The sequence below is a fragment of the Balaenoptera musculus genome, chromosome 2 (genome assembly GCF_009873245.2).
Source record: "Balaenoptera musculus isolate JJ_BM4_2016_0621 chromosome 2, mBalMus1.pri.v3, whole genome shotgun sequence".
NCBI lineage: Eukaryota > Metazoa > Chordata > Mammalia > Artiodactyla > Balaenopteridae > Balaenoptera > Balaenoptera musculus.
Window position 1 is genome coordinate 62,808,925 of NC_045786.1, and position 1,153,433 is coordinate 63,962,357.

The 1,153,433-nt window shown below is 42.1% G+C and overlaps 6 protein-coding genes, 1 long non-coding RNA gene, 1 other non-coding gene and 4 pseudogenes across 12 annotated transcripts; 6 read left to right on the plus strand and 6 right to left on the minus strand.

Annotated features, from left to right (window-relative positions):
- Nucleotides 1-3,344: 3,344 nt before the first annotated feature.
- NR2E3 (nuclear receptor subfamily 2 group E member 3) lies at nt 3,345-9,687 on the minus strand. Its single transcript, XM_036844326.1, has 8 exons — nt 9,553-9,687; nt 8,871-8,997; nt 8,607-8,710; nt 8,270-8,518; nt 7,980-8,155; nt 6,840-7,086; nt 6,483-6,588; nt 3,345-3,687 (listed from the first exon to the last, which is right to left on the minus strand). Exons 1-8 carry the CDS (start codon nt 9,644-9,646, stop codon nt 3,555-3,557), a joined length of 1,236 nt encoding a protein of 411 aa, XP_036700221.1. The 5' UTR covers nt 9,647-9,687; the 3' UTR covers nt 3,345-3,554.
- A 17,026-nt stretch (nt 9,688-26,713) lies between these two features.
- Nucleotides 26,714-30,552, minus strand: LOC118889830 (annotated as a pseudogene).
- On the minus strand, nt 27,833-610,919 carry THSD4 (thrombospondin type 1 domain containing 4). Of its 2 annotated transcripts, XM_036844548.1 has the most exons (18): nt 610,745-610,919; nt 581,025-581,132; nt 568,644-568,713; nt 520,538-520,899; nt 487,749-488,196; nt 475,064-475,166; nt 338,261-338,397; nt 120,348-120,552; nt 61,300-61,475; nt 58,784-58,880; nt 53,856-54,131; nt 47,780-47,909; nt 46,609-46,813; nt 45,878-46,051; nt 44,004-44,177; nt 38,666-38,845; nt 34,352-34,496; nt 27,833-33,878 (listed from the first exon to the last, which is right to left on the minus strand). In XM_036844548.1, the coding sequence occupies exons 2-18, from the start codon at nt 581,051-581,053 to the stop codon at nt 33,736-33,738; spliced, it is 3,054 nt and encodes a 1,017-aa protein (XP_036700443.1). In that variant the 5' UTR covers nt 581,054-581,132; nt 610,745-610,919; the 3' UTR covers nt 27,833-33,735. The 2 variants fall into 2 exon arrangements, with proteins under 2 accessions (XP_036700443.1, XP_036700444.1); XM_036844549.1 differs by lacking the exon at nt 53,856-54,131.
- On the plus strand, nt 162,171-162,586 carry LOC118891017 (annotated as a pseudogene).
- Nucleotides 610,920-642,919: 32,000 nt separating the features above from the next.
- Nucleotides 642,920-793,979, minus strand: LRRC49 (leucine rich repeat containing 49). The gene is made up of 15 exons (XM_036841995.1): nt 793,932-793,979; nt 790,958-791,045; nt 786,322-786,519; nt 785,876-785,978; nt 784,336-784,539; nt 718,653-718,800; nt 717,264-717,329; nt 700,039-700,121; nt 697,861-697,994; nt 696,498-696,660; nt 684,203-684,440; nt 682,804-682,989; nt 679,817-679,926; nt 673,417-673,570; nt 642,920-643,285 (listed from the first exon to the last, which is right to left on the minus strand). Exons 1-15 carry the CDS (start codon nt 793,977-793,979, stop codon nt 642,920-642,922), a joined length of 2,289 nt encoding a protein of 762 aa, XP_036697890.1.
- Nucleotides 793,980-794,514: 535 nt separating this feature from the next.
- On the plus strand, nt 794,515-811,574 carry THAP10 (THAP domain containing 10). The gene is made up of 3 exons (XM_036844578.1): nt 794,515-794,995; nt 809,351-809,498; nt 809,598-811,574. The coding sequence occupies exons 1-3, from the start codon at nt 794,567-794,569 to the stop codon at nt 809,696-809,698; spliced, it is 678 nt and encodes a 225-aa protein (XP_036700473.1). The 5' UTR covers nt 794,515-794,566; the 3' UTR covers nt 809,699-811,574.
- A 19,475-nt stretch (nt 811,575-831,049) lies between these two features.
- LARP6 (La ribonucleoprotein 6, translational regulator) lies at nt 831,050-851,371 on the plus strand. Its single transcript, XM_036844980.1, has 3 exons — nt 831,050-831,748; nt 845,708-845,918; nt 849,808-851,371. Exons 1-3 carry the CDS (start codon nt 831,546-831,548, stop codon nt 850,873-850,875), a joined length of 1,482 nt encoding a protein of 493 aa, XP_036700875.1. The 5' UTR covers nt 831,050-831,545; the 3' UTR covers nt 850,876-851,371.
- Nucleotides 851,372-899,804: 48,433 nt separating this feature from the next.
- On the plus strand, nt 899,805-985,933 carry UACA (uveal autoantigen with coiled-coil domains and ankyrin repeats). 4 transcript variants are annotated; one of them, XM_036842490.1, is made up of 19 exons: nt 899,805-900,036; nt 943,775-943,908; nt 948,852-948,940; nt 952,334-952,398; nt 953,189-953,246; nt 958,987-959,057; nt 959,161-959,267; nt 962,270-962,451; nt 963,634-963,671; nt 966,376-966,444; nt 967,505-967,612; nt 968,160-968,192; nt 969,091-969,189; nt 972,517-972,553; nt 973,728-973,780; nt 975,360-978,098; nt 979,663-979,815; nt 981,657-981,722; nt 984,225-985,933. In XM_036842490.1, exons 1-19 carry the CDS (start codon nt 899,956-899,958, stop codon nt 984,294-984,296), a joined length of 4,254 nt encoding a protein of 1,417 aa, XP_036698385.1. In that variant the 5' UTR covers nt 899,805-899,955; the 3' UTR covers nt 984,297-985,933. The 4 variants fall into 4 exon arrangements, with proteins under 4 accessions (XP_036698385.1, XP_036698386.1, XP_036698387.1 ...); XM_036842491.1 differs by having other exon boundaries at nt 972,517-972,547; XM_036842492.1 differs by lacking the exon at nt 899,805-900,036 and adding an exon at nt 941,145-941,624.
- Nucleotides 933,761-934,253, minus strand: LOC118890135 (annotated as a pseudogene).
- Nucleotides 961,241-961,752, minus strand: LOC118890136 (annotated as a pseudogene).
- Nucleotides 978,799-978,871, plus strand: TRNAW-CCA. The gene has a single exon. It is a non-coding gene; the product is annotated as a tRNA-Trp (tRNA).
- A 69,835-nt stretch (nt 985,934-1,055,768) lies between the features above and the next one.
- On the plus strand, nt 1,055,769-1,059,318 carry LOC118891141. The gene is made up of 4 exons (XR_005018905.1): nt 1,055,769-1,055,993; nt 1,056,957-1,057,109; nt 1,058,471-1,058,649; nt 1,059,026-1,059,318. It is a non-coding gene; the product is annotated as an uncharacterized LOC118891141 (long non-coding RNA).
- Nucleotides 1,059,319-1,153,433: the final 94,115 nt, after the last annotated feature.

Here is a 1,153,433-nt window from a genome sequence, read left to right on the forward strand (position 1 = left end):
CTGTTGAATCTTGTGAGTCATCTCGGACTCCGAGGAGCATGTCACTTCTCAGTTCTGTGTGGCCGTTCATCCATCCATCCAACAAGTATTGACTGAGCACCCACACCCAGGGCACTGCCCCCATAGAGCTTGCATCCTAGTGGGGAAAACCAGTGGTGTCCACCAGATGGAGACTAATCATCCACAATATCTGGGTTCCCCTATCAGGTTATATTTATTAATTTGAATGGGTGCTTCTTGGCATCTTTGAGTCTTTCTCTGCCCTTCCTACCCTTAAATATTCCCTTAAGGGTGGAGGAGAAGTGTCTCACAAATCTGAAAACTGCAGTTGAAAAGAAAGGCCCAGATAGTCCCACAGGGTCTTCCTCTGTGTGTTTCATAGCCAGAGACATTTCTGGCGTTGAGGGCTGAAAGGAGTTTTCGTAGTATCCCCTCCCCTAGCAAAAGCCCTAAGTGCAGTGAAACAGAGCTGTAACCCATTTGAATTTCATGGGGCCAATTTACAGCAAAAGGTTGAATAAATCTTGGGATCAACTGAGAGCTGTATTGTATTAGGAAAACAGAGGCCACTTAGTATATTTCAGGTGTGAGGGACTTAATATAGGTATTAGGGGCTTAACATAAACTTTGGAAGAACTGGGGAAACATGAGAGAAAGCTCCCACATATGGTCCAGAAAGCCAGCAGATCTGAATCAAAAGTTCTGAAGTTCTCAAGAGCTTGCCTGGAAGCTCCTGCAACTCTAAAGAAGGCTGCTGTGAAACCTCCATGTTCCCACACACATGGCTGCAACTGCCTCCAGAGAATAATGGCTCCTCATTTACTTTACAAATCTCACGTGAGTGCCTCCCTTCCATTAGCAAACCATAGGGGAAGGGGATCCTGGGAAATGTACTTCCTGGCATCTCTGCAATGAAGACAAGACCTTAAGAGGGGTGGGGCGGGGGGTGGGGTATGGATGCCAGGTTGGCAGCAGATAATTCAGCTTATGTACCTCCTCTAATTCTCCAAGACTTCTTCCTGAAGATCCCAATCCCTTTCTCAATGTAGAATTGCTGTGCTCACACATCCCACAGACTAGCCTGTGAACTTCAGCAGGCTGCCTTTGCAGCCTTATGTTCCCCAAAGCAAGACTGCAGGATAATGTTCAGGGCCTATTTGGTCAAATTTCAACCATGTTTCTTGCTAGCATGCCTTTGCTCAGGCTTTCTATATGTTTAAAGACTTCAGGCCTTTAAACCTTACGGATAAAACTTTGGATAGGGAATTGGAGAGTATAATGGCATTATAGACATTAAATGACCCAAATAACTGAGGCAAGTCTGATGCTTTTAGGAGATCAAGGGTCTTGAATAGTTTGAGTGCTTAGGTGGGAAGGGCTTAAGCTGGGCAGTATTTGCCATACTCTTTCTTCTCTGGGCACCAGTCTAGCTATTGTCATTTCCAGAGCAGAGTATTCTGAACCATCCTTCCTCCATCAAGGCCAGACATCTCTGGATAACTAGGAGAATTCATATACAGGCCAAAGGGCAGGGAACCCCTAGGATTTCACAGATTTCTCACATGACCTTTTTCTTCTTGGCTTTAAGCATTTCTTCTTTGAAGGCAGAAAATGCAACAGAATTGTTCTGCTGATTGCAGGGATGGAGGGGCAAGGTGGGGGGACAGTGCCGGGGTTAAGCGGAGTCATACCAAGGTGTGCATCCTCTCTGAGCCTCAGCTTTTTTCAACTATAAATGGGGTGACTGGTCCCCCTGCCAGATTAATCTGAGGGTTAAATAACAATACACATTCAGTGCTCAGTTCACTGCCTGGTGTATCAAGTGCCTGAGATATGTTAATATTTTTTAAATTATTATTTTCTAGGTCTTCTGGATTTATCTTTGAAAAGGAAGAGGTTTGTCTGAACTTCATCTTTCCATAAGGAATTAAGAAGTGATGCGGGGGTGGGGGGCTTCCCTGGTGGTGCAGTGGTTAAGAATCTGCCTGCCAATGCAGGGGACACGGGTTCAAGCCCTGGTTCAGGAAGATCCCACATGCTGTGGAGCAACTAAGGCCATGTGCCACAACTACTGAGCCTGCGCTCTAGAGCCCACGAGCCACAACTACGGGGCCCACGTGCCACAACTACTGAAGCCTCCGCACCTAGAGCCCGTGCTCCTCAACAAGAGACGCCACCGCGATGAGAAGCCCGCGCACCGCAATGAAGAGTAGCCCCTGCTCGCCGCAACTAGAGAAAGCCCGAGCGCAGCAGTGAAGACCCAACACAGCCAAAAATAAAATAAATGAAATAAATAAATTTTTTAAAAAAGTGATGGAGGGATTTCCCTGGTGGCTCAGTGGTTAAGAATCCACCTGCCAATGCAGGGGATAGGGGTTCGATCCCTGGTTCAGGAAGATCCCATGTGCCGTGGAGCAACTAAGCCCTTGCGCCACAACTACTAAGCCTGCGTGCCACAACTACTGAAGCTGAAGCCCGCACACCTAGAGCCCCTGCTCCATAACCAGAGAAGCCGCCACAATGAGATGCCCGCACACCACAATGAATAGTAGACCCTGCTCGCTGCAACTAGAGAAAGCCCTCGCGCAGCAATGAAGACCCAACGCAGCCAAAATTAAATAAATAAAATAAATAAATTTATTTTAAAAAAAAAAAGAAGTGATGGAGATTCCCCTTCACAAAAAGTGCCTGTGGCTGCCTTGTGTTGAGTTGCATGGAGCTCACCTTTGTTTACGGAGAGGTGAGGAAGGATGAGGAAGAGAAAGATGGGGAGAAGCCGTGGGGTGGTGGGATGCCATCTAGAGAGAAGCTGGGTTGTTGAATCCTCTGGGAGGCTTTTCACTGGGCTTGGCTTCGTGGCACCTGGACTACGACCCGGAGTGGCAACCAGGTGGAATTCGAGACCTTGTGCTCACGCTTTCAGCGTCTTCAAAGGGAGAGCCTTGGCCACATCGTCTTCCTGTTTTTGTTTTTTCAATTTTTTTTTTTTTAAGGTCTAACAATACAGTAAATTGCACAAATCTTAAGTGCATGGCTCAATTAATTTTTTATGAATGGATAAATTTATGAAACCACCACCCGGATCAAAATAAAGAACATTTCTAGCACATCAGAAGGCTCCCTCAGGCCCCTTTCCAATCAACCCCACCCCCTGCCGCGGAGGTAACCACTATTCCAACTTCTACCACCATTGGTTAATCTTGCCTATTCTTGAACTTTGTATAAGCAGAAGTGGTGCCTGGATGCTTTTGTTCAGCGTTTACATCTGTGAAATTTATCCATGTTGCCACATAATATTGATGGTTCATTCCTTTTTATTGCTGTTTTCCATTATATGAATGTACCACAATTTATTAATCCAGCCTATTGTCATTGTACAGTTTGGAGCTATTATGAAAAAAGCTGCAACGAACATTCTTGTCCTATCTTTTGGTGGACATTTCTGCTAGGTCCACATACCTACGAGTGCAGTTGCCGAATCAAAGGGCAGGCAGATGTCTAGCTTCAGTAGATTGTTTTCCACAGTGGTCACACCCATTTTATTTCCACCTCCACTAGTTTTTGAACATATCACAAAGGAGCTTCTCCATTGGAGTGTTCCCTATGGTCTTGCGGAAAAAGAGGAGCTCAACACGTTCGGAAGTGATACACCTCAAAGCCGGGAGGAGCAGGAGCAGTTTCCCAAACCTGAACAGCATAGAGGACACCATCAGTTTACCAGCTTCTGAGCCCGAGTCCCAGGGATGGTGCCATCCCAGGAGAGGCGGAGGGGGAAGGAGAGGAGGGATGACCGGTGCCCAGGGCGACTGAGGAGGAGTTTAGAGGAAAGGCCCCATTCACCTACCCCTGACCCACTGTGGCCCTCCTCCAATCTTTATTTGAGGAGTGTGATGAAAATAGTGAATAAATATCGTTTATTATGTGTAAAGATTATAAAGTGAGAAGTTATTTATATTAATAGTACACATGAATATATTATTAATTGAATATAATGATTATAATTACATGATGATTAATACCACATATATTTGAATAAGGATATAAATTCCTGGGAATTTCCTGTTGGTCAGGTGGTTAGGACTCGGCCCTTTCACTCATGGGGCCTGGGTTCAATCCCTGGTTGGGGAACTAAGATCCCACAAGGCGTGACACGGCCAAAAAAAAAAAAAAAAAAAAAAAAAAAAAAAATATATATATATATATATATATATATATATATATATATATATATATATAAAAATTCCCCTCTGTAAGCCACCTAGGATGATAGAGTAGCTAGCCATTAGTGAAAATGTTCTGCAATCGAAACTTAATTTTTGTGGCTGAGATACTCATCCAGAAAAGGAGTCATTGTAGTTTTAAATAAGAACCATTTGCCAAGGCAGGGGTCCCCAGTGCAGAGAAGGTGGATGGTGAAGCCCCAAGAGACAGGGAGGGACATTAGACCCTCCTTGGGTGGGAGGACTGACAGCTGGGGTCAGTGCCCAATGTCAAGGAGGCCACATCAAAGTGGGGCAGCTCCAAGCTCAGCTTCTACCACGGAGGTCTACGGGAAGCCTTCCCACCTCCCAATGACCTACTGAACTTGTTTTGCCAAACCAAGGGCTTTCTTTCTCTTGTAAGAGCCAAGCCGGTGGCACTGAGCAGTCGTGCACCCCTCCCTTCTTCTGCTTTTCTGATCTAAGGAGTGTCAGGAAGGAGTAACTATAAAGCCAAGTAGAGAAATTGTTTTTCAAACTGCCGGAAGTGGGTCACAGCTAGCCTTTTTAAACAATAAACAATTTAAATTTAAACAGAAATATCAGAGTAAATCATTCAAAGTAAGGGCAGGTATTATTTGGGGGAACTTTGTCTCAGGGTCTGTGTGTTATTGGGTTATGATGGAAATTGCATTTCTTCCTGGGTGTTGCAGTTTTTAAAAACTGAAATACGCTGGCTTTAGAGAACCCCAAATCACTTGCTCAGCACTCAGTTTCTGCCTGCAGTTGATACTGAACCAACTCCAATAGGAGTGGCAAAGGAAATGTTAATCAGAATTTTGAAATTTGACACAAAACCAGTATGCCCAGACATCTCTGGGAGCTGAGCCCAACAGAAACCTGGTGAAGGAGGGCCGCTGGTGCCTGAATGTCTGTGATGACTGTTCTTAGGGTGCTGTGTTGAGCCTTAGGGACACGTTCTACCTATGCTCACCAATAGCAGAAATCTTTCTGTGTGATGGGTATAGTCCTTGTACCTTTCACTCTTTCTAAAAGAAAACTACCTCTTCTTTTGATCATTTGTCAGATTACAGGGGATTCGAGGGTGCCCGTGTTAGCTTACTTCTTCAGAGAGAACTGCTGGGGGCCCAAGAGAATGCAGAAAATATGGTCTAAAATAGCCAATAGGTACCTGGAGTCCAAGTGGTCCAATCTTGCTGAGGCTCCGTTGGATCTGCTGGTGCCGGGGCGAGCCGGGCAGTCCCAGAGCACTGGCTCCTGCCCCACTATCCCTGCAGCCACAGTCTCAGCTGGCAGCCACTGTCGTCCAAACCCAGCCAGGGCAGTGCTATTGTCCATGCACGTGGCTTGTGCAAATGCCTCCCTGTCAGATGTCCCGCTGCACCTCCAACAGGCCTCATGTTCCCTCAAAACTCTTTTCCTCCTGACTTTCCTTTTTATTTCTTGACTACCTCGTCTCCCAGATAGCTCTTCTTCCCCTCGTTCCTTATATCCACTCAAGTGTCAAGTCTGACCCATCTCAACTCCCAGTGGCTCCCGCATCTGTCATTGCTTTTCCACTCCCAAAGAGCAGAACTCCACGGCTCCCCTGGATGATGGCAATGTCTGCTTCCCTCCCTGGTTGGCTGCTCTGTACTCACTGCCACGCCCCTGCATGAAGCCCAGCTCTGTGTACAGCACTCTCCTGCTCAAAAGCCTGCAGTGGCTCCTCTCTGCCTAGCGAATCAGATTTGGCCTTTGGCTGGCCTGAACAGGCTGATGCCAGAGAGCCATTCTGGCTTAGTCCCCCACCTTCTCAGTGACAGCGATCTCTTACACCTTCCAAACTGGGCTCCTGACCTAAGAACATATGCATATTCGCCTCTCTCTCTCTCCCCCTCTTGGTGAATGATGATTTCTCTCCTTGTAGACCTTATCCTTCCTCCAAGTCCAGCCCTGCCTCCAGCTCTGCTTGGCACCCCATCTCCCAGTGGGTCTCTGTCTCCTGCAGACACATGCAGCCCTCAAGACCAGCCCTCAACTGCAGTGTGGTCACTGTGCTGGGCACCCCTAGGAGACAGCAAGTTTGCCTTATGCACATTTTGGTCCCTACGCCCGGGCCTGGTGCTGTGCCTGGCACTCAGTAGGTGTCGGCCATGGGCTGGTTGTACTGAGACTCTTGTGCCATCTAAACAATGCAGCCCTGAGTTGGTGCCAGAGAGGTGGGCAGGGGGGTGGCGAGATGAAGGGAGAGATGGGCAGGTAGGCACGTGCGCGGGTCACCTCACAGGCTGGCTGGGGTGGTGGGCCTTGCTGTGCTGGCTCAGCATCACCTGGGACTGGTCCTGCAAGGCCTCCACATGCTCAGGATCCTTCAGGCCCCGTGTTTCTGGAGAGAAGCAGCAGCAGTGAGCTTCTCTCTCAGCCCCTCCGCCCCCCTCACAGTCAGCCAGGGCCTCAGGAGGCGTGAGCCCAGCCCCGCAGCCATCCATCCCCTCCTGCCCCCAGGGAAGAAGTCTGCACACATCTGCGTCTATGTGGGGCCATGGAGGGAAAGTGAGAGGCAGAAGGAAGTCACCAGAATTCCCCTTCTTCATCCCCAACCACTCTCCTCTAAGGCTTGGGCAAAGACTCAGCTACCTGGTTTGAAGAGGACCAGGGCCTTCATGCAGGCGAACTCCGTGGGGTCCACCGCCAGTGCCCGGAACCTTGAAATGGTTTCCTGCAGGATTCGAGTCTCTGCACTGGCCAGTGCCAGCCGGCCCTGAGAGCTGCCACCAGCAGAGGCCTCAGGCGGCGCCAGCAGTGGGCAGCTGTCCAGGGGCAGAGACCACTGGATGGCTCCGAGGAGGAAGAGTTCACTCCAGGCCTCTTCCAGCAGGATCACCTGTGCCCAGAGAGAGGGCGAGCGTTATGACTGATACACAGCTCCTCTGGCTCAGCCTGGAACCTCTGCCACCTTCTCGGGTGTCCTAGGAAATGAAGGGCTGGTCCCGGGTGCCCAGAACATTCTGACCTCTGCCTGACATCAACCAGGGGTCCAGAGCTCTGGGACTTGGCACCATCTGGCCCAGATGCCTCAGCTGCAAGATACTCTGTGGGCTCCATCCCAAGCTGCAAGTGGAACACATAGGAAATCCTGGAGCTGTGAGAAGCTGGGCAGCCTCAGGGACTCCCCACCAGCATCCTAAGTTAGGCATCCTCAGCCGACTCAGCCTGGCTTCTGAGCTGCTTCATCCAAACCACTGGCTAAGGACTCAGACTCTCAGTGTGCCTCTTTTCCTGGATTTGTCATGACAGGTCCCCTTGCTCATGAGAAGCCCAGAGGGGTGTCCTAGAGGAGAAGAGGCAGGGCTGAAATGCAAGCCCTGAAGTCAGGGGCATTTGTGTTCCAAGGGAGCCCAGGTTTGCCCACTGATGCTGTTTAGGGTGTGCAGACCACCCTGTGACATACAGAGCATCTGTAGGGCCTGAGGGCTTGCCTAGGAGGAAAGAAGACCCAGAGGGGCACAGGCACTGTCTTCAAATCCCTGGTCCCCGTGTGTCCCTGGCCATCACTTTCCCCTGGGTGATGACCCCGACCATCATCGCTGCCCAGAGTTGTAGCACCCCCAGCAGTCACATCCCTGAGACTGGTGTCCCTGACCATCACTGACTCTGAGGCGTGGGTGTTCCCAACCGTCACCATCCCCAAGCCACGTGCACCGCCAATCATCACCTGCACGAGGAGGTATGCGTCCCCAGCCCGGCGGACTCTTGTGGGCCCCCTGACGGGTATACCTGATCCCGGAAGGGCAGGTTGGAGAACACGGGCAGGTTCTTGGCCCACTTGACAGCCATGAAGAGGAGGCGAGCCGACGTCTCATGGATGCCGTCCAGGCCACAGGGGGAGGAGGAGGAGTATGGGGACGAGGGGAACTCGGGGTCATTGCTGGTGACATCAATATTCTCATCGGCTGTTGGAGGAGGCTGTGCATCAGGCCTGCTCCGAGGTAGGCGGCAGGGGCGTCTCAGGGACCCAGGTGTGGGGTGAAGGCAGGACCCGGGAGCTCAGCCATCCTCCCACTTACCATCCTCTGGCTCCAGCTTAGTGCAGGTTTCGGCCGTTATCAGGCTGGCCATGAAGTGGTGGTGGCCTGGAGGTGTGAGGGCCCGGGGCCCCAGGGCTCTGGCTGCAGACACCGGTGTAGGGCCCCGCGGGCTGGGCCCTGCTGGGGTCGGGGGAGCCGCCAGGGGCTCCAGCCAGGGCTCCGTGTCTGACTCCACGCGGTCCATTCGGACCTGGGCGGTGCTTCGTGGCTGGCGCTCGTTCTGCACGGCTGGGGAGACAGGGAGGGTCAGGACGCCCCGCGGGTCACACGCCCCCTTCTCTTCTGCCACGCGTCTCCGGGTGGTCTCCCGACTCACCGTCCTGGTTCATGCCCGCCTGCAAGCACTTCTTCAGCCGGCAGGCCTGGCACTGGTTGCGGTGGGCCTTGTCCACTGGGCACATCCCTGCCCCCACCTGGCACCTGTGGGCGGATGGGAAGCCCCCAGGGAGTCAGGGTCCCGCCCAGGCCCTGGGCCGTGGGTTTCGGACATGTTTGCCACAGCTCCTTCTTCCCTGACCATCCTCCATCCTTCCCAGGCACCTTCGGGGGCTGGCGGGCGGCGGGCGCTGCCCTGCCTCACCTGTAGATGAGCCGCCGCCTCACGCTCCTCTTGAAGAAGCCGCTGCAGCCGTTGCAGGCGTAGATGCCGTAGTGCTTCCCGCTGCTGCTGTCCCCGCACACGCGGCACTGGAGCGAGGGCCCTGCGCCTGAGGGGCAGCCGGGCTGGGTGGGGACTGGGCAGGGCTGGTCACATACCCCTCCCGCCTCCTCAGGGACCCCTACGCCCTCCTTGCTTCCTCGTCCTCAGGTTCCTGTGCACCCATCTTTAGACGTGCCGGTGTCTCTCCCATCTGGAAAAGTGTCCCGCTTATCATACCCCCTCAGCCCTCCTCCTCCGCCTTCTCTCGCCATGACCAGTTCTCAACAAGAGGACGCTCTCTGCCCCACCTCCCGCTCCCTCTCTCTGCAGGTGGCTTCAGGCTCCCTCAGGCACAAAAGCAATCTTGGCACCACTGCTACGGACCTCTGCTCCCACCCCCTGAGGGCCCTTCTCTCTCCTTTCCTCCCCCATCCACTCAGCTGTCCTGTCTGATCCCCATGTTTCTAGGATTCTGGGTTTGCCAGCAGGTTCCCTCACACTTGCCCACAGCCCTTGGGGCTCGGTCTGAGTCGCTACGGCTCCTTTCACGGTCCCTGCAAACCTCTGACCCACACTCCACTCTCCAAGGGTCCAGACCCTACTACGTCCAGGAAAGCCATACCTGCCAGCTCCTCCCCCAGGCCCCACTTGCCTGGAGACTCCTTCCTGGAGGCAGGCACAGCTGCTGGCGCCGCTGCAGCCATGTTGGAGCTCATGGGCGTTGTCAGCCTGGTCCTGGCTGGTCCCAGGGCAGCCTCCGCCTTCCTGCCTAAGAGAGGCCTCAGGATCGCTGAGCCGGGCCCAGCCTCTGCCTCCCTCTCTGATCCTCTGTCTCTCTGTCTGTGCCCCTGTCTCTCGTCTATCTCTACTTCTCCCTCTGTCTCTGTCTCCTTGTCTCTCCTCTCTGTGCTCCTGCCTCCTGGCCCCTCTGTCTAAACTCAGGAGCTGCCCCAACTTCCCCTCAGAGCAGCGGCTCCGGCTTGGGGAGATTTCTCCCAGGGCAGCGCTGGATGCAGCTTATGATCCTCTTAATCTTTACTGTCTCCACAGGGGATCAACCAGCCACACCTGCAGCATTACCAAGGTGCCCCCGGGAGCCGGTCGGGCCTGCTGCGCCCACACCGGCTCCCAGGCTGCTCAGTGTCTCTGGGTCCCTGTGCTCTCAAGCTGATCCAGTCGTGAAGGGAGGTGTGGACTCCACTGGCCCCAGGACCGTAGGGGTCTGGGGACAAGTGTGTGGCCGAGGTGTGTGTGTGTGTCTGGGTGTCGCTGCACTGCGGGTACTGCTCTCTGCCCCGGCGCTTCTCACCTAATCCCTTCATAAGGGACGGCTTGGGGCGCAGGATTTGAGGGTCTGGGCACTCCTGGAAGGTTAGCAGCCCCCAGACACCCAGCACAGAGGCAGCTCCCGTCACACGTGGAAATGGGTCCAATGTAGGGTCTGAGGCCAGCTTGCAGGTGGGGTCTGGGCCCCACGTGGAGGGTCTCCTGCAGGACTGGAGCGGGTGAGGACGCAGCCCCTGAACCTGGCCACGGGCTCTCAGGCGGCCTCCCGGCCCTTCCCTGACTTGTCCTCACAGTCCCAGGCAGCCTGGTCCCTCAGCGTCCCCAGATCCAGTCTTCCCAGCTTGAACCCAGTGACGGTTCTGAGGTGGGAAGGCGGGAGGAGGCGTTTGTCTTTCCTTTGACCCCGAGGGTGGGTGGAGACAGCCGAGACAGACCCAAGTTCAAATCCCTGCTCCCTCACCGCCAGCCACGCATCCCTGAGCAAGTGCTTTAACCTGTCTGAGCTTCAGTCTGCGGTAAAAAGGGGTGACAGAAGAAGTACCTGCCTTGTAGGGTAGCTGGGGAAGCTAAGTCAGATGATTCTCAAAACATGCCAGGGCCTGGCACTTAGTAGGCATGTAATAAATGATGGGGGCTGTTATTTTGATTGCTTCTCAGGGTTGTGGAGAAGATCCCAGAGGAATCCTCGGCAAACAGCTGTTCCTTTCCTGGCTCCTTGGCCCCTATCCCCATTCCCACCCCATGCCCAGGCCGCAGCAGAAAGCCCCATGTTGGTCTGGAGGGGACCATGCATCTGGCAGAACTGGGCTCACCTCTGGGTGAGCCTGGGGCAGGGCTTGGCCCAGCCTTAGAGCCTGAGGGAGAGGAGGGACAGTGTGAAACTTCTGGAAGGAATCATGGAGTTAAGGGGACAGAAGGGGTGGTGCAGCGCCCTTATGTAAGTGGGGCTAACCCTCCCTGTGACAGAGAAGCACTACTGGGGATTTGGAAAGTCAGCTCGAGGGGCTTTGCAGGGTAATCCGCTTTCTGGGGCCTCAGAAGATCGAGGCCACTGAGCTGAGGCCCCTCACCTGGGCTCCTCTGCCTCTGTCCTCGCCCTCACCGCTCTGCTGATGGGCAGCCCCTCGGGACCCTCCACGGCCAAGGTCTCCTGCTCCACCTAACCTCCAAAGCCAAGGGCATCTCCTTGAACTCGATTGGCCCATCCCTCCTTCCCGAAGCTCATCTCTTCCATTCTTCTGGAACTGTCTTAACTGTCTTCCTCCCCCTCTGAACCCCTGAGCACCTCCAGGGCCCCAGCAGACCTTTCCACTCTCTGCTTGGGTAATCTTGCACACCTTCACGGCTTCCACGACCACTTCACATCAGATTCTTGCCTGCATCTCTGCCCCGAGCTTCCACCCACAGATACCCCCGGACCAACTCCACACGCCCCCAACCAACCCATCCCCACCTTGTCTGCAAAGAGATGGTCCCTGAAGCCCCGGGATTGAGAGACTGCCTGGAGCACCCTGTGCGGTAGGAAAGTGCCCAAGGCTGAGCTGACGGCCTCTAGTCCTGGAAGCCTGGGCCGAGGAGGATCCACTGGCAGAGGAGCTAAGAGGGAAAATCGGGACGGCGCGGGTCATGGGAGCAAGGGCTGGGGAGGATTCAAGGATGGAGGCATCCACCAGGTCAAGTGTCCTTTGAGGTCGTTTGTATCCCCAACAATAAGGATGAGAAAGTAAGCAAGAAGAGTGCTTCCACAAATGCTGGCAATATATCCAAGCCTCACAGCATCCCTATAAAGAGTTATCATTATTACCCTCAACTCACAGATCAGGAAATTGAGTCTCAGAGAGGTTAAGCAATTCCCTTCAGGCCACACAGCTACAGAGTGGTGCAGGAGGTTGGGGATGGAGATGGGGTTTTCAAACTTGTGTCTGATCTCCGGACTCCCGCTTTCCACCACGGTGCTCTCCAAGAAGACTCTGAGCAGTCGCTCTGCTAGGCTTTAGCAGCAGGAGGTAGTTGGCGCCCTTGGCCAGAGTCATTCCACGCGAAGGGACAGCAGATGGCCCTGGGTGGGGAGGACCTGGAAGCAGAGCACTGGGCTGAGAGGAGAAGGAGACAGAGCTAAGGGGTTTGTAGGAAGGGTGACACTGAAGAAAGTTTTTTTTCTTCCTGTGGAGGGAGATATTAAAAGAAAAATATTTGAGAACTGGAGTTCCTTTTATAATGGGAGACACAGAGGAGAAAGAGGCAGGGGAGAGAGAGTAAAGCTGGAGATGGGGTGTGAATCGAATACCAGATCCCTGAAGCAAGCCTGGGGGGTGCAGGGCACACGTAGAGGGACAGCTTTGGCCTGGAGAGGGGTCGCCGGGAAGGAATGAGAAAACCCAGGGCTTAGGGCAGGCTCCGGGTCAGCAGACCTCCTCTCGGATCCTGGTTTTACATCTTCCTGGCTGTGTGAGCAAATGATTCTGCCTCTCTCTTTGTCTCACCCTCTCTAAACTGGGTAGGCTAGTGCCCCGGGGGGGTTGTGGTGGGATCAGAGGAGGTGACACCGCAGGGGCTAGCACAGTCCCAGGTGAGAGGGAGGATGCATGTGGAAGGGAGCCGGGGTGGAAGGCAGAGGTTGGGGGGAACACCTTGCACAGGTGAGGTCTGAAGAGCCACGCTGGGGGAGGGACTCAGGGAGGGACTCTGGGGGAAGCTCTGAGTCCCAGCTGAGAGTAAAGATGGTGACAGTCTGGGCAGGTATAGGATTTTCCTTGGAGCCCCCAGCAGGGTGGCAGAGGCTGGGAGGAGGAGGTGGACACCAGGATTGCTCCAAGGCTTGGTTCTTCCAAGCAAGTGCATGGGAAAGACCGCGAGGAAGGAGTTGAAGGCATGGGGAGGAGGTGTCGAGGGGAGAGCTGAGTGAGGAAGCGGAGAAGGAGGGGACTTCTTTCCCCTGGTGGGTCTTTTCTCTGCTGTTCTCCATCTGAGCTGCCCTGCCCCTCCTGCTCTACCTGCCCAATTAATCCCATCCTTCAAGGCCTGTTCAGGGCTCACCTCCTCCAGGTAGTCTGCCCCGACTCCTCTCTTTCTCCTCTCCAGGGCCAGATATTGTCCTTAATGTTGACCTCATGCCAGGTCAACTTTCTCTCCTCAGTCGATGGGAGATTCCAAGGGTCAGGTTCAGAGTTTCAGGCCAGCTGGGCATGTGGATCACAAGACACTTAACGGACAGAAGTCCATTTTTAACTTGTCCTTCTTCTCCTGGTATTCTAGAGTGGGTATAGAATAAAAAATAAATAAATCCATTAGAATAAAAGACACCGGCAGTGTTTGACCTGCTTGTTCTTACACTGTTGCTTTTGACTTTATTATGTTGGCTCACTATGTCATTGTTGGCTCTCCAGCCGAGCTCCTTTCTCATCCTGGCCCTCGGTTCTCTGGCAGTTCAGACCCAGCCAGAGCTGTGACTGTGCTGGGGGAAAAGATGACAGCCCAGCCGGGCCGGGGGACGGGGGTGGGGGGGGGGGTCTCTCCCGATCTGTGACCACCAGCTGCTGGGGCAGACACCAAAGGATTACTCAGCCCAAAGCCTTGAATCTGCTGACAAAGCCGCCAGAGGCCACCTTATCACTAATACAATTATTCCCCCAGGGGACAGGTCAGCAACTTCCTTCTGACTCCCTGGAAGTCTGGGACCAGGTGGAGGGGGGCTGGGGGGCTGGGGCGGGTGGGGAGATGGGTTCACGATGAAGGCTGCAGAACTGACTTCCCTCTGGACCTTGAAGACCCTAGCAGGTAAAGCTGCCTGCTCCAGCCTGTCTGGGGCCTGTCATCCCCGCTGTCATCAGGTCCCAGACCTCAGAGAAGCACTGGGCTCCACCATGGGGGGGAGACAGCGGTTCCTGGGATGACCCAGCTGCCGATCAGCCTGCTTAGGCTGGGTGGCATGGCTCCCATTGTGGCAGCCACGGGCTTCTGGTTTGGGGCAAACCTCATTCACAGCACGTGAGAGCATGTCTTTTGGGATTTCTTCAAAATTCTCTCTTTTTTCCCCATCCGAGGGTCTTTGCTATCTCTGAGAAAGGATAGCTAGTGGCGAGCGCATGGGCTCTGGAGCTCAGGACCCAGCAATTCCACTTCTAGGAAACTCTCTCACAAATATTTAATGATATGGCCGTTCTCTGTAGCGATTTTAGTAAAACATCCATCTGCAGACAACTGGGTAGATAAAGTATGCTCCATCCCCACAGTGGAATGCTACGCAGCCACTGCTCCCACGTTCATTTCCAGGGAAATACGACCACAGTATTTCAACCTCAATCCAGCTGCAAAACAGCACGCACAGTTTGATTTCATGTGTCTCAGAGGAATTTCTGGCCACAGGTCACGGGACTCTTTTTCTCCTCGGCAGGACCTGAATTAATTAATAGTTGCTTTTTCTAGAGCAGTGAGTGGAAGGTTCAGGACTCCAAGGGACCAACGCCAGCAGGAAAGTTTCTCAACAAAGCCTCTTTATTTCCTCTTCAAGATAACACTTAGAAATAATCAGATATCCCCTGCGCAGCTTCCCAGCTCTTGGTGGCTGAAGTCTCTCTCCTAGAATCCTTTCAAAGGTCTGAGAGGAACAGGAGAGGCTCCCAGCCCCATCCGAGGACGAGCAGACAAAAGGCAGGCCGTGCAGGACACATCCGATCTGCTGCTGCATGCTGGGGGCCTGTGGGGAGACTCCCCTCCTCCGTGTCGTGATGACTGACAGTGAACGACGTCTGTTTTAACCTCTCCTTCTCCCCGGTGCTCGGAGAGGTGGGCTTCTCCACCCTTTAGCGGAGCTACGACCAGCAGAAATTCTCACCACACTCAGAAAATTTTGTGTCCTTTGAATGTTTAATAGTGAACATGTGTTACCATATAATCAAGATAAAGCAAAGGTCTTTTCAGTTTTTAAAAAAGAGCTAACCTGAAGTAAATATTACCAATAATAATCATCATCAGAGGAAATATTTATGAAGAAATGGTTCAGTGGTTCAATGTGTGAGAATGAAAAGCTTCTCATGTTCTGGGTTTCTCTCCCACGTTACCCAAGGGGAAGGCCCAAATCTCTAGCAGCGGCTCAGGCCGGGCCTTGGCTAATCAGAACAGCTGCAGCCGCAGAGATGGAGGCCTGGTCCTGGACGCGCCCCTTCCTTTTACTGCGCCTGGTGTCAACCCTTTAGTGCTGGACCCTGGGACGCTCTGCAGATCAGGGAGGGGCTGGGGCAGTGAGGGCCGGGTGGGGGGGGAACCCTTTGAAGACCAGTAAGGAGGTATTTTAAAAGTTCAACTACAGGCACAACCATACCAGTGTCTTCTAGTTGGCTGACCCTCCAGGTTATAATATTTATTATCTCCTAGAAATGAAAAACCTAAAAGCAGGGTTTTCCTCTTTCTGACTTACTTCACTCTGTATGAGAAAGGACTTGAGGACACGGGGAGGGAGAAGGGGAAGCTGGGACGAAGTGAGAGAGTGGCATGGACTTATATACACTACCAAATGTAAAATAGATAGCTAGTGGGAAGCAGCCGCATAGCACAGGGAGATCAGCTCGGTGCTTTGTGATCACCTAGAGGGGTGGGATAGGGAGGGTGGGAGGGAGATGCAAAAGGGAGGAGATATGGGGATGTATGTATATGTATAGCTGATTCACTTTGTTATACAGCAGAAACTAACACACCATTGTAAAGCAATTATACTCCAATAAAGGTGTTAAAAAAAAAGAAAGCAGGGTTTTTCAACTTGGGCACAGCTGACATTTTGAGCCAGATAATTCTTTGTCATGGAGGCTGTCCTGGGCCCTGTAGGATGTTTAGCAGCTTCCCTGGCCTCTACCCACTAGATGCCAGTGGCATCCCCTTCTTTCCAACGGTGACAACCAAAAATGTCTCCAGACATTGCTGAATGTCCCCTTGAGGGGCAGACTCGCCCTTGGTGGAGAACCACTGACCTGAGCCGTGTTATTTCCTGCTTTCCTGGAGGCAGGTCACCAATCTGTTTTCACAGATGCAGGAAGCACTTCCCATGACAGATGTCCGGGAGGCGCCCCAGGCCATCAGGCATGTAACATTATCTCCGTTGTCGTGTGTATACAGACTCAGGAACTGTCTGCGAGGATGCTCAAAGTCGGCAGTTTTCTCTGAAGGAGAATTTTACTCTTTTATTTGCTTTATATTTTTCTGTGTTGTTTGAATGTTTAATAATGAACATGTGTCATAAATATAATTAAGATAAAGCTTTTTTGTGTTTTTTTCAAAAGATTAGCTAATTTGAAATAAATACGACCTCGAATGATAATAATAATTGGAAATATTTACTTAAGAAACTATTACATGCCAGATGCAGTTCTATGTGTTTATCTGCGTGAATTCTCTTAATCCTCACAACACTATCAGATAGGCATTATCATTATTATCCTCCTTTCACAGAGAGGTTTAGTGACTTCCCCAAAGTCACACAGCTAGTAGGAGACAGAGCTGGGATTCAAACCCAGGCAGATAAGCTGGTTATTTTAGGAGAATGTATCTGCCTAAGGGTAGGGAGAAAATAAAATGGGAATACCGTATTAAAATACCACCTTCATATGTTTAATAAAGAAAATCTCCTCCAGACACATTCTGTCTCCAGGTAGATTAAAAGGATAAAGCAGATATTCTAGGCTGTGGAAAGTGACTTTGAGTTGACATTTTTGTTCTCAGTTTTTCTACAAAATGCAGATTCTTAGACTCAAGCTACAATATCACTTATAGAGAAAAGTGAAAAGATTACTCTGTAGGAACCTTTGTTTTCTATGTTTGCTTTTAAGGGAAGGGCTCTGGGGCTGCACCAGGTATGACTGGGAATTACCTGTAGGTGTGCATGTGTGTAGGTGTGAGTGTGTGTGTGTGTGTGTGTGTGTGTGGTGAGAATCTGTCTCGTGACTGTGGAGGGCTAACTGAGATGTCGCCACAAAGACTCCAGCTCTGCCTGTGTCTACTGCAGTTTATTCTTGAAGATCCAGAGAGCATCCTGACAACTGCATGGGCGTAAAGAAATTGCCCAAATTGAACTGTTTAGATGAGCAATGTTCACATGTCACATTTGGCATATTTTCCTTCCTGACTTCTGATATTGAAGTTAGCTGTGTTTAATGACATTCCTTATTAGCTCCATTTATTAATTTGGTGAAGACAGTAAATTGAGGTAGCAAAAATCCAGTGCCTCTCCACAGAGATGGAGGATATGTTTTTTAGGATGACATTTTAGAAAATGCATATGATCAAAGCAATTCTCCCTACGGTGAATGGTACAGGAAGGGTCCCGGGGTGTATTAGTGGCTGCCGCCCATCTTTTCAGCCTGGGCTGCCATCTTGCCCCCGCTCCATGCTCTGGCCACAAAGGTCTCCTGCATCCCTGAATACAGCAAACTCCTCCCCAAAACACGGGCTTCACATATGCTGTTCCTGCTCCCTGTTATCTTCAAAGGGGTTTGGAAGACCTGTTCTTTAATGGAGTTTCTTACACAGACAGTACACCATGATATGAGATGTCGTTTTCAGTCACCAGGCATTGGAAATAGCTAAATATATTTTTTTCAGTTAATAAATTATGACACATTTCCCAGATGGCTATTTTTTCTGCCACTGAAAGGGGATTATATGGAAAAATGTTATGATGAAATAGCAAGGTACAAAATGCTACAAACACTATGGCATTTGTGTACAAAACCAAAACTAATTCTGTTAAGTCAGAGGCATTCTGGTTGATATCGAATTAAATTTAATATATTTAATAGAAATTATTTTTATTGAATAAAATTAAATAATGTTATTTAATAGAATTATTAAATTATAAAATTTTTTATTAAAATATGTTTAATATATTTAATGGAAAAATAGTCTTTAAAATAAATTAGCATTATGATTTTACTGATCTCTTATGTTGTTATACTGTTTCTTCAGCATAAAGAATGGTCAATTCTTTATTTATTTATTTACCTAGTTACTTATTTATTTATTTAATAATCTCCATTCAATGGTAACTTTTAAGTCTGTTGATCTATTATTTTACTCCCAGACACAATCTTAAGGTGAGACTCCCGAATAAGACATTGAAATTTAAAATAAGTATTCTGGAATTCTGAAATTATTTTGAAAATAAAATGTTTACAGACAAATACACACATTTATAATACATTAAGTAATTGTTTTTAATTTGGTTTGTTCTGACAATGGTATTGTGGTTATGTTTAATAAAAGACAATCTTTGTAACTGTTAGAGTCATATGCTGAGGCATTTATCAAAGAAGTGATTCAATGTCTTGGATTTGCTTTTTAAAGGTTTCGGCAAAAAAAAAAAAAAAGTAAACAAATGGATATAACTGAGAACAACTAAGGTTGGTGGTTGTTTTTGTGGGAGATGGGTAAGAGGGTTTCACTGAACGATTATCTCTACAATTTTGTTTATGATTGAAATTTTATTAAATAAAAGGTTAATTTAAAAATATATACTCATACAAGCAGACAACGTGAAAAATGAAACAGAAAAATGTCAGTGACTTTGGACATACTCTCAAGTCAGTCTTTCTTGTTTTTCCCTTTGTTTGCAGCCCTCCCTCAATCTGCCTTCACTGAGAATTTTTAGCTTGCTACGTAATTTTTGAGGAGCTTAGGGGAAAGGGGTAATGCAGCGGAGAAGAAAATTCCAGGGGCTGGCTTTAGATTGGGTTGGCTGTTATGTGCACCAGCGCCCCCTCCTGGAAGGAGAGAAAGGCAGAGCGCTGGGGCTGAGGCACCCTGCAACTTTCTCTCTGAATAAGAGTGCCTGGCTTGCTTTCTTCTCTATCTCTTTTTTATGGTGTTATCTTGAGGATTTATTTATCTATTTATTTATTTGTTATTAAAATTTTTTCCAGCTTCACTGAGATGTGGTCGACATACGATATTGTGCAAGTTTATGGGGTACAATGTGTTGATTTGATACACTTATATATCCCAATATGATTAGCTGACACATCCACCATGTCACATAATCACCATTTCTTTTCTGTGGTGAGAACATTTAAGATCACAACATATAAATATATACTACAGTGTTATTAACTATAGTCACCAGGCCGTAACACTAGATCCCCAGGACTTATTCATCATATAGCTGGAAGTTTGTGCCCTTTGACTAACATCTCCCCTTTTCCTCCACCCCCAAGCCCCTGGAAACCACCATTTTAGTCTCTGTTTCTACAAGTTTGGCTTTTTTTAGATTCCATGTATAAGTGATATCCGGCAGTATCTTTCTTTCTCTGATTTCTCTCAATTGGGATACCCACTGTTGGCTTACCAACAGGATTGCCCCAGGATCCTTCTCCTCTAGCCAACTCTTCCTCACACCTCAAGACTAGGCCCCAATGTCTCCCCTCAGGTCAGAACGCTATCATTTCTCCCCACATCCCAGTTATGATCAGAAGCTTTTTTTAAAAAAAATTTATTTATTTGTTTTATATTTTATATTTGGCTGTGCTGGGTCTTCATTGCTGCATGCGAGCTTTCTCTAGTTGCAGTGAGCGGGGGCTATTCTTTGTTGTGGTGTGCGGGCTTCTTATTGCGGTGGCTTCTCTTGTTGCAGAGCACAGGCTCTAGGCACGAGGGCTTCAGTAGTTGTGGCACGCAGGCTCAGTAGTTGCGGCTCGCGCGCTCTAGAGTGCAGGCTCTATAGTTGTGGCGCACAGGCTTAGTTACTCTGCGGCATGTGGGATCTTCCCGGACCAGGGCTTGAACTCGTATCCCCTGCATTGGCAGGCAGATTCTTAACCACTGTGCCGCCAGGGAAGTCCCCAGAAGCTATCTTATTCACCTCTTTGTTTCATTGTTATTGCCCGTCTCCAACTACAACCAGGAGATGGCTGAGATCGGAAATCTCCATCTCGTTGAAAGGCTTGACACAGAGAAGGAGCCTGATAATTATTCATTGAATGACTGACTGAATGGGTAAATGAAAGCTTCCCCTCGTTCCCCAGCAGAGTTTGCGGCTCTTTCCTCTCGCCCTGCCCTCTGCTCTTGCCTCCAATAGAATCATCTCACTGCCTCCGACTGCTCTGCTCACGTGCCAGAGCCTGGCCCAGGGCCTGGTGTAGAGCAAGCCCACATGCATTCCTGCTGCCCTCCCACCCACGGCCAGTGTTGCCACTGATTCTGTCATAGGAGGTTTAAACCATTTACTTGCAGTTGAAAGCAAGTCAACCTAGAGATTCTCTGGGGAGAAGTAAAAATGAAGAGTTGCGGATAGTCGTGATAGAAAGAGAATGTGCTTTAATAAAAGGGTTTTATCTGGCCAGAGTAGAAAACTGTTCAAATAATAAACTACCTCAGGATGGAATGATATCTTCCTAGGGATCTTTCCCAGGTTTCTACAGTAATGTTTCCGCATTGATTTACCAGGGGAGCAGCCCCTGATATAAGAAAATGGTTTTCAAGGTTTGCTGAGGAAAGGGGCTGGCAAGGGTAGCCCATCTACACTTCAACCAGAACACCTCTGTGTTTGTCTGTTTTATAATTGGTAGGATTTTGTTTGAAGAAAGATTTCCTCTTCCAAAAAAGTGACAAGAGGATTGCAGGAGTATCAGGTAAGGTACTTAATAGCTGTGTGACCTTGGCTGAGCCTCATAACCTCTCTGGGCTGTTACAGTAAAGAAATAATGGAGCCAATAAACCCTACCTGTGTGAAGGCAGGGGACTGAATTAGAAGACCTCTGAAGTTCTCTCCCAGATCTAAGATCCATGGTTGTACCAAGCCACAAAATTAGAGGGAGCTTAATCTACTCTCAATACCCAGAATGGCCACAAGATAGAGATGTTACTCCATGAGCAAAGCCTTGTCTACTCCAGGGACTGTTTCACTCCCCAAATTCTAGCACGAGAGATTTGGGAATTTCTCCTTAGAAATTATAGAAAAGGAAAAAAAGTCCATTAGTACTTGCAGATTCAAGCAGAAGATTTAAACTATTTTAGTGACGAATCCTGGCAACGTTACCCAGTGTTTAACTCATAGCTTTGTTTTCCTACCAAAACATCAAAGAGTATCTCTCTTTGGAGTCTCCCTCCTCCCATGACAAGAGTCTCTGCAAGGTTTTGTTCTGAGATATTGGAGCTCCTGACATATCATAAATATCCAGGAAATGGGTGCTGAATGGAATGGATGTTGAATTTGTTGAATTGCATCAGTGAATGCCAGCTTGGCATTAAAAGATATGTTCTTCTATGAGGAGGCTTTCCTATTCCCGTAAGAACTGTTGACATGATTTGTCAAAATGGTTAGAGCTGTCTCTAGTTTTTGGCTAGAATTCAGCTTTTCTGTATTTTCGAGGTGATTGCCTCAAGCCCCAGATTACCAGGGTTTGGGGAGCAGTGAGCTGGAAGGACATTTACTGAATTAAGACTTACGAATCTTTGTCACATTATACTTTACGGGTAGGAAAAGAAAGTATGAAAGCAACAGGCTTAGGCAAACACACGTGGTCCCAGAGGACGTCTCCCTCAGCAGACATTTGGCACGGAGGCGGGATGGAGCAAAAGAGACTGGGATGTTGACTTCTTGCTGCCGGGAGAGTAGGGAAGATGGAAAGGTGGTGGGAGGAGGTTGCCCAGAAGATGATGACTGAGATCACCTGGGAGAGAGCCTGAGTGATGATAAAGGGTGGGTGCCCTGAGCCTGGGAGCTGGAGAACTTTCTGGACCCAGGCCTGCCTGTTGTTTCCCCCAGAGTGTGGTCACCACCAGCATAAATGAACGGAATGTTCCTGAATCCTTGCTGGACCAATCTGTCAGGGCCTGCTTGTACAGGAGCCCTGGTGACCTGGGGACCTTCATGAATAGGCTGGGGCAGGTAATGACACCTTGATTGCTCTCCCAGGCCCTTCCTGCAGCCAAGGAGCCGTCAGCCCTTCCTGAGTAGGTGATCAGTGGATCAGCGTCGGGACAGCTGTTTTCAATTGTCTGATGCTTCAAGCGACTGGTTATTCCAGGGTTGCTCATGCCTGACTAACGTTCAGACAGCTTGTAAAGGAAAATAATTGTTTCACTCGCCTGGGATGTTGAATTAAATAATGCTTAATTACAATGTTACAAAAATGAATCTAAGTAGAGGGATTGTAACTCTTACAGAACTACATAATCAAAATGAAATTGCTAATTAAGTAAAAACACTATTTCAGAACAAACAGAATTAAAGGCAACATCACTGATAAGATAGATAATGCTTTGCTGAAACTCAATTGCCACTCACAACATGGATGCATGGTGGAAATTCCTTTGGGTTTGGCATTAATGACAAGTAACTCGCCACTCTTTGTCTACCCACCCTACTGTGGATCCTTGCTTCAAACAGCAAGTCTGTGACATAATTTGGCCTTTGCTTGGCATGAATGATCCTTTTACTGCTAAATTCAACTCCATTCTTCACATATTAGCTCACCCTTGACAATTAATATAACACTACCTGGTTCCAGGGCTGGAAACAAAGGCCTTGTTGGGCCGTAAGGTGGTCAACTAGACGTGGTGTATAGGTTCATGCCTATATATATATATATATATTTTTTTTTTTTGGCCGTGTTGGGTCTTTTTGCTGCGCGCGGGCCTTCTGTAGTTGTGGCGAGCGGGGGCTACTCTTCGCTGCAGTGCGCGGGCTTCTCGTTGCAGTGGCTTCTCTTGTTGTGGAGCATGGGCTCTAGGTGCACAGGCTCAGTAGTTGTGGCTCATGGGCTTAGTGGCTCCGCGGCACGTGGGATCTTCCCGGACCAGGGCTCGAACCCGTGTCCCCTGCATTGGCAGACGGATTCTTAATCACTGCGCCACCACGGAAGCCCCGTGCCTATATTTTTTTTAATGCACAATTATTTTAATTGCAGTGCTATTTATAATTTTTAAAAGGTGAAGATAAAGCAAAATTTCTAAGCATAGGCGAATGTTCAATCTCACTACAGTCACACAGCTCTTACAATGACATGTTCATGCCAATTTAAAAAAGATTATTATTAACATGAAAACACAAAATGAAAAAAATTATTATTGAAGACACTCTGGGAAAACACTGTTTTATTAAATTCTCTCCTTAGGATGAATTCCCAGGCATGGAATTATTAAGTGAAAGCTGAAGAGCTTTATGGCTCTTGTTACATTGTACTGAGTGGAGTTTCATAAATCAACATTTTCATTGAGATGGTATTTCTCAGCTTGCCTCCAAGGTTCATGGTTTAACCCAGGAAAATACGTGTCTGGGGCACAGCTCCTGCAAGGGCAGAAATGGCAGCTCAAGTCCGGCTGCTGGCCTTACTCGAATCCTGTCACCCCTCTGCCCAGATCCCCGGCTGGCCTCTCCTCTGTCTCATGGTGAAACCACAGCCTGTCCCTGGCTCCCAGGGTCTGACCTCATCTCCTCCCGCGCTGCCCCGCTCCCCCAGTTCCTGAACACCCTGTGTGCGCCATGGGGGCTGGACTCTGGCGCGCTCCTCGGCCCGGCACCGTTACCCAGCTATCCACGTGGCCGGCTCCTCCCGCGCCCCAGCCATCCTATTTAAAGTCGCACCCCCTGCCCGTCTCCACCGCTGCCCCTCCACCTTCTCAGCTCGGCTGTTTGCCCTAACGCACACCACCGCCTGACGTGCCGGGCACACGCGACTTGTCTACATCTTTGTTTAGAACGTAAGCTCCGAGGGCAGTGTTCCTGCCGCGCTGCTGCGTATTCAGTGCTAGCAGAGCATCGGGCACAGGAGCGAGTGCGTGCATGGTGGTCACAACCGGGGAGGCTCAAAGCCTGGGGATGCGCAGTGAATGCCGAGGGAGAATGCCTGGGATCTGAGGAGACAGAGCTCAGAGGGCAGGAGCAGGCGGACGGATCCGCGTATTTCCCTTCCCTGTGATCGGCTTTGACCGGTAGAGCGAGGCAGAGGCTGATACTGGTATCAAGTTCAAGCACATTTGATCCTTCTGGTCCCCCTGCTCTTGTTCCCCCTCCCACCTGGCCAGCCTCCAAACAGGGTTGACTCTGGGCTCTGAAGAACACATTTTTGGAATCCACATATGAAAACAGGACAGAGAAGTAGAGGCGTCTCCTTGAAGCATTTTCTCTGGAGGCAGTGGTGTGTGTGTGTGTGTGTGTGTGTCTGTGTGTGTCTCTGTGTGTGTCTGTGTCTCTGTGTCTGTGTGTGTCTGTGTGTGTGTCTTTGTGTGTCCCTGTGTGTGTGTCTGTATGTGTCTGTGTGTGTGTGTCTCTGTGCATCTGTATGTGTCTGTGTGTGTGTCTGTGTGTGTGTGTCTGTGTGTGTACATATCATAGAAGTGTGCTGCCCACTGTTGTTGGGCACTCCATCTCGAGCATGAGAATCTTTGTGAAGCCACAATAATCAACAACAACATCTGCTGTAATGTGTATTACTTGCTCAGGGAGTAAGTTCTGGGTTAAGTTAATTTTCAAGGGAGTTTTTGTCTTGCACATGGGTTTATGCAGTTCTTGTGGTGAGGCAGTGCCACGCAGAAGAACAAGCACACACTTTGAGACTAGACAGATATGTGTTCGACTTCCTCAGCCACTTAGGACCTGTGTGATCAAAAAATTTCCTCATCTGGCTGAGACCTGGTTTTCCCAGCTATATTCTCTTTGCATCTCAATTTATTTATCCATAAAATGGCCGCAAAATGAAGTGTTTGCTTCGAAGGTGTTATCTTGAAGATTAAATGATGTAAAAGGGCCTAGAGGACACCTGGCACATAGTAGGTGCTCAATAAGTTAGGGTTTCCCAGCCTCAGTGACGATAAGCATCATCCGGGACTGGCTCTGGCTGCTGCCCAAAACATCAGTTTCCCTTCCCCTGTCCTCTTTTTGTACTTTATTCCCTCCAACTTTTTATTTTAGAAAATCTCAAACTTCAGAGAAGAATAATATAATGAACACTACACACCCTTCACTAATATTCAGCAAAGTGCATTTTACCTTATTTGCACGTATTCTTTCTCTCTCCACATACACGTGCACACACGAACAATTTTACTGACGACCCACGTGAAAGTAAATTGCAGACCTTGTGATCGTCATCCCTAGGACTGCCACAGTGTGTACTCCTGCCCGACCAAACACCACCTTCACATCCAAGAAGTTTTACGTGGATTCAGTTGTGTCATCTTAAGTACAGGCCATGTTCAAATTTTCCCTCTGCCCAAATGTTCTTGATCATTCTTATTTATTTACTCATTTATTTGTTTTAATTAAAAAAAGTTTTTTAAACATAGGTCCTTGTTGGTTATCCATTTTAAACATAGCAGTGTGTACATGTCAATCCCAAACTCCCAATCTATCCCTTCCCCCACCCGTCCCCCTGGTGACCATAAATTCATTCTCTAAGTCTCTGTTTCTGTTTTGTAAATAAGTTCATTTGTATCATCTTTTTTAAAAGATTCTGCATATAAGCGAGATCATTGATCGCTCTTTTTTTGAGGGTCACTGTCGCTGAGTCTATTACGGGAACATGTTATTTGGAACCAAGTCTGAGTCGCGGGCCCTTCTCTTTCTGATCTGCTGGAGGTAGATCTTGTTGTCTGTCCCTAGAGATGTCTGGAGATGGCTGAAGACAGTTAGCCCTCCAGATCCTCCCTCCCCCATCCCGGTCACCATCCTGATCCTCTGGGCTCTTTCCTGGTGGCCAATTGACTAAATACGACGTGTCATTCCCAGAACTGGAGACCGAGGGGTCCAGCTTGGGTCTGACCCCTGAACAGGGACTTGTGGCCTCCCTCTCAGGGGCAGCTGTACATCTTCAAATGCAGCCTCCGCTCACACTGTCATACTGAGCATGGGTAAACTAAGCAGTACTGCACTTTCTCATCAACAGCCAAGCACCCCATCCAGTCCTTGGGCAATTAATGTCATTGATTAGAATCAATGTGGAGAGAGAGACTGGAGCTACTATATGCTGAGACCATGTGACACACCAGGCCCTGGGGAGATGGACATGGGAAAGACACAGGCCGGCCTCTAGGGGAAGCCGACAGTAGAATCCTAGTGCCACCAAGTGTTAGCTGGACACGAAACCTCTCTGAGTCTCAACGTTCTCATTTCTAGAAGGGGACAACATTCCAACTCCCTAGGTCTGCTGTGAAGATTTAATAAGACACCATGTGTGAAGGTACTCAGTACAGTGTCTGGCACATAGTAGACTTCTGATTTGGGTGTTGAAGAATAAATGGAATTTGGGGGTAACGAAAATATTCTGGCAATGGTTGCACAACACTCTGTACTACATACCACTGAATTTCACACTTTCTTTTATGAATTAAAAAGTTTATGAACCATAGAAAAAAAATTGATTCCTTAAAATCAATTCTCATTAAGTTCCCTGTAAAACAGTTAGCTTACAGAAATTTTTTTTCTCATGAACAGAAAATCACCATGCTTTTGGTCCAAGACATGTTGGGTTTTTTCCTTTCTTCTTCAGATGACAGATAGATGGATGTAGCTGAATCTATGAACAAGTGTACTTGCCCCAAACGTGCAACATAAATACAGAAGCGAGGAACAGAAGACCCATAACCAATACTGGAACAGGGTCAACTTTGATCCCCAGTGAATCCTCTGTTTAGAATCGCCACATCCCCCCAGGGCTGGCTGAGGTCGTGCGGCCTGCGCTCCCCGTTCCGCAGCTGGCATTTTTCCTCTGCCAGACTGTGGATCTCGCCGCCCCGGCGGCGGCCACTGCTTCGCTGGGAGAGCGCCCTGAGGAGCCCACGTTAGTGCCACTGGGGGTCGGACCGGGCACGCAGAAGACAGGAGGGCGGCAGGAAGCTGAAGTGGACGGCGGGGAAGCGGTGCAGCCCGGCGGCCGGAGAGACTGATGCAGGTTCACACTTTAAAATGATTAAAACAGTGAATTTTGTGAAGTGAATTTTACCGCAATAAAAAAGAGAGAGTAAATGAAGATTTTCCAGGCAGAAAAGGTGGATGGGAGGGATGGGAAGGATATTTGAGGCACAATAATAATTTTCTGAGAGTTACTGGTGCTGCTGCTGCAGGGCAGTCAGCGTCAAGGGCAGAGCCTGTAGGCACTCCACTAGAGACTCTCTCGTCCAGGGTGACTTTCAGTGGGCTTTATGACCTAAGTCATATTTCACGTTATTAGGCATCAAGATAACCCGAAAGGTTTTGTCGAACACTCTGCTAAGCTCAAGCCCAAGGTAAAGTCAGCCCGAGGACAGTTGGAAGAAGTTGTATTCAAGTTGAGAGATGGAGCCGCACGAATCAGCGCAGCGGGTCCCAACACTTTCTGCCTCCTGGGGGAGGTTTAAAGAAATACCTGTAAAAGTGCAATCCTGTAAAACAAACCAAACCAAACATGAAATCCTGTAGAAGTGCACATGCCTGAATATTTTCTCTTAAGCTCCTCAGCCAAGGTTGAGGACCCGTGTACCAGCAGGCGGATGTCCTGCACTCCCTGTCCTCTTAGGGGTCCAGGCACCCCCAGAGCCAGAGTCCCACAGACCAACCGACCTCTAAAGGGCTCGGCTCTTCTTTATAGAGGGCTGTGCGAAGCGACGTGAGTAGAAATGGAATAAGGCCCGAGAAAGCACAGACGTGTTAACAAAGCTGACTTTTTAAAACCAGTTTATTGTATTTTTACAATAATAAAAATAAATTAGTCATACACAAAAATAGTTGTCATTTTTGCTGAAGAGAAAACAGATTATTTACTCATATAATTCGCCTCCGCCTCTTTAAGCAATAATTGACACCGTTCGGGTGACTTGCCGTGGATGGGGTATTCTGTGGGTTCTTTGCTCCTGGCTGTGCAGTTGAAAACCCAGAGCTCCCACTTAGCAGTGTCCAGCGGGGGCCCTGGAGGCGTGGTCAGAGCAGTGAATGCATCACCTCCCTTACACCCCTCCCTGCCCTTGCCAGGGGACCCTGCCTCCGTCACAGCTGTAAGCCAGCCTCCCGAACAACTTCCTGCTGGTGATTCTAAGGAAAAAGGCAAGACAAAGAGAAGGGATGAAGAAGACCCTCCTAATTCCTTCTTCAAATGTTTGAGGATGAGGAGATGGCAGGTTACATGAGCAAATATGATATTCAAGGTGGAAAGGTGGCAATCCAGAGAGACCTGTTTCAGGTATAATCCGAGGGTAAAAACCCCTGAATGAGTCGAAAAGCAGAGTAATTTATATTCAATCTTAAAACCCAGGAATTTGGCTAATCAGTATACTAAATTGTAACTATGGACTTGGAATAAGACATCACGTGCAGCAACTTTCCGGGAAGCTGGGTTAGTAGGATCAAATAATTTTACACAAATGTGGATCGAATATGTAAATAAATACCTATTAGGTCCCTTTAAAATTAACATATTCTAAATAATAGAACTATTTTGGTGTAGTGACTCATTCTGCCCGGTAGAGTTCAGAATACACATTTCCTATAAACATCTTGTATTTACAAAGGACAAAATAATAAGTTATAACAAAGTATATCCTTCTGTCAAACTGAATGGTGGGGATCTGGGGGTCAAGGCAGGTGGAAATTATGTAACAGAATGGCTTTCCTCTCACTGAGGCAAGGGGCTCAACGTCTGGAAGATACTAAGAAAGCTGGCTAGAGAATCCCACCCTGTGGGGGTCACTTTTCCTCAGCATAATGGCAGTCTCCCACTGTTACAAACTGAATAGAAAGAACCAGGAGTGTGGTTGAGAGGGGAGAGAATGACGTAGCTCCAGCAAAGGCACAAGAAAGCAAAGTGAGTTGAGAAAGTGAGATGGTATTCAAAGGGTGCTAGTCTAGCCGAGGTTCTGCCCCCATCAAGGTGTGTGACCCTGGGCAGGGAACTAGACATCGGGACAACTGGGTACTCATCTATGAAGCAGGACCAGACAGGGCAGCTCTGACCAATTGGCTGGTGGTTCTCCGAGGTATGAGGCCACATTCAGCCCTGGAGAGGGGTGCAACACTGGGCTCAAAATGGTAGAAATGGGAAGTACATGTGCCGTGTACTTGCCATCCCAGACGAGGTGAATCACTTGAAGCTGTTCTACTTACAGAGTCACCAAAGCCCAGATTGGAGAGAATCTTAAAAGTCCTGTTGCCCCAGCTGGGTGCTCGAATCCCCCCTTCAGCACCCATGACAAACGGCCGTTAAGCCTCTGCTGAGACCTCCAGGGACAGGTCAGTCACCACCAACCACAGAGCGCTCTACCTTCTGAAGGCTCTCACTTGTAGAAAGGTGGTTCTTCTGCAAGAAGTAAAATGTGTCTCCCTGCAGCTTTTACCTTCTGGTCCTAGGATGGCTCTCCTCCGGGCTAAACATTCTCATGAAGTCCTTTCCACTGCTTCTCAGAGTCTGCGCCCCTCATCAGGATTGGGCGTGCTCATCTGAATGTTATACGTTACCAATATTCTTTTTAAAGTTTCCAATAATCACAAATACGGTTCACCAACGTTTTCTCCTTATGTAGCCTAAATGTCGTGTGTGGTGTGTGTGTGTGTGTGTGTGTGTGTGTGTGTGTGTGTGTTTGGGGGTAGTTCCATCCCACTTTCTTGACTCACATTGAGCTTCATCCACTGAAACTCTTGCATCTCCCCCACCTTGTACTTGTATAGCTTTTTTTAAAATCCAAAAGTGGGACTTTATGTTGCTTCCTGGTGAATTTTGAAGATCCCAGGTTTCGTTCTAGTCTCCCAGACTTCTTTGGTACTAGAACATGTCATTCAAGCGTTACCTCTCCAGCTTTTTGGCATCCACCAATTTCATCAGGAAGGTGTCTAATTTCCCATCTAAGCCACGTAAAAAGTGTTTCATATGGCAGGATCAAATGTTGGCCTCCACCTGCCAGGCTGATAGAGGTTCCCTCAGGTTTGACTATTCAGCCTGTTTCAAGGGAAGTCATGTTTCTTTTTACCACTTATATTTGTGTCTTTGACATTAGAAAGCAGATATTCAAATTCTAAAGTGGCTGTATTAAAGAAAAAGAGAGCCACTGGTTTAGAAAGTTACTAGCAACATCTGGGTTTCTCTCCCTGCCACACAGCTTGACAAAAAGAAATGAAGCCAGTGTCCCTCATTTTCATCCCTCTGGAAGGTCATTCTTTTTAAAGGAAAGAGTGTTGAATGCTAAACACTTTGAGGGTGAGTAAATGATACACACCCCAAGAGCCCTGGGCCACAGAAGTAAGGCAACGGGACAGATGGGGACAGTTCTGAGTGCTTCTGTCACACTGCAGCTCCTCTAGGGCGGGGACTGGCCCTGCTCATCTGGCTTCCCCACCAGCTCCCAAGCAGGGGGCACTGTACACGCCTTTAATGAACTGTACTGACGCCATCTAGTGGCCTGGTTTACAAGCTTTTTTTTTTTTTTTTTTTTTTTTTTTTAAATGCCCTATTTCTTATGCTGCTCCTTTTCTAAGGGGAGAAAGGCGAGTCCACATGAGGATGGGAAGGATGGGGCTGCACTGACTGGCCTTTGCCTAGGCTGCAAGGAGCACACTTTCCATTTCTAATAAGTGATAGTAAAAAAAGCAAACTATTTGTTTGCAGTTTTGTTGATTTTTTTTGTGAGAAAAACACAGAACAGCTTTAATTTATCTAATTTCAAAATTCAGAGCAGGGACTGACGCAATCTGGTACACAGAAAAAAAAGCTGTATTAAAATGTAAATTTCAGTTCTGCATCATGGCCAGTTAAGGGACGAGGCAGAGGACTGAGAAGGAGATGGTGGGTCACGGGAAGGAGAGGGTGAGATAAAGGGGACAAGAAAATGAGAAAGAGGCATCTCTGGAGGGGGAAAGGAACATTGTCACTGCAAATACTAAAGGACATTTTCATGTGTGTTGTGCTAAGAACAAAGGCATTTAGACGTTGATATAAGAAACAAGGAGATTAGTAAAAATTGGATTTCCAAGTCAAGCTGATAAAACCCCTCATCTAGCAATCTATAAGCTTTCCAGACGTAAATGAATTCCAAGATTAACTCAACTATTTGTTGCAAGAGAAAAATGACCCCTACTTTCAGTACTTCTTTCCCCTGAAGACATGGGGTTGATTTATTTGCTCCTACCCAATTCCACAACTGGCAGGATGGCCGTTCTCATGAGAGGACCACTGTCCCTTTAAAGAACTTTTAGGTAACGTTTAGGAGCCACAGGACACTGCTGGATGTCAAAGAGACAAAGCCGTCACTGCCCCAGCCCAGTCGTGAGAAGTCTGAGTTGGAAAGACCCAGGATGCTCACCTCCCACTTGGTGGAGAAATCCCTTTTAGGCTGGAGAGCTCACTCATTAGGACACCATACCTCTGTTGCCCTGGGCAGCCTGGATGGCTAGAAGGTTTTCCCGCAATCTGAGCTGAAATCAGCCTTTCTGCTCTTCCACCCATTGATCTTGCTCTGTCCTCCAGCAGGTAAAGAAAGCTTCCTCCAAAGAATCCTTCAAATGACTGGCTTGTACAGCAACATCTGAGAGCAGTTGCATAAAGGAAACCCTCCCTTGGGACAAGAAGCAAAGGCAAGTGGCGAGAGGGAAAGAGTGGGTGCTAGATGGAAACCAGCCATATGCTTGGCCTCTCTGGTCTGTTTTTGCTTGGTGGGCACAGGAATCTGGGCCTCTGTCCTGCTGCTTATTGCATGAGTTACGTAAGGATCAGGAGAGATAGGGTGCTTTCTGAAAGCTCAAGGGTAGTGGGAACCTAACGGAGTGTGTAAGACTGAGCTGGTGATACTGCTTCCAAAAGCTGCAAATCATCATCAAAGTAGCAGATTTTTGGGTTAAAGGGCTCACGGGAGAAACTCACTTGCTATGAATTTCAAAGCAAATGCTTGCTTTGAAAGGGAAATACGTCCAGGACCATAGTACTAAATAAGATAAATTTTCTATACGCTTCCAATTTGTTCAGCCTGATTATTTTTCTTAGTGGGTGTAAGAATATATATATATATGTCCCCCCTTCTTTATCCTCACTGATTTTTCAGATAGCTCATCTTTCATATGCACTGCATTCCCCTTCCAGCCAGAGGCCTCGGGAACTACAGAGTTATGTGAAGTGAATCAGGGAAGACCCTGCCGCTGCGGCCATCGTGGAGGAGTTCACAGCCCCTTTTCCCAGGCTGGCTGCATTAATATAGATCTTAGTGCGCACATCTGGGAAGGGGGATATGGGTTGTGAGTCATGGGGGAAGGGAGGGATGCAAAGTCACAGAGAGACATCTGCAAATCAAACCAGAAAGACCCAAGGGAGACTCTTTCTAATATAAACATAGGGCTTTTGCTGGGATAGGTTGGTTAGACTTTGCACTGGGCGATGTGTGGGGAAGAACCCAGGAGAGATGTCTGAGGAAGGGGTGAGAGCCCAGGGGACAGAGCTGTGTGCTCTGGAAATCTGCTCTGGGAGACAAAAGGCCAAAGGGTCCACGATGTAGGATTCCATGGGCGGCATGTACCACTGGGGAGAGGAATCAGAATTTCAGGCAATCACCTTGCTACCCCAATGGCTTTCTTACCTCATGGCATAGTTCCATTAAGGATGGGGTTTAAGAAACTGTGCAGAGTCCTGTCACCAGGACCTGTGACTTTGTGGGGGAAGGGAAAAAAGAAACAGACTCCTGAAACAACTGAGTGCAGGAGATAAAGGCTTGACTTTTGGCCCGAGGAAAGAATTCAAAGGTCTGGGCTTTGTTTGCTGAATGGGAAACTTTTCAGCCTCCAGGTCTGAAATGAAGCCACATCCTGCAGACCTAAGCCTTCTGGACAGGCCTCGGGGTGAGGGCTTTGTGGTCAGACGACTGGGGTCAGGACTCAGCTCTGTCACTGAATGGGTCAATTATCTGATAAGGTGGCAGGTAGGTTACCTAAGTTTAGTCTCAGTTTCCTTGTCAGTAAAATGGGGACAACGATTCATTCCCTGACTCCCATCCTGGGGCGCTGTGCTCACAGCCGCTAATGAGCTAATATCTCTGAATACACCTGCAAAACAATAAAGCTCTAAACTGGCATGAGATACTTGTGTCACAAGGCTGGAAAAGAGCCTAATGTCTTTGAGAGTAAAAAATAGGCACAGCCGGGCTGAGGTAACAGAGGGATGCAGGCATCCTAGCAAGGCTTAGGGGGGGCGCTCTGGGGTGGGGGGACTGTCTCCTCTGATTCTCCAAGGGGCGGCGCTGGTATTAGAAAGGCCAGCAGCACTGGGGCTAGGCAGTGCCCAGACAGGGCCTGACTGCTGACTTAGAAAGTGCCAGGACGGGAGTCGGCCGAGAGCTGCAGGCAATCCCCACCGCTCGGTCTGCAGAGAGCGCAGGCGCCAGGTTTCTGAAGGAGGGGTCGGCAGTTCACGGTGATGTTCAAAGGACACCCGTGGTCTCGCTCCTGGGCACCGTGTGTACACTTTATGAAGGCGGGGTGCTGACTAAGTTGGCTGGCAGCTCCACAGGCCAGGGAGCCCCCAGGAAGGGCAACAGTCAGCCAGCCCCACTGCTCCCAGACTCCCTGACCTGCCCACGGCTGCGCAGCGGGGTGTTATCTGCTCCCCAGGAAGCCCGAGTGCCTGTTGGCCACGCGCGTGCAGGAGACGCAGCAGGCGGTCTTGTAGTAGTTGTAGACGCAGAGCCTGGCCTGGACCACCACGTTGCAGTTGTAGTATCTGTCCTTGCAGTTTTCGTCTGTAGCAGAGGAGAAGAGAAAAGACTCTCTGAGCACGAGGGGCAGCCTGGACTCAGGGAAGGAGAAAGGGCGGTGGGTGTGGCTCTTCACCCCGGTCCTGCTGTTTATTATTGATGGGAGGTGTGAGTGTGGGCTCAGAGCTTATATTTTATTCTTCTTCTTTAAACACGCAGTTGAAATCTATCTACTTTGGCCATAAGGATGCTGGAACCAAATCTCCGAATGCATTGCCATTTTAATCAATTCCCATGTGAGTGTATCTGTTGATGGGTGGCTTGGATTGCCATCTGTGCTATCAACAGGCAGCTTAAACTATGAAACATATACCAAAAGGATGCTGACCCCCTTCAACTCCATGACTAGGCACGAGGTCACAGAGAGACCTGGATGAACCTGGCATTTTCATACCAGAGAACAGGACGGAGCTTAAGGAAGATGAATATTTTACTCCAAGATAGGACTCCCTACTTACCAACTTCAGGGACGCAGTCCTGAGGGTTACAAGATTCTTTCTCTTCTGGTTTCAACTGAGGGTCACAGAGATTACTTAGGGTCATCTCATCAGACAGACAGCGCACTTCCCGGACGCGGAAGCCACCCTGGCAGCTCTTGGAACACTGCCCGGGGAAAAGGAAGAAAGTTAGATTTCTTGATAGCCCATTAGCTCAGCACACGGGAGAAGACAGATACTGGAAAATTTCAGACATCTACCAAAGGAGACAGAGGATTACACTCCCCTGCACCTAACAACCAGCTTCAACATGCACCCACTCATGGCTAGCCACGTCTCGTCTGTACCCACCCAGGTCCATTATTTTGAAGCAAATCTAGATATCATATCACTTCTTCCATAATATTTCCGTCTGTAGCTCTAAAAAACAAAGACTCTTAAAAAATTACCACGATACCATTATTACACCTAGAAATCAACAATAGTTCCTTATCTTCCAAGATATATTCAGTGTTCCTAATTCCATTTGCCTTGTGAACCTCAATTTTTTTAATAGAGTTTTTTTTGGGGGGGTGAATCAGGATCCACATCAGGTCTGTATATTGCAGCTGGCTGACATGCCTTTTACGACTCTTAATCCATGGGTTCCCCTCCCCTGTGTTTCTTCCCCCTTGTACTTTATTTGTTGGAGGAACTGAGTCATTTGTCCTGTAGAGTTTCCCATAGTCAGGATTTCGCTGACTGCATCCCCATGGTACAGTTAGACATGTTCCTCTGTCTTCCCCATTTCCTGTAAATTGGAAGTTGGATCCAGAAGAGGCCTTAACAGGTGCAGGTTTGATTTTTTGTGGTGGGACTACTTCACAGGATGTGTATGGCTGTCTCTCTTTGGAGGGGGTCAGCAGCCACTGTTGAGCAGATCCATTAGTTCATTTGGGGTTGAAAAATGTTGATAATATCCTAACACCTCTTCTTCTTTTATAAGCTGAGAATCTAAAGAATCCCCACCCCTTCCTCACATATATTTACTCTCTGGTTACCCAGTGGTATGGCTTGTTTAGGAGAGAGACAGGGTAAATGCTGGACTATTTTCTTTTATTTATCAGTTTTCAGAATAATGAGTTGGTTCCCCTAACATCGTCCAATGGTGGAACCTCTAATTAGTTTTTTTTTTATCATTACAAACTTATTATAGATGGATGGATTTAAACATATGTGATGTATTTCATTAAATCCATGGTAGTTGTTATTTTTACTGATGCTCACTGATGCCCCATCAATGGCTATCAGGAGCCCAAAAGTTGGTTCTTGAGCCCTTGGGACATGAACTCGTCTTTGAGAACCTCCTTGCTACCTGGTATGAAAAGACATCCCGATCTAATTTATACCTATAACAGTCACAGACCTGGAATCAGCCATTTCTCTAAGAATTCTTGGCTCCTTTTAGTGGGGAGTGGTATTTTGAAACCGTATTCTGGCTGAAAGGCATGCCGTTTGCTACTGGGTTGGTCATTGTTTCCAGGCTCTTTCAGTGCATAAAACAGGGAAAAAAAATTTTTTAAGATAAATTAATTTGTGAGTTCATACTGATATTTCTAAGTCAAATTCAGGACAACAGGATTTTCACTTAAATCTCTTCTACTTTTGGTCTGTATCTTCTTTCTCCTAAGCTGAGAATCCTATTTCTCAAGGATACTGGGGATAATACAGCTATACTATCATACTAGCATATTTACTGTTACATATATTATCACAGTACCATAAAGTAGATTATTCATTTACTTTATCACCCATTATACACCCAACCATCTCAGAACACAGGACAACAGCTATCACTAAAAATGTGATTATTGCAAACAATACAGACACTTTTCTGCAGTTCTTTTTGTCCTTAGGGATGGACAGTCAAATTACTGTGGTTTACAGCCACATGCAAGAGTGCTGATGCCACCAACTGCATACATATTTAGGTTAATTTGTTTCATTGCATTTTCCATTTTTAGAGATTTCTTTTTTAAAAAGAATAATTTTGTTAAAAAAAAATTTTTTTTTTTGACTGCATTGGGTCTTCGTTGCTGTGCGTGGGCTTTCTTTAGTTGTGGCAAGCAGGGGCTACTCTTCGTTGCGGCGCCCGGGCTTCTCATTGTGGTGGCTTCTCTTGCTGCGGAGCACAGGCTCTAGGTGCGTGGGCTTCAGTAGTTGTGGCACGCGGGCTCAGTAGCTGTGGCTCGCGGGCTTAGTTGCTCTGCGGCATGTGGCATCCTCCCGGACCAGGGCTCGAACCTGTGTCCCCTGCATTGGCAGGCGGATTCTTAACCACTGCACCACCAGGGGAGTCCCTGTTTTATAATTATATAAAATATTTACTTAGTTCCAAACTCAAATTTATAAAACAAGGTAAATTAAAAAATGTCTTGCTTCCACCATCTTTGCTACTATAGTAACTATATATTTCATATTAGTTTCAGTTCACTTATTTATTTTTAAATTTACATGCAGAAAAATTCATTTTTTGTGGTGCACAGTTCTGAGTTTTGACAAATTCAGAGAGTCGTGTATCTCCCACTGCAAACAAGACAGAACTTTCATCACACACAACAAATCCTCTTGTGTCGTCCCTTTGTAGTGAGATTCACCCTGCCCCATCCTCTGGCAATCACTGATCTGGTCTCTGTGCCTATAGTTTTTCCTTTTACAGAATATTATGCAAATGTAATCATACAACATACAGTTTTTGGGGGGGTCTTTCTTTCATTTAGCAAAATGCATCTGAAGTTCCTCCAAGTCGTGGGAGGTGTCAGTTCATTCGTTCTTGTTGCTGAGTGGTACCCCATTGTTTGGACGCACTGCATTTTGTTTATCCACTGACCTGCTGAGGGACGTCTGGGTTGTTCCCAGGCAAGGCAGGTGTCTTTGGAGTTGGTGGCCTTTGATGTGGCCTGGTGATTTTGGCCCTTTCTAGACTCTCTAAGCAGAATGGCAGAAGAATATAGTGATCTGTTCCTGCTTTCTCAAGGGCCTTGGCCAATATCAAAATAATAAAACGGTATTTCCCAGAAGTTGGCAAAACATCTTTGAAACTCAACACCTCCTTTATTCCCATTTGCATCCGAGGTGTGGTTTACCACATACCCAAATGGCTGTCATACACTGTCTGAAAACAGAATTCTCAGCTTTTATTCACATATTTTATAAGAAAATCCCTTTGATCACCTTTGAATGATTTTGAGGAAGGATCTGGCCTCTATTCTGGACTGACCTACAGCCACTGCTTGACGATCTTCCCTGACAAAAAGCAGAACGAACCCTGGTCCCCTTGTGTCCAAGTCATATGAAATGGTCACTGGGAATGATGACTTGAGGAATTTTTCTGTTTTAGGAAGTTTCTTAACAATAAACTCTTTCACTTGAAAAACAAAGAATTTTATCACTGTTTCCATCCTTTTCCATTTCATTCCTTACTAACCTAGTTCTCTATTCACTCTGTCTCTCTGTAGCTCTGTCTTTCTTCATTTACCCTCCTTCCGTACAAAAAGGATTGGAGATGGCTTAAGAAACACATAAGAGGGCCACAAGATAAAAAATAAGTGAGGAAACTGGGGTAAAAAGAAGATAAAAGTAGGAAAGAGAAAGAGAAGCCAGAGAACATTAGCACCTATAAGTCACTTTGTATATTCTGATAAACTCTCTCTTAGAGATGGGCCACAGTTTTGGCTTTGAGTTTCCTAGTAGCCAATTCAAAGAGAAAAACAGGATCAGTCCCATAATCCATATTGTCTATAGGATTTTAAAAATGTGTACAACACACACACACACACACACACACACACACACACACACACACTGGTATGGAGGCCTGACAGAAATTCCTCCAGTGGGATTTATAATGAGATCACTTCATGATGTTGTATTCTGAACAGCATCCCTGAATCCTTTCAGCCATCAATACTCTGCAGCAGTATTTCTCAAAATGTTGGTTACACCTGTAGCCAACTCACCTAAGGAGCAAATTCCTTGGCCATGTTGGACCCAGAATCGGCCTTTTCAAACAGATCCCAGCTGATTCTCATGCACACAAAAATTTGAGAGTCACTATTTTATGGCCTCTATAGTTTAGAAATCAAGATCGTCCCAGTCTCAGGCTCCCCACTCCCCGCCAAGCAGGCTGAGTCTAGGGCGCCCTGGCTGTGACCAAGTAGAGCTGATTGCTGCAGAGAATCTACTCAAGGGCTGAGCCCAGTGCCTGGTACCCAGTAGGTGGCCCAACAGTGAGGGGGGAGGGGGGAAGCATAATGATGTACTAACACAACCTCTACCAAAAGCACCGGGACTTACCATGCTCCATTCTGTGTTAAACCATTTGGCTCCGCAGGGCTTGAGGTGGCAGGATTGCTGGCTGGGGGGTCTCTCCAGGAAGGAACATTCATAGGGGTCCAGCACTTCAAAGGTGTCAGCGTTCTTCCTAACACAAATCACCTCCCTTTGTTGGGTCCCGCTCCCACACTCGATGGAACACTGGAGAAAGAAGCAGAGAAAGATGGGTGTCACAGGACAGAAAGGGGACGAGAAGTAGCATCCATTGAGCGATGTTTACCAGAGTTTACCATCGTTGATTCAGTGAGGAAGAGCCCGAGGGTGCCCGGAAAACATTTCTGGAGGAAAAGTTGCACACAGATTCCAATTTTCCTAACGCTTCTGTGTCTGGAATGGAGAGTGGGTGCCCTGAGTTCTCACAGCTTGAGCATGCTGGCTGCTGAGGTCCTGGCACCCTCGGTGAAATGTGAGTGAGATGGTGTCCCGTAGGCTTTCCCACAGAACATACCAGCCAGTCAATTTGGTTCTGTCTGGTAGACTCTGACACCTCCCACTGTAAAACAATGAACTAACATTCTAGTTTATCTGCTGGTCTTTTAGGGGAGGGAACTGGGAATGAACTCGTTTCCCAGAGTCTGCATGCCTCTGGATGAAGGGCTACATTAAAATTCTTTGGGACACACAAAGCTGAGAAGACCACAGACTTGAGACAATGTCCCCTGGTCAGCCCTCCGCTCCCAACGGGGCAGCCAGCAGGAAGCCTTTGTCCGCGGAGTCCAATCCCCTGGCTTCTTACTTGGAGCTGAAGCTCGCTGGGGTTGCGGCCACGAAGAAGCCAGTCAGATAATTACACGTCTTGGTTCATTGTGTTTTAGGTTATGGAAATACGATGCATGTAACCGCCTATAAGTTATTCTATTTAGTATCTATTACTTTGTAAAATGTTTTTTGTTCATGTTTGGTGTACTCTTAATACCTTTTGATTAAAAAAGTTTACAAGCTGTGATCTATATACTTTTAAAGACTTTAAAGAAGCTATTGCCTTTATGAATAGCCTGTAAAAATGTCTACAGCTGAAACTCAATATTATCCTTGCTTCTGTATGCAGGCACATGGTGAAATAAAAACAGTGTGGAAAAACCCACGTCACTACCCAGCAAAAGTACCCCAAATCCAAGCCAACAGACTATGGATTATTCACACATGGCATAATAAACATCTGCATCAGCAATTTCCACTTTGTGCCTTTTTTTTTGCCATCTTCACAGACATCCAGAAAACTACAAGGCTTCTTAGTTTTGGGACTGTCTGCTCGGATGTTAGAGAGTAAATGTGATCCAGACACAGGGCCAGACAAGAAGGCTGCTCTTAATAGCTAAAGACTGTGAAAGAACCACCCCCCAACCCCCCGCAAGAACTAAGACAATCTAAGGGTGAAGTAAACCCAGAATTGACAGGGAAGAAAGAAAGCATCTGCGCATGAATAATAGACCTGGTGGAATATCTTATGAATAAGAGTTGGGCTACTTTGTCTCCAGAGTAGAAAAAGACTCCCTAAGCCTGACAGGTCTCATTCTCTTGGGCTGGCTTCTCCAGCAGCCTCAACAGGACCACTGCTAGCACCTGTGCTCACAACTTCCCAGGGAGTCTCTTCCCCTAAGTCCACATGAAAAGTCCCAGGAAAGGACTCCATTTGGCTCGGCTTGGGTCACATGTCCATTCTGGACTAATCACTGTGACCGGGCCAGTGGGGTGTTCAAGAGGCCAACTCTCATTCAAACCACGTGTCTGGAAGGAACATTTATTTTTATATCCTGAAGTCAGTTAATGTTTAAGACTTACTTTCAACAAATAAGCACGCTCTATTTCATTTTCTTTGGGGATAATATCAAATTCCCAGGGCAGGGAGGTGCCAGCAGGCTCTGATAGTCTTATAAATTCAGAACCAAAACCTTGTCCACAATCAATCATGTCCTGACCCTTTGGATGACAGGCAATAAATTCCATGTTTCTAATCTTAGCAGAGATAAATGCTGCCTTCACCAGGATTCACGTGACTCTCAGTACCCTGAGTAGGTCTGGAGTCAATAGGACGCCCACAGGTAAAAAAGACCTGAATCCTGCTCCCCTCTCTTCTTCCTCAGACACTGGTGGACATGTGAGTCGAACTGCACTGCTTATCTTCTCTGTGTGAAGGCTGTTATGATCCAGTATTACGATTTCACACGGGACTCTTCCCATTGCCTCAGTTTCCATGAATACTTGGTGTAATTAGTGTCCCATACACAGTCCACGTCTGAATTATCTTTGGGGTTTAGATCCTAGGTGTTTTGCTACCAACAATGAGATAGAAACATTGGCAGAAAAAATAATAAACATGGAGAAAAGGGAACTAATATTTGTTAAGTACTCCCCACGTCCTAAGCAATGACCCTTTTATATACAGTGTCTCATGAAAACCCAATAGCAACTCTAAAAAAGTTGGTATCATTATCCTCATATTTGGATGAGGAAACAGGCTCAGAGATGTTAAATTACCTGCCCCAAGTCAGAGAACTAAGGCGACGCAGAAGTGGGATCTGTTATCAAGTATGTCTAACTCTGATATCGACTTGGGTAGCATTGGAAGTACTTGAATTCTTTCTTTTCTGAATTTTTAAATACTTTACACTTTGTATTATAAAAATATTAAGGAAATTTGAGAAGAAAACATTTGCCCATGTTGTTTATATAAAAAACTATACTTTGAAGTGGTTGAGATAGGGTTCATATACTTTCATATTCTGTTTTTCACTTGCCTTTTATATGTACTTTCCACATCTTCCTAATTATCATTGTTCTTGTTACGTATCTTAATGAGCTATGATATACCATAATATCCCTAACCATCCTGCTGTCATGAACATCTCTGTTGAAAAAACTTTTTTTTCTCCTGCTAATTATTTCCTTAAAATGAATCCCCAGCAGTGGGGTGACTGGGTGAAGGCAAATGAACATTTTTATGGTTCTTGACTTTTATTGCCAAATTGCTTTCCAAAGGGGTTGTGTTGATTTACAAGGACAAGGCAGTCCATTTTTTTTTCAGGGTCTGTTTTTAAAGCTACTTAAAAGAAATAAAATTCTATATGGAGCCAGAGGTCCAAATAATGTGTAAATCATGACCATCAGCTAAAAAGTCTTTGGAGAACTAGCCAGCCCTGGGAGCCAAACACTAAATGGCCCAAGAACTCAAAATACTGACGGTAATCATAACGGGGCAAAGAAGGAATGATTTTAGGGGGTTCATGTTCAATTTTGGAACCCTAAGGAAAAATTAATTAATCAATTAAGTTACTTTATTGAGGCATTTGGTATTATTGGTTCTTCATAATGAACAAACTTAACTTTTTCTGTTTCTGCTTCGTCTCCCCAGCTTTGTTGAGATATAATTGACAAATAAAATTGTAATATATTGAAAGTATGCGCATGATATGGTATACATGTACATTGCGAAAGGATTCTTACAGTCAAGTTAATACATCCATCACTTCGCATATTTACCTTTTTTGTGTGTATACGTGACAACACTTAAGTTCTACTCTCTTAGTTAATTTCAGTATACAATACAGTATTAACTACTATAGTCACCATGTTATACATTAGATCCCCAGAACTTATTCATCTTATAACTGAAAGGTTGAACCCTTTACCAACCTCTTCTTATATCCCCCACCCCCAGCCCCTGGCAACCATCATTCAACTCTGTTTTCCTGAGTTTGACTTTTTTTTCAGATCTCACATATAAATGATACCATGCAGTATTTGCCTTTCTGTGTCTGGCTTATTTCACTTAGCATAATGCCCTCCAAGTCCATCCATGTTGTTGCTAATGGCAGGATTTCCTTCCTCTTTAAAGGCTGAATAATATTCCATTGTAAAGAAATACCACATTTTCTTTATCCATTCATCTGTCGACAGACACTTAGATTATTTCCATACCTTGGCTATTGTGAATAATACTACGAACATGGTGGGGGCGGGGGCGGTGCAGATATTTCTCCCAGATAATGATTTTCTTCCCTTTGGATATATACCCAGAAGTGGGATTGCTGGATCATGTCTACTTCTGCTTTTGACACCCAAATACAGACAAAACTGACTTTATTAACAATAATAGCAGTAGAAGCTACAGTTTACTATGTGTTTATTGTATGTCAGACACTGCGCTACAGACTTTGTACACATTACTTCATTTCTCCTAAAAATAACCTCATAATGTGCTTCATTATTGGCATTTTATAGACAAGGAAACCATGCTGGACCATAAGCTTCCTGAGGGCAGAGATATTTGTTTTGCTCAATGATGTATCCCAAGGGCTTAGAAGAGCACATAGTAGGTGCTCAATAACTACTGTTTTTTTTTTTGAGATATCACCAATATCTGTTAAAATGGCAAAAAAGAAACAAAAACAGAAACAACTCAGACAATACCATGATCTGATGATACAGAGGAACTAGAACTTTTAGACATTACTCACAGGAATACAAAAGGGTACAGCCACTCTGGAAAAGCTTTGAGCTCTGTATTAAATTAAAGAACCACTTACTACACAACTCAGCAATTCCACTCCTAGGCATTGACCCAGGTGAAATGAAAACTTATGCACCCATAAAAAACTGTACATGAACGTTAAAATGGCTTTATTCAAAATCACCAAACACTGGAGTGTCCCTCAACTTGGGAATCAACAAGTGTAGTATACCCGTACAATGGAACACTACTCAGCCCCAAACAGAATGAACTATTGATATATGGAACAATATGCATAAATCTCAAATGCATGTGTATTACATATAAGCAAAAGGAAGCTGACTCAAAAGGCTACATACGGTTATATACAGTAATAAGAAATTTTGGAAAATGCAAAATTATGAGGACAGAAACAGATGAGTGGATGTCAGGTGCCAGGTTTGAAGGAAAAAGTTGACCACAAAGGCACAGGAGAATTTTGGTGGGCAATGGAACTGTTCTATATCTTGATCGCGGTGGTAGTTACATGACAGTAACGTTTGTCAATAATGATAGAACTATATACTAGTTATGGGTTGAACTGTGTCCCCCAAGAGTTCATATGTTTAAATCCTAACCTCCGTACCTCAGCACCTGACCTTATTTGGAGAGAGGGTCTTCACAAATTAATCAAGAATAACTACTGTTGACCGGATGAGGCTCCAAAAGCATAAGTAGCTTCTCCAGGGTCATGGGTAGCACAGCTGGGGTTCAAACCCACCCAGCACCCCCGGGATACACCGAGCCCTAATTCCCTGACCCGGAAACAGATCAGGGGACGGACAGACACACCCGGTTCTGGCCACTCACCTGACTCCAGCTGCCCGCAAACCACTCCACCTCGCCCGTGCAGGGCCCGTTGTCACACGGCGTGGCCTCCACTGGCCGGTTGTTCCCGCAGCCCTCCAGGGGCAGGCTGCTGACGTGATTGGTCATGCACACCACCGAGCGTGTCCGCACTCCAGCCCCACACTCTGCCGAGCACTGTGGGACAGCAAGGGGCGCCTTAGCGGGGAGGCCTCCCCGCAGGTTCTGAAGCCGCTCTCAAAGGATGCGAACGACACCGCGTTTCCCCACCACCTCTTTCCCCTGGAAACCTCTGACCACTTCTCAGGCACGCTTTCCTCCATTACGGGATATCAGTATGGCACCCTGTCCTAGATTTTCAGGGACGGTCTTCTTTCCAAATAGCCTGTCCCACGGCTGTGATTAATACACTTACACTTGTCAGACTACTGTTTTGGCTTTCGATTTCGAAAATCTATTCAGCAGCAGAGTAGTGAGAGCGCGAAAACTCGGGCACACCATCTGCCTGCTAGTAGCTGAGTCTGGACTGGTCTGGGAAAGGAGGGCTGACGTCTGTCACAAGACGTTGCTGCCTGATACTAGGGCAGATTGTTCCAGTCCCCGAGGGCCACAGCTATGGGAGTAGTGGGAGGTGGCCTGATATAAAGGGAGAGCTGGGCCTGGGAACTGGACACGTCAGTGTTAATATCCCTGCTACCTGTGTGAGCCATGCTCACCTGGACAGCTGGTACAAGGGCACATTCCTGGCAGGATGACTCAGAGTCTGCACTGTAACAAGGTTTCCAGGGATTCGTAGGCACATTACAGCTTGGAAGCAGCCTGAGGGATTCTGCTAAGGGAAGTGGTGCAGACCTGGCCTAACTGGGAGGGAGGCACTAAGGACAAAGGCAGCCACTTAACGTCTCCAGCCCAGTTAACCTTCCAAGGTCTTCTGAAGAATCCAGAAACCCAGAAACTGTTCATCTGATGAGCAGTCCAGCTGCCCTGACCAGAATACGCCTACTGCCAGCCAATCAACAGCTTCCACAAGAAAAGGCAGGCAAAACCCATCATCTCCTTCCCCGCTCGCTCCTCCACCCCAACGTACATCCTCGAATTTTCCTTAGTATTTTTCCCTAACATTTTTTAAAAATTGTGGTAAAATACGCATAACATAAAATTTACCATATTAATCATTTTTTTAAGAGTACAAGTCAGGGGCATTAAGTACGTTCACATTGTTGTGCGACCATCACCACCATCCAACTCCAGAATCCCTCTCTCTTCTGATATAACTCTTATTTTTGTCTTTGATAGATGAATTCAATTTCTTAATGGCTTCCCTCGTACACAGGTAACTGGTGGGCTAATGATGAACTATATATGCCTTTGAGTTCATCCTTGACACCTGACACCAGGGACCCTAAGCCGGCTGGGCTACTGGGGAGGGGAATGGTGGGATTGGTTTTGAGTTTGTAAGAAGCAGGGAAGGGGGCCTGCCATTTGCTGAGTACCTGTTCTATGCCAGACACGCCCAAGTTGTAGGAAAGGTGTGATGTAATCCCTCGCTTTATTTAGAATTTCATTATTTAATATTCGTGTGACATGCTAAGTAAGGAATTTCATTAGCAGAATTTCATTATTTAATATTCGTGCTAAGGAGAATTAAATGAATTCTTTCATACCCACGTCTCGATCTTGGAGGCCCTCAGTCTTCATAGAAGGATAGAAAGCCTACAGTAGTTCACCTCTGGGTTTTTCCCCAAAGTCAGAAATCACCTTTGGGATTCCAAGCTAGCGATTCGTCTCTGTGTGGTTTGGGGCACCTCGTGATGCACGGCTCCTGCCCATCAGCCCAGCAGACTTGGTCCCACCCGCCCGCCGTCTGGCACGCTCACCCTCTCGCTCCACTCCGTCAGGAACCAGCTCTTGGCACAGGGTCCCATGTCGCAGTTCTCAATGTCGTTGGGCCGGAGCTTCATGTTGCATTCCTCGTCATCGACCACGTCGCCGATGTTGCTCACACACTTCACGTCGCGGGTCCTCTGCCCCACTCCGCAGGGCACCGAGCACTAAAACACAGCAAGCGCACGTCAGCGCACCGGGCAGTGCCAGCTCCGAGGGCCCCTCTGGTCAGGGTGCCCTCGTCCTCGTTACCCGCCACCTGAGCAGAGGACGGGGTGGGACGAGACCCCTGGGTTGCCGGGTCCTCTCTCAAGCAGGATCCCAGCCTGAAAACATCACACGCCTTCTAAGATCTGCTTGGATGTCTTGCCTCCTTTGATCCTCTGGGCCCCAGTTTTGCCATCTGTAAAATGGGAGAGCACGATTCGGAGAAGGAGTTGGCTCTAGCAGCCTTTGCCAGCCTTCACGCCACCGTGACACAGGAGAGAGAGAACACCTGTGTGCACACGGCTCCCATGGGCTCACCCTGAAAGTTGGCCCTTAAGTCTATCAGGGCCCTATCAGCACATCTTATGTTTTGCAGAATTGTCCTTCCAGAACCCCATAGGATGGGTCCTCCTGGAGAACCCAGGGTTCTCCCGCGTCAGGTCTTGGAGCGGGGAGGCAGGAGGGTGGCGGTAGGTCTTGGAGGGGGAGCTCCAGAGCAGGCTGGCCTGCTGCGTACCGAGGTCCAGTCCGTCCGGATCTGCCACTCGCTGCAGATCTTGAGCTGGCAGGTGCTGGTGGTCTCGGGCTTCTCCAGGTGCTGGCAGCGGTAGGGCTGCACCGTCAGGCTGCGGTTGGCATACACCTGGCGACACAGAACCTGGCGGTGCTGCATGCCCAGGCCACAGGTTTTGCTGCACTCAGACCACTCTCCGATGTCCCAGCTAGCTCAGGAACGAGAGATCGAGAGGGACCGGTCACTTCAGTCAACAGGAAGAGAGCATCTTACACAGAAGTTGGCCAAGCCAATTTACACAGAAGCATCAGAATTGTTATAGGTGATCCCCAGCCCAGAGCAGTGCCTGGCAGTCTGCCTAAGGCCGTCTGACTCCATAAAGAATGTGGCTCTGTTCCATATTCTCTTTACTAGTGATTAGGGCCCAGATTCCGTAAAATTATAGAAAACCAAGAAGGTACAAAAGATTTTTATCTAGTCAGAAAAATAACTCCAAGGATGAGTTTTATTACCCTGTAGAACATTAACCCACTTTGGAACTAACTTAGAAATCTTCTTCTAACCTTTGTTATTTTTCATGAACTATTTACATATCAGTTTCACATATTCTCCTCTGTTATCCTGCTTTGTCATTTCCTTAAATAAGACATCGGCACATGGGCACTATGTCTTCGGATGAGAATTATGTTCTTATTAGTTTGAGAATTATGTTTTGACCCCTTTTAGGGCTTTTCCTCCTTGTTCTTCTAAAAGTGTCCTATTTATTATTCAATAACTAAACCAAGACCTCTCCTGAGACACTCCCCAAGCAGATGTATTTGTGACTTACATGAGTCTCTCTCTGTACACAGCTCGCCTGAGCACTGACTGTACTGGATTGTAACTCTTTGCTTCCCTCTTTGTTTTCCTTGCCAGCTATAACCTAATTGCTCCAATTCACCAAAGGCTTCCCGGGAGTGTGCTGACCAGTTAAAGGCTATGAGCTCCTGTGTTAATCCTGAAAGACAGGTGCGCTTGCTAAACAGATTGCATTTTATGCATAGACTAAATCTCCTGTTTCTAAATCAGATGTAGGCTGATTTAAAAATTAGATTACATCTACTACTAGGGTCCTATGCACAAGCAACCAGAAGTGAGCTGAAAACAGGCAACCGGAACAGAGAGGCCCTCTTACAAGGCTGGGCAAGGGAAGATGTTGCAGGGTTCTTCCTCTGGGGTCGGCTTCATGCTCAAGTCACAGTAGCTCTCAGGAACCTCTTCGTGAGTGTTTCTGTTCACACAGCGAAAAATAGGGTACTGAGATCCTGCAGGGACAAGGAGAAGACACTCTAATGCTGGGCTATGAATGCAGATGCGCAGAAATCCAGGTGCTGCTGAAGAAAAGCCTCAGAAACAGAACGATTCACACACACACACCCCTCCATTCCTGAGTTTACACGCAGCTCCTGCACAAGGGCTTTCCTAGGCACTGTCCGGGGCAAAGAAGAGCAGGAATAGTTCCTGCCCTCAAAGGCCTTATAATCTATTTGTGGACATGGTTTGAACATGTTCAAAGGCAGATAAAAACAATTCCCCTAAGAGTTCAAGAAAACAAGAGAGATAGGCAGGGGAATGATTATAAAATGAACACAAATAATAACTTCTTGAAGGTTTTCTGCAGACATGAACGAGAGAGGGTTTTGCAGAGAGACGGTTGGTTTTGGGTAGCTGTGCACACGTGTGTCTTGGAGGGGGGCTCTGTCCAGGCCACGGAACTAGAACAAAAGTGCATGGCAAACCGGCCTGAAAGCGCCAGGTATGTTGAAGCAACAGTCAGTTTGGGGCAGAGAAGTAAGAAGATTCAAGAGAGGCTAGAAAAGCAGCGGGCTTTGCCTTTGTAAATCATTTTACACATTCCCCCAGTAAAGTACTGATCCAGTGGAATTTTCGTTATTTGAGTATATGTCTGCCTCCTATGAGATGGTGAGTTTCTCGGGGACAGGACTAGTGCTTGCTCAACCCTGTAACTCCAGTACAGCAGGGGAGTAAGTGCTCCATGAAAGTTTGTTGAGCGAATATTTATCAGAGGTCTAACATTTGTTTTTGTTACTTTGCTAAAAAAAAAAAAAAAATACTGACTGCCTCAGTTTTTTTGTTTGTTTTAAATGCACAGCCTCATGTTTCATACTTAATAAGGTATAATCTATTTTGGAGAAAAAGTCAAAGTTTGTTCAGTGGAATTTCTAGCTGTCAACTGGAAAAACAAAACAAAAACTGATTCAATTCGGCCTGCCTCTCTCTCTCTCTCTGCTACCCCCTGGTGGCAGCACTGAAGTATTACTACTGGGTGTTTACAAAGAACCCTAACTGGGGGAAGGTGCAACCCGAGCGTCTGGAGAGTAAGATGGTTTTTCATAAATAACTGTGTACCCACCCCTCCCACCCCCGGCCCCAGTCTAGGCCAGTAGCTGAGTCCTGCTGGGCAGAACACTGGCATGTAGCCTACAGCTTTGTCTCAGTTCTGTTGCTAATTGGCCAGGCATTTAGAGTTTCTCAACTTCAACTTGCTATAATTTTAATTGTAACTAAAGGGACAACTTTGAATGTGTCTCTAAATATTTCAGCAGCCACGAAGTGTTCCAATGCTTCTTTAAGCTGATCTTGTGGGACACACCGAGCCAGAAGGTAGTTCTTGTAAAAAACGTGACAGTTTGTAAGACAGTTTTGAATCAGAAACAATCGTTTGTTTAAACTACTATGGGCGTAAAAATTTACAATGCAGCTATAACTTGAGACCATTATTTTAAAATAATGTTCCAATTAAGCATAATTATTAGCTGAGTAAAAAGCAGTACTACGCATAGCACAGGGAGATCAGCTCGGTGCTTTGTGACCACCTAGAGGGGTGGGATAGGGAGGGTGGGAAGGAGATGCAAGAGGGAGGGGATATGGGGATGTATGTATACGTATAGCTGAGTCACTTTGTTATACAGCAGAAACTAACACAACAATGTAAAGCAATTATACTCCAATAAAGATGTTTAAAAAAAAAGGCAGTACTGGCTATAAAATTAATAGGAAGCAAAAACTTTTGTGGAATTAAATTTTGCCCAGTAACATATCTGCTTCCATTAAGAAGAGATTTTTAATGAAATTCAACAAACATTAAGGACATTGTGCTGAGTGACAAAGATGAATAAGATTCAGTTCACAGCTTGCAGGATACTCATTGGGACGCAGCTATTAAGGGATTAAGTAAAAATTTTATTATTTAGCCCATCCCTTTCCCATCAGACCATGTGGGTTTAACTTTTCTACTTACACGTTTGTGGAGTGTAAGGCAAAAGAAACTACCCCAACTGCTTGGCACTAATGAGGGGGGAATTGAGTATCTTTAGCTGAAAGGATACAAGTTACCCTAGGAATGCTCTGTGCCTTGGAAAGATGGGTCCTGTTTGGGGCTGTGTGCACTTTGGCCACTGTCTGCCTTCCCCCTGGTCCAGTTCCAGCGTTTAGCCAAGGAAATAAACTCAGAGGTACTCCTTCTGTCTCCGATGGTGAGAAAACACTAGATCTATAGTTCTTGACTCCAGTGACCGAAAAGGTTTCTTTCTCTGGGTCAGTTTATATTTCTGCAGAAAGGGAGACTATCACTCATAATGGTACCTGGCCACCTCTTCATTGTCCAAGCATGCCACACAATTAGCCCTCTAAGTGCTAGCCAGCAAGAATGGGGTGGGGAGGTCAGGTGCTGGCTGGGCTTCAGGTAGCAGGAACAATCTGCGATCAGTTTGGTTGGGCTGTACGTTCAACGTGTTGATCTAAACAGAAGTATGTTACGTGGGAGGGGGGACTGTACCACAGGTAATCAGTGGATGTTAAATGAGGTAAGTCAGTGAATTCAGGGGACCGTGTAGAGGTCAGTGAGGCATTGTGGAGAGATGGACAAAATAAGAAGAAAGAAAAAATTAAATAACTCTAGTCTTGGAACGTCAGGGATCAACTGGGCCAAGCTAGGAGTTTGACCAGATAAACGGAGGTCCGGGCAATGACTGGACAGAGTATGGGCCTCTCTGGTACATGGCTCCTCCCTGTGATCATGCTATCCTGATGCTGGAATTTTAATCTGAGAGGCACAGAAATGTGTGGTCTGGTGAGTGCTGCCAGGAAGGACTGGAGGAGAGTTTGGGAGAGGGTTTGTGTGGGGAAAATGATGAGATCACGAGGCAAGTGGACTTGGGTTGTGCAGAAAAGAGATGGAAAGCCCTGGCAGGCTCAGAATTTCTTGGTCACGGCACACTGGTCACTACCACTGACAGCCATGAGATGAGCTAAATGTTTTTGCGCGTCCACACTGCCTCCCTGCCCTGACGTCTCTGAAGCCATCGCTGGCTGGGAGCAAACCTTAGAGGGAGCAAAGGGGTCCCTCCATCATGCCTGGTACAGAACAGATACAGACCGCTGAATGACCACCTGGATGAGTCCAGTGAACACAAGGCTGGGTGAGCAGCACGCAGGGTGCGTGGCAAATGGCACATGCTCTTGTCCTTGTCCCACTGTGTCCACAATGCAATGCCTTATGGTCTCCAGACAGGCCTACGTCTCATCCTACTGGAAAGGCTGGGCCAGGCTGTCGTTAAAGACATGAAATGGAGGAGACTCTTCTACACATGCCACCCTTGATATCAAACCACATGACAACAATCTTTATCCTTTCACCTAGTTTTCACCTAGTTCTGAGTGTATCTGTTTCCGTTAGCAGGCATCACACCACTACCTAAATGGTAGACTATTTCAGCACTATCAAAATACCTTTTGATCCTGGGCTCCTATGTCAAGTACATTTCATTTCACACTGCTTACCTCTATGGCGTCATGGACAGATCCTCACTGAACTGATTTTGGCCTTAATGCATAATTATCTCTAGCTTTCTGCCTCTTTTAAGACACACTTAACAGACATTTAACTTTCCCTCATAAGGCTTATAAGAGAAGTTGGCACAATGACTCTCCAGTTCACATTCTCCGCGCAAGTATTAAGTATAAGCACGATAAAACCTCCATAAATTAGCACTCCAGTTATGAAGGCATCATGGAACCAGCAAAGATTCCAGGCAGGAAGGGCTCCAGACCCCAAGAGGAACCAAAGACTTCAATTCGATTCTCAAAAGCCACTAAGTCAGTGCTCTTATGAAAAAGATAAGAGCGTTAAAGGTGGTTGTGAAAGATTTTTCCATGTGTTGATTATGCCATCGTTTCCAAGTTTTGTACTCTCAGACGCAAATCTCTTGAAGAAAAGGAAAAAAAATCCCCAAACCAATATGCTGGAGGTATCAGTTTCCCAGCTGCAGAAACTCCTCAGGGATACAGCCTCTGTTTCTATGGTAACCTCCCCTCGAAGAAGCTGTTTTACAGTCACAAATAGCACTTGACTACAAGCAGGAGGCTATCACCATGTATATGAAGGAAATCATGACTGCACAGTTATACATATCCTTGCCATGAGGATCTAAGGCACCTGGAACAGAAAAGCAGCATCAATTTCCAGCCCAGGTGCAGAACATCAGGTCAGGGGTTTCTGGACACCACCTCCCACATCTATCTTGCCTTTGAGTGTTCAAGGACACAGGGCCATGAGTCCACATGACAGTCCAGACTGATATTGATATTGACCCTTTTACACACAGCCAGGCTTTGCTTCAAGCCTATCACAACTCTGCTGCTTTATTTATTTATTTTTATAAATTTATTTATTTTATTTTTGGCTGCGTTGGGTCTTCGTTGCTGCACGTGGGCTTTTCTCTAGTTGCGGTGAGCAGGGGTTGCTCTTCGTTGTGGTGTGTGGGCTTCTCATTGCAGTGGCTTCTCTTGTTGTGGAGCACGGGCTCTAGGCGTGCGGGCTTCAGTAGTTGTGACACGAGGGTTCTGTAGTTGTGGCTCGCGGGCTCTAGAGCGCAGGCTCAGTAGTTGTGGTGCTCGGGCTTAGTTGCTCCGTGGCATGTGGGATATTCCCAGACCAGGGCTCGAACCTGTATCCCCTGCATTGGCAGGTGGATTCTTAACCACTGAGCCACCAGGGAAGTCCACAACCCTGCTTTACTTAAATTTCATCTAGACTCCACCTTTCCCCCTAAATCCTATTACTGGATCTTTTCTTTCTGTTGGAGAGATGCCCTATGCTCCCACTGGTGTGTGGTCCCCTTTGCTGCATAAACTGACTTTGTTAGGCTACAGCCTTGTTCCTGGTGGTCTGAGTTGATTGGTCTTAAGATAATGGGACAAATACAGAATTAAGAATTTACTGAGGAGGAAGAATGGAGTTGTGGAGTGTAAAAGCTAGCTAACTAACACTTCAAGCTCCCAAAGCATTTTTTTTTCCTGAAATCCTTAGATCTGAGAATGACTTTTGAATGGCATTTGTGTAAGTGTTCCACAACCTTGACTTGTACGTCAGCTTGTAAATCTTGAACTAGGTGAGGGTATTCTCTGATTATTAATGAACATACTGTGCAGGAAAGGGTTAACTCAGCAGGCCTGGGTTGCTCAGACCCTGCATATTCCAAAGAGAGACATGTATTCAGGACTGGCCCTTGACCAGGGCTGGAGATAACCTCAGAGCCCTTGGAATATTCTGCAGATAAGAGTTTTTCTATGCCAGAGATCTTGGGTTGCGCTCTGTCAGTTTGACAAGCTAGTTTATGCCAACAATGTGATTTCTGTGAATGCCTGTCTTTGCATGCCTGAGGCCTTAGGCCATGTTGTATTAGTTTGACCTCTGGGGTGCTAAAGGCTGAGTAGCTAATGTGGGAGCTACATGCCTATGTAGTTGAACCCCAATAAATCCCCTGGACACCAAAGCTGGAGTGAGCTTCTCTGGTTGGCAATACTTGGCTCATATACAATATTGTTGAGAGAACCAAGTGCATCCCTGTGCCACTCTACTGGGAGGGGACACCTGGAGGCTGACGCCTGGTGTCTCCTGGACTTTGTCACATGTGCTTTTTCCTTTGCTGATACCAATCTGTAGCCTTTCACTGTAATAAATTGTAACCATGAGCACAGCAGGTTTTCTGAGTTTTCTAAGTCCTTCCGGTGGATCACCGAGCCTGAGGGTGGTCCTGGGGACCCCCAACACAGCCTCACACTAACGAGCCATCTCACAGTCAAGCTCAAGGAGGGGAAGCTTTGCCACGTGCCTGGGGCCTACCTGCATGTTCCCCACTCCTGCTCCGGGATCTGCAGAGACCCTCCCAGCCCGCACATGAGCTCACCTTTCCCGCAGGTTGTCGAGCACTCCGTCGTCCCCAGCTGTTTCCAGTTATGATCCCGGCTCCGCCGTGGGGTCTGTGGTGCTGGTGGTACCACGTTGTCCGGCCGGTGGGGAGAGAATCTATCAGGATGCCTGACCGGGAAGGTCTGTGCTGATTCCGAGGTGAATATCTCAGGTGCCCCGCCGTGCACGTCTGCCTTCTCTTCGTCCCCCTCTTTCCCTTCTCCCTCCTGCTGGCTCCCCCCTTCTGGTACCAGCTGGCCGTTGAAGGGCTCCCCTAGGAGACGCAAGTGCACACACCACAGAAGATGGGTTTGGACGGTGAGTCATAAAGAGGCAATGGCTCCAACATTAGAAATTAGGTAGCATGAGATCATTTCTAATTCATAGCACATATATTTAAAATAGGCAGATGTTAATTTCCCTAATATTAAAAACATTATTAAAAATGAATAAGAAAAAGATGAACATCGCAGTAGGGAAAGTGGGCAAGGGACAGGGAGAGGCAATTTCTTTTCACATGAGAAGAAATACACACAGTCAAAAGTCACACAACAACACTCAACTTCCTTCCTAATTAAAGAACTACATGAGAAAGCAACTAACAACAGCAACTCTATTCACCTAACAATAAAGATGAGAAACTTTGGAAACCCTTAAATCCCTAAACCCCTCGCTGAGGTGCAGGAAAGCACAATTTTGCACACTGGGTGAGCCTGTAAATACACGCAAAGTTTTGGAGGGCGACTTGGCAATATCTCTCTAAATTTTAAATGCACATACCTTTTGACCTAGGGATTCAGTTTCCAGGACAATTGTCATACAAATATTCTCATTCTTTTGTATAAAGTGGTATGTATAAGTATGGTTACTAATTTGAAACAGCCAAACAGTAAAATGAACTTAAATGTCTACCAGTGGTAGTGGTTCAAATAAATTATACTACAACCAAGAATGAAATATTATGCTATTTTTTAAAAGAATGAAGCAAATACACGTTGTGACATGGAGATATGACCCATAGGTTGTTTAGTGAAAGAAAAAAAGCATAGCAGAATTCAGTTTGTATACACATACACAGATGTGGCCGGACACTTTTTGAGAGACTAATTTTTTTTTTTTTTGGCCACATTGTGCAGCATGTGGGATCTTAGTTCCCTGACTGGGGATCAAACCCGTGCCCCCTGCATTAGAAGAGCAGAGTTTTAACCACTGGACCACCAGGGAAGTCCTTGAGAGATTAATTTGTGTTTTGTTCTTTATCTCTGTTCCTCCTCCTCTCTTAGTCCAAGTGGCCAATCTTCTTGTCTGAGATTTTTGCAGGAGTGAAAGTGAAAGCTGCAGGAAGTTAAGGGCTCTTCCTTCCCACAGGGAAGCCTGAGCTCCCAGTAAGGATAACAGGTCCCAGAGGGGCCAGCCCAGGGAAAGGAGGAGGGAAAAGTGGAGAGAGCGCTTTCTCAGAGAGAGACAGAGAGAGAGAGATCTCCAAAGTGAGGAGAGGCAGGTGTTTGAGGTCTTGGGTTTCCTGAGCACCACAGACCTGCCAGGCAGGTATCTTTCCTCTATCTGGGGTGTGTGTGGGAGCCCCCAGATTGACTGAGATTGAGTTTTCTACCAGTTTCAGAGAAGTTTCAAACTGAGGTTAGATGTATGTTGGCTTATGGAAAAGGCTGGCACGTGATGTTCCTGGCACACTTAGATTGTAGACAAATATTCAAACTGGCCGCATACATGTTTGTATACGCACGGAAAGGGCTGGGTAGGGTCCCACCAAATTGTAAAGAGAGATTCCCTCTGGGAAGCTGGGAGAGGGCTGAGGTTGGGAATACTGCTTTTTTTTTTTTTTTTAAATAGACATATATATATATATATATAATATAAAATACGTATATTAATTAGAGCAGTTTAGGTTCGCAGCAAAATCAAGTGGCAAGTCTAGAAAGTTCCCGTATCTCTCCTGCCCCACACATGCACAGCCTCCACCATCAACATCCCACACCAGAGCGGTACGTTTGTTACAACTGATGAACCTACACTGACACATCCTTATCATCCAAAGTCCATAGTTTACATTAGGGTTCACTCTTGGTGTTGTACATTCTGTGGGTTTTGACAAATGTATGACATCTATCGACCATTGTAGTATCACACAGAATAGTTTCACTGCCCTGAAATCCTCTGTGCTCTGCCTATTCATCCCTCCCTCCCCTCTAATCCCTGGTAACCACTGATCTGTTTAATGTCTCCATAGTTTTGTCTTTTCCAGAATACCGTACGTACATACTTGGAATCATACAATATGGAGACTTTTCAGATTGGCTTCTTTCACTTAGTAATATGCAGTTAAGAGTCCTACGTGTCCTTTCATGGCTTGATAGCTCATTTCTTTTTAACACTGGATAATATTCCATGGTCTGGATATACCACAGTTCCTTTATCCAAATTCACCTACTGAAAGACATTTTGGATGCTTCCAAGTTTTGGCAGTTATGGAGCAGTTGCATTTTACTTTACATATTTCTGTTTTGATTGAATAGTGTTCAAGCATTCATTAGTTTAATATAAAATAAGGAGGCAAATTCTAAGGTTACTATAAAATGAAGTTAAAACTTAGAGCTTTCTCTACCCTTTCAGCAGCACTTTCTTATTTAGTTGGCTACTTATAATACTATATGCAAATTAAAATTTAAAATATTTAAATTTAAAATATTCATGGTTTAAAATATTATATGCAAATTAAACTAATAGAATCAAGACCAGCATATTGATATAAATGAAACTGTCCAAGATGTTATCAGATAAAACATTTTAAAATCTTTTATATACCTTATATGTACTGGGCACTGTGCTAGGACGGACACCTAATTTATTCAATACCTTCCCCCTCCCAAATAAAGCCTCTGAGTGTATGTTTTTCCCTCTCTATTTTGTAGACTATGAATGTGTTCAGAGAAGTTACTGACTTGCCTGAGGGTGCACAGCAAGAAAGTGGCAGAATTGAATTCAAGCTCTGGCCTCCTGACTCCACTGATACGGTGGATGAAGCCTGGTCCAGATTGCCTCTCCTCACCAACTTTTTACAGCTGACCCCTTCTGGCCTGCCCTGTCCCAGACAGCTGATCCCAGAACCACATGCTACCCATTAGCTGAGACCCATTAGGCTTGTTATCACTCATCATCATCCTATATGATTTCAAATAGTCTGTCCAATTGCCCTTATAAATCAGCATCAGTAATCTCAATATTTCCCCATCTGAACTTGGTTTCTCAGACTGTATATTGCTCCTGGAAATGGTTTAAAAATTCTTTCAGGCTGAGTGTGCTGACTTGGAGTTTGGACAACACATGCACCCCACGTGCCAGGTGGCTCCTCCCTGACCTGTAACAATCAGATAACCTGGTTATCCAATCGGCAGCCCAGAGAAGGATGTATGGCCAGGTCTCGCATCTGTCCCCTCACTTCCTAGGACAGGTGTTGGACCAGGTCACCTGTAGGCAGTGTAATAAGCACAGGGGCTAGTGACCCAGGCTGACCTGAGGTCATTGTGAGACCTGGGCAAGTAACTCAATCTCTCTAAGCTTCCATTTCCTTACTCTTAAAATGGGGCTAATAACAGTACCTCCCTCTGAGCATAGTTGTGAGAATTTGACGAGTTCGTTTATGTGAAGGGCTCAGCAGTGCCTGGCACATAGCAATGACTCTGCGTGTGAGTGATTATTAGCGATTATTATTAATATTTCTGCAGATTCTTCTGTCTGAAAGATGGAAAAGACACTCTCCATTTGGGTGATGGGCTCCATCACCATTTGGTAAAGAAATATCAGCCAGGGGCTGTGCTATACCCAGCAGAGGCAAGCAAAGCTGCTGGATCTGTCAGCAGAGCCCACAGGGAAGAGGTGGATTGTTAGGTGTGAATTCATTATTCTTTTCTTATAGGTGAAAGCTGTGTTAGCAGAAGCAGAAGGGGACCAAGAGAAAAGGCATGTGGTAGACAGAATAACGGCCCTCTGAAAATGCCTGTGTCCTAATATCTGGAACCTGGGATGTGTTATTTTATACGGCAAAAGGGATTTTGCAGACGTGATTAAGTTATCCTGGATTTTGAGATGGAGAGATTATCCTGAATTATCTGGCTGAGCTCAATGTAATCGGAAGGGTCCTTATAAGAAAGAGGCAGGAGGGCGAGAGTCAGAGAAGGAGAGATGACAGAAGAAGAGCGTCAGAGGCAGAGAGAGATTTGAAGGTGCTATTCAGCTGACTTTGAAGACGGAGGAAGGGGCCATGAACCAAGAAACGCAAGTGGCCTCTGCTGAAAAGGGCAAGGAAACTGATTCTTTCCCAGAGCCTGCAGAGGGAGCACAGCCTGCCAACATCTTGATTCCTGCCCAGCAAAACCCATTTTGGACTTCTGACCTCCGGAACTGTATGACAGTACATTTGTGTTGCTTTATGCTCCTGAGTTTAAGGTCATTTGTTATAGCAGCGATAGGAAACTAATATAAAAGACATTTCCAAATGTTGAACTGGAAAGACAGACTGAGAATGTTCATTTTTGAATCAAGTGAATGAAACACTCTTATCAGTGAAGGCTCAGGCAAATGGTGAAGCATCCTCTGATATCAAGGCCCATTGATTCTGTAATATGTGTCCATGGGTTTTCTCTGTGTTGACTGAGAGACAGAGGGCAGATACACAAGAAGAAGAGAGAAAGGGTGTTAAAAGGAAATGATCTGGAGTGACTGGCCACAAAACCAGAAATTTTACCTAGTCTCCTGTGAGGCAGCACCTGTGGGTTGACTCTGTAATATGTGTCCATGGGTTTTCTCTGTGTTGACCGAGAGACAGAGGGCAGATACACAAGAAGAAGAGAGAAAGGGCGTTAAAAGGAAATGATCTGGAGTGACTGGCCGCAAAACCAGAAATTTTACCTGGTCTCCTGTGAGGCAGCACCTGTGGGCTGATGGCATTGCTCCCCATGATTACGTACTCGTAGTGGACTCCTGGGTTAGGCTGCTGGTGTATCATCTGACAAAACAAAGGTCAACGTCACTGCACTGGCACACATGCATATCCCCTTCCTGCTGGCTTTGGGCTCAGTGGTGTAAGTGGCACTAACTATAAATGAGTGGATTGATTTACATCTAATAATATTAGCAGACTGGTGACACACTAAACGAAAGCTATTTCCAGATGGCTTTTTGCTATCTGCTTTTGAAGAATGAAGAACGTAGTCTTTGAGAGAATAAGAAGAGAACTAGGCTGAAAGTCAAGATTTTATAAATTTTAAACAGGAAGATGGGAGCAATGGTAGGGAACCTTTCTGTCGGCTCCCAACCATCCTCTACCATTGCTTAGATTTTGCTCAAGGCCCTCAAAATATCCAAGAGACACTTAAGTTTACACTACAGAGAACCCGTTTGAACACTAGGTGGCGCGACAGAGTCATGTAAGGAAGGGCCAGACCTCTGGCAGCGTCAGCCCGAGATCCCCTAGGTTCTTCCCAAGTCCTCTACCTGGCCCGGGACGCTGGCTCAGGAAGGGTCTGACCCAACCCCCTCCCTCATTGACTCTCTGGGTCCCAGCCCCTCTCATCCATGGAAAGTTCCAGAACCACAGAGAGATGAGGTGAGGAAAACAGGTATAAGGGCAATAAGTCTCCTTGGGTCCTATTCTCTCAGGGACCCATGACAAAAGCTACCTAGGGCTGTGGAAGTCAGCAACTAAACATTGTCCAGGACAAGAACACAAAACAAACCAGCATGGCTGAGCAGAATAAATCCCTCCCTATTGGCTTTGGAGCACAAAATCCTTTGTGCTCATGGCTTTCCTGGAGGGAAACAGGGTGGTGGGCTAAATGGAGCCGCGGAATGCAAATCTGCAGTGAAAATACGAGCCAGGCAAGGAGACAGGTCACGCTGTGATATTTCTATCTCTACTGCTTTACGAAGGGGTTCTCCTGTTTACCCGCTGGGTCACCTAGAGCAAGTCCCTCAATCTCATGGTTTTCGATTTCTTCATCTGGAGAAGCAGGAGGTGAGAATCCAGCTGATCTCTGAGGTCCTGTTAGCTACAGGCATTCTCTGAGTCACTCCTGCATGGGTGGGTCCTGTTTGGTCCATGAGGGTGTCTATGCCATCCAGTTACACCATCAGCCTTTACTCCTTCCCTACATGTGAAACGTGGCCTCCTGTCTAGAAATCACCCAACAGAAGGCAGACATGAGAACCCCTGGGCCCCCTACATCCAGGAACCATGGTGGGGCGCAGAGAACCCCCGAGGGACACGGTGGTGTGACCTCAGGTCCCTGCTGTCTACTCTTAATCCCCTCACTTCTCTTTTCACACAATCCAACAGTCATTCTGGGGCCGGAAAGCCTTTCCCCCTCTACTGTGCCTCTTCTGTGTGAACATTCTGCCAGTGCAAACCTTGTCCCATTTATGAAATTATTATTGGCCACCACATCCCAGACCACCCGCAGTGGGCCTTTAACAACCTGAGTTTTCACCCCTGATGCCATTCGAAACTTACCCGGAGTCCAACACCAGCTGGACAGTCTATAAAAAAATATTCAAAATGAGCTATAACAAGACTTCCTTTGTAGTTTCTAGCCCATGAGCCACTAGGCCCAAAGGGAACGAACATGTAACTGTATAGTTGGAAAAGTAATATTTATAAAATTCGAACTCGGCAAATATCAAGTGGACCAGCATGGCTTTGGAGATGGTGAGAGAATATATATCTACGGGTGAGCGCATTCTTTTTTATCAAAACGTGATTTTGAGCTTTTATTTCCGGTCACCTTTTATTTCCTGATCTTTTTAAGAAGATTGGATTCTAGTGGTTTCTTTTAAAAAATAAGGACCATTTTTAACTCTGGGGCAACTGAATACTTTAGTTTCTTGTCAAAGAAATCCAAGTTCTGTCTTCTGCGAAGCAGGGAACGACTAGTAAATCTCTATGTTGTTACTCCAAGCTTTATTGTGTCATCTGGAGTACTCTGGAGTTCTTGTTTCTTCACTTGCTTTAATAGAATTTGAAGAGGGCTGGGAACTGTGAGTGGTCTTGTCTTGCTTTAGGCATTTGCTTTCTTTTGCCATAAAAAGAAAACACGCCAAATTAGCATAGGAGGAAAGTGCCTGGAGGAGAGCCAATGCTCATGAAATAAAGGATCTGTTTTGCCTCTGATTTGGTTCAACAAGTAAAATTGGTTTTACTGGCTCAATAAACGCTGAGGGTAATAAGCATCTGGGAGAGTTTAAGGTTTCCATGAGCTAGGTACATTCGGAGGTGAGGGGCAAAGATGAATGCCAAGCATGTAAGGGTACCCCAAAAGGCGCCGCTCAAATGGTCTTATTGAGCAGGGGCAATATTTGTTGTTTATTTGTTCTAAGTGTGGTCCTGAGAAGCAAGAAGATACAAAATCCGGGCAAGAGTTCAAACTCACATAGACATCCAAGATCTCATTAGTGGGACCTTCAGCCAAAAAGGACTCTCCGGCAGTGCTTGAAATCTCATTTGGTCGCTTGTATGTGAACATGGTCCCTCCTCCTTCATATTTTCCAGGCCGGTCAATTGCCCAGTTCCCGTTGATGATGGAGCGGCCAGAACGACTTCGCAAGGCTGTTGAGAAAAATGAGAGTCCTCAGGTAAGCCCAGGTGTGCACAAGAAATTGACTGCCCCCTACTTGCTGGTTTATTCATTCATCAGGTTTGTCATTATGATCCACTATGTGCAGGGCACTGGCCTAGGCCCTGGAGCAGGATGAGGCATCTAGATCACAGCCCTTTGGGCTTCGTCACTTCTTCAACCCACTTCAATCCCTTCTACCACTTGGACTTAGTCTAGAAAGGAAGGGTGGGAGTGGTTAGGAGAGAAGAATGTGGAAAATGTGAGAAAGGAGAAAGTTAGAGGTGGAAGATAAAGGGGTGGGGAAGGGAAACTGTGTTCTATCCCATTATCTAGGTGAGAGGTTGCACATTGGCAGCTCATGAGCTGCTTTTGGCCCACAAATGGAATTATTTTAGCCATTGTAGTGTTCTTTTTTTGTAAATAATTGAAACCAAATTTAAGAATTGGGAGATTTCACATAAAAATTTTAGAGTTCTAGCTTCTCTTGTAAAACAAGAAGACATGTTAACCTTGGCTCCACATTCTCTCATGGCAGCAGTCATGGAGCTGAGGAGGACTACCTGTGTTAGATGGGGCCTGCATGCTCTGCCTTGCCCTACTCCCCACCACTCCCTAATGCTCCCCAACACTGAGGCTAAGTCTCAGTTTATTACCCATTTATTTATGAATATAGATTATTTATTCCATTTATGATCATGCTGAATTAATATTTTCCTTATAGAATAGAAATTTTCTTACAATTCTTCCTACTGGTATGTCTACTAAAAGTGGCAAAGCTAAAGACAGGCTAAAAGGGTCACAGGACTTTCTCCTACTTGGTCATCTTCATTCATTTGTACTACCTGACTTCTGTGGACTTTTGAGGATGTAGCTATGTTACCTACTCCCACATAAACTGTCAGAATTCATCTTCACAACATTGCTAAGCGGATGTGCATCCTTATCTTTCAGAACATGGTTCAAGTCTGAGAAGGAAGTTGTTCAAGTTCATGAAGATAAGTGACAGAACTGCTATTTGGAGTCCAATAACAGTGGACTCAGGAGGGAGGTAAGAACGGAGAAGAGGGGCAAGGAACAAGGTGTTAGGGTTATTGAGAGAAGGAAGGACAGCATCTGAGAGCAGGCTTGACTCCCTTGGACATTTGGTACCTTGAAACCCACAAGCGAATGGCAAATTGTATTTAAAGGAGATCCCATTTTAAGTGGCATGGTCAACAGTGGGCCTGTGACAGTCACTGGCTCTGTGTACTTCCAATTTACATAGTTACTAAACTTAATTTTTTTACAATGTATTATGAAAAAAATTTACACATAAACGAAAGTAGTGAGAAGGGTATAATAAATCTTCATGTACCCATCCCATCACCCAGCTTCAATAATTATCAACTCCTGGCTTAGCTTGTTTCACTTTGCAAATCCCAGACACTATTTATCCTTACATTTTTCAGTAGGTGTCTCTAAAATGTAAGGACTCTTTGTTTCTCAAAGCCAGTTTCAGCAGCGTTTTCTACAATGGGGCTTCCCAGGCCTGCAGAGTCAGAAGCTGCTCCGAGAGGTGGAAGAGCCCCCAAGGTTGAGGTGGCCTCCCCTGCAGACTCTATCCCTGGCTGGCTTGTTGCCATGGCTCCTGGGAGACCACAGCTGTGGAACATCAAATACCAAATTAGAAAATCACTTCAGCTTACTGAGTGGCAAGGAAGGGTCAAGAGTAGAGGTTGAGGATGAATAGGTTTGTGGCTGTTTTCTCTCAAAACCACACTTCTTGAGAGTGGTCCATACGGTGTCTCCGTGTTTTCACTTCCCATTCATTTCTCAGTCATCTCCAGTCTGACTCCTGCCCCCATTATTTCACTGAAACAATTCAAATGAACGTCACCGGGACCTCCATGTTGCCCAATCCAATGGGCATTTTCCAGCCTTCCTCTTATTAGATGTCTCAAAAGCATTTGGCACTACCCGCTGCTCCATTCTATTTGAAACCTTCTTTCACTGGTTTCTGGGACACCTCACTCAGCTGGTTTTCCTCCTGCTCTTGGGCTGCTCACCTGTTCTTTCTTTTTTGTCTCATCTTTCTCTACTCGGCCATTAAATGTTAGTGTTCCTTAAGGCTTCAGCGTAGACCTGATTTGGGTGCTGTACTCCTTTCATGGGTGATTGCATCTTTGCTCATGGCTTTAATTACTATATTCCAGTGACTTCCATATTTATGTCTCCAATCCAGACTTTTCCTCTGGTTCCAGACTTATGGAATTTTAGTTCCCTGACCAGGGATTGAACCCAGGTCCTCAGCAGTGAGAGTGTGGAGTCCTAACCACTGTACCACGAGGGAATTCCCTGGTCCCAGACTTTTATACCTAATTAGCTATTTGACAGCTTCACTCAGATGTGTTGTGTAAGCCTGAATTCATCCTTGACCTCTTCCAGTATTTCTTTTTTTAATTGAAGTATAGTTTATTTACAATATTATATTAATCTCAGGTTTACGGCATAATGAGTCAGTATTTTTACATATTATACTCTCTTTCCTCTCCCCTTTGGTAACCTCTAGTTTGTTTTCTATGCCTGTGAGTCCATTTCTGTTTTGCATATACATTCATTTATATTATTTTTTTAGACTCCACATATAACTGATGTCATATAGTGTTTTTCTCTGTCTGACGTATTGCACTAACATAATATTCTCTAACTCCACTCATGTTGCTGCAAATGGAAGAATTTCATTCTTTTTATGGCTGAGTAATATTATATATATATATGTAATGGAATATATATATATATCACATCTTCTTTATCCATTCATCTGTTGACGGGCACTTGGTTTGCTTCCATATCTTGGCTATTGTTAATAGTGCTGCTATGTCCATACATCTTTTTGAATTAGTGTTTTAGTTCTTTTTGATGTATACCCAGGAGTAGAACTGCTGGATCATATGGTGGTTCTTATTTCAGGAAATGGTACCACCATCCATCTAATTAGGAACCTAGGAATCATCCTGGACACTTCCTCCCTTCCTTATCCCTTATATCCAATCCATCATCAAATTTTATTTGACCTTCTCCATATTTCTTGGACTCATCTACTTCTCTTCATGTCCACTGCCATAATCCAGGGCCAAGGTACCATTAGATTTCATATGGACTAACTCAAAAACCTTCTGACTGGTCTTCCTGTTTACCTTCTTTTCAGCCAGAGTGATCTTTTCAGAGTGCAGATTTGATAACCAACTGTGACTCAAAATCCTTCAATGCTTTCTATTTCTCTAGGATAAGAACCCCTCAATCATCAATGGGGTCAGGGCCCAGGTAATGTAGTCCAGCCTCATCTTGTGTCACTGTTATTCTTCTCTCTGTGCTCTGATCCCTGGCCTTCTTTTAGCTCATCTGATAACATCACATTCCCTCCAAAATGCTGTTCCTTCTTCCAGAAATGCTTTCCCTAACCACAAATCCTATTTGTTCTTTAGATGTCAGCTCCTTCAGGTAATCTTCTCCTACCCTCACTCCAGGCCTCTCTCTTCTCACATGCTCTAAGAGATGCAAGAGCCTTTCCTTCAAGGCACTTAACTCAGTCTGTATGTATACCCATTCAGAGCATGACTTGGTTAATGTTTGTGTCCCAGTACTGTAAGCTCCCAAAGGGCAAAGACAGTGGTGTTTCCTCACCAACAATAGTGAGCTCTAGTGCCCAGCATACTGCTCACCATGTAGTAGGAACTTAATACTTACTGAATGCAAAAATATCTAGTAGAAAAAGGCAACAGCTCAAAAGAAAGACAGGCAAAGAATGATAAATAGGCAATGCACAGAAAACCAAATACAAATTCCATAAGCAAATGAAAAGATGCTCTACCTTACTTATAATTTAAGAAATGCAAGTCAAAACCACAATGAAATATCCTTGACCCACCAGATCAGCAAATGTTTAAAAAATTTAATACTGCCAGAATTGACATGTGTGTGAACAAGCAAGCACCCATGACATTGTTGGTGGGAATGTAAACCGATTCAACCTTGGAGGGCAGTTTGGTTACAATCTGTTCTCAGGTCAAGAGGATGTTTAAATGCCCATCCTCTTGACCTAAGCATTGCACTTCTAGGAAACTACTTGAGGGCTATCCTTCTAAGTATACAAAAGTGTTTTTAATACGGATATTATCTGCAGACTGTTTTAACTTGAGAAAAACTAAGACCAACCTAAATATCCATTAGTAGAGGATTGCTTAAGTAAATTGTCACCCTGGATAATCATGCAATGGAATATCACGTGGCCCTAAAAATGATGAGGCAGGTCTGTGTACATGGGTATGAAAAGAACTCTGTGATACATTAAAAAAAATTTTTGTTTTTCTTACTTGAATACTTTTTTTTTTTTTTTTTTCATTTTGGCCGCACAGTGGGCATGCGGGATCTTAATTACCCGATCAGGGATCAAACAAGCGCCCCCTGCAGTGGAAGCGTAGAGTCTTAACCACTGGACTGCCAGGGAAGTCCCTGTGATATGCTTTTAAAAAAAACCATATACATAAAACATGTAGACACACACAGAAAACATTTCAGGGAAAGATGGTTCTAAAACTGTTAACATTTGGGGACAGGAACTGGGGTTTAGGTTGGGATGGGAGATTAGAAGGGAGACATTTATTTCCCATTTTATATCTTTTTACTACCATTTAAAAATTTTTTTTACCATATGCATATATTACTTTCTTACTTTCTTTAAAGCTTAAAATTTTTAATTAATATAAAGGACAAGGTACTACAGAAATACTACTAAGGGATATAAAGATTTTCCCTTTTTTTACAGCTTCTCCTTAAAAGACCATTCAGAGCATCAAGAGTTCAGAATTAAGGTAGGTTCTGGCTAAGATTTTATTGCTTTTAATGGCAGTATTGTAGAAGAGGTTATTATCTGGAAACCAAAAAGTCCATTAAAGAACATTTGAAGTACTGTATGGGAGACAGCATCAAAGGCCCCCCAGGAAATAAAACATTGGGATCCTGAATCTTTTTACCATCCACTACTGTTACCTGTACATTCCCTCTAAAGGTTTAGATGAATCTTTAATCATATAATAGCAAAGCATTAAAAAAAAAAAGCCACATCAGATTTTTAGTAAACACGGTCCTGATTCCATATGCCCACGGGTTAGCTTCTGAAATAGCTCCAAAAGTAGCCCCCATCTGGCCTGGTCTTGCATATTGAAAACAGCTGCATCTACAATTTCTGTGCCTGTAAGCAGTTCCAGAGCTATTAATGGTGTCCAGAACTAGCCCACAAAAAGGTGCAGGTGACTCATGGTTCTTGCTAATGGGTGTGTTCACTGAAGGTCAAGCTTTGGCAGAGACTATTTGAAAGGCAACTTCACAACTATGCCAATAAGAGGAAATCTCCATTCTTGTTAGACATTTGGGTTTTATTCCAGTTTTAGTTGTCAACGCTGAGCATATATATTTGGCCTAAACTATCTGCACCAATAATGCCTTTCTCCAAGGTTCATATAGGAATTGTTAATATATCCAAGCCCTGCTTCTCATATACTTTATCCCACCATCTTATTTTATTTTATTTTATTTTAATTTATTTATTTTTGGCTGCATTGGGTCTTTGTTGCTGCGCATGGGGGGCTTTCTGTAGTTGCAGTGAGCGGGGGCTGCTCTTCCTTGCGGTGCGCGGGCTTCTCATTGTGGTGGCTTCTCTTGTTGCGGAGCATGGGCTCTAGGCGCGTGGGCTTCAGTAGTTGTGATGCATGGGCTTAGTTGCTCCGTGGCATGTGGGATCTTCCTGGACCAGGGCTCGAACCTGTGTCCCCTCCATTGGCAGGTGGATTCTTAACCACTGCGCCACCAGGGAAGCCTTATCCCACCATCTTAATGCCCACTGTTGATGACCCAAACACTGGCTCCCACAATCAAATAAAGAAGGTGGTTTCCTTACAGCAAACAGATCACTGTGATCTAGAGGTCTGTTTCTTCCCTTGGAAATGAAGGTTAAGTTCCTCCTATTAACAAACTTCCAAGCTTCTTAATGTTTCACCCATTCTTAGAAGCTATTAGGGAAGCAGCACAACAAACTTAAGGGTGAAGGGGTCAGACATCACTGGCCATTGCCATGATGTAGCTGAAGGTTTGCAGTCCTGCCATTTTCGGTCTGGTCTATGAGCTTCCACAGAAGCCCACATATGGGCATGATCCCAAGTGAGTCTCAGAATATTTTAGCTAATCTAGATACCCTGAAAATGGAACACAGCAATTCACTTCATACTACCACCATGGAGGGGTCTGTCAATTACATCTTTATTTTCACTAGCTTCCAATTGAAGTTTAGCATTCTTTCTATTATAAATGTAGGCAACAAACCATAACAGTATTAGCAGTACTGTGGCTTTGTCACCAATAGAAATCACTTATCTATTCACAAGACATTACGGATGTTACAGATATTATGAAATATTGTTAAATAACTCATCACTATTTTAGAATTACAGTAGTTATTAGACCCTCCATGAGATTGCCTATTTTAATGTTAAAGGAGCATGTTACTATGTATAGTAAAAATTGGTTTTATAAAGTGTTTTGATAATTAGGTATAACTGGTTTCCTTTGGATTTTTCTGTATCTTATTTTATGGATTTAAAAACATTATTCTGAGAAGGTATCCATAGACTGCCAAGGGAGTCCATGGCACATAAAAGTGAAGAACATCTGGTCTAGTGATTTATGGTTTTCAAAACACAAATGAACTCATAATATGAATGCCAATCCTATAGGGCAAGCAGGACACGTATTATCTTTATCATACAGATGAGGAAATAGGTTCAGGGAGATTAAGTTGTTTGCTCAAGGTCACAGACTATTCGGTAGCATTTAGGACTTGGACGTTGATGCTCTAATTCCACATTCATGCAATTACACCAGTAATTCTCAAAGTGTGGTCCTTGGACCAGCATCCCCTGGAAGCTGGTAGATACGTAGGTTCAGGCCAGCTGAATCAGAAACGTGGGTGAGGTCCAGAATTCAGGTTCAGCAAGCCCTCCAGGTGGTTGTGGTGCATTTAAAGTTGGAGAAGCACTACGGTACACCTTCCTGCCCTCCTCTCTTATTTTTGAGTCCTGATCAAAAGAGAAGGATTCTCAGTCGAGGGAGAAATGGTTTCACTTCTCATATACTGGCTTTGCCTGGGCAAAAGGGCACACACTGAGAGGAGGGGAGCAAAAGGTCCAGTCTGGGGGTTGACACTTATGTTCCTTCCACCCTACCACTGAAGCTCTCTCCATAGCACTCTCCCACCCTGTCTTCGAGCATTTAGGATTCCCAGAGTTGACTTTCCCATGGATTTCAAGTTACCAGCAAGCAATCCCAGAGGACACCTATCATCGTGTGACTTTACACACAAAGCATAAACCATTAAGGGTTTGGATTGTGACTAACCCTCGGGGTGTGTGTGTAGAAGACAGTCCAATTCAACTCAACAAAAAATTATATCAAGACACTGAGTAAGCCCAGGTACTGTACTGTTAAATCCTTGGATGCACAATTTTTTTCCCATTTTCCCATTACTGACACTGGATGTCTATTACAACAGAAAAGCAGTAGTTGTCAGGCAGATGATTAAGTTCTAACAGAGTTGTCATTTCCTGAACACATGTGAATTTGGTCCGATTAAGTCATTTCAGTTGAGTTAATTGCATTGGCAGCCCAATTTATAGCTGTATTAAATTAAAAAAATAGGATATAACTCACATATAGTAAAGTATTTAAATTATCAGTTTATAGCTTGATGATTTTTTTATATTTGTATTACGCCTGTGTTACTACTACCTGGATAAAATACAGAACATTCCAGCCCCCCACAAGTCTCCTTCCTGTCCCCTCAGAGTCTTTACCCCATCCTCACAAGTCTCGAATGTTGCCACTACTCTGCTGTCTAGAGCCACAGTTTCCCTGTTTTTGAATTTCATGTAAATGGAATAATAACATATATATTCTTTTGCACTGGACATCTTTTACTTAACTTGATGCCCATGAGACTCATCCACTTTGTTGCATTTATCAGTAGTTCATTCTTTTTCACAGCAATTTAGTATCATATAAATATGCCACGATTTACTTTCCTATTGTTGATTGACTTTTGGGTGTTTCCAGTTTTGGGCTCCTTTGGGTAAAGCTGCTATAAAACATTCTTATATGTTTTTGGTGGACATAAGTTCTCATTTCTGTTGGGAATATACCCAGAAGTAGAATTGCTGTGTTAAAGGCATATGTATGCTTAGTTGCAGTAGGCACTGCCAAACATTTTTCCAAAGTGGCTGGACTTGTTGTTGGGAGCCAGGGATCTCACTGTGGAAAAGGAGGCATACAAATATGGAAAGGGGGAAGGCAACACAGAACACTGTGGGGCATGGATTTAAATTTAAGATATCAGTGTGAATTCATAATTTTGAAATCATGTATATGTAGGTATATGTGCATGTTTATATGTACACAGTATATATGTATACGTATGTGAGTATGTGTATTTTTGTTATGCGTTTGCATATGTATACATACATGCATATATTTCCTAGCTCTGTCTGCTAAGAGGGCTAAGAAGCAGAGACACCCCACTAGCAATAAGCAAACCCTGCACCTTAATCTTGGTCTCTAATACCATTCCCCATGAAAAGGCACCCTTATTTGGAGAAATGACTAGTTCCAGGGATGGGGCAGGGTAGGTATAAGATAAGCCTGGAAGCAAGGAAGTGTTCACGAAGATGATGGGGACATGTCACAAGGACATAGGAGTCACCTTGAAGAAGCTCCTTTTGGCCACATCTGAGACAGTTTGAGCACCCAAATAAGTACGGTAACAAATTACAAATTACTGAAAGAAAAGGAAATTCATGAGCTCATACCAATAATAAGTAGATAAATAAATACATGGGGGAGAAGGGAGGGCTCTTGCTTATGAAAAATTTCAAGGGCCGACTGGTAAATATAGAGAGAGTGCTGGAGTTGGAAAATCATCTTGCAGTCGTCATGGTAAAGATTGGATCAGCCAGAAATCATCAACACACACTAAACCTTGGGGAGAAATTTTGCTGTGGAGCAAGATATTCCAGTGGTCTTGTCAGCCCCTCAGACTGCTTATTAGTTGCAAGGGAGAAAAAAGAAAGAGTAATTATCCAGTGAAGAAACTGGGCAACACTTTACCCGGTGATCAAAATGAACAGCACCAGTGAGAAAAGGTAGACACTGTGTATCTCCTGACGTGGTACCTTGCAAAGGGCGCACCACCCCTAACCCAGGGTTCAGCTGAGAGTGTATAGCTTTAATCTAGTCACGAGAAACATCAGACAGCGAAGAACATTTTAATTTTTTTAAGGGTGGGGGACTGTATTCTTAAAAAATGTCAATATGATAAAAGACAAAGTCTGTGGAAACATTACAGATAAAATGAGGAGAGGGAGAAATGTCAAATGAATGTAGTACCTAGCCTAGATTTGCTCCTGAACTGGAGGAAGGAAAGTGCTATAAAGGACATGATTAGATCAACTGAAAAAACTGGAGTATGGACGGTAAATTAAATACTTGTAAATGTTGTGTCAATGTAAATGTGTGAAGTTACAGGCTATCCTGTGGTTATGTAAGAGAGTATTCCCATTCTTAGCAAATACTCACTGAAACTGGGGTATTTGTGGATAAAGGGCTGTGGTACATGTAACTTACCCTCAAATGGTTCAGAGGGAAAAAGTATAGGTGACTCTGAATAAGTAGATACAGGGGTTCTCTGTACTATTTTAACTTTTGCAACATTTATTCAATAATTTGAATTCAAATTATTTCCACATAAAAACTTTTTTAAAAAACACAAGATGACTCCTTCTCCCCCAGATACTTACACCTGGGTCGCATCTCCCCATTGATTTGGATTTAATTGGTTGAGGTACAGCTTGCACAGTGAGTGATTTAAAAGCTCCCAGGTGATACTAATGTACAGCCAGGACTGGATTAGATAACAGAATTTCCAAAGCAGAAGTAGGTGCCACTGTTTCCTGCATCCTGGACCACAAGTGTGTTTCTCCCCATCTATTTTTCTAAAGCTTTGAGCTAACGTTCAGTGGATAACTTCTAGAAATACATAATGTGATGAAGGGGAAACAACATGTATAATCAAACAAGAAGTTCAGACAAAGCCCCAGTATTCTCTAATGTGCTTTGAACGTGTACTGATAGGTAAGAGATTGTCATACTGAGTGAAGTAAATCAGACAGAGGAAGACAAATATCATATGATATCACTTATATGCGGAATCTCAAAAAATGGTACAAATGAACTTATTTAGAAAACAGAAATAGAGTCACAGATGTATCAGTAGAAAACAAACTTATGGCTACTGGGGGGAAAGGGATAAACTGGGAGATTGGGATTGACATGTACACACCACTATATATATAATAGATAACTATATATAAAATAGATAACTAATAAGGACCTACTGTATAGCACAGGGAACTCTACTTGATACTCTGTAATGACCTATATGGGAAAAGAATCTAAAAAAGAGTGGATATATGTGTATGTATAACTGATTCACTTTGCTGTACACCTGAAACTAACACAACATTGTAAATCAACCATACGCCAATAAAAATTAATTAAAAAAACATGCTGTAGGGAGACCATGTGCACAGATCACACAAAACATTCTGTCACTGTGATTCTCTACAGAACTGCCAAAGACCAAAAGTGGTGCAAAAGAAGTTTTAGGATCTGAGTATGAAGAAGGCTTAGAGTGCAATGTCGATGCAACTTTGAAAGAAGTAGCATCTATACTTAAATATATGTTATGGCTGGTTTCTATTATTAAGTTTATCTCCCTGAACTATATGTGTATACACCTGCCTCCGTTGATAGAAGGTGAGTGCTTTAAAGGCAGATACTGTGACATGTACATGTTTGCCCCACTGCTTAGGCTCTTGCTTGGCACTCAATAAATGCTTATTGAATAGAAGTAAATTATTAGGTGTATTGTTCCTTTTTTTTTTTTTTGGCTGCGTCGGGTCTTTTCGTTGCGGCATGTGGGAACTTTCGTTGTGGCATGCGGGCTCTTCGTTGGGGCACGCGGGCTCCTCTGTAGTTGTGGCGCATGGGCTCCAGAGCATGTGGGATCTGTAGTTGCAGCACACCGGCTCTGTAGTTGTGGTGCGTGAGCTTAGCTGCCCTGTGGCATGTGGGATCTTAGTTCCCCGAACAGAGATCAAACCCGCATCCCCTGCATTGGAAGGCGGATTCTTAACTACTGGACTACCAGGGAAGTCCTTGTATTGTTCCGATCTATCTTATTTTAACTTTGGAGTTCAGATAAGAGGCTCTTGAAAACTCCTTAAAATCCTGCTTTTATCTAGATGTTCCTGTTTAAGAATTTCAATCTCAAAAATGTCCTCCATTCCTCCTGGTCAAAATGGTAAATGCATGCAGTGATGCTTAAAAATTCTGTTGAAAAAAAATGACAAAAAAAGAGCAACATCTCTTTTTGGGTAGATCCAGGTCCAGTCTGATAAAATGTCCAGATTATGGTTTCTGTTAAACAAATATACACACATATCACACTGATTTTTCAGCTCAGATTACTTTGACATTTTGAGTTTGGAAAGAATTGAACCTGTGTGATTTTCTACAACATGATGTAACACATTTGGACTGAAAATCAGAGTATCAGAGAAAGAAGGTTGGCTTTCTCTTTGGCACTGTGTGATTACAGGTTGTGAGGGGTTTGAATAAAGGGAACTGCCAAGTCTGTTATTTAATTGCTAAATTATGGCTAAGTACAGCTAATTCTTATTCTTTACAATATTAACATTTGATTTATTTTGACTCCAAATTTCCTTTGAATGCTTACTAACTATAAAGAAAGTCTGTGTATTTTTAAGCCCCAAATAATGTTGTATGAAATAGATCCCATCTATGGTTTAAGTAAGATAATAAGCTAAGCAAAGAGGTACTGGGGGGCTGTAAAGATAAGACAGCCCACAACTTTGGGAGCTTAGACACATACTACTATGACGTGAATAGAGAGACTGGTAAAATTTCCATGGGGTGCAGAGGATCACGGCAGGGGGTGTTGGTGGTGTCTGAGCAGGAATTTGCAGGGTGAGAAGCAGTTCACCAGGCAGAGGATGGCGGGGTAGGGGGAGGAATTCATGGGAGAACAGAGAAGGACATGGACAAAGGCAGAGGCCAGAAGAGGCCTGACCTTGGAGGGGTGGGGGACAGTCTCGTGCGGTTAGAGAAGGGGCATCATGGGGTGCTGGGGGCTGGAGTAGAGCGGGGCGGGGGTGTGGAGTGAGAGCCCCTGGAGGTGAGGTGGGAAGTGAGTGCTGTGGGCAGACTGTGAGGGCTGGATGGTGGGCACTGGGGAGCCATGAAAGGTTTTTGATCAGGAGAGGAACAGCTGAGATCTGGTTTTAAGAGAGAACACTGGCTGCTGAATAGGAGAGGCCCCAAAGTTCACGACCACCACAGTTTCTGAGCGTCCACCATGCCTCACAGGCAGCCCCAGCTCTGCCACTGCAGCCGTCTGGGGCCACCTCTCTTCTCTAGGCTGAACTGTCTACCCCCCACGAGCAGGGGGGACCTCCCTGCCCTTTAGAAGGAATTCCAGGGGCCTAGTTACTCTAACAGGTCTCATTATAGCTCAGTTCATCTAGAGATAAACCCGATATCTTTCTCACCCTAAATGAACTTGCTTCCTAACTCCTCCTCCTTTTAAAAAAGAATTATTCTCCCACTGCTCAGATTCAAGTTTTGGCAATCATCTTTGGTTTCTTCCCTGTTTTTCTCTCTCTTTTCTCCTCCTGACTAGTCCCCTCCCCACATTCAAGTTCGGTTTGCCTCCCCCCTGGACCACGGCAGAAGTTTGATCATGGATCTCCCTTCATGCTACCCTAGATTGATCTTCGTAAAATACCCCTTTCCTCCTGTTCCTCCCCTGCCTCCAAATTTCCATGCCTAAAGGATAAAGCCCACCCTCCCCTGATTCGCAATCAATGTCTTGTGTGATTTGACCCTGCCTTCAACCATCTTGCACAGCCCCCTTGTCTTTTCAATCAAGTATGGAAAATGTCGGTAATTTGTATCTGAGATTTAAAAAAATCCTACTGTGATTTTTCATAGGGCAGGAGCCCTGTCTTATTTAGTATGTGACAAAAGGACACTCAGTAGACGTTGTCGAATAAAGCTAGCATCCCCTTCTCATCCTGAGGGTCTTATTCAAGAGCTGCTCTCTCTTGCTTCTAACCTCTTAACCCTAATCTTAGTATCCATGCCCTGTTTTTTTTTGAGGTTCAATCAATGGCTGTCTTGATTGTTTTACTATTCTAAATGCTGCATCTAAGCTCCCAAGATTTTTTAACCTCAGGAGCATAAAGTTGAATTAATCAGTCTCGTCAGCTCAGGACATTTTTGCTGTACAAGGCCTACCTCTCTTGTCTTATTTTATTTTCCTCTTCACACTGGATTCTCACTGACATCACCCCCTGCCTGTCCTAACCAGCACCTACACTAATGTGATACATATGTGTGTGTATAATATTAATACATATGTTACTTTTTTCCCAACAAACCTGTTTTTAAGATTCAAGCATAAACTTGAATCCAATGAAAAGATGGAAGATCTTGTGGGAAATTCCAAACAACCAGTCTAATAGCATTTTCACCCCTTTTATTCTTTTCTTTTTTTAAAGCCTTTTTTGCTGAAGTATAGTTAATTTACAATGTTGTTGGACTTCCATGGCGGTCCAGTGGTTAAGACTCTGTGCTTCCACTGCAGGGGGCACCGGTTCGGTCCCTGGTTGGGGAAGTTCTGCATGCGCGCGGTGTGGCCAAACCAAAAAAACTAAAAAACAAGGTTGTGTTAGTTTCAAGTGTACAGCAAAGTGACACAGTTATGTGTATATAATATATATATGTATACACATACAGACACATTCTTTTTCAGATTCTTCCGGTGGTGGGGAGAGATAAATTAGGAGTTTGGGATTAACACATACACACTACTTTTTTGCTGAGGGTTCCAAGATGATGGTACTAATTCAATCCTTACTAGTGAATTGGTAATGGCAGAAGTTAATCTAAAACGCATAGGATGTACTTAGATGTAATGTAATATAAGAGTTTTATTGCAGAGACACAAACGAACCCAAACCCTTTTGTTGTCTGAGTATGGGAACACTGAGCGATAAATGCATATCAATTTCAATGTCCTCTGAAAGCAAACACAAGGAAAGAAATTCCTATTTAATTACTTTGTTGAGCTATGGTTCTTGCACTTGATACTCCCCTGAGACTGAATCACTTACGTCTTTGGAGTTATAAGGGTTATACAGTTAATGATGGCAGCTTGTCCGTCCATTAGGTGAACAGGTAGGAAACATTTTCCCATGATAATAATTTAAAACATTTTTAGATGAAACCAAATGGATACTAACTAGGATGCAAAACCACATTTGGGAGATAAAACACAAGATTTCAAAGAAATTTGGACTTGCAGTAGAACAACCTTGGGCTACCTTGTTAGTGTCAGGTAAGTATTAACTTTCCTCAGTACTAAGGGCTTAAAGGAAAGTCTAAGAAGCACTGGTGAAGTGGATTTATCTCTACATCATCTTGAGAATTTGAAAATAGCATTTAAATTTTCTCTAACACACATCCATCTTCTGCTAGGCTCCTCTACTTTATAATCTCAGTTTACTTAAAAAGAACTTTTTAAAAAATGGAAAATGTCAAACATATAATATTAAGAGTAAACAAAGCAGTATAATAAATTCTCATGTACCTATCATCAAGCTTCAGGAATTATCAACATTCAGCCATTCTTCATTATACCTCTCTAATTGCTTCCTTATCTTTTTTGCTTTTCAACCCTTCTCTTAGGGAAGATAGACTTGTTCTTTTCCCTGGAAGTATTCACTCAATTCAGATTTCAAGAATATAGCAGATTTATCTTTTTTTACTTCTCTGATTTAATTCCCTTTCCAAATTGGGTTAAGGAATGCATGGTGGAGCTCAGAATGGAATTAACCCCATTTGGGCACTGTTCCTGCACTTGGGGTATTGAGCACCAAGTGATGATGGGGTCCAGTTAAGGCGGCACAGAGCTAGAGCCATGGTTCTCAAAGTGTGAATCCTGAGCCAACAGCCGCAGCATCGGAGAACTTGTTAGAAATGCAAACTCTCAGCCCCCATATCAGACCTCCTGAACTTGAATCCCTGGAATTGGGGCCCCGAAATGGGTGTTTTAACAAGCCCTCCTGGTGATTCTATTGCACACTCAAGTTTGATAATCACCACTCTAGAGGTTAGGTCAACTTGAGACATGGACAACTGTAAAAATCAGGGATGTGATACCCAATCTGTGTTCTCCAAATGCCTATGTGTGTGTGTGTGTGTGTGTGTGTGTGTGTGTGTGTGTACGTGTACACAACCCCCTGCACACAAACACACTTGCATATAAGCATATTCTTATTTAAAATAGCCTAAAACTTATTTCTACCTGAAAAATGGGATACAAGCTTGAGAAAGATATTAACAAATGAGGCAAAACGTAAGCATCTTTGTTGCTATATTTAATCTTATTAATTTTGCTTTTAAATTTTATTATAAGTCACAGGCAGTGGACATCGCTGAAGCTTACCCATTTTAGGTATTAACCCATCCTGAAACTCCCTCCATGCCTGCTGCAGGAATTAAGACAGTGTGGTATTAGAGAAAGGATAGACACATAGATCCACTGAACAGAATAGAGTCTCAAAGTAGACCCTCACAACTACGGCCAATTGATTTTTGACCAAGTTGCAAAGGAAATCAATGGAGAAAAGGTAGTCTTTTAAACAAATGATGCTTTAACAGTTGCACATGTATATGCAAAAAAATGAACTTCAACCTATACTTCCCACTTTATACAAAAATTAATCAAAATGGATCATAGAATTCCATGTGAAATGTAAAACTATACAACTTTTAGAAGAAATATAGGATAAAATTTTTATGACCTTGGGTTAGGTGAAGACTTCTTAGATATTATACCCAAAGCTGGATCCATAAAGGAAAACACTGATAAACTGGACTTCATCAAAATTAAAAAGTTTTGCTTTGTGAAAGACTCTATTTATTCTATATCTAAGATATATAAAGAACTCTTGAAATTCAACAGTAAGAAAACAAAAATCCACTTAGAAATTAGGGGAAGGATTTGAACAGAGACCTTACCAAAGAAATATACAGGTTGTATATAAGCACATTGATTTCCTCAATTGTTTTCCTATTTTCAATTTTACTGATTTCTGCTCTTATCTTGATTATTTTCTCCCTTCTGCTTGCTTTGGGTTTCATTTGCTCTTCTTTTCCTACTTTCTCAGGGTTTAAGATTAAATTACTGATTTGGAATCTTTCTTCTTTTCCAAAATAAGCATTTAACACTATAAATTTCCTCTAAGTACTGCTTTAGCTACATTCCACAAGTTTCAACATGTTGTATTTTCACTTTCATTCAGTTCAAAATATTTTCTAAGTTCACGTGAAATTTTTGTCATTTTATTTCCATGTATTGTTAAACTTCAAATATTTGGGAAATTTCCAGATCTCTTTTGATTACTGATTTCTAGTTAAATTCCCATCATGGTCGGAAAAAAAGCTTATTTTATATGATTATCACTATATTAAATTTGTTAAGGTCTACCTTATGGCTCAGAATACAGTTTATCTTGCTGACTGTTCCATGTGCACTTGGAAAGATGGTGTATTTCTGCTGCTGCTGGGTGGACTGGTGTATAAATGTTGATTAGATCAAGTTGTCTTCTTGTTCTATTAATTATCTTGACAGTAACACTAAAGTCTCCAAGTATAATTGTGGATTTGTCTATTTTTCCTTTCAGTGCTATCGGTTTTAGCTTTATGTATTTTGGGACTTTGCTGTTTAGATATATACACATTTATGACTGCTATGTTTTCTTGTTAACTTCCTCTTTATTATTATGTAAGTTCTCTCTTTGTCCCTGGTAATTTTTCCTTGTTCTGAAGTTTACTTTGTGTAATTATAACACAGCTTTCTTTTGTTTAGTATTTCCATGGCATATCTTTTTTTTTAATCCTATTAGTTTTAATCTATTTTTATCATTAAATTTAGAGTAGGTTTCTCACAGAGAGCATATCATTGGGTCTTTAAAAAAAAAACCCAACTGGACAATATCTACATTTAGCATAATTATTGATTAGATTTAGGTCTACCATTTTCTTAGTGTTCTGTTTGTCTCCTCTGTTTTTTGTTTCTCTGTTCTCTCCCTTCCTTCTTTTGGATTTGAATAATTTTTAGTATTCCATATAATTTATCTATTGGCTTTTTGTTCATAGCTCTTGTACTTTTTTTAGTTGTTATCTAAGGATTATAATATACAAACCTCATCTGTCACAGTTTAATGTTAATATTTACCACTTCAAATAAAACATAAAGTCTTAAAAACATATAGGTCCTTTTACACTCCCCTATTTATATTATTGATATATTTGCCATATGTATTACATCTACATACATTGAAATCCTCCCAGTGTTATTTTTGCTTTCAGTAATCATGCATAGTTCATATAACTTAAGAGGATGACCTTGGCTTTTTTTAACCTCACGATAATCCTATGAAATAGGTAGCAGGTATTATGATTTCCATTTTAGAGGAGAGGAAACTGGTAAGTTAGGTGACTTGTCTGTATTCACACAGCTGGCTAATAGCAGAACTAGGACTCGACTTATTTGTTCTCACTTCCTATTCCTTTCTCTGTTACTAGGCTGCCATATACGTAAGTTATGGCTTTGGTACAGAAGCTAGAGTCTGTGTGGCACAGAAGGTGCCATGAAATTGCAAAAAAATATTGGAAACGACAACACCTGGGTTCAAGACATGCTTTGCACATTGCGGGACATAACGACAGAGCTCATTCAGGGAGAACACTCAATACGTGACTGCAAAGCCAGGGAAGTGTCAGTAAATAATATGTAAGCATTCTTCCCTTTGGAAACACCATGGCGACCTGGAGGAAGTGGCTCTTATATCCTACCTGTGGCACCAAGATAATAAGCAGAAATAGACCTGGGTCTAATTTTTAAGGCACTGGATGAACGACAGACTGGCTGATGCTGTTCATGTTCCCAACTAACAAATAGTTTCAGTCCGTGGTCATTTATGTTGGCTCTTCTCCATTTGGGATTTGCTACTTCTATTCATCCAAACAATCAGGATTCCAACTACAGATGGCTGAATACAAAATTCATTTCTGTGGAAATCCTATTTCCCTTCCCTTAAATTAGTGGTTTTAAAAACTGTGTTCCCTGGAGTCCTAGAGCTTTTCATTAACTTTCTAGATTTCCACAGTGTCCTCACGGGTCATCATGGAAAAGGGGGTAGAATGGACTTGGTGTGTGTAGGGGTGAGGTGGGGAGGAAGGCACCTCCTTCTTCTTTTGTTTTACAGATTTTATTTGAACAAATAGTGCCTTGGAACTATTAAAGAAATTTGAAAACCTCCACCTCAGAGCATTGACTCAGCCTCTCAGGATTGGTGGGAACTTGAGGTCTGTGAACTTCAGTCTAACCGTCCACGGAAGGCTTGCATTCCTCACAACTACATGACACCCAGACTGGGTCTGAGCAGCTTCAATGGCAGAGAATCTCCATGTCTCTCTAGCAGTTCACTTTTTTGCTTAGTTCTGATGCCATCAGTCTTTCTGTAGATCAGTGCTTCTCTAACTTGGCTCCCCATTGAAATCACCTGGAGAGGTTTAAAAAATACTGATGCCTGGGCCCCACCCCTAGAGATTCTGATATAATGGGTTTGGGGTGCAGCCGGGGCCATGGGTGATTTCAAAGTTTCCTAGGTGATTCTAATTTGCAGCAAAGTTTGGGAACCGTAGCCTTACATGAGCTGAAATCTTTACCTTCGAAGTGTTACCTAGTGCTCTTACTCCTGTTGAAGACACGTGTAACAATTCAAATCTGTCTTCCACATAAGAACCTTTATGTTTAAAATCCAGAGACAGCTTTCACTTTCCTCGCAGAGTTTTCCCCTTCCAGTGAAAATCCCAGCACTCCCTGGATGTCTCCTCCAGCAGCATGTGATCTGGCTGGCCTGCATTTCTCTGAAAGTGAGGTACCTCCCCTGGAGTGCACTGTGCTGGGATGGAATTGATGATTTCCATCAATTCCTTTCCCCCCTTGAATTTGGATACGAATTACGAATTACTGGCTAAGGCCTAAGGACAACCGGAAAACCAAATCAGCAGAGCCTGGAGACAATTCGCTCTTACACCCCTTAGCCTTTTACAGTTTGCAAAGTAAATTCACACACCTTATTTCAATTACTCCTCCTCCTCAGCTGTTCTTACTCCAATCACATTATTCAGGTGAGGAAGCTGGTTTTAAAATAAAGAAGAATTGTGCCCCAAACCACGAGGCATATTTAAATTCCTACACTGTGTCACACCACCTCCCACGTTACTGAATGTCCATGGCAGGCCGGGGACAGGACCTCATGGAATACAGACCTCTGGTTGTTGCTGCTGCTCTATGTGGCCGTGTTCCAGGGCCACCCAAGCTCTCTGCACTGTGGGGGTGCAGCACCATAATCACGGGACGGGGGGCTCTGCCACAGTGTTGAGAAAATAAGGCCAGGTTTCAGGCCACATGACACGCCCCTCACTCTGAATGCTGACAGAAATTATGTGGTTACTTTAAAACCTCCTTGGAGAAAGGCCGCCATGTGCGTGGCTGAACCAAATCACAAAAACCAGGTCAGACAGTGGCAACCTGTTTGGCAAAAATTCATAATTCATCTCACGATGGATCCCTTCCTGCATATACATGGGATGCCTTATTCTCCGTTTGGTTCCTGGCTTGTGTTTGCCCTAGGACTTAAAAAAATCTCTTCTAACAACTGACACCTTAATTATATACCCTTTTCATTTCCAGCTCAGCTCTGACCCTGGGCTGTACATTTGGAATATTCTCGGGACTTCCTGATTTCAGACTCCCATTGCTGACGCTACTATGGGTCTTAATTTCACTTATTTCACTGACTGAGCTAAAGACAGTGTGATATTCATTGTCTGGGCAGTGGGCGTGGTCTGTCCTGAGTGCAGGGAATAAGGAGGTACATTGTAGAGGATTTAAAAATGGTAATGACTGTGATGCTTTTTTATTATCACCATGATAAAATACTCCTCCCACTGCCCTCTCCCCACCCCCACCTTGGTAACATTCAGTCACAAATGTCCATCCCAACCTGCTACAGCCCTGGGCTCCATTTCTGCCCTGTCTTTTGGGCAGGATGGAAGTCACATCTAACCGGGCTCGGTAGGGCTTCCGTAGAACTTGCCCAACAGTTCAGATGGAAAAGAACTCTGTTAGGAACGATAGACCCCTAGAAGATAGTGCATCTTCCTTGGCTGGACAGATAACCAGAGAAAACTGGATTTTAAAAATCTCTAAGAACAGGCTCTCACACGACGCACTGGTTATTCCCAAGCCCTGTAAAGTGTCACGCTGGAAAAAGAGGGCATGAAATTGCTTTTATTTAAGAGGCATTTGTTTGCGAAAACGATGCTTTCTCCAAGCAAAATGTTAGCTTGCCTGGTTAGAAGTTAATTACAGTATTTATTGCTTAAAGTCAGCCTGGAATTTTGGCTTGAATTCTTACGAGCTTATGATTCAGGGGAAAAATTACCTATTCAACCCAAGGCCAGTGAGCTAAAGGTTGATCTGATAACTGCTTATTTCAAAAAGACCCATGAGATAAGAAACAAGTCCCTGAGGGGGTAAAAAACCGAGCTGTGGTTTTAAATCCAGGAACATTATCGTGGAGCTACAGGAATGTTTGTTACTCAGATTAGACCTAAATGAGGAAATGACTTAAAAGGATCAAGTAGTTAGTTGCCTGATTCTCACATTAATAATGCCCTTGTTCTTTTGATATCTTCAATACTCACATACTGGTTTAATTAAAATATTTGGAAGTTGAAGTCCAGTGCAAGCAGAGAAATCATGCATGTGTTTATGTGGCTTAAGGGACTTGAGCTTTATCATTCTAACCTGTCTCAAAAGCAAACGTTATCCTTGTTGGTCCTCTTCTTTTAGCCCCACCTTAGGGGCTGGGTACCATGGACTGACTTGTCTGGGCCTCTGGACATCATGACTGTGTTTTCCAGCTGTCCTCTTCTTGGTGCCTATCTGACCTTGACCTTTGGGTTTCTCCCATTGTTCAAGCCTTGGCCCTTTGGTTTTCTTCTTCCTGCGTGACTGACTCCATCCGGGAGCTTCAGTGCTCACCCCAGCCCAGCCCTCCCACCTCAGCTCAGAGACTTCCATTCCAACTGTCAACGGGCCATGTCCTTGACCTTAATCCCTCCTGCCTCCTTCAAGATCACCCGCCAGCAAGCATTCCTTCTCCCCTCCAACTCTTATCTCCCTCTCTCTCTGCCAGCTCCTCTCCATTTTCCAAGAAACATGTTTAAGTCTACCCTAGCCTTCAAGAAGAAAAGAAACACATCTTGCCTCAGCCCTGGCACCCCTTAATCTCCCTCCTCCTCTGCACTGTCAAACTTCCTAAATAACATTTACTCTGGCTGACTTGCACCTGCAAAGGTCAGGAGCAACGGTCTGGTGGCTAGATCCAGCTGCCTCTCTGCTCAGGCCTCCTGCCTATGGAATGTTAACCCTTTTTTACTGGGACGTAGACTGCTCCCCAGTGCATCTCTCTCATCCCTCACCTCCGGGCTGCTGCATCCCCTGACTCCTGCCTATCTCTGTGCACCTCTGCTCCTCCTCTACCTTCTCCCGTCCAAAGGGAGCTGTGGCTGCAGTCTTTGGTTGGCTTTTTTTTTTAAAATAAATTTATTTTATTTATTTATTTATTTTTGGCTGAGTTGGATCTTCGTTGCTGCATGTGGGCTTTCTCTAGTTGCGGTGAGCGGGGGCTACTCTTCATTGCGGTGTGGTGCGTGGGCCTCTCACTGCAGTGGCTTCTCTTGTTGCAGAGCACGGGCTCTAGGCGCACGGGCTTCAGTAGTTGTGGCACGTGGGCTCAGTAGTTGTGGCGCGTGGGCTCTAGAGCGCAGGCTCAGTAGTTGTGGTGCACGGGCTTAGTTGCTCTGCAGCATGTGGGATCTTCCCGGACCAGGGATTGAACCCATGTCCCCTGCATTGGCAGGCAGATTCTTAACCAGGGCACCACCAAGGAAGCCCTCTTTGGTTGGCTTTTATTTCCCTTCCATTCTATTGCCTTCCTCCCACCCCCGCGACAACTCCAGTTCTCCACTTTGAAGAGATGACTTGTAATTTATATCTTTGGTCCTGTCTCCTTCCTGCACTCCAGCACCAGGTTTCCAAGGCCTGCCAGAACTTTACTCTGTACCTTTCATAAACATGCCTTGCACCCCTCAAGTTCAACATGTCCCAAAGCAAACACCCCATGATCTCTCCCAGCCCCGCTTCGCCTGTTCACTGGCCCAGGTGTCCTCCCAGTCATCGGGCTGGAAACCTCTGCTCTTTCCCAGCTCTTTCTTTACCCCTGGTGTCTAATCAGTTACAAAATCCTATTTTCCAAGCAAACTGTGATCCCCATTCCACCATCCACAGTCAGAACTTCCACACCTCCAGGCACTGGCCCGCAGTGTGTGCTGGGTGAGGAGGGCACCGTGCGGACATACGCTGCATTTAGGTAACGGCTCAGTTTCCAGACCTGCTCCTACCAGCCTGGGTCTGTGTCCTCATATGCACAATAAGGGATTAGACGGACAATCTCTAGAGCTTTGTGACTCTCACCATGTCTGCATGTCCACAGCCTATTTATCCTTCAAGATTCATGGTAGTTTCGCCTCCTTCCTAAATTTTCCCTGACTCCCTCCCTGCTGCACCCAAACTAGAAGTAATGTCTCCTCCTCTGGATTCCTGTATCACTTTATATATTTCTTTTAGGGATTTATCACTGATTACTTCTTACCTTCCCCATTAGATTAAGTAGTCACACACTCTTGGAGGGCAAAGCCCATGTCTAGTTCTTTTTCTTCTTCTTTACATCCTCCTCGTAATAGAGTTGGCAACCATGAAATAGTCATTGAATGAATGAATGAATGAATGCATGCACTGCAGGCGCAGATGAGCTATCTTCTGTGGAGAGAGGTCAAAGGGTGGGGCTGGCTTTAGGTGTCCATGAGAGCACAGAGCCCCTGCCTGAGGCCCTCCCTGGTGCAACTTAAGACCTAGGTGAAATCGATCCCTTTTCTTTGCCAGGTGCCTCAGGTTACCACCACTCACAGGTTCCCGCCTCGCTGACCCAGGAATAACTGAGTAAAAGAGTCAGATGCTGATGGACAGCTGAGCAAATGATACAAGCTAATGGAAATATGTTCCGTCTCCCATGTAATCTACACAAATTAAAATAATAAAGCTGTATCATGGTTTTGCTTACAAAAAATTACATGATAATACACATTTCATGGACTAGATAAGGAGACAATCACCTAAGAGTAGGGACCAGAAACCTTTTAAAAGTAGCTGTCATATTTGCTCATTCATTCACTTAACAAACTCCTTTTGAGCACCTACTATGTGTCCTGTCGTGCTGGGCACTAAGGACACACAGGAGGGACATGGAATCTGCCTTCTTAGAGGGAAACAGGTTGCTGAAAGGGACAATGATGGGGCGAGGATTTAATTTACACCAGGTCAGGGAAGGCCTCTCTGAGGAGGTACCTGAGTGTGGGAAGGAGCCAGCCTTGCAAAAAGCAGGGAACTGCATCCACGAAAGAGGGAACAGCATGTGCACAGGCCCAAAGGTCAGAAGAACTTGGTTTGAAGAAATGACGGGAGGTCTGGCTGATGACTTTTGTCCTCGTGAAGAGAAGGGACAATGGTCCCCCTTCTGGAAGTGGACGGGCAGGAGGATGACAATAATATTCTCAAGTGGTAGCACAAGGGCCGGAGGTGGCTTTCATAAGAGCCAAGAAACTAACTTACAAGGCTGAGCCTCTAAATTATGGGTCTTAAATCTAATACAATTTATGAAGGCTCTTTCCCTGGGCTGATTCCTCATCCCTAAAATGTTAGGATTGAGCAAAAAGATTTCCAAGGTCCCTTTAAGTGAAAAATTCTCTTAAAGGATTAAATTTAATTAAAATAATGAATTTGAAATGGTAAAATGAATCAGGGAACCAGGAGTTTAAATATGATGACGAGCTCCAGAGACTTGGTGGTGGCCTCTCCCGGGTCCTGTTACAACACTCCAGGCTGCAGTTACAGTGGTGTTGGGAGACCCTGGATGAGGCAACACCTTCAGTGAAGCTTTCTGAGCAGCAGGGAGAGCAACCTGGTGGGAAAGCCTGACCCCGGGAGGAAAGTCACTGAGTGAGTTGCCAACAGCCGAGCTTTTGAAGACTGTTGGTCGATTGGTTCAGAATACCTTTGTTAGGGAGGAGGCCTGGCAGTATACATCTGGTCCAAAGGCATTTTTCAGAGTTGACTGTACAGCAGTGTTACCTCTGGCAGTTTTAATTTTCCATCAGAACAATCTGAATTTTTTTTTAACATCACAGAAGTTATTCGTAAGTGGGCATAGAGGGAAGCTACCTCAACATAATAAAGGCCATATACGACAAACCCACAGCAAACATCATTCTCAATGGTGAAAAACTGAAAGCATTTCCTCTAAGATCAGGAACAAGACAAGGATGTCCACTCTCACTACTATTATTCAACATAGTTTTGGAAGTCCTAGCCATGGCAATCAGAGAAGAAAAAGAAATAAAAGGAATACAAATTGGAAAAGAAGAAGTAAAACTGTCACTGTTTGCAGATGCCATGATACTATACATAGAGCATCCTAAAAATGCCACCAGAAAACTACTAGAGCTAATTAATGAATTGGGTAAAGTTGCAGGATACATAATTAATGCACAGAAGTCTCTTGCATTCCTATACATTAATGATGAAAAATCTGAAAGAGAAATTAAGGAAACACTTCCATTTACCACTGCAACAAAAAGAATAAAATACCCTGGACTAAACCTACCTAGGGAGACAAAAGACCTGTATGCAGAAAACTATAAGACACTGATGAAAGAAATCAAAGATGATACCAACAGATGGAGAGACATACCATGTTCTTGGATTGAAAGAATCAATATTGTGAGAATGACTATACTACTCAAAGCAATCTACAGATTCAATGCAATCCCTATCAAATTACCAATGGCATTTTTTACAGAACTAGAACCAAAAACTCTTAAAATTTGTATGGAGACACAAAAGACCCCGAATAGCCAAAGCAGTCTTGAGGGAAAAAAACGGAGCTGGAGGAATCAGACTCCCTGACTTCAGACTATACTACAAAGCTACAGTAATCAAGACAATATGGTACTGGCACAAAACCAGAAACATAGATCGATGGAACAAGATAGAAAGCCCAGAGATAAACCCATGCACCTATGGTCAACTAATCTATGACAAAGGAGGCAAGGATATACAATGGAGAAAAGACAGTCTCTTCAATAAGCGGTGCTGGGAAAACTGGACAGCTACATGTAAAAGAATGAAATTAGAACACTCCCTAACACCATACACAAAAATAAACTCAAAATGGGTTAGAGACCTAAATGTAAGACTGGACACTATAAAACTCTTAGAGGAAAACATAGGAAGAACAGTCTTGGACATAAATCACAGCAAGATCTTTCTTGATCCACCTCCTAGAGTAGTGGAAATAAAAAGAAAAATAAACAAATGGGACCTAATGAAACTTAAAAGCTTTTGCACTGCAAAGGAAATCATAAACAAGATGAAAAGACAACCCTTAGAATGGGAGAAAATATTTGCAAATGAATCAACAGACAAAGGATTAATCTCCAAAATATATAAACAGCTCATGCAGCTCAATATTAAAGAAACAAACAACCCAATCCTAAAATGGGCAGAAGACCTAAATAGACATTTCTCCAAAGAAGACATACAGATGGCCAAGAAGCACATGAAAAGCTGCTCAACATCACTAATTATTAGAGAAATGCAAATCAAAACTACAATGAGGTATCACCTCACACCAGTTAGAATGGGCATCATGAGAAAATCTACAAACAACAAACACTGGAGAGGGTGCGGAGAAAAGGGAATCCTCTTGCACTGTTGGTGGGAATGTAACTTGATACAGCCACTATGGAGAACAGTATGGAGGTTCCTTAAAAAACTAAAAATAGAATTACCATATGATCCAGCAATCCCACTACTGGGCATATACCCAGAGAAAACCATAATTGTAAAAGACCTATGCACCCGAATGTTCATTGCAGCACTATTTACAATAGCCAGGTCATGGAAGCAACCTAAATGCCCGTCAACAGACGAATGGATAAAGAAGAGGTGGTACATATATACAATGGAATATTACTCAGCCATAAAAAGGAACGAAATTGGGTCATTTGTTGAGATGTGGATGGATCTAGAGACTGTCATACAGAGTGAAGTAAGTCAGAACGAGAAAAACAAATATCGTATATTAACACATGTATGTGGAACCTAGAAAAATGGTACAGAGGAACCGGTTTTCAGGGCAGAAGTTGAGACACAGATGTAGAGAACAAAACGTATGGACACCAATGGGGGGAAGCCGCGGGGGGTTGGGGATGGTGGTGTGATGAATTGGGCGATTGGGATTGACATGTATACACTGTTGTGTATAAAATTGATGACTAATAAGAACCTGCTGTATAAAAATAAAAATAAAATAAAATTCAAAAATTAAAAATAAATAAATGCATCTTTTATCATATACTATGTTTTTATATACACAGTCTTTTTCTAGACTATTTCATTTCACTGCAATCTCTCTGGTATCCCTGTGTCTGTTCCACACTGTTTTAAGTGCTGTAGGCTTACAGTATTTTGATATCTGGTAGGACATGTTCTCACTTCATCTTTATTCAAAAATTTTTAGTTATTCTTGCACATTTGTTCTTCCAGATGAATCAGTTAGGTGATTATCATTAAAATTCTACTGGAATGTTGAGGTTTTTAAAAAATTGAATTGTGGATTAATTTGGGGGAAATTGATGACTCTTTAATATGGAGTTGTCAGATATAAATATGGTATATTCTTAAATTTATTTAAGTTTACTTATATATCCTTTAGTAAAGTTTCACAGTTTTCTTCATATGGCTCTTGTGTGTTTACTGCTTCATTTATTCCTAAATATTTAAAATTTTTGTTGCTTTATTGAATGGCATCTTTTAAAAATTGCATGTTCTATATGGTTATTGCTTATGTATAGGAAAGCTAATGATTTTTGAATTTACCTGTAATGAACATATGATTAGGTCTAGTGAACTTTACATGAATTGTCAATAATTTAATTCATAAAAAGTAATGTAATATGTAAGTAAGGACAGTTTTATCTCTTTTCCCCAATATTTATACCTTGTTTATTTTTCTCATCTTAATTCATTGGTTAGAATCTTCACAGTGATAGCAGGTATCCCTGCTATTTCTCTGAAATAGGATTGCTTTTCAAGTTTCACCATTAAGTACGATGAATACTATTGGATTCCAATAGACAGTCTTTATCAAATTAAGGGATCCCTAGCTTATTAAGAGGGAATGAATGAATGAATTCAAATACAAACTGGGTGGCAAATGTCATCAAGTGACTTTTTAGCATCTATTAAAATACTTTTTCATTTAATATATTGGTGTAGTAACAGATTTTCTAATATTAACTATCTTTTTTATTCCCAGAATTATTTGGGTTTTTGAAATTAAGTGACAATCCCCTCCCCAACATGCCTTTCTAATGGGATTTTCCATTAGAAACAACAAAGATTGTCATATTAACACGGAAAACCCTCCAGAATGCTGGACCTGCCACCTCTTAACCAATTCCTGATCTGTTTGGTGCTTTCAAGCCTGGAAGGCCCCGATGAAGGTGCAGTATGTCTAGCTGTAAGACTTGGGTGTAGACCCAGTTTGAAGGAGGCTTTGGCAAACCCTAGGCTGAACCTGTCAAGTGAAGTGTGAAATGTCCAAAACAGAGAAACAAAGGGAATGACAATGTTATTTTCAAGAAGAGAGAAGATAATAGACACTAACAGCTAATAACATTACTAAATACTGGAATAAAATATTGGCAGAAACTTTGCTTTGAAAGCTGGAGAAAAATAACAGATCAGAAGACAGACAAGATACAGTATATACATTCTTAGCTACGAAAACTATCTACGTATCTAGCTTTGCTGTTCCCAAAGGAAACATTTCATAACCCTGGAGTTGAGGGAAGGTCTCACAAGAGATTATGATTCCAAATGTCATCTGGAATCCTGTGAGGATGACCAGTCTGTAATCCTGCCACCTCATGGATCGTTCAAGTAAATTTGGCAAATCTGGTTGGCAAGGTCCCCTTCCTCCCTTTTTGCTCCTGGACTTCCTAATTCACTTCACCCAGCCTTTCCAGTCTCATTTCCCATTACCTTTTACATCATCCTGTGTTCTAGAATAATATTTCCAGAACATTCTATGCACATTCATACTTTCATGGATTTACAGTTTGTTCTCTTTGCCTTCAAAGCTCTTTCTCTATTCTCACCTGGAGAACTTGATTTATTCTTCACAATCCAGCTCAGAGGCAGCTCCTCTGCACACCCTCTGGGAAGAGTTGATTGTTTTCTCTCTGATTCTACCTCAGCGTTGTGTTCCAGAGGGCTGTTTAATCTTCTGTCTCCCCTCTAGACTCTGAGTCCTCCAAGGGCAGGGTACGATACTTATTTATCTGTATGTCTCCCATATCTACCACAGTGTATGCAGGAAGTGGCTGCATCCGATGGTTTCCAAAGTGTGTGTCACAGAGCCCTAAGGTCCTGAGTGGCATATGAGGGACTCTGCAGAGTGGGGGGGGGGGCACTGCGCTGATGAGGCTACAGGTCCCCGACCCCGTATATTCTGTGAGAGAAAGGCCCTGTGTCTTATTCACATGCTGAATGGGGGGTTCTGTGCAAAATTTCATCTATTAAAGTTTCACTGCCAGAAAAATAAGAAAAACTCACATTTCCACCCAAGGCCCTGTTCTGTACATATTCTAGAGAAAATACTAGCTATCTAGCTTCTTTAAAACTTTAGAGGAGACCCCCATGTCTTGTGCCACAAAAATGAATTCACATTTTGTAACCAGAAAGATGTGACGTTTTACAAATATCCAATAATATCTCCCCCAACACACACAGAACACAAATGCAGATTTTGCGAACACCATAATTTGCAAAACCCTAAGTGTTAATCAGGTGTTATCAAGGTGGCTCTATCTTCCTCTTTTCACTTTATATGGTACATTTTAGACTCGGTGACCTGAATTCTACAGCATTCCTAGTCTATGGTGCCAGAATCATCACTTTCTCCCTCTGTCCTTTCATCTGGGTCCAAAACCATACTCTTTCTTTATGGCAGAGCCCTCGGGGGCGCTCCCCACCCCCGTTTCCCCTGCTTGGGGGTCCTGGGATCCTCTGGCCCAGGCAGCTTGCAGAACAGGTGTGTTTGTGTCTTTGTGTCTCTGTGTCTACTTCCCTTAAGCAGGTGTTTCCCCTCATTTTCCTGAAATGAATTCCCAGTTTGCTTCACGAAGCTGGCATTCCAGCACATTCCACCTCCCGCTGGCTGGCTCCCGGCTCCCTGATGTCACGCACCTCTTCTTCATTTCATGTCACTGCCCTCCACACCCCCCTTCTGCTCTACCATCCCACACTTTGGGACAGCTCCTTCACTTAATTTTCCCATTTCCCCTTTTGAAGCTCTCCAACTTAAGATTCCTTCTGGAATTCTCCTGGACACAGCTCTTCTCATACTTCCCCTTTCCACATAATAATTGGTATCTGTGTGCCCTTAACAGTGGCCACCCTATTTTCCCCCTTTACTTCCCTCCCTCTTTTCCACCCCATCACACTTCTCCCTTCCTCACCTGAACTCCTCCCCTGGAAGCTGTGTGTTGCGTAGACTGCCCATTCAAAACACTTGTACTTGTGACTCCCCCAGAGTCTGTGCTCTGATCTCCCTGGACACCTGGGTTAGTATTTTCAGGCTTAGAGCAGACTTAATTCTGCCAGGAGCTGTTTTAGATCAACCTGAAGCCTTCTTCTCCCTTCCCTGCAGATTCTCTGCATGTCTCTGCTTCCCCCGGCCATGCAGTGGGGATGCGGGTGAGGTGGGAGGACGTGTGCACCTTTGTGTGCTGGGATGTGGTGTTCTTTTTCTTTTGAATTGCAGTTACTTTAACGTTTGGGCATTCTCTGGCCTCAAGTTATGCCAAGGGTGTGATTTTTGTGCACTTTCTTTTCCCCTTTCTTGATGTTCTAGCTTGTTTGTGGAAGAAATATTGGGAGATGGGCACCCAGCTGCTGTCCTTATTTTCAGCTACCTGGAAGCCCCTGTGTTCTTCTTTTAAATGATCACTGCTACCAGAATAGAGCTTTTCAATAGACCATATATTATACCTTACATAATAACAGTAAAACGAGCTAACATTTATTGCGGACTTACTATGCAACTTGTATGATAAATGCTCTACCTGTAATAACTCATTTAATTACCATAACCACCTTATCAGGTAGGTACCTCTATTACTCAGATTTTATAAAGAAGTTAAGTAACTTGCACAATATGCACAAATTATCATGTATACTCTTCATAAAGTCTCCAGGTAGGCATTATTAGCTGCACTGTACACATGAAGAAGCAGAGGCTCAGACAGGCCAAGTAACTTGCCCAAGGTCACAGAGCTACCAAGGTGCAAAGCAGGGATTCGAGCTTGGTTCCAAAGCTATTCTTCTCTCTTGTGAAGGAAGAGGAAGGTAGCATGTGTGCTGGCTCCTGAGTGCGAGGGGCTGAAGCTGTTCCCAGACATGGGGGCTATGACCCTAGGGCAGGGTGGGGGTCAGGCCACCTTCTCACTGCTTCTGTTGTGGTCGCCACCACCTCTCCCTTCATGAGGGGGCCCCGGGATGGCAGGAGGGATAGCAGAGGCCCTATCTTCCTTTTGTGAGATTGTCCCCTGCCTTCACAGAGCTGTGGGTCTGCCTTCTTTTGGGGCAAGGACATTCCATGTCTAGGCGGGCCCGTCTCCTGGAATGACAAGCGTGGGCAGCAGACTCAGGAGTGGGGTTGGAGGGGGTCTCTGAAGGCGAGAAGCTGCAGTCTTCCAACCTCTTTACTGACCTTGATCTACTCTAGAGATATCAACATAGGGACTAATGTCTCACTTCGGGGACTGTACCTGACTCTGATCCAGCCTCCGATCCAACTGCCAATTGGCAGAAAATAGAGAGGACAGAGGAACATACTAAACTGCCCTGTGACTCTGCAATCAGCAAAACTCACCACCACGGGTTACATGACAATCAATGACCCTGCGTCCTCAACAGGTAACTCATAAAGAAAAGAAGAGAAGAGAGAATCTGTAGGTGAAGAGAGGTTTAAAGGACCTAATTGAAAGTGGGCAAGACTGAACCATGAGGTCCAAGGATGACCACTTGGGCAATAAAATTATAAATAAATGCAAGGAAGTGATTTCTCTGCAAGTTAGGAGGGGGAGGGAGGGAGCAGAGCTTGGGACAGGGCATGTGGAGGAGCTTCTAGTGACTGGCAGATTTCCAGTTCTTTACTTTGTAATAACTCATTAAGATATGGGGATATACATATGCATATAGCTGATTCACTTTGTTATACAGCAGAAACTAACACAACACTGTAAAGCAATTATACTCCAATAAAGATGTTAAAAAAAAAAAAGATATACACATGTTCCATGGGATTCTGGAAGAAGGGAGATATGAGGATAATGAATGGGATATGAACTCAAGAGGCACCAAACGAAAAGTTTAAATTAAGAGACAAGGGTACCTGGCCATTTCTATGCACATGCTCATTCTATATTGTATCTTTCTGCCTCTCTTGACTGGCTCCACTTATGGGCTTTCCTGGCCGTCAGGTGCACCTGGGCCCCAGGTGGATGCTGTGGGTGTTCTGTGTGGTTTGCTGTGGTCCTGCGGGGTCTACTGGGGTGGTCCTTGGCACGAGGACGGGGCTATGGACGTCCTCAGATTTGTGCTTCAGGCTTCTCCTGACAAAGTTATACACAGTTATGGTAGCACATCCTGAAAACCTAAGTTCAGGATATCTGCACTTTTTCTTGGGACACAATAATATGGGCAGCAGTCATTAGACTTTTTAAAAAGTTTTTAATGGCTCCTTTGTTTGGGAGCAGAAGTTTTCAGTTAGTTAAAACCTGAAATAATATTTGTATTATTTCTTACAACTGCATGTGAATCCACAATCATTTCAATAAAAATTTTGATTAAACCATAGAGAGGAAGGGAAAAATAAACCGCTAGGAAACATGTTGAACAAATTGAAGGAAAACGCATAATTCTTGAAAAGCTTAACCATGTTATAAGAAAATGTGATGACCTGAAGTCACGCTTAAAGGACATCAGACTTTTATTAAAAGTCATCAGAAACAGTGATCTGGAGGCAACTGATGAAAAGCTAACCAGATGGAAATCTCTATTGTGGGGAAAAATAAAATACAAAGAAAAAACAGACAGAGGAGAGATCTAAACATTCAGAGATGAATTGCTTGTGATAATACAAGAAGGATACAGTCACTAGAACATAAGTGAAAATCCATTCAATGGCTGATGGCTTTTCAAGAGTCCTTCTCAGATTCTTCACCAAGGATCAAGCTTCATCTGAAAGCTCTTCCCATTCCCCTCTCCTCAGAGTCCCACCTTCAATCCAAGCTTTGTTCCTCCACCTCTCACTCCAGTTCAATATCTTCTGTTGCCAGTGGACACAAGGAGACAGATCATGGAAGTTGGATTTCCTTGCCCTGCTGCCCCACCAGAGAACACGTCTGGACCACCCCACAAATACTTCCTGCTAAGGGATGTTTTTCGCCTTCCAATCCTTTGGTAGCAATGAGAAATATCTATCCCCTAAGAGGTTTTCCTGATTTTCCTTTTCCATAGGCTGGATTTCCCTCCACCATCCCCACATCCTGAAATTAATAGTGAGTTAACATCATGGTTGATTCAGTCTACAAACAAACCTAAACGTCTAGAACCACAGCCAGAAATTTGAGATATTTTTGTGTCTCTTCAAAACCAGTTTTGAATTCACTCTCATTACCTGTTTAGGACACTGCTCTCTCTTCCTGACGTTTATATTCTTGGCCCAGTCGGAAGTTTTATGGAATTGTAATTCCAGGATAGTGACTTGTAAATAAAGTTGACTCAATGACTTCAAAGATACTTTTAAATATTAAATATCACCCAGGTCAGCATTTGCCAAACTGTCTTCACTGGAACATGAGTCCCACCAGATACCAGGGTGTGGAGCAGGATTTCTTACTGCCAGTAATAGAGCCAGTGACTCTTACCTGCAGGCACCTCAGTGCCATTCCTCCCCTTCCCACTTTCTCCTGCTGCTTCTCTAAGATACCCTCAGATGTCAGAGCAACACGTGAACTCAGGGATGTTCCCGTCCAATCCCCCAAGCACAGAAGAGGAGACCGGGAGACTGAAGTGTGGCCAGCTGGAAAGACGGGCTCTGATAGCTGAGCTGAGTTCACCGTGGCCGGCTCCTGACCTCCAGCTCACTGGTAGCTCCCAGCATACTGCAGAGCTAAATCTTACAACCCAGTGAATGAAAAAAATCTCCAGTGGAAGAATATGTGTCCTGCCATAAAATACAGCTTTTGTCTAGCTAAATCCCCTCGGCATCCAGCAAAGTAAAAAAGTGGGCGGGGGGGGGGGGGAGTCCCGAACTGTTTTGAAGGATGGCCTGGGAGTAAAATTCCAGTAAGATGACCTCATAATCTCTATAATTCTTGAAACCCATAACAGCGATTCAGTTTAGAATAATGGAAAAATCAAAATTAGACTCAAATGTTCTCTTCCACATGCATCTATCCCCATGTGTCTTTTATCAGTTTGTGCCTGGATGTTCTGGAACCCTCATTTGTATATATCCATGTCCTGGTATTTTTTCACTCTTAAAATTATATGAGAAATTGGCCCTACGGAGGTTCTGGTCACTCAAATAGAGAACACGCCCGCGTGATTTCTTGTTACTTTTGGTGAACGTCCCAGCTGGAATTCTGTGGTCCCTCGTGGAGAGGTTAAACTTTCTAGCCCAACCACACTGCCGTTTTTGGTTACTCAAGGCTTTCACCTGGCTGGCGTGATCTTTGGGAATCTTGATGTCTGGTTGGTTTTGACATCCAAAGAGATGTGCTGTGCCAAGTCTTCACGTATTAGCTGTCCTTGGAGAAGAGAGTGTCCAGCTGCGAGAGTCCAACTACCTGCAGTGGTGTCACTAGGAATCCCTGGAGCCAGGCTCCTCAGTGCTGTACAGAGGAGAGAACATTGATCTCCTACACTCTAAATAAAGAGAAACGCTTCCCAGAGTCATTAGTAAAAGAGGCCGTATGCTGAGAGTCCACTAGGTGCCAGGTACTCCACAGGGAGAACCTTCTGCAGTTTAATCCTTTCGTGATGCCCATTTCATAGATGAGGACAATAAAGGCCATGAAGCAATTTGAGGCTGTGCAACCAGGAAGTGATGGCACTGGAACTCAATCCAGTCCTGCCTGGATCCAAAGTCTGTGCTCTTTCCTCTCCAGGCAAGTTGCCTTTTAATGATGAGTTAACACCTTAGCAGTCACGGTCTCCAGGCAGGTGACAGTGAACAACGATACACCCACAGCGGGAAGCAGGATAATGAAAGAAGGGGGGTGTATTAGTTCCCTACTGCTGCTGTAACAAATTACTATAAACTTGGTGGCTTAATGCATCACACATTTATTCTCTTGCAGTTCTGGAGGTTAGAAGTCTGAAATGGGTTTCACTGGACTAAAATCAGGGTGTTGGCAGATGTCCCTTTATAGAAATTCTAGGGGAGATTACATTTTCCTTTGCCATTTCCTAGAGCCGTCTTCCTTGCACTCCTTGGCTCGTGGCCCTACCTCCATCATCAAAACCAGCCGTGAAGCATCTTCAAATTTCTCTCTGACTACAACTTTTCTGCCTTCCCCTTCCACTTACAAGAATGCTTGTGATTACATCGGACCTACCTGGATAATCTCCCCATCACAAGGTTTTAATTAGAAACTTTAATTCCATCTGCAATCACAATTCCCCTTTGCCATGTAACTTAACATGTTTACAGGTTCCAGGGAATAGGATGTGAACATTCTTTGGGGGAGAGCATTATTCTGCTTACCACAGGGAGTATCAACACGACTCTGCCTCCTCGCAATTTTACTTGAAGCTGGCTGATGGTGGCACTCAAGTCCCCATGTCCCCCTCTGACATGTGTGCTGACCCCTGGCTCCCACCCTGCTAAGCAACTTTGTGAAAATCTAGAAATATAGACTCTAGTACCATCCTAAGAGAGGGGGAGTGGGAGCTACAGCTCCTCTGGGACCCCAGCTTCGCAGCAAGGATTCTGAACTGATGCTCAGCAATTCCAGAGAGGGAATCCAAAGAGGACAGTTCCACCAAGTAGTCTTGAAAATGGGAGGCTCGGAGAACACACAGAAGTAACTGCCCATCCATCACAAAACCATTTACACCACCAGGGCCAAGATGAAGGGCAAGGATGGTCTTCTGCAAAGATCCCTCTGGCTGACTTTTTGTTTTTCCCTTTTAAGATTGACTTTGATGCTTAATTGAACCTGATTCCATTGGGATTAAAAAAAAAAACACCTTGATTGGAGAAAGGCTTGGGGCATTTATTCCATTTTATGGATTACGGGTGGGAAGTTTGAAGAAGCAGATTTGGGTTAAACAGAAAGGACTTTTGAGCAATCAGAACTGTTTGGGGTGGAAGAGCCTGCTCCGTGAGGAAGTCACTCTGCCTCTGTCTGTGTTCAGGGAAGCTGGGGAGAGTGGTCCAGAGAGCTCCAGATAGGGTTCTGGACTCTGAACCCAACCTGGAGGGAAAACACAGCTGGAGAATCCCTTCCCTGGTCCAGATGAGATGCTAGTCATTTTACAGACACTCACGACCTCAACAAGGATGACAGTATTAGCTCCACTTTATGGATCAGAAAACAGGTGAGTCACAGAGACTCACCCCAGGTAACAGAGCTTGCCCAAGGCAGGGGTTGGAGGATGGCCCGGGCTCCTGGTGCTCAGGCCACATAACTCTCTCATTGGGAAGCCCAGACGCTCCTGGCTCTCCTTCCTGGCTCAGGAAGTCAGTGACTTTATGATAATTCTGAGAGCAGAGGCAAGAAAACGAAGCTTACTTCGTATCTGGAGGCAGCTTTATACAACTATCTCATTTCTGTCACCCCTACTTTATATGTCAGGAGAAGGAGATTCACAGAGTTCACAGTATATGCCCAAGATCACAGAGCTGCCCAGTGGTGGGCACGGAATTCAAAGATTGACTGAGGCTCCGAGTCCGGGACTCTCTCCACTGCCCCTTCCTGGATGCTGCTTCCAGAAGCCCAGAGGTGCCGAGCACCAGGAGGAACCAGGTGGTGGCTTCCAGAGCCGGAAGGGCACAGCAGCTCCGAAATCCGTCCTCGGTCTGACTACACACATCCACACGAGGATACCAAGAGGATAAAACGCTTTTTGAGGGTTAAAAACACTTTGTAGAAACTTCCAGCAGGAAGATTGTTATTTTGGGGTCACATTTTAGACCTACTGTTTATCTATCAGAATCTCAGTGAGGAAAAAGTAAACTGAAGATCCCTGCAGGTCCTAATGGGCAGAGCTTCAGAGCAGAGGATCCCTGGCACTTGCCTGACACCCAACGGTGGACAAAAGACTTTCATGTGCGTTATCTCGTGGGTGGAGATGGATAGGAAGCAGGTAAACGGTCCTGCTCCCGAGAAGAGTCAGATGCACGGGGTTCTGGAACATCACAACTTGGAATGGAAATGTCAAAGTGAATGACTAAAAATAAATAAATAATAACGGATGGGGAGTGATTATTCCAAGATGTTAACATTTTGCCCTCAGAAGTAGGTTTTTAAAAATTATAGGCAGCTCACGTAAAGAAAAAAACAAAAAACCCAACAACTGTGGGTAATAAACAGGTAACTTAATCAAAGCGTTATTCTTTTTAATTATAAAAGTTTTAATTTCCCTTTCCCCTCCATTATTTCTCCTAATAAGCTTGTCGACTGGGCTGGAAGTGATTATGAAAGGCTGGGAACAGGTTTTATTACCTGGAATAACACTTTCAGACATTAACACTTTACTTTTCAGTTTTATGAATTAAATGCAATATGGAGCCTCTTTAAAAGTTAGGACGCAATTCAGAATATTACCTCAGGACCACTTCATCTGAGTATGCAAATACACTCATCTTTAGGGTGAAGTCTGGGTCCTGGTAATTCTACACAAAGCCTTAAAGGCAGAAAGGAAAATGTTCTTTGCAACCTTTGGGAATGATAGGAAAATTAAGGGAGGAATTCTGGATAGGCCTTAAGACAGAAGATGGGATTATAAAGCCTTCCCACCAGTCAGTAAATCAAAGTCATGAGCTAAGCACTTTTTTTTCCGTGTGGAGTATCCAGTTGGGAACTGTGGAGCATTATGAAGAAAAGGGAAAATCCAGATTTTCACTCAAGGAGCTTTTATTATCAAAAGGGAAGGTAGAAGAAATAATTATATAGAATACGAGCACATGTGAACAAAACAAACATTTACAAGAAGCTGTAACTGAAGTCATAACTGTAGCCTAAAACAGACTTGGCTTGTAACAGACTCTCAATAAACGTCTGTTGAATGAGTGAATAAATGAAAGAAAGGTGAATGAATAAGTGTAACTTGTATATAAGCACTCCAATATTTTTGACCGATTGATGGTTGACACAGATCAGTTTCTGAGATGTTAGTTTTTAAGGTTAGTTTGCGAGCTCATTGTCCTCTGATGGGCTTTTCCTAAACAGAAAGTGCTGTCAGAAGGAAGCAACAATGCCCTGCTTATGGCCTCCTGGACCAAACAGCCAAGACCCCACAACTTTGAAAAATTAAAGCATATCAGCATAAATGTTCAAATAAAATAAAATTCTTATTTAAAATAGCAGACCATAACAAACATTAAGAGGTGGACTAAATAGTTCTAAAGAACAAGCAATTACAGAAAATGAACGCCTAGTAAGAAGTTGGTAGCTTAATTTTTATTCCCTAGGGCTTACTAGCCACCATCTAGCGCTATGCTCATAATTGACTATGAAACTTTTCTCAACTAAATTTTGGAATGAGGAATGAGTCCAGCTTTGGTACCTGTTAATAGGCACAGTATGTGACTATTCATTATCCTGATTACTGTTCATCTGTGTGTTGGCAGAATTTTCCTTTAACATGGTCAGCGGGTAAAGAGTAAGCCACCTTTCAGATGTACCAGGCATTACAGCCACTGTGCTGTACATTACCTCCTCACGACTTATTTATTTCATACTGTAAGTTTGTACTTTTTCAATAAGCAACCTTGATAAAGAAAAAAGCCATAAAGCCCCTCAAACTGTATCACAACTAAAAATAGACAATACATCAGAGGACATTTAAATAATGAGTGAATTCTATATGTAATTCTATACTACGACATTCGAAGCTCTTCATGAAAAAGCTACATGAAAAAATTACCAAATTGACTTAAGATGAACAAAAGAAACTCATGATAGACTAGTAACCATAAACGAATGTTTAAGAGTTACCCAAAATAATTTCTTTTAGAAAGATTCCAGAGCCAGATGTTTTTTATTGGTGCGTTTCCATCAAAACCTAAAGGACTAGGTAATGTTATAAACCTTTCCAGAGAATATAAAAATTGGAAAGCTAACCTAACCTAAGCTTCAGAGAAGTGGCACAAAATGAAAGCAATAGGCCAGTCTCACTGATGAATTATAGATTTTAAAAGTCCTAAGTAAGGTACCAGCAAACTGAATTCAACAGAAGAGTAAAAGAATCCCTGAGCAAGATGAAGAAGGTTGTATGCCAGGAATGCAAGAATGATTTAATATAGGAAATTTTTAGGAAAAAATAATTTAAATAGCTGCCAAAAATGACATTTAAAACTCATCCTGTAAAAAAAATTTATAAAATCAGAAACAGACTTTCTCAACCTGATAATAAGCATGTAATCATACATTAGTTTAAAATATTTATTGAGCATACATTTATCTTTCATGATAGTGAAAATCAGAGGTATTCGCATGAAAGTCAGAGATAGGTGAAGGATGTCTGCTATCACTCACTAAGAGTTGTTTTAGAAGTTTTGGTAAACTTTTGGTAATATATCACGAAAAAGAAATCGAGGTATGACTGTTGGAAAGAAGAAGGTAACATAATCATTATTTCTATCTGATATGATTATATCATTAGAAAATCATGAGGACCAATTGAAAATACTCAGAATTAATAAAAGTTCACAAAGTGGCCAGTAAATGTAAGAAATCCATAGCTTTCCTATATACTGATAATAACAATTTGAAGATAAGATAGGAACAGATTTCATTCTCCATCATCGTCATCATCATCATCATACCACAGCAAAATACAGTTAAATACCTAAGACCAATCTTCACAAGAAATGCAGAGAACCTACATGAGAAATATCAAAATTTTACTGGCAGATGCAAACTATTTGAATAAATGGAAATAAATGCTACGTTCTTAGGCTGGATGTTTTAATTATGTCTATTACTCTCAAATTGATGTATAATAGATCTGGTACACTCTAGACAGGATGCAGGTTCCAATTCAAGTGTTACCTCCTTTGAGAGATCTTTTCTGACCACTGAACTCAGAAGGCACCCTGCCCCTCTAGCCAGCCACTCGTTCTCCACTTCCCCTGTTTTCTTTTTTTATAGCACATACCTCCATCTGAAATGATCTTTTCACTTTTTTGTCTCCCATCTCCCCCATTAGAAAGTAACTGTCATCAGGGCAGGGGTGTGCCCTTCTTCTCAGCAGTATTCCCAGCGCCTAGAACAGAGCCTGGCACACAGTAAGTGCTCAATACATGTTTATCAAGTGGATTTAACACAATCACAAGAAAACACCAATAGTTTTTTTTTTTTTTGATGTGACAAAATGGTTCCAAAATTCACCTGGAATACAAACACCCCAGATTATCTTAAATGGTGTTAAAAAAGAAGCAAAAGAGGGGAGACTTGCCATGCTAAATATTAAAACACATTTTAAAGCTGCAACAGTCAAAATGTGGTATGGAGTTTATTTGACAGATAAATGGAACAGAGCAAGCAGCCATGAAATAGACCTAGGATAAATATGAGGATGTAGCACATTCTAAACATTCCAATGTTAAATAAATAAATTATCCAAAATGGTGGGTTGGAAAATTGGCTAAATATTAGGGGAAAAATCTATAATCGCATTTTATACTATTGTCCAAGTTAAGTGTAAAAATGTTTAGACCCCTATGCCCCCAAGCCAGACATACAAGAGTATATGCTGTATTATTCCATATTTATATAAGGCTTTTAAAAAAACAGACAAAACTAATCTATGGTGTTAACAGTAAAGGTAGTGGTTCCTTTGGAGGTGACTGGGGGCAGGGTGCTCCTGAAACGCCAATAAAGTTCTATTTCTTGATCTGGGCACTAGTTACACGAGTGTGTGTTCACTTTGTGAAAATTCATCAAAGCTGTACACATCTGAACTGAGGACTTTTCCTATATATTTACACTTAATACTTCAATAAAAAGCTTATTTAACAAAAAATAAGTACTAGGCCAGCTGATGGTTCTGGCCAGAGGTCAGGCTTTCCATCCTTAAACATGCATTTCTTTTCCATTTGTGTTTTGAGAAGAGGGACTAAAGGTCTGTGGTGAAAAGCTAAACTTATTTCATTGTAATCAATTAAGCAGGTCCATAAGGACCTTGGGTTGAAACACGTCTGCATCCCTCCACGAGGGATCTGTGTCACAGTGCCTCTGAGATTCCCCATGCTGACCAGCACTGAGGGTTTATGTTTCTATGAGAGTTCCCTATGCTCACAGCAGACATTTCACTGTTCTGTGGGTCTCTGAGACATGGTTGAACATTTTAAAAAACACATCACAAAATAGAAAGTCAGTATTCATACTAAAAGCAGAACATCTAAAAGCCCAATCCTTGGGACTTCCCTGCTGGTGCAGTGGTTAAGAATCCGCCTGCCGATGCAGGGGACACGGTTCGAGCCCTGGTCCGGGAACTAAGCCCGTGCGCCACAACTACTGAGCCCACGTGCCACAGCTACTGAAGCCCGCGCACCTAGAGCCCGTGTTCCACGTCAAGAGAAGCCACTGCAATGAGAAGCCCACGCATCGCAAAGAAGAGCAGCCCCCGCTCGCCACAACTAGAGAAAGCCCGTGTGCAGCAACGAAGACCCAATGCAGCCAAAAATAAATAATAAAATAAATAAATAAATAAATAAATAAATAAATTTAAAAGCCCAATCCGTGATCCCTGCCCAGACCTTAAATATAAGTATTGATCAACTTCTGATTGCATCTATGAACATCTTAGTAACACCTCAAGCCAATGAGCTCCATGAGGGACATCACATGGGCTGGATACAATCCAAACAGCCCTTAAGATCTAGTTCACTGTCAATTATAAAAGCATGTGCCATAAAACTTTGATTTCACTATTGGCTTGGTATGGTTAGAAAAAAAGTCTTTGCTTGTGGAAGGGTATTTCTTGTCCAGAAAAATCTCAAAGCACAAATATATAACCATATAATTCTGGACTAGTTTGTATAATGTAATAACAATAAACATAGCAATAATAACATCTGATACTTGTTGAATAAGTATGTTGTGCCAGTCCCTGTGATGAGTGGTTTACTGGTAGTATCTTACTTAATTTTCCCAAAAGTCCTAGGAGATAAACATTATTGTCCATTCATTTTACACATAAAGAAAATGGTATATGGAGAGGTCAAGTAACTGACTAAAGGCCACAGAGCCAGAAAGTTGCATTTCACAACCTGCACAATTCTGCTCGTATTGAAATGTTTGCGACTTTGTACTTTGGGTACTTTTGCCAGTGAAACCGGTAACTACGAATGTTTCTGAAAATTCCAAGTTAGTCTTAGCCATTCACATGTTTGTAAGTAAAGGAAAGGCTAACCATAATGTGGAGTATTCATTCAGAAGAAATCTTAAGTTAGTTGATTAGTTCCTTTTTCTTTGATGAACAGATTTCCACCGAACTAACAAAATTTTATCTTAAGGGTTAATATTGATCTTCTTGCAGCAATTTTGGGAATTTATGGAATATATGACTTGTGAGGGATCATTAAAAATAGAGGAATTCTGTTTAAGCAAAGCCTTAATGAAGGATGGGGACAGGATCTATCTCTGCTGCCCGACAGGAACTTGCTGTGAGGATCAGGTCATTGCCACGGGTAAAGAGCTAGATAACAATTCGGTTCTGGTATCCCTAGAACTCACCAACAAGGAAGGAAAGACTGGGCTGTTTCAAGAGAGCTGCTTTAGAGACAAGAAAAGAGACTTAGCTTCTCTCAAATGCAACTTATATTTCCCTTTGTATATTGTCCCCGCTCTCCTTTTTATAAGTAGGATCGATCACTTAAGTTTCCAATTCCTGAAATTACTCACCAGTGCCTTCTACTCTCATTTGCTCCAGATCATCTCAAAATGCCAAATGCACTTTATCATTCCGGGATCTAGCAATGCTTTGGTGGATAGTATGTTTTTGTATAATGAGACACTTATAGTCATTGATGAAAGACACACATACATAAGCTCTGGTCTTCTAAGGTTCAGTTTATTGTTTGGAGTCATGGAGCCCACTGATATACACCAATATCTTTGTTTACTAGTCAGTTCCTGTCCTATGGCTCTTGGTATAGACCTGGCCTTTCTGAAATGCTTGCTCTCCGTTCCCTTCCTTCCCTCCTGCTGCCCCCCAAAATACCTTTAGAGCAGAGGCATGATTCTGTCACAACCCTCCTCTAGCCCCACATCTTCAGTGGCTGACCACTGCTCAAACATTAATCCAAAGGATGGAGTCTGGGATGAAAGGTCTTCCACGGTCTGGCCTTATCCTACGGTTGCAGCCTCAAATTCAACGTCACCCTCACTTTCTTAGAAGACACTGCGTCCAGACATATCTCACATTATCTCCTTCTCTGAACCTTTGCTCATGCTGCTCCTTTGGACTGAAATGTTCTTTTCCCTATTTCTTCTGATAAAGCCCTACCCATCCTCTAAAACAGGGGTTGGCAAACTACAGCATGGAGGCCTACTTTGGCAACTGCCTTTTTTGTAAATCAAGTTTTATTGGAACAGAGCCATGCCTACTCAAACCCCTATTGTCTATGGTTGTTCTCTCGCTATGATGGCAGAGTAGTTGCAACTGAGACCAAATGTCTTGCAAAGCAGAAAATATTTACTGAATGGCCCTTTCCCAAAACAGGTTGCCAACCCTTGTACTAAAAGCCCAGTTTAAACAGCATCTCCCCATGTTCCTCCTCAGATTATTCTGTTAGAAGTAACGTCTCCATCCTTTGCACTCCCGTAGTGCTGGGTCTCTTTTTCAAAGTCTTCAAAGGATTCTCAAACAGATTGTAAATGCCTCGGGGGCAGGGACCACAGCTTCACATCTCTGTATTGCATTGCACAGACGGGGTGTGCTTTATAGATATTCATTAAAATGCTTAATTATTTTGCATGAATATCAAGTCAGATGAAGAGCAATGTTTTACTTAATCAGATTATCGAACTACTACATTAAGGAAGAAACAAATACGGATCAAGGAGACAAGTTTTGCCCCCAAAGCAAAATAAATATTAGTGTGACTATCAAGCACAAAGGAAGCTGGAGGAGTAGGGTTATGTATATTTTCTAAGGACATGAATATCGACTCAATTCAGACAGAAGAAGTAGACTTCTCCCACACTGACATGTATATGATTCTAATTCAAGGAATAGTGTCTGGCTTGGGAAGAAGATAGAGTAGAATTAGGAGATGCCGAAAGTTCTTTCAAGAGCTGTTGAAGCTTGGCTAAAACAGTTGGATGGGAGCTAACAGAGGCAGCCCACAACTAGCAGCAGAAAAGAACTTTATCTTCAAAGCTCACCCCTTCAGGGATTTATTAGCAAGAATCAAACGTTTAAAGGAAGAGCAGAATCTGACTGCAGCTCTGCTTAATGCGAGAAGGGAAAAGCATGCTCAGTTTCTCCTGGAGGGAAGAGGGGGACCATCCTAGAAGGCAGATTTCCCATTTCTGAAGCTTTAACTCTTGAGATAAAGTAGGGGACCTTCTGAAGACAGCACTGACAATGGAGCAGCAAAGTATGGGCAGCCTCAGCTGCTGGTTAAGAAAGTCTGGAAGTTACTGTTTTTCTCGGCTGTTGCTTCTTTCCTTAAGTCAACTATATTTACTAAATGTCGTTTAAACCTTAGAGATCTCTTCTTGAGGCTTAACTTGTATTAATTCCCTAATGTGGAAGCTCAGTGATCTAACACACTGCAAAAAGCCAAACTTTGCTTCAAAGAGGGAAGGCTTAGAGGCACTTCCAAGTGGGTTAGGGAGTGGATGGATTGAGGACAGCTTTTTATCGATGCTGGACTCGCAGATAATGGGTTCTGAGCTATTATTACCCTAATCCAGGTAGGAGACCTGGGAGCGATTAGCAGCCCTGCTGAAGATGCTGTCTGCAGGTGCTGCTGGGAGATAATGTTATTCTCCCTGAAGGGACAGGGCTGTCAAACCACTCCCATAAAAATCTAAGACCCAGCCTGCTTGACAGCTGTTTCCTGCACTTGAGGAAAGCATCCCATTAGGTGCAAAAAAGCAGGTGTGGGTGCTTTGCGTATGTCTGAGACAGATGATATAATTAAAAACAAAGACAAATCTCAGCTTAACTCCTCCCCACAAAACAAAAGGCAAATCCAAGTACAAAGAGGCAAACTCAGTCTTACATTTCCAGGCAACTAGGTGCTAACTAAAAAGTAGAAAATGTGAAAACACAAGGAGCCTAAGGAGGTGGGGCAGAATTGGTTCCAGCGTCTCTGAAAGCTCTTCAAGGCAGAGCGACTGTAAAAGTAAAAAGAAAGCCCATGTAAACAGACGCAAGGACATCAGAGCTTTCCTAAATCAAAGGGAAGAGTGCTGTCAGACACCAGGTGGAAAGTATGTAGTGCAAAATTAAGTCCAGGAGTGCTCAAACAAATAACAGCATCTTTCCACTGTCTCTCTGGCACGGGATCTTTGGCAAAGATTTGGTTTTAGACAGGAATCATAAAAGCCTGCTGCTGAAGAGAAGGCAAGAACTGAATCCAAATAAAAAAACAAATGCTCAAGGATCACCCTCTCTCGTGTGCCAGCATTGATGAGGAACCTCCAGCCGCGAATCAGGGTATCACTCTGAGACGTTTCCTGGGGCTGCCACTACCTGTAACAGGTAACCGAGAAGGGTCACAAAGCCCATCTCAGCAGCCTTTCCTGATGCCTGAAAGCAGGCCATGTCATATCACCTGCTTAAATACCCTTTTAAAAACATGCTTGAAGTGTTGGTGAGGATGTGGAGAACCTGGAACCCTCATGCGTAGCTAGTGGGGATAGAAAATGGTGCAGCCACTGTGGAAAACAGTTGTGCAATTCCTCAGCAAGTTAAACATAGAATTATCACATGACCCAGCAATTCCACTCCTAGGTATATACCCAAAAGAAATGAAAGCAGGGACTAAACAGATACCTATACAGCAGCATTATTCACTATAGACAAAAGGTGGAAACGACCCAAATGTCCATCAACAGATGAGTGGATACAAAAATGTGGTAGATACATAAAAAGGAATTAATTTCTGACACATGCTACAACATGGATGAACCTTGACAACATTATGCTAAGTGAAATAATCCAGACACAAAAGGACAAATACTGTATGATTCCACTTGTATGAGGTACCTGGAATAGGTAAATTCATAAGACATAAAGTAGAATAGAGGTTACCAGGGGTTTGAAATAGGGGAAAATGGAGAATTATTGTTTATTAGGTACAGTTTTGGGGATGATAAAAAAGTTCCGATAGTGGTGGTAGTTGGACAACATCATGAATGTACTTAATGCCACTGAAGAATACACTTAAAACTGTTAAAACCATAAATTTTATGTTTATATATATTTTACCACAATTTTTTAAAAAGGAGAAGAAAAACCACATGGTGTTTCATTACTCCAAAATGCTCCACACTTTTTAAGAGCTGAACGTTCTTTTGGACGCTAGCTTCAGAAGAACGCTGTTGAGGCAGACGGTGAAAGTCTAGTGACTAAGACATAACTCTGGCAAGCTAGTCCAAGGATTTCCAACATGAGGGTAGGCCAAATGATTGTCAGCAAGTTTGAAGTAATAGTGGGGTAGGGATGGAACAGTGTGGAGGGGACAAAAGGCTGTGAGGAATTAGAACATATTTTCCTTCTCATGGCGGTAGGGAGGGGGCAGAGAAGGCACAGGTCCTCCTCCACGCCCCAGCTACGTTTTTCCTGCCAATGGCCATGGGCGTATACGTAGGTCATGAACAAGGACTGAGCCTGGATCTGAGACCTGACTCCACCACTCACGAATTGTTCCCCTCAGCAGGTCCCTCAACCAGGCTGAGCTCAGTATCCTCAGCTCTAAATGCAGATGCTGATAGGACCCTACCAGCCCACCACCACTGTGAGAGTGCTGCATTACACAAAGCAGGCAGACCCAGGATTCCTACAGTCTATGAGTAACACATGACCCCAGTACCATAAGTGAGGCCTTGTGATCAAGGTGGGCTAAGGATGCCTGAGCACAGACCCCCAAAATGGTTTCAGGAGAACCAAGGCCTTCCTTGATTTCTGTATCCCCACTACTCATCCCAGTTGCTGGCACCTGGAGGGTACTCGAGGGAAGGAATGTCTAAGTCTGGACTGTTTGTCTTCAAGGAGTACACAGGGAGAACACAGACAAATTACAATAGATAAATTACAATAAAATAAAATATGGTGAGTGCCAAACTGGAGATATGATCAAAATCCTATGGGAGTCCAAAGGAAAAATCTCTCTTTGCTTTTCCTTTTATCTATCTGTCTTTTATTCTTCTGCCATGTATTAAGAAAGCAAGCAAGGACTACAGATTCCAGACAGGCAGGTGTTGTAAGGTGTAGGAAGGTGTTCTAAGCTGGAACTTCTGTTGACGGGGCTGTAACCCAGGGGCCCACAACCAACAGACTGAGTGAAAGATTGAAGGTAAAATGCAGGAGAGGGCTTGGATTTGGGAACTAAGAATTCAGAGTGAGTTGACAAATGCAAACTTAATGGTAGATAGAACAGTCATTCCAATAGCACCTTAGACATTTATTATTATCATTAAGACACCACTCTGAAATAAGTGACCCATGAAACTTTAGCACCAAAAGAGATCTTAGTGATCGCATTGGCCAGGGTTTCGCATCTCAGCACTAATGACACTTGGGGCTGGATAATTCTTTGCTGCGGGGCTGTCCTGTGCATTGTAGGATGCTTAGCACCAGCCCTGGCCTCTACTCACCAGATGTCAGTAGCAACCCCCAACCTTACCCAAGTTGTAACAATCAAAGATGTCTCCAGATATTGCCACATGTATGGGTATCAGGGTGGGGGGCAAAACAGTCCCCAGTTGAGACCCACTGTATAAGGAAATGGTCTTTTACCCTGAAAGGACACTGGAATTACCTAGGAGCTTAAAAAATCCTGATACCCAAACCGTGCCCCAGATCTATTAAAACTGCAGATGGGAGCAAGGCATGGGCATATTTCAAATAGACCCCAAATATTATACCTCCTGTGATTCCATTGTGCAGCCAGGGTGAGAACCAGTAACCCAGGGAGATTAAGGAACTAACAGTTACTGAGTGCCTCTAAGATGCTGGGTATTTTACATACATCTCATTTAAAGTCACAGGCTCTATGAAATTAGAACTGTTTCTCTCTTTTACCTATGAGGAAACGGAATCTCAGAAACATTAACAAACTTGTCCAAAAGCATCCCAGTCAGAAATGGTAGCTTTGCAAAGGGCAATTTCAATGGGCAATGCTGGACTGAATGGAAGACAAATCAAGAAGTGGAGATGACATAGGAACAAGAGCAGAGAAATGTCACTCGAAGCAATGGATGCAGTCTGAGGTGGAGGTGGAAGGAGTAAATACGTGATTATAAGTTTATACCGCAAAGAAGCCATTTTCTTTTCTTTTTATTGGAGTATAGTTGATTTACAATGTCGTGTTAGTTTCAGGTGTACAGCACAGTGATTCAGGTATATATCTATTCCTTTTCAGATTCTCTTCCCTTATAGGTTATCACAGAATATTGAGTAGAGTTCCCTGTGCTAAACAGTAAGTCCTTGTTGTTTATCTATTTTAGATACAGTAGTGTGTATCTGTTAATCCCAAACTCCTACTTTATCCCTCCCTCCACCTTTCCCCTTTGGTAACCATAAGTTTGTTTTCTATGTCTGTGGGTTTAAAAGAAACCATTTTCTGATTAGAACGAGGTCATCACAGGGGAGATGCTGAACACACGTGTTCACTTGTGTTTCTTTCTTTGTTCTGCTGGGAAGAAGGAGTTACTCCTAGAGAGACAGTTGGTGGGTGGTGGGGCAGAAGGACACATAACTATTAAGCTATTAAGAGCAATTAAGTTACATCAGGTAGGCTTTTGATGTCTAAGAAGAAAGGTACACATTTTTACACTTGAGCCAGCATAATCCTAGAGGCTTCTGGCAATGGGTGGAAGAGAAGGCTGTTTTCTATTTAGCCATTACAAGGAAAAGTCGAGTTTTGTTAAGCAGTCATTGATAAATATTGGAACCTTGAGATGAGAAAGGGAAACTATGAATTAAGCCCTTGCCATGCTAGAAGCTTTATGTTTATTATCCTATTGAATCCTTGCATACCTCTAGGAGGTAGTGGTTTTGTATCTACTCTGTGTCGCCACTTGCCCATACACACTCAGAGGAAACCTCTCTGATAGCAGACTGACAGCATACTGAGGTTTGTTCCACTTTAAGGAAAGGTAAGTGTCTTAGTCTGTTTGGGTCACTAGAGAAATATATCACAGACTGGGTGGCTTGTAAACAATAGAAATTTATTTCCCACAGTTTTGGGGGCTGGGAAGTAAAGATAAAGGTGCTGGTAGGTTCAGTGACTGATGACAGCCTACTTCCTAGACGACTCTTTTCCCTGTAACCTCACATGGCAGAAAGGGGTCAGGGATCTCTCTGGGGCCTCTTTTACAAGGGAACGAATTCCATTCATGAAGGTTCTGCCCTCATGACCTAATCATCTCCCAAAGGCCTCACCTCCCAATACCACCACCTTGGAGGTTTCAACAAATGAATCTGGGAAGGATGTGAGCATTCAGTCCACTGCAGTAACTGAAGGAAACCACTTAATATACCTATAATAAGCAAATATTCATTAACTTTATAAATGTAAGTTGGCAACTAAGGATAATCAGTCACTGGAGCAAAAACAAAAACAAGGGCAAATTACAATAAAAATTCTTAAAAGTTAGTTATGTAAAGAAAATTCCTTACTTTGATAAGAGGTATCTATCAGAATCTTCAGCAAACATCTATTAGAAGCATTCCCATCGTCAGAAACATGAGAAAGAAGTCCACTATCAGTATGCTTATTCCAAAAATTTTTAGAGGTCTGAGTCTCTAAGTGCAACAACATATGAAAGAAATAAGAGGTAGAATACTTCAAGGGAAGATAACATTAATATTATCTACAGATATCACGATTTTCCACCTAGAAAATCCATGTTAAATAACTGAAAAACAATTCTATTAGAACTGAAAGAGTCTAGCAAGGTGTACAGGTACAAAATAAATAAACTATTTAATATGCATAGCACGAGTAATTGGAAATATAAATGGAATAAAGATCTATCCCACATTAGGAAAAACTAGAGAATAAACCTAATAAAACATATGCAAAGTCTAGGTAAAGACATTTTATTAAAGAACATAAACAAGGAGATACTCTATGCTCTGGATCAAAAAAGTCAAATATTGTGAAGACAATTTTTTCTTCTTCAAATTAGTCCGTAAGTTTATTGCACTTTCAATTAAAATCTCAACAGAAGTTTTATAGATTTTGACAAAATTGATTTGTAAAGTGTAATGAGAACAAATGTACAAGAAGACCCAAGAAAATTAGGAAAAAAGCGTTTGGGAGGAGTCAGAGAGTTGACCTACAAAAACTTAAAACATATGAAATTACAGTAATGAAAAAAAATGGTACTAAAGGAGGAAGAGACAGATAGATCAATAGACCTGAATTGAGAATTCACAGGTATATCTACAGATATTTAAATTTAATGTATGGTAGAGGTGTCATTTCAAATTGGTGAGGGAAATTTAATAAGCAGTATTGGGACAATACTGTCTATCTATTAGGAAAAAGACAGATCCCTACCTCACACTGCACACAAAAATTAATTCCAGATGGATTAAATGTTTAAATATAAAAAGAGATTATAAAAGTAATAGGAGAAAATATTAGAGAATAATTTTATGATGTTGGAGGTGGGCAGGTCCTCCTATGTAAGACAAAATCCACTAGCCATAAAAAGATGATTGATAGATTTGACTAAAAAAAGACTAAAAGTTTCTCCACAGAGCAATAGATATCATAAGCAGAGTTGAAACACAAGATAAAGACGAATAAACATACATGAAGAGAATGGTTATTATTCATAACATATATGAGTTATTAAAATCAGCAAGAAAACTACAAACACAATTCATAGCAAATTCATAGAAGGAGTACAAATAACAAAAATGAGTGGTCAGGGAAATGTAAATTAAAAAGATATACTAAAAATTAAGTAAATTCATAATATTTAGTGTTGGTAAAGGTGTGGAGAAATGGTTCTTTCATGAACTTTTGGTGGGGGTATAAATCGGTACAACTAAATGTGGAGAGGAATTTTGCTTTATCTTTCAGAATTTTAAGTGTTCATTCCATTTGACCTATAAATTCTATTTCTAAGAGTCTATCCTATAGAAATATTTATGTAAGTATGAAAGGATACACATATTAGGATACTCATGGAAGCACTACTTGTTAAAGAACCATTCTTCAAGTTTTCTTCTCCAAGAATTTGCTCTGTTTCTTCTAGAAACATCTTTCTCAGTTATTTATCTTGAGTTTTCTCTTTCAGCCTTTAAAAAAATGTCTAGTGATCCTTGGTTGTCCATTCATGTTATTTTCAATCATCCATTGATATTTAAGACAAAAGCAGTGGGAAGGCTGCCTGAGAACTCTGTACACATTGGCTGAGCTTATTAACAGGCCAAGTTCTAGGAGATGGGGTACCAGTCACTCAGCGGCTCCTTCTTCCAATTCCAGAATGAATACTGAGGTCTTGGAGCACCAATCCTCTCACCCACGCCCTTTTGGATGAGGAAGTCAGTGCCAGCATTCTGAATGTGTGTGTGTGGGGGCTGCCTGCTCACATACAAGTTTTTTCACTGTTTCCCTGTTTTTCAGCTCCATTCTCCCCTCCCACCTTCCATTTTACCTGCTGTCCCCCAGACTCACAGGCTCATGGGGCTCTGCATGCAGGTCAGCCCCCCTATATCACAGTCCCCTCTGCTACCTAGGCTGTGATTTCCTTTGCTCTATTAGTGAACTTTCTTCCACCTACTCTTGAGGATTTGTTCCAGAAATTTGTTAAAATCATGTAATAGATCCCCCCCCCCCGTTTTTTTGGTGGTTGTAGGTTATACCTTCTCTTATTCCTTTAGTGTCATTTTGAGGAAACCTTGGGAGGAAGGGAAGAAAAACTCATGTATGCAGTCTGCCATCTTGAACCACAAATCGAAAGTATTATTTGCAATATTAGAAAACTGGAGCCAGTCTAAACATTCCTCAGTAGGAAAACGCTTAAATAAATTAGGTTACATCTGTTGTATGGAATATTCTTTACTCAAAAGTAATGAATTAGCTTATTATATGCATTGCTATGAAAAGTTATCATGATATAACATTAAAATAAAGGAGCACGTTGCAGAAAGTGTATATAGTAACATGAATTTTAGAAAATATATATTTATTTGTATTTCCACAAAGGACTGGAGAGTATACACTGAACTGTTAAGAGTGGTCCTTTATCTCCATCTTTACACTTGAAACCGGTGGATCAAGTGTGAGATTGGCATGGAAAAAGAATTTCATCTTTTTGCTCTATATCATCTGTATTGTTCAAAATTTTTACAATGCATGTGACTAAATCTTTGGAATTAATCATCATACAAATGTGAGGCATCATATTATTTAAATACTCTAGTCTTTCCTACATAGAAAGCTGCTCAACTAACAAATAAAGGCTTACAAGTTACAGATGATCCATGATACTTGATTTTTAAAATGCTGACCACTACTTTCATTGTTTAAAACTTTTAAGAAAACGTGCTTAAAAGTAAAGGTATTGCCAGTTTATTTAAAAAAATTTATTTATTTTTGGCTGTGTTGAGTCTTTGTTGCTGTGCGTGGGCTTTCCCTAGTTGTGGCGAGCGGGGGCTACTCTTCGTTGCGGTGCACGGGCTTCTCATTGTGGTGGCTTCTTCTGTTGCGGAGCATGGGCTCTAAGCACGCGGGTTTCAGTAGTTGTGGCACGAGGGCTCAGTAGTTGTGGCTCTTGGGCTCTAGAGCGCAGCGTTAGTAATTGCGGTGCACGGGCTCAGTTGCTCCGCAGCACGTGAGATCTTCCTGGACCAGGGCTTGAACCCATGTCCCCTGCATTGGCAGGCAGATTCTTAACCATTGCACCACTAGGGAAGTCTGCCAGTTTATTTTTAAAAGTTTATAAATCTTCAAAAACAAAAAAAAATCCCTTCTAAGTCTAAAGCTCTATGACAGTGTAAACATGTTGGCAGGTAGAACATGTCCTGTAGAGTCAATTTTTGCTTGGTATGCTTTTATGTCTGATTTCTTAACTGTTACATAATGACATTAGTAAATTGAGCTGGCTGAACTATGCCAAACTTTGATATTTCAGCTAAAATAATTTCACAACATCTTATTAAGGAAGAGGCAAGTAATATAAAATGTCAATCATTTTAATAAAATTAGATTTAACTTTTTATTTCCAAAGAGCAGGGTTCAGAATAACTCAAGTGGAAAAGGAGACTACATAGTTTACAATAGATACACTGGTTCTAAAGTATTTTCCATGAAAAAAAAAAAAGATCTAGGAATCTATAATCTACCAGCTAGTCTATATTTTGGAGCACGTGAAAAATTCAAATAAACACTGAAAAGTGGAGCTCATTTCTGCAGAACTTCATTGGTTTCCAACCTAAAATGAGACAGATAAACATTCTATCTCCTGAAATCTGTGCATCATTAAACGTCGTGATTTCTTCAGCTTTGCTCAGAGAAACAGTAAGCATCACGAGGTGCTGAGCTGGCCTGTCTTCCCAGCTACACATGGGCCAGAACCCCTTGTGAGTTACGGCAGGGCCAGGGCCAGAACTCAGGCCTTCAGATTCTGAGTCCAGCAGGTCCAGTTCTTGATGGCCAAACCAAAGAAAGCCATAAACTCAAGAGTCAGGTCGAATGCTCCATCGCTATTTACATTATTAGCCAAGGCTTTTGGTATATATGCCTCTTTATTCTGTGAAGTTTTTGATTTTTTAAAATTGAAATATAGTTGATTTACAATACTATATGTTTCAAATGTTCAACATACTGATTCAATATTTTTATAGATTATACTCCATTTAAAGTTATTATAAAATATTGGCTATATTCCCTGTGCTGTACAATATATCCTTGTTGCTTTTTTATTTTATACATAGTAGTTTGTATCTCTTGATCCCATACCCCTATCTTGCCCCTCCCCCTTCCCTCTCCCCACCAGTAACCACTAGTTTGTTCTCTATATCTGTAAGTCTGTTTCGGTTTTGTTACATTCATTCTTTTTTTTTTTTATTGGAGTATAATTGCTTTACAATGTTGTGTTAGTTTCTGCTGTACAGTGAAGTGAATCAGCTATATGTATACATGAATCCCCTGCCTCTTGGACCTCCCTCCTCCACCATCCCACCCATCTAGGTCATCACAGAGCACTGAGCTGACTCCCTGTGCTATACAGCAGATTCCCACTAGCTATCTATTTTACACATGGTAGTGTATTTATGTCAAACCTAATCTCCCATTTCACCCCACCCTCCCCATCCCCCCTGTGCCCACACGTCCATTCTCTACGTCTGCGTTTCTATTCCTGCCCTGCAAATAGGTTCATCTGAACCATTTTTCTAGATTCCACATATATTTGTTTCATTTTTTAGGTTCCACATATAAGTGATAACATACAGTCTTTGTCTTTCTCTGTCTGACTTATTTCACTAAGCATAATACCCTCCCGTTCCATGTTGTTGCAAATTGCAAGATTTTATGCTTATTTTTATGGCTGAATAATATCCCATTTTTTGTACCACATGTTCTTTATCCATTCATCTGTTGATGGACACTTAGGTTGCTTCCATATCTTGGCTACTGTAAGTAATGCTGTTGTGAACATTAGTGTGCATATAACTTTTAGTATTAGTGTTTTCCTTTTCTTCCAATATATACCCAGGAGTGGGATTGCTGGATCATGTGGTAGCTCTATTTTTAGTTTTTTGAGGACCCTCTGTACTGTTTTCCACAGTGGCTGCATCAATTTACATTCCCACCAACAGTGTAGGAGGGTTCCCTTTTCTTCACATCCTTGCAAAAATTTGTTATTTGTGGTCTTTTTGATGATAACCATTTTGACAGGTGTGAGGTGATAACTCATTGTGGTTTTGATTTGCATTTCTCTGATGATTAGTAATGTTGAGTATCTTTTCATGTGTCTTTTGGCCATCTCTATGTCTTCTCCATGACATTTTTCACAGAACTAGAACAAATACTCCTAAAATTTATGTAGAACCACAAAAGACCAAGAATAGCCAAACCAATCTTGAGAAAAAAAAAAAAAGCTGGAGGCATCACACTCTTTGACTTCAGATTATACTACAAAACTACAGTCATCAAAACAGTATGGTACTGGCACAAGAACAGACACACAGATCAATGGAACAGAAAAGAGAGCAGAGAAATAAACCCATACACTTATGGTCAATTAATCTATGACAAAGGAGACGAGAATATACAATGGGAAAAAGATAGTCTCTTCAATAAGTGGTGCTGGAAAAACTGGACAGCTATGTAAAAGAATGAAACTAGAACATTTTCTCACACCATATACAAAAGTAAAGTCAAAATGGATTAAAGACCTAAATGTAGGACCAGAAACCATAAAACTCCTAGAAGAAAACATAGGCAGAACACTCTTTGACACAAATTGTAGCAATATTTTTTTTGAATCTGTCTCCTAAGGCAAAGGAAACAAAAGCAAAAATAAACAAATGGGACCTAATTAAACGTAAAAGCTTTTGCACAGCAAAGGAAACCATCAACAAAACAAAAAGACAACCTATTGAATGGGAGAAAATATTTGCAAATGATATGACCAATAAGGGGTTAATATCCAAAATATATAAATAGATCATACAACTCAATATCAGAAAAACCAAACAACCCAATTAAAAATGTGCAAAAGGCCTGAACAGATATTTTTCCAAAGTTTTTGATTTTTAAATTTCAATTTTCACATACTAACTCAATAATTGCATCTTTAGTAAATAACTCCAGATCTTTTTTGAAGCAAGCAAAGTAAAGAATGTCCATTTTTAAAAGTCAGAAGACCATGCATGTAAAAACACTTGGAGACTAAAGTACTACACATGTAGCATGACTACTATTATTAACTAAGCGAATAGCCTAGAATAAGTCATTTAAATATTGTGGGTTTTAAAAAAACCTTTAAAAATGAGGTGATTAAACCACCTTCTCCAGCACTAATAATACAAGTCCTTCTGTTTTCATAGAAATCTACTTTCTATCTCTATCAAGTTTGGAGAGTCAGTCATTTAAAAAATTCCAAGTATTTCACAAGGCAAATTTGATTTTTATTATAAATAACCCACAGGCCATTCAGGAAAACAATAGGGCAACTGAAAAAACTTGTTAAAGGTGTGCATTTTTTAAAAGCAATGATACACATTTGAACTATTCATTTCCTCTACATTGTGTATTCTGCAGAACAAATGTACGCAGACAGCCAAATCAGTTTTGTGCATCAAGTCAAATTTTTGTACAAAATACAGTTTACATAGCCAGAAATCACAAGGTAAGAAAACCAAAACTTTTATCATGACCTGGAAGATTGTGGAGAACCCTACTACATACCTCTTTGAAAAATGTTTCAAGAAAAAAAAAAAAAGAAAGAAAAATGTTTCAATGTTTGAAAATGTATAATGTGAAATACAGTCATTGGAAAGTTCAAAAATACCTTGATAGACCTGTGCTCTAATAGCTTACACATAATCTCAAACAATTGCATGCAGTTTAACTTTTAACATGTATAGACTTCCCAGAACAGGAAATTTCATAGGATTAAGTGGAATAGGGGAAGAGAACACCTGTGATGAGAAAAAGACCATCCCATCCACTGTGCACTTTAAAAGAATGAATTTTATGGTAGGCGAATTAAATCTCAATAATAGAAGGAAAGAAGAAGAAGAAAAAAAAGAGCCTTCTGGGTGATGCTACATCCCAAGTGATGCTTAAGTGCCCTAAACAGGAGCCCCTGTTCATCACCTCTGGAAACTCCTTCCACTCTCGCCTGTTCTTCTATCTCTACTCTCCCCACTCTGGCCACATGGCGTCACATCATACTGCCATGGACTCTGGATTTCTCATGCACCCCACTGGTCACTGGGCATAAGAAGTTGAACATGATTTTCTGAATCACCCTTCCATTGATTCTGGGTACTTCCATCCTCCTCTGCCTCCTCTTCATCTTTTTTAGGGAATTTCAGGGAATTAGGGAATTTGTATTCCATGAAGCTTTGACATACTGACAAGCTCTCTGAGACAAAAGAAAGAGATTGAACATTTGTCAACTGCTAATAAGTGCCAGGGGCTCGGTGGGGTCCTGAATATCTGTTATCCTATGGATTCTCATGAATACTTATAAGGTCCAGATTCTTATTCCCATACTCTAGATGAAAACACTGAGGCTCTGAGAGCAGTTTCCACTCAGACATCTGGTGGGTAATCACCCAGGTTATCTATTTTACCTTCAGAAGGCACAGCTTAAAAGCCACTTACTGAATAGAACTAATTCGAGCCAGGGAAATTACTAAAAACTATGCAAAGCTCACAAAAAGTGGCATTGCTTGCTGGTGCATTTGAACATAATCACACTTAAAGTAATCCCTCAAAGAACATTTTCCATTCTAGGAACAGAATGTTTATGAAGATTTGCTCTTTTAATAGTACAAAAGAAAGGAAGCAAAAAGACCACTTTTTTTTCTGCAAATAAAAATAACACACAAACAAGTCAGGGGGAAACTAGCCTTATTGCCACTTTGGTGGCTCCTGGGTTTGCCAGAGCAAATGTAATAGCTTTCCACTTTAATTGGGTTTGTTTCAGAGTCCCATCTGCCATCCCTTCCTCCTCCCACCAATAAAACCAAGTGAAGCTAATTTTGGATGCATTTGCCCAGACAAAGATGGAAGAGCTGCAGAATCTAGAGTTCTTGAGTTATCTTCTGGGGTGATCCTGGTACTCGAATTTATAAAATTAATGATCTCTCAGTTGCTGCAGCCATTGACTGCTGCATGGCCAATGGTGTGCCAGAACTGCTCATGGGTGTTACCTCTCAGTAGACTACCACGCTTGGAGATAGACTGCCTGGGTTTGAATTCCAGCTCCACCTCTTCCTCGCTGTGTGACCTTGTCAAGTTACATAATCGCCCTCTGCCTGTCTCCTTATGTATGAAATGGGGAGGGGAATAGCTCCCATCTCCTAGGGTTGTTGAGAGGGTTCAATGATTTAATACCTGTAAAGCACCAAGAATAGTGCCTGGCACATAGTCTGTGCTATTTAAATTTCTGTTAAATAAATAATCAAAAAAATAAAAATGTATATTGCTGTTCATTAAATGTTTTTAAGAAATTGCTTTCCTTATACTATTTTGTTGACTGATTTGTCCATGTTTACATGAATTAGAATTGCTAAAAATTAACTTGCAGGACCTGATTTGCTTTGCATAAAATCAGCCAGAAACAGAGAAGGAAGAATCAACAAAGATCTCCTTTTGTGGGAAAATGGGTTAAAAATGGTCTCCCAATATTGATGATATTGCCCAAAATGATCGCTGAGGGGTTCTGTAGCTGTTCCAAAGACACACACATACTGTTGCCCCAGGCTGATGAAGCAGAAAGAAGAGAATAATGGCTTTTGCTTTAGACCCCCGCAGAGTGAGAGTCCGGACAGGATCATCAACTGCCCCTGTCCTCCTGAAATTCCAACAGAAGAAGACTGGCAGATCTCTTGGCATTTCAAAGAGCCTCCCCCATTTCAGAGAAACAATTTAGGCCATTCCTGATTTCATAGCCTTGTATCTCGTAGAAGGAACAAAGGCTGGTTTAAATACGTAGATATTAAACATCTCCTTGCAAGAAGGACTTTTTTACTTTCTCCATATCATTTCAAGGGGAGGCCGGGTACTGCTTTGGCATTCCCCAGTGGCACCTTCTACAGGTCCAAGGACCTCTGGACACTGCCGTGTCACAATCCTGGAAGGAATAAATCATCTTGTAGGGACAGCTGGTTTCCTCTGGAAAAAGATCAAGCTTACCCAAATAGTTGTTGCTCTTGTACATCTCGGTGATGTTGATTTTTGTGGCTCCTTGAGGAATCTCAACAACTCGGTGGTAGCCCAGGCTGGTGAGGGCATGCTTAAACACACCCGACACAACCTGACAGCCCGTGTTATCGCCTCCGCACACCCCGCATTTGTCCACGACTTTGTCGGAGCCTAGGTAGTCATCACAGCCAATGCTCTGCAAAGAGGTGGAAAACAAGAGACTCTTGTAGCATATGTCAAGAGCATCCCAGGGAAGAAGGGGAGAGGGGACGAATGAAGATCCATTGGTGGGTCTCGACCTGAACTTCCTCCTGTCCCCATCCAGATCCTGTAGATAAGCAAGTTCATTCTTCCCTTCGCTCAACAGATTTCCACTGAGCACCTACTCTGGGCAAGGAACTTCTTTCCTAGGTTATGTGTGAAATGTATGTTCTAGGGGCGAGGTGGGGGGCCACATCAGTAAACAAGTAAGTAAAACAAGCACACTTGGTAATCAGGAGAAAAATAACACAGAGAAAATACATAAGGAGGGTGTGGGGACTGGACATTTATTAAACAGGTTGGACAGTGAAGTTGTCCTGAAAATCCAACCCCCTGCTGGAAGTTTTTTGGGACCTAAAATCGGGGTTTGTCCTCAAGTCTTCTGTCCTAAACGACAGACGATACAAACACTTAGCCAAGTACCCCCAACAGTAAGTGTTCTCAGGCCCTGTTTCTTAGGAAATTAAATCAAATTGGTTGAGATCTGGGTCCCCACTGGTCACTGTGACTCTGAAAAGCTGAGCAGTTGGGACTTTTGCTTGGCTCCTCTAAAGCATTTTTCCCAGGGCAGAAGGATACAGGGAAGCAAGGACCAGAAACATCAGGAAACTGGATAATACGTATCTAAATAATGGGATGCATCAGAGTTTAAATGAACTCTGACCTTCCTGCGTTTCCTCCCCAATGAATCTTCTCATTATTCATCCCAAGATCTTTTTGCTTTATCTTCCCCCTCCCTATTCATGTGTTTCTTAGGCAATTAAACCTTAGGACCGAATGGAATGGTCTTCACAGAATCCTTTTCCACGTCTGCAGCTGAGTCCACAGGACTCACATTCGTGTATCCTGAATTTAAAGTTGGGACATGTGGTCTGAACAGAGAAGATTCTGTCACACTTCTGTTGGCAGATAGAAGTGAGCTGATTATAGTTTGGACAATGAAATATCGGGATGACAGGACTATTTCACTGGGTTACGGGGATAGGAAATGATACTTGAAATCAGAATGGTATTCTACAACATGAGACACATGTCTGCTGAATCAGAGGTTTGTGTTGGTTCTGGAATTCTAAGAGCAATCGTCAGACCCCACCTGAGGGGCAAAGTGCTCAGCAAACCATTCGAAGTCCACTTTTGATTTTGTTAAACAATCCTGGGTCTGTTCACGTGGGTCCTATGGGCCAAATCCTACAGGCAGAGTCAAATCAAAAGGTGTTCATTCTTTCCCCTCCGACTTCATGTTTGACTGGCATCTTTCTGCAGGCACTGTACATCTGCATTATTATTTCCATATTCCTGAGTGCACATTAGTCCATCAACAATAACTGGTCTCTCTTCACAAATAGCTTCTCTGTAAAACATTATTTCTGACAATAACAGAACATCGTCTCAATATGTTCCTCCACATCCAATTAGCCTTTCAAAGTGCCATGTTTGCTATGAATTTCTCCTCCCTCAAATATTTCTTGCCCTTGCCCTGTGCACGTTTTAGCAGAAAAATAAGAAAAACGCTTTCCGTGCATGGTTTCTAGCCCGCACCCCTGCTCTGGGTTCTCCTTTGTTTTGAAACAAACAAACAAAAAGGCCACCATCAGCAAAAGTTTGGGAAAGTAGATCCCATGTTGCTAAAGAAAGGTTCTAACTGAACAGAGATGCCTCTGATTCCCACTGAAGGGGAAGATGAACAGAAAACCTGGCAGCACTCACACCCTGCCCTGTCTAGCAAAATCTTAACTTCTTCCCTTCCCCGCTGCATGATCCATTCTTGCTACCCCTGGCCTCAACTTATCCCAGATGGAGCTCATTCCCTTGGGGCACTCCAGGTAAAGGCAACAACGTGTACCAAGGCACAGAAGTAGGAAAGAACACTGAGGAAGTAGGAAAGCATGCTCATAGACAGACATGGTTGAAGTGTAGGTTTGCTGCTAAGGATGAAAGGAGGCTGGAGAATTTAGCTGAATTCATTAAGGATCTTGTTTGCCAGGGTGAAGAATCAGAATTTTATTCTATCATATCAACAACCGCTGAAGAAGGAGGGGGCCATCCTCAGATTTGTTTTTCAGGTGATAACTTTAGCTGTAGTGACGAGTGGGTCTTAGAGAGGGGAGAGCAGGCAGTCCAGTGAGTCCTTCTCTTGTCAATGGGGTGTATGGGATATTTCAGGAATGAACAAGAGCCTCCGAAGACAGGGACTGACTCTGCATCAATCCTCAGCCCGCAGCTCAGTTAGAATGGGATGATCACAAGGAAATTACACAGCCGTGGATTGCTTCGGACAACCACACACACAGACAAAACGCCATTTTATCTTGGAAATAGACCCTCTATTAAAATGCTCTGCACATTCCAATGGATCCCACACCAGATTTTCCGCACCACACTGCCACTCAGGATGAATCTAGACATGGGGAGGGAGGGCTGCAGCAGTTTTTCCTGGTAGATGTCCAAGAGCCTGGAGGTTGGCTTCAATGATGCATGTGGTTGCACAAGTGATGCCAAGAACTGAAGGTAACATCCTGCCTCCTCAAAGCCCATCTCTGGATTCTGAGCACCCAGGGTTCACTCCTTAAGAGAGAAGTCAGAACAAGGGGTGTGTGAACCTTCCTTGAGGGGTGACAAAAGGCTAACCGAGCACCCTTCTAGTGTTCTAGTGGCTAGCCAGGGTCTCCGAGAGGCTCAGTTGCTATGGAGTTGCTAAATGAACCACATGCAGTTCGCAAAGCAGGAGGGACAACCCCATAACGCGAACTGGGCAGATGACGTGCTTTCAAGACCTTTATTTTTAGCACTGAGGGCACAGGTAAATTACACATCTGACAACTGTCCCTTCTCTTGCATGGGGCTATTATGAAGATCAGATGATATAATGAGGGAAAATTTGGACTTGGAGTCCAGGCAGGGCATGGCTAAGGAAGTGAGCTTTGGGCTAGAATCTGAAGTAAAAGAAGGATCAATCATGGCAAGATCTAAACATGTGAACACACATTTTATCACTGATGTTGTTGAGTGACTGCACTGGGCGAAATCTGGGAAATCCCAGGCTGACTCTGACACGGGTCTTGACTATAGGAATTTGAATCTAACTGGGGCGATTAGACACACATGCAGAAAATCACACGCTATTAGGCAACGAGGAGTCCCTGCATTCTCTATGTCGTGCTGGGCCAGATCAATTCTCTTTTAGAAAGCTGATAATTAACAATGGGGTGCATAAGTCTGGAGAATGTGGCAAGATCCCAGTCTGAACTAGGGGGATGATGATGGCACGAAGAGGATTTGAAAGATGCTTAGGGAGCAAAATGGACAGGCCTTTGTGAGGCAGAAGGGAACTCAAATCATTGTCTCCTCCTCCTCCCCCTCAGTATCATCAAACCTAACATCTACAGTCTTTGTCATATTCCAGGTCCTCTGAATATGTAGTTTCCTCATTTAATCTTAAAAAGCAATCTGTGCTATTGCTGAAAAACTAGGAAACTAAGACTTAAGAGAGAGGTTAGGTAACTGGCCCAAGGCTATGCTGCTAATAAGAGGTGGGGCTGGATTTGAACCCAAATCCCATGCTTGTAACCATTATGCAAAAACTGCCCCCCTCCAAAGGATCAGAGGTCACACTGAGGGTTCTAGCTTTGTCGAAGGAGTGGATGGTGGCTGTGACCTATAGGTGTGGAGGAGCAAGTTCAAGGCACTGTTACTATAGTGACTGTGAGAGCTTGGTCCAGAAGTGACTCTGGCATTCTCCTCTTCCAACATTATGAAGCACCGAGCACATTTTGTATCTCTCTCACGTTGACTGTTTTACCATTATACACACAGCAAGTGAATAAATATTTTAGCTCATCTTCCCATCACATTACTGTCCCATAACTTTCTTACTGTTCTAACTTTTAACTTTGAGATAGTTTAAGACTCACAAGAAGTTACAAAAACAGTACAGAGCATTTCAGTGACCCATCACCCAGGCTCCTCCAATGACAGTATCTCACATTAGCACAGCATGTGGTCAAAACCATGCATATCATGGACATCAGTATAACATATTAACTCACAGATAAACCTTATTTGGATTTTGCCATTTTTTACCTGCACTTCTTCTTGGTGTATAGGTCTACAAAATTTTATCACATGTACAGATTCATGTGCTTTGTTGCTTTCTTTAAAGCAGCTGGTATTCTCCTCTAAAACATGGAGGTATAAGTTGATAAGTGGAGCTGACGTAATTTAGCAGGAAAAGCAGTTCGGCATGAGGGAAAAAATGTCGCACTGGGAATCAGGAAACCTGGAGCATAGTCCTGGCTCAGTCCCTGACTTATGTGTGATGCTGGGTGGCTTGCTTCTCTCTGGGCTTGGTGCTGAAAACATTTCCACCACCATCCAGATCTTTCAGGGGACAGTGCTCAGAAATGAATCTGACCTGAATTCTGGTTTGCATATCAGAAGTCTGGTCAATTGGTCTCTGATGGGGTTGACTTAATGGTGCTGGTCTGTGCCTCTAAACTCTTTCAGAGGCACCACCAAAGTGCCATCAGTGGGCACTTAAGGTGACACTGCTGGACCTGGGTCTCGTGCTGGCTCTGCCACTTAGGAGTGCTGCATCATTGACCTGTTGATCAGCCATTCTGAGCCTCAGTTGATCTGTGGCTGGGGTGGTACCTCATAGCACTATTGGGAGGATCAGATGAGGTAAACATGGAAGGCATTTAGAAGGATGCTGGGATTGACATGTATACAGTGATGTGTATAAAATTGATGACTGATTAAAAAAAAAAAGAAAGAAAAATAAATAAATAAAATAAAAAGAAGGATGCTGGATATGGTGGCTTCTCAGACAACTCTGGGTTTATCATTGTCTTCATAGACTTGGTTTCATCTGGAATCTATCCATTTTAAAGTAAATCCCATCCTTATATAAGTGTTCAGACTCACTCTTATTTCTATAGCATTTTCTATTACTTCTCAGTTGCAGATATTCTCTTCTTCATTTGGAGAAATTCAGAAACGTGTGAAGGGCTAAGAAAAGGCCAAGTTCTCCATAAAGGTAAGACAGCTTACATGGCTCCTTTGCACCCTTACTGCTCCAAAAGCATTGAGTGAAAAAGGATAGAACAAACATCTGGTCCCTGGCCCCTGATCTATATTTCATCTCTCTCTCTTTTTTTTTTTTTTTGCTCACCATATACTGTCGTTCAAAAGAGATATTTCTTGTTGTTACAAAGGCAATTGGACAACTATGAGATATCCTTATACTCTTCCAGTGATTTTTGCAACATGTTGTAGGAAAATTTTATATGTTGTAAGCCATCACAGGAGAAATTGCTCAAGAATTGCCCCCAATTTTATGCCAAAATTAACCTAAATGAAATTTCCTGTGGGAAATGAGCAAGCTGGATGACATAGTTGGTGGTGAATTTCACAGGGAGGAGGCCTCTGTACAGCATGGCAGGGGAGGCTGGTGCCAGGCGTGCAGATAGTGGAGCTTCTGATTCCCTAATGGGAAGCAGATGCTTCTGTGTGTGCTCAGTAAGCACATCAGATGGGGTAAACTCAACTGGCTGGGTAGATGACACCGACAGGTAAAACAATGTGCCTTAATAACCATGCTTTCCCAACAGTGTGGGAGAACGTTATTATTAAAATGATTAGTCACTAACACCAATTTACTTACATTTACGGTGAGCTAATTCGTGGAAATACGTATGGATGCCAAAACTTTTATTCATGACACCCTGTTGAAAGAAATCTTTTGCCTATGATAAATATCTCCCTCTTATTACGGTCAGGAATGTAGATCAATAACACCTTCCTGGAAAGCTATTTAGCAATATATACTGTTTGACCCAGGAATCCTTCTAGGAATTTACACTAAGGAAATTATAAGAAATGAGGCCAACAATTTCTCTATGAAGGAGCTCATCACAGTATTATTATTATTATTCATTATTAATGAAAAAATGGAAACATCCTAAATGTCCAACATAGGGAAATAGTTAAACAATATACAGAAAACCTCTGGGAAACACTGGAGGGATATTTTTCCAGTTGTTTTTCTAATGAAAATCTTCTAGCACTTGTGCCCGCATGATTGACCCTCAATGTAGTTTGGTAAATGTTTCCTGAGGAGCCTGTACTACGTGCCAATACGGTGTGAGGCAGGGGAGACGTGAAGGTAAAACCAACACGGTTCCTACTTATGGTCTAAATCAGGGGTCAGCAAACTACCGCCCACAGGCCATATCTGGCCCATCATCTGTTTTTATAAATAAAGATTTATTGGAACACAAACATGCCCATTACTTACAGTTTACTTACTGTCCAGAGCTGCTTTTGTGTTATAACAGCAGAGCTGAGTAGTTGCAACAGAGATAGTATGGCCCACAGAGCCTACAATACTTATGATTTAGTGATTTACAGAAAAAAAAAAAAAAGCCAACCCCTGGTTTAAATCAAAAGGCAGACACTAAATGTCCATCATCGGATGAATGGTAAAGAAGATGTGGCACATATATGCAATGGAATATTACTCAGCCATAAAAAGAAACGAAATGGAGTTATTTGTAGTGAGGTGGATGGAGTTAGAGTCTGTCATACAGAGTGAAGTAAGTCAGAAAGAGAAAAACAAATACAGTATGCTAACACATATATATGGAACCTAAGGAAAAAAAAAAAGGTCATGAAGAACCTAGTGGCAAGACGGGAATAAAGACACAGACCTACTAGAGAATGGACTTGAGGATATGGGGAGGGGGAAGGGTAAGCTGGGACAAAGTGAGAGAGTGGCATGGACATATATACACTACCAAACGTAAAATAGATAGCTAGTGGGAAGCAGCCGCATAGCACAGAGAGATCAGCTCGGTGCTTTGTGACCACCTAGAGGGGTGGGATAGGGAGGGTGGGAGGGAGGGAGATGCAAGAGGGAAGAGATATGGGAACATATGTATATGTATAACTGATTCACTTTGTTATAAAGCAGAAACTAACACACCATTGTAAAGCAATTATACTCCAATAAAGATGTTAAAAAAAAAAAAAAAAGGCAGACACGATGCCATCTTTCAATATGGCATGTATATGTTCAGAGGGAGGCATGCAGAGCCCTGCACAGACAAGGCCGAGGCTCAGGTTGAAGGCTCCAGTCTGCCCCTGACTGGCCCTCATCCCGCTGCCCACTTGATTCGTCCCAATGTGTCTCAACTATAAAACGGAAGGCAAAGAGTTACCTTCTACCTCAGTTGTTTTCTTCTTTTCCTTAAGCAGAAGACACATACTTTTCAAACAAAACCTCACGCAGAAACAGAGAGAACTCCAATACGTAAAATGAGAAAAGCAGAACTGTTCTGGTTGAAGAGGGGCTGGCAGGGTTTGGAAGCCCGCGTCTCACCTTCCTGCTGGCTCTTGTTCCTCACGGCCACGGTTTCTCAACTGCGGCTCTAATGCCAATTAGGCCTAGATAGTTCTTGGTTGTGGGGATTGTCTTCTGCATTGTAAGATGGTTAGCAGCACCCCTGGCTTCTGCCCACTGGATGCCAGTAGCAGCCCTCCCCCTCAGTATGACAAACAGAACTGTCTCCAGACATTGCCAAATGTCCCTTTGGGAACAAAACCACCCCCGGTTGAGAAGCACTGCTCTAGTTTATCCCACAGCTCACGGAACACCTAGGAGCACAGATCCCCTGGAAAAAAGCTTTAAAACAATGGCAATTTCCTAGAAGTGCAAAAACAGTCATCTGTAAGTGTCAGAAGCGAATGAGCACAGAATACTTAATTATCCAGTTTTAAAAAACCCTTCCCCACTGCTATCAGGCTAGCCAGTAGCCTTCTAGAGCTCTTGAATCTTGCCTTTTGGCTGAACTTCAATATGAGCAGGGTTATGTACTGGAAAGAGCACAGTGCCTGGCATACAGTAGGTGCATAGTAAGTGTTGAATGAAGTAGCAGCTGGTTGAGGAATCAAGAGATCAAAATTATAGGAACCAACTTGCTTCTTGAACTGGATCATCTCTAAGTCTCTTCTGGTGCTAAATTGTTTCTGGGGAAAAAAAAAATGATACAGCCCTGATGTGAAGAATCCTGCCATGTCTAAAGTCAGAGGAATTTGCTTCATGTAGACAAAATTAAATTGGAAACAGGAATCAACGGGAAACAAACTGACAATGTCATTCATTTGGAGGGAAGAAATGGTCCATGGGATAAAAGGTATTTTGGCTTCCTTAAGGAAGGTAATTGTGAAACTGGCAATCTGGTTTTAATCAAGCTTATGGCTCTCCCTTTTCAGCTGTCTTATTTCATTAGAGAATAGCACCTTACCAAGTGACTCCACTGGAAGGAAATGTTGGTGTTCTCCTAGGATAAAATTGGGTGAGAATCAACTACATGAGTGTTTACAAATCTGATGGAAGTAGTCCTGAGAGGGAAACATTTGATATGCAGTGAGAGAATTACCACCCCTCTTCCCACTAGGGTCGTCTTTCCCTGGAGAGTAGGGGTATCCCAAACTCTAAAATTTCAGTGCTTCGCTTTCATGATCTTCCTCCTTGATGGACTGAAATGGCGGGGGGGGGGTGGTGCATGAATGAATTACAACAATGACAACTGCTCTATTATAAAAGCAAGGTGTCCATATTTTTGTACAGAATAGTAGAAACCTCTGGACTTCCACTTTACAGTAGAACAGTAAGGCTGACTGTTCTCTGTTTGAAGAGAATTCTGTTTAAAGTATTTGGTCAGATTGTATCTTCACTCTGTAGGGCCTCAGGAGGGACGGGTCTGTGAGGAGCTGTGGTCTGGGCAGCCAAGGGGTCAGGATTAGGAAGTTTCTTGCAGAAAGGAGCAGAGAGATACTTGTCTACACTCTACAGGGCAAAGTCCCGGAAGCCAGATTACTAGCAAAAAGGCAATAGCGAGTTGGGCGGATGAACTGTGCTGTAGGATGGAGGCTGCTTGCACACCGGCCCCATTTACACGGCCTCCTGGGTGCAGACAGCCGGGACCCACAGGTCCAATCAAAAGGCCCTTGGAGGACTGTGGGTGAATCCAGGGACCAGCAAAGAGGGAGGCTCATGCTCGCCCTTGTCATTTCCTTGACTCACAGCCTATCTCTAGACCTGCCTGTTTGCATTTTTCTCCACAAGATGGCACCTATAAGCCTTTGTAAAAGGGTACTCACGTTAGCAACTAGTTTAGGGACGTGAAACAGTGGTTAAACATCAAAAGGAATGATAGTCGAGAAACACAGGAAGGGTAGACTCAGAAATTCAGGGTGACTATATTTATTGTGCTCTTATGTGCAAGTTGCTGCCATGTTGTTAAGGTGTGATGTTCATTTCTCAAAATGTTTTTGTGGAGCATTTACAAACGTGGGTGGGATATTCAGGCCTTTTATTTCCAGAATGTTCAAGAAAATGCTTAAACAGCTGTGTGAGTTAAACTTTGGGGGTTACATGGGCTTTTTCGATGTCACTGGGTGATCTCCTTCAGGGATGGTTGAGAAGACAGGCTGGGTGGGTGGGTGGGTGGGTGAGGGGCGGGAGATGAGAAGAAAAGCTGGCTCCCAAAGTACGAGGGCTCGAATCCCAAGACTCTTGAGTTGGGGAAGGGCACACTGAAACGCTGTTGTCGGAAGATGCTTGGCAGACACAGGCAGTGAATTAGAGATGGAAGAGACTAGAGATTGAGAAGCACACAGACAACTACATTAAAATGGGCACAGAGGGATGGTGGCCTGGACCAGAGAGATGGAATTAGAACAGAGGGCAAGGGCACACCAACGTTAGGCTGGAGGGATGACCAATAGAGTGATGAAGGATGGTCTATTGAACGTGAAGTAAGGAAGACTTGGAGGTCCGTAGCTTTGGAATCTGGAAGATTAGTAGTGTTGCCTGTTTCAGGCAGAAGCTTTCCTAGGGAAGCAGGCCTTTGATGGCGTCCTCGTAGAGCGAGGGTCTGAGTGTACATCTTGATAATCACTAATTCATTCGTTAAATTTAGTCATATTAATTCTCTCTCCCTCTTTCACTGGAACTTTCCTCTAGAACACTAAACATTTTTTTTAATTTTAGCTTTTTGGATAGGAATCCTTCCAAGCTATATTTTTCACTCCTCTGTTTTGATTTTCTTTTTTAAAAATCAAGAATAATAAGCACTATTTGACCTTCTCTAGCCCCACTGCTACCCAAAGTGTGGTCCACGGGCCAGAAGCATAGGCATCATCTGAGAGCTCGTTAGAAACCTTGGGACCCACTGCAGGCTTAAGGAATCGGAGTCTACATTTGAGTAGCGTCCTCAGGTGATTCCTGTGCTATCTGAGATTATTTGACTTTCTGGATCACTTTTTGTTTGCTCCGAGTTCTTTCTACTTTTCCCAAGTTGCACAACCAACTCTCCCACCCAGTCAAAACAAAGACAACACAACATCATCAGCCTCTAGGTTAAAAATTAAAAAGAAATAATGGGCTTCCCTGGTGGCGCAGTGGTTGAGAATCTACCTGCCAATGCAGGGGACACGGGTTCGAGCCCTGGTCTGGGAAGATCCCACATGCCGCGGAGCAACTAGGCCCATGAGCCACAACTACTGAGCCTGTGCGTCTGGAGCCTGTGCCCCGCAACAAGAGAGGCCGCGACAGTGAGAGGCCTGCGCACCGCGATGAAGAGTGGCCCCCGCTCGCCGCAACTAGAGAAAGCCCTCACGCAGAAACGAAGGCCCAACGCAGCCAAAAATAAATAAATAAATAAATTTATTAAAAAAAAAAAAAAAGAAATAATGCCGTTGGGAAGCTTTTCTCTGTGATATTTTTAGTAGGGATGGGGTGGAGGCAAGACATATTCCTAAACACAGTCTCTTGAGAATCCCAGTACTGGACAGCAGGAAGGGCTCTGGGAGACCCAACCTCTTGCTCCAGGGATGAAGAACAAAGTCCCAGGAGGGGAAGGGATTTCTCCAGGGTGGCAGAGAGAGGCCTTCCTCTCCCTAGAGACTACAGGCTAGAGACTCCTTTTCATGATACTATGATGGCCCCCTGCTCCTTCTGAGGCAGGGTTTTAATGTTTCCTCACTTAAATGGTCTATGTTCTTTTCTTTCTTCTTCTTACGTCCCTGTAACCATGTGAAAAAGGTTTTGTCTACCAGCTAGAATAGCGACTCCTTTTGGAAAGCAAACTGTCTCTGTGAAAATACTTGGATAAACTGCATGGGCTGGGAGGTGGGACCCTGAGGCCTGGGGGTCAGCAGAAATCAAGGCAATAAGAGATAATGGCTAAACTGAGATATGGCTAAATAGGAGAAGAGTCTGGTTTTGCTTCCAGAACTGGAGACGGAACAAAGGGACAGAAAAGAGAAGGAGGAGAGAAGTTACGAGATTGTGGAGGGTCAATGCGAAGCCCTGAGTGGTTGGGAGCACTGTTAACACTGACCTTGAATCTGAAGTGTGCTTGCTGTGATTTAAACCTCTCTTTGTTCCCAGACTTCCCAAGTCTTCACTGAAGCCCTACATCTACGTTATGCCAATTTTCCTGCCTTTAAAATTCCTGGTTTAGGTTCCTTTAACCCCTCTTCCTTTCCATAATCTGAAATAAAAATTTCTCTTCTATGTTCCCACATCTTCAAAAGTTTTTCTTCTAGACACAGGGATGCCCGCCTAAGAGCATCCCTAATGTATTCCTGCAGGTGACATCATCTTTCTGAGCCTTAGTTTCCTTCCCTGTAAAGCAAGGGTATTAAAATATAGTTTCTCAAATCTGTTGTGAAGATTGAATGAAAACAGGCAGATGAAGGCACCTAGTTCAGAACTGGCTTGGACTTGGGGCTGGAAAAATGTTGGCATGCTTTCCTTCTCCTTGAGGCTGCACCTGCCTCCCTTCAATGACCTGTCCCTGGGCATGGCCATAGGAATCCTTACTCTCACACCAGGCGCACACATTTCTACTCTAACAGAGGAGGTTGTTCTGTTTGCACTGTCCACAGAAACCCCATTTCTATTTACACACGATTCTCAAGTGGTGTTCCAAGCCAGGGTTGTAACGGGGCAAACTGCTATGATCTATTTGCATTTCAATAACATTCTGGGACAATGGGGATCAAGAATTCCAGAGATTTTCTTATAACTTTGTTACCTCTCTATTTTTTAAAAAAAGTGTGGGTTTGCTTGTTCTGTTAGTCTTTCCTGGTTTGTCTTAGAGACCAGTTATGGAAAGCCTCAGACATTGTAAAGAGGTTATGTTCATTTCAGAAACAGAGCAAGGGAAACTGTGGGTGGAGCTCACAGCTCAGGCATGTTGGAGCACTGTCTTAGATGGACTGTAGGTGGAAAACAGATGCAAATAGGGATTCAAGCAACTCCCAGGGATCCAGGCAGTAGGAAGCCCCACATATATATTTGATAGCTGTCATGGGTAGAGTACTGGCCACGTGCTAGGCACCTAACATGGTATCCTGTTTAATTATCTTGACTATCCCTACTTTATCGAAGCTCACAGAAGATATGTAATGTGTAACACAGAGGTGGTGATGGTGGGTTTGAATGAAGGGACTTCTGGCTCTTTCTCCTTTGCTACTGGCATAGTCCCTTAGCCCAGTGGAAATCTTTCTTTACCTTAAGAACAGAGCCTGGTAGATGGCCGACCAAGGGCTACATATACCGAGGGCTAGAATGTCCAAGAAATCAAATAAGGCTAATTCCCTCTTATTGTTCTATCTCTAGGGCTGCTCTATCTCTTTGGTGCTTGGCTTTTCCCAAGACCCTTTCACGGGGCGCTACTTACGGTCTGAGGACTCCCACAAGGGCTGACTGAACTGTTTCCTCATCTCCTTCCTATAGCTTCTCTTTGTTCTCTTGTTCCCCCCAAAGTCCCATGCTGTCTCTTTCCCCTCATGCAGCGCTCATTCACCTAAGGGAGGGGACATCTATAACACCATCCTTTCTTTCATAACAAATTCATAGGTCCAAACTTATTTATTGAAATAGTAACTAGCTTTCTCATTTGTCTTGCTGGGAATGGAAACTGTTGGTGCACCAAGCTGGGAAATATTTATGACTCAAGGAAAAACATCATTCCATGAGAGATATCATTACCCAATCCAAGAGCTTGTTCTTTAGGGCCAGACTGACCAAGAAATCAAATAAAGATAATTCCTTCTTATTCTCTCTCCTAACCATAGGTGCATCCAATGTGAATATTCATTTCATTAAGAAATAAAGGGGCTTCCCTGGTGGTGCAGTGGTTAAGAATTCACTTGCCAATGCAGGGGACACAGGTTCGAGCCCTGGTCCAGGAAGATCCCACATGCTGCAGAGCAACAAAGCCCATGTGCCACAACTACTGAGCCTGTGCTCTAGAGCCCACATGACACAACTACTGAGCCCGCGTGCCACAACTACTGAAGCCTGCACGCCTAGAGCCCGTGCTCCACAACAAAAGAAGCCACCACAATGAGAAGCCCGCACACCTCAACAAAGAGTAGCCCCCGCTCGCCGCAACTAGAGAAAGCCTGCACACAGCAAGGAAGACCCAACGCAGCCAAAAATAAATAAATAAAATTAAAAGAAAGACATTGTGTTCCATGCATGCTCAGAAGGAAGAAATTTGGCTGAAATATTTAAACACGAAGGCTCCTTCACGCTTCTTTTGAAGGATGTCTAAGAACAGGGTTATCTGTCAAACTCAATGTGTTCCATAACAATAATTCAGATGGCAGCCAGATGAATAATTCTCACGCTTGCAGAAATTTTCCCTTCTTCTGCAACTTTAAACCAACTTTAAGGTAGGGTAATGGCAGATAAGATACCCACACATGGCTTCCAAGTGACTGTATTACCTATATGCACTTGTGTACATAAATATTTAGGACATGCAAACCAGTTGGATAAACATTGATTCTTCACCATCTTTGGTGGAACCCTGAAATTCTTAATTTTCACCAGTCCCTTCTTTAAACAGATCACATTTATGAGCTTTTAAGTCATGCCCCCCAGATGTATAAGCATAAGAAATGCTAATGTTGTGATTTCAGGTAATCTATCCTGCATGTGGCTGTGAAATTTATCTCCCCAAAGTACTGCTGTCATCATGTCAGTCCTCTGGCTCAAAAGGCTTCCTGATGTCAGTTGTCACTTAAACAAGCTGATTATTTTCTCCTAGGCATTATGCCTATATTTAAGTTCCTGATTCCAGGTGGAAAGGAGTGCCCGGGGCTATAGTATCTCAAGCGTGAGCTTTACCCCAGGTGTGATAACTGAGTGAAAGTAGAAATTTTGAAAATGATCCAGCATCATTACGCTTTAACAGCAAAAATACTTTGTTAAAGTGACAGTACATATTAATTAGCAATGCTAATTATTAATTCTGCTCTAATTTGTCGGGTTGGTTTTGTGATAATAAACGGAGACAAAGTTTGTAAAAAGCATCTGACACAGGGGAGGAACTCAATACATATTATGTTTTATTTAAAGTCAAGTTAAAGATAACATAGAGGGCAAATTCAAAGAAATACAAACAAATGATATTCATTCCTAGCTTAAACAATAGCTGCCTTGGAATGTTACTTAGCTAGAGAACAGCCGGACTGCGTATACTTTAAGGAATGTGGAATGGCAGGAAATACGGAAGTAAAAAGAAAAGCATTTCTCTGGCAGACTAAAAGAAACCCTAGTTAAAAGCGAGCCAGAGCCAAAGTCAAAAAGAGTCAAAAATTCAGTTTTGACAACTGATGGACTCTCTGGACCCTGTAAGAAAGGCAGGTTCTCATTATTCAAAGGAGTCCATAGAGGTGCTGATGGATGCCAAGAAAAGCGACAGAGAGAAAGGAAACTGGTACTTGTTGAGAATCTAGTAAGGTGACAATATTTACTACCATTTTAATAGAGAAGGAAAGAGGTCATATAGCTAAGAGTCAGGCTATGAACCCACAGCTATCTAGCTCAAACTCTTAGAAACAGAATGATAGGGCGGAAGCCAAACAGGCGAGGTGAATAGTGACTGAGACAGTGAACACGGTGGTGAACAGCACACACTAAGGGGGAACAGCAGGAGCTACAAGAGAGGGAGTGAGAACAGCTCTGGAAATGGGTGAATGAAGTGCCCACAAAGGCAAGTGTCCCCTGGATGAGGACATGCAGCCTGGGGTTGACAGTGATGGAGAGAAAAATGGCTTCTGACTCCCTGCCCTTCCCTGATAGTTCACGGAAGGGAGCCTCTTAATACTGTGTTGGACTTCCTTTTTATACTCATGGGAAAGCTCCAATTTCTCAGAATCTTTGGGTTCTCTCTTATCCATTGTCTCCATGTGTTGCCTGAAGCCCTGGCACGAAAAATTTTCCCAACCACTTTTTCCTGTTGTAACAAAAGGATCTGATGGAGGCTTTCTCTCCAGTACAGACCCAAGGGTCTTTAAATCTTTTGGACAGCCTCTATTTCCTATTAGACTCACTCTGCCTCAAGCCTCCAGAATGTTCTCTTTTGACTAGTGAGTGGAAAGGGAAGCTAAAATCATGGCATCACGAGCTTATAGACCGGGAGTTCTCCAAGACCACCTTTTCTCTGAGTGTATTTGAGTCACCCTAGCAATCCTGGGGCTTCCCTTTTGAGACCTAAGGCCACCCTCTTTGAGACTGTATTCTATATGTTTGAGGGCTACAAAGAAATCCCTGTAGATTCAATTTGCTCAACTTGTATTTTAAATAATGATAGGAAACAGCCTGCTCTTTTTAAGATACAGAAACTTCTAGAGAGCTTGAGCAGAGGAAGGCTATAAACCTATAACTTAATGGGTGCTTTGGTAGAACATTGATTTTGAGTTGTTAACCAAGATTTTAGCCCTGAGATGAGGAGTGAACTGGAGTGCTACAGAGAGTTATTGGAAGTGTCTACTTGAACACCGGAAAAATCTTTGCCTCAAATAAGTTGGGAATAGAGACATTGTTGACACAAAGCCATTCAGATGGTAACTAGCAGAATGACTTATCTCCTTCTTAGGATGGCTGGAAAACCATAGCATCAGCGTAGACGAGGATGTTTGTCTTCCTCTCTGCTGTCGTTCAAAGTCATCGACAAATTGAACCAGGTTTTTTTTTTTCTTTTTTTAATAAAAGCTAAAATGTCAGGGAACAGAACACAAACAAGGGTGGCATAGGGCATTGACCTAGCTGGCCATGAAAAGCAAATTTGGATTTCTTTGTAAATTTGGACCTTGCAGTTGCCAGTGAGCGTTAGCAAATACCCCACTATCTCTCCTTGCTGTAGAAAACCACAGTTCTCTATTTTATACAAACATCACTAAAGTGGGTAGGAACAATAATAAAATGGATTTTCAGCAAAGGATGTCCTTTTCAAAAAATATAACTTTGAATTTCTTTTTCCTAACAGATTTTTGTCATATAGAGAAGAACAAAATGGTCCAACCCATAGGAGGAGGAGGATGCTTATCATAGTAAAATCAGTCTTATTACCAAGTATTCCCACTAAATAAAGAATGCTAGGATCACAGACTTAGAGCGGAAGAAACCATAGAAGTCATCTGGTCTAACCAAGGTCAGAGGAGGTAATGTAAGGGGCCAAGATCCATACTGGTGTCAGCCTAGGAACTACTGTTCCCTGCTGAGACCCTGGACAGGTCACTGGGGCTAATTTAACTGATAAAACGTGTGTGCTAGACTAAACAGGCTTTCAAGCTATTCTAAGGTTCTACTTTAATGTTTTCATAATCTTTAAAACATGTTTGTAAAATATGAAGAACTTGATAAACATCCTTTTTAACCATTGTATATGCCTAATTATAACACGCTGGACACTGCTGTATTAACTCATTCTTATGCAGCCCTCAGGACAAACTGCTCCCATTTTTAATCAAAGAGATTGCCTGGGGTTTCCCTGGTGGCGCAGTGGTTGAGAATCTGCCTGCTAATGCAGGGGACACGGGTTCGAGCCCTGGTCTGGGAAGATCCCACATGCCGCGGAGCAACTAGGCCTGTGCGCCACAACTACTGAGCCTGCGCGTCTGGAGCCTGTGCTCCGCAACAAGAGAGGCCGCGATAGTGAAGAGGCCCGCGCACCGCGATGAAGAGTGGCTACCGCTTGCTGCAACTAGAGGAAGCCCTCGCACAGAAATGAAGACCCAACACAGCCAAAAATAAATATAAAAATAAATAAATAAATAAAAAGATTACTAATAAAAAAAAAAAAAGAGATTGCCTGTCTACAGTTTGCAATTTGTTGTCTGTCTTAATCAGGAACGCCTCAAGAACTGTAAGCTAAGATAAAATTCAAAAATAAATTGGACGCTCAGGCATCTAAAGTCATTTTCCATATTCTATGCGCCAAAATTTCTACTCAACAAAAAAGCCACGTGCTCACTAATTGCTATTATAACAGTTAGATGCTAATGTTTTAATTAAAATTAATTAATACTAACACAACACATCGAGCTTTTAAAAATTTAGCTTATGATTAGGATCTCTCATACCACTTTGTTTGGAAAAAAGAGCACTGCTGCTAAAAAGTGAAGACTATAAGATTAGATAATTTAGCACAAGCATAGCACTTATTTTATAAAATGCCTTACATAAATTAACGCATTGAATTTTCCCAACAACCCAAGAGGTAGATGAGATTCATTCCATTTTAGAGATGAGAAAACTGAGGCACAAGGAGGTTGAGAAAATTGTCCTAGATTAGCAAGCTATTGAGCTAGAATGTAACCTGGGCAGTCTGGTCCCAGAACATGGATTGTTAACTCCAACTCTCACTACATCTCCTGATGACCTCATGGGTGCCTGGTGACCCTAACTTTGTAAGACATTTCCCTTCTTGGCAAGAACCCTGTCTATCTGTTTGTTTGACCCTCTCCCACTGTCAGGGAGCTCCCCACCTGCTGAGGAGGCCATTCATCCCTGCAAGACTCTGACGTGTAACAAATCCTCCCTTTGGAAACCACTCTCTGTGTACCCTCCACCAGTGCTCTGTACTCAGATCTCTGGAGACCTTTGGACACTGGCCTGTCCCACTTCCTTTCTAATATTTTCCATTTGGTTTGACGTTTTTGCCTAAAACAGTCCTTTTCCTCAACATTATCCCCTCTTTGTCAGGACTATGGGATGAGACTCTGGTGTAAGGAAAGCCCTAGATTTCCAGCTCCAAAGATGAATGATCTAGAATAACTTTACTGATGTACAGTATCAAAAATATATTTTCAGTATCGGACTTTTTCTAGCATTTGGTTTTCCTGAGAAAACAGGGGCTTGAAAATACCCCTTTCGCGAATCTTCTTTCTATGGCAAAGTATTTGCCCTTTTCACTCTTCTATTAAAAAGATGACATAAGAAATTTTATACTGTGAAAAAAGATAAAATTACTATTAAGTAGCAATGACACTGAGTAATAACTGGAAACTCTGTCTTTGGAATCATGCTCTCCTGGGGTTCCAATCCTGTTGGCCACTCTGGCTGTGTGACCTTAGGCAAGGTGCTTAAATAAGAAAATTATAGTAATTTAAGCCACAAGAGGAAAGCATTTCTCACAGTATTTGGAATAAGAGTTTGTGATTGTTGTTAACAATTACAGTATAAAGATCTGGAGTGTTTAGCAGGAAGAAAAGAAGACAGACATGCTAGATGGCTCTAAGTATTGGAGGCTTTGTCACATGGAAGAAAGATGTCCTCTTCGTGGTCCCAAGAGGCTGGACTGGGACCCGCAGGGGCATTGTACAGAAAGACTTATCACGTTACTGGTCCCAAAATGGAGTCTCAGTGAATGCCTGCCTCATAAGATTGCTGTGAGGATCGGATGTCACAATCTGCATAAAGGACTTAGCACTGAGCCTGGAACATAGTAGGCACTCAATAAATCTTAGCTATGCTCAACATCAATAGTCAGAATGGACTGAGGATGGAAGCATCTGGAAAGAAAGGTTTAAATCATCAGGTGAGTTACTATCGAAGAATTAATTAAACACCTATCATGCGCCTAGCACTGACACAATCCTCTAGAAAAATCAAAAGTGGGGTATGTCACGTCTCTGCTCTCAGTGGGCTTAGTGTCTAGCCCGGGGGATGATACCTATGAGCAAAATAAACAAGAGATCAACTGCAGTTTTGGGAACGCCTGGAATGTCTAAATAATAGCACAGGGGCTTCCCTGGTGGCGCAGTGGTTGAGAATCTGCCTGCCAGTGCAGGGGACACGGGTTCGAGCCCTGGTCTGGGAAGATCCCACATGCCGCGGAGCAACTGGGCCCGTGAGCCACAATTACTGAGCCTGCGCGTCTGGAGCCTGTGCTCCGCAACAAGAGAGGCCACGATAGTGAGAGGCCCGTGCACCGCGATGAAGAGTGGTCCCCACCTGCCGCAACTAGAGGAAGCCCTCGCACAGAAACGAAGACCCAACACAGCCATAAGTAAATAAAATAAATAAATAAAATTAAAAAAAAAAAAGTCAGCACAACTTGGGTCTTTGTGTCATGCTGTCCTTTTGCTCTTGGCTCTGAAGGAGTCACGTGGTTCGGTGGCCCCAACTTGTATCAGGGAAATCAACCTAACAATGGAAAATTCAAGACCAGTCCTGGGCGAACCCTGGCCCTCTTGCCATAAATTACCCACCAGGTTTTGCTATTGTCTGCCCTCTAACTTCACTACACTAGACTAGAAAATTGCTTTTTTTACTGCTTTTCAAATCTTCCCCAAATATTACTGTTTGGTGGCTAAAAAAGAGTACCATTTTTTTCTTGACCTGTCTCCAGTAATATACATTATGAGATGCATTATTCTTCATGACACTAAACTTTATTTTGAATAAGAAAAAATATACCTTATACCTGACTATATTTTAATGCTTTTCTGGCTTGCTCTTTTTGCTAAACGGGTTACTTGTAATTGACCTAGACTATCCTATAAGAATTAGCAGATAAGAATCCCCAGGGATATACTGGCAGTAGGTCAGGATTACATAAAGCCACAAGATAAAGATCATAATTCTTTGTCGATTAACATTTTAATTTAACTGGAAGTCTTTTAAAATATTTAAATCCCAACATTATCATCGACCTTGTGTTCAAGTTACATCTAAGTGTCTTGAGCAAAGAACATACAAAATTTAGCTCTGTATGCCTTTCAGAACTAGCACATACTAAGTGATAATAATTCTTGAATTAAGTAAAATTTTATGGCTGCAACTGGGCTTCCTTTTCAGTTTACAGAATGTCTCATTCAGACAATGAAGAAATTAGAGCCTAGGTCCACATGGAGTGAAATTTTGTGGTTTAGTGCATTTTTGCTTCTGTATTGCAAATGAGGTGTTTATGTCAAAGAGATACTTTCTTAGCTTCAGTGGATGTCACTTCTGAGTTATATCTGGCTTACTGGAACTCTCTCCCATCCCCCAAGCAAGTCACCAGGATTTACTTCAAAATTACAGTTTACAAAGTTGATGAAAGTACTCATCTTTTCTTCTTCGGCAAAGGGAATGGTAGGATGAACTTCTGTTTAACATTACGGATATTCCTCAGTATGTGGTTCTTCTACTTCTAGGTAAATGGTGGATTACAATTTCCCACCCCTCTGAAGTTAGCTGTGACCATGTGCCTAGTTCTGGCCAATGGAATGCATGTGGGAGTGGCACGTATCACTTCCAGGTTGAAAGATTTAATTGCTGGTGCTCAGCTCTCCAAACTTTTCTTCCTCTGCCAGAGCAAATCTTGCAGACTTTGGGTGAGATGGCAGCTGCCTAAGGTGGTAGAGCCTCCACCGACCTGGGACCCTGAAGGACTATGATAAACAGAGGCCTTGCTGGTCCTGGAAGGACTGGAATGAAAAAGAAATCTTTGTTTTAAGTCACTGATATTTTGTCCTTATTTGTCACTCAAGCATAACACAGATTATTTTTCTTGATACAGAACTTCTGGTTAAATTTTTAAACTTACAGACAAAAAATTATGTAGAATTTTATGCTAGGTGACAAGGACTAGATCATACTAATTTCTAATATCTGGTAGGTCAAACTATGTTCTGAATTCTTTCCTTCTAATGCCTGATTGAGAGTGTGCTATTGCATTGCTATATCGTAAATTAAAATTACTATGACTATGAGAATAATAAAGTTTGAAATTGAGTAGTTGAAATTGCTTAAAAAGATTTTTTCTTTATTATGTAGAAAAGACAAACTGTTAATAGACACAGAATGCTACTTGCCAATTCCACATGCAGTTCATGATTTTCATGTATACTTTTAGTCTCCTAGGGTTCAGACTTTAACTTGGCGTTTCTGGGTTATGAGATATAGTTTGGAAAGCTCCATGAAGGTCCCTGTAAGGAATCTACAAAACATTTCATCACAACTTCTATGTATCACACAAAGCCAGAGTAAAACAGAGGTCCACAAGTAACCAAATGGCCTTCAGCCTTCTGAAAATACAACCTGGAGAATCCTGCATTCATTTGTCCCCACTGCATACTATCAGCTCAACATGATACTACACAAGAATAACCATGTCCTGCAAAAAACTAGAAATTACACATTGACAATCCTGACCGTCACTGCTGCCCCAGGTATGGTGCTGCCTCCACTTTTGGCTATTATCCTCTCACTACCAAATATCTCAAACAAGCACCAACTTTCAAACAATCATGTCTCTTAACCTTTAGCCATGGACTCCCACCCTTGCTAGTTACTGAGATTTTCTCCCTTGAAGATGTTAATGACATCATTTTACCCTGTATCAAATGGGGTCTTCTCAGTTCTCATTCATTCCCAAGAGCACTGCTCATGCCTCACCTCTTGAATTATTCTCTGCCTTTGCACCTACCTTGGCCCTCCATGTTCTCCTTTCTTCCTTTCCTCTACTTGTTTCCTAACTGTGGGCTTCCGAAGTCTCAGTTCGATTCTTAATACTCTTTAGATTCATGTTTGCAAATATTTAACAGGGGATGGCAGGGAGAGGGGCCAAAGGCTCAGTTCTTGACTGTACCTTCTCAATCTATACAGCCCAGGATGTTTTCTGAAAGCCAATCTCTTTTTTTTTTTTCTTATTGGTCATCAATTTTATACACATCAGTGTATACATGTCAATCCCAATCGCCCAATTCATCACACCACCATCCTCACCCCCCCACGGCTTGCCCCCCTTGGTGTCCATACGTTTGTTCTCTACATCTGTGTCTCAACTTCTGCCCTGCAAACCGTTCATCTGTACCATTTTTCTAGGTTCCACATATATGCGTTAATATACGATATTTGTTTTTCTCTTTCTGACTTACTTCACTCTGTATGACAGTCTCTAGATCCATCACGTCTCAGCAAATGACTCAGTTTCATTCCTTTTTATGGCTGAGTAATATTCCATTGTATATATGTACCACAACTTCTTTATCCATTCGTCTGTCGATGGGCATTTAGGTTGCTTCCATGACCTGGCTATTGTAAATAGTGCTGCAGTGAACATTGGGGCACATGTGTCTTTTTGAATTGTGGTTTTCTCCGGGTATATGCCCAGTAGTGGGATTGCTGGATCATATGGTAATTCTATTTTTAGTTTTTTAAGGAACCTCCATACTGTTCTCCATAGTGTGAAAGCCAACCTTTTAAAGAATTTGTTAGTAAAGGAACTTTAGTTTTCATCTAAAACTTCAAAAACAGGTGTTCTGAAAGTAAACAAGAAGTTAAAGATCTGTAAACAATGCTTAAAAAGAGTTAATCAGACTTGAAACTAGCACTGATCACTGATTCCCTACTACCTCCTAACAGTGGGTGTTCTCTCAAGAGAATTGTTCACTCTCAGTTTTCTATTTATCCTGTTGCCATCAGTAAATTCATCTACTTATTCTCACCTGAATTCCTAACACAAAAGACCACAATCTTAACTAGTTCTTTAGGTGTCTGTGTTTTCCAGCTAAAGTCCATGGATTGTATTTGAAAAGCATTCTGCTAATTATTGTCTTTTCTCTTTTTTTACTCATCCTCCAGGAAATTCAGAAACCATACTAAGGCAGGAATGCCCAAGTTTCTCGAAGAAATAAAATCTGAATCTAGAAAGCAGTTTTGAGGGCGAAAACAGATGTCATTCAAAGCTCTCCTCTTAGGAACCTGCTTAAATGTGAGAAATTCCTGAATAGAAGGTAATGCTGGGCCAGTAATCAAACTTGCAGGTTTCTCACCTCACAGGTCCTCCTGTGGTTCCGGGATGTCATGGGAATTGAGGAGAGAGGTGGGAGCCTGTGATTCCTGGGGGACCGGCGGGGGTCAGGGGAGTTGAAGGCACAGCTGCAGGATTGCTAGGAAGAGCTAAGCAAAGAAAGATTTCTTTGTGCTGGTCCCCACCCATGATAGAGAGCCAAGAAGCCAAGAATGCAGGGACAATGTAGCAGAAGATGGTGGGATCTTCAGTCCAGGGATGGAAATAAGAAATAACTGGAATGAAATAAAATGGAGGAGGAGGAGGAGGTACTGACATTTGTTGAATATCTCTGTACTTCATTTAACCTTATTTCATTTAATTTTTATACTAACTATGAGGCAGCTATTATTTTTCCCATTTTACTTGAGTTGAAGGACAGTTTCAGAAAAGTTAATCAATTTGTTGATGATCACATGACAGACCTGGACAAAACTCTGGTCTGCCTGCAAAGCCCACGTACTTTCCATTGAACCAGGATAACAGAAGGTGATGAGCAAGAGCTTCAGGACAGACAGACAGACCTCACTGAGATCTGAGTTCTGACCCTGCCATTTCCCAGCTGGATGACCTTGGTAAGTTTCTTAAGCTTGCAAAACTGTAATTTCCTCATCTATGAAATGGACACATGATAGTGCCTACCTCATAGGTTTTCAAGAGTCAAATGAGATAATTCATGAAAATGCATACATTGAAAGTGCCACAGACTAAGGACCTAATAAACATAAACTCCCTTTTTATTATGATTGTGATTTTTTTTTTTAGTATCACCTCTGCCACTATGTTCCTGTTCCAAATCATGCTGCTGGGAAAGAATAGTATTTTCTTTCTTTGATAATTGGCAATCTTTGTACAATATATTTTTGACTCCTTATTAATTAAAGCATTTGGTAACCAGAAGATCACGTGTTCCAACCAATCCACGATGTGTTTCCTTTAGAGAAAGATAGATATAGGAGAAAATAGACCATTCTTTCAGCCTTCCAGCAGACTCACAGTTGTCAATTGGTCCATTTTTACTTTCACAGAAAACCCAACTGCTATCTTCAAGACCATCTTCTCACATAATTACTTTTCCCAGATAGCTTTTCATTTTCCAGGGTGCCTCAAATAAAGCCTGTGTGTGTGTGTGTGTGTGTGTGTGTGTGTGTGTATATGTGTGTGTGTGTGTGTTCCCACCCAATAAATCTCCCACTTGGCAGGGAGTGTTGATGGTTTCTGTGAAAGGGTCTTTGTGTCCCTTTTTGTCTAAGAAGCTTTTTCATTAGAAGCCTGGAAGTTAAGGTAAATGCCACAGGGATTCGGAGGATCTCTTGGCTTTTCTCTGATGTCCAAATTATCTCCTGGAAAAATGAAGTCCTACATTCCCTGAAGTCAGTTAATAGAAGTGACAGCTGTGAGAGCTTCAAATCTGGCCTTAATTAATGGGCACTACACAAATGTGACCAAAGCATATTTGCAGAGAAGAGGCTTTAAATAGCATCAAATGTTTGTAAGCAGGAGGCCATGCGATGGCAGGAAATATCTGACCATCTTAATGGGATCAGGCTTTTGTGTGCAAACAATGGCGAGCAAAACCACAGCCCAGCTGAGAGCCATTAGAATAGCTTCCATTTGTGGCAGTGTGGAAAGGCTCTTCACTGCTAATCAGAACAGAACAATGAAATTGTGGGGTGATGCAACTGTAACAAAACTGGGTGCCCAAATGAGTGTTAGTACAGTTTACATGGACCAGGCTTCCCTTTGACCTTGCGGCCACCCTGGGCACAGAGGAGCCTCACCACCTTCAAGAAACTCTTCCCTTCACCTCTGAGGCCAGTTTTTTCCTCTCATTTCTGATCAACCTATCTCCAACTTGCTCCTCCCATCTCCTCAATGAGTTAGTCCCCAAGCTACAATTCTTCTTCTCTGTCCACACCTGCCATGTGACTGATTACCCTGGGGGAGATTCCTTCTCCCAAATCACATAAGGATTTAAAAATGTCACTTGTCCAGCTGTGGCCAAAGTACCGGGTGTGTCATTGGGTTGTGGATGTGCTCACGCTTACCTAAATACTTATACTGAAGACAGCAGAGACCTGAACATGTGAGTATGACATTCATTCATTCATTTCAGACACTTTCATTTCCAGATACTGATCTAGAAGCTGGCGATGTACACAGAACACTCCATGTTCTCAAGGAACTTATAAAAACTCTCCTCCTTGTCACTACAGCAACTGACATGGGCTGGGTATACCAAGCACTCTGCCAGGTGCTCTACTTATATGATCCCACTTATCCCTCAGAACAACCCAGTGAAGTGGCTACTATTATTATTTCATTTGACAGATGACAAAACTGAATTTTGAGTGGGAGGGCAGTCAGATAACTTTCCCCAAGCTAGGGAGCCAGTAAGCAGCAGAATTAGGATGAGACTAGGCTTTCCGTTGTCAGATCTCATGCCCTTATCCCTTATGCTATGCTGACTTTCCTTTCTGGTCATTTGCTTCCCAGTCTAGTGGAGGGAAATAGACAAAGAAGTTCACAATCATTGATCATTGATAATTATAACATCATTGATAATTATAACCCAGCAGGAAAAGAACTAATAGGAGGACATATTAATAATCTATACTAACACCCAGGGGAGCTGCATGTTCAAGGAATCAAAATTTATCCCTTCAAGAGAAATACTGCTCTTGATTTCAAGTCACCATCTTTCCCCAGTTACCCCTGTCTTCACGCAGTGGAGTCATTCTCACAAGTGGGGATGCTTATTTGTACACCCAATAGATGGGGGCTGACTTAGAATAAGAATCTGAAGAATCTAAATTTGGGGGCAATGTGACAAAATATTCCTGGAAGCAATTTTCCTGTTGAGCGTCAACCAATGCCTAGGAATTCCAAAGAGTTTGCATTTGGAGCAGTTTGCCTTTTAGTTGCTTTTTCCCTTTAGGAACGCTTTTCTTTCCTGTCTCATCTTGATCCCCGAAAAAAGGACAAATTGTTAGCTAAGGTGCCAAACTGGGGAGACCTGTAATAAAATAGCTGCCTTAGACAAGGTCTGTTGTAGTAATTAGGAGATTTGTTGCAGCAATAGGTCAGACAAGAGCTGAAAGGACCTAGAGTTCAACTTCTCCTCACTCATGAATTAGCCCCCATCATTGGCCTCTGTGCCCACAGGAGAAAATTTCACATGTAAGCTGTTTGTATAGTCTTTTTATTAATGTAAGTAAACAAGACCCTACATGAGATGCAGAAAATAAATTAACCAGGACCAGGCAATATTTCCAAATCACTGACAGCACTTGCTGGGAAAACAAAACATTATATCTAAAACATAACAGGAAAAAAGTGTGCAACATTTCAGTCCAAGACATATAAACTGTGGACGGGGAGATCATTCGACCAACACTTAGAGTGACTTGAAAACATACAGACATTTAAAACCCAAGCAAAGTAAGCCAGTCCAGGCTCTCTGGTGGTGGGAACCAAAACTAACAATTCTGACACACTGGGAGAACACAGGGGGTCCAAAGAAGTAGATTCTGGCCATATGGCTTCTGGATTTCACCCTGTTGGTTCCAGAGAACCTCTGGAAATTTTAATCAGGAGTCACATGACCCTAGTAACACCTGGAGAGATGTCAGCTGCATGACACAGCAAGGTAGACTTACAGGGGGTGTGACTGGTAACACAGAACCCAGGTAATACCAACGAAGATGGGACACAGAACCCAGGTAATACCAACAAAGATGGGAAGCTGGGGACCATATTTTCAAAAGACATTTCCATGGAACAGGTAACAGAACTTCTTGACCCACTGGATGTTGTGGCCAAAGAATAAATAATGATAGTAGCTAATATTTAGTGAGCACTGTACTTAATGCTTTTCATGGATTATCTCATTCAATTCTTCTACCAGCTTTATGAGATAGGCATGATGATTATCCCCATTTTACAGATGGAAAACTGAGGCCCAGGCAAGTCAAGCAGCCTACTTCTCTAAGATCTCTCCACTAGTAAGACATGGACTCAAGAACTGAACACAACTCTAGTGACTCCATGCTCTTAATCTCTCTGCCGTAGTAGAAATCTGAGTGCAAAACGACAGGAGGATTTCTAGCTTAGGATGTGAGATGGGATGGTAGCATCCTGAACTGAAACCCGGAAGTCTGACACTAAAGCATCCTACTGTTTTTCTTATCCCTTTAGTATAGGACTTATGTTACCACAGAGGAAAATGGAGGAACATCACAAGACCCCTAAGCCAACACTGCTGAAGCCATTTCCTAACCCTTGGTTAATTGGAACCAAGTGGCCAAGAAGGAATGACTTCTCAGCCTCAGGGCTGCTTCCCCTCCTGGTCTGTCTCTCCCTCTTTCCCTTTACCCTGAGGCCTCAGAGGCTCAGCCGACTTTTCTTTTTAGTATCTCCAAGACACAGTCTACCCCTTTAGGATTCCTCCTCTCTCACAGCCTGGCTGTGAGATGTAACCGGGGCTCCCTGACCCTTCCCAGCACAGGGCTTCTTCATTTCAAGGTTCTTCTAACCACTAAGGAAGAAAAAAGAGCAAACACAAGAGCTTAAGCTGGTCATTTGTCCTTCTTGGTCTTTCCTTTCTGACTCCCATTATTAATGAAATGGCGATGTTCTAAGGTCCGTGTTCTTCTTCTTAGTCCTTTGATGGAGGTCATGAAATAGTCCCTCTTTTCAAAGTTCTCTCTTTCTCAACACTGAGTGTATACTAGAATCACCTGGGGGCCTTTTAAAGCCATTGATGCCTGGGTCTTTACCCCAAGACTCTGACTTGGTCTGGCACGGTGCCTGGCCATGGTCATTTGTTGAAGTGTCTCAGGTGACTCACTACTCTGGGTCCCATAAACGCTGCCTCTTAGAAGGATCCCTTTCCAAGTCCATCCAAAGCAGCAGTTCTCAAATGGGGGTTGGGGGGAGGTTTTTTCTTTCCTCAGGGAACATTTAGAAATGTCTGGAGACATTTTTGATTGTACGATCGGTGGAGGCAGGGGGAATGTGCTACTGACACCTGGTGGGAAGAGGCCAGGGATGCTGCTAGACATCCTACAATGCACAGGACAGCCCCACAGCCATAATTATTGGTCCAAAATGTGAATAGTGCCACTGTTGAGAAAACCCTCTCTAACGGAACTAGAGACACACACTGGTGCATTCAAACACCCTCGCACCTGTGAGGGGCTCCCCCGGGGGCTGTGAGAGGCCCTATTTGGAAGGACTCAATCTTTGTGAGCGGCTCCTTCTTTCCTGGACAGCCTGCCTGTTATCACCGTTCTGGAAACGTTACAGCGAAGGTTGTTTCTGCCATATCCTTATGGACGTTGTGCCTGAGAAGGTGGGGAGAAACCCTGCTCTGTCTTCAGGGGAGGAAACTGCACTTTGTATCCTATTCACAGTCATGCTCAGAGCGCTCACACCTCTTTAATTACAGGAAGAAAATTCTCAAGGAAAGCATGACAAGAACACTGAAATTGGGGGTAAAATATAAACAAATGTTTTGGCTGAGGTACCGCCCATTTTGTAATCACAAAGTGTGTTTTCAGAGTGGACTGAGCTCTGCCTGGAATGGCTCGAATTAAAGATCAAAGGAGACAGAACAGAGCTCTGTGCCAATTTCACATCTCCCCGCCCCTCCCTGGAAAATCCATGTGGTCATCCATTCCCCTAAGAAGTGCTTGTCTGAAGCACTAGTTAAGCAAGCATTGATTAAAGGAGGGTTTTGTTTTTTTTTTTTTTGTCTGTTTGTTTTCTTTTTTATTGGGGGAATTTTCGAACGTGGTGAGATAGGAACAACTTTTAAGAAAAAAAAGAAAGTGCTCGAGAGCCAGCTTACATGGACATAAGCTTGATGCTTGGAAACTGTTTCCCTTTTTATTGAGCGATTTCAACTTGAGGCAGAAGAAGGAAAGCCGGCTAAGAGGGATGAGGGCCCCTCTCGGAGCACACAGCGGGCATGACCATGAGGGCTGGCGGACGTGAAGGAGCCCCCGTGGGTCCCAGAACCAACCATCGCCAGTCACAGTGGGCTGGCTATCCTGGGAACCAGAGGAACCAAGCTCCTGTGAGCTGGGGCTGCAATCCATGTATCTCGAATGAGGAACGTGTACAGAAAGGCTGCTTGAGCAGCTGCCTACAGGATGGATTTTTTTTAAAAATTTATTTATTTATTATTTATGGCTGTGTTGGGTCTTCGTTTCTGTGCGAGGGCTTTCTCTAGTTGCGGCAAGTGGGGGCCACTCCTCATCGCGGTGCGCGGGCCTCTCATTATCGCGGCCTCTCTCATTGCGGAGCACAGGCTCCAGACGCGCAGGCTCAGTAGTTGTGGCTCACGGGCCTAGCTGCTCCGCGGCATATGGGATCTTCCCAGACCAGGGCTCGAACCCGTGTCCCCTGCATTGGCAGGCAGATTCTCAACCACTGCGCCACCAGGGAAGCCCCAGGATGGATTTTATTGGGGATGGGGACAGGGCACATAAATAAACAAAGAGAAACTTCCAGGGAGGCTGATGCAACAGTCTAGGTGTGGGATGTGGGGTGGCGTGGTGCCCGGATGAGGAAAAGGCAAGTCTATGAATATCACAAAGGAGTAACTGGGAAGCCCTGAGCGTCTTCTTATGGATCATATCCTCTAGAGCTGAGCTTCTCAAACTGTCCTCACACACAAGAAATGATGGTACAACGAGGGAGGTGATAAGAGTTAAGAAGAAGTGAAAACATGGACATGCGATGGGGAGTGCTGGGGACATGCGATGGGAGGATGCTTTCACTTAGATCAGGGAGGGTGACAATAGCGTGTCCTGAACGACAGGTGTCATCCCTTGAGGACTATGGAGGGAGCACAGAGGCAGAGGGACATCCGGGGAAGGCCTTCAGGTCCCTCGCACCCTCTGTCTTGAAGCAGGAGCTGTAACACTTCCAGCTCGTTCAACAGTGCTTGATGTGACGTGTTCAGGTCTCCTCGCCTGTCTGGCCGCTCTCCCCGGATGAGGCCCCGTTTGTCACAGTTCCCGCTGAGACAGGGCCCGGAGATCTCAAGCCAGTTGTCCAGCTGCAGTCTGACTGGGCAGAGAGAGCTGGTTTAGGACACTTCTATTCATGCAGATGGAGCCTCCATTAGTTTTCTGGCAGTTCCACAACATTGTTTATTCATATCGAGCCAACCTGGTGACAGACTGGACATAGAGGCTGACAGAGCGAGAAAAGTCAGGGTATTTCAAGGGTTTGGGCCAGGAAAACTGTAAGTTAGACACGTAACCCAACCCCACGATAACTGTTTTGGTTTAGGCTCACTCCACCGGATTATAAAAGTGACTTGTTTATCTTTCCATCTCAAGTGCCTAGAACAGTCTTCAGGTCTCTGTGGGCATACCTTGGAGATATAGTGGGATTAGTTCACAACCATGGAAATAAAGTAAATATCACAATAAAGTGAGTCACACTAATTTTTTGGTTTCCCAGCGCATATAAAAGTTACATTTACACTGTACTGTAGTCTATTAAGTGTGCAATAGCATTATGTTTTTTAAAAAAATATGTGATTGCTAAAAAATGCAAATCATCACCTGACAACACAGGGTTGGCACAACCTTCAATTTGTAAAATAAATAAATAAACAAACAAACAAGCAATATCTGCAAAGCAAAATAAAGCAAAGTGCAATAAAACGAGGTCTGCCTGTATTGAGAGTATAGATGATCCTGATGTCCTTGATTATAAATGAATTTGATGACTATATTTCTCAGATGAGAAAACTGAGAAAAAGAGATGTCGCCTGATGTCCATGCACATTTGGGATGTCTCTACTTTGACTCACAGCCACTGCTTGTCCTACTGAGGCATCAGACAGGCTTCCCTGGGAAACAAGAATGGGGCTGGCAGTGAGAGAAATAGGGTTAATCATCCGGTGGTTCAACTAATATTTATGGGGTGCCCACAGAGACCTGGAGACTGTTCTAGGCACTTGAGATGGAAAGATAAACAAGTCACTTTTATAATCTGGTGGAGTGAGCCTAAACCAAAACAGTTATCATGGGGTTGGGTTACGTGTCTAACTTACAGTTTTCCTGGCCCAAACCCCTGAAATACCCTGACTTTTCTCGCTCTGTCAGCCTCTATGTCCAGTCTGTCACCAGGTTGGCTCGATATGAATAAACAATGTTGTGGAACTGCCAGAAAACTAATGGAGGCTCCATCTGCATGAATAGAAGTGTCCTAAACCAGCTCTCTCTGCCCAGTCAGACTGCAGCTGGACAACTGGCTTCAGATCTCTGGGCCCTGTCTCAGCGGGAACTGTGACAAACGGGGCCTCATCCAGGGAGAGTGGCCAGACAGGCGAGGAGACCTGAACACGTCACATCAAGCACTGTTGAACGAGCTGGAAGTGTTACAGCTCCTGCTTCGAGACAGAGGGTGCGAGGGACCTGAAGGCCTTCCCCGGATGTCCCTCTGCCTCTGTGCTCCCTCCATAGTCCTCAAGGGATGACACCTGTCCTTCAGGACACGCTATTGTCACCCTCCCTGATCTAAGTGAAAGCATCCTCCCCATCGCATGTCCCCAGCACTCCCCATCACATGTCCATGTTTTCACTTCTTCTTAACTCTTATCACCTCCCTCGTTGTACCATCATTTCTTGTGTGTGAGGACAGTTTGAGAAGCTCAGCTCTAGAGGATATGATCCATAAGAAGACGCTCAGGGCTTCCCAGTTACTCCTTTGTGATAGTCATAGACTTGCCTTTTCCTCATCCGGGCACCACGCCACCCCACATCCCACACCTAGACTGTTGCATCAGCCTCCCTGGAAGTTTCTCTTTGTTTATTTATGTGCCCTGTCCCCATCCCCAATAAAATCCATCCTGTAGGCAGCTGCTCAAGCAGCCTTTCTGTACACGTTCCTCATTCGAGATATGTCGATTGCAGCCTCAGCTCACAGGAGTTTGGTTCCTCTGGTTCCCAGGATAGCCAGCCCGCTGTGACTGGCGATGGCTGGTTCTGGGACCCACGGGGACTCCTTCACGTCCGCCAGCCCTCATGGTCATTGATATAGTAATAAAGAATCTTCTTATGCTTCACCTTCCTCCCCCAGAGCACTGGGCCTAGATGATTTTGTAAGTTCTATCAGATGTTCCAGGAACAGATAATCCCCACTTTACAAGTTGTTCCTGAGTACAGAAAAAGAAGGAAAGCTTCCCATTTTATTTAATGACAGTAGAATAGCTTTGATTCCAAAGCTGGATAAGAACAGTGAAAGAAAAGAAAACAATAAGCCAATGTTCCCTACTTTAACATGCCACAATCTTGAATTAAATGTTAGCTAACGTAATCCAGTAGTGTATTAAAATGGTAATAATTATATTCAAGTGATTTTATCTCAGCATGTAAGGATGGTACAATCTGATAAATATATCAATGTAATTCATTCCATCATTGGTACTAAAGAATAAAAATCATATGGGCATCTCAAAAGATGCTGTTTAAATAAAGCATTTGTTAAAGTCCAATTCGTATTTAAGATAAAGCATTCCTAGAAAAACTTAGAAGTAGAAGGGTGCTTCCTAAACCTGAAAATGGTAATCTACCAAAACCTACCCGCAGAAAACATCACTCTCAAAGGAGAAAAGTAAGACATATTCCTTTTAGGGTCTGGGAGAAGACAGAGGTGCCCAAATTACTGCTGCTCTTTCCTTATGGATGTCCTGGCCAGTGCAGTAACACAGAGAAAGGAAATAAGAAATATAAAGACTGGAAAAGATGAGACAAGACTGCCTTTGTCTGCAGATGGTATGTTTATCTACATAGAAAACCCAAGAAAATCCAAACACTCTTAGAATTAGTCACAGGGTACTGTGAGGTTGCACGATGCAAGATACTATGTCAAGGTCAATTGTACTTCTCTACAACCAACAATGAACCACCAAAAAAAGAATATAAAATAACATACTCTTCACAATAGCATCAAAGATGATGAATTATTTAGGAATTAAGTTCAAAGACAAATAAAAGATCTTTATGGAAAATGTATAAAAATCCTCTTAAAGGATAAAAAAGAAGATCTAAGTAGGTGGAAATATGTGACACAATTATGGATGGAAAAACCACATTTGACTTACGCATTTCCAATCCTGCAGAGTCCTCTAGACCTCCTCCAGGGAGTTCTCCCTGACTCTCAGGGGGAGGGCTTAGGGACCACCTGTCTGTGCTCTCCCAGTTCCTGTGCCTCTCTGTGTTTGTGATCTATTATCTGTCAGTCTCAGCCTGCTCCCTCAGGCTGTGAGCTCCTGAAGGCAGAGGTTGAATCTTCCTGTCTTTGCACTGCTGACATTTGCACAGTGCTTGGAATACAGTAACTGCTCAACTAAGGTTTATTGCGTGAATAAATAAAAGACAGATCCCTGCTTATATGCTCCCGCTTATCTGCTATCCCTCAAGATAAACACAAGGATCATCTTCATTTAAGAGCAATGAATAAGATAATAAAAATAAACAGGAGGAACTTAAAAAAGACCTATGAATCTTAGAGATTTTTCATAATCCCTATCCCTCCTTTCTAGTTCCCAATTCTGTCCTGTGTTCTCTTGCTCTTTTGAGTGCAGAGTTTTTCAACTTCTTTCTTTCTTCTAGATGGTACTCCCCATTTCCTCTAAGAAGATCTTTCTTTCTGAGATTCAGCCTTTTGAAGAGCCCCAACATATCCAGTTGGTGACATCATCCTCAAAGACTCCCATGGAATAGACTGATTTATCAAAGGCCTCCACTGGCTCACTGGAAAGGGGTTCTTGAACTCTGGTGAATCTTAGAGGCTGTTACAAAATAAGTATTCCTGGATCCCACTCCAGCCACCAGGAATCAGATTCTCTCGGAGGTGAAGTCCAGGTATGTATGTATTTTGTGTGTTTGTGCCTAATATTTGTCAAGATCAGCTGTGGTATAATGGAGTGTCCCTTGGGTGACTTTGGCCCAAGACATTATTCACACAGCTCCTCTCTGCAGGCAAGCCTGGCAGGGTCTTTTTGATGGACGTGAAGGATGACTTCATGACACCATATGATTTGGATTCCTGGCCAGTGATGACAGTTCATGCCCTTTCTTTAGTCTGAAGCAAGAAATCCATACTAGACTTCCACTTGAAAAAGGCATCATAAAAAGAGGGCAGGGCTTCCCTGGTGGCGCAGTGGTTGAAAGTCTGCCTGCCAATGCAGGGGACACGGGTTCGAGCCCTGGTCTGGGAAGATCCCACATGCCGCGGAGCACCTGGGCCCGTGAGCCACAACTACTGAGCCTGCGCGTCTGGAGCCTGTGCTCCGCAACAAGAGAGGCCGCGATAGTGAGAGGCCCGCGCACCGCGATGAAGAGTGGCCCTCACTCGCCACAACCAGAGAAAGCCCTTGCACAGAAACGAAGACCCAACACAGCTAAAAATAAATAAATAAATAAATAAATAATTTAAAAAAAAAATAAAGGAATTCCTTTAAAAAAAAAGAGGGCAGGTGTGAAAACAGTATTGGATTTACACATTAACACCAAATGGGTCCAAAACACAGTGTTTCAATTAAGCCACACACCAAATGCCTTCCATATTGATTATTTTCATCAAGAACTAAAGCTACCACTCTATAGCAAAGAAATGCACTGATAGATTTGTTGGGTGTCTCCTCCCCACCAAAATAGTACTTTGAAAGGAAAGTATTCCCCCCAATTGTGACTTAAGGTGTTTATATTAAAGAGTAGATAGTTTTAAAAATAGAAGTATGTTCTTATATTTTGCTGTAGTGGATGCTGTAGTATGTTGTCCCGATTCCCTTCAGGACTGAGGACACAGCTGAGTCCCTCCCCAGGACCTGTCTTCAGGAGAAGGAAGCTGCTTTGTTCAAAGGTTACCCTCCCTTCCTGGGGGCAGCCAGCATCCACTGATTGCTTGATGGAGGGGTACAAAGGCCTGGCCTCCTTGCCTTTATTGGGACAACTCTGAAGGGCCATTCCAGCTCCAGAACTCCCTATAAGATCAGTTGAGGTCTCTGTTGCATCTGCCCATTCCTGCATCCCACACCTTTCATGGGATATTGTTCCCAAGCACTCTCCCTGATAAACCTTCTGCACACAGATCTCAAGGTCTATTTCCTGGGGAATCCAACCTATGACATCTGTTTGGTTCATGTTACAACTTGATTTTCTGGTTAGATTTTAAACTCTTATGATAAAATATTTGGTCTTAACTACTTTAAGATGCTATAATATCAAGTACAGTGCTAAGCAAAATATATATTGGCTATTTTTCATTTCTACCTTTCAAATACTTCTAATGTTTCTCTTTTATAACATGGGTTCAGGTGTCAGATGACTTAGGCTGAGATCTCTACCAATTAGGGTAAATCATTTAACTTTTCTAAATCTCAGTTTCTTCATCTGCAAAATGGGATTAATAACAGTACTTATCTCATAACGTTGTTGTGATGATGATTAAATGATATACTCTATGTAAAGCACTTAGCACTATGCCTGGCACATAATAAGCATTCAATTAATGGTAGCTTTGTTGTTATGAATGGCATAACACTGGCACGACTCCGGTGACCTTAGTTATTATTACTTTAATCATCACTTTACTCCTTGATTGTTGTAATAGAAACTGGTCTTCCTGCCTCTTAGTTTTCCTTCACCTTACTCCTTCCCTCCAATTTTATCCAATGCCACTGAATTATTTTCTTTTAATGTTGCTTTCATTATATCACTTCTCCACTCAAAATTCTTCCTGATTACCACGACCTTTAAAAAGTGGCTCTTCCGTAGTCATCCAACCATTTTTCCAATGGAGAAAACTCTTCTTTATTGTCTTTGAACCATCAGTCTGAATTACTTTCCCTTTTTTTTTTTTTTAAAATCAATCCAAACCCTGCCCAGATCAAAGTGGACCCCATCAATTAAACTTCCTCTCTATCTAAGTCAATAGCTACCCCTGTCCTGAGTCTAGCATCCTCCCACGTTTCTAATACTGTATAGTCAAAGGCAGCCTTAAAGTTCTACGTTTTCCTCCGATTTCATAAATGAGTCAAAAAATCTCCCTTGATAAGCTTGTCATCAGGACAGACCACAAAGGTTGCTATTCTGAGCATCTCCATCAGTCCTTAGGTGCTTTTCACATCATTAAAATTTACAAAAGGATAGTACTAAAAAATAGAGTGGACATCTCAAAAAAGAAAAAAAGGTTTAAAAAAAAGTGACTCCCACCCACAAATAACACACAAGACCAAATGCTGAGCCACGATGAGGTAATGAGACATATGGAATTTGTCTAAAAGAAGTCAAGTGGCTTCCAGATTTGGAGGTTTGATGCCTCCAACTTATTTTTACTGGTAGAGATTCCATTTTATGAGTAATATTTGGGACATAGTATCAACAGTCGGCAGTTCACAAACTCTTTAAAAAGTCTGTCTCCCAGCAGAAAAGGTTTAATTAAGCTTGACAGAAACTATCTAGCAGCTTTCATAAGTAATTGCTATTACCCAAAATAGGACCAACTCATAAACTGCATGATTTCAGAAATGATGAATCAATAAAAATGTTTACAGAAACAGGATTTTGATTAATTCCTTCAGACTAACAAATTCATGGCACATGTGATAAATTGAGATTTCTACTGTCAATTAGGGAAACCCAGAAATCAAACCCAGCCCTCAAATATGGCTCTTTGGATAACTGATCCCAGATTTTGGCGTTGGAACCACTTTCTAAGCAGCTCCTCCAAGATCAACCGCACCACAGCTCTGGGCTTTGTTCCTGCTATAGTCAGGTTCAAAATTGCTTCAATTCTCATGAATTCATGCTAAGAGCTACAGTGAGACTGACTATGACAACATGCATTGTAATTATTATGAAGCCTTGGTAAATCAAGAAACAAGTCATCCATAAGTAATAATCGCTTCCCTTTATGCATATAAGCTCAACAGCAACCAAAATCATTAGCAGTTATAATAAAGTAATATTTCCTCTATTCCTAGGGTAAGAATTAACATGGAAGTTCCATTTATCTAGAGCACAAGTAAAAAATATTTTTTGTTATACAGCACTGTGCTCATAGTAATTAACTCTTGAGTTTCTACAAGGATCCAAAGAACCTTTGAAGCCATCAACATATATGAAATTATTTTCCTGCAGTTTCAGTGTCCAAACATATTTATTTGAAGATAATCAATGTGTGACAGCTATAGGAACACTCAGCTGATCAGAATATCAGTAATTTAACACTTCAATGGAAATTTACATGTAATTATTTAATAGATACAATATTACTATGTCATTCCCATAAACCATCTTCTATTTTTTCCAAAATGCTCTATACTTAATGAGTGCACAAAATAACCAAATAAGTGAAACAAAGTTAGTGTGTCAGAGCATCTCTGGGCCGAAAGGGACCTTCAGGGACACCCAAACCAATCCCTCCCCTGGGACAATTGTCCTTACAGCTTCTGGGTTGTTTTTATGTTAAAAATCTCCATTAAGTTACAAGAATTGTACATTCTCATTTTCACTCAGTATTTTGACAGTAATTTTCCATCTTCTTGTAGAAACTCTTGATAAAATAGTACTTATTATCCAGTACTTCTCCTGTATTTAACACTGTATTTCACAGCAATCTAAATTACCAGCAGTTGTAATTTTTTGGATGTTAAAATGTGAAAAAAAATGTGCATTTTACAACTGAAAACACATGGTCATTTTAGTGTGCAATCATACATGCAAAAAACAAGAGGTCATGAACATGCAGAATTCTGAAGCAAAGGAATCCAGAAATCATTTCATCTAACATCCTACATCCCCGTTTTTTTGTTTTTTTTTTTATCCCCGTTTTTAAAGACCAAGAGATTCAGAGCTAGGAAGTTATTTGCTCAAGATGACATAATAGGGGGGTAGCTGATGGGGAGAATGGAAAATAGGTTGGACTCCCAGCCTGAAACTGACCTGCTGGTTGTTAACCTTTTCAACCCTCACCCCAGTAACAGTGGTCACTAGGGCAGTGAGTCCAGGCTGGAGGGATGACATGGGATATATACACAGCCATTTTAAATTTTTTTTAGAAAAATGCATTTACTTTAATAAAATTTTTTAAAATAAAATGCAGTGGCACAAATCACCACAAAGTTATTTAAGTGATTATATCCATAGGCTGCTCTTGTAATTATATGCTAAAAATTTATGACTGTTCTCATTAACAGCATTTTCCCTCCTAATTAGAGCGATATCAAGAGCTTCTGAGAACGTGTAATATTTCCTAAAGTACTACAAAAAGTATCACAAACACAGTTTGTGCAACATTCATTTACATCACCTTTATCCACCCAAGGTTTCACTTCAAGCTTATGCAAGGTTACACACAGAATTCAAAAATCTAATTGTGTTATTTGATACCACAATTATCAGTAGGGTTGCTTCACAATGAGCTAATCCTGATGCCCTCCTGATGACAAATTATCTTGCGAGAAGATGACCTCTGTTTGGTAAAGGGCATACGGATGGTTACAATCCCCTAGGCAAGACCTTGCTATGCCAATCTGACCAAAGCTGGACCAATATTTTTTCCATGTTGATGCGTTACATGCAAATCATATCTTCATAGGTAATGTGCAGCATTTACATGTCTCTCCCTGTGTCTTGCATCAGGAATAAGGAAGAGGAAGCTACAACTATGCTTTCAAATACCTACAATATGTCAGGCACTGTATGAAGCATTGTACATTACTTATCTCACTCAGTTCTTTTTTATTTATTTATTTATTTAATTGTTTGGGGCTGCATTGGGTCTTCATTGCTGCACGTGGGCTTTCTCTAGTTGCGGTGAGCAGGGGCTACTCTTTGTTGTGGTGCACGGGCTTCTCATTGCGGTGGCTTCTCTTGCTGCAGAGCACAGACTCTAGGCGTGCGGGCTTCAGTAGTTGTGGCATGCGGGCTCAATAGTTGTGGCTTGTGGACTCTAGAACACAGGCTCAGTAGTTGTGGCGCACGGGCTTTGCTGCTCCATGGCATGTGGGATCCTCCCAGACCAGGGCTCGAACCCGTGTCCCCTGCATTGGCAGGTGGATTCTTAAACACCGTGCCACCAGGGAAGTCCTCACTCAGTTCTTAGCCATCCCAGAAGGTAGGTCTTACTAACCTCATGTTTTGGATGAGAAAATAGAAGATCAGAGATGTTAAGTAACTTTTCCAAGGGCTCACCAGGGGTATCATGGCAGAGCTGCCATCCAGAGCTCCACTTGTCTGATCCCAAACACTGCACTGGTTCCTCCATGCCTCCCTCTCAGGACTCTCAAAGGCCTTTAATCACAGCATCAATGCAACAGACAGCGCATTGTATATTTTTCTTCAAACTGCCTTCTGGGACTGCAGATGATTTTCTAAAGAGCTGCACGTAATTCCAGTCTTATAGGCTGCTCACCCTTGACAGAGAAGATGTTGACTAGATACTGGCTGAACAGAAGTGATATTAAGTAACATTGAAAGAACTTCAAACCTTGGTCAGGATTTCCTATCAGGTGTTACCTGAATTAGTTGGAAAAATGAATTGCTACTGTCAATCAGACCTCCCTCCACCTGTAGATATTTATTTCCATTTATTAAATAAAGTTCTATGTGGAATAGAGAGAAAGCTGTGCCATCCACCTATAGGTCCTGTTTGGGTGTATGCATTTGAATATAATGAACAGAGAGAAGAGGAACTTGAGCCACAAAGGAATAGAATGAATAGCAGCAATGGAAATTTCGATTTATAGTATCACCAGGTGGGATTAAAAATTTGTGCCAGGCAAGAAGAATGTGACCAGGAAGTTAAGTCATTAAACAACAAGCTTTTATGGAGTCTTAAGAGCAGGCTGATGAAAGAGAAAGAATGAATTAGTTTGAACACAACTTGCCGGTACTTCTGTCTTCCAGAAGATTGGGTCCTCAGCTTGTTTTACCAGATGCCAACTATCCTTGCTTTGCTGGGTTTGGAGAGAAACCCTCCTGGGTGCTAGATAGTGCATCCACTCTTTTTGTTTAAATCCTGGTTTGGGCTTTATGTTTAATTTGTAAAATGTATAAAGATGCATGTGTGAAACCTTTGAAAACTGTAAATCACTATAGGATGTAAAGAATTGTTCATTCAATTAAAAAAAATCAAAAAAATGTGTAAAGATGCAGAAGGGCATAGAAAATAATACCAAGTACTCAGTAAATTAATTTTTTGTTAAATTTGCTTTAGATATTTTCTTTCTTAGGGAAACACAACATTACTGATCATGTTGAGGAGGCTTTGGTATCCCTCCCTACTTCCATCCTCTCCCCAGAGGCAGTCTCTGAAGCTGGGGTACATCCATGCTCTTATAGTGTCTGTTTTGTGTTTTTAATTCAAATATTTGCATAATGGTAATGTATCTTTAGTAATTTGTTTTCTTCACTCTGTGTTCTTGAGAGCTAGCCATGTGGACACATGTGCATCTGGTTTATTCATTTTAACTGCTGTTAAGAGGGCACATGTGGAAGAGTTGCCCTGAAGTATATACCTAGAAGTGGAATTGCTTGCTTTTATGGTGTGCGCGCTTTCAGTTTTACTAGGAAGTGCCTCTGTTTTTAAGTTTCAGGTATCAATACACACCGTTTCTACATCTAAGTAAGACAACCTCCAACAGTACTAGGCTAAGAGAGTCTTATGAAAATTTAAGTGAGGTTAAATAGGCATCATAATTTTCTTCAAAAGACTACTTTGGGTACTTCCTTGGTTTTAGAGCTTTCCATGACTGAATGTACTCCCAAGCTTTGGGCTACGACCAGAGATGGAAAATAAGAACGCTTGTTGTTCAGAGGTGTGTGCTGATTGTTTGGGGTCTGTGGACATCAGCTCATGCCTGCCGGGTAGGAACTGGTAAATGGCTCCTTTGAGGACAAAGATAAACAGAAATAAAGAAATGCCAGAGCTAACTGGAAAATTGTTTTCATAATTCAATTTTGTTTTACATAACCTTGCTCCCCAAATGTTAGCAATTTAGCTCAAAGAGCTGTTACTGTTATTAAATAGTTACTAAATGTTGCAAAGAGACAGCTCAGCAAAACTCATGAACCGAGAAACCATTTTATGACCATTGTTTCACCTCTGGGGGTGGCTCGCTGCATTTTGTTCCAGGTCCCTAGGGCCCAGAGGTAATAACATCTGTATTTTTAAGACCAGCTTTGTACCACACCTGCATATCAATTCCCCTTTTTGACTTCTGCCTCTAAACCAAAGCCAAATGTTTGGCTACAGATTGGGTTTCCAGGGTTCGGCTGAGTATTAAATGCAGCAGCCCCAAGACTTCAGTGGTCCCACAAAAATTTTCTTAAGTGATATTAATTGAGTCCTGGGAAAGTTTAAAAACTATAAACTTGGTCGCATGCATGCTCCCGGGAAGGGTCTGTCCCAGTCGGCTCTGCCCTACCACCACAGTGTCCCCACCTGGCTGAAGCTGACGTCTGACGACGTGAAGGAGCAGATATAGAAACTGGCCAAGAAGGGCCTGACCCCCTCGCAAATCGGTGTGATCCTGAGAGACTCACATGGTGTTGCACAAGTACGTTTTGTGACAGGCAATAAAATCTAGAGAATTCTTAAGTCCAAAAGACTTGCTCCTGATCTTCCTGAGGATCTCTATCATTTAATTAAGAAGCTGTTGCTGTTCAAAAGCATCTCGAGAGAAACAGAAAGGACAAAGATGCTAAATTCCGTCTGATTCTGATTGAGAGCCGTATTCACCAGTTGGCTCGATATTACCAGACCAACGGAGTCCTCCCCCCAAATTGGAAATAGTCTTAAAAGTGGCTAACTGTCATAAACCAAGAGATAAACTTACTGTAATAAGGCAAACATCTCCAAGAGTGATGAACAAGTAAAACAAGGTAACAGCAAGATCCTTTGCAAACCCCAGGGTCTTCAGGCTCCTGCAGTGCTCTCCCAGCAGCTCCAGAGCAGCTCTGGTTTTCTGGTATTTAAAGGACCCACTTCTACAAAAACCACACTCACAGAAAGATAGACAAGATGAAAAGGCAGAGGGCTACGTACCCGTTGAAGGAACAAGATAAAACCCCAGAAAAACAACTAAATGAAGTGGATATAGGCAACCTTCCACAAAAAGAATTCAAAATGATAGTGAAGATGATCCGGGACATCAGAAAAAGAATGGAGGCAAAGACTGAGAAGATGCAAGAAATGTTTAACAAAGATAATGGAGGCAAAGACTGAGAAGATGCAAGAAATGTTTAACAAAGATCTAGAAGAATTAAAGAACAAACAATAGAGATAACTGAAATGACAAATACACTTGAAGGAATCAATAGCAGAATAACTGAGGCAGAAGAATGGATAAGTGACCTGGAAGACAGAATGGTGGAATTCACTGCTGTGGAACAGAATAAAGAAAAAAGAATGAAAAGAAATGAAGACAGCCTAAGAGACGTCTGGGACAACATTAAACACAACAACAGTCGCATTATAGGGGTCCCAGAAGGAGAAGAGAGAGAGAAAGGACCCAAGAAAATATTTGAAGAGATTATAGTCAAAAACTTCCCTAACGTGGGAAACGAAATAGCCACCCAAGTCCAGGAAGCACAGAGAGTCCCATACAGGATAAACCCAAGGAGAAACATGCTGAGACACATGGTAATCAAATTGGCAAAAATTAAAGACAAAGAAAAATTATTGAAAGCAGCAAGGGAAAAATGACAAATAACATACAAGGGAACTCCCATAAGGTTGACAGCTGATTTCTCAGCAGAAACCCTACAAGCTAGAAGGGAGTGGCATGATATACTTAAAGTGATGAAAGGGAAGAACCTACAACCAAGATTACTCTACCCGGCAAGGATCTCATTCAGATTCCATGGAGAAATCAAAAGCTTTACAGACAAGCAAAAGCTAAGAGAATTCAGCACCAACAAACCAGCTCTAGAACAAACGCTAAAGGAACTTCTCTAAGTGGGAAACACAAGAGAAGAAAAGGACCTACAAAAACAAACCCTAAACAATTAAGAAAATGGTAATAGGAACATACATATCGATAATTACCTTAAACGTGAGTGGATTAAATGCTCCAACCAAAAGACACAGGCTTGCTGAATACAAAAACAAGACCCATATATATGCTGTCTACAAGAGACCCACTTCAGACCTAGGGACACATAAAGACTGAAAGTGAGGGGATGGAAAAAGATATTCCATGCAAATGGAAATCAAAAGAAAGCTGGAGTAGCTATACTCATATCAGATAAAATAGACTTTAAAATAAAGAATGTTACAAGAGACAAGGAAGGACACTACATAATGATCAAGGGATCAATCCAAGAAGAAGAAATAACAATTATAAATATATATGCACCCAACATAGGAGCACCTCAATACATAAGGCAACTCCTAACAGCTATAAAAGAGGAAATCGACAGTAACACAATCATAGTGGGGGACTTTAACACCTCACTTTCACCAATGGACAGATCATCCAAAATGAAAATAAATAAGGAAACAGAAGCTTTAAATGACACGATAGACCAGATAGATTTAATTGATATTTATAGGACATTCCATCCAAAAACACCAGATTACACTTTCTTCTCAAGTGTGCACAGAACATTTTCCAGGATAGATCACATCATGGGTCACAAATCAAGCCTCAGTAAATTTAAGAAAATTGACATCATATCAAGCATCTTTTCTGACCACAATGCTATGAGATTAGAAATCAATTACAGGGGAAAAAAACGTAAAAAACACAAACACATGGAGGCTAAACAATATGTTACTAAATAACCAAGAGATCACTGAAGAAATCAAAGAGGAAATCAAAAAATACCTAGAGACAAATGACAATGAAAACACTATGATCCAAAAACGTATGGGATGTGGCAAAAGCAGTTAGAAGAGGCAAGTTTATAGCTATACAAACCTACCTCAAGAAACAAGAAAAACCTCAAATAAACAATCTAACATTACACCTAAAGGAACTAGAGAAAGAAGAACAAACAAAACCCAAAGTTAGCAGAAGGAAAGAAATCATAAAGATCAGAGCACAAATTAATGAAATAGATACAAAGAAAACAATAGCAAAGATCAATAAAACCAAAAGCTGGTTCTTTGAGAAGATAAACAAAATTGATAAACCATTAGCCAGACTCATCAAGAAAAAGACAGAGAGGACTCAAATCAATAAAATTAGAAATGAAAAAGGAGAAGTTATAACAGACACCGGAGAAATACAAAGCATCCTAAGAGACTACTACAAGCAACTCTATGCCAATAAAATGGACAACCTGGAAGAAATGGACAAATTCTTAGAAAGGTATAACCTTCCAAGACTGAACCAGGAAGAAATAGAAAATATGAACAGATCAATCACAAGTAATGAAATTGAAACTGTGATTAAAAATCTTCCAACAAAGACAAGTCCAGGACCAGATGGCTTCACAGGTGAATTTTATCAAACATTTAGAGAAGAGCTAACACCCATCCTTCTCAAACTCTTCCAAAAAATTGCAGAGGAAGGAACACTCCCAAACTCATTCTGTGAGGCCACCATCACCGATACCAAAACCAGACAAAGATACTACAAAAAAAAGAAAATTACAGACCAATATCACTAATGAATATAGATGCAAAAATCCTCAACAAAATACTAGCAAACAGAATCCAACAACACATGAAAAGGATCATACACCATGATCAAGTGGGATTATCCCAGGGATGCAAGGATTCTTCAATATACGCAAATCAATCAATGTGAAACACCATATTAACAAATTGAAGAATAAAAACCATATGATCATCTCAATAGATGCAGAAAAAGGTTTTGACAAAATTCAACACCCACTTATGATAAAAACTCTCCATAAAGTGGGCATAGAGGGAAGCTACCTCAACATAATAAAGGCCATATATGACAAACCCACAGCGAACATCATTCTCAATGGTGAAAAACTGAAAGCATTTCCTCTAAGATCAGGAATGAGACAAGGATGTCCATTACTCTCACCACTGTTATTCAACATAGTTTTGGAAGTCCTAGCCATGGCAATCAGAGAAGAAAAAGAAATAAAATGAATACAAATTGGAAAAGAAGAAGTAAAGCTGTCACTGTTTGCAGATGACATGATACTATACATAGAGAATCCTATAGATGCCACCAGAAAACTACTAGAGCTAATCAACGAATTTGGTAAAGTTGCAGGATACAAATTAATGCACAGAAATCTCTTGCATTCCTATACACTAATGGTGAAAAATCTGAAAGAGAAATTAAGGAAACACTCCCATTTACCACTGCAACAAAAAGAATAAAATACCTAGGAATAAACCTACTGAGGGAGACAAAAGACCTGCATGCAGAAAACTATAAGACACAGATGAAAGAAATTAAGGATGATACCAACAGATGGAGAGATATACCATGTTCTTGGACTGGAAGAATCAATATTGTGAAAATGACTATACTACCCAAAGCAATCTACAGATTCAATGCAATCCCTATCAAATTACCAACGGCATTTTTTATGGAACTAGAACAAAAAATCTTAAAATTTGTATGGAGACACAAAAGGCCCCGAAGAGCCAAAGCAGTCTTGAGGGGAAAAAAATGGAGCTGGAGGAATCAGACTCTCTGACTTCAGACTATACTACAAAGCTACAGTAATCAGGACAATATGGTACTGGCACAAAAACAGAAACATAGATCAATGGAACAAGATAGAAAGCCCAGAGATAAACCCACGACCTATGGTCAACTAATCTATGACAAAGGAGGCAAGGATATACAATGGAGAAAAGACAGTCTCTTCAATAAGTGGTACTGGGAAAACTGGACAGCTACATGTAAAAGAATGAAATTAGAACACTCCCTAACACCATACACAAAAATAAACTCAAAATGGATTAGAGACCTAAATGTAAGAGCGGACACTATAAACTCTTAGAGGAAAACATAGGAAGAACACTCTGACATAAATCACAGCAAGATCTTTTTTGTTCCACCTCCTAGAGTAATGGAAATAAAACCAAAAATAAACAAATGGGACCTAATGAAACTTAAAAGCTTTTGCACAGCAAAGGAAACCATAAACAAGAGGAAAAGACAACCCTAAAAATGGGAGAAAATATTTGCAAACGAATCAACGGACAAAGGATTAATCTCCAAAATATATAAACAGCTCATGCAGCTCAATATGAAAAAAACAAACAACCCAATCCAAAAATGGGCAGAAGACCTAAATAGACATTTCTCCAAAGAAGACATACAGATGGCCAAGAAGCACATGAAAAGCTGCTCAACATCACTAATTATTAGAGAAATGCAAATCAAAACTACAATGAGGTATCACCTCACACCAGTTAGAATGGGCATCTTCAGAAAATCTACAAACAACAAATGCTGGAGAGGGTGTGGAGAAAAGGAAACCCTCTTGCACTGTCGGTGGGAATGTAAAGTGATACAGCCACTATGGAGAACAGTATGGAGGTTCCTGATAAAACTAAAAATAGAATTACCATATGACTCAGCAATCCCACTACTGGACAAATACCCAGAGAAAACCATATTTCAAAAAGACACATGCACCCCAATGTTCACTGCAGCACTATTTACAATAGCCAGGTCATGGAAGCAACCTAAATGTCCATGGTCAGACGAATGGGTAAAGAAGATGCGCTACATATATACAATGGAATATTACTCAGCCATAAAAGGAACGAAATTGGGTCATTTGTAGAGATGTGGCTGGATCTAGAGACTGTCATAGAGAGTGAAGTAAGTCAGAAAGAGAAAAACAAATATCGTATATTAACGCATATATATGGAACCTAGAAAAATGGTACAGATGAATAGGTTTGCAGGGCAGAAATTGAGACACAGATGTAGAGAACAAACGTATGGACACCAAGGGGGGAAAGCGGCGGCGGGGGGGGGGTGGTGTGATGAATTGGGCATTTGGGATTGACATGTATACACTGATGTGTATAAAATGGATGACTAATAAGAACCTGCTGTATAAAAAAATAAAATAAAATAAAATTCAAATATATATATATAAATTTTAGAGGAAAAGAAGATGAAAGGAAATGAAAGGCAGGAAGAAGAAGAAAAGGGGCAGACAATAAGAAATTACTAATAAAAGTAGAAGTGAAACCTAAATGATGGTGGAAAAAATTTAAACTAAAATAATTTAAGAAAAAGATTATAATCTAATTTTATGTACTTCATTACTTTATTTCTGGCTTTTATGTGATTTCATTTTAAAAGTAGAAGATTGCTATTAAATGTTCTAAAAACAACTGGAGGAGAGGAATTTGAGATAGGGAATTTGAGGAATTCAAGAACTCTCAGGTTGGAGTTCATGTTAGTTGATTTATCACTAGAAACTTCTGCTGACATTTGCCATGATATCACATGATGTGATGTGAATCAATGTTCTAACTTACAAATTATCTTTTAAAAACTAGAATTAATTATAGATTGGCCACTCCCTGGTGACAGGTAGGAAGTTGCTTTAAACTAATTGCTAAACTCTTTTGAATCCCTCTGACAGATACGGGTTACTGTGAGCAGTTGACCTGGAAAATAATGTGAATGGAGCCTCCAAGGGGCTTTGCTGCACAGTGGCCCTCATCTGGAAAGGTTCCTTGTAGAGAGCCAAACCTGTTCATGATTAATTCACCATCATGAATTCCTGGTGTTGAAGACCACCCAGTTCAAACCTCTTGCTCAATGCAGGAATCCCATGTACACCTTCCCTGAACACGTTATCCAGGCACTTCTGTGGAACATTTGCTCTTTGTGTCTGGGGGCAGCACAGTTCTATTTTCTAGGAAATTCTTCTTTATGGTGGATTAAATACAGGTCCCTTATTACTTCTACCCATTGGTCCCAGTTCTGCCTTTGTAAGTAGAACAAAGGAGATCTACACCTATTTTCCAGAGCTTTGAAGATGGCATTGCTGCCTCTTCCTGCTTACCTCCACCAATATTCTCCAGGGTAAACCATGCCAGCTCTCTCAACTGTACTTATTTGATAGGGACTCTAATGACTGGTCCTGGACACCCTCCCTCTGATAATCTAGAGATTATCAGAGCCCTTCTGAAAGTGAGCTGCTCGGAACAGAACATAATGTGGTCTGACCAGCAATTCAAAGAGAACTATGATTACTCAGGACCCTATATTTCTAGTAATGCAATATATAATTAGATTCGCTTTCAGCATCTTTTCATTGCACTAGTGGTTTTTAAAGAAAGTCAGCTCAAATTTCCAGATCATTTCTAGATGAACTGCAGATTTTCAAACCAGCTATTCCCAGATTTTTTTTTTTTTTTGGAACTACCATCAAGCTTAGATATTTGTAGTTCCCAAATTTTACCCTTCTTCATTTTGAAAATGTAGACATTTGTCTATCTCTAGTCTTGGCACATTTGTATTGTGTGTCTATTCTGGGCCAGCTGCTGTAATGGGAGCTGGGAATGGCAGTGAATGAGACACAATCTCTGCCCTTGCGGAGCCTCTATCCAGTGGGGAGAGTCACGTAAGTGATGAGAAGATTACAATAGCCCAGGAGCAAGTTGCCATGGGAACACACATTCATCCACACTGAAGGAGTATCTCTCCCTGGGGTTCTGGGGCCAGTCCACAAACAATTAGGATTGGCCAGAAGCCCAAATTCATCTCAAGAGCTCCACCTCCTCACTTACCCTGGGCTGCAGGTGCCTCTTTACCCTGTTTCTCGTTTCCCACGTAAAGAGCAATGTCCACCCAGGAAAACACAGAATCCATGTAGGAACAGCCCTTGTTTCTCTTCGCTATTTAATAACATTATTCTTGGGACCCTAAGGAGTAGGCCTGACCCTGCACTCTGTTCCTACTTGCTCTAAAGGATGATAATGATGACGAATTGAAGGAGCAGCTTCCGTTTTTGTTGAACATTCACTCAGTATAAAGTACATGTTATGTATATCTCATATATACTCCTTCAGTCCTTTCTAATCCTCATAGCAATCTGATGAGGTATTTTTATCCTCATTTACAGCTGGGAAAACAGGCTCAGTGACATGTCCGGTGTCACATTATTAGGAAATGAGTGCACCCGTCAGTAGCTCAGCAGTGAACTACTTACCGGACACCTGTGGAAATGAGGCTGCTCGCTGGGCCCCAAACCCAGGATTCCTGTACCTTAAATGCATATATTACCCTGACCACTGTTTCTGATGCCTTGCTTACCTACAGGCCAACAAGACATCCAAATGATCTAGAGGCCCTTTTTTCAAGAGTCCTGGTTGATTCCAGCCTTGGCCTTTCTGACCCTGTTTTCCTACGTTTCACTGCTGTGTGTGTTCAGCTGGGTGCGTGATCCCCTTCCGCCCATGTGACCAAACTTTTGGAAACCCGGGCTCGTGAGATCTCTAGAGACAGCTTCATGGGTTTCTTTGGAAGTTTCCCTCCTTTCCCTGGTTCTCATTTTCTTTCAATGGTGTTTCTTTCAATGGTAAAGTGAATTGAGTTTAGAGGTTTTGTTTGGTTGTCCAATTTTATTAATTCACTTACCTATCTAGCAACATTTTCATTTATTTTGTCCTCCATCCCTTTGGGAGCCATATTTCTCTTTGGAGTCTCTGACCAGGAGATCCTGTTTATCTTTTCTGAAAATAGAGATCCTGTGCATCATGGAAACCTCGTTTCCATTTTTCCATTTATATTTAAAAGGGAGAAGTGAACAAGGCTGAGGGCAGAAGTAGAGAGCTATAAAACACTGGCCCACTGTTTTCATTTGCAAAAGCAAATCTGTACAAGTTGATTTACATTGAAGGTAGTGTAATCTAAGAACCGCTCCAAAGGCCAGTCCTTTCTTGGGTCCTGTTTTTGAATTGAGGGCAGTGGCTTGGTAGGAAGGGTGGCATCTTCCTATCCCGAGCTGGTGGAGACTCCTCACACGCAGGTCTCATCTTCTGGTTGTAAAAGCACCCAGCGCAGAGTCAGTCTCAGTAAATGTGAACTGCTGGGGTAGGGGTTTCACCTACACTCACGTGGCGTGCTTCTCCCCCTGCCAGGTCTAGCTCATTGCCTCTCTCCATTTTAAAAGGAGGAAGAAATAGCCACTGAGTTCCTTGTCTCCAGTTACTGTTCTCTTCAAATATTACATATTCTTCATCTCCACTCAAAGTCTTATCTTTTTTTTGAAATGTTCCACACTGACTCTCACCCACACTAACCTCTCCCTCTCTTCCTATACTTGAAGTATGTCTTCCAACTAAGCATTTCTGATTTAATTAAATATTTTCAGAAACTGTTATTTAAACCTTTCAGATTTATGGCTTTCCTATCCAGTGAGATGAAGCTTTATGAAAATGGAACGAAATTTCACTCTTCCCCTTCTTTCCAAAAATCCCGTACAAGGTTGAGCCAGGCGGTGAGTAAAACCTCTGATCTAGGCTTACAAAATCATTAACAGCCATGGCCATTCACCAGAAGGCAGCCACCGGAATTGTAAATAAATAGAGGGCTCTGATAAAACACATACAACTTTTAGATGACAATAACATACATAGGAACCAAGCCAGGGAGCATTTTGAACTAATGTATGAGGATGTTAGAGAGCAGGACAACTTCCCGGCATAAAATAAAATGGATTAAATAAAGCCTGTTTATTTGAGCAGGAAACAGAAGAAATAAATATCTTTCACAGACCTACCCCCGTGCCTCCAAATTTATGACACGGTCACAAATGTCACAGGAGGTCAGGGAGACAGGGAAGTCAAAGATAATCCTGATGTTTTAAATTCAATTGACCTGGGAAATTTATGATTTCATTTAGAGAAACAGAAATATTTGGAGGAAGCAACAGGTTCAGTTTACTTGTTTATTCCCTGCAGTATTCCAAAAGAATCAGAGGTGGGGCAGCAACCTTAGGTGGTTGGAGATAAATGAGTTAAATGGATGGAAGCATTCCGTGCAGAAGACAGAGAGACTGGAAGGGCTGACTTCAAGGGCATGTGAGAACAAGGAGAATTCAGCATCCTATAAGTCAGAAGAATAGATCCTCAAGAAAACTTTGAGGAGGTGGAAAAAATAAAGCTGTGACAATGCCAAGTGGACATGATAATTAGGCAGTTACCAGTGTCCTCAGGAGTAAAGGTGGCTGAATCCAGACTGGGATGGGCAACAGAACAAAGTAAATGATGGCAAGGAAATGCAAGAAGTGGGTAGAGTTCTCTCAAACACTGGCAAATATTTATTTGGGGAAGACAGATAAATATTTAGCCGAAACAGAGTAGTTGAGTTTTTAAAAGAAGACAAGGTACTTCAGGGAGCGAGCATTGCTATTCTACCGTTCTGATGACCCAGCTCTAACCATAAAGCCTCCACGTCTGGAGCTGGCTTCTGCGGTTAAAAGTTGAATTAATAAATATACCCTGTAGTGAGGGGAGGACAGGGAAAAAGGTCTATTTATTCAGTGAGCTTACAGTCTGGTCAACATGCAGCAAATCTCCTTTCAGACCATAGGTGGATATTGGTTACACATACTCCAAGCTTAGATGAGTTATACTTACACTCCACAAAAAAGGAGGCATATTGGTCAGCTGGGAATTTGGCCCAAACGTGATACTACATTCCACCTAATCAGGACCGGTTTTTATTGGAGTTCATAGGTTGTGCATGGATTTAGTGGTTTACATGGGATATGATCCCATATGTGGATAGAAGAACCTTTCCGAGCACAACAGTTGGTATGGATAGAGCTTCATAAACAGGGCGTAGAGGAAAATTGACATGGTCAGGCCAGTTTTGCTTGGGTGGATGTGGGGAGTTATGAACATGAGAGGATCCAGATAAGGAAGAGGGGTTTGGAGAGAGAGACTGTGACTCATTTTATATATGTGGCTCGATAAATATCTCCAAGCTAATGATTACCTGGCTCAACGTTGTCAAAAGTGAGCAAAGACAATTTAAATCAATAAATCCTCCTCCTATTTATGTCTTAGTTATCCAAAGCAGCATTTCCTAAAGTCGTTCTGAATATGCAGGATTTTAAAGGATGTTAAAAATAGGGGAATAAAACACCCCAAAACAATGGCTCCATGGAAAACAAGTTTGGGAAATGCTAAATTGTACAAAGTCAACCAGGTTTCCTCAGTGTCTTTACTATGCCAGTGGGCCTCGTGAATCTCCAAGAGGAGCATATAACACACAGCATTTCTTGGATTTACTCGCATATAAACCCTTTCCTGCGCAGGACTCTCAAAGGACCAAAGGTATTGGAACACACTTGGGGAAAGGTTGCTCTTCACCAGCTTTGCTTATGCAAACACTACGCCTGTGACTGGCCATTAGCAAATGAAAATGCATTTGCTTTTCCGTAAGTCAAGGTGAATTTCACAATGCTTTTTCATTATGGAAGCAGACTCCACAAAGGCTTTACCTTGGTTATTCATGTGACCAAGTGACAAAGGCTTTTATTAAATAAACAGTACCCTTCAAGATAGAATTATTATCAAAAGCACAATTTGTGAATTTGCTGACTCTTTCCTACTGATGGCAATAGCATTCTGACTTCAGTCACATTTAGCAACAATCAGAAACTTCAGGAAAGCGCCGACAATCATCCACCTTGTACCCTGGATTGGGCCTTTGAAACTTATCAATGCATTGACTCTGTTGGGAATTAATTTCACAGCTGGGGCCTCTGTCTGAGTGTGATCCTTTCAATTGCAGAATTCAGAAGGCAAAGAAGACATGAGAGGAAGTTGAATGGCCTCCCATTCCAGTCCCACAGCAATGTGTCAAAAGTTGAAGCAGCTGCACATCCCTCTTTGTCTCTGTCAACAGCTGCAGTCATGGAACCTACTCCTTTTCACGGGTGAAAACAGCCATGGACAACCTTGTACGGTTCACACACTAACAATCCAAGTAACCTCACAGAGCCTGGGATGCCGACGCCATTCTGCCTTCCTGCTGTCTGCCCTTTGAATTTCGGATCCTCCATCTCTGTGAAACCATTTCCTCTATGAATTATCTGTTTGTAGAAATCCTTCCATTCAAGGAGCCATCTTACAAAGAAGTTTGCAGAAGAAGTCTGGCATCAGCCCCACTGAGGGGTGATTAGTTGAAACTGTGAGCTCATCCAACCTTAGAAAGCCTCATTACCTCTTTTACAAAAGGCTTTAATTCCCCTTTAGTGATTAAACTGACAAAAGCACAAAGATACTGGTCATTCATGACCCTATTCCAAAGGTCTCCCAGGCCTTCTGGCCCCTCCCTGACCACACAGCTAGTGTTCCCCAAGTCTTTGAGGGTTGTCCATTTCCACAGAACTGGCTAACAGGGGATGTCTTTCAAGTGACCCAGTACTCTGGGCCCACAAATGCCTTAGCTACGAATGGTACACGCGCTGACTTAAATGTCTCTATACAGCAGCAGTTCTCGGGGCAAAGAGCTTGCACTCAAATTCTGCTCAGCTCCAAGCCTGCAAGACCTGACCCCTGCCTAATTTTCCAACCTTATTTATAGCCATTTCCCATTCTACAACTTACATACTCAACCAGCACACCCCCCGCCCCCCCCCACCCCGATCCAGGTATTCCAGACTATTCCCTGTCCCTTAATCCTATCATGCTGTAGGCTCTGCCTTAATTGTCCTCATTGGCCTGTCAAACAAAAATCATCCCTCAAGTTCCAACTGAAATGTCATTTCCTCTGAAGCCTTCTCTGACCTCCCCAAGCTGGGTTAATCCTTCTCTCTCCTCTGCACATAACATTAATTGTTCATCTGTCATGTTATACAATGGTTAGTTGTTATTGATCGTCTCTCCTATGTCTAGACTGTGAGCTCCTGAGGGTCCCCAGCACAGAGCAGGTGTCCGCAGGGTGCTTACTGAGAAAAGAGGAGGCGTGCTGAGCTTCCGCTGCGGATGGGCACAGGGCTTCTGAGGGGAGGTAACTTCCATAGGAAACAACGGCAGTGGGAAGCAGGCAGCACGAAATGGAAAAGGCTAGCCTGGGACCACCCTTAATCTATGTCTAGGAGGAAACGGCAATACTTTAATATTCCAGTGAAAACCCCAGGACTCTCCAAATGCCAGACACAGGAAACAGGAGATCAGTACAGCAATATTAGGACACTGAAAGGGTCAGGGATACGGAAGGGAAATGTGTTATCTACGGACTGGAACTGGCTACTGCTGACACTTCTCATATTTACTGATTGCGCAGCTGGTAAGGTGGCATAACTGAGGTTTGGGCCCAAGCAGCCATAAGTGCAATGCTTTTTCTAGTAAGGCATCTAAATGCACATGAAAAACCACCAAGGCCTCTGCAAATAGTTGTATGCTAAGAATAGAGGTCAGCATGGTGTTCATTCATGTAACCCTCTCCACACCCCAGCCTGTCTTTCTGCTACACACAGACACACAGACACACACAGACACACACACACACACACAAATGCATACATACATACACACACATATACATACATACACATGTGGATGTAAGTATACGTACATGCCAACTCACCGAGGGGCACCCCTCTAGTCCCCCACTGCCATCATATGACTGCCCTGTCTGCTCTGTGCTCTGTTTGCCTCCAACTTATATTTGAGGAATGACTGTCAGGGTGTTACCTCCTCTTACGTAAGCAAAGAAATATAAAGACCGCATTTTATTCAATCTGGGGAAAGAGAGTCTATTAATGCACGAGCATCTTCCAGTAAATATGTAAATGAATGTATATAAATCACCTGAGTTTACACTTGAGCACAGAGAGTAAATTACTGGAACCAGGAACGTCCCACACATCCGTCCCTACTAAGTGGAACCCCGCCCCCATTGTAATCTCCCTCCTGTGGCGAGACAGACTGTTTCTACAAGGGCAGTCCTTGCTGATTTGAGCCCCATTCTCACAGGAGTTCTGTTGTGAAAAAATTAGCATTGCCTTCAGTCTGCCCCAGTGCCTTCCTAAAGATGCCATTTTCTGGATGATAGTGGATCTCCGCAGTTCACACATGCTTATGAAATGGGTGTTTCTCTAACTAAGAGGAGCAATGGACAGAAAATGAAGGGCTGGAAGATAGGACAGGGCAGAAGGTGGATGGAGGGGCCCTGCAGCAGGGGTGACACATCCCAACAGGCAGAGTGCCACACGGTTCCTTCCTCTCTGCAGCATTCATTTTCTTCGGGACACATGAGTGGTTGCCACTATCAATTGCTTGTCAATCTGATGCTTTCACCTATGTATTTTTTAATACTTATTTATTTGTTTTGGCTGCACCGGGTCTTCGTAGCAGCATGCAGGATCTTTTTTTTTTTTAGTTGCGGCATGTGGGATCTAGTTCCCAGACCAGGATCGAACCTGGACCCCCTGCATTGGGAGCGCAGAGTCTTACGCTCTGGACCACCAGGGAAGTCCCGCTTTCTCCTATTTAATACCAGTGTATTCTTCTTTAAGTTAGGGAAGGAATATGCATGATTCAATGTGCTCTAAAACAGATTATCTAAATCCCTTTTGCAAACAGTTTTCACTTCTTTATTTCTGATGACAGTCTTGGATTCCATGCCAGGGAGTCTGTCTTTAATTTGGTTTGCTTATTGGGTCCCAAATGTGCCCAAGGGAGTTAATTTTCTCTATGTGTCTGGCATACAGTAAGCACTCAATAAATGGTAGTTCTGATTGTTATTTTTCTTACACTCCCTATGTGTGGCCAAGAGAGATTATTGGCCAATTTGGATCTTTCAAGAGAGCAAATCAAACCCATGTGGCTAATCTGGCCAGAGCCTGAGTTAAACCCTGAGGTGACCCTGGACCTGGATGTCATGCCTCTGACCTTCAGGTCTGAAAAGCTGGAGAGATGTGGGAGGTTTCAGAGACGTGGCCGAGCTGAGAATAGCTCAAATTAATTCCTAGTGAAATGACCCCTTCCACAATTATTAACTATACAACACTGTTTTGAAATTACTGCAGTGGGTCACATTTGTTAACTAATTTGTGTGAACTCATATATATGTTACCTATTAACATTAAAAACCTACATTACATTTTCTGTTTTTTTCGCCCCTCTCCATATAATCAGTCTTCAGCTCATAAATCCCAAAGAACAAGAAAGGGTTCTCTCGTGTCAGCTGGTGGTTAATCTTCTTTAGACCCATCACCAATATACAAGCCAGGGCTAAGAAGAGCAGGCCAAGAGGACCTTGTCCTTCATGTCACTCTCTGGATTTAAAACCCTCCAGTGGGATCCCTTAGCTGTCCAGGGAGAGAGCAATGCAGCTCTCGAATTCTGAGCCAAACCCCGTGTTGGGTCTGTCTCTGTGCCTTCCTAGCTATGTGACTTGGAGCTGGTGAAGTAACCTGTCGACCTCAGTTTCTTATCTGTAAATTGGGGATAATACTCATGTCATGAGAATATCATAAGGATTAAGTGATATCAAATTTTAAATTACAGTGCTCATTTTTGGAGAGTATGCAGTGAAATGCTGCCAGTTGAAACACAGATTGGAAAGAGTTTTTGGAAAGCCATTTGGCAACAGGGATCAAGAGGCTGAAAATGTTCATGCCCTTTGACCCAGTCATTCCAGTTATGGGAATTAACCGTGAAGGCATAATCGAAAACAAGGTCAAAGACTGACGTACAAGGATGCTGATCACAGCTTTATTTATATTTACGTAAAACTAGAAACAACCCGAATACACAGTGCTAGGAGAATGATTAAATAAATTACTGTGCATTCACAGGATGGAATATTAGATATTGCTTAAGATGATGTTTATAAAGGATTTTTAATAATGTAGGAGATCCCCTTTAAAATGCTAAGTGATAAAAGGATGGAAGAGACATTATATAAAAATGCCAGGAAGAAGTATGTCAGGATGGGTTATTGTCTTCTTTCTTTTTGTGTTTTACAATTTTTCTACAACGAGCATATTTTTTTTTAAAAAACTGAAAGATCACAACTAAACTTAAAAATATGAAAACCTTAACAAAGGGCCTGCTATACGATAGGTACTTAAGTGTGAGTCCCCTCCCCGCCTCCAGCCCCTTAGCATGCTTACTAAGTCGCTGCTGATCTGCCCTTGTCAATTTCCTACCTCATTTCCTGCTTTCCTCTGGACTCCAGGCCCTTCCATACTTCTGAACTCCCTGTACCTCCCAGGATCTTACATGCTTTTCCACACACCCTAGTGTTTGTCCGTGTTGGAAAAAGTTACAGGTCTCTCCTCCCCAGACCTAGTTAAACCCTATTCAGTATGACTCTATCTGCACACCTGCACTGAGACTCGGGATGGGTAAGGTTCCACCTCCTCATGCCTTGATCACAACTCTTATGCTTTGTGCTGTGTTGAGCACACACTGCTGTTTCACCACAACAGAGAGGGTGATTACAGTAAGTACAGACACTGTACCTTGCTCACCTCTGAATTCTCAGTGCTGGGCATGATGCCTGGGTCTTAGCAGTGAGTCAATGAGTACAGAATTGAGAGACTCTTATTCCAGCACCTTAACTCACAAGTCACCTCTCAAGGTCCTTGTCATTTACAAATGCCAAAATGCCATCCTTCTTCACCTTTGAGCCGTCTTGCCAGCTGGACCATCTGCCTGTGACCTTCCCCATTACCACTTCTTCCCAAGACGGTCAACCTGCCTTTCTCCAACCTTTGCAATGTCTCCTAAATCCCACCTCTCCTATGGAACAGGACTTCCTCTGCCACTTCCCATTCAGGGACCCCTGGATCCACATTTAGCCATTCTGACTCTCTGGTGTCGGTTTCCAGCCAGTGCTAGATCATCTCCATTTGTATCTCCTGCAAAGTCCCAAATTGAACATACTGCGTTGCCCCCAGCTGGCCCCTCTTTTCCTACTAACACATTTCTGCTCAGCACTGCTAAGCTTTTGGCTCTCCCAAAAGGTTTGACAATTTTTTTCTTCTCCCCTAATTCATCCCCCAAAGCCAAGCTGTCATCCAGCCCTGGTTTTTTTCCCCTCAGAAATGTTTTCATATTTCATCTCCCAATTTTAAGGACAACCACATTACAATTGCCCCTAGAAATATGTTATTTCTGGGAGGTCTTGTTCCTTTGAGCTGTTGATCCCGTCTCCTTGCTGGAGTTTGCAGCTCCCAAATTGCATTCCCTTTGCCGCAGGAGCTTAAGTGACAAGGAACATAAAATGAGCTATCGTGCTGCTGAAAAATGCCCCCAATCCCAAAAGGAGCCAGATGACGGCAACAGAAAACCATATAGCTTCTGTGGTCTCTCTGCCCAGCCACTGTGCAAAGTATATTAGAAGAGGTCTCTTGGAGAAACTTCCTTTGTCTTTTGCTTTTCACAAAGACCAACCAAGGAGAGTGTGGAAAAGAAAACAACAAAAAACAAAATGAAAGGAAAAAAAAAAACCCAACAAAAACAGAGACAGCATTTTCTCTTGAACTTGCTGCAGTCGGGCTTCTGCCCTCACTAGGTACAGACATTTCCATCGTCAAGGTTACCAGTGACGGCCCTGATACTAATTCTCTGAGTCCTCATCTTGCCGTACCCAACAGGAACGTTTGACCCAAATGATTTACTCCTTCCTGCCTAGAATACCGTCCTCAGTTGGCTTCTGGCACTGCACTCTCTCCTAGTTTTATTCCGAACTTCCTGATTGCTGCTTCTTAGTCTTATTTGCTGTCCTCCCCATTTCCCAGACTACAAACATTGTAGCATCCTAGGGCTCAGTTCTTTGACCATCTTTTCTCCTCTATACTTGCCAAGCTCATCTAGTCTCTTGGTGTTAAACACCACATTTATATTCCAGTCTGAAGCTCTCCCCGAACCTCTGACTTTTATACCCGTGGCTCCAACATCTCCACTTAGCTGTCCAAAAGGCACCACAAACTTCACAATCCAAAATCTAGTTCCTGATCTCCTCTCCCAAATCTGTTCCCCATCTCGGCTGTGGGCTACTCCATCCTTCCCATTGTTTAGGCCAAAATCTTTGATGTCACCCTCTAACTACCCTTTTTCTCTCACACCCTGCAAGAGGTATGCCACTCTCCCTTCAAAATACTTCCAGGATCCAGACACTTCTCATCACCTCTACCGCCCTGTGACCCAAGACACCCTCACCTCTCACCTGGGATTGTTCAATAGTTAACTAATTGGTGTCCTCTTTTCAGTTTTGCCCCCTTAGCATCTATTCTCCACATGATAGTCTGACACTCATGTTACCAGATCATTGGTCAAAACCTCCAGAGGTTCCCATCTCAATATGCATAAAGGCCAAAGTCTTTAAATGACCTAACTTAGGGTTACCATAAAGTTTCTCATCCAAAGCAGGACATGTTTTTAATAAAATAATATCGGGACAATAAGTATACATTTGGATTGTCCCAGGCCAACAAGATATATATTTATCCTTCCCATAATCCTCTACACAGTCTGGTCCCCTGTCAGCTCTATGACGTCATCCCCTTCTCTTTTCTTCCTCGATCCTTCTCCTCAGCCACACTGGTCTCCTTGCTGTTATTTAAACACGTCAGACATGCACCTTCTCAGGGGCTTTCTGCTTGTTATAACTTCTTCTCCCATTTGTTTACATGGCTCAACCCCTCCTCACCTTCTGGTCTCTGAACAACTGTCACATTCCCAGAAAGGTCCTCCTTGACCATTCTACTTAAAACTGAGACCCCACCCCTGCACTTCTTACTGACATTTCTTGTTTTATTCTTCTCCATAGCATTTCTTTTTCCATCATTTCTACAGAATATTTTCACTGGATACAGAATTCTAGGTTGACAGTGTTTTTTCTTTCAGCACTTAAAGACACCATTCCACTGTCTTTTTCTATTACAATGGACATTTATATACCTTGAAATGGTAAATAATGGACACTGGTTAATACACATATATTTTCCCAGCACTTGCTTGCAGTGGAGCTCCTGGAGCTCCTTGCTTTCCTGGAGCTCCCCTAAGTCTGAATAGGGTATTTGTTTCATTTGATGCAGATAACATTTCACCAGGCACTGGTGGGGGTGTCTCATCTTGCATCCAAATATTCAGGGCCTTTCTGATTCTTCCTCTTGAACTCCCTCTGTCACTCAAACTGTTGAATGGAAGGCCATAATAAATCCAACTGTAGCTTTGTGCAGGGCAAATTCTCCACTGTGGAAGAATTACGATAAAACTGTGTCACATTAAGCAGAAAAAAGATGCCAAAATAATCTGTAGATTACAAAGCATTATGAAAATACATTGGATTGCCAGTGTTATTACTCTTTCATATTTCTCACTGGCACATCAATCAGACCTTACTTTCCTAAAGTGCAAGGAAGGAAAAGGCTGCATCTATCTGGGATGAGGGCCTGGGCAGGGAGTTAGCCCAACTCTTGTGCCAATGTTCCAGTGTCATTACCCCAAACTCATTAGGCTGCAAACTTACTTCATTATCTTCTCCTCAAACTAAGCCTCCTTTCTATGTCGTTTCTATCCCTAGCACCTTCAAGTTTCCAGCCTTCCAGGTGCAAAACCTAGAGTTAAAAAGAAGAGAAACTTAGGATAGTTCTATAACTGTTCCTTCTCCCTCTGTGGCTGAGGCTATTATTTATTTTTTCTAAATCTGACCCCGATTCATTCCTCCTCTCCATTTCTACTACCAAAACCTTGAACTAAACTCTCCTTAACTCATGCCTGGATGATTACAGCTGGCCTCCGTGACCCACTCTGTCTTCACACTAACCCACCCTTTGTACACTGCCAGAAGAACCTTCCAACACCAATAATATCCCTAATGCACCACTGCCCACTGCCCCGAATTACAATTTCCCCACCAGAGGGGAGGGCATTTCAAGTCTTTCATAATATGATCCCCTCTTGCAGACCTTACCTGTCACAGCCCACAAGCTGTGGGCACAAAAATATTCCATCACGAGGCTCAGTTGGTCAATGAACCCTGGGAGCCAGCACCCCAGCATCTCCCATCCTGACCTCAGGTGGAGTCCAGAATTCGTCTTGCTCTCTTCAAAGGCAGTATCTGGTGTGTTACTTCCTACTAGAAACTTTACTATGTGTCTCAGGTCCCACTAGGTTTTACATTGTATCTGTCAGACAGCATCACTGCATTCGTAAAAATACATTTTACTCATTGATCAAACTCTGTGACCAACTTCATGGCTAAGCCTTCATAGGTCCTGAAAGGACAGAAGACAGCATGGTCTAGGGGGAAGATCACAAGCTTCGGAGCCAGGAAGCATTGGCTTCAAATCCCGGTTTGCCGATTGACCATCAGCTTCATGACCCTGGGACTGTCACTTGATCTCTTTGCTTCTCAGTTTTTTCCCCCTCATTATTATTATTTTTGAGATACAGTTCATATACCATATAGTTCACCCTTTTTAAAGTAGATAATTCAGTAGTATATTCACAAAGTTGTACAAACATCACAATGATCCAATTCCAGAACACTCATCACCCCAAAAAGAAACCCTGTATCCATTAACAATCACTTCCCATTTTCCCCTCTCCCAGCCCCTGACAACCACCAATCTGCTTTCTGTCCTCTATGGATTTGCATTAGCCTCAGTTTTAGTTAACTCTAAGCTGAATATAACACTTACCTTCCAGGACTAATGTGAGGATTGCTAAGCCTCTAGCTCAGTGTTGGCATCTAACAGGACTTTAATAAATTGCTAAACCCTTCAGAGTCCCCAGTATGAAACCCTTAGCTCCAGTCAACCCATCATCTTTATCACCATCCTCACCTTACACTCTGTTCTTGCCCCTCAGCTCATTTCTGTCTCCGAGATCACTGCCTCTCCAAACCCAACATTGAAGATCCAGCTGAAATTCTACCCCTACTTGTGAAACCTTCTCCAGTGTAACTTCTGTTTTTCCCATGGTTTTCCTAAGCTACCCTGAAGACAGAAAAAAAAGCCCTACGGCCTGACTTTAAACATTTCCAACATAATGATATTTGGGCCATGACTCCAGGCTAATCAGACTTGTGTTTATTCTAGATTTTGCTTTGTGACACATCCAGGACAGCTCATATGCACAGCTGCTTTGCTACAATAAAGAAAAAGAGCGCTACAGTTTTTTCAGGAGAGATTTCTGATCTTGCAACCAAACTGCCATTACGAGCTGATGTTGAAGCAATAAATAGTGACATTTCAGTAGCTCTGTACATGGCAGTTATATTTTTCCACATTCTTGTGATTTGCAAATTTACAGCCATCAAAGATTACAGCCTCTTCAGAGTTTATTTGCTCTTGGAAACCTTCTTAATGAGTTTGACATTTTTATTAGGCTCAAAGTCTTCCACCAAAGCCTGGTGCAATTATAGTCATTTATAAAGTAGCCAACATGAAAAGAGGCTTGGCAGGTCCGTGACAATGCCTCCCAAAGTCTGGCCGCCTGGGGATGCTCACCCAGTTTTCCATTCCCTTGTTCTGGAAGCACTGTGGAGACCGGGGTGGGGGTGGGGGGCGGGCAATCGCTGGAGCTGGGATAAGCGTAGATGACCTGTAATGCTCTTTCTAAGCTGCGAAATGCTTTCATTCTAGCTTGATTTCACAAATGCATCAGTTCTCCCCACTGCCCTAGCCCAAGCCTTGAGGAAATAAAGGGAAAGAGACTGCTCTCACACGCAGCAGAAATCGCTGTTTAAAGATACCCTTTAGGATAACACAACAGTTCATGGCTCTTGCTCTGTTGTCAAATGGAGCTGGGTTCAAATCTCACTTCTATCATTTATTCATCCTGGCTTTGGGCATGTTATTTGCTCTCTCTAAAACCACATTTCCTCATTATTAAGGTGAGTATATTAACATGTAAAGTGCTGTTACTTTGTAGCATGTAGAACGCAGCAACTGTTCAATGAATGATGGCCACTCTTACCATCACCATCATCACTATCGTCCTCATCAGACAACATTCTTAGGAACTGATTGTGGAGGTCATTAAAAATGGTTGAGTATGGGACCAAACTTCCAGTTATAAGATAAATAAGTCCTGGGGATGTCATGCACTTAACAATACTGTATTGTATACTTGAAAGTTGCTAAGAGAGTAGATCCTAAAAGTTCTCCATCACAAGAAAAAAAAAAAACTGTAACCATGTGAGGTGATGGATGTTAACTAAACTTATTGGTAATCATTTTGCAGTACACACACATAACAAATCTTTATGCTGTATACCTTCAACTAATACAATGTTATATGTCAATTTTATCTGAATAAAACTGTAAAAAAACAACAAAACAAAAAATGGCTGACTACAATTCATTCAAATAATTTCCAATAATTCCTTTTCTATGCCCACACACCAAATATTTAGAAAGTGTCTTGTATGTGTAAGGCACTTTATTAAGCATTATGGGAAGAATAATGATTAAGAAGACACAGATTCTTTCCTCAAGGATCTTAGAGAAGAATACAAGTAACATATGCTCTTATTAAGACGAGACAGAGAAAAAAATGAAAAGAGTTCCAAGAGAAGAGGAAACAAAGCCCTATGGGAATTCAGAAGAAGAGTGAAATCAGGGAAGGCTTCCTGGAGGAGGTGATACCTGAGCAAGCGAAGTGATGATAGTGAAGTGACTTCACCATTGGAAGACTAGGAGACAGGCATTCCAGGAAGAGGACAAGGCTGGGAAATCCAGACAGAACTTTCTGTGTGAGTGGCAGTCTTGCACAGAATACTCTCGAATCCACAGAATTGACTGTAGCTAATTAGTGGTATTTTCCCAAGGTCACACTATTATAAAATCTTAATTGCTGTTTCAATCTTTAAAGAAAAAAAAAAAGCTTTTGGTGCTCATATCAGTCACTTTGGAAGGGAAATTAAATAGGTTTTCACCAGATGGAGTCATAACAGAAAGATGACACTAACTAAGCCTGGATGGTTCAGAATTTGAGACGTGAGAGCTTATAGGAAGACAGAGAGCCAAAGTGCATCTCAGCGAGATCTGTGGCTCTGCCGCTGAAAAGGAACTTTGCATACTGGGGTGCATTGTGGGGAAGACATTGGGGCTTTATGCAGCTCCCGGTCTTCAGGCACAAAGCGAGCTCTCCACACAATGCAGGGAGATGACATTTGCCCTTGAGTGCACACACATTCCTCAGGGCCGCAGCCAGCAGCCACCATAGCAGCTGAGTGGCAGAATGGAAGAGTTCTTGCTTTAAAAAAAAAAGTGCTCCTCATCAGGTTTTACGAAGCAAATGAAGCGGGACCTTGAGGGGGGCGGGGAGAGGTGGTGCATGCCACCGGATTGATGGAGTCTAATTACCTTGCATTGGGCAGGGTTCCTGGTTTTAGGTCCTTTCCACCCTTGAGATACTCCACAGCATTTCCATGACCTCGCAGGTGACCAAGCTCTGGTCAGAACAGTGAATAGCCTGCTTAAGTCTGAGCCTCAAATTTTGGCACTAAGAGAAGACATTATAATGTGTATGGAAAGGGTCTGGCATAGCAGGGGCTCAGTCTGTGTCCGGTTGGAATGTGACAATGTGAATGAATAAATTGATGGAAAGTGAGTTCCGTGTGTGACGTCAGCTCAGAGGACCTGGATCCTCCTCAGGCGACAAACATCCATATTTCCACTTGGATGGGAAAAGCCACAGCAAATCCATCAATCAAGTATTTATCTCGTACATACCGTGCATTGCACCATGCTAGAGTCAGAGGGCTGGATTCAAAGAAATATAATACATGCCCCCTGCTCGCAAAGGTTTACCATTTAGTTTGGGAGACAAAACTAAGCCACATGAAATAAATACTTGTACCCAACATCATTTAGGGTTTTACTAAGGTTTTCAAGTGGTCCCAACTGTAAATATTGACTGTGAGTGCAAATGGGGTTCAGAGAATATAAAAAGGTCAGAGCAAGTATGAGTAGTTAAAAAAGGAGTCACAAAGTGGGTGGAACTTTCCCTGGGTTGCTCCTAACATAGGTGACACATACTTTCATCAGTCTTTAAAAAACAACTTTTCAGAGAAACTGAAAGAGCATTCGTTATTAGATCTCTTTAGGTACTAAGCAATCTTGTGAGATAATTGTCATCTGAGGTTATCTGGCTTGTCAGAGGTGGGGAGGGATTCGAACCCAGCTCTGTTCTTGAACCTCCCACAGCTAACACAAGTATGGTGGAACTTGCCTAAGCCCTGTTCTCATTTTAAATATTATAAAATAAAACGGTTCTTTCAGAAGCACGTTCAGAATAGTATGGTTTTTCTGGGTCCTGAATACATTATGTGGCTGGGGGGTATTGAGAGTGAAAAGCAGCCTTCAATAGAACTAATCTATTGTGCAGTGGTACTAAATTAACAACCTAGGAAGGAGATTCTTCTCCCACCTGGGAGCTTAATTATGGAAATGCCGTTCTTGGCATTAGCCTGGGGCATCCGCTGCCTTGAAGGATATGAACAATTCAATTAGCAATGACATGGATTACAGAGAAGGCTTGGTAGGAAAACATGAGCTCCTCAGGCATGCGGTGGGGTTCTCTCAGACACAAACCTGTGAGGCCTGCTGGTTTCTGCCTTCAAAGACTATCTTAGTTACTGTTAACAGCCCTGAGTCCTTGGCTGTGCGTAGAAGACTCCAGCACAAAGCCTGGGGGAGGAGGAGGAGGAGTGCAGCGGGGCAGGTGGAAAATAGACTCAACAGATAATGAGCCTTCTCCCCAACCTCTTGTCAAATCCTGGTCTTTCCAAGGAATCCTCTAGTGTGTTTATACTTGATACCATGTATACCTCCAGGCCCTCCTCTTCTCAATTCCCATCAGTGCCTTCAGATTAAAGGTCAAACTCTTGGCTTTGGGGTATATCCTGGCTGACTTCTCAAGTCTCCTGATGTAGCCTCATCAGCCACACTGGCATTTTCCAAACATATCATGGGTTGAATACTTTCCGCCCTTGATTTTTGTTCTTGTTCCCCTGGCCTGGAAGGCCCCTCTTGTTCATCTACTTGACCAATGCTCACCAGTCTTCCAAGGTCTAAGCTAAAAGTGACTGGCTCTGTGAACCTTTGCCAACCCTGGTGACTCTATCCTCCGATACAACCCTTCCTATCTCTTTCTCTGTTGCTGTCCTCCTTACTCAGCTTAGCCTGTACCAATGAGCACTTCTCTCTCCCCTGGGAGCAGCTTGAATCATGGTTAATTCATCTGTGCGATCCTGGGGTCCAGCACAGGATCTGGCTCAGAGCAGGCACTCGCTAAATGTACGAGGGAGAAATGAAAAGCAATTCAAGAGGGTGCCTGAACTCACTTCCTTTGGGGCTGACACAGGCGCTGCCCTGATGAGATGCACTGTACCACCCTGGGGGCTCAGAAGCTGTGCTTGGGGGTTGGGCGGTGGGATCTACTTTCCAATCCCAGGAGGCCGTGGATGGAAGAGGCTTTTCTCACATGGGATGTTGAGCTTGTTAGAAACCCATAAGTGCTGTCCAGTGACTTGGAAGAGAAGGGGGTGCAGTATGCAAGGGAAGTGAATCCATCAAAGCTCAGTGATTTGACTAGGGAACGTCTCACCTTGTTTTTCCAAGTAAAATAAAAAGGTTGTGCTCTCCTGTAAACATGTCTTTTGGTGAAAACCTTTTTCTCTAGAAATCTTATGATCATTCTAATGACTTCTATTATGATGCCCTTTACAGTGTGTGTTTTCTATCGGAAGAACTGGCATACGTATTCTGTATCAAGACGTCCGAAAGAGCTGCATAGATTATAAGAATATATAATCCATTTAGCATCTCTCTGAAAATCTGCAAAATACCAGACACTAAAGATCCACTGTCGGTTTTAGCCAGGCTGTTTTTACACATTCGTGCCTGTTTGAGAAAGAAGATTCTGGGTCGCACCAAAGAAGGCCTATGACTGAACGCATACCCAGGAATTTGAGAAATTTGATGCTATGATTTAGAAATAATCTAAAGAGTCTACATTCCACCCAAAAAAACAAGATTAGAGGAACAATATTGTTGGAACATTAAGAAAAGAAACAACTTCAAAGCTCAACTTTCATGCAAAGAATCTGGACTGAAGGAAAAAAGTGAAATCTAGTCAAATATTTTGGTTTAGCAATAGTTCCTCTTTGCCTCACCCAGCTTCGTTCCCTAAAGCTTACGGCTTCAGTGTCTCTTGGCTGCTTTCCTTCGTCCCCACCCCACCTCTGGCTGCAGCTCTTAAACAAGGGCATTCCAAGCCAGGAGGGCCAGGGTCAACCCAAGGCCCAGCAAACCACCATCACCCTTCCACCTCGCTCTGCTTCTGTGCTCCCAAAACAGGACATCATTCCCCAGGTAGGAAGTCTACAGGGTTCTCACCCCACTATGCACAACAGGAAACAAGCAGACAGTGGTCCCATCATCAACAGGTTGGCCAAATTGAGCCTGAAGAGCACTTCCATGCAAGGATCAAGCTGGGCCTCTTCAACACCAGGAAACTTTAGAATTCAAAGAGGCCCAACAAGTGTCTTGATCTGGAGTAACTAGATAAAACTAAGTATCTTAGTTTGCTCCCATGGAACCAGTCTTGGGTTGCTAAGGACAATCTGAGTGGTAACTCACTGTTCACAAAATACAAAACTCTCAGCAATAAGCTTTTACAGCACCTCCTGGGCGGTGGGTGCTGGCTGCATGTATTGGGTTAGAGACACAGATGGCTACTTCTGGAACTGGGTAGAAGATGTTTCTTTTTTCATAAAAGAGTCTTTAGATAATTACCTTGTGTTTGTACTTGGAAAAAAGAGAAAGGGAGAAAGCCACAATGATGTCATGATTTTGACTACATCTCTACCCACAGAGGGGTGGCACACATCATGTCATTTGCGGAAGGCCGCTCTCCCTTCAAACCAGTCGGCAAAATAGAAAGTCGCCTTTTACTCAGTGATTTCTCTAAAGACATGTTTTTAATAAAGGATGGAATGAATACTTGTAAGAAACAAAAATACAAACAAGGAATACCTCAAGGACATTCCGGTTGTGATGAAAAACAAAAAAACCAAAACAGAACCTTTGCTGGGAAAGAAAAGTAATGATGAGGTTGGACAGAAGGACTCATGTCCTGACATTAAGGTTAGGAGATGCTGAAACAGTCACCCCAGAAAGCTGTGCCATCTCTCAGTGAAACCAAAATATGCAGTTATGCAAACACAGGTAGAAACCCTTCTCTGCCACTTAGGATGACCTTAGCCTCTTTGGGTCTTGGTTTACTTATCTGTAGAATGGGTATAACAGTTACCTACCGTCTTTAAATGGATGGTGTTGAACTAGCAGACCTTGCGATGATGGGGTGAGGGGATCCTTCTGCTCTAATAATTCAGGGGAGGATGTTCCTTAATTAATTATTAACAGGGCTCTGGGAATACAATAACTGGTAAAGGATGCTAGCTTCTTCCTTTGGACTGGCATATACATACATGCAATTTTAGGCCTTTTGAATTTCCCAAGCTCTAACTAAATTGCTCATTAAAACAAATTTTTAGGATTCACAGTGTCTGACTTCCAAGGTGTCCTGCCCATAGTGGCTTTCCAGCATCACCCAGTATCTACATAGAAGTACCACCGCACAGCTTCCAATCCCAGTCTGATTAAAGAGAGAAGAAGCTCATACATTTAGTTTAGTAACAACATCACTTGGCTTTCCAAACTCGGCTCATCCCTGGCCTCCATGCTCTGCCACTCAATTCCCACCATTGGGACTGCCCAGCCCCCTACATACCTGGTTGATGCTTCCTCCTTCTTGAATGCCCAGCTCAGATGTCACCACCTCAGAGAAGGCGTCCCCAATTCTCTAATCCCAGGGACACTCAGATACTAACTTATCTCTGCTCCCAAGCTTTTTGTGCCTTCTTCAGGCATACAACATACTTCGTTTACATCTCTCTCTCTCGACTGTTAATTCCTCCAGACCAAGACTATATCTTATTTTCCTTTATGCCCCAGCATATCACGAAGCCTGACACATTGTAGGCAGTGAGTTAATGCTTGCTGTGTAAATAGAGGCAAGAGTACGAGTGGGGCTTCCCTGGTGGCACAGTGGTTGAGAATCTGCCTGCCAGTGCAGGGGACATGGGTTCGGGCCCTGGTCTGGGAAGATCCCACATGCCGCGGAGCAACTAGGCCCGTGAGCCACAATTACTGAGCCTGCGCATCTGGAGCCTGTGCTCCGCAACAAGAGAGGCCGCGATAGTAAGAGGCCCGCGCACCGCGATGAAGAGTGGCCCCCGCTTGCCACAACTAGAGAAAGCCCTCGCACAGAAATGAAGACCCAACACAGCCATAAATAAACAAATAAATAAATAAATAATTAAAAAAAAAAAAAAAAAAAAAAGAGTACGAGTGACCTGGAGCGTTGCCTTCACATGTCTGCTGTCAGTGCCGAGGGGGAGGCCCAAGGTCTCCACCGAAGGCAGTGTGGGGAACTTTTGGATTCGGGAAGTCTGAATCACCTGGTCACACCTGAGTCAGGTTGGATCCTCCTGGGCTAGGGCAGAAGCTGGCTCACAGCGAAGCAGAAGTCCTAGCTTGAAAGAGATCCATGCAGGCTTGGGAATGGACCGGAGCAAATGGTGCCAGCAATCCAGTGGGTGCCTGGGCTGTGGGGCAAAAGGTGCAGAGGGAGGCACCTGGCAGGAAAAGACACCCCATACTATGTGCTTAGCCCCCCATGGAACTCACATCCCTCTGCCCCTACCCCCTACACCTCCCACCTCCTCAGCTCCCTTCTGTCCTTGGGCGCCTTCCCCTCTGCCCCCTTTCCCATTGGCCTCCTCTCTTAGTGACTATAAACAGCCTCTGATTTGATAGCAAGAATTTCCAGCCAGACACAGAGAAGAGAAAGGGAGATGAGACAGTGGGTCCGGGAAAGGCCAGGAGCAGCTATGAGGGGTGTTACCATCCTGCCCATGTCACACAGTCTCCAGCAACCTAGTGTGTTTTTAAAAGGCCCCCATGAGGCTTTCGTATGGGTTCTTTTTATCACAGTGATGGTAAGGGGCAAGGCTGGGGCAGGAAGAGAACCTCCGATTAAGTGATTTGATCTCTTTCTGGAAAGAACTTGAACTGTAGACCTCAATTCTCCCTAGCTGTAAACCCTTGGAAAAGCTAATTAGCCTTTCTGAGAGTCCAATCCCCTGCACAAAAATGAGGCTATTCCTACTGACTTCCCAGAACTAGAGTTGGAACAAGACCAGAGGTTACATAGAATCCCCAGCACAGCCCTGGGTACCTGTGAGTGCCCACTAAATGTCACTCCCTGTCCCCTCCCTCAGGCAACACTGGAACCCAGATGCTTAACACCTCAAATCTCAGCATGCTTCCAAGGTAGGCCATCCTCAGCTTAAGGCAGGCTATGTTCCAAATGTCCATTTGAAAGCTGAACTATGCACACATTTTCCTACAGAATGTATGTGATATGTGGTGACTGGGCTCCCAGACTTGCCCATAAAAGCCAATCTAGTCCACAGTGGATTCTGTCACTCTTCTGCAGGCCAGAGCCCAAGACCGAGGAGGACATGCTTTCCGTGGGAAAATATGTTCTGCATTCCGACTTGGGATCCCAGACAGCTCACTGCACCTCTACAGGGAGGTACCTGCTCAACTCCTGGGATAGCAGGGCATGTGGCTGCTCAGTAGGGCCAGGGGGGCACTGGGGAAATGCCAGCAGTGCCCCTCTGCTCTCTGCCCCTGCTTCTCGTAGCTCCCGCCCACCGTGCACTTCATTGCTGGATGGAACATGCCAGAACACAGCATTCACCTAGACAGTCGTCTGCTCCAGAACCTAGACTAGTTTCCCAGCCCAAAGGTCTAAATTTCCTCTTCCAGTATTCCAGCCCCACCCCCTAAATCTACTTCTTTCCATGGTCACCACATGTTGGCTTATAAACGTGTTTTCTTTTTCCCTCTCAATTTTATCACTGCATGATATAGAGGAAACACTGTGAGCTATGGTGCAAAACCCGACTTCAAATCCTGGCTACATCACTTACTAGCCAGTGACCCTGGGCAGACCAGCTAATGCCTTAGCTCTTGTTTCCCAGTCTTTAAATTGAAGGATATTATCACCTGCCTCAGAGGGTTGTTGGGAAAATTGCATGAGAATAATGCGTTCATCAAAACCTGACATGGAACCTACACTTTAGACCCAGAAACATTTGTTTTTGTCTCTTCTTCTGTTATTTATGGAGTGAAACCACATCTGAACAATGCCATTCACAGTTACCTGCTGCTTTCTTGTTACACACCCACGTTTTTGTTTGTTAGGGCCTAGTCTATGGAAGATGTCTGGGTTTGTTGCCTTTTTCTTTTTTCTTTTTTTGCTAGGGAGAACATCTGGCTCCAGTCTAAGCCTCTCTAGCCACACATAGGCTGGTTGCAAACATTCCTGCAGAAGGTTGTACCAGGCCTCGTTCCCCCTACCAGCTGCCCTCTGACATCCTCTGAAGCTCGGCCAGCAAGAATCTACCAGGTATTTGCCCTTGAATTCTCCCTTTCAGTGTCATGTGTCACACAGGGAACGTGCCCCATGACCAACAGGGAAGCCCAGGTGAGGATCTGCTCCTGCATCTTGAAGACGTGAGTGAGTTACAGCAATGTTCTTGCTTCATGAGAGCTGACGATGCCTCCACAATCACAGTCTTTATATCATATGTTTGTGACACGTAGAAGTGAAAACCAGAGACTTAAAGAACAACACTTGGACTTTAGTCAAAGGTGGACCTAATATGCTAGTCTTTTTTTTTTTTTGAATTTTATTTTATTTATTTTTTATACAGCAGGTTCTTATTAGTTATCTATTTTATACATATTAGTGTATATATGTCTTGAAAGACCAAAAAAACATGGGCAGACTGGATTCAATTCCACACTTCACTCCTCCTTACTGTCTTGTCTCAGCCAAGTCATTTCATTTCTCTAAATTTCAGTTTTCTGAGGTCACCTGCCTATCTGGTGACCATAACATGAGAAGATGTCTGTAGAAGTGTTTTTCTATTTTGAAAAGCCCATCCAAAAATATAGGGTATTATTATCACCGCTATCACACACACTACTGTATGAGAACAGCCTATTCTTGTCATCGCCCTAATCCAGGACCATTGCCTTTAAAGCTATACTATTGCAAGTCTCCCAGTCAGTCTCTGCCCAGCGCTGGCTCATGAATTATCCTATGGTTCTGTTCTAAGCAAATGTACTACAGAATATTTCGAGCCTGCAGACAAATATAGGGAATGTTACCACAAACACTTGAGTTCCCATCACCCAATTTAACACAAACAGATGCTGGGGAAAGTCCCTCTCTCTGATGCCATTCCCCTCTCTCCTTCATCAGCCATAACCGCTTCCCTCAATTTGCTGTTATCCTACTCAGCCATGTTTATACTCCTCCATAAATAATGTATTTCATTGTTTTGTATGTTTTTAAGGTCTATATAATGATATAATTCAGAGACCTTTTTTTTCTCTTTCAGCTTTGATGTTTTTTGTCTATGATGATGTGTCTCTAGTTTCTTTCTTTTTAAGTGTTACTCTGTACCTCATTGTATGCATAATCCACAACTTATCTATTCTCCTGAGGATGAACATCAAGGGGGTTTCCTATTATTGGCGATTATAAACAGTGCTGCGACCAACATTACTGTACTTATGTACACATCTGCAAGAGTTTCTCTGGGCAGTCTTTTTTGAACTTTTTTGACTGCAACCCACAGTAAGAAATATATTTTATATCACAGTATACTACACAAGACACAAAATATGTCCACATACTTACACATAATGGAACTGCTTCAAGTAACAATACTTATTACCCTTATTGCATCCTCTGTCCTTTAGTATACTTCATTCCATCCTATTCTATATTTTAAGTGCTGTTCAAAACCCACCAAACTGATTTAATGATCCATATATGGGTCTAGGGTATATACCCAGGTGTGGAATTGCTGAGTGGATGGAAGGCTATGTGAACCTTCAACTCCCCATTAAAAGACTGCTCTTTTAAATCACTCTCCAGCTAAACAAACACAACAGTTCCCTAACATCTAACGCCTTACCGCAAATTCCTGGGTCTCTGACAGGTCATTAACACTTTGACAGGTTTCCCCCCCTCCCCCTGCCAACACTCCCCCCTTCCCCTGCTTGTTCCTGCCTTTACTCAGACTGTGCCCCCTGCCTGCCCCTTTCTTCCTGCCCTCTGCATACCTGTGCCCATCTCCCCATCAAGTATCAAAAGCTACCCCAGCCTCACACTGCCCTTCAACTTAAGCTGTGTTAAAAACACCACTAGGATGTTTACTCCTTAATCTGCAACTGCTTTCTGCATTGGCTTCCATCGTCTTCCAAATGACAAAATTCTTGAGGGTGGAAATATGTTACAGTGAAAGTTCCCATCTTAGAGCAGAGTATCTCATACGTGACTCAGAAGTCCCAGCTGCAAGTCACTGGGTTTTTTTACCTTGGGCTAATCTTATAACCTCTCTGAGCTCCAGTTTCCTCACATATAAAATGAAAAGGTGGTAGAGCTTCTTCTTCTTCTTCTTCTTTTTTTTTTTTTTAAGAGGCAATGAGATCACAGCTGCGGAAGTACTTTGCGAACTGTGAAGGGGCAGAAAAGGACTTATAGGCATTTTATATCCTCCACAGCAGGCATGATGCTTGCTGGTTCTGATAAGCAGTTTTCCTCAGGGCTAAGCAGAATTCTAAGATGAGCCTCATGCCCTGGATGCTCTCCAGGGCTGCCAATGTGATGGGTTTTACGCCCATGATTACTTTATGTTAAATGGCACAGTTGACCTTCTTAAGATAGGGAGGTTATCTGCATGGCCTGGCTTAATCACACAAGCCTTTTAAAAGCAGAAAGTTTTTAAACTGGTTGGTTGCAGATTTGAAACACAAGTATTTGTCGTGCTGTTTCTGGCTTGAAGATGGAGAGATCACACGGCGAGGAAAAGTAGGCAGCCTCCCGGAGCTCAGTGACCCCAGCTGATAGCCGCAAGGAAACAGGGACCTCAGGAATGAATTCTGCCAACAAGCAGGAAGCTTGGAACATCACTCCAGACTCCATCCAGGTGAGGATGGCAGCCCTGGGAACACCTTGATCTCAGCCCAGTGAGACCCTGAGCAAAAAGCCTAGCCATGCTGTGCCCAGACTTCATATCTACAGAAATGATGATGATGATGTATATGAATTAATATAATGTATGCATCCCGTATATAATATAGAAACTATGAAATAATACATCTGTGTTGTTTTAAGCCACTAAGTTTGTGGTATTTTGTTACAAAGCAATAGAAAACTAGTTACACACAGAATTCGGCAGATTTAGTTACTAGCTAGGTTTTCTATTTATTTCTCTGTCTGTGAAATTGGTGTCTCTTGTTGCTGTTGTTTTACCTTGCAAATTATGGTGGCTCAGATCCTTTAAATGTTATGAATGGAAAATAAAAACCAAGGTTGAGGGTACGGAGAGATAAAGGAAGTAATTTGAGAGGTATCTACCAATTACTGCAGAGTAGATTGGAATCATCCTTTAAGAGTGTGGCAGCAATCTTTTCTGGGTGAAGCTACTTTGCTAAAATAACAAACCTCCTGAACCATGTCAAGTCTGATAGTTGAATTATAATTACTTTGCACATGCGTGCTTTCCTTCTTTTGCGGACTTGTTTACCCAGAGGTATTTCTAATTCCTTTCCTCATCAGAAACTCCATAGATTTGCAATAGTCAGATCATCATGAGAACAGGCATGGGTCCCTCTTCAGAAGGACATGCTAGCTCTAGGTAATACTCTCTGAAATTCCAGCCAGCCTCTAGCAACTTAACAATAATAGGTTTTGGACATCTGTAAAGAACCAGATCTGAAGGAGAATAAAAAAGGAATAACAGAATATCCCCTTACTTAAATTCAGTTTATCCCCACTTTATGAAGGCAAATTACCTTAAACTGAAAACATAATTACCACTAATTTCATAAGAAAAAAGTTAGTGCAATCCAGAACCCCAAATTAAATCAATGTACGTAAAGAAACACCAAATATCACTAAAATGGTCTTAACTACTTTACTAGACAACATCGGTATGGTGATATAACCCAACCAAGTGTTTTCTCTTTATTAGTTAGTCTATCTAATAGCCATTTACCTGTTCTCCTTAGGCTATGACCCCCTGAACACTTTATACTAAAAAAAACAAAACGTGTATTTGATACTGAAAGTTTAAATAATTCAACCTTTAATTTAAAAAAATAGTAAAGTCAAAAAGAATCAATGAACACAGTGCGGATGACACCATACTCATCCAACAAGTTGCCGTCATAATGAAACAGCATCCCGGCTACAACCAGCAAACCACGAGTCATCTGAAAGGAGCACGCCCAGCCAGATGTTGGTGTGACCTGCATCACCGCCCAGACGGCCACCTGGAGGCCACCCCGCTGCTCACAAGGAGCACCAGTCCAAACTGGTTTTCATGAATACCAGGACAGCCCTCTCAGGGCTAAATCAGGGGCACGCAGTGAAAGCTGTAGTAAAGCCAAATGGTTGTAAACCAAAGAGGCATAATTTCACCGCACTTTACAGTTTACAAAACGTTCCTCCATCCTGAAAGTGTCTCCACAATACCACATTTACTTCTGCCCCCATGAATCTGAAAATTGTTATTCACCACCTTCCACAGTCTCCTGTCCTACTTAACAACTGTAAAGTCCCAGAACGTTAGAAACCTTAGCCATGAGGGTGGGAGGGAGGGAGATGCAAGAGGGAGGAGCTACGGGGATATATGTATATGTATAACTGATTCACTTTGTTATAAAGCAGAAACTAACACACCATTGTAAAGCAATTATACTCCAATAAAGATGTTAAAAAAAAAAAAGAAACCTTAGCCATCACGTTTAACATTAGAGTAGCCAAGGATTAGGGAGGTGAATGTCATGCCTTCTGTGCATTTCCTTGCACCCCGTCTAGGAAAGCTTTTCTGATTCTCCCAGAACACACAGATCAGTGGATTAGTCAGTCAGCAAGTATTCACTGAGTTCTTCTTATGTCGTGGCATTGATCTAGAAACTATGAGGGATTCAAAACAAAGTTTCTTTCCACAACAGGGATTCTATTCTAGTCCAGGAAAGAAGGTTTAAATATGTGAAATGATTTTGAATAAGAGAATACTAAAGGTTTTTTTGTTAGGACAGTCCTGGAAGATATTCTGGAGGCATTCACAGTTTATATTGAAGAACTCAGTACTTTCCAAAATATACCCTTTATTATATAAAGAAATCTATTTCTATTTTGGAAGTATTTGTATATCACTCCAACATAGGCTTTGGAGGGTTTATAATAAAAGACATTACAAGGTTGATAAAAATAGAAGAAGAAACCAGGAAACAGAAAATGTTATCACTCTTAAGGGTAAACAAAGTTGTTCTGGTTGAGCATAAAATCTGAACCGGAGCCACTCAGCGAAGGCAAGAAGGTAACATGCTATCTTGTTATCTGAAAGGAGAAGAAAAGATAGATCCACAGAACATTAGAAAGGACCCTAAAACGTCCTTATATGGAACTTTAAAGTCTACTGTGTAATATAAGCGAAGGTGTCCTTAATAATAGCTTTAAAATAAAACAAAGGCAGAAACAGAGTTTTAATAGGTTGTTTCATCTTTTGATCTCTATAAAGGCTAAGAACATGACAGTGGAATGTAATTATTGAGGCCAAGTATTCTAACATGCTTAAAGGGTAGATTTAGAATTCCCAGCTGGAGGGGAGGAAGGAGAATATTCCTTAGACTGTTTCCTAAATACCACCTTTTTAAAAAAAACATGGTTTATAATAGGAGCTGGACTGTAAGTGATATGAGATCATATTTTCTGTGAAGGGCCTGATACATACAAATGTATTGAGAAGGATTATATTAAATATTTTGGTATTGGTTTCCTTTCTTATACAACTGCACATTTTCCAGAATTTTGGATTTTGTGAGCCAAAATTTTTAAATTCCCCCAAAGAACTCTGACGTCTCTATGGATTTGTTCCCTTTTTATTGTCAAGTAGAAACATTTTTTTACAAAAAGAAAAAGAAACTGTCTTCCATCTATTCTTACTATCATTTCATAAAAGAAAAGACATTTTAATACCAAAAAAGTAGAAAAGCAAAATCTCAGAGAAAAAGAGAACTTTTAAAAATGATTACCCTTAGGGACTTCCCTGGTGGTACAGTGGTTAAGAATCCGCCTGCCAATGCAGGGGACACGGGTTCGAGCCCTGATCCAGAAAGATCCCACATGCCGTGGAGCAACTAAGCCTGTGCGCCACAACTACTGAGCCCGTGTGCCACAACTACTGAAGCTTGCGTGCCTAGAGCTCATGCTCCGCAACAAGAGAAGCCACCGCAATGAGAAGCCTGTGCACCGCAACGAAGAGTAGCCCCTGCTCGCTGTAACTAGAGAAAGCCTGCACGCAGCAACAAAGACCCAACACAGCCAAAAATAAATAAATTAAAAAAAAAAAAAGAATATATTTAGCTTCATGTAAGGTTCTCTACGCTAGTTTTCATTCACGTTTTGCTCAGGGCCACGGAAAACTGCGTTTAGGAGGGTTAGGAAACCTCTGGCCTTGATTGTAAGTGTCTTGCAGGCAGGGGGCTAGCCCACATACAGGGTACCATGCCCTCAACCTTTTCCATTCCATTGCCAAATATTTGTACACCCAACCCTATATAAAAGAGACATAGGTTTTATGCCTTAGAGCGGTCATGCATAAATATCCCACAGTCCTTACAGCAGAGTCCGTACAGCTATTACCCACCTAGATAATGACAGAGTGTCACCTAGTGGTGAGAAGGGTAACTGCAGTCTTTCCAAAATAAAATTTAGAAGCTGTAAAGTTTCAAAGTATGAAATTCCAGTCCTCAAGGTGGGACTTCAAAAATAACTTATTAAAAATAAACAAACAATAATAAAAAACACTGATTTTCAGTACATTGCTGGGTATATGAAGGTATTCTGCTTGCTTATTCATTCAGTCATCTTTTTTATCGTCTACTTTCTTCAAAACTTAACCACTTACAAAAATATACAATGCAATCAAACAAAATCAGATTTAAAGTAAGTAGGGAGGAGACCTGCTAAAAGGAACAATATAAGGGAGCTGAAAGTGAAATCAGTACCAAAATATATGTCACAGGGTCTCCATGTTTGTTAGTAGTGGGTCACTATTCAGCTCTAAACTTTCTAGTAGACAGTTGGAGAGAGAAATCCATTCACTTCATGAGTCACAAATTTGTAAGATTAAAAAACAGCCCAGCTCTAGAGAAACCCAGGCGTGCCTAATACGGAGACAAGTCAGGAACCTCTCCGCCGTGTACTAAAATGCACAATGTCTTCAACAACAAACTGGGAGTAAATATGACAATGAGCTCAGGAGTCCGGTTTCCTGTAACTTCCCTTGTGTACAGACTGATGCATCACTAAAGCCCTGTTAGTACAGGTAATTCTACTGAGGGCTATAATGCTATGGTTCAGCTATGCAGCTTCTGCCAGTCTGGCTTAGTCTGAAGCTATTCTAGGGCCTCTAGGGAAACGGATTGATTATATCAGCTTCAGGCAATCACTATGGCTGCACTTGTTCACATTTCTCTGTAGCCAAGCCCGTGGCAATGCGATTTTGCAGCTCCTCCCCATGAAGAGATGGAGTCTGTCTCCTTATCCCCTTGAAGGTCTTGCATGTTTCTGCTCAGAGTCTTGGAATTCCAACACTGACACATGAACAAGCTTGGGTTAGCCTGTAGAGAATGAGAGATGCGTGCTCCATTCACCCTTGTCACCCTGGTGGATAGCCAGGCGACTGTCAGACATGTGTGTGAGGCTCTCTTAGATCAGCCAGCTCCTGACCAACCACAGATGCAGCCCAGCCAAGGTCGGCCAGGCATGGCCCACATTGACAGAAACACCCCAACTGACCTGCAGACTCAGGAACAATAATAAATGGCTGTTATTTTAAGCCACTCTTTCCTGCCTTACATTGCATCGATCATCATGTCCAGGTGATTTTCCCCTTAACATTCTTGTGTCCAGCTGCTCCTCTCCATCTGTTCTGGTGCCCCTCAGTTCATCACCTCTCACCTGGGCACTATAAACTGAGGGCCAGAGAGAGGAAGGAACTGCTCAGGGTCACAAAGCAGAAAGGCAAGGAGCCTTCAAACCCTCTGACATCCTGACACCCTACTTCATAGCCCCCTACTGCTTACTTAGCTGGTAAAAGGAGAGCCAGAAACCAGTTTCTGGTACCATGAAGAGGGAGGTGAGACAGCCAGCTTCCCCTTTGATTTTACCACCTTGGATGAGTAACTTTAGTGTTTCCAACCTCATTTTGCTTATCTGCAAAAGGGGACGATAATATCTACCAGGGTGGTCGCGAGGTTCAAAGGGAGAAATCTCTTTGGAATCCAAGGAACACCATGAATGTCTGCTATTGTGTGGGCACACTGCGGGTGCTCAATAAAAGCTGAATGCATGCAAGAAAAGTTGCATTATTGCCTGAGGCACAAGCTTGAACTGATGGCTGTGGCTCAGCACCAGACATTGCTCCGGCAAGGTTGACCAGGGAGCTAATATTCACTGAGTGCCTCCAAAGTAGTGGGATCAAGGGGTTAGAGCAAGTCGGTGTCACTGTATCAAGGATCAAATTCTGGTTTCACCTCTTAAGTGAATGTCCCCCTGAACTGCAGTTCTCTCTGACCTCTCTAAAATTCCCCAGAGGAGCATTTTTAAAGGACTTAAGTCCTCCTCCACTCAAAAGACATTTACTAGGCACCTTGCTTGTTCCAGGTACTCTAGTACATGCTGGGAGTACAGTGAAAATCAAAGGTAATCAAAGTGGCACAGTTAGTATTAAGTTACCAAATGAAGTCACAACTAGTGAGACTGCAGGAAATCAATCAGAGCTCAGACTGACATTTATTGTCGCTCACAATCCTTCAGAAACAGTTGATTCATCACCTACCCCGACAGCAATGTAGAACGTGTGAATGGAGTACCTCGTATAAGGAAAATCAGATTATTCTATTCCCTAAAGAGTAATTAATTTATACAGTGGGTTTGAGGAAATATTTTTATATTAAGACAGTGTGGTGTTTAACTTATTTCACAGGTGGCATTTTTGGGGAAAAAGGGACCCACTGAATAGAACCAAACTATGTAATTCACAAAGCAGAGATGAGAGTTTCAAAAGGTCTAGAAACATTCCATTGGCCTACTGGTTCCTGAAGTCAAATACCTTTTCAAAAGCCACATTCTAGTTTTCGTTCAGGGCTGAAAAATAAGGTCTGTTGGGATCCTTGGCTTTACGGTCAGTAAATCTCATCCACATCCCTTCCTAAATGTCTTTCTAATGGGACCCCACCCTACCCTTCTCAATGCCACCACCTTCAGCATTCCTCCTGGAATCTTGTAACAGCCTCTTTCAGATGTAACAAATACTGAGCACCCGTCATGTGCCAGGCAGCGGTAAAGAAAGGTCACAATTCCTGTGCCCAGGAGGCTCAGAGTCCTCACCTGCTACCTCTCCCCAGAAACCCCCATGTCTCCTGTCCCCGCTACGGATGCCACAGTGACTCTCCTAGACATCCTGTACGTCCTGCACGTCCGCCGAGCTCAGACCTCTATCTGTAACCCTTAGCGGTTCACCAAGCTTTTGGTTGAAGTGTTCCCCTAGTGGGGCATCAAAAGCCTCTCAGCACATGTCCCCCTGCAGACCTCTCCGGTGGCCACCCCTGTCATGCATCCTAAATTCAGGCCAGAACAAAGCCCTGGCACATATCCAACCCTGCCCAAGCTCCCTTTCTCGGCATTGTTTGCCTTTCCTGGAATGACCTCTCCCACTCTCAGCCCCCAACCTTCCCTCCTTCCTCCTTGTCACTTTGTCCTTCAAGAAGTAGCTCAAGGGTCAACTTCTCTTAGGGAGCTTACTCCCCACCGCCACCCCGAAAATCACTTTTCAGACTTAGAAAATGAGATTATACTGAATATCATAGCATTAGATGACTCAGCAAGCCCTTTCAGACTCTGCTATGCTACAAGGGAGGGCCCTTAATATTAAGTATCACGTTAGTAGACATGATACACGCCCAGAAACAGTGCTCACCACCCCTCTCCCTGGGGGCAAAGCCAGTGCCTTTTCTTCCTTTATCCCCAGAGCTAGCCCAGTGCCAGACGTGAGCTATACACTCAGCAAGTGGCTACCAAGCTACAGCTACCACCTTATCGGTGAGTTTGAAGTTAAAAGGTGGAAACCATCTACAAGTCCAGCACAAAGGAAATGGTTAAAATGACAGCTTCACCCGTACAACTGAATGTTGTGCAGCTATTAACAAATAAGGTTTTGAAGACGATTTAATGATAGAGGAAAACTGCTCACTATGTAATATAATTATTATCCCCCAACTCGAAATTCACATAATTGGCAAGGGTTGAGGATAAATAACCACAGGCAATCATACTTTTGGAAATCCAAAATATTAACAGCAGTATATTTGCTGTGGTAGGATTATATTTTCTTTATTATCTTTTTCTAAGTTTCTCTCTGCATGCTGTCTCTTTCTGTTTCTGTCTCTCTTTCTCTTTCAACAATGAATATAAATTACTTTTAGGAAAAAAGACAAACATTTTAGGAGGGAGGACAGTTTAGGGTTGGCAGAAACAAGAAGCAAATGAAAAAAACCCACTCTTCAAAGAGGCTGGAAGAAAGAAAATACAACTCATAGAGAAATTGCCAAGGCAGTTGCTAGATGGCATCTTAGCTAGTGAGATAAGCTATCTGTGGCCAATCCCAGAGCTAAACTTACCATCATCAGGAAGGAGGACAGGTGGCCACATGAAGATGCTATATTGCATAGTGTAGACGATCAACATATAGGGAGAAAGCCGGTCTGCAGGCTAGAGCTGACACTTCCTATAGATTCTAATGCAATCTTTACAACTAAATTATAGGGTGGGGTTTGAGTCTCACTTGGGGACTCTATCTCCTACAGGGCTCAGAGGAGAATCCTGTCCACAATAGGTACTCGAAATGCATTCTAGGGGCTAAATACAGGCATTTTTAGAAAAGCATACCAGACATCTGGGGATTTGGTGAGGTGAACTTGCCTTAATACGGTGGGAACATGGAAATCACATTTTGAAATATAAACTCAGGGATCTCTTTTTTCCATTAAATAAGGAATTTCTTGGGATTTGCTAAACATTTCTGTTTTATTCAATACAGAAACTTTGAGGCAAAGGGATGCCAGAAGCAAACCTGGAGCCTACAGCTTAGGACAGGGTTTATTTATTTGGGCACAGGAAACTAACAACACAACATTCTGGCCCCCAGGGAAGCCCTCCACGGAGACACGGCTAACTTGTAAGAATCCAAGATGTGTACATGGGATCTTTGGGCTCAGAAGAGGCTTAAAAAGGAAAGGGGGGAAAAAAAGTGAGTTCTTTACTAGGTCTGGATTCAACTTCAGGCACTTTCCACCTTGAATCTTCCCAGAAGATGCATGGAAGGTGAAGCATCAATCAGCAACAACAAAACCTGTCCTGGTGATGCCGCAGAAACACCCCGTGGGACACCTCAGGCTTAAAGGGAGTTCTGGCTTCTCTCAGCCTTTAACATGCAGCTTGCAAGCCCAGCTCAGCCCCCAAAGCAGGCTGGGACAATGATGAAGGTTAAACGGCCCACAGAGGCACAGCCAAGCCGTACCACAGAGCAACTGCTAATGCGAAAATGACTAGGAACACCCTGGAGTGTAGTCTGGGAAACCGCCTGGAGCCATAGAAACCCAGAGATGAACAGACTGTTGCAGCTGGAATGAATCTCCCTGGACAGTCATCAACCTTCTAATTTTCCAGTTGAAGACACTGCTGCTCCCAGAAGAAAAGGGACTTTCTCAATACCCCACAGCCTGTTCATGGCGGGCCTGGGAGTAGACACCTCACACAAACTCAGCTTAAGATCCTAGAGCCAACTATCCTATTTCTATCATCACAGTTTTGCCTCCTAGATCACAAGGTAGTGGAAACGGTCTATCAGAAAAATCTGGATTTGCATGCCAGGTCCACCAATTATTAGCTATATGACCTTGCCTTCCTTGTGGAAAAACAATGTCTTCCTGGCCAATATCTCAAAGGGTTATTTTGAGTAATTAAGTAAATACAAATGGGAAAGCCTTTTATAAACCACAAATTCTACTTTTACAAATATAAGCAGCTGTACTTAATGCATGGTATTCTTGTGCCATGAGTGCATTGGCTGGGATTGTGCTTGGCACATAAGAAGCACTCAGTTGATGGTAGCTAGTGTTATTATTTGTCCTCGTAAGTAGTGGCACTGACTCCTTGAGTCCAAGGGCTAATATCTCTTATCTCCTTTGTATATGTTCTCCAAAATACTTAGCTCAGTACCCTATCCAAAAAGAATTACGTTTTTCTCCCCCGACCTATGAGTCACATATTTGATTGTGTTTCCTTCTTTGCTTTGGCTACTATGAAGCGCAGAGTAAAATTTCTGACCCATACTCAGCGGGACTTAATGGCATGGATTTTAGACACTAGTTTTTATCCTTCTCTTAGTTTTCTTATGCTAAGTTTTCCCTTTGCTCCATTTTCCTCCCTTACTTGTTACCGTGTATGTTACATTCACTAAACTTTTTATGGTTGTTTTCAACACTTTTTAGAAGAAAGGAGTCATAAATAAATAACTTTTGAGAGATGCTCAATTCACATTCTTGACTGCTGAACAAAAGAAAGAGAAAGAAACAAGAATGGAGTCCAGGTTTGCAACCTCCCTCCCTCCCTTCCTTCTTTCCTTCCTTCCTTCCTTCTTTCCCCTCTGTCCCTCTTCCTCGCTCCTTTTAACTGTGACATCTGCCTTAATATTTTCCTTGAAATGTGAAACCAAATGGCAAAGAAAGATTAGCATGGGTCTGTACTCACATCCATGAATATCAGAGGGCAGAATCTTCATTTCTTCAGGGCTTCTGACCAGCAAAGAAAACAACCCAAACCTTGGGTATCTGACCAGCAGGCCAATTTTGCCTTGGATGCTTTTAGCAAAACATGTATTTTTAGAAAACCAAGATATTGAAGGGGATGTCATGATTAAAATGTATTCTTATGGGAGGAAATATCTTTTCATCTTCTCTCCATTTAGGAGTAATACATACTCATTAAAGGAAATTTGTTGTACACCGTACAGACAAGTAGTAAAAAATATTAAGCAAAAAATCATGCATGGGAGGAAATGTTTTAAATATTAGCCTAAAAAAAGAGAGGTAAGATCACAGCTATTAAAGTTCTGGAGGGCGCTTCTGCTAGTACTTACCTTCATTTATTTTTCTATTTTCCGTATTATCAGAAGGGTCTTGAATCTTGATTCATCAAAACTGAGACTCGTGGGCTCTGATTTGGCCTTCAGGAACCCCGGTCATATTACCCATGTGATGCAGGAGTCTCCTATTTTATAGCACTGCTTCTGCAGCCACTTTGAAGAACACATGCATTTTCCTTTATCTGCAGTTCTCTGGTGACTCACTACAAACTTGATGCATGTGTAAGAATTCTGTGGTTCCCCATGCAATCAAGACCTTTGTGTGAAGACCAGGAAGCCCAGATAAAAAATCTTTCGGTAAAGCTAGAGAGCAGCCAGCAGCCTGGCAGTCCCAGATTTGTCTCTTTCAACTGCGTAACCTGGTTTTGTATTTATTTGTACCCAACTTATACCAACACAGAGATTCCAGGAGCCTTTTAAAGGCATGTACAAATAGAGTAAGAATAAATATACAAAGAAACTGGGGCAGAAGGAAAATAAATGAGAGAAGGGAAATAAAAAGGTAGGGTTGGTACAAGGGTTATATTCCCATAAGGTCTTATCCAATAGCTAGAGGTGGGTTATAAATTGGTTCTGAGCTTCCAAATTGCAAAGACTGAGAAGCAAGCATGATGGGTCATCAAAATCAGTGTCTGTAAGTCAAACACACACACACACACACACACACACACACACACACACAGAGATCAGGTGTCCTGGTGTTCCTGCTTCTGACGGCTGATGTACTTCCTCTTGTAGGTCCTTAAAAAGATGAGGCCAAGTAGGTGGGCAAATATGCCAGCTTCCTTGCTCCTCTGTTGAATAATTCTGAGGTACGTGCTACAATGACTCTCAGAGACCCCCATCCAGATGGAGCCCCAGGTGCCCCCATGGTCACTGGCTTGACAACCCACCTGTACTGAGTGCCTCCCTCCGTGCCTTACTTCCCCACTCCCTACTGGGGTATCCTGTGACCACCTGCCAAATGAACCACTTGCACTAGGCTCTTCGGCTCAGAGTCTGTGTCTGGGAGAACCCAAACCAAGACCTAGACGCTGTGAGATCTAGTGAAATGTAGTAAACACAATGATGATTGCCACTTGCTGCCTCGTATAAGGACGTCCAGCACAGCCACGGCCAGTTTCACATAATCAATGCCATGGCCACCTGCTCGGGGTGAGGGGTCCACCTGATAGAACGAACTTTTAGCATTGGAGCCAATAAAGTGGAGCCAATAACTTTATCTGGCCTGCAGATTCCTAATCTCTAACAAGAGAGGGCTGGTCTATTGGTCCCCTCCGGTTCTAAGATTCCTTGATGTAAAATATGCCATAGGGAGAGCTTTTAGGGAGAAAGAAAATCACCGTGCTCTCTGCTGAAGTGTTCTTCAGAGTGTCCCAGTCTGTTCAGCAGAAGCCTTCAGGGCTGGAGATGGGGAGGTGGCCGTGAGGAGAGAAGAGCTAGGGTCTGGAGCAGCCATCACGTGGGTCCATGTGATGACCAAGGAAGTGGGAAGGGCATGAGGAGGGAGGCAGGGAGGCCCAAGAGCTAAGAGGACAGTTTTAGAGCCCAAGAGAGGAAATGACAGGGCTCTCTGGAGGCACAGTGAGTCAATTATAACCCACAAAATCTGGTTGCAGTGTAGGAAGGAATTATGTGGCAAAACGGTCCGAGAGATCAGGGTCTGTACTACAGAAACTCAGGATGGGATGTGTATCACCCAGCGTGGCTGAGGAACTAAGAGGAGTCCTACAGCCTTTAGCAAGGTACAGTCAGAGTGTTCCTTATCTGTCTAGCTCAGTTTTCTCATCTAAAAAATGGGATAATAATCCCTATCACAGAGAAGCTCTGCTGGCCTGAGCACCTGAGCACAAAGTAGATGCTCCCTAAATACTGGTGTGGGAATGTTGGCCGACCCTGAATTAAAGAAATGCATGGACACCTCTGACCACAAACTTCTCCACCCTCAGAAAGTGGGTATTTTGACTCATGGCTATTTCAAAGCTAGTTTGCATTTTTATTTGATTAAATTCTTATAAAGAGAAAACGCACACAACATTCAAATGGTGCACTGTTACAGAATAACAATGCCTGAAGGGTACTTGAATTCACTATTAAATTTCAGCAAAAAAAATGTCTAAAACAAAACCAAATGAAATGGTTTACTCATTACTTTTCTTTAAGTACTAGCTGTGACCTTATCAAGTTATTCCTCTCCCTGAACCTCAGATTTCCCATAACTAAAAATCGAGGGGCACTGGGCCAAATGCACCTGAAGAGCCTTTTTGGGTCTTTGGTCTGTTTCCATTCTAGTGCCCCTGGGAAAGCAGAGGACTGAGTCCTTCGGGTGGCCATAAAGAGTTACTTCTGTCTGCCATCGTCACACTTGTGTCCCGAGCACCTCAGAAGCTGTCCGAGAACATCTAAACCTTAATGACTCCTTTGCTTTTCTTCCCTTGTCAATAAATTACAAGATGATGTCTTTCCTCTTATTACTGTACCCCAGTAATTTATATCCTGTGGTCTCAGAGGTTCATTCAGGTCCAGGAAAATCTGTCTGTTGTTCCCTCTTCAAATTCAATGCTTGTTTACAATTAAACTTGCAAGAGAGTCCTGGAGCAGAAACTAGAGTGATAAGATCTCTCCCATCACTTCCAACGCATCCCATCACTAACAAGTCAGGGCTGCCTTAGACCTGCACGTCAAACTACAGCCCTGGGGGGCTGGTGAATGGTGGGGGCCTTGATACACGTTTGCCACTTGGGCTTAAGACTTTACTCATCAGCTGGATACATTTATGGGAGATGGAAACAGTAACTGGGAAGTAGGAAGTCCTGGTTGGATAACAACCTTCTTTGAGGCCAGACAAAGCCACCTCTATTGAGGTTACTGACAGACATGCTATGAAACATGGAAATCAGAGGCCATGTAAGTACCTAGAATTAGGTTATTTGAACCCAATAAAAATAAGTGGACCTTTAAAAAAACGTACTACCTTTCTATTTCAGTGTGCTTTGTTTCTCAGGAATAAGAGCCAAAATGATTGTTATTTGGCTTAACCATTATGGTGTATATCTGGCTTCAAGTCTTAGCTTAGAATTCTGTTAATCATCAAAATGCTTCATGATTAGAGGCCTCCCTTCATCTGACAATCCCACAGTGCTTACTCATAGTTCTTAGATGTTTTCAGTGGCATTTGGGATTTCAATTCCCTTTGAATGGGTTTTCCAGAGCATTTAGAGGATATGGGTCCAAAGGAGCTGTCCCCAGGGCACTAACTGGGTCTTCACTACCTGTACCTCACAGGCAAGATTCCTGGAGTAGTCTTGCGAGTGGGTCCCCCAGCAAGACTCTGCTGACTTCTCGTCTTTGAAGGGTGTCCTCCTCAGTCATGACACAGCTTTTCTGCTCCAGTCTTACGTGAAGGCTCTATAAATGTATGCCACCTGCATGCACCTGGGGTCCAGCACCGTGTACCACAGGATGATGCGGGAGGTAGGGCTGGTTTTCCAGCCTCCAGTGCTTACAGGCTCACCCTGAGACCAGCTGCTCATGGGGGAAACTAGGAAGAGAGCAATGGAGGTCAAACCAGATCCAAGGCTTGATGTTACATTATGTGCCAAAGCGGAGGGCGCTCTAGGACCAGAGGTGGTATGCTAGGGGGTGTCACGGAAGTGTGAGACTGGGAATGAGCAGGGAGAGGGAGGTGTGATGAAATGGAAGCTGCACCACATCCACGTCCTGCTTTTCTGCTACACTTCCGGGGCGAGAAAGCTAGAATGTGAGGTCAGCACCTTTGTCTGGTTGATTCACTGATGTATGCCAACCACTTAGAACAGTGCCTGGCACATAGCAGGCCCTCCAAAAATAATGTGTTGCTGAATGCAGTGGAGACCTGGATTCCACCCTTTCTCCTCCCTCCCCACCACCTTCCAACAGACTCAGATGGTTGATGCACAAATCTAACCATCCCACGGGTCAGCATACTTGGGGAACAAACTGTATACAGCTGAGGTCTCTTACAAATAGCTTTGAACACATTTAATGCATCTGGTTTAACTGCTGCAGCCAAAAAGATTTAAAGCCACAATCACTGTCTTTCAAGTTACCCCCAAGCTTTCACTCGCCCAAAGGTTTCAGATGCTACAACTAGGCCCATAGTGATTATGCTGCTTCTAGACCATTCACCCTCCAGCTCTGGGTTGAGCAACTGTGTGGTCTTGGGAAAGCCACATAACCTCTAAAAGATTCATATTCCTCCTATGCAAAATTAATGGGTTGGACTGGATTATCTCTAAGGTTCCTTCTCAAATAATGATTTAAGAGATTGGAATTTGGTGTTTAACACCACTTTTTGGCTCTAGGGAAGACAGTGCTTTTTATCCACCCTTTTGCTGGGAAAACCACAGCGACCTCCTAGCCCCCTCCTTTACCCACAGGGAAGGTGTGGCTGACTTCTTCTAGCTTTAAGAATCCTAGTTTTGCTCTTTCTCACCTTTCAATGGGCCATCCCTACCTTCCCATCTTAAAGCATCCTAGATATTTTCTTCTCCTTTCTCTCTCAGTCAGAGCCTTTGCCTCTATAATATTTGGTTGAGAAATTTGGAGCCACGTTGCGGTGTCTTGACCATAAACCTCCCCTCTCTAGGATCTTCTCTTTTTATTCCCATGGACGGTCCCCCCAAATCCACGTTCACTCCCTCTCCTTCCTCTCACTTTGTATTCTGCTTTAATTTGACAAATATCTCCTTGAAGCTTTACTGAAGAATCCTTTTCCGTTAGGCTTGAGAGATCAAATATGTTTACGACCAGGATAACTGCCAACCATCAAGCATCGGCTGTGTACCAAACACTCTATGGAAATTACCTCCTTAATCTTCACTAAAACTATGATGTTGACACAATCCTCCCCGTTTTAAAGATGAGAGAAAAGATGCTTAGGGAAGTCACTGACCCTGCCCAGTTAAGAACGTGCAGGACTGGAGATTCAAGCTCAGGCCCACGGGCCTCAAAGCCCATGGGTCTTCTCCATTCTACTAAAGACAGTAACGCTATTCAGGGGTTCACAATATGCATTTGTAATTTAGTGGTCACTTCTAGATTCAGAGAATTTTAAAGTTGGAACATATTTAATAAATCATTTAGTTTTAGTTACTTCTAGTAGAACTTAAGAAATATAAGAACATACCCACACAGAGGGAAGGAATGATATAATTACATGAAAGAATGCACACTTATTATATACATCTATATTTATAATAAAAATGTAAAGTATATCTTTACAAGCTGCCATGGAACATTTACAAAAATTGGAATATTTGACCACAAAGAAAGCCTCAATCCTTTCTTTAAGGCTGGAATTGTATTGTATACTATATGTCCCCAAGCTGTCTTGCATGCATTGTCTCCCACTACGTGCATGTACTTGACTTTCTAGCCAAAGGGAACCAAAAAAAAAGAATTATTTGCCATTGTCTAAATATGCCCTTACCTTCCCAATTTAAGACCTTTCTTTATTCATATCGTTCCTGAGGCTGGGAATGGCTTCCTCCACTATTTGTCTATAGAATGCTTAAGCATTCTTCAATCTCATCTCAAATACTATTTTTTCCATAAGGCTGGTCCTGAGCCTCACAATAGGGTGTAATATGTTTATTAGAGTAGTTTACATTTTAGCTTTAACTAACCTAATTGTTCATGCCCACCTTTAGAGGACAGTGGAGGTAGAGGTGGTTCTCACTTCCTTACGAATCCCAGAGCACTTAGCACAAACCTCATACACAAAATAGCACTCAATATAGAGCTGTTGAATTTAATTGAGAGTTGTTTACTTTTGCCGTGGTGCAACATAGGAATGTGAAAAAAAATAATTGTAGATAGGCAGATTTCAGTACATTCTAATACAAACCACTTGGACTTTTACATCAGTTACTCATTCTGTCTTTTAAATATGCTTGGGTTGAAATTTTAGCATTCTTTCTGTCAGTTCATATTAACTTTCTAAGCTAAAGTAAATAAATTTATATAATATGCTGAATCAGCAAATAAGTATTTTAAGTAAAAAAAAATATTTTTAAAGAAGAAATGCCTAATTTGAGTATGCATGCCAACAACACAGTACAAGAAAATAGGGGAAAAAGACACCCACTATGGCATTAGTTTTTAGGTTGAATAAATACTTCCATTTATCAAACTTGTGACTTTCTATTAAGGCACCCAATAGTTTCTTGGCGAGTAATTTTCTCAAAAAGTGGCAAATAAAATTTTGTTTGAGGCTCTCATGATATGCCAACCACAATGAATCACTTTTCTCTAATGTAGCTGAGCTGCTTTATAACATAAGCCATACAAAAGGAAAGGAAAGTTAAGGAAAGGTGCTAAAGGTCATAGCTTGCATTTGGTATAGATCTTTACAGTTTGCAAAGCACCTACATGGACATTATCTTATTAATGTTCCTTATATGGCATTGAGATGAATATTACTATTATCCCCATTTTATAGATGAGGAAACAGAGGTCTAGAAAAATTCTTTGCCCAATAAACATATGTTGGGAGAAAAAGGAAAAGGAAGAAAAGAAGAAAGGATAAAAATGTATCTTACAAAGGTCAAGATGGTAGACTGAGCAAAAGTATTTGGTTTTCTATTTTCTTTCCAAAATTCCATTCAGATGGCAGAAAAGATACACATGTTGTAAAAACAACTACAAAAGAAGTAAGGATACAATCAGCAGATAAACAATTTTTGAGGAATTTCTGAGTATTAGAAAGTTTATGTTGGCAAAAAACCACAGCAGAAAAAAACTACTAAAGCAGACTATTGCAGAGATGGAAAAATTCTAAACACAGAAACCACAGGTACAATGAGCAGGAGGGGCCCTTGAGCGAGAGTGGTCATTAATATCAAGGACAGGATTCCCTGAAGAACAGTGAGGTCAGTCATGCCCCATCCCCTCCACAGGCCAACAGAGCAGCTGGTGAGAGATTTCAACATGTCTCTCTCAAATATTGATAGATGAGGCAGGCAAACATTAGCAAAGATACAGACTTGAAAAATTCAATCTGCAATCTTGATTGAATACATATATAAATAGTCCCTGTATCCAGTTATCAAGAATGAACATTTTCCTCAAGCACACTTAGAATGTTTACAAAGACTATCCACATATGAGGCCATAAAGCAAGTTTCAGCTAATTTAAAAGAATAAGTATTACAGATACCACATTCTCTGACCACCATGCAATCAAGTTAAAAATGAGCATGGGTCATACTTGTGAAAATATAATTAAATAATACATGGGTTAAAAAAATCATAATGACAATTTTAAGAAACACTAAAACTGAATAATAAAAATACTGTATGTCAAAACTTAAGGATGCAACAAAAGTGATATTTCAAGGAAAAAAACACCATCTTTAATGCTTATACTAGAACAGATTAAAGGCTGAAAATTAATGAGCTAAACATAAATTTAAGGAGTTAAAGAAATAAAGAAAAAAATCAAATGAATAAATTCAAAGAAAGTAGAAGTAAAAAGAAGAGCAGAACTAAATAGAATAGAAAACAAAGCTTTAGTACAGAGGGTCAACAAAGCCAAAAGTTGATTTTTTCGTAAAGATTAATAAAATTGACAGACCTCTGGTGAGAATGGTCAGTAAAATAGAAGTCAGAAAGGAACAATGCTAGGAAAAAACTAAGGACATCTGCAGCATCTGAAAAGATAATTAGAGGATATAATGAATATGTTTATGTTAAAAAACTGGATAACTTAAATGAAATGGACAAATTCCTAGACATATATAACTTTCAAACATTATCCAAGAAGAAATAGGAAGCTTTAATTTTCCTATAACCATTTAATACAATTCAATACTCTTGAATACAGATTTTAAAAAATCTTCTAGACAAAATAGTCACATGTAGAATTAATTTAATAAAAATCAAAATATATCATAACCAAGTCAGATTTATCCCTGGAACGCAAGGATGGTTTAACATTGTAATGCCTATTTCTGCAATTAGACAGATTAAAGAAAACCACATGATCATCTCAATATAGACAGAGGCAATGCCTCAGATAAAATTCAATACCTATTCATGATTAAAGAATAAATCTCTTAACAAATATAAGAGAATTTATCAACCCAATACAACCAAACACTTTCAACAAACTTCATTTTTAATGGCAAAATGTTAGAAGCATTCCTTTTAAATCAGAAACAAAATAGCACTGCCTCTATTCAACATTTTATTGGAGGTTCCAGCCAGTGCAATAAAAATAAGAAATAAAAGGTATAAAGAATTGAAAAGGAAAAAAAAACCCCAAATGGTCATTATTCAAAGTCATTATTCACAGATGACATGATTATGTACTTAGAAATCACAAGGTTAAGACGAAGACATAGAGAATGGACTTGAGGACACGGGGAGGGGGAAGGGTAAGTTGGGAAGAAGTGAGAGAGTGGCACGGACATATATACAGTACCAAATGTAAAATAGATAGCTAGCGGGAAGCAGCCGCATAGCACGGGGAGATCAGCTCGGTGCTTTTTGACCACCTAGAGGGGTGGGATAGGGAGGGTGGGAGGGAGATGCAAGAGGGAGGGGATATGGGGATATATGTATATGTATAGCTGATTCACTTTGTTATACAGCAGAAACTAACAAACCATTGTAAAGCAATTATACTCCAATAAAGATGTTAAAAAAATTAAAAAAAAAAAAAGAAATCACAAAGGTTCCTACAGACAATTGATTTAAATAAATAAGAGAGTTTAGCAAGTTGCCTGGTTGCATTTCTAGGCATTAGCAAAATTTTAAAAATAACTTAAAAAATAAACATAATTTACAATAACAAAAATATAACAAGGTAGGTAGGAATAAATCTAAAATTAAAAGTGTATAAGACCTTTATGTAGAAAATTATAAAACCTTATTGAAAAAGTTCAAAGATGACTTAAATAAATGTAAGGTGTAGAGTATGTTCATGGATATAAGGGCTCAATATTGGGATGTTAGTGCTCTTATATTGATCTATAGATTCAATACAGTTCTGATAAAATTTTCTAAAGGATTTTTCAAGGAAAATTGATGAGTTAACTTCAAATTTCATAAAGAATGTCTAAGAATAACTAAGAACACTCCCCCAAGTAAGAATAAGGTAGAGAGATTTTCAATAAATGGTCCTGCAAACAATGATTACCAATATGAGAAAAAAAAATTAGATCCCTTCTTCACACTAAGCAGGCAAATCAATTCTCTAAGTGTATTAAAGACACAGATATGAAATGCAAAACTTCAATAATTTTACTAAAGAACATAGGATAATAACTCCATAACCTCGGGCTCAGTAATTTCTTAAACAAGACATAGAAAGTGTTAACACAAAGAAATAAAACTGGTAAATTCAAATACACTAAAACTGAAGACTTCCGTTTATCAAAAGACTATAAACATTTAAATACAAGGCACAGGGACTACCCTGGTGGTCTAGTGGTTAAGACTCTGTGCTCCCAGTGCAGGGGGTGTGGGTTCAATCCCTGATTGGGGAACTAGGATCCCGCATGCCAAGTGGCACAGCCAAAAAAAAGAATTAAAAAAAAAAATTTTTTTTAAAATACAAGGCACAAACCGGAGGAAATAGTGCATGGAATAACAAGCAGAGGATTCATATTCAAAATACATAAAGAACTCTTACGTCAGTGGTGAAACAAAGAAGCACCAAATTTAAAATCAGAAAATAGTCATGAACAGGCATTTCATGGAAGACAAAACGTGAATAACTTGTACACATGTAAAAATTATACTATATTGCAAGAGTTCGTGAAAAGAGAAGTGTCAATTAACATATACTAATAACATTTTATACCTAATGTATCAGCAAAAATTAGCCTGTCTGATAGTGCCAAACATTGACAAGGAGATAGATAATTGAGAACCCTTAAACACTGCTAGTGGGAGCGAAAATTGATGGAACCCTTTAGAAATCAATTTGACATTATACTGTAGAGTTAAACAAACACATACTCTATGACCCAGTAACTCAACTCCTAGGTATACATCCTAAAGGAATCTTTGCACATATATGTGAAGAGATATGTTCCACAATGTTCACAGCAGTATCATTTATAATAAAAAAATAAATAAAAACAAACATGGAAAGAACCTAAATAACTATCAACAGTAAAAAATATGGTATATTCACATAGAAGGACACTACGTATCAGTGAAAATAAATGAACTATAGCTATATGCATCCGCCTATTGAATAAAAAATCAAGTTGAATAAAAAAAATCAAGATACCATGTCTATGTAATTCAAAACCAAACAAAATCAAACAATATATTCTTTAAAGATACATACATATGTGATAAAATTATTTTTAAAAAAGCAAAGAAACGATAATCATAAAATTCAGGATGATATTTCTCTCTGAGGGAGAGAAGTGAGGGGGACAAAACTAGGAGCAGCCTACAGTATTGAAAATGTTTTATTTCTTTAGCTGGGTGATGGGCTCATAGGTGTTTGTTTTATTATTTTGCTTTATAACTTGCTTATATATTATATATATTATCATATATATTAAATATTACACATTTTTTAGAAATAAAAGAGAAGGTAAAAAAGGTACTCAGAGACTACCACTCCACAAAAGGGCTGGTTTCATGACTGAGTTCAACAGACCTTCAAGAAAAGACTAATTCCTCCGTTGTTTAAACTATTTCAAAGCACGCTAAAGTATGAGAAACTTTTGAATTTACTTCACAAAACTAGCAAAACCCCAGCCTAGCCCAATAAAAGAGAGCCATGAACCAATAGTACTCATTTTTATAAAAAAAGACAAATTTCAAAATAAAATATTCACAAATCAAATCCATCAGCAAATTTAATGAATAAATCACTATGATTAAGAGAGTTAAGTTCCAGGAATGCAAAGAGAACCCAACGTTAAGAAATCTATTAATATAATTCCTTATCTAAGTAGATTAAAGGAGAATTCCATATCAGCATTTCATGAAGGTAAACAGGGTTTGATAAAATTCAACAACCATTTTCAACAAAAACATAGAAGGGAAATTGTAACTAGATAAAATTTATCTACCTAAAACAATTGGCAGGCATCACACTTAGTCATGAAATATTAGAAGCTTTCCCATTTAAGTCTAGAAGAAGACAAGAATGTTCATTTTCATTGCGCTAATTCAACATTGTATCCTGGGAATCCTAGCAATTGCATTAGATAAGAGGTAGAAACAAGAGGCACCAGGTATCAGAAAAGAAGCAAAACTGTCATTATTTGCAAGTCTAAGGCATATACACACATATACTCATAGACACACACATCCACATATGCACACACCCTTATGCTTGTAAATGTGTAGGAACGGTTCTAGAAGGACAAATGCCAAATTGTTACTGATGGTTTCATCCAGGGAGGGAAGAGGGATAGGGTAGGAAGTGAGGGTAAAGAGGAACCTTTAATTTTTTATTCTTTGCATTTCTTTATTGCTTGAACTTGTTTTACAATAACAACAGCTTTCATAATTAAAGAAAAAAAACAATTAAAAATGTCAAAAGTCATATGGCTAAACATGGTAGACCCAAGGCTCAAACTCAGGTCTTATATTATCAAGGTAGCTCCACATAGTTGGTTTTGAAAATTGTATTCCTAAGAAGGCGAAAGAAAGGTGGAGCCGCTGAGAATTGTGCACAAAGAATCAGTCACTCAGGGCATTACATTGATCCTTCATTCCTATTTGCCACAAGTAACACTCTACGGACTAATAATGATGGCTAGCTACTTATAAAGTCTGTCACCGCTTACAAAACAACCCTACCTTCACTATTTCACTTACTTTAACCCTTAGGAAATAATTTCAATAATCTATGACCAAGAAAATGTTCCACAATGGTAATCTAAATGATGTCATAAAAATATAATCTTAAGACTGTAGATACAGAATTTCTGGAACTTCCAAAGGCACAGAAAAAAACTCCAACCCTTGGGATCCAGGTGACTTACAAACCTTCTCCTGACACATCCCTCACAATATGATTGTGTAGTCTGAACTGCTTCCGGAGTATGCCATGTTCTTTCTTATTTCTGGGTCTCTACATATCTTTTCCCTCTGCCTGGAACATCCTCCTGCCCTATTTTTCCCCTTAAGTTGCCTACCCATCTGTGCAGAGGAGTTAACATAGCAGACCTGACTACTCTCCTTTAAAAATACCTGCTTATGGGGCTTTCCTCGTGGCGCAGTGGAATCTGCCTGCCAATGCAGGGGACATGGGCTCGAGCCCTGGTCCGGGAAGATTCCACATGCCGCGGAGAAACTAAGCCCGTGCACCACAACTACTGAGCCTGCGCTCTAGAGCCCACGAGCCACAACTACTGAGCCCAGGTGCCACAACTGCTGAAGCCTGCGTGCCTAGAGCCCGTGCTCTGCAACAAGAGAAACCACTGCAATGAGAAGCCCGCGCACCACAACAAAGAGTAGCCCCCGCTCGCCGCAACTAGAGAAAGCCTGCGCGCAGCAACGAAGACCCAACGCAGCCAAAAAAAAACACCTGCTTATGAGGTTGGCCATTGGCTGGTGTCTGGGAACTTGCATTTTGGGAGGGTGCTCACCATTCCCAGAACTGGTAAGAGTGGCTCACTTGCATGTACTGCATGAACAATTCGGTTTATGCTGAATAGCTGTTTCCCTTTGGGAGTCTGTAATGTTGGTACATGGCAGGCAGAGAGTGCCTGCGTGGCCAGCCCCCAACAAAAACCTGAAGTGCTGAGGGTCTACAAGCTTCCCTGGTTGGCAATATTTCACACGTGTTATCACAACACATTGCTGGGGGTATGAAGTGGGCCCTGTGTGACTCCACTTCATTGGAACTTTCGTCTGGTTTCCCCCCAGCTTCACCCTACGCACCTTCTTCTTTGTTGGTTTTCTTGTATCCTGTCACTGTGATAATTTATAGCTGTAAGTGCAACTATATGCTGATTTATAGAATCACTGTGAATCACTGAACCTTGGGGTTGTCTTGAAGAGCCCCAACGCAAAACACTTTGAGTTTTTCAAATTGACATTGTCTGTGGAATCTTTCTTCACTTTCTTCGGCAGATTTCACTGCTTCTTTGCCTCTGCTCTTGCAATTAAAGAGAGCTTCTTATTGCATAATCATTAATTGTTTGCACTCTGTGCCCCTTTTAAAGTATAAGCTCATCAAAGACAAAGACCTTATTTTTTCACCTTCCTTTTTTCAGCACTGAGGTGGCACACTCTGGTAGCATTTGCAATAGTAATTGTAGTAATAGCCAATAACTGCTGTTTACTCTGTGCCTGACACACCAAGCTAAGAGCTCTACACATATGATCACATTTTAAAAATCTTTTTTTTTAAATTGAGGTATAGTTGATTTACAATATTATATAAATTTCAGGTGTACAACACAGTAATTCACAATTTTTAAAGGTTATACCCCATTTATAGTTATTGGCTATATTCCCTGTGCTCTACAATATATCCCTATAGCTTATTTATTTTAGGCATAGTAGTTTGTACCTCTTAATCCTATGCGTGTATCTTGCCCCTCTCCGTTCTTTCTCCCCACTAGTAACCACTAGGCTGTCCTCCGTATCTGTGAGTCTGTTGGTTGATGGTAATCCTTCAACCACCCTTAAAATAGCTACTGTTGTTACCCTCATTGCAAAATGAGAAAACAGAGGGGTTTTAAGTAGGTGTTAAATGAATGAATGAGCCACCTAAAGAACATCATTTTAGCCCTTAAGGAATCACTTCATTGAGCTGAACTTGTGTTATGCCTATTAACTCATGTACAATTCACCTTGGCACCTGCTATGAGCAATTGTTGAGGATGTTATCTATTATATCACATATTTCATTACTAAGTGATTTATTATTACATCATGCATTTTGTTATTTTTTAACTGATAAGACACGCTCACTGCACACAATTCAAAAGGTACCAAAGGTATATAGTAAATCATAAGTCTCACCGGCTCTCCTTCCCCAGCCACTCTATTTTTTCCCTCATTTTCTCACGTATCCTTCCAGAGAGAGGATGGACAAATATGTTAACACATTTTACAAAAAGGGTAGCATTTTATACACGTTGTTCTTTTCTTACCTAGCAACATATCCTGGTGGTCATTTCGTATCAGTGCGTGTTAGAGCTGCCCCATTCTTTCTGAACACCTTGGTGATGACTGTCAACCAAGGACAGAACAACCCAGTATGGGGTCGGTGCATGGGTTTGAAAACAAACGGAGAAGAACTATTCCTTCTTTCATTTTCTGGCTGCAGGAGCATTAAACTAAGAGGTTTAATGCTAGGTCCACTCTAGGTCCCTAGAATGCCCTTGCCCTTGTCACAATAGGACAGCATTGGTGTCCACTTGCACAGGCTGCATGCATCCCCTGAAAGAATGTAAAGGACTGTGAGTCCGGCTGGACTTTGGGTGCATTTGTCCCCGACTGAGGGACATGTAGGTTGTTGTAACAGCTACATAGTGGAAAATGGTTTAGAGGGCATTTTGCACATTCAGAGTAGATCTATTTGATAAAGTATTAGAAATGGAAAAGCTGCATCAAGGAGATACTTATTATTTATTTTTAATTAAATAAGTTGAGATATTATTCACATGCCATAAAATTTGCTCTTTTAAAAGGTACGACTCAGTACAATCACAAGATTGTGCAACCATTACCACTAACTCCGAAACATTTTCATCACCACAAAAGATAGCCCGTACCTGTTAGCAGCTAAGATATTTATTTTTAATTTTGATACGTTTTGCCAAATTGCTTCATCAAAATTAAAATAAATGTCTTCTTGGCTCACTTCTAGGAGTCTGTCTCACCACAGTGTACGAACTATACAGGTTTCCAGTTGCCTCTCCCACCCCCTCTGCACGTATAACTGTATCGCATTGGTCTTATCTGAGAAGGTAAGTCCAAGTTCAGGAAATGTACACACACATCCCCACACACCATTCTCTTGCATCCTGCAAAGAAACTGGATCCTGGCACACTTCCCACACTGTAAAATGCACCCAAGGTCCAGCCTGATTCACGGTCCTTTACATTCTTTCAAGGGATGCACACAGTCTGTACAAGTGAACACCAATGCTGTCCTATTGTGACAAAGGCAAAAGCATTCTAGGGGCCTCAGTCTTCTTAGTTTAATGCTCCTGCAACCAGAAAATGAAAGAGGGAACAGTCCTTCTCTGTGTTTGTTCTCCAACCCATGCACCGACCCCATACTGGGTTGTTCTGTCCTTGGTTGACAGTCACCAACGCAACAGTGCCAGCAACAGGACGCTAAAGAAGACTTGCTTTGAATCTCACCCCCTCTTCCCACCACCTGCCAGCCCCTGGTTATCTGGAAGGACCTCACACCCTAGAAAACTGAGTCTGTGAGCTCCTGCTCAGAGTTTGCTGCTTGGCGTCCATCCACACTGAGAACACAGCCAGCCAAACACCACGAGGTGTATGACACTCTCTTCCCCTTCCTTCTTTTTCCTCATGTATTTTTATAAACATCTAAAGGGAAGGTAATTAAAACCTGCAAGAAAACCGGCTGGCCGAGAAAATGAAAATCTGGGTGACTTGGGGATGACACCACATGTTTACGGGTGTGTTTTGTAAGTAATATGGTTATAAAAAAAGAGGCTCTTATAAAGAAATGCTACATTCTCCAAAGCTCCATATAAACGACATTCTTTTTAAGGAGGGAGGGGGAGCAGTTCATACTCATGTTCTTCCTCATCGTTTCATTTCCAACAAGGGGAAAGGAATCTTAATTGTACAGTTTTCTAGGAGCACAGTAGTTACGGAGCCAAGGCTTTGCAGCGGCACACACATACACACACGCGTGCGCACGCACACACACACACACACACACACACGGAAGGAAGGTAAACTAGAAAGAAAAGGGGAAAAGGCACAGGAGGGTCTTTATTTAGCATAGCAGGGTAGAACAAAGGAAGAGACAGCAGGCATTCATCACCTCTGACTGGCTTTTCTGAGTATTAAGCACACACACACACACACACACACACTTTAACTCAAAAGACAGAAGTTCTGCCTTCCTCTCCTGAGTGCTAAGTGCCGTCTGAACAGTCAAGATTTGGATGAGCCCGTGTAATCCCCTTGAATTTTTCATCTGCTGTGCTGACTGTAAAGTGAAACAGAGCCACTGGCCTCTCCGCATGTGACACAAGGCTTGAAGCACACGCATTGCAGAGTGGCCTTCGCCGGGAGCCAGCTGTGTGCAGGTAACTGGAGCCTGCCCTTGGCCCCGCTGTTAATAAGAATAATTGGCACGCCACTGAGGGGCTGCTGGAGCGCTGTGATTTGCTCTGTATGGGGGTCTCCCCAGACCATATGCGTATGCAGCGGTGATAGAAATATTTTCCATATGAGCTCTCCTCTCACATGCTTAAGTGCTCCAGGCTGAGTCAGGCCGGCCCATTTGTCATTTACTCCACTAAAAAATCAACAGGGAAGTTGCGAACTTCAACTGCAACTAGAGGGTAATGGTCTGCTTTCTGCCTCCGCATCACTAACCCATTCAGCTCCTCCAGCTCCCATTCAAGACCCCGCCTCCCCCCCACCCAACAGGCCCAGAAAATAACTGCAGAGCAGAAGACACAGGTAACTAATAGGCTAAAAGCCTAGAACAAATGACCCATTGCTGCACGCCTCTGTACCATGTCTGCTTTGAACAGAGTAAACAGCCTGCTGCAACCATAGCTTGCCTTGCAGCCTGGATTTGGGAGCAGCTCACTTCCACTCCTCTTAGAAAAGGGGAAGTCATTACAGGAGGCTTTCAGAGCCTGCTCTGTCCCCACAATGCTAACAAAAGGCAGAGCTGTGAAGTGGCCCAGTGGCCTTTCTAGGAGATACACTTTTCACTTGGCTTTTCAAAGAGGAAGATGGATTCAGGAAAAAGGCTGTCCTTTCATTACTCAGCCATCAGTCTCCAAGACTTTTCATCAGAATAAGGAGTAAAAGCAGTGGACGAGGTAAATTTGTTGCAGGCTTGTTTGCAGGTGAGGGTGGATACACCTAAGTGCTTCCCTCTCCAGCCCATATGATCATCCCTTCCAATCGCTGTGTCAAAAACTGGCTCCTACAGGCATTTATGAGGTTCAAAAATGTATCCAGCAAACATATGAGCTAAACCAATAAGAATAAATCATCCTCATGGGTCTTAAACATGCCTCCCTTCTATGGTAGATCAGTAGATCTGGGACACTCTGAGCCCTGTTATGTATCACTACCCTTCTTCAAACCTATGATACAAAGTTAAACACAGATTTTTTCCAAGCACATCAAAGCAAAAAAGGAGGAAAATGTAATGCAAAAGCAGCAAAGAAAAGCAATTCCTCTAGTATGCACCCTCTAGCATGCATATGCAATACTGGAGAAAAATTCACAACAGGTAATAGTCTCTATTGGAATCTGACATGTACATTTTTTTTTTTTTTTTTTTTGCAACAGCAGAACTAGAAACGTACATGCTCCAGGCATCTGTCACCAAGACCATGCCAATGCCCTGGTGTGGCAGCTGAAGATTTTAGAAATTACAGGATTTTTCAAGAAGAAAAGAAGTCTTCCTGTAAGAAAAGACAAGGCAAGCCTAAAAAAGCAAAATCAAGCATGACTCTTTACACACCATAAAAACCCCTTCCCTGATCCCTCTTGGTAGATAGAAGAGGAAATATAATGCTGACGAAAATACAACTTCTGACAAGATATTTTATTTGGCTTACCTCTCCCCCAGGTCTTGCTAACACTGCTGTTTGAACGTGGAGCAATGTTAATATCAGGTAGCTGACAAACATTATTACCCAACGTTAGAACTACCCTAGAGGAGAAGTCCGTCTGCCAAGTGCTAACAGCTAGCAGATGCACTTGTGTCTCGGGATTCCAGCCCCGGAGTTCCGCTAGGCACCGCGCTGCTTCCCTCGGCTCTCCCTCACTGTACTACCCGGAGCTCCGAGCTCAGCCTCTGCTCGGAAGAAAACTGGTAAGCTGATCTCTTCATGTAATAACTTCTCCCGGCTGGGGGAGGGGACAGGAGCCAGCTGGGAGCTGGGGGGCTGCCTTTAACCGCAAGCAGAAAGGGGAGGGACAGAAATGATCAATGTGGAGTTCTGCATCTGGTCTCATTCATGAAAAGGGCTCCAAGGTAAGCACTCCATAGCCAGGCAGACGGCCCCTGCTTCATCAACTGAGGCAGGCAGGAGGCAGTGAACTGCAGCAGGATAAGCCCTAGGCTGGGAGCTGGAACAACTGGGGCCTTCCTGGTCCAGGATCTGCTATTGACAAGCTGTGTGTGCCTGGATAAGTTGCCAACCCTCTCTGCTCCTCGGTTGGTTTTCTCAGTGGTACAGTCAAGGGTTGGGTCGATGACCTCTGAGTTCCCTTTTAGTTCTGATTTGATGGCTGCAGAAATCTAGGCAGTCAAAGGCTGTGCTATCAAGGGCAGCCTCGAAGAGGAAAGAAGTCACACTATGCGTTTGACTGCTATGCATTTATGTGCCGATCACCTGGACATGAATAGATGGGAACTGAGGAAGCCACTATAACCCCCTCCTGTTGCCTCACTGGGTCTCTGTGTCTAACCAAGAGCTTGAGGAATTATTGCAGATGATGTAAAAATAAATGGTAAGGTGGGAACAAGTGAAACCCTGGTATTAGATGACACTGGCAGTGTGCATGAAAGCAGGATGGTTTTAGAGCCGTACCTCTGGGCAGAATCACATGGACCATCAAAGTGGGGCTTATGGACAGAGGGAGTACAGGAGCAGGCTGGGGAGCAGGTCTTGCTAAAGCCGTTCCACCGGTCAAATGGGGAAAGGCCATCAGCTGGGTTTTGATGATTATCGGTGAGGTCACCTAGGCACAAAACTTGGCACAGTTTCTGATACACAGTAAGTGCTAAAGACATCGGCTTTCTCTTTGATCTGAATAAGTATTGGCACTCAGTCCCAGAAAGTAAATTAATAAACACTTGAAAAGCCTCAGGTTGTGGGCATTTTCTTGCATTAATGAGGAAACTTTAAACCAAACTGCAGTTTGTAGCCATTTCAGAAGGTTTATTATCACCAGTCATGTGACAATTTACTAGTGGGGAGTTTTTTTGGCGGTTGGGTGAAGGGACTTTCAATCCCTTTTTCCAGGGCTGTAAGAGACAGAAGGTAATGGTGAAGATAATACCTCGTTAGAGAAAGGAAGGAATGAACGTCTTCTCTTCCCCTTCCTCCTCTTCTTTCTCCTTCTTATTCATTATTATTATTGCTTAGCATGGGGTCTGTTATGCTAGGTGACTGAAGGGGCACTGTCATCTACTCAATAACCTCACCAGAAACGCAGGAATTGTCTAAGAAAACCAAACTTCTTGAAAGACCAGGGGTCTTGTCTAGTCCGGGGGTTGGGGAACTTTCTGTAAAGGGCCAGATAATAAATATTTGCAGCTTTGCAGATCACATGCTTTCTGTGGCAGCTACTCAGCTCTGCTGGGGTAGCACAAGAGCAACCGAAGGCAATACATACAGGAAGGGGTGGGCTGTGGTCCAATACAACTTTATTTACAGAAACAGGTAGCGGGCCAGATTTGGCCAGAGTTTGCCAATGCCTGGTCCACACGCTTCCCAATCATCCTTCAACCCACTGCAATCTGATTTTTAACACCTTTTCTCCACTGCAAGGGCTCTGGAAATATCACCAATGGCCTCCATGGCACAGACTGCAAAGGATAATTTTTCAGAGCTTATCTTATTCGGCTTCTTTGCAGCATTAACCATGGCCTTCTATTTTTTTTTTTTAAATATTGTGGTAAAATATACACAGCATAGAATTTTACCACTTTAACCATTTTTAAGTGTATAATTCAGAGGCATTTTAGTATATTCACAATGTTGTACCACCATCACCACTATCCATTTCCAGAACTTTTTCATCATCCCAAACAGAAACTCTGTATTCATTAAATAATAACTCCTCAATTCTCCCTCCTCCCGACTCCTGGTAACCTTTATTCACCTTTCTGTCTTTGTGAATTGGCCTGCTCTCGGTTGCTCAACTAAATGGAATCATATATTTGTCCTTTCGTATCTGACTTATTTTACTTAGCATAATATTTTCAAGTTTCATCCGTGTTGTAGGATGCGTCAGAACTTCATTCCTTTTTAAGGTTGAATAATATTCCACTGTATAGATCAGGGGTCCCCAACCCCCAGGCCGCGGACCAGTTGTGGTCCGCGGCCTGTTAGGAACCGGGCCGCACAGCAGGAGATGAGCGGCGGGCTAGCGAGCGAAGCTTCATCTGCCGCTTCCCATCGCTCCCCATCGCATTACCGCCTGAACAATCCGCCCCCGCCCCCCCACCAAGGAAAAACTGTCTTCCACGAAACCGGTCCCTGGTGCCGAAAAGGTTGGGGACCGCTGGACATACCACATGTTATTTATCCATTCATCTGTTGATGGACACTTGGATATATTAAATGTACTCCAAACTCAACGGGTCTAAAACTGAACTAACGTTTCCCTGAAACCTGTTCTTGTTGTTTTCTCCATCTCAGTGAATGACGTCATTGCCCATCTAATGGTTGAAAACCGGGTGTTATCTTGAGTTCTCGTACTTCCTTATCAAACCATCACCAGATCTGATTCAGTTTCCTTCTCCAGTCTGTCCATTGCCTCAGATTCCTGCTGCCTCTGCCCCCATTTGGGCCTCCACTATCTCTTCCTGACTTTTTGTAGCAAGACCTTGTAACCTCCCTACTCTGGTCTTTCCCCTTCCAAACTTCTTCCTCACTGCAACCACTGGGATTCTTCTAAAATGTGAATCTAATCATGTCACTGCCCTGATTCTTTTTCTTTAAACTTTTATTTTGAAATAATTTTATATTTACAGAACGTTTGCAAAGATAGCACAGAGTACCATGGTATATCTTCACCCAGCTCCTTCTAATGTTAACATCTTAAATAGCTATGGTACCTTTACGAAAACTAAGACATTAACATTGGTACAATGATATTAACTAAAATGAAGACTTCAGTCATATTTCCCCAGTTTTCCCCCAATGTCCTTTTACTGTTCCAGTACCCCATCCCAGGATTCCACATCTCTTTGGTCTTTGCTGGTGTGTGACAGTTTCTCAGTCTTTGTTTTTTATGACCTTGACACTTTTGAAGAATACTGATTAGCTTTTTTGTAGAATGTCCCTCAATTTGGGTTTATCTGATGCTTTCTCATAATTAGACCTGGTTATGGGTTTTGAGGAAGTATACCACAGAGGTGAAGTGCCCTTCTCATCACATTTGTCAGGGGCACCCTATATCAACATTCCTGGTGATGTTGACCTTGATCACTTGGTTGAGGTGGTGTCTGCCCGGTCTGTCCACTGTAAAGTTACTATTTTTCCTTTTCCATACCTTATTCATTAGAAGTGAGTGAGCAAGTCCAGTGGAATTAAGCTCCACTACCTGGAGAGGGAGTATCAAAGGATATTTGGACGTATGTTAAAACCATCACAATAATTAATACATATTTTGGGGGAGATACTTTGAGGCTATGCAGATATTCTGTTTCTCAAAGTTTCATCCACTAATTTGAATATTCATAGGTAGATCTTGCCTGCAGCAATTGTTACTGTAGTCCTCTAAATGGCTATTTTCTGTTTCCCATCTACATCTATTAATCAGAATTCATCCGTATGGAAGATTTGTCCCTCCTGCCCCATTTATTTATTAATTCAATCATCTATTAATTCTTCCCTGCTTCTGAAAACCTTTTGATTACTCTCCATTATGGATGAAGTCCAAACTCCTTAATATGACACTGGCGAGGCTGTTTATAATCTGGTCTCTTCCTGCCCTTCCAGCCTCCTCATCCTCTTTTCTGTTCACACACACTCCACTGTCCAGACATCTTGAGCCACAAGAAATTATCCCTAAATGCCATGTGTCCTTGTGCCCCATGCCTTCCTTCATGCTAGTCTCTTTCTCTAGAATATCATTCCCTCACCCTCAGTGGGTTAGCACCTGTTGCCCTCTGCCTCTTTGAAAATCCAGCTCAAATAAGCACCAAATACTGGAAACCATCTACATGCCCATCGATAAGGACGAAATGAATAATTTGTGACATCCATAAAATAGGATACTCGGCAGCAGTAAAGATTGAGCTTGCTTCCCATATAATGAAGCATCTTCAAGATTTATTCAGTGAAAAAATGTAGGATGCACCACAGTGTAATTATTATCCTATTATTTGTGAATATGTGTTTATAATTGCTGGTATACATAATAACTCTCTGCAGAAGAACACACCTGAGGTTACCAACAGTGCCTGCTTCTAGGGAGGGGAACTCAGTAGCTTCAGGGTAGAAATGGGGTTGAAACTTATGACTATGTAGTCACTTAGTCACGTGTGGTTACTGAGCCCTTGAAATGTGGCTTTTCCAAATTGTGATGTGTTATAAATGTAAAATATACTTTGTCCAGTGGGAAGACCTGGTATGAAAAAAGAATGTAAAATATCCCACTAACACGTTTTTTTGCTGATTAGATGTTGGAATGATAATTTTATATATGTTGGTTTAAATAAAGTATGGTATTACACAACTTGTTTTACTTTTTAAAATGCAGCTACTAGAAAAATTTTAAATCACGTATTTCTATGGGGCAGCACTTCTATATCCCTTTCATACTAACTGAATTGTCAAACATGTGAGTGTATTGCTCTTCCAAAAGTAAATAAAAATGAGGTAATAATAACAGTTAATAATAGAAATAAATAAATACATACACAAACCCCCTCCATCAATGATTCACTTAAATGTCACCCTTCCTGGGAGTTATGCCTTGACGGGCTCCCCACCAAGCCGAGGGCAGTGCCCCTGGCCTTTGTCCCCAGGCATCCTCTGATTTCCTCCAGTGCAATGTTTATTGTAATTGTTAGCTAATGTATCTGCCTTCATCAGTAGAGAGTGAGGCCTTGATGACAGGAGATGTATCTTTCTGTGTTCCCATGGCTTCACACATTGCCTCATTCAGTGTGCACTGAATTAGGGAATGAATGCAAGAAAGTGTCCTATAGGAAACTCTCGTCTGCTTGTGATGGGAGAAGAGGTCTTCTAATGGCACATTTTAGATACTACGAAGTGAAAAATGAAAAGGAGAAATTTCCAGAAACTGAATCCCTCCAGGAAATGCAGACAATTTCCAACCTAACTTTTGTGTGACCTAGATAGAGAAAATATAAGTGACTGGGAGAAATATGAGTAACAAAAAACAGGGAAAACAAATGCAAATAGCACCTTTAAGGCCATTTTATTTCCTGCAAAGAATGTCCATCCCTTTATGAAGGAAGAAGTAAGATGCCACTTTCTCCACAGAGGTATATACTATATGGCTAAACAGGTCAAACTACTTTTATTTCCTTAAATATGCTTACATTGTATGGAATAGGTGGAAAAAAATCTTTGTCAAGAAGTTGGCTATTGGTCCGGGAGCAGGTGTTAGTAATTAACTCTCCCTTTGTGTGGACCATGGAGCCATTAAATAGCCAAGGAAGTGGGAATGCGGAAAGCAAAGGGGAGTTCTCAGCTCTATTCCCCTTAAACATAAGGAAAATCATGAGAAGCTCCAGCAAAGGGAGTCACAGGTCCTTCCCTTTCTCTAGTTTCTGCTTATGAGGGGCCAAAGCCTGACTCTTGTAACCAGTAGGGCACCTGTGCTATTCGGCTGAGCACCTTGCAGGGTCACTGAAAGGAGGGCTATGCTTCTTGGCTCGCCTTTGAATTTGAGCCAGGAGCAGGGCCAGAGACACTGTCAGGGAGATGCTCACACAAAGTACAGGGGGGTAGGCTCATCCTAAATCTGAGAGGACACCAGGGAGGGAATGCAGACATCAGGGCCATTCTCATGTTGACCACATTCTTTATTTCAATTATTTACCCTAAGGCAGAGGTTCTCAAATTGTGGTCCCTGGTCCAGCAGCGTCACCATCATCAGGAAACTTGCTAGAGATGTAAATACTTGGGCCCCACTCCAGACCTACTGACTCAGAAACTCTGGGGGTGGGGCTCAAGGATTTGTGTTGCTCTACCCAACAGTTCTCTGTCTAGTAACCCGAATTCAAATTGTATAACTTGAAAGTATTATTTTATTAAAAACATATTTTCTTAGAAAATGTGACTGTCAGATACTAAAACATAGCCTAAAGCTATAATAATGAAAACAGTAGCAAATACTACCAGTGTAAGAATAGACGTTATTTACGTAACTAAACATAGAAAAGGATTTAGGGTGCAAGCAATGAATCACTACAGATCTGCAAGGAAAGGATGGAAAAGTGTTAGGAAAATGGCTATTTGGGAAGTAAATAAACTTATTTCCCTAAATTATACCATATGCTAAAAATAAACTGCAGGTAGATTGAAGATTTTAAGGCAAACAATAGAAGTGTGAAAGCAGTAAAAAAAAAAAAATAGGTCAATATTTCTGTATGCTTGGAGTGGAGGAGGACTTTTAAGCATAGTTCTAACAAAGGCAGAAATCATAGAAGAAAGATTTATATGTACTTTGAAGATTTTGTAAATCAAAAATTTACATACCATTAACATAACTTAAAGTCAAATACACAGTAGAAAATGTATTTCACTAGTAAATAACTTAAAATATCAATACTTATCATGTGCCGGGACTTGGAGAGACAGGGATCAGCAAAAGCAGACTCAATTCCTATCTTTGTGGAGCTTGCTGTCTGGTGCAGGAGGCCAACATTAATGAAACCCAATAAGTAGAGTAAAAATTGCAACGTGAAAAGGGCTGCAAAGAAAAGATATGTGGTGATATAAGAGGCTTGTCCTCATTAGGGAGATTGGCTTGTGACAGGAGCAACAATGGCTTTCACAAGGACCTGAGAGGAAGCAGGTGTGGATGCAGAGAGAGTGGGCGAGTGGGAGCACAGCATCAGATTAGGCTGAAGACAAAGGGAGGAGCCACGATAAAGAGTTCCATCCTTTTCCTAATGAGAATCTGTTTTAAAAGCAGAGGCAGCAGTTACATGACTAGAATTGCATTTTGCAAAGGCTACTCTGTTTATAGAGACAGGGCTGAAGAGAGGCCAACAGTGGAGGCTGGGAGACCAGTGAGAAGATTCTGGCTGGAGTCCAGCTGAAAGGGATAAGAGCTTAAACCAGGATGGTGAAAAGAAGTGACCAATTTCAAAGGTAATTTACAACATCTATAAAGGAAAAGGGTTTGTGTCCATAACATATTTTTAAAACCCCATAAATCAGATAATGTCTATTTTAATAGGGAAAGGCTAAAAGCAATGTCCAATAGTGAAGTTGCTAAATAAAGTATGGTATATCCAAAGAGTGAAATCCCATCCAATCATTTAAAGTGACTATGTCATATATTTATTGATATGGGTACATTTTGATATTATATTGTTTTAAGACAAAAGTAGGCCACTTAAATGGAAGAAGAGTCTTCTCAACAAATAGTGCTGGGATAACTGGATGTCCACAGGCAGAAGATTGAAGCTGGACCTCTACCTCACACCACACACAAAAATTAACCCAAGGGACTTCCCTGGTGGCGCAGTGGTTGGGAGTCTGCCTGCCGATGCGGGGGACGCGGGTTCGAGCCCTGGTCTGGGGGGATCCCACATGCCGTGGAGCAGCTGGGCCTGTGCGCCACAACTGCTGAGCCTGCGTTCTGGAGCCCGAGAGCCACAACTACTGAGCCCACGTGCCGCAACTACTGAGGCCCGTGCGCCTGGAGCCCGTGCTCTGCAGCAGGAGAGGCCACCGCAATGAGAGGCCCGGGCACCGCAATGGGGAGTGGCCCCCACTCGCCTCAACTAGAGAGGGCCAGCGCGCAGCGGCGGAGACCCAACTCAGCCAAAAACAAATAAATAAAAAATAAATAAATTTATTAAAAAAAAAAAAAATTAACCCAAGATGGATTACAGTCTATGACAGGCAGAATAATAGTCCCTCAAAGATGTCCATGTTCTAATCCTCAGAATCTGCAAACACGTTGCATTACATGGCAGAGGGTAATTAAGATAACCAATGGAATTAAGGTGGCTAATCAGATTACTTTAAAATAGGAATAGTATCTTGACTATCCAGGTGGGCCCAGTGTAATCATAAAGTTCCTTAAATGTGGAAAAGTGAGGCAGAAGAGGAAATCAAGAGTACAGTTGTCCTTCCCTCGGTATCCTGGGAGGATCGGTTCCAGAACCCCATGGATACCAAAATCCGTGGATGCACAAGTTTCTCATATAAAATGGCATAGTATTTGCACATCCTCCTGTATACTTTAAATCATCTCTAGATTACTTATAACACCTGATACAATGTAAATGCTATGTAAATAGTTACTGGCATGTGGCAAATTCAAGTTTTGCTTTTTTGGAACTTTCTGGAATTTTTTTTTCCCAAATATTTTCTATCTTCAGTTGGTTGAATTCACGGATGCAGAACCAGTGGGTACTGAGGGCTGACTGTAATTTGGTGTGAGAAGAACTCAACATGCCATCGCTGGCTTTGAAGATAAAAGGGAGCCATGAGCCAACGAATGTGGACAGTCTCTAGAAGCTGGAAAAGGCAACAAAACAGGAACTCTTCTCTAGCGCCTCCACAAGGAATGCAGCCTGCTGACACCTTGATTTTAGCCTAGTGAGACCCATTTCAGACCTCTGACCTCCAGAACTGTATGAAAATCAACTTGTGTTACTTTAAGCTACTGTTTGTGTTAGTTTACAGCAGCCATAGACACTAATATATAGATCTAAATGTAAGAGCTAAAACTGTAAAACTCCTAGAAGAAACATAGGAGTAACTTCGTGACCTTGGGTTAGGTGACAGTTTCTTAGATAAGACACCAAAAACACAAGTGACAAAGGAAGAAATAAATGGGACTTCACTGAAATTAAAGACTTTTGTGCTGCTAACGATAAACACAAGCCACAGGTTGGGTGAAAATATTTACAAATAATATATCTGATAAGGGGCTTATATCCAGAGTATATAAAAAATTCCTAAACTTAATAACAAAAAAAAAGACAACCCAATTATAAAGTAGGCAAAGGACTTGAACAGACATTTTCCCCCAAAAATATACAAATGGCCAATAAGCACATGAAAAGATGGTCAACATCATTAGTCATCAGGGAAATGCAAATCAAAACTACAATAAGACACCACTTCCTACCGGCTAATCAGAAATACAGGTAATAACAAATGTTGGTGAGGATGTGGAGAAATCAAAACCCTCATACACTACTGGAGGTAAAATGTAAAATGGTGCAGCTGCTTTGGAAAACAATCTGGCAGCTGCACTATAAAGTTAAATGTAGAATTACCACATGATCCAGCAATTCCAATCCTAGTTATACACCTAAGAGAAGTGAAAACATATGTCCACACAATGTTTTCATTGGACGGATGCTCATAGCAGCATTATTCATAATAGTCAAAGTGTGGAAACAACTCAAATGTCTATCACCTGATGAATGAATAAAAATACCCAAACAATAGCATAGTATTTGGCAATAAAGAGATTAAGTGCTAATACATGCTACAACATGATGGCCCTCGAAAATATTATGTTAAGTAAAAGAACCCAGTCACAAAAGTCCACTTATTAACTGATTCCATTAATATAAAATGTTCAGGATAGGCAAATTTATAGAGACAGAAAGTATATTGGTAGTTTCTTAGGCCTGAGGAGGGTGAGAAGAAATGGGTAGTATTTCTTTTTGGGGTGATGAAAATTTCTAAAAACTAGATTGTGGTGATGGTTGTACGACTCTGACTATACTAAAAATATGGCATTATATACTTTAAATGAGTGACTAGTATACGTGCATTATTGTTAATAAAGCTGTTTTTAAAAAGTAGACCATAATGTGGCATCCTTAATTCTGTTTGGGGCAAACATAAAAGATGAATCGCATTTTTGTTTTTTAAATTTTAGTTATTTTTTCCTACAATGAGCAGCAGAGGAATAAATGTAGTAAGAAAAACAAAATTATTTTCATTTGAAAAAAAATGGTGACTATAACAATAAAAATGGGAAAGACCATGAAATAGTAAATTCACAAATGAAGATATACAAATGCAATACGAAAATGGAAGATGAAAAGCAATTTAACATCAGTGGTTACCAAAGAATTACAAAACCAAATAACATCATACCATGTTCACCTGATACACCAGAAAAGAGTTTTTGTGAATGGTAATACCCACTATTGTCAAGAGTTCAGAAAAGCGGGTAGTCGACATAAGGCTGGTGAGAATGTAAATCAGAACAGGTGCTTTAAGAGCTGGGTTTCTCTAACTTTTGATGTGTACACAGAAGAGCAACCAAAGTTACTTCTTACCCTCAACCAGCTTTCCACCTTCAATCCCCAATCTGATTTTACCTTTTACCTCTCTTTCCTCTCTCCTTCCTCCCGACATAAAAGCTGAAAGTGCAGCAACGCCATACCTAGGCAGGGAGTTCTGACTTCTGTTAACCTCAACTTGCTGGAACCAGCAACAATCTTGGCATTGAATGTAATGGACCCCCAAGCCGTTGAAACAGCCCTCTGAAGACTGGTAATCGGCTCTGCCTGGGGTATTTCCCGCAGCTTGGATATAGAGCTTGTTCATTTTTTAGTAATAATTTCTACCGGGGTGTTTTATTTTCTTCTTCCCATAAAAGGATTTGACGAAGATCACTTCAAGGCTGTAGCTACCAGTAAAAAGTAGTAAGAAGAAGCCAATATAAATTGTAAAAGTAGATACCGTAACTAAAACCACTGCTATTTAGCACCAACTGAAGTTGAGGTAAGCAGCCAGATAGTTTACAAGCCTCTGAGGGTGTAACTCATGTTCTTAAGCATAATTCCAAAGCAAAATCCAATAAACCAAATCATTAAGAAACAGGTCAAGGTTTCAACAGTTATTGTGTGCATTATTTAATATTTATTGTGCCAGGCATTAGGCGGGGAGGTAGACATGATCCTCATTTAATCCTCAAATCCTATGGATTAAGTATCCCTCATTTTATGGTTGATGAAGCTGAAGACTGGGGAAGGTAAAATTATTTTCAGTATAGTTTATTTAAGAAAACATACAAGCATATAGAATACCTGAGAAATGTTTTTAGTTTTCTAATTTCTGAATTTCTGATAATCACTTCTATTTCTCCTGTTTTACTGAGCTCTCCCTTGTCAGCCCAGCACCTGGCATCAGGAATGTTTAATTTAATTTAAAACACAATAAAAGTAGTTAATCACTAACCCTGGCTTTCAGCGGAAACTGTTAGGCAAAAAAATCAAATGGACTTCTTGCTGACAGAGAACCTTGTGCCATACTTCTTATGATCAATATACACAGCATATTTTTGAATAGATAGACCACAGAGTTAGTTTTTAAGCAATTATGAAATTTGTTCTCCCACAGTAACAAAATATAAAATGACGCTGTCATATTCAGAAAAGTGTCAAGTGCCATCACAAGGAGAGAGTTTTAAAAATTCACCTCGTGTTTCACCAAGTTCATTAGTTAAGGTAGTGGTAGCTGCTGTAACAGATAAACCTTGAGGTTTTAATGGCTTAATGAAGAGTTTATTTCTTATTTGGGTAAAGTCCAGATGGTGGGACAGATGGCAGGGCAGGCGGTGCCCTGCTCCTCGTGGCCACTTAAGAGATCCGGGCTGCCCGAGGCTCTGCCTGCTTCAGCACGTGCTGTTCAGGGTCACCCTGGACATCGACGTCCACCTGGCAGACGAGGAGGGGAGAAAGTGGAGGATTCTCACCTTCCACTGGCCACATCCAACTGCAGGAAGGCTAGGAAATATGACCTGGCTGTGGGCCCAAGAGAGAAGAATCACAGGTCTGGCATAGCAGTCAGGATCTTCTGAAGGGGAGGGTTCATCGCCGTTACCCGTGTTGTAAAAGCGTGTGATGTATATTTGTAGTAAGGTGACCCTGGATAGCCCAGACTTCTTTCATGCTATCTATGAGGCCTAAATGTCTGTTTTATATCTAGATTTCCCCCTGCCTTTGCTTCATCTCAGTCCAGCTAGGAAATCTGAGGAATTCACTGAAGCAGCATGTCTCATCATCCCACCGGTTAATGCTCAGATATTTCAGTTTCAGAAACAGAAGCTGCAGAGGGAGTTATTGCTTAAATTATGACGTGCAGGGAGGCGAGGAAACGAACATTTATCAATTGCCTACTCTATGCTGGCACTTGACAGACATGATGTTATTTACTTTTAATAACGATGGAGAAAGGAGTTTTTTGAAAGCTACTTAGTTGTGAAAATCTTCGCTCTTTTAATAGTGGAGACTCAGTTTTCTTAAATAATCGAAGACCTCTTAAAGAAGACATGAGGCACAGGAAACCATTTTGATAAAACACAGAATCTTTCTTGGCTGATTACTTAGAAGGTAAAGAAAAACCTTTCACAATCTCATGTAGGACAGACCAATAGTCCAAGATGAAGTTTCATCTTCTCATTTTAGCAGATGAAAGAAAATTGTTTGAGTTTTACACAAATATACTATTGATAGTAAAGCTTATTTTTCTTCAAGCCAATTAGGTAGAGCTCTTTTACATATAATTTTGGCAATATCCTGTGGAGGTAAAAAAATCACATATACATAACATACCCATAGACATGCATAAACATACAGACAGACACAGACACCCTATAGTTTTTGTTCCAAAACTTTAGCCATGAATCAGGTACAACAATACAAAACTCACTAGTTTATAAATAGCAGTTGAATCCAAATTGTGTCCCTGGCAGACAGAACAAGTTAAGGTTACCCACTCACATGGCTAAAGCTTTTTACTAATATTTGTGGAGAAGACTTTTTTTGTTGAAGTATAGTTGACTTACAATATTATATTAGTTTCAGGTGTACAACATAGTGAGTCAATATTTTTATAGATAATACTCCCTTTAAAGTCATAATAAAATACTGGCTATACTCCCTGTGCTGTACAATATGTCCTTGTATAGTGTTTGTACATAGTAGTTTGTACCTCTTAATCCCCTACCCCTATCTTGCCCTTCTCTTCTTCCCTCTCCCCGCTGGTAACCACTAGTTTGTTCTCTGTCAGTCTGTTTCTGTTCTGTTCTGTTCATTTGTTTGGTTTATTTTTTAGATTACACTTATAAGTGGTAACATACATTATTTGTCTTGAGAAAGGAGTTTTATTTCCACTTTCCAGATGAGAAGCCTGAGGCTCACAAAAGTAGACAGCTCTGCCAAGGTCGCAGTAGTAGTAAGAAGTGGACCCCAGTTTGGGTGCTGAGTCCAAATACTTCCCTTCATATCACTGCTTCCCACAGAGCCAAGCACTCCTAGGTGACACTAGGGGGGCCCCGGAACGGGAAGTTCCTGACAATCGCTCTCTGTGGCAGCTCCTGACGTTCTTAAGGGCCACGACTCTGAGAGTCAAGGAGCCCTGTCTACCACAACGACACGCACAACACATGGGCGACAGCACTTGCCTCGAATCCTAATCACTGACCCTGACAATGGCAAAGGTGGAGGGATGAGGGGATTTTCCAAGTTAGCTGTGCTCCATTTTCAACTTTCGTGGTTTCCAGTAATAATCACTTTGGAAAGTTGGGTACATATCTGAGAGCAAGAGATTTCAAGGTAGTCTTCATTCTTACTTAAGGCAATTTTCCTAGGCTTGAACCTAGGATATCTCAGGCAAAATACGATAGTATACACAGAAACATGGGTGGAAATCAGCAAAATCGGAATAATGTCCATGAAGAAATGCAGCAAAATTTGAAGAACATTCAAAAGAAGAATCATAAATGTGAACTGAAGTGTGTATGTGTGTGTGTGTGTGAGTGTGTGTATCAGAGCCTAATTGATGTCATTGGGAATAGATCAGTGGTCTGTAACGTTTTTGTGTGTGCCTACAGCACAATTTCAGATACTTAAATTTTGGGCTGTACACTTGAAGGACTTTAAAGGTGAACACTGGTTAAAAAAAAAAAAAAAGGCTTCAGGAAGTTCCAAAAACTTCCCACAGTTGTGTAACATTATTCACTTTCGTCGACCCCCCCATTCGAGAAAAACTGTTTGCTGCCCTGACCACATGCTTTTTTGTATTCACGAGAAGCGTTTGCATATTTCAATAAATGGCCATTTTCCGTATGTGCTAACTTGATGTGGCACAGAAAACTGCCTCACTCTGCGTCACATCCCATAACCTGTTCACTTCAACACACCACCTGCCAGATGCTATAAGAGAATCTATTCGAGGTTGAAGCAAAAATAAATCCATTACATCCAGATCAAAATTTGGCAGTACCCCGGGTGCCACAGCGATGCAGTAACCAATATCACTGGCTGTAGGGATTCACATCACCTAATTAGAAATGTGTCAAATAAAAGTCACGACATTTGCACAAGTGAAATATTAAGCTCCCTTTCACAGATACAGTCCTTCACCCAGCCCATAAACATGCCAAGAGAGATTCAACATCATGTTTCAAATGCAACACTAAAGAAGTAGTTTCTTTCAGGAACAGAAAATACCAAACACAACTTTAAAAAAAGAATCACTAAATTAAACCTAAGAACAATACAATAAAATTGCCAAGAACGACAGCATTTCTGTCTACTCCGTAGACCTTTAAGCGACTGTCTCCTAACAAATATTCTGCCTGTGCCAGTGATGTGTGATTTAAGAGAGGAAATACTTAGGGGCTTAAGAGACCTTTGCAGGGAGCCTGGAAGCTCGCTGCAAGTTTGAAGACATCTGCATTCCCTGGAATCTAGGTTCATTTCTCTCTGGGAACCACCAGGATGTAGAGTCCATAAACTGTGATTTTAGCAGGTCTCTGAAGTAGGCAATGAATCAGAACAAAATGAAACTCAGTGCAAGTAGGTAGCAATTTATCGCGGCTTTGTCCCCAGTATATGTGGACAAATTCAGGCATCTGCAGTGGCGTAGTGATGGATCAGTGAAAACACTTTAATAATGGATAATGTGTCCAGGAGCAGAATGTAGCCGAACAGGGTTGGTTCGCATTTCCTCGGCTCAGTGACTATTTCCTGGGTGTCTGCATTGTGCCTGGTGTTAGGAGCTTCTAGACAAATGAGATGCAGTCCCGTGCCCCAGGGGCTCCAGGGAATGCGGAGGGTACTGAGTCTGTGGTGAGATGTCAAGGCAGAGCTGTGGTCTATTATCAGATCTCCTCACTGGCTTTCACTGAGGACCATGGTTTTCTACTGCACTTATGGGACCAGTGAGATTTCTCTGCTTCTCAAAAATCCCAACCGATTCTGACTTTTCAGCATGATTTAGGATATAGACTTCTGTGTCTGGGTCCTGCTTCCTCCCAGTTGGAACATTCTGTCCATGGATTGTGATAACAGTAGCCAGTTATTTCTAACTCATTGCTTGGGAAAATTAAAAACATTTTAATGCATAAAATCTTTGCATGGAGTCCCTTCTGCATTGTAAATCTTATAACCAACTCTTGACCTCATAGTTTGAATAAATGTAACCATGGGCAATTTTCAACCACCATCTGCCCGGATGGCTCTGAGCCCAGGCCTGACTTTATCCAATTCTATATCCTCCACTGCCTTCTGCATATTTCCATCTGCAAGTCTTACCAACATTTGAACTCTAAAACATCTACAATTAAATTCAAATCTAGTGGTTATGAACGTTAGTTTTAACATTAGACTGCTTGGAGTCAAATTCTGGCTGTACGACACACCAGCTATGCGTCCTTGGGCAAGTAACTTAATTTCTATGTGCCTCATGTTCCCATATATAAAATCTGATCATTGATGGTACCTATCCCTTAGGGCTGTCATGAGAATTAAATGAGATATTGCATGTAAAACACTTAATGTGGTGTCTGATGCATACTATGAGCTCAGTAAACATTCACTTTTTTTTTTTTTTTTTTTTTTTTACTATTCATTGCAAAATTGATGTCTATATTTCTGTCACTGGTACCAACCATTCTTCTCTACATGGGGCAGGGAGTGCTAAAGATAGGAGGGTCCAGGATTACTGTGGCGGTGGGAGCTTCATTTGCACTCTTGGATGGCCCCTTTCACGTATGGAGAGGGAGGGCAGGGGAGGGTGGGAAAGGCAGTTCTTCAGGGTATAAAGCAGGAGGGGCTCAAATCTCATCCCCACCCTCCTCCTGTGCTCATGGCAGACATCACTAATCATTCTCAGCACTCTTCCAGGCATCCTACTCCAGGCAGCCTGAGCATTGCCATCCAATGGATCAGTGTTGTCACAATGGTTGAAACTGATGTGCCACACCTCCTCTTAAAGCGAAAGCTTCTTCTATGGAGAAGAAGGTACCAGAGAAAGAAGAACCCAAGCCACAGGATAGTCCCACAGACTATTCAAGTCAAAGAGGGCTGTGCAAGCTTTCAAGTGGCTTCTGCCAACTGCTGTCAGTCTCTGTGGCTATTCTTATTGCTGGCAGGGGTCTTGGGAAACACACATGGCCCTCAACAGACCACCTGACTCAATTTTTCTTCATTCCATCCTCCTAACCTTCACATTTTCTTTTCTCCCTCATCCCTGTCTCAGTGGATGGGGAGCCTAAGAGCAATACTTTCTAGAGGTGTGTGGATCATTTGTTCTTCAAGATAATCCAGGTAAAACAGGTCCACAGTCAAGTAAGTTTGGGAAAGGCTGTCCCCCAGAAGCTCCCTTTAGGGAACCACAGTATACATAAGCACGCCAAAGGCTTAGAGAAGCACTGCAGGGAAGCCGGTTCAACCCTGTTTGATCCAGTGTTTCCCAGAGGTGTCTGTCTATAGAACCACTTCCCGCACATAATACCTACTGACATTCCAAGATCCAGTATATTCTACAGTGCACGTTTTTGGGAAACATGCTTTAGTGCCGAATTAAAGCTTTCCCTTTCCCTTATTTACCACACATGCAGTGATCTAGTCCTGGCTAATTCTTTCATCAAATGTCTCCTGATTCCACCTCCTCTGCTTTACTCCCACGTCCCCTCCCCCGTCCAGTTCCTCATTTCCTCAGTCCTGGACTAAGGCCAGAGCAGCCGGGGAGGCTAGTGTCTCACCCACCCTCATCATCTTACTCTCCTTGTCAGACTGTCTTCTTAATACATCAGAGTCTGTGTAATGGGTTGAATTGTGTTTCCCCCAACAGACATGTCCAGGTCCTAATCCCCAGAACCTGTGACTGCGGATAATGGAGTTCAGGACATGTTACCCCTAAATATAGCACCTTGGCATATTTTAGGCTAAAGGGATCTGAGAAATGGCAAGTGCAGGAAGGACTCTCTGATCTTCCCTGAGGCAGGTCACAAGACTCTCATGTGAAAGGTGCCCTCCCTATACCTGGAGGAAAGATGCACCTTTATCTTAAAGATGGAGAGACGCCAAGAAGAATCTAAATGAACAGGGCTGCTAAGTTTCCCACAGTTTACTACTCTCAGCTCAGACCCGTTTCTGTCCTATCACATTTTCCCACAACTCTCCATTCGTCACTAAACCTAGTATACAGACACTCAGGTTTAACTGTTTCTTTGGGTCTTCGTTTCATTAAAGGCTGCCGTGTCATGTAAAACTTATATTAAATAAATGTGAATGATTCTCTCTTGTTAATCTGTCTTTTGTTACAGGGATCCCAGCCAAGAACTTAGAAGGAAAAGATATTTTTCCTCCCTTATATGACGTTATTTGGAAAAAGGGTTTTTGCAGATGTAATTCAATTAAGGATCTCAAGATGAAATCATTTTGGATTGTCTGGGTGGGCCCTAAATACAATGACAAGTGTCCTATAAGAGACACACAGAGGAAAGATGCAGAGAGAAGAGGAGAAGGCCATGTGAAAACAGAGGCAGAGATGGGAGTGACGCAGCCACAAGCCAAAGAATCACCAGAAGCTGGAAGAGGGGAGGATTAATTCTCCCCTAGAGCCTTTAAAAGGGGTGCAGCCCTGATGACACCTTGATTTTGGATGTCTGGTCTCCAGAACTGTGAGAGATTAAATTTCTGTTGGTTCAAGCCAAGAAGTGTGTGGTAATTTGTTATAGCAGTCATAGGAAATGAAGAGTCATCACATCTTTATACTCATCTCCAAAAACGAAGCAACCTGAGCCGATTTACCCCAAAGTGTTGACTCCTCTGTTCCCATCACGTGGTCAGATAACAAAGTGTGGTCGTCACGTGGTGGTACTTCCATGTGTGAGGTTGCCGTGCAAGGGAGCCTTCTTGAAGGTTTGGTTGCCCCTGCTCCAGGTTACAGACAGGAGTCTCCTTAAGTTGCTGGCTCTGAAATCTCCAGCTTTGGAACTTACTAGATCTTTCTTTTTACCTCTCAGATTTACCACCACAATGCCTGCTCTCTCACTAAATAGCATTCGAAGAGAGGCATCCATAAACTCTGCCACTCAAACCTTTCGGTTCCACTCAGAGATACACAGTTGTTAAATTATATATTCCAGGAGACACACAGAAAGGAAATAAAGATTCTGGGTTTGCTTGTCCACCAGGTGAATCAAAAGAAAATAAATTGATGTACAGGTTAATAAACTCTTTTAGAATACAGATGAAGGACTGAGATCTATCTAAGAGGCCATCTGCTTACTCATGGCCTTTTGGCAGAGAAGTTCATGGCCCTTCCACAGAAGTTCAGTCATCCTGTGAGTCTAGGTATTTTCAAGTTAGAGAAAGTCAGACATACGATTAAAAATGACTTTGCCAAGACCACGGAGCCTAAGAAAACTGAGATCAGATTATCCACCCATGTGTTTGGATAGGAATAGACGAAAGTCAAAGAAAATATATTTTTTTAAATGATGAAATGGAATCAATTAAATATGATGCCTAAAGAATCTTATTTCATTTATTTAAATGATTTCCTCTTAAAATACCCTGCATATTTATTTTCTTTAAAAAATCATGGAAAACTAAAATACCTTACCAAACAGTATTCATAATCCTATCACTTGTCTTGTGGGGAGGGTGGGGAAGTAGACAGCTTTTTAGGTGTTCATTTAGTGGAATTAAAAGGGGGAAAAAGGGCTTCCCTGGTGGCACAGTGGTTAAGAATCCACCTGCCAATGCAGGGGACATGGGTTCGAGCCTTGGTCTGGGAAGATCCCACATGCCGTGGAGCAACTAAGCCCGTGTGCCACAACTACTGAGCCTGCGCTCTAGAGCCTGTGCGCCACAACTACTGAGCCTGCACTCTAGAGTCTGGGAGCCACAACTACTGAAGCCCGCGTGCCTAGAGCCTGTGCTCCGCAACAAGAGAAGCCACCGCAATGAGAAGCCCGCGCACTGCAACGAAGAGTAGGCCCCGCTCGCTGCAACTAGAGAAAGCCCACATGCAGCAACAAAGACCCAACACAGCCAAAAATAAATAAAAGTTAAAGTAGATAAATTTATTTTAAAAAAGGGGGGGGGGAAGTACTATTTGAGTAGTGTCACTTTTATACTTAGTGGTGGAAGACAAGTAAGTAAAGCAATAATTTATTTCTCTCTATTCATATCAATTTCCCCCCTTCAAACCCATGTTTCCCTCAAGTCCACCCCCTTCAGGTTACTCCCTGATCTTGATAGTTGGTCTGCCGACATTTCGAAATCATTGTGGTCAAGGAACACCTCGGCTGTTCACTCCCAAGACCTCTCTTCCAACTTTGTGTTGCTACACTCACTCATTTTTGGGGGGTTTACAAAGACTTCTCAGGAAGCACTACCCCTCAACCCAGCATACATACGTTCCTCACTTGTACCAGAGTGATTAAGGATTAACCTCTGGTACCAGATCGTCAGGGTTCAAATCTCAGGTCCATCACTCACTGTAACTTTGGGCAAGTTATGTAACCCATTTAGAGCTCAGTTAGTCCATCAGAAAAAGGAGAGCAAGGCTAGTAGCTATATCACAAGATTCTTGTGTTTACTGAAGGAATAATATACAACAAGTGCTCAGCATAGAACTTTAAAACATAGTAAGTACCTAATTTATCATAGTAAGTGATTATTATCTCCAAATGAGAGTCACCGTAAAACATCTCAGAAATGTGTAAATGTGAGCATTCTCCCACCCAAGAGCAGTGGGATAAAAGAAGTCAAGACACTGTCTTGTTTAGATGAAACTGCTCTTCTCCCACAAGCTGCCTAAGAAAGCATTCCCAGGGAGGGGGCCCTGGCTCACCCCACCCACAGGAAGCTGCAGGAAAGAGCATCACTCAGGGCTCCACGCTTCCAGTGTGCACTGGTCAGGAACCTCCTTCTAGAGTCAGTCAGGACGAGTGATATCATGGGGCAAACTTGTTTACCTTCATCACCCCCTCCCAGATCCCCTTTGTTATCTGGGTCTCATCTCCAGACCAGTCTGCCCCGCCCTTAGTTAGGTCACTTTCCAACTCTCTCTGACAGCCCCAAACCTTACCACTCTAACTTCTGAAGTTAAGAATCTGTCATCCCACTTAGTAGTACTCATATCACGTAGTAGCTGCAAGTTTCTTAATTATTCTGTGTCTCAGTTTCCTGTGTAAAATGGGGCTAATAATAGCATCTGTGGGGGGGGGGGGCTTCCCTGGTGGCAGAGTAGTTAAGAATCCGCCTGCTAATGCAGGGGACACGGGTTCGAGCCCTGGTCCGGGAAGATCCCACATGCCACGGAGCAACTAAGCCCGTGCACCACAACTACTGAGCCTGCGCTCTAGAGCCCGTGAGCCACAACTACTGAGCCTACATGCCACAACTACTGAAGCCCGCGCGCCTAGAGCCCGTGCTCTGCAACAAGAGAAGCCACCGCAATGAGAAGCCCGTGCACCGCGACGAAGAGTAGCCCTGGCTCGTGGCAACTAGAGAAAAGCCCGCGCTCAGCAACAAAGACCCAACGCAACCAAAAAAAAAAAAAAAAAAAAAAAAATAGCATCTGGGGTTTAAGATTATTGAGAGGACTAAAGAAGTTATTTCAAGAAAAGTACTCAGAATACCCCTAGACACACAGTCCATGCTCAAGAAAACTAGCTGTTATTACTATGATCTGCCAGCACTGACACTGAAGCAGGCTCCCTATAGCTTCATCTTCTTTTCTCGTTTTTTAAAAAAATTTTATTTATTTATTTTTTGGAACGCTCTGTGCAGCTTGCGGGATCATAGTTCCCCGACCAGGGATCGAACCCATGCCCCCTGCAGCAGAAGTGCGGAGTCCTACCCACTGGACCGCCAGGGAATTCCCTTCATTTTCTTTTCTAAACGTCCCCTTCCCTTTTGCCCACTAACTGGACCTGGCTGGTCCCCGAGGCTCCCTCCTCACAACTCGAGTATCTCAGGGCCTAGATGATGGTAAGTACCCTCTTGCCCTCACCCCCTTGGCAGTTTCCAAAGCCAAGGCTGCATCTTCTTCAAAAACCTCCAGCCCCCTTGAAGTTCATGTTCTTTTAACCATTTCCCCTACTCCCTGTCTTGCTCCTGTACCTGCTATTCTCCACACAGAAACCAGAGGGATCTTTTAAAAACTTAATTCAGATCATATGCCTCTTCTGCTTAGAACCCTTCTGTGGCTTCCTGTTATACCTGGAACAAAACCCAAAGCCTGCCTACATGTCTGACCTTGTATCACTCACCCACAATGGCCACATAGAAAAATGGGCTTTTTTGTTGTTCCTGAAACACAGGGCACTCACTCTCACCCCCGGGCCTTTGCACTTGCTGTTTCCATTGCCCTCAATACCTGCATAATCCTTCATATTATTCAGGTCTGAGTTCAAAGGCCATCTCAGAAAATCCTTCAAAGAGCTCCCAACATAAGCAGTCCCACATTCACTATCACTTTACTCCATCTATTGCTTTTATGGCATTACCAGCATCTGAAACGATCTAGATTCTTTTTTAACTTATTCTTTTCCTATCTTTTCTCTCTAGGATATAAGATGCATATGATCAGAGATCTCTCTTTGAGCCTAGAATAGTGCCTGGCCCATAGTAACCATCAATAAACACTTCACGAAAAAACAGACACAAAACTACAGGGTCCAAAGAAAACAGAGCTCTGGCATTGGAGAGACCCAGGTTTGCATTTGAGCTCTGCCACGTATTGGCTGTGTGATCTTTGACAAGTTATTTACCTCTCCCAAACTCAAATTCCTCAAACTAAAATATGGGGGGGATGGTAGTGGTGCTCCCCACCATCACGGTTATGATGAGGATTAATGAGATTGCGTCTACAGCACCTAACACACTGCTGGGAAAATTCCAAGCACTCAACAAATAGTTGTTATAGTTATTATTATCCAGAGGACAACACAGACCCTAAAGCTTAGTAAGATTAAGGTTAGTTAAACTTGGATCTGTTTCTCTTTTTCAGAGTGGAGCAGAACAGAACCCAGCCAGAAGGAAGTTTCTATCATTCCCACCCAGGTAGGGACTTCCCATTTTGGACAACTGCCTCTCTTTGTCTGAGAAAGAGAGCAGATCATCACATCACCTTCCTGAGACTAATCAATGCCATATTTAAGGTTTTAAAGCTGACAGATGAAGATCCCAAGGTATCATAACTCCTTGTATAAATTAACAAGAGGAACTAAATTTTCCATAGCCTAATTGAATGCACTTAGAATGGAAAAAAAAGAACACATTTTCCTGCAAGGAGTATGGGAAACTTTCAACTTTGTTCTCCTAAGGAAGGGTCTAGTTCATGCAAACAATGCATATATGTTCCCTAGTGCATCCTGCTCTACTGAGAACTCTTGGATCCAACTTCTCCTCTACTTTCCTGTCTGGGGTCTCTGGTTAATTAAAATAAGGAGAGAGGGGTCTGGTCTGTTCTACTCCTCAACGTTCATGGCCAACAGACAAAGCATACATATGTCTATACAGCACTTTCCTCCCTCTGGGGATCCTCCAGTGGCTTTCTAAGCGCTAGCAGGGTCATTTTTTATTTCAAAAGAAGTTGCATCAAGTCTTCTAGGCAATTCCTGTTTTTTTGCCTGCTCAATAAAGGTAACCAGTGCCAAAGAGGGAGCTTTGGGCCCCTCTTCCATGGGCCTGAAGAGAAGCATGATCAAAAATTCTCTTGTTCTTTTAAAGGTGGCTTTGGATGAGGAGGAGGTAAAGCTAGTTTGGTATGGTTACATCAGTGAGGGGCAGGCAGGGGTTTGAGTGGGAAATGGCTCAGTCTTAGGCATCCTGACCTTGAGATGTCAGGGGGACTTCCAAGTAGAGATGTCCAGTGTGCCACTGACCACATTCCTAAGGAATTCTGCTAGAAGGTATCCCTTACACAAGTTACAACTGAGAATGTCCTCTGGCCTGAAATTATTGTAGTTGAAGAATAATTTAAAAAACAAAATCCAAATATCTTCGCATTTTGAATTAGGGAGATTTTTGGGTGAGAAGGTAAAAGGAACATAGGTAGAAAGGGAGAGAAAGGACTAAGGGTAAGAATGAAAGTGAGCTAGGAATATTCACAGCTGCACTATTTATAACAGTCAAGACATGGAAGCAGTGTAAATGTCCACTGACAGATGAATGGATAAAGAAGATGGATAAAGAAGATGGAATACTACTCAGCCATAAAAAAGAATGAAATAATGCCATTTGCAGCAACATGGATGGACCTAGAGATTATCATATTAAGCAAAGTAAGTCAGACAAAGACAAATATCATATGACCTCACTTATTTGTGTAATCTTAAAAAAAATGATACAAATGAACTTATTTACAAAACAGAGATAGACTCACAGACATAGAAAACAAACTTAGAGTTACCAAAGAGGATAGCTGGGAGGGGTGGGGGAGAGAGAAATTAGGAGTTTGGAATTAACATATATACACTACTATATATAAAATAGGTAAGCAACAAGGTCTTACTATATAGCACAGTGAACAATATTCAATATCTTGTAATGCATATAATGGGAAAAAAATCTGAAAAAGAATATATATATGTGTATAACTGAATCACTCTGCTGTACACTTGAAACGAACATAACATTGTAAATTAACTAGACTTCAATTAAGAAAAAAGAAAGTGAGCTAGGACGAACAGAGGTGGAGCAAGAGGAAGAGAAGCAGGAAAGCAGAGGACACACTCAAACACACATGGAAGGGAGAGAGATGGCCTGGGAGAGAGGACATTTTTGCTAGCATTTCCTAAATTAATCATTATTCACAATTCTTTTGGTAATCTTACCTTATATTGGTTTAGCTTTAGCCAATGAAAGCAGTCAACATGCCCTGGGCAAACCTTAGGCAGAGCCATTTAGTACAACTTTCTGGGATGATAGGGCTGCTCTCTGCCTTGTTCAACATGGTAGCCACAGTGGCTACTGTGCATTTAAAATGTGGCTAATTCAACCAAGGAACTGAATTTTAAATTTTATTTAATTTTAATGAATTTCTCAGAGTATGGTGTGTATAACAAAGGGGGTAAAAGTGAAATACATTACACAAATGACTATTTAAAATATTTAATAGCTATGTAGTTTTTTAAGGTATATTAGAAAACTATAACCGGTATGTCCAACTGATGATTTCACAGATACCGTATTGCTTAGAATAAGAAAAAATGAAATAGCATATTTATTTGAAGATGAGTATTAAGTAAATAATAGTACACGAGGTACATGAACATGGCATAAATCGTGAAGGCTAAATGACTAAAGTCTGGGAAATACTAGACTAGACAGTGTCTTCTAAGCATATCATACTAAGATGGGCAGTCAACTTTGATTTGTTCCTGTGGACTCACAGAGCAAGAAAGAAGAGTTGTTTTTCAACTATTGTCATAGAAGAGTAAGATAGAAGAGGAAGGAGTGTGAGACCTCAAAAATCTGCCAAGAAAGCAGAGACTTGGGGGACTTCAAGCCAAGCTCTCTGCTTGTAGAAGCAATTGGGCCACTGGCCACCACTATGCCAGCTCTTGCATTTGCTTGCTGGGTGAATCAGGGCAAAATGGCAATGAAGAGATCCCAGAGATGCCGTGTGGAATAAATAAGGTAGGTCAGACTCTAGGTCAATCCACCTCACTACAAATAACTCAGTTTCATTCCTTTTTATGGTCGAGTAATATTCCATTGTATATATGTGCCACATTTATATATATAATGGATCTTCTTTATCCATTCATCTGTCGATAGACACTTAGGTTGCTTCCATGTCCTGGCTATTGTAAATAGTGCTGCAAGGAACACTGTGGTACATGTCTCTTTTTGAATTATGCTTTTCTCAGGGTATATGCCCAGTAGTGGGATTGCTGGGTCATATGGTAATTCTGTTTTTTAAGGAACCTCCATAATGTTCTCCACAGTGGCTGTATCAATCTACATTCCCACCAACAGTACAAGAGGGTTCCCTTTTCTCCATACCCTCTCCAGCATTTATTCTTTGTAGATTTTTTGATGACGGCCATTCTGACCGGTGTGAGGTGACACCTCATTGTGGTTTTGATTTGCATTTCTCTAATGATTAGTGATGTTGAGCATCCTTTCATGTGTTTGTTGGCCATCTGTATATGTTCTTTGGAGAAATGTCTATTTAGGTCTTGCACCCATTTTTGGATTGGGTTGTTTGTTTTTTGATATTGAGCTTCATGAGCTGCTTGTATATTTTGGAGATTAATCCTTTGTCAGTTGCTTCATTTGCAAATATCTTCTCCCATTCTGAGGGCTGTCTTTTCATCTTGTTTATGGTTTCCTTTGCTGTGCAAAAGCTTTTAAGTTTCATTAGGTCCCATTTGTTTATTTTTGTTTTTATTTCCATTTCTCTAGGAGGTGGGTCAAAAAGGATCTTGCTGTGATTTATGTCATAGAGCGTTCTGCCTATGTTTTCCTCTAAGAGTTTTATAGTGTCTGGCCTTACCTTTAGGTCTTTAATACATTTTGAGTTTATTTTTGTGTATGGTGTTAGGGAGTGTTCTAATTTCATTCTTTTACATGTAGCTGTCCAGTTTTCCCAGGACCTCTTATTGAACAGGCTGTCTTTTCTCCATTGTTTTTCTTGCCTCCTTTATCAAAGATAAGGTGACCATATGTGCATGGGTTTATCTCTGGGCTTCTATCCTGTTCCATTGATCTATATTTCTGTTTTTGTGCTAGTACCATACTGTCTTGATTACTGTAGCTTTATAGTATAGTCTGAAGTCAGGGAGCCTATTCCTCCAGCTCTGTTTTTCTTTCTCAAGATTGCTTTGGCTATTCAGGGTCTTTTGTGTTTCCATACAAATTGTGAAATTTTTTGTTGTAGTTCTGTGAACAATGCCATTGGTAGTTTGATAGGGATTGCATTGAATCTGTAGATTGCTTTGGGTAGTATAGTCATTTTCACAATGTTGATTTTTCCAATCCAAGAACATGGTATATCTCTCCATCTATTTGTATCGTCTTTAATTTCTTTCATCAGTGTCAAGTCAGAAAGAGAAAAACAAATACCATATGCTAACACATATATATGGAATCTAAAAAAGGATGGTTCTGATGAACCTAGGGGCAGGACAGGAATAAAGACGCAGACCTAGAGAATAGACTTGAGGACACAGGGAGGGGTAAGGATACGGTGGGATGAAGTGAGAGAGTAGCCTTGACATATATACACTACCAAATGTAAAATAGATAGCTAGTGGGATGCAGCTGCATAGCACAGGGAGATCAGCTTGGTGCTTTGTGACCACCTAGAGAGGTGGGATACGGAGGGTGGGAGAGAGGCACAAGAGGAAGGGGATATGGGGTATATGTATACATATAGCTGATTCACTTTGTTATACAGCAGAAACTAATACAACATTGTAAAGCAATTATATGCCAATAAAGATGTTAAAAAAAAAAGACTACATATTATATGATTCCATTCCCAGGGAATGGAAATCTATAGAGAATATAGATTTGTGGTTGCTTAGGGCTGGGAGATGGGTAGGTGGGGAGGATAAGGAGATGACAGCTAAGGGTATAGAAGGTTTTTTTTGAGGTGATGAAAATTTTTTTTAAATTGACTGTGGTTATACAGATCTGTGAATACACTAAAAAGCATTGAATAGTATACTTTAATTGGGTGGATTGTATGGTATATGAATTATTTCTCAAGACTACTTTGTAAAAGTCTATTAAAAAATAAATTTTCATTAAAAAAATACAGTAGGGCAGCATAGGCTGCAAACTGTAGAGAACCAAATACAAATGTTACTCAATGTTATTCCTTCCTCACTACCCTTAGCTTCATCTCCTCTCCCAGGACACCACCTGGACCCCATTTCATGGATCACAGATGCGATCTTTATTAAGGAATACTGACCAACACTATGCTTTTGGCTACCCTGTTTCCTGTGGTATGTTGATCAGAGTGTTTCCACTTGGTCTAGAAAACACTTCAGAGGCCAGGATAAGTGGTCCATGATAAAGCCTAGGTCTCTTATATGTGTCTGTTTTGGGTTATTCATGTAGAGTGTGTGTCATCCTGCCGGAAGAGCAACAACCAGGTCATGGCATCTGCTGATCCTCTGAAAAAGCTGCCAGGATTTTGCCAGACTGTGCCCTGAAAAACAGCCAAGGCACAAATTAACACCCACTTTCCGGCAATGGGAACAATTCCTGAAAAAGCCACTTCCGCAAAACCCAAGGCAACCCGGAATAATCCGGGAGCCAAGACACAATTTATTACTTCACAAAGAACATAGAATTCTGATCCAGCAGCAAACTAGCTGCTGGGTTTTTTCCTTTCCCACACTAGCTGCATTTTAAAGGCCTGACACTCTCAATTTACAAGCCCAGCCTTAGAGAGGAATGCTTTAAATAGGCAAAGATTTACAGAATGTCATAGCTGAAGGCAAAGTAAAGATGGGATCCTCCTCAACCCTGTATCTTAGAGATGGGGCCACTGAGGGCCAGGCAGAGTAAGCAAGTGACGTGCCGGATGTAACACACAGCAACAGATGATGATACAGCCAGCCCTGAAACCAAGGTACTCTGACCCCAGGATCACTTCTCCTTCTAACTCTCCCAATTTTTCTACTACATTGAAATATCAATCATATTCTCAAAGTAACATTTTAAAAGAAATATTTTTCATTTCAAACTAGAGGAATCCAAAAGAGGATTCAGGCATTACTTGGGAGATGGAGCTAGACAACATCAAAGGTTAATTTCTAACCCATGAAGAGGTGGTACCTAAGGTGGGGACCAAAGTTACAGTCTATGCATTAGGGTGACAGAGGGTGACTCATTCATTCATTGCTGGTGAATTCTGAGAAGAAAAAATGGGGATATCCTTGGTGGCACAGTCGTTAAGAATCCACCTGCCAATGCAGGGGACACAGGCTCGATCCCTGGTCCAGGAAGATCCCACATGCTGCGTAGCAACTAAGCCTGTGTGCCACAACTACTGAGCCTGCGCTCTAGAGCCTGCGAGCCACAACTACTAAGCTCACGTGCTGCAACTACTGAAGCCTGCGTGCCTCGAGCCTGTGCTCCGCAACAAGAGAAACCACTGCAATCAGAAGCCCGCCCACTGGAACGAAGAGTAGCCCCTGCTCACCGCAACTAGAGAAAGCCCGCGTGCAGTGAAGACCCAACGCAGACAAAAAAATAAAAGAAAAAAAGGACAATATGAATTAAATGTCTTAAAGATGTCCAAACCTTAATTTTGACCCAGAATTTCCACTTCTAGGAACTTTCCCTGAAGAAATAACTAAGAAAGGCAGCAAACATCACTTACAAGATTTTCTCTTGCAGGAGGTTAGTAGGTAGTAGCAAAAAACTGGAAACAACTTTAATATGTAACAGCAAGGCTTGGTTAAACAAATTTGGATATAGCCATCCATGGAATGTTACGTATTCAATAGAAAGGATATCTATTTATATCCTCTAACAGAGAGAAATGTTCATGATATGTTGTTTAAAAAGCACACTGTAAAACAGCACATTTAGTATGATCCTGCTTTTGTTAAGCTGAAGTCTTTTTATTTATTAGCAAACAATAAAAAAAATCTGAGACTATCATTGGACAATAGGCCCTAGGAAGTTTTAATTTTTTCTATTTTTCTATTTTTTGCAATGGAAATGTATTGATTAATTCATGAAGAGTTTTAGATGAGAGTTTAAAAATGAAACACATTTATTATTTACTACTGAAGGTGGATACCAGCAAAAGAATAACCTTAATACTTTCTCTACTGGCAGGTTCCATGAATCAGATGATGATGCTTATCTCTGAGCCAATGTCTTTCAAGCCCTCCTAATTACTCTTGCAGGTGGCCAGATGGAACTGGCTCTTTCCATCACAGGCACCATTATGAGCCTTATGCCTAAGACAGAAATGTGACCTCTGTGACTCCTGTTCTTCCTTCCCCTGGTACAAGGGAGCCTCCCTTCTGCTCTTCCTCACCTTCCTTCTACGCTGAGAGGATGATGTAGCCAAAGGGGCCCTCACTCTGACATCAGTTAGCCTGAGTTCAAGTATTGACTCTGCCATTTATTTGCTGCCCCACTTTAAGCAAGTATCTTCTCTCTGAACCCGACTTTCCTCTTTTGTAAAGGTACAATTTACACATTACAAAATGCACGTCTCTTAGATGTACAGTTCACTGAGTTTTGACAAACATTTACAAATACGACAGATATTTACACTCACGTATCCACCACTTTAATCAAAATATAGAACATTTCCATTACCCCTGAAAGTTCCTTCCTGCCCCGTCTCTAAACTGAAGCGTCTACTTTCCGATTTCCGTTACCACAGTCTAGTCCCACATGTCCTAGAACCACAGAGAATGGAATCTTGCAGATTGTGTCTGGTTTCTTTTGATCAACGTGATGTTTCTGAAATACATCCATGTGGTTGTGAATATCAGTAGTTTGTTTCTTTTTGTTGCTGAATATATCCATTGCAATATATCCATTGCATGAATATACCTCAATTTGTTTATCCATTCACTTACTGATGGATGTTTGGGTTGTTTCCAGTTTGGGGCTGTTATGAATAGAGGTGATATTAACACTCCTATTCAAGTCCTATGTGTGTGCAGGTGTGTGTATGTGTGTGTGTGTGTGTGTGTACACACATTTTGATTTCTCTTTAGTAAATACCTAGGCATGGAATTTGTGGATCAGTTCTCCCAAGTGGCTGTGCCCCTCAGCAACGGATGAAGATTCGTCTTTCATCCTCACCAATACGAGGTATTGCCAGTGAAGTGGTATTCGTGGTAGTGCACGGGAGATTTAACTTGCATGTTCCTAACAACTAAGAATCTTGAGCACCTTCATGTAATTATTGGCCATTCATGTATCATCTTTTGCTAAGTGTCAATTTAAGCCTTTTTCCCATTTTAATAGGTTGTTAGTCTTATTAGGATTGAGTTCTTTATGTATTCTGGATACAAGTCCATTGTCATGTAAAATGGTTTTAAAAGTACGTTCCTACCTACCTCAGACGTTCAAGGTAAAGAGCAAATTAGACAATGCTGTGACAGGCTATAATTAAGGATAGCCTTTCTTAATGGAAGTCACAATTCTTCTCTTTGTAAGGAACAGGATACCTGGAGCTAAAAGCGTTGCGAGGATGGTACATCCTCATGTACAGAGATGGCAGGAAGCTCTTAGCTCTGCCTCACCACCTTGGGAAGCCTCTGGCCGTGTTGGAAGGATGTATACTTTACCCCCGATCCTCTTGATTCTCTGTCTTCCTTCACACTGCTTCCCCATCAGCTTGTGTCACCATTATTATTCCCTAGACTCTGCTTAGATTTTGGATCAATTTATTTGCTCTGATCTCTAATTGCCTTTCTTTTTCCTGAAATACTGGGCTTTGAGCTTCCTGCAACTAAGATTTATGTTTTTATTTTCTTGTGTGACTTGTTGCCTTTCCTGAATCCTGTCCTTAGCCCAGCTTCCTGCCTGCCCTCCTGGCTCTGACTCGTGGTCTTGCTTTTATTCCAAGGGTCAAAAGCTGCTTGTACTCTGGCTTGTTTATGTGGCTTCAGGCCCTCGGTTCTGTCCCGGGTCCAGCTTACTTTATTCCCTGCATATCCGGGTGTGCCCATGGTCTGCTAGACTTGGTTCCTCATTCCTTACCTGAGAAATAATATTGTCAGGATGCTCTGTGTGGTTAGAGGTGGATTGTGTTTCCCAGAATAAAATATTTGCATTCGCTTTAGCATTAAAAGTCTTCAACAACTGACTCCTTATCATCTTTCCCCATCTAGTTTTTGTTGTTTTAAAAATAAATTTTCCAATATGAAAATGTACTTATATTTTTCCCTATTAAATTAAAAGATCAATAGAAAATAATAAGCAGGGATCACAAGAGTTGACAATTCTTTGCTGTTTCAATGACAGATTATTCCTAGATAGAAGAAAGAATCCGGGTTCATGTGATTTTTTTGACTCTTCTATATGTTCGTTCATTCATTCATTCATTCATTATTCAGCATTTACAGATCACCTGCTAGATGTGAGTTGCTGTGCTTGTAGCTGAAAATATAAACAAGACTCATACACAAAACCTTACTCTGAGACGCTCACTGAGTGGTGAGGAAAGCCAACAGGTAAAGAACTTTCCTTCTACAACATGGCAAGCGTTATAATGCAGGTACAAGGTGCTACAGAAGTTCAGGGGAGAAATGGAATACTTATTCCTAGAGGCCATCAGGACTGACAGTGATGGTGATATTTCCCAGAAAAGGTAGTATTCAAGCAGTGCATTGAAGGATAAGTAGAAATATGACAGAAAGACAGGGAAGAGTATCAACAGAAACTTACGTCTCCAAACTTTTAACCTCTCAAGATGCTGAAAAACTCAGTTATAGAGATTACATTAGCTAAAAAGAATGTTTTAAAAAGAGAGAGAGAAAGTGAAAGGCAAGAAATAAAGTATCAACGACTTAACCATAAAAAAAAAGAAACGACACCTAGGTAAGTCATGCCCGGATGGCGAATCTCCCACTGAGGTACTATCTGAGTACCTGGAAAGAAATCAAACAAGCAAGCAATAGATGGTCTCAGTCACAGAGTGCCCTGTACTGTGCCTTCCTAACTCTGGCTGGTTTGACGGTTTGACTAATATCAGCCTGACCTCGTGAAAACAAAGACCAGGCCCATTGTGCTCACTGTTTCTTCCCGAGAGCTGTGCCTGGCACATGGAAGCGCTCAATACTTGCTAAAGAAATGGATGCATGACACCCTGAATGCAAGGCAGCAGAGGGCAGTGTGGCTTCTGCAGGCAAACCATTCACCCTGCCCGTCAAGGCCTTCCACAGCTGGACTTCTATCTTTCCATTTTCAGTCTGTGTCAGCATTTTGATTCTTGCTCTGCATCATTTAAAGCATGACAAATTGAAGGTGATCTTAGAATATTCTGTGCCTGTTTGAGAAAGGACTTTTGGGGAAATTCTTTTATAATAGGAAATTTTTAAAAAGCTTTCCCCTAGGATTGGCTCAAGCCACTTTTACTTACAGAGACTGTTTTGAGGGGAAGACGTCCTGCCTAGGAATCTGACCAAAAAAAAGTATAAATATATTCAGCATCTCGTTGGGCATGAAACGGTTGAACACGATCACCCCTGGTTTCAGTCTGTAACTGTGCCACAGAAGTAACTTCTGTTATTTCCGAAGAAACACCAGTGGAACTTGCTCTTTTCTTGCAAACCTGCATTCCCAGGGCAAACCTACCCGTGGCAAGGGCCTACATAAATGTGAATGGACGGGGGCAAAGAGTTGCTGACTATCAGGAAATGCAAATCAAAATCCAATGAGATACCCTCACACACCTGCTAGGATGGCTATAATAAAGAAGACAGATAATAGCAAGTGTTGGCAAGGATGTAGAGAAACTGGAATACTCACACATTGCTGATGGGAATGTTAAATGGTGCACTTGTTTTGGAAAACAGTCTGACAGTTCCACGAAAGGCTAAACATAGAGTTACCATGTGAAACCAGCAATTTCATTCATGGGTATATACCTAAGGGGAATGAAAACATACATTCACACAAAAACCTACACCTGAATATCCATAGCATCCATGTTCATAATGGCCAAAAAGCAAAAACAACCCAATGGCCATCAACTGGTAAATGGATAAACAAATTGGCACATCCACACAATGGAATATTATTCAGCAATAAAAAGGGATGAAGTGCTGACATATGCTACAACATGGATGAACTTTGGAAACATTATGCTAGGTGAAAAAAGCCAGACACAAAAGAGCATATATCATATGCTATTTATAGGAAATGTCCAAAGTAGGAAAATCTATAGAGACAGAAAGTAGATGTGTGGTTGCCAGGGGCTGGGGGTGAGAGTTTGGGGAGCAATGGGGAGTGATTGCTAATGGGTACAGGCTTTCTATTTGGGGTAATGAAAATGTTATGAAATTGATAGGGGTGATGGTTGCACAGCCTCGTGAATATAGGACAAACTACTGAACTGTACACTTTGAAAACATGAGTTATATGGTACGTGACTTATATCTCAATCAAGTTGTTAAATATTCAAAAAAGAGCAGGCAAGGTGGAATACAGAAGAGAGGCAGGGACAAAGTTCAACCACAAAGGGAGGGCCAGACTGTCCCAGGATGTGCCATTCTCCAGGTGAAGTGGGGTTCAAGGTAACATCTGAACCACTCCTGCATTGCAGTTCTACTTGTGTTGTATGTATGCGGGAGTGTACGTACTATTAAGTCACCTCTTGAGAAACTAGAAATCTGTGCTGTTTAACGTGGTAGCCACTAGCCACATGTGGCTATTTAAATTATACAAAAAGAAACAAAATTGAAAATTCAGTTCCTCAGTTGCACCAGCCCCATTTCAAGTGTTCAGTAGCCACATGTGGTCCATGGTAACCACACAGTGACGACAGATACAGAACATATCCATAACCTCCAAGCGTTCCTATCAGACAGCGCTGCTCTGGATGGCTCACCTGACTCCTGGGGGGTCAATCATTTACCACCAATCCTTTTTGCTCTCTTTAAAGCCTAGAGTTAAAAGAACTCTTTCAAGTATTGTTGCAGGTAAGAATCCAGGCCAGGAAGAAAAGCAGAGGCCTGTGAAGGACAGGGTCCAGCGAGGCCTATTCCTATATGGGTGTGTCGTTTGTCTCATATGCAGTTGCCCTGCGGGGATACTGGATGCTTTTTATTTCTTAAAAAAAAAAAAAAAAAAAGAATGAAAGAAAGAAGGAAAAGAATTCCAGTATCGTTTTTATAATACTGCTGGAATAATAAACAATTGTTTAATGTTCTGTGCTGTGAGATTAAGCCCCTAGGGGAATAGGAGGGAAGATAAATCAATATTTACCAGTAGTCTTTATCCTATGTTAAATATTAGCTTAAACTTGAAAACCCATGGTTTTTGTTGCTGTCTCTCCTTAAGCCCACATTTCACTAGTCTCCTGTTCTTGTGGAGAAATAATCATTGCAGAAGCAGTGGGAAATATTTGAACCATGTCCATTATATACGTTTTACTGTCGTCTTTAATAGTTACGGTAAACGTAGGGGTCACAGGAAAACCTCAACAGACTGAAATGGCTCAACCCTTGTAACACAGCCACCCATAAATGTCAGTGGGAGTCAACCGGTATTGCTAATAAAGCTGTAAGGTGAGCAAAATTAAGAGTAATTTGCTAGAATTTTGGATAAAACCTTGTGAGCTGAGCTAGGGGTCCTGTATTTCACAGACCTGCATATACCCTCTAGAGACACTGGCAGTTGCTGTTGATCCTATGCAGACATAATCAGGGCGTCCACACCAAAGGAAGACCATGCTGGGCATGTGTTCAACTTGCAGCCACACCCCTGATTTCTTAGCCACTGGGAAAACAGCAAAACTCAGTCTCCAGAGAAGCCAGAAGAAAAGTCTCAGTAGGAAATGTGGAGCCAAAAAACAAGTCATTATATAACATCGGTTAGATGGTCCAAAGAGCAGATTTCCTATCGCATATTAAAGCATTGCCCTCCCTGGGGTCTCCAATAAAGATCCTTTATGAACACTAACTGAATAAAATTCCCGACACCTTCTCCATGGGGGGATGTATATTAAATACCAAACTTTTCTTACCGATGCTACAGCTAAGCTTTGAGAGGTGAAATAACTTGCCTTAAATCATGGCACGCCAGCAGGAGTCCAGGTGCGTTGGCATTTGAACCCGCTATGGAAAACCTCATTATAATTGTACGGAATATGACAAGAAACACAGTCATTATCGAAAGAATTTTGGAAGTTAAGCAGTTATTTAATCAAAGTCACTTAAATGATTTATGGTTGGAAGGATCAAAGAATTAATGTTACAAAATTAAGCAAAAGCCAAAATGAAAGCGGTGGAGGGGGGAATGTTTGGTTTTCCCACGTTTTAACTCTTTTGTGAAAATGAACCCTACAAATGCTTAAATATTTGCAATGGAAGTAAATCTTTTTTCTTTTTCCGGGGAGGAAGAAAAAATGACAATAAAATTTATGTTATTCAACTCAATGAGAAGACCCACGTCTTCAAAAAGTCTCTTAATCCTCCCACCTTTATGCCCAACTTTAGCTAAGAAGGGAAGAGAATCTATTCTTCTTCTTTAAGTCCTTTTAAGCCAAAAGCTGAGAGAAAGAGGCTGGTGTCTCCAACCCCTGCCTTGGACCAATACCAAATGTCCACAAAAATGCCCATTGAGACCAACCTGGCCACCAGGTCCATAAACAGCCCATAACCAGAACAACTCTCTTTCCCTTTCCTTGTTGTTTCCCTGCTTCCCATGGTCTGGCATCTTATCCATCTGATTGGCTCCACTGGAAACAGAAGCCATGTTTTTTATTTCTCCTTATCCCCATTCACACTGCTCTCCCCACAATCCTGATAACAAAACACAGCTAGTCACACCACCAAGCACAATCACACTCAGCCTCTGGGATCAGAGCCTGGCCTGTGAGAAACACCAATGTTTGTTAAGTTTAAATAAAAACAAAAATTTCTGCTTCTATGATGGCCACCTGCAGTAAATGATAAGCTCTCTGATCATCCATTCACAATGCCAAAGGCTCTGTTTGCTGTCTCTATGCATAAGGATTATCCCCAGGCTACCAGTGAGTTGAGTTCCACAGAGAGGCCATAGTCCAAAACAGGAAATGAGGCTGGGCTGCGAAGGAACCTTTTTATGTGACTCTCATGTCTATTCTTAATCCAGGTAGCATTACCCACATCTTCCCACTGTTGCTCCCATATCTTACTCAGGTTTCTACTCACATATCATCTCCGTGCAAAGACCTCCCCTGACCACGTAATCTAAAAGAGCCCCACTCACACTATGTCTCTCTAGCCTCTTCTTCCCATTTAACGTTTTTCAGAGCCGTTATCATCACTGACATTCTAGATTTGTGTATCTGTTCATTATCAGCCTTCCCTCTAGAATAGCAGTCCCCAACCTTTTTGGCACCAGGGACTGGTTTCGTGGAAGACAATTTTTCCATGGACTGGGGGTGGGGGTGGGGACGGGATGGTTTCGGGATGATTCAAACACATTACATTTATTGTGCACTTTATTTCTACTATTATTACATTGTAATATGTAATGAAATAATTATACAACTCACCATAAAGAAGAATCAGTGGGAGTCCTGAGCTTGTTTTCACTTGCCACTCACTGATGGGGTTTTGATATGAGTCTGCAAGCAATTGATTTATTATGGTCTCTGTGCAGTCAAACCTCTCTGCTAATGATAATCTGTATTTGCAGCCGCTCCCCAGCACTGGCATCACCGCCTCAGCTCCACCTCAGATCATCAGGCATTAGATTCTCATAAGGAGTGCACAACCTAGATCCCTCGCATGTGCAGTTCACAGCAGGGTTTGCGCTCCTATGAGAACCTAATGCGGCCGCTGATCCGACAGGAGGCAGACCTGAGGCAGTAATGCGAGCGATGGGGAGTGGCTGTAAATACAGATGAAGTGTCGCTCGCTCACCTGCCACTCACCTTCTGCTGTGCGGCCCGGTTCCTAACAGGTCACGGACTGCTACCGGTCTGTGGTCTGGGGGTTGGGGACCCCTGCTCTAGAACATAAGCTCCATGAGGGCAGGAACGTCTGTCTTGTTCACTGCTGTGTCACCAGTGCACTTATGGAACACATGAATGGGTGAACAAATAACTGTCATTCATTGGAAGGCATTTACTAAGCATCTAATCACAATATCTACCAATTACTGAGTGTTTCCTAGATACCAGACGCTGCAGAGAGTACTTTTAGCAAGCTCACTGGGTGTTCTAGCAACATAAGGATTTTCTGTCAATAGGCGATATTCTGTTTTTAATCAATAAAAAGTCTCTTGCAGCAAACCCTAATATAAACTATGGACTTTGGGTGATAATGACATGTCATTGTAGGTTCATCAGTTGTGACAAATGTACTACTTTGGTAGGGGATGTTGTTAAAGGGGAAGGCCATGCATGTGTAGGGGCAGGGGGATGTGAGAAATCTCTGTTCCTTCCTCTCAATGTTTCTGGGAGCCTAAATCTGCTTTTAAAAAAAATAAGTCTTAAAAACAGGTCTCTTGGGGCTTCCCTGGTGGCGCAGTGGTTGAGAATCCACCTGCCAATGCAGGGGACATGGGTTTGAACCCTGGTCCGGGAAGATCCCACATGCCATGGAGCACCTGAGCCCATGCGCTACAACTACTGAGCCTGCGCTCTAGAGCCCGCGAGCCACAACTACTGAGCCCACGTGCCACAACTACTGAAGCCTGTGCACCTAGAGCCCATGCTCCGCAACAAGAGAAGCCACCGCAATGAGACGTCCACGCACCGCAACGAAGAGTAACCCCCACTTGCTGCAACTAGAGAAAAGCCTGTGCGCAGCAACTAAGACCCAATGCAGCCATAAATAAATAAATTAATTAAAAAACCCCCCAAAACCCAAAAAACACAGGTCTCGTGCCCCAGCATAGCAGTGACACATGTCACTAGGGTTACTCATTACCTTTTTTTCACTCCAGTATGGAAAGTTTATAACTTCTGCCAACATGGGTATTAGAATGATTCCTACTGTGTTTATTTCATTTTCAGGAATATCCATAATATTTATGAACTGGAGCCTGCTGGAGAAAAAATTCTTTTTAAAACCAATAAAACACCACAAGAACCAGATTTAAGTGCTTTCATTTAATCTAAATAAACCAGTGGTGTAGCTTGGTAGATGAACCCTCCAAAGAGGTAACATTTGGTAAGCTTTTCCAGGGAAAGTCACTTCAGACTTAACATCTAAGTAGGATCAGCTATTTTTCTTAATGAAGAATCTATTTGAAGTTCTCAGTTAATTTCATATGAAATGGTTTCTACTGACTAGAGGATTCAGTATGGTGTCTGATATGGTGAAAGCAATCAATAAAATATATGCGGTTTGGAATCTGATAGACTCAGGTTTGATTTCTAGCTCTGCCATCATCAGCTGTGTAAAGTTAAGCAAGATGCCTTCCTTCTTGGAGTCTAAATGTCCTTGCTGCTCAACTGTCATCGTTTAACTAACATGTAATTATTGTTTTCTCTGAGGGTTGATTTGACCCCACTTGTAAGTTAATGAGTTAATCTATTGCTGGCAGAAGATATGAGACCCCCTGGGTCAGAGACTAAAGACTTCATTACTCACAGCACAGCAAGCAGCATGGACATCAGTATTTAGATCAGCTACCTTTTTCCCCAAGTCCTTGAGGCCCATGCAGAGGGGTCCAGATAGATGTTGCACATGTAGTGGGTTTGCACTGCAGCTGAAGAACACTGAGCTTGGGGGATGCACTGCTTTTACAGCCAGCAATAAGCAAGCCTCCTCTTTGTTCTGGAGGTAGATCTTAGCTCATTTCTCAGGGTTGCTTGCCGAAAATACAACTCTGAAAAATGGCTCAGGTAAAAAGCAGTCATGGTCTCATATTCTTGGCATACTCAGGAAGACATGTGAGAGCACGAGAGACCCATAGAGGACTGTGGCCCAAGAGTAACATGATTAGATTATGTCCCACAGTGCCTACAACATGATAGCCAAAGATGCTACCATCTCTCTTAGAAAGCATTCTTTTGTTTATTTATTTATTTTTAACATCTTTATTGGAGTATAATTGCTTTACAATGGTGTGTTAGTTTCTGCTGTATCACAAAGTGAATCAGCTATATGTATACATATATCCCCATATTCCCTCCCTCTTGCGTCTCCCTCCCACCCTCCCTATCCCACCCCTCTAGGTGGTCACAAAGCACCAAGCTGATCTCCCTGTGCCATGCGGCTTCTTCCCACTAGCTATCTATTTTACATTTGGTAATGTATATATGTCCATGCCACTCTCTCACTTCGTCCCAGCTTACCCCTCCCACTCCCTGTGTCCTCAAGTCCATTCTCTACATCTGCATCTTTATTCCTGTCCTGCCCCTAGGTTTTCCAGAACCATTTTTTTTTTTAGATTCAATATATGTGTTAGCATATGGTATTTGTTTTTCTCTTTCTGACTTACTTCACTTTGTATGACAGACTCTAGGTCCATCCACCTCACTGCAAATAACTCAATTTCGTTTCTTTTTATGGCTGAGTAATATTCCATTGTATATATGTGCCACATATATATACGATGGATCTTCTTTATCCATTCATCTGTCGATGGACACTTAGGTTGCTTCCATGTCCTGGCTATTGTAAATAGTGCTGCAATGAACATTGTGGTACATGACTCTTTTTGAATTATGGTTTTCTCACGGGATATACCCAGTAGTGGAACTGCTGGGTCATATGATAGTTCTATTTTTAGTTTTTTAAGGAACCTCCATACTGTTCTCCACAGTGGCTGTATCAATTTACATTCCCACCAAAAGTGCAAGAGGGTTCCCTTTTCTCCACACCCTCTCCAGCATTTATTGCTTGTAGATTTTTTGATGATGGCCACTCTGACTGGTGTGAGGTGATACCTCATTGTAGTTTTGATTTGCATTTCTCTAACGATTAGTGATGTTGAGCATCCTTTCATGTGTTTGTTGGCAATCTGCATATCTTCTTTGGAGAAATGTCTATTTAGGTCTTGCACCCATTTTTGGATTGGGTTGTTTGTTTTTTGATATTGAGCTGCATGAGCTGCTTGTATATTTTGGAGATTAATCCTTTGTCAGTTGCTTCATTTGCAAATATCTTCTCCCATTCTGAGGGCTGTCTTTTCATCTTGTTTATGGTTTCCTTTGCTGTGCAAAAGCTTTTAAGTTTCATTAGGTCCCATTTGTTTATTTTTGTTTTTATTTCCATTTCTCTAGGAGGTGGGTCAAAAAGGATCTTGCTGTGATGTATGTCTCAGAGTGTTCTGCCTATGTTTTCCTCTAAGAGTTTTACAGTGTCTAGCCTTACCTTTAGGTCTTTAATACATTTTGAGTTTATTTTTGTGTATGGTGTTAGGGAGTGCTCTAATTTCATTCTTTTACATGTAGCTGTTCAGTTTTCCCAGCACCACTTATTGAACAGGCTGTCTTTTCTCCATTGTTTATTTTTGCCTCCTTTATCAAAGATAAGGTGACCAGATGTGCGTGAGTTTATCTCTGGGCTTTTTATCCTGTTCCCTTGATCTATATTTCTGTTCTTGTGCCAGTACCATACTGTCTTGATTACTGTAGCTTTGTAGTATAGTCTGAAGTCAGGGAGCCTGATTCCTCCAGCTCTGTTTTTCTATCTCAAGATTGCTTTGGCTATTGAGGGTCTTTTGTGTTTCCATACAAATTGTGAAATTTTTTGTTCTAGTTCTATGAAAAATGCCTTTGTTAGTTTGATAGGGATTGCATTGAATCTGTAGATTGCTTTGGGTAGTATAGTCATTTTCACAATGTTGATTTTTCCAATACAAGAACATGGTATATCTCTCCATCTGTTTGTATCATCTTTAATTTCTTTCATCAGTGTCTTACAGTTTTCTGCACACAGAAAACTTTTGTCTCCTTAGGTAGGTTTATTCCTAGGTATTTTATTCTTTTTGTTGCATTGGTAAATGGGAGTGTTTCCTTAATTTCTCTTTCAGATATTTCATCATTAGTGTATAGGAGTGCAGGAGATTTCTGGCATTAATTTTGTATCCTGCTACTTTACCAAGTTCGTTGATTAGCTCTAGTAGTTTTCTGGTAGCATCTTTAGGATTCTCTATGTATAGTATTATGTCAACTGCAAACAGTGACAGTTTTACTTCTTCTTTTCCAATTTGGATTCCTTTTATTTCTTTTTCTTCTCTGACTGCTGCGGCTAATACTTCCAAAACTATGTTGAATAATAGTGCTGAGAATGGGCAACCTTGTCTTGCTCCTGATCTTAGTGGAAATGGTTTCAGTTTTTCACACTGAGAACAATGTTGGCTGTGGGTTTGGCATATATGGTCTTTATTATGTTGAGGTAAGTTCCCTCTATGACTGCTTTTTCTTCCAGGTTGTCCATTTTATCGGCATATAGTTGCTTGTAGTAACCTCTCATGATCCTTTGTATTTCTGCAGTGTCAGTTGTTATTTCTCCTTTTTCATTTCTAATTCTGTTGATTTGAGTCTTCTCCCCTTTTTTCTTGATGAGTCCGGCTAATGGTTTGTCAATTTTGTTTATCTTCTCAAAGAACCAGCTTTCAGTTTTATTGATCTTTGCTATCGTTTCCTTCATTTCTTTTTCATTTATTTCTGATCTGATCTTTATGATTTCTTTCCTTCTGCTAAATTTGGGGTTATTTTGTTCTTCTTTCTCTAATTGCTTTAGGTGTAAAGTTAGGTTTATTTGAGATTTTTCTTGTTTTTTGCAGTAGGATTGTATTGCTGTAAACGTCCCTCTTAGAACTGCTTTTGTTGCGTCCCATAGGTTTTGGGTCGTCGTGTTTTCATTGTCATTTGTTTCTAGGTATTTTTTGATTTCCTCTTTGATTTCTTCAGTGATCTCTTGGTTATTTAGTAGCGTATTGTTTAGCCTCCATGTGTTTGTATTTTTTCCAGTTTTTTTCCTATAACTGATATCTAGTCTCATAGCGCTGTGGTCGGAAAAGATGCTTGATATGATTTCAATTTTCTTAAATTTCCCAAGGCTTGATTTGTGACCCAAGATATGATCTATCCTGGAGAATGTTCCATGAGCACTTGAGAAGAAAGTGTATTCTGTTGGTTTTGGATGGAATGTCCTATAAATATCAATTAAGTCCATCTTGTTTAATGTGTCATTTAAAGCTTGTGTTTCCTTATTTATTTTCATTTTGGTTGATCTGTCCATTGGTGAAAGTGGGGTGTTAAAGTCCCAAGCTATGATTGTGTTACTGTCAACTTCCCCTTTTCTAGCTGTAAGCATTTGCCTTATGTATTGAGGTGCTCCTATGATGGGTGCATAAATATATACAATTGTTATATCTTCTTCTTGGATTGATCCCTTGATCATTATGTAGTGTCCTTCTTTATCTCTTATAATAGTCTTTATTTTAAAGTCTATTTTGCCTGATATGAGAATTGCTACTCCAGCTTTCTTTTGATTTCCATTTGCATGGAATATCTTTTTCCATCCCCTCACTTTCAGTCTGTATGTGTCCCTAGGTCTGAAGTGGGTCTCTTGTAGACAGCATATATACGGGTCTTGTTTTTGTATCCTTTCAGCCAGTCTATGTGTTTTGGTTGGAGCATTTAATCCATTTACATTTAAGGTAGTTATTGATATGTATGTTTCTATTACCATTTTCTTAATTGTTTTGGGTTTGTTATTGTAGGTCTTTTCCTTCTCTTGTGTTTCCTGCCTAGAGAAGTTCCTTTAGCATTTGTTGTAAAGCTGGTTTGGTGGTGCTGAATTCTCTTAACTTTTGCTTGTCTGTAAAGGTTTTGATTTCTCCATCGAATCTGAATGAGATCCTTGCTGGGTAGAGTAATCTTGGTTGTAGGATTTTCCCTTTCCTCACTTTAAATATGTCCTGCCACTCCCTTCTGGCTTGCAGAGTTTCTGCTGAAAGATCAGCTGTTAACCTTATGGGGATTAGGAAATAACATTCCCTTGTATGTCATTTGTTGTTTTTCCCTTTCTGCTTTTAATATTTTTTCTTTGTATTTAATTTTTGATAGTTTGATTAATATGTGTTTTGGCATGTTTCTCCTTGGATTTATCCTGTATGGGACTCTCTGTGCTTCCTGGACTTGATTGACTAATTCCTTTCCCATATTATGGAAGTTTTCAACTAAAATCTCTTCAAATATTTTCTCAGTCCCTTTCTTTTTCTCTTCTTCTGGGACCCCTATAATTCGAATGTTGGTGCATTTAATGTTGTTCCAGAGGTCTCTGAGACTGTCCTCAATTCTTTTCATTCTTTTTTCTTTATTCTGCTCTGTGGTAGTTATTTCCACTATTTTGTCTTTTAGGTCACTTATCTGTTCTTCTGCCTCAGTTATTCTGCTTTTGAGTCCTTCTAGAGAATTTTTTATTTCATTTTTTGTGTTGTTCTTCATTGTCTGTTTGCTCTTTAGTTCTTCTAGGTCCTTGTTAAACGTTTCTTGTATTTTCTCCATTCTATTTCCAAGATTTTGGATCATCTTTATTATCATTACTCTGAATTCTTTTTCAGGTAGACTGCCTATTTCCTCTTCATTTGTTTGGTCTGGTGGGTTTTGCAGGGGTCTCCGTTGTTTTTTGTGTCTGCCTCCAGTGGCTAAGGTTGGTTCAGTGGGTTGTGCATGCTCCCTGGTGGAGGGGACTGCTGCCCATATTCTGGTGGATGAGGCTGCATCTTGTCTTTCTGGTGGGCAGGACCACGTCTGTTGGTGTGTTTTGGGGTGTCTGTGAACTTATTATGATTTTAGGCAGCCTCTCTGCTAATGGGTGGAGTTGTGTTCCTGTCTTGCTAGTTGTTTCGCATGGGGTGTTCAGCACTGGAGCTTGCCGGTTGTTGAGTGGAGCTGGGTCTTAGTGTTGAGACAGAGATCTCTGGGAGAGCTCTTGCTGATTGATGTTATGTGGGGCTGGGAGGTCTCTGGTGGTCCAATGTCCTGAACTTGGCTCTCTTACTTTGGAGGCTCAGGCCTGACACCCGGCTGGAGCACCAAGACCCTGTAAGCCACACGGCTTTTGGGGAGTCTGAGGTCTTCTGCCAGCATTCAGTAGGTGTTCTGTAGGAGTTGTTCCACATGTAGATGTATTTTTGATGTATTTGTGGGGAGGAAGGTGATTTCCATGTCTTACTCCTCCACCATCTTGAAGGTCCTCCCAAGGCATTCCTTTAAATAAAGTTTCATCCTTTTTTTTTGTATCATCACTCAAAGAATCCTAAAATGTTTGAGCTGGAAGGCATTTTGGAAACCCAACGTTGTGAAATTTTAATAATGACACGTAATTATTTTAATGAATGGAGAAGTGCTTCATATAATGTTAGGGGAAGAAACAGGATCCCAAATTGTATTTATAATCTCTAAAAATACTTTATATACGCATGACATTTTTCCATGTTTTACAACAATGAAAATGTGTTTTATCACCTCTCTACTCAGAAAAAAATGCAATGTTCTCATTCAGCCCCTTCACTTCACAGATGAGGAACTAAGAAACAGACAGGTTAAATGACCGCCCCCAGATTCCCAGCAGGTCCTCGGCAGAGCTGGAATGCAAGCCCTCTGATTTCCAGTGTTATGTCTTATGCCTTCTCCTCTAGGGATCTGCAAGGGGTAGCAGGGCAAGGTGGGGTATGGAGGGTCTGGCCAAGGTAACCATGACCCTCTGAACTTGGGGGAAGTAGTTCTTTGCACTTTAGTTCACTGGCCCCTTACTACAGTGGACAGGAGGGAGAAGAATTCCCTTAGGAGTGAGCTTCTTATGGTAAGCCACTCATTGTTAATAGTTGGCCACCAACTGCGATGCGGCTTAACCCAGGGCAAAACAAAACCCTGGGACTCCAGTAGGCAGGACTGAGGTTGGGCTTTGGCACAAACTCCTGAAGGGTTGGCTTCGGCCTGAGGTATCTGAATTACTTGTCTAGACAGTTCCCAATTCCCTGTATAATTAAGGGGTCCTCCCGCTCCCTTAGCCATGTTCACAACTCATGTAACACGTCTTTCTCAGTCATACACTTATCTCTCTCTTCTTCTCCCACTATTATTTTCGAATGACATTATTGCACCATTGTACTTTTTATTTTACTTTTTGGTAGCAATGACCTTGCTCTTCCCTGTTTCAGGAGAAAAGTCCAATACAAGTTATTAGAAGATCTAATTGAGGTATTGGTCAATTTGCTTAGTTGAATTAGAGTGGGCCCCTTGGAGCATCATGGGGTTTATCCCTAAAAGTCTTGCAGTATAATTCTGGCCCTGCTTCCATGGGGAGTGTATTTGGGGAGGGCATCTGGCTTTCTGACACCTGTTACAGACAACTTGAGTTAACATTCCAACTCTGAGTCTAGGCTTTTCTGCAGGCATGAGGGATGTGGAGACCAAACATTTGGTCTTTGTCTTCATGGAGTTTGGGGTCTAGAGGGAATGGAGTTTGCAGTGGCAATACATTGAGGTAACTGCTAGGAACTATGTGACTCCGCCCCTCTTCTCCTCAGCCCCTACCTTTCAAACTTTGGGACAATGGAAGGAGCAGTGTCCCCAGCTAAGAACATATCAAAGGGAAAAGATCTGAGTGTGGTTGAAAGAAAAACACAGATGAGTATAGGCCTTTCCATATGGACCCCTGAAAAACCTTGTGTTCTGCAAAATAGTGCCCTAAAAATGTAGAGTTTTTGGGAAAACTAAGGGCCAACCATTTAAAACCTGTGCAACTTTGTAACCAGAAGCCAGGCAATAGCAATAATTGGTTTCTGGGATATAATTTAACACCCCAAGCAGGAAGTTTAGAGTTCTGGAGTCGACCTCAGGGAATATTAAAAATGTACAAAGACAAAAGAGTGGCAGCACTGGCTTGCAGGTGCTGAGTCAAGATGATGAAGCAGAGCTCTGAGCCACAGGGTAGCCATTAAAGGCACAGCAGGAAGCACAACTAACTGCAGCCCTACAGCCCCAAAAGGCAGGAGGTGTGCTTCTTCTGGAGGCTGGAGCCCTCGGTATACACTCATTTTTTTTTCTTTTTAACTTTTTGGCCACGCCATGCAGCATGTGGGATCTTAGTTCCCCGACCAGGGATCGAACCCACACCCCCTGCCTTGGAAGCGCAGAGTTTTAACCACGGGACCGCCAGGGAAGTTCCTGCACTCATTTTTTTTTTTTTAACATCTTTATTGGAGTGTAATTGCTTTACAATGGTGTGTTAGTTTCTGCTTTATAACAAAGTGAATCAGCTATAGATATACATATATCCCCATATCTCCTCCCTCTTGCATCTCCCTCCCACCCTCCCTATCCCACCCCTCTAGGTTGTCACAAAGCACCAAGCTGATCTCCCTGACTGCACTCATTTTTAATTTGCTTAAGATACATCTGTAAAGGCTCTAGTCTATGCAGCACCCTACTGAGGTATTGTTTTGTTTTGCTTTGTTTTGTTGTCCTGTTGAAGCTGTTGAAGTTTGTAATCCTACTTCTGTTATTCGACCTTAGAAAATCACAGATGAATCAACTTAACTTACATGGTATATTGGTAGCATTCCTCCTTTTACCAGGCATTTGTGAACTAAGCAACGTGACATGAACACAAGTTAGAACAGAACAGCACCTGACAGATGAGCCTAGAACACAAACCGTATAAAGCTGGCAGAAAAGTCCAGCCATGGCAGAGGCCTTGGGCCAGTTCAGGCTGAGAAAGACAACTTGCTCTTCAAGCAACCATAAGTGATGGAATTGAAAAAACTAAAAAATAATGGGGCTTGTGGGATATAGTAGGATCTTTGTTTCCTATATGCAACCTGAAGGTTTAATGTGTTACATAGTTTTGTGTGGATTACACGGATTTTCATAACCTTGTGTTGACATTCTTATTTGGGACCGAATGCCCGGTGTGTGGCACTTGTGCTGGATGGGACGAAAGGCTGGACAAGGCAGGTCACTTGCAAACAACCTGGGCTTGGTTGGCAAGGGAGTATACAAAGTAGAGCCAACCTATGGAGACAAATTTACTGTCTCTACCATGTTCATGGGTTGCTCCTCTTGCAAGCACATGGGGAAGTGAGCATGAGAGCATCAACAATCCAATACTTACCCTGGGCAGGGGATAGGAGAGAGGTGCTGAGACAGGTCACTCATCCTGATGTGTGATACACTTTCCTAAATGACATGGTGCATAGCCTGGGCTACAGAAGGAAAAAGCAAAACCAAAACCCTGCCTGCGAAAGAGATTTGACTCCTAAGCTCGAAACCAGCAAAAATGCAAATGAGAGGTAAGGAATAAAATGGGCATATACTAACTAGACTACAAGTCCCTGGGGGCAGGACCAACTCCTCACACTGTGTCTGAACAGAGACTATGCACAATAAATTGCTGAGTGAAAGAAAACATTTCATATGACATCGTGGGCATGAGCCACATTTAGAAAACATGTTCATGCATTTTTTCCTCAAAAATAAACAAACAAACAAAAACCATTTACCAAGCTAAATTTTCTAAAAAGGATTTAAAATTCCTTTGTTGTCTGCCTCTCAAAACAAAATGACTCTGTTTATACAAAGAAAACAGGTCCAAATTTAAGCCTTCGGTACAGTCCTCCTCAGACCCCTTCGTTAAGCTCAAGCTGATAGCTACTATCACTTAAGGGTTGCCCAAAGGTTCTTGCACTCTCCAAATTGCAGTATTTTCCTTTTGTAAAATCAGATAACTATATTATTTTGCTTTTCATTAAAATTTGCTTTACCTATTTGAAACATATTTTTTGTTTTATGTTTTGGTCCCTACAAACCCGAACGACTTAAATTTCCTCTACTTTTGCAAAATCTAAAAAATATTTATTTATTTATTTATTTTGGCTGCACCGGGTCTTAGTTGCGGCATGCGGACTTCTTAGTTGCGGCACGCATGTGGGATCTAGTTCCCTGACCAGGGATCGAACCAGGGCCCCCTCCATCAGGAGCGCAGAGTCTTAGCCACTGGACCACCAAGGAAGTCCTGCAAAATTTTAAAGTTGGTTAACTTTTGAATTTTTTTAACTTTGCTTTTGACCACTATTCCATTTTGCATTTGCTATTTTCATCACAAATTTTGCTCTTGTTTGATTTGGCTGTCTACTTTTGGCTGCCATCTTTCTCCTGTTTTGTTCTTTGTTTATATCTCATTTTGCATTTCAGTGCTTTCATCTCCTTCCTCAAGCCCTAAGAACGTCTTTAAGTGCATGTCTGTTTCATTCACTCTCTTTGATAATGTTTAAACAGATACTAAACAAACATCCATAAAGGGAGAGTTCATTGCTGCTTAAGCAAAAGAGAGTACGTGTGGGAACAGGTTCTCAGTTACGGTACAAAGGAACAGGGTTCTGAGGATGTCTGAAAGGAGACTCCATGTTACTTAATGTGAGCCTGGAAGGGTGGGAGGTTGGCCATAGGATGGGACCATGTTGGGGTAAGGGCAAGAACTGTGGTCCAAAAAATTAATCAAGATTAATATCCCTAGTGATGTCATGTGCCCCCTGATATGACATGTTCAGAAGGGCACTTCACCTTTGTGGTAGTCACCTTGCGGACTACTGGGGTATTCCCAAACCCGTAACCCCAGTCTAACCATGAGAAAACCTCAGACAAACCCATTTTTGAGGGATGTTCTACAACATACCTGACCACACACCTCAAAACTGTCAAAAAATATCAAGCACATGAAAACCAGAAAAGACTGAGAAATTGTCACAGACCAAAGGAGACTAAGGAGATGTGATGATCTAACGTGATGTGGGATCCTGGCTTGGACCCTGGAACAGAAGGACGATAATGGAAAAACTGGTGATCTGAATAGAGTCTGGAGTTTAGTTAATAGCGATGTCTCAGTGGGCAGGGACCAACTCCTGACACTGTGTCTGAACAGTGCTGGCTTCTTAGTTTTGACAAATGTACCTTGGTAATTTATCATGTTAACATTAGGCAAAAATGAAACTAGCTAAAGCAGTACACAGGAATTCTCTGAACTATCTTTGCAATTTTTGGGTAAATCTAAAATTATTCCAAAATAAAAACTTAATTAAAAAAAATTAATCCAAACAATATGTTATTCTCAAATTCCTTGTAGTTGGGGCTTTAGCCACTGGCTCCATTTTGTATCTTTTCTTTTTTCCACCTTCTATAATTATTTGCATACTTTGTGAGAGGAATATGTAGCTTTAGTTTTTAATGCTTCTAAAATTGTTTCTTCTGAAGTCATCTGACTTAATTAAGAAGTCCTTTAATCTTTCATCAGTTCTTCTGTGTAAATCAACAGAGGTGACCATCCTCACCTTTTATTGTCTCAGCTTCCATAACCTTGCACGCATATAATCATTCATTCCCTTGTGCATTCATTCAACACACATATATTGAAGGTCCTATAATAAGCCAGGCTCTGAGCTACCCCTCAAGATTCCCTGTTGACTTGGAGTCCCAGCCCTCAAGTCATCAAGATAAAGAAAGATGAAATTCTTCATTACTTGCTCAGAACAAGGGCATGTCCCAGGGGCCTTGCTGAATCTGAAAGGTATGATTTGCCCTGCTATTTGAAAAGCCTTAATTTTCCACCATTCTTTTCCACCTCTCTCCTCCCACCATGCTATATACCCTCTAAAATCATAATTTACTGAGTAACTGGGTTGCAAAGGCTGTCTGCATAATAAGTGCCAGTATGAACTGGTTCTTCATGGTCACTTGAGTTAGAAAATTACAGTACAGACAATGGTTCCATTTTCCTGTTTTGTGCATGATTTTCAGCTATTGAAAAAGATGGGAGGGTTGGCTCCAGGAGTGAAATTGGTGCTTCTTTTGGCTTTACTGTGCTGACTGTCCATCAAAACTCTCAATTCAGGGCTCAAGAGCAAATAAATTAGGCCACGACCCTGGAGGGTGACACTCTGGTGGCGGGGGGGCGGGGAGTTGGGAGGTCAGCAGAGAGGTGTTGCCCAGACCCCCTTTGCTGCAGCAACTCCTAGACTATATGGGTCCCAGCCAAGCTGGGGGTTTGCCTTGTTTTGTTTTCACTTATGGACCAGACAAGCTCCTAATGGGTGGGTTCAGGATCCCCAGACAGAACAGCTCCATGGAAAGGCCAGGTTCAAGGATAAGGTTTCATGTGAAAAGACAGAAGCCGGGCCCTCCATAAACCTGGTGTGTTCACACCAACGTTATAACAGTGGATCCTACAAGAGAACTGGTTCTGAGGCTCTGTTTTGCCTGATTTTCAGTAACACTTGAAAAGAAAGACAAATAAGATATCGCTTATATGTGGAATCTAAAAAAATGGTACAAAGGAACTTATCTACAAAACAGAAATAGAGTCACAGATGTAGAAAACAAACTTATGGTTACCAGGGAGGAAAGGAGGTGGGGAGGGATAAATTGGAAGATTGGGACTGACATATACACAGTACTATATATAAAATAGATAACTAATAAGGACCTGCTGTATAGCCCAGGGAACTCTACTCAATACTCTGTAATGGCCTATATGGGAAAAGAATCTGAAAAAGAGTGGATATATGAATATGTATAACTGATTCACTTTGCTGTACACCTGAAACTAACATAACATTGTAAATCAACTATACTCCAATAAAAACTAGAAAAAAAGAAAAAGAAAAGCACCCTTATTGGAAGGCTCTCCCCTAGCAGCTTGGGTGGGGTTTTGTTTACATCTCCTATAGTATTCGGTACCCTGCGCTATTCTTACACTATATCAGTTCAGTTATATATACTATACATGTTAGTATATATACTGTGTATATGTGTGTGTGTGTGTGTGTGTGTGTGTATATATATATATATATATATAATATACTATATATCTATACCCATATGGATATATATGGATATACAGTATATACTATACAAGTTCAACAGTATGTAAGTACACTTGACTGCAAATTCCCTGAGTCAGATGACAGCCTCTGATGTGGCACCTGGCACACATGAGGACTGAAGCAACCGCATATGTAGGGTCAGTAGTGAGGATCCAATATTTGACCATATGCCAGAAAGACCTCATTTAAATGATTTGTTTTCTTTCTCCAACTCTCACTTACAACGTTTTCTAGCCTTTTTCTATCTAAAGATGGACAGGAGCCTGAAATTATCTTCTGTAGAACCTCTTGCCTCTATTCAATATATAATATATAACATATGATGATCCAATCTATTATTTTCCAAGTCAACTGTTTCAACTCTTCTTACATTTTACCTTCCATTGCTTTAATCATACTTGAACTCCTTTGAGTTTCATTTCTCTAACTTGTGAAGCATAAAACTTGATACATTATTGTTGTACACAGTTAATGTTAAGTTGGAAGATTTTTAATAGATTCTATAATTGTTCAAACATCCTTTGTGCTTGCTTTTGGATAAGATATTGTGTTCCTGTTCATCTGTGATCCATGGTGACCTCTAAATTGTTTTCCACAGAAGTTCACAAAGAAGCATATCCCATTGTTTTCATTCATTTCCCCACCCTAATTTTGCTGAACTTTTGTACTCCTAGTTAATTTCAATAGCCCATAAAAAGTGTTGAGATGTATTTTTCAATGCTTTCTGGACTGGCCCTATATTATATACAAGCAGTTTTAAACATCTGTAATATCTAAATGTACCAGCTTGCCCTGATTATGTGCCATTCCTTTCAGTAGCTATATCAACTCTAAGGATCATGCTATTTATCCCTGTACAATGGGGCTCTAGTTAAGGTCCAGTTCCCACAAATGTTCTGGAATTTTGTGAAAATAGTTCTCTATGAGATCGGTATTGTGGATTAGTCCTACTTTATTTCTAAAATCAATCAATGTCAAAGACCTCATTCTCAGCTTTATATTTAAACATGTTCCACATTCCTGGGCAGATCTTAAGCATAGTTAAATAGGTGTGTTCTCTGCGTGATTTGCTCTCTCTTTGGTGGCAGAAATTATGTAACATGTACTAAACAGAGGAGGCAGAGATAGGAAAGGAAAGGCACAAGATAACTCAATGACACCAAAACGAAAATGGTCCTGGAGTTTCACAAGGGTGTCAGAATGGAAAGAGTTATTTGCATCTTTAAATTCATATCTGCCTTCAACTGTTAGCTGTTCAAAACAGACTCACAAGGTTACTGAATTAAGCCAGAGCACACTGGATTATTCCATCAGTTCAGCCATTAAATTCCCTTGCCATAATGAAATACACTTGCCAAAGGATGGCTAATACTGATCCTGGCATTACCTAGCCCTGGTATGAAGGCGGTCAACAGCTCACATTGGCAGAGTTGGAAAACACCATCATGGAGAGGAAGAGAGACAAAGCGAGGGGAGAAATGGAGAAGAGACTGAAGATGAGAATGAGAATAAACAAAACACAGGTTTGGAAGTCAGACAAGTCCACTCTGGGCAAACCCAGACTCTGCCATGGACTCATTGCATGAACCTTTAATAACCGAAGTTATTAAATGTGAGTCTCAGTTTCTTTCTTTGCAAAATAAGGAGACCAACACTTACCTCATGAGTTTGTACTAAGAATAATCATATGTAGAACGCGTTTGATAGAGTGAAAGTGCCAAATATGTGTTAATTGCTTTCTTTCATTCTTCCTACCTCCTCCAAAAGAAAAAAGAAAGAAAGAAAAACCCCTAGCTTTGGTGATATTTTCATACCCTTTCATCATCAACAACAATCTTATTATTATACATAAAGAATTGTGCTAAGCCTCTAAGATATATAAGCCTGGCTTTGAAGTTGCTTAGAGCATAAATGTAAGGAAAACATAGTACATGGTATCTTACGTGACATAGTATCAGGGACAATATGTGCTTTGAAAACTTGGTGCTGGAGAGACCACTGCTCCGTGGGTAGTCAAAGCAAAGGACAGGCTTCCTCCTGGGCCTTGAGGGAAGGATCAGACTCAGTAAAGAGACACATTCTCGGTAGAGAAGATAGTGTGAAGCGAAACTGCAAAGAGGGAACAGCAACTCTGAGTACCAGGAAGGGGACCAATTAGACCAAGGTGAACGGTTTATGTCTGAAAATAATGAAAGACAGGGTGGGACAAGTAGGATGTGCTTGATCAATGCCAAGCTACAGCGCTTCATCTGGCATCAACTCAATACTAATAGATGTTCTTGAGCTTGGTGATTAGATGACCTAAGTCGTGTCATCAGAAGATGAATCCGGCTGCTCTGTACAGGATCAATGGAAAAGGTAGAAACAGAGGCAGAGGGGGTAGACATGGTGGCTACTTCAACATCTAGGAAACCAGCAGTGAAGCCTGGACTGGGGAGGTGGTCATGGCAGTGAGACGAAGGAATGATTCTACAGAAACCCTAAGGCTGAGGGACGTTAGGAGAGGCAGCCATGGGATTAAAAAAAAAAGAGAACGAAAAACAACAAAATACTTTGCCCCAACTCTTATGTATCAGTAAGGTATTAATAACAAGCACAACTGGGGTGAAAAAATTTTAAATATTCTAAAATACATTTAAGGTACTTGCACACAGCAGGAAGGTTTTGTGGGTATCAACTTGCAATGGCCCCTAAAATGTTAGCGTTTTAATTAGATGAGAAATAATCAGCTTTCTCAAGAAGAATGAGTAGTTTCCCCCATAAAGCATGATAAATGACGATATTATATGGATTACTTCCATGGATTCTTTCTGATTAGACAGTGTTACAAAACTTAATATTGTTTTGAGTAACATAATCCAACAGCAGGGTTTCTATTAGTTAAAAGTTACTCAATCATTAGATTCAAGTGTTAAGATTTCTATCACCAGCTCATGTTGGCTTCATGCCACCCCCAGTTAGGACAAGTGCCTAAATCATTAGAAGAATCAACCTACACTCGACTCTTCTCTTGCAAAGAATTCAGTTTCCTTTAAATATAATTTTAACCAAAACATGTTTAATTCCTCCGTTTGAAAATTCCACTGGCATGTACCAGACATTCTATCCACCAAGTGCATTGCGTTGATGATCCTGAAGCAATATTCTACTTTTCAGGGCACTGAAACCAATTTTTTTTTTTATTAGACCATGGCATTAAAAGCCCATTCTGCCTATTCAACAAAGAGAAATCTTTACAGTTCCATAGTTATATTCAAAGATGGACAACCGTATGTTGATTAACAGAGAAAAAACAATTGCAAAGACTGCAGTAACCTGGGGACCTTATAACCCAGTGAGGATTGCTTGGCAAGTAATGCTTTTCCCCAGGGAATTTCAGTCTTAAAGAGATTAAACTTTATGTCTGTAGACAAGACCCCTTGAACAAGGACGCAATGTAGTAAGCACTATACGATGAATTTAATTAAATGTATTTTTTATATATTTCTTATATGCATATACATTATCTCATGCACATATATACCTTCATACACATGGCCATACTCCCTTTCTCTTCTCCTTATTAACAGAGCATTTTGAAAAATATTCAAATTTGTGTAATTACATCTTTACTGCAGAAAGATCTACTTTGGGGTACAACAACTTCAGAATCTGTAAAACATCCTTCCTTTTGCAAAATACTCTTTGGGGGCTAGAGAGCAACAGCAGTACTGGCATTCTCATTTCTTGGATGGAAAAGTCTAGAACATGTCCAGTGTTCATGTATTTCCTTCTCCGTTCGGTAACCAATTCATCACTTTGCTCAGGGCACAAAGCTTCTAGAAAATGCTCCCAGAGTGGTTTCTCTCATTTTCAGCTGCTGCCACCCCAAGAGGAAAGGGGGCAGGGGCTGTGCCACAGTCTTCTCCTTTCTCTAGTACTGCTTGTGGCAGAGACGCTGAGTCACTTACTCATTCTCTCATTTTTCCTTAGGACAGACCCTGGTTTCAGTGCATGCATCAGGGAGCCCAACTAAATGATTATAGTTTCTACCCTCTCTTGTTGCCAGGGGTGTACAATGAGATGTCAGTGGAAGTTGTAGGGCAGTTTCTGGGAAAGTTCCCTAACAGGGGAACAAGCAGTAGTACTTTTTATCTTTCTTTCCTTCCTTCATCTTGTTGCCTGGAATGCATTTCTGTTGACAGGAGCTCCTGCAGCCCCTTGGACCCTGAGGCAACCTGGATGAAAGCTGCATACTGAGGGGACAGAACAAAACAGCAGAGGAATTTAGGATCCTCACTGCCTGCATACAGACTTCTTTCAAGTGAAAGAAAAAGAAAACCCCCTTTGGGACTCTACCATGGTTATTTTGAGTCTTCTGTTTGTGCAGCAGATTCTAATCTTAATTAATGTAATGCTTCAAACCAACAGCTTTCTATTGTACACTAAGTCAATTTTAATATCAAAAACTTATCTTTTCTATACCATGAGGTAACATTAGGATGCAAAAGCTGTAGTTCATGTAAGTTACAGACGGGTCTCACTAACATCGTTAAATGATCTCAGTTCAGCTTAATCAAGGAATAGATTCATGCAGGACAAGTGAGGTTCCAAACTGATCTGTAACTTAAGAAACCAAAGGATGGTGGTACTTAGCTGTGATCCACCATTCCCTCCAAGAAAGAAGCCTCTGCTCCAAGGCGGGCCAGCACCTGAGCTGGTGCTTTACTGCGTAGAAAGTAATGAGTGTGAGCCTCAGCTGACTGTCCTGAGACAAACGGAGGAGGCCCTGAATGCTTCCAAAGCCTGAAGCTGTAATCAGCCCCTCTAGTGACTCTACCATGGGCTTAAACGAGATGCACGCTCTTTTCCTGACGTGAAGCCTCAAGGAGAAGCTAAAAATAAGATGGACTGGGTGCCTGGGAGTGTCCCTGGGGGGCAGTGAGATGTGTCTGTGAGATATAGCTTTAGACTTCCTCCTTTACAGCCCACATGGGAAGTTTCTAAACCCAAATCCTTTTCATTACAATGATAATAATATTGACCCTCATTTTAATCCTTCCCAACCTCTGCAGTCTGCAGTTTTCTGGACCCAGCAGCTTGGGCATGTCCTGTTTGATTTGTTGGGTGTCAGATCTCCTGAGCAAAGAAAAAAATGATTCCTTTTCTCCTATAGCATATTTCTAACTAACAAAGAGAAACTACACTTTTCGTATTTTAGTTTCGCTTAGAGTGTTATTCTCAGAGGACTGGATATTGGGAACCATTAGCTAATCACAATAAGACATTTGAAGCCCATTCCTCTATGGAGGCATACATCTGCTCTGGGAGGGGCTGGCTTGTGGGCCATCTTCATGTCTAGAAAAGGGACTTTGGTGTCTGGCTCTTTGCATTTGAGGGTAGGGCTGGAAGTGATCCAAGCAGTAGGAGGGGGGCACTCCATTTTTGCATTCTCTCAAATAACCCAACGATTCAAGTTTATAGGGAGAAAAGCAAAGCTGGGTTGCCATTGGCAGTTGTCAACTTGAATTGTTAGCAGTTTCCACCTTTAGAGGAAACTGTGACTTAGGTCACTCGCACCATTTCTTTCTGAAAGGCAATAAATTGTCCCCATTTCCTCAGTCTCCCTCATCTCACCCGCCACGGGCCTTAGTCAGGTCAGCTGTATCAATAGTTTGGAAGGTGCGTGGACCATTAAGTGGGGATTCAGTGGAGGTCTTTCTACCAGCACTTCATCAGAGCACATAAATCACTTCCTAGGCCCTGAAAGAGAAACATATGCCCCAAATATGTCGATTTACAAAATATTTTCATATCTTTAGGGTATTTTATTTCTCCTGTTTCTTGTGACATAAATAGCACATAACCCCGACCCCAGGATTTTTTAATAACCAGCTGTGAAATTTCACTAGCACTGGCATAAAATCAAGAACCAAAAATAATTCATCCCAATGTATGGGGGCTTCTGTCCTCCTCTGATGGGGCTTTGATTTGGTAATGGTTTATAAAGCCACTCTTCTTCCTGAACTGAAACAGAACTTAAAAGAAAAATAGTGAATTCTCTAATGGGCAAGAATCCAGACAGTATTTCTTTGGGGATCCATGATGTGGTGGTGATGGGGGAGGGGGTCAGAATATGGAAGAGTAAAGAGGAAACTTTGTATAATACATACTTAGGCTGCTTGAAAGCTTTTGAAAATATTTAATTAAAAATCCGTGTCCTGTTGGATCTGGAAGCTGCCTGTGCTTTGGGCCAGCCTTTGGAATTCTCGAGACTCTAGGGCTGATCGTGACTTGGGCCCTCTGACGCGTTTAGGGCACAAGGTTTCCCAGCTTGGAAGGTGGGGTTAGAAAGGAAAAAATGGGGACAGAGATGAACCCAATCCTTTCTTCTCATGTTGGTGTTCATTTATTTCACTGTAATTTAAAAAAAAAAATCCTCCTCCCAACAAGTTTAGCTTGCAAATAAAAACGGTAGGTGTAAACTGAAAAAACAGTTTTACCTAAATTTTTTCATTTACAAAGGTTCATGTGTAATTTAAAAACCTCCCCATATTGGTATGCATAATTTCCTTATGAAATTGACCTTTGCCGTCTTGAATCAAATTAAAGTTGGATTCCATCTGGGTGTTCCATCATTCAGATGCTACCCGAGAGCAGTGCTGTGAACTAGGAAGGGCTGGGTCGAGGCTGCCAGGTTCAGCCGTGCCCTCGCCACCACTCACAACCTGAGCCTCATGCAGGTCAGCACAACACCAAGTAGCCGGGCTGCACGGGGCGGGGTTCACACCCGGCACAACCTCTGACGTGCTCTTGGGCAAGGTAACCACTCTGAGCCTCCCTTTCCCCAGCTCTAACGATGGCAATAGCCCTTCCTTCCCAGGGTACCTATGGCCGATTCAATATACTGTATGTAAAACACCTCCCAAAACGGACGGTACATAGTGTGAGCGGGATAAATATTTCCCTTCTGGGTGAAAGGAGCTGCTATCCCCAAGACAAAGAGAGTTTGTGCCGGCACTTTCAGGGCAATCCAATTGTGTTTTTTGTCCACATTGAAGTATATGGAGTTCCTGGAGTAATAATAAAGCCCAGGTTCATACACAAATGTTGATGCACATTAGTCGTATGACTCATACACGAGAACCCATCAAGCTTTCTGGAGCCTCAGTTTACTCAGCTATAAAATGGGGAGAATGGTCAGCTACATTTTCCTCACAGATGATAAAGATCACGCGAAGGAAGCTCATTGAACCTGTGGGGTGCTATACAAAAATATACGTTATTATTAAGTTTGAGATGGCTCCAGTCCTAACTCAGGGGAAATTATAAAATATTATAAACAATCAAAGACATATAAGAGTGAGAGGTACAGGGATGGAGAACTGATTTGCCAGCCAAACTTCAGAAGAGGCCACAGGCAGTCTCGCAGTTAAACGTTAGACCCTCCAGCTGGCTCAAAAAACCTGCTATCACCTCATTATCCCAGAGCACAGAGAGGGCAATGAGGGGCAAGCTGGCTTAGTGTGCATGCTTTCATGCCAACCTGAGAAGGTCTTCCCAAACCATTTTACTCTGAGTAACCCAAGCAGGTTTGTTTATTTTAAGACATGAGGGACAACCATATGGTTCAGAAGTATCTTCTTGCCGCCTTCTCCCAGCCAAGACGCCCACCTGAATTCACAAAATTTTATTTGGAAAGTGTGATGGCTGGTGTGGCTTTTCAAGGGGCTACTTGCCGCACTACAGCGATTAACCCTTTTTCAACAGTTCATTAAACGCTTTCTAAAAAACATAAAGAAGATATTTCATGGAGGGCAAAGGGTTTAAACGTGGCATGCTTCAGCAGTAATGACTGCCACACACACATCCATTCCTTCTACCAGGCTCCATGAGTATGGAATTGATTTAGAGGCTTATACAGGAACAATGGCAGGGGGGCGCTTTTCTGCTTTGAAGGAGACCCTGGGTTAACTCCGGGCCTGAGAAAAGAAAGGAAAAAGGGGTCTGCTTCCTAAACTGCTAGGTTTCTTTTCTGGAAGCTTTCTTTCTCTTAGGTTCAGGGAGAAGAAGCCAGGTCCTTAGCTTTCCCACACACATGTACTTTCCTTCAAAACAAAACCTAAGCTGGAAAGAACTGACATATGACTTCAGACTCATGGTACACCATCCATTCTTGTTATGGATACTGAGAGCACATTATTTTGAGAAAAAGCAAAGCTGCCTACATCCAAAGCATCACATGTATAATATCAGTAACGTTTAAATACGTCTAACAGGTCACAAAGAAAGAGCAAACACTCCAACAGGAAAATGTGCAAAGGAGGTGAACAGGCAGTTCAGAAATGAAACGGTAGTGACAGTTATGAAGAAATGCTCCACCTCACTAGTAACCAAAGGTAGGCAAATGAAAATAAGACACCTTTCATCAACTTACAAAATTTGTTACAAAATATGATTATGCCCAGTGTTGTTCAAGGGTGTGGGGATAAGGGCAAAGTTTCATCTTCTAGTTATGTAAGCGTGGATCTTACAGAAAAGTGAAACTTTTCTGGTGGACAATTTGTCAGGTGTCATAAAGATGTTCATACCCCTTTGATCAAAATAGCTCCTTTTCTAGGAATTTATGTTGAGAAAATAAACATGTATATACACAGACATGTATATAAAAAATGAATATGGAAAGATGTTCACTGCAGTACAACAGGGTAGGGAATTTTCTATAAAGGTCAGATAGCATATATTTTAGGCTTCACAGGCCAGTCAGTCTCTGTGGCTACTCAACTCTACCACTGCAGGGAGAAACCAGTCACAAACAATACATAGTGGAATGGACATGGCTGTGTTCCAAAAAAACTTGATTTATAAAAACAGGTAGCCACAGGCTGGATTTGGCCCATGAACCATAGTTTTCCAACCTGTATAGTACAATTTATAGTAATAAAAAATATAAGGCTTCCCTGGTGGCGCAGTGGTTGAGAATCTGCCTGCTAATGCAGGGGACACGGGTTCGAGCCCTGGTCTGGGAAGATCCCACATGCCGCGGAGCACCTAGGCCTGTGAGCCACAACTACTGAACCTGCGCGTCTGGAGCCTGTGCTCCGCAACAAGAGAGGCCGCGATAGTGAGAGGCCCGCGCACCGCGATGAAGAGTGGCCTCCACTTGCCGCAACTAGAGAAAGCCCTCGCACAGAAACGAAGACCCAACATAGCAATCAATCAATCAATCAATCAATCAATAAATCTTAAAAAAAAAATACACTCACCTAATGCTTACAACATGGAAATGATAATATAATTGATTTTATGCAGCTTTTACAACCCTTTTTTTCCTTTTAGTGATTTGGGAAAATGCTTATGTGAAAAAAAATCAAGATTTTTTTATCATGCAGGTTTAGAATGATCCCAGTTTTTTAAGGGAAAGAAAATATGTAAGCATGGAAAAAGGATTAGAAAGAAATACACAAGGATTTTAACAGTGATGGTTTTAATTTTCTTTTTTATACTTCTCAGGATCTGAATTTTCTATAATGTATATGTATTTTATTTTTAAAATAGAAAGAAATGTTTTAAATGACAGAAATGGACTTCTCGTGTGAATATAGTTGCATAAGTCAGCATTCTCCCCCTCCTGCTTGTGGAAATAGTCCAAAACTGAGGATAAAAGGAAAAAACATACCATCTTCCATTTCTGGCAGAACCAAGAAACATACATCAACTTTTTAAAGGGATACAAAAGGCAAACAAATTTTCTCTGGAGCTCCAGAGGAGGAAGTATAAAGAAGAGGAGGAGAGACAGTTTAGGCACAGCAGAGCTCATAGAGCCCTAAAAATAATGCACTTCTGGAGGGTGATGGACACACCCAGGGGACTAAGGCAGAGACATCATCTGTAAGAGAGGGTTCGCAGATGGGGGTGAGCTGGGCAGCAGTCAGAAGTAGATCCAGTGCTGTGGGCTTGAAGCTTATACAATTTGGGGGCCCCTTTTAAAGATAGTATGTTTTAAATACAGAATTATGCACAAACGTATTTATTTAGAATGAGCAAAGTTAGGGTAATACATGTAAATTTTTAAGCTGATAAATTCCACACACACCACCAAAATCCAGAAAAATAATATGTTTCTAAAAACTGCAACTATCTGCTTGATCCACCTCTATAAAACCCCTCTTCTATAATGACCCACCTCTAAATATCTTCTTTCCCTATATTTTTTGACTGCATAGTCCTTGATCACCTCTTCACAGGACAATAATTTTTAATATGCAAGAACTCAGGGAACACTGATCCCATGAGTTTTCTGTGGAAATTTCTAGAAGATGCACTACAGCCCACCAAAAGATGACTGGGGAAACTGCAGCAAAAGGACTGGTAGGGCACTCTGAATACACTTACCTGTACATCTAAGACAACAACAGATTTGAGCATTATAAGTTAGAAAAGGGAAAATAAACTGAAGAGAAGCAGAAGGAAGAGATTAATAGAAATAAAAGCAGATATTAGTGAGTTAGAAAATAGCAGAAAAAATAGAACTAAAAGCTTTTTTTGGGAGAAAGACAGTTAATCTGCTCGCTAAAACTTAATCAGGAAAAGGGAGGAAATAGTAAATACATAAGTAAGAAATGTTAGAAGGAAATAACTACAAAGTCTAAGCAAACTAAAAGAACCATAAAAGACTACTTTGCTAAACTCAAAATAAATACATTTGAAAACCTAGACGAATGAACAATTTTTGAAGATAATATAATTTACATAAACTGACTGCAGAAAAAGAGATAATCTAAACAGACAAGTTTCCATGGGGGAAAAAAAATGAGGAAAGTTGACAAAGAGCCTCATCTCCTAAAAAGTACCAGATCCAGCTGGTTTCATATAGGATTTCCACCAAATTTCAAAGAATAGACAGTTCCAATGTAATTTAAACTATTCTAGAACACAGAAATAGAATGAATATTTCCAAATTTTCTGCTGTGAGCAATAACTAAATGCAACAAAGATTTCACAAATAAAGTCACAGACCATCTCTTATGAATATTGATGCATAAATCCTAAACAAAATGTTAAAGTGTTGAGAGGTTAGCTAAGCTACTCTGTGATATTACTGCTTCAGCATCTATTTTGTTCTGCTAAGCAGCTTTCATGGACCTTAAACTGACACTAGCCCCCTAATGCAAGCACATGCCCTAGACAGCAGCTGCAATCACACACAAATGTAAGTTCCTGATATGACTTCCCCAATAGCCCTTGTGATCAACAATCTCCCAGGGCCTGTATGCCTTTTGAGCCCCTTAGATAAGACCCTTGTGGGGCTTACCAAAAACCCACTCCTCTGGTCTGAATCAACACATCAGGCCCCAGCCTGGGAACCCCAAAGCACTCTACCCACAGATCCTAATAAAGGCATGTGCCCCAGGTCCTGCCTCTCACTGTCTGTACCGTGCGTTGACCTTCCCATGTGGCCCCTCAAGGTGTGCTGTGTACTTCCTCCAGGACCTGTGAGTAATTAACTTCTCTATTTCAATTTCTCTTGTGATCTGTTGTTGAATGGTGCTCACCATCCAGCACCCTGTGCTCCACTTAACAAATTTAAAGAAGTCACAACACAAACAGAGTCCAGAATATTCAAAGAACAATGCATCCTAACCAGGTGGGGTTTATGCCAGGAATAGAGACAAGTTAATATTAGGAGACATGTTAATACAATTTACATATTAATAAGTTTAAGAAGAAAAAGCATAATTCAACATCTATTTTTATTAAAATACTCAATGGTATAAGAATGCTCCCTTAACAGTAAATCTACCCCTGCCCAAGAGCCTGCATCATGCTAAAGAAAGAAATACAAGAAGCATCTTCAGTAAAGTCAAGAACAAGACAAAGATACAAGGATTTAACTCTTATTTAACTGTACTGGAAGTAGTAGCCTATATAATTAGACAAGAAAAAGAAATTAGGGCTAAAAATATTGATTAGAAGGAGGCAAAATTACCACTACTTGCAGGTGATACGGCTACATACTTTGAACATCCAAAAGGGAAAAAAATTTAAAACTACTGAAATAATAAAATAATTTAGGAAGATAATAAAGTAGAAAAATTATACAGAATTAAATAACTTTCATATTTACAAATAATAACCAGACTGAAGATATAATGGGGAAAAAAAGCTTCCATTTACAACAGCAATAAAAAGATTAAAATACACATAAATTAAGAAGTGTAAAAGTTACTTATAAAAATATTTAAAATATTTCCGAAGGTTCCAAGAGAACACTTGAACAATGTAAAGTCATGCCGTGCTCTTGGATTGTGTACATTTAACATGATCTTAATATAAGTATCAATGGTTTTACCTCCTTGGAACTAGACAAATATCTACATACAAGATTCTGTGCTGGGCTTCAGGCAGATTGCAAACATAAGTCAAACAAGAATTGTTCTTTACCACACTACTTGTGACCTCATATTCTGGTTGACAATTTCTTGCAATTACTATAAAAATACTCCCAAAAATCTATGTATACTGAGGCTCAGAAAAGGCAACTAGATTTAGCAACAAAGAGGTTACTGCTGACCTTCAAGAAAGCAGTTTCCATAGAATAGTGAGTCTGAAAACCAGTCAGCAGCTGTTACCAAAAGCCACTCATTTCAGTGCCCAAAGAGAGGCACAGAACTTCTCACCTGATTACAGGGAGGTGAACTGATGCAAAAAGCTGATCTTCCTGCTCCAAGCACACTGTTAAATTGGATAAAATACATATATACACAAAATCCCACACAGCCACATTCAGAATAAGAAAGGGAAATCCTGAGGCATCAGAAATAAAGAGGAAACACAAAGTCAGGATGTCATGCTGGCATAAAGCTGAAAGTCTTGCAGTGGTACCAGACCCTAATAAACCCTGCAGGGATGATATACGAATACAGTTTTAAAACTGTCCACAATTGAGACTATAGCCAACCTCCTCCTAGGCAGAAAAGAAGCTGGACCTGAGGGGTTTTCTCAGCATAAACTGGAAGTTTTATGAACCAGTGGGGAACCACTCAATTGGTGTTGTCTTGAAAAACAGAAGTTAACATATAACATGGCCCATGGAGAAATCTGTAGCACCCCAGAAAGGTAAATTCAAAATCTCCCCATAGGTACTCCTCTTGAACACAGGACAAATGGGTTGTTCAGGGAAAATGATCCTGCTGAACCAGCTCGACTCCAAAATTGCAAAGCATGGGAGAAATATCCAACCATGAGCTGGCATTAGCACTCAAAATAAGGGAATTCACATGCAGGAATAGCAGATAAGAGGCCGGTCTGAAAGAGACTTTTAAAAACTCTGTCTAAAATGTTTATAGAAATAGAGGAAAGAATAGGAAAAAATAAAAACAAAAAGTAGAAAAGAAGCTTTGTATCAGGGAGGTAGGCAAGTGGCTCCAATGCTCACGGTAGGATGTGAGCACCACCTGTATGCCATAAGCCAAAATAGAAAAACAATAAGTAAGTGGAAGAATGAACACTGACTGAGCTAATTAGGTACCAGCCACTCTCCTAAAATGTAAATTTCTCATATAATTCCCACAACTAGCCTGTGGGGTAAAATCATTATTCCCAGGTTTTTAAACTGAGCCTGAGTTTAACTTGCCCAAGGTTGCATAACTGGAACTGGATTTGGAACCTCAGAATAGTAAAGGGGGAGAAACTACAGCTGCTAAAGAAAAATGTGTAAAATCGAGGCCTTAATATCACCCAGGAAGGAAGAATTAAAGAGAGCTGATTTTAAAGGAAGATGTATCCATTTCAGCCCTGACTCTGAGAAAGAGAAACATTTCAAGCTGCAGAGGAGGGTGTCTAAGGGTGCTGAAGACTGAATACCATGAAATATATAAAACTACAAACATCCCCCAAACTGGAGTCACCTCTTACTCATGCAATTATTTTAGCAGGAGAGGAAAAAATGATCTGACTTGAGTTTGTTCAGCGTTTATTTTCTAAAAAAAAAGGATACTTGCCACAAGTAATTACTGTGAAAGGGAAGCTATTCCTGGTTAGAAAAGTTTTTAATCATGAAGTGGTATTTGACGATGTAATTATTTCCACAGGCTGAAAAAAGAACTTGTCACTGAGCTGTAGTAGTAACTGAGCTCGACCACAAAGAAAATGGTATGCATTGTTGATACACATGGTCACTAATTTTATAGGAGTAACACTAAAATATATATTAATAAAGATTTGCCATTCTATGAAAGTAATCATAAAATAATATAGAAAACACAGTTGTATGCTCTGTTTTGTTCTTAAAAGTGGGGCGACCTGGGCTGTGGTCTCCCCTTCATAGAAGGTGGGAGGAGGAGGAGTCTGGGATCTCCAGGCACTTCTGACTCCAAATTCCACTTTACTTAGGACTCCCTCTGCCTGGCAAGGTTGGTAAAATCAAATGATCTAGAAGCAATGGTGAGCTCAATTTTCTGTTAATAATCTCAAACCACTTTAAAGATGAATTTGCAATAAGTTCCTCTCCTACCACTGAACCACAATAATTTTGAGCCAAAAATAGTCAATGATGGTGAATTGTAACTCTGCCCAAGGAGGGAAATGAATCACAGAGAAATTCCTTAGAGGGTTTCCAGTTCAACCATGTCAGCTTAGGGAAAAGGATCTGAGGTCCAGAGGTGGAGACCTTGGCCTAGAACATGTGTTTCCGGTTCCTCATCTAGGGCTCCGCACTGTGCTGATGAGAATCAGGTCAGCTGAATAATGGCAGAAAAAAATATACATATGTTGAGCCAATGAGGCCTAGAAAAAACCATTAACATTAATGAGGATAGCAGGAGGGGCAGTGGTGGTTACTCATAAAACACCCTTCCCCAGCCCTGCCCTCTTCCTTCCAAATCTGGAAACACTAGCTTCTAGTGGAGCTCAGGAAAACAGTGGAGAAATGGCATACGCGAAGGCACAGATTGGTTTAAACGTTTGTTGCATGTCATTGAGCAGGTCAGCAAGAGTCAGGAGAGCGGAGGCCACTGGCCAGACGTCTGTTTCAGAGAAGATGGGAAATCTTCAGTGAATTCAAACAGATTGCATATTTTATGAACCAGGACCAAACCTTTTGTCAGAAACCCATGACCTCTTTTATTTATTTATTTTTTCAATTTTTAAAATTGAAGTATAGTTGATTTACAATGTTGTGTTAATTCCTATGTACAGCAAAGTGATTCAGTTATACATATACATACATTCTTTTTTTAATATTCTTTTCCATTATGGTTTATAATAGGATATTGAATATAGTTCTCTGTGCTATACCGTAGGATCTTGTTGTTTATCCATTTTACATATAAAAGCTTATATCTGCTAACCCCAAGTTCCCACTCCATCCCTCCCCTAACCCCCTCTCCTTTGGCAACCACCAGTCTGTTCTCCGCACCACGACCTCTTTTAAATTAGAATGCTTCCAACTGTCTGGGAAGGAGAATCTTGACTCCAGGTCTTACTCCATCACAAGGTCTCCCTCAATCATGAACTCCCTGTAGCATCATAGATGGATGACTTCATGTCTCTAAGCCTCAGTTTCCTCACCTGTAAACTGGGGCTAATAAACTCACAGTTCAACCAACCTCAGAGGTGAGAAGAGGGGGTTATGTAAGATAAACGGTGTGCTTAAAGGAAAATGAGGAGAAGGAGGAGGAAGACAAGAATTTTGACGTTGATGATGTTACCTCTGACCCCTGATAGGAGCTGAGGCTAAGAGCTCTGCCTTCGGATAAGGCAGATCTGGTTTAAAAGCCAGATCTTGGTTAAAACACATAATCTTTCTGAGCCTTGGTTTCCTCGAATTTAAATTTGGAATAATAATAGTACTTATTTCATTGGAAAAACAATTTAGGAAGAGATCCACGGCCAGTTTATTCTGATGTTACTCATGGAAACAACAGCATGTGGGCCTTTCTGAGAGCTAATTTAGAAAAGTAGAACCATTCTCCAGGGATGCTCTTCACCACTCAGCTGTGCCGGTGGAACCAACGAGATCAGCAGGACTTCCCCGGTGGTCAGAGCTTTAGGAATTTTGCAGGAAAATACTTCAAAAGCTCCCTCTGGGGAGTAGTCTGGTCTCCATCACGGTTTCAAATCTTGAGGAATTCCAGGCTCAGGGAAGAGCTATTTGATGGGCCCACTGAGAAATAAACAGGGACACACTGGAAGGGCCCATAATTGTTTACCGTGAACTTTCTCATTTGTTACATTTTGCTCACAACACTATGAGGTAGGCAAAGAGGCTGCAGTCTCCATTCCCCAGAAGAAGAAACTGAGGCTGTGAAAGTTCAAGTTACTTTCCTAAGCAAACTGCCAACAATCAAATGCTCTTCTCATGACACAGGCGCTGCCTCTCGCTCCACTTGACCAAGTTTAAGAACATTACTCTCACTTAAATAAAATGTCCAGTCAAAAGCCAAATTCAGTAATTAGCATTAGTAATTTCTTATCCATTTTGATACCAATATATCAAATAAGATATAAACCATACATTTACATATATTCAAACATATAAAGTTTGGGGGAAGTTTAAGAAGAAGGTATTCAAGAAGAATTGAGGTATCTGATACCTTGGAACAAGGCTGAAGGACTCAAGACTTCAGTCAGCCCAACTTGGCCTGTGTACCTTCTCCCTTGGCCCCCTCTCTATCCCTGGATGGTGCTTTTATAGCTCTTTAATATTTTGTATTCCTTGTTGTGTAAGACATTTTTTATTGGCAATCCAATACCTATTCTCAACCCCCTTCTTTTTTTGATGTCTTCAACAGAAACATTCACTTTCCCAGTCTCCCTCATAGCTAGGGATGGGCATGCCAACAGTTCTGGCCGATGACATATAAGTTGGGATTAGCTGGAGGTAGCAGTAATGGGAAAGTTTTGCTTTCCTATTAAAACTTACAGTACTCCCCTTTCTTTCTTTTTTTTTTTTAACATCTTTATTGGAGTATATTTGCTTTACAATGGTGTGTTAGTTTCTGCTTTATAACAAAGTGAATCAGTTATACATATACATATATTCCCATATCTCTTCCCTCTTACGTCTCCCTCCCTCCCACCCTCCCTATCCCACCCCTCTAGGTGGTCACAAAGCACCTAGCTGATCTCCCTGTGCTATGCGGCTGCTTCCCACTAGCTATTTATTTTACATTTAGTAGTGTATATATGTCCATGCCACTCTCTCACCCTGTCACATCTTACTCTTCCCCCTCCCCATATCCCCAAGTCCATTCTCTAGTAGGTCTGTGTCTTTATTCCCGTCTTGCCACTAAGTTCTTCATGACCTTTTCTTTTTTTTCCCTTAGATTCCATATATATGTGTTAGCATACTGTATTTGTTTTTCTCTTTCTGACTTACTTCACTCTGTATGACAGACTCTAACTCCATCCACCTCACTACAAATACCTCCATTTCGTTTCTTTTTATGGCTGAGTAATATTCCATTGTATATATGTGCCACATCTTCTTTATCCATTCATCCGATGATGGACACTTAGGTTGCAGTACTCCCCTTTCTATCCTTCTTTCTGCCTTGAACTCAGAGATGACGGTTGGCCATCCCTGACCATGGGAGAAAGGCCAAGGGAATCAGTAGAGATGATATGGTTGTTAAAGTACTGAACACCAACTTTGGTTAGTGCCTAACTTTAGAGTTTTTTGTTTTTTTTTTTTTTTTAAACATCTTTATTGAAGTATAATTGCCTTACAATGGTGTGTTAGCTTCTGCTTTATAACAAAGTGAATCAGTTATACATATACAATATGTTCCCATTTCTCTTCCCTCTTGCATCTCCCTCCCTCCCACCCTCCCCATCCCACCCCTCTAGGTGGTCACAAAGCACCAAAGCACCAAGCTGATCTCCCTGTGTTTTTGTTATGAGAGGAAAACAAATCCCTCTTGGTTTAAGCGACTCTGTTGGTTACTATTACTTGAAGCCAATCACATTACTAATTGATATGGCTGTTATCTTAGGCCCTTTTGTGATTAGAGTACGGTCAGAAGGAGTAGGGATCATTTCTTTTAAACCCCACATTGATGCTGGACTTTGGGAAGGGCACCCATGGTTCTGGGCCACTTTTCTGGTGTTAAAAGCTAAAAGGATGCATTTTCAAAGAATGGCTAGAAACACCAAGAAAAAAAATATATATATGTATATACATATAAAGGAATAACTCAAATTCTATAATATACTTAGAAGTTATAGATATCTTTCAGTACTTTCCATACGAGTTTAACAGTATGATATTCCAAAGTCATCAGAATACCTTGCCCTGGATCTAACTGGGGCTTCTTATTTCACAAAGTCTAAAGGTTATATTTAAAGGCAAAATCTGTCATCATTGGAGCTTTTTTTCTCTCAATCAAGTACAGGTATTTTGTTGTTGTTTTTTGGCTTAGTGAATAGCCTCCTTTCTCCTTTCCCCAAAACAATCTCACAAACATCAGTAAAAAAAATCATTCCTAGACAACAGTTTTGTTTTTAAACAAGTCTAACAAAGGCAGTCTGGTTACATGTATAAAAATCAAAACTTTATATATACTTTGACCCCTGACCAATTTTCACATCTATGAATTTATCCTAAAAAAAAAATCAATCATATGTGCAAACTGTAAGCATAGGAGTGTTCACGGCAGTGCTTCCAATAATGAAAAATGAAGCCAATGTGGTATATTAGATTCATGTTTGGAAATATATACTCTTCCTATGTCCCTCTCTGTGGACCCAGTGTACTTCCTACCCCCTGAATTCAGGCTGGACCAGTGATTTTCTTTGGCAAATGAAATATTCATGACCAGGATGCAACCCAAGGATTGACAAGCATTTGTGCAACTGGGTTTTCACCCTTGCACGTTTGTCATCACTATGAGAAAACATACAACACTAGCTGGCATCAGTGTGAGAAGATCCCAGGAGGGGGAATGACAGTCTCATGGATCAGAGCCTCCCCATCTACCTCATTATGTACCACCAGTGCCACCGCAGCCAGTCTGTAAACTCATGAGTAAGAAGTAATGCTTATTTCTACAGGGCACTGAGATTTTGTGGTTGTCTGTTACACAGCATTATTATGACCATAGGTGACTGATACACAACCTAAATATCAAAAACTAAGGAATTTAATAAATTGCGATACATATAATGGAGCATTCAACAGTCATTATTATTATTATCATTATTATTATTATTTGGCTGCGCCGCGTGGTATGCGGGATCTTAGTTCCCCGACCGGGGATCAAACCCGTGCCCCCTTGAGTCTTAACCACTGGATCGCCAGGGAAGTCCCGATAGTCATTATTATTAATGATAGTGACCTATGTACATATTGACATGGAAAATATCTAAAACATATTAAGAAAAAAGCAAGTTATAACATTTTATGTATAGCATGAATCCTTTCTTATACAAAATATATATACATATATGCGTTTACATGTATAGGAAAGAGCCTGAAAAGAAATATACCAAATGTTAGCAGTGTTTCTCTCTGAGAGGTAAGAATATAAATATTTTCACTTTCTTTTTTATGAACATCTGATTTTTTGTATCAAATATAAGCTTATAGCAATTTTAAGTCAGAATTAAAACAATAGAGTTATTTCATTTAGAAAATCAATTAAAGCTTGTATAGAATTCTGGATATAATTTGTCAGGTATTATTGGCCTTCCAGAGGAAAAAAGTTTTCTTTTCCTAGAGAGTTAGAGGTATGTTTTTAAAAAATCTGGCAACTAAAGTTTGAAATGTGCTTCAAAAATTAAACCAAATTCCCATCAAAGTACTAAAAACAGCCCAACCTGTTGTTCCTCAAATTTGTCCATCTCCTACCTCAACCGATAAAAAGCCTTTGCTTCAGATTCTGAGTAGCATCTCTGTGAATTAGTCTTCATACGGTTTCCCAAAGGTAAGGTTGACCTTCTCTCCCACCTCTAACTTGATGATTTGCCCTTGATCTGTCCGTAAAACCCCAAATCCAGAAGCACTGATTGGGAAAGGGCAGACTCTAATGAAAATAAGTTCATTAGTGTCAGGGAAAAAGAAAGCTTACCCAATTAAAAGGACTAAGATTTGGCATCAGAATCAGAAGCTGTGAACATGATAAATAACACTGACAAATGGATGTGGAGAATGGTATTTAAATCTCCTGGGAATTCGTGTGAAATATCTCCATCAAATACCTCACTCAGGTACAGCAGAGTCATTGCAAACATTTGACGAAAACAAAAGAAAAAACCAAAAAAACCTGCCAGTGATCAGCTAGCATTTACAGATCCCAGACATGGCTTGCAAAAAATGTCCTGCCTAATTTTTCTGCAGGTGTTTTTGCTCCCTTGGACTGCCATTGTACTACTGGGGGCCCACTGCTCTCTGGTGTTAAGGATTATAGTTGTTTCAGTTACAAGACATGAAGCAGACCTGTGGTTTCAGGAAATATTAAAGACCTGTTCACTTGCAGGAAAATGACAGAAACTTTCATCTCTGTTAACCAGCAAATAGTCCCTTTCTCTAATGGCCCGTTAGGGAAGCACGGGAAAGACAGGTCTCAGAGCACTTTGCCACACTGCCCAGTGTCTGGAAGAAAGTCCATATGGTTCATGTGCCTTGCAAACACTCATTTGGTTGCCAGGGACCTCCCATTATCAGAAAATGGTCCCCAATATTTTTGTTACATGTTACATAATTAGAGTGAGTGTGTGTGCTTTAAGCCACATAAAAGGGACTTGAATTTTGGTTGCTACCTACAACTGACATTCTCTCCAATTGAAGTCCAAGATCTAAATCTCTCCTCACAATGCTGCACTATTTTATAACAGGTTACTAAAAATGCTGTTACTTTGATTTTGTCACTATTTAGTACATAGTTTGGAAAGAATCCACCAAATCATGTTCTCCACTAAAAGCTGCATCTTTCTACTTAATAAATGTCTCTCTATAGACACCGTATGTGCATGTTCATTTATAAAAATATGAGAATGGAAGGTATAATCCTTTATATTTGATATCCAATCTTAAATAAATATATGTTATAATACAAGATCACATAAATTTAAATAAGTAGATGAAGACATAACAAAGCCAGGAGTGGAGTTAGCACACAACACATAATACACCTTCTCATGTACTTGCTAGAGGTAAGCTCTGAACCTTCTGCTGTGATCAGCAATATGACACAGGATTCACAGGACCAGAGTCGGCTGATTGCTCAGTACAAAGACAGCTAATTCTACTCAGCTAAACCTGAGGGAAATCTCTTCCTTGGGTCCTCATTAAAAGGCTGCTGTGGAATGTAATGAACAACATCTTCAAGAAAACACTGCACAGAGCCAGCTAGCAGTTTCATGGGGCTGTTTTTAACAACAGCCCTCAAAGCAGAATGAGAGCGTAAGCCCTCTTCCTTGGGGACCAGAACAATTTGATCTGGTCACACAGCTCTACTGCACTGCACCTGATCCAGGGACGGATTTGGAAGCAAGCAGAATGACTGTTTGTAATCATTTATTAAGCTGCAGAACACTGTTTTCACATGAAGCCTTACTTGGGAGTGGGAAACAGAGAAAGAGGAGCAGGGCTGGAGAGCGGTCTTAGGGATGCTGATGGCGGGGCTCTGGAGGGACGTTCAGCTGGAGACGCAGGGCAGGAGATTGGGAGGGAGATCTGGGCTGGTGATGAAGACTGGAGAATCACCAGCACGACAGTGGAGGATGAGCGGACCCAGCTAAGGGGGCGAAAATGGAAGGGGCCGAGGACCCACAGATAAGAGAGCTGCTCAAGAAGTAACGGAAGCAGCAGCTTTTATTTCTTTTTCTGTAACTTGCAGCGTGAGGCTCCCAATGTGGCCTCCATACCCCTCCCGGAACTTTCAAGTGTCTCTTGCTATCCGCCCGTCCGTTCATCCTCCTGGCACAAGAGCTGCGGGCAGTGTGGGGAAAATGAATTCAAGACCCGGGGCCTGTGGTGCAGCACATCCACTTCCTCCACTTCTGGACTCCTCTGGGCAACTTCAAAGCCATTTCCACACATGCTCGCAGTTTTCCTGGCTGTCTGTTCATGCTCTTACTCCACTCCACATTACACAGAAGAATGAGGCAAGCCCGTCAGGGACCCACTCTTGGGCAGCTGGCTCTGGCTGGCCCCATGCGGGTCTGAGCCCTCTTCTCAATGCCATGAACTCATGGCTCTGGTTTTTGAAATGTTTGTAAACCAGGATCTGTATTACAAATGATTTACATGTTTACCTGGGTGAACTGCGCTATTTTAGGGGACAATTTGCATATATATCCCCACGGGCTATGAGTGGCATCTGTAGGCAAGATTGCATATGGCCAAGTTCCCTAGAAAGCTGAGTTTAGATTTTGCTGGGAGTAATTCAGGCGCTCTACCTTTTGCTCCAAATGGGTGGATGCCACTGGGGGGTTCCCTTAAGCTCATCCAAAAGAAAAGAAGGATTAGAGACTTTCCTAAAGGTTTTCATTAGGATTAGGATCATTCTAAAGAAAAAGATGGATTAGATGCCTGCCTGGGAGACTGCTGGGGCAGCTGGTGCTCCCTAAGGCTCACTTGACTAAAAGCGAATGTCTCCAACGTTTCTTGAACTAGTGGAACAATGGCTCAGCAGAGGGTTTGGCAGTGACTTGGCCACAAGTTCCGCTCTAAAGATGCTAAAGCAGAATAGTACTGGGTTCCAGCTATCGCTTAGGATCCGGGGGCTGACTTGAAGATAAGCAGAACCTTCTGGAGAAGTTGCCAGTCTGGGACACTGGAAGCTGTTTGAGGGGAGTTAAGGGCAGCTAAGTATCAGCAACAGACAGAACATGGGGCAAATAACCATCAGGAATAGGCAGGGGTGGGGCAAAGAAGAATCTGAGCTCCCATTTATGGAATGTCAGTGATGTGTCAAGCCCTTTGCTAAGTACTTTATACACATGTGTTACCTTATTTGATCATCATAAAACCTGTGATCCAATCCCCACTTTATTGATGAAGAAACTGAGGCTCAAGGAGATTAAGAAACTTGCCAAAAGTCACCGTATGTGGTTGACTGGGGATTTAAACCCAAAGCCTATTTCTTAGCCATTACGTTATGCTTACTCTCTGACTCCTTGTTATTCAGGACCAGCACAGACCTGGATCACCTAGGAACTTGCTAAAAATGCAGACTCTCAGGCCCCACCCCAGACCTCCCAAATCAGGATCTGCATTTAACGAGATCCGCAGGTGATCTGTGTGCACCCAAGTCTGAGAAGTATGACCCTGACACACTGCCACTGTCTAGTCAATTAATAGCCACTGGAAGAGGTACTACAATGTGAAATAACTAGAGACCAGTTTAGAAAATAGCAAATTGGGACAACCTTTTTGGGGAACAAATTTGGCAATAGTTATTGAAATTTAAAATACACATCCTATGCTATTTGAAGGAATTTAATTCTACTTATAAGCTCATATATATGTGCAGAGATCTATAAACAAAGATCACAAGTGGGTGGAACAGCAAACCTAAATGTGTGTCAACAGGTACATCAGGCAGGGAAACAGATGGCAGGTTCAAATTGTGACAATTTGAGGAGGGCTTAATAAAGGGATTATTAGCAAAGTTGTGGGTAAGGCAAAACAAGAAAGCTTAGGGCAGTGGTTCTCAAACTTAACTGTGCATCAGAATCACCCAGAGGACTTGTTAAAACACACACTGCTGGACCCCCATCCCCAGAGGGTCTGAATCACTAGGTCTGGGGCTGGCCTGGGAGTCTACATTTCTAGGTTTCCAGGTGATGTTGATTCTGCTGGTCTAGCAGTCACACTTTGAGGATCACTTGCATAGTGTACTAACTTAGGACATAAGAGTGAAGGAGAGGCCCCTTGGCCCAACGGGACAAGGGGAGGGAGAGATTGCTGAAACCCGAAAGGAAACGGTCACGTAGAAAAAGCACCTAAGAAGTAAGAAGTGAGGCAGGGAATAAATACCCCAACCTCACTCTCCTCTCGCCTTCCTGTCTCACGTTGAGCTTCCCCCTGGCTGAACCCAATGGGAAACCAGGAGGAGGGAGGCCTGATGATACAATCCATATAGAGCCTCCTGCAGGCAGACAGAGGGATGGAAAGGGCGGCCAAAGGGTCTGGAGGGGCAAGAGGAAAATATCTGGCACCACAGCAGACTGGTTGCATAAAGCCATGGAGAACTCTGCCATCAGGAACAAGAATAAAGCAGCCAATGTCGAACAGTGTGTACTGTGATGCTGACCTTTGTCTACAAATACTGCAGAATATCTCTGTAAGGGCACAAGAGGCTATGAACTGTGGCTACTTCTGCCCCTGGGGCACTAGGATTCCTTGAGTGGGCAAAGCCTGACCCCAGAGGAGGTCAGAGGGGCAGCGGGTGAGCCTAACCAGAGAACCTCATGAGAAGGAGTCAGCATCAAGAGACTGCCCAGCAAGGTCCATCACCAGAGGGACCTCAGTAGGGTGGGTCTCAGCCTGGATGCACATCTGAACCACCTGGGAAGTTTTGAAAACTACCACACAGGCCCCAGCCCTAGAAGTTCCAAGTGAACTGGTCTGGGATAGCCTGGGCTGCTAAGTAAGAAAGTCCCAGGTGATGCTGCACTGGGCTGGCTGCTTTCTGATGAGCGCCCTCCGCTGGTGGCGACCTGTACATCTCTGTGCATCCTGCAGCATGCATATGCATGGGGATTTTGCTGGCCCCATTCAGACTCCTCTAGGCTCCAAGTCCCTCACTGTCAACAGCCTCCCAAAACAGGGGGCAGGGTCCTTGACACCACTCCCCCGCCCACCAGGAGCGGTGGCAATGGGAAGGGAATGCTCCCTGCCTCTCTTCTGTATGTAGGGCTGAGAAGAGAGGGGTGAGACCACCTTGTTACAAGGACACGAACATGCCAGGGATTAGTGCTGAGGCTATTACTATTATTAGAGAGAATAATAATTTACCAACAGGTCACCTTGTGGATTTGAAGACTCAGAAACAATAACAACTCTGAGAGATCTAGTCTGTAGAGTCCTAGTTGGGGCATGGCCCAGAAAAAAGGTTGTGGCTCTTAAAATAGTACTGAATGAAGTAAAACAGGTTAAGATTCACAAAGCTGCATATGGTCAATAAAAATTGCAAAAAGACTGGGTAACATCAGAAAAACCAAAAAAAAAAAAAAAAAACTAAACCCTAAAAACGTGCTATTCAGAAAGACCTCACCAATAACAGCTGTCAGCCTGCACGACCCAGGTATTCTTCCCACCAGAGTTACATAAAACAACTCACACTGTCTCCTCCACTGTTTCAAAGGTTACATTCCCTCCCAATGCCGTTTTTCTAAATTTAGAACGCAAAGTTTACCACTCACACAGTTTCAATTAAGATGACATGTGCTTTATGAGAATAACATACAGCCAACCTCCTGTGAAATCAACCTTTCTTAAAATCAAGATTCCAGTTTCCAAGCAGGTCAGCGCGCGGGACTTCCAAAGATGCATTGAGAGAAAGATGAGGGTTCTGGAACGCTCATCTTGGAATGAAGACTCCTCAGGGAGAAATTCCTAGTTTGTCTGCTGTGGAACCCTGCCCATTAGGGTAGGCAAGCCTCTGTCCACTAAGAAAAGCAAAGAAACCTTCAGCTGGGGAGATTCTAACTGGCAACTTGGAGGGAGAGCAGGAGTAAGGCTTACAGGGACAGTCTGAGCTGTGCTGGAAAGGATCCCCACTCAGATGAGCCTTTTCGCAGCCACTACGGATCATTCATCCAGAATGGGTTAACTTCAACTGGTGGTAATGATGATGAGAAATGACAAACAGTAGTAGTTAGTATTTATTGAACACCCAGTATGTGCCAGACAGCCCACTGAGCACTTCACCATATGATAATCATGAAATCTTTACAACAATCTAATAAGGTGGATGCTACTAAGAGCCCCATGTTACAGAGGAGGAGAAGTCACAAAGTCACTGGTCACACAGTTAGACAGTGGCCAAGCTGGGATTCAAACCCACTGTGGGACTCCAGAGCCCAGGCTCTGACACTGTACAGACAGCCTCTGAGAGCCGTTGCTACTGAGCACTAGGGATCATCTTACTTGAAATCTCATGACAACACTGCCAGGAAGGTATTATCACTCTCATTTTATAGATTAGGAAATTGAGGAATAACAAGTTTGGGGGACTTGCCTAAGGTGACATACTTAGTATGATGCCTGAGCCAGGATTTGAACCCCGGGCGTGTCTGAGCAGACCATCCTTGCCCCTGGCTACGTGACTATACTTCTCCCTTATGTTGCAAAAGGCAAACATCTGACTGAGGTGATACAAAAGGGGCATGGGCCAGGCCAGAGGTGGGGAATGGGGGGCAGTGGGCCAGATGGCCTCAGAGGGGCACACTGCACACTGCAGACCCAGTCTTCCACCTCAGAGCTGCCTGGGTGTGCAAGAAGGGCCACTGAAGAGGTGAGAGTGGTATACCCTGCTCTCAAGGGATGAAACAGAAAGGATTAAGTGCATTCACAGTCTCAGAGGGAGGCAGGGCCTCCTGTAAGAACGTTCTAGAAACTGTTCCATGGATCTGATTTTTGGATACCTCCACCTGCTTGCTCTAGTGATTAGTTCCGAATCTTCCCATGCAGAGGGCCGGTGCTCATGTTCAGAGTAGCTGGCATGGGGAGCAGAGGTGGGGACCAGCCACTGAGGGAGTAGCTAGAGAGGGAAGCCGTGCTGGAGAGGGGCCCACAGCACACGGAGGCGAGGGAATGCTCCCGAGATGTCAGGGCCCAAGGGGTTATCTAAAACCCAGCAAGTTCTTTCTGGTTTTCCTCATAAAAAAACTTCTTTGCCTAGCAGAAAAGCTCAACAAGTAAAATAATAAAAGAAACAGCCTGATAACTTTAAATACACTGTAAAACTTTTGAACTGTGTAAGAGTTTAACATCCTAACTCAGTCGCTTGAGTGCCCTTGAGCTTTGTGACCTTGAGCAAGTCACTAAATCTTGGTGACTTGGTTTCCTCATCAATGAAATGGGGATAATACTAGCACCTACCTTATAAGGTTATTATAAAAATTAAATGAGTCAATACATATAAAATGCTTAGAACAGCACCTGGCACTCTGCCATGTAAATATTAGCAATTGTTGTTGCTGTTTTCTAGTTGTGGTTATTGATGGGGTTTTAAAAGACCTTTATATTGAAATTCCTGAAGTGTAGCATTCACATGGCTCCAAGTACTCAACGTCTAGGAAAGAAAGCAAAATTTTCAGTTTTACTGGTGCCCCCAGGTGGGGAGTGGATAGAACTCTAACAAATGACCAGATCCTGTTCTATAACATTTGCATGCAAATCATCATTCTAAATCAAAGCTCTGAACTTTGATAAATCAGTAGTAATTATGAATCACTTCTAGAAAAAAAAGAGGAAAAGTTTAGTTTTACAAAAAGCTACCTTAGGGCTTCCCTGGTGGTGCAGTCATTGAGAATCTGCCTGCCAATGCAGGGGACACAGGTTCGAGCCCTGGTCTGGGAAGATCCCACATGCCGCGGAGCAACTAGGCCCGTGAGCCACAATTACTGAGCCTGCGCGTCTGGAGCCTGTGCTCCGCAACAAGAGAGGCCGCGATAATGAGAGGCCCGCGCACCGCGATGATGAAGAGTGGCCCCCACTTGCTGCAACTAGAGAAAGCCCTCGCACAGCAACGAAGACCCAACACAGCCATAAATAAATTAAAAAAAAAAAAAAGCTACTTTAAAAACTATAAGGTCTTTAAGTTAGGGGACCTCTTATACTTATTGCCTGAACATGTAAGGTTGTTTTGTCCCTTTAGACCCTTGTACAAGTTGGTTTCTCTACCTCCATGGGCCTAGCAAACTCATATTCATACAACGAAATCCAACTCAGACATCTCCTCTGTGCTACTTCAACACTGTGCATGTATTTATACTGTAGACTTTTCTCTATAATATGATTGCTTATGTTTGGCTTCCCCCACTAGATTTTGAGCTCTGAGGATAAAGACCATGTTTCAGTTATCTTTGCATCTTCATCATTTAGCGTATGGTGTTCTTTCATCTATTCTTTAAACAAATACTTATTGAAAGCCTATTCTGTGTCAGGCTCCACGTGAAACACTGAAAAAGGAGTCAAGAGTGAGCAAGACCAGTGTAGTGGAGAACATGGGGAGGGAGATAACCAGATTATGAATTTCCTGCTTTCCTCCCCAAAAAGGGCAGTCTTCCAAAGATATATTTGATGCAGATGTGTTGAGCATAAGTTGAATACATATCCAGCTAAATGTATTCATATGGGTGCTGTTTAGTAGATAAATATCACCTGTGCCTCGCCTCACCAGAAGGGAGCTATCAGAAGAAGTTGGTGGGTAGCTTCTCAGCCTTGAACCCAGACATTAGTGTGTGTCCGTGGACCTGCGGCTATGAGGGAGCCATACCAAGGACGTTCTCACATTGTTCTTTTACTGTTCACCATGGCTGTTGACCTGTGAATTTGCTGCTGCATTCTGAGAACTGGTAAATCTGAAACTGTGACCTGAGTCAACTGAAACTGTTACGTATGTGTGCAGACCAGGCCTACGTGTGCAACCCAAGGAACCCCACTGGTACAGACCCATGACAACCACAGGGGGTCTGAGCAATGCAGGACACAGAGAAGTTAGCATGGTTCATAAGATGGAGAAAAATACTTTTTCAGCAGCACCCTCTTTGGAAGTAAGCTGTAGGTGTTTGGGAAATATACCCAAACAAGTTCCTGGGTCAAATGTGAAGCTCGGAGGAAACCTGACCATACATCAAACTAGGCAAGGCAAGAAAAGTGGATGGGTGTTTATTGTTATAGGTGTTATAGGTCTATGGGATGCCCCCACAATATTTATTCTCCCTTTCTTCCATAGTAATAGAACTCCTAGGTTTTAACTGGGCACATGTCTGCCCAGATAAAGACTACATTTCCCAACTTACTTTGTAATGAGGTGTGGCCATATGACTAACTTCTGGCCAATAGGGTGGAGGCAGAAGTGGTCTGTGCAACTTCTGGGAAATATTCTTAAAGGGAGAGTGCATGCCCTTCTTGCTGGCTGGAATGTATGAGTAATGGCTGGAGCTGCAGCAGTCATTTTAGATAGTGGGATGACCTCAGGAATAGAAGCCAAGTATGAAGAAATGAAATGAAAGAAGGACTCATACTGAGGACAACAAAACTGCCCTGCCACTCTCCGACTTCTTCAATGTGAGACAGAAATAAACTCCTTTAGATCACTGCAATTATTATTATTATTTCTATTAGAGTTGAACTTAATGTAAAGGAGAATAAGAAAAAGACAGTGGAATGAGGGTTGAGCCAGTGAAGGGACATATGACCAAACACTTGTTAAAGTCACCTCTCATGATCACCTCAATCTCCAGTAAAGACAGTCAATTCATGAAAGTAAACTCATACCATGTGGATTTCTGCAGGAAATGGATTTGGGGGCTTGACTAATGAGGACAGAAACCAAGGTAGCACATGAAGATATTGAAGTGAAGAGGCAGAGAGAAGCATGAAAAAGCAAGCCCGGGAAGTCTCTGGAAATCATGGGAAATGCTTTGGAGCTTCTAGGCCTTTCTTAGAATTTAATAGGGTTTCTTGGAGGGGAAACTTGGGGCTCTGGTTATAAATGTGAAGCAATACCTGAGAGGGGACACTTGATTAAGGGTCTGGGTAAGGAAGTCTGTCTCAGCTGAGACCAGAGGACCTTGAGGCACTAGGCCCAGAGGCACGAGAGCTCATGTCCAGTCCAGTGTAGCTGGAATAGAGCTTAGCAGGGCAAGAGGGGAGGAACGGGAGATAGCAGAGGTCAGGTCATGAACCGCTTCGGAGATTTGTTAGGGGGTGGAGATTTCATCTTCAGGGCCACAAGGGTGAAGTCCCTCCAGATTTAACCAGAGGAGCTCGAGATTGGCATTGCCTTCTGGAAAGACAGCCCTGGCTGCAACACAGAAAGAGGGTCAGGGACGAGTCAGCATGATGTGGGGGAGCAATTTCCAAGTCACTGCAGCAATCTAAGCAGGAGGTAATGATGGCCTCTACCAGGGGAGGGAGGAGAACAGCATTTGAGAGAGATCCAGAGAGTGGAACAAACACTTGAGGGATGAAGAGTGGAACTTAGGGAGAGCCTACCTGGAGGCTTCTTCCACGGGGCCAGAGAAGGAGGCCTGGCAGATAAAGGAAAGGACCTTTTAAAGCATGATAGGGCCTCGGACTGGGGGGCCTGGGGAGCAGGCGGGCAGTGAGGGTCTACGGCATATCCAGTCTGACCTTGTTTCCCTGGTCCAGCTTCTCCTCCTCAGGCCTCTATTCCCTGTGTTTAAAGTAGAAGAGGGGCAGAAAAGCTGGAAGAGGAAGAAGAAATATCCTTCAGAATTCTCAAGGAAGGGTAGGTCAGGCCCTCTCCCCTGCATCAATTTCATCCTGGGCCCTGCTTTCTAGACTTCTCACTCTGTTGTCACAGGAAACGTTAGCACCGACACCCCAAGGAATTGCCAATAAGCACTGTGAATAGGCATTCCCTTATTTGCCCCTATTTAAAAACTCATGTAAAGTGACCGAAGCATTCTTTCCAGTTTCCTCCCTCCTTCAGCTGATACTATATGCATCACAAATAAGAAAGCAACAAAGCAGGTTTTGGGAAGTAACCCATTAGATTAAGCTTTTCCCAACAGGGGAGATGAATACCGACCATGTAACTGATGAAGTTTGATTTATATGTAGGTAACTTGGGTTGCAGGAATAAAAAGTCTAGGCAAATACAAATCTTAAATTTAAATGCACGTCACCCAGATTTTAAATAATGAATCCCCTTTCCTTTGGGCTCATTAAATCTGAAGCCAAAGAGGGAGGCCAGGGAGAAAATGAAGCATAAATCTATCATTTAGCTTTATAATGTATAAAGGACTTAAAACTCCCCAAAAGGTAGCAGGAACAGCTTTTAAATCCTGCCTTTTCTCTGCCCCTGTCTACCTCTCACAGTCACCCTAATTAACTGCAGCACAAGTGTCAAACTATGGAACCACAGCCAAGATACAGTAGGAGCCTGAACTGCTGAGTTCAAAGGCGGCTCATTTGTTTATTACTATTATGTAATGATGCAGCCAATCACACCGAACATCCGGTGGGAGATCCCGCTTCAATTAATAAAAACCTTGTTTTCTTCACAGTGAAATGTTAGAATAGATGAATACATTTGAAAATGAGTAGAAACAGGCTCATTTAGTAAAGAATTTCAGAGGCTAAAAGCTCCGATTTCCTAGTGTTTAGTGGGAGAGCCAGGGGCTTGAGTTCTATTGTCAGTCACCCACCAGGGAACAAATACCCCAGGTAAGGGCCACACACAAGTACAAATTTTACTTAATCTGGAAACTTTTAAACATTCATTTTCACTTATCATTTAGGGGATATAAATTGATGTTAAAAATGCATATATTCACTTTCCTAAGTAGGGAATTAAAGATTTGCAGGGGGCCCCAACCCCCGGGCTGTGGACCTGTACCAGTCCGCAGCCTGTTAGAAACAGGGCCACACAGCAGGAGGTGAGCGGCGGGCGAGTGAGCGAAGCTTCATTTGCCTGCCACGCCCCATCGCTCACATTACCGCCTGAGACACATCCCACCCCCCAGCCCCCGAATCCGTGGGAAAACTGTCTTCCACTAAACCGGTCCCTGGTGCCAAAAAGGTTGGGGACCTCTGATTTAAGGAAAGAGGTGATGTTTTCATCTCTTACTCCAGTTGAAGGTCATAGATTTGGAAGATCATGGAATACATGGGAAATTGGTAGCTGGCTACCTAGGCAGGGTTTACAAATAAGGATTCTATGACTTCTTGGGCAGAAACAGTGTACACCTCACTCCTAGGAAAAAACATAGGGAGTAAGCTCCTTAACATCCATGTTGGTAATGATTTTTTAGATTTGACCCCCAAAATAAAGGCAACAAAAGCAAGTTGGGGCTTGCTAAACAAGTGGGGCTACACCAAACTAAAAAGCTTCTGCACAGCAAAGCAAACCATCAACAAAATGAAAAGGGAACCTACAGAATGGGAGAAATTATTTGCAAATCATATATCTGATAACGGGTTAATATCCAAAATATATAAAGAAATAATACAACTCAATAGCAAAAAAACCAAACACTCCAATTAAAAAACAAGCAGAGAAACTGAATAGACATTTTTCCAAAGAAGACATACCAGTGGCCAACAGGTACATGAACAGATGTTCAACATCACTAGTCATCAGGAAAATGCAAATCCAAACCACAGTGAGATATCATCTCACACCTATTAGAATGGCTATCATCCAAAAGACAAGAGAAAACAAGTGTTGGTGAGAATGTAAATTAAAGAGAACTCTTACGAACTGTTGGTGGGAATGTAGGTCGGTGCAGCAACTAAGGAAAACAGTATAGAGGTTCCTCAAAAAATTAAAAATAGAAGTACCATATGATCCAGCAATTCCACTTCTGGGTATAACCCCGAAGGAAATGAAATCACTACCTCTAAGAGATATCTGCACCCCCATGTTCACTGCAGCACTATTTACAATAGCCAAGACATGGAAACAACCTAAGTGTCTATCGATGGATGAATTGACAAATAAAATGTGGCATATGTATAAAAGGGAATATTATTCAGCCATAAAAAGAAGGAAATCCTGCCACTGAGACAACATGGATAGACCTTGAGGGCATTATGATAAATGAAATTAATCAGACAAAGAAAGACAAATATTGTATGATCTCACTTACATGTGGAATCTAAAAAGCACTGAACTCATAGAAACAGAGAACAGATTGGTAGTTGGCAGAGGCAGTGGGTAGGGGATGGGGGAAATGGGTGAAGGTGATCAGAAAGTACAAACTTCCAGTTATAAGATTAATAAGTTCTGGGGATGTAATGTACAGCATGTTGAATATAATTAACAATACTGTATTGTATATTTGAAAGTTTCTAAGAGATTATACCTTAAAAATATATACATCACAAGGAAAATATTTGTAAGTATGTGATGTGATGGATGTTAACTTACTGTGATCATTTCACAATACATACATATATCAAATCATGTTGTACATCTTAAAAATATGTTAAATGTCAATTATATCTCAATAAAATTAGGAAAAACAAAAACTCTAAAATAAAGAAATAAAAAGAAACAATGTACATCTCCCCAAACTGGAGAAAAGATGGCAGAGGAATTTCTGATCTAGAGAGTTAAAAGCTTAAGCTTTAGAGAGGAAAATGTCCAGGTTAGACTATGACTCTATACTAAGACAATGAGTGTGTCCCAGAAAATAGCACCAAAGCTCTATATTTTCCATGAAAAAATTAGGGCAAACTTGTTGAGTATGTTGCTCACAGCTTAAAGGTCCTACAGACTTTAGAAGAGACAGATTGTGGGTAACACAGTTACTTGAATTGTGATCCTTGATGGTGGGTACCTTTTCATTCTTATCACCAAGAATGACGGTTGGGTCTCATTACTACAAATCAGCACCACTCCCCTGCAAAAGTATGCTTTATCTAAAATTAACAGGCAATAAACTGTACTGGATTATCAGTACTGGACTGGGAACTGGAACCCAGTCTTTCCATCTATTTTTCTGCCCACTGTCTTTCTAATCTTTCTGACAGGTGAAGGGCAAGTTCCGTGATGGAGGTTCCAGGGTGGGGCAGGGCAATATGCATCCTACCTACAGTGCTTGATCCAATAGAAGTCATCTGCTGGTGGGAAACAAGGTCTGAGCCAGAGTAGACTGTCTGAACCTAGTTACCAAATCTAAGACCCAAAGACAATGGGCATGGCAGGGCATGAAGCCAAAAATAACGGAGAAATCACAGATCCTAACACGTAAGGCTGGACACCTAGGATGGTGGAGACAGGTGTGAGTTTGCAGGACTTCCTAAGGTGGAGCAGAGCTGACCAGGGTGGCTTGTTATGGACTATTGTTTGGGAAGTTGTGTAGGGTGCATTAAAAAGTATTGACATGGCATGGCCATATCTTGTACAGGAACGTACACTAAGCACTCATAATATTTGGTGATTTGAATTATGAAAACCCATGAACCTGAGGATCAAAGCAAGGTAGAGAACGGACAAATGAGGTCAAAAGGGGAGAGTGACGTGAACCCAAGACAGCTAGAAAGAACAGCTGATCAGGAATGAAGAGACTTGGGTTCTAATCAAGGTTATAATACTTTTAAGCAACAAGGTATGTCTTGGTTCTAGAGGGTCAGGTCAAGGGGTCAGTCAATAGATACATCTTCATGAACTTGGCAGTCCCCTAGCTTGAGCCAGGAGTTTGGTGGTTAGGGAGTTGGAGCAGAAGACAGAACCGTTCCCAGCTTGCCCCATTCCCTTTCTTCCTCTGGAGCAAGAAGCAGGTCACTACAACTGACAACTGTGAATGTCAGAGACCCAGCATGTGTTGATTAATCAAGGCATTTGGCAAAGTCTCTCAGGAAATTCTTGTGGACAAGATGGAGAAATGCAGACCAGATGACAGTATAATTTGGGCAACTCATAGTTGGCTGAAAATCTGTTCGCAAAGAGGGGATGGAAGGGGGAAGGGAAGGGTCTAATGGCCCGCCAAATGACTCTGTCACTGGTCCTATCCTGCTCCCCATTACTAGGAGTGACTTGGATGCAAAGAGAGAAGAAATGCTGATCAAAATTGCAGACAAATACACAAAGCTGCAAGAAATACTAATACAATGAAGTCAAGATCTAAGAGTCAATATCAACACGACTTCGATGGACTGGAATGATGAGCTGGACCAATGAGATGTAATTGGATAGAGATAAACGTGAAGTCTTTCATTTAGATTCAAAAAATTAAAAAATCAATTACAGGGTTGGGAAGACAAGAACTGAGAAGAGTTCCCTTCAACAAAAACTGATCACTTTAGTTGATCACAGCCCAAAATAATCCAATAGTTTGACATGGCTACAAAAAAACTAATGCAATCTTTGGTGACATCAACAGAAACATAACATCTAAGTTAAATGGAAGAAACAGCTCCACTCAACTCTGTCTTTTTCAGACATCTGGACTAACACAGTGCCTTGCCAACAGACAGCATTCAACAAATACTTGGTCGCACAAATGAATGGACACCACGTTTTCAGATGGACCTTGAAACTAAGATGGCAAGGGATGTGGAGCCTAAACAAACATGGAATATTTAACCTGGAAAAGACTAAGGAGACCCACATGAGAGCGGTTTTCAAATATCTGAAGTAATTTCACATTTGGTTTTGTTCCGGGGGTTGGTGGGGGGGAAGGTCAATGGTCAGAAGATACACAGAGATAAAAATGTGGCTTAAGCAGCAAATTAGAACTCTTTGACAATTAAAGGGAGTGGTAGCTTAAGCTTTTTCTTACTTAAGATATTAAAGCAGAAGCAGGATGATCATCTACACATCTTTAGTATTTCAGAATATATACCCGCATACATTGGAAGTTTGGTCTGGAGGGTCTTGTAGATTCTGTCCAACCGTGAGGCTATCAGAGATCTGATTCTACAACGCTTCTGGTCTTATTCCTTTAGCTCTGAATGCACTTCCAATTCACTGGGGTTGGCTTGCCAACACGCAAAACTTTGTGCCAGGCAATCTTGGCTATGGATTTCAAAGCAGCAGCTAACAAAAGACACTGGCCTTGCACTCCAGGATGGCAATCCATGACAATGGTAACTTTGTGAATGGGTTCAGTTCTGATTTGTTTAACTTTCCTCAATGCAAACACTGGGGAAGAAAAGAAAACTGATAGTGCCCATATGGCTTCATCATGGTAGAAGAAAATCCTGTTTGGAAAGTGTGATCAAAAGTGGACTCTAGGGCTTCCCTGGTGGCACAGTGGTTGAGAGTCTGCCTGCCAATGCAGGGGACGCGGGTTCGAGCCCTGGTCTGGGAAGATCCCACATGCCGGGGAGCAACTAAGCCAGTGCGCCACAACTACTGAGCCTGCGCGTCTGGGGCTTGTGCTCTGGAACAAGAGAGGCCGCGATAGTGAGAGGCCCGCGCACCGCGATGAAGAGTGGCCCCCACTTGCCGCAACTAGAGAAAGCCCTCGCACAGAAATGAAGACCCAACACAGCCATAATTAATTAATTAATTAATTAATTAATTAATTAATTAATGAAAAAAAAATAAAGTGGACTCTAACCCTGACTTTTCTGGACTGTTTTGTTTCTTAACAAACATCAAATCAGATGTTTGCAATTGAATCTTTCTTTTAACAGGACTACATATAATATTGACACTGTTTGGTAGCCATATTTAATACTGATGGAACCTACAGATCCCAAGAGCACCTTTGGTTCTTTATTTGAAATAACACTATTAGAATTTTCTACTAGAGGGGATTCAAATTCTGAAGGGCTATAGAGAGTGTGGTAGCCCCCATTAAGATGGCCTCCAATAATCCTGGCCAACTGGTATTCATGCCTTTTTGTAGTTCCCTTGCATACTGAATGAGGCTAATCTGTGTAACCAATGAGATATTACAGAAATGATGAAGTGTGGCTTCTGAGGTTAGGTCATAAAATGCACTGGGGCTTCTACTTTGTGCTTTCTTGGATCATCTGGGGAAGCCAGCCGCCATATTGTAAAGACACTCAAGCAGCCCTGTAGAGACTCAGCCATGAGGAACGGAGGCCTCCTACCAATGGCCGGTACCAACTTACTAGTCATGTGCGTAAGCCATCTCGGAAGCAGATCATCTAGCCCAAGTCAAGACTTTGGATGGCAGCAGGATGACCCAGCTAACATCTTGACTGCCACCTCACGAGAGCCCCTGAATCAGAACCATCCAGTTAAGCTGCTCCAGAATTCCTGACCCACAGAAACTTTGTGGTAAAATAAATGTTGATTATTATTTTTAGGTCACTAAGTTTTGGAGTAATTTGTTACACAGCAAGAGATAACTAACACAGGAGAGTTAATACTGAGCTACAATTAGTAAAACTCCATTTTTCTTTTTAGTGCTTAAATAGTAGGGACCTCACTAAGGGGGCCAACATGTATAAAATGAGGATGTAGGAAACTATACAGAAGACACAGATTTTATTTGGTCTTCCCAGGACTGACTGCCCTGGGCAATGAATGATTAGTTAAGCAAACTGTGATGTGGTAACTTCCAGTCCCATCTAGCTGGGTGGCAATGACTAGACACCATCATGAAAAAAAATGACCTTGGCCTTAAACACTAAAGGTGGCTGAACTGTGTTCAAACAGGGATCATTCATCATTGTCACAAGGTAGCCCTTTTCTATTTTCACTAAACAGACAGCCACCAGCCCAGGGACAGAAAGGGCAGGACTCAGATAGCAAAAAGTATCTGCTGACTTTAAATGGTCCAGGATAAATCAGCTCCCATAGAGTCATGGGCATAACTGTCAGATTCTGATGTGAGCTCAGGACTTGGGTTGTCATAAACCAAGCTACTGTTTCCACAATGTGCAAATATGTCCACATGCCATCCAGCCCTGCTGGCAGGCATAATAAACTCCGTGTGGAATGTCCTCCGATCCACTAATTCTGCGAGAGCAGGTATGATACGTAAGTGCCTTTTAATATACCATTTAATCTACTCCTGGAGTTATCTGGGACCAAAGGCATGCTTTAAAAAAAACAGGCGGCTTGTATTTCTTCTCCTCCTTGCTTATCTACCTATATATTTTTGAATGCTGGTAGGTGATTTATTTCTTCTATTAGCATGCATTGGCTCTGAACAACTGGCCTAGGTTTCAACCTCTTAGCCATTCCCTTAGGGGATCCTCAGGGAATGTGCTTGAGAAAGAAAATTACCATCAGTATTGAATCAAGGGGGAGAGAGGGGACAGCTCCAGAGAAACGTGAAAAGGGGCCATGGCACTTCTCATGGGTAGAAACTTGGAGACGGGCCCAGAGGTAGAGAGTGTTGGTCCCTCCAGGGCCACAAAAGGTATTGCTGAGTGTGGCAGGGGACAAGATGTAGACCCAGTCTGTGGAAGACTCACTATCGAGGCTGTAGGAGGGAACATAATGCAGAAGATTAAAAAGTGTAAAGCTTACTGGCCTAATAATACCTCCCTAGGATTTATCAATTCATTTGCTACTCTCTAGTTCAGAGTTACTCACAATGGGCTAATCCTTCACAAAGCTGAAATGTTATTCTGAAATAACATTAGTTATGATATAACTCAGTTTACATGTATTCACTTCTTATTTTATTTATATTTTGCTGCAGTTCAAGGATTATGTGTGAGTGTTACTTGGAAAGTATACGTGTATCTTTTTGAAAGTTTCAAATTAAAAAGGAATCTAAATAACCCTTACTTCGTATATTCTATTTTACGGTAAGAGATACACTTTTTGAAGAAAACTTGCAGGAGAAATGTTTCCGTCTACCTAGAACCAAGCAAGGTGAGTAGACTAAAACTCCCACCTGGGACAGCACTGGTGTGCTTTGCTGAGTGACTAGCTCAGAAGCACGTTAACCAGACAGAAAACAAGAAGAAATGAAAATGCTGACTAGTACTGAAGACTCAAAGAGAATTGACAAAGTTATAGTTAGGGATTCATGAGAAAGCTGTCTTAAGTACCCCTTCCGGTTCCCTCAAAGATAAGTTCCAACTCTTTTCAAATGACGTGTAAAACATTAATGGCAGCATAGGCAAGGATTCAAGCAGAGAAGTTCCCATGCATCCAGCAAATAACAAAACTTGTGAAAGCACTATCTACACTTAGTACCACTGTAAAGGAATAACAGAGTCAAGTTTTTTGAAGCTTCTTTTAAAAATTCTGTGCATAAGAGTAAACCATAAATGGGACTTCCCTAGTGGCACAGTGGTTAAGAATCCGCCTGCCAATGCAGGGGACACAGGTTTAAGCCCTGGTCCTCTGATCCAGGAAGATCCCACACGCTGCAGAGCAACTAAGCCCATGCGCCACAACTGCTGAGCCTGCGCTCTAGAGCCCGCGAACCACAACTACTGAGCTCGCATGCCACAACTACTGAAGCCTGCGCTCCTAGAGCCCGTGCTCCGCAACAAGAGAAGCCACCACAATGAGAAGCCTGTGCGCAGCAATGAAAACCCAAGGCAGTCAAAAATAAATAAGTAAAATAAATTAATTAAAAAAAAAATAAAGAGAATCCGCCTGCCAATGCAGGGGACATGGGTTCAAGCCCTGGTCCAGGAAGATCCCACATGCTGTGGAGCAACTAAGCCCATGCACCACAACTACTGAAGCCCGTGCGCCTAGAGCCCGAGGTCCACAACAAGAGAAGCCACTGCAATGAGAAGCACACGCACTGCAACGAAGAGTAGCCCCCGCTCACCGCAACTAGAGAAAGCCCGCATGCAGCAACGAAGAGCCAACGCAGCCCAAAATAAATTAATTAATTAAATTGTTTTTTAAAAAAAGAGTAAACAGTAAAGTTGTAGAAATCTCACAGGATAAGAAGGACTCTCTCTCGGTAACATAAATGCCTTGAATGGTTTTTCCAATTATGTCTAAGGGTGAAAAGAATATTTTCATTACACTTATTTCTCTTTTAGAAAGTTCTAGGATGCACAATGTTTTGAAACATGACAATAATATAATCAGTTAACATTTGCATTATGCTTTTTATAGTTCACGAAGTACTTTTGACACCTTACTTTATTTGAGCTTAATAACAACCCCGAGAGGTGGGCATAGTATTTTACAGGTGAGGAAATAGCTGTGTATAAGTCAACCAATATTTACTGTGTGCCTAACAGGTATGCTGGACTCTACTAAATACTAAATATGCTATCACAGGTAGCCTTGTGAATGAAGTCCTATTTTTAAAAATTTATTATCCTCATTTACAATAAGAACACTGATGCTTAGAAAGGGAAGTCTGTTGTCTGAGATAGTATTGTGATAAACATGCTAAAATGCAAACTAATACAAAATATAAAATATAAAACTTTTGACTCCAAATCCTAGGCTCTTTCCACTCTATAACAACAGATACACAAATCAAATTTCCACATGTATTTATATGATAAAATTCTTGTTCAAAGCTTTTATGGTTTTTGGCAAGTCAATGCATTTCTCTGAGCTTCAGTTTTACCATCCATGAAACAGAAATATTGATATCAATTAGAACAATTTACCCATGGCCATTAAAGAACTAAACTAATGCATATGTAAAAGAGATCTATCATAACAAGATTACATTTTCACAGGATTGTGTCATTTTTAATAATTTATTCTAGAACTGGAAAAGCCCAGAAATCAGCTGATAGAGATTCTGATAATGGCAGATGCCACAGACTCCGTGAATTCATCTGCTCATTCAATGCATATGTGCCAGGCACTGTCATGCTGCAGGGAATCCAGTGGTGAGCAAGGTGGACAAAGACCCTGCATTTGTGGGGCTCACATTCTGGAGGGGATGGCAGGCCATGAACATATAACTAAATAAATAACTGTCGTCTCAGGTAATGGTGCTATGGAGAAAATAAGCCATTCAAGGGAGGAGAGTATGGTGGTAGAGGCAGGGTGGAGCTAGTCTGGTTAGAGGAGGATCCTTCCAGAGGAATGTGAAAGAAGCGAAGGAATGAGCCCTGCAAAGATCCCAGGGTCGAGTGCTCCAGGCAGATGTCACGGCAAGTGTCAAGCCCCTGAGCTGGGATGAGCTTGGCAAGACCCAAGAACAAGAAGGGTGAGGTGGCAGATGCTAAGTGAGAGTAGCAGAGAGAAGAGTAGAGCAGTGGGAAGGGGCCAGAGTATAGAGAACCTGTAGTCCACAGCAAGGAGTATGGATTTTATTTCAGGTGATGAACCTCTGCTTCTTAACCTCAGGCTGAATGTACAGGTTGGAAACACCAGCACCACCATCATTCCGAGGCCAGCTCCTTCATAGGCTGGGATGGAATTCTACACCCATGGGGCCTTCATCCTTGTCTAAAGGATACTCATGGAAGTTCCTCATCTGCTTCACCTCCCCATTCTGCCCCAACTCTTCCAAATTCTAACAAGGCCTTGTTGAGAAGGAAGCAGTGCAGCCCCCGGATGGGGTTCTCGGACTCAGAAGCCCCTCAGATGAGGTGTGACTCCTGACTCAGCCACCAACCGGGTATAAGACCTCGGTCACACTGTTGTGTACATCAGGTCTCCATGGGTAAACTGAGGACTGTGACAGAACCTACCTAGTAACGTTGCTTGGGGATCGGTTGAGATGGGCAGGTACTGTGCTTAGCAGAGAGCTTCACTCATCTCCACAATGCATGAGACAGTGCTAGCTCTTTTTATTTCAGCAAGCATGAGCATTTCAGCATTTCCACTATCTCACTGATACTTAAAGGCAGCTCCTTTTAGCTACTGGCAAAAATGTTTTCTGGAAATGGAAGAAATTACGCAGGAAAAAGAAAGGCAAAAGATTGTCTTAGAATCCGAGGTGAAGAGGAATACACAGGGTGGAAAATACATGAATAAACATGGCATGCTGCCTTGGCACTCCTTGAATGCTCACCTGGGGACATTTTCCTCTATTTATTTAAGTAATCTAAAAGCAAACCACAAGAGGAAAAGAAAGGAAGAGAAAAGTTCTTTCCTCATACCCAAACCAAATACCACCAAATAACACTGCCATTCACACTAGGGGATTCTAATTAAGGGAGGAAAAGCCTGACTTTGTTTACAAAAGCGGCTCAGCCTAAAAAGTCAGCGGGTCAAACTGGGCTGAGCTTGACCCTTGACTCTCCGGCAGGCGCAGAAAGAGAGGAAACTGACCTGGATGAAACAGGCAGACATCAGTGGCCTCTGCTGCTCAAGAAAAACAATAGGACCCATGAGAATTGTGGGGAAAAGCACAAAGAACGGCGCTCCTTCTTGCTGCAATCCAGGGCCACCCCGAGGTGAAAAGGGCAATTTTGTCTCTGACACCTCCCACCTCCCCTTCAGCATCGACTGTGTCAAATTTCTGCCGCCTTCCTCAGTGCTCCTAATTCCTGCCCCCTACCCCTCAACCAAATTGGGGTTCATCTGGAACGGATTACATCCATCAATTCACTTTCCCACTAGGCAGGGGGGTCAGGCCGCGGAGGGACAAGAGCATTTGATTACAGGCCAATTCCTTAGGTCAAAGGAATGAATACCCAATGCTGGGCATGGGGCTGACGGCATACGGACTCGCCGGATGGGACAGGCTGCCCCGGAGGGTTGAATGATGGCTGTTTATTAAGAGGTGGGCCGCCCCCTTTCATGAAGTATCAGGGCCAATGGGAGAGCTGGCGGGCATGAACGATGTTACCTCCGCCATGCTCTCCTTCAAACCCCGCCCACCCACCAAACCACCAATTCAGCACAGAGTCCGAGCCCAAACGGTAGGCTTCTCAGTAAGCACAGCTATAGATGAGCCCCCTAACACTGCCTTCCAACCACTCTGCCGCCCCAAGCCCTTCTGATTTAGTCATCCTGGTGCCACCGCTACATCAAATATGAAAACCTTCCAGCCTGGAGAGGCCCAAGGCTTCAACGTAGGGCAGAGGTGAGGAGCAGGGGGGTGAAGCAAAGTTCACTTGCTTTCTTCTGGCTCTCATCCCTCCTGCCCCGCAGACCTCCAACAAGCACTTAGAGCCACAAAATATGCCTTGGCTCAGAGAATCCAGTTAGGAACTTACTGCTGGTAGAAAATCAAGCCCCAGAGGAGCAGCAGGTGAGAGCGATTTTTTTTGGACCGCAAAGGTGAGTGTGGGAAGGGAGAGGGAGCTTCTGTGACCCTCAAGTCAAACCAAAGTGGATTCTGGCTTTGGAAGGAGAGTGTACTTACTCCTCCCGTCTTGATCCTTTCAGCTGAGCTCTGGAGTTCTTATTTCTTCAGTCAATTTAGCCTGTCTTAGTAACCGATCCTTGTTAATTTTGTTCCTCTTTGGAATGACCTCGTGTCAGGGACAAATGATTGGAGGGAGGGGGACCAGGCTGCCAACCTCGCACTGAGAAAGCCTTCTTTCCAATTGCCGTCTCGACCACTTAGAATGAATTTTAACGGGCTGTGCTTTTCCTGGGACATTTTTCTTTGAACTCCCAGACTTCCCTTCATTGCAAGTTGCCATAATATGAACCAGATTTTTTTTTCTCCCTCTTGTTTGCTTAAAAGGCGTTAACTATAAATTAGAGTATCTTAAGAACGAGGTGTCACACATGGGGCCTCGGGCTCCGCAGCCCCGGAGCCCCACAGCTGGGAGAGGGGCCAGGCTGCCTCTTTCTTTGGCAGCCGGGCTCCAAGACCCAGGCCAGGGATGATCCCACCCTCCTTTTCAAAGCTATTGAGTTACATCAATGTACAGGAACAGCCTTGTTTGACTTAAACATGAAGTTTTATTCCTCCCTCCCCCCCACCCCATTTCTTTCCTAGAAGAGCAAGAGAGGGAAGAGTGGTTTTAAATGTACGTTTCACCCACCATGGACACCAAGGTTCATTTGCAACAAATAAACCACGTTCCCGAGCCTGGGGTTCCTCACCTCTGGGGTCTGCCAGTAGGTGGCCATGATGGTCATGACACAAGAAGGCAATGACCACCACATTGGATTTTCTGAGGTACTACCCATTAGATGCCCATCAGAGCATCTTCACAACTGCACACAACCACATCCTGCCAGGTCTGAATATCATGCCTCCAGGGGACAAAGCTGCTAACAAGTGGACAACCATCGTTTTAATGTAGTTCAGCTTTATTTTTTAGGATATTCAAGTTCACAGCTGTTACTCAACGTCAAAATTTAGGAAACATTCACTGGGCACCAACTGTTTACTGGGCATAGTACTAAACAATTTCACATCTGCTGAATAGTATATCCCCCAATAATATTTACAATCATTATCCAACGTATTGCTCACTTGTGGTCGGTAACACCAAGTTGTTCCATGGCCCTCCATCCATTGAGGCACAATGGAGACCACAGGTCAGTTCCTGAAGCCCATGTCAGACAGAAGGCCTCTGACTTGCAAGAGCTAGATGCTTCGGTGCGAAAGAGTTTAGTTTTGAATTTTGAAAGGGCTTGGCCTGCAAGATCACCCCAAGCTGGGTCTGAGCACAGGCTGCGACTGGAAATGACAGGGCAAGCTCTTGAATGGGCAGTGTCTTGCCACAGGGGGGCAGGGGCTGTCTTAGCTCCCCCTGCCACAGCAAAACACCACATACCAGGTGGCTTAAACAACAGACATGTATTTTCTCACAGTTCTGGAGGGTAGAAATCCCAGATCAAGGTCCCACAGAGTTGATTTCTGGTGAGGACTCTCTTCGTGGCTTGCAGATGCCAACTTCTTGCTATGACCTCACATGGCCTTTCCTCCATGTGTTTGCATAAAGAGAGAGGAAGAAGGGGAAAGTGAAAGAGAGAGAGAGGGAGGGCTCTCTGGTGTCTCTTCTTATAAAGGCACTAATCCCACTATGGGGGCTCCACCCTCATGACCTCACCTAAACTTAATTACCTCCCAAAGGACCCACCTCCAAATACCATCGCATTAGGGTTAGGGCTTCAACATATGCATGTTAGGGAAAGGGGGCAAAAATTCAGTCTAGAACAGGCATAAATGCTCTTGAAAGCTGGGAGAAGGGCGGTGGGGGTGGGCTAAAGTTTCAAGTGTGGGACCTGTTCCTTCACCACATGCAGCGCCCCCCCCCATCCAGCCCAGGGTAGAAACACTGGAGGTGGGAATAGAAACCTCCAGAAATAGTTGGGAACCCAAAGCCAAGGGGATGTGTGTCGACCTTCCCAGATGGGAAAGTGGGAACTGGGAGACCCCCTCCCTGTGTCCCCAGCAACACAGGAAAGCTGCAGGAGAGAAGAAACAGTGGTGTGGTGGGTCTAGGCACAGAAAGGAGCTGAGATGCACCCCCCCCACCCACCCAGGCCAGCACGTGGCTGCATTAGGAGTTGAGACATGAGGTGGATGGCCCAGAACTGGGAGCCTCAGGGGCAGGCAGGGGGGCCTGGGAGCATCAGTGGCCAAAATGGGCATGAGGGAGGACTGGAGTCCACCAGCCCTCAACTGTGCTGCAGTTCCATCCACTGCTATTGGAGCAGATGCAGCGAGGATGGAGGGGACACCCAAAGACCAGGCAGTATGGACTCCAGTCAACCAGTCAGCAGGAGCTAGCAGGAAGGCCCACAGGGGGCCAAAGCCTCAGCCCCCAGCACCACCAGGCTTTGTACACGTCCTCTTTCACCTCGATCCTCCCCAGGAGAACAGGGTCAGAGAAGGGACCCTCGAGAAAGAGGGAGGAACTCTGAGAGATAGAGGATTTTTCCCAAAGACACTGAGTTAGTCCAGAGGAGATTTCTAAAGCAGAAATGACGAACTTTAACTGACAAGATTAAATGCCACCCCCTCCCCAGCCCCGGCAACTCTGTCTACTTAGTGGAAACGGGGCCTTGTGAACAAGTTGAACTCTGTTATGAACAAAGTCACACCTCCACAAGCTCCCCTTTGTGGCTGTTTACTTTATAAAATAAAGTAAATATTTTACGTGCCTCATTATCTTGGGTGCTGTAAGCTTTGCTATTTCCATTTTGCAGATGAGAAAACAGAAGATCAGAGAGTGGGAGCAACTTGTCGATGGGCACACAGCTTGTAAGAGAGGGAAGCTGCGTGTGAACCTGAATTTTCTGAGCCTAAGTTCAATGTGCTTTGGGTTTGTTTCCTGTTCTCTCTCTTCCAAGCCTCTCTGAGCAGGCTCAGCTCTCCCGGGTGAAAAGAAGGCAAGACAAGAGATCCTCAGCTGCCTGCATTACTTTCACTCTGGCCCACAGTCACAGGGCACCAACGGGGTGAGTCTACACTTTTCTCCCGAGCCCACGTCTCCTCCAGGCAGAAACGCCAACCAGTTAGTGGAACATATGAGACCAGAGGGACAGCAGCTACTCAAGTCATTAGCTACAATGACCCGATCTGACCTGGTTTAGAGACAGGTCTGCCATCCCCTTCAAGTGTTCAAACACACATCGCTGGACTGAAATATCTGTCCAACACCAACACCTTCCTTCCTCTGTCCCTTCTTTTGATTCCATCCAGATTTGCACCTCACACCTCCCTTAGGGCCATCCGTGTCCACCCTGGATGGTCGTTCTACATCAGAGCCCTGATCCATCTCTTTGCATTGCCATGTTGCTTTAATATGGAGAATAGTTTCTTGTCCTATGTTTAAAGTGAAATTTTTTTTCCTAAGTGTCTCAAACCCTACTATACATCTGTGGTGAAAGCTACCCAGAGAACTAGGCATTAACTTTGGCCAGGAAATCTTACAGATACCCGTTGGGGTTAAACTGGTTAAAAGCAGGTTATACCTGCTTTTTGTTTTCTGGTAGCTTGGGGTCTCAATTTTTGTTGCAAATAAATTCCCCCCTAATTAAATCTACTTATTTCTAAAATGCTAGTTTAACTTGAACTTAGTAATAGATTTTACTGTCAAATACTATTGATTTTGCTCTCAGCACTTTTTACAACTCAAGTTAAACTGATTATAAAATGCCTGTATAGAATGGGAAAACAAAATAGACATCACCGTCCTTTGTGACTTTCATGAATTTGGATTATGGCAACAATAGTAGCTAATTTTTTTTGAGCACTCACAGTGTAGCAGGTACTGTGTGCTAGGTGGTTCACACAGAATTATCTCACTCAGTCCTCACAATGACTCTGGGAAGTAGATTCTAGTATTACCTCCATTTCTCTGAGAGGAGAGACTAATTAATCTTACCCAAGGCCACAGAGTAGTAGTAGGTGATAGAACCTAAACTAGCACCCAGCTCCTTCTAACTCTAAAGCCCATGTTCTTCACCACTCTACTGTGCTACCACATAGAAACAGTGTCCAATATACCTCCAGATAATTTAGGTAAGTCAGTAGCACAAGAGTTTGACACCAGCGGTACTGAATAAGGACATGTGTGTTTATGTCTACAAGAGTAGTTTAAAAGCCAATCACCTAGTTGCTAACTCAACCCAACATATAAGCCTTCTCCATTTGAATAGTGAAGACAGGCCCTGGCCACCTAGTCTCCTCTGTGATGACCACCTTAGAGCCTGTGACCGAAGTGAATAGGCTCCCCTGCGTCCTCTGGGGCAGTGCTGAGGCTGTCCCTGGTCAGGTAGGCACACGCAGGTGAGACCGGCCAGCCAGTTTCTGGGCTTGCCTGCTATGGCTGGCCCAGGAGGGACCTGGGATTTGAAGGAGAATGAACAGAAGGCCAGGAGAGTCCTACGTAATCATCAAACGTGTTTACAGCCAGGCCCCAGTTTTCACCACCTCTCCTTTAACGAATCCATTCACCCAGCCGTGCCTGAAAGCCACCTACATTTAACTTTTCACCACCTTGATCCAAGAGTCTGTCAGTTCCTACCAGGAGGTTACTATTATCAGTCAACCGTTTCCCGATCGATGTATGAGTGCCACCTAGGTGTGAATGGAGGTAACTGCAGGCCACCGTCGGTCCTGCACTGTTCTTTCATAGATCTTTCTAGGAGCCCTTGCAGAGACAGCAGGAAGCAATGACTACATGAAGATCCTCATTACATGACTCGATACTGAGCATGATATCTAGAAAATCATACAGATACCCTTTCTGCTTTTGAAGACTTTGTTATGTAAGACTGGAAAAAGAAGTTAATAAATTTAATTTCCATTACCCCAGGATCATATGCACTGAAATCACTAAATGCCCAGCATGTTAAGGGAAATAAGGATAGGTTACTCCCAGACAATCTCTATCACCTAATTTCTCATCAAACTTGGGCAAACGACATCTTTCTGGGCCTCGGTTCTCTCCACTTTGTCTTCTCAATATTCTCAATGAGGCTGTTGGATAGTGTGATATAAACCATTCTTACAAGGCCCAGTTCCAGGATATAACACGGTACTTCCGTGTGACTGCTTTGAATGGCTGCTATTTTGTTTCAAGCTGGCAGGTGGGACAATAAGTAAAGAATAAATTATCTTGAGACCCTTTGGAGGTGACTGAGGCGGGCACTACCTAAGCGCATGCACATTCTCCCGCCTCCCCTTCTTCCTAACACAGCCCTGACAATGAGTTGGCAACGTTGGCAACGTCCCCGGAAGACCAGATCCAGGTTTAGCTAATGGGATGTAACCAGAAGTCAACTAGGTGTTGCTGCTGAGAAAGCTATTGTTTGTTTGAGGAAAAGACACAGACTTGGCTGACAAGCACCCTCCGCCCTTCTTCTTGCCTGGAACGTGGAACTCAGTGGGGCAGAATGGCCACCTGGTGCTCATGAGGACACGTGGTCACATGCTGAGGCGCCAGAAGGAGTCTCGGTCCTTGACAAGAGCATCTTCATTGGCCTAGGGCCTCTCCCTCTGGAGTTGTTGTTCCGTGGGAAAAACACACCTTTCTTTGGTTAAATCACTGTTGTTGGATTTCTGTTATAAGCAGAAAGTCGTTCCTAACTGACACAACAACTCAGGTTTTGCCATTCATTTTCTTACTCAACAAATATTAGAGTACATGCCTCTAACCACGTGACAGTAACTATGCCAGGTACTGATTAACCACGAGGCACTTGTGGTCTGGTGGGATGGGTTCTATGGCAGTGTAACTCATCAGAAGGCACTGGAAGGAAGGGAGGTGGTCAGAGAAATCTCCCCGCAAGGCGACTCCTTAGTTGAATATTCAGAATTAGCCTGGTAAAATTAACCTGCTAAAGAAGGGGAAGGAGGGCTACAGAAGACACAGTTGTTTGCCAGCCCAGCAGGTGTCTTCCCTTCCTCCATGCTGACATGCCTTGGCTTTCATTCCAATATCTTTCCCTCTCTCCCTCCCTCCCTCCCTTCCTCTCCCTTTTGACTTTATTAAATCCCTTTGCTGGTGATTGGTTTAGGAGGGGCATGAGACTCGGTTCTAATGAGACAGGAGCCAAATTCTGCTGTGAGGGTGTCTAGAAAAGCTTTATTGACTCTTCTTTCTTCTGCTGGACCTCATGTCTGCCCGCGATGCTGAGACGCATGGCAGATGTCCTGAAAACGAGGGAAGGAACCCTGAGGAGACCACGCAGAGTTTGGCAGAGTGGAAGGATGAAGGGGAACTTGTTCTCAGTGGCATCACCGACTTGCCATCTTAATCAAGCCTAGAACCACCAGGTGCCCAGGCTTATGCTATGTGAGTTAATAAATCCTCTTAGTGTTTAAGTCTTTTGGACTGGATTTTCTGCTACCTGCAGCCAAAAACATCCTGCTATGAAGGCATTCTAGACAGAAGCAGCAGCATGTACTAAAGAAATGAGAGATATGACAGAAGATGACCTGTTTTAAGATCTAGAGGTATTAAAGACCCACGTCTAAGGTGAAAGAGTAGTGTGATGAAATGACACTGCACAATTAAGCAGAGACCTAAAGACCCTGAAAGAACTACTGAAATTTTTCAGCAGATGACACTGGTAATTCTGTATAAGGAGGGGCAATGCCAGAGACAGGAAGATCATGACAGTGGTTGCTTTACTCACCTACACCAGCGATGATGAAGACTTGAAGAAAGGGAGCAAAATGCAGAAACTTACTGAGGCAGTTTCCTTGGGACCTGAATCACCACTGGACGTGGTGGGGGGAAGGAAAGAGGAACTGAGGATGACATTCCTATTTCTGGCCTGGATAACTAGTTGGATGCTGTTCATGGAGATACAGGAGAGAGCATCTATGATGGTTAAGGTTGTTTCCTTGGGGGGGAAAGATAGGAAACATTCCATTTTAATTATCCTGAGGTTTGAGGTCCTTGTTGGACATCTAGGTGGAGCCATCCTGCATGTAGTTGCTAAAGGGGGTAAAGTAGGGACTCGTTTCCAAGACTGAACTCAGCCAAACGTCCCCCATGCTTCATGTTGTTATGTACAAGAAAAGCACAAAATCGTAAAGAGCCCATGCACTTTCATGGGTAATATTTGAATCCTGTAACCTTGAAAAGAAATTTCTGAGGCTTTTAGTCAGAAAACTAAACCACCACTTCTTTCCAGTCAGCCAGAACAATGAGCCCGACCAGTCCTCGAACCTCAGGCTTGGATATCCAGCTGCCTACTTGATAGCACCATTGAAATGATTGGGAGGATCATCTGAGAAAAGAGAGAACCTCCTGCTGATCAAGTTGAACACGGACACTGCGGGTCCTGCTGTAAATGTGACTGTGAGGTCAGGAGATACCCAGGTAAGACCTGGTGAAGAATGAATAGATCATATAATCCAGTAGCTCTAAATGAACAGTGTTGAAAAATCTCATGGCTGGTTGAACAAAGTAAGTACCATGTGCTGACTCACTGTGCTTAGTCAATGGAGGATTAAAGATGAGAAAGACAAGGTTGGTCACTGGTTCAAGGTGTTTCTGGGCATCCATGGAGAGGCGGACATGTAAATCAAAAAGGCAACAGTGAATTACAGGTGTCTTGATAGAAGTCTATTTGGAGCACAACTGGGAGAGGCGTCCATCCTCTCCTGGGACCAAGAGTAACAGTGTTATCGAGGTAATGACGCCTAAACTGAGTCTTGCCTGGTCTACGGCTATTTGCCGTTTGTATAGGGAAGAAGAGACACTCCAGGCAGAAGAAGGAGGGGCAAAGCATAAAACAGAGGCATGGCCTATTCAGAGAGCTGTACCTGGTTTGGTGTGGCTGGGGTAAGTGCCTTCAGCGTGGAGAGGTAGGTGGGACTACATCATGGTGCATACTGAATACCAGGCTAGGAGTCTGGACTCTGTCTGTAGACAACAGGGGTGGGGATCATGGGCACAGAAGAAAGAGAGTAAATTTACTCTGATTTATATTTTAAAATCCCTCTGGCAGCAAAGTGAAAGCTCAACTTCCATGAAAGAAAACAAGAAAAGAGGCAGGAAGACCAGTTTGGAGACCCCTGCAATGGTCCAAATGATTGAAGACCTGAAATGAGGCAGTGGCTTCAAGAAGGCAAGAAAGGGGCAGACACAGGAGACTTCAAGGATGTAGAATGGACAGAACTTGGTCACCACTGGATGTGGGGAGGCAAGAATGAGGAAGGCATCCGGCTGGTCTGGCTTGGGAAACCAGTAGAATGGAGGCGCCACTTGCCAAAATCAGAAACATGAAGATGAACAAGGAGGGAGGGAAACATGAGTTCAGATTTGATCAAGCTGAACATTTCCAGGTGGAAATGCATAATAGTGAATTAGTATGAGTCTGGAGCTCCAAAAAGAGGCCTAGCTACAGAGGACACCTTGATTCTCTTGGTAAATATCTGTCTTCTGACCAACAATTAAATTGGTAAAAGACCAGACAAGTTAGGAATGTCACTTGTGGTCACAGAAGAGGTGGTATCAGTCTAAGACACTTCAGATTGATTCAGTGCTTTAAACTCTCCATTCAATACTTTAGAATGGCAGATTTGCAATATCTTAGATGGAAAGACTGCACTCAATTTAGACATCCGTTCTCCAGCACCAGTGCATCAGTCTGTCCATGCTCTGCCCGTGCATCTTTCTATGTGCCTGCCTGCCCACCCCCCTTGCCCCGTTCACCACACATTTAACAGGCATTCACACCATTTTTAATGGGGAAGGCAGTATACCACATGAAAAGGGCCATTCCATTGCTGGAAAATTCTATTTCTTAGGAATTAAAAAAAAAAAGTTGACTAAAGGTCTGTTATCTCAGAAAGTACCCTCAGCCTTAGGAGAGGCAGATTTTCAATTAAGAAAAAGCATCTGATCTTCAAGCAACCCACATAACAGAAGGGATGTGTGACAGTCTTTACTTCTAGGATTGGCCTCAGGCCCTTTCTTCTAAAAAATAAAATAGAAGCACTTGAGGAGGGACTTCCCTGGTGGTGCAGTTGTTAAGAATCCGCCTGCCAATGCAGGGGACATGGGTTCGAGCCCTGGTCCGGGAAGATCCCACATGCCGCGGAGCAACTAAGCCCGTGCGCCACAACTACTGAACCTGCGCTCTAGAGCCCGTGAGCCACAACTACTGAGCCTGAGTGCCACAACTACTGGAGCCCACGCGCTTAGAGCCCAAGCTCTGCAACAAGAGAGGCCACTGCGATGACAGGCCCACGCACCGCAATGAAGAGTAGACCCCACTCGCCGCAACTGGGGAAAGCCCGCGCGCAGCAACGAAGACCCAACAACAGACCCAATGCAGCCAAAAATAAATAAATAAATTTATATATATATAAAAAAAAGAAGCACTTGAAGAGCGTTTGCTATGTGGCTTTTGTTTTGAAATGAGATTTGCCCATTCTGCTTTAATTCAGTACAGAGCTTAAAGATTTAAGCAATGCTTGCTGCAGAAGGGAATGGGATGGGATATAGATTTGAACGTGGCACCTTTCATGCCTTTCAAAAGTACAGCACAAGAAATTACCAGGGATCTGGGATGCCGCAGTTCTGCAAATGCCCAGCAGGGGGAGCCAGAAGTGAAAACGAACAGTTTTGTTGTTAGCTTGCTTCTGAAATGAACAAGCGTTTTCAAGGGGTTGTTTCAATGCTTCCTCTTTGCAAAATTTAACGTTATTCCTCCTCATCCCCAATTCCGAAATATGTTGTGGCTTCCAAGCAACATTAAGTGTTTATATCTAGAAAGACAGGAACCTGTTTTTCTCTTAATTAGAGGTGGAACCCCGGTTAAGCAGAGCCAAGTCAGGTAGAGACTTGTGGGCAGAGGACAGCTTTTCCCTTTGGACACAAAAAGTACGAGCAGCCAGAGCAGCCCAGGGAGGCCAGGTGAGGAAGGGGGAAACACACAGCAGATGGGTCCAGTCTCCCCCAGAAGAAATGCTTTGAATGCAAAAATGAAAACAGGGCAAATCTTTCATTTTTCCCTCCTCCAATTTGTATTTTGAAGGATTACAAACCTAAAGAAAAAGTTGCAAGAAGAGTTCCATTAACATCCACACGCCCTTCCCCTAGATTCAGTGACCAAGTTGCTACACTTGTATTCTCCCTCTGTTCCACTTCTCTCCTCTCCCTCTCCTGTCCATCAATTCCACCAACATTTCTTTCTTTTTTTTATTGAAGTATAGTTGATTTACAATGTTGTGTTAATTTCTGCTGCACAGCAAAGTGATTCAGTCATATGTGTGTGTGTGTGTGTGTATATATATATATATATATATATATATATATATATATATACACATTCTTTTTTATATTCTTTTCCATTATGGTTCATCACAGGACACGGAATGCTATACAGTGTGCTATATAGTAGGACTTTGTTGCCCATCCAATTCATACATAACAGTTTGCATCTGTTAACCCCAAGCTCCCAATCCATCTCTCTCCCACCCACCCCGCCTTGCCAACCACAAGTCTGTTCCCTATGTCTGTGAGTCTGTTTCTGTTTCCTAAATAGGTTCATTTGTGTCATATTTTAGATTCCACATATGAATGATATCACATGGTATTTGTCTTTCTCTTTCTGACTTACTTCACTTAGTATGCTAATCTCTAAATCCATCCATGTTGCTACAAATTCCATGCTTCCCAAAAAGACATGTAATTTCAATACTGAACACTAGATGTCACTGTTAACCGGTTCTACACAACCACCCTTCATAAAGCAGTACCAGGGAAAAAGTCATCACCAAGAATTATTAAAGTCACATTTACGTGGTATTGTGCTACTTAATCTATAAAAACTGGAACACAGCAATAAGACAGACTTTCATTAAAAATACTGCATGTTCTCTAGGCTCACTTTGAGGGGCTTAAAAAAAAAAAGCCTATTTTTCCCCGAGTGAGAAATAATAATAAAATCATATCAAGCACCACTGGAAGACCAGGAATTGAAACCTCCCATTGCATGTGTGAGGTCTTTAGATTGGGCTTTTAGAAAATGATTTGAAACCCAAAGCATACAAAAATCTTTCACCCAGGAAAAGCTCATCATAGCTCTCATAAGGGAGACAAACATACTTTAAGGTTTTGTCAAGTACAGTTTTGAGAAAACAAGGCTGGTATCTGGAAACCAAAATTTGAATCCAAGGTCTTTTAACTCACATGATTATATTCAGTCCCTTGACAATCATGGGCCACTACTAATCTTCCTTCCTTAGTCCAATTTGAGTGATTTTGGCCGTAGGGCAAGAAAGAATCTTTTCTCCTGGCACCCTCTCAAGATTTGGTTAGGAGACCAGGTATTAATTGCTACAACTACTAGCATTATGCTGAAAATAAAACACAGGAAAAATAAGTAGGAAAATAGTAAATTTCTAACCATCAGGAGATGACTTGTTAAACTTTCAGAAATTGATAGGATCCATAAACATATTAAATAAAATTTGTAGAAGAGATTCCTATTTATTGAATGACAGAAGATGGGACCCCAAGAGCTGAGTTGCTCTTAGGGACAGCATTTTTTCCCTGTCAAATCCAGTTTATTCTAAAAGCAAATAGCTGCTAGAACTTTTATTCTGTGCTTTTCAATGAATCTTAATAAATCTAATTCCTTTTTTTTTTTTTTTTTTTTGCCACCTGGAGTACTTTTCATGATTGTAACTTCTGCTATTCCAGTCCTAACGTCACGGAACATACGTTTTTCAATCAAGTAAAAATGTATTGTAAATATGAAGGCTTACTAAGGCCCCTAAATGCAGATGGCTTTTCTAAGTGATAAACAAACGTTTCCATTTGAAGGCCATGAGTGATTAGCTCCAAGCAAAGAGCAAACTTACCTTTCATAAGTTTAAATGCCAGTCCATTTTTTTCTCTTTCAAAGTGTACATTCAGGTATTCATTTATGAATAGACATACAGACTAATGGAATATACTAGAAAGCCCAAAATACATATCTACATATATACATGCATGCATGCATACATACATATGGTAATAAAGAGGGAACCCCAAAATAGTGGGGGAAAGATTTATTCAATCACGATAAAGGCATAACTGTGTAGCCATCTGAAACAAAGTAAAATTGAATCCATACCTCATATGACACACTAGAATAAATTCCAAACGGATTAATATGAAATGTAAAAATGTAAAAGCATACAGTTATAAATTACTGAAAGAAGACACAGAAGAAATTTTTTAACTTCAAAGTGTAGAAAGACTTTCCATGACACAAAATCTAGAATCAGACAAGAGAAAATTACTAAATTCACCATTTAAAAAATGTAAAACTTCTGCCTGGCAAAAAGATAAATAAAACTGCATGAGCAAAGGCGTAAGTCAAAAGGCTATTTGAAGAAAAAAGCCTTGCAATTTATATCATAAAAAATTCTTTCATGTATGAAAAGCTCCTACAAATTAAGAGAATGATCAATAACCCAATAGAAAAACAGATCACAGGAGAGGAATATAAATGGTTCCCAGGTCAGGAGATCAAGGTGCAGTGCAGGGCTGGGACTGGAGTGGGACAGGTGAGGTGCCTAAGGGACAACATTTAAGGAGACCCTGAGAATTTCATTTTATTCAGTGCCTCCTTAAATTCTGCATCCAAGGCACCTCACTCATCCTACTCCAAGCCCTGAATGGATCTTAAACATATGAAAAGATGCACAACCTCACTCAAAATAAAAGCAAATGAAAACTACCCGAGATACAATTTTTCACTTATCAGATTGGCAAAAATCCAAATGTTGGACAACACACTACCCTCGGACATTGCTGGTCCAAGGGTTAGTGGTTTCAACCACTCTGGAGAGCAATTTGCCACCCACTGGGCATTAAAATCACAAATACATATGGACTCTTGACTCACTTCTAAGACTTTATCCTACAGATACAGGCAAACATAAAATGACTCACTCACGGGAGTATTCATTGCAGCACTGCTGGTAACGGTGAAAGATTGGATACGACCTGAACATGCATCACGGTTAAACAAATTACGATTAGTTCATATAGTACAGTACCATGCCACTGTCGAATGAAGGGGGCCGTGCTTTAGATATTAAAAGGGAAAGTTCTCCAAGATATGTTAAGTAAGAAAAGCAAGGTCCATGTGGTAGCCAAGGGGGAGGGGGGTGAGGGAGGGATGGATTGGGAGTTTGGGATTAGCAGATGTAAACTATTATATACATAGGATGGATAAACAACAAGGTCCTACTGTATAGCACAGGGAATTATATTCATATCCTGTGATAAACCATAACGGATATAGCTAGTGGGAACCTGCAATGTAGCACAGGGAGCTCAGCTCGGTGCTCTGTGATGACCTAGATGGGTGGGATGGGGGCGTGGGGGTGGGAGGAGGAGGTCCAAGAGGGAGGGGATATATGTATACATATAGCTGGTTCACTTCGTTGTACAGCAGAAACTAACACAGCATTATAAAGCAATTACATTCCAATAAAAAAAAGAATATATATATGTATAACTGAATTGCTTTGCTGTACAGTAGAAACTAACACAACATTGTAAATCAACTATACTTCAATAAAATAAACAAACAAATAAATAAATAATTTTTAAAAGAAAAAAGAAAAGCAAGGTCCAGACCATATTTGCCAAGAAGAAAGGAAAATAATATAATACGAATGGGCTGGTAAGTGCATGAAGACATCTGCCTTAAAAAAGGAACTCTCAGAGAGTGGTTATTTCCTGTTGGGGAATGGGAAACGTGGTGGATGGAGACAGGGGATCACATTTTTTGATATTGGAGTCATGTAATATATTATTATCTATTACAAATACAAAATAAAAAATGTGTTTTTCTCTGGCACTGTTGCCCTCAAATATCTATTTCTACCTAGATGCACAACACCTCAGGATACTTTTCTGAAGCTTTTCTAACACACTAGCAGTGCTACTCACTACTTGGTTTGACCTGACTTATAAAAAGATGCCCAAACTTGGTGTCAGGGTGATGGGCTTTCAGGCTCTACCGAAGTCATCATCAGGCTAAGCAGCCTACTTGTTTTTTTTTTTTTTAAAGTCTGGTCCTCTGTCAATATCATCAGTTAAGAACATGAGCTGACTCAGCAAGAATGTGCACAGGGGCCAAAGGGAAAGGGGCGGGGGGACTGCTCCCCTTGGCTTTGTTAGTCTGAATAGACACTGCCTTGGGGTTTCCATATGCGATACAATTTTCTGCATCCTTAAAATTTTTATTACGTGCCTTGTGGAAAAGTATCTGTAGATGAGCTTATATACAATGAGCGTTGCATAACTCTGTAGCGTCTGTACCATAACAGGTCATACTCAGGCAGTGCTTCTAGCCTGTGTTTGGTTCAGGGCAGGAATAGAGATGCACTGGGGCAAAGGTGGACTGTTTGTCTGGCCCAGGGGACTTTGCTGAAGCTTCCTCTCATTTCTCAGTTACAAGTGCCAGTCAGCACTCCTGCCAATTTGGATAGAATAGCTCTTTAAGTCCCCTTTGGGGGAAGGCTGCCCTTTCCTTCAGAAGACCAGGGGAAAGGAACCCTAAAATTCTCTCTCTTCCGACACTCTGGTATAGGACTGACCACCAGGAAGGGCAGGTTGGAGGTTCCGGACATCCTACCCCAATCTTACCTAAGCAAACCCTCTCTCATCTGTTTTGATATTAGAGATCCTGGCTGACCCCCAAACCTGTTCTCGACCCATAATATCATCCAGTTTCCAGGGCAATCTTTCTCGGCTTAGAGAATGACCCAATGGAGGGCTTTCTATTGCTAAAGCCAGCATGCACTCAGGAAGATGTGTGAGTATCTTGGAGGAAAGAATGGCACCATCAGGGGGAGACCAGACTCACCCAAGGGCAGAGAGCAGAAGAAAACACAAAATGATCACCTTGGTATCTATCAGCTCCTGAGCACTGCATAGGTACTGGGTCCTGCCTGGAGACCTGGCACACATTTTCGCCAGTCCCTGGACCTGCATGGCCGGTAATATAGCCTCCACTTGTTCTCCCGACCCCTGCTCGCCTCGGAGACCTTCCCCTGACACCCCATCTAACATGGGCTCTCACCACTGTTCACTATTTCAGTTCCCTATTAACTTCAAAGTGCTCATCAAAATTTGTCATTCTTTTGTTAACCGACTTTTTCTCTTTATTACTTTCTCCATTAAATTAAGCTCAATGTGGGTAGCAACCTTGTTAATCTTTCCCATTTTTTTATCTCCAATGCCTAGCCCAGTGTATGGCTGGGAGCAGTTAAGACTATTTGTTGAGTTAATTGTGTGTATTGCTTGGGTTACTGATTAATGATTAGTTAATAATTCATAAGTATATATTAAGAAATCCAAACTGAGTTTTGTTAGGTAGTGGTCCCAATGTTTGAAAATGAGAAAAATCATAGATCATGGAAAAGAAGTGCATAGAATCAGGCAAATTTCATCAAGTTCACTTTAGGTTTCTGTTTAAGATTTCAAGAGGCCCTGAGAACAATCAGGCAGGGCTTGGGCTCTAAAATTTTAATGCTTAGTTAATCCTATTCTTGATCATTTTTAGGAAAAGGGGTTAGGAAAGCCAATTTCTAACTTGTTCTTCGGTTCGTTCATTTACACATTTTTAAAACTGATTCAATTTATTGAATAATCTTAATACCTTAACCACTGAGGATACAAATATGTATAACACTCCCCCTGCTTTAGGAGCTCAGACACATGTCAAAATAACTGTAACATAACATGATAAGCATTCTAATACAAGCAGAAAGTACTTTTAGAACACGGTTTGCTTGGGGTGGGGATGCAACAGGGAGCCCACCAAGTGTCACATAAGCTCAGAATTCAAGCAAAGTAACAGCTCTCCACCCTATTTCAAGGCTTGACTCATGCACATGTCTGGCACAGGCAAGAACACTTCACTCAAAGCAATGATCCTCTTGGTTTCATTCGAGTAACAACAGAACTCTAAGCAAAGCCCACACAATAAAGCCAGTAACCAAAAGAGAAAAAAAAGCAACTTAGGGCAAATGGGCAGAGAAATGAACAGGGTTGTTTGGTTCAGGAGAGCACACAGCAGTTTATAGAGGATGGAGGAAATCTGGCACCTGAACTCACGGGCGCACATAGATGCACACGCCCATCATGTCATCCTTCCCAGTCACGGCAACATGCTGGTCCGGAGCTTATCTCTGGACATGTGGAAAGAGTTACCTTGCTTTAATTTACTGAATAAATATGAAAATGTCCACTGATTTGTCCTGGTCGAAGCCGAGCAGTGACCCAGCTGGGAGAGGAGGTATGAAAGCCCCCGTCGAGCAGGGAGGGGCGCGGAGGGTGGGCCCCGCATGGAAGGTGCTGGCTGACCAGTGATGAAGAGGGCAGGTGGGTGGCAGAAGGGGGTCTTTTCCCTCAACAGAAGGCACAATGGGAGACTGCACTCTCACCCTTGCTTAGCTTCTTCCTGTCATTAGCTCGGTAGGGACTCAAGAAATTCAGCGTGAATAAAATTAAAAACAAGACAGGAGCCTGGGGAGGTGCCAAGAATTCTCCCTGACCTTCAAAGCCTTGGGTTCCGGGGATTTAGCCAAGGGGCCTTCATGTCCTAGTGTTATCAGTCCTCAACTGCCCATCCCAGCCAAAAGAGAAAGCTCTGTGTTGGATTCAGGACTAATTTCATTTGCTGAAATCCAACAGATTGAGTCACCAAGTACCTCAATTCATTTACACAATTATTTTAAGTACCTATTCAAAAGCAAAGTGCCTGGAATTGCTCCTGGCCTGGATGGGTGGTAGGCAGTGGTGATGGGAACAAATAATCACAAGAAGTGGGAACAGAAGAACAGAAACAGTGCTCAATGGGGTCAGCCAGTGGCTTTTGGGCCGAGCCCACCGGGTGGCCCAAGAGTGGACGTGGAACGGCTCTCCAGGCTGCCAGACAGTGTGTTCATTCTCGTGGAGGCACAGCCCTGCAGGCCCCCTGGCTCAGGGAGCAACACATCCCAGCCCAGCCAGCACCAGGGCCCCAGGAGGCCTGGCAGGAGACAGACGACGAAGGGCCTGGACTTTATTCCACAGGCAATGGGGAGCCACAGGTGGAGTTTAAGCAAAAGAGAGGCATTATCCTAATGTGTGTTCTAGAAAGACAGTTTGTTTTGGAAAGACGCAGTGAGGAAAATAAAATCAGAATAGGGGAGACACCTAAAGCACAAGAGTTTCCGCCTATCACATTTAAATTACTCTTTCTGTTCTGATTAACAATTCACCCTAAAAAGCCAATATTAACAGTTCACCCTAAAAAGCCAATATTATCCAACTCATTTTGTCTTCATAACAGTTGTCTGTAAAATGGGGACTAATAATGCATACTGACTGAGTTATTGTGAAGACAAATGGCTTAAGGCATCCTTCTGTATGAACAGCACACATCACAGTGTCTGGCACAGGGTGAACACTCAGAAGCAACTCCTTGCTGTGTGCATTAGCTTCAACACCTTCCTGCGTGGAAGTTTCGCATCAGCCTATTATTTCAAGGCACTTACTCAAGGACTGTTTCTCCACCATCAGGGATTTTTTTCTGGTGGGAGGGAGGGTAGGTCTTGGGGTGAGTCTGACTCTTTCATGATCATTCAAGTTTGAAAGCCTGAGGTTTCTGAAAGGCTGGTCTCCAGGGAGCTAAGGTTGTTTTTTTGTGCTTTTTTTTAGTTTCTATCCAAGGGACCCTGTTCTTTCAAATGGCTGCTATACCTTTGAAGGCAAAGTTCCATCTATTTGCATTAAGTTTCCAGCAAAAATAATATGTACCTTATCAAACTATGAAAATCCAGAATTTTGCAGAGCTTGAAACTGAGATCAAGGGAAAAAAAAAACCTCATAGCACACTTAATGTGATGCTTAATGATAGAAATGGTTACTGTGCTCTCTGTTAATTAGACATAAATGCTATTTCGTTCCCATCAATGACAATCATGACTGGGTGGGGCAGAGACTTCTCTGAAGACTGGCCGGATGTTCCTATCTGATGTCTAGAGGGATGAGTTTAAGGCGAGGAAGGCAGAATCTCTGTGGGCTTCAGATACACCCTCTTGATTTAGGAAAAGTCAAGGCTAGAGTTCTTTCCCTTCAAAGCCTGGCTATCAATATGCAGTCCTTAGTCTGAGGCCAGCATTTAGGATCCTTCATTCTCTGTCAAGGAAGGAAGTGTTACCCAGTTCTGAGGGACTGGCGAGGAATTCCCATGTTCTGCAGCCCCGAGCTCAAGCGTTTCTGCATTCTTACAGCCCCTCTTCCAACTCTTGGATCTAAAACCCCAGTGGAGCTCCAGCCACAGGGTAAACACAGGCTGGCCAGGGAGCGCTCTGCCAGGAGCTGGAACAGAGGATTCCAGCTTGCTCTGGGTGGGCCTGGGGTGGCTTGGAAGTGGTTTGGTGTCAGGAGGACACGCTTCTCCCTCAGCTACTCTTGTGTAGGTTTAGCGCGTATTCTTATTTAATGCTTGTCACTTTTCATTAACTTTTGCGGCAGGCCCGGGTTTGCTTTCAACTCTCTGCGTCCAGCAGAGGCTTTCTGGAGCTATTTCAGATGTAGATACTCCTGTCAGAGAGTGACAGCTCTCTCAGCCACAGGTCAGCGAGGCAGAGATAGCAACTTGAATTCTGGGCTTCCGATCAAATATTCAGAAAAGGGCACTTTACCCTTTGAAAGTTGCAAACTAAACAGAACTTCAGCCTGGGAAGCAAATGTACTTCAGATTATTTAAACTGAAGTTCTAAAGAGGACGCGACAGTCAGCGGTTCCAACAACATCAATGAGCGAATTTCAGGCAAATGCACAGAGAACAAATACGAAGTAATATCCAAGCTGTCCTTGTAACGTCAAATTCCTATTCATCTACTCACATCCTGGGGAATGTCTGTCTCAGTGTTTCAGCAATTATCATCTTCAAACTGTGCTGTCCTACACCACTGGTTTTCATCAATTAGTAAGAATCCATACCCGTGTCCTTATAAGTGTTTGTTTTCCTTTCATATCATCAGCTTAGAGGCACTTAATGCAACACTAAGAAAACAAGCTCCCCCAGTGGAAAGAGACCACATTTCCTCTTCCTTCCAACTCATCTCACCACTGTATATTTACATTTCTGGTTCTTTGTGAACTATATTTTCATCACTGTGCCCTTTAAGATTTTGCTACTCAAAGTATGATCCATTGACCAGCAGTATGGGCATCACATGGGAGCTTGTTGGAAAAACAGACCACTCAACTCTACTCCAAAATAAAACAAAAAGTTAAAAAAAAAGAGTCCTCCATATCCTTGCCAATACTTGTCATTGTCAGCCCCTTACATTTTTGGCAATCTGGTGAGTTTCCCTGATTACATGTGAGGTTTAGCACCTTTTCCCATGTGCCTACTGAGCATTTGAAACGTGGCTAGTCTGAGTTGCACTGAAAGAAGTAAAATACACACCAGATTTTGAAGAATTAATATGAAAAAGAATGTAAAAATGTCATTAATAATTTTTATGTTGATTACATGTTGAAATGATAATAATTTGGATACACTAGGTCAAATAAGATACAGTATTAAAGTTGAAAAAAATAGACTACTCAGGCCCTTCCCTAGACCTACCAATGTAGAATCTGCCATCCACCTGTGATTCACACTACAGTGTAAGAACGCTGCCTCAAAAGATAATGTGAATCTCACAAATCTACAATCTGCAAAAAAAAAAAAAAGCAAATACTTTCGCATAGAAAATTCATATACAACAGGACATATGTGGGCATAAGCAAACATAATACTAAGAAAAGCCAGCATGCTTTATTAAGTGCCAGACCTGTTATGAGGACCTTATGTGTATTGGCTCGGGACTCCTCACTACAATGCAGGAAGTAGGTACCATCCTCCTCGTGTTGTAAATGATGTACAGGCACAGAGAGCTTACGGAACTTGTACAAGGTCACACAGTCAATCATGGAAGAGGCAGGATTTGAACCCAAGCAGTCTGACTTCAGAGGGCATGTTTTTTAACCACTAAACTACACCACCTCCCAGCAGTGTGCACCTGTATTCAGGAAATAGAACAGTTGATTCAGGATCTGAAAGAAAAAGCTAGGTTGCTATAAGGTGCATTATTTCAGGTTCAGTAGCATTTAGAAGCAGGGACTAGTTAAGCCGGAAACCACAAAACACTAACGGAACTCCTTTGGGTATTATCTGAGGACAGTAAGGAGGGAGGAGATGCGTGAAACCCAGTTTTTTCCAAACGAGCAGAGATTGGAGGCCAGATGGGTCCCAGCCTTCAGTGTGCTTCCCATCATACTCCCTACCTCTTTTGTGCTGCATCAATGCTCTGGGGGTTTCTTGCTCATCCGAAGACAACCTCACATGCATCAGATATCAAATGACAGCTTTTTCCCTCCTTTATTCACAATCCGAGAATATCCATACTGCTTTGATAAATTATTTTGTATCCTATTTAAAACCTCATTAAGAAAAAGGCTGGAAGGGGAATGGGGGTGCTTATAAATCATACTCAAATAGCTCTAATACTAAACACAGTGGCAATTTACGTTCAAAGTAGAACAGGAACTTTCAGACGTGATAGCCAAAGAGCTCTTCCTTTGATGAAACTCAGTCCTGCCAGCAACTTAATTAAGATATAATCTTAGTCTGGGCTCCAAAGAGTCATTTACCTGCTAGAGTCAGACCTCCACTCTTACATTTATAGATGAAAGGAAGGTCGACATCCAGGCTCCAATTAATGTGGCTGTGGAATTGGTGCCATCTCCTCTGGGGCGCCTATTTTTAACCACATGGTGCTTTCTGTCAAAGTGTAGCATCCCACAGGGATTCTCTACAGACCAGAATGTTTGCAGAATGCAGGGCTGGGAGTTCCTGGAACAGACTTCAGAAGTCCAAGGAGGCTAAAAACTTCCTGTTGAAAGTACAACTGCAGCTATAAAGGCACTAGACAACTTTCATTTGGAAGCTGGCCCCAGCTGGTGGGAGGCAAGATAAAATACGCCATGCCCTTAAAATGCCACCCTGATGACTTCAACTGTTTCTTGACTGATCCAGCAGTGCCCTTTCCATAACCTCCACTTCAGAGGGAAGGAAGAAGCTTTGGATCCAACAAGGAAAGATCGCTGAGTTTCTTACGACGCACGTGATATAAACGTGCATAAATCACTTAATAACTGAAATGCCAGAGTGAGACTTGGCAACTCCCAAAGATCGAAAACACGGAGCAAAACAAGCCGCCCTGTCTTACGCACTTCTCCCAGAGTTCGTGGTTTGGAGTGGAGGGGACCATAAGTTGTGGGGAGGAAGCACGCCACAGCCTGGCAAACAGTGCAGTCGGCAGGCACAGATCAAACACCCGAGAGCCACTCCAGATACGCCAGTCCAGGGGCACTTACCTTGCACTGCCCAGACACGCAGATGGCCGTGCCGTTCTGGTCACAGGGGGTACCATCAATGACCTTCTCAGCCTGCCGTACGTAGAAGCGGTAGCCCATTGCCTGGCAGTTCAGCTCACACTTCCGATTGCCCTTGGCTACCGAAAAAGAAAAACACAACCCAATAATCAATAAGCATCTTTTTTTTTCTATATTTTTTTATTGAGATAAAATTCACATAACATAAAATTAACCATTTTAACCAAAGTGTGCATTTCAATGGTTTTTAGCATATTCACAGTGTTGTACAACCATCCCCGTGAACTAATTCCAGAACATTTCTATCACCCCAAAAAAGGAAACACTGGACCTGTTAGCTGTCATTCCCAATTCTCTCCTCCCCGCAAGACCTTGGCAACCACCAAATCTATTTTTTGTCTCTATGGATTTGCCTATTCTGGACATGTCATAGTCACACACCTTTTAAAATGCGTGAAAGTTATTAGATCTCTCTCTATTTGATGGTAGAGAGAAGGGGTTGTATCTTGATCTACAGGCGCATAGTAGAGATTCGATGCTGAGTGAGCACTGTAAAGGAATTCTGAAAGAATCTCACAATGCAAATAATAGACTCCTCTTTTAGACATCCTCCCATGCTTTAACATAGTCAAAATTATATCGTATAAATCAGCAGTCACAGTGAGCACACAATGTTTATGTTCTACTTTTTATTATTTAAGATCTATACAATTATATCATTTTATGTTCTTTTAAATGGCTGAGTTTCCTGTAATAATTCCTCCATTACCAGATATTTAAGTGGTTTCCCTATCACCTTAGTTTGGAGTCCAAAGTCCTCAGCAAGGGATAAAACATCTTTCAGGAGCTGAATCTTGGCTACCTTTATAGTCTCATTTCCTCCTGTTCCTCCTTAAATGTGCATTCTATCCCCAACTAAGCACTTCCTCTGTCCAACCATTGTTTCACTGTTTCTCTGGCTAGCACCTGTTTCTACTTTGCTTTAGTTCCCAGGTCACCCCCTCTGGGAAGCCCTCCACAGATCCTGATCTACTCTATAGGTCCATCCATCACAGGCTGACCCAGTCTCCTCTACTATAAGGTTAAACAAACTTCATTTGAAGCATGGCTTTGAGGGACCATAGAGATGTGTCTATCTTATTCACTTTTATATCCCCAACACTCAGTAGAGAGCTGGGCACATAGCAAATGCTCAACAAATCCCTGAGGAATAAAAGGAGGGATAGATAAATGAATATTGGCCTTTGGGGTTTTTTTGGTTTTGTTTTTGATTTTGCCTTTCTCTCCTCTCTCCCCGCTAGATAGATTCCCTTACCTCGGGGTGTTTCTTTATATTTTTGTTACTTCACGAAAAGTACTTCACCAGCACAAAGGCTGGTGCTCAATAAATGCTAAATTAATTACTGCTACAACTAATATTTTCAGAGAAATCTAGTTGCCTCCAAAATAAGAATGAGAAAAATGTTCAGGCGAGATATATTTCCATATCCAAGGGAGAAAGACATGCCAAGTACACAATGATTTTGTTTAACTGTTTTTGGAGACAAGACTGATGCTATGTTCAGCCATAAACAGCATGTTCCAGGGTCATGCCTTTGTCTGAAAATCTGATTACTGCATTGGATAATACTAACTTTTTCCTACACAACACAATACATCATACTTTCCCCAGTGTGGCTGCGTGACTGTCATAGCAATGAACTTCCTTCTACTCCGAAGCCATTGAAAACCGCTAACAGGAAATCACAGGCAACCTCTGGGACCGCATGGTTTACGGAAGACTGAAATCTTCTGTGTACTCTGAGCTCTATTGGAGAAATCGAGAGACTTGATTTCCTGCGCTGGCTGCCCAAAAGATATAAGAGGTGATCTTGGAAAAGTCAAAGATTACCAGAGACGAAGCACCTTTGGGAATGTCTGAAACCAAACCATCATTTTATGGATTAAACACACACACACACACACACACACACACACACACCAGGCCTAAGAAAGGAAGTGACAAGTTAGAGGGAAAATTAGTCTCCTACAACCTGCTTTCTCATGTCATCTATGTATCCAGACCCCGTGTCCTCTCTCCCAGCTCCTTACTTTGGGAAGTGATATAGCAGGAACTATCCAGGTGCGTTGTTGCATTTTGTAATAAAAGTGTCTGAAAGGCAGCCTCCCAGAGGGCAAGGGTTTTGAGTTCTTACTTCTCTGGGCTTCCTCCCAATCACCTCTATCCTTTGGAATACTATCACTGGCAGCCACAGCTTTATCCCTCAATATTTGCAACCATACTATGGAAGAACATTCTGAGAACAAAAAAAAGATGGCTAAACATGAGACAATGACAGCAAATGGCTACATGAAAATAACCCAGAAGAACGGCCTTAAGTCTGGGTTTCTCCTACCTGTGGCCCAAACCAGCTACTAGGTCTGACCCTCTGTCCATGTGGCTTAGGCAGTGTCCCTGCCGTCTCAGACTTGCAACAAGGAAAAGGGGGATCCTAGGAGATAACTGAAACCTGGGGACAAGTGACTACCTGACAAAATTGCCCAGAATCCTGCTGCCTTAGCAATATTGCATGTAGAGCATCTCATAAAATTACATTAGCCCTGACTTCTCCAGACCCTGCTCATACTCCTCAACCACTTTAAAATGCCACATAAAAATACATCTGCAGGGCTACAGTTTAATGTTTTTCATGGATGGTCACTTCACTCCTCTTTTCTCCCCTTGAATAGAATTACAATTCTGATGCCAAGAGCCTCTTCTCTAAGCAGATTTTGTCATGGTTTCCTCCTTGCAGAGAGAGGGGACAAAACAGGAGAGCACAAGCTAGAACAACAGGATAAGATCAAGTGGGCACATCTTTCTCCTCCGCGCTTATCTCCCTCTTACTGCTCTCCCTCTCTGCTCTCATCTGCTTCCTAAAAGTCCTCCCCACCCCCACAGGGAATACCTTTACATTCCACACACCACCGAGGTAGTGACTCTCAGTGTGGTCCCAGGATCAGAAGCATCAGCGTCACCTGGGAACTTGTTGAAAATGCAAATTCTTGGGCCTCACTTCCAACTCCTAAATCAGAAGCCCTGGGGATGGAGCCTGGAAACCTGTATTTTGACAGGCCCTCTGGGTGATTCTAGTGCATGGTCAAGTTTGGGAACAACTGCTCTATGAAAACATCAAGTAGTGAACAGACTTGGAAGCAGCTGATTATTCTTACACTGAATCAAAGATGTTCAAATTCCATGCCTAAATTTAAAAGTTAATACAAGCACTATTTTTAATTTAGGATAGTGCCTGGATCTCTGACAGTAAAACAGCCCTCTGATCATTTTTTAAAATTCTGGCGAATATACAAGAAAATTCAGGTTGCTTAGAATAAAGTGACTAACAGCTAAAGGGTTTACCCTCAAATACAGGTTAAATGTTTAAATCACTCATTGAACTCTTTAATTGGAAAATCCATTGATCTAAGAGTAAAGATATTTTTAAGTGATAAAGGGCAAAGAATATAGGAAAAGAGCTAACAGTTATAAAATTTTGGAAGGTGGGAAGCAGAAGGATCCATGGAAATGACTTAGCAGACAGACCCAAGCAAATGGATCTTAGGCAGGAATTGAAACAATGAAGCTACCTAGTATTGTACCATCTCCAGAAGGCAACTTTGGAAATAGGGGAGAGAGCAGGCCTAAAAACAGAAAAATTATCTATAAGCGTATTTAAGAATTAGTCAGAGGTTCTACTTTCCAGAATGGTTAGCTAAAAGCCTTTGAAGATCAGCTCCTTCATAAAAGCAATGAGAACATTGGAAAAAGCTGGAGTGGCTATACTAATATCAGACCAAACAGACTTTCAGACAAACATTTTTACCAAAGACAAATGAGAGCATTTTACAATGATAAAATCCATCAGGAAGACAAACAATGAAGCCCCAAAATACATGAAGCAAAAACTGACAGAATTGAAAGGAGAAACAGACAATTCAACAATAATAGTTTGAAATGTTGATACTCCACTTTCAATAATGGATAGAACAACTAGAGCCAGTAGATATCTATAGAACCTTCCACCCAAGAAAAGCAGAATACACATTCCTCTCAGGTACACGTGAAACATTCTCCAGGAGGGAACAAATGTTAGATCATAAAACAAGCTTTAATAAATTTAAGAGGAGTGAAATCATACAAAGTATGCTTACTGATCACAATGGAATGAAATTAGGCATCAATAGCAGAAAGAAATTTAGGAATTTCAAAAATATGTGGAAATTAAACAACATACCTCTAAATAACTGATTAAGAAAAAAAAACCTCAGGGAAAATTAGAAAAAACTTTGAGATTAATAAAAATTAAAACACATCATACCAAAACTTATGGGATGCAGTTATAGTTGTGCTTAGAGGGAAATTTATAGCTATAAACACCTATGTTAAAAAAGATCTCAAATCAATAACTTAATCTCCCACCTTAAGTACTGAAAAAAGAAGAGCAAACTAAACTCAAAGCCAACAGGAAGAAGGAACCTAGAATGGTAATAAATTAAACACACAAGGGAGAGACAACAATAGAGAAAATCAATGAAACTGAAGTTGGCTTTTTTTAAAGGGAAAAAATTGACAAACTTTTAGATAGACTAACCAAGAATAAAAGAGAGAAGACTCAAAATACTAAAATTAGGAACAGAGAGGGGACATTACTACTGATTTTAGAGAAACAAAAAACAAACAAAAACAAAACAAAACAAAACAAACTTCTAGCCAGGGCAAAATAGACAAGAAAAAGAAAAGGCATCCAGATTGAAAAGAAGAAGTAAAAGTACCTATCTGTATTCACAGATGACATGACCTTGTGTATAGATAAATTTTTAAGTGCACCAATAAACAAGTTCCTCAAAGTTACAGGATATAAGATCAATATGCAAAAATCAATTATATTTCTATACACTATCAATAAAACAACCTTAAAATAATAGCATTATTTTTTATTGTAAAAATAGCATTTACAATAGCATCAAAAAGAAGAAAACACTTAGGAACAAATTTAACAAAAGAAGTGTAAGACTTACACATTGAAAAATACAAAACACTGTTGAAAGAAATTAAGGAAGATCTAAATAAGTGGAAAGAAATTCCATGTTCATGGATCGAAAGACAATATTAAGATGGCAAAAAAAAAAAAAAAAAAAAAAGGATGGCAATACTCCCCAAAATTGATCTACAGATTCAGTGCAATCCTAATCAAAATATCAGCTGTCTTTTTTTGCAGAAATTGACAAGCTGATCCTAAAATTTATATGAAAATACAAGGAACCAAGAACAGCCAAAATAACCTTGAAAAAGAAAAACAAAGTTGGAGGACTCATACTTCCTGATTTTGAAACTTACTGCAAAACTACAGTAATGAAGACAGTGTGATATTATCACAGGCTAGACCATAGATCAATGGAACAGACCTGAGAGTCCAGAAATAAACCCTTATAATTATGGTCAATTGATTTTTGACAAGGGTGTCAAGATAATTCAATGAGGAACAAATAGTCTTTGCAACAAATGGTGTTGGGACAACTTTGCATATCTACATGCAGAAGAATGAAGCTGGACCCCTATCTCACACCATATATAACAATTAACTCAAAATGGATCATGAACCTAAATGTAAAAGCTAAAACTATAAAATCCCTAGAAGGAAGCGTAGGCACAAATCTTCATGATTTTGGATTATCAATGGTTTCTCAGATGATATGACATCAAAGGGACAAGTGACAGAAGAAAAAACAAGATAAATTGGACTTCATCACAGAAGTCCATTGAGAAAATGAAATGGCAACCCACTGAATGAGACAAAACTTTTGCAAATCATATACCAGATAAGGGACTTGTATCCAGAATCTATGAAGAACTTTTATAACTAAAAGATAAAAAGAGATTCCAATTAAAAATGGACAAAGGACTTAAATAGACATTTCTCTGAGGAAGATATACAAATGGCTAATAAGCACATGAAAAGATGCTCAATATCATTAGTCATTAGGGAAATACAAATTGAAACCACGATGAGATATCACGTCACACAGAGGATGGCTGAAAAAAAAAAAAGAAAAAAAGACAATAAGAAGCACTGGCAAGGATGTAGAGAACTCAGAACCCTCTTACAATGCTGACTGGATTGTAAAATGGAACAGCTTCCTTGGAATACATTTGGCAGTTCCTCAGAATGTTAAATGTAGAGTTACCATATGAGCAATTCCACTTCTAGGAATATACCAATGAGAAATGAAAACATACATCTTCACAAAAACTTGTACGTGAAAATTCATAGCAGCATTATTCATAATAGCTAAAAAGTAGAAACAATCCAAGTGTCCTTCAACTGATGAATGGATAAACATAATGTGGTATATCCATACAGGAAATATTACGTGACAAAAGAAAGGAATGAAGCACTGATACATGCTACAACACGGATGCACCTTGAAAACATTATGCTAAGAGAAAAAAGCCAATCACAAAAAGTCACATATTGTATAATTACATTTATATCAAATATTCAGAATCGGCAAACATATAGAGGTAGAAAGTAGATTAGTGGTTGCCAGGGGCTGGAGGGAGGCGAGAATGTGGAGTGACTACTAATGGGTATGGACTTTCTTCCTGGGGTGATGAAAATGTTCTGAAATTATATAATGGTGATGGTTGTATGACTCTATACTAAAAGCTGCTAAATTGTACTATTTAAATTGGTGGCTTTTATGGTATGTGAATTTTATCTCAATAAAGCCGTTATTTTTTTAAAAAGGAGCAGCAGTAGCAGTTAGCTTCCTAGATCCCCAAGAAATCAACACATAAATATCAAGAAAGTTTCTGTTTCTAGATTGAAGGAGCCCACCAAGTGCCCAGGACCAGGGTGTTAGGGTGCTCAGATTATCTACCATTACCATCCTAATCCAAGTCAGGATTCCCCCAGCAGCTGGGAGTATTGCCTGCTGTTAGCTCACAGCTGTGTCTTTTTGGAACTTGCCCCCAGCCTAAGGGAGCCGCCTCACCAACCTCCTTCTCGGGGATGGCCCCTGTCCAAGGACGGGGTCGATGTGGTTGTACAATGGCCCATCCCGTCTCAGTTTGGGGTAATTACCAGCTCAGAGCTGTTCATTCCTGCATCTCACACCCCTCACAGGCATAGTTCCAGAATCACTGCCTAATAAACACTGGGCACAAATCTCTGCCTCAGGATTAGCATCCTGGAGATCTGACCTAGTACACTATTATGGCTCAGCTGTGAAGCGCATGCACATAGTCATACTGTAAGCAATGGTTATTAATCTAACCAAAATTACAACATAATTACATTGAGAGTGTGTGGAATGGGAAGTGTGTATGTGTGGTGAGGTGGAGGGAGAGGATGATGAAAGAGGTCTACATCATCACCTTCAACAGAAAATACCTGAAACTGAAAAATCCAGAAGTAACGATATAAACATTATTCAGAGATAAGAAGGTAAATATCAAAAGAACAGCTAAAATTATTGGGGAGGAAGAAATACTGGAGGGGACAAAGTTTGTAGAATTATTTGACTCTGTAAGATACATGCATGCGTAACTTAGATTAAACAATAAAAATTATTTTTAAAAAGAATTTAAAAAATAACTCCAACAATTTGGGTTCTGAGAAATGGAATCCTGTACAGTTTCTATCAGTGGTAGGTCCCTTCCATCTCTATTCAAAATTAACACAAAACTATAAAACTCCTTGCTGTCTTTTCAGGAACTCAGCATAAGTGGGAGAGCAAAAATGTTGCTTTCCACGAAAGCAACACGTTGCTGAAGGTTCTAGATTTTAGCCAGCTTTGCTACTACCAAGGCTTGCATTATCTCTTAGTAAGCAAGAGGGAGACTCCTCAAAGTGGCAGGAAATGAGGTTCAGGCTTTCCCCACAAATGCACATTCTTTCGCCTTCCCTTAGGTAGAGAGAAAATTTCAGGTAAGAAAAGAGGAGAGACATTCTGTGAATAAATACGTGAGGCTATTCTTGGAGAATGGATAACATCTGTGCTTAGTTTCGGGTCCATTCAAACTTCACAAGTTCACTCCAAGTTTAACACTGAAGCCCTCGTTTCCCAGGCTCAAATTCCATTTTTTTGGTAGAATATATGATATCCCTGTTCAAGAAAAGCAGCCTCGTAAACGCAGCTCATAAAACTCAGACGTGGCAGGGTGTTCACCCAACACATGCTGATGAGTGAAGTGTAAACGAATTAGAAACATGTGGATGCACTGTCTTAACTGTGTATGCAGGGTTTATATAAAATAAAAAGGTGTTTGCCCAAAGTCCTAGCAATGGGCACGGAGTTTGCAGCATTTGCTTGGGGATGAGTAATCCAGGGCAGCCAGAGCCATAGCCATAGCCATGCCAGGCTTGACCTCTGCCAACTACATTATCTACGTGCTAATCCTCCTGTTTATGACGAAGGATCTGCCTGCCCTTGGACTCCAAGTTCTGCACTAGACGCAGATGATTACTCTATAAACTGCTTTCCTCCAGACTGTATTTTCCAGGACAAAGTTATGGAAAATAAGAGGAGGAGAATGCTTCTCAGAGCCCAGACTCTTCTCTGGAATTAGAAAACTGTTTGAAAAAGTAGAGACGAGGGGCAAGACGAATTCTTAGCTTTTCCTGTTCTGAAAAGGAAATTGTTTGGCCGTGCATTCCATTATCAAACCTTAAATACAAAAGCATACAGCTTATCAATTATGGACAATAATACCCCTAACCTTCTATCCCACACTGCAACTATGTGATTTAAACTTTGAATCTTATTTAATTGACAGTCTTAACAGACTTGGAGATCTGGACTAAAAACAGTACACAAAATGCCTTTTTAAAAAAAATTTTTTTTATTATTATTATTTTTTTTTTTTTTATTTATTTATTTATTTTATTTTTGGCTGTGTTGGGTCTTTGTTTCTGTGCGAGGGCTTTCTCTAGTTGCGGCAAGCGGGGGCCACTCTTCATCGCGGTGTGTGGGCCTCTCACTATCGCGGCCTCTCTTGGTGGGGAGCACAGGCTCCAGACACGCAGGCTCAGTAGTTGTGGCTCACGGGCCCAGTTGCTCCACGGCATGTGGGATCTTCCCAGACCAGGGCTCGAACCCGTGTCCCCTGCGTTGGCAGGCAGATTCTCAACCACTGCGCCACCAGGGAAGCCCCAAAATGCCTTTTTTAAATCCTGAAAAATCACTGGCTCAATGTTGCATAGATGTTAAATTCCTCTTAGCACTGCTCACACTTACACACATTTCTAGTAGGTAACACTTTAATGGTGGTTCTCAAACTTTAGTGTACTCAGAATCACTTTGAGGTTTCATTAAAACACAGTTTGATGGACTCCAGCCCCAGAGTTTCTGATTCATTCGGTTTCTGATTCTTGCCAAACCCAGCATCTGCCTTTCTAACAGGTTCCCAGGTGATGCTAATGCTGCTGGCCCGGGAACCACACTTTGAGAACCATTCTTCTAATTGGTGCTATTGAACCAGGATGGGGAAAGGAGACCCACCCAGCGACCAGACCACTAGTTGACACCCTGGGAATGCACTGCCAAAGCTGACACACAAAATGATGTTCAGCTAACTAAATCAAAGGTTACAGTTTTATACATGCAAGCCAGCCAGTCGAGACTGTAATCAAGAGGCCATTCAAGGAGGAAGTTTCCTTCTGAGCTGGCAGGTACGGTCCATACTATGCAGGAAACGGAGAGGGAAAAGGAACTTCTCTTTCTTTAGCATCTGCATTTGCCTCTGGCGGCCTAACCTCTTCCTGCCTTTTACAATTTTTATGTCTACTGTTTACTGAGCACCTTCTATGTGCCAGACTCTTTATGTACATTGACTCAGCTAATCCTCACCCCTGGAGGCTCAGGCAAGCTCATCACCGCACATGGCCCGTTTGAGGGGTGAGAGACATACTCCATGGTGGAAGTAGAGAGCGAGGGAAGATGAGCTGAGATGAGGCTGCAGAGGCAGATTGGCAGCCCAGGGCATGCAAGACCATCATTCTTGTAGAAAGAATGAACACACTTGTCTTGAGTTCTACGAAGCACCATGGCTAGCATTCTTTGCACTTTTCCAGATAGCAGAACGTGGAACAGCAGTAGCCTCCCATTTGGAGAAAGTTCCTAGACACGTAATTTCACAGGAATTGGTTAAGCCAACATTGTCCAAGTTACCCAACCTTTTTTCTGAAATGTGTTCTTTTTCTCTCATGTCATAGTAAATCCAAAGCTGGAAAAAGTGACTGAAAACAAATACCATTATGGAAAAAAATCATGCTGTTCAAAACTCTTCAAGCTGTGTGACATGTAGCGCTACATCTTAAAATGTTACATTTAATAAAAAAATGAAAGTGTGAAAGGGGTTCTGTCAGTAGAAAGCCAGTTTGGCCAACTGTCAGGAAAGCAGCTTGACAGCTTCAATAGAAGTGGGAGGTCATAACCAGTTTCTTATGGGAAAATATATATCTATCTGAGCGGATGTGGATATATTAAAATACGGCATATATACATATCCTCCAGCAAAACAATGTGGCTGGGGTTTTTCTTGTTAAGGACTGAGGCTGTTGAGAGCTCCGAGAAGGAAGCTGGGGAAGGGAACTCTGGTACAAACTGCCCTATAAAGTAAAAGTCTCAGAGGCCAGGGAAACTCAGAGGCAGAGGAAGTGACACCATCTCTGCAGGCAATACCCAGAGGAGGGTGGCTTGACTTTCCATCTCCTGCCATTATCATAGTAAAAAATATATACATGTATAGGTATGCGTGTATATGTGTGTGTGTGTTTACATGTGTGTAGTATGTATATATGTTGCATGTATCTGGGTGTAGGAATGCCTGTGTGCATATATTCGTGTGTATATGTGTACTTATTTATGTGTGCATTATGTGTATAAGTGTGTTCATGTATATAAGTGTGTATGCACACATGTATCTTCCAGAGTCTGTTGGCGCCAGGCCAAAGCAATCAAGAGTGATAAGAACACAATATGAGCTGATCCATAAGGTGGCAAAACTTACTGCATGAATGTGTGGGCAGATGTAGCAAATCCACATACCTGAAAACCAAGCAGTGGTTCTAACGAAGGCTCTCTCTTCTAAACATTTAAGAGCAGACATGGTAAGACACTAGAAAAAGAAGGTTTCAGCAGGAAGAAAGTTTTGAGAGGCCATCAAAAGCCATTTGATGCCTTGGTATGACAAATTCTCAGAATTCAGGGGAAAACTTCAAGGAGCCCCAGCTAACCTCAGACTCAGCTTTCCCTTCTGGGGCTTCATAAAACCCGCTGAAGAATGACTTTCATCGCGTTACCACTCCTCTTGCAGCCATCCCGAGTTCGTCACTCTCCTCAGAACGTCTATTTCCAGCCCCTAAGATGGGGTTCAAGGACATCGTTCTCTACAAGTGGGTCTTTCACTAACTAACGACTCAACTACTCTCTTCATTGTTCTGGAAACACACCATGGGCATTCTCACCTCTGTGGCTCTATTTCTTTTGTTCACCTCTCCAGAATGTCCTTGACATTCCAATCTACCAACACAAACCCTACCTCCAGCATATGATTGTGAAATACACAAACTTAAAAACTGTGACAAGTGCTGTGAAGGCAGAGTCTCCCAGGGAATATAGAACAGAGAAATGCACTCTGTCTGGAGTATCAGGAAAGGCTTTACCGAGGAAGTGGCTTTTGAACTGAAATCTAAATAATGAATTAGTTTTATGAGAGAGGGGATGGAGAGGAAGCCACCTCAAGCAGTGGTACCAGCCTGTGCAAAGGCCCTGTGGTAGGAGGAGTGGAAAGAAGGCCAGTGTGGCTGGAGAGACAGCCCGGAGAGGAGTGAGCCTGGAGGGGGGACCCTCCTTTAAGTCCACAGTTCTCATGATCTCTCTGGATCGGGGCTGCCAGATAAAGTGCAGAATGCCCAGTTAAAATTTTCAGATGCATAAGATATGTTGTATGGGACATACTTAGGCTAAATACATTAAAAACTTATTTGTTTATCTGAAATTCAAATTTAACTGGACGTTCTTTATTTTTATTTGCTAGCAACCTTACGCTGGATACAACCAAAGGACATATTTTTCTACATAACTCATTTGTATTCTCTACCACAACAGGTCTTATTTTTTAGCTGGCTTCAGTTCTTTCCATCTCTCATGACCTCAATCAGAGAACCTCAGAGCAGGAAGAGTCCTAGAAATCAGGTAGTCTGACCTTCTAGCTCCACAGATAAGAACAGGCGGCTCAGAAAGGCTCCAGAGCTGCTCAAGGTCACAGATAAAGACCCCACTGAGGCATCTTTCATGCCCTCCTGCTGTGCCTAGGACAGCGCTGGGCACATTAAAACAACAGCCTAATCAATTGTTTGATTGAATTAACAAGCTGATTTACATGCCTCTGTACAGAGGGGGATGAATAGATACAATCCCAGACAGCCAGGAGCTTTCCAAACAAAATAAACAGCCAGCCAGACAGAGCAGAGGCCACTTGCACATGCACAAACACAGGGACAGACACAAAGAACCCCAGCCAGCGGCTGCTTTGACCAGCTAGACTCCTGTTTTTTTCCGGAGGCTCTATAAGAGCCAGGAACCAAGAAGGCTCTCCTCCTTGCTGGCTTGGTGAATTTACTCTTGCACGGTGGCCCATGGAATTGACATGACAAGTGTGGAAAGGGATCATTTTTACCTTAAGATGGGAACTGTGACACTGAAAGGCCTCACCAGCCAGCCTCGTTTGTCCCTTTCAGGTCCTAGTTATTTGCTAAGAGACTTTTTTCGGGCCTTCTCTGCAGGCAGAACACGTTCTGTCCAAATATGCACAACCACCCAGAGAAAAAGGCAGGGGTGGGACCCTCCACCACTATTTACCAAACGAATGCAACATTCAACCCGACTGAAAGCAGGGGAATAATCCCTCTGAGTAAGCTTGGCTTTCATTCCTCCACAGGACTTGAAAAGACGTCAATCCATCCCAATCACAATCAAATGCAAGCATTTCACTTCCTGAAGACAAACAAGGATTTGGACAAATGAGAAACGGAGGCTCCCTTGTGGAGGCATGAAAAGGGAATTCAGCAGCCCCGGCTCCCTCGCTAAGAAAGCACCGGGAAGGATGTTCTTGCCGTGGCCACACAAAGCGTGGCATGAGCTCATCACGCCAGAACCTAATTGAAACCTCAGGCTGAAACAGTGTTTTGTGATATCTGGGGGAAAGGATGGGCAAAGACAAAAAGGAAAAACAAAGGATGTGTACAGAAGAGGCATGAAAAGCGACCCACTTCTTGACTGTTGGGACGATTTGGATGGTGGCCATTGAGTTAAATGAGGTGCAGCCTTCCTTTCAATCTCAGAGACCCAAAGCCGTTTTGCAGAACTAGCTGCTGCCAGCATTGCGGCTCCCTAGCCAAGGCCTTCAGGGTCCATTAGCACCTTCAAAATGCAATTTAAAAATTGTATCTAAAGAAATGCAGCAGAAAAGATGCTGGTTAGACCTTTAGACAAACCACCTAGCATTCACGAATCCACTGAAAGGCATAAAAGGGAAAGAGAAAGAGCGTGGCTCTGTTATGTCCTTTCCTAGGTTTGAATCTGAGTCCTGCCGCTTACTAAGCTTGTGTCATTGGACTAATTATGTCTATGAACCTTGCTTTCCTTAACTGTTAAAATGGGTATGCTAATGCTTATCTCACAGTCTTGTCTGAGAATCAAATAAGAGAATGCTTGTAAAAGCACAGGTGCAAATATTTGTTCACTTTCTTTCTTCTCCCCCGAAACTAGATGTCCAGGGAAGTGACGAAGTCTGTGTTTGGAAGCTTTATTAAGAACTGCAGGCATGGAAATATCTGACTTTACTGAAATGTGGCAACCCTTGGAGGCTGGAGGTAAAAAGATGCGCTAGGTGGTAGTCCCCCCTAGTTTCAAGTCTTTATTAAAAGTATTCCCTTGTCAGTAGGTAGTTAATTGACGTTAGGCTGTCTTCAAAGCTCTGCGGAGCTGCCCGTTCTTTGAATATTCTTTGATAATTGCCGAAACAGCGTGGCCAAGTTAAAATAAGCCTGGAAGACGAGTAGGGAGAGCGGTTCCATGGTGTTTTGGCTGCACTTCAGGACTCCAGCTGCTCAGTAGCCAAACCTTGGGAACGCTGTTTAAGATCTCATTATTCTGTTTTCTTTCTCTTTATGGTTCTTGCAAATAGCCACCTGCAAGTTTCATTTCGTTATTGGATCTGTACAGAGAAACGGTTTTAATCCTTCTTCTGAGAGACTGCTGTGTTCTGAAGGGCCAGCATCCCCTGCAGTTCAACCCTCAGCCACTGACAAATATAGGTCTTAGTGAGGGACTCGCTATTCTTTTCCTTCAGCAGAAGTTCCCATCGACAAGCATACTCTGCCTCAATGAAAAGCATGTGACAGACCGGATGCCTGGAAAGAAGGCACCTCTCCCCATACTCCAACAGTACCTAGTCACAGCCAGTACACCTTTGTGAGATTATTGGTTCTTTTCCTAGACCCAGTCCCCTACTTCACCTTGACTATGTAGCCATAGCCCGATGTTCTGGATTCCTTTGGAAAGATTTAGCCAGCCATAATTACCTAAAAAATCGGGGGAGGGGGCCAGAAAAAGAGAATTCTCTTTAAATGCCTAATAGAGTTGAGATAAAAGGATGTGATCTTTTTGACTGAGTAATCCAGCTTATCCTCTACTCTCCTCTTCACTGTACTAGGCAGATCAGGCTCCAGGAAAACTTCCTGGATCATCCAACATATTAAACGCAGGGCACTGTGACAAATGGGCAAGCACATGTTTAGAGCAACGACACTCAAGGTCTTTCTGTGGGTTCAGAGTGCTGGAGGTCAGGGGAAGGTTATGTGACAGAGTAGACAGAGGGAGATGTGAGATGCAAAGCTGGATTCAACCTTGTGGACCTAAGAAAGTCAAAGTTTCCACAGCTCCCTCTGCAATCCAGAAATCTTCCAATAGTTCTAACCATATTTCCAAGTCCTCTCTACTCTTCCCCCACTGTTTTCCTTGTCCAGTTAAAGCCATACAAAGATTTCACCAAAAACAGATAGTCCCCTGAAAATCAAACTAGATAACATAAACAGAGAGGGAATGTAATATAAGCTCTTTTAAACCTTTGGCCTAGATTCCATTGGGCCCATCCTCTCACACCTCATTTTTTTCCTACAACAATAACAGCAATGTTTACAAGAGCCAAAAAAGTGGAAGTAACCCAAGTATCCATCGACAGATGAATGAACAAACAAAATGTGGTATATACTTACAATGGAGTATTATTCAGCACTAAAAAGGAAGGGAATTCTGACACAGGCTACAACATGGATGTATCTTCAGTCATTATGCTGCGTGAAATAAGCCACTTAAAGGAAGACACTGCATGGTACCACTTATATGAGGCACCTGGAGTAGTCAAATTCTTAGAGACAGAAAGCAAAATGGTGGTGGCGAGAGTTAGGGGGAGGGTAAAATGAGAAGCCATTATTTAATGGGTACAGAGTTTCAGTTTTGCAAGAATAAAAGAGTTCTGGAGATTGGATGCACAACAATGTGAATGTACTTAACACTACTGAACTGTATACTTAACAACAGTTTAGATGGTAAATTTTGTTATCTGTATTTTGCTACAAATTTGAAAAACGGAACTAGAGTCTTTGCATTCAAAAGTCTGCCCCTCCTCCCATTATATTCCAAGGCTCAAATCAACACTCTAATGAAACAATACCTAAAATTGGTGGTCAAATTCCAATAGGTGGGATGATCCACCAGACCACGCTGCCCCACAGAGATTTGCTGTCTGCTCTCGTCAAGTGAAGTGGGCATCAGCTGTCCTTTGCAAACAAAGATGGCATTACTGACTCCAAACCAGCAAAGCATGGGTGAAGGTTGCTTCATTCCCCATTACTTGGGATACATTTCCATCGCTTTCACCCGCACTCTCCTCCTTAAAGGGCCTGGCACATACTGGGTACTCCATATGGGTTTGGTGAGCAAATTAATGAGTCACTAAAAGGCTTAAGGGGAATAAACCAGGCAGCTATATGACAGAATTGTAAGAACCCCTCGAGAGTGTTAAAAACACAAATTGATTGCTCTTTGTGGACAAATCCGAGGGATGATTTATGTGAAACAAGGTAAAGTAGGTTCTTGTTGAAGTCTCAGATTTTACTGGGAATGTGTGATATCCTGAGTGCAGTTCTGATTTGTCTTCTGTTTATGTGTGTAAACCACAAAAGCAGTTAACTGTTGATGGCCAAATAACAAATGTCTCTGCCTCTCCCCAGAGAGATTAAATAGCTCTGGGTTGAGAAAAAAATAGAAGATCAAAAGAAGATCCAGACTTCCCGGCTGGCAGGCAGCAAGAGGTCCCCTGGCCAAGGGAGGGTAACCTTTGCTTGAACTTAGAGGAATGTGGAAAAGGGGTTCTGGGCTGAGAAGAAAATCTGTAAGATGCTTCTCCTAAGCTGTGCAGACCAGAATTCTGAGCTACATGCCTGAAATTCCCTGACCTGACCATAATATTTACTTCTAAGCCTTTGCCGCATATACTTATAATTAACAAAAAAGATGTCTTGTTTTCTTTTTTTAAAAATGATGGCACATAAAGCAAGTTCCGGGTGAAAGTGGTATCTTTGTATAATTGGTCCAATACTTTTGGGAAAATAAGGCAGATATCAGGTGACATAATTCATACCCACTGATCTATTCATCCCCCTCCTGGAATTTATTCTAAGACTAAAATCTAAAAGAAGAGAACATATTACAGTTTTCCTGAAAATGTATTTGAATGAATTTTGAGTTCTTTTTAAAAAACTCATTAGGAAAAAGACTTTGGGGGAGATAAAACATTATCCCCTTTACACCTAAGGCCGTATTAACCCCTATATAAGCCCTGATTCATGGGTACCACTTCCTTGATTTAGAGACAATCACCAACCACAGCATCCTGAGCAGATCTGAAAATGCTTCTCTAACACCTGAGATCACCCAGACAACACTGTCCGTCAAAAAGATCCCATTCTATAGGCACTCAGACAGGTTTTTTTTTTTTAATGTTAATGAGTTATGCCTAGCAGCTAGCTTGCAGTGCACAGCTATTCAATTCTTCAAACGGGTGATAAAAGCATCCTGCCCAAGTCCTCAGAAGCCTAAAACAAAACGCAAGCAAGCTGTGAAAACAACTTGACCCCCATGCCCACGGTTGCAAGGGAATCTCCAGGGCCCAGGAAAAAAAGAAAAGACAACAAAAACAGAAAACCCTGAAACCTAGACTCCTAAAGTAGCAAGCACTGTAATGCAAATGTATGTTGATTAGAAGGCAAATAGAACACTTTTCAGCCTATGGTTTCCAAACACAAAGCTTGGAAAACAATTGATTTTCTCCAAGTTCTTCCAAATAGAGAAGGAAATAACTGGGGAAGACTTTCCTCATTTTAAAAGCTGACCTCTGAGTTTGGAACCTAGGTAACGCCCACATTTTCTCTTAAAAAGTGTTATTTACTTAGTGATCGGAGTCTACATATTTCAGACTCTCTGTGTCTCCCTCCTAAGAAACAAGCCATCCCATTCTGGAAAGTAGGAAGGCTGGGGCTGTGCCCACCTGTCAAACTTCTCTTTCACATGGTAACATCTCCATCTGCTGGAAAGTTAGATGTCTGCATTAAAGGCAGATAATGTTAGTTTTACTGTCCTATAAATCTAGGTCAAATTTACATTCCCACTTTCTCGTTCATTATCCTTGCCATTTTATTTGAAACATCTGGCTTTTTTCCTTATTTCCGAGGCCCCCAGTGGTCTTCATCCTTGTGGCATTTGCAGGACCTCTCCTAACCCCTGCTCACTCCCTTCCCCACGGTTTGGGCAGGTCCCCATCAGTCTTTCTTTAGAACTGTACATCCTTAGGTTAGTCCAGAAACCCTTCTCTGAAGCTGGATATTGTTTACCTGGAGGTCAGTGGTTCCCGTACCCACCCCCCGCCCCGGGCTGGCATTCCTTTGAACTATGATCTTAGCTTTTCCCAGCATGAGCTCCTTTATTTGGCTGGGCAAAACTGTTCAATAACTGCCTGTTTTGTCTTTGATTTTTAAAAATAAATAAACACACAAACATTTGGGCCGTGAGGAAAAGGCTGAGGTTGCCCCGCTCTTGTTTCTGGTGCCTTCAAGTCTCTTGCTTTTCTGTACGTTTGTGTGGATTCCACCTTGGCCAGGCACCCACTCAGTGATTAGCCCCAGGAAATACAAGTGCACGTTGCCTGTGAACACGACTACTTCTCTGTCCTTTCTGTTTCATCATTAGCATCACTTTTCAGAATCAATTCCTCCATGCCTTTAGTTTACTCTCCATTCTGCCATTCCTTCCTTTAAAGTAAACAACGTGCAATTCTATTTATAAATTATTGCTTCCTGGTATTAAACTCCCAGTCCGAACCTGAGCAGCTTTCTGGGCTTCCATCTCTTTATTTGTACAGTAAGGAAGTGGGACTGATCCCTTAAGTCCATGTTATTTATGATGGTCAGAGGAAAAAGAGGCCCAGGCAAGTAAAGAAGCCACCTGCTTCAGTAGCCTCTCAAAGACGACAAACTTGGGAGTCAGAGGTTGGCAAGGAACTAAAAGCTAGGCTGATCTTGTCCTTCTCTTAGGAGAGCTGGTGAAGGACAAGCTAGCTATGAGAATACCTGACTATAAGAAAACGAGAGTCAGATAAGCCCAAGAGGACCCAACCCTCCTCCGGCTACCTAAAGAGAACTTAGAACTGTAGAGCTGAACAGAAAGGCAGGCCTTTCCTTGTCCTCCAAGACCATCTGCTAAAATGTACCTGAGAAGGAGAAAATGAGAAAAGCTAAAGAAAAACGCCTTCTCTCTCTTTCTCTGTCTCTCTCTCTCCACAGCTGCCTAATCCAGGGGGTAGAAGGCCTAAATAATTTTGATCTCAACAACTGGTTTAAAACATGTTATCTCCTTTTGCCTAGAAGAAAGAATTAGGTTTATTAAGCAATGACTTACAACAATAAAAGATCCATAAAACTGATGCTTTAATTAATGGCTAATATGTAAGCTTATTGCATTAAAAGCAAGAGCATAATTGAGTAGAACAGTGGATGTGGCAGGACTGAGTTCCGGCCCCCAGCACTTTATACCTGTGATTATTGTACTATGTTGTTTTCCTACTCACGCCCACACTTAGATTAGGAGTTCCTTGAGGATGATGGAACCTGGTCTTCTCATCCTAGTAGCCTAGACAGAGGTCCTCTCACACAACTGGTATTCGATAAATGCTTGTCAAATTGAAATGGACCAACCAGAGCCCATTCTAATGGTCCCTCCACATATGGAGAGCAGATGGCTGATGATCTACTTGCCAAAGTGCTGGCCTCTTGTTCATCTGATGTGAGCTCTCCAGGTCTCTTTCATGGTGCCTTTACAAGAATTAGAATACGTGTCCCTTCCTCAACACACTTTACTTCCTCCTGATAGAAAATTGTCATAATGTATTGACACCATTAGAAAAAGCCACTTCTTGCCATCTGCTGGAAAGTTGTCACAGTAAATATGCAAATCATTCATCTTTTGAGTCAACAGAGTCATAATAAAAATATGAAGAAAATCAAAACAATAAAGATACCTATAGAGGAAACTTGCACAAGGCCTCTTAGATAGCCTCATCCACCAGAGGGCAGACAGTAGAAGCAAGAAGAACTACAATCCTGCAGCCTGTGGAACAAAAACCACATTCACAGAAAGATAGACAGGATGAAAAGGCAGACGGCTATGTACCAGATGAAGGAACAAGATAAAACCCCAGAAAAACAACTAAATGAAGTGGAGATAGGCAACCTTCCAGAAAAAGAATTCAGAATAATGACAGTGAAGATGATCCAGGACATTCAGAATAAGAATGGAGGCAAAGATCGAGAAGATGCAAGAAATGTTTAACAAAGATCTAGAAGAATTAAAGAACAAACAAACAGAGAGGAACAATACAATAACTGAAATGAAAAATACACTAGAAGGAATCAATAGCAGAAGAACTGAGGCAGAAGAACGGATAAGCGACCTGGAAGACAGAATGGTGGAATTCACTGCTGTGGAACAGAATAAAGAAAAAAGAATGAAAAGAAATGAAGACAGCCTAAGAGACCTCTGGGACAACATTAAATGCAACAATATTCACATTATAGGATCCCAGAAAGAGAAGAGAGAGAAAAAGGACCTGAGAAAATATTTGAAGAGATTATAGTCAAAAACTTCCCCAACCTGGGAAAGGAAATAGCCACCCAAGTACAGGAAGCACAGAGAGTCCCAGGCAGGATAAACCCAAGGAGAAACACACCGAGACACATAGTAATCAAATTGGCAAAAATTAAAGACAAAGAAAAATTATTGAAAGCAACAAGGGAAAAACGACAACATACAAGGGAACTCCCATAAGGTTAACAGCTGATTTCTCAGCAGAAACTCTACAAGCCAGAAGGGAGTGGCAGGACATATTTAAAGTGATGAAAGGGAAGAACCTACAACCAAGATTACTCTACCCGGCAAGGATCTCATTCAGATTCGATGGAGGAATCAAAAGCTTTACAGACGAGCAAAAGCTAAGAGAATTCAGCACCACCAAACCAGCTCTACAACAAATGCTAAAGGAACTTCTCTAAGTGGGAAACACAAGAGAAGAAAAGGACCTACAAAAAAAAAAAAAAACAATTAAGAAAATGGTAATAGGAACATACATATAGATAATTACCTTAAATGTGAATGGATTAAATGCTCCAACCAAAAGACACAGGCTTGCTGAATGGATACAAAAACAAGACCCATATATATGCTGTCTACAAGAGACTCACTTCAGATCTAGGGACCCATACAGACTGAAAGTGAGGGGATGGAAAAAGATATTGAAAGCAAATGGAAATCAAAAAAAAGCTGGAGTAGCAATACTCATATCAGATAAAATAGACTTTAAAATAAAGAATGTTACAAGAGACAAGGAAGGACACTACATAATGATCAAGGAATCAATCCAAGAAGAAGATAGAACAATTATAAATATATATGCACACAACATAGGAGCACTTCAATACATAAGGCAACTGCTAACAGTTCTAAAAGAGGAAATCGACAATAATACAATAATAGTGGGGAACTTTAACACCTCACTTACACCAATGGACAGATCATCCAAACAGAAAATTCATAAGGAAACACAAGCTTTAAATGGCACAGTAGACCAGATAGATTTAATTGATATTTATAGGACATTCCATCCCCAAAACAGCAGATTACACTTTCTTCTCAAATGCTCATGGAACATTCTCCAGGATAGATCACATCTTGGGTCACAAATCAAGCCTCAGTAAATTTAAGAAAATTGATATCATATCAAGTATCTTTTCGGACCACAACGCTATGAGATTAGAAATCAATTACAGGGAAAAAAACGTAAAAAACACAAACACATGGAGGCTAAACAATGTTACTAAATAACCAAGAGATCACTGAAGAAATCAAAGAGGAAATCAAAAAATACCTAGAGACAAATGACAATGAAAACACAACGATCCAAAACCTATGGGATGCAGCAAAAGCAGTTCTAAGAGGGAAGTTTATAGCAATACAATCCTACCTCAAGAACAACAAACATCTCAAATTAACAATCTAACCTTACACCTAAAGGAAGTAGAGAAAGAAGAACAAACAAAACCCAAAGTTAGTAGAAGGAAAGAAATCATAAAGATCAGAGCAGAAATAAAAGAAATAGAAAGAAAGAAAACAGTTGCAAAGATCAATAAAACTAAAAGCTGGTTCTTTGAGAAGATAAGCAAAATTGATAAACCATTAGCCAGACTCATCAAGAAAAAGAGGGAGAGGATCAAATCAATAAAATCAGAAATGAAAAAGGAGTAGTTACAACAGACACTGCAGAAATACAAAGCATCCTAAGAGACTACTACAAGCAACTCTATGCCAATAAAATGGACAACCTGGAAGAAATGGACAAATTCTTAGAAAGGTATAAGCTTCCAAGACTGAACCAGGAAGAAATAGAAAATATGAATAGACTAATCACAAGTAATGAAATTGAAGCTGTGATTAAAAATCTTCCAACAGGGACTTCCCTGGTGGCACATTGGTTAAGAATCTGCCGGCCAATGCAGGGGGCACGGGTTCGAGCCCTGGTCCGGGAAGGTCCCACATGCCGCGGAGCAACTAAGCCCGTGTGCCACAACTACTGGGCCTGCACTCTAGAACCCATGAGCCACAACTACTGAGCCTGCGTGCCACAACTACTGAAGCCCATGTGCCTAGAGCCCATGCTCTGCAACAAGAGAATCCACTGCTATAAGAAGCCCGCACACCGCAATGAAGAGTAGCCCCCGCTCGCCACAACTAGAGAAAGCCTGTGTGCAGCAACAAACACCCAATGCAGTCAAATAAATAAATAATTAATTAATTAAAAAAAAATCTTCCAACAAACAAAAGTCCAGGACCAGATGGCTTCACAGGTGAATTCTATCAAACATTTAGAGAAGAGCTAACACCCATCCTTCTCAAACTCTTCCAAAAAATTGCGGAGGAAGGAACACTCCCAAATTCGTTCTATCATGCCACCATCACCCTGATACGAAAACCAGAGAAAGATACTACAAAAAAAGAAAATTACAGACCAATGACACTAATGAATATAGATGCAAAACTCCTCAACAAAATACTAGCAAACAGAATCCAACAACACATTAAAAGGATCATGCACCATGATCAAGTGGGATTTATCCCAGGGATTCAAGGATTCTTCAGTATACGCAAATCAATCAATGTGATACACCATATTAACAAACTGAAGAAGAAAAACCATATGATCATCTCAATAGATGTAGAAAAAGCCTTTGACAAAATTCAACACCCATTTATGATAAAAACTCTCCAGAGAGTGGGCACAGAGGGAACCTACCTCAACATAATAAAGGCCATATATGACAAACCCACAGCAAACATCATTCTCAATGGTGAAAAACTGAAAGCATTTCCTCTAAGATCAGGAACAAGACAAGGATGTCCACTCTCGCCACTATTATCCAAGAGAGTCTTGGAAGTCCTAGCCATGGCAATCAGAGAAGAAAAAAGAAATAAAAGGAATACAAATTGGAAAAGAAGAAGTAAAATTGTCACTGTTTGCAGATGACATGATACTATACATAGAGAATCCTAAAGATGCCATCAGAGAACTACTAGAGCTAATCAATGAATTTGGTAAAGTTGCAGGATACAAACTTAATGCACAGAAATCTCTTGCATTCCTATACACTAATGATGAAAAATCTGAAAGTGAAATTAAGGAAACACTCACATCTGCCACTGCAAAAAAAGAATAAAATACCTAGGAATAAACCTACCTAGGGACACAAAAGACCTGTATGCAGAAAACTATAAGACACTGATGTAAGAAATTAAAGATGATACAAACAGATGGAGAGATATACCATGTTCTTGGATTGGAAGAATAAATATTGTGAAAATGACTATCCTACCCAAAGCAATCTACAGATTCAATGCATCCCTATGAAATTACCAATGGCATTTTTTACAGAACTAGAACAAAAAATCTTAAAATTTGTATTAAGACACAAAAGACCCCGAATAGCCAAAGCGGTCTTGAGGGAAAAAAACAGAGCTGGAAGAATCAGACTCCCTGATTTCAGACTATACTACAAAGCTACAGTAATCAAGACAATATGGTACTGGCACAAAAACAGAAATATAGATCAATGGAACAGGATAGAGAGCCCAGAGATAAACCCACGCACCTACGGTCAACTAATCTATGACAAAGGAGGCAAGGATATACAATGGAGAAAAGACAGTCTCTTCAATAAGTGGTGCTGGGAAAACTGGACAGCTACATGTAAAAGAATGAAATTAGAACACTCCCTAACACCATATACAAAAATAAACTCATAATGGATTAGAGACCTAAATGTAATACCTGACACTATAAAACTCTTAGAGAAAAACATAGGAAGAACACTCTTTGACATAAATCACAGCAAGATCTTTTTTGATCCACCTCCTAGAGTAATGGAAATAAAAACAAAAATAAACAAATGGGACCTAATGAAACTTAAAAGTTTTTGTACAGCAAAGGAAACTACAAACAAGATGAAAAGATAAGTCTCAGAATGGGAGAAAACATTTGCAAACGAATCAACAGACAAAGGATTAATCTCCAAAATATATAAACAGATCATGCAGCTCAATATGAAAAAAACAAACAACCCAATCCAAAAATGGGCAGAAGACCTAAATAGACATTTCTCCAAAGAAGACATACAGATGGCCAAGAAGCACATGAAAAGCTGTTCAACATCACTAATTATTAGAGAAATGCAAATCAAAACTACAATGAGGTATCACCTCATACCAGTTAGAATGGGCATCATCAGAAAATCTACAAACAACAAATGCTGGAGAGGGTGTGGAGAAAAGGGAACCCTCTTGCACTGTTGGTGGGAATGTAAATGGATACAGCCACTATGGAGATCAGTATGGAGGTTCCTTAAAAAACTAAAAATAGAATGACCATATGACCCACCCCAATCCCACTACTGGGCATATACCCAGAGAAAACCATAATTCAAAAAGACACATGCACCCCAATGTTCATTGCAGCAGTATTTACAATAGCCAGGTCATGGAATCAACCTAAATGCCCATCAACAGACGAATGGATAAAGAAGATGTGGTACATATATACAATAGGGTATTACTCAGCAATATAAAGGAACGAAATTGGGTCATCTGTAGAGACGTGGATGGATCTAGAGACTGTCATACAGAGTGAAGTAAGTCAGAAAGAGAAAAACAAATATCTTATATTAATGCATATATGTGGAACCTAGAAAAATGGTACAGATGAACCGGTTTGCAGGGCAGAAATTGAGACACAGATGTAGAGAACAAACATATGGATACCAAGGGCGGAAAGTGGGGGGTGGTGGTGGTGGTGGTGTGATGAATTGGGAGATTGGGATTGACATATATACACTAATATGTATAAAATGGATAACTAATAAGAACCTGTATAAAAAAATTCATTAAATAAAATTCAAAAATTCAAAAAAGAAAAGATACCTACAATGTAAATACTGACCCTGGAGATGCAGTAACCTGTTCAGTGCACAGCCTGAACAACTGTGGAAGGCAGATGATTTCTTTCAGGCATCTATGTGACTAGCCTTGAAAAACCGAGCCTATGAGCTGGTGGCAAATGGTAGAACTATTTATGTTCTGCTACTTTCATGTTGGCTTCAGAAGAGTCACTGACAGAAAGAGGCGGGATTGTGTGTATTTGTGTGTGTGTTAGGGGATTGGGAAGGGGGCAAGCAGTGATCACAAGTTAGATCACAAGGAATCTAAAGAATGACTTCTCTCCATCACAAAGTTCTCAGGCCCAGCAAGTCTGATCTGTAAACTTGTCCACAAAAGGATTTCCCTGGCAATACACTGTTAGTTTAGGTACCAAATAGCTGTCCTGACATGGAATGGCCCACAGCACTCTGGGTGCTGTCCATCAGCCCACAGGTATACTCATCAGGTCTGTTCTCTTTCCTTGTCCTCTCTGCAGATTTACACTGCAGACCACCACCCCTCCCTCAGTGCTCTCCTGTCCCTTTGCATCCCTAGCACTGCAGTCTCCAGGTTGCCCTCCTCCTGGGCTGTTCCTCCCCTGGTTCTTCTTCCTCCACCCTGGATAGGCATTCTCCGAAGGTCATGCCTCAGAGTCTGAATTTCCTTCTCCACTCTCCCCTTTTCATCTGTTTCCTGGGATGGAGGGCACCCACATGCCTGTTCACCCCAATCTGCACACAACCTGTGGTCCTGGCTCTCCATATGGCTGCACAGCATTCCCACTGGGACATCCTGACTTCACCGCAAACTCACTTCATAGCTAAACTCAAGCTCTCAACTTCCTCCCACTTCTGTTCTTCCCCACTGGACTGCCTGTTTCGTGTCAGGGGTGCCGTTATTCCAGTCACATAGCTTCAAAACAGTGTCATCTTTGACTCTTCTCTAGCCCTTAGCTCCTGCATGAAGTCACCCATCCAGCCCAACTCAGTCCCTCTCGGGAATGTCTCCAGTGTTTCGTTCACATGTCAGTTTCTTTCCACTCCTGCACCCAGTGCCATATCAAGCCTGGATAACTGTGGCAGTCTCCTCTTGGTCCCTGCCCTGCTCATCACCCTGAGCACACTTGCTACGTCACAACTCCTACAGAACCTCTTTCAAGTGTCACCACCTTTTCCAACTCAGAGCCACTGATGGCTCCCTCCTACAGCGCAAAGTCCAAACTCCAGAGCTGGGGGATTAAGACCTTCCATAATCTGATCTTACCAATTGTTTGCCAGTGTTTCAATCCAATGTGCCTTGGAATGGGTTCTTTTATTTTTTAATTTTTATTTTATTTTGGACTATAGTTGATTTACAATGTTGTGTTAGTTTCAGGTGTAGAGCAAAGTGATTTAGTTATACATATACATATAGTTATTCTTTTTCAAATTATTTTACCATTTAGGTTATTACAGAATATTGAGGAGAGTTCCCTGTGCTATACAGTAGGTCCTTGTTGGTTATCTATTTTAAATATAATAGTGTGTTTATGTCAATCCCAAACTCTGACATGGGTTCTTAGCCAAGCCAGACCGGTCTTCTAAGGGGACCCAATCATTTTTCACATTCTGACCTCTGTGCCTTTATTTGTACTTGGTGCCACCACCTGGAATCCCTTTCTTTTCTTTTTTAATTTAATTTAATTTTTTTACACAGCAGGTTCATATTAGTTATCTATTTTATACATATTGATGTATACATGTCAATCCCAATTGCCCAATTCATCCCACCACCACCGCCCCCCACCCCGACCCCGCTTTCCTTCCTTGGTGTCCATACGTTTGTTCTCTACATCTGTGTCTCTATTTCTGCCTTGCAAACCTGTTCACTTGTACCATTTTTCTAGATTCCACATGCATGCGTTAATACATGATATCTGTTTTGTTGATAAGTGGGGCAGGCTGAGGAGACAGCCAGGACTAGGTGTGTGTGAAGATTAGCTGGCCTTGATTGGGAGAAGTGCTTGCAAATGGGAACAAGGGGGAAAAGATTTGTTTTTCTCAGGGCACATCAAAATTATGTATGTTCAAGGGCAGATCCAAAATGATCTGACCCAGCCACAGAAGGAGGTCACGAGGGCAGCTAGAGAAAGGTCCCAATGCAGAACAAGGGGTTGAGGGGCTGGTCAAACAGTGACAGGGCAGGCCATCAACCAAGACCCAGAGGAGTGGTGATCAGTATGGGAGAGGTCCAGTGACCCGTACTGAAGACCCAGTTACGGCAAGACTAGTGTCAAGGGGCAGGACTCCCAAACTGGGGCACAAGAAAGGAGGGTGGGTCCTAGAATACTAGAGCATGAAGGTCAGAACAGAACTCGCAGCCAGACTGTCAGCTCTAAGCATGGTCTTCATCTTGTCCTGCATAAATTCAGGATTGGCTCCAGATCAACAACGGCAGACACAAGGGACCTGAGTACTCCTTACTCCTGCACACATGGCAGAGGTCAATAATTGATCATGGCACGTTTTCCCTCTGGGCCCAGAAATAACTTCAGAATCCTTCATACAAGATCTCCAAACAGCCACTGTCAATCAATCGAAAGTAGCACATGAGATACATTCTATTTGTCATGCCTGGTCCCAAAGTCACAGGTAGGGCCAAATCTGTATGTGAGAGTTCACTGGCTCAGCTGTAAATAACACGGAGACAGAGTTGCAGGGCGCTAGGTCAATGGTTCTCTAACTTTGATGTGCATCATAATCACCTGGAGGGTTTATTAAAACCCAGATTGCCAGGTCCCACCTCCAGGGTCTCTAGTTTTGTAGGTGTGGGGTGACGACAGAAATTTGCATTTCTAACAAGTTCCCAGATGATGCTAATATTGCTGGTCCAGGGACCTCAGTTTGAGAACCACTGCACTAGGTAAAACCATATCATCTCTCGTCTCGTTCTTATCTCTCGGGGCCAGCTGGAGTCCTTTCTCCTGGGCTTAAAATGACCTCGTCCACCTCCACTTTTAGAGAACATTATCAACACTGTGTATACGATCTATCGACAAACATGTATCGTGCTGGGAGTAACAGAGACAGGCAAAGTCCCTGTTCCCAGAAGTCACAAAGAATTTTATAGTCAATTACAATTCAGTGTGAGAGGTCCTGTGACAGGGAAAGCACAGGCAGCGGTGGAAACACACAGAGCACCTCACTCGGTGTTAGAAGATCAGAGAAGGCTGCTCAGGGGAATGTGAACCTGAGCTGGACCTGAAGGATGAGGAGAAGGTAATCTGGAAGGGGGGGGGAAGAAATTTACGTATTGCCTGGGGTTGTTTACCTTTTGCACACACACCTGTATATACACACACGCTCCACCTTATCTCCACGTCTAGACAGTAACCAACCTGGATGAAGAGCTGATCTTTAATCCACCCAGGCATTCCTTAGGAAGCTGGGCTCTAGCAGACGTGGACGTTTTTATTCATTGATGGAATGCATACTTTTGCAACAGGCTGGAGTTGTTCTGTATTTAGGAAGGCATGGGAGAGGATGAGCGGGGAACGTGAGGACATGCGGGTTTGGCTGAAATCCCCCCGGCGATTTGGTGCTTTCTGTGGCTGTGAGGATTTCTCTAATTACCTGCAGGACAGGGGGCTCAACACCAAGCCCTACTAAACCCTGCCTCAGCCCGGTATGCCGCTTACAACTGGCAGCACATCTGCAGACGGTGATTAATGGCCCATCGTCCTAGCCTTTGTGTCCACTCCCAGCCCAAGCCACCATCTGTGAACAGTCTCTTGCTTGAGTAATAGCTGTCTTGAAAATTGTTTTCCACGTTTATAAACAGAGATGGGGCGTTTTCCTCTGCTGTCTTAATTTCAAGTGATTAGGCTGAGCTCATTCCTGCAAACAACCTCATTATTAGAATTCAAAGTTTGAGGGTCAGGGCCATTGCTCACCCGCAAGCTTCATTCCCCAAAGCAGCCTCTGAGGAAGCTGGAGGGAAGCCCCAGTGCTCTGATGAGGTCAAGGCAGCTTTTTCTGACCATTGAATGAGTAGACGCTGCCACCTTCTCCCCAAAACTGTCCCTTTCTGATTTGGAAAGTTAGATGGATATTTTCTTACCACATCCCCTATCTCACCACACTCATTTATTCTTAGTTAGAATGTGGTTAGCTCATGCCTTACTTTAGGTGGGATAAGAAGTGACAGATATCCATTAAATTCTTCTGGTCTCTACTCCATCTTTGTCTCTGCAGAAGATAGCACAACCTGACACGTATTAAATGCTCAACAGATGGAAAATGAATGAAATAATTAAGATGCAGTTTCAAGGGGACATTTGAAATGAAGAAAACGACCCATGTGTTTTGCATAGACCGTTACACGCCCTCCACTTCCCCCTTTTGAGAGCTTCACCTACCCCACAGTCAAGGGCATCCGGGAAGAAACAGTACAGCAGTGAGCGCTAGAAACATGTGCTTGCATCCCCTTCAGGGAGTACACACATCACCCAGGCCATGTGCAGCTGTTCTAGACAAAGAAAACACAAGCCAGGATTGTGCTTATCATTCCAGGTCTGCCCTCTGACCTAGTTTGTCATTGAACTTGGTCCAGCGTTCATATAACAAACTGAGGAAAGGGGTACCCCAGTGATTTTACAACTGATTGCAGACCAGCAGTTCCAGCACTTTTTAAATAATGATTTTGCAATTCCCAGGGACCAGTGTGTAGCACTTGCCTGTGCAAAATGCTTTCTCCAAGAAACACTCATTTGCGATGGGAACACCCTGCTTCATGAACTGCCTATGACCCTGAGGATGGAAAGCCAGAGGCCCACTGTGCAGGGTCTGAGACTTTGAGAAGCAGAATTGACCATGAGAACATCTGCCCCGACCGCCGTGTTTCATGGGGAGGCAATTCACCCAGGGGCAAGTTAGTGGCAGAGTTGGGCCAAAAACTCACGTGTTCTGCCTCACCATCCAAAGTTGTTTTAGAAGTGGAGAACGCCTCCCCACCAGATCTTATGGATCTAGAAGAGACCTCCTGCTTTCTTGAGAATGAGATAACAAAAATGTAGTTGAGTCTTGGGTATGCTAATGTTTTCGATGAAAGTTTGCTGTGTTGGTCGTAAGCACTCCAAAATGGCTTCGTTTCAGTCTCTGGAATCTCCTGTGTGTAACACCCTGAACTAGGAGCCAAGTTAAGAGAAAGCCACAGAACTCTATCCAGCAACGAAAAAGCAAATACATAGTCTTCAAATATCCATGGAACAGTTACAAAAACTGCCGATGTATTAGGCCACCATACAAACCTCACTACAATCTAAAAGTTAGAATGCAGGGCTATATTTCTGCTCCCAAAAGAAACAAAGCATAAAACTAGAAACTGATTCTAGAAGACTTATTTTTAATCTATCCGCTTGCAAGTTACGGACATTCCTTGAAATAACTCTTTTGATTAAAGAGGCAATCAAAACCAAAATTATTAACTATTTTGAAGAATTGTTTCCAAGCCTAGCCCTAACACTATCTGAACACTCTTGGACAAATCATATAATCACTCAATTTCCTTCTCTCAAGAAAGAGTTTGTGACAAGAATTAAAAGAGATAATATGAAAAGGGGTCTAGCATAGACAACAAATGTGACGCCGGCTCTAAGGCCAAGCTTGTGTAACTGTATGTTAAAACGGGCCTGTTCTGTCCCCTTTTCAGCTAAAATAGGAAGACAGTGGATGCTACATTTTGAAGGGAACACAACACAAAATTTCAAAGTTGAAGGGCAAATACATGACTTGAATCCCTTACTCACAGTGAGCATAGAATAGTTTTGAGAAAATGGAGCTTAAGAGAGGGTATCTTTGGAGAGAGTTGTGCTGGCATTTCCCCCTCCCCAGGGGAAAGGGTGGGGCTCTTCTTCAGGTTGAGAGAAAGGAACTTCAGTGAGATCATTGGAGGGTTTGATTTGGTCTCCTTACAATTACTGGGACACAGAGCCGTGGGTCTAATTCCTGCCTGGAAAATCTAAAAGATTAGATGCTCTATTGGTACCAGCAAAGGAGAAGTGTCTGTTGGGCACTGTTCTCCTAGAGATCGTCAGGGCAGGTGCTCTGTAAGAGCTTCTTGTGGACCAGAAGGTGCACTGTGGAGAGAGTGAGTCTGGATCTATTTAAATCCCACCTAAGAGGATTCCATGGGAAAGTGACAGAAGCCCAATCGAATGGGTCTGAAAGCTGAGGAAAGGAGAGCTGGCTGGAGGAAAATGCAACATGTGTGTCAGGGAACATATAGGTCAATGTTCCCAGTAAGGATCTCAAAAGAGCCCACAGAAAAATCCATGAGGGAAATAGTTGGCTCTATAGACCTTCCAGGCCCACCCAGTGAGGACACCTTACAACAGGACTTGTCAAGTCAGAGCTTTCCTGCCTTTTCCTCTTCCCAGTCCATATACCCAGCAGAGCTGGCAACGCTGGTCACAGTTATGAGCGAGGATGTGTGAAAGCAGAGCCAAAAGGAAACTCATCCTCTTCTCACCTGCATCGGCTCCTAATTTAGAAAGAGGAGCAGATCTAAATTTAAAACAAGTTGGAAATTATTACATAGACTGGTCACTTAAAAACTAAATTGAGACTGTGTTGTCAACTTCCAGTGTTCCAAGGAATTTATATTACCTGAGAGTGATGAGAAAAGTCATGGGACTGCCTGAGTTTTCAATCAACGGCAGTGGAAGAACTTCTACTGAAATACTTTTAAAAGGGCAGTGAGAGAAAAAGAAAAGTTGCTTGTAATTACATCCCATGGATTTCTTGTTCAATTTACTGGCTGCACTTACAAGTTATATCTCCATTCCATCCATCTCCATTCAGGATGCTGGGATACCAAGGGCTCCAAAGGCAGCCCAAAACCTCCTTTCAGTTTATAAAATCTCTTCCTTGTCTCCCTCCCCACTCCCCCATATATCTCTAAAGTTTCAGCAGATTGTGCTGTTGAAAGCTATCGCTGAGAAAGGGAAATACATGATAGAGGGATTCTGAGAGATAGGAAAAGGATGGAAGGAGGCTTTTTACTAGAAGGGGAGAGTTAGGGCAACCACAGCTCAAGGAAGATAGGGTAGGAATCCCAGGCAGGCAGAAAGAGAGCTTGATGGAGTGGAGACAGTGCCCTTGGGGTTAAGGCTCCTCCTCTGGAGACCTGCCCGAACCACCACTTTGGCGGCCTTGTTACTGTTACATCAGCAACAGTGACGTGAGGTATAGAAGATTGACAACCAGAAGGCAAGCAGGGAAAGTCAGAGCTAGAGCGTTCTCTGCTTCCCCTGGAAATCCTCATGCAAATTCCTTAAGCAGCACCCACCCAATCAAGTGGGTCATGGCTGGTGGGCTTGCTCTCTCTCTCTCTACACACACACACACACACACAGACCCCTACACATACACACACACACACACACACGTAGGGAGAGAAACAAACACAATTTTATGAACTAAAGTTAAATGAGCTTCATTTTCAACGATCTGATATTTTTTTGTATTTTTTTCTGGGATATGTAGTTTAGGTGTCAAAAATAACAGAATTCCTAAGATATTTTATTGTTTAGGTGGAAGCCATGGGTGAAAATATTTGTGATTAGGGCTGTCCCCCCCAAAGTGCAATTTAACAGGGCTTTACATAACCATTAATTCACATGCACAATATATGTTCCATTTATAATCCATCCCCAAATAAGCTGCAAGCAATTTCATACCGTTTTGTACTTGCTACGACCAAAACACATGCCCCTACCATAACACGCTTTAAAATGCGGTGCCATGTGCTGGCCAAAAAGAAAACACAAATGGTCCAAAATGATGTGACAAAAATAAATAAAACTGAGTTGCAAAAACACTAATAATCGTGCTGGGAAATGCTACAAAATCTGGAAATGCTGACATGCCATGCAAAAACATCTAATCATCCATCAAGACTTGACTTGGTGGTCATCTCTGTTAGAACCTCCTGAACCCCCAAAGGGAAACTAGTATTTTCTGGAACCGCTACCTGCCAGTTCTTTTAGCGAATCTGAGAGCTGGGTATCGTTTGTTGCATTTGAACAGATAAAGAAACCAAAGCTCAGGTTGCTGAAGCTACTTGCCCAGGGCACACAAGTTAAGTGTCTAGCGAGCACCTCAGATGGAAGGTGGGAAATTAACATTATACCCTAACAGTATACCAAACTGCTGGGGCCAGGCAAAGTGGTTAGTATGAAGTATGTGCTTTCTCATTTGATACAATGGTCTGTGAGGCAGTTGTTATTACCCCCTAACCAGCTATGAGCAAACTGGCCAGTCTTGCTGCATGTCAGAGGGGTGTGAAGTAGCAGTGCTTGGACTCGAATGTGGGTTTTCTAACTCCAGTACTGTGCAATTCCATGTCACCACGCTGCCTCTTCTGAAATGATCCCTGGAATTGTCCACTTCATTGACTTTCACTGGTCAAACATCAGTCTTCACCTAGAGTACTGCTGGTAAATGTATCTCCCTCCTGTACCATCTATGCCACAGGCTCAAGCATCTGCCACAGCTGCCCATCACTGTCTGAGTTTGAAAACCGCATGCCTAGATTGCAAGATCTTCTATAATCTAGAGTACCATGACTTTACTGAATGTTATTTCTATCACACAAAATTGGGGAAAACTTTGAAAGAACAAAAAAAGATTTTTGAGCATGTTTTCCGGTAAAATTAGGCACTGTTTAATAACCTTTTCTGGATGACCTGATTTTATAGGTCAGTGCCTTTCATAGTCTTTAGCTGAGCTCTTTTACAACTCTATAAATGGTAGAAAACTGATAGTAATGCAAATGATTTTTGTCATTTGTGGAGACACAAATTATAAGCCCCCTTGCTTCCCCAGAGGCTAGATTTTAATCTACAGCCAATTCCTTTCAGCACGCCGGTTGGCCTTTACGTGTGCTTGCTCCCTCCTTCGAACCAGCTGTAACATCGTACTGGTTCCCTCATTAGTTAATGAGTTAAATAAAATCTTCGACACATGTTCATTTTATATTTGAAAGCGCATCATGATTGTATCTCTTCCTAAAAAACTATTCCTTAACACTGTTGCCTGAGATACTTGGGCTGAATTCCTCACTAATTTAGAAACACAGTATGTTTTCTCCTTTCTTTTTCAGTTCCTCCCTTCCCAGGGACCACAAATGCACACATATGTGTACACAAACACACATGCACACACATGCACACAGACCAGGAATTTCAGCCCTTTGCCAGGGGGACAAGGGAAAGGGAGAGAGCGAAATCCGACGATAGCAAACTGGGAATTAGGTAATAGCAAACTATGGCCCTCAGGCTAAATCTGATTTAACCACCTGCTTTTGTACATAAAATCTTATTGGAATGCATTCATTTGTGCGTTAACTATGGCTGCCTTTGTGATATAACTAACAGCAGCATTGAGTAGTTATGACGGAGGCTATTTGGCCCGCAAAGCCTGAAATATTTACTATCTGGCCTTTTACAGAAGAAGTTTGCTGACTTCTCAATTAGACACAATCTTTACCTTCTACAGAGTTCATAATCTCGTGAAGGGAAGTAATGAATATACCTAGATGAAAATACAAAAATGACAATAAAATAAAGTGAGTCTCCATGGATGGGAGCGTTTAGGGGAGAAATGAAACTTAGATGGGAGTGCTGAGTATGGCTGAAAATGGCTAAGGAACTTCAGTAATCTCACAGTAGAACACCAAAGCCATGTCATGCAAATTATTAATTTGTCTACTTATTTACTTGTCACAATTTTTCTTTGTTACTGCAAAATAACCCTAAGCGTATGGAAAGGCAGTATGAAATACTTGTGTGCTCAACTCAACTCACTGTACTATTTTGTCATATTTGCTTTGCTTAAGATTTTATTTTCATAGTCTTTAATTTGGGAAGATTAGGCCAAGTTTCCTCTCTCATTAATTGACCGTATAATGAAGGAGATCCATGGAGTATTTAGTCTACTCTAGATCTGAAGAAGGTCCCAGTATTAATGGTTTGTTTGTTTGAAATTCTTGCTTTTCTTTTGTCTCCTTTCCATTAAATAAAAATGAGATTCATATGGTTCAAAATTCAAGAGGTACAAAAAAGTAAACAATGAAATATTTTCCTCCTACTTCTGTTCCCCAGTTACTCATTATTATAAACAATATCAAAAGTTTCTTATGTTTCCTTCCAGAGATATTTTATGTATATTTGAGCAAATATGTATGTATATTTATTTTTCCACTTTCTTTTTACAATTTTTTTCTCTTCACCCAATACTTTGTTTTGACAAGCCATCCAGATCAGCACATACAGAAATTCTCATTCTCTTTTTTCAATATTTCATAGCATTCCTTCATATGGATGGAGTATAATTTATGTGACCAGTTTTCTTTCCAAGACATTTAGGTTATTTCCAATCCTCTGCAATTGCAAACAATGCTACAATAATCACGTGCATTTGTTGCTTCCTCTAAACATAAGAATAACTGTACACTGAGAAGTAGAATTGCTAGGTCAAATAATATAGGCATTTATAATTTTGATAGATATCACCAAGTCGTTTTCCATGGAGAGGGGACCAAAATTATACTTCTACCAGCAAGGTATGAGGAAGCCCATACCCTTACCAAACCAGGTGCTATTAGTCTTTTTGATCTTTGCTGCTCTAAGACATGACAAATAGTATCTCATTGTAGCTTAAAATTGCACTTTCCTTATTATGAATGAAGCTGCGCATCTTTTCATATAGTTAAGTCATTTGTATTTGCATCTCTAAGAACTGTATGTTCAAATATTTTTGGTTCATTTTCTTTTGGGCTATTGGTCTTTCTAAGGGGGAGGGAAGTGACCCTTTAAAATCCATCCAAGTACGGCCATGATGGAGTCGGGGGACAGAGAAGTAAGGCAGTAAGTAAGCTTTTAAACTCTTTCCCAGATAAGTGGGACATGTTAAAGAACCACGTGTAGGTTTTACCCATCAGTGGCTTCCCATTACCTATAGAATCAAGTCCAGGCCTCTTAGCATGACATCCAGGGCCCTTCATGCTCTAGCAACACCAAATACCTTGTGCTACCACATACCCTGCCCTAGTTCCCACCTCTTACCTTTGTCTCTCAGGCCATTCCCTCTGTCCTGATATCCTCCCACATTACTTTGCTCAGATAACTCTTTCTATAAACTTGGAGATTCAGTTCAAGGAAATTCTTCAGGGAAGAAGTCTTCCCAGAAGCCCAAATTGTGTTACATGCCTCTCCTCTGTACTCATATGGGACCATGTGCAAACTTCCATTAAAATTATCTCTAAGGTACCCATCACCTCTGTTAAACTATAGTCTCTTCAAGGGCAGGAACTGGGTCTTCTCCCTCTTTGTTCTTCTAGCATAAGGAGGACAGTTTGTAAGTGTTGACTGCCCTGAAGCTCTATAAAAAATTAACCAGGGCTTCCCTCGTGGCGCAGTGGTTGAGAGTCTGCCTGCTAATGCAGGGGACACGGGTTCGAGCCCTGGTCTGGGAGGACCCCACATGCTGTAGAGCAGCTGGGCCCGTGAGCCATAATTACTGAGCCTGCGCATCTGGAGCCTGTGCTCCGCAACAAGACAGGCCGTGATAATGAGAGGCCTGCGCACCGCGATGAAGAGTGGCCCCCGCTTGCCAAAACTGGAGAGGGCCCTCGCACAGAAACAAAGACCCAACACAGCCATAAATAAATAAATAAATAAATAAAATTTAAAAAAACAAAATAAAACAAAAAAAAACCTTTGTTAAAAAATTAACCATATGATTTTGAATATGCTCTCTTGGGGTCTTGGTTTCTTCCTCTGTAAAATGAGAGGGTGAGACTGGATGACTCTAAGGTCCTCATTAGATCCATGAATATATGAACCGATGGTTGAAAGAGGCATCTCATGAGGATTTGTATGCTATTGAAGTACACAGTGGATTAGGAGCTGGGGAGAGTGTCAAAACCCAGTTAGGAGATGGTTGTAGTGAACCAAAAATGAAGCACAACAAAACAGAACTCTACAAAGGTGGTAGCAGTAGAATAGAACAGCTAATAAGATCATCTATACCATTTTTCTAGAAATAGAGACACAGACGTAGAGAACAAAGGTATGGACGCCAAGGGGGGAAGGGGGGTGGGATGAACTGGGAGATGGGGATTGACATATATACACTATCAATACTATGTATAAAATAGATAACTAATGAGAACCTACTGTAGAGCACAGGGAACTCTTCTCAATGCTCTGCGGTGACCTAAATGGGAAGAAAATCCAAAAAAGAGGGAATATGTGTATACGTATAGCTGATTCACTTTGCTGTGCAGTAGAAACACAACATTGTAAAGCAACTATTCTCCAATAAAAAAAAATTTTTTTTTTAAAAGAATAGAACAGCTAAGAGGGACTTTTTTAAAGCAAAAACATTGATGGGTCTTGGTGGCTGATCAGATAAAGATGGCGACCATCAATTCCTTCCTTCACTACACACACATGCCTCTTCTCATAACAAGAGATCAAGCCTAATAACTCATTCCACTGAATCTGGACTGGCCTTAGTAACTTTCTTGACCAATAAAATGTGGTGGCAGTGAAGGTCTGGGACTTCTAAAGCTAGGTCATAAGAAGCCTTGCAGCTTCCAGTGGACTTTTTAGAATGCTTGCTCTGGGGAGAGTCAGCTGCCACGTAGGAAATTTGACTGCTCTAAGACCACCATGCTGTGAGAAAGTGCAAGCTAGCCACATGGAGGGATCACACTGGGAGAAAGAGATGCCTGATCAGCCCCTAGCTCTTCCCAGCCCAGGCGTCAAATATTTGAGTGAAGGAACGTTTAGATGACCCCTGCTTTGGTCACCATTTGAGTGCAAGTACAGGAGAGAAGGAGCAACAATCACCCAGCTGACTGCAGTCACTCAGAATAATGAGAGGTAATAATAAAAAATAATAAGCTGTTGCTTTAAGCCGCTCAGTGATTTGTTACATAGAAATAGATAGCCAAAACATAAAGGAACCAGCAGATACAAAATAACAGAGTGGGAAATGCAGAAGATGGATTCTCACGTACCTGGGTTTCAATCCCAGCTTAATTTACTACCGAGTGGCCTTTGGCAAAATTCTTAATCTCACTAAGCCTCAGTTTGTTCATCTGTAAAATGGGATGATTATAGCTCCTACCACCCAGGGTTACTGTGAAAATCAATGAGATGACAAAGTAAAGACACATAGTACGGTGACTATAGGCCTTTACTGAATGGAAGGTATTATAACAATAGAGGAAGAATCAAAGGTAACTCAAGATTAATGGGAGAATGGTGATATGAATGATGCAATGGGGGTCAGGAAAGAGTATTAGGCACGTTGAGTTTGACATCCAAGGAGAAATTCTTCCACACCTTCAGTGAGCTCTGGGCCTCCTGCCGCTATCCTAGATATGTACAAGGCCCTCAAAACTAATTGCCTGACTGATGCACAGCAGAAGAGAAGATGCAAAGGAGAGAACCGGAGGATGGGAAAAGGAGTTGACTTTTAGACTGAAGATGATGGTAACTTCTACCACTTTACAACAAGTGACAAGGACTATACTTGCCATACACAGCCAGCCACACTATAATAAAAGGATCCTTCCATCCAAATAGCTGACAGGCTACACAGAGGCAGGCTGTGCTGGAGAGGGACAAGGGAACTCATTTTTGCCAAGTTTTCACTAGGTGTCAAGCCCTGGGCTAACGTCTTTACATACATTCTCTCTTAATCTTCTTGACAATCCTATTAGTGTTATAGCCATTTTACACATAAGGAAGCCAAGGCTCAGAGAATCAAAGTAACTTACAAAAGGCCACCAGATAGTAAGTAAAGATGATGATGACAATGGCATTGACGCTAAGTAATATGAGGCACTGTTCTCAGCACTTTATGTTCATGATTTCATTGAATCCTCCCAGCAGCCAGAGGTAAATACTATTTTTGCATCCATTTCACAGCTGGGAAAACTGAGGCACGGTGAAGTTACATCTTTGTCCAAGGCCATCCCATTGATGAGTGGCTAAGGAAGGATATGAATTTATGAAATCTGGCTCCAGAGTTGAAGCTCTTGAAGGCCCCATGCCTGTTCCTGTCACACGGTGAGGCTGCTTCTAAATGGACACCTACCTAATGGGATTTCAGCTGGAGAGATGCCGTAAGTTCCACCTGATCACACTCTACAATTAAAGTACAGTTACTAAATAGTCCCTGGACTGCTAATGAAGAGCTTTCACTGTCAGGGCAACCCTGATGTGGGAACTCTCCCTTAAGCCACCACCAAGAGAGGCGAGGAGCAGAATTCAAGGAACAGCTGGGAGCGAGGGGAGGGATACTCTGACAGGACGTCACAAGGTGAGACAGACACCTTTGAGGGTCTCCAGCCAAAGGTCACTAAGCCCTTCAAAGTCCAGAGAAGGGGACGGTCTGGGGGAAGTCCGTGCTATGGGCACTTGTCTGGATAAGTGGGAGAAGCCAAAGGGGATCCGGCCACCCCTCCCCTAAAAGGCCAGGCCTTGGGTTCTTGTTTCCACAGCATTAACAGACAGCAGCGGCACCTCTTAGAATGTGGCCCAAGTTTGAGGCATTTGGTAGGAACCACAGCACAGGGCCAAAATGAATGCGTTTTTCTCCCCTCTTCAAATCAGTAAGGCAATCGGTAGTATGACGGGGACCAGGAAAAACCCCCAAACAGATAATTTTGCAAAATAACATAACTCAGTTATTTTCAGACGGCAGAAAGGGAAAATCCATTTCTCGCCACATTTAATTTTGTCACTCTCTTTCCTTTATCCTTCCCAAATCTCCGTCCCTGCATCTGGAATGTGATCCTGAAGTGCACTCTCCATCCTTGGCCAGAAAGGACTCCGGTTGCTAGATTCTGCCAAGACACTTAATCCAGCCCCCGCCCATGTTAAAACTGCAGGCCGAGAGCCAGGAGGGGAGAGGGAGCAAGGGCATGGGGCCCTGCACGGCCTCCATGCCTCAAATACTTTCTCAAAGCCTGGCCGCCGCCCTCCCCGCACTTGGCAGTACAGCTCACGCCCTCTCGGAGAAGCCATCCTGCACAGAGTCCCACCGGGTCGACTTGCTGAAAATCACACTGACGAGCATCCTGCACAGCGTCTCCCACCCGGGCCAGGAGTGGTAGCCAAGGAAACGCAAGCCTCTCGGCTGAGCCATCTCAGGGACAGCAACAGAGTCCTCACGGCAGCAAAGACGCGCCACCACACACTGCCTGTCCCAAGCGTGGCAGCCACCAAATCAAGGGGCTGAGAGCAGTAAGCGCTTGGGTGGGAGGTGGGAAGCGAGGAGGAGGGGACATTCCTTTGCTTCCTCTCCACCAGCTATACAATGATAAGCATGAGCATTTGGGAAGGAGTGGTCCTTGGCCCAGATGCTGCAGGACACAAATGGGGCAGCCATCATGTCCTGTGCACCTACTAAGCTCTGGGAGCACGGACATGCATGTGCCCTTCTTACCCCAAATGCACAAAGAAAATATCTTTCTCACTTGTAAGATGGGGAGAAGCAGAGGCTGAGCTGGGCAGCCCCTGTCCCTCTCTGCTGTCCCCCAGGCTAGACCTGACTGCCTCCCTGGGCCCTGTCCCTTGGTGTCTTTGGGTGCACAGTGCTGCTAATGTCCTGGGAAAAGAACTTCCCTTAAAGAAGGAGCTGTGAGGGCATTCCAGGTCCCCTTGGTGCTGAAATAGCCATGGCAGACTCCTATCTGGCTTAAGACAGCAAGCGCCGTGAGCTCCAAGGGGGTAGGTGAGCCGCACTCCGGGAGCAGGGTACCCCTCGTGAGCTTTGATGACCGTGGCCTCCTCCACCCCAGCTTGCTTAATACAAGAAGAGTTAGGGCTTCCCTGGTGGCGCAGTGGTTGAGAATCTGCCTGCTAATGCAGAGGACACGGGTTCGAGCCCTGGTCTGGGAAGATCCCACGTGCCGCGGAGCAACTAGGCCCGTGAGCCACAACTACTGAGCCTGCGCGTCTGGAGCCTGTGCTCCGCAACAAGAGGGGCCGCGATAGTGAGAGGCCCACGCACCGCGATGAAGAGTGGCCCCCGCTCGCTGCAACTAGAGAAAGCCCTTGCACAGAAACGAAGACCCAACACACAGCCAAATAAATAAATAAATAAATAAATAAATAAACAAACAAACAAACTTATTAAAAAAAAAAGAAGAGATAGTATCCCCGCTGAAGTTTCCTTTCTTCTTTCCTCCATCCCTTTTTTCCTTCCCTCCCTTCCTCTCTTACTTTCCTTCCCTTTGCTTTCTGTTCATTCATTCAACACATTTTCATTGAGCACCTACGAAGCACCAAGTACTTTTTCTAGCCTCTGGGGACACAGCAGGAAATGAGGCTGCTAGGTCTCCACTCTCACCAAGTTACATTCCACTGTGGGGGGGCAGGGGGCGAGAGACAATAAATAAATGAACAAACAAAGAGCTCCCTCAGCTCCTTTTTGGATTGAAAGTGTGATGGGGAGAACCAGAGGGGGGGACCAGGTAGGGACTGACTGCACGGCCACTTTGCTCTGGGTGCTCACGGAGGGTCTTGGGGCCCCAGAAATAACCATGTGCAGAGACCAGTCATCGACCTCATTGGAAGAAGAAACTGAATAGAATGTTCTGGGGAAAAAACTAATTAGAGCTAAGCGGAAGAAGCTGACAGACAACTTGGAAGAGGCGAAGACTCCATTTTTGACACATGAAGAAGATACTACATCACGCCTTACTTCTTGCCACCGGGTCCTGCTGATGGAAACTCGGTCGTGCGCCAGCATCCTCCATGGGCCCTGCCGTCCACTAGCTCAGCTCCCCGAGGCCCAGACCTGGCTGCCCAAGAGCACATTCCCAGCTGAGCAGGGGCTGGGCCAGCCGCTTCCTTCCTCCCGCAACTGCCGACCAGCCCAGCACAGTCCTGTTCACCTGGTGATCCCTCCTCTCCTCTCAGGGCATCACTGAACAACACAATCTGGTACTTGAGCTTCCGGTCCGCACTTGCAACAAAAACAAGAAACCAACCTCTGGGAAGTTAGGGCAATCAACTGCGAGACATTCATTTAGAGCCTCTATTTTGTGTGTGTGCACGTGTGTGCACACACACAAGAGGCAAATTTCAAACCAGCTGGAGGAAAGCATGTCTTGCTCCGAAAGTCATCAGGTCTGGAAGGCAATTTCAAATAAAGAAGAGCTCCTTGGTGAGTTGGGTGTAAGGAGGCCAGGATTAACACTCACCTTATGCAGTTAGCGTGTTATATCACTCTTTTATGGCTTGCGGTTTTGCTCCAGGAAAACCTTTATGTGAAACACTAATTGATCTACAATGCATTGAAATCTCCATAAAGAGGACTCTCACGCCAAACAAGGTCATGTATATGAAAAAACCTAGCACAGGGCCTAGCTCATGGTTGGCGTTCAGCAATGTTATTTTTGTTTTATAAAACATCTGTACTGGTTTCGTGTGAAAACAACAGGATTCCCTGGGAGGAAAAACTCCTCACCTGCAATACTTTATCCACCCACCAAACATGGGCAGAGACACCACACAGGCCCAGGAGTTGCAAGGAAGAACAAGGGGGCCATGAAGTTGACAGAGGGACATCCTACACGATGATGTGCTCTGGGTATAACCAGAGTTCTATATGTGAAAGGCATTCATTGATTACCACCTCCTGCCCCCATCTTGACTGGGCAGTGATGTAGGATTCACTGTAGATTGGAGAAACTTGACAGATAATCTAGTCCCCATCCCTTAGGCCTGGAGAGATCCTGTGGCCTGCCCATGGCCACTCAGTGGACCAATATGTTGTCTGGTCATCTCATCCAATGCTCATTAGCAACTGTAGGGATGGGAATCATGTTAGCCTAAAGTTTCTAAAGGTGAGACCGCATGAAGCAAGCTCCATGACACCACTGGCTTTGCCCAGCACATAATAGGCATGCAGTAAATTGACACTACATTAATAATAGGGGAGTCTTTAGTTCATCAAGTACTCTCTGAGCCACACTTTTGAGAAGTATAATCTGGGATTAAAATGAAGAACCAAAGGTGTCTTCTAGGGACTTCCCTGGTGGTGCAGTGGTTAAGAATCCGCCTGCCAATGCAGGGGACATGGGTTTGAGCCCTGGTCCGGGAAGATCCCACATGCCATGGAGCAACTAAGCCTGTGCACCACAACTACTGAGCCTGCGCTCTAGAGCCCGTGCGCCACAACTACTGAGCTTGCCCTCTAGATCCCATGTGCCACAACTACTGAGCTGCGTGCCACAACTACTGAAGCCCATGTGCCTAGAGCCCATGGTCCGAAACAAGAAAAGCCACTGCAGTGAGAAGCCCGTGCACCGCCACAAAGAGTAGCCCTTGCTCGCCGCAACTAGAGAAAACCCGCGCGCAGCAACGAAGACCCAACACAGCCAAAAGTAAATAAATAAACAAATTGGAAATAATTAAAAAAAAAAAAAAGATAGCTTTAAAAAAAAAATACAAAGGTGTCTCCTCAGTCCTTACCTAACTGGATCAGTCTAAGGCCACTCTGATGCCTCCCTGCTGGACCCTCTTCCTCTCTGACTTCTGTCCCGGCTCCCTGGCCTCTCCTCAGCCTCCTTCATCGGCTCCCCTTTCTCGACAGCCCCTTGGATCCTGATGCTCCCCAGGGTTCCATCCTCAGCCCCTTCCCTCCTCAATCACCTGGCAATCTCATTTGCTCTCCCTTTTACACATGTGTGAATCTCATTATCTGTTCCCATATAACTTTCCATGTCCACAAAGGAGGAAACGAAAGCTGAGTCACACCAGCAGCGAAGGATTGGGACAGGATTTGAATTCAGGTCTGTCTGATGCTCAAATCTATGCCTTCAATGCAAAGAAGCTGAGATCTTATCATCCAGGCTTTGAAGAAGTGTTGGGGACATTGCATTCTGTAGATAACCTATACATTAGCGGCTCCTATTATTTGGGGGACTAACAGACCCTTTTTAGAATTGTATAAAAGCATGGACTTTCTCCATGGGACCTGACATAGGTATGTATTGGTAGAGAAAACGTTTGTATGCAATTTAAAGGGTGTCCTGGATCTCCCTGAAGCTCATCAGTAACTCCGTCTGGGTCAGAAACCTCAAATTTAATAACGTATCCTGTAAAGACAGAGAAAAAACATCTTTGAAGTATTTTAAATAAAACCATGGTTTAGGTGTTCTTTCTCGTCTGCTCTGAATTGCCTCTCGAAAGCAAACTGAAAACTGTATCACATCATGGATTGTTTTGCAAACAGATTAAGTGCTTTCTAATGAATCATTGGACACTTTATTGACATGGATTATCTATTGTCAAAAATTGCACTAGGCCCAAACGAATTAAAGATGTTGTGTCCCATGAAGATTTTATTTTCCTCATCCTCCACGGCTCTTCTAGGTGTGACACCCCTGGATGGAAACAGAGAAACCTTGCTTCTTATTCATGTGGCACGTGTCTGTTGATATCAGCAGGGTCTGATGGATATGCTGTGATAACTAAATGAAGCACCAAACACAGAGTGTTCAGCAAAGTGTCTGGTACAGGAGATGGTGTTGAACAAGTGGGAGTTATTGCCTGCCAGGTCCTTGGAGAGCTGGCCACAGCTGCCTTTATAGACTCATCTCCTGATCTCCTACCTACTCCACATCTAGACAAGCCACAGAGACAAAAACAGTATTTCCCAGAGTTTTCAGGCTTCTGGACCTTCACTCATGCTGTTCCCTCCTCCTAGACAGCCCTTCCATCGAGGTGTCCACATGGAGAATTCCACCAAGATCCAGCTTACAAGTTCTCATCACAAGGAAAAAAAAAATTGTAACTATGTCTGGTGACGGATGTTAACTAGACTTATTGTGGTGATCATTTTGCAATATTCACAAATATCAAATCATTATGCTGTACACCTGAAACTTATATAATGTTATATGTCAGTTCTATCTCAATTTTTTAAAAAGATCCAGCTTAAAAGTTAAGCTTTCCATTACCCCTCCCCAACCCAAACTCTGGTTGGAATTCCTTTTCTTTTCGGGGACGGGGCTCATAAAGTGTTATGATAGCTGCTAAACTTCTATCATAGCACATATGATACTGGGTTACAAGTATTCCCTTCTTTCTCCTGGTATCTCGAACTCCCCGGAACTCCTGAGGACAGGACCCATGTCTTTAACATTTGTATCCTTAGCAGACCACAGAAGTTCTCAATAAATACTCTTTGGAATGACCTCAACTACACTAGCAAATCCTCTCAAACTCTTTCTAAGTCCCAGGGTGTCTAGAAGCTTTAGTAAAGTTCAATATGTTCCAACTTACCTGGTTTTTAAAGACCCATACCTTTCAACCCCGTTCATAACCGACACAGCAGACACAGTAATGCCTGCTACTCTGTCATGGAGCCATGACTACGTGAAACATCCTGTAATTTATCTCCATAGGAAGCCATCGTCAAGGGAAAGAAACACATCTGCTTCTCAGAAAGAATGGCTGGCAACCATCAGGGCTTCGGATAAACTCAGGCCATGTGTCTTCAGTCAGAGGTTTACCTTGTGGACCGATCATCAAACCTTAACCTGGCTGAGGACTGAACGTAATAGAAGCAGTAACACCAGGAGTGACTGTCCTGGAAGTTTCTATCTTTCCAAATGAATATTCAACATGTTCCTGATTGGAAAAGGATGCTTAAAAAAAAGAAAAAGAAAAAGAAAAAGGACCAGGAAGGTATCAACTAATTCAAATCAACAACTTGCCAAAAATAAAGCAACGTTGTAATCTTTTCTTTTGTTTAAGTAATAGGCCCACTTTGGACGCCAAAGTGAGAAGTATAGGGCTGTCATGATTCTTCAAAGGGGGCTTTTATCAGGTAGCTGCACACATGTACTGAGAAGTTTTAAAAAGAACCAAAGGCTGGCAAACTGTGGGTGGAAAAGCTAAATGGCAGAAAGCAAGGAGTTTCCTAAATGCAGACCAGAGTCGGCAAGTAACCATGAGTTGGTAATTGACTTCTTAACCAATATGGCTCCTGGAAGGGAGTAAGGAGACAGCAGCAAAGGCATGGACCGAGCTGGGAGACATGTTGCAGAAGGGGAACTGGTTTCCATGTTGTTTCCAGGCCAATCTGGCCACAGAGAAAACCATCACCAGCCCAGGAGAGGGACCAGGCAAACGCCGTCTCTGGTGAGAACCTAGAAATAGCTGTGGCCAAGAGCCTGCAGGCTCGAGCCAGATAATGAGAGCAAGAGCACATGTGAGAAGCATTTAGATATTATTTTGAAGTTATAAAAGGTTGTTTAGTTTTTGTACCGGGAGGAATTTAAGAGCAGACAGCTGGGAGAAGGAACGAGATTAGAAGTCTCATGAAATCTGTAAGTTGGGAGAAGAAACAGTATTTAGAGGGTAAAATCAATCAACAGAAGCAATATAGTTTAAGGGCCTATTATTGTATGTGTCTGCATTACTTATGCATACTTTTCCTAAAGAAAGGATTTTTTTTTTTTTTTTGTAATAATGACATACATATAGTGTGTTACAGTGGGAAACGCAGAAAGCTCAGTTCAGCATCAGGTAGCCGATTGGCCCTGGCCCTCACTCGCTGAGTCTGGGCCTCTAGGCTTGGGCCAGATGCTCTCTAATGCCTCTCGCAGTGCTCACGTCCCGTGATTGATTTACCATGCAACATTTAATTGTGATGCAGGGCCTTTTTCCTACAGAGTATACATGGACTTCTACTACTCCCCAGTGGCTCCCCAACCGCTCACCTGATACCCCAGGACCACAGCTGGCCCTGGAAAGCATTTCCCAAACAGAGGTAATTGGTACCCCAGCTGGAGCTCAAGCAAAGCTGCTCCAACCATGGCTTGTTTGATTATGCTCCTCGAACACAGGGACCCGAGTGGCCTCACGTATTAGCTCAGCTTAAAGGTGATAAAAATCACCCATCCTCCCAGTGGTGTTTCTTAGAATTACCAACAGGCTTAATGCAATGAAGAGGTTAGAGGTGTGTCCACATGTTTTGCCTGCAACTTATAAAGAGGAGACTCCCAAACTTGGGGGTGGCACACCCTTGTCACCAACTCTGTTCTTTTTCCCATTTGCCCTTCCCTCAAGGTCTCCGCTTATCTCCCCAGCTCTCCTCCCCACCTTCCTCCTAATCGTCCATGGACATCTCAAGCTTGTTGGCCATTCTTTCTACCTGAATGTTTTGGAACTGAAGAAATTTGACTTCAGAGTTGTGTTAACGGCAGGGTTGGGAGATTTTTATTTTAAGAGAGGAAGAAGGAAAAAGAAAAATTCGAGTCACAAAATGTTCGCTCTAGAAGTTACAGCACCTCGGCTCCCAGAGGGGTAGTCGCTTCACCAGTCAGTGGCAGCCCCAAAGCAGAGCTCAGGGCTCTTGATTCCCAGCAAAGAACTTGCTTCTGTTCCACTCCTCCACTCGGCAGGGAATGACTGTGTGAATTCTAGGGCACTCGGCTCCCCACCAAGAATGCACGCTTCAAAATGAAGGTGCCGAAAAGAAACACTGAACAGACCCCAATATCCCCTCATGTTAGATACTGGAAAGCATAACTTTGGGATATTTTTAGTGAGTAAATGTCATCAAACTCAGGAACAAAACAAAGTTCAGCTTAAAATAATGAAGCTCAAGTTAATACACCCCTCCTCCATGGTTTTGGCATCACAATTCACTATTTTTTCTTTTTTTGGTACTTTGCAGTTTCTACAATTTTGAGACTGGAAATCTATCACACCAGCTGGACAAGGATACACTATAAATGTGCTAGAATAAAATATAGATGGAGATTTAATTATCATGCTACTCATGCTTTTTAAATAACAGTGTGTCAGCACTTCCATAAACCGATTTGCATTACGTTAAAATTAATGGGCTGTAAACCTCTGCTCCTGGAGAAACATACCGTGTCTCTCCCTCCTGCTCTAACCTCCCTCCTGAGACCAGCTGCTTATCAGCTACCCCGGCTGGGCCCACATTCCATCTCCCCCTCAGTTACAAAGCCCCCGAAACCTCTAAGAGTAAGGATGCCATCCTATTTCAAACACAAATGTACGCACACAACAGCCTTGTCGCATTTCTCCAAAACACGTGAAAGCAAAACAAAAAGAAAAACGAATCCTTTGATTAATCGCTCAGCAATCCTCCTCTGGCTGCAGTGATTTTTGACCCATGCTGGGCGTGGCCCACTTTTACCTGTGAAAGTACCATCGAGTGAAGAAAAGATTGGAGATGCGGGCTCCCAGAGGGAGTGGGTCAGAGAACATACAGGACTGTCCAGACCGAGGCCACGTGCTCTCGGGGCCAGGCAGACAGGGAAGTGATGAGAACAGCCGGTGGCCATGTCTTCAAGGAACCTGTTAGTGGAGGGAGGACAGGACATGGAATAGCATGTAGAGAAAGGAGCAGGTCCATGTCACTGCTTTCCCGATAGCGGACATGTGCACGACTGGGTGAAGAAGGAAAGAACTGAGCAAGAGAGAGGTCAAAACAAAAGAGAGAAACAACTAAAAAAGGGAAACAACATTTTTGGGTGCTTTTCTGGGCTGGGCACTTCTGTATCCAATTTATCCTCCATATACACTATGTTTAATTCAACCCTCAAGTGTCAGAGAAGCCTCATTTTAAATGAAAACACTGAAATTCAGAGAAGTTAAATAATTTGTCTATGATCTTGCTGTTAAGAAGAACTGACATGGGATTTGAACCCGGGTTAGTTTGACTTTGCTGTCCCGGTTTCCCCACTGCTCCATGCGGCACAGCCCTGGAGGATGAGCTAGATCTGAGGCCACAGGTAGGAGGACCATCCAGAGAAAGAGAATATATGTCTGAAATCCAGAATGGATAGCTATAGAGATTGTAGTACATGATGCATTTGTAAGGGAAAGTGAATTTCATAATTAAAAGGTGAAAACCCGCCTCTCCAAATAAGAGCACTGCCCCCCTTTCATGGGGCTCACCCTGGAGACTTGGCACTTACTCCAAAGATGATACAGTTACTCAAAATGCTTATATGACTCCTTATTTACATGGAGTTATAGAACGTGTGGTGCATTCCTTTAAATAGCTCGGTGGTTATAGGTGTTCATCTTTTGGAACCAAATCTGAAGCAAAAGGCTGTATGGGAAAGTGTAAATTTTAATTAAAGGCAAAAACAGCCATTATAAATTGGTGTGACTATAAAACAGAGATACTACATCTTCTATGGCCCTGCCTGTCCCTGAACAAAAGCAAGAGCTAAGCTCTGAGCTGTTTTCTGAAATGGTGGTATCACCGGGGTGTAGACTCTTGCGGTATCTCTGTTGAAAGACAACATTCACCTAGATATCAAGTTTTGCTGAGCAGGTGTTCTGAGAGAAGACAAAGGAAAAATAGAGGAGAGAGTTAACACTTCTAGGATGCAGCATCTCAGACATCCAGGACCTGCTGCTGTGGTCCTCAGGCCAGCAACACCAGCACCCGCTGGGGCTCATTAAAAGGCAGAATCTCAAGCCCATTCCAGACCTCCTGAATCAGAGCATCTGCATTTTTATATTTCCATGTGGTTCTGCTACATATTAAAGCTTGAGAAGCACTGATCTGGAGGAGGAGGCCTTATGCCAAAGGCTGGGTACTGAGGAACTGAAAAGACAACATGGAATCAAGGTTCCCACAGATAACCTAAAAAGCAAGCTTTTCAAAAGCTCAGACCAGCAGGAATTTGATTCCACTCATTTTATAACTACTGTAACTGTAAGCCCAAGAGTTTCCAAGACAGTCTCAGTTTCAAATACTCTGTTCCATTTGCAGACCACATATTATGGACAGTCTGGGACAATGGATGGACTGATGGGTACTGTGAATGAGTACTTAGGGGTGAGATTAGTGAAGCTGTTGCCATGTGGGTATGGAACCAGGCTAGTTAGCGTGGAGGACTGCCAAGTGTTTGGATGATCAACCTGATCATCTGAAAATGAAAAATTAAGCTGGAGTTGGGATGAAGAGCAGTCAGGGAAGGATCAATGTCAAATTAGGAGGAAAAAAGAGTGGGTTTATGCAGTATATAACAGAGCTGTCCGATAGAACTTTCTGTGACAGTGGCAATGTTCTATATCGACACTGTCCAATATGGTAACTGCTAGTCACACGTGGCTACTGAGCACTTAGAAAATAGCCAACACAACTAAGAAGCCTGAATTTTAAATTTTATTTAATTTTAATTAATTTAAACTTAAAAGTTACATGTGACTATTGGCCACCATACTGGATAGCACAGGTATATTTAAACACTATGGATAGGAAACCAGCCCCTGAGCCTGCCTCGGGCCCAAGGAGGACCAGCAGAATCCCCACTTAGGGAAGGGTCATTAGTGGGGCACTAAAGGTACCAATCAAGGAAGGAGAAAGGATTGAATGAGTAGATTTAGACATACAGAAAATGTAGATCCTGATAAAGTCAAACTCTTTGCCTTTAAAAGTGTGTGTTTAGGGGGCTGAGCAAGGGAGATGTTCATCTGGTGGTGGCCTGAGCAAGGTGCCAGAGCCCTAGTGGGAGAAAGATGGCATTCATGTGGGAGGATGATCTGGCACTGAGTGGGCATCTACATAGGACAGGGGTCGTGGTAGCAACGGAAAATTAACTACATGTAAGGTGCTTGAGCAAATAAACATACAAAGCATAATGGGAGCTGGATTTCTCATCATCAGAGAAAACAGTTACAAATATGGAAAGAGAGAAAACTGGAATGAACCTTATGATGTTGGATTGAAACTTGAGATATGAGTATGAACTCACAATTATATATATATATATGGATACAGAAATTAATATAGATTGATATGGGTGTAAATATGTATGTATATACATACATATTGCCTAGCTTTGTCCACCTTGAGGGCCTGGGAGCAGCAATGCCCCAGTAGCAATAGGTACACCCATTTTCCAGATCTTGGCTTCTAACTTCCATTCCCCACTTAAGTGAACCAAGTCTCCTTGGAAAAATGGCTGATTCCCAGGCATAGATTGGAAAAACACAACATAAGCTTTGAATATCTTATTGTGCCAGAAAGTGAGGAAGTGCTCAAAGAATGATGGGGGCGTGTCAAAAAAGACACAAGTTGACAGGACTCCCACTGGCTCAATTAGGACAATTTGAGCCTAAAAATAAGGAATGATAGTAACAAATCATAAACCACTTCTCTTTTAGAGAAATCCATGTGTCCATACTGATATAAATAAATGATTGAATAAAGGAACAAATGGACATCATGTACCACTTGCTAGGATACAATAAGAACACACCATCCCTTCTGTGATTTTCCTGCTAAAAATGTACAACCTGAATCTAATCATGAGAAATCTAATCTAATCTAATCATGAGACAAACCCAAACCGAGGGCCATCCTACATAATAAATGGCCTGCACTCTTCAAATATGTCAAGGCCCTGAAAGTCCAGGGAAGACTGAGAAATTATTCCAGATTGAAGGAGACCAAAGAGATAAAACAACTAAATATAACATGTGATTCTGAACTAGATACTTTCGCTATGAGAATATTCTTGGGACAATTGATGAATTGTGAATGATGTTTGATGGTAGTAATATATCAATATTACTTCGCTGATTTTGATGGACTTATTGTGATTATGTCTGAGAATGTCTCTGTTTATAGGAAATACAGCATGCAGGGGTAATGGTGCATCCCGCTGGCAACTTACTTTCAAATAGTTCAGGAAAAAAATAATTCTGGGTACAGGATTTGCATCTTTTCTGTAAATTTGAGACTGTTTCAACGTAAAAAATAAAAATAAACCATGTTTATCTATTTGGAGTCCATGGACTGTAATGGGAACTCTTTGGAGACATCTCAGAAAGATGTTCTCTAGCAAAAAGAGAGAACAGTGTGCAGGAAATCTCTTCCCTTCCACCTAAGGTAGACATTTATGTGTTGACGCTGATGCCTGGAGCCGTGGCAGTCACCCTGCAAATAGGGAAAAGCCACTAGAAACTCAGAGAAACCATCCCAGAGACTGATGTTGTTGAGCTGCTAAACTAGCAAGCCCACAAACTAGCTACCTCCAGATTTCTTATGTGTGATTTATTATCAAATTCAAAATTGTTTAAGTTAAAAAAAAAATCTGCCATTAGGTAGCATTAGCTTTGAAGAAAGCGGTCCATCAAAGAGTTCAGGACTCTCTTCTTCTATAGGCCGCTCAGCTACCCTTGGCCCTGCATTATTGCCTTCTGTATTTCAGCTTCCCATCCTCCACCTCCTCTGGCCTGAGACTGGAGTTGCTAACATATGAAATACGCTTCCTATTGGCAGGCTGCTAGGGTACAACTCCTCCTGACTCAAAGTCAGTCCCTCCCTTCACCCTACACACACACACACACACACACACACACACACACACACACACACAGAGAGAGATAAAACTGCCCACTGAGACAGAACAAAAATGTACCTTACAGAAATGAGAAGTCACATATATAATTATAGCCAATGTCACAGACCCCATCTAGACTAAGGAAGGTCAAGGATAAAGATGAAGAAACCTGACAACGGTCTTCTTTTGGACTTTAAGCTTCATGCTCTCCCCCTTGAATATTTCGCCTAGTGCAATCCGCACCTCTCTTTCCACACTTTTTCCTTATGACTACATCCATACTCAGAATTCTTGGCTCACTTTCCTGCCATCACACCTAAAGGGCATCTCCCACCTGGGTAGCTCTCACTGGTTGGAACTGAGAAATAGACGTTGATACCACACCATTTTCAAATCCTTCCCACAACCCTGCAGATTCTGGTGAGCAAGGTCAATTTGTTGGGTTGACCTCGTATATATGAACACAGAATCCACAGAGGCAAGCATGAGAAATCCTTCTGAATGCTTGCGATACAACCCAGTATTTCCATGGCTCTTTTTTTTTTTTTGATTGTGAAAATAATGCCCGTACTCTAAGCCCAGAGAAACTTTCACACTGTTTACTATTTTTCCTAAATTATCATGTCTGGCAAGAAACTAAAGATAAGCTTACAGCACAGTGCTAGGTGTCAAGGAGGACACCACAAAGGATAAAGGAGGTGAGCTTTTTAAGCAGACACCCAGCTAGCTAGCACCTCGCACGTGTGCCTGGAGAGGCAGCTAACACGTGTTTTGGAGACATGGCCAATGCTTCTTGATAATCAGGAGGGAGTAGAGCGTTAAATAGTAGAGAGTGACCGCTCCCTCCTCAAAAAAATAGATCCAAATCCTAACCTGGGAACTTGTGAATGTGATTTTATTTGGAAAAAGGGGCGTTACAGATGAAAGTAAGGATCCCGAAATAAGACCAGCCTGGATTTAGGGTAACCCTAAATCCAAAGGCAGGTGTCCTTATAAGAGAGAGGTAGAGGTAGATCAGAGTCACAGACACACCAAAAAGAATGCCATATGAAGAAAGAGGCAGAGATTAGAGGGATGCGTCTACAGGGTAAGGAGAGCCACGGATTATCAGCAGCTACCAGAAGCTAGGTGAGAGGCATGGAACAATTCTCCCTCAGGGCCTCCAGAAGGAACCAACCCTGTCAACACCTTGATTTCAGACTCTGCCCTCTGAAACCATGAGAGAATAAATTTCTTTTGTTTCAAGCCATCAAGTCTGTGGTCGTTTGTTATAGCAGCCCTAGCAAACTCATACAGTGAGCAAGGCAGGGCATTTAGGGGTGGGCATTTAGGGGTGGGCTCTGTCCAGAGAAGAAATCATTTTCGCTCCTAGTTATGATAACATAAGAACAGCAGGCACAAAGCCTCTGGCATACGAATAAAATGGAACTTTTTAGGGTGTGGCAAAGGTTACTTCTCTGAAGATCCTTTTGGGTGCAGAAGTAGATGGTGAGATAGCAGAGAGCCTCAAACAAACTAGGATGGCAAACACCTTCTGAGACTCAGCACCTGACTTTCTCAGAGGGTCTAGGTGGGCCCGACATCAAAGACCCCAGGAGTTAAATTCACCATGAGGAAAGGGGCATCTAGTTGGTGTCCTGGGCCCTCATCTGTGATGCTGGGTGGGGAAGGCCGCTTCAGGTGCTGCTTACGGCTGGGGCTGGGCTCCCTCCAACACGAGGACCTGGCACAGCGCTCATTGTGTTGAGAGCAAAGTACGTGAGAGTCAGCCAACGAGGCTGCAACTGTGGGCTGCACCCAGGGGTCACTCTGCAGCCCTGCGGGGTCTGTCCCTGCCAGCACCTCAGGGCAGGGGCAGAAGGAGACATGGAGAGCCAGGTGAGGGAGTCTAGAGAGTGGAAGATGTTGTACCATGTGGAGGTCAGTTCAATGGGAGGTCAGAGAAGGAGAGACACTGATGCTGAGATTGCACTTCCGCTGTCTCTTCTCTCCTGTTCTCAGGCCACCCCCTGACTCAGGGCCCTCCAGAGTGTCTGCAGGGAGAGGACCACAGGCCTGAGCCCAGGACACACCCCCACTTCTTTATCAGATTCATCATGTACACGATGCATAGTTCACACTTCCTACAACAGTCTCTGTAACACAAACGGCCCCTCCGTTCCAGCTTCCCAAAGCATACTTTAAAACCTCATGGGGCATCAGGGACTTCCCTGGTGGCGCAGTGGTTAAGAATCCGCCTGCCAGTGCAGGGGACACAGGTTCAAGCCCTGGTCCGGGAAGGTCCCACATGCCGCGGAGCAACTAAGCCTGTGTGCCGTAACTACTGAGCCTGCGCACCTAGAGCCCACGAGCCACAACTACTGAGCCCACGTGCCACAACTACTGAAGCCTGCGTGCCTAGAGCCCGTGGTCCTTAACGAGAGAAGCCACTGCAATGAGAAGCCCGCACACCGCAACAAAGAGTAGTAGCCCCTGCGCACAGCAACGAAGACTCAATGCAGCCAAAAATAAACAAACAACTAACTAAATAAATAAATTTATAAAAAACAAAAAACAAAAAAACCCTCATCAGCTGCATTATTTTTAAACTCCAGGAAGAAAATGGAACTGAGTAGATGTTGCTAAATAATATCTGCTGTCCCATTTTTATAAAAAGCATTTCAGTCAATTGATGTATTGGTTTCTCTATCAGGACATCCATCAACCAACCCACTCATCCATCCTTCTGTGTGTGTGTGTGTGTGTGTGTGTGTGTGTGTGTGTGTGTGATGCATCAGAGATGCCTGGAATTATGTTCACCTACTGTTAACAAGAATTAATTCTCAGTGGTGTAATCTGGAGTGATTGTTTTACTTTCTTCTTGGCTTTCATCTGGATTGTTTGAATTTTTTACATTGGACACATGCTACTTTTAGAAAAAAAAATTGAGGCATTCAGGTCATTATTTTAAAAGAAGTATAATAAAATTCCCATAAGTGGAAATAAATAGAAAGAAAGGAGGGAAGGAGAGGAAAGAGGAGAGAGGATAGAAAAAAGAAGGGAAAGAAAGGAAAAAGAAAAGAAATGAAAAGAAACTGGAGACAGAGAGAATGAGACCCACTCAGAAGAAATGGTGAAGTCATTATCTAGATACCCACCTTAGAAACCCGGGTCCCAGTGTGGGCCCTCCTATCCCATTTTCACAAGTGAACCCCCTTGGAAAGCTTACGGAAGAGTCTCTGCAGGCTCATTAAGGCCCAAACACCGGCACCTCTCCTGCAAAGGAAAGACTGGGTGGTAGGGTAACGGGAGGCCGCCACAGCCAAGGCCAGCCAGAGGGCGGGCAGCGCGATGAGCTTCCCATGCCGCGTGTAAAGGACCACACGTCCTGGTTCCTCTAGCTCATCCCCTTGAGGATTTCGTTTGAGAGGCCAGAACCTTTCAACTTGAGGGTGGCTGACATTTTAGACTCTCTGGTTCAAGCTCTCACTTAGAGTTCCAGGACTTCTACCATATCTTGGACTTCAAAGTGTCCTTCCACAAGTCCCTTAACTTCTCGGAGCCTCAGGTTCCTCATCTATGAAGCAGGGATAGGAGACCCATCCTAGCAAAGGGCCAAATCCACCATGTACCTTAGCAGGCAGGTCACGCTGCCCTTCCTCAGCAAACCCAGCCTGGTCAGGCCTCAGAACACAAAGCAGATCAGCACACATCTACTGAGACCATGCTAAGCTCCACAGCTGTAATGGAGCCTAGAGATCAGATCAACATCAACAATAATACGCTGAGCAACCACAACGCTGAGCAATTATGTGCTTTATACATCTTTGCCATTTAATCCTCACAACATGCCTAGGAGGTGGGCTCGTTAATTGTTCCCATTTTATAGATTAGGCAGTTGAGGCACAGGGAAGTTAAGAACGCGCCTCAAGTCACAAAGCTTGCAAACGGTAGTGCTGGGATTCTCATCTAAGTAATCCATCTCTTCCACACTATACCTTATGCCTACTTGATAATAAATAATATACGGCTCTCATTTTTAGTGAGGTTACATTTTTAGATAGGGACAAGGCACTTAAATATAAAATAATGCACCGTGATCAGTTTAACAGGACATGTGTGCTAACCCAGGCGGGAAATAATAAAATATCTGAGAAGGTCAAGGAAGATTTCCTAAGAGTGATGAAACTCAATCTGGGTTTTGAAGGACGAATGGAAGATTTTCTGGGTTTAAAAAATACAGAAATCAAAAGGAGGCAGAAGCAAGAGTTTGGATAGGCAGAGGCAAAAAAAAAAAAAAAAAAAAAAGCAAGAAACAGCACAGAACACTGAAAAAGTTTGAGATGAAACATGCTAAGAATGCTAAAATGCTATGAAGAGCAGGGCACAGTGCACAGAGGGAGTGATATTTCAAAGGCTGAAAACAAGGCTGACAAAAAGATCCAGGATCCAGGATGAGATCAGGACAAGATGGCCTGGAAGGAGGCGAGCCTCAGAGACGGCCAGCGGCTGGAGCGACACAGGGTGACCGCCCTGCAAGAAGCTTATCCTATAAACACTGGCCACACAGGCCTAGGGGTGACCCCTAGGACAGACGGGTAGCCCCAGAACCCTGCTCCTGGTTTCCAGACAGTGGCTGGACCCTGGCCTCAGCTCTGGCCACACCAAACTGGAGACTGCAGTCTTCGCCAGGCCCACTCTGGTGGTTCAGGTTGGACGTACTTTTCTATTTTGTCCCATTTACCTCTTCTCTTACCTCCCACGAAGTGTCGGTTACTGCAAGAGGCTGGTTATGAGTGCCTTTTCCTTCTAATAATCTCAGTTTTCCATCACCGATTAAGCAAACCCGAACAATAGAATTTGCTCAGAAACAAAAAGCTGAACTCCAGCCCTTTCGAGCCAAAGGCACGTGCCTCTGCAACTCCTCAGTCAATGGCCTCCTAACCTCCCTGCCTTTCTCTAAAGAGACACCATAAAAGGAGAAATCAGAGCTGAAAGAACCTCACTGTGGAGGAGATCAGCATATTAATTTATACAGTCCGCATACTCCTGGCATTACCTCACGGCCTGATTCTAGGTTCCACATGTGAGTAGGAACTGGAGCGGCATGAAGCTCCCTGACGTGCAAGACTGGCTTAGACACAGGTCCAAAGAACACTGATCGTGCAACGTGTGAGCAGACTACTTTTGGAGTCTCCTGCGCTACTGCCCAGAGCTCGGAGAGGTCAGGGCGGGAGGGCCGGAGCCACCACCAAGGAATCCTGACATTTCAAAGCACGCCAAGATTGCAGGACTGGCTCAAGGTTGCTCAGCCAAGGAGGGAAGCTAGGATTCAAAGCCCAAACTTCTGATTCTTCCTTGTTAAAAACCATACTTTGAACCCAGTTCTTGGGGAAATAAATAAGGTGATAGCATTTGAGGAGGAGAGGATGGGGGAGTTTAAGAACAGCACTGGGAGGGGAAATGTGGACACAAGCCTTTGCTGGGTACCACTGGGTGATAAACTGTGTTTAACAAAGTTCTGTTAATCCTCACCATCCTTGAACGAGGTCGTCAGTGCCCCGATTTATTTATCCAGGGAGGGAGCTGAGGTTGAAAAAGGCTCAGAAACTGGACCAGTCAGTTAGTGAATGAGAGTCCAGATTAGAACTCAGTCTGACCTTCAAATGAGCATTCTGCCTACATCACACCGCATCCGGGAGTTACCTTACTAACCCCTCAAGCTTTCCAGGCATGTCTCCGGGTGTCTCAGCCCTCCATCAGGCCCGTGTGGGGCACCCAACACGCAGAGCCTTATCTTCCAGCCTGGCTGGGGCCTCTCTGGCCCGGGGCCCAGGCTTCCGAGACCTCCAGGGTTGAACAGAGACTTGCTGCATGGATGGCCTGCCTGGGCAGAACGTCCGAGGGCTCTCTCACCCCATTCCTGGCTGGGAGACCCTTTTGCTATTTATCAGGCCAGACCAGTTTATCCAGTTCCTATTTAGGATGACTCTTTACCCGTTAACTAGTTGATTCTTGTAAGGTTTAGCTCACACGGCAAGTATTTGTGGTTTCGTTCCCGGGGCGACAAGACACTGAATAACTGGGGCCAGGCCCTCCAGGGCCACGTTTCCTCCCAGCTCCCTTGGGCTCAGCCTGCTCCTCCCTCCTAGGGCCACCAGGGGCCATGGGGCCTGGCTCTACGCGTCCACCTGGACCCTAACACAGCCGCCAGGTTCTCTGGGCCTCCAGGCTGGGTCCACCGTCCATTCCTCGGCTTGGTAGCTTCAGGGACGACCACCCCCTACAGTCCTCTCTTGGGTTGGGAAATGGCCACTCAGCTTTAGAGCAGTTCTTATGGGTGGGGCTAGAGAGCAACTGAGTGCTGCATCCAGTCGAGGCACACCCATATCCACAGATGTCCTCTGCCTAGCCCAGGACTAAGTGGTCATTCCAGCCCTTCTTCTTCTTCCCCTCTTCCCCCTCCCCACCAGACAGACACGTATGCACACACTATCTGATCTGTCCTAAGATCTCGAAGGGCTGGGCAGATAACAAAAGGTCCTCAAGCAAATGGTACCCATGCAAAGAACGCCCATGTTTCCCTAAGGCATATGCTTAAATATGACCAAAGTCACCTCCAGGTGACCTTAAAAAATAGTAAATAGCATTTTTCCTGATGGTGTGAACACCTCGCTCAGTTTGACAGGTTTGTGCATCATTCTTAGAATTTCACCCACTTCCTACAGAAAAATCAGATTGCGGTTCCATCTGTTTGCTGCTTCAGAAACTGTACCTGAATGACCAAATAAGAGAAAATATGTTATGAATTTAAAAAAATCTTTTGAGGGAGAGAAATGATGAGTTGCTAGATTAGGGTTTTGAACGCATGTCTTACAGAAATTTAATACGTTATGCCTTTTAAAAAAGTCTAATTCTCTGAGATCTATTGTTTCTTTGCACATATGGTACTTTAAAACAAATGGAGACGTGGTTCTATGTGGAATTTAATGAATGACTAGTGGTAACACCAACCGTTCCACGTACTGATCATCAACTTTAAGAAAAGCAATCACACCCAAATGACCACTTTACTTTCTTCCTTACATGTTAAAATGGCGAAGTAAAGAATTCCTTGCTTCAAATATTGCTAATAGAAATTTTAACTTTTCGGTAACTTGAATTTGTTTTATGTTTAAATGAATTTCAGATTCAACAAAATATTATAAACTTCTGATAAAAGGGTCTTCATATATTTATTAGATGCCTCTTCTTTCCATGCATCATGGAGAGACACACCACTCAGACCAAGGCTGTAATATTAAAAGTTGAAAAACTATTGCCTTAAATCACTTAACTGTTTAAATAGGTTCTAGAAGTGTGAGCATTTGTGGGAGAGAGAAAGAGAGCGTGCATGCATCTCTCACACATAGGGGTATGGCAGCCGCCACTATAGTGCCCCTCCCTAATGAATTAAAATTGAAGGCCATCCACTGAGGTGATTTCTCCCCAGTATGAGAATTTTTTAAAATTCATTGTGCTTTGCTGCAGTCCAGCCCCTCAAGTTTGGCCTTCCACATCATTCCCTTACAACCCACCCCCATGCCCTTCCAAGAAGAAGGATGACCTCAAGTGGGAAACAATCTCCAGCATCTGCTTGGGGCTTTGATTTCGTAGGTTTATTTTACACATCCTAATTCTGCGGGAAACTCCCTGCAGATGTGGAGGAGCCCTTAATAGCTGACCTCTCGTTAAAAGACAAACAGCCAGAAACCAGAAACATGACCAGGAAGACAAACAGCTGTTCAGGTCTCAGCTGCTTGCCAGAATGGCAACATCTTCAGAAATGAGCCTCATACGCATCTTGATGGAGGAGGTCAGGCCTTGAGGTTCCTTTGTTTGGTTAGAGATGGTAAAAGCACGGCGCATACGCCCTTCCACCCCTCTCCCACACTCATGACAGACATCACTAATCAATCCCTATATCCTTTTCCTCTGAATCTGAAATCAACCCCAGAATTCTTCTTAAAACGGAGTACAGCCAGAATCCACGGTACCAGATTAATTCTATTTGCCATCCTGGAGGCTAGGTTCGAAAGGGTGAGGATTATACAAAAATCCTCACGAGGAAGGGGGTACTTCGTTCAATTCCTAAACAGAGTAGAAAGTTCTGTTTCGTTGAAGTACCATCTCCAAACCCAACAACGCTGATTTAAGCAAAGAGCCTTCAGCTAAAAGATGCTGGTGCTGATGTGTTTGCATTTACTGAACGTGAGCTGTGTGCCAGGCGCTCTGAGCACCTCACATGTACTGTCTCATTTAATTAATAAAAGATGACTCTGACGCTAACATGACCCAGGATCCAAGACTCATTTCTCAGATCCAACATGTTCCACAGATGAGTGTAGCACAAGTCACACAGGACAGCTGCATGCCAAGAGTGCTCTCAGCCTCCCAGGACCTGAGCTCCATTAATTCTGCTCAAGGGGGAGGGCCTTTCTAAACTCCAGCGCAGCCCTGGCGCATCTGTTCCAGTCTGTCACTTAGCCACATTCTATTTCTGAATAAGCAGCTTCAGAAAGCAGCACACTCTGTTACACAGTCCACCTTTGCCCCAGATGAATAGCACAGCTTCCATGGAGAACATACATTTCCCTTCCTCTGTCTACCATATCTGATGACATTTCTGAGAGCTGTGAGGCTGACAAACCTATCCAACAATCAGATGATGTCAAAGGCTTCATTTCAAAGAACTGGAGACAGGAAAGCTGTTGTGTTTCTTCTCTTGGGCTTGGGTCAGACCCTGGCCTGCTGAGTCATTTGCCCTGATGGGATGGCATTCGGCCACACACTTGGATCCTGGGTGACAGCCTTGCACCAGCTGCTCCCAGAGCTGTAGAGTGAGAAGATAAGAATGATGATGAAAATAATAGTAAAAAATGAGAGCTACCAATTTTACTGGATGTTCAGTAAGCACCCTTGCAACGTACCAAATGCTTCAACATATAAACTCTCATGTTTAATGCCCCAACTCTCTCCTATGACCTATCCATGTAGAAAGGCTGCTAATGTTTATCTCTTGGAGAAACGGTTCTAGAGAAACCATGGATTGGTTTCAAAGCTAGGATTTTGAAGAGGGCCTTTAACGCTGTCTTCCCATTTGCAAGAAGGAGAGAATTCTCCTTGTTGTTCACATATTATATATCCCGAAGAAAAACGATGCACGTGAACATGCTTTGGATGATTTTGTGGAAAGGAGCTAAGTTCTCTGTTTATGACTGTTCTGGTTGTTGATATACTGCTCTGGCTCCCTGTTTGCTGGATGTATCTCATCACACAGTCCTCCATAATGTGAATTCTAAACCTTAAAAGTGGTCTTTCTTTAAATACTTTCGTTAACCGAACCAGCACCAAAAACAGCAGGCTGGGAGGTTGTGAGCTTCTCGAGGGCAGAGATTGTGTCTTACTCATCTCTGAGTTCCACATATCTGGCATAAAATAGTCAGGCTAGAAATGTGACTTGAGGATAAAGGACTGGAGAGTAGGAGAGGGAAGGAAACCACAATCTTCGGTAGAATTATCTTGTCAACTAAAGTTCACACTTTGTCCACAAGCATTAACCAAGCCCTGCAAGAGAGAGAGGTTTGTTCCTGCTTGGTACTGCCTTAAAGATCAGATGTTTGACACAAACGTTACCTCTAATGAGAGGGAAATAGCATTAAGTCAAGTATTAAGTAAAGACTTCATATGTGTCTCTAATGACAAGCACAGCCCCTAGTATCCTAGTCTGGTGGATTCTTGGGAGAACTAAAAGGCCCACCTGATGGCCTGGGATTGTCCTCTAATATCACTGCCCTTCTCAGTGTACCAGTTGCCAGACACTCAAATCCATACTTTTCCTGTCCAAAATTGTAGATGCCAAAACAACAAGGCTCCTGGCCAAGAAAAGACAAAGGCTCAACCTAATTAGAGCATGTTGAGGGTGAGAAAGCTCAAATCTGAGAGGCCCACACATCAGAAATGGGAAATAAAATAGGCAGCTGTTTGGAGTCCTGATGGGCAATTCTCCACTTCCACGATACATTAACAGTCACAAGGGCAGCAACGAGGGGGCTTTAGGTGGGCTGGGACCCCCTCCACAGAACGCATGCCTGATCTGAAAGCTGAACCTCCGTAAACTCCTCCTGACACAATCTCAGCCTGGAGATTCCAAAGGAAGGAAGCCCACTCTCTTGGGTTGAGTTGTTAAAGCTTGCATTATACCCCTCTTCTTCAAGCAGAAAGCAGAAAGCACAATGCACAGGGGCTCTCTCCACCATGACCTTGCAGCCAGCAAAGAGGGAAGATGTCCTTCTCAGCCCAGCGTCCCAGTCTTCCCATAGAAGCACCACAGTTAGGGAGGCCTAATGGGGGTGGGGTGCTCAAATGGAATCTGGATGAGCTAGATTGGACACCAAACTAACAGTCTGCAATCAATGGATTCATCACTCAAATATTTACTCGAGAGCCTTCTGTGTACCAAGCACGATTCCAGGTATTGATTACACAGCATGGACAAAACAGACAGACCCAGCTGCCTTCAGGGACAACGAACCCTGCCTTAACCTTGTGACAGCCCCTGGGTCATAAAATGTTAACCTCGCAAGACTTGAACTGGGGTTCAAATCCCAGGCGTGCTGCACTCTACCTTTGCAACCTCAGGTGCCCAGCTTCCCTGGGTTTGTGGGGATGATTAAATTAAGGCAGGAATTTGAAGGACCTTAAGTAGAGTCCTTGTCTCCCCACCGCCCCTGGTCTCCTGATTCCAAGCCTGGCATTCTTCCCTCCATATTCTACAGCCAAGAATTGCCATACACACATGTACCCATGCATACAGATACATCAACCTTAAAATAAGATGTCCCGTTCTCTACATCTTTGATCTCTTATCCTCCCAGCCACCTGCAGTGTAGGTATCTGTGGCGCCTCTGAGAACGATGTCCTTTGCAGACCTTCAACTACAGGGAGTGTAACAGACCAAGGGCCCCAGCTGCTGGGCTCTGAAATTCATCATTGCAGCGGCACTGGCTCTGCAATGAGCTGTGCTTCCCAGAGGCAATGGCTGAACCCAGCAGGGGTACAGAGGCAAGTGTGTTCCTGGGAGACACGGATCCTCTGATAGCCAACTTTGACTCCAGGGCTTCCCGATATGGTCTTCCTTGGAAATCTAGGATCCTTCCCCACAACCTTCCCTCCCTGTCTCCTTCAATCGAGGACAGATCTGCATTGCTGTCTGACCATTCTCCTAGCCCACACGTTTCCCCTAATAAAACCTTTGCCCATTTAATCCTGTCTTGGTGTCTGCTTCTTGTAAGATCCTGACAAACAGAATCTCATTACCTCTGTATTACAGATGGGGAGGCTGAAGTTCAAGAAACAAGCACTGGCCCAGTGTCACAAAAGGGATGAGAAAAGAGCTGCAATTCGATATTAGCTATTTGGGAATCCAAATGACACAAGACACCGCCCAACCCTCCACAGAGAGCCCCAGAGACAGGGCCTAAGGTGTTTTCTGCGAAGCTGGACGCCTTTACCCCAAGTCCCACAACTGATTAGCGGTGGGCCAAGACCAAAGCCTAGGTTTTCAGCATCTGTATCTGGGATTCCGCCTCCCACCCCGCCGTGCTCCAGAGCCAGACCGCATCAGAGCCATCCCAGAGAGAACGCGCCTCTGCCGTTCACCCCGCCCCGTGGAGCCACAGCAGGTTTTTGCATTTAGTAAGTGTGTTTGGAGACAATCATTTCATAAAAGTTAATCGGCTCTGAGTCGGAGCCAGCTGAGACTGATAACTCCAAGTCTCCCCAAACGTGGAGTTCAGATGCAAAGCCACATTTGTTCCCAGTGATCTGGCCGCCTGAGACCTGACCGTCTTCAGATGAAACCAGGGGTTCATGTGTCCGCATCCAAATATTCTCGGCCTGCCCCAGCTGCTTCTCCAATGCCAGGAGGAGCCTGAGGAAGAGCAGTCACCCCTCCGTCACCACTGCAGCCCAAACACCTAGGTGGCTGGGGGGAGACGCCCAAACACCACCGCAGGAAAACCAATCAATGGTGTCTCGATGACTGTAGCAGAAGACTGGAAGGGGAGACAAACAGCTTTGCCGGCCAAAGGCCACTGAGGGGAGTACAGAAGGGAGCTCAGTTCTCTGTCTACACCCCGGGAGACTCACAGGTGGGAGAGCAAATGAGCACGGCCTTCCTCCCCTCTCGCCAAGGCCAGCTTGCAGGGACAGCTGGTAAACAGGCTAATTAGCGTCCATGCCATTCACACCTCTGATGTGTCAACTGATGACGTCTGTTTTAAGTCACTCACGGAACTAGCCTCTCTCTTACTCTTGGCAGCCAACAGGGCAGTGGACCAGGGTCAGCCACGGCAGAGACAGAGAGAAAAAGTGAGAAAAAGTGAGCGGGTTTATAAAACAGTATTTTAGGTCAGAAGGAACACAGTGCCTGAGCACTGCCTTCAACTGGGTCCCGGAAGAACTTAGGGCAGGAAGGAAAGGGCTAACGGTTATTGAGGGCTTTGCTGAGTGCCACACACTGTGCTAATTGATTTACGTGCATTATGTCATCTAATCCTCACGGTAACTCTAGACAGTCAGTACTATCATTATTTCTACTTTACAGAAGAAGAAACTGAAGTTCAGAGTGGTGAAGCAACTTGCCCAAAGCCTTCCAACTAATAATCGGTCAGGCCTGGGTTGTTTTTTGTTTTTTTTTATAAATTTATTTATTTATTTATTATTTTTAGCTGTGTTGGGTCTTTGTTTCTGTGCGAGGGCTTTCTCTAGTTGTGGCGAGTGGGGGCCGCTCTTCATTGCGGTGCGCGGGCCTCTCACTATCACGGCCTCTCTTGTTGCGGAGCACAAGCTCCAGACGCGCAGGCTCAGTAGTTGTGGCTCACGGGCCCAGTTGCTCCGCGGTATGTGGGATCTTCCCAGACCAGGGCTCGAACCCGTGTCCCCTGCATTGGCAGGCAGATTCTCAACCACTGCGCCACCAGGGAAGCCCAGGCCTGGGTTTTAACGTCAGTCTACCGTAGGAGCTTACTCTACCCCGCAAAACAATGCATGATTCCCTGTGTTTTCTGAATACCTACTGTGTACCTGGTGTTTTAATTACATGACCTCATGGAATCCTTACAATAACCTTACAAAGTCCGTGTCTTACCCGTTTCTGAGAAGTGAGAACAAAGACTCAGAAAGATGAATTTAGTAAAAGTCGTATAGCTATAGTCACACAGGTGGGGTGGGGCACAGGTTGGAACCGAGTCTGACTGGCTCCATACACCCTAAGTCCTTCCCATGGGCACCCTGGGGCAGCCAGAGCCACTATTCACACGGCCCAGGAGGGCAGTATTATGCTAGCAATGATCCTGAATACTGACTGAGCGTTAACAATGGGCTCACTACCAAACCAAGGACTTTGCACATATTAACCTCATGTGATTGTAACCACAGCCCTGCCAGGTAAGTGGCATGACCTCGATTTCACAATCCGAGGCTCAGACAGGCAGGGCCACACAAGTACTGGGAGCAGAGCTGCAGTTCTAACTCAGACCCACAATACCGCCTGCCAACATGCTGTCTTACAGGAGACAGATCAACGCAATCATCACCTTTCCACTGAGTTAAAATATGCTTTTTGGCTGAAGAATCCCTTTAAAGCAAGTTGTTAAGGAATCAGCAAAGGAAGTTTCGGGGTTTCATCCTGAACAGGATTCCCTAAAAGAACCTTCTAGAAGTTACGGGCAGGGTGGGTCACCCGGACAACTGGCCACCTTTCTCTTCCGTTGAACTTTCCTCGGGCCCGAGCCTCCGCCGTCTGCCTCTGACTTCCCAGGACATGGCTCTGGCCTTCCAAAGTCAGCGAGATTCCAGCTGAGGCCTGAGCTCACACTCGCCTGGCCCCCTCCCTATCGCCAGGCAGCCAGCTCCTTGTTTTTCCTCCCATGATGATGGATACGACCTGTCAGGAAAGCTGGGAATATTTTAAGCTCCTAACTGATTTTTATCTAAATTTAACTTTGGGCCACAGCATCAGCAGAGTTCCGTCCAGAGGGCAGCCAGCGTTTTCATGGTGACACATCATAACGAAGGCTCGGTATTTCTCAGATGCCCTGGCTGGGCCTGAAGCTAAAAGATGGCAAAAGGCTGTTTAGGAAAAAGATCTTGATCTTGTAGGACTAGAGTCATCAGACTGCAGATGAGAAGGGAACCATACCATAGATACTATCCAACCCCCGCCCTCCCGTTTAACAGATGGGGAACCTGAGGCCCAGTGAGCCTAAGTGACTGGAGCCACAAAGCTTGGTCTTGCTTTTTTTCCATGACATCGTGTTGCCTCTAGGGAACACAGTGAACAAACCAGATGTGACATCCGCGGAGGGCCGTACTTTTTAATTTTATAAATCATAAAATCAAATGCTCTGTGTCATGGAGCTAAAGTTTGTTGAACCCTGATCTCTAGTCAGCAGCACTAACTGTCTGGTTCTGCATATTTAACGAGCCCATGGAAAGTGGACTTTTTCCAAGGGTCAGGGTTTTTAAAAAATTCCAATCAAAAAATGTCCGTGCCATACACTGTTTTCTTTCCCTTGCTAAAATGCTGGCTTCTGGAGAGCAGGGCATTATCAGCGTAATTCACTGTTCTACTTCCAAAGCCCAGAATAGCACCTGGCACTTGGTGGACAAAGGTTAAATATTTATTAAAAAGGCAGACTGGCTGAATGAATGAACAAATGGGTAAATATAAGGAAGAGAACCATCAGGCCAAACTGACTCTTGGTAGGAAGGGGAGAGCAAAGCCACAAGTGAAATAATGTGAAATTACCCTTTTCCCTTCCTGCCACCAAGGTATGCAGTCACTGATAACTTTCAGGAGGATTAGATGAAAAGTTCTTGCATCATCTTTCCATAAAAGGCAGATCGAAACACCCAGATGGCCACTATCATCCACACAGCTGGCTAGATTATATGATTGAAGATTGAATTAAGAAGAAAAAGAAATAAACAGTATGGAGGTTCCTTAAAAAACTAAAAATAAAGCTACCATATGATCCAGCAATCCCACTCCTGGGCAAATATCCGGAAAAGATGAAAACCCTACATCGAAAAGACACATGCACCCCAATGTTCATAGCAGCACTATTCACAAGAGCCAAGACATGGAAGCAACCTAAATGTCCATTGACAGGTGAAAGGATAAAGAAGATGTGGTGTATGTATATACAAGGGAATATTACTCAGCAATAAAAAAGAATGAAATGTTGCCATTTGCAACAACATGGATGGACGTAAAGATTATCATACTAAGTGAAGTAAGTCAGACAGAGAAAGACAAATATCATATAATATCACTTACATGTGGAATCTAAAAAGAAAATACAAATGAATTTATTTACAAAACAGAAACAGACTCACAGACATAGAAAACAAACTTATGGTTACCAAAGGGGAAAGGAAGGGGGGAGGGATAAATTAGGATTATGGGATTAACAGATACATACTACTATATATAAAATAGATAAGCAACAAGGATTTACTATATAGCACAGGAAACTATATCAATATCTTGTAATATCTTGGAAAAGAATCTGAAAAAATATATATATGTGTATATATATATCTATCTATATCTATCTATATATATATATATATATCTATCACTGAATCACTTTGTTATACTCCTGAAACTAACACGATTTTGAAAATCAACTATACTTCAATTTTAAAAAAGAAGAGAAAGAAATAGAAAGAAGAGAAATAAAGACAAGGACAAAAATACAGTGACACAGACTGCTAATAAGAGGGGTCACAGTGGATCCCACAGCTGGATGCAACATTAGTCCAGAGGCCTCTCCTCTGAGCCAGGGTTTTTAATATTTTTAGAGTCAGATCACCTTGGGGTTTGGGAACAGAGGACACACAGCCCAATCAGCGAGGCAGTGAAGAGAGTAGCTTTCCTTTTCATCCTATTCCTCACTTCAGTATCTTTGTGGGGAAAGATACCGGCCTTCGCTACAGTACACTTACTTAAATTAAGAAATTACCATTCTCTCACCAACACAACTGAATTAATTAATATATTCTGAGGCTCCAATGGTATCAGGTGTCCCAGGCCCCACATGGTAACAGGTTTATTTTCACAAGCAGGTCACTAAATATATAAACATAAAAGGTTGTATTTGTATATATTTGAAGGCACACGATACGGGGAGTGAGGTGAAGAAAAAGGACAAGAGAAAAAGCAGGATTTATAAAAAGAAATCCAAATACAGCTTTATTTATCGAATGCCCATTATCTGTTCAGCTCTGTATCATAATGAATTTTTAGGGGGAGGGAATCTGGATAAAAGAAAGCAGATGATATTCAAAAAATAAATATAACAGAGTTCCTGACTTCATAGAGTTTTAATTTGTTAGGGAGACAAAACAAACACATATATAAAATAAATATACATACTTAGCGTAGTAAAGCATTAGTGAACTGTTTTATAAAATGCATGATTCAGAAGTCCCAAGAAAGGAAGCTCTAGGTGGGTCAGGTTAGTTAAGGAGGGCTTCCTGAGGGAGGTGACAACAATGTGGTAGATGGAGGCTAAGATTTAGACTGGCAGGAGCTGTTTGAAACAAATGTGGGTGGCAGGACAGTGTGAGCCCCTCCACAAGCATGGGAATTTATGCATTTCATAGGAGGAAAAAAGGCAACCATAAAACAATTAAAAAGAGGAAATGGAATAAGACGTGTGGTCCATTGGAGAGTTCAAATTGCTAATTGAATATCCTTTTCATGAACACAACTACCATTTACTGGGCCTGCCCATCATCAGCTGCTTTCACACGTACTGTCTCCTTTGGTCATCACTACAACCTGAAGGGAAGGTCCTGTTCCCATTTCACAGGTGGACAATCAAGAATCACCGAGACTGAACATCACAGAGCCTATAGAAGATTAGAGGCAAAATGTTGCTTGGTCTGTTGGCCTCCCACACCTCTGTTCTTTCTACTCTTTCTCTTTTCTGAAATAGTTTCATTCTGTCCACCCCACCCCTCCTCCAAATTACTACTCTCTTTTCCTGACTCTGCATCTCAGCTACAGCTGCAATACAACCAGAAAATCACTCCTGATTCATGTTAGCAATACATTTTTTCACTTTCCCATCATCACCACCACCACCGCCACCATCACCACTGTCATTATCACTGTCACCAAAAGTACCACCATCACCATCAACATCATCACCACCACCACCATCATCACCATCAACACCATCACCACCACCACCATCATCACCACCACCACCATCATCACCATCAACATCATCACCACCACCACCATCATCACCACCACCATCACCACCACCATCATCACCATCATGACCATCACCATTAGCATCACCACCATTATCATCACCTGCCATTTATTGAGTGTTCACACTGGACCAGATATTGGCTCTGTATTGGGCACTAACATTAAGCCCTTGACACACATTCATTCACAGAATCCTCACAACAACCCTGTATGGTATATATCATTTATTATCTCCACTTTGTGGATGAGGAAACTGAGGCTTGAAGAAGTTAAATCACCTGCCCCAGGTCACATCAGTGGCTGAATCTCGGTTCAAAATGCATCTTTCCTTTCTCCCACGCCATCCGCTTCATGCTATACCCAACTGACTAAATTCTCCCTCCCCCGGCAGCTTTGCAGAGCAGTTCCATGAAATTATTAAGCAGATGTTCTTGCTCCACTAGAATGCAACATTTACTACCGAGGCGGAAATTGTTAGAGGATTTGCCATAATGTATTTTACATGCATGTCATTAGAATTACTCAGGGGTAAGAGGAAAAAAGTTCCCAGTAAAAATTTTTATTTCTTTCTGACTTTGATGTCATCATAAACCCACAGTGTCCCCCTGGACAAACTATCCAGGGGAGATTATTTTGTTTAATTTACATCATACTCAGAAGTCAAATGGGCTCTAATTTAGCACTTCCTTGGACTCCGCTCTGATCTGGGCTTGGCGTTTCAGAAGCTGAGCCCCAGATGCACAGGTTTGGGAAAAAAAACCCCTGTGCAGTCAATGTTGCTAGCCCACTGTACAGATGTGGAAATCAAGGTTTGCAACAATCACAAAACATGTGATCTTGTGCTCTGACTTGAGTACCAAGGAAGATGGGGCTATGACATATCCTACATTTGAACCCCCTTAGACCATACTGAGGACCTCTTTTGGTGTCAAGGTTCCCTGCCTCCTTTTCATCCTCACATTTGCCTCCTTCCCTCCACATATAGAAACAGGTTCTCAGTCATCTGTCTCTCTCCAGTACCAGACTCAGTATGGGCTGGCAACAGCCTGGTACTCAGGGACTATTGCCCTGAGGAATGGAGAGAAAACTCATGGTCGTGAAATCAAAGGGAAAGGAGGCAATCGTCCTGGAGATTACAGATCAGAGTCTGACTCCTATGGATGAGGGAAACGATTCCTGGACATGTGTGAGGAGTTTGTTACAACATTGTGTATAACAAGTAAAACCTGGAAATAATCCCCACATTTTCAGTCAAGGCGGATGGTTATATAAATTATTGTACACTCATATAATGAAATAACATAAAGCTATATAAAATGTTGCTATAGTACATGCAGTGTCACAGGGGGCAAACATTTGTTCTTGGGAGGTAAAAAAAAATCTTAGATACTGCAATTATTTGCAGCCCTCCCAAGAACCATAATATATAATCAGATATACAGTATATCTGTGGTATTAAAATTTCATGGTGGTATTAAAAGGACTCCTTAGTGAAGCAGTAATGAAAAGAAGGCCAAGAAACACTGCTGTAGAAGAATCATTCACGACAGGTGTCGACATTAAAGATGCTACACGAGAAAAGCAGGTAACAGTGGCGTGCCACTGCTTTGGTAAAACACATACTCACTGATAGAGTGAGAAATTCACTAGCACTGGAGAAAACAGAAGTCATAATTTCAGTAGTATTCTTAGAGTAGTGGGGTTACAGATTATTTTTATTTTCTTCTTGCTTACCTGCATTTTCTAAAGTTCCTATCATCAATATATTCTTTATGAGGAAAAGGGCTCTGTGTGTGTGTTTCTGAGAGTCAGATTCTTGTATTAACCTTGTGCTAAACCAAAGGGAGCAGCAGAGCCATATAGGCAGCCCTTGATTTTTGCTGCTTCATCCTTTTTCTTTTTTTTTTTGGCTGCATTGGGTCTTTGTTGCTGCGCGTGGGCTTTCTCTAGTTGTGGCGAGCAGGGGCTACTCTTCGTTGCCGTGCGTGGGCTTCTCATTTTGGTGGCTTCTCTTGTTACGGAGCACGGGCTCTAGGCGCGCAGGCTTCAGTAGTTGCAGCACGTGGGCTCAGTAGTTGTGGCTCGTGGGCTTAGTTGCTCCGCGGCATGTGGGATCCCCCTGGACCAGGGATGGAACCCATGTCCCCTGCATTGGCAGGTGGATTCTTAAACACTGCACCACCGGGGGAAGTCCAGCTGCTTCATCTTTTATCTTTCTTCCTATCAACCAACTTTTCTCTTGCAACCTTGGGACACTCATTCAACTTAACTGTAAGGAACTGCTACAGTGCCCAAAGCTTTCAGCTCAGGATGACCTTCTTGGAACCCAAACCAGTCAGAAGCTCTATAGCCAGTATTCAGGAAATCTGAGAAAACTGAATGGGCTCCACTCCCCACCCCTCTCCTGCTATGCTCCCCCGCTCAATTCCTCACTGGCTGCCTGAACAATCTCATCTTCTTTCCAATGGGCCTCACTGGGGTTTAGCTGACTCTTTCTCCTTTTAAGCTGCCACCATTTATCTATCTCTTGGGCCTCCTGCTCCTGCAATGCTGGCCACAGGACAACAGGGGCTTCTCTGCTCTCTTCATGATCTTTAATCCTTTGCTGTGGTAGTCAGCCTCCAAAAGGGCCCCCAAATGATCAATGCCTTCTGTGATTCACCACTCTGTGTAGTCTCCCCACACATGGATCAGGACCAGCCTGTGTAATCAACCGAGGATGACAAAGGTAAACAGTCTATGACTTCCATTACTAGGTCATTAAGGATGTGGTACTTTCCACCTTGCCTCTTTGATTGCCTGCTTTGAAGAAAGCCAGCAACCATGTCAGGAAGATTCTCAGCATCCCTGTGGAAAGGCCCAGGTGGAGAGGAACCGAGGCCTCCTGCCAACAGCCAGTGCCAAATTGCTAGCCCTGCAAGTGAGCTGCTTTGGACATTTATGCTCCCGCCCCAGTCAAGCCTTTAGATGACTTTAGCCCCAGACATCTCATGAGCAACACCAAACACAACCACCCAACCAAGCCACTTCTGAATCCCTGACCCACATAAATTTTGTAAGATAATAAATATTTATCGTTGCTTTTAAGCCACTCAGTTTGGGGATAATTTGTTATGCAGCAATAGGCAGCTAATACATTTGTGTTTTTAGAATTCTACTGCCGCCTCCCCCCTACCCCCGATACTGTGTGAAATAGACAGGGTTGAAAATTTTAAAATAGGAGGAAATCACAATGATTCAACAAACCCATTAAGTTATTCTGATCTTCTCCTTGGACTAAATTTCCTCACTTTTTTCTGACCCTTTTTCCCAGATGGTTCTGATAACCAAATATCCTCTAGCAAGGGCTGAGTTTGTTCAGTCAGCCTACCTATAATCTCAGCCTCCCAGTCTCTTTACCTCATGAAAATGCTCTTTTCCAGCAAGTGAGCCAGTAGGTATAAATCAGGCAGACTAGGGGAACATTTCTTCAAAGTTCCTGAAGAGTCACCTATCCCTTCCAGGCAGAATTCCACAACAATGTTTGATCTGCAGTGGATTTTTAAAAACTATTAATAATTTTTTAAAACTATTAGTAGGTGCATTTCAATATACTCCGAGATTGATTTCAACTTAATTTGACCCATATTAAAACCCCCAAAAGAAATCTATGTTATCATTTTACTCAGTTCTAAATTTGCCCTTCAGTTCTCGTGGATTTTGATTGTTATTAACATCTGCAATTGTTGACTCTGGCTTTTATTTGTTTTAGCTGCTTTTCAAGGTTTTAAGTAATATTTTTGGGCCCCTATTAAATTGACTATAATATTTTAAGATTCTTTTCAACTTTGCTCACATTAGCTCATTTGTTGCTTTAACAGGTCTTAAGTTGTTTCAGCTGTTTTTTGGTTAAATAGTCTAACTTAAAATTATCATCTGATGTTACAGCATTTTAAGAATGCAATTACATTTATTTCAGTGCTTTTATTTATTTATTTATCTATGGCTGCGTTGGGTCTTCGCTTCTGTGCGAGGGCTTTCTCTATTTGCAGCAAGTGGGGGCCCCTCCTCATCGCGGTGCGCGGACCCCTCACTATCGCGGCCTCTCTTGTTGCGAAGCACAGGCTCCAGACGCGCAGGCTCAGTAATTGTGGCTCTCAGGCCCAGTTGCTCCGCGGCGTGTGGGATCTTCCCAGACCAGGGCTCGAACCCGTGTTCCCTGCATTGTCAGGCAGACTCTCAACCACCGCACCACCAGGGAAGCCTTTTTAGTGCTTTTATATTCGTAACTGCTTTTAATATTTTAAGACCTTATTTAGTTCTAACCTATTCTTGGAATAGGATTTCAAAGTATTGTGGGGAGAGGAAAAATTATTTTAAGAGACTATTTTAACCTTATGTTTTAATACAAAGAGCTGATACAAAAGTTCTGATGAGGTGAGTTCCGCCAAATTTCCTCAAATTTCCAAATTTCCAAGCCAGAGCTTGGTCCCAGCTCTGGCTGTCCAGTCAAATAACTGAGTCAAAGTCATCTCACCTCTCCAAGTCTCAGTTTACTCATCTGTAAAATGATGAGGGTCAACTCATCATGTGGGGTCAACTTCGGAAGGTGGCCTGGCAACTGTTATGACAGCAGTTCCTTCACAATTTTTGCCATCTCATGGACTAAAATTTCAAACTTTTAAACATTTATTTTCAAAAGAAATTTCATCTTACCCTGTAAGTGGAAAACCCACATCAATTTCCATCCATGAAAGGTCGCAAGAAAATAAATACAAAGGAAAGCCAAACGATGTTATTAAATTTTGGGTGAATACTGTCGAAGGCTAGCTCAGTTTGAGAATTGTTGGAGATAACTAACACCCAACTGAGACATTTTTCTCAATGTTAAAGAAAAAAAAAAGATGTATCGTGGGGTTGAAAAAGAACTAAAAAAGGATGACTTTCTCATTCTATGATTCAGTGTTAGGTAATTGGGTTTCTTGGTTCCACCTAAAGTCAAGGGATGCGCTACCACCAGCAGTGTGAGTCTCACACTTTCTGAAAAGCTGACGAAAGATACGTGGTGGAGCAAAACATTCAATGATATTCCAAGAATGGGTTTCCGTGGCTATTCAGATCTTCTCTTTTACGTGTTGTCTGTCTCTTTACTAATCCAAGATGGATCACATTGTATTAAAAGGCCAGAAATGTGAGTTGACCTATTTTAAATCTTAGTAATATCAGGGACCTTTAAGAAGGGGAATAATTTGTGATATAAAGGAGAGTCCCTTTTTCTAGAAGGCGGTATCCCCATGAAAAGAAGTAAAGGAAAGAGCATGGGAGAAGGGGAGTTGCTCTAATACAGAGACACTCAGCAAACAATTTTGAGGTTGTTTCAGTCTGGGTTAGCTGGTGGTCCTTAGTACCTTCCAAATATACAAAAGTGTTTTATGAACTTCAGTCTTATACCAAATGTAAGGCATTATGGAATTATCCCATTAGACTGTGATGTGGTTATTATGGGTGACAACAGAATGCCCTCACCCAGTTTACCCTGATTTGGGACGACGACTCATTCAAAAGCCAGCTTGGGGGAACTGGGGTTCACAGGGGTGACTCAGCAAGCTCTGAGCTCAGCAAACATGAATCCTTAAGTCAGCATTTCCCAAAGCACTTTCTTAAGAATGTTAGTGGTGAGAGATTTCTGTTTAAAAAAAAAGCCCAATTTTAAAAAAACTTCTGTGACCCTTTACCCTTTGGTAAAGCCTGGTTACTGTAACTTCCTTTCAAAAATTTATAATTCCCATTAGTAGAGTAAAAGCTTTGAGAAGTCCTATAATAATTTGCTTACCTTTGTTTAAGCACATGTCTGTTACTTGTTCGCCAAATAAGCTTTCATTAATAGCTTAGCAAAATGCATGTTCAGGGCCACCCTAATTGATTTCTACCAGGGCGCCACCGACAGGGCACTCTGGAACCAGGACAAAGAAAAATGTTGAGGAAGAAATAGTGTTCTGTTTTCTTGAATGCTTTAAGGAAGAGTGTTTTCACTCTGGAATTAATGTAAAAGAGTATTTCCCAGAAATTTTAAGAACTTTGGGACATTTTAGAGATTTTGGAATCCTTGTTTCATGTCAGTATTTTAGTGTTCCTTGTTTCCTTGATCAGACATAGCAAGAGTGTCCTAAAGAGACCATTTAGGACCATGGTGTGCTGAAAACAGACCTGGACCAAATATCAACAAATGTGATCACTTAAGAGAGGGTTTTGCAAGCACCAAAGTAAGGCACAAGTGCTAACTGTGATCCCCCGAAGGTCTGGCTCTAATTCAGATTCTGCCATTAACCGACATTATGACCCAGGGTGTGGCCACGACCGTTTTGCAGATGAGGAAACTGAGACTGAGAAACAAAGCAGCTTGTCCGAGGCCATACACCAAGTTAGGATAATTCCACTGGCATGTAGGGTACCAGCTCCCAGCTCAGCGCTCTCTCCATGGGCTACGCTTAGGCCCCTCTGCCTCCTGCTACTCAGGTTCACACCTGACATCATCTGACCTTTTTCCAGTTAACCTGGATGTCTGTCTTCCTTCTGCCCTAAGTCTTAGATTCACTGCCCCTAGTATCTTGACCTTAGTGGCTTCTACCCCAGAATGAAATGATTCTGTGTGGTTCTGCCATCTCTGGGGTCCTTCTGATACTGATGGGCTGAGCCCCAGCCTCAGCTACGGGCCCTTGACTCTGTGTTTGTGTTGGTCCGAATGACCTTAACGACTCTGGCCCCATCAGTGACTCTGTGGCCAAACCCTGAGTGCCTCCCAAGAGCTTTGGCCTTTCCCATCAGGATGATTATTCCAGGAGCCTTCATCTTGGACCAGGATTCCAACTCTTTATTAAGACTCCATCTCTCACTGTGGCTCAGGAACAAAAGGCCCAGGTGCAGAGGACACTGAATTAGCCCTGCTTCCAACCACCCTGCCCCCATCCCTCCCACCACTCCCTGACTCCCCCGTCTGTCTGCACACCTGATCTCCTCAGCCTTCATGCTGGTGGCCATCCACGGTGACTGTCCTACTCTATGTTGACCAGGAGGCTTGGCTGTTTCAAGTCCTTGCCTTTCCAAATTCACTGCCTTGTTTCTGGCTCATGGCATGCCTCCTGTGAAGGGCCTCCCTAACGACTCCCCCCATGGGAGGCCCAAGCAGATTAGGAACACATAACTCCACGCTTCCTGAATCTTTCCTCCCTCTACAGCCCCCTAAAAGCCACTGGCAGGTGGATTTGGGGGCAAGAAGTACCCTATTCCTGGGTCTATATGTTCTAAGCTCCACTGTTTCCTCTCTTGATAATAACAATAGTGAGAGCCACTAACATCTACTGAGCACTGACCAAATACCAGGCATTTTGCTAATCAAGCACTTTAGGTGGCTTATCTCATCTAACACCATTGGAACCCGATGAAGATAGGTACTGTGGTTACCCTCATGCTGTCTGAGGAAAAGTTCAAAGAGGTTGAGTAATTTGTCAGATATCAGTTTTAAGTGGTGGATCCAGGATTTGAAACCAGGCCATCCCTAATCCTCAGCTATTCTGCTACCCTCTTTCACAGGCAACCTCACCCTTGGAATCTTAAGGAAAAACAAATTTCCCCAATGGGAACACTTTACCATCTTCCAAAGAACTCCACCTGACGTACACAGAGATGGGTTCATGGGAGACAAACACCCTTTTTCCTTTCGTGGCTACTCCTCACTTTTAATTCTCTCAATCACAAATCTGTTTCACAGGTAAAGGGAATAGAGAGTTAGTCACTTTCATATCGACTATTTTAGACACCGATATCCAACCCTGAAAGTAATCCCTCGGCAGTTTATTCAAACTATTCTTTTCTTTTAATTTATTTTCAACATCTTTATTGGAGTATAATTGCTTGACAATGGTGTGTTAGTTTCTGCTTTATAACAAAGTGAATCAGCTACACATATATATATATTCAGACTATTCTTACACAAAGCAAACACTTAAGCAATCTAATCTGTCTAAACATTTACATCTCACCCAATCGTTTTTAAACTTCGGGTTCTCCCAACACATTCTGAGGGACCTTGGATGGCAGTTCCCATGGCTCATTTTGTGTTGCATAAAAATATAAATGTCAGGGTTGGCAATGGTTTATTAGGTCTCACTGATAACTACAAAGTACAATACTTTGCGTATTTTTCCGACATGGGCTTTCCCAGAACAGGCAGGAAAAATAGTCTTATATGAGGGTCTCCAGATTTTGGCCCTGACACCCAGTACACTGTCTTCTGGGAACTCCACTGAGATGCTGGGAACATAAACCTTCCAGCCATCTCCTGCTGCTCCCTGGGGGCCCTGCATGCCCTAGGCCCAGGGAGCCCTGCTCTGCTCAGCAGCTGCACTGAAGAAGCGCATCTGCAGGATTGGTTCTACTCAGTCCTCTGGCCTCTAGGAGCCAAGCCTAGAAGCATGCTGTGTCCCCATCCCTACCAGCAATGGGCTTAGATTGGGGTCTACTGCACTTAAAGAGCCAAATGACATCCAGGCCGCTGCAGAGTCACAGTTCTGTATCACTCACCCTCAATAAAGGTACACCTGTGTCTGACCTATAGATTCCACAAAAGTCTGGGACAATCACCTCGGTAACGCCTCGGGCTTCCCCATTCATTCATTCACTCTCTTGTCAACCTACCCTCCTTTTTTCCATTCCTCCTTCCTTCCTTCCCTCCCCTTCCTCCTTCTTTCAGTCCCCTTTCTTTCTTTCTTTCTTTCTAGTTTTTCATTGAACCCTTTCCAGAAGCCAGGCACTGTGCTAGGTGCTAGGGAGACAGGGGAGTGCAATAAACATGGTCCTGCTCTCATAATGAATCATTTCTGGATCTGAATGAAGGCGGGCTCCTATATTTATCCATGTCCACCTAATTTATTTCCTCTTCTTCCTAAACACATAGCTAGGCAGCACCTCCCAGGACCTCTCGTAGTCAGATGCAGCCACGTGACTTGACTGAGCTCTGGCCAATGGAGTATGGGTAGAAGCCATGTACACTACCTCCCATAAAACTCCACATGCTTTCTCTCTTCCGTCACACACAATCCTGTGGCAGAGGACCCACTGGAGGTCCCCAAGGCCAACAAGGGACATTGATCCATAAGGTGGAAGGAGCTAAAGTCCCTAAATAACTTCGTGGAACCAAGCACTCCCATCTACCCACCACCCACTCACACTGGTGTGTAATGTGAGCGAGAAATACATCCTAATTATGTTAAGTCACTGAGATTTGGGGGTTGCTTGCTGTTCCAGTGAGCCTACCCTGACCAATACTCAGGCATGAGATTGACTAATTACATCGTGTTTCTCTGGCAAGAATCCCAAGAAGGTGTTTCTCCCAGGAATATTTAAATTTTGCCCAACTAGAAGGTCTCAAACTTAGCTTAATTCTTCACATGGGTAGCAATCAATACATAGCAGCTTACTGTTGCTTCTGCAGCATTTAACAAGGGTTATTTTTAAACAAATTGGTATACGACAGAGGCAGCTTGACAAATCAGTGAAGGAAAGATGGCCTATTCAATAAATGGCTGGGACAACCCCTCCAAAGAAAGAAAATTAAAATTAGATTCATCGTTCACATCACACGAAAATAAATTCCAGGCCAATTGAAAACTTAAATATAAAATGCAAAACTTTAAAGCTTTCAGAGGTGCAAATAGGACAAAGTATTTAATACAAAGAGGAGAGAAGAGTATCTTGAAAAGAACCCCAAAACAGAAACAAATAGGAAAAGATTGGGAAAAACCGACTGTATTCAAATAAAAATTCAGTATAACAAAAGCTTTCATAAAGTTGCAATAATCTAGAACAGGGGTCAGCAAACCATGACCCATGGACCATAATCTGGCCCTCTGCCTGTTTTTTTGTGAATAAAGTTTTATTGGAATACAGACTTGCCCATTTGTTTATGTCTACAGCTGCTTTCACGCTGGAATGACAGAGTTGAGTAGTTGCCACAGAGACTCAGTGGGCCACAACGCCTAAAGCATTTACTAACTGGCCCTATGCAGAAAGAGCTTGCTGATACCTGGTTTAGAAGAAAGTAATTGCAATACACATAGCCGACAAAAGATTAGCGCACACTCATTTCACTCATGTGTATAAGGAGGCATTGTCTGCAGGGGCTAATAAATGAAAACAGCCTAAATGTCCATCGATGTGAGAATAGATAAAAAAAATTGTGAAGTGCTTACACACTAGAATATTATACAGCAGGAGTGAATTAGATCTGCATGTATCAACAAAAATAAATTTCAGCTAAAACTTGCAAAAGGTAAGATACAATATGGTACCATTTTAAAAACACATTGAAGAAATATTACATATTTTGTTTAGGTTCGTACATAAGTCACAAATCATAAAAACACACAGAGAAGGATATTCATTGCCTTCGGTATATTAGCTTCTGCTAAGGAGATTAAGGAATAAGAAGAAATGATGAGATGCGTTTTAGTTATTTCTGTATCATTAAAAATTTGTATCAAATATGGCAAAATGGTGGCATGTATTCAATACTAGTAGTGAATACACCATGTTTTATTACCTTCTACACCTTTCTCTACATTTGAAATTTTCTAATTTAAATAACAGTAATATAAAATAAAAGCATAAAAAGCTCCTGATCACCACTACTGGATAAGCCTTCTAAATATAGCTACCAAAGTACAAGGCAAAAACAGGTGTGTCCCCAAAACTTGGGGGCAGTGCAACTTTGTAATAACACCAGCTCTGCCAGTTAATAGCTGTCATTTCAACTCTCTAAGAGTCTCCTTTTCCTCACTCTGAGAATAAAGATAGTATCTATCGCATAGATTTCTTTATAAGAATTAAATGAGATAATCCATGCAAAGCATTTTGCACAATGCAAACACATAATTGTTCAATAAATGATAGATATTATAATTACTATTTTTATTATTATAAGTATACACAGTACTATTTTTATTATTATAAGTACAGTCCTGAGCATAAATTGGTAGAACCAATACAAAAAGTAAGATCCACATTAATCATTAGTCACCTTAAAAGGCAGAAAGTTTGTCAAAACAGGTAAGAAAGACTTGGCTAGCTTTATTTTTTAAGGTGGTCTATGAAAAGCAATTCATAATATGAAGAAGGACTACTTATTAGAAGGGGGTTGTCTGGATTCTCAAGAGGGTAAGTCCTTGGAGCATGAAATATCTCCAGCTATATCCCAGGGAGAGCTTGGCCTGGACAAATCAGATGAGTGTTTATTTTTTGGACACATGCTTTCTGATCATGAAAAAGGAAGCATCAGACTCCAAGACTTTAAGCCCTCTTAGACTTCCTATGCTCAAATTCAATGGTCAAGTGATCTTTAAATGAAAATACTATAATATCAGTAACTACCACGGTGCTTGGCACTTACACGTTACATCATGTAATCCTCACAATTCAGTAGAATAAATGATTACTATTCTATTTTACAAGTAAGAAAACTAGGGTTCCACGAACTTAGTAAGATTACACAAAGTCACACACTGTAAGCCAGAGGGCTGAGTTACCAACCTATGTTCAAGTCACCCTTGTCCAGCCGAACAGCTCATGTTCATTACATCACATCAGGATAACTGCTCTTCCTCTGGAATAATAACTGGCTTCCCCTATACATATTCCTCTAGGGAGAAGAATGTGAGAACCAGCTAACATGTCTCTACGTCACCTGGTAGTTGCATTTATTACTCTTAATAATTTGAAGCTCATGTAATTAAAATCCCTAACACCTCATGTCTGATTCTGCAGGGGAGAACCAGACTATAATGTAGGCTTCAGACAAGCATCCCATCTTTAAAGGAGCTGCCGGAGTGGCTACCTATTTCCTCTCCTATTTTGACATTGCTATTTTTTCTCTGTTCAATTTTAGCATACTTATTACAAAATTAAGGCAACGGGAGAAAGAACACGGTTTACGCAGAAGAAGCTGGTCTCAGGAAGGAGTACGACTGACCATTATACAATACTATTATTTAGCCCAGTAAAGCATGTGACACGCCCTTAAACACTTCCGTATTACACTTGCAAGCCTGGCAGAAGCCTGACTCAGCAAACCAAAGAGATGCTGGCACAAATTATTTGGCACAAGTATTAAGAGGCACCTCTTATTTCTCCTTCAACAACTTCACAGGATAGCTATTGATAGAGTAAAAGTAGAAAGGTCCAGTTCTGACACAGGCAATTTCTACCAGCCAAGGTGTTAAACAAAGACTTTTTCATGAGCTCACTTCTACTTATTCTTTACCCTGGTACCATAAGAAAAAGATAATTAAGCCCAGAAATTTTCAGTGGGCTCTCAAAAATCTCTCTCCTTCCTATGGCCCTTTATTCTTAAAAATCTATTTAAAAGCTATAATACAAACTCTGGGGTTATTAGAAAAAAAGAGAATCTTAAAACACTAGATGTTCAAAAAACAAAGTAAATATGTGTCTCAAGATGCCCTATAAGCTTTGTAGTATATAAATATCAGCCAATCAATCAGGGCCAATCATGGAAATATTTAATCATGTATTTCAATAAAATCCTTTCTTGGAAAACTCATTCAGAGATAACAAGGGCTACAATATGATCACCAAAAATATGGCGCCATATTGAAATCGTACAAGGTAATGCACGGGTATCATACGATTCCTGTTCTAAACGTTTTTCATAAGGATGCAGTGGCCTAAATTCCCCCATAGAACAGAAATGTGGTGCTGGGAAAGTAGAGAGGAATCCAACTTAAGAATGAAACTTAGAAGTGAACTTTCGAAATGAAAGTTGTTTTGAACACATCCCACAGTGTTTCAGCTCTGGATAAAGGTTGGATTCCTTTAACTACAGCCATGTTCATAAGTGTTGTCAAACATTTTTAAAATCTGAAGGACTCTTCCAAGACCTCATGATTAAAGTAGTGCAGTGGTTACGAATCTGCCTCCCAATGCAGGGGACACGGGTTTGAGCCCTGGTCCGGGAAGATCCCACATGCCGCGGAGCAACTAAGCCCATGCGCCACAACTACTGAGCCTGCGCTCTAGAGCCCGTGAGCCACAACTACTGAGCCCACATGCCACAACTACTGAAGCCCGTGCGCCTAGAGCCTGTGCTCCGCAACAAGAGAAGCCACTGCAATGAGAAGCCCACGCACCGCAACAAAGAGCAGCCCCCCTCGCCGCAACTAGAGAAAAGCCCACGTGCAGCAACGAAGACCCAACGCAGCCATAAATTTTAAAAAAAAAGTGAAAATGTAACTTTTGTGTTGACTTCATGGTTCTTTCTGCAGACTCACGGGCCACTTTCGAGCAGGGACTAGTCTGCAAATGGGGATAAAACTCTGGGGACAACCAACAGTTTTCCACACCAGGCAGAAATCATCCTTGGTGGTACAGAACAAAAAATAACAAACATTAAGTATTCATTGTTAAGTCTTACCAGTAGATTGCTAAAATTCTCAAGTCTAAAATTCAGCCCGTATGAGAATCTGCTTCCAAGACAGGGCCCCGGCCATAACTAAAGTCACACACCACCTGATTCCCCTACTGCAGTGATTTATCTCTGTTGCCATTCCTGGCCTCGATCTTGTTCTTCATTCTCACTTTTCCAACTTCTGCTGAATGGCTCTCCCTTAATATCCCAACTTGATTTCCAATTAAGTACATTTAAAGCTAAACCCACCTTTTGAAAACAAATAAACACACAAATGAGTCCTCCTTGCTCCCTACCCAAAGGCACACATTCAGTCTCTTTCTCGATAAACTGACTCTTACCAAACCTTTCAAAAGAGCTATGATCGTATGACTAAAATGATCCTTTCTAACTCACCCAGAAACTTTCTTAGGGTCAATGTTCTCTAAAGACTGGGAAAAGCTGTAGGACTTTCAGCAACTTGGTATTCAAAGCCCCTCCTGACAGAAGAATCCCGCAGGAAAACCCTCCATACATCTAGTCGTCCGTATTAAGACATAAGAGCTCATTTAAAGGACAGCTTTCATTTGCTTTTGTTAGTAGAAGCCTGGACTGTGCTTTTTCTGACGACCTGAGTCCTAGTTCTAATAGAGAAAATTCGGCTAAAGAGATGATCATGTAGAAAAATGATACTAATAATGGCATGAAAGCCACAGCGACCTGCTGTCAGTACCAGTCTTCTGAAATGAAGGGAGCCTTGTGTAGATAGATGACAGCCAAGACCTCAGCTGCATAGGGGCAGGGGTAACCACAATAAATCAAAAGTCAAAAACGACATGCTTCTCCTGAGAAACTCCTGAGAAACTCTTCTCCAAAAGGTAAATGCTCACTTCCCCTTAAAGCAGTATTTTTTTAAATTTTGAAATTATCCATATATTAAAACTAATTTTAACTTACCTCTACTCATCCATTCTAGTGAATATTTATTGAGCCCCACTATGCACCAGGCACTGTTCTAGTAAGTGGAGATACCCAGTGAACGAGACAGAGGAAGTCACGGCTCTCATGGAGTTTTCAAGCCTAAGCTGTGAGGAGAGGTCTTTCCTAGCAGGACAGGCCTTGTGGTTAGTAGCACATGTAAGCGTCACTGCTATTAGAGTCGACAGCTTTTTTGATACTCATATACTTCTCCTGGATGACCAGAGTCTCCATCCGCGGTAATCTCGTTATAAAGGTCATGATAGCCACCACGTCTCAGGCTCATCCTAGCTACTGGGCAGTTTATAATAACAGCCTCATTAATCCTCCCAGCAACTCAGAGTTAACAAATAAAGAAAATGAACTCAGACAGGCAGAACACCTTTGAAGGTCACAAGATTGGAACCTATATGTGTCTGGCTCCAAAGCTATGTTAGCCACTGCCCTCAACTATGAACACCATCCTCTCTCACAACGATGGGCCCCCTCTGCTTTCCAGCCCTGCGGTCAACCCCTGGGGGCGATCTTGGGAAGACAGCTCACCATGTCAAGAACCTGGTGTTTAATGGTAACTGAATCTGTCTCCATCTTTCTGTCATTCCGTCCTGACACGGCAGATTGCAGGGGGTCCTCTAAGATTCAAGTCTGTCCTCTGGGGACTGGTACAGTCTTGGGTTGGAATTTGTGCTTTGATGTATTGAGCAAGAAGATGAATAGAGAAAAATGTTTTGTCCCGGATTGGTAGATGACTGGCTATATGATTGTCATTTCCTTATCATCTATCAGCTCTGGGTCATGGGGAAAAGTCTCCTAGCTCCTTAGGGTTTTCCCCAGAATCCTTATCAGAAAACACTTGCCTACCTGTCACCAGCAGCACAGCGGTTAAGGAAAGAGGTTAAAAGAATATGTGTAGGACCACTGGCGACTGATGGAAGAGAAGCGTTTCAAACAAGCCTCGTGTGTTTATTGCCCAGGCCAAGAAGAGAAAATAGTCTTTACTGGACGCATGTATTTGATAGCATCTGGATCCATTTAGTAAGCATATTTATTTCACAACAACATGAGACCATGATGCCAGGATGATTTATGATCTTTTATATTCTACCACTCTTTTTGCATAAATCGACAAGTCTGTTAGGGAGATTAATTATCTGATATGGGGCAAATATGCATTTTGGTTACTTCTTTGTAGCAGGGATCTCTTACATGGAATACCTTTTACCATGGACAAGGTTGGAGAACATTGGAAAGCCCTGTAGGCATCTTCCAAATTGGGTGAACCTGAGTTCTTGGAAAATAATCTCAAGGTTCTTAGGTAATGCTCTTCTGTTCTCCCGAAGGGAAACATTGATAGAATCCTCAAATTGGGCAAGAGACAGAAAGGAGGAAAGAGAACTTGGGCCAAGATTTCAGTGATAAGACTGAAAATTTTACTGTCAAACATATTTTTAAATATGCAGGATAATACCGTACATTATAACTATACTGGAAATAGAATTAATTGGGATACACTGGGATAGAAGTGCTATGTTCTATGTGGCAAACTTCAGAATAAGTGATGTCTCCCCTGAACTCCAACCAGAGGATTTAGGGTCTGAAGTAACAATTGTCAAAGCACCATTCAACCTCTGAAGGGAGCACAAGTCACAAGTCTCCCCCTTTCCCCTTCACGGCTCACCCGGTGAGGGGTGACCCGGACAGCCCCCACCAAAGGCCCTGCAGGTCACAGCCAGATGGGACAGGCTTTCTCACGTTTCACAAAGAGTGAGAGGCCCTGGCCTTTGCATGATTCAGTCCTTTCAGTTTCCCTCCCAGGGCAAGTGCAGCATCCTGGGTGGTTTCTGGGACGGGCTGCCACCTTGGGAGGCCCCCTACCCACAGCTGGAATAAATGGAACGGGCAGCTTGGGCCCCCTCTGCTCTTCAACCCCTAGTGCCCTTCCTTGGGGACATGTCCTTCTCCACTTTTGCCCTCTGATCCCAAAGGTCACAACTAGGGCCAACCAGGGAAAGGGAACCAAAGGGGCCTGCTCTGGGTCCAGGCAAAGTGGTCCTTGTGAACCAAAGTGGAGCAGCCTGGGGTTGCTGGCATGATGAGCAACTTAGAGGCGTCTTTAACACCCAGAGAGTGTTAAAGGACCTACGTATGCCCGGTGGTGTTCTCTAGGTAAACATTACCTGGCGTAACCACACCAGGCACAATGTCAGGCTACGACTAACCTAGAACACCAGTAAAACGTCCTCCTCAAGGACTCCCAAAGGCCAGCACAGCACCCAGTTAGGAGGAAGTATCACCCAGACGAATGGCACTAAATGCGAGACTCCAGAGAAGGAGTATCAGTAGTAATATGGGAAAACCTGAAAGGGAAGATTCTGGAAGAGGCGACACATTTGAGACCCACTACCAATTTCTATCAGGCCCACCACCTTGGTTCTTCCTACAGAATCAAAAACAGATAAGCAGAAACCTCATGTCAAATGTACTGCTTTACTCACAGAAGTGGCTTGCGTGAGGTCCACACTTACAAGCAAACACATATCACATTAGCCTTTACAACTTTAGAGCCCATTTATCATTTGTCTCCCCATTCCCTCTTCAGCCAGAGCAGACATCAGCATCTGCCAGAGATCTGCAAGAACTTAGCCCATGCTGACTGCACACTTCCTGCCCTACAGCTCCCTAATTGGAGTCTATGTGGGCCTTGCCTGGAGGTTTGGCCGCCATCCCAGCTGGCACAGGGAACGTATGGGTACCCGAAGCTAGATGTACTGACTGCCAGAATCACGTGGGGAGCTTTTATAAACACAGATTCCGAGGTTTCTCCCAGACATGGCAAATCAGAGTCTCCTCCTGGGCGAGGGAGTTTTGGAATGAGAATGGCGAAGGGTTTTGAGAGGCACACGGTGCACAAAGGCAGACGTTACATCAGAAGCTGGAGACCCAGAGCTGCATGTAGTGTTCTCTGGATGTAGGCTGCCATTTCTAGGGGTCAAACCAAGGCTTCACAGGGAAGGGAAGGCCCCCTGAGCCCCTGCACCCTGCAGAGTGGTAGGGGGAGAAGGGCTGAATGAGAAGCCAGAAGGCATAGAGCTTGGGGGGCCATGGTGGTGGAAGGAGTGAAAACGGGTACTATCTCCCCAGATGAGGGGAAGTGACTGACATCATGACATGCCCCTCTGCAGCAGCCAAGCAGACTTGCTGTTGGCCCAAAGAAGGGATGTGTCCACTGGGCTAAGTGTGGGTAGGAGTGTGTTTGGAGACAGGAGCCCCAAATCTTCATTACCTGCTGCCTTACTTACTCCCCATGGACACCCCCAAAGCATCCCACTTGGATCTTGGGTGTGAGCAGGCCCTTTTGCAGGTGGTGTGCACCATGCCGGAGATGGGACCTGCTCTCAGGAGCAGACCGGAGCCTCTCTGTCGGATGGGATCTGCTGGCCCTGCTCTTCTCATCTCTCTGACTATGGCCTTCCCGGCTGTGTGTTCTGGCTGCAGTGCCTGTTTGCGGCCCCTGTGGTTCTGGTGACCCACTGGCCTTCCCTCTTGGGGTCACCAGAGTTTGGCTTCTCTATTTGGGTCTCAGCTCTGCTCTGCCAGCCCTCACCCTCTGCTACTTCCGGTGTTCTCTCCAACCTGGGGAAGAGAATCTCTGTGTAGCCCCAGGCCCATGAAATCCCACCAAACAAGGACTGAAAGCCCTGCCAGGGAAAGGAGACTCTGACAGCAATACTTGGCAGCTCACCTCTTACGTGCAGAAAGATTTTCCGGGTTTGAACCTACTACTTTAAACCTCGGTCTTCAGAAATATGTCCCCAAATAAACCAACCCTAACCTTGCTCCCACGGAGAGACAACTCCAGTCCTTGTCTGAGCACAAAATCAAAATGTCCTGTAGTTGGCTGTGGCACCAGCATGGGCATCAAGCAGCTGAAGTCAGACCCCAGCGAGATCCTCTGGCAGGAGGAATCGAAAAGCACCCCATCTTTCTAATGTCATGTACTGAAAAGACTGAGTGATGTTTCCTTCCCTCCCAACAAGTTCCACTGGCTAGAAGAGAGGATAGTTACCTGGCAAGTATCCAAGCAGAACACAATTTCAACTACCTTGACACACACACTCAAATTAGAAACTCGGAGTTGTAACTTGAAACTCAAATTACTGGAGAAGATCTTCAGATACCCCAGAGAAAATCATTATAAAAAAGATACTAAACTACTCAAAAGAAAGCACAAGAATCACTCTAATGTTCATCTGGAAAAACGACAGCCCAGAACAGCAAAGAGAATCTTGGAAAAAAGCAGAGTAAATAAAGGGGAATCAGGCCTTCTGGATATGAACACATATTACAAAGGAGTTATAATGGAATCATATTAGTAGGATATAATAGCTTAAAATATATCTTATAAAATAGAAATATAAAAAATATAAAATTAAAAAAATATATATATCATATCTTATAAGGTGCTGTAAGAGCTATTCTCAGAGATGTTTTATGGCCCTTATTGATTACTTACTAACAGACAAATATTGTCTAAATGATTTATATACAGTCACTCATTTAATCATCACAACAATCATATGCAGTAGGTACTATTTTATCATCCCCATTTATAGATGGGGAAACTGAGGTCAAGAGAAGTTAAGCAACTTGCTCAAGGTCATACAGTCATAGAGTTAGTAAGTCAAATCCAGACAGTCTAAAACCAGAGTCAGTGTTTGCATCCATTATACTCAGCTGCTTCTTTAGCAAAATCAACTGAAATGTTCTTTGTAGGATACACTTAAAATAGGTTATTGTCAATTAACTCAAAATAGTATTGTGTGGGCCTAAAATGATGGTTATTAAATAAAGTCTGGAAAGCTGCTTGTGATATAATATGAAACTTTTTAAAATGCAGAATAAAAGATGTACAGACGCTCTGAGTGAAATAAATATATATGTGGGACAAACTGGAAGGAAATATATATCTATGGAAGCAAGCTTGATGATTGATCTAGGCTAGAGCAGTGGTCCCACCCCACCCCAACTAAATCTATGTCTGGAATTGGGAACCAGGCTCCAACAGTTTTTAAAGATCCCCAGGAAATTGATTCCAGTGTTCCATCATGTTTAGGAACTTCTGGTCTAGAGTTCAGAGCCAGGTAAAAGAGTCCAAAGAGAACCAGGCTTTTCTTTTATCCCCTATAAATGAGGGCAAATAAAAGTTTTCTAGAAATCTAAAGAGAAGTTGTCATTAGCAAAAAACATCAAGAAACAATTCATAAAAGTAGAAATATAAATGGCCAGAAGACCTGGAAAAGTACTCAGAAAGAACTTAAGAGATAACATTTTTTTAGAACAGCAAAGATGGAGAAGAATGATTATCCCCAATACACAAAGGTATGTGTTCAAAGATGTTTACTAAAGCATTGTTTCAAATAGTAATATCCTACAAACAACTTAGATAGCAATCGATAGGTGGTTAATAAAATATATTATGATCCATCCATTACATAGGATACTTGAAGCCACTAAAAATCATGATCTAAGCCTCTCTTTGTTGGCCTAAAAAGCTGTTTACAATACATTTTTAAGTGCAGAAAGACAGGCTAAGCAATATTATGTACAGTATGATCTCAGTTTTTGTTAAAAAGCTAAATAACATATAGAACAAATTAATAGTTATTTCTGCGTGATGGAATCAGAGCTGATTTTTTTCTCTTTTGCCTTCAGTCCTTATTTCTGTTTAAGAATGTACAAACAAAAACAACAGAAACTCCCAACCTTTAATGAAGCAAGTTTTAGGTAATTAGAGGAAAATGCCCTTCGGGTAGAGAAGTTTCCCTTGTCTTGCAGGAAAGGCACAGATTATTTTAAATAAAACAAGCACTGTCCAGATTTTATCTTCTCCTGTAGCAAATTCTTATGTCCTAAGAGGGATTTTTCCAATTAAACAGATATTGTTTTGGACAATGGTAAAATCTCAGAGCAAAAGAGTCCTCTGGCTGTGGTTTCAGAAGCTGGGAGTTGGTTCTTTGGGAAGAAGATGTTTATCAAGGCACTTTGATGCTCCCTTAGAACTTGCCAACACAATCTGTTTATTTTATTATGTAGCTTGTAATTTCTTAATTTGAAACTTAAGTTCTCATATACTGTTCTACTGCCAGACATTACATGAAGAGTTTAAAGCAGACAAAGCAATCAAAAAGAACACATTATTCTCTAGATATTTACTGGTACTTTTAAACTCTTAGACTAGTATCTTCATGGATAATTTTGGAAAAATTGATAAGTGTTAGGGCTTTAAAAAGTCGAACTCTGCCTAGGATAGGACTGAGTGATTTAGCAGGAAAAGTGATAAGAAACTTCTATGAATACAGCACCTGGTCCAGAAATAACAACTAAACCAATCCCTAATAATCAGCATTAATCAAACCATCCCAAGTTTCCAGCCATCCCTGTGCAGCTCTGAAAGCCTCTTCTAGACAAAGGTCCTTATCTTGGAGAGATGCTCCTCTGATTCCCAGTTAAAGGTACTGTTTATGTCCTTCTGTTAACTCTGGTAGTTTTTGAAAAAAATAAAAAATAAAACATATAGGAGTGGTGTATCCTTGAGGACAGTGTAAAAAAAATAATATTTGAGAAAAAGCTGTTTTGTTAGGTATTCGGAGGGAACACAGCTGTAGACAGAAAACTGTTCTTTAGATGAAAGCTTGGCCCTCATTTTACAATAGGGATGCTAACTTATGAGGATGTTCCAGACTGATGCAGTGTAAGAATATATTCCACACCGGTTTTTTAATAACCTTCAAAAGGCACATTTATGAAAATTCCATTCCTCATCCCTAGTAGTGTGAGAGTTGACCATTAGTTTAGGGCTTTCTGGGTCTAGAGAGCATGTACGTTCAGCAATTTTCTCTTACTATACAATTCCCCCACCCCCACCCAGGGTCCTCAGCTACAGTGTTTTTCAGAACTTGCTTTCTAAGAGGTCAGGGTCTCTTCCAGTTCCAGATTAAGGGGCAGGCCAGCAGGGAAACTGCCAAGATGCCAAAATACAAGGAAAACCTAACTAGAGAAAGAAAATAGGATTTGCCAGAACTCCTTTCAAAGAGGGCTCTGTAAATGGTTGAAAGTCCTCTGATGAAGGGGCCTGTGGTAGTCATGACAACCGTAAGGGGTATGCTTGAGTGACAGTAGGCGGTCACCAAAATGCTTTCTCAGGTAGGTGATTCCTGTTAAGCACATTGTTTTTATTTTGCTCAGTGATGCATGCAAGTTTGGGGCCAGAGGTGAAATGCCCAGGACAACAAAGGAGCTGCTGCCCCAGTGGTCCTCCTTCTCCCTATCACCCTGCACAGCTTCTCTAAATAGTGGAACAAATATTTGAAGAATATCAAAGCATCCACAATGCTTAGCTTGCCCCTATCAAGAAGCCAAGCATTTGAAAACAAAAACTACAAGATGACCTAAGTTTTAAAAACCTCAAAATATGGTAAAACATTTCAAACAGTTCCATAAAAGTCACCCAACTCTAGCTCTCCTCTTTTTAATTATCGTTCTGCTCTGTGTTTCTCAATTGCGCTGTCCAGCTCAGCAGGATGAAGTACAACTGAGACCAGAGACTCACAAAAGCCAGGGCAGAATCTGAGAGCACCAGGCTGGTGCAGAAGGAAGGGACAATGGAGATGCCTGGCACCAGACCCGGTGGTCCCCAAGTTGAAAGCCATCTGAGAAGGAATGCAATAATCTGTGGGAATTTGGAAACTGCACACAATGGGAAGCATCATTGTAAAGGACATTGGAGGCTTTGAAAGATATCCAGCACCTGTGTCAGGTACTGTGCTAGGTGGTTTTCATTCCTTATTTCATTTGATCTGAGTACTAATTCTGTAAAGTCAGAACTGCTATCCCCAATTCACAGATGAATAATCTGAGGCTCAAAGGGTTTAAGAAGTGTGCCCAACTTCACATCATAATAGCAAGGGCCTGAGCTAGAATCAAATCCACATTTGTCTGAATTCAATATCCATGCTCTTCTCAAGAGACAGACAGAAAGCACAGCCATCTAAGAAGAAGGCAGTGTCACTGGACTTGACATCAAGAGACAAGTGTTCTATCCTGGGTTTTAACTCTTCCCAATTGGGACAAGGCACCTAATCTCTTTGGGGGAGATGATATGCATGTTGACGAAATGGGAGGGTGCAAGAGCGATGACAGTAAAAACGACAATCCCTGTTATAATAAAACCCAAGAGGCTCATTGAGATCTGATTCAGAGGTGCCCACTCTGGGCAAAGAGCACCAATATCAGGGCAGGTGAGGAAGGTAGAAGCTGCCAAGCTGGGTCTCAGACACACCAAGAAGTCTCCTAAGCTGAGCTGGATGGTCACGAGAGGAGAGCTGAGGCCTGAAGGGCATCCTGGGGACCCAACAACAAAAATTCTACTTCTCCAACCATGGAGGGGATTAAAATAAAAGGTCAGCATTGGACCAGGGGCTTAAAGAGAAATTAGCCATAAAACTCCAGATTGAAGATAGAGGTAGTGTTAGCCACGTTGAAGGAGGGAATATCTAGGTGAGCCTAGAAGAGAAGAAATGAAGCCTCATCAAGTGAAAAAAAACCAGTGAGGCCAGACATGTATAGGTGATTTTACAGTATACTTAGCTGATACCCTGGTCCAGTAGCAAAATAATGAATGTGTTTTAAGTGGGTACTGCAGAACAGTAGGATGGCCAGTTAATAAAGGAAGAGGGTCTTGAAAAAGAACAAAATTGGAGCACTCAAACTTCCCAATTTTAAAACTTACTACAAAGCTACGATAACAAAGACAGTGTGGTATTACTGACATATAGATCAATGGACTAAAATTGAGAGTCCAAAAATAAACCTTTATGGATCTACTGTCAATTGATTTTTGGACAAGAGTACCAAGATCATTCAAAGAGGAAAGAATAGACTGACTGAACAAATGATGCTTGGACAACTGAATAGCCATACACAAGAGAATGAAGTTTGACCTCTACCTCATACTATATCCAAAAATTAATTCAAAATGGATCAAAGACCTGAATTTAAGAGCAAAAACTATAAAACGCTTAAAAGAAAACATAGGGGTAAATCTTTATGTCCCTGGATTTGGCAATGGATTCCTAAATATGACACCAAAATCATAAATCAAGACTAAGTCATGAGGAAACAGGAAGTCCTAATAGACCTATAACTAGCAAGGAGATTGAATCAGAATCAAAAACCTTCCAACAAAGAAAAGCCCAGGACCAGATGGCTTCACTGGTGAATTCTACCAAACATTTAAGGAAGAATTAACACTAATCCTTCTCAAACTCTTCCAACAACCTGAAGAGAAAAGAACACGTCCAAATATTTTATGAGGCCAACATTACCCTGAAATCCAGAAAAAGATACTACAAGAATAGAAAATTACAGGCCAATAACTCTGATGAATACAGATGCAAAAATCCTCACCAAATAGTAGCAGTATTAAAAGGATCATACACCATGACCAAGTGAGATTTATCCTTGGGATGCAAGGATGGTTCAATATATGAAAATCAAATAATGTGATATACCACATTAACAAAATGAAGGATAAAAATCACATGATCATCTCAATAAATGCAGAAAAAACATTTGACAAAATTCAACATCCTTTCATGAGAAAAACTCTTAACAAACTAGTAATAGAAGGAACTCACCTCAACATAATAAAGGCCATATTTGGAAAGTGCGCAGCCAACATCATACTTAATGGTAAAAAAACTGAAAGCTTTTCCTCTAAGATCAGGAACAAGGTAAGGATGCTCACTCTCGCCACTTCTATTCAACATAGTGCTAGAAGTCCTAGCCAGAGCAACTAGGCAAGAAAAAGAAATAAAAAGCATCCTAATTGGAAAGGAAGAAGTAAAATTATCTCTGTTAGCAAATGACATGATCTTATATATAGAAAACCCTAAAGAGCCCACAAAATACTGTTAGAACTAATAAATAAATTTTATAAAATTTCAAGATACAAAATCAATATACAAAAATCAGTTGTATTTCCATACACTAACAACGAACTATCTGAAAAGGAAATTGGAAAACAATCTCATTTACAAGCACACAATAAATAAAGAAATAAATAAAATACTTAGGAATAAACTTAAGGAAGTGAAAGACTTATACACTGAAAACTGCAAAACATTCATGAAATAAATTAAAGAAAACAAATGGAGAAATTCTGTGTTCATGGTTAGAACACTTAATATTGTTAAAATGTCCACACTACCCTAAGAAATCTACAGATTCAATGCAATCCCTATGCAAATGCCAATGGCATTTTTACAGGAATTTTTCAAAGTACTAAAATTCATATGAAACCACAAAAGACCTCAAGAGCCAAAATGATTTTGAGAAAGAACAAACTGGAGGCATCACACTCCTGCTTTCAAAATATATTACAAAGCTACTGTAATCAAAATAGTAGGATAAGGCTTAAAGATAGACATATAGACTAAAGGAACAAAATAGAGAGCCTGGAAATCAAACCACACATATACAGTCAACTGATCTCCAACAAGGGTGCCAAAAATACATAGTAGGGAAAAGATAGTCTCTTCAACAGTATTGGGAAAACTGAATATCCACATTCAAACAATGAAATTGGACCCTAATCTTACACCACACACAAAAATCAACTCAAAGTGAATTAAAAAGTTAAATGGAAGAACTGAAACTATAAAACTCCTAGAAGAAAACAGGAGGAAAGCTTCATGACATTGGTCCTGGCAATGATTTCATGGATATGCTATCAAAAGCATACACAATGAAAGCAAAAATAGAGTGGGACTACATCGAATGAAAAAGCTTATGTACAGCAATGGAAACAATAGAGTGAAAAGGCAACCTACAGAATGGGAGAAACATATTCACTAATCTTGTATCACATAAGGGACTGCTTTCCAAAATATATAAGAAATTCTTTTACATGTAGCTGTCCAGTTTTCCCAGCACCACTTATTGAAGAGGCTGTCTTTTCTCCACTGTATATGCTTGCCTCCTTTATCAAAGATAAGGTGACCATATGTGCATGGGTTTATCTCTGGGCTTTCTATCCTGTTCCATTGATCTATATTTCTGTTTTTGTGTCAGTACCAAACTGTCTTGATTACTGTAGCTTGTAATATAGTCTGAAGTCTGGGAGCCTGATTACTCCAGCTCCATTTTTCATTCTCAAGATTGCTTTGGTTATGCGGGGTCTTTTGTGTCTCCATACAAATTGTGAAATTTTTTGTTCTAGTTCTGTGAAAAATGCCAGTGGTAGTTTGATAGGGATTGCATTGAATCTGTAGATTGCTTTGGGTAGTAGAGTCATTTTCACAATGTTGATTCTTCCAATCCAAGAACATGGTATATCTCTCCATCTATTTGTATCATCTTTAATTTCTTTCATCAGTGTCTTGTAATTTTCTGCATACAGGTTTTTTGTCTCCTTAGGTAGGTTTATTCCTAGATATTTTATTCTTTTTGTTGCAGTGGTAAACGGGAGTGTTTTCTTAATTTCACTTTCAGATTTTTCATCACTAGTGTATAGGAATGCAAAAGTATGAAATTAGAACACTCTCTAACACCATACACAAAAATAAACTCAAAATGGATTAAAGACCTAAATGTAAGGCCAGACACTATCAAACTCTTAGAGGAAAACATAGGCAGAACACTCTGTGACATAAATCACAGCAAGATCCTTTTTGACCCAACTCCTAGAGAAATGGAGATAAAAACACAAATAAACAAATGGGACCTAATGAAACTTAAAAGCTTTTGCACAGCAAAGGAAACCAAAAACAAGACCAAAAGACAACCCTCAGAATGGGAGAAAATATTTGCAAATGAAGCAACTGACAGAGGATTAATCTCCAAGATTTACAAGCAGCTCATGCAGCTCAATAACAAAAAAACAAACAACCCAATCCAAAAAAGGGCAGAAGACCTAAATAGACATTTCTCCAAAGAAGATATACAGATGGCCAACAGACACATGAAAGAATGCTCAACATCATTAATCATTAGAGAAATGCAAATCAAAACTACAATGAGGTATCACCTCACACCAGTCAGAATGGCCATCATCAAAAAATCTAGAAACAATAAATGCTGGAGAGGGTGTGGAGTAAAGGGAACACTCTTGCACTGTTGGTGGGAATGTAAATTGATACAGCCACTATGGAGAACAGTATGGAGGTTCCTTAAAAAACTAAAAATAGAACTACCATACGACCCAGCAATCCCACTACTGGGCATATACCCTGAGAAAACCATAATTCAAAAAGAGTCATGTACCAAAATGTTCATTGCAGCTCTATTTACAATAGCCAGGACATGGAAGCAACCTAAGTGTCCATCATCGGATGAATGGATAAGAAGATGTGGCACATATATACAATGGAATATTACTCAGCCATAAAAAGAAATGAAATGGAGGTATTTATAGTGAGGTGGATGGAGTTAGAGTCTGTCATACAGAGTGAAGTAAGTCAGAAAGAGAAAAACAAATACAGTATGCTAACACATATATATGGAATCTAAGAAAAAAAAAAAAAGGTCATGAAGAACCTAGTGGCAAGACGGGAATAAAGACACAGACCTACCAGAGAATGGACTTGGGGATATGGGGAGGGAGAAGGGTAAGATGTGACAGGGTAAGAGAGTGGCATGGACATATATACACTACCAAATGTAAAATAGATAGCTAGTGGGAAGCAGCCACATAGCACAGGGAGATCAGCTCGGTGCTTTGTGACCACCTAGAGGGGTGGGATAGGGAGGGTGGGAGGGAGGGAGACACAAGAGGGAAGAGATATGGAAACATATGTATATGTATAACTGATTCACTTTGTTATAAAGCAGAAACTAACTCACCATTGTAAAGCAATTATACTCCAATAAAGATGTTAAAAAAAAAAAAGAAATTCTTACAACTCAATAGCAAAAATCTAATAACCCAATTTTAAAATGGGCTAAAGACATGAATTGACACTTCTACAAAGAAGACAATATAGATAGCCAATAGGTACATGAAAATATGCTCAACACCACTAATCACCAGGGAAATGCAATCAAAACCACAATGAGATATCACTTCACAGCTGTTAGAATAGTCATTTTCTTTTCTTTTTTTTAAATTTTATTGTAGTATTTGGACTTCCCTGGTGGTGCAGTGGTTAAGAATCCGCCTGCCAATGCAGGGGACACGGGTTTGAGCCCTGATCCAGGAAGATCCCACATGCTGCAGAGCAACTAAGCCCATGCGCCACAACTACTGAGCCTGCACTCTAGAGCCCGCGAGCCACAACTACTGAGCCCGTGTGCCACAACTACTGAAGCCCACGCACCTAGAGCCCATGCTCCACAACAAGAGAAGCCACTGCAATGAGAAGCCCATGCACCACAACGAAGAGTAGCCCCTGCTCACCACAACTAGAGAAAGCCCAGATGCAGCAACAAAGACCCAACACAGTCAAAAATAAATAAATAAATTAATTAATTAAAAAAATTTATTGAAGTATAATTGATTTACAATGTTGTGTTAATTTCAGGTGTACAGCAAAGTGATTCAGTTAGACATACATATATATCTATTTTTTTTCAGATTATTTTCCCTTACAGGTTATTACAAAATTAGAATAGGTATTTTCAAAAAAAAACCAAAAGACAACAAATGTTGGCAAGAATGTGAAGAAACTAGAACCCTTGCATGCTGTTGGAGTGAATGCAAAATAGTGTAGCCGCTATGGAAAACAATATGGAGATTCCACAAAAATTAAAATAGAACTACCATGTGATCCAGCAATCCTACTTCTAGGAATGTATTCAAAAGAACTGAAATCAGGATCTTGAAAAGATATTAGCAATCCCATGTTCTTGGAGCACCATTCACAAGAGCCAAAATGTAGAAACAACCTAAATGTCCGTTGATGGACGAACGGATAAAGAAAGTGTGGTAAATCATGGAATCGTACTCAGTCTTTTAAAAAAAAAGAAGGAAATCCTGCAATATGCGGTAACATGGATGAACATTGAGGACATTATGCTAAGTGAGATAAGCCAGTCACAGAAGGACAAATACTGCGTGTTTGTGCTTATATGAGGTACCTAAACTAGTCAAACTCATAGAATCAGAGAGTAGAATGGTGGTTTCCTGGGGTTGGGGGAGTGGAAATGGGGAGTTACTAATCAATGGGCATGAAGTCTCAATTATGCAAGATGAATAAGTTCTAGAGATCTGCTGAACAACATTGTCTCTGTAATTAACAATAGTATATTGTATACTTAAAATTTTGTTAAGAGGGTAGATCTCATGTTGTGTTTTGACTACAGTAAAACAAAATTTTAAAGAAATAATGGGAGATATACAAGTGGCCAACAAGCACAAGAAAATATGTATAATAATGAAACAGGGCACAGGGCAAGAAAGAGGGAGAAAAGAGGACTAAGGCCCATCCTAGTTACATTTCATATTATCTCATTTAATCCTCACAAGAGACTCCATGATGTTAATATTATTAGTCCCATTCTGCAGACAAGGAAACAGAGGCTCAGAGCCATTAAGAAACCAGTCACAGCTAATAAATGGCAAGGTTGGGATGAAGCTTCTCAATAAGTTACTAAAATGGCAGCAACCAAGATTATAACTTAAAGAAAGAGGATGCTTTCAGACGCACTGAAAACTGGACCCTTGATTTTATGGCACTTTTACAGTGTGATAACACATAAAAAGCTGTGATAAAATTTTATGTCTATGAAGCCAGGGACACAAAGCCTTGGCCTGTGTTGAGGATAATGAAGGACAGGTGCTGCACAGATTTATGAATACGACTTGGCCAACTCCCTCAACCCCACCCTACATAACTGCTTCTCTGATCCAAAGACAAACACCAAGAAATAGTTGGCAGGAATATGCATCTTGCCCTAGAGGCACAAACTAATAGAAACAACTGGCCTCAGGGAGGCTTTGGAGACCACCTGGTCTTAGTGGGTCCAAACACACATCCACCGACCAGATGTATCTGGATCACCTGGGAAGCTTGTTAAATGCAAACTCCTGGGCCCCACTCCAGACCCCTGGGGAGTTAGGCCCAGAAATTAGAATTTTTAAAAAACTCCCTAAGGGAACCCTTATACATTGTTGATGGGAATGTGAAATGGAACAGTCACTTTAGAAAACAATTTGGCAGTTTTCTAAAAAGTTAAACACAGAATTACCATATGACCCAGCAATTCCACTTCTAGGTATGTACCCAAGAAAAATGAAAACATACATTCCCACAAAAACTTCTACATGAATGTTCTTAGCAGCATTATTCACTACCTGCTAAGTCCATCACCTGGACCAAGTGTCCATAAACTGACAAACAGATAGACTAAATGTGGTATATCCGGACAATGGAATACTATTGAACAACAAAAAGGAACAAACTGTTGATACCTAATACATTAATGAACCGCAAAGACATGTTAAGTAAAAGAAGTCAAGTGCAAGAGATCACATGTTGCATGATTCTATTCATATGAAATGTTCAGAAACGATAAATCTACAGAGATAGAAAGTGCATATATTCTATGTTCTAAGACTGATTTACGGTGATGGTTGCACAACCGGGTAAATTTACTAAAACTCATTGAATTTTTACACTTGAAATAGGTAAATTTTATATTTTATGATACATAAAATATGCCTTAATAGAGTTGTTTCTTTAGAAAAAGGAAAAAAACCTCTCTGGATGACTTTGAAGCACCAGCAGATTTGAGAACCACTGAATTCCAATATACTTATCTTACGATGGAAACTGAAACCCAGAGAGGGAAATGATTCACCCAGTGTCACAAAGTGAATTTATACAGAGTCAGAATGCCTCTTATCTGTGACTACGGAAAAGGAAACAGAGAGCCGGGGATGACCTGGTGAAATGAACCAAAGGGAACATACAACCTTAATGATTCAGTCCCCACTAAACCCTTTTCCCCCTCAAAGAGCAGGAAGCTGGCTTGTTTTGCTTGAATGATCCAGGAAAGGGGCTCAGGAAGCAGCTGGAGGGCATAGACTTGGAGTCAGGAGGCCTGAGTTCAAATCTTGGCCCTGAGAGTTAATGGTGACCCTGGGCAGGTCATCCCACCTCCCTGAGTCTCATCGTGTTCATCCATCTGTAAACGGAGCTGATAACATCACGCTCCCAGGATCACTGTGACCCCAGTAGGGAAGACACGGAATAATCCAGGCAAGAGATTACTCCAGATGATTTCCTTTCCTGCCTAACTGAAACCACAGGTGTCCAGCCCAATCTGCTTATCTAAACGCAACTAGAACATCCCTTCCAGCTTACAGGGCACTCACAGGCCCTTTCAAGTTCTCTGATGCAGGCACCACAAACCCACCCCGATCTTGGTCTTATCCTGACTTAATCCAAGTCACCAGGTGTCATAAAACTCTGGAAGGGGGAAACAGGATTGTATTTCTTTACAGACATGACAGCCCCAGACTGAGAACAATATATATTTAAAAAATAACAACCTTCCGAGTGGCCACCAATGCATCAATACTGGATTGGGTGTGGTGTTATTACAAGACCAAGAGAATGTAAAACATCCTGTAATATATCTCAGTAGAAAATCTTTGCCAAGGGAAAGAAATCTGTCTTCTATCTAAAAGGAATGTTTGGTAATTGTTTGGGCCTTGGATAAACTCAGGCCATACGTTTTGGGGCCAGCCGTTTACATTATGGATAATCATAGAGCCCTGATGTGAATATAGACATCGCAGACCAAGAATAGTAAGGGACCGAGATGGTCATGGCAGCTTTGACACTTAGGGAGAGACGGGCAGCCTGTGTCAGGATGGGGAACATTTAGGCCAAGATGCTTTCTGAGAAGGAAAAATGTAAACCCTGGTACCTCCTGAACTGAACCCATCTTAGTGGGTTCTGAGCTCTCAGCCTATGAGATCAGACAATCAGACAGGAACGTTGATGTGGCAGAGGCGAAGGTGAGAAGGGACCCCTTCAACTCGGCTTGCTTAGGCCACATTTTCTTTGCTTTATTAGCTCTAAGAGGAATCTGACTTCTTGGAGGAAACTGCTTGTGTCACTGACTAGTTGGCTCCCGGTGACTGAACTAGACAGAGATTAACAGGCATTCTTTGTAAAACGTCACTCGGGACAGACAAGAAGACAAAAGAAACGGCAGCTCCCCACTTACCACAGCAGAGCAGGCTCAGGCCGGGAGAAAGAAAGCCTAACCTGACAGCATCTAGCTCACAGAGGTGTGAAAGACTTGTTGAAAATGTAAGCAGCAGTAGCAGCAGAACATAAATGTGCACAGGAGAGGCCAGAAGAGGGCGAGGACTAAGGCAGGATAAATAGGAAGAAAAGCAAAGGGTAGGAGGACAGCCATCTAAAATGGGGATGGCAAACACTTAGCACAGGGGCTGCAAATGCCCCCACCCCAGGATGCATGGTGGCCCCAGAATCCCCCATGCAGCCCCCAGGCAGCCACTGGGAGGAACTGGGCTCCACGGACACTTCTCAGGCCTGAAGAGAAAGCCAAGATTTTCACATCCAGTTAAACATGGAGGAGTGACTATCAGCCTTCACCTCCTCTCCCTCCCAAAACCCTACTAAAGTGTCAGTAAAGCAATTAAAAATACTGTAACCCACAAGCATAAAGGCCACAGAAAGAAGACATCAGCGAATCAAAGTTTTCAGCAAAGTTGGTAATAGAGTACACCTTTTAAACTCAGAATCCGCCGTGAAGGATCTGCTGAGATCAAAGCCAACCAGCCTGACAACCCCAGCAGCTCAGGCCTTGGAGGCATAAGTTCCATGAAAGATGGGCATCAGGGAAATGAAAAAAAAACAGCATTACTGTGACTTTATGAGGCCAGACCACTTTGTATTCTCCATCTCCCGCTCTGAGCAGGCAAGAGGTTTATTCTCGGGAGAAACTGAGGAGGGGCTGCAGACTCAGGAAGCAGATATGGTGGAGAACAGAAGCGAGGGATGAGGGACTCCCAGAACACCAGTCACACGTCCGCCTCCCCAGGCAGGAGATTAAAGACTTCTTCCCTGGAGAAAATGAATAACCTCAGAGGAAAGACATCCATATACTGACATGTGTGTGTGAGGTTCCAACAAAAAGGCCAGCTCAGAAATCTGTTCTCCCCAAAGAAAGCTCATCAACCAACTACCCGACCTGTGTACGTAGAACTTTCACGTAGTTTTTAGTGACTTACTGTCAAATATAAAAACTCACTAAAGGTCGGCAGATCTAACAGGAAAGGCAGAGTCAAAACAAACAGAAAAATAACTTGGAGGTGAGGGGAGATGCAGAGCAAATAAAAAGAACTTTGAAAAATCCTATTATATTCTTAGAAAGTGAATACATTAAGATATCACATCCATGAAACAAGAACAGGATGCTATTTTAAAGAAGTAATCAGAAAACAAGAAAGAGCTCTTAGAAATTACATGGTCATAAAATTTTAAAGGTCAACAGAGAATCTAGAAGATAGTCAAGCAAACTCCCCAAAAAGTAGAACCAAAAAAGCAAAACAATGGAAAATAGGAGAGGAGAGATAAGAACATTTGAGACTCTATCCAAAAAGGAGTTCCAGAAATTAAGAACAGAGAAAATACAAAAAAACTTATCAAAGAAATATTAAAAGAAACTACCCAGGAATGCATTCCCAGCTTGAAAGGTCCATCATAAGGTATGCATATGATGCAATGGACACACACAAAGGTCCTCCCCAAGGCATCTCATTGTGAAGTATGGAGACACCAGAGATTAAGAGAAGACCCTAAAAGCTTCCAGAGGCAAAATTCACACCCCTCGCAAAGCAAGGAGCATCAGAATGGCATGAAAGTCTTCTCTCGAGCAGAATGCTGGAAGACAATGGTGAAAAAAACCTTCAGAATTCTCAGAGACAAAGGATTTCCAATATTGATTTCTAAAGTTAGTTTAATTATAAGTCAAGCATGGGGTGGAACAAACACATTTTTTACATATGCAAAAACTAAAGATAAAATATTTCCCTTGCACCCTTCCTTAGGAAGCTGTTAGAGGATGTGCTTCAGCCAAGCAAAAGAATAAACCAAGAAAGCAGAAGATATAGAACACAGTAGACAAGGGCCAACACAAGAGAGGATGCTAGCTATGCCCTCAGCCTAGAACACAACCAACAAGTCCAGATTGGACAGAGCAGGAGGGTGGAGAGATAAGGAGGGAAGATCTCCAAGAGAAAACAAAATATAAATGGTAGGTTATTTTATGTATTTGAGCACTTGGAAAAATCGAGGGATGTCAGAAGGATGCTGTTATAGTTAATTTTATGCATCAGCTCAGTGGGTCACAGGGTGCCCAGACATTTGGTCAAACATTATTCTGGGTGTATCTGTGAGGATGTTTCTGCATGAAACTAACATTTGAATCAATAAACTGAGTAAAGCAGATTGTCCTCCCTAATGTGGGTGGGCCTCATCCAACCAGCTGAAGCCCTGAATAGAACAGAAAGGCTCACCCTCCCGTGATAACAAGGAATTCCTCCTGTCTGACTGCCTTAAGCTGGGACATCAGGTTTTTCCTGCCTTTGGAGTCAAACGGAAATATCAGCTTTTCTTGGGCCTCAAGCCTATTGCCTTTTGGACTGGAACTGCACCATTGGCTCTCCTGGGTCTCCAGCTTGCCAACTGCAGATCTTGGGACTTGCCAGCCTCCAAAAAGCATGTGAACCAATTCCTTATAACAAATAAATAAGTAAATATATACATATATACACACATACATACATCCTATTGCTTCTGTTTCTCTGGAGAATTCTGACAAATACAGATGTATTGAACTATTTAGAAAGAAATAACGGTAACATATGAAAGAACTGTAGTGAACAGTATTTCCATGGTCATAATTATATGAACAATGACTATTTAAAAGTTCAGTTACAACTACACGGGGAAGGTTGGAGGAGGGGGGAGCGGGGGGAAGCGGCGGGGAGGGGGCAGTAGTAAGGCTGGGAGTGATTGGTTTAAGAATGCTAAATCCAGTTACTTTACAATAAGTCAAGAAGGAATATTCAAAATGGATAACTCACATTGTCTAGAAAAATGGAGGTAAATGCCAAAAGAAACAGCTCAAGAAGTTGAAGACAGTTGCCTCTGGGGAATGGATAGGATTTGGGGGGAATACTGTTTTTCATTATAAGCCTTTAAGGACTATCTGATTTTTAAATTATATGCATATGTTCATAAATAAAAGTTAATTTAAAAAAGGAAAAAGAAAGGAAACCAGATTTTTAAGATAGATCAATTAGGGTGTGATTATACATGTTAAAAAGAACTTAATTGGAATTGGCAGTAGAGACAAACCTTCCTGCCACCTCTAACACGTGATGACAAGGTTACTTATTTGTAATCAACAGCTTTTTATGCAGTTAAGTGTTTCATGGCTTATAAACAAGATTCAAAGGTAACTAATTTATATATTATGACCAAAAGAGATATCTATACAATCAAAATTTTTTTTAAATTAAGTACTAGTGAATGATGTATCTCTGCTCTTCTTAGTAATCAAAGCCTGAAATAAATCTAATTACCATGCATTCAGCTTCCTGGAAGCAAAGAATTTTTCCAAGTGTTGGATGTTATTGTAAACAAGCTCATTTTTAAAAGCAACCTAGTAAGTGGATAGTTGTGGAGGTCCCAAAGAGACACTAACAGGACAAAAGGGAAGAAAATCTAAACGACATACAAATGAAAGCTGGGATTTAGACTAAAATTTCCAATGACAGCATCATTCATGGATGTTAAAAGTGCTCTATTGTGCTATTGCAAACACCAAACCCACATTAGCTGGATTAAACAGAAAATATATTTAAAGGACATTGGGCAGCTCACAATCTCCATGAGAGCCTGCTTGGAAGCTACTCAGCCAGGAACAGAGGACGTGCTGAACCGGCACCTGCCCCCAAGTCTACACACCACATGGTCACCGTCACCGACAGCTTGCACCATCAGTACTACCAAGAGGATGTGGTACAGGGACCGAGGCAGTTTGATCCAGAGCAAAACTTCCAACACCCTTCTCCCTATCCCATCTATTGCGGGAAAGAAAGAACTGGTAAAAATTCTTTGGTGTTTGATGCATATCTGCTTTAGGAAAAGGTGGGTGAGGAGGTGTTCAGTATGTGTGGGTGCTCCCCCAATGCGCTGGCACCATCGCTTCATTCTGGATTATTCAGCAGGGAGGGATCATCCAGCTGGGAAAACAGGAAAGTGAATTCCAGTCATTTCTCCCCTGTCAGGAGGAAGCCAAAGCCACGCCCTGTGATAAACGATGAGCCCCAAACAAGAGCTGAGAAGGTGTCAGGCTAAGGCAATATCAGGCAGTTTAGAACTCTACACTCTATCCACAATAATTAGATTACTGATTGGTCCACTTAATGTCCTCCATACTTACTTAATAGTTGCCTAACTAGTTCCTTTGAAAATTGGACCTCAAGAGGGAACCCACAAAGGCACGGCCTTGGTATCTATCTTAGTCTAATAGAAGCAGAGCTACTATTCTATTCAGGAGGAACGGTATGGGGCGTGAGGCAGGGAAGGACCCATCTCCCGTTTTCAAAAAGCAGTACTAATAAATAGAAACCTCCACCAGTTGGGGATTTGTCCACTGGAAGTGTTTTCTTTGTTTCTTTATGCAGAAATCCCCCGTGCAGAAGACCACAGATCCCTGGAAGGTCCTGGTGTAACCGTGAGGGGAGCCTGAAGACAGAAACTGCACCAAGTATTGTCAGCAGATTGTGTAACTAATAAGTCTCACACATGTGCATAGGCGCCATTTCAAATGTATGCGGATGCTGTTGTGATGAGTAAGATACTGTGATTTACTGAATGAGCTGAATCAGCATTCATAAGGACGTTCTTCATTACGGATGTGATCAATGTGTCATTCTCTGCCTGCCTTCCTTGACCCATTCTCTGCCTTTCTTTGACCTGCTCTGTGTCTCAGGAGGGAGTCCTTGCCCTTTGACTTCCAACTGGACTTGACCAGGAGGAGATGGGATGATGAGAGGAGTCCAGGTATTTATTTTGACTCTCCATTCCAACCCTCACCTGCCCTTTGACCCAAGAAGGTCATTAGACACCTCCAGACCTCAGTTTCCCCATCTGTACAATGGGGGAATGACTCTGAGGTATATTTCAGTGGCTGTCCCATGTTTTTACTTCTTGGAGCCTCAGAAAGAATAGTTATTCACATCAGCCAAATCAAATAGGTATTCATTCCAAGCTGATATTTCCTCGCTGAGGTCAGAATGCCTTCTTTCAAAAAGAGATCAAAACGACAGGATAAGAAAGTTTTTGATTTGTCTTTATCTCTTTTCACATTAAATGTTCACTGAGGACTGATTCCTTTTTACCATCTAAACGCAGGCTTGAACTCAGTAAATACCAAGCAAACAGTTATGTGGGACTGTAAGATTCATTTTTTTCTAAACATTTTATATGTCTCATTGGGCATAAACTAGGGCATTTGCTGCAGGAAGTATCACCCAGAATCCTCTGCAGGTAGCCTCTCTGTACTAACAGGGCATGCTGCACATACTGTATAAAATTGCACAAATGTGAAAAGGAGTTGTTTTCTTCCTCAAATTTTCCCCCAAGTATCATAGGAACTGTATTAGCCCTTAGCCATAGAAGTCATTCATTTTTAAGTGAAGAAGGGTTAAAAATTCCTTCTTGAACTTGAAGTCTCCTAACACAGTTTATCAACCCAAGAAGAACTGTACCCGACTCCAGCGGCTCAGAATATCAAAAGCAAAATATGAAGCATCTGAAATATGCAAGTTCATCCTCTTGGCATTTGACCCCATGGTGGTCCTTGACTCCTGTGTGGCAGGAGGCTTGTCCTAGTTTCAAAATCGTGCAAGATTATTTTCCACAAAATATGTTTGTGGAACATATTATGTTGCCTCACTCAAAGCTGTTTTTAAAGTCTACATCTATCAGTTTCCCAGAAACATATTCCTATTTCTCTTCACCACATGAAGTTTGATTGTTTTTTCGGGTAATGTCTGGAACTTCTCTGGATATAAAACATTTAAATTTAAAAATATTCTCATGCATATGAAAGAAGAATGTAAGGACATTAATATTATCCCATAATGCTTATTACAGATAGTGCAATGGGTAAAAATCTAGGTCTGTAGGCTTATATAAAAACACTATGGGATAATAAGCATATTATTTTCAGTTTTTCTTGGATGCTATTACACTTTTCTAAATATTAAATATTAACACAGTATTCTGTAAGATGATGAACTTTCTTCCATTTCCTTCTGTAAATACAAGCATCTGACACTGCTGTATTCAACCACCCAAAAGGCTACTCTCGTACTTTCCCTTTGCTACCTAAGTATTTCATTTTCTCTGGTATATTTTCCAGGTAGACACAATTTTTAGTGTTAATTTATTTGTGACTATGAGTTTAACTCAAGTATGATCCTTCCCAAACGGGAGTCAGCATACTGCTAGGAATGGTAACCATTTGTTAAAAAGTGGAAGTTTGAAGTATAAACTTTAAACAATCAAAAATGTGGACAATAATAGGCAAAATTCAAAATAATTTGAAATCAGCCCAAGTTTTGAAATGTCCTCACTATAAAACTGACAACAAGTAATGATAACAATAGCAAAACAACAACAAGAATAATAGGATTACCCCAAACCCAACTTATAGCAAACTGGTCACAATCTGTCTAAAATGCATAGGATGCATTTATATGTAAATGTCAATTTTTTTAAATGCATTCTATGTATACATCAAAGAAAGAGTTTACCATTGTAGATATACAAATGAACCTAAACCTGACTTTTTTTATTATGGTGGAAAAAAAATCTGAGGATTGGCTGCATGAAAAAAGTTTCCTGCAATGATATTTATTAATAAATTATGCAAACTTTTGAAGAAAAACCACTAGGACCATTTTCAATGTAAGAGAGAAGTTGGGATTTGGAACAATCCATTGGAAAACACAGTTAGTGAAGCCCTAAGTTGCTTGTAGCTTTCTTCAGGGTTAGTTTCAGAAACACCTTAGGAGATAAAGTTCAGTCAAGAGGACATCTGGTGAAGCCCTGATATGTATCCATGAATTTTTCTGGTTTGGATCAGAAAGAGATAGGCTAAAAAAAAACCAATACTGCTACCAAACAACACATTTTAAAGTATTCAACAGACACAAGTAAAGGAGCATCTAAGGAACTTTCCAGACAGTTGAGAAGTATTAACTATTCGTCCACTTATGGTCTTTGCTGCTTCTGTTTATAATATCGTTGTAAAGGCTTGTTAATGTGCAAAATGTTTAGCTGTGAAATATCTGATGAAGTAATTTTTAGCAAGGTATGATTATTCCATTCCATTCCACTCATAATCATAATGGTGCTCACATATCTGAAAACGTACAGACAGTGGCTAAAATTGAGAATGACAGCCTGGATGGAGGCTGGTGAGTGCACTCAAAACTGCTGTAGCTTCAACAGAGAACACACCTTAAAAGGAAAGAAGGACAGTGTCTGACTACTAAACTTTTTAGACACATTGTAATAAAAAGTGCATCCAAAAGCTTGCTCTATTACCTCGTTGAATACTGGCTGTTGCTGGAGGAAAGACTAGATCTCAGCTAATGTTCTTAAACTGACTATTGAATTGTTGTTTTTCTTAATGCAGGAGCAACTGTTCTCAAAATAAAGGGTAAAGATCTGGATACACTGAATTATTTTGATATTCACAAGTTGACTCCCTTGGGAAAGTTTTTTTTGCACGGCTGAAATCCCTCAACCCACCACTGCAAGGCAGAACTGACTGCTGCAATAAAAAAGTTTGACTTATATGAAGAGCACAGACCCCAGGAACTATACGTCTTTGAGACAGTTTATTTATATTAATGGCCAAAACAAAAAACACCAGTCTTTTTCATTACTGAAATCAGAAACGCTTTGGGTCCGTCATATTATAGGAGTAACTTGGTCTCTCAGAGGAAGAAATACTCAGGGAAATTTTCAGGAGCCTGAAAATACAGCATGAAACCACTTCTTTGGCAACATTCTGGGCATCTTCCCACGTACAATACCCCAACACTTATTTGTATGAGTTTATGTTTTCAAAATACGGTAATGCCAGGAAAGAGGAAGAAGCTGTCTGGACCTAGAACGTATTATTATGCAGCATTAGCAACCCAATTTTTAAAAATAACCAAACAACAGTATCTCACATTTTCCCTCAATGGGAAGCAATATAAATTAATTTTTCTACTAAGACGAATATGTATATGTTATCATGTACAATGAAAAACCCTCGTGCATTTGTAAGAATGTATAGACATTCCTAGCCTTTCTTTGTGTTACTTGAGGCCACATACCCAGGGTTCTCACTTACCTGCTCTGGGATTAAATGCACTTGAGAGAAAAGGTATCAGAAGCACTATACCTCTGGTTTAAGTAGAATATTATGGTACTGACATAATTCCATCCAACTAAAATGTGAAATTCTGGTAAGAGACCAATGGGCTGCTCTTTCCTAAGATAAAAGATCCAAACAGGACAGAAAGGAAGGTCTTTTTCTCCTAAAGTCTCCATTTAGAAGTCTCAGTTTAAAAAGAAACAACACTAAAATAGATAACTAATGAGAACCTACTGTATAGCACAGGGAACTCTACTCAGTGATCTGTGGTGACCTAAATGGGAAGGAAATCCAAAAAAGAGGGGATATATGTATACGTATAGCTGATTCACTTTGCTGTACAGCAGAAACTAACACAACATTGTAAAGCAACTATACTCCAAAAAAATTAATAAAAAAAGAAAGAAACAACACAAAAAATCTCCCATGGTAACAGCAATCTTTGTGATGAGTTAAAGCTATTTACTACTTTTTTGATCTATCGGATCTTAGCAAATTGCTAAACCTCTCTGAACCTAGATTGAAACTAAACGTAATAATGGCACCTATATTATAGAAGCATTCTGAGGATTCAGTAAGATATTTCCTGTAAAGAAGCTCAGCATAATGCCTACCACACAGGAAGCAATTGCTAAATATGACTGTTATTAGGCACCAAGTCTTTAGTAAGTGCTGGATACAGTGCCAAGTGCTATTGAGAAGTTCAGGAGTAAAAGACATTTCCTCCCAACATCAAGATTTTACAGACTAGTTAAGGAGATGATACAAGAAACAAGTGGTATAAAACCATATTTGGGAAATAGGGCTGGTAGACTTAGTGAGTTCAAGTTATTGGTCTCACTGGCTGTGTAAGTTTGACCAAGTAACCATGTACAGAGTAAGAGTTAAAAATATCCCACCTGCCTACCTCATAGGGTTGTTAGGAATGTTACAGAAATAATGAAAGTGAAAAAGTTCTGGGGGCTAGAGAATTTTATGAGGGTTTGTATTTATTGCTGTGATTTCCATTACAGTTGACCCTTGAACAACATGGGTTTGAACTGGGCAGGTCCACTTATACACAGATTTTTTTTTTTCAAGAGTAAATACTACAGTGCTACAGGATCTGCGGTTGGTTGAATCTGTGGATGTGGAACCACAGATATGGATAGGGTCAAGGCTGAAAAGGATACAAAAGTTGAATGAGGAAGAAATCAGTGACGAGTAAGGCAGTCATGGAAGCCTTAATGGATCTGATAAGCACTGAGTGGGTCCCAGAGACTAGCCGGGATTTGGATAAACAAAAGGGAAGTGGAGGAGATCTTAGGCAGAGTCAATACATGAGCAAGTTCATGGGGATGTGCCTGGTTAGAATGGAAAGTATGTGAAGTGAAATGGTAGGGAAGCAAACGTGGGTTACTGTGGGTGTTTGACTTTGTGGATCCTCCAAGCCAAGGAGCAGATATTAGATTGGCCGTGTTGGAAGCAAGGCACCACTGCACAAGCAAGGGGATAGTGCTAGAAATAAGACCATGACAATAACCGGGATCAACAAAACATGCACATAAAAGTGACACCTCTCCCTCCCCCTCCCCCTCCCCCATCCCTCTCCCTCTTCTTCTTTTTTCCCCTTTCACTTCTTTCTTAGGCTATGGTACAGTTGGGTAGGGAATATCATAAATTAATGAACTGTTAAAACACTTTAATCCAAGCACCAGATAAGGTAGGGTCTCCTGATACTGCTAAATACCAGTAGTTTAAGTTAGATGCCAAACATTTTCTTATTTTGTAAAATGTATAACAGTTTAGATCCTGAATAAAAGTTGAATAAAAAACATTCATTTGGAAATAAAATACTGCTTAGCTTGAGTTAACTGATCTTGTTTTTGGAAAAATAGTAATAATAGTAATAACATAATAGCTTACATTTATTGAGCACTTACTAGGCACAAGGTGCATGAATTACTTCATTTAATGTTCTTCAAAGACCTTTGAGGGGATACTACTATTATCCCCATTTGACTGATATAGAATCTGAGGCCTATGGTCAGCAGAGTCAGGTACACATCAGAGTTTTAAAGGCTATTTTATATGGGCGTAAACCAAAGGTTATTGAATACGATGATGACTGAGCATAACAAATAAGAACCTTTGTTATGAAGCAGCTTTGAAAATTAGACTCATTCATAATGCAAAATTCTTTGGGGTTAAAAAACAAATTAATAATTACTGAATGAGTACCTTTCATATATGTAAATTAATTTTTCAAGTGGAGAAATGATTATCTTCAAATTTCCTAATGCCATGAAAAGGGGATTCCACTTAACATAATACATCTATTCAGAAACAGTTGTATAGGAGAGACCTTCAAGATGGCAGAGGAGTAAGACATGGAGATCACCTTCCTCCCCACAAATACATCAGAAATACATCTACATGTGGAACAACTCCTACAGAACACCTACTGAACACTGGCAGAAGACCTCAGACCCCAAAAGGCAAGAAACTCCCCCATGTAGCTGGGTAGGGCAAAAGAAAATAGAAAAAACAGAGACAAAAAAATATGGACGGGACCTGTGCCTCTGGGAGGGAGCTGTGAAGGAGGAAAAGTTTCCACACACTAGGAAGCCCCTTCACTGGCAGAGATGGGGATTGGAGGGGGGGAAGCTTCAGAGCCACGGAGGAGAGCGCAGCTACAGGGGTGCAGAGGGCAAAGCGGAGAGATTCCCGCACAGAGGATCCGGTGCCGACCAGCACTCACCAGCCTGAGAGGCTCGTCTGCTCACCCACTGGGACAGGTGGGGGCTGGGAGCTGAGGCTCGGGCTTCGGAGGTCAGATCCCAGGGAGAGGACTGGGGTTGGCTGCGAGAACACAGCCAGAAGGGGGCTAGTGCGCTACAGCTAGCTGGGAGGGAGCCCGGGAAAAAGTCTGGACCTGCCTAAGAGGCAAGAGACCACTGTTTCAGGGTGCGAGGAGAGGGGATTCAGAGCACCGCCTAAAGGAGCTCCAGCGGCTACCAGCACCGACCCCAGAGACGGGCATGAGACGCTAAGGCTGCTGCTGCAGCCACCAAGAAGCCTGTGTGCAAACCCAGGTCACTATCCACACCGCCCCTCCCAGGAGCCTGTGCAGCCCGCCACTGCCAGGGTCCCGTGATCCAGGGACAACTTCCCCAGGAGAACACACAGCACGCCTCAGGCTGGTGCAACGTCACATTGGCCTCTGCTGCGGCAGGCTCGCCCTGCATTCCGTACCCCTCCCTCCCCTTGGTCTGAGTGAGCCAGAGCCCCTTAATCAGCTGCTCCTTTAACCCCATCCTGTCTGAGCCAGAAAAAGACGCCCTCAGGCGACCTACACGCAGAGGCAGGGCCAATCCAAAGGTGAACCCTGGGAGCTGTGTGAACAAAGAAGAGAAAGGGAAGTTTCTCCCAGCAGCCTCAGGAGCAGCGGATTAAATCTCCACAATCAACTCCATGTACCCTGCATCTGTGGAATACCTGAATAGACAACAAATCATCCTAAAATACAGGCGGTGGACTTTGGGAGCAACTGTAGACTTGGGGTTTGCTTTCTACATCTAATTTGTTCCTGGTTGTATGTTTATCTTAGTTTAGTATTTAGAGATTATCATTGGTAGATTTGTTTATTGATTTGGTTGTTCTCTTCTTTTTATATATATATATATTTTTTTTTTCTTTTTTCCTTTTTCTCTTTCTGTGAGTGTGTATGTGTATGCTTCTTTGTGTGATTTTCTCTGAAAAGCTTTGCTTTTACCATTTGTCCAAGGGTCCTGTCTGTCCATTTTTTTTTTTCTTTGTACAGTTTTTAGTGCTTGTTATCATTGGTGGATTTCTTTTTTGGTTTGGTTGCTCTCTTCTTTCTTTTTTTTCTTTTTTTAAATTACTTTTTAATTTTTTAATTTTTAATAATTTTAAATTTTTTATTCTAATAACTTTATTTTTTTCTTTCTTCCTTTTTTTCTCCCTTTTCATCTGAGCCATGTGGCTGACAGGGTCTTGGTGCTCTGGCCAGGTGTCAGGCCTGTACCTCTGAGGTGGGAGAGCCGAATTCCGGACATTGGTCCACCAGAGACCTCCTGGCACCACAAAATATCAAATGGTGAAGATCTCCCAGAGATCTCCATCTCAACAACAAGACCCAGCTCCACTCAACAACCAGCAAGATACAGTGCTGGACACCCTATGCCAAACAACTAGCAAGACAGGAACACAACCCCACCCATTAGAAGAGAGGCTGCCTAAAATCATAATAAGGTCACAGATAGCCCAAAACACACCACCGTACGTGGTCCACCCCACCAACAAGAGAAGATCCAGCCTCATCTACCAGAACACAAGCACCAGCCCCCTGCACCAGGAAGCCTACACAACACGCTGAACCAATATCAGCCACTGGGGGCAGACACCAAAAACAACAGGAACTATGATCCTGCAGCCTGCGAAAAGGAGACCCCAAACACAGTAAGTTAAGCAAAATGAGAAGACAGAGAACTATGCAGCAGATGAAGGAGGATGGCAAAAACCCACCAGACCAAACAAATGAAGAGGAAATAGGCAGTCTACCTGAAAAAGAATTCAGAGTAATGATAGTAAAGATGATCCAAAATCTTGGAAATAGAATGGAGAAAATACAAGAAACGTTTAACAAGGACCTAGAAGAACTAAAGAGCAAACAAAAAATGATGAACAACACAATAAATGAAATGAAACATTCTCTAGAAGGAATCAATAGCAGAATAACTGAGGCAGAAGAACGGATAAGTGAACTGGAAGATAAAATAGTGGAAATAACTACAACAGAGCAGAATAAAGAAAAAGGAATGAAAAGAATGAGGACAGCCTCAGAGACCTCTGGGACAACATTAAAAACACCAACATTTGAATTATAGGAGTTCCAGAAGAAGAAGAGAAAAAGAAAGGGACTGAGAAAATATTTGAAGAGCTCATAGATGAAAACTTCCATAATATGGGAAAGGAAATAGTCAATCAAGTCCAGGAAGCTCAGAGAATCCCATACAGGATAAATCCAAGGAGAAACACGCCAAGACACATATTAATCAAACTATCAAAAATTAAATACAAAGAAAAAATATTAAAAGCAGAAAGGGAAAAACAACAAATAACATACAAGGGAATCCCCATAAAGTTAACAGCTGATCTTTCAGCAGAAACTCTGCAAGCCAGAAGGGAGTGGCAACACACAGTTAAAGTGATGAAACAGAAAAACCTACAACCAAGATTACTCTACCCAGCAAGGATCTCATTCAGATTCGACAGAGAAATTAAAACCCTTACAGACAAGCAAAAGCCAAGAGAATTCAGCACCACAAAACCAGCTTTACAACAAATGCTAAAGGAACTTCTCTAGGCAGGAAACACAAGAGAAAGAAAAGACCTACAATAACCCAAAACAATTAAGAAAATGGTAACAGGAACATACATATTGATAACTACCTTAAATGTAAATAGATTAAATGCTCCAACCAAAAGACACAGACTGGCTGAATGGATACAAACAAGACTCGTATATATGCTGTCGACAAGACACCCACTTCAGACATAGGGACACATACAGACTGAAAGTGAGGGGATGGAAAAGGATATTCCATGCAAGTGGAAATCAAAAGAAAGCTGGAGTAGCAATTCTCATATCAGACAAAATAGACTTTAAAAAAAAGACTATTACAGGAGACAAAGAAGGACACTACATAATGATCAAGGGATCAATCCAAGAAGAGGATATAACAACTGTAAATATTTATGCACCCAACATAGAAGCACCTCAATACATAAGGTAAATGCTAACAGCCATAAAAGGGGAAACTGACAGGAACACAATCATAGTAGGGGAGGTTAACACCCCGCTTTCACCAATGGACAGATCATCCAAAATGAAAATAAGTAAGGAAACACAAGCTTTAAATGATACATTAAACAAGATGGACTTAATTGATATTTATAGGAAATTCCATCCAAAAACAAAAGAATACACTTTCTTCTCAAGTGCTCATGGAACATTCTTCAGAATAGGTCATTTCTTGGGTCACAAATCAAGCCTTGGTAAATTTAAGAAAATTGAAATCGTATCAAGTATCTTTTCTGAGCACAATGCTATGAGACTGATTATCAATTACAGGAAAAAATCTGTAAAAAATACAAACACATGGAGGCTAAACAGTACACTACCTAATAACCAAGAGATCACTGAAGAAATCAAAGAGGAAATCAAAAAATACCTAGAAACAAATGACAACGAAAACACGACGACCCAAAACCTATGGGATGCAACAAAAGCAGTCCTAAGAGGGAATTTTATAGCAATACAATCCTACCTCAAGAAACAGGAAACATCTCAAATAAACAACCTAACCTGACATCTAAAGCAATTAGAGAAAGAAGAACAAAAAAACCCCAAAGTTAGCAAAAGGAAAGAAATCATAAAGAGCAGATCAGAAATAAATGAAAAAGAAATGAAGGAAACGATAGCAAAGATCAATAAAACTAAAACCTGGTTCTTTGAGAAGATAAACAAAATTGATAAACCATTAGCCAGACTCATCAAGAAAAAAAGGGAGAAGACTCAAATCAATAGAATTAGAAATGAAACAGGAGAAGTAACCACTGACACTGCAGAAATACAAAGGATCAGGAGAGATTACTACAAGCAACTATACGCCAATAAAATGGACAACCTGGAAGAAATGGACACATTCTTAGAAAAGCACAACTTTCCGAGACTGAACCAGGAAGAAACAGAAAATATAAACAGACCAGTCACAAGCACTGAAATTGAAACTGTGATTAAAAATCTTCCAACAAACAAAAGGCCAGGACCAGACGGCTTCACAGGCAAATTCTATCAAACATTTAGAGAAGAGCCAACACCTATCCTTCTCAAACTCTTCCAAAATATTGCAGAGGGAGGAGCACTCTCAAACTCATTCTACGAGGCCACCATCACCCTGATACCAAAACCAGACAAAGATGTCACAAAGAAAGAAAACTACAGGCCAATATCACTGATGAACATAGATGCAAAAATCCTCAACAAAATACTAGGAAACAGAATCCAACAGCACATTAAAAGGATCATACACCATGACCAAGTGGGGTTTATTCCAGGAATGCAAGGATTCTTCAATATACACAAATCAATCAACGTGATACACCATATTAACAAATTGAAGGAGAAAAACCATATGATCATCTCAATACATGCAGAGAAAGCTTTTGACAAAATTCAACACCCATTTATGATAAAAGCCGTGCAGAAAGTAGGCATAGAGGGAACTTTCCTCAACATAATAAAGGCCATATATAACAAACCCACAGCTAACATCGTCCTCAATGGTGAAAAACTGAAACCATTTCCACTAAGATCAGGAACAAGACAAGGTTGCCCACTCTCACCACTATTATTCAACATAGTTTTGGAAGCTTTAGCCACAGCAATCAGAGAAGAAAAAGACATAGAAGGAATCCAAATCGGAAAAGAAGAAGTAAAGCTGTCACTGTTTGCAGATGACATGATACTATACAAAGAGTAGCCTAAAGATGCTACCAGAAAACTCCTAGAGCTAATCAATGAATTTGGTAAAGTAGCAGGATACAAAAGTAATGCACAGAAATCTCTAGCATTCCTATACACTAATGATGAAAAATCTGAAAGTGAAATTAAGAAAACACTCCCATTTACCATTGCAACAAAAAGAATAAAATATCTAGAAATAAACCTACCTAAGGAGACAAAAGACCTGTATGCAGAAAATTATAAGACACTGATGAAAGAAATTAAAGGTGATACAAATAGATGGAGAGATATACCATGTTCTTGGATTGGAAGAATCAACATTGTGAAAATAACTATACTACCCAAAGCAAACTACAGATTCAATGCAATCCCTATCAAACTACCACTGGCATTTTTCACAGAACTAGAACAAAAAATGTCACAATTTGTATGGAAACACAAAAGACCCCGAATAGCCAAAGCAATCTTGAGAATGAAAAATGGAGCTGGAGGAATCAGGCTCCCTGACTTCAGACTATATTACAAAGCTACAGTAATCAAGACAGTATGGTACTGGCACAAAAACAGAAATATAGATCAATGGAACAGGAGAGAAAGCCCAGAGATAAACCCACGCACATATGGTCACCTTATCTTTGATAAAGGAGGTAAGCATATACACTGGAGAAAAGACAGCCTCTTCAATAAGTGGTGCTGGGAAAACTGGACAGGTACACGTAAAAGTATGAAACTAGAACACTCCCTAACACCATACAGAAAAATAAACTCAAAATGGATTAAAGACCTAAATGTAAGGCCAGACACTATCAAACTCTTAGAGGAAAACATAGGCAGAACACTCTATGACATAAATCACAGCAAGATCCTTTTTGACCCAGCTCCTAGAGAAATGGAAATAAAAACAAAAATAAACAAATGGGACCTAATGGAACTTAAAAGCTTTTGCACAGGAAAGGAACCCATAAACAGGACGAAAAGACAACCCTCAGAATGGGAGAAAATATTTGCAAATGAAGCAACTGACAAAGGATTCATCTCCAAGATTTACAAGCAGCTCATGCAGCTCAATGACAAAAAAACAAACAACCCAATCCAAAAATGGGCAGAAGACCTAAATAGACATTTCTCCAAAGAAGATATACAGATGGCCAACAAACACATGAAAGAATGCTCAAGATCATTAATCATTAGAGAAATGCAAATCAAAACTACAATGACATATCATCTCACACTGGTCAGAATGGCCATCATCAAAAAATCTACAAACAATAAATGCTGGAGAGGGTGTGGAGAAAAGGGAACACTCTTGCACTGTTGGTGGGAATGCAAATTGATACAGCCAATGTGGAGGTTCCTTAAAAAACTAAAAATAGAACTACCATATGACCCAGCAATCCCACTACTGGGCATATACCCCGAGAAAACCATAATTCAAAAAGAGTTATGTACCAAAATGTTCATTGCAGCTCTATTTACAATAGCCAGGACATGGAAGCAACCTAAATGTCCATCATCGGATGAATGGATAAAGAAGATGTGGCACATATATACAATGGAATATTACTCAGCCATAAAAAGAAACGAAATGGAGGTATTTGTAGTGAAGTGGATGGAGTTAGAGTCTGTCATACAGAGTGAAGTAAGTCAGAAAGAGAAAAACAAATACAGTATGCTAACACATAAATATGGAATCTAAGGGGGAAAAAAAGAGGTCGTAAAGAACCTAGTGGCAAGACGGGAATAAAGACACAGACCTACTACAGAATGGACTTGAGGGTATGGGGAGGGGGAAGGGTAAGATGTGACAAAGTGAGAGAGTGTCATGGACATATATACACTACCAAACGTAAAATAGATAGCTAGTGGGAAGCAACCGCATAGCACAGGGAGATCAGCTCTGTGCTTTGTGACCACCTAGAGGGGTGGGATAGGGAGGGTGGGAGGGAGGGAGACGCAAGAGGGAAGAGATATGGGAACATATGTATATGTATAACTGATTCACTTCGTTATAAAGCAGAAACTAACACACCACTGTAAAGCAATTATACTCCAATAAAGATGTTAAAAAAAAAAAATCTTCCAACAAACAAAAGCCCAGGACCAGATGGCTTCACAGGCGAATTCTATGAAACATTTAGAGAATAGCTAACACCTATCCTTCTCAAACTCTTCCAAAATATTGCAGAGGGAGGAACAGTCCCAAACTCATTCTACGAGGCCACCATCACCCTGATACCAAAACCAGACAAAGATGTCACAAAGAAAGAAAACTACAGGCCAGTATCACTGATGAACATAGATGCAAAAATCCTCAACAAAATACTAGGAAACAGAATCCAACAGCACATTAAAAGGATCATACACCATGACCAAGTGGGGTTTATCCCAGGAATGCAAGGATTCTTCAATATACGCAAATCAATCAATGTGATAAACCAAATTAACAGGTTGGAGAAAAACCATATGATCATCTCAATAGATGCAGAAAACACTTTTGACAAAATTCAACACCCATTTATGATAAAAACCCTCTAGAAAGTAGGCATAGAGGGAACTTACCTCAACATAATAATGGCCATATATGACAAACCCACAGCCAACATCGTCCTCAATGGTGAAAAACTGAAACCATTTCCTCTAAGATCAGGAACAAGACAAGGTTGCCCACTCTCACCACTATTATTCAACATAGTTTTGGAAGCTTTAGCCACAGCAGTCAGAGAAGAAATAGAAAAGGAATCGAAATCAGAAAAGAAAAAGTTAAGCTGTCACTGTTTGCAGATGACATGATACTATACATAGAGAATCCTAAAGATGCTACCAGAAAACTACTAGAGCTAATCAATGAATTTGGTAAACTAGCAGGATACAAAATTAATGCACAGAAATCTCTTGCATTCCTATACACTAATGATGAAAAATCTGAGAGAGAAATTAAGGAAACACTCCCATTTACCATTGCAACAAAAGGAATAAAACATCTAGGAATAAACCTACCTAAGGAGACAAAAGACCTGTATGCAGAAAACTGTAAGACACTGATGAAAGAAATTAAAGATGATACAAACAGATGGAGAGATATACCATGTTCTTGGATTGGAAGGATCAACATTGTGAAAATGACTATACTACCCAAAGCAATCTACAGATTCAATGCAATCCCTATCAAACTACCAATGGCATTTTTCACAGAACTAGAACCAGAAATTGCACAATTTGCATGGAAACACAAAAGACCCCGAATAGCCAAATCAATCTTGTGAAAGAAAAACGGAGCTGGAGGAATCAGGCTCCCAGACTTCAGACTATACTACAAAGCTACAGTAATCAAGACAGTATGGTACTGGCACAAAAACAGAAATATAGATCAATGGAACAGGATAGAAAGCCCAGAGATAAACTCATGAACATATGGTCACCTTATTTTTGATAAAGGAGGCAAGAAGATACAATGGAGAAAAGACAGCCTCTTCAATAAGTGGTGCTGGGAAAACTGGACAGCTACATGTAAAAGAATGAAATTAGAACACTCCCTAACACCATACACAAAAATAAACTCAAAATGGATTAAAGACCTAAATGTAAGGCCAGACACTGTAAAACTCTCAGAGGAAAACATAGGCAGAACACTGTATGACATAAATCACAGCAAATCCTTTTTCACCCACTTCCTAGAGCAATGGAAATAAATGCAAAAATAAACAAATGGGACGTAATGAAACTTAAAAGCTTTTGCACAGCAAAAGAAACCATAAACAAGATGAAAAGACAAGCCTCAGAATGGGAGAAAATATTTGCAAATGAAGCAACTGACAAAGGATTAATCTCCAAAATTTACAAGCAGCTCAATATCAAAAAAAAACAAACAACCCAATCCAAAACTGGGCAGAAGACCTAAATAGACATTTCTCCAAAGAAGATATACAGATTTGCAACAAACATATGACAGGATGCTCAACATCACTAATCATTAGAGAAATACAAATCAAAACTACAATGAGGTTTCACTTCACACCAGTCAGAATGGCCATCATCAAAAAATCTAGAAACAATAAATGCTGGAGAGGGTGTGGAGAAAAGGGAACCCTCTTGCACTGTTGGTGGGAATGTAAATGGATACAGCCACTATGGAGAACAGTATGGAGGTTCCTTAAAAAACTAAAAATAGAGCTACCATACGACCCAGCAATCCCACTACTGGGCATATACCCTGAGAAAACCATAATTCAAAAAGAGTCATGTACCAAAATGTTCATTGCAGCTCTATTACAATAGCCAGGACATGGAAGCAACCTAAGTGTCCATCGACAGATGAATGGATAAAGAAGACGTGGCACATATATACAATGGAATATTACTCAGCCATAAAAAGAAACAAAATTGAGTTATTTGTAGTGAGGTGGATGGACCTAGAGTCTGTCATACAGAGTGAAGTAAGTCAGAAAGAGAAAAACAAATACCACATGCTAACACATATATATGGAATCTAAAAAAAAAAAAAAGGTTCTGAAGAACCTAGGGGCAGGACAGGCATAAAGATGCAGACATAGAGAATGGACTGAGGACACGGGGAGGGGTAAGGGTAAGCTGCGACGAAGTGAGAGAGTGGCATGGACATATATACACTACCAAATGTAAAATAGATAGCTAGTGGGAAGCAGCCGCATAGCACAGGGAGATCAGCTCCGTGCTTTTTGACCACCTAGAGGGGTGGGATAGGGAGGGTGGGAGGGAGACACAAGAGGGAGGAGATATGGGGATATATGTATATGTATAGCTGATTCACTTTGTTATAAAGCAGAAACTAACACACCATTGTAAAGCAATTATACTCCAATAAAGATGCTAAAAAGAAAAAAAAAAGAAACAGTTGTATACAGTGAATGTCTGTAAATCAAATACTAACTATATTTCCTTAAAGAACTTCTCTAGGGTAAACATGAAGAGTAAATATTTATTAAAATGAAAAATTGTTTTGCAATCTGAATAATCATCCAAAAATTTATCTGTTTTGTGAATTTGGATTTACAGCAGACTCTTGACATTCCTGAGGCATATATCTGGAACCTTCTTGAGTTCCCAGATTCACAAACACAAAAATATTTATAGAGGCTCCCAGCTTTTTCAGGAATCAAATATCCATGGAGAGTTTCCTGTTCATAGCCTTATGCTACACACTACAAGTTAACCATACTTTCACATCTCATGATAGGTTTATATCTCACTTGATTGCCATTTTTCACAGAAACAAGCAAAATTTTTCTAATTAATGAGTATTGTTGCAAATGCACAAATAAGTGAAGAAAAATAAAGCTAAGTGACACTTTTCCAGACACACATCTTGCAAAGCAGACTTTTCAGATTCATATCTCAGTCAGGGGATCTCACACAGTGTCACAAACCTGCAAGTGAAATCCAGAAACACCTAGGGTCTAAACACATTTATCAAATTTGCTTGAGCAAAGGACATGGGCCATACCGATAAAACCCATAGAAATGCCACTGTTCTTGCTAACCCAGGTGTTACAGAAGTCGACTGAACCTTTTGGTGATGAGTCCAGAAAATTGGATTATAGAAACACTGTCCACATGAATTACAGGAATTTGCCTGCTCATTCAAAATACCTATATTTTGTATGGTCGGGGTTGGTGAACAATCAAGGTTGGATGTTTCTGCTGCCTTCAGTAGTGGGACCCCATCACAGCAGGCGCAGAGGCTCCAGAAGGCTGGACCTCCTGGAAGCACTGTGCTGGAACCCTCAACCTCTGGCTGGGTTTTCACCCCCGCCAAAGCAACACCCACCATGAAAGGCAGACAGCAGAGAAGGACTGACAGAGTGAATGAGCGAGAGAAAGAAACAAAGGAAGAGGGAAAGAGGGAGGGAACACAGAAAAGAAAGAAAAGAGAGGGAATGAAAAAGGAATTTGGCTGCTGTGAGGAAAAAAAAAAAAGAACAAGACAGACATTATCATTTCAAAATATATAGCATATACATTTCAGAACGTATTTGAAAACACTCCTGCCAAATTTTCGAATTATTTATTTATTTATATCCCTTCTTGTTCCAAAGAGGTTTTGCAGCATTTTGCTGCCAGATTAATTTTCCTGAAGCTCAGCTCTGATCATGTTACTCCCCTGCTTTAAAAAACCCCAATACCTCCTCACTGCCTGTAAAATGAAGTCCAATTTCCTTAGCCTCCTATTTGAGGCCCTCCATAATCTGGCCCCAAACTTCCAGCCCAACCTTATCCTGCATTTCTTCCCTTTAAACACCCTTTGTTCCAGCCAAAGGACACTCCCTGATTTCCCCTAATGCATTCTGTATTTTCCACCCTTGCACCTTGGCTTGTGCTGTTCCCTCTGCCTGGAATGCCTTTCCCGACATCTGCATACGCCCCATACTATTCACCGTTCCAGGTTCCACCTGGAGGATGCAGGCACCTGGTCATCAATAGTGGAACTTACAACCTTTATACACATGCTACATACACATCATCTAACTGGATCTTCACAACGGGAGGAAGCTATTTCTTACTGTGGTCCAAGGAAGCTGCGGCTGGTACCTCTGGGGTTGTGTCCTCTGTCCACTGTCCTTCCTGCTACCCCAAGGCTATCCCTCACACAGAACAAAAGGTGGCTGCCTGAATCAACGCCAACATGTTGTAGCAACCTTTTATTATTTTCACTTTTTAAGGAGAAAAAGTGCACCTTTCTGTTCTGTGTGAACTTGAACTCACCTGTCCAGTCCTGAGGCACAGTTTCATTTGGCAGTCCCTATGGAGCCCTTGCCAGGCTCCGTCAGGTGGGACAATACACTAGCTGATTCTGAAAGGCAGAGGTCTGGCAGGTCCAGGGAGCCAGGGTGGGAGCAGTTACCCCAGGGGCCCCTCCACGCTCCCTGCCTGTGATGCACGAGAACATACAGGGAAGAAGACCGATAACCATGGTAAACGTCAGTGGGCCAAGTTCTACTCCTTCGAATCCTAAGAACATGCCAAGGGATTTTTTGAAGGTGCCATTGATCACCAGGGGTGGCAGAGCAGGTTGCTAAAGCTCTTTATACAACCTCCAAAGCCAGCTTAAACAAACAAGGCAACTGGGTGTGGGACAAGGCATCGTGACTGATTGATGGGGATCTATTAGGCACGCAAAGCTGCCAATATCTACATGCTCGTTGGGCAAGGGCCAAAGCTATTACATGATGAGCAGTTACGTAACCTTAAGTACAAATGGAATTTGGGCTGTATGTATCAGATACGCTTCTCCTTTCTAATTTTTGGCATCAAGAGGTTACATGAACAGAATGGAGGTTCAGAGCCCTCCCCTCCACCTTCTCCCTTTCCTAAAGACTGGCAGGCCTAATGCTCACAACAGACACATCTCTTAATAGTGACTGCAAGTTTTCCCCCAGACCAAAAGCTCCACTGTCCTGTTTAAATCTGACCTATTTTTAATGTGCTGCTCAATATTTTTTAAAAAAACATTGTTTGCTGGAACATGACTTTAGACGAAAGCTGTTTCCAGGGATTAACCCAAACTTTAATCGCTCCCCTGAACAAAACTTGACTCAGCCCAATAAATTATGGCTCACTTGATAAAATCTTAAAGCAAAAATTAATTGGGTAACCATGTGAAATCTATGGTTTGCCCTGCCAGTCTCTTGCCCTATCTGTTGGTGACTTCTGGCCTCACTAAGCTCATGACAAGGCTTGTCTGCCTAGCAGTCTGACCCCTGAAATGACTGGCTCTCTCCACCCCCATAACCTGCTCTATTTCAGCCTCTCCCAATTGCAATCCCTTCCCAGTCGGTGTCTACTCACCATTCTCCTCCATGCCTCCACGATGAAAACCGTTTGCAACAAGGTTTAAAAGAAAAATATTAACTGAGTACAATGTAGAATTTTGTTTTCCTAAACTTTTCTCGTCATTAATTACTAAATAACAATCTTGAGTTGTAAAGTCTGTTGACCAGCTCCAAAGCTGCTAATCAGTTATCAATCACTTACATTTGCAAAACCACTATCTAGTCTTTAGTTCAAAAGTAGAATTTATACGGGGCTTTTCCTTGTTTTACTTCTGAACTATTTAAACATATCCACACATGTGTTTGTCAACAAAGTTATACAGTGATTTCCTCACAGGGGGTTTTGGTGGTGGTGGTGGTATGTGTATGTGTGTATGTGGTAATCCAAAAAGAGAGAACGGAAAAAATCCAGTAAAAACACTAAGCACTAACCAGAGAAGGGTGAGCTGAACAGTACGAATTATATAATAGAGTATTTCTGCTTTGCCCCGGGGGAGCTACAGAATCTGCATCCTGTTAGTTCCAGCACAGAAAGGGCCAGAAATATACGTCTCCTTCAGTGGGCCAACCAAAGATCACTGGTTTCCATCATGGGTGAGAATGGAGCAGTGACAGTCACAGAACAAGAAAGAGAGGGGAAATGCAACAATCCAGAAATTTCTCCCATATGAACAGAAATGGTTGTGAACTAAAGCCTTATATATCAGGCTATGTATCACAATTAGTAAGCTTAAAGAAAAACATACATCCCAATATATACTCGGTTGCTAAGTATTTGGGTTCAAAGGACCTCAAATAGTTAGCTGTTCGTGTCACCTAGGTTTGCAGGAAAGAGGTGTGATAATGATGCATGTGAACTCAAGACATGATGACAAGTGCTCTCCACAGTTCAGGCTGAAAATAGCTGGACTTGGAAGCAGGATAATTCAAATATAAATCATTGCCACTACTTCATTTTTTAAAAATTTTGCCTTGTACTTTTTTTCTTTTTCTTTTTCTTTTTTTTTCTTAGCTGCACCAGGTCTTAGTTGCAGCACGCAGGATATTTAGCTGCGGCATGTGGATTTCTTAGTTGCGGCATGCACGCGGGATCTAGTTCCCTGACCAGGGGTCGAACCCGGGCCCCCTGCATTGGGAGCGCGGAGTCTTACCCACTGGACCACCAGGAAAGTCCCTGCCACTACTTCATTCTGTTTTGCTGCAGTAGACACAGCCTCAGATGCAGACAGGAAATACAATTCCAAAGGTAGAAAGAAACCTATTGCACACTTCAATATCAGACAATCCAGTTTTTAGAAATTGTCCTTGAGTTAGTCCCTCCACCTCTAGATACACCGAGCCCCTGAAAGAACCCTTAATTTAAAGGATCACTCTGGGAAAGCAGGCCTTCCCCTATTTCAGCCATCCTAAAAGGCCTCTCTTGGAAAATTACAAACAGTTATACATTATTTGGTTTTTACTTACATTTAAAATGTGAACACATTTTAGACATAACTAGTACAATGATGTGTTCATTATATTTATTTGCATCATTTCCTTGATTACTGTATTCTAAACTCAGAAGCTTTACACTTGCATTTGAAGCAAGACCTATGTGCTGCTTGGCAAACTTTGTGAATCATTTAAGAGTCTCATCTCTGTTCAATAAATAGGAACTCATCCCAAATTTTCAAACAACTAACAGGGGTAATTGGCACCTATATCATCACAACGTGAAAGACAGAAACAGACTTAACAGATATCGAAAGCAAACTTAAGGTTAGCAAAGGGGAAACATGGTGGGATGGGGTGGGGGTGGACAAACCAGGAGCTTGGGATGAACATACACACGCTATGATATATAAGTAACCAACAAGGACCTACTGTATAGCACTGGGAACTCTATTCAATATTCTGTGATAACCTATATGACAAAAGAATCTAAAAAGGAATGAATATATGCATATGTATAACCCAATCACTTTGCTGAACACCTGAAACCAACACAACATTGTAAATCAACTCTACTCCAATAAGATTAAAATATATATAAAAAAACTGTAAAGACAGAAAAGAGGCAGTGTTCGTGCTGCCATTTCCCTTCCCATACCTCCGCGAGACATCACTAATCAATCCCAGAGACACTCCTTGCTCCTGAGCCCAGCACAGCAGAGCCACACTCAACCAGAGCTGCTTGTTAGGACTCATGTATTGATTCTAAAGAGAAGAGCCAAGATGATAAGCAAGTTGCATGCTCCAATCCATAAGGAATCAACTGAAGGAAATAAACATTCAGCAGGCTGGTGAAACAAGATTTAGGGTGACAAGACGGCTGCTTTCAAGTATCTGAAGGGGGAACCTGGAGGTTTCATTCAATGTGGCTCCAAAGGGTAGCCAGGCAACAAATAATCATCCCAGGGTGAATTATAGTGGCATTAGAAGAATGCCATTATTGCAAAGTGTAGGCAATGTGGAGGAAGGTGAAGCAGACTGCCTGGGAACGCTGAAGCATGCTCTCTCCCTTCTTCCCACCCAACCACAGATACACAACAGATTTTTCCTTTAATCCTTTGTAAACAAGTCCCACTGACTCATGGAATGTTCTCACTCATGGAATTTCTAAGAAGCAGATACAGACAGGTATGGTTGCTATTTAATAGCTTTTGGGGAGGGACTATGCAGATGAGGGAGAATCTCTTTGATAAATATGCAAAAGGATGGGCTGGATTTACAGTTTAAACAGAAATTGCATTTTCATTGATTACTTTCTAGCCCTAAGGCCTCTAACTCTAAAACCCTGTTGATGTTGGCCCCATACTAATGTCTCGATGTTCATGCAAGGTGCAACCCAATGTCTTGACCACTCCTTTGGGACCCAGCTCTACCAATTTACAATCAGAGGCCTCTGCTCAGAGGGTGACAGAGCTGTGCTACAAGGGACTAAGACAGAGTCCCAGGATTTCCTGGAAAAGTCTTAGTCGATGTAAAAACACATTTGTTTGTTTTTAAAGGTACCGAATTGGTCACAGCTTGGTTACACAGAGAGAGAAATTCTTTTGTAGCCCCTGAGGCAAATGACTGCTCTGAAATCAACAGGCTGTGGTTATGTAACTTGTTTAATCTGATCCTTCTATTTTATCCTGCGACCTGGAGCAAACCATCCAACCTGAAGTCTCAGTTCCTGCGTCTGTAGACTAGGAACACTGTAGTGACATCGGACCTTGCCCATCCTGACACCATGAAGATGAGGCAGTCTTTGAAGAAAGCTGAGCTTCTTAGAAGACAGAAATGACAGGATTGGGTCTCATTATTTAATATTTTGCAATGGGTTTAAGCTCTACCCTTGGTTTTCAATCCTCAAAATTACTCACATTTAGACTAATCTGCTTACTAGATGTTGAAATATACCCTGAGGCTTTTCTTTACTATTACCTAGAATGACGCTGGTTCAAGTGCCAGGAAAGAAATTGCTTTTACACGAATCACTTATACCTTCCAGAATACTTTAGAGCAGGGGCGATATTCTCCCTCAAACAATCTTTCCCTTTCTAAATCCTAAATCTCCCAGGGAAAAGAGACTCACAGAGATGTGACACCGTGTGCTCCACCCTACATCTTTCATACTCTTCAGATACAGAGAGCAACACAGTGTGGATGCAAGAACTAGACGTGTTCTAGGTGTACTTCACATAGATAATCCCACTGGGGAGTGGGAGGGTGACCAGGGTTACGGAAATCGGGGGAAGGAACAGAACCATTACTAAGCCCCCTTCCCTTCCCCGTGAGGTCATCATCCTCGACACAGGATGCAGTGGGATGGTAAAGGTTACCACAGAACACCAGCCTCTCTCCTGTGCCCCCGTGTAAATGCACACTGGTCAACCTGAATTATGCCTGATAATGTGTGGAAGCAAAGGGGACCCACACAGTCACATGTCATACATGCATAAGGAGGCCTATCTGTAGAAATCTGCAGAAACATAAACACAAGGAGAACAAACGAGTGATAGTCAAACATAATATCCTCATTCCAATAATCCCTCAAAGGTGTCAAGAAGCCCTGTGAGACTACGACTGAAAGGACAGTTGACAAACCAGATGGGCATCCTGACTTACGAGTTTCTGTCATGGACATTGGTCGTTTGGGGCCCTTCAAGACCCATTCTTCCTTCTTTTGGTTTGGAAATTAATCCTCCCCCTCTGTGTGTAGTCTTGCTGCGACTGTCAGTCAGGACTCCCCCCACCCTTTTACCCCCGGCCTAGGAGTGGGCATGTGGCCTGTAGCAAGCCAATAGGGCTCTTATTTCCAGGGCTTTGACTCTTGGATGGAGAAACCTGTTGGAATTTATCCACTGCAGCAGCAGCAGCAGACAAGTAAGACCGTCAGTTCTGTCCACCTGGATCCCCAGAGCTTCCTCAGTTTCTGCCCTTCACCCAGCCTGGTCCTGCGCACTTCCTGTTGATTCTCGGAGCTACTGTATATCCTTCCAATAAAATCCTTCTGTGTTTGACTCGGCCAAAATTGGTGTCTGTTGCTTACAAGGAAAAAAAAAAAAGAATGCTAACTTATACAGATGTGCAGCTTGCTTCCTCAGATTCCAGACCTATCTGAGGATTTCCAGGCCCAACAAAGCCCTATGATCGATCCTAAATGATTCCAAAAATGATACCCTGCATCTGAGTCCATTCTCCCTAAAATCCTCGTTTCTCCATGGTCAGTAATAAAGAGTATTTAAAATAGAATGAGAGAGAAAGAGGTAAAATAGCAAGCCTTAGGATAGTTCTATAATGGTGAAATTTATACTGGCTCTAAATTTCACTTTTAGGAACACAGAGATGAAGACAGAGAAGAGGAAAGAGAATCTAATGGACTTTTAAAAGTATCATTTATATACAAGAAAATGCCCAGATCACAAGAATTCAGTTGATGGGTTTTGACAACTATATTCACCTGTGTAACAAACATGCCAATCACGATTTGGATCATTACCATTGCTCCACGAAGTTCTATCATGCCGCTTTCCGGCTAATCCTTCCCCACACCCAAACAGGCAAACACTGTTCGGACTTCCATCACCATAGCCTAATTTCTCCTACTTTAGAACATAATATAAAAGGAATCAGACAGTAGGTACTCTTATATCTGGCTTATTTCGCTCCACATAATGTTTCTGAGGTTCATCCAGATTGCTATGTGCATCAGTAGAGCGTTCTTTTTTATTGCTGAGTAATACTCCATTGTATGAAGGTACCATAGTTTGTTTATTCAGTCTCCCGTTTATGGATAGTTGGGTTGTTTCCAGTTTGGAGCTTTTATGAAAAAAAGCTTCTCTGAACATTCTTAAACAAATATTTTTTATGGACCTATGATTGCTTTCATTTCTCTTGAACAAATGCATTTTTATTTCATGGTGAAGAAGCTTTCTATAACAGAATGCAGAGAAACAATAACATACTTTTTCCAAGAGGAAAAAAAGTGCCTATTTTCCACCTTTTCTTCTAGGATAGAGGAGGTTCATAGGCACCATTCTATTAACCCTTTATTCTTCTTTGTAAGTTTCATTCTCTCAATCTACAGAATCCTCATTTCTCTACCATTCCAAACAAACCTTTCTCTTTCCCCTTAAACTAGCAAACGCTCTCCATATGCCTTCTTCACGGCAATTTTTAAAAGAAAGAGCTAGTTCTATTCACCGGCTACCCTCTTTAATTTCTTTCCAGCGGTTTTCCCAACCATCTATCCTAGTCTTAATTTCTCAGTTCTCATTCTCTCCTTGACCTCTTGTTGTGTTAAGCTGTTAATGACTGCTTCTCCCCCACTGCCCCTTCTTTTATTTTTTAAAGAAAATTTAAACGTTAATTACTCAGATAGTTTTTACGAGGAAAACAGGTACCCAAAGACTGGTCTTAAATGCTCACAACTGTACACATCTTTCTCCTGACTTCCATACACATTGAGAGTAGAGATCCTGTAGCAAGATTCTGAGTTTTGAACCTGGCTCTATCACTTACTAGCTGGATAACCTTGGGCAAGTTAGTTAACTATTATATACTTTGTTTCTTCTGTAAAATGAGGCTGATAATAGTATCCACCTCACAGGGTTGTTGTGAGGAATAAATGAGTAGCATTTAGAGCTATGCCTGGTACATAGTAAGTGCTCAATAAATACAAGCAATTTCTATTATCTCATTTGTTCCTCACTGTGGTGTAGGTAATAAGAGAACTTTATAAGCCATAATAGACTATATTACTGTAAGAGATGATATAAGGCATTATAATGCTTTGGTGCCATCTCTTCTCAGGTACCTTTCATGGTTGACTCTCTCTCCCTTGCTTCTTTAAAGTGGGCATAATCCAAAGCTCCTTCCTGGATCCCTTGTCCTCATGATTCTACACTCTCTTGAAGGTCTTATCCATCACAGTGGCTTTAATTATCACACCAAAGCTAATGACTTCAAATATAGGTCTACAACCCTAAGGTATCTCCCTTAAACATCCCCAACTTCCTGCTGGGCATCTCGCTACCATTCATTCAAACTCAACGTATATAAAACCCAAATCACCGTTTTGTTTTCACAAAGAGGTTGCCCTCAGGATTTTGCTTTGTCCTCAATAATACACTCATATGTAAGCAATCACGGCCTAGCCTTGCCAGGTATTCCTAGGCATGGATAAGAGAGCTTGAGAACGGATCTTGTGGGGGGAGGTATTACTGGAAAACTCCTCTCGTTACCCTTAGGCCTCCCCTGTCCACTCTGAAAGGTCCCTGATGACTATGAACTGTCTGTGCAGGAGGGGTGGGCTGGAGGATGGAGAATTGCAGGTACCTAGGAACGAATGAAGGTGCTTCATTAAAACATGAACATCCTAATCCCAGGTTGACCAGCACTTGGTCCTAAGCCCTCCTTCCTCATGTCATACAGTTTGGATAATACTGTCCATGTTTATGGCAGCCCTTGCCCCACGCGCCAGTGGAGTATCTGTGCCAGGGCAGACTGGTGGGGGAGTCAGCAGCACACCTGGGCACCTGGGCGCCAACATTCCACCTCTGCCCCTCAGAGCTTTAGTCAAGGAGAAGAAATGGTCTCAGTGGCTCAGGGGGCTGTGGCTATTAGAGACTATGTGGCACCTTTAATATTTCCTGGAGCAAAATCTACTCTCCTTGCAAGCAGCCTAATAAAAGTCTCCTGGACTTAGAAGGAAGGCACTGTTGGAGCTCCCTGCCTGTGCTAGTCATTAGGGCTGGTCACGGATATTCAATTTCTCCTCCTTTGAGCACACAGTGGGATGGGTACCTCCCTGCTGCCCTTGAAGTTAAGTATGACATGCCACTTGCTGTGGCCAATGAGATGTGAGCAGAAACAACAGGGATCGCTTCCAGTAGAAGCTTGAAGAACCCATGTGTGATTCACTTGCTCCCTTTCCCTGCCTCAGTGGAAGCAGAAGTTGAGGTGCTGCTTCTATCAGCCTGGGTCCCCAAATGAGCAGAATACTTACTACATTACACAGGTAGCATGAGCATAAGACAAACTTCTGTTCATGTCATTAGGGATTTGGAGGCTCTTTGTTCATTAGGATTTGGGGGCTCTTTGTTCCTGCAGCATAAGCTACTAAGCCCTGACAGATACAGTGGCCCTGGTCACATGACCACTTAGCAACCTCCAATTTCTGACTCAGCCTCACTTTTGGCTTCTAGATTTGCACTCTATTTAGTTCAGCTACTGGGGACACACAGTGCACTTATGGTACTCCAATACAAAGCTGTCCCTGGTTTATGGATTAAGACTGATGCTTGCTGCTGAATAGCCCACAGCGACCCAGCAAAACTCTAGATTCTAGGGCCGCCCAGCCCCAACACTCTAGTCATGAAAACAGGTACAATTTTCCCCAATGCACCTAAAAAAAGTCTATTAAAGAAGACTTTCCCATTATAGCTACGTTGACCATATAATTTATTGTCCAAAGTGGTTTTGAATGAAGGGGGACTAGGGTGACAGGCATGAACTATATCACTATCCTGAGTAAACAGGGACGCAGAGGCGCTGTAATTCTACTTCTATCGTCTTTACGGTATTAGGGCTATGAGAAAAATTCCTAGAGGCATTATCTTAGGACAGATCACCATATCCAGGAAATGCATTTAAAAGCCTAAGAAGAAGCATGTGGAGAAATTAATGTGTTTATCAGAGAGTGTACTCTGCTTTTACTATTCTGTGTGGCATTGGACTGAATGAGTGCAGCTGTTTCCCTAAGTAGGCACGTGCAAATAGCAGTAGACTTCCAAACAAAACCAAGAGCCCAATGCAAAATCCAGCCGTAAAGTATGAACACCCTGCAGAAACATTAACAGCGTCTTCCTCCCACTGGTCAGCCTGGGAGTCATTTAAAAGGAGAGAGGACAAAATCAAGAAAACAATCTTAGCAGCAAGAAGAATTGTTTAAAGAAAGCCAAAGTAAATGCAGCTTCGGTGACTATGGGATCCTCTTCTAGGCATGTGAGACATAGTAACGTCAATAAATATTTTTAAAGAATGCTGAATTTTCTAGGCAAAGTAACAAACACAGTGTAGAAGATAGCTGATTTCTTTAGTCTGCTGCTAGTCTGCATTTTTCTTTTCTTTGTAAAATACCAGGATTCTAATTGCCTTCTTCAAACTTTCAGGGCTTATGGCCAAAAAGTAGATAATAATTTCTGTAGAAGATTCTGTTTTTCCGTCTGTCCCAATCCCCTCTTCCCCCCACCTCCGCTTGCTGGGATGTGTGTTTCCCACCAGAGGGTCGATCACATGACCTGAGTTAGCCCAGCGACCCTCTCAGGCCCTGAACTCAGGTCCAGGGATGGGGATGTGATCCAAACAAGATCACAGTGTGGTTTTTCTGAGATTGAAACCATCACTAGGCATGCTAGTTTTCTAGGCTGCCGTAACAAATTACCAAAAACTGGGTGGTTTAAAACAACATAAATTTATTCTCTCACAGTTCTGGAGGCTGGAAATTCAAAATCAAGGTGTTGGCAGGGCCATGTTCCCTCTGCAATCTCTGGGGAAGAATCTTTCTGTGCCTTCTCCTGGTTTCGGGTGCTTTCCCGAAATCCTTGGTGTTCCTTGACTTGTAGCTGCATCACTCTAATCTCCACCTTGGTCGTCACGTGGCCATCTTCCCTCTGTCTCTGTGCCCGAGTGTTCCCTGTATGTGTGTCTCTGTGCCTCTTCTCTTTTTATAAGGGCACCAGTCCTATTGGATAAGGGCCCACCCTAATCCAGTATGACCTCTTCTTAACTTGCACCTTAATTACCATGCAAAGACCCTATTTCCAAATAAGCAAATTCATAGGTACCAGGGATAAACATATCTTTCTGGGGGGACACAATTCAACCCACAGCACTAGATAAGACAGAGTCTTTCTCACTATGATTGCAAGTTCAAAGCCATGTAAGCCTGCCCATCCACCTGAGAAGTAAGTAAACAGACCCAAGAGATGGAGGAAGATAGAGAAAAGCAGGGTCCTAATGTTATTGAATTCCTGGAATGCAGCCATATCTGAATCGCAGCCCACCTGTTGGACTTCCCAGTAACATGACCAACAAAATATCTTTCTTGTTTATATATAGGTAGGTTGGATTTCGGTCACTAACAACCAAGAGTTCTAATTAATATACGCACCAGTGAATTATGCTATATAATGTGAATCCAAATAGCTCCTCATATCTGGATGGGGAAGAGCGGGTGGGTTATATATGAAAAAGATTAGCCATGAGTTGATAACTGTTGAAACTAAGTGACGGGTAAATAGGAGGTTATTATTATACGATTATACTATTCTCTCTATTTTTACATATGTTTGAAATTTTCCAAAATAAAAAGTTAAATCAAATGTTCAAAAAGCCTCCTCCCCTCCCCCGGCCAGGACTCACAATTAAAGTCCAGCACAAATCAGGGCAAACAAAAGAACAGAAAAGGTAGAATCATACATAAACCAGACAATAGCAGGCATCCACAGGGAATATTGATAATAGGGGAAAATATTAGCACAAGTTTTCTTTGCGGGATGCAAAGGGCTTTTGATATTAGACCTGAGTCTACCAGGCTTGACAGGATCAGGTGGCTGGCAGATGACCACCCTGAACTAAGCAGAGAGGGTTGGGCAATGGGGCTCCAGCTCCAGGGGAAACAATGCGGAGCACAGTGCAAGGCTGGACGAATTCGCCTTTCTTCCCAGTGAATCACGGCAAAGCAGCTATTATTATCCACAGCCAGCAATAAAGCAAGGGTGCAGCTCAGACAAAATGCTCTAAATGCTCACTGACAAGTACTGTTGTTCTGACACAAGAATGTATTTCACAGGTTATGAAACACCCATGATTCTGTGCCTTAATTTAAGCCAGAGTCACCAGCTCTTCTGAAATCCTGCCTCCCTCTCGGATTAGAGGTCCTCAACCCCAGCTGCTCATTAGAATTACTTGGGATCTTTAAAAAATCCTCATGCCCAGGCTGCACCCCAAACCAAGTAAATCACAATCTCTGGGAGTGGTGCCCAGGCATCAGTATTTCTAGAAGGCTCTTCAGCGATTCTAGTGGGCAGTGGTCATGAGACCCCTTTGAGAATCCGATCAAGGCTACAGACTCTTCTCTGAGAAAAATGCACAGACAAGAATAATTCTGCATCCCATTTCAGAGCAGACATCAATCCTGCCTTCTCCTCCTCGAGGGCTTACACCGAGGCACAACCTTCCACATTTGGACATTGATTCTGTAATGGAATCCGCACAACTCATTATCAAGCCCTCCCCCCCAGGACAATTTCTCCAGAGCTCGGACATAACAGCAGTGCTCCACACACTGGGTTGTGGCCCAGCCCAGCTGCCCCAGGCACCGCCTTGGGCTGACGCTGAGCAGAGCCCTTCAGCTGGACACTGAGGGCAGCTGCACTCTCTCCTCTGGCCAGCATGGCTGTCGGTATTGAACCCCACAAGTTTTGCTTGACCCATCACCACTTTGGAGCCTACTTTCTCTGTGATGGGAAGATATATCTCAGAATTCAACACTTCTCAGCCCAAAAGCCATGCTATCATCTGGGTTTCAACAAAGGAAAGTGACTCCAAGATCTAGAACAGTACTGACAAGCTCTACCAATATCAGATCTCCCATCATTTTGAAAAGGCAGGAGGAACCTTGGTCCCAAGGGCAATGGCTACCTACCACACTTCATCTTTGGAAAAAGCATTCAAGGCTCCGCCAACACAAAAGCCAAACAACTGCCAACCCTACAACTCTACATGCTCTCTTAAGCCACCACACCAGCGCTTGCAGCAGGAACCAAGGAAAAGGGAAACTCCATCCCTGCTCACTCCTCACAACCTTAGCTTGAAACTCTCGCTCTAACCCGTTCCTCAAACCCTGCTCCATCTCACTCATCCTGCCATCCTCAGACACTGCTTGTTTCAGTCAATGCCTCATCCATCTGATTGATGGTCCAGGTGTCACCTGAGTTGCACTACCTTTGGTAAAGACCCCTACCGGCTCCCCCTTGCCCTGGCGGTCACACTTTCTCCCTCATTGTCACTCTAGCCAGGATCATACCAATTCCTCCAGCAATAATCAAAGGTCAACAGGGTTGGAGAACAGACAGAAAATAATTGCTGTGGACAGGGCTAGGGCTATTCTTACCTTCTGCAAACGGTTCCCATTCATAAAACCGGCCCATGAATGGCTTGTTGTTGTAGGATGCACATTGTACCTCCCAGATACTTCTACTGCTTTCTGGACACACCTAATAAAGCAGATATAAACATGCAATTAGTGTCCATATCTCTTCATGGCCCCAGCCAAATCCCAGGAGACCTCTCCAATGTTAAATGTCAGTCCTCCTCCACCGAAACCTGGGGTTCTACAAATGTGCTGATCACCTATATCGAAAATTTTAAATGCAGATCCCAAGGCTTCATTCCAAGTTTACTAAATCAGAATCTTTGGAAGGACACTAAAGTTTTAACACGCTCCCCGTGTTAAGTTTTTCCATACCATAATTTGAGAACCACTGACCCAAACCTGCTCCTGGCAAAGTGGTCTGCTCGCCTCCCTCAAAGAGGTCATCCATTTCCATCTGTTTGACTTTTTTCGTGCCATTCCTGTGCGTGGGATAATATTCACAGCAAACAGGTACAGCGCTCTTACCAGGTGCAGGCACTATTTTAAGCATATTTCACATATTAACTAACTTAATCTTCACGATGACCAATGTGATTGATACGGTATTTTTAGATTTTTTCACAGGTGAGCAAACTGAGGCACGAAGCAGCCACACAGCCAGTGAGGACAGAGGCTGGATTGAACCCCAAGAAGTCTGGTGCCCACCAGGCTCTCTCTCAGTGTCCTCCCATCTTGTCTAAATTCTGGTCTAAATTCTCTCCACCATCTAAAGCAAGAGCTCCTAGCCTTCGGCATGCAAAAGAACCACCCAGAGAGCTCCTGGGAGATGCAAACTCCTGGATCCCTCCTCCAAGGATTATTATTCAGTAAATCTGGCATGAGGCCCCATAATCTGTATTTTGTCAAACTATACAGATAATTCTGATACACTAGACTACTCAAAGAAAACATCCAGCTCCCTCTGGTTTCTTTCGTTTTTTTTTTTTTTAACAAATATCTCTATTTTTTTTAAATTAATTTATTTTTGGCTGTGTTAGGTCTTCGTTGCTGCGCGCAGGCTTTCTCTAGTTGCGGCGAGCGGGGGCTACTCTTCCTTGCGGTGCACGGGCTTCTCATTGCAGTGGCTTCTCTTGTTGCACAGCACGGGCTCTAGGCGCGCAGGCTTCAGTAGTTGTGGCGCACGGGCTTCAGTAGTTGTGGCTCGCGGGCTCTAGAGCGCAGGCTCAGTAGTCGTGGCGCATGGGCTTAGTTGCTCCGCAGCATGTGGGATCTTCCCGGACCAGGGCTCGAACCCGTGTCCCCTGCATTGGCAGGTAGATTCTTACCCACTGCACCACCAGGGAAGTCCCATTTATAGATGATAAATATGAGCAAAATGTGACATAAATGTGAAATAAGATCAGAATCTCTCATTTAAAGCTAGGATCTAGCTTTTTAAAACTAGCAACACTCTGTTTAAGTGTAAGGTGTGTGTGTGGTGAGGGGGTGTTTTAATAATCAGACGGGAAAGGCATCTGGCCTCTTAAATATTAAAACCTCTGTATAGAAGTCTCTGGAATAAACTGCTAATATGATAGCTCAAGTCCTGAAGGATTTAGAAAGAAATCTATACATGTATCAGAAACATCAGGTCTCGTGGAAGATGAGGGAACAGAGGGAGAAATGAAACCAGGTGGAAGGAAAAACATCCCCTGCTTGATAAAGGGCACTTGGGGAGGCTGCTGGGACAAACACTCAGGGTGGTCATAACCCTGCTGCGGCCTGAGCCAAACCATATGGAGCAAGAAACCATGTGAAGTAGAACGTGATGGAAACTGGTGGGGGAAAAAAGGGCTGGAAGGATGGGCAGGGCCCGCTGAGCTCTGACAATGGGTGAGAAGCTGACAGGCTGGGGAAGGCTGTCTCCAAGGGCTCTGGAAGCCAAGCTGCTGGTGGTCCTGAAGCCGGAACCGTGTAGGCTTCCCAGCAATACCAGCTGCCTCCATGAAGGATTTGGAGTTAAGATGGTTGTTACAACCCTTTGGCCAGAACCAAAGTTCGACTAGGATGGGCTCAGCTGGGCAGCTTGGGAGTAAGTACAATCCTTGCGATGAGAAAGAATCGCTAAGGGGTTTGTTAAAAATACAGATTCTCGGGCTTCGGCCCAGTGGAGGGTGGGCAAGAGGGCCAGGAATATACACTCGAGGTGTTCCCTCTGGCACAGCCAGCCTGGCACCAGACTATGCAGCCGCAATTAAGAGCCACTCCCAAGCCTCAATCACACGCCAAATTACTTAACATGAAATCACAGTGCGAGAGCAGAAGAAAAGCAAATCCAACCCCTTTAATTTAAAGATGAGGAAACACAGGTGTGACAAAGCGGGATACCTTACCAGAGGTCCCACGGTGACATAGAGACAGAGCCTAGAATGCTGACCGCCCACCCTGGCCATCACTAGAAGCTCGAGATCCGCTGCTGGGTGGGTGGCAGGTTTTCATAATGGAAAGAGACCAGCACAAGTGGGCCAAATGTCCCGTTCCTCAAATAACTACGTAAAGCCAAGCTGCTCTGAATGAGGCTCCAGCCAGAAGCCACCCTAATTAACCTAGTGGCAATTACCAGAATTAGAAGCTGTAGACCTAACTTAGCCAGTCTGTTTAACCTCCTTCTACCCATCAGTAACATAGTGCCAATGGGCTGGACCACGAAACAACACACCTTCAGAATCACTTTGAATTGCTCGATATTTGATGATATAAATGCATATTTCATGCCATGGAAAGCAGTCCACAATCCATTAAGTGAAAAAAGTGATTATGTGTGTGGGGTGTGTGTGTGTGTAGAGAGAGAGACTAAAAGTGTTATCTCTGGAAGGTGGGTTATAGAAGTTTTCTTTTTACAGTTAACTTTTGGTTTATTTGTACTGTCTAATTTCTCTACAATAAATATATGACATTTATGTAATAAAAATATATCCGTATTGAGCCCTTCCAAACACATAGCCACGCAAAGCTGGAAGGGCTCAACACTGATAACATTTTTATCAGTGTTTTTAATGCTAATGCCTGGTGCTCTTATTATATCCATAAGCATCTGCCTAATCAACCAGCTACCTGTGATGCGTCATTCAGGATACCCTGTCCCTGATCATCAACAAGTTCTTTATATTTGAGTGTGGCCCAGTTACCTCCTAAGGCCAGAGGGCTTAACGTGGCATCAGACCCACAGTGAGGCATCAGGTGCTGAAGCAGCAAATCCACCTACAGTTGCCAGGAGGCAGCTGAGCCCAGAGGTTGACTATGGTATCCAGCGAGCACCTAGCATGGGAAGGTGCAGCAGGAGGTAACAAGGTGCTCTGGAAGATGGGGGTCTCCCTGTGCGTGACCCTGAGCAGGGACCCACAAGACGCCAGGTGAGCTGCCAGTTAAAGGCAGGACACTACTTCCTGGGGAGGAGAGAGACCTGGCCAGAGAAATGCAAGCCTCACAGAGTCCAGATATGGAAGTGGGCTACTGAGACAGAATTATGGTACAGGTGAGGAACACAGATGCCTGGGGTGATAATGATGATGATGGTGTTAAGAATAGCTAACTTTTATTGACACTTACTAAATGTCAGACATTCCACCATGATTTATGTATATTTGCTCATTTAATCCGGACAACCACTGTTATATCCATTTTACAGATGAGGAAGCCAAGGCAAAGAAAAGTTAAATGAGCTGCCCAAGACCGCAGGGGGAGTCAGGATTTGAACCTAGAACCCACAACAGTAACCACTATGCCACAGTGCCCCTCAAGAATGTGTGGATAGTAGTTAATTTGCAATGGGTCCTCAGACAAGAGGGCCATAAACTTCTTCTTGCCTACTGTCAGGAGACGTCCTGGAGATCAAGTTCAGATTCAGCCTCTGAGGCCTACTGAAGTGGCCCCAGCAACAAGGATCAGGGAGCCGTGGATTGAGGATGAAAACCAAGGAGGGCTGGGGAATTTCTGTTTCATGTCTCTTTTGTAGATTACATCTGTTTGTACTTATACTATTATCAGTATAAGATCTCCTCTCATTTTAACAGACTCTCTGAAGTTAAAACTTCCAGGTTACAGATCATTTTACATTTGTTATATTTTAAGTGGGTTGTTTCCTGATGCCATAGACTGAGTCACCCTCACCTTATCAGTAACTGTCTCTTTATTACACTGTGAGTTGGCTTTGGGCAGATTTCCTGCAGACAGCTGATCCTTTCCATGGGCACGGATTCTTATAATCTTCAGGCCAGAAAACTGAAACAAGGGAAAAGCCATGTAGATAGAGATCAGGCTCATTCAGGATGGGGCCAGCTAAGACCAGAGCTTTATAGCCAAGGAATGGCCCTGGGAGATAACCTCCCTTCAAATGACTCCTTTCCACCACAAAGAGGGAGGGATATTCCCACTGGTCTCTTATGGGAAGAATAAAGATGTACTTTAATATAATGAGCTGAATCCTGATAAAGCACTTCAGGCCCTATCCAAAGTTCCATCTAGACAACTGCCTGGAGTTGCTATGAGTCACAAAGAGTATTATGGAAACTCTGACTATGTTTCTAGTGACCCTGGTTAATCTGAGATGACAACTGCCCGTATGTAACTTCACTGCTCAAGAGGCCGCTGTCGGTGATCACACAATTAACTTTCAGTAATTAATTATTTTCAGTTCCCCAGGAGACTGAAGAGTATCATCCCCGATGAAGATGACACCAAGGAACATGACCTTGGGGTCTGCCTGGGTCCAATATGCATTTTTGTTTTTACCCTTTGCATTGCTCTGGATTCAATCAAAAGACCGGCTACCATAGCAACACATGATGTATTTAACATCACCACAGTGAAAAAAAAATCTAAAGAAAAAAATCTAGAAAATGTCCCTGTACTGCCATGAGAAAGTGGCTATGTGACCTTGGGCAAAGCAGTTTGCTCTTCTAAACCTAAATGACTGCATTTCAATAACAAGCCCTGTGCCACTTCCCTCACCCCCTAACCCGGGAATTCTGTGAGGAGTAAACTAGTAATATGTTAAAGTTTCTAGCGCATAGTAATGCTCAATAAATGTTAGCTGAATTGGAATCAAAGAAGACATCAAAGATGAATCCAGCAGTTCCAGAAGCTGTTAAGTGCCCGACAGGCAGGTGTTCTGAGCAAACATTCCCTTCTTTTCTCTTCTACAGATGGAAGATGGGCTTTGTTTCCCATCATCTTGTTATATGATATAGAATCATATAACCATGGACCAAAATTTCTTACAAGTTATCCAGCACAGTTTTCAAATATGTTTAATATCTGCTTTCTCAAGTCACTTGGAACAAACTCAACCTCACAAAAACTCTTCTGCCACCTCCTACCACTCCCAGGGCCCTCTAGACAGTCAGTGAATTGGTTCGTCCAAAAGAGCTGGGTAAAGGCTTTGGATTTAAAAAACAAAAAACAAATAACTGAGGTTTTCTTAGTTCTCAAACACTTTTTTTTTTTTCCTATCCAAGTTCATACTGTTCTCCTAGAGAAAGGAGTTTCTCTCTTATTCAATAAATACATCAAAGACCCAAAGAATATTACTATAACTAAGCCCATCCATTCACCCAGGAGAACCCTATTTTTTAAATACTCTGTACAGGGCTTCCCGGGTGGTGCAGTGGTTAAGAACCCACCTGCCAGTGCAGGGGACATGGGTTCGAGCCCTGGTCCAGGAAGATCCCACATGCCGCGGAGCAACTAAGCCCGTGAGCCACAACTACTGAGCCTGTGCTCTAGAGCCCGCAAGCCACAACTACTGAGCCTGCACTCTGGAGTCTGCATGCCACAGCTACTGAAGCCCGTGTGCCTAGAGCCTGTGCTGGGCAACAAGAGAAGCCACCGCAATGAGAAGCCCATGCACCGCAAGGAAGAGTAGCTCCCGCTCACCACAACTAGAGAAAGGCCACGTGCAGCGACAAAGACCCAACGCAGCCAAAAATAAATAAATAAAATAAATAAATTTATAAAAATAAATAAATAAATAAATACTCTGTACACATGTCTATACAAACCTAGGCTTACCCCAGGAATGCTTGTTTATTTCTCTCTCTTTAGATTATGAATGTATCTCTATGCCTGTAAGAAGGTCTGAAAGAGAATATCTTTTTTTCTAACTAACCAGGAAGTATGTGGCAAAATGTAAACTTAAATTCAAAGCTCCTACTCCCCCAGGGAGCATAAATTTCTCAGTGGCTACTTTAGGGATCACATTAATAAGACTGGTTTCTTCCCCTCTGCTATCTGCTGAGGCAGGATGTGAAATTCCTTCAAAGGCAAATAGTCACTCTGCCCCTGCTATGTGTCAGGTGTTGCAAGCATTGAGGAGACAGAGAAAAATCCCTCATAATAGTCTCTGGCAGGGATTTCACAGGCCAAGGTAAAAAAGACAAAACAAAACAAACAAAAATGAAGAAGCCCAACAACAAATAAAACATAAACCAAAACACATAATGCAATGAGAAGAATTTGGCGAACTGTTTGGGCACTACATTTCTAACCTTGCAAAATAAGGAGGGGACTGATCCTTCCTAATACTGATAAATCAAGACAATAAAAATTGTTAATATACTATATATAATAAAAATATAAGTGAAAATAAAATGTGGTTAGCAGAGGTCAGCAGAGTGGAAGGAAAGAGGATCATTTCTTCCTCTTTCAGCGTAAGGAGTCAGAGAAAATTTGAAGTTGATATATCAAGAAGCAGAGATGTTGGTACACTATTTAGACTTACGGAGAGAATGAGAGTAAAACTTTTAAATGACTGACTGTGAGTCCATCTTGGGAGAGGGACTAGGATATAGACACCTCTCTCTACCACTGTGATATTTCTTCCTATTTGTACTACTTTTTATAATCATGAAAAGTGACAGTTGTGAACAATTCATATATATGTGCATGATTCACACATCTATATTTCATACCTATGAAATATATCTATATGAAATTTATTTGAATATTTATATTTAATATTTACGTGTTTAATATATTCAATATGTGTATGTTCACAAACTATTCATATACCTATTTCATATATATATATATGTAAGGCCACTTTTCATATACATATGAAAGTCAATAAGAGAACTTTCTATGGAAAATTGCCAGTGGTCTGAGAAGACGGAAAGCAGAATAATGCAAAAAGCACTGACACTAGCATATATTTCACAGATAAGGAGGCTGGTGACAAGCTCATGATAGGAGAAACCTACGCTGAGCCCTCAAGTTAGATGACCCGTCCATCCACTAACTGGTCCCACATTTCCTGGCATGTTTTACACCTTACAGAACTGCACTGACTTCTTGACGTGGCCCATTTGCTAAGTTTCTCCTTAAACTGCACGCAGGAAGTTGTCTGTCAGCTCCTAGTCTCATTTCATATGAGACTAGGAATGGGATAGAATTAGAATCTGCCTAAAGAGAGTTTAGCTATATTTGAGATTTGTCCAACATCTTCCCTTCATTTTCACTTACTTTGAGCCAGAAACAAGTCCACATGGATAAACCCATTGTCAGAAGTCAGTCCCACCCCAGGGAAATTTACTGGAGAGTCACTGATACCAGAACTCATCACAGCCGTTGTTTGCTAAAAGCTGCTTTTTAGCCCCAGAGGTTTTTCCCCTTGAAACGTTAAGTGCACTCAGTCTAAATTCAGGATCATACTTCCTTTGGCAGCAAAGCCCTTTAAAAACTCGAAAGCTTGCCCCCGTCTTGCACCTGGTGACTCCCTCCAGCCTCCCTGATCCAGAAGGAACCTGTGTGTCAGTCCCCTCTCCAGGGAGGAAGCACTGAACTCACAGTGCTTAAGAGAAGAAGGAGGGAGAGAGACACCTAGGTCTCCAGGACAAAGGGCATAAGGTGTCTTGGTTGGTTCATGTATTTTGCAAAAAATAATACAAAACCCCAGAAACAGCTAGTAGAAAAGAACTGTATTTTTACTACATCTCCACGGGCACCAGGAAGAATTGTGGTTTGGTTTTCTCCTTCCCCTGTGTCACCCCTATAAAGACTCTAGTTCTTTTGCTCCCAGGTCTTAACCTTCAATGAAAGTCCATGAAGAAGAAACTTATCTATTTCCTCGACTGCTTGAATACTTATAACTTTTAGCCCTAGCTGAGGAAGTGCAGGGCTGTGGATAAACCATGGACACCTCTGTGTTGCCCCTTCACTGCTGAAGACATACTTGCAGGTGAAGCCACCGCTCATGGCAAAAGCATCTCATTCCACCGAGAGGTCCTCCAAGCGCCCCTTCTTGATGCTCAGCCCTTACGGGAGGGAGCGCAAAGGGGCTCTCGGATCCCTGTCACTCCCTCTTCCTAGAAAACTCTCCCTTCCGCTGGATCGCCTGCAGGAGGCCTTTGCTGCCTCCACCCAAGCCAGGTTCATTTCCACTACCTGGAAATTTCAAAGTGCCTACACAGCGTGTAGCGTGGTGCCTGTGCCCTGCGCTTGTTATTACCTATTTATGAGTCTCTCTCTCCCGCTGGACTTTGAGCTTAGGCTCAGAGCTTGCTCTAATTTCAGCGTCCCTGACCCCACTCAGTCGATGTCAGTGCCGTGCTTATGGTCTCCAAGCAAAAACCCGCAATAGTGAGCGACTTGGACTGTTGTACTAGTAGACGTCTAAGATGATGCCTGCTCTAAAAGACCACAGATTCTTTATTTTTACTGGAGTGTACCACCTTCACTTCCTCATACACATTGTAGGCAAGGAAAAAGAAAACCTTCCTTATTTTTAAAGTCTACATTCAGGGATCATTAGTGCTGCATTTATTACTGATACTGAAGTGCTATTTCATAGAGGACATCTTATATGAACCGAACAATCCTAAAGACAAACTAGCATGCTTAAAATTCCCAGATGACATCACAAGGTAGGGCTTAATATTAAATATGCACATTTGAGGGTATAAAGGCTTCATTGGCATGAAGTTACCTATAGGCTGACTTTTATCACTTTTAAACATGACCCAAGGGTGATTACATTGAAAGCCACATCACAGCGAAAATGCTGGGTCTCTCAGCAATCTTGTTTTATTCTTGGGCAAAGGGAAAGGACTCTCAAGCACAGCTAACCCAAAGGACAAAAGGGGATTCTGAGCAAGTCTGACCATTTCATCCACAGTTCCATGACTCAGCCCTTAGGAATTGGGAGCTGTTCAGATATGCAGACATCTTACTCCATTCTTATCTTCAGCCACGTTCACTTATCCAGGTCCAAATGGTTTATTTACTAACAATGTGTCAGCACGTGCCACGCTCCTTTTACACATGACCTTATCTGAACCTCACATCAACCCTATGGAGCAGGTACTATTATTCTCCCCACTTCACAGATGATCCTCAAAGAGTTAAGTAACTTGTCCAAGGAAACTCAGCTCCCGGTGTTGGAGCTGGGGTTTGTATCCAGCTCAACTTAGCTCCCAAACTCACTGTTCCACACTGTCTTGCAGGCTTAACATCCAATTAAACCAGCTGAGTAGAATTGCTGTCTGATTTTTCACTGTGTTTAAAACGTTTCTCACCCATCAATCTCATGTATGAAAGTCCAGCAAGACCGTGTGATACTTCTGTATTCTGAGATGTTAAAGCATAAGTTTCCCATTAAGACCGTGATTATTTAAAGTGGATAGAAGGAGGTGGGAGGGAAAGGAGGGTCCCTACCACCTGGCAGTCACCGCAGCACCCAAGATCCTGAAACAGTCCTGCGTTTTTGTCCTTGACTAAGCTGCTTCCTTGGCCCCAAATGCTCTTATCCCTTTTTTTGCCATCCTTGAAAGCCCAGCTCAATTGTTCCCTTCCCCAACCCTGTGGCCTCCTGCCCTGTGCTCTCAGAGCTCCTTCCCCCTCACTAAGTGCTCCAGCACCAAGTGCTATGACCTACAAGTAGCTGCATTTAGCACCTTCTCTGCTGTGTTGAGGGAGGGATTGTGACCAGTGATAAGATTGGGAAGCCTGCAAAAACATTTCTCCTAATTCAAACCACCCGTCATACGCGTGACCTCACAGCTCAGAACTGAGCCCTTTACTGTGGGGTAGTTTTAGAAAGGGGGCATTCCGTCAAGAACTGGGGTGGGATACACTGGGCACTTGGTTAAAGGGATGAAGTTCTGAAATCAGTAGATATTTCCAACCTACCCTGGGTTACTTTCCCTTCTTTTTCTTCTCCCAGATAATAACTGGGTGAGAACTCGAAATGTATGCATTATTTTCTAATTTTTGAAGAGGACATAAGTGATAACTTTCATTCCTTGTTCACAGTATTACCCTTCACCTCTTTCTTTTTTCAGTAGGAAGATTTACATAATTGGGAGACTCATGCCATCCCCTCACTTGGACATCGAGGAGGATACGTACATGTCTACATAAGGTCATTGATGTTAAGATGCTGGAGCACATGGGTCCACGTGGAGGATGTGCAAATAAGACAACACAGAAGACGGAGACTGCTCTCCTTAGAAAGGCCTGATTGCAAGGTTGGTCCTTGGCTGATGTCTGGGAACTTGGATTTCAAAAGGGTTCCCACCACTCCCTAAGTGATAAGAGTGACTCACTATGCTCCAACTATATGCACAAGCAATATATTTTATGCTAAGCACCTGCTTTCGTTTTGGGAACCTGGAACTTCAGTATGTAGCAGGCAAAGGGTGCCTATGTGACTAGCCACCAATATAAACTTTGGCCACGGAATCTGTAATGAGCTTCCCTGGTAGACAACACTTCACGTGTGTAACAACTCATTGCTGAGGGAACGAAGTACATCCTGTGCAACTCCACAGGGACAGGACTCTTGGAAGACTGTCCCTGCTTTCCTCTGGACTTGGCCCCATGCACCTTTCTTTGTGCTGATTTTTCTCTGTATCCTTTCACTGTAATAAATCATAACTGTGCATACAACTATATGTTGAGTCCTGTGAGTCTTCCCAGCAAATCATTAAACCTAGGAGTGGTTTGGGGGACCACTAACACAGGGAGTTTTAAAGTGTCCACGGGGCATGGCCCAAGTCACAAGAAGCCATGGGCTTATAAAAAGAAGATATGTAGTAATGGGACCTCTAAGGAAAGCTATCTCTCAATAAGGGTAAGTAGGATGTGACTTGGGGTGACGGCATGCAAAATGTTACAGTGAAAAGAAGGGAATTAAACCTGTACAATCCTCTGTCAACATTTACTTCTTTGTCTAAGAAAATGTGTGAGACACTGTTTTACCTACATCCAAAATCATGCAGACATCATGAATTCACAAGAATTTTAAAATATTCCTTGCAATTCAATCTCCTCGGTAGTGGAGTTATCCAGCACCCGGAGAAGCCACAGCTTTTACATGAGAAGAGACAGCCCTGCTGTTGGCAGCATAGGTCTGGAAAAAAGTGTATGCTTCAAAAACGTAGGTTAAATGAACGAAATGCTAAGTAGATATCAGGTCCACATATATGTCAAATGCCTTCTCTCTTTTCCCTTCTCTTTATGGATTACTTGGTCCTTAAAACTGACACATACTAGTCAGTGGGAGAATATATTCTACATTAGAAATGAATTCATTTCATTTTTTAAAAATTGCAATGGATATTCCAGAACAGGGACTGTGTCTTATCATGGACACAAGTATTTTTTTTGATTTATAAAGCACTTTCTTAACATCACCTCATTTGATCCCTGTAACAACTCCATGAGGTAGATAATATGACTTCTATCTTCCACGGAGCCTGGTCCGTTACAAGACAAGCAATGATGCTCAATTAAGACTTTCTAGTTGACTGATGGCTTTAGGAAAATTACTTTAGGCTTTAGGAAAATTACTGCTTTACAAAAATCAATAATTCCTGAAGTCTGTCAGTGGAAGAACAAGCTGAAAAGCAATCCAGGCATTCAGAAGAATTATTAAAATCACAAATTAAGTCATTTCTATGGACTCTACGGCAGGAAATATATTTTTAATGAGGAAATTGAAGCTAATATATAACAGCTGTCCTGTTACCCAGTAACAGACTATTAAGGCAGATTAAATTATTAATGAAAAATATAGTAACTTGGAAGTTTAACCTTTAGACATTCTCATTCCTTTCTCTTTTATATAAAGTCTTTAAACTGATATTTATTTTTAAAAACACATTTGGTCATCTTATGTAGTTTCCATTTATAATTCGCCTTGCTGTGGAATCATTAGCTGTAGAATCTTCAGCAATTTTTCACTATCAGACTTTTTCACGGTACAATATGCAAAGTCTTTATGCCTTGAAGAGCAGGGAGCCTCCAGGAAACTTACTGGATGATACGCATGCTGGTCAAACCTCCCCAAACTCCCACATCTTTGACACCACCACTGGTTGCCCTAAATTAGCCAAACTGCACTTGACTCGCAGACCCACGAGCAAAGAAAAAATATTGTTGATATAAAGCCACTGAGAATGTGAGGGTTGTTTGCTATATGCAGCAATAGTGATTGTCAATAAGTGATTCAAGAAGTTATCCATAAGTTACTAAAGTAATAATCTTATAAAAAAGAAAAGTATATGGGAAGAACACATGAAGAGAAATGAAAGGGAGGGAAGCTAAAAGGTGCATTCACGTGGCCTAGAAAACCATGCCCTCTCTGTCTTCCACCATGTTTACTGCCAACCAGCAGAAAGGTAAGAGTAGCAGTTGTTTCCAGGGCCAGTCTCAGGCGGTGTATACTCACATTCGTGTTGCACAGCTTGTACTGCCGATAGGCCCCAATGCAGGAGATTGCTGTAGATCGGGCAGGCTGGGAGAAGCTCTGAGCTGCCCTGTGGGCCCCCAGGCCAGGGCTGCTGCTTGTTTCTGGGCTGTGGAAGAGACTTGAGGCTTCAGGGAAGCCTTGGTCATGGGTCAGAGGCAGCTGGTAGATGGAGCTCTCTGAGACTTGCAGTCCAGGACGAGGGCCACTGTCACTCTGGTACAGAGGTCCATGTCGGGGGCCCCGGTGGGCTGGAAGGTTGTAGCCATGGCTAGAACCAGATGCCCCCTGGGACCTGGAATTCCGGGATGAGGGCCTCTGCCTCCGAAGCCTCTGTGGCAGGTGTGCAGAGTCCGTCTGCAGTGGTAAGATGTATGGGGCCTTACCATAGCCATACATGCCGGGGCCGATGGGACCTCGGGTCCTGCTCCTAAAGAGAGACACACAAGAGAGGATTTTCATGTTAACCCAGAAGCTTTGATCCATGGGAGAGGGAACTGGGTAGGAACAGAAGCCTGGGAGAGAGCCTACAGTGGAACAGGGAGGTAAAAGAGGGCTTTCCAGGAGAAGGGAAGATTCTGAAGGCTGGAACACAGGCTCTACAGGGGCTGCCATGTAGAATGAAGGTGGGAATCAACAGTGGGTGATGTGACTGGTGGAAAACGAGGTTAGAACGGTAAGCTGCAGCCAGTATGTGATTTATGTCAGGGAGTTTGGGTGTTTTTGTAGGTTGTAGGGAGCCACTGAAGGTTTTTTGAGAAGAATAAAGATAGAATTGTAATTTCAGCCAGAGTAACATCCTGTTCACTTTTTTTCAGATAATAGTTTGTGGGCGTTTTTTTCTCATTTAATTGTACCTGATATTTCAGACCCTGTTTCCATGACCATTCATGCCCAAATAGCTTTTCCAGGTAAATGGACCCTAGCTAAGCAACCAAAGACTAATGCAGTCCTGAGGCGTGACTTGCTCTGGGTCAAACTCAATCCCTGATGAAATGAGAGGAGGCTGAACAATGCGGAACCCACGTGGAACAATGAGTAAACGGTCATCTTCACATTGGTACGGATCTTTAGGTTTTGTCAAGACCAGCTGCCTTGTGAGGTCTTATGACAATCATGTAAACAGAAGTGTGCATGTAAATTTCCAACAACTGGCTTTCCGGGGCGGGGGGGTGGAAAGCCCTGATTTGTGCCATTTCTCCATTTCCACGGTGTAAGTACTCCCACCATGGCCAATTTCAAGCTATCAATGTGAAGACACAATCATCTCTAACAAGCAGGGAAAAACAAACTCCAGCACACCACTGCATACAAATGTATTGTGAAAATACTGTTTGCAAAATACAGAGTTAGGAATGATGAAGAAATATAAAAGTGAATCAGAGGGGGTTCCCAAGATCCCAACCGTACAACTGAAAGTAACTAGAACATAACACAAGGTGGGGTAACAGCCTTGGGAGCAATACAACAAGCAATGCGTCAGGAATTCTGAGTCAAGAGAATGCCTCAGAATTCCTCACCCTTCTGTCTGCGGGGATCTGAGAAGGTTTCACCATCACTGGTCTGAGAGTTGGGAAGCAAGGTTCCAACACTCTGTGGAAGGATTTAAGTAAGACATATAGCTCTTACTTATTTGTAAAATGACTGAACTGGATTAAATGACCACGAAGGTCATTCCAGCTCTAAAATTTTATGCTTCCATAATAATTAATTCTACATTTATGTAAAATTGGAAATGTGCCCAAGAGTTTCTACAGGATGGCCCCATTAAAATAAGCACATTAAAATAGCAATCAAGGTGAAACATTAATTTCTGCACTCATGAGGAAATTCTTGCTTCACTCTACATAACCACTGAACGCAACATTTAACAGACCACAAGTAATTATTAACATCTTTATCACTAATTGCACCTTCATTCTTAGCTGATACAGTTTTGAATTAAACTGTGCTAGTGTTTATTTTGCGTTTAGGCATTTCTCAATTAATCTTGGCAACACTTAGGACTCTATGAATGATGGGGGGATCCATAATGCTGCTTTGAGAGATGCAATTAAGAAGTTGGTCTTAGGAGGAGCTTCAAGATGGCGGAAGAGTAAGACGTGGAGATGACCTTCCTCCCCACAAATACATCAGAAATACATCTACATGTGGAAAAACTCCTACAGAACACCTACTGAACACTGGCAGAAGACCTCAGACCTCCCAAAAGGCTCTTGGTGCTCCAGCCAGGCATCAGGGCTGTGCCTCTGAGGTGGGAGAGCCAAGTTCAGGACATTGGTCCATCAGAGAACTCCCAGCTCCATGTAATACCAAACAGTGAAAATCTCCCACAGATCTCCATCTCAACGACAAGACCCAGTTCCACTCAAGGACCAGCAAGCTACAGTGCTGGACACCCTATACCAAATGACTAGCAAGACAGGAACACAACCCCACCCATTAGCAGAGAGGCTGCCTAAAATCATAACAAGGTCACAGACACCCCAAAACACACCACCAGACGTGGACCTGCCCACCAGAAAGACAAAATCCAGCCTCATCCACCAGAACACAGGTACTAGTCCCCTCCACCAGGAAGCCTACACAAACAACTGAACCAACCTTAGCCACTGGGGGCAGACACCAAAAACAACAGGAACTACGAACCTGCAGCCTGCGAAAAGGAGACCCCAAACACAGTAAGTTAAGCAAAATGAGAAGACAGAGAAACACACAGCAGATGAAGGAGCAAAGCGAAAACCCACCAGACCTAACAAATGAAGAGGAAATAGGCAGTCTACCTGAAAAAGAATTCAGAGTAATGATAGTAAAGATGATCCAAAATCTTGGAAACAGAATGGAGAAAATACAAGAAACATTTAACAAGGACCTAGAAGAACTAAAGAGCAAACAAACAGTGATGAACAACACAATAAATGAAATTAAAAATTCTCCAGAAGGGATCAATAGCAGAATTACTGAGGCAGAAGAACGGATAAGTGACCTGGAAGATAAAATAGTGGAAATAACTACTGCAGAGCAGAATAAAGAAAAAAGAATGAAAAGAATTGAGGACAGTCTCAGAGACCTCTGGGACAACATTAAATGCACCACCATTCGAATTATAGGGGTCCCAGAAGAAGAAGAGAAAAAGAAAGGGACTGAGAAAATATTTGAAGAGATTATAGTTGAAAACTTCCTTAATATGGGAAAGGAGATAGTTAATCAAGTCCAGGAAGCACAGAGAGTCCCATACAGGATAAATCCAAAGAGAAACACGCCAAGACACATATTAATCAAACTATCAAAAATTAAATACAAAGAAAAAATATTAAAAGCAGAAAGGGAAAACCAACAAGTAACATACAAGGGAATCCCCATAAGGTTAACAGCTGATCATTCAGCAGAAACTCTGCAAGCCAGACGGTGTGGCAGGACATATTTAAAGTAATGAAAGGGAAAAACCTACAACCAAGATTACTCTACCCAGCAAGGATCTCATTCAGATTCGACGGAGAAATTAAAACCTTTACAGACAAGCAAAAGCCAAGAGAATTCAGCACCACAAAACCAGCTTTACAACAAATGCTATAGGAACTTCTCTAGGCAGGAAACACAAGAGAAGGAAAAGACCTACAATAACAAACCCAAAACAATTAAGAAAATGGTAATAGGAACATACATATCGATAATTACCTGAAATGTAAATGGATTAAATGCTCCAACCAAAAGACATAGATTGGCTGAATGGATACAAAAACAAGACCCGTATATATGCTGTCTACAAGAGACCCATTTCAGACCTAGGGACACATACAGACTGAAAGTGAGGGGATGGAAAAAGATATTCCATGCACATGGAAATCAAAAGAAAGCTGGAGTAGCAATTCTCATATCAGACAAAATAGGCTTTAAAATAAAGACTATTACAAGAGACAAAGAAGGACACTACATAATGATCAAGGGATCAATCCAAGAAGAAGATATAACAATTGTAAATATTTATGCACCCAACATAGGAGCACCTCAATAAATAAGGCAAATGCTAACAGCCATAAAAGGGGAAATTAACAGTAACACAATCATAGTAGGGGACGTTAACACCACACTTTCACCAATAGACAGATCATCCAAAATGAAAATAAATAAGGAAACACAAGCTTTAAATGATACATTAAACAAGATGGACTTAATTGATATTTATAGGACATTCCATCCAAAAACAACAGAATACACTTTCTTCTCAAGTGCTCATGGAACATTCTCCAGGATAGATCATATCTTGGGTCACAAATCAAGCCTTGGTAAATTTAAGAAATTGAAATCATATCAAGTATCTTTCCTGACCACAACGCTATGAGACTGGATATCAATTACAGGAAAAAATCTGTAAAAAATACAAACACATGGCGGCTAAACAATACACTACCTAATAACCAAGAGATCACTGAAGAAATCAAAGAGGAAATCAAAAAATACCTAGAAACAAATGACAATGAAAACACGACAACCCAAAACCTATGGGATGCAGCAAAAGCAGTTCTAAGAGGGAAGTTTATAGCAATACCATCCTACCTCAAGAAACAAGAAACGTCTCAAATAAACAACCTAACCTGACATCTAAAGCAATTAGAGAAAGAAGAACAAAAAAACCCCAAAGTTAGCAGAAGGAAAGAAATCATAAAGAGCAGATCAGAAATAAATGAAAAAGAAATGAAGGAAACGATAGCAAAGATCAATAAAACTAAAAGCTGGTTCTTTGAGAAGATAAACAAAATTGATAAACCATTAGCCAGACTCATCAAGAAAAAAAGGGAGAAGACTCAAATCAATAGAATTAGAAATGAAAAAGGAGTAGTAACAACTGACACTGCAGAAATACAAAGGATCAGGAGAGATTACTACAAGCAACTATATGCCAATAAAATGGACAACTGGGAAGAAATGGACAAATTCTTAGAAAAGCACAACCTTCCAAGACTGAACTGGGAAGAAACAGAAAAAATGAACAGACCAATCACAGGCACTGAAATTGAAACTGTGATTAAAAATTTTCCAACAAACAAAAGCCCAGGACCGGATGGCTTCACAGGCGAATTCTATCAAACATTAGAGAAGAGCTAACACCTATTCTTCTCAAACTCTTCCAAAATATAGCAGAGGGAGGAGCACTCCCAAACTCATTCTACGAGGCCACCATCACCCTGATACCAAAACCAGACAAAGATGTCACAAAGAAAGAAAACTACAGGCCAATATCACTGATGAACATAGATGCAAAATTCCTCAACAAAATACTAGCAAACAGAATCCAACAGCACATTCAAAGGATCATACACCATGATCAAGTGGGGTTTATCCCAGGAATGCAAGGATTCTTCAATATATGCAAATCAATCAATGTGATACACCATATTAACAAATTGGAGAAAAACCATATGATCATCTCAATAGACATAGAAAACGCTTTTAACAAAATTCAACACCCACTTATGATAAAAGCCCTGCAGAAAGTAGGCATAGAGGGAACTTTCCTCAACATAATAAAGGCCATATATGACAAACCCACAGCCAACATTGTCCTCAATGGTGAAAAACTGAAACCATTTCCACTAAGCTCAGGAACAAGACAAGGTTGCCCACTCTCACCACTATTATTCAACATAGTTTTGGAAGTGTTAGCCACAGCAATCAGAGAAGAAAAAGAAATAAAAGGAATCCAAATCGGAAAAGAAGAAGTAAAGCTGTCACTGTTTGCAGATGACATGATACTATACAAAGAGTAGCCTAAAGATGCTACCAGAAAACTCCTAGAGCTAATCAATGAATTTGGTAAAGTAGCAGGATACAAAATTAATGCACAGAAATCTCTTGCATTCCTATACACTAATGATGAAAAATCTGAAAGTGAAATTAAGAAAACACTCCCGTTTACCACTGCAACAAAAAGAATGAAATATCTAGGAATAAACCTACCTAAGGAGACAAAAGACCTGTATGCAGAAAATTATAAGACACTGATGAAAGAAATTAAAGATGATACAAATAGATGGAGAGACACATCATGTTCTTGGATTGGAAGAATCAACATTGTGAAAATGACTATACTACCCAAAGCAATCTCCAGATTCAATGCAATCCCTATCAAACTACCACTGGCATTTTTCACAGAACTAGAACAAAAAATTTCACAATTTGTATGGAAACACAAAAGACCCCAAATAGCCAAAGCAATCTTGAAAACGAAAAATGGAGCTGGAGGAGTCAGACTCCCTGACTTCAGACTATATTACAAAGCTACAGTAATCAAGACAGTATGGTACTGGCACAAAAACAGAAATATAGATCAATGGAACAGGAGAGAAAGCTCAGAGATAAACCCATGCACATATGGTCACCTTATCTTTGATAAAGGAAACAAGAATATATAGTGGAGAAAAGACAGCCTCTTCAATAAGTGGTGTGGGGAAAACTGGACAGCTACATGTAAAAGAATGAAATTAGAACACTCCCTAACACCATACACAAAAATAAACTCAAAATGGATTAAAGACCTAAATGTAAGGCCAGACACTATCAAACTCTTAGAGGAAAACATAGGCAGAACACTCTATGACATAAATCACAGCAAGATCCTTTTTGACCCAGCTCCTAGAGAAATGGAAATAAAAACACAAATAAATGGGACCTAATGAAACTTAAAAGCTTTTGCACAGCAAAGGAAACCATAAACAAAACCAAAAGACAAGCCTCAGAATGGGAGAAAATATTTGCAAATGAAGCAACTGACAAAGGATTAATCTCCAAAATTTACAAGCAGCTCATGCAGCTCAGTATCAAAAAACAAACAACCCAATCCAAAACTGGGCAGAAGACCTAAATAGACATTTCTCCAAAGAAGGTATACAGATTGCCAAAAAACACATGAAAGAATGCTCAACATCACTAATCATTAGAGAAATGCAAATCAAAACTACAATGAGGTATCACCTCACACCAGTCAGAATGGCCATCAACAAAAAATCTAGAAACAATAAATGCTGGAGAGGGTGTGGAGAAAAGGGAACCCTCTTGCACTGTTGGTGGGAATGTAAATTGATACAGCCACTATGGAGAACAGTATGGAGGTTCCTTAAAAAACTAAAAATAGAAATACGATAGCAATCCCACTACTGGGCATATACCCTGAGAAAACCGTAATTCAAAAAGAGACATGTACCACAGTGTTCATTGCAGCTCTATTTATAATAGCCAGGACATGGAAGCAACCTAGGTGTCCATCAACAGATGAATGGATACAGAAGATGTGGCACATATATACAATGGAATATTACCCAGCCATAAAAAGAAACGAAACTGAGTTATTTGTAGTGAGGTGGATGGAGTTAGAGTCTGTCATACAGAGTGAAGTAGGTCAAAAAGAGAAAAAGAAATACCCTATGCTAACACATGTATATGGAATCTAAAAAAAAAAAAAAAAAAAAAAAAAGGTCATGAAGAACCTAGGGGCAAGACAGGAATAAAGACACAGACCTACTAGAGAATGGACTTGAGGACACAGGGAGGGGGAAGGGTAAGCTGGGAGGAAGTGAGAGAGTGGCACGGACATATTACACTACCAAATGTAAAACAGATAGCTAGTGGGAAGCAGCCACATAACACAGGGAGATCAGCTCGGTGCTTTGTGACCACCTAGAGGGGTGGGATAGGGAGGGTGGGAGGGAGACGCAAGAGGGAGGAGATATGGGGATATATGTATACGTATAACTGATTCACTCTGTTATAAAGCAGAAACTAACACACCATTGTAAAGCAATTATATTCCAATAAAGATGTCAAAAAAAAAAAAGAAATGCTAGCAAAGATTCATGCAGAAAGATAACAATCTTGAAATAAATTAGATGACAAATCAACAACAAAAAAAGAAGTTAGTCTTAAAACAAACAAACAAATATGTATATATATATATATGTTGGATGTAATTTGCTTTTTTTCTTCTTGTGGCAGGCCAGGTAACATGAATGAATGACATCATGAAAAAGTGAAGGAAAGAATTTCTGTGTGTGTGTTTGTCTTTTTTTTTTTTTTTAAAGCTCTGAAAGCCTAACAAAAATTCTAGCTTCAAAGTAAGTACTGGGTGGAGACCCCAGCTGAAGGTAACAGAGAAATAAACACACATGGAGTGATGCTTCTCAGATTTGAATGTGCACAGGAATCGCCTAGGGATCTTGTTGAGAGTCAGATTCTGATTCAGGAGGTCTGGGGCGGGGCCCAGGATTCTGCGTTTCCAACAAGCTCCCAGGTGATGCTGGTGATGCTGCTTCCTAGACCAACGACTTTGGACCAGCATCACCAGCATGACTTGAGGAACAAAGTCAAAGAACAGAATTGATATTCCAAACAAAAGAGTGAGAATTCAACAACAAAATGTATCATGCTTCATGGAGAAAGACAGCTATAAAATTGTTATAAAAACCTCTGAGTTTGTGACATATACAAAAATCTGCTGGTCTGGGCCGGGCTGCACTGCTATAGCTCAGTGAGAGGTGCTGAACCCAGACTGCCTTGACCTTGCTCTTGGAAAGTAGAGGAGGCAGAGGGAGAACCTACTACAGTTGGCTGATGACTTGTGTAAGCATCTTTCCAAAGGCTGCCCATCACCCCTGAGGGGGTAACGGATACATGTGCACATGTATATTTTTGGATTCACTCTGCCTTGCGGGAGGCTCTGCCTAAACCAGAGAACCATTCAAAACCCACTCAAACAGCAGCACCATCGGAAAGAGGATGATTCAGAAACAAACGGCCAGTTAATTCTGATAAACGGACTACAGAGAAGGAGCAGCCGGTTAGGGTGTCCTTGTGAGAGAAAGGATTTCTGAATCCTTGACTCGGAACAGTTGGACAAGCCGCAGATTCATCCCCACTTGGCCAGGAGAATGTGTGTTTTCCTTACAGCCGGCTGGTCAGAGCTTATCATCCTGATGGTTCAGAATGGCCTCTTCCCCACCAGGACAGAGTCCATCTGGCCACTTGCAAGGGGGCCGACATGAACTGGGTAGATTTATGCGGAGTTGGGATAATAAGCACAGATGCGGCCGAGAGGATCTGTGTAGCCGGTTAACCCTTCCAGGGGTGCTCGCGGTAGGTGCCCTGGGGGCTGTTAGGTTGATTAGTTCTGCTTAGTCTCCCCATAACCCATCTCTGGGATTTTACTTGGGATATCCCATTTGTCAAAGTTCTAGCTAATTTTGCAAAGTTAGGTCTTGAGGAAGAAATGGAAAAAGCCTGAGTTGGAAGTCAAGGACATGGATGTTAGTAAAGCATAGTGGTTAGACTTGGACTCTGAAACCAGGTTTCCTGAGTTTGAATCCCAGCTCTGCCACCTGGTAATTATGAAATTTGGGTCAGTCACTAGGCTTTTTGAAGCACTTAGGATGCAACATTTAAGGAGACACTCACTCTCAGGGTTGCGATGTCTCCTTAAATGTTGCATCTCAGGTCCAGTCCTGGCCCTGTATGCATTTATAAATAAAGATGATAATAGTGCCTTCCTTCCAGGTTGTTGTAAAACATAAATGACTTAAGAGCAAAGGACTTAAATAATGCCTTGCACAGAGCATGCTTCATATACATATTTGCTCTTTTAAAAAAAAGTTCAAGCTTGGCCATTTACTAGCTCCACAAACTCTGGCAAAAAAATGCACCCTCAATTTTCTTACCTATAAAATGAGTTACACCCACTAGGATGGCTATAATAAAAGGAACAAATAATAACAAGTGTTGGGAGAGGATGCAGAGAAACTGGAACCCTCATGCATTCCTGGTAGGAGCGTAAAATAGTGCAGTCACTTTGGAAAACTATCTCAAAGTTGCTCAAAAAGTTACATGCAGTATTTCCGTGTGACCCAGCAATTTCAATCCTAGGTGTATACCCAAGAGAAGTGCAAACATATGTCCAAGCAAAGACTTGTACACGAACGTTCATAACAGCTTTGTTCATAATAGCCGCGAGATGGAAACCACCCAAATGCCTATCACCTGATGATTGGATAAACAAAACAGAGCATATCCATACACTGGATTATTACTCAGCCATAAAAGAGATGAAGTACTGATATATATTACAATACTGATGAACCTCAACACTATTCTAAGTGAAAAGAGCCAGACACAAAAGGCCACGTATTGCATGATTCCATTTATATGAAATGTCCAGAAACAGCAAATTCATAGAGACAGAAAGCAGATTAGCGCTTACCAGGGGCTGGAGGGGAGGGGAGAATAGGCAGTGACTGCTAAAGGGTACGGGTTTCTTTTTGGGGTGATGGAAATGTTCTGTAATTAGATAGTAGTGATGGTTGCACAACCTTGTGAATATGCTAAAAAGCACTGAATTATACACTCTAGATGGTGAATTTTATGGTACATTAATTATATCAATAAAGCTGTTATTTTTTTAAAATGGGAGCATGAATAATTCCCATCTTATCTACTTACAGTGATGTTGTAAAGGTCAAATTGAGGTTACCAACAGGAATGCATTTTTCAAATCTGAAAGCAGTTTTTATCATTCATTTTCCATCACTTGTTTCAACAACCTTTAACAAACTTTTATTGATCTATGAGCATATCATGTGTGATATTTTTTTCTGCTCGTTCACATTCCCAAGCCTGACGACATTAGTAAGTGCAATGCCTCCCTCCCCCGCAATGACAAGAACAGGGCAGTAAGTGCTCTGACAGCAGGTTCTGGTCCCAGTTCTTCCAATGACCTACTATGGATGTCTGGGGAAATTGTTGTTTCTTGAGAAAATGGCTGCAAATAGCATTTTGGAAAGGGTAATAAGCACATAAAACACTTTCCTTACAACAGGCTGGCTACCATCCAGGGGCTCATTATGTGTGATGTTGTGCAGCTTGGTGATGTTAATCCTGGCCAGTTAGTGTGATGATTCAAGCAAAGACACTGCATCTAGCCTCCCTCTTCCCAGCTCTATACACGAACCCTGAAGTGTGTCACCTACAGCTACCACCTGAAACTGACAACACCCACATGTCTACTACTGCCTGCCCAGACGCCTCTTTTGAGCATCAATCCCATAGACCCAGCTAACCTCTAGAATAGCACTGCTTCTCATCTGTGAGGTGCATGCAAGTCACCTGGGGATCTTGTCAAACTACAGCTTCTGATTCAGGAGGTCAGGGGATGGGGGTCTGACTCTGCATTTGTAACCATCTCCCAGATGACACTGATGTTGTGGGTCCTCTGACTACACTTTAATTGCTCTACCTAGACATCCCCCCAGACATCTCAAGCTCAACACATTCAAGCCCAAATTCATCATCTTCACCCCATGGCGCAAAAGGGTTCTCTTTCAAGTTCTTCCTATACTCTCCTTCTCAGTAGTTCTCAAGCTTGAACAAGCATCAGAATCTCCTGGAAGTCTTATCTAAACGGACCATTGAACCCCACCTGCAAAGAGTCTGATTCAGGAGATTTGGGGTAGGGTCTGAGAATCTGCATTTCTTACAGGTTCCCAAGGGATGCTGTTGGTCTGTGGGCCACACGGCTCTGTTTCACTCCCAAGTACCACACCATCCCCTGAAGTCGGCTGGCTCTTCTGTTCTCCTCACCCCTGTATATTAAGTTCAAAGTCCTTGGCTCAGTCACCCAGCCTGCACCACATGGCTCCTCACACCCTGGGTACTGCGTGGACCACCCACACTACATTTCTTGGAGTTTCCCAACAGAACAACCCAATTTATTTCTCCATATGCTCTGGCTATGCTGTTTCCTCCTCCAGGCTGCCTTCCCCACCACCGTTTTCTATAACAACTCTCTGTTCGCCCTTTAGGACTTAGCTGAAGCATTAATTCCCCCAAGAAGCTTTTCCTGGTCCAAACCCCAGCCCAACCCTTCGCTTCATAGCATCAATGTCCTTCTCTTTTGTCCTTCCACTGGACCCCATGTAATTGTCACAGCACAATAACCCTTTATTATGCCGATTTCTTTAGTCTGCCTTAGTTTACCGGACTGTAGGCTCCTTGAGAGCAGGGGGTATGTCTTATTTGTCTTATATCCTTAGAACCTAGTACAACGGCCGCCACAGAGTAGGTGTTCAATAACTGTTGAAAAACTGAAATAACAAATGAAGGAATGGCTCAAACCATGATTGCCAAAGGAAGGAAAATCTCCCCTTCCCCTTACTACCTGTGTTTAATTTCCGGTACATGAATTATCCCTCTATGTAGCAATAAAAGTCTCATCTATTGGGTGAGACCATTCCTGATATCAAACACCTGGAGAAGACATGGGTCCTTGGAATAGAAAGGAGGATCCGACAGAGGCTGGGACTCAGCTTTATTCTCAAAAGGCGGGAAGAATTAAGACGTCAAGGTGCTCCATGCATACCTGTCAGAGCTGGAGAGCCACCAGGAAAGGCTGTCTGTCAGCTGCTTGCGACTACAGGATGGCTTCCCATCTCTTGTCTTAGTTTCCAGTATGGAGTGGAATGGGCAGAGAGAGAACCCTGCCTCTGGAAGCCAGGCTGTTTGTATTTCTTATACTCTTTATGTTTATTTCCCTTGTGTTTTCCCTTCAAGCTCAGTCAGGTCTCTGTGAGAGGTCCAGCCTCTCTCATCTGTGCTAACATGAACCACACATGGGCCCCAGCATCCAATGGAGCAGCAGACCCTGGGACCAGCCTGCAAGGACCCCTAGGAGCCTAAGCCTGACAGCCAGGGGCTGGGCAGTGAGGTCAGGTGCCCCTGCTCAAGTGGAAAGTCTCCTTGCATGGCTTTATCTCGGAGGTTCCAGGTTTTACAGCATTTAGAGAGGCGCATCCCTTGCAGCAAGCTCGAGCTACCTGAGTTGAATTTTAGGTAAAAAGAAGTCAATCCTTCCATAGGGAAGATGGGAAGGAGGTTTGCGAGATGGAATATTACTGATTACTGGAGGTGGCTCACAGAACCAGGGGTGGGTGGAAGTTCCTGTACTAGATGCTGTTGAGAAAATCTAAGATCCTGTTGAATCTTACTATATCTAACGAATAATCCCCATATGATTTATTTTTTATTAATTTTTATCAGAGTATAGTTGCTTTATAATGTTGTGTTAGTTTCTGCTGTACAGCAAAGTGAATCAGTTATACATATACATATATCCACACCATTTACAATAGCCAGGACATGGAAGCAACCTAAATGTCCTTCGACAGAGGAATGGATAAAGATGTTGTACATATATACAATGGAATATTACTCAGCCATAAAAAGGAACGAAATAACGCCATTTGCAGCGACATGGATGGGCCTAGAGATTGTCATACAGAGTGAAGTAAGTCAGAAAGAGAAAGACAAATATCGTATAATATTGCTTATATGTGGAACCTAGAAAAATGGTACAGATGAACTTATTTGCAAAGCAGAAATAGAGTCACAGATGTAGAAAACAAATCTCCATATGATTTAAAGGGATCCTTTACTCCACATTTGCACCTTGCACTGTTTTTACATATCAAAACTAAACTCTTCCCAAGCCAATGTTTGGGGGCAAATTTACCTGGTCAGTCTTAGCATCGAAGACAGGTCTTAGGTAATGAGAAGCTAAAATCACAGTTTCCTAGTTACAGATGCAGGGATGCTGCATCTGAGGGTTGCCTCTACACCAGCATCTAAAATGTGCACATTCTTCCTCCCTTTCTCTTCTCACTGAGAAAACAAGGCATTTCCACTCAGCGCTCTAAGCTTGGAGAGAGGGGAGGAAGATGTGATTTGCAATTACTATCAAGTGAAATGCATTTCCCAAAATCCATTAGTATGACCAAAAGCATTTTTTTAATGTTTATTTATTTATTATTTTTGGCTGCGTTGGGTCTCCGTTGCTGCACGCGGGATTTCTCTAGTTGCGGCAAGTGGGGCTTTCTTTTCATTGCTCTAGGCACGCAGGCTCAGTAGTTACGACTTGCGGGCTCTAGAGCACAGGCTCAGTAGTTGTGGCACATGGGCTCAGTTGCTCCGCGGCATGTGGGATCTTCCCGGACCAGGGCTCAAACTCGTGTCCCCTGCGTTGGCAGGCGGATTCTTAACCACTGCGTCACCAGGGAAGTCCCAGCATTTTTTTTTTTTATTGAAGGATAGCTGATTTACAATGTTGTCTTAGTTTCTGGTGTGCAGCAAAGTGATTCAGATATAGATATAGATATAGATATAGATATATTCTTTTCCACTATAGGTTATTATAAGATATAGAATATAGTCCCCTGTGCAATACAAGGTCCTTGTTGTTTATATGTTTTATATATAGTAGTGCATATCTGTTAATCCCAAACTCCTAATTTATCCCCAAATGCATTTTTAAAGAGGTTTAAATAGACATTTACAAAGATACTGGGCAGCAGGAATCATAACTAGGAATTATCTTTTCAGGTGGTTACAGAGGTACAAAGGGACGTGAGCCCAGGAGTCCTCAGTGCAGCCCTCTTGAACTGGCAGGACACCTGAAACAACCCTCACAGGACAACGTTTTGAGAAATTAGCCAGTACATTTCTCCCTCTCAGCAGTCCCTTCTCTCTCCTCTCAGTGCTTCTAGAATGACCTTGATGATTACAGCACCAGAGAAGAGAAGACCTAAAGGTCAGCAGGAGAAAAGAAGTTTCTTTAGAATTTGAAAAGCTGGACTTTGTCTGGCAAGAACCAAAGTCTGAGGCATAGAAAGCAGAGGTATAGTATACACCACAGAATACGAAGAAGATGCTATGACTTTGGAATTACCTTCTCAAACCTAAGGAAATGAAGAGTTTGGCTAGCAGGCGGAGGAAGGAGCAACTGAGAGGCAGTAACCAAAGCTTAGGCCAGAATACTCTGCCTGGTGTGAGGAGTAATAGAAACTCCAGATTTGTTTAGGAGCCCAAGAACAGAAGGGACCTGCAAGCTTTGTGGGGAAGCCGGTGTCCAACATGGCGCCTGATGTGGGAGGCCTTGGGAGGGAGGGGCCCACCTGAGCACTCATAGATCATCCCAAAGGGGTCTTTGTGGTCCTCGCAAGGACCCAGAGCACATGGCCCTCACTGACTAGAGCACATGTGGAGACCTCAGCAACAGTTACTGCAAAGGGTGGGAGGCAGTCAGGGAAGTGGAGCAGGAACAAAGACTGCAGAGAAGCCTCTCATCTGGGGACCCAGGTCGCCCCCGGGGAAAACGGTAGCATTTGAGGAAGGGGGAGAATCCTGAATGAACTGAGTATAAACCCCCAAACTGATCATGTTTAACATTACATGTCACATCATCTGAGTGTCCTGGAGTTGGCAGTTTTCCTGCAACAGCAGAAACAGAGACTCATGAACCAAACCTAGTTGTAGAAAAATAAATTGCATTTTGCGTATCTGAGTTGTGACTGTAAATTTGACACTCAACCTAAACATCCTTAAACAGGAGAATAACGAGCTAGGCAAATTAAGGTAAATGTCAGAGTACATATTGGAGTTCAATAAAGCTCTTTAAAAGAATGAGGCAGATGCGTATATACTGATGCAGGATGGTCTCCAAAGTACAGGGAAATGAAAAAGAACAAGACACATAAGACACTCAGCATTCATGCTCCCCATTTGTGTTTAAAAAGAAAAGAGAAAAAAATGTATACAATATATCATAGATATGCTGGATACATTTCTGAACTGATACAAATGAAATTTTAGGCAATGATTTCCTCTGGGAAGCAGACTCAACAGGGTGGAGTTGAAGCAGACTCCTTTGTCATTTCTTACCCTTTCCTACTATCGTAAAAAATATATATATATATTTTTTGTCTTCTGCACGTTTTTGATATATGAAAGTGATGTCAAAAAGAATAACACTAAACTGCTTTCCACTGAATTTTTAAAAATGTAGCTGGATGTGGGGAGGATCATAAGAAGCAAACGCAGAAATCCCCAGTCAGAACTCTCCTTAAAGGTTTTGTCTGCTGTATACCCAACATCACAAAGAGAATACAAGTCAGCAAACTTAATACTTAAGTATGCAGACATTTCAATTGGACACAAAATACCCACTTATAAAGAAACTGTAATCCCCAGAGACTGAAGGGACAGAAATAGTTAGGGAAGAAAATATTCTTCTGAAATGTCACTGTCAATAACCGAAAAGTCATATACTCCCAGAAGATTTTAGATCAACAAAGGCCATGACCAGCCTTGTGCCCAGCTTCTTTGGAGTCTGGATGTGCTTGGGCGACATAGCCTAGGTAAGGAATAGCACTGGCTCTGTGACATCCAATCTGGTATTTATAGTGATGACAAACACCCAGTGCATATTCCCAGGTTGTCTATAGCATCCCCATCCAGGAGGTACCCAAGTCAGGGTCAGGAACCTCATGCACTTTTGACTTCTCTTTCCACTAGATTTGTTTTCATAAACACAGCCCTTGGTTATTACCCTCTGTTTCAAAAAGCACTCATGGCTCATCTCTGCCTAGAAAATAAGGTTCAAACATAGATGGGTTTAAGGCACATTTGGTTTGACGCCACGTTAAGTCCTTCATCATCTGGTCTCAGTCTCTCTTCCCAAATTCAGCTCCAGTCTTCATCCTCTCCCCCGTCTCCTGCCGCCAGCCCTACACTTCCCAGGCATAAAGGATCACTCATCATTTCCCAAACACACTGAGCTCTTGTGCCTCTAAGGGCCGGCCTGGAATTCTACCCTACCTACCGACTTCTCAACTGGTACAGCCTTCCTGGCCCAAAATAAACATCAGCGCCTGTATGCTTCCCCCAAGTGGTCCCCACACAGTTAATGCTCTCTGCAGTCTGCACACCTCTCTGCCATGGCATTAACACTGCATCTTGGTAACGTTGTTAAGTAAAAGGTCTGGCTTCCTCACAAGTCTTCTAGTCTTTGGGGGCAAGGCTTGTCCGTTTCTTATTCCCCTGTGTGTAATCCCTGAGATTAGCAGCGGGTCTGACCCAGAGGCACTCTGTGAAGGTTTGTTGAAATAGCACCTGTTAGAGACCATAGCTTAATTGCTCAGCATTTCTTACTGGTGGGTCAGTAAAGGTTACCTCTATGGATCAATCAGTAGAGATATAAAGGCTCTAAGTTCCAATAAGCAAGAAGTCAAGGCAGCCCCACGCTTCTGGGTGGGAAGCAAAGGGAGCTGGTGAAATTAAAAATCAGTAGCCAGTGGCCACCTAGAGAGACCTTAATGCTCAAATTCGAGGGGAGGAAGAATGGAAGGTTACAGCAGCTGAAGAGCAGAAACATGAGCTCACCAGGGGGCCTCGTGATCCAAGGCAAAGCTGGAGGGAAAGGAGTCTGCAGCTCAAAGCTGGAAAGAGAGCCCTGTGTTCCTAAAATTCGCCCTGTTCCATTGTGATCACCTGCCCAAGGGAGAAAGAATGTGCTAAGTTCAAAGAGGCTGTGAGCAAATGGTTTAGGTTGAGTGCATATGTCTTCTTAGAAGTTCAGAAGACTGAAAGTCCTGCCAGAGCAGTTCCAGGCAATAAATTCTCTGGTGTCTCCAGAAGATAAGAGGCAAAAATCTGACCACTTAGGGAAATAAAAATTAAGATGAGGAAAACAAAAGCTTTCCTGATTGTCTGTCTACCGGGCGGTACACACTGTCACACGCATATGCCGGTTTAACCACATCTGCTCCCCGGAAAGTATTCTAGGTCTGGATCTAAAGACCAGCGTAAGAATCAGCTGATAGGGGCTTCCCTGGTGGCGCAGTGGTTGAGAATCTGCCTGCCAATGCAGGGGACACGGGTTCGAGCCCTGGTCTGGGAAGATCCCACATGCCGCGGAGCGACTAGGCCCGTGAGCCACAATTGCTGAACCTGCGCATCTGGAGCCTCTGCTCCGCAACAAGAGAGGCCGCGATAGTGAGAGGCCCGCGCACCGCGATGAAGAGTGGCCCCCGCTTGCCACAACTAGAGAAAGCCCTCGCACAGAAACGAAGACCCAACACAGCCATAAATAAATAAATAAAATTAAAAAAAAAAAAGAATCAGCTGATAGGTTTGCTCTGAACCTTCAGGGAAGAAGGATCTCAAGGGCTTATACATGGTTGAGGGGGGAGAGGCAGGAGGGAGAGAGGGAGGAAGGACACAGGGGCAAGTGACGAATGGATTCAGGGGTACTAGCAGGAGCCAAGACGCAAGCAATCTAGCAAAGAAAGCAGAACGGAGAGACTCTGAGTTTAAAAGGCCCTCTTTGCACCAGGAAGCCAAGCCTCAAGAAGACCCTATCCTCAGTGACCCAACCCAACTGCTGGCCTCCCAGAAGGCAAGGACCATGGCGCTGTCCCCGCACACACCCCCAAATATAAAACAGCCTTCAGAACGGACCCAGTTCTTCTGGGGCAAGGATCCCAGGAGATGAATTAGACTTTGATGTAGATCTTGCCATCAGGCTGCTTCCCCTTGTCTAAAGGATGGTGTTTGAAAGCCAGCCAAGTATCCCTAAGAACAAGTCACCACAGGGCTCACTGGTGCCACTGCGCATCTGAGTGACCCTGGGTTTCCAGGACTGATCTTCAGGTGCCTTGTGCTGTGTGGGCCCCAAGGGGTGGAATAAGGGCCATTGAGCGGGTGTTGATGAAACATTGAAGGTAAAGGGCCTAGCCTTTGTGTATGCTCCATAAATTGTGGTTACCATGACAGCTGCACTGTCCCCAAGGAGAGAGACACACAGCCTGCAACCCTGACACACGAAGGTCACTGCAGAGGCAGACAGCCAAATGGGGGCTGAGAGGTACAGCGCTGGCTTTGCGTGAAAGAACAGTAAATGCATTCATTTCTCCAGCGTTAACTGACAGGAGCCCTCTTGGGAATCAAACCTGGTGCTGGTGTGTGTTGTGATCTGAACCTGAGCGGCCCTGCGTGACTCGGGGGCTTAGGGGAAACCAAACGAGATTGGAGTGGGGCACGGTGCCTGGCCAGGCAGGTGCTAAGCAAACATGAGCTCCTAACCCCTCTCCCCTGGGGACTCTCAAACAGTGCTCTCTGCCCCAGAGGCTGACCCCCCCAGCAGGTTGAAGCAAACCGAAGAACTATTTTCTGTAAGTTCTGCTGAATTTATTAATGGAACAGTAATAATGATGATAATGCAACTTACATTTCTTGAGCATCTTTTATGTGAAAGGCCCATGGAGGAAGCAATGGTATTTCTCTCATATTCTGAATGTCTCCCCAATCTGAGCTTTTACACATACCACTTTCTGTGTACCCACTTGCCATATATCACTTCATTTTTTCTTTATTATAAATATGAAATATTTCAATTATAACGGTCAGGTGTGAAAAATGATGCATAACTTTCTTCTTTGTGTTAGAGGAAGTTTTTTAGGTACAAGTCTGTCACCCTCAGTTAATTGAAGGAAAAAGGGATTTGTCCTAGCTGTTACTCCATCCCCCAAAATGGCACTGTGTACTTAAATAAATTCAGTATTCAGATCACAGTAATTTACTGAACACCTGCCAAATGTTTTATGCGTGTTATCCATTTAACCCTGCAAACAGTAAAGTGGGTCATTATTCCTATTTTATACCTAAGGAAACTGAGTCTAAAAAATATTAAACAACCTTCCAAGCTAGAAAGTCTGTGTGAATGGATATAACTGAGATATTAACAAATGTTACTGAATGAATGAATGGTAAGCTCTTAAGGAGCTTAAACAGCTGCAGTGGAGTACAGCTTATAAATAACAAATGCCATTCACAAAGGATTATAGGGAAGGACTGTTTGGAATGAGCATTTATTGGAAAGCAGGGTGGGGGAAATTACTGTTTCCCTCCAAATCCAGAAAGAAAACATTTTCAGCACTAGCCCATGTGTTCTAATCACCAAGGAAAAGGAAATCTGAGCTAACTGCTGCTGGATCCACAAGGCCCACGGAGGACTAAATGCTTCTATAGGAAAAAGTTTCATGAGGGAAAAAAGAAAATAATGCATGTCTGGAAGTCAGACTGTAAAGAGGAAAAGGAAGTCTCTGGGGCAAGGTCTGATCTTGACTTAGGCTGACGTAGGGGGCATTAAACCAAGAAATAAGTCTAGAGGACAGGAAGAGAGAACAACACAGTGATTAAAAGCAGAGGCTTAGAGCCAAACTCTGGTTCAAATCCCTGTTCTACAACCTACTAGCTCTGGGCCCGAAGGCTCATCCCTTCATCTAAGCGCAGAATTCTTCTCGTATTTTAAAAAAAAAAAAAGGATAATATGGATTACTTTACATGTTAAGAGTCCTTAGAGGTTTAGCTCAAAGCCTTCAACACAGTGCATTAGTTTCCTGTAGCTGCCATACAGACTACCACCAAGTCGGTGGCTTAAAACAGCAGAAATTTATTCTCTCATAGTTCTGAAGGCCAGAAGTTCAAAATCAGTATCAATGGACTGAAATGAAGCTGTTGTCAGGGCTGTGCTCCCTCAGGAGGCTCTAGGGGAGACTCTTATTTTCTTGCCTCTTCCAGCTTCTGGTGGCTGCCAGCATTCCTTGGCTTGTGGCCCCCTCACTCCAATTTTCAAGAACAGCACCTTCAAATCTCTCTTTCTGTCTTCATATCCCCTTCTCCTCTGTGTGTCTGGATGTCAAATCTCTCTCTGCCTGTCTCTTATAACGACACTCATGGTTGCATTCAGGGCCTACACCTGTATAATGTAGGATAATCTCCCCATCTCAAGATCCTTCATTACATCTACAAAGTCTTTTTTTTTTTTTTTTAGATAAGTTAGCATTTTCAGGCTCCAGGGATCAAGCCTTGATACCTTTGGGTAGGTGGTGGTGGGTTTGTTATTCAGCCTGTTACACACAGTAAACCCTCAATAAACATCGGTTGTGGTTGCCCTTGTTACTGTTAACAGATATGAGCTAAAAGAACGATATGCCCAGGAAAGGGTCTATGGATGGATGAGAAAGTGAGGACTCAGAAAGCCCTTGAGGGGCTGTTAGTACTTTGCCATGAAAACCAACAGTGAGGCCACAGCTTTTGTACCCCAAACTCTCTCACAGGTAAATTACCTGGATGCACATTATAGGCTCGGAGTAGGAAGAGTGGGGAGGCTGGGGTCAGGCGACACCGCACTCAGATCCACTCCGCCCCTTACAGGAGCAAGACGCTGGGGATTTTTCTACTTCAGCTCAGTGTTCTCAACTGCAAGATGGGGCTGCTTAAGGCTCAAATACACATGCAACTGATGTGGCACATAGTAGGTGCTATAAAAATGGTTGTCTTCACTACGACTGAATTAGCAACGTGTGCAGGGAGGGGGTGAGTAAAGGAAACGACAGTAACCCCACACGTACAGGATGTGTCCCCCCTCCCATCCTTACATGAAGGCATCTCTGATTGCCACCAGGCATGCATCCAAGGAGAAGCCCTAGGGGTCCCAGATGCAAGAGGGAGATCCCCTTTTTGGGGCACACATATTGTTGTCTGGCTTTTTCCAGAGCCCATCATCTCTCTTCTGGAACCCGGAGTTATTTGAATGACTTGGAGGAGTTTCAATGCAGCATTCTTATGGCAAACGTGATCTTTGTTCTGATAACTAATGAAACACTTCTGACACTTAACGAAATGCCACAAGAAAGGAGCATGGGCTCTTTGGAGCCTTGTCTGCAAGCAGAGTCGCTCAAGCTTAAAATCTGGCTCCAACCTTTCCTAACCTACAGGCAGAAGTGTACACACCAGTGAGCCCGGCTCTGCTACAAACGCTGAGGTTTCAGATTTAGAAACCGGAGCGTATTAAAACACCATTTATCTGGTTAGCATCAACAGGTAACTTCTTGTCAAACAATTCAGGGACTAAGTAGAAATCCTGCTTCAAAAGAAGGTAAAGAAACAAAACTTTCCTTGCAGGCAGAAAACAAACAACACCAAAATCATAGAGTATGCATTTCAAACAGATGTACCTGCTTTCTCTGCTAACTGCCCAGGATCACCAGGGAGGTTTTCCAAGGAGAAACACAGACAATGCCAAAGCTTTCCCTTCTCTTGTCATGTGGTTTCTTGCCTGTATGTAACAAGACTCCCTAGGTTTCGACGGAGGGTCAAGAAAATGGCATGTGGCCTCGTGAAGTTTAATTAACAGCAAAATTTGCTATCCAACATCATGAACGGGCCCACTTGGCTCCAGGGGCCCTCAGGGCAGAAACAACATATCGCTCCAGAGTTATTAATGATGAAATGCAAATGGCCTCCAAGAAAGTGGGCAGGAAAGGAGGAGCTAAAAAAACAAATGATTCTTACCCACAAGCCAGAGACAGTTCCCTGGGGAGGTGGGGAAGGATGGGACAGCCTGTGACCTAGGCCTGATCCTGTCTGTCCTGTTTCGAAACGAAAGGACCTTTCAAGCAAAAACACACACATGCACACACATACATACACTACATGCATACACACACACACGCATGTACACGCATAGGCTAGAAATTACAGAAAAAGACTCAAGGCTCTAAAACCCAAAGGTGATCTGGTCAATGATAATAAAATAAGCAAGCCATGTTGGTTTTGAACAGTGTCTTATATTTTGAAAGTACTTTTACAGCTGTTACCTCATCTGACCCTCTCAGCAGGCCTGTATGGAAGACAGAGGACAAATAATTATCCAGATTTTATAGATTAGATTGATTCCCAAAGGTCATCCAGCTAGCAAGTCATGGCCATGAGACAGGAAGTGGGGTCTAATGACTCCCAGCCCAGGGCTTTTCCAAGGTAAGAACTGCCAGTGCTTCCAACAGAAAAGGGCCAAAGCCCAGGGGGAGACCAAGAAGAGGAGGTCAGACATATGGACAGCACTTTTAAGAAAAACTCATGTGATGGGGCAGAAGTCTGAACAGAGGGTTACGATGTGGATGCATCTAGAGAGAAAAAAAGCCGTCGCATTCCAGAGTGTGTTGAAAAACAGGTCTGAGATCTGTGTCTCCCAGCCACCGTCTTTTCATCACTTGGGATGGCAGAAGGGTGGTGGGAGCATTTAAAAGAGCAATCGGACCTCAATAACACATCAATATCAGGCAAGAGACCTTAATGAATGGATAAAATCCCTTTGTTTTACAAACATGTAAACTAAGGCTCAGAGAAATGAGGTGACTTCCCCAAGATCAAAGCATTCATGAGAGCTGGGAACTGGACCCTGGACTCTGGACTGGAATACAGAGTTCTTTATTCTACGCCAGCTGCTTTGGGCGTCTATTATCTTTAAGTTCATTAACACTGTCCTTGATTAACCCTGCATGTCCAAAGCAGAGCACAGAAGAGCGCAATAGGGAATGCGTGGTTTTTCCTCTTCTTTTCACTGGGAAACGGCACTGCTGAATTTCCCATAGACGATTACCAGACATGATGTGGGGAAATGGCTAGTGGTCCTGCTAGCACAGAAACTGTCCTATTACTAGGGTATTCTTAAGACCCCCCCCAAATGCAAGTACATTATGGTAGGCTGGATAATGCTCCCCCCTTCCCAACCCCAAGATGCCCACATCCTAATCCCCGGAACCTGTGAATGTTACCTTAAGTGGCAAAGGGATTTTGCAGATGTGATTAAGGATTTTGAAATGAGGAGATTATCCTGGATTATCTGAGTGGGTGCCACGTAATCACAAGGGTCCTTATAAGGAGGAAATCGGGTGGATAAGAGTTAGAGAGGGTGAGATGACAGAGGCATGAGGGTGGGGTGATGGGAGGAAAAGACCTCGGGCCAAGGAAGGCAGGTTGACTCCACAAGCTGGAAAAGGGAAGGAAACAAATCCTCCCCTGAAGCCCCAAGAAGGAACATAGCCCTACCGACACCGTGATTTTAGACTTCCAGACTGTAAGAGAATAAATTTGGGCTGTTTTAAGCCACCAAATTTGTGGTCAGTGTTACAGCATCAATAGGAAACTAAAACACCTACTGCAAAACTAGAGGATCAAGCCCAAGCTCCCAGGCAGTAAACCCCAGCTTCATGAGCTTTACGGAGATGGGGCTGGGGGAGGAGGGTAGCAGAGCCAAATACTTGTAAAATCACAAGGGCATTAAGGAGAGATTTAGACCAACTATACAATGGAGACATCATCTTGCTTTAAGATGAAAAAGTGTTGGTTATCCATGTTTACGGGGACCGCCTCTCTCGAAGAAATTCTATTTCAATCCCCTTAGGACTGCTTGATAATCCCTCCTTGGAAAGGAGCCTGTGAACTTTCCTGGTCTCGCTTGCAGACACCTTCATATACAGCCTGTGCTCCAGCCCCATCAGACCATTTAGAACTTCCAGAATATGACAGGCTCACTATGCCTCCAGGGGTCAGCCCTCGCAGTTTGTTTTTTTTTGGGGAATGCCCACCTCTCTGCTAAAATCCTTCTTCAGAGCTCAGCTCAGTCTGCTTCTGTGACGCCTTCTCTGGCTCCCTGGTGCCCCTTCTTCCCCTCCCTTCCTTCCTCACACCCTGAGCATCTCTCTTAAGAGAGCACTTGGTCTTGTAAATGTCTGTTTGCTTGTCTTCCTCTCCCACCCCACCAGCGTGCCCTCCTTGAGGACAAGGAGACTTTCTTGTTCCTCTTGTGTCACCAAACCGCTGCCATCTCCCATCCATACCAAGTACTCCCCAGCTCCTTCCCCCCTGAGTAATGCGAACTCACCCTGCAAGGAAGGACTTCCACCAACCAAGTCATCTTAATTCCCCAAGAATTAGCTCCACCTCTGTGTTCCCACGGCCCTCTGCTCACCCCACAGGTAGCATACTCACTACACCGCATTCTGGTGGTTATTCCTGAGCTGTTTCCTTATTAGGCGTGGAGGTCCTTGAAAACCACACCTCCTTCACCTGTCTATCCCTTCTGTGTTTAGCACAGGGCCTGGGTCACAGCAAATACACAAGGAACGTTGACTGAATTAAAATGAAAACTACACACAACAAGGTAATGCCCAGGTCATCTCTATTAATTAAGCCCTGTGATCCAGAGGCAGCCTTTCAAAGCAAATACCTTTATGTGAAAGTTTTGCATGGCCAGCTGTTGACTGTGGCTAGTTGGTATTTCTCCTGGGATCCCACACATGGGATCATGTGGAGATGGTTTCAGTGTTACTATATCTATATCTATATCATCTATATCTATATCTATATCTATGTCCATGTTATATTTGGGGTAAATATTGGAGAACATTTTTGTGTTTCATCTCAAACAGAGAAGTATTAGTTTACCAAACTTAGCTTAATTCAGAGTGTTACCTTTAACTTTGAAAACGGCTCTCTAGAAGGGCAAGTCTGAGATGAACATGGTAAGTACAGATGGGTTTAAACCCTGATTCTCTTGCCTTCCTTCTGTGTGACCCTGAACTTGACATTTTCTCTTCGACCCTCGAGTTCGTCTACCACAAATGGAACAATATAAGTCTGCCACACAAAACTGGGATGAAGATATGATAAAATGCCACATATAAAACGCCTGCCAATGTGCCTGGCATGTGGAAGGCATTCTGACACCTTTACTGAGGGCTTATGAGTAGCCCCTGCACTATGCTAAACACTTTGTATGAATTATCCAATTCACAGCAACCCAACAAAGCAGGTGTGTTATTATCCTCATCAGGGGAAAGTTAAGCGGTGTCAGCAGGACACACAGCAAGCACGGGGCAGAACTGGGCAGAGAACCCAGACGTGTCAACACCAGAGCTGAGCTCTTCACCGTCATGCAATTTGCAGCCTCTCAGGATGGGTTAGTTCCCGTTGCCCCATCATCAGAAGGTTTGGTTAAAAGACTGACAACAGGGGTTTCCCTGGTGGCGCAGTGGTTGAGAATCTGCCTGCCGATGCAGGGGACACGGGTTCGAGCCCTGGTCTGGGAAGATCCCACATGCCGCGGAGCAACTGGGCCCGTGAGCCACAACTACTGAGCCTGCGCATCTGGAGCCTGTGCTCCGCAACGGGAGAGGCCGCGACAGTGAGAGGCCCGCGCACCACGATGAAGAGTGGTCCCCGCTTGCCGCAACTAGAGAAAGCCCTCGCACAGAAACGAAGACCCAACACAGCCATAAATAAATAAATAAATAAATAAATAAAAATTTAAAAAAAATAAATAAATAAAACAATTATTTCTTGTGAGTGTGAAATTCAATTAAAAAAAAAAAAAAAAAAGACTGACAACAAATAAAGACCAATATTTCTAAGAAAAAAAAAATAATTGAGAACTGACCACAAAGTGCTCCCGAGAGCAGTCTGCACAGCCTGGGCAACAGAATGTCTGATCCAGCCAGACCACCTCCCAGAGGAAACTTCGCTCTACTTGCTCGGAGGCTCTGGGAAGCTCACCCTCTACAACCTCTTTCTCACACCTGAGGGATATGACACTCCACCCAATGGAAACAATGACCATGATTTTCACAGCTGTGAATTTCCAGCCCCAGGCTCCTACAATGGTCTCCAGTAGATGACAGTTTTCGACTTGGCAATGCCCACTGCGGGAGGGCGTTCCCTATCTTGAACATCTCCGAATTAAAGCCATCAAGCATCCCATTCCCCGGATTCCCCAGCTGGTTCACACGCATAATGATGAGGAAAACTGGCTCACCCAGGTGAGCATGAGGAAGCCCAGGGGGAGGAATGTCTGCCTGTTAGCGGGCTCTTTGGCAACGAGAGCGACGACAAAGCTACCTGAAGTGGTCCTCAAATAGTAGCGGATGCTGCTCTCATTTCCTGTCTTTGTGGAAGCTGAATGAAACTGGCCAGCAGGTATTCACAACAGGTTCTGTAAGCTTATGTACTTGAACTCCGGGCAGCAGGACCTCTCTTTGGGTGCCACTGTCTCTAGACATTTCGGGAATGGGAAATCTGTCTGGTTTTGCTGTTACAAAAGGGAAGGTCCTACCGTAGCAGGGGGCGCCTTGGGCCTCCCTCCAGTCTGCGGGTGCCCTTTTCCAGAAGTCGAGGGGGAAGACTCTCCTACTGAGGGGTGTCTTTAATTTCCCAGGTGGGAGTTGCTGCACTGCTGCCCGACTCACCTAAATGCCTCCCCCGCCCACCCCTCTCCCTTTAGCCATCCCAGGGACACAGCTTTGGACATGGAGAGAGGTAGGACTTGGTGCAATGCTTCTGGAATCTGCTGGCCAAGACCCGCAGGCTGCAGTGCCCCCGGCCTGAGCCTCCCCAGGCTGCCACTGCTCTGACGAAATCCCAGGGAAGGCCACCTTTGTGGAGGCCTTTTCCGAGCAGGCTACATCAGGAAAGGGCACAGGGAAGGGTGCCCAGGCCCTGGGATCCTGGCTGCACCCAGGCTGTGCTGCCCAGAGTCCTGCCCTCCGGGACTAGTCCTCAGTTCCCGATTCCCTGTCTTCCTCTGTGGTCCTAGTTCTCCACTCGATTCTTCCTGCAGAAAAAGAGTTCTAACTGGAACTCACCAACACACTACCGCTCAGCCTCTAAATTCATAATGGCATTGAAGCTACAATTTATTGAGCACCTACTATGGACCAGATGATATATTATTTCATTTAATTACTCAACAGTCCCATATGACAGATAGTATTATTATCCTCATTTGAAAGATGAAGCCCCTGAGGTTCAGAGAGGTTAAATAACTTTAGGATCCTTGGGAGAGCTCCAATCAGTACTGACATGATTTCTAAGGTTTTTTAGAGTGTGAATGTGTGTGTTTTAATGAGACAAAAGTCTGATGTGGAAGCAACTGGACTCAAGAACTTTCCAGGGCTTCCCTGGTGGCACAGTGGTTGAGAACCTGCCTGCCAATGCAGGGGACACGGGTTCGAGCCCTGGTCTGGGAAGATCCCACATGCCGCGGAGCGACTAGGCCCGTGAGCCACAATTGCTGAGCCTGCGTGTCTGGAGCCTGTGCTCCGCAACAAGAGAGGCCACGATAGTGAGAGGCCCACGCACCGCGATGAAGAGTAGCCCCCGCTTGCCGCAACTAGAGAAAGCCCTCGCACAGAAAAGAAGACCCAACACAGCCATAAATAAATAAATAAATAAATAAAATTAAAAAAAAAAAGAAGTTCCCAGATCTATTCCAGCCAAGTAAATTCTATTTATTCATCAAGGTTAGGTTCAAATCCTACCTGTTCTGTGCAGTATTCCCTGACTGTTCCATCCCACCAAGATTTCCCATCTTCCTGAACTCTGGCCACATGTCTACTGTTTTCTGGCCCTTGCAGTGTTCTGTGAGTTTGCCACTTATCCACTACCTCACTGTCAGGCTGCCAAGGACAAGGACCATGGCTTCCAATTTTTTTTGAACTGCCCTGGTACCCAGGACTAGATGCAAAGATTTCCCTGGGTAAGAGAGCTGAACACTGCAAGGAAGAGATGCAGTTCATTTTAAACCTTGACTACCAAATCCCATTCACTTTTCAAGACGTGTCTCAAGCTATCCAACCTCCGAGCAGCTTTTCTGGACCACACCTGCTGGAAGTGAGCAGCCCCACTTTCAAAATACCCATTTCAAAAATACTCATTTCAGAGAAAAGAACTTTAGTGCTGGACTCTGACAGACCTAATTCGAACTCTGGTTCTGTTGCTTCTGAAGTGGGTGAGCTTGAGTGAGTCACTTCATTCCTCCGAGTCTGCTTCCTCATCTGTAAAATGTGAATATCTGCATCGGCCTCATAGGGCTGTGTGAACTGTAAACGTTACAGTGCATTTGACATAGTGCCTGTACATAAGAATGATCCAAAATGGTAGCCATCACCATTACGATTACTATTTCAGCCCACTGCCTTATCTGGAAGGCATTTACACACATGCCTTTTCCAACCTTCTAGAGCAGTGGTTCTCAAACTCTGGAGCATATCAGAATCATTTAAAATAAAGCTACCCAGGTCACAGTACAAATCTACAGAACAGAATCCCCATCAGGCAGGGGAGATAGTGGAGACTGGGCAACTCTCCTTCTTTTTTTTCTAATTTTTTTTTTGTTTATTTATTTTTGGCTGCGTTGGGTCATCGCCGCTGCACGCGGGCTTTCTCTAGTTGCGGCGAATGGGGGCTTCTCTTGTTGCGGAGCACGGGCTCTAGGCGTGTGGGCTTCAGTAGTTGTGGCACTCGGGCTCTAGAGCACAGGCTCAGTGGCTGTGGCGCACGGGCTTAGTTGCTCCACAGCATGTGGGATCTTCCCGGACCAGGGCTCGAACCCATGTCTCCTGCATTGGCAGGCGGGTTCTCAAACACTGCACCACCAGGGAAGCCCTGGGCAACTCTACTTTTAACAAGCCTCCCCACCGCACTGCAAGTGATTCTGATACGTTCTCGCCAAACCTGGAAAATTCTGCTGGACAAGACTGATTCCCAAATTACTTTCCACAGAACCTTGAGGTTCCAAAGAGATACTTCCAGATCAATGGCTCCCAACCTTGGCTGGATTGGAATTATACAGCTCTTCAAGCACAACCCTTAGAGATCCAGATGTTCACTTGGGATGTGACCAGGGTGTCAAGACTTCTAAAAGATGGGCAAAGGATTCTGATGGTCAACCAAGGTTGAAAACCATTGCTGCATTTGGATCTAGACCCTGGGTTTCTATAGCAATGCCTCTGAGGCTTCCACCAGAGCACCTCAGCTTTTGTCTGTGTGACAGACTGAGCCTCTACCTAAGGCTGATTTTGCAGAAAGGATTCTTATGCTTCAAAAAATAGTTAAGTTTGCAAACAGCTGCTCTAGCCTGTCAGTAAGAGCCTGGAGGATCCCTCACCTGGTTTTTATACCTTTGTGTCTGTCCAGGGCCTTACAACATAGTAGATGCTTAATAAATATTTGTTAGAAGGTTGAATTATTTTGTTTTATTTGTTATCTGTCTCCAATTAGGTTTTCAGTTGCCTACAACCTAACAGTTTCTTAAACATCTAAGCTCCCAATAGCCTTCGCCTCAAACCTCAAACCTGAAACAGAGAGTGGGGCAGACGGCCATCCAGAGAACACACTGACATTTCTTCTGGGGTCACATATACTATGCAAGTTCCTAATGACTAATAAATATAAGCAAATGTGATTTTCGTCAGCCAGGAAGAGCTCGACATTTGTCAGCAGTGCGGGTCTTCCAGGCTAATATTTGGAGTGTTTCATCTAAAACTGTCAAATTACAAGAGCATGACAGAAACTTGTAGGAACTTCATAGTAAACAGTAACTGGCCCCTTGTCAATAAGTTAGAAGAAAAAAAAAATTCCTGCTGCCAAAACACATGGGCTGAAATGTCTGCAGCCCAGGCCTGCAGCCAACTTGAGCCTGTTCCCTAGGCAGCTCTCCTAGGTTGGTTCTCAACCACAGAGGCTGGAAGAGAAGTCCCTAGTACTCCAGGGATCTGGGAATCAGCAGCACCTTCAAATCTCAGCTTTCCCATGGCTCTAGGAATCTGAGCAGTCATTTAACCTCTTAGGGCCTTAGATCCTCATGTGTAACAATACTTCATTAGGTCCTTAGAGCCAGGACTGCCTGGGTTCCAATCCTAACTCTTCACAGACTAGCTGTGTGGCCTTGGGCAAGTCACTCCCCTTCTCTGGGCCTCTGTTTCCTCACCTCTAAAATGCGGATGATATTAGCATCTATCTCATACGGTTGTCAGTGCAAAGGGACAAGAACAGTGCCTGGTACAGAATAGGCATTCAATAAACTTTAGCTGTTATAAATCTGCAATTCTGAAACCAAAAGTTTTGAAAACCAAGTTTTTGTCTTTCCTTTTCTTAATATTTATTTTTGTAATTTATTTATTTTCCTTATCTTTTTGGCTGTGTCGGGTCTTAGTTGTGGCACGCGGGATCTTCGCTGAGGCATGCAGGATCTTTCCTTACAGCATGAGGCCTCTTTGTTGCGGACTCGGGCTTCTCTCTAGTTGCAGCGTACAGGTTTTCTCTCTCTAGTTGTGGCACACCGGCTCCAGGGTGTGTGGGCTCTTAGTTTGCAACACACGGGCTCTCTAGTTGAGGCATAGGAGCTCAACAGTTGTGGTGCGCAGGCTTAGTTGCCCACAGCATGTGGGATCTTAGAGCCCTGACCAGGGATCAAACCCGCATCCCCTGCATTAGAAGGCGGATTCTTTACCACTGGACCACCAGGGAAGTCCCTTGTCTTTCCTTTTCTTGTTACGTTTTCCTCAGTTTGGTGGCAAAACTAATTGGGCAGCAAACCTCACCTTAACAGACATAAGGCTTTTTATGGTCTTTTATTTCATCCTAGCTGATGTGAACATTCGTATGTTTCACCGCAGCAGTAATAATGTGTTTGATGATGGGATGCTGCCCCATGCCACGGAAGGAATGTCATTAACATGTGAAATATGCCCTAACAATACCTTTCTAAACTCTGAACAGTTCTGAATTCTAAAATGCACTGGCCATGAGCATTTCAGTTAAGGGGCTGGGGAGCTATGTTATTATGGGGTTGTGGTCAGGATGAAGAGAGAAAACACATGTCAAACCCTTGGCTTTAGTAGTAGCAGCCCCTCAGTCCCACAGTGACGTTGGAGGGTCCTCGGGTCTATACGCAGGAAGAGAGAAAGAAGGAATCATCCTCTCCCAGCTGGTCTCTCTTTTATTCTCCCACTGACATGCCATGCCAGTCCTCAGAACTCTCCCTTCTATCAACTCAGATTTGATTTATCATTCAGAATTCGGCCAAAGCACCTTCTCTGTGAAATGATCCTCTCTCTCCAAACTCCCAATCACCAGGTCAAGAGAGTTTGTGTGCCTGGCAAGGGTGGATGGGTTGCACCTCCTCTCCACCTCCAGGTGGCTGGCAGCTGAGAAGGATTCAGGCAGCGTTAGCCACAGTGGGGCAGGGTGGCCATTGGTGCTAATGTCTGAACTGCAAGGCCCACCTGATATGTTCGTGCCCTGCTTGGGATGGGCATGAACTTGGCTTAGCCACTAAATTATGTATTTCTTAAGCACAGCGAGCATAGCTTACACTTTTTGTTCTTCCTGTAAATGTTTGCGGTTATTGTTACTGCTTTCATATGAATATTCTCTCAGAATCTATCATGGACTTCGGGCGCCCAACAAATACTGCTGAATGGATGCTGAATAATCTGTCAATGTTGGTTGAATAATTCACTGACAAGCTCTTCTCAGCCTCTATATTCCTACCTTTCCATGGGCACTGTCTACTTTGGCATATTTATGCTAGCCTAGCCACCCGAGGCTTTTGAGAACTACACAACTATTCTGATGCCAGTATGCCATTTCTGGAGTTCATATTTTATTAAGACTATAAAAAATGTCCAGGTCTTTAATTAGACATATCCTCAAAGTTGTGAGTTCACTCAAAATACTTTGGAGAAGCTTTGTAAGAAAAGTTCATAGAATCCTGAAACCTACAGCCTGGGAGCAAGTTAGACTCCAGACAGTTAACTTGTTCAAGGATTCCAAACTCATGTCAGCTCTTGGGTTAAAAGGCCCCTTGTTTTGTGTCCTCAGCTCAAATCCACACATCCTGCGGCCAGGAATCTCCCTTTCCCCCAGCACTAGGGGAGCACTAGGACAGACGTCTCCCGGCTCCAGGTAGCTCTTTCTTTCAACCCTCCGCAGGGCCTCCCTAAGGTTGAGCCTAAGGGCATTCTGAAACTCAGCTTCACTTTGAAGGCAATTCAGAATCACTGAGGGGGTGGGAGTGGCCTCAACGCTTTAAAAGGCTGCAAAATAAATCAAAGTATGGAAGGAGGTCTGTGGAGCCAAGAATTCCTCCCCCTCTGGCAGAAGCAAGGCATTAACCGCGCAATCTAGGGTGAAGAGCAGCGCGCGCGGCACATCCGGGCATGGGCAGGGACAGGGACGGGGACGGTGGCGGGCGGGCGCGCGGGGGCCGGGAGGGCGTGTACCTTCTCTCCGCCGTGGGTTCGCGGCCCCGGGCCTGCGGGTGCCGGCTGCCTCGCTGCGCCGGGCCCTGGCGGCTGGAGTTGAGGCTGGCGGGGGCGCGTGGCTCCTCGCGGCTCCGGTGCAGCGGCACCGACGTACGCACGGCTGACACCACGTGGCCTGCGAAGGCGCGCGCGGGGGCTCCGGGCGGCGTTCCCCCGCGTGCGCGGTACGAGCCGGGCAGGCAGGGTCGCGTCTGCTCCATCACGCCGCCGCTGCAGCTGCGCGAGCAGGCGGACCAGGGGCCCCAGGCGCCCCACACGCCCGGGGCGCCGCCGCCGCCGTCCTCGGGAGCGCCCTCGGCCACCGCCATCCGCTGCGGGACCTGTGGAGACAGAGGCCGGTTAGGGGACCGCAACACCCGCTCCTGCTTCACCCTCAAAGGCTCTGGATAACCCGAAAGGCTTCTCCATTAGGCACAAGTTGGCACAGGGCCTGTGTTAAAAATCTGAGAAACAAAATAGAATCCAGCCTGGGTTATACTCGTCTTCATACAGACGCAGACGCAGTCATAAAATAGAATGAATGAGTATATATAGCGTATGTGTATACATATATATATGTGTGTGTGTGTGTATATATATATATATATATATATATATATTTTTTTTTTTTTTTTTTTTTTTTTTTTAATAAATGAAGGGACACACAAAGGCCGGAGTGCATAGGGCTCACCAAAATTGTATGTGGTCCTGGCTTTGGGGGCCATGGCCTTGGAGAGCTCAGTGTGGTGCCCTCACCTCCTAACTGAGGCTTACCCCTCTGGTCCTTAGGGTCCAGGCTAGAAGGACAGGGCTTCCCTTAAGCTGCTGAGGAGGCCATGTCCCAGTGTCTCCATGCAGTAAAGGCAACACAACTCCAGGGTTTAGAGTCCCTGCTCTAGAACCAGATGCCTGAAGTCACACCCCTGCCACCTCTTCTACCAGTGTGACTGGGAGGTTTCTGAAGCGCTCTGTGTTCTAAAGAGGGATGGTACCTACCTACTTCACAGGGCTGTAAGGAGATTTAAGTCAGATGTCCACGTGCAAAGCAGAGAGCTGGCACTAAACACATACTTGTTAAATCCATAATGATAACCTTTCCTGCTTCCAAGATGAATCAGGAGATTAAAAACGTCAGAAAGTTTTAAAGTTCTATCCCGAGGGTGACTCTACACCCCCATTCACTTAACTGGTCATTTCACAGAGATCTAGCATGCCAAGCAGGGTGCTAAGCGTGGGTACACTGTGTTCCTTCATGATGCAGACAGGCTCTGAGCACCAGGTATATACCAGTGTTAAGCTAGGTCCTGAGGACAAGGAGAAAAGCACCCCAGATTGCACGAATGGCCTAGCCCAGCAGCAAAGAGCTTTATGTAGCTAGGACAAGCCTAGGGAGGCTCCCCGGGGGGGACTGGCTGCCTGTCTGGGTGGGGTGGGGCTTGAGAAGTCCTCAGAGGAGCAATCATGGTAAAAGAGCTGTAATTATTCAGGCACCCACTTGGTGCCAGATAACGCATGTAATTTCTAGTCCTCACAGCAGCCCTGGTTACAACCATTCTCACCTTTCAGAGATGAGGTTTCCCACCTGAGATTCAGAGACCTGTGACCTACCCTAGTCATGTGGCTGCAGCAGAGTTTGGACTCGAGTCTCCCCAGCCTCCAATACCTGCAGCTCCAGCACTCCCTGCTCTCCCCACAGCAGACAGCTGCTCTTGCGCTTCTGAAGCCTTCCCATGGAATGTCCTTCCTACCCTTGGGACACCGAGTAACACTTAAAACACTTTTAACACTTTTTAAAACACTTTTTTTCCTTAAAAAATGTGGGTTTTTCCAAATATCGTATATTAACCCATATATGTGGAATCTAGAAAAACGGTACAGATGAAGCGGTTTGCAAGGCAGAAATAGAGACAGAGATGTAAAGAACAAACGTATGGACACCATGGGGGCAAAGTGGTGGGGGGTGGTGGTGGTGGTGGTGATGGGATGAATTGGGAGATTGGGATTGACATATATACACTAATATGTATAAAATAGATAACTAATAAGAACCTGCTGTATAAAAAATAAAATAAAATTCAAAAAAAATATGTGGGATTTTCAGTGAACCTCAGGCTTCCATCTGACATGCATAATTGCCTCCAGATTACCTTGGCTTTTTTTTTTTTTTTTTTTTTTAGATATTGGGTTTCATCAGCGTTGTTTGGTCCAAGAGCTTGAAGACCTTTCACAGTTACACTCTTCTGTCCCCACGATACCCCTGAGAGGTGAGAAGGTACAGGGATTGTCTTGCCCTTTGTGTGGAACAAACCCGATAAGGCTGAACTCCTTCACAGCACATGGGAATGAGACATGGAGCTAAGACTACCTCAGAGGGTGGTGTGGATGAGGAAACCCCCCCAAGAGCCTGAGGTGAGAGCTCAGAAAGAGTAAGCCACCACTGTAATGGCACCATAGTCACTAAAAGCCCTGCAGGGCTCAGCTCCAGGGTAAAGTCCTTGCTCCCAGGTACTCAGTTACCCTGAAGCCATGGGGCTTGTTTAATTGGGGCCACCTTCCTTCAATACATTCCAGGGCACAGATGGGGGTCTCTGGATGACCTTGATAGCTTAAGCTGGGTTCCTGAAGTTTCGGGGAGTGACTACTGGCAAGATGAGTGAGAGAGCTGAGGAGTCCAGGAAGCAAACAAGCATCTAATCAGAGGTTTAAGCCCAGAGCTCGATGTCAGCCCGCCAGTCTATGGGCGCCATGTTCAGAAAGCCACGGCGAGAGGTCAAGGGGTCATGTGAGTGGAGCCAGCGGGAGATGAAGTGGAGCGAGGGCAGGACAGAAGGTTCTGCGACAGGAGGGCTGCAGTTTCCTGACCACCAGTATGTGAGCAGCAGGCAGGAAGAAGGGCGCACGAATAGCAAATACACTCAACTCATCACTACTAAATTGGGAACCCAGGAGAGAAGGGTTATAAATATAAAACAAAACACAGCAAACAAAAACCAAGCTTTTGTTCTTTTTTCTCCTCCCTGACATACCCTGATTTATTAATATCCCACCGATGGTGGATTCGCTGGATGATTGTAAAAAAAAATGTGCCGAATCAGGCCATAGTCTTGATATATAAAGTAATCCCTAGAGTGTGTGTGGTGGGTTGAATGATGGCCTTCCCCAAAAGGTGTATGTCCACACCCCAAGCCCCAGAATTGTAAATGTGGCCTTATTGGAAAAAGAGTCAATGTCGATGTAATTAGGTTAAGCGTCTTGAGATGAGATCATCCTGGGTTTTCTGGGTGGCCCTTAAATCCAATGACAAGTGTCCTAGAAGACACAGAGGAGAAGGCCATGTGACCAGAGAGGCAGAGACTGGGGTGCTGCAGCCACAGGCCGGGAGCACCACAAGCTGAAAGAAGCAAGGAGGATTCTCCCCTACTTACTGGAAGGAGCACAGCCCTGGCAACACGTGATTTTGAACTTCAGGCCTCCAGAATTGTGAGGGATATAAATTTCTGTTTGCTTTAAGCCACCAAGTTTGTGGTTATTTGTTACGACAGCCCTAGGAAACTAATACAATCTGTTGGTACTTCCAGGACAAGGAAGAAAAGCAGACAGGCATTTGTTGGGCTCCTTCTCTGTGCCGGGTACTGTGCAAACAGCTCACATGCATGGGGACGGACTCTATGATATAGGCACCAAGAGCTCCAGGTCACACTTTACAGGGCCCCTGAGCCACCCTAGGAGGTTGGTCATTTTGTCCCTTTTACAGGAAGAAACTGGGGCCGTGAGAAGCTGTATAACTTGCCCATGTCTCAGTCTAGTGAGGGGCACCGACAGGACTAAAATTGAGGTCTCCTGACACCTACTGTAGCATTTTTTTTTTTCATGCAGCATTTTGCCTCCCTGCCTATGTTGTTGATGGAAAACAGAAGAGTAAAATGAGTAGTAATAAATCCACTTTGATAGTCTAGTAGGAGGATAATCAGGATAAACAAACAAAGGCAGAAGTATGTTTCTGGCACATTTGGGGACTTCAGTTACCCACCACTTCCTGATTGCTCATGAACATAGATAACTAAGGCACTGTCTATAATATTTGGCTTAGACGTGCAGCTAGACTAAAAATCCACTTCCTAGAACTAATCCCACCCTTAATTTAGTTTCCTATTGCCAAACTGGGCAGGGTCCCTAAGGAAGGAAAACATGAAACCACATTCCATCCTATTCTATTCATAAGAATTCTCTAATTTATAAAGTTGAATTATGGTGAGTGACTTGAAATTCCATCTCAGTCCCCACGGTGGGAATCCAACCCCATGCTCCAGAATTGTATTTTTATAGTACATAGCCAGGGGAAAAAAAGAGAAACAGAAAGGAAGGAAGGAGGGAAATGCAGAGAAAGAAAGGAAGAAATATCAAAGAAAAAATAAAGGGAGGAGAGCTTTGCGTGTCAGCCTCGCAGTTCCATCAACTTCCCATCTGCCCTCTACGCCTTCCCAGTCCTCCTAATGACCCTCCTCCCTCCTTCTTTTCTGATGGTCACGAAGTTTTCTGTGAGGCAGGATGGGAAAAATTCCAAGTGTTCTGAGACATAATATTCCTAAATTAGGACTAACTCACAGGACCCTCAGTTCGTCATGACAAACAGCAAAACCAAAGAATAACTCATGCTGAGAGACAAAAACCAACAAATAATAGAAACTCAAAGCCATGTCAATGCCAGCCTGTTGTCCCTTCCCAAGACACACACGACATGTAAAGACTGAAGCAGAAAACACGAAGCGCTTCTCAAATGACCCCCAAACTGCTGATTTCTTTCATTTATAAAGAGTTCTAACAAATCAGTAAGAAAAAGACAAACAACCCAATGGAAGTAGGTTCAAAGGGAACCTACTTTGAATGGGGAGTTTACAGTTGTTATGGACTGAATGTCTGTGTACCCTCAAGGTTCACGTCTTGAAGCCTAACCCCATGTGATAATATTGGAGGTAGGGCATTTGGGAGTTAATTAGGGTTTAGATGATGTCGGTGGAGGGACCCTCCTGATGGGATTCGTATCCTATAAGAAGAGAAGAAAGACCAGAACTCTCTCTCTTCTCCACCATGTGAGGACATAGTGAAAAGCCAGCCACCTTCAATCCAAGAAAAGAGTTCCCCACTGGGAATCAAATCTGCCAGCACCTGGATCTTGGATTTTCCCAGCCTCCAGAACGGTGAGAATATCCTGTGGTTTAAGCCACCCCGTCAATGGTATTTTGTTATAGCAGCCCAGGCTGACTAGTACAGCAGGAAAATAAATACAATGCATATATGAAAACTGTATAACATCACATATAATCAAATAAATGCAAACTAAAACAACAGAATTCCATTTTATCTCTATTAGATTAGCAAAGATTATAAAGTTTGACAATACTGATATGGCAAGAATGTTCCCTGCTGATGGGAGTCTAAACTGGGGCACTTCTTTGGAAGGAACTTTGCAATACCTACCAAATTTGAAATGTACGTACCCTTTAGCCCAGCAGCTCTACTTTCAGTAGTTCACCCTATAGATACACTCAAAACTAGTGCATAAAGCTGTTTATAGAAAAACTTTTATTGCATTACTTTTTGTAAGAACAAAAGCAAAAATATCTGGAAACAACCTAAATGCCCATGAATAGGAGCTTGGTTAAATCCTCCCAAATCTAATCCATCCAAGCAATGGATTACAACTTATCTGTTAGAATGAGGTATTGATAGATTTATACCTGTTAAATTGGACAACTCTCCATAATATATTAATTAGTGAAAAAAATACCAAGAAGTAGAACAGTATTAGAGAATAGACCTAGTTTACAGATATCACTAGGATGTGAAACAAATAATTATTGATATTTGATCTTCTGTTATGAAAAGCAATATTCTGCTGTAAGGAAAGGAGTGGGTGACGAAGTTCACATTGGATGGCTTCAGCCTTCTAGGAAAGAGGTAAGATCTGCCACTGAAGAAGGAGAGAGACAGACTGAAGATTACAGAAAGAAGGTGTAATTAGGAGAGCAAAAATTTCCTTTATTTGCCTGAACTGGTTTAGCGTAAGCTCTACATCTGATATTCACAAGATTCATTTCAAGGATTTTTACTTCCATTTTGCAGATATGGTCACTGAGGTTCAGAGTGCCCTAGTGGATGAAGCATGGGTTTTGAAAATACACATAAGAAACAAAATGCAGTTGGCCCTCCATATCTGCGGGTTCCACATCTGTAGATTCAACCAACCTTGGATTGAAAATATTCAGAAAAAAAAAATACCAGAGTTCCAAGAAGCGAAACTTGATTTTGCCTTGACTTGGCAACTGTTTACATAACATTTACATTGTGTTTAGAACTATTTATATAGCATTTACATTGTATTAGGTATTATGAGTGATCCAGGGATGATTTAAAGTATATGGGAGAATGCACATAGGTTATACACAAATACCATGCCATTTTATATAAGGGACTTGAGCATTTGCAGGTTTTGGTACCCCTGGGGGTCCTGGAACCAATCCCCCGCCTATCCAAGGATTGACTGCAATGCAGATCTGATGGTGTTGTTGGGTAGATGAAATGAAATAATGAAGTAAAGTGTCAAACACACTACCAGTCACCAAGCAGGAGCATAGAAGACCTCTAATTTCATCCCTTCACTGGAAGAACTTACATCACCCATCAAAAGTTTTATAATGTGTAAGAAGCAGATCCAGCCCTCAAATAAAATTGGTGCTCTCTCCATTCCACTGGAGGTTTTAAAGAACAGAGGCAGGGTGGATGTAGAGGCAAGATAACAGAATTAAAAGAGAAGACTTTTCAAAGTACACATACCATGCCATGCTTTTTCCCCAGAGGTTATAATATGTCTTGCCTAGGATCAAGGGAAATGTGTACTTTGGATAAAATCCTCCGAACCTTCTAACAGCCCCCTTCCTCATAGAAAAATGACTGCTTGATATTATGCTTTTCTAGATAGTCACTGTGGGGCATGAGCCAGGGAACAGAAAAAAAAGGAAGGTATTCAAAGAAGTAGGAGAATCACGTTAGTCACATCCCTATTTAACTCGGGCCGTGCAAAAGAAGAGGTTGTAGTAGAACTGGAGGGGGGATTAAAATCCCCCAAAGATTTTGGGTTTGGAGATGGATGCTGTAACTAATAACACTGTGGGACCTGTTGTATGGAAGTGACTGTTAGGCAGGGATGTTTTTGTAAATGTATACTGATGGTAGCATATGTGTGTGTAGGGCAACCTGGGAATCATTCCCCTTTCCCTGGGTCCTCTAGGAAATCACCCCTCCACACGGGATGAAGTGTGATAGGAATGTATTCAGGGACCCTGTCAGCTGAAGCCAAGGTAAGCAATGTGAGCCAACTGAACACTCCCTGGAATTTGAATCACCAATAAAGTGGCTGAGCGACTGCAAATGGCTTTGGGTCCTTCGTCCTGACCTCACTGCTTACGCTCTGAGACCATTCCTGCTGCTCTCTGGAGTGTCTCAATGCCCACCTGCTTCCTAGGCTGGTTCCAAGAAATTTCCCATTGCTTATGTTAGTTTCTGTGGCTTGCAGTAAAGAACCCTAAATGGTATCTAAATGAGTGCAAATATTAAAATATATGGATAAAGTGTGGTAACAAAGGCAGTGTGAAATAAGCCGGGTCTGCCTTTGGCACAGGACTTGGAGAGAAAGCAATGAGTGTAATGACTAAAGGTGGTCCTGACTTGGCAGAAGCCTTGGGATTAAGGGGGTCCAGGGCTGGAGGATTCATATGGAGACAACAGCTGACCACAGTCAGCGTAACCAGAGAACCGAGGTCTCCATGAAACATGATGGGCTAAGTGAATAGGAGATCACAGGGACAGACAGCAAGTGAGCTTAGAGGAGTTGGAAAAGCAACAATCTGAGGTATTGTGGCTGTGTTTTATTCCATCAGCATCTTTTTAAGGAAGATGAACATATGTGACTAAAATAGAACGGTGGTCAAATAAACTGGGGCTTCATGACTCAATGAAATAGCATAATCATGAATAATACAGAGCAATGCGGAAAGAGTCCTGTAATATAATACTAAGTGAAAAATGCCAAATACAAACTTGTAACTATACCATGATTATAATAATGTAAAGATTCTGTAGCATGTGAACAAAGCCTGGAAGGGAACGTGGAAAAATGAAAACATACGATCTGTTACTGAAGCTGGACCCCGGGTAAGTTTTCTTGTAACTTAAAAAAGCTCAGTCATGGTTATGATATTGCTTGCTCAATAAATAAAAATAAATAGATTAAGTGGAGAAAGATTCAGAACAGACTGCTGGGGGATGGGGGAGGCACAGAATAGACCAAGAGTCGGTGGTAGCCCTCCTCACAGAAAGCTCTGGGAATTTCTCATCGCCACCAGTAAATCCGTAACTAGCTAGGAACAGCTCTAAATGTTTTCAATGTATTTGGTTTTGGTACTAATGGTGAAATCATGTAAGATGTTCACTGATTCTATTTTTCTTTCTACAAAATTAAACCCACCATCTGTTCTTCATAGAAAGCGAGTCACATGCAAAGTCTGACATTCTGAAGTCTCATTCTAGAAGAGACTTGGGAAAAGGAGGTTTGTTTATTAGCCACATAACAAGTCAACACCCTAACGCAAACATTACAAAAATACACCTTGGAGTTTGAGCCCAGAGAGCAAAGTTTTGGAACTCTGAGAGCACATGAAAGCAGGCACATAGAAGTGGCAGCTCAGCTAGGAAATTTGTTACCTGTGCAGGAGCATGGGGAGGTGGTGCATCTTGATAAAGAAGCTCCAAACTCAAACCAGATCTAAATTAAGGACCTCCACGATGGTTTCTCGGAGACACAAATTCAACCTTACATCTTAACCACCTATCTTGACTCTGACACAACACAGACTGCAAAAGCCCCTAATCTTACCTCTCAGCATAATGTCAAGGCCGGCAGCTGCAAAATGAATATGAGAATCTCACAAATATGGGAGACTGGACTGGAGTAAAACATGCTCAGCCTTGACCATTGCGTCAGAATCTCCCACAAAGTAGTTTATATATAAGGGAGTTCACCAATGCACTTCAGGAACAGTTAAAAGGATGCAGTTGCACAAAGCCATAACAGGGGGAGGAATGAGTGAAGGTTAAGGGAGAGAGAGAGAGATGTATGGAAAGAGAAATATCAAGCCTGAGCTAAAGCATGTGCCATATAGAGGAAAATCCACTGACATAGTCACCCTAAAGCTAAGCAAGTGTGAGTCTGGTTGCCCTGCCAATTCCAGCTCTGTCTGCCAGGCCCTCAGGCCCTCTCTCAATACCTGTGTCCTCCCATTTGGTGAATCCTGACGGTAAATGATCTCAAATACATCAAACTCCACTATATCCACTCACTGTGGTACTGAGTATATACTCTGACCCAAACACTGGAGACGAACACAGAGATACCCTCGTCCTCCTAATCCTGTGTTGTTTCTCCACGTGTGACCCACAAGGTACCCACAACATAATCGACCTCACGTCTATTTGAGACATGCAGATTCCTGGATCCCACAGCAAACTTAGTGAATAAAAACCTCTGGGGTGGGGCCCGGGAATATGCATTTTAAACAAGCTTCCCCAGTGATTTGAATGCATCCTCTGGTTTGAGAATCACTGGCCCCCGGATACCTCTAGGTGAAACTCAGAGGAAAGCACTCAACTGAGCTTACCCTCTGGACTTTGGACCTTTACCATATACTGCTACTTCCTTAATCCCCAAATGCTCTAGCCACATTATTTTATCACCCTCAAATTCCCTGCTTTTTGGCCTACCCCTGCCACTTCTGCCATTCAAGTTGAGGCCAACCTGGAGCTTATCATATGAGGCAGGAAAACATTCACAGAACGATACCTACCTAACATGGGATCCATGCTAAGACTCCATTTGAAATGTACTTTTAAGAAAAGAAGGACAGCAGCAATGGGAACTGTAGAAAGATGAAAGAAGAGGGAAGGGAGGCTCGTGGAAACCCTGGACCTGGCTCCTGTGTTCTGGTCCCAAGTCTGCCGTTACTCACTTTCTGATTCGGGGCAAGTCGGTCTGTGGGTCTGGACCTCAGTTTCCGTATCAGTAAAATGAGCCGGTTGGGACTGATGAGGGCTGGGGTCCCTTCCAGTGCTAACAGGCTCAGATTTTTCCTGGAAGAGCACTGACATTCCTTGCCACGTATTGATTCGCTTCAAGTACCACAACTGAGAGGCAGTCCCAGAGGTTGTGCCCAGGGGTCCCCACTGCCAGCAAAGAGCAGGCTTTAGGCACAGAAGATCGTCCCTAAAGGCGGTGCAAAGGAGGCCTGGATGTCTTTCCACAGTATTCAAAGGCAGGGCCCAGCCAAAAGGATGGAATGAGGTAAATATTTGAATGTGATCTACATAATCGGAAACACTCCCCCTTCTGAAATGGACCTGACTCTTTCATCACCAGCCACATGGAAATCATCCTCGGTTATAACTAGAAAATAACGCAGAGCATGTGCCTGGGTACCGAGGCCGCCCTGTGTTGCTGCGCAGTTACTCAGGAAACAGAAGCAGATGTCTCTGTGCACAGTGCCTGGGTGTGTTCTTTTGTTCAGTGGCTAGTCCCTTTGGCCTCATGCGCTCAACAGCAATCCCCTACCTTCAACCCAAGCCAACCAGGACAGTCAAAATAGTGAGTAATTCACACAAGAAAGAGGGCCGGCTTCTGGACCCAGAGGTTGACTTGGGGAACAGCAACCTTCCAGCAGAGAATTCTGCCTGGTGATTTGGCCAACTGCATCTGAGTCAATCTCCAACACTCCCCAGGAAGCAGCTGGGATCCGCAGGCCCCTATAAGGAAGGCAATTGGAAAGCACTCCCTGCAACTTGGCGGCATCCGGCGCAGAGCAGAGCACACAGTAGATGCTCTGGAAACACTCTGCTGAATGAAGGAGCCTGCAGATGGGCTGAGATGGGACCCTACCTGGATCCCCATCTTCAGTCTTTCCCTTGTCCACTCAGGCCTCCTCGTGCCACCAAAGCTATTTTCTTGAAATCTAGCCCTATCGCGTTACTCTCTTGCTTACCAATGTCTCTTGAGTTCTCACTCTCCAGAAGACGAGATCCAAACTTATTCCGTGCCGTGGCATTCTAAGCCTTTCATAAACTGGCCTCACCCTTCCTTTCCAGCTTCAACTCCTCTGCTGCCCTCTGCCCCACCCCCAGTGCTCCCAGCGTGCACGAAGTAGGGAAGCAGGACACGCCCTTTCTCCCCTCCTGCCTTCACCCTGCTGAAGCTCAAATAGTTTCAAATACCTCTCCCTTCCCTCCTCTGCCTGGGAACTCCTACCTCAGCTCCAAAGACCAAAATGGTCTCTCCTCCCATGCTGCAGGGGCCATTACCCACATGGCTCTCATAGCACTCCCACCTGGCACTATAAGTATCTGTGTACACAACCATCTCCCAGTAACCACGTGAGCCTCCAAGGCAGGGATTATGCTTATTTATCTTCGTCTTCCATCTACTCTAACAGCACCTCTTACAGAGTCCTGTCACCTGGCAAGGCCCTCAGGAGAATATCTGATGATGGATGAATGACGATGTACCAACTGCTTGGTTTCTTGCTCTGTGAAACATCAAACAACCTCCTCTAGCCCTAGAGCAGCATGGGCCATGGCTGTTCAGCCACTTGGGTGGTGATCTCTGATGCCCCTATCGTTTTCCTTGCTCCATGTGCCTAAGTGACAGTTCTGTCTCTTGAAAGTAATACACTCAGTATTTGATCCCTTGGCTATCTCCTGCCTGTTGAAACTTTCTCTCTCCTTGATTCCAGGACACCATATTGTCCTGGTTTTCCTCCTAAGCTTGTAGCTCTCTTCTCCTCTTCTGTTATCTAGTTCTTCTTCTATCTGCTGGCTTCTCCCCTTCTACCTGCCCTTCAAATATTAGGGCTCCATTCTTGGTTTTCCAATCTCATCCAACCCTTCTTACAGGGAAATACTGTAGCATCAGCAAAGATCTTTCATGTTGATATCACCCTTATTAATGGGTAGCCCCAAACTCTGTCCCAGGCACCAGATTTACATTCCAAATCACCAACTCTACATACTAGCCAGGACGATGCATGGGCTTCTCATAATCAAAATGTCACCTAACCAGGACCTGAATGCCTGCTCCATCTTCTGGTTCATCCAACTGGACATAAAATCCTACTAGTCTGACTTCAAAAATATCCCTGGACTCTGTCCCATTTCCTCCATCCCCACGGCCCGTGGTTGGGTCACGGTCTCACTCCCATTTGCTCTTACCCTCGTCTCTATCCATCCAAATCTCCCCATTCCCCCACTTCTAGAATTACATCCTAAAAATCACATCAATCAAGACCCATGTTTATTAGACCTCCCGGAGCTCCCCTCTGCCCCCCGAACTAACATCTAGTCCCCCCAGTCTGGCTCACAAGGCCCTTCACCTCTTTGGCCTCTCTCCCCAGACCTGCAGCCTCCCCTGCCAGCACTTCCCTATTCTTAACTTCTCACTCAACCACCACCCAAGTCTTTACACCACCCTGTGCTATATGACATGCCACTGGGCTCAAAAGCCCTCCTCACCTCCCACCCTTACTTCACCTGATCAATTCCTGCTCATTCGTCTTCAAGACCCTATTGGAAAGAAGTACACCCTCTTTAGAGACGACCCCAACTCTCCAGGCAAGGATAGCTGCTCTGTCCTTTAGGGCGTCCACAGAACTTTGAGCACACTTCACTATATTCCATTATAACTTCTTTTTTGACATGTCTCATACCCCAAGTTTGTGAAACAAAACCAAGTATAAATTTCTTACGCTTACTTACAAATGGAATAAGTACAAAACCTGAAAACAACCAACAACAAATCAAATTAACAATATTAATTTAATGTGATAGATAGTTAATGAAACTAAATAGACATTGTAGGGTGTGATGTAGGACATATTTAAGTCTTTGAGGTTTCACTTATTGACTAGATTCTTTTAAATTAGAGCAGGATGGACCATCATTTGAGTTGTTATTTTTTCCTTTTGAAAAATGAGCCTGTTTACACCACCAATCCATCATTTAGAAGGACCAATCTATAAGGCTGAAAAAAATTTTAAATGCTGCTTAAAGAAGAAAATTCACTATTATTTACCACTGTATTTACTATGAGTGAGCTAGTATGATCTGGGTCACAAAAGGCAGAACCTGTATATACAGCTGAAGGTGAACATGGTTCTGAATCTCTACAGGACAGGGTCTTTGGAGATTGGCACCCCAGATGGTATCTCAATATCCCCACCCTTTTATGGATTCAAAGATGTAAAAATTTTTTCTCACTAAAACGGAGGTATAAACTGTCATTCAGATTATCCAGAATAGACATATATTTTTAGGTTATCATCAAAATGAAAATTCTCAACTAAAAAAATCTAATTTAAGTTGCAGTTCACCAAGAATATACCCAGGATTCCAGGGAGCTATGGGTCCTTGGCTTATAAAACACTGTTTTAATTTTAAAGAAAAATGATGACACTCAGAGCCAGGATTTGACCCCAGGTTGGGCTGATTCCAACGTTCAGATTCCCCTCTCTGCCCCTGCTGCTTAATTCTCAAGAATGCTATGAGGCCCAAATACTGGGTACCAAAGAGCTTCATAGGCCATAAAGTCCTATACAGTGGTTAGTTTAGGTTATTTTTATTTATATAGGTCAAAGGAAAATACTTTAGAAAAGGAACTGGCACATTTTAGGAAATGTCCTATCTTGCACAATACAATGCCTCTTTAAGGAGATAATATTTATATCAGTTCTCTCCATAGAGTTAACAGGTTACAACTCAAACCTGATATTATTTGATTAAGGAGGGAAAGATATTATTACATGCTCCATGGGAGCAGGTGAGCAGAAAATCGGAACCTCTCAACAAAGGAAAAGATGCTGATTATCAGGGGCCCATGTGCAAATGCAATTAGCAAACTCCTGTTTACTCAGGACACCCATGGGCAGCCATCCCTGAAAGAGGTGCATAATATATGGGGCGCAAACAAATTTTCTGACCATATCATTTCCAAAGTCCAGTTGAAGTCCTTAGTTACCCTTTTGAGATCCTTCCAATCACATCCAATGACCTGTAAAGATCTGTTTCTTTGTGTTTAAATAGCATTTCTTTGATTCTTCTATAAAGAGAGGCAATTAATGTCTACTAAGGTCCTACCATGTGCCAGGCACTTAACTAATTTACTTCACTGAATTCTCAAAGCTGGCTCCGCCTCACCAATCAGACCTTAATTCAAATGTCATCTCCTCAAAGCGGTTTCCCTGGCCACATCATCTAAAGTAGCAAGTGTATATGGGCACACATGTATACACACACACACACACACACACACACACACACACACAGAGTCACTATCACATTGCCCTGTTTCACTTCCCTCATACAGTCTGAAATGCTCTTATTTGCTTGTTTGTTTATTGTCTGTTGCTCCCATCTGGAATAGATATGCCTCCTTATATATGAGGATCTTGTGTCTCTTTTTCACCTCTATTCCCAGGCCCTAGAGCAGAGCCTAATACATAGTAGGTACTGAATGAATACACCCTTCTAGGTAGGAAATATCATCCCTCTGGTATAACTGAGAAGCTAATATATTCTGCATAAGTTTAGACTCTAGAAAGTGAGATAGTCAGAATTGAAACTCAGATCTACCTGCTCCAGGATCCAAGATGCCCACTCCCCAACCTTCCCTAACTGGGGTTGTTAGCAGTGCACCAGACATGCCAGAAAAAAAAGATGTGGCATCTTCCCCAACAGCCAATTTCCTCAGAGTTTAAAAAAAACAGGTGTATGTGTATGTGAATTTTTTCCTGATGTTAAGTAATTTAAAGGATTGTTTTAAAATTAAAACAATCAGTTGTATTTTGGGACATAATGTCACATTTCCAAGAATGTTTAAAGAAAAAAGTAGACTTCAAGGAAACGTTAAGCCTTCAGTAGGCTACTTCGGGCTCCTCCAAAGGCTGTATTGTGCATGATTGTGAACGTGCGTGTGCGTGTGTGTGCAAATGTTCACACTCTTCTAGTGGGACATTTTGGGGGAGACATTTGAGAAGCCCCAAACTGTACTGGCCACCACCCAAAAGTACTGGAGTTGAAATGATTTAGCAAAGAGAAAAGTAACCGAGGGATAACTGTCCTAAACAATGATCTTCAAGGTCACGAAGGATGGTGCTAGAGAGAGAAAGGTCAACAGACCTCAGCTAAAGTGGTTTAGGTGAGAAGGCAAAAGCACAGACATTATTAAAAAGAGGCTCCAAGGGTGTCCAAGGATGGTCGCAAAGCCTCCTTCGCAGAGCAGTTCAAAATAAAACAGACTTGTCTTGCTGGGATGGCGTAGGTGTGGTCTTGCCTGAAAGAGAAAATCTCAGGAAATTATTTCCATCCCGAGAACGCTATGGTCTAGACCACCAGCGGCAGTCAAATTGGAAGCTCCCACCACTGTTTCTGGAATGGTAAGAAAAAAAAAGAAAGGGTGCCTCTTAACAGTCTCTGGCTTGATCTGAAACTTCTGCCCCAGACATTCATAGAAAAGGTCACCTGGTCCAGAGTCCTTGCTCAGGTGAGGAACAGAACCCTCCAGCAGTGCCCATCCCACAGAGGTGGGCTCCTCCGCTTGTTGGGGGAACCAGGATGTCTCCCTGACCCTGTGGATGTGGGTCATGTGGACAGCCCCGGCAGGGCCTCCTCTGCAGCAGTCGTGTAGGCTTCCCCAACATTGAAACTCTCCCTGGCTCTGAACCAAGAATCCCTCTCAGAGCCAACAGTGTACAGCCCGTTAAAAACCCTGTGCAAATGCAAACACTCTCTCCGTTAGACAAGGAAGAAACAAGAACCACGTTTTGGGACCGTGCTAGCAGTTGTTGAAATCAGACCAGGGGCTAGAGTCCCTGAAGAGGAAATATCACTGTATTAAAAACCACAGCTATTTCCAATGCTCACAGTCGATTATGTGGGAGACCAAAGGTGCCGTAGGAAGCGCTGGGAGGGCAGGGGGATTCTGCCACGTTCGGGGCAGTTCCAGTGTGGGGAAATCAGAGGCACCTTTGGATCGTCAAGCTGTTTGAGGCTTGAGACCCGACGTGTTTGATGGTAAGAATACTAAATTAGTATAAATTCATTTAATCCATACCCCAATCCTGGGAGATCAGCATCAACCTTTTATCCATACGAGAGTCATTAATCTAATTTGTTAGAATCCCTTATGCTGCCTGGACCACATTTATTGGCAAGCAGAGGTACCACTTTGAAAGTCTCCATCCTCCGGCTGTTTCTTCCACAGCACGGGGTCCTCCACCTCTTTCTGTACAAGCTCTTGAGGGTGCTGTCACTGCTTTGGGCTCACAGACACAGAAGGTTCCATGTAGGCCTCAAATCTAAGCTATATAATCCACTTAGGCTTTGTCAGAACTCTGCACTGGGAGCCATTAGGCACTGACCTAGGTAAAGTGTTTTCTGGCATTTTACTCACAAAATAACTCTTACTGTAAATTGGATATAACAGGAATGATTAAAAATGAGCACAGCCACCATCACACGGACGTTGGCCATGTGAGATTCCCGAGGGAAGCCAGCCAGGGGCGCGGGAGAAGCCACCGCTGCCCCAGGTGGGCACGGCTCTGCTCGAGGTTTGCCAACAACACGGCGTCTTCTCCTGCTGAGGGAGGCGGTTGTGAAGGGAGCTGCACTGTGTTTGGATACGGTGCACCCTACCCCCAACATCTTATTTCAATTTCGTACTTTATTGATTATAACAATGGATCATGATGACAATGGCCTAACACATTTTACCAAAATATACTCTGTGACCACTCATAACCCTTTATTAATTCTTACAGAAAAAAAAAATTATTCTTGCAAGTATGAAACTCTCAAACACTTAACCCTTTTGTTCCTTCGAAACATGGCTTTGATGACTTGATGTTTAGCACAAAACCCCTCAGGGAGATAACTAAGGCATTAGAACAGGACACACCATGCTCTGTCTCCCATCTGCTACTGTTGTCGGGGTCTCTCTCCCGTGGGAATCCCACAGGCAGGAGTCAGGCCTTTCAGCATCTCTGGCCATAATACCATTGGATGACAATGACAAGCTCGCCAGGACCCAGTGCTGACATTCCACACAAGGTGATTGATCCAAGTCACACCGCCAGCGAGAGGCAGAGCCAGGACACCAGTCCAGGATTTCTCATGCTCTCTCCACCACCCCTGCCCCCAGTCAGCCTGCCATGCAAGGTCAGAGACTCTGCAGACCAGCCTGTCTGGGACAACAGGGACTCAGCAAACCACAGACCAATGTGAAGAGTGATGGGGTTCTGGTTGAAATAACAGTCACAGAAATGAAGGAGGAGCACGCTGGGCCCAGGAATGTGGAGGGAGCTGGGACGTGCCCTTTGCTCCCCGCAGCCGGAGATGCCTCCGAAACTCCCGACTGAAGGAGAAACGTGGGGAAAGCTCCAGAGGCCTCTGAAATACTCACGGCTGCTGTTGTTTCTAGAACAATGGTTCTCAATCAGGGGCAATTCTGCCCACCCGGGGGACATTAGAGAGTACCTGGACACATTTTTGGTTGTCACATCTGAGGGTGTGGGGGACACTACTTGTATCTAGTGGGTGGAGGCCAGGAATGCTGCTAGCATGCTACAGCCCCTGAGACAGTCATCTCCACCCTTTGCTCCCCAGGCACCTTCACAGTTATCTGGCCCAAAATGTCAATGGTGCTGAGGATGAAAAACCCTGCTCTGGAGTAAGCCAGGGATACCCAGACACGACTCAGCCTTGCTCTCTGCAGAGTTCCATCTCTGGCCTGTGTAGAGCAAGAGAATCTGGTCCCCAGAGCACCAGCATCGTGGCTGAGAGGAGGAAGGGGGTGGGATACAAAGTGAGAGGGAGCAAAGGTCCAAAAAGAAAAGGTCCAAAGGGAATGGGAATGTGGGAGTGCACATGTGAGGGACCCCGAGATGTATCCCGGGCCCTGCCTCTAATATCTCATGGCACCCATGCAAAGAGCCTGGGTAGGTCAGTTTGGTTCTTGATGCCTGGCGAGTGGATGTTGGTATGCACTAATTTTAAACAAGGTCAACAAATAAAATGACACATCAGGGGATTTCCAGTGAATCTATTAATAGGGGAACTGCTTATGCCAGTTGATTAAAGTTGATACTACTGAGGTTAAATAGGGAAGATACCCAGACTGGAATCGGTCAATCGGAATGAAAGGGAATGCTGCTCTGACCCATTAAATGGTTGAGGCAGGGCCCTTGGAACGATCGGGGTGTAAGTGAATTTTTATTTAAAGGCACCTGGGTCATCCGTTATCGGTGGATGGTGGTGTGCCCCTACCTGCATTGCCGAGAGAGTTAACTCAACCTAGAGCCCACACATCCCAGCTGGCCTTCTTCGGTGCCGGGCCTACCTGGCCAGGTAGAAGAGGCAGACTATGCAAGGTTAGCAAGCTTCTTACCCTGGATATGAGCATCCTTATGACCCAGTCTGCCCTCCAGGCCCAAAGCTACAGCTGTGACCCTGAGACACCTGTGATTTACATTCCTCCAACCATCTGGGAAACTGAGGCAACAGTCAACTGCGGGGAGGAGGGAGGGGAAGGGATGGGTGACCCCTGAAGGCCCTCCCAGCCTGACACGCAAAAATCTCCATGCCCTGGATATAGACCCGGGGTGACTGACAGCAAAGAAATGGGACGGACCTGCCTACCAGGAAGAGCTGGTGAAGGAAGCAGTGTTTGGGCAGTGCAGCCTTCCTGTGCCAGCCTCACAGGGCACCTTGTTGGCCTTTCCTGTCCCTCTTTGATCTCCCCCTCCCCCAACATCCTCCAACTTCTAGGTCACACACGGATTCCTCCGGGAGCACTTATCTTTGGTGCATCGATCCCCCGCCTCCAGCCTCTACACCCCAGTGTCCCAACAGTGCCAAACACACGTAGAGCCATACCCCTACCCGCCTCCCCACTTCCCAGTCCCCAGTGAGGCTGTGCTGGGGGCAGCAAGGCCCTCAAGCAGATAAACACAGAGACCTGCAGCCCTCGGGCCCCCAGAGGACAAAGGGTCAGTCCACTCGGCCCATGGTACATCCAGCTCATCTGTGCTATCAACCTTCAGAGCCCTTGGGGATCCTCTCATCTGCCACGGAGCACTCCATATGTTTCCTGGGGCGTGGCCAGTGAGAACACCACCAGCCATCAGAAGGGGGCTCTGTCTCTGTCTGAAGTTGGGGAAGAAAAATGAAAGGGAGCTCTGTTGGAACATCTGGGCCAAAAAAACACATTAAAGGATGGGAAGTTCTAGAAATAGGAGATTCTTTTCAGTCCTGAAAAGCCACATGAGGCAGCAGAAATCAGGCCTGATTGACTGAACAGCACAAACCACTGAAGAGAGGATGCCTTCCCAAGGAAGGCAGGCTTCCCTGAGTCTGGCAGGCAGACCCTCAGAAACTGCCCTTCATTCTCTTATTTGTCATTATGAGTTCCAAGCATGATCGAGCAAGCACCATTAAGCTCCAGGTATTGGGTGAGTGTTGTACATGTATCAGTTGTGAATCCCAGAACAATTCCCAGCAGCAATACTTGCTCGGGGGTATGCTCACTCTATAGACAAGGAAACAGAAGTTCAGAGAATAGCAATCTTGCTAAGTGGAAGAGCCACATTGCAACTCAAGTCTGTTTGAAGGTTTCCTGAGCCTGTCAACAGCAGGGTCTTGCCTTGCCTTTTTCTATCCTCTGTACCAAATACAAGGCCAGGCCTATGGGAGCCACTTACTGAGTACATGGTGAGTTGAACTGAGTCCTCCCGAGTTCAGGCAGGAGCATGCATCTTGCCTTCTCGGACATGTATGACACCTTGACAACTTAGGTGGGACCACCTCCGTAGCTGGTGTCTGCCATGCACACCACGATGCCATCCTTGTTCCTCTTTCTGCTTCTCTGACAGCTACTTCCACTGCCATTCCTCATTCTAACTTCCTCCAGAATCTACCCCTAACATAGGAGGCTTTCTCCTTTCTGTGTTCCTATTCATTCATGTTCCCAGTTTGTCTACAACATGAGTCAGAGAAGATGACTGACCCTGGCATGTCTGCCGCTACCTTGATTGTCACATTTCTTTCTTTTTTTTTTTTAAATTAAAGTACAATTGATTTACAATATTCATTTCAGGTGTACAGCATTATGATTCAGTATTTTTACAGATTATACTCCTTTAAAAGTCATTACAAGATAATGGCTATAGTTCCCTGTGTTATACAATATATCCTACTCCTGATTTGCCCCTCCGCCCTTCCCTCTCCCCTTTCGTAATCACTAGTTTGTTTTCTATGTCTCTGCGAGTCTGTTTCTTTTTTGCGTGTACATTCGTTTACGTTATTTTTTAGATTCCACGTATAAGTGATATCATCAATTGTCACATTTCTGAAACTCATCACACTACCTTCTCGCCTCACCTGCTCAAGATCTCCTCCTCCTCATGACACTTGGGGTCGGGTGGCTGCACTGCCTCTCTCCCAATATCCGAGGCTACAAAATGGAGCCATTATTTTTCCCTGAGTCTCCTTTGCCCTGCAAACCTGGTCAGTTATCAAGTCTTCTTAATTCTTCCAGTCATGTCTTTTCATCTGACCCTTCTTTTCAATTTGATTATAACTCCCCTAATTTGAATCCCAAATTCATAATAAAAAACGCTTCACCTACTCCAGCCTGGGCTTTGAAAGGCAGTCCTGAGTTCAAATGCTGGTTCTGCCATTTACAAACTCTCTATGACTCTGGGTGGGCTAGTCAATATGGATAAGTCTTCGTTCCCTCATTAGTTAAGTGTACTCACTCTGTCAGGTTGTTGAGTAAGACAGAAATCATATGTGTACAGAGCCTAGTACCTAGGGGATGCTCAACAATTGGTTGTTATTATTATCATTACCACCAGCTGGTTTCCCCACCATCAGTGTCTCCCCATCCCCCTCCACCCTACACACACTCCAGTTGACAAGAGACACGTCCTCCCTACCTGCCTCCATCTATTGAACTCTTCCCAATTCTGCCTTCCCAAACCCTCTGGATCCCAGCAGAGACGCTGTCCTTCACTGAACTCAATAATGCTCAGCTGTCTTTTTATCTTTTGCAGGAGAATATACATACCTAAAGATTTTAACATTTCTTGGCATCTCCCATGGACTGAGTACTGTTAGGTACATTCACGAACATTATTGCTTTTCCACCTTCTGCAATGAATTAATGCAATTCCTTGCACATAAAACTAGTCAATAAATATTTACTGACTGAAGAAAGCAGTGCCCCGTGAGAGCATGGAGGACACATCCCACATGGTGAAGGATGATAGACAGGGTTCCAGCCCCCTCCTGGGCTCCTGCATGCCAGGCTGTTTCGTTCCTCCTCCTGCGCCCCTGGAAGCCTCTAGCTCTCCCCAGAGCAGCGTTTCCAATTGGGAATCCAGGTGTAACAGCGCACCACGTGACGACTAGTCACGGTTTCCATGCCTCTGCAGTGAAGCCACTGCAGCGGGTCTTAGGATCTCACAGTGCAAATGTGAGCACCCCGAAGTGGATGTCACAGAAGACCAGGAATGGCTGGTGTCCAGGAAGCAGAGGCATGCACAATTTTTGAGACACTTAAAGGATACAAAAAGCAGATGCAGCCTTGGACTGGTAGGACCGAACTGGGTTTGTGGGGCCTCTCCAAACAGGGCCTACATTCAGGGTCAAGCCTTGGTTTCAGCGAGAAAATGAGTGACAAACAGGAATCGGGCCCAGTAAGGCAACAGGCCACCCGGGATAGAGTCATAGGGAAACTGTACCCTATGCTCCCTAAATTTATCCCCCAGGCCCAGAGTGTGGAAGCAGCAGACTGTTTCCAGACCCTTCCACGTGGCTCTTAGTGCTGAAGCCATGGGTGGGCTGTGCTTCTCAGTGGCAGGCGGCTGCTACTGCTGGAAGCCGGCTGGGGCTAAACCAGAGGAGGCGACTGCTGCTCAGGGGCAAGAAAAGCAACTTGAGCTTGTGGAAAAGGGATGTGGGGATCACTTTTCATCATCCATTAAAGGGAAGAAAGAAACAGGACATAGACCTCGTGCGTCCTTCATAGGTACCTTCATAGTACTTCAGGGTTCTTGCCAACCCCAGCAGCTATTCCTTTAGGTAACCCTGACTCTCTGACACTGGCCTAGAACCATAATCCAGGCGGCGGAAGAACCTAGAAATCCTAGAAGTTATGAATCATCAGAATTGTACCCATCGTACCTAGTTGTTTATTTCACTGTCGTGCTATATGTCATTCTGTTTCACAGCATGCTACTATTATTCACACAATGCTGTATAAGGCATGTCATGAGCTGCCGACCCAAACACCAACTTGTGCCCATTGGCAAGAGGCAGATCTGAAGCAGAGGTGCCCCTTTCTGACTGTGCACACCCAGTTCACCCCAGAAGGTAAAGAGTAGGGAGCCCATTGGAGGGCTGCACTAATACAGCCAGCCCTCTGTATCATGAGCTCCTCAACTACAGCCTCAACCAACCTCGAATCAAAAATATCTGAAAAAAAATTCAAGAGATTTCCAAAAGGCAAAACTTGAATTTGCCACCTGCCAGAAACTATTTACGTAGCATTTACATTGTATTTACAACTATTTATATAGCATTTACATTGTATTAGTTATAAGTAATCTAGAGATGATTTAAAGTATCCAGGAGGATATTCATAGGTTATATGCAAACACTATGCCATTTTATATAAGGGACTTGAGCATCCGTGGGTTTTGGTATCCGAGGGGGTTCTGGAAACAATCCCCTGTGGATACCAGATACCGACGATACCAAGGGACAACTGTACTCAGATTCCCAACACCAGCCCAGCCCCTGATCAAAAGCACGAACGGCAGTATGTCCCCCAGGAGTCCCACCCATTCCGCTAGAAGTCATTTGTATTCCTGTGCAGTCAGCGGTTTGCAGCCAGGTTTGGCTGGGGAGGTCTCACTGCTCATTTCTCTCCTAAACTTCCCTGGTGTCCAGCCAAGTCTCCATTTTACTCAAACTTTAAAGACAAAAACGTATGAAGAAAAATTATTCTCACGAAGGATGGAAAACTAATCTAACAAGCGATTCCGGCTGTGCAGAGGACCAGAGGCGGACCAGGGCACCTTAGCAGAACAGCTCCTGGAGGTGGGACGGCCTCTCACAGCCTCATTTACATGGTGCAGCACAAGACGCTGTAATGGACAAGAGCAGAAGTCAAAATAATCAGCTCGGACTTGAGCGACCACTGTATCCAAGGATGCAGCACTGGGAACTCAGGACACGGAACTAAGTTTATGACACAGTCCTACCCACCAGGGTTTATAACCCATCCAGGAAAATAACACTGAAATACCTGAAAAGGAGTCCACAGCAGTTTCACGTTAAAATGAACAAAAGGAATGTAAAACACAAGAGAGTACACCAAAAAAGGCTTTTGAAATTCAGAAGGTTTGAAGAGGCCAAAAAGACCAAGCTCCAGGAATGGCATTGCCCCTGGGGTATGTCACTAACAATTTGGGCAAAAACCTAGAAGAGGGACAGAGCGATGAGACTCGGGGACCCAGGAGTAAACCGGTTCACGTGGAGCTAACTCCTACATGGAAGGGTGAAAGAAGAGAAGATGGCAAAGGCGGGCTAGGGCAGATCTGGAAAAGCCTGTGTGCCAATCCAAGGAGCTTGGTGTTTATTCTACATGCGCTGGGCAACTGCTGAGGGCCGTGGGCAAAGGGAGAGGCAACGGAGTCTGGTTCAGAGGCCCAGAGCGCGTCTGAATTCCTGTTCCACCACTTGTCCTTGGTTAAGAGCCTTGGATGGATGTATGGTTCCCAACCATCTCCAAATCTGCCTCCTCACAGGTAAAAGAGGAAAAATAATAGTGTTTACTGATTCATAAGGTTGCCGTCAGGTTGATAACAGATGTACCAGGCTTAGCACTATGCCAGGCACTCGGCACGAGATCCATAGATGTTTGCTGGGAGAGGAGTAAAAGCACATAAGAAGGAGGACGCTGAGAGCGACATGTAGATGGGGGTAGAGTGAGACTGGAAAGTGGCTGGTTCCCTGGAAGGTTCTCACAACAACCCAGCGCAAGGCAGCAGAGGCACAGGCAAGAACAGCCATCGTGAGAGGCATCAGGAAGGAAACGTGGACCAGACACGGGTATTGACCGGATAACGGAGCTTAACGCAGCTCAGCTCCCATGCCTGGGAAATCAGAAGAGACAGTGGTGCCTGAAATAAAGATAGAGGGTCCCAGAGACAGGGCCAATGTGGTGAACACAAGAGGAAGTTCTGTGAATAGATGCTATGGGGAGACTGGGACTCAGCGTATGTCAGGCCAGTGCCTTGGATCTGGGGAAAGAATCCCAAGAGAAAGAAAGTGTGGGGAGAAGTGCTGAGGGACAAAGACGGCGGCATTGGGGAAAGGCTCCCATTGACTGGCGAGAGAAGGCAAAGACGTCAGTAAAGGAAATAGAGAAGGAACAGAAAGGAGGCAGGACTAAGGATGCCAGGAGAGGAGAGGGTGGCCAACCGCACCAGGTGATTCAGGGAGAGCAGAGAGAATGAGAAGTGCCGCTTAGGAGGCCCCGGTGACTTCAAGCAAAAGCAATTTTTGTGAAGCATGAGAGGGCAGCTATGATGGAGTAAGTCTTGGTGAAGGTGGCACTAGGAACCTGGCACTGAGTGGAGAGGACTGAGAGCTGGGGAGTCCCCACGCAGAAGTGTTTCCTCTTGGTGGCACCCCGTGCATCCCGACGTTCACAAAAGTGAGCAGAGACACTCTGTTGCCGGACCTCAGATCCTCTGGCGCTGCTCCGGAAACACAGCTTCCTTCCTGCTGTTCTGGGACAGTGTCACCAGCTGTCACCTATTTCAGCCTCCTGTCAGGGAACCTCCAGGATGGTGATGGGTGTCAGCAGGCCCTTGACTGCTTTCCCTTCTATTTTGTTTGGCAGAAAAATAAAGTGGTACGTGGAAGGGGTGCAGGGAGAGAAGGGGTGCCCTGCAAGGGAATCTGCAGGCAGGTGTCAGAAGCCCGCGTGGCATCTGGTTAAGGAGGCGCCTGCACAGCGCTGATGCCTCTGGCCACCCTCTCCCAGCCCAGCCTGCACCGGGGGTGATGTTCAGAAAGCTACCCAGAGCAGGACCCACCTCCAGACATGCTGAGGAGTGGGGGACGGAGCCCAGCACTAGTAGTTTTTGTGGGTTTTTTTCTTTTTTTAACTTCCTAGGTGATTCTGCTGGGCAACCAAGGTTAATCACTTACTCCCCAAGGGGTTTCCTCTCATGAACACATAGGGCACACGTTCCACAAACAAAGAGACTTTTAAAATTATTGATTTGGGAAGTGACAGTTAGACTCTCTAGCTTAGCAAACGAAAATAGGTTTGGCTTGTGAGGAGCTCTCTTAACTTCTGCGAATCTCACTTTCTTCAACTGTAAAATGGGCTGATCTGAGGCTCTGATCTCAGAGGATTGGATGGTTGTTGTGATAGTGAAGCGAGGGCATCCAGCTTAGAGTCTGGCCATGTTTGGGGTACCCGATAAATGGTTTTAGTTGAAAGAAAGAAAAAAAAAAAGGAATGAAGAGACGAGATAGAAGTGACACAGATGAAACAAATAGCTTCGCTGCACATGTGGAACCTTACCTCTGACTACAGTCAAGCAGAATTGCTAAGAAGATGATTACCTCTATGGAACACAGAAACACCCCAGTCATTCTCTGACGGCCCCCTGAAGGGTCCTACCTGTCCTAACTGCACAGCCTGCTCCTGTAAATGCAGGCTTTGGGTTGTTTTCCTGTCAAAAATCATGCTAAAATCATTATTTTAAATGATGTGAAAACAGCAAGCTCACGTCAACTCTTGGCTGGAGACTTTTGCTTAGAGGAAACCAAAGACACCGGAACATCCATTTGCCTCACGCTGTCGTGTGTGGAAAATTTTAATTTGCCTAGTTAATCGTGAGGGACATGGGAGACAGGTAGGCAGAATGGCATGACGGTGGAGAGCACAGCCTCCACCATTCAGATCCTGTATCTGCAGCTAGTACTTGGGTGACCAGTCCTAGACCGGGAGCAGTTTAATCCTCCTATTCACCTTGAGTCTTTCATGCCCTTACCTGTGGCTTCCTGCAGGCTGCAAGGTAAGGCACAAGATCCCCGCTACCTTTCAAGCCCTCCAGATGCACCCCTCCCACCTCTCCGGTCCACTCTGTCCTCTCCTCGGGAGAAACCTCCATCTATGTGGCCCCTTGAGAACCCTGAACACGTACCGTTCCCCATGCTGATTGCCTACCTTCATCAAGGCCTCCTTCCCCCTTTGCCTGGGTCTTCCTCATCCTTTGAAGCCTAGGCTTGCGTAGGCAGCCCTGTCTATCTCAGGCCTTGGATGGCTCCCTTCCTCCTCTGACCCTCTTCCTCCAGTGTCTACCTTGTTCTGCAATTATTTCGCTTCATACTTTCTGCCCCTTCTAGCTTATGAGCACTTGAAAGGCATGAGTAGGGTGACCATGTAATTCATCGTTAAAATTGGATCACTTCTGAGAGTGGAAGGGGGTCTTATTACTAATTATATCAGAATAACAGGCATAAACAAGGACTGTCCCAGACGAAGCAGGATGTCTGGTGACCTTAAAATTAGTCCCATCTTAAAAAAAAAAAAAAAAAAAAAAATTAGTCCCATCTTACGTCTCCTTATATCCTTCTCAGCTCCTGGGCCTTATAAACAGGAGTTGATAAAGTGAAATGCTGGCAGCTAGCTCTTGATGGAGGTTTAGAGAGATTAATCTGGCCCGTGCTGTGTAGGGGAGACAAGAGCTAGAATAATAACAGCTCACAGTTATGAATAGAAATGAGTAAGTGACATGCTGCTTTTATTTCCTTCTCTATAGAGATGCAAATGCAGCCCAAGGGCTGATGTAAGGTTGAAACAGGCCTTGCATGAGAAATGCGGTTTGCATAGTTTAATACAATTTAATATCTACTCATGGCCAGCTAAGCATCTGTCTCTAATTCCACAGCCACGGTCCTTTCAAAGTCACTGCCTTTGGATGTAAGTTTCTCAGACAGAATGAGCCTGTGTCCAACGCCGGGAAAGCAACAGCATTTGGCCACCAAGCTCCCCTCTATCCCCACCAAGCAGCCTTTCCTGTTTTGTTTTTAGCTCCAGGGGAAGGACAATGGACAAGTCAATCAGTGCAGATTACCCTGCCCAGGGAGGAGCGACACCTGACAGCCATACCCTTCACAGAGACCACGGGGACAAAGGCGTAGGGTAATCGTGGCTGCACGGAGAATGCCCTTCTCATCAACCCTTGGGGTTGCCTCATTGTTTTTGCTCTGTTTTCCAGAAAGTCTTTAGAGGAGGAGAGAGGGTGTGGAGGAAGGCAGGGCCTTGCCTATGAGCAGATATTTCAATGCGATCATCACCCTCCCCCAACTCAATGTCAGGGATCAGCCCTCGCAAAGGAGAAGCCATCAGACAAGGCTGATGGCATCAGACAATCAGGGGCTGTCCTGCTCGCCCTGCCTTCCCCTGCTGAAAAGGCTGCTTTTCCACTAGGCATGCTCCTTGTATGGAAAAAAATTCCACCTCTGGTTTGCTCTTATTTGTACCCACCCGCTGTGAACTAAAATTGCACAAAGCAGAGGCCAAGACAGTTTTCCTAGTACATCTAACATCTGCCAGCTCTACATATAAGGACTCAGATCGCTGGTGACTAGTTAATGAAGGAATCTTGTGAAGTGGGATTATTTATGCCTCACCTTTCACCAAATGGTTTAAAGGCTTTCATCTGAGCTAGAATTAATCACCTGAAATGCCTTGCCTTCACTGGTATCCCCATTTTATGGATTATACAAGTGAAGTAGGTTCTGGGGATACAGACTTGAACATCTGAGGGACAAAGCAAATGTCACAGAGGCTGAGTTGCCTAAGGACACTTGAAGTCCAGCTTGGAAGCCTGAGAACCCAATACCCCCCGGGATCCTGCCAGCCCTACGACTTTCCCAGAGAGGCCCAGCTGTTATTTCCCACAAGCCTAAAATCAGAGTCACTTGAACAATCACTTCAAGGTTGAGGAGTTCACCCCCATCACATGGGTGCATTACATAATTAAGCGGCCCATTACTTGAGGAAGCATAGGTTGCTCGTCAATGAAAAAACAAGTCAAAAGGTTGAAATCACTTAACCATGGGCAGAACCACATGGTGTACCCCCAGCTCCCAATGCCCTCTTGATACACAGAGGTCATCCCATCCATTCGTCTCTGTGTTTTTGTACTTGCTTTTCCCTCATTCCAGAATCTCCACCTCCTCATTTCTTCCCCCTGGATAATTCCTACTTGGCTTTTAAGACACAGCTTAGGGAATGTCTCTTTGAGCCTCAATTTCCCCATCTGTAAAATGGGGATAAGAGTAGCTTCTACCTCACACAGTTGTTGTGAGGATTAAAAAAATAGATAATGTGTAGAAAGTACAGTGTCAAGCATGTAAAAAGTGCTCAGTAAATGTTAGGTGTCACTATCAGCATCACCATTCTCCTCTGTGATCCCAAACTCAATGGTCAGACACGATCATAGCATCTCCCCAACTGCACCATGATCGTTTATTTTTGTCGCCCCCATTAGGCCCTGAGCTCCTCCAGGGAGAGGCCAGTACCACACCATCATATCCCCAGGACCTTGTATAGTGCCTGGCACACAGCAAGTGCTCAATAAACCTCCTGCATTTTTTTGCATCGATGATTAATTCCAGACTGAACTCTACGCCCTCCTCCTGTGGTTCTGTGCATGGACATGGAGTGTCCCTGTAAAAGGCGTGGGAGGAGAATAAAGAAAGAGAACAAGATGTTCTTGATGCTACTCAGAAATATTCTAAGGCAAAGATTCTACATAATTCTTTTGTACTCTGACATTTTATGACCTTCATTTTCTCTGAGTGCTTTCTACAGATGCTGATGCTTTTACTAAAATTATAAGACAATGATCTTAAAGCCAAGGGTTTTAATACAAAGTGGAAAAGTAAAGCAGATCCATGTGGCCTCAGCAAAAGGAAACCAAGGTAGGCCAAAGAGAAATCAGGTAATAGATGGATTTATGGTCCAAACCATAACCTGTTAGCATAAACTAGGGGAAAAAAGACACCATACCTTCAATGGGCAACATATTTTGAACAACATTCAATACAATAAAATTCTAGTAAAGGCCCTTGAAATTAGGTATAACTCTCTTTCCATACTAAGTTCTTGTCTGGGGCTTATATGGGGTTCTTTGCCTGGGGCAGAACTGGAGCTATATTAAAAGTGATCACTTTTTGCTTACAGAATTAGTATTGATAGTTTTAAAGAGGTTCGTCTTAGGGAAATTTAGATATTAGGACACCTGGTGCCAACAGGGTAAGTTCTGTGACCGAAGGGCTTAGCTCAAATGTTCTAATCTAATTTACAAGGTTGGTTTACACCACAGTGACCCTTGTCATTTAGCAGAAGCACACAGTGAGCCTAAACACAGGGAAGGAAATGGTCTGGTTTTTAGCACAGGCAGAGTCAAGAAATAGGGGCGGGGGACGGGGGAGGGGTCTCAACTGTGACATTATCAGCACGCAAACAAAACAAAATAAAATCACTCTCATCACATCTCAGGTCAGCCTGAAGTTACTGATGGACAGCTGTATACGACCAGGATGGGTTCTAGGAACCGACAGGTAATTAGGGCACAGACAGGGGACATCCCAAGAAGTGAGTTGCTGCTTCCTAGAGACCAGAGGGAGGTGCCGCTGAGGATAAGCATCGCTGGGGTTAAGCACTTTGCATTCAGTCGCCCGGCTTTGAATCCTGCTTCTGCCACTTGGTAGCTGCGGTCTTAATATCTCTAAGCTGAGGTTTCCCCACCTATAGAACGGGGCTAAAAATATCTGCCTTCGAGGGTGAATGTGAACAATCCTCATCATGTGCTTAGCACAGAGCCTGGCGCATGGTGAGCATTCTCTCAGTGTTAACCATCAGCAAGGACCAAGGACCATGGCCACACAAACTCCCATAGTGAGATTCCCCATGTGTGGTCCTGCGATCCCTGCTTGTTCCCCATACTGGTAAGCAGTAAATTCCTTAAGCTATAAAGGGTCAGGGGGCTTGCCTTCACGGGGAGCCCTGAACTGAAATGCTAGGAAGATTATGTCTCTCTCTTTCCTCTTTTTTATTTTTATGTTTTGGCTGCACAGCATGTGGGATCTTAGTTCCCCGACCAGGGATCGAACCAGTGCCCCATGAAGTGAAAGCATGTAGTCTAAACCACTGGACCACCAGGGAAGTCCCTCTCCTTCCTCTTTCTAAAGAAGCCCAAGAAATTGAGAAGGAGGAGGCTATTTTAAAAAGGAGTCCCTCCTACTAAGGAGGCCACAGTGGTCACAGAAGAAATGTCCCTATGGTTCCAAACATGTGGTTAAGAGACACCTGTAAAACGTAACATGGATCTTCAAAAACAAGCTCGGAGGGAAGATGACCACAGGTAGCCAGGGGTCTCCCTAGAAAGCAGGGGGAACCACAGTGCTGCCTCTGCAGGTGGATTTACCCAGCTAAACAGGCGGCCCTCAACTGCAGGAAACTTTGCCTCCCAGGGAACATCCGGCAATGTCTGGAGACATTTTTCATGGTCACAACTGAAGGAGCGTCTTACTGGCATCTAGTGAGTAGAGACCAGAGATGCTGCTAAACTTTTAACAGCACACAGAACAGTCCCACAGCAAAGAATTACCCAGCCCAAAATACCAATAGTGCGGAGGCTGAGAAACTCTGGTCTAGATACATCAGGCTTGGGTAGAAATCCTGACTGTGGCATTAGAAGGGAAACTCCTTGAGAAGCAGCCTGTTTGGGTACACAGCATGTAGCTCAAAGCTGGCATCTGCCATCACAACAACAGCAAACAATGACAGCGACCCTTACATACGACTTACTGGGTCCAACAACATCCTACACTCTTTATATACAACTCACATAATCCTCAGAACAACCTATACAATAAGTACTATTATCATCCGCATTTTACAGATAACAAAACTGAGGCACAGGACTTTGCCCAAGGTCCAGAATTAGCAAGCAGCAGAGCCAGGTATCAACTCAGCAGTCTGGCTTCAGAGTCCAAATTCACATAGTAGGCACTTGGTAAGTGTTTGATGAGTTAATGGAAAAAAGATGAACTCGGCCATAAGTAAAAACATGCATCAAAGATATGAGAAGCAGTCTGGGAAGATCCCACATGCCACGGAGCAACTAGGCCCATGAGCCACAACTACTGAGCCTGCACGTCTGGAGCCTGTGCTCCACAACAAGAGAGGCCGCAATAGTGAGAGGCCGGTGCACCACGATGAAGAGTGGCCCCCGCTTGCCGCAACTAGAGAAAGCCCTCGCACAGAAACGAAGACCCAACACAGCCAAAAATAATAAATAAATTAAAAAAAAAAAGATATGAGAAGCAATACAAACAGAATAAAATTAGGAACAAAAGGACATTGACTTCTCTACTTCTCCAAACTACCCAAGAAGTGAGCATCCTGTGGAGGGGATGGAAGCCAGCTGGCATGTGAAGACTCCACTTGCCAAATTCCTCCATCATCAAGAATCGGGTAACATCATCATTTGGAGGAGAAGGGGGGCCACTAACATACACACAAGGACAGTGGCCTTAAGACTGTACTATTTTTTTTTAAATTTATTTACTTATTTATTTATTTTTGGTTGTGTTGGGTCTTCGTTTCTGTGAGAGGGCTTTCTCTAGTTGCGGCAAGCGGGGGCCACTCTTCATCGCGGTGCGCGGGCCTCTCACTATCACGGCCTCTCTTGTTGCGGAGCACAGGCTCCAGACGCGCAGGCTCAGTAGTTGTGGCTCACGGGCCTAGTTGCTCCACGGCATGTGGGATCTTCCCAAACCAGGGCTCGAACCCGTGTCCCCTGCATTGGCAGGCAGATTCTCAACCACTGCGCCACCAGGGAAGCCCTAGACTGTACTATTCATTTTCTTTTCCAAAGACCAAGATTTGTGGCCTAAGTGATAAGTTATTCTGTCTGTCAAAATTTTGTTTTCACTGTAATCTGGCCCGGAAACATAACATAGTGGGGAATTTAGAAGTTATTTTAAACACACCTTTTTATGGTTTGAGTTTTGTGTGTATAAGTGTGGGAGGGAATGGAAATCTCAAGAAAAAAATTAAAGTACATAAAATAGTCATTTTTTCTTATAACTATTTATAGTCTCAAAGTCACTTTGTTAGGGTCAAAACACACACAAAAAATCTATTCTGTAGAACTCTGCTTGTCTGTAGTAAGATCACATGTGAGATACGGGTGCTGAGTTTGTTCAGACAATAATAACAAATTTATAATGTATTTATTTTTAAATACTGTTACAAATGGAACTACAAACTTCCAAAGGAAGGAATTTATAAACTGGGTTGTGTGTGTTTGTGTGAAGCAGGAAAATCACTTAGAACAAAAGAAATATTCACGATGTAGAAAAATAAAGGTTTTTTTGCCCCTGAACTTAGTACGAATTAAATACCAAAAATAGTTTTTTAAAGAAATCAGGGCAGAGGGTGTCATAGGGAAGGAACGCTCAAAACTCAACGGAGGGACTTCCCTGGTGGTCCAATGGTAAAGAATCCACCTACAATGCAGGGGACACAGGTTCGATTACTGGTCAGGGAACTAAGATCCCACATGCCGCGGGGCAACTAAGCCCACACGCCACAACTACTGAGCTCGCGCGCCACAACTACGGAGCTTGTGCGCCTCAACTCTAGCCCATGTGCCGCAAACTACAGAGCCCACGCACTCTGGAACCCGCGTGCCACAACTACAGAGCCCACGTGCCCTGGAGCCTGCACGCCACAACTAGAGAAGAGAAAACCCGCACACCACGACTAGAGAGAAGCCCATGCACCACAACAAAGATCTTGTGTGCCGCAACTAAGACCTGACGCAGCCAAAAATAAATAAAATAAATAAGTAAATCTTAAAAAAAAACAAAAAACTCAATAGATATCATTTTTGCCATTAAAAATGTGTTCTGGTTGCCTCAGTTTTCCCGGCTTACATTACCCCAGTGTCTGCTTCCTCTGATGGTCCCTCAGCATCTTCACAGACTTCTACAAATAGAATATGTGACCCAAGTTTATCTAGGTCTTTCATGTTTCATTTCTTGATTTAGAGCTTTCCCACAAGATAAGAACTCCTTTCACAATCTAGAGAAGGAGGGATCTGAAGCAGAGCAGAGGATTAACAAAGGCAGAGCCTCCATGTTGGGAAGGGGATGGCTGTGACTTCCTTCCTGTTTTCCTGGCACCGGCCACGGGCAGTGGACATCAGCATAAATGGGACCAAGACTCCTTCTCCACAGGAGAGACCTGGTAGATACCACAAGGCTGGGAGGATGAAAACCCAATGTAAGTTAAGTCAGCCAAGGTTGGAGAAGGCAAAGAAGTCCCAAGGGGCTGGGAAGGCAGACCTGGTCTGCGGTTGAGGAAGTCAGCAAGCATTGGCCAACGTGAAAACTGGGTTCCAGGCAGAGCGGTTTATTCTGTGTTCCGCTTTGTGCCATCTACCCATGGGCAAATAGCACACTCAGAATAAAATTAGACATCTGGTAGGGAATCCTGGCCCTATACCAGAAAAAGGTTAAGAGGCCAGGAATGCCCCATTATGCACCAAATAAAAGCTGATGTTCTCTTTCTGCTACATTGTCAAGGGCTTTCCCGAACATACGGTCCAAAGCTTGCTGCTCCATTAGTAATAGAAGCAAATTTGACTTCTTGGCTGCTGGATTTGAATCCAAGAGATTCGGCACAGCATGAATTAATGAACATTGACATTCTTCCCAGTCCTTAATAAGGTCCTTTTACTTTAATTTCTTCATTTCTCATAAGTAGAAAAACTCTTAATTTTTCAGAAGCAGTCAGTTATATTTATGCCATTAGAAACAGAAGGTCTGACAAATACCAGCTGGAAAAGACACAGTGCCTGCTTTAGAGTCAGCTTCCAATTCTGCAAGGGTTCTGTGGCTGGATACTCACTAATAAGAATGTGCCTTATGCTGTTCTTTGAAGAGCATCTTTGTTTCCTGGTAACTCTCAAAGGACAATCCCACACTGCTCCAAAGACTTTCATTGCCATTTCAGTACTGGCATTTAATGCACTGCATGGTCTTCTTTCTCCTTTTCTTTACTGAGGTATAACACACATGAAGTGCATAAAGTATTCTTATTCTAAATGTATGACTCCTTACGCTTTTAAGACCTAAAAAACCAGCACCTAGGTCAAGATCAAGAGTATTTCCAACATCCTGGAAGGTTTCCTCATGCCTCTTACTAGTCAATCCCACTCCCACCCCTCATAGGTATCAATTATTCTGATTTTATTTTCACCACATATTAACTTTGTCTGTTCTTGAACTTAATATAAATGGACTCATACTGTAGGTATTTTGTGTCTAGTTTCTTAGAGTCAATAAGAAAAATGTATTCAGTGAATTTACTGAATGAATTCATGTGAAATTTATTCAGTTGTTGCTTATACGAGTAGTTTATCTTTAACAACTTTATTGAGGTATAACTGACCCACAATAAACTATACATATTTGAAGTGCACAATTGGATAAGATTGCTCATACGTATTCACCCATGAAACCATCACCATCATCAAGATAATGCACATATCCATCGCCCCAAAGGTGTCTTTGTACCCCTTGGTCATCTCCCCTTCCTCCCCTTCTCCAACCCCCACAAACACAGATATTCTTTCCATCATTATAGATTAGTTTACATTTCCTAGAAGTTTATATAAATGGATTAATACAGTCCACTTTTTTGTATAGATTCTTCCACTCAGCATAATTACTTTGAGATTCATCCATGTTGTAGCAGGTGTCAATAGTTCCTTTCTTTTTATTGCTGAGTAGTATTTCTTTGTGTGGATAGACAACAGTTTGTTTATCCATTCACCTGTTGATGGACATTTGGGTTGTTTCCAGTTTATGGCAAATAAAGCTGCTATGAATATTCATGTACAGGTCTGTGTGTGAATATATATTTCCTTTTCTCTTGGGTAAATGCTGGATCATACGATAGGTATATGTGTAATTTTTTTTTAACTGCCAAAGTGTTTTCCAGAATAGTTTACCATTTTTATAGTCCCACCAACAGCCTACGAGGGAGGCAGCTCCTCCACGTCACCATCAGCACTTGGTACAATCAGTCTTTTAAATTTAAGCTCCTCTAGTAGGTGTGTAGCCATATCTCATCGTAGTTTTAATTGTATTTCCCTAATGACTGATGATGTTGAGAAGCTTTTCCTGAGCTTATTTGCCAACCATGTACCTTCTTTGGTGAAGCATCATTTCAAATCTTTTGCTTACTCTTGTATCAGGTTGTTTTTCCTTATTATTGGGTTTTGAGTGTTCCTTATATATTCTGGATACAAGTCCTTTATCAATATATGATTTGTAAATATTTTCTCTCAGTCTGTGGCTTGCCTTTTCATTCTCTTAAGAGTGTTCTAAAACAGAAGTTAGTAGTTTTGATAAAATTTAATCAATCAACTCTTTCTTTTATAGGTCACGAGTTTGATGTATCTAAAAAATAAAATCTCTGGCTAGTCCAGTCACAAGTATTTTCTCCTTTGTTTCCTTCTAGAAGGTTTAAGGATTTAGGTTTTACATTTAGATTTATGATCAATTTCAAGTTAATTTTTGCATATTGTACACGGTATAGATTGAAGTTCACTCTTTTGTATGTGGATATCCAACTGTCCCAGGATTATTTATTGAAAGATTACCCTTTTTCCACTGAATTATCATCACACTTTTTCCACAATTCAGTTGTCCATATATTTGTGGGTCTATATTCTGTTCCACTATGTATCTACCTGATGCCAATAACATGATATCTTTATTACTGTAGTTTCATAATAATGCAAATATTAGGTAGTGTAACTCCTGGAATTTTATTCTTTTTTTGAAATTTGTTTTGGCTATTCTAGGTCCCCTGCATTTCATAAAGGTTTTTTAATGAGTTTGTTAATTTTTGCAAAAAGTCTGCTGGGAATTTTATTGGAATTGTGTCAAATCTATACATCAATTTAGAGAGAATGGTTATCTTAATAATACTGAGTTTCTTACTCATAAACATAGTACATTTCTCCATTTATTTAAGTCTTCTTTAATTTCTCTCAATAATGTTTTATAGTTATAAGTGTATAGGTCTTTCACATCTTTTGTCAAATTTACCCCTAGGTATTTCATATTTTTCATGCTGTTGTAAATGATATTCTTTTTGACTTAATTTTCTATTACTCATTGGCAGTTGACAGAAATACAATTGATTCTTTGCATATTGACCTTATATCTAATAACTTACTTAAACTCACTTATTCTAATAGTCTTTTTTAGATTTCATCAGATTTTCTACAGACAATTTTGCTGTCTGAAAATAAAGACAATTTTACTTCTTCCTTTCCAATCCGGATACATTTTATTTCTTTTCATTGCCTGACAGCATTGGTTAGAACTTCTAGTACAATGTAGAAGTGGTGAGAGAAAACACTGCTGTCTTTTTCTCCGTCTTAGAAGGAAAGCATTCAGTCTTTCACCATTAAGTATGGTTAGCTATATGTTTTTAGTAGATGTCCTTTATCAGGTTATAGCAAGTTTCTTTTTATTCCTACTTTGCTGAGAGCTTTTATCAGGAATGGATGTCAGATTTTGTCAGAACTTTTCTGCATTTAATGAGGTAGCCATATGGTTTTTCTTTTTTAGTTTGTTAATATGACGAAATATATTAATTCATTTTTAAATGTTGAACCAAACTCTTTTGCCTGGAATGAAGCCCACTTATTCATGATGTATTATCATTTCTTATAATGTTGGATTTAATTTGCCAAAATTTTATTTAGAGCTTTTGTATCTCTGTTCATGTTGAATAATCGCCTATAGTTTTCTTATCTTGTAACATCTTTATTTGGCTTTGGTATGTAGTGCTGTTCTCATAGAATGAGTTGGGAAGTTTTCTTTCTCTTCAATTTTCTGGAAGAGCTTCTGTAAAATTAGTATTATTTCTTCCTTAAATGCTTGTAAGAATTCATTAGTAAAGCCATCAGGACCTGGAGTTTTCTTTGCAGGAAGGTTTTAAACTACAAATTCCATTTCTTTAATAAATATAGGAATATTCAGGTTATCTATTTCTTTTTGAGTGAGCTTTGGTAGTCTGTATCTTTCAAATGATTTGTCTTTTTCATTTAAGTTGTTGAATTTATAAGAATAAAGTATTAATAATATTCCCTTATTATCCTGTTAATATCTACAGAATCTATGGTGATGTTACCAGCCTGTCTCCTGATAATGACAATTTGTGTCTTCATTTTTTTATCCCTGATGATTCTGGTTCAAGATTTATCCATTTTATTGATCTTTTCAAAGAACCAACTTTTGGAATAAATGGTTTCCTTTATGGTTTTTCTGTTTCTACCTTACAGATTTCTTCTTTGATCTTTATTATTTCCTTCCTTCTTACTTTGAGTTTAATCATTCTTTTTCTAGTTGCTTCCTCAGTGGAAGCTGAGGTCACTGATTTGAGACCTTTTTTGTCTTCATAGGTATTTAGTTATATAAATTTCCCCCTGCGTGCTGTTTTAGCAGCATCCCACAATTTCTGATATTTTGTGTTTTCAATTTCATTCAGGTCAAAGTACTTTCTAATTTCTTTCATCTCTTCTTTGACCCATGGATATTTAGAAGTGTTTTATTTCATTTCCAAATATTAAGGAATTCTCCAGGTATCTTTTTTATTGATTGCTAAATTTATTCCACAGTGATCAGAGAATAAACTCTCAGTGACTTGAATCCTGTCTATTGAGACTTGCTTTATGGCCCCAAATATGATCTATCTTAGTAAGTGTTCTTCATGCACCTGAAAAGAATACATATCAGATTTTGTTTGGGGGAATGTTCTACAAATGTCCGTTTGGTCAAGTTGATTGATGGTCATAGTCAAGTCTTCTCCATTCTTACTGATTTTTCTGTCTATGTGCTCTACCAGTATTAGGAAAGTGGTATTAAAATCTCAGACAGTAATTGTGGAGTTCTCTGTTTCTCCTTGCAGCTATATCAGATTTTGCTTCAGTAATTTGAAGCTCTATTATGAGATACATAAATGTTTAGGATTGTTATGTCCTCTGATGAATTGACCCCTTTACCATTATGAAATGGCGTTTTTTATCCTTGGTAATACTCTTTGCTCTGAAATCTACTGTATCTGATATTAATAGAGTCTCTCCAGCTTTCTTTTGACTAGTGTTAACATGGTATATCTTTTTCCATCCTTTTACTTTTAACCTAATTTGTGTCTTTATGTTGAAGTGTGTTTCCTGTAAACAGCATACAGTTGACTGTCTTGTTTTTTTATATCCAACCTGTCAAACTCTGCCTTTTAGTTGAGGTGCTTCTGTGATTATTAATATAATTATATTTAAGTCTCTCATCTTGCTATTTGTCTTCTAGTTGTCCCATCTCTTTTCCTTCTATTTCTGCCTTTTTTTGAATTATTGGAGTATTTTTATGACACTATTTTATTTCCTTCTGAGCTAAAATTCTTTGTTGTGTTTCTTGAATTGTCACTTTAAGGTTTATAGTATACATCTTTAACTTATCACAGTCTACCTTCAAGTAATATGATACAGTTTTACATATATTATAAGAACCTTACAATACTATACTTCCATTTATCCTCTTCTGGCATTTACACTATTGTTACCATACATTTTACTTATACATATGTTATAAACTCCACAACACATTATATCATTTTCATTTAAGGAGTCAATCTTTAAAAGAGATTTAAATAATTTTTCAAAACCTTATATATTTATCCATGCAATTATTATTTCTGGTTCATCTCATTGTGTGTATAGGTCTATATTTCTATCTGATATCATTATCCTTCTGCCTAAAGAATTTCCTTTAACAATTTTTGTGGTACAGGTGTGGTATAGCATTTATGTTTGAATACATCTTCACTTTCATTTTTTGAAAGTTGTTTTTTCTGGGTATAGAATTCTAGGTTGACAGTTGTATTCTTTCAGTACTTTAAAGATATTGCATCACTTGCATGAGTGACAGCAGACAAGGAATCTGTTATCATCTTTATCTTTATCTTTGCTTCTGTGGATGTAATGTTTTTTCCCCTAAGGGCTCTAAAATTTTTTCTCTTTATCACTAATTTTAAGCAATTTGATAATGGTGTAAGGGTGCCATTTTCTTCATGTTTCCAGTGCTTGGAGTTCATTGATATTCTTGGGTTCATAGTCTTAATCAAATTTGGGACATTTCCTAATATTTTAAAAAATATTTTTCTGTCACCCCTCCCCCCCCACCACCTCTTCTCCTTCTGGTACTCCAATTGTACATATAAAAACTCGGGCTTCCCTGGTGCGGCAGTGGTTGGGAATCCGCCTGCCAATGCAGGGGACACGGGTTCGAGCCCTGGTCTGGGAAGATCCCACATGCCGCGGAGCGACTGGGCCCGTGAGCCACAATTACTGAGCCTGCACATCTGGAGCCTGTGCTCCACAAAAAGAGAGGCCGCGATAATGAGAGGCCCGTGCACCGCGATGAAGAGTGGCCCCCGCTTGCCACAACTAGAGAAAGCCCTCGCACAGAAACGAAGACCCAACACAGCCATAAATAAATAAATAAATAAAAATTAAAAAAAAAAAAAAAACTCACCTGAAGTTGTTCCGGAGGTCATTGATACTCCTCACCTTTTTTAGATTCTTTTTGGAAAGTTTCTATTGTTATATCTTCAAGTTCTCTTTTCTTCTGCACTGTCTAATCTTCCATTATCCCATCCAGTGTATTTTTCATTTTCATCTCGAGAAGTTTGACATGGATGTTTTTTATATTTTCCAAACCTCTACTTAACTTTTTGAATATTTGGAATACAGTTTTAATAACTTTTAAAATCCTTGTTTTCAAATTCTAACATCTGTGTCATTCTGAGTTGGTTTCAATTGATTGACTGTTCTCCTCATTATGGAGAATAATGCTAATGTTTTTCTGCTTCTGTGCATGCCTGGTAATCTTTGACTAAATGCCAGGCATCTTGAATTTTACCTTGTTGGTAAAATTTACCTTGTTGGGTGCTGGATATTTTCATATTCCTATATTCTTGAGACTTGTGCTAGGATAGCTAAGTTATTTAGAAACAGTTTGACCCTTTCAGTAGTGCTTTTATGACTTGTTTGTCATGTTCGGAGCAATGCAGTACCAAGGCAAGAGCTTCCTGAGTATTCTCTCCAATGCCTCCTGGATTATGAGTTTATAAAGCCTGGCTGCTGGGAAGAGTCACTGTTCCTGTTCCTGCGTGAGTACCAGACATTGTTCCCTTTAATCCTGTCTGACAATTCTCTTCTGGCCTTAAGCTGTTTCCTCACACATGTGTTGATCAGTGCAGCACTGTATCCTTGAGGAGAAAGTCCAGCAGATCTCTTGCAGTCTTCCCTTTTTGTAGTTCTCTCCTCTCTGGTACTCTGCCCTGCAGACTCTCTCCACCTTGATCTTGATGGACTGTCAAGTCCATCTCCTTAACTCAAGGAGGCCAAAAGGTTCTGCCTGTATTCCCATTTCCCCAGCAGTTAGCTGGGGAAATTTTCACATTCAACTCATTTGTTTCTCATCTCTGAGGGATCACTGTCTTTTGTTGCCTGACGTCCAGTGTTTTGAAAAACACTGTTTTATATATGTTGTTTGGTTTTATTTTCTTTTGGTTGTTTCAGGTCAGAGGATTAGGGGAAATCTGGTCCCTGTTGCTCTATCTTGGCCATTTTGCTCTTATTCTACATGGGAGAGTAAATCCGATCCCTGTTGTTCCATCTTGGCTGGAAACAGACATCTAATTTTTAATTGTTGTTTAATGTTATCTTGTATGAACATATTATAATTTATTTATCCATTCTCTTGCTGATAGACTTTTGGATTATTTCCAATTTTGAGTTATTGTAAATAAACTTCTATGAACTTTTTTTTTTTTTCTATGAATGTTTTTAATGTGTATTTTTTGGTGAGGCATGCACTCATCACTCTTGGGTTAATATTAATACTTAGGAGTAGAATAGCCAGGTTGTTAAAAAAAAAAAAAGCCTATGTTTAGCGTTAAGATATGCTGCCAAACAGTTTTAAGATATGCTGCCAAAGGGGTTTACTATTTAACCTCCCACCAGCAATGTATGAAAGTTCCTGTTGCTCCACACCTTCATCAGCACTTGGTACTGTCAGTGTTGTTCATTTTAGCCATTCTGGTGGTGTCTCATTTTAACTTGTATTTCTCTAGGGACTAATGATTTACTTAATTAATGATTTTGATTGAGCATCTTTTCATATGCTTACTGACCATTATAATACCCTCTTACATGAAATGTCTTTGCAAGTCTTTTGCCCATTTTAAAATTGAATTGCTTAACTTTTTCTTAATGATTAGTAGTTTCTTTATACAATCTGCGTATGAATCTTTTATCAAATATATAATTGTGAATATCTTCATCCTGTCTATGGCTTATCTTTTCACTCTTTATGGTCTATTTTGATAAACAAAAGTCCTCAATTTCAATGAAGTCCAGTTCTTTTATGGTTAGTTCTTTGGGTGTGTTGTTTAAGAAATCCTTGCCTACCTCAAATCATCAGGATATTTTCATATATTTTCTTCTGGAAACATTACTGTTTTCTCCCTTCTTGAATACAGGAGCAATAATATGAGAAATTTTATGTTACCTAAAACTTCTTTTTGTCCTTCTATAGGCTTTCTGTTCAATATCCAGTTGTAGGACATTGTCAAGAGGCAATTTGAAGTCAATAGCTGCACACAGTAATAGTAGGCTCTAAACCCATTACAAGGTCCCCTGCTAGTCACACCGTGGCTTGCTAATCAGTTAGCAAAACAAATATTTTACTTCACCCTTTCTTCATCCTGTAGTGTGTCTGGGTTTTTTTAGTTTGTTTGCTTGTTTTAAAGTTTCTATAAATAACAGATTGAAGAGCACTTCTCTTTGGCTGGTGGCCCTAGGAGTGAGTTTTTATTTCCTTCTTCATTGTTTTTCATTGTTTTCTAAATTCTCTGTAATAAACATGCATACTTTTAATTAAAAAGTAAACTTTAAAAAAAAACAAGTTAAGCAATTGTGATTAAAGTATGTGTATGTTTTTCCATTTGTAGGAATAAAATACGATGTTTCACGATTCTTTCCTAAATAGATTATGTTGACCATACACATTATGACTTATAAAGCAACTTGCTCAGTGAATGTCTGTCGAGCAGACAGAACAGTTTCGTTAACTGAAAAGCTTTCTGCAAACTACATATTTTCCCGTACTAATAACATATGGTTTTTATTAAAGTCTTGGTCAAGTTTTTTTTTGCTTTTGGTCTTACCTTATCAGCAAATGAAGCCACGGGGAGTTTTTAAAATGAAATCATTTGCCACGTGTCATTAAATAACTACCAAGAACAGAGGTTGAGCAATCCTTTCTGATGCCATCCATGTTGCAGAAGTGAGAGAAAGACTTCTGGATAGAAATATCTCAAACGAGCTACTTACACTCTGCACCCGAGTCCTCTTTTCCTGCACTATTATGGGACAGTTTTTACAGAGATGTATCCAGTCACCCAAGCAGCATTTAGAAATGCATAGTTTACTTGACAGCATTTACAAATTATGTCTTTTCCTCAGAATAACTTACACTGTAGAAATGCTTCCATATGCTAAAGTTGGACATGCTATAATAAATGAGAAAGAAAAAGAGATGTCTTTTAGAGGGTAGTTTTCATACGCATACTAAACTACAGTATGCACAAATCAGTAATGTTGTCCCTTAAGAATTTACCATAAATGGTTTTCTTATTCTTGCTGCTGCTCTCTACTACAGATTGAGAGTGGATCTTGCCACAAAACAGTCAGCAGGAATTCAATTATGATTTATCTAAGTAATGAAAACAATTTGATAGCAATCGTAATTCCTATGTTTTAATGAAAACATATACTTTTTTTTTTCTCAAATCCTTTGTGTTCCTTGAGGTCCCAGGAGGAGACAATTTCCAACTTCAAAACACATATACAGTAATTACAGTTAACCTCTCTCTACCCGACTTCAGAGCAGTGGCTGGCAAATGGTGGGCCATGGGGCAAATCCAGTTTTTTGTAAATAAAGTTTCATTGGAACACAGCCATGTACATTTATTTACATGTTATCTATTGCTGCTTTTGTGCTACAAAAGCAGAGCTGACTAGTTGTGACAGAGACTTGGTAGCCCAGAAAGCCTGAAATAGTCACAACTGGCCATTTAGAGAAAAACATTTCCAACCCCTGTTTTAATATCTCCGTATTTCTTATGTTGCAGAAATAAATGGATGCTACTACTGCCAGTACTGCTTTTGTTCAAGGATTTTGGAGATATAGCCAGGCAGGATGACAGTCACAGCTCCACAGAGCTCCAATAAAACGTCAAGAAGAAATTCACCACCCAAGAAAGCACTGAGTCTTTTCTTCTCTGGGGTGAATGACAATGACAATGATCCTGGCAGCTAAAATGCGTATAAATATATTGAAGAACTGACCTAAAATGCATGATTTCCAAGTAAAGGAATCTATACATTATTTTGAAAAAATAATTTTTTTAATCTAACTTTCTACTGCCAAGTTTTTAATATTTTGAAAAGGAGGAACCATACACCAAGATGTGAAACTTTTTGCTCAATTTTTAAATTCAACATTCTAAAGTAAATCATAAATCATTTTTAAAAATTTCTCAGAACAAATACTTTCTTTAAGAAATATGGAGGCTTATCAAGCACATTATGGTACAGCTTGGTAAAGAGAATAAACATCATCAAAAAAAAAAAAGAAAGGAAAGAAATATGGAGGCAATACCTTTTTGTGAACCTTTTGTTCAGGCTACATTTAAATCATTCAGGCTAACTTGAAAAATTAAGAGAAACAGCAAAGTAAATTGACCATTTATAAAACATTTTCAGTTATGATGGTCTGTTTGAATAACAGCAAAAAAAAATGAACACTGGTAGATTGATTCAACTATTAGGATTAACAACCCTGATTAACTCTGAACACTAAGAAATAATACAACATAATAATGAAAATAGACAGTTGTCTTAGTCTGATCCAGCTGCTATAACAAAAATACTATAGACTGGGTGGTTTATGGAAAACTTAAATTTGTTTTTCACAATTTTGGAGTCTGGGATGTCCAAGATTAAGGGGCCTGTAGATTTGGTGTCTGGGGAGAACCTGTTTCCTGGTTCATTGACAGCAATGTTCTCCCTGTGTCCTCACATAGTAGAGGAGGTTAGAGATCCCTCTGGGACCCTTTCATAAGGGCATTTATCCCCTCATGACCTAATCACCTCCCAAAGGCTCCACCTCCAAATATCATCACACTGGGGATTAAGTTTCAACATATGAATTTGCGGGGACACATTTGGTCTATAGCATTCCATCCCTGGGCCCCCAAAATTCACACCCTTCTTGCAAGCAAAATACATTCATTCCATCCCAATAACCCTGAAAGTCTTAACTGGTTCCAGCATCATTATTAAACTCTAGGCCCGGAGTCTCATCTAAATGTCATCGAAATCAGATACAGGTGAGACTCAAGGTATGATTCATCCTGAAGCAAATTGCTCTCCAGCTGTGAATATGTGACATCAAACATGTTATGTGCTTCCAAAATACAATGGTAAGACAGGCACAGGAGAGACATTCCCATTCCAAGTGGGAGAAAGAGGAAAGAAGAAAGTCCAAATCCCACCCGGGGAAATTCCATAAAGGCTTAAGAATAATCCTCTGTGGCTCCGTGCTCTGCCTTCCAGGCCCACTGGGCCCATGGTCCTACCTGCACGGGTTGGGGCCCCAAAGCTTCAGGCTGCCCTGTCCCCACTGTGGTTCTCCAAGGTTGGGGTCCTGGGACCTGGGCTCAAGCCTTGTCCTTTGAAATGGGTGGAGGCAGTCATGTCCCCAAGGCTCTGCTGGGCACAGCCCACACCCTCCCTGGGCCACTGGAGCAGCTCCTGGCACAGCTGAGGAGCTCAGAGTGAGTGTAGGGAGTGGAAACCACCAAGCAAGGTGATGTGGAGATGAGCCAGATCTGGAAGGCACCGCAGCCCCCTTTGCATTCTTCCACTGTCCTGGACAATAGCTCCTGGCGTCTGTCAAGATAACTGACTAATCGCCTTAATCAAACGGTCTCTCGACCACACCCATAGTATCCTTTCCTGGACAGGCTTTCTCATTCTTTTCAACATGGATCTGCTGAAGATTTTCCAAAATCTTTAAGTTCTGTGTTCTGCTTCCTTTCCAGTTAACAGTTCCATCTTTAAGTCATTTTTCTCTTCTCACTTTTTACTATGAGCAGTCGAGAGAAACCAGGCCACTCCTTCAACACTTTGCTTAGAAATTGCTTTGGCTAAATATCTAATTTCATCGCTTGCAAGTTCTACCTGCCACAAAACACCAGAACAGGAACAAGCCAAGGTCTTTGCCACTTTATAACAAGCACGGCCTTTCCTCCAGTTTCCAATAACATGTTCCTCATTTCCATCTGAGACCCCATCAGAATGGCCTTTAACCTCCATATTTCTACCAATATTTTATTCGGGATTAACTTAGCTATTCTCTAGGAAGATTGAGCTCCCCTCTTTTCTTTCTCAGCTCTCACCTGAATCGCCTTTAAAAGTCCATTCATGGTGGGCTTCCCTGGTGGTGCAGTGGTTGAGAATCTGCCTGCCAACGCAGGGTACATGGGTTCGAGCCTTGGTCTGGGAAGATCCCACATGCCGCGGAGCAACTAGGCCTGTGAGCCACAACTACTGAGCCTGCGTGTCTGAAGCCTGTGCTCCGCAACAAGAGAGGCCATGATAGTGAGAGGCCCGCGCACCGCGATGAAGAGTGGCCCCCTCTTGCCGCAACTAGAGAAAGCCCTCGCACAGAAACGAAGGCCCAATGCAGCCATTAATTAATTAATTAATTAAAAATAAATAAATAAATAAATAAAGTCCATTCATGGCAACATAGGCTTTTTCTAGCATGCACTTCAAAACTCCTCCAGCCTCTACCCATTACCCAATTCCAACGCCACTTCCACGTTTTAGGTATTTGTTATAGCAGCACCACCACTTCTCAGTGCCGATTTTTGTCTTAGTCCGTTTGAGCTGCTAAAACAGAATATCATAGACTGAGTGGCTTACAAACAACAGAAATTGATTTCTCACAGTTATGAAGGCTAGATGTCTGAGGTCAGGGTGCCAGCACAGTGCCAACCTCCGGGGTGCAGACTTCTCCTTGTATCCTCACATGGTGGGGCAGCAAGCTCTCCCATAATGCTAACAAGGGCACTAATCCCATTCATGAGGACCCCACTCCATCACCTAATCACCTCCCAAAGGTCCCACCTCCAAATACCATCACATAGGGATTTAGGTTTCAACACACCAACCTGGGGGGCAGGGAGGACACAAATATTCAATCTATCATAGTTGCCCTCTCTGACTCTTGAAATCATGAATGGGGATGATGCAGTAGAGTAAAAGGGGTGTAAATTGCCAAGTGACTCCAACAAAATGATGCTTAGATCTTGGCCAGGTTTTCCATTCACTCAGTCAGTCTTTCAACAAGTATTTTATTGAGCACCTACAACAGGCCAGGCTGTATTCCAGGAGGTGGAAATTGGGGAGTGAACAAGACAGGTAAGATCCCACCTTCATGGAGCTGACACCCTAATGGGGGACACAACCCAATACAGGTTCACATCTGGCCCAGAAAGACAAAGTCAGAACATAATCCACAGACCTAAGATAAATTAGACTAATCAGACAAGAACATCAAGAACTTCTCCCAAGAAGGTGCATATCTAGGCAAACCTGTACACATACTCTTTTCTTGGCCCCCTTCTCTCCTGGACTTCACCTATGAAAAGCCCCTCTAGGAAAGGTTCCAACCAACTCAGTCACAGTTAGATACAAATGACTGACCTATCAGTCATCTCAGAAGTATCTGCATTTCATTACCTGTAGACATAAGGAGTTCCTAGGTAGGAGAAAGGGATTTTAGGGATCCTCCCAAAGTCATATCATGCATCTGTTTCTAAGGAAATATTAATCACACAACTGCTCTGTTGCAGGACAGCATTGGGCTTGTTTAGGCAACAGTGAATAATTCCCTTACTATGAAACACACAGAGCCTGAAGGGAAGCATGCTTGATACTGTCCATTTGTCCCTCCAGATGCTCTGTCCACCCTTCTCCACCTGGCCCTGTTGCCCAGGAGGCTGGCCTTTGAGCACTGCATTAAGGGATTTTTCTGTCTTCTGTCCTTTGGTTGGATTCAGGTTTAGGGAGTCACCAGCAGGAGATGGGGGGGAGGAGGAAAAAGAGGACCGGGTCCTTATTTCCCTGCTCCCTCCCTGCCTGGCCGCTGGCTGCAGTGTCCTTCTAACCGAAGATCATGGATGGCTCCCTCCGAGGGGTGCTCTTACATGGCTACGGCCTCAGCTTTAGCTGCAGCTCTCTCTCTAACCATCCACACCCATCCCCCTGAAGGTGCCCCTCGAGGGGGTAAAAGCTCCGTGTTGGTGCTCCTCCACTCCTATGGGAGGTAGAGTCTGCTCAATGACCTCTCCTTAACCGCCCCACTCTAACGGACACGGGCTACAAAGCCAGCACTGCTTTCGGATCAGAGACTGACTCTGGGCACCAGCTTCATTTTGAAGATCAAGAACTTAGGAAGGATAGGAAGACTGGTGAACATCCTATAAGAGGTGCTTCCTCTGAGAATCAGCGGTGACTCACCTCCAAATAGAACAAAGCTCAAGGTGGTGATGACTAGTTCAACCCCAGGCCCTTGGGCAGAGAAGGAAAGCCTCTGAATAGCCATGGCTTACCTTTCTGTGTTCAGTGGAGGGCTGTGGGCAGACGAGCTGGAGTCCAAGCAGCAGGAGGGAACCCAGGACACTGAGAAAGAAAAACAGCAACAGGCAGGGCTGTGAGTATGTTCCAGGCAGCAGCAGCCAGAAGGCACATCTCCGTCTCATCACTGGAAGGGAGAGCACAGTCCAACCCAGGCCCTGGATGTGACCCGGTGAAGATGCAAAGGGCCCCACAGGAGAGGAGACAGCTGCGGGCGGGGCTGTGGCATGAGGCAGATCTGGGATCAAACCCCACTTTACCGCTTACCGGCAAGGTTCCCAAGTCAGGACATTTAACCTCTTTCAGCCTCAGTCTCCTCCCTTGGAAGAGGGGGATACCACAGAAGCTGGCTGGAGGTCTGGGGAGGCCTGTATAAGATAACACACCGTGCCTGGCACAGAGTAAGTGCTCGTGCATGCTTGGTCCTCGTGGAGGTGGTAAGGTCAGGCCAGAAAGGGGGCTGCTTCTCCCAGGGAAGTTCCTCTCCCGCACTCCAGGCTTTCCTCGGAACCATTCCTCTGCCCGTCCTTGGCCTTTCAGTGTCACATATGTTCTCCATGGGTGGGATTAGCTGTGTTAAGCCCCACTGTCACCAGCCCTGATTAGGGCTTGTCATCAAATAAAGAGAAGGTGTAGAAATAGGAGCCAGCTGGCCCCGAGACAGCAGGGTGTGCTGGGAGAGCGTGAAGCTTTGGATTCAAACACATCGAGGCCAGAATCCCAACTCCGCCATTCCCATCTGGGTGATCCTGGGTGAGCCAATGTCTCTGGGCCTCAATGTTGTACCTTCTGTAAGGATCACTGAAGATAACAGAGATGAACACGCCCGGCACAGCTAGTTAGTCAGAGGAGAAACAAGTACTGCCAATTAATTAAATGCCTGAAGCTTCCTGATGTCACATAATCAACAGCATTGTTTGAAGCATCCCAGGAAAAAGGCCACTGGTTCTACTTAGTTGTCTTTTGAATCCTTTTTTTAAGGGTTTAACCCTGAGGGCAGTTAGGTAACCCAGTGCTTCTCAATCTTTTTGAGGCCTCTAACGTAATTGAGAGATGTGAAACATGCCCTTGTCCAAGGAAAACTCAAAGTGTAGAAGCGGGCATGAGGAAAACCTGTCTGAATCTGTGGGGTAAGGCCTGTGGAGCTAGAAAAGCTCCCACCATCTCTGAGAGCCCTAAATTCCACCCTAACCTTCACTGTGCCTGAAAATGAGACCGGTCCTAGCAGACCACACAGAATGGATGTGGCCGGACTGGTTAGGGACCGTGTGGTGGGACAAGAAGCAGGGGGGAAGGGATATGTACCAAGGTGTTACATGCATCCTTTTTGTTGTTGTCTTAGAGTCGCACTGAGGCCCCAAAGCTAAGAACCAACGGGACGACATACACGCACATTCCAAAGAGAAGGGCTGCGCCGTGTACTCAGGACCAGAAACGGAGGTGCCTCCCTCTGCCCCCCGCATCCTGTCCCGCAGCCCCTCACCCTAAACCTTCAGGCTGAGCAAGGAGTGGGGTGTGGGCTGGAGAATGGGAGAAGTTTGCTAGGGATGCAGGAATGCTGAGCACAGCCCCTCCACCCCCCTTAGGGGAGGAAAAGTTGGAGCTCTTCCTAGCCAAACAAGGAGGGCTACCATTCGAGAGCTTGATCTGGACCCCCCTGGGTTTGGGGTATAAGGAGCAGTGCTTGATTTTCCCCTGAAACGTATTTAAAGGCCAAAACCTGGCTGGAGTGTGTAGGAGGGCAGAGTGGTGAGAGAGGGCTGGAGTGGGAACAGCCTATGTACCTGGAGCTTACGGGGGCAAGAAAAGCTGGGGTTCTCCCAGGGAAAGCAGGACGTAGGTTCTCTGGCAAGGACCTCATCAAAGCAGATCGCTCACCAAAAGACAGGTGATGTGTGGTGTGTACCCACGGGGCCCAGGAGCCGGGGGAGGCGGGATAAAGAGGCAGCCAGTACTTGCACAGCCTGAACCAGGGGATGTGCAGCAGGAGATCCCAGTGAGGGGGAGGTTCTCCAAAGGACCAACCAAAGGGCCCTGAGAGGAGAATCCACAACATAGACATCAGCCAAGCCAGGACAGCAACACCAGATGACAGCGGGCACTGATGCTATTGAGATCCCCTTCGCCCAGCTATCTGTCCCCTCCCCTGCTCTGTCCTGGAGGAACTAATGAGGACCAGAGGGAGGGGGCCACAGAGGGGAACTAGGAGTGTGAAGAAACCAGCCAAGGCCTCTCTTCCCACCACAGGGGCCTGAGGCCAGACCAGGCCCAGGATGGGGGAAAGAAAGAAGCTTTAAATTGGATGAGAGACTGAAGATTTTATATCTGACTAGACTTTCTTTTAATGTAGCATATCTGTACACGAAATCCTTCCAAGTAAGGAATCTATTCAGAAAAATATAAAATTAGTGGTGAAAAGAATCAAAGAGTTGATTTATAACTTGCTGAGGCTCTAGGCCAGTGCTGTCCAAGAGAACTTTCTACAACAATGGAAATGTTCTCTCTCTGTACTGTCCAATGCACAGGCACACGGATCTGTGCTGCTCAGCACACAGGGGGCTAAGGGTGCACGCCTGGATGGTGAAGTTACTGATGCCTTAGATTCATCCAAAAAGTACTCAAGGAAAACAAAAACTAAAGCTACTGAAGGAAAACTAAAACTTCTAGAAGGATGGGCATTCAACCATTAAAGCTACCCCCCCTCCCTCACATACACACATCTTTTGGGGCCTTTTGATACTTGAAAGAGAGACTGCTCATTAAGCCTGCAATGGACCAGAAAACTGCCTAAGCTGTCTTCCAGGCACGGGGCAGGGGTATCTAAAGGAGAGGGTGTGAACACAGTGATGGGAAAAGAAGAGTTATTTTTCTAGTTGTATCCTTACCGGATCCAGGTGGTCCTAGAAACCAACCTAGGACATGTGCATCACAATTCGGGAGTTTATGCTCCTTGGTTACATGACCTTGGGCAAAGCACCTCTGCACCTCCGTTTCTTCATCTGTAACATGGGAATAATAGAACCCGCCCTGCCTACCTCAAATGAGTTCATGTGCAAGAAAGCACATTATGAAGCCGTGCCTACAAATCTGAATCGTTTGTAACACATTCTGGCACTGTTTACTCATTTAAAAAGAAAACCAGATTGGTGTGGTTTTGTTAAGAAAACAAACAGCAGCTCCAGAAATGCGTTACACCTCAGCCCCTCAAAGTTCTTGGCACACACCTAAGCCACATATTTGTAATGCAATCAGGAGCCGTTTTGCATAATCACTCATCCCAGGCTGCACTTCCATAACAGTCTGGGGACTTGGAGTGGGAGAGGGAGTGAAAGATGGGAGAAGGGAAAATTCTAGGTTTCCTGTTGTCTTGGAGGGACTGCATTCCAGGGTTGCCTGGTCAACTCTACCCCCAGATATGGTTACAGGTCCTTCCCTCCCCACGTTCAGGTGTCTGCCCAAAGGCGTCTCTTCTCCATAAGGCTTTCTTGACCCTACAAAAAACAGGACTCCCTCTCCCAGCCCAGCTTATTTCTCTTTCTCCATAGCACTTTCCATTTCACATAGTATGTCTTTATTCACTTAAGTTTCTTCCTCTGCCCACTAGGATATAAGGTCCATGAGATCAGGGAATCTGTTTTGTTACTACTTTATCTCCCAGCACCCAGGAAAGTGTCTGCTATATAGGAAGAGCTTAATTCATTGAATTAATGAATGAGGCTTCATCATCTTATGACCTGTGAAAGTTCAAGATAAGTGGAAATAGTGTGGATTAGTGGATTTCAAAATGTCCAAAGTAACTTTGGGAGCTTTGCAAAGCTCTTTTATGAGGGATTTATAAAAATCAGTGTGCTTTTGAGTCTCTACGTGACTTTCCAAAAATTCATTCTCATAGGATTTACACAAGGTCTGGCAGCAGAATGTCTGTTGGTGCTTTTGTTGCAAAAATGCTATGCAAGTTATGTTTAGATGTTCAGATGCTTCTTTTCCTCATCAAGCTGGGCCCCAGTGAGGCTAAAATGCATAGGGATACCCAATAAAATTCTTGCTGGAATAAAACCTTAGTTAGTAAATGGGCTCTGCTCTGAATGGAATAGAATAAATTCCCCCAGAGGGGAAATTATTCTTTGGGCTGCAATCACAGCAGCCAGAGCAATATATAACCCCAGGGGCCAGATGAAACTTGGCCAAGGGCTGTAAGTTTCCCACCCCTACTCTGTAGACTCCGTTTTAGGACACCTCACCCTGCTCACACATACCTATCTAATTGCTAGTCCACAGCTGTGCCCACACCTCTTTAAAACACTGACAATCTGGCCCAAAGCCTTGTTCCTCCTGACCCAATTCGAAATTAATGTTTGGGGAATGGGAGAGCATGTGTGTGTCTGTGTGTGTGCGACTCGTGTGTTATTCCACTTTGATAGTTTGCTTTGGCAAACTGCTCCCAGCTTGCAACGTTTTGACAGATTGAAGGCTACCAGGGCCTTTGGCAAACAAATCACACTCTCCCCTCCAAGCGGTGGCGGAAGCCACATTTCTAGCAAGACTTTCCGATTCACCTTGCAGGAGAAGCAGCCCAACATTTCACACCAATCAGAACAACAACAACAAAAAAAGTTATGCCGTTTACCCAGCCCTGTTCTAGATTTTAAACACTCCAACATTTCATTTCCTGTAGAAAATAATGCCCACTGAAATTTGGTACGAGATTGACATCACGGAACTGGGATTCTGCCCTTGTGTATTCGCCTGGGCCAACCCCTTCCCACCCCCCTCCCCCAATCATCCTTGACTCCAGTGAGGGTGGATCATGTCACAGCCTCTGTGTACCTCGGATTATCTCAATGAACTCAATGCCACTTGAGCATATCAAGTCACAAAACAAGCAAAAGAGCAAAAAAAAAAAAAAAAAAACTTACTGTTTTCCTTTTCAGTTAATACAACCCAAGAGATATTTTGGGAGCAACATGATCACGAATAAGATTATACTGACCTTCACAAAAAAGAGCCAAAATCTTAGCATCGAAGTGAAATCTCCACCTGCACTCTGCAGATCAAAAATTTTTGCTAAGCGTGCATTTTACTGTGTTCAACTCAACCCTCTGCCTTCCTCTGACAGCAGTTAAAGAGTAAAGGCAGCAAGAGAAGGAGATGGGTTACAAATGACATTAGCCAGAAGACTACGTGGTTACCACTGACCTCAACGCTTACAAGTATAATTTCATTTAATTGTCAAAACCATCCTATCAGACACTTTGATTACACCCATTTTTCAGGCGAGGAATTTGAGGCACAGAAAGGCTAAGAGTCACTTATTGAAGGGCACACACACCTAATGAGTGGCAAAGCCTGATTTCAATGCCAGAAGTCAGATTCTTGGCCTGGACCCTGTGCTCTGGGGCCTCCTAGGACACAACACACCTTGAAACCAAGCATTTGCCATTTTATTACATCACTTTTCTTCCTCAGTCTGTATAAGGCTGTGGCTTCACACGTCTGTTTTACTTTCTGTCATTGCTTGCAAAAAGTAATCAGAAAATAAGTGGATACAGTAAAACTTCATGCATCCACTCTCACTAGACAACAGTCTAAATTTTAAAATAATTGAAGCTTACCATTGAAATCCCAAACTTAAAAAAAAATACATTCTGTTTCCTTGCCCTGCTTTCTCGTACAGAATATGCTGTGCTTAAGCAATCTGTTTAGATGGCTCAGAGTCACCAGAGTGAGTATTAATCAGTTTGTGCAGCATAAGGTGGCGGCCTTGGAGCAGAGCAGCCTGAGAGCACCGTGGAAGCCTGGGGCTTTCTGAATCCAGCTGGCCCTTGGCCGGCTCCTCCCTACTGTCAGGCAGGCTTCGCTTACCTTCCTACAGATAAGCCTGCGCCTCTTAACTCGGCTTCCTTCGGGTCCGCCTTGGCCTCGGAAACCGTTAGACAACCAAGCTGCAGCCAAACCAAGATCAAACAGGCTCAGGGAAAAGGCCTGCCTGGCTTGCGTGGAGTAAATGTTTCCATTTTAGAGCATGGACTTATGGACACCTATTCTAATTGCCTATTGGTTTTTATTGCTTATTTCCAGGTTCTCAATTCTCACAGCCATTTGTGTTTTCTGGACTGGGGTCTCTGGAAAAGTGAGGTGTTCTGTCACAGCACAGCTTTTTAAGACACAAGATCCTTTGGTAAATTCCCCTGCTTCATGGTAGGCTTCTTGAGGAAACGGTTCTGATACATCTTTGCAGCAAGCAGGATGACCAGCGCCGTCTTGGTCCAAACTCAGGGCTAATCAATAGCAAGTGAATAAAAGAATGGAAGGAGAGAATGAAGTGAGGGGAGAAAGAAAAATGAGAGAGAGGAAATGCCAGACAGCAGGAAATACAAAGTGCTGCTGTGACCGACACTTTCATCAGTAAAGTGTTTTCTAAGTACATCCCAGAATTCTCTGTTGGAAAAACAGAACTTGGGGAAGGAAAAAGACAATCCTAAAAGGTGGGTTTCTACAAGTTGGAGACATTGATTCTGATCCCGGGGTGGGAGGGGTGTCAATGTTAACCTGAGTCATATAAATTCACTTGAGTATACAAGGAACAGGTAGCTGGCAGCTCAATGATCACACCTTGACTCCACTGAACCCTTTTTGGTACAGAAGGTTCTAGCAAATCCCACAGTCAAGTTCTGAGTGATGAGGATGAGTGCCAGGTGCAGCACTGTGCCAGGCATAAAGAAAAATCAATACTGTCTGAACGCCTGCCATCATTTTACAGGGGTGGGTTTGCCAGGGCAGTCCTCCAGAAAACTATTTTATTTCCTGCTAGCCTCTATGCCTACCATTCAGATGGCTCCTACCGGGCTTCCCACAAAAGACTCCAGCAGGTTCTTCCTTGCTACACTTGTACTCTTCTGCATCCACCAGATGAGTTGTGTTTATATGGAGTTTAACCATGGTCCCAAAATTGACAATGCCAGGGCTTTGTAATTACATAAAATATTCAAATAGTACACAGGCCCCTGAAGCAGACTGCAGAAAGAAAGAGTAGTTGGTAGTTGTTTCTACACAAACGAAGCTGAATGCTTTGGAAAGACTCAATAAAGGCAAGTTGCCAAAAAAACCCAAAAAAAAACTGGCAAATTAGGTGTGGATGAGACAACTGTAAATGATTAGGGGCAAAAATAATAAAAATCCAGAATCATTCTATACTCAGATTGCTTTGCAAACGTCTTTAGATTCCCATTCCACTTTAAAGAAACCCAGATGGAAACCTCAGATAATGCTTACGGGTGTGGTTTGTGCAAGAAAGACAATCAGGGGTTCACGCTCAAAGAAAAGTCCTTGGCCCCCATATCAAAAACTTGGGGAGTGAATGTACATGTGTTTTAAGTTAAAAATAAACTGTTAAAGGTGTGTGTCTGTATCATTTGTATGATCTTCTGCTTTAACCTACTTTTATAGTTAACTGAAGATCCTAATCAGGAAAGAAGAATCTTCTCCTTTTTTTCTCTCACACGAAAGATAATTATTAACTTATTCATTCAATATTCAACAAATATTTATTAACCATCAACTGGATAGTGGTTTAGATGCGGGCTACACAAACTCAGCCCTGCCTTATTGACACCCTGAAGTTCAATACTTAGGATCCCAGCCTGGCCTCTTCTCTTCCTCCTCCTCCTCCTGCCCCTCCCCCTCCCACTCCTGCCCCTCCTCTTTCCTGTTTTCTTCCTGCCCATATTTCTCCTCCTCCTTCACCCCATTTCTTGGTCACTGGCATAAGGACCCTAATTGATCCCATGACCCTTCCCAATTATCACATATTTCTCTACTCCGAGGGGAGTCTCAGTTTTCATTCCTCAGCTATCACTACTTTGGGCATTCTCTTTCTCACACTTACAAGTAAACTTTCTCAACCCCCTTCCTTCTTGTTGTTTGTATTCAGGATCTCTTTCAGTTCCCGAAGAACAGCCGCCTTTCTCTTTCTCATTTCCTCAATCCCTTCTGGTTGTATTTCTCAGCGAAGTAGCTGACAGGCATTACAGTAATATTACTGTGTGTATCGAGGAAAAGAAAAGCCTTACTTTTCAGAAGACTAAAACCAGACACTTGACCTAAGGCCATCAACCTGTAAAATGATCCAGAACTTTCCTTTGTAAGAGCTATAAAAATCACCATCTAACCCCGTAATCCCTCTAATTACATCGGCGTTTCTTCAAAAACTACTATTCAAAATAAGAATCCCCGAATCAACTTTAACCACTTGTTTGGCATTTTCAATAATTTTGTTTTCCTCTGGGTTTTCATTTCAAAGATAAATTGTATCAACTATACAAAAGCACTCCATGAGGTAAAGAAAGAGCCCCTGATCAAGCAGACTGGCTCTAAAGAGACTTTGTTGGCTGGCCATGGTAGGTGGCCATCTTCACTTGTTACACGGCTTCTAGGGAGAAAACTGAGTTTCCTTCCACTCAAGTACTGAAAAAACACACAAAGATGTAACTGTCCATACAAAAAAAAGGTGAATAATTTGGAGCAAGTCTTTAAGAAATATATACACTTCTGTATTACTTAGTGCCTTTTCCTCTCTAACTTGTAACAGGTGACAAACCTTAATCTAGCCTTGACCAATCCTTTGGTCCAAATGGATTTCACTTGCCCTGAATTTTGCATGGCATCCAAGTCTTGTCCAAGGTTCAATGGCAACTCGCTAACCAGCTCCATCTAGAGTTAAAATCTTAGCGTCTCTTCTGCTACTGGGTTTAACCGTGGTTCTTTTGCTTACTACAGATTCTGAGCAGGGCAGAGACACTCTTGCTATGTTAATACTCAGGGCTTCTCCATCTCTTTCAATGACCGGGAGGCTGGCTTTCTGTTTCCCTGTGGCTTGGCAAGAACTGGGGAGGGATTTTTAAAGAAAATCTCTGCATATCAGAATTGTGAATCCCCTTAAATGCTTTTTCCTCTCAGGGATTTTCTTGGCAGCTAACTCCTAATTTTTCTCTGGTGTTTTCTCTATAGGTAGAGAAATCCTCCAGCTTTTCCTATTGATCTTTATGTATTTGGTTGCCTTGATAAGTATTTAAAAGCCCTTAATATTTGTGTTTCTCTGTGTGCTTCTCATCTACCAATTTTATCAAAGACCTCTCACTCTTTTTTTTTTTCTCCAGTTGTGTCTTTTGTTTTTTTAATCAGTCATCAATTTTATACACATCATTTTATACATGTCAATCCCAATCGCCCAATTCAGCACACCACCATCCCCACCCCACCGCAGTTTTCCCCCCTTGGTGTCCATACATTTGTTCTCTACATCTGTGTCTCAACTTCTGCCCTGCAACCCGGTTCATCTGTACCATTTTTCTAGGTTCCACATACATGCGTTAATATATGATATTTGTTTTTCTCTTTCTGACTTACTTCACTCTGTATGACAGTCTCTAGATCCATGCACGTCTCAACAAATGACTCAATTTCATTCCTTTTTATGGCTGAGTAGTATTCCATTGTATATATGTACCACAACTTCTTTATCCATTCATCTGTTGATGGGCATTTAGGTTGCTTCCATGACCTGGCTATTGTAAATAGTGCTGCAATGAACATTCGGGTGCATGTGTCTTTTTGAATTATGGTTTTCTCTGGGTATATGCCCAGTAGTGGGATTGCTGGGTCATATGGTAATTCTATTTTTAGTTTTTTAAGGCACCTCCATATTGTTCTCCATAGTGGCTGTATTAATTTACATTCCCACCAACAATGCAAGAGGGTTCCCTTTTCTCCACACCCTCTCCAGCATTTGTTGTTTGTAGATTTTCTGATGATGCCCATTCTAACTGGTGTGAGGTGATACCTCATTGTAGTTTTGATTTGCATTTCTCTAATAATTAGTGATGTTGAGCATCTTTTCATGTGCTTCATGTGGCCGAAAGACCTCTCACTCTTAAAGTAACCATAGCTCTTTCCCCCAGAATATTTTGAAAAGCATTTAAACAAAAGACACTCTAGTTTTTGTTTGTTTGTTTTTTTCAGGTTAAAATATATTTACGTGGCCCTAGAAACAGAATGCAAAATGGTTTATGAGTACCTGGCTTATGAAGAAGGAGACTTGATGGAAATCTTCAGCTGAGCTCTCCCAGAGACTCTCCCGTCCTCATAACTCACGTTTTCTTTCCCCAGTCCTTACAGCAGGACTGTTGGAGAAACGTCCTGCTGAGTAGCTCTGTTCGAACAATCCCTTCAGCAGGACCATAATCCTGGAGGCCTGTCAAGACTTCCAGAGTTCTGCCCGCAGGGTAGCAAGGCCACATCTAGCTTTCAACAACTCCCACCCTGCTAATTTCTAATCTGTGGGCAATTTCTCTGAAATAATGCACAGCTTGGAGGTGAGCCCGCCAAGCCTCCCTTGAAGGGAGATGGCCTCCGTATCACAGATCATTACAGAGATTAACTGCAGGGGCATCAATTAAAATTCCAAACATTAAGAAAAAAAAAACTTTGCAAAAGGGACTTCTCTCAAATGAAGCCCTTCTTGTACAGCCTGGGTGGCCACAATTTTGAGGGTCTTCAGTACTCGTAGGGGCCTTTCTGATGGCAGCTAGATTTACACTTGCTTACCACACGGGGAAACTTAGGTTTTACCTGCTGCTCTTTTCAATCCAGTTCAATATATGACTGTGACCTCCACTTCTGTGTCTCCCCTTGGGTCCTGGTGTTCAAATATGCTGTGGTCCTAAAGTGACCCAGTGGTCCAACTGCACTTCTCATTCCCCGGTGGTTTTACAGCAGTATGTTGGAGCTTCCACAAACTGGATACATATTTTATGTCTTGAAATATCTTTTAAACTATGTTTTAAACTATGGCTAAAAAAATGCACCCATGCTAATTTAGATTAGATACCAAAGACTAACCCTGAAGAGACTTGGGCTGCTCTGTTCATGGCTAGATTCTGCAGAAGCCTCAGGATGGAGCTTTTCCTGCCTTCTCTGACTCTTTCTGACACACCTGTTTATGTCATTGATGAAGAAGCTTATAGCTCTGCATGGGTCTCTGGACTGCAGACCTGCACACATCAATTCATGTAAAATTATACAGGCAGTTACAGACTAAGCTCACACACACACACTACACTCAGCGAAATGCCAGGCATGGGCCTAAGAGCATCTGCCTGGCAAATGCTCTAGCCCTGGTTGGGCCATCACACGTGGCACCGTCATAATAACATATTACAGACCGTTTTACTTTTCAGTGTAAGTTCTGGGCATTTGGGACTAACATATAGTTAAGGGGGGAAAAAAAAACTACAGGATATCCTTAGTGACTCAACTTTGAAACAAAAAGTTCTTCCTTTCCCTTTCTAGATTCTGAATCAATTTCTTTAAAGAGTATCCTGAGATTGCAAAATGAGCTGCATTGAAGAACTGTTACCAATTGCCATTACTTACCTGTATGGATCAAGATTTTCTGAATACTATGCAGCTAAAACCAGTCGCAAAATAAACTAGATGCTGAGACTGATGTACAAGCCATCATCCATAAATCTGATTTCAAATTTTGATGTTTATCCAGACAGACTCATAAATCTCATAATGTGTAAATATTACAAACTCAAACATCTAAAATAAATTTCTCTTAATAAAATACTGTCGTTGGCTATTTATATGTTGAGATTTTTACATAGGATTTTGATTGAAGAATTTTTAAAGGGGTCTATCATCTTAAGGAAAGTTTGAAAACAGCCTTGATGCTAGAGCACCGAGCCCTTTCCCTGACTCTGCACTGAGGGAAATGAGCAACTGGAGTTAAGCATTGATTTTCTGATTTGCATATAGAGACGATACTACTTGTTCTACTTACTTTGCATGGTTGATATCTGTATCAAATAAAACATACAGGTGTTAAGTCATAGATGTTTTGAACAGAAGGGACCAGAGAGGTCACCTTCTAAATACACTGGATCAATTAAGTCACAGTCTGTGGGGATACAGCCAGAGGACAATATTTTCTAAAGTTTTTCAGGTGATTCTATTGTGCAACCATGATAAATATCCACCAATCCAGTGACATCTTTATGTAAAAAAAAAAAAAAAAAAAAATCTGAGTCCTAGATGTTTCCCAGCAAATAGCAGAGCACAGCATCGAAACTAAGTCACTTGAATCTCAGTCCAAATACCTCTCACCACAGCACACAGTTCCCCAGGCCCCAGCAGCCTTTGTGAATAACAAACTTACTACACATATGTACACAGCATATCAAAAATATCTGTGAGATGCAGGCCCTCAAAGCTAGTTATTATAAGAAATATATAGTAAAATTCAAATATCAAATTTCTTATTTCCCTGTTCCTTTTTTAAAAGGTCCTCCACTTACCTGAGAGACTCCAGGAAACAGGGAACCATGATGCTGGGTATCCCAGGAAAAGCAAGGGTTCCTCAGAGATGCTGCCAATTTTCTGCAGACGGGGGTGGCACTCAACTCCTACAGAAGAATAACAATGCTATTTTTAGCATCGTTTGCTTAGGAAGATTCTAGAGCCTAAGATTCTGCAGCTTAACTTGGCCAATTAAACCAGAAGTAAGCAAATGGAAGACATTAGGACAAAAATACCATTGCCCAGTTATGCCCAATTATGGTTACCAGATTGCCCAAATGAAAGCAGATTATGTATGAACATGAGGTAACAAATTTATAGGACACTCAGCACAGTGACTGACCCATAGAAGATGTTTAATAAACTCCCATCAGTATGACTACCTCAGATTCTAAGCTAAGAGCAGAGCTGGCATTAGGCAAATGCGCGTTGGAAAACTTGCTCCATCCATTAAAGGCTACTTGACCACAGGAAAGTCATTTCACCTCTGTGTCTTGGTTTCTCCAACTGTACAGTAGGGGTAAAAATATAGCCTAACCATAAAAAGAAATGATGTCTGGATACATGCTACAAGACAGACGAACCATGAAAACATTACACAAGTGAAAGAAGCCAGATGCAAAAGGCCACTTATTATATGATTCCATTTACAGGAAATGTCCAGAATAGGCAAATCTATAGAGACAAAAAATACATTAGTGGTTACCAAGGTCTGGAGGGTGGGGAGGGGCTAATTCGAGGGTCTGAGGTTTCCTCCTGGGGTGACAAAAATGTTCTAAAATTAGATTGTGATGATGATTGCACAAACCCTGTGAATACACTAAAGAAAGTTTAATTGTACACATTAAATTGGCGAAGTGTATGGTATGTGAATTACATCTCAATAAAACTGTTCAAAAAATATGGCCTAAAGAACTGTGGCAGATTATGAAGATTAAATGAATGGACACATGTCATACGCTTAGCCCAGTGCCTGGAACAGAGGACGCTCAATTAAAAGTAGCTCTGCGGAATTCCCTGGTGGTCCGTGGTTAGAACTAGGAGCTTTCACTGCAGTGGCCTGGGTTCAATCCCTGGCTTGAACCCCAGAGTTTTCCAAAATCACTGGTTTCCAAATTCTTCTCAGGACTGCAAATTTCCTTCTCACTAGAAACGGGAGGTGGGGGATAAATTACAAGGACTTACGAAAAGACAGTCAGGAGAATCAGAAAATTCCATTTGCAGGGGGAAATAAGATTTTTAAAGTTACCACCAGCCCTTTCTGGGGGTTATTAAGAAAATCAACCCTCTTGAATGTAATCACCCCTAATTAGCCATCAGCAACTCATGAAATTACTCATGGTATTGAAGACCCTTAAGTTCTTGGGTCTCAGCCAAAAGTTACACTGAGATCCACCAGGAAGAAGGCCAACAAGTGCAAATTGGAACAGTTAAAACTCCTCTGAATCCGAGGCACGGTCTTCTTGCTCTTGGCTGGGAAGCGGATATGCACAAAGACGGGATTTAACTTGGGAGTCAGATGAGATCTTTGCCAAGCTCCTGATAATGATCAACTAATCAGTAATTATTTACTCATGTGGGGTGCTCAGGTCCTCTCCAAGGTGCTACGGAATTCAAGAGATGAGGCAATGCAGAGTCTTGCTTTACAACCTAGCTTACATGGATAAGATTTAGGGACATGGAATTGTGTGGGAAAAGGTTGGTGTTATCCAGAACAACACAGGGTAAATAGTGTTATACAGAGACCCTGAGCATAAATCAAGCGAGTTCAAGAGAAGGAGAATCACTAGAGAGGGCTGGTCAGGTATCAGCAAGGAAGATGAGACTGAACATCAGCCCTTAGCCTATGTGGGTTACAAAAGAACAATCCAAAGAGTGCAAGAGTGTGCACATTGTAAACTGAAAGACCTGGATCTAAGACCAATACCTCCATTTATTAAGCAGGTGACCTTAGGCAATTAACCCTTTTGGCTTTCAATTTCCTCATCTGTAAAATGGGGATACTGTCTATAACTACCTCATAGGGTTGTTGTGCATATCAGATATTTATTGAGACTCCAGGACCTAGGTGCTAGATACACACACACACACACACACACACACACACACACACACACGCCAGGCATGGTCCCTGCCTTCAAGGAAATTACATTCTACAATAAAATTTATAAAATATTTATAAAAATAAATTGTGATAAGACCTATGGAAGCCAAGAAGAAAGTGCAAGGTGCTTCAGAAAGTATACTGGGCAGTGGTCAGAGAAGGTCCCTCTGAGGAAGACCTTTATGCTGGGCCTTGAGGGGTGAGCGGGAGTCAGGCAGGTGAAGAGGGAGGGGGGCATCCCAGGGAGAGGGAATCGCACATGTAAAGGCATGTGAGGAACTGGGAGGAAGAAGGAAGGAAGTAGCATGGTGGGAACGTAGCAATCAAAGGAAACCCCAGGAAGAGTTGACCCCCTACTGAGAAGTAGAATCCACAGAATGTGGAAAATGAATGGGTGAGGGGGGCAAGGGAAAGAGGTGTCAAAGGGGACTCCCTCCACCCCCTCCAGATTTCTGGTGGACTGAGGTAGCAAAAGGAGGTGCTGACTGAGCTTTTTTAGTTTTGTCAGGAAAGGAAGGGCAACGTTGAGGGAAGAGGGTGTGCTATAAGGCAGTGGTTTCCAAATCTGACAAGAAGTCAACCAGAAAAACATCTTAAATGATCAGAACAGTTTGAAAATAGATTTACAACCGCTGCTGATAACCATGAACCTCGTTCTATGTATTTTGCCTTCAGATATTTGCTGATAATAGAATGAAGCCATCACAATTAGCATGTCACTTTAAAATATGGTTCCTTTCATCTTTATGTCACCCTTTTACAATTTATATTTTGAGTGTGTGTTTTATGTGGTCACATCATACATTGATAGGTTAAAAAAATAACCAAACATAGATTAGCGTTGTACGCTCAAACATTTTTTACTGATGGGGTGTGCAATCAAAAAAAATTTGTGGAGGCCATTACTCTTGAGTGTTTTTTGACCAACTTCTTGTCAGATTTGACTGGTCACTTTTATCTTATGAAATGGTTGATGAGCGGTGTCCTGGCACAGCTGGTAGCAGCTCTGCCATTTCCTGATATTCACCTGGGTCTCTATGATTGTGATAGGGAAGAACAAATCTGACTCCATGTTGGATCTGTTTCTTTAACTTTTGTATTCTATTGCTTTTTCTACAAATTAATCACTCAAGGGATGTTGCCTAGAGCTTAAAGTATACATAACGGCCCATTCTCCAGGAACCCTGCCTCCCATGCCTGAGTGTTAAGTTAAAATACCTTTGTTTAGCTCACAGGAAACTTCCTGACCAGGCCTACCTGTGAATGGCTGCAGGAAGATAGAAATTAACACATCCCCTGTGGAGTCTGGCCGGAACCAGGAAATATTTCTAACAACTAATCACCTTTTTTACTTTACCTCCTCACCTCCCCTTCTTTGTTCTATAAAAGGAACTGGCATCCAAACCTGGGTAAGATGGTTCTTTGGGACACGAGTCCACCGTCTTCTCGGTCTGCTGGCTTTCTGAATTAAGTCGCTATTCCTTGCCCCAGCAGCTCGTCTCTCGATTGATTGGCCTGTCCCGCAGTGAACAGTACGAGCCTGGACGTGCTAACATGATTACTATGTGCTAAGTCAGCTCTGCTTTTCAAACTGTGGGTCACAACTCATTAGTCTGTCATGAAATCAACTGCGTGAGTCATGACCTGCACTTTTTAAAATGAAATAGAAAAGAACAAAAAAGAAAGTACCAGCATTTATCACACACAGTGAGGCTAAGTAAGTATGTCTCACTGTGGCTACCGGTCAGAAAAGTTTAAAAGCCCTGGCTCTGGACGATCAGAAGGCATTGCAGGATTCTCACCGTGATGAAGGAGTAAAACTGTGAAGATGTGGCGAAGACACGTTATCCAAGCCCTGGGAAGCACCAAGAGAATTTTGATGAGATGGGGAAGAAAGAGCCCTTGTAGGTTCTGCAGCAGGGAGGGACCTGAGGAAAGTGAGGTTTCCTGAAAATCCATTTGGCAACAGCGCTGGGGATTGAGTAAACATGCTATCTGTGGAGCGAGTCACCTTTGGGGGTTTGCTCCTGTTGATTTATAACCTTTCTTGACAGTGAACAAAAAAATCAAACGATCTAGTTTCTGTTAAAACATATGTTCCCTGGCCGATGGAGGCCCCGCCGGCTCTCCTTTCCACAAAGACCCTGCAGGAAGGCTGGACAAGTCACCTGATTTGGTTCAGGCCAAAGTCACGGTCCCCACACACCTGGGGAACAGGAAGGATGTGACAGGAGGCACGAAGGCTTGGGATGGAGGGGACGGAAAGAGGGGCCACAACAGATGTAACCCAGGGAAGGAGCTGGCTTCCCTGACCCCAGAACGGGCCACGGTGCCCTGGACATTGGCGCTGTTGTGCTGCCCCTTTCCCACAGGCCACCTCTGAGTATCCTTCCTGCCCCTTCTCTTCTTGGCCTAACCAGAACCCCTGGAAGACGCCCCCTGATTTCAGTGCACCCTAAAGAGAAGGGTCTGATCAGCCTCTCAGGTCTGGGTTCCAAAAGACCACCTCGCGGCCACATCCCAACCACAGACCCCAGATCCCCTTCCTGCCCTCCCCGCCGTCACACATAGGCTTCTCCCCCTGAAATACTGTCTTCTTCCCCCAGAAATATCGTCTCTCAGAACCCCAGCCCACTGTGTGCAGCGTCCCCACCTGACTGGTCCCGTTGTCTGTGGACCAAAGTACCAGGATGTCGGCTCCCAACATCAGTGTGTCCAACCTACCTTTGTCTTCCATTAACAGGAAAGTGGAAGAAAAGTCAAGAAAGTCAGGAATCCACTTTTACTACACTACACACCTGATATGCGATATAAGCATGTTATTTAATTCTCATAGCAAAACTTAGGCCACACGACGGGTGGAGGGTAGGGCTTGGACTTGAATACAGACCACCAACCACAGGGCTTCTCCTCTTTTCACTTTATTAGACTCACTACCTCCCACCTGGTAGAGAATCATAGCTAGACACTCAACAAATGAAGGAATGGATGGATGGAGGCTACCCCAAGGGGACTGGGTGTACCTCACCTCTTTGCTGGGAGATGAAACATTTCAGGACATGACTTGACTGTGCCATGAACATCACCTACAGCAAAGTGAGTCAAGATGAGCAATTTAATAACCTATTATTTCAGATAAGAATAATAATAATGTAGCTGGGGACCCGAGCAAACATCTACTGAGTGGTTACCATGTGTCAGATGGTTTTCTAAGTGCTTTACATTAACTCATTTTATCCTCACAACAACCCCATGAAGGAGGTACCATTGAGAAATGGAGGTGCAGAGAAGTTAAATAACTTTTCCAAAGTCACCCAGCTAGTAGGTGGGAAAGTCACAAGGCAAACCCAGGCAGCCTGAGCCCAGAGTTTATGCACTGAACCGTCATTGGATACTGCCTTCTACCCACACACGAACAGGGCTGGCTTAAAGGATCAAAACAGAGTCTGTGTCTGCTGCTGGCCCACATCTTTTCCCAGGTGTCATCTCGACTACTAGTTTAGAGATAAAGGAACACTCTAGGTCTCAATGGATATGCTGAATGGATTCCTCAAGTCGCAACACATCAGAGTGGTCCCAGGTCTCCTGTAGGGCTGGGACCAGTGATCCTGAAGTCCTTGAACATTTGTATGTGGGGCAATCAGGTTACCAGCTAATGAGCTTTCAATACCTATTGGGGTAGGAAGCTTCGTGCCAGATACTACATATGATAAGCGGGGGTGGGGGGGATCCCTGCCCTTGAGAAGCTTACACTTTTACTGAGGCAGACAAATAAATACAAAAATACATAAATGAATATTTCTTTCACAACGATACATTACCCTAGACTGAGTGCCCAATGGCTGGTACAGGCAAAAGGAATGCCAACAGTCCAAGGAAGTAAATAGCACAGTGGACTTTTATTATTAGCACTTACGTTATTCTTTTGAGAAAGAAATATGCTTTCTCAAAAGAGTCACCATTAACAATACGGTGGGCAAATTTGCCAGAGAACAATAGGAGGTACAGGACAGGGTCTAGAAGCTTAAAAGAGAAGGGATTATCATCTCTTTTAACCGATACCAGGCATGCTCGCTCTATGTTCTGTTTACGCTTGTCCCTCACTGGATGGGGAGCTTCTCAAGGCCAGGGATAAGTTTATTCATCTTTTCATCTTTACTCATCTTTGCCTGGTACAGAGTGGCCCTGCAATAAAAGTTTGATGAATGAATGAAGGATGAACAGCACGTGTCTCCAATAGACTTTTACTTCTTAGGGAGCGGGGCCATGTCTGATTTCTCTCTAGGTGCTATTGCTGGTGCTCAGTGAATGGCTACAGACTGCCCTAGAGAAAGAACAAAGGCACCGGCCCACCGCAGATGTGTGCTGCCTCCACGGAGGGTCCGACCCTCCCAAGCCCTCTGCTGGCCATCACCACTCGCCACAGCCCTTTCAGGAAATCCTGCCTCAGGCAGCAGGGTATTCAGGAAAGCTGACCTTGGAGCCCCAGGTCCCCGGTCACCTTTCCAGTCTCCCCCTACTGATCTGAGGCCAGCCAGAGGTATGTTCTCCTGACAATCCCACTGCTCTCAATCTCTGGTCTTTTCTTCCACCCCTTGCAAAGCCCATCCTTTTTTCCCATCACATTCAAACCCAGCCACAGAACTCATTTCTTCCCATTGAACTTCCATTCTGCAAACTGGCTGGCTTGCCCAGAGCATCCTGAAAACCCAGAGAATCTGAATTAGGTAAAAATGTTAAGAAGATCTTAAAACTCCCTGGATACTATTAAGCAAACACATTACAGTGGGTTTTGTTAACTCATTAAAGGAAACACCTTACTTCTCCTTTCTTCCCTGGAGAAACTAGGTAATCAGCACAGATTAGTCACGCATTTCAATGCAAACTACATCATTTTCATGGTCATCAACATTGATGTGGTATATATTTGCTTTCAGTCCTAAAAAATGCTTCCCAGGTAACTGAGGGAAACAGTCAAGGGTAGAAATATCAGGCAGGCAAGATATTTTCAATAAATGAGCCATTTGTTCCTGCTTCTGTAGAGAGTTGCTTTTTCAATTTCCGATGACATGATACTGCAGATCGAAGGGAGAAATGCATTTGGAGTAAGAGCGCTTTCTCTTCTCCAAATGTTACTTAGTCACTTGATTTACAGCACTTGATAAACTTGGTTAAATTTCTTTACTTCTGTGTAAGTCGCATATGCAGAACTCCAACCTAGCAACTGCCACAGTGTGTCATCATGATTTGTGCTTTCCTTTCCTCCCCATAACAGGACACTATAGAAGAGTAAAGACTTTTCTCAAAGACTTATTTTTTATATTCCTGGTGCCTAGAACAGCAGCTGGGGGGCCCAATAGGTGTTCTGTGATGACAGAGAGAACTTAACATTCAATCTCACTCGGAGGACATTCTCTTCAAGCATGACCATACTACATTTCTAACGTACTGATGCCCAGCCCACAATCTGAATAGAGACTTTCCTGTTTTGTAGTGACTGCTAATTGTTTCTGAAATTAACACCATCAGTGACCTTCTCTGCCCTACTTGGACACACGAATAAACAGCTGTGATGTGATGCAGGCCACCCTACCTAGGAATCGAAGATACCTAGAGGCAGACTCCAGCCTTCTTCCCCACTCAGACTCAACCTCTCCCCTGCATCCTCTGCCAAGAGTGATTTGCAATCCCTGGATTGTAGTCATCAAAGGAAACAAGATCAGACTTCCACAGCCTGAGCTCTGCACAGGAAACACAGATTTTCTGATGTGCTACCCAGGCCTTCTCCAAGGCGATGATGAATCTCATTTCAAAAAGCAATATAAGGGAGGAACACTCCCAAACTCATTCTACGAGGCCACCATCACCCTGATACCAAAACCAGACAAAGATGTCACAAAGAAAGAAAACTACAGGCCAATATCACTGATGAACATAGATGCAAAAATCCTCAACAAAATACTAGCAAACAGAATCCAACAGCACATTAAAAGGATCATACACCATGATCAAGTGGGGTTTATCCCAGGAATGCAAGGATTCTTCAATATACGCAAATCAATCAATGTGATACACCATATTAACAAATTGAAGGAGAAAAACCATATGATCATCTCAATAGATGCAGAGAAAGCTTTCGACAAAATTCAACACCCATTTATGATAAAAGCCCTGCAGAAAGTAGGCATAGAGGGAACTTTCCTCAACATAATAAAGGCCATATATGACAAACCCACAGCCAACATTGTCCTCAATGGTGAAAAACTGAAACCATTTCCACTAAGCTCAGGAACAAGACAAGGTTGCCCACTCTCACCACTATTATTCAACATAGTTTTGGAAGTGTTAGCCACAGCAATCAGAGAAGACAAAGAAATAAAAGGAATCCAAATCGGAAAAGAAGAAGTAAAGCTGTCACTGTTTGCAGATGACATGATACTAGACATAGAGAATCCTAAAGATGCTACCAGAAAACTCCTAGAGCTAATCAATGAATTTGGTAAAGTAGCAGGATACAAAATTAATGCACAGAAATCTCTTGCATTTCTATACACTAATGATGAAAAATCTGAAAGTGAAATTAAGAAAACACTCCCGTTTACCATTGCAACAAAAAGAATAAAATATCTAGGAATAAACCTACCTAAGGAGACAAAAGACCTGTATGCAGAAAATTATAAGACACTGATGAAAGAAATTAAAGATGATACAAATAGATGGAGAGATATACCATGTTCCTGGATTGGAAGAATCAACATTGTGAAAATGACTATACTACCCAAAGCAATCTACAGATTCAATGCAATCCCTATCAAACTACCACTGGCATTTTTCACAGAACTAGAACAAAAAATTTCACAATTTGTTTGGAAACACAAAAGACCCCGAATAGCCAAAGCAATCTTGAGAACGAAAAATGGAGCTGGGGGAATCAGGCTCCCTGACTTCAGACTATATTACAAAGCTACAGTAATCAAGACAGTTTGGTACTGGCACAAAAACAGAAATATAGATCAATGGAACAGGATAGAAAGCCCAGAGATAAACCCACACACATATGGTCACCTTATCTTTGATAAAGGAGGCAAGAATATACAGTGGAGAAAAGACAGCCTCTTCAATAAGTGGTGCTGGGAAAATTGGACAGGTACATGTAAAAGTATGAAATTAGAACACTCCCTGACACCATGCACAAAAATAAACTCAAAATGGATTAAAGACCTAAATGTAAGGCCAGACACTATCAAACTCTTAGAGGAAAACATAGGCAGAACACTCTATGACATACATCACAGCAAGATTCTTTTTGACCCAGCTCCCAGAGAAATGGAAATAAGAACACAAATAAACAAATGGGACCTAATGAAACTTAAAAGCTTTTGCACAGCAAAGGAAACCATAAACAAGATCAAAAGACAACCCTCAGAATGGGAGAAAATATTTGCAAATGAAGCAACTGACAAAGGATTCATCTCCAAGATTTACAAGCAGCTCATGCAGCTCAATAACAAAACAACGAACAACCCAATCCAAAAATGGGCAGAAGACCTAAATAGACATTTCTCCAAAGAAGATATACAGATTGCCAACAGACACATGAAAGAATGCTCAACATCATTAATCATTAGAGAAATGCAAATCAAAACTACAATGAGATATCATCTCACACCGATCAGAATGGCCATCATCAAAAAATCTAGAAACAATAAATGCTGGAGAGGGTGTGGAGGAAAGGGAACACTCTTGCACTGTTGGTGGGAATGTAAATTGATACAGCCACTATGGAGAACACTATGGAGGTTCCTTAAAAAACTACAAATAGAACTACCATACGACCCAGCAATCCCACTACTGGGCATATACCCTGAGAAAACCATAGTTCAAAAAGAGTCATGTACCAAAATGTTCATTGCAGCTCTATTTACAATAGCCAGGACATGGAAGCAACCTAAATGTCCATCGACAGATGAATGGATAAAGAAGATGTGGCACATATATACAATGGAATATTACTCAGCCATAAAAAGAAATGAAATGGAGGTATTTGTAATGAGGTGGATGGAGTTAGAGTCTGTCATACAGAGTGAAGTAAGTCAGAAAGAGAAAAACAAATACAGTATGCTAACACATATATATGGAATCTAAGAAAAAAAAAAAAAAGGTCATGAAGAACCTAGTGGCAAGACGGGAATAAAGACACAGACCTACCAGAGAATGGACTTGGGGATATGGGGAGGGAGAAGGGTAAGATGTGAAGGGTGAGAGAGTGGCATGGACATATATACACTACTAAATGTAAAATAGATAGCTAGTGGGAAGCAGTCACATAGCACAGGGAGATCAGCTCGGTGCTTTGTGACCACCTAGAGGGGTGGGATGGGGAGGGTGGGAGGGAGGGAGATGCAAGAGGGAAGAGATATGGGAACATATTGTATGTGTATAACTGATTCACTTTGTTATAAAGCAGAAGCTAACACAACATTGTAAGGCAATTATACTTCAATAAAGATGTTAAAAAAAAAAAAAAAAAAGCAATATATTCTCCAGCCACCTTTGGTCAAAGGCAGGTGGCCATGAGACTAATGGCAGCTTTGGCTCAGGCTGAGCTCCCCTCCTGGTCCACCTTCCCCTCCTTGTGATATAAGGTCCTGGCATCTCCAAATGGCCTCTTCGCACTCTGGCAAACACCTGTGTACATCTACGTATGCACCACACACACGTACACACACACACGTCGGGGAAGTGGGTATGCCACGTGCACTAACACTAAGAGACAAACTCACAGATAGCAAGCATCATATTCATCCACAAGATAGGTCTAGGTGAGACTTCAAGGCTGGGTGGAACATAGCTAATATGATAGTCTTTTAGCAAAAAACTGTCTCTACAATTGCACATGTTTATTGAGGAAAAATTGAAAGCTACAGGAAAACATAAAGAGGAAAGCTATAATTACTCATAGCCTCAGATTCCAGGTTAACCACTCTGAATGCTTTTGATGTTCTTCCTTCTGGTCTTTTTTCTGTGCTTAATGCTTAGCTATATTATCTATCTATTCTACATATACAAAATCACTTATACAGTTTTGCATTCTATTTTTGACTTTAAATCATAAACATCTCATTTAATCACTGTATAATAGCTCACCCCATGGAAGCTGGATAACATATCTAAGTAGTTCCCTTATTGTTGGAATTTGTGATGAGTATCTTTATAGGAAATTCTTTATCTGTTTCTCTGCTTAGATCCTTATGGTAGATTCCTAAAACCAGAATCACTAAGCCAAAAGGTATGACTATTTAAGGTCCTTCTTATATATGGGTTGTTTTCAAAAAGAGCATATCCACCTAAAATCCCACTGTAGTGGATGAAATAAACACACTTGCCAATAATGTTAGCATTATAATCTTTTTTAAATTTGATCCATAATTAGTTAGGGTGGGCTAAGAGCTGCAACAAACCATCCCAGAGTTTCAAAGCCTTAACACAACAATAAGTTTTTGCTCAATTCATTGTCTGATGTGGCTTGGAAGGGGCACACTGCTCCACACAGGCACGCAGGCATCCAGGGACCCAGTGTCTTTTCATCTAGTGGCTCCACCATTGTCTAGAGCCTCGGAATCCTCAGCTGGTTTTTTTCTACTTTCCAGCCAGTGAACAAACAAGGGAAAAGAGAAAGCATGGGGGATTGAGCTAACAGCTTTGAGAAGCTGTTAACAAATCACTGCCACTTATATTCTATTAGTCATATGGCCATACCTAACTGCAAGAGCGTGTGGAAAATGTGGTCTGTCCATACTCCCAGGAAACCTTTGAGTAAATAACTTTGCTTGGTACAGGGTGGGCATTCAGTGTGTTAGTCACAACAGGCCAAAAAAAAAAAAAAAGGTAAGTCATTTTAACTGTATTCCTTCAATTACTAGTAAAGTTGGAATCGTTTTTCATTTTTATTAGCCATGTGTACTATCTCTTCTGTGCATTTTTTACCTCTTTTGCCAGTTTTTCGGTAGAGCTCATAATGTTTTCAGTTGATTTTTAAGAAGCTGTTTCTATATTAAGGACATTGACCCTTATTTTGTCAAGTCCTTTCAGTTTGATTTTTGTCTTTTAATTTTGCTTGTAACTTTTATGCAAATAAGTTTTTATTTTGTCTTTAAATCTTTCAATTATTTCCTTTGTGACTTTTCTGATTGACATCTCGTCACAGAATCACAAAGCACACAAAAACTGGGAGATTCCAACCCAACTCTCCAAATCCATTATTTTGTAATCATGATTCACAGATGAATAAACTGATTGCTCAATGAAATAAGCTGACTGGTGCAAAGTATCGCAGCTAATTAGAGGCAAAGCTCAGACTAGAGATTATTTTTATTGCAGTATAATTGCTTTACAATGTTGGGTTAGTTTCTGCTGTACAATGAAATGAATCAGCTATATGTATACATATATCCCCTCCCTCTTGGACCTCCCTCCCACCCCACCCTCCCATCCCACCCATCTAGGTCATCGCAGAGCACCGAGCTGAGCTCCCTGTGCTTTATAGCAGGTTCCCACTAGCTATCCATTTTACACATGGTAGTGTATATATGTCAATCCTAATCTCCCAATTCGTCCCACCCTCCTCTTCCCCCCACCATGTCCACATCAGACTACGGATTTTTAATTTTTATTGAGTGTATAATACCTGACAGACTGCACTGAACACTTTTCAAACATTACTTTACGAGGTAGGTGCTATTGATATATCCATTTTACACAGAAGGAAACTGAGGCGGCGAGCAGTGAAGCAGTGTGTCCGAGGTCACCAGAGGCAATATGCCCCTAGTAAAGGGCAGCAGCATGATGGAACCCAAGCCCACCTGCTGTCGAGTCCTGGCTTGTGTCAGCGCTCCATTAAGCTGCCTCTCAGGTCCCCTGACACACTGCATCAGATACACATTTCCTGGAGAGCTGCTTGAGTTCACATTTACCGAGTGCACAACGCAGGCTGCAGCCTGGGCCCCGCCAGGGGAGCTGCTGTGTATGAGGTTGTGCTCTGCCCCATTCACTCCACCACGGCAGCTTTGGCCTTGAGTCCAGCATATCATCTCAGTGCCCCCATGCACTTACCCGTCCAGAACACATCCCGGCTCCGTGTGCCTCGGCCACCGTAAATCAGCCGGCCACACACTCTGCCCTTGGTGCTTCTGAACATCAGAGAGAAGGATTTGCCTTTTCCTGCTCAGCTCCTGGGGCTTCTGCATTGACATTTGAGTTATGTCATTATTTTTTTAAGCGATAGAAATCTAGTCAATGATTTGTAGCAATCACTGCTGTGCGGTGTAGGCTGAAAGGCTCATATATCCTTACAGAGGGAAGCAAAAACCCAGCAAATTAGTCTTATTTCCTTGACACAACTCTGTGATGGGCTGGTATTAGGTAAAGCTGAAATCGGGTGCCATGATTAAAAGATTATGATAATGAAAAACAGACAGCCATCTTGTGAATTAGGAAATATTTTCAAGGAAACCAAGAGAGGCAAGTCACTGGAGTCAAAGGTCACCCAAAGGTCAAGGGGGACAGTAAAAGACAATTGGGTTGGCAAGAATAAAACCGTTACCGTACCCTTTTTCTTGAACCCAACTGTCAGCAGCCATTTGCGTCTGTTCCCTGCCGGTCTCCTCTGTCTGCTCCCCCTGGGACCCAAACCAGGACTAGAAAAATATCAACCACAAACCCATCCCCCGCTAATGAGCTCTGTACACTGGGTAAGCACTCTTACACTCTGACCTCTTTGATTATTATCTCATGCAGAGGTCTCAAATACCCAACATCTCAAGGCCTACCCTCTCATTCACACTGTTTTCCTGTACTTCTAGTTTCCTCCTGCTGATGGCCCACACGTGCTGAATGATAAAAGGACCTGGTCACCAGCTCCACACAAAGTCCTCTTCCTGTCGAGCTTTCCTACTTTGATGGCGGTATCACTATTCTTCCAATGAACAAAGCTCAAAGCCTACCTGGGCTTCTGTGATTTCCCCCTCCCATGAGCCCTAGACCCCATCTCTTGCCAGCTGTCAATTCTTTGTTTGTAACTGTCTCTCAGGTAAACCCTCCCCCCCTCCTCTCCATCTACTACCAGCCTCTTCCAAATCACCATCCAGATCACTGCAGTAAGTGTTTCTCTGATTTCCCTAAAGCACCTTTGCCAAAAATCAGATGGGCACACCTCTAGGTTCTCTCTTCTGTCCCTCTGCCAACACCACACGGTCTTGATTACTGTGGCTATAAGTCTTGAAACCTGGGAGACTGACTCCTCCTACTTTCTTCTTTTTCAAAATTATTTTCGGAAGTTTGAGCATGACATATCTCAGTATGGATTTCTTTGGATTTATCCTGTTCGGAATTTACTAAGCTCTTGAATCTGTAGGGTTGTGTCTCATCCTAACCTTGGGAAGTTTTCAGCAATTAGTCCATTGAGAACTTTTTCAGTCCTACCCTCTTTCCCCTCTACTGGGATTTCAAAGACCCAAGTGTCAGGTCCCCTGGGGATCTGCTCTTTTTCTCTTCCTCTCGTCTATTTTCTCTCTGTCCTTCAGATTGGGGAATGTTTATGGTTATGTCTTCAAATTCACTGATTCTTTCCTTTGTCATCTCCATTCTGCTGTATAGCCCAACCAGTGTGATTTTCTTTCGGTTACTGTCTTTTTCCATTCTAAAATGTTCATTTGGTTCTTCTTTATGCCTTTTGTTTCTTTGCTGAGACTATTTTTTTTCTCGTTTGTGTCAAGCATGTTCGTAATTGCTCACTGAAGCATGTTTATGATGACTGCTTCAAAATCTTCGGCAGATAATTGCCACTTCCCTGTCACCTCAGTGTTGTCCCTTCTCATTAAGCTTGAGATCTCCATGCAACTTGGTGTGATGAGTGGTTTTCAATTAAAACCTGGACATTTTAGGTATTACGTTATGAGGCTCTAGAACTTACTTAAACCTTCCATTTTACCTGGCTTCCTCTGACACTGCTCCAGCTGAGGAAGGGGAATCCTACCTCATCACAGCCAGGTGGGGATAGAAGTCCAGGTTCCCCGCTTGGCCTCCTAAGGGGGGAGGAGGACTCATCATTACTGCTGAGAGGGGAGGGGGTTCCAGCTCCCCAACAAGTCTCCACTGATACTTCCCTGGCTGGGAGGGGTAGGAGGGCCACATCACTGTGCCTCACAAGGCCTCCACTGGCACCACTGGGGGAAGGCAGGGAGCAGGAGGGGATGCATGGCCTCATTACTACTGGGTGGTGGTAAGAGTCCTGACTCTCCACTAGGCCTCCTCTGACCACCCAGTGGGGAGGGGCAAGGACGCCTTACTGCTGCTGGGTGGGAGTGAAAGTCCAGGCTCCCCACATGTCTCAGCTGAGAAATGGGCCCCCAGAAATGGCTATCATCATTCATTCAGGAGTGAGGAATTAGTGACCCCAGAGACAGAGTAGGATGGGTTACTGGAGATCAAATGGCAAAGTGGTGGCAGAGTCAGGACTCAATGTCTATGCCCTCGGCTCCAAGACCACTCGTCTATAAACCAAAGAGCTCCAAAAGCACAGGGAGAATGCCAGCCCCCTCCCCAACATAACAGTGCAAAATCTCACCGGCCAAAGGATAGTGGCTGCCTCTCTTCACATCCTGCCAGACCCCAGGCCAGAAAGCACACGTGGTTACGCACATCAGCCCCCTGAACAACACAAACACACGTCTACTCAAGACGGGCCTTCCATCCAACACACACAGCAAAAGCACACTCGAGAGCCAAGAACCACAGCAGCACAGTCACCTTCGGGGCTGGTGGTCTCCCATCTGGAGAGGATCCTGGCTTTCCTACCGTTGGAATCTCTGAAACCAAGATACACCCAGGAGCCGTGGACCTCAGAGCAGCCAGCAGACCAGACGCCCCCCTCCTGGCTGGAGAGCTGGGTCTGCACCCAGCTGGAGGCGCCTGCTTTGGACCTGGGGCCTCTCTTCTGGCCCCGGCCGCGGTCTCAGCACAGCACTGCTTATTCTCCAGCAAGGGAAAGCTGGTGACCCGGGAGGGGAAACTGCTTTCTAACAGCCTTTGTTTTTGTTTCCATTTAAAAAGGTTAGTGACTTTACTGCATGTGGAAAGAACCAGAGTACCAATTTCAAAGAGGCTCAGCATGTTTTGGAGCTGACCAAATATACAGAACATTTGGGTGGGGAGGAAAAGAAAGGGAAAAGAGAGAACAAAGTTTATCCCACATTCACCATGTGCCAGACATACGCCTTGGTGCTCCTTCCCATGCTCCTACAACAACAATTCCAGCCAGAATCAAGCTCCAAACCCCTTACCATAGGCCATCAGACTGTCTAGGGGCAGACAGAATTGTTAGATTCTAGGATGGTACACAGTAATGAACAAAGTTATGGGATACAATTTGAACCACGAAATAGAATGATATAACTATTAATAAAGTCAATTGATGCCTACATTTCAAAACAATATGATTTAAATTTTAAAATTCGTTAGAATAACTTGCCTACACTGGTATCGCCCAGGCTGATAAATACCCACAATCTTTTGATAGAACCTGTGAACTTAGCTATACTCTTATGATCACTGGAACTTCTATGAGTGATTTTGTTGACTGCAGGGCTATTTTAACGTTCACTCTCTTTATTTTTTTTTTAACATTCACTCAATTGAAAACAATTTTCAAATATTACAGTCATCTAGACCAGGGGTCAGCAAACGCTGGCCAGTGGGCCAGACCTGTCCCACGGCCTGCTCTTGTCACATTTTCAAATGGCTGAACAAATATCGAAGGAAGAATACTATTTTACGACATGAAAATTATATGAAATTCAAATTGCAGCGCGCGTAAGTAAGGTTTTACTGCCCGTTCTTTTCCGTATCGTCTATGGTTGCTTTTGTGCTCAAAAGGCAGAGCTGATTAGTTGCAACAAAGACCCTACAAAGCTGAAATATTAACTCACTGGCCCTTTACAAAAAAAGTTTGCTGACCTCTGATCTAGATGGTCTGTCAGATGGTGGTGCTGGATTGAAAACACACTGTGCTGATGACAGTAACAACCACCACCAGCAGCTTGGCTATTGAGGAAGCCAAACAACCGTCCTGAGATACCAAGTGGGCCATTTACGAGCGAGCCCTCTGTGCAGTGTTGGTGATAACAGTGACAGCGTGAAAAGCCAACTTCAAGCAAAATTACGCATTCTGAGAATGCACCACGCACCCATGCACGCTCTGTACATTTATTCTCTGGGGAAAACCACAGTCTGAATGATGAGAGATCTGAATTCTGTGAGGTCTTCGAGAACGCAGCCCTCCCGTAAAACAGGCTTCTGCGTCCTCCCTCCCTTTCCCATGTTAGCGTGCGGCCCTTCTTAAGTTGCTGTGACCTCCCACCACTTTCAGTCTGATGCCCTTCTCCTGGGCCCCTGCCTTCCCTTTATCACACGCATCGTCTCCCCGCCTGGCCCCTCCAAGGCTGTTAGTGCCCCCGAAGGCAGGAATGCCAGCTCCTTTCTCTTGAAGGCAGACAGATGTCCCAGCGCCCATGAAGGCCCTTCGTTTCAAGAGAGGAACGAACAAACGCTGTCTCCTCTCACTCTGACGGCAGGTACAGTGATCATTAGTCCTTTTCACAAACGAGGAAACTGAAGCTGGAACAGGTTAAGCTGTTCACAGGCACTAAGTGACAAAGTCAGGACTGGAATTCACACCATTTACGATGGAGGCTCCTGCTGCCATGCGTGGCCGGGGCTCAGAAAGTACTGGAAGCAGGGTGAATGGACGCAAGACGAGGCCCACGCAGAACCACGAAAGCGTATTTGCACAATCTCAGAAGCCGCCAAGATCTTCCCCTTCACTATGCTTAGTGAAAGAAGCTAGTCACAAAAGACCACCTATCATATGATGCCATTTATATGTGGACACCATACAAACACTGACATAATTTCCCTGCATGGAACTCGGAAAGTCCCAATTCGCAGCACCTCCTATATCCCTTGTAGGAGTGAGGTGTTGAGTTCCTCCCATGTTTCCCCGAGGAAAGAACAGTACTTAATAAGGAAGGGAAAAGGGAGGCCAAAACAAGCATCCATTCTGTTTCTGGGTTCTCTCACCTGGGCCTCCCAGGTGCCTTTTCTCTGAAGGCCCCTCAGCAGCATTAATGTTATCAGAACAGTTCCTGCTTTGGACCTAGTAATTAAATGACCGGGAACTGAATTTCCAAAATGGAACATGAGATCAGAAAAACACAAAACAAAAGAGCAAATTGAACATTCAAGTTGGTAGTAATAATTTTTTGATGAGGAAGAAACTAGAAACCACGTAGATCTCTAACAGAGGATGGGGAATGGCTAAGGAAACCGTGATGGGGCAAAATGATGGAAATGGTCACTAAGCTTAAAAATGGGAACCCCGACTATGTCAAGAGAAATGTTAACATAAAAATCATACAATGTGAAAAAGACACGCTTAAATTAAAATATAGGCAAATACCAAGGAGAAAATAATATGAGCAATTAGTGTACTATGCAGATATGTGGGGTGAGCCAGGGGGTACAGAGAAGGGAGGGGAGAAGGGAGGGAGAGGGGAACGGAGGGGTACTTCGGCAAAGTAACATGTACAGTAAAACTCAAGTTAAAATATAGCACAGTTGTGGAATTATATAGTTTTCTGGAAGGCCAATTTGATAATATGTATCAAATACCTTAAGAGTATTTATATCTTTTGCCCCAGAAGGAGCGCTATGCATTAATAGATGTACAAAAAATGCACAAAAGAAGCAGTTTTATTTATAAATAATATTGAAAAACTGAAAAAAAAATCACGTCCAAAATAGGGGACTGTTTAAGCAAACATTAATATTTTTTTAACATCTTTATTGGAGTATAATTGCTTTACAATGGTGTGTTAATTTCTGCTTTATAACAAAGTGAATCAGCTATACATATACATATATCCCCATATCTCCTCCCTCTTGCGTCTCCCTCCCACCCTCCCTATCCCACCCCTCTAGGTGGTCACAAAGCACCGAGCTGATCTCCCTGTGCTATGCGGCTGCTTCCCACTAGCTATCTATTTTACATTTGGTAGTGTATATATGTCCATGCCACTCTCTCACTTCGTCCCAGCTTACCCTTCCCCCTTCCTGTGTCCTCAAGTCCATTCTCTACGTCTGCATCTTTATTCCTGTCCTGCCCCTAGGTTCTTCAGAACCTTTTTTTTTTCTTTAGATTCCATATATATGTGTTAGCATATGGTATTTGTTTTTCTCTTTCTGACTTACTTCACTCTGTATGACAGACTCTAGGTCCATCCACCTCACTACAAATAACTCAATTTCATTTCTTTTTATGGCTGAGTAATATTCCATATATATGTGCCACATATTATATTCCACATATATATGTATATATGTGCCACATCTTCTTTATCCATTCATCTGTTGATGGACACTTAGGTTGCTTCCATGTCCTGGCTATTGTAAATAGAGTTGCAATGAACATTGTGATACCTGACTCTTTTTGAATTATGGTTTTCTCAGGGTATATGCCCGGTAGTGGGATTGCTGGGTCGTATGATAGTTCTATTTTTAGTTTTTTAAGGAACCTCCATACTGTTCTCCATAGTGGCTGTATCAATTTACATTCCCACCAACACTGCAAGAGGGTTTCCTTTTCTCCACACCCTCTCCAGCATTTATTGCTTGTAGACTTTTTGAGGATGGTCAGTCTGAACAGTGTGAGGTGATATCTCATTGTAGTTTTGATTTGCATTTCTCTAATGATTAGGGATGTTGAGCATCCTTTCATGTGTTGTTGGCAATCTGTATATCTTCTTTGGAGGAATGTCTATTTAGGTCTTTTGCCCATTTTTGGATTGAGTTATTTGTTTTTTTGATATTGAGCTGCATGAGCTGCTCATAAATTTTGCAGATTAGTCCTTTGTCAGTTGCTTCATTTGCAAATATTTTCTACCATTCTGAGGGTTGTCTTTTCATCTTGTTTATGGTTTCCTTTGTTGTGCAAAAGCTTTTAAGTTTCATTACGGCCCATTTGTTTATTTTTGTCTTTATTTCCATTTCTCTAGGAGCTGGGTCAAAAAGGATCTTGCTGTGATTTATGTCATAGAGTGTTCTGCCTATGGTTTCCTCTAAGAGTTTTACAGTGTCTGGCCTTAGATTTAGGTCCTTAATCCACGTTGAGTTTATTTTTGTGTATGGTGTTAGGGAGTATTCTAATTTCATTCTTTTACATGTAGCTGTCCAGTTTTCCCAGCACCACTCTTTGAAGATGCTGTCTTTTCTCCATTGTATATTCTTGCCTCGTTTATCAGAAACAAGGTGACCATATGTATGTGGGTTTATCTCTGGGCTTTCTATCCTGTTCCATTGATCTATATTTCTGTTTTTGTGCCAGTACCATACTGTCTTGATTACCGTAGCTTTGTAGTATAGTGTGAAGTCCAGAAGCTTGATTCCTCCAGCTCCGTTTTTCTTTCTTAAGATTGCTTTGGCTATTCAGGGTCTTTTGTGTTTCCATACAAATTGTGCAATTTCTTGTTCTAGTTCTGTGAAAAATGCCACTGGTAGTTTGATAGGGATTGCATTGAATCTGTAGATTGCTTTGGGTAGTATAGTCATTTTCACAATGTTCATCCTTCCAATCCAAGAACATGGTATATCTCTCCATCTGTTTGTATCATCTTTAATCTCTTTCATCAGTGTCTTATAGTTTTCTGCATACAGGTCTTTTGTCTCCTTAGGTAGGTTTATTCCTAGGTATTTTATTCTTTTTGTTGCAATGGTAAATGGGAGTGTTTCCTTAATTTCTCTTTCAGATTTTTCATCATTAGTGTATCGGAATGCAAGAGATTTCTGTGCATTACTTTCGTATCCTGCTACTTTACCAAATTCATTGATTAGCTCTAGTAGTTTTCTGGTAGCATCTTTAGGATTCTCTATGTATAGTATCATGTCATCTGCAAACAGTGATAGCTTTATTTCTTCTTTTCCAATTTGGATCCCTTTTATTTCTTTTTCTTCTCTGATTGCTCTGGCTAAAACTTCCAAAACTATGTTGAATAATAGCGGTGAGAGTGGGCAACCTTGTCTTGTTCCTGATCTTAGTGGAAATGGTTTCAGTTTTTCACCACTGAGAATGATGTTTGCTGTGGGGTTGTCATATATGGCCATAATTATGTTGAGGTAAGTTCCCTCTATGCCTACTTTCTGGAGGGTTTTTATCATAAATCAAACAGTAATATTTTAAAAAAATACACTGCAGTCATTTAAAAAATCATGTCTTGGAAGAATATCGAATGTTTGGTACAGAAGGAAAATGTTTATGATGAATTATTAAGTGAAAAAAGTAGTGAACAAAACAATATGTTTAACATAATAGCAATTTTATAAAAGTGTGTGTGGGCAGGGTGAGAGAGAGAGAGAAAGACACCAGGAAGATACACATTCAAAATAATGGTCATCATTGGTTGGGAAATTATGGTTGATTTTTATTGTTCTTCTTTGTGTTTTCTGTATTTTCTAAGTTTTCTGCAATAAATATATCTTACCTTTGTAATCAGAAAAAAATAAAGTGTTATATCTAGAAACTTAAAAAGCAAATCAGCAGTGCCGTTATCAGCAAACAGCTTTTGACACTGGGGTCCACGTGGAGTTAAAAGCGATGCAGCAGACTGTGCAGGGGCTAAACTGTCTATACTGTACCGAAACTAGGCAGACTGTGGCAAAGACAGCTCCAAAACCCTCCAGCCCGCCTCTCCCAGGCAGGGGTCCATGGCACCCACATGGCCTCTCCAGGGCACATCTCAATAGGCTTTGCCAGTGGCACAAGCCAAGGGCAGCACGAGTGCCTGGAGAAGAGAAGCTGGGCATCCCTGCTACTCCCAGACATGGGAACCCAGCCAACCTCCCTCCCGCCTCCGCCTCCACACACTCAGGCAGCCGTACTCACTCCACCTGCCCCCATATTCACGGTTCTTTCACACCTGCCCACAGTAAAAAATGAGCCCCCCTTTGTGCTACATCTGTTTTGCGATTGTAACTCCACCCCTTCTCTAAGCAAAATAGTCAGCCTTACTTTTTAGTTTAAGTGGGTTACACAGCAATAAAAAGGAAAGAAGCACTGATACATGCTTCAACATGGACAAACCCTGGAAACGTTATTCTTAGTGAAAGAAGTCAGTCACAAAAGACCATGTATTATATGATTCCATTTATATAAAATGTCCAGAATCCATAGAGACAGAAGGTAGAGTCATGGTTTCCACGGGCTGGGAGAGGAAGGAGTGGGGAATGATTTCTAATGGGTGCAGAATTTCTTTTAGGGGTGCTGAAAATATTCTGGAATTAGATCATGGTGATGGCGGCACAACTTTGTGAATAAAGTAAAAACCACTGAACTGTGTACTTTAAAATGGTGAATCTCAATTTTTAAAATTTTCAAGTGGGTTACAATTAGACTTTTAAGTGGTTACAATTAGACTTCTCAGCGGGTTATAATTATAATGAGGCACTAACTGGCCCAGTAGTTCCCCCAGAGCACATAGTTTGGAGGCAGATGACTTGGAATTCAAATATCACTCTGACATCCGCTTGCTGTGTGAGCCCATGTAATTTCCTTAACCTCTCTGAGCCTCAGTTTTCTAGGCTGTACAACAAGGAGAATATTGTCTAGCTTACATGGATTGTTGAGAGGCTTAAATAAGTTCATGCAGGTAAATCCCAGCACCTGACACAGAGCTCCATAAACAGCAGTTCCCTCTCCCTTAGCTGGTCAGAAGATCCTTTGAACTTCAAGCAGAATGAAACCTTGGACTAATAAGAACCTACTGTATAGCACAAGGAACTCTACTCAATACTCTGTAATGACCTATATGGGAAAAAAATCTAAACAAGAGTGGATATATGTATATGTATAACTGATACACATTGCTGTACAGCAGAAACTAACACAACATCGTAAATCAACTATACTCCAATAAAAATTAATCAAAAAAAAAAAAGAATAAAACCCTGGGCCTTGACTAAAGCATCACTAAAGTCAAGCAGGACTTGAGTACTCGTCTGTTCTGGAAAAGACACTAAACAGAGCTAGAGGCTAGGATGTCGGTGCATACCCTGTAACAAGACTTCAAAACTTGCAGACACACAGCTCCACTCCCAAGGCTCACCTTATAACCAGCAATAAACTCTCTGCCTCCACCGACAGTCTCAAAGAGCCTCATGTCCACTGTCGGGTGGGACCCTCTCGACCATTAGATAAGTGTTGCTATTCTTAGCATCAATCAAGGATGAAGCAACCAGAGCTCAAAGAAACCAGAAGAAGGGGCAGAGCCGTGATTTGCACCCAGGTCAGACTGTCTCCACGGCTCCTAATTTTGCTTTCAAGGCAGCTGCCCTCCCTACTCTCAGCCACTTTTCTCCGGGCTGTCAGGTCACAGCGAGGCTGGCTGCGGGCAGCGCTGGCGTGGAAGGGCCGTGCCACCACAGGACCAGGCAGGTGTCACTCCCCAGTCCACCAGCTCTGGCCGCCAAGCATGGAGGCAGGGGCGGGGGGCGAGGAGTGGAATCAAAAGGGCAGCTGAAGGCCAGGGAGCCAGTAGCAAAGGGAGGGGCGAGAGGGACCAGAATTCAAGGCATGTGAGGGTTAGAGGTCAAACAATCGAGATCAATCACCCTAAGCAAATGTGAGAGGTGTGGAAGAGAAGCTGCTTACATCCTTCCCAGAGAGGCGAGAAAAAAGTGATGGCTAACCTTCACATGGCACATCCACGTGCCTGAGGCTGTTTTAAGCTTTTTACGTTCTCATGACTTTCACCCACAGTATGTATGTATGTATGTATTATTATGCCCATTTTACAGATGGGAAGACTTACAGCACAAGAGGTTAAGGAACTGTTCAGGGCCCCCCAGCATGGCTGAGTCAAGGCCTGAACTCAGGCAGCCGGCTCGGGAGGGCTCCCACCCTCAGCTGCCTGACCCGGGGAAGGAGGTGGACCCGCTGCCGAAGACGGTGTCCAGCCAGTGGCAGACTCCCTTCTCCATCCTCCTCGAAATGACAAGGGATCAGAGGCACTGTGCTACAGAAGGAAAAGTCTGTTTGGCAACTACAAATCTGTGACGTGCTGATATGATCGGAAGGTTTCCAAGAAGGAAGCAGGTAGAGCAGCCTCCCTGCAGTCCGTGTATCCATTTGCATAAGAAATTAACCTGAGCCTCCAAGAAAAATGGTTAAGTCAAAGACGTCACTTGTCTCACCCTGCTGCTCTCCCCTCAGTCATGTGGCTGTGTCCCTGCCGTAAATCAAAGGCCAAGCTCCCCTTTCATCAGATGCCTACAGATAATTCCCTTGCGATTTCCCTGCTGGGGCTCAGAGGGCCACAACCTAAAGGGTTAACGTCTCATTTCCTCTCATCTTTCAAGCCTTAATCCCCATCCTGAGCTGGGTGCATTCCAAGCCCACCTGGAGCAGGTCATGACGAGCCCCAGCCCACGGCTGGCCCTTCATTTCCCCTGGCAGGAGATTAGATGGGGCGCCCATTAATCACTCATTATTTGGGTCCTTGCTGCTGGCCAGCCCTAGGGCAGACGGCCAGCTGTCTGGGAGGGTTGCCCAGCCCAGGTCGTGGGCTGCCTGATGCCACCCTTCTGGGACAAGTGTAGTGTAAGCAGGCTCTCCGGACCACGCCCGAGAGGAGAGGGGTTAAGGGAGAACGCTGCCGGGGTACTGCTCGGTGATCCGCTTGAGTAAGGCTCATGGGAGAAGACAGCATGCACAGTATGTTCAGGGAAAGGATTAGAGAAAAAGAAAAAGAGATAAGCAGAAAGAGACCACTCTCCCGGGACAAGTAACCATCAATAAAAGCAAACTGCTGCCTACCTGTTTCTTAGGTCCTTCTTAGAGGAAACTAAAGGGAAATTGGAGGAAGGAAATGAAGAGGGAAGAGGATGTTGAATGGATAATTCTTCTTCATCATCATCATCATCATCATCATCACTATTATTACTGCACAGCTGGAGGTGTTCATCTCCTGGGTTTGAATATAAGGTTGCAATATTCAGCCCTTCAGACACAAACCCCCCGGACCTGAGGGGGCCTGAGATGACATACTTTTTCTAGAGCTCATCTATTGAGCACCAACTGCCTGCCAAGCGCTGACTGGGTACAGAGCAGTTAAATGGGATGCAAACTGACACCGGGCACCCACTAGGTGCCGGGCCTTTGCTTAATGCCCCGTGTGCCTGTGCACCAGTCCCTACACCAGCTCCCCAGGATGTGGCCATCCTTTGTTACAGATGGGGAAAGCAAGCCTAGAGGTGGGAGGGTGCAAAATAAAGGCCTGTAGAATGAAGGAGATGTGTCAGTGACCAGACCCCACTCCAGGGAAGGAGGTGGGACTCACCACGCCCACATGCTCAGCCCTGTTTGGGGAGTCCCAGGCCACTGTCACCTCAGGCAACTTGGGTCTCCAAACCAATCCACCCTGGTCCCTCTCCCTCAGCACATGCTCAGGCCCAGAAATACACTCACAGTGAGCCTGATGGGGAGAGGTGGGGAGCATGCCTTCAGGACTGAACTGAAGACCCCCTTGACCAAAAGGGGGCTCTGCTCCATGGCTCACTCCTTAAGAGTCAAGGTCAAGGCCTCTGTTAAAAAGGACCGTGCTACCTGGGATCCAGTGGCTAATTAACTCACCACCTGTCATTAGAACCTCATTGTAAAGGCAGCCTAGGGCAGTGGTCCTCAAACCTGAGCGTGCAGAATTACCTGAGGCTCTCTTTAAAATGCTCATTCTCCCAGGCCCTGCCTCCACCCTGGAATCTGGTTTTTTTCCCCACCAGATCCTAATTCTGATTCAGGTGTTCTGAAAACAACCCTTTCAGGAAACAGTGATATAGTGGAAAGAGCACCAGACTTAGGAAGCTGGGTTCTAAGACTTAGACTCAAAACCTGAGTTGTTGACCTCAGGCAAGTAAGCGGAGTTTCCTTCCTCGTAAAATGCAGATGATACTGTGTCTGTCACAGGTTGCTGGAAGGATGAAAGCATCAAGCCCAGCACACACACAGGGCTCATTAAACATGACCTGAAAGAGTTCATCAGGCCAGCAAGGCTCCAGAAACCGGAGAAGTCAGTTTTGATGGGTTGGAGAAAGCAAAGAAGGCAAATCAGGCCCAAGATGAGGGGTGGCCCAGCATCAGCGCACAGGTCAAGCAGAGGGGAGTGAAGAGGGGGGATCCTGAAAGAGGGCAAGAGTCAGCAAAGCGGCCTCAAGGCAGAGCCTCACACTGAAGCTCCCCTCCCAGTGGCAGACTGGGCCCTGCGTGAGCAATTGGCACAGCATTTCTAAACCATTACCTTCAAAGAGAAGCCAGCCAATAAACACACATGCAACCTTTAGATCTGCACATATGTAAATAAATATCACGATTCTGCACACACACACGAAGAAAGATAAAAGGTGGGACAAGTGGAGAGAAGAAGAGAAAGGAGGGAAAAGTAGGATGGAAGGTCAAAGCCAGTCACATTTTCAAGTTCGCTGGTGCTGGCAAGGTGCTGGAACTGTGCCAGAACTGTGCCCCACGGCCCGGGAGAGGCCCTAGGAACAGAAACCCAGGAGCTGCTCTGGAGAAACTTTGGGGTGGCTGGGGAGATGCGGCTTGCCCACTAGGACATGTCCAGGCTGAATACAGAGACCGTGCAAAGAATGCAGGGGAACACATAAAATGGGTTCATGGAAGAGAGGGATGGGCGTGTGCAAGAAGGGCTGGGATCCACTTCCTGGCAAAATTTAGACCAGCAGAGAGGAAATCTGCATTTCTGAGCTGGGGGTAGGGGACATACAAGACCACGATAAAAAGAACAGGTAAGTGGAGTGAAGGATTTCAGGCAGGGAAGAGTTGGGTTGTTCTTGGATCAATAAAGTAGACTCAAATTAAGGCAAGTTTGAAACATCCAGATGAAGAATGGCCTTGATGCCACCATGTCCATACCAACGCTTTCACATCTCTAGGTCTTTGCTCAGGCTCTTCCCTTTGCCTGCTATGCTTCCCCTCCTTCCAGCCTTTCCCATCTCCTTGAACTCCTCCCCATGCTTCAAAGCCCAGCAGAAATATTCCTAGCTCTTCCCATGCAGGAAAATATTTCTCCCTCATCTGTGTCTCCTTGATGTTTTTGCACACTCCCAATGTTTTGCTTTGTTTTGTGGTTCTTTCTTTACATCTCTTTCTCTCCCAGGTGGCTATACATCATCTGCTAGCCTGTCAACAAATCAAGGGCAAGGATATTGTCTTGTTCTTGGTTTAAGCCTCAGCATGTAGTAACACTCCCTGGCACACAGCAGACCCCCAAAAATATTGGCTGGAGAAGACTTAAATAGAAGTGAATACTGGGGAGCCATTGTGATTTCTTGAAAGAAGTGATGTGGTGCAATCAGAATTTTAGGAATATTAATCTGTCAGCATGAAAGATGATGGATTAAAATGAAGAAAGGGACTCGTGGCCAGAAGTCAAGAGAGGAGACTCTTACTGTAACGCGGACATGGTTTAAGGAGGGAGCAGAGGGAATGGAGACAGGAAGATAATTTCCTGGATGCACAGAAGAACGTGGATGGGACTTGGTAATGAATTAGCTATAAATGAGGGGGCTGGGATGCGGAGTCTGGTGCCCTCAAACATAGAGACTCCCAGCCAACTGGGAGAAAGGTGGTACCATGGAGAGAAACGTTGGGGGATGGAGAAGGATAGGCAATCAGTACCCAGACTCTCTTTAGGATAACTGATTACAATCACAATAAGCATTTCTAGGTCAACAACAACCCTCCAAGTCAAAATATCCAATCCTGATCTTATGCCCAAACTCTAGGCTGTATTTTATTTATTTTTTCCTAACAGCCAACTGGAACCACTTCTTCATGGCAGGGGAGACTGAAATGAAGATAAGACCAAGCTGGCACCCTGCTGGGTGCTGGGCATGGAGGAGACCACACAAGCTCATCTGGCCAGCCCTTCCCACAAGAGGCCACCTGAGTTGCTTGTTCACTAGGGCCTCCAGTATTCTGATCACCCAAACTTGTTTCCGGGACCTCTGGGAAATCCCTGTTCCAGCCCTGCAGAGGTTTATAGGAAAGTCCTAGGACTCCTGTCTGCTTCCTTGCATTAATTTCAGGGTTAGGATTTTGTTTTCTAAAGGAATTCAACTATGGTGCCAACAAAAATCTATAGGAATTGAGTAGCACTGTATTTAAATCACCTTTTTAAAATGTTTGCTTCTTTGTATTTTGAGACCCAATAAAATCCTATTAAGCCCTACCACTTCATTACTTTCATCAGTGAAGGAAAAGACATATGCAGGTTATACAGGTTTTAAGAGCTGTGTGATCTTTGAAAAATCTTTAGACTCTTTTGTATCTGGGTGCCTTCAGCTGCGAAAGGACAGTTGGAGGAGATGATTCCGTAGATCTCTCTCAGGTCTCTATTTCTCTTTTTCCAAATTCCAACAGGCATCCCATGATCGCTTTGGCTACCCAGGACCAAGGCTTCAGATTCACTTACTGCCTGCCAAGGGACAAAGGGCTGCGTGGTGGGGGTCACAGAGGAGACAGGAAGAGGCGCAGGCACGCACACTCGCCAGGCAGTAGTGGAGGCACGGGCAGGGGGGTGGGGCGCGCGGCTGGCTGTGGACTGCTTAAGGAGACCCCAGACCCCACAAATTCCCGATGCTAAGTGGGCCTGAGAACGACCTGAAAGCCTCTTCCCAACTTAGGGCTGATGTTATTTCAAAGAAAAAAATATTAACTTCCAGATCGCTAAAGCTCCAGAGTGGGCTAGTTCTGTAAAAGCTAATTCTACAAGCGCGCCAAGGGACTGCAGGTACTTGGGCTACACTTGAGGAAGTGTCCGGAGTTGGCGGAAACCGCCCATCTACTCCGGCTCCCAGAGGCGCTAGGTTGCAGCGGTTTAGCTGAGACACACACACACACACACACACACACACACACACACACACACACACACACACACACACACACACACACACACACACACACACACACACACACACACACACACGTGAGGCTTTCTAGAAAACGACGTGGCCGAGGCCCCAGGCTGGGTCTCGACGCGCGCCGACCGAGACTCGACCCTCTCTCCGGCCCCGGGCAGGAGGTTGGCGAGGCCGGCGTGGGGTCGCGCGGGCTGGGTGTTCACTCGCCGGTCCCCATCTGCCGCAACCAAGAGAGCTCGGGGCTCCGACTCCAGGACGGCCAAGGTTGACTGTCCCTAGAGTTTCCAAGTAGGAGGGTGGAGGGGTGAGTGCTGGCGCTGGGACAGAGCAAGTCCCCCAGGAAAAGAAGACAGAAGGAGGCGCAGCCGTCGGCACGAACTAGGCGCGCGCTGGCTCCCCCAGCCTGGTTCGGACGCAGCCCCCCGGCGCCCCCGACACACCCACTGCGCCCCGCCACCCGCGCCAGCCCGCCCGGCGGTCCAGAGGGGCCCCGAGAGGCTGGCAGCGGCCGGGCCGGGTCGGGACCCCGCGGGCTGGGCGCAGGGGGCGCGCGGCGCGGGCAGCTCGGCTCACCTGGCGGTCCGTGTCCCGGAGCGGCCGGTGGACGCCTCGCCTCGCCCCCGCGTGGTTCCCGGCGCCGGGCAGCCCCGAGCGCGCCGCATGGACGGCCGCCGCCGCCGCCCCGCGCCCGTCCTGCACGGGGTCTCGCTGCGCCCGGGTTCCGCGTCGGGCTGCGCGGGCGGCCAGAGGCTCGGGTGCGCGCGGAGAGCTCTGGCTCGAAGTTTGCGATCCCGAGAGCCGGGATCCGCGCTCCCTCGGTCCCTCCTCCCTCCCCCACTCGCGGCCTCCTGCTGTCATCTGGAGCCGCTCCTGACGCCCCCTGGCGGCCGCCTCGGGAAGCACCGGCCCCCATCCCACCCTCACTCCCCAGAGGGGCCCCTTAACAAGGATGAGCGCCACCGATCCCTGGGCGAGAGAGGACAGACATCATCCCGTAGAGGGGAGGACAGTCTAGACCGAGGAAAGGAGGGAGGAGGGTGGCGAGACTGGAAGGAAGAGCGGTCCGGGCTGGCCAAGTAAGAGGAAAAAGGGGTGAGACCAGGAGGTAATTAAACTAGGGCCAGATGGTGGAAGGCCTTGAATTCCGCGCTAATCTTATCCAGAGGTTTGTGGGAGCCATTGAAGGACCGAGGCACAGGAGGGATGGGGGCATCCTTGCGTTTTGGGACAACCATTCTGGCTACAAGAGGGTGAGGAGGAGGCTGAAGCAGGGAGCCAGCAAAAAAATTTTTGCTGTAAACAAGAGCGGAGAAGAAGGCAGTGACTATAAGGGCAGCGAAAGAAGAGCCCTCCTGTAAAGGGCACACAGTCACACGAGCACACTCACACACAAGATAAGACTCACTGGGCTCCTTCTAAAGGCAAGGGACAAAGGACAAGAGCCCTCCACATTCTAACTAGGGTTAGACAGCATGGGGGAGAGAGAAAACACGCTTCTGACAGCCAGAGGGATTCGGCATTTTTCTTGTCTTAGGGTGATAGTGTATCCCCACACACAGAAAAAAACCTGCTGCAAAACAGTAATAATAAAAATCAAACTTTGATCTGTATATACAAGCCCTTCTTTTTACTAACTGGCAAATATCGTCCCAGAGAGGGCATGACCAAAATTACCCAGCTAGCTAATGGCTGGAAAATTACTAGAGCCCAGTTTCTTGGTTCCTAATGCAGTGCTACATTCTTTCAATTCAAATGGAGGCATTTAGAGCTAGTGAAGTAGGAAATAGAATGACTGTGAGAAAATGTCCCTCCTCTCCCAGGAGGGGGTAAGGGTGACCTTAAATATTTGAAGAGGTTGTCCAGCTACAGGTAGACTCCCTAAATGAGGCAGCCTGTTTGATTACGACTGCCTCCAAAGCCTGCCTGCAGGAGCTGTTTTGAAAGTGCAGGTGCACGGGTGGGACAATGAAGGTGGCAGTAGAATGTAAGCTCCCTGCCCCAGAGCCAGGCCGAACCAGGGACGGGTGTGGTATGTGGGAGGAGAAAGGAGAGCAGCAGGGCAGATAGCTCCAAGGGAAAAAAACTAACAAAAGAGAAAGCGACAACCCAAGAGATTAGGCCAAAGAAAATCACCAACTTTGAGTGCCGACTACTGGCCTGGAACCTGGGCAGAGCCAGTTCTCCCTGATTCAAGCTAGTTCAAATAGGATGAAATAATTCCATACTCCCTCAAACAGATTCTGATTGGAGGCACAGTGGGATTAAATTAATTCTGAGTGTCATGAGTCCCTTGGGTCCAGATTAAGTGGCTCTAACAGCTCTGACCAGTTTAAACCATTTAAAATGATAGAAAAATTATACAACATTGGGATACACTTATTGTCCCAATGAATTGGACACTTCAAATGGTTAAAATTATGTAGTGTATATTTTACCACAATTTTTAAGAAGAAAAAATAATGAATAAAACTTGTTCAAAATGGATTGATTTATTAATTTATTGAAGAGATATGTACAGAGTGCTGAGTAGGGCCTTGGTACTCAGAGGTAAAGATAAAATGAAGAAAACATTCCAGTCCAAAAGAAGCTCAGAGTAAGGCGAGAAAGGTGCAAAATAGAAAATCCTACTGGTAGGTGGTAGGTATAATTGGGGCATCTGCAGATCCCCAACTCATGGGAGGGGATCGGAAATCTGGGATGTTCTGCCAGAGCTGAGCCTTAAAGGATGGGGGAAGTTCATCAGGCAGGCCATGGTATGAGCAGGGCTTAGGAGCCAAGGATATGGAGTTTTTTAAAAACTAATTTTAGACATACAGACAAGTTGCAAAAATAGTACAAAGAATTCCCTTATATTCCCACCCTTCTTCCCTTGATGTGAACATCTTACATAACCAGAGTGCAATTTTTATTGACCAAACTTAATCCAAGTGACCTAAGCTGGCTTTTCAGAGCTGATTCTGATCCACTTCAAACTTGTTCAAATAGTTGTGACCACATTTTGCTTACATGTCACAGAGTGTTCTCTTTTTTAAAGTCAAGACTGTGAAATCTAGTCTCATTTTAAACAGAGCTATTTACATTATGTAGAGACACAGGAGAATATTAATTATACAAAATCAACAAGTTTTAAATCTTTCGGTCCTGTTGCATTCCTACTTTTACCCAAGCATACGTGTGTGCATGCATCAGATTGGCAGAATTTGGTCCTCATGTATAAACAACGAACCGTCTCCAGCAGAGAGGACAAAGCAGAGTGGGTGCCTCAGCTCCCAGTCACAGAACACCCCGCGGCCGTCCAGCTCCCTGGCATGTCAGTGTCTTCTGTACACAACATCTTGGAGGGCAAGTTGTCAGTTACCCTCGTACATATCTGCGGTGTCAAGATGCTCACTATTCATAAAATAGCCCATACTGTTGTTGGAGACTTTCTGTTACAAAGCCCCCTCTAATGGTTAACTGAAACCTTTTTCCTGTGACCACTGCCCATTGGCCTTAGAAGTGGCTCCCAAGATGAGAAACAAAAATCATAACCCCTCTGTCAGCTCCACATATATAGGGAAGCCCTAGTTTCCTCCTGCTGCCATGCACACTTAGGAATTATTAGTGCCCCCTTCACTCCACTGTCCAGGTTGCTATGATAGACGACCTGGTCATCCTGCACAAGACTGCCACCACCCCGCCCCACTAAGCCTGCCCCCTGGCCAGCGCCACATGCCCAGCATCCCACCATTCCTCCTGGGGGTCCCCAGCCTGGAGCATAACGTCGGCACTAGTGAGGACTTCCTAATGTTGGGGGACCGATGGCATACTGCTGAGAGCAGCTTCCTGGGATTTCAGAGCACGTGGGACTGGAACAAGAGCCAAGTGTGAACAGACTGCAGGAAGGCAGCTTGGGACAACCGGACCTTTTTGGGGGAACGTATGAGTAACACAGCTTCTGCACTTCACTAATAAGTACCGACCAGGAATCCTTTTACCAGCAGAATATTTCTTGGGGCTAGAGTTCCAGAAGTTATGCTTTGAAAAAAATACTGCTCTCTGCTCTTGACAAACACTAACGTTTTCATCCTAATGGCATTTCTGGGGGTTGTGTCCCAGCAGGGAAGAAAACCTCTCCATTATCCCTACTTTGTTAACATTTGGAGGTGGAAGGGAAGCAGACATGTAGTCCAACCCCTAATTTCAGGCTCCAGAGAGGTACCGGGTACCGGGAACAATGCAAAATTGTTCTCTTCATTTTTTTGGTTGTGAACGTTTGTAGACTGTAAAGTCAAGGCAAGCTTGTGCCCAGTGAATAATACGGAAATAAGGGAAGCGTGATTTAAACAAAACAAAATAAAACAAAACAGAGCACCACAACACAACACAGCCCCTCGCGAGCTGGTAAACATGTAGTTTTAAGCTGCTTCTGAGAACCTTTTGGTGAGTGTTAAGAAGCCTTCCCTCCCCTGCTTGCCTCCTTAACTTACTTCTTTCTCTTCCTCCTCCAGGGCATCTGGGGTATGGACCTAAAAACCGGGTTCCTCCCGAGGGCCTGCCTGGGGCTGGCCCCCACTTGGCCTGTAAGAGAATAGCTGTACCGCAAGCTCAGAGGACAGATGTAAAATGACTTCTCAATGGAATGTCGGTTTCCGATGAAGTGTCGGGGAGTCTTCAGGCTGTGTTCAGGTTATCTAATTCCCCTTACCTCTCTCACTTCACTCTCATTCCCTTTCTTGTCTCATGGCCAGAAAGAGGAGATAGGAAGCCTCAAGTTACCTGGTACAAGACAACTTTTGGAATCCCAAATATTCAGATTATTTCTCTATTCCCTCTTTGCAAGCGGTAATACTCACAGCTAAAAGGCATCACCCAGGTTGAAGCCGTTTCTCTCCAGGAGCAGCAATGCGGAGCAAAGCAGAAGGCGGACATCACAGCCTCCAGATCCACAGGCCCCCTTTCTCCTTCTGGCGATGATTAACTAGGCAAAGACAATGGAGAGCGATGGAAGAGGTCCGTTTGCTAGCGTCTGCTCCTCTCACACATGATTGGTCATTCTTTCATTCATCCATCCAACCTATATTTATTGAAGCTGACTATGAATGATCGAAGGGAGGATGAGAAAAGTTAACCAGAGTCAAAAGGGGACCGGGTGGGAGAGATTGTTCTAGACAGAAGGACGCACACTTGCAAAGGCCCCGAGGGAAGCATGATGCACCTGGGGAACATAAAGAAGGGCTGTGTGGCCAGGGCTCAGGGAGAGAAAGGGGGGAAGTGGGGCAGGGGGATACGTTTGACCGTGCTGAGTCTTCCGGGAGTGGTTCATGAGCCTTTGACAACCACAAAGGCACAGGCATGTCCCATCAGAACAGATACAAGCCACAGGCTGGGGCAGGGTCCTGGGGCCCCCCTGCTGCCCTAGATGCTGGATTTCGGGAAGGTCCAGGGATCCCAGAGGGGAAGAAGTGTTGGCGGCAGCTCAAGGTAGTGGCTATTAATCAACCAATCCAAAAACATATCATTTCGTGATCGATAGGGAAAGCTGTCCTGTGCAAATCTGTTAAAGGTCAGTGATGTTTAGTGTCATTTTCGTGAGCTGGGTTATTTTCAAATGAGCAAGAAGAAGCCTCTGAGGTCGTTTAAGCAGGGGCTGACCTGACCAGATCTGTGTTTATCCAAAGGGAGAGAAAACAAATTCCTTTGGTTAATTAAAAAAAAGAAAGAAAAAAAAAAGGTAATGTAAAAACATCATTTCACAATTCTTTTGTAATGCAAAAATAAATGCAAAATAAAACAAATCCATCATTCTAAAGGAATGCCCTGTGTTTGCCTTCCCCTGCTTCCTGGGAGACTCTCCTAATAAGGTCTTGGCCTTCACTCATTGCCCATGCTGCCCTCGTGACCGGCACCGCAAGTCTCCAAGACGGCCGCGGTGTTAGAGGTCTCAGCACAGAGAGCAGTGTCTCTGTTTGAGGCTAATCAGCTTACACGGTGCCTGAAATTGCTGTCACCTTAGCCTCATTGGCAATTTTCCCTCTTTTATCAAACTGGCTTTCTTGTTGAATGAATTGATTTTTACAAAGTCTCAGAGATACCGCATATCCAATGAACACGGGCCAGATATGGTTTGTACATAATCCCAGGCACTACAGACCACAAAGTCAAACCGTCTCTAGGTTCATTGCTCTACTTTGCCAGTCATCTTTGTCTTGCCTCTACTGTCAATATATAGAGACCTACTGTGTGCCACTTGTGACATCTGGCCAGACTTTGCTGCCAAGATTTCTATGGGTCCTGCATTCCTTTTTTTTTTTCTTTCCTGTTTCCTGTTTCCTACTCTCTGCGTGATGGTGGCGTCTTCTCCTTGTAAGAAGCAGTTGAGTGTAGTAGAAGAAGGCAGGTATCCCCCAACCTCCACGCCAGTATCACGCGCTGGCCATGTCAATATCGAAATCACCAACCTCAGAACTGCAGTCCCCTCATTTAGAAAATAGGAAGAACTTATTTACACATGTTGGAAGAAAAGGGGCTCACACCAACTCCTGTAGCCCCTTCCAGCTCTCAGATCTATTCTCTCAGAAACTCTGCAACAGGGAAATTATGTGGCTCATTTTGGATCCATCTGGGAAAAGATGACATACACAGAGAAGCATGTGACTTCTTTTTTAAAAATTTCAAGCTGCATTTGAAACGCCTTCTTTTATTCCTGCAATGTAGAGAATTACCACACAACTCTAGTGCCACATTATGGCTTCAAGAGAAAACTCCCTACAGCCTGTGTCTTGAGGCTTTAATACTCACTGACTTAGCTGCTGTGCTCATTTGTTTGGGACGGATGAGAGAAGGCCTGCTGTGTGTGTGAGCCCTGGAATGGCTCCGATGTTCTCCATGAAGTAGCTGTCAGTCCAAGGGCTATAGGATCCATGTCCATGGCCAGCTTCTTCCTAAGGTCACCTTTCCCTATTTCAAATCATGGAGTTCTAGAGGCGGAAGAGGGCATTTCTTCTTACGCAGATAAGCGAGCGGCAAACATTCATACTATGAGTATGTGTGTGTTTGATTGAGAGCAAGAACCCCTGATAAGTGCTGGTCTGGTGCCCTTTCCATTACCGCACGGGGGTCAGGCGTTGAGCTATTTCAGGGAGCCGTCCTTCCCCTTGTAAGTTCATGCATGGAGACAACTGGGGTCTCATGCTGTCAGAAACAGCTCTCAAAGCCACTAAAAACATCTTGAGTTTCAGATCTCATACACATTAAAGCTGAGGACTTCAGGCCCTACTCAAAGCATATTTGATCTAATCAAGTGGTGTTTTTCCTTCTTTGGGGTTCAAACAAAAACACTGCTGGATCTCCCTCATGGGCTTGTTTGGAGGCTCAGCCCTGCAGTATGGACACAAATTTCTACTACTACCCATGCCTTGCCTCTTTCTAGAACTCATCTATGGATCTCAAGTTTGTTCAGGAAGAGTTCTGAGGCCCGGGAAGCATTTCTTCTAAAGTGTTGGGAGGACTACCACCTCCAGAGCCGGCAGCCTGAGCAGTGGGGTTGCTGCCTTACCTCTACTTCTCCATGGGAGAGGACTGCACCTGCTCTTGCGCCCTTCGAAGAGCAAGCCGTGTGAAGGTGGAAGTCTTTAGACAAGGCAGAGCTACCCCTGCATCAGCTGGCATAATATATTTCAGGGCAGGTGTACCATGAGTATGAGAGTAGATGGCAGGCTGCAGAGTGGGGTGGTCTGAAGCTACGATTCAGAAAAATCGTAGCAGCTTGTTTTAATCTGGTTCTAGCCATGTGACCTTGAACGTTGTCTTCACCTCTCTGAGCCTCAGTTTTCTCATCTGCAGAGTGAGACTAAATGCTCACAGCTGACTTCTCTCAAGTGGGGAAATGTGTAGAGCACACTGTCATGCCCTCTACCTTCCCTCTTAGAATTCTGAGAGAAGGTGGGCTGTGTCCCTGGTCAGTCCCTTCTGTCTGACTAGCGATATTGCTGTTTTTCCATTGTCACTGGAACATTCCAAGGATGAATGAAGGGTATGGGATCAAGCAGAGAACAAACATGAGCAAGAACAAGCATGTAGACTAATATACAAAATTCTGACCCAGTCCTACAAATGGAAAATACCACACAGAGGGAAAGAAACCAAATCACCCTGACATGCAATCAGATATTGGTGAAGGTGGACAAGAGCCCTGGTTGCTTTTTATTTTTTCTTCTCTTTTCAATTTCTTTCTTTTTCTCTTTCTTTCTTTTGTTCTTTTGTTTTTTTCATTCTTTCATTCTTTTTCAACAAAGAAAAATTAACTTTGCGAAATTGGGGGTCAAGCTTTTTACTTGTCAGCATCTGAAGTTCCCTTGAAGATAATAAGAAACACCTTCTATAAAATGACTTCCTGAAGAGGAGACATCTGAGCTAAACAAGTGTGCACCTGGGTCCGTGCTCTGCTCACTTACTAACGGTGTGACTTTGGAAAAGTGCCCTAATGGAGTCTGAGTTTTTCAGCTCTGAAGAGAAGATAACAATTCTTGAGGGCACGGTTAGGGCATTCACTACTATTTCCCCTTTAGGGGCAAGAGAGGATTTAACTTCACTGTCCCCTTGAAGTTAAATGTGGCCATGTGATTTTCTTTGGTCGATGGAATATGACTTCTCTTTTTAAAAATAGAAAGAAAGAGAGAAAGAAAAATAGAAGGACGGAAGGAAGGAAGGGAGGGAGGGAGGGAGGAAAGCCAACAGATGCTTTAAGTCTCAGTGTACCAATCACATTTCCTTCCCACTGGTGCCATGATTGTGGAAGCTACGGTTAAGATGTTACCTTAGTTAGCCTGGGTCTCAGAGGTCTCTGATGAGCAGAGCACCCACCACTCCTGTTGGATGTGTAGCATCTTTTGCTGTGTTAAGCCACTGAGATTTGGGTTTGTTTATTATTGCAGCAAAACCTAGTACACCGTGACTGAAACAGTGGTGGTTACAATAAAATATGATGGTATTTGTAGATACCAGTTGGCAGTGGCAATGTGCTCGAGAAGCCTTGTTATTTCACTATCCAGAGGTAATTGTATTGATTAGCCCAAGTTAAGGGGTAACTTCTGGGCACGGGTCAGGCAGGCCACAGAAAGTGGCAACTTAATCCAGACTATGTGTCTCCACCAGGGGCCAGAATCAGGAAAATCCTAAAAAATCTCCCCCAGTAGTTCTGCCGTGGTGACCAAAATACCCCATCTACCTTTGAATAAGCTCCAGATAAAGGGTCAATCGATGACCTAAAAGGGGAGATGCCTAGGGAGATTTCACAGGCTCTGGGCAATTGAGTGATGCTCAGGGATGAACAGGCACCGCAGTGGGAGGGTCTCGAAGGGCAGCAATTTAGAATGAGGCCAGCATTGTGGCGGGGGGAGGGACATCCTTGGCAGTGGGAAGTTTAAGTTCACCTCGGTATGTGGTCCCTGTCTCTCCTTTCTTGCTGTAATAGTTTTCTTCCTCACATCTTCCGTGATAACTTCTCAACTCCAGGCTTCCATTTCCTGGATATTCTAGCAGATGCTTCAAGTCAGCATGTGACGGAGGGAACCATCACCTCCCACCACCAAAACCGCTGTCTCCTTATTCCAGGCTCCATATCTGGGTGAAGGGCAGCTGTCTTCCCAATCGCTTAGGCTTAAAATCTCAGAATTCTTATGGCCTCTTGGGACACTCTCTTTTTTTCCTGTTAATGTGAAAGGGGAGAATGTAAACAAGAGAAACAACTGAAAGTACTGTACAGGCCAGGTAAGGTTGTGGTTCAGTCTTAATGTGAATTTGTTCCTTTGAGAATTTGTGTTTGGGGGGGGAATGTCTCTAATTGTAGATTCAGAAAATAGGACGTGGACTGCCTAATTCTTTCAGGCCACAAAAAAGAGCCATAATAAAGAGCTATTGCTGGTCAATGAAATGTTAAAATGCAACTTCTGGGGGTCAATATATATATATATATATATACCATTTTCCACATAGCAAAAGACCAATGATTTAAATGAGATGCTGATTCCACAAAAGATAGAATAAGGAAGGGCACACTAAATGCAACTATAAATCCTGGACAGAATGGAGGGAGTAGCTCTCTGAGGGCCCTGAAACATAAATTATAGCAGGCAGATTGGGGAAGGAGACCAGGATTCAAAGTTCCGCTAAGCCAGCAGTGAGTTTGCCATTTTTTTCCTCTAGTGTTGCCCAGTCTGGACTCAAAGGCAGCCAGAAACTCAGAAGTGTGCCCCAGGGGCCGACAGAAATAGCTCCAAGAGAGTCCTCTGTTTCTGGTCCAAGAAATAAGAAAGGGGACTCCTAAGAGTCAGAGAGAAAGAGAGGGGAAATCCTCTGGTTTTTGTTTCTTTTTTTCCTTCTTTTCAGCCTCTCCCACAGGCAGCAGTCGTGGTGGGGATGGGAGCAGGGGTGGTGACAGTGGTGATGGGCAGACACCTAAAGCCCTGAGGGAGGAAGGAGAACCATTCTGTTTGACCAGAGAAGCAGTGATCAGAAGAAGGTGAGCAAGTCTCCATTCCTTTTTTTCCTCTCTCTGTCCTCCTGCCACTCGACTCCAGACACAATAACAGTCACAGGAAGTGTGTGGCAGAGCTAGCAAACTATAGACCAAGCCTGCTGGCTAACGGACTAGGAAGAAGGCTCCGAGGAGCCAAGAGGTGTTGGCAAGATCATGGAGAGTAGGGATGTTAAGAAAGAAATCCATGAACTTAATGTATGAACTCCTGGGTTCACCTCCAAGCTGAACATGTATGGATCTGACTTTAAAAAGCATACCACAGGTTTTGAGAACTGAACTACAGGTTAGACCAAGATTCTACCCCAAGACTGCCTACTGGGTGGCACACACACAGGACTGACGTGAATAAGGCTGCACTTTGAAAACAGAACTGGTATTGGAACCATAGCCCACAGAGGCAGGTTGGAACTTACAGCCAGAATATAACGTGGTTAATTGCCTGCTTCAAAAAAAAAACAACAATGTTTCTTTAAACTAGATTTAAACCAGACTCAGAGTCTCATAATATTCCAAAATATCAAGGATATAGGCCAAAATTTCTCAGCATATGAAGAATCATGAAAGTCTCAACTAACAGGGAAAGAGAAAATCAACAGATATCAACCCTGAGAAGATGCAGTTGTTAGGATAATCAAAGATTTTTAAAGCAGTGATTGTAACTATGCTCAAAGAAGTAAGGGTAAGCACTCCTGAAACAAAAGAAAAACAGAAGGTCTCTGGAAAAAAAAGGAAGATATAAAAACAAATGAAATGGAAATTTTGGAACTGAAAAGTACAATAGTTAAAGTGTTGACTTTAGTACAGTAAGTCCCATACATACGAACTTCAAGTTGCGAGCTTTCAAAGATACAAACGGGTATTCGCATGTCCAGTCACGTAAGTTAGTTCACGTGTCTGGTGTACATTGTTACATGAGTGCATCCTCTACAAGTGGTTGTGCTTTTGTGTACTTTACTGTACAGTACTGTATAGAGTACAGTAGTACAGTAACTTTAGTTCAAGCCCAGGGTATCCAGAAGCAAGTGTAAAAGCAGCGGTGATGTGGCTGGTACTGCTAAGAAGTGCCAAGAGATAACAATGGAAACAAAAGTGAAAATAATTGAGAGAGTGGAGCGAGGCAAAAAGATGGTAGACATCGCTTGTTCTTATAACATGAATTGTTCAACCATCGGCACGATTCTGAGGAACAAGGACAAGATCATGGAACATGTGAAGTCTGCTGTGTCAATGATGTCAACAATAATATTGAAGAAGCATGGAAAAGTGATGGAGGAGATGGAGAAACTTCTCAGTGTGTGGATGCAGAATCAGCATCAGCGTCAAGTCCCGCTCAGCTTAATGCCAATTCAAAAGAAAGCTAAAAGCCTTTATGAAGACTTGAAGAAACACGGAGAAGAACCAGAGAGCGCATCTTTTAATGCCAGCAATGGCTGGTTTCATCAGTTCAAGGCTAGAGCCAACCTTCACAACGTAAAAGTAAGTGGCGTGGCAGTGTGTGCAGATACGGTAACTGCCCGGGAATTTCCTGAAATGCTTCGAGAAATTATTGATGAAGGCACGTATTTACCAGAGCAGGTTTTTAATGTGGATGAGACAGGACTGCACTGGAAGAGGATGCCAGACAGAAGTTACATCAGTAAGGAGGAAAAGTTGATGCCAGGCTATAAAGCAGCAGAGGATAGGCTAACTCTGTTGTTTGGTGGCAAAGCTTCCGGTGATATGAAGGTGAAGCCTCTCTTAGTTTATCATTCAGAGAACCAAAGAGCCCTTAAAAACAGAGCCTAGGAGTACGGGGCCATCGCAACTGGTTAAAAGAAAACCTAGAAGTTACTCCTTGCTCCTGGGAGACCCCGGTGGGGTCCAAATGCTGGGTGAGCCCAGCACATCCTCAGTACGTTCCCTAGGACAAAGACCCAGGCCTGGAGATAGTGTGCAAGATGCGGCCTGCAGCATCACCATCTGGGAGACGGGAGGGGAGAGAAGACTTTAACAATCTGCCATTACCCCAAAGAGGCCACGCTTAGCTGGAAGTTACTATGCTACCCTGGAATTGTGTGTTACAACCAGAAGAAAAGGAGTAACATTAATGGACCAGTTTACTTCCCAATTCTACTGAGAATGAGAACTTGAGTGACACATTACATCAATTACATGGACAAGAAAGGAGCCACATTTTCATGAAACGCATGAGTTCATGTTTGTTTCATTAAAAAATTGGGCTGCACCAGAAAGACAATATCCAGCCTCATCCACCAGAACACAGGCACCAGTCCACTCCACCAGAAAGCCTACACAACCCACTGAACCAACCTTAGCCACTGGGGGCAGACACCAACAACAACGGGAACTATGAACATGCAGCCTGCAAAAAGGAGACCCCAAACACAGTAAGTTAAGCAAAATGAGAAGACATAGAAACACACAGCAGATGAAGGAGCAAGGTAAAAACCCACCAGACCTAACAAATGAAGAGGAAATAGGCAGGCTACCTGAAAAAGAATTCAGAATAATGATAGTAAAGATGATCCAAAATCTTGGAAACAGAATGGAGAAAATACAAGAAATGTTTAACAAGGACCTAGAAGAACTAAAGAGCAAACAGACAATGAAGAACAACACAAAAAATGAAATTAAAAATTCTCTAGAAGAAATCAATAGCAAAATAACTGAGGCAGAATACCAGAAAGTGACCTGGAAGATAAAGTAGTGGAAATAACTACTGCAGAGCAGAATAAAGAAAAAAGAATGAAAAGAATTGAGGACAGTCTCAGAGACCTCTGGGACAACATTAAATGCACCAACATTCGAATTACAGTTCTCCCAGAAGAAGAAGAGAAAAAGAAAGGGACTGAGAAAATATTTGAAGAGATTATAGTTGAAAATTTCCCTAATATGGGAAAGGAAATAGTCAATCAAGTCCAGGAAGCACAGAGAGTCCCATACAGGATAAATCCAAGGAGAAATACGTCAAGACACATATTAATCAAGTTATCAAAAATTAAATACAAAGAAAAAATATTAAAAGCAGCAAGGGAAAACAACAAATAACATACAAGGGAATCGCCATAAGGTTAACAGCTGATCTTTCAGCAGAAACTCTGCAAGCCAGAAGGGTGTGGCAGGACATATTTAAAGTGATGAAAGGGAAAAACCTACAACCAAGATTAATCTACCCAGCAAGAATCTCATTCAGATTCGATGGAGAAATTAAAAACTTTATAGACAAGCAAAAGCTAAGAGAATTCAGCAACACCAAACCAGCTCTACAACAAATGCTAAAGGAACTTCTCTAGGCAGGAAACACAAGAGAAGGAAAAGACCTACAATAACAAACCCAAAACAATTAAGAAAATGGGAATAGGAACATACATATCAATAATTACCTTAAATGTAAATGGAGTAAATGCTCCAACCAAAAGACATAGACTGGCTAAATGGAAACAAAAACAAGATCTGTATATATGCTGTCTACAAGAGACCCACTTCAGACCTAGGGACACATACAGACTGAAAGGGAGGGGATGGAAAAAGGTAGTCCATGCAAATGGAAATCAAAAGATAGCTGAAGTAACAATTCTCATATCAGACAAAATAGACTTTAAAATAAAGACTATTACAAGAGACAAAGAAGGACACTACATAATGATCAAGGGATTGATCCAAGAAGAAGGTATAACAATTGTAAATATTTATGCACCCAACATAGGAGCACCTCAATACATAAGGCAAATGCTAACAGCCATAAAAGGGGAAGTTGACAGTAACACAGTCATAGTAGGGGACTTTAACACCCCACTTTCACCAATGGACAGATCATCCAAAATGAAAATAAATAAGGAAACACAAGCTTTAAATGATACATTAAACAAGATGGACTAAATTGATATTTATAGGACATTCCATCCAAAAACAACAGAATACACTCTCTTCTCAAGTGCTCATGGAACATTCTCCAGGATAGATCATATCTTGGGTCACAAACCAAGCCTTGGGAAATTTAAGAAAATTGAAATCGTATCAAGTATCTTTTCCAACCACAACACTATGAAAGTAGATATCAATTACAGGAAAAAATCTAAAAAATACAAACACATGGAGGCTAACCAATACACTACTAAATAACCAAGAAATCACTGAAGAAGTCAAAGAGGAAATCAAATAATACCTAGAGACAAATGACAATGAAAACACGATGACCTAAAACCTAGGGGATGCAGCAAAAGCAGTTCTAAGAGGGAAGTTTATAGCAATACAAGCCTACCTCAAGAAACAAGACATATCTCAAATAAACAACCTAACCTTACACCTAAAGCAATTAGAGACAGAAGAACAAAAAACCCCCAAAGTTAGCAGAAGGAAAGAAATCATAAAGATCAGATCAGAAATAAATGAAAAAGAAATGAAGGAAACAATAGCAAAGATCAATAAAACTAAAAGGTGGTTCTCTAAGAAGATAAACAAAATTGATAAACCATTAGCCAGACTCATCAAGAAAAAAACGGAGAAGACTCAAATCAATAGAATTAGAAATGAAAAAGAGAAGTAACAACTGACACTGCAGAAATACAAAGGATCATGAGAGATTACTACAAGCAACTATATGCCAATGAATTGGACAGCCTGAAAGAAATGGACACATTCTTAGAAAAGCACATCCTTCTGAGACTGAACCAGGAAGAAATAGAAAATATGAACAGACCAATCACAAGCACTGAAATTAACACTGTGATTAAAAATCTTCCAACAAACAAAAGCCCAGGACCAGAAGGCTTCACAGGCAAATTCTATCAAACATTTAGAGAAGAGCAGACACCTATCCTTCTCAAACTCTTCCCAAATATAGCAGAGGGACAAACACTCCCAAACTCATTCTACAAGGCCACCATCACCTTGATACCAAAACCAGACAAAGATGTCACAAAGAAAGAAAACTGCAGGCCAATATCACTGATGAACATAGATGCAAAAATCCTCAACAAAATACTAGCAAACAGAATCCAACAGCACATTAAAAGGATCATACACCATGGTCAAGTGGGGTTTATCCCAGAAAAGCAAGGAGTCTTCAATATACTCAAATCAATCAGTGTGATAAACCACATTAACAAATTGAAGGAGAAAAACAATATGATCATCTCAATAGATGCAGAAAAAGCTTTTGACAAAATTCAACACCCATTTGTGATAAAACAAAAACCCTCCAGAAAGTAGGTATAGAGGGAACTTACCTCAACATAATAAAGGCCATATAGGACAAACCTACAGCAAACATCATTCTCTGTCGTGAAAAACTGAAAGCATTTCCTCTAAGATCAGGAAAAAGACAAGGTTGTCCACTCTCAGCACTATTATTCAACATAGTTTTGGAAGTTTTAGCCACAGCAATCAGAGAAGAAAAAGAAATAAAAGGAATCGAAATCGGAAAAGAATAATTAAAGCTGTCACTGTTTGCAGATGACATGATACTATACATAAAGAATCCTAAAGATGCTACCAGAAAACTACTAGAGCTAATCAATGAATTTGGTAAAGTAGCAGGATACAAAAGTAATGCAAAGAAATCTCTTGCATTCCTATACACTAATGATGAAACATCTGAAAGAGAAATTAAGGAAACACTCCCATTTACCATTGCAACAAAAAGAATAAAATACCTAGGAATAAACCTACCTAAGGAGACAAAAGACCTGTATGCAGAAAACTATGACACTGACGAAAGAAATTAAAGATGATACAAACAGATGGAGAGATATACCATGTTCAACATTGTGAAAATGACTATACTACCCAAAGCAATCTACAGTTTCAATGCAATCTGTATCAAATTACCAGTGGCATTTTTCACAGAAGTAGAACAAGAAATTGCACAAGTTGTATGGAAACACAAAAGACCCCGAATAGCCAAAGCAATCTTGAGAAAGAAAAATGGAGCTGGAGGAATCAAGCTCCCAGACTTCAGACTATACTACAATGCTACAGTAATCAAGACAGTATGGTAATGGCACAAAAACAGAAATATATATCAATGGGACAAGATAGCAAGCCCAGAGATAAACCCACATACAAATGGTCACCTTGTTTTTGATAAAGGAGGCAAAAAGATACAATGGAGAAAAGACAGCCTCGTCAATAAGTGGTGCTGGGAAAACTGGACAGCTACATGTAAAAGAATGAAATTAGAGCACTCCCTAACACCATACACAAAAATAAACTCAAAATGGATTAAAGACCTAAATCTAAGGCCAGACACTGTAAAACTCTTAGAAGGAAACATAGGCAGAACACTCTATGATGTAAATCACAGCAAGATCCTTTTTGACCCAGCTCCTAGAGAAATGGAAATAAAAACAAAAATAAACAAATGGGACCTAATGAAACTTAAAAGCTTTTGCACAGCAAAGGAAACCATAAACAAGATGAAAAGACAACCCTCAGAATGGGAGAAGATATTTGCCAATGAAGCAACTGACAAAGGATTAATCTCCAAAATTTACAACAGCTCAATATCAAAAAATACCAAACAACCCAATCCAAAAATAGGCAGAAGACCAAATAGACATTTCTCCAAAGAAGGTATATAGATTGCCAACAAACACATGAAAGGATGCTCAACATCCCTAATCATTAGAGAAATGCAAATCAAAACTACAATGAGGTATCACCTCACACGGGTCAGAATGGCCATCATCAAAAAATCTACAAACAATAAATGCTGGAGAGGGTGTGGAGAAAAGGGAACCCTCTTACACTGTTGGTGGGAATGTACATTGATACAGCCACTATGGAGAACAGTATGGAGGTTCCTTAAAAAACTAAAAATAGAGCTACCATACGACCCAGCAATCCCACTACTGGGCATATACCCTGAGAAACCATGATTCAAAAAGAGTCATGTACCACAATGTTCATTGCAGCTCTATTTACAATAGCCAGGACATGGAAGCAACCTACGTGTCCATCGACAGATGAATGGATAAAGAAGATTGACACATATATACAGTGGAATATTATTCAGCCATAAAAAGAAACGAAATTGAGTTATTTGTAGTGAGATGGATGGACCTAGAGTCTGTCATACAGAGTGAAGTAAGTCAGAAAGAGAAAAACAAATACCGTATGCTAACATATATATATGGAATCTAAAAAAGAAAAATGGCTCTGAAGAACCTAGGGGCAGGACAGGAGTAAAGACGCAGATGTAGAGAATGGACTTGAGGTCACAGGGAGGGGGAAGGGTAAGCTGGGACAAAGTGAGAGAGTGGCATGGATATATATATACACTACCAAATGTAAAATAGATAGCTAGTGGGATGCAGCCACATAGCGCAGGGAGATCAGCTTGATGCTTTGTGACCACCTAGAGGGGTGGGATAGGGAGGGTGGGAGGGAGACGCAAGAGGGAGGAGATATGGGTATATATGTATATGTATAGCTGAATCACTTTGTTATACAGCAGAAACTAACACACCATTGTAAAGCAATTATACTCCAATAAAGATGTTAACAAAGAAAAAACAAAACAAAACACAGAGCCAAGGACTCTCTTCCTGCGGTGTGGAAGAGTAACCCCAAAGCCTGGGTTACACAGGCTACAAAGCCTGACCATTTTCCAGGAGTGGTTTGTCCACCACTTTATCCCTGAGGTAGAGAAATGTTACTTGGAGAAAGATGTCCCATTCAACATTCTTTTGCTGCTCAACAATGCTCTGGGCCACACCCCGTTCATGGATGACTTCCATCCCAACATCAAAGTAGTGCATGTGCCACTGAATACTACGTCACTCATCCAGCTTATGGACCACGGAGTTATAACGACTTTCAAGAAATATTATTTACGTTACACTTTTCATCAGGCAGTAAAGGCAAAAGACGAATCAGGAACAACCTTGTGACAATTTTGGAAGGACTATAACATCTACAAGACCATAAAAAACATTGACTTTGCTTGGCGTGACGTTACAGGCTTCACCCTGAATGTGCTTTGGAAGAACCTTTGCCCACAGTTTGTTCACGATTTTCGTGGATTTGGGAAGGTGGATGAGGAGACCAAAGAGGTCTTCAGCAACTTAGTGACCCTCAGCGAGAAGATGGAGCTAGATCTGCCGGAAGACGCTGTCACTGAACTCCTTGCTGTGCAACATGAGGAGCTTACTAATGAAGACCTGATGGAATTGGAGGCACAGAGAAAGGCCAAAGAGCAACAAGAGGAAGAAGAAGTAACTGAAGAACCGAAGAGATTCACGATGCAGGAAATGCAAGGGGATTTTCTTTATTTGAGGAGGCACTGTTAGTTTTTGAGGCACAGGACCCGAACATAGACTGATACATGAAGGTTGCAGTAGCCGTTCAGAATGCAATCCAGTGCTACCGTGTCATCGATGACGAGAAAAGAGCTACTACCCAGACATGACTGGATCGTTTTTTCAAGAGGGTAGATAGACTTGAATCCAGCAAGGAACCAGAACCTGTGCCATCAGCGTCAGGCGTGAGTGACATTGCAGCTTGCCCTCCATCTCCTACTGCTGACGATCCTTCAGCTCTACCATCTCCCACCTCCTCTCCCTCCTCTAGTCAGTAACTCTTCTTGCCTGTTCACTCGATGTCAGCCCCTGTATGCCAGCTGCTGTACTGTACTACTGTACTTTTCAAGGTACTGTACTGTAAGATTAAAAAGGTTCTCTTTATTTTTGTGTTTGTCTTTTATGTATTATTTGTGTGAAAAGTATTATATAAACCTATTACAGTACAGTACTATATAGCCGATTGTCTTAGTTGGGTACCTAGGCAAACTTTGTTGGACTTACGAACAAATTGGACTTACGAACCCGCCTCAGAACGTATGTAGAGGACTTACTGTACAAGGAAAACTACATTGCATAATGATAAAAGAGCCAATTCACAAAGAAGACGTAGCAATCCCAAATGCATATGTACCCACAACAGAATTTCAGAATACAAAAAACAAAAACTGATAGAAATAAATGGAGAAATGACAAATCCACAATTAGAGCTGAAGACTTCAAAACTCCTCTCTCTGTAATTGATAGTATAAGTAGAAAGAAAATCAGCAAAAACAGAAGAACTGAGCAACGCCATCAACCAATGGAATCTAATTGATATTTGTAGACCCCTCCACCCACCAGCAGAATACACATTCCTTTCAAGTACACATGGATCATTTGGGGGCTCCTTTGCACAAAACAACTCTTCCCCAAGGGAACAAATGGAGATGTGATGGATGGTGAGAGTATAGCAGCGGAGAGGCATTTTCTAACTTCACAATCTAGCCTCCCAGAGAACACTGTGAGACCATGGGCAGTGCAAACTTTGAAATGAAAAGGCAGTTCTCATTTTAATCCAATTGCAAGCAGCTTAAAGAATCGAGCACAAATTCATTTGCATAGAATTGTTGAAACAGGTTTGATCTGATCGACCAGGGTTGCAGTTTTGTAGGTGTCTGGTTTTGAAACACAAAATCCAGTATTTACTCTCAGTCTCTGAAATACATTTTAAAAATGTTGTTCATATAAATTACCATTCCACTTCAGTTTTACTATTAATTGTATTATAACTTGTATTCTCATTCAATTTCTACACCTTTTTGTTCTTCTTCTGTACTAGTTTGCCATTTGGATAAATAAGTATGACTAGGTATCCGTTCAGGTGGCTCCTAGGTCACCAACATAGTTCTGAATTCATTCATTTTTGCACTGTCCATCAGTATCAAATTATGATTTAATCCAGAAATTATTTGAAGAAAAAAATATGAAAAGGTTTTTATTAGAGAGCTATATTCAGATCATGGAAAGATGGTTCAACAGTTCATGAGTCAACATATTTTCCATAAAAGCAGCACCACCTTGGGACAGAGTCCCCACAGATCTGGAGAAATCATTTCTCTTTGAAAATGTCTGCTGTTGTAGCTCTAGCTCCTCATTAATTACTTTTGATGAAGCAATTCAAATCTGGGTAATGTCCCCATGAAAAAAGACGTTCTTCCAAAAGACCAGTGAGAAGGTCAGAGCCTGGTCATTCCACTGAGGGAATCTCTTCTCTAGATGACTGGGGAAATTTTTTTTTTGCAGACAACCTGCCTCAACTTGATTAAAACTTGGGAAACTCAACAGTGTAAGAAATAATTTTAATGCCGAGAGAAATCTGTAGACGAATGGACATTACAGATTACTGAATTGGTAAAGAGCTTGCTTTGGATTTTATATACCTCTTAATGATCTATGAAAGCAAAATGTAAATTATAAGATATAATGACATCTATAACCTATCCATCTCTCTTTTTCCTCAATAAATAGTTAATAATATATTTTTTAAGCAATGGTGCCAGATCTGGTTTAAACTGGCTAAAACTGGTTTTAATCAGCAAGGGCAACACTATTGAAATTAGAGCTGATTTGATCCAACTTGAATCAAGCTACTTTGACAAATGTGATTTTATCTTTTAATTTTTATTGGAGTATAGTTGCTTTACAATGTTGTGTTAGTTTCTGCTGTACAGCAAAGTGAATCAGTTATACATATATCCCCTCTTTTTTAGATTTCCTTCCAACAAATGTGACTTTAAACTGGTTTAATTTAGTTAGAATCTGTTTGCTCTGCTAAAAATCATTTTTTATTTATTTTTTCCCTAATACGAAGCAGTGTCACCTGGCTGAATCCAGTTTCCTCCTTCTGAACCATTGTGACTCAATTCATGTTGGTCTGACCCAGTAAGGACAAGTTAGAACCAGGCTCATCTGGTCTCAATCATCATGAATTGCTCTGAATCTGATTTGTCCTAAGTTGGAATGTTTTATCCTGCTTGACCTGGCTTTATCCAATTTGAACCAGGAATGTTGGTTTTGACCTGGTTAGAACCATTTAAAAACTGATTTTGACCAATTTGGAATCAGTTTGCTACTTTGGTTACTGCTGAGAACAAGTTGGTTTCTGTTAGAAATCTGACATTCAGAAATGGCTCAGCTAGTCAGAGCCTACTGTGAACCACACTTATTCAGATGAAGTCAGAACTCTTCAGTCTAGTCTGAAACACTGAAAAAAAAAATGGGGATGAAAAAACCCATAGGTTAGGGAGTAAAAGGGGTGGGAGAGAGAATGGAAGACATTGCATCTATACTCTTACAGATATAGGTTAAAATGGGAGACTCAGGGTCAAGAGATGATTTTTTTAAAATATGGATCAAGGTCCCAGAAGAGGTAGGAGGGCCTAGAATAAAGAGACTGGGTCAGAAACTAAGTAGGGACAAAGGTATGTTGCAATTAGATTGGAGGGAGACGGGAATTATATGGATGTGGTATCAGTTTTAATAGCATATGAAGACAATCTTAATTTTTATCACAGCACTGTGACTTTGGTTAAACGATTTATGTAGCTGATTATATTCTCTTGACAATTCTATCAATTTCCCAATAGCTACAGTTTTCCCCCTTGAGGCATTTGGAGAGCACATGCACATCTGTGTCCTATCCTCATCATACCACACTTGTCCCCAAGGAAGGATGTGAGGATGGGAGAAGGGCTAGAGGCCCCAAGGGAAGACAACTTGCCAGAGTTCACAATGGCCCCCTCAGGAGATCCTACTGAAAGGACTCATGTTCTGGACTTGTAGCAGATGATCACCTCTTCACCACTTCCTGCTGTCATGTAAGAAAGTGTCAGGGCTGTGGCAAAGGCAATCATCACCAGCCCTTCAGTACAGGTGACCCTCGTGTTAGGGTGACCATATGTCCTCCCATGCCGAAGACAATTCTGGTTTACATCTGAGTTCCCAATGTTATTATTAATAGTGGCTCCTATCTCTCCCTAAGTTGTTCCAGTTTGGGCAACAAATTATATGATCAAGCTACCTGAGGCCCTATCTCCTCCTGCCTATTACTCTCTACCCCTTTCTCTTTTCTCTTCTGCAGAGATTGCATCCATTCTCATAGCTTAAAATTCCCTCTCTCCAGAATTTTCATCTCCATCTTTTTTTCCCTGGGATTCAGTTTGTAATCTCCACTGGGATATTAAAATAATAATCCACCCGGTGCTGGTGGAAATGACCCAGAACTGACAGGTGTTGTTTTGGCCTCATCCACCCCTGCCACCCAGAAACGTGTCACCTGAGTACTTACTGAGCCCAGTCCCCACACTAAAAAGAAAGATGGGAAATATTTGTTGCCAGGTTAGAAAATAAAAGGGTATTTGCACATGTTGCTAGGGTTCCTCTGGAAAACGTCCATCTAAGAATCGTTCCAGAAATTCCACTTCAAGGTGTGTGTTTCTTTAAGGAAACATCGCGCTGCTGAGAAGGAACACCCGGCAAGGTGTCACTAGCTGTAGGCATTGCTATGGCAGATAGGCCTTATTGTGGAACAGCAAAGGAAGAGTCATGGGGGAAACACATGAGCGGGCAGGGCGCACGCTACACCTCTGAGGAAACTGTAATCAGATAGCTGACACGTTTCCAGAGTGTGCTCATTAAAGACACCAACTTCTCAGGCTCCAGACCCACAGCAAAGACATGCTGGAAGGAGAGACTGTGCTCTACGCCAGGATCAGGAACCAGCCTGCGTTTCAGCTTGAGCCCCGAGCTCCCACTCCAGGCTGTTTTGCTCCAACCTAAGCCCTTGAGAGAATCGAGGTGCTTGCCTCCTTTGGGAGCCTGAGAAGAAGCTTGGAGTCAGGTCAGAGGTGGCGGTCAGCAGAGGCTGACATGCCAGCCTGGAAATGGGCAGCTTGTCCAGAGTCAAGTTTGGGCTGATTCAGAAACCTCGCCTGTGGAAAGAAGGGGATGAACTCCAGTGGGGAATTTCTAAAACATGAGCTCATACTCACCTAGGAGAAGGAAGTGCTTGAGGTACGTCTATTTTTTTTTTTTTTTGACTATGAAATATGGGCCAAACTCCATTGACAAAATGGTTTAAGACCTTTCATTGGAAAAATAAAAGTTAAAAGAGAAAAGAGAACTTGCATGGGTTGAACACCCACTGAGGGCTAGGCTCTCTGCTGGGTATGGTATAGAGTGGAGTTTATTGGATCTTTACACAAACCTCCAAGGGGAAGTGGCAGCTGACCTGGAGTCTCTTTAGTCAGTTATTTAATTCACTTCTCTGAGCCTTGGTTTTCACACGTGTGGAATGGGCTGACACTCCCCAACCAGTGTCCACCACAGGATGATTGAAAACATTAAATGAAATCATGGCAGAAGCTGTGAAATGTACAGCTCATTGAAATGTAATTTAACTTAAATTTGGAGGAAGGTGGGCTGACTCTTCCGATGACTCCTGGATGTTGTTCTGCTCAAGAGTTTTAGGACAGGTGGTCTGTCATGAGTCAGGTAAACACTGAGATGAGGATTCTAGCACTTATAACTTACTTGGGGGGGTGAGCTCAGGAAGCATGTGAGGGAGAGAGGAGGTGAGACAGGGAAGAAAGGAAAGCTGATGAAGGGTGTGTTAATGAGTGGGTTACCACTGTGGGCAACTGGGGCTCAGTCCTGCTGGGGACCCTCTGGGAAACTGTGGAACATAATTCACCTGGCACCTCTGGCCTGTCCCCTACTGGTAACGAAGCACATTCTTGGGCTGGAAATTGTCCTTAGGCAGAGACCTGGGAAAACATTCCTTGTGAGGAACTGTCTGCAAATGAACTCTAGGGCAGACCCAGGGGCTGTGGTTGGGGGATCTAGAGCATCTCCTAAAGAGAGTCCCACCCTCTCGTCCAGAGAAGGAGGAAGGGAGAGCAGCAAAAGTGAAGCTGGAGAATTAAGACAGCAGGAGAACACATGGAGTTTGCCCTATGTCAAAGCCTAGATTCGAAAGATTGGAAACCTGGGCCTCCAGGAGTACAGCGCTTCTCTCTCATCCCACTTGTACTCCTCCCCTTCCCCACCCTCTACCCCGCATTTGAAATATGAATCCATTTATAGGGGCAGGGCAGGAGAATTGGAGGCCGAGAGTCCTCACAACTCTTTCCTAAGCAATGATAGCTCTTTTCAGCCCCATTAGACAATGGAAGGAGCACTTGATGGCGCCCATGTGCAGAATTCTTAAGCAGGGGAGCTTAAATTGATTTCATTGGGACTTTAACTGGTAGGGAAGCTGCTTTCCTTGGGGGCAGTATAATCTAGTGGTTAGGAGTAGGAGCTTTGGAGTGAGACCAAGCTGGGTTCAAGGTCCAGTTCCATCCCTTTGTAGCTGTGTAACCTTAGGCAAGTTTTCTTCATCTTTTTATGCGGAAGTTTCCTCATCTGTAAAACTGGGTAAAATACCAGTAAAGTCTCAAAGGGTTACTGTGAGAGTTAAATGAGTATGTAAAGCCCTTATCACAGTACCTGGTACATAGTAAATGCTCAATAAGTTCTAGCTATCATTATTTCTCACTCATTTAACAAACATTTCTTGAGCCTCTTCCAGGTGTCAGGCCCTATTTCAGGTACTAGTGACACACTGGTGAACAAGACAGACTCAATTCTCACCATGAAATTTAGAGGCAGACAATAAGCAAGTAAATAAATTAATAAACATTATAATATCAGGCAATAATAAGTGCTTGAGATCTACGTAATGTGAAGAACTAAGAATGCAAAAGATCCTGGGCAGCATTCTAGGCAGTAGGTATAGGAAATATGAAAGCCATGAAGTGAGAATAAAGTTAGTGGGTTGAGAAAAAGCAAGAAGGTTGGTGTAGTGAGAATAGGAGGGTAAGAGAGAGAAGTGAGAGTGAGAGGCAGCCATGGTAAGGAATTGGGTTTCATTCTAAGTTTTGAGCATGGGTTGACATGATTTGATTTGCATTTTAAAAATATCCACTTGGGTGGCCATGAAGAGAATAGACTGGGGGAGGGATGGCAAGAGGGGAAGCAGAGATGAGTTATGAGACTATTGGAGTGGGTCCAGAGAGTGATGGGCGTGGCTCAGACAGGTGACATCAGTAAGAGTGGTGAGAAGTGGTTGAATCCGGGATGTATTATGCAGATGGAACCAACCAAACTTACTGATGGTTTAGATGTGGAATGTAGGGTAAAGAGAAAACTCAATTACAGCTCATAGGCTTGGAGGTTGAGCATCTAGGTAAGTGGTGGTGCCCTTGACTGAGAGAGGGGTGAATTGGAAAAGACACAGACATGAGGAGGGGTTCTTGTGGGAAATTAAGAGTTCTGTTTTGGACATACAAACTATGAACTGCCCAGCAGGTGTCCAGGTGGGCATGGTAAGAAGGTCTTTGGCTTAGGGGAGAGGTCAGGGCTGGAAACATGTTTGGGGGTCATTAGAGTATGAACAGTGTTTAAAATCACGAGACTGGGTAAGATCACCTAAGAGTGAGGCGAGATAGAGAACAAGTCTGATGGCTGAGCGCAAGAACACCCCAACATTTGCAGGGAAGAAAGAGGAGGAGACGTCAGTAAGGGGCATGGAGGAGTAATCAGTGTATAAGTAAGCCAGGAGAATGGGCTACCTCAAATTCAAGAAAAAAAAGGGTTTCCAGAAGAAGGAAGTGACCTCCTGCATTAAATGCTAATGAGAGGTCAACTGATATGAAGATAAGAATTGACCAGTGGATTTAGCAAGATGAGAGTTGTTGGGGCCTGTGAGAATTCTGGCTTCATTATTACTGTGGAGACCTGACTGAAATGGGTCAAAGAAAGAATAGGAAGAGGGGAAGTAGAGATAGGAGCAACAGCTGTTTTGAGGAGCTTTGCTATAAAGAAAGCAAAATAAATAAAGAATAGATAAAGAACTGGAAGTCGAGAAGAGATTTGTTTATTTTTTAATATCTTAAGGGACATTACAACATATTGATATGCCAAAGGGATAAACCGCTAGAAATGGGAAAGTTAATGATACAAGAGAAAGATGCAAAGTCCTTGAAAGGAAAGAAGGGATAGGACCCAGTCAACAGGTGGTGGGTTGCCCTGGACAGATGCAGAGGCAGAGGCAGAGAGAGGTCATCCTTTGCAACAGGAAGAAATGCAGAGTATACAAATACAGCTACATGAAATATTTCTGTATGCTTAGGGAAATTGCTTTTTTTTCCTCTGGAATGTTTCTGAAATTTCAACTTAAGCACCTATTCAATGGCTCAGCTGGGGTTGGAAGTTTTGTGCTGCCTGCCAAGCAGTGATTTGGGGTTCATGGGCAATCTCAAGAGAGCAAAAGCAGGGGACCTGAGGTTACAGACCACATTCTTTTCCATTCTTGTAGGCCTTAATAAATGTTGGATTGGCTTGAGTTATGAGAAACTAAAATACACTTGTTGAAGACCTCCTTCAAAGATATTTACAGATGGTGCAGAAAGCCATTAATTATGGGGAATGAATATAGCTCCCACAGTCTTCTGAGCAAATCTGTCTGCAGATGGGAAACGTGTAAGGATAGAACCCTCCACCAATGAGGGCTGGGATTGGTCCATTGACTTGTCCTCTGTTCAATAATATGCCATCTTCTTAGTCCTACTTACTGATCTTACCATGTTAGATGGCAAGCTCCCTGAAGGAAGAGGTTGTGTCTTAGTCAGTACTCTATGACTTCTCCCAGCCACCCCAGGTGCACAGCCAATGTGTGTCAGTGCAAATGATGGGGTCCCTGCTCACAGTCATTGGAGATGGGGAGCAGATCCTCTAGATATGAAAGGACACCTTCTTCACATCATGGTTCCTTAAAGGCTTCTGACCCCAAATACCTCAGATAAAGAGACTTTTGAAGTTAACAATGAGGAAAAGTTGCCAGATAGGAAAGTCAGGAGTTCTAATATACTCCTCTGATCATCTAGCACTTCCTGTAGTGGTAATTATGAGATTTTCCGATTTTCCTACAGAGCCAAAAGTCTTCCTCTCAGCCTATCCATCATGCAGAGGCGGAACACGTTGAGTGGTTTCTCTTTTTGGATCTGAAGCTACTTGTAACAACCCACCTGTAGCAACCCATGAAGGTGAAGGTCCACGCTGGGTCAACAATCATGAGTGGTCCCTCGATCCTATTCCACTGTTCAGTGGGGGGTGATAAGACTTCTATCAGAAAAAAGCTCGTAGGGTTTCCTGGCCCCTCATGCATGGACATCTCTCTTTCCTTCTCCTACCACTCCCTTGGGTCCTGCGGCCACCGAGACACTTCTGTTCCTTTAGTCCCTTCACCTCCACACCCAGGAGCCCCACTTTTCTTTGGCTTTCTATGGGGCCTGTCAGACCCATGGACTATTTTCTTCCAAAGCAAATCAGGACTAGGAAATGTAGAAAACCAGCCCTTGGAGTCAAAAGTCTATAAGATAAACACATCTTCCAGACTTCTGAGAATGACCTCTCAGTATGCCTCCTGTGTACTTCCCAAGGCCCCTTCTCATATCCACACGGATGTAGGCTATGTCTGCAGAAGGGAATGACGCTGGAGAAATAGGCTCGTCCTGCCAGGAAAGCCTCCACATATGAGTGGCTGTCTGGGAACCACAATGCGGTACATGGCAAGTTGCTTTCTAAGACCTTGAACAGCACGTACAAGCTGAAAACTTGCTTTTCTCTGTGGGATGGTCCAGAAATGACAGCAGGCTTCTAAGCAATTCTGCATACAAGGTGGTAACTGCAGCTGGAGGAAGGAACCATGAGTGAGGAGTGCCCCCAAGCTTGGATCAATCTGGTCTTTCAAAGCCAATCAGCACATGGGGTTATGGACAGAAAAAGCCACCTTACAGAAGCTGAGGCCCACAAGCCAGTGCATGACTCTGTGTTAATTAATTGATTGCATCAGCATATCTAAAGAAAAAGTGTGTGGAAACCAGGTAAAGGTAGGTCAGCTTGGAATCTAGAAAAACCTCAGTCAGAAAGGCACACTTGGGAAAAGCCCATCTACGCCCTGCTGAAGGGGTCTGTCCTGAACTGGACCTGTAGGCCAGTGTATCATCGTCACTCTCCTGCTGGCTTAAGAGTTGAACTGCAAACACCCATGGAGTTCTGAGCAGCAATCACTGATAGATCCCAATACTCCTTCCTTGTCTCTGATCTGCCTCCGCTCCATGATAGGTAAGTAGAGACTGAGAATAGCATGCACATGGGTGTAGGGTCCTGGTACAGGGAAGTAATTACTCTGTGAGACAGGGCACGGGACAGGAACAGTAGGGGTCACCAAGAATAAGTCAACAGAATTATCCAGGCTGGAATCAACACCTTCCTTTGACCCTACCTAACTGAAGAATTTTTCAAATTCTTTAGTGCAGAGGAAGCTGGTCATTAATTTTTTTAAACATTTTTATTGGTGTATAATTGCTTTCCAGTGTTGTGTTAGTTTCTGCTGTATAACAAAGTGACTCAGCTATATGTATACATATATCCCCATATCCCCTCCCTCTTGCGCCTCCCTCCCACCCTCCCTGTCCCACCCCTCTAGGTGGTCACACAGCATCGAGCTGATCTCCCTGTGTGATGCAGCTGCTTGGTCATTAATTTTAGAACTCAGCCCTATAGTATGTATGGTTTACTGTTGTGCGGGGGTCCCCAAGACCACCTCCAGGTTCAGTGATTTGTGAGGACGCACAGAAGTCAGCATATGGTCGCACTCATGGCTATGATTTATTATAGTGAAAGGATACAGAGCCAAGTCAGCAAAGGGAAAAGGCATATGAGGAGAAGTCCAGAGGAAACCAGGTGCAAGCTTCCAAGAGTCCTCTCCCAGTGGAGTCGCATAGGACAAGCTTAATTCCTCCAGCAACAGGTTGTTATAACACATGTGAAGTGCTGTCTATCAGGGAAGCTCATTAGAAACTCAGCGTCCAAGGATTTTTGGGGGGGCTGGTCATACAGACACCCTATTGTATCAACATTCCAGACTCCCAGAAGGAAACCAGGTGTTCAGCATAAAACACATTATACAAACAGGATAGGCATAGTGAGCTACCCTTATCATTTAGGGTGAGTTTTGTATCAGTCTCGGGAACTGTTTACTGGCCAAGTTCCCACACACCAGCCAAGGGCCAAGATGACAAGTGGGCCTTTCTAAGGACAGCAGTCTCATGCTTGTTATGGTAAGCCTTCTGCACAGGTGTATATAATTAAACTTATATTATCTATACCGTAACAACCTAAAGTTCTTATTCAAAAGTATAGCTTCAAACACATCTTTTGCTATCTTCTTAAAGTGCTAAGATAAAGCACTTCTCCAGATAATGCTGTGGATATAGTTTTCTACCAGGAGGACCCCATATGCTGCTGCCATCAAGAATCTAGTGCCCCAAGTTGGCAAAACAGAACCTAAGCTATACCCCACCCATTCCCGCCCTGGCCTTCTACCAGCACTGTGCACTGTGACCCCCTCCCGAACTGGACTTTAAAGCAGCCCACCTGACCTGGAACGCTAAATTTTGTCCACAGAATATCCCTTTCCCATCCTTCCCCAAACCCAAACTGACCAGCATGGTGGTCCCAAGTCCTGGTTCTGAGACCTGGAAGGGTCACAGCCCTCACCCTGAAGAACTGTTGCAGGGACTTTCCTGAAGCTCAGGGAGGAGCCCTTCCTCTGAGTCACATAAAGTTCCCTTCACATGGCTTCCTCCTTTCTCCATGCTTCAGTCTCTACCCCACCTCTTTCTACAGTTGGGACGTTATTTACTTATTTTCGCTTTTCTGAAGCAAGCTGTTACTCTGGCTCAGGCTGGGTCACAGTGAAATTTTTTTTAGACAGTTTCTCAGATATATGAACTCAGCCACCCTGAAATCAACCTTGAATCTGTGCAATGGTAATGACTCAATTGCTCTTAGACCCGTGGAAATCCTAATCCCCAGCCCCATTTCACATGGTAATGACTTTTCCCAGTCTATTTTTCTTTTCTTTTTTCAAAGCACAGCGTTTAGGGAAGCAGTGAGGGGAGATTAACCCTCTTGAGTCTACCTAGCTCAATCATTCCATTCATGGAAGCCAGATTTGGGTACCCCTCCACATCCAGAACATTAGCCTGGTAGGAATTCCCCTTGTTTTTTTCTTCCTCCAAATTTAGAATCTGGGCTGTCTGTGTGTGGGGCTGGGGGTGTTTCAGGACAAATGACATCATTTAGACCCATAGAAACAGATGTTCAGACTTTCTGTGCTCCATGAACTCAGCTTCGTGCCATCTACTGGAATGGAAACTGGCCAGGCCATCCAGAGGGAGTATCTAAGATGAGTGGGTGGGATTGTACTGTTTTCCTTTCATTAAAACAGGAAGGGCCTGGGCTGGAATATGTTAGTGAGGACATCCAGACATGGGCATGGAAAGCAAGTGCTCAAACCCACAGTAGGTAAAAACTCCAGTCCACTGAACAGATTTGCAAGCAAGATGCTGAAATAATTTTTCCGTTCCACTTCCCTCCCCGCCCCCGCCCCCCACCTTCAGAAAGGCACAGGATATTTTTAGCAGGAAAAATAAATGCCTCATAAAAATACCATACAGGGGACAGGGCACGCTCCCACCGGTTTCCAAGAGATCCCTGGAGTGACCATGAAACTAAACAGACTTCAAAGCCAGTATTGGGACTGCACTTGCTAGTTCCTCTGCCAGAAATGCTTTCCCCCCAGATATCCTCATCATTCACCTTTCAATTTCTTCAGGTCTTTCTTAACTCACACGCTACTTTCTTGGTCACTCCTTCAAAAAAATATAACCACCCTGACATTTCTGTGTTCCTTTCTTTCCTTTATTTCTCTCCTTAGTGCATGTCACCATTTACCCTACTCTAGTGTAAATGTATTTATCTTGTTTATCTGCCTCCCCACTAGAATGTAAGGTCCATAATAGCACAGATCTTTGTCTCTTTTTCTTTGCTTTTGCTGCTGCATGTCTAGTGAAATCTTTCATTGAACCGTTAGAATGAAGAATGATGAAACTGTGTGCTAAAAATCCGCCATCTCTCCTGAGTTCCCTGCCGTATATGTGACACCACTACTTGTCACATCCTCCAGCTCATGGAAGGTCTCCTGAGCTGCTCACACCTAACTAGACACTCAGTTGTGCTGCTTCCCCCAACATGGATCTTACTTCTGCCGACTTAATTCAGTCTCTGCTTAAGTCAGAAAACCATGACAAACCTCTCTAAGTGATGCAGGGCAAGTGGCTTTGACAAACTTCAGGCCTCTGCTTCCTCATTTGTACAGTGGGTGTAGTAACACCCCTTTCCATTAGGTGGTGGTGAGGAGCTGAGGTAACCTGTCTATAGCATTTCTCCTGGTGCCTGATACAAAAGTGAACACTGCTTCCCTTCCCTACTGTGTATGCGCCGTTCTGAATGCCTCTGATGGTGGCCAGATTCTCCTGAGGGCCTCTCCCTTCAGTCCCTTCACCGAGCAATCATCTTGTCCACTACTGCACAATTTCTTCAGTTATTCTCCGGTTCAAAAATCCACATGTTCCTTCCGAAGAGGGAACCTTGCATTGAACCCAACCACACAGAGTCAAATACGATCAAACCACATGAATTCACGTGGTCAGCACAAACAAGGTGATTTCTTAGCAGGAGGGGCTCAGGAAACCCTCCAGTGAAGATGAGGGCTCCAGCCCCCCACAAAGTGTGTGGTCAGTTCATCATCCGAACTCTCTGAACCACTTGTTGACCTCCAAGCCCCATGTGCTCTTCCCTGTCTCGGAGCCATCCTGCAAGCTACCCCCTGAGCCTAGAATACACCTTCACCACTTCAGGACCCTTCAAATAACACCATGCCCTTCAGGACCCATAAAGTAGGCTCTCCTTTGAAAAGCCCGCTGAGCTCCCTCCCAAAGGTGGCTTAGCTGCCCCTTTCCTATGCTCCCACTGCCTCATCTGCTCGCCCCACCGTGGCATGGACCGTGCTGAGTGGCATCTACCTCCCCAACCTGGGCTGTGAGCCCTGGTGGGCAGGGACAGTGTCCTATCCCTCCACGTGAACTCAGACAATATTTGGCACATGGTAGGTGCTGAATAAATGCTTTTTGAATAAATGAGCAAGTGAGTAAGTGAAAGAATGGATGATTCAATAAGTGAATAAAGAAATGCAACACTCTACTAAGTGGAGGTGTGTGATGGCATGAAGAGGCTGGAAAAACATGCCTCTTAGGAACAGACCCAAGATAGTACCCATCCCACAGCCTCCTCTCCCAAGTCATCCCTTGCCCCTGCACACACTTGTTCTCCCTGAGCTCCCTCACCCATCCCGGAGGCTTCCATTCCCATCTGGGTGTCATTGACTCCCGAAGCAATGGTCCCAAATTCTGTGCCAAACTTAAGACAAGCTTTTCTTGCCTAAGGATTTTCCATTTTAATTTTTGCAGCCACTGCTTCCTCCATGAGAGATCGCCTGTATCTCTGGATTTGGAGAGTTTGCATTCTGGAAACAAGCAACTCTTCTCGTACATGCCCAACCTCCACCAACGGAAAGGCAAATCCTGCTACATCACATTCTAGAAGGATTTTAGCAGGTTTGCTGAAGGCAAAGGCATCCTCTATTCCCATGGAGATGTGGTATTTCACAGTGACAGAGGACAGAGAAGCAAAATTAAAGTTACTTGCCTTGAAATGTAGTAGAAAATGTAAAAACGCAAAGTCTAGATGTGTAGGGCAGGAGTGGGAACTTCTGGCCTCCAGCTCTTGGCTCAATTTGCTTCCATCCTTTGGCAAACATAACAAATCACGGTTACATTAATGAAGAACAATTCTTATCAGTCGGTAATCACCCAGTCTGGAAGTTATCCAGAGCCCACTGGAAGGCACTTGGGTGGTGATACATTTTACAAGCACGTTCTCATTGTCTTACTTCATTTCAGAATTCATTTTGGCTTCTTACCTTTCAAATCAATCCTCTTTTTCTCCAGAACCTGTGCTAAGTTTTAAAGGGAGTCCTTTGCTTTCCACTCTTATTTTATATTGTTGACTGAGCCATAAAGTCACTAGATGTGAGAGCTGGAAAGACCCTGAGAGATTATCTGGTCTACCCCGCTCGTTTTATGGGTGAGGAAACTGTCAGAGGTGACTTAACTTTGAATTTTATGAGGCCCTATTTGTGTTGACAATATGATTGATTGTTCTGATTCTGAGACTGAAGATTTGCAAGGGAAATATAAAAAAAAGGTCAGTGCTCTTCCTAATGGGAGGGAGCATGGAGTAACAGCTCTCACTGCTGTAATTTTCCTGTACCACACCCTCTTAGGATATAATCCAAGATCTCTCTACCTGGTGTAACCCAACCACAGTTGGAAGGGTTGTAAGAAGCTGCTACTCTTCTTAGAGAGGAAAGTATTGAAAGGTAGGAGGCCACCCTCTGTCCCGAGGGTGATTCACATTGACAGAAGGGACTGCAGACCTCTGAAGCAATAAGATGTCCAGTCAGCTGCACCCACTATTCCCAAAGGGGGTTTCTCGTAGGGGTTCTGGCTGTTTGGACCTCTTTAAATGAATCTGCTCTGGTACACTATAGCTATTAAATCCCCCTCCCCATTGAGCAGGGAGGCCACAGAAGGTTCCCTGGCAGTGAGGCATGGCTTGGTTTAGAAGCAGTATACATCATAGGCTGTGGTGTATGACACCGGAGACCTGAAGCTTGGATTCATTCTGGAAAGGCACAAAGTTCAGAGCTAGAAAAGCAAAGCAAAATCTCTAAGCAGAGCCGATGGAAAAGATCAGGAATGGAGAACTGGTTTCATGTCAACTCTGGTTGGTAGTGCCTGCCTGGAGTACTGTGTTGAGAAGGGCTGTGAGGCTGTGAGATAGTAGAAAGGAGCACTGTTATAGATTAGTGATGCCTGCATTAGGCCCAGGATGAAGAAGAACACCAAGCATACTAGACCTTTTCTTTTCTTTTTTGATTTAATTTTATATAAGAATTACATATATACAGTTTTAAAAGTCAAATAGTGCTTCCAAGGTTTATAATGTAAAACAGTAGTCCTCTTCCCACAGTCTTGCCAGCAGTCTCCCTCTCCTCATTGAAGAAACTATCTTAACAATAAACTTGGGTTAGAGGGGGCTCTGGAAATATTAAAGTGTGGAGATTATTATGAGAAAAATTATGGGTGATTTGAGAGTAAAAGCAAGAAGCTACTGGCCCTATTTACAGTACATAGGAAATAAAATATAAGGCAGTATGCTCCCTGACATAGGTCTTGGCAATGATTTTTTGAATCTGACACCAAATGCAGAAGAAACAAAAGCAAAAATAAACACGTGGAGCTATAGCGAACTAAAAAGCTTCTGCACAGTAAAGGAAACTAACACAATGAGAAGACAATCTACTGAATGGGGGAAAATATTTGCAAATCATATACCTGATAAGAAGATAATATCCAAAATATATAAAGAACTCATACAACTCAGTAGTAAAAAAAATAAACAATCTGATTGGAAAATAGGCAAAAGATTTAAATAGACATTTTTCCAAAGAAGACATACAGATGGCCAATGGGTACATGAAACAATGCTCAATATCATTAATCAAAGGGAAATGCAAATCAAAACAATGAGATATCACATCACACCTGTTAGAATAGCTATTATAAAAAATAAGAAATAAGTAGTTGGTGAGGATGTGGAGAAAAGGGAACCCTTGTGCATTGTTGGTGGGGATATAAATTGGTGCAGTCACTATGGAAAACAGTATGGAGGTTCCTCAAAAAATTAAAAATAGAACTACCATAAGATCCAGCAATTCCACTTTTGGGTATTTATCCAAAGAAAAGGAAAACCCTAACTTGAGAAGATATTATGTGTTCATTGCAGCATTATTTACAATAGCCAAGATATGGAAACAAATTAAATGTCCATTGATGGATGAATAGACAAAGAAAATGATATAGATAAATATATAGATAGATGATAGAGAGATAGATAGATAGATAGAAAATGAAGTATTATTCAATCATAAAAAATAATGAAATCTTGCCATTTGGGACAACATGGATGGACACTGAAGGTATTATGCTAAGTGAAATAAGTCAGACAGAGAAAAACAAATACCATATGATCTCTCTTATATGTGGAATCTAAACAGAAATGAAAACAAAAACAAAAAACCAAGCTCACAGGTATGCAGAACAGATTGGAGATTGTCAGAGGTGAGGGGTGCGGGTTAGGAGAAATAGGTGAAGAGGGCCAAAAGGCAACAAAACAAATAAAAACAAACAAAAAATATCCCCTGAAGCTAAATTTACATTATATTCATGGAGAACTTATCCACATAGTCACTCAATAAATGTTTAAAGAATGAATAAAGATGATTTTAAAATTTCAACTTAATATTCTAAGAATAGAAACAAAGGATTTTATAGAAAAAAAAGAAAAGAAAATATAAACCCATTTTTATCATCCATCTGGGATCACAAAATGGTAGGGTGGGTTGAATGGTAAACAATATTCACCTGTGGTAGCAAAGCCCTAAACTGACCACTTAACCATCGTCAAGGGAATGGGGTGGGGTCAGTACCTCAGGGGTGGTGGGCATGTCAGTCTCCATTACTGGCAGAGAGGGGACTGGGTGAAGCACCTGGCCACCTAATATCATAGGATGAAACCAGTTGTCTAAGATGGGGGTTAAAACTCTGATGGATCAGGCAGTAGTTGGGGGCCATCACATAGGCAGGTCTGGGAATTTTTGATCACAAGGCAAAGGGAAGGTCTCTCTGTCCACTCCCTGGAGCCAGCCCAGAGGCAAGAACCCTTTAGGAGCAATCTGGATGTCTGTATGGAGGGGTGACTCTCGTCACTCGCAAAGCTGTTACAGATCCTCTCTCCTGATGTTCTCCTGCCCTTGTGCGTGGGCCACAGGGGAGGCTGTGAATGATGGCACAAAGTACTTTTTCTGTATCTACTCAGATAATCATCTCATTTTTCTCTTGTAGTCCTTAATATAGTGATTTGCATTGTTTAATTTTTCAAATGTTAAACCAACCTTACATTCCTGGAATGAAATCCTCTTGGTCATGATGTATTATTTTTCATATATCAGTGGATGTGATTGCTAAAATATTGTTAAGAATTTTGGTATCTATGTTCCTGAGGGATTTGGGATTGTAATTTTCTTTCTTATAATGTCTGTTTGGTTTGGGAATCAGAATAATGTTAACTTAAAGAATGAGTTGGGAAGTGTTTTCAATTTTCTGGAAGAGTTTATTTAAAATTAGTTTTCTTTCTTAAACATTTGATAGAATTCACTAGTGATGTCATCTGAGCATGGAGTTTTTTTGGTGGGAAGGCTTTGAAGTAAAAATTCAGTTTCTTTAATGGATACAGGGCTATATGGGTTATCTATTTCTTCTTGAATAAGCTTTCGTTGTCTGGATCTTTCAAAGAATTGGTCCATTTCATTTAAGTTGCCGAATTTATGTCTGTAGAGTTGTTCATCATATTCCCTTATTATCCTTTAAATGTCTGTTGAAACTGTGATTACATCACTTCCTTCTCCTAGTGTCTTCTTTTTGTCTTAATCAATATGACTAGAGATTCATCAATTTTATTGACTTTTTTAAAAAACAAGTGTTTCATTGGTTTTCTCTTTGAGCTTGAATTGCTCTATTTTTACTACTTTTTTAATGTGGAAACTCAGGTCATTAATTTGATACCTTTCCAACAAATTCTAAGCACTAATTTACTAGCATCTTACAATATTTGATATGTTGTGTTTCCATTTTCATTCAGTTCAAAATGCTTTCTGATTTCACTTTTGATGTCTTCTTTGATCCATGGGCTACTTAGAAGTATATTAGTTTCCAAATACTTGGAGGTTTTTCAGGTATTTTTCTCTTGTTTTCTAATTTAATTGCATTGTAGTCAGAGAACATATTTTGCATGAGTTGAATTGTTTTCAATTTATTGAGGTTTGTTTTACATCCCAGAATATTGTCTTAGTCAATATTCCCTGAGCACTTGAAAAGAATGTGTATTATGTAGTTGTTGGGTGGAGTGTTCTATAAATATAAATATGGTTTACCTTTATGGTTTGGTTTATGGTGTCATTCAAGTCTTCTATGTTCAAACAGATTTTCTACTTGTTCTATTAATTATTAAAAGAGGATGCTGAAATCTCTGATTGTAATTGTAAATTTGTCAATTTCTCCTTTCAAGTCCATTAGCTTTTTACTTGATGTATCTTGATCCTCTGTTACTTGGTGCAAAAATCATTGTTATATCCTTTGATGAAATGATCTTTTATCATTATTAGATGATAATCTTCTTTATCCCGCTAAGATTATTTCAATGAATTCTACTTGTTTGATATTAGTATAGCCACTCCAGCTTTATTTTGATCAGGGTTACCTTGGTATTCTTTTCCATTCTTTTATTTTTAATCTATTGTGTCTTTATATTAAAGTGGATTGCTTGTAGGCAGCATATAGTTAGGTGTTGTTTTTTTATCCAATCTGACAATCTCTGCCTTTTAATTTGGTGCTTATACAATTTGTACTTTATGCAATAAGTCATATGCTTCTACCTCACTATTTGATTTCTATTTGTTCCATCTGTTATTTGGGAATTTTTTCCTATTTTATTGACTTCCTTTGGATTAATTGAATATTCTTATGAACCCATTTTCTTCTCCTTTGGGGACATTAGTTATAACTCTTTGTTTTATATACAGTAGTTGTTTTAGCATGTATAGTAAACAGCTCTAATTATCACAATCTACCTTCAAATAGTAATATTCTGGTTACATATATGCACATAAATGTATAGATGTACATAAATGTATATAGAAGAGTTTCACTCTGTGTCTACACATCCTAGTATTAACCAAAGACTGAGTTGGTTTTCTGTAGTTCTCTCCTCTATGGAACTCTGCCTCCACAGCTTCTAGCTCCCTCAGACTCCCAGAACTCCCATCTCTGCTCCTCAACTCAGAGAGGACACTGTGTTCTGCTTGGGAATGTCCTACACACTCTGCTCTCCAGAATGTACTTCCAGGCAGAAAGCTACAGTGATGGTAGGACTTACCTCATTGGTTTCCCTTCTCTCTGGAATCACAGTCTTGATCTTCATACCATCTTATATCTTAAAACAGTTGCTCCACATATTCTGTCCAGTTTTTCTCATTGTTTAAGGCAGGAGGGTAAATCTGGTTCTGAGATATATTTTTAATATTGTTGGATTAATTTAACAAATATTTATGGAGGATTTTTGCATGCATTTTCATAATTGAACATGACTCTATATCTACAGAGGGACATTTCACTTATGAATATAAATACATACATATGTGTATATAAATATATACGTGTGTATGTGTGTGTGTGCGTTTCTTATCCAGTTTTGTATTCAGTTATACTAGCCTTTCGGAAGTTTTGCTCTTTCTCTATTTCTTGACTAAAATTAGGGAGTGTTTCTCAATTTCTTTTTTTTTTCATTAGTCTCCCCCTCTCCCTGGAGCCTCTTTAGATAGGTTTTTTTTTCTAATCCCCCACCTTGAAATTTTAATACCATAGAGACACTGTATATCTGTTTATGTACCGTGACCCTTTGGAGGACCACAGTATTTTAATACCTAAGATTTTTCCCCTTCTCCCAAAACCTGTGGATTTTGATCCCATTGAGAATATATGAAGTAGGGAATTACCTGTTCCTTACAAGTTCGTAAAGCTTTCATCTAAAAAATTTTCTGGGCTGCAGCTTTTTGGAAAAGGAAATCTTTGATTACCATTTTGCTTCTTTAATGCTTACTGGCCTGTTTGATATTTATATTTCTCCTTGGGCCAACTGGGAATTTAATTTTTATCTCAGAAATACAGAGCTGTTATTCAGGCACGACACACCAGCCTGGCAACCAGGCAGAATGCTTTCTGATTGGCACATGCCCATCCTGATTAGCCAGCACCAAGCTTTACTTGTTGCTGAGTTATTTAAATACTACCGTGTAAAGCAAAATCTATTTCATCTACAATTTCAAATATATTAGGCTATAGTTTTCACAATATTCTTTTATTATTTTTAAATGTCTTATGTATCTGCAGTTATTCCCTTTTTATCATTCTGCATTTTGCTTTATACAATCTTTTTCTTTCTTTCTTCCAGAAGACCATCTTATCTTTTCAAAAAAATTTAAATATCAGCTTTTAATTTTACTGATCTTCAGTATCATTTGTTGTTACTATTATTATATCTTGTATTATTATTGTTTTCTTATTCTTTACTTTGATTTCTGCCCTTAATATTTCTTCCTTCTGATTTCTTTAGTTTTGCTCTAATTTCCTTTTTTCTTCTTGAACTAAACAGTTAGCTCATTAGTTTTCAATCTTTCTTGATTCCTGATACATTTATTTAAATTTAAAATTTCCCTCCAAATACTGCTTTAGCTATGTCCATAAATTTTGGCTTAAAATACTTTCAGTTTATTCTGTTTTCTATATTATATTCATGAATTCCTTTTTAATCTAAAGATTTTTTAGTTGTATGCAATTTCATTTCTAGACTTAAAGGATTTTAAAAAGTTATTATCAACAACTGTGAAGAATCTTGGATTTTACCTGCTTGTAAGGTACCAGGGTAGCCAGTAACTTTCAAAAACAATGGCGGAAGATATGAGACTCCTGGATCAAAGACAAATGACTTCATTTTCTCATTGGTTCCCCTTGCCTCCTAAGTCCTACAAGAGTGATGCATATATGGGTCCAGGAGGATGCTGCACCTATAGTAGGTTTCAGTCACAGGTGAAGGACCCTAAGATTAGGAAACTCCAATCTTTCATAAGGGGGTATAAGCCAACCTACCCAATCTTTGCCCCACAGGGAGACATTACCTTCATTTTACTAGGGAGCAAACACACCTGCCCTCTGCCATGGAGGGAGATGCTATCTTTATTTTCCAAGGCTGTTTGCTACATAAACATCCTTGAAAAGGTAGTCAAAAGCTGACAATGCCTCTGCTCAGAAGACATACAGAAACACAGGAGACCCATGGAGAATCATCTCCCAATAATTATTCTTTTGTAATTTATTTCTAACATAATTGCATTGTGGTCAGAGAATATAGTCTGTGTGGTATTGATCCTTGGATTATTGTGGAGGCTAGGGAAGGTCTCTAGGAATGAGAGCATCACACATCACAGAACCTGCAGACCAACTCCATTCCCAGTTCCTTCACCAGGCATTGCCTCCATTCAGAGAATCTTCCTTAAACTCCTGGAAAAAAGGAGATTATCTCCAAGAGGAGATAAACTTCTTAGGTTGCAATCCACTGTCATTGAGGGTATGGAGAGGAAGGGAACGAGGAAGCAAATGCCTTAGGGCAGCTAGATGTTACACACGTGTTCTCACTGGATTCTCAACTTGGGAGGGTCTTGAAGCTACCCTGATATTCTCCCCATCTCCCCAACCCTTCCATTTCCCCCATATGCATAACCGGGCTGCTCTTGCTAATTTCCAGTCCATGGAAGTGATGGGGCCAGAAAAAAATCCTGCCAAAGCAACGTAGGGAATAAGTAAGAGCAAAATTCACCCGCCATAGCTACACCTACTGCTCCACTATGCCCCCATCCCAGACTGCCATGAGCTTCTACACCAACTCACAACTGTCTTTGGTCTCCTTGTGGCCTTTTCAAAGTTTTGATGTTAGTTCCGCAGACTCTGCCTTCTCAACTCCTCTATTAATTCCTTAACTCTGGCTGCATATTAGCTGGAACTGAGGAGTATTTAAAAAACTCTAGTGCCCAGATTCTGCTTCTGAAGATTCTGATACAAATGGTCCAAGGAGGGCCCCTGATTATCAATAGTTTTTAAAGCTTCCTGGGTAATTCTCATGTGCAAGAAAGGTTTCCAATTTCCTCTGGGATGATTTAGGGGAAGGGACCTCACAGCCCAGGTTTCTTAATTTTCCTGTCAGAAGCAAGAAACTTGTACTTTGTTTAATGTTCAAATTACTGAACTCATATACCTAATAAAAAATATTTTTAAAAGTATCTTGAAATTTTGAACTGACTATAATTTGATTAATTTCTCCTATATCTTTTAAAATGCATTTGCAGATGTATTATGGCTGATTTTTTGAACACTTCAAATATATAAAACTTTCACAAATGAAGTGACTACAAAGTTTATTATTATACTTACACTTGAATGTATTCTAAAGCCTCAGAACAATGGACTTATTCATTTCTTTGATAATTTATGTGCTTGTTTTATACCTTCTGAGGGGATATTAGTATACTTATTTTAATATCTTCCTAGGGTTTTAGTAATATATTTTTATTTCTTCCCAGGGGTGGAGTAATATTACTAGACCCCAAAGAAAAAGTATACGTGCTCAGCCCAGCCAAGGCAGCAGAATCTGGATTACTGGCTGATCCATTTTTGGTCTGGGTACAGGACACATCATCAGGCTGCAATAACTTCTGGCCTTACTGCAACATGATTTTTAAGGTCACACCTTCACTTGGGTTCTATTTTTTTACAACCTGATGTCTTTCAGGAAATAACATACTTTTAAAGTCTCACTTTACCAGAGTTACAGAACCCAATATCCTATCAGTATGATATATTGACTTGGTCTGTTACCTTTTTAAAGAAATATGTATTCCTTATTGGTATTTTATTAAAATGAGTAGGACCATCTAGTGGTTTCACTTCCTGTAAGATGAGGCATTGGGTCTGGGTTGTAGTTTCTTCCTCTTTGGGACATTTGACTAATTCATCTTTTTGGAAGACCTTGTTGACCCTTTCTTCTACTTGGTAATTTTGTGTGATCACTGATCCTGATTAAGTGTTGGACTTTCTTTCCATCTAAATTATATGTTAATCTCATACCAACAAAACCAGTCTGTCCTCCTATTGATAGAGTTCCTGCTTTTTTCCTAGATTATTGGTTTGCTCATTTCCATAGCTTTATTTTTTCCTCAGAAACAAATATGCACATATATATTTATGCATTTCTATACAAAACAATAATTAATGAAATATCCATATGTAATAATAGCCGCTTGTTAAATCCATTAACAAGAAGCAAAATCCATAATTGGTTATCCATTTTTTGATTACAGCTATATTTTTGTACTCATTATTTTAACTTTTCTCTTTTGAGAAATATTATGAATCCATGGTCTTTCATAGACTCAACTTGCTCCAAGTAACCATAATAACAATAATATTTTGTGCTCAAATTGTTACAGCTTGGTCAATGGAAACCCTTAAATTGGGTCCTTTGGCATTCTCATATTGCCCCCTAACATTTAAAAAAAATCAGATTTCTTGCTTTCTGGTGGCAACAGGATATTCCAGTCTCATTCTGATCGTTCTTTTCCCTTTCTCAGCACAAAGAGCCAACTATTCTCTGGGCAGTCCTGTTTTATTTTTTAATTGAAAAAAGTATTAGAATAGTGGGCATGGGAGGACACATATGAAAGATGGGCAAAAGTTTCAACACCTGCTGTTAGCCACTTGCACTGGAAAATGCGACTTTAAAAAATAAACTATGGTTTCCAGTGATTTTTCAAATTTAATGGTGTTTTATATATATATATATTTAACATCTTTATTGGAGTATAATTTCTCTACAATGGTGTGCTAGTTTCTACTTTATAACAAATTGAATCAGCTATACATATACATATATCCCCATGGCTCCTTGTTCTTGCTAATGGTGTTATATTGATGTACCCTACTTTTCTTATAGTAATTGGTATCACCTGATACCAAGACTTTCTCCCCAGAAACAACAGTTCTATAAATATACATGCTCCTAACATGGTCTAAGCACTGCTTTGAGGAACTCACAGTCTAGTAGGAGATAAGCTGGATGTAACATGTCTCTATTCTTCTCGCCATAGGATCTTAGACTTTGCTTGTCAGAATATCTCACTTCCCTTGGCACATAATACTCCTGAGAATAACTTGATGGAGATTGAGACCAACACAGAGATTTTAAAAATAGCCATAGAGGTCTTGGAAGACTGAGATACACAGACAAGTGGCTGGAGACACTCAGAAACAAAGAAACAAAAACAAAGACAGGAAGAGATGAATGGAATGAGAGGGAGGGAGATGTGTTTTGTGATGAGAAGTGTGGGGAAAGAGAGAGTACTGAGAGAATGGAGCAGGAAAGATAGCAAGAGGATTACAGCAATATTTGAGACAAAAAATAAAGGGAGAAAAATAAATGACAGATATAGAAAAAATGATTAATTTTAAGAGAAGATTTACAGCAAGATATGAGAAGCAGGGAGAGACACGAGGACAGTAAAGGAGAGAAAAATGGTCAGGATGAGAAAGGAAAGTAGAGAGAGGCTCGCTCGTACTATTTCTTTCCCATACCATAAATACAAGCCACAGACTCACTGATGGAAAAAGCGAGTAGAATTTGAATGGTTTTAGCTGAACTCATATTAAGAAGTAAGCTCTATGGGAGGAGCTACATATTTCCATTTCAGTTTTGCTTGGGCATTGGGTCATTAGGCTACTTATTGTTTGCCTACAGCATCTTCATGTTCATCTGTTGGCCATCTTAGGCTTTGTGAGCTCAGCTACTAGATTTAACTTCCCATAATTCATGAGTTGGAAGATCTCTGCGTTCTTACATTCAGTGCTGGGATTAGCTGAAAGTCAAAGGTCTCACTTGCCCCACGCATGGTTTATCAATCCTATCCTGCCACCATTTCCATCATTGTCAGCCGGCTATACCACAGCGCAGAAGCCAGAAGTGTTATTATTCTTACAAATACTTAAAGCCTTCAGTCTCTGCATCACAATCTCACAAAATGCTCCATCACTAGCCACTTGTCTCTTCCCATAGTCCAGTTTAATATTCTCTAGACCACATGACCAGCACTTCACAGAAATTTGTTGGAAGAATGGCTACCCAGTTCTGCTATTCCAATGTCAGCCAGGGCAGAAAGGCAGAGACCTTAGACATCTGAAAATGCATCAAGTTAGCATTGTAAAAGCTGATGGCCAAAACTTTCCTTGGATTCTTCTTCTCATTCTCTTGTTGCAAACCTTTCTTCTTGTTAATATGGGCTTATATCACCTGGGGTCTGGGGTCTGTCCAGGTTGACTTTCTCATGGTGGTGAGACTAAAGTGGACTCCTTCCAGCCTGCAGGGATAGGCCAAGTGACTCATGGCTCCAACGTCAGCATCTACCAGCACTGGTCCCAAAATTTGGTATGTATAAGAGTTATCTGGGAGCCTGTTAAAAAGGCAGGATCCATTTGCAGGGATTTTGTCTGAGGAAAGGGGATGGGGGGCAGGCATCTGAATTATAAGACTCCCTAATATGATTCTGATGTGGGCCTCCCTATGCCATTCCTTGAGAAACATGCCCAGAGTAATGACAGTAGGTCTTTGCTTACATTTAGAAGGTGTCTTGCAATCCTGAACCCGGTATGACCCTCTGCTTGTGTCAGGCACAGGTATATCTAAGTCTTCAAATCTTCTTCCCGGACCATATATCCTACTGTGCCATCTTCAACATCAGTTCACAGCCTGGATACACTGTTAAACTTGACTTGCAGAGTCGATGTAAACTAATTATGAGCGTCACATCTTTTTTAGGATAGGCAGTCTACTCTTTTAGTGTACAATATATTCCTATAAATCTGCTAGAAAATCAAAAGTTCACAGAAGAATTTATATATTATGAGGGGCTTTCAGTCTCAGAGGGCTAAAAAAAAAATGATAAAATTCATAGTAATATCCTACCTTTTAGATTCCATCTTTGATGATATTTCCAGCATCTTGTACATTTCTTTCCATTTTGTTCTTTTCCTTGTTCTTTATTGTACTTTCATTCATTCATCATTTTAATCATTTCCATCTTTGACTCTATCATAGTACCTGTGAGATTTTTACTTCTTATCACTAGTATCAGAGTTACATATTTTTTCCTTTTTCCACTCGCTCTGCTGTGCACACATAGTGATGTTTCTAAGACCAAACAATTGGTTGCCAGACATGGCCACCATTAGGTAGCTTAGAACGTTCTTTGCCTGGCTTTATAAAAGTCTGAACTTTGTACCTGAAAGGTGCATAGAGGTGTCAGTGCAAAGGGCTTAAAAATGCAGGATGTAAGGATATTAAAAGTCTGAAGTTGAGAGCTGTCTCAAAAATGAGAAACCAGTTTAAACGAAACTGGTTTGCTATACAAAGTGCAAGATAAAGCTTTATTACTCATCCATATATTTTGCTTAATATGCTGGATTTCAGCAATGAAGACTTGAAGACAAGGACCTTACAGACTGCTGGAGGAGACAGACAGGTAAATTACAAGTAAACTCTATAAAAGAAATACAGGATGCTGTGTGTACATTCATAGGGAGCCTCTCACCCAGAGGAGGCTGAGTATGGTTTAGCCAGTGAAAAGGGTAGAAAAAAATGTTGCAAAATATCTAAGGCCTTAGAAACAAGAAACAGCATGGTATGGTGGCAAATGGTAGTTTTCAAAATGGATGTAACATTATTTCCCATTCCACATGCTTTTCTTGACAATGTGACTTTGATGTTCCACCAGATTAGAGCTGGATCAATGTGATTTCTGATCTCAAAGTGATGCTATGCAACTTCCGAGGCTAAGTCATAAAAGATGATAGAGCTTGGGATGCTTTCTCTTGGAACCCAGCTGCCATGCTATGAGGAATCCTAATCAGCTACTTGAAGAAGACGTGTGTGGGTGTTGTGGGTGACAGGCCCAGGGGAAGTCCCAGTCTAGCATCAACCACCAGACATATGAGTCAATAATCCTTCAGATTGTTCCAGATGCCAGCCTATGCCTCTTCCTTCCTGAGGTCCCAGACATCAGTCAGCAGAGAAAAAGTCCAGCAGTAGAGAGGGCTTCAAGCATCGTTCCCAACGGGACTCTTCCAGTCCTCTTCAATTTATCAGCAATCCCTTTTGAGTGTGGGTGATTCTTTTGCGATTTAAAGAGCTACAGGAGTTCCAGATTTCAGGTCTGTACATCTTGTATTGAGAGCAAGAGAGAGACACTCTCTATTCCCAACCATTCAAAGCATAAAGCAAAACAAAACAAAACAAAACTGTACTTCTCTCTGATTGGCCCTACTGAACCAATTACTGATGCTAGAGAAATTCCATATGTTGATTGGCTTAAATCTGATTCACTGCACAATGAATGTAGCAAGAGATAAGAGACTATGTTAAACCAACTTTTGTCAATCAAGGCTCAACCCCTGGAGCAAGGAAGTGAAGTTAATCCCACCAACCAAAATTCTGCTACACTGCTGGAGGGGGATATTTAAAAACACATCTATATGTATATTTTTCAAATCACTTTTTCTAGACCATTGTTGGACCCCAGCAGTTTAAATGAGTGGGCTGCAGATAATCTGGTAGTTTCAGAGAGGTCAAAAATACTTTAAAATTGTTTATATATATATATATATTCACAAACTTGGAACATAAAATTATCTTCACAGAAAGTATAGACATATTCCTATATTTTTATTCTTAAAGATTATCCATCTTCCAAACAGTTGTTGTCTGATGAAAATCAGTCAAAAGAGTTCCTCTGGGCTAACGTAGCTTCCCACCATTCACACTGTACTGTCTACTTGACTATGAGTTTTATGAGGCCACATCTATTATTGCTCACTTTTATATTCTGAGCCACAGCACAATGCCTGGCATATACTCAATATGCTCATAAGTACTCAAATAAATATTTGTTGAATGAATGTTTCCTTAATTTGCATATTTCTCATTTCTATTGTAATGTATTTAGCCACAGTTCACAAAAAAGGTTTATTGGTCAAGAATAATGATGTACATATTAAATTAATGCAAATTATATAAATTTAAATAGTGAGCTGATTCCAGTGTAAAGAATGAGAAAATGAATGTGCTGGGCATATGGAACTGTGTAAAATGATGATTTGACATGAACAGATGAAATATAAAAGCGTGAATATGAAGTACAAATGTACATTATTAAGTCTATATAAAATTTGGGTTTTATTGAACTGGTGGTGCTTTTACCTCTAACTCTCAATTCATTGTTCATTATAAAACTATCATATATATATGTTCTAGGGAAGTCATTCAAAAAATAGAAAGAGTGTATAACTTCTAAATCCATATAGAGAAAATTATGGTTAAAAAATATCCATAATTTAATATCCAATAATACCCAATAATTCAAAAGGAAGCAATTAAGGATGAAAAAACAGAAAGAAATAAAACATGGAAGAGGTGGGATAAGTAAAAGCACAAGTTGAGGTGGTTAATTTAAACCCAGTTAATTTTATATTACAGTAAATGCAAATGAACTAAGTTCACATTTAAAAGGCTGGATTGTTAGACTGGATAAAAATATAAATTATATGCTGTTTAAAAGAAACACACCTAAAACATAAGGATATAGAAAGGTTGAAATTAAAGTATACAAAAATATCTCATTCAAATTGTAAAAAAAAGAAAGCTGATGTAGCTATATTAATATTGAACAAAATAGACTTTAAGGCCAAAGATTTCTAGAGATAAAAGAGCTATCTCATAATGTCAAAAACATCATCTCACCAGTAAGATATGTAAGTTTTTCATTTGTATGCACTTAATAACATGCCCTTAAATGCATAAAGCAAAAAATAATAGAATACAAAGAGAAATGGATAAATCCAAAATCCTAGTCAGAGATTTTGAGTCTTTCAATAATCAATAGACTAAGCAGGAAAAAAAAGATAAAGGATTTGAACAACATACTTAAGAATTTTGACCTAAATTGATATACAGATGTTATAGTCACCTTTCAGAACTGAGATAGACTCCTCAATCAAACTTTGGTTCAGATGTTGATACTGGTGATACCACACACATATCAACAGGACATGAAAAGTTTTATTATTCAAATAATGGGCCAAATACTTGGAAATTGAACAACACACTTCTAAATAACCTTCAAGTCAAAGAATAAATCACAAGGAAATATAGCATATATTTTAAAGGGTATAGCTCTTCTGTTTTTTTCAGAAAACACAGTAGATGGGAACACTTTCCCACTAGTTTTATGAGGCCAACTTAACCTGGATACCAAAACCTGAAAAAAGATGCAACAGGAAAAACCTTACAGACCAATATTCCTAATAAACATAGACAAAGACACCTTTAAACAAATTTTAGCAAATAAAATCTAGTAATATGTTAAAGGATATCATTATATTATACTAGTAATAATGCAAAGCTCATTTAACCTTTGGGAATCAATCAGTGTAATCAATAACATTAACAGCATGAAGGAAAAGGGTCATATGATTATTTCAACAGATGTAGAAAAATGTTTTACGAAAGTCAATATTCATTTACGATAAAAAAACTTTCAGCAAACTAGGAATAAAAGGGAATTTCCCCCGTCTGACAAAGTTTATCTATGTAAACCTACAGCTAAACTTATAATAGTGAAATATCGAACTTTTACTGTAAGATTAGGAATAAAATAATGATGACCACGCTTACCATTTCTTTTAGACATTGAGCTGGCAGTCCTAGCCTGTGCAATAAAGAAAGAAAAAGAAATAAAGGGTATAATAACTGGAAAGGAAGATGTAACATTGTATTTGAAGACAAAATGATTTTTGGAAAATCCTAAGAAATCCACAAAAGAATCTATCAAAATTAGGAGAGCATGGTTACAGGATACAAGGTCAATATAGTAGATTCTCATTATTCGTGAAGTTTTTATCCTATAAAGATGTTATGAACACTGAATTAGCAAATACTAGCATTTGCTCCTAGGAAAAATGCAGGGTTATGTTCTCGTGAACCTGAGTACAACATTTTTGACAGTCAATCAATAGGAACCTTTTTTTAATGTGTGCTTTTGTTTAAAGACATCTTAAAAAATATATATTGTTGATTCAATAACATTGAATTCATGGCCAACAGCATTATAACTCATGCCTGAACAAAGCTTATCTAACACAAGTATTTTTCCTGTTAGGCACATCTCAACCTTCTGTGCTTAGGAACACCAGAGAGCAGTTCAGCACTACCTTAGGGGACATTTTAAACAGCAGCATCACCAACAGAAAAGATAAAAATGCAACAAATGTGACACTAAATATACCATGAAAAGGACACTTGTTTACATTGTGACAACTAAAACAAGAAGGCAGAATGTTGCCTTCTGTGACCTCAGCTGGGAGGTGTGTGTTGGTTGAATTTTTCATCACACTGCTCATGTCTGTGAATGAACATGAAAGCACTGTGAGTATTGACTTTGGGGTAACAAATATCCTTTAGCAAATAGGTGAATTTGCAAATACAGAATCTACAAATAATGAGGATCAGCTATATATAAAAATAAATTGTATTACTATATACTAGCAAAAACAATTGGAAGTGAAACTTTAAAATACTTTAAAATATAAAAAAGTCATAAATAAATTTATTTCAGAATAAAATTTAAACTGAAACTTACAAAATTTTGCTGAAAAAATGATCTAAATAAATGAAGAGATATCTCATATCCATGCATTGGAAGATTCAATATATTAAGATATCTATCTTCCCTGATTCATCTATAGAGCCACTATAATCCCAATAAAAATGCCCCAAATCATTTTCTTTGTAGAAATTGGCAAGCTGATTTTAAAATTTATATGGAAATGCAAAGACCTAGACTAGCTAAAACAATTTTGTAAAATAAAAATAAAGTTGAAAGAACTACATTACGTGATTTCAAGACTTACTACAGAGCTACAGTAATTATGACAGTACGGTATTCATGTAAAAATTTTTAAATGGAAAAGAATAGTAAGTCTAGAAGGAGACCCACACATATACAAGTCAATTGATTTTCCAATAAATTGCTAAGGCCATTCAATGGGAGAAAGGAACTTTTCTGCACCAAGTTATACAGGAACAACTGGGTTTCCATATGGAAAAGAAAATGAAGTTTGACCCCTACTTCACAGCATTCACAAAAATTAATTCAAGGCGGATAATAGTCCTGAATGTAATAGTTAAAACTATAAAGCCTCCAGAAGAAAACAGAGGAGAATATCTTTGCAAACTTTGGGCAGGCAAACCATTTTAGAAAGAACATCAAAAAGCACTTGCCATAAAAGTAGAATCAATGAATTGACTTAATCATAATTCAAAACAGAAGTATTTTATCTAGAACATATATAGAACCCATACAAATCAATAATAAAAAGACAATTCAAATTTTAAAATTGGGCAATAGACCTGAACATTTACTTCACAAAAGAAGAAATAAAAATGACTAAAAAGCACATAAAAACATGATTAACATCATTAGACATCAGAGAAAATAAAATTAAAGCAACAATGAGATGGCTGAAAAAGCCACACTAGAATTGTTAAAAATAATAAAGGCTCACAACAACAAATGTTGGCAAATATGTGGAGCAGTTAGAACTCTCTATACATTTCTGGAGGGAGTGTAAAATCATACAAACACTTTGAAAAAATGTATGGCAATTCCTTATAAAGTCCAACTTAAAACTATTCTATGACCCAGTAGTTCCATTGAACAAAAAGACTTGTACAAAATGTCTATTCATAATAGCCCCAAAGTTAGAAACAACCCAATAGAATGGCTAAACAAATTGTGGTATCTTCACAATATGCAATAAAAAATTATCAATTTCTGATACATGAAACAATATGAGTGATTCTCAAAAACATATGTTGGGTAAAAGAAGCCTGACACAAGAGTACATACTATATTGTTCCATTTACAGGAAGTTCTAGAAGAGACAAAATTAATCAATCAATGGTGAATGAAATTAGAGAAATAGTAGCTCATAGGGGAGGGCAAGGATAGACTAGAACAACTTTTCTCAAGTGATTAAAATGTTTTATATCTTAATTGGGTTGTTGATATTTTCAAAATTAATCAGATTTTACACTTAAGTGCATTTCACTGTATATAAATTTCACCTTTAAAAAAAGGTCTTGCATAGATGCAACCTAAGTGTCCATCGACAGATGAATGGATAAGGAAGATGTGGCACATATATACAATGGAATATTACTCAGCCATAAAAAGAAACAAAATTGAGTTATTTGTAGTGAGGTGGGTGGACCTAAAGTCTGTCATACAGAGTGAAGTAAGTCAGAAAGAGAAAAACAAATACCATATGCTAACACATATATATGGAATCTAAAAAAAAAAAAAAGTGGTTCTTAAGAACCTAGGGGCAGGACAGGAATAAAGATGCAGATGTAGAGAATGGACTTGAGGACACGGGGAGGGGGAAGGGTAAGCTGGGACGAAGTGAGAGACTGGCATGGACATATATACACTACCAAATGTAAAATAGATAGCTAGTGGGAAGCAGCCGCATAGCACAGGGAGATCAGCTCGGTGCTTTGTGACCACCTAGAGGGGTGGGATAGGGAGAGTTGGAGGGAGATGCAAGAAGGAGGGGATATGGGGATATATATATCCGTATAGCTGATTCACTTTGTGATACAGCAGAACTAACACAGCCGTTGAAAGCATTATCCTCCAATAAAGATGTTAGAAAAAAAAAAGGTCTTGAACAATCTCTTCTCTGCACAAAGCCACCCTCAAGTACACACACACATACTCACATTAACACATCAGATTGCAAAAATTAAAATCTAATTGTCGGGACTTCCCTGGTGGTCCAGTGGTAAGACTTCACCTTTTCAATGCAGGGGGTGCGGGTCGATCCATGATCGGGGAGCTAAGATCCCACATGCCCTTGCAGCCAAAAAAAAAAAAACCCTAAAAACATAAAATAGAAGCAATACTGTAAACAAATTCAATAAAGAATTAAAAAAAAAAAATCTAATTGTCATTTGAGTATGTGGAACAACTGAACTGTATTCTCTGCTTGTGGGAATGTAAACTGATAATGACTTCAGAAAGCAATTTAACAATATTTAATGCAGTTGAATGTGTGCATATGACCCGGAAACTCCACTGCCAATTGTGTACCCCCAAAACTCAAGACATGTGAGGACATATATTCAAAGCAAGCACTGTGTGTAATAGTTATAAACTAAGAAATCACTCAGTGCCCACCAACAAGAAAATGGATATATAAATCATGCATTGGTCCATACAGTCAAATATCACACAGCACTAAAAAAGAAAGTAGAGTTACTCCCATCAGTTATGTTTCTGGGTAGAGCTACTCAGAAACAGAATACTGAATGGAAAAAAAATATGCAAAAAATACATACTGCATGATACTATTTATATAAAGTATGAAAATATAAGTCAATTCAATGAACTCCCTATGCATGTATGCATAAATAGGAATCGTATGAAAACATGAATGAATGATAAGCATCAAATTCAGGATAGTGGTACCTCTAGGGAAAGAGGTACACAGAGGCTCCAGTGATGTTTTATTTTTAAAATCTGAAGCAAATGTGGAAAAATATTAATATCTGTTATGCTTGGTGGTGGATACAGGGTATTTATTTGACATACTATTCTACCTGCATTTCTGCATATTGGTATATTTTCAAAGGTAAACAAAGAGAAGAAAGAAGTCAACTCTCTGATAACTCAAGCTTAGAGAGACTGGTGTAAGGAATTAATAGTTTCATTGTCTCCTGAAGAGAAACTGTAAAGTATTTCATTGCCCAAAAATATAGGAGTAGTGTATTCTTTGGAGTTGGGGTATACTTTAGCTCATTTATTTATCCTTATCCTCTTTCCAGAAAGGATTTGAGGAAGCTTGCAACAAAAGATACATACAATGAGCCAGGAAAGCATAAACCTAAGTAGAAAATCAGGATCAAAGATAACAAATATTCCACCAATACTGGTTAACCACAGTCACTGTGATCAAGTTTCAAACTTGGCTCTGAACTTCTTGGCAACAGGAACCATTCCATCTCCAGCTGACCCATAAAAGCAGGTTAGGAAAACTAACCTTTGTTCTTCAAGATTTAACTTAATACTCTCCTGAGCAGTATCTCTGTATTCTGTTTTGCATTTTTGCCTTGCTAACTAGCCAGGTTCTTCTTTTCACTTCTTTTGTCCTTCTCTCCTTTCCTTCCTCTTCTTTCCTTTCCTTCCTTTCTTTTCATTCTTTCATTTATTTTACTCAGATGCCAGATGCTTAAGACTAACAGTGGTTATGAATGCAGGTCCTATCTACTATATACTGGCTGAAATACCCTTGGGTGAGGTTTTTAACCTCTCTGCCTCAGTTTTCTAATGTTCAAATAGGGGTAATAGCACATGTATATCACAGTGTGGGGAGATTAAATGAGACAATGCATGTAAAGAGCTTAGAATAATGCAAGGCGCCACCCAATAAATCTTAGTTGTTGTTATGATTATTATTAGTCAGTGGAGGAGAATATGAATTCTACTGTAGTCCCTGCCCTCGTCAGGAGTAGATCAGGAGCAGGGTAAGGCTTCACTGTCTTACGTGCCAGGCCTTTAGTGGAGTGAAGTTCTGGAAGTGGGGAGCTGATACCAGCACCATCCTCAGACAGTAGCACACTTAGCTAGCCTCAGATCCAACAGCACACTTAGCAGCCATCCCCAGATGTAACAGCACACGTTAACAACCTAACTGCTGAACCAGAACATGGGGGACAGTATCTCGCCAGATGGCAGATACTGGACATTTCTGCTTTTGAGGCGATATTCTGTTTCTGCTCGAGATCCCTTTTGGAAAAAAGCAATCCTTCAGAACATACTAGCCTTGATAGTCTCAGACTGTGGGGTGTGCATCTCTTCCCCCTTCCCAAAGACCCTGGAAAGCCTCAAGTAGAGAGGACAACTCGTTCCAGGGATCACCACTAGCAACATAGGGCCCTCAGTTGATTCCAGCCACAGTAGACCCAGGTCCCCTTGTCCTTTCATCTGGGCGTAATTCTCGCCCAGGAACTCCAGCAAGCATGGGTTGGGAGGAAGCTTAGTTGCAGGGGACAAGAATTATATGGGAGGACACAGCCAGTGGGAGTTTGGGACCAGGCAAAATAAGGATTCAAGTAATAGAAATCAATTGGTATGAGACAGTGGGGGTAGCCAAGAGGGGGCTCAGGTACAAAGGGATGAGAGACCAAGTGACTAAAGCTGGGGCATTAAGGAGGTTTGGTTTCAGGAACGAGAAGGCCAGAAGCAGGTGGTCTGGGCAGAGGCAGCAGTGCATGTAGGCTTTCTGCCAAGTCAGTGTGTGCTGACCTTCGGTTCCTTAAATACCCAGGAGGATTGCAGAGGGCCAAGAATTCATGTGAATGTGAGGGCCAAGTCTCTTTAGCATCAGGGGTGGGAGGGTTAGGGGCGGAGAGGCAGCATTCAGGAAGATAGACATGTCATTTCTGAAACAGCCAGGCGTTCACCTGCCTGGCCTTGAGCGAGCAACTGTTCCCCACATGCCTGAGGAGTCACACGTTCTTGCCTCTCCTATTTCCTAGAAGCCCACGAACAAGATATTATTTCTCATCTCAACATCACCCTCAAGGTAGGTCTCATTTCTATACCAAATAAGACAGAGACCCCGGGAGAGATCACCCTTTACCAGACAGATGAGAGATGGTCCATATGTTTCAATTTAGAGACAGAGGATTACCAGGAGACACTGAGTTATTCCTGTCCTGGGGCACCAACTCTGTGGTTCAACCTGTTTCTAGAAGAAGACGAAGAACAGCTTCTTTGACGGGATGGTCGCTTTGTGCCAGGCATTATGATAAATGCTTTAAATGCATTATCTCATTTGATCCTCAGAACAATCTTATGAGGTAGGTACTATTATGAGGACATTGAGGTGCAGATGGGTCACAAGCTAAACTGGGAGCTGAAGTGCTGAGATGCAAACCCGGGACAGTGAGACTTAAAAGGCTATGTTCTGAAACATGATGCTAACCTCCTAAACTTGAGCACTCCTTCTTGGGCGAGGGTGACCGCGAGCTCTTAAGGATGTAGGCCTTTCTTAGAACTGCAAAGGCAGCTTACCTCACTTCCTTCCGAGCATTTCCGTAGGACTTTGTTGTCCCGTAACTTCTGTTCTCATTTTCCCACATCCTGGTGGTCCTGTTGTGACAGAGTTGCCTGGTAAAAATATTGAGCAAATTGGAGGAATTCCTATTTATTGGCCTGTAAGATTGTGTTTCTAAGTTGTATCACTTCTGGCTACGGTAATGGGCTCCAAACACCTTCCTCACCAGCAGGAAGTATGACAACACCTGGCTTACATCTTATTTACCTGTTTGACCTTCAACTGGAATTAGAAAAATTAGAAACTTTCACTCATAAATCCCTAATAATTTTGAGGTACAGGTATACATGCCTACCTAAAAAAAGAGCCTTAGAATAGCTAAACAACAGAAAGAAACACCATTCAGAGAAGGAGACTTAATGATTAGTCACTACATTTTACATACACTCAGGATCTCCTAAGAAAAAGCATTTTCTTTCCTGCCCAGTTTGACTCATTTTCATATCTTCTGCCTATAGTGACCCCACAGGACCCCCTTTGGTGCCCTGAGGATGCATCCTTAGAATAATGAGGCCTCTTCCTATATAAGTGAAGAGAAGGGCTCCCACTCAGCTAAAGAGAAACATATAATGAATATGACAATTCTGACCGGATTAAGGAGGCAAACACATTTTCTTTTAAACTAATTTATTAATAAGTTTATTCTTCACTCATAAAAAAGAACATATTTTTGGCTTTGAAATAATGACATAAAATAAAGAGGCAAGTAACTAAAAATTATCAGCTGAAAGTAGATAGAAGCAACTCATGCTGAACCATGAGCAAACACTACGTGCTTTGGGCTATAGCAGGGGCACCAGTCAAAGCAAGAACTGAAGATATGGGGCCCATTCAAGGCCCAGGCTATCTCTAAAGACTGCTTAGTTCCCAAAGATTGCTTGGTCAACATACCTAGGAAATGACTCTTCCCTTTCCCTCTCTTTCCTTCTTTCCTTCCTAACCTTTAACTACAAGAACAGTAGGCAATAATGCTTTGACGCTAGTCTTTCTAGTTTGTAGGATAGTGTTGTTGTTGTTTTAACATGTTTAACCTGCATATTTTCAACCTTCAAAAACATAAAACTGCAAAAATCAACTGTAACTAAAAGCCATTTCTATTTTTGGTCAGTTATCTGCTGTAGGCAAAGCTTCATATAGGAATTTTTATTGCGGATCTCCATGACTGCATCCCTAACAAGCTCAATGAACATCTGTGGCCAAAGCTTCTGCAAAGCCTCATTTTTCATGTTGATTTCTGTGGCTTCCTTCACAAGATCCTCGATATACATCTTGCAGAATTTCTTTTTTCCTTTATTTCCTGTTAAAAAAAGAACATTTTACAGTCAATCATAATTAATCCCCAAACCAAAGCAACAATTAGCTGAACCAGAGAAACTTGAAATAATCTATTCTGACCCCCACCCCTCATAGCAGGAAGACTTTCCTAGACACTCTGGACACAGAGCTCTGCTTGAGTAAAGACAGCAACTGGGAGCTCACTTCTTTCCAGTCCACTCCCACCTCCGTGGGACAGCTCTGTTAAAAATGTATTTCTTGGCAGCTGTAGGAAGAAAACTTCCAGGTGAACTAATATGAAACCCATTTGCTAATTGTGGGGGGAAAAAAAGCTTTTAAATTATAGTTAAGAAAAGTGTTTCTTTATTGGAATCACTGGATCATAACAACTATTTCTTCATTGATAGACTTTCTCCTTTCTCAGTGAAAGTAGTTTACTTCGCACAAATTAACTGAATGCATAGATTCATGACTTCTAGCAGTAAATATATCAAGGCACTGAGGCTGACACTCTTAATTAGTATGAGGTCAGTTAATATCCATATACATATTTGAAATATCCATACTCTGAATTCACTCTGTATTTTAGGAAAGCATGTAGTGATGCATTACACTGACTTATGTGGCCAAGACCATTTGGACAAAGTTGGGGGAAAAGTGTACAAGGAGGAAGAGGACATATATACAAGCCTGGGACCCAGAACTTGGCCTTCAGAAGAGACAGTGTTCCCACTCAACTTCTGGGTCTGGCAGTCTGCAAATGAAAAACCTGGGTTCAAAACACAACAGAGGAAGTTTTGGGCCCGAGGCTATTGGGGCACTGGGCCTCGATATCATCCTAGAGGCTGAAACAAAGCCATTTTGATTAATGCAAGAATTCAACATTTATTTTGGCTGTTGATACTTTTAGAGAGTATCTAGGCATGATGATGGAAAGTGCCATAATATATATGGAAAAAAATCAATGGAATAGATCAGATAATCAGAATTAAAGAAGAAGCAATTCACATAAATGGAGGAAGAAAGAAATAATAAATGTCAATGTGTCAATAGGTTTAACTACTTGGAAAAGGATATACTGAAACCTCCAACTCAAATCAAAACACCAAAATAATTTAAAAATAGTTAAATTTAAAATATCAACAAATATTGCCATTAAAATCACACTACAGAGATTTGTACTAACAAGGAAAATGTTTACATTATAATGTTAAGTGGAAAAAGAAAAATACAAAATGAAATTCTGATAGAGGTTGGGTTACATAAGTGTATGTATTTGTCAAAACTTAGCAACTGTACTCCTAAGATTTACATTTCATTGTATATAAATTTTACCTCAAAATAAGAAACTATATGAAATACTGAACTCTAATGATCTGCATGCTGAATTATTTAGGGAGAGGTGTGGAAATGTGTGCAATTACTTTAAAATAAATTTTAAAAATAAGGTGGATTGTTGATGGATAAAGGATGGGTAACTGCATAGATAAGTGACAAAGCAAGTACACTGTACACAATACTAAGAGTAGAATTCAGGTTTGGGTATTGAGTGTTTACTGTAAAATTCTTTCAACTTTGTTGTATGTTTGAAATTTTCCTTTAAAAGTTACAAAAATATATAGAAAATTAATAAAAAATTATACTGAAGTGTCATTAAGATTGTCTTTGGGTATTGAGACAATGAGTATTTTTTGCTCCTTTTTTCTATTTCTCTTCCTTTTCCAAATTTTTACAATTTATAAAACAACAAAATTAATGTTTTAGATTCTTGATTAATTAATATAAATTAATGGTGAGTCCCAATTGTCACTAACTTCCTCTAACAGAGGCATATTTTGGAAATTTTCCTATGACATATAAGATTTCTCTAAGTAATCACTCACCATTCAGGGATCAACATGCTGATCTGATTTAGTTCATGTGTTAAAAACAATAGGTCATGAATTGACCTATCATAAAAGTATGTACAGATTTTGATGGGTGATAAATAACAAATGGTTCCAGCTGGCGACTTCTCTGGTGAACCTAACTTCACTAACTCTGAAATATAGTCTGGGACTTAGCCACCTGCACTAAGTTAGCTTGTCGATGAGAACAGCATTTAGCTGCTCCCTTTTAACACTCAGTAAATCTGGGCTACAAAGGGACTACCAGGAAGAAAGACAAATGTGAATCACCAGAGATCAGTAACTAAAATGAGCAATATTTTACAATGGGCAATGTATTTCCACAAGTAGAAGACCTCTCTTACAGATTTCTAAGCTTCTGAAAACATGATTTTGAATTTTAAAAAAAGTTCTAGTGTCAGGGGCTGGAAAAATTTTATAGTAATAAGGGATAACAAAAATTTACAGAATTTTTAAATGATGAATTTTGTTAAATAATTTATACATAATACAAATTAAACTTTTCATAATTGGCATAGTACAATTTTTGGTGGTTTAAAATTTCCTGGTATAGTTTCTTCCATGACTTCTTTAAAAACATGCTGATACAGAACTTTATCTATTATAATAACCCTTAATTTAGTAAATGTGTTTGAAAGCATCTTTACTTCATCATTTCTTCTCTCTTCTAAGCCAATTACCCTGTCTCTCCATACAGTATACTCTAAAACTCATCAGGTGTCTGCCAGGACGATGCACTCTGCATGTCCAGAATGATCCTGTTAAGAGCACATTAGAGATACCTCTCTTGCCCTGACCTGTCAAGAAGTTGTTGCTCTTTGAATAATGCTTTTTCCATTCTCAAATGCTTTCATATACTTATTTTTTTCTAGCCCACAGTATCCCTGTGCGGGGTCATAAATCAAGTATTTTACAAGTTCAATACTGATGAGGCGAACTCTATACAATATTGTTTATATTATTTCATTGAACTAAAATTTTGTTGTCATGAAGATAGGAAAAAAAGTAGGTCAAAGGTAGATTTGTTATAGAGTTACGCTAACTATAATGGTATTTGTATAGGAATTTAATCCATATCTCCATTTTATAAATGGGAAACTAAGGTCAACAGAGGTCGAGAGACTTGCTCAGGATTAGACATCATCTACTAATACTAATCTAGAGAAAACTCTAGTCTAGTCCTTGTAGAACCTGCAGTCTAGTTGGAGAGATGGGCTACACATATTAAAAGCTTAACTGAAAGAAATGAAACAGTAAATAAGTGCTGAATGAGATGTTTAGACGGCAAATACAATCAGTGTTCAAAGAAGCAAGAGCCCTTTGTGCTGGGGTGGTCAAGAAGACTTCAGGAAACAGCATGATATACTGTGAAAGAAGCCAAGGTCAGGAATCAGAGGGTCTGAGTTCTAGAGGCAGTTCAGTCAGGATCTCACCATGTGAGCCTCAGTAGTTCACCTAAGTTTCCAGTTTTCCTTACCTGTCTAAGAACATGACTGGATTCTTTTAAAGTCCCTTTCAGCTCTCCATCCATCTTAAATCTTTTTTAGAATGAGTCAGGAGGTTGAATGAACAACTACCAAGCAACAGAATTATACATGTCATATGTATAATGAAAGGGTCTGCTTACCCTGATTTGTGAGAAACTTACTTCAAGTAATTCCTTTAACAACTCAGGATATACAGAGGAGAGAGAATGAGCACTTTGTGTTGCAGTGATTTAAATATTTTTTAAGAAGTGGTGAATGCTAGGTTGTGAGTCAAGAGAAAGTGATTAAGGGACATGGGCAAGGTCTTTCAGGCAATAAATAAGTGGTGGAATCATGGGCTCAAATCCAAGTCTCCTAATGGCATAGTATTCTTTCTATAATGTTATGTGGCTTCAGGTTTTTTCTTTTCCCTTTGATATTTCTCAAAACAGTAGTCAACATTCGCTGTCTTTACTTCTTGATTGCTTATTTACTGCTCAAACCACTTTAATCAGGACTCTGCTTATATGACTCCACTGAAACTATCCCTGTTTTGAATAAAAATAACTTCTATTGCCAAATTTATCAAATTTTTCCCCTCTAGTTTGTGCCTTTGGGATTTTAGAAAATCATAGCCTACCCAATCAAGGTCATAGTTTCATCTGTTTTTTAAATGAGAACTTTAAAGTTTTGCTTTTCATACTTGGGTTATTTGATATGGAGTTAATTTTTCTTGTGTGGTGTGAAGTAGGGGGTCTGTATTTATTTCTGATTTGATATTCCATTTCCTCAGTAGCATTTATTAGATAGTCTGTCTGTACTAGTCTGCAATACCTGCTATCTGTATAAAGTTTTCCTATATACGTGGGATAGTTCTGGCTATTTTGTCCATGGGTCTATGTATCTATTCCTATACTGCCTTAATTACTACAGCTATCTATCCAATTTCTAATTATCCTATTTATTGAGTTGAAAAAATTAAGGACAGATGTTGAATTGTATGAAATGCCTTTTGAATATCTACAGAAATAATCACAAATTTTTACCTTAGATCTATTAATAATTTACTGATATCGAATATTTCTCACATTCCTAGACTAAACCATATTTGGCTGTAATGTTTCATTATTCATTTAATGTTCTGCTGTATTTTGCTTGATATAATTTTTTAAGGATTTTTGCATCATCAATATTCTTAGGTATTTGGTCTGGCTTTTGTTCTTCTGTGCAGTCCTGGAAGGTTTGGATTCAATGTTACACTGTCTGACTTTAAAAAGTGAAGAAGTTTTCCTTTTTTTTAATACTCTTGAACAATTCAAAAATTATTGGAATTGTCTGTTCCTTAAAGAGTTGGTAGATTTCTCTATGAAACTGTTCTTGTTTTGCAAGCAGCTCTTTGATATTTTTCTAAATGTCCTTTATTGAAATCAGTATTAATTTTTGACTCCTAGAACTGACTGCTTTCAGGAAGACAAGGACTCATAATCCTGCCAGCAAGGCTTTCATTTTCCCTTTTCGTAACATCGGGAAGCTCCTATTTGCCAAGGGATTAAATTCAATCTCTTTCCCCTCTTACTACCTTCCCAGTCTCATCTTTTAACACCATCTACCTCAGTCTCTGTGCTTCAACAACAGTGAACTGCTTAAAGTTCCTGGCCCTCTCCTTATCTAATTTATGCTTCCATGTCTTTTATTCATACTGTGCTATTTCCTAGAAATGCCCTTTTCCCTTTATCATATAGCTATATTTTATCCTTTAAGATTTCAGGAAGCTTCTTCTCTAGAAAGCCTCTCTTGACCTGGATAAGCTATCCCTCTTCTACTCTCTTGACGTAGTGATTTACATTTATCCCTGCACATGTCTATCTCACCCATTAGAATGTGAGATCCATGAGGATAAGGACAGCAACTTCTTACAGCCCAAGTATTATGTGCGATAGGTGCTCAACACATGATTTGTGAATGAATGAAAGTATGACTATAGAGAGGACTTCAAGGAACTGACTTCAAGTATTTGAAGAGTTTTCATAAGAAAGACTTGTTCTCTTTTCTACATAAGGCAATAATACTAGGATCACTAGCTGAAAGTTATTAGGAGGCGGATTTCGCTTAACATGGGTAAGAATTTCTTCACTGTTAGAGTTGTTCAGTGATATACAGCTACCTCATGAAGCAGTAACCTTTCTTGCACTAGGAGAATTTAAAGCAGAATCTGAACATTTTTCAGGATGCTATAAAAATATTGCTGCACTGAGTTCTCAAGCATTTTTCAAGCTATAATCCTTAGAGCCCTATGGGTTCCAAAAATATGCTTCAGGACAGGGGGTGAGGTGAGGGAAAGGAAAAGAATCAAAGATCCAATCAAATAAAGCTCTGAACTCTATCTACAACAAGAACAGCTCTGCTGTTTTGCTTTCGTTTGAAATACTGAGTTTCCAGCTCCAATATGGTTTGAATAAAGAATCTCACAGCTGTTATAAAACATTTGAAAAATGTCTGGCCATTTTGTGTATATATATATACATATACACACACACCACTTAGTCCCCTCAAAATCTCTTGTAGAATCTGAACTTTCTATTGTTATTTAGATGACTTGTTTCTGCAGCTTTCTCTGAGTTCCATCAAGGCAGGAGCTGCATGGCTTTCTTCTTCGTAGTTCTGCAGTACCCTAGCACAATGTTCCCTCAGTAAACTTCTGAACACATAAAGGAATAAAGAATTGGTTCCAGCTTTTCTGTCTAAATAGCTATGGTGGAAACAGAATAGGTTAAAATTATGTGACTAAGAACACAGAAGGTAATGGTGTAGGAGAATAAAATAGTGAATTAAAACATCAAGGACCTAGGCAAAGAGAACAGAAAAGGAGGTTCTGCTGTGTCCTCTGCCAGGCCGGCACAGGCTAGTTAAGTACTCAGAGCAAGCCTATACCAGTTTTCTTAATTCAGAGAGATCTGGACCTACTTTGGTCTAGATTTTTGGTACCTATTTCTTTTGAACATTTTTTTTTTCTGCTTAAATATATTGAAACTATGGGCTCTACTTCTTCCCTAATGCCTTGGTGCCTACTGTCCCCAGCTCTGTATATAACGCTGGCTAACATTCCAGAACAAAAAAAGGTTATCCTAACTGATTAGGAGAGAAACGTACAACTCCCAAGTCTCAAGCCATTTGGGATTTATCCAGACAATAGGTTCCAAAGATAATGATAGTTTTACCTCCAGCTTTTCATTATAAAAGTCTCTTGTGGTATAATTTAGTGTAGCACGATTTGTGTTTTCTCCCACAAGTCTCTTGCTATCATTATTTTCTTCATTGACAATACCAGGTTTTTTCCCTTTCGTTTCTAGAAGATACCGGAATTGCTTCTTCCTGTAGAAAGACAGTAAAGAGATTTAGAGAGTTACTTATCTGATTTGTGAAAATACGTCTAGTTTTTGTTGACTTTAGAGGGTAGCATATGCTTTTTTGAATATCTGTTTTATGAGTTTGAGTTTTTTTAAGTCAGTTCACTACCCCAATCTCTCTACTAATTAAGCTATACAACTCAAATTCTTTTGTTTCACAACTACCAATCATCAACGTAAACATGTCTCAAGCATTTCTAAAGTGAAAAAACTGTAAAAAAAACAATATAAAACTTAAATGATCACAGAGGACCAACCCTAATTACACATGTAGTAGACCAAACTTTCAAAGTCTTTATATCCCATAAAACATATGTTAGTTATACATCTTATAAATCACACAAATAGTTCATAATTCCATTATGCAGCTCAGTAGTATTACCCATAGCTAGAAATGGAATGCAGGGACTCCCCTGGTGGCGCAGTGGTTAAGAATCCACCTGCCAATGCAGGGGACGTGGGTTCGATGTCTGGTCTGGGAAGATCCCATATGCTGCAGAGCAACAAAGCCCGTGCACCATAACTACTGAGCCTGCGCTCTAGAGCCCACGGGCTACAACTACTGAGCCCGTGCGCCACAACTACTGAAGCCCACGTGCCTAGAGCCCATGCTCTGCAACAAGAGAAGCCACAACAATGAGAAGCACACGCACCACAATGAAGAGTAGCCCCTGCTCACCACAACTAGAGAAAGCCCGCATGCAGCAAAGAAGACCTAATGCAGCCAAAAATAAATAAATAAAATAAATAAATTTATATATATAAAAAAGAAATGGAATGGAATACTGGTTTAAGTTTAGGTAAAAACAAAACACAAAAAACCAAAAACCTCTAACTGTTATCATATCAGGGTAAGATCTTATTAGGAGGTAAATAGTGAAACAGGAAGCTTCGTTTGATTATGAAGAACAGAAACAGTGCTCACAGCATCACTTGCAGACCCATAAGCCTAGAATTCCAGAGGACTGCAACTCATCCGTCATGAAGGTCACTTTCTGGTTTCTACCACTTAGCGTGTCTCTCAGGGAAGTGATATAAATGCTTTACTATGAACTGTGAACTGAAGATTGGGAGCAGAAAAGGAATATATCTTTTAAAAATGTCTTCCTTTTCCCAATTTAAGAGTATAACACAACTATTTTAGAAATTATAAGGGGTACACATTTTGAAAAGTATAAAGAAATGGAGTAAAATCACCCATAAGTCTATAGCACATAAATCTATGTAAGTCATTAACATTGTTCACATTAGACATATTTCTTTGCAGGCTTTTTCTATAAATTTTTGTAAAAAGTTAAGATCATACTAAACATCCAGCTTCGTATACTGTTTTTGCTTAATGGTATATAATAAGCATTTTCTATGGTATTAAAGTTAATATTTTAATGAATGAATAAAATTCAGTTGTGATGTAGATCAATTTACATAATCAGTCCCTTTTACTGGATATTTCAGTAGCATAATTTTCTCACTCTTGTAAAGAAGAAGGTAACATATAGGTATTTATCTGCATTTATTTTATTGATTTTTAATTACAAAAGCAATATACAAATTATCCATCACTTTTATTAGTCTTTTCAAATAATCAATTTTTCATTAATTATGTTTTTAATGTCATTATTTCTTTTCTTTAACTTGCTTCAGGATTATTTTGCTATTGGTTTCCTAACTTCTTTAGATAAATGTTTAGCTCATTCATTTTCAGTCTTTATTCTTTCCTAATGTACCCATTTCAGGGCTAAAATATTTCCATTTAGCACCACTGTAACTTGATCTCACAAGTTTTGAAATGTGGTATTTTTACTACATTTCAGTTCAAGGTCGTTTCAAAATTACATTATAAAATTGTCTTTAACTTGTAGGTTATTTAGAAATGCATTAATTTCCAAATACATGGGGATTTCCTAGTTAACATTTGTAACTGAGTTAAAGTTTAATTTCATTTTGAACGGAGAGCATAGTCCATGTAAATCCTTTGGAATCTGTTGACATCTGCTTTCCGGATAGTATTTGATCAATTATTATAAATATTCCATGTATGCTTGAAAAGAATTTGTGTTCTGCAGTTGTTTGGGGTAATGTTCTCTAAATGGCTAAGTCAAGTTTGTTAATCATGTTGTTCAAGTATTTTACATCCTTTTTCTATTAATTACTCAGAGGTGTATTAAAACTTCCCACTGCAGCTGTGGGCTTGCAGTAATGTCAATTTTTGGTTTATAAGTTTTTAAGGCTAAGCTTATAGGTTGCAGACAAATTAAATTAGCAAATTGATATTTCTGGCAAACTGAACCTATTATCATTTGAAATGATCCTCTTCGTTTCTAGTATTGCTTTTAACCTTAGTTTATTTAGTCCTCAATGGCTACTTTGTTTTTATTTGGTTAGTATTGATGTTGTTTACCTTTTACCACTTTTTTACTTTCAAACTTTATGTAACCTTATGTTTCAGATGTGTCTCTTTTCCACAACATACAGTTGAACTTCTTTTTTTTTTTAAATTGAGTCTGACAATCTTTGACTTTTAACCAGAACAATTAGTACATTTGCATTTTATCATTGAGGTAGATTTGGTCATAATTAATGGCTCCCTTGAATCCATGCCCTTTACAATATGATTTCACAGTTAGGTAAGTATACCTCCGAGCCTCTTAAATCTTGCCCTGTGACTGTGACCAATAGAATGTGGGAAATCATGGTGCACCAGTTCTTAGCCTAGGCCTCAAGGGGCCTTGCATGTTTCTGCGCTCTCTTCAAACCCTGCCTTTGCCATGAAAACAAGACCAGGAAGATTTCTGGTATATGAAAGACCATGTGGAGCAGAGACAAGTTATCCTAAGTAAGGTCTTTCTAGACCAGCTTACAACCTCTCAGACCCCCCAAAAGTGAGAGCTTAGGGAAGATCTGCAGAGCTGCCTATCCAACCCTCAGGTGACTGCAGATGCATGAGGTCCCGAGCTGAGAGCAGAAGAAGCACCCAGCTGACCTATAGACTCAGTGGGAAAATGTTTCTTGTTTTAAGTCACTGAGTCTTGGTACAAGTGTAATTGCTGATATACTAGTATTTAGGTTAAATCTAACATTTTATTTTCTTTCTATTTGACCAAATATTCTATGTTTCTTTTCCTTCTTTTCTTCTCCCCACTTCTTACCCCTGCCCTGACCTTACTAGTTTGGAAGCTATATACTCTTTTATTGTTTGGTTACCAAAGAAATTACAACATGCACTCTTAACTTACTAACATTTAAACTTAATTACTATATTTTCATCCTAGATAATACAAGGACGTAGAAAACTATAATTCCATCTACCCCTCCCAATATATATACTACTGTTGTAGTGTATTTTAATTCTACATTTTAAAATCTCACAATACTATTATTGTTGCTTTATATAGTCAATGTTCATTTAGTTTTATCCCACAAATTTAATACTTTCCTTGCTCTTTAGCTCTTCCTGCACCTCAGAATTTCTATCTGGGATCAGTTTCTTTCTGCCTTAATTATAGGCTTTATCATTTACTGCAGGAATACTGATGGGAAATCTCTTAAGTTTTGTTTTTATTATTTTGTTTTAAAATGTCTTTATTTCACCTTCATTCATTTTTTTTTAAGGTTTTTATTTTAATTTATTTATTAAAAAAATTTTTGGGGGGCTGTGTTGGGTCTTCATTGCTGTGCGTGGGCTTTCTCTACTTTCCGTGAGCAGGGGCTACTCTTCATTGCGGTGCGCTTTTCTTGTTGCGGAGCACGGTCACTAGGAGCGCAGCCTTCAGTAGTTGTGGCACGAGGGCTCAGTAGTTGTGGCTCGTGGGCTCTAGAGAGCAGACTCAGTAGTTGTGGCGCATGGGCTTAGTTGCTCCATGGCATGTGGGATCTTCCCGGACCAGGGCTCGAACCCGTGTCTCCTGCACTGGCAGACAGATTCTTAACCACTGTGCCACCAGGGGAGTCCCTTTCACCTTCATTCTTAAAAGACTTTTTTGCCTGTATGGAATTCTAGCTTGGCAATTAATTTACTTCAGTACATTGAACACATTCATTACCCTGTCTTCTGGCTTCCACTGTTGCTGTTATGAAGTCAACTGTTGATGTGCACTCCTTTGAAGATAACCTCTCTTTTCCTGGTTGTTGAAAAATTTTTACTTTATAGTGAGTGTTCTGTGATGTGACTAGGTGTAGATTTCTTTTAATTTAACAAATTTGGAATGGATGAGTTTATTTAATGCATAGATTAGTGTATTTCATCAATTCTGAAAAAATTATTTGCTGTTATCTCTATCCCATGCTCTCTATTGTGTCTTTTTGAAACTCCAGTCAAACATATGTTAAATCTTCTAAGTCACTCCATCTTCAAATTTCTTAACCATTTTTCCATATATTGTTCTTTTTTCTTTGTTCTGCATTTTGCAAAATCTTCTCTAGTTTATTTCCTAGTTTACTGATTCTCTTTTCAGGTGTGTCTAATTGGCTGTTAAACCTCTTAATTAAGCTTTAATAATTATGCTTATTATATTTTTCATTTATAGAAGTTCCTTTAGTTTCCCTTCAAATCCGATGGATCACTTTTTAAAAATTTCCTGTTTTCTCCAGATATTTTCAACCTTGTTTTTTATACCATGAAATATTGATATATTAGGCATAGTCATTTTATAATCTATAAGTGATAACGCCAAATCTAAAGTATTTGTGGGTCTGTTTCTGTGGTCTATTTTTTTCCTGCTAGTTCTTATACATGGTGCCTTATTTCCTTGTGTGCTGGGCTATTTAAAAAAATCTTTTCATTGTGTGTTGGTCATTGTCCTTAAAAATTATCCATGGGAATTATCTGAGATAGGATGAGAGTAACTTCCTCCAGATAGAAGGTGCATTTGTTTTTACCAGGTATCTAGAGATAGTAATGTTTAAATTTTGAAATTATTTTAAACTATGCATGTATTATAAACTCAGGCTGCAAATTTACCTGAAGATTGGTTTTGGTTATAATTTCTTATAGACAACTCTGCCCCTTTTCTGCTCACACCAATGCAATCAGAACTGAACTAAGTGGGGAAGTAAGCACACAAGATAGCCATTTTGTTGGTATAGATTATAGTAGGGTAGCATGGCTCTGGAGCCAAGTTTTGGGGAGGGGAATGGGGAACTTCCTGGTCCTCAAAGTAAAAAGTGGTATGATCCTGGAGGTCGAGGTCAGGACAAGCCTCCTGATCACCCAGCTCCCAGACTATAGCAAAGGTAGCAGTTTCCTTGGTGGACTGGTTCTGTGGTATCATTCTGAGATCCTTTCCAGGCCCAGTCTAGAGACTGCTTCCCTATTCCTTCCAATGATTCTGTAGATAACTAATTTCTTATATATCAATTGTTTTCTCCCTACTCTAGCCAGAGTGCATTATCTATAACTGAATCATGACTAACACACCATCTTTGACTTTTCTCCTTCTATCTATGCCACATCCTGTCAGTCAGTGTTTTCTGTCAGGTACACGCCTTCTACGTATTTTTCAAATTATCCTCTTCTCCATTCTCACTGTCTTAGTTCAGACCCTTATAATCTCTCTCCTGGACTACAGACTAGCCTCTTGATTGGTCTCCATTCCTTCCATCTCTGTCCTCTTAAATGGCAGCCTTTCTAGAACATGAATCTAATCACAGATTGTTGTGCTTAATTACAAAGCACAGTATTCAGTTTTGTTTTTCATGGATTTCTGGGCTCTTCAAAATCAGATCACAATCAATCTTTCTACCTTCATCTCCTATCACAATTCGCAATCATCCTATGCTCCAATTATATTGAACTATTTATAATTCCTTGTGCCTTTGCAGATCTCTTTCCCTCATACCCTGTACCTGAAAAAACTCCTATTCATTCCTGAAGAACTAGAAAAATGTTACCTCCTTTGTGAAGCCTTCACCAATGTTTTTCCAAAATGCAGTGTCTCCTATGCTCCTACAGCCCTCTCTTATAGCATCTGAAACGTCTTTAACTTATTAGCTTATAAGCTAGTAAGTTAATTTATTAGCCTATAAGCCACACAAGAGCAAGAACTTTGTCTTATTCATCTTTATACCTCCAACACTTTGGAGAGGGCCAGACACAAAACAAATTTAGGATGTTTGTGGGATGAATAAATAGCACAATTAAGAGGTGTGTGGAATATATTTCTTTTTCTAGTGCAACAGTACTTCTATAAAAACTATAGAAATTAAAGGTTACCTGGCGTCACCCAGAATTGAAATCAGATGGTACTGGGGTAATTCAGAAGATGCTACATGTGCTAGGATTCCAAAGAGCCTTTCAGCCATTATCATATCATTTTGCGTCACCTGAAGAGATATGAAGGAGAGGGGTCAAAAATGACATTGCCTCTTAGCTTGATACAACTAACATAATTCCAAAGAAATTTCCAGATTAAATATTTTCTTTTAGTTCAGAAAAATACATTCTCCTGGGCTGTAAGAGGAGAGTGAGTTCTCATTGATATTTCTCTTTCTTCCTTGCACTTGATTAGAATGAAGATGTATTGATACAAATGTGGCCCATGGTGATGGATGATGGCTGGGAAGTGAGGAGTTAGCTCTGACTTAGAAGCCATGGTTCCTAAGGACTATACTTGAGACACCTTAAATTCTTAATGAATTTTTTTCAAAAATCCTATAGCTTCTTTGAGTAGAATGATTTAGGGGGAAAAATCTCAAGTGTCAATGGAATAGATTGACCTTAACAATGTGTCAAAGGTAAGACAAGGTGTTGTTCATACCTTGTTCCTAAAAGGATAATTTTGTCCCTTTCTGAGGAATGAACATTGGATTAGGAAAGGCACTCCTATTCGTTCTGAAATTATGTCCGCCTTTCTCCCCACAAGGAATAATCTGTCACAGATATATTCCCCATGAGGGCTCATTCCTATGATAACCAAGAAACTACTAAAATCAGGACTTGTATTAATATCTGGGCATATTTTTTAATATAAAATTAGGTTGGTTGCATTTTGAATACTATTAGATTGTCAATATAATGCAGTGGTTCCCAAGCAGGGGCCATTTTGGCCCCTAGGGAACATTTGGCAACGTCTGGAGATGATTTTGGTTTATCTCAACTGGTGGAGGGATGCTACTAGCATCTAGTGGGTCGAAGCCAGGGACGCCGTTAAATGTCCTACAATGCACAGGACAGTTCCCACTATAAAGAATTATCTGATCCAAAATCTCAACAGAGCATTTGAGGTTGAGAAACCCTGGTATAGTTAAATTTTGCATTTTTAAAAACTTTATTCTTTACACTAGCTATAATACACTACACAGGAATTTCTGGAAAATAAATGCATAATTCACAAGCATCTTATACACATGAATCAGTGCAGACTGACTCTTTCCCTTCCCTTCCCTAAACTTTCATAGTTAATGAGGCTGCTGCTCCCTGGTATCCGTCCTTCAGCTGACAGCTAAGTTGTTTGGTCTAATATAGTCACCTAGTGGCCAGTGCAGGGCACTACTCCATCTTTTCCTCTCGATGCTCACAATTCAATTTAAGTCTCCTCAAGCAATATCATTCTCTCTTATACAAAGAGAAGTAGAAATATAGTATAACATTATTATATATTGTCAAGGATGAGATAAGCAGTTTTATTTTAGGTCTTTTATTAAAGGGTCAAATATCCCTGGCATTGACATTTTCGGAACTTTCAATCAGAATAAATTACATTGGTTCTTTCTCTTTCTTCTCTACTTTATACAATTATATTATACTATTACTTCCTATCTCAAGGTTTTATAATAATTATTACATCTCCAGTAGTGATCCACATTTGGGTAAATACACTATTTAGGGTTAATTGAGATAACGATTTGGCCATTAATGAGGGAGAATTACTCACCCATAGCAAAAATAACTATTTTATTTCCAGTGTAGGCTAGCTTTGGAAACTTTTGGAACTAATTATTAGATCTGACCAGTGACTCACAGCCTCTCTGGGGAAGTACCAAGAGGGTACATAAAGCTGAAACAAATCTCTTGAGAACTAGCTGGAGAAATTAATAGTCATCTGAAGGTTCCAGGTTTGCCCTACATCTTCAACAGATGGCTGATACTGTGGTCATGGGCCTACCATGGTTGATGCAAATTTCATATGGCTTTTTTACAATGACCCAGAGACCTCCAGTCTCCTAATGGTATGCTGTAGTTTCGGAGTTTTAGGCTAGAGTTACTTACAGTGTTATCAGCTGCAGGGAAATACAGTTGCTATTACCACCATGCTAGCAAAGTTGATTATAGTTCATCTTACAATAAGGAGGTCTGAATTTTAAGAGATAATCACAATAATACTAACAGCATATTAAAGATTTTTTCCTTTAGAGGATTATTTAAATTCAGTTCTGGAATTCCACAGTAGAGGAAGAAGCATAGTTTCTCTCTTTTCTTCCAAAGTAATATTTAAAGAGAACATGATCTTTGGATAGCTGGGGGATTAACCCTGTGACAAGCTTAGCAGAATCAATCTGAAAAATAACTCTTTACTAATAATTTTCCAGTTATTCAGGCTCCAGTCCCAAGTTATACAACGCAGATATGCCAAAAGCATCTGCTACAAACTATTAACAAAGCAGTCTGGACGTTTATGGACTTATGGTTGTTTTACTTCCTTTTTCACTCATCTTTACTTTATCTTCTTTTATCTTTCCTCCTAGCTTATTTCTCCTTCTCATCTCTTCTTTTTAAAATCACTCTTCTTTCCCTAGGTACATTCTTTTTTTTCCATGTTATTCTTCCCTTCCTCTACCACAATCCTTATTAATTGACATTTAGTATCACTTCCCCATACCATTTTGCATGTCAGACAGTCTGTAAAGCACTCTGAAAAATACAAAGATCACATTACTTACAGAAGTGGTTTTTCTAAATTTTAAACTATTATCCTACAAACACTTTACTTCTCTGAATACCTACAAACTATCAAAAAAGTATTTACTATTCACCATGATCTGGTTACTATTTTATTTTCAAAATTTTTCTAATACCTTAGAAGTTTTTAGATAAATAGTTTTAGCTTTTCAACATTTTAAATGTCAAGATTTTTTAAAAAAAAAACATTATTTCTCAAAAGTTCCATCATGATTTTATACATAAATTCCTGGCCATTTTTATGACTACTTCCCCTAAAAAGGAATATTTTAATTCTACAGTTGACTTCGTGTTTAGCTTACCTCTGTTCCATTTATTTTCTGCATATTAAAATGGCTCAGTCTAAACAGAACATAATATTTCCAGAGCGTAAAATTGACAACTGGATTTCCTTGAGGATCAATTGTCAGCTGGTCAACTCGACGGAGTTGTGCTAGTGCATTAAATTGCTGCAGCATTACAAGATTTGTTTCCTTGAATTTAAGGTGCTACAACAATAAAACAAAAAAAGAGGTGAATATTGAGTTTAACCATCTTAAAATATTAACATTAAAGCTTCACTGATCATTCCCCAAATAAATGTAAACTTTACGCTTAGCTAATATGTTTTCAATTACATTAAACCAACTGAATGTATTAAACTTACATAAACTTTAATCCACCTGATGCAAAATTATTGATGGAATATATTAATCCATCCAATATTGGATTCAAAGTGATTTCCCTTCTGCAAAGGATATCCCCCTATTTATTAACAACCTAAGAGTCTTAAAAATTATATAAATATACAATAATTCAGACTCTTCCAGGTATTACAATGATTTTATATGCTTTACACTGAGATGAAATCTACAAAGGAAAGATCAGAAGTAAAATTTTCAGAATTTTATAAATGCAGGGCTCACACAGCGCTTCTGAGAAAAACTAGTTAACCATTATTACTTTTATCTTGCTAATTACTATGTAGGCTACTTAAACTGGCTACCAGAAAATAAAATCACTAAAACCGAAATGCTAATGTAAGTGTTCTGTCTGTGAATTTGGATGATCTTTTCTAAACATACTGTCTCCACTTCTATCTTTTTTAGGGAGGATGATATAACAAAAGAAAAATAAAAAACACTTAATAAAGGGTAGGTGAGGGAAATCACTTGGCTGACAGAGAAAAACACAATGATAATAAAAACTCAGGAGAGAATTCATGGAAATCACAGTTTCTGCAAATTCATACTAATAAATAATACAATAATACCATAATTGGAAAGGGCTAATTTCTCAAAGTAATTTTAATGAGCTATTAAAATTATTTTAAGTGTTGTTAGGGGACTACTATAAAAATTATATATAAATATATATGTCCCATTAATACCAGGTACAATAAATGAATATATAATATACAGTTGGGTGAGGTCCTGTTGAAAGTTTTACAAAGTAGAAATATATAATTTGAATAAAATTACATTAGTCCGTTATACTCCATAGAGAAGCATTTTCTAGAGAGATAATTTCCAATATTTACAGAAGACTGTATGGTCATTTATGAATACTAATTTAAATCCCAGATTCAGAAAATCAACACAAGAACTTAGTCTCCCTGCCAGATAGAAACTGCAGAAATAAAAGTTAAAATAGGTCTTTGGCCTGAATATACAAGTCATGACTGAGAAGAATTCAAACATACAACTAAAAGGAAATGTTTACCAAAGAATTAGGAAACTTAATCTTCAATTTGGGAAGCACTTGGACGATTTCATCAAATTCTATGAAAGTGAAGGACACTGTTGTCACCATTCCTGCTGTTTGCACGCTCCAGTTCCGATCCAGACATTCCAGCGCTCCTGAGCCATACAAGGAAAGTGTGTCTCCCTCCACTTCGACAAGGTGTGTGTCTGTGACAGATAGACCTTGTAAAGCACTGGTGAGTCCTGAGTCCAGAGACCTGGAAAACCCAACATATAATTTTAAATGAAAGTCTTATCATGCAAAGTAAATAACAAATTATAAAGACCTGTTGGAAAGGTATTTGAAATTTTATATTCACTTTTTTTCATTTCGGTAATTAAACCCAGAGCACCAAAGACTAATTTTCAATAGACTATCTACAAGTTTTGTGTTCTTCTAGTCATGTACTTTAATTCAAAAAGAGGCACATGTGAACAACAAAAATACCACTTTTAAACCCAAATTATTTATATCAATGAAAGATAATTGATAGTCTATTTGGTTTTAAAACAATCCATTTAATATATCATAGATATCTTTGCATGTGAAAACAAATAGGTTTTCCTAATCTATAAAGTATTCCACTGTCTGGCTGAAAAAAACCTGTATTTTACAAAATAATATTTCTATAGTAAGAACCATGTAATATAAAACTATGTTTATAAAACACTTGGGAATTTATATAATAACTGCTAAGAATAGTTTCTCTTTCAGAAGCTGGATTAAAGGGTAACTTTGACTTTCTATTTTTGAATATTTCAATGTTGTTTGAAATTTTGCAAGTGTATATATATTACAGTTATAAGCAGTACAATCAATGAAGATTTCCTCCCCATTTTGAAATAAGAAATGATAAAAAAATCCACTACTGACTCTATGTGTGTGTATATATATATATATATATATATATATATACACACACACACACACACACACATACATATACGAAATAACTTCACATATCTACTGAATATGATCATTGTTATTATTTTCAGTTAGAGCCACGTTTTATAAAAGGTTACTTAAATGATAGCTCTTTGAAGAAGAAAAGAAATAGCTTGATCCAATTCAAATTTTCTGCTTTGTGAATAGAGACATAACTATTTGTTTTACCCAATCTCAAAACTCAGTCGATGCTTGGTTTTTGTTCTATGGGTTTTCGTTCTGGAATTCTGCTCTCAGACAGTATTTATTTGCCCTTACTAATATATTAGTGCTTTGCTCTCCTTTGTGCTCCTATGGAATTTTGTACACTCTTCCAATACATCACTTCTCATACTCAAGCATAATTATGTGTTTACAATTTTGACTATATTTTTTCAGCTTTGGGGCTCTGGAATCTATGAGCTTTTCACAATGGGCTTTTCACAATGTAAATGACTGCATTATTAAAGATCTTCAAAAGTTTTATAATGCTGATGCTGGGAGTAAGACTGACAAACCATCACCCTGTTGGTTTATCATGCTTTACTAGACTTACTGTACTTACTTCATAGGTACCAGTTAACATGTAACACATTTGTTGACACAATAAGAAGCTGGGTAATGACATCAATCAACTCTAAGTGAATATGCAACTGAGAAAATATAAAAGGACTGATTTCTGCCAGACTAGTGCTCAAGACAATGATTATTATCTGACAATAATCAAACATTCAATGAGCAGTGGTGTGTGAATAATCTTAGATGATAATCCTATAAATGTAATGGCTGATAATATAGAACAAAAATAAGATGAGAATGAAGAATTCCTTATACTGTGCTTTGTGTGATAACTTTGTGTTGAGCTATGTAAAGCATGTAATCATTCCTAGAATAGGATAAATGATAGGAGTTACACTTCAATGCCACTGAAATAAAGAGGGCTTAATGAAAAGAATATATACCACTATTACAGCACTTAACCACACTGCACTGCAGTTACTTGTTTCCTTGTCTGTCTCTCTTACTAAACATTGTGATCCTTGAGGGCTCAAACTTTGTCACATTCACTATAGTAGATCCAGCACCTAGCACAGTTCCCTAGCACATGTTGTGCTCAATAAATATTTCTTCAAAGAATTAATGAAATGAGACAATTATGAAGTTTCTTAGGAGTATCTATGGACTCTTAAGAAGGGTGTTCCAATCATAAACTGTGGTTCGAGCAAAGGGACAAGTCAGTGACATAGTCACGGGCTAAGGGTTAGTAAGAAGGTTTCTGCAGGTGAGGCAAAGACCAATAATGAAGAAGTAAAGTCAAGGCAAGAAAAAGGTTTGCTAGTTGATGTAGTGATGCCTGATGGTCATGACATGCAACAAAAGAAGCTGAATCACAGCTATGTGCCAAAAACATGAATAAATCCTTTGAGAAGCTGTGTTGTTTTATATCATCTATTTGGAAGTGTCTTGTTTACCTTTTTTCCATATGATTAAAAGTTTAAGAATATAAACTACAAAATAAAATGTCTATTATTAGAAAAGGATTATTTATTTTCTTTAAAGGTTTGTCAAGCAAACTGTTAAGAAAATAAGTGAAATAAACAAACCTAGCCTCAGCAAAACAGTTGTGTAGTTACAAAACAAAGCAGAAGTAATTTCTAACTTTTATAGACCTCACATGGACATTCAGTAACAACAAATGGCAAGTTTGCTGGGATGTAGATAGGAAACAAAGCACCTATTAAATAGGTCATACAAGACCAAACCCATTTCAGTTATTTTCTGAATGAGGCCTGAGGTTAGCCTCAGACTCTGGCCAATATGGAACAGAGGAATCTGTCCCTCGGTGAAAGTGTGCTCTGATTTCCATAAAACATAACTTAGGACGTTTGCTCCCCATGTTTATATGTTGGGGATCGTCCTTCCAGTTTTCCCTGTGTGCTTAATAGATATGTCCACATCTTTTTAGTCAAACATACATACATATTATTTCACTTGCTCCCTTATTCACTTATTCACCAAACATTTGCTAAAAGCCCACAGGGCACTGTCCTAAGAATTTGTCCCAGGCAACCAACTCATCTGAATTGATAAGGACAATCAGTATAGAAATCATGTGCAAATTTTTAAATATATCAAAACTCTCTTCACTTTTATTGGGCTATGTTCCCAGAAATAGAACTGCTCTAATCATACTCTGCAGTTAAATTAATAAACACATGGGTATAATTTCTAAACTGAAATGACCTCAACCTCATTAAACAAGTAGGTTAATCTGGAGAACCTATTATGTGTCAGATATTGTGGTAGGCATTGGGGATATAAAGATAAATTAATACTTATTTGTCCTTAAAGAGCTCCCAACCTGGATGGAGGGTGGAAAGCAAGATAAATGTATACATTAATCCTAATATAATATTTATGTTTATTGTCATATAATGAATATTTAAACAATATGCTATGGAAATGCAGAGGAAGAACAATGAATTCTTCTAGTGGGGAGAAGTTAGGTTTCAAAAGGAGGTAGTATCTGAACTGGTCCTTGAAAGATGAACAGTAGAATTTCATCAGAAGTAGAAGGAAGAAGCATACTTTAGATAAGAAAAATAGAATGAATAAAGGCACAGAAGCCTAATTATATATAACATATTCAGTTAAGAACAATTTCAATATGTATGGAACACTGAAACATAGAAATTAAACACTTAAACATATGGGGGAGTAGTAGCTGAAGATGAAGCTGAAAAGTCAGATTTTATCCCATAAGGTTGAGGAGCAGAAAAAGATTTTTAAATAAAAAAGTAACAGAACCATATTCAATGCAAGTTTTTAAGCATCTCCAATGTGCCATGCATGGAGCTAGGTTCTGGTGCTTGGGATAAAAAGATGAATAAGATATGTTCCCTGCCCTCAAGGACCTACTTGAGACAGATAATAAATTGGTGAACTTTGTGGAGGATGTAGCAGGGAGAGACTGAATGGAGAGAGATTAGTAGGAAGACCAGTGCAATAGTGTCAACTAGACCATATAAGGGCATAACAAAAAAGAGGGTATCATGCAGTAGAAAAGGCATTGACAAGAAGATCAGATAGAGCTTAGTTCAAATCCCAGATCTGCCAGTGATAAATAGATGACTTTTGGAGCAAGTTATTTAATTTCTTTGTGGTTTCAGTTTCCTTGTATGTAAAATGGTTGTCATAATACATATTTTTTCAGAGTTGTTATTAAGACTAGAAATCATATTCTAAACCATACTCCATGCTTAGTTCAATACATTTTAGTGATAATTATTAATAAAAGAAGAGAACACAGATATACCAGATATTTAAGAGATCATAAAAGTAGGACTTAGTGATTGTCGGGAAGGAAGGAGAGGGAGGATTCAAGTGTTATTCAAATGTTTTAGACTAGGTGATGGAGTCACCTGGTCTAGGTTTTACCCTTGTCTAGTTTAAATTTATGCTTTAAGAAATGTGGTATTCCTCTATGGAGGATCTATGCTTTAAAATTTGTTTCTCCATGAAGCCCAATACATTTCCATGTATATTTCCCTACTCAAGTATTATTTATATAACAGTAGGCAGTTTACCATCAAATAGGAATTCTCTTCAAGATCTTTACTGGTTAATTCCAAGTCCAAATGTTCATTTATCCAACTCAACCTTTATGTAAGAATTAATCAGAAAAATATTCCATGCCTTCTTGATTAGTAGAGGACACTAAGACAGGGTGATTAACTTAATGCAACACAGTAATGAGTCCCTGAAGCCAGGCTAAATGGAGAATATACTCTTAAATGCCTAAATGGAAAAAAAAGACAATATTTCAGAGGACTACAGGTTTTTAAAAAAATCTTTATGCATTCTATAACAGGCTAGAACAGAAAGACTTAAAATATTTCAGAAGATTCTTTTCCCAGTGAATAAGTGGTGCTGATTCCTATAATAACGTATTTTATGAATTTCTATTACAACATTCATAGGTGTGGAAATTCATTTTATGCATTATATTTTATTATAGTAGTGTTGGCTAAAATAACACAGTGTTCATAGACAGGAAATGACCAAAAATAAACCAGCTTCACTGCATGCATCCAATGTAAGCAAAGAAAATATTACACCAAGTACTTTCCCATTTCTGGCAAGGGAAAGAAACCTGTAGTATGTCACTTTACTATAGATCTGTCCCAAGTATAGTGAACAGTGAAATCATTAATGGGATATACCAAAGTTTTACAGAATTTCTTCTCTTTATGTGCCTGTACTTTTTTCATGGATACTTATTTCCAGGCGTTTAGTTACACACCCACAAGCCAAAGGTCACAGACATTGTAACACAAGAATTAGCCACTTTTTTGGCATTATGAAATACTAAAGACTATAAATGGGATAGTTGAAAATGGAAAATCTTATGAAGCATTAAAAAACAAATTGGGGGCTTCCCTGGTGGCGCAGTGGTTAAGAGTCCGCCTGCCAGTGCGGGGGACATGGGTTCGAGCCCTGGTCTGGGAAGATCCCACATGCCGCGGAGCAACTAAGCCCGTGTGCCACAACTACTGAGCCTGCGCATCTGGAGCCTGTGCTCCGCAAGGGGAGAGGCCGTGACAGTGAGAGGCCTGCGCACCGTGATGAAGAGTGGCCCCCACTCGCCACAACTGGAGAAAGCCCTCGCACAGAAACGAAGACCCAACACAGCCAAAAATAAATAATAAATAAATAAATAAATAAATTTATAAAAAAAAAAAAAAACAAATTGGAACCCTAAGGAAGAGACTTTGTGGCCCTCTGACTAGCTTTCTACCTTCAGAGACAGCCAGGCTTATATCATTCCCAAAAGATGAAATTTAATTATATTTTTAAATATTTACAGAGAATGTAGTAATATAACTTCTAATATTTAAAATGTTTCACTTTGTGCTTTCAGATAAAAAAGTAGACAGAATGAGCACATGTGTTTGAAACCTCTCCCTCTAAGTCCCCATTAAAGTAATTGAAATGTTGTATACCCACAATAACAAGTAAAAAGGAAAGTGGGAGACAGTCTTCAGCAAGAAGTTTCAACAAATTTCTGGAAGCTGGAAGGTGAAGAATTTTGAGTGAGGAAGAAGGACAAAGGAAGCCATAGCTTTGAATATGAACTGGAGACAAGAACAAAGACGGCAGCCAAGCTGCCCAGTAGAACTTTGGAAAGGAAAGAACAGAGATATGATGGAAGATGGGAATGAGAAGTGCGGGAGGGGCATTAATTGAAGATCTGCAAAAGGACCCTACAACCTACTTCTCCCACTGCCAATAAAACAGTCAGAGGGGCATTGCAGTTCAGTGGGAAAAGGAAAGAATACTCAATAAATAACACTGGGGCAACTGGTTATTCCTAAGGGGAAAAACAAATTTGACCTCAGCCTCAAACTTAAAAAATCAATTCCAAGTGTAATAAAGACTAAAATATGATAGGCAAAATTTTAAACCTTTAGGAAGACAAAATGGGAGAATATTTTTATAATCTCAATGTAGTAAAAGATTTTTTCCCTTAAACACAATCTAAATGGGTAAACCATAAAAGAAGAGATAATACATATTGGTATCTTCAAAATATAAATGACATTTAAAGTCAAAGAAATATATGATATTGCTTAGGGGGGAAGCAGAGAGTGAAAAGAGGGCCCAGGATCAAATTCAGAGGAATTCTACCACCTAGAGGTTGAGAGGATAGAAGTACTTGAGGATATGAAAAATACACATAATCCAAGTAAAAAGCAAAGGCTGCTAGTAATATGATATAAAATAATAAACTGTAAACAATGGTCCAAAAGGAAATAATGAGACTAAATTAGGTCAGGGACATAGAAAGCTTCAATAAGAGTGGATTCTATTCAAAAGATAAAAAAGAAATTCAAAGAAATTGGAATGTGGTAAAGGCAGCACAAATTTCTTTGTTAAACAAACAAACAAAAACAACACAACAAAACAGGCCATCAGAAACTCCAGATAAAAAGAAACTATGTAAGAAAGGCATGGCTCAAATACGAAGCAAACTGAAGTGTGGCATGGTTTTGAACAAACTTTGAAGTGTAATCTTTGAATCTGATGCTAGGACTAGTCTCCTTGAATGGTTTAGGGACCAGAAAATGAGATATAATCATAGTATACTACTTAACTCTCAAGTAAAATATAGTTACATGATAGTTACATAATCACAGAAATTTAAACACTGTTTACCAGTTTTCAATCTTTAGATGCTACCAATTGACAAATGTTTTGGTTACAGAACAGATAAAAATGATACTGATCTTGAAATGTAAAAGAACAGCTCATAGAATACAGCAAAACTAGCATATCAAAGGAGAGAAACTCCATCCCTACAGAAGGCAACAAATACGATAGCACAAACTGTCAGAATCAACTTTTTCAGAATTCTAGAGTCTAAAAAGAAATTACAACAACCAGAGGAATGCTTAATGAAGAAAAAAAGTGCTGAATTTTACTAAGAGAGTTCTGTGGCATTTTAAATTACCCTGCTACCATTCCCCACTCCCCAGGTCAGTGGCAGCCTTGAAGATGACAGTCCACATTCCTTGTGTAGGTTGCTGGTACCAGAGGAAGCCATACATACCTTACTATCAAAAAATTGTTGTTATGTGTTTTGACACATCTAATGGCTCCCCAAAGGATCAGCTCAAGGGATTGCCTTTGTTTTCTTGACTCAGAGCTTCCTCATGGCTGAGGTGGCTTCCCGGGCAGCATTTTTCAAAAGTATTTTTTTTCTTAAACAAATTTATTTATTTATTTATTTATGGCTGCGTTGGGTCTTTAGTTGTGGCGCACGGGCTTAGTTGCTCCGTGGCATGTGGGATCTTCCCGGCCCAGGGTTCAAACTCTTGTCCCCTGCATTGGAAGGCGGATTCTTAAACACTGCACCACCAGGGAAGCCCTCAAAAGTAGTTAAAGGCAAAAACATATTTAGCTGCTGCCACATGGGGCAAACATAGACAGACCAAAAAGACTGAGAAACAAGAGGCTGGGGAAGAAGATACTTAGGGGAAGAGGGACTTTGAGAAGCTCCTGTGTATTCCAGGGAATCTAGAGGGCAACATTTATGTTCACATTTATGTTCAGAAAAGACCTGAGAGGACCCTAAACAATCACCTCCAACTGTGGAAAGACAAAGACAAAGAGAGATTCCTGAAAGCAACAAGAGAGAAATGACTAGTCTTGTAAAAGGAATTCTCAATAAGAGTAACAGCCAACTTCTCATCAGAAACCATGGAAGGCAGAAGGCAGTGGGATGACACACCTGAAGTGTTGAAAGAAAAAAAAAAAACCTGTTAACCAAGAATTCTATATCCAGCAAAACTGTACTTCAAAACTCAGGGAGAAATTAAGACATTTCTAGATAAACAAAAACTGTGAGAGTTCATTGTTAGTACACCTGCCCTTTAAGAAATGCTAAAAGTCCTTTAGATTGAAATGAAAGGACCCTAGACAATAACTCAAAGTCACATGAAGAAATAAAGAATACTAGAAAAGGTAATTACACAGATAAATATAGAAGCCGGTATTACTGTATTTTTGGTTGGTAACTCCTCTTTTTTCCTATATGATTTAATAGACAAATGCATAAAATAATAACTATAAATCTATGTTAATGTCCACGCAATGTATAAAGATGAAATTTGTGATAACAGCAACATAGAGGGGTGTGGAGCTATATAAGAGCAAAGTGTTTGTATATTATTGCAACTAAGTTGGTATTAATGCAAACTAAAATGTTATACATTAAGATGTTAATTGTAATCCTCAGGGTAACAACTAAAAAAAAAACTACAAAATATACAGTAAAAGGAATGAGAAGGGAATTAAAATGTTACACTAAAAAAATCAAACACAAAAGCAGATAGGAATGGAGGAATTGAGAAATAAAGAAAATATACAAGTAGAAAAAAAAAGCAAAATGACCGAAGTAAGACCTTTCTCATTAGGACCTGATATATTAAATTCTTCAACTAAAAGGCAGATATGAGCAGAATGGATTTTAAGAAAATGATTCAACTATATGCTTTCTACAAAATTAAAAGACACAAATAGATTGAAATTGAAAGGAAGGAAAAAGATATTCAAAGCAAATGGTAAACAAAAGAGATGTTATATAAGAAATTGTCACAGGAGACATGCAAGAGACATAGAAGGACATTTTATATTGATAAAAGGGTCAATTCATCAAGAACACATAACACCCAAAATATATGAAGTAAAAACTGACAGAACTGAAGGGAGAAATAGTTCTACAATAATATTTGGAGATCTCAATACCCTACTTTCAATAATGGATGGACTATCTAGACAGATCAAAAAGAAATAGAGGACTTGAAGAAGACTATAAAACAACTAGATATAACAGATGTATACAGAAGATTCTACCCAACATTAGAATATGCATTCTTCTTAAGTGCACATGGAACATTCTTCAGGGCAGAAGCCACAAAATGAGTCTCAATAAATTTTGAAAGTTTGAACTCACACTATGAAATGAAACTAGAAATCAAGAACAGAAGGAAATCTGGAAAATTCACGAGTATGTGGAAATTAAACTACACTCAACCAATAGGTCAAGGAAGATATAGCAAGGGAAATTAGAAAAGTATAGCTGATAGAAACTGCAATGTAAAAAGGTGGGAAGAAAAGTAAAAGAAGGATAGATTCATCTTGCCCACTAACACACCATTGTAAAGCAAATTATACTCCAATAAAGGTGTTAAAAAAAAAAAAGAATACAATGGTGGTTGTCAGGGGCTGGGGGAGGCACGGAGAAATGGGGAGTTGTTTTTAATAGGTATAAAGTTTCTGTTACATTTTAGAGATGTGCCATAAAATGTGGTGCCTATCTTTATTAATACTGCATAGTACACTTAAAAATGTGTTAAGAGGGTAGATTTCATAATGTGTTCTTACTATAATAAAAAAGCAATTAATTAAAAAAAAATAGCCTAGACCATATGGTCCATCATTTCTTTCTTTTGTCATTATACTTGAATTTTTAAATTCTTTATCTTTGATCCTTTATCTCCTTATTCTTTATAAGACATTTAGCTTCTCTACCGATACACCTTGCTACTCTGTGCTCCTGGAATACTCACTCAACAATTCAGACTGTAGTTGCTACAGTTTCATGGTCTATAACCTCCTTTAGTTCCTCAGGATTTTCCTTCAGTAACGCAACACTTCCCCAGTTAGCTCCCTAGTATACTTGAAAAGTATGGAGAGATATACCATGATTTTTAAAGTGATGATTTATTATCTTAAGAATGTTAATCCTACTGAAATAAACAACTTAAATGCCATTTGAATAAGATTCTAACATTTCCATTTAGATTAAATGATTTTAAAGTTCATATGTAAGAACAAGTGTGTGAGAACTGAAACTTTGAAAAGAATAGTGAAAGCATATTTCCCTTACTAGATATTAAAACTTAGTATAAAATGACAATAATCAAAAGAGTCTGGTATTGGCATTAAGACATATAAGTAGATTAGTGACATGGAATAGAAAGTCCAGAAATATATCCAATATTTATGGGAATTTACTATAAGATGAAAATGGCATTCTCATTAAAAAAGACAATAATTTAATTGAGGAATGCTATTAGAAAATTAACTAGTCAATTGAAATAAAATCAAGTTAGACTCTTACCTAACACCATATATAAAATAAATTTGACGTATTAAAGGAGTAATTTTAAAAACCTTATTAAAATTTTAGAATAAAATTATAAGATCATTTGGATAAACTAGGTACTAGGAAACCTTCTTAAGGTAGATAGAAAAAATATTTTTTAAGAAAAGATAAATCAGAAATAGAACTGACTTGTGTAGTATTTCATAAATCTAAAGCCCAATGATACAAAGTTTTAATTTTATAAAGTATAGTTCTAGCCAAGTAAAATTATATTTTGACATTTCAATAATACTAAATAAAGCTCCAGGGCAATATAAGTGATATATCTGTTATACTTAATTAGAATTTTAATTCTTGTTTCCTTATTTTTCTAGCTAAAAGATCTACATGTGGATACCCAAATGAGCTGAAGGAGGTACATTGATCAATATAAATTAATCTTATAACTAAAATTGTAAAAGTATATTTGTCTTTAAAATACATGTCAAACTCTTTTACTCCAGTAAACTTCTAAAATATTATTCTAATTCCTTTTAAATGACTGTATTACATTCTTCATATATGGAAAGTTTAAAGAATACTGGCTGAAAACTTGAAATAAAGCTATATTATATTTAGTTGAAATGTATTACAGAATTTGGTTTGGTCATTAGATAACTGTGCATCAAGTGAAACAAAATTGCAGTGCATTCTATCTTTGATTTTTAGGTTTTATTTTAAATTATATACATATGTTTTTAAATTATAAATAACTATGAAGATATATATGCTTTATATTCCTCTTATTTACTTGATTCTAGTATGCCTTCTTGAGAGGAAGAGAAATATGAAGTCTAGAAAGTGTCTCAGATTTGCTCATAATCAAGGGATATGTGTTATCTGACCAATGTGTCATAGAAGAAGAGGCTGTGAGCCACTAGAATAGACAGATATTATAGAACACAACTGGAGTAACTATTTAGATTTTATGCCGAATTGCTTAATACTACTATTTAAGGAGTAAGGATTTGTGATAGCTACTGGGGAAACAACAGAGGTTAGACAATTAGGATTCTTTTCCTTGAGAAGCTTACATTCTAGTGGGAAGACAGTTATGAAACAACTAATTACCCACTAGTTATTTAATTATGGTCATGATAAGTGCTAACAAGGGCAAGTGCAGAGTACTGGGAGAAAAAAAGGTATCTGATTCTAGCTAGTCTCCGGGAAGTTGTTAGGGAAGGCTTTTCAGGGGAAGTGAGGTTTAAATTTAAGACCTCCAGGCTGAGTTGTAGTAGCCAGGGTAGGGTGAGGGAAGTAGGGCAGCGGAGAATACACTGTTTGTAAGAGAAGGGTTCTGAAGTAGGAAGTAACTGAATTGGAAATCACTGAGGCTGCAGCACAATAATAAGTGGCTGATGGTACGGGATAAAATAGGTGAGGTGGGTAGAGGGTCTCACAGGCTATATTAAGTAATCTAGATTTATTCCTATGAAAATAAGAAACTACTGAAGGGTTTTTAATTAGGGGTCAGCTTATATTTTCAATATTTCCATCTTAACTTTAAACCTACTGCTAATTTCAGTAGGTTTTCTTAAGAAAACTATCGTAAAATAATTATATGTCAAATGTTTTCCTGTTTTCTGTCCAAATTCAGTTCTCTAAAGATAGTAGTATCTGGAAAAGAATAGCATTGCATACCCTGTTTCCTCTGGAAATGCAGAGATGGTGCTTCCATCGTTCTGACAGTGGTCCTGAGAGTCAGAATCTTTTCTATCTTGGTTTGTAGCAATATTGGTAATGCGATGTTGTTGCAAGTCCCACTTTCGAGCTACGTTGTTAATTGTTAACCTTTTCTTCTCTCCTATGAAAAAGTTCATTGGGACAAGAATTACATAATGCAATTTTTTTGTAGCAGGAGAGTCCAAGGAGCATATTGTTTGTACTACTTTCACACCTTTAAAAGGAGTCCTGTAACTCAAAGTAGCTACCAAATATGTATTCTAAAACACCAGTATAAGTGGCCTTTATTTAACCTATGCAATCAACCATCTCAACGATGTTCTATCATCCTTAACAAATTATATACAAACAATAATTACTTCCATTGGAGATAAGAAAATTCACTATTTGAAAGTTTAATTTGACAGAAATTTATATATTCAAGCATTATGTGAAGTTTTAATTAGACAGAAAATTATGCATTTGTGTTTAACACAGCAAGAAAAACTAATGATATTTTAATTTTCCTACTCAATAATTATGGCAAACATGGTGGAATACTTTGGGGGAAAGGGAAGAAGGAAGGAGACCTAGTTTGATCAATGTTCCAAGCTTCACAGCATAAATTACAATGTTTGAAAGTTAATAATCATACATAGACTACTAAATGAAATTGTACTAGGTTGAAATATTTCTAGATAACTAGTAGCATCCTAGATTATCCATTATCAAAGTTAATATTTTTAAATGGCATATTGATTAAATCAGAGTGCTGAAAATGGACACTTTCCCTTTTCTCTTTACTTAGAAATAATCATCCAGTGAAAAATCATCTGTGTGATAACTGATTCACCTGCTCTCTTTGGAGCCAGTGAAGGCTGTTAGGAAGATTCTTTGCCCATTCCCCTCAGTGCATTCACACATGCAGATACTTATGTTTAGTTCCACCTCTTTGCCTGTCTAAATTTTAGATGTAGAAATGCATTGGATAGGAATGAAAAGTGGTGACAAAGCTTAATTAAAACTAAACATTTTTAAAGTTCTATTTCTGCATTTAAAAATGTTTTTAGCATGGGTTCTTTTTTCTATTGCTTGGAATTTCAAATTTGTTTATATAATTAAATGGTTTATACTTAATATGTATATACTGCTGAGCCTTTTTGACATTTTACGTATGTCCTTCTTATCTAAAGCAAGTAGGAATCTGCCGTTCTACTATAAATTTTTCCCCCAAATCTATGATAAAAGGCAACCTTACCTAAAGAATTCTGTTTCAGTTATTTGCAGATGACTGGGACAACCCAATTCTTAATCTAAGCAATACCACTATTTTACTCAGTACCAAGGCTACTTTGAAAGAGGCAGGGGCAGTGAGTAAATGGAGGATGGCTATCATGCTGGCTCCATGCATTTGGTTTTCTGGCTGACTTGGAGTCGGCAAAATAAATTTTTCTTAATGAGGTAGATATAGCGATGCTTAGAAAAATGGCACAAAAGTTTACACCACTGAGTATGTTAACAAACTTTTAACAAGATACTCTGAAAATGCAAACACTTTCCTATACCAATCCCAAAGTTAAGCTTTCTTTAATTGGGTTATTAAAATCAGATCACACCAGGTTGACTAAGAGATGGATATTTCATTCACCGAGGCCAAGAAAAGGGAAGACATATTTAAAACAAGAGTGTAGTCTGGGGTCAGGTGGGGATTGCTGGTTGGCCAGGGGGCCAAACAAGGGCTCTAGGTGTCTGTGGAGCAAAAAAGAGGAGCAAAAGAAAGCCTAGAGATTCTGTAAGGCAAAAGGGGGTACACCCCAAAAATTTCATGCTCAAAGATCATGGATGCATTTGGCATATATTAGTACAATCATGACTATAGCTAGACGGCAATTTGCCAAGTCTGTGTTAAAGTGACAATTATTTTAGAAGATGCCAACTTTCAGCTTCTGCCACTTGAGTCTATTCTTTATAGTCCGAGCAATACCACACCAGTATATCCCATAACTATCACTTCCATTCATTTCCAAGTTTGAAAAGAAAATAGAAAGATAGAAAAGCGATAAGGCTGAAGATATAGGTCCATACACTCTTCCTGCCCCTCTATAACCACACATCCCATTTTCTTAATGATCAATATGTGTTGTCACATGAAACCATCTCCAGTAAAGGCTGAGGGTCTTTGATATCATGACCCTGAGTCTGAGCTACAGCTAGAATTCCTGATTTCCTATAGTTTTTTCCTCTTACTAAAAATTTTAAACTAATAACCCTCATAATTAAAGAGTCCTATTTAGTGACCTCAAGAGAAGCATTAGGTATTTTTTGAAGTTTTCATAAAAATTTTCCAAACATCTAAAAAACATGTTAGCTAAAATTGAATGGCGTATTTCCAAAAACACTGATGGTACAAGCAGCTGAATTGGGTATATAACAAAGAATGTTCAGTTCAAAGATGGAGTCAAGTACGATTTGTTGCCTATACTAGGTTCTACTTACACTGGAAGCCTGAGAGTTAAATCACCAATAACAGCAGGTGAGAAAATTTTAGCATACTGAGTAACAGTTCTAATTACTTTTGAAGTAGCAGCCTGGAGCTGAGAGGGTTTGGGGCCAAGTTTGTTTTGTTTTGTTTTGTTTGTTAATTTTGGAGTAGTTTTCATAGAGTAAAATACACAGGTTCAAGTGTACTCTTTGATCAGTTTTGACAAATGCATATATCTGTTAACTCATAACATTTCCATCACCCCAATAAGTTCCCTAGGATACAACTTTGTATCCCTATTAGTCATTTTTAAAAATTCTGAATGCCATTTTAATTTTAAAAAGAAAAGCACCTACACAAGACAAGAATGAGTAATGATAATCAGGGTGATATCCTTAGTTTCAGAACATAGTAGAATCATAATAAGAACTATAAACTTAAGCTGTCTTTATTTATTATACTTGTTATGTTAATATAAAATATTTTAAAGAAAACATTTTAAGGAAAGTAACATCTGATATGTTAAATAATTTAAAACCAGTTTAAAAAAACCTTTAATTCCTATACTCCTCAAAATCTTTACCACCTCTGTATCAGAGAAGCTAATGGAGAAATTTTTTAAATGCAAAAAGCCATCATTTAAAAAAAACCCATGTAGCAGAGCTCATTAAAATATATCACTAAAGATGACAGTCTACTACAGCGGTTTCCAAAATGAAATGCACATGCCATGAGGATACACACGTGATGTACTGGGTGGAAAAATTATAACTTCTGTTATATTTATTTTTAATCTCTTTTACAATTCTAGCTTTTGCATGTGTTTTACAATGTACATTATATTGTATTTCAGAAGTACAAGTTTGTTTATAGGTAGTAACTTATAAAAGTTTTAAGGGTGTTGTTTATTAAAAACACTCTATTGATAGGAATGAAAAATTTACAGTTTAGAACTACTTTTCTAGCTGATTAGCTAGCTAGCTTCAGTGTGTGTGAGTGCATGTGCACATATATGAATGTAGACATCAGAGAAAATACCTTAAGCAAAGATTGCTTATGACTTTCTCGCTTCTTCTCTTCCTCTTTTTGGCTACAACAGATGCCATACGCCTTTCTTCTTCCTAAAAGAAAAATGTAAAAAAGTATTACTAAGTATTTAACCTTTTTTATGCTAAATATCTTCAGTTCTCCAGTCTGATTTTCTTTGTGAGAGGCATACTACTTGCTAATAAAAATATGCCCTCAAAGAAAAAGTTAGTATGTTCCTCTTTATTTTCTTCTTCCGTCTTAATTCTAAAAGAAACCTGTACATTCTTAACTCTGCTCCGCACTCTTGATGTGAGATAAACCTAACTAATACAAGAAAGAAAAAAGAATGAGAAGAGAAAAAAGAAAGGGGAAGCAGGTTTGTATAGTTTTTCTTTGTACTGTAGTTCCACATGGAGAGACTTAACAAACTTGCTATCATGAAGATAAAAAGGATAAAAATTATACTCCTAACAATCTTTATTTATGGTTGCAAATCAGAGGGTTTTTTTTAACGACAAAACAACTGTGAAAGCTTTTAAAAACTCTCCACTGATATTAATAAATTATTCTCCATTTATATCATTACTTTTACTTTGTTTTTAAGTTGATTTGGCCAGGCTAATTTCTTCCATTCTAAAAACTATGAAATAATATTACCGTAATAACATTACAGTTTAGAAAAAATTTTTAAAATCAGTCATAATCTTAACACCCTAACTCAAATATTATCATTTCTGTATCACCTTACAATACTCACTATGAGCAAATTTTTAAATGTTGCTATCTGTATACACAATCTGGATCATGTTTTTTTCCCCCTGAAGATTGGCAAATTTTAATAAAGTAAATTATAACCATGTAAGTTTTAATTTTTATTACCAAAAGATTTGTAGGCATTCAAAATGATGTCACAATTTGAGAAAACAATTTCTTCATAAAAGACAAACTTGAAAATATCTTCAGTGACAGAAAATTTAAAAAGTAATTCAGTACATTTGAAGGAGAACATTTTAAGAAATAAAAAATTACAAAAACTGATATAAAAAATTTAATGGAGGTGGGTTGAAGAGCAGATTTTACACAGCTGAAGAGAGAATCAGTCAACTGGAAAACACGTCAGAAGAAATTTTCCTGTATGCTTTCATACCAGCCTATACTTGCCAATCACAGCACTTAACCTGTTTCATTTAAATTATTTCTGGTACTATCTCTCCCCTTTCCTGCAAATAGCTCCATGAAGGTATGGACCATGTCAGCTCCCCATTACATAGTAGATATTCAATAAACATATATTCAAGGAATGAATTATTGAATGTACATCTCTATATATCTGTTCAATAATTTCCTAAAACTGAAACTACTAAATCAAGTGGTAGACATATTTCTAGGGCTTTTGATATGTTTGCAAATTGCCCTCCATAAATGTAGTACTAATTGACACTTCTACCAGAAGTTAACATTTGATTTAAAATATAATGGATAGTCATAAGAGCTGTTCATCAAATATTCCTGTGTCTTCCCACATCCTGGCCACATTGTGAGATAGCACTTCATGCCCTTTTGAAGTCAGTTGAGGTCATGTGACTTGCTTTGGTCAATGTCGTTTGAACAAAAGTGACATGTGTTTACTTCTGGGTGGAAGATTTCAGACAATGATGACATAGCTATTCTCTCTCTCACCTCTACTGTAGAATTTGCAAAGCTTCAGAGGTTGGGTACTTTGAAGGCCTTGGCCCTGGAATGAGGACAACACAGAGTAAAGTTCCCAGATCACATACTATGGGCAGACTGACAGTATGAGCATGAAATAAACTTTGTGGATTTAATCCACTGAGGTTAGAGAAGTTGTTACTGTAATATAATCTAGCCTATCCTGATCAGTATATACATTATATTAGAATTAAGGAAGGTCAAACAGATCACAAATATGTATTCTAGGGTGTGAGCCATTACAAATGCTTCTGAAAACAAAGAAAGGACCTAGACTAAAGAAGTAAATAAAAAATGCACAAAGAGAAACTATCATGGAGTTAAAAAGGAAAGTAGAATGCATCTCCGGTAAAACTCTAATATTAGAAATGAGGAAATGAATACTCTGAGAAGTTTAGTAAATTATACAAGGTCACACAGCCAGTGACAAAGCCAGGATCAGGACCAGAAGTCATTTGTGAGAATGCAGTTTGTATTTTTATAATAAGGATATATTTAAATGTGTTTTACTGATTTTAGAGAGACGAAAAAGGTGAGGTCAAAATTTAGTAGCAATCTGCCATATGATTTAGTTGTTTTAAAGGGAATGAAAATTTATGTGATTTTTGATGAATTTAAAGTATATTTTACGGAGGGAGACCTTCAAGATGGTGGAGGAGTAAGACGTGGAGATCACCTTCCTCCCCACAAATACATCAGAAATACAACTACTTGTGGAACAACTCCTACAGAACACCTACTGAATGCTGGCAGAAGACCTCAGACTTCCCAAAAGGCAAGAAACTCCCCAAGTACCTGGATAGGGCAAAAGAAAAAAGAAAAAACAGGGACAAAAGAATAGGGACAGGACCTGCACCTCTGGGAGGGAGCTGTGAAGGAGGAAAAGTTTCCACACACTGGAAAGCCCCTTTACTGGCGGAGATGGGGAGTGGCGGGGGGGAAGCTTTGGAGCCATGGAGGAGAGCGCAGCAACAGGGGTAGAGAGGGCAAAGCGGAGAGATTCCCGCACAGAGGATCGGTGCCGACCAGCACTCACCAGACTGAGAGGCTTGTCTGCTCACCCGCCGGGGCGGGTGGGGGCTGGGAGCTGAGGCTATGGCTTCGGAGGTCAGATCGTAGGGAGAGGACTGGGGTTGGCTGTGTGAACACAGCCTGAAGGGGGCTAGTGAGCCACAGCTAGCTGGGATGGACTCTGGGAAAAAGTCTGGAACTGCCCAAGAGTCAAGAGACCATTGTTTCGGGGTGCGCTAGGAGAGGGGATTCAAAGCACCGCCTAAACGAGCTCCAGAGATGGGCGCAAGGTGCGGCTATCAGCGCGGACACCAGAGACGGGCATGAAATGTTAAGGCTGCTGCTGCAGCCACCAACAAGCCTGTGTGCAAGCACAGGTCACTATCCACACCTCCCCTCCTGGAAGCCTGTGCAGCCTGCCACTGCCAGGATCCTGTGATCCAGGAACAACTTCCCCGGGAGAACACATGGTGTGCCTCAGGCTGTTGCAACGTCACACTGGCCTCTGCCGCCACAGGCTCGCCCCGCATTCCATACCCCTACCACCCCCTGGCCTGAGTGAGCCAGAGCCCCTCATCAGCTGCTACTTTAACCCCGTCCTGTCTGAGAGAAGAACAGATGCCCTCAGGCGACCTACACACAGAGGCGGGGCCAAAACCAAAGCTGAACCCCAGGAGCTGTGCAAGCAAAGAAGAGAAAGGGAAATCTCTCCCAACAGCCTCAGGAGCAACAGATTAAATCTCCACAATCAACTTGATGTACCCTGAATCCGTGGAATACCTGAATAGACAACGAATCATCCTATAATTGAGGGGGTGGACGTTGGGAGCAACTGTAGACTTGGGGTTTGCCTTCTGTATCTAATTTGCTTTTGGTATTATGTTTTTCCTAGTTTAGTATATGGAGTTTATTATCATTGGTAGATTTGTTTATTGATTTGGTTGCTCTCTTCCTCTTCTTTTATATATATATATATATATGTATGTTTTGCTTTTTCTCTTTTTGTGAGTGTGTATGTGTATGCTTCTTGGTGTGATTTTGTCTGTATAGCTCTGCTTTTACCACTTGTCCTAGGGTTCTATCTGTCTGTTTCTTTTTTTTTCTTCTTTTTTTATTAGTATGCTTTTTTAGTGCTTGTTATCACTGGTGGATTTGTTTTTTGGTTTGGTTGCTCTCTTCTTCCTTTCTTTTTTTTTTGCTCTTTTTTATTACTTTTTAATTTTTCTTTTATTTTTAATAACTATTATGTATTTTTTATTTTAATAACTTTATGTTATTTTTTCTTTCTTATTTTCTCCCTTTTCTTCTGAGCTGTGTGGCTGACAGGGTTTTGATGCTCCAGCCTGGTGTCAGGCCTGTGCCTCTGAGGTGGGAGAGCCGAGGTCACGACATTGGTCCACCAGAGACCTCCTGGCACCACAAAATATCAAATGGCAAATGCTCTCCCAGAGATCTCCATCTCAATGCTAAGACCCAGCTCCACTCAATGACCAGCAAGTTACAATGCTGGACACCTTATGCCAAACAACTAGCAAGACAGGAACACAACCCCACCCATTAGCACAGAGGCTGCCTAAAATCAAAATAAGGTCACAGACACCCCAAAACACAGCACCGGACGTGGTCCTGCTCACCAGAAAGACGAGATCCAGCCTCAACCACCAGAACACAGGCACTAGTCCCCTCCACCAGGAAGCCTACACAAACAACTGAACCAACCTTAGCCACTGGGGGCAGACACCAAAAACAACGGGAACTATGAACACGCAGCCTGCAAAAAGGAGACCCCAAACACAGTAAGTTAAGCAAAATGAGAAGACAGAGAAACACACAGCAGATGAAGGAGCAAGGCAAAACCCCACCAGACCTAAAAAATGAAGAGGAAATAGGCAGTCTACCTGAAAAAGAATTCAGAGTAATGATAGCAAAGATGATCCAAAATCTTGGAAATAGAATGGAGAAAACACAAGAAACATTTAACAAGGACCTATAAGAACTAAAGAGCAAACAAACAATGATGAACAACACAATAAATGAAATTAAAAATTCTCTAGAAGGAATCAATAGCAGAATAACTGAGGCAGAAGAACAGATAAGTGACCTGGAAGGTAAAATACTGGAAATAATTACCGCAGAGCAGAATAAAGAAAAAAGAATGAAAAGAATTGAGGAGAGTCTCAGAGACCTCTGGGACAACATTAAACGCACCAACATATGAATTATAGGGGTCCCAGAAAAAGAGGAGAAAAAGAAAGGGACTGAGAAAATAATTAAAGAGATTAGAGTCGAAAACTTCCCTAATATGGGAAAGGAAATAGTCAATCAAGTCCAGGCAGTGCAGAGAGTCCCATACAGGATAAATCCAAGGAGAAACATGCCAAGACACATACTAATCAAACTATCAAAAATTAAATACAAAGAAAAAATATTAAAAGCAGCAAGGGAAAAACAACAAATAACATACAAAGGAATCCCCATAAGGTTAACAGCTGATCTTTCAGCAGAAACTCTGCAAGCCAGAAGGGAGTGGCAGGACATATTTAAAGTGATGAAAGGGAAAAACCTACAACCAAGATTACTCTACCCAGCAAGGATCTCATTCAGATTTGGCGGAAAATTAAAAGCTTTACAGACAAGCAAAAGCTAAGAGAATTCAGCACCACTAAAGCAGCTTTATAGCAAATGCTAAAGGAACTTCTCTAGGCAGGAAACACAAGAGAAGGAAAAGACCTACAATAACAAACCCAGAACAATTAAGAAAATGGTAATAGGACCATACATATTGATAATTACCTTAAATGTAAATGGATTAAATGCTCCAACTAAGACACAGACTGGCTGAATGGATACAAAAAGAAGACCCATATATATGCTGTCTACAAGAGACCCACTTCAGACCTAGAAACACATACAGACTGAAAGTGAGGGGATAGAAAAAGATATTCCATGCAAATGGAAATAAAAAGATAGCTGAAGTAGCAATTCTCATATCAGACAAAATAGACTTTAAAATAAAGACTATTACAAGAGACAAAGAAGAACACTACATAATGATCAAGGGATCAATCCAAGAAGAAGATATAACAATTGTAAATGTTTATGCACCCAACATAGGAGCACCTCAATATGTAAGGCAAATGCTGACAGCCATAAAAGGGGAAGTCGACAGTAACACAATCATAGTAGGGGACTTTAACATTCCACTTTCACCAATGGACAGATCAACCAAAATGAAAATAAATAAGGAAACACAAGCTTTAAATGACACATTAAACAAGATGGACTTAATCGATATTTATAGGACATTCCATCCAAAAACAACAGAATACACTTTCTTTTCAAGTGCTCATGGAACATTCTCCAGGATAGATCATATCTTGGTCACAAATCAAGCCTTGGTAAATTTAAGAAAATTGAAATCGTATCAAGTATCTTTTCCGATCACAACACTGTGAGACTAGATATCAATTACAGGAAAAAATCTGTAAAAGATACAAACACATGGAGGCTAAACAATATGCTACTAAATAACCAACAGATCACTGAAGAAATCAAAGAAGAAATCAAAAAATATCTGGAAACAAATGACAATGAAAACACGACGACCCAAAACCTATGGGATGCAGCAAAAGCACTTCTAAGAGGGAAGTTTATAGCAATACAATCCTACCTCAAGAAACAAGAAACATCTCAAATAAACAACCTAACCTTACACCTAAAGCAATTAGAGAAAGAAGAACAAAATAACCCTAAAGTTAGCAGAAGGAAGGAAATCATAAAGATCAGATCAGAAATAAATGAAAAAGAAATGAAGGAAACAATAGGAAAGATCAATAAAACTAAAAGCTTGTTCTTTGAGAAGATAAACAAAACTTATAAACCATTAGCCAGACTCATCAAGAAAAAAAGGGAGAAGACTCAAATCAATAGAATTAGAAATGAAACAGGAGAAGTAACAACAGACACTGCAGAAAAACAAAGGATCATGAGAGATTACTACAAGCAACTATATGCTAATAAAGTGGACAACCTGGAAGAAATGGACAAATTCTTAGAAAAGCACAACCTTCCGAGACTGAACCAGGAAGAAATAGAAAATATAAACGACCAATCACAAGCACTGAAATTGAGACTGTGATTAATAATCTTCCAACAAACAAAAGCCCCGGGCCGGATGGCTTCACAGGCGAATTCTATCAAACATTTAGAGAAGAGCTAACACCCATCCTTCTCAAACTCTTCCAAAATATAGCAGAGGGAGGAACACTCCCAATTCATTCTATGAGGCCACCATCACCCTGATACCAAAACCAGACAAAGATGTCTCAAAGCAAACTACCGGCCAATATCACTGATGAACATAGATGCAAAATCCTCAGCAAAATACTAGCAAACAGAATCCAACAGCACATTCAAAGGATCATACACCATGATCAAGTGGGGTTTATCCCAGGAGTGCAAGGATCCTTCAATATACGCAAATCAATCAATGTGATACACCATATTAACAAATTGAAGGAGAAAAACCATATGATCATCTCAATACATGCAGAGAAAGCTTTCGACAAAATTCAACACCCATTTATGACAAAAACCCTCCAGAAAGTAGGCATAGAGGGAACTTACCTCAACATAATAATGGCCATATATGACAAACCCACAGCCAACATCATTCTCAATGGTGAAAAACTGAAACCATTTTCACTAAGATCAGGAACAAACAAGGTTGTCCAGTCTCAGCAGTATTATTCAACATAGTTTTGGAAGTTTTAGCCACAGCAATCAGAGAAGTAAAAGAAATAAAAGGAATCCAAATCGGAAAAGAAGAAGTAAAGCTGTCACTGTTTGCAGATGACATGACACTATACATAGAGAATCCTAAAGATGCTACCGGAAAACTACTAGAGCTAATCAATGAATCTGGTAAAGCAGCAGAATACAAAAGTAATGCAAAGAAATCTCTTGCATTCCTATACACTAATGATGAAAAATCTGAAAGAGAAATTAAGGAAACACTCCCATTTCCCACTGCAACAAAAAGAATAAAATACCTAGGAATAAACCTACCTAGGGAGACAAAATACCTGTATGCAGAAAACTGTAAGACACTGATGAAAGAAATTAAAGATGATACCAACAGATGGAGAGATATACCATGTTCTTGGATTGGAAGAATCAACATTGTGAAAATGACTATACTACCCAAAGCAATCTACAGATTCAATGCAATCCCTATCAAACTACCAGTGGCATTTTTCACAGAACTAGAACAAGAAATTTCACAATTTATATGGAAACACAAAAGACCCCATATAGCCAAAGCAACCTTGAGAAAGAAAAACGGAGCTGGAGGAATCAGGCTCCCGGACTTCAGACTATACTACAAAGCTGCAGTAATCAAGACAGTATGGTACTGGCATAAAAACAGAAATATAGATCAATGGAACAGGATAGAAAGCTCAGAGATAAACCCACGCACATATGGTCACCTTATCTTTGATAAAGGAGGCAAAAATATACAATGGAGAAAAGACAGCCTCTTCAATAAGTGGTGCGGGGAAAACTGGACAGCTACATGTAAAAGAATGAAATTAGAACACTCACTAACACCATACACAAAAATAAACTCAAAATGGATTAAAGACCTAAATGTAAGGCCAGACAGTGTAAAACTCTTAGAGGAAAACATAGGCAGAACACTCTATGACATAAATCTCAGCAAGATCCTTTTTGACCCACCTCCTAGAGGAATGGAAATAAAAGCAAAAATAAACAAATGGGACCTAATGAAACTTAATGCTTTTGCACAGCAATGGAAACCATAAACAAGACGAAAAAACAACCCTCAGAATGGGAGAAAATATTTGCAAATGAAGCAACTGACAAATGATTAATCTCCAAAATTTACAAGCAGCTCAATATCAAAAAAAACAAACAACCCAATCCAAAAATGGGCAGAAGACCTAAATAGACATTTCTCCAAAGAAGATATACAGATTTCCAACAAACATATGAAAGGATGCTCAACATCACTAATCATTAGTGAAATACAAATCAAAACTACAATGAGGTATGACTTCACACCAGTCAGAATGGCCATCATCAAAAAATCTACAAACAATAAATGCTGGAGAGGGTGTGAAGAAAAGGGAACCCTCTTGCACTGTTGGTGGGAATGTACATTGATACAGCCACTATGGAGAACAGTATGGAGGTTCCTTAAAGAACTCAAAATAGAACTACCATACGACCCAGCAATCCCACTACCGGGCATGTACCCTGAGAAAACCATACTTCAAAAAGAGTCATGTACCAAAATGTTCATTGCAGCTCTAGTTACAATAGCCAGGATATGGATGCAACCTAAGTGTCCATCGACAGATGAATGGATAAAGGAGATGTGGCACATATATATAAGCATATTACTCAGCCATAAAAAGAAACGAAATTGAGTTATTTGTAGTGAGGTGGATGGACCTAGAGTCTGTCATACAGAGTGAAGTAAGTCAGAAAGAGAAAAACAAGTACCGTATGCTAACACATATATATGCAATCTAAAAAAAAAAAAAAAGAAAAGGTTCTGAAGAACCTAGGGGCAGGACAGGAATAAAGATGCAGATGTAGAGAATGGACTTGAGGATATGGGGAGGGGGAAGGGTAAGCTGGGACGAAGTGAGAGAGTGGCATGGACATATATACACTACCAAATGTAAAATAGATAGCTAGTGAGATGCAGCCACATAGCACAGGGAGATCAGCTCGGTGCTTTGTGACCACCTAGAGGGGTGGGATGGGGAGGGTGGGTGGGAAGGAGATGCAAGAGGGAAGAGATATGGGGATATATGTATATGTATAGCTGATTCAATTTATTATAAAGCAGAAACTAACACACCATTGTAAAGCAATTATACTCCAATAAAGATTTTAAATAAATAAATAAATAAATAAAGTATATTTTACAATTTGGAAAATAGTTATTCTTAATATTTAAAGGCTGAATAGAGGTAATGAGGAGAAATAAACTAAAAATGAAATTCAGAACCTTGATTACTAGCTTTATAGAATAGCTGGATTAATAAGCATATTAAACTCTTTTGCTCAGTCGATGCTGATTTAGTACCTATTAAGTATAACCTGTTTCAGAAAAAAACTTTTTAAAATAACAAAATATGTTGATGTTCTATTGTTGACTCATGTATTGAATGTGAACTAGAAACAGATTGGTTTTTCAAAGAGCAATTTTAACGGTACTAGAAACTGTATGGATCACGTACTACACATACTTAAGAGATGATTTCATCAGATTTTCAAAAAGAATTTGAGCTTCTATTAAAGGCAGTACGACTTTAAAAGGAAAGCTAAACCTAGGAAAACTGGATATATGCCAAATCAATTCAAATATTGAGTGCTTTTAAAAAGTTATACATCTGATGACTATATTTCAGCCCAAATAATTATAGAGTAACTAAACTTAGAAACAAAAATAAACCTCTAATTGTAAAGATAAGTTATAAGTCTGTTGGTAAGAAGGAAAAAAATTGTAAAATTCTGGCATCTTCATGATAATAGTCCAACGTCTGGGACAAAAGCCATATCCTTTATGTAACAAAAGAAAGGGATCTATCTGGGACTAAAAATATACATACACTTTTTTCCTTACTTCAGTTTGTCATGAAGACCCAATACAGAAATGATTTCTAATTAATTAGGAAGTGCAGTGATTTAATAGGTGTTTAATAACTTAGATTATATTGTTAGCAGCTTATTGAGGCTCTAAAACAATGCATATATTATATGAGAAGACATTTTGCTGCAAATAAATAATAGCAGTCCTAATATAGGCAGCAATTTATTATGTGGAATTTTAAAAACAATGGCAATGTGAGGTTTTAACCATATACTTTAGAATAGATAGTTATACAAAACATTGTTTTCCTTGACTACACTAAATATTAAAACAGATTTAAAATTACAGAGTTTCTGTCTAGAAGAGAATGGCCCATATTTTTCATTCAATCTTTTTGTTTTTACAGACAAAACTGATTTCCCAGGGTCACAGTTAATGTCAGAGTGAAGATTAGAAGCCATGTCACCTGACTTCTACTGGCCCACGGATAATAGCTATATTATACTTCGGTGGGGAGGGGAGCCAGAACAGGCTAGGTTATACTGCCATAACAACTTTAAAACTCACACTAGCTTACAATAAGAAAATTTTATTTCTTGATCATGCAAAGAACACTGCAACTGTTCTCCATGTAGTGGCTAAGTATTCCTGGGTACTATGACCTGATGGCATGTTCGACTCAATGTATGATTCCACAATGACCACTGCATGGGAGAAAAGCATGGAAAATCTCACTTTAGCTTTTAAATGCTTCTGTCTGAAAATTATGTACATTACTTCTGCTCACATTTCATTGGCCAAAGCAAGCTGCACGACCACGTTTAACTCCAAGGGAAAGGGAAATATCATCTTTCCACCTGTTAAAAAGAGGAGAACAAGAACGCATGGGTGAGCCTTAGTAATGGCTACCACGACAGGAGACTCACCTCTATCTCAGATAGGCTACTGCATTTTTTGGAGGGCAAATTGTAAACAAGTTCATATGAAGCCAACTAAATGTGAGTTTGAGGTGAAAACTTTAGACACTGTGTCCATTTCAGAACTGTGAGAATAGCACCTGCATTCACAAAACACTGCCTTGGAAATAAAAAATTCTGGGAGGCGGAATTTTCTATACCATGGTCCTTCTTCTAGCCCCTCCAAATATGTCTATTCTCTCCTTTTTTGGACAGTTGTAAAAATATTTGAAGACTACTATAATATCTTCTCCGTTGTCAACGAATTGTGCCAGGTTCTCTGGAAATACTTCCAGTTTGTGATCACCCTTCTAAAACTAATAGTTCAGGTGTAATTTGACCGTTAAAGAAAAAAAGGGGACTATTGTCCATTTTTCTGAATTCTCTATTTCTATAAATGAATATTGTTTTAAACTATATTAACTTCTAACAATCATATCTCATAATTAACTCAATTTGAACTTATCGATTCCAATGCAAGTCTTTTTCAAATATGCTAAGTCTCATTTCCCAAAACCCTGCATTTGGCTGAGAATTGTTACGTTTCTTGTTGTGCAGTAAGGTCCAGAATTTTCTATTTCTCTATTTTTTATCTTGCTAAATTCTGCTTATATTTATAGACTAGAAGTCGGCAAACTTTTTCTGTAAAGGGCCAGATGGTAAATATTTTAAGCTTTGTGATCCATATAAAATCCCTATTGCATATTCTTTTTCTTTTTTCACAATGCTTCACAAATATAAAAACCATTCATAGCTTGAGAGCTGTAAAAAGAAAAAAACAGGCTGTGGGATGGATTTGGCCCACAGACTGTAGTTTGCCAAACCTTGTTTTAGATTATTGAGCTACTTTTGGATTCTGATTTGATCAACCAGTACATCAGGATCTCTAACTTTTCCAGTTTGTCATTTACATATTTTATCAGAATAATATAAATGTTCTCAACTAGTCAACGTTCAAAAATGTTGAAGAGAATAAGCTTGAAGAAAAAGCCTCACAGCACGCCAGTACAGATTTCTCTGCAGGCTGGCATTAATCCATTACTTTCTGTTCCGTAGGTATACCTGAATCACAAATCCACTTAACCATGTTGTCATACAACTTACTCAACACGCCATCATAAAAGACTCTGTCCAATGTTTTGCCTAAATAACAAAACACTGTCTCTCTATAGCACTCTTCTGAAAGGGTCTGTTTATAATATCTAAAACAGTAACCTAATTTTGTAGGGCACAAATTGTTTTTTGTGAACTAATGCTGCCTCCTGGTGATCAATTCCTTAAGTACTCACAACCCATCTTCTAATAATCCAGTTTAGATTTCTTTCATAATCTACATTTAAGTTTATTGTTACAATATTTTTTCTTTCCATGATACAAAGACAGATTAGTTCATCTGATCTTTCAGCTACTCTACTATTCTATACTACTTCCCAGATATAACTTTCAAAGGCCCAGCAATTTATTCACTACATTTATCCATTGCTCTTGATCGAAGATTGGCAAATTCTACCCCACAGGCCAAATCCAGTATGCCACCTTTTTTTCTGTAAATAAAGTTTTATTGGAACAGATCCATGCTCACTCATTTATGTGTTGTCCATGCCTGCTTTCACATCACAATGAGAGAGTTGAATAGTTTTCAACAGAGACTGTATAGCCCCAAAACCCTAAAATATTTACTAACAGGCCCTTTACAGATAAAGTTTGCCAGCCCCTGATCTAAATGGGTCTGGATTCAAACTTTTTATTCACCTATCCTAGGCTTTACTTTCACTTTATTAATATTTATTTCTTCTCTCTACTGACTAAAAGCCATTCTTCTTAACAGAGATAACAAAAGCAAAATAGGAATTGAGGCCAGGAAGTCACATTATCTTTTGATATCATATTATCTCTTGCCATTCCTCTGGATCAGACCCCCAGAAGCTCTTATCCTGACTAACCTCCCTGCTTCTCACTTTATCACCCATTCTATCCTCCACAATTCATCCTCTGGGCTGCTACTCAGATAAACTTTTCAATAGACTAATCCAATTTAAGTATCTTAAAACTCTTTAAGGATTTCCTATGTTCAACACAAAAATCTACACTCTTTCCTATGGCATAAAATGCCCTTCATGACCCAGCCTTTGCTGGTCATACATCCTTTTCCTCTTGCTCTTCTCCCCCATGTACAGTCAGTGCTCAGCCATGTTGAACTGCTATCAGTTGCTGTATTCTCACACCCGTCTGCATTTTGCCCACCTTCTCTCTCCCTGGAACACTTTCCACTGATGCAACCTCCTTCTTCTTTGCCCCTCTTCAAGTCTCAAGTCAAGTATTTTCTCCTTTGGAACTTTTCCTGTTTCTCCAGTAGACATAGGAGGGCTTTGCTCTTTGATATCATCGTGCCGTGTGTGTGTGTGTGTGTGTGTGTGTGTGTGTGTGTGTGTGTGTGTGTGTGTGTAAACACATACATATCTATTGATTGAGCTCATCTAACTAGCTTGTCGTTTTGCATTATAATCTGGCTGCATGCCTGCCTCTGTACTTGACTGTAAGTAACTTGAGGGCCTGAATTATGATTCTGATCTTGTCATCTCTAGAGTCTAATACATACCCCAGTGCAGAAACTTCAGTTCAAGGTGCCTAAGAATGTCTCAGGAATTTTTTCATGGTGACTTTAGGTCAAAAGAAATATGTTACAGCTCTGTTTACTAAGTAGTTAGTAAACAACTTAATAAGTATTCATGTTCTAGCAACTTAGTAGCCATTTGAAAAAAATACTTTTAAATTAAAGAAAAAAATACCATTCTTGAATAACCACAAGTACTTACTAATGAAATGTGTGTGTCTGCAAGGCATTACACAAGTTCTCAAACATTAGAATTAGATTGGACACTGTCACCTTCATTTCCTGCTCTATATTGATTTTGGCATGGTATTTGTTTTTATCGCAACCACTGAAAGGTCAGCCTTGCCAGGATATAATGCCATAGAGAGAAATATACTGTGACCTAATGTTGAAATGGTAAACTACCTTAAGCTAGTAATTTTCTCAGTGTCTCACGGATATAAAATATCATTGTGTTTTGCTTGAAAATTATAAATATTCCACAGTGCCCCTCTGAGTTCACTGCAGTATCCTTGGAATGCCGTTTGGGGAACCATAGCCCCAGTGCATAGAAGTTCATTAAATATTTGTGTAATCCACCCCAGCTAGAATGTCCATATGGTAAATTACATAAAACTTAATCAAAAGATATCTTTAAAGAGAAAAATAGTTATAGAACTGGTATCAGCAAAATTTGCCAGCCAGGTGGCAAATATTTTAGGGTTGTAGGCCATATAGTTTCTTTAACAACTGTTCAATTCTGCCACTGTAGCATCAAAGCAGATACAAATAATATATAAATGTATGGATATGACTGTGTTCTAACACAACTTTATTTACAAAAACAGGTGGCCCGCTCATGGGCTAGTGTTTGTCAACACTAGCCCATGTTGGCAAATTAATAGAAAGTCTTTTAAAAGGTATATTCTTTCCAAACTAAAGTTACTAAAAAGGTATAAACAAAAGGTGAGTCAGAACACCATGAGTCTATACCGATATGAATAAGTTATTAAGTTGAAATTTTTATGAGGTATGGAATTATAAAGGTGTGATACTGTGATTTATTATAAGAAATATATATTTGGTCTTCATCCCAGTTTCTGGTTCACAGCTCCCAAAACCCTAGGAATTTCCTAAGTGTGGAGAGTGATAAAGGTGTCTTTTGTTTTGTTAATGAGGTGACTTTGGACCCCATCTAAGGATGGAGGCTGGTTGCCAGGAGAACCAACCAGGCAATTAGAGGGTTGGAACTTCCCATCCCACTCCCAGACCTCCAGGGAGAGACGAGGAGCTGGAGGTTGAATTGACTGCCAATGGCTGGGCTTCCCTGGTGGCGCAGTGGTTAAGAATCCGCCTGCCAATGCAGGGGATACGGGTTCGAGCCCTGGTCTGGGAAGATCCCACATGCCACAGAGCAACTAAGCCCGTGGGCCACAACTACTGAGCCTGTGCTCTAGAGCCCGTGTGCCACAACTACTGAGCCCACGTGCCACAACTACTGAAGCCCGCGTTCCTAGAGCTGGTGCTCCGCAGCAAGAGAAGCCGCCACAATGAGAAGCCCACGCACCACAATGAAGAGTAACCCCCGCTCGCCGCAACTAGAGAAAGCCCGCGTGGCAACGAAGACCCAACGCAGCCAAAAATAAATAAATGAAATAAATAAATTTATTAAAAAAGAAGAAATTGCCAATGACCGATGCTATAATAAATCATGACTATGTAATGAAGCCTCCATAAAAACTCCAAAGGGACAGGTTCAGAGAGCTTCAGGGTTGGTGAAACCTAGAGATTTGGGGAGAGTGGTGTGCTTAGAAGCTCCGTGTCCCTTCCCACATACCTTGCCCTACGCATCTTTTCCATATGGCAGTTCCTGAGTTATATCCTTTTACAATAAACTGGTGACCTAGTAAGTAAAATGTTTCTCTGAGTTCTGTAAGCCGCTCTTGCAAATTAATCAAACCTGAGGAGAGGGGGTTGTGGGAACCTCTGATTTATAGCCAGGGGGTTGGAAGTACAGTTAACAACCTGGACTTGTTACTGGCATCTGGTCGGGGGGGGGGGGGGGGGGGAGAAGGGTGCGTGTGCAGTCTTACAGGACTGAGTCCTCAACCTGTGGAATCTGGTGCTACCTTCCAGGTAGACAGTGTCAGAATTGAATTGAAATCTTAGACACTGAGATGGTATTCTGAGAATTTCTCATTGGAGCTGTGGGGAACCCTGCCCCCACCCCACTGGAAACTGAGTCTCAGAACACCGAAAGAAAAGGGAACAAGAATAACTTCACGTGCAGAAGCCTGGCAGACAACATCTTAAAGCGAACAACGTCAATAAAGAGATAAATATAAATTACATATCACTTGATAGGATGCAGTGAGAGGAATGCAAAATCACTTCTGTGATATTTATGCCAGAAGTCTATAACAAATAATTAACAGTCAGGAAACATCAAATAAAATCCGAATTAAGGGTCATTCTACAAAATAACTGACCTATAATCTTCATAAATGTCAAAGCCATGAAAGTCAAGGAAAGACTAGGGAACTGTTCCTGAAAAATGGTGACAATAGAGACATGACAATAAAATGTACCTCTGTGCAACGTATAATTCCAAACTGGATCATTTCGCCCCACAGAACGTTATTAATACAACTGGTAAAATTTGAATGTGGTGTGAGGATTACACACTAGCAATTATTCAATGTTTATTTCCTGATTTTGTTGGTTATATTGTGTTTACATGAGAGAATGTCTTTGCTCGCAAGAAATACATACTGAAGTGTTCAGGGAGGTTGGGGAATTGAGTCAGCAGCTTACTCTCAGATGGTTCAGGAACAAAAGTTCTTTGTCCTGTACTTATAACTTTTCTGTAACTTTGAGATTATTTCCATTTAAAAAATTTTAAATTTCTAGCATTAAACAGTGGAAGAGCAGATGTGCAGGGATTACTGCTCTGTATTAGCAGAAGAGCTGGCCCTGTTCCCATCCCAGGTGATTTTCCTCATTTCCTTACCAAGCAAACACATCCTAGGGAATGTACACGGACAGTAATTATAGACAATATTGTTCTCCTTTATTTAAGGCATGGAAGTACGTAAACTTCACTCAACCAACAAGGCTTTACTGAACATTACTACATTCTCAGCATTGTGTGAGATAGAGAAGGAAAGGAAATAAACATGTATAGAACATCTGCATGTATCAGGCAAGGAAGACAAAGAATGGCTTCTACCCTCAAGGACTATGTACATTAGTTGAGTAGACAAGACTGGCATTAATTCACATGAGAAACATACTATATAATTACTAATTTATTTAATTGGTTAGCTTCTTTTCTCACCCTGTTCCTTGCAACCTCATCAGGAAGATCAATTAGAAGTAACAAAGATGCTGAATTAAGAAAGACCTGGAGATAAGGGTAAAAGTACAAGACAGAGTTGCCAGTATAGATCCAAATAAACTGAGAGGACAAAGAACCTTTCCTCCACGCTGGAACAGAGAGAGGTGGAACCCCAGAAGACTGCTGGTATTTACAAATTCATCAACACTTTGTCTGTTAGCCACCCTAGGTGTCCATGATATTGCTGAGGTAGAAATGTGAATGGGCCACAGTGTGAAACCAGTGGACAGGCAATGAGTCAACTGGCAATTGAATAAACCTAGCTGATCACTCAGAATCCATATCAGGGAATTCCCTGGCAGTAGTTAGGACTCCGAGCTTTCACTGCCGAGGGTACAAGCTCAGTCCCTGGTCGGGGAACTAAGGTGTGGGAAAAAAAAAAAAAAAAAAAAAGAATCCACATCAAAATTAGCAGAGTCTAGAAGTAAGAAAACAGTGGAGGTTTAGGATATTTTTCTAGGTCAGAGATTATCAAAATGAGATCATTAACAGATATCTTCTGAGATCATAAAATGTTCAAATAAATCTGGGATGCAATGAAACAAATTAAGGCAAGTTTCTTTATTACAGCACTTCTTGGAGTCTAAAGTATGCTAATGTGCATTGTACACCTAAAAGGAGGGGTATTATTACATGCGGCATTTCACTTAGATCAGGAGCCATATCGAAACTTCTAGGTGTAGAAAATGTCTACCATGGAGACAGAATGAATAAAAAATGAGATAGCTACTTTGAGAGGTATAGCATCAATAGTAATAATAATAATAATAATAATAATAATAATAATGATGATGATAGCCCCATATTATGCTTCCTGGGAGCCTCACACTGTTCTAAGGTTTAGTGCTTCATTTTATCTTGACAACAACCCTATGACATAATATAATTATGATCCCCATTTTACCTTGAGGAAAATTAGATAGAAAGGTTAAGTAGATTGTCGAAGGTCATATGACTAGAAAATGGTCAAGCCAGGATGCAGACTCAAGCAGTCTGGCTCCAGCACCCATGTTCTTAACCATTACACTATATAACTTATCAACGAAATTCTTATTCATTTCAAAGTAAATTATTAGCTGGATATTAAGCAAGAATGAAAAACAAGCATGATGACTAATTTTAAAAGAAGGCTAGAAATTTAATTCAACGAAATTGGGAATACGGATAGGAGGTAAAAAATTTGTCATTATAATTATGAAGTATATAGTCATGATAATCCATAGTTCATTAAAAATAAGAAGCATTTCAAGCAAAGAATATGCACCCCAATGTTCTAACCCATGCTAACTAAAACAATATGGTGAGCACTTTAGAAGAGTTCTCACTCACCGTGATTCTCTTCATATCTAGCTGGCGCAGCTGCATCATATTCTGAAGGATAGTGTGCTTGTACCATGACTCTTGAGCTATTGGATTGCCATCAAAAGTGATGTCTGAGAGAGAAGTAGAATCAGCAAGGCAGCAAACACTCTCAAAACTGCAGGAAAGACAGAAACCACTGGATTACTGTGAGACCTTCAAATTACTGTGAGACCTTTGTTTTGTTTCATACACATTATTTTTTAGAACAGTTTTAGATTTACAGAAAAATTGAGAAGATAGTACAGACTTCCCACATGCTCCACACCAAGTTTCCCCTATTATTAACATCTTGTATTCGTATAGTACATTTTTTACAATTAATGAACTAATATTGATATATTCTTACTAACTCAATATTTTATCCAGATTTCTTTAGTTTTTACACAGTGTCCTTTTTCTGTTCCAAGATCCCATCCAGGATACCACATTACATTTAGTTGTGATGTCTCCTTAGGTTTCTCTTGGCTGTGACATTTTCTTAGACTTTCCTTATTTTTGATAATCTTGACAGTTTTGAGGAGTACTGATCAGTTATTCTGTAGGCTGCCCCTCTATTGCAATTTGTCTGATTTTTTTTTCATGATGAGATTAGGGTTATGGTAAATACTATTAATTAATATGACTTATCACTGTTGAAGTTGACCTTGATCACCTAACTGAAACAGTGTTTGTCAGGTTTCTCCAATGTAAAGTTATTCTTCCCTCCCCTTCTTTCCATACTGAATTCTTTGGAAAGTGGTCATTATGTGCAGCCCATACTTAAGGAGTGGAAGTTCAGTTTCCTCTCATTGAGGGCACAGTATCTACATAATTTATTTGGAATTCTTCTTCCCAGGGAGTTTGTCTTTTCCCTGTGTATTTATTTATATCAGTTTTGATTCATGGACATTTCATTTCATTCTTTGGGTTATAATCCAGTACTAGTTTACTTATTTTATTGTTCAAATTGTACCAGCTTTGGCCATTGGACCTCTTTCAGTTGGCTCCTATGTCCATTTGACATACCCCTATTAACATGGATTTTTTGTTTTTGTAAGCACTTCCTTACTCTCTAGCATTATAAGATTCTCTAGACTCATTTCTCATTCTCTAGACTTATTTCCTACCCCAGTCCTAGAATCAGCCATTTCTTCAAGAAGCCATGATTCCCTTTATTGGGGAATGGCATTAGAAACAAAGATCTAGTGGCTAGGTGTACTATTTACTACTAGGTGTCATTTCTTTTAGGCCCTCTGATGACAGAGCAAGGAAATATATGTGTGTATACCAACCTGTGCGTATATGTATATCGATATTTCTCTATGAAACCATCTGTGTCTACGTTAAGCTAACCAGGAGTTCAAACTGATGTCTCCAACTCTAATCTATCACCAAAGGGATCATTCTAGCCTCTTTCCCTTACTTATCTGTAAATTCCTACTCCAACAAGGAGAAATCTGGCTCCCACCATCTCTCATCCATTTAGTTAATTATTAATTCCAGAATATATGTATAGTGGTATCAGAATTTTCAATTTGTACCCCCATGGGAAATAACTTTATTAACAAAAGCATAATGATAACGTGTAATTCCTTTTGCATCTAGTCTTACAGACTCATTTCCAAAGTTACTTAGGTCAGCACCTTCCCCTCCCACTCTTCCCTGCTCATACCTTCAAGAAGGTTGTTCCATACAATTGAAATACAGTTACAATCTCCTGTCATAGTCTATATTCATTTCTTCCTGGGATCCTCCAACCTCCTAAATTATTTTTTTAATATGCATACATTAAAGTTCACTCTTTGTGCTGTAAAGTACTATGGGTTTTGACAAATGCATAATGTCATGTATCCACCAAGAAAGTATCATAAAAAATAGTTTCATTGCCCTAAAAAATCCCCTATTTAACCAACCTCCTCTCTCCCTGAATCTCTGGCAGCCACTGATCTTTTACTGTCTATATAGTTTCGCTTTTTCCAGAATTTCATACAGTTGGAATCATATATTATAGTTTGTAGCCTTTTCATACTGACTTCTTTCACTTAGCAGTATGCAATTAAGGTTCATCTGTATCTTTCCGTGGCTTCATAGCTTCTATTTTTTAAAAAATCACTGAGTAATAATATTCCATTGTCTATATGTACCACAGTTTGTCCATTCACCTATTGAAGACATCTTGGTTGCTTCCGGTTTTCAGTGATTATGAATAAAGTGGCTTAAATATTCATCTGCAGGTTTTTGTGTGAACATAAATTTTCATATCAATTGGGTATTGAATTGCACTCAGTAGTGCAATTGCTGGATTGTACAGTAAGACTATGTTTAGCTTTCTAAGAAACCATCAAACTGTCTTCCAAAGTGGCTGTACCATCTTGCATTCCTACTGGCTCTACATTCTTATCAGCATTTCATATTTGTCAGGTTTTAAAAAAATTTTAGTCATTCCAATAGGTCTGTAGTGGTCTCATTGTTTTAATAGGCAACTCCCAAATGACAAAGATGTTGAGCATTTTTTCATATGCATATTTGCTACCGGTATATCTTCTCTGAATTTTCAGCTCTTGGGCCCATTTTTAATTGGGCTCTTTGTTTCCTTATTGTTGAGTTTTAAGAGTTTTTTTTGTCATATCATGAATATGTCTTTTATCAGATATATGTTTTGCAAATATTTCTCCCAGTCTGACTTGCCTTTTCATTTTCTTAATTGCGTCCTTCACAGGGCAGAAGTTTTTTATTTTAACTATGTCCAACTTATCAATTTTCTCTTTCATGGATCATGCTTTTGGTGTTGTATCTAAAAACTTGCCAAACCCAACAGTGCCTAGATTTTCTCTTAAGTTTTCTTCTAGAAGTTCTATAGTTTCGTGTCTTATATTTAGGTATGATCCACTTTGAGTTAATTTTGCAACAGGTATAAGGTCTATGTCTAGATTCAATTTTATATGAATATCCAATTGTTACAGTGCCATTTATTGAAAAGACTATTCTTTCTCTGTTGAATTGCCTTTGCTCCTTTGTCAAAGATCGCTTGACTATATTTGTGTGGGTCTATTTTGGGACCCTCTATTCTTCTCCATTGATATATGTGTCCATTCTTTCACCAATACCATGCTGTCTTGATTACTGTACCTTTATAGTAAGTCTTGAAATAGGTAAGTGTCAGTCCTCCAACTTTGTTCTCCTTCAGTATCATGTTGCTATTCTAGGTCTTAGCTTTTCCATATAAACTTTAGAATCCATTTGTCAATATCTGCTTGCTGGGATTTTGATCAGGACTTTCATATTTTTATTGAGGTACAGGTGACATACAACACTGTATTAATTTCAGGTATACACATGATTCAATATTGGTATATACTGCAAAATGTTCACCATGATTAAGTCTAGTTAACATCCATTACCATACATAGTTACAGAATATTTTTTCTTGTGATGAGAACTTTTAAGACCTATTCTGTTAGCAATCTTCAAATATGAAATAAGGTATTAACTATAGTTGACACGCTGTACATTACATCCCCATGACTTATTTATTCTATAAGTGGAAGTTTGTACCTTTTGACACCCTTCACCCATTTAACCCACCCCTTACCCAATCTGTTTTATATATATATGAGCTTGGTATTTCATTTTATTTATTTATTTTAGATTTCACATATAAGTGAGATCATACGGTATTTGTCTTTCTCTGACTTATTTCACTTAGCATAATGCCCTCAAGGTCCATCTATGCAGTTGCAAATGGCAAGATCTCATTCTTTCTTATGGCTGAATAATACTCCACTGTGCGTGTGTGTGTGTGTGTGTGTGTGTGTGTGTGTGTGTGTGTGTGTGTGTGTGTGTGTGTGTGTGTCTATCACGTTCTCTTTATCCATTTATCCATCAATGGACACTTAGGTTGTTTCCATATCTTGGCTACTATAAATAATGCTGCAATGAACATGGGGGTGCCTATATCTTTTTGAGTTACTATTTTCATTTTCTCCAGATAAATACCCAGAAGAAGAACTGCTGGATCACATGGTAGTTTTATTTTTAATTTTTGAGGACTTTCATTTTTTAAAGAAGGAAATAATCACTTTTCTAAATAATACCCCAGAGCAGAATGATAAAACTCATTTAAATTAGAATCACTCTCTTTAATGACTATTCAAGTAACTAATGTAAACAGGCCTAAAAGTACTTTAGGACTACTTTACTTATATTTAGGAACTATACTAAATATCTTTCTGTGTTAAGAAAAACTAGAGGATATAGAATATTTATGATATAGAAAATAACTTATATGCTTGACAATTAAGGTTGAGATGATATCTGTAGCAAAAATAAAGTTCATCATGTTTTTTTATTGTCATATTTAAATATTTCTTCTATGTTTTCCTCCCATTCAAGGTAGAGATACTCTGCTATCAATTATTTTACCTCAGAGCTTATCTTTACCAATCTAAAAGGTAAATCTCATAACTCATATACACATTATGGTTTTTGAGACGTGGTTGAGAATTAGGGAAGACACTTTTTAAAAGGCTAGTATATGCAAATAAAATGAGTGTTCATGAATTTAGACTTAATAATTGCTTTGAGTATAAATAAATGAGAACAAATATTGCAATTTTTCCTACCTAGCATTGATAAAATTCTTTTTTTCATCAATATAAAATATCTCAAAACAGTTTATGGTGTTTTAGATGAACGTTTGAAAGATGCTTCTCTCCTTCCCTCATAGTTTTTTATGTAAAGCTAGAATCAAATAAAATGCTTCTGATAACTTTAAAACTGAAACACAAGGCAAACTTTTACTCCTTTCACATTGTTAAGTGAACTAACTCATCACCTTCCCTTCACAAATCTGCTTCTCCATGCATATTTCATAACTGATTAAGTCATCAAGGCAGTTGCCACTATGAGCCAATCTCTTACTTAGAAATTGATGACTGAGAATGGGAACTGTGAAGGGTCATCAAGGGATTTTAAGCAAGGTAGGGGGCTAATGTGATTAGAATAATCATAACTTAGTAACATTATGGAAGGTATAAAAGAAAAAAAAGAGTTAAAGAGTAAAAAACCAGTTATAAAGTAGATTGCAGTAAGTAACAGAGGTGAAAAAAGTAGGGGTCAAGCATATCTAAGGTAGTAGCTATGAGAGTAAAGAGGAGGGAATAGGTTCTACAGAAATTCAGAGTGTAGTATGAACAGAAATTAGTAATTATTTGGGTGTGAGGAAGAGAGGAATCTGGAAAAACATTCAGGTTTCTCTCTCTGGTTAATGATTGAGGCGGTGATTACAAGGGTGTGTAGTTTGTCAAGATTCACTGAGCTTTACACTTAAAATGGGTGCATTTTATTACATGTAAATTACATCTCAATAAATTGATTTACAAAGAAACTTAAAGTATTAAAAAATACATGTTTGACAGATCACCTTTTCATCTATCAGCTCTCCTTTATGAGGAACACTATGCTACACTGGTGGCCAGTGGCTATTAGCACATGTTTCCAAAAGGCTTTCATTACGTTTTCCTCCAACTACCACAGGATGGGATAACTAATTTCAACATTAAGATATTAACTAATGTGAGAAGCAGAGGCAACTTCTATGTTGAAGAGCATTTTTCTTCAATGGCCCAGCATATCTGAACAGAATTAAACTGTAAGCTATGACCGGATAAGACCACTATGACCTGATATTTGTCACTAATTAGGTAGATGCACTGAAAAGTGGAAAAATATGTCCAGAAGCACAGAGAAGCTGGAAAACTTCATTCATTGTAGATATATTCTAATTTTATTGTTATTTACTATTTGTTTACAAGCTGGACTACAGAGAGTCTATGATTTATTTCTTATTGCAGGTATAATTTTAAACTGAAATGATTATAACTGTTCCCAGCTCTACCTCTCAAGTATTCCCCTGGAGAATGGAATTAGTCTAATAATTTCTAAATGGGTGCTGTTAAACACAAAACTAAACAGTATCTTCACTGAATTCAAATACTATAAAGCACATTAGTGAATATAGGAGAAAACATTATGCCTAGTGAATGTAGTCATCATGAAGCACTTCAGAGATCTAGAAGACCTGTTGATGCCCATCTGGTTTATGCCTGTAATTAAAGCACAACCCAAAAAGAGGCACCAGGAATGGGAAAATCATTTCAATCCTTAGCAGGTACTTTCCTGGCAACCCTTCCCAGATCAGCAGCTAGCATTTTACACCCAGACTGAAGTCTTTACACTTTGAATAGTTTTATTAAAGTAAAAATAGATTCGTATTTGATCCAGAAGTTTCCTCACAAAATTTCATTTCCATCTGCAAGGCATTTGACCAGTAAACATGCCAGACATTCCTAGAAATGCACTGACAAAGTGCATATGATTTTAAAGACATTCTCTAATCAAATAAAACCAGACTCCTTAAGTACAAATACAGGCTAAAGAAGGGTTATATCCTACCTAACCAAAGAAAGTCTAAATCAGATTGTTAAAAAACAAAAACACTTGTGAATACAACACTAAGTATAGTGGAATAGTACTGGCTTTTAAGAACAGTCTCTCCTTTATTAAGAACACTCAGTTGCTTGTCTCTTCAAAGTACCAAGAATGGAAAAGTTTTGGTCCAAAGGCTGACATTTAACTCATAATTTGACTTTAATCATTTTCCAGATTACTCATACATTTGTTCTTCCCCTAGCAGTCTCCTCCCAATGCCACATCTGCTTCCTATCTGCTAAAGAACCTACAGAGGAACAATCTGTCCCTACTGATCAAAACTTTCATCTCAAAAGGAAAATGAACTATTTCAGTCCATTTTATGCTTACTTAATAAAATACTGAGAAAATATAAAATTCCCATATATGCATGTATACCACATAGATATTTAACTAAGAATTCCCAAATACCAGTCAAATTTCTCCAATTAGGAAGTTCTCCCCAAAAGTAAGATAGGTACTCTAGTAAAAGGGGTTTTACTCTTTCATTCCAATGAAGTATCAAGTACTCTGGAATAATCTTAATGAAAAGCTCACTTATTTTATACTGATAAGTGAGAATTTTACTGAATAGTTACTCTGTGTCTAGCAGGCTATAATGAAATGGAACAGTAGAATAAATCAAGTGTGCTCACAAGGACTGAAATATACACAATTAATAAACATAAAATAACTAGAAAGATCAATAAGATAATATCTAAGTCTTAAAGAATGAAGCACAGTTAAAGAAAAGAGCATATAATGACAGTGTTTGTATTTCTGATAAAATGATGAACTAAGTTTGTGGACTGAGGCTCTTGCTAAAAACAACTAAAAATGCTGCATAAAATATATTTCAAAAATCTTCTCAAATGCATCCATAACCTGTTAAAAAAAAAAAAAAAGAAATATGCAAGCCAAAAAAAAAGTAAAGGTAGGAAGCCAGAGAGGTAAGCAGAATGTTGAAACTGACCTTTTTGTTGTGAGGGTACTTATTGAACCCAATGAACCTGAGCTCTGGTTTACATGACCTTCAAAGCTGGAGGACAGAAGACAAATCCCAGGGGCCACCCAAGTTGGAGAGTCTACTGGAGACCTGTCCATAACCCTGCGACCCCAAGGGCTAGGGTCTCAATATAGGGTGAGTTATAAACTTTTCTACCTACTACCCCAGGAATATTGCCTATCTCAAAACCTGGGGCTAAGAACTGGAGGAAATTCTTCCCTGGTTACTTGTAACCACAGACCACAATTTGCAACCTGAATCCACACTAAATGGGTGGTCTAAAATGTTTCAAGAGGAGAACTGATATTTTGAAGAGGTCGAAGGCTTCGTAGGTCCATAGGCATCTGACAGAAACAAATGAAACTCCTCCATGGAGAAACCTGCCTTTATACAAGACCCCAAGAATTCCCAAAGATAGGTACCAAGATAAATAAACAGTTCACAGTTCAAAAGGAAATAAAACACTCTAACAGCCAGCAGAAACAACAGGTGACACTGTCAAACTGGCTATGACTTCTTCATATAATGGGATCATCAAACAGAATATAAAAATTATAATATATTCCAAGAAATAAAAACAGGTTTAAAAATGTGAGTAAACTCCAAGAAGAGCTGAAAAGGCACAGAACTTCTAGAGATCAAAAAAATTTTTTTAATTAAAGTAAAAAAGTCAAAGGCAGTGGATGGAGATAAAGGGAATCAGCACTTACTCTATTTTCCTTGAACAAACCAAAAAGCTAGTAAAAGTTTTCTTTACAGAAGAAACATAGCTTAAAAAATGAAGAATGATAGAATATCACCATTTGTAACCCCCAAAGAAGTAATGGATTCAGACAACGATCATCAGTAACTACTAAAATACTTAGGTGAAAAGATGATGGGGAACTTTATTAAAAATGGAATAGGCTAACAACCGTTGAACCCCATAATCAGTTTTAGCATTATAGTAAGCAAAACTAACATGCATTTTTTCATATAAATATATACATATATATACATACATATACATACATATATATATATATATATATATATATATGTATTGGGTTGGCCAAACGAACTTTTTGCCCAACCCAATATATATGTATAGGTGTATACATATATATATTTTTTCTCCATATACATTTTCTTTCACTTTCCTGTTTCTTTTGGAGCTCCATAACAAGTAACCATCTATGTTTGATACATGTTAATTAATGTTAGTCACTAGAATTCTTTTTAGTACATGATGGTAGTAGGGGGTTCTTAGAAATGAATAGTTCTAAAGAATCTCAAGATACCTTCTAATAATAAGTCATTATGTTTTTGTCACAAAGCAAAAATATGCTGGAAAAAAATTTTCACACTGCATGAAAAAGAACGCCACGTTTCCCTTGGGGAAACTTTGTAGTTTAACCCATTCATCACAATATTTAAAAGATTTTAATATTTGAGAAGCTAAAGTGACAACAGAGAGAAATAAAGAGAAGACTGTGGATATAGATAGAATCAAAAAGAAAGTGAAAAGGAGAAGATAGAGACCTAAAGAGTTGAACAGAAGTAATAGAGAAAAATGTTAAACTGTCTCTTTACATATCTTTTGTTACAACAATGCCATGACAACGATTCAATAAAGAGACTATCTATTATGTCTGTATGCATCTGGTTGACAGAAGACACCAGCACAGAGTTGAGTGTCTCAATTGCAGATGACAATTCTATTAGCTTTCTCCAGGCTACAATGATCATTTTCTAGCAGTAAAATGGAAAAAAACAACAACATAGCTTCAGTCTCAGGTGATTCACAATGACTCTGATTACTGAGGGTAGATTTCAGGACCTGATAATGTTCTTGTAATGCTAATTTGTGACACTGAAACCAAATTTAAAACGACAAAGGAAGTTCTTAATGACATATTTCCTCTTACTGGATTGATATGTGAATTACAGAAGAAAAAAAGGATTCTTTGCAGTCTCAAATATGATAATGATAATTCTAAAAGGCATGATCATTTTAGCCACTTTAGACCTTTATATTGTTTACTAATTCCATGAGCTACAAAGCAGGTTAAATAATATCCCCACATACAAAGAGATGTAAACTCAGTACTGAGTAGGTAAGCAGCTCTCTGAGAAAACAACAACCTGATGTAGCATTTGCCAATTCCATGGTGTAAATATTTCCAACATGGCCAATTTTAAGCTATGAAGATGACGTTGCTGAGGTGAGGAGATGCACCTAAATTGGTCTAGTGAGCCAGTACAAGCTGGCCTCAGCACACCACTGCAGACCAAATTCCTCTTTTACAGTTAATGGAAGGACAGCTATTATTCTATCATGAAAAAATTTTGTTATTTGGAGGAACTTCCTCCTAATGATGGTTTTACAATATTTTTGAACTTTTTATCAACATGTAATACATAGAAAGACTACAAATCACAAGTACACAACTTGATGATTCTGCACAAACTGAACATATCCATGTAACTAGTACCCAGATCAAAATATTACCCACACCCTGATGCCTCCCTTTGTGTCCCCTTACAGCCATTACACCTCCCAAAGGTAACCACTCTCCCAATTCTAACACTATAGATACAGATTTGCCTGTTTTAGATAAAATTGTATATATGCATTTGTTTGAATCTGGCTTCTCTTGCTACATGTTTTATTTTTTTGAGATTCATCCATATTGTATGTAGTTGTAGTTTATGATTTCACATTGCTGGGTAGTATTCCATTATATAAAAATAGCACTCAATTTACTTCCTCTATTCTACTATAAATGGACACTTGTTTGCAGGCTGGTGTTATTATAAATAGTGAAACTAAGAATATTAAGCTTTTCTGTGGAGTATAAACCTAGGAGTAGAACTGCTGAGTATAAAGTATGCTATTAAGTTCAACTTAATAGATACTGCCAGAGTTTCACAAAATGATTTTACCTATTTACACTCCCACTAGCAGGTATGAGAGCTTCAGTAGCTCCACATCTTCACCAATGCTTCTTATAATATGTTAGACATTGGCAAATCGTACAATCTTGTCCTCTTTTAAAATATTAATTCTTCTATATTTCAGTAGCTGCTAATACTGGCGGGGCAACAGAATCATTTGTGGAGCTTATTGAAAAATACAAATACTTAGAACCCATCCAGATCTAAATCAGAATCTCTAGGAGTAGGGACATAGATGAATAATTCCTAATAGTTCTATAGGTGATTCTAATGCAAAGTCAAGGTTTGAGACCATTGAGGTAAACTTCAATATCCCCTTAAAACTACAGATTTCTAATGTGAACTTCACAATTCCTTGCTAATATTAAGAAAGAATTCACAATTCTGAGGAGAAAGATGACTTCTCCAAAGTCACACTGTGATATACTGGCCCATGTTCACAAATATAATATGTCAAAAAATGGCAAACTATCTAAATGACCATCAATAAGGGACTCATTAAATAAATTAAGATTAATCCATTCAATGAAATTAAATGTAGCCATTAAAGAGAATGAGATGTACATGCAGGGCTGATATACACTTTGTACAACTAACTGCCTTAGTTAAAATTCTGAAATACTACCATGCCAGGTGATAAAGACCACTACTCTCAAAATACCTAAATGCCCCTCCTCACTGCTCCACTCTCAGCCCTGAGGTGCCCTGAACCTCCTATTATTTCGGCGACAAAAAGATTAACCTTTGACACAGCAGGGGCCTCGAGATCCAATTTAGCACCTATTCTGACCGAATCAGTGTCCATGCATTAAAAAAAATTTGTTTTGAAAACCTCACCTCACTCCATAATTATACAACAAAAAATCTTAAGTGTGGAATGAGATTAAATCAGCAGTCTTCTCCATATCTGTTCCTTTCTGTCTTCCTTTTTTTCTGATTATAAAAGTAATACATAATCTGTGAGGAAATTTGGAAAAGTATAAAAACAAAATTTGGAAAAAAACCAAAACCATGTGAAATCTTTCTTCCTAAAGATATATATATATATATATAGACAGATAGATAGATAGATATCTATATATATACAAAATGTAGAGCATTTTATATGAAATAGCTTTGTATACTGCTTCCTTAATAGTCTACTAACACTTCTGCATGCCATTATTTTAAAATTATTATTTTAATGAATGCATAGTATTTCAATGTTTTTAGAATATCCTAATTTTTTTTAACCTGCTGAATTCTAGTCATCTATGGAACAAATCTGCTATATTAAAATGGAGAGAAATTACAAGAAATAATATATATGAGAAATAAACCTTGAAAGATTTTTGTTTGTGGTAATGAATTTTGGGGACTATACTGTAAGGTTTAGTTGGCAAAAAACAGAAATATTTAATCAGATATAAGCAAATATATTTTGGTCTTGGCATAGTAATTTGAGATTAGGGATAATAAACAAGAATAAACTGAGCAGTTTAAATCTTAATTCAGTGGAGGTTCTGGTGGAAATTTGTATAGGAAACAAATAATGAAATCATTTTGGTAAAAAGTGATATACTGAGCCTGTGTGCTTAGAATTTCCAGGCATAGTACCTGTCTTCTTTTTCTCTCTGGCATGTTCATGATCAGCATAAATAAAACTAATGTTTTAATCCATGGGGCCTTGCTACACTATCCACTGCATAGAGGAAACCATAGACTGAAAGATAGTGGTGCTCATTCTACTGGTAATTCTCATGAGTTGGCTTGGGTTACTTATGATGGTGGCAGCCTGCATCCTTGACTATTCTTACTGTCTTTTGCTGCCATCAAAGAGACTGCCAGAGGGGGTAGGATAGGTAAACTTGGAAAAGAATAGATCTGTGCCTCCACTCTTGGACACCTATGTTGTTTCCATTTTGAACTGCTATTAAAAAATTCTGTAATGAGTATCCTTGTAGCACTAGTTTGGTAGGGTTATCAACAAAGTACCACAAACTGGGTAGCTTAAACAATAGAAATTCATTTTCTCATAGTTCTGGAGGATAGAAGTCCAAGATCAAGGTGTCAGCAGGGTTTATTTTTTCTGAGGTCTCTCTCTTTGGCTTGTAGATGGCCATATCTTATCCCCGTCTTCACACACATGGGTTTTCTTCTGTGTGTGTGTGTAGAGGTGTCCTGTTCTTATCAGAATTAGGACCCACCCATATGACCTCATTTTACCTTAATCACTTCCTTAAATGCCCTGTCTCCAAATAAGGTAATATTCTGAGGTACCAGGGATTAGGACTTCAACATATGAATTGGGGTGGGGGGAATAGAACACGCTTCAGCCCATAGCACTCGTATATAAGTCTTTATGCATATGCTTAGGTTTGATCCCTATATCCCTATCCATCACTTACTTCTCTTTCTGAATCATGAACTGCCAAAAGTATCTGTCTCTTATTCAAATGGCAGTTACATTAAATTTCATTTGCTACATGATCCAGACAGAATGACGGTAAGGAAGAGTTCAGTGTGAAACTGGTATTGGTGAATACAGCATCATTTCCCTTAAGATTTCATCAGAACATTAAATATTCATTGTAGCACTTTTGACCTTCCCAACCAATTTAAACTACAGTAGCATAATGTAACACTGCTACTTATCTCTTCATTTGAACAAAAGATTCCTGAAATCTCGCATTTCATTTTACAGTCAAGTCACAAGAATAATAACAATAATGTATTCATTCAGGAACCATGGGGCTCTCCTCTAAACTGAAGAGTATCATCTTATAGTGCTATATAAATCATATTCCTTCACTCATGAGGAACATGGCAATTTCTATATATTCAGGTTCCCAAATAATAACTCCCAGTGCTGGTTATCTAGCCCACATGGGCATAGTTGCATAGTTAGAAGAGTTTTCACTTCATATTACAAACCTTTAGCTATCTGCAGCCTTAGGGCAAGGGAGAGATAATTTATTAACAGAGTAACATGTTGTACTACAATTTTGTTTTAATTGTTAATATGGAAAAGAAAGGTTTAAAGGGCATTGTGTATGATAGGCACTGGGATTATTGCTAAGGACAGAAGGATGAGTAAAATTGAATTTCTACTCTTAAGGAAATTACATTCTGATAGGAGAGATAAGTATATACACGCATACATGCATGTATACACATATATGTGAGGTAAATGCAGGGGCATAAACTGAATGCCCCAGTCCATCTTCCAAAAAACAATATAAGAACTACAAGAACAACAGACAAATCACATAAAACCAATGCCCATAACATAACAAAAAGACAGAGAGTGCCCAAGTATCAAATTACCTATAAGTAGGTAATATAGAAGGACACTTTGGAAAAACACTCTGTCCAAGAGAGAAAAGGGGAACGAGTAGTGGGACTAAGACTAATTTACAATCACCACCAGAAAGAGAAAGTCCACACTAGGTGCAAAAATATTGGAGAGTGCCATTAGATCAGAGCATGTACTACATGGAATGGACTTCTAAGAGCACATGATTCGCTGTGGCAGTCTTCAGAAATTCATTGCTCTTGAGATGATAGAAAGGAAGGTAAAGGAGGTCTTTGGAAATTGGATGGTGAAGGTGAAAATGGGCAAAGGGGCAAAAGGGGAAAATGTAGAGGCTTGCAAGACAAAAGAGAACCCCAAAAGTAAAGATTAGAAAGAAGGGGACTCCCCTGGTGGTCCAGTGGTTAAGGATCTGTCTTACAATGCAGAGGACACCAGTTCGATCCCTGCTTGGGGAGCTAAGATCCCACATGCCGCAGGGCAACTAAGCCCGTGTGCCACAACTACAGAGCCCGTGCACTGCGAAAGATCCTGCATGCCACAACTAAGACCCGACACAGCCAAAAAAAAAAAAGATTAGAAAGAAGATACACAACCCCTTCTCCCCAACACACACAAACACACACACACACGTACTGTACTTTTGCTACACTGACAGAAGATACCCTTGACCTAAGATTCTTGTAAATCACCCAAACTCACAAAATAAACTGGCAAAAACAGACTAAATCTATACCAAGTATTTTAAGAGTACAAAATCAAGCCCACTTAAGCTGATGAAAATTCCCTCCCACCTCAAAAAGAAATACGAAGAACAAGAAAACTATAATGTGATATTCCACACTGAATGAATTATCCTCAAATAAGCATTTGGAGGTATGAAAAACCACCTTGAATATGAAATTCAAAAATTAAAAGCAGAAATGGACAATAACAGGAAGAAATAAAAATAGAGTTGATTGAACTTAGGAAAGAAATGAAAGCAAAAGACAAAATCATTGCAGAATCAAAGATTAAATTACAAAGTCCCTAAGGGAGACTAGATCCAAATAAAATTTTACTAAGGGACATTGAAGAAAGCCAGAAAAAACAACCAAGAGAATGAAAACAAGGCAAAGAAAAAAATAGATCAGAAGTAAAGTGGTTGAAATAGAAAGAAAACCAAAGAAGAAAACAAGTATGTGTAATAGGAGATCCTGAAGATAAAAACAAAACAATTGAACAGAACTAATACTTAAAAGTATAACCCAAGGAAACTTTCTGGAAATAAGAAAAGACCAAAATGTACATATTGAAAAGGACCAACAGGTACCTGGGAAAACTGAACCAGGATGATCAATTTGAAAACATATCCTAATAAAACTGTTAGACTTAAAAAAAAATTTTTTTTTTAATCCTCAAGACCTCTAAGCATAAAGATGACAATTGAAATCAGACTGGCACCAGATGCCCTAAACACAACTTACAATGCAAAGTAACAACAGCAATATATTTTTTAAAAAAACTCAAGGAAAGAATGAATGAACCAAGAATTTTATATTTAGACAAACTGTCCTTCAAGTATCAAGGTATAGAAAAACTTAACATAAGCTAACATAAGTCCTGTGGAATTGAATTGTAATTGAAAGTTTCATTATTGAATTCATGAAGGTGTCAGTATAAAGCGATAGTTTTAAATGTATACAGATAGACAAATAGATAAATGGATATAACTCACAGAAACACACACACACACACACACACACACACACACATTTCCTAATTCCATCCACTGAGAAGGCCTAGAAGCAATGATATCCCAGTAACCATGAACATACCTGGCACTCAAATCTTGATGTCTAAATACCGTTTTCCACTAAAAGGAATCAGAACCCCTGTAAAAGATGAGCCTGGAACATCTAGTTGTGCCAGAAAGTAAGAAAGTGCTCAAAGAATGAGGACATATCAAAAGATAATAGAAGACAGCTTAACAAATCCAAGAAAATATGAACATCAAAATATAGTTGATCCTTGAACAATGTGAGTTTGAACTGTGCACTTATAAGCAGATATTTTTCAGTAGTAAATACTTCAGTACTACACAGTAGTACTGTGTAGTTGATTGAATCCGAGGATATAGAGGAACCTCAGATAAGGAGAGCTGACTATAAATTATCAGCGGATTAACCCCTGTGTTGTTCAAGGGTCAATTGTAAATAACAATAGTAAAGGATTATAACCTTCTCTTTCACTGTTATAAGACTTTCTGTAAGTTAGTCACTAGGTGTTATAATTCCTGAGGGCTAAAAGTATGACTCCCTCTAGTAAATATAAATGCATTTTAACAATTCATAGCTTGAAAAGGCATGACTCCAAGGATTAATTCCTTAGTGGCAAGATGAAAGACAGTAAGTGAGGGATACATGCTTACCAAGACAAGGAAGTGAATTCAGACTTAGGCACAGGTCTGTGTGCGCTTATCCTGAAGTGTTCTTATGTATTTGATAAATATGATGGTGAGAGGTGATAGAAGAACCATGCTGTGGAAGAAGCAAGAATCTGTGATATCTAGGTCAGCCAGACAGATGGTACTGTGAGGTGAGGGAGATTGGGAGTAGCACGCGTGCCTGCGCATGCACGCGCACGCACGCACACACACACACACACACACACTCACACACACACAGAGGAAATGGGATGAAATGACCCAAAGTGAACAGGCTACTAAACAGATGGCCCTAACATTAATGTAAGCTAAGATCTGAAAGAGGAAATAAGTTTGTCAGATATCTCTTATCTCCCTGCTTCCCCTGGTAACAGAACACTTCTTTTCTGTAGCAAACCCAATCCACAAACTGATCCCACGCATATTGTGCTAGGGAATAGAGAACGTATGTCCCAGCCTTGAGCATTCAGTATGTCCTATACGCCTGTGGCCAGAGTGATTAGTTCCAACTGGGCACTTGACCTAAATAACAAACAAGCACAATCAGAATCCTCTGTAACAGTGCTTCCCAGACTATAATGCACATTTGAATTACCCAGGGATCTTTCAAAAATGATGATTCTGATCTAGTAGGTCTAGGGTAGGGCTTGAGATTCTGGATTCCTCATAAGCACCCAGTGATGCTGATACTACTGGTCCAGGACCACATTTTTGAACTTTAGGGCTCTTCAAAAACTTTTTGCCATGTATATGGAGAAAGCTCTAATTCAAAAAGATACATGCACCCCAATGTTCATAGCAGCACTATTTACAATGTCCAAGACATGGAAGCAACATAAATGTCCACTGATGATGAATGAATAAAGAAGATGTGATATATATATATATATATATATATATGATGGACTATTACTCAGCCATAAAAAAGAATGAAATAATGCCATTTGCAGCAACACGGATGGACCCAGAGATCATCATACTAAGTGAAGTAAGTCAGAGAAAGACAAATACCATATGATATCACTTATACGTAGACTCTAAAATATGATATAAATGAACTTATTTACAAAACAGAAACAGACTCACAGACATAGAAAACATACTTATGGTTACCAAAGGGGAAAGGGAGTGGAGGAGGGATAAAGTAGGAGTTTGGGGTTAGCAGATACAAATTACTGTATATAAAATAGATTAACAGCAGGGTCTTACTGCATGGCACAGGGAACTATATTCAGTATCCTATAATAAATCACAATGGAAAAGAATATGAAAAAGAATATATATATAGAGAGAGAGATGTATAACGGAATTACTTTGCTGTACACCAGAAACTAACACAACATACTTCAATAACACTATATTTCATTAAAAAAACAAACCCCCCCCAAAAAACCTTTTTGCCAGAGTTATCAGGGAAGAAGTGCTCTTTGCATCAGAGCTTCTAAGCTGACAGACTGTGATTCTGGGGCTGTTGGCTTTTCTATAGGCAGCAGTGGTGGTTTGTTTTACGTTTGTGTCTTTGTGTGTTCTCTGTCATTAGATTATACACTCACAGAAAAAAGAAGCCATATATTTATCCTCTGTCACTCCCCACAATGCCTTATTTAGTGTTTTACGTAGAGAAATGTATCAACAATGTTCTTCAGAAACCAACTGGGAAGAAATTTTAAATTCTTTAAATGAAAGAGGTGAAGCTATTTTCATGAAATGGTAGAGGATGTAAAGGGTGAGGATCAATTATTAGCTACCATCCTCTGGATATCTCTAAGGTAGTCCTACATCCTAATCCCATGCAGCTGTGAAAAGCACTCTCATAATCCCTCAAGTGGGTTATTTTGGAGAATCACAAGCCAATACCCCAGAAGTGCAAAAAAGCAAACCCCAAAGACAAGATGAAAGGAACTAGCAGAGAAATATTATTAATTTGGCTTACATTATTCAGTGCTTCCCAGGAGATTCCTAAACTAAAAACTATGGTCTCTAACATGGGGTCTACAACTGACATTGTCAACTTCTTTTTAAACCATAAGAAGGACGTTTTGTCAAAAAACAATTCCCAGATGCTAGTCAACAGTTCTGAACTACCCATTAAGGTATCTTGGAGTATATAATTAAGCCACTGGGATATCTTTTTAGGTGCCCAGGACAAACAAGCCTAACTGACTCACCTCCCTTCAACGCAAGAATCCAGAAATATCCTCCCTATTTATAGAGAACCCCAACTCCCTTACTTGGATATAAGCAAGATTTTTTTTAAAGGGGAAAATGTCCTGTTCTTTAACCAAGGCCTGACTGGAAGTTCAGCGGCTATCAAGATCAGGCAATAATTTTCCTTCCTGACCAAGCTAAGTTTCAGCCCTTCCTAAAAGTCATCTTTAATACTAAAAACTAATATGGAGAAAGCAACTAATTTACCCCACCTGATAACCTATTCACACACACACACACACAATTCTTAGGAGGTAAACTCTCAAAAGGAGAAGTGTATACATAATAGTACCAGAATACCATAATAGTATTCTCTTATTTTGCTTTCAGGCCACCCAGTCTCCAGGACGGGAGTGCTCTCTTTAGCTCCACTCCTCCTAGAGAGGGAGATCTCAGTTTTCCAATTCCTCTGCCAGTGAGTTGAAAATCCAATCCAGGAGAGATATATTAGGAAGCCTGATTGTAGGTGCATAACTAAACTGCATTCTGCTATTTCATACTCCATTTGTCTGATTCCTGTATCTTTCAATTGATTCAAAACTTAGAGCAGAAGAGAAAGGGTATGATTATCAATCACCCTTCAAACATCGAAAGTCAGCAGGTTTTATAGAAATATACAATTCTTATAAATGTATTCCTAAATAATTTAACACAGCTTTTAGATAACATGTATTTTTCTATCACAAATAGGAAAAAGTATTTTTCTTTTGAGAATGACATGATCCTGTAATCTCAGACATGGACTCAGGAATGACTATATGTAGACATATTTAATGTGTGGGCATATGAAAAAGTATCCCAATAATTTAATCATACATTCATAGTGTTCCCTTTTCACTTTAACCCATAACAAAATCGGTGCTCCATTGTAGTATCTTTCACTTGCCAGAATTTTCTGGTTTAACTAGTTCTTTCCTCAATCTCTTTAAAAAATATTAGAATATGTTAAATTTTGAAGGAATTTCTATAGGGAGATAAAGTAATAAAGACAGAGCATGGAGATTTCTGGACAAATAACATGATATTGGAGTGGATTTTTACAATAGATTTTTAGCTCATTTCTTAATTGTTTATTTTAAATATCAGGAAGGCTTTTGACAGAAACTGCACATGTACCAATTCAGGATTAGATTAAGTCACTGGTTCTTAGATACAGGAATACAGTATTGTTAATTTAAAGGGAATTCATATCCTTTAAATACCAGACAGGCAGATGGCAAAGATGGTCTACAACATGATAATTTGAAAATATAGTAGAAGGAACTTGCAGTTTGGGCTATGATGGTATCAGACTCAATTTCCCAATGTAAACAACTATGAAACTGGACAAAATATTAGACGCAAGCACTGAACAACAGACAGGATAGAGCTGTGATCACTGGAGAAGAGAAACACATGAAGGCCACTTTAGTCTTGCTTTCTGCCTGGAGGCACTTTCCAGATCACAGCACAGAGAAGGAGAGTCAAAAAGGAACAGAGGTCTCACCGGGTGGATGAAACAGAGGTCAGAGTTTGGGTCCGCTGGGGCTGCTGGAATTTGAGGTGGGGGGTAGTGGAGAATAAGGAGTTGTGTAGAGAAGAGACTCCAGAAATCTGCATAGAAGTCTTTCAAGTATTTGGCTGAATATTAAGATGTACCAACACAGGGTGGCTCCGGGAAGCCTACCAAAATACAACTATTAAGGGGCCATGAGATAAAAAGTGTACCCACAAGCCACACAGAGCTGGGAGACACTGGAGTTCCAACCAGACATAGTAAAGAGACCACAGTGAACACACAGTGAATATAGTTGAGGTCCCAGAAATGCTATGCCTTAGCTGTTGGGCTACTCTATATTGGGCAATGTTAAGATGTGCGTATTTCTGCATGGGCAGGGCTTTCTGAGCAAAGAAAATTGGCACCTGGGTTAAAAGTGATTGCATAGGTAGAGACCTCTGGAATGACATAGAACTTTATCTCCCAGAACTAAGCAGTTACATTCTAAAGGGTATTTGACCAAGAAGCCTTCCCCATCTCTCTCTCTCTCTGTGTGTCTCTGTCTCTCTCTCTCCTTCTCCAGAGGGGAAGAGGTGAAGCTGTGCAAGCATCTCCTATATAAGCTCCAAAACTAATAATTTTGGGTTCCTCTGATGTGCTAGAAACTCCCCACCCTGTACATGTACGTGACATCTGCCCCATCACATAACCCTTTGGGGAAAAATGGAGCATGGGAAACCAGTGCAAAGATATTCTGCAGGTATTAATCAGTCTGCCTTTGATGTAGAAACCTTGTGTTTACTGTCAGGAAAAAATAAATATAGATACAAAGCTTATTTCTCTACTTGTAGAATAAGATTACTTTAGACCTGCCCTAAAAAAGCCTAAAACTAAGCCTCAACAGCATCAACCTGATTCTCCAGTAGTTTAACTACCTTACAGAACAAAACTCAACAATCTTTAAATTAAGACAACAAAACACAGAGTCTCAACAACATAATATCCACAATGCCAAGAATGCAATAAAAAATTGCCAGACACATGAGAAAGCAAGAAAACTTAATACATATATCAAAGAGGAAAAAGAGGTCACTATAAAAATCCCAGATATGACAGATGTTGGAATGCTGGAATTAGTAGACAAGGACTTTAAAACGGCATATATTTATATTTATATACAAGAGGGCTATCTTATCTTTGCATTAGATAATTTAGAAACTACCTGAAGCACAGTCTCAGTTCTTCTCCAAGAACAACTTTGAATCTACTCAAATATTCAAAAAGTAACCCAATGAAATCTTAAATCACTGAAGAAAGCTTTCAGTCTGGAAGATCTTGTGACAGTTGTTTCTAATAACCCAACTCTACCATAAAATAATTTTAATTTAGTTTCCTTGTTTTATTTACTTCTTAGCATTTTATATCCCAGGGGACAGCCATGCTGAATTAGCTGCAAACTGAATCCTCAGACAACTAAATAAGATAACATGCTGAAAAGGGCTATTAAAAATTATCTATAAATATTGAAAAACATCAGCTTTAAACTTTGGTCTTATTTATTCATTAATTAAAATAATAATAATTACATGCCTACTACGTGCCAAATATGACAGATACTATGATTAAGTTATAACTGGATATACATCAAAACAGATATTATATATAGTACTATAAGAGGTATGGTAGAGATAATAGAAAAAGAAAATAATTCTCCTTGTTTAGTGTTTGAATTGATTTATAAAGGATGAACAAAAGTTCCTCCAGTAGATCAAATTTGAAAGTTCTGTGGTTAGAAGTACATACTTGGGGTTTTGGCGTGATTGATTTTAACCTTGTTTTTTTTCCTGAAATTAACTAACCAGTTTATTCAGTCCTTTCAGTATCTGTTCACTTACCTTTGTTTTATTTTTTTAGTTTTTTAAACAACAGAAATTTATTATCTCACAGTTCTAGAGGCTAGAAGTCTGAAATCAAGGTGTTGGCAGGGTTGCTTCTTTCTGAGGGCTGTGAGGGAAGCATCTGTTCTAGGTCTTTCTCTTTGACTTGTAGATAGCCATTTTTATGTTCACATGGCACTCTTCCTGTATACCTGCCTCCAAATTTCCCCTTTTTATAAGGATATCAGTCTTATTAGATTAGGGTCCACCCTAATGTCTTCCTATTAACTTGATTACCTCTGTAAAGACCATATCTTCAAATAAAGTCACATTCTGAGGTAATGGGGGTTAAGAGATCAACACAGGAATTTGGGTTGGGGTGGGGGAGTTGGGAGGTGGAATGGACGTAAATTAACCCATAACAGATATGTAAACTTTTTTTTTTTTAGAATTTCTATTTCATGAGAACCGAATCACTTTGATGTATACCTGAAACTAACAATGTAAATCAACTATACTGCAATGAAAACAAAACATAACATAACAAGACAAAGACAAGAAGGGAATATTACAGTCACTTACCTTTGTTTTAAATGTTTATGTTCACTGTATTTGAGACTTTTATTGCAAAATACTTCAAACCCCTTTTGGAAGTATTTTCTACAATTACAAGGAAGAGCACCAGTGGAAGTTACCTATATACGTTAAGTTTATTTCCAAATGCACTTTGGATTTAATCTACTTATACCTTGAATTTGTAGAACAAAACAAAAAGGAAATCATAAAACACACAATGGGGGCTTCCCTGGTGGCGCAGTGGTTGAGAATCTGCCTGCCAATGCAGGGGACACGGGTTTGAGCTCTGGTCTGGGAAGATCCCACATGCCGCGGAGCGACTAGGCCCGTGAGCCACAATTGCTGAGTCTGCGCGTCTGGAGCCTGTGCTCCGTAACAAGAGAGGCCGCGACAGTGAGAGGCCCGTGCACAGCGATGAAGAGTGGCCCCCGCTTGCCGCAACTAGAGAAAGCCCTTGCACAGAAACGAAGACCCAACACAGCCATAACTAAATAAATAAATTAATTAAAAAAATTAAAAAAAAAAAACCAAACACACATTGGTCTCAATTTACCATAATTGTGTTTCTGAACACCTAGAAACAATCTCCCAATATAACATATAATCATGAGTAATTTTAAGACTCAAAATTCCCCCTTAGTAATATGTACCAAAAATGTCTGCAACTTCTAGAACCTTCACATTAGTAAAACCCAAAAGGGACTTTGACACATCCGTGCCTTAAAATGTTAATTTACTGCCATGAATATCTATCAGCCTCTCAACTATGTATGTATGAACCCAGTATGAGCCTAGGTGTGCAAACAGCCTGCTCACAGGGTCTTAGTTTAATTTTAGTTCAACATTCCTTCCTTTTAGAAAAACTCACACATACACACACAAGTAAATTACCCTTACATAAATGAAAAGGAAACTTTATGATTATAATAAGAATATCCAGAAAACTTCCTGTGAAGTTCCTTCATAATGATATAAATAAAATCCATAACAGCATTTGTATGAATTATTGTACCTACAGAATTAATGTTTTACATGACTACAGATACTGATAGAAAGAAAGATAATAAAATAGGCTTGTAATAACAATAAAAAGTAACTGCTACCCAATAGATTTTTCCTGCCTTTCTCTCCTTCAAAGATAACACAAAAGGAATAAAACAAATATGATAGAGGATCCCCAGTTTCCCCACAGCCTCGTACCTATTCCCTGCTTTCTTTCCTTTTTACTATCTACCACCCATGCCCTATAACTTTGACTCTTTAATAAACCACAAGGCTTGCAAAAACAGTCCTCAAAAAATACTGTTCTAATGATTATTGAGTCCTCAAGCAACAGGCATGAAAACAAGAATAATCCACAACCTCTAATGGAGGTTAAAGTTGAAAATTGCTTCGTATGGTAAACCACAAGATTACATACTCAACTTGCCAAATGTCCTATAAAAGCTCTGCCCCTGCTGCAGTCAGTCACCTGGTTTTCAGGTGCTCCCTGACAACACCTCTGACTGAAGCCTTTAACCTTTTGTCATGTCACTTCAGTAATTTTCTCTTGACAGTAAATTCTATATTAAACTGAGTAAACTAGAAGATATAAAGCAAATGTATTCTACACACTTTAAAATCCAGCTAACGCAAAACACTTTTAGATTTTATAACTGTACAAAATACTATAAGCATGTACAAGGCATAGAAAGTTGTTGATTTCTAATGCTCATTCATCTACAGAACCTAATAGGATAATCTTACAATTTCAAATCTTACAGTTTTACTGTGTGAATAGCAGTAATGCTAGTTCCCTTAAATCAGAAAAAAACCTCCAATGTCTTCAATAATAAATACTGCCACTTGGCAAGAGTACACAGTATCACAGTATTCATATTCCATCTGCATAGTTAGTAGTCTAACAGGAGATCAGCAAACACCTAAAACTAACAGAAATAAAAAGTCATTTTGATCACAAAAATAAAACAAAGGCAGAGGAAATTAACTAATTAAATTAGTGTAGAAAAATTCAAAGCATTTGTATTAGAATGCAATGCATTACAGATAGCACAGTCATCTAACAAACTGAATGTCCTAAAAACAATGAAGAAAATGAAGTTGGTCCATTTTAAACATTTTTATGTCTTAGAATAATTTCTACTTTTGATCTCTAAAAGAAAAAGTTGCCTGTAATAACGTAATATTGGCATCAGGTATATAATAGAATTATATAAAAATTATTTTAGTAAAATTTCTATGTTTTAAATAAATTAAATTTAGATCAAATAATTACGTCAACTATGAGAATGATAAAACAAATTTATCGTACCTCAAAGTCTACTGTTCTGAAGTAGTAGAAAAAAATCTGTCATTAGTTGTGGAGACATATCTTCTCACCTATTTTCCTTCTGAAAGAATTCAAAAGCTGCAGCTACGCTTGACCGTCAGCCACTAAGGGACTATGCCTTAGCATAGTCTGGGGGTTTTGCTCATGGTAAAGGAGTAAAACAGCAATGGATTAAAAAAAAAACAACCATTTTTAGAATTTGCTCTTGTAGGTTCTCTTTAGATGAAGGTCATCATATTTAGAAAAATGCAATTACATGTTTGTCTGAAGGTGAATCACATGTCAGCCATTAGGCGAACACCTCAAGAGAAGCTAAGTAGTTAAATGGATACCGATAATGAAATTTCCTCAATAAGTATGTAATCATTTCTCAAATTTAAAGCTCTTAGTAGGCGGTCAGAAAAGATCTGTCAATAGGTGATTTCCTGTGTTTTATTCAGTTAGCGAGAAGATTCCTATACTGTTGGTTACCTGTTAATTTTAGTCACAAAGGAAAAAAAATGAAGGTATTCTAACAGTTTGCTGGATACTAGAACTAAGGAAAATTAATTTCCTTCAAGCCAAAATGACATAGCAACACTGTCCTACATCTCAACTATAGGACTACTTTATGTAACAACCTGAGTTCATAACAAATATCAATACATTCTGAAGGTCAGTGAAATAATTCACTCCTCAAAGTATCAGCTAGTACTAAAAGAGATAACTGCAAGGCAGTTAGACTTTCTCTGACTCGTCTAACATAGGTTCTTTTCTGAATATATAATTCATACAGAATGACTTACCAAGTTGAAGTACAGTTTGAGAAAAATGCAAAGAAAATGACTTCCTGATAAAGGTAAAACCATGAACCATTTTCAGTAAAATTTTGAAAATAGCCTGGAGGATCATCTTGCCCTGTAATAAAGGAAAAGTCACACCCCAAAGCTTGTAGTTCACTGACCTTTAGTTATACTATAATTACTAAAAGAGGTCATTAGACAACATGTAAAAGCATTCCTTCCTCAAAAAAGAAAATGGAAACCTAGTTTAAAATTCTCCATGACATCATAAAGAGAAAGCAGAGTCCAAATACCATTGTCTTACTAGGGGAAGAAGGACATATGAGAGGTCTACACTGGCAGGAAGGAGTACTGTTTAAAATTTCCAGTGCATAGTGATAAGAAGAAGCAATGATGTTTAGTGAACATCCATCATCTCATATTGATACAGAAATAAAGAAATAGAAATATATATACATTTTCCTTGTGATGAGAACCCTTAGGATTTACTCTCTTGACAACTTTCATATATAACATACAGCAGTGTTCCTTAGACTGTTGTACATTACATCCCTAGTACTTATTTATCTCATAACTGGAAGTTTGTACCTTTGACTGCCTTCCTCCAGTTCCTCCTCCTTCCACCCCCTGCCTCTGCTAAGCACCAATCTGATCTCTCTTCCTATGGGTTTGTTTGTCCATTTGTTTTTGAAGTATAAATGACCATATAAATGCTCTACTGCTGCAGAAACTGCAGCTCCATATTGCCTGTACCCTGGGACAAAGCATATCCATGACCCTAGCCTTAATACAGCACTGTCTAACAGGAAGGTTTAGTTTCTATAGATTTGTCTCATATGTAGAAGTTCTTGGCAAGATCCTTACTGGCAAATCAGTATATTGACGTGGAAGCCAGAAACAACTACCAAAATAATTTGGACTGCTTAAGCCTTTAAACCTCACACGCCCAGACATTAAGCAGTCCAAAAGACTTAGTAATGATAAGAAAGAGGGCCCTCCAAAACAAGACCACACAGAAAAATCTTTCTATTTGAGGGATTAAATTCTTGTTACAAATTTTCAAAAAAGAGCACATACGTGCTAGATGTTGGAGAAACTGTAGTGAGCAAAGCAGACATTCCTCTGCCTTCGTCAAGTTTACAATCTAGCAGGGAGAATAATTTAAAATGAAGGTACAATTAATTATGAACACTGCAATAGTAGTAGAAATATAGGGAAGCTATGAAAGCATGTAGCAAGACCCCACAGTATTTTTTAAACTTTTAAAACCCAATCCATAGTGAGAAATATATTTACAATGTAACCCAGTTCCCAAATATCTACAGTAAAATAATACACACACACACACACACACACACACATGCATGCATAGATACACCCACGTATATTAAAACTGTAACTTTTTCATGAGACAGTGTTCACCCTTACAATGCGTAACAAACTGATATTCTCTATTCTGTTTTTATTTTTCTGGGCTTGAACTAAAATTGACTAATCGACTTTAGGATCCTTGTGTGGGTTCTGACTCAAAGTCTGAAAAACACAGACCAACGGTATTTTTATTTTTATTTTTTTTAACCTTTATTTTATTTATTTATTTATTTATTTATGGCTGTGTTGGGTCTTCGTTTCTGTGTGAGGGCTTTCTCTAGTTGTGGCAAGTGAGGGCCACTCTTCATCGCGGTGCGCGGGCCTCTCACTATTCGCGGCCTCTCTTGTTGCGGAGCACAGGCTCCAGACGCGCAGGCTCAGTAATTGTGGCTCACGGGCCTAGTTGCTCCGCGGCATGTGGGATCTTCCCAGACCACGGCTCGAACCCGTGACCCCTGCATTGGCAGGCAGATTCTCAACCACTGCGCCACCAGGGAAGCCCCCAACGGTATTTTAAAGTCAGCTGCACGACTTGCTAAAGATACAAATTCCTGAGCCCCATCTAAAACTACTGAATTAGAATCCATGGAAGATGGGTTCCCGAGCGCGGCATTTTAGCAGGCTCTCCAGATGATCCTTAGGCATATTAAAGTTTGAGAACCCTTGGTGTCATTTAACCTGAGATCTAAAGGATCCTCACGTGTTATTCAGACAGACAGAGGATAGAAAAAATGTTATTGTCAGAAGCCACAGTAGATGCGAAGACTGAGTGGGCAAGGGGGGAGCATGATGTCTAAGGAAGTTCAGTGGAACAGGGCAAGTTCATAGGGCACTATGGGAAGACAGTGAGGATGAAGAGGTAGTCATGGTTCATGCTGCCAGCTCCCTCTTCTAGTTGGTTCCATGCCGCCTCAAGGATCATACATGAGTATTCATCCTTAAAAAGGAAGGAAATTTTTACACATGCTATAACATGGATGAACTTTGAGGACATCATGCTACGTGGCATGAACCAGTCACAAAAAGACAAATACTGCATGATTCCACTTACGTGAGGTACCTAGAGTAGTCAAATTCATAGAGACAGAAAGTAGAATGGTGGTTGCCAGGGGCTTGGGGAGGGAGGGATGGAGAATTATTGTTTAATGGGCATTACGTTGCAGTTTTGCAAGATGAAAAGAGTTCTGCGCAACAGAAGATTGGCTACACAAGGATGTAACTGTATTTAACACCACTGCACTGTATACTTTAAAATGGTTAAGATGGTACTTTTATGAGTATTTTTACCACAATTCAAAAAAAGAATATATGAGACTAAGAGTCCTGAGCTGATACTTGACCTTGGCTAGTATTTGACTCCTTTCCCAATGATACTAACGTCCCCGCAGTTCTGGAAGCAATAGCAGCCATTCCCTTTTAGGCAAGGAAGGCACTAGAATTATAAATGCATCTTCCTTTGTTTTAAAAAAAAGAAGCTCGTAAAAACTTTCTGCGTTGGAGAATGAAAGAAAAGAGAGACAGGAAAGAAGAATCAATTACAACTTAACCTTGTAATGAAGAGCAGAACTCTGCATTGCCTCTGTGGAAAACAGATGAAACACCCTGGGTTTTGGCTACAGATCATAAACTACCTCCTGAGGGTACTACATATTTATCCCTGAAAAATATTTTTGTCTAAAAGCTTTTCCTTGTGAAAGGAAATTTTACATAAAATAGTAATCTTTAAGTTAACAAATATTCTTATTTTGGGGTGCCATAACTCAGTGGTTCCCAAATCTAGCATCAAGCTGCACATCAGTATTCTCTGAGAAGCCTTAAAAAAATACAGCTCTCTGGCCCCACTCCAAATCTACTGGAGCAGGTTACCCAGCAGTGAACCAAGGACTATGTGTTTTTAAAGTTTCCAAGGATATTTTTATGTGTAGCCTATTTGGGGAAATCACTCAAAGTAAGGACAGTTATGAGAATGGCTGCCTGAGCACATGTTCTTACCTTTCTCCACCCTCTCAAAATCTCTTTGAAATGACTGAACATAAAAGTATGAAAAAAAAAAGAAGTATGAAAATATCCTTAGCAATACTAGAAAACCAGGAAGAGTTCCATCAGGAGACCAGAACACTAAGGAATTTCTGGAAGATATAAAGCAGATGGAATCAGTAAAACCTGAAATGAACAGGATCATTGTTAAGTAAATGTTGCCAGAAGAACCTCAGAATATTCCCTAGGATCAGAGGCAGAAAATGTTGCCAGCAGATGTAGGTCAGTTGTCCAGTAATTATCGGAGGGTTTGGTAACAATTCACCAGCCTCTCACCCTCAAAGCAGCTGACTCCTGAATTGTCCCCAGGTTGAAAATGGTGAGAGAATAGGGCAGTGCTTTGGGTAAGTGCATCTGGGCCAAGACGTAAAAGGAGCACCCATTCCCAGAAGGCAAGTTTCTTGTGGACATCATAAAGGAAAGTCCAACTGGGTGGATATCCTTCCTCCTCCCTCCTATATCTTCTGCAGACAGAGACCTTATAACTTGCATTCACAGTGATATTTCTAACCTATGTTGAGGAAACAAATTCATCCAGATTCTCATTTATAAATAAGAACTGCCACCCAAATAAGCATAGAACAAATGAACAAAAGAAAGAAAGCATTTTTGTTTTGTTTAGTTTAAAGAACAAATACAGGTAACAGGGGACAAAAATAAATTCTAGAAATTAAAAAAAACCTTTATCTCATTCGTAAAACAAGAATAAGCCATTAGAGAAAAAAATGCAGACTACTTGGAAATTAAGATCATGAGAGTCAAGAAAAACAAAACAAATCAAGCAGACAACAGCACCTCAGAAGAGCTGAATAATGAAATGAACATGTCTGAAGAATGAATTAGATATAACCAATTCTCTTGATTAGCCACAGAATATTTCTCTCAGGGTCATCATTATAAAATGTACTTTGGCAGGTCCCTCCAGCATTCCGTGAGCTGGAGGAAGACCTGAGGCTAGTATAGGGGTAGGGGAGCCGGAGGGCAAGCATCTCACTGCAGGTGCCCAGAGGGTGGACCTAGTGAGTCCACTCTGAGCCTTCTGCATCTACTTTGCCCAGGTTGTGCCCTTACCTGGAATGTCCAAGTACCCTTCACTTTACTAAGGGTAAAGTGAGCTTTAGAGCTCAGCCCAGGGACCATCTCCTTCTAGGAAGGCTTCCTTTACTTCCCTTCCCCACAGTGATTTACATTTTCTAGTATCTCTGCGTATTACCACGACTAAGTTTAACTCACTGTATTATAATTACCTATTCGTGTCTCTGTCTTCCTCACGCTCTGAGGGATATTTTGACCAGAGGCACTGGTTCTATTCAGATACATAGACGTGGATATGTGTCATTCATTCTCTAAATATATCTTGCATGCCTACTAGTAGAACTAAATGAACTGTTCTAGTATCTGCAGGAAAACATACAAAAATGGTTCTGTCCACAAAGGCCATGGTCAACCTACCATTAAATATAGGTACCTATTTATCCCAAGTTGAAGCTCTCTGAATGCGGTAGGGTGCCATCACACTTTGGAACTTTCTGAATTTCCACCAGGTAATGGACCTGCAAGAAGTCCATTTATGGACCATTTATGCAAATGGACCTCTAAGAATCCAACAACTTTGTCAAAACCAAAAAGCCCTACTATGTAACAGTCAAAACATTTTTGTCTCCCCAAAATGGATATACTGTTGGATATTTTCATTTGCTGGATGATATTTGAGAGTTATCCAGAGAAAGTCCTAAAAGGTACTTTTACCTTTACACTGCTATTTCTACTCTTCTTATATGTTATTCCTGGGTCACTGAACTATAAAATTAGGCAACTGTATCATGCCAGGACTATAGCAGGACACTCGGGACATGAGGATACCATAATTATCACTACAGATCATCTACTTTCCCAGCTATCTGAGATATTTGTGCCTTAAGTAAAGCTCACGGAAATGTTTTCAAGGCTTGCACTCTCCAATTTCTCCTCCCAGATCCAATATATTCTCTATACCATCTCCCGGGCCATAGGCATCAACAGGAACAGAGCAGAAAATGTACTTGACCTCAGAAGCAGATCACCTGGAAGCACTAGAGGAGGGTAAAGGGCTAAGCCTATGTAGAAACACAAAGAAAGCAATCAGTAAGAAAATGAAAGCCCTGGAACAGCCTTCAACCTAAATTGAAGAGAATATTAAAAGTTTTTCAGAAAACTTTAGAAGAGTAATAAGAGAATAATTATGGGTATTTCCTTTGAAACAACGCCTATATGCAAAATTCACCATCCAGACTTAATCTCTACCTTTTAGAGATATAGTACAGGGATGTGGGGTTAACACAGGAAAAAGATGCAAACAGAAAATGTGCAAAAGCTCAACTGGTTTTTAATAATCAGAAACATAGACCTAGAGCTCAGGAAAAGATGTGCTCTCAACACTTTTATACTTAGTTCTGACCCTCCTATAAAAGTAGGTTCAGAGAACAGTCTTGAAGTGAAACTAAAGAACTGAAGGGCAAGGGGGAAGGAGGAGAAGGAGAGAATTAGGGAAGGGTAGCTACTCCTTCTGCATTGAAAAGTCTGACTGCCCGTCTCAGCTCCAGTTCTGAAATCTTCCATGTTGACACTGAATGATGTATCATCACAATAGAAAGGATGATATGCTTCAAATCTTTAGAAAACAAAACTTATACATTTATATATTCTAATATACAGTCTTCTAGCTGCATTAGTTCTCTAAGTAGGGACACCAAGTTAGAAGTTATGGCCTAATATGCAAGTGGCTTAGTGACAAATATAGCCTGCTATGTCAAAATTGCTTAGTAGCTACACAGATTGTAGATGATAATTTATGAAAGAAATTCTAATTCAACTGACTAGTGCAGTTAAGTGTCAAACAAAGGACAGCAAAATATATGTTGAAATTTCCACGTACATGTTTTACAAAGGAACAACTCTAAAGTATAATTATAAAAAACACATGTTACACTAATTTCATCATTTTAGCATCAGAGTCACTAATATACACAAGAGCTTTGTTTTTCCACAAAGAACTTTGTCACAGACAGCCCTATCATTTTCCAACTTAAAATCTTACATGCCAATAGATTACTCCAAGGTATTTACAATCTTAATTTAAAGCACTAGAACCCACACAATCAAGTTATTAATAAATGACAAGTTGGGAGTTTCCACTTACGTAGATATATTGTTGAAGCTGAGAAACAGACGTTGGAGGCAGGGCAAATTATCCACATCTCTCTAGAAGGAAACAGAAAGTAAAAATTTACCAGCTGAAAGAAGAAAAATATTAAAAAATGTCTCCTTGCTCAGCTGTTGAAATATACAGTCATTTCTATTTACTGCAACCTTGCTAGACCACTGATTTCTACTGGAGATTGAGCTCCATTCTTCTCCACTGCAGATTAAATGGGAGGGTTTCAGTACATCCGCAGAACAAGCTGCACCACTCACAAGGTAACAAGCACTGAAGAGAACAGAGGGAGATGCTGCTGCTAGCCTCTTCAAGCATGCTTTTGGGAAAGGAGCCAAAATGCTACTTCAGCTTTTCAACTGTAGCACAAATACAGTACGACGATCAAACATTTGTTAAACATCACTTCTAAAACGAAGCTGCTCAAATGCTTTACATTTTAAATTTATGCAATCAGCTTTCCAAACAGTACTGAGAATTTCAAAGCTATTTACCTCACTATTCTCAAACCCACAGAAATATACCACTCAGTTACAAATGAACCAGTACACTGACAATTCCCCTGTAACACTGAAAGTAGATCATAATAAGTGACAACGGAGGGCATCGTTAAGGACAAATTCCAATCTAAGCAAGAATCAGAGACTCTTACAATTGGAAATCTATGCTGTCCTGTTTAGGTGCAGCACCCCTGAGCAAAACACTGCTGTTTAAACATAGTTACCTTTAGCAAATATTGAAATGTTTTGGCCCAAATGATTTTTTACTAATTTTATTAAGCAAAAAGACACAAACCTTCTGAAAAGTATGACATATTCTGGAATACCAGAATCTTGACAGGAAGCTTAGTAATTTACCTAGATTATTCACATGAGAAAAAGTAAACAGTTGAGGTTGTTGCAGGGGCAGCGTGGGAGAGGGGTGGAAAGGTGACCCAGGACACATACTGTCATACATACAGAAGCCAAGAAAGGACAAGATTCCAGTTATCCTGACTTCCAATGCTCTGCCCTTTAAAGTACTACACACAGTGCTACCTTCATATTAAATGTTTTTCATTTTTAAGGGCAATATTGTTTAAAACAATTCCTAGTTATATGAGATTGAATGATGCTAATAAAAGTATGTACATTTTAAATATTATTGGGACCAATATTTAAACCCAATCAAAACTTGTTTTACTGTTTGCATAAGTCATCATCTTTTTTCCTCCCTCCTTTTCTTCCTCCCTTTTAAAACTACCATTATTTCCAAGACCCAATAAAAATTTAGGCAATGCATTAAAATTGCAGACAAGATCAGCTTTTCCAAAAACAGTTCATTTATTTATTTTTTAAAGCTTGTTATACCAAGAAAACATAAAGTGATAGAATTGTGGCAGAGCCACGTCTCACTGATTTTTGAGAGGACATAGGAAAAATGAATCTGGCTTAAGACATTCTCCCACATAGCTTCCCTCGTGTACCATTCTTCAACCTTCTCTCAACCCCTTAGACCCTAATCCATGTAAAAGAAATACAACTACCAGTGATCAAAACACTGGCTATGTATACCATTCACTTGGCATTACCATTCTCAGGCCCACCCCTGAAAAGCCTGTTCCACAGATGTGAGTTAGTGATTTTGAGAGTTTTTCAACCATGGTCAAAGAATAAGTCTTCAGAAAACAGTAAGACAATCAAATTTGCCTCACTGGGTGACAGGCTCTATATATTGGCAAACTTTTGAATCATCTCCACCAGCTACCTCTCACTGATATTCCCAGAAATGAGACTACAGTGAGGGAAGGGAGGAGAGCTGGATTACCTCTTTTTGTTCCAGGGCCCTAATTTCCAAAGGAAAGGGTAGCTTGCTTCCTATCTGGTCTCTAGAAGTTTAGAGTCACAGCCAGATTGAAAGCCTTCTCTGTTTGAGGAATCCCTCTTCTCCTAAATTCTTCCTGGAACCTACGTGAGATATTTCTGGGCATAAACGTTGTTTGCTGACATCTAACTGGTTGAAACTGAGAAGCAGTAGCCGGAATCTCCTTTGAATCAAGGCACCTTAAAAAAAAATACACTTGTCTCTTTGAGCCCCAGCCTACCACCTTCAAAGACTACAGACACACAGATACCTTTCAAGACATAATTTTTTTGCTATTAAAATATAAACTCAAATTACATCAGGTATAAATTGTGAGAAAAGGGTTTTTAAGTTTATTTGATTACAGTGTTTTATACTTATCTTCATTTAAGAAACAAAATTTTACCAGAAGTTTTTATCAAATTTTCAAAATTATTAACTCATATCACAAAGGGATATGCTACCTGATAGAGCTATAAAAAATATTCACAAGTTGAAAAACTAAAAATCAGAATTCAACTACACATACCCCAAAACCATTTTAGTAGATAGCCTTTCCAGAACTTTAAAAAGCAAAATAATTACCCACAGTAATTCTTGTTGTTCCAAATTTCATTCCTATAAGAAAACTGTAACTTTAATCTTTCTAGCAATTCTAAGGTATACTTTGTAATGAATTTCTAGCATTAAAATAGACAAAAAGAAAACATCCTATTTATTGTATCAATTATCTACACATGAGTTATTTACAGAAAAAAAAAGATTGCTGAAAGCTACTAGAAGATGGTTGCTCTAATATGAGAGTAAACCAAAGATGTAGAAACATAAGATCCAGGAATTTGATTCACTATTGGAGGCAACAGAAATCCAAGGATGTCATCTCCATAGCAGGCCTAAGGGCAACCAGTCTACATTAGAGGCAGAGGACAGAGGGCTCCAGAAGGGGTATCTTTGAAGAGAGAAAATGAAACAGATTACTTGAGATCTTTGCCGATACAGAGAAGAATTTTAGAGTTCTCTTGGGGAGTTTGGACATTAATTAATGGTACTTAAATAGAACCTTCAATTAATGGGAGAAGTGAGACAGTTATTAATGCCAGAGAAAAGAAAAGTTTAATATAATGGTCCAATATTCACTTTGAAAAGCTCATCTTGCTGTGCCAGACAATCCTAATCTATTACATCATAAATTCGTCAATCTGAAGCCACTGCACTGAAAGACCCACCTTAAACCAGACCCCCAAGAAACCTCAAAAATAAGTATCTTGCCTTAGCCCTTAAAGACATGACTAAGACTATGTCAGGGAAATGTGCTCTTCTTGCCAGTAAGTAATAATCTCAGTTTTTCTTTATCAGCAGGTTATTCTGGTGCCACTTTGGGGAAGCCAGCACTCAACAATCTGCTTATCAAAAATATATATAATTATTTTGGAATAATGGGGAAAGGAGAAATAAGGGGTTAAAGATAATTTAAGAAAGCTAAATCCTCATAACTTTGAGAAAAAGTCAGCACATTTATTTCACTGTCAAGTGTCAAACACTACCAGAAATTCTTTTCTGGAGGTAACTATTTCACAGGCAGTAAAACTATTGCAAAGAGGCAATAACATACCTAAAATAAGAAAAAGAAGATGAAATAAAATATTTACATATAGGGGAATATTTATAGCTCCTCTGTTAACCTTCTCTTAGTGTCAAATTTATTATATTTAACAAAACACAATTCCAGAATCACATTCAAAATATGTTTTAAAGTAAGACTCAAAACCATTTCATATATTAAAAAATATAATCCTTTAAAAATAGACTTTAAAAATTACTTACTACAAGATTATGAGAGGATTATAATTCTTTAGTTTTCAAAAGAATAATGACCTGCCGTTTCAGAAACATGCTTGTCCTACTCAACTCAGACAGCTTTCCATATTCCTAAACTTCACAAAAGAACTAAATGATTCTGCAATCTGACTATGTGTAGAACATCTATTACTGGAGCTATTTTTAGAGCAGCCTCCTGCAGAGGAATAAGGAAGAAGAAGGGTGAAGAGATAGAGGCTTTGGCATGCATCAAGGAGCACAAAGATGACTATAATAAAATCATGGCTACTCTCATTTTGGTATCTATTCTGTTATACAAAAAAGTCAGAGTTAAAATATGTATGGGTAATTATTTTAATTTTGAGAAGTAAAAACAGATTTATTAACAAAGCACTGAATAAGTTTGAAAAAAAACAAAGAAAAAAGTATTCTTTTCTATAAAAAGCTTTATAAAATTAATTCCAAAATAACTACTTGCTATAGCCATCACTTTGTAACACAGACACATATTATATGAGGAATAATATGTGTAAGCCGTCATATCAACAACTCATCATACTTTTATTTGCCATGAAAAATGTCCGTTATCTGCCTCTATTATCCAAAGGCATTAATATGTGTATCTACTTTTTATATTTATTTACTACTCATTACATGACAATAGATATCAGTCAATCTAGCTGCAAGCTACTCTTTCAGTCTGATTTTCTTCTATACACTGTTGTGATTCCCCCCAAACAAAAAGGAACTAAAAACCAGATTAATAAACACGCACTGATGCTCTGACTAAGAGATTTCCAGTCTTCATAATCTAAGAGAGCTAGATATAACAGCTATGAGGAAAAATAGAAAAAGTCTCAATTTCACAATTATAGGACTTTCCACATTTGAATTTGTAGTTCAAATTTACATCACATGCATGATCTAACAAGACTCCTCATAAAAAGGGTCCCCAGCATTCTCGCCCCCTGGCAAAACTCACTGGAAAGACACAAACTCAATTCAGACTTTATGGCATTTGGACAATCCCAAATGATCAAGTTATGGGAAAAAATTACTGTGAGCAAGAGTAAGAATAAATTTTAGGCAACAAATGTAGAATTACCAAAAACCTAAGAAAACATAATAACTTGATAAAGACTATGGAATATCTATGTTTAAAATTACTAGAGAAATAAAATGAATCAAAACATGAGGAAAAAAAAGATGCTATAAATAAAGGTATCTGGGCATTTAGTTTTTTAAAAATCCATGCAGAACTTCTAGAAGCAAAAAATTATTGTCATTATTAAAAACTCATGGATGGACTGAAAATCAGATTAGACAAAACTGAGGAGAAAGTTAGTGAACTGAAAGATAGCATTAAAGAAGTAAAAATCATGCAGAAATGTAGCAGAGAAAAATAAGAATGACGAAAATTTTAAGAAACAAAACTAGAACAAGAAGGTCCATACCATGTCTAGCAAGTGTGTAAGAAGTAGAAAAAGAGAAAGTGGGATAAGGCAATATTTGAAAATATAAAGGCTCAGAATGTTCCCATAATTAGTAAAAGAAATGAACCTGCAGATTCATAAAACACAAATATTAGGTATGCTAATAAAATTACCGTATTTAATCAAATCTAAGATACCATCTCACAATTATTTTATGTAACACCTGGTGAAAATAAACTTATGATTAACCAATAATAAAATATCACTTTGAATTTTTATTTCATTATTACTGAAAGAGCTCTTTTAGATTTATTTAACCATACATCATTCTTATTCACACATAAAATCTAAGCAAATTAAATTCATTAAATTAATGATCTCCCCAAATATCTCCATGTATTATAAAGCTAGAGTTATTAGACAGTATAGTCTTGGCATAATGGTAGACAAATAGATGTAACAGAATAGAAGGTTCAGAAAAAGACTCATTTGATTATAACTCAATTTTGAAAAAGAAACCAATTTAATTCAATGGGGAAAGCAAGGTCTTTTGAATAAAAGGCAATGGATCAAATAGACATCCCTATTTGGGAAAAATGAATCATGACCTCTACATCTCACACCATACACAAAATTTAATTAAAGGTGGATGACAGACATAAAATGAAGGTAAAACTATAAGCCTTCTGGAAAAAAACAGAGGAGAACATATTTATGATATTGGGGTAAGCAAAGACTTTCTAGACAAGACAAAAAATGCACTAATGATAAAAGAAAACAAATTGATAAATTGTATGTCACTAAAATTTAAAGCTTTTACATATCAAAAACATTGTTATGAAAGCAAAAAGGAAGCCATGAAGAAAATACATTCAATACCTATACGAAACAAAGGACTGAATCTAGAATAAAGATCCACCACATTCAAGGATAAAAAGAGAACCCATTTTTTTAAAATGGGCAAAAGACTTGAACTGATACTTCACAAAGGGATATGCCAGGATGGCCAATAAGTAATTGGAGAGATGCTCAATATCATTAGTCACTAAGTAACTGCAAATTAAAGCTACAATGAAAATCATAGTATCACTAAACTTATAAAGACTGTCAATGTCAAATGTTGGCAAGGATGTGGAGCAATTAGAATTCTCACTTATTGCTGGTGGGAGTGTAAAATGGTATAATCACTTTATACAACTGTCTAGCAGTTTCTAATAAATTTAGACACCCACCTACCTCATGGTTCAGTAATGATATGCCTACATATTTATGTAAGAGAAATAAGAGTATATGTCCAACAAAGTAAATATATAAATAAAAGACCACAAGAATATTCATAGCAGCTTTATTTGTAAGAGCCAAAAATTGGAAATACCGAAGATGCTTGTGAGCAGAAGAATGAAAATGCAAACTGTATTTACACAATAAATACAACTCAACAAGTAAAAAGAACTACTGATACACACAGCAAAATGGAGGAATATCGAAACATTATGTTTAGTACACAAAAGTGTACACACTTTATATTTATATATATATATATATATTTAAAATAAAAATTTCAAAAACAAGCAAAATTAATCCATGGGGATAAAAGTCAGGAAACCTCTGGGGCAGGGAAAGGCATTGATTGGAAAGGGGCAAAAGGAACTTTCTGGAGTGATAGAAATGTTTTCTCTCTTAACCTGGGTGGTAGGCAAATGAAAGTACACTTATATAAAAAAAATTATTTTTTTAACTGTACAGTTTTGTGCATTTTACTGTATCTAATTATACTTCAATAAAGTATGGAGGGAAAGTTTTCATATTTAGAGTTCAACTTCTGAATCCCTATTTAACTAATAATGTCCATGCTTTTCACACAATATTGTCTTCTATGCCATCAAGAACATGGTGATGCAATATATCCTAAAGTGTGCTCTATTATCGTCTACAGGAGCGTCTTCCAAGCTGCTGACAACCATTCTTATGTTTTGATATTGTTAAGGTAAAGAAACACTAGTGCTATGGTCTGAATGTTTGTGTCTCCTCCAAATTCACATGTTGAAATCCTAACCACCAAGAATGGTGGTATTAGGAGGTACAACCTTTGTGAGGTGCTGAAGTCATGAGGGTGGAGCCCTCATGTATAGGATTAGTGCCTTATAAAAGAGACCCGACAGAGAGCTCTAGCCTCTTCCATCATGTGAGGACACAGAGAGAAAGTGACAGCTATGGACCAGGAAGACAGCTCTCACCAGAATGTAACCATGCTGGCCCCTTGATCTTGGATTTTCTAGACTCCAGAACCGTGAGAAATAAATTTGTGTTGCTTATAAGCTACCCAGTCTGGGCTATCTTGTTATAGCAGCCCAAATGGACTAAGACACAAGCATTAATTATCCATACAGCTTCCTGTTGCTTTGAAATTTCTTCCACCTATTCCAAGGAGTTTGCTCAATTTCTCCTGCCTTCAGTTATATTGCTTGGCATGTGATAAGCAACTTCTCTGAACCTATCTCAGTAGCAAAATGTAACAGCTTTGTCAAACGTGGTTATCTTCCTGTTAAAGTATTTGATTGTTAATTAGCAGAAAATGTGGAATTGCAGTCATTCCTCCAATGTATGTTTCACTAATATTAAATTTAGGTCTTTGCTGTTCTATTTCCATGCCTTTTTGAATAGAGTAATATTTCATTTCACTTCCAAATCATTGTATAATCTTTTAAAATACATTTTGAAGAGTAATTAAACTCAACACATGTAATACCAACAATTGAAATGACAATAATATAAACAGTTATAACCAAGTTCACATATATATAGCAGTGAAATTGCTGTAGCCTGTCCAATATTGATTTTAAGATGCCCTATGTAGATTGTAAGACATATTCAGATTTGAGAGTTGTTGACATACAGAAAAATGCATGTCTCAAATTGGTCAAATATGGTAGTTCCACATCTAAACACATCATAGTGAGTCTGAAGGACTTCAAAAAGAAATCTTATAATCTTAAAATAGAGGAAGAAAAAGACTGCCTACAAAAAATGACAGTAGACATTTTAATTACAATAATAAAAAGCCAAAGACAATGGAATATGAGCTTCAAACAAATGGGAGAAAAACAACAACAACAAAAACACCAAACAATTTGGTTTGATTCAACCAAATCAAACAGTCATGAGTAAAAACAAAATAAACAAATTATTAGACAAACAAACTGAGAGAGCTTACTACCACCAGAGCCATAGGAACTTTATCTAAATTATGTATTTGGGGAGGAGTAGTGAACCCAAACAAGCATGTGGATGAATCCAAATAAGCATTGACTGAAAACATAGGAATTAAAATATCTAAATTGGGTAGTAAAAAAATAAAAAGGAAATACTAGACAACAAAAGCATGCCACATGGGAGGACTTTACTGGATTAAATGATTCTAAGGTCCTTATTTGAGAAGAGCATAGGGATGTGTATTAACACTATAATTTAAGACAAGTGTGTATTTTAAAATGGTAAGACTAACCATTAAAGTGAAGAAGAATAGAGAAAATTCCGTCAACTCGAAATAAGACACAAGAAAAAAAAACAGCACAGGAAAAGCAGGACAAATAGAAAGCGTGAAATAACATCAAAGTGATAAATGTAAATATATCAGTAATCACAATTAGTAACAGATGAAAGTCTCTGGTCAGAAGACAGATCCTCAGATTGTAAATTTAAAAAGGAGTGTGCATTCTTTATAAGAAAAAGGCTGAAAGTTAAAGAACACTTAATATGATTCATTGAGAAGAACTCAACAACACTACTGTTAATATTCCTGCCAAAAGTACATAACATGAATCTAATCATTAGGAAACAATTAGACAAGTCCAAACTGAGTAACATTCTACAAAATAATAAACTGATATTCTTCAAAAATGTCAATGTCAGGAAATACAAAGAAAGACTCAGGTACCATCCCAGATTAAAGACGACTAGGGAGACATAAAAACTGAATGCAATGTATGATCTTGGATTTTCTTTTGCTATAAAGGACACTACTGAGATAATTGGGAAAATCTGAATGGGAACTATAGATTAGATATTAGTATCAGATCAATGTTAATTTCTTGATTTTGATAATTATAATATGGTTATGTAAAAGAATTCCTTGTTTTTAGGAAATACAGACTAAAGTATATGAAAATAAAGAAGCATTATGTCTACAACTTTTAAATGGTTCAGAAAAAAATATATATATATTTTTTATACATATATATTTATATGTATAAAATATATACATAGAGAGAGAGATTGGTAGCTATAAAGAGAAGGGAAGAAAGAGAATGATCAAGAGAGAGGATAAAGCAAATGTACTAAAATGTTATCATTTAAGGACTCTGAGTGAAGGGTACTGGGAATTCTTTATACTATTGGTGCAGCAGTTTCTGAAATTATGTCAAAATTTTAAATTTTAAAAAGGTTAAGGGATCAAAAACATATACCAGGAAAAAAACAACCAAAAGAAAGCTGATATTAACATTAGACTAAATAAATGTTAAGGCAAGAAGTATTGTTAGCTTCATGACATATACTACATACTTAGAACAGTGCTTGGCATGTAGCCTATGCTGATAAAATACTTACAAAATGAAGGAGTTAGTAATAAAGGCAGTTAATACATAATTATAAAAGAAACAACTTACCAGGAAGATACATCAATTTAAATCTTGTAAGCACCTAGAAACACAGCTTTCAATACTGACCACATACTAGGCAAATATACTGATAGTAAGTATTGACTATAAATAGTAACTGCACACTAGGCAATAAAGCAAACCTTAACAAACCAATTACATATAATCAATTCATTGGCCACAATGCAATTAAAGAGAAGAATGACAAAAAAAGAGTAATAAATCCATATATATCAAAAAGTTTAAATACACTTTTAAATATGCACTTGGATCAAAGAAGAAATAATGGAACTTAGAAAATATTTAGAACTAAATAATAATAAAAATACTAAATTTCAAAACTTCTTTGAAGAAGCTGAAGTGGCAGTTAGAGGGAAATTTATAGCCTTATATGCTTACATCAAAAAATAAAAAAGACTGAAAACCAATGTATCAAATACCTAACACAAAACTTTAGAGAGAAAAATTTTTAAATAGAGGAAATAAGAAAGATAAGAATAAAAGTCAATATAATAATATTTTTAAAAGCTGTAAGAGGGGTTCAAGAAAGCTAAAAGCTGGTTCTTTGAAACTACTAGTAAGATAAACAAACCTCAGACAATACTGATCAAGAAAAAAGAAAGTATAAATAAGCATTATTAGAAATGACAAGAGGAACAAGATTATAGATAGAGCAGCCAAAAAATAAAATAAAAAAAGAATTTAGATGAAAGGAAACTACAACGTATCAAAACTGATGTCCACTATTATACTGAGTCAACAGTTTAAAACTATGCAGACTATTTTACAAGAAAAATTCTACCAAAATATTCAAGGAACAGATCATCTTTATCTCATATAAGCTGAGATTTATACCAAATAGGAAATCAAAATAGGGAATCACAGAATATTAAAATAGGAAGCACTCTTCAACTTATTTTATGAGGCTAGTATAACCCTGATAGCAGAAAAGAACAATAAAAAGAAATTACAGGCCAATATCATTTATTATCATAGTTGTGAATATTGTGAATCAAATATTAGCAAACAAAAAAGGAATGTGTATGATATATAGCCCATAATATATATAACAACCCAAAATGCTAGAATGACTTATCATAACAGAAATCTTTTAATATAATTTTCAAAATTAAGATTAAAGAAGAATCCATATGACAATCTAAGGATTGTAGAAAAATTATTTAATAAAATCCAACAACCATTCATAATATAAACTCTAAGCAAACTAAAAATAGAGGATAATTTCTTCAGACTGATAAATGGCATTTAGCAAACATAGACAGTGATGCATTTCCTTTAAAATCAGGAATAAGGCAAGGAGGACCACTTTTGTTTCTTTATTCAACTGTGTACTAGAGGTTAAGTCAAACTTCAGTCTAGCTCAGTCAAGTAAGTAGAAACAAAATATATAATGATTAAAGAAAAACTATCATTGTTCGAAAAAAATTATAATTGTCTAACCAGAAAATCTAAGATAATCTACAGACACATTATTAGAATTGTTAAGTGTCTGAGCAAGGTTTCTGGATTTAAGGTCAATGAACCAAAATCAACTGTGGTTCCATATACTAGTAACAGTAAGAAATCTATTTCTGACCAAAAAAATTTACAATGACAACAAAAAAGTATAAGATATATGGAAGGTATCTAACAAAAACAAATAATGATCTATGGAGAAAAGCATAAAAATCATCAAATGAGACATATGAATTGAGAAATGTGCTCTAGTCATACTTTGCCATTCATATTAATATACCATGTTCACATTATGATATTGAGCCTGCAATGTCATAAAAACATCAGCTGTCTTCAATTTAAAAGATAGTCCAATCAAACAGACCAGTAGGGTTATTCGTGAAACTTAACATGCTATTTTTAGAGTGTATACAGAAAAAGAAAAGACCAAGATAATTTTTTTTAAAAGGAAGGAAGGCTGGGAAAGGAAGGAAAGGGAAAGGAAGATTGGGGACCTCATTCTACTAGCTCTTAGAACATAATAGAAAGTTATAGTTATTATGACAGTGTTATATTGGAACATGGATAGAGACCAAATAAACAGAGCAGAGAGGCCAGGCACAGACCCATGCATGTGTGGATATTTAATTTGCTAAAGGAAGATACTGCCAAGGGGAGAGGGAAGAACAAAAAGAATTCACTTTTCAATAAAACGTGCTGGGAAAATTGGTAATCCATGAGAAAAAAAAAAATGAAATTGGATTTCAACTGCACATCACAAGCAAAAGTCAATTCCAAATAGATGAAACACCTCTATGTGAAGAATAACTTTAAAACTCTTGTTAGACAACACAGAAAAATATCTTTATGTCCTCAGCCCATAAGAAAGGATTTTTCCAACAAAAAGAAGAAACAATAAAGGAAACTATTGATGATTTTTACTTCTGTTTCTCAAAAGACAGCAGAAACAAAAGAAATACTACAGATCAATATGAAAGAGAAAAAAAAATGTTATTACAATGGGCAAAGGATAAGGCTATTTGCAGAAGAGGCAATCTCAATGTCAAAACTGAAAAAAAGATGAAAGGCATTCAATCTCACTGGAAATTAAAATTAAAATCTCAATATAATATATACAATTTCATAGTTACAAGACTGGCAGAAATGAAAATGTCTGACAACATCAAGTGTCACTAAGGTTGTGAGGTTAAAGGAACCCTCGGGTAATGCTGATGGGAATGTAATTTGGTACAACCACTTTGAGAAAAACGTGGTGCTAGCTGATAAAATGAAATGATGTGCATAATCCTGGCACCCAGCAATGCTTCTCCCAAGTATCCACCACTGAGCATTATTTTTCAAATGCAGGTTGCAACCAATTTTTCATTCGTCAAGAAATCAATTCAGTAGATTGAGACTAACTTTTTTTTGAGTCCAACATTTTTTAATGAGATAGAATAGACTAGGATATACCAGAATGGATTGCAGTAAGGGTAGGTATAGTCATGAAATGCTTGTTTCCATTATTTATAATGTACTCATATAAATATGTATTTAATTACTGGGTTTCAATGTAAATTTTATTTATTACTATAGATTATGGCTAAAAAATGTCTGAAAGCCACTGTCCTGGAGAAATTGTTATAATTATGCACAAAAAGACATGTACAAAAATGTTATTTCTTCTTAATGACAAAAAATTAGAAATAATATTAATGTCCATAAAGAGAAGAATAAATATTTAGTTACAATCACACAGTGGGATACTATATAACAATGGAAATTAGTGAACTGGAGCTACAGGTATCAACATAGATAAATCTCAAAGCATAATAAACGTAACTTACAGAAGATATGTACAGTTTGATGATATCATTTACAGAACACTTAAAAGCATGCAAAACAATTACTTCATTGTTTAGGGGTATATATATGGGGTTGTTTAGGGATATATACAGGAAAAGGAAAAAGACATGCATAGGAATAAACACCAAATTCATAACTGTGGTTACCTCTGCAAAGGAGGGAGGGAATGTGTTGGAGGAGGGTTACATAGTAGGCCTCAACTATATTTAAAAGGTTTTTACTTATCAAGTTCATTGGTGGACATACAGATGTTTGTAATATTATTTCCTATTCTTTGGGAATGTCTGAAATGTTTCATAGTTTTTTAAAAGGGAAAGATACCATATAAACTTAAAAGACATTTGGTTAGAAATTTATAAAATTTCCAAGAAAAAGATCAGTGAATTTAATACAATAAACAATGACTTTTCTATGTCGAAAATACCAGTGAAGAAGGTTTCTGATAAGATGGTAAAGTAGGTAATGCCTTTGTTTCATCTCCTTCCCAAGATTCAATGGGTCAAACAAACAAACAAAAAATACACAAAATGAGTGAATCCATGGAAATGATAAAAACAAGAGAGCTATTAATAGATCAACATTTTTGATGAATTTCAGGAAGGTGGAAAGCAGATAGGATCTTATTGGGGATAACCCTGAACAGAGAAAACTGCGGCTCAGAACTGGCAGGAGAGATGCTGCACTGCAAATGCAGCAATTCCTTCCAGAAGAACGCCACCTTCCACGCTCAGAGTCAGTACATACAAAGAACAGGCGTGGACTATGGGTAACTGTGGCTAATCAAGTAGATGTGTTATTAAAGATCTGTCTACTCAACAGCTATTCCTGGAACACCAACAAACCCACCCCACCCCCAGCTCACTCCCACCCCTGTCATGCACACACACAACCGGGTACAGAGCAGCTGGCTGAAGAAAACCTCAGCTAGAGCCTCAGGATCTGTTCTCCAACAAAACAGTATCAAGGAAGGATGGACAGCATGGGTATTTTATCTATGGAGATGGTTAATAACTGCTACAGTAGAACCAGAGGGGGAAAAGGAATGGCAATTTCAACTGGCGCAAAAGTTACTGAAGTCCTTCTTACCCGCACCCACACACATACACAAAGTAGTTTTTCTTATTTTGGCAGTTACAGAGTGAGGCTCCCTATTCCCTTCCACTCACGCTAAAGGGAAGTCAGCCAGTGTGTGGGATTCAACAACTTACACAAATCTAGTGATCATTCTAGGGAGAGATTTTGTGGTTAAAAAGACCTATTCAGCTGCACAGGAGAGCCAGCCACTCCTTAACATAGTCCTTCATTTAAGGATTACCAGCTATTGAGGAAAATCAAAACCACAAGAGAAAAAAAAGCAAAAAGAATAAGTATGATAACTGACCCTGGAAAAAAGAAGAGACAATTAAAAAAAAAAACCCCCCAAAAAAAAGAATCCTCAGATTTAAAAGTCTCTTGGCTCTTTTAGGAAAAGGATGCTTCACAAAAGAAATAGAGTTGGAAAAGTTTCTGATTTTTTCTTACACATATATTCACAATATCCAATCAATTAATATGCATGATACTTATTATCATGATAATTATACCATATGCATAATACTTAATAAATCTTTTTCACTTTTAGAAATTAAGACAATTTCCTTTTCCATAAGATGTTTACTGCTGCCTAATCTATAACAGTAATGATTAGACATAATACTCAATGGGAAATTCGGTAAGCCATTTCCTGGATGTGTATTATACATTTTCCAAATGAAAGACAAAACATAGACAAGAATACGCTAAGGCCAATAGATTTCTGTACTCCACTCTACCAAAGCTTTTTGGATTCTTACCATACCCAATGTCCCTAGGACAGATTAAGTCCAGTCTGAACAGTTCTAGAGACAGCAATGTAACAGATTAATATGGGTGCCTTTTAAAATAAACAAGCCATTTCCAATATTTAAATCCAATCTGGGGGAAGAGCTGGCAGAATTTAGAGGTTCTGGGATAACTCCATGTCTTAGAGAAGGTTCTGAAATTATCCCAACCTCCTAGAAGATATGAGCATTACTTGGCTCAGACTTTCTGGGAAAATTTCAAAATGAAACCAATCTGTAAAATGAGGCCTAGAGATAAGGCATCATCTGTCTCCCAGCTTTTTCCAGTGTACCACTTACAGTACATTTAACTATTTACTAAGGAACTCAATGTCTTGAAAAAGTTAACCAGATTTTACCTTTAAAAGTGCTTAAACGATACCCAAAGAAAACCTAATGTAGTTTTTCTATTCCATGTAAACAAAGGAAACTTGTTAAAAGAACAAATGTTTTTATAAATCCTCAGATGTCTTCTTGGCCTGCATCATGTCATACAGCTGAAAGTCATGTTTCTAGAGCTCTTCATATATGCACAAGTTCAAAATACCTGAACATCAAGCTGTTATTTAGTTGCTAAACTTGAATAAAACTATAAATCTAACGAAGTTCATCCTCAGAGTTTCAGAGTAGCCTTTCTATACAGTTTTGTCCCCACAATGCCAACTCTTCTTCCTGCTCACATGCCAGCTTTCTACAATATTTATATCTTTTTTCAGAACCAGCAAGCCGAAAAGGACTCTAGCAATGATCTAGCTCAATGTCCTCATTTTAGAGAAAAGTAAACTGAGGCTTACAGAGTTAAAGTGATTTACCCAAGGTCACACAGATAATGAGAGCTGAAGCAGGCCTGCACTTGGCCTCTCATGTCCTATGTAACAATGCTCTTTCCACCATACCAAGCTGCCTTTGAAAAACTGAAAATAATATGATATTTATGCATGTCTTCAAAGCCCTCAACCACTCCTCTCTGTGCCTTTTTCCTCTCAGTGCAATAAGTTATCAACTTTCAGTCAACAATAACTTTCTTTCTTATTAATTGTTTTCCTATAACAACACAGGAAAGGATTCAGTATTCATTTACCACTAGTTGATTCATTTACTGATAACACTTGTGCTCCTAATTTTACATTTATCTTTTAGAATGGAAAACACCACAACATTTCCCAAATCAAAATATTATAAAGCTTAACAATTATATCCGCAATTTAAAATCAGAAAAAAACTAAATTACTTTAGATTCTTACTTTGCAGAAAGCAATGCTATAACATTTATTTCATTCCCTTAAAAGAAAAGCCAGAAATCACATATTGATTCCATTTTAATACTCACCACAAAAGTGATTTGATTGTGTCGCAGGTTAAGCTCAGTTAGTGAATCCAGCCCATTAAGATTATCAACATGACTTAAAAGGTTCCTAGCAAGATTTAAAACTCTCAAATCACACAAATGATTGACATTTTCAATTTTGGTAATCTGTTAAAAAATGAGGAAGGGATGATTAGCAGGCATAAATCTCAGATATGCATGTTATAAAAATAAAAGACACAGTCATTGAATTCAGTGACAAGTTTATATGAAGACATTTCAAAATCTACTTCCAGTTTCCTCTGTTGTAGATATTATGAAGTTACTTAACTTGTGAAAATTAACTAACAGAACATATTTTATAATTTGACCATGGTAAGTATATTTTATCAAATAATAAGTCCATTGCTTGGGCATCTCTAAGTGTCCAACACTGTGCCAGGTCCCATGAAGGTGAAGAGAAATATACTAGCTGTCAAATAGAAACTGTGAGCCCAAGGCATAAGCTCACAATGTTTTGATCAAACAAGACTACCTTCTGAGAGAAAAGGCAAGGAAAAGGAATGATACCAAATTCCCCTTGTTAATTCTCCATTTATACTGCAGGATCCTGAGAGCAATCAAGAGTCTGAATGGAAAAGATTCAAGGAACTAGGATCCCCAGTAGAGGGTGAGGATGGATATTCTTTATTAGTGAAACTGCTTAAGAGAGGAGACAGATAATGTTTAGGCAGGGTACAATATGGTGAACTTGAATTATGGAATATACACATGCACATAAGCACTGAACTGCAGCAGAGGAATTTGAGTTGCACAAGTAAGGATAAGTTAAAGGGTATAGCCCATGAAATGATGAGAGCTCAACATGATTTTCAGCCCCACTACTGTAATACAGCAAGCGTAGCACAACGGGATGAGTTTCTACATGACCCAGAAACAGGGCTTCTTGCAGAGGGCTTCAACCTTTTAATGTAATGTACTTAAGTAACAATGAGTTATACACAACACTTTTCTTCTGAACATTAAAACAAATTTCACAATCACTGAAGATTAATTTTCTCATCTGTATTGCCATCACAATATTATTTGAAATTTTCTATTTAACACTTCAAAGCAGATATTGGCTAAAATAGCCTTTTTTTAAGATTTATAATCCAGTTTTCTATGATATTGTTTGGACCTTCTCTTATATTCGAGAAATACTGTCTAGATTTCATCTACATTCAAGAGGAGAGACTTAAGTATATTTATCGCAAATTCAATAATATATAAAGATAATATATGACCATGCTTTAAAATTTGTCCTGAGATTTTTGGTGTAACTAATGTAAAATGAAAATAAAATCTGTAAAAGAAGAAACAAGGTTATCAGTATTTGCAGATTACAGAGCTGTACAGTAAGACATAGACAAAAACATTTCAAAACTAAATAGGTGATAGAATTTAAAATGTATAGATTCAGCAAAAAGCAAAATAGATACTGTAGAAAATCAATAATAACAGCATAAGCTTGAGAAATTCTGCTAAAATACTAAAAAAATAGAGATAGGTATATGGAAAAGCAATATGTAAATATATACATAAATTTATACATATACATAAAGCTTTTCTGAACTCAAGAAAGATAAATATACAGAATGAAGGGGTACATAACCTGTATATGGTGTCTTCTCCCTTCTGCTAATAATCCTGGGACATTTCTTTTAGAAAACTACCTTTCTCCAATTCTATTTGGTCCTGGTGGGACATACAATTAGAATGCCTACATCTTAGTTTGGTCACTCTGGAAAGAAACGCTGTTAACTCTTATATATAGGTATCAATCTGTAATTTTTAAAAAGTCACTGGGGATATTGTTCAGCTTCTTGGTTTGCTATCAGACAGGTCAGAATTGTGTGCAACATCTCTGATGGAATAGTCTGTTACTTGTTGCAGCCATGGACAAAGTCACAGGCATAGAGCAAATGACAGAAATTTCAGAAAAAAGGTGGTGTAGGGTGAGAGCAGAGTTCTTGATCAGTTAACACATTTCACAGCCAGAAGAAGAGATGATAGGAATGTTCAAAAGCTTAATCTTGGGTCACACTGATAAGAGAGAGTCTCAAGGTAGACAGCAGAGCTTTTTAGTACGTCCAGGAAAGCTGGATACTCCAGTCTTATGTATGTGTATACTAGTAACCCAGACTGCTCTATCTGGATAAAGACAACCTTCCTACTCAGCAATAGGAAAGACATCTGCTTTCAGGCAAGCAACCACAGAAAGAGCCAGCTCTCCCTGAAGGAAAAGATGTCACTGAAAGAACAGATTCGTTTTGAAGCACATTTGTGTCCATGTTAAAGCAAGCATTTACCAAGAGAACATTTTCTGGTAGACAAAAAAAAATCTAGGTCATAAACTGAGAGTCAACCTCTCATATTCCTCTGTATTCTTTACTACTCACATACAATCAATTGCTAAATCTTAATGTTTTTACTTTTTAACTATTTATCCAATCTGCCCCCTTGTTATATCCCTATCACTACAACTTTAAGTTGCCATCACTTCTCACCAAGATTATTGAATTAGTCTCTCAGCTGTTCTCTGTCTCCAGTTTCACCTCCCCTCAACTCTTTACATTCCCCAATCTGTTTCTTGAACACTATCACTATTATTCTCAATGTTTTCACATCCATAAACCAATTATATTTCATTTCACAATGTACACCACGTATCATTTTTATTTCCAATGGAAGTAAATTCAAAACACAAAAAATAGTCACTTAATTTTCTTTTTGTTTTTTAACTACCTGATGCTATTTTTTTAGAGTTGCACGTTGTTTCAACTTGAATAGTGTTGCACGTTGTTTCAACTTGAATAGTGTATCTCCTGACTTTTTAGTCACCAAGACTGTCTTTGCTTTGAAATACCCCAAATTTTTGTTTATTGGATTTAAATATTTGAAACAAGACTCAGATTTTCATTTAACACATAACACATAACACAGGTCAGCTAACAAGGTAACAAGGTGACTTGTTCTAATATATAGACCAAGTGATACATTATCCATTTACCAGTTGCTCTTATAGATCTTGGGTAATGCCCATGAATTCTTAAATGTATATTATAATATAAAAACCACATAAATGCTTATTTCTCATATATACATTTTAAAATAAACTTAAGAAAAATATTGCTACCATAAAATGATTCACTTATACTGATGAATGGTATTTAAAATAGTGGGTTACAGAAAGATAACATAGCAATTCCTTATGATGGCATATAAAGCCTTCCACAGTCTGGCCTTAAACCTACCTCTCTTGCCTCATCTCTCACCATCCCTCAACATGTGCTAAATTCTCCAACAGTAAAACATACTTATCATGTTGTTTTTAGTCTCAGTGCTTTTATATATGATGCTCTCTTACTGACAAGACTCTAATTCTTCTTCCTCTTTCAACACCATCTAACTAACTGGGTAACTTTCCCTCTACTAGAGTGATACTAACCAGCCTGCAGAGCTGGACAATTCCCAGGCATCAACACTCCTCCCTCTGAGTGCACACACAGGCAGACATATAGATGGGGCTGGGATGAGATTAGAACCTAGCAGATGTGGCCTATCTAATGTATCTATCAAGGTTTTATTAATTATATTAGCTTTTCAACAAAACGATTAGGACTAACAGCTATTAGAAGGCCTAAAGCGATCACACTGAGGTTTACACCTGACCAACTGCAAGTGGGAGATTTGTTCTCAACAGGCAGGGACTCCCAGATCACCCCACAATATACACTTACCACCTCAGGAGAGGTTTTACCTTCTGCATGAGTATGTAGCTCATGTAGCTATTTATAAATAAGTACTCACATTGCAAAGACTAAAATTTAAATGTAAGAGCAAAGGGTTAAAAAACAGCCAAGATGCTCTGCAAGAAAAGAATAAGGAGAGGGAACATAACAAACCAGACAGAGAAATTAAGACAGACAAATATATGGGTAGACAAACTAATCAAATGGAATAATGATCCCAGGTTATACAGTAATCACGGAATTATAAATCAAAACCATAAGGGGACACCACTTTATACCAATTCAATTGGCACAAATTAAGAAGTCTGAAAATTCCAAATGTTGAAAAGGATGTGAAGCAACAGGATCTATTATGTGTTACTGGTGGGAGTATAAACTGGTACAATCTCTTTGGAAGACAATTTGGCATTAACTTTTAAAGTTACACGTTTAAATAACCTGTGACCCATCAGTTTCACTCCTAGATATATACCTTAGAGTACATATGATGTATGGAAGAAACATGTACAAGAATGTTCTTAGAAGTACTATCCTAATAGGAAACAAACAAACAAAAAAACCAAACAAACAAAAAGGAATCAACCCAAATGTCTATCAATAATAAAACAGAGAAAAAGGTTTTTGTATAATCAAGCTGTGGAACATACAACAATAAAGATAAACTACAGCTATGTAGTCAAAATAGATGAAACTCAGTAACATAATGTTGTATCCAAAAAGCAAACACTGGATGACAATATATAGTTTGACACCTTTTTTTTAAATTAAAAGACAATACTACTAAACAATATATTATTTAGACACATATATATGTGATAAAACCAACTAAAAACACCAATAAAGGAACGATAAATGTGAAATCCAGAATAGTGGTATCTTGGAATAAAGAAAGAACACTTACATAGAAGAAAATCATTAGTAATATTCTAGTTCTTGGGTTGGGGTTGGCTATAAGTTAATAAAAGACAAAATAAGAATCAAAATTGTCATAACTATAAGAATTCTAAATGTTTTATAAGTTTTATCTGTCACTTACCACTGAGGAATTACCAAACCTTATATAAATGAGCTTAATACCTTAATACCATAGCTAATTTCAGTGAATCAGTAAAGTAACTCTGGAAAAATTCAACACAAGTATAATTCTTAAAACTTTTATATGAAATTTCCTAGAGCTTTTTCAAATAAGAAAGAAATGAAAGGGCTTTAACAATACCTGATTTCCATGAAGGTCCAAGACATCTAAGCTTTTTAGATTCTCCAGATTTGAGATTTTCTTGATTCTGAAAATCAGAGTAAGTAGAGTAGAAATACAGATGTACCACATCTACTGTAAATCAAAAACTCTAAGGCATAACTCATTTTCATTTATTCTTTCTAGATAGGTAGATAGGCAGGCAGATAGACAGACAGACAGACATAGAAATATACATAGAGAGAAATTATATAAAATTATATATTAAAACCTTTTTTTCATTGATTTAATTATAATGTTAAAGATGCAGTCCCATTGGGGAAATGTCCCAAAGTCAGCTTGAAAGTCCTATCTTTAGGAAAGAACAATTCTACTTCTAGGAACTTTAGCACAAGGCACTTATTCAAGGCAATTCCTTTCACCTTAGAATACAACCTAAATTCCTTACCTCAGTCCTCAAGGCCCTAAACTCTCTGGCTACTGACTCTTCCTCCAGCTTATCTCCTACCAAGACTCCAGCGCCCCCACTCACTCTGCTCCAGCCACAGGAGCTTTCTTGCCATCTCTAACTTGACAAATTCATTTCTGCCTGGGGTGTTTACCCTTGCTGTTCCTTCTTCCTTAATGTTCTTCCCCCAGAACTTTACATGGTTCACTCCTTCACGTTATTCAAGTCTTGGTTCAAATATCTCCTCGGAGCAGCCTTTCCAGATGACCCTATCAAAAAGAGCTCTTGAGGAGAGACCTTCAAGATGGCGGAGGAGTAAGACGTGGAGATCACCTTCCTCCCCACAAATACATCAGAAATACATCTACATGTGGAACAACTCCTACAGAACACCTACTGAATGCTGGCAGAGGACTTCAGACTTCCCAAAATGCAAGAAAATCCCCATGTACCTGGACAGGGCAAAAGAGAAAACAGAGACAAAGAATAGGGACGGGACCTGCATCTCTGGGAGGGAGGTGTGAAGGAGGAAATGTTTCCACACACTAGGAAGCCCCTTCACGGGAGAAGACTGCAGGTGGCGGAGGTGGGGAGCTTCAGAGCCGCGGAGGAGAGCGCAGCCACAGGAGTGCGGAGGGCAAAGCGGAGAGATTCCCGCACAGAGGAGCGGTGCCGACCAGCACTCACCAGCCCGAGAGGCTTGTCTGCTCACCCGCTGGGGCGGGCGGGGCTGGGAGCTGAGGCTCGGGCTTCGGTCGGTCGGATCGCAGGGAGAGGACTGGGGTTGGCTGCGTGAACACAGCCTGAAGGGGGCTAGTGCGCCGCGGCTAGCTGGGAGGGAGTCCAGGAAAAAGTCTGGACCTGCCTAAGAGGCAAGAGACCATTGTTTCTGGGTGCGCAAGGAGAGGGGATTCAGAGCGCCGCCTAGACGAGCTCCAGAGATGGGTGCGAGCCGCGGCTATCAGCACGGACACCAGAGACAGGCATGAAACGCTAAGGCTGCTGCTGCGGCCACCAAGGAGCCTGTGTGCAAGCACAGGTCACTCTCCACACCTCCCCTCCCGGGAACCGGTGCAGCCCGCCACTGCCAGGGTCCTGTGATCCAAGGACAACTTCCCCGGGAGAACACACGGCACGCCTCAGGCTGCTGCAACGCTACGCTGGCCTCTGCCGCCACAGGCTCACCCCGCATCCGCATCCGTACCCCTCCCTCCCCCCAGCCTGAGTGAGCCAGAGCCCCCGAATCAGCCGCTACTTTAATCCCATCCTGTCTGAGCGGGGAACAGACACCCTCAGGTGACCTCCATGCAGAGGCGGGGCCAAATCCAAAGCTGAACCCCAGGAACTGTGCAAACAAAGAAAAGGAAATCTCTCCCAGCAGCCTCAGGAGCAGCAGATTAAATCTCCACAATCAACTTGATGTACCCTGCATCTCTGGAATACCTGAATAGACAACGAATCATCCCAAAATTGAGGCTGTGGACTTTGGGAGCAAGTGTAGACTTGGGGTTTGCTTTCTACATCTAATTTGGTTTTGGTTTTATGTTTATCTTAGTTCAGTATTTAGAGTTTATTATCATTGGTAGACTTGTTTATTGATTTGGTTGCTCTCTTCCTTTTATTTTTATATATAGATATATATATTCTTTCCTATTTCTCTTTTTGTGAGTGTGTATGTGTATGCTTCTTTGTGTGATTTTATCTGTATAGCTTTGCTTTTACCATTTGTCCTAGGGTTCTGTCTGTCCGTTTTTTGGTTTTTTTTTTATTAGTATAGTTTTCAGCACTGGTTATCATTGGTGGATTTGTTTCTCGGTTTGGTTGCTCTCTTCTTTCTTTTTTATTATTACTTTAATTTCTTTATTTGTAATAATTTTTTTATTATTTTTTAATTTTAATAACTTTATTTCCTTCCTCCCTTCCTTCCTTCCTTCTTTCTTCCTTCCTTCCTTCCTTCCTTCCTTCCTTCCTTCCTTCCTCCCTCCTTCCCTCCCTCCCTCCCTCTCTCTCTCTCTTTCTTTCTTTCTTACAGGGTCTTGGTGCTCTGGCCGGGTGTCAGGCCTGTGCCTCTGAGATGGGAGAGCTGAGGTCATGACATTGGTCCACCAGAGACCTCCCAGCTCCATGTAATATCAAATGGCAAAAGCTCTCCCAGAGAACTCCATCTCAATGCTAAGACCCAGCTCCACTCAACGACCAGCAAGCTACAGTGCTGGACACCCTATGCCAAACAACTAGCAAGACAGGAACAAAACCCCACCCATTAGCACAGAGGCTGCCTAAAATCATAATAAGGTCACAGACACCCCAAAACACAGCACCAGACATGGTCCTGCCTACCAGAAAGACAAGATCCAGCCTCATCCAACAGAACACAGGTACCAGCCCCCTCCACCAGGAAGCCTACAGCACCCAGTGAACCAACCTTAGCCACTGGGGGCAGACACCAAAAACAACGGGAACTACAAACCTGCAACCTGGGAAAAGGAGCTCCCAAACAGAGAAAGCTAAGCAAAATGAGAAGACAGAGAAACACACAGCAGATGAAGGAGCAAGGTAAAAACCCAACAGACCAAACAAATGAAGAGGAAATAGGCAGTCTACCTGAAAAAGAATTCAGAGTAATGATAGTAAAGATGATCCAAAATCTTGGAAGCAAAATGGAGAAAATACAAGAAACGTTTAACAAGGAACTAGAAGAACTAAAGAGCAAACAAACAAGGATGAACAACACAATAAATTAAATTAAAAATTCTCTAGAAGGAATCAGTAGCAGAATAACTGAGGCAGAAGAACGGATAAGTGACCTGGAAGATAAAATAGTGGAAATAACTACTGCAGAGCAGAATAAAGAAAAAAGAATGAAAAGAATTGAGGAGAGTCTCAGAGACCTCTGGGACAACATTAAACGAACCAACATGTGAATTATAGGGGTCCGAGAAGAAGAGGAGAAAAAGAAAGGGACTGAGAAAATACTTGAAGAGATTATAGTTGAAAACTTCCCAAATATGGGAAAGGAAATAGTCAAGTCCAGGAAGCGCAGAGAGTCCCATACAGGATAAATCCAAGGAGAAAGATGCCAAGACACATATTAATCAAACTATCAAAAATTAAATACAAAGAAAAAATATTAAAAGCAGCAAGGGAAAAACAACAAATAACATACAAGGGAATCCCCATAAGGTTAACAGCTGATCTTTCAGCAGAAACTCTGCAAGCCACAAGGGAGTGGCAGGACATTTTTAAAGTGAGGAAAGGGAAAAACCTACAACCAAGATTACTCTACCCAGCAAGGATCTCATTCAGATTCCACAGAGAAATTAAAACCTTTACAGACAAGCAAAAGCTAAGACAATTCAGCACCACCAAAGCGGCTTTACAACAAATGCTAAAGGAACTTCTCTAGGCAGGAAACACAAGAGAAGGAAAAGACCTACAATAACAAACCCAAAACAATTAAGAAAATGGTAATAGGAACATACATATCAATAACTACCTTAAATGTAAATGTATTAAATGCTCCAACCAAAAGACATAGACTGGCTGAATGGATTCAAAACAAGACCCATATATATGCTGTCTACAAGAGACCCACTTCAGACCTAGAAACACATACAGACTGAAAGTGAGGGGATGGAAAGAGATATTCCATGTAAATGGACATCAAAAGAAAGCTGGAGTAGCTATTCTCATATCAGACAAAATAGACTTTAAAATAAAGACTATTACAAGAGACAAAGAAGGACACTACATAATGATCAAGGGATCAATCCAAGAAGATGATATAACAATTGTAAATATTTATGCACCCAACATAGGAGCACCTCAATACATAAGTCAAATGCTAAAAGCTCTAAAAGGGGAAATCGACAGTAACACAATCATAGTAGGGGACTTTAACACCCCACTTTCACCAATGGACAGATCATCCGAAATGAAAATAAATAAGGAAACACAAGCTTTAAATGATACATTAAACAAGATGGACTTAATTGATATTTATAGGACATTCCATCCCAAAACAACAGAATACACTTTCTTCTCAAGTACTCATGGAACATTCTCCAGGATAGATCATATCTTGGGTCACAAATCAAGCGCTGGTAAATTTAAGAAAATTGAAATCATATCAAGTATCTTTTCTGACCACAATGCTATGAGACTGGATATCAATTACAGGAAAAAATCTGTAAAAAATACAAACACATGGAGGCTAAACAATACACTACTAAATAGCCAAGAGATCACTGAAGAAATCAGAGGAAATCAAAAAATACCTAGAGACAAATGACAATGAAAACATGACCCAAAACCTATGGGATGCAGCAAAACCAGTTCTAAGAGGGAAGTTTATAGCAATACAATCCTACCTCAAGAAACAAGAAACATCTCAAATAAACAAGCTAACCTTACACCTAAAGCAATTAGAGAAAGAAGAACAAAAAACCCCCAAAGTTAGCAGAAGGAAAGAAATCATAAAGATCAGATCAGAAAAAATTAAAAAGATCTGAAGGAAACGATAGCAAAGATCAATGAAACTAAAAGCTGGTTCTTTGAGAAGATAATCAAGATTGATAAACCATTAGCCAGACTCATCAAGAAAAAAAGGGAGAAGACTCAAATCAATAGAATTAGAAATGAAAAAGAAGTAACAACTGACACTGCAGAAATACAAAGGATCATGAGAGATTACTACAAGCAACTCTATGCCAATAAAATGGACAACCTGGAAGAAATGGACACATTCTTAGAAAAGCACAACTTTCTGAGACTGAACCAGGAAGAAACAGAAAATATAAACAGACCAATCACAAGCACTGAAATTAACACTGTGATTAAAAATCTTCCAACAAACAAAAGCCCAGGACCAGATCCCTGGTCAGGGAACTAGATCCCACATGCATGCCACAACTAGGAGTTTGCATGCCACAACTAAGGAGCACACAAGCCACAACTAAGGAACCCGCGAGTCGCAACTAAGGAGCCTGCCTGCCGCAACTAAGGAGCCCACATACTGCAATTAAGGATCCCTGGAGCCGCAACTAAGGAGCCCACCTGATGAAATGAAGACCCAGTGCAACCAAATAAATAAATATTAAAAAAATAATAAAGTAAAACAAAATGCCCCCTCTTAAGTTCCCTAATGGTTAGGGCCTACCCACTGTCTCCCTAATTCCTATCTTCGATGGCTACCTTACCTGTCCAACTGCCTCCAACTGGACTCTCCTCTAACAAAAAAACAAAACAAAAACCACTTCCCTTTTATTGTTCTCCCTCCTACAGATCCTACTTTCTCCCACTACCATTATTCAGTAGAGGGAAAGGAGCAATGGCAAAGAAAGGGTAAAATGAAGTTCATACAATCCATCTTTATCATCATCTGTCTATCACTATTTACTTCTGTTGTCATTGTTTATTGCCTCAAAGAACCATTTCTACCTTCTTAAATGTTTCCAGAACCTGGATCATACCTTGAAGCTTCATATATGCTGATCACTATGTAAAGATAACGCACATTTAAACGTCATGAATTTCTATCTCCATTTAACCTCAGCCATCTTACATCATAGCCAAATCCAGACTTATATTACCACAACCAATCCAATCCAATTTAATTTATAAAAATATTTATCATACACCTATTATGTTCCATCACAGAGTGACTATAGTTCTTCCTCTCTCCCTTATCTCTCTCTCTCTCTCTCTCATTCATACACACACACACACACACATCACACTCCCTTATGACCACAACCCCCTCATCAGTCCCCTTTGTCACACCACAACACTGGCAGAATCTGCTCCTTTCCTAGAAAGCACTCTACCCCTGAACACCCCTAAGTCAGTTCATCCAAACCATTAACATCCTCTGGACTCATAGGAATCCTTCATTAACCTTCATCCAGCATCAGGCATTCAGGCATTTAAGATTATCTCACCTTACACTTAAATCTAATAATAATAGTGAATATTAATAATAACAAGAATAATAATAACAGCAGCTAAACCAGATGGGAAAACAGACAAAACTTTGAACAAAATTATTCCTCTGTCTGCTTTGCTCTTGAAATACCTAGAATGGTTGGAGAAAATTACAGTACCCTAAAAATATGGCTTAGGACAGAGTGATGCTTTCTAACAGTAATTTGACCTCACAGATATTAGAGAAGACTTTCATTCATTTCTTTTATACTCCCAAGCTCACGTTCCCTAAAACAGTGGTTCTCAAACTTTTGTGTGTATCAGAATCATCTGGAGGGCTTGCTAAAAACACAAATTGCTGAGTCCTACCTCCAGAGTTTCTGGGATAGCATCCAAAAATCTGCATTTCTAACAAGTTCTTGGGTGGTGTTGATGCTGCTGGTCCTGGAATCACACTGTGAGCCACACCCTAAAATACAGACTTTTTTCCTCATCAAATCTCAACTCCCCCCTCACATAAGCTATATGAGGGTGAACTCATCTACTAAAGCCTATCTTACAATTCCTTAGGGAAACAATCAGAGATGCAGACAAAGATTTATAGACAAGGATATTCATCACAACACAGACACACACAAAGGACACAATGTAAGTCTAACAAAAGGGAACTATTAAGTAAATTATTATATATATCCATATATATTATGTAGCTCTTAAAAATTATATTTTCAAAGAACACTTAATGACATGAGAAGAAATAAATAATAAAATATATTCAAGTAAAAAACACATAGTATAAAAAACAGTTTTGTAAAACTGTGATACGTGATTGTAGAATGAAGGGTGTACTCAAGTGTTGATAACCAAAACTTGGAAATTAGGCAAAGGGATGACTGCATGTCCTTTCAATGTCCTATCAGAGCACTGTCAACAAACCTACCTAAGGATCATCTGACTGTTTACAACTAACTAGAGCCCAAACTCTGTAACATTACATACTAAATTGTGGAAAACTAATAAGATGTAATGATAATTTTTGCCAAGTAGGAATGTAGTTTGTTCTGTCTAATAGAAAAGATAACCCATAGGGTTATGAGTTTAGTGCTCTGTAGGATATTAACCTGTTCAATAACTTAATCTTATTCCAGCATTATTTATTTTTCATTGACTATATATCAGTGTCTCTTATCCTCCTTTGAACCAGCTTTGTCATCCCACCGGTTCCCTCACTATTGAGTTAATTAAACTTCGGCCTGTAGTTACCATCTATTGGTCTGAGAATTATATTTTTAATATTTTGAAAATTATACATAAGATATGGAGATTGTCTCAGTCTAAGTTTCTCTGATTTGGAGGATGAATGTAACCTGTTTCTGTATTTATCAGAAACTCTGGGCACATTTAAGGCACTTCAATCACAGAAACCTTCATGTGTAATATGTCTTCTCAAAGCATTCCACCAGGGCCACACATACTGTTAAGCTATCCAGTAAAACAGTCACTATCTGTTGTGACTTCAAGCATTATCTTAGCTTTGACACATAGTGGCTTTATGACTCTCACTTTTGATTCTGATTGCCCAGGTGAATAGGAAGAAAAATAGACAAGTTGCTCAGTCAGTTAAACCCAAGACCAGCCAAATATCTTGCTCTCTTGTTCTCATGAACTGCCTTTGCCATAGATTCTTTCCCTACCCCCCCAGTACCTGAAGTAACATTAAAAACAAATCTAATTCTAAGGAATTCAGAGGCAGATGAAGGCATCAGTTGACCTAGGAGGTTACTGGTCAGATTAATTATTGATATGAGGAATTTGCAGAATCCTAGTCAGTTCCTAAATAGCTTAAGATTTTTACATTGATACCAATGTGATCTGAAAGGTTTTAAATTTTAAAAGTTCCCCCATTAAACAGAACTGAACTAGAAAAAGACAAGTCTCACTCATCACTCAGCAGATACAGACATCTAGGGATATATCACAGCTTGTCTCTGCAGGCCACATTATGTGATTGATGCCAGAATAAGGACCCCACCACAGGATCTATACAGGGCCTGGCTTTTCAGGTGTCAAAGACAAATCCTTAAGTGGAAACCTTCAAGAAATCAAAAGGAAGGGAATATGGAATCCCAGCATCTGGTGGAGAATTCTGTTATCTATAGTCCTGGGTGATCAGAAGAAAATCCAGAGAAGTTCTATTCATTAGCCTGTGATGATCAGGGTACCAGAAGATCTCACAAGGATAAACAGGGGATACAGAAAACAGAAGAGTTAGATGGTAAGAACTTCAACAGCAAAGTGGTACAGAGGGGTTGGGAGTTCTTTGGTAGCAATGTAAACTTCACATACGGAATCTGAGCAGGATCTTTCTAGCTTCTGAGCAGAAATCTTTGTTGGATCTGCTTGAATTTAAAGGCATATGGTTGCGTTGGATTTTCATATGTGGTTCCATTGCCTTGGACTAAAAGACCACAGTGCTTTCTGGATTTAACCAGTCGGGGGCAACAAGTCATCCAAGACAAACACAAGGGGTGTTTGTGGCAAGGGGTGGCAAATGTACTTCTCTCTTCTCTAGCATTCCTCAGCCAGGTTTGCCTAATATTCACTAAAGTACTGCCTTACTATAGATTTGCACCTTCAAGGCTCACAGGCCCCTTGCTGTGACAAAGTCAGCTGGCTGGAGAGCAGTAGGCACATGTTTTAGGGATCAGATTTGCATTGTACTAATACTTCAGAAATATGCAATGTGGACAGTGTGGAAAGTAGTCTTCCGACTCATTTTCTTTTTTATTCAAGAACACTAACAGTTCTATTTTCTTTATGTAAAAAATAAAATAAAACAGCGATTTTCTTCATGTAAAAAATAAAACAGCTATTTTCTTCATGTAAAAAATAAAATAAAATGTGAACGAAAAGCAAACAAACAAAAAGAGGGGAGTTCCCTGGCAGTCCAGTGGTTAGGACTCTGCGCTTTCACTGCTGAGGACCTGGGTTCAATCCCAGGTTGGGGAACTAAGATCCCACAAGCTGTGCGACATAGCCACAAAAATAAATAAATAAATAAATAAAATAAAAATAAAAAATAAAATTAAATTTTAAAAAAGATGGAGGAGTAGAAAAAGAAAGATAGACTGGTGTCTTCAAGGCACACATTACTAAAAAACAAAACAAAACAAAAACAAACTTAAAACGTTATTTCCAAGAAGACAGAGAAGCTGAAAAGAAGAAGCAGGAATGGGGAGAAAAGGGAACCTTCATGCACTGTTGATGGGAATGTAAATTAGTGCAGCCACTATGGAAAACATTATGGAAACTCCTCAAAAAATTAAAAATGGAACTACCATATGATCCAGCAATTCCACTCCTGGGTATATATCTGAAGAAAAGAAAAACACTAATTAGAAAATATATGTGCACCCCTATGTTTATTGCAGCATTATTTACAATAGCCACAATATGGAGCAACCCAAGTGCCCATCAATAGATGAATGGATGAAGATGTTGTTGTATATATATAAATATTACTCAGCCATAAAAAAGGGTGAAATCTTACCATTTGCAACAACATGGATGGACCTAGAGGGTATTATGCTAAGTGAAATACATCAGACAGAGAAAGACGAAATACCGTATGATTTCACTTATATATGGAAAATAAAAAACACAACAAAACAGAAACATTTATAGATATAGAGAACAAACAGGTGGTTGCCAGAGGGGATGGGGGTAGGGAGGAAAGCAATAGGTGAGGGAGATTAAGAGGCAAAAACTTCCAGTTGCAAAATAAATGAGTCATGGGTATGAAATATACAGCATGAGGAATATAGTCAACAATTATGTAATATCTTTGTATGATGAGAGATGGTAACTAGACTTATCATCATGGTGATCACTTTGAAATGTATAGAAGTATCGAATCACTATGTTGTGTAACAGGAACTAACATAGTGTTGGAGGTTGATTATACTTCAGAAACAAAGTCAGAGAAAGAAATCAAATTTGTGGCTACCAGAGGCAGGGGATGGGTGAGAGGAAGGGGAATTGGATGAAGGCAGTCAAAAGATACAAAACTCCAGTATGAGATAAATAAGTCCTAGGGATATAATGTACAACATAATAAATATAATGAACACTGCTGTATGTTATATATGAAAGTTGTTAAGAAAGTAAATCCTAAGAGTTCTCATCACGAGAAAAAACATTTTTTTCTATTTGTTTAATTTTGTAACTATATAAGATGGTGATGTTCACTAAACTTATTGTGATAATCACTTCATGATGTATGTAAGTCAAATCATTATGCTGTATACTTTAAACTTATACAGTGCTATATGTCAATTATATCTCAAGAAAACTGGAAGAAAACAAAAACAATCAAAAAACTACTTACTCAAGGACTAAAAGAAGGACCTAAAAGCCATGATACTAAAGAATAAATGGAAGCTAGACAAACAAATCAGAAACTCCAAGGATCAGAAACTAGTAAAGAAGTCTCCGGGAGAGATGACCGGGAGCACCTAGAAGGAAATGCCTTAATTGTACGAAAAGTTTACTCCTCACTTTATTGAGTGAATGCTCTGGTGGCATACTCCTAGTGTGTATAGTTTGGACATATCTAACCTCGTAAAAGTCAATTTACATCTCCATTTCTTCATCTGTAAATAAGAGAGCTGATCTCTGAGGTCACTCCAAACTCTAATACTCAATGATCCTAAAATTACTCTCAATTCCCTCATGCTACCATAATGCTTAGTTTAACACTTGAACCAACTGTAGATGATAAACTACACTGATGGGAACTTTCAGGAAACCGTAGAAAAGAGACAAGAGCCTAGAACGCTGGGACATGATCTTGGAAAAAGTATCTTATATTACCATTGGCCAGCAAGAATAAAGAGGTAATTCAAGGTCCATGCTGTGGCGGGGGAAATAGCGAGGAAAGGATCCAAGTTTAGGTATATCTAAACTTCATGATAATATAAAAATCATTCTTGGATTTTGCTAAACAGCCTTTCTTTGTAGGCATTGCAAAAGCTATGTAGTAAAAAAGAATGGAAAGAAAAGTCTTGAACAAATCCCAAAGAAATTAGTGAGGAATTATGTAGCTGCACTACACAATAGAGCCTTATAAAAGGAACTGGGGAAGTTGATATAGGATGTAATATCAAATACACACTGAGAATATCATCTGAACAACAATCAATCAGGATAGTTGTCACTGGGTATCAGCAGGGTATTGGTTCTTGGATCCCCACGGATATCAAAATCTGCAGATGCTCAAGTCCCCTATGTGAAATGGCAGAGTATATGCAGACTTTAAATCATCTCTAGGCTACTCATAATATGTACTACAGTGTTAATGCTATATAAATAGTTTCCAGGAGCATGGCAAATTCAAGCTTTGCTTTTTGGAACTTTCTGGAAGATTTTTTTCAAGTATTTTCGATCCTCGGTTGAATCCGTGGATGAGAAACTGGATACAGATGACTGACTATAATTCGACAATCACAAAGTATCAAATGTCTACCCTCAGTCAAGCACTGAAAAGAATCACAAATGAAACACATAATCCTAATGTGAATACACGTTTAAAATATAACCTAATAAAACATAAAGGCCTGTGCCACTAACTACTGAAGCTTGTGCGCTAGAGCCCGTGCTCCGCAACGAGAGAAGCCACTGCAATGAGAAGCCCACGCACTGCAGTGAAGAGTAGCCCCCGCTCACCACAACTAGAGAAAGCCCACGTGCAGCAACAAAAGACCCCACGCAGCCAAAAATAATAAATAAATAAAATAATTAATTTAAAAAAAACCATAAAGGCCAAAGTCTGCTATTTACTTCCGCATAAGATACGGCACTGGAAAGCAACAGAAATAATAAAATATGCACTTAATAAATGTTACTTGGTTTGAATAATTGTCAGACTGAATCTCATAAAACAAATTATAACTGAATCTTAATCCATTTAAATAATTTTTCAAAAATTTTAGTCTATTAGTTTCTTAAGTATTATTCAATTTTGAGTTCCCATCTAAACACCATAGGATTCAACGTTAGTCCTAAGTATAACAAACAAAAACTGATCTGCAAGGATTACCTGTTTTTCCCCAACAGAAGGACACGGAGGGATCTCAGAGTAGAAAGCCCACTAATTTCTTCAATCTGGTTATCATATAAATCCAAGAATATTAGCCTCTGCAGATTAGAAATATTTTGGATCCGAGTTATAAAATTGTGTTGAAAGTTCAACAGACGAAGGTGTTCTTCCCCATCGATGATAGGACATACGGTCAGCTTTTGCCTAGAAAACATTTTTTAAAGTTAATAAGGTTCTGATTTAGCAGTCCGCCTCCTCTTACAAATATTAATAGTAGTATCTTCATGCTCCCATGCTGTGAGGAGAAAAAGATAAATAGAACCACTTCTTGCCTCCATGAACTAAGCATTCTAGATCTAAGTGTAATTCACTCATATAAAAGTCAATATACTTTGGCCAGGGTAATTATTAAAATTAAGTCTAGTTCTCATTGCATTAAAAAAAACTCCAACATTAATTATTTCACATGAAATTAACTTAACATCATAAAACACTCAATGTAGTTGCCTTCTGCAATAGAGGTTGAGATGATTCAAAGAACCATGTCACATAACCAGAGAACTGCATTTGCCATCAAGCCACTGCTCAGGCATTGCTAAGCTGGGAAGTCTGCTTAACCATTTGCTGTTAGATATGCACTGCTAAGCTAAAGGTATGCACAGCAGAGATAGTTTCCCTGCTGGTCATAGTGCTAAGGTAAGGTTGAAATCCTTCATCCACCATTCTACTGCTGATACTTCCCTAGATTTAAAGATGGGGATCAAGTCCTAAACATACTTATGCATTCAGAATTTTTTGAGAGTTGATTTTGTCCCAGGCTCTGTTCTAGGTGCTGGAAATACAGAACTCCACAAAACTCCCAGTGTCTGTGGAGCTTATATTCTAGTGGGAGGAGACAAACAATAAACTTAATAAGTTAAATATTTAATATGTTAGAGGGTGATAAGTGCTAAGAAGGAAAATAAAGCAGAGAAAGGGGCTGGGGACAGTCAGGGTCGAAGGAGTTACAGCTTTGGAGAGGGTGGCCAGGGAAGGCTATCCCTAGGTGATGACACTTGAGTAAAGATCTGAAGGAGGTAAAGACAGTGAGTCTACAGATATGTGGTGGAACAGCATTCCAGGCAGAGAGAACAGCAAATGCAAAAGGCCTAAGGTTTAAGCATGCTTGGTGTATTCAAGGAGCAACAAGGAGGCAGGTATGGCTGTAGCAGGGTGAGTGAAGGAGAGATTAGGCGGCTGTGAGCCAGTGAGGTAAAGGGAACTCAACTGGATAGGGCAGAGAAGCCCATGTGAGGATTATATTTTGAAGTTTTATCTATAGTACTGTTTTAGAGTATAGTCAAGCTCGTTTACATTATATAGATATAAAATTTCTCCACATACCCTTGGAAGAATAAATTTTAAAACCGGTAACAGTGATTATACCTAGGTAGGAGAACTAAATAGCAGGAAAATAAGAGGAGGGAGAGAGACTTTTGTACCTTTCAAATCTTGTACCATGTCTATAAATTATCTAGTCAAAAAAGTAAGTTGTCCTCACCTTTCTAGGGTCAACCTGTCTGAGTAAAGAATTTTCTCTTCAGAAGAACGTTGGAGAATGGGAAATGATGGCATTGATGAGCTCACCAAATTAATATGATCACCTATTGAAAATGATATACAAATTACTTGATTAAGAAAAAGCTTTAAAATCTTGAAACTATAGTCACCTTATATTTGGAGAACTCCGGCACCTACAAATATCCTTTCTAGAAAATATAGCTTCCATAGCTCTCCATATTTGAAATTAGTTACTAAACTTGAGCTCGTTTCTTTCCTCCTCAAACCAAAACTATGTGTTCCGTGTATACCAAATAATTTTTCCCTTGCCTTATAGATTGGTTGAAAGTATAGAACTACGCTAGTGCTATCTTTATCCCTTTATAATCCTGACTCCTAATACTAAATTTTAACTCTCTTACAACTGAGATGATAGTCCCTTATTACCAGATACATTTGGGCCAGCACTATGACAGCCCGGCCGGATTTTGGACTTTGAAGGTGTCTGAATGGAAGAATCTCCAAATGCTGATAAGGAGCTCATGGTAGTTTTCATTTCCAGCCCACATAATTCTGCCACATTTGTTGTGGATGAGATGCAGGATGATTTATTACGAGGTGAAGGGCTTATTACTCTTCCATCTCCTTCAAAATATCGAAAAATTTATCACAAAGCTACACAATACATGACTTTGCTACAGGAAATACAGAGAAAGTAGTTTTGGATAACAAATGTAAACCTCACATCATCCATTTTTCTTTGTACTATTGGTGGAGGATATTGCAGAGACCAAAGTGGATGTCAATAAATCTTGTACACTTGTAGTTAGGGTCCACAAGGTATGTGACACCCCTATGAGGTTTATAGGTTGTTGGCTAGATGTTGTCCCTGCCATTAAGTAGCTTTCAATCTAGTGGACAAACACATATGAAATTAATAAACTGTACAGAACAACATACACAAAATGCAGAATAAAAAAAACAATATATATTTATAATTTCACACATAAATGTGTCTGGTTATTTTTTACTTAAAGAAGATGGTCACAGATGAGTTTTGGGGGAGGTGGATATTAAGATATATTCTAAAGACCTAGAAGAATGTAGAATAGTTAATAAAAGATGCTGGGACGTTCCGTAAATGAAGTAAGACTTGAGCAATGGGTCAAAGGTACCAGTTTGAACACCAGAAGAAATCAACTCTATTTCCTTCTACAAAGAGAAAATTTCCTAAAAGCAGCAATCGATGCTGATGGGAGTGATAAGCAGTAAAATAGAACTTAAGGTACCACAGAATTCTACTGCTTAAACTGACCAATAAAGCAAAAAGATGAACCCAAATATAGGAAGCTAACATATTCTTTGGGAAGCCATCTTAAAATCAAGTTCCATATATATCATACTAAAGAACTGTAAAGCAGTGGTATTTACTAACTTCTCCAGGTATGCAAGATATAAACCAAAGTATCACATACCTTGCTTCTTGAACAAAATAATCAGTGCTCACATCCCACTTTTCTGAATATCATGAAATATCAGATAACTAATAATGATGTTCTAGAGTACAAGCATTCAGAATTGAGTTCATGTTCATAAATGAACTGGTCTTGTGACATGACCAGTTGCTAGCAAGGTACCCAAGCAACCATGAGTCAGTAAACTGACTTGGAAATCAAAAATTGGATGGTTAAAAGAACAAAACCCAGTGTAAGGATAAACTGATTAAGGATTAACTGGTCAGCTAAATATGATAAAGGAAAAACTCCAAACAATAGACAACCTTGATTTCCCTTGTTAGCATCAGAATTAGGTTTTTAAAATTATTTTCTTAAGGCTTCAAGCCATTCCTCAATTTAGAAGGCAGATTTAAATTTAATAAGACTTGGGATATAGAGGCAATAATCAAGGAGTAAATTTCACCAATTACTTCAGTGAATAAAGGAAGTTCATCCTCACACTTTTCAGCTCTTATCATACACAGAAGTCAAAATTACTATCTGCATGATGAGCTTACTATCACGATCAGTATGAAATACATCATACAATAAATAGCAGGATATGAGAATGATTAGATAGAAAGGCCTTAAAATCCACAAGCAAGATAATCTAAATCAGGGGTCCCCAACCCTCAATTGTTAGGAACTGGGCCGCACAGCAGGAGGTGAGCAGTGGGCAAGAGAGCAAAGCTCGCATTACCACGTGAACCACTGCTTCCGTTACCACCTGAACCATGCCCCGACCCCCGACCCCGGCCATGAAAAAATTGTCTTCCACAAAACTGGTCCCTGGTGCCAGAAAGGTTGGGGAGCGCTGCTCTAAATGACTGGGAACCAGAGTGATCTGCAATTGAAACATTCACATTTTTATGTGGATATATAAACACCCACATATATATACAAATATGGGTGTATCAAACACCCACATTATATGTGGAATGTTTCATCCTGCATATAAACTGCACTACTATGTGGCAAAATTTTAATTGAAGCATTTCCTGTTATTGGTGATTTCATATATCACTATTTAATTCACCAGATATGTAGCTTTTGTCTTCCCAATTAAATTTATAAGCTCCTTGAGAAATGGAGCTCATTTTACATTCTTTATATTCTTTGTAGAATCTAAATTCACTAGGCAATCAGTAAATTAACTAACTGATTTTCCATTATTAAGAGTAAATCAGAAATCCATTTTACATATATTATTTCCGTTAAAAAAGAAAATCAGATATTCTTGCATTTTAGTACAAAAATGCTGAATGAATTCTTTCATAATTAGGATCTCAAAGTGTTTAGAGGCATAATGGTCTATGTTTGGTAAGAGTCTTCACTGCACTGCACCCTAGATACATGGATGGATGGATGGGTGAGTGGATGGACGGAAAGATGGATGGACAGATGGGCAGTGGGATGGACAGAAGGCTGGCTGGCTGGATGGATAATACAGTACATGGTCATATATGTGTCCACTCAGCCTTACCTTTGAGATTGTTTTGGTAACAAAAATCCTGTTTCTATATTTTTCATGATTTATCATGACCTTAAGAGTCAAGCACTGCCTCTTCCTCTCTATATACATATTTTAGAATTCTTAATTAAGGGATTTAATCAATTAAGGTCTGGTTAACTGAGATTTTACTGTATAGCAGTCCCTGGCTCTTACAAAATCTCAAGGATACAGGGGTTAACTCTTAACATTAATATAAAAAGCCTAAAAAAATCACATACCAAGTTTTAGACTAAGTAGCCTAACTAAAACATAGAGTTTCTTTACTTTGGACTGAGAGTACCACTGGTTACTGGTACTGGTTACAGGGGCGATTATATATGTCCAATTAATTTTGAAGAATAGAAAAAATAAGAATGAGGTGAAATTAATTATAATAATTGGGTATCAGGATGCATTCTATTAGATAGAGATTCCCCAACTTTTCCTGATAAACTGCTACTTATAATTTTTCCAAAGTTTTGTGCCTTTGGAGGAAGAACAGTGAGTACAAAAGTCAAGAAAACAGCTACACACTGTGTGGCCTTCTTTGCATGAAACTGCCTGGAACTATGGAGGAGGCACATTTGGAAACAATCAGGTACAAATGTCACAGAGAATGAATTTGAATAAAATCTTTTAATGTAAAAAATAGGTTTATTTTTCCCTAAAGAATTAATCTGTATTTTATGGGTCATTATTTATGTACAAGAGTTTATTCATCTTTCAGGTTCACAAAATTCAGTGCCGCCATACTATTTCCTCATTAGCAAATATCTAGCAATACTTTAACACTTAAATAAACTTACCTAGCCAGACATACACAAATCTGTCTACCAACTTCCTCCTCTAACTCAAGAATACCTTGGGAAAAGTATTTAAGTTTTAGAAAACAAATTCAAGAATTATTATCAAAAATGTGAAGGAAATTCACAATGCAAACATAAAAAAAATTCCTACTTGAGAATTTTCAGGTTCACATCTATAGCTCTGTGCCTAATACAGTGTCTGGCACACAGTACACACTCAGTAGATACGTACTGAATCGAACCAAAAAAGGCAAGATACATGCTTCCTACACTGTGGAACAGCAGTTAGGTTGATGTCATGTCCAGCAATTGACCAAGACAAGAGTGTAGGATATAGGAAAGAGAAAAGTCATGTCAGATTAGATGGGCCCAAGACAAAAGTCCAGAGGTTACAAAACAAAAAAAGAAAACTAATAAAATATTCAAAATCGCCACATGTTCATGCAGTAGTGAGATAAACAATCTAGAGAGGCTATACTCATCAGCCCTCTCATATAAACTCCTAGGAGATGGGGATAGTACTGTATGTAAGGATTCTGTAGTGCTTAACACTAGCACATTACAGATAGCTAACAGTTGTCGGCAACCAAGTAACAACTCAAATGTTCCAAAGAAAATTTCTCCTTGAATTGAAAAATACATTTCAGAAATATAAACAGATCATATGAGGCTGTGGTTCAAAAGGTGGTCCACAAACCACATCCATCAGAATCACTTGAGGCATTACTAAAACGCACATTTCCAAATCCCACCCAAGGCCTACAAAATCAGAATGGGGACGGGCACAAGGGAAGGGAAGCACTAAGAATCTGCATTTCTAACAAGATCTTGGGGGATGCACACAAAAGTTTAAGGCCTTTGATATAAAATATCTATAATTATATGTGCTAGTAAGGGAAAGAGATAGCTTCTTTTCTACTCCTGACTTTCCATTCTTTCCACTGTTTCCTTATTCCCTAAAGATCTGTGTTCCCATACTCTTACCTTCACTAATGAGCTATTTTCCTAGTTCTAAGACATTATTTGGAAGATTCCTTCCCATTCTCTTGTGCAGAGCCCACCCCAAACTAAACACAAACTAAACACAACAGCTTTTCCTGTATTAGAAATAATCTACTATGCTGTGTATATAAAATCAATTCTGATTTAAACAAATGCCCAATCAATTTGGTAACCAATGAATGATGTCATTTTTAATTCAAGTCTCTTTGGATCTAGAAATTCAACATTATTAAACAATATTACTTAAAGAAGATAAACCATATCTGATCTCTACTCTCTGACAATACCTTGCCTACTTGAGTAGTTTCTTTCAAGATCATGTTGTAAAAGTCGACCAGGGAATGATGGCGTTTCTTTATTTAGCTTGAATTCAACCTAAAAAACATTATTTAAGAAAAAAAATTTTTTGGAGAAAGTAATGAATATAATTATAAAATAACATAAAATAACCAATATATGTTACAACATAGATGAACCTTGAAAACATCATGCTAAGCGAAGAAAGCCAGGCACAAAATGTAACATATTATATGATTCCATTTATGAAATACTGAGAATAGAAAAATCTATAGAGACAGAAGGCAGGTTTGCGGCTTCCAAGAGGGTTGGGAAGGTGGAATGGGGAGTGACTGCTTAATGGTATAGGGACTCCCTTTTGGGTGATAAAAACTGAAACTAGAGAGTGGTGATGGTTGCACAACATTGTGAATGTACTTAATACCACTGATTTGTACAATTTAAAATGGTTAAAGTGGTAAATTTTATGTGATGTGTATTTTACCACCCCCCCACACACACACACAAATCAGAGTCAGTTTCATGAGGTCAGATGAAACCAGGCTTCAGTCTGAGCCACTTGCAATTCCTCCATACTCTCACCACAATTCAGTGATTACAAGAATCATTTTCTCAAAAGGAAAAGCAAAAAACATACAATAGAAACTAAATTCTGTTGAAAAATATCACAATGTTCTTATCATTAGAATTCCTTTAACAGTCCAATTATAACATAATAAAATTATATATCTAAACCTTCTAAGAAGGGTTTTCTCTAAATTTATTTTAAATTATTTGATAGGAGGACTGAGAAAAACAAAACCAAAACAACCTCTCATGATTAGCTACCAAAACACCTAAATACATATCATAAAAGAATTATGATGTTTCTGATGCTACTATAAAAATTATAATAGCATTTACATTATATCCTTATGCACTATATGAGCTAAGGTATTTTCTCAGAATACATGCCCACACAAGAGAAAATGAGTGGTTTGGAAAGAATCTGGATGAGGCCATAGTTCCTAGAAACATACTATGTATAATAGTGGCATAGGATTTGTCCAATGAAATCAATCAGCAAAGCTTTGGAAGGAATCCATTAGGTCCAATTACAATAAAGAATATTTTCAATTAATCTAGCTAACTACTATTTATTCAAGATAATCAAATGGTCTATTTTCCAAGTGTTTATTTCCAGATACATAATGTAATCCACAGCTGCCTCCTTGACCAATGGTGTCCTTCCATCCACCTTCCTCATGCCCCTCCTTAGCCTTCTCAGGTTTTTATCTGTAAATTCTGCCCTTCACTTTAGAGTTCCTTCAGTGACACCTATTTAACAACTTTTTAGGAAAAACCTGAGTTGTGCCAGTTGGAGGTGTCCAAATTGGTCAAAGAAGGAAAATTTGTGTTGTGTCTTGAAACACAGTTGTGTGGGAGGTGGGTGAGTATATCTGAAAGCTGAGGTTGGGGCTGGGGGGGAAAACATGAGTATCTCAGAGATCAAATCAAAAGCCAGAAGTTACGGAAATGCCAGGGAGAATATGGGCAAACTGGGGAAAAGAAATAGCATTTGGCCTAATATATTTCCACTGCTAATCAATTATTTTCTGGAATGTTAGATATGTGCCCCCAAATTATCACATTTTATCTATTATAAGATTCCATCAGTAGTAAGACATGCCATCATTTTACCCACTACTAAGAAGGAAAAACTTCCCCAATTAAACAATGATGTGCCATCAGTTTTAAGAAGGGTCCTGATTTAAGAAATGTTTAGGTGTCAAAAAAAACCCACCTTACCTCTTGTAATTGATGAAATAAGATTCAGTTTTTAAAAGAGGTGGGTTTCTTTTTGGTTTAGTTTTGTTTGATTTTTTTAATTGATGTATAGTTGATTTACAATATTATATTAGTTTCAGGTGTACGACATTGCGATTCAGTGCTTTTACAGATTATACTCCGTTAAAAGTTATAACAAAACAGTGGTTATAGTTCCCTGAGATATACAATATATCCTTCTTGCTTAGCTATTTTATACATAGTAGTTTGTATCTCTTAATCCTATACCCCTAATTTGCCCCTCCCCCTTCCTTCTCTTCTTTGGTAACCACTAGTTGGCTTTGTGTAGGCAGAAAGTAAAAATTACCTTTAGATTAGTGACCAAAGTAAATATACTTAAATTTTCAAGTTTAGACTCTGCTCTTTAAATCATGCTATTTTGCAGAATATAAAACAATTTATATTCAATTTAAATACAAATCTGCTTGAATCTTACTTTGTTTTTTTCAGGAAGCGATGATGTTTGAATTACCAGATGAAGCCCACAGTTCACCTACAATGTAAAAATTAAACCATAAAATATGCTCTTAACTTATACACACACATACCTCCCCAAAATAGTACACAAAGATATAACAAAAAATTAGAATAAAACAGAATGCTCGCTTTTTGCTTGTTTCTGGTAAATTATCATGTTCTGGGGATCTGCTGAAAACAATAAAATCGCAACTAAGAATTAAAAGGTTTCACTGTGATTTATCTTCCAAAATGTCTGCAGCAATTTAACCCTCTACTTAGCACCTAAAGCTTTTGACACTTGCTATTTCAGGTCTAAGTCAATAGCTCAGTGAGACCGGTGAAGGAGGTGGCGGTGCCAGTTAATATTTTCTTAATTAAAAAAAAAAAAAAAGGAATTGACCGGTTAAAGGAATTTAAATGAAGCTTAGCCTTTCACAGCAGACCAGCTCCACCTTCTGGGAAGCCCAGATCCTGGACAAGACTTTGAATACCCATCACACAATATTAAATACCCTCCAAGTGCCTTGGTCCAGTCCAGGAATCTCAAGCCTCGGTCAGACAATAGCTTGCGTAGACTCAGAGGTGCTGGTCCCAATAATACAGCCCATCACCTAGGACAAAGACGCCAGTCAGAAAGGACGCTACGAATGGGAAGAAAAAGTAGGAGACCCAACCTACGTTGCTCGCAGCCCGGCCAGAAACAGAGCGGTATTTCCCGGGAATCATGGCAGGAGACAGTCCAAGATCAGTTAGATCTGCCTTAGAAGTGACGCTACAGCACAGATTCAGAGAGAGCGCAAGGGGTCATCTCCCAGGCAACCCGCTCAGGAGTTACCATGGAAACTACCATTTCCGGTCTGGTCCTCCACCAAATCACTGGCCAATGCCCTCGTTAGAGCCTCTGGTTATATTTGGGGGGACCCAAAACGTCAGCACTTCCTAGTTCTATTTTCCTGGCCTCATAAAAACAGAGCGGGAGTGTGGAGAGGAGGATAAGACAGGGAAGAGGCCGGCCACCTCGGTAGCTATGACAACCACCACTTCCGGTCCGTCCCTCTTTACGGCCCACCTCAGCTGGGCCCGCGCGAAATTTGTATCCCTCTGCCTGTGGCCACCTGCTCTCAGGGGAAGCTGCAGGGAGGAGGAGGATCTCCGAGAGCCGGGTACTTTCCCAGGTGGGGCCGCAGTTCGGCACTTCCGGCGGCCGGAGGTGGGGGAAGGAGAGAAGGCGTACGCGGAATCCGGCAGGTGAGTGCTCAGGGGGGGCGCGGCCGTGCGGAGGGCTCTCGTCTCCCAACCCGGAGTCAGCTGCCATGCCTGCCCGCTGCGTGGCCGCCCACTGCGGCAACACCACCACGTCCGGGAAGTCGCTGTTCCGCTTCCCCAAGGACCGGGCCGTGCGGCTGTTGTGGGGCCGCTTCGTGCGGGGCCGCCGCGCCGACTGGTACGAGGGCAATGACATCTCGGTCATCTGCTCCGACCACTTTGCTCCCGCCTGTTTTGACGTCTCTTCGGTTATCCAGAAGAACCTGCGCTTCTCCCAGCGCCTGAGGTTCGTGGCGGGCGCCGTGCCCACCCTGCACCGGGTGTCCTCCCCGGCACCTAAGGGGCAAGAAGAGGGAGACGGGGCGGGCGGCCCCGAGCAGGGAGGCGAGCCCCAGGCAGTCAGGCAGCCCGAGGCTGCCCCGGGGCCAGCCTGCTGTACACTCCTCCGGGCCAGGAAGAGGGCTGCGGCTTCACAGGTAAAGGGCCACCCAGGAGTCCCCCGAGGGTCGTTGGAGGACCCTGGGTCTGTGGCTAGGCTCCTCCACTTAGTGTCGTCTTGGGAAGGTCACCTCACCTCGAAGGTTTCTGTTTACTCAGTGATCTCCAAGAGCCTATTTAGCATTAACACTCTGGAATTATAGTTTCTTCTACCTCCTCTTCCCCAAAACACTCTCATTCTCCCTCTCTGTTTCTGTCTGTCTCTCTCTCTCGTCCTTCAGATTATAGAGTCGCCTTCACTCTCCGCTCCTGAGTTTTTAAATAGAAAGCGTTTAATTTGAGCAAATCTCAAGGAATGGGGTGCTTGAAACTGTTTCTGCATACCATATTGCATAAGCTTGAGGAATTATCAATTATACTGTCAAAATGGCGGGGGAAGGGGGATACGAGATGCTGATGAAGATGGGGCTTGCTCATAAACTGTCCCTTCCCACTCCTAAACTTCCTCTTGACTGGCTGCCTTTAAATTAAATCGTTCCAATGAACTGAACATTCCTGTCTTGCTCTCTTCTGCCTACTTTCTCGATACTCATAAGCATCGATTACACTTATTTTGCATCTGGTCACTACTGCCTTCTTGCCCACTTCCCATCTTAAAGAAGACTTCTCAGTCTTCTTTGAGTTAGTCAAACTTCAGCCCTATCACCATAACATAGATTAAATTATGACTCTTAATTGGATCTAAAATGTGTTCAGTTTTAGAGATAGGAGGAATTCACCAAGAAGTCAGGTGACTTGTAACTGACATTTTGGCTTGGAATATATAGAGGTATTCGTTGAATTTTAGAGCTGAAGGAAACCTAAGTGCTCATCTAGTTCAGACTCACTATTTATGCGCAGGGAAGCCAGTCCAGGAGGTTAATTTCCTCAGGAACGTTTTCTCTAGGTCTAATTGCCAGACAGAAATTCTTCTGCCATACCAACCTGCTTCCTACATTGGGGTGGATGCTTAAGACCCTTTAATGACATCCTGCAATTGTTAGGATGAAGAATAATATTATTAACACAATGTACAAGTCTCTGCGTGCTTTTTGCCCCTGCCTACCACACCAGTCCTATCCCAGCCCACCGTCCTTGTTGCTCACTGTGCACCAGTCATGCTCATCTTTTCAATTTTTTTTTCTTTTAATTAATTAATTAATTATTTTATTTTTGGTTGCATTGGGTCTTCATTTCTGTGCGAGGGCCTTTTCTACTTGCAGCGTGCGGGGGCCACTCTTCATCGCGGTGCGCGGGCCTCTCAGTGTCGCGGCCTCTTTTGTTGCGGAGCACAAGCTCCAGACGCGCAGGCTCAGTAGTTGTGGCTCACGGGCCTAGTTGCTCCGCGGCATGTGGGATCTTCCCAGACCAGGGCTCGAACCCGTGTCCTCTGCATTGGCAGGCAGATTCTCAACCACTGTGCCACCAGGGAAGCCCCTGATCTTTTCAGTTTTTGAACATGCTGTATTCTTTCCTACCAATAATCCTTTTCCCCATTATTTCATGTACTGCCCTGGAATTATGCCCCGCCATTTCCCATCATCATCAATTGAGTCCTTTTACTTTAAAAATCTGCTCAAACATCCTTCCCTTTTGATTCCCTACTTATATATTCTCATTCTTCATACACTTCATTAGCACATATACTTCAGTTGCACTCATCACAGTTGTCATGAAATAATTGTATAATTTGCTTAATGTTTGTCCTCACATTAGAATGTAAGCTCTGTGAGAGTAGGGATCTTATCTGATTTTGTTCGCTATTGTATTGCCAGCAACTAGAACAATATTTTGCAGATTTAAGGAATTCAATAAATATTTGTGGAATGATTATGTGACTATGAGAACAGTTTTTTTAGTACACTAAAATTTCATTTCTCTGCCAGTTTCCCTTCTCACCAAGCTGTATACCAGTCAAGACATCTGCCTCTTCCTTGAACCATCTATCCACCATCATTGCCTAGCCAACCTTTACCCAAGTCCATATATGTACATCTATATATAGATATATATAAATATGTAGTAAAAGAGGTAAATATTAAACATGTGCCACACACACCCTTACACCATTTTTCTTCCTCATAATTCGACCATCTAATCAAAAATTGCGAGAAGAAAAGCCAGGCTAATAAAACAACCAAAGATCTTATAATACAACAAAGGCTAACTATTGAGAAATCTAGAATAGATACCAACTCTGTTTTCCAATTAGTAAATATATCCAGCCAACACTTCGAACAATCCATATTACATTAATATACATGCTGAGTCATTAGGGAACTATGTGTAGGTTTTAACAGTAGTACTTTATATAAAGTTTAAAAAGTTTACTTAGACTTGATAGCAATAAATTTTTAGCCGGTCTGGATTGAGAACCCCAGTAGCATCTCTAAGAAAGTTTACTTGTGCCACCTTTCACTCCTTCCCCCACTCACTGTTTTTCTTTCCAAGACCAACTGACTAAACAGCAAATTTCCAGTCACTCTACAATATTTATTGAGGAGCTATTGTAAACACTGTTTTGGGTGTTTTGTGCCATATGTAGATAAATAGAAGTATGAATGTAGCCTATCTTTAGGGAGCTTGAGGAAAGATTAGGGGCCACCTCCAAGGAAAAAAGGGGTTTCTGATGAGCACCATACACTGATGTTTTGCTTCGTATAGCTAGAATTATTGTCTCTCCTTAACTGTTAATTTTGCATCCTTGTTTTTCTAACCCAACTGTATTTTTTAAACTTTAATTCAAATATACCAAAACACAGGAAAGTGCTTAAATCATTAAATTATCAGAAACTGAACATGCGTAACTACTATAGGTCAAAGAATTAGAACATTAGTAGCAACTCAAGAGCCCAAGCCTAGCTCCTCCTCCATCCTCAAAGCAACCAAGTTTGCTTTCTTTTGAACTTGATGTAAGTAGAATCGTACTGTAGGCATTTCTTGCATCTGGCTTTTTTGTTCAACATTATATTTGTAAGATTCATCCATATTGTTTCATATAGCAGTAATATGTTTGCATTACTATATAGCAGTTTATTGTACGAATATACCAAAAAAATTTTTTAGCTCTTCTGTTGTTGGACATTTGGGTTGTTATCATTTGGGGGCTATTAGAAGTAATCCTGCTGTAAACATCCTTCTACATGTCTTTTTCATATGTGCACACGTTTCTGATGATATATACCTAGACTTTCTGAGACATAATATTATATTAAACTTAAGTAAATAATACCAGATAATTTTCTAAAATAGTTGTACTAATTTACACTACTAGAAGCATAATTAGAGTTTACGTTGTTTCACATTCTTGCCTACACTTGGATTGTCGGTCTTTCACATTGAGTCTTTTTGAAGGGTGTGTAATGGTGGTTTACTTTGCTTTCTCATTTCATAAATGACATTAGTAAGGAACAACTTTTCAAATGTTAACTGAACATTTGGATAGCCTCTTTGGCGATATGCCGATTTTTCTGTTGGATTGTCTTTTTCTTGTTGATATAGAGTTCTTAATAAATTCTGTCTTCAAGTCCTTTGTCAGTTAAATATGCTTTAACTACCTTCTCCTCTTCACTCTTAATAGTGTCTTTTGATGTACTGAGCTTTTCTTTTTTTTTTTTTCTGTGTACTTAGTTCTTAATTTTAATGTAGGCCAACCTAACCATCTTTTTCTGTATACTTAATGCTTAAAGCATGCTACTTTGCTGTTTTCCATAAACTTACTGTTTTTAGTCTTTACATTCATATCTACAACCCATTCAGAATTGATTTTTGTGTATGAAGTGGAGTTTGTTTCATTTTTTCCTCATATAGATACTTGATTGACTCAGCATCTTTTATTGAAAAGGCTAGCATTTCCTCATTGTCCTGCAGTGTCAGCTTTGTCATAAATCAAGTTTTCATATACACATTAGTCTGTTTCAACATTTTAAAATTCTGTTCCATTTATGTTTGCCTATCTTTACACCATTATCACAATACTTTACTATAGCTTATGTTAAGAATTAATATCCAGTTGGCATATTTTTCTGACAAATGCTTATTTTCAATAATGATTGTGTTTTATGGTATTAGTTTAAATGTACTTGCTAAAATTCTTTATGAGACCTTAATCTAAACCAAAGTTGAGGTAATCAAGTAGTTTTACTTTATATGGAGGTTACTATTGAAATTAAAAATCACAGAGCAGAAGAAATAAAGTAAAGCACATGGTCATTGTACAGCGCCCCCCCCCCCCAAATTAATATCCAGTTGATTAATTCCTCTTACCTTGTTCATCTTCATGGATGTCTTGGCTATTTTGGGCTCTTTAAATTTCCATATGTATTTTAGGATTGGTTCATCAATTTCCACAAATTATCTGTTGGGATTTTGACTGAGAGTGCATTGAATTTTTAAATGAATGTGGGGAGAAAGAGCATATTGACAATACTGATTCTTCCAATCCATGAACATAATGTATCCCTCCATTTATTTGGGTTTTTACATTTCTCTTAAAAACATTATTGCATTCTATATAGAGGTCTTCTACATATTTCATTAGGTTTATTCCTATTTGATTTTGCTATTATAAATAGTATTATTTAAAATTTTATTTTCTATAAATATATATGGATAAATTGATTTTTGTTGACCTTGTAACCAGAAACCTTGCTAAACTCATTTATTAATTCTGATAATTTGCAGATACTTTTGGATTTTCTACATGTATAAAAAATATATGCATATAGTTTTTGATGTTTATGCTTTTGTTTCTTATTCTTCCTATTGCACTAGCTAGAACCTCCATTACAGCGTGGGAAACAGAAGAAGTGATGGGGAATCCTTTTCTCATTCCTATTTTCAAAGGAAAAGTCATTAATATTTCACCATTTGATATGATTTTTGCTATAGTTCTTTTGGTAGCTGCTCTTACCATAAAAAGAAATGTTCCCCTCTATTCCAAGTTTTGGCTACAGATTTAAATCATAAATGATGTTGAATTTTTTCAAATGCTTTTTCTGAACCTATTAATGATCACGTATTTTGCTTATTATTCTGTTAATGTGGTGAACTTTATTGCCTGGTTTTGAAATATAGAGTCAAACTTGCATGGCTGAAGCAAACCCAATTTGGCCAAGGTGTATTATTCTTTTAGGTATTGTTTAATTTGATTTGTTAACATTCTATTTAGATTTTTGCATATGTGTTCATAGGCAAAATTGGTCTATAGCTGTTCTTTCTTGAAATGCCTTTTTCAGGTTTTGGTTTCAAGATTATGCTGACCAGTTTGGAGTTTTCCCCTCTTTCATCATTCTCTGGAAAAGTTTATATAAATTGGCATTATATGTCCACTAATAAATTTGATATTAATATTTTGTGGAATTCACTGAAAAAGACACCTAGTCCTGAAGTTTTCCTTATGAGAAGATTTTTTAATGATGGATTCAATTTCTTTAATAGTTATGGGGTTATTCAGAGTTTTTCTGTTTCTATATCCATTTTGATAAGTTGTATTTTTCTAAAAATTTGTCAGTTTAATCTAGATTTTTAAACATATTGACACAAAAGTGTTCATGATACTCTATCTTTTAAAATTCTTTATGATCTGTTAGTAATTTTTGCTTTTTCATTCTTTTTATCGATTTTTATTAGTCTTTTCAAAGAGTGAACTCTGCCTTTTGATCTTCTCTCTGATATTATTTTCTTTTTATTTCTATTATTTATTATTTCTTCCCCTCATATTATTTTGTTCAGCTTTGATTTTTAATAGATACACTAGATTTATACATTACTGAGCTAAAATGATTGACATAGACCTTTTCCTATATGTTTTCACATTAAACAAACTTGTTAAAATGTGAAAACTTCACTTAAACACTAGGATATCTTTACATATTCAGATGTAGTATTTCAAACAAAGGAGAACTTAAGGATAACTAACTTGCTTATGTGAAGACGGAATATTGAATTACCAAATATTTCAAATTTTGCCCAACTGCTTACATTTTTTTAACACACTTCTAGTATTCTTTTTTTTTTTTAAATTTACTTATTTATTTATTTAATTTTGGCTGTGTTGGGTCTTCGTTTCTGTGCGAGGGCTTTCTCTAGTTGTGGTGAGCGGGGGCCACTCTTCATCGCGGTGCGCGGGCCTCTCACTATTGTGGCCTCTCTTGTTGGGAGCACAGGCTCCAGACGCGCAGGCTCAGCAGTTGTGGCTCACGGGCCCAGTTGCTCCGCGGCATGTGGGATCTTCCCAGACCAGGGCTCGAACCCGTGTCCGCTGCATTGGCAGGCAGACTCTCAACCACTGCACCACCAGGGAAGCCCTCTAGTATTCTTTTTAATTGAAGTATAGTTGACTTACACTTATATTAGTTTTAGGTGTACAGCATAGTCGATATTTTTATAGATTAGACTCCATACAAAGTTATTATGAAGTATTGGCTGTATTGCCTGTGCTGTACATTACATCCTTGTATCTTATTTATTTATTTATTTATTTTTGAATTTTTGAATTTTATTTTATTTGGTTTTTTTTACAGCAGGTTCTTATTAGTCGTCCATTTTATACACATCAGTGTATACATGTCAATCCCAATCTCCCAATTCATCACACCACCACCCCCACCCCCCCCCCACAGCTTTCCCCCCTTGGTGTGCATACGTTTGTTCTCTACATCTGTGTCTCTATTTCTGCCCTGCAAACCGGTTTATCTGTTCCACATATATGCACATATATCCACATATATTTGTTTTTCTCTTTCTGACTTACTTCACTCTGTATGACAGTCTCTAGATCCATCCACGTCTCTACAAATGACCCAATTTTGTTCCTTTTTATGGCTGAGTAATATTCCATTGTATATATGTACCACATCTTCTTTATCCTTTTGATGGGCATTTAGGTTGTTTCCATGACCTGGCTATTGTAAATAGTGCTGCAGTGAACATTGGCGTGCATATGTCTTTTTGAATTATAGTATTCTCTGGGTTTATACCCAGTAGTGGGATTGCTGGGTCATATGTTAATTCTATTTTTAGTTTTTTAAGGACCCTCCATACTGTTCTCCATAGTGGTTGTATCAATTTACATTCCCACCAACAGTACACGAGGGTTCCCTTTTCCCCACGCCCTCTCCAGCATTTATTGTTTGTAAATTTTCTGATGATGCCCATTCTAACTGGTGTGAGGTGATACCTCATTGCAGTTTTGATTTGCATTGCTCTAATAATTAGTGACGTTGAGCAGCTTTTCATGTGCCTCTTGGCCATCTGTAGGTCTTCTTCGGAGAAATGTGTATTTAGGTCTTCTGCCCGTTTTTTGATTGGATTGTTTGGTTTTTTAATATTGAGCTGCATGAGCTGTTTATATATTTTGGAGATTAATCCTTTGTCCGTTGATTCGTTTGCAAATATTTTCTCCCATTCTGAGGGTTGTCTTCTCGTCTTGTTTATAGTTTCCTTTGCTGTGCAAAAGTAAAAGCTTTATTAGGTCCCATTTGTTTATTTTTGTTTTTATTTCCATTACTCTAGGAGGTGGATCAAAAAAGATCTTGCTGTGATTTATGTCAAAGAGTGTTCGTCCCATGTTTTCCTCTAAGAGTTTTATAGTGTCCAGTCTTACATATAGGTCTTTAATCCATTTGGAGTTTATTTTTGTGTATGGTGTTAGGGAGTATTCTAATTTCATTCTTTTACATGTAGCTGTCCAGTTTTCCCAGCACCACTTATTGAAGAGAATGTCTTTTCTCCATTGTATATCCTTGCCTCCTCTGTCATAGATTAGTTGACCATAGATGCGTGGGTTTATCTCTGGGCTTTCTATCCTGTTCCACTCATCTATATTTCTGTTTTTGTGCCAGTACCATATTGTCTTGATTACTGTAGCTTTGTCATATAGTCTGAAGTCAGGGAGTCTGATTCCTCCAGCTCAGTTTCTTTCCCTCAAGACTGCTTTGGCTATTTGGGGTCTTTTGTGTCTCCATACAAATTTTAAGATTCTTTGTTCTAGTTCCATGAAAAATGCCATTGGTAATTTGATAAGGATTGCATTGAATCTGTAGATTGCTTTGAGTAGTATAGTCATTTTCACAATATTGATTCTTCCAATCCAAAAATATGGTATATCTCTCCCTCTGTTGGTATCATCTTTAATTTCTTTCATCAGTGTCTTATAGTTTTCTGTATACAGGTCTTTTGTCTCCCTAGGTAGGTTTATTCCTAGGTATTTTATTCTTTTTGTTGCATTGGTAAATGGGAATGTTTCCTTAATTTCTCTTGCAGATTTTTCATCATTAGTGTATAGGAATGCAAGAGATTGATCGTGGTGTATTATCCTTTTAATGTGTTGTTGGATTCTGTTTGCTAGTATTTTGTTGAGGATTTTTGCATCTATATTCATCAGTAATATTGGTCTGTAATTTTCTTTTTTGGTAGTATCTTTGTCTGGTTTTGGTATCAGGGTGATGGTGGCCTCATAGAATGAGTTTGGGAGTGTTCCTTCCTCTGCAATTTTTTGGAAGAGTTTGAGAAGGATGGGTGTTAGCTCTTCTCTAAATTTTGATAGAATTCACCTGTGAAGCCATCTGGTCCTTGACTTCTGTTTATTGGAAGATTTTTAATCACAGTTTCAATTTCACTACTTGTGATTGGTCTTTTCATATTTTCTGTTTCTTCCTGGTTCAGTCTTGGAAGCTTATACCTTTCTAAGAATTTGTGCATTTCTCCCAGGTTGTCCATTTTATTGGCATAGAGTTGCTTGTAGTAGTCTCTTAGGATGCTTTGTATTTCTGCAGTGTCTGTTGTAACTTCTCCTTTTTCATTTCTAATTTTATTGATTTGAGTCCTCTCCCTCTTTTTCTTGATGAATCTGGCTATGGGTTTATCAGTTTTGTTTATCTTCTCAAAGAACCAACTTTAAGTTGTATTGATCTTTGCTGTTGTTTTCTTTGTTTCTATTTCATTTATTCCTGCTCTGATCTTTATGATTTCTTTCCTTCTGCTAACTTTGGGTTTTGTTTGTTCTTATTTCTCTAGTTCCTTCAGGTGTAAGGTTAGATTGTTTATTTGAGGTTTTTCTTGTTTCTTGAGGTAGGCTTGTATAGCCATAAACTTGCCTCTTCGAACTGCTTTTGCCGCATCCCATAGGTTTTGGAACATCGTGTTTTCATTGTCATTTGTCTCTAAGTATTTTTTGATTTCCTCTTTGATTTCTTCAGTGATCTCTTGTTTATTTAGTAACGTATTATTTAGCCTCCATGTGTTTGTGTTTTTTACGTTTTTTTCGTTGTAATTGATTTCTAATCTCATAGTGTTGCGGTCAGAAAAGATGCATTATATGACTTCAATTTTCTTAAATTTACTGAGGCTTGATTTGTGACCCAAGTTGTGATCTATCCTGGAGAATGTTCCGTGCGCACTTGAGACGAAAGTGTAATCTGCTATTTTTGGATGGAATGTCCTATAAATATCAATTAAATCTATCTGGTCTATTGTGTCATTTAACGCTGGTGTCTCCTTATTAATTTTCTGTTTGGATGATCTGTCCATTGGTGTAAGTGAGGTGTTAAAGTCCCCCACTATCATTGTGTTACTGTCGATCTCCTCTTTTATAGCTGTTAGCAGTTGCCTTTTGTATTGAGGTGCTCCTATGTTGGGTGCATATATATTTATAATTGTTATATCTTTTCTTGGATTGATCCCTTGATCATTATGTAGTGTCCTTCCTTGTCTCTTGTGACAGTCTTTATTTTAAAGTCTATTTTATCTGATATGAGTATTGCTACTCCAGCTTTCTTTTGATTTCCATTTGCATGGAATATCTTTTTCCATCCCCTCTCTTTCAGTCTGTATGTGTCCCTAGGTCTGAAGTGGGTCTCTTGTAGACAGCATATATATGGGTCTTGTTTTTGTATCCATTCAGCAAGACTGTGTCTTTTTGTTGGAGCATTTAATCCATTCATGTTTAAGGTAATTATCGATATGTATATTCTTATTACCATTTTCTTAATTGTTTTGGGTTTGTTTTTGTAGGTCTTTTCCTTCTCTTGTGTTTCCCACTTAGAGAAGTTCCTTTAGCGTTTGTTGTAGAGCTGGTTTGGTGGTGCTGAATTCTCCTAGCTTTTGCTTGTGTGTAAAGCTTTTGATTTCTCCATCGAATCTGAATGAGATCCTTGCCAGTTAGAGTAATCTTGGTTGTAGGTTCTTCCCTTTCATCACTTTAAGTATATCATGCCACTCCCTTCTGGCTTGTAGAGTTTCTGCTGAGAAATCAGCTGTTAACCTTATGGGAGTTCCCTTGTATGTTATTTTTCATTTTTCCCTTGCTGCTTTCAATAATTTTTCTGTGTCTTTAATTTTTGCCAATTTGATTACTGTGTGTCTCGGCGTGTTTCTCCTTGGGTTTATCCTGTATGGACTCTCTGTGCTTCATGGACTTGGGTGGCTATTTCCTTTCCCATGTTAGCGAAGTTTTCGACTATAATCTCTTCAAATATTTTCTCGGGTCCATTCTCTCTCTCTTCTCCTTCTGGGACCCTTATAATGCGAATGTTGTTGCGTTTAATATTGTCCCAGAGGTCTCTTAGGCTGTCTTCATTTCTTTTCATTCTTTTTTCTTTATTCTGTTTCACAGCAGTGAATTCCACCATTCTGTCTTCCAGGTCACTTATCCGTTCTTCTGCCTCAGTTCTTCTGCTATTGATTCCTTCTAGTGTATTTTTCATTTCAGTTATTGTGTTGTTCATCTCTGTTTGTTTGTTCTTTAATTCTTCTAGATCTTTGTTAAACGTTTCTTGCACCTTCTCGATCTTTACCTCCATTCTTTTTCCAAGGTCCTGGATCATCTTTACTATCATTATTCTGATTTCTTTTTCTGGAAGGTTGCCTATGTCCACTTCATTTAGTTGTTTTTCTGGGGTTTTATCTTGGTCCTTCATCTGGTACATAGCCCTCTGCCTTTTCATCTTGTCTATCTTTCTGTGAATGTGGTTTTTGTTCCACAGACTGCAGGATTGTAGTTCTTCTTGCTTCTGCTGTCTGCCCTCTGTATCTTATTTATTTTATTCCCAATAATTTGTACCTCTTAATCCCCTTTCCCTGTTTTGCCCCTCCCTCCACCTCTCTCCCCACTGGTAACCGCTAGTCTGCTCTTTGTATCTGCGAATCTGTTTCAGTTTTGTTATATTCCTTCATTTATTTTATTTTTTAGGTTCCGCATATAAATGAAAATATACAGTATTTGTCTTTCTCTGTCTGACTTATTTCCCTAAGAATAATACCCTCAGGGTCATCCATATTGTTGCAAATGGCAAGATTTCATTCTTTTTTTATGGCTGAGAAATGTTATATATTTATATGCCACATCTTCCTTTCCGTTCGTCTGTTGATGGACCCTTAGGTTGCTTCCATGTCTTAGCTATTTTAAATAATACTGCTATGAACATTGAGCTGCATATTAAAAGATTTCCAATAGTTTTTTAAAATTTTTTAAGGCTTTATTTTTTTAGAAAAGTTTTAGGTTCACGCAAAATTGAGGAGAAGATGGATTTCCCAATTACCCCCTGCCCCCACGCATGCATAGCCTTCTCCATTATCAACATCCCCCACCAGAGTGGTACATTTGTTACAACTGATGAGCCTACACTGACACATCGTTATAACTCGAAGTCCATCATTTACATTACAGTTCACTCTCTCATGTCTCTACTTTTTCAATTTTTATTTACCATTCTTTCTTTAACTTCTTGAGCATTAAATTGGATCATTGATTTCCAGAATTTTCATAGTGAATGGCAGATGGGATAGCTAAGTTTGACATGCTTACTTCCCAAATGTAGAATTCAGTAGAGTTTATTGTTTGAGGGAAAACTCCTGAAATGAAGATATATTAGAAATATTTTGTGAAGTAATTTTTTGAATGGTGTTAAAATTGCAATCTAAATTAAGACTAATTTTTTCTATACTATTATGTACATTTAAGACTATATATGCCCTTCTATGCATGACATTAACTGAATCCCACAAGTGTTAGATTTTGAATATTTTTATTATTATTTAGTGTAAAATATCTTCTAATTTCCACTGTAATTTTATCATGGGTTACTTAGAAGTATATTTTAAAATTTCCAAACATGCTGGTATTTTGTAGTTATATTTTTGTTATAGACTTCTAGGTCAATTACACTGTGGCCAGAGAATATAGAGCATATGGATTTAATCTTTTGAAATTTATTGAAACTGTATTAGGCCTAACATAGGTCAGTTTTTATAAATGTTCCATATGCACTTGAGGTGAATGTGCTGCAGTTGGGTACAATTCTCCATATATGTCTATTAATCATGTTGTTTAAATTTCTTATATCCCTATGGAATCTTTGCCTGCCTATTAGTTACTGAGAGAGGTGTGTTTAAATCTTCCACCTCGGTTTTTAATTTACATATTTAGTCTTCTAACAATTTTTGTGTTATATATTTTGAAGCTGTGTTATTATGTAGCACCGATATAGCAGCACCAGCTTTCTGTAGGTTAGTGTTAGCATATTACATCTTTTTTACACCCTTTTATTTCAATCTTTGTGTATCCTTAAGAGTTTAGGCCTTACTGTGTCTTATGGTTGCCCCTTTGAAGACAATGTATCTTTTTTCCTCTGGCTCCTCCTAAGTTTTTCTCTTTGTTTTTCAGTTTTACTGTAATATGCATAGATAGGGTTTCCTTTGTTTTTATTTTAGTGAATACATTTAGTACTTTTGTAAAACCATGTCTTAATGCCTTGTATTCATTTTGGTAAATTCTCAGATGTTATTTGTTCAAATATTGTTTCTGTCCCATTTTCTTTCTTTTCCTTTAGGACTACAACTGTTATTATATATTATGCTTTTTCATCTTTTCTGCTATATCTCTTATGACCTTTTCTATAGCCTTCATCCTTTTGTCTTTCTCTGCCTCATTCTAAAAATTTTCTTTTGATTCATGTTCCAGTTGATTAATACATATCTGGAAATTCTGTTTCTTAAATTTTTAATATAAAGAAGTAATCGTGTATATACACAAAAATTTTTGTTCAAAGATTTCTAATATTATGGATTGTTTTAATAAATTACAGTATATCTGTACAGTAGATTTTATGCAGCCATAAAAATTATATGTAGAATATTTAATAACATAGAAACATGATGTATTAAAGAAGAAAACAGGATTATAAAACATATATTCCCAATTTTAAAAAGTACATAGAAAAAGACAAAAATGATACCAAAATATGAAGTTGTTAGCTATGAATGATGGAATTACGGCTAATTTTTTTTTCTTTTTGCTTCTCTGTATCTTGCAAATTTTCCTCAGTGATACAATGTATTACTGTTATAAAGGGAACAAAAGTTATTTTTTAAAGCCTGAATAAATTCCTAAAACTCCATTTTATCAGGAGTACATCTGTTTTGTAAAGAAATATATACTTATTCTAGACCTTTATAATGCTTGGCTTAAAAGTAGAAGTAGATTAGCTGTCAAAATTAGTCATAACTATAAACGCAAAGATAAAGACTTCAATTTTTATTTAAATCCTCAAAAATATTAGGTGTAATTCTTCATGTTACAAAGGGACTCTTCACAAAAGTTTCTTCATAAAGTTTCTTTAACTTGGGCATTCATAACCTGTGTTACAGCAACCAAGGATGCTTGCTAAAATTTTTTTCAGTGGCCTAGGTAAAATTACAAAGTACTTTTTTTCATTTCTCTATCACTTATTTTTTCTTCCCACAGGCCCTCTTACATTTTCCAGATATCTTTTCTTAGCCTCTTCCACATAATTTCCAGGTACTCAGTCTTACATTACCTTCTGAATATCCAAATTCTCCTCTTTTCTACCTCTTACTTCTCCCATAAATCAAAATTTCCATTTCACGTTGTAACTTTTCTCAGGAAAGCATAAAAACACTCAAGCATATTATCTTAAATTATTTCTCTGTCGTGTATAAAGAACTGATGATTAGGTTTTCTAGAACGATGCTACTGCTTTGCTATGATATATTTAATACTATTATAATAATTTAGTACTAGTAGTATTATCTCTTCCAGCTGTTGATTTAGGGAAAATTTAATGGGTTGTCAGCAAATAGCTTAATAGCATATAGATTTCTGCTTGACCACAATGCTTAGAAATAGATTTAGAAATAGTAAAGGACAGTATAGTAGACTTCTTAAGAACTTGGACTATGGAGCCAGCTTGCCTGGGTTCAAATTCCAGCCTTCCTAATATGTGACCTTGAAAAGTATTATCTATACTCTTTCACTGTTTGTAACTTTTAGGAGATAAAACCATATAAAGAAGGCCTTACCTTCAGTATAATTCTCCTCTGATTTATATTTTTAGATTGCACATGAAAATCAAGTTATACAAACACAAGTCCATGCTGATAATCTATCTAATGATGTCACTTCAGTACCTACTCACTGTGAGGAAGGCCCAGTGCACAAAAGTGCACAAATATCTCTGAAGAGACCCCCTCACTACAGTGTGGGTAAGTTTTGACTTTTCAGTTGATTGATCAATTGAATTGGTCTTTTGTATATGAAAAGCAAATTCTAACTCATAGGTAATTGTGTTTATTCTCCTTCAGGTATTCAGACCAAAGTGAAAGTGTTTGGAACACAACTATGTAATGCAACTACTCAGACTGATGAATTGTGGTCTAGAACGTCCTCTCTCTTTGACACTTAACTCCAGTGACTCAGAAACAGATGAGGACTGGGATATCAAGAGTGAACAGAGTGATTTGTCTTACATAGCTGTACAGGTAAAAGAAGAGACCTGTTAACGCAACATCAAATGATTTGATGTGCTCTAGGTTTTCAAATCTTTGCTCACATAATTATCTCTTTGCTCTTGTAAATCTTTCACCTCAAGATAACTTGACAGTTGAGTATGCAGAATTTGTTTAGCTCTAAGGGAAAAATTTGCCTGTCTGCCAAGATAATAAAGGTAGTCCCGCCTACACCTCCCCACCCCCCACTTCCACCTTTTTTTCTTTTTTCTTTTTATACTTTTGGTGCAAATCAAGTCATAAAACAAAACCACAATAGCAGCATTGCCAGATCAAGATTAAGCATTGACTGTTTAAGCTTAGTTCAGAAGCAACGCTCATATGGGACTTACTTGACATTCACGAGTTAGAATGTCACTGTTCTAAATAATTTGAAGATGAAGAGCATACCAGTGAGCACAGCTAGGTCTGATACTACTAAATGATTTGAGGGTAGAACCAGGACATTTACCCTTGATTATTATTTTCTATGTTATTTATTTTTTAGTCTGTTCAGTTGTAATACTATTACATCTATGAATCAGTTCCTGTGAGCATTTCTGGTGAAGCTATGTCATTTACAGAAAAATTTCAAAGGGAATCAATTTAAATAGAGATAGAATTTCATATACTTAGATTACCTTGATAATGAAATCCGTTTGCATCAGTTCCCATTACATCAAATTAATTAGTTTGATTAATTTAGATAGAAATTATTAACATCATGCAAAAAGAAGTATTTCATTTCTAACATATCCCCATTTTAGAAATTAGGTTTTCCTCTACCAGTACCACTTTGGGAAATAAGCATGTGAAACTTAGCTGCCCCATCTGCCATTCACCAGGAAAATTTCTATGGCAGTTTTGTACCATGAAGTAATTTATTACAGTAGTTTCTGAGAAACTTATTATAACTCTGATCTTGTATTGAAAATAATAAAAATAAATGTCCATTTTACATCTCACATGTCCTGTTAGTTCTGCATGATTGGAAGAACTTGCATGCATTTTATCCTCAAAGGTTTAAATAATACACCAAAGTGATTTTCTTCCGAAGCTAATTTCATGTCTGACTTAATTTGAACAGTATAATTTTAATTAAAAATACAATAAAATAAAGTATTAATAGAAGGTGTAAGCCTGAACAATGATTACGTAAACACATAGCATTATTATTATTATGATGATTGCTGGTTTGGCTTGAATTTAAGATAACTATTTAATGTTTTAAGAGAATGTTGTGTTTTAAAATTAAGCATATAAATCTTCTGGAACTAAATATTATCGGGGGGGGGGGGTACCTGTTTTCCCTTGAGCTTTGAAACAGTGTATCTCCTTAATTCAAATCATAATGAATGTTATATGCCCATTCATCCCCAAATTTCACTGCCATGGGTTTACTTCATTTCTATATGTTAAACAACTTTGACAGCCATAACAGCACTTTGTGTTCTTTTTTTACTAATAAGTTAATTTTATTTTTCCTATCAATTGAAAATTTAGATTTGGTTGGTTGATTCAGATGATTTTATAATGAATTATATAATGTTTCACTGCCCTAAAGTAAAATGAAACACTGGCTTTATTTTATTTTATCTATTTTTTTTAACATGTCAATGCTTTTTTCCCAGTTTTATTGAGATATAATTGGCATATAGCACTGTATAAGTTTAAGGTGTAAAGCATAATGTTTGACATATGTATCATGAAATGTTTACCACATTAAGTTTAGTGACTGTCCATCAGCTCATATAGATATAAAATTAAAGAAATAGAAAAAAATTTTTTCCTTGTGATGAGAACTCTTAGGATTTACTCTCTTAACAACTTTCATATATAACATACAGCAGTGCTAATTATATTTATCATGTTGTACATTGTATCCCTAGTACTTATTTATCTGGTAAGTGAAAGTTTGTACCTTTTGACCACCTGCATCCAATTCCCCCTCCCCTGACCTGGCTCCTCCAATAACCACAAATCTGGTCTCTTTTTCTGTGTTTTTTGTTTGTTTTTGAAGTATAATTGACCTCCAACACTATGTTAGTTCCTGTTACACAGCATAGTGATTCCATACTTCGCTATATTTCAAAATGATCACCAGGATAAGTCTAGTTACCATCTCTCACCAAACAAAGATATTACGTAATTATTGACTATATTCCCCACACCATACATTTCATACCCTTGACTTATTTTGCAACTGGGAGTTTGTTCCTCTTAATCTCCCTCACCCAATTCTCTCCTTCCCCCACCACATGCTCCCCTCTGGCAACCACCTGTTTGTTCTCTGTATCTGTAATTCTGTTTCTGTTTTGTTATGTTTGTTCATTTGTTTTATTTTTAGATTCCACATATAAGTGAAATCATACAGTATTTGTCTTTCTCTGTTTAATTTATTGCACTTAGCATAATACCCTCTAGGTCTATCCATGTTGCTGAAAATGGCAAGATTTCATTCTTTTTTATGGACGAGCATATCCATTGTGTGTGTGTGTGTGTGTGTGTGTGTGTGTGTGTGTGTGTGTATACCACATTTTCTTCATCCATTTGTCTATTAATGGATAATGCTGCAATGAATATAGGGGTGCATATATCTTTTGTAATTAGTGTTTTTGTTTTCTTCATATAAATAGCCAGGAGTAGAATTCTTGGATCATATGGTAGTTCTATTTTTAATTTTTTGAGGAATTTCCATATTGTTTTCCATAGTGGCTGCACCAATTTACATTCCCATCAACAGTGCATGAAGGTTCCCTTTTTTCCACATCCTCATCAATATTTGTTATTTGTTGTCTTTTTGGTAATAGCCATTATGACAGGTGTGAGGTGATATCTCACTGTAGTTTTGATTTGCATTTCCCTGTTGATTAGTGATGTTGAGCATCTTTTCATGTGCCTACTGGCCATCTGTATGTCTTTGGAAAAATGTCTGTTCAGATCCTTGGACCATTTTTCAATCAGGTTGTTTGTTTTTTGATGTTGCTGAGTTATATGAGTTCTTTTTATATTTTGGATATTAACCCTGTATCAGATATATCATTTGCCAATCTCCTCTCCCATTAAGTAGGCAGCCTTTTAGTTTTGTTGATAGTTTCCTTTGCTGTGCCAAAGCTGTGGCTTTATTTTAAATTGAATATAGGGAACTTATAGTTTATACATTACTGTTTGCTTTTTGCATACATATTTTTGTTTATCTGAATTTCTTTTGTTACCAGATGAGTTTAGTGGGGGGGGGGTCTCCCATATTATTCTTCATTTATTTATTTAATAGATACTTATTAAACATACTCTGTGCCAGACAGCTGTCCTAGACACTAAGGATACATTGGTGAACAAGACAGACAAAGATTCTGCCCTCTTGGTGCTTGCCTTTTAGTGGGGAGCCAGACAAAAAATAAGGAAATGAATGAATAATCTCAGATAGTGATTAGTCCTTTGAACAAAATAAGCAGAGTAAGATGTTAGAGCATAATTGGGCTGGGGGGAGAGCATGTGCTCTTTTAGGGAGAGTAATCAGAAAAGGCCTCTCTGAAGATTTGACATATGATCAGAGACCTGAATGATCAGAAGGAGCAACCATGTAATGATCCCAGGGAAGAGCATTCCAGATGATAGGAACAGCATGTGCTCTGGTATTTGAGGAACAGCAAGAAGGCTACGTGTAGCTGGAGATAGTGAACTAGGCAGAGAATGATAAGAGATGAGATTGGAGTGATGTATAGAACCATACCATGTAAGACATTTGAGGTCACAGTCAAACATTTTTTTATCTTATTCTGGTCTTAAATTCTTTTTTAAATGTATTACTTGGCTGGCTAATCTGCCAGTATTTCTTTCTTATTCTTAAAAAGCTTAATTGGATACACACATAAAACCATTAGACTTAGTGAGAGAAGAGAGATATGTCAAGAGCGTGTGAATATAAAGTTTGGTCAGTCAAAAATATTCCTCTATGGGAATTCTGGAAAGATGATAGTGGTGAATGGTGTCATTTATTTTTAATCTCCCCAAATTTCTTCATGAAAACAAATAGAGCAGTTCCTACTCTGTTAGTAGCAAAGAAGCTTGTATCAGATTAATCCTCCCATGGATAACACGTATACATTCTGGGGAAAAATATACCAGACAACTTTGGAGAGACTGGGGAGCATCAAAAGCAGGTAGGACCATGAAGGCAACCTTGAAAGAGTTGAACTGCAGTAGGTGAGATGTCCTCTATGCGCCTTTCCACCTGAGTACACTCCCCATTCCATGCTGTGACGGGCTGTAGAACTCAAGCACAAAGCTGCAGTCTTACTGGCTTCAGGAGTCAAAGGTGAAAATTAAGGGCTATCAGAATGAAAAGTGATGGGGCAAGTCATGGAAAAGGAGAAACCACCGGGGAGGGGGACCAAAATCCGCTTACAAACTCCACCCAAATTCTTGACTAATCACTGAAACACACATATGTGTTGTGGAGAGACCTCAAGGGGCCCAGCAGAAAGCATAAGTTGGAAGCCTTAGCTTAGCTGCTATCCATCATAGTGGAAACAGGAGTTTGGGTCCAGCCAAGTTAACTGGCCATTAGAACAAAACCCATCATGCTTTGGAAGAAGATAACAATTTATCATCCAAAATATCCAGTGCAAAATTAAAAATTAGTAGTCATGTGCAGAAATTGGAAAGTGTGACTCATAATAAAGACAAAAAGGAATCAAAAGAAACCAACCCTACAATAACCAGAAGTTGTGATTACCAGGCAAAAACTTTAAAGGAGCTATTATAAATATGTTCAAGGAGGAAAATATAGCAGTACTGAATGAAGAGTTGGGGAATCTCAGCAGAGAAAAAGAAGCTATAAAAAAAGAACCAGATGGAAGTCCTAGAACTGAAAAGAGACAAGCTATCAAAACGGACACAAGAAGAAACAGAAAATCTGAATAGCTCTATAGCTATTAAAGAAATTGAATTTGTAATTATAATCCTTTCGCAAAGAAAATTATAGGCCCAGATGACTTCACTTAGAAATTCTATCAAACACATAAGAAAAAATGCCAGTGTTACACAGCTCTCTCAAGATAAATGGACTAGGGAACACTTTTCATTTCATGTTATGAATTCAGGATCACTCTTATTACCAAAACTGGCCAAAAACATTATAAGAAAAGAAATTACAAACCAACATCCCTTGTTGAACATAGATACAAATATCTTTAACAAACTTTTAGCAAACCTATTCTGCAATATATTACAAGAATAATACATCACGTCCAAGTATAGTTTAGCTCAACAATGCAAGGTTAGCTTTACCTTAAAAAATCAATCAGTGTAATTCACCACATTAAGAGAGAATAAAGGGTACAAATCATATGATCATCTCATTAGATTTAGAAAGAACATTTGAGAAAAATCAATATCCGTTCATGATAAAAAAAAAAACTCTTAGTAAACTAGGAATAGGAGGGAACTTATTTTCTCAATCTGATGAATGGCAGCCGTGAAGTATATACCAATAACATCATAGGTAATGTTCAAGGGCTGAAAGCTTTATCCCTAAAATCAGGAAAAAGGCAAGGGTATCCGTTCTTCAATATTCTTATTCAACATTGTGCTAGGGCTTCCCTGGTGGTGCAGTGGTTGAGAATCTGCCTGCTAATGCAGGGGACACGGGTTCGAGCCCTGGTCTGGGAAGATCCCACATGCCGCGGAGCAACTAGGCCCGTGAGCCACAACTACTGAGCCTGCGCGTCTGGAGCCTGTGCTCTGCAACAAGAGAGGCCTCAACAGTGAGAGGCCCGCGCACCGCGATGAAGAGTGGCCCCCGCTCACCACAACTAGAGAAAGCCCTTGCACAGAAACGAAGACCGAACACAGCCAAAAATAAATAACTAAATAAAGTTTAAAAAAACAAAACAAAACAAAACATTGTGTTAAAGATCCTAATTAGTGCAATAAAGGCAAAAAGAAAAAAGAAAACGCACAGTTTAAAAGGAAGATACAAATCTCTTTTTTTTCTATAGATAACATGATCATATACATAGAAGTGCCTGTGGGATCTACAGGAAAGCTACTAGAACCAATAACTGAGTTAATAAAGTCAAAGTACAAAAATCAACTGTATTTCTATATACTGGTAATAAATAATTGGAAAGTGAAGTTTTAAAAATCCATACTACTTACATGGGACTTCCCTGGCAGTCCAGTGGTTAGGACTCTACGCTTCCACTGCAGGGGGCCCAGGTTCAATTCCTGGTCAGGAACTAAGATCCTTCAAGCCATGCGGTACAGCCAAAAAAAAAAAAAAAAAATCCATACCACTTGCAACATGGAAGTGCAAAGGATTTAGAATAATAACCAAGTGTTGGAGAGAGAAAGAGCAACTGGAACTCTCATGCATGGCTGATGGGAACATAAAATGTCACAACCACCTTGGAAGACAGTTTGGCCAACTTTCATAAAGGTAACATACCCAAATCATTCAACCATGCAATTCCATTCCTAGGTATATATCCAAGAGAAATTAAAATATATGTCTACCCAAAGACTTTTACACAAATGTTCTTAAGAGTCAAAACCTGAAAACAACCCAAGTGTTCATCAACAAGTAAATGGATAAACAAATTGTGGTATATCCAAACAATGAAATTCTCTCAGCAATAAAAGAGAACAAACATATATGTAACACCATGGATGAATTTTGAAAACATTCTGAGAGGAAAAAACCCAGACTCAAAAAAAGAGTACCTACTCAGTATTTCCATTTGTGTGAAATTCTGGAAAAGAGAAAAAACTAATCTGTAGTAACAGAAAGAAAATCAGTCGTTGCTCCCTGTTTACCACTCTCCCCCCTCCACTAGACTCTATAAAACTTGAAAGTGAGGATTGTCTTTCGTTAGTATTCCCATGTGCCAAGCACTGTTCTAAAGGTCTAAGGGGTTTGCATAGGTGCTTGGCATGCTTGTAATTATTTGCTAAATGAATACTGAATGTTGAGTTTGAGAGGATAATGGAACGGGAAAGCAGATGCGTTTCTTAGGCAATTAGAGTGGTCAGGCAGGGAGATGTAGCCTGGGGAGGCATTTACATAAAAGTGATAGTTGAAGCCACGATGTTGAATCCCTCAAGGAGAACTTGTAACCCTCTTGTGGCACTTAGTGTCTTCATTACTTACCTGGCAGTATTGCTCCAAAATAAGAAGCAGGAGAGACCAAGAAAATTTTACAAGCCTGCATTATCTATTAATCGAATTAACAACTTATGAGTATTCAGGAATTGGCTCTTCAGATAGTTGGCAAAACAAAAACAAACAAAAAACCCAACTCTGTCTGGTGTTTGACGCTTGCCTCTTCCCTTTCTATGCCAAGAATAGTGAAGCAGTGACATTGAGAAAGTAGGAGAAAAAATTCTAGGGAGATGGCAGCAGCCTGGATGCAAAAAATATAGCATATCTATATCCTATTTCTCCTCAAGGGCTGTTCCTATTGTGCCTATTCTGGGAAGCCTACCTTAAAAAACTACAGAATTTATTGCTTGTGTTAGTCATTTGGTAATTAGCCGTATTGCCTTTTTCTTTCGTCAACTTTACAAAGGTATGATTTACACAACTACAGCTGTGTGCACCAATGTAACTTTCATCACATCAGGATATATAACGCTTGCATAGCCCCCAAACACTTCCTTCTGCCCCTTTGCGGGTAGTGTCCTCCCTGCCCCAGTCATAGGCAATGACTTGTAATCACCATCAACCCTTTACTCTTACATCTTGATTCTCAAGCCCGTCTTCAGTTATATCCAGTCTCTTTAGTGGCCTCTCATCAGTCAATAGGACTATTGGAGGTTTTCTACTAACTCCACACAGTGACACTAGGTGGGGTTGCTGAGCTAAAGCACCTAAGAATGGCTGGGCAGCCAAATCAGAATTTTGGAGCTGAATGAGACCTTAGGGATGATCCAGTCTGCCCTTTCTATTTTGCAGATGAAGAAATTAAAGACCAGAGTAGTTATCTGATGTAATCCCTGCCTGCAATTGTCTCAGCAATCCAGTCTCCCCATTTCTGGCAAACCCCATCCCATTCTTCATCAGAAATGATTGAATAATGAAGCTGGATGTGTTTACAAATCCTACTTTTTCCCTAAAATAATTTGATCAAGCCCAAATGATTCTGTAAGCTCCACAGGGGTGGGACCAAGCTGCTGTCATTCACTGACTGCTCTGTCTGGCATATAGTAGATCCTCAGTTAATATTTGTTGAATGAATGATAGGGATCTATCCTGTTTTTAAAGCTGTAGAGATCTCAGATCTTCCTCAATACCTGTTCCAATGCTCTCTGAAGCGGATTCCCCCGACACAGCCTCATTCCCTTGACATATATGTCAATTCTTCTTTGTCTAGCTTCCATGAAGATGTTAGAGCTGGAAAGAACTTTGGAAATATTATCCAGCCAAAATCCCTCATTTTGTCAATGAGAAAACCAAATAAGGTGATTTGTCCACGGTCATATAACTAACTGGTTAGTGGCAGAGCCGAGATTAGAATCTTACCTAACTCATCGTCTTAAAAAAAATTCAGCTGCTTCAAGAGACTATCAGATTTCTTGCACCTGTCCTTTAAATGTTCCCTCACCTTTCCTCCAGGTCATAGACTCCAGCTTATTATTAATTTTGAAAAAAAAATTTTTTGATTGCTTCCCTCTGGGAGCAGGCTTGCCATTCATATCCTTTCTTTTCCTGATTCCATTCAAACGACTAACCTACCCTATCATTGCTACTCACGCATCTACCCTTTGCACCTCCTAGATCTTAATCCCTGCCCTTGAAAAGAAACAGTAGGTCCTCTTTCGCACCTGAATGAGTAGGGATGGGTCTTCAGATATTCCAAGGAGGTTGTCCCTGCCTCGTTAGTTTCAGAACAGACAGATCGCAGACACCTAGGACACCTCCAGGACTGTTCTAAGATGGTGTTTTGTAGTTCTATTCAGAGCCGCAAAAGTAATGTTGGGCTCTGTGATGACATAACCCAGGGCAATCCCTAAACAGAGTGTTCCCTAGCTGGACTAAATGACATTCAGGTACTGTTTTGCTAACACCACCCAGGAAATGGAAAATTTTCTATATCCAGTAACTGTTTCCTTGATATCCCAACACTTTCTCTATAAGTTCTAAGGGCTGGTTGGTTTATTTCTTTACCAACCCTACTATCTAGTTGTGGTAGATTTTTTACGTGACCATAAATTCTTCTACTCTCATCAAGAGGTAAAATGTATTTGTCCACTCCTTGAATCTGGCTTGGCCGTATGACTCACTTTCACCAATGGGACATTAGCAAAAGTGTTGCAAGCTGAGGCTTTGAAAGCACCTGAGTATTGGGCGTGTCCTCTTGCTGTGCTTGGAACCTTAACATTACAGTGTGAATGAGCCCAGGCTAGCCTGCTAAAGGATGAGAGGCCATGTGCAGAAGAAACCAGACCCTTACCAAGAGCCTTGTAAATGCCAAACATCTGAGTGAGGCCATCCTAGATCATCCAGCTACTGCCAACATGCCAGCTGACTGGAGAAGCTTGAGGAAGTCCAGTAGAATCAGTCAAGACTGTCCAAACAGAAGAACTTCCCAGCCAACCCATGGAATTGTGAGCTAAATTATTGGTTGTGTTTTTAAGTCATTACATTGTGGGGTAGCATGTTATACAACAAACACCACCTGATGTATATATATCCTGGTAAAGGTTCCCTAAGGAAAAGGCAATCAGTATTTTCTTCTTCCTCCTCATCTTAACCCTCATCCTCCTATTCTTCTATCATCATAGGTTTAGTTAGCTATTTTGACTGTACGTGATGTTTAACCTCAGTGAGGGAATAGCGGAGTACAATTGGTATTAAAACTGGGTCAACTGCAGGTTTAGACTTAGGTTACCTCTGCTTGACAATCCATCGTTAAGAGTTGTTTCTCTCTCAGGCCTTGGAATCTCTTGGGAAATAAGGTCCCCTTTCTCTCTAGGCATAGATCCACTCCATGGATTCAGATCAGAATTACTGTCCTCATGGACACAACATCTTTCTTGGATTCTGCTTATGGAACTTCTCTGGTCTAAATTTCCTCTTTTATTAAAGTGGCAGTAATTTTCTCCTTCTTGAAAATTTTCTCATCCTTGTAGAATACACACACTTTTGGAAACCCTAAATTGTATCACAACTTGACCCCCAGCATCTTCCCAGGCTTCTAAACCACAATTCTAGATCCCCAAACCAGACCACTCAGGAAGTTACTTCTGAGTACTCATCCCCTAGGTTCATCTCCTAGCACTATATGAATGTTTTTTCACTCATTACAACAAACTGAGGATAAAATCAAACATGACAGAAGTAGTCCTCCCCTTAAAGACCTTATGGCATATCTAAAAATTCTTAAAACCAATTCCAATCATGTTTTAGTTAGAATTTGATTCCCAGTGGGAAAGAGGATGAGATGATGACCTTGAGAGGGATAAGAATTACCTAATAGGCTTATTCCAAGTAATTCTGTCCTGAACTGTTTTACCCTTTGGGGTTGATGCAACTTCACATGAATCTGACGTGTCATGAAAAAGCGGTAACTAACTATATGGCATTCACTCATATTTCTAAAAATGAAAAACCACAGTGGAGCTAGGGTGATACTGAAGCAGGATTTTTTATGACAAAGTGTGGGCTGCTCTGTAACAATGCTTCCCAATTCAATTTGCCGATGACTCACCCCTTCCATTCTTTGAGTCTATAAATCAACGGGGAAAACCAGGCTCTGCATCTTTGATTCGGCATCACTCTTTGCTGTTGGAATCCTCAGAGAGTTGCTGGGGGAAATGACAGGGCTTCGCTCTGCACAGGACAAAGATTTTGCATGGACACATTCCAAACTTAAACTGTCCCCTGGATTTTGAACCAAAGTGAAAGAAACCAAAGAAAACCTCTCAGTTTCTGAAGCTCAAGCATGTCAAAAATAGGAAGGTTCGGGGGTGAGGGCGAGTACTCAACTAGGAAACATTCCAGTAAATAATTTTTTTCCAGCTGCAGCTCAGTGTTTTAATTTTCATAATAGTTTCCTGTTAATAAAAGCAACAATACATTGAGTGTGGGAGATGAAGAAAAACAAATACGCATGAATAAACAAAAGTCACCTGTTAATTTAAGACCCTGTCTGATTAGCTCAAGGCAAAAAAGGGAGATTGTTGGAAATGTAACAAGGACAAAAGCGTTACAGTTTAATGTTTACAACTTTTCCCCACCCATGCTTTTTAAAGAGGATTTGTGTGTGTGTGCATGTGCTGCTTAGCTACTGAACTTGTAGATGGTAATAACCAATAGAGCTACAGAGCTGCACCAGCCTCTTCTACCTGCACACAACCCAAGATGGTCACCAGTCCTAAGTTAACATGTATATATCCCTCAGCTACCTAACCACAGTTTCTGGGTTTGGTAGTCCAGTTTTGTGTTGGAGCCTCTGATAGGTTCACCTTGGGTCAAGTGTCTATTCAGGTCCAGTCACCTTATTACACTGTTATAGCTTACATTTCAAGGTGAACATTTTTCCATAGCATTTAGCCCAAACATGACACTGGAGGGAAGTTTTTAGCTAAGTTACCCCAGATGTTTCATGGTTACGCAAGAGTGCAAAACAAAACATGTTTTCCCCACTGAATGAAAACACAATATGAGTTTTCTCTAGCAGCTGTGGCTGGAGATTGCAAAATGGAATAATCTGGCCACCCTCCAGGCTATTAGCACCCCTCCCCCTCCCCCAAGGGCGAAGGACAGTCACACCAAAGAGAAGAGAAAACACAGTGCTCTCAAGTTCACAGCTAATATTGAGAAATGGAGCTGCTGGAGCATCTGAAACGTATCAGAATAGAGGTGACAGAGAGGAGGAATACAGAGCACCTTGCGCTATGACCTGTGGATCAGACTAGTTCATTTAGAATGTCTTTGAGCACCATGACCCCAGTATTCGTCTCAAGACAATGCATGCCAGGATTTCAGGCAGTGTGGTAAGAGTGGTAGAGAAAGTTGGGGAGAAAAAAGTCTTTCCAGTGCCCTTCAAATAGAATATGGCATCTGGGGTAACTTAGCTTAAAACTTCCCTCCAGTGTCACATTTGGGCTAAACGATATAGAAAAATGTTCACCTTGAAATGTAAGCTATAACAGTGTAATAACTCATTATTACACGTGTTTGGATGCATACCCAGTAGGGAGTGTTCTTCACCCAGATTTAATAGTTCCCCCATTTCTAAGACTGTTTAGGCCTTAGTCCCATTGCGTCTCCAGAAGAATGCAGGGTAGTACAGTGGGGAAGGTGTAGATTTGAAGTCAGACAGTACAGGTATAACTCTTTACGTCTGCCGCATCACAGCCATGTAACCTTTAGGAAGTCACTTAATTTTGCTAAACCTCAGTTTCCCTGAAAAACACCTCATTGGGATTGCTACCAGGAGTAAGCGAGGTCATGTGCACAGTACACAGTATTTGCTCCTTAAATGGTCATTCCCTTTATCTCCTTTACTGTACTTTGGTGTCTTCTCCGTACTTCTGTCCCCCACTTTAGTGTGAGGGACACATGAAAAGTACTCTGCTGGTGCTTAAAAAAACAAATCTCATCATGCATTTCAAAATTCCTTCACAGTTAGGAAGTTCTTTTCTAAGTACTCTTGTCTATCAGTCTTTAGTTGATACTTCATAGCATCCCTCACACCTCTTTGTCTGGTGAGCATCTAAACTAAGGATTCTTGCCACTAAGTCATCCCTTTATGAGTTAGCCTGGGTCCCAACCAGACCTTCCTCTGGAGAGGGAGAAAGGAGTGAGAGAGCATGCATTGAGCTGTGGTGTCTTCCAATTGGACTTGCCAGTCCAAGGGCACTGGGCCTTCAAGATTCTGCTTCAGATCAGCCTCCAGCTGATCCAGTGCTACTTCCAGTCTGTCACCAAATCTCCAGGCCAGAAGACTTCCCAAAGGCCAGACGTGACCTTGAGTCCACCAGAAGTTCAGGCCAGGTCCAGAATTATACCGTATTTCAACTGCCCTCCCAACCCTAACCCCTCCTTCTTGGTCTCTCAGAGACCAATCATTTAATGGTCCTGAGGGGTTCAACTCTGGAGAAAGGGACAAAGACTGAGTAGAATTATTATTTTAATTTCTACTTGATTTAACTTAATTTTCTTGCAGTGTAATTGATTTCCTTAGGACCCTAGTACTTGGGCCAGTGCTGCTTATTATTGGGTTAAGTATCTCCAGATTCCCAGATACCCCCTACTTTTATCTGTACCCTCACTGCATGAAGCCTCTGAGGACTTAGAAGCTAAGGTCTGAGTCTGATGTTGAAGATTATTTAAACTTCCAGAGTCTTACCCAGAATTGCACAGGATGCTTGTTAAGATCTCCACCAGGCAACATAACCTGACACTATTAGGTGATTAGGGGTATGGAGATTACCAACCGGGGCTGCAATCTTACTGTTCAAAGTTGTCTTCGCTGGGCATTCATAAAATATATGCTAAATTCAACTTTATATATTCAATTGCAAAGTACCTTGACATCATTAAATTATTTCTTCATTCAACAAATAGTTAATAAACACTTGTTATGTATCAGGACTGTGGGGATACAATGAGATTAGAGTAATGAGAAAGACATACATGTCCCTGCCTTCATGGAGTTTACTATCTACTGAAAAATTAAGACATGAAACAGAGTCAAAAATATGATGAGTGTTGCAAAAGTATAACCATAGGATGCTTATGAAACCCTTTATCAATCAAGTGTGGCTGCATAACATTGGGTTATTATTATTTTTAGGGTTTTATCCTGCACCTTGCAACCATTAAAACATATATCCAGCTCTGTGCCTCCTTGCCTCTAGGGTGATCAGCTCATCCTGGTTTGTCCAGGACTTTCTTGGTTTGGCACAAAATTCCATGGTCAGAGAAAACCCCCAATCCTGAGCAAACCAGGACGGTTGGTTTCACTTCTTGCCTTAGGGAAAGTTTGGAGCGGAGTTCTTTGACTTTTGTTTACAAAAGCCTTAGTCTTTCAGGTTAACTGAGGTGAATCCTTCAAAAAAGTCAATTTCATGAAGCAACAACATAGAAAGGCAGAGAAAGTATTCTAGATTAAAACTATATTCTAGAAGGGTATAAAGAGAAAATGCAATGTGTGACTCAATTGGATGCTGCTTTTTGTTTTTAAGCATAAAAAATTATTGGAGTGGAACATTTGGGGGGAATCGAATATGAACTAGATTTTAGATGGTTTTGTGGAAATACTGATAATTTTGTTAGGTGTGACCATGGTGTTGTGGTTATGTAGCCGTATGCCTTTATTTTTAGAAGACACAGTCTGGAGTACTTAGAGGTGAGGAAGCAATGATGGCAAAATATTAACAATCTTTTAGTCCAGTAGAATTTATAAGGATGATCATTTTATTATTCTTTCAACCTTTCTGTATCTGAAAATAATAAAAAGTTTTGGGAAAGAAGTTAGCAACCATTGAGCAGAATAAGGTTTGAGATGGGAGTAACTTCTCCGGGAACCAGAAAATGATTCCTCTAGAATGGAAGCAAGAGGAAAAAGGAGGAAAATGGTTGTGTGTCAGTGGTGTTGATTCTAGGCCCACAGTATCATGGCAAACCCAGCAAAGTTCCCCATGCTCCAGTCTTGGCCTTGAAGCAGCAAGCTTGGCATTGAGGCAGCCAAGAGAGCCCCTGACTGATGATATAGACATTTTGGTAGATAGATTCCTGGGAAAAGAGATGACTGGTGACCAGATGACAGTGTGGAATCTTGATCAAAAAGTCTTCTATGGGAAGAGTGCAAACTAAAACAGAGATTCAATTTCCATCACCCCAAAGAGCTACATTTTCTCCACATCTGAGTCTATGGGCTGCATTGAATGCCCTAGACACTAAACTGGTGACTCCAGAAAGGTCCACCTGAGTGAGTGACATTTTGGCTGACAGATTAGTAGGAGTTGGCCTGTGAAAGGCAGCAGAATTAGTACTTCAAGCACCAGAAGCTAAAGAGTGTGTTGGTGCCTTGGAATCAACTGAGAGAAGTTCCACATGGTTGGAGCAGAGACCTAGGGCCAGGGTGACATGAGATAAGGGTGGGAAAGTGGGCAGGGGCCAGGATGTGCTAGACCTTCCAAACGGGGCAAAGGAAGTGACGCACACCTTCCTCCCCACCTCCAGAACCCCAGGGTCCGTCCTTCTCTCTCGACACCCTTGCCCCACGCCAGTGGCCATGCCTCAGGGCTCCTTGGAGTGCTTGGTTTGGGCTACAGATTAGAAGTCACTCTGACTGGGCACTAAGTTCCTTCTGCAAAGGGGATGATAATGAAGGAAAGGCCAGTCTTCTGAATCTCCTGCCACCTGTCCCTTCTTGCCCACTAATGCCAATAATACATGATCCTCACGCCCACCCCCCCAAAGACTCCCCAGGTATCTGTGGGGACTCTCTAGGGGGAGAGGTCTCACATGTGTTCACAGACAAGTCTAGCTAATCATCGCCTGGTGTCTGTAGGTCATCCCTTCTGTGCTGCCCCAGCACCTCTCAGCAGTGCCCTCTCGCCTGGGCCCAGCTGTGTACACCAGGCACCACAGTCTCCGTCCTGCAGCTGAGGATGGGCACAGGCGGTGCCAAAGCTGTGAGATGTTGTTCTGTGCAGTGGCAAAGAACGCCCCCCCCCTTTATGTGTATGCTCAATCAGTAGGGTCCCAAAGTCATTTTCCTTCTGCCCAAATGGTTTATATTGGTTATAGAAAAACAGCTCTTTCAGTTTTAATGCACAGGTTCCCAGCTTTCCATGGAACTCAGATATATAACCGCAGGGCGGAAACAGGGGTTGGGTAACAGGGCCTTGGGCCATGAGCAAACATACATCAGACACTAAGCGGTCCACCAAATCACTCCTCCTTTTGGACAGTGGAGGCTTTGTTAGTGGGTCAGCCTTGTGGTGCCTGGCTCCTATGTCCCTGGGATGACTATTCTCCTGGGAGGAGCTTCCTCTCATAGAGATTTCTGGGTCTGCTCGCTGGTTCTCTGAATGTGCCAGACCTATCTGAACCCCAGCAGAGCTCATAGCTTGGGCTCCTCCTGGGACCCACACTTTGTGTCTCCCACTGGATCAGGATGCTTGAGGAGGGGACAGGATCTTATTTGCACTTGTATCCTTGGCATGTAGGAGGTGCTCAATTTATTTTTATTGAAGGACCATCCCATACACTAGGCCAGTGGTCACCAACTTCAGCTTGATGGAAACCACTTGGAATATTGTTAAAACACAGATTTCTAAGCCCCTTCCCAGAGATCTAATTCATTAGATCTGGAATGAGGGTCCAGGAACCTGTGTTTTAGTAAGATCCCAGGTAATTCCAATGCAGATGGTTCTTAAATCTCCCTTTGTCTCTACCTCAAGCAGGCCTGAAACAGAGACACTATTAGCCCTTTAGCTCCTTTGTGAGAATTAGAAATAGGCACCTCTTCTCCTTCAGGTTGCATCAAGTTCAAGGCCAGGGTGACAGCTTTGTGAGCAGAGTTTAGGCTGTTGTTTCAGTCCCTTCCTCCCCTTTACCAAGCATCCTTGTACTATGTACAACCTGCACAACTGTTTGCAGCAGCCTGGTCAGAAGTCTGCTTTTGCTGAGAAATCACTTGAGAAATTCACCTTCGTGTCGCCTAGTCTTTCAGTAAACTCTAGGAAACTGCTGGGATTGAATTGGGCTCTTTACTCGCACCTGGAGATCAGGCGAGCCAGTAGCCAGTCTCCAGACCTTTTAAGAGGGGTCTGGGGAACATGAACTTGAAAGATCTAACACAGAGGTTCTTACCCTTTGCCACATATCAGAATCACTGGGAGCTTTGGAAGACTTTGATGCCTGGGTCTCACCCGCAGAACTTAATTGAGGGGGGTGCAGCCTGGACATCAGACTTTTTAAGAGCTCCCCAGGTGAGACTAGTGTACAGAATCTCAGACCTGATAGAACTCCCACCCCGACCAGGTTGAAGCTTTGGCTGCTGTGTGTCTTCCTAAGAATTGGAGGACCAGGGGTGCTCTCACCTCTCTGACCAGAGAATGCAACTGGCTCTCTTGCTCTGTGTGATCCAGCTTTGTGCAAGTTCTTCAGGCTTTCCCTCAATGAGTGCCTCTGCTTATGCTTCTTGGCACTTCTGCCAATCACCTTTACCCCTGAAATTTCTGAACACTCTCCTAGAACTAGCCCTCCTCTCACTTCCTTCCCCCCAAGCAAAATCCATCTATTTTTAATGTGTTACACTCCCCATCAGTTTGATAAACTAGTCTTCTACAAGGCATAAATGGCAGGCAAAGCTTAAACACTGTCTCTCTGAAATATGTGCCAAAACAATTTGCTAATATGCCACAAAGAAATTAATGTTAGAACAGGAAGGTGTTATTTTTAAATGGTGGGACCCAAACTTGGTATGTTGCTTTTTTGGAGAGAGGGAACCTCATACTTAAGGGAGTAGGAGACAGTAGCTGAGAGCCTTCTGGAAGCCCCCACTGTTTTTGCCACTTGCAAAAATAGCTGGACTTCCGCTAGTAATGCTGGTGATGCTATTCTTGCAAAGGGCTTAGAAGAAGGAATAAAGGATTCAAGTCCCCCATTAGAAGGTGAGCTCCTAGAAAGAGAGACCATATTCTATCCCTTTTTGAATTCTGCTTCATTCTTACCACATAATTTGTATACTTTTGTTATTCAGTAATTGTTATTGAGTTGCCAGATTTCTTTTTAACATCTTTATTGGAGTATAATTGCTTTACAATGGTGTGTTTGTTTCTGCTTTATAACAAAGTGAATCAGCTACACATATACATTTATCCCCATATCTCCTCCCTCTTGCGTCTCCCTCCCACCCTCCCTATCCCACCCCTCTAGGTGGTCACAAATCACCAAGCTGATCTCCCTGTGCTGTGCGGCTGCTTCCCACTAGCTATCTATTTTACATTTGGGATAAGCTAGGACGAAGTGAGAGAGTGGCATGGACTTATATATACTACCAAATTTTTTAAATTAAAACTTAGCACCGATTTATTGAGTGGCTACTATGTCCTGATCCCTGAGCTAGTTGCTTCCATACATTATTTCATCCAATATATTAGTAAATCCTCACGTATTGGTTAGGATACAGGCTAAGCTGCTGTAACAAAGATATCTCAAAATAGAGGGTTAAGCAAGGTGTGAGTTTCTTTTTTTCTCAAATGATGATCCAGATTATGGTTCACTAAGTCCAGGGTTTCTCTCTGCCATCTTTAACATGTGGCTTCCATCCTTGGGGCAAACATGGTTGCTCCTGCCAATGGGCAAAGGAAAAAGTCCAGGGAAGCGCATCTGCATTTCTAGAAGCACAACCCAGAAGTGGGAGAAAACATTTTGCTCCCATCTTATTGGCCAGAATGTAGTCACATGATTAGAACAATATGCAAAGCATTCTGGGAAATGTAGTTTCTGGTTAAGTGGCTATTGGGGATTGATATTATTCAACAAGGGAGAATGTATATTAATGGACAAGTCTCATAAAACACCTCATATCTGTGGATGGATATCTTGATTCTTATTGAAGCTAAAAATGAACTGTAGAAAGATGCTGATTTCCTGCCCAGAAAGGTTCTGTTTTGTCAGTGTATGCAGAATTAAGTTGGCTGTGAAAGGCTACCTCAATTTATAAAGTTTTTTGCATTTAGACAAAAAAATACCAATTTCTTGATTTACAATGGAGGAAGATACATATGCAGCAGCTACAGTGTTTGTGTTCCCCACACAGGCTAAGCCTTTCCTGGTATGAAAGTACTTAGAAGTCCACATCACAGTGTATACCAGCATACACCAAGTATCTAATCTAGGCCAAGTGCTGTACTAGACATTTTCCACAAACTAATTTGATCCACGTCTACAGCTTGATGAGCTAAGGATCATTCAGACCATTTTACAGGTAAGAAAACAACAGTAGGAGATTATGGAGCTAAGATGTGGCAAGGCTGGTGTCTGACTCCAGGTCTATTTGAGGCCAGAGCAGGTGCTTTTTCTACTATACTCTGCTACTTAGGTGGAAGCTATTCTAATAAGTGTCAAGACATCCTTGGTGACGTTTTTACAGGCTGTGCCTCTTTGTTCAGATTTCTGCTACAACATTTATTGCAGTGGACACATTCTTATTATTGAAGCCTCTCTTTTCCAGGCTCCCTCCATCTCCTGGTATTCATGGATCATGTCTTAGTCACTTTACAAAATTGAGGCCAGCACAGGGCCTGGTATTTGTTACGTACTTAAACAAATGATTAAATGAGTAAATAAAATGCCTCCTTCACCTACAGTTATTGGAGTGGTCTCCAGGGTTGAGTTTTTGCTTTAACTTAACCATAGGCCATCCTGATGCCTTGTCAATGTTTTTCCTTTTGTTTTATACTCAGAAACTATGGAAGAAAGCCATGTCCCAGTTTGAGTTTACTACAAAAATGAGCTCTCAAGATTCCAGGGAAAGCGAACAAGGCTAACAGTGGGCTGAGGTCATGATTTTGTTGAAGGAGGCTTTGCTAATCATCTCCATACTGATGCAAACTCCCTGCAATGATGTTAAACACAGGCCTGGGTGGAAGCGGCCTCATTCCCTGGCCACAGCACAGTGTAGGAAGGAGCTGGAAACCAGAAGGGGCCCTTTAAAAGGCCTGGTTCCTTCATCAGTGACACAAATGATGAGGTGTGTGGGTAGAACTAATCAAATCAAATGTGAAGTTGCCTTAAAATTTTCATGCAAATTTTGCATTTGATTCTCTCAGTGGGGCCCTGGCAGAAAGGTTTGTACTCTTGAGGGTACCCAATCCAGAACAGGAGGAGCTCAGGGCTGGATGGTGTATAACATCCTTCCTAGATCCAAAATTCCTTTATACAGAGTCAGAAATAAATAATACCAGAATCAGCATAGGTAGAAATATTTGGATCTAAGGGCATATAAATTCAATTTATTTTTTCAAAACTCCAACCAAATAAAACACCTCCGCAGATCAGATTCACCCACCAACTGCCAGTTTTCAAACTATAGGGGACTAGGAATCTATATTTTCAGAACAGTCCCCAGGGGACTCTTATGGTCAGGCAATTGGAAACCCTGATATAAGGTATGCATGAATTCTATGTAAATTAAAACCTGGTACCAATGGAGCCATTATCCTGGGTAGGGATAATAATCCCTGTAGTTTTTGCCACACAGAACAGTTTAAATGAGATGACGCATATTGTTTTGTGAATTTAGGGACTAAAATTATCAGATCAGGAGGCGTGGAGGGGCTTGCAAATCTCTCTCCTCTTGCTCTTCATTGCAGTGGTGGACCAGGTGTGTAGAGGTCCTATAACCACTGTAGCCCTGGAGGGAGGCACAGATCCTCTTGACTTCTTGCCTCTTCCTCCTAGTAGCTCAGACTCCAGGCTGTGAGCTGTTCTAGGGCAGAACACCAAGGGTCTACCTCTTCCTTTACTTACTCATTCTAGGACCTCTTCTTTCAAAAGAGAGATCTGAAAAAGAAAGGGATGCAGATTCCAGTCAAACCTTAAAAAGAGGGGCTGTCCTTACTGCCCCCTTGGGTCTCTCCTGGCCCAGCTCAGGTGCCCAGAGCCCCGTGCATGGTGTTCTTTTACAAGGGTGCTGATTTCCAAGACCCCATTTCTTGAGCCAAAAGGTGTTGGTCCAGGGTTCCATCCTTTTGAAGCCCTACTGTGGCAAATTAACACAACAGATTACGCATAAGGCGCTAAATCAAGAGCGTCATGAAAGCAGATGGAAGTTTTATTCATTTCTATGCCCCTGTCCCTAGTTTCTGGGTCACATTTGAAGGGTTGAGATGGAACTCAGTATAAAGCTAAATGTGAAAAGGTGGCAGGGTTTCAAGCATACTGGCATTTCAATAGCTCCCTTTATTCATTCAACAAATATTTGGATGCTTACTATGTGCAGGGCATATTCTAAGAGGCATAGAGGGCAGTGGATTTCAAACTTTAGTGAACTTCAGCATCGCTTGGAGGGCTTGGTAAAGCACAAAGTTCTGAATCATAGCTTCTTAATCAGGAGGTCTGGGTGGGCCCTGAGAATGTGCAATTCTAACAAGTTCGCAGGTAAAGCTGGTGCTGTTGGTCTGGGGACCACACTCTGGGAACCACTAGAATGAGGCACGGCAAGAGCCAAGTCCCTGACGTCACAAGACGCACAGTGTAGGGTGCTTATGCCATGGAGACCTACGGTGGAGATTTCGGTCGTCTGTGCAAGTCAGAAGTGGAGACGCGCAAGGGGCACAGAAGCCCCTTAAGCTGCTGTCTGTGCCTGCCACCCCCAGAGTCATCCACAAACTGTGAAGTCAGATGTGCCGCGCCCCTTCCCTCCTCGGGGCCGCCTGGAAAGGAGCGGGCGGGAGGAGGGAGCCCTGGCACATCACTCGGGCTTGGGCCGTGTGAGCAGCGGGCGCGCACTGTTAGGACCGGGGGGTCGGGGAATCAGTCCCGGACAGGCCTCTGCGGGAGGAGAGCAGAGGAAGGCACCTTCCCGCTACGCGACCCCGTCTGCGCTGGCGCTCGGTAGGCGGTCGGGGTGGTGGCGACGGCGGCGCGGGGCGGGGCGCCGCGACCCCCGTCCTTCCCGGGGCAGAGCCGCTCGCGTCGCCTCCGCCCCCTCGTCGCCGTAGTCCCCGCCCGGCTGGCTCGGCCTCGCGGCGTGGGGACCCGGCGGCGCCGCAGACCCGGCCGGCCCGCGAGCCATGGCCCAGCCCGGCGAGGAGGCGCTGTCCGGGCCCGAGACCGCGGTGCAGATCCGCGTCGCCATCCAGGAGGCCGAGGATGTAGAGGAGCTGGAGGACGAGGAGGAGGAGGGGGCTGAGGCGCGGGGCTCGGGGGACCCCTCTCGGTACCTCAGCCCAGGCTGGGGCAGCGCCAGCGAGGAGGAGCCGAGCCGCGGGCACAGGTAAGCGCGGCGGCAGGGCCCTGGCCCGGGTGGGAGCCTCCGACCCCGAGTCCCGGCCGAACCCGAGTTGGGGGAGCACAACTCCGCGGGCACAGCGGGTCGTCACCACCCTCCACCGCCGGCCCGGGACGCTGCTCTGGGCCGTCCCACGGAGTCAGAACTGGCTTTTGGCGGTTGTTGGTGACCGGGTCCGCAGCCTTTAACCCCACCAAGGCTCTCGGAACTGGCGGCGGGGATCTGAGAGGCCTGGACGTGGGCATGCTCTGGGACCCAGGGGGAAGTCCTTCCTGGACCATCCTCGCCATCTCCTCCCCAGAGGGAGACTCTCCTTCCCTGAGCTCACCCAAAGACCCTCCAAAAAGCCTAGCCCAGCCCAGCCTTCACTTCCGAAGCCGGCCCACCTCCCCATGAGAGTGGTCCCACCTAGCCTTCACTGCCGTCATTTCCCTGTCTGCTTATCAGTCCAAATGGGGTTGGGGGGCCGGCCAGGCACAGCTGACACTTGCTGCTGGGGGATCCGAGGAGGAGTGATTTCACCGTGTAGAGAGCTCATCTGCCCCATTTGGGATCAGTTCAGGGCTTGCTGCTTCCTCCTCCCCTGCTGGGGGATTCCCATTTTCATACCCCTTCTCCATCTGACTTCTAAGCTTGCATCATCATCTTGCTGCCTTGGCGTTGGATTCCTGGGTAATGGGTAGTCTAGCACAAGAAACCCCCTGTCTAACCTCGCCTCTGGGCCCTGAGCTTTATTATCAGCCAGAGAGAGACCTTACTCTTGTGTCCACTAACACCCAGGCCTTTCAGGACTGTGATTTTGTTCCTGCTGTTGAAAGGAGATGCAGTATGGAGCATTCATAGAAATAAGAGTAGGGCAGTGACAGAACTTGCAAATAATAGGAAATCCCAAGAGGCACCTAGTAAGAGTCCTCTTTGCACATGCTTTGAGCTGTCAGAGCTCTGCAGGATTATTCCCTGGCAGGCATATATTTACTTCATTGGTCGAACACTCAACTCAAGGGCATGACGATCCTGGGGCCAGAGCCATTCCCCTTCACTGCCTGACCCTTCCCTAATGGAAGAGGTGTAGATTTAAGGACCCAGAGTTTCAGGGCATTCAGATAGAGATATTCGAGCAGGAAAGTCCAGCCCAGTGGTTTAGTGCAGGAAAGCTGGGCCACAGCAGATGACATGAGAGATTAGTACATAATATCAGCACTTTACTGTAAAGTCTGATTCATTCATTCACTCAGCTGTGTGCTGAGTATTGAAAGTATAAAAATATTGAGTCACTGACATCTCACAATCTTGAGAAGGCAGCTGCTTAATCAAATCATTTCAGAGGTCATGTAAAATAGTCCAGAGTGGCTTATTCTGCTGAATTTATTTGCCTGTAACTGTGGCAAAGAGCTGTCCCCTATCCCGGGGACTACATTTTGAGATTGTACCATTAGCAGGGATTAAAGCCCTACTTATTTCTTGGGAACCCCTATGGAGATCTAGAAGAACACGATCCTTTCTTCGGGGGTGGGGTGGTTCTTACCCCAGAGCCACCCTTCTCTCCCAGCTCCAGGGGCTGGAGTCTCATGGAGCATTCAGTCTGAAGCCTTTCCTGCTGCCCACTGGCATAGAGTTGACCCCAGAAGGATCCCTGGGGTTCTTCAGGGTGGTGGAGCTGACAGAGCCCAGCGGGCAAACATCCAGAGCACAAGGAGAGTGCAGCCAAGAACAAGAATCACGCCGTCCCCTGCTTGAGCCAGCCTGGCACAGCAGTGGTCACCACCCTGTGTGGGACACTTCTGGGCTCCCAGAGCCTACAGGAGAAAGCCCAGGTTCCTAAACCCGCTGGTTGAGATGGGTATCCACCCACATCGTCCCTCAGCCCATTGCTTCCTTCCCTGCCTGTTTTACCAGTTCGTGCTCCCCCAGTGCTGACCCCCACTAGGTCCCTGAACACAGGGTGCTGTTTTGCATCCACATGTCTTTGTGCTCCCACCTCAGATCCCTCTGATTAATTTCTAGTCGCCTTAAAACTTCGCTGCCTCTTCCCCACCATCCTCAGTCCCTACCGCAAAGCCAAGTTTGTTTTCTCTTCTTCGTGTTGCTGTAGTACTCTGTACACACCACAATTGTAATTCTATAGTTTTGTCTCCCTCATAAGAATATGAGCTCCATGACTTCAGGGACCGCACTTACCTTGTTTTCATTGCATCCTCAGTGCCCAGCACAGCACCTGCCACGTAGTGGGTGTTCTATAAATATTTGTTGAATGAATGTGTGTCTCTATCATAGCACTCACTCCATCAAGTTGAAATATTTTTGTGTTTTTCCTCTTCTAGACAGTGAGATCTTTGAAGGCAGAGACCTTGTCTTAATCTTCTCCATATCTCCAATACCTAGCCCAATCTCTCTAGTCTTACCCCTATCTTGCTCACTAAAAAGATGTCTTTTCTTTTATTCTCACCTTTTTAACATAAAAAATCCCAGACATAAAATGGGAAAGAGTAGTAACCTGAGCATTTGTATACCTGCCATCTAGACTAAACAGTTGTTAGTATTTTGCCATATTTGATGGATATATAATGTGTGTGGTTTCCCCTGAACTATTTGGAAGTATGTTGTACACAAGACTTATACCCTAAGTACTTCATTTTGTAGCTCTTAATAATGACATTCTCCTATAAGGTCATAATACTACTACTGCAACTAAGAAAATTAACAATAATTCCCTAATATAATCCCTAAAATAATCTAATAGTCAAGTTCCACATTCATGTTTCCCCCAATTGTCCCACATTGTATTTTACAGCTGTTTCTTTTTCACCTCAAACCAGAACCCCAGATCGAGACAGTTGTCTATTATATCTCTTTAGAATCTTTTAATCTAGAGCATCCCCACTTTTTTCTTTAATGCTTTCCTATTTTAGATAAGAGCCCAGATGTCTTGTTGAATGTTTCACAGTTTGAACTGGTCTGGTTATGTTCTCATCGTCTAGCGTAACTTGCTCCTTTGTACCATGTGTTTCCCATAAACTCAAGTTAGCGCAGAAGGCTTGATTAGATTCAGTTAAACATTTTGGCAAGAACACTCTTTGGGCACTGCCATAAACTTATTGCATCACCTCAGGCAGCATCCACCATTAGTGATGCTAAATTTGACTTCTTGGTTTAGATGATCCCTCCATTGTGATTAACAAGTAACATCTGGTCTTCTTGTGAATATTCTTTCACCAACGACCTTTCACCTAATGGTGTCAGCATCCACTGATGATCTTTGCTTGAGTCAGTTCATCGGGGATTACATATTGGTGATTTTCTCATTTTATCATTCTTTGTACATTTATTAGCTGACATTCATATGTAAAATAGAGCTTTCCCTGATCATCTGGGATTGAACAAGAGTCCCTCGTAAAGAGGCAAACAGAAATGAGCACTTCTTTGCCTTTTCCCCCTCAGTTTATTTTTTTCCCCTCAGTTTATTTTTATTTTTATTTTCTTCCAGTTTTATTGAGATATAATTGACTACAGCACTATATAAGTGTAAGTTGTACAAGATAATGATAATCGTGAAACGATTATCGCAGTAAGTTTAGTGACCATCCATCATCTCATATAGACACAAAATTAAAGAAATAGAAAACAAATTTTTTTCCTTGTGATGAGAACTCTAAGGCTTTACTCTCTTAACATCTTTCATATAACATACAGCAGTATTAATTATATGTATCATGTTGCACATTATTTTCCTAGTACTTATTTATCTTATAACTGGAAGTTTGTACCTTTTGACCACCTTCATCCAATTCACCCTCCTCTCCCCCATCCTCCGCCTCTGGTAACCACAAATCTGATTTCTTTTTCTGACTTTGTTTGTTTGTTTTTGAAGTATAATTAACCTCCAACACTATGTTAGTTCCTGTTACACAACATAGTGATTCGATACTTCTATACACTTCAAAATGATCACCACGATAAGTCCAGTTACCATCTCTCACCATACAAAGATATTACATAATTATTGACTCTATTCCCCACACTGGACATTTCATACCCGTGACTCATTTATTTTGCAGCTGGGAGTTTGTGCCTCTTAATCTCCCTCACCCATTTGTCTCCTCCCTCTACTTCCCTGCAACCACCAGTTTGTTCTCTGTTTCTGTTTTATTATGTTTGTTCATTTATTTTTTAGATCCCACATATAAGTGAAATCATACAGTATATGTCATTCTCTGTCTGACTTATTTCATTTAGCATAATACCTTCTAGGTCCATTCATGTTGTCGCAAATGAGAAGATTTCATTCTTTTTTATGGCTGAGTAATATTCCATTGTGTATATATGTGTGTGTGTGTATGTATATATATATATACACATATATATACATATATATACACATATATATACATATATATATATATATATATACATACACACACACACAACACCACAGCTCCTTTATCCATTCATCCATCTGTTTATGGATACTTAGGTTGCTTCCGTATCTTGGCTGTTGTAAATTATGCTGTGGTGAACATAGGGGTGGATATATCTTTTCTAATTAATATTTTCATTTTCTTCAAATAAATACCCAGGAGAGAATTGCTAGATCATATGGTAGTTCTATTTTTAATTTTTAAGGAATCTCCATACAGTTTTCCATAGTGGCTGCACCAACTTACATTCCCATCAGTGGTGCATGAGGGTTCCCTTTACTCCACATCTTTGCCAACACTTGTTATGTGTTGTGTTTTTGACAATAGCCCTAATGACAGCTGTTAGGTAATATCTTACTGTGGTTTTGATTTGCATTTCCCTGATGATTAGTGATGTTGAGCCTCTTTTCATGTGCCTGTTGGCCATTTGGATGTCTTCTTTGCTTTCTGATACTAGATATTCTAGGCTTAATTTGTACTTTTGTCATGGAATCCCTCCATTCCCACAGGAATCCCTGGTTTTTCAAATGATAGGTGGAAGGTATTTAGAAACCAAGACCTGGAATTAAAAGTGCTAATTTCTATTGGGGCATCATTTCTTTCAGGCCCTTTCAATAGACAGAGCTAAGAAATATATTTTTAAAAAATAAGTTTATGTTGATAATTCCAATTCAAATTTAACATTTCAGGGGTTTTGCCTTATTTCTTTTATTTTTATACTGAAAATCTTGATTCCTAATAACATTAACACATTTACTTATTTGCTTTGTCTTACAGTGTGTAAAAACGATTTAAAACTATAATACTAAATATTAGTATGAATGATAAAACCACTGAGCACATCTGCTCTTCATTTAACAAACAAAAACATCTAGGTTTCTTTCTTTTCGTGATTTTACAGGGCCATTGCACAAGGCTATCTTTTCCCTGTTCTGGATGATGATAACGAAAGCTTTCATTTATTAATGCCATTTATGTGCCATATGTGGAACTAAGTACCTTGTGTACATTATCTCTGCTCCACACCACAAACCATTATGTAGACCTGGAGAGACATCCACTAGTTGTACTTTTCCTAGGCCCTAGGAAATATGCCAGAACAGCATGGCAGAAGACAGGATTAGAGAAGAAGGTCATGATCTCTGTAATAAATATGTAGGAAGCCATGGACCAACCAAACATAGCATATGGCCTCTGCTAGTAGCATCCAAAATGTAGTTGTTCCCGTGATACCTTTTGCAGAGTTGGTACATACCTATATATGTTTTCAACCTGTCCTCCTGAACCTCTATTTTTTGAATCTTCCCTCATGTTTTTATATTGCATTATCAATTTGGTTGCCTTTTTGAACCTTTTCAGATTCATTATCTTTTTCTAGAGACGAGTCAAAAGGAACTTCACACAATGGTACTGGACCCTAGTGTTTTTCATAAATGTTATTTTCTCCTTTGTGTTCACTATCCTCCATGTTGCTGTCCATCATCTTCCTGGCCTTGGTGACCCAACCAACATATATTAGACCATCGGCAAGGATAGATGATGAGTCCAAAACTTTTTCTGTACTGAAAGTCTTAGTGAGGAGCTCAGTACTCCACCATTTTAGTTTGGGTATTTTCCTTTGTAAGGTATCATCTGATTAACCATTCAATTAACAGCCAAAGTAGCTTGAAATTTTATGAGAAAAGCAGCCTTGGAGATCTTATCCTGCCCTTATTTCTCCAAATCATTTACAAATATAATAGATATTTCAACACTGGTCTGTGGAGCCCAATTAGCTGTTTTGAAATGTACCCCTTATTTCTATGCTTTGTTTCCATTTCTAGCAAGTTTACAGTCATAACAAAAGAACTCATCATCACTCCCAATTTATAATGCTTTATTTAAAGCAAAACAGTAACGCAAACGTAAAACTTTTTCACAGTCCTCTTGAAAGGCCACTAGCAACATATTCACCAGGAACCATACATTCTCTCTAAAAGAATTCTGATAGGTGTGATTTGCCCATACAGAAACAATTCACTTTATCTTGGTGATGCTTTTTAAATTCCTACTATGTGCAAGGCTCTGGGTAGAATGAAAGAAACCAATATGACTCCTACCCTCCCAGAACTTAGAGTTCAGGGCACTAATAAGATATGCACACAAGTAGCTCTCATACAAATAGAGGCAAGTATTAGGAGAAGATGAAATGATTTCCTTCCTGGGAGAGTTACGTTTGAGATGGGCCTTGATGTGTGACTAGGATTCGGACCTGAGAGAGAGGGGCAAGGCATTCAAGGAGATGGGAACAGCATGCACAAAGGCATAGAGTCCAGAAACCTTGTGATACGGGGAACTATAAGTCTTTTATTTGCTTGGAGCAAAGGATCTGCAAGGAAATAGAAATGCATTTGGAAGCTGGTTACAGCCAGATTCTAAGTGAATCTGAATAAAGAGCTAAGGATTTTGGATTTTATTTAACAGGAAATAGAAAACATTATTAGTATCAAAGCAGAGCAGTGGCATTTTATAGCTGTTCTTGAAAACGTGTAATAAGGCACAGAACGGAAGAGACTGTAGCCCAAAATACAACAGGAAGTGACAGGAGGTGGGAAGAAAGAACCCTAGAAAGGCTGTGGTTGGGAAATATGCAAAGGAGGCAAGAGTGAAAAGGGATGCTAATATCTGAGAGGTAATTTAAATTCTTCCTTTAGAACAATTGCCCAGCCTCTCTACCTGCCAATGAAAGGTAGTAGACAATATACCCTTTACTTCCCAGGGGAAAAAAGAAACAAGATTATTTCCTAAAGGAATTGAGTGAACTAAGTGGTGATCTAGGGCTGCTAAGGTAGAGCTGGTACCTGATATAGGGCTCCTACTTAATGGTTCCCTTCCAGTTCACTCTGAAGTGAAGCCTGCCAATTGGCATGCCCCACCCATGTATATAGCACCACCTAAGGAAGAAAAACAATAGGAGTGTACATATTCCTAGGGAGCCCTCACAAACCACCAAGAAAAAGCAACCCAGACTTCATTCTTCAGAATGAATAACTATGGAGCCATAGTTCCCTACTCCTTATGTGTGGGCTTCCTTCCAAGGTGTACCGTGTGGAAAGGGGGAAAAAGGAGTCACTTTACAGTGGAGTCGTGTGACAAACGCTGCCTCAGTCAGGTGATCAGGGTCAACATCCACAATTATCAGTCATTGGATAGTATGTGCCCTTTATATGATGTGATGAGAATGGAAATTTACATCAGTGGTCCTCTTCCCAAAAACTCATATCCCCGGTCTAATCATGAAAAAAATATCAGACAAATCCCAATTGAAGGACATTCTACAATATACCTGACCAGTACTCCTCAACACTGTCAAGGTCATCAAAAACAAGGAAAGTCTGAGAAAGTGTCATAGCCAAGAGAAAAGAGGAGCCTAAAGAGACACAATGAATAAATGTAACGTGGGATGGGATCCTGAAACAGAAAAAGGCTATCAGGTAAAAACTAAGGAAATTTGAATAAAGTATGGACTTTAGCTAATAATACTGTATTAATACTAGTTCATTAAGTGTCCCATACTAATGCAAGCTATTAATAATAGAAGAATTCTGGTGTGGGATATATGGGAACTCTATGCTATTTTCACAATTTTTCTGTCAATCTAAAACTATTATAAAATAAGTTTATTTTAAAAATAGTTTTAAAAAGAAAAAGATGACTTGTTTACCAGCCACGTGAAGAAAATCAGTGACATGAAAATTAAATGGAAAAACTGACCCCAGAGGATACAGAGGCAACACTGTTGGAAACAGAAGAGACTGTTAAAAATTATATATACTCCAGTTAGTACCCTGAGAGAATTTAAGATAGTGTATCCACAAAATAAGAACAGGATGCTCTTAAAAAGGAACAATCTGAAGACATAAAAGAATTTTTAAAGAGTAAATAATTACTGAAATTTTAAAAATTCACTGGAAAAGGTTGGAAGATAATGTCAAGGAAATCTCTTAGCATATAAATCAAAGACAAAGGCACAGACAGACAATGTGATAGAAAATAATAGGCACAGCGGATCAGTCCAAGTGGTCAGTCAGCTGACAGTATTTTAAGAAAAGAACTGTAATCTTAGCAGATGCCTTCTCCCTGCAGTGACCAATGTTTATATAGTAATAATAATGACCTACAACTGATTGACTTTCAGAGTTTAGTATCTTTCTATAGACAAAGCATGAAATAGTAGTTCCAGAATAGACTGTAAATATTATGAACCATGACAAAATGAAATAAAGGCACATCTGATAAAATTTGGGAAGTTGGAAATGTAAGGAGAGATGAAGGAAAAGGAGGGGTAATAATATGCACATCATATATTTTGAGGAATTGGGAAATATATTTTAATATTGGTGGAATAAGAAACAGAATTTTAAGTATATTATTTAAAAACACATAGAGAAGGCTAATAGAAAAACCAAAAATAATATAAAAATATAAAAGTTTAAAGAAGAGGCTTTTCAGTGACCCCAAATCCTTCTTTTGTATAATAGGACATCAACAAAGAATTTCAGAAATTGGCAAGTGATACGTAGAGCTATGAACTTATTTTATAGACCTATACGGCAACTCTCATAGGAATTAAATGGTTGAATAGAGGTTGCATCTAGGAAAGAGGAGTGGAGAGGGGGATTGTTGCTCTCTTTATAAGTTTTCTACTATTTTATTTCAGTTGGTTCTATGTATATGTATTACTTTAATTTTTAAGAATTATTTTTTGATGAGCTATTAATAGGGTCCGAGGGAGAAGTAATGAGAACAGTTGGAATGGAAAAGAGAGAACAGATGGGAGACACTGCAGAATAAAATCAGCACTTGATAACTGACTCAATGTGGGGGCAAAGAGAAGGCTGGAAAATGCATCTTAGGTTTTGAGTCTAAGCACATAGAAGAGAGTGTAGGGAAAGTCATCTGTGGGACAGTATGGGAGGGAAGGTAATGTGGTTATTATAGGATAGTTGTAATTGACAAAAAGCTGTCAATGTTCATATATAAAGAATATCAACTTCTTTAATGTTTGTGAAGGATACATGGTCTTTTGTGTTCAAAGGCTGTTACAAGAACCAGGAAACAGTGCAGCAGTCTCCCATATATAAAACAGGCTTTCCTGATCTTCCAAGATTCCCCTTGGGAGATGCACAGTTGCTGCTGACAGCACCCATGCAGAGGCAGGGATCCTCTGGGTGCAAGAAGCTCACCTCTGCACTCACACAGAGGTTTTCTATTACCTCCCAGCACTACCCACCTGTTCTGGAATTTCTGGTTATTTGCTCACCAGGTGCAAATACTGACACAGAGTCACCTCCCAACACATTATGGATTATTTACTGAGCAATTGTGTGAAAAGAAGATGAGCTTCCCAGGTAGAATGTCTCTTGGTAAACAGGCCCAGGCTTTGGTCCTACCTGAGGCTGAGTTCTGCAGAAGGTGACAGGTTGATTCTGGACATATTGATATTGAAGCAGTATCAGGCTATCCACGTGGAAACGTCCAGCAGGCAGTTAGGAACTGAGGACTGGACTCAGGAGTGAGAGCAGGATGGAGGGGTAGGAGGAGAGGCAGACTTGAATCAGATGAGCCAACCAGTGGCTGAAGTGTAGAGGTTGCCAGGGGTAAAGAACCAAGGAAAGATCCTTGGCAAATACCTACATTTCAAAGTGGGAGGAGGAAGAAGATCCTGAAAGGGCAGTCAGATGGGAAGAAAACCCAGAAAAGAACAACTCATATAAGCCCAGGGGGAGAATATCAAGAAGAAGGTGATCAACTGTGTCCCATCCTGCAGCCGGGGGCAAGAAAGCAAGATGGAGAAAAGGCGCCCAGATATAGCAAACGAATTCTTTGGTGGATGTCCAGACACAAAGAACAAGTCTGAGGAAGGTCTGGGCAAGTCTGATTGGATGAACTTGATTTTCTTAAGTCTGAGGTAGAATCATCTGCAGGGAGTAAAGTCTTCCCGTGGCTGACCTTGGGAAGAATGGGAGGATCTAGAATAGGCACTAGAGAAAGTGAGAAGTTGCATCATCTTCCTTCCATTATGTTTTATTTGTGTGTAAGTTTACTTTTAGTGATGGCATCAACTGCTCTGGTTTGGAAGTAGGACTTACTGGTCTGTGGGTCCCTTTAATGGTCTGGTCACCTGTGATATACTAGCCATTTGTAGTAAGTTAGGCCATTTTGCTTATACCTATGAGTCCACCCAAAACTCTTCACTGGTCGTTATCACACACCTCACCCCATCCCCTGCTATTTATTGTCATCCTTGTCAGCTGGGCCCAGAATTTCCTATGCATTCTTAGTTATTTTATCTGGTATATTCAACCTATCCGTTTTAACTACTATCTAGGGTATTCACTTTCTGTAATAAAGTGAAAATTTGTGCTTTCCATCTGGCATTTTCTTTTTCATTTCATTGATTTTCCCACTGACACTTTTCCTTTGGCGTGTTTTGAGCACCTCTTTTCTCAGTGTAGTGTTACTGTCCTAGTATTTGGCTGTAAGTAGTAGAAAACCCAACTAACAGTGAATTAAACAAATAGGATTTTATCTTTCTCATGTAATAATCATAATTCTGCAAATATGTAGTTATAGTAGTTGGTTCAGCAACTCAGTAATATCAGAACCAATAATGTCAATAAATTAGGCCAAGCTGATTCTCCTGACCTTTTCCTTATGGTAGTAAAATAGCTGCTACAGCTCCAACCATTACATCCACACTCAAAACAGATAAAAGGGGAAGGGGCAAGTCCAAGGCCAAGAGATTTTCACTTGTATGTTATTGGCCATAACATGACAAATGGCTACCACCTGTAAGAGAGACTGGGAAAGTGAGCATTTAGTTTTTATAACCTCCATAGTAAAGGAGGGCAAGTGAGAAAGAGTTTGCTATTAGATGCTGGGTGAGTCAGACTGGTGTCTGCCACAGCTACCCTTTAGGGACTTCTAAAATATTCAGCTTATCTACTGTTTAAGTTGCACTTGACCTGTTATATCTAGTGGGCTGCCTTAACATATTCCCTTAGTCTATCATCCCATTTTTAAAAAGCCTTTTTAAGAAACATACTTTTAAAGTTAGTCTCTTAGACTGTTTTTTTCCTTTAGTACATACACATTTGTCTTGTGACATCAGTAAGGTATTTTAAAAACCATTTCCAGACTCTCTACAGGCAAATAACTAAAACTCTTCATTTTTAAAATCTACAAGTGCCTGTATTTTATGCTAAATATAATTTCTGAATTTGAAAAATTGTGAGATAGATTTAGTTTTTTTTTCTCCTGCCAGAATATTCGATTTTTTTTCTCATTTTAACTCTTATACAATTGCTTTTTTTTTAAGGTTGTGAGCCAGTGAACATTTTGCTGGAGTTGAAGAATGTAAATGTATGTGCCTTTTCCGGCTTTAAACTGTCACATTCATAGGTTCTTTTACTTTATGAGCCCTTTTTTTTAAATTGGTTATTTATATGAACTCTCTGAGCCCTTTTGGGAGCCTGGCAAGTTCTCCCAACAGAGTGGAAGTACCTTGGATGCTTTAGGAAGACTAGGATGCTTTAGGGGGATTAGGTTTGTGCATCTGTCCCAAGAGATGCTCTTTCTGCTTGGAACATGTTGATGGAGGCTCTGGGTCTGATAGTCAATGTTATTAGACATCAAACTGCCACAAAGGAAAGTAGTTCTTTTTCTTTTCTCTGGAAGTAATTTTTAACCAATACTTTTTATTGAATAATAAATATAGTATTTATATAATACATAATTTGGTAATTAAATATACAAAAGGGAACTCACCTGTGATAACTTCTAATAATGGTGTCAACTATGATGTGGATAATCACAAATTCCTTAAATATTTATGGTTTTGAAGATATTTATAATCTCTTCATGAAAGATTGGCCTTCCTAAAGAAGCTTTGCCCAGGATTTCTTTGCCTTGTTCTCATGTCCTAGTATTCTCGGAGAGAGGGAGAGGAAGTATGTCCAGGTGGAGCTGCTGGGGGGCAGGGGGGTTCATTTAGAAGGGCCCCAGTGAATGAGATTGTTTCCAGATTTCCGGCAGTGTCCCAACAAAATGTGGAAGGTGTCATGTGTGCTGACTTTGGAGACAGAAAACTTGAGTTTGAAACCTATATCTGCCCCTTATGACTGAACAAATGAGTGTGTCTATCACTTACTGAGCCCTGAGGGTATGTCAGGTACTCTTCTAGATATTTCCATGAATTAATTAATCTTCACACAAGTCTATCAAGAAAGTGACTATCATGAGTCCCAATTGATAGCTAATGGAACTGAAGTATGGCAGTGAACTTCCTTGCCTAAGGTGACTCAGCTAATAAATGGTGGTGTCAGGATTCAAACCCAGGCAGCCTAACTCTAGAACCAGGACTCTTAGTTACTCTGCTAAACTATCTTCTACAAATCGGGATTTGTGGGGAGGGGAGAATAGGAGTATGTGTGAAAAGCATCTTGTCAATGGCAGAGCAACATAAATGTTAATAGAGGGTGTTGTTTTTCTTTTTCAATGATCTTCTGTTCTTGTTAAAAATGAAAGCTTGACCCATTGACAGATGAATGGATAAAGAAGAAGTGATACATATATACAATGGAATATTACTCAGCCATAAAAAGGAACGAAATTGGGTCATTTGTAGAGACGCGGATAGATCTAGAGACTGCCATACAGAGTGAAGTAAGTCAGAAAGAGAAAAACAAATATCGTATATTAATGCATATATGTGGAGCCTAGAAAAATGGTACAGATGAACCAGTTTGCAGGGCAGAAATAGAGACACAGATGAAGAGAACAAACATATGGACACCAAGGGGGGAAAGTGGCAGTGGGGGCGGTGGTGGTGTGATGAATTGGGAGATTGGGATTGACATGTATACACTGATGTGTATAAAATGGATGACTAATAAGAACCTGCTGTATAAAAAAATAAATTAAATTAAATTTTAAAAAAATGAAAGCTTGATTTCTTAGCTAGTTGGGGGCAAAAATCTCTCCCCTTGTGGCCATGTGATTCTCACTTCTGAGGAGCCCAGTTCAGATGTGACCCATTACAGTTTCCTAGGGCTGCTGTAACAAAGTGCCATAAACTGAGCGGCTTAGAACAACAGAAATTTATTGCTTCACAGTCCTGGAGGCTGGAAGTCCAAGATCAGGATGTCAGCAGGGGCTTGCTCCCTCTTGAGGTGCTAGGGAAGGGTCTGTTCCAGGCCTGTCCCCTAACTTCTGATGGTTTGCAGGCTGGCAATCTTAGACATTCCTTGACCTCTGCCGCATCACCCCGACCTCTGCCTTCATCTTCACGTGGTGTTCTCCCTGTGTGCGCGTGGATTAGGGCCCACCCTACTCTGGGGTGACTTCATCTTTAACTAATGACATTTGCAAGACCTTTTTTCCAAATACCATCACACTCTGACATATGGGGGGGGGGCGGGACTTAAACATACGAAACTTGGGGGCTACGGTTCAACCCCTAACACCTCGTGTCCCCTTCTGGTCTCAGTGGCACCACGACAAGTGGGGGCGAGAACGAGCGTGAGGACCTGGAGCAGGAGTGGCAGCCCCCGGACGAGGAGTTAATCAAGAAACTGGTGGATCAGATCGAATTCTACTTTTCTGATGAAAACCTGGAGAAGGACGCCTTCCTGCTGAAGCACGTGAGGAGGAACAAGCTGGGGTATGTGAGTGTCAAGCTACTCACATCCTTCAAAAAGGTGAGGCTTCATTCTCAGAAGCCGCTTTGAGGATTTCAGAGGCACTTTGGGTTGTGGTTCTCAATATTTTTTACCCCCTTGAAAGCTGATGACTAACAACTTTTTATTTCCTCCTAACCCTGAAAAAGGGAAAAATGATCAAGAGAAGGGATTTAGGATCATTATTAAGAATATCCTCCCACTCTATTAAAAGAGTCCTGGGTGTTGGGACAAGTCTCAGCTGGTGGCAGTTATGAAATGACATTACTTGTTCTTAGCAAAGTTCAGGCACTCTTGCCGGGCAAGTGGGTGGCCAGGAGGATGCTGTGCCAGGACAGGGGGCTCAGTGACCTGGAGAGACACCGACCAGGCCTAGAATTATCTGAAATCTAAGCTTTTCATTTGCCGAGTTGAATAAGAGGAGGAAGGAGCTCTGGGCGATGAGCCTCCTCCAAGACACCAGCCGCCTTTGCTGTGTAATGCCAACATCCTCATCTATGGGATGGAGATGTAGGATATCTACTGCATGTCTCTGCTGTATAGATCCAGCAACCGGGTTGTGAATTCCCTGCTTCTTGAAGAGTTAACAGGCCGGTTGGAGTAAGAACTCTGTGTCTCCCTTGGGGAAAGTGTATTTACTAGAATGGAAAAGCCCACGTGGCCTGTTGCATAACGGGATGTGTAACGAGTGGGTCCCAGCCAAGTTGCCTGTGTGCTTTGTCAGAGAGCGCTGGAGGAGAGCTTTCCTCCCGGAGCTCTTCTCTGCCTCGCCCGCTGGAATACTCTGCCCTCTTCTCTTGATTTCTTTCCTTTATTCGTTCATCAAACATATTTGCTCTGTATGCTGAGTGCTGTGTTAGGCACAGGATATACAAAATGAACATGGCATTCCCCCCTGCCCTGGCACAGTCCAATAAGGGACACAGACCAGTGAAGGATCACAATATGACCATCAAAAGTACTGCAACAGAAAGAACAAAGTACTGCTTGGAGCTAATTGATCAGAACAACTAACCCTGCCTGGAGAATTGAGAAGTCTTCCCAGAAGCAGTGACATTGAAATAGGATCTTGAAGGATGAGTAGGAGTTTTCAAGGTACAGGAGAAGGGAAAGGGCATTTCGTGTTGTAGAGGAAAAACCTACTCTTCTTCCTCACAATACTTCTGCCACCAGATGTGGGGGAGGTTTTTGCCCATACCAAGCAATTCTGCGACACCCAGCTGGGTGTCCTACAGTTTAAACCAATTCTGAAACAGTCTACGTGGGGATAGCATCAGGTCCCTACAGGTTAAGGGTTCTGCACCACACTTCAGATGCCAATCACAAGTAGTACGTCCCCAGGGATCCACAACTTCTGTCTGACTTGGCTACAAATCAGAGGTTCCCATGACCTCCGCCCCCTTGGATTCGATTATTTGCTACAGCTGTTCACAGAACTCAGGAAAAGACTTAATTAGATTTACCAGTTGATTAAAGGATATGATAAAGGATACAGAGGAACCACCCGATGCAGAGATGCATAGGGCAAGGTCTGGGAGGGTCCCAAGTGCGGGAGCGTCTGTCCCCATGAGGTTGGGGTGTGACACCTTCCTTAGGATGTGTTCACCAACCTAGAAGCTCTTCGAACCCTGTACTTTAGGGATTTTTATGGCGTCTTTGTCATATAGAATGATCAATTATTATATTATAATAATAATATGGATATTATTATATCCATTTCCTGCCCCTCTCCCCTTTCTGGAGAATGTCAGGGCTAAAGGTTCCAAGCTTCACATCATGGCTGGTCCCATCCAGGAGCCCAGCCAGAGTCGCCTCATTAGAGCAAAAGATGCTCCTTGTGCTCTTATCGCTCAGGAACTTACCGAGGTTTCAGGAACTCAGTGCCAGTAACAGGGATGAAGACCAAATATATATATTTCTTCGTATAAATCACAGTACCACACATGTCCAGAGAACAGTGAGCAAGCCCTCACATGAAAGTGCTGGTGGGGGAACCCAAAATGGAGCAGCCAGTGGAATCATCCTGTACATTCCTTTATTCCTCCCCAGGGACCCTACGAGTGAGCCTAATTTTCTTTCCTTTTTAAGTTGCCACTTACTGGATCTATTTAGGAGAGTTCTCTGTTGAAAACTGGCTGCAGAGTAGACACAGACTCCCCAACACCTCCAAAATGACAGCAAAGACCCTTTTCATTCTAAAGCGTTTCCTGCTAATCATAATAGGAAACACATATGACCAGGGCCACCACAAAGTTTTGGAAAATCTTACCAAGTTCTAGTAATTGCACAAAGATGGCAGCTCTCTGGTTCCTCTTCCTAGGGGGGTGCCTGGACACTCCTTCCCCAGGCTCACAGACCCAGGCCTGGGATGCTCAGACCTAACGGAGATTCCCAGTGGCCCTGACTCCTGGCTCTGGGCAGGGGGTACTGGGTCCCGCTTCTCTCTGGATTGGCCATGGCCTTCCAGCAGCTTCTCCGGCCCTCTGAGCAAGGCCACCCTGGCCTTCCCCCGGCACTCCTTGCCCAGTCTTCCCCTCCTCTCCTGAGTGCTCCCTCCCTGACTGGCAATGGAGAAGACCCTCTCCCCCCATGTTTCACCCCCACAGAGCCATTGTCCTGTGGTCATCTTCTTCACCCTTTCTGGATCCCTCATTGACCCTGTCCACCTGCAGTCCAACTCTTTGCCTGGACCTGCTTCTCTCTGCCCTTGGCTCATGCCACGGTAATCAACCCATTGATTCTGTGTGTAGGTGACTTGTGATTCCCATACCCTAAGCCCCAGTCTGGGCTGTTTCACCCAGAGGCCACAGGCTAGAGTGGAGAGTGCCCTCTCTCCAGGAGCCTGCTGGTACTACTCAGAGCTCTGCCAGGGCTCCCCCCACCCGGCCCTGTTTGGGAGCCCTCCCTTCTGAGTTCCGGGAAGTTCCTGTTTGTGTCAGGGTGCCTCTGCAGAGCAGCTGCGCTGGCTCCGCTCCGGGTGATCTTGCCATTGCTGGCTCAGGTTACCCACCCACCTGCACCATTTCTTCGGGATGACTCATTCTCCATGGCATTCCCTTCACCAGAAGTGGGCCTCTCGAAAATTACTGTTTTACAGTATAAATATAGCTTCCATGCGCTGCAACATTGATACGCACAATTTCCACCAAAGGAGGAGGAGTGAGGGACCGTTTCCTTATTCTCCTTGACACCCAAGTTGCATTTAATTCCAAGTTGAAACAGCCCACATCATCTTCAGGAGATATTGAAAGATCTTTTGGCACCTTCTGTGTCGTGAATGCAGAAATGTGGAAGCACCACTTCAGAGAAGGATTTGAATGTTAAAATCTCCAGATCCTGTCAAAATGGTAGCATGTCATATTTGAAATAATGATAGCACATAATATTTGTTGAGTACTCACTGTGAGCTGGACACTGTCCTAAGTTTTATATATGTAAAATGTGTGTCTGGGGGTAGATATGTATATATTTCTTTATTCATTTAATCCTCATGATAGTTCTATGAGGTAGACACTATTAATGTCTTCATTATACAGATGAGGAAGTTGAGGTACTGAGGGACTGAATAACTCTTCAGGTCTTAATGTCAGTTAGAGGTGGCCCCTGGATTTGTGTTTCCAACAGCCTTGTTCCAGAACCTGCGGGTTTAACCTCTAAACCTGCACAGAATAGAATACTTCCATACCTCGGAAAGATCTGTTGGACAGCCCTGTTCTAAACCGTGCTGCCTTGTTTGTAACTGTAGAAAGTGTATTCGTTCACTCACTAGGTTTTTGAGTGCCTGCACACACCAGGTATAATTCTAGATACTGATGTTCCAGGGGTAAGGAAAGGAGGGAGGGAGATTATAGAGGACACCAGGAGGACACGGACAGTAGGTACTGTTTCTGATTTGCTCTGTGTTCTTCAGGTGAAACACCTTACACGGGACTGGAGAACCACAGCACATGCCTTGAAGTACTCAGTGACCCTCGAGTTGAATGAGGACCACCGGAAGGTGAGGAGGACCACCCCTGTCCCACTCTTCCCCAACGAGAACCTCCCCAGCAAGATGCTCCTGGTCTATGACCTCTACCTGTCCCCCAAGCTGTGGGCCCTGGCCACCCCCCAGAAGAATGGAAGGGTGCAGGAGAAGGTGATGGAACACCTGCTCAAGCTCTTCGGGACCTTTGGAGTCATCTCGTCAGTGCGAATCCTCAAACCCGGGAGAGAGCTGCCCCCCGATATCCGGAGGATCAGCAACCGGTACAGCCAGGTGGGGACCCAAGAGTGCGCCATTGTGGAGTTCGAGGAGGTGGAAGCAGCCACCAAAGCCCATGAGTTCATGATCACAGAATCTCAGGGCCGGGAGAGCATGAAAGCTGTCCTGATTGGTATGAAGCCACCCAAAAAGAAACCATCCAAAGAGAAGAACCAGGACGAAGAACCCACTTCGAGCATCCACCTGAACAAGTCCCTAAACAGGAGAGTTGAGGAGCTTCAGTACGTGGGGGATGAGTCTTCCACCAACAGCTCCTCCGACCCCGAGAGCAATCCCACGTCCCCTATGGCTGGCCGGCGACCTGCAGTCACCAACAAGCTCAGCCCTTCTGGCCACCAGAATCTCTTTCTGAGCCCGAATGCCTCCCCGTGCTCAAGTCCTTGGAGCAGCCCCTTGGCTCAACGAAAAGGCGTTTCCAGAAAATCCCCACTGGCCGAAGAAGGTAGGCCGAACTCCAGCGCCAGTCCTGAGAGCTTTCGCAAGTGCACGGATTATTCCTCGGACAGCAGCGTCACTCCCTCTGGCAGCCCCTGGGTTCGGAGGCGCCGCCAGGCTGAGATGGGGACGCAGGAGAAGAGCCCCAGAGCGAGTCCCCTGCTCTCTCGGAAGATGCAGACTGCAGATGGGCTGCCTGTGGGGGTGCTGAGGTTGCCCAGAGGCCCTGACAACACCAGAGGATTCCACAGTGGACACGAGAGGAGCAGGGCCTGTGTATAAATACCTTCTATTTTTAATACCAGCTCCATTGAAAACCTCCTGTGTTTTCAAGGTTCTGACAAATAACCTGGCATGACATAGAGTGAAATTAAGTCCCTTTGAAAGATTTTGTATACGTGTAGACCTCTTAATTTATATGTTTGTAATATATATGAATTGCCTGGTATGCTCTGGTTTTAAGACCCTCTTCTAGTTCAGAGCACCCATTCCTCCCAGCATGACCATTATTTTGATGATGCCCAACGTGTGTGAATGGCTCTGCAGGGCTGTGGGACAGAGGCTGCCCAGAGAGGGCCTGGCAGTGGGTCTCTTCTTCGTGGCAGGGTTCTTCTCTCCAGTGACTGAGCCATCCTCAGTTGGCCATGCAAGGGCTTCTTGAAAGCCCAGAGGAGTTCTGTTCTACAACAGCAACTAGTTAAGCCAGTAGCATGGTGTTTTATACGACCAAATGTATGCTTCCTGTCAAGTGAATAAATAATAAAACACCTAACTGGGAGTGCTGGCTCTGAACCCATAGACTGTGCCTGACAAAATCTGTGTGCATCTGACAAGGCTGCGGGTGGTGTCATGAGGCACTGAGGAGCTTAACAGGGACACATTTCTTGAGTGTGCCCCAGGGCTCTCCTTGGGGCTCCCGGCAGCCTGAGAGGTCAGCAGAGTTTGTGCAGATGTTAGAGCACCACAGTCTTTCATCACAATGAATCGTACCAAACAAAGGCAGCTTAGTATAGACCAAGTTCTCTAGACGTGGTCCCCGGGCCAGCAGCATTGACACCATCTGGGAACTTGTTAGGAATGCAAATTCTCAGGCCCTACATCAGCTGACTGAGTCAAAAACTCTGGGAGAAGGGCCTGGAATCTGGATTTTAAGCAAGCCCTCCAGGTGATTCTGATGCACTCTAGAATCTGAGAGCCACTGGTATGGACAATGGTTGTGGGACTTGAGGTCAGACAGTTTGACTCCCATATCCCCAGCTTACTAGTTCTGTGACCTTAAGAGAGTTACCCGCCCCCCTCGGCCTCGTCGTATCCCTGTGAAGTGCTTTGCCTTGATGTCAGTGTCTGAGATGCAGCTGGCCCTGCATCAGTGTTAGCTCCTTTTCAGTGGAAGCTGCCTGGGTGGAGCAGAAAGGGTACTGGCCTAGATTCCAGGGTTGGCTTATCCACTTGAACCTTGGGGGATTTTAGGCAAGTCACGTTTAATGGGATTCGTTAATAACTATTGAACAGTGATTGGCTGCCAGGGACTATGCTAAGAGTTTTCCATGCATTATCTCGTTTAATCCTCCCAACCACCACACAAGAAAGGTTCCCATGTTATTTCTGTTTCACACTGGAAGAATCAGAAGCTTTGTGTGGGTAACTAAGTTGTCCAAGGTTTACGAGCTAGATGACTGGTGGAGCTTGAACCTAGCAGTCTGGCTCTGGATCCCACACTCTGAACACCAGATGGGTCTCAGAATGTGGAACCTCACCATCCACGTTCCAAAAAGAAGAAACCCCAAATGGCGCTAATATTTATTCAGCACCTTCTATGTGCTAGGCATTTGGCTAGACACATCCTCTCATTTATCCTCTTAGTGTCCCTGTGAGGTATTATTGTACCAGTTTTACTCATGAAGCTGCTGAGGTAGGATAATACCTCAGGCCATTGAGAAAACGGGAAAAGAGAGTTTTGTTTTGTTTTGTTTTAATTAATTTATTTATTTATTTATTTTTGGCTGTGTTGGGTCTTCGTTTCTGTGTGAGGGCTTTCTCTAGTTGTGGCAAGCGGGGGCCACTCTTCATCGCGGTGCGTGGGCCTCTCATTATCGCGGCCTCTCTTGTTGCGGCGCACAGGCTCCAGACGCGCAGGCTCAGTAATTGTGGCTCACGGGCCTAGCTGCTCCGCGGCATGTGGGATCTTCCCAGACCAGGGCTCGAACCCGTGTCCCCTGCATTAGCAGGCAGATTCTCAACCACTGCGCCACCAGGGAAGCCCGAGAGTGTATTTTTAATTATACAGCTCTGTACAAATTAGCAGGTGATTGTTATCTGGTTAGTAAGATAGTGTGTCCCTAAAGTCCCAGAAGAATTCCTATTAACTGGTAAAAGCCTCCAGGAATTACTCAGATTTGCTATTTCCACCACTACAACTGTAGGTGGCCCGAAGGCTTATATCTGGAGCCCAGGCCTTCTGACCCTGGGCAGTGCCACTCCAGGTCCTGCCCTGGGCCTCCCTCTCTTACCCTTAGTCCCACTCACCCCCTGCCTGGTCCCTCCCACAGCCACCTGCCAGTGGGACACCTGGGCTTCACCAGCTCTTACTGGCCTGGCTACGTTCCAGGTGTTCCACCCCTTTACACCCTGGCACACAGCTGCAGCTCTATTTTAAGATCCTCTCCTGTGGATCATAATTACTTTAAAAAGTACCTACACTCTCACCTTTCTATGTGAATACAGATGAGCTTGGCCTTCCGTCCGTGGCACTGCCCCACGTGACCTTATGAAAGAACCCTGAACTTGAGGTCAGCAGATCTGGATTCTAGTCGTGGCTTTTCCGGTAAGTAACTGTTTGGCCTTGAGCAAGTCATTTCTCTTTGTGAGTCATGGTTTCCCCTTCCAACCAGTGAATAATGGTAAGATGCTCCTTAAATAAGGCCATAAGGCCATGTATGTGAAAGTGCCTTATGAAATGAAAAGTACTTTATAGATGTCATTTCTCTTTGTGAGTCATGGTTTCCCCTTTCAACCAGTGAATAATGGTAAGATGCTCCTTAAATAAGGCCATAAGGCCATGTATGTGAAAGTGCCTTATGAAGTGAAAAGTACTTTATAGATGTTAGTCATTACCCTGCTCTCTGATCATCTCCAGAGACAAATCCTCCTTCCGTGCTCTGGTGCTTAGCCTCACATGGGAGTCACCTAGAGAGCATTTCAAAACTGCCTGTGCTCACCCTGACATAGTCTGATTTAATTGGTTCTGGGGTGCGGCCTGGGCATTGGCGGTTTTTAAAGCTCCTTGGGTGATTCTGATGATCGGGCAGTGTTGAGAAGCACTGATTCCTTGGAATGAGGAGGGGACTTGGGATAAATTGAGGGAGTCTCAGAGACACCGATCCCTCCTCCTTATTCAAGGCTGGGGTGTGGTCTCCTTTGTAGACCTCGGTGCGGCCCAGAGACCCTGAGCACCTTGCTGATGAACCTGATCTTCCTAAATCTCTGGCCAAACCTTTAGCTGGGGCATGGGATTCCTGTTTGTGAGCATAGCAGGACTTTCTGGAATAGTTTGACTGGGAAAGTTAGCCAACAGCCTTTTTACAGATGTTTCATTATTTTTAATGAAAACCAGCTCCCTCTCCATGTGGGGACCCGAAGCCTGCTGTACATCTCCACTTGTGGTGCTGGTAGAACATCCACATTCCACACGCATCCAAAACGCCACCTTGTCTGCCCTCCCCCACCCCCACTGACCCCCCCAAACACACACCTGCTGCTCCTGACTTCCCATCTCAGCCAGTGACATCACCGTCCTCCGCGTTCCCCGGACTGGAGAAGAGACCTTGTAGCATATGTGACGAATGGAGGTTCTGGACTTTGACTCCCTGGGTTCAAATCCTAGTGACCTCTGACAAGTGACTTAGCCTCTCTGTGCGTCAGTTTCCTGTCCCAGGAAAGGTGGATGATGATAATTCCTACCCTCAGTTTGTCAGAATTAAATGAGTTAATTTTTGTTAACTGCTTGCTAACCTGCCCATAGTAAAGGCTCAAAGAATGTGAGGTTGTCATATTTATACCTTCTTCCTTTTTTCCCACATTCAGTCAACAACTCAGAGCTGTTAGTTCCAGCCCTGAAATGTTCCTTACATGTTCTTTTCCTCACCACGTGCTTACTTAACATCCATACACCCTCCTCCCTGTCTTCAATCCTCGTCTTTAATCTATCCCCCATCATGCCACCAAACCCATCTTACTAAATCAGAGTTCTGTTTGCACAACTTCCCTAACTTTAAAAAAAAATTTCTGGCTGCCCCTTTCCTAAACACAGAATAAGAGCCAAGCTGCCTCAAATTCCTGCCGTGCAGTGCATCTTGGAGGGAAGTCTCTCTGAACATTAGCTCAGTTGATCCACAGTCTGTTGGACCGTAGGGTGACCTGAGCTGCAGGCCAGCTTCATGTCCAGAAGCATGTCCGTGCCTGTATCTTGTTTACTATTGCATCACCCCAGGGTGTGGCCGGGTTGAAAAGGCTCTGTTTGGTTTTAACCAAACATGGTTGGTCCCATGTGGGACTGAACCACATGAGAAAGTACTTTTTGAAGACACACTGGTCAGTGATTATTTTTAAATACTTCCCCTAAAATGTGAATTAGTTTTTTCCAGTAGTTTTCAGCTACATATTCTATTCCCTATGAGTTGTAAAACATGCTGGAAAAGCTACCTAGAAACTAATGGCAAAACTCTAAGGAGGAAAGGATTGAAACAGCAGGGAGTGTTGACTTCTTGTTTCCAAAGCCATCTGGCGCTGCTGAGTGCTCCTTCCCTTAGTGAAGAGGTAATCCTGTAAGTGACAGCCTGAGAACTTCCTCCTCATGAAGCATCTTTCAGGATGATAGTCATGCGGATGGATCAGTCCTTTGCGATGCTGCCAATGGAGCCAATGGAGCGGGGGCCATAAGAGCCACTCATTGCTCTGGGAGCTGGAATGAACGGGGTCGTGGGGGGCGTGTCAGGAGTGTGTATGCAGCCCACCGGTAAACTGCGCTACTTTCACTTGGACCAGTTTCTAGTTGAGCAGCTGTTTGCACAGCAGCCCTGGTTTGGAATCAGCTATAGGATAAGCAGAAGCAAGTGAGTTATGTGTTGTGACTGTACACAGACATCAATAAATTCCACAAACATTCCCTAATATGGGTAAAAGAAGCAGCGGGCTGAAGGGCTTTGGATGAAAGATGACTCCTAAGTGATCCTTGCCCTTTTCTGTAACTGGAATGTGCAGTAGGTTCAGATCTGCCTTCTCACCATTGCAATTATAGTTAATCCACCTTCAAAGATGAATTTGGGGAGGTCAATTTGTTGTGGCTGTTCAGAGAGGTCGCCCAGAGGCAAATTCTTCTCATTACTTTACTCTCTTAGTGCCCTCTAGTGTCCACATTGGGACACAGCCCTGTCTAAAGGGAACATAACCTGGTACCTGCAGAGTCCAGCTTATGTTCCCATGGTTGGGAAATAAGAACGACCCTAAATACCAGACTTGCCACTTGTCAGACTGTGAGGCCTGTCTCATCTCTCTAAGCTTCAGTTTCCTCACCTGTAAAATGAGAATGATAATACCTACAACATCAGTGTTATTGTGAGGATTAAAGGGGATACTGTAATACGTGGAATGTACTCCAGCATAAGGAAATAGCTCCCCAAAATACATCGTCATTATAACTCTCGGCCATAAACTCATTCAAAGAAGGATGGGAAAGGCTTATTTATAGTACTAATCAGTTTGCATTATAGTGATTGTTTATGCACCATTTCTTTGCTGGATTATGAACCAGGAGGTAAGAACCACTATCTCAACACTTCTTATAGCATCTGGCCCATGGCTGGAACTCAGGAAATAATTGTTGAATGGATACTGAATAAAAACTTATTTTCAGTCTTAAAAATATTGTAGATTGTAATATAAATTTAGTGTTTCCAAACATCCAAGTAGGCCATATAGATTCCAGGAGCTCTATAATTCAGCACTGTTTGACAACTTCACCTTGTCCTGAAATTCTCTGGCCCTGGAATCCACCTTGGAGTGTCCGTACGTCCCATCGTAAAGTATGGAAAAGCATATTTTGCAAGATTAAGTCTAGAATGGGGACTGCTGAGCTCTGAACCGCCGAGGAATCTGAAAAGCAGCATGAGTACCTAGGACGAATGTGGAAGAATTTAGGAATGATGGAGTAGAGATTTTTTGGAAGTCAGGACCAAAAGACTACCCAAGCTGCCTCCCTTGAACATAAAATGAGAGTGATGGTCCTACCCTGAAGCACACTCTGAAGGGCCAACCCAATTAACAAGCACCTAGATGAATTCAATTATACAAATGTACTTGCGTCTTTAAATGTCATCTTGGGCAGACTTCAGAGAGGACAGTAACTGTTAAGAACACGAATATTTTCTTTATCCAAAAGTGATTCTTCTAATACCACAAGTCCACAAACACACAACCCAGAAGAGAAAACAAATGAGACCAACAATAGATTAGTTTTAAGCACAAAAAGTATGCGAGAAATGTCAACCGTGTTTTCAGTTTTAAGGACCTAAATTTTGGAAGAGAAACATAATTTTTCTGAGTTGCATAGCCCCTTCACAAGATGAGGAAGCTGACTTTGACCTTGAGAACTGATTAGAAGCTGGTAATTGCAAGATTCATAGAGTGTACCATCTGTTCTTCGTTTATAGCCTTAAAATAATGTAAGGAAGATGGAGCCTATAAAACCCCAACATTTTTGATATTAACAACTTCACAAGGGAATGTAACAGTAGGTGAAATTAAAGTGCTGGGGTTTGTAGCCTTTACATATTGGCAAATAACCAGATTTGGGGGCCATGAAATGATGGTGAAGAACTCCTGGAGGGGATGTAGTCTCTGCACCATCAAAATCTTGCCCTCCATCCAAGGAGAAAAGAGCTAGGACATGTATGTGAAGAGCTGGGATCCCTTTGAGACAAAGAGTGAGGCTAACCTGAGATCTTATTCTTTAAATAATATCAAAAATAAAATACCCATCAACTACAACACATCACCTATTTGAGAAATGATATTAGAAGTAATGTGCTGGTAAAGTTCATTGTTTTTAACTGTTTTAGTTGCTGGGAGTAAAGGAGTGAACGTGGCTCAGGTACATCCTGTTTTCATGGCGCTTGTATTCTTCTTGGAAGAGGGAGACAATACACCAATAAACAAGATACTTCAGATAATAGTTTAGAAAAAATAAAACAATGTAATGGAGTAGAAAATGACAACAGGCAAGGGTGAAAGGCAAGGTTGTTTTTTTTTTTTTTTTTGTAATGAAAACATTTCAAGCAAATACAAAAGTAGAGTGTAATGATTCTAATACATTCCCCAGATTCAACAATTATCAATTTTCCCACATTTATTTCATTTGGCCCTTTTCCTTCTCTTTTTTTTCTGAAATATTTTAAAACAAATTCCAGATTTCATTCACTTCACCCCTACATACTTCAGTATGCATCTCTAGGAATTAAGAGCTAGGTAAGGTTTTTATTAAACTTTTGTTGAAATAAAGTTATAATTCATAAAAATTGTGTAAATTATAAAATTATAAATATATGAGACTACAACATAACCTGACATTTTAATAGTAATTATAGTTATATAAATTATATAACATACTATTAGAAAATTATAAATTATAAAACAATTACTAAACATTATAAAACAACATTAAAAATAAAATTATATAGATAACTAATAAGGACCTACTGTATAGCACAGGGAACTCTACTCAATACTCTGTAATAATCTATATGGGAAAAGAATCTAAAAAAGAGTGGATATATGTATATGTATAACTGATTCACTTTGCTGTACACCTGAAACTAACACAACATTGTAAATTAACTATACTTGAATAAAAATTAAAATATATATATATATATATGGTCATAATCTAATCACCCAAACTTAGTAACTGTTTGAATTTAGGTGCTTTTTCTTCCATCTTTTAAAAAAGACTTTTATTGCAATATAGCAGACTGTTGAAAAGTACACATATCATAAGGTTATAGTTTGCTAAAGTGTCCTCAAGTGAACACATCTGTGTAACTACCACTCTGGCACTCCAGGGGTTTTTTTTGTTTGTTTGTTTTGCAGTTTATTTATTGAATAAACTTATCATCATCCTATTGTTTCCCACATACCAGATTCATTCAACCTTTCTTCTATTCCTGTGTTTTCTGTAAGACAGTCATTAGATCCAGACTCTAGACCAGGGTCAAGATCAGTAATACAGCTGAGCCGTAATGGAACCTGGGGCAAAGGAAAAACCAGTAATTCTGATTCTGTCTTTTTTAAATTTTTGATATTTTGTTCATAAATGTTTTGCATTAATTTCTATTTTTAAAAACATTGCATTAAAATGTTGTTTATCTTGATCATTGACTTTTTTGGCATCCCCTAGTATCAGCTCTGGCTAGAGGCTTGGTCAGTCTCAGGTTCAATTTTTTGTCAAGAATACTTCATAGCTGATTGTTCATCCGTTATGCATCACATTAAGAGGGACTGGTATCCAGAGTATATAAAGAACTCTCAAAACTCAACAGTAAGAAAGCAAACAACCCAAGTTTTTGAAACAGACAAAAGAATGAACATGTACCTCACCAGAGAAGATATACAGATGGCAAATAAATATATGAACAGCTATTCACATCAGTAGTCATCAGGGAAATGTAAATTAGAAACCACAGTGAAATACCATTACATACCTATTAGAATGGCTAATATAAAAATTCTGATAATACAAAATGCTGACAAGGATATGGAGCAAATGGAACTCTCATACATGGCTGATGGGAATGCTATATGATACAGGACAGACACTCTAGATAACAGTTTGATATGTTCTTAAAAAGTTAAAAATATACTTAAAAAATTAAACATATATTTACCTTTTGATTGAGCAATCTCCTCTGTAGGTATTTATTTATTATAGAGAAGTGAAAACTTATATGCACACAAAAACCTGTACATTAATTTTTAATAACAGCATTAACAGCAACATTATTCATAATTGCCCCAAACTGGAAACTACTCAGATATTCTCCAATGAGTAAATGGATTTAAAAAAAAACTGTGATACATCCATGAATGGAATGCTACTCACAAAAAAAAAAAAAAGGAATGGGCTATTGCTACAACACAACAACGTGCATGACTCTCAAATGCATCATGCTAGGTGAAAGGGGCCAGCCTCAAAAGATAATATACTGCATGATGCGCTTCACATCACAGTCTGGAAAAGGCAAAAGTATAAGAACAGATGAGTGGTTGCCATGGGGTGGGGACAGAAACTGACTACAAGGGGGCAGCATGAGGGAATTCTTTTGGGTGTAGGCATTGTTTGGTATCCTGTTTGTGGTGGTGATTACAAAAATCGATGTATGTGTAAAACCTCATAGGACTGAACAACAGCAAAAATGGAGTTTACTGTATGTAAATTTTAAAAAAGTAATGAAAATGATTGATGCATCGTTTCAAGTGTATATGCCAACTAATCCATCCTTATCAGTCCCCCAAACCTGAAGTGCTTAGTAAATAAACAAAGGCCAGTGTGGCTGGAGCTAAGGGCTGGGAGGAGATACAGTGAAGTCAGAGAGAAGGGCAGGGCCAGCCCATGTAGAGCCATAGAAAGAGTTGGAAAGGAAACTGTTCTGGCTGCTAGGTGGAAAATGGATCTGTAACAGTGAATAATGGAAAAAGCGATTTTTCATTTTAAAAAAAAGAAGATTAATTAAAGAGGAAAGTAATCATTCTTTGAGAAGAGAGTTCCAAATAATTGGAACATTGAACTGAGACTGAGGACTGGGTGGGACAAGGAAACAGTTTGTATTTAAAAATGTGGTTTTTCTTGTGGTTAGAGAGAATTTCCGTGCCTGGCTAACTTGGATGACGAAGGGTCAGGGCTCCTTCCAATGTGTTTTCTTGGCTTCCTGCCTCAGAATAAACAAACGTGGTGTCTCCAAGCTTTCTTGAGGGTCCCAGGTACAGGGTGACCCGATCCAGACCACAGAAGCTTTATGGCCAGCTTACCGCTTGGGTCCTGTTGCTATAAACACACCACTCGGGACAAGTTTGAACACCTCCTGGAACTCTTTTTTATGCCATCCCGACTAACTCTTCATGGGCAAGTGAGGCTCAACCATGGAGCACAGTGCATCACGGGAAGGGCTAGCACCTCTGGCCTCAGAAAACACTGGAAAATGAGGCTACTGAGAGGCCCATGAGTCACTACTTGAAATGCCTTCTCTTTTAACGCAGAAAAGAGATGATACTTGAGCACCAACAGAGCTGTCTATTTGCTGGCCTCTGGCTGGCAGCAGAAATGCCAACCCAAATGCCAACAAAACGGCCCTACAGACATTAATCCTGTGTGTGAGAGAGAGAGAGAGGTTTAAGCCTGAGCTCTGAGAATCACTGACTCCCTTTCTGCCACCCCAAGGTAGCCAATTCCCATTCAAAGGAAGCATTTCATCTGGTTCCTGGGTGGTTTCTGCACCTCTTTCCTGCCTTCATTCTCCTCTTCAAAGCCCTGGTCACCCTGGTCATGGGCGAATGTCTACACTTGGAATCACTTAGCATGAGGACCGCAGCCAAGCTCTGTGGCTCAATTTCAAATTCCCTTTTAAATGGGACCATTGGATACACTTTGCGCACGCAATCCTAGTCGTGGTGTATACTGAAAACAAAGAGGAGACTCTGACTAAGGGATTTAATTCTCTGCCTACACAAACATTGGTAATTACTAAAAACAAAACAAGGCAAAAATAGACTTAAAAAAAAACTGAAAATAAAAATTTCCTTTAATTAACACCAGAAAACCCAATAAAGGAGAATTGGTCAGTGAGTTCCCCAGAACATCCAACGCATTGCCTTTCATGTGTTCATCAGCGTCGATGTTAAAATGACCAGGACCAAGATGACACCTGGGAAAATAACAAACAAAAACAAGACGTGAACTGGGAGTCAGGAGAGGTGGGTCCATGCCATGGATCTCAGGTCAAATAACTGTAGCTTTGGAGATGTCAGTGAGCCTTGCCCCTCCTGGGGTCTCAGTTTCCTCAGGTGGAAAATAAAGGGCTACGACTTGGTCTATATCTCCAAAACCTCTTATATCTGGAACATTTCCATACTGCTTAAACTGTCCAATTTTTATTTTTGGTCTTAAATTTTTCAACTTCTATTTACCATATATGTCCTCATGTCTGTGGGAAGTCTCTACTTGAATGTCCTGCTATTACCCCAAACCAATTAAGTTAAAATCACATCTCTGGATCAGCCCTCTCAGTCAACCATCCTTCTCTCCCCCTTTATCTCAGTGATGAAGGAATTTATGGTACAACCTAAATGATAGTTTTCCTTCTTAAGCGTTCCCTTCCTCCTTCTATATTTGGGAGAGAAGTAAGGATTGTCTCCCTTCTCCCATGTCTGAGTTTCCCTGGCCTCTGTCCCTCTGAGTCCGGCTCTCTTCCTGGTGACTCTGAGCTCTGTGTGGGTCACAACTCAGGTCAACACTGGGCAGGCGCCCCCAGCATCCTGCTGCTTCCTGAATAACGGCCTACGTGCAGGGGAAGGCAGATGGATGTGTCTCTTTTCTCTTCACAATGTTATCACACAAGGAGGAATAAATAAATGTTTCAGGCTTTCCTAAAGGTTGGAAATACTAAAGTTACAACAAATAAGAGAGAGAATTTTAAGCAGCCATCAATACCACTTTTCTTGGAAAAGAATCCAAGAAATTAAATGTCTCATAGGAGGAAACTCTTTCCGTGCGGGCTCTCCAGAACCCAAGTTTGCTCCCTTGATCTTACATCTGCCTTCCTTTCGAAGAGACAGCCTCCTTCTGCAAACCTCCCCATGCTGGGGTGTGCATCCCTTCCCATGTTTAATAAATACCACCTCCCACCTATAGGGACTGGTCTGTCACACAAGGATCTCCACCCCAACCCAACTCCCCAGGGGTTCATTTAAGCCAAGGCTTAGTTATTCCATCCAGAGTGGCTCAGCCAAATTGTCCAAGCTGTACGTGGGCTCTGCTAGTCCTCCAGAGCCAGGTAAGCTGTGGGGTATGTGGGAACCCCATACCTGGTCCTATTTAAGGTCTTCCACCAAAACGTGGCCTGAAAATGGACCTCCTTGCCCTCCATCAGTGAACGACGGCAGTATGTTAAATCTCCTATTATGAGAGTGAATTTGTCTATTTTTTTCCTTGTAGCTCCGTTGCTGTACGTAAGTTGAAGTTAAGTGCATACAAATTTAAAACTTCCTGGTAAATTGGACTTGTTGATATGAAGTGCCCTTGTTTATTTCTAGTAACGCTTTTGCTTTCAAGTCTACTGTATCTGTTATTATATAATTTCCTTTGGGTTTATATTTGCACAGTATATCTTTCCAAATTCTTTTACTTTCAAACTTTTTGTACCATTACGTTTTATTTTTTTAATAAATTTTTTAAAATTTAAAAGAAAAAAAAAAGAAAATGGACCTCTTTATTTTTCAAATACCCGTGGACTAAGAGTTGGTGCACACACACACCCCTCCCAATGACAAACATTAATTCACAGGATAGCATAGAGTACCTTTAGACCCATAAGGAGAAAAGAAAACCTTGTTTTCCCCTAACTTCCTGTACTTTGCAAGGCTGCCCCCTTGAAATTTTACTTTACATTCTTTTGGGGACCAGAATATGCTTCTATGCTCAACTCGTCCCCCACCCATTCTTCTTTCAAACTGTACTCTCTTAGTCTGGCCAAGAATAAGAAAAGGGGCCTATCGGTCATATACCTTTTAATAGTAGCTTGTGGAGCTTCTCAAAGATCCCCCCTAGAAACTTGGGAAATATTCCTTGTAATATGAGAGACAGATGAAACCCTTAGATGATGGAGCCCTGATGCTCCCAATTCCTCTCTGAGTTGGGGGCGAGTGAGGAAGGCATGTGTATGTAAGGGAGAAATTCTCCCAGTTATAATAGCAATAAAAAGGGTGATGCCTGACCCGTGCTTACCAATTTTTATAGCATCTCTCAGTCCTGACTGCACATTAGAATCACCTGGAGAGCTTTAAAAATACCAATGCCTCACCCCTGAACTATTAAATCAGAATCTCTGGGAATGAGATCTGGGCATCGCTGTTTGTCAAAGCCTGTAGGTGATTCTGATGTGCAGCAGGGCTGAGAACCACTGATGTGTAGGGATGGGAAATTCTCACAGCTGGAAAAGGTCACGTTTTGTCGTGCCTGAAATGAATTCTGTAGCCCCAGGCAGCCTTGTTCCATCAGGCTCCTTTCGGCATCCAAGATTCTCAGTGAAATTTCAAATAGATTGGAGAGTGAGATATGGGGTTCCTACGACGCAGCTGTTATGGAGGGTCTGGAATGACTGTTATCATCCACTCCAGTGGAAGTTTCCCACCACACATGCAGACTCTTATTTTTAATGTAAAGAGCTGACTGCAGTTACCATACAGCGCCTCATAGAGAGTGGACTCTCAACAAATACAGTACTTGCTGAAATGACTCGTTATTTCAACAGAGCATAAATGGGCAGTTACCCTCTTCTACCACGAGATGGCGACCTATGAAAGGTCACTGTAGAACAATGTTTCAACTCTGCCAAAACAGAAAGAGATGAATAGCAGAACCTGGAGATAAAAAACGGAGCATAGGTGTGGGCGTATGTGTGTGTGGGAGGGAGCGGGGCGGTGGCTTTTGTTTTTGGTTCTTTATCCTTTTAGATAAGCAGATCAACAAAATTCAAGGTGGTTTAAAAAAAGTGAGAACGCAATGCATTGACAGGACTCATCTCTCTCCTAAGAGGCTGAGCTCCTTGGTTGACATCTGTGTGCTCGTGGCATCCCGGGAAGGTAGGCCAGGGCTGAGCACTAAGCTACTTTACGTATAAGGTCAGTAAGTGGCCCCAGTTCGGTTGCTCTGCCAATAAATCCTCTTCCAGGAAACATGTTTCCAAGTCACCCTGGTCCCCAGCTCTCCTCACCCACCCACCTGGGGAGTTTCACGGAAACAACTAATCTGCGGAAACAGATGCAATCAGTTATATATCAGTTAATACAACCTCTGGACAAGCGCCTTTTAATCAAGCTGGCCTTGGCACCAGGGAAGGGTGGTGGGACGTCTTGTCTACATGCTGGTCCTCGGAGAGGCAGTGGAGTGGCATCTCGTGAGCAGTGTTTGATTGACAGGCTGAGATCTAGGTCCTAGTGTTTAAAGAGCATGTATACTCCAGGGGATGGGCGGCTCCACCCTGCCTTGGCTGTGTGCTGCCTCCTGGGACACTGGGCTCCAGGCGATCAATCACTGCCAGGGAGGCAGGTTTCCCTACCTGGCCATCTGCTCCTGCCGTACCCACGCTGTCCATAAAGCCAGTCACTTGACCCTGGAGGGGAGAGGAGGCAGACAGCACACGGGGATGGCCTGCTGGCGACTAAAATCTTTGTACTGCTGGATGGCCTCTACTGCTGGATACTGCTCAAGAGGAAATCGTAAATTCACAGTCTTCAGGGCATCGGGGCCACCCTTTGACATGACTCTAGAAAGTATCCTGTCCCTTCCCCACGATGGCTATTCCAGATCTTCACCACTACTCTCTAATTCCACCCTTCCTTCAGTACTTGCTGAAGTGACTCGTTATTTCAACAGAGCATAAATGGGCAGTTACCCTCTTCTACCACCTAACTCCCCTGTCAGTAGATGGCTTTGCCTCCTGGTTCCCAGAGAAAATTGAGATCGTGCAGCATGCAATTCCTCAACTTCCAGCTTCCCTCCTACAGATGTGTTTATGTCCACACCCCTACATCCCCCCACCGCCGTCGGAGAGCAGAGGTGTCCTGCTCGTATGGAGACCAGAATCTCTTCACCTGTGTCCTGATTCCAGAACCTTCGTCCCCTCCCAGGGTTCTCTGGGTCTTTGCTCCACCAACTTTCATGTCTCTCTGTCTTTCTGGCTCTTTCCATGTGCAAGCTCCCCCATCATCAAAAAATGAAACAGAACAAAACAAAACCTGTAGTAGCCCATCCTCCAGCCTGTCTCCGTTCCCTCACACCTAAGTGCTCAGCTTCAGACGTGGGGCAGGTGTAGAGACACAGCGGGGTGAGGGAGGAGGGGAAGCCCCTTCCCCTCTTCTCCCCACCCCACCAGTGGTCTGTTATCACTCAGCAGTGGAGCAGTGAAAGTAGACGCAGGATCCCAGCAACAGCACTGCTGTGCAAAAGTGACAGTGACCTTGAGGTTGAGCTGCTGACATGCGAGGCTTCTGTAGGCTGCCGAGACTGTGCGCAGTGAGCCCCTGTCCTAGGTTGCCCTGGGCCTCACCTCCCGCCAAATCGTGCCCTCTGTCTCCAAGACCAAGGCCAGAGTGGACACAAGCCAGGCAAGAAGCCTGTCCTGTCTGAGGATCAAATGGGGGCAGGAGCTGCAGCAGAAATAGCACTGAGGGGTGGACATGCTCCGGGCCGAGGTCAGAGTGGGCAGCCAATGGGTGCGTGCAGCCCGTGGAGGAAACGTTGCGAGGGGGGGCTTGGACTAATGTTCATGTCACCCTCCATGTTCAAAGAGCAGAGAACCCCCATGCTCAGAATCCAGTCTGGGAAGTCTTCCAGACGGGCCTCGGTGTCACAGTCACGCCCCTCCCTCGGGCTGAGTATGTCGCTCTCGCAGACGCTGTTGCTGAGCGCTGACTCAAAGGCCTCCTGGATGCCGACTCCTCAACCGTCCTAATCATTACAACAAAAACAGCACTGTCTGAGCTCATCCTATGTGCCCAGCAATATGCTGAATATTCTGCATACCTTATCTCAGTTCATGTAATCATCCCCAACTCCATGAAGTTTTATTATCTCCATCTCACACAAGAGGAAACTAAGACTTAAAGAGGTCATCACGCAAGTTTATGTACGGAACTAGTGAGCGATGAAGCCAGAATTTGAGCCCCAGTCTGTTTGACTCCACGCCCTCTTGATTCTACGGCCCGAATGGCTGTAGCAAGTATGAGTTTGTTCCAACAACTCAGGGGCAAGAAGAGTCGTATGCTAATTGGCAAGCTCTCATTGGCCAGGGTCAGCAAGAGGGCGGATACCAGCTCTGGTCTTAGCCCATTTTCTCTAAAAAACAAGAGGCAAAGCTTATATTGTAAAGCTTTATGGGGAGGGGAGTTAATCCCATGGCTGAGACTGAGAGAAAGAGGAAGTGGGGCAGACAAAGAGCGGAATAAATGCAAAGTGGTCCATTACTGAGCTGGCTGTGGCACCACAGGAATTAAAAGGATGGTTCAGCCACGCTGGATGTTTCCAGGAGACCACATGAAACCACGGCACTGTGGAACGGTCTGCTGGGGAGAAGAGTTAGGAGTCTCTCGGTTGTTTCCTCCCTGTTGTGGGTCTCTCTCTCTGGTCAAAATTCATCCTGTGGGGCATTAACTCTCTTGTACTTACGGGTTGTGTAGCTGGGCCCTCTGGGCAGCTATGGGGCCAAATTCAGTGGGTCCAGGTCAGGGTGGACATGGGTCTGGGGGTTGTTTCAGCTCCTCCCATCACAGGGGACATAATAAAGGTCATGCCCAAACCCAGGGCTCACTCCGCGGCGGCTGAGGCAGCCTGCTGTGTTAGGAGGTGGGTGACAGCCTCAGTAGAGCCTCTGCATTGAGCAGGGCCAGGAAAAGAGCTTGGTGGGAGGCCAGTGGGCTCGAGCACATTTGCTTTCCATTTCCTTTAATACTAAGTCCAGGTTCCTTAGCATGGCATCCAAGACCCTCCACGGGGAGGCCTTAGCCGATTTTTCCAAGCTAGTCCACTGCACCTCCATTCACACCCCCGTTCAGGGCCACCATCAGCCCATGAAGCACCTACATATGAATGAGAAAAAGGTACCTCTCTGGGTGGTCACAGCCCTATGGCTCTGGCTTTGGCTGGCAGAACGACGTTTGAGTGTAAATTAGAAAAGTAAAAAACACTCTTTTCCTGGTCACAGCTCACGCCAAAGTGTACAGCTGGATTTTAATGTGCCCTTTGGCCACCGTGCATGGAGGCTTGGCCAATCACATTAAATCCCAGATGAGGAAACAGGCCTGCCGAGGCAGAGGCCCTTGCCCAGAGTCACAGAGATCCAGACACAGGGCTCAGTTTCCGACCTGAATTCAGCTGCTGCCTCCTACTTCACCCCAAGGCCCAGTGGGCAGCTTTGAGATTACTCCTCCCCCAGCCCACTTAGAAATAATTCTTTTGTGGAATTTCCCAGGTGTGTCTGGCATTGATCCCATGTCTGGCCTGTTCTAGTGCCCACAGCTATGAGAAAAGGGTTGTACCCCAGCTTTCTCTCCCCCCACCCCACCCCATGACCTCCAGAGAATCAGCCCCTGGGGCCTGTGCTAATGACCTCATGGAGAACTACTGCCTGCTGACTTCCTGTTTTTATATTCTTTCCTCCTCTGTTTGTTTTTTCTACTTTGTTGTTCTTTGATCATTTTTAGTTCTCCTCCCCTAGCCCATCCTGCAAAAATGAAACTGTATTTTCTGTGATTATTTTAAATCCATGTTTAGCCAAGGAGATGTTATACTTCTCTTTTTTTTGCATTTGGGGAATTGGAGTCGAGGGTACTTTCTCCCCACTCTGTTTCTCCCTCCTCATTCCCCATGGTTTATTTCCCAAATGATAGTCTTCAGGTTCCACAGCTCAGGAGAAGCAAATTCAAAAGCTGTGTCTGCAAGTACCATGTGAATTCAGGATTCTGTCTCTACCAGAGATCTCCCCTCTATTGGACGCTGTAGTAGGCAGAAGGGATGAGATCTGCCAGCTTCCCCACTGTGATATTCGCAGCTCCAGGAAACAAAAGAGAGAGCCCCTGCTTCAAAACCACACAGACTCTCCATTTCTTCCAAGATCAAGTACAAATTCCTTAGCATGCATCAGAGAGCCTCCAAAGGGTGGGTGGCCCAGCATAGCTTTCCACCCTAGTTCACTGTTACTCCATCTGCTTCTCCCTCCCTCCACCCTATTTCCTCTCTTCCAGCCACGCTAATCTTCTTATCTTTCCTGGAAACACAGTGCGCCTTCCTACCTCCCTGCTTTCGCACTTGCTGTTCCTCTGCCTGGAATTCTGTTCCCTTTCTTCCTTGGGAACTCTTATTCACCCTTCAAAGCCTAACTCAAATGTCACATTCTCAAGGCTGCCTAACCACGTCCTCCAAGCTGAATTTGTTACCCCTTCCTCTGTGTTCCTTTGGCTCTTTTTTCCTAAGAGTAAATATAAATGTATTATAAGAGTAAATATAAATTTCCATAACCTCATTTATATGCTGTCTTTGGTGGTATTTGATTCATTTGAGCATTGCCTTTTTTTATTGTTCTAGTTTCCTCCTCTCCTTCATTGAATTAGTCCTGTGTATTTATTTGCTTATAAGTCTCTGAGATAAACGTTTCTCTTTCTCCTATTCTGTGTGTGCACATGAATGTGTGTGTGTCTGTAGTATGTACAAACGTTTTGCTAATTATAGTGTTGAAATATGATTTATGCCAAAGGGCCTGTGGGGCAAGGCCCCTGTGGGAAGGTGTGAACTGAAAAGGTTGGTCACTCACAACGTTGATCTCTCACAGGAGGTTGTGGCCCATTTAACGGGAAGCCAGAACCTGGGGCAGGTGGGAAAGGAAATGCTTGTGTCTTCAGGGCAGTGCTTATCAACATAGAGCTTGTGAATCAACCATATCAGAATCACCTGGAAATAGAGGTCGGGAGATGGGACTTGTTAAATATTCGGACTCTGGGGCCCAAATTCAAGCTTTTTGAATCCAACTCTCTGGGGGTAGTTCCCAGGAATCTGCATTTTAATAAACTACCGGGAGGTTTTTTTGCACCAGTGTTTGAGACCCACTGACCCGGGTGCTTTGGGAGCTGGAGTTCATGCCACTGAAACTGTGCTTGTCAAGGTTGCTAGTTGTCACGCCTCCTGAATGTCCAATCTACTGGCTGCTTTCAGACCTCTTCATATGCTCCCTGCTGGCTTGGGACTCAGGGGAGCATTGCCTCTTTTCTGAAACTCTTCACTCCCTCATGCTCTATGACTCCCCCTGTTCCTGGTTCATATCCTAACTCTTTAATCATTCTTTCCCGTACTCCCCACCAGGCTCCTCTCTCTCCAAATGCCCCCTCACTCTTGGGGCCTCTCCCAGGTCCTGACCTCAGCCCTGTCCTTGACATTCCACACCACACCTATGGCTTCCACCACTGCGTGTGGACGCTGATGGTGTCTAAGTTCATGTTTCCAGCACAGACGCTCTCCTTGGCCTCTGTCCTGTACACACACCTCCCTACGGGAGCCTCCACTGGGATGGTCCCAGGCCTCCCAAATTGCACATTTCTAAAACTTTTCTGTGTATCTTCCTCCTATCTTTCCTATCTTTGTGGACACTGAACTGGTCACCTGAGGGTCATCCTACCCCTGACACTTACTAGCTGTGTCACCTTGGACAAGTTACTTAGTTTTCTGTGCCTCCACCCCCTCACCTGAAATATGGATATCATGACAGTTCCTGTCTTTCTGGATTGTGAGTATTAAGTGAATTCGTGCATATAAAGGGCTTAGAATAGTACCTGGCATGGTTCATGTGCTCAATAAACACCAGCTATTAATAATAATAATGATGACACTAATAACACTTAGTAGTTAACTGTCATTTTTATTACCCTGCTCTCCTCCTTCTCCTCACTACCTGCCCACTAGGCAGTCACCTGCCATTTTCTGTCTTTTACACTCTCTTCCTCTGATAGCTGCCCCATCTTCCCTATCACCTCCTCTCAGTCTTGGTCAGAGTATCTTCATGTCTTCCCTGGACTTGTCTAAGACTGGTCTCCCATCTGGATTCCTGTCTCCTTTCTCACATTTGTGACTCCTTGATGGGCCCATGCCTTGTTCCTCTTTGTGTCTCCCAGCACCTGAGTGTATATTAGGTATTTACAGAATTAATCGGGGAAACGATGGATGGATGGTTGGATGGATGGATGGATGGATGGATGGATGGATGGTTGGATGGACAGACAAAATCAATGCATTACATAGAAATCTTTGAAGGGGCAAGATGCCTTATAAATCAAGGTGGCGATGGATAGTTAGGAACTTGGGAAAACAAACTCTAATTAAGGTTGAATCCCCAGAAGGTGCTTCTGAATAGAAAAGGAGCAATGGCTTAGTCAATTATATTAACTTGTCTGGGGAAGCATGTCTCTCAGAAGGAATGGGATCTGCAGAGATGTTGCAAGAGGAATCAATGTCTACAAGTGGCCAGTGTGCCTCCACTTATTCTCAAGGGAGACAGGCACTGGACCTGAGGGTCTGAGGTTTTCCCACTGCTGGGGAGAGGGCACTGTTGTCAGACCAGAGATATTTTATCCGCCTTTCCTGACCCATGTGAAATATTCACTCTGAACCTTCCCACTTCCTTTCCTCTCATTCCATCCTCTTCGTGGGACTGAGCCTTTTCGATGACTAATTTAGTCTGGGGAGCAGATAAGCTTTGCTGTACCCTTGGAATGTCCTCACATTTTATTTTGCTGTCAGTATCCCATGAATGTGGTTCTTGTAGACCTCTTCCCAAGAGCCCAGTCCGCTCCAGATGCACTAGCAAGACTGAGTTTCTGGGCCTATGAAGCTGAGGAAGAGATCTGTGGCCATAATAAAGCCACTTGTGACTGCCCCAGGGAAACCCGGGTCACCAGCTGGAGTCCCACGTTGTGGGTTTCCTTAGTCACAGAACTGTGTTCGCTGGTGGTGTCAATAATATCTGGTTGAGTTCACTCAAGGAGTTCTGCCTTCACCATCACTGTTCCAGGGAGATGTTACCTAATTCATTGGAAAATCCCCTTTCCAATTAGCCCACTTAACATTTAACTTTGGTTATTCTGCTTTCGTTATTCATTGATCTCTGATTGATAATATGGAACAAGGATGGCAAATCTAACCAGACATATTGCCACAATTCCCGCCCATGTTCTCTGCACACGTTACTGGAATCTTGGCTTTCTTTTCCGTTAAGTTGTCCTCAAATTCTTCTCAACACAGCCTTCCAGGAAAACACTACGAATCAATAAAATTAATAGATGAGATGTAACCTATTTATCATTCCTAATCTAAAGGTGTCTATATATTTTTTTACAAAGAAGTAGTATCTCAATTCTCTGTTACTGTATAACATGCCAACACTAAAATTCAGTGGCTTAAAACTACAGTTATATTTTCTTATGATTCTGTGGGTCAGCAACTTGGGCTGAGCTCACCTGGGCAAGCCTTCTGCTGACTTTGGCTGCAGCCGTCTGGTGGCTTGATAGGGAATGGAGGGTCTAAAACGGCCTCACTCACATGAATGGTGGTTGGAGCTGGCTTTTGACTGGCCATGCGTCTCCAACAGCCTGGCACAGGCTACTTCATATGGTGTGCATGTTCTGATGTGTTTTTCAAGCCCCTGTTTGTATCACGTTTGCTAAGGTCCTGTTGGTGCCAAAGCAAATCATGTGGCCAAGCCCGGAGTCAATGTAGAAGAGGCTACACAAGGACATGGATTCAGAGAGGCATGATTCACTGGGGGCCATTTCTGTAACCATATACCCCAGACTGGTTGGTACTTTATTGATCAGAAACCTATTGAGTGCCAGATACTGTGCTTGGCACAGAGTATAAAATGACAAAGAAATTGGGAAGAACTTTGAAGACTGGAAAGGCTCTGAGTAGGTGCAAAGAGGGAAGAATTCAAACTGCTATTTGAATCATGGTGGATGAAATAATCTCTGCACCTGCGTGTGTGTACATGTTAGAAGGATGAGGAGTGTTGAATTGTTTAGATAATTTCTTCTAGTCTCCATTTCGTGTGGTTTTGTGCAGCCTTGGTTGAATGAGTAACTTTATTGTTGTCCATTGTGATATGTCCCTTAAAGATTTTCTTCAGACTCTAAAACATTCAAAACAATCACAGAAGTGTGTTCTTCATGACCACAAAGAGGTACTTGAGACTTTTTTTCCCCCCTAGAAACCTGGCCAAGTCCTAGACTGAGGCCCATGCTTGCTAACTCTGATATTTCCTCCCTCCCCACATTCCTGCCACCCACAGCTGCTCCGGTCTAGAGGGAAAGTTCAGAGGCCAAATACTTACGGTCCAAACAGCTCTCCAGCGGTGATGGCAAAGAGACAACTCCACTTACGAAAACAAACAATCATTCCCTCCGTTTATATAGCTCTTGAGCCTTCTTTCCAATGCATGTTCACATCCTTTCTCTCATTAGATCATCCCCAAGACCCTTTGAGGTGGGCAGGGCAGATAACAGATGGGGAAACTGAGGCCCAGAGAGGGGAATTGACTTTCTCAGTGAGGGACAAGGCTGAAAGTATAGCTCCAGCTTCCCAATTCTAGATCTTGGCGTGTCTGATACTCACACAGCCATGAACTGATCTGCACGCTCCTTCCAGGTCTTGGAAGTCTGCTTTAAAACCCTGCGGGGTTTTCTACTCCACGTCTCACAGTTCCACTAATAGCCATTTTAAACTTGCTTTACTTTGCATTCCCACGGAAAGAATGAGGGGAAATATCAAACATTTCCTTGTGTGCCAGCGTCTAAATCTTTTGTTGCCAGAAGATAGTGGATTCTCTTTGAAGTTCCAATTTCCGGGCCATAAATGATCCAGCCAGCATCCTCCTGATGGAAAAACAGAGGCCTGGAGCCAATCGCTCTGTGAGTACCCACCCTACCTCCTCAAAGCAAAATGTGATACAGGAGAAAATTTTAAATTAACATCAAGAGAAGGCTTGGAGAGGATAAGCCACCACCTAAGAGGAGAAAACCATTTGAGGAAGTCAAGTGTACAGGTGAGAGGAGACAGCTTGCCTCCAAGCTGTTAGAAGGCTTTGGGTGCCACGCAGCCCTGCTTTTACAACACCTCCTTCTTCCTTGAGAGAGCTGGTTTTCTGTATCTCCATCGTGGAGCACAGGAACCCTTCGGAAAGCTGGAACTGGAGCAAACATGCTGATTTTCATAGAGAAGCTCGGGGAGGGTGGGAAATTGTGATGCCACTGCTTCCCACATTCCTTCTTCAGGGCAGACATGGTGATCTCTCTGGATGAGAATGGGAGTGGCTTAGAGCCCTTTTCAGTATAACCCTTGATTAGGCTGCCATGCTGGATGAAATCTCCCTGCCAACTCTGTAGTCCCCGGTGACCCAAAGGCATTGCAGAAAGGAGGAAGAAGTGGGGAAGTATCCAAGTATGTGTGAGGTGGACATTCCTCGCTCCTAGGGGCCCCCATGTGCTAGGTTTTAAATACAGGGGGCATGGTCAACTAGAAACGAGAGCTTGTTGCTATAGGAGAGGTGACTGAAGGACTTTGACACCGGCATCAGAACATCAGAGTTTGCCTTGGAGTCTTTCCATGGCATTAGTGCAGGATCAATACTCATCTATAAGATTCAGAAAACACAAAGGATTGTCAGAAGTCACAAAAGGAATGCTCTAAACCATGGGAGGAAAACAGCAGAGCAGCTAAAGCAGAAAGGGACACTAGAACTCATCTGGTCTGGTGCCCCTGGTTAACTGATGAAGAAACAGGACCAGAGTAGGAAAGCAACTTCTTCAAAGCCACACAGCACTGGCAGAGCTGGAGCCCAGTCTGCTCACTCCCAGGCTAACCCTCTGTCGACTCACTGCATGCCTTCTCCTTTCTTCTACACCCCACCATGTATTCCTCTATTGCCTGAACCCAGCACCCCTTCCCTACCCAGCCACCTCCCTCCTCAGTGGGGAAGGTCATTCGTTTACAGATTTAGTCACTAGGTGGCTCAGTTTAAATTGTACTAGCAGGGTGGGGTGGGGGGTGGTGGATGGGAGGAATCTTACCCTGCTTTCTAACAAATATGACAATTTTTTTTCTGTTTTTCTGTTCTGAGGCCTTTGAATTGTCCTCCAAATACCCTCAGGGCGGAGATGTTAAGTGAGAAGTAGCCACTGTGTAATAGGCAAGGAAATTCCTATAGAACTTCAAAAAACATTTATATCCCAATTCATCCTGCCGGTGGCCAACAGGAGAGAAAGAAGGTATAGAGATGCAACATCCAAGGAGGTAAATACTGACAGGTCTGATACGTGCAGTACACATCCCAAGAGTACCCCAGACCTGGGTCTCTAGGAGATGAGTAACTCCCATAGATGACTCTGAATTCAGAGCCTTTGCTTTTACAAGAAGTTGTAGTACATTTGTGTCCCCCATTTGCACAGCTGGCCCCCATCCTCTGACACCAACTGTCAGAGGAATCTGGTGAGTCCCTTTCTCATCTCGTCCAGTGCAAACAGCCGGTAGGCCTGGGCTCTGGTCCTGGGTTGTCTGTTCTGCCACCCCACCACCTTTTATTCTTTCTGTAGTACTTTTGGCCAGTCTCTGGGTTTTATTTTCCTAACATACGGAAATCAAGAAGCTGCAAGCAATTTGACTTCTGGGAATGGATTCCAAAAAAGCGTTAAGAATTTATGCAAATATTTAGCTGCATGAATGTTCGTTACAACACTGTTATTAATAGAGAAAAAGTTGGAATAACCTAAGTGTTTAGCAACGGGGGACTGGTTAAATAAACTTAGTACTTCAGGTAATAGAAATGGATGCAGGCATTAAAATGATGTTGAGAAATGTATCTACAACCACAGAAAATGTTAGGTAAAAGACGGGGGAAAAAAATCACAAAAACGGTATAGACAGGATGAACCCATTTTTGCTTGAAAAAGATACATTTGTGTTTGTGTATATAATTATATCATACATAATATATATAGTACCTTATATATTATATATAGTACAATATATATTTCTTATATATAATAACATATATACACATATATATTTCCTGAGGAGGGTATTCTAATTATCAAACATGGTGTTAATGTTGTAAAATGTTATACAAATTGTAAACAAAATCTTCATTTATCTAGGGGGCTATTTTACTTATCTAACATGGTGTTATTGGTGATTGTTAAAAGTAGGTGAGATTGTGGATATTTTACCATTTCTTCTTTTCACTTGTCTATATTTTCTAACTTTTCTCTAATGAGCAGTGGTGCTTTTGAAAAAGAAAGCAATGAAAAAAATTGTATTTTGACAAAAACGGGGGCTTGGCTATGATTACTGAAGTTCAATCATGCTCAAGAATTCTGTAAAGAAGACACACTCTCTATAGCACAGTGGTGGGATGGGGAGAAGGCAGGATGCCACACCCTGGGCTCAGGGCTGAGGAAGCCACCGCCTCCTTGACTCTGGCCTGCGTGCGCCACATAAATATCCTCTCCGCCCAGCTCATTCTCCATCCTGGAGTTATTCATCCCTAGTCTTCCGGCCTTATTTTGACTCACTCTTCAGATTTCATTTAAAAGGAATCTCTGTTTAACCACAGCAGCCACAGGAAGAATCCTACTAAACCTTCATTTTAACTAAGTTCCAGCAGACAGATGACTTAAATAAGCTACACTGGGCTCAGAGGAAGCCCCCAAATCCCCAACTGCTGGAGCAGTTGTTACTGGTGGGCCTGATCAGCAGGTGGGCAAACTCCATTTTAAACACACACACACACACACACATACACACACACACACTCGCCCTCTACATCCACAAAACCCAGGCATCAGTTGACGACACGTGCCCTCCTCTGCTTGAATTCCCAGGGCGGACTGGTCACCAGGGCTGGCTCCTGACGTGCCCCTGTCTCTACTCCAGTGGTTGAAAGGAAGCCCCTGTGGTACCAGGGACACTTGTAGCCTTGGATCCAGAGTGACAGAGAGCTGTGGGTACACTATTCCATCTCACAGGGCGCTCTGACATTTTCCCTGCATTTGTCTCGCCTGAATGCTGATTGTCCTTCCTGTTTATCTTTTCCCTCAGGCCCACCCAAGGGGAGCTCTCCTATCCCTCTTCTCGTGCTTTGAGAAATGTGCATGGGTTCAACATTCACTTGGCTGGCCCCTTGGGAATGCCTTGATGTGCTGTCATTTTTCCTTTTATGTTTAAGGTCCCCTGGGGTCCCCTTGGCTGTTGTGGGCTGGTTACACTTGGCTCAAGCCTGGACTCCACTGTGTGTGACCAGAGGCAGTGTAGCAGGGTAGGGCTGGTGGGAAATGGGGGTGGGGGCCTTTCCAGATCTTTAAAGATAACATAATAACATCAGGCTTAAGACGAGGACAGAAATATGTTAGAGGAAGCAAGATTGTGAGCCAGATGGAGAAAAGCAGCTCCCGCTACCCTGCCCACCAGTGGTGGAAGCTCTGCTGTCCCCAACCCTGCCATTAGGCGGGGTCTTGCCAGCTTAGCTCTTGACCAGCCCCCCAGCCCCCCTGCCTGTGACAACAAAGCTCTCCCTGGGATTTCTTAAGAGTCCTGGGGCTTATTTCCCAGGATTCCTCTGCTCCCTGCACCTGCAGTCTTTCTTGCAGTGTGTCTCTGTTTAACCCCATGACAACTCAGAGGCTCACCTCAGCCTCCACTGGTTTCCTAACAGCATCTCTGCACCATCTCCCATGCCTGGCCCCCCCGGACAGGTGCTCCAGCCCCTCTCCCCGACAGCACACACTTGCTGACATTTAGGGTCTCCACTCCCTACTCCCGGCTTTCTTCACTCTATCTGTGGAACAGGCAAATTTTCCCTTTCTTAGCACCAGGTCCTCTTCCTTTAGTTCTCATTCAACTGTGAACCATTTGTCAGGAAAATTGCTCCTCCTCCACCATCCTTTCAAAGGTGAAGATTTGTCTCACCCTTCCCATCCCCCTCCCCCATCCCCTCAATCCGAGGCCCCCAGGGAGCACTTGGTACAGGCTTCTGCTTTATACCTAGCACTTTGAATCATAACTAGTTCTCTCTCCTCTGGCTGAACAGTGAGCTTGGTAAGGGCAAGTACTGGGTCTTTCATATATGTTTCCAGCTCTGCTTATTACCTATTTCTTTAACATGTGTTTGAACAGGTATTGAATGAAGTTGGGTTGGTGACACTGGAGACAAGACTGAGAAATGCCTAATTGTAGGCCGGGTTGTCCATTTTGTGCCTGCCTACCAAGAGGAAAGCCAGAAAAGTGCCTCCTTGGACAGAAGAGAACTGGTCTGAGGCAAGTGGGGTGTGGGTGTGGCAGGGCAAGGGAATGCTATACCATATGTCTCTTCTCAAGGAGGAGAAGCCGACGTGAGCCTTCCCCAGGGGCCTGCTTGATGAGACCCACCCTATCTTACCCTTTATCATCATCTATCAAGCATCAGCTATATGCCAGGTCCCATCTCGGGGTTAAATGGGGAAACTGAGGCACAAATCATGCCACTTGTCCAAGGTCCCCCAGCTAGTTAGTGGAAGAGCTGGAAGACAAATGTGAGTCCCACTGCAGAGCCAGATGTTTGCAATGAAGGGCAGAACTCCTGGGTGTTTCCTGGGTTTTGTCCAGCCTGGAATCTGACCTCCCAGCAGCTGGAGTCTGCCTGTGTTTGGAGCAGCAGAGGGAAGGGACAGAGCACACCCTACGTCTCTAATGGAGTCACCTGTCCAGCTGGCAACTGGCCTCGGCTGACTCTTGCTGGTGGTACATGGGCTGGGCATTCATGTGGACTGGTGAGTCTACCTCCAGTTCTCGGGATAAACAAGCAGCACTCGTTGGCCAAGATGTTTGGAAGTGCCGTTTCCATTCAACAGCATAACCCAGATTTAAGTTTCTGAGACTTGCTAAGCAGCCACCCCCTTGGATCTTTATACTTCCTCCTGTGTCCTTCCTGCCACCTGTAGTCTAAATTTAGAGACAAGCACAGTAGAGCACCTTCTGGCCTGGGTCACTTTGGCAGGCCATTGAGCTGCCGCTGGGCTGTATTCCACCATCCCATCAGGGCCACCGTGGACGTGGGGAGTTGGTGTGGGAGCCCCATGAGAATCGTCCTGGGAGGGTCTCCTGCACCGTGGGCTGTCTTAAATTTTTTTTTCTTTGAATATATAAATAATATATAACTTGGAAAATGCAGAAAAATATTAAGAAGAAAATAAATAACAATTGTATTCCCTTCATTAGGAGGTTTCATTGTTAATATTTTGTCCAGTTTTGTTTCTTTATATTTGAATCATATTTTTATTCTGATAATAATAAAAGCTTATTGATAAAAAAAAAAATAGATGAATATGAGCCAGAAAGAATCCCAGCCTCCAGAAATACCACTGCTAACATTTTGATTTTTTTTTGGATATTTTTTATTCATTTTTTTGGTTTACAGAGTTAAAATCATAGCATACAATTAATTTTGTCTCCTACTCTCTCCACTTATCACTTTGGAAAATAAGCAGTCTCCAAGTTTTTATTTCAAACTCTTTAAGACCATTTGTCAACACAATATTTCATTGCTTCAATAAACTATGACTTAACCATCCCCCTCTTCTGAAGTTGCTTCTAATATTTTACAATTATAAATTATACAACTTGATGATGAACATCTTTATGCCTGAAGGTTTAATGACATTTATTATAGAATTACTTCCTTAAGATTGCTATCTTAGGATTATAAGATAAAGGGCTATGAATATTTTCAAGCTTGTGATCCTTCATGCGGAAAAGTTTTCCAAAAGAACTAGGTCAATTTATGTGATCTCCTCCCAGAGTGCAGGGGAGTGAACATGCAGCATTTTGATGTGAGTGAAACCAAGTTCAAAGAAAGAAAGAAAGAAATCGGGCTCCCTGGCAAATTTTAACCTAAAGGAAAAAGTCAGAAAGGGAGAGAGTGAAGTGTTACCTCTTGCAAAGAGAACAACTTTCACAAAAGGGTTACTGTAGGAATGAGAGCCTCTCGGGACTTTTTGCAGATGTGTTGGGAACGTCATCTGCTTTTCCTCTGTTCACCATTTTGGGTAACTCCCTTGTCCACTTCTCCTAGGACAGAGGCCTGAGCAGTGGTACCAGCCAGCTCCCCTGCGGACAGATGGCTCTTCCTACCACAGTCACCATCCAAAAGGCAGAAATGTGCCAAAAGGAAGAGACCTGAAAGATTCTTTGGTCCAACCCCTCATTATGTCAGATCAAAGCCTAGAAAAATGATGTGACTTGTGCCCAAGAAGTGATTCACAGCTAGTTTGTTGGAAAATCTTGGACTAATACCCATTTCTCCATCCACTTTTGATGACAAATAAAAGCCATTGTACTTCAGTACAATCCTGTATACATAATTCCTTGTACACGTTTCCCTCATTAACTTTTGAGGATGTGTACAGTTGTCTACAGTGCTTAGAAGATGCACTTAAAAAAAAGTCTGAAACAAGTTTAAGTTTTAAAGTCTGATTGATTGGTATACATTGCTAAGGTGCATGGTTTCTCGTGTCTTTGCTAATTTTCTGGATGTTCTTTAAGTTAATTAACGTGAGGTCTACGTCCACCTGTGCTCCAATTCATCTCTGTACTTTCTGCTCTTGAAGTATCATGACCTGTCATGGAGAGAACTGTAACATGTAGGTATGAGTCTTGTGGCTTTCTTCTTTTATATACATTGGGACACGTGAAATGGGTTGAACCTCAGATATGCCCTTGCTGTTAAAAGTTTAATCATTATTCAAGGATCAATTCAAATCCCATCTCTTTCAGGAAAAAAAAATCCTTTGACCCATCTAGGCTAATGTGTTCATTTTCTTTTCTAAATTTTGGCTCTCTATGCCAGTGGTTTGAACAACCCTATTTGGGTATGATAATTTCTCTTTTTTAACTTCAAAAAAATGTTCTCATAACCCACATGACAATAATTGTTCTTTTAGAACCTATTATAAAAATTCATGATGACCAAAGGATAGCATAGAATCCTAGGCTTTTAAGTAGCTATATATTTCGCCAATCATAATATATATTTGGACAGCAAATATATACACCTTCTAAGATGTGTCTGAGTCATCTTATATGGATTTTTGATGCTCAGTTCAACCCATAAATTACAAGGGATTCAAGGTCCAAAGTTTGGGAATCACTGGCCTATTGCATTTATTTACAATGAATCACAGGCCAAGGGATATTGCTTGCACTGTCATGTAACTCTTCAGGTTGGACTGTATCCTTCATTTAGACTGAATCCTTCCTGAGGACAAGAGCTTCCTCTTACATGCCTTTGTACATCCACAGTGCTAATGAACCAATCAGTTAAGGATCATTAATTGAGCACTAACGGTGTACAGGACACTGGACTTGACTCTGTGGGAGATACAAAGCATAAGATCCAGTTCCTACCCTTGAGCTCTCACAGTCTAGTTATAGAGACATGACAAATGTCTCTATAAATGGATTAATGAATTAATGAAATAAGGCTCTGAGAGCAAGGCTTGAGATACAAAGTAACAATTTAATTGGTAAACTCTATGGGTTATAGGATGAATTATGAAATGAGTTGAACAGACACGAAATGCTATGACTACAGAAAAGAAGGAAAGTGTGCCAGTGAGCAGGAAAGCTTTGTAGAGGAGAGCTTTGAGTGTGAACCGGAAAGATGATTAGGACTTGCCAGCTTCCCTCAGTCCTGGAAAGTGCTCAGAGAATAATTTAATGAATGAATGGGCACAAAAAGCATTTTGGGCCATTTGTTCCTAGGTAGATACAAGTGAAACCCTCATTCTTTTAAAGAATAACATTCACTCTGCAACACACAGTAGTCAACTTCTTGAAGGGAGCAGTGGCTGAAGAGGAGAGGGGCTTTCCTATTTCCTTCCAGGAGCCTCTGAATCCCATAGTCTCGTAGAATGTTGTTGCTGGGGTCCAGAAATCATTTTGTTCAACCTTTCATAGTGGAGAGTATTGAGGCTCCCATGGTGAAGTGACTTGCCCAGGATCATACAACCAGTTAGTAGCAGAGCCGGGACTTGGCATGCGGGAGCTGGACTTCAAGGCTAGTGTACTTTCCACTCTATCCTGTTACCCCTGGAATTCCCTCCCTTTTACTGAACTTGCCAAAACAACTTGTATAAAATAAGTTTCCCTGAGGCTAACCCTTCCTACCGCCTTCTTATTCTAATCACAATGCTAGACAGGCCTTTCTTTTCTTGCTATCCAAACATGCCCTAATTAGAAACTAGAAGCAACTCCTGGACCCCGGCCAATGCTTCAAAGAGACTGTGTATTGGCACCCCCTATGCCAAAAGCATCTTATAAAAGACAAACTATTAATTACAAAATCCAAACCATTGCTTTGTGGATTGTGGGGATCTCATGAGTGTCAGTGGGAGATGGGGGTGGTTCTGGAGGGCCCCTCTCCAGTGCCATTAGGTTTCACCCACAATAGAGAGCTGCCTTCTCTAGGATACCACAAACCAATTAGGTTGGGACCCTTCCAGGAAGCTGTCACCATCGGGTGAACATTCAGACAGCCTGGGTGATCTGAAAAGACAGTGGGTGGGCACTGGGATACACAGACATGACTTTTGGCCAAGGATGCTGCAGGCTCAGGAACCTGGAAGGCAAATGCCCTTAAGAAATTACCTCCAGGGGCAGAGTCAAGATGGCAGACTAGGCGGACACGAAATTCGCGTCTCCGCACAACTAGGGCACCTACCAGGCACCGGTGGGGGACCATGGACACCTAAGGGGACGGGAGGAACCCCCAGCGACCGGGTAGGACGTGGCCTGTGGGGGAAAGTGAGGGGGGAGGAGAAGTGGAGGTGGGACAGGACTAGCGCCCCTGAGGGGAGGCTGGGGGAGGGGAAGAGATGCCACGCCCACAGGGGGAAGGGGGGGCGGACCATTGGGAAGGCAGAGGATCAAAACGGAGCATGGCCACCATTTCCCCTGCCCACCCGGGCCCCCGGGGAGCCTGCTGAGATCCCGGGCCTGATCCTCTGCCCACTGAGGGCCCCCTCCAGCCGCCTGGATCCTGAGGGAGTGAGAGGGAGGGAAGGGGGAGCAAAAGTAAATGCCAGACCTACAGGACCGGCACCCCTAAGGGGCAGCTGGGGGAGGGGAGGAATTCCTACAGCCAGCAGGACCCACCCACGGTTAGGGGTCCAGTGGCTTCGCGGGAGACCCTGGGGGAGGTGGGCAGAGGAATGGAAGGGAACGCAGCCAGCGCTTTCCCCGTCCACTTAGGTCCCAGCAGGCTCCGGGGCCTAATCCTCTGCCCTCGGATCCTCCCTCCTGCCGTGCAGACCCCAAGCCCCGCCCCTTCGCCCCCAACCAGGGCCCCACCTCTACACTCGGAGACCCCCTCTGAGACCCCCTCTAACCGCGCTGGGCCTAAACCCCACCCACACACCCTCACGCAGAGCCCTACTGCCAATCTCTGGAACTCCACACTCTGGAAGGCCCCCTTTGGACGTGCTGCCTCTCCCCTTCGGTGCAGGTCGTAAGCAGAGGCCCCCCCCCACACTTAAACATCACCCCGCCACACCCCACCACCCCAGCCCCACCTAGGTCCCGCCCCACCCTAAACCCCACCCCTGCCTAAGTTCCACCCCTGCATAAACTCCGCCCACCATAGCCCCAGCCCTTTTTTTTTTTTTTTTTTTTTCTTTTAGGTTAGGGTTCTGTTTTACCTTGTTGTTGATTCATTTATATTTTTATTTTTTCTAATAAATCTTTTATTTTTCTAATTTTATTTTATTCTTTATACTTTGTTCTTGTTCTGCTCCTTTTGGCTTGCTCCCCCTCCTTTATTTTCCTCTTTATTCTGTTGTGGTTTTGTTTTACCTTGTTGCAGTTGTTTCAGTTATATTTTTATTTTTCCTAATATATTTTTTATCTTTCTAATTCTATTTTATTTTGCATTCTCTGTTATTGTACTGCGCCTTTGTTTCTTTTCTTTTCTTTTCTTTTTTTTTTTTGCCGCACCACATGGCTTCTCGGATCTTGGTTCCCAGGCCAGAGGTCGGGCCCAAGCTCCTGTGGTGGGAGCCCCGAGTCCAAACTGCTGGACTAACAGAGAACCTCAGACCCCAGGGAATATTAATCGGAGTGAGGCCTCCTGGAGGTCCTCATCTCAGCACCAAGACCTGGCTCCACCCAACTGCCTGTAAACTCCAGTGCTGGATGCCTCAGGCCAAACAACCAGTAAGACAGGAATACAGCCCAACCCATCAAAAAAAAAAAATTGAAACAGCAAAAAATATGTTACAGATGAAGGAGCAAGACCAAATAAATGAAGATGAAATAGGCAACCTCCCTGAAAAAGAATTCAGCGTAATGATAGTAAAGATGATCCCAAATCTCAGCAACAGAATGGAGAAAATACAAGAAACGTTTAACAAGGATCTCAAAGAACTAAAGAGCAAACAAACAGTGATGAACAACACAATAATGAAATTAAAAATACTCTAGAAGGAATCAATAGCAGAATAACTGAGGCAGAAGAACAGATAAGTGAACTGGAAGATAAAATGGTGGAAATAACTGCTGGGGAGCAGAATAAAGAAAAAACACTGAAAAGAATTGAGGACAGTCTCAGAGACTTCTGGGACAACATTAAATGCACCAACATTTGAATTATAGCGCTCTCAGAAGAAGAAGAGAAAAAGAAAGGATCTGAGAAAATATTTGAAGAGATTATAGTCGAAAACTTCCCTAACATGGGAAAGGAAATAGCCAATCAAGTCCAGAACGCTCAGAGAGTGCCATATAGGGTAAACCCAAAGAGAAACATGCCAAGACACATATTAAACAAACTCTCAAAAATTAAATACAAAGAAAAATATTAAAAGCAGCAAGGGAAAATCCACAAATAACATACAAGGGAATCCCCATAAGGTTAACAGCTGATCTTTCAGCAGAAACTCTGCAAGCCAGAAGGGAGTGGCAGGACATATTTAAAGTGAAGAAAGGGAAAAACCTACAACCAAGATTACTCTACCCAGGAAGGATCTCATTCAGATTCAATGGAGAAATCAAAAGACAGCCTCTTCAATAAGTGGTGCTGGGAAAAATGGACACATACATGTAAAACAATGAAATTAGAACACACCCTAACACCATACACAAAAGTAAACTCAAAATGGATTAAAGACCTACATGTAATGCCAGACACTATAAAACTCTTAGAGGAAAACATAGGCAGAACACTCTATGACATAAATCACAGCAAGATCCTTTTTGACCCACCTCCTAGAGTAAGGGAAATAAAAACACAAATAAACAAGTGGGACCTAATGAAACTTAAAAGCTTTTGCACAGCAAAGGAAACCATAAACAAGATGAAAAGACAACCCTCAGAATGGGAGAAAATATTTGCAAACGAAGCAACTGACAAAGGATTAATCTCCAAAATTTACAAGCAGCTCATGCAGCTCAATATCAAAAAAACAAACAAACCAATCCCAAAATGGACAGAAGACCTAAATAGACATTTCTCCAAAGAACACATACAGATGGCCAACAAATACATGAAAAGGTACTCAGCATTTTAAATCACTAATCATTAGAGAAATGCAAATCAAAACCACAATGAGGTATCATCTCACACCAGTCAGAGTGGCCGCCATCAAAAAATCTACAAACAATAAATGCTGGGGAGGGTGTGGAGAAAAGGGAACCCTCCTGCCCTGTTGGTGGGAATGTAAATTGATACAGCCACTATGGAGAACAGTATGGAGGTTCCTTAAAAAACTGAAAATAGAACTACCATATGACCCAGCAATCCCACTACTGGGCATATACCCTGAGAAAACCATAATTCAAAAAGACACATGTACCACAATGTTCATTGCAGCACTATTTACAATAACCAGGACATGGAAGCAACCTAAATGTCCATCGAGAGATGAATGGATAAAGAAGATGTGGCACATATATACAATGGAATATTACTCACATAAAAAGGAATGAAACTGAGTTATTTGTAGTGAGGTGGATGGACCTAGAATCTGTCATACAGAGTGAAGTAAGTCAGAAAGAGAAAAACAAATACCATATGCTAACGCATATATATGGAATTTTAAAAAGTGCTACTGATGAACCTAGTGGCAGGGCAGGACTAAAGACGCAAGCAGAGAACCCACTTGAGGGCACAGGGGGCGGGGAGGGGGAAGGGGAAGCTGGGATGAAGTGAGAGAGTAGCATGAACATATATGCACTACCAAATGTAAAATGGATGGCTAGTGGGAAGCTGCTGCATAGCACAAGATCGACTCATGCTTTGTGACCACCTAGAGGGATGGGATACGGAGGGTGGGAGGGAGGCTTAAGAGGGAGGGGATGTGGGGATATATGTACACGTATAGCTGATTCACTTTCTTGTACAGCAGAAACTAGCACAACATTATAAAGCATTTATACTCCAATAAAGATGTGAAAAAAAAAAGAAAGAAAGAAACTGCCTCCAACCCCCTGGCCATCTGTGGCCTGAAGTCAAGCTATTGGTTTAGCCTGTTCCATTGTGAAGCAATTAGCAAATTCTTTGCTAAGAAGTCTTGGCCTCTCTTAACTGTGTACTTTTCTTGTTTCAGTGATAACTTTCTTCATTACTATCAAAGACTCCTGGGCCTTTATACTTTCTCTTTCCTGATCTACCCCAACAAAGCCTTGTTCTCAGAGCCTTAATTCATTAATCCACTCACTCAATGTATCTATTATGCCTGTTTAGTCGAGTGAAGTCACTACTTGAAGGACTATTAGGTGATGTCACTTCCTCTGATTCTAGGGCTCACTAGCTGTGTGACTTGGGCAAGGCATTTACTTTTCTGGTCCCTCTGGTCTAATCTCCTTACCTATAAAGTGAGGGAGTTGTATGAAATGATCCTCTCTCCTTCTACCTTTGTCATTCAGGGTAGGAGACAGAAACCACATGGTACTAGGAACAGGGGAGGTTTAATATAAAGAATTATTAACTCATAACAGAGAACCGGCAACTCAGGGGTAGAGCAAACTTTGAAGAATACTGGAACAACAGATAGAGGGAGCGGCCTAGGACCTACTCCAGGGCTGAGGCAGAGTACCCAAGGAAGGGACAAATTTGGAGAGTCCCCACTCCCAAGGCTGAGATAAAGACCTTATAGCTGTAACCCAGTGAATGGCACAGAAATTCATTGAGGTATTACAGGCTGGGGCTGGCAGCACGAGAAAAACTTGTTGAGGAGCTGCCCATGGGAGTGCTACTGGTCTCACTGGAAAGTCAGCTAAGGCGCTTGTGGAACTCTACAGAAGTGCCTGTAGGGTGCCACGGAAACTGTCTTGAGGCGAGTATGCCTCCACCAACCCCGCCCCTCTTCCCCTGCCACAGGAAAGCCACAAGAGTAAGAAGAAAAGAAAGCACACCAGAACCAGGAAAGGAAGTCCCTTTCTCCTGCTTTTTTGCAGTACCCCTCCAGAACCCTCTACTGACAAAGCTTAACGTCATGCCATCACGTAAAGAGAAATGTTTACAGCGTCTGGTTTGCTGGGCAATGAAGGGTAGATTTGGAGATGAGAAGCAATAGATCAATAACTGGCACATCATCATTATGTAATGTGTGATTCTTTGATTTGTTGAATTTTTACATTAAAATGTAAGAAATAAATGAATCAGTTGTATTGTACCTAGCCTAGACATGATCTTAGCTTATTTTTCTATGCCTTCCTCAATAATTAACAAATTGCTTCAGACTATAACTCATCCTGAGTAGGATGACTTTTGACCTTAAGACTATAAACATGACACAATCATGTTTATATATGATTATATATATGTCTATATTATATATATAGTGGGTAATTAGGTATTACCTATGCCAAGGACAGAGGTGGATGTGAGCTTCCAGGGGAATGAATAGAAGATGTCAAGGCCTTCCATATTCTTCCTAATGACAGCAAATAACTCAGAGGTGAAATAAGATCAAGAGTAAAGTTAATCTCAAACCAGATATCATCAAGAACCAGATGAACAAAGAAACTGTGATAAAAGTTCATAGGAAGGAAAAAGATTCATAGGCTGAAACGGTCAAGGAAGGAAGGATTTGTGATGGCAGTCAGATTTGAGAAGAATGTTGAACGATGGACAGAAGTTGTACATTAAGTGCAAAGGGAATAGTCCAAGATGTGGCTACCGGTGAGAAACAGACTAATGATCCCTCGACCCCAAATTTGCTAGCCTCAGCTTTGAACTGAGCCATTCGGTTGCCAACAGACATGTCATGCATGTAGTACAGATGCCATGGAGATCAGCATGCAGGACCTCTAAGAGTCACTGGATCTCATGTGAGCTCTTTGTGGAAACATCATTATACAGACCTTCCCCATCATGTAGCTAAACCCATGGCTCTCATATCAATGGGTTGAGCATGTGCTAGTATAGAGGATTTACTGCTATAATAATCAACTTCTCTGCACCTCGTTTCATTGAAATACCAAGATATAAAAGCAAATAAATGTCCCAAATAATTGTGATCAACGGTGCAAACACAGCCTTGCTGTGTCCGGCCCCTCAGGTTTATTTGCTTTCTCCTGAGTGAAGATTGGGCAGAGGTGCGGCTCAGAAGTGTTCTGAGTGTTCGACAAGCTGTGCTCTGCGTGAGGATGTCAGAAGGAAACTATTGACTATTGGCTATTGACTTCTGTCTATATCACTCGCACTTAATATTTACTGACATTTGGCCTCTGTGACCCTAGAGTTTGCTGGCCTAGGTTTCTCCATCCATCCTCTAAAAGCTGCCATTCCTTAGGCTCTGTCCTAGGCTTGGCTTACTCTACACCCTTCCTGGGCCTTCTTATCTGTTCCTATGGCTCAGATTACCATTTATATTTGCTGACAGCATCTGAGATTTTATCTTTAGCTCCAGACCGGAATAGCGTTCGTGCTGCTAGATAAGGATGCAGTATAGGCAACTCTAGCTCAACATATCCCAAACTGAGCAAACTGTCTTACCCCACAAACTTGTTGCTGCTCCTGCTGTGCCCTTTCAATAAAATGCAACATTATTTCACCCAGGTGTGCAAGTTAAAAACCAGGAAGTCATCATTAACTTTCCACTCTTCCACCCACTACGTCCAAGTCAGTCATCAAAGGCTATTAATTCTTTCTCCAAAATCTCTTAAATACACCTCCTGGCTTTCACCCCACTCTAGTCCCTGTGCCACAACCTGGTTCACCCACAGCCTTCCTCACCTCAGTGATGACAACTTCTAGGTGCTCCAGTTCCTAATTGGCTCTCTCTTATCTTTCCTATCAATTCATCAGAAATTTTTATCAGCTTAATCTTCAAAGTATATCCAGAATCTGATCACTTCTCTACTGCTACTACCCCTGGTCACTACTGCCTCTCACTTGGATTACTGCAAAGCCCCGATGTGGTTTCCCATGTCCCTCAGAGAAAAGTCTGGAGCCCTTATAATATCCTACTGGGAACTACATGATGTAGCTTTCCACTCCACCTTACATCTCTCAGTTCATAGCCATCTCTTGCCCTTTTTCATTCTGTTCCAGCCACATGGGCACTTCTCACTTTCTGTTCTTTGTCCTTGAGGAACAATGATTAATCTCAAGGAGTCTGAACAGTGCCTGGCACTTGAAAGGTACTCAATAAGGGACTTCCCTGGCAGTCCAGTGGTTAAGACTTCACCTTCCAAATGCAGGGGGTGCAGTTTCGATCCCTGGTCAGGGAGATAAGATCCCACGTGACTCGCGGCCAAAAAACCAAAACATAAAACGGAAGCGATATTGTAACAAATTCAATAAAGATTTTAAAAATGGTCTACATCAGGGACTTCCCTCGTGGTGCAGTGGTTAAGAACCTGCCTCCAATGCAGGGGACACGGGTTCGAGCCCTGGTCCAGGAAGATCCCACATGCCGCGGAGCAACTAAGCCCGTATGCCACAGCTACTGAGCTTGTGCTCTAGAGCCCGCGAGCCACAACTACTGAAGCCCACGTGCCTCGAGCCCGAGCTCCGCAAAGAGAAGCCACCGCAATGAGAAGCCCGCGCTCCGTGACAAAAGTGTAGCCCCCGCTCCCCGCAGCTAGAGAAAGTACGCGCGCAGCAACGAAGACCCAGTGCAGCCAAATAAATAAATTTATAAAAAAACAATAGTCCATATCAAAAAAATCTTTTAAAAAAGGTAGTAAGTATTGAATTAATTAATTGATTAATTTTCTCAATCACAAACTCTCATGTTGCTTAATTTTTCCTGTTTTTAATGATGCTGTTTGTTATTTCAATTGTTTTGTGAAATATGTATTTAGCATCTCAATTTTGGACAGCGTTGACTAGATTTTTGTTTAAAGTGGACAAGAGAAGGCAGTGCTCCTACAATATCAGGAACATTGGCAAAATAAATAAATAAATAAAATCTGGGGGACACGTCTGAAAGAAAACTTGATTCCACCCTAGAGTCTTGTTTCAGCCCTGGACTGTAAACCATACTTGTTCTGACATGAACCAGGAATGAAACTGGGAAGACATACTTTTGAAAGTTCACATAATAATCATCCATGACTTTATAAATGCACCACTCTGGTGAATATTCATAGTCTTAAACCTGAAGCTAGAAGGTCAATGAATCCTTTGTTTAAGGTGACATTAAGCTGAATCTCTGTGTGTGAACTGTTTTCATACAGAGAACTCAGTCACTTGCATTATCCAGTAAGTCAACACCGATTTCTCAGCACTTACTTGAGGAAGCCGTATAACTACTGCTTTAAGAACATAGGCCTGGAATCACACAGGGATGTTGAAACACAGGAAGTGACCACTCTGAATCTCTATATGTGATTATACCTTATTCACTTCATTATTTCAATATTTTAGAAAAAAGAGAGAAAATATGAACAAAAGACAAACACTGGAACAACATGGTCTCTTGCACCCGTTCCTAACCATAATATCAAAAATACATTAGAATCAGTATTCTTCATGGCTAGAGTTTTCTTTTTATTTCATCATTTGGCCCATAGGAGAGGGCCTATAATGTCAGACCAATTGAAATTCTGAGATCTCAAAGTTATCGTTGCTAGACATACCCAAGGAAGCATGAGGTCTGGTGGTGCCAGAAAGGCTCATACTAGTTTTTTCCAATGATGTGCTGGAGCTAACCTATAACAGCTGATTTGTAAATTTTAAGGAATTTTTACGAGCTGGTTGAACTCCATGCTAGCTTGCACTCCGAGGTGGGAGTATTTATACCATGGAGACTGGCAATTACTGCAAACCAGGATTCCCCCCACCAAAAAAAAATGCCAACTGTTAAATTATCAATACTATACCACTGGTTCAGTCTTTCAGTCTCTTTGACAGACTTTGTTGAGTCAACAGGTGTTTCTAAATTCCCATTTTTCAGTGTTGGACTTTCTGAAGTATTTTAACTTTCTATAGTGAATCCTATCCATCTACAGGTATAGGTCTTTGATTTCAGTTTTGGTTTTATAGATTTTTTTTCTCTATGGGCAAATTATTAACAAGCATGAATAACTGATTAGGATTTGGTTTTACATTTATTTACAAACTTCTTTTCTAATTACATGACATGATTAATAATTGCTGACTCTCTGTCCTTCCCATCTCATGGGCAACTTCATGGTCTCTCATATTGACATAATTTAGCCTTTGTAAACTTCAGATTCATCACTTATAAAACTGAGATAATATTAGTACATGCTGCTCACTTAGTTGTTGGGAGTATTAAAGAAATAACACATGTAAAGAACTTAGCACAGTGCTTGGTACATGATAGTATCTCAATAAATTTTAGTTATCATGTAGTAACAGTAGTAGTAGCACTTTGTGCTGTGACGTACATACACACAAAAAGGTGAGATGTGGTATTTTGGTGGACAAGTATTTTGACCAATCCTTATACAGCTCAGGAACACAAATTAACCAATATTTGCTGCTTGGTGGTTTAGATATTGGGTGTCCCTGTCTGAGTGGATCCCTCTGCAGGTAGAAAGAGATTAGTTGAGTAGTTACCTTCATACTCCCAGAATAGCACTGAGGATCTCTTAGATCAGGAAGAGCAAGTTGATATTTTGGAGTTGTAAGACTGAAAGATATTGGCTATTTCATACTTTCTCATTTCTCCTCAAACTTCTGAAAACCCTGTTTCCTCACTGCCCATCTTTCCTTTAACTGATGATCATGATTCCTGAGAAAATACAAGCAGCCCAGTTGAGACCTTCTTCTTTTCTTTCTGCTAAATATACCAACCTATACGTATCTGTACCTGTATTTTCTGCCTTCCTTCCTGTTACTACAGATGATGGGTTCAAGCTTCTATGTGAGGAATCAGACCCCTTTTTCACCTTCTCAAGGACTTAATCTGTACGAATATCCCCCTTCTCTGTTTCGTCAGTCCTTCCTCCTCTACTGGATCATTCTCCTCGCAGCTTACAAAAATGTTTTAGTAGCTCCCACCTTAAAAAGACTTCTACTGACCCCTTGTCACCCTCCAGCTACTATCCCCATTTCTCTGCTCCCCTTCACACCACATTGATTATAGTCTCCACCCCATTACCTTCCATTCTGTCTTGAACCTACTTTAGCCAAAACTGATGGAAACTGTTTGTCAAGGCTATTAGTACCATCCATGATGCCAGACCCAATGGTCTCTCATCTGTCTTCATGCTTCTCCAACTTTCAGCGCTACTTGGCAGAGCTGAACTTTGAAAAACCATTCTCTCTTGGCTGCTGCATCACAACCCTCTGGTTTTCTGCCTGCTCTCTAGCCATTCCTTCTTACTCTCCTCCTCCTTGCCTTCTCCTCTGCTTGTTTTCTAAATGTTGCAGTATCCATGTCTTGGCCTTTGGCCCTCTTCTTCCATAACAGAGCTCATCTGGTCCCATGGCCTTAAAGTCCATTTCTTTGCCCTTGATTCCCAAATCTGTGTCTCCAGCCCCACCTCTCCAATGAGTTTCACTGTTGCTGTTTAGGCTGTCTACTTAATATATCCCCACTTGGATGCCCAGTGGGAAGTTCAAACCAGCATGACCAAAATAAAACTCTTAACTTCCCCTTTGAAACACAACTCCTGTAGTCATTCCCACTCAGCAAATGGCACCACGATCCACCTAGTTGTCTAAGGTATTATCCTCTCTGTATCCAACCTACTAGCAAGTCAGTTCTATCGCTAGACTATAACCCAATCCTCTTTGTACCCTTCTGCTTTCCCTCTTCGTCATTTATGATCAGTTTTTTCCCCAGAAACAGAAAGATCTTTTGGGTATATAAATAAGATCCCAACATCCCCTGCTTAATTAACTTCCTATTAGAACCTTAACTAGCTTCCTGTTAGAAAACAATCCAAAATCCTTACTTTGACCCACAAGGATGTGTTGGCCCCAGCCTGCCTCTCCAAACTCATCTTCCTCCTATTCTTCCCCCATTATGCTGCAGTGATGCTGGTCTTCAATGTGCTCCTTCAACTTGCTAAGTTGGACCTCCACTTAGGGCCTTATTTGCTGTTTCCTCTGCCTGTAGTGTTCTGCCTCCACATAGACACTCGGCAGGCTCCTTTCAGTCCTCCAGACTTGAGTTCAAAGTCAGTTCTCCAAGAGACCTTCCTTGACCACCCATTCTGCAGTAGCCTCTCCTCTCTTGTTCTCTAACACGTGACTCTTTCTGTTTTCCTCACATACCACTATTTGAATTTATCTTGGTCACTTATTTGTGTGTTTACATTTTCTCCTCCCTTCCACCATGCTTGTGAGAATTAAGCTCCATGACAGCAAAGCCCCTCATCTGCCTTGTTCCCTTGTTTCCCCTGCACTGCCTCGCACATCACCTGTGACTAACCAACAATTGCTGAGTGAATGCATGACCATTCTGGACACTTAACAAGGTATTTCTAAATACTACAAGGGTAAATGTAGGTGAGAAACTGACTACTACACTGCTCAATGTCCTGTATGTAATGCCACACCCGTATGAGAAATGTACTCTAGAATGCAGCCTCAGGAAAACTTACTTCTGTGGAGAACCTGCTGTGCCTCTTCCTTTCCCCATATTACAGCTGTCACTGATGGTTTCCATCTTTGATTTGCCCTGGCTGTTAGGAAGTGGAAAGCCTAATTTCAAACCCAGGACAGCAATAGTAGTTGTTCTAACAGTCCCTTCCTCTGGTTTATTTCCTACTTTTGTTATGGGAAGTATGGTAGTGAGATTTGTTATGTCACCTCCATTTCTTTTTGGAGAGAAGTATGATTTAAATGAAAACATTGAAAGGGTTGACATCTAGTGTTGACTTGGAGCAATATGATATTGGATGGGAGCTTTCTGGCCATAAGGGTTCATGTGGTAGTGTGAGCTTTGTTGTTGTTAGGGGTTTGCTGTGATTCATATTTGTGGATTCCCTAACGTTACTTTAATTAGGACTTACTTGGCTAATCAGAGCCCAACCCTCTGGGTTGTCAGGCTTATTTGTATTTGTTGACTTGACAAGTGTCACTTCAGAGTTATGAGCCGAAAAGCTGCTGCATCTTGAGTGTTTGTTATTCTCTTCCTGTCTCAGGCGTGGAAGAAAGATGCCTTTTAGTTTAGGCTTAAAATGCTATGCCTTGATCTTAGGCTAATTCATGAACCACACCCTCCTGAGGTTCAAAGGAACTGTTCTTAATTGTTGTTTAGGTCTGGGGATGGTTCTGAAGTTTATGGAGCATAATAGGTAATGCTTCTCCCTAGTATGACAAAATTAAAATGTAACTCTTTTGAAGTCCAGAATGGGTTGGCATTTTAATTGATTAGTTATTTTATATCTTTTGCTTGTAGCAGTAGCATTCATAAAATAGCAATAGGGAAAGCATACATCAATCTATTATTATTGAATGTCTTGATGCTTGTACTAAATCGATGTTGATGGTGTAAAGGATATATACATGGTTAATTCATGAGGACATCATAGTGGACAAATCTCTTTGAATAGTTAAAGTATGCTTTTAAAACAACCCTCATGGTTTATATGCAGTGTGGAATAATGCCACTGTATACAAGAATTGTACCTTAATTTAAATTTTTCTCTCAAATAAGCATTGTAATTAAGTATTACTGAGAAATTTGATACAAAATTAAATTTTAATTTTTGATAGTAATTTAAACATTGGTACAAATAATTTTGAAGAAGGGGCATAGAGGAAAACTTTTTGCAAGCTATTCTCATCCAGGAAGCAAAAGTTTTGGTAACCAAATCCAAACATACATACATACATACATAAATCCTCTATGACATTGATTTTTAAGATTAATCTGTTGAAATACAAGTTTACCCACACTAATGTGGGTTCAATTTCTTTTTATATGAAAATTAGGACTTACATAAAGATTTATTAATTTGTGAAGATTAATTAATTTGTGAAGATATTTTATTAAAGAATTCCATAGTACTTATAAGTAATAATATAAATAAATAGTACTTATAAATAATAATATAATATAATCTTGTATGATGTAAAATATAATAATATAATATCTAATATACATACTAAGCTGTGTTTACATATAACTTTATTAGAACATCTATTTATCCAATATTTTGCCTATGACCTTCTTTTCAGCATAACTTAAACTACCCTAGTCAATGGTAATTTTAATTTAAGCTACTGTAAGATCACTGTTAAATATGTATCATAAAGTTTGGGGCATTTACCAAGCATATTTGAAAGTGAGATTTACCTTGACTTATTCTGTCTGGAATGTCGTTTCATTAGGATGAGTAGCAAAGATTGGTGTGGAGTAACTGAAGGTATACCAGTCACATAATTTACTAGTAATTATTCAATCAGGAGTATTAATAATACCTTGCCAGAATTTTAAAAGACCCCTGGAGATTTGGAAGGGAAAAATTATAAGGAGGACACATAAACTATCATTTAAAATCTGTAGAGATAGTCTTTATTTGCCATATTTTCAATTCAAAAGCAAGAAACTTTTCTATTCCACTTCGACAGTGCTGAAGGCTTGAAAGTCTTTTGGCTCATTGTTTGTGCATATCCTGGTGTGCTGGCCAAGATAAGAAAAATCCAAGGTCTGGAATCCAGGAAAGTTCATTATGGAAGTCAGATGGTTACTGATTCCTGAACCAAATGCTCTGCGTTTATCTGGGTTCCAGGATGAGTAGCCTGTCTTAAAAGGAACAATCAAGAGCTTCTGCCATGAGCACTGAGGGCCATCAATCTCATAAAGTGAGGCCAGCGGTATTTCTGGAACTGTGTGTAATCAAGACTTGATAACAAAGGTTAATTTTCACCAAATGAAATGGGTTGGATTCTCTGACATTAGAACTGAATTCAGAGAAAAAATTGTGGGTATCTCGGCAGCTTTTAGGTGTGAGCTCAATTATGTCAGGGAAATCTGGTTTTGTTCCTGACCACGCCCCTCCCTGCTTTTCTTCTCCCTCTTTCAGTACTGAAACTGATGACACACTTGATGTGTCATAGGTGAATGACAGTCTGTAAATGCCAAGGAGGACAGAGAGTTAGATGGAAATCAGCCCTCTTCAGGAGGTAATTGGTAGGCTCAAGATTGCTATAGTAGAGCACAAAACAACCGTCAACGGGGGAGATTAAAGAAGTTTCTGTAAGAGGGAAGCAGCTATCTCTTCTTCCCACTTTTCTTCCTCCCACCCTAGTTCTCCAGGATGTAGTCATTGGAGGGCTTACTAGAAATGCAGATGGTTTTAAAATTAGTGCCAAAGATCACCTATTTATTTTTTTAAAGCTCTCTTATGCATTGTGTTTTTGTTTTGACTGTGGCAACAGAAGAAGGTGTGAGAACGGCCTCAGGTCTTTCATCCCTGGGGCTGCCATATGAGTTGTAGGTGGAGGTGTCTTTCCTCATGACCCCCTGGCTACATGTGGTTCTGCCACCTATCTGCTTTGGTATCTGAGCTGGCAGAGAATGACTGATATTCTGGGATCCTCCATGGAAATATTGACTGACTTTGTTGGCTGGGTTCCCTGGGGCTACCAGAACTGGCAGGAAGCTCTGAAAATGAAGAGGGAAGTCGTTGGATATAAAATTCATAACTGAAGATTGTCTGAAGGAGATCTTCCTGCTTGAAAGGGGATCGTGTTAAGTGTAACTTTTTGATTCTGTGTGTCTGATTCATCTTGTCTTCGTCGTCTTGTTGCCATTATCATCACATCATTATCAGTGAGCAGCTCCCAAAGGTGCTTTCTTATCTGCTATGGCTGGTCCCCTGGGAATCCTTTGTCATCTTGGTGTCCCTTCTCAGTGCACTCGCTGAAGCTCCTCCCAACCTTGGGTACCCTCCCTTCATGCAGACTAATTTCCTGATCTTTCCTTCCCTGAATACCACCCATATCTGCAATCTACCATACAGCTCAGTAAGTAGTTGTTCTCCAGTTAAGCTGTGTATGTTAGTTTTGTCCCCCAGTCTAGAACACAAGTTCCTTGACAGCCAGGGACAAAGAATAGAGGTGGTGAGGAGACTCACTTTTCCCCTCTGTATTATTTGAGAATCTTTACATTGTGCATGTGTAACCTATTAAAATAATTTTTAAAGATGCATTTCCCTTCCGGGTTTCATATCTTATAAAACACAAGAAGCAAAACAAACAAAAAAATTCATATAGATTCAGCATGGTACCAAATAAATTCCTTCTAGATTTGATAAGTGCCTTTTGCTCTGAAGGGAAGATAAAAATAAACAATAGTGGTAATAGTTAAAAAACAAAACCTGTCTGGCTGAATGCTAATAATAGTGACTTTACTTCATGTGGGGAGCTTCCAGATCAATATAAAAAAGATGTACTGCACATACACAAACCAGTGCTATTTACTTAGCAGCTCTCAAATGGGAATAAGCAGACATCAGCTATCAAGTTTCTAGCCTGGAAAAATCCACAAAGGCCACTGAACACAAGACACCATGGGGACATTGTGCAGACAGTTCATAAAAATAACTTGCCCAAACATTTTTGGAAACTGATGCAAGCTGTACTGTGGCTCTGTCTGCTTCCTTTGCTTTATCCAGTAACAACTGAAAAGAGGCCAGGACTATGAGAACTTGGATGCTACAGGAGATACCCAGTATTCACCATAGGGAAAGTACCAATCCTGTGTTACATGAATACACACAACAAACTATAATTCACCCTGATAACCGAAAAGAATGCATCAATCTATTCAGAACTATTTATTGAGCACCTAGTACATGCTGAGCACTCTAGGGAATTCAAACATATATCAGTTATTCCCTAGTTTTAAGAAGTTTGAAGTCTAGTAGTGAAATAATGCTTGTTCAGAACATATGTATTAGTATCATCTGAGAGGTTCAAGGTAATCATTCTGAGGATGGAGAGATCACTTTCAGTTGAGTGATCTAGTAGCCCACTACCTACTAGAGAGGTGGGCACTTGGAATGGATGTATGATTTTAAAAAACTTTTTTATTAAAGTATAACACACACAAAAGTGTACATATCATAAAGACTACAGGCTAACTGAATTTTCACAAACTGAACACATTAGTTATGTAACCAGCACACTAGTTATACAATCAGATAGAATAGTGCAATACTCTAGAAGCTCCCTTTGTGCTCTCTTCCATCATTCTTGCGGGGGGGGGAGTAGGATTTTGTTAGATGAATGTAGACAGAGAGAAAATTACTGGAGGAGGGATCAACATGCATAAAGATATGGAAATTAAAAGGCAAGACCCATGTTTGAGGAATGGGCTGAAGAGTTATTTGCTTGGAGTGTCAGCTGGAGAACAGGGTTGGCTTCATGTTGTTGAGCCTTAAATGCCAAGTAAAGGAGTTAAATTTTATTCATTAGCTGCTGAAGGTTTTTGAGCAAGGGAGCAATATTTTGTAAGATTTTTTTGATGATGGTTGGTAGTTTATTGGTGACAGGAGAGGTGAGACTAGAGATCGGGTGACCGGTTGGAAAGCTTCTATAATATCCAGGTATGAGATAATTTTGCGTATGCAGTGGCAGCTGAGGACAGAGGAACTAGCCACCCACAGATACTATGAAGAGCCAACAAAACTGAATGGCTGTAGATCTTGAGGAAGGAGGAGGAGTCAAAGAAAATTTCCTTCCATAAAACTAATCAAGAGAAAATTTATAATTTTCTCAAGTAGTTCATTGTTACTTACTATTTTGTTAAGGGTTAACACAGTCTTTAAATACTGTCTCTCCGAAAGAGTTCTGAAAACTTTCTTACACTATTTGAATAAAACCTTGAGTTATTCTAAGGAAACTCCAAAGAAGCGACTGACCTTTCAGACAGAAAGAGTACTTTGCTCGTCGGAAATGTGGATTGTTTGTCTTTTCAAATGGGTGAATGCTAGAATAAACATTTTGCTGGGAAAAACTGACTCCAAGGAAGACTTTTGAAGATTTCACTGTAACAACAAATTATTGGGTGTTGCTCACTTGCCTGTTTACCCATCCTTCCCTTAAATAATTCTCAATAATCCAGATTTCTGGGCAGGATGAATTAATTTCACTGTATGCTTTTACGAGTAATGTGTTTCTACAGGAAACAAAAATTTTTTTTGAAGAAAGGACAATATTTTTTTCTTTTACAGCTTTTTATATCACTTTGGCCATTTTTTAATTAAAGCTCTCCCCCTCCATTTTCCATCTCTTTCCCTCCAAAGCAGTGGTTTATGGACTCAGCAAATAACTATTGAGCACCTGACATGTGCTTTGATTTTTCTATAACATCTTTCAAAGTCTGTTCTTAACTATTTGTATTTCTGTACAACAGGCACGTTATTCTTTAGAAACTGTTTTTTTTTTTTCTGTAGCTTCTGATGTGCGTGGTTGTTTCCAGATACTGGGATCTGTGTAGTAAAACATCAGCAGATGTAAGGGAAGTTGCTCTTGAAAGCCGGTGTGTGTGCAGGTGACCAGGAGTGCTTTCTGGGATCAGACGGAAGGAAGGGAACTCTACTTGGGAAAGAGCACGTGGGTGGGAAGAGGAAGGGAGTCCGGGAAGGTGAGAGCTGGTGTAGGCTGGACCCCATGCTCTCTCTAGACCTGAGGCTCCATCACCCAGGTAGGCGGGCGCCGATGGTCTGGAGCCTGCCTCTTGCGTCTCTCCAGACCGCTGGCCGCCCACCTCTGCCACTCCCCCAGCAGAAGTTCCAAACTTTTTCTCCAGCAGGGAGAGGAAGGGTGTTATTAAGTTTGAAAGGGAAGTCCCTCCCCCTTCCAGGATTCCTATTGGTCGGGGTCGGCCCCATCCCCGCCAGGGTCGCAGGCGGATTGGCTGTGGTAGGGGAGCCGCGCCGCAGGCCCTGGGCCGACCGCCGCCAGGGGCCCCCAGGTGGCAGGCAGGTGGGGCCGGGACCGCCAGCTCTGCCGCCTCCTCTGCGCGCTTGCAGCCCTCAGACTCTAAGGTTCGCGCGCGGGTCAGACGCGCCGCGCTCGGCGGGAGCGGGACTGCCAGGACTTGGCCATGAAGAGCCTCAAGTCCCGCCTGAGGAGGCAGGACGCGTCCGGCCCCGCGCCGTCCGGCGCCGCCGCCGCCGCCAGCGCGGTGAGTCCCGCGGCCGGTGGGCGCCCCGGACTCCCGGCGCTGCCCTTCCGCGAGCCGCGGAGTCCTCCTCTGTTCGGCTTTGCCTCAGAGCGTCCCGCTGGGTCGGCCCCGGCGACTCCTCCTCCCTCCTCTGGCCAGGGCTCCGCGTCGGCCCGGAGACCCTGGGGACCCTGCCCACCGCCGCCCCCGGGCCTCGACGGATCCCTTTCCCGCCCCTCATCCCCGGGTCTCCCAGCTCCTGGTCTTCGGGATTGGATCGCACCCTCCTCCTCAATTCGGTTTTCGGGGTTGTCCCCCACCCCGGCCCATCCCCGGCGACCCCAGCCCCTCCCCTCTCCCGGGCTGGCCCCCTCATCCCACGCGCGCTCTGACCCGGCCCGATTCCGCGGGGCCCAGGCGGGCGCCCCTCAGTCCCCGGAGCTGCGGGCCGGGCGGGGGCTTGGCGCCCCGCAGTCCAGGTGGGCAGGGCAGTGGACCTGGCGCCGCCCCGCCCGGACTCCGGACCTTCCGTGGGTGAGCGCTGCCGGGCTGGGTGGACGTCGTGTGCTGGACGCTGTCGCGGGGTCCCTGGGAAAGTTTGATTTCTGAGTGAGGCAGATGGAATCGGGTGTAGTTGTAAAGACAACGCCCCCAATGGGTGGTGACCCTGGAAGTGAAGGTGGTTGTCTTGTGGGACCGTGTAAGTCTCACCTGTGGGACAGACCCGTGTAGACCTCCATTCGGCGCAGATCTGCAGCCCGGCCTCAGTATGCGCGCTAAGAAGTTCTCCGGGCCTCTCAAGTTGGCAGGAGAACAGAAATCTTGAGAAACAGCCTGACCGCAGATGTTGGGATTTAGATAATTTGGCAAGTTAGAAGAGTTGGCCATATCACCAACATTCTATATTATTAGAATAAACGTTATTTTAAAAGTCTTGGAAGAGTCAGAAACGTAAACGAGATGTAATACTCAAAATGCCTGGCTGCCCATTTGGAGTAATTAAAACAGACCTTAATAAGTTTACATAGGTTTTACCCAATGATTATATGCTTTTTATGAGAATACTAATTAATGAGCTTTGGCTTTTGAGTGAATTCAGAATTGTGCCTTTCTCCCCACCTGACTACTTCTAGGATGATTTTACTTGGAGTTAAAGGAAATTGTGGCGAAACTTGGCTCTTTAATTCCCAACTGAAAAAAAAACAACAAAAAAAAGGGATAGCTTCATATGGCATGATATTTGATGATTTGCTATTGTTTAATAAAGCATGAAATTGTTTAATTAGCCCATAGAAGGAATGATTACTTCCACATTATTTTTTAAAATAAAATAATTGGCAGAAATGTCATTTAGTGATATCAGAGGTCACTATAGGTAGTTGAGTTAAAGATTCAACTTCTTTGTAGTGCAGGTTGTTTTCAGCTTTAAAGATATACTTTTCTAGGATTATTCACAGTATTATACCCATTTGGTTTGCACTAAGGATTCACATCCCATTTCTAGGTTTGTACACCTTAATTTTAGCCTGTTTTCTCTTCTAGAAATGTAGAGTGTTTAGTTGTTATTGGTATTATCAGCATGCCAGTTTGCATTTTATACATTTGGCACGTGAAGCGCATCTCTCTGAGCTTAAATCTTCAGCATTTGTTACACTGAGCATTCTGTTATTTTTCTTAAAATAACGGCATAAAAATAAAGAGAAATATATGATATAAAAAAATAGAATCTACCTGCTTAGAAAAAGTGAACATTTCTCAGTATTAGTTAAATATTCAAATAAATTTTGTAAAATATTCAAATGAAAATAAATGAGTGTGATGACTAATAAAACCAAACCAAGCATTGATAGAGTACAATACATGTACAAGGGAAATAGATTCCTTCTGCTTTTCAGTCTATAACCCATAATCTCTAATGTCCTATTTGGTCACATGTGTATGTATTGTTATGACTGAGCATCTTTTTAAAAATCTTTTTGCCTTCAAAAATATTTAAATTTTATTTATTTGCTTTTGAATAGATGACATAGCACATGGCTTAATATTTAAAAGGAACAAAATTATTTACAGCAAAAAGCCCCTCTCCCACCTGTGTCCTTCAGTTTTTCTGCCTGCCCCCCACCATTCCTCAGAGGCCAATGGTGTTATCAATTGCTTGCATATCCCTCCAGAGAGAGTTTAGCATATACAAGCAAATATTAATACAAGTATTCACCCTTTATAGAAATGGTAACACGTTGTACCCGCTGTTCCATAGATTTTTTTAAACTCCAGTATTTAGGCCCTTTCAGAGCATCCCCATTCAAATCTCTTGCTATAATAAAAAATGCTATGATGAATAAACCTGTATATATTTCAGGTGGGGGTTGTGTGTGTGTATATACTTGTAGGATCAGTTCCTAAAAGTGGGATTGGTGGGTTAAAGGATATGTGCATATGTAATTTTAAAGAATGTTGTTAAATTTCCTCTGGGCATCATGTACCCAATGTGTGAGTAATTATCACTTCCCATGCTTTTCTTTAAAGTTCGCTCAGATTTTTAAGTTTTGCCAGCCTGATAGGTAAATACGGTATCTCAGGATAGTTTGAATTTGTATTTCTTTTATTATGGGTGAAGTTGAGTATCTTTTCATATTTTTAAAAGCTCCTTCCATGTTCTTTTCTGTGAACAGTTTACCCTTTCCATTTTTCTATTTGGTTGTTGATTTCTTTCCTATTCATTTGTATGTACTTTATATCAGGGAAATTAACCTTTTATTTTATTTTTTTAAATTAATTTATTTTTGGCTGCATTGGATCTTTGTTGCTGCATGCGGGCTTTCTCTAGTTGCGGTGAGCGGGGACTACTCTTTGGTGCAGTGCGTGAGCTTCTCTTCTTGCAGAGTATGGGCTCTAGGCGTGCGGGCTTCAGTAATTGTGGCACGTGGGCTCAGTAGTTGTGGTGCCTGGGCTCTAGAGCGCAGGCTCTGTAGTTGTGCACAGGCTTAGTTGCTCCACGGCATGTGGGATCTTCCTGGACCAGGGCTTGAACCCGTGTCCCCTGCATTGGCAGGCAGATTCTTAACCACTGCGCCACGAGGGAAGCCCTAGCCTTTTTAATATGAATGTTTTTTCTTAATTGGTTGTTTGTCGTATGACTTTGTTTATGGTGGCTTTTGCTAGGCAGAGTGTAGTTATTTTTGTACAATTAAATTTATCAACCTTTTATTTTATGACTTTTTAAGTTTATGTTATATCTTGGCCTTTCCACTCTGCAATATTAAGCAAAAAAAAAAAGAAAAATCTCCCTGGTTTCACCTAGTTTTTTGTTTGTTGTTTCATTTTTTTTTTTACATTTAACTCCCTAATCCATATAGAATTTATTCTGGTGTAAGGTAAGAGATATACATCTTGCTTTCTTCTTTCTCTTCCACTTTCCCCTCGTGGCTACCTATTTTGAATCTTAAAGCATTCATTTAATCATCAGGGAAATGATCATGATTTGTACAACTTTGAGAAAAAATTTTAAAATGTGTATTTCATAAATAGTTTTCTTCATGTATTTATTTAAGCTTATCTGGAGACACATTAGAAATAGACTGAGGTATGTAAATATTTTATGATATTATCGTATGTGAAATATAGCATATTAGCTTAACATGCTAAATTATAATTATATGTTATATAAGGCATTTCAAATATTCTGAGTAGTACCGTGGTTATAAATATGTCAATGAGTTTAGAGTTCACTAAATGGGAGTGTGTTCATACACATATAAATAAATATAGTTCACAATTATAAGTTGTGCATAGAATACATTTGAGAGTCCTTTACTAGCTAAATCTGGAGATAGCTGCAGCTTTTGATCATAAAATAAGACAATTTTTGTTGTTAGATTTATTTTTAATTACTAAATTGGAGCTTCGGGTTTCTGAAAGGGATAATTAAATGACTGTAGGGACTTCCCTGGTTGTGCAGTGGTTGAGAATCCTCCTGCCAATGCAGGGATCACGGGTTCGATCCCTGGTCCGGGAAAATCCCACATGACGCAGAGCAACTAAGCCCGAGTGCCACAACTACTGAGCCTGTGCTCTAGAGCCTGCGAGCTGCAACTACTGAGCTCGCATACTGCACATACTGAAGCCTGCGTGCCTAGAGCCCGTGCTCTGCAACAAGAGAAGCCACTGCAATGAGAAGCCAGCACACCGCAATGAAAAGTAGCCCCCGCTCGCCACAGCTAGAGAAAGCCCACGCGCAGCAACGGAGACCCAAACGCAGCCAAAAAAAAAAAAAGTAAGAGCGGTAATTTAAAAAAAAATGACTGTAAATGCTATTTCAGATCTAGTCAATTATATATACAGTCAGTTATGTGTACAGTTATATGTACAGTGAGAATAAGCTTGTTTCATTTTCACCTAGTTCAGATTAGGAAATTTGAGTAGTAATTAAACTGCAAAGCAGTATTGCAAGGCGACATTTTGGAAGGGGGTTCCACTTTAAATTGTACCTATACTGGTAATCTCTGACCTGGGAGGTTCTGCAGTGATTATTTTTGCTGCCCTTTCTTTAGGCTTCAGTTAAAATGGGGCAATGAATTTTATAGATCAGCAACCAAATATGTTCTAAAGCATCTTTGTAATGTCTCAGTACCCTGAAGAAATTTCGGTATTTCTAAAAGAATTTAGAGTTACAAATATAGAAACTGAAAAATCTTTAAAAAACTTCTTTTGGTTCCCACCAAGAGTAGAAGTTTGAGATATTTAGAAAGCATAAAGGATTAAATATGATTTTGTTTTAGTTGTGATTTCGAGAATGAGGCATTTGTGTTTTCCACTCAGGGATATGGGCATGTTTGAAAGGATGTTATTGTTATTCTTATATTGATGATTTTGTGGTAATGTGAAAACTAAGATCACAAATAGTTATGTTTAGTTTAAACTCATGATACTTAATTGAGCAGTGTTTACTCATTTTCATTAAAGATGCCAACCTTTAATTAAAAATGTTTACCTTAATTAAAGCTTTATTCAGACAGTTTCCTAGGGTTACCCCTGCTTTGTATTTCTTGTGGTTCTTGAAGGAAGATCACAATAAAGAAGCCCTCTTTTTATACTTCTGGATTTCAGCCCAGCAGCAGTTTTGCCCAGGTCATCACGCTGACTTTAATTGCTGAACTTTATTATAATACCAAAGCAGAAGGGTTGAGTTGCTTTGGTATGTCTTTTAGTACATAATGAGTCCAAGAACTTAAATGAGGAGTAGTTAAGCATTTTAATTACTTCTTTTAATAAGAGTGGAGTAATGATTGTGCATTTATTTATTGTGCATCATACACATTTTTCAAATTTAAAATCATTAGTTTCATAATAAGGCAGTTGCTTTGTTTAGTTTGGGAAACATTTATGGCACACATGAGCTAGGCTCAAGACTGAATTAATAATTAGGTCATCTTTGAAGAAATGGATAATTCCAAGTTGGGAGCAGAAAATGTGCAAGATGAGCATGGCATCCTTTGTCACACTAGAAGGCAAAGAAGTTATCAAAGATCAGGACTCTAGAGGGAGCCAACTTGAAGAGGCGACCAGTGATGGGGACTGCTTGGTCATCAATAAGGGTGATATGGCAGTGGACTGAATTCTGTAATAAATCTTTGAGTTCATAATAAAGAACTGATGTGTTCTTTTAAGATCCAGAAAATAAAGAGAAAGAATGAAAATTGGGCTTTTTCTCAGGGTAACCAAATACTCAATAAGGGGAAGTTTCTTTTTTATAAAAGGTATTTTACCCCAGCTAATAGATGAAGAAGGGATGATAGAATTAGTATATCACAATTTTACCGCTCCCCATGAATCAATGGCTATAGAATCCAGACAGTCATTTATGAGTAGCTACTAATGTCTCAAAAAAAAAGACAGTTGGACATAATTTATCTCCTGATGGAAATATTCAATCCTACTAAGTAATAGTCTTGCCAAAAAAGCCAAACCTGAATATGATAGGCCTCTAGAGCTAACCACCATTTTACAGAAAATACAGAGGACAGAGAAACATGGGGATGCAATGAGCAAAATTCTAATCATGGGAAACTCTAGAACAAATGGCCTAGTTTTTTCAAAAATACATTATAAGAAGAAGAAAAAAATGGAGGAGAAATCTAGATATTAAGAGAGATTTAGGAGACATATTAACTAATCACAATGGTAGACTTCATTTGACCCTGATTAAATAATTGTAAAAATAAAAGTTTATAAGACAATTGAGGAAATGTAAATGCCAACTGGACTTGTGTTGATATTATGGAATTATTATTTTAAAAGATTTAAGCGTGACAATGGTAGTAATGGGGTTATGTTTATAAAGAGGTCTGTCTTTCAGGGAAACATTTAAAAGTATACTATTTACAGGTGAAATGATGTGAAGTCTGGAATTTGCTTCAAAATAGCCTGTGGGTGGGTGGGAGAAGTAAGTGGGGGGTATAGTTGAAATAGGATTAGTTGTGAGTTAATAATTATTGTAGCTGGTTGGGTAATGATACTACTGTATTTACTTTTGTGATATTATTTTGTATATGTTCTAAGGTTTCTATAATAAGAAAGATCAAGTCATGGCCTTCATGAATTTTAAGAGAACTAGACATAAAATAACAATACTACAGTATGTTAAGAGCCATAATATATCAATAGATGTGTATAAATTGCTGTGAGAGCACAGATATGTAGGGTAGGGTCAGGGATAAAAGTAGAAAGGAGAAGCTTGAACCTGGGCCAGACAGACAGTTCGAAGGGCACTGCAGGCAAAAGAGAAGTGAGCACAATGGTGTGGAGCTGTGAAATGATATTGCCTATTGTGGGAGCATCGGGTTTGAAAACAAATTTTGGTGTTCTGGTAAGGGATGATGCAGATGAGTTATTGACAAGAATTTCAGTGAAAGTAAGGAGTTATGGGGTGACAGCTTGGGGGGATAGTCAAAGGAAGATTTTCTTTCCTTTTTGTTTTTTAGCTTGAATTAAAACTTTGAATTCCTTGACAAGGTTAAACTGTCATTTAGAGAGATCTCTGACTGGAGTTAGTAAAGTTTCATCTTCAGAAATTATCCTGTTAATAACAAGTTCATTTTCCCTCTTATCCCCTTCCCCCTAGAATTAGCTAATAGCCAGCAAAATTTTGTTCTCATTAACCCTGTTTAACTTATGGTAGTAGACTTGGTGAAGAAACCTAGATCCCAGAATATTAGATTTAAACATAACTCACGTATTCTCTGTTTCATCTCTAGCATATGGAAACCTTTACTGTCCTGTTACAGATTATGCAAGCATTTGTCTAACCTCACATAAGGGATATAACAGATTGTTGAAAATTTCCACCTGCATGAGCTTATCTATGCAAGAGAAGTCAAATTGATTTCTGTAGGCAATTTGCCTAAAAATAGATCGTTGAAATGTACTTCCTGAAATTATAAGCAGAATGATAGGCTAATACATGCATATTGCCTTTTCCTAAATCATAAAACAATTAAAAGCTTTATATAGCTTTTATATAGTTAGAAAGAGTAATAGCTCTTCCAGGTTTAAAAATATAGCACAAAAACACAAGAATAAACTCACTTGTTTGTAGTTATAAAAACAGTTGTCTGTTGGACTTTTTTTATTCTCAGGAATCCTGAATATTATCAGTGTGGACTAATTTATTTCCAAATAGTATAGTCTCCAAAATGAAGTGTAAAACACGAACCGATACAGTTGAGTGACTAAAGCTCTGACCAAGGATGGGATTTGATGAACTGTATTTATATAATTGAATCAGACTGGCAAGTGCCCTTGAGAGAGAGTAGATGCCTGACTGAAACAATGAGGATAAATGGCTATCTGTTGTTTTTAAAAATCTTTTTTTCCCCCATAAAATTCATACATGCTCCTTGTAGAAAACAAAATATAGTTGAAGATAAAGAACAAAACAAGTCAATTGTAATTCTATTCACCAGATTATAAACCACAGGTTAGGCTATTTTTAAAGATTTCATAGTGCCTCTTTGTTATTTAGTCAGCATTTAATTACCTTAATGCTGCAGTAATGATATGTATATCTTTTTGAATCATATTTGATTCTAAGAAACTTTGTACTTAAAATTACAAGTAATTTGAAATGATTTGAGCAGATACAAATGTCCCATTAGGAGAACTCAGTAAATGCTAGTGAATTTACTTAAAAAGAAATAACTTATAAGAAGTCCAAGTGCCAATAGCCAGTATTTTTTGAGCATGTATGTCCCAGGCATTGTTCTAAGTTCTCTACATGAACTCACATAATCCTCACAGCAACCCTAAGAAGTGGGTACTATTGCCATCATTTTATAGATGGCAGTTAAATAATTGACTTGCCCAAGGTGCTATCGCTAATAAGTGGAGAGCCAGGTGGCTTGACTCTGGAACCCGTGTCCTTAACCATTGTGAGCTGATATAATTTAAAATTTAAAGCTATGGGATTTGTACCTTAAGCCAAAGACCAAAAAAATTGTGGGGCGGGGTGTTTGGGCAAAAGGAATGCCTTTTATGGTAAGTCTCAAAACCAATTTGTGTTCCATCCAGCAGTATATAAAATTGTTGCATTCCACACACCCTTCCAGTAATGGATGCTATTATTTAAAACATTTATGAACCAAAAAATTTATTGCTTTAATCTGTGTTTTTAATTTCTAGGGAGTGTGATGATATTTTTATGCTTGTTGGCACTTTCACTTCTTGTTTTAAGAATTGTCTATTCATGTTATTTGACCATTTTTTCTGTTGATGCCTTGTTCATATTGATCTTTAAGAGCTTTATATCTTTATTTTTGCTATTTTTTGGCCTATTGTAGCTTTGAGAGTAGTGTGTCTTTCACTATAGTTGTGTTTCTGTCCTCTCACCTGTATATTTCAAACAGTTTTTGCTTTATGTACTTAATTTTGTGATAATTGATACATTAAGTTTCCTGGCTACTTTATATTCTTTTAAAGTGTAACTAGTGATTATAAAAATCTATAATTTGTCCCATTATAACTTTTGTCTTGAATTCTACATTGTTTGATATTAATACTGTCATATTGTATCCCTTTTGCCTTTTGTTGTTGTGTATATTTGTATGTTCACCCAGTACATTATCCCATCATCCTTGGTTTTAGCATTAGATGGAGGATGTATGGGTAAAGTAAGTCCTGAGAATCCAATAGAACTAAAAATTGTTGGCTTACTCTCTGGAGAGGGGTGTGTGTGTGCATGCGTGCGTGTGTGTGCGTGTATACATGTGTGTCTAAAAGGGTATATGCTTTTTGGGGTGGGGGGAAATGATATGTTTTTAATATTGACTTTATTGATATGTTGTCAAGGCTTGACATTACCTCTGTAGTAAAGTTTTCCCTTTCAGATGCACAAATATATTTTAAAAAATCTCATTGACTTTTGGTTTATTTTTTTCTTACCAGATTGTGGCATTATTAAAGATGGGGGGGAAGGACATAAAACAATCATGCTTTCTCAACCAAAAAAGTGAATGTGTAATTTTTCTTCTAGCTGGTTTTTGTTATTCCATGGTTTTCTTATCCTCAAGATACTTACCCTGTGCAGAGGTTGGGGTACCATGAAAATGAGTCTCCGGTGGGGAAGTCTTTGTGTGTGTGGTTCTAGTGAGGCTGGCATACTCTGATCTTTTCTGCTGTGTACATGAGGAATAGCCCATAAACACTTGCTGATTGACATGTGAGTGGTCTTTTTAATGGGAGATCTACTTTATGATTCACCTCTATTTTTTTTGACTGTTGGATTCTTTTAAAAAATTAACATTTTGTATTTTAAAAACACTATGAAATATAAACAACATTCATGGCAATGGTTAAGTAGATAAATGTGGAAAATGGAGTGTTTTCTCAGCCTTAGAAAAGGCACACTGTGGGCCAAAGACTGTCCGTTCATAGCTCTTTAAACTATGCCTGGAGCAGTGTGAAGGGGCAGGTTGGTGTGTTAGTGTTAAAGAGTCAAGGTCTGCAGTCTGGATGACTTGGACTTGAATCTTGCTGCTCCCAGTAACCAGCTTTATGACCTTGGGCAAGTTACTTAAATATATTTGTCTCCTTATTTGGAAAATGGGGTTAATAATTGCAGTTAGCTCAATAAATATTAGTTCTTACTATTACTCCCTGAAAAAATCTCACCAGAGGTCATTCCATTTTTATCCTTTATAACCAGATGAATAGCAGTCTTTCCTGATCTTTTTCTTTCCAATTAATACATGCTCTCATAGGCTTTTTTAAAAACTTTATTTTATTTATTTTGTTTTTGGCTGTGTTGGGTCTTCGTTGCTGCGAGTGGGCTTTTCTCTAATTGTGGCGAGCAGGGGCTACTCTTCCTTGTGGTGCGTGGGCTTCTCATTGCGGTGGCTTCTCTTGCTGTGGAGCACGGGCTGTAGGCACGCGGGCTCAGTAGTTGTGGCTCACGGGCTCTAGAGCTCAGGCTCAGTAGTTGTGGTGCACAGGCTTAGTTGCTCCATGGCTTGTGGGATCTTCCCGGACCAGGGCTCGAACCCGTGTCCCCTGCATGGGCAGGCGGATTCTTAACCACTGCACCACCAGGGAAGTCCTCTCACAGGCTTTTATATAACCTAGATCTTCAAGAGATCATCTGCCCTAGCCTTTTGCCCCAAGGGAGGTAAATGGTATCTCTATTTTTTTTATTTATTAAAAAAAATATTTCTTGAGGGCCTAGGCTAAGCACTGGGGCATGAGAAGATGAGGAAGATAAAGAGGCACAAAATACTGTATGGGAGCTCTATAAATGGATAATATAAAGTAATAACTGCTGTGATAGAGGAGTGTACAAGGTGCTGATCCAATCTGGGGCTGAGGAGTTGGTGAAGGTTTTTTTTGCAGGGCGAGCTGCTGCTGCAGCTTTTTTTTTTTTTTTTAAATTGAGGTGAGATTCATGTAACGTAAAAATAATCATTTTAAAGTGAACAATTCAGTGGCATATAGTATATTAACAGTATTGTGTAAGCACCATCTCTGTCTGGTTCCAAAACTTTTTTATTACTCCAGAAGAAAACCCTGTATGCATTAAGCAGTTGCTTCCCAACTCCCCTGCCCCCTGGCAACCACCAGTCTGCAGGATGAGGCTCTTAACCTGACACTTAAAAGAAGTGGGTAGGAGTGATCCGGGAAAGGAAGAAATTCCTTTCAGAGGGAACAGCAAGAGCAGAGGCATGGAGAGGAGAAATGTCAGAGTTGGGGGAAGGGGCAATTGGATTGTCAGCTTACCTTTTTTGCCACCAAAATAATAGGCAAGGGGATTGAAGGGGAGGTAGGCAGGAGGGGAGGTTGGGGTTAAATCTTGGAATGGCTTAAAATATGCCACACTGTAAGTGTTGGACTTTGTCCTGTGTATGCCGAAGTGGCGAATCATATGATCAAAAGTGTTTTATTAGATGGATTACTGTGGTAGCTCTGTTCAGGATGGATTTGAGGTGGGCAGATTGTTTATGAGTGTGCTACCGCAGTATAGGCAAGGATTGGTGAGGGCCTGAATCATAACAATGCTGGAAGGGATGGAGAAGAGGCACACGTTAGAGAAACATGGGTCACCTGAGACCCAGAGAAGTTGTGACTTGCCAGCCACACAGTCAACAGACAAGTGGTCAGAGCCCTTGCCTGCTAGCCTTGAGCGAGTCCCACTAACTCCCCTGCACCTGATGCAGTGTGGGGAAGGTGCAGTCCCAGACTAGAGGTAATAACTCTCAAGGGGGGCGGGGAGAACACTGTCTCCATCTTCCTATGGTAGCAACTTAGCCTTGTTTTAAAGTACACTGATTCATAGTCAATTTGGATGAATAGCTCAAAGTTCTGATGATGTTGTTTGAAAAATACTTTTGAAAGCTTAACTTGCTATGCTAATAATCATTATAAGCACAGGTGAATAAAGAACCCTCGATTTAGAGTGTTTTGCCAGCTGAGGAAGACCTTATGTGTACGTTTGATAGAGTTGAAGCTATAGTTAGTGTTTTATATTTACAACTGTATGAGCTTCTCATTCCGTGGTATCATTCATAGCTATCAATATACTCTTTCCACTGGTTAATACAAATAGGCAGAATCTCACTTATTTTGCTGGGAACAAGTCTTTGGAATTCTGTTGAGGGACATTCTATCTACTTGTATATTTGCCATTGTATAAATTACAGTTACTCTGAGACTAAAAATTTCACTTCCACTCATATTTCTCAGACTTTTTTTTGGTCTTAACACTTTTATTGTCTGCCCTCATTTTCTTCTTTCGCTCCCAGGAACTGCTATCCAGTCCCCTTGAAGATTGCCCCACCTTGGACCCAGTGTCAGCCTATTGGCAGGCTATTAGTAGTGTTTAGCCCATTAGTAGCTGAGATTTAGAAAGAGTTCTCTTCTCTGTCCAGAGGGGGGCAGTTCCTGAAGGCTAACAAACATTTATGGTCTATTACATTCTACTTTTCATTCAACAGATATTGATTTAGCACCTTCTATATGCCAGATTTGGTTCAGTTTGGTTTGGTTCCTTCCTTCCTTCCTTCCTTTCCCTCCCTTTTCCTTTTTTTTTTTGTTTAGCTAGGTTTATGTGGTGGGCATGGGGACTATCTCATACCAAACTCAGCTGGCCGAATCACTCTGAAATGCCTTGCCAGCCTGATCCCAGGGTTTTATCCTTAGTCTTAGTTTTCCATAATGAACCTTGGGTAGAATAGCCAGTCTATGAGCTAGGTTTTCATTTGGCCCATTTACCTCCTCTACTCTTTTTTTTCTTTTTAATTAATTAATTAATTAATTTTTATTTTTGGCTGCGTTGGGTCTTCGTTGCTGTGCGCGGGCTTTCTCTAGTTGCGGTGAGCGGGGGCTACTCTTCGTGGTGGTGCCCGGGCTGCTCATTGTGGTGGCTTCTCTTGTTGAGGAGCACAGGCTCTAGGCATGCGGGCTTCAGTAGTTGTGGCATGTGGGCTCAGTAGTTATGGCGCACAGGCTTAGTTGCTCCGCGACATGTGGTATCTTCCCAGACCAGGGCTCAAACCCGTGTCCCCTGCCTTGGCATGCAGATTCTTAACCACTGCGCCACCAGGGAAGTCCCCTCCTTTACTCTTTATAGCAAGAATCAAACTAGAGTTTTGTACTATAGAAATTGTCACTGGTTTCAGAGTTCTTTGCTTCTGGTTCACCCAGGCATTATGATTTGGTGCTAACCGTTGTTTCCACATTCATGCTTCGCCTTTTGGTGTAACTAGAAAATTGGCTCCAAAAGGTGACAATTTTGCAAAACCATGTCTTTTTTTTTTTTTTTTTAAACTAGGGGGAAGTTCAGCTCCTTTTTCAATTTAACTAATTTTTAAATTCATATAATTTTATTTTCTTTACAAGTTTTAAAATAACCTTACACTTTATTTCTTTAACATGTTTAAATATTAGATTTTTTAGCATTTTAGGATTAGAAAGGATGTTAAAGTTTTCTAGCCCAGTGGCTAGATGACCTTTAAGCTTTTTGACTACATAATCCACAGTTAGAAATACATTTTCTATTGTGACAGAGATGTAGTGGGCAGAATTCTAAAAATGGCCTTCCCTGATTTCCCATCTTAATCTCCAGGACTTTGAATTTGATGAGATACTGTGCCCATGGTTATGTTATATTACATGGTAAATGAGATTTTGCAGATGTAATTGAAGGTTACTAACCACTGGAATTCAAGTTAGACAAAAGGAAAATTATCCAGGTGGACCTATTCTAATCATATGAGAATTCAAAAACAGACTTTTCTCTGGCTTGCAGCAGAATTGGAAGGCAGAGAGATTTGAAGGACAGGAGGGACTTGGTATGTTGTTGCTGGCTTGAGGATGGATGGGGCCATGTGAGAAGGAATGTGGGAGGCCTTGAGGAGCTGAGAGAGAGGCTCTGGGCTGACAGCCACCAAGGAAACAGGGACCTCAGACCTATAGCTGCAGGGAACGGAATTCTGCCAATAACCTGAATGAGCCTGGAAGCGAATTCTTCCCAGATGAGAACCCAGCCTGGCTGGCACCTTGATTATGGCCTTGAGAGACCCTAATCAAAGAACCCGGTCAACCCCACTTGGACTTCTGACCTGTGAACTCATAAATAACTGTTTTTAAGCCTCTAAGTTTGTAGTTAATTTTTACACGGCAGTAGAAAATGCAGGACTGTTTTGCCATAGTCTATACTGCTATATGAAGAAATTCTATGGAAGAAATGAAAATCTTATAAGTGAAAAAAATCAATAAAAAATACAGGTACAAGCTGATAATAGTCATGTAAAAATTCACATGGGAAAAGACCAGCGGGGGAGATACAAAGATGATCATAGTTATCGATTATGAAATTTTTATTTTCCTTTTCTTTGTTATGACTTTAATTTTTATAATTAAAATATACTTATATTAATATAATTTTAATACACTTATTTATGTAAAACTATGAACTTAATTTTATTTGGGAATTTATTACTGAGAACATGCAAGTTCATAGCCCTGAAAGGCTCTTACCGTCAAGTGTTACACGTGAAAAGCTTCTGAGTGTTTTCCCTTGGCTTAATTATTAAATATATGTAATTAAGATCATTGGTAGAAAGAACCTGTTGGTAATACACTAAAACCCCTATATTCCTTATCATTCACCACATCACTAATTTGCTGAGGAAATAGCTTTTGCTGTCTTGTTTTGAGAGGAACGCACAGGCCTGCACAGTTTTGGAAAAGAGATTCCGTGTAGAGGTCAAGACGTGGCCATTGGAAAGGTAGATTTAAATTGCTTATTTATGGCTTTTAAAATAAAGATGTGAAAGGCCTTGTTCCAAATATTACTTGTCTTCAAGTCACTTGACACTTCAAGTGATTTAGCCTTAATAAGGAGCTTTATTGCAAGGGGTCGTACAAGTTAAGCTCTACTAATCAGAGCTCTTTCTATGCACAATTGAGGAGATGGGACAGCAGTTTTCCTAATTGCTTAGATCTAATTGCATTCCTGCTGTTGAACTGTTTCGATAGTGTGGGAAAGGGTGAGTCACAAAAGAGGAAGGAACTCCACTTAGCACCCTTGACAAACACTGCTGGGTGTGGTGGTGTGTTTGGGTGTACTCCTAAGACAAATGAAGTGTCTCGTTTTATGCAGTGAGGTGATCATGTAGGGTTTTTGTTGATTCTAACTTATAAGATAAACTTCCTGTGTCTGCTCTTCAGTAGCATTGAAGAGGACCCTAAGTAGGAAAAGAATAGTATTGCATCATGAAGATGAAACCCTATCCTATAGTTATTTTTTGTATGAAACTGCTTTATTAAAACTAACATTGTTAACCACAAGGTATACTATTGCTTTTCAGCGTTCCTGGGTGATAACATTGATTCAGTTAAATAGCAATAATTGGGAAAATATGTTGAAAATGATAACATTTCCATTGAAAGTGTGAATACGCATGCTTAAAAATTATAAACCACTTTTAAACGCAAGGCTAACTTTATAAAGAACAGAGTTTTGGAGCTCCTGGCATGCCTCTTTTTTCCAACCTTCATAATTTCAAAACTTAAGTGTTCCAATTGTATACGTGTGGGTGACTCTTTCTGCTGGGTTCCCCGGTTCCTTGTTTGGTACCATCAGACTAGCAGGTTAGGCAGGCCCTGTGGTTCTTTGAGGGGTCACAGAGATGATGAGTAAGGTGTAAGTGCCAAGGTTTAGTATAGGACAGACCTTGGGGATGCGGAAATCAGGGTGCTGTTTCTGCTGTTAAGTGCAATTCCCGCTGGACTGGAGGTGAGAGTAAAACAGCAGGTGCTTGCCTCATGTTTTGGCTCATTGCCTGCCCCTTAGAGTGAGTCCTTCCTTAAATTTGGTGCCATAAGCACTTCACTCCCCTTACCCTGGTCCCAGCCCTGCTCACTGGTGCATCACTGGGTTAGCAGGTTATCCCATTTTCTTTTCTTTTCTCTGAAGGAGAAACTATTATTTTTTCACCCAGAGAATCCAGGAAGTGTCTTTAAATTGGTTCTTGTATATATGACTTCACTTGGCCAGAGCTATCACAGATTTGTACATGAATGTAAGTTAGAGAATATTTAGTTTATGCATCTGAAGCAGTTTGGTTTGTATATAGCATTTTATGAACATAAGTATTGTGAAAACAGTTTAGATCAATAAATAAATATTTCATGACTATGACTGCTAGGTTTTCAATATGCCCAGGGAGTGTTCTGATTTGTTGTTTTCTTCCTTCTTTTATTGAGACTTTCTACTCCTGTAATTTATTACGGAGGTTTTCTAGGTGTGTTTCACATTTGTAATCGGTGCTAGAGTCAGAGGTGGAATTGGGAGGTATATTGCCATTGCCTTGAAACGGGAAGAGAGGAGGATTGGACATGAACTGTAGTTTTGAGACAGAGTTTTATATTTGGAGGTTGGGAGAGAAACACCACCATTTCTTTTATTTCTATAATTTATATTTTTATTTGTTATAAAAATATAAATAATAGACAAATCTGGGGTTTATATATGTACCACACCAAATCCTAGAGCCAGTACTGTTAGTTTAGTTGAACTTCTGACAATTAACGTCTTTCCTATTGACTTCAAAAATCTGGTAATATTTTTGGTTAAATTAGCAGGAATCTAAGTATTGTCAATGAAGTTTTGAATTTTTAATATGTAAACTGTTAAGAATTTGGTATACATCTTACATGTCCGTAAGTAAAGTTTGCATTTTAGAATCATTTGAACGGCCTTTTAAAGTAAAATTAGGTTATATTGGCAAGAATAAGACCAAGTTGTCTTTACCTTAATTCATTCCTCTGTAGCAGTGGTTCGCAACTACAAGTGATTTTTGTTCCCTGAGAGACATTTGGCAATATCGGGAGACCTTTTTGTTATTACAACTTGGGGGCGTACTACTGGCATCTAGTGGGTAGATGCCAGGGGTGCTGCTAAACGTCCTGCAATGCATAGGACACACCCTCCACAACAAAGTCTTACCTGGTGCAAAATTTGAATAGTGCCAAGATTGAGAAACCAGGCTTTATAGGATTTATAACAAAGTATAGTTTTTTATCATCCTTTATATTTTTCGTTCCCCTCACCCCCACGTCTTAGATGTACCAGCATTTTGAAATAGTGCTCTTGTCATGATATGTGGTAGATTGATTGCAGAATGGCCCCATTCTCTACCCTTCCCTGTATCCATAGTCTTTGCAACGGGACTCTTCCTATTTCCCTGCTTCTTGAATATAGGTTGTACGTGTGCCCTGCTTTGGACAATAGAATATGTTGGAAATGATGTTGAGCCTAGGTCTCAAAAGGTCTTTCATGCTTCTGTTCTCTCTTGTGAACAAGCCCACACCTGCCTGGCTAGACTGCTGGTTACCAGTTGCTCCTATTGTCCCAACAGACATCTAGCCAATCACCAGACGTGGGAAAGAGGCCATTCTAGACCAGTCAGCCTCCAACCAGCTGGGCCATTTGACTGTAGACACATGCATAGCCGAGATTACTCAGTCTCACCCAGCACAGCAGAACTGCCCAGTTGACATGTAGACTCCTGAGCAGTAATACGTGGTAGCTATTTTAAATCTCTGTGTTTGGTGACAATAGAAAACAGCAATAGAAAACTGATACATTGTGATATAGTAAGCTTTTTGGAGGGAATGGAGTCTGCTTTTTCCTCTAATTACTAATAATTCTAGGCAGATGTCTTGTTAAAAAGCCTTGCGATGGGATTGTATTTGCTGCCTTCATAATTCAAAGACAGGGAGGCCATGAAGATTGGAGTGAAGTGAGCGAAGGGGAGAAAGTGGAAGGAAATTTTATCAGTGATCTCTTGGGGGTCCGGATCATATATTAGTAAGGATTTTAGATTGTGTTTGGATCCCAATCTAAAGAGTCCAGTAGGCCAGTTTTTTGTTTGTTTGTTTGCCTTTTACAGAACATCCCACGGTTTGGGTTTGCTTGACTTCTTCCTAATTATTACTTTCAGGTTAAATATTTATGGCAAGAATACTAACTACTAGAGGGTTTTAAGCAAAGGAGTGACATGATCTGACTTATGTTTTAAAAAATATTCTGACTGCTGTGTGAAGAGTAGACTGTAGCTTTACAAGTAGACAAGGGGGACAAGGGTAGAAGTGGGGAGGCCAATTAGTAGATTAATTTAGTAGTCCAGGATGCAGAAACTAAAACAAAAACAAAAACAACCCCCCCAAAACAGAACCATAATAGTTCTTCTTATTGCCATTAATTAATATAAATTAATTTTATTGTAGACCATTTAAAAACTTTCTTCTGCATTTTCCATATACTCTCGCTTGAGAAATAATGAAATGTTTAAAAATTGGCCTTTTAGAATAATAAACTCATGGATCTATTTAAAAACTCATCTTTCCCCCAAAACATTAAGGGTAACTCCAGGAGAAAGGTGAACAGGGAATAACAAATTACAAAATGTGTGAGGCTGTGTTATATCTATATTACTGGAAAAGTCTAAGCAAATTATTTATTTGTAGGAGTGAACCTCTGAATGTGGCTTGGTTTCTGTTTAAGTACTGTGGCTGATCTTGTTCTTTTTTAAAAAATTTCTTACATTTTAAGTAAAAGGCTGTGGTTGAAGTGCAAAAGATATTCTTTTAAAAATAACTAACCATCTTATATTTAAAAAAAATTATATTGTATACATACATATAAGTAAGTAGATTTAGCAAGTGTTTTTAAATATAGAAAAAATACTGTGCAAATTTAAAACTGAATAAAACTTATTAGAAAGAATGTAACATAAAGTTTAAGATTTTGACCTCAAGAGAACACAGTTATTTTTCTCTTTAATGTATATGCTTTATATAAGACTTTGGATGAAATGTTCTGCTCTTCTTAATTTGTTCACAATATGGAAGTGGTTCCCAAATAGGGTCCTGCTACACTCAAAAGGGACAGAAAATCTTCCAAGACACTCTCACACTCTGAGCCCTGATAGCCACCTATTCAAATTCGTCTGTCAGCTCAGAACAGTAATGATTTTAAAGCACCACAGCTGTTCTGGAACCCAGATCTGCTCACCATTAAACATCCTTGAAACTCAGAAAAATAAGGTAATGGATATGAGCCACCTTCATACCTCTCACAATGCCTGAGAGTATCACTAGGCAGCATTTGAGAACCAGTGAACTGAAACTCATATTACACACAGTGCCTAGCCCTGCCTTTAGCAAAGTCATGAGCTCTGTCACCGTCAGCCAAGAGGTTATAAGCATAAGTATTTATTAACTCCAATTAGAATAATCACTGGAATACAGATAACTACAGTCCTCTGTTAAGATGATAATAAAGATACTGAATTTTAACTAAGCTCCATAGTTTCTCAAATACAAAGTATTATTTGAAAGCTGTTGAATATGCCATTTTATTAAAATCAATACAAAATATCTTAATTCCAATTGTATAGTGAAATACAATTGTTAGAATAGTTTGCTATAATTTGACTATAAAATAATACTCAAAGCGTACTAATTAATTTGAAAACTACTTATTCATGCCAAATTCAAATTATTCTTCATATACAGCTACTTAACTGATGTAAATAAAATATGTGAAAAATTCAAAATTGCTTTTATGAGTTATTAAATATTTCCAAAACATGAAAACTATAGTTAAACTAATTAACCAATTTAGAAATCTGCCAGTTAACTTCCAAACCCCAAACCGAGGGTATGTCCCATAAAGGTATCTTCCAGTACAATATTAATATTATAATCCCCAACATTAAATTCTAAAATCAATTCAAAGTACTCAAAATAACAAAACTAGCAAAACTGAAACGTTTGTTATTCATTCCTTTTTAAAACTTTTCTCTGATTATAGAAAATTGTAAATCTTTAGAAATTATCATTTAGATTGTGAAAAATCTCCATATTTACATATATGTGACATGTCAAGATATCCAAGATACATTATGTGAAAAAAGCAAGTTGGAGGACAGCCTATTAGTATAATCCTAGTTTGGTTAGTGGAGCTTTTTTATTTTAGTTGGAAAAGTATACACCAAATTCTTCATTAAACTCTTAAAAATAGTTTCCTGTGTTTAAGGGGTACAGGAATGTGGGGTTCTCAAAGATATTCCTGGACCATACTTTAAGGGATGGGTTTAGATTTAGAGTGGTGTCATTCTGCATGTTGAATAAACACATGCACCAGGTCATTTTGGTGCAGATCGCTTGCCTGCTACATTCTGGCTGAGCTGCCCTGTGGAGTATTTTAGGTGATAGAGGACAAAGGAAGAATACAGCCAGTAAAGGGACGCTACCTTCAAAGAGAAACTCCTCTTCTTTGTTTATTTCAGGACTTCTTTGAAGAAAGTGTCTGGAATTAAAAAGACTTGAAAACCACAATCTGAGATAGCTGTCCATATCAAGTAGAAGTTCTAGGACAGTTTGAGGGTATTCAGTAAATTAAATGTCACTACCTTAATGTATATTTGGAGTTTTTAGTTTCTGAGAACATTTTCTCAATTATTTTCATTTTAGCCAGTTTAATCTGAGCAGGACGGATGAAAAATGTATTAGAAATGAAAATATTTCTACTCTGACGAAGTATTTCAAATAATTTATAAATAGGTTGCCAATATAAATTTATCTGCTCTGTGGACAATAAAGTTCAGAAAAAATATCTATTTAAAATGGAACCAATCAGTTTTATAGTGCTTCATATTATTTCTATGTGATGCGATGTCAAATAATTTTAAAGTAACCTATTTGTTTTGATTATGTGCATTTTCTAATTGTTGTACAATCGTTGTTTATGTAATAAAGTGAGGAAAAAACTTTATGGGTATTGCTCTTTGTTAAATAATATTTTTACGATTTTTAGAAACATAAATATTAATTTTCCTTTTATAGGTTACTCCCCCCACCCAAAATGCCAGGAAAGAGGAGGGAGACTTTTCCTTTTTATATTCCCTTCTCTATACTGTTGGCTCTTTCTAAAAACCACGGGTATGTATTCAATTCATAATCTAAAAAAGTACAATTCAGTCCTTAAGCAAAAGCTGCCTGTTTTCCTAACCTTCTTATACCTTAACCACAGCCTTATGCTTAAAATGAAGGAAATTTGGAGTTTAAGGTGGAAGCAAAGGAAGCATGTCTATGGCTGATAGTGAGAGTGGAAGACATGGATGGACTAGAATTGAACAACGTATGTGGCCGAGCATTGGTGGGCAGCTCCTCTCAGTATTCTTCTTGAGGTTCCTGGAACAGAATTGATGCCAGGGCCACCCCTAGCTCCAGACTTTGTAGGGCTCAGCTCAACTGTGGTTTTCTGTGAGATTTTTCTTGCAGCTCTTTGAATATCTTTATGATAAATGCCATTTTTCTTAAGGCAACTGAATGGGTGTTTTATTTCTTGCAAGTAAAGAAGCTTGAATAGAACAATATTCATTGTAGAAAATTCAGAAAATACAGAAAACATAAAGAATTCAAGTCCTCTTTAATCCCACATTCTGTAGCTGTTAAACTCTTTGGTTATTTCCTTCCATTATTTTTCTGAATGTTTATTCCTTAAAATTGTGACCTTACAACCTAGATTAATGTTTGCATGCCTTTTCAATGTACTGAGCTCTGTGATCTTATTTCTAGTTCAGAAGAAAATTAAAGCCAAGGTAAATGAGAATAATTGGGTATATGTACTTTTAAAACCTGCATTTTGGAGAGATTTAGTTTTATTATGAAAAGATCAGCAAAGAGTATGCTTCTAAGCTAATGAGAAAATCAGTGCCGTTTGCAGTTTTTTACACTTTCCTCTGTGTTGCTCATGTATTATATGTCTTGTAAAAGTTTGAATTGAAAGTTTTGTTAGGGAAGACCCAATTTCTTGTTGTCAGGAAATACCTTTTGTCACTTTGATAAATTCACGTTAGGCTTGTTTAAGCAGAAACTCAATCTTGATTGGATTAGAAGAAGCTGAGGAACACTGAAAGTCCATTGAGGTATTAAATGTCATCTTACTACTGTATAATGAGAACTAAGTAGCTGACTAGTGGGCTGGATACCTCCATCCAGTCTATCCCTATAGGGAAGCAAGTTTATCAGAAGCTTGTCTGGTAAAGGTAGCATCAGAAGAGTGGGAATGAGTCATACCATTCAGATGTTTAAAGCTACTGTATTTTGATGACTTGGTATCCCTGTCATCTTCCTTGGATTGTTCCTGCGTGGTCAGTACCTGAATTCCTGAAAACCTTTCCTCTTAATGCACCTCTGCTCTCATTCCAATATGTTCATAGGTACTTCAGTTGTGCTTCTGCTCTTCGTTTCTATTTTTTGGTTAAATGATAACATAGGAAATTTTTAGATTTTCTATACATCATAATGCAGCTTGTGGGGACAAAATAACAATTGCTATTTTGGAGTCATAGAATTTGCTAAAATCATCAAATAAAGACAAAAATCTATCTGATACATCTATCAAATGAATTTATCAAATAAGATTTGAGTCTAAGAGATGTGTTGCAAACCTTGTTGCTTTTTTTGGTTGGAGCTTTCCTTGTTTTCTGGCTTTGGTATAAATGAATAGAGGAAAAGCCATTTGGGGCCAAAATTGACTATATAGTTGGGAATGCTTACTATGTAAGGAAGGAGTTAAATCTATAAAAAGTTCTCACTCTTTAGGGCAATTGGAGGTATGTGTTGGTTTAAAATAGTACAATATGCATACTTGTGAAAGAAGCCACGAAGCACACCTTTTAGCTGGTTATTGCTAGCTCTACTATTTTGCAACCACAGATTCCCTTGAAAAGTAAAACTCTGTAGTACAGTGTAAAGCACTCAATTTCAGACAAATTTTCAGCTGAATATTTGTTACAAAAGCAAGTCACAGACATTGAGTTTTTAAAAAAATTTAAATCAAATAGTGTTAGAGGACTATCATATGTTTAGGTTTCTGTGCTCTTAAAAATTCTTCTCTTTGAAAGGCACAACATTTTCTTTGAGTGTATGTGTTAAAGATATTTCTGTGTATTATTGTCTATCAGATTTTATGAATAGACTTTATGAGCAGCTTGCCTGAGAAGTAATACAAAGGAAAATATTCATAATGTTGCTTTATATTTATATGGCCACCTTTGTATGTGAAATAGTCAGGTTTAGAAAGAATTCTTTGATTTCAGTATCGGTTAATTTAAGTTTATTCAGTCACTCAACAGATACTTAAGTGCCTGCTCTATGCAGTCAAGTGGCTAGGTTGTGAGGATACGGAGTGCTACTCCCTGATCTTGAGGAACTTGTAGACAGACAAGTGGGGGAGACAGTATTACAGTGCTAACACATTTAAATATAAAGCTACAGCACTGTGTAATAAGCTCTGTGAAGGAGAGGTATACCATAATATACATAATAGTGAAGGTCTGACTTGGTCTGGGAAGTCAGAGAAAGTGTCTCTGCGCAAAAGCTGAGCTGAGATCTAAAAAAATGAGTTATTGTTAAGTAGCACAGAGGAAGGAAATGCTGTCATCAGGTACCCTGTGAGGGAACCTGGTACTTTTGAAGAACTTCACTATGAAAAGAGATTAGAGGGCTGGGAAAAGAGTATCCAGCTTCAAGATTACACTTCAGAGGTCAGTAGGGACCAGACCGTGAAGAATCTTAGAGGTCATGTTAAGGATTTGGTTTTGAGAGCAACAGGAAGTTATTAAAAGAGTGTAAGTACAGTAAGTTTACATTTTAAAAGTTAATCTCTTTGCATTTGATTGCTGTGTAGTAATTCTTAAGGAGTTATGCTGTGTAACCACAACTCAGCTCCTTGGTGGTGGTGGCGGCGGCAGTAATACTTAACTGCCGCTTATTTTGCACTTGTTCTGTTAACTCTAATCCTTATGACTAATGAGGTGATTGATATTAGCTTCTTTTGACAGATGAGGAAACTGAAGCTCCGAAGGAATAAATGATTTGACCAAGGTCATTAGCAAATAAGTAATCAAGCTGGGAACTCACTGGGAACTTAGTCCCGGATTTTCTGATTCCAAATCCCTGTTGGCTAGTAGGAGCGAGTGCCCTCAACAATAGACCATTGTACTCTTTCTGGCCAAACTGTACGTTCAGACAAGTTCCCAAAGATGTTTTTAATAATGATAAATTAGTGCTTCTCTGAGATTGGGTGTTTAAACGAATTGAATAATAATAATAAAAAGCTTCTCTTAGTGTCCAGCAGGGGGAGCCAGAAAGACTGATATTTGAATACACTTTGGAATTCTCCAAGTTAGGAATATTCATTCGTAAACAATTCTATTGAACGTGTATTAAGAATAACCATTTAAATGAAATGTGTGTATTTTGATTTAAAAGTAAATATATATCTAAGTATTGAAAATGAGGAAGGATGTGTAACAAAATATAAAGTTGTTATTATCCCTTAATGATGATTTTGCTAGGTTGTCTTTGCTGCTTTTGTTTTAAATATGTATTAGTCTTGTATAATTTTTCTACCAGGAGTTTCTGTTATATAATAAAAAAAAACTCTTATTTTTTGTTTATATGGGTGAGGTAAGGGCTATTAAATGGTTTATAAAGTGTTTAAAATATTCCTTTAATCTAAAATGTATCACCGATCATTTTAATGCATTATTGATTTGCTTGAGAAATCCTTTTCATATCAGCAAGGTAAATTTAGGCCATCACTTAATCTGAATCTTCAAAATTCTGAATTACTGTAGTCTGAATTTAAGAAAATGTATTCAGTAGAAATAAAAGATGTATTATTTTGGAATCTTGGTTGTCACATTAATAAGAACATCTTAGAGTATAAAAGAAGAAATTCGTTATGAATAATATATTTATTTAATAGGATTCAGACTTAGAACTGAGTTCATGGTATCGGCTTTCTCTCGCATCCATTTTGTAGAATTGGTAAAAAGTATAAAACCAAGGTAACCCTTCTATGGAATGATTATTAAATAATCTGTACCCTTTTTTTTTTTGCCAGCATGGTATAGAAAAAAGTTGAAGTTTAGAATTAGATAGTCTTGAATTTGAATTTTTACTGTGTCACTTGGTAGCTATTTAACGTTGGCAAGTCAGTAAATTTTTGACTCAGTAAATTTTTGATTTTCTTGACTCAGATTTTCTTGACTCAGAGACCCTCCATCTCTCCAACATACAATGTTGGAGCAGGGATAGGCTATCCACAGTAAACCCTCCTGTTAAGAAAGGGGAAGAATGGAGGCACATAGCAATCACACTACAATTGTCCCTGGCAATTGTAAGAATATTCTTGGGTAAATATAGTGAGGCCTCCTTTTCTTGCCACTAGGGGATGTTCCTTGATGAGGCCCTGGTTTTGGTCCTGTGTGAGGCGCTCTAGTCCGCTGTTTTCCGTGGCTATTGGCTATGCCCTCTGTGAGGTATTTCCTTTAATATACCATGTTCATCCATATTGGAACAGAGTATTGGAGGGTATACCCTTCTTAGCTGGGGAATGAGGTAAGTGTTGAGCAGCTCTCCTGGCCTGCTTCTTGTCTACAGAAATTTGGGGACCCAAAGATGGTCTAGAAGAGTAACAGACCCTTAACTCAGTCTGTGGATTGTTTTGGAAGTTGTCTTTTGTCTTCTTATCTATTTGATTTTAGTCAGATCCATGTGCCATGAGCTAGCTATATCCTCAATTCTTTGAGATATGCATTTTTCTCTAGATATCAATACAATTATCTTGAACTTACCAGGCTTCTGTGGGACCACATCCTTAGTCTCTTCCTGTGGGGAGTTCCCCTCCAAGCCATTTTGTTCCACTGAAAGGGTTTACTGGGTGAAAGGAAAACATTTATTTCCTTTACTCACAACTCACTGAATACTTTTGCACTCCCAAGTATGTGTGGGTTTTCCCACACCAAGCAATTCTCCAATTCTCTGTGGGCACCGACTGGGTGTCCTATAAGGTAACTCAATTCTGACACTACCCAGAATTAGCTCAGACCTTACAGGTTAAGGGCTCAGTCCTGCAAGACTGCCCCTCTCCCACTTTAGATGCCAATCACAAGTCCAATCATTTCACCAAGTTGTCTAATATTTTATACCTAACAGTTTTATTTACCACTACACTATGTGGTTTGCCATTAGAGTTTCCTTGCTGTCTGCCACCTGGCCTCAACGCCTACATCACATACTTTTATTATTTTTGGTGGTGGTGGTGATGAAAGTAGCACCCTACTTCTGGTACCAATTTTTAAAGTGTTCAGCTTTGTTGTAGTAATTACCTCTGCATTTCAGTGGTTTCTCAAAATAACAAACTTATATTTCCTACTGACTTTATGTTGCAGACTGTGAGTCAGCTCTGTAGAAATAGCCTGTGACTCCCCTCCAGAACCAAGGCTGAAGGAACAACCCTTATATGAAATCTCTCGACAAAGTACTGAAGGAAGAAGGCTGGCCCAAATTCGTGTTGCTGCTTCAAGTTTTTGCTTAGATGTGATGTACATCACATCTGTTCACATTCTATTGGCCAAAACATATGACATGGGCAGTCCCCAAATCAATAACCCAGGGACATCTATTCTTTCCCTATGAGATATGCACAAGTCACACATCTACATGTGGATGTATATATATAATCATCTTGCAAGGAAGTAGGGGATTGAATAATCTCAAATAATAATACTGTCTACCACAACTTTCTCACATACTTTTGGATAATGCACAAAAATCAGAGTATATCCTTTTTAAAATTTAAGGTCATATTACCTTAATATATTGTATCAATCAGGATTCTCCAGAGAAGTAGAACTAATAGGAGATATCTATATATTTGTATCTCATAGATATCTATATCTAAGAGAGAGATTTATTTACTTTAAGGAATTGGCTTACATGAGTATGGGGCTGAAAAATCTGAAATGTGTAAGGCAGGATGGCAGGCTAGGAACTCAGGCAGGATTTCTGTGTTACAGTCATGAGGCAGGATTGCTTATTCTCTGGGAATTTTTAGATTTTGCTCTTTAGGTCTTCAAGTAATTGGATGAGGCCTACCCCAAATTATCAAGGGTCATCTCCTTTACTTCAGGTCTGCTGATTTCAGATGTTAATCACATCTACAAAATACCTTCATAGCAACATCTAGACTCCTGTTTGACCAAACAACTGGTCATCATAGCAGAGGCAAGTTGTCATATAAAATTTACCCTCATATGTACATAATGCTATTTTGCAGAGAGTAGAGTATGAATACAGAGAGTACTTTCTAATAGATCTCGTGGTAAGGCAGCAAACAAATTAGCTTGATCACAGCTAATAAACTAGATGTATTTTGGCTGAAGATATTTGAGCATCTAAAACAGGGGTTGGCAAACTGTGGCCCACTGCCTGTTTTTGTTTTTTTGTTTTTTTTATAAATAAAGCTTTATTGTAACACAGCAAATGCTGGGGTTTTTTTTGTTTTGTTTTGTTTTTTGTATATTATCTGTGGCTGTTTTCATTCTACAGTGGCAGAGTTGAATAGTTACAACAGAGACTGCATAGCTTGCAAGTCCTAAAATACTTACCATCTAGCCCTTTACAGAAAATGTTTGCCAACCCTTAAAGAATACATAGAAATGGTGCTTGCGGTCCTTGCTCTGTTATGGTCCACTCCTAGTTCAGTATTTCCATTCAAGTAGGAATGTATACTTATTAAACATTACAGTAGCAATGTTTTATTGTTGAAAGCCACATATTTTATTAGATTCATAAAATTTAATAATTTCTTAATTGTTTCATTGCACAGCCATTCAGATTTTTTAGATCACATGCTGAGTTCAGTTTTTATGGATAAAATATATATGAATGCTGTTAGTTTTTAGATGAATACTTGTGTATCTTTGGGAATGAAGAGAAAGTATTTTTTCTATAAAATTTGATCAACTTCATATTATTACAATTGCAGAATTCATTGTATGTATCTATTTTCCTTCTTTTAAGATGGTTAAAAAGGTATTTCGGTGCCCAGCTTATCCCCTTTTTTTAGATAATGGGTTAAAAAAAAAAGTAAACTATTATTTTTTAATTTGATTGCTCTTGTATCTGTAAAACTGAGTTAGAGTACAAGATGCATTTGTTCCCCAACCAAATAGTAAATTGCAGCTTTTGTTAGTAGAGAGAGTCTAGGCCCTGGATTCAGACAGTCCTAGGTTTAAATGTAGTGTTTTAAAACAACAGCTATTTTACTTGCTGCCGACTTCATAGGTCAGCAATTTGGGCTGGGCTCTGCTGCATGGTTTTCCACTGGTCTTGTCTGGGGTTACTCATGTGGCCGCCAAGTCATCTGGTAGCGCCTATAGTGCTGGGTGGTCTAAGTTGGCCACGCCGATGTGTCTGGCACTTTATGCTAGATTGCATGACTGAGTGGCTGGGCTCTTTCTCTCTTAAGCTCTCGCATGCTCTGGGTCACTAACTTGTTTACGCTGTGTCAGCAGCATCCCAAGAGGGGAAGCTGTAAGGTCTCTTGAGACTTAGATTCAGAGTTCTACAGGGTCACTTCTGCCACATTCTATTTGTCAAAATAAGTTACAAGTCCAGCCCACATTTACGGGATGAGGAATAAACTCCATCTTTTGATGGGAATCATGGCCAAGTCATGTTGCAAAGGGTGGGCTTACAGGAGTGAAAGGAATTAATAGTAGCTGCACAGTCCAACACTGTAAATTGCTTAGTTTCTTTATGCCCCATTTGGAAAGTAGAAATAACAATATGACTTAGAGAGTTCTTATAGTGTAACAAGTATTTCTTAAAGAATTTTAAAACTGAATCTTTATTTTAAATGCTGTGTTTTCTTGTTATATACCTAGATATCGTGAGAGTATTCATTCTTTCTCATTATTAATTTGGTCATGTATTTTTAATATGGGAGAGATATATTAAGACTCACTGGAAGGAAATCCTGCTTAAAAAGCTGTGCGGGAAGAGTTATGCATATGTGTAGAACTATTATTCATTTCATAATTTAAAAACAGTTAACTTCTAATGTGTTTACAAAAACATATATTTTCTTATAACCCTCTGTTTGTACATATTTTTATATTTCCCGCTTTTAATTTAAAAAATACTAGCTAGTAGTGTAAGATTTATTATTAGTTCAATTCTTGAAGCGTCTTTTGAGTTCTAGCAAACATATTTTTGTTTAGCTAATGTTTCTTTGCAAAGCCAAGAAAAAATAGGAAGCCAAAGAAACAAAAATATCTCTTATTTTTCACTGTGGTCAAACCCCATCAGAGGCTCTTTTTTAAGTGTATCTGTTTTGCTTTTTACTTTATCAAGAATAAACATAGAATGCTTCCTAAATCTGTCCTGTTTTGAGATATATATATATATATATATCAAACATTTGCCAAAATGTTTGTTAAAACTCGTCAGAGGTATTACTCTGTTCATTGGTGTATGTAAGGTGGGGTAGGAGGCATAATAGACCCTTCTCTGTTTTTACCTTTATATTGAAAAAATTTCACTCATGACATTTAGGCATTTAAAGAATTCTAATTTGAATACATTTTTTTCTAAAATTTTCTAGGGAAAAAGTTTATTTCTCCCGAATAACCAATTGCTTAACATTTTAAAGGGAATCTTAAACAAAATCTTATTTATCCAGCCTGAGAGCTCTATTCTTGTATGATATACATTTATAATTTTTTGTGTTTAAGACCTATATATATATTTACTTTAGAATTTAATGCTTCTTCTGGTGAGGAAGGGTGAAATAAGTAATATTATGAAACAAATGATGCTTATTAAAATTGGAGAGGCAATTTCCTGTCTATTTTAAATAACCTCTTTTGGGTCCCTAGACAGTTCTAATAAAGGAGCAAATACCTGCAATAGTTAGGGGTAGACAGTCTGGTATTTATACAACAGACTAGAATAGAATCAAACCGGGTGGTTAGGAAATCTTATCAAAGCAGTGCTGCGTCTTTTTGACTCCAGTTTAAAGTTTTTTTAGATTTCATAGCACCTTCAGTCCTTAAGATGTTAGATTTATTAAGTAATAATAATAGTTATTATTATTGTTGTCTTTTTTGTGCTTGACATTTTTATGTAGAGAAATCCAGTAAAGCAGGATTAAGCCTGTTAACATCTTAATCAGAAAAATGATTGATGGGGTATAATTTTCCCTTTCCTCTCTTTGTTCCATTGAGTCCTGACTACATAGTACTTTCAGATCACACAGTGGAAGGCTTGAGAGGATAAGATGGGGCCTAATTAAATAAGGATAAGGAAAAATCAGAAAGGGAAGAGAGTCCGGGGTCTGGGAAGAAGACAGTGGATGTGCAGCTTTTGTTTTCCTGGTTTATTTTAACATTCTTTTTTTCCTTGTTCTATTATGTAAGCTCTAATTTGCTGTTATATAAGAAAGAAGAGTAAATAATCTTTGGACTAAATGGAACGGGGGAAATATTTCTAACTGTCATCAATCCAGTGAACTGTAGAACAGCTTTTAATTGTGCAGCCTAATCTTCAAGGAATGTTTATGCTTCATGAGCTTTGCTTTCTGCTGTTTGCTCCATTTTCAGATGTGGCAGAGCTCGTCTTGGGTTTAGTAACAGGAATGGTGATAATCGTAGGATACTGTGGAAGCCTGTTGTACTTTGTTTCAATTAGATATGTAGGGGTTTGCCTAAATGTATGTGTTATTTAGCTTTTATTTAGGATTTTTTTCCCCTCGGAGAAGACTTTATTTAGTTGCCTCTATGTTCTTTTTCTTGAAGAGCCTTATCTTGAGGATGTGATTGTGAAATTCTGTTTTTTGGGGTGCTATTTCTCTTTTATGGTGGTTTTTTTAGTGTAGTTCATTGCAAAGTTTGTTTAGGTTTCCAGGTCTGAGGTGGGTGAGGTACATTATGATATTTATTATGTTAAGATAATTGATTAATCTTATAAACATTTCAAGGCAAGTTAAGACTTAGCTGTGTATTGTTCAATATAAATGCTTGGAAGTGAAAAAAAGTAGCACTTTAGGATGAATTATTTTTTTAGACTTGATTCTAAAGTGACCAAAAGAACCTTATGAAGAAGAGTTGCTTTAGTTCCTGAATAAGTCCCTTTTGAAAAATTTTGATGACAAAACTGGGGAATCTCACATTTTAGATCTGGTAGTGCCTGCCCCCCTCCCCCTCCTCATCCCGTGATCCCTCTTACTCATTATTAGTCAGCTAAACTGGCCTTCTTTCAACCATGCCAAACTCACTTCATTGCTTGTTCTCTTCTGAAATGTAAATTCTCTCAGGCTGGCTCTTCCTTTTCACTCAGATCCCATCTTCAATATCGCCTTCTCAGAAGTTTCTGGGTTACCCAACCCAATAGTCTATCCCTAGCATTCCATCACATCTCCTTCCCAATTCTCATCTGATAGTTTTTTTTTCCTTAGTTGTTTAACCCTATTTTGTTCCTTTAGAACATCAAATTCCATTAGAAGAGAGACTTTGATATGTTTATGGTCTTGATGGTGGTGGTGGTTTCACTGGAATCGACTTATTCTCAAACTCATTGAGTTGTATACATTAAATATGTACTGCTTTTTACATGTCAATTATACTTTAATAAAGTAGTTTAAAAAAGGAGAGAGACTTTGGTTGTCTTACTCACTTCTATATCCCTAGTGCCATGCATGACATGTCGTAGGTGCTTCATTAAAGTTTGCATATGCAAATGTGGAAATTTTTGTCCTTTTTTTTTTTTTTTTGCTGTAAAGGACATCTAAGTTTATGATGTTTAAATTTTTTAAAGATACTTGCATTTTGACATCAAAGATTTATTTTCAGATGATTTAAGAAATGAAAATAGCTTAATTAGTGGAAAGGACTGGACAAACAAGTCATAACAATAGGATTCTCTAATCATTCTGCAACTAACTGCAATTGCCTTATACGAAATCCCATAATCTCCTAGTGACTCAATTTCTGCATGTATAATATGAGAAACACTGTTAGCATTTCATATGATGGGGCTGAGGGAGGTAGTAGGGGTAACACCATTCAGGGATTTGTAGACATCATAAAGGAATTTGTCTGTCTCCTACAAGAACAGAAAACTACTGAAGGATTTTAAGCAAGGTGGGAGAGGGTATTTGGAAGGGAGTGGTGTAGTGGTGGTGGTATGATTAGGTTTTCATTTTGAAAATCACTCTGGCTACAGTGTGGAGAATACAAGGGAAGGGGCTGGAATGAATATAGACAGACTGTTTAGGAGATTGATGCAGTCATCCTGGTAAGGAATGGTGCTAACTTGAAGTAGGGTAATGTCGATGGACCTGGAGATGAGCAGGTGGATTTGAGTAATAATGGGCAGGTAAAGTCACCGGGATTTGGTGAGTCAGGTGTCAAGACTCATTTCTAGGTTTCTGTCTTGTACAACTAGATGGATCATAGTATCATTTACTGTGTTAGTGAAACTTGGAATAGGATCAGATTTCAGGAGGAAGAACATGTTTATAGTTTGGGACATGGAGGCACTTTTAAGACACTGAAGAAGAATTGTCAAGAAGATATTTGAATACATGGGCCTGGAGATAGAGAAGCCTGGGTTGCAAATGTGTATGGGAGTCATATGTGAATAGATTTTTAAATTGATATATCATGAATATGAAGTGCTTCATAAACCATAAACGGCTACAGTTGTGTTTAGTTTCCTAATTTGTGGTGCTATTTCAAACCTGGTGATTTCTCTACTCATCTTTTATTTTTATATTATTTTTTATTTATTTTTTATTTTTAGAATAACAAAAAATATTTTACTAAAACATAAGATTTTTTTTAAATGGCCAGACCTTAATTTGTCTATTTTTAATTTAATATAATTTATGTCATTTTATTTATTTATTTATTTATTTATTTATTTATTTATTTATGGCAGTGTTGGGTCTTCGTTTCTGTGCGAGAGCTTTCTCTAGTTGTGGCGAGTGGGGGCCACTCTTCATCGCGGTGCGCGGGCCTCTCACTGTCGCGGCCTCTCCTGTTGCGGAGCACAAGCTCCAGACGCGCAGGCTCAGTAGTTGTGGCTCACGGGCCTAGTTGCTCCGCGGCATGTGGGATCTTCCCAGACCAGGGCTCAAACCCGTGTCCCCTGCACTGGCAGGCAGATTCTCAACCACTGCGCCACCAGGGAAGCCCCAAACATAAGATTTACAGAAGTTTCCAGACAAGCCGTACAAAATGGTCACAAGCTTTTTCTTGAAGGGAGGATTCTACACTTGACAACAAAGTCACAATGTTATTAGTGAGGGTTGTGATGTTTGTTTAATGTTCCCATTTTGGTTCAAACAATCAAACTTGTCCATCTACAGCATCTAAATAAAGTTAGACTTGGCTAGAGAGCATATTCTAAAGAACTGGCTAGCTGCTTTTAACCACTGCAATTAGATCATCAAAAAAAGGGGGAAAGGAGCCCATAAAATTAAAATAAAACTAACTTCCTCCTCACCAAAAAAAAATAAAGAAAATAAAGAAAAACACCTACCCCCCTGCAGCTAACCCTGACAACTACCTTCATTCACAGTGCTTTCTCCTTAAACCATGATGGGGGAAATGAGTAAAAGCAGAAAGGGACCATTGCTTTTAAATGTTTCGCAACAATCCAGATGATACTTCTAGCCTCTGCTCATGCTTTACAACAGTGAATCAGGACAAGACATATTTGCTGATGGGCATTTAATCATCAAAGGACTGAGGATGTCTAGGCTTTTATTCTGTAATGTTTCTAAAACTGTGTCCATTAAATGCAAACAAAAAAGGAAGAAGTGTTGGCAGAACTGGAGAAGTGATGCACACTTGACGATCGGATTGATTTAAATATTATTCATGGCATATAGCCTAGTCCATGCTCTAGCTGTTACTATGGCTTGGGCTTCATTGGGCTTCCACTGCTTCACTGCTTCGCTACATCATTTGCTAATGGATCATCTGGATTGGGAGCACTTAAAGCCTGGATCTGTGCGGATCTACAGTGCTGGGGACCACTTATCTTTCAAAATATCTAAACATATTCTTCCCAAATTGTCTACATTAGGATGATAAATTTTGGTCATGAAACATACTTTAGAGGCTGCCATTGGGTATTCTTCTGGAAGGAATAGCTCAAGTTTAAAAGTCCCTTCCTCAAAAGGGGAATCCTGAGGCTCAGCAATGACCACATGAAAATAACAGGTGTTGCTCTCATCTGGTTCTGCTTTAATGCCGGGAACTGGTTCTGCCAGCAAACGCTGGGTTTCCTTGATAATCCTGAGGGGTAGCCCAGCCATCTTGTCAGATCCAGAGTTCAGCCTCTGGTCTCGTCTCCCTACTCATCTTTTAGTAGATAGTTTAGTCATTTTTTTCTACAAATTTTTTTCTGATTTCCCTCTTTTGAATTACTTCTATACCTTACATGTAATTAATATGGTATTATAGCAGTGTATTATGGTTATGTGCATGTTTACATATATATCTGTGTCTTTTTCATATTGTGAGATCAGTTAAAGAAAGTGACTGGGGGCTTCCCTGGTGGCGCAGTGGTTGAGAGTCTGCCTGCCAATGCAGGGGACACGGGTTCGAGCCCTGGTCTGGGAAGATCCCACATGCCGCGGAGCAACTGGGCCCGTGAGCCACAACTACTGAGCCTGCGCGTCTGGAGCCTGTGCTCCGCAACAAGAGAGGCCGCGACAGTGAAAGGCCCGCGCGCCGCGATGAAGAGTGGCCCCCGCTTGCCGCAACTAGAGAAAGCCCTCGCATAGAAACGAAGACCCAACACAGCCATAAATAAATAAATAAATAAATAGATAGATAGATAGATAGATAGATAGATAGATAGATAGAAAGTGACTGGGTTTTATTCCTGTGAATTGCCTGAGGCCAGGTCTCATGTATGCTTTGTTCCCTATGGTATATCCAGCACCTAACGTGTGGTGTAGTACATATCAAATGATCATGTATATTTGAATGTTGAGTCAAGTATTCATATTCCTTTACACATAGATGCTCAGTAAATTTTTACTGAACAAATATCCCATCTTTTGGCAGTTATTCAGTACTTATTTTATAAACATTATATAAAAGACAAAACTCTTTTGCTGCTTCTCCTTATCTATATTAGGGGTTTTTGATCTTGGGGCTCGTGGACTCCATATTTGTAGAGAGGAGATCAATGAACCCCCTGAAAATAAATGTAAATTTTTCTGATTCTGTGCTTATGTATAATTTTTAAAAGAGGGTCCATTGCTTTCATCAGATCTTAATGGGGTCTATGACACCAAAATGATGAAGATCTGTGAATTAGGTACTTTTCTTTAGCATGACTTTTCTTGGTTTTAAGCAGTTTTCTATGAAAGTTTTGTGGTAATCCTGTATATTTCTCTTTTGGATAATGTATCCAATATTGCCTTTAGTCTAAAACTGGTCTTCAAATCATATTTGCTGTGGTCTGTTGAGTCCATCCCTTAAATATGTAAGTACTTTATATGAATTTGCGTATATTTTAAAGTCTACTTGTTTATTTGCATCTATAAAGTTCTTCTCAGGAGACCTTCTATCCTAAATATTGCATAAATGAAACAACTGTTGGACTTATTTATGTTTAAAAAATTTTGATTAAACCTTTTATCAGAGAAGAAATTTGAGCTTAATATACAAAATTTTTGCTAATTTTTTTCTGCATGGTGGAATTATAGGTCATTTCTATTTTTATATGTAAAATTAAATATATTACAGATTTTCTACATTGAAGATGAATTACTTTAAAAATTTTTTAAATATCATTTAATTTCTGAAAATGTTACGAATTTGCAGTTGATGCTAATATGAGGGAATCACTGTCAGAACTTTTAAGTGATTTCCTTTATGGTGATCTAGAGTTTAAAGCTATCATCCACTTAGGTCTACCTAGTGAAATAACTGTTTTGTGTTAGAATGTTATATTTATTCTCTAGAAATAGCTGTATTTTGACTTTTACCATAGATGTGTTGGCTTGCTGCATTCTGAGTTTGATGAATATCTTCTTTTCAAACCAGTGCAGTACTGAAGTATAGAAATATATTTATTATAATATGTGGTAAACATTAATGCTTTTTAAAAAAAGTACTGCTTTTTAGAATGCTTTCATTCGATGGCACAGGGCTCATCTTGTAAGTATATGGCTGTGAATGACAATAGCTTCATTTTAATCCAGAGAAGACTGAGTGGAAAGGATATGTACTGCGTTTCCTGCCATATTAATGAATCAGTGAAGGGTCTTGGTAATAAGCATGGAATATAGTTTAAAAGTTTATACATCAGATTTATTGGACCATGTATCAAAAGTGCATGAAATATACAGAAGTTGAGAGAATAGTTTAGTGTAATGAACCCCAATGAACCTATAACTCAGCTTTAACAATTATTAACCTATGGCCAATCTTGTTTCATGTATATCCTCACCCTCTTAATTTTGTTTTTGAAAAGTTTATTAATTGATATGAATCATGCTAATGATTTTGTGAGAGATTGCATTTTTGTTTTATTATTTTTACTTTTAATTGTGGTAAAAAAACACACAGTTTACCATCTTAACCATTTTTAAGTGAATCTTTCAGTAGTGTTAAGTATATTCACATTGTTGTGTAAATTATCACCAGAAGGTTTTCATCTTGCAAATCTGAAATGCTATATCCATTAAACAACAACTCCCCTTTTTCCTCTTTCCCCAGACCATGGTAACCACCATTCTACATTTTGTTTCTATGAATTTGACTACTTTGGATACCTCATATAAGTGGAATCATACAGTGTTTATCTTTGGGGGGCTGGGATTTATTTCACTTAGCATAATGTCCTAAAGATTCATCTATGGTGTAGCATATGACAGAATTTCCTTCCTTTTTATGCCTGATTCATATTCCATTGCATGTATATACCGCCTTTTGTTTATCCATTCATCTATCAATGGATATTTGGGCTGCTTCCACCTCTTGGCTATTGTGAATTATGCTGCAGTGAACATGGTTGTGCAAATACCTCTTTGAGGCCCTACTTTCAATTCATTCAGATATATACCCAGAAAAGGGATTGCTGGATCATATGGTAGTTCTATTTTTAATTTTTTGAGGAGCCTCCATCTTGTTTTCCATAGTGGTTGCACCATTTTTCATTCCCACCAACAGTGCCCAAGGGTTCCAATTTCTCCACATCCTTGTCAACACTTACTATTTCTATTTTTTTGATAGTAGCCATCCTAATGGGTGTGAAGTGATATCTCATTATGATTTTGATTTGCGTTTCTCTAATTTAATGATGTTGAGCATCTTTTTATATGCTTGTTGGTCATTTGTATATCATCTTTGGAGAAATGTCCGTTCAAGTCCTTTGCCCATTTTTAATTGGGTTATTTGTTTCTTTATAATTGAGTTACAGTTCTTTACATATTCTGCATATTAAACCTTCATCAGATATATGATTTGGAAATGTTTTCTCCCATTCTTTTTTTTTTTTTTTTTTAAATTTTTATTTATTTATTTATTTATGGCTGTGTTGGGTCTTCGTTTCTGTGCGAGGGCTTTCTCTAGTTGTGGCAGGCGGGGGCCACTCTTCATTGCGGTGCGCGGGCCTCTCACTATCACGGCCTCTCTTTTTGCGGAGCACAGGCTCCAGACGCGCAGGCTCAGCTCCACGGCATGTGGGATCCTCCCAGACCAGGGCTCGAACCCGTGTCCCCTGCATTGGCAAGCAGATTCTCAACCACTGCGCCACCAGGGAAGCCCTCTCCCATTCTTTAGGTTGCTTTTTCACTCTGTTGTTTGTGTCCTTTGATGTACAGAAGTTTTTAAGTTTGATGTAGTCCCATTTGTCTATTTTTGCTTTTGTTGCCTGTGCTTTTGGTGTCATATCTAAGAAATCATTGTTAAATCCAAAGTCATGAAGCTTTTCCCCTATATTTTCTTCTAGGAGTTTTATATTTAGATGTTAAATTTAGGTCTTTAAATTTAGCCTTTAATCATTTTGAATTAATTTTTCTATATGGTGTAAGATAAGGGTCCAACTTCATTCTTTTGCATGTGGATATCCAGTTTCCTCAACACCATTTGTTGAAGAGACTGTCCTTTCCCCATTGAGTGGTCTTCGCACCCTCGTCAAAGATCATTTGACCACATATGTGAAGGTTTATTTCTAGGTTCTTTATTCTATTTCATTGATCTAAGTATCTGTCTCTATGCCAGTACCATACTGTTTTGATTACTGTAGCTTTGTAATATGTTTTGAAATCAGGAAGTGTGAGACCTCCAACTTTGTTGTTCTTTTTCAAGATTATTTGGCTATTTGGTTTCCCCTGAAAGTCAGTATGAATTTTAGGCTGGATTTTTCTATTTCTGAAAAAAATGCCTTTGGAATTTTGATAGAGATTGTGTTGAATCTGTGGATTGCTTTGAGTAGTACTGACATTTAACAATAGTAAGTCTTCCAAGCTGAACACGAACTGTCTTTCTATCATTTGTGTCTTCTCTAATTTCTTTCAATAATGTTTTGTAGTTTTTGGTATACAGGTCTTTCGCTTCCTTGGTTAGGTTTATTCCTAGTTATTGTATTATTATTTTTTTTTTCAAGTTAGTGTTTTTGTTTTTGTTTTGTTTTTAACATCTTTATTGGAGTATAATTGCTTTACAATGTTGTGTTAGTTTCTGCTGTATAACAAAGTGAATCAGCTATAAGTATACATATATCCCCATTATTGTATTATTTTTGATGCTATTGTAAGTGGAATTGTTTTCTTAATTTTATTTCTGGATTGCTCATTGTTAGTGTATACAGAAGCACAATTGATTATTGTGTGCTGATTTTGTATCCTGCAACTGTGCTGAATTCATTTATTAGTTCTAACAGTTTCTTTTTCTTGTGGAATTTTTAGGGTTTTCTATGTATAACATCATGGCATCTGCAAACAGAGATAATTTTACTTCTTCCTTTCCAATTTGGATACCTTTTATTTCCTTTTCTTGTCTAATTGTTCTGGGTAGGACTTCTAATACTATGTTGAATAAAAATGGTGAGAGTGAGAATCCTTTTCTTGTTCCTGATCGTAGAGGATAAGTGTTTCACCATTGAATATGATGTTAGCTATGTGCTTTTCATATATTACCATTATTATGTTAGGGTAATTTCCTTCTATTTCCAGTTTTTTGAGTGTTTTTATCATGAAAGATTTTAAATCTTATTTAATGATATTTCTACATTAGTTGAGATGATCATGGATTTTTTTCCTTAAGTCAGTTAATGTGGTGTATTACATTGATCAATTTTCATGTGATGAACTGTCCTTGCATTCCAAGAATAAATCCCACTTAGTCATGGTGTATAATCCTTTTAATGTGCTGTTGAATTCAATCTGTCCCCCTGATTATTCTGATTACTTTTGAAGTAAATACCAGAAACAGGCATTAAGCTGATAAACAGGTAAACATATGATATAAGGGCAGATACTGATAACTATTATGAAGATAAGTGAAACAGGGCAGAAAGATAAAGAGTGGCAAGGGTAGAATGGGGCTGGTACTGTTTAGATACAGAGGTTTGAGAAGCCCTCTAATGCAGTGATATTTAAGAAGAACCAGAATGAAGGTGAGGGAAGAACCTTACAGGCACAGGGGACAGCAGAGGTGGGAATTTGCTTAGAGTTCTTGGGAAATACCTGGGAAGGCGGGAGCGAGAGTAGGAACAAGAGAGTAAGTCACAGAGGCTGGGGAGGTTCTGGATATCTGCAGAATAGGAGGGCACGTAAATCCCATCTCCTGAGCCTTAGTTATTAGCACAGATAGCTCCATATATGGCTTTTATTACTCATTACAGATTTCCCCCTGTCTTTTTATTTCCTTTGCCTTTGCTGTCCTATATATAGAAAGAATGTGCTTGCTTTGTTAACCAAAGGACAGGGCCTGAGTTCTATCCCACCCAGATTTCCTCTGAAGAGGGTGAAATGGAGTGGGTGGAGTCACTGGGTCCAGCCAAGAATCCACTGTGATGTCTAATGTGATTTGGGGGAAAAAAAAAAATCATTGTTTCAAAAATAAAACATTATGGTATATGATCTTACATATTTTATAATTAGAATATGTACTTAATATTTTAAATTTAAATAGTAGGAAGTGGATTTCTTGATGAAATTCGTAACAGAACTTTTAACTGGCAGCATGATCTATAGTATAGAGTTACCTCCTTCCTATAAACAGTTGTGTTGGGATGTTTAGCATTCCCATGAAATGATTTCCCAAATCTGCCTTTTTGGAGAAAGTGTAAATTACTCTTGTGTTACTGTGGGAACTAGAAGGTACAGAACACCCTGGAGCTTGTAGACATTTGTCACCATCCTTGATAATGTAAGGAATGTTGTGGTACAAGCATGTTAAACATCATGGAGAATGTGGAGAGATTGTTTGCTTTGTCCCCACATGGAGTTTTATTTACAGTCTTGTTCAGTGATTTATGCATTTGTCTCCTCTAGTATTTAATCATTTTATTTGTTTGTTAAAATCCCTGAATCTAGATAATTTGATTCCACTGATAAAATATTTACTTGTTATATTAGGCAGGGTGCTAAACTTGGAAATTAAGAGTACTGAGTTAAATTTAAAATTTGTTGAAAAGTATTCATCGTAATGCAGACTATTTAATGTCTTGGCAGTGCCTCTGGCTCTTCTCATTTAACGTGTTAGGAGACAGACTGGCAGCAGTTGTAAGCTGAAACCTGGTTGTATGCGGAACGAGACTGATAGGGGTACAAGGAAAATGGAGAAAATCTGAAAATGTTTCTGTGTGTGTGTGTTTCCTTAAATTAAAGTGTGACACATTTGCTTAAAATAGAATTTTATATTCTGTTTATCAAGTTTATTATAACTTCATGATAGAGGATCCTAAGACTGAAACTGGTTTTAAATATTGTTTTGTGGAATAACCAAATTTGTCTCTTAACAATTTTGTCGTGATGTCACGCAAGTTGCTTTGATATAATAAGCATGTTTTACAATGTGTTTGAGTCATTTTTCCCTAGCAGACCTCAAGTTTATTACTCAGAGGAGAAGCATGAATTTACAGTATATTCTTAGCTGCTCTTCTCTATCTATCACTCAGCTGTCAAGGCCTATGGAATCTAAAATAGATCCTGACCAATGGGAGACAGCCTACACACTGCTTACGGGGTGATTCGGATGTGGACAGCTTTCTCGTGCACAGACGCTGGTCTGTGTTGCAGTGTTGAGGCGGCAGGATGCAGAGTTGAAGTTTTCCAGTGGAGTCCCTGAAAAGGGACAGCTTTGAAAGACAGCTTCTAAAGAATAACAAATAGGAGGAGTTACAGTACCTGATTTGGGGCTGCTCTTACTCAAGTGCTGCACAGCAAGGAAGATAATTTTCAAGCGTTATGAAGGCGGAGAAGGATCCTGAAGACGAAGAAAATATCGTTAGAGATCCAAGCTAAGTGTAGCCCAGCATGAAGACTGCAGAACAGGAAGAGTTGTAACGAGAAGGAGCGAGTCACTTGTTAGGCGTTTCTCTGAGGGCTTGCTTTGTGAGCTACAGAGATTTGTAACTTAATGCGAAGTAGTTTGCTGTTAGCAACAAGAAACTAAATCCTGTCTATGATGAACTGTTGGTTTTCTTGTGCTCCTAAGAACAGAGTAGGTATCCCTGTAGTCCAGTGTAACAAGAGTCTTGGCTAGGCTTTTTGAACTGTATTCTTTTAAAATGTACTGTCTTATTAATTTTGGTTTCTTTGTCTTATTATATTCTCTCTGCTTTATTTGATTAGCAGATTGGGGTTAGTGATAGAAAACAAAAGTTCTTGTTTCTTTTTCTGTGTTTAAAAAGCATATAATAGAATCTTAATAATTGAGCAGTATTTCTGTTAACTGACAGTGGACCAAAATGGAAAACAATGCTTAGTGGAGTAGACTTGAGAATCACAGGATAATATGAGACTTTAATTCCATTTAATTATCTTTTAAAGAGCCTTACTTTTGGATTTTACAATTGTTTTAGTGTTTTAAATAGCTCCTTTCTCCACCAGGACTTTACCTGGAAATAAAGTTGGGTTGTTCTAAGTGCAAGGATAAACTAATCAATTTAGAGCAAGTGTTTGTGTGCTAAACATGACTTAATCCCTTAGGCATTTGAAAGCACAAAGCCTACATCTACTACCACTCCCCAATTTAGAGTCAGTAAACTGATTGTTTTGTTTTAAAGCTAAAGAAAGGGGATGCCTAAAATGTAGTTTAGACTTTGAGCTAGTGAGTAGGGCTTAGCCGCTACTCATAGTTGGTAGTTTGAACTTTTCAAGTTAGAAGGAAGTGGGTTCATCTCCAAACTTGACTAGAGACAACAATTCTGAAGTCTGTGTAGGTACTTGAATCAGATTTCAGGGGTGGGTTAAAATTTTAATGTATTTATCTTTTTTCATATTCAGTCTTTATATTTTTCACTTCAAGTATTTAATGAATACATTGCTTATTTAGCTAGAAAATTGGTTGCTTTCTTTTTTTCTGGTTTAGAGGGGATAGTAGATATAAAATAATCATACTGATCAAACATTTAGAGGATACGCTTCATTTAAGTGATTCATTTCCCCCCTCCAGAAATTTGTTATGGTATTTGTGGATATAGGAATTGCTTTGTAAGTTAAGTGAAAAATATGTACATCTTTTTTTGGTCTAGAAATGACGCTGGACTTAGCAAAGAATTTAGCAATAAGTTTACTGTACAAAATTTTAAAAGGCTAAAACCTTACTTGTTTAAATAATGTATATTTTAGTGCTGGGTTCTACATTTCTACCTACTAAGAAAAGGTTGAAGTTATTGGCTACAGAATGTCTTGAATATATTTTCTCCAATCAGAGCTAAAGATAACCTTGATATAATTAAAATATACATCATGTGATACATTCTCCTATTTAAAAAAAATTGCCTTTGAGCTTCCTTTTAAATACACATGCGCTAAGTTTTTGTTGAAATAAAAAATCTTTTTTTAACAAAAGCAATATATGTTGAATGTAAAGAAGGAAGAAAATGAAAGTCATCTGTGATCCTATAATTTTAGGATTTTTAAGTAGTTAATACTTTAGAGTCTTTTTTCATTTTATTCTATGTAGAAGTTTCTTTTTATCCTAATATATAAGCATAATGGATTGCTTTTTCTCTTGAGTGTACATGTGTGTAATTTGCCTCCATAATTATATTTTGAACAGTGCCTTTTAAACGAGTAGTGGTGGTGGGGTTCTTAAAAGGTGTGCAGAATTCCACTGTATCTAAGGGTCTTGGGAGATAATCAGAGCCAAATCTGAAAGCATGAGTTACAGAATAGGAAAAAAAAGAGCACACTGATTTTGGAAGTCATGAGAAATCTTGATTGGGCTTGGCTGCTTGAGTCATTTAATGTCCCTGGAGCCTTGATTTTTCTCATCTGTTAAGTGGGGATGATAATTCTAGTTTACTAGGGTTGTTCGAGTCATTCATGCCTGGAACAGGGTAGGTGTTCAACAGTTGCTCATCTCCTTTCTCTGCTCTGAAGGCAAAGAAAGCAGGGCAGAAAACATGAGAGACATCCTTTTTCTCAAAAGTATAATTAAAATATTTCTTGTACATCAGGTGTTCTGGAAAGTTTCTTTTTGTGACGTTGGAACAGCAGGGACAAGGAAATTTGGGGTGCAGCTGGTAACTGAGTGATGTATTATACATTACTGCTTTCCCTTCTCTTTTTTTTCTCCCCTTCTTTGGGAAGTCTTACTAATATATATAGTATGCCATGTTTACATTCTTTTTTTCTTTTTTGTAGCAAGCAGCAGATTGGAACAAATATGATGACCGATTGATGAAAGCAGCGGAAAGGGGAGATGTAGAAAAAGTGTCCTCACTCCTTGCTAAAAAAGGGGTCAATCCAGGCAAACTAGATGTGGAAGGCAGATCTGCGTGAGTATTGCTGACGATAATTCCCTAAAGAGAATTTGGGTAGACCATTGGGATACAAATGAAATTTGTGAATTATGGTTATCAACATTTAATTTAAAAAAACCTTTATCAAAACCCACACTATAAAATCTTTCAACATCACTTTCAAACAATTTGGACTAATAATTGTTCTCAATATGAAAGATTTTCAAGTGAGAGAAAGAATACTAAAATACTACCCAGTGGTCTAGTTGTTTGGGTGCTGTGGCAAACCATAGCCTGGGTTATTTGGTGCATTTTTATTCGGTGCAATTTTGTTTATAAGCTTTTTAATACTCCTTATCATATTTGATCCTCGCAGTGGCCCTTTGAAAAAAGTAGGGAAAAGTTTACAGAGGTTAAATAACTTGGTCTAGTCTCATTAAAAGTCACAGGTCTGGGCTTCCCTCGTGGCGCAGGGGTTAAGAATCCACCTGCCGGGCTTCCCTGGTGGCGCAGTGGTTGAGAATCTGCCTGCCAGTGCAGGGGACACAGGTTCAAGCCCTGGTTTGGGAAGATCCCACATGCCGCGGAGCAACTAGGCCCGTGAGCCACAATTACTGAGCCTGCGCGTCTGGAGCCTGTGCTCCACAACAAGAGAGGCCACAATAGTGAGAGGCCCGCGCACCTCAATGAAGAGTGGCCCCCACTTGCTGCAACTAGAGAAAGCCCTCGCACAGAAACGAAGACCCAACACAGCCAATAAATAAATAAATAAATTAATTAAAAAAAAAAAAAGAATCCACCTGCCAAGGCAGGGGACACGGGTTTGAGCCCTGGTCCGGGAAGATCCCACATGCCGCGGAGCAACTAAGCCCGCGAGCCGCAACTACTGAGCCTGCGTGCTATAAGTACTGAAGCCTGCGCACCTAGAGCCCGTGCTCCACAACAAGAGAAGTCACTGCAATGAGAAGCCCACTCGCCACAACTAGAGAAAGCCCACACGCAGCAAGGAAGACCCAATGCAGCAAAAAAAAAAAAAAAAGTCACAGGTCTGTGATGTAAACCCAAGTTTTCTGTCTTGGAAGAGTTCTGTAAATTACACTGCCTTTTCCTCTTAACCCCCAATCCATTTTTATATTTGGGTAATTAATTTAAATGAGAATGTTTAGGGCAGTAGGGAGGCAGAATGACTAGTGTGACTTAGGGAGATACAGGTAGTGATCCAACCCTTTTGCTTTTGTGTTACTGAGGACTTTACATGCTTATGAACCAGGTATCTTTTCTCTCACCCCTCCCCAGTCTTTATCATTTCTCTTCCTGTTGAGGATGGGGAGCAGTTGGATTAAAGGGTAGATCTAGCTTCTGTTACTACCCTCTATAAATATAGCAGTTAAAACCTTATCTGGGAAACCTTCCAAAGTTAGAGGTGAAAAGTCTCGTTTCCTAAAATTCCTCTCCGCCTTATACTTGTGTAAGTTTTTTTTTAGACCATTATAACTGGAAACCAGATACTAAATATAGAAATGAATATTAGGAAGTGGATAGTTAATGTTTGATGTAGGTCACTACCTTAGAATGCTTAGATATTTAAGTATAGTGAAAATAGCAAAGCGTGACTTTAAGTTGTTCATAAGAGCAATAAAGTTTGAGAAGTTCCAATTTTTTTATACTGTTTCAGTTTTATCAAGTAGGCAATTTGATAGCTACAGAAACTGGTTATTTTGAGTCCTGCTTCTATTTTTGCTAATTTTAAACCATTTATAGGGCTCACAGTATAAATAGTGAAAATTTAATATCTAAAACTGACTGTTTTTCATATTTTTTTTCCAAAATGCCAAGATGTTAAAAGATAAAAGGATCTTCTTTGGGATGAAAATCTTCAGTGAAACCTAATTTCTTCAGTTCTGTCTGTCCATGCTTTGAATGTTTTGAATGAATGATTACTTGAGTTTTTGTTCAGATTTTTTTGATCTAAGGTTCAATTCTGAGGGAAATTATTTGTATTAATGGTCAGAATTACGAAAATCTGGTGTAATTTGATTAACTATGAACTTTAGTTTGTGAAATATTTGAGTAGTATTAGTTTCTGAGGTTTTCACTGTAGGAAGTAGAATTCTTTCTGGGATTCATAGGATAAAATATTTTCCTTTTGTTATTCACACACAAACTGTATTCTTTCTTTTTTTTTTTTTTTAAAGTTCAGAGATTTTTTTTTTTTAATTTTTTTTTTTTTTTTAATTTTTCACATGAGAACATGGTTTCTTTTATCTATTTATTTAGTTTTGGCTATGTTGGGTCTTTGTTTCTGTGCGAGGGCTTTCTCTAGTTGCAGCAAGCGGGGGCCACTCTTCATTGTGGTGCGCGGGCCTCTCACTATCGCGGCCTCTCTTGTTACGGAGCACAGGCTCCAGATGCGCAGGCGCAGTAGTTGTGACTCACGGGCCTAGTTGCTCCGCGGCATGTGGGATCTTCCCAAACCAGGGCTCGAACCTGTGTCCCCTGCCTTGGCAGGCAGATTCTCAACCACTGCGCCACCAGGGAAGCCCCCTGTATTCTTTCTTAATTAAAGCATTTTATATTTAGTCAAGTATAGGACATATTACAAATATATTTTCTGTAATTATAAAAATAATGTTATTTTGAATGATTTTTTTGGTTTTTAATTCTTGAAATTTAAGACAAAAGTAACATGTCCTTCTTGACCTCTATCCAATTTCAAAAATGAAATATTTGAGGCCTAGCCATAGTCACTGCAAGGATCTGTTTTCTTCCTGTTCGCCTCTTTCCTAGGGTGTAGCCCTTTGCCCAGGCAAAATGGGGCAGGTTCACCAAGAATCTTCACTGCCACTTGGAGAGCCATGGATTCCAGTTCCTGTCTCTCCATCCCCTCAGGCTGTCAAAAGTACCGTTCAGCCTCCCAGCTGTTTTCTCTGGAATCAGCAAATGCTCCTAGACAAAAAGGAGCCCCAAATACCAAGCTCACCTCTCTGGGCCTCTGTCCTTCCCTGCATACTGGCCTAGTAATTTTTCACTATCTTGTTAGCCTACTGATACCTTCAAGCAGATGTATTATTTTTTATGCAGCTCTTCTAGTTGTCCTCAGAGGTGGGGACTGTCCATATTACCTGGATCTCCTATTATAGAAGTAAAAGTACTTGTCTTGTTTAAAAAACGAAAACTTAAAGTTGATTTTTTTAATTGAAAAAGAGTATTTCTATAAAGCAGTTTTCCAAATTTCCTTTGCAACTCTGCATACAATTTAATGATTGATATATCGTCTTTCTGAAGCACATCTACTATTTATAGCACAACAGTATTAATAATGCATTGTAGATTTGCTGTGATTTCTGCCCTTTTAAGTGCATCATCAGTATAATGTTGAGTTATTTTGAAGAAAGAAGTCTTTCAGATTTTGTGAGCTAAGAAATGAAAACAAGCAGACAAAAAATGAGATCCCCAAGATTGTTGGAAGACTAAAAACCTTTGCTTGACGGAAATTACCATTCCTCAAAAGGTTCTCATGATGCATTGCATAGTATAATTCCCCACTTCAGTGTTGCAAAGAGATTGATACCCTCAGCCTTATAGCAATTTAAGGAGAACTTATCTGACTTTTAAGAACACTATATTCCTTTTATCAGAAACATCTCTTTCTCTCTAATTCAAACTTTACACAAACCTGGTTTACTTTACTTAGCAGTGCTCAGTCTCTAGTTTGTATTTATATCCCTTATAATACTAATAGAGGCATAGCTAGTGTTGTAATATCTGGAAATGAATTTGCTAGCTATCTCCAGATTTTGTCTCTAAGCATTCAGTTATTCAGATATTTGAGGGTGCATCATCTGTCTGGTACTTTCATTGGTTCTGGGAATATAATAGGAAGCAGAACAGACAAGAATTCCCGCTTTCATCTAGTTAGTTGAGTAGGAAGAGATTAATAGACCATAAAGAAAATAAATCTTGAATTTATATATAGTATTAGAAAATGTGTAATTCTACTTAGAATAATGAAGGCCAGGATGGGGGAGCTAGGAGTACTAAGGTTGCAGAGGATGGGGAAATGTAAAATTTTCAAATGGTATGGTTAGGGAAGACCCCGACAGGGAGTGTGCTGCCAAGTGTGTCTGTATCCAGGCACCTTGCTGAGCCTTTACCTCCTGGCATCTTCACGATGGGTACGATATCGTTTAGGACCTGAGTTCAGTGTCCTTTGCCAACAAGTCCTACAGTATTTACTTACAATGTCAGTTCTTAATGCACACAAAATATTTCTGTAAATGTTTATTGATTAAGAAAGTATTAGATGATCAAAGAAACAATGGGATATTTTATCATGTATCTTGAGTACTTGACGGCTTAAAGTTATTTTTTTAAGCAGACTTTACTTGCCTTATTAGAAAACGTGTTCAACTCTGTCTGTTTGTGTGAAATTTGAACCAGTCATACAGGTCTCTGAGTAAAAGGAAGAATAATGTGGTAGTACTTCAGGAAGAAGATGATGCCAGATCTTTTGTGGCTTTCAAGTGTAGCTTAGCTTGTTTTGAAGACTTTTCTATGCCAGGTTTAATATGATAATTCTAAAGAGATGGATAAGTGTTTTGATCTGTCTTTGGCCTTAGCATTCCGTGGTAACTTCATTTGTTTTGGCGGTTTCAGTATATTTGAAACTAAGCAAAATAATCTGATAGAAACTTTTCAGTGCATTTATTAAGGTCTAAACACCAGTGCCTTTGTTATTGAAATGATAAACTATAGAGGTAATAGTGTAAATTTGGATTAAAATGAGTTTTTCAGTAATATGAGATAGGTTTCTTTTTTCTTGTATTAAATATACAGGTGTTCTAATGTAGCCTTTAAAATGCATGATCACACGTGTGTGTATGTATGTGTGAGTATTAAATATAAGGTGACATTTATGTAACATTTAAGTTGACCTTGAGTAGTTTCCATGGCATAACAAGTATTTTCTTTTTGTTTAGCTTTCATGTTGTAGCCTCAAAGGGGAATCTTGAGTGTTTGAATGCCATCCTCATACATGGAGTTGATATTACAACCAGTGACACCGCAGGTATGTTTGCCTCCATAGTCAGTTACCAACAGAGAAGACAAGCATTGTCCACTGCCAATGCTCTAAATCAGACCTAAATGTGATTTACAAAGAGAAATCCTTAACTTTCTGTTTCTAATTAGCTGAGGTATTGCTCTGGGGGAGAGGGCAAGTACTGGGGATGTAGCAGAAAGGATGACCGAACGGATGAGCAGCTGGAGACCTGAGGTCTAGGGCTGGTCTTGGTAGTGCTACAGGATTCTAAAATCTCAGACTTTGAAGAACCTTTAGGGGCCATTTAGTTTATACTCATATACTCTTCAGTATATGAATTCTCGCTGTCCTGAGGTCATTTGGTTTTTGGTTGGACATTTCTTGTGTTGAGGAACTAACTGTCTCATAATAACAACATCACCAGTAGTGATCATAACAAGAAGAGGTGACACTTATTTAACATAGATTTAACTACTCTGCTAAGCGCTTTACATGTACTAACTCATTTTATCCTCACATCAAGCCAATGAGGCTGCAAGGCACTGCGCTGTTAAGCCACTTGCCCAGGGTCTTTCAGTGGATGAGTTGCAGTCAGAGTTTGTGTTTTTAACCATTATGCCTCATGAGGAGACCTGGTCTGTGTTTAGCTAGCTATATTTATAAAAATTATTTCTAATAGACAGTTTAAGTCTGTCTCTTACCAGGCCTTCTGCTTAAACTTAGTCATACCTATGTCTATCTTTTAAAATATTACAGCATAAGTTTGTCTGCACATCACAAGATAGATTTTAAGTATTTGAGTATAGCTATTGCTTTTCTTCAGTGTTTTAGTTTTCTGTTCATCTGGACAATCATTCTCAGTTCTCTGAGACCTGTGGCAGCTTATTTCTCTGCACTTCTACTTTGTTTTTCAGTTAAATACGGGAGTTGACCTAGAGCAGAGAACGTCCTTGACAACTTTAATGTTTTATCCTATGACTCCATGTAAATACATGTAATAAATAAATACATTACTGTTAAACAGCATTGTGTTTGGAAATGGAAGGCAAGGAGGGAGAGAGAGAGAGATCACAAATGAGTTAGTGAGGAAAATCTTTACCTAAAGTTACCTTAATTGAAGATGAAACTCAATTTATTTGCCACCTCTGAATGAACAAAAAACTGTTATTACTTCTATATATGTTTTCCACTGATGCAGAAGAATATTTATTTTTAGAAATTTTGGATTAACCGTACCATTTCAGAATTCATAAGACTTTATTTATTTATTGTGCTGATTCCAGTTCAAACACGTGTCTTTCTTGTTTTTGTCTGTGTTCTTTCTGCTCTGGACATTTCGGCCTAGTGGCCAGTCTAAGTGACTTTTGCCCTCCCTCCTTCAGTGCAGATGAAGCTCAAATGCTTTCCCAAGTCTTTTCATATACTGCATTCCGGCATACCTTGTTTTACCCATTTTGTCTTTTGTTTTTGCTGTTGTTTAGTCATGTTTTTATTGATGCGTTTAATTATGTTTGTCTTTAGAGTTGTCCTTTCCTGAGAAGAAGGACCTTGTCTCATTTGCTGTTATATTGTCTGTTATAATCCAGATGTGGATATTTGATAAAAATTTGATTAAACAATCTTTATGGATTTTATCTTAACTCCTTTATTTGCTAGCAATATAAAAGTAGATTGAAAATAACTAGATTTCAAGTTAGTGTGGTTTTGAGGTATATGTGACCCAGGTCTTGCCAGGTACGTGCCTTTGGTGTAATTCAGGGTGATATACTTTAGATGTGATATTTCCATGATTTTTTGCTATACTATCTCAAGTGGCTGGATTTGGTATTTCCTTAGCCCTGACCTGACATTTTAATGTGACCAAGTTTCTGTGGCGTTTTGGTAAACACCAGGGACTGTTGCCACTGTGTCTATCCTCACTATCCACTCCATGCTCTCTCTTAACTTCTCGTGTAAGTGACAGTTATTCTAGTCGCTTTTCAGGATGTGAAATGTTTCTAGAAAGTTTGTTCATGAACAGTAGCAAATTGAAATTTGAAATTGTTACATCTGACTTATTTGTAGAGGATGTTTAGAAGTGGTTGAATATGTTATATCTCTTCAAAGGTCTGGACTCACTGCCTTTTGCTCTAGAACCTGTTAGCTACACAGAAATGATCAGACCCAGCAAAACTTATTCACGTATCTACATGCATATAAAACTGAATGAGAGTTGAAAGTCAGTTTATTCCTTCATCCAGGATGTACAGAACACACATTACTTTTCTAGCAGAAAGGTCTACTTGTGAAGTACAGTTATGTTTGGAGAAGTTTGTGAAGTTAGAGGGAAATTAAGAGCATTAAAGATTGGAAGCTGGCTGCCTGCCAATGCAGGGGACACGGGTTCGAGCCCTGATCTGGGAGGATCCCACATGCCGCGGAGCAACTGGGCCCATGAGCCACAATTACTGAGCCTGCGCGTCTGGAGCCTGTGCTCCGCAACAAGAGAGGCCACGATAGTGAGAGGCCCGCGCACTGCGATGAAGAGGGGCCCCCGCTTGCCACAACTAGAGAAAACCCTCGCACAGAAACGAAGACCCAACACAGCCATAAATAAATAAGTTAATTTTTAAAAAAAATAGTGTACATGAGACGTTATTTAAAAAAAAAAAAAAAGATTGGAAGCTGGAATAGTCTGGTGAAACCCTTGTAGTTTTCACCATCCAAGAAAGATATTTGTATAAAGAAGTACAATTAGGAGAAATAGTGTTTGGAGGTAGAATGTTCTCTGGAAATTACCTTTTTCAGTATTCAGAGTTAACCTTCCAGATTATCTGGTGACCTCTTCCCTGCTCCCCTCATCATTTCCTTTAAATTTGCACATTTTAATCACATATTTGAACAAATTGTCTGATTTTCAGAGACAGAATCTCTTTGTAAACTTTGAATTTTAGTTGAAGCATAAAAATTTGTTAGAGAATACCCTTTCTTTGACACATCTCTTAACCTTTCTCCATTTTAGTATCCACACTGCCTATTGAGAAATGTTATGTGAAATCTAGTTATCTTTCTCTCCCTCCTATCCCCATTCCTTTTTTTTTTCTTTCTCTTTCTCTCCCTTCTCTCCTATGGCAATATTTAATTACTTACTCTGTTTCAGGAACTGCTCCAGGTATTGGAGATACAGTGGTGAATAAGACAAAATTCTTGCTCTGTAATGAGTTTGTATGTTTATTTTTTCTTCCCACCTTCATTGTTTTGGTGTGTACCTTATCTCTAATTAAAATATGAAACTGGGTGAGACATCTTAGAAACTTAAAGCCTGCCTACAAATGAAGTAGTCTGTCAACTGATTTTGGAAAAGTGAAGCACATTTCTAGGGAGAATTCACATGTGAAGAAAATAACCCTTATCATATATTTAAAATTATTTCTTTTCTAGGGAGGAATGCTCTTCACCTGGCTGCAAAGTATGGACATGCATTGTGTCTACAAAAACTTCTACAGGTAGTAAAAGTGTTTAATACTTTGACTTTATTATTTTGACTGCAAATAATGGATGTGTTTTTGGAACTTGAGATCAAAGAAAATAGTAGGCTAGCTTCGACTGTTAGCTTACATAATATTTTTTCCATCATTTGTGAAAGAATGTGAACAATAAAGAGCAAAAACTCTGAGGGAAGTGAATTGCATAACTCAGTGTATTAAAAATAAACAACAAAGACTTGACCTTCCTGTTGACATTAGCTGGAGATTGGAATTTTCTGTCATCTGGTATATGACTTGAGATGAAGTGATACAGCATAGGATCTATATATTTCTGTATAAACATCAATAACTCACACTACATAATATCATTAGTTAAGCTTATAATCAGACAACCACAAAATTCTGTGAACTAGTGGGCTAAATTACGTTTTCAGTTGAAAGGTCTAGTCACACATTTCCTTAAACATGTTTGCCACTAAGTTTCACAGCAGAACTCATTTGTTTTTTCTGATTCAATTGTTCAAGTTTTAATTTTTGCTGGAAAAAAACCCCAAACAATAACAGTTTCTATATTTCATGCTATTGTAATGTACCATATGTTTTCCTGTTTACTGGAATACTGTTAAATTTACAGTATAATGTTATTATATTTGTCACATGTCAAAATATTTATGGCTTGTCTAGTACTCTTTAGAGTTTTTGATAAATGCAATATTTTTAAGATTAAATAACAGCTGTTCATTTGAGTCTCGATATTTAACTTGAAAATAAAACTTTCTTAGATTACTAAATTTCTGTGTTTTAACAGTACAGTTGTCCCACTGAACATGTTGACCTGCAGGGAAGAACCGCACTTCACGATGCAGGTAATAAGCAAAGGTTTCACTTGGACATAAACAAATCTTTGTTAAAATGGCTGGGCATTTAAATTAATTTCAACGTTTTAACATGAATATATTTGTATAATTCATGGAGAAACAGAATGTTATGAATTTTTTATTTATTCAGATTTGAAATTTATTGGATTGTACGGCTTAAAAAGAATCATTCAGCCAATATTTACAGGCCAGGTTGCTAGATACTGAAAGTCCAAAGATGAATAAACCATAATCCTGCTCTCAAGGAGCTGTAAGTACCATGTGTTTGCTTGGGAACTGGTAGGAGAAATGGGAACGAGGAAGACTTCTCTTTCTTAAAACTATATTTACCTCATTAACATGTCTGAACCTCATTTTCCTCATCTGCAAAATGAAGTTACTAATACTACTGCAGTAGTGGTTATAACTGAATCATGAATAGTGCCTGGCATGTAGTAACTTCTTAATTAATGGTGATGGTGCTTGTTTTGATTTAGAGGTGTCAGTGCTGAATTACATATCATTGTAATTTGCTCTATTTTAAAAGAGATTTCTGTTAGTAATTTCAAGGATTTTATTAATCATACTGTATATCAAAATTTATCTGCATTATTCTTTAGGTGTCTTAAAGAAAATGATTAGAAAAAAGTTAAATATTTAAGGATTTTTGGAATGTAAGATAGTCTGACCCCTGGGCAGACAGTCCTCTAAGACTGAAATTCCTAGTTAACTAGGCGTTCAAAGGAAAGAAAAAAACAAAACAAAAAAAAACCTACTCTTTCCTTTTATGTATATGGAATATCCTTGGTAGATTAGAGGATTAGAGTAGTCTCTGTTAAAAATGTATTATACTTCAAATTTCCTTCAAACTTTTATACTTTTGATTTTCTTCCTTTTTAAAAATATTTAATGTATTTTTATGATAGTTTAATCTCTCACACAATGCATTTTTTAAAATTTTGGTATAGAGTGCTATTATTTGCAGAACATTTTTACATACATTATCATTTAAGCCTCACAATGACCCCTGTGAGTTTCTATAGTTTTATTTTATATTTTATATTTTTATGATAATTTTGTATTACTACTTAAATAAATAAAAATAATTAAATAATTAAAAAATAAATAAAAACATAGACCTAGATTCATATGTGATATACTTATCAAGCTTGTGTAGTTGTGGAATCATCAACACAAATTTATAAATTAAACTTAAAATCATAAAAAAATATAATTCATTTCTGTAGCACTAATTTATTGTGTTTGATGGAAATTTTAAAATGATTTTGCTGCTTAATGAAGTATGAATACGTGTCACATGATATTTCTATTCTCCTACCACCTTCTCATAGTTGTTTTTTAATCCATCCAACCTTATTAATAATCATGTTTTAAAAATTATTAAAAATGTTTTATTATGGAAAATTTCAAACATAAAGTTAGACTATCATATTAAAATACCTTATACCCTTCATCCAGCTTAGACAGCTGTCATCATATGGCTAATCTTGATTCATTTATACCACCACCCATTATTCTCCTCTACTTGGCATATTTTAAATCAAATCCAAGACATCATATAATTTTATCCATAAACAATTCAGTTTTTATCTCTGAAAGATAATGATTCTATTTTGTAACCTAAGTGTAATACCATTATTACACCTAATGCATTTGAAAATGTTTTCAATATCATTTACTCAATGTTCAACTTTTCCTAGTTGTTTTTTTTTTTACTGCTTAATTGAGGTATAATTATTATACAAAAATTGTATATAATTATTGTATAATGTAATATAATAACGTATTGCACATAATTAACAATATGGTATTGTGTACTTTAAAATATATTAAGAGGAAAGAGTACTTAGTATTCTCACCAAAAAAACCCCCAAAAAACAAACCCCAAAAAACACACAGACACACAAAAGGACACAAGGAAATTTGTGGAGGTGATCCATATGTTTAGTACCTTGATTGTGGTGAGGGTATTACAGTGTATGCATTTGTCCAAACTCATCAAAATATGTACAGTAAATATGTGTAATTTTTTGTATATTATAGATTTTATTATCCCTGTTTTTAAAACTGGTACAACCTAACAGATTGAAATCTTAATATTTGTTCAGTAGGTATACAGATGAAGTTAGAATGAAGACCAAGTCGATGTAGTGAAAGAACTCCAATATCAGTTGCTTATAAAAAAAAATGGAGTGGTATAGGTTGGCAGGTGGCTTGAGGTCATTCATGAACTGAATCCTTTCCATCTTGTTGCTCCACTTTCCTCTGGTATCTTCCTCAGCAATGTCATTGCAGCAGGGTTGTAGTCATATCTGCGTTCCAGCTGGCAGGAAAGGGAAGGAGAATAGGAGGAGCGCATGCCCACAGTCTAAGGCCCAGATTTGGAAGTGGTAAATAGCCCTCTACTCATAATCCATCAACAAGAGCAAAGTCAGTTGTATTTATGTGTAAAGGAGGCCCAGAAATGTAATCTCAAGATAACTAGTCATGGCCGAGCTGCTACACTGTAGAAGAAGGGGAGAACAAATTTTGGTAACAATTGCCACTGTCCAGCCCTCTGGCCTTCCAGATATTCCTGCAGCCCCTACTTCCCACACATAGAACATTACCCCCACCCCAAGGGAGAGGATACATAACCAATTCAGTCACTGAAGCCACCTCAAAGTCTGGGGTTTCTGGGTGATGTGCACGTGTGTATTTTTGGCTCTGAAATGGCTCTTCATGGTCCAACAGTTTGTAAACTCAAAGAAAAGAGATCTGCTCCTCACAATATATAGTGATGCAGCAAGAACAGGATAAGTAAAATAAAGACTCCCTTTTGGAAAAGGGGGAACTGGGAAATACACAGCAATCACTAGTCAACAGCAGGTATCAAATACTGCTGAGCAAAACTTGCAAAAACTGAGATCTTGGAGTATATTTCTTGGTTAGCTCCTTCAGGTGCCCCCTGGTTTTGTTTCCTAGGAGAAATCCCTTATTGTCCTCTGTGGGCCCTAGCTCTGCCTTCTGGGAGGTTCTTGTCCATTATCCTCCAAGATTACAGGTAAATTGGATGTTGGAAAGTATGCCCTCTATATAAGCAGATTAAGCACAGGAAGAGTTATTAGTTTTAGCTGACTGGGCTTTTGGATTTTGGGGTAGTGCATTCCCTCAAAACCTTGGTAGGTTTCTGGGCTATTTGTTGCCAACCACTTCCATATGTCAGGAACCGTTTATTTTCTGGACATAAAGTTCTTAACCCTCCTTTATTTCTTGTTTTTATTTCTGGACTCATGATTCTCTACCTCATTTTATTTTATTTTTTTAACCAAAATTTAGAAAATTTATTTATAAAATGTTCAATACTGTGTAGAACATTAGGTTAATTTACAGAGTCTTTTTAAAAAATTTTATTGGAATATAGCTGATTTACAATGTTGTATTAGTTTCAGGTGTACAACGAAGCGAATCACTTATACATATACACATACCTACTCCTTTTTTAGATTCTTTTTCCATATAGGCCATTACAGAGTATTGAATAGAGTTCCCTGTGCTATACAGTAGGTCCTTATTAGTTATCTAGTTTATATATAGTAGTGTGTGTATGTCAATCCCAGTCTCCCAATTTATCCCCCCGCCCCCACCCCATCCCCTGGTAACTGTAAGTTTGTTTTCTACATCGTGACTCTACTTCTGTTTTGTAAATAAGTTCATTTGTTCATTTTAATACTGCCACCTCAAAGTCATCTGAAATAATAGTCTTGGATGGGAATATAGTATCCTCAATCTGATCTTTATTCCAGGACTGGATCTGGTTTTTTTGTTTTTTGTTTTTTTTTCATTTTTCCTTATTGGGCTGTCTTTGAGAAAAGTTGTGACCAACGATAGTTTTATATCTTGCTGTTTGGTATAGAGAAACAATTGGCTTCTCTATACCTGTGAGGTCCCAAATATCTAGAAACTCTATTCCTTTCCATCTGTGTTCATAACTAATTCTTGCTTGACCTCATCTCTTTCTTGTTGACCTCATCTCTTTCTTACTAAAAGCAGTAAGCAGCCGCCAATATGCCCTAAAATTTTGGCTCTTTTCTATTGCTTCACCTAGAAAGGCTCCATAGTCACACAGGGTACCTTGTAAATTAGCACAGATGATAGATCTATCAAATGTTTTGCCACAGTATGAGAAAAATCACAAGGTTTCTAGCCTGAAATAGGTTTACTGACCACCTAGTACCCAACCACTAAACCAGTGCTGTATAATTTAGGTATCTGTTACAACAGCACCTGACTCCTGATAGCAATTTTTGTCTTGGTTAGGGATAAGACTATACTGCTGTGACAAAATAAAATAACATTTGCTTTAAAAAAACACACACACACACAGAATTTATTTCTTTCATGTCACAGCCCTGATGATCAGATTGGCTTGTACCTCTGCTCCATATGGCCATTCAGGGACCCAGATTTCTTCTATTTTGCAGTTCTACCATTGCCTGGTGTGTTGTCCTCATCTTTAAGGCTGAAGCTGATAATAGGTACCTGTTTTCCTGCTAGCAGGAAGGAGAAAGATTATGGAAGAGTGTATAACCACTTTTTAAAGCCCTAGACTCAGAAGGTAGCACATGTCCCTCATGACAGATTCCATTGGCATGATCTAACTCATGTGGTCATGCCTGCATGCAAAGGAGACTGGGAACTGTGGTCTAGGTGAGCCCCCCTGTGCCCAACACAGTTTTGTTACCATGGAACAAGGATGAACAGCTGGCATTCTCCATCATCGCACCTTTAATACTGACTTGATTTGTTCAGTATAGTATAACTCGGGAATTTTTTATGCTTTACATTTTTTCCTTCTTATTTTTGATTGGGCCTGAATGGTTGTTATTTTATAATTCCTGAATTAATGTATTCACTTTCAATTTATCTTTTCTTTTTAAGATTGATTATATATTTTATATAAAAGGCTTGCTGGATTAAAGACATCAGAAATGAAAAATTTACTTGATTTTTTAATGTATGTTTGGTTTTACTTTATTGAATTGCACTCAAAAAAAAAAGAAAAAAGAACGCTGACTTAATACTTTTTTGTGCAAATAAACTAGTATCAACTTATAAAACTTTTATAAAAACTCATGGGAAGTATAAACACAGTCATACTTTATGAATTTGACCACTTTTTTCCTGATACAAATATGGACTCTAGTGTTGATCAGAGAAGAGGCATCATGTGATTTTATCATATAATTTTTAGCAAAATGACCCTGCTTTTGCATCAAGGGCAGACATTGCAGTTTCTGCTTTGAAAAGGAAATATGAATTGTATGAATCATACTTTCTTTACTGTGGGTCTTCTATAAAGAAAAAAGTATATGATTCTTTTAAAAAAACTGCCCTAACACTTCAAGGATTCAGTAAGTTATAGCCACATTTTAAAATATACTATAAATCGAAAGTTTAAGCGTGATTTTCGTTATCAGTGTTTACCCTTAGAACAGCAGTATATTCTTGTCCTCTGCAGGAGTGACAGTGTTCCTTGGTCCTAATAAATTACACAAAATTGACAGAATGATCTTGTCTAATCCATTTTCAGATAGAAAAATCAATGCTTATAATGCTAAACTGAGAATGAAGGATGTGAGGCTAGTACTTTAGGGACTGAAGAACTTAGGCCTTACACGGGTCTAGCGAAACACCACGTGTTACCAACAGATGTTCACCATTTGTCATTTTCCTTTGTTCCTCAAAGCTATGGCAGACTGTCCTTCTAGCATACAGCTGCTCTGCGACCACGGGGCCTCAGTGAATACCAAAGATGTAGTAAGTCAGTTTATGTTTATTCTCATTTCAACTCATGTATTCTGACTTTCATGTTTTGGGAGACTTGTTGTCTGAATGCTGTCTTATTTTTCTTGTTGCTTAGGATGGGCGGACGCCACTTGTTCTGGCTACTCAGATGTGTAGGCCAACAATATGTCAACTGCTGATAGATAGAGGGGCGGATATCAATTCCAGAGACAAACAAAACAGGTAATTCTTTTATCGCGGCTCCGCAGACACCAGCTCGATGCACAGTGATCCTGAAGCTCTGCTGCTGTGACTTGGCCTTTCTATCCCCTGTGGTTCTCCCTTCCTTGGAATTGACACTCACTTATTACTCTTCAGAGTTGGCTGAAGAAGGAGGGAGAGGGAAATAGGGGATGATGACAGGGTAAACTCAAAATACAGGCAGTGATTATGGCCTGTGTTCAGGTCAAAGAACTGAAGAAAAGAGTAATTATATCCTAGTTATTTTGAGCTTATAAAATAATCTTTAATGAAATGGGCTCAAATAAGGAAGAAGAATAAAAATTTACATTTACAGTCTCTACTTCTTCATTAGTGAATCTTTTGAGAGTAAAGGAGTTCTTGCGTGTCCTGGAGCTTGACATGTTTCAGTGTAGATTTTCTCAAGGTGTTTTCTCTCCTTTCTGCTGGGCACAATGCCACCTCCTTCTCTGAAACTGAGTTCATTTCTGTACCCCAATACAGATTTCATTAATTTATTGCTGCACCTGTATTTGATGTTATTTTAGTTGGTGTGCACTAACAATTTCTATCTGTAATTCTCTCTGTCCTCTTTTCTGGGTCTAGTGTATCATGCTGCTTGCTATATTATAATTCTGATGTTTATAGTCATAGAGTTTCTGACAACAAAGTATCTGAAATACATCCCTTCCACCAGTTGAAGCATTACAGTAATTTATGACAAGTTTCTGAAATTGTATAGATGATTACTGGTAAAATTGTTGGTTTCTTTTCAGTTACTTTTATTCTTCTAAACACATATTCTATTGTTTGTAGTTCACTGGAAGTAGATAAGTATAATTAGTCTTTGGATGTCAGATTTTATAGCTCTGATTGTTTTCATTGTTCAGGCATCTCAAAGGAGGAAATTCTTAAGCAATTAAATCATTAATGTGATTTTTAAGAAAGTGGCTTTTTTTATATTACTTTGTTTTTGTGATACTATGATCTGGCTCCAAGCATGTTTAAGAAAATTTGATTGAAAAATAAATTTTAGGATCAGAAAGGGGTGGTCTGGCTGATCCACGTATACGATGCCTTATTTCTTTAAAAGATCTTTTATTTTTCCAAGTATGTTTGTCTGTGTTTTTTCATTGGAACTTCACAAAAAAACCAATGCGATAGGGCAATGTGTATTATATTTAGACTACATAGCAGATGGTTTTAAAGGTAAATTAAAATCTGTTTCTGACACTCTGTATTCAAGTTTCTTTTCTTTCTTCCTGTCTTATCTATAACATTTTTTCCCTTATAACAAAAAATTTGTTAATGCCTGTTTTATGTAAAACTGCATTCCAGCAACTACCGGGGAGTATAAAAGAGGAATAGAACAGACATCGAATAAAGGCAAAAATCAGTTGCCGTATGAAATTCAATATTCACAATTGAAGACAGAATCATATATAGGATAAGTCACTTCATTTCATTAAGTGTTGGTTGCCTCAGCAGTAAAAATAGAGAATTTCTGGAGTACTTCTAAATTTCCATGATGATTTGATTGTTGCATTATTATGGTCTGCCAATTATACTGTTAAATGTTTAAGTGCTGACGATTCTATCATGGCAGAATAAACCAGTGGTCCATGATAATGGGGTTAATCAAAGAAGGTTTATTTGAGAAGGCAAATTTTAAAATTAAGTGTGAAAATGTGAAGGAGATGTGTAGGAGAAGAAAGGCTCTTCTAAAGAGAGAAATCAGGAACAGGAATCTAATTCTTGTTTTGGAATAGAAGGGATTCATTGGGGACGTTTACATGATGTAGTTCAGTTCACGAAGTGATTTATTTTATTTTTTTCAGTAACTGATAGTGTATTTATAAAATGAAAACCTCTCTAACAAAATACACTTTTCACTGGGAAAATAAATAAAACAGACAAATGGATCTACACAAAGTAAAAATTAACTTTGGTAGATTTCAGTATAAGACAGTCCATAACAAGCTTATTTGCCCTTACTCCCCCAGAGCTGATCATCTTCCAAGTTAAGATTTTAAAAATATTTTTTAATTGAGATTATTATGTTGACATTTGTTTCTCATTCCACATCATCTTCAGCCAAGCTCTGAGCACTTACAGTTCTCTAATTGTTGGGGGCTTAGTCAGAAGCATCTGGAACACTGGTGGTGGAAGAGTTTGCTGCAACACTTGCAGTAACTGCTGTGGCCGTCCACACACAGCAATTGCATTTGTCAGATGGTCAACACCCTTCTCATATTCACCTTGAGCTAGTAACTCTTGCAAGCTGTATTTCTTCGAGGAAGAATTTCTGAACGGCTTCAGCATCTTTAAGGTCAGGTAACTTGGAAAGTCCAGTTCTCTCCTTGGCAAGCTTCAGTTTCTTTCTTCGTTCTCGCAGCCTGTTCTTGAAGTTAGGGTCAAAGTAAATGCAGTACCCGATGAAAAGGGCCCCGCACACGCCGGCGGAGATGGCGCTGTTCCGGCCCTCCATCTTCTCTCCGACGAGGAGTGGGGTTGGCGGTAGCAGGGCCCGCGATGAAGCCCTTGGCCGAGAACCCTCGGAAAGGACTGTGTCACTCTGTCCCGCCGCCCACCGTGGGGGACGGGACGCGGAAAGGCCTGCAAAGTGATTTAAATAGCTTGCGTTTATCGTTGTAGGTTTTGCACAGATAAGGTGACAGTATCAGTTGTGGAAGATCTTTGTGGCAATTAACTTGTAGTACATAGAAGGACTGGAATAAAGGAGGTTAATTTGGTAGTAGAAGTAACAAATGTGTGTAGGTAGATGTAAAATGTTAGCTCTGCAAACTAAGACACAAAACAAATGTTTTTATAAATGCAATGGAGTTAAAATATAAGATAAAAATATGAAGTCAAATCTGTGTCTATAACAACGTGGCTTTTTAAAGTAATATCTGTTCTTTAAGAAGGGGACCTCTGAAAGAGATTCCTGAAATATTTTTTTGGATCCTTCTCAAGGTCTTTTATTCTTCCGTCTTGCCTTCTAGGACTGCTGTCATGCTAGGTTGCGAGTATGGTTGCAAAGATGCAGTAGAAGTCTTAATCAGAAATGGTGCTGATGTAACCTTGCTGGATGCCCTTGGCCATGATAGTTCTTACTATGCAAGAATTGGTGACAATCTGGACATTCTAACCTTACTGAAGACTGCATCAGAAAATACCAACAAAGGTACCAGCAGTTTTCTGTCACTAGAAAAGTGCTAGTTAATAAAGAGCAGCTTTTAAAGATTTAGATGGTAGAGCTACAGTTCGTAAGGGGCAAAACACTCCTTACAATAAGCAGTATTGGTTCATCTCCCTGTCTGCCCCAGCTGTGTGGTTTTACATTATAGTCACTTGTTTTGAGGCAGTGTGTGTTGCATGTATTGTCCAGTTTATCCAGTCAACCCTACTCTACTGTGGAGTAATTTAAGAACTGAAAAGAAAGAGCCAGATAAAGTGTTTTACTAATATATATTTTTTGATGAGGAGGGGTGAAGTGCTTAAGCTCATACTTAAAAAGTTTTAAAGAAAGAATCATTGTTTAAACATGTATTTAAAATATTCAACTAAGATTTATTGAATACTTGTGCCAAGTATTTTCCTATGCTTATTAAAGAGAAATTGGAAAGCACAGAAAAGCACAGCAAGTAAAATCAACCACTCATTCTACCACTGAGGAGCCTCTACTAACATTTTGAGGAATATCCTTCCAGTCTTCTCTCTGTGCATAAAATTGAGGTCACCTGTAGAGAGCTGTAGATTACTTTTTGTGTAATATAGTTCGAAGACTTTTCCCAAATAAATAAATATTTTTCTACAGTATGATTTTTATTGATGCATAAAATTCCATCTAAGTTTAATTTAATTAAGCAATTTTCTATAGGTGTCATTTAAGTTGTTTATACAGTTTTTCCTAATATAAATAGTGACTGTCCTTTAGTGACTGTCCTTATGCATAAATATTTTAGCATATTTTTATTATACCCTTAGGATCACTTCCTAGAAATTGAATTAAGAGGTTTCAGGTTATGCACATTTTTTTAAGCTTTTAATATATATCGACAAGTTGCCTTCTAATTTAGGATGTTTTAAATTTTGTATTTTTCACCTGCCTCCCCTCCCTGGCATTGAATATCATCTACAGGGATGTTGTCATAGCAAAAAAAAAAAATACTTTACCGATTAGATAGGCAAAAGTGATATTTCATTGTTGTTTTAACTGTAAGGTAGTAAACTTCAAAAGAAACTTAAAAATTTCTTTCTTTAATATTGACTTAATTATATAATTGGGGAATGCAAATCTACCCAAGTTAACCTGCTGTTTCACTGTTCCTCTTTCTCCTCCCTTTCCCTCTCTTTAAATCTTCAGGGAGAGAACTTTGGAAGAAAGGACCATCTTTACAACAGGTTAAAAAATTATGTATATTGTGCAGTTTAAGTAAAGTGCTGAGCAAACCTGGGTAATGGTTATATATAACCGTTTTGTGTTTAAATGCATGCTGTTCTCTCTTCCCAGTTAATCATGCCCGTGTAGAACCTAGGTCATGAGATCCTGAGGCTTTATCCAGATACTGTCACTCAGCTTGAGACAGTGGGTCTTAATTACAAAGAATGTATCCAATGGGAAATAAGTAGACTCCTGATTGCTGGTCTTGAACATCCAGCCTTTTCAAGTATGGAATATTGCACCTTGTTGAGTTTCTTTGATGATGAATATTAGCTTGGTAGACCATCGACAGTTTTCTCCTATTCTCCCTTAGTAACAGAGTCGAATAGCCCCTGATGTGGGAAAATTCTTCCAAGCAATAAGAAATGAAGAAAACAGAATTCAAAACTGATTATATTTGTGATTTCAATGCCACTGTTAACATTTTGAGTTCTCATTCTTTTTCTTTTTTTGCTGTGTGTATTTAATTTAATGAGGACTTGACTTTAAAAAAAACACAGTACATGAGATAATTCATACCTTGCACTAAGTTTATTATCAAATCACTATTTAACCCTGGTTTTGTGTCTCAGTCTCAGTAGATGTCTAATCATTTCCCCTAATCTCTTCGAGTTAAAGTGAGTGGGGCTGCTTTGCACACTCTTAAACCATCTCACCCAAAGCTAGTGTAGGCAGCTCTTCTCTTCTGCTGGCTGTTCCCTTCCTGGCTTTCAGCTTTTCTCTAGTGAGAGGGACCTGAGCACTTCCAAACCGTGAAGAGAAGTAATCAGGTACCTTCTGAGCCATCCTGTCATCATTCTATATCATTTCTGTAGCTCGCACGTAAATTTGAAAGCTGTATGAAAGCATGCTTCCCTTTCAGTCCATCACAATTAAGTAATACGTCCCTGCATGGGTCATATCTGCTGTCACTTTTCTTTCCCATCTGGAGCAGCTGTTTCAGCCTTTTCTCCCATTCCTCAGATAACCTAAGTGGGTGTAGAGGGAAATAAAATGTGCCCTCTTATATCAATACCAGCCATCTCACACATATTGAGAGAAGAACTATTTCTGAAACATACATGTATTTAAAAGAAAGAATTATTGAATATTAATATGGGAATGGTATCTAAATGAATAGGAATTATCTAAATGAATTCATGGAGTTAATATTCTGCTAAGAACAGTAAACCTCATTTGTTTCAGTTGTTAATTAAATACATTTTAAAATATCTGCTGTAAATAGGATTTGTTTGTGTACTAAGGGACATATAATCCTTGTTATCAAGAAGCCTACAGTATAGTTTAAAAAATAAGATGTATTCAGTTACTTACTATTTGCCCATTACTGTTCTAAGTGCTGGGGATATCAGTGTTCAAAGTCCCTGCCCTCCTGGAGCTCCCAGCCCAGTGAGAGAGATGAACAGTAAGCAAATGGGTATTTAGTACCATGGCAGATGCTTTGAAGACAAGCAGAACAGGATTAGGGAACGAAGAGGGAGAGGGCAGGAAGCTCTTTTAGATGGTGTGGTCAGGAAGTGACTGACATTCGAGCAGAGGTCTGAAGGAAGTGAGGAGGGAGCCAGCGGCTCTGTGGGTGAAGCCTCAAGGGCAGAGGGAAGGGCAAGTACCAAGCCCCTGATGAAGGAGCATGTTTAACATGCCCGTGGGGCAGTAGAGGGGCAGAGTGACAGGAATCAGAGACCAGAGGGAAGGCGGGGGCTGAAAGTGGTATCATGAGGCTGGTCAGATTCCACGTGAAGAACGGCCCTTTGGTAGAAGGAATGAGGCTAGACATGTAGTTTGGGCCAAATCGTGGATACAGAGTATCGTCTTAATGGGAACTTGTTCCTCTAATTCTAAATCCAAGCTCATTAGAAAGATAGTTTAAACACATGAGTCAACAAATAATGTGGAACATAAAATTATCTTGGAAAATTAAAAGCATTCCACGTTTTGTTTGTTTTTTAGCTCTCAAAAAGGAAGAAAGAAATGGCTTTCTAAATTATCGTGTAGATTTAAAGATCAATTTGGGCAAAAAAAAGATTATTTTATCTCTTGTTTAATGATTGTATTGTGTTTTTATTAAGCAAATCTCTAAGCTGAATAAAGTTTCAAAGCAGTAAGTGTACAAAAACAGATCATGTACCCAACCAAGTCATTTAGAAATCTTTTATATAGCTTTGGTCAGTGGATTGTCTATCTCTTTCTTATCACACCCTTTGATATTTTATTTCATCAGTACTCAAAGAAGTAATTTCCATATTTTCTCTCAACATTAATGTAACTCCCCCCGCCTCCTCTTTTTAAACACCAAATTCTTCTTTTGGGAATGGTAGCTGATGCTTTATAGTACAACGTGAGTTTTGCCTCTAGTACAAATTCTCCTTTTTAAAATTTGGTGACTTTGGTTAAAATAAATCCTTAGCAGTAGGGGTTTTAAATTCTGTTATTTTTTTAGTATTTAAAAAATAGATTATACTTGATTTATTTAAAACCTATATCCTTAAAGATTCTTTCCATTTGGAGTTTTAAGTGGAAACACTGCCACCTTGTGTTTTGTACAGCAAAATTTAAACTTGGATAAACTGAAAATCACTAATTGGGTGTATTGCCTATTGAGGAAAATGTACTTTTCTATATTCTCATACTTGCTAATCTGTGTTTTCTTATGTTTTACCAAAGCGAAATTTGACGCAGATGCTAGATGAAGTAAATATGAAGTCAGATCAGAGGGAGCATCAAAACATTCAGGTAAAAAGAAAAAAAATTGGTATCTTCCTTTGCAAAGAATTCCAGCATTGTTTGTAGTGGGGTTGGGGAAAAGAAAGGAAGCAAAAATGCGGGGGAAATGAGTAGGGGATGGAAGGGCAGCTTGTTATGTTTTGTGATTCTACTTGCCCAATTCCTTCTAAAAGAATTAACTTTTGATATGAATGTTTGGGTCAGTATTATCTTACAGGAAGTATTGTTTTAATATATATTAGGAAGTAAATAATTTAATAACTTTCTGTAAGTTTTTGTTGATTTAAATATATCTGTTTTGGGCCGTAAATCATAAATTTGTATTCCTTTTAGAAAATTAATTATAACGATAAAAATGATGGTTATCAATGTAACTAAACAAAATCTGAAATTTTTCTTAAAGTATTTTTTATTTTGATTAAGAAAAATAATTTTGTTAACCACACAGCACTTTTTACCTTTTATGTTCGTCAAAGTGTCCAAAAAATAATTATTATTTCGATTGCATTGGAAGAAGAGCCATAATTAAATGTTTTCTTTTATGACTGAAATACCATTAAAATATAAATTGAATAGCCTTTTCCATATGATAAAACAAAAGCATATTATTTGGGTTTTCATAATTTACTATGTAGTGTTAGGAAAGTGAACTATAGCCTTCAATTGGAGGCTTAAATGTTTTATCAGAGCACTGAAGTATTGATATTCTTATGCTTTGTTAAACTTATAAATTTGAGAGATGTTTGGCAAAAGTTAAAATGACATATTCTTCTGCTATTTTCTATTTCCAGATGATGCTTTTATTTCTTATTTATTAGAATCATGATGGTTTGCTGTCTTTGTATATAGTTGTATTTGTTAGTTATCATAGGACTATAATTTTCTGCGTTATTTCTCATGTATAGATTTTAAATTATTTGAATGTCATTGAAATTATTGTATCTTTATACTTAAAGCTGTTTTATATATGTATATATCTGTTTATGATAGTGAACTGCTTTTAGAAATTTCTTCCATAAGAATTGCTCCTTTAAAGTTGGTCTAGCACATGTTATCTTTGCTATTTAAGGATCTGGAGATTGAAAATGAAGATCTGAAAGAGAGGTTGAGAAAAATTCAGCAGGAACAGAGAATATTATTGGATAAAGTCAATGGTTTACAACTACAGCTGAATGAGGTAAATAATCTGCGTCACACCAGAAAAATCCAGAACTGTTTTACTACGAGTCATTATCATCGGTAACAAATGGTTAATGACGGCCCATCACAGCAAGTCATGGTGCCAGGTGCTAAAGGAGGTAGAATCAGGTCATTGCCCTGTGGAAAGTCATATCTTATTAGGACCTTTACATGAAACAAGGTCGGATCTAAGAACAGAGAGCACTGTTGGTCTGTGGTGATGACAAAGGACTGAACTGTGATTGGAGTTGTGGGATTAGAGGGGAAGGAGTAGACAGAAGACGTGAGGAGGAAGAGCAGGTAAGAGTTGTAAGTAACTGATGGGGTCTCAGAAGAGTCGAAAGTGCTTCTGAACCTGGTTAGTGAGAAGCATGAATGACAACGCAGAGCACAGAAGTAGTAGCACGTAGGCATTTTCTTCTCACAGCCTCATCCCCAATCTTAATGACATGCGCCAGCCTTTTTAAAAGATATTTGCCAAGCTCATGCTTTTTAAAATAAACTTTCAAGAGTGAAAATACATTTCTTCTTCTTTTTAAATTTAGGAAGTAATGGTTGCTGATGATCTGGAAAGTGAGGTAGGATGATAAGTTTTACTTTAAAGCTGTAAATTGTTGTGTAAATTGAAGATGACATTGCAGTAGAGGTTTAAGTCCTGAACTGATGTGGAGACAGAATTCTCTCTTTGGTTATTGCTCAAAGGAAAAAAACAAAACCTACGTGTGACTGTAAAATTATGTTTTGAGTATAGTGGCGTGGGTTATTGTAGGCATTTTCTTGTTACTGAAATGAGCCTCTGAATGGCTCATTTTCTATGAAACTTTTCATGAAAAGATATAAAATTCTAAGCATTATAGAGAAAATGTCTGAAAATAATAAGATTTAAAACAAACCACAGAAATTTGAATTTTTCATAATATTGTTTGTGTATATTGTATATTATTAGTATAGTTCTACAAACCTTGAACTCTACTAATAGCTAAAAATTGACCAGGTTAGGGCTTCCCTGGTGGCGCAGTGGTTAAGAATCCACCTGCCAATGCAGGGGACACGGGTTCATTCCCTGGCGTGGGAAGATCCCACGTGCCACGGAGCAACTAAGCCCATGCGCCACAACTACTGAGCCTGCGCTGTAGAGCCCGTGAGCCACAACTTCTGAAACCTGTGCACCTAGAGCCCGTGCTCCGCAACAAGAGAAGCCACTACAATGAGAAGCCCACACACCGCAAGGAAGAGTAGCCCATGCTCGCCGCAACTAGAGAAAGCCCGCCGCGCACAGCAACAAAGACCTAACACAGCCAAAAAAAAAAAAAAAAAAAAAAGTTCCATTTAAAAAAAAAAAAAAATTGACCAGGTTAGAGAATTCATTAACTATAGTCCTCAAAGTAATTCTAATTCACATTTTCTAAAACACATTTTTAACACAATTTCAAGCACAGGGTGATTTTGCTCTGTATTTATTCCTTTCCATTTCAGAAAGAAAAGCTGAAGTCCCTTTTGGCAGCGAAAGAAAAGCAACATGAAGAAAGCCTAAGAACTATTGAGGCTCTGAAAAATAGATTCAAGTATTTTGAGGTATAGAAAGCTTAAATAAATTATTTCATGTAACTCATAATGGGCAGTGGTAAAGGGCTTGAAGTCAGGCTTGAATTTGAATTATCACTCTCTTCTTTATAGTGTGACCTCCGGCAATTTATTTAAAGTCTCTGAGCTTTGTGCTGCTTTGGCAAAATTGGGGTGATTGTCCTTTTTTCCACAGAGTTGTTTTAAAGGTTAAATGAGATCATTGAAATTGACTAAACTGACATTTAGTTCAGTTCCAGTTTCTCTTCCCCAGCCTTCCTCTTTGTCATCTTTACCTTTTCAAGACATTATACTTTTACCTGTAAAATTGCAGTGATTATGATGGTGTTAATAAAAAGCATCATTTAAATGAAAAGCGGTAATTCCAGGATTATCTCAGAAAGGACCTTGTGCATATGTGGATTTGTTTGGTGAGAGTAGTGTGTTAATAAGGCTCAGATCATATACTTATCTTTTGTTGGCTCAATTAGCTCTTAGTTTTTCGAAGACTATGTTTTTTTAAAACTTTTAATCAGAATACAATATACGTTAAAAAGAACACGTTAAAGTGAATAAGTTGAAGAATTTTCACAAATCTAACATCCCAGATCAGGAAACAGCACATAACTAGTACCCAGAAGCCTCCTCACGCTTGCTCCCTGCACCAAGGGTGACCACTCTCCAGACTTTTAACGGCATAGATTTGTTCTGCAAGGCCAAAATATATATTTTATAAATGTTGTTCATCACTGGGGGTCACTGAAGAGAGTGGCTGATTCAGTGTGAGTCTTTTATCTTTATTGTGGAATATAACTCCAAAGTACATAACAAAAGTAACTTTTTTGTGTGTAAATTTAAAAATATGGGTGCAGCTATGAAAAAGAATGTAAAGACATGGATGAATCTCAAGACATAATGTTGCATGAAGGAAATCAGACACAAAGAGCACATACTGCCTGACTCCTTTTTTGTGAAGTGCAGAACTAGACAAAGCTAATCTATGCTAATACAGGTCAGAATAGAGGCCACCCTTTGGTGGCCGGTTACTGACCAGGACGGGGCATGAAGAAACTTCTGGGCGTGCTAGACAGGTTCTATATCTTGATCTGAGTTGTAATTACACAAAGTATACATATGCAAAAATTCATTGCACTGTATACTTGTGTACTTTATTGCAGGTGAGTTATGTCTTGATACATTAAAAAAAAATAAAACCAAGAACCTGTGTTTATATTTATAGACTGAATTCTGAAATTATTTAGAAACAGTTTTATCAGCTAAAGAACAATCTAGTATAGGGCCTTCTATCTCTTTTCACATTTGAAGACTTTTTAAGGTTAGTAATGAAACTAGTGATAGCTAACACGTTCATGACCCCAACCATGTGCCAGAAATTGCTTTGTGCACTTTACATGCATTTAATAAACACATCAACTTGGTATGGTATGTTTTCTTTTTATCTCCACTTCATAAGTGAAGAAAGAGACTGAGGCAAAGAGCAGTTTACCCATGAGGGGTTTTATAAATAATAGTTAAGTGTCAGAGCCAGAACCTGAACTCAGGCAGTTTGTGCTCCTAACTACAATACTAGTTTTACACTCAGCTGGAGAAAATACAGAAGTGTATGTGGGCCTTTGAAGTATTCATCAAAGTTTGACACCTATAATTGGGTACTATTTTTGTGTTATTTTTCTCCTAAGAGTAGACTCTCATGTCTTAACAATAGATGATTTTCTGTAGCTTCAGACAAGTCTGTAACTTTGAATGAGGTTATTATAAACTGCAGGAAAATACTTACTGTTTCTTATAAAACAACATATATTTATTTCAGAAAAATTTAAAAATATAGTTAAACTAAAAGTAGAAAATAAACACACCTATAAGCCCAGCACTCTTAGCACCTGACATCCTTTCAGACCTTTCTTTGTACATAACTTGTGTTATATACATGAATTCAACAGGTAGTCTTATTATTCATCCTGTTTTGTAAGTCTTTGCACTCAGTATAATGGGGACATTTTCCCCAGTCAGATGAATTTTTATACTAGAAATGATTTATAACCTTCAAGAAGAAAATTACAAGGTCCACTTTATATGTGACCCAGTATTTATGAAAGCAGTCCTTAAAAGCTAAGGAATCATAATTTATAAATATTGAATATCCACTACTATATCATCTCACATACTTAAAAGTCTTCGTAAACGGCCAACAGAATTGCTGTGTTATGTGTAATACTTAATATGTAGGCATTTTCCTTATTCTTATAGAGCAGGTTTGGGAAAACATGGATATTTTAGAACAAGGCTAATTTTATGTTGTAACTCATGCATTTGTTTTCATTTGAGTCATCAAGTCAAGGTAATAAACCCAAACTAAGTTTTTTGAATTCCTTATGTGCCTTGGCCTCCTCTTACCCATTCATGTATAAGCCCATTTACTACTTATTACAGGCTCTAGTATTAAATATTACTTAGAACAAAGAGCTTACCTAAGTTTACAGATATTTTTCCATACCCTTGGGGCAATAAGTATTAGTGGGACATTAATTTAGTTATGGAACTATGGGCCGTTTTTATCATGGTCACCTATCAGAGTCTGACACACAGCTATTAGTACTAATATAGACAGATACACAAACATGAAGTACATCTGCATATCTTTACTCTCAAAAGTATAGTATTTTAATTTATGTTAGGTTCTTTGTGTCTGGCTTACTTGGGATAAGGAGCAATCCAAATATATTTTAACTAAGAGTATCTAAAATTTCTCTATTATTCTCCTTTTCCTAACTGATGTATTGATGGATTTATTATGAACTATATATAGCTCTTTGCCTCAGTTTCATTTCCTGCTCTCTGTCTCCTTTTACCTTCAAAGGTAATTGGTGTTCCATAAATTCTGAAAGAGGGGGTTAGGCTAATGTTTCACAGGCGATGAGGTAGGGTTCCTGCTCCCCAATGGTGGTAAAGTAAATTGATTTATTGCGGCGAATGTGGCATTTCCTTCCTTTTGAAGTAAAGAAACAGCAGAGAGTATGCATTCAAGGTTGCTTCATTTCATTTGGAGCTTTTTTTTTTTTCTTTTGAGCAGTCAGGTTTTTCCTTGAAATACTTGGCTGCTTTTATTAAAATGCTGAGTGAAGTAGTTTATTCCCAACTGATCTCTCTAACTGTGTTCTGCCTTTCTGTGAGTTCCAGTAGAATAATACCCAGGAGAAACAAGGAATGTTGAAAATGTGGTTTTAATGACTGGATCATTTAGAGCTAAAATAGATACAGAATTTAACAAAATGAAGCAGTATTCACCTAAAATGTTTTAATGTATCCTTCTGATTTCAGAGCAATCATTTAGGATCGGGAAGTCATTTCAGTAACAGTAAGTATAAAAGTATAGATTATCATTACAGTTCACACAGTTCAAGCAAAAAAAAGAATGTTTATGCCTCTTTATTTTGTCTAACTGTATATGATATTCCTGCTGCAAAACTTCATCCAACTACTTGTGTGTTATACCTCAACATGGAACTAGGAAGAGATTAAAATGACTCCTGTAGTCTCTAACATAAAATCTGGTAATCACTGAGGCTCTGATTTTCCTTAGGACCTAGATTATTAAATTGTATATTGTCCGCATTACCAAATTTGCCTTGTCGCATGTTAGACATTTATCTTGTGATATTTGGCGCCTGCTTTTTATGGAAAGAGACGTAAACATAGTTTTCTGATTTGGAGAAATCTTTGGATATAGTCTCAATGCAGGTAAGCATTTTAAAATTAGATGTTCCATAAATATTTATTATTTTAAGACTATACATAATTTTCACTTTTGTTTATTCTCCAATTTTAAACAATTTCTCTAGAAAAATCTAATTTTTTGCTTCCTGTTGAATATTAAATTATCCGTTAGTTAAGTACAATCGTAATATTCATCCTATAAATTGCAAAGAACACCATTTTTATTTTGACTGTAATATACATATTTCATGATAATCATTTAACTTATTTAGTCTAACAATTTTACATAATTCAAAAAACCAACTTAGTGGGATTTCCCTGGTAGTCCAGTGGTTAAGAATCCGCCTTCCAGTGCAGGGGACGTGGGTTTGATCCCTGGTTGGGGAACTAAGATCCCACATACCGTGGGGCAACTAAGCCCACGCACCGCAACTACTGAGCCCGCGTGCCTCAACTAGAGAGCTCGTGTGCTGCAAACTACAGAGCCCACACACTCTGGAGCCCGTGCGCCGCAACTACTGAGCCCGTGCACTGCAGTGAAGAGCCCGCATGCCACAACTAAGACCCGACACAGCCAAAAATAAATAAATAAAATATAAAAACCAACTTAGTATCTATTCAAAAGAATATACATACTTTCCTTATGTATATAGGAGTAATAAGGAAAAATATGGATATTTTAGAACAAGGATAATTTTATGTTGTAACTCATGCTTCTTTTTTATTTGAATAATAAAGGAGATAATAACACCAAATTAATGCTTAGACTTCTTTGATATGGATATTTAAGATACCATTTATTTGGACTTATTTAGGAAAAGAAGATATGCTTCTTAAACAAGGTCAAATGTACATGACAGACTCACAGGTAATATTTTATTTTAAAATATATTTATAAAAATAATTGTGCCTTTTTAAAAAGGAAAAGAGCATTGTATATTTATCATCTATATGTACACTGAATAAGGTTTGCATTATCAAACAAAAGTTGGCCTTGTGGTCTTGAGTTTAATAAAAGCAGATATTGCTGTGTCTAGTGCCCTCTAGAGTATTTGTGGTGACAGTGACTTAAATAAGAGATTTGAATTAAAATTTCATTGTCTTTGACAGTAGCCCTCTATTCTTTAACAGCAGTTGGTCACCTCTTCATATTTGCCCATTAAAGGGGGAGACAGGTATGAATAATTCAAAAGGCATGTCTTGACTTTTAAATGTATTATTCCTTGCATTCAAATATATATTCTATATTTTGGAAATTCACCACAAAATAAAGCTTCCAAGAAGGAGTGTTATCTGATTTTCTTACTTGTTTAACTGCTCCTCACTTTTAGTTTCCAGTAAATACAAGGTTTGCATTTTTAGTACCTTCTATGAACTGCAGAACTGATAAATATTTGGGCTTTTAAAGGTTTTTTTACATACTTTCTTCTGTAGAAGAGTGAATTAGCCTATATGATGTCTAAGATCACTCTAAGCTGGAAACTTCTAAGATTCTAAGTTGAGAGACTGGTTGTCAATCAACTGAATAATATTTTTTTAAGAACATCAGATAAATATTTGATTGTAATAAAATTATGGAAATTGTGAAGCTGTGTAAGTAGTTTGTTGGTAGGTGATAGTAGTCTTAGTCTAAAGATAATTGGTAAGTTGAAAGATAATTAGAAGTAGACTGAGGCTGAGAAATTATTCCTTGTTAACTTTCTTCTTCATCCATGGGAAGGCAGTGTGGATCGAAATGAACAACAGTAAAACCTGCCATATAAAATAGTGGGTTGTACTCACAGCACATGGCTTTTTTACTCATAGCACATGACTTTAAAAGAGCCCTTATTGTAATAGGGTGGATGGGGAAAAGTAGAAATAGTTAATCTTTCATGGTTATATGTTCTGATACTTCTGAAATATTTCAATGAGAACTTAAATTGTACTTCTTTTTGTTAGCATTTAATAGAGGAAACAAGATGTCAATCCAATTTTGTAGTAAGATCGTATGCTAAGTTCTAATTTATCTTTCTTTTTGAGAGAAGAAAACGTGTTTCTATTTTGTGAGTTGCTTGACATCATTTTCTTGACAATTCTTATACTAGCTAGGTTTATTTTGGTAGTATTTTTATAATTTAAACAACATTACACTGGAGTTAACATTGAGGGAACTTAGAAGTCAATATATGTTATTAGAAAATAATATTCTGTGGAATTATTTGCAGATTTAAAATTGTGAAAGCCTTGTTTTTACTCAAGGGTTCTGATGACTTTCTTCAGAATTTGAAGTTCTAAGTACATTATGTGCCATAAAACATAGAAATAGTAAATGTATGTTGATAAAGTTGATATTCATGTTTGGGTAGGTATTACCAATGGTAAGTTTGGTAAATAAGTTTGGTAAATAAGTAAGTGTCTTCTTTAGGCTTTTGGAATTGATAATTTATTTTTTATTATTTTTGCAGTGTACTTCCACAGGTATGCCAGCCCATATGCAGAGCAGGTCTATGTTAAGACCACTGGAGCTGGCCTTACCTAATCAAACCTCATATTCAGAAAATGAAATTTTAAAGAAAGAATTAGAAGCAATGAGAACTTTCTGTGATTCTGCAAAACAAGACAGACTCAAGCTCCAAAATGAACTGGCTCACAAGGTGGCAGAGTGCAAAGCCTTAGCATTGGAATGTGAAAGGGTCAAAGAGGATTCAGATGAGCAGATAAAGCAACTAGAAGACGCCTTGAAAGATGTTCAGAAGAGAATGTATGAGTCAGAAGGTAAAGTGAAACAAATGCAGACACATTTTCTTGCCCTGAAAGAGCACCTAACAAGCGACGCAGCTACTGGGAACCACAGACTGACAGAGGAACTGAAGGATCAGTTGAAAGACATGAAAGTGAAATATGAAGGTGCGTCTGCAGAAGTGGGGAAATTAAGAAACCAAATCAAACAAAATGAGATGTTAGTTGAAGAGTTTAAGAGGGATGAAGGCAAGCTAATGGAAGAGAATAAGCGACTGCAGAAGGAATTGAGCATGTGTGAACTGGAGCGAGAGAAGAGAGGGAGAAAGGTCACCGAGATGGAAGGCCAGTTAAAGGACTTGTCATCCAAGCTGACCCTTTCCATTCCGGCAGAGAAATTTGAAAACATGAAGAGCTTGTTGTCAAATGAAGTAAACGAGAAGGCAAAAAAATTAATAGAGATGGAAAGAGAATACGAAAGATCACTTAGCGAAATTAGACCGTTAAAGAGAGAACTTGAGAATTTGAAGGCCAAACTGGCTCAGCACGTCAAACCAGAAGAACATGAGCAGCTCAAGAGCAGATTAGAGCATAAGTCAGGAGAACTTGGGAAGAGAATCAGTGAGTTAACATCGAAAAATCAGACCTTACAAAAGGAAATCGAAAAGGTCTATCTGGATAATAATCTCCTCAACCAACAAGTACATAACTTAACAACTGAAATGAAAAATCATTACGTCCCTTTAAAAGTAAGTGAAGAAATGAAAAAGTCACGTGATGTAATTGTTGATGATCTGAATAAAAAGCTTTCAGATGTGACACACAAATATACAGAAAAGAAGTTGGAAATGGAGAAATTGCTGATGGAAAATGCCAGTTTAAGTAAGAACGTTAGCCGCCTGGAAACTGTGTTCATACCTCCAGAGAAACACGAAAAAGAGATAATGGCTCTGAAATCCAATATCGTTGAACTTAAGAAGCAGCTGTCTGAACTTAATAAAAAATGTGGTGACGACCAAGACAAAATATATTCGCTCACGTCTGAAAACACTGACTTGAAAAAGATAATGAGTAATCAGTATGTGCCAGTGAAAACCCACGAAGAGATTAAAACTGCTTTGAGTAGCACATTGGATAAAACCAGCAGAGAATTAGTAGACATGAAGAAGAAGTGTGAAGATATAAATCGAGAATTTGTGAAAATAAAAGATGAGAATGAAATATTAAAAAGAAACCTGGAGAACACTCAGAACCAAATAAAAGCTGAGTACATAAGCCTAAGAGAGCATGAGGAAAAGATGAGTGCTGTAAGGAAGAGCATGAAGAAGGTCCAGGACAACAGTGCCGAAATATTGGCTAACTACAAAAAAGGCCAGGAGGAGATTGTAACACTGCATGCCGAGATCGAGGCCCAGAAAAGGGAACTTGACACAATACAAGAATGCATCAAGCTAAAATATGCTCCAATTATCAGCTTTGAAGAGTGTGAGAGAAAATTTAAAGCTACCGAGAAAGAACTAAAAGAACAGTTATCCGAGCAGACACAAAAGCATCACATCAGCGAAGAAGAGGCCAAGAAGTGCAAGCAAGAAAATGACAAGTTAAAGAAGGAGATCCTCATTCTTCAGAAGGATCTAAAGGATAAAAATGTTCTTGTTGAGAATTTTCATGAAATGGAAAGAGCATTAAGCAGAAAAACAGAAGAGCTGAACAGACAGTTAAAAGACCTGTTGCAGAAATACACAGAGGTAAAGAACGAGAAAGAGAAGCTGGTGGAGGAGAATGCCAAACAGATTTCTGAGATCCTTGCAGCACAAACTCTTCTGCAGAAACAGCATGTTCCACTGGAACAGGTTGAGGCCCTGAAAAAATCTCTTAATGGCACAATTGAGACGCTTAAGGAAGAACTGAAGACTAAGCAAAGGTGTTATGAGAAAGAGCAGCAGACAGTGACCCAACTGCGGCAGATGCTGGAGAATCAAAAGAACTCCTCTGTGCCCCTCGCAGAGCATTTGCAGATTAAGGAAGCATTTGAGAAAGAAGTTGGAATCATAAAAGCTAGCTTGAGAGAAAAGGAAGAAGAAAGCCAAAACAAAACCAAAGAGGTATCCAAGCTCCAGTCTGAGATTCAGAATACTAAACAAGCATTAAAAAAATTAGAGACTAGGGAGGTGGTTGATTTGTCTAAATATAAAGCAACGAAAAGTGATTTGGAGACACAGATTTCCAACCTAAATGAAAAATTGGCCAATCTGAATATGAAGTATGAGGAAGTATGTGAGGAGGTTTTGCATGCCAAAAAGAAGGAACTGTCTGCAAAAGATGAGAAGGAATTGCTCCATTTCAGCATTGAGCAAGAAATCAAGGATCAGCAGGAACGATGCGATAAGTCCTTAACAACAATCACAGAGTTACAGAGAAGAATACAGGAATCCGCCAAACAAATCGAAGCTAAAGATAATAAGGTAATAATAATACTTTAGGTAAGCATGGCTTGGTATTGGAAACCCCAGAGCAGAACTGCCAGAGTAGAACAGGACTCTTTACTGTAGCACTCCACAAGACAGGTTTACAAAAGCATTAACAAAGTGACCATTAAATGCCACCTTTTTAGTTTGACTACGAGTATGCAAAAAAAAAAGATTGGAGTTGAGAAAAAGGTAAAGTCACACAAACAAAAATCAAAAGCAGTTTTCCTTTTGTTTCCTCAGCTGTTACAGCCAAGAATTGAGGTAAGATGGGGAAACTCACTTGCCTCAAAAATGAATGGTCAAAACCCAGTGGGTTTTAAGGTACCTAAAGAATGGTGAGGGAGAGGAGGAAAAAATGCTATGTTTCTGGGCTATGAGAAACTAAGGATGCTGCAGAGCCCCCCAGACTTGATCTTGGCACTCACCCATACCAGTAAATTGAGCCCTCCAGCTCATAGTACATTCTTTCCCGGTATCTTCCTACAGACAGAATATCTTGCCCCTCCTTTCTACCTTCCTAAATCCTCTACATTCCTTAATGCCCACTTCATCACTTAACCCTCCTTCCTAAAGCCTTCATTGGCCAACCTAGCCTACAGTAAACTGTTCCTCTTCCAAAATGCATGTTGTATTTTGGTTTTGCCATCCATTTACAACAAATATATTACCGTGTCAGAATGATGTGGTTGGGACTTCCCTGGTGGTCCAGTGGTTAAGACTCCTTGCTCCCAATGCAGGGGGCCCAGGTTCGATCCCTGGTCAGGGAACTAGATCCCACATGCCACAACTAAAGATCCCACCCGTGTGCCACAACTAAGACCCGGCACTGCCAAATAAATAAATATTAAAAAAAAAAAAAAAAGAATGATGTGGTTAGTCTTTCCAACTAGTTTTTGAGAGCAGGTTCATAACTTACGTTTCCATCTTTATCGTTCATTCTCATGGTACAATTTACAGAATAGGTGCTCAATAATATTTTCAAAACTGGTAATTGAATAAAGTATGTACTATGAAGATGAGAAGTCAGGGAGATTGAGTTCAGTTTTACCCATTCAACAAATAATTATTAAATGCCTTCTACCTGCAAGGTACTATGCTTAATGCTGGGGATATAGTGACAAGTGAAAGCAGACACAGCCCCAGCCCTCCTCAGTGGACAGGTACAAGTACTGACTTTCTGACATGTCTGCTCATATGACCCAGAATTTTAGTGCTCTCAGCTTGTTTGGAAGTCAGTTATGAATATAATGTATAATTATAATAGCAAGTTATTAATACCTACTTACAATTGTCACTATTTATTAAGCATATACTACATACCAAACATGTATTTATGATTTCATTTAATTGTCTTAACTATGAAAGGTTTTCCCCTTACTGAGAGGAAATTATATATTGCACATACTGTTGATAACAATCTTGACAGCGTTCATTCCTCAACTTTCTGGCATATAAAGATAAATTTTGTGTCTCAAGGAATGAGTTCTGTGTAAAGATGTTCATTGTAAGTGAATAAGTGACTAATACATGTTTCTCCCACAACTCGTTTTTTTATAAGATAACTGAACTGCTCAGTGATGTGGAAAGACTAAAACAAGCACTCAGTGGCCTTTCCCAGCTCACCTGCACGAGCGGGAGTCCCAGTAAGAGGCAGAGTCAGCTGATTGGCAGTCTGCAGCACCAGGTCAAGTCCCTGCAGCAGCAGCTGGTGGTGAGTAACCGGGGCCTGCAGGACTTCGTGCTGATCTGCTCAGGGTCTCGTTTGTTTGTTTGTAAAATCTCATTTAGAAACCAGATTGATCTTTGGCTATGTTCAGATCCAGGCATGTAATCATTTTTGCTAAAAGTTACTTATACTAATGATATAATATCATTTTTTGTGTGCTTACTGTATACCAGGCACTACACTAAACATTTTACATACTTGATCTTCTTCACAATCCTACAAGGTTTTATCCCCCCTATTTAATTCTTAAGGAAACAAAGATGAAAATATGCCTGGGGTCATACAGCTAGGATTTAATCCTGGGACTTGCTGACTCCAAATCTGATAGCTTTCCAACTGTAGCATACTCTCTAAAATATTGGTCCACTAAACTGAAGGAAGTTCTTTTAATAGTCTTTTATCCTTATGAATGAAGGTAGGCATTCCTATGGTTTTATACATTATATCCTTACATATTAAAAGAAAACATCCGTGTATATATATTCATATAGATACCTATATGGATATGTATCTCCTTTATATATTAAAAGAAAGCATCTGGATTAAGAAGCTGAAGTTGGGATCTCGGTTCTAAGCCCTACCACTTAAAAGAGAGTGACATGGAACATTCCCCTTAACCCTTGGCTTCCTTATCCATAAAAATAGGATAATATGAACTGATTGTTTGTTTGTTTGCTTTTTTAATTGGATGAGCTATGGGGCAAATTAAAACATAGCCCAATCAAATGTAAATTGTTGGGTAATATTTTCCTATTCTATAGGAATTTGTCCTGAGTTGTTTTTGAATAGAAGAAAGTTATTTTTTAAAGTGTTCATTTTATGACACTGTTGGCCTGCAGATTAATGATGACATATTACTGATTTGGATCTTATCGAAAGGATATGGTAGTCTCTTCAGTATTCAGAAATATGTTTATTATGTTCATGGCACTCTGCTAAGTACTGTCAGGGATAGTGTACAGTTCCTGTCCCCAAGGAGTTCTGGGTAGTTAGGCAAGATAGAGATCCATGAAAAGTAAAATAACGAGACAAAAAATATCAAATATAGAACTAAGAATATGGTCCCAGATTCTAAGTGATATGAATTCCCAGGAAGGAAGGACGACTGATGTGGTGGGAGCTGGTTTCAAAGAGGAAGGGAGTACCTGGCCGGAACTTGTAGTTAGATGGTGTTCAGGTAGGTGGAAGGAAAATAGAGACTCTCCCTGGCAAGGGAAACAGTGTGAAGGAAGGCATGGAGGTGGAATCAAGTGGCATGCATGCCCCAGGGGTAGTAAAAGGCTGCTCAGCCTGGCTAGGCATGGGAGCTGTATTTGAGGTCAAGTTGTGGAGACTGTTGAGAATCAAGCTGATGAGTTTGATTTCTCTCTTATATCTAATGAGGTGTCACCCAAGGTTTTTGGGTCAAAAGTGATGCGAGAAAAGAGCTACCTCAGTCTTGGAAGCATGAAAAGGAATAAAGTCTAGAGACAGGGGCTGAGATGGGAAGTTTTTGCAATAATCCAAAGCGTAAGTTGATAAGTGTCTGGGTGATTTCATGGCATTCGATATGAACTCAGGCAATAATTTCATGTTACCTAGGGTAAGTGCATTGCTTTCACTGTGAATGTTCCCACACATTCTTTAACAAAGTGTATACTATTGTTATGCACTGGAATTTTGCATCTGGTGGGTCCAAGGTGGTTTGTTATAAGAAGTAGCAGGAGCACTTTAATAATACTACCGTGTAGAAGCATCCAGCCTGAGGACAGCATCGTCACAAGCCTCCATGTGTTTGAAAACGTGAATGCTGATATTCTGATCTGTCCATCTTTCTGCACTTGTAGGATGCTGACAGACAGCACCAAGAAGTAATTGCAATTTATCGGACACACCTTCTTAGTGCTGCACAGGTAAAGAAGAACTACTCCTTTGGCTAGGATATTGTTTCAGAGAAAATAATTTTTTATTTTCCAGTAAATTTATGTGAAAGTCATTGATGTTTAAAGTAGTTGAACCCCCGTATACTTATTTTAGAATTGTTTCTTTTAATCATGGCTTGCATTATCTCCCAGAGAAATTTACAAAGCTGTATGGCAACACAACATCTTAAATTTAGTGTTGTCTCCATCTGCTTGTCATTCATTTTATAGACAGTTTGGCAACATGTGATGGCAGCACACGTTAATGGTATTGCTAGCTGGAGATAATGCCTTGACATCCACACGTCTGTTAGCTAAAAGAGGAGAGTGGGAAGGACTTCATTGTTTCTTGGTAGCTCAGGAGTGTTTCTTTGAAAGGTAGAGAATACCAAAAAAGTGCAAAAATGACAAGTAAAATGTGCACAGAATTTTAATAACTTAAGAAAAAAGTGGTTCTGTTAGAACATCAATAATATTTATTTGTTGAGCCTTAATCTCAGTGAAGCAGAAGACTACGAATTGCCTTCGTTGGGGGGTGTAATGAGAAAGCTATTAAAAAAAATCACACTAAGAAACATGTTTAACATATGAAGGATTTTATACTTAATGCTCTGTAGAAACCCTGTGATCAGCATCTCCACAATTCTCAGATTCTGGGGGGAAGACAATCGAGACAATGTTAGAATGGCAGGTGAGATGTAATAGAAATTGTTTAGGATTTGAAGTGTCCACACTGAAAAAAAAAAGGTGTTGAGAGAAAGCTTCAGAGAAGATCATTAAAAAAAAAAAAAAAAAAGAAAAAACTAGGTTAAATAATAAAAAGGAAAAGATTTTGCAATATCAAATTCTTGAAATAAAAAAGCCTGCCTTTTCTATAGGAGATGAGGGGGAAACCAATGTAAAAGAATGAATGATATGATAAAGCATCTTTGGCTACTTTCTTTTTAGTAGATAGACGATAAGCTGGGGTTTGAAAGTATATTATTATTGCAATTATTCGAGACTATTGATGGCAGCAGAATGGGGAGTTCTTTGGAGGGAAAAACAGTAGAAAGTGTAGACGATCTGTGGTAGTGAGGGTGAGGAACTCGCTTGGCTCTGATACTGGCCAGGGGTGAACAGCATACTCTTGATGAAAGACCGCAAACTGACAAGCCTTTCATACTTTTTTCACGTATGCTTCTGAAATTCAAAATTATTGTCCACTGACTCCTAATGAAACATAACAAAAGCAATTGGCATCTGACATAGTCTTGCCTTCTGGCGTCATAAAGTTAACTAAGAAATTCAGTTTAGTCAACTATGGCTAATGTTTGGAATTAACAATCTGCTGTTATAGAAACAGATTTTGGAAGCAAAACTTTTTATATTAATAGGACGTGTTATGCTGAAACTCATTCAAGTGCTCAAGCAAGAAAAAGGGAAGGGGGGTGTTTTAAGCCCACCTACTGACTTGCATTTAATCAACCTCTTGCCGTCTTTTTAACTTTAAAGTGTCTCTTTCTAAATTTAAGCGGATAACATTCACGTCAAAAGGTCTCAACTTACACCAGTAAAGGGGGAAATGCAAATAAACAAGGAGGTACCATTTTTCAATTCTGGGATGGGCAACTTTTAAACAAGATGATAGTCTGTAGCATTGGCCAGGGCATTGTGGGAAATGGGCATTTATACCCTGCTGGTGGGAGTGTAAATTGTTATTATCTCTATAGAGGGATATTTGTAGTACTTAGCAAAATTTAAAAATTGAGCCTGCTTTTTTGACCTAGCAACTTCTTCCCTAGGAATCTGCCCCATAAGATGGGAAACCCCATAAGTGCCCATCATTGTGAGAATGAATAAAGAAATTATGATACATCCATACAGTGGATATTACACAATAATTTAAAATAATTAAGGCAGGGAATTCCCTGGTGGTCCAGTGGTTAGACTCGGGCCTTCACTGCCGTGGACCTGGGTTCGATCCCTGGTTGGGGACTAGGATCCCACAAGCTGCGCGGTGTGGCCAATCAATCAATAAATAATTAAGGCAATAACTAGGTGAAAAGGCAAGTTGCAAACAATATATATGATCTTATTTATGTAAAAAATATAAATATGGGGATTTTTCATTAGTTACTTTTCTAATTTAAAAGAAAACTCAGCAGAAGCAAAAAAAATTTCCTTGGTAGTTTACTTGCTCATCTGAACTTACACTACCCTATCATCTGAGCCATGATGTAAAAAAAAGAAAGAGTTTGGTCCATCTCTTCTCTGATACTAGATGTTAGAGCAACTGGTGTGCACTACTTTTAAATTGATTTTCTTTATTTCCATGATAGAGCTCTACTCTGTTTTCCAATAAAACCTTTAGAATATCACCACGATGGTGAGGATTTAGCATTTGGTGAATCACAACCAATGAGGGTTCTATTATAAAGCCCTTGTCTTTAGAATTTGTGTTGTAAATGAAGATGACATAAAATATTTCTCCCCTTTCTTCTTTCTCCCAAGGGTCACATGGATGAAGATGTGCAGGCGGCCTTACTCCAGATCATACAGATGCGGCAAGGGCTTGTGTGCTAGCATCAGCACCCACCAGCCGATGGTGGCTTTCCCTGCTGGTGCTGAGCATTCTGTGTGCAACTCCGTGGCCTTTCTGGGCCTCACTGTGCTAGTATAATAAAATAAGTATATTTTGATCCATCAGTAGGTTTTTAAATTAGACAAATATGTTACTGAGTTTTTCAATATCAGTTCAAATCTTACATTCTTTATATGTTAATTTTACAATTAGACAAACAACATAACACTTTGCCTTGGATTGGCTACTTATTTTTAATTGATTGAGTACTCAATAAAACATGAGTCATCTGAGTGGGTCCATTTGAAGAGGGATTAGGCTGAAATAATTATTAAAGTTTTCTTCCAGAGAAATTAATTGGGTTGGTAGCCACTTTTAAGTGGATCAAGAGATCTTTCAGATGTTCAGTCAAGCCATGAGCCCTAATGCAGTTTCAAGGAATGCATGGTAACTTGGCTGGCCAAGTTCCATTTTTATTGAAGTAACTTAATGAGTGCTTTTGACTTCTTTTGGAGGTACAGATTTTTTTTCTTTTTACACTAGTAAGTTTTATGCCTTTTAAAATAAATTTCTTTTCACAAATGGTTTGCAGTGCTAAATTACATTTAGGCTAAGAACAGGCAAGGGTGGAATATATCAGGAATTTATAATAAAATTTCCTCATAATCTCCGCAACGGTATCTTAATTTTCACTTGTAGTGACTTTTCTTTTTACAGTATGAAGAGAACTATGATAAATGGTATACTAGATTTTTCAAAGTATCAAAAATGTTAGACTTTTTTTAGTAATTACTCTGACATTTGCTACTGTAGTAACAAAGCACTCATTATATATGCATCCTCCAAATGTTTTGTACTTATTTATAGGAAAATTGCACTAATGAGATTAATAATGTGAAATGCAGTTTTTTTGCAAAATCAGCCTTAGAAAATTGATTTTAGAAGACAGATCTTTAAGGTTTTAGACAAAAGTGCAATAACATTGTAAACTGTAAGAATATAGATAGCAAGAAAATAATGAAATTGGACATGTTTATAGTAAATATTATAACCAACCATTTTTATTAACTATATCTCATTAAGGAAAGTTTATATGTTTTGTTATTTTATTAATATTTTATTTACAATTCAGATTGAAAATGACTAATTTGACTGTTAGCAAATAAACTAAACAAATGAATCATTGCAGCCAAGCTTTTTAAATTGCAAAATGTGCCTTAGCAATAATCTTTGAGCATCCTGAAGCAGATTTTTGATCCCATTTTTGTGTAATAACAAGGACAAAGGACCATCAAAATATCAATAACTTATTCCACCAAAGAATAAGCCATTGTGTTTCTTCAGTATAGAAACAAAAGTGAAAAGTCAGAAACGGATTTATTTTGAATTCTTTAGGTAGGTATATACAATAAGCAATATTTGGATTCTTTAATTTTTATATTTAATGTTGTCCTTCAGCATGAGTTCTATGTCATGAGTTTTAGGTCACCTATCGAAGCTCTAGAGTAGAGAAGTTCTTAACTGAATACTTACATTTCAGTGTTATATTTTCCTTATTAGGGGTGGGAAGGGAACCCCTATATGGGTTTATATATGTTTTATTTTGTCTTCAACCATCAATAAAATGTTTTCTGTGAAATATTGTTTTGAACATCTTGTAAGAGATTTACACGGTAAACCAGTCCATTTGCTATTTTTGGAGAATTTGGGGGAGAGAATGATGGAATGCAAAGTATAGATGATGACACCCATTTTCAGTTAGCTATGTAGAATACAATATCAAGTAACCTCGAATTAATCCCATTTTCTCATTCACTCACCTTTGGGTCAAAGGCAGAGCTTGCATGTACAACACTGAAGGTGAAAGCTTCTTAGATAGTTAACAAATGGAACATGCACAGTGGATGATGCTGGTCTCTTTGCTATTCTGTATTCAGGAAGACTATGAAGTCTGAACTTAGGCCAAGAGGAAAATCAGTTGTCTAAGATGTGAGTGCTGTCTGAAAGAATCACTGAATTCCTTTTGGAGCGCAGTCCTTTGTTGAAAGCTTTATTACTATTCGTTGCTTGTTTTTTTTTTCTTATCACTCCCGCTTCATCAGAAAATCTCATTCCTTTTGATAGAGGGTCAGTGTTATAAAGAACTATTAAAATAAAATCAAATATTAATGCAATGAACATCTTAAAATTTAATAATACAGTGACTCTAATCACTAGCTACACCTGTGCTACTCTAAAATTCCGGGTGAATTTAGCTTAATCTTTCTTATAGCTTGTTTTTTATTTAAACCTTTCTTCTTGACCCTAACCAACATTATACAGTTTAAATTTTTCTATTATTCTAAATGCATTGGATAATTGCTGCTTTAAAAATCTTGTAGCTTTAGAACATGAGCACTTTTTTCCCCCCAGCGTTACCAGTTTTCTTCTAACAAGGACCTAAATATTGTTCTCATACACGAGCTTCTTATCTACTGAGAACGTGGTTCATGTTTTCAGTCCACTTGTTTCAAAGAAGAAAAGGGAAGAGTTTCAAATTAATTTTTGGTGTCCATGATGACTAGATACATCAGTGCCTGCTTACACTAATGCCAAGTGGGAAATAGTAGTGGTTACAAGCTTCTTTTGATATCTGCTTCACCATGGTGGAAGAAAACTACTTCTTGATGCCTCTTTATTTACCTCATCACTGGATTCTGCAACCTTGTAGTGATCCTTTTTCATCTTACAAGTTCTGTGCATCAAAGTAATGGCAGTACCTCTGGCACCAAAATAAGGATTGAAAGAGAATTGCCTGTGATAATCATGCAAAATGTGGTTGCACATGTCTGGCAGGGGAAGAAGAACCTGGACCTTATTCCTGGCTGCTAAATGTTGTGAATAAATTTCAGAGAGGAAAAAAACAATTATTATGAGTAATTTTCAGAAAGAGAAAAAAAGCAAATGGCACCATAAAATATATCGTGCCCAAAATGTAAAATGGAAAATACGTATTTCAGCTCCCATTTCATTCAGTGACGTCTCCAACTAAACTGGATTTAAGACTTTGTTGTTGGAAATTAAATTCTTCCCTGTGTTTTGGTCCTGGCTGTTTGAAACAAGACTGTCTATACTAGCCTCTCCAGGTAAATACTAACCTGCTTCTTAACGTGGCTTCTGTTTCTTACAGTATATGTGGACCTTTGGCTCATGAGAGTCATGAATGTAGAGATTTAAAGAAAAAGATAAAGAAGAAACTGCAGCAAAGATGGCATTCCAATAAGACTCCCTGGGCAGCGTGAGTGCTTGTATTTAGCATAATAGAGCATGTGGCATCACTTATGCATTAGAGGGCATTTTCATTATCTGTGCCTGCATGAGCAAACACTGATGATGAATGAATTCAACCAAAAAGAGAGGGTTACAAAAATGTCATATGTAAATTAAAAAAAGCCAAGATTTGTGAGGGTTGCTTCTCCAGTTATAAGTGTGTGTGTATATACACATACATACATACACATGCATGTATATATAGTGAAATAATAGAAGAGACATCGATAAAAACAATGCCCCTTATAATTGATATTTGGCATCAAATTGTACTTAATGAGCCCAATTTTTATTTTATATTTTAAACAGGTTTGCAAATTTTTTTTCAAGACAACAGAATATTCTGAATTCAGGAAAGAGTTTAGAGAGGTTATTGCCTTCTTAATAATTTAGAGCTTCCATTGCTCTGCCAAGTCAGAAGATTAACATTTAATAGAAAAAAATTATATATCTGTAATTCAGTCATGGCTATTAGATCAGATGGATTTTACATTAAGTGAAAAAGATGTCGAGCATTTAAGGACCATTAAACTACAGGACTCTTTTATTGGGTTTTAAGGCCTCCGAGCCCAGGTCCTGCTGTGAAGATTATTTATTTTTACATGTACAGAACACACTAAGGATGGGAAAAGGGCATACATTTTAAAAGAAAATAGGCCATGAAAAAGTGTGATTTTCCACATTGTGAACAGCTACCATTCAGATTCAATCTTATTTTATAATAATTAGTTTTATGCATCATTAAGTAGCTTTCTTACAGGCTGGAAGAACACGGTGAAGGCCACTTTAAAAGTGGTACCTGCAGGAAATCCAAGTAGCTGGATACCCTCTGTTGACATTTCACTTTGAGGAACCACATTTCTAATAGTTTCCAGGTAGCTCAACATTGTAAAGAATTTAAGTTTGAAAATGCCTTCTCCAGTGGTCCTTAAGGACTATGAAAACAAAAGACCTAGAGAGAAGTGACTTTTAATAAGCGTCTACCTTTTTCTAGTGATACCCACATTGTCAAGGAAGGACTGGAATTTGACTTTTGAGAAGAACCACTCACCTACGGGGAGAAATTCTGCACCATCCAAAAGTCTGCACCATCCCTTTTATTAAGTGCGTGTAACACTTGACATTGTTGCAGTTAAATCATGACAAGCGATATCTTAAATAATATAAACTTTTCTTACTATTTGCATCGTACCTCCTGTCCCATTCCCACCTCCAAAAACTGGGGAAGAATTTTATGTAGGAGTTTAAGAACAAATAGACTCAGGGAGGATGGAGGAAAGGAGTTAATGTAATTTGTAACTTTTTTCCCTACAATGTCCAAACAAATTTTGTGATTTTCTTTCTTGCTATTCTAGGATTTTTTTAATTGCCTTCAACTAAAGTGACACCTTATGGGCTGTTTCAGAAATTCTCTTTAGGATTTAAAAATGAAGCCGATTCATATTCAGAGTCTTCCTGCTAAAATCTGTTAAGCCAAAATAAAAATGACTGCTACTTAAAATTTTTCCCCTCTTTGTTGTTGCTACCGAGATTGTCTCACAGGAGTTGCAAGTTCCCACTTATGCACAATTAAAAACTCTTCTTTGTACAAATGGAGAGAGATGAACAATCACAGGGTTGCCAGCACAAGTCCTAAAGATGGAAGTGTATATGCCTCAATCAAATAAAGAGGGGCTGCTCTCTTGAGCTTGGAGGCTTGTTTTGTGAAAGTGAATTTTTCCAGTTGGCCTTAATCCCTAAGCAGTATAGCTCCTTTAAAGCCATCTTTATTCATTCACACCAATTGACACTTTAAGAAATTCCCCCAGCTACTGTTCATCTGAGTCTAAATATATCTGTTAGAGTCGAATGCATTTAAGAGGATTTGCAATCTGTGATTATCCAAAATACTATTCATTGTCAATATTTTTGGTGTGCCATAGCCAATCTTGTTATTGTAATGTACATAGCCACTTAACTGCAGCAAAGCCTGAATACATCACAGCAACTGGATAACCTGAGGAGGGCTTGTCTCCAGCTCTGTGCTACCATTCTGGCACAGCTTGTGTGGTTATGAACATCAGAAAGAATTCCTTAATATGCTGTTGCTCTCCTTCCAGACCCTTTTGGGCAATCTCACCCTCTGTGTTCTCTAAGTGGAGAGCAGTTACCAGGACAACAGAGAATTTGAGAAAGATTTAATTGTGATCTGGTGTCTAACCAGAATAAGGGGCTGGTGCCTTGAATTTACATTTTAGGTTCCCAAGGAAATGTCAATATGCATATTTATTATTTTTGCCCTACCTCATTACAAAAAAAGATTTTAAGGTGGCTCGCAATTTTTTTCTTAATATGGGTGAGGGAAAGGGGAATGGTAAATACTAAAAGGATAGGAAAAGCAAGCAACAGCTTGGGATCCAGAAAGCATGCCATGAATACTGTAATATTCTGCTTACTTTTCTGGAACTGGCCTCAATTTGACTCAACTTTCTACCAGCCAATGCAAAGAAGTGAGCATCACATATGTGAGGCACAGCATCCATTAGGAAGAGCACAGTTATTCCTGGTTCTGAAGCCGGCCAGCCTTTCCCCCATGGGTCCAGCACATCATTTCAAACCGGAGTAAAAACTCCCTTCGGGACACATGCCATGAGATAAACAGGGTGCATCTTCCTAAGTGCCTCCATCGGACTTGATGGTAAGAAACATAAGCTATTTTGTAAATAACTTTTAAATTTTGGAATAATGCAGTGACTAATAGGCAGTGACTAAGAGTAAGAATAGTCCACATTTTGGGCCTATTTGGGTCCACGAGGAAGAATTCACTTTTTTCTTTCACCTTATTTTTTTTTATTGTAGTGTGGTTGATTTACAATATTGTGTTAGTTTCAGGTGAATAACATAGATATTCAGTATTTTTGCAGATTATATTCCTTTATAGATTATTACATGATATTGGGTATCTGATACTGTGCTACACAGTAAATCCTTGTTGCTTATCTATTTAATATATAGTAGTTTATATCTGTTAACCCCACACCCCTAATTTGTTCCCCCCCTTTGGTAACCACAAGTTAGTTTTCTGGGTCTGTAAGTCTGTTTCTGTTTTGTATATAGATTCATTTGTATTATTTTCTAGATTCCATGTACAAGTGATATCGAATAGTATTTGTCTTTCTCTGTTTGACCTATTTCACTAAGCATAATATTCTCACTAAGCATACTGTATATGTGTGTGTGTGTATCTATCTATCTATCTATATATATACACACACACACACACACACACACACACACACACACACGTATATATATATATACCACATCTTAAAGTAGTCCAATCATCTGTTGGGCACTTGGGTTCCTTCCATGTCTTGACTATTGTAAATAGTGCTATTATGAACATTGGGGTACATGTTTCTTTTTGAATTAGAGTTTTCATCTTTTCTGGATATATGCCCAGGAGTGGGATTGTTGGATCATATGGTAGTTCTATTTTTAGTTTTTTAAGGGACCTCCATACTGTTTTCCATAGGGGCTGCACCAGTTTACATTCCCACCAACAATGTAGGAGGGTTCCCTTTTCTCCACACCCTCTCTAACATTTGTTATTTGTAAACTCTTTGATGATGGCCATTCTGACAGGTGGCCCTCACCTTATTTTTGGTTAACAGATACTTCAAAAAAATTTCTAAAGTAGACGTCTGTCTCTGGTATTTTTTGCCTTCCTTTCTGCTCTCTTTGTGCATTCATTACCTGTGTCCCTTCAGGCCTCCTATGCACTCACCCTAAATCCTCCATTTTTGCACCCCCTTATAAAGGCCTACCATAGACTCCTATTTTCCTTAATCTCCCTCACCTCTATTCCAAGATAGGAAATGGCAGAGCTTTCTGAGGCAGGGATTTAAAAAGCAGTATGACCAAATGAATTCATTTGTAAATTATTGATAACATGTTAACTACTGTAAGTGAATTTTTACTGTAAAAAGATATGTTTAACCCCCAATAACGTATTAATTAGCAGATAATCTTAGAGATAATAATAAAATTAAGGGGGAAAGTCCTATTTTAAGGAAGAGGAAGATAATTTGCCACATGTGGAGACATCATGGCTGCCTGAGTTATGCTCACCCCATCACAGTTCCCTTTAAACTACTTCTGCTTTTCAGATTCCTACCTCCCTCTATATTTTTGATGAAAATCTCTAAAAGGTATTATGTAGTAGCCAATTACTCTTCTCTTGACCACCAGCATATGAACCACTTTTCTATGTCTAGGGGATTCTCTGCCTTATGAGTCTTCATGAGATGAAGAGACACCCGCCCACTACAGAGGCTGAAAATGCCAAGTGTTTGCTTTTCCCTGGTGTCCTGGGATGCAGGCACATGACCCAGGCCAGGTCATTTTGCCAACTGTGCCCTTGACTTTGACTAGGGGACTAAGTGACAGAGGCAGAGGTGGCACTGGTCTCTCTTTCTGGTTGCAGGGACAGTTGGGTTTGCTCCAAGATCAAGTTCCTGGGGCAGAGATAGAAGTGGCCCAAAGATTAGCATCTAATGCTTGATGGGACAACTGCTGTTTTCTCCTCAGACAGACTTTGGAGTGTGATTTGGAAGATTTTTCTGTCCGCTCAGGCCTGAGCCCGGTTTTCCACCTTCTCTATAATTCATTGAGCTACCCAGTGCATTGTTTTATTATTATTTTAAAAAAATTTTAATCCAGTGCATTCTTAATAAATCCCCTATTTACTTAAAACAGCCAGAATTGGGTTTTATTGCTTGCGATTAAGAACCAGGGCTGATTTTTAAAAAAAATTTCCCCTTATTTCCAAAGCAAAGTATATTCAATTTGAAAACTTTTAGAAAATACAGACAGAAAAAAGAAAAAAATAATTCACCCCTCCAACCCCCTCCAAACCTAGATATAACCATAGTTCATGCTTTGTTGTGTCTTTTTCAGTACTCTTGTACGTGTCCATTCCAAGGAAGACTATCCTGTAAAGCGATAACAGTACAGGATTTGGGGGCTACTTCCTTCTCTGTCCAGGGAATCCAATAAATAGGCTTCCTACCCTTGTTTTAAGAGCCTGAGGTTAAGAGTGGTTAATTGAATTGGACTTTGTGGGCAAGAATTTCTTTTAATCCTTTAACTTAAGATTACATTTAAATTACAATTAAATTTAAGAATCACCTACAAAAGGATGTTAATTCTTTGCCAAATAGGTTGCAGTTTTTTTCCTTCTCACTTTATTTTTCCCTTTAACTTTGTTTTTTTCTCTCATTCACCAGTTTAAATTTTGTATTCAAATTTGTCAATCTTTTGTGGTTTCTGGCATTGATATCATACCTTAAACATTCTTTCTGAACATATGGATTTATATTTTATCTAGTTCTTTAATTATATTGTTTATATTACATAATCCATTTGGAACTTTTTTAATGCTATCACATGAGGTACAGATTCACTTTAAGTATTATCCATAGTTCTATCCAGTTTGTCTAATTAATTCAATTATCTTTTTTTCTTCAATGCAATAATATTTTTTTTTCCACTCAAAAATGTATTAAATTCCTATTTGGGTCTATTTTTCTAATCTTCATTATGTTCCATTGGCCTACCTATCTCTTACCTCCACTTCAAAAATCTGTATATTCTCTCAAGTTCCAAATCTTCCTGCAATTACTCTTGAAAAAATAAAAGATAATATTGGATAGATAGGCAGGGATTTAGGGGAAACTATTAATTAGGAATTGCCATTATGGAAAACTCTGTTCTTTAATGTGGGCAGGGAACGGAATGCTCTGGTTAATATAGAATTTTGGTAAAGAAGCAAGTGTATTGAAGTAATATGGCTGGCCTTTGAGAATTCATAGGGCCTGTTAAGACCTGATAGTATCTCAGGATCATCAGCAACACCACAAATACTAATTATCATTATGCTCCAGATGCGCTGATGTGCTCATTAACAGAGCTTGAGCAGAACACTGGATACAGCAGAGCTGACTGTATTGGCTTTTGGAATGCTGGGAGTGAAGTGAGCGTTAGGGTCCTTGGAGACAGATGGCAAGCCCATCAGTTTGCTATGTGAGTTACCACATCTGTACTAAGCTGATGAATGGACTTTGTGAGCTAGAACTATTACAAAATGGTAACTAAGACAATGGTAAACAGTTGGTCAGTAATCCATGGAGCCATTTCCCAGGGGAGGGAAAATGTTCTTTCTATCCTACTAGGCTCCAAATAGCTTTCTGGCAGGGGATCCAAGAGAACCCACTTGGATTTTGACAGCACACCACAGAATACCAGGTCTTAGAAGGATAATCCGTAAAAGTTCCCCACATTGGTAAGATTGGTTGCATTGGAGGAAAGCCAATGAAAACCCACGCATAGACTGATAAATGAGGGAACCAGGGCATTTGTACTGCAGTGCTTCCCCACCTTTCCCCATACGGGCCTTCTTCTATCCCAGCCATACTGGGCCAATGTCATTGCCCTCATGGTCCTAGGCTTGCCTGCCTCCTTGCTTTGCCCATCTTATTCCCACCTCTTAAAATGATCTCTCACTCCATTTCTTCCCATTATAATTCACCCAGTTCTTCAAGGAATAACTCAAATCCTACTTCCATGAAGCCTTCCAGGAATTACCTTTTGGAAGAGTTTTTCCTTCTATTCTGAACTCAGAGAAGTTCATCAAACATTTCTTGAGTACTTGCCAGAAAGGCACTGCCCTAGTGTTGGGGAGTGTATTAGTTTCCTAGGGCTGCTGTAACAAGTTACCATAAGCAGTGGCTTAAAACAACAGGAATTTATCCTCTCACAGTTCTGGAAGCCAGAAGTTCAAAATCAGTTTTATTGGTTTTTATCTCCTAAACCATTTATAAGCTACTGGACAGTAGAGGTGCTCAAAAAACTCTCTCCAGCAGTGGCTGCCCCAGCCCAGAGTCTTCCACTTGAATAAGTGAATGTATGAATAAAATAGAAAATTAAAATAACCTGGAGAAAAAGAGATGAGTGAACAAATAACTGTACTTCAAAAATATATTCGCCTTTGCTTACTACATAACCCATTTATATAACATTTCCAAAATGACAAAATTATAGCAATGGGAAAAAATCAGTGGTTGCCAGGCGTTGGGCATAGTGGATTATATAACATTTTCAAAATGACAAAATTATAGCGATGGAGAAAACATTAGTGGTCGCCAGGGGTTAGGGCTAGTGGAGGGAGGGGAGTGAGTGTGGCTATAAAGGGATAGACAAAGGAGATCTTTGGTGATGGAATGCTTCTGTATCTTGACTGCAGTGAAGGTTACAGAGTTACACGAATGTGATGAACATGTGAACATGACCTAGAATTTTACACACATATTGCACTGATATCAAATTCCTGGTTTTGATGCTTTACTATATTTATGCGAAGTGTAACCATTGGAGGAAACTAGGAAATGAAAAGCAAGAGCTCTCTAATATCTTTAAAATTTTCAGTGACTCTGTAAGTATTTAAAATTTTAAAATGGTAAAAATAAATTCACCTTGTTCCTCAGAAATATAAGAAATATATATGGCAAAGTAAAAGTAATTACATTAGGAAATTGAGGGTTAAGAAAAAGGTGGGGGTAATGTCCTCATATCATAACTAAACTTGGGCTGCAAAGTCGACTCATGAGCTTCCTAAAGTCCAAAGAAAAACGTCGATCTGTTAGGGTTTTTTGTGTTTTCCCTTGAGCTACACCTTCTCTAATCTAGAGGACAGCACCTTTAGAACCTGAGTGAATCAAAGAGTTTTTCTGTTGTTTTGTGTTACAGTGAAAACATTGAGCAGCGGCCCATATCCTTTCTCTTCTGCATTTGGATGGAGGTGTATTCTAGAGCTTGGTCTGCCCAATTTACGCCTTGGCTGTGATGGTCAGCAGGAAAGGCCAGGGCGCATGATGGAAAAATGAGCACAGTAGAATTTCCAAAGTGCAAAGTCTGCTGAGATCCTTCTAAAATGGCACTGTGTAGGAGAAGAGGTTAATGTCTTGAGGGGAGAAATTAGCTTTAAATCAAGTGAAGAGTGTCTTTTAGAAATTAGTGGGCTCAGCTGGAAGTTGGGACTTGCCTTTCTATAGAAAGTCTTTTCGTCTTACTGGATACTCTGTATGTATATAATCACATTAGATATTATATGTGGGCCCTCCCGGGATGTATTTAATGATGAGAATTTATGAAGTTCTGTGAAATGTACAGATGTAAGCAGAATTTCGTTCTGGCTTCTGGGTATGCCCTTGATTATTGGCTGTGACTGCAGATAAGTAACTTAACCTTAGTATCTAGACCTGAATTGAAAGAGAGATGCTTTGATTATTACAAAAGTACTTCTTGGCACAAAAGTTTTATGAAATTCTACTTCTAGGATGATTGTTGGTTTGTCTTGGCACTTGGACCAATTATGTTCTTACTGCTTTCTCTGAATTATGAACTTCAGAGTTGTTTTTTCTGACACTAAGTTTGGTTGTGATGTATGTGTGCTTGCATGCATGTCTACAAACCCCTCACCACTGGTGTTAAGGAGTCAGTCCTTGCTTATGTATATTAACAGAGAGGAAAAAATACAGGGGAGAATCAAGCCACTTTGGTTATAAGAGCTCCCCTCCAGCCTCTGCAATGGTGGCTAGAAGACAAGCCCTATGAAAGGAGAGATTAAAGGCAGAGAATTCAAAGAGCTCACCAAAGAAGCAGCAAGTTGATGCTGGAAGCAGACTCATTCAAAAAGGATTCCAGAATAGCTCAAAGTGGCTCATCATTTCATTTCAACCCATCATGTGCACAGAACTCTGTTAGCGAGTGGCCCTACTTCCTGTGTCATTAGTCCAAAAGTTAGAATGAGACTCTGCTACTTCCCCTTAGAAACTATTTATATTATGTCAACCAAGGGTTTTAGTTACAAGAACAGTTGTGTGGTTTAAGAAGAAAGGTAATTTGTTGAAAAAAGTATTAGGAAGCTCATGGAATCACTGGAAAGATGGAAAGACAAAATTTGAAGGCTATGCAGCCAAACCGTGTTGCAAGAATTGGTTCAGCGGAAAAGCCACTGTTACTATTCCTCAGAGCCAGATCCCAGGCAGGTTTGCATCCTAGCTGCCCCCTAATTGTGCTAATTGTGAGGGAGGCTGGGAAAGTGAGTTTGGGGCATCATCAACACCACGTCATACTAAGACGCATGCAGGGGGAGTTTCCCAATTATAGAAATGGTTTCAAGTTCTGGGAAGCCAAAAATCAAACCAACAAAATACAAATATCCACTAACTTCCCTCTGGTGTCCAATACTGTAAAACACTGTTGAAAAGTTATGAGTAAATCCCCCCCCAAATTCAACTCTTGTAAAATGTGGAATGAATTAATGTGAAATAAGTTAAATAACTGGGTGAGACAGCAGAACTAGCTGCATGGCAGTTCTGAGAGTCCCACTGCTTGATTCAATTAAGGCCAAGTCCCAGCTGCCATATGGTGCCGTCTGGGGCAGCTGTCAGCTCCAGCTTAAGTATCAAGAGAATGATTCTGGATTCTGCAGCAGGCAGGGATTCTAGAACAGTTACAGTGATTCTGAAACTCTCCTACTTAGTTGGTTCTCATCTAATTGTCCTGACCTGGGGGGGAAACCAGTGATGTAGGAGTATACTGTCCATCTCTCTACTTTACTGTAGAGGGTTGCCTGCTGTTTTCCTGCTCAGCTTCACCCTCCTTCCCTATTCCTCACTCCTGCTGCCGAAGTAGAAGATAACAAATTAAGCCTGCCTCTTTTTGAGAACAGAGTTGGGCAGAGGACCGAGGCAATCACCAATTGTGCTATATCCAGGTTTGCCTTAAGAGGTGGTGTGTTATGGGATTTTACCATATCAATAATATTCCTTCTTTCCACATTTTTGCTTCAAAAACAAAATACAACAAAATAAAACTTCCTCCATCCTAACCCTCATATAATATAAAAAAAATGCATTCATCCATTTCTCAAGGGGAGTCAACCCAGTGTCTCATAAGAGCTGTAACCAGTTCCAAGCCCAAGTCCAGGGTCTCTGAGGATGTCTTCCTCTTCTAGTTTTGTCACAATTTTGTGATCTGACCAAGAAACTAAACTGTACACTTAACTACTCCCAAGAGTCAGGGGTAATGATAGGAAAGACAAGAAAAATGATTGAGAACTCAAAAATGTATAAATGGAATGGAAGAAAATATGGATAGATGCTCAAGTCTTAGTTTTTGCAAGTAGGCCCAAGGCCAGAATTGGTGTTTGTGACTTTCCCTCCCCTGCAACATTTAAGATTCCCTTTGCCTTCAGCCAGAACCTCAACTGGATTATTTAACCAGGAAAGGTGACCCAAGCCTTCATTTCTGAGGGATCTGAGCCCTTGATGACACTTTTTCTAGGGAGTCGCTTCTGAGTGGTGTGCTAGATCTATCTTGTATTGGCTCCTGAGAGTAGGTTAATAAACTTTCAGCAATGTTTTGGGCCACTTGTTAAACATAAGCCATTATTAAAAATTAAATTATATAAACTCATGATTAAATAAATTATATTAAAAACAATGTGATAAATACCCCAAACTCATCACTTTCTAATTATTTTGCTATTATCCATCCTTCTGCGATTATTTCTGTCTTTTGTATGTATGGTAGAAAAACCATATAATGGTGTGCTACTGTTCATTTTATCCTAACTGCATGTTCATAATGTAGTAATGTCATATTGATAGCTTGAAATTGGCCACAGTAGGAGTTTTTAAGGAAATTGGCAAACACTACAATTCAGTGTCACCGATTATAGTTTTCACTCATTTTTACCACTGATCACTGCAGTGTCAAGAGAAGTCCCAGGGGATCTTCTAGGTTGCACCTATTCTTTTCTCTTCCTGAATTATGTAGTTGCTATGTTACAACACCACAGTAGTATGAGGAGGTAAGATAGCCAAGTCTTTGAAACCTTTGTTTTTGTCTCCTGACTGAAGCATTCTTCTCTCAAGACTAGAATCTGTAAACCAACAGAGCACAGAATTGTAGGGATGGGAAGCAGAAATTCTGTTGAGTCATTAGTTCTGAAAGTGACAAGCAAGCACCTCCACATCCACTGCTTGGTTCCTGGCCCTGTGTACTGGTTGCTGGTTCAAGGAATATATCATGTACTGTAGATCAATGAACTAACCTCAAAGGTGTTGTCTCTCCAGTGGCGCTATAACTTGAGTTTTCCATAGGTGATTACACCCTTCTATAAAGCCAGTTGCCTCTGAGTGATTTGGTACATGGTAAAAACTTTGAATAAGGTCTATCAACCAACTTCCTAATTTTGCAGAAAAATGGGTTCCTTAGGAGCAAGGTGGTCTTTGATACCAAGTCTGTGTAGAACGTGAGTCCACAGACGGTTGTGCTGGCGGAAGTGTGATGGGCATGCTAAACAAATCCAAATGTGTTTCTGTGAGGACAAAACACCACCCTCTCCAAAGAGTGCTGTATGAAGCCTAGGTCAATCACTGTTGGCTAGTTGAGCCCATGAGATCAAGAACTTAGGGATCAGAGCTTTTCAGTCTTTCTTTCAGCTGGTCATTGCTCTTGGAAGGAACCGCCCACCGCATAGTCCTTGAATTCTCAGGCTTTTCGTACTGTTCTCTGATGATGGCTCCCCATGGCCTTCAGTTTGAAATCCAAGTTCCTTAGTATGGTTGTTCTTATTTGGAGCCCCGCCTACCTCTCCAGCTTCACATCTCACCCACCCTTTTTTGCAGCACCTCAGCCCCAGCCAGACTAAGCTACTTGCCGTGTTGAATGCTTTCGTCCTCAACCCACATCCCAAGCCGCTCTGCCTCCCCTGCTTTTGCACTTGCTCTTGTCCGCCAGACGCATCCTTTCACATGTCCTCTGCCTTGGCCCTTTAAGACTTTCTTTCCTCTCTTGCTCCCTCTCCCCAGGGGAAATGGATCCTTAAGCACTCGTGAACCACCCCTGCAGACCCATCTACCCAACAGGCCTAGAGGACGGAAACGTGAGCTGAATGAGTAACAGGCAAGTGTCTGTTGGAGCTGCCCTGGCTTATTTGAGCGCAGTTGATGCAGTGACAGCAGCAGAGCATGCCAGGGCGATGGGAAGGCAGGGTGGGGCCTGTGGTCAGGGAGAGTGGAGGACACTTCCTCCCCCCACTTCATGAGACCGGGCGCTGCCTCGCTGTGCCATGGGCCAGCAGCAGTGAAAACCTGGCCTCGGGGCCTGGCCAGGACCCACCTCAGGGAGCTACCACACACCTCACATAGCCTTTGAAGGCCTCTCAGTAACTCCACGGAGCAAGCTGCACAATGAAGGTTCACGTGTAAACCCAGAGCTCACACCTCCTACTGCTGGTATGGGTGTTCAGTCTCTCCACAGTCACTTAAAAAGCGCACGTAATGAGTTTGTGTGGGTAGCAGTAAAGTCTTGGAGGCATAAGGGATCCCATCGTTTCTTGAACATGAACAGTCACTGCCAGTTCATTTCATTGGAGGACAGCCCCTGTTACAAAACCTTTTCCTTATTTTAACGAAATCTGCCTTCCCAAGACATCCCCCGGGTGATCCTGAGCCTAAAAACAGGCTATAAAGGTGACTAGAAAATGGCATTACCTTTCTTTTTTTTTTGACAGCCACATTCCATTACTGATTCTTATGGAGCTTATTACCAAGTAAAGCCCCTAGGACTGTTTTCAGATGTAATTAAATCAGACCTCATAGTGTTATTATGCAGATAACTGAGAACAAATAAGTAAGGGACTTTACAATTAAACCTATTAAATGTTGTCGTGTTGGTTTAGGCCTGGCCTTTCCCAATTGGCCCAGCATTGTAGGAATTAAGCTAGAGTACCAGAGATGTTGCAAGTGGGCAGGAGATGGCAGGAGAGAGCCAGGAACTACCACCACTGCGGCCTCCAGGACTGTGAGGGTGTGGAGGCCTGGGCTCTAGCTGGTGGGGGGAAAACAGGGAACTGGGGCAGAACTGGCCCCTGGGGTGAGGAGCAGGGGGAGGGCTGAGGATGCACATAAACCCAGAGCAAGGGAACCAGAAGAGGAGAGTTTGCAGGTACTGAGAGAGGTGGGCTAAAGGGGGGAAGCAGAATCACGTGCCTGTGGAAGGACTCCTGAGCCCCACGTGGGACATACAGACTTAGGGATCACCAAAGCCAGCCCCCAGACACAACAACAACCTGAAGGGGCAGCAAGAGGGAAATGGGCAAGTAAATCATGTAACCCACATGTGACAGAACATTCTGCCCCGATGAAAAAGGGTGTTTCCAAAGAGTTTTAATGGCAGAGAGATGTTTTTTGGTTGAAGCTTAAATCCTCCTGTTGATACCAGTGATGTAGTAAAGATCTGTGGCATGTGTGTATGTCTCCTATATATATATGTATGAATGAATAAATATTCTGAACATTCCTTCTGTATCGAGAGAGAGAAATCAGTCAAAAAGTTAACATTGCTTATAGTTTCCAAATCTGCCTCAGAGAGCATATGCTACTTTTTAAATTAGAAATTACAGTAAATGTTATCAGAATCTCCAGTTTCCAAGAATTGGGGCACAATGAATAGAGTACAGTGATGGAATCCTTGCTTAACACCTGGAATTCTGAACCTATTGCTCTTAAGACAGGTAACCATTAGCTATTTATCAAACACTTAGCCTGGGCCAGCCACTCTGTTGGCACGCATGGATACAAAGGTGAAGAAACCCCTACTGTGTTGTTAGTTGCAACTATGATAAATAGTATCATAAATTCTTGCACAATACACAGTAAGGGTTAAGGAGCAGACTTTATTGGGAGAAACACACAAAGTAAAGATCCGCAAGGAGAGACATGAGGTCCCCATCTTTTCAACATCCCATGGAGAGGCATGCTGGGCTTGTTAGTCCGATGGAGGGACACTAGAGGAGTGGTCCAGGAAAGCAGTCACCTTTCACGTGGGGACCTGGGGACCTGTGGGAGTTTCAGGCAGGACAGACCCTCTTGCTGGAGCAAAGGAGCTCCTGGTCCCATAGGAAGCTGAGAAGAGGAGGCCCCAAAACCCATAGCCAGCTACTGGGGTCATTTTCACGTGATCCTCCTTGTACCCCCAGGCACTGTCCTTGTTCTTACGAAGCTCACAGCATGCCAGGAAGACAGATATGTATCCAGAAAACCATAGTCCCCTGGTAGTTTTAGGTCTTAACCACATAGAGCTGCCCAGATTCTGCCATGGCCCATCATTTGAGCCTGCCAAGATATTTTTGAATTGAGTCATCCCAAATTTGCTGTTCCTCACAGCTTTGTGTCATCAGCACAGTGACAGACATGTTCTCAGTGTCTTCATCCCAATGGCCCAAGGAGCCAGCCTCTCAGCAGGCCACCAGGAGGGTCCTCGGGGCTGACTGGACTCCGCCCCATCAGCCAGGTAGGACTCTGCCCAGAGGTGCTGTCAGCTCCCTTGCCCCTTCCTTAGCCCCGTGGGAATCCAGACCTCCCCCAGGCTTCTCACGTTCCCCATCGAGCCCCATGTGAGCAGATCGTCTTCAGGCCCAGTAACCTCCATCCCTTCCTCTCTCCATGCCCACTGCCACTCCACCACCTCAGGCCTCCTTTGTCTCCAGCCTGAACAACCATCATGGTCTCCTAGCTGGTCCCCTGGCTTCTATTTCTTCCTCCTCCTACCCACCTTACATTCTAGAACCATTGTCTTTGAAACAGGCGTCCAACTGGAGTATCATTCAGCAATAAAAAAGAACACACTGCTGATTCATGCTGCCATGTGATGAACCTGGAAACGTGGTGCTGAGCGAATGGAACCAGAGGCAAAAGACCACACATTGTGCGATTCCATTTCTATGAGGTATCTAGAAATAGCAAACGTATAGAGACATAAAGCAGATTAGTGGTTGCCTGGGGCCAGGGGTAGGAATGGGGATTGACTACAAATGCCCACGTGGGACTCTTTGAGGTAACAGAAAGGTCCTAAAACTGGATTACGGTAATGGTTACACAACTCTGTAAATTTACTGAGAATTATTGAATTGTACACTTAAAAAAATCTGGCACATATGCAGGGCAAAGGGAGGGATTGATGAGGGTGGACGGGACAGAGGGTTCTGGTGTCCTCTAGAAGGATCCAAAATATTCCACTGTGTTTTTTGTGAGATCATCCAAGTGGCTTTATGAATGAGATTAATGTTATACTAATTCTTTACATGAGAGAAGATTTTTTTAACCATAGAGATAATGAATATATTCTTATTTTAACGAGATCATTCTGACCATGTTACCATCTGCCTAAAAACTTTCTTAACCCTGTGCCAGTAACACAGAGTCAAGGGACCTCACCATGGCATCGGCGCCCTCCCATGGCAACGGTCTCCAGTGTTCCTCCTTAAGTACCCTGCACTCCAGTCACACTGGATTACTTGTGGTGTCCCCAACACACCAGGCACGTGTAATGCCTCTGTTCACCCTTTATCTCCACCTCGTGTCCTGACCAAGCGTCGTCTTTCAAAGCCCAGCTCACATGGCACCTTTGCTTAGTGGGATTGATGATTCTTTTATCTCTGTTCTCCCATCCCCTCCATTAAAGCACATTTCATTGTGCTACACAGCCACCTGCCTCTGTCTCTTGTACTGGAGTATAAACTCCTGAGGGGAGAGGCTGTGTCTTAGTCATCTGTACATCCACAGGGCATACAGTGGGTGCTCACTTGTTCCTCACTCATTCAACAGTCATCCATCTGGAGCTGGGTTTCCCAACCTTGGCACCATGGCCATGTTGGAACAGGTAATTCTTTGTGGTGAGGGCTGCCCTGCACGTTGTAGGAAGTTAAGCCTCTGACCCTGGCTTACCCTCATCCCTGGCCTCTGACCGCTGCATGTCAGTAGCACCACACACACCCAGTTGTGACAACCTAATGGGGTCTCTAGACCTTGCAGATGTCCTGGGGAGAGAACTGCTGGTTTAGAGCCTTCTCTGTGACAAGCAATGTGCTTAGGATCATCATTGTGTTTTGTGGAAAACATGCTGGGACTAAGGAGAGAGCCCTGCAGCCCACCCACAGTTACTACTTGCCAGCTGCCCTCAGAAAGGAGATTGGTCGGCTGGGGAGTCCGAGCTCAGCCTCACCAGGTCTACCAGTCCTGTAACCCTGTCAAGCCCCAGCGCCTGCCTCGACTTTAGTTGTGTGTTGATTTCTCTTAACTCAGTCTGTCTTCACCTTTTAAGTTCCAGAACCTTTGCCTGGGTAGGAAAGACGGGAGTAAAATGGGAGGTTTGCAGTTCTGCTTTCTCACTGTCACCTGTGAGCCGCCCACTCTGCCACAAGCACCAGCTTGTCCCTTCCTCTTCGTATTCATGTGGAACTACGTTACCAAAGCCCCTTCTATTGTCCTGGGGATTGGGATATTCGCAAGCCTAAGCGCATTCTCCCAACACCCACTTTACGGGCTGGGGGTGGAGCCTCTGTTGCTGCCTGCCACGATGCTTCTTTTGCCCTTTGTCCTTTTTGCCTCTGAGGAATAAATTATTTGTGTAGTCTCAGAATTTGTAAAAGCCTCCCATCTTTCTTGAGTCATCTTCCTGTTTCTAGAGTTTCCAGCTCTGCTTGTCCTGAGATCTCCTTCCTAAAGTCTATAAGCACTCATTTTAATATTAAATATTTATATACTAGTAGAGACAGATTAAACACAGAACATATGACTCCAAACCCAGAGTAGGATTATCCACTCTATTACTATTACATCTCCCGGTTTCCATATTTACTTTCCCGGTTATCACATTATCTTAGTTTGAGTCCCTCCAGTTACAGACCTGCGAGAAGGATTTGAGTGTAGGTCATTTTTTGAAAAGTGATCCCAGGAGACATGGGCAAGGGAGTGGAGAATTGAGGCAAGAAAGGAAGGGAGCTCATGGAATGTGTGTTATCATGCCCGCGTTTCCACTGTGGGCAAGGGAAGCTTAATCCCAGTGGGAGCCCTGGGAGGCCCAGGAGAGCAGCCTCAGAGCTGCCCCACAGAAGGGAAAGGAGGCTGGAGGTTGATTCGCCAAATCCCCATCCTCGGTGTTCGTGGGCACTTTCCGAGGCATTAGCTCTGCCTCTGCGGCTTGCCCTGCCTGGGCTTCATGCCAAGACTCAGGTGCTCCCAGGACACAGGAAAGAGTGTGGGATGTGGGCACAGACCTAGTCTTCAGCCATGTTCTGGGTTGACCATATGTCCTCAATTTCCTTTCTTGTCCATTTCAACAGCCAGTCTTTGGGGGACCAGAATTAAGGAGTCACTCTCCTTCCTCTGTGTTCTGAGAGATTACATTGGCAACAGGGCCTGAACTCCACGTTTAGTAGAATGGATCTCCGTTATGGGTCTGGAGATCCTCTTCACCCCGAGCCTGCTGCTATGCAAATTCGGTGAGGGTGTCAGCCAAGGCTCGCCATCTCCATGCTCTGGCTGGGACCAAGGTGGGGAGAGGGGTGTGCGGTAAACAAGGGGTCCTGCTTCTCCCTGCTCAGCACCTCAGAGGGACCTCAGGGTCATTGGATCAGGCTTCTTTGCCCTGTGTGGCAGCACACCACAGGAGATGCACCCCTCTCAGTGGGCAGCGTAGGGCCACACACTCACGCCTGCATCTTAGGAGAAGTGCACTGTGCCCCACCCTCACAGAGGACCCTGCCCCTCTGACCAGCACTGGTGTCCCAGCCTGGCAGGGACCATGAGGCCCTATGTGGACGCTTGTTGTTTTTCTCTGCCAAGACGGCTCTTCTCTTTGAAGAATTAAGTGTCCCTTCCCCATCATATTTGTCCCCTGTTGGGAGGTAAGGAATGGCTTCACCCACCCCAAACCAGGGTGGTCTCATGACCAGGCTCAGCCTATCAGATTGCCCCAGCCCCAGGATTCTCATGTGTATGAACACGCAAGCAAGGTCACTCAGAGCCCTTTCCAGAATGGACGTGCACAAATGAGGAGAGAAAAATGCCTTTCCCCGGGGGTTGCCAGGGAGCTAACTAGACATGGCTATGACAGGTGAATATGGCTGCCAGCCGCTCCCCATTCCGTGGCCCTGGTTTTCTCTCCTTTAAGACAGAGCCATGACTGTGGGTGAGCGCGGCGGAATCTGTGGAGTGAGCTGTAATCTGGCCGTCCAGCCCCGCAGCGGTGGGCAGTAAACCAGAGTTGATGCAGCATTGGAAGCACTTAAAAGCAACAGGCCAGATGTTCTCTTAGAAACATGGATGGATCTTAAAACCGTAGCCCTGAGGGCTCACAAAATAACATTAAATACAAATGGAGTAGTTAGACAAGATAGACTTCAAGGTCCCTTCCAGTCCTGTGTTTGTGAACGGTAGTGTGGATCATAGAGGTTAGAACTGTGAACTTTGTGATCTGTTTGCCAAGGCCCCATCCCTCTTTGGTTGTGGGTACCTTCTGAGGCGTTAGCTCTGTCTCTTCCAGGTTGTGGGCCTCATGCAAAATCTCAGGTGTTCAGAGGACACAGGACTTGGTTTCAAATCCCAGATTTGCCATGTACTAATTGCAGGGACCTTGGGTGAGTCACTTTAAGTTCTCTGAGCCTCCGTTACCTAACCTGAAAAACAAGGATAATAATCCCTATAGAGTGCCCTGGACAGTGTAAGAGCTCAAGAAATGATGGGCAGTTCTCTTGCACTGGGTTGGCAGCATTTCTCTGGGGCAGGAGGAAGATAGACTGTGAGGAAAGGTGGAGGGCTTTGCCAATGTGGAAAAGCCCAGTAGGGAGTAGAGATGTGGATATTGTCTTAAAGGGAAGTGGTGCCCTCCACAGCTTGCCTGTTGTCGCCAGGCGTCCTTCATGCTCCCATGGCCCTGGGTCAACCTCGCATCTGAGATGGGGCTCTCACCACGGCAGGCTGAGGCTGGCCAGGCACAGAATGTAGGTCAGGCCCGTTTTCCAGAACAGCTCTCCCTCCTCCCCCGAGAGCATTCATCTCCTGAGGTTGGTCTAATTCAGGACCTCAGGTGCAGTCCTCTTTTTCCTTCCTCTTGTCACCCCTCCAGCTATCAGATCACAAGTAACCCAGAGAACACGTGACTGAGCCCCTGTGACGTGCTGAGCATATAGCTCTGCATGATGCCGTGCTCTCCTCATTGGGGTGCAGTGAACACGGGGCTGGCCCTGGTGGGCTCACCGTCTAGGGGGAGACAGGAAGACTTCATGGGTACCTATACCTGCACCCGTGTGCAGAGTGCTGAAATGGGGAAGCGGAAGTGCCACAGGAATGTGAGGAAGGCCACCTGACACACTTGGGGCGGGCTTGGGACCTTGGGAAGGCTGCCAGTCCAAATGGCTAGCTGAAGAGTGAGCCAAGGGTGGGCTGAGGGGGAATGAGGGAGGCAGGAAAGGGGGATACACAGGACTGAGTGTACAGGCAGATGGAAGAGAGACAAGAGAGTGCTCAGTGCTCCTGAGGGTCCAGGGGAATGTGAAGGGAGAAGTGGCCGGAGCTGTGGCCAGGCCATGTGCTGGGCTTGGGAAGCCATGTCGAGAAGCCAGGGTTTGGTCTTGAGGTTGTGGGGATCAGGGAAGAGCTTTAAGCAGGAGAGTCTCAGGGATCAATTTCTGTCTTAGAAAGACAGACAGCTCTGGCTGCTGCAGAAACATTGGTTTTGAAGGGGAGAGGGCAGAAGGGAGGAAACCTGGTAGGAGGTTGTCTCAGTCATCCAGGTAAGAGCGGCATGAGGTAGGGCAGGGAGGGAGATGCTGGACAATGAGGAGGGGAATGCTAAGGTGGTAGATTGGGAGAGGGAGGCCCAGGGGAGTCCAAGGTGTCTTGCCTTGTCCTTTGGGTGGTGGGAAGCTGGGAGGAAAATAGATTCTTGGGGAAGGCAAGCCTGGTAGAACGTCGGTGGGCACCACGAAGGCTGTCCTGATCCCCCTTCAGTGCAGGGCCTGTTCCCAGATGCAGGGAGTGCTGTGGGCAGGCAGCCTCCAGGGGTCAGCTCCTTTAGGGACTGCCTTGCCCAAGGTCATGCCCCTTTCCAAGGCACCCACATCCTTTGATTTTGGTGTATGAACTCCTGGCCACCGTTCCCACCTCGGGACAGCTCTGAAGGGCCATCTTACCTTCAGTGCTTCTGTGGCATAGGCTGGGGCTCTCTTTGGACCTGATTGCTGGTCAGCATCTCCCTCTGCCCCCTCCAGGTCCTTTCCCCTCCCTTCCACAGGTGACCATCCCAAGGGCTCTCCTTGGAGGAGAGGCCCTAAATATCCTTCTCACTCACTAAACTCCAACTCAGAGTCTGGTTCCCAATGACCCCCAAGGAATCATACCTCTTGTGTCCACACCCCTTTGCAGTGACATGCAGAGATGAAGTCTATTTCTCCACCCCTTGAATCTGAGCTGGCCTCATGCCTTGTCTTGCTTTGACAAGGAGAATGTATAGAAGTGACTTTCTGGGACTCCAAAGTCCAGGCTCAAGTGGACTTGCAAGTTTCACTTTTGCTCTTGGAACCCAGCTGCCATGTAAAAAGTCCAGGCTGTCCTGTTGGAGGAAGGCTGTGCGGAGGAGAACTGAGGCCCTCAGCCGACAACAGACAGCATGACCCCAGACATGTGAGTGGGCTCACCTTGGATCCTCTAGCCCCAGGTGGGCCACTCCAGCCAACACAACAGGGAGCAGAGATAAGCGTTCCCCCTGAGCCACCCAAATTCTGACTCACAGAATTGTGAGCAATGAAATGATTGTTACGTGAAGCCCCTAAGTTTTGGGGTGGTTTGTGATCAGCAACAGATAAGTAAAGCTGCATGGCTGCACCAGCAGGGAAGTCCCATGGCTCATGCTCAAGTAGGGCAGGCACCCACGCATTAGAAAACCTCGGAGGGGCTGGCCTTCCTGCCAGCTACCACAGGGTTAAATGCAGCTTTTATCCCCCAAGGATGAGGCTCAGGCTGTTTTGTCATCCTGGAGCCCATCACTGCTCATCTCATCTCCACTCCTGGAACAGGGAAATGCCAGTGCTATTACCTCTTAAGCCTCTCTGTGTCTGTAGAGAGCAGTGCCTCACTGCCAAAGGAGCAAATGAGGCCCAGCTTTGCGCAGAAACATTCATCGTCCTGCGTTGCTCCAGGCAGAACCCCAGCATATATTTCCCTTCTGTGGGAGCTGGCTCAGACTGCATCCATCTTCACGAGCTCATTATTCATCTGATTATTTTCATGCCGTCCCAGTGGGGAATGAAAGCCATCAATAAATCACACCATTGCTGCAGATTATATTAAATGACCTGGGCAGAGTGCTGGCTGTGACAGTCTCTGTGACCATGAGGGCCAGGGCCACTTGTGCAAGGTCCTTCTCCCGGGCTGAAGAACACTTGCTCTGCTTTCAACCCAGACATGAACCCACCTCTCCATCGCCCTTGATATCCTTCGTGTGATTAAAATCCATGAGCACAGCCTCTGCGTTAGCTGTGTGACTTGGGGCTGGCTTCTTGGCCTCTCTGAAGCTTGGGGCTCCTCATCTGTAAAACATCCAGAAATCCTTGTTGTGAGGACAAAATGAGAAAATGAATGTGAGATCTGCACTCTGAGAAACGCATATGGGCACACGGGTGGCATCATATGGTCATTATTTCAGAGTAACCGTGACACGTAGAGGGTACCATGGGAGAGACGTGCTAGATTGGACATTGAAGAGCCATGAGCAATCATGTACGATTTCTTAACTTTAGATCCTCGTGTTTCAAATGGACCCAGTAGTATTTGCCCCATCAATTTCATAGAGCTACTGCGAGGTTCAAATCAAATAACAGTTAGGGGAGCCCTTTGGCAAAGCATTAAGTTGTACAAATGTAAGCTGCCTTACTGAATCATTTCTTCTCTGAACTCTGTTGTTTTGTTTTGTCTGTTTTGCTTTTACCCATCTTCCTATTTCTCTGGTTTTCAGTATTATTGTGAATCTTCCCCAAGACATTCTAAGATAATCAAGAAAATTTGATCCAGTTGGCTTTTTTGGAAGGGAAAAGCAACTGCCGTTATTGAGTACTCATTACATTTCAAGCTTTCCAATATGTTACCTCATTTAACAGCCCTCTAAATGGACATTATTTGTCTGTTTTCCTAAGGGAGGGGTCTGGGACTCAGAGAGGCCAAGTATCTGCTCAAAGTCACAGAACTGGAATTTGAGCTCAGGTCTGTTCCATCACATCACACTGGAGACTCAAGAGCACTGTTTTTCTTTCATTAGAGAAACTTACCCATATTTTCACCGCCCACCCCTCCCCACTTTTGACCTTTCTTATCTGTCACAATTAAGACTCCTTTAGTTAAAACTCTTTGATGGATTCAAGGGCCATGTGAAGTTTTTGGTAGTCCAGACAATCCGTGGTGACGAAAAAAAACAATATGATGAGCAGATTCACGCGGTGGAAAAACTTCCCCATGGATGCGTTACATCCAAGTGCCTCTGCACCAAGGAGCCATTTCAGGAGAGCCACAGGCTCTGGATGGAAGGTTTGAGAATATGAGAATGTTGTCTTTTTTAAACAAAGGATGGACTGATCACTTTAGGAAGAGAATTGGTTAGCATATCAACTGGGTTCAAGAGAGCCTCGGAAGTAGCACCTTCCTACCCTACCCTAGTTTCCGAATGTCCTGAGAAATACGGCAAGAGAATAAGGCATATAAACACCCAAATAGCTCCTTTATGATTGAACTTGATATTTGGGCTTTCCAACCTCCTATTTGGATAGATGTACCCACCTGAAATATTGGCTTGGGGATTTTCGCTCTTGGAGGAGTATAACAGAAGATGTGCTTCCTTAGGGCAACCTGTGCCCAAGAGAAAGTGCAGAAGAGGCTGGACTGCACACGCCCACTTTCTCTTTTCTAATGCTCCAATCTGAGTGAGGCCAAAAGTGTTACAAAGAATGGTGCCCCTCCATGCAGAATGAGACATGAGGGGGGAATAAGCTCCCCCCCTGCACCTCCCACCCTCGCCGCCAAACAACGACATTGGAGTTTGAGGAAAACGGAAGACTAGCTAGAGCACTGTAGAATTTTCTAGAAAATACTGTTTTTAATTGTCGAGGAGGAGAGCAGTCCAGAATGAGCCTTTTAGGTTGATTAAACAGGGATCAAGGCATAGAAGAAGAAGAGGGGAAATGAAGTTTCTTCCTCCTTAGAAATTACCACCTAATAAATGTCAGAGACATTCTTGTAAACTGAATAGGCAGTGAAAGATGGTTGAGACAGAGGACCCCAATTCGGGGGACCTGTTGGAAGTCCTAATAAAAAGATGTCCCAAGTTTGATTCTGAAGGCTGTACTAGGAGAGGGAGAAAATACCTTTGGCCCAAACTTTATTTGACTCATGTTTCAAGAGCTGGTCTATTCCATGCAGAAAAATTCCACCAAAAAGCATTTACGGCATAGCTTTGATGCTAAATTATTGATTTAGTCTGAATGATACATGTTTGTAAAAGCAACTATAGTGATGCCTGGTAATGAAGGACTAGGTAATTTGGATTAGCTCTCCCACTTAGCACAGTAAGAAAAGCCAGACACAATATTATTTTTAAAAATCTGCTCGAAGACTTTAGTCAGCTAACATAATGATGAAGAGTATTAAGGAAGAATAGAATTTATGAGAGCTAAATTTAGAATTTGGGGCTCTCAGAGTATGTTCTCTGACCAATGTTGAATTAAATGAGAGATCAATAATAATAAGACATCTAGAAAAACACCTACGTATTCAAAATTAAACAATGTAGTTTTATATAATCCCTGGGTCAAAGAAGAAATCCCAAGGAAATTAAAAAGTGTTTCCAACTGCATGAAAATGAACATACAATAACTAAATGTGTGGATTTAGTTAAACCAGTGTTTAGAGGGAAATGTATAGCTTTAAATGCTTATATTAGAAAAGATGAAAGGTCCAAAACAAATGCCCAAGTTTATCCTTTAAAAGCTAAGGGAAAACAAAAAAAGAGAGGCAAAGTAAACCCAAAGTAAGTAGAATTAAAAAAAGATAAATGCACAAATTAATATAGAAAAGATCAAATAACAAAAAAAATTAACAAGGTCAAAAGTTGTTTCCTTGAAAAGATTAACAAAATTGGTAAATCAATCCCTAGCTACGGTGATCATGAAAATACAGAGAGAAGACGAATGACTAACATCAAGAATAAATAAAGCATTATTACCACAGACATTAAAAAGTTAGTAAGGGGGTGTTATAAATAATTTTATACCAGAATATTCAATGCCATAGATGAAATGAATGCATAACTTGAAAAATATAGTTGACAGGAAATGTCACAAAATGAAACAGAAACTTAGAATAGCCCTATATCTATTAGATAAAATTGATTTGTTGTTAAAACAACAACAACAACAACAAAACTTCCCAGAAATAAAACTCTGGGCTCTAAAGTCTTTACTGGTAAATTCTATAAAAAATTTAAGGATGAAATAAAATAACACCAATCTTATATGAAATCTCTTAGAAAATAAAGAATGTGGGACCACTATGTGACTAAATTTTTGAAGTAAGCATAACCCTAATACCAAAAATCTATGCAAGATATTGCAAAAATAAAGTAAAATAAAATTAGATAAATACCCCTTATGAACGTAGATACAAAAATTCTTAACAAAATTTTAGCAAATCGAATCCAGAAGGCTAGTGCCCCTGTGTGGCTGCCAGGTCTGAGAGTTTGCAGCTGGGGTCGCTCTTGGTTCAGCAGGCAGGGAAAAGTGAGGACAAGCTGGGGTCCAGAGGGACCCCTGCATATGTCTGCCACCACATCTAACCATGATGACCTTCAGAAAGTAACAGCTGCTGTTTCACTTCTACCTTCCAAATCTATACAAGAAAAAATTGGGGGTTAGGAGAGGCGGACAACTGTAACTGACTTATTCTACAGGTAACTCAGGGATTCCGGGAAGCCTAATTTCGGTTTAGCCAAGCTGGCACATTCCAAACCCTGAAATCAGCAGAGCAATGACCTGCAGGGCAGGTTGATGTTAGTGTCATCGAGGGGGCCCATGGGGACTTCTGGGGGGCTTGCGACATTTCTTGCCCTGGGTTATGGCTACGTGGACGCTCACTCTGTAGCTGTACATTTTTGTTTTGTGAACTGAACGTATGTAATATTACAAAGTCAAATTAAAAAAAAAAAAAAAAAGCAACTGTGACTCGTCTCTTTCCCACTCTACCACCTACTTTGAAGCAACTAGGCCATTCTGTGCTGATTCTTTCTGGAGAGGAGATGATAGCGAAAATGCAAAGAAAAAAATAGACTTTTCCCTCTGACATTTTGCATTTCAAAACTTAAGCTCTTCAGGTAATGGAAAATTGCACAAGCACTATACTGTATAGACAAATGTCAATAGTGGACTTGGATTAAAGGAAAACCCAGACACAGGCATTACGTGGGTAAATCAAACAGTGTTTATTTATCTAAAGTAAACAGATGGAGGCCATGAAGTCAGGACACAGAGGGGAGAGATGAGCAACATTATTTGGGACAGGCAGAGGTGACCACGCAATAAGCTCACACTTGTGTACGATAATGTCTGAGCGAGGGTCACAGCGGACCTTTTTGAAGCTTGACTGCCCCCATTTGTGCCAGCTTTGTGTACTGAAGAGAAGTGCAGTTCTATCTACTAAGACTGGTGCTGTTGTCTTTCTCTACTTCATCGAGGAAGGTAATGCCAGGTTTAAAACTGGTGCAGTTCTGCATATGGGTGAGTGCGATTATGTGCCAGGACCACATCACCTGAGCCAGAAGCTCTCATCAGTCTCAGGCGGCACTGTGTGCTATGTGGCTCAAAGGACACATGGTATATAATCCAGTCCACTTGGGCACAAATGCAGTCTCTTTTGCCATCCTTCACCTCCCCACATCACAACAGCCCAGTCTCCATGCCCAGGTGTCTCTGGGAATCATGCTAACAGGCCCTAGGACCAGGGAGAGGACATAGTGCCAAAGTAATTGCAACAGGAAGAAAATATCATGGGCAAGAGCAGGACTTCCGCCATCCCTGTCCTCCAAACTCCAGATAAGTCTTCTTTCCCCTCCCTAGGCTGGGGTCATGCAGAGTTGAGAGATGTGGTGTTATAAGCTGTCATCTCTCCGCTCCTAAAAGCTCTTCTATGCTCTGCTTTATGACGGTGAAGCTGTAACTTTGCAACTCAGTTTCCTTGTTGCCAGCAGCCCCCTGCCAGGTCCTGCTAATAAGGAACGCTAAAGGGAGACCGGAAGACAGGAGGATGGAGAAGGGTCATACTCCTGTGTATTTGCTGTTGCTGTCAGCATTACCCTGGCAGCAGAGTTGGGTCCAGTTTCCAGTGTTTCTCTATGATCCCACAATCGACCCATCACACCCCATCAGAGGTAACTTAGACCTTCCCTCTGGGCTCTCGTGGTTCAGTGGCATCATTAGCTCATGCCCCCTCCTCAGAGATTTGAGTCCCAGCTCTGTGAGACCCCTCTTCCAGGGTGCTGGGTTCTGATCTCTTCCCTTTGTTCTCCCGGTCCTAGGAGTGGTAGCTGTTTCCTGCAGTTACATGTTTGCACGACATCAGTGTTCTTTTTCTGCCTTTTCAGTCCTCTGATAGACGTCCAGCCAATTCCCTATATTAAATCCTCTCACTGGCTGCTAATAGGTATGGGTTTTCTCTTTGGGGTGATGAAAATTTTCTGGAATTAGTTAGTGGTGATGGTTGCACAACCTTGTGAATATACTAAAAACCACTGAATTGTACACTTTAAAAGGGGGAATTTTATGATACGTGAATTATACCTCATTAATATTGTAAATACTTCATGTTGAATTACCTGACTGGAAACTGACTGATGTAGCATTAATCAAGGAGAGTGTGGTGTCTAATTTTATGTGTCAACTTGGCTGGGCCACAGTACCCAGATCTGTGGTCAAACGTTATTCTGAGTGTTTCTGTAGGGGTGTTTTGGATGAGATTAACATTTAAATCGGTGGACTTGGAGTAAAACAGATTGCCCTCCAAAATGTGGGTAGGCTTATCCAGTCTGGTGAAGGCCTGCACAGAATAAAAAGACAAGTCTTCCCCAAGCAAGAGAGAATTCTCCAGCACACTGCCTTTGGGCTTCATCTACCAATCTCTTCCCAGTTCTAAAGCAGACAGCCTTCAGACCTGAACTAGAACATCTGCTCTCCTGGTTCTCCAGCCTGCCAGCCCACCCTGCAGATTTTGGACTTGCCAGCCTCCAAAATTATGTGAGCCAATTCCTTATAATCAATTTTCCTTTCTATACACACACACATCCTGTTGGTTCTATTTCTCTGGAGAATCCTAATACAAAAGCAGCTGTTGGCAGTCCCAGGGAGAGGAGAATGAACCTTGCTGAGACTCTAACAGATAGATTTGTGGGATCTGAGAGTACAGGGCACCTGTGCCCAGTTTTTCTGGTAGAGTTTTGAGGGGTGGCAAGGTCCCAGAGGACTGATGGTTGTGTGGAGCACCTAGGCAGATGGGGTCTCACAGCACTTCTCAATCCCCTTCATGCAACCACAGGATGATCGCCAGGAGCCCGAGAGAGGAGGAGAGAGGGACTTTTGGAGACCATTGACTGAGGAGTAGAGGGAAAATAGACATTTAATGATGCTTACCTGACTTAATGATACTGATGATGTAATAGATCTCCCCACTCTTTGAAGCCTTGGTTCTCTGTAAGTCCTTTGGAACTCAAATACCACCCCAGAGAAAGTGGGATGAAATTAATTAACTGAAATTAAGTTTCTACTACCCCAGCAGAGCTCCAAAAAGAAATTCAGGCCAGTTTTGAGAATGTTAGAAAAAGTGTCCTTCCTTGTACATTCGCACTGGTGAATTGGGATTCACAAACACTTCACAAACATTTGCTTTTATTTGTCTATCTTCAAGATAAATGTTGGCATTTTGTGGTATGATATGAAATGACTTTTCAGAGATAGTACCTTCATTTGTAACTTTGCCACTCAGTGTCAGGGCAGCTGTGTATCAAGGTTATTACAGTGGCTGGCTATGGGCAGAATGTTTGTGGAACTTACAATATATAATCTAAGATTGATGTAGAAAAATAAAAGTCCCCAAATAGCTGTCAAGTTTGAAAAATAAGAGCAAAAAGAGAGAACACAATTTATCAGACAGAAAGATATGATCACGTATGGCAAAGCCATGGGTAGTTCCTGTGCGGGAATGGGCAAATATATATGGAAAGAAGAGGGACCCTGGAAGCAGACCCCTGGACGTGGGAACCTGGTGTGTGACAGAGTGCCACAAACACCTGGGGGAAGAAAAGACTGTTTTTTTAGATGGCATTGGAAAAACTTACTCTATGAAAAAAAAAGTTGAATGCCTACTTCTTGTCCTATACAAAGGTAAACCCCACTTAGATTTAAGGACTACATTTGAAAGGTGAAACTATAAAGTTAACAGGAGAAATTGTTGAAACACATCTTTGCAACTTGATAGCCAAAAACTTCTTAAATGGGACCCTCAAAACCTCTCTTCTTAGGGAGAACAATTAACGCATTTGATGATAACAATATTAAAGATTTTGTTAAATGATCTTCATAGATGATGTTAATAAATAGATGACAGATTGGGAGGTGTTTTTTATGATGTCAAAAATTATTGGGACAAATGGGGAATGTTGAATATGTACCCTAAATCAGACGTTAGTGTTGTGTAAATGTTAAATTTATTGAGTGGGGGAATTTTATTATGGTTTATATAGGAGAATGTCCTTGTTCGTAGGAGATTCACACTGAAATATTTAGTGAAGTGTCTGAACGTGTCAGCAACTTATTTTCAAATGTTTCAGCAAAATATATTTATATATCTATATCTATACTTATATCATAGAAAGAGAGAGATAAAGCAAATGTGGAACAATATCAACAATTGGAAATCTCTTATGATAATTTTGTTAGTTTGAAATATTTCAAAATAGAAAATTAGAAAAGATAGCAATAAGGTAACATTCAGAACTCTTGGAAATCAACAGTAAAAAGATGAAGAACAATATAGAAAAATGAGCAAAGGACACAGCAGGCATTTCACAGAAGGGGAACCTGGCTGTAACAAGTACCTGAAGAAATGTTCAATGTCACTGGTAATCACAGAAAGGAAAAAATAAAGCCAAAATGAGATACACATTACACGCATCAAGTTGACAAAAATAAGAAAGCCAGGTTATGCCAAATGTTGGGGAGGCCATGGGGAACCAGAAACCATGATCTCTATAGTCTAGAGGTCTTAAAGGGCAATCTGGCAGTGCAGAACGAAACTGGGCATACGTGTACCCTAGCACCTAGCCACCTGCTCTCAAATGCCAGAGAACCTCACTGGGACTGAGATGGTCACCATAGTGTTGCTTATCTTAGGGAGGATGTGAAGCCACCTAGGGCCTATCCCCAGGGGATTTGATCAGGCAAATGAGGTAGACACCTACTAGTTGGGGTCCACTTCCTACCCAAGCCTTATTAGAATGAGAAGCCAGAACTTCTGAAAGACCTGGAGAGAGGGGCCAGAGACAGGAGAATGGGCAGGTGGCGGGGGGAACCTGTGGGAGGATTCAGGACTCAGGAGTCTGGAATTAGTTTGAGTTGAGGAAAATAAATATGATCATATTTTTGCATGTTTAAGTTTATGAGTGGAGCTTTACTCCTGCTATACTGTCATTAGCAGCTGTTAGGTTCCCTAGCTCCCCAGGAGCCAAATGGAAAGATAATGCTTAACCCAAAAGGACGGGATCCATAGTGGTGGAATTTTAGGCAGAGGACAGTCTAATGGGGGGATATTTTTGTATGATGGTAGTGGGAAACCCATGATGCAGCACACATGAACTTTTATGCATGGCCTAAAAAAGATTTTCAGAAATTCTAGAGCTTCTTTTTCTTAAGCAAAATGTATAATGGTGTCCTAAAAATAAATACCCACTGTTTAGATGGATGCTAGCAAGGTCTTAGCAGCGTATGTGAAGGTCTTTTCAGGGAAGAAAAATAGATCAGTGTTCATTTACTGTGTAGAAAAAAAAAAATCCCTTAAGTTGTAAAAGATTAATGTATCAGTTCTTCTTGCAGGTGTTGATTGTTATCTTGTAGCACTCAAAGGAATTTAAATTCCAATGCCTTTGTCTCTCTTGATGTAAAGTAAGGGGCTGATATTGAACTTGCTGTAACCAAGTGTGAGGACGCAGAGTATCCTCTGTCTAGCATCAAAGGAGTCTTTGCTTGTTGAATTTATGCCGGGACAAAACCTTGGGAAGAGAACTCTCTGAGCGGTGAGCATGTCTGAGAAGAACCTGTTCCAGTGCCCCCCCACCCCACCCCGTCCCCCTGAGACCTAGGCCAGGGTGAGAGGGAGAAATGAACTTGGACTGAGCTGAAACCACGTGTCAGGGCCCTGGGCTAGGCATCCTATGAGGTCTGGCTTGTATTTCTCACGCTTCCCCTCATGAAGCAGGCATCGTTCCCACCCAGCTTACAGATAAGAACACTGAGGTCCAGAGGGATTAAAGCAGCTGGCCCAAGGTCACACAGCCAGTTCATGAGCATGCTAGGATTCCAACCCCAGGTGGAATTTCTAACACACTGGGCTGCCACGCTCAAACAAAAACTGAAAAATATTTTGAAGCTTTATACCAGGCCTCAACAGGGCTCCAGCTAGTTTGTCTGAGCTTGTCTTAAAGATGTCCCCCACCCTTCTTAAGATGCTTTGGCATTCTGACGCAGTCAGCAGAAAATAGCTGCAGGAGCAATTACTGCCCCAAATTGAATCTGTAAATTTCAGGTCATTCAGATCTCCATTCCATATGCAGACTTTATTAATACCGCAGCTTCAGGTTCAAAATGTCATGTTCACTGAAAAATAGAAAAAACAACCCAAAACAGTCCATTGTAGCCATTGGGGCTCTTACAGAGCGAGGCTCAGCTGCCAGGGACACTTACCAATTGCCCAAAGAGATGAAGCTGGAGGAAATGCAGTCTGGCTTCCAAACCTTTAATAGCCTACGATTTTGAGGCTCTTTGCCTCTAACCTTTCAAAATTCCTGCTCTGCAGGGAGGAAGAGGCATCAACTAGAGATCAAGGTTGATGAAAAGCTGAATATTCAAACTGACATTCACCAAGAATGATGAGGGAGGGAGCTTTAATGGCATAACAAACGATCCTCCTGAAAGAAAATGTCAGGCAGGCAATTTTTTTTTCTTGGACTTTCTTTCCTCATCATCTCCGGCCCCCCTCCCCCAATCCACCCACACACACTTAAATTTTGGCTTATTTAAACTTTAGGAGAGTTGCCAGCCAGGCCGGAAGAAGTGAAATTAAGACAGTTCCAAAGCCTTGGTTTTCAGACACTAATAAATTAGGTGAATGATAAGGCATTGGTGAAAACCTGCAAAGGGGCCAATTTTAAAGTGATTCTTCCTGCCTGAGTCAGCACTGGCTTTGGTGGGGTCTGGGATCATGGTAGAGAATCTCTCGGGTCGGGGGGATCATGTTCTGCATTCTGGCATATTTCGGGATGGAGAGGTAAAATCCCATCCTGAAGTGGATTCAATGTAATCAGGTCCAACAGAATTGTTCTGCTTCCAGATGAAATGTTTGTTTCAAACAGATCAGCTTTGCAAGGATGTCACTGAAAACCCTGACTGTCCTATTAGGAGATAACAAGTCTGTGTGCAGTTAGTCTGTGGCTCATTTGGCTTTGCCTGGTGTTGGATTTTGTGTGATTATGGGGTCCTCCCCTGGGTTTTTTCTCCAAAGAGGGAAATGACTCATGTACTATGGCCTTGTTATTTACAGGAGAGTGGCAAGGTCTCATAAAGAAGGTTCTAAATGTTAATGTTTCAAATTGAGACGGTAAATTTTTGCAGCCAGTTCTATTTACCTATCTATGTTTGTTCTGTCATCCCTATCTGTCTGTCTGTCTGTCTATCTATCTATTTACTTACGTACCTACTTATCATGGTCTAAATGTCTGTGTCACCACCACATTCATATTTTGAAATCCTAACCTCCAAAGGTGATGATATTAGGAGGTGGGGCCTTTGGGAGGGGCTTAAGTCTTGAGGGTGGAGCCCTCATGAATGGGATTAGTGCTCCATAAAAGAGGGTCCAGAGACATCCCTAGCTCCTTCCACCTTTTAAACAGTAAAATGGCAGCAGCTATGAACCAGGAAAGGGCCCTCACCAGACCATGTTGGTGCCTTGATCTTGGACTTTGCAGCCTCCAAAACTGTGAGAAATAAATTTCTGTTGTTTATAAGTGGTATTTTGTTATAGCAGCCTAAACAGACTAAGACATCATCTTTCTTCTCCTTCTTTTCCTTCTCCCCTATCTATCTAATCATTCAACAAAATACTTATTGCGCTCCTACTATCTTCCAGGTCATAGGAAAAGCCCAAGACAAGCTTTTTTGAAGATCCCAGGGACCAACACTTGAATAACGTCCCAGAACTTATTAAAAATGCAGATTCCAGGCCCCTCTTCCAGGAATTCTGATTCAGCAGCTACTATTCATTAAGCACTTCCTATGTACTAGGCAAGGTATGTAATAGCATCTAATCTTTACAGTATCCATTCCAAGGGGGATGATTATTCTTCCGATTTTACAGAGGAAGCTCAGAAAAGTTGAATAGCTTCCCCAAAGTCTCACATCTATTAAGGGGTAGGATTCTAACCCAGATCCATCTGAACCTAAAATCGGTGCTCTGTCCATCATACTGCTCTTAGTTCAAAACACTACCCCAGTTCTGATGTCAGCCCAACAACTGGCAATGTACCCAGTTAGTTACGCTGATAATGGTTTTCCTTTCAGTGGACTTGATTTGGGTCTTCCTCAGATATTTTCTCTGGCTGGAAGCATTTGGCCCCAAAACCCAGTGTTTGCAGGAGGAAGTCTAAATTCAAGGGTTGGCATTCAAGGCTCTATACAATTTAGCTTCCTCTTATTTTATCCCTCTCAGATCCCTGCACAAACTCTGGGGCCAAGTTGGTCTGCCCTCCATCTTTTGAATGCCAAGAGGTTGTTATAATGGAGGAAGATTCTTTCATCTTTTCCAAGGCCAGCCTTTTCATACACTCTGGATCCTATTTCCTTACCTTCAAGGACTATCCTTTCTTTTCCCTGTGTGATTAATCTCGTCTCTTTCTACAGTATCTCTTCAGCAGGTGAAATGCTCTAAGGTCTCCGGTCTTTAAAAACTCCTCCTTGAGCCTGCATTTCCCTCCAGCTATTGCATCATATCTCTGCTCCTCTTATCAGCCAGACTTCTCAAAAGAGTGTTTTCCAATGCAACACTTCCTATTCATTCTTCTGCCTCCTACTGAAATTGTTCACATCAAGGTCGCCAATAACTTTCGTGCGGACAAATCCAAAAGCTTTCCTACTCTCACCTTAAACTCTCTGCAGTGTTTGGCATAATGGACTACTCCCTTCTTTATTAAATACTTTCTTCCCTTTACTTCTGACTCATCTGGGGATCAGCTGCAGATGACAGAATCCACCCTAGCTAGCTTAGGCAGAAAGAGATTTAATAGGGAGAGTCCAGTGCTTATAAAAGCATTGGAAAGGTTGGAGAGGCAGCTGGAGACTGTCACCCTCCACATCTGGTCCAGCAGAAACACCTCTGAGGAGAACACCGAAGAACTGGCCCATCACAGGAGCTGCTGCCTCTGCCGTGGCTGGGATGCTGCAACTGGTCCATTTTGCCCCTGCTGTAGTCCATGCCAGCTGAAGGGATGCTCCATGCCTGCCTCTCAACACTCACGAAGTTAGGGACTCCCAGGACCCTCTGCCACAACTGTTCCAAAACATCAAATGCCCCCATGGCCATGCTTGCCAGGAGGTGCAACAGATACATGCTATGTCCCGTCTTCCAAACTGTGAGTTAGTGTACCTGCTTGGAGAAAGCTAGGTCACATGCAGATCCGAGCTGGAGGGGAGCACGGGCATGATATTCTTTGGCTCCCCATCCTCTTAGTGGGCAGGAAGGCTCATTGCAAGGAGGTGGGAATGAAACTGAATGAGCCACAGCTTCTCTGTGGGAATGAAATTGAATGAGCTACAGCTTATCTGATACCACCTTCTTCTCATTTTCATCCTTCCACAGAGTCCAATATTTCTCAGTCTCTCTGTTCAACTGACCTCTATATATCAAAGGGCTTCAGAGCTTGATTCTGGGTCCTCTACTCTTTCTCTATCCTCTCCCTAGTGATCTCTCCCAGCCCCATAGCTTTTTATTTATTTATTTATTTAGTTAGTTAGTTAGTTATCTATTTATTTATTTATTTATTTTTGGCTGTGTTGGGTCTTCGTTTCTGTGTGAGGGCTTTCTCTAGTTGCGGCAAGCGGGAGCCACTCTTCATTGCGGTGCGCGGGCCTCTCATTATCGCGGCCTCTCTTGTTGCGGAGCACAGGCTCCAGATGCGCAGGCTCAGCAATTATGGCTCACGGGCCCAGTTGCTCCGCGGCATGTGGGATCTTCCCAGACCAGGGCTCGAACCCGTGTCCCCTGCATTGGCAGGCAGATTCTCAACCACTGCGCCACCAGGGAAGCCCCCCAGCCCCATAGCTTTTAATCTCCCATTTTGATGAGTCCCATTTGTGTGTCTCCAGCCCTGTGTCCTTCTTGACCTGAATATCTAAGAAGCATATCAAACAGAGCATGCTCCAAACAGAACCCAGGATCTCAATAAAACGCAGTATCATCATCCTACTGCTTCAACAAAAAACCCAGGAGACATCCTGATACCTTGCTTTCTTTTCCTCTCCGTGGTAGCTCCTGAGCAAGTGATGTCACTGCATCCTCCAAAAAAACCCACTGCATCACAGAGACTTCCCCTGGCCTCCCTATCTAAAGAAGGCTCCTCCCTACCCATTTTTCTCTGTTATATCAACCTACTCCTTAAATTCTCTTTTTAATTTATATGTTTACTAATTTTTGACTGTCTCCCATTCTAGAATATAAACTTCATGGAGGCAGGGACATCACCTATCTTATTTCCCATTATCCCTGTAATGTTTAGAGCAGGGCCTGGCACGTAATTGTTGCTCAATAAATATTTGTCAAATGAACAAGTGAAAGAATAAATGAATGATGACATGATCACGAAGGCCCCTTCCAGGCTGAAATAGTTTGCTCAGAATGATCCAAATCTTACCCATTCATTAGAGCTCAGGCCAAGCCCCATCACCTTCAGGAAGTCAAGGATGGGATTCTCTTTCCCTCCTCTGCACCAGTCATTTGACACATGGCACGCATCTGGGTGTCAGCATTCTAACCGCTTTGCCCATGTTCTATCTTTTCATCTAGACTCTCTACTCCTTGAGGGCAGGGCAGTTGCCATGACCTAGTAATAGCGTCCAGCATTTACATAGCTGTTCTTGAGCCATGGGAGGTAGACAGACCTTCTCCCTAAGTCTTATAACAATTTCTCTAGTACAAGCTAGTTGCTGTCAGATCCCACTTGATAGAGGAGGCTCGGGAAGTTAAGTGACTCACGCAGGGTCACATGTTAAATGACAGATCTGAGAGTCAAATCCTGAAGCCCACTTCCTGCCTTATCTTTGGATCTTCTGGGTCCTCAGGTTGGGTTCACAGTAGATGATCCATAAAGACTTGTGAGATTGATGAGTAAGAGTGTGGGGTGGCAGAATGAACACTGTTCTAGAGAGCAGGAGACCCAGTTCATGCTTTGGGTAGCTCTGAGCAGGCCCTGCCACTCTCTGGGCCTTGGGGCCCCTTGGCAAAGGGAGTTGTTAGGTTGGATGATTTCTGAAGACTGCGGATTCATACTCTGGTACCCCAAGCAGCAACTCCTTGGAGAAAAGAATCTCTTCTTTCTCAGCTATATCCCCAGTGCTTGCAACAATACTAGGTACACAGTAGGTGCTCAATAAATACCTGTTGACAAATGAATCCCTCAACCCCTCCCTTCATCTTGGTAGGGCGGATGTGATGGAGTGAGGACTCGGCCTTCTCCAAGTTGCAATTAAAAGGAAAACTGACCAGAGGGATATGGTGGTTGGTCTGGCATTGAGTGTGCTGGGTTCCACATGGTGGCTCAGGATCCAGGAGACTGCTGAGATCTTGGCAAGTGTGGCAGCCTCCAGCCAGACCGTATTTCCCTACCTGAATGAGCTGTTACCAAAGGCAGTAAAGATCCTTTGCCATCCTCCGTGTCTCCATTTCTGGTCACTGCACAAGACATCCCTTCCTGGGCTGATGGCTACCAGCTCTGGCTCAACCTGTAATGCTGTCCACTCTAAATGATCCAGCGGAAGCAGCTTGGCATGCTGTCCGGCTTTCATTTTGTGGTCAAGTCCAAAAGCTCCAAATATATGTGACCCTGAGATTATAAAAGAAGTTCAAAGGTTTCCTGGCAGGCGGGCCTGAAGGATGCCTTAAGTCCCTGCATCTGAGTGACCACTAAGGCAGAAGGTGAGAGCAGCCTTCTAATTCAGCCTGCGGTCTGCACCGCCCCCCAGGCCTTACTCTGGGATTTTGACACCTCCCTTGGGAGCCTGCACCAGGAGGTCCAGCCCTCTGGGAGGCTGGCAAACCACCCCAATGGCCTGTCTCCCTGCTGAGGGACACAGAATCAGCCCAAAGGCTGGACAAAGCTCCTAGAGCGGCTCCCCATGGTAAGCATCAAGGGGGGAGTTTACAAGCCGGAGAATTCGTAGGCGCCTGGTTGAGCTCTCTGGGAAGCCCTGGGCCATCCACCCAGAGGCTCCTCCCTCCTGCCTCTCTCTCCTCCCCTTTCACTTTCCCCCCCTCTCCCCATCCTTTTCTTCGGCCTTTGACTGTGATTTTCTTTGAAGGAAGAAATTATTTTGCCCCAGGAAACTCATTTATAGCAAAATGAGTGAAAGGTCTGGGCATCTTGCCCCACATGGGGCTCGTTTGCAGGTTATTGCCTTAGCGCGCCTTCATCTGGCTCTCTGGAGCTTGGAACCTCTCCCTGCCAACATCACACCTGGTTTCAACTGGAGGGGAAAGGACTTCAGCTTTTCATCTTCTGGGCCTCTTTGTTATTACTGGAGCCAAGTTTTGGCCTGGGATCAGATAGGGGTGCGGGGTCTGGGAACTGGATCTGGAAAATGTCCCGGAGGCTGGGGAGAAGAAAGCTTCCCAGAGCCTTGGAGTAGCTACCCCTCCTGGCTGGGGTGGGGCTGACCTGCAGCCAGACTGGCCTGGCGAAGGATGGAGCCTCTGGCCTTAGGGTCGTTGCTGATTTTGGATGCACGAGAAAAGACCTTCTTAGGCCTCTTGAGATGAGGAATTTTACGTGATCTGGCTTAAGTGAGAGACGCATAAAGATGTGAAAAAGCAAAAGGGTTAAGCTGGGAGAGAACCATATGCTAAATTTCCTGAGTAGAGAGATTGCTTTTTGGGATAGTTTATAGGTTAGCGGTTAATATTTCCTTAAAAGCTGGATTATTTCTATCCCTTATTTATTATTTTTTTAATGTCGCTTTGAGAAAAACCAAATTATCCTTTAGCATGCCTAAGAGGATTTTGTCTATCGTATGTTTCAGGATCTTTATGGTGTGCATATCTAGCAAAAACCATTTCCCATAAAAATACCAAAGGAGGGCATTTCAATGGAATTTTAAGCTTATTTAAAATTAATTGCAGATTCATTTCACTGCACATTCGTTGAGGGTTTTTCTTTTTTCATTATTAATATGAAGAAATGGTGAGAGCTCTGCCAAAAGTCTGAGAGGAGACAGTGCTGCTGTAAAAGTTTTCTAGAAGCAGCAGGCAGACATCTGCCTAAGGTATGCATACTTGGGCTAACCAGGCTTTGGCCTGTCTCTGATTAAAGGGAGCCCACGGGCTCTATTGAGAGCCTGACTCGCGGGGCCTCCATCCTGCTTCCTGCTTCCCTCCCATCTCCCCTCTGCCTGGGCAGCAAACAGCATCACAAAGAGGATACAAATGGCAGGTTCAGGGTCATGAAGAATTCAAAGATGGCAGAAAGCAGAGACTGGATGGCAGAAGAGTGGCGTGCCCGAGGGTGCAGGTGGGAGTGGGAAACAGATTCTTCACGGATTGTCACAAGGCAAAAGTCACATTGGCCCCTTAGCTCTGTGCTGAGTGTACCTGGGAACTTGGAAGGGTACCTACCAGCAGAAACAAGTTGGTCATTTGTGTTAAGTAGTCACTCGAAGTTCTCTGGAGGAGACCATTGTAACTAAATTTAGTTTCCTTGAACTGCTGAGGCCCCAAAGATGTATGCATTGGAATTTGGTCTTGATAAGTCTATGGGTCCTGGAGATGAAAAAAAGGCCTTGGTGGGCATCCAATTCACCTGCTTATTTTACACTGGGAACTTGAATGGGGTGAGGGACTTTCCCAAGGTCACATCGCTGACTGGGGAAGAACCAGGGTTAGGACCCTGGCTCCTGATTCCTAGTCAAGTGGGCTCTATTCCACATTGATGCCATGGGAAAATAATCTCTTAAACTGGAGAGCAGAGATACTGGGAGAAACTGGGAAAGGTTGAGGAGAAGGCACGGCACCTTCCCATGGGGAACTTGTGGTATCGGGTAGTGCCCAAGACTGGTCAGGTGAGAAGACGGTGTTTATTTTTTATAAATTTTTAAATTTTTATTTTTCTGCTTTTCCATGATTGGTTTAGGGACAAGTTTTCTTATTATTAAGCTGTAAAATAAATGGGCACTTATCACCGGCCAAGATGATTATGTGGACTTGTGAGCTTGTCATTTAGATCTCTCAATTCTACGGCCGGTGCTGTCATGATCACCACTTTGTAGAGGAGACCAAGGATGTGATCTGAGAGGGTCCACCCCTACTACCATCCTGTGGTTCCTGCCTTACATAAGTCCCCACTCTACCTGGGCAACCACAGAGGCATTTCAGCTCCCCTGGTAGCAGTGTCAGCTCAGATCCTGTGTCCAAGATTCCTTGAAAAGTCTTTTTCCTGCACAGTTACCATAGGAACTGACTGCAGGACTCTTTGGGAAGGGATCAGAAAATGGTTTATCATATATACTTGGGATCATAGTACTGGGTCCTTTCTCAAGGAGATCTGGCCTCCTCTTCAGTCCATGGGCCCCAGGTCTGTGAGCTGACTTAGATCTGGAAACTGTATGCAGAACCACTGCATTCCAGTGTGGCAGCTTCTGCTTGCTAGCTCTTAGTTTTTTGTTTTTCAGGGTTTTTTTGTTGTTGTTGTTATACCCGTCAAATAACACCCTAGTCCACTGTCTATCTATCATGCCCCTCAGAACAGCATGACCAATTAGCAGTCACCAAGATCCCCACAGGTCAAGGTGGCTTGATTGCCACTCCAGCCTTGCTGCCTATTATAGGAATTATGTCCACCTTGCTGCTGCCGAGTGAATGCTCTCCTTAGCATCAGCCTGTCTGGAATCCTGTCATCTCCACAAGGATTCTAGGGATCCCAGGTCCATGGCAGCATCTGCTACTTTCAACCCTGTCCTGCAGAGAATTGCCCCCACCACCACTGAGCTTCTAAAAAGATGCTGGCGAACCCCTTTCCAGTGCCATCTTTATTGCCTTATAATGAGGGGAGGTTCTGGTTGCTTTGAGGAAACAAAGTGAACTCTGTGCTTTCATATAATACATCCATTCTAACATCCCCACCTTCCTGAGAATTCTACCCCTTCCTCAATATCACGCCAAACATTCCAGCATCTCCTCCTCCTGGGCCATAGGCCATCAATGAGTCCAGCCTTGAATAAGGCCTCAGCAGTATCTTAGGGCTGGGTCCAAAGCTCTTGCCAAGACACTTACTCTGAGTTATGACATGTCCCCATGTCAATAAGTAGAAAAGATATTCAACCTTATCTTTAGCCAACTAGAGTGAGCCCAAACTCTCAAGATCCACTCCCACACATGGTCTCATGATTCTTGCAGGTGTTCAGCAGCCAGGCAGGTGCTGCCACTCCTCCGATGCGTAAGCAGTTGCCTCCCAGAGGAGGGACTGTGTTTCTCTTCTTGGGCTGTGCTGAATGCTGACCCTGGTTATTGGCCTAAGGCAACAAGTAATGGTACGGGAAGATCTTGAGAAAGCCAAGAATCATTTTGGGAGATGTCTGTCTCAGGTAAGGTTTATCCATGGTCTTCAGGCCTGGGGAGGCCACTCTTCTCTAGCAAAGAGCAGGGAGCTTCTTCTGCCCTGAGGAGTTAGGGCATCTGGGGTTCAACATTCTCAGGCTTGTCCACCCAATGTCGTCTCTTCCATATCTCAGGGTCCCACTCTTGCTATGAAGGCTTTGACTTTGATATGGGAGACTTGTCCTCTTGGTAGCATTGCCACCTTTACTATTAGATCTGGGACTTGAGTTTTAGCCCAGGAGTCCTTGTGGGTAAAAGAGATGAGGGTCTCCACTGAGACCCTCACAGTGACTTTCACAGTGAACCTTGAGTTGATTGCTACCTGATCTGGGCCTGTCATTTTCTTTCCCTTCCTTTTCTATTAAAAAATAGACTTTAATTTTTAGAGAAGTTTTGGAGTCACAGTAAAACTGAGCAGAAAGTACAGATAGTTCCCAGATATCCTCTACACCTACCCCCAGCACACACATAGCCTCCCCCACAATCAATATCCCACACCAGAGTGGTACATTTGTAGAGTACAAAATAAGATAGGTAAAATGAATTAAAATGTGTCAAATATCACAATAAATATAAAGTAGCTTAAAATCTCTTTGTAAAAGACAAAGATTTTTAGAGTTATTTCTTAAATACGCAAAATTCAGTTTATGTGCTGTCTACAAGAGACATACCTAAAACATAAGGATACACAAAAGCTGAATGTAAAAGCATGGAAAATACTAAGCCAAAGAAAAGAAATGGTGTGGTGATATTACTGTCAGACAAAATAGTATTTAAGGAAAACAGTGTAACTCAAAGAAGCAGAGTATCACATAATGATAGAACATTCTTCACCAGAAAGATGTAACAATTCTAAGTGACATGAACCACCCCCCCAAAAAGGCTTAAAATATATAAGGCAAAAATTGACAGAACTGTAAGGATAAATCTACAAATTTATGATCAAAGTAGATTTTTAACATCCCTTTATTATTAACTGATTTTTCTAGTAGATAAAAAATTAACAAAGATATAGAATATTTGAACAACACAAATTTTGACCTAATAGAAAAGTACTGACTTTTGCACACAAAAAGAGAACACACATTCTTTTCAAATACACATAGAACATTTATGAAAATTAATTATAAGAAAGGCCATGGAGTAAGCCTCATAAATTTCAAAAGGATTATTGTCATACAAACTACATTATCTAATCACAATGTAATTAAGTATTAAATCAACAATCATAATGACAAGAAACTACAACCCCCCCATTATTTTGGAAGTTGAAAAAAGAAACACTTCTCCATAACTCATGGGTTAAAGAAAACATAAATTAGAAAATATTTAGAATTGAACCCTAATGAAAATATTGCATATCAAAACATGATGATGCAGCCAAAGCAATATGTATAGGGAAGTTTATAGCCTTAAAAATACTTATACTAGAAATGAAGAAAGCCTAAAAATTAATGAGACAAGCATCAAACTTAAGAAGTTAGAATAAACGCAGAAAGTAAGGGAAAGTGATAATAAAGATAAGCAAAGAAAGAGAAAAGAAACAAACTAGAGGTAATTTTTTAAATCCCCCAACTAAGTGTTTTGAAAAGATTAATGAAATAAACATTTGTCAAGATCAATCAAGAAAAAAGGGCACAGTCTAAGGAATGGAAAAATATCCCCAATATATAAAGGGGTCTCATATCATTCTTAGTTTTTTAAAGATGAGATTTAAAGTTCCTTCCAACTTCAGTCTAAGTTCTTCATGGGAAACCCGAGCCCAGAGACTGAGTGTGACTTGCACAGGGACAGACAGTTGATGGGCCTCTCTGCCATCTGCCTTTTACCTGTCTGATCTTAGCACCAATCTTTTCTTTTATGTGGCCTGACATTTTTCACAGGAGAATTATTCCTTTGAGTTAGAGGCCATGGCGCCTCTTAAAATAGGTGGTTGAGTATGGCAGCGTGTGTATCTCAGGGTTCCCTTCAATCAGTTCAACCCACTATGGAGCCCCTATCTTGTGTGAAACATGATGGAAAGATAAATGTAGTGAGAGTGAAAAATTAGTGCTCTTAACCTCTACTAACAGAATTCAGCTTAGAGAGGAATAATAGCTTTGGAATAATAGCTTGGTAAGCCACTGGGACAGAAGGTGAGGTTGCTCATAGGAGTCCAAGCCACAGAGGTGATGGTTAAGTTGCTGTGAGTGAGAACGTGGAAGAATTCAGTTTTTGCTCATTCGAGGGCTGGGGAGAGAAGATCAGAGGAGAGGGAAAGAGGGGAGAGGAGGCAAGAGGGTGTGAAGCTAGGGACTACACGAATGGATGTGATCAGAATATGTTCCCTAGGGGTGTGGGGTGGCTGAAGGACTTCTAAGGATGAGGCTTGCTACTCTTTAGTCTGAATAAATGTGAGATGCTACAGTGTAGCATGTCTGTGTCTTTACTGAAAATATTTTCACTTAACCTAATTCCCACTGTGAAATTGTGAAAATGGAAGGCTGTGGCTTGTCACTTCAGGCTCCAGGATGAAAAAGAAAAATGAGTAGGAGCTGAATTTCAGTGGTGATGATGAGAATGTGAGCCCATTCTCTTGGGTGAGGAAATGGTTTGTATCAGTTATGATTGCATTCAGCTGCAAGTTAGAGAAAACTCTCCAAAGAGGGGTTTAAACAAGGACTTGGTACAGTGTCTCAATGTTATCATGGAGGACCCAGGTTCCTTCTATCTTACTGCTCTACTGTGTGGCTTCGGTCCTCATGGTTGCATGGTAGCTGCTCTCCTGTAGACATCTTGCCCATGTTCCAGGAAAGGAAAAAGGGAAGGAAAAACGGCCAGATGCATGAATCTGTCCTCTTTTGAAAAGCTGTCCTAGAAGCCCCATCCAGTGACTTCTGCCTGGGGCATGTCACATGGTCACACTTAGCTGCAAGAGAGTCTGGGAAGGAGACTATTTCAGTCAGGCATATTGCCTCCCTGAACAAAATCCGGGTTCTGTCATTAAGGAGGGCTCAGAAAATGGCTATTGGGTAGGCAATTAGCCGTGTCCCCCACGAGGCTCATCTAAACTAGAGCTAAATGGGCTGGGAGATCCCAGGAGCCACCTGGGTTATTTGGAGATGAATAAGACAGCCTTTGAGGAGTTCACGATTTAGAGGGGAAAGACAGACACCTAACTGGAACAACAAGAACACTGAATGACATTTTAACATCACATGGTTAGGGGAGGTGGTAGAAGTAAGCACAGGGGGTTCTGAGCACAGAGAAAAAATAGCGTAGCTGGGGAGGGGGAGAAGGCCCAGAGCAGAAGTTAGTCACATGGCTATGGTGAGGGAGGGGCCTCTTTGGCAAAGGGGTCCCTGTAAGTGAAGTGGAGGGATGCGGAGTCCTGGTGGTGGGGGGAATCACAGGCAGGTTCATACAGGGGACTCTCAAGTCTAAGGTGGGAAGGGACAGGACTGAAATTGGAGACGGCAGCAGGATCAGACCATCAGGGGCTCTCTCTGCTAGAGTGTGGATCTTTGCCCGCATCCTCAAGGCTCTTGGAAGCTACTGGAGTGTTGCACAGGGCAGTGACCTGGTCAGAACTGTGTTTTGGATGGCCATTCTAGCAGCCACATTGTGGCGGGCAGGTTGCTCAAGCAGAAGGCAGAGAATAAGGCAGGATGAAGGGGGAAAGGAGGGCTGCGCAGTGGGAGGGATGGAGAGTAGAGGTGGTCTCTGAAAACTCTCAGATGTAGGGGCAGAGCCCATGCTGCCCCTCCCCAGGTCTGTCGTCTGGGGGATGAGTTTGTGGTGGTGCCCTGTACTAATCCAACCCAGGAGGAGGGGCAGGGAGTGGGACAGGGCTACTCTTCGTTGTGGTGCACGGGCTTTTCATTGCGGTGGCTTCTCTTGTTGCGGAGCTCGGGCTCTAGGCGCGCGGGCTTCAGTAGTTGTGGCACGCGGGCTCAGTAGTTGTGGCTCACGGGCTCAGTAGTTGTGGCTCGCAGGCTCTAGGCATGTGGGCTTCAGTAGTTGTGGCTCGCGGGCTCAGTAGTTGTGGTTCGCAGGCTCTAGGCGTGTGGGCTTCAGTAGTTGTGGCTCATGGCCTCTAGAGTGCAGGCTCAGTAGTTGTGGCACGTGGGCTTAGTTGCTCTGCAGCCTGTGGGATCTTCCCGGACTGGGGCTTGAACCCGTGTCACCTGCATTGGCAGGGGGATTCTTACCCACTGTGCCACCAGGGAAGCCCCTGGAAAGAGAACTTTAATCAAGATGTTTCAGATATAAACAGAACCTCCCCTTTTTCAAAGTTGAGGGAATTGCCCTGAGAGGGGTAAGTGAATTATCCAAGGTCACAGGACTGTTTACTGAACTCCAGTTTCCTGACTCCTACGTCAGTGCTCGCTCAGCTCACGGACTGTGCCTTTCTGTCCGTCGTGTTGGCTTGACTGTCACCTTAGAAGGAAGGGGAGTCCTTGTCCTGGGGAGATGGCATTCAGGATTGCCGAGGGGGCTTTGAGGCTTAGCAGCATCTAGATTTGGCTGCATTGGTAAGGGCTGAGGGAGGTTGCAGGGAGGCAGAGGTGGCTCGGGGGGGGGGGGGGAGTGGTGGGCATGGAAGAGGGGTGTGGCGAGACAGGGATAGAGGAGGCGAGGCACTGCCAAAGACCTAACCTCAATTGCTTGTGGTCCTCCCAGCAGCTCAGGAGGTTGGGGGAGTCCTTCATCTGTGCATGGAGTGGCGCTCACAGGTGACCTAAGTTCAAGTTGTCCACCTGGCCTCGAACCCAGAACCCCTTGAACCCTGTGCTTGTGAGACCGGCTGCTGTCTTGAGTCCCCACGAAGCCGGTGGGGCCTCTGGTGCCCGCTAATCGACTGGATTCTCGGCTAGAAAGGGACCGGCGATCGGTCCGCAGGTGGCGCTGCGCACCCGAGCAAAGACGCAGCGCGGCCTGCGGGGCCTGGGGGTGGGACTCTCCTCTGCCGGAGAGCCGCTCGGCCAACCGCAGCGCTTAGGCAGGAATTAGAGGAGAGGGCGCCGGAATGAAAGGGCTCCCAGACTTCAAAGGAAATTCCCAGAATTTCCAGAGCAGCGAGGACTGGCGAGCGTGTTCACGGCCGGAAGTGCAGACATGGGCACCTCGTCAGGAAGAGGGGGCCGCCGGGGTCTGTGGGCGCGTGGAGCCCCCTCCCCTCCATCCCGGACCCGCTTCCCCCCACCACCCCGCTTTTCCGGGTGTGTGGTGGGGGACGCAGGGGTCTGCCAGGCGCCACCTCCTGCTGACCCGAACCCCCAAGGCCACGTTTCACGCGGAATCTGCCCAGATGATTCTCATCAAAGGCCACAGCCACAAGGGATCCCACCTAAGAAAGACTTGCGAACGGGTTTATAGCCATGTTTTGCTGAAAAGCATGCTGCAGGTATCCAGGTGGAGTTTATTTTGCTTAGGGGGTGAGGGTCAAAAGACACGTGGTCCCTTGCTAGCTGTGATGTGGGCTCTAGCTCTCTAGGGACTCAGCTTTCTCATCTGGTAAGTGAAGGGCTAGGGCTTGGCCTTTGAGCTCCGACCTTCTGAACTTCTGGGGGTGACTTGTTCACAACCCCACCTTCGCCACACAGTTGAGATCAGGCGACTCGTTTCAGCAGGAGATTGGGGTCACTTGTGAGTTTTTCTGGAAGTGATTCCAGTTTAGCGTAAGGGAGGTAGAGAGGCTCCAATGTCAGGCTTTAGCGGGGACAAGATAAAATTCAGACCTCCGGTGCAGGGCGGGGCCTCAGGGAGGAGGAAAGGAGAATATGGCACGGTGGGTGCTGGCTGGGGACCAACAGAATTAAAAACAACCAAAAAAAAAACAAAAAACAAAAAACAAAAAAAAACAACCAAAGGAGGGGCCGTAAAGGCTCTACCCTCTTGCTTGGCCCACCATCCTGAGGTTTCTGGGGGACCCCCAGCTGCAAGCCCCTGAGCCTCCTTGGGACAGTCACCCCATTGTTGTAGTAAATGCTGGGGACTAACCATGTGGGAGGGGCCACCCCATCACTCACACTCTGCAGTTTCTTGCCCACCCTGAGGTCCAGGGCGGAGGTAACTGAGTGAGTTACAGCTGAGCTTGGTCATGGCAGCGCCCAGGTCACACAAGGTCAGGAGACTTTGGGAGGACTGAGATAAAGTTGGGGCAGTGGAGGCTTGGAGGGCCGGCAGCAGGGTGGGGCTTCCCTCTTATCAGAAGAACTGAGTCAAGAACCTGGCATGGGGCTTCCCTGGTGGCGCAGTGGTTGAGAATCTGCCTGCCAATGCAGGGGACTCGGGTTCGAGCCCTGGTCTGGGAAGATCCCACATGCCGCGGATCAGCTAGGCCCGTGAGCCACAACTACTGAGCCTGCACATCTGGAGCCTGTGCTCCGCAACAAGAGAGGCCGCGATGGTAAGAGGCCCGCGCACCACAATGAAGAGTGGCCCCCGCTTGCCGCAACTAGAGAAAGCCCTCGCACAGGAACGAAGACCCAATACAGCCATAAATGAATAATTAAAAAAAAAAAAAAAAAAAAAAGAACCTGGCATCTCAGGGGCAGTGAGCTTCTGTCTGCTTGGAGGCTAAACCCTCAGACTCTCATGCTCATAATCTTCATTATACATCATTATTATTTCAATTATGATTAGTAACACTTTCCTTTTATTGGGTGCTTCCTGCAGCATCTACATCAGTCTTCATAACTATCTATGAGGTAGGTAGAGGCTCTTGTTATTCCATTTTGTGGATAAGAAAACTGAGGCTTAGTGCAGGGTTATGTTACCAGCTCCCCCATCCCACGCCCGTCCGGACAGCACACCTAGAGCTCATGGTGAGCTGGCGGTAGCCCTGGGAAGTCGGCAGGGCGCTGTTGGGCTCCCGTTTATGTAATGGGAAAAGTGTGCTCCTGGGAGCCTGCAACCCACTTTAGGGATCAAAGTCAGTGACCTGAAGCCAAGGTGGCAGCCCAGGCCCGGCATCTCCTTGGGTCTCTCTCTGTGGGTCTTCATCCTGCCCAGCTCATCCACATGGGTATGTTGGGTGTTCAACCCAGGTGGTTGCATTTCAGGCTAGTGGGGTTGGAGGACAGTTCAGTTTTGAAAAAGAAGATGAAGGAGAGGGCCTCTAGCAAGCCCTGGAACTGTAGTGCGGAACGTCAGGCATCATCGGGGTGAGAGCGTGCTGATTACCCAGAGTGTCTGTGTGTAGGGCCAGTCAAGAGCCCCTGCGGCTTCACCTCAGCGTCCACGGCCTTGCATTGGTTTTTACCCTCTGACCTGACGTGTCTTACGGAATCCAGCCTGGGCCGTCCTCCAAACTCAGGTGTGATCTGAAGGGACCCAGTACAGAAGCCACAGTAATCTAAGACCCCTCCGTCTCCAAGAAGCGAGTGGGATGTGTGCTCGTGGGCGAGGAGCCAGGTCAGCGTGGCCTGATGAAGACACCTGTAGAAACTACTGGCCCCGAGTCACCTCATCTTCCCTTGTGCCAGGGTGTTAGAAGGGGGTTCCTGTACTTGAGCTCAGAAATCAGGCTGGGCCCCGATATAGGGCTGGAATTCCACCCCAAGGAAGGGCTGAGAGAATCTTCTGTTTAGACCTCAGCTGGGTGTGGTAGCAGTTAAGCCGAGCGTACACAAGGCTGGAAGCAATTTCTCTGCCCAGCCTCTCACCCGTGGCAACTCTTTTCAATCATCCATTTGAACTGTTCCCCAAATGTGGTTCTCACTGTGGAGGGTGGACACTTGCCCCAGCTCCTTCTAAGCTTCAAGACCCCTCCTGACTCTACCGTTCTGGGCCTTGTCCTGAGTTTTTTGAAGAGAGTTTGTTTGGGATTTACTCTTTTAAAAAAATTGTGTAAAAATGTGTGTTTATTAAATTAAATAACAAGCCTTCATGACAGGCTAATAACTATGGTAAATTTTAGATACGAATATAAACTATGTTTTGAGATATCTCTAACAACTGTCACGTGACATGAAAATAATCTGATTTCTATTGGTGCTAGTCACAGGCACTATTAATACTACTTTTTTGTTTTTTTTAATAATTAAAAAAATTTGAAGTGTAGTTAATTTACAATGTTGTGTTAGTTTCAGGTGTACAGCAAAGTGATTCAGTTTTATATGTATATATATATATTTTTTTTCAGATTGTTTTCCATTATAGGTTATTACAACATATGGACTATAGTTCTCTGTGCTATACAGTAGGTCCTAAGAAACAGATACTTTTCGGTTTTAGCCCATACTATCCTTAAAGGGTGAGGTGTTTTGGATTTTCTACCCTTGTTTAAAGTGTCCACAGGCCAAATCCACCAAGTATAATATATAATACATACAGTGCTCCCATTAGGAAGGGTGAGGCAGATCCCTGGGGACCCAGCTGGGCAGATCTCCAGACATGTTGTGAATGAGAAAAGCAAATTGTAGGTGGAGGATACAGCTACTCACAGCCACAACGGCAAGCAAGCAAAGAAAACTCCCTCCAAAACAATATTATGAGCTTGTTTTGGGCACATTATGTGGACGTGTCAATAAATAGAAAGAGGCTAGGACGCATTCTCAGGAAGATGAGGGGTGGTCGTCTTTGGGGAGAGGGGAGGGAGGAGCTAGAACGGAGGTTGGTGCACAGGGACTTTGGCCTTATCTGTAATGTTTTAAAGTTTTATGAGAATTAGTTGTCTAATTAAAAATTGATATTTAAAAAACTTTGCTCTTTCTGGCGGTTGCTGCAGACTACCTGTTTTAAGCTCCCAGCTGGCATTCTGCACCGCGGGGAGCGGGCTTGTGGGCTCTCCATCCTGGAAAGCCAAACATGTGCAGAACACCTTGCATACCAGGCGCTTTACCTGCTTGAGCTCATGTGTCATCAGCCAGCCCGGGGTGCCTGCAGCCCGATCTCTGGAGCCTTTGATCTGGTTCCTCTCAGCTGCTGCCCTTCCAGACTCTGGACCTAATTTCTTCAGCGTGTCCACAGATGGCAGCCCCTCTAGCCAGGGCCGTGTTTTGTTGTTCTTCTCTGGCTGCCCTGACAATCGTTCCCTTTCTCTCTCTGTCTCTGCCCCTTCTCTCTTCATCGGCACAGGTGGTGGCTGCAGGTGGGGGAAGAGTAGGCAGGGAGGAAGGCGTTTTCAGTTTTGTTTCTAATCTGCTTCCTGAAGCTGCCCCTGGGCTGGATGTTACAGGAATTTCTGGGGGCCCTTCTGGGCTGAGCATGATCCCCCAAAGACCTGATTATTGCCCCCTGTTCACTCACTTGTCCTTCGGGTATTTATGGGTCATCTACCATGTGCTTGGAGCTGTACTAATCACAAAATCTGCTGCTCTGTGGACTTGGAACCCATCCACCTCCTCCCATTCCTGCGGTCACTCCTCAAGCCAGGCCATTGTCACCTCTCACTGGGAGCTTTGTCCCTCCACACGTTTCTCCTTCTTCCAGCCAGAGTGAGCTTTCTAAATCAAATCTGATCGTGCCCCTCCTTTGCTGAAAACTCCCCATGGCTTCCCATTGGTCTAGGGTCAAGTCAAACACCTTGATATGGCCCACAGGGCTGATGGGTGTAACCCCAGCTTACACCTCCAGCCCTCCTAAGCACTCGGGTCCCCACCCCCCCAAGCTCTGGTCTCTGAGCCTTTAACACACGCCTTTCCCTCTGCCTGCAACACTTCCCGCTTCCTCATTCTCCCTGGCTCGTTTCTCCTTAAGCTTGAGGTCTTAACTTAGGCAGCACTTCTTCCTGGCAGAAGCATCCCTGAACCTGATTCTCCCACCTGAGTTCTCTGCATCGTTCTCTCAGGCCGCTTCTCACACTCTGTATAATTGTAGCTTAAATTTGTCTGTCTCTCCCACCAGACTCTAATGTCACGAATATAATGTCTTGAATAATCACAATGACAACGCCTACAACAGAGTGAGCTCTTTCTTACCTTAACACGTGCCAGGCACCATGCTAAGCATTTTCTGTGCCTCCCACCATCTAATTTTCACCTCCCTTTGAGGTGGGAACCATCATTATCTCCATCTTGGAGGAGCAATTGAGCCCTACATCAAAAATGTGCCCCAGTCGGCCAGTTAGTAGATGGTGGAGCCAGGACTCACACCCCAGCGGTCTGAATTCAGAGCCCACACCTCCCCGCACTGGGAAGGGCACGGCTGTATCTGTCTGATTCACGATTGTATCCCTAGCTCCTAACGCAGTGCCTGCCATCTTGAATGAATAAATAAATCAAGAGATGTTCGGCGATGGGCAGCAAACATAATCCCTGCTAGGATTAGTTCCCTTTAAATGCAGTGAGGGGAAGCACAGCTACGTTATTGATCCACACCAGAAAGCACTGGCATACATAACTAAGACAATCTGAAGACTCTCTAGCCAGGCAGCCCCGCTGTGGCTGTCTGCTGGGCTGGGCTGGGCTGCCAGGCCAACGGGATTTGATAAGATGGGGCTGGACACACAGAGACGGTCCTGGAGTCTGGGGGAGGGGCTGGGGACCCCCTGGGCCTGGTCGGGAAAGGGCCGTTTTGGGAGTTTCAGGTTAGCAGAGACCTGATAAGATCTGAAAACAGCACTTACTGTGGGGAGAAAAACAGTCCATAGGACTCGAATTTATTTTATTCTGTCCAAAGTGGGATTTCTGCTGATGATTTAAATTGGTGGTTCTCAACCAGGGTAATTTTGATCCTCAAGGGATATTTGGCAATATCTGGAGACATTTTTGGCTCTCACAGCTGGGGGGTGGGGAGCGGTCCTGGCACCTGGTGGGGAGAGACCAGGGGTCCTGCTAAACACCCTACGGTGCACAAGACAGCCCCGCCAACCCCAGCAAGAAATGAACAGGCCCCAAACGTTGTTAGTGCCAAGGTTGAAAAGCCCAGATCTAAACGATGGAATGGGTGAACCCGGGGAGTAAATGCTGTGTGTGGACGTGCCTCCTGTGCCGGCCTTGACTCCTAACAACGCAGGCTGTGGCAGGGGAGGGACTAGAGGTGACAGATGCCCTTTCTCCTCCCCCGCTCTTTCCCCAACGCTGGAAAACATTACCAGGGACTCGGCCCCTCTCTGCGGTTTCCCTCCCCTCCTCCCCATTCCTCACAGTTCTGTTATCGCTCCAGGATCAAAAGTTTGAAACATTTGGTGCCCATATTTGAGAAAAGTGAAGCGGCTGGGTCTCAGATGTGAGCACGCTTGGCTCGCTTCCCCCAGGGACTCTGATGTAGGAGTGTTCACACTGCTCATAACTTTGGGGGTCACTACCAGAAGGGAGCAGGATGAGAACGGGGTGGGGAGGACATTGGGCACTGTCGCTGGGGTTTGCCCAGGCAGAGCGTGTGACGTGCTTTCCCATGCCCCGGCTCCCGGCAGCCTGACCCCTTCCCTGCGGCCTGTGCATATTCATGCTGTAAGTGTGTCCTGAGCACTTCCTATGTCCCGGAGACATGGTCAGGGGCTGTTTGGTTAGCGGGATGCTTCAACCTTCAAGGCGAGTATAGTCTCTTAGGAGAGAATAGGATTCTCTATCTCTTACTCTGTTATTTCAGGTCCTACGAGAAGCAGACCCCAAGATAGAATTAGACGTGCAAACAATTTACTGGGGGAAACACCTGCGGAGGATGAGGGACGAGGAGCAGGCAGGGGTGTGACACCTGTGAAAGGACAGAGGGCAGGAACAGGGATTGGACAGGAAGTGTCTCAGACCGCAGTGCAGCTCTAAGAAAGCGTCATTTGCCGGTTAGAGACCGCATCCTGCATGAATGGTACCAGTACCTACTGTGCCCAGCTACTGGCTCCTTCCCACCCTTGACCCTTGGCATTGCTTCTATGGCCTTTTCAGACACCTCTGCAGGAACCCTGGACCACTCCTCCTCCTTTCTCAGAAAGCAAGAAAACGACTGAAGCCCAAACTCCTGCCTTGGAGCTGTTCAGGCCCCCAAGTCTGGCTCCACGGCTGCCATCCCACCTTAGTCCTTTCCCTGCTGCTGGCCCGTCACCCTGCCCAGGTGGCTGGGGTCTGTTGCCCGCTTAACCAGGCTGCCTTCTCAGCCCGCTTTTGCCCATCTGCTCAAGTCATCCTCCTGCCCAGAGTGCCTTTTCTTTTCCTTTAGTCAAAACTAAATCTACCCATTGCCTGGCCTGAGCCGACTCCCACTCCTCCCAAGATTTCTTCAGCCCCCACTGCAATTTCTGTTTTATTCAGAAGCACTGAGGAGTTCCCTGGTGGTCCAGTGGTTAGGACTCGGCACTTTCACCGCCATGACCCGGGTTCAATCCCTGGTCTGGGGACTAAGATCCCCCAAGCAGCACGGCACAAAGGAAAAAAAAAAAAAAAGAAGCACGGCCATAAATTAAGACCTCATTGCTTTCCAGTTGTTTCAGCTGTTATGATTATATTTCTTTTCTTTTTTAAAAAAATATTTATTTTTTCATTTATTTTTGGCTGCATTGTGTCTTCGTTGCTGCGCATGGGCTTTCTCTGGTTGCAGAGAGCAGGGGCTACTCTTCGTTGCGGTGTGTGGGCTTCTCATTGCGGTGGCTTCTCTTGTTGCGGAGCACAGGCTCTAGAGCGCAGCATGGGCTTAGCTGCTCCGCGGCATGTGGGATCTTCCCGGACCAGGGCTCAAACCCGTGTCCCTTGCATTGGCAGGCAGATTCTTAACCACTGCACCACCAGGGAAGTCCCTATGATTTTATTTCTTACACTAGCTTCCAGGACAGCTAAGGACACGATTAATCAGTTCTCTGTCCACCATCTCTTCTTCTTTCCTTCTCATCCTTCCTTCCATTTATCAAGTATCACGTTTGTCAGTAGAAACTTGGTCACCTTCAAGGTCCCAGCTGCGCCCCAAGTTGGCAAGGTTGGAGTATCTTTTGGTCTCTAACTGGCCTGATCTTGCCCTTTCTCTTCCCTCTCTGGGTCCTGGTGACCTCCAGCTCCCCTTTCTCCGGCCTCCCCAAATTAACCAGTATTCTCAGTGCCTGGATTCATACAGAGGAACCAGTTACTGGTTCCAAAATGTAATTTCTCCCTAGGGAAATTTTTGACTAGGCCCCCCCCAGAGAGTTGAAAGGATAAAATTCTAATGAATTTGATACATGAACTGGACCCTGTACTGTCCAGTACAGTAGGCACTAGCCATGTGTGGCTATTTAAATTAATTAAAATTAAAATATAGTTCCTCAGTTATAGTAGCCATGTTTCACGTGTGGCTAACGGTGACTATACTGGCCTGCACGGATAGATTTCCATCATCACAGAAAGTTCTCTCGGACAATGCTGAGAGAAGGAAAGTCATTTTTAAAAAGCAGGTGTGAGGTATAGCAGGAACTTTCTTCAGTCCTGAATCAGCCCCGTTTAGGGGTTCTTGCCTTGCTACGAGAAGAGCCATGTCTTTAAGGCTTCCTTGTTGAGCTGAAAGGAGGCCCCTCTGAGCCATTCCCAGTCACCAGAGATGCCCCTGTAGTGAGCACAGGCCTTGAGGTCACGGGAGCAGTGGTCCTGGGGGTAATGAACAGGCCCCCGGTCACCTCCCAGGCCTGGGTCCCTGCCCTCTGGCTCTGAGATACATCTCTGGATGGCCAGATATCTCTGGCCACTCACAGCTACCCTCCACTGCCTGCAGGAAGGGGGAGGCCTGTTCTGCAACTGCATCAGCCCGGGTGCAGAATTCCTAATGAACTCGAGAGTCGAGAGTCGACATTGTGCAGCAATTGGTATCAATTATTAAGCAGAAAGCCCAAGGAGAGTCTGTGAAGCAGTGGAGAGTGTGGGAGGGGAGGGGGCGGGAGACAGTGCTGGGCAGGAGGAGGGGGATGGCAATGGCGTGGGCACTGGGCAAAAGGTTCGAGTGCTGACCCTCCCACACAGAGAATAGAACCTCAGGAACGGGGAGTGAATGGTCCCCGCCCACTCCTGCCAATCAGTATTTGGGGGTGATGCTTCTCCTTTAAGTGGGCTTCCGACAAGCCTGAGTGTGCTCGGGAGTTAGACACCAGGATGCTGAGGGGACTTGAGGCCTGAGATGAGCTGGGAAGAGGGCAGGGCAGTGCTCCTCCAGGTTTGCAGGGTGGTCATCTAGAGCAGGGGCGGACACATTTTATATGTAAAGGGCCAGCTATTTTAGGCTTTGTGGGCCTTACGGTTTCTGTCGCAATTGCTCAACTCTGCTGTAGCACAGAAGCAGCTGGAGACAATATGTAAACAGATGGGCGTGGATGTATTGCAGTCAAATGTTGTTTACAGAGACAGGTGGCAGGCCGGTTTTGACCCTGTCCCTCATCTAGGACCTCTATCCTCAAAGTGTGATCCTTGGACAAGCATCACCATCACTTGGGAGCTTGTGAGTAACACAGAACCTCAGGCCCCACCCCAGATCTCTAGAGACAGATCTGCATTTTAATAAGTCTCCTGTGCCTATGAAGTTTGAGGGAAGAGTTTAAAGTTATTCTGGGGGGGGATCTGGTCAGAATCAGGAACAATGGGTAGAAATGGCAGGAAGTGAAATTTCATCTCAACATCAAGATGTAATTTCTATCCAACAGAACTGTCCTCAAAGGCAACAAGAGGCTGTCTCTGGAGGTAGTAAGCACCCCATCACAGAGGTGTTCAAGGAAAGGCTAGATAACCACTTGCTCGGGATGGTAGGGAGGACTTGGGCAGGATAAATAGCGTCATGGCTAAGAGTCCTTGCTGGGAGGCAAGCTGCCTGGGTTTGGGTATTGCTTGGGCGAAAGGATGTCTCCCCCATCCTTATTTCAGATTCCCTGTCCATCAAACGGGGTAATCAAAAACCTCACAGGGTTGTGTTGAGACTTCCTTCACTTAAAGTACTGCAACAGCCCTTACTATACACTAAGTGCTAAGTGTTACTATAGATTACTTAATTCTGTAACAGCTATCCATATTTTTGGTGGGATTGAGGACCAACCTTTGTATCTAAGGTCTCGTCTGTCCAACTCTGAGATTCGAGGTGGGGAAGAGGGAGGTTGTGGGGGGTAGCAGTCCTAGCCAGTGGTTTTTTTTTTTGATATTTGGTGTGAGCCAGGCATTATGCAAGCATCGGTTAATGGCTCTCAAATTACTTTCAGATACTTGTTGCCCTGGAAGAGCAGATAGATTATAATCTGTTGCTGCTCAAACACTCTGCGTGTTTCAGCTTTGGAAAGTCAAACTGAGCCCAGAGATGAAGTGCATCGTTTCGTCATCAACAGATTCGCGCGGTGTTGAGGGCACAGAACTCCCTAGAGCTGGTCAAAGAGCCGCCTTATTTGGACACATCACCAGCTCAAGTCTTAAGATGGCAGGGGGGCCAGAACTCTTGACTGCAGAGAAATAAGGAGCCCACTGACTCCAGATCCTATTCGTGTGGAGGCACCCAAAGATGTAATGTCCCTTCTGTCCTCGTTGTTTTGCGTTTATGATCCCCAACCATAGGTTTTCGCGACAGACCTTGGTTTGGATTCTTGCTCTGTCATGTCATAGCTGTGTGATCAGGGGCGAGCCTCTTGACCTCTCTGAGCCTTGGTTCTTTCCCTTATCAAAGGGACTGAAAATGTTGCGTGCTTCACGGGGCTGTGGTGAGGATGAAGTGAGAACGTGTGAGACTTCTAGGAGCCGTACAGATGTTGGTTGTCACTTTAATGAATCCTATAAGCCTTTTGAAGTCTCTTCCTTCCCCACAGTGCTTGCCACATAATAAGGGGTTAATACAGACTTATCAAATGTGAGAGGAACGAATGACCTTCTCCTACAGAAGGGGAAGGAACTGCTCCTGGGGAGGGGTGAGGTGAATGCCCCCTCCCTGCCCTGTCCCTGTCCCCACCCCACGTCCTCAACTCCCACCATCATTTCATCTCCAGCATTCCCTGTGTGCTGCAGAAGTTTCCATCAGCTGGTGGCGGGCCTACCTACCTTTCTTCCTAGTAACAGCTTTGCCTTGGCTTTGTGGAAACCAACACAGAGTTCTTATCTTCCCAAAGAAACCTTTCAAAAGACAACACACTGAATTTTTTATGGTGTATGTGTGTGTTTTAGTTTCAGAAGGTGGGCTGGAAGGAAAGTAAAGATTGCTCTTGGTACCCAAGGGCAGTATCCAGCCAAGCTTAGGAGCCCTTTCTCACTGCTTTCAACTCTCCCCCATCTCCTTCCTTCCCTCCTCCCCCCATCATATAATTTTTTGGTACTTTTTGGTTAATTAATTTAAAGTGACGATAGTCCCAGATGAAGCTGTAAATTAGTTTCAAATGGCGCAGCCGGGCCACCCACTACTGGAAGATCATATTGCAGTGACAACATTAAAACTTGAACAACCCTCAACAAGGCGGGAGGAGGGGAATCCTAAAACCTCAAGTAAAAACACATTTCCAGCTCAATTCCTTGCTGCAGCCCTTAAGAAAGTGGAAACAGATGGATGGTGGCTTTGATAATGAGAGAGGCAATCAACTTTAGATTAAAAAAAAAAAAACCACCCTGAACCCTACCCAAAAAGGATGAGTCTGACAGTAAAATCCCAGACACATAACGTTCCATTTAAGAGGCTATTGACATATTAGCCGGGAACAGAGCGGGTTCTGAGAGAGGTCAGTCCTCCTCTCCCGGAGCATTCTGCATTGTTCCCTCGCCTCCGAAGCCAGAGCACTCAGCCCCCTAATTGAAAACATTGCAGTATCTTTGGATGTTACTGATGGTCAGATTTCCCCTGGAAATCACTAAGTGTTCTCGGGAGGCTTGGCTGTTGCCTGCTGCCCGATTCTAGAGAGCAGAAAATACATTTCTGTTTTTAATTTAACTTAATTATTATTTTTTTGTGGTTGGGTGTGTGTGTGTGTGTGTGATTTTTTGAGAGGCGGGGGACAAGATACCAGGAACAAAGAGAAGCAGTTCAACAGTAAAAGAAAATGTTGAAGTCATGAGATCAGGACTCATGCCTCGATCTGGCAAGCTGTGTAGCTTGGGACAAATTCTGACATTTCTTATGCCTCCATTTTTTGTCTGTAAAATGGGAGTGAAAAAGCCTGCTGGGCAGGTTCTCAGTGATGGAACTGGGTAGAGTGTGGGAGAAGCTGTTAGAATAGGAACCAGGGGTCTGGGGCTATTTTTCCAGCTCTGCCACTTGCCAAGCCTGGGTCTTGGAGCCAGTTCCTACTGCGGGCTGACCTTCAGCTTTTTGCCTGTCTGACCAGGGCTGCCATTCCTGCCCTGCCCAGTGGCCAAGGCAGGGAGTGAGAGCTAATGGATGGTGTGCACCTGCTGGACTACCAGCCCTTTGTCCACGCCTGGCACGTGCTGGGCCCTCGATAAATCATTGTCGGATGAGTGAATGAACCCGTGAACAGGCTTGGGCAAGGAAAAAGTAATACTGCTGCAGAGGGGTGCGATCAAATTGACTTCTCGGTAATGGCAGCACTTCCTCTGGGGATTTTGTCGGAAGAGACGGACCACGTGAGTTTCTGTGATCCAGTAGGTTGCTTGAGCCCCCAAGGAGAAGAAAGACTCAAATGGAAAGAAATCTTGGTTTGGTCCAGAGAACATTTGCACGTTCGCCGGTTCAATCCTTTTGGAAAATATGGAGACTTGGTTCTGATTCAAGTTTCTGCTCAGGCTTATTTTCAAAGGCTTTTTGGTAATATTTATAAGCATCATGGGGACAGGGCCTTGGCCTGTTTTATTCACTGAATATTCTAAGCATCTAACAGGTGTCTGACACACAGGAGATGCTCAATAATTAAGATAGAAGTAAATGCAGGAATCTCTCTCTCTTTTCTCTCTCCACCTCCCCCATCCCCACCCCCAAAGCCAAGATGAAGACTGAGCCTTGACGGCTTCTGTACAGAGCGGTACTTGAGAGCCGTGGCCTTCTTGGGTGGAGAATTGCTCAGGGCAGGTAGCTGATGTACCTGCAGAATTGCCCAGTGGGAGTCAGGGGATCCCAGGGTTGGGGGTGGGTTCTGAGTGCTTGGGGCACTGCCATTATTATAATAGCTCTGCTATTATTCATAGCCTCCCTGGCTGCAGTCACGATCTCTGGAGATGAGCTTCTTGGGTTGACTGCCTTTTCTGAGCCCCGCTCCCTGCTCGGGGTAGTTCTGGTTTGAGAGGACGTTCTCTATCAGATGTTCTCCTCCAGCCGGGACCTGCTCCCTCCACCAGCTTCTCCATACTCTGCAGCCTCCCAGTGTGTCAGAATCCACTTGTGTTTCTGGTGAAAAGGTTGTTTACTTCAAGGGTCCTCAGGGATGGAAGGAGCAGCAAGTGAGAACCAGGGCCCTGTTGATGGAGCTGTGAGGGCTTAAAACTCATTCTGTTGGCTTGTTTGGACCCTAGTCAGTGCCCCTGGCGAGACAGCAGCTGGATTATGTCTGTCGTGTGCTTGACCTGAGCTCTTGTCATCTCCTCTACTTCTCCCTTCCACCTCCACTTCTCTCCTCCTCCCTCCTTCCCTTCCATCCCGTTCCCCTGCCCATCCCCATTCTGAAAATCTAGGGTTGGGAGGTATTAGGTTGAGGGGAGATCAGGAAGTCGGCTGGAAGGAATTCTTCCATACTTTATAACAAGCAGCTCTGGCAATGGCATGTTCCTCCAGCCACTGGTGGCCAGCCATGAAGAGCGTTGATCCCCCAGCTGTTTCTTTGACTGGACGAGTAGCTCAAATCACGGCACTGGGATAGTTTTGAGATGAACTGGCTATTGTTGGAAACATTTAGAAATGTCTCCCCTATGCTCCAATTTCCTCCTCTCTGCCAGTCTTGGCTCTAACAGCTGGAAGAAATTTCTCCTTCATCTGCTATATTCAGTCTTTCACTAAGCTCCATCAATTTTGCCTTTGAAATTTCTTTTGTTCCCGCCCCTTCTCTCGTCCCCACTGCTAATCCCCGAGGCCTGGCTCTCATCTCCTTTGCACGCTGAGCTGCCTCCAGAACCTCTTGGCAGAGTTCCCTGCCTCTGGTCTCTCCGTCTTCCATCCATCCTGTACAGCCAAGCCAGACTCATCTTTCTCCAGCTCCTTTTGCATCTTAGGATGCCTCAGCTCAAATTCCCCAGGCTCTCCAAAGTACTTGGCATTGCCCAGACAGTTTTGCAGCTCCCTCTGCCTTAATTTCTTCTTGGAGCAGTGGCTGTATTAGTTACCTGTGGCTGCTGTAACAAATTACCACAAACTTGGTGGCTTAAAACCACAGAAAGTTGTCCTCTTACAGTTTCGGAGACCAGAAATCTGAACTGAGTCTTATGGGCCTAAATCAAAGTGTCAGTGGGACTGTACTTCCTTGGGAGACTCCAGGGGAGAATCCTTTTCCTTGCCTCTTCCAGCTCCTGGTGGCTGCTGACATTCTTAGCCTGTGGCCATATCACTCCTCTGCCTCTGTGGTCAATCTTTTTGCCTCTGTGGTCACATTGCCTTCCCCGGGTCTGTCTGTGTGTCAGATCTCCCTCTTACAGGGACACTTGTGATATACTTAGGGCACGTCTGGATAATCCAGAATAATCTCCCCATCTCAAAGTCCTTAACTTTATCATCTCTGCAAAATCCCTTTTACCAAGTAAGGTGATATTCACGGGTTCCAGGGATTAGGATGTGGATATTTGGGGGGAACATTATCTAGCCTATCACAGGCTTCTTATCTATTCAACACTTCAACAAATATTTATTGAGCATCTACTATGTGCTGGACTCTGTTCTAGGCAACAAGAGTCATTAAGACTAATGATCCTTTTCAGACCCATTCTCCTGCAGGGTGAACTACCCTTATCTGGGCTCTTTCTCTCCTGGAATGTGGTATTATTACATAGCACGATCATCACATTGTATCACACTGGTAACTGTTATATACCTGTCCTCTTCCATTTCAATGAGCCCCTTGAAGTTGAAGCTAACTTACTTATACTGGTACTTAGGGCTAGATGGGACTCGGTGAAGGTTTGTTAAATCAATGAACAAGTCTCTTACTGCTTCCCTTCATTCTTCCTAAATATATTTCTAATTTGCTTGGATACTAAGATGGCCCAATAATACAGTCTGCCTCAGAATTCTATGTTTAGGGTCTGACCTTCTCAGTGGTCATCTCCTTGGGTCTGGGTCATGGGATGTAGCTGTTGAGGGCATCTATCATTCTCCTTTGCCTGGTCCCCAGCAGTGTTATATACCATTATTTATTTAATGCTTCCCATCAGTCATTTCTACTGCCCATTGGCTTTGAGGGGGATGTGGGATAGGGGAAGTGAGAACGTTAGAAGACTGCGGTCTGCATCACTCGTGGGTCACATTTCCTGAGGGTGTTTCTTCTTGGTGTCGTCCAAGCATGGCCCGTCCACATCCACCACCTCTGGTAGGACAACACAATCAGTTCAGATCTGGTAAAACAGTACTGTTTGCTTCCATTGGCAGGTGAGACAAATCCTCTCGGTAGGGCCTTTTTCCACAAGTCCTGACATAATACAGAAGTGGGACAGACCGTATTAAGTACTGCCTTGTGCTGTTGGTTTATGATTTTAAAGTTGATCCCTATGTCCCTGCCTTAGGAAAGCAAAAGCGTATCTAGGACAATAAACCAGTGGTGCCAACCGGAGGCCCGTGGATTTGTACACAGCCCTTGGAAGTAACGGACGTGGTTGTAGCCTAATGTCTAGAAAGCATTTTAAAAGGCAGTGTGACTCATAACTTGACACTTACTGTCTTAAAACCTTGGGCCTTCCCCATTTCAGCTGTCTCTGTGGCCCATGCAGGCACTGGCATTAAAACCTCACTGATAACTGTTTCCTTAGCTACAGCAGTGTGTGTTGCTTTTCCAGGTGGAAAAGAATCTAAGAATAAAGATCATCATCATCATCATCACACACACACACACACACACACACATCCTTGTAATTCTCTGGCCTCCCATAGAACCTAACAAAGTAGAACTTGGGTGATAGACACTTGGATGTCGATTAATTGTACCATGCTTTCCAAGCTGTGTCATTCACTCACCTCTTAGATGACCTTTGTTACATCCCTATACCACTCATTCTGTCATTTGATTAACATTTGTATTTAAGTTATCTCAAATGTTAGCTTGTATAAACTTATTTTAGAAGGAAACACTGCATCTTTACCATAAATAGAAAACCAATATCATGTATCATAAATAGAATGTAACTGTAAAAATAAATATACTGAAAACAAAACAATGTTATTTACCCAAAAATGGAAATAAACAAGGAAATGCAGAGTAATAAAAATCAAATTGATTCACAAAATCTAACTGATTCACAAAAACAAGATCCTCAGTGAGAAAAACAGAATGGCTTATGACCAGTCAGTAATAAGAGAATATTAAGCTTAACGTCATTTGATTTAATATGACCGTGTGCGTCTATGTCAGTTAAATTACAATGTCTTTTAGTTTTGAGAGTGATCAGCGCTAAAAATTCCACCTCACATGCGTCCATGGTCAGAAAGGACACCTTACCATTGCCTAGATGGTAAATTTTAAAGATTTAATTTTTATTTATTTTTGGCTGCGTTGGATCTTCGTTGCTGCACGCGGACTTTCTCTAGTTGTGGCGAGCGGGGGCTACTCTTTGTTGCGGTGCGTGGGCTTCTCTTGTTGCAGTGACTTCTCTTGTTGCGGAGCACAGGCTCTAGGTGCGTGAGTTTCAGCATTTGTGGCTCGCGGGCTCTAGAGCTCAGGCTCAGTAGTTGTGGTGCACGGGCTTAGCTGCTCTGCAGCATGTGGGATCTTCCCAGACCAGGGCTCGAACCCGTGTCCCCTGCACTGGCAGGCAGATTCTTATCCACTGCGCCCCCAGGGAAGTCCCCAGATGGTAAATTTTCAAAATTAAAATGTTTTCATATGTATTTTTTGGTACATGTGAAAGAATATATGTATTCATCACTTACTTCATGTGACATTATGAACCATAATTATAAAATGAACCTACCCCCATCTTAAGAGCATTACTAATGAGTGTGCCTTCCTCTCTGATTCCCATCCCTGCCTCCCCCTCCTCCCCTCCTCGGGTAAAGATTGTCTTGAATTCCTTTACATTTAAAAATAGTTTAACCACCTATGAATTTCTTGAACAGTATGTTATTTAGATATGCTTGAATATGAGCTTTTTAAAAATGCTGTCATACTGTCTTCTAGGAGACTGGATAATCAGTTATGGTGTGTGTATGCAAGGGGGTGTTGTTTCAAGTGAAAATGAGCACATGCAGACTGCATGTGACTACGTGGATTAACCTTGTGAGGTAACTCTCACTCTGCTCACGCCAGTCCCAGCTTTCACGTTAAGTGGAATTTAAGGGTGGGTGAAATGAAAAGGATTCCCCTTCCTCCACCTTTCACACCTCAATTACTTCCTATGGAGAAAAGAGTTATAGCTGCCTGAGGCTGCTCTCCTTAGAAGGCCTGCTTGCAAAGTTGTCCCTTGGCTGGCAAGTGGGAACTTGGGTTAGGGAAGGGTTCTCACCATTCCCTGGGAAGAGTGGCTCACTCTGCCTAAACTGTCCAAACAGTATGATTCATGCTGAACGCCTGCCTTCCTCCCGGGAGTCAGAATTTTGGTACATGGCAGACAGACGTGCCTACGTGGCCAGCACTCCCTCCCTCCTTCCCCCAATAAAAATCATGGGCACTGAGTCTCTGATGAGCTTCCCTAGGAAACAGCATTTCACATGTGTCATGACAGCTCACTGCTGGGGAGTGAAGTGTGTCCTGTGCGACTTCACTGGGGGAAGACTTTTGGAAGCTGGGCCTGCTTTGCATCTGGATGTTGCCCCATGCACCTTTGTCTTTGCTGACTTTTCCTTGTATCTTTGTGCAGGTATAAATCATAGCCATGAGTATGACTATGTGTTGAGTCCTGTGAGCCTTCCTGGGACCTGTCTTTGGGATCCTGACGCTCCTCCAAACCTTTTTTTTTTTCCTGCACCACCCTGAGACCTCAATAGAGGGGCCTTGGCTCTGGGCTTTATACTTTGGAGGGCACTGAATCTCTCTTTCTCTCTCTCTCTCTCTCACACACACACACACACACACCTCTGATACTTGGGATCTGGAGCTCAGGGCTGGCCGAGTAATCTGTAACCCTAAAAGACCAGCCCTTATAACTATCACCATTCAGGCCCACGGGAAACCCTTCTGCACATCTTTTGCCTTACATCCTGGAAAACGCATCAGATCTCATGAAGGTGGTGTGCCATACACTTCCAACAATGTCAGAGGCAGGCACCACCTCAGAGAGCAGGAGAATCTGAGCAGGAGAAGTGCTTGGGTAAGAGAAAGGCAAATTAATTAACTTGTCAAATCCTTCCTCTCGACTTGAATGCAGTAGATTCTTGTATAAAAAATTATTGTTTCTTGGCAGTGCCAAACATTCATTTTCTTGTTTCTCTTCATGTTCCAATTCCTGGTTCTGGAGATAAGAATTAACACAGTGTTCACAACACTTGCACATGGATACTGAAGCATATTGTACTACAGTAAGCAATTCATATGACTCTTAAATTTGTATATATATGCAGCTCCAGACATAGTATGTGTGAAGCGTGACATTAGGTCCTTACACTGGTAACTAGCTGGACACTGAATCATAGAATTGCAAATTGTTCTATTTTTATAAAAATATTTAATATCTAAATTTTCAAGAAATTAAAGTTTCAGCTTTATTTGAGTACCTTTGGTTAAAATAGTTTGTATTCATTAATTATGATTTATATTTTGCCTTTTAACTTTGGTAGCAATTTAAAATATTTTAGAAGAGAAATAATTTTTACTAAACTCATATTGAATTATAATTTTAATTTTTCCAATTTTTACATATATTTTAAGGTGTTTTAAAAATGAAAGTACATTCACAGTTATTCCCTTTGAATATACATTTTATTTTTTAATTATTAGATGATTATTGTCAGTGGAATAACATTTTGTGAAAATGAACATACTTGGAGATTTTGCTGAAGTGAAGGCAAAAAATAAAAGAAATAAATATAAAATAATACATGAGCTATGGCTCTCCTTATTTTAATACTTACCCAAATATCACCAGCCCATTAATGGAACAGCCAGATGCACACAGTGATAATTAAGTTCATTTGTCTTCGATGGAAGACTTTCAGTCATATAGAAGCCACGACTTCATTAATTTTTTATGTCTTGTTATGATGCGGATATTTTTGTTGAGGCAGAGAGAACATAGAGCATCATATCTGATGTAACATTTGGCTTGTGATTTAACTTTTGCCCATGTAGACACGTGACGTGTAGCCCTCAGGTTCGGGCAGGCCTGCTTCCTCCTTTCTTTACACACAGCCCTAGAAGGACCTGGGTTCTGGTGTGCAGCGAGTGCCCAGCAGCTGTGTGGACCAGGCCACTGCTGACTCAGTGTGCGTGTGTCACCAGGACCAAGGCCACACCAAAGCCAAGGGAGGGAAGAGCCCCGGGAACTTCCCCAGATGGCCTCTGTGGGAGGCCTGGAAAAGCTTTCTCCATGCACACCGTCCGGTGTCTACTGAGCTGGGAAGGCACTCAAACTGCAGGCCTGGCGAGGGGTTTCAGTTTTAGCTCTGCCACCTTCTGGAGAGGTCACTCCAGAAGGGCAAATTTCCTGAGCCTCTTTGATCTTGTTTCAACACGTGTAAGATGGAAATACTCATTCTCACTTTTCAGCCTTGTTGTGAAAACTGGAGGCTTGTATTTAAAACTCATAGCACGGTCCCTTGGATGTGGCTTAATGCATGTTAACCCATGTTTTTGGACAGCGAAACTGAAGAAAGACGTTAAACAAAAGCCTAAAGTCATCCTGGTGGTTAGTAGAAGGAAGAACCCAGGCATTTTAATGTTCCTTCCATTTGCTGGGCCCTGATAACCCGCCATGCTTCTAAAGCCCACATGCTCTCCTGACCACACCCAGGTTAGGAAGGATGCCTGCCCTGCGAGGTGTCCTGGTCTGAGCACCAGTTCACTTTCCTTGGAATCTAGCTCTGAGGATTTACAGCCGGGGTGGGCACACACTGGAGGTCCCCTTACCTGTAAGTTATTCCACCAGTAATTAGATTTCTTTCTCCTGTGGGGAGCCAGCCTGTGTAAATTCACAGAAACCTGGGAACAGATGATATAAGGGTCACCGGAGCCCCCTTGCTGCCTAAAATGAAACTTCCAGGAAAATGATTTCTCTGGGCACATAAGTTACTAGGGTCCCGGGGTAACCATAGCTCAGGCTCTGACTATTCCCTTAATGCTGTGTTCAGTGATGGAGTGTTCATGGCCCCCTTGGCAGCCCGCCTGCCTGGCCCTGCTCTCTGAGTGCAAGAGCCTCAGTGACACCTGCTGTTGCCGAGGCAGGTGATATATGTAGAGGGAAGACGGGCAGAGGGGAGGGAAGACCACTCCTTTCCCAGCCCCTTTGCTTCCAGGCCAGACTGACTCAGGTTCAGAGACCCTTAGCCCTTCGGGTGAGCCAGTTGGAGGTCAAAGACACTTTGAACCATAGCACAAATCACTAGTCGTTTGCAAGAGGATAAAATTAGATACCTAAGTCATACTACAGTAAAAAATTCCAGATGGATTAAAGATTTGTGCATTAAATATACAGTACTAACAAATTAAAAGGCAATATAGGACTATGTATGTGTAAGATTGTTCAGTTTTACCTATAATCTGAGCTGTCATCCTTTTCTAATATAGTTTTACAGATAATCTCACATATATCGTCTTACAAGTCCAGGTAATGGGCATATGTCATATATCTCAATCTCGATCCTTATATCTCTATATCTTGGGGTGGGGAAGCCCTTTCTAAGTCTGGCACCAAATCCAGAAGTCAAAAAAGAAAAATTTGGCATATTGGATCACCTAAAAATTTTAAAAAGCAAAACAAAACTGTACCGTGAAAGGCACCATAAATAAATCAAAACATAAATACATAAATGACAGCCTGGGAGAAATATTTGCTACACATTCTAGCAGGAAAACTGTAAATATCTATACTATAGCGAGTATTCCTCCAAATCAATCAGAAACAACATAAATGGACAAATGCACGATTCACACATACACACACACACTATACAGATGGTCCATTAAAGAAGAAAAAAATTTTAAATTATTTGATATCTAAAACTGGAGGAAAAAAATTGTTTGATCTCACTAATAATTAAAGAAATATGGATGAAGACAACATTGTGGCATTGTTTTCATTTTTGCCTACCCAATTAAAAAGATGGATAGCCTTCAGAACTGGTGAGAGTGAAGAAACGAGCTCGCACACACTGTTGGCGGGAATGAAAATCCTCACAACCTTTTTGAAGGTAATATCTCAATAGATATATAAACTTAAAATGCTCTTACTGAATAACACACCGATCTCTCCTCTAGGAATTTACCCTCCCAAACCATGGCATGAATGAGTAAAGATGTAAGTACAAAGGCATTCGTTGTACCATGGCTTACAAGAGCAAACATTTGTACAAATTTAAATTTCCAAGGCAGAGTATGGTATATCTGTGTAGTGGAATCCTCTTCAACTCTTAACAAGAAGGTAGATCCGTGTAGTAGGAGGTAACATTTTTCTGAGCATTTGCTAGGCGCTGTTCTGAGTGCTTCCCATCATGACCTTGTTTAACTCACCCAGCTCTTCATAAAGTAGACGATGCTGTCATCATCCACACATTGTAGAAGAGGCACAGAGAGGTTATTAACCTCCACAAGATCACACAGCTGTGAGAAGTCAGAGCTGGTATTTGAGCCGGGCAGTGAGGTTCCTGAGACACCAACCAGGGAGGAGGGGTCACTGATAAAAGTTGTGTTAAGTGATAAAGCAAGTTGCAGAAAAATATAGCATAACTACATTTTGGTGAAAATACATGTGACTATATATATAATATGTACTATTTATATGTATGTTGCATTACAATAATTATGGAAAGATTAATTTGGTGGGAGTGACTGAAGGGGCAGATTTATTTTCTTCCGAAAAAGTGGTGGGATTAAAAAAATAAAACTAGCTGCTTAGTTCCCTTCTGTTTTTATTTTTATTTTATTACCTATGCCCCCTTGACTTGCATGAAATAAAAATGGCCCAGTCTGGTAACAAAAATACATCCTTGAAAAATAACATATCCTCTTCACACCAGTAATAAAAAATCCCAGTTTGGGAAATACAGCTTTTGATAGTTATTATTTAGCAGTAGATAAATTACTTTAAATAAAGGCTTTAAAAATGATTTAAAAGGTAGTATGTCATCGTCGTAGAAAAGGTGGAATTATAGAGCTGAGAGAGTGAACTGGTCATCTAGTGGGTTCCAGGAAGCTGGGACCTCCTGCTCCGTGGTTCATGCTGCATTTATTTCTCTCTTTGTTTTCTTCCCAGCATCCTGTTTCCATGACATCCTACTCCAATCCCCCAAACCCAGAGCAAGCCTGGTCAGGGGTGGAGAGTCACCATGCAGTTGAAGAGCCCCAACCCAACCAAGCGATGTCACAGGGGCTGGTCCAGGATGGAGATCCTGTCCATTTGCTGGTGGCCAGAGTGTCAGGGTCACAAGACCTCCAGCTGCTTGACTCAAAAGGGCACCCAGGACACAGCAGGCACTTGGGCTCTGTCTGGGGTGACCTTGCTTCCTGGGGACATCTGGCAATGTCTGGAGACACTTTTAGTTCTTACCACTGGGGAGTGGGTGCTACTGGCATCCAGGGACGAGTGGGCAAGGAAGGCTGCTGAACATACTACAGACCAAGAATTACCCAGCCCCAAATCTCCATAAGGCTGAGATTTCAAAACCTGCCCGACATTAGATCCCCTGGTCGGTCTTGCAGCAGGAGGGATGGGGTCCTGAGGGTCTCACCTGTGGAAGTTCCTTGGACGGTATGCCCCTGTTCTAGAGGAGAGGCAGATTTCTCCAAGGCCAGGTGGAGAGAACCAGCCCAGTGCACCCCAGGCGCTGCATTTCCCGGGAGCTGGGAGGAATTAAGTTATAATATACGGACTAACATTGATACAGTGTGTGACAGGTGACAGAGTTCTTCCTCTGTGCTGGGGTTCAGTACAGACTGGGGTCCTCTGCACTGCCCCCCATATTGTAGGGGTCATGGACAGGTTGGGGGGAAGGGGAAAGACTACATCTGCTTCTCATTCTCTCATGAAATGAGTTCCTTGTCATAAACTCCCCACAGTCTCCCTTTGATCACAACTCTGACAGTTCAAACCCTGCATGCTATTCCAGGTTCCACTTATGGGTAGGAGGCCTTCCCCAGCAGATGTGAAGGCAAACATATTCTTTCTCCCCATGCTGTGGTATCCTGGAGACTGGTGAGCTGGAGCTAGGATGCCATGACATCAGGTGGGTTAAGTGTGGGCTTCATGTACCCGATACGTATCATATAAGCTTGGAGGGAGGGTGGGCAGCAAGGGCTGGCCAGGGAGGCTGGGCATTCGGGAGATGGACAGGATTCCATGTGTCAGGCACTTCGCATATGTTATTCACTTGCTTCTCATGACAACTCCTTGAAATGGGTATTATGATCATATCTATTTTTTAGAGGAGGAATTCAAGCTCAGAGAGGTTAATTAACTCGGCCAAGCTCATGTAACTGGAAAGTTGAGCTCCTGGAAAGGGTGCGGGGAGCTCCCTGGGCCATCATGGGTTCTGCAAGGGCAAATGAGAACTGGACAAGTGTAGACTGGCAGGAGAACCATGGCCCTGGGACAGGTTTGTCCTAGGTTCGTGGGCACCATCACCATGCCATGCAGCAGGGCAGCTTCGGGCTGGGATGAAGACGTGGAATCACAGTGGCCACTGGACAGAGCGTGGCCTCTCTGGGAATTGGAGGAGGCAGGGTGCAGGGAACCGGAAATGATCAATAGAGGGCAGAGGCCACCAGGATGGGTGCTTAGAAGGGCCTGCGGACCAGAATAGGAGTGGAAATACTCTGAGGGACTGAGAGGTGCTCTTCACTGCATCACGTGTGTGCCCTGTGACAGGGAAATGGGGTGTCCTGTGTTAAACAGCATGTGACTCCCTGGGGAGCATCTCCCTTCTGTTGATGTCTGTGGTTTAATGCACTAGCTTCTTGGCTCCTTTGAATGATTTAGAAAAAGTGCCCCTCTGGGTGGGTGCATAGTTCAGAGCTTGGGCTGGATGTCTGCCCCTTTAGTCAGGTGCTGATGGAGGACAGCTGTACAGGAGGTCCACAGACCGGGCCGGGCGTGCGTGACCAGACAAGAGGAACCACGGAGGGTGGGTCGCTGCGTCCAGGCCTTCAGGCGGGCAGGGACTAACTCGTACCTGCATCTGCATGTACAGCTCCTGGACCTGAGCTGGCACAGAGCCTGCCCAGGCAGTGTTTGCCGAGAGGATGAATAAAAGAGGGTCACCTTCCTTTTGACTCCTTGGGGTGAGTCTTCAACCTTCTTTGGAAGAAGATTTGGAAGTGAGGAAGAGAAAGCTATGGGTCAGGTAAGATGGAGGGGGGAAGCTTGACTCATTATGTCAACTTCATAGCAGATGCTTTTGAATCCTAAAAAAAATAATAGCTGAATGTTATTGAGGGATGGGTTACCAGGAGCCAGCCACGGTGCTCACCCTTCTGTGATGGGCAGTTTTCTATGTCACTTTGCCTAGGCCTGAGTTTCCAGCTATTCAACCAAATGCTAATTTAGGTGTTGCTGTGAAGGTGGATGTCATTAAAGTCCCAAACCAGCGACTTTAAGTAAAGGAGATGATCCTAGGCAAGCTGGGTGGGCCTGATTCAATCAGTTCAAAGGTCTTAAGAGCAGAGCTGAGGCTTCCCTGAAGGAGAAGAAATTCCGCCTGGGCCCTGCAGCTTCAGCCGGTGTCTCAGTTCCAGCCGGCCCTTCCTGACGGCCTCCGAGTGGATTTCAGACTCACCCAGCCAGCCCCACAATCACATGAGCCAATTCCTTGCAACAAACCGCTTAGTGTATATCTCCTACTGGTTTTATTTCTTTGGCTGAACCCGGACTAATACACCTTCACATGGATCAATTTATCTAATCCTCGCAAGAACCCTGTTAGAGTTATTATTATTATTCCCATTTTAAACTGGAGCCCAGAGAGGGAAGCTGTGCCAGCAAGCAGGGAAGCCAGGATTCAAACCGCAGGGCTTTCTCCTCCAGGGCCCAAGTTCTCAACGGCTACCCCGGAGGATCTCAGGGGGTGAGTCATGTCAATAGCAGCCCGTGCTGGATAGCTGACAGGCTTTAAGATGGGCCAGGCAGTTGTGATGAATTGGTTGGGACGATGTTGTAAGGGAGAGGGTGGCCGCTACCAGAGCAAGTCACCGCAGCAGTCGGCCCTGGGGGACACACACATCTCAATGTCACCTTCCAACAGCAGTCTGTCCTTTCCTCGGAGCTCCCTGACATTCTGAGTGTGCACAGAATGTTCCCTCAACCTTGTATTTGCTTGTATTTTGTTTTAGAGTTATCCTCTGGTGGTTGGTTGGTTGTTTTCTCACAGGGCTGAGCTTATTAAAATTCCCTGAAATGTTCACCGTCAGTCCTCTAACCTGAGCTCTTTCCTCTGATTCATTCATTCATTCAAAGTGACATTGAGTTACCCTTCTTAACAAAGCAGCCCCAGCTCGCCCGGAAGAAGAAAGTTAGGAATTCAGGGGCATCCGATGACTTGGCAGGTGCTCCCTGGCTGTGCACGTGCCACACCTGGGTGAAAATTACCCCTCCAGAGTAGCAAGTTAAAGAAAAACCTTTGGGTCCAATGTTTGGGGGTGCTGATTTGCCATAGTTTAAAATCATGGAATAGACGTCAACTGCATTTGATTTGTCTCCACGTAACAGCTCAGACTCTGGATGTCGACCACCTCTGCTCCCTCCCAGTTCCCCTGCCCGAGGCCCTGCAGTCCTGAGGGGGGCTGAACACGAGCAGACCAGGAGCTGGAGGATGGAATGTGTCCCCTTCTAGCAATGCCTTTTGGAAAATGCAGAGTGGAACACGAGCCAAAGCAGTTGTGTGTGAGGTGGGTGTGGGGTGTGTACACGTGTGTGTACGTTTCTCTGTGTCAGAGGAGGTGTGGGCAGCGGGTAGAAGGAGGGTGGCTTGATAATGAGCAGGGACTGGGTATTTGTCCCAGCCTGAGGGGTAAGGTTTGAAGCCATGGGACAAAACTGGGCTCTGACCTCATGGGGCCTCCAGGAGCATGGTTGAGGACAGAAGGCTCAGTCCAGAGGGGGCAGAAGAGGGACAGAGACCAGTGCCTATGGTTTAATGACAGTTCCAAGGATTAGAGTATTTTCATTCTTTGTCTCTTTCTGTCTCTTTGTGTCTGTGTCACTGTCTTTGTGTCTCTGTCTCTCTTGTGTGTGTGCCTGACCACTCTTTTTCTTTGGAAACAGGAAAGCAATTGAGAGGCTCACAGAATCCCCAGGAAGAAGAACACTCGGACCTTCTAAAGGCACAGGGACAAAAGGAAGAACCACAAGCAAAATCACTCCCCAGAACTACTGCTGATGCCCTGCTGGCTCCTGGGTGTCACCCAGTGGCACTGCGGCCGTACAGCTGCCGGACCCAGGTCGCTGCCCAGACCAGAATCAGGGAGACCTGATTCATAGACCTGGCAGACCGCTGCTGGGAGACTTAGGGGTGACATGAGTCCTCAAAGGACCCACCAGCTGGCTAGGTGGGGTCAGCTAGAGACAGCTTTGGGATTCTGGTTTATTGCTGGAAATAAAAGAGACAATTATGGTCAACTCTTGTGCTGGTTGGATACCACGTGTAGACAAGGAATTCCAAACTCTAATTTTACCCTGGAACACCAGCAATCCCTTCCCTAAATTCCTCTAGAGATTTTAGGGCAACCTCTAACCTCTAGTAAGATGGATGGATTAGTGAGACCTTCCTTGTGTCTCTAGTTCATCAGGTACAGAGTCTTCTGGAAAATGTGTCGGCCAAATGGCACTGGAGTGGGAGAGAGGAGAAGGGAAAATCAAGGACAAAAGATACTGTGAAAAATGGAGATACTGGAATCTTCCAGCTGTAGATCCCTATTTGTTTGTTTATACTTTGGGCCATGGGGCTTTTTTTTTAAGCTGAGACCTTGACCTTCAGGAGCAAGCTGCCATGGTCCTCAAAGGTGGGGAGCAGTGATGGTGGAGTGGGTGACATCCAGAAGAGGAGGTCCCACCTTCTCACTGCAAGCAGGTTGCTATATTTTTACTGTGGCCAGTTAGAACCTGCTCTGCGAGGGGAAACTTCTAAAATCCTGGGAAGTGAGTGTCTCAAGGTCTCATCCTGGAAGAATAGTCTGACCCTAGAAGAACAGGTGAGGGGTGATCTCTATTTCTCAGCCAACTTTTAGAAGATGACAGAGAGGCCCAGCAGTGAGTTTAGCCTCATGGAAATCACAGGCTTTGCAGCCTTTGGCATACGTAGACTCTCTGGCTTCCTTCTTCTTTGTACCAGAAAACCAGACCTGCTTCCGCCAGGCTTGGGGCTGCAAATGGAACCTCTGGGACCAGAGCTAAGAGGAGAGACAGCCTGAGACCCGTGGCCTCCTCAACACGGGGAGAAGTGGCTCCTGACCAGTGAGAACTGGCAGTGTCTGGGATGGTGTGTATCAGTGTGTATGTGTGTGTGTGTGTGTGTGTGTGTGTGCACGTGCACATATATAAACGTGTGTGTGTGTTTTAGTCAGGGGCAGAGTGGAGGCTGGTCCCCTGAATGCCTCCTCTTCACATCCTCCAAGGGAGAAAGGCCATTCTCCTTGACTCCTGGGAGCTGCAGAATATTGGAGAGAACACGTTTGCCCAGAACAAAGCAAAACCCTCAAAGGTTCTTTCCTATCTCTGATTCTAGAAAATTACCTGCCCTTTCATCCACTTCTCACATTCACGGCCTGTCTATGTCACTGTCATTTTCCACCTGCTGGCATTTCAGCGCTCATCCTTTCTCTTTTGTGTCTCCGTCTGTCCAGGCTGGTTTGCATCTCTTTGTCTTTGCAGGGTCTGCATCCCTGCCTCTGTCTGTCCCTCCCTCCGCCTTGGCCGGCTTCTCTCTCAGCTGTCGCTTTTCTCTCCTCTCCTCCTGGCTAGCGCTGAGCAAGTGGCTGTCGGCCGTCCCTCGCTAGAGCCGAATCCCAGAGAAAACCAGTGTTGGAGCTGATGGGTGATTTTGGCTCCCCGTCTGATTTCCCTCCAGCTTGATTTTGAAGCTCTGTGCAGCCCTGGGACGTCTGGAGGCCGGCTGGGCCACGTTGGGCTCTGCAGCTCTGGGCCCCCAGCCTTGGCACCCAGGGCCCCACCCCTTCTCCTGACTTGGAGTGATCCCGTCGTCCTGTCTTACAAATTGGGATCGCTCCCTGCATGTGGGCTTTGGTGACAGCCACCAGATGGCAGGGACTGGTTTTTATAGTAACTCATTAACCTCTTGCCATCCTGCAATTAAGAAAGCATTTAATTGCTTTTTCTCGAGCCATCCTATGAGTGATTTGGGCAGCTCGTGTTTATCATGTGAACCAGTTTGCAGCTAGAGCCCGAGAGAGTGGGCACAGTGGCGTGTGAGGGCCCAGACGTGGTGAGCACCGTGGGCAGCCCTGGATTGCCCTTTGGGGCCTTTGGGTAGAGGGGAGCACAAGCCTTAGAACCTTCCTGATTGGTTTCCTGCTGGGTGATGAGTTCTGTGGATTAGCTCTGGATGCACCTGAGAGGCTATCTAGGTTTTTCCTTCTCATTTAACCGTGGGGAGGACTAAGGCCAAATAAGTCAGGGAACTTGCCCCAAGTCACACAGCTAATCAGCGACACCACCTGGGCTGCAGCCCAAGCGTTCATTTCCCACCTGCGGTGCTCTGGGCTTCTCCTTGCTTTGCCATCATTCCCTGGGAGATGTGCTGCTGCAGCACCTCTGAAAGTGTGTTCACTCCCGTACTCGGTCTGCTTTTAGGTACATAACTGCCCGAGAGTTATTTACTCAGGAAATAGCTCAGAGCATCCCTGAATGGATTAACCAACTCCATCCGAAGAGGCAGGACCCACTCCCCTCTCCCCTCACACACTCCCAACCAGCACACCTGGCGGCCTCACTGCGGCACTGGGGATCACAGACTGCACAATGCCGTGACCACGGAAGCTCCAGTCCGCAGCAGAGCTCCCACCAGCCTTTTTTAGGTGCCAACCCTGCACCAGCTGACCCGCTCACAGCAGAGGCCCCTTAGGCCTCCCAGAGACGGTTAGCAGCTTGCCTCCCATCCCTGTGTCCCGGCACCACCTCCACAGGGCAGGTCTCCAGGCATCTGTCATTGCCGTGTCTTTGTTCCCTTACTGCTTATACCTTTCCCCCCCACTGATCCCCTCACCTCCCAAACCCCACACCCTTCCACTGGGCTCTGGGTGCTTCTGCTCCAAAACAACAGATCCCTCCACACCCAGCAGGGTGGACAGGGAGACGTGCCACCCAGACCCCCATCAATGAAGGCTTTGCCTCGGCTGCTGGGAGGGTGGTCGGCAGCCCCCAGCCTTTGGGGGCTGTCTTAGCTGTGGAGGGCTGCCTCGCCCACAGTCATGCCCTTCTGGCGGGGGATGCCCCATCTGATGACTGATCAATGAGGAAGTATAAGGATCGGTTATTTTGGTCCAATTCAGGACAACTCTGATGGGTCATTTCGGCTCCAGAGCTCCCACGGGGTCAGCCCAGGGTCTGTCACTGGCCAGCATCACAGCTTTACTTCTTCCTCCGACTTCTGCTTCATCCCAATCACATCCCCAGGTATTGATCCCAAGAATATTCCTGCTGATGAAGAAATATTAAATGTGATAACTCTATATTTAACATTTTGAGGAAGTGCCAAACTCTTTTCCACAGGGGCTGTACCATTTTAGATTCCCAGCAACAATGTGTAAGGGTTCCGATTTCTCCACATCCTCATCAGCACTATCCATCTTTTTGAAAATGGCCATGCCCGTGGCTGTGAGGTGGTATCTCATTGTGGTTTTAGTTTGCATTTCTCTTATGACTAATGATATTGAGCATCTTTTCTTGTGCTGAATGATCATTCGTATATCTTCTCTAGAGAAATGTCTATTCATATTCTTAGCCCATTTTTAATTGGGTTGTCTGTTGTTGTTGAGTTATAGGAGTTCTTTGAATATTCTGGAGAGGAAATCCTTATCAGATATATAATTTGCAAATATTTCTTCCCACTCTGTGGATTGTCTTTTCACTTTTAATAGTGTCCTTTGACACAAAAAAAGTTTTTAATTTTGAAGAAGTCCAATTTATCTGTTTTTTCTTTTGTTGTTTGTACTTTAGTTATCACATCTAAGAAACTGTCACCTAATTCAAGATCACAAAGATTATACTCATGAATTTTATAGTTTTTAGCTCTTACATTTAGATCTTTGAGTTAACTTTCGCATATGGTGTAAAGGTCCAAATTCATTCTTTTGCATGTGGGTATACAGGTATTCCAGCATCATGTGTGGAAATGACTTTTCTTTCTTCATCGACGCATCTTGGCATCCTTGTTGAAATTAATTGACCATAAACGTATGGGTTTATTTTTGGACTCTCAATTCTGTTCCATTGATCTATATGTCTATCCTTATGCTGGTACCTAACTGTCCTGATTACTGTGGGTTTGTAATAAGTTTCTTAAAAATTAAAAGAATTGTTTCCAGCTTTATTGATACACAATCAACATATAACTTTGTGTAAGTTTAAGGTGTACAACGTGATGATTTGATACATGTATATATATATATATTGTGAAATGATTACCACAATAGGGCTTAGTTAACGCCTTCATCACCTTTTTGTGAGTGTGTGTGTGGTGAAAACATTTGAGATCTAATCTTTCAGCAACTTTCAATTATATAATACAGTATTGTTAACTATACTGTACATTAGATGCCCAGAACTTGTTCATCTTATAACTGGAAGTTTGTCCTTTGACTCATATCTCCCCATTTCCTTCACCCTATAAGTTTTGAAACCAGATGTGTTAAGTCCTTCACTTTCTTTCTTCTTTTTTAAGATAGTCTTGGCTTTTCTGGGTCCCTTACATTTGCATGTGAATTTCAGGACCCGAGGGGACAGGAAAGGGAGGAGGGCTTTTTAAGTTGCTGACAGTAAGGCCTGCGATGTGGGACTCCCGCAAGGTCTTCCGTAAATTCAACTGGGCATATGACTAACTGGGCAAGCGTGTTTGCTTATGTACTTATGTATTTTGTGGAACAGGGGAAAGGGGCTACGTGTGGTGTTCCCGTTGACTCAGTGTGAAATGGGGATGGAGGCCTGAAAGCAGGAGGCGGGCGCAGGGAAGACCCTGGGGGTGAAAGCTTTCTCAGACCTGGGGCAGCTCCCGGCTCCGTGTGCTGTTCTACTGGGGGATTGAGAAATCCCCGCCACCGCCGCCCCGCCATCGGCAGCACAGAGCACGAGGCACAGAGATGGAGCCGCTCTCTGTGCAGGGAAGAGGGAGGAGGGTGGCACCCTGGGGCACCCCAAAACGCCTCCTCGGGCCTCCGACCTCTGTGGAACGGAGTTGGACATCAGGGCCTCTGTGTGGCTTTAGAAGGGTTGGTTTTGTAACCATGTCTCACTTGGGGGGGGGGCGGCTCTCCCCCACCCGCCGGGAACAGATGGGGTTCACGAGCTCCCCGGGACTCCGTCTGTCACGTCTCCCAGCAGCCCCATCTTCTGTGGAGCCGACAGCTGGCCTGGCTGCTTCTGCGGAGTGGCAGCCCCTCTACTGCCTGAAGCCAAGTTCCTCTCAGCGCTGTCACTCTCTGGGCTGTTCCCGTGGCTGCCGCGATGGGTGATGAGACCCCGTGTGACTCGTGTCCTCTGCACAGACTCCAGGGCTAGGCTCTGAGGCCCAGGAGGTCCGCGGTCCCGGCCAGAGGGTGCAGGTGTGCGGGCAGGTGCGTGTGAGCATTCCCGTTATCCCTCTTTCAGGAGTTCTGTTTACTCATGCTTTCCTCAGAGTCCTTCAGGGATAGAGAAAGCATTCTGCCCCCTTTCCTGGGACTGGAATTCTCTCCCACTCAGGGCTGCCCAGATCTGGTCCCCAGATGCCTCTTGGAATATCTTACTGGAGAAAGCTTGCTCACTGGTCCTTGAGCCTGGAAGAATCCTGGACCTTCAGAGCCACAGGTAAAAGGCAGCCTAGTTCAAGAGAGGCCACAGACTTCAGAAACATCCTGACCGGGATCCATCCCAGCTCTAATGCTCACTGGCTGTGTGACCTTGGATAAGTCACTTACGTCTCTCAGCTCCCATTTCCTCCTCTGGAAAAACCTGATAGGGTTGTTGGGATGATGAAATAAACACACAACAAAATTCCTGGTGACTTGTAGGCCCTGAAATGCTGCATTTGTATCTGTTAAAGATTGGGTTCCCAGGGAAGCAAGCTCTGAGACAGAGTTTAGCAGTCAGGATATTAATTAGGAATGCCCTGGGGATCAACATCCTTGGAAGGAGAGGGATAGAAGCAGCAGTGGGCAGAGGGAGAGTGTGTCCAACTCTCACAGAGCTCTGAAACCAAAATGGCCTTTTACACCCTGTGCTGGAGGTCCCCACGTTCGATGATTCACTGGGAGGACTCCCAGGACTCAGCACACAGTGGTACTCACAGCAGTGATTTATTACAGCGAAAGGACGCAAAGCAAAACCAGCCCGGAACAGCAGACAGAGGAAGTCCAGAGGAAACCGGGCACAAGCTTCCGAGAGCCCTCTCCCGGTGGAGTCACACAGGATGCACTAATTCCTCCAGCAGCAAACTGTGACAACACGTGTGACGTGTTGCCACAGCCAGGCTCATTGGAGACTCAGTGCCCAGGGCTTCTGTCGGGAGGAGGGGGGAGGGCCGGCCACACAGGCCTCTCTGCCTGCCCCGTACCACGATTCCCGACTCGCAGGAGGAAGACAGGTGTTCAGCATGAAGCATGTTGTTTTGGAGCCACTCTTATCAGGGGTTGGTGGGGACCCTCCAAAACCCAAGTTCCCAGATGCCAGCCCAGGGCCAGCCTTGCCAGCAGGCCTTTGAAGGAGGGCAGCCACGGGTATTTATGATAACTCTTTAATGCACATTTCTCCACTTCCATCAGTCATCAGATGTGGTCCTCCCGGGAAGAGGTGTGACCTTGGTGCAGCTGTCCTCTGACCGCCGAAGCCTGCCTGCCGCAGCCCTCCCAGCAAGACCTTCATTAAGGGGGAATCTGCATCCAAGCATCCACCACAGGCATGAGATGAGTCAGGTGCTCCTGGCCCTCACGGCTGTGGGATGCTGAAGAGCTCCGCTGTTGGGAATCTGGCCACCTCTCACCTCATGTGGACCCAGGAGAACTAAGCCAAGAGGGAGCCCCTGACATTGTCCATCCATGAGCCATTTACAGAATGTGCACAGGTCAGATAGCGGGAGAGAGAAAGCGGAGCTTGGTGTTCAAGGGGGAAGTGAGGCGGTGCTAGGGAGATAGCTTGTCTGTAAACACAGATAACCAGAGTGGAACAGAATAGACTGGTAGTAAAGACATATTTGCTGAATTGGCTTGATCCTGCTGACCACGTTCCCCAAGCTGAGAGCTGTGGATTTAGAGACATAAATAGGGGTTGGTTTCTGCCCTTGGGTGCTCATTGTCTAGAGGGGGAGACTGACCTATAATCAGAAAGACATGGTAATTGAGAGAAGCAGAGAGTGGGGAGAGCCTGGGTGACCCCTGTGCCTAGCAGGAATGGAATGAGGAGGGAAGGCTTCCTGGAGGAGGTGTCATTCACGTTGGGCCCTAAAGGATGAGCAGGAGTTAACCAAGTGCACAAGGAGAGAGGAAGGAGATTTCAGGAATGGACAATAAAACAAACCCTAGGTAACTTGAAGCCTGTGGATTCTTGTGATCCCTGGTGTCTGACCCTTTTGAGTGATTTCTTCTAGATCAGGAAAATTTCCTGGAGTCATAGAATCTCAAGTCGGAGAGAAACTTAACAGCTCCCATAGCTAAGTGTGCATCCACATCAAGCTGTTGGGAAGTCTCACCTGCATCCCTCTGATGACAGGGAGCTTACTACCTCTTGAGACTGTGCATTCATTTGGATGGCTCAGCGTGCTAGCAAGGTCTTCCTTCTACTGAGCTGGAACCTTTTTCCTTGGTCCTTCCACTCACTTATCCTGATATTATCCTTTGGATTGATGACAAATTTAAATCTTTATGAATCATGAGGGTCTGTGGGTTTTCCACTGTTACTCTCCAAGTAGTTAGTCCCTCCATCTAGTAGCAAAGGAAAGAGGCAGCAGTGGCTGGAGCTGGAGAGGTGCAGAGAAGCAGTATAATGAAGTGATTAAGAGTGAGACTCTGGAGCCAGACCATCAAGAGTGGAATCTCAACTATGCCCCTTATTACGTAATCATGGCAGGTAACTTAACCTCTCTGTGCCTCAGTTTCTTCATCTGCACAATGGGGATAAGCATAGTGAGCTATGTCATTGGGAGGTGGCAAGGATTAAGTTGATACTTGAAGTGCTCAGAACAGTGCTGCCAGACAGTTAGCACTGTCAATGTACGAGCTTCAGCTGCTATTCAAAAGCGACTGTGACAGCTGCCAGGCCACAGGAATGGTGCCGCAGACCTACTGAATAAAATTAGATGAAAATAGCCAGCACGGCTGGATGAGGATAAGGCTCTGCCTGTGAATGAAAGCCATCAACCTCATTCATACAGTTTGTCTCCACTCTTCTCTCTGTTTTTGTAATCTGTATGTGAGCCATTTGACTGTCCCCAAACTCCCCCGTGTATGGGGTCTGCTTTTGCTATTTAAATAACACTTCTGCAGGTCCCCATTTCATGAATAATGGGAAAACTGTGGTGTGGTCCCTTCCACCTGGAATCCCTACAGCCATCCAGCTTTAGGCTGTTGCCTGTTCCATTGTGGATCATGGGTGTGTATTTGTGTCACCACATAGCACAGTGAACTTCAACTTGGATGTCACTCATGGCTGCTCTGAAGGTCCGAGGCTGCTCCTCCCCCACCGTCTCCTCCCCCAGGCCCTCCATCTGCCCCTGGGTTCCCGGCTTCTCACTCCCTTGGGACCTCCCCACATCTCTCCCTCTTTTTGTTCTCTTCCCCTTTCCACTCCTCTGCCTTGGGCTGCCCCCAGAGGTTCAGTATCCCTTTCTTTTATTAAGAAGAGCAGTGTTTGGCCCTCCACCCTCTACTTGGGCTGGGACCCGTTTCTGTAAATCAAAAGCATGAGCAGGAACCAGCAGAAGCTCTCACATGTCAGTTTCCCTTCACCGTGATCAGTTTTTCCATGTGGTTCCCGCTCCACCACCAGACTCCGTCAGTAAAGGGATCCAGGCCACAATGTAATCTTTCCCTGATATAAATTATTCTACACCCCTGGCCCTCTTTAAAGGCAGATGGAGATACCGTCTTTTACTTTTTAAAGCAATTTAAAATCTTGCCTGGGAAGCCTGGAATAGTCTTCCTTCCTTCTCTCTGGCTCTCCAAATTCTGCCTGCCTGCCCTTTAGGAATAAGCTGAGTCTGCCTTCTCCATGAAGCTTCCCTGATCAAGTGGCTTTGAATCTTATGGCAAGGCCCCCCTTGCTACCTGGAGTTAGATAATCCAAGTCCCAAATTTGTGTGACTTGTCACCCAATTAAAATGCTCTTTCCCAGAAGTCTTATGAGACTCAAAGTTCACTGGAAGACTCCTGGCCTGAGAACAGGAGGAACAAGGAGTCAGAGAGGCATGGTTTTAATCCTGGCTTCCCCGTCTGTTGGTTGTGTGGCTTTTAATCCATTACTTAACCTCTCTGAACTCATTCTCTCATGTATAAAAGTGAGGAAGAATGCTTATATCACATAGTTGCTCTGAGTATGATCAAAAACCAGAAAACAAGTGTTGGTGAGGATGTAGAGAAAAGGAAACCCTTGTGCACTGTTGATGGGATTGTAAAATTGTACAGCCACTGTGGAGAAGAGTATGATGTTTCCTCAGAAAAATTAAAGATAATATTACCCTATGATCCAGCAATTCCACTTCTAGATATATACCCAGAGGAATTGGAAGCAGAGTCTCAAAGAGATATTTGTACACCCATGTTCATAGCAGCATTATTCACAATAGGCAAAATGTGGAAACAATCTCATTGTCCATCGATGGATGAATGGATAAACAAAATGTGGTATATCCATGCAATGGAATATTATTCAGTCTTAAAAAGGAAGAAATTCTGCAATATGCTACAACATGGATGAACCTTGAGGACATTATGTTAAGTGAAATAAGCAGATCATAGAAAGACAAATACCGTATGATTCCAGTTGCATGAGGTATGTAAAGCAGCTAAAATAAAAAAGACGGAAAATGTAATGGTGGTTGCCAGGGGCTGAGGGAAGTAGAGAATGGGGAGTTATTGCTTCATAGGTCTAGAGTTTCCGTTTTACAAGATGAAGAGTTATGGGGATGGATGGTGGTGATGGTTGCCTAACAATGTGAATATATTTAATACCAGTGAATGGTGCACTTAAAAATGGTTAGGATGGTAGTTTTTGTTATATATATTTTACCACAATAAAAAGAAGAAGAAAATAAAAGGTATATGTCAAATGCCCCGCAGAGGGTCTGGCACGTAGGAGTGGTTTATAGATTTTAGATTTCTTCCTTCCTTTGGAAGAACCCACGGAATAAGGGGGGAGCAATCAGACAGTGGGCCTTGGATGATGCTTTAGGGGGACTAAAATCTGAAGGGCAAGTGTACCTACTGAAGAAGCCAGGGTCAGGGATGATAAGAGCCAGCTGGGTCCAGACGCCACCTGACAGACAAGCAGAGCCCTTATCTGCGGCCCGTGAGAAGAGCTGACACGTGGCAGAAACAGGAGCAGCTGGTCTCCATCTTCCTTTGCTGCCCAAACGTAAAGGCAGCTCTCAGGACTCCTCCTCTCCAGAGCTGCCGACTGGGCCAGACTGCTGCCTGAGGTCCCAGGGCTTGCCCCAACCCAAAGGGAAGGAGAAGTGGTGGCAGGGCAGACTCCAGGGAGATGCACGCGCACAGCCCTGTGAACTTGGACTCCAAGGAGACTTCTGAAAGGACGGACTGAGGTATGAGGGTGGAGAGGGGGCCGAGAGAGGCCAGTTCTGCCCCTCTGAGCCTCAGTTTCCTCATCTGTGCAAAGAGAGCATTGGGCTCTAGGATCCGCAGAAGGAAAGCCTTCCACTCAGCAAGCTCAGGAGTTTGGCCAAGTGTGTGTGTGTGTGTGTGTGTGTGTGTGTGTGTGTGTGTGTGTGTGTGTGTCCTTGGAGAGCTCTGTGCACTCAGACGTGGCTAACTCAGATCCCGTTGAGTCTGAACATGTAATTTTTTTGACTTGGACTAGGCTGAAGGCTACACTTGCATAATTCACACAGAAATGGGCTTGATTTCTCACAAGTAGTGTTGGTGTGATGATGGAAGAATCACTTCCATAATGCCAGGGTGCCTCTCCCACAGCACCCTTCAGGTTCCACCAACATTGACAGAACACCCCTCCCCAAGGGCCCCGCTGCCCCCAGTCATCCCTGGCCATTCCCTTTGTGTCTGGGAGACTTCTCCAACTCCACCATCCAACTTATTAATTGGAATTATTATTTGGAATTATTAATTGATTTTAATTTTTATAATTGTGTTTTTCATGTTCAAGAACTGCTGCTTTTCACTGCAATTTTTTATTCTGTATATGAGTGTCATCATCTTGACTCTTTCTGAACATATTAGTTATTATTCTAAATGTGTCTTTTGTTTCTTCTATGGATGCAATTCCCTCTTTGTGAGCTCAGGGCCTCTATTTTATAGTGTGGGTTTTCCTCAGATGTTCGGTGGTTCTTGGCTGTCTCTTCACATTTGCACGTAAGAATCTCTATTTGTTTCTTTAGAGACTCCTCGTCTCTTGGATTGTGATTTTTCTCTGCACCTGTTCCTCTGTTAACTTAGTCCCTTCTGCTTACTCTTTTCCAGGAATTCCTCAACACTTGTGGTCTGCCAACTCCACTCACCCTCCCTCCCTCCTTCTCTCCCTCCCTCCTCTCCTTCCGTCATATTTTCAGTGTTGGTAGAGATAGACCTCCTCTGCCTCCTTTTTATCTCCTCTTTCATTCCTTCTCCTCCTTCTTCTTCCCCAAAATGTATCACTTCAGTGATCACAGACACTTTGTCAGGAGGAGAAAGACGTGGCTACGCTCCATCCGACATCTCTTTTGGTTTGACCCTCTTATGTCTCTTTTCACAAACCTTAGAATAATCCAAAAGATGACCGTCATTTCCCTCGTTTTATCGATGAAGAAACCGAGAGATTAAATGACTTCCTTGGAGATGCACAGCTTGACATCAAATCCTCCGATTCCCAGTTCAGTCTTTTTTTCCTCTTCCATCTTTCTGAAATCCCAGAGACCTTTAACCTGCTCCCACTACTCAGAAAGCCGAGTTCAAATCAGTGGTCACTGTGCATTTGAGTCCAAAAGGGCAACATGAAACTGTGTGCTCTCCGTGGAAGCTGACCCAGGAAGACCCTGATACGTTGCTGGGTTAGCAGAGATGGTTAGGATTTGCTCATGAGCTACAAATCAGTATTTACTTAAAACTAGTCCAGAATTTAGATTATCCAACAAGTCAGAACAACTTTCTTCCCCCAGTAAACCTTAACTCACAGCGATTAGGCTACGTTGTCTCACTTATTGAACTGTTTATTGATTTTTTTTCCAGGCGGTAGTTCTTAATAAAGTACATTTCTTAATAAAGTAAATAAACCAGTGTGGTCATGATGCAGGGTATAATCGGGAAACCTCCTCTCAGAAATGCTGGAACACAGGAGCAGCTGTGTCTACACTGGAACTGAGACTTTCAAACAAAAGGGACAATTTCCACTATGTCCTGGGGGCCAGGAGGAGGTTACCAGGTCCCCTGAAAGCTGGGACTTGAACTTGAAATAGGAGAGAATCAAAGTCCATGACACCCTGGGTGGGTGCCCAGTTCAGGTTGGACACTGGCCAGTGAGGGTGTTTCTCAAAGGGCCCTTTGAGTCACCTTGAGGGCCGTGTTCTAAGTTCCTAGGGAAAGTGGCCTGGGAAGCTGAGCATGGGCCCTGGAAATGAGCTGTAGTCAGTAGAAGCAACTAGTCAAGGTTGGTGGAAAGAGGCGCATCTACCTGTGAGGGCAATAGCAGAGGAGCTGTGAGCTGGAGAAACAGAAATATGTCACGTCATGGGTGGCAACAGGCCCCTGGGACCTGGAGCCCAGGAAGGGAACTGGGTAGAGCTCAAATCCAGAAACCTCTGCGATTCTCACTCAAATCACCGCTGGTCCCCAAGGCTGACAGGGCCTGGGAAGCAAGAGTCACATGAGAAAAAGTGTGAAAATACAGAAGTGAATTTTAACTGTGCCCTTGACTTCTCCCCCTGTCTGCTCTGGGCCTCTTGAGACTAGGGCTGGACAGCCACCTCCACTGCTGCCTCTGAAAACTTCATCGTGGCCCATCCCCTCCTGGACTTGCCAGGCACTAGGGCCACTTGCCTGGGATGAAAGAGTTTGTGGCGTGTCTGAGAATGAGGCCCCAGCATCCTGCCCTCCAGAGGCTGGCTGGCTTCTCCGTGGACTGATGGATGAAGTCTTCATGGGGCTGGGATAAATCAGGTGCCAAGTACAGGTGGAGACCAGGCTAAATGTGGTATTCTGAGTTGGGTTATGAATTTTTAAGAAAACCATTAATAGTAATAGCCATCCATATAAGAGATTATTCCAGGCAAGATACTACCAGGCAGTACTTTCTGGGACCCAGCTCCCTATTAGAGAAGGGGACCCCAGTGATGGCATCTCTCCCTGAGACCAAGGACCACTCCCCTCCCTGATCAGAGCAGAAACTCTATCCTTCCCATCAGTCTGGAGGGTCCCCAAGGGCAAGCGCTGTCTTTTTCCCTTCCCTCCATTCCAAACACATGGGTTGGTCTTTCCCAAGGGCACAGTCCTTGTCTTCTTCACCCAACCAGGAGCTTCAAAAGTTCATATGTCTTCAATGAATTTGAGAGCTTCCCAAGGGTAGGGAATGCTGTCTTCCCCGGGAGGTGTCCCAAAACAGGGACTGTGTCGCCCAACCAAAGCAAGAGCTTCTTACGTCCAGGCACCATATTTCTAACTTTGTTTCCTCTCTCAGTATGCAAGACTGAGCCCTGCACACAGTGGATACTCAGAGCTTGTTACTGACTGCCTAGGACCACGGTGGTGGTCCTGGCGATGGTGGGGACTTTGTGCCGAATTGGAGATGGCGCTCACCCTTTAATCACCTGATTCAGGTGTTTTCCCCAGGTCTGCTTCCCCAGGTAACCTTGGCCTTCCATCTCCATGAGTTCTTCCTAGTGAAAATGTTCTCAGAAAAAAGGGCAGTGCTCACAGCTTGTCAAGGGCACCACACACATGGTTTTAATTCAATCTTCTTCAAGTGAAAAATGTGTATTCCGGGAGCTCACCTTAACCCTGGGAATTACTGAGCAGCCATTATAGAATTCATTAGTTTGCTAACAACCTTTCAAGAACTCCCCACCTGTGATGCTGTGACTGACGCTATGACAAGTCACCCCAGAGTCTACTTAATTTGTTCTTGGAGGCTGTGTGTGTTTGTGTGTGTGTGTGTGTGCGCGCGCGCGTGTGTGGTCTTCAAGATAATGATGCAGGAAGTGGAAAGGAGGCAAGAATCATTTACCGAGTGTCAGGCAGCAGGATTCTGGTCCGGAGTCTGGTCCCACAAATTGTGTGACCTTGGACAAGTCACTTGACCTATCTGGGCCCCAGTGCGTTTATAGCCTGGAAATGAAACAAACTATCCTGCCAATCAACCGGACTTTCTTGTCCACAGACTCCTCCCCTCCCACTTTCTCCATAACCAGAGAAAATGAAGTGAAAAACGATTGCTTCTCTTCCACAATTTTTTTTTTTTGAGATGGTGAGGGGGAATCACATTTCTACTCAAGATCTCAGTTCCGAATTTCCCTCCAACATAAAGCCAAGGGAAATATGCTTGAGAGAGCTAATATGGATTTCTGATGCTGGTCATCACAGTGGAGTTGGCACTCAATCCTGAATAAGTGTGCCTGTTTCATTTGGGCTGGCTCATACAAGGTCAAGGGAGCCAGGCCCAGCTGCTGCAAGACCCAATGTTGACCACATACTGAATCTGAAAGACTTAGACACCAAGTCCCAAGTATGAGGCAGAAACGTGTTTCTACCTGTGTAATCTTGTTACTGATTGAGTGTCTCACATTAGACATGTCTCGCTCGCCCAAGATCAAGGTCATCTTCAATGTTCAACAACTCGCCGTGTGCCAATCAGCACTTCACCAGGAAGGCCGAACGCCCTCTGGTTGAGAGAACAAGTTTGAATCGCAGCCCTGCTTTTGATGTTTGATGTTTTGGTTATTCCACGTTTTTTGAGACTCAGAACCTTTACCTTCTATTACAAGGTGACCAATGGGAAGTGCATGGAAACTCTCCCGAGCTAGAAGAACCACCACTTTAGAGATTCTAAGGGGTCGTCTCCTACGGCGGAGTCTGGGAGGGGCTGGTGAAAGCCAAGAGCGCTGGCGCTCAGCATTCTGCTGGAAGCCCCGATCACAGGATGTTTCAAGCTGGTATTAAATGTTCTGTTTTGTACTCTGCTTGGGTATAAGGGACCCAACTGCTTCCCTATGGAGTTAAAGAAAACTGCTCCCTCGAAATTGGGAGAGACTGTGTTCCCCACTTGTATATTATTACTTCTCCTAGGGATGTGTTTGGTGGTGCTTGTGTGTATCTGTGTGTCTGTCTGTTCTTGTCTGAGCTTTCGCTCCCAGGAGTCAGGAAGTGAAGACTGCCAAAGGGACATGTGGGCCTGGCTTTGACCCTTCACACTGCAGATGGTGAAAGGGACACCTCAGCCTTGACCGGGTTGCTGGCCCCTCGTGAGGGGTGTTATTGGGACCTTGGACTGTGCACTCTTATGAATGTCTTATCTGGAGTAAAACCTGATAGGGTGCACATTTTGGTCTGAAGCAAATACGGCTTGGCACTATCAGCTGTTGGGTTTACACTGCTTAGGAACTGTCCTTTTAAGGCTTAAGGGTTTCAGGCATAGCCACTTCTAGTAACGGTCATACATTTTCCTCTGCTGCCATTCCCTTCTCTTACCCCCAAGACTTCACTCAAGTAAACTGGCAGTGGGGTGACTGAGAGGCACAGTGTCCCCTCACTGCTGCTAAAGGGGAGATTCGGATGCACAGAGCACAGTTTGATAATCCCTGGTCTTAAGGAAGCAGCCCCAGCTCCTTAGCATGGTATCACAGGCCCTCCAGGACCCGGGCCTTCCCGTCTTTTCCTTTCCCACACTAATGCCTCACCATCCCTTCCTACCCCCAATCCAGGCTGTGCACATAGCAGGTGCTCAGGAAATGTGTGGGTTTTGAATGGAACTGAGCAGCTATCTTGGTCAAAACCCTGTGGGTCCCCTTGGCTCAACCTCTCCCTCCACACCTGCCTGCTCTCCAATGCCAGGCCTCTCGAACCATTCCATTGTCAGGGATTTTCATCTCTGTCTTCCTCTGTATTCCCACTGTTAGTCTCAGGTGAAGGGTCCTGCTTGGACTATTGTAATAGTCTCCAAGCAGGTTGAACTATGCTCAGATTCTCCCCATGTCCCTTCTGCTCTGCAGGTTGTTGCCGGGAGATTCTCTGCAGATCACTGCTTTGATCGTGTTCCTCTCTGGCTCTAAGCCCTTATTGGCTCCCTGGTGAGTATAGGTAAAATCCAGACTTCCCAGCCTGGCCTTCCACAATCTGATGTCAGCCTACTTTCCCCATCCTGCCCGGCGGGACTGCGGGTGCACCAGCCAAATTAGCCCACCTGTCATTTTTGTGCATGCCCCTGTGTCTGGAATTGCTGTTAACAAGACCTTCCCTCTCCTTCAAGGAGCAGCTTCAATGCCAGCTTCTCCCATCATTTTCCTCGCTCCTCTCAACTCAAAGGATCCCTCTCTTCTGAACTCCGTGTGTGTTCTGTTCACTTGGCACGTATCACACACTACCGTATAGTGCTGTGTGTACGCTGTCCTTCCTCAAGCTCATAAGCAGGACCTGTGACTTAGTCACCTTGGTGTCCCCAGTGTCCAGAGCAGATATTTGCAGGGAATAGGAGCTCAATAAATGTTTGTTTAATGAATAAATACGTAATTCAAATCCAACACCCTGTTGTCTTCCAATGACGCTCAAATCATCCTAGGCAGAAAGCATATTTATCTTTCTAACCTGACCTCCCACCATTGGTCAAAATTAGAATAAGCACTTTTTGGGTTAAGAGCTGTCACTTTGCATGTGGCACCTTTCAGACTCCAGGTTGGGAGTGACTCGCAGTTTACCATCCATGGGTCTAAGATGTTGGCAACAGTATCATCCGCCTGACAGAATGATGTCTGGGCTTCTAGGCATGCAGTAACCCGTCCTTTGAGTGCTCCCTCTGATTTCACATGCCCTGGGCCCTGGGTTGGTGTCTCTTTCTCTGATTCAACTCTCCCCCTGGATCATTGGGCCTTTGATCTCGGTATTTGTTCTTCTCTTGCTTTCATTTTTCAGCTCTTATCAGCTAGGGAGTTTTGGGTGCAAGCAACAGAAAGCACTTTGGCTAGTATCAGCATAAGGAGTTTATTGGAAAGATGTGGCTGAGCTCATGGAATTGAAGGGAGGGCTGGAGAGCCAGCCCAGGGGGCCTGGAACCAGGACAATGTACGGGGTGGCATATGGGTCTCAGAAACAGGAGGAACTGATAAAAGGACAGTTCCTGAAAGCATGCCATTGCTGCTACTACTGCTGGTGCAAATGAGAGCCAATGACTTTTAGTCTTTTTGTCGCTCTAGTCCAGATTCAGACTCCAGGGAGAATCTAACTGGACCTAGAATGTGCTTCCTTTTCGCCATCCACTGCCCTGCCTCCTGAAGCTTTTCTTGTTACCAGCCGGCCACTCACATTTCCACCCATCACTCAATCCCCCTCCAGGCCTGTGTAGTTACCTGACAAGGGGTTTCCAAGTTGCCTCCCCCAGGGTGCCAGACTTCTGCCTGATCCAGGTGACACAGCCCTCTGAGTGGCAACAAAGCAGCAGCAGGACAATTAGACACCAATCGTCCTCCTGCTTAGAAAGTAAAGCATTTCCTTGTTTAGCCAAGATGATGGGTCATTAGTGGCCAATAACATAAAGCAAATTTTGATTCAATGAGTCACTTGAGATTTCATAAACCTTATATTTTCTTTCCCGTGGCACAAAACCTATAGGCCAATTCTGAAAACTCCGAAGTGATTTGTTCTTACAATATGAGTGCAAACCTGAGGATGATTTACTAATTAGCTAACTGTTCCTCCTTCCTGGGCTTTAGCAAAGCAATCTTTAGGCACAACAGAGAGATTCAAATCGTCAATCCCAGTTGTCCCAGTACCAACATAAGCTTCCTGGGAAACACTTCTGAGCAGAAGTCATAAACACAGTGTTCTCCATTTCTACCCATTGGACTTGTGGGTTCGCTTAATGCTAGTTTTCTCCCTAATGAAAGGCAAGGGAAATAGCAGCTAGAAATTTCATAATCGGAGTGTTTGCCTAGTTTGCTATTTTTAAGCGCCACGGGCTTCACTTGAAATGAAGGCTGTGCGTTAGGCCAGCCAACGCGGCTGGTGAAGAGGCTCCTGTCTGCAGAGCTGCGCTGGAGGGGACAAAGAGAGGGCATAAATAATGGATTAAGAGTGGCTCCAATGAGAGCCTATTTGTCCAGCAGCCTCAAAATGAAAACACGCTGCCGATGACTCATTGGCTAATAGTAAATATGATGGGCTCATAAAACCGCTGGTTCCCACGGGGGCTGTTCTGCAGCCTTTGTCTGGTCTTGAGTTTGTTATGTTCGGAAGCTACCAATTTAAACCTCCCTTCCCCCAGCAAAGACATGGCTCCTGGATGGAGAGAGTTACTTGGGTGATTTGCAAAGTCTGGATGGCACAGGGGGAGGCGGGCTGCCCCCCAGCCTGAGACACCCCTCTGCTCCCCTGCCTGTGCCCTGGGCCTGGGGCCAGCTCTGCGCCGGGCCCCATGGAGCCCTGGATGCTATATGGACTTCATTAAGGGGAAGGCAGAGACCTCAGCCCCAGGGAACCCGAAACCGAAAAGAGACATGGCCTTGACGTAAAGGGAGGGCTCTGAGTCCAACCTGGGAGATGAATAAAGGACATAAACATGTCTCCCCTCCACCATCCGAAGCATTTCCAGCCAGAGTGCCTCTGATAATAACAGAAAGAATACGATATTCTGCAGGACTATGGCTGCAGTGAAAGTGGAGGTCTTCAAACTGGGGGGAGCCATGTGGGCAGGGGGATCGCGTGGGTTCTCTGAGGTTGCAGAGGCTCCACCAGGACCCATGAGGCGAGGGGATACGCAGGACGAGTTGGAGAAATGTCAACATTAGCCTTATCCAAAAATGGAACGGAGTTTCCCACCACTGGAGGTGTACCGGGACATGCCCCTGCATTCACTGATTTCCTTCAGCCACTGATGCCTTAAGCTTAGCTCGGCCATCCACCTGTGGTAACAAAACAGAAGGCCTGAGTGCTGACTTCTGTTTGCAGATGCGACAGATGTCCTAAGAGACAGGTTCTTTACGTAAACTCAAGTGTAGGAGTACCAGCAAAAGAGGGAATTAGCCTCAGCCCTGTTGCCAAACCACACGGGCAAAGGGGCACAGGTGGGGAGATTAGAATGGATTGAGTTTATCCTGTAGTCTAGGTATCAGGCTTGATGCTTTGCGGAACAACTTTGGACCAGGAGTAAGGGATCCAGGGACTGTTTGGCCTTGCACAAGTCACTCACCCTCTCTGGCCTTCAGTTATCTTCACAGTCAGACCACAGTGGAGGGGTAAGGGTAAGTGTTATTTTCGTTTGTAATCCACTAAGTATTGATGCATGTATCCATTCAACAAACACGTTCCCATGGCACCTTGATGTGTTAGGTGCTGGGGGAACAAAGACAATTAGGACCAGGCCTGCCCCTGAGTGGCTCATAGCCTCATGTGTGCACATATGATGGTGTGGATGTGATGTCCACCATGGTGGAATGAGTGAGGACTGGAGAACTTAGGGCTGGGAGTCGGGGGCGGGGAAGGGTAAGAGACACATGGCAGCTTTCTGTGCCTAGGGGCAGCTGGAGAGAAGCATAAATCCAAACACACTATTATTGTCATAAGCAAGGACTAGCAGAGTGCAGCAGACCCTAGGAGGGCTGCATCCTGACATCTGCACAAAGCTTAGAGTCATGAATATCACCATAGCACGAGCTCCGGGCTTCCTTCCTGGGGCATCTCCCAAAAGGGAGCAAAGTCTCCATCACTGTCCAGTGGCCCTTGCACCTGAAGAGAACAAGGAACCGGAGTCAAGAGGGGCCCTGAACAAGCCTCTTGTTCACGCCCACTCAGTGGTCTCTTCCTTCACCCTGGCCTTGCAGGGCCTGGGAGTTAAATGTGTGACTCAGCAAAACTGCCACTGATTACAGACCTTGGGATTTAGGGGTTGCCGGCAAACAACCCAAATCGAGAAGAGTAAATCTGCAAATGACAAGGATGCATCTGTTTGTGGGATGCAGAGTCTTTGTGCTGGAATTCCTTGGCGGTGGAGAGCAGAGTTTTCTTTTCCTCTGGCTCCTGCCCTTAGAACCTCACACTCTGTGGATACTCGGGAAGTCCTGACAGTGTTTGGACTGAGCAATTGTTTTGAAAAGCTTTGCAGACACCTAACTGGATAACTTGGTGGTCCATGGCACTATGGACTCTGGAGGGAGGCAGACCTGCATAAAAATCCCAGCTCTGCACCTGGCTAGCTGTGTGAACTGGGGGCAAGAAACATAATCTCTCCATGCCTTTGTTTGTTCATCTGTAGAATGGGTCTCATAGTTAGGGAATGAATGAGAAGTGCTTGTATGCTACTTAGCAGGCGGTAAGTGCTCAGTAGATGGGAAGCAGCAGAAGCATCTTATTATGGTCTCCATCTTCATCTTCATCACCACCGTTATCATCACCACCATTATTCTTGACTCCTGAAGGCCAGGCTAGAGGGAAGGATCGCTGCCCCCTCCCACAGTTCTTCTGAGTGTCTCCTTGCCTCCTGGACCCTCACCACCCCGCACAGACAAGGGCCCAGCTGGAACCACGCTTTTCTCTAGTTCAGCGCTTCCCAAACTGGAGCTTGTAGCAGAATCACCACAGACCACTGGGCCCCTCCCACAGGGTTTCTGGTTCAGCAGGGTGGGGTCTGAGAATTTGCATTGCTAATGAGTCCTCCGGATTCCACTTTGAGAACCACAGCCCCAGTTTAGCCTGGTGCCCTGTCCAGGTGTCTCCAATAATCAGCACTGAAGGCCATTTGCCTCCTTGCACATTTAACTGGCTTTCAAAGACTGGCTTCTTCTTAGGGACAGGCCAAGGCCAATCAGCACCATGATTCAGTCACTTCTGAAATTTTTCTTCTTTTCTACCTAAAATCATTCACCCAAATCTTGAGCCCCCTCCCATCCCCCACCCCCCCAAAAAAACCTAAGCACAGAGGAGGTGAAATAGCAGGACCCTATGATCCTCCCCTCCCCACCATGTCCTCCACCTGTCTTTTGTCTGTGGAAAAACTTTAGTCAAAGAATAAGTTCAATCAGAGAAATAAAAAAAAAAAAAAATGCAGCAACAAAGAAAAGTCGTCAAACAGGACAAAATGATAATAGTTTAGTCATTAAAATCAAGGGCCTGGGCTTCCCTGGTGGCGCAGTGGTTGAGAATCTGCCTGCCAATGCAGGGGACACGGGTTCGAGCCCTGGTCTGGGAAGATCCCACATGCCGTGGAGCAACTAAGCCCGTGGGCCACAGCTACTGAGCCTGAGCTCTAGAGCCCGCGAGCCACAACTACTGAAGCCACATGCCACAACTACTGAAGCCCACACACCTAGAGCCTGTGCTCCGCAACTAGAGAAGCCACTGCAGTGAGAAGCCCGCGCACTGCAACAAAGAGTAGCCCCCGCTCGCCACAACTAGAGAAAGCCCGCGCGCAGCAACGAAGACCCAAAGCAGCCAAAAATAAATAAATTTATAAAAAATAATAATAATAAAATTAAAAAAAATAATAATAAAATCAAGGGCCTTTAGTTCCTCCTCAAGGGCTAGAGGTAATATTCTAAGCCATAGCCTTTGAGTTGTTTTGTAGATACTGAAACCGCCACCAGGTGGAAGAAGTTAACTACCTGATGACCAGACTGTAGTCATGACATAAGCTGCCACAATTCTGAGAACTGGCCTCGAAACATGGAAACAAACCGACTCTGGAACTGAAGATTAACTGTACTTAGAACAATCAAGATGACGCCGATCAGACCACCGAATGACCAGTTTCAAGACGACTGTCGAGCTGACTGTGTTGTTTCTGCATGTGGCCCCCTCCCTCTGTCTATAAAAGCTCTTGCCCACTGATAGTCAGTGGGGGGAGTCAGTCTTTGGACATGAGTCTGCCGTCCTCCCCAGTTGCCGACCTCCAGAATAAAGCAAACTTTCCTCTCCACCGACCTTTCCTCTTTATTGGCTTTGAGCGGTGAGCAGCTAGAACCCCACTTTCGATAACAAGTTTTTGCGCCCAACGTGGGACGGCTGTGCTCTTACGGCATCTGGCTCGCCTGGGTTTTAGAGAGTAGAGCCACTGGTCATGACAACGGGCCGGGGTGTCTGCAAGGAGCTCGCTGCTCGTGGCTAGCTGGCCCCGAGAAGGGGGTTTGGGGGGATGTTCCTAGCGGCTGCAGAAACCATTTGTTTCGGGGGTCCTCCCTGTTTCTCCCCTGCTCAGCACGGATTGCCAACTTCCACTTTCCCTTGGTGGAATGGAAAGATGCACCTGACTGAGCTGATGAGCTCCAACATTAAGTCCACCAGTGTGCACCTGGGCAAACTTCTCTTTTGAGCAATGCTATTTAGGCATTTTGCCCACTGGTTCTGTCTGCCAATGAGGACCATTTATGTTGGGGAAGTGTTTGTTTGGGACTCTATCGATCATCCCCAAGGAGGATTTGTGGCAGTTCTGTCTTCTGGTGTGTGAGGGCATATTCCATTTGTAGGACTGGTATTCTTGTTGCCTTTTGTAAAATGGGAAATTCAGGTTCATTTCATTAGAAAAATGTAAGCTATGAAACCACGACTAAAGGAAAAGAAAGATGATTTTTTTAAACACTGTATAGCAACAGTATTCTTTAGACTCTGGAAAAAATTGGTTAAGATGAAACTCATCTGAAACTCCAAAACTGGCTCTTTTTGCATGTGTAGTTAGAGAAAGCGGGCTTGATAAAATACTTTCTTCAGAATTCTGACCCTGAGAAAATAAAAATATGCCTAGGAGAAAGCTTGAAGTTAACTCTTATCATGTCCTTGAAATACAGACACAGCCCACTTTGCCTGAGACTTCAGCCTTGGGTTAATTAGTAAAATTTCAACCCAAGGGGGAAAAAAAAGAGGAAAGAGGGCTTGGATTTATTTAAACACACATCTTGTACCACATTAAAGAGAAATTATGCTATAAAAAATGTATGTTTTTAGAGGTTATGGAATATGTTCTTAAGTTTGCCAATCAGAAAATGCTGATGTAACAGTTCAGTTACTTGTTTCTTGGTTTTGTTAAGGCTTTTAGGGGTTAAACATTGTAATATGTAAAAATGATAAGGAAAGCATTTCAGTAAGTAAAGCAAGTAGGATATGTGTTGTCAGTGAGAGAAAGTATAAAGAATGGAGATATTTTTGTTGAGAAAAAAATGATGGTAACAATTTTGTCCTACACAAGTGGATAAAGAAGATGTGATATATATGGAATATTACTCAGCCATAAAAAAGAATGAAATTCTGCCATTTGTAGCAAAGTGGATGGACCTAGAGAATACTTTGTTTAGTGAAATAAGTCAGATAGAGAAAGACAAATTGTGTATGATATCCCTTATAGATGGAATTTTAAAAATAATACAAATGAATGTATATGTGAAACTGAAACAGACTCACAGACATAGAAAACTAGTGGCTGCAAATGGAGAGAGGGAAGTGGGGAGGGACAAATTAGGAGTATGGGATTAGCAGATACAAACTACTATACATAAAATAGATAAGCAACAAGAATATATTGTACAGCACAGAGGAGAATTATAGACATTATCTTGTAATAACTTGTAATGGAGCATAATCTGTAAAAATACTGAATCACTATGCTGTACACGTGAAACTAATATAATATTGTAAATCAACTGTAACTTCAATTTTTAAAAAGAATATGAAACAGAAAAAGTGAAAAAAATAATTTTGTCCTACAGGTGGAAGTTTCTGGATGGGAAAGAATGGGACAAATTAATATAAATACACGAGTCTGCCCTCCTCCCCCCACAACCCCCAGTTGCTGACCTCCAAAATAAAGCAAACTTTCCGCCAATCTTGCTCTTTATTGGCTTTAGAGCAGCGAGCAGCCGGACCCCACTTTCGGTAACACTGGAACACCGCTCGGGCACCTCCCTGACTCCACTGTGTGTGACCCGGCCTCTGCCTCCTGCCTGGCCCACTGCCCTTTGTTACCGGCATCCGGTTCCACCCCTAAACACCTGGTATTCCTGGTTGACCATACCTCCATGCCCCCATCTCTCCCTTCCAGGAAAAAACCACCCACCTGGTGCATGCTGCTGCCTTTTACTTCCTCAGACTTTATTTTGTCTTTGGAGAAACTGCCAGGAGACCATCCACGTCCTTACAGCCCTTGCCTCCCCCTGGAATCCACCTTGCAGACTCCCTGACCACCAGTGATGCTGGAGGGCCGATTGCTTGGTTCTTGTTTATTACACATACATTGATATTCAGCAGTGGAAACTGGACAAAAGATCAAACCCAGGACTTTCTGGATCTGTCTGTCGTCGTTTTTCTTCCCATCATGTCAGGAGAAGAGGAGAGTCCAGCTGAAAGTTGGAACCTTGATCTTAATCATCGGTTCTACAAAGCTCACCCTCACCCTCTCACAGTGCTGGTTCAAAGACTGCTTGGGGGCAGCCGAATATACCGTATGTTATGAAGCTGAGTTTAGAAGCAGAAAAATAAATTGTTACTATTATGGATGAAGCAATTATCATAAATCTATTTTTAATCTCGCCTTCCTTTTAAAATAATCGAGGCTGTCTTTTCATAAGAGGAAGAATCCAGACTTTGATATAAGGGAAGGTGCAAAAAGCTCTCCTTTTTCTAGCTGAAAATGCTAATTGAGCCGCACTTATTTTTTTAACCTTCATTAACTGCATTAGCCTGCATTAACACCTTTCAAAACCTCTTTAAAATTGTGTTCAATTCACTTTCGGTAATCTCTCCTTTTCCGGGAGTGTGGAATTACTTTGATCCTCATCTTCATCTTTTCTTTGATGACAACTTTGGGTTTAATTTGTATTTGGGAATTGAAATGCAAATTTGCCGTTACCCTCACTCCCCTCCCCCTCACGCTCTGCTAGGGTGGTGAGAACCCAGATGAACATTGATGCTGCGTGTCTCTGGCCGGAGGACCCTCCCAGCCCCTTCCAGGTCCCAGGTTGGGGTAACACAGTTTACTCTGCTCCTGTAGACCCTGGGCATTCAAGAAAGTTGCATAAAGTACTCAGTGTTGTGCCTTCCCTTGGTAAACCTTCAGCCAGTCATAGAAACGGTTCTTTGTTTTTCAAAATTTTATAGGAAGCTTCTTTCTTGTCTCTGAATATTGCTTTTCTTTGTCCTTTGCCATGGTGCCTTGATGTTGGGGAGAAAGCTGTGGAAATTTTCAAGAGAAGAAAGACATAAAACTATATTGGTTTCCCATTAAGTTAAACATAGAATTGCCATAGGACCCAGCAATTCCACTCCTGGTATAGACCCCAAAGAATCGAAAACAGATGTTCGAACAAAAACCGATACGTGAATGTTCAGAGCAGCATTATTCACAATAGCCAACAGGTGGAGACAGCCCAAATGTCCATCACCTGATGAATGGATAAATAGCATGTGGTATATCCAGGCAATGGGATATTATTCAGCCATGAAAAGGAATGAAGTAATGAAACACGCTACAATGTGGATAAACCTTGAAAACCTAATTCTAAGCAAAAAAAGCCAGGCACAAATGCCACGTATCGTATGATTCCATTTACATGAAAAGTCCAGAGTCAGCAAATCCTTAGAGACAGAAGGTAGATGAGTGGTTGCCAGGTTGGGGTGGGGGAAGGGGGACATGGGGAGTGACTACTCAGTGGGTATAGAGTTTCCTTTTGGCATGATGAAAATGTTCTGGAACTAGAGAGTGATGATGGTTGTACCACACTGTGAATGTGCTACATAACAATAATGATCAATTTTATGCATATTTTACCCCAATATAATAATAAAAAAGATATTGGTTTCTCCAAAGGGAACTGGGTTTGACCTCAAGATAATATCAACATCAGGCCTGGGTTTATGGATGTGGGGAGACACGAGGAAGTGTGGAAGAATGGAAAGAGAAGAGCCTTTGCAATCAGAGAGGCCAGGGTTGGTTTGTCATCAACCGCACTCCTTCCCAGGCTGCACCTGGGCACGTTATACTTGGCTTTGGGAGCCCAGCCCATTTCTTCATCTGTAAAATAGGGATAATAGTACCTACCCACACATGGTTATTGAGAGTATGAAGACAGATGACGTGGTTAATTTTCCTAGCACTCGTGGATGCTCAGTGAGAAAATTGCCCGCCTCCCCTCTGTATCAACCGTGGTTATTTTTATTGCAAGCAACAGAAACCAATTTTAGTGGACTGAAGCAAAATGAGAAACTTCATTGGAAGACTCCTGGGGCATTCCAGAAGTCACAGGAGAGCTGCTTTGAGGCCGGCAGAGCCAGGCTGCTCCTGTGACCTGCAGCCTCCAGCTGGTGAACCTTCCCTCTGCCCCAACCATCCCCTTGTATCTCCCTTTTTAATCTATCAGGGGAGAGTCTGATTGGCCCAGCGTGGAAGACAGGGGTGTCATCCTTGCCTGGGGCAGGGTCTCGGAGTACCCTTATGAGCCTGGGAGCCCTCCCCTGCATCCATCAAGGGCTGTTCCCAGAGAATGGGAGACCTGAAGCAGTCACCCACTGGTGCCCACTACACTGCCCCTTAGTGGCTGGGGTGGGGTGGGGGGTGAGGAGAAGCAGGGCATGCAGAGAAGTGGAGCAGCAGCCCTAGATGCAAGCCTGACCTCCCCCTGCCTGGCGTCCCCTCCTCTCCCCTTCCTCTAATTGGAAGATGCAGCTTCCAGCATCTTCATGGCTCTGCACCTTGGCTCGTCCCATTCTCCTTTCACTTTTCACCACAATGTAAGACTGATAGAACTCCTCATGCTCAATTCTAAGTTCACCTCTTCCTTGGAGCCTTCCCTGATTAGCCCCCACCCCAACTATGTCTTATCTCCCTCCTCTGTTTCTCTTTCCCAGCATCATGCACATGGCTCTGAGCACAGGCTGCCGAATGATGCCCTTAGTGCTGTTCAACTTTTCACAGAGTGTGTGTGTGTGTGTGTGTGTGTGTGTGTGTGTATTATGTGTGTATTGCGTGTGTGTGTGTCTGCAACCCTGCCGTGTGGGCTCCAGTGCTGCATCACTCATTTGTAGCTTTTGTAGCACCAGCTCAGTTTCTAGTGATGTAAAGGGGTGCTTAGGAGTCCAGGATGACTGCAAGGGGATAGAGGAACCCCCTAAAGGGCAACGAGAACTTACCGATGGAAAAGGACCCTGCTACCCAGTGAGTCCGCATCCATCCTGGGCAAGGCCACAGAAAGAGGGTTGGCCTGCGGAACTGGGGTCTCAGGCCACTAGAGGTCTATGTGCATGAAGACCAGAAGTTCTCATAGGAATAATCTCACCCTAAGGGAAAGAGGACAGGGTGCACAAGTGTGACCCTTCTCAGAGCAGCGGTGGGGCGACTCTAAGTGTACCTCACACTGTCCGCTGTTCAGACTGCCAGGAGGCAAAGCTCACACCCCTGCACCTGCTCAGGTGCAGGATTCTCCCCGGGGGCGGGGAGGGGTAAGACTTCCACACGTTTGCATCTCGCTGTGCCCCTCACCTGTGGCTGAAAGCAAGCCTCTTCATCTCAGTTTCCTACTCAGCACAATGGGCACAAAAACACCTGTTTTGCAGCATTGCTGAGATTAAAGGTAATGAATTCAAAGCACCTCCCGCTGTGTAGGTGACTTTAAGACTTAGGGCTGGAGGATGTGGGCGACAATTCCAGGAGTCTGTAGGGGATTATCTGTGGAAAGCCTGTTTGCTCTGAGGTGACGGCGGGAGATGCATTTGGGAAAAGCGTCTGGCTCCCCTATCTGTGGCCTGGCTGGTGCGTCCAGGCAGTTGGCCGGGGCTGGTGAGCCGGGAAAGGCAGACCTTCCAGGCAAGCGATCCTCCCCTGTTTGTTCACTTCCACAAGTTGCCTAAGACAGTAAGTTTTTCCTATTCTGAACCGAGAAACCGCAAAGACCCATAGCTGCTGAGTTGGTTGTGGAGAGGGACACATTTTCACCCTCTCACAAGAGGCAGAGTGCCAGGGCAGCAAACCGCAGAATGAGCATAGCATATTTTCCTGGAAGGTTAATTTTCCTGGAAGATTTTAATATAGACTCAAACATGTCAGAAAGCAAAATTCCCATGAATTTTTTAGATGAAAATCTGGAAGTTTTTCACAGTTAGAAGGGACCCTTCAGTTATACTGCAGCCTGTGAAAGTACCAACTCATTTCTACCCAAGACTTACTTTCATGGAAAAGTCCAGGTAACTCTGGGTTAGATGTGGGACCACTGGGCTATAACCCCAGCTATAGACTTTTAGATTCCAATCTCTCTTCTGAAACTTGGAACCGCTCTCAGGACAAAGCTGAGCTATTGCTGTGCCTCTAAGCTTCCAAATTCCAGCCAGAAAAATCAAGAAGGAGGAGACATACACACAGCTTGAGGCCATGACTCAGTAACCCTCCAGCTGCTACATCCCAGGGGACATTCTACTGTGACACAGGAAGTGTCAAGGAATCACAGGCTCTCCTGTCACTCAGAAAAAAGGTGGGGGTCATTCCAGGTCATAATCAGCCTGAACGTTATTCTTTTTCTTACATAAAAGCCCGGGCTGCCTGCAATGTCTCTTGCCATCCCAATGTAGACATAAAGAGATCAAAATAAAGGGGATTCTTTTAACCTCCCTGCTGTTTGATGGCTAGCTAGTCCAGGCTTTACCTACTAGCTGGTGACTTTGGGTAAATTATTTAAACTTTTTAAGGCTTAGTTTTCTCATCTTTAAAATGGGACTAATTGATGGTACTTTCTTTAAAGCACTGTTGGGGGAATTTGGCGAGGCAGTGAATAACAAAGAGCTTGGTCTAGGGTCTAGAACAGGACAGACACTTGGTGCATGTTAATTATTATTATTAAAACTAGGAAAGCTACCAAAACTGTTAGAGGGATTGGGGAATATGGGAAATGGAAGCCAAATCTCAGAATTTCCCTCCAGCAATACTTAAAAAAAATGAATTAAAAATTGTAAACTCCAATAAGCAAGCAATCATTGACAGCAACTACATGAGGAAAGACATGTCCCGGTCCCATGGATGTTAATATTGATGGCTAAGAAAAGAGGATTCTGGAGTGGGATGGAGAGATGCAGCACAGTGAGGTTCCTCTTAAAGTAGATAAAAATCTAGATTTTTTTCCCCAAGAAGACCCCCAACCTGGAGAGATGCAAAATGACTGGGTTTCCTTCCCCTTTTCCTTTTCCATCTTGGGAGTAGTGGGAAAGTTTCAGGGATGTGAAATGGGAGACAGTAGAGAGGGAGGTGACCCCCCTCCAACAGAAATGAAGGCTTCAGGGCTACGTTCCTAATTACGGGGGAGATCCATGGCTCAGGCTCTTTCCCATGGTGATGGAGCACATCCTCAAAGCAGATGGAGAAAACCCTGGGCCAGGCCACTTAGCAAACTTTGGAAGAGAAAGCAGAACCCAGTTACTCTAACCAAGAGTGTGTCTTGCCTGATGAACTCAGGCTCCTCCTCACCCCTCACTCTCCACCACCCTCAGGATGCCGAAAAGTAGCCAGAAATGCTTTCCCCAAGCCTCAGTCAGGAGACCAAACCAACTGGTCTCAGGTGTGGCAAAAAGCGCTGAGAGGCACCCTCACTATATTAGTGCAAACAAGAAGTCCAGAACTATTCAAAGGAAAGAAAATAAACAGAAAACACAGCAACTACACAAAAGTGCTATAGCCAAGAGAGGAAAGTACCCAACTTAGAGGAAAAGATGCTCATGAAACAGAAGGGGATTCTCCACTAATGCTTCATATATAGAACAGCTTCGTAAATCCATAAATTCTAACTCTAAGGTTCAAGAGAGCATTACAGAATGGGATAGAGACTGCAAAGCTACAGAAGTAAATGGAGGACCCAAATCTTCACGTATACTAAATAAATTAGAAAGAGCCAGCAAGAACTGACACAGTTGAACACAGACAAAATTGAAATTACTGACACAGAGAACGGGCTTAATGAGGTAGAAGAAAAAGAGAAAGAGATTATAGCAATTAGAGCGGAGTTACTAGATATCAACTGAGATGGAGATGCTCCAATATGATCTTAACAGGTGTTGCCTGAATTCAAGAACCCAATGAAGGATAAAGAGAATGTCCTCAAAGATGGACCAGACAACGTCCCTGTGATGAAGAAAGGAATAATCCTGCAGATCAAAACAGCATAGGGTGTTCCAGGAAGATGTGATTATAAATACTCATTGCTGAACATAGCTTAGGTGGGCTGTTGAACTTCCAGGATAAAGAAAACAGTATCTTTGGATATCAGGAAAGCAAAAGCAAATCACCTACAAGGGTTGCGAGATGATGGGGGGAAGGGGGAAGGGGGGAGGAAATCAGGCTGACTGTGAGCTTTCTGCAACGTAATCATCAATTCCTGAAGACCACAAAATAGTGTCTCTAACACTCTGGGAGGAATAGAGTGTCATCTAAGAATATAATACACAGGCATGCTATCATTTAAGTACAAAGACCAGGCAGACACACGTTCTCAAATGTAAGAGAACTTGTGAGCATAACAGATGTGAGCCCTTAGTGGGCTCTACTTGATAAGGAAATCCAGCCAAATAAGTTATGAATAAAAGCAAAGGATTCAGGAATTAAGAAAGACTGATGGTGATCAGAAATGTATTTAAAAATAAAGTTTCAAACAGCTATGGGAGTTATGGTTATCAAACATGAAATCATAAACCTTATTAAAATAATATAATAAAAATAGAACAATCGAAGGAGATATGAAAATACAGAGTGGGGGATCGGTTGACATTGTTTATCATACAAACATGTAGTTTAAGAAAATATTGATTACAATATATAATGCTTTTTTCATAATCTCTTTAGTTAACCTTACAGGAATCTTAAAAAAATGTTTTTTTGTGATAAAGAACATTTATTCGAAGTTCAACAATTTCTTCTGTTTCATTTCAGTTTCTTTTTCTGCTGATAAATTCATGTAAAATTAAATTTAATACTTTTAATTAAAATAGCATATATGGTATTATCCCATTTTTATTAAAGTATTTCTGACTTTCTTTCTACATATGTATCCAATTATTTGGCTTTCTCTTCATATAATTCAGAGAAAGTTATCTGCAATGATGTTTACCTAATGTTAATAATGGTTATTTCTGGGTGATAGTTAACTTTGACTTTGTACTTTTCTGCATTGCTTAAGTTCTTCATAATGAACATATGTATATTTTTAAAAATAAAAACTATACAATGATTTTTTTTCTGTTTACTGTTGTAGAAAACCCTGAACGTAGTTATGCCAAAAAGTTAACAGTGTTTTTAATTCTGGGTGTTGGGAATGGGACACTATTCTTTTCTAGTGAGTATTTTTTTTTGTATTTTTCAAATTTTTAAAAATGAAAAATTCTAAATTTAATAAAGTGATACAAATAACGAGGAAGAAATAGACATTTTGCAGAAGGCACACTTTGAAGGAAAACAAATCATCCTAGTTCCGGAAGTTGACTAAAGTCTGTGGAAGTGATAGGAAGAGAAGGGGTGAGTGCTGTAGGAATCAGCAGGGCGAGACTCAGAATTTAAAGACTAACCTGTGGGACTTCCTTGGTGGTCCAGTGGGTAAAACTCCATGCTCCCAATGCAGGGGTCCTGGGTTCCATCCCTGGTCGGGGAACTAAACCCTGCATGCATGCCACAACTAAGAGTCTGCATGCCACAACTGAGAAGTCCACATGCCGCAATGAAGATCCTGCATGCTGCAACTAAGACCTGGCGCAGCCAAAATAAATAAATAAATAAATGTATGTATGTTAAAAAAATAATAATAAAGACTAACCCATGAGAGATTGCAGTGCCTCTGAATTCTTGATGCAAAACGTGGCCATTTCAGCAAAGACTGTCATGGGGTAATAGATATAGGTAGGTAAGTAGGTAGGTAGATAGATAGATAGATAGAAAGATGATGGGTTATTGAGAGAAAGGGATCCAGAGGAGAATCCTAGATGAAAAGGAGCCAGATGATGAAGAACAAAAGAATTTTGATGGAATGTCTCTTCTCTCCTTACATTTGATGAGGGGTTTCTCAATTCTCCATGTATTTAATGGGGTACCTGGTAGAGCCTGGATTTTAAAATAAAGTTGGAGCTGGAAAACTCCTCTGGGGACCTGTAAACATTTGAAGCAGTCTAAGGTGGAGATTGGAATTCATCTCTTGGGCAGTTCCGGGAGTGATCTCTTTGTTGCGGCCTTTTGCTTGGGGCAGCAAGTGCCTGTCCATTTTCCTTGGGGAATCTGTGAAACATGAGGGAAGTGCAACAGAGGCAGAGTCTGCAGGCTGAGATGTTCAGTGTTTTGTTTAGAATGTACCTGCTATGTTAGGAGAGTCTGGTCTCGTGGAGTTAGGGTCCTACCTGCACCCCACTCCCCCATCCAACACCTGGATTTACAATATTCTCACAGTGGGTTCGTGTCCTCTCTTCTTACATTTTCTCCCGAGATATCTGGAGCCAAGAATCAGGCCAAGATGGGTGTGGGAGCCACATACCCTCTTGCCCACAGATCGGGGTCGGGTAGGGGTGACTGTGTGTGGAACTGGGCTTGAGCTGCCGTTGTACTTCCCTCACCAAACAGGATGACACCGAAAACCGGGAGTCATTTTGATTGTCACGTCTGGACTCCAGTGTTCGGACCACACCTTTGGGGCCTGGGATCTCTCTAGGAGGAAAGGAATGTCCTGGGGCAGCAAAGGACACAGGCCTTGCACTGGGCAGGGGAGGATTTTCTCCTCTGTGGCCAAAACAAGTGGATTGCGAGTTCTGCAGACTCCTGGAGATTCCCAGGGCTTCTGGAGACAGGGCCGTTCCCCTCTGCATGGAATCCTGCTAGGAGCCGGGCAGACTGTAGGTCAGGTTTTGATTATGAGCTTTAAGATTAACAACTTCTGGTAGCAGCTGTAATTAGTCTCCATGTTGTACAGATCTTAATCCTACCTTCAGTAAAATTAAGCCTTCAGTAAAATTGTGTTGAAATATCAGCTCGGTCTTAGGTGAATTCAAGGGTGGAGATGCTGGATTGCGTCCAGGACTGAGATGACACAGCAAGGGAAATGGCGGGAGCAGTGGCCTGGAGAATCAAATTATGAGATGGTAGGCAGTGACCCCCCTGTAGTGGAGCTGTGTCTGGGGCAGGGAGGTCAAGTAATAAGAAACAACCAGAGCGTCCTAGGAACATGTTCGTATTCCGCGGGGAGGCTTAGAAATCCATGGAGAAGAATCCCAGGAAATACTGTCTCCCACCCCCCCAACGCCCCCCCACCCCCGCTGCCACAGGAGATGGATGCTTGGATGGCTGATATGGGGTTATTAAAGGAAAGGTGACCCTAGAAATCTGGGGGATGGAAGCATTTGGGTTACTTGTCGGAACGCTTAGGTCGAGTGTGCATCTGCCCGTCCTCATTTCAGGGAACGCTCAGTCATTGTCACCCGAGCATTTGGGGGTTGCTCTAAAATCCTGACTTTAAAGGCACTTGCTGACATCGCTAAAGGGAGGGCCCTGAGCCAGCTGCAGCCAAGTGACAAAGGGCAGCTAAGATCCCAGGGGCGGGGGATGGTGTGGGTGCCCATCCCTGAGCGGAGGGGCTGGATGAGCTGCATTCCTCCCTGGGGCCCCCTCTGCTCACAAACATGCCAGCCAGGCTGCATTCCCCCCATGGCTTGAAGTTCCCTGTTCCAGCAGGACTTTCTTCTTTTTTTTTAGACAAAGTCTGCAGGAGTGGATCTAGGAACTGAAATTTCCCTGTTCTCCACTTCACTTCATCCCTGCAATGCAGCTTGTGGAAAACAGACTTTATTTTTTTCTTTCTCCACCCTAACTTCCCCCACCCTCCATCTCCATTGTGTGTGTGTGTTTTTTTTTAATCATTTATCTGGTTTCTTCATATTTTCTGACATAACTCATATGCCCATGGTAGAAAACTGATCCCTTTTAATCTGGGGGGACTATAATCTTGAGAAGCCTGCGAGGTATTGCAATTGGGCTGCTGTATCTTTCTGTGGCCGGACAAAGGGCACCTGCTGCTGTCCGAAGTCTTCAGAGTGCTGCAGGAACTAAGCCGCAGTGCCAGGAGAGCAGAGGAGCGGCCACTGGGGGGCGCTCAAGTCTGTGGGCTGCACTGGCCGTGGTAGTGGCCTTGCTTGGTAGGAAGAGGGCGCTGTGGAGCCAAGCACAGAGCCCTGTAACTTCGGGCCCCCGCCAGTCACACCTTGAAGGATTCACCTTGGAGATCCACTTGGTATGTTGCAAACCCTCCACTTGGTCCAAGAACACCCCACCACCAGCAAATTCTACCATCTTCTACCATTCAACCCTTATTATGTTCAGGGCCTTAAGGCACCTGGGTAGGGTACCTTAAAAAGATGATTACATTTCATCTTCACGATCACCCTAGAAGAGAGATGTTATCCATATTATTCCTATTTTATGGGAGGGAGCAAACGGAGACTTAGAAAGGATAGGGAAGTCGTTCAAGGTCAAGATCATCCAGCTAGCCAGGAGTGGAACTGAGAATCTCAACTCACACCACTGACCCCAAAGCCCAAGCCACAAGCCACTACTTCTCTGTGTTGCCCCAAGGTCGAGCTGAGAAAGCATCGTAGTCCCCTGGCGGAGGGTAGGGCTTTGCCCCCGCAGCAGGAAGCCCACTAGCCCTGCCCAGGTGTCAGTTGTTACGGAACTGCCACTTCATAGGGGTTGCTCTGGTTTTCACAGAGGGCCATGAGGCCTGACCAGGAAGTGGAGACTTAACTTTAGGTCCGATCTGCCTGGGGATGCTGGTGTACAGGGTGTGTGGTGTGTGGGGTGCAGCTGCTCTCCCTGGGGGTTCCTGGGTCTGAGCCAATGACATCAGGGCTGTGAAGGCTGTTTGCTGGCTCAGGGGCTGTTCCAGCTGTGGGGACCCCTGGCTTGCCTGCAGGGGGGAGCAGAAGTCGTGCTGAGCCTGGTCTCCAGCGAGGAGGAAGGCATAGCATCATTCCAGAAAGGCTCATGTCCATGGAGCACAGTAACAGGAGACTATTTCGAAATGGGGGTGTGGGGTAAGGATGAGGGTGCCGTCTGGGAAATGGGAAAGCCAGGCGCATGTCTTGTCCATCTAAGTTTCCTGTGACATCTCGTGGTCAACAGAACCAGCTTCTTAGAACTGGAAGTACAGACCAAATCAGCCACAAGAGGAACTTGTAGATCACTGTGTCTGAAATCCTCATTTCACAGATGAGGAAACTGAGGCTTGACGGAGGCTATGACTCATCTAAGGTGATAAATTCGGTGAGGGGCAGAGATGAACAAGCTCCTGACGCCTCACCGCACTTGTGGGCCACCCAAGACCTTCCCTGCAGTGACCCTGGGGTCTTTTGCCATCTTATTGGAGACTAAATCCATGCCACCCCCTCCCTACTCCCTGTGCCAGCTCCTCCTAGGCCAAACCAGACATTACCTTCCTCTGCCCAAGCTGTTCGTTCCCACCTCCAGGCCTTTGCCCACACTGTCCCTCTGCCTGGCCCTGCTGTGGCTGCTGGTTTATCCCACTGGCTTGCCTATAGAACTCCTCCACATTCTTTACAACCTGGATCAAATATCAACTCTTCCAGTCTCCCCAACTGGAAGCGGTCCCATCTTCCTCTTTATTCCCGAATCCATTGTTTGGGCTTTTCTGTAGGATGAGTTATCTGCTTTCTCTCTCTTTATCACAACAGTTTACAAAGTGCATGTCTTCCTCGGGACACTGGGAGGTGAGAAGGGTGAGTACTGTAACCTCCCGTTTGGACATGAGAATGTTAGATGACTAATGAGTGGCGAAGCAGAAGCTGGGCCTCCCGACTCCCAAACCATTTGGACAGGAGCCAGCCTGCTTCCTCTGCAGAACCACCTCTGTTGTCTCTGGGAATGAATCCCCCAGAGTTGTGCAGTGCACAGCCTGTGCGACTGTATTCCACAGCCCTGACTCTGTGCCTGGCTCCGGGTCCTTCTTGAGGCAGATGCTCAGTAAACGTGGGTGGACTCAGCAGAACCACAATTCAGAGGTAGCTCTCTTTTCTTCTCCTTCCCTCCCTGCTTCCTTCCTGAACCTGTTTCCCCACCCTTTAACTCCCTGCGTCTTCCACTGAATTTTTCACTGGGAAGAAGCACATTTAGAGATGTGAAGCACACACTTTGCTGGGCCTCAGCTTTGATGAATCTTTGATGCCTATGACCCTGGGGAGGCGGAGGCTGCAGCAGAGTGGGGGAGGTGAGGGAGGAGTTGGGGAGGCGCCTCCAAGGGCCAGATTCTCCCTCCTTTGCCTCTTGGTGGGGGGAGAATTCAAACGTGCCCCGCACCTGGTGGGGCCTGACTGTGTTCTGTGCCCTAAACGCGTGTACTGGGTGGGAGGGGTGAGAGAGCGTGCAGACTGTGAGTGGGAGGGGCCAGCACGAGGCCGAGGGCGGGGCAGCTAGAAGTCCGGCTCCCAGACACCACCCGCTCCAACCTCAGCTCCCTCCACGCCCCCTCCCTTCTCCAAGGGCTTTGAGGTCACACCAATTTCTAGCTGTGTGGCTTTGGTGAGTCATTTAACCTTTCTGAATCTTAGTTCTTCAATAGTAAATTGGAGATGCTAATACCTTCCTCCCCAGGCCATTGTGAGTAAATGAGATACCTTATTTACTGTGCCTGACTCATGCTACATGCCCAGTAAAAACCAATCCTCCTACCCCTCCGTTCACATCCACCTCTCAGAGCCCAGCCAGGCAGGTTTTCACAACGTGAGTGCCACACCGTGGGCGGGCCCTGCCTGGAGGCCTGATACGCAGCTTCGTGCTGTCTGCACAAACAGTAAAGGATAACCAACCTCCAGAGCGCTGTCCTTGGCATCCCAAGGCATGCGTTTGAGTTCTAAGCTGACTTAGGGTTGTGCATGTGGCTCCAACAGCCCCTTCTGCGGGGGAGACCCCACCTGAGTCATAGCTGGGTGCCCTGCGATGCCCAGCACAGGTGCCTGGCCCAGAGCGCCACTCATCAATAGGCCGAGGCGGATGGTGGCAGCGGACATTTGGGTGCGGCGGAATGTCAGTCTTTCACCCCCAACTAGCCGCTATGCATGGCCTCAGTCAGAGCTGTAGGGCCATTACGGAGTGGGCAGAGAGGGCGACTTGTTTTGTGGTTCTGCCGCTGTAATTTGCTTATCGTCTTCTCATGATTCATCCTTTGTTACAGCACATGGGCTCAGACTCCGCTATGGGCTGCTGTACACATGCCCTTTTGTGGGCTCCAGCAGCTGCCGTTTCCTTCTCCTGGCATTTTTCTGTTGGCTGAGACAGAACAGCTCTCCCACCAAGGCTGAGTCCAGCAGGCCAACCCCTCTGCACTCTCTGGAGTTCCTCCAGGGCCCCTTTGGGCGTTTCCAGCAGGAGGTGGTTGGATGACTCAGGGCTCTCCACCAGCCTAGCTCTGCTCCCCAGATTTCCCTCAGCAGGTTGCATCCAAAGTGGTGAATGCGTGTCGGTGTTACGTGCATTCACATACCCCAAGGGTCCCCCTGGCCTGAGGGGCTGTAATTCTAGGATTAACCTTCCAAATGCGTAATGGATTGTGGAGGTCCTTACCCTGGCAGGGATGTCGGGGAACTCCTGCAAATCCCCTGTCCCTTCCCTTTCACTGCCTTCCGGTCTGGTTTCATGGGTTGGTGAACTGCCTCAGATTTCTCCCTCTATTTGGGGTCGGCAAGATACCTAAAAAGTAATCCTCCCCACCTCTCCTCAACCCCTCAATAGTGCTAATAGTAAGCCACACCTGAGTGTGCATGACTTAATCAGATTGTTCTCCCCCTTACCGTCCCCAAGGGAAGGGGATTTTGATTGAAGGAGAGTGAGGGCCTAGATTACTCATGAAGCCCTGAGTGGTCTCTGCCTTTCAGAATCACTCAGCTTCACGTCAGTCTGCACGAGCGGCAGAGTGTAAGGATGGGAAAAGAACTGCCCTTGGCACTGGAGGCCTCGTTTGAGCAGAAGAAAGTGCTCTGGGGAGGGCCGGTCTAGGGGACTTCTGGAGGGCCCCTGAAGCCTGGGAACCAGGGGTCTCCCTCTGGGACTTTGCCACCTGGGTGAGGGATAGATGGTCACCCAGTTTCCTCTGTCTGTGCCCACTGCCCATCTTGCTGCCCAGATGGCCCTAAGGTGTCTGAATGTCGGAGCCTGACGATGCAAACATCTGGCCACCAGCAGGGGTTGCTCCTTTGGCATCCAAGGCCAAACTAGGGGGTGGTTTCTGGGTTTGGGGGGAGAATCTGAGAGCTGGAAAGTGAAGGGGCTGACACTTCATTAGGGAATGGGGGTGTTCTGCAGCCAGATAGAAGACAGCTTGAATTGGGCTCCCAAATCTGAGCCCTCCTGATGGAGGCGTGGCATCCCGAACCCCCCCAGGGCGGGCTGGGGGCCTGGTCAGGTTCTTAGCCCCGTAGCCCCTCAGATGCCCCCATGCTGCAGGTGGATGAACCCAGCGGGGCTGCTCACGTCCGCCGCAGTCACGTCCCTGTGACCTGGGGAACAGCTGGGAAGACAGCACGTGCAGTTAAGAGTTGGGGTCTTGGGACTGACTCCCATCCACCCCTCGGGAGACCCTGCCTGTGCAGTGAGGGGTGGATGAGAGGCGTCCCAAGGAGCATTGGGGCATCTTAGCTCTGCCGCTCCTACCACCCAGCGCAGCCCCGCTAAGGTTCAGATGCTGGTGTCTGGGGACATGCTCCTGCTGGGGGGACATTTGGAGCCAGGGCCTTTCTCAGGAGCAGGCCCAGTGGGCAGCTGAATGACGGTTTCTGAATGGCTTTTAGTCCTGCCAGCTCCCTTCATTCCTGGCAGGAAACTGCCCCATTAGAGAGCCCGGATTTGGCTGTCAGAGGATTTCCCTCCGTTAACACACCCAGGGAAAGAAGTAACGCTGGAGCCGCCGTCACTGACACTAGGATCATTGAAGGGGATGGGGCTCCTGGGACACAGGACGTTTATGGGAGCAAGAGGGGCCCGGGGAGGGGACGACAGCTCAGACAACTTTCTCCATGCTAATGTCGGACCTTTGCAGCCAGAGCTTCACTGAGCTAATTCTTGCACAAACCTGATTCTCCTCGAGCTCAAGGTACTTGGGGGTGGGGGGTGGGTGATGGGAGGTGCTACAGTGCTCCCGTCCTGTGTCACAGATGGGGACCCCGAGGCGCACAGTGAATTGCCCAAAGTCTCAGAGTCAAGAGTCAGGCTTTGTGGTTGTGAGTAAGACACAGCTGGGCCCGGCGACCTCAAGTGGGCTTGGGGTAATTTAGGGGAAATCATAGGTTTCTGCAGCCACGTGGCCACTTCAGGGTCAGTCCCAGCAGGGTTTCAGGGCCCCAGGGGGCTGGGGCTTTTGGCCTGAGGGAGAAAGCTCTGAGAGCTGCTTGCTGGGCCTAGTCATGGGGTTTTAGGACTAGAAGGGACCTCGAACTTCAGTGAGGTCAACCCCACCCTCTCGGTTTACAGCAGAAACGCCTGAGGCCCAGGGGGATCAGGACCCCGAGCAAGGTTGCCAGCAAGTTGGAAACACAGTGGAAACTGACCCTGGTCTCCTGACTGTTCTTTCCGTGTGGCCCCGGGCTTGTCTCTTTCCAGTAAACTCTGCTCTAGGTATCAGCTGCTGCTTTGCTGCTTTCCCCTACCCACACATACAAGGAACCTTGCTCTTTTACACTTTCCCCTGGGCTTCTGAGTTTGTACTCCCCTCTCTCTATTCTCTGACCTCCCATTTCACTGCCTGCTTCAACAGTCGCTTCTCTGTCCATCCATCCATCCATCCATCCATCCATGCACTCATTCCTTGATTAAGTGTTTATGGGCAGCTCCGTGTGCCAGGCTCTGTTCTGGGCCAGGTGGACCTGGGCCCTGCATGCTCTAGAAGAGGGACAGAGAATTCAAATGGAGAATCCCACCAACATCTCATGAGGCCTGTGATTCAGGCCATGAAGGGAAAGCACAGGGGACAAAGAGAGTGTGTGTAACTGAGTCCTGGCCTAGGCTGGGAGAATCAGGGAACTTCCCTGCAGGGAGTGACATTATTCTACCCCCTCCTTAATGCCGCCGGCTTTTCAAGGTCAGAGACCTCAAGATCTTTCCCTCTGGTGTCCTCTCAGCAAAGAGCACAGCAGTGGGGTCCCCAGCGGTGCTCTGTGAAGCCTCGGAGACAGGTAGGGAGTCTAATGAGCGTGTCTTGTGGACAGGGCTGCTGTGACGAAGCTTGGGGCAAATTCTTTAACCTCCTTGAGCCTCAGTTTCCTCATCTGTAAACTGAGGATGTAGGTGGCCCACCCTGAAGGATAGGAAGTGGGGACAAGTAAATAGCCCATTCTCTCCTTGGACTTAGCATTGGGAGGACCCATGTGTCCAGACTGCTAGCCTGTTCCTTGTTCTGGCTTTTTGTTCCTTTTTCACTTTGTGGTGCAAACAAATGACAGACTGATATGACACGACTGATATGAAGTGGTTGGTATTGTGGGAAAGAGCACTGGTTTTGGAATCACGGGCTCAAGTGCTGCTTGTACCCCAAGTAGCTGTGTGGATTTGGGCAAGCTGCTATCTCTGAACCTCATCTTCCTCATCTGTAAAATGGGTCTCTCTGCCTGTCTCCCAGATGATGGAGGTGTCAGATGCCAGCGCCTGGCACGAGTGAGCATTGTGACCTCTCCAGAAGCTTGTTCTGCCCAGAGAAAAATGCTGGGTGAACTCAGCAGGAGGCTGAGGGTCTGGCAGGAGCCCTGGTGGGATGGCGACCAGGCCATCCAGCTGGGCGCCCCAGCTCCAGCCATTAGCCGTGTGAGACCCACGGCTCTTATGTTGTGGGCTTCAATTGGAATTCACAGCAGTGCTTGGATGGAGAGGGCCGTGGTGAGGAGGGAGGGCCCAGCTGGTTTGCAGATGCAGGCACGGCTACTGCATGAGAGGACCCAGGGGGAATCATTACTGGCTCTGCGTCCACCTCTCCCTGCTCCCGACCTGGGAAGCACTACCCTTCCTGTGAGGCCATCAAATATTCAGAGCAGAAGATGCTGGAACGACGGGCCAGGGAAAGTAGCCCCTCCTGGCCTCCAGGTTAGCCAGCCCTCCATGAGGTTGATATGCAGGCCGGCATGTGGGCGCCCTGGGAGCCTGTACCCCCTCCTTTCATCTCCTTTCCTGTTCTAGACACTCCCCCTTCTTGCCAGTTTTTCTTCTTTCTCCTTTTGACCTGCCCTCCCCACCTCTGAGGCTCTTTCTTTCCTTCATTCGTTCAGCAGCTTAACTGACTGCTTCCTCCTTACTCTACCCAGGGTCTAGGCAGAGCTGGGCCTGGAACTTCCCAGCTGCTCCCCAGTCAGCTGTGCCCTGACTTCCAAGGTCTCCTCTTCCCCAGGTCCTGAGTCTCTTCCAGTTTAGCTGTAACTCCTCCCAAAGCCCCCCTTTGGTCTTTTCCACGGAGGCCCGAGTCTTCCCTCCCGCGTACCCAGCTGGTGCTGGGACATTTCACTTGCTTTCTGAAGGTGAGGTGAGGCCAAGGGATGACAGAGGATGCAGGTGGCATCCAGGTGAGGTGGATATTGGGGACAGGACTGTCGTGACGAGGGAAGAGCCCCTAGAGGGTACACTGACAGCAACTGTGGGTCTTTGGGGAGGAAGTGGGATGGGCAGCCCAAACCCTTCTCCTTGGTGAGAAGGGCTATTATAAATAACAATAGATTTCAGATCATGATCTCAGGCAATATCTCAGGCACATTCATTATTATTTAATCCAGTCGATGACTAGTGAGGTCGTTGTACATTCCTCATTTCCTTGAGACGGAAACAGAGGCTTAGAGAGGTTGAGTGACTTGCTTGAGGCCACACAGCCAGTGGCAGAGCTGGAATCTGAAGCCAGTCTGATTCCGTCAGGAGGGGTTGGGGTAACTCTGGGCTGTTTGTGTGTGGGAGCCTCGAGCTCTTGAAGCAGCAGCAGGGGATAGGGTTCCTTCTCCTCGACCTGCCTGCACCCCAACGCCTAGACACACCTGGTCACTGTGATGACTTTATTGGCTGGTCCAGGGGAGGAGTGGGATCTTGGCAAAGAGGGTCTGAAATGCAGGAGCTGGCCAGCCTCTTGAGTGCCTCTATTCGTCTGCTGCCCCCAGACAAGGAACTGTTTTTCGCAAGTTTTTGTAGAAGGCCATTTGTTTGATCTTAGAAGCCATATCTGCAGAGCAGGATCTGTGAGATTCAAGACACTCTGAGTCACATTGTCAAGACTTGGCCTGACGAATGGTCACAAGGATATTTAAAGCAGGCTGCTGGTGCCTCTGGCTTCCAGGGATTTTTCAAGCATTTATACACATGTCCTTGGGTCCTCGCCCTTGAATTGCTGATACCTCCTGATCTCCTGATAGAATTGCTCTATACATTGGCTTTTCAAATCCCGACTGTTCCTAGAGCCTAGAAGTACATTTAAGTGTGAGTCCTGTTGTAAGAAAATTCAATATATTTTCACCTCTGATCCCTGGCATCACAGAGGAAATGCCCTCTTCTCCTTAGGCGAGCCTGAGACTGGCGGGCACCAGGGACTACCTGCTTTTCCTGCCCACGTGCCCACCCGAGGGTAGCAGTGAATGTTTTCCGGGGCTCATTAAGCCCAGGAACTTGGAAGTGGGTGAGAGAATTTCCTCATTTCATAAAAATTTAAACTACTGTGCAGAGACAGCCAGGTCCTACTTAGTTATTTTCTCTCTCCTGCCTGCAGATATTTCGTTATCTCTCTTCCTGGTGGGAGATAAGGTACTGGAGGAAAACAGAAGCAGCTGAAGGGGGAGATGCTTCATTCTGTGGAGGACGTGTTACCTTCCGAGGAACTCATGAGAATAACCAGCATTGATTGAGCCCTACCTATGTGCCAGGTACTGTGTATAGTCTTTATTTGATTTAATTTGTACAACCCTCTGAACTAAAGATTCTTTTCCCAGTTTCACAAGTGGGGAAACTGATGCTCAGAGAGGGAAAGTAACTTACCTAAAGTCACACAGCTGGAGGCTGGAGGAGCTGGGACTCAAACCTGAGTCCCTGTGCCACTAAGGCCTGGGCTGTGAGTACCTTGTTACATGGCTTCCTGCGGGAGTGGCATTTGCTAACAGCCTCTGGGTGACAGGGTCAGGTTTGGAACATGCTGGCTCCTGGCCTGCTAGCTTGGGGACTCAGACTTTCCTCACTTGGATCTGGGTGGGACCCACTCAGGGGAGGGTGGGATGGAGCTTGTCTGGGAAGAAGCTGGAAGACCACATTCCAGCCCATGAGCACTGAGACCCTTCCCTGTGCTTTGGGGGAAGAAGGCTCTGGAGTCAAAGTTGGAGGGGTTTGGATCTTGGATGTTTGCTAACTTTTCACGTGCCAGGTTCAAGCCACTTATCTTCTCTACACCTCAGTGTCCTTATTTGTAAAACGAGGCCACCTTTTAGGATCAGCCCAAGGGTCAAGGAGACAATGGTGTGTATGAATAGCCTCAGCCCCGCGCCTGGCACACGGGAGGTACTCACAACATGTTAGTTCCTGTCTATAAGTTCTGTCCAGAGCGACGTTCCTCTGAATTCTGTGCGTCTCAATTTGCTGTACTGTCTGCTATGCCTGCCACAGCTCTGTGGAAGGAAGGGGAACGTCTGCCCTTGCTGGTGGGGGACAGGGTCTCCCTTTGCTGTGTCCATGCCTGGCAGGAGCCCACACCACATCAAATGCATGTGAATCAGCAGTGGAAGGTGCTTCCACACCCCAGGGTGTCAGTTGCCCTGGGAAGCTCCCTAGCATAAAGGCTCTGTGCTTCTTCCAGGGGAACCTGGAAATACTAAGAAGAGAACACCCTTCTCCTGAGGCCCGTTGGGAGGGGATGTGACCAGGTTGCAAAGGGGTCGCTAAGCCCAGTGCCTGCCTGTCAAGCTTGGGACCTCTTGGGGAATCATGTCCTGTGCTGCCCACAACTTAGAAAAGACATGTTTCAGCCTTAAGGAAATGATGATTCATCTAAGAGCATGGACAGAAAATCTCTGCCTTAACTAGGGCCCGGCAGGGGCAGGCTGGCCTCGTCAAGGAACACCCTGCTGGAAGAGGACATTCAGGCAGGCACGTGGCCAGTTGGGAAGGGTCCCAGGACAAGAGGTGGGACTCGGTCATGGCAGGGCAGGGCAGGAGGATTCCCAGGCCCCCTAGAGTTGCTTTATCATTTATTCCTCCCCACAGCCTTGTGAGGTACAGATGTAGTTACTTCCATCGTACAGGTGAGGGCAGTGCGGCTCAGAGAGGCATATTATGCATCCCAAGTCACACCGCTAATAGCAAGACCCTAGAGGGGAACCCAGACGTAGCTGGTTCCAAGGCCTGCGTCACTGCCACCATTCCTTGGCGTTCTGAACATGGCTGGTGGTACGCATGCTTGCTAATTAAATCGCCAGTCAGCGTCATCTCTCAGTCACAAGACTGGAAAAACCAGTGATGATTCAACAAACTCTGGGTGGACAAAATCAGTTAAGAAGCATCTTTTCCCCTCAGAATGCTCATAGTCTAGGGTGGGTGTGAGACAAATAACCAGGCGATCACAGTGAGACACGTCTATGATTGCAGAAGCGAGGGTGCATTGAACCCAGCCTGAGGCACCAGAGAGCATTCCCCAGGGGAGAGATGTTTAAATTGTCTGAAAGAGGAATAGCTGGAATTAGGACCCTCAGTCCTCTTGTAGGCAGCGGGAAGACCAGGATACCCAATGCACCCCCTTCCCTGCACAGCCAGACCTTCAGTTCATCACTGAGCTGCCAGCACCAGTGACGGCTAGGATGACAACTTGGGGGTTTCTACAGCATGGTGGCTGCTGATGGCCCTGCATCAGAAATGTCTCAGAGGGAACTTCCCTGGGGGCGCAGTGGTTAAGAATCCGCCTGCCAATGCAGGGGACACGGGTTCGAGCCCCGGTCCGGGAAGATCCCACATGCCGTGGAGCAACTAAGCCCGTGCACAACTACTGAGCCCGCGTGCCACGACTACTGAAGCCCGCGCACCTAGAGCTCGTGCTCCGCAACAGGAGAAGCCACCGCAGTGAGAAGCCCGCGCACAGCAACGAAGAGTAGCCCCCGCTCGCCGCAACTAGAGAAAACCCGCGCGCAGCAACGAGGACCCAGTGCAGCCAAACATAAATAAATAAACAAATAAATTTATTTTTAGAAAAAGAAAGAAAGAAATGTCTTGTCAAAGCTGGGCAGTGCAGAGCTTTACCCCGGTCCTACAGAATCAGAATGTGGAGGGCTGGGGAGAGTCAGGGAATCTGTGTTTTAAACCAGTGGATTGTCCACAGAGCCCACTTTGATAACACTGCATCCAGAGAGGGACGTGTTCCCTTGGACCCAGCCCCAGCTTGATACAATGGAAGCACTCAATAAATAAGAAGCAAAAAATAGGAAGAAAATAAAAGAAAAGAAAGTAAAAGAAAACGGAAGATGTATACATTGTCCTTTTCCACTGTGCGCTTATAATCTCTCTGGGGAGATAAATTACCCACATCAAAAAGACTCGGGCTTCTGCCCAGCCTGGCAGAGCCCACAGCGGCTCTGCCCCCCTAGGCTCTACTAAACACCCACTGCCTGGATCAGACAGGTAGGGCTGAGGCAAGTCCAGGGAGGGGGATTGAGGCAGACACAAGGCAGGGGACAGGATAAGTAAGCCCTCCACCACTTTGTCAGATCCAGTTCAACCAACATTTACTGAGTGCCTCCTGTGTGCTGGGCCCTGGGCTAGCTGCCGAGGATATGGGAGAGAGAAATGGCCTCTGCTATCTAAAAAGGAACTGTTTAGGAAGGGAGACAGATGTGTGAATAAAAGATTACACCTTGGTGTGATGTAGTGAGAGAAGGCAATAGCCAGATCACAGCATGATGATTAAAATCTGGGCTCCGGTTTTGGATAAGCTGGGTTCATATCTTAGTTCCATCACGGCCCAGCTGGGGGACCTGGGGAAAGTTCCTAACATCATTCAGTGTCAGGTCCTCATCTGTAAAATGGGATCGTTTTAGGATATAATGAAGAGTGTCTAAAGGGTTGTGAGGTTGATGCATGGAATGAATTTGGCCCCATGCTGGACCTGGGAATCATTCAGCAATGTTAGTTCTGTTGATTGTGATGTACAGAAGAGAAAGTGATGAACTCCATGAATGTAGAGTTTGGGGCAGTAATGCCAGGACAGAGATTTGAAGGATGAAAATGAGCTCATCAGGCAGGTGAGGATGGGGGCGGTGGGAACACGATGTACAAAGGCTGCCTGAGTGTGTAATAATGTATTGTTTTCAAGGATGTGGTCAGACAACCCTAACCACTTGGGAGTGGCTAGAGATGAAAAGGATGGGAGAGGAGTGGGAGAGGAAGCTGTTTGGGAAGGGTTCTGAGTGCCATATGATGGCGCTAACAAGGATGGTTAATATGCTGCAGTCATACTGCCACTGTCTGATGCTGCACCCGTAGCAGACATTGCTAATCAATCACCGACCTCTTCCTTGCTGAGCCAGGGTATGACTTTGGCATCATGGCTGAATTCTAGGCAGCCACTACCAACTGACTGCCATTGACCTGTAAGTTGAAGGCTATTTGCCATTGCTGAGAGACAGATCCTTCCAGAACCTACTCATACATCCCTGCTCCCAGCTGGGAGTCTTATCGAACTTTTCCTGTCTTCGCCACACTGTGGTTTGGGCTGCAGTGAGCTGGCAGGCCGTAGTCTTTCCTTCCTTTAGACCAGCCTTCTCTGGGTCCATGTCCTAACCGCGGGTCTAGGAAGCAGCTGGAGCAGCCTGCCATTTGCGGTTTGGCTGGCCCTGGGCTGTTCCACCCCACCCGCGAGGGCAGCAGCACCACCCACCCCTGGCCAGGTTTGACTCTGTGGGTGGGTGGGTCCCTCTGCTGGGTCTGGCTTGCTCTCCACCTGTAGCAGCTGCAACCCGGGGCCACCGCATCAGGCCCAGCGACAACCTTCCTTGCCCGAGATGATTCCAATTTGGCCAGAATCTCATGGTGCATGTGTGAGGGAGGGATGTGGGCAGGGCGGGGCTCACTCTGAGACTGGCCACTGCGGCAGGGACCAGGAATAGCCCAGACAGCACCACGTAGTTCAGACATGCTCCATTAAAGCAAACCCTGTGTTTGGAGAGGCAGGAGTGAAGAGCACAGACTTGGTTTCCAGACGGCCTGGAGTCAAATCCTGGCTCTGCTACTTACCAGCGCTACCGCTTTGCTTCTCTCTGCCTCAGTTTTCTTATCTGTAAAATGGGGATAATAATAGTAATTCCCCTTGGGTTTATTGCAAGGATAAACCAACTGGTTCTAAGGAAAGTGCTAGCACTTAGTAATCACTTTATAAAGATTAATTATTATAGGGAAGGAAGGACAGAATGGATACACAGAGGGCTTGTGAATAGGATGGAATGGACCTGAACATAACTTTGCAGGATTGGAATGGTACCTAGAGGGGTCATGACTGTAGTGGCTCCAGTTTTCTGAAAGGTTAGTGCTTCCCTCTCAGTTGTCAGGGGCCTGGGACCCTACAGCCTGTCCTGCCCTACCCCGCAACCCCCGGGAGAAAACTTGCTGCTCCTTCACTGGAACTGATCTCCCTGCTCCCCAAAGGCACAGAACTCCTGTGAATTCCCTCCAGGCTTGGTGAGATGGGAAATTAATCTCCCTTTAATCCTGTACTTAATGTACAAGATTCCACTCCCCAGTGAGGCAATGAAATTAATCTGCCACTAATTTTCTGTTTGCCAACCCTGGGTTTCAGCATTTTCAGCCCTGCTTTTCCAACTGTCTTTCATCCCAGGGAACAAAGACCTAATCTCTTCTCCGGCCTTGTTGACTCTGCGTCTTCAAAAAATGAATCACACTGGCATTTTGCTCTACTGGTTTGGGAAGGAGGGTGGAATGAGGTTTCCCCATCTCTCCCAGAGGGCACAGATTCCAGACCCCTCACCCCAGCCTCTCCCCAGCTTTTTGGGTGTGAGGGGATTAGGGGCCCCATGATCTGTTTGCTTACTCAGAGTCTATGTGTGTTAAGTCACAGAGAGGATGAGTAATGGCCACCCCCTTGGGAACTGCAGGAGGCAGAGGCCCCGAAGCTCGAACATCAAGTTCTAGTGTGAGTTGAGTACCTGGGCCCCCTCTTGCCCGGGTGTGTGTGTGTGTGTGTGTGTGTGTGTGTGTGTGTGTGGGGGTGGAGGCTTAGGACCTGGCCTTGCCTACCTGTCTAGCCTCTGTTCCCAGCACCTAAGGCTTTAGCCACACCTGCACTTTCCTGAGCATGTTTGTTCTAAGCGGCTCCCTCTGTTTGGCCCCTGTTCCCCACTGCCCTAGGTAAGGCCTTGACCTCTCTGCGCCTCTGTCTAACAGGAATAAAAGTAGTACCTGTCACATGGGTGGGCAGTGAGGACTGAATAGGAATCTCACCTGCAGCCTGAGAAGTGCATGATGTTGGCCAATGCCTGATACAGGGGAGCCTGTAATGTCACCTGACTCAGATGCCCCACCTCTGGGCCACGTTTCCCAACCCTCAGCAGAAAGAGGGGTCCTCTCCTCTGGGTCCCCTTGGCGCCTTGTTCACACCTCTGCTGTGTGGGGGGCCCTACCCTGAGCCTGCTGCTAATCCTCATTCCGGGGCTTAGCCCAGAGCCCGGGAACATAATCTCTCTGCGTTTTGTTTCCCTCAACTGTAGAGTAGAAATAATGGTAATAATGACCTCACTGGGGTTGTCAGGAGGATTACATGAGATGATGCCCATTAAGGGCTTAACACAGGGCGTGACCTGGGGTGAGCAGTGAATAAACGTCATGATGTCTTTTTATAATTGTTAACACTCTTATTGATCATGCGTCGAGAAGTCTGTCCTCCCTAGCAAAATCTCCTGGAAGTCTGTCCTTGCCCAGCAGGGCTCCCTAAAGGCAGAGACAAGCCTTAGTTTTTCTTGGAGTCCTCAGTGCCCCACCCACTGGGTCTGACTCCAGAGAGCGGCAGGTGGAGGGAAGTACTCAGAGCCCACCTGTCCTGAGTGCAGGATGATCTCCCCACCTAGTGCTTGTGTCCCTGGGGGGACCATCTCCTGTGCCCCATCGGAGCGAGGTTGCATCCCCAGCCCTGTGTCACTTGCACCCATAGCTGCACCATCTCTCTGACGATGGTGATAACCACATTCCACTCACCTTCCCCTTCCCCCCGTGTCACTGTCCTATCAGCACCAAGCCCCCAAGTGTGTCAGAGCTGGGAGAGACCTCGGCAACCATCTGGCCCATCCCCACACTTATGCCCAAGAAAACTGAGGAACAGAAAGCTTGCCCAGCTGGCCTAAGGTCACACAGCAAGTCAGAGGCAGCACGAGGATTGGATCCAGCTTCTTGATTCCCACCGGAGGCTCTTCCTAACACTGTGTCGCCTGTCATCGTTTCACCAGCACCACTGTGGTGGAGGAAGGACACCAGTATTTATTGAGCATCTACTATGTACTGGGTACTCTGTAGGCTTTTGCGTGTATTAGCTCAGTCACTCCTCCTGACACATCTGGAAGAGGTGATACTATGCTCTCCATTTTACAGGTGGGAAAACATAGGCTAAGAAAGGTGAAGCCCCTGATCAAGTCACAGTCAGGCAATGATGAAGCTGGAATTCAAACTCAGATCTGTCTGCCTCCAAAGCCTGTGCTGTTTCTGTTCTTCCTACAACCTCCTGTGGAGACATGGGCATAGCTGGGCCCCTGGTTGGATGGGCAGGGGGCGGCCAGCCCAGCATCTCTGTTCCTCCCTCTGTGGTGGGAGACGTGGAGGATGCTTGGACAATCAAATTACAGACAGTGACTGAGGACTCATGAACAGCCAGGGCTTAGCTTATCCCGGTGGGACTTCCCACTGCCTCCGTGACCCAGCCCACGGCCCCTCCACCTGGACAGATAGATTCCTGCGCCCGCCTGTGGGTGGGAGGTTGGCTGGGTTTGCAGTGGGCTGGGACCGGAGGAGCAGCGGAGACCAAGGCCGTGCAGCTGCCACGAGCCTCAGGCTGCTGGTGCCAGGAAAGGGGCAGGAAGTGGTTTGCGGGGAGCGGTGACGAGGCTGAGGCCGTTCGATGTGGCTCTGCCTGAGGTTTCTGCCCTGGAAACCTGACTCGCGTGTATGAAGCCCAGGCTCCCCTTCCCCAGGGCGCAGTTAGTGCAATGACAGGCCCTGGTCCTGCAGGGAAGGGAGTATATGCTCCGAGGGGGAGGCCAAATGGGGCCTCGGGAACCCGAGGCCGCCCCAGGGGTCAGCGGTTTCACCACCGGCTGATGGGCAGAGGGCCTGTGGGAGGACGCGTCCACACAGGCCAGCTGGGCGGAGCCTAGGAGGAAACGGGCAGCGCGTTGCTCTGCCGGCGGCGAGGGCTCCCCCGAAGCTGGAGTCCTTGGTCCGAGCCCCAGCTTGGTTCTGACTCACCGCGTGAACTTGGGCAAGGCCTTTTCTTTCTCCGAGCCTCACTTTCTTTCTTTATCTCTAAAATGAGGTTTCCACCAGCTCTAAGAATTAGATGACTCTCCCCTGCCGCCACCCAATCAAAGGAGCATACAAACCACAAGGGAGCAAAATAGCAACACGGAAAACCACAGCAACAAGTAGTGACTGCTGGAGATGTGCTAGGCCCTGCTCTGAGCCCGCTGCCTCCTTTCTACAATCCTCCTAACAGCCCTGATGTGCCCATTTCACAGATTAGGAAACAGCCCACGTATTCATGGGGATCTATGGGCGGGGCACCCTGGCCCACATACTGCAGAGAAAGGGAAATCTTTTGAATGTGAACTGAGGGTGCTGCCAGGTCCCACCTGCCCCCTGATGTCTCCTCCCCTTACCCTAGTGCCACTGGCCTGCATTTTCACGCTACCTCCTTAGCTATTAAGAGTCATGCCAAATGGGTAAGAAATTTGTTTCCCTGGTTGTTCTGGGAAAGAGGAACGCCGGCCCCTGCTGTTCAGATGCCTAACCACCACCCCTATCTCCCCCTCACCCCCGTCCCCCATCAATCCCAGGTGACAGAACCAAAGGCGACCTTATTGGCCACGTGGAGTGAAGCTTTGGGGAGTTCCAGCAAGCTTCCTCAGGGAGTGAGTGGGGTGGGAGGGCTGCATGTGTCTATTCTGAGAGCCCGGTGGCTGCTTTTGCTGGGTCCGTGATAATCTATGTGTCCCATGCGCAGTTTTACGTGAAGAAAGTGTTGGCTTGCACAAAACAAATTTGAATATCCTGGATGAATACCCCGCCCATTTTATGAACGGTGAAACTGAGGCCCAGAGAAGGAGAGTGGCTTGCCCCACGGGCACTTGATGGCAGAGCTGGGCCTAGAGTTCAGATGTCCTGACTCTCACCTCTGTGTTTCGTGCTTTCCAGAGCTCAGGCCAGGCAGGGCCGGGCTTGGAGCTGGACCAGGAGCTGCCTGCCTTGAGTAAGGATGGAAGCTCTTTGCTGATCAGACAGAAATTCCAAGCAAGGCCTTTTTGGATTTTGTTAAGCAGGGCATGGCTACTAAAGTAAGGGAAACCCAGCTTACATTTTCCCCCCTTGCTTTACTGAGATATAACTGATGTAGAATATTGTGTAAGTTTCAAGTGTACAATATGATGATATGATACACGTATATATTATAAGGTGCTTACCGCAATAAGGTTAGTTAACACATCTTTCCCCTCCCATAACTACCATTTTGTCATTGTCGTTGTTACGGTGAGAACATTTAAAATCTGCTCTCTTAGCAACTTTCAAGTACACAGTACAGTATTATTGACTGTGGTCACCATGCTGTGCATTACATCCCTGGAACTTATTCATCTTATAACTGGAAGTTTGTACCTGGTGACCAGTTCTTCCTATTTACCCCACCCTTCAGGCCCTGGTAACCATCAATCTATTCTCTGTTTCTGTGAGTTTGATGTTTTTAGGTTTCACATGTAAGTGAGATCATACAGCATTTGTCTTTCTCCATCCGAGTTATTTCACTTAGCATAATGCCCTCAAGATCCATCCATGTCGTTGCAAATGGCAGGATGACCTTTTTTGTGGCTGAATAATATTCCATTATATATATAAACCACATGTTCTTTATCCAATTCATCCAACAACGGACACCAGCTTGCATTTTTCTCTTGGGGAAAGTGGAACAGTTCTGGCCAGAAACCTGCAGATCTTCTAGACCAGGGGTCCCCAACCCCTGGGCCACAGATCAGTACTGGTCTGTGGCCTGTTTGGAACCGGACCGCACAGCAGGAGGTGAGTGGCAGGAGAGCCAGCGAAGCTTCATCTGCCGCCCCCCATAGCTCCCCATCACTCGCATTACCTCCTGAACCATCCCCCCTCCCCGCCGGTCCTTGGAAAAATTGCCTTCCATGAAACAGGTTCCTGGGGCCAAAAATGTTGGGGACCACTGTTCTAGATGAGAATGCCAGCAAAGTATTTAGCAAGAGTGTCTGCATACAATAGGTGCTCAAAACTGCTAACTGAGGCTGAAACGGCTGTGCTTGCCTACCCAGGGTCACCTTCCCACTGTCTGACTCACAGAGAAGAATCCAAGAGGGAAGACTTGGCACGAGGACGGGAGGGAAGGCCAGAGTTTCCTGCCGGGGCCAGTAACCAGGGTGTGCATTCTCCCTGCTCCTTTGCACATGTCACAACCCGGGCCTGAATACTGTGGGGTGCACTGGTTTGGGGGTGCAAAGACTCCTGGCTCCAGGGTTCTAGTCCTAGGTCCTAGGTCCTGGGTCCTAGTCCTAAGGTGTCACCCGCTCTTCCCTCTGGGCCTCAGTTTCCTCCTCTGGCTCCCTCTGGTCTAAGGGAGAAGTTGGACCAGCTGGTGGTTCTCAACCCTGGCTGTCCAGAAAATCACCTGGGCAGCTTTCAAACAATCCCAAGGCCCAGGGCTCACCCTGTGTCAACTGAACCTCAGCGGGTGCCATCTGAGCATCTGTGGTTTTGATTCTGATGCCCAGTGAGGGGTGGTCACAGGGTGGTGGGGTGGGGTCCCTGGTGGTTGAAGCACAGGACAGGTGCATGGGTTCTCAATAGGCTGCTGTGCGTAGGGCTTTACGTCTCCTCTTGGCGTTGACTGAGCATCCCTCTCAGCTGGAAGCTGGCCCCCAGCATGTCTCTCCTGCCATGTAACAGGCCCCTGGGTGCTGCAGAGAGGAGGTCACACATGTTTGGTCTCCAGGGCCAAGACCCCAGAAACCTCATTCTTCTCCCCATGGGCCAGTCTGGGCTGCTCTGATTAGAGCATGGCCCCCAGGGAGCTCCCAGCTCCGAGACAAACTCTTCCAGCAGAAGTCAGGCCATCCAAAGACTTGGGGCTCTTGTGCCCTGGATGGGGATCCTGGCAGGGAGCTGGGGTTGGGGCCACAGTGGGAGCCCACCGAGGGCCAGCATCCAAAATCAGACTCCCAGCATGCAGTTCAGGTTCTGCTGCCTCTGGGCCTCAGTGATGTCATCTGTAAAATGGGCTATGTAATCCGCAGCCAAGGTGGTGTTAGGGGACTGCTGTAGGGATTCTGATACAGAGACCATCAGAGAGAGAGTCAGGCAGTACCAGGACTTAAAGTCTCAGGGAGAATGACAGGACGGGAATAAAAGCTAAGGGAGCAGGGCTCAGGTGATATGGTGCTGGGAAAGCTGAACCCAGGAAGCCTTTATACAAGAGCACAAAGCCTCACCACGTGGAACCGTCCACGGGTTTCAGATGCATATAGGTGAATATTTTCATCAGGGGATCCCTTAAGAAAAGAATTTTACCAGGAGCCCCAGTTTACAAAACACGTATCAATGGAACGAATGTGGCTGACGTAGGGGACGGTTCCTGGAGATGTCCCTCCTCCCCCTCCACAAGGGTCTCATTTGGGAATAAGTTTGAAAACCACTGACCTAGAGCCATAAGACCATCTTCTTCCATCTCCTTCTGAGGTTCAAATCAGGGGAAAAGGTGTGCAGTGCAGCTGGGGGTTGTTCTGCACTCAGTGGGGTCGGTAGGCGCAGTGTTGGGGGCCTGGAGTGCTGGTATCTTCACCCTGCCTGAGACATGAGGGGTGAACAACAGCCTCTCAGGGGCCCTTGGGCCTCCTGCTTCCAGGGGAGGGCTGGCAGGGGCCTCTCCTGCTTAGGTTCTTGGTCGTGTGCAGAGGGACAGGCTTCTCTCAGGAAAGCTGGACATTGGCCTCTTGGCTGGGTCCTCTGGGGGGCACAGAGGCCTTGACGTGGGAACAAAAAACAACAAAGTGACTTCCCTTCCTCTTCCTTCTGTGGACCTGCCTGCCAACGAGGAGCAGGGACTCCCCGATCAGATGACACCAGGGTGAGAAGGACACAGAGTGGGGAGGAAAACAGCATAAGTCAGGACTGAGGCTGGCAAGTCAGGGGCGCGTGGTTGAGGGGGCAGAATTGGGAACAGCTAAGAAGAGAAGAAACCAGACTCAAAGGGAGCAGAGTCTGAGTGGGGGGTTCCAGCGGGCTCCAGCTTCAGAGTATGTCCAGAACCTACTACTTCCACAGCCTCCACCTGCCATGCAAGCCCCTGTGAACCGCATCCCTGCCAGCCCTCCCTGACCTACTGCTCTCCCTTCTTATATTCCACATGGGTGTCAGAATAATCCTTAAGAAAAGAGAGCCATCACCATGTCACTCCCCAGCTCAAAGCCTGGCGCGGCTCCCGTCTTCCTGCCTGGGTCTCCAGCTTCACTGCCTTCTCTCCCCTCCTCACCCTTCCCTGCTAACAGGCCTCCAGGCTGTTCCCGGAACTCCCAAACTAGTTGGCATTCTCTCCCATCCCCAAATAGCACCTAGTCTAGGACTGCCAGATAAAATAGAGGACATACAGTTAAATTTGAATTTCAGATAAACAACAAATACTTTTTTTAGCATAAATATGTCCCATATAGTGCATTCATTGTTTCTCTGAAGTTCAAATGTAACTGCGCATCCCGTATTTTTACTTGCTAAATCTGGCAACCCTAGTCTTGCCCACCCCCTCTAGACCCGAAGTTTATCAGATCAACTGTCCTAGTTCATGGGCTATTAGGAGAAGGTGGAAAGCTATCTTGCAGGTATTTTATTTTACATAAATGTGTTTAAGTACATTTTTTAAAAATAAATTCTTTAATTTCGAATAAAGGCATTTATTTTAAATACATTTATTTTATTTTAAATAAATCTATTTGGTGTCTGTGGGTGTCCTAGAGGCCATGTTCCCCCATATCTTTCCTGCTTTTAGTGACCCAAAGGGTGGAGATTTTAGGAAAATTGGAGGGGGTGGCCTTTCAAATCAGAAAATCTGGGTTCAGGGACTTCCCTTGTGGCACAGTCATTTAGAATCTGCCTGCCAATGCAGGGAACACGGGTTTGAGCCCTGGTCCGGGAAGATCCCACATGCTGTGGAGCAACTAAGCCCGTGCACCACGTGAGTACTGAGTCCGTGTGCCACAACTACTGAAGACCTCGTGCCTAGAGCCTGTGCTCCGCAGCAAGAGAAGCCACCGCAATGAGAAGCCCGCGCACCGCAACGAAGAGTAGCCCCCTCTTGCTACAACTAGAGAAAGCCCGCACTCAGCAACGAAGACCCAACACAGCCAGAAAGAAAGAAAGAAAGAAAGAAAGAAGGAAAGAAGGAAGGAAGAAAGGAAAGAAGGAAGGAAGGAGGGAAGGAAGGAAAGAAAGAAAGAAAGAAAGATAGATAGATAGAAAGAAGGAAAGAAGGAAAGAAAATAAAATCTGGGTTCAAGTGTAGGATCTGTCATTGGTTCCCTGACTGGAGTTAGGGAGTTTCTTTCACTGCTGTGGCCTCAGTTTATTCATCTGTAGAAAGGGGCTAAGACTCTATCTGCCTCCCAGGTCACTGAGAGATTCATGACTCATGAGCACATCCCAAGAGCTGGCCATGTGAGGGGTTTGGTTACCAAGGCCCTGCCGCCTGGGGTTCCAGAGTCACCCCGACTAGAGGGTTGAGAGGTGTGGCCAGATCCATAAGCTCTGTGACTCAGCACTTGGCCCAGTCTGTGGCTTGACTGTGAGCGCCAAGCCCCTCCATCTCTTGGGCCTTCTTGGCCGGCCATGCAGTTCAAGGTTATGGTCACCAGGGGTCAGGCTTGCATACTGATGGCTAAGCTCTGCCTTTTATGGTGCTGGAGGGGCCCTCCAGCCTGGGGGGTAGGGGCAGTAAGGATGGGGCAGTGGCACTTGTTTTACTTGGCTCCTGGCACTGTGGGTCTGTGACCTGCAGATCTGGAAGGTGAGCTGCTCTGCTCTCTCCTTTTACATTTTCCTTGGCACTTCCTAGGGGCTCCTCATCTCTTTGGTTCTCATCAAGAGACCCCATGACGGAAGTTGAGTTAGGTGGGCTGGGGTCTGGAGAGAATTCTGAGCAGGGAGTTTGAAGAGAGTTTGCATCCCCCCCCCACCAAGTTACTAGTGTCCTTCTGGGTTATATTGTCTTCTGAGCCTCGGTTTTTTCTCCAGTAGAATGGGATAATAATGCCTCCCTTTCAGGGGTATGTCAAGATCTGGTGAAGTGAGGTGTTGCTTTCGGGCTGGGCTAACATCTCTAGCCCCTATGTAGAATGGCTTATGTTGAAGGTGGAGACATGATGAAAATATAGGAAAAGAACCCAGTACGAGGCTGTCACGAGGCACCGCATGATCCCTTGCCAACTCCTGGAAGCAAGCGCCAAGTTGTGAGGAGGGAGTGGGTGTTACAGCCCAGAGAGGGGAAGTCTCTGGCTTGATCCCTCGTAGCCAGGGGGACAAGCTCAGGCAGAGTTCACGGGGCAGGTGGCTGAGCTGGGCATTGTGGCCCTTGGAAATGGGCAGTAGGTCAGGCACCCAGAGCAGGCATGCCAGAGGAGCCAGATCGCAGCGTGCAGGCTGTTGGTCCCTGGGACTGCAGATTCAGCTCGGTATGTTTCTGGGTACCTGCTCAGGCTGTAGGAGCTTATTCACCAGAGGCAGACACAGATGCTTCCAGTGCAGCGTGGTGAGCTGCAAGGTGGCTCCAATCTTTGGTCCAGGCACCAGACCCAGCACCCAGAGAAGACTTTTCCTATCACGGCTGCCTGGCCTCCTCCAAGAACTTCACACATCCACCTCTATATTGTACGAGGAGAAAGGTGGATCACCCGGGGGTCCCCGGAAGAGTTGGTGTCTTTGAACCGGCCCCACCCTTCCCAGCAGCCCTGCCTCCCTCCTGGCTCCGGACCTGCTGCGTCTCAGCAAGTGGGCAGCCGTGCACCGGGGTTCTGTTCTCTGGCCCACGGCCATGGTGTGGCTGGGTTGCTCTGGGAAGCCTGAGGGCTCTCTGCTGTGCCCTTCCTCAGGGTGGGTCCTGAGGGCCCTGATGGATTGCCCTCTCACCTCCACTGGGTGGCTGTGGTTTCCTCATCAGCAGAAATGACTTCTCACCCACAATTGCATCAGTCTTTCCACAGATGGAGTGTATCGCGTTGCAAGATGTGGTTTCGGATCGTACCCTGTGCTCTGCTTAGGGGCTGGCTGGGCCAGCGGGGTGGGGGCAGGGGCCGACAGTGCTTTGACTTGAACTTGGGAGAGGGAAGCAAAAGCCAAGAGGGGATTGCCAGGGGTGGGATGCGGTAGGTGTGAGAGGATGCGGAACTCATTCTCACGGGCCAGGGAGGGGGCTGAACCAAGTGTCCAGTGACCTTGACCACGACCACAATGGGGAACCATATGGCTTACTCATCCCCAGCCCTACCACTACCTCCAAGAGGAAAAGAAATGAAGAGCACAAGCTGATTTATCCTCTAATGCACTTGCAGTGGCATGGGGGGAACCAGGGAGATGAGTTGGTTTCGTTTCCTCTTCTTTATGTTGAACTCCATGGCTTGCTTCCCCTTCAGCTGACACGTTGTGGCCATGGGCTGAGGGCTTCCAACCTCAAGACCAATTTCTTTCCACTCTCTGTTTCACAGCCTACAGCTGCCCTTGGTCTTCAGGGAGAGTGAAGATTCTAGCTGGTGGATTCTTTCCAGAGGCAGAAAGAGGCATCCTTCTCCCCGTCCAAGGCAGCAAGAACAATTCTGCCCATTTTTCAGGTGGAGAGGATGAGCCCTGAAGGAAACTTGGCAAGCACCTTGCTTCCCTCCTCTCTCCCTGAACCCTACAGCACAGCTTAGCTCAGTATGTCAGAATCACAGGATCCACCAGTATCTGCCAGTTGGACAAGAATGGGAGTGGGTGTCAAGGGCTCTGGAATAGGTTGGGGTTTCAACCTTACCAACTTGAGCAGAAGAGAAATGGGCAGTGACACATGGAGGTGCTACTGGGGCAGAGCAGCCCAAAACACAGGGTCCACACAGGCGAGATCTTGCCTGGACCCACGTGGATTTACGTGAATGACAAATAAACTGGTGTAAGCCACTGAAATTTGGGGGACTGTTTGTTACACAGCGTAGTCTATCTATCCTGACTATACAAATGCAAGCTCAGGGGATTGGCCTTGATCTTGGAGCCCATGGGAAGTAAATAACGTCTTAGAATGGCAGTGCCCACATCCCACACTGGGGTTAAGATGGTGCTCTGTCTCCCTTTAGATTGTAAGTTCATGGCTACAGCAATATGGCTGTTTGGTTTTTTTTTTTTTCTTCACCACTGAGTATACCTAGGGCCTGGAACAGTGCCTGGTATGTGATTGGTGTCCATTAAGAATTTGTTTTCTCCCCTTCTGCCTCCAGTTTTCCTTCTCTCCAATTTTTTCTTCCTGTGAACACCATGCAGTGCCTCCTTCGTGCCTTAATTTTGTCCACAAATATTTACAAAGTGTCTATGTCCTAGGCACTGTGCTTTGCATGTGTTATCTCAGTTTTACCCTAATCTTGACAAGAGGCACTTATCCCGTCTTCCAGATGAGGAGTGTGAGCCCTAGTGTCTTCCCCCTTTTCCTCCGTTTGCTTCCTTCCTTCTTTTCATCTTTATTGGGCACCCACTGGGGTCAGCAGACAGAGCTAGAGAGAGAGAGCTGGGATGCTTCTGAATACGAAAAGACATGGTTCTGCCCTCAAGGAACTTGGTCTGGTGGGGGTCGCCATCATGTCAGTGGACAGATGCCATCCCACGTGGTGCTTCATTAGAAACAAACACGCATGACACGGAGAGAACCCTCGAGCTGGGACTTAAGAAGTGTCCCCGGACGACCAGGTTGGGAGTGGGGTGGGATGGAGGACATTATATGTGCCAGGGTGAAGCGGGGTAAGAGAACTCGGCCTATTTAGGGAACGGCAACTAACTCAGTATGACTGGAGTATAAAACGAATTAAGGAAGACTTCCGGGAGGTAAGGTAGGAAGAGCGGATAGGACCTATGCTGTGACATTTAAAGACATTTAGAAGCTTCTTCATCCTCAGCCAGCAGAGCCAGGAAGTGAAAGCCCCCGCCCAGCGCTTGGGTGAGGGTGGGGACGTGGGCTGAGAAGCAGGGATGAAGGAGAGGCCTCCTGGCCCTGGGGAGACCCTGGCCTCCTTGTCCTGGAGGCAGTTAACCGCCTCGCAGGAACTCCTGCTGCCCCGCGATGGGGGCATTAACTATTTATGAGTTAGCGGCCCTCACGATGTTTTCTGAGCAATAAGTTTTCACGATGTGTGTTCGGTGAGCGAGGCAGCTACCCTGCCAGAGCCCTGCTGGCGCATAAATCCCGCCCGTGGTCCCTCCCACCACGGTCTTGTAAGTAAGTTTGCTCAGATATCGGGAGGTAGAGAGAGGCCTTCTCTGAGTGGTGCTGGGGTGCCGGGGTGGGAGGGAGGCTGGGGAGGGGGTGACAGCAGGGAAGGGGGCCAGGGGTGCTCCTGTCCGGAGCTGCCGGGAAAGATTCTGAAAACCCTGCCAAGGAGAGCGGAGTAACTAAACGCTAGTCACACATCGTCTTCTCACACTGATGCCCTCTGGGGTATTGGGACTTGAGGACCCTGAGCTGGGAGGGCGTGACCCACTGCTGGGGCTTGACGGTGGCTCTCGGCGGGAACCTCGATGATGCGCCCTCCAGACTCCAGACACTGGCCCCATGCTGGCTGTTAGGATGTGATGCCAGGCCTCTGCAGGTCTGGTGTGTGCTGAGGTCCTGGGGGTGTCACCACGGGCCGGCTGATGGGGACAGAGCCCCTCAGGGTTCCTCTCTCCCTCCTCTTCACCCAGCCAGGAAGTCTATAAGGAACAGGCTTGGTTTCATCTGCTGATTTCTGATTAGCAGCAAGTGAGCTACTTAGCCCCTCTGAACCTCTACTTCCCCATCTATAGGATGGGGGTTCGAAATTGTGGCAAGATTACGGTGCTCTGAGGATGGTGTTAGGTCAAAATGTTGCCCTTCCTCACGAGTGCCCCGAGGGCTTTTCATGGCAAAGGAGCAGGACAGCCAAAGGGACATGTTACAGAGTTGGCACCTTGGTGCCCGGGCACAGTATGGGGCTCTGGGAATCCTTTCACCCACACTGGGGCCCAGATCTGAGTCTTGCTCTGTCCTGTAAGGGGGGTGGGAACAGTCGAGGGAGGGCCAGACAGAGGACAGGAGAGGGCACTTGCCCCCAAACCTAGAGGCCCAGCCAGCCTGAGGCCTTCTAGGCCAAGACAGAGGGTCTGGCCCAGCTACCAAGGGAGGGAGTGGAGAGCAAGTAGCTCTCCCTTTGCCCGGGACTCATCCATCCTTGGGAAGGAGGACGGGGTGAGCAGAGCAGGGGAAGGCGGGGGTTGGGGAAGGATTCCTGAGCTCTCCTCAAAACTAGGTCTCCACTGGGCAACAAATCACCAGCTGGGTAAGGCAGGACCAGGAGGGGCCCTCCTGGAGGAGGGAACTGCTAGCCTAAGGCAGGGAGGCCCGAACCAGAGTAGAGTTTTCAATACTGATGAAAATTGGCTAAGCAGATTCCAAAAGCCTGTTGAAGGGGACACAGGGGACTGCTCAAAAGAACGCCTTAGTGTGGAGACAGGAGGGAGAAGAGGAATGGAGGTGCTGCTTTTGCAGTCACCTCAACCCTAGCTGGAGCCGACTCTTCCCAGGCCAGAGAGGCGCTGGGATGGGGAGGAGCCCGGGATTGAGAGAACAGAGGGCCATTCATTGGCTGCCAGGCCGTGGTCGTCATTCTGCCCTTTTGAGCATTACTTCCACGTCTATAAAATTAGTCCCCGATCATGAGATGACCTTTATTAGCTGATTGAGCCTTACGAGCATCTTTGAGACACAGTGAGGTGAGGTGATCTGGGAGAGAAGCAGCCTGTGCCCTTGGCCAGACCCTAAACCAAGAGCCACAAGCATCTCTGGTCTCTCAGTAACTCTCCCCACACCCACTCCTGCCCCTCAGCCTATTGTTTATAAAACAACAAAGGGGATCCTTTCAAAAAACCTCAGATCTATTTATGCTGCTACTTAACCTATCAACAGCTGCCCCTTGCTGTTAGGCTAAAGCCCCTGATTATTTCCTTGGTCTTCAAGGGCCGTGCTAAGTTTTCCACCCTTAAGGCCCCCATACTCTGTGTGCTTCAGGCTCCCTGGCCTTCCATCAGCACCCAGCACACTGTCTTCCTGGCCTCAGGGCCTTTGCTCTTTCCGTGTGTTCCCTCTGCCAGGAATGCTTTGCCCAATTAATTCCTACTCATCCCTCAGGCCTCTCAGGCCTCTCAGGCCTCTCAGGCCAGGCCAAGCCAGGCCCTCTGTCCCCTGCTATAAACACCCCATACTTCTGCTTGAGGGTGTTAACCACAAGGGCAGTGAAACCATCAATTGTGTAATTCATCCTTGACTCCGTGCCTCCCAAGCTTAAATGTCAGCCTTGGTGGGGGGGGGGCAAAGGGCTATGTCAGTGTTAATCACACTAGAAACAAGCCCACAGACCTCACTCAAAATGTTAGATATTCGTGATACGATGACTCTGGGAAGGTGAAAGACATTGGAATCGGACAAATCTGGGTTTGAACCCCAACTCTGCTCCTTACTAAGTATGGGACCGGAGCATGAATCTTAAACTGAGAAGCCTTTATTTCCTCACCTATAACTCGAGGATATCGCTATATTCCTCCTAAAGCTGTCGAGAGGATGGAGCCAGCCACACCTGAGTGGGTTCCGGCCCGCGTGCTGTGGTCACCTGACCTCAGGTTTCCGCCACCTCCGTGCGCAGGGCCTTGCTCAGAGCCGGGCACAGCGGGGCCTGGGTTCCAGCCCGGTGGATGGACCCAGGGACCTGCCGAGGGGTGAAGCTGATGCTGCAGTGAAACCTCGTCCCCACGCATCTCCTCCAGCCGCCCTGGGAACAGAGCAGCTCGCCAGGGGAGGAGTGTGGTTTCACTTTCATAGTTTTCAAACAAGGAGACAAAAAGAGGGAAAAAAATGAAACCACCCGGGAAAGCAGCAGGGGCCCGTTTTGTCTGCAGCCTGACGTGCTTTGCTCGGCAGGCACAGCCGGCCTCAAGTATTTATTTATTTTTTAAGTAACCGGCTCATGAGTCAGTCGGTTGGCTTGGTGGTAAAACGCAACCCGCTTATCAAGGAAATAGCTGATGAACGACATGGCATGGACGCCGTGCCAACACGCCACTCATGACTTCTGAAAATCCCTTGTTTTTGGGGGCCGGCACAGGCCAAGTGGGGCTGCAGTTCCTCGCGCTGCTCTCCAGGACCCGCCGCCAAGCGCATCTGAGATCCTTCAAAAGTTGCCTCATGATCGCTGCTCGCCGCCAGTGCATGTTTGCTGTAATTACACCGTGTCTAAAGGAGAAGCGCAAAAGACTTGTTGATTTTGGATGGAGGCTGACCTGGGCTCCTGGCAGGGTGTGGGACGCCCCGGTGAGGACGTGACCAGCTGGGGCAAGCGCTGAACCGTGGCCATGGCAGCCCCGCCGCCGCCTTGGCCTCACCCTGCTGCCAGCTGACTCCAGCCGGCTTTCTTTGGAGAATCACCCGAGGGGAACAAAACGAGGAACTGGAGTTCCTATAAAAAGCAGCTCGCTCCTTCCTCCAGCCAAGTCCCCGAATGATAATCATCTCCGAAGTGACCTGCCCCTCCCTCCCAAGCTGCTAACCGAGCTCATTGTCTTTCTCTGGTCTCTGCGAGGAAACATCTTTGGCTTCCGAAAGCCCCATCCACAGTGGCCGGGGAGCTGTGGCCATCCCATCTGAACAGGGCTTCCTGCTTCCCCCACATAGGCTGTCCTGGGCAGTCAAGAGGTCGGCCAGAAGGTGCTGGAAAGGAGAGCGAGCTGGCTTGGAGCTGGGGACCCTGGTGCAGTTCAGGTGCCACTGCTCATGTTCTCGGTGACATGGACAAACTACTTACCCTTGTGGAGGGTTCAGGTTCTCCATCTGTTATTTGAGGGGTGGGGTGGGCTAAAGGGTGGTTTCCATACCCCTTTTAAATTTCTCCCCAGGGAAATATTACATGGCACCTCAATGCAGAAAGCAGAACTGCTGGATGGAAGTGGGGATTGCATCCCACAGCTCCATCCACCCAGCATTTCTAGCCCAACCCCTCCCAGGGATCCCCTGGGACCCTTGGAGGAACCCCTGGGTACCGTGGAACACAATTTGGAAACCATGGGCTCTGATCTCAAAAGTCCCTGCCAGCCTTTGGGTTAGAAGAATCTGTGCCTGCTGAGGTAAAATCCCAGGGGTTGCCTTTGGCTGGGTCAAGTGAACCTGACTCTATCCTGGGACGGGGAGGGGGGACAATTTCAGCAGGAAGACGCAACCCCTAGTGACAACAACAACAAAAATGATTTTCCTCCCGCTGAAGTTTCTTGAGCAACTGGCAGGCTGCCACGAATGTACTTAGGCAGAAAATCACCAGAAAAAAATGATATAATCTGACAGATTTTTCACAGGCTTAAATATTCATGAATTAAAGGAATTGGCAGAATTTTCTACATTATTAGCTTTCATCATGGCTGCAGGAGCAGTTGGTATACTGGCTGCTCTTCAAGATCCATTAATCTCGTCCATCATAAGAGCAACCATTTTAAAATTAGCTATCTTCACTGAGTGCTGGTGTACGGGGGAGACGGGGAAATGGAAACGCTATTCCAGTTTAAAGGTCCTCCAGCTCCTCACTTTAAAATCAGCAGGAGAAACCAAACAGCATCTCTGCGGGAAGGGGGTCAGCACGAGTCCAGGGTCGTGAAAATCTAAGCACGTGGTGGGGTACAGGGCCCCTCTAGTTCCTTCACACAGCACAGGAAGCCTTCTGCCTGATGAACCCGAACTCTGGGCCGAGGACTGGGCAGGGAGGTTAAGACACCTTCTGGGATGCTGAGACCAAGAGACCCAAATAGGGGCTTCCGGGTAAAGAAGTCGCACAATCTTGCTATCAGATGGCACTCAGGGTGCAGGACGGCAGAATAGCCAAGTGATAATATTCATTATTTATGGAATGCATGCTCTGAGCTGGGTACTGGGTACTAGAAGGTACCTATCTCCTGGAAGGTACCACAAGGTACCTGCCCTCCAAATTCTTTGATGCTAGAGTGAGATGAGGCGTGCTATAATAGGTATATATTTTTACGTATAGGTAGTAGTTGAGGAAATGAGTCAAGAGAGGTTAAGTCAGTTATCCAAGGTCTCACAGCCGGTGGAGGCAGGGTCATGATTCAAATCCAAGTCTGTCCCCAAAGGTAGTGTGTTATAATAACTGCTGACCTATGGCACTATGGAGGGATATTCTCCCAAACACATCCAGAGTCTGCTGGGGGAAGCGGCTTCTTTCAAAGCATAGAACAGAGTTGTGGATCAGATAATTCCTACAGAAACTTGAGGCCCAGGTTAATTTCTTCCTCCCTTCCTTCCTTCCTCCCTTCCTTATATCCTTCCCCCTCCCTGTTCTAAAATGTAGGTTTTATTATTATTCAGGTATGGTAAGGCCAACAGATCAGAAGATGATTGCCATTGAAAAGATAGTTTATTATTCACAGTTCCCCAGAGGAGGGGCATGCCGTGCCACAAGGGGCTATATAGGGAATTACCCGTGTTGGTGCAGAGGCAGAAGGAGTGAGGGAAAAACGTGGGCTAGAGTCTTTACTGTGGTTTCCAAGGGAAGGAACAGATGAGGCAAGGTAAGCAGGTTCAGGACTGGCTAGTTTGAATGATTTCAACAGTGCTCTGGGGCATAGGGACTGTCCCTAATAATCAGGTACCTGGCCCTGGGCCGGGAGCGGGGGCGGGGTGAAGAGGGAAGGTAGATAGTGGCCCAAAGAGTGAGAGCCTGATAAAGGAGGTGGCTGGGGGGCAGGGTAAAGGGGGGTTGGGTGGGATAAGCCCTCGGGATCGGTTGTTTTGCATATGAAAGGTGTGTTTACCATCTCCAAGAACTGACTAGCCTTGGGAGTTGCAGACTCTCCAGGATCAGCAAAATCCCAGATGTCAAAGCATCAGAAAGACAGAAAGTAAAAAGGCATGATTAATATACTCCCTCCCATCCATCCATCCATCCATCCATCCATCCATCCATCCATCCATCCATCCGTCTATCCATCCATCCATTTAACCATCCAACCATCCATGTATTGAGTTTCTGCTATGCTGGGTGCTGACTTAGGCCCTCGGTACCTCTGCAGGCCTTGCTCCGATTCATTTTTCAGGACGCTGCTGCGATTTGTATGCTCAGGAGAGCCTGCTCCTTGCCTACCTGTCTTGTCCCAGAGGCAGAGTTCTGGGAACTTGACTAGGACTTCCTCGGGTCACTTTCTGTATGCATGTCTGCCTAGTTGCACATGAGCCAGGACTCAAGGAATCGGAAAGGGGTGCTCTGTTTAGGTGCTATCCAAAATATTTAACAACCCAGAGGCAGAGGAGCTAAGTAGATGCAAATCATAAGCAACCTTAACAGATGGGGCGCGTTTGGATGAACATCACCTGCCTGGGTGAGACCGGCCCCTGCCGTGCTGCTCAGGGGCTGTGAAGGGACAGTTCTCCCTGTCAGCCTGCTTGGGACTGGCAATCGTTCTGGGTCCCAGAACATTTCTTTGTTGGTGAGGAGTGAAAACTCTCTGCAGACAGATTGAGTGAGGGAGCTGGCATTTGGATAGCAGTTCTCACGTTCATCATCAACAATAATGATGATTAGTCATCATAATAATTAATAATTATTTACACTTGTATGATGCTTATTTGTGGAGTATTTACTGCATGCCAAGTGCTTTTATAACAGCTTATAATTGTAGCCAAAGTTTACTGAGCTCTGCTGGGGGCTGGTCACTGCTGTGCTTAGGACTGTCTGGACATTACTGTGCTTAATTCACACATCATCTCTGTAAGGCAAGGATGTAATCTCCCTTTTACAGGTGAGGAAAGAGGTTAAGGCTCAGAGAGGTTACGTAACCATCCAGGGCCACACAGTGAGTAAGTAGAAGAGGTGGGTCTCAAAATTCAGTCTGCCTACTGCCACCTCAGGTCTCTCCTATGCCCAACCTGACCTTGGGCCTGTAGATCCCAGTTTTTAGGGGATCAGAGAGAAGGGTCATGTCCTGGGGTGGTAGGCACAGGGTTTCAGGCAATGGAGGGTTCCCTGACCAGCTCCTGGGTCCAGGCTGAGGAGTCTTTCCCTCCCCCTCCTACCCTTCTATTCTCAACCGTCCATCTCAGATTTATTCTCCCACTCACTTATCCATTCCTCATTCATGGCAAAATCTGTTCTCCACGCCCCTCTTCCAAGATTTTTCCCAGCTGTGCTCTGCACCTCTGAAACCACACACTCCAGCTTTCTGGGGACACAGGAAAAATAATAATAACCACGCGTGAGCCCCTGGGCTTTCAACTCATCAACAGAGGTTAAGTGACTGTCATGGCCAGAGGGGGACCCGCTCTAGGAAGGAAGCAAAGGCAGGCCCAGGGGCCCCTTTCTTCTGGAGGAACATGGTTTTTGCTCCCCAATACCACTGGTCCTCATGGCAGTTCTGTGACATGAAGAGGAAGGACGGTGGTGCTGCTGGCACTAGGTGGGAGTTACAGATCTTTTCTCAGTTTCCTCACCTGTAAATTGGGGATAACAATACCTACCTAATGGTTTTTAGCGAAGTCTAAACAAGTTAGTATATTGCCCAGAACACAGCATACACTATATAAACATTGATTATTATTATCGTACTGGTATTATTGTTACCACTGTTGTCATTGCCTTGCAGTCCAGCTGTGTGACATTGGGTTTACCTTTCTGAGTGCATTTCCTCCTTTTTAAAACAGGGATATAATATTTGCCACCTGGGGGCTTGGGAGGTATCTGATGTAAAGCACCTACCTCTCAGTAGGTGCAAAGTTGACCACCATTCTCTTTCCCCTCCCCCCTTCCTCTCTTCACATACATCATCAGAACTGAGACCCAGGGAGGTGGCTTCTGCAGCTGACACAGCAAGCCAGTGGCAAGTCTAGAAATAAAACCTCCCGGACTAGACCAGTCCCTTGGCAGACAATGCCTAGCTTTGCTGCTCAGTCTAAATTCTGGCTGCAGATTCTAAATCTGTTTGTCCCCAGAGATCTTGGCTCTCTTGATCCCTCCCTAATCCATGTAGACGCTACCGATTACTTGGAAAAGAAGAGTCCGTCATAGTCCTAAAGCACGGGGACATTCACGGCTTCGTGGATTTCCTCCAGCTGGATTATGGTGCTGTCATTAAAGTCTTTAGCAAGCTAGAAAAGGAAGGTAGTACAGAAATGGGAAATATTCTTTCTGAGCTCAATTAATTCCTGTCTTTAGGCGGGACTGCACCAGGAGGCTGACTCATCCCAGATGGTAAAGGCTTCTCTGGGGGCTCATCTCCCACCACTGTGTATGTCTCCCCGTAGAGCCCACCACCCTTTCTTTTCCTTGTGGGGTCCAGATTGTCATTGCGGAAGGGGCCAGATGCAGAACTCTCCAGAACTAAAGCTCTCAGCCCTCTGCCATCGCTTAGCCACATGGTAGAGCACAGCGGGCACTGCGTCCCCAGGCCACCCTTCTGCCCGGAGATCCTCTAAGCGCTCAAGCGTCTTTGCACACGAGGCCTGTAGGTGGCAGCAGCTCCCGGATCCAGGAAGAAGATGAGCGTTGGTTGGGGAGAGTGGGTTGCAGACAGAGAGGCTGAGCCGGGGAGCAGGCGTGACTGCACCTGGGGGTGACAGCTGGGGCCAGGAATCAGTCTGGAAGGCTGATCAAGACAGTGTATCAGCACTAGAGAGGGCTAAACTAGGAGGAAAGTGCAAGAGGGTGGCTCTAAAGCCGAACTGCCTGGTTCAAATCCCTGCTCTGTTGCTTACTAGCTGTGTGACAGAGGACAAGTTGCTTCCCCTCCCCGTGCCTCAGTTGCTCCATCTGTAAAATGGGAATCATATAGTAAGCAACTCAAAGGATTGTCTGAAGATTAAATTAGAAATTACTTGTCAAGGTAACTACTCAATAAAGATTAAATATATACTGAAAGTCCCCTTGGTCAAACAATGAGTGAGGCTGTAGAAAAATACTGTGGCTGCATTGTCTTCTCCAAGCCTGGGTCACCACCCAGTCTGATCAGTGGGGACCACAGGTCCAGAACCCAGGTCACAGGCTGGGTAACGGGACAGACTCCAGGCAACAAGCGGGGCCCGCAGGAAGCTGGCCTGTGCACCTGGCCCTGCAGCTCCTTCCTTCCCAGCCCTGCAGGGGTTAATCCTCAGGCACTGAAGTCCTGGGGCCTGCAGTGCTGGCTCCTAACTAGGTGGGGAGGGTGGGGACAGGGAGAAAAGCAGCTGAGGACAGGCTGCCCTCCACACGGTTAGCCCTTGACAGCACCTTTTCATTAAACCATCTCTTTTCAAAGGCTTCTGTCCCCAGTGTAATTGAGGCTTTGGTTCCCTTCACTGCCGTCTGCTTGTTTTCCAAAGAACTGCCTTGGTGCCCCTCAGAGCCTCTGACAGATTTTCAGAGCAACAATTACGGAATCCAAAGAGTGCACGTGATGTAGCCCCCTGCCCCGCACCCCGTGTGCCTCGGGCCTCAGGAGGGGGCTGCATGTGATCACAGCCCAGCCTGCTTGGGCAGTAGGGCTGGGTCTCAGGGGTCCCAGGATGAGGAGGCCCTTTTGGTAAAAATGTCTGCTGGGCCCATGGGGTCCCCAGCTCCCATCCTGTCTCCCCATTCTTTTCTCCTGCCTGCCTGCCAGTATTGTACTGGCTTTGAACTTGAATGCCCTAGAAATACATTCATTAGGCAGATAGCACATTTTATTAAGGAGGCTTTGGGCTCTGCCTGTAAAGCAGGCAGAAGTCCAACAACGCAGAATCAGAGGCTCTGGCTGGCCCGTGAGGGTTTCAAAGGCCGCAGATCTGGCTCCTTGTCAGTGACTGAATCCCTTTTGCAACCTCTTCTGCAAGTGGCGCTGGCGTCTCTAACCACGGATGATGCAGAACGCAGGACCTTTAGAGGCAGCCATTGATTTTCTGTTGAGGTAGCTCAGACTGTTCATTGGCCCCAGGGACATTGGGGACAAGGCCAGTGGCTGTACCTGTCCAAGGATATTTAAGTTGAACTATTTTTCTCCATCAGGCGTGGGCCAACGCACAGTGCTAGGGAGAGGGTGGGGATGCTTTAAATACGAAAAAGCACAGTTCTGCCCTCCAGGAACCTTGGTCTGAGAAGCTCAGTAGAAACCCATCTTGAGTCCAGCTCTTTGAGAGAGTGGGAGACAGTTTGGGCAGGAGCATTAGGGGTGCAGTGGGGAGCAGGGGGTCATGAGCTGTGTACTGGGGAAGGTTACTCACACTGTAATCTAACCTCAGTCCTTAGAACTGCCCTGGGAACTGGGTCTGATCCCCTGCATTTCATGGCTGGAAAAACGGGTGCCCAGGAAGGCTGTGTACCTCCAGGTTCCAGAGGCCTGGCCCGCTTTGTGGCTGGGCGCAGACTGGTTGAGGAGGGACGCTCCACTGAAGGGGCTTTTGTCGCTTTGATCTTGAGCTGCTGTGCGATGCTTTGGTACCACCATTCACGGGTGAGGGCTGCTTGCGCATCTGTGCGTCTGTCTGGTAGTGGGCAACAGGCCTTCCTGTTTATCTTGTTGCCAGGGGCTCTTTCACCATCACTGGCCCTGCCCTCCGGGAGGCTGAGCTCTCTTCTCCACTCTTTCTGCATAATCATCCGCTGGCCTTCGGGGCTGGGCAGACTCCTGTCATCCAGAGCCATTTCCCGACCTGGGTTCCCTTTGGGCCCCGGGGGTGCTGAGAAGCCTTGAGCCCCTCCCAGGGGACCTCACCCCATGACCTTGTGAGGTTGACTCACTCCCTCCCTGAGGACAGCCACAGCCCCTGGCAGGTGCCTTTGTAGCCATCTTGCTCTGAAGCTCAAGGGCGCCCAAGTTTCTCTTTATATCTCAACCCTCATGGACTCAGAATCTTCGAATGGGGGGTAGTGGCATCAGATAGACCTGCAGGTGAACCCCAGCATTTGTCATTCTTTAGCTGTGTGACCTTGGGCAGGTCACGGCTCCTCTCTGAGCCTCAATTTCCTCAACAGTAAAATAAGAATAATGATTAAAAAAAAATCACAGTTAATTAACACAACTATTTTACTGTCTGTGTATTGGGCATTATTCTAAGTACTTTATGTACATTATCTCATTTAATCACTGTAACAACCATACGCAGTGATTCATATTTTTTAACCCCTATGTTTTAGGTGAGTTAACTGAGATCACACAGGCAGTTAGTGGCAGCGCTGGGATCCAGGAGGAGCTACCTCCACAGTCCTTAACATTTATGCTGTGCTATGTCTCACGGATGCACGTGTATAGTCTAATGAATCATGTCTACTTCACCACATAAGGAATAAATGTAATGATGCTGTATGTGCCCAGTGCTGAGCTTGGCACATAATAAATGCTCATTAAACCTCTTCTCCCTTGTCCTCTTCAGGCTCCCCTGTCCCTTTCCTTCCAGCGCTCCCTGTGGGCACACATTGTGGCTAATAGCAAAGGGGTCTTTGCTGGTAACAGGCTGTGTTTGTGGAAGTCTGGCCGGATAAGCCTGGGCCAGTGTCTCTCACTTCCCACTGTCCCTCTGCATCTGGGACAGCCAGCAGTTCAACATACAAGCAGGTGTGGGCCCAGTGTCCCTGGAGGTGACATAAATCTCTGTTTCCCAAGACAGGAGAGTACGAGGGTGTAGCAATTGCCCATTGGAGGCTGTCAGTAGGCCTGGGGTCACAGGGTTCCTCCCATCTTCTCTGGGGAGGTTGTCTGCCTATGTTTACACCCATTTCCTCATGGACACACTGGGGGTTAGAGATTATGTGGCATGGCATCTGGCCGAGGGGTAGCTGACAAAGAACGGACCCATCCACTGGGATCCAGTGCGGGGACTTCCATTATGTCGCACAACAATATAGACAACCAAGGCCTTAGGTAGAAATCATACTTTCCGAACCTCTTTCTCTTGGCTTCTCAAATCCTCAACCTCAAGCCCAACTCCAAGGGGCAGCCGGTTACAGGTCCCCACAGACAGACTCAACCCTGCTGGAACTCTGGGGAAACTTCAAGAACCAGCTTGACTGCAAAACCGAAAAGCAGTTCTGTTAGGCCCTATCTGGACAGAGTGGTCCTGGTAGCTGTCAGATGAGGATCCAAATTAGTCATGGGAGGAACAGGAGCCAGGCTGGGGGTGGAAGCAAGCCCCGATGGGCTCTGCTCCCGGGCCTGGGATCCAGCTGGGGCAGGAGCAGAGGCTGTGTTGCAATTTCACTGCAAATCAACTGGGCCATCTCTTGTGGGTGGCACTGAGAAGGGCCGCCAACCCTCATGTTTCTTCATAGATATGGAGATGCTATCATATGGCCCAACTGCCTTTAGCATCACGCTGTGAGATGAGGCTGGAGGAAAGTTGTACAACAGGCCTTCTTGGCCTATTGGCTCTGGAGGCGTGGGATGGAGGGGGCCAGGGTGGAGCCAATGTTTGGACAAGTTGGGAGCAATTGTTGGAGGAGCCCTGGGCCAGAGGTCCCCCCGACCCCAGGTCAGAGTAGGCCCCTGGATCTGTTTTCAAGAGAGGAGGTAAACATTTGCCACCACCATCCCAGTTTGAACTCTTGCTGGGTATGACACACAGTAGCCGGTTCATCGGCCTGGGGCTGTCCCCTCCCGTCTGGGATACACAGTGCCTGGAAAGGTAGTGAGGTGTGGTAGGAAGAGAATCAGCTTTGGAATCTGACCAACCTGAAATTAAATCTCAGCTCTGCCTGAAATACCGGCTGACCTTGGGTAAATCCCTTAACCTCTCTGGGTCCCATTTTCCTCGTCTCTGAAAAAAAAAAAAAAAAAAATAGTAACAGCTTCTAGGCAGGGTGGTTACGAGAAGTAATAATAATAATGTGGGAGGAGGGATGGCATTCAGTAGGAACTCGATAAAGGTTAGGACATTTCTCCCTCCTCTTCTTACACAACCATAGTCCTTTAGCCACTTCCAGGTTTATCCTCTTAATCTTGGTTATTGGCTGAAAGGCCTCATTGCCTGGTTGTCCTTGCCTAGATCAGGGATCGGCAAACTTTTTCTGTTAAGGACCAGAGAGTAAATATTTTAGCCTTTGCAGGCCATATGGGGTGATGTCTGTGGCAACTACTCATCTCGGCTGTTGTAGTACAAAAACAGCCAGAGACGATAGGTAAATGAACTGGTGTGCTTGTGTTCCAATAAAACTTTATTTACAGAAACAGGCAGTGGGCCAGACTTTGCCCACAGGCTGTAGTTGGCCAACCCCTGGCCTACAGTTCCAAGTCTAAACACAGATACTTAGCTCTCAGGGGACTTCCCCAGGCTAGTTTCACTGTGTCCGTCCAATCAGTTTTGTAATTCCTCTCTTAAATATCCCCAATCCATCAAACAGTACTCCGTTTGGTCCTTTGCTCATGAAGTGTTTAGTCTTGCCTCTGAACCTTTGCTTATGTCTTTCCCCTGCTTTCCTATTTCCTCTCTGCCCTTCTACATCCCACCTCCAGTTAATCTCCCAGGTTGTCCTGTAAAATAAAGGGCTCAGATCAAAGTCTCTTGATTCAACATTGGATGAACATCTTTCAAGGCCAAGCTCAGGTCACTGCCCACAGGATTACTCCCTTTGCAGGACTCCCACACTCGTGCCATTGATGCCAGTATGGCCCTCCTGTGGACCCTTGGCTTTGAGTGGTACCCCAGTTTCAACGATGAGCCCTTGCGGCTCAGTCCTCAGCTTTCCTACATCCAACTCATAACAACTTGCGTTTTCATCCAGCTTGGTATATTCAGGACTTCCTGCATAAAAGGACCCAGAAAAAAATCTCAGGCTTTATCTCTGCAAATATTGCCTCTCTCTCATTCTCTTTATTCTTTCCTTCTGGAGTTCCAGTTAGTTGTAGCTTAACCTCTGTATCATATTTTCCTTATCTTTTATCTTTTATCCTCTCTGTCACATTTTCCAGTTTTTTTTTTTTTTCCTCTTCTGATGCAGTTGGGGTAATTTCTTTAAATCTCTCTTCTAATTCATTAATTCTTTATCTGTGTCTGATATTGAATTTTTTAATTTCAAAGATTATACTTTTTCATTTCCAGAAGCTCTATTTGAGCCTTTATAAACATCTGCCTGTAAATTTTGGTAGTTTCTTATTCCTTGGTCATTTTTCTCTGTTCCATCTTTTAAGTCTTTAAGTATGTCATACACAGTTATTTTATAATCTATCTTATTATTCTAATGTTTAAAGTCTTTGAGGATCTAAATCAGTGGTTTTCCAGTGAGGGCAGTTTTTTTCACTTGGGATATTTGGAAATGTCTGGAGACATTTTTGGTTGTCAAAACAGGTATGTGTGTGTGTGTGTATGTGTGTGTGTGTGTGTGTGTGTATGTGTGTGTGTGCACCCACACTATTGGCATCTAGTGGGTAGAGGCTAGGTATTCTACTAAACATGCCCAGGGTAGCACCCCATGGAAAAGAATTATCTGGTCCCAAATGTCAATAGCTCTGAGGTTGAGAAACTCTGGTTGAAATCTGTTGCTTGTTGTCTCTGCTGACTCTTGCTTATGGTGACTCATTGCTTTGAGTGCGTAGGCGTTTTTTTTTGTAGTTTTTCTCTGGCAAAGCTGAGCGAGAACACTTTACTCCAGAGAGGATTTGTATTTGCTTCTTCCAGCCACCAGGGGGCACTATCAACCTGGGACCACTTCTGTTTTCTGGCTTGGGAGTTCGCATCACATGGGTCGCATAGATTCAAAGCCCTGACTCCCATGAGAACTGGCAATATGAAATTTTCTGTGTTAGACCCAGCTGAGCTGGAGCTGACATTCATGTACTGACTTTGGGTTTCCCCACATGAACTAACAAATGAAGATCTGAGCCTGGACACGGAAGAGTGTGGTTTGAGCAGTGTTTCTGTTCAGTCCACCCTGCGTCGTGTGTGTGAAAGTGACTATGCTATAGGATTTTGTCCTATATCATTTCCTAGAAGTGAGTAGAAAATGAAAAAATGCAAAAGCTACTGTAGAAACAGTAGGTTCCCTAATCTTAATACAGTTGGGCCAGACATGGAAATTATTTGGCGTGACTAAGGCCAGCCACAGGGGCGCCAACAATCCCTTAACTTGATGGTGTCCATTGAGTTATGAGAGGATGAACGATATTAAAATACAGGTGTGGAAAAAAAAAAAGGGACTTCCCTGGAGGTCCAATGGTTCAGACTCTGCACTTCCAATGCAGGGGGCACGGGTTCGATCCCTGGTCAGGGAACTAAGATCCTGCATGCCGTGCAGTGTGGCCAAAAAAAAGAAAAAAAAAGAAAAAATAGAGACGCATCACACTGACATTATGTTGTCAGAAATCGTTTTTAAAAGGCTTACTAAATCAACTACAGTTCAATTAAAAAAAAAAAAAGTAAGGTTTAGTTAGAGATCAACTTGCAATACAGTCCCTTATCCACAATTCCAAAATCCAGGCAGATCTCAAACACCAAAAGTTGATTTTGTCAAGTTAGCACGAAATCATTTGACAGCAGAATCTGACTTGGACTGACCTGTGGCTATCTGGTCTTCATATTTGGTATGAATATTCATGCATTTTGCTGCAGAAATGTTTTGTGTTTGACCATAAGGTGCTACCCCAGACTCTGCCAGGAGTACTATACAACAAGCAGACTCTGTACACTAGCACTGACTAAAATCGTCACATTTGATCTTCAAAACACACATGGCTGCCAGGGTCCTGTAAGGGGTTGGTAACCTATGTGATTAAGTTCAGGGAAAGGATTCCCCCTACCCCCGCCCTCACGCCCACCACCCCTGTAAGAATACATTTGAACACACACACTTCAGTTATCGGATGTTTTCCAGTGCCTGTTGGATGACAGTAGGGACTGTATTTATGTGATTAGCATCTCGTGATCATCACAAGGTGAATGTACAGAGATTTGAATGGGACATGTTTCTGTGGGGTCCTTTCACCCCTTGGACGATGCTGTACATCTGTAGAGGGCTAAGTATATATATTCATTGATTCCTTCATAAGTCCTTAGTTAGCATCAAAGAGTTTTTGTTTGTTTTCACAATGGCACCAGGAGTAAAGAAATACACTTTTATTATAAAAATGGTACTAAAGGGCTTCCCTGGTGGCGCAGTGGTTGAGAATCTGCCTGCTAATGCAGGGGGACACGGGTTCGAGCCCTGGTCTGGGAAGATCCCACATGCCGCGGAGCAACTGGGCCCGTGAGCCACAACTACTGAGCCTGCGCGTCTGGAGCCTGTGCTCCGCAACAACAGAGGCCGCGATAGTGAGAGGCCCGCGCACCGCGATGAAGAGTGGCCCCCGCTTGCCGCAACTAGAGAAAGCCCTCGCACAGAAACGAAGACTCAACACAGCCAAAAATAAATAAATAAATAAATAATTAAAAAAAAAAAAGGTACTAAAAACATACAGTGCAATAAGGGAAACTTCTCCTTTACCAAATACCCCTGATAGCCTTCCCCAGAGATAACCCTGTCAGCACTTAAAGCAAATATTACCTGTCCCGTCTCTGGACATTTATATAAATAAATAAATAAATAAATATATATTTATATATATTTATATTTATATATATATTTATATATATATATGTATGCATGTAGTTATACACTTAGGTGTTTTTTGTATAAATGGGATGATGCTATACTGTATATTCTGCATTGTGCTTTTGTTCATTTAGTTATATGTTCTTTCATATTGGTACGCATAGAACTACTTCACTCCATGGTACAGAAATATTGTGATATAAAATAATTCCTCTTTTGTATAGATTTCCAGAAGTTGTAGTGCTAGGTCAAAGGGCACATATGTTTTAAACTTTGGTAGGTACTACCCAGTTGTCTTTTAATAATCTTCACCAATTCATAGTTCATAAGAGTGATTGTTTCCCTGATTTCTTTTCTTGACAACATTTGATATTATTAATCTTTTTAACTTCTGTCAGCCTGATGGGCAAAAATATAACCTTGTTGTAACATGTATTTCCTAGCTTCCTTGTGAAGCTGAGTGTCTCTTCTTCATTTGTAGGCTGAACATAAATATTTCTCTTTTTTTTTAATAAATTTATTTATTTATTTATTTTTGGCTGTGTTGGGCCTTCGTTTCTGTGCGAGGGCTTTCTCCAGTTGCGGCGAGCAGGGACCACTCTTCATCGCGGTGCGCGGGCCTCTCACTGTCGCGGCCTCTCTTGTTGCGGAGCACAGGCTCCAGACGCGCAGGCTCAGTAATTGTGGCTCACGGGCCGAGTCGCTCCGCGGCATGTGGGATCTTCCCAGACCAGGGCTCGAACCCGTGTCCCCTGCATTGGCAGGCGGGTTCTTAACCACTGCGCCACCAGGGAAGCCCTAAATATTTCTTTAATAATGAGCTGTTTGTTTATAGTCTTTGCTCTTTTTTCTATAGTACTTATCCTTTTCTTAGTGATTTTTAGGAGCTCTTTATATATCCTCTATTTCATCCACTGTCTTTTTAATCGAGGTGTATTTTACATACAGTAAAATATGTATATTTTAAGGGTAGACTTTGAAGAGTTCTGACAAATGCACACACGCATGTAGTCATCACCCACATCACGGTGCAGAACATCTCCTCGCTCCTGAAAGTTCCCTCAGGCCCCTTCCTGGTCAGTACCCCAAGGGCAACTGTTGTTCTGATTTCTATCACGGGCTATTAGATTTGACTCTTCCCAAACTACCCGTAATGGAACCATACAAATAGACACTTTCAAGCCTGGCTTCTTTTGCTTAACAAACTGTTTTTGAGATTCATCCATGTTGTTACGTGTATCTGTAGTTGGTTCCTGTTCATTGCTGAGTGGTGTCTCATTGTCACATTGGTCACCCATTGTCCTGGTGATAGACATAAGGGTCATTTCCAGTTTGGACCTATTATGAATAAAGCTGCTGTGAATGTTTCTACACAGGTCCTTGTGTGGACATATGTTCTCATTTCTCTTGGGTAAATACCTAAGAATGGAATAACTGGGTCACAGGGTAGGTGTATGTTTAAGCTCTATTAGAAATTGCCTAGCAGTTTTTCAAAGTGGTTGTACCTGATGTGTTTTAAATATATTGCAAACACTTTCACCTTGTCTGTTACTTGTGTTTTAACATTGGTTAGGGTGTCCTTTGTCATAGAGTTGTTTTGCATCTTTATAAAGCAACCTCAGTCTTCCATGTATTCTGGGGCTTGTGTCCTGCACAGAGAGGTATAATATTAAAAAATATATATTTTTAAAATGTTCTTTTAGTTTGTCTTTGACATTTTACTCCTTATTCTATCTAGAATTTAATTTTTAATGTGATATGACAAAGATCTTAATCCTAGCCCAAACCATACAAGGTAGGGATTGTTATTCCATTTCACAGATAAGGAGACAGGCTCAGAGAGGTTATGTGACTAGCTCAAGCCGCACAGCTAGCAGGGAGTGGATCTGAGATTCAAAAGCAAATTTGTCTCCTTTAAAATTGTTTTCTCTCCCAGAACTCTAGACTCTCATCTGTACCCTAACATAAATTCTGTAGGAAGGAAGGGAAAATAACAATATGTATATATGAACACGTATACTCACACATACATAAAAAAACACCAGAAGAATAAACCAGAAACTAATGGGGGGGTGGGTAGGAACAGGGTGGAGAGCATTGGTGTGGGAGTGAAACTTCTCCAAACATGGTTTTTAATATAGTTTTGTGTTTTTAACCGTGTACATGGTTTGTATGTTCAAAAAATTAAATCAAATTAAAATACAGAAAAAAAGAAGACTCCCAAATAGTTCACAAACATAAATAAATAAACCTGACTGTAAATTAATTTGAGAGCCGCACAGGTATGTAACCATACAGCAAAAAGAATTACTTCAAGAAACTTGAAAAATACACCTTGACCATACATCTGTGGTGGGATATATTCCAAGGACAAATAAAACTACAAAGAAGTCTTAAGTTTACTTAGTATATTTATTGTTAATAGTAACGATGGTATGGTAATTTTGGAAGTGTTTTATGTACATCGTAAAATAAAGCAAATAAGTACGTATATTAATGTTAGTAGAAACCAAGATTTTCTGTGTAAAAGATTCAAATATTAAATTAACAACCACAAAAGAGTCAAGAAAAAAAAAGGACTGTTAAATTTGAACTGGTAATATTATAAACTGATTTCAGTTTTCCCACCTCTGTCCACTGAAAGAGCATAGAAGCAAGAACCCCAGGAGTAATGAGACCACCCAGTGTCCACCAGTCTTGATTTCTAAGACCACTGCCCACCAAAAGGAATTCAACCTTTCTGGAGAAATGGCTGATTCCAGATCTGAGGAAAGGATAGTACAGGGTAAGTCTGGGACATCCTATTGTTCCAAGAAGCAAGGATGTGCTTAAAAACCAGTGGGGTCAGGTCAAAAAGATGAAGAAGTAGACTTGAAGGGATCCCTTTGGTGAAATTTGGGGCTTCTGAGCATCAAAAAGAATAATGGCTACCATTAATTAAACAAGTATCAAATGTGCTTAAAATTTCACATGAAACAGATAGAAAAATCCACGAATTCACTGTGTATATGTGTATAAGAGAAAGAGGGAAGGTGGGGGGAAGAGGGGAGCTCTTCTTTACAAAAGAATGCCAGCTGAGAACTGCAGAAGGAATGATAAAGCTAGTAAGTCACCATTTCACAACGTCCAGTGTCATTCTTGATTTGGGCAGGGATCATTCATAGGTGCTAAAAACCAGTGGGTGAAGAAGGGTTGCTGGGGAACAGGATATTTGTGCAGCTGCTAAGAGTCTCCCTGGCTTACTTGGTAATTAAAAAGGGAAAATGACCATTACAACAGAGAGCTATGGTGGCCATGCGTTTATCCAACTGATCAAATTTAGCATCATCCATTCGTTGTAGGACAACCTGGCATCACAGGCCTCCCGATGTGAGGTGGTGTGCAGAATACACCTCACCTCTGGAGTATTCTTGCCAAAATGTTTAACCTTCAGCCCCAACTCCCGGACCACGGGACCTTCAGGGGACAGAGGAACAGGTTAAATGACAGCAAGAGAAAACAATCAGGCAAATCCACGGTGTGGGCCATCTTCAAGACTATAATGTTTGGACTCTTCAAATGGCCTATGCAATGGGGTGGAGGGGGAAACCCAGGCCATTTCAGTGTGAAAGAGACCCATGTGGGAAGCTTCATCAGATCCTGCTAAAAACAAACCGAACAACCAAACAAACAAAAAATCTGTTAAAGACGTACTTGTGGCAATTGGGAAATGTGACTATGGATGGGGGATGGAGGCGACATGGAATCGCAGCGGGAAATGGATCTGTTTCTACCCACAACATCCTTGGGAGCAGATGTGAGCAGAGCAACTGAGGAGAGCAGTGTCATGTGGTCCGTAACCCATCTTCAAACTTTTCAGCAAAAACCACTGTTTAGAGAGCGGGATAAAGCAAGTATGGCAACAGATTAAAATGGTCCAACAGGGCCAGGACTAGGATGAGGCTGGCGAGATGCCTCAGGTGCAACCTTGAGGGAGTCATCCCTCTCAGGGCCCACCCTCCACCTGCAGACCCCGGAAGCAAGCCCCTCCTTCAATGTCATGCCAAAACACCTCACTGGCCTCGCCCTAGTCCAGACCCTGTTGCTGAGTCAGGGGTGTGGGAAAATGGGTGCTCATTATGTTATTCTTTCAAACTTCCTGTATGTTTAGAAATGATGAACCTATCCAAATGTCCATCCATGGATGAATAGAATATCTATACAATGGAATATGATTTAGCCATAAAAGGAATGAAGCGTTGATGCATATTGCAAGTGGATGAACCTGGAAAACATTATACTAAGTGCAAGAAGCCAGACACCAAAGACCACATGTTGTATGATTCCTTTTATATGATGTATCCAGAATAGCAGATCCAGAGAGAGACAAAGCAGATTAGAGGTTACCAGGGGATTGGAGGAGAGGGCAGGAACGGAGAGGGATTATCTAATGGGTACGGGGCATTTTATGGGGTGATGAAAAGTTTTGAAAGTAGAGAGAGCTGGGGGCTTCACAGCATTGTGAATGCACTTAATACCACTGAATTGCACGCTTTAAAATGGTTAATGGTATGTGATGTGAATTTCACCTCGAAAGAGTTGATCACAGCAAAAAGTTGAGGAACAAAATGGTCAAAAGGGGCTTCCCTGGTGGCGCAGTGGTTGAGAGTCTGCCTGCCAATGCAGGGGACACGGGTTCGAGTCCTGGTCTGGGAGGATCCCGCATGCCGCGGAGCGGCTGGGCCCGTGAGCCACGGTTGCTGAGCTTGCGTGTCTGGAGCCTGTGCTCCGAGGCAGGAGAGGCCGCGATAGTGAGAGGCCAGCGCACCGCGATGAAGAGTGGTCCCCGCTTGCCACAACTCGAGAAAGCCCTCACACAGAAACGAAGACACAACACAGCCATAAATAAATAAATAAATAAATAAAAATTTAAAAAAAAAAAAAAAATGGTCAAAAGTCAGGTATAAAAACGATGCCTTTTCAAAAGCGATGAAAATTGTACAATGTCTGAGTATGAAGGAAGATCTCTTGGAGTCCTGGCCTGTGGTAAGGTGACAAATGCAGTGACAAGAGTCAGGTGACGTGAGCTAGCATCGGCAGTCAAGCGAACTGGTGCATTCACTTCCCCTCTTGAACCGGGGTTTCTCCGCTGTGAAACAGTCTCTGGGTTTCCCCCAGCTCCAACGCTGCTACTCCAAGCCTTTGCTTTCCCACCAGGTACCCTGGCCATGGGCCGGCCTCACGGAGCAAGCTTTCCCCTCCACACACCTCCCAGTGCACCTGGGCCCAGGTGGTGAGCTTGCAGGGAAATGTTCTCCAGTTCTGGGAACTCACCGGCACCTTTCCTGACCTGACCCCAGGAGGGGTGATGTCCCTGACCCACAGGTTATGTTGATTCAGTGGGGAGATGTGTTCATGAAGCAGCTTCTGAGGGCTTGGGCTGGGGCAGCACACCCACCTGGCTCTTCCTGGGCCCCAGGGGCCATGGTGTCTGTGACTCTAGCACTAAGGAGGAGAGCCGTGTGCTTGGGTTTGGGTGTGTGGGAAAAAAATAACCACAGAGCCACCAGCGTTCGTTGAGCACTTACTATATACCAGTCACTGCACTAAATGCTTTGCTTGTGTCCTCTCGTGCAGCTCCCTGATGGCCCTCTGATGTGACAACTGTGACGGGGCCGACCTCACCGAAAGGAGAGGGTGGGTCACACAGGCTAGGTTAGTTCCCAAGGCGTAACCAGCTGGGATTCAGCACCGGGTGGGCTCCCAGGGCCTGAGTGCTCCAGGTGGAGACCCTAAACCCACGTGGGCAATGAAGGGACAGGAAGGGGATTGTTGTCTGTTGAACACCTACTATGTGCCATCCCTCCTAAGCTCAGAATCCAAATCTCACCAACAGCTTCCAAACGACCATGTGCACAGGCTTTCTGTGCTCATGACCATCTTACAGGGGAAGGAACTGAGGTTCAGAGAAGGGATTCACCCAAACACGGCACAGCCAGGAAACAGGAGGTCAGGACTCAAGTCCACTGCTGAGTTCCTTCTCCCCAGAGCTGAGACTCCCTGTAGGTGTCTTTGGTTTGGGTTTCCCCTTTCATCTGCTTCTTTGAGGAGCATTTCAGCTTCATGGGGCAAGAGGAGCAGGAAAGGCCTGTTTCTGTCCAGGAAAATAGGCAGGGCTGAGAGGTGGCCTGTGCGGGCAGTCCAGCAGAGGCCTGGCTGTGTCTTTGCAGCGTGAGCTTCCCAGGGCAAACCAGGCCAGGACTTGAGGGCCCCGGCTGCCATGGGCACCTCCTTCTTGGAGGTGCAGCAGCCCAGCTTTGATGCTCATGGAGGAGGGTGGAGATGGAAGATTCCAGAAGGGAGGACACCCACCACGAGTCTGGCTGCCCACAAGCCAGGAGCATAAATAGTTCTCTGAAGGACTCGAGAGAAAGGACACAGAGGTGGACAGAGTTCTCTGGAAACCCTTGTGTGTCCAGGGCAGGAAAGTTGATAGAGCTCCCTCCCTCCTCTGAAGGTCCCCGCCACACAAGGTTGGTCCAGGTCTGGGCTGAGGAGACAGGAAGTCACAACTGCCTTTTGGAGCGTCTCTTGTGGGCTGGCGGTGGGCCCTGTCCCGTGAGGGGCCACAGGGTGTAGGCCATGTCTCCCGTGTGCTCAGCAGTAGATCCAGCTGTAGAAAATGCTTCCAGACACTGCTGGCCGTGCCAACTCATCAGGTGCGAACCACTCACTTCCTCTACTGCTCAGACAGAGCAAAACCGGCCGAGTCTGGTTTCAACCAGTTGTAGTGGACCTTTGCCCACCTCCTGGCCCTGCCCATCTGCTCTGGGCAAGGCTGGTGTCTGTTCTGAGAGGCTCACGCCTCGGGGGGTGAAGCCTCTTGCTGGGGCTGGAAACTGAGGTCACTCGAAGGTGTGGGAGGGGCCCTGAGGAGTCCAGTCCTGGGCAGGGGGACTCTAAGGGGTGTGGGAGGGCAGGACACAGCAGTCAGTAGCCAGGCCTGAGTGGGGGTGAGTAATGGCACTGACCTGCGGCTGATCAACGCTCCCGTCCTCCTTCTCTGCGCAGAGCAGGCTGGGACATGCCAAGGGGAAGCGTCTGCCATCCTCTGCGGAATTTCTAAGGGGAAAGCTGGGTTCCCAGGATGCCCTCTAAGGCTTTGGCGTTCAAACCACTTTGCAGGGCTCAAGCACTTACTTGGGATTCAAGGCATGAGAGTGTGACAAGTATGAGGAGAGGGCTTTCTGGCAGAAAGAGGACCCCAGGCCTCTAGCCTGAGTACAGGTCCTAGGATGGCCCTCAGTTGGAGGTCGTGGGCTCTGAAGTACTTGCCCTACCAGGGCGCACCTGCCTGGGTCCTCCCTTCATCCTTCCCATCCATGCATCTAACCATCCATCCATCCATATCAGGTGACCACCAAATGCCAGACTCTGACCTAGAGTCTGGGAGTGAAATGTAAATTAAGACACAGTCCCTCTCCTCACAGCCTGGAAGAGAGACCAACAGGAAAACAAATGGTCTTGGTGGAGGGGTGTGCAAAGTAGATGGCTGCATAGGCACACCTGGTGGAGGGGCTGGGTGAGTTCTTCCCTGGGGGGCAAAGAAAGTCTTCACAGGGGAGAAGACACTTGAGCAGGTTCCTGAGGGATCATCCAGGCGGGAAGGAGAGGGAAGAGCATTATGGGCAAAGGAAGTGGCAGGTGCAAAGGCACTGAGGCATCAAAGAGCTAGGTATGTGGTGTGCCAGGCAAACGGTCTGGGGGGACAACCACATCAATGGGGCAAGTGGAAGGAGATGGTGCTGGAAAGGTAGGCTGGCCCAGAGCGAGGCAACCTTGAATGCCATGGTAAGGAACAAGGACACGGTCCCACGGCCATGGGGCATCAGTGGGTCCCTGCCTCAGTGGCTCTGTCTGCACTTTGAGGGTGTCTGAGGCACCAGGCCTTGCCTCCTGTCGGGCCCTCCCTCCCAGGCATCCGTCCCCTGTGTGTTTACCAGTCCTGCCGCGGCCCAGGCCAGGGTCATGTCTACACTGAGATGGCAAGCACGGGAGGAGACCCCCGCGGCAGGTGGCCTGCGGCCCAAGACATGTGTGGACCCCCAGGAAGGGACCGCTTGAGCTCGTCTCTGTTCCTGTCACTGCCTCACCCCAGCCAAGGACAAGTGAGTTCTTCCAAGCGGATCCATGGCCTCTGCTCTGAGGCGGCCCCACTCGCACTCCCGTGCCAGAGGGCAGCGGGTCTCGGGCCTGCCCTCCACTGTCACTGCTGCACCCTGCTATCTCCGGCTTTGTGCTCTCACCTTTTATTACAAAACCTTGAGAGGTTCTGCGAACCAGCTAGCCGGTTATCACGCTCCCCACAGCCGCCTGCATGAGCCTCTGGGCCTGAACCGCAAGGCGACCACAGCGCATCAGCAGCTTCTGCTCTGAGCCGAGCCGGGGGGCCCCTTCCCCTCTGCCCGCCGCCCCCCCCACACCAGCCCCGAGCTGGGCTTCCCACGCTTCCCTTTCTGTCTTTTTCTTCTCCTGAATCTTAGAAACTGAAGTGCAGCAGAACAAGGCTTGGGTGAGCCACTGAGGCTGGTCCAGCACAGGGAGGAGCTCAGAGCAGGCCCGAGGGGGGAGGAGGGGAGGAGAGGGGCCTGGGGGAGGGGAGATGCTCTGCCGGCTGAATCGACCTATTCTTCCCACTGAGCTCCCTCTGGCTTCCAGAAAGCAGCCTCAGCCAAGGGGCCTCTCAGGAGAGCAGAGGGTGAGATGTGTGTGCATGCGTGTGTGTAGAGAGAGAGAGAATGCATGTGTGCTGGGGAGAAACAGAAACCCAGTATGACCCAAACAGAGAAGAATTTATGTGAGAGAGAAAATGAGACCATTAGTCTAGATTTTCCTTCTCTTCCTCCTCTGATCTCCCTATTCCCAGTGACTGTCATAGAAACTGCTTTGTAGTAACTGCTTAGGACGTGTTTACGGAACAAATAAAGAAATCAGGGTCTGACGTTCTACTACTTGAGATATAGTAGGCCCAGCAAGAAGCATGTTAGGAGTTCAGGAGCCCCTTGCCCCTTCTTCCTTCCAGGGTCTGACCTGGGTGGCTTGCACCCCTGGGCCACGGTTCCAAGAAGGCCCAGTCTCAGCACGTTACAGGCCGGGTGAGCTCCCGGCATCCTTGGGAGCAGGGAGCATGGGGCCCTCGCACCCGAGCACAGGACGTGAAAGGCAGGGAATGGCTCATGGTTGCTGTGTCCCGGCCCAGCCGAGAGCCAGCCCAGGACTGGTGGGCTGACCGCTCCCATCAGCAGCCCCTCAGGAAGCCCCCTCCCCAGCTCACCTCTAAGTGGGGGAGGAGAGGCCTCCCATTCTCTGCAAGCAGGTGGGGATGGGGAGGAGGAGAGAAGTTCCTTCCCCTACAACTTCATCTTTTGAAACCCAAGTGCTCCTCCTTCCATTTGGATCACGGCTATTTTAGGAGAAATGAATCCAATTAGATGGGTGTCTGCTGATCATCTAGTTGAGATAGAATCATGATAATAACCAATGGCTTTTTACAGTTGACAAATTGCTGTCACCTCCAACATCGTATAGGGGTGTCCCATCATCTCCAGGGGTAGATATCTCATTCCTATCTTACAGATGAGGAAACGAGGAGACTTGCTTAGGGCCACATGGTATGGGGAGGTAGGGATCAGATCTGGCCAGACTCCCAGCCCAACCATGAGCTGAGCTCTCGGGCCGAGAGGAGGAAGGGGGCCAGAAGGCTGAGGGCGGAAGCATGATGTGGGAGTCTGGGGTTGAGGACAGCCACAGCCAGGACGAGCAAGAGTGTGGTTCTGGCTGTTTTATACTTTCCCAGAAAAAGATACATGTTGGTTTACATACAATTTCAGGGGGCTCAGAGGTACTCACCTGGGGACAGAGAGGGGACCCAGAAAGGAAGAGAGGACAGTACTGAAGCCAGTGTGTAGCTCAGCTACTCCCGTCCTCCAAGAGGAATTCTTGACTCAGGGTGAAGGCAATTTCTGAATAAATGGGATTTTTCCTCCCAAGCCCAACACAAAACACATGGGATTCAGGAATACCCTGCTCTCTTAACAATTTGTTCTTAGCAACTATACTGTGCCACGCAGTCATGGATGATGACGTCCCCAACAAACGTCCCAACGACGGCTAAATCAAAGCAGCGACCAAAAGTGTGCCATAAGAGAGGTAACACCTGTAAACTTCTATTGTACTATAAACTATAAAACTATTCTTCAAGTCCTATACAATGGACATACATGTTGACTTCATACTGTGATTACAGAAGGAGCCCCCGTTTGCTATAAAATCTAAAGATGGATAATATAATGTCCTCCTGTATCGTAAATTCAACCTAAACTAATACACTGTCTTTAATAAGCAATAATTACATTTTTATTTAAGAAACTTTTTAAATTGTGTTGCAGTTTGGAAGTGTTTTCAAAGGCAATTAGGAAGGCTAATATCTGAGGAAAAAAAACTACTAAAAAAAGTTGGAGCAGGTGTCCCCTTCTTTTTAGACATATTCCCACGGCAAACGGGACCTTTCTGTTCCATTGTGCTGCCTTTGAGGCTGCATCCAGAGCAGTCACTGGAGAAGCAGTGATGCCACGGCAATGACGGCACGGCCCCGACGCGCAGCTAGCCGTAACCTTGGGTAAGGGAGCCCTTCACTGCCAGGCAGGAACCTGGCATGCCCAGAGGCACGGTAACCTGCCCAAGGCCCCACAGGGTTCGAATGCAGGCCCTTTTCACGCTACAGCCACCATTCTTTCAACTAAGCCGTGTCCTTTACTGGTAGAAAGAGCGAAATAAACAGCACACGGCAGAGAGAACGGGATACGGGCATTAACTGATTGCAGCAAAAGTGGAAATCGTTGAAAAAAGGACCAGCTGTGCTTTTTACCCCTTGCTAGGCAGAGAGAGCCAGGGCAGGGCTGAGGCAGATGCCCAGGTCCTGGGCGGGTACCAAACTCTGAGGCCGGCACCCGTCCCATCGGGGAGCAGAGGACTCCTTGCTCAGTCACCCATCTTGGGTCTGTGTTTTCATTTCCATCCTCTGGGCCCAGCTTGGGTGTGGGAAGCCATGTGGCCTGGGAAGGGGAACACGCGTCCTTTGAGAGCTCACTCTGTGCTAAGGGCGCTGTGGCCCCCTTTGGTCCGCGCAGCAGCTCTGCGCGTTCAGTGTCATCGGTTCTGTTCCACGGATGGGGAAGCGGAATTTGTTAAGTGTGAGGCAGTATGGCTCGTAGTTAGAGGCATGGCCTCTGGCCTGAGCTGCTGGAATCCTGACTTTCTACTCACTAGACTAGAGGAAAGGAAACAGCTTTTCCAAAGCAGTGTTCTCTCTACATGCAGGGATAACAGGAGTGTTTCCATGATGGGGCTTTTGTGAAGATGTACAGGTGATGCTTGCAAAGCCTTTAGCACGGTGCACAGCACTCAGTAAGGGCTTACCCCGCGCCAGCGATGGCCACCGTTAAGAGTTTGGGCTGGGATTTAGCCCCAGCTCAGCCTGACCCTCTCCACACCGTCAGAGCACCACATGCTAAATCCCCGCTCTGTGGTTTGTTTACAAGCTGCATGACCTTAGACAGGTCACTTTCCTTGGGCCTCAGTTTCCCTTACTGTAAAGTGGGGATATTACTTTACAATGTGATTGTTGAGGCTCAAGGGAATTAGAAGAAGTGAAAACACTGACTCAACTACTAAAAGGAATATGCAGAGTTAAGTGTTAGCTGGTGTTTTTTTTTTTTTTTTTCTTCTGGTATCTCTGTAGACTAGTGGTTTTTTTTGTTTTTTAAATTTGTTTATTTAGTTATTTTATTTTTGGCTGTTTTGGGTCTTCGTTTCTGTGCGAGGGCTTTCTCTAGTTGCGGCGAGCGGGGGCCACTCTTCATCACGGTGCGCGGGCCTCTCACTATCTCGGCCTCTCTTGTTGCGGAGCACAGGTTCCAGACGCGCAGGCTCAGTAGTTGTGGTGCACGGGCCCAGTTGCTCCGTAGCATGTGGGATCTTCCCAAACCAGGGCTCGAACCCGTGTCCCCTGCATTGGCAGGCAGATTCTCAACCACTGCGCCACCAGGGAAGCCCAGCTGGTGTTTTAATAAGTGTTGGTCGGTGTGTTAGGATTAGTCCTGGTTCTCTTCAGGGTTTAAAGAACAGAACCCTAACTCCTGACTCCCCTGGAGACTGGATAAGGGAAAATATAAACACCGGATACATGCACAAGACAGGAACGAAGGGGAGTGGTAAGGGAGCTGACTTGTATTGACACCTACTGTATGCCTGGCCTAATGACAGGCATTTCAGAGATGTATTCCAGGTGTCCCAGCCCCCAAGCCTGTGACTAGAAAATTTTGGCCCATTTGCTTGCATTGGCCCCCACTGCTAGATCTGAGTGTTCCCCTATCGGTGTGTACCCCACCCTTCCTCTCCCGCTTGAATCCCCATGTCTGTGCCCACTGCCGCTACCCAGCATGACCCCTGGTCTGGGAGGGGGCTGCCCTCCTCCACCAGGGCACTGAACACTGGCACACAGACCCTTCCAGGCAGAGGAGGGGAGGGTGCACCTCTCCACCTCCATGGGCCCCGGGGCAGCTCTGCTTCTGCCCACAGTCTTACAGAACCTTTCGACTTCTGACTCTCCAGCTTCTAGATCTTAGAACTCAACCCAGTCCCAGGGGCTGGATGAGAAGAAGTCCCATATCATCTCTCTTTCTCTGCTCTCTCCTCAGACCAAGCCCCCAATCCAACATCTCCTTTACTCTCTCTCCTACAAAATAAAAGTATCTGGGCATTATCAGTGGATATCAAAACTACTGAGAACGTGGGTGGGAGTATCACTTGCCCTAATAGTGCCTGGATTCAGGGTTCGGCAATTCCCAAATGCCATGCTGCATCCTTACCAAGATGCTGTGAGATAGATACTATTAACCCACTTTGCAGATGAAGACACTGAGGCTCAGAGAGGAGAAGCTGGGTCAAGGATATTCAGCTAGCAAGTGGCCGAGCTGGGGTTCAGACTCAGGGCTACTTGGTACCACCTTGCTTCTGGAAGCTGAAGGGATGATGTTCTGACAGTGTCAGGGTGGGCTGTGGGCAGGTGGTGGGGGTCCCCGGGTCCCTTTCCCCCAGGCACACAGGCATTAGCTGATGTTTCAAGCCTGCTTTCCAAGTTCATCTGACGCACCCATCCTAACCTCGGCTTTAATTATGTCTGCCCTTGTGAAAGCCAAGCACTTCAGCCTTCCCAGAAATGCAGGCTCCCTGAATTTTCCAGGGCATTTCAACATGCAGGAGCCCCAAGGAAAAGTGGCCTCTCCGTTCTTGCTTCTCGTGTTGAAGCGGCTTTCATCTGGGTCTGCAGGAGAACTTCCTCCCACCCTTTCTTTCCACTCCTTCTTTCTTTATTATTTTCCAGGAACTTAAATGCAAAATGCCCAAGATAACGCAACTCCCATCATTTTCTTCCCTGCCCTTTGTGTCTTTGAATCTTCAAATCACATGCCATGCCAGCCAGTTTAGCATAAGAAATTAAATTAATTTTCATGCTTCAGATGTAAATGCCTTTATTAATAATTTAAAGCACATTTATTTATGCAGTTTGATATGTTTCAGGTTCAGGGAAGCAATTAAGTTTTGCCCAAGCTGCTGATCAGCAGACAGCGTCTTCCGTGCCTTCTGCCCCTCCAGAGTGGCTGCAGGAGAGTCATGTGCGCAGGGCCTCACCCCTCTGGCCTGCCCACTGCCTCTGTGAGACGTGGGCTTCTGAAATGAGGAGAGCACACTCATTTGCTGGGGCCCATCTCAAGGAAGGCCAATTTCTTTCTCAGAATTGCCCTGGGTTATTAGACTTGACCTTCAAAAGTCCTCTCCCCGGGCTTCCCTGGTGGCGCAGTGGTTGAGAGTCTGCCTGCCAATGCAGGGGACACGGGTTCGAGCCCTGGTCTGGGAAGATCCCACATGCCACGGAGCAACTAGGCCCGTGAGCCACAACTACTGAGCCTGCGCGCCTGGAGCCTGTGCTCCGCAACAAGAGAGGCCGCGACAGTGAGAGGCCCGCGCACCGTGATGAAGAGTGGCCCCTGCTCGCCGCAACTGGAGAAAGCCCTCGCACAGAAACGAAGACCCAACACAGCCATAAAAAAAAAAAAAAAAAAAGTCCTCCCCTCAACTAGTTCCTCCCCTCAACTAGTTCCTCCCCTCAACTAGTTCCTCCCCTCAACTAGTTCCTGGCGAGGCTGTCATCCTCTAAAAGCCACCTTTAACTTTTACTCTGGGAAGCAATTTTTCATCTATTAAGGGCTTGGCTGCTTGAGAGTGAGAAGAGCTGACTTGGCCACTTAGGAACTGGTGAGCGTGGACAACTTGTCCCACTGCGTTCACCTGTTTCCTTATCTGAAAAATGAGGAAATGATATTTCCCTTAATAAGAATGCTGTGAAGTTTGAGTAGCAAGAGAATGTACATGAAAGCACTTAGCTGGTCTACCCACCTTTTCTTTCCAAAGGTCTTGCCCTGTCCCCTTCCCAGGCCTGTGCTTGGGCTGTGTCTGCTCCCACCCCCGCTGCCACCTGTGATGCTTCCTTCTCATCTTCATATCTCAACCCCACCCCATGCTTTGTAATCAAAACACTTTGTATTCACTTATGCTTGGTACTATCCAAAGATCTTTCGCATACCAGATATCATTTTATCGTCAGTAAGAATGCTTTAAACAGAGATGGAATCTGAGTTCCCAGGGAGGGGTAACTTCCCAGAGACAGATTAGAATTCAAAAATGTTCTCGGGACCCCTGTGCACCATGGACTGCAGGGGGTGCTATAGAATGGGCGTGGAGCACACCGTGATGACCTGGGTCTGTCTCTAGGATCTCACTAGGGGGACCAAGAGAAAGCAGCACCCCCTGCCCCTCACTCGGACCCTGCTCTGCTCAGTGTGAGCTGCATGTTCAGAACTGACCAGGAGTCCAGGACTGAAGCTGGCTGGGACGTCTTGGGCACGTCTTCTCAGTCTTATCAATCAGATCCCAAGATCGGGTCTTCTCCACCCAGGTCTCCACGGAGTGGGACCTGGAACCTATCCTCGACTTCCCTCTCCCTCACCCCCACCTGTAGTGCGTCGCCCAGCCTTGCTGATTTCGTGTCTCTGGAGTACGCCCACTTGTCTGCCTCTTGCTGTTACCGCCCGCCTCTAAAGCATCATCATCTCCCTTGGAGACCCCTGCAACAGCTTCCAATGGGTCTCCCGCAGCCACCTCTGCCCCACCAGGCCATTCCCCCGCTTTCTGGCCCCCTCCTCACCACGCGGACCCATTTGAAAGCTCCAAAGCCTCCTCATTGCCCCAGATCAAGGACAAAGGCTCTATCATACCCCATAACTCACCGCACGGTGTGGCCCTGCCGACGACCCTGGCACGCCCGCTATTTCTGCTTCAGAGCCGCACTAGCCACACTGGCCTCCCTCCAGGTTCGAGAGCTCAGCATGCACCTTCCTATGGGCTGTTCCTTCGACGGCATCTCCTCCTGCCCAGCTCTCCCCTCCACCCTTCGTCTGTCTAATGCCAGATCATGGCTCCTTCCTCGGGGACCCTCTGGAATAAATCAGGTCTCCTCCCTCATCAAGTGCTCTCACGGCGCCCCTCCTTGTCGTTCACAGCCCTTGTCTAGTTGTGATTCTATCACGATGTCTGTGATTGTGGATCACTGCCCGTGCCCTCGACTAGCGTGCAAACTGCACGAGGTCAGGCGTCTCCTCTGTCTTGTTCTCCACCGCGTGTGCAGCACCTCACACGGCAAATGGCACACAGTCGGGGCTTAGTGCGTTTCTGTGAATATAAGGAGAGCGAGAAATAGAAAGATGCATGAGTCAATGAGGCATTTGGACTAGTTGAATTCTACGGTCACTTCCGGCTATAGAGCTCTCACCTGAGATCACTTTAGCAACCAGTCTGTGCCATGAATGAATGGCAACTCCTGAACGCTTCCCGGTGGGATTGCTCCGTTGGTTGGAATTGTCTCTGGAACTCCTAGATTCGTGCTCTCAGCAGGGGCTGTGGTGGGTGGCATGGAGGGGAGGTTGTTCCAGGCTAGGGGAATGTATGGGGAGGGCAATGAGGGGGCAACCGCTGTCTCATATTTGGCCGGGGAGGCAGTGTGACTTGGAAACAGTGCTGGGGGTCAAGAGAGCTGGGTTCTAGCACAGGTCTCCGCTGGCTCCTGTGTCTTTGAGTGACCTCTCAGAGCCTCAGTTTTGTCATCTGTACGCAGGGATAATCTCTACTTTACAGGGTGAGTGAGAAAGTCTAATACAATGGCACACTCAAAAGGGCTTGGTCAGATATTTTCCTGTAGATCTTCCTGCCCCCTGATTGCTCCCCAAGGTCAAGTGAGGGGACCAGTTAGGCCAGACGCAGTGCAGGACCACTCAGGGACAGGCTGAGTGAGCTCGCCTTCTGTAGCCTTCTTAGTTAGCACTTATCACTTACCGGAGGTTCATCTACTTGCCTTCCCCCAAGAGGAATATCAACTCTGAGAGCAGGGAGCTCTCACCTAGTCCTGCTTACTCACCTCTATGTCTCCAGCGCCCAGCAGAGTCCCTGGCTTCTCACAGGCTCTCAGTAAATACGTTCTGAAAATAGAAGTGGAGGGAAAGGCAGCCAGGAGCCCTGACAATCGCAGGGTGGGGGAAAAGGGAAGGAGGGAGATGTGACTGGGGGCTGCTCCTGGGCTGAGAAGGGTCCCAGGCTTGTGCACCAGGCAGATGCTAACTGTGGAGAAAGATGGGGTCTCCAGAGGCTGGGTGAAGAGATGACCCACGGAGGTGCAACTGGGGTCTGGTCTAGGCAGGAGTGGCAGGGGTGCTGGATCCGGTGCAAACACAGGCTTGGTGCTGACCTGGCTCAGATTCCGGCTCCTGCAATTCCCCCCTGGTGCCTTTGGGAAGTTAGCCAGCCTCTTTGAGCTCCCGTTTCCTGGGATGAGGGAAAGGAAAACTGAAACTGCGTTGGGTCATTTGTGGTCCCTGTCCCCCTCCCTTCTAGAAAAGTCTTCTGAGGGAAGGGCCATGTGTAGGGTGTATGGGTGGAGCATCTAGCCTCTGGTTTCCGAGGAAGCAAAGTCTGTCTTTACTGACACTGGAGCTACAGTCTAAGGTGCCCTTACAGCAATTTCACATGGACCTTCGGACCTTCGTGGGGGAAAAGAAGGAGACTGGGGCCTTTTACTGTGGGAGAGTTAAAGTGGGTGAGAGTGGGGGCCTGGAGAGAGACCAGCAGAGGGGCGTGGAGAAGGTACAGAGGGGGGGAGAATCAAAGACTCCCAGCCCATCCCTTGGGCTGGGTCCCCAGGGGGGCTGTGGTCCCTGGGAAGGCTGGCCTAAGTCTGGGGTCCCAGACTGGCTTTCCTCCGGGTAGCAGTCACATCATCTTGACCGCCCCCCACCTGGCCCCATCCTCCTATGAATGGAACCCCCCGCCACGCCCCCTCGAGGCTTCCTGGACTAAAGAGCTCCGCTGTCGCAAGAGGACACCTCCCTGCAAGATACTCTAGACACCGGCCAGCCAGGGAACACGAGGCTCCAGGGCACAATTAGTTGAGGCAGGAGGGGCGGACTCCACTGTTGACCTGTAAAAATCGGGGTGGTGAGCAAGTGTATGGGTGGTTCCTACTTCCTAGGTTTGTTCAAAGTGTGCTGCTCAGTCCTTTTCAGCTGTCTTCCATAAAGATCTTGGTCCCGGAGGCCAGAGTGACCTTGGGCAAGACATGGCACCTCACTGAGCTTCATCTGAAAAATGGGGGCAGAGCATCTCTCCGTGGAGTTATGATAAGGAGGAAAGGAGACAAATTATGAAGTGTCTAGGAGGCAGAAAATGCAGGTAAAAAACATTTCTCTGCCTCCTTTCTCCCCAGATCCCTGGAGACTGTGGGGTGGGGTGCAGGCCAGCTTGTGCCCCTCCCGTGATTCGGCTCTCATCCACCGCAGGCTGGCTCTGCAGGGTCCAGGCGCCCCCCAGCCTTCTCTCTGCGTGTCTGCCTAGAATAGAAGCTGCCAAGGTGTTGACGTGCCTCTGACGACCTTCCAGTCGAGGAAGCT

Bases quoted from the DNA above. Each gene is read 5' to 3' on its own strand.
- NR2E3 (XM_036844326.1), bottom strand. From the start codon at position 9,646: ATGAGCTCCAACATGGCTGCAGCGGCGCCAGCAGCTGTGCCTGCCTCC. The intron at 8,711-8,870 runs GTGAGGCAGGGC...ATCCGCCCACAG, and splicing joins AGGCGGCGGCTCATCTACAG to GTGCCAGGTGGGGGCAGGGA. The intron at 7,087-7,979 runs GTATACCCGTCA...CTCTGGGCACAG, and splicing joins ACCTGCCCTTCCGGGATCAG to GTGATCCTGCTGGAAGAGGC.
- THSD4 (XM_036844548.1), bottom strand. From the start codon at position 581,053: ATGGTTCCCTGTTTCCTGGAGTCTCTCAG. The intron at 61,476-120,347 runs GTAAGCTTGATC...TTTTCTCAACAG, and splicing joins CAAGAGCAACAACTATTTGG to CCTTGCGAAGTCGTTCTGGC. The intron at 34,497-38,665 runs GTAAGTCCCGGT...TTCCCCGGGCAG, and splicing joins TTAACACAGAATGGAGCATG to TGTTCCAAGAGCTGCCAGGG.
- LRRC49 (XM_036841995.1), bottom strand. From the start codon at position 793,979: ATGATTCCCGGGAAATACCGCTCTGTTTCTGGCCGGGCTGCGAGCAAC. The intron at 718,801-784,335 runs GTAATCCTTGCA...TCTTTCCTGCAG, and splicing joins CTTCTGTTGGGGAAAAACAG to TTTTGAGAGTGTTTGCTGCC. The intron at 717,330-718,652 runs GTGAGTGAGAAC...CCTTATCTCCAG, and splicing joins TAGATATGAAGAGAATCACG to GTCTTTCTTAATTCAGCATC.
- THAP10 (XM_036844578.1), top strand. From the start codon at position 794,567: ATGCCTGCCCGCTGCGTGGCCGCCCACTGCGGCAACACCACCACGTCC. The intron at 794,996-809,350 runs GTAAAGGGCCAC...TTATATTTTTAG, and splicing joins AGAGGGCTGCGGCTTCACAG to ATTGCACATGAAAATCAAGT. The intron at 809,499-809,597 runs GTAAGTTTTGAC...ATTCTCCTTCAG, and splicing joins ACCCCCTCACTACAGTGTGG to GTATTCAGACCAAAGTGAAA.
- LARP6 (XM_036844980.1), top strand. From the start codon at position 831,546: ATGGCCCAGCCCGGCGAGGAGGCGCTGTCCGGGCCCGAGACCGCGGTG. The intron at 831,749-845,707 runs GTAAGCGCGGCG...TTCTGGTCTCAG, and splicing joins GAGCCGAGCCGCGGGCACAG to TGGCACCACGACAAGTGGGG. The intron at 845,919-849,807 runs GTGAGGCTTCAT...TGTGTTCTTCAG, and splicing joins TACTCACATCCTTCAAAAAG to GTGAAACACCTTACACGGGA.
- UACA (XM_036842490.1), top strand. From the start codon at position 899,956: ATGAAGAGCCTCAAGTCCCGCCTGAGGAGGCAGGACGCGTCCGGCCCC. The intron at 967,613-968,159 runs GTAAATAATCTG...TTTTAAATTTAG, and splicing joins TACAACTACAGCTGAATGAG to GAAGTAATGGTTGCTGATGA. The intron at 981,723-984,224 runs GTAAAGAAGAAC...CTTTCTCCCAAG, and splicing joins ACCTTCTTAGTGCTGCACAG to GGTCACATGGATGAAGATGT.